At 46.7% G+C, this 1,153,433-nt stretch overlaps 3 protein-coding genes and 4 long non-coding RNA genes across 10 annotated transcripts in view; 3 read left to right on the top strand and 4 right to left on the bottom strand.

Annotated features, from left to right (window-relative positions):
- Positions 1-107,024, bottom strand: part of LOC139054449 (soma ferritin-like) — a 270,681-nt gene extending 163,657 nt beyond the window's left edge. The window contains exons 1-4 of the mRNA XM_070531429.1: positions 106,870-107,024; positions 106,694-106,812; positions 29,893-30,039; positions 29,711-29,836 (exon numbers count right to left, since the gene is read on the bottom strand). Coding sequence (XP_070387530.1) covers positions 29,711-29,836; positions 29,893-30,039; positions 106,694-106,812; positions 106,870-106,918 — 441 coding nt within the window. The 5' untranslated portion in view covers positions 106,919-107,024. The remainder of the gene's footprint in view (positions 1-29,710; positions 29,837-29,892; positions 30,040-106,693; positions 106,813-106,869) is intronic.
- Positions 107,025-299,979: 192,955 nt separating this feature from the next.
- Positions 299,980-302,483, bottom strand: LOC139046759 (uncharacterized). Of its 2 annotated transcripts, XM_070535069.1 has the most exons (6): positions 302,419-302,483; positions 302,272-302,331; positions 301,965-302,167; positions 301,580-301,739; positions 300,758-300,892; positions 299,990-300,369 (listed from the first exon to the last, which is right to left on the bottom strand). In XM_070535069.1, the coding sequence occupies exons 1-6, from the start codon at positions 302,444-302,446 to the stop codon at positions 300,359-300,361; spliced, it is 597 nt and encodes a 198-aa protein (XP_070391170.1). In that variant the 5' UTR covers positions 302,447-302,483; the 3' UTR covers positions 299,990-300,358. The 2 variants fall into 2 exon arrangements, with proteins under 2 accessions (XP_070391168.1, XP_070391170.1); XM_070535067.1 differs by lacking the exon at positions 301,580-301,739 and having other exon boundaries at positions 299,980-300,369.
- A 969-nt stretch (positions 302,484-303,452) lies between these two features.
- Positions 303,453-307,675, bottom strand: LOC139057215 (uncharacterized). Its single transcript, XR_011512642.1, has 3 exons — positions 307,394-307,675; positions 304,039-304,228; positions 303,453-303,966 (listed from the first exon to the last, which is right to left on the bottom strand). It is a non-coding gene; the product is annotated as an uncharacterized lncRNA (long non-coding RNA).
- Positions 307,676-361,365: 53,690 nt separating this feature from the next.
- On the bottom strand, positions 361,366-392,708 carry LOC139057204 (uncharacterized). Of its 2 annotated transcripts, XR_011512639.1 has the most exons (4): positions 392,643-392,708; positions 374,622-374,720; positions 373,783-373,900; positions 361,366-362,538 (listed from the first exon to the last, which is right to left on the bottom strand). It is a non-coding gene; the product is annotated as an uncharacterized lncRNA (long non-coding RNA). The 2 variants fall into 2 exon arrangements; XR_011512640.1 differs by lacking the exon at positions 374,622-374,720 and having other exon boundaries at positions 392,643-392,695.
- Positions 363,566-430,757, top strand: LOC139057213 (uncharacterized). The gene is made up of 3 exons (XR_011512641.1): positions 363,566-363,649; positions 421,895-422,177; positions 429,615-430,757. It is a non-coding gene; the product is annotated as an uncharacterized lncRNA (long non-coding RNA).
- Positions 430,758-441,988: 11,231 nt separating this feature from the next.
- LOC139054448 (octopamine receptor beta-2R-like) lies at positions 441,989-855,056 on the top strand. 2 transcript variants are annotated; one of them, XR_011511240.1, is made up of 3 exons: positions 441,989-443,434; positions 854,698-854,833; positions 854,898-855,056. XR_011511240.1 is itself a non-coding variant. In XM_070531428.1 (2 exons), the coding sequence occupies exons 1-2, from the start codon at positions 442,270-442,272 to the stop codon at positions 445,613-445,615; spliced, it is 1,188 nt and encodes a 395-aa protein (XP_070387529.1). In that variant the 5' UTR covers positions 441,989-442,269; the 3' UTR covers positions 445,616-446,049. The 2 variants fall into 2 exon arrangements, 1 of the variants encoding a protein (XP_070387529.1); XM_070531428.1 differs by lacking the exons at positions 854,698-854,833; positions 854,898-855,056 and adding an exon at positions 445,593-446,049.
- A 193,343-nt stretch (positions 855,057-1,048,399) lies between these two features.
- On the top strand, positions 1,048,400-1,064,794 carry LOC135919198 (uncharacterized). Its single transcript, XR_010569917.1, has 3 exons — positions 1,048,400-1,048,476; positions 1,057,547-1,057,654; positions 1,063,583-1,064,794. It is a non-coding gene; the product is annotated as an uncharacterized lncRNA (long non-coding RNA).
- Positions 1,064,795-1,153,433: the final 88,639 nt, after the last annotated feature.

Here is a 1,153,433-nt window from a genome sequence, read left to right as displayed (position 1 = left end):
TCCACTGAACTATACACCGCTATTATCCCAGGTCGCCCGATAGAATCAAACAACAACACCCCATAGACAGCATCTCCACATTCCTTAACCACTTCATTGGGGATTTGCCAAAATCACTTCCGTCATTTGTACGAGATACGCCCCACCTGTGGAGAATTATGGAGGACATTAACACTAAAGGCACACTACCCCACAACATAATTCTCGCAACACTAGACGTCACGGCCCTGTACCCCAACATTCCAATCCCCGATGGGTAATGTTCGATAAAACAAACACTGTCTAAACACAATGCACAACACTCTATTGAAGTCTACTTGTCTCTCCTTGAATTAGTTCTAACACATAGCTACTTCGAATTTGAAGGGAGTTACTACCTACAAATACAGGGAACAAGCTTGGTTACGCCTTCTGCACCAACCTACTCGAACATATTTATGGGGATTCTAGAAACAGATTTCCTATCGCGCTGCACTCACAAGCCCCACACATACCTACGATACATAGACGATATATTCATAATATGGGGACGTGGTCAGTACAGTCTAGATAAATATGTAGTATTTCTAAATTCTTTACACCCAACAATAAAATTCACATCAGAATCTTCAACTGAGTGCATAAACTTCCTGGACACAATATACATTGACAATGGGGCACTACAGACAGCGCTGTATAAGAAACCTTCCGACAAACAACAGTACCTAGAATATACTAGCCACCATCCAAGACATTGCAAACAAGGCATTTTTAAAGGCCAAGCCACACGACTACATCGTGTTTGCGTTGAAAACCAAGACTACATAGATGGACTCGATCACCTTAAAAACCCTATAAAACAGGAACCACCCAAACAGGCACCTTCAAAAAGCCTACACCGCTGCAACAAAACTTGATCGAGCCGAGGTCCGGAAGCCCCGCCCGAGTATCACTAGAACAACGCCTCTTACTATTAAATTCTCAAAGGCACTCCCAAACGAGAACAACATCCGCAGTAAATACTACCCAATTATCACCAGCAACCAGAAACTTAAATAAGATTTTTCCCGACCCGCCCAGGGTAGCCTACAGACGCAGCACTAACTTTAAAGATATTCTTGTGCATGCCAAACTAAGGACAAAGACGAAGTTGGGAACCGGTCTCTGTGGCCACCCCAGGTGCTCTACATGCAAGCATATTCAATCTACTACTACACTAAAAAGTACAGCGTTGAATTCCTCACACAAGGCAACTTCGAGTTTCGCCTGCAGATCAAGCAACGTAGTCTACTGTCTAGAATGCGCCGTTTGTAGCAAACAATACATAGGTGTGACTGGACAACAAATTCATACAAGACTCAATGGTGACCGCGCGGATGCAAAACACAATTTACCTAGAGCAGTAGCCAGCCACTTCAATGAACATGGTCATAAATTCATCAAATCGATGCTCTATATACTACAAACGAATATTCGTTCACCTCGCGAAAGGAAATATACGGAATCATACCTCATACACAAGTTTAATTGCGTATACCCGACGGGAATTAATTTGGCATGTGACAACTTAGAATCTTTAAAAGCGGCAACTTAAACCTGGAATTCTCATATTATCAACCAAGGCACAAAACACATTATCCTACCAGCTAACCTTAATTCTTAACCTCATCCATTCCTCCATTTCAAAGCTTTTTTTCCTGCCTACTCTCAATGTAATATACTCTTTCATGTTTTTACGTTTATATCAACTGTACGACCCCCTTTTCCCAAGTACGCCCGCCCCCGCCCGCTTGTGCGCACGTTAGCCTCCTATTCGTTATTCCTGTTGCGGTTCCCCATCTTTTGCCTGTTTCTTATTATATATATTGCTACGGCATGAGCCGGGCGAGGAGAAGAGGAAGAAGAAGTGAGCTGGTGCAGCCTCAGGACGCCATCTTGACTTTACCATCCATCTTGTCCCTTGAATAAAGCCGGTTTAACATTAACCGTAACAGTTTTGTGGTGGAGGTGCGGGGTACTTCGACCAAGACGACGGAGCTGCTGCAGCAAGTGCCACGCCGGAGCCGACGCCTCGCTCGACTGCCTCCAACACCACTTGAGATCCCGATGTCCCACAGCAGCGACGAACAGCCTTCCCTGGCTGCTCCAGTGCGAACAACCGGCTCCTGGATGCATCAGATGGAGCCCCGCCCTTTCTCTGGAAGATTCGGCGAGGACGTGGAGGAATGGCTCACCCACTACAAGCGTGTGAGCAAGTACAACGGCTGGAACTCCACGACTCAGCTCGACAATGTGGTTCTCTTCCTCACAGACACGGCGCTAGTGTGGTTCGAGAACCATGAAGATACGTTCACAACGTGGGACAGCTTCGTTACTCACCTCACAGAGTGCTTTGGCGATTCCACCACGAAACGGAAGCGGGCGGAGCAGACATTGCTTCAGCGCGCTCAAGTCCCAGGTGAGACCTGTACTACGTACATAGAGGCGATCCTGAAGCTTTGCATGACTGTCAATCCTCGAAAGTTTCTTGGGCCTGTGCTCGTATTTTCGGCGCTTCGTCCCAAGATTCGCCGACGTGGTGTACCCCCTAACATGTCTTCTCCAGAAAGCCGTCCCTTTCAACTGGACATCGGCTTGCGACGACGCGTTCCGTCAGCTAAAATTTCTACTAACATCAGGGCCCATATTGCGTCACTTCGATGCATCCGCACCTACGGAAGTGCACGCTGATGCCAGTGGCATCGGCATCGGTGCCGTACTTGTGCAACGTCATCAAGGAGCTGAACACGTTGTGGCTTATGCTAGTCGCTCTTTGACTAAGGCGGAACGCAATTACACTGTGACCGAGCAAGAATGCTTGGCAGCTGTTTTCGCTGTCCACAAATTTCGACCTTATATCTACGGACGCCCGTTCACTATCATTACTGACCACCACGCGTTGTGCTGGTTGGTGAATCTCCGTGACCCGAGTGGACGACTGGCACGTTGGGCTCTTCGACTGCAGGAGTACGACTTCGTTATTTCCTACAAGTCCGGGCGTCGCCACGCAGATGCGGACTGTCTCTCCCGCCTTCCTCTGACGACGACGAAGTGTGACGAAGACAATTTTGATGACTGTTTTGCTCCCATTTCTTCTACATTCCCAGACTCGATGACTTTCAAAGTAGAGCAGGAAAATGATATTGGTTTGGAACCTATATTTGTAGCCGCATCGCGTCCTGGAGCCACCGGTCGATTTTGTGTCCGTGACGGCCTGCTTTACAAGACCAATTATTCGGCTAAAGGCGCACGCTTCCTTCTGGTGGTGCCGCAGAGTCTGCGAACGGACATACTGAGAGCCATGCACAACGATGTGACCTCTGGCCATCTAGGATTCATAAGAACTTTGAACCGGACACAGGAGCGTTTTTACTGGCCCAGAATGCGGGACACGGTCAAGCACTACGTCGCCAGTTGCGAACAATGTCAACGCTACAAGCGCCCTACGACCGCTCCGCCAGGTCTTCTCCAACCTCTGCCGCCGCCTCGCCTGCCATTTGAACAAGTGGGTATCGATCTTCTGGGCCCATTTCCCCGATCATCTAATGACAACCGATGGGTGATCGTATGTGTCGACCATCTGACCCGTTACGCGGAAACGGCGGCCGTGCCATCTTCAACAGCTGCGTCCGTTGCAACGTTTTTGCTTCGATTCATTATTCTTCGACATGGTCCCCCCCGTGTGATCATTAGCGATCGCGGTCGTCAGTTCGTTGCGGACGCCGTAGAAGAACTGCTTCGTCTCTGCAGTTCGCAGTTCCGTCATTCAACGCCTTTTCACCCTCAGACAAATGGGCTTGTCGAACGTACGAACAGAACTCTAACTAACATGCTGGCCATGTACGTATCTTCCGATCACAAGGACTGGGATGACGTACTCCCCTTCATCACCTATGCGTATAATACTGCAAAGCATGAGACGACCGATTACAGTCCTTTTTATCTCCTTTACGCCCGTTCACCGCTAAGCTGCATTGACACTATACTACCGTTTGACTTTCACAGCGAGTACTCTGTTGCCAAGACGCTTTGTCTTGCCGAAGAAGCCCGGCGTATCGCTCGTCTTCGTACTGTGGCATCCCAAGACCGATCGAAAGAGCGCTATGACAGCCGACACCAGTCTGTCTCGTACGCCAAAGGAGACTTTGTGTGGTTGTGGACTCCGCAACGTAAACGTGGCTTATGCGAAAAGTTTTTACCCCAGTTCACGGGCCCATTCGTCATTGTTGATCGCTTGAGTGACTTGACGTACGTAGTGGCACGCTTGACGTCGACTGGTCGTCGGTCTAGCCGGACCCAGTTAGTACATGTTGCCCGTCTTAAGCGGTTTCACCCTACGCCTTCCGAGTGATTTGGACTTGCCCAGCGGGCTTCGTCTGGCAACCGGGGATTGCTACGGCATGAGCCGGGCGAGGAGAAGAGGAAGAAGTGAGCTGGTGCAGCCTCAGGACGCCATCTTGACTTTACCATCCATCTCGTTCCTTGAATAAAGCCGGTTTAACATTAACCGTAACAATATATATATATATATATATATATATATATATATATATATATATATATATATATATATATATATATATATATATATATATTTTTTTTTTTTTTGAAACACCCTCACCAACACATTCCAAAGCCCCAGACGCCAGGATGCTTTTTTCGGTGCCTCAGCCACACAAGACATCGCCATTTCTGTGTAGGGCCGTAACGATGCTTACGTTGAGCTACTGGGGCTCACGTACCTTGAAAAACCATGCCGCTGCCTACCAGTTACCTCATGCATTGCACCCCAGAATCCTTGTCGCCATCTTAACTCCTTCGAAAGTACTCGGCGCATTGAAACTACGCTACTAAAGTCATTCTTTCAACTGATGTCTTTTTGGGTCTTTTTTGTTACGCGCACCGACCACCTGGTTGGCTCCTCTAAAGCCACAAGAACATGCCACTAACGACACCCCTGAATGCTCCCTAACCTCTCGGTTGCCCCACAGCCTCCCATGCCCTTCTTTTTTTCTTGTTCTTTTTTTCCGCATGATGTCTTGTTTCTTTTTTTACCTTTTCTTTTCTCCCCGCCTTCCCACTCTCCCGCTCAAGCGCTGTGAATGCGTGTTACACGGTGCTCACTTTGGCGCTTTCAGTAAGTATGCAATCATATTGCCCGTGATTCTCGTAAATATCAAAATTAGTTAATAAAGGGAAAATCAGACATCCACCCATTCGTAGCGTTTGCTACAAAGGAAACCCATACGGTTTCCTCGAAAGAAAAGCCTCACAGTTGAAGAAAAATCCGTCCCGGTTCGGGACTCCAACCCGGGACCACAGCCTTTGCGTGGCAGCCGCTCTTCCATCTGAGCTAACCAGGCGACTAGCAGATGGCAAGGCGAAGTCGAATTTGTCGACAAACGAAGCAAAGGCAAGAGTTTGACATAATAGTTTTGACATAATAGTTGGACATAATAGCTTCAGAGTTGAATAAAAATTCGTCGTGGTCCAAATTTTGGTCCAAATTACGTCAAACTCTTGCCTTTGCTTCGTGTTGTCGACAAATTTGACTTCGCCCTGCCATCTGCTAGCCGCCTGGTTTGCTCAGATGGTAGAGCGGCTGCCCCGGAAAGGCTATAGCGGTCCCGGGTTCGAGAAACAGGCCGGGACGAATTTTTCTTCAACTGTGAGGCTTTTCTTTCTAGGAACCCGTATGGGTTTCCTTTGTAGGAAACGCTACGAATGGGTGGATGTCTGATTTTCCCTTTATTAATTACTTCTCTCCACCTTGGTGGTTTGCGCAGAACTATTATGTCAGTATCAAAATTAGAGCCTAATGCAGCCTTACGCTGAGATGAAAGTGGCTGGAGCCCTCAAGTCTCGAGTCTAAGTATAGGTCGGTATGTCGGCAAAAGTATAAAGGCACGTTCCTCCAACCAAATAGAGTCGTTTTAAGCAGCCGAACGGCATTTATGCATCGAAATAAAGCACCTCTGCCGAGCGCCCATAGACGCGCCACCAAATGGAGACAAAAAATTGGACGACGCTTATGCTGCGCCTTCAGGAGTGGAACGCGATAGCGTGATCGCATCCCGTTCGCACCGCCTACTCAAACGCGCTACGCCAGGCAAACTTCGCTATCGCCAGAGATAGCCGGGCCCCGACGCGCCATGAAGGCGGACGCGGACGCGGTCGTGGGGCGAGTGGCGCGGCACGTGTTGGGGCAGCGCCGTACATTGCGAGGAGGGTGTCTTCTGTGTTTGCCGCAAGATGGCTCTGCGTGTGCGCAGAGCACAGAAGAAATTTAGCGGAAACGTGCTTCGCTACTCGTGAAACTGCGACTTCTGTAGGTTACATGGTCATAATTACCGATATACACCGCAGTATAACTTTCTACGGCACGTTTTAATGGCAACACCGCATTCACTAGAGGCGATTTTGTCCCGTTTTGAAGGAACGAACTCGTGGCTGAGTGGTAGCGTCTCCGTCTCAAACTCCGGAGACCCTGGTTCGATTCCCACCAGCCCATCTTGCAAGATGTTTTTTATTTATGAAGTGCCTTCTGAGATTTATCGCTCACGGCCAACGCCGCTAACGCCGACGACACCGGCTTTTCTGCGACACGAGCTCCTTAACGCTGTCGCGTTAGAAGTTGCGCACGCCGCAAGAGGCAGCACCTGTTCGGGGGCCTCGAGTGACCGCGCCACGCGCCGCCGTCGGAGTGCCTCTCTTCGTCCGCCGTGGCTGTGAAGGCCGCCTCTTCCTACACGACCGACTGAACACAGGAGCAGTGGCGTACCAACAAATTTTCGAGTGGGGCAAGTCATTCTCTCTCTCTCTCTCTCTCTATATATATATATATATATATATGTATATATATATATATATATATATATAGTGGTGGAGGTGCGGAGTAGCCGAGGTCGAAATGGTGGAAGTAGAAGTGCCTGTTGGCTCGTCCTGCGACATGGTGGCGCGCAGCTGGCACAATCGGCGAACCGATCGAAGCTCCAGGAGGTTGAGCGGGGGAGTCAGAGGACGGGAGGACCGAAAGGCACACTCCACCACTTGTGACGTAGCAGTTGTCACTACGTTTATTCCCAGTCGAAGATGCGGCGAACCGATCACGCCCACAGCACGGATCACACTCGAGATCCAGCCCCACAGGCCATGATGAAGAACCCCACATGAACCCCACATGATGATGATGATGTACAGATGACAAAGAATAGCTTATAAATGGCCACTGGATATATATATATATATATATATATATATATATATATATATATATATATATATATATATATATATATTGCATTGCCACGGAAAGACAATGCAAGATGTACCCGGCGTCAGCGGGGCAGACAGCTGCACAAGCTGGCGTGCAATAACATAAGCCGGCGTCCTGAGCTTCTACTTCAGCGCCCGCTTCTTGCCGAGCGCGCGCTCCAGTTCCAACTTTCTCAGCGCCGGCTCGTGACACCTAGTGTCATTATTCCAACGCCAAAAGAAAGGCATCGACCCGATGCTTACTAAACTAGAAAGTGTAAGTGTGGAGGTCGTATGAGATCAGATTGGCGCCGCCTTAACGCGCGAAATACGGCTTGAGGCGAATAACATGCACTATCTCCGAGTGGTGCTGTCGACGCCGAGCGACGCGGCGCCGTCGGGAATGACCTCATAGTTCACTTCACTAACGCGGCGTATCACTTTGTAGGGTACAAAGTATCTACTAAGGAGCTTCTCAGACAACCCCTGGCGACGGACTGGAGTCCACACCCATGCTTGGTCACCTGGCTGGTGCTCGACTTGCCGATTTCGAAGGTTGTAGCGTCGTGCGTCTGTACTCTGCTGCTTCGTGATGTGTATGCGCGTGAGTGGACGAGCTTCCTCTGCGTGTTGAGTAAGTTGCTCGGCGTCGGAAGTAAGTGATGCATCGGTGTTGTGGGGGAGCATAGCGTCTAGCGTGGTCTGGACCTTGCGTCCGTAGACAAGATGGAACGGTGGGAATCGTGTGGTTGCCTGAATGGCGGTGTCGTACGCGAATGTAACGTACAGCAGGACTTGATCCGATGTTTTATGCTTGACGTCCACATACATAGACACCATGTCAGCAATGGTTTTGTTTAGCCGTTCCGTCACTCCGTTGGTCTGCAGATGATAGTCAGTCGCCTTGCGATGCTGCGTACAGCTCAGCTCGAATATGTCCTCTATCAGTTGGGCTGTAAAGGCAGTGCCTCTGTCGGTGATGACATGTGATAGGGCACCATGTCTGAGGACTATGTAATCGATAAAGAACTTTGCAACTTCGTAGGCCGTGGCACGTTGTACAGCTTTCGTCTCGACGTAGCGTGTTAGATAGTCCGTGGCGACAATAATCCACTTGTTTCCGCTGGCTGACAAGGAAAAGGGTCCCAGAAGATCAATGCCGATTTGATCAAATGGCGCGCTTGGGGATGCGACGGGTTGGAGTAACCCCCCGGGCTTCAAAGACGGCGATTTCCTGCGTTGACACTCACGGCAGCTTTGTACGTAACGCTTCGCCGTGGTAGAAATTCTGGGCCAGTAGTACGTCTGGCGTACTCTTCCAAGAGTGCGTGAAAATCCCAAGTGTCCAGACGTGGGCTCATCATAGCAGGCTAGGAGAATGTCATTACGCAGGGCGGCAGGTACAACCAATAGATACTCTTTGTCGCTGGCACTCGAGTTTTTCTTGTAGAGGACACTCTTTCGGAGGCAGAAGGTCGAGAGACTGCGAGAAATGTGTCGTGAGATTGTGGCATTCTTGCCTTCTAGGTGATCGATGAGAGGGCGTATTTCGTTGTCCTCGCGCTGCCGTATCATCAAGTCAGATGCGGTGAGGGCCCCAAGGAATGCGCCGTCTTCGTCCGTGTCCTTATCGCAAGTTTTGAAGGGAGTGCGCGGCAACGTGTCCGCATCTTTGTGTTTGCGGCCCGATTTGTAGACGATGGTAACATCGAACTCCTGCAGACGGAGACTCCATCGAGCAAGTCGCCCGGACGGGTCTCATAAGTTGGCAAACCAACACAGGGAATGGTGGTCTGTCACCACCTTGAAAGGGCGACCGTAGAGATAAGGCCGAAATTTCATGATGGCTCACACAACCGCGGGGCGCTCTTTCTCGGTGGTGGAGTAGTTGATTTCGGCTCGTGAAAGGGTGCGACTGGTGTAAGCGATGACTCGCTCGACACCTTCCTGGTGTTGAACGAGTACAGCGCCAATACCGATGTTGCTTGCATCGGTATGCACCTCGGTGTCAGCGGCATTGTCAAAGCGAGCGAGGACGGGTCATTTCTGCAGGCGTTGCGTAACTCGGTGAAAGCAGCGTCCTGCTCATCCGTCCAAACGAAGGGTTTGTTTTCTCGCGTGAGGCGTATGAGTGGTTCGGCAATGCGCGAGAAATTAGCGATGAAGCGACGATAGTACGCACACAGACCGCGAAAGCGGCGTACTGCTTTCTTGTCACGAGGAGTCGGAAAAGCAGCAACAGCAGATGTTTTGTCTGGCTCAGGCTAGACGCCGTCGGCGTTCACGACATGCCAGAGAAACTTCAGCTCTTCGTAACCGAAGTGACAATTTTCTGGCTTTAGTGTGAGATTAGCGGAGTGGAGTGCCTCAAGTACCGCCTCTAAACGCTTCAGATGTTCTTCGAAGGTCGCCACAAACACGATGACGTCATTTAAATATACTAAACAGCTGTGCCACTTCAGACCCGTCAGAACAGTGTCCATCATTCGCTGGAATGTGGCCGGTGCAGAACACAGGCCGAATGGAAGTACTTTAAATCCGAACAGTCCATCCGGGGTAACGAAGGTAGTTTCTTCGCGATCTCGTTCGCAAACTTCAATTTGTCAATATCCGCTCTTCAGATCTATGGATTAAAATACCTGGTTCACCGCAGTCCATCTAACGAATCATCCATCCGCGGAAGCGGATAAACGTCTTTTGTTATGACGTTATTCAACTTTCTATAGTCAACGCAGAACCTAAGCGTTCCGTCTTTCTTTTTGACGAGGACCACCGGCGACGACCAAGGCTTTGGGATTGTTGTATGACGTCATCGCCAAGCATTTCTTTCACTTGTGCATTAATCACGTTGCGCTCTTTCGCCGATACGCGATAAGGCAGTTGTCGTATGGGACGAGAATCGTCATACGTGATTATTCGATGTCTCGTGATGGGCGTCGGGCTTACCTTAGAAGAAAATGCGAAGCACTGCTTGAACCGGAGGAGCAACTCGCGCAGCGCTTTCTGCTTTTTCTCAGAAAGGTCTGAATTGATGTCGATATTGCTGAGTGTCTGGACTGGGTTTTCCTTCGTCATAGACGCAAAGCATTCAGCAACGTCAGCTATGGGCTCAGCGAAAGCGATAGTAGTACGACGAAATAGGTGCCGATGTTCCTGGCTGAAATTCGTCACGAGGAGCGCCGAAAGTCCACCTCGAAGCACAATGAGACTGCGGGCTGCACATGCACCATGAGTCAGCAAAAGAGAGGAATTGCCCTATGCAACAGCTTCACCGTCACGCAGATCGTCGCATACCGACATTACCAGGACACTTGCGCGTGGTGGTACAGTTACACTGTCGGCGTAAACCCGAAGCGCATTACGTCGGAAATTGTCGTGGCTGTTCGCTCCTCTTTCTGTCGAAAAAGTCACTGTGCGCCCCCGGAGGTATATAATGGCGCCACACTCTCGCAGAAAGTCGACGCCCAAGATGAGGCCCCGAGGACAATCGCGGAGTATAAGGCAGCTGGCTGGAAACGAGGACCCACGAATTTGTGCTCTGACCGGGCACATGCCCAAGGGTCTTACGATTTGCCCGCCAGCAGTACGAATTTGCGTTCCAGACCAAGGCGTGATAACTTTTCTAAGTTCCGTCGCTAGTTTTCCGCACAAGATTGTGTAGTCGGCCCCAGTGTCCAATAAAGCACTAACGTGGCGGCCGTCGAGCACAACAGGCATGTCTAGCGAGAGTCTGTCGCTGAGTTCGGCTGCTGTCGTCGTTGAATCGTGCCGAATAGACAGCGCTCGCGTCGATGGGAGGTCTTCGAAAGGGCGATTATCGGCGGCCTCACCCCCCAAGGTCGCTGCTCTTAGTTTTCTCGGCGAGGGGTTGGCAATCGTCCCTGCGCTGCCATTGGAGAGCTTCTAGGAGCTGGGGAAATACGCCTGGGGGACGGCGAGCGCTACTGCCGCCGCGGGAACAGTGGCATACTCTGCTGGTTCAGGTATTCCTCAATCGCCCTAGTCCTTTCGCCATATCTGGGCTTTGGTGAATCCGCGGCAAATCCTTGCAGTTCGAGGCGGCGGTATGGGCGCTCGCAGTATACGAGACCGGCTTCTTCACAGTGATAGCACAGAGGCCATCTGTCCGGGGTACCCCAGACGTCAGATTTCCTTTCGAGCGGGCGCCAATCCTCTATACGTTGGATCGGTTGCACTGATGGGGGCGGCGGGACGTATGACGCGGCTTAAGACGTGGCGGGGTCGAAATGGGTCGGAGCGGGGACAGGCACTCGCGTCAAAACTTCCGCATACGACGGCCGCTGCAAATGTGCTGTCACAGGCGGCGCATTGCTGCTTGGCTTGGATCGCTTGATGCACTTCATTCCCCACAAGGGCAGAAATGGAACCTAGCATGCATGGGCTGAGGCGGGCAGGTGAGCCGTTGAAGCTCACCACACACCACAGAACGGCGAAGGTCTCGGAGAATGTCCACGTTTCCAAAGGCAAGTGCGTCCGTCAGTGAAGCAGCGTTCGCGTGCCTGTCATACGGAGCTGAGCGGTGGTCCGAAGGTGAAGTTGCGTTCATTGCCTTTCATAGAGAGCTGAGCGCTGGTGTAACATCTTTTCCATCGTGGTGGCTTCGGTTAAGAATCCAGCCACGGTCTTCGGCGGGCTTCGAACAAGGCCAGCAAATAGCTGTTCCTTAACTCCCCGCATTAGATGGCGCAGCTTCTTTTCCTCGGACATGGTTGGGTTCCTTCCATAGCAGTCTGTGGGGGGCGTCGATGTTGTTGCGGAGAGATAATCAAGCTCCGGAGGCAATCCTCGGATTCTCCTGCTTGCCTGGGGAACAGGTGTGTTCACTAATAGAGGACTGGAACTACTGCTACCAGGAGGGGTTTGTGGCATCGGATGAACCGTACCCCGCACCCCCACCAGTTTTGTCACAAAAAAGACAATGGAAGATGTACCCGGCGTCGGCGAGGCAGACAGTTGTGCAAGATGGCGTGGAATAACTCAAGCCGGCGTCCTCAGCTTCTATTTCTACTTCAGCGCCCGCCTCTTGCCGAGCGCGCGTGCCAGTCCCAACTTCTTTCTCAGCGCATTGTTCGCATTCTCTGTCCGCATTGACGCCCCACGCCAACAACGGCAGCTGCACAACCCTGCATATCATTTACTCTTTCACTTCTCTGCAGTAAATGTTCGTTTTTCGTATGCTTTACTAAAAAGCCCGACATGGAGGGCTCCTTCCAAAGGCAGCGGGGGTTAGGTTAGCGGCATCTACACAACCTCCTAGTGGGAAGAAGGCTAGGTAGATGCCGCTTTAGCGGCCATAGACCAATAAGCGATGACACGTTCTTTTATTTGATGTGTTAATGACATGTTGTTTTGTCGTAAAATACTCGTTGGAGGTTATAGACAGTTCGCGTTGACGACTGGCCGGAAAATGCATACTCAGAGCGGGCCCAGGTGGCACGTATACTGTAAAGTTCGCCTCCCTTGCGCATTACACGATTGCCATTAAAATAAAAGAGGCTGAAAAATGCGTCAGTGAAATTTATATTTTGTCATCGACAGATATTGTTTTCAATCGTACATTAGGAACCATTACTCTTCTGTTGCCAAAATTTTAAGAAGCGTACGTGCTAGTGTAGTGAGAGAAAAATGTAACTAAAACTCTAGTTATAACTGTCAAGTGAATTTTCTGAATGTAGGTATTCTGAAACACTGTAATATAAGCTAGCGTGAACTAAATAATTTACCTAGATGGGTCATGTTGGTCTAATGTTCATGCAGTTGAAGGAAAACAATGAATTTACCAACAGAGTATAGAGCGCTTTAACCTTAGTAATGTATTTACTATAGGGTAGGCGAATATCGAAGTTTCGAATATGGATAGTAGGTGTGTAATATTTGATTCGTATTCAAAAATGAACTTTTCGTATTTTCAAATCACAAATTTAACCAAATATTTCGCAACAACCGACTGTTGAAATAGGGTTACTGTTTTCCACCTGCTGAACAAAGTATCGCAAAGTATAATTGTCAGAAGTAAAAGAGCTACAAGGTTTTGGACGCAATGCAGAAACGAGACCGGTAATACAAACTTTGTTTTCGGTTTCGCGGGACCCACCGTGGTTGCGCAGTGGCCATGGTGTTGGGCTGCTACGCACGAGGTCGCGGGATCGAATCCCGGCCACGGCGGCCGCATTTCTATGGGGGCGAAAACACCCATGTGCATAGACATGGCGCACGTTAAAGAACTCCATCTGGTCCAAATTTTCGGAGTCCCCGGACCCTAAGGCATGCCTCATAATGAGATCGTGGTTTTGGCACGTATAACCCCATAATTTTTTTGGTGGATGTTTTGAGCTGGTTAACGCTGCTTGGGTTAGATCCTGTATGCGTACATAAATATCCAAGACTGCATGGACGTGGGAACTGCCGCCGTAGCACAATCTGTAGTGCAACCCGCGCATAATGCAGAGGTTGTGGATTCGGCTCTCACCGTCAGCAAGTTGAGTTTTCTTCCATTAGCTTCTCATTTTTGCACTTCAATTACAAACTACAAATAAGTTATCGTATGCTTTCCGTTTCCTCATTACCTGTTGTGTTCATATAGTTCTAACAAATACGTGCGAGCGCTCTTGCAATACCACTGGGCCTATCGAATCCCCTTCTTTTCGTCCAATACTTGACAATCGGCTATATTGTGCTTATGGACAACCAATTATTCTTTCTTGCAGGCTAGTCGTGTAGGATTTTTATCTCTTAGGTCACAACTAATGATGTTTTTTTCTTGTAAAAGGCTCTGTATTCTTTCTATGGCACACAAATACCTCCTTAGCGTTTCATCTTCTTTTTCCATACCTTGTGACATTTTTTAAGTAGTTTTGCGTTTTTGAAAAATTGGTCAGTTTCAAATGTCTATCATTCTTGGAAAGCTTGTTTGCCACCAGGTTTAAAGGTGTCCAGCCGCCATTCGTGTAGTTTTTTTCATGGCTGTTGTGATCTTGCGTTTAAAACGATCGAAATTGTGCGTGGTGGTTGGCTGTCAATTCAGTGGAAGTGTGTTTCTACCTATACTGAAACAAATACTCCTGCTGTAAATATGTGCATCTGCCTTTGTCTATTTGATGTTCGATACTTACTATTCGTATTCAATACGTACTTGAAAAAGTCGATATCCGATCGTCTACCTCTACTATTTACATACTGAATTATGACATTATCTTATGACATTATAATTATAATATATGAATTTTTCATTATCTTAAGATTGGTAGGTTACATATACAGCACGAATCAATAGAACACAAGCAACGTACTTTTCCTAGCATGAAAGTGCATTTCGTCTGGATATTATCCGTAAATTTTTTGTCCTTGTCGACGAGTTAGTTCTCGACACCATCTCCAAACTCGACCTAGGCTCGTCCTTCCATGCCTCCGTCAGGTCTTTCTTGAGCAACCGATGCGCCATCCTCAAGGCTGGAGATTTGGAATAAGAGGAAATGGAGCTGAGCATAGAGGCACCCCCCAGGGGTCAGTCATCTCACCGCTCCTCTTCAAAATCGCAATGGTCGACCTCTCAAGATACCTAGGCAAGGTACAGGGCGTCGGTCACATGATCTACGCCGACGACATCACTGTCTGGTGCGCGGGTGGCAATGACGGACAAGTCGAAGCCGCTCTCCAGGAAGCTGTCGACACTACAGGGCACTCTCTGTCCGACACGGGACTCCGGTGCTCCCCAAAGAAATTGGAGCTCCTTCTCTACAGCCCAACTAGAAAGGGCCGCAAGACACAGAACTGGAAACCTCCCACTGATATTGACATTAATCTCTACAGCAAATGCGGAGACTCCATTCCCAAAGTCACGTCAATTCGAATCTTGGGAATGTCACTCGAAGGGGCAGGCACGAATAGCATCACCATTCACAAACTAGCAAAGAAGACGGATACTGTCATCGGTATAATCAGGCGGGTAGCTAACAGAAGGAGACGCCTGAGCGAAGAGAATATGATAAGGCTAGTCCACGCTTTCTTGTTATGCCATTTCACGTACGTGGCGGCCACGCACGTCTGGAAGAAGGCCGAGCGAGACAAGCTAAATGCCATGATAAGGAGGGGGATCGAGAGCGCGCTCGGACTACCAAACTACACATGCACCGATCGACTCGTGCAGTTGGGTATTCATAATACCCTGGAAGAAATTGCAGAAGCACAAGAAAGGGCACAGATTCTCAGGCTCTCCGGCAGCAGGGCGGGCAGACGACTCCTAACAGAGATGGGCGTCCCCCTGGCGACTGTCGAAGACGCCTACCAGGGCCTTCCGAAAGCCCAAAAAGATAACATCATCATATCGCCCGACCCGCGCATTATGCATCCCCAGCGCAACGTAGAAAGAAGGAAGGCCAGAGCGGTGGCGCTCCTACGCCACGCGACAGAACTCCCTGGCGGCAGCTGCTTCGTTGATGCGGCCCAGTATGGCACCAGCAACTATTTCACGGTAGTGTCAATTGACCACAGGGGTACGACCGTTAATGCCGCTTCGGTATGAAGCACGTCGTCGCGTGCGACCGAGGAAGTGGCCATTTCCTTGGGCCTCCTGGACGACACACATGCCAATATCTTCAGTGACTCCAGGCAACGACGCGCGCCTTCAGCGTTGGTGCCGTGTGTAAGGAAGCCTGTCGCATCCTCGACAACAACAGCATCGCCACCCACACTCTCACGTGGTTCCCCGCTCACATGGGATCCATCATGGTATGCCCCACAAACCTCAGCGAGCTGGCCCACTCCAAGGCGCGAGGTCTCGCTTTCCGCGACCATGGAGAACTCCAACGCCGGGCCGCAGAGGTGGAGAAGCGAGATCAACCGACCACATACAATGAAATTGCGCAGCACTTTTATCTCGGCAGGAGAGACTTTCCCCTTCCACACAAGAAGTTAAATAGAGCCCAGGCGTTGACCATCAGATTATTGCAAATCCCAACCCCGCTTTATTCCACAAGCTTTATCCCGACACCTATGCCACTAGTTCTTCAGGCACTGAAATGACATTGCTAGCCTAGACCACATGCTCTGGCGTTGCCCCGCGTTACGAGGCACAGAACAAATCAATGAGGACAAGTGGCTCTCCGCAATCAAGAGCCCCGATGCCGGGGCGAAATTATGGGCTCTCCAGAGGGCCCACGATGCGGCGGTCAGCCATGGCCTGACTATCCCAACGTGGGAGCGGCCCGCAGCGCGCAGAGTCGCGTGCCTCAGGACCTTCATAAAAGTTTCGCATCCATCCATCCATGTCGACATTCGCGGTAGCAGAGCTAGCTTCTGTGGAACGCGCTTGCCCTTATGTTGTTAACATGGCAATGACCCAAGCTCTGTGCCGGTTAAACGCTTCGCCCTTGATGTTGCTGAAAGCCGCCGTGAAGTACTGATTGGTCCGAAAGACGTGAGAAACGAAAGCGATTTGCTCAGTCGCGCGTGAACGAGCTGAGCGGTTCCGATATTTATGCTTTTACGCAGTCGATAGGTCTTATTAATTTGATGTGTTCTAAATCTGAACAGAAAATTTATTCTGACTTGATTTTGGTAAATTACTTCTCTGAGACGTTTGCCGAGCGTCTACCAATCGAATGAATTTAGTGATACCACTGAACCCGCAGTGTTCAAACTCTGCGGGTTGGCATAGGTTCTGTAATATTTAAATTCAATAGGATTTGTAAATAACTATTAAACTTGAATGCTGTGACCACAATGTTAAGGCTACCAATGTGAAGGCAACCGTTAGTTCATCATGTTCACGGAGCCTGTAAAGTAAACTGACTTTGTGTTTTCAAAGATGGTTAGGTTAGACGGCCCCGTGCGGCGTATTACCTTGTAAATATACTTGTATCCCTATTGCAAAAAACCAGCGTCTCCCAGCGTCTTCCAGTGTGAAACCAGCGCGCTTTTTGGCGCTGGGTCGCACTGGGTACGCTGGCACTCGCTGGGACTCACTGGGACACCAGTGAGAACGCTGGATAAGAGCTGGGTCACACTGGAAGAGATGCTGGTTCCACTGCCATGACGCTGGGGCGCACTGGTGTGTGCTGTACAGGCGCTGGTTCTCGCTGCAGTTCGCTGGTTCGCACTGGAAACTGCGCTGGTTGTGTTTGTGCCGCGCTGGTTCCAGTACGCCTGGACGAGCGCTGCTGAATATTAAATGTTTTATACAATTTTATCGCTTGATACTAGTCTCTTGTCCTAAATAACGCTATATTTTGGGGTTATAAACCCTATTTCGGGTCACAGCTTGGAATAAGTGTGCGTGAGCTGCCCTGTTTATTCATGCACATTTGAAACTGAAAATCACTTTCGTTTTTTTTTATTTTCCCTTTTGACTGGGCGGATAGCTAAATTCTTGAACGAAACCACGTAAACGCAGAGGACGTAGCGTTTTTTAGTAGTTCGCACGTAACGTATGACTGGGAGTTGTCGCCGTTGTCGCACTGTTGTGGAGTGGACATGAAATGCAGAAGTCGTTCAGACGCGCGCGAATGGACCCCGAGTTGGAAGCCTATCGCTGACTGATATTATCGCACCGATAATAAAGCTGAAGTGATTCGTTCGCTTCCACTTTCCTTATTGTACTAAAAAGAGGTTCTGAGGCTCAAATACGCACATTTTAGCTTTCGCCAGCTACCCGCTCCGAGATTGGTCCCCACCGAAGCTTAGGCCTACCGTATCCGCCGAGTCCGTCCTCATGCTATCGGCGCGTCTAAGCTCAGGAATCAAGAAATATAGCAAGGATAAATCACTCTATTTTAAGCGTTCGCATCGGTGTTCTTAAATAAATAATTTTTTCATCTATACAGTGCCACCACAAGAAGCGACGACCGCTGATGTGACGCGTCATAAACACAGGTGTATGTGCTATCGCCGAAGGCTCCCAGCACTAGCCTGCGCTTCTCTGACGAAGATATATGACTAGACAGGCGTGTTGACTGAAAGGCATCACTGAACTAAGGAAACGTTGCATATCCTTTGCGTGAAGAACAAGAAACGGCTATCGAAATCGGCAGTAACAGCCCATACAGCGTCCCGGGTCGGTGGTTCATTTAGCACTTTTTTTCGAAGTTAAAATAGCAATCGCAAGTGAAAATCGATGTTGTGGCACTTCCAAGCATACTGCCGAATGCGGACAGCAACTTTTTCTTTCTGGTACAGGCGTGAGTTTTAGTTGCCGGGCGATAGCGCATCAACCATGCCTGTACAAGACGTGGCTTTGCGAAACAAACTGCTTCTAAGCTTTGACATGGCAAATTATCCTTATGTTTCCGTCTGCTGGCGTGGCGTAGCCTTAAGGTGACGGGCTTGGGATCTGTAGGTCGGACGGTCGAATCCTGGTCGGAGATGTTTTTACGGTTTTTTTATTGCACTAAAACGCTCCTTGTTGCAGTCTTTATTAAAAAAATATATACGGCATCCAGGCACCGCATATTTAACGCGCTAGAGCTGTTTTTCGCTCGAGTAGCCAGTGCCTCTCAGTACGCTGCGCCTTCCTAGCGCCCCAGCATCCAGCGCGCTGCACTGGGCCCATAATCCGGCGCACTGGGTCCCAGTGGCACTGGGTTTTGCAATAGGGATATAGCTTTTCATCTGCGTCTTTTTACGTAACATATCTGGTGGAGGTGGACGTTCCCTCTACCTCGTCACGGAGCTTCGCAGTGGATGGTACGTCGAGCCTTTCTTCATGGCTCCCGGCGATGACAACTCGACTTAGCCGCCTCCGACACCTGCTGCCACTTCGACGACCTACATCCTTCTTCCTACTCCTCGTGATCCTGGCGTATTCTCGGGCAAAGATGGGGAAGGCGTCGAGAACTGGATCAGCCTGTACGAACACGTCAACCGCAATAACCAGTGGCACCCTACCATCATGCTCGCCAACGTAGTCTTTTACCTTGGTGGCACACGTCGAGTTTGGTTTCGGACGCGCGAAGATGAGCTGACCAGTTGGCATTCGCTCAAGCAAAAGCTCCGAGACTTGTTCGGCAACCCCTACGGTCACCAGCTTGCCGCGCAGAAGGCGCCTTCCGGCCATGTGCAGACGTCAACAGAGCCCTATGTCACGTACATTCAGGACGTCTTGCCTCTGTGCCGCAAAGCTGACGCACACATGACTGAGTCAGACAAGGTATTCCACATACTCAAAGGCATTGCCGATGACGCCTTCAACTTGATCGTATTCAACAAAGTCACGACGGTGAATGCAGTTATAAAAGAGTGCCGCCGCCTGGAACTCGCTAAGAGCCGACGTATCGACCAGCAGTGTGCCCGTTTGCCCAACACCCTAGAGACATCTTCCTGTGCCGACGCTACTTGTCCCAACAACACTGGCGATATTACCAGGATCGTCCGGCGTGAGATTGAGGCCGCCTATCGGGCTGCCTTCGACTCCAACCCCACCAACGCACCTGCAATCGAGGTTTCCCTGATCCAGGCAGTTGTGCGCCAGGAGTTCGAAAACATGGGTCTTCACACCATCTGCTCAGCCCATCGCCCTGATACCCACCAGGCTTCTTCGCTTCCGCCCCGTCCCGCATCTTCTTACCCACCACGTTTCCGCAACCCATCTGAATGGCGCACTGCTGACGACAAGCCCATTTGTTTTCACTGTCGTCTAATCGGGCACATTTCTCGGCACTGTCGCGGTCGCTCGACTTCCCCGACCCGGTCTGCTTATACTGCCTACTCTCGCCCCTCAGGTGGCCCTTCTCGTCCCTATGCCGCACGCTCCGATAATGCCACCACTGACTCTCCTGCGCCGAACCGCCCCTATTCTCGTTCACATTCGCCCCAACGACGACAATCTCACTCTCCCCAGCCCCGTCGCTCGTTTTCGCCGACTCCATTCGGATGCCGCTTCCAGCCGGAAAAGTAGATGATGCAGCGCCTTGAGGTGACGCTGCATTGCTCCCTACGCCGCCAAATCCTCTACTGACGTTGCCCACTCATCTGAACCTTCTTGACGTGCAAGTCGACGGTGTTTCTGTATCTGCTCTTTATAGACACTGGGGCGCACTTGTCGGTAATGAGCGCTCACCTTCGTAACCGCCTGAAGAAAATAATCACGCCCGCCACGACGCCTGTTGTCCGTGTCGCCGATGGCGGAACAGCCCCCGTAATTGGTATGTGTGCCGCCCGTGTCTCCTTCGCCGATCGCTCCACAATCGTGCTATCCACCGTCATCGCCCACTGTCCCCACGACATCATCCTCGGCTTAGACTTCCTCTCCGCACTTTCTCCTCTCATCGATTGTTCCGCCAGTACTCTCCGCCTTGACCTGCCTATTCTGGCTCCCGCTGAACCACACCCCAGTCCCCTCAGTTCCGTCTACTTCGTTCGCTTGCCACCTTCGGCACTGACTTACGTTACTTAGTGTCATCCCTACCAGTGCCCGACGGTCACTACACCGTGGCTCCTATGCAAGACGTTCTACTTACACACGAGATCACAGTACCTCATACCGTTTTATCTCTTACGGCTAATTGCGTCTGCCTGCCATTGGTCAATTTTGGCTTGACGACACAAGTGCTGCCACGCGGGATGTCTCTGGCCCAGCTTTGCTCATTCGAGGATCACTCAATATCATCTATTGCAGTAGACGACAGTTCAGCCGATCCTCCTCTACCATCGCAGTCGGCAACTTGTACCATAGCCGCCTTACAAAAATGATTGCGCCCGACATACCGTCCGAGCACGCTCGTGAGCTCTACCGCATTCTGTTTTCCTACCACGATATTTTTGACTTGAACGACCGTCCTTTGGCCCAAACTACAGCTGTTAAACATCGCATTAATACCGGCGATGCCCCTCCCATTCATCGTCGCCCGTATCGAATGTCAATGGCTGAGCGTCAAGTTATTCACGCAGAAGTTCGCAAAATGTTTGTCAAGAACATCGTAGAACCGTCATGTATTCCATGGGCGTCACCTGTTCTACTGGTCAAAAAGATGATGGCTCATGGTGCTTTTGCGTGTATTATCGGCACCTTAACAGGATTACCAAAAAGGACGCGTATCCCCTACCTCGGATCGATGACGCTCTTGACTGCCTCCACGGTGCTTGCCACTTCTCTATTGACCTTCGCTCCGGCTACTGGCAGATTGCCGTGGATGATCTCGACCGCGAGAAGACTGCGTTTGTAATACCCGACGGTCTTTATTAATTCAAAGTGATGCCGTTCGGTCTATATAACGCTCCTGCCACTTTTGAACGCATGATGGACTCCCTTCTTCCCGGTTTCAAATGGTCCACGTGCCTGTGCTACTTGGACGACGTTATAGTATTCTCCCCAACGATCGCTACGCAGCTCGAGCGCCTCTCGGCAGTCCTGAACGCATCGAACTGAACGCATCGAAGTGCCAATTCGGCCATCGCCAGATTACCGTCCTTGGGCATCTCGTTGACGCGAACGAAGTGCAACCGGACCCAGGCAAGATTCACGCTGTTACGCACTTCCCTGTTCCAAAGTGTGTCAAAGATGTGCGGAGCTTCATCGGCCTTTGCTCGTACTTCCGCCATTTCGTGAAACATTTTACAGCCATAGCACGACCACTAACCGAGCTTTTAAAAAAAGACGCCCCTTTCCAGTGGGGCGATAACGAGGCCTCTGCATTCTCGCTTCTAATCGACCTTCTCACAACGCCTCCCGTTCTGGCTCATTTCGTTCCTTCTGCGGCTACCGAAGTCCGTACTGATGACAGCGGTCACGGAATTGGCGCAGAACTGGCACAACGCCAGCGCTGCAACGACCGTGTTATCGCTTACGCCAGCAGGCTCCTCTCACCCGCGGGGCGCAACTATTCCATCACTGAGCGTGAGTGTCTGGTCCTAGTTTAGGTGGTTGCGAAGTTCCGCCCATACTTATATGGCCGACCCTTTTCCGTTGTCACAGATCATCACGCGCTATGCTGGTTATGCTCACTGAAAGATCCTACAGGAAGACTTAGTCACTGGGCCTTACGCCTCCAAGAATATTCTTATACGGTCACCTACAAATGTGGTCGACTACACAAGGACGCTGACTGCCTGTCTCGTTACCCGGTAGACAAGCCTGACGACGCCGACAGTAGTACCGCCACGGGCATTTTCTCTGTCTGCCTTGGCTAACATCGCCGATGAGCAGTACCGCGACCTATCGCTGCGAGTATTGATCGAGCGTGTGCGCTCTACACCTACCGACGCATCCGTTCGCCGATATGTCCTCCAGGGCGGCATTCTGTACCGAAGGAACTTCCTCCCTGACGGCTCTTAATTCTTCTTGTCGTGCCAAAACATCTACGACAGACTGTGCTCTTTGAGATGCACGACGCACCCACTGCAGGACATTTTGGGGTAACCCGCACATACGACCACGTCCGCCGCCGCTTCTATTGGCCTGGTCTCGCGCGCTCCGTCCGACGCTATGTTGCTGCCTGTGATCCCTGCCAGCGTCGGAAAACACCTCAGGTGCTACCTGCTGGTCATCTCCAGCCGATCACCTTCCCTGTGGAACCGTTCTTTCGTGTTGGATTAGATCTCCTCGGTCCCTTTCCCACGTCAGTCTCTGGGAACAAATGGGTAGACGTCGCAACTGATTATGCCACCCGATACGCTATCACGCGAGCTCTCTCTACCAGTTGCGCCACTGACGTCGCGGACTGTATCTTGCGTGACATTATCTTACTTCATGGCGCTCCGCGAGAGCTGCTTACGGACCGTGGTCGTAACTTCCTCTCGAAAGTTATCGCCTACATTGTGTGTTCCTGCTCCACTCAACACAAGGTGACTACCTCGTACCATCCTCAAACTAACGGCCTGACAGAGCGTTTAAACCGTACTCTTACTGATATGCTGTCCAAGTACGTTTCAAAGGAACACCACGACTGGGACGGTGCCCTTCCTTACGTCACACTTGCTTATAATTGTTCCCGGCACGACACCGCCGGATTTTCTCCATTTTATCTACTCTACGGTCGTGTACCGACCTTGCCCTTTGACGGGGCACTTCCTCCTGCTGCGATCTCAACAAGCGAGTATGCGCGCGACGCCATCGCCCTCGCCGACCATGCACGCCAGCTTGCCCGTTCTCGACTGACGGCCTCGCAAACCACTCAGCAGCGTCCGTACAACGCCCGCCTCCATGACGTAGTTTTCGCCTGGTGCGCTCGTGCTCCTGTGGTCGCCCTCTCGTTACGTCGGACTTTCAGAAAAGCTCCTCTCGCGATACACAGGACTCTACCGCGTGCTGCGCCAGGTAACGCCTGTGGCGTACGAAATTGCTCTTGTGAGCTCAACCTCGTCCTCTACTCTGGCGTCTAGTGATGTCGTGCACGTCAGTAGGCTCAAGGCCTTGTACACTGCTTCCCAGTCCGACCTTTAGTCGTTCCGGGACGGTGCTTTTGTCGCCTGGGGTAGTGCTACGGAACAGTGTTTACAATGACAAAGACGCGAGCAGTGAGAAGACGACAACGCCGATTAGAGGCTAGCGCGGGCTGTTGCCTCTTGGCCAAGTGCGGCTTATTCCCTTGTAAGTATACTTGTATATAGCTTTTTGTCTGTGTCTTCCTGCATAACAATATATATAAAGTTCCACATGCAAAGGCTGTGGGATCTTTCCCCACCTGTGGCAAGTTGTGTTTTCATCCACTTTCATTTTCATTAATTTATCGTTTCTTTATTTCATTTATTAAGCACAAGTAATTTCCCTTATGTTGTCCTTGGTGTCAGTGTTTGTTGGCTTCTTATGATATATATAAGTAGAACAAATTCTTTGGGTGCTACTTGTCAAACGTAAAGAACTTGAGCGATGCTTCACGGTAAAGAGGAGCATTTGTTGCCCAGTTTTTCTCACAGTTCCGTGCGTCGATTGAGGATACAGTGCCACTTTCTCGCTTTGTACCACGCTCCGCAACTGCATTGGTGCCCCGCATGGACACGAATGACCTCGCGTCGAAGTATGGTAACACGGTGTTCCAGCAGTGCGAGAATCTGCTGGCCACTATTCGAAAGCCCTGAGATCAGGAAGGTGCTCACCACCTTGGTACTGCCGAGGACACCAAACGGACGACGAGCGTGCCGCAAAAGACAATTCCTCGAACGCTTCAAAAACAGAGGCATTTCAGCTCTACCGGCTGCTACTACCACTACCGGCGGACAAGGAACGCACTATACATCGACCACGAGTGCCAGTGGCAAAGTGCTTGCAGACGATTGTGTGCACCCAGAGGGGTGGCCTTCGTTGCCAGTCACTTGATGTGCCTGGTCCTGCGGGGCGGCGAATGGTCACGGAGTTCTTGGCTCGATCACTCCGTGAATGGCTGCCCGATGCTACCGCGTCATCCTTGCCCGGGCCCTGACCAACGTGCTCGTCGTGCCCGGAGCCGTGGGACGACAAGGGGAGCCGATTTCCGAGAGGGGAGCAAACGCCACGGAGATCGCCCCACCTACGCCGAGGCTGTCAGCCACACGGCGTGCACGCCCAGAAACTGACTGGCCAACCACGTACGGCGTGATCCGGCAACTTTTTGTTCCCGGAGCTGATGAAGTTACGGAAAACAGTTGACAAGAGTGTGTAATTTCAGATGAATGCGTCGAACTTGAACAAATATTTGGCCTCAGACGTGGCACCGAAGGGCATTCAGGTAAAACGGAAGCCAGCAATGGACACTACTGATGAAAACGAAAGAGAGCAGTGGAGTAATGCACTTCGGACGTTGGACAGCGTAGAGCCTCGCAACTTAAGCGTTAGGAGCAGCTGCAATTAAGTCAGTCATGTCTCACGGGATCAGTATCGCTGGAACTGGTAAAATACGATGGAAAGCAAGATGTTAACATCCAAAAACAACAAAGGAAGAAACGCGAGCGTCAGAATATCCCAACAGCCATCAGCAACAATTTTGAATGTTTTAATCTTGAATCCAAACTGGCCGATTATCCCGGAGCAACTAGCGAAAAATAACAGCACACTATGGGCAATGCCTCAAATATTATCAACTTGTGGAGTAGCCGATTGTCCGCCGAATAACTATAAATGTTCTTTCGAATTATCTAACTACTTCTGCAGTGTCTGGAACGACGAATGAGTTACTGAAGAACTAACGCCAAAAGGAATACTTCTATGATCGCACAACTATAGAGAGTAGTCGTGGTTAGCTGCCCGGACTATTTGATGAATCACGGACACCTGGTGTAGGACGCGACAAATACTTGAACATGTACGTTTGCACCGTTAAAAAAATAGACTATAAAGAAGTACGTTAGGCATCGTCTCGTTCGCAGTAACCTATCAAAAGAGAAAGAGCTATCGTTGCAATGACTGAGGAACGACCAAACAATTGTCATTAAGCCGGCGGGGAAGGGTGGTGGTACTTGACCGGAAAGATTATGTAAGTTTCCGTCAATTGCGCTGCTCCATTTTTTTTGCAGAGGCCCCGAGCCATCCTAGAGGGAAATTCGAAAGGGAAACAAAGGCTGTTCTCCCCACTTTGCTCAAGGCAGCGAAGATAACCGATACGACATTCAAAGCGTGAATACCAGGAAACTCCTACGCCGGCTGTTTCTATTTACTACGAAAAACTCTCAAAATAAACAATCCCGGCCAGCCTACCACTTCCAGCACTGGAGCAGGGACTGAGACAATATTCAGCTTTATTGACATTGTCATCAACGACATTACACCCAGTTTTTACACAAGATTTTACACCCAGTGGGCAGGGCAGCAGTAGGAAATAACGATTATCGCTTCTATAACAATATCCAGGTAGGTAACTACTAACTGTCGATGCCGAGCTGTCGATAATCGTTGATGCAGGGTGCCTCACGATAACGCAATCGACACGTGCGGCGTCTTGCGTTCCGTTGTGGACAGCCAGATCATTCTCGAGTAGAGCAGCCGTGACCTGTATCATGAAGCAGAAAGAATTTATAGGCATGTTGCCCTTGCTGATGCCGTAGTGCCCACTCAAGATCTAGGTTTCTGGCGACGCTTTTGTAGTCTTCGGAGGGGTCACGTGATGAGTCGTCGATCCTGTGTATCGCCACGCAGTCTCAGTGTGTGACACTATGAACGGTGCACTTTCGGAGACCCGGCAGCTGTCGATGATCGTTGATGCAGGGCGCCTTACGATAACCCAATCGACACGTGCGGCGTCTTGCGTTCCGTTGTGGACAGCCAGATGATTTCCGAGTAGAACAGCCGTGACCTGTATCATGAAGCAGAAAGAATTTCTAGGCATGTTGCCCTTGCTGCTGCCGCAGTGCCCTCTTGCATGATGCCAGAGTTAGCGCAAAGTATGAAGTCTACTTCATTTCTAGTCTCGCCGTTCGGGCTCCTCCACGTCCACTTTCGGCTATCCCACTGGCAGAAGAAGGTATTCATTATTCGCATATTATTCTGTTCCGCAAACTCTACTAATAACTCTCCCCTGCTATTCCTAGTGCCTATGCCATATTCCGCCACTGCCTTGTCTGCAGCCTGCTTCTTGCCTACCTTGGCATTGATGTCGCCCATCAGTACAGTGTATTTTGTTTTGACTTTACCCATCGCGGATCCCACGTCTTCATAGAAGCTTTCGACTTCCTGGTCATCATGACTGGATGTAGGGGCGTAGATCTGTACAACCTTCATTTTGTACCTCTTAGTGAGTTTCACAACGAGACCTGCCACCCTCTCCTTAATGCTATAGAATTCCTGTATGTTACCAGCTATATTCTTATTAATCAGGAATTTGACTCCTAGTTCTCGTCTCTCCACTAGGCCCCTGTAGCACAGGACGTGCCCGCTTTTTAGCACTGTATATGCTTCTTTTGGCCTCCTAACTTCACTGAGCCCTATTATATCCCATTTACTGCCCTCTAAATCCTCCAATACCACTGCTAGACTCGCCTCACTACATAACGTTCTAGCGTTAAACGTTGCCAGGTTCATATTCCAATGGCGGCCTGCCCGGAGACAGGGATTCTTAGCACCCTCTGCTGCGTCGCAGGTCTGACCGCCGCCGTGGTCAGCTGCTTCGCAGCTGCTGGACTGAGGGCCGGGGTTTGATTGTTGTGTTCATATAGGAGGTTGTGGCCAAGTACTGCACCAGGGTGGCCAATCCTGCTCTGGTGAGGGAGTGTGTTACTGGTTCTGGTCACCGGGATCAGGCCACACTCCAGGCCTGTTTATGGAATTTTATCAACACGCGGATTTTTTTTAAATATCCGGTGGAAAATTGCGCGGCACCGGGATTCGGACCACGGACCTCTTGCACGCGAGGCGGGTGTTCTACCTCTACGCCACCGCTGCACAAGTGGAGCGGTGGCGTAGAAGTGCAGCTCTTAATACACAATTACAGCTTACGACAAACAAATCCAAGTACTGGGTACAATGATCTTCCAACAAGTACAACTCCTTTCATTGTTCAATTTGTTCAATTTTTTTTCTTTTAATAACCTCACAAGTTAAAATAGCGGATTTCTCAATCTCTAGAAAAAGGTGAATAAATAATAAAGCAGATAAATTGGTGTGACTTCGCTGGTGCAAGTTTCCCTAGCAGACGACGAGGTCACCAGACGACCACAGCAGATATGACGAGGATTGGAGTGGTTGACCAGGGTATCTGTGGACTCAGGCTGCTGTTGAACTTGAGCAAAATGACGTCACTCACTTTTTCCCCTGCGCTTTCTCTGATGTTCACTGCATCTTTCCTAGTCTCCCATAAGGCAACGTTGCCACCACTTGGAAAACCGTCCAAGGTAATTTCTTACGCGTGAACCGAGCCAAGTTTTACTACGAGGCTCACACCTGTGCCGCCGCGTGAGTACTATACAGCTGCGTATTCACTTGTGGTTTTGAAAAATACGGTAAAGACCGATCGCGTTCGTTCCCTTAATGTTTATTAAGTTTAATGAGTGTAATTATCCGTTTCTTTGAATGTTCGCTATCGGCGGCTAGAGCTCGCTCTTTTGCGACGCACCTGCTAGGGAGCTGTAGTTTCATTTGATTTTGTCGGAGGCATTGAATTCTTGTTTTAAGCGGAGTGTTCGACCGACAGCTTCGCCTCTCTTGTTCTCGCTGTGTGTTTGATCCCTAAGCCTAGATGACAAACATCGTGCAAGAATTTTCCTCTGTAAACCAGCTTCGTCGAGCTTTGCGAATTAAGCGAACCATCTCAACGCTATGTAAGTATATGTCTTGGCCGGATACCGAAAATATTTCTCGCGTGGTCGCTTAAAATAGTATTCGAATTGCGCAAGCTGAAAGCAGGTACAGTACCTCATACATGCTCGTTCCTTCAACGAATTGCAGCTCTCAATTATACAACTTGGCTTTGCCCACTTTCCACTATCTTTCTGCTTTCATGCACGCGCTAGGACTCATCACTGACTCTGTTTTTACTAAATTCACAAGCTCTTGCGGCAGCTTGGTGCAACATGCGAGGTAGGGAAGCATTTGAGGAATTGTCCAAGAAAGCAGGTGAGATTTATTACAAGAGCTTTAAAAAAATGCGGGTTACGTACACAGCTAACGTGGACGCACCATTTTCGTGGTTATGATATACTGGACACGTCTTGCGAATCATTCAAGGAAAGGAGTTACAGCCTAAACAACACGACGTGACTGAGGCAGACGAAGCGCAGCCACGCTCCGTTGTTTGGGCTGTTACTCGTTCTCTTCAGACATGTACAGACCGGCCCAAGTAGTACGTTTTTGCAGTTTTTGTCTGTGAGATATAGAAGCAGGCGACGCGCCTTCCGCCTGAACGATGACACATTCAGCTGTGGCCCAAAGGCTGTGCAGTTGTTGACTGGATTTTCGGCTGCTTTGGGCACTTTGGGATGTGCGTGAACATTCTCACCTACAAGAGATTTCTGTGCCTACTCTATGTGCTAGAAATTAAAGCAAGACTCTCAATTATCTTGCATTTCCTTCGTATACAATCCTGTCGAGGCGCTCAGCTAGACTAGTCGAAATCATTGTTTTCTGGTGGCCTTGCGCGGCCCACCAATGATTTCTAAGTAGAATTGTTTAATGGCAATACCTACTAATTAAGTGCCTGGGAAGAACCGAACGGACAGACACCTGATCAATCGTGACGCTTGCTGGTTCAAAACGCGAAAAATGAACTTGTAGAGATAAATGAGTGAGAAATTATCATGCACGACAATATTTACGTTCTACGCATGTTTACAAACTATTCTTTATTATGTTTTCACATCATCAAACCTGAATAAAGTGTGCTTGATGATTTGTGGATGCAACAGGTTTCAAGGAAAAATCACTATTACGAAGGATAGAGGAACCGCTGCAATGCATTTTCCCTGTATTTGATACCAATAAAGGAAGCACACCGACTGCTCATGTACACGGGCACCAAGTAAAACAAGTATTTGGCGCGCCCTGCTTTCCCGGCGAGCTAAGGAAGCGAGGCAGGCTGCTTCATACCTGCGGGTCCTGGCTGTCGTCGGCGAGCCGGTGCAGATCGTGCAGCCTGTTGGTGACGCGGTGCTCCAGGGCGAGCGCCGCCTGCAGGGCGTCCAGGACGCTCATCCAGGTGGCCGTGGCCGGCATCTGCGAAGTGCGCGGCTCAGAAGAGCAGGCGCGGGCACCGAAGCGCGCATACTCACGTCCACGTTCACGGCCGACACAGTGCCCCCGCGCAGGTTCACGTAGTCGACGAGCTTCTGCGCGTGTTCGCGCTCCTCGCTCGACTGGTCGCGGAAGAAGCGTGCGAACCCGTTGCGGGCCACCTTGTTGTTGGCCAGATGTGCGGCCTGCGTGGGAAACCACATGGTGACCAAATTACACTGCTTGAAATAAGAGTCGTCGTTCAAGCAAGCTCTCGTGACAGCATGCTGCAAAGAGTTCAGGGAATCCTGCAGCAGTTATAAGTAATGTTTCCAGCAGTGCTTTCACCGTATAAAAGGATGGCCATAAACCTTCTGTCATCAAAAAACACGCTTTGTCTGCAACGCACCAGACTTAACGTCGACGGCGCACTCGTCAAGGGAACGTGAGAAAAGCCAGGATAGATTGAAAATTTTGGCGAGGTACGTTTAAGGAATTATATCACCACTCTTTCGCACAATTTGACCTTCCTCTACCAAGGGTCACACCAGCCACAGTATTGAGCAAATGATTCACTTAGACATTCACAACTGTCGAGTGAATTGCATGGAATCGACAGTCGTTAGCATCGCTGGCAATTAAGAGGAAGCGTTAGCTCGGGAGCTCCTTTCTAACTAAATGTAAAAGAACTCGTTTTTTTTTGGCAACAAAGGCACCGAATTTGGCAACGTTTGTTGCATTTAAAAGGAAAGCTTGGAATCTAGTGACTGTTTGTCTCGATTGTCTCGATCTAGATCGTCAAATGTTTTATTAAAAAATGGAAGAAATCGTGAATTTTCAGGAAACGAGACTATCACGTTTACAACCCTCTAACTCAGCAATGAAAAGTAATATCACTATTTTGTGAATCGCATCTAATAGTACTTCTAAAGCGGACAGAAGGGATATGTTATACATGAATCTAAAAAAAAGTTGCTACTATGAAAATGCAGGTTTTGCAGAACCATTGTACACAACGAAACCAATTCACGTAAGACAAATTGATATGTAGAATTTGTCTTCTTTGAATGATCTAATGGACGCCGTTTACAGAACCGCAATATCTGCGCTTGATTCAGAGCTATAAAACTGTAAACTGTTTTCATTTTTTTTGAACTTTCGAATTTTCGAAAAATGTTTTAAGAAAATTCAGGCCCTAAATCGAAATTATGCTTCCAACAGTCACTAGAATATAATGTTCTCACCCAAAAGCGACAGACTTCAATAAAGTCGGTGCAAGGGTTATCTCAGAAAAACGTATCTACGTTTTACCTCTATTTGAATAGGCCGAGTCGGAGTTTGGTCCGAGCGAAAGCTTCCTCTTAAGGTTAAATCTTAATAAAACCAAGAGCATGCTTTTTTTCACTATTTGTTCGAGACAGAGCGGCGAAGAGCGATCCCCCGAGGGATTCGCGCATGAATATGGACCAATAAGAAAGCAATAACAAAGCGAAGCAATAATGGACTGTAAAGCCTCGGGCATCATAAAATGTACTTAATTCTTAGTGCGCCTGTGATTAGGATCCTGCGGCACAGATTGCATGAAGGAAGGAACGCCAGCAACAAGTCTTATTGCTTCGCTGACGTTGAGTGCAAGAACCACTGACACAAGAGCATGCACGGCAGGTTGCACTGTGTGAATGCACTGGTTTTTTGTGAAAAGTTGAAAACCCAGCATCAACCCAAACGGTAGAGAATAACACAGCCATTCGTGCATTTCAGCATCCTGCAGGGAAGAATGCCGAAAACAGGCACACAAACCGTCATTACTTGTGCGTCTAGATTGCTCTCCTGCGGGAATCAAACTTGTCTGGAGCAATCGAGCAGCTAGCTGACGGCTGTAGAAGCGCCGCCTCTCAGTAGCTGCTGGGTTCGAGATATGTTGAATACGAGCGCCAGAAACCTGCATGCGGCATGCACACTCGCGGCCAAACTCGACTGGTCAATTTTGTCATAACAGACAGTCAAGTTAGTTTTTTTTTACTGCTTGCTATCGCCTGTGCAACAGCGCCGTGCGTGATAAGTGCGGATTTGCGCCGTTATGCCAGCGTTAGCTCCGACAACGACACGCGATTCAACATAAAGAATGGCAATAATTAATCTGCACCACACTTCATGATCGCGTCAACGCCAATTAGCACATGAAGTGATAGACACCAAAAACGACTGACGCGAGCACTCTTTTTCGCGACGGCTCCACGGTCGACCGCGAGCGATCGCTGCAATGGGTCTCGTATTCGCAATGAGACAGATCACCCAGCGGGAACTGTGAGCCGAGTCTTGAAAGCGTACGGTGAAGAAGGTCGCATCGAAGACGTTTCATGTGGTCATCCTGTGGTCACATGTGGGAGACCTGCTGACTGTGGCCGCCTCAGTAGCAGATCCTTTTCTAACTGCTAAGGAGACTAGGGATTAGCTCGGTGGGACAAGTGTCAGCCTGCCAACGATAAGGCTCTGAGAAGCTGGCCTTCACAGTAGGGTTGCCTACCAAAAGACGTTGCTGGAAAAATCGCACAGCAGGGCTCGCCTTGAGTTTGCCTCCACATGTGACTCGTGTAGTCCCAACAATTGGCACGCGGTTGTCTTCACATATGAAGCGTCATTTTGCACCCGGTGGAGCGGTCAGTGAAGAGTCTGGCGGCCGGAAAGGTGTCAGTAAGTTGGGAAAAATTTCGTTAGGTGCTGCTATCTTGATCAAGTCGGTTTTCTTGCGTTATGTTACAAGGTCAAGATATGAAATTTCGGCTTTCTATTTACCAGTACGATATAAGTTTAAGCTGTAAGTTGTATTATTTTCGTTGCTCGAACTACTGTGGTGCAGTGCCATTTGCCTTGTCCTTTTAATTTATTTATTTATTTATTTATTAGTTACCTGCATCGCCCCGTTGGGCATTACAGCAGGTAGGTTACAAACTTGAATCAATACATCAACAAATTATTTCAACGCGTGGTAAAAAGCATCATTTTCTGTAATATATACAATGGTCGATGGCAAACTGTTCCAATCTCGAACAGTTCTAACAAAAAAAGAATAACGGAAGACGTCACCCCTACAAGAAAATTCCCTGACCTTCAAACAGTGGTCAAGTCACCTAGATATATAGTGTGGTGCTTGGATATATTTGTCGCGGTTTATGCCTGTTTTAGAATAATAAATGTCGTGGAAAAATTTTAATCCAATATGCCTTCTACGATCCTTCAGCTCTTGCCATTTAAGTTTAAGTTTACTTTCTGTCATGCTAAGCTGCCGGCTATAATTACCAAGAACAAATCTAACTGCCCTATTCTGGATTTTTTCTAATTTGTTTATAAGTTCAGATGCGTGTGGGTCCCAACAAACCCATCCATATTCAAGTATTGAACGTACATGACTAAAGTACAACTGCGTCTTCAAGTTACTCGGTAAATGACTAAAATTGCGCCGCAAGAATCCCAAAGCTGATGCTGCCTTATTTCCAATATAGCTAAAATGCTTGTTCCATCGTAAATCAGAAGTAAAAAACACACCTAGATATTTAAATTCCTTGCTTACTTTTAGAGTTGAATCATGAATTCAATACCTATAGGGATGATTAGCTCGTTTTCTTGTAAAGGTGACGTGAACAGTCTTATTTATATTTAATGACATATCCCAACGCACACACCAGTCTGCGATAGTGTTTAGGTCAACTTGCAGGATTTGTGAGTCGGAAATGGCATCTACGACTCTATAAACAACACAATCATCGGCAAACATCCTGAATGGAGACTGTATACCAGCTGAAATATCATTAATATACAACAAAAACAATAGTGGCCCCAACTCGCGATTATTTTGTCTGTGTCTACAGCATGATAGTTAATTACTTTATGCACCCTTATCACCATACCAACGTGCCACTCTCGTAATTTGTTTGCAAAATCACGTCCAGCTTGTTCACATGGCGTAAGCCGGAATCTGTATAAGAAATAGTGTGACTTTTTACTTAAGATATAGCAAGATAATCACCTCGTACTACCTTGCAAACGCTTTGAAGCCCTTCAACTCGGACTACAGGCAACACGTAAGCTACACGGAAAGCCCGTGAAGTGCAGTCAATAGTGCCACATTGAGTTTGCTTCATTAGCGTGAGCATAACAGCCTCGTTTTCTCCGCTCACTGCCGACAGAGTTCAATTATTTTGAGCACTCGCCTTTAAGTTTTCTTATACAGGATTTTAACACTTGTGTTAAAAGCCTTCGAATAAATAGCCTCCAAATAAGTTTTTAATACAGGAAATTGATGGTTGTTTGGAATAATACGGCGTTAAAAAAATCTTAAACGAATGGCAAACCTCGGCTTTTACATTCAGTGGCTCCGATACACCTATATGCTTTCAAAAACCATGTAACTTACTCCAATAAGATCTTTGAAATCATTGAATTAATTTTGAAAAGTGCAGAGGAAATTATGTGTAATGCTTGCTTCGATCCCTGCTTCAGAAGCAGCAAGTACTGACTCAATAAAACTGTAATTGACTTTTTTTTCTCTTTTTCTGTTTATGAAAAGTGTAGATGGTGTGAGTGCATTGTGGGGAAGGTGAAAAGGTGTCATCAGTGCTTTGTGCAGTCGGCATGCTTAAACTGCTCGAATCCCTTCAGCTTCTACTAAAATGTTTCTTGCTGTGATGCTATAATTTGTAGTCAGGGCAAAGATATACTCAAATCTTTGTGTGCTTGTGTTTATCTTGTGTAGGTAAGGCGTTACGGCAAATGTATTCGCTCAAATGGTCCGTTCCTTGTTATGCTGCCGTGCCCAAGGCAGCTGTGACCTGTACTGTGTGATTTCGCAATGCACGTGGTGGAATTACTGCTACTGGCTGGAGGCGTCGAAACAAACCCCGGCCCAGATCTTGAACAGATCTCCAGACAGCTCGAGGCGATTGCCGGAGACATAGAAAGCATTAAAGAAGATCGACTAACTTCAACTGAAGCGAAACTGGAAAACATGGCTTCCCTTGACAAAAAAAAAAAAATGTTTGACGGCATTAACCAGGTCACGAACTTGCAGAAGGTTGTTTCCTCGCTTGAAATAAAGCTGGATGATTTGGAAAATCGCTCGAGACGGTCTAATCTTTTAGTTTACGGAATTACAGAAGAAGAAGAAGACAGTCAATCCCTTGAACACACTTTTAAGGAAAGCATTGCCAAAGAACATTCTTGAAATTCAACCTGTGGCCATTGAAGGCATTCATAGGTTAGGAAAACCTTCACCCGAGAAAACCAGGCCTGTAATACTAAACTTCTTGACTTCCGTGAAAAGACTCTTGTGCTAAAGACCTGTCGCAAACTTAAAAATACTGAATACGCGATCAGTGAAGGCTTCTCTGTCCGAGCACGCGACATAAGGAAAAAACTGTGCGTTAGTGTAAAATCAATGAAAGATTCCGGTGCAAAGGTTGCGCTCGTTTACGATAAAGTCCGAATCAATGGAGAATTGTTTCAGTGGGATGAAGATAAGAACTGCCGGGTACCTATAAAGGCACAGACATGTGCGAGTAAAAGCTAAAAAACCAGCAAGGAATTGGACCACACCTACGCCCCCGACCGCCCCAAAAACGAAACAAATAGCCTATGCAAACGTAAATGCGTGTGGTATCCTGAATAAGCTTGACGCACTAGAGTCTCTTCTTATCAGCCTAGAGCCTGACTTTATGGCGATTACAGAAACGTGGCTTACAGATGACCAACAGGACAAAGAAATAGCCCCACCCGGCTATGTGATTGTGCGGAAAGATAGATCAACGCGAGGGGGAGGAGTGGCTTTACTATTAAATAAAAAAAATTCTTTCACTGTCTTACCAGAAGTCGACAATGCCGAAGCACTTTTTTGCAAACTCAGTTTTGGTGCGACCACTATCAGTGTAGGTTGTGATCCTTCTTGGGGATTTCAACCTTCCAGATATCGACTGGCCAACCATGTGTTATCGCTCTCCTTGTTCAGAAATCCTTTTTGATATTATGCTTAGTTTTGACTTGTCACAAATTGTCAACGAGCCCACACGTGTTCAAGGCAATGCACCTAACATTCTTGACCTCATCTTTCTGAGCAATGACTTTTCGATCGAAAAACCTAACTTAGCAGTGCTAGATAGAATATCAGATCACAAATTAACATTATGTACTACTCCCATTTGGGCCGCAACAAATCCTTCTATTTCGAAAACTAGTTATCCAGACTTTACAACAGCTGACGACTCAAGCATAGTTAATTTCTTAGTTTTGGAGTATCTGTCATTTGATGAACTGGCTAATTCTTCAGGCACTGATACAGACGCATTATGGCAAAGGTATAAAGCCGTGGTATCCCATTGCCTGAATAACAATATACCAACAAAAACCAAACGAATAAATAGAAATAACCAATTGATAACAGGTGATGTCATTCATGCGAAGCGCAAAGTGAAGCGACTAAGAAAATTGCTCAAAACCAAAAAAGGTCCTCAACATAAACGCAAACTCACCTGTGCTGTCAATGAAATGAAAGCAAAGATTAGTACAGCGACAGCACATTTCTTTTCTGTTATGCTTCCTAAGTTCTTAAAACATTTCCCTGGAAAGTTTTGGAAGTATGTTAGGCCCCCAAAACAAAACAACACTCTCAATTTTTAGGAGCAAAATTTATGTTTTGCAAATTCATTAAATACATAGTTCCAGTCTGTGTTCACTGCTGACGATGGTTGCATTCCGGAGGTGAATCACTACAACCAGAGTCCACTAGACATGCCAACAGTAACTGAGTCAGGAGTGCTCAACTTATTACTATCAATAGGCACAAAAAAAAGGAAACGGCCCGGACAATATTCCCAACACTTTCCTTCAAAGATATGCCGAAGTCAACGCGAAATATCTACATCTAATGTTTAACAAATCTTTATCAACATGTAGCCTTGCAAAGGAATGGAAAATAGCGATAGTTATCCCCGTTCATAAAGGAGGAAGCAAAAGTGATGTCGGTAATTAGAGACGAATATCGCTAACGCCCACAGTAGGAAAATTATTAGAAAATATGATACTAAAGCATATCACGGGCTATCTAGAGCAAGCACTAATATTATCGCCTATCCAGCATGGTTTCCGGCGGGGACTTTCAACCATAACCCAATTACTTGAATTAACGCATGACTTATCTCAAAGCATTGATAATCACAAACAAGTTGACTTAACAGCCTTAGATTTTTCGAAGGCATTTGATAGAGTAACCAATCAAAAGCTAATTAGCAAACTGAAAACAACTTTAGACAATGGTTCTATTGTCAATTGGATTGAAGATTACTTAACCAACCGGCTTCAGTATGTTGTTGTTAACAATGAAATTTCTTCCATTGCAAAAGTTACATCGGGGGTGCCTCATGGGTGCATCCTTGCTCCCACTTTATTCCTTATTTTTATTAATAAGTTGCCCTCTAGCATCCGCGTTAAAATGAAGCTAACTGAATGAAATTAACTCTATGAAAGATCACGTTGATTTAAACAGCGGCCTCCATGATGTAGTGAAGTGGAGTAAAAAGTGGCAGATGGAACTGAACATTAAAAAAACTGCCCTTTTATCTATAACCCGCAAAAAACATAGGTCGGACTTCCACTACGCTATCAATAACATACCACTCACGCGAGTTCATGAGCACAAATATCTTGGCTTGATCATTTCACATGACCTAAGATGGGAATCGTATGTTAACATTATCATACCATCTGCTTTAAAACGGCTGTTCTTCCTGAGAAGAAAACTTCGAGCTGCGCCGCCGGAAATTAAACTGCTATCATACAACGCATTTTTCGCCCAGTTCTCGAATATGGTAACACAATTTGGTTTCCCTATACACAACAGCTTATTAACAGACTAGACGTAGGGCAGCGAAAGGCAATTAGATTAGTCTTTAACAAATACAAAAATAGCGATTCACCAACCCAACTGCTAAAACAAGCCTGTATTCCTACTCTGCGAAACCGCGCCAAACTAGCAAGACTAAAATTCTTCTTCCAATTATTGCACAATACATTACGGATAAATACTTCGTCGTATATATCCCTAGCTGACACCAGACCTTCCCACCATAAGCATTAACTAAAACTTAAAGAATATGCATTTCGAACTGACGGCTTTAGATATTCATTCTTTCCTCTTGCAATAAGCGAATGCAATAGCCTGTACCCCTGCATAACAACTAACACATCGTTACCGAAATTTGTAATCCTTGTAGAAGAACAGTTGCGCAATGATTAGATTATGTTAGCCGGAAATAACACACCACTCACGTCGTTGTATAAAATAAAATATGTATGAGCATTGTATTTTCCATGCAATTGCACCCCTTTTTTGCCAAATGCGATGTGCCATTCATGTTTAATTTCTTACCTTATGTGTATATCTGCTTCGTGTCGATTGCAAATAATATTGTTGGATGGATGTGTGTTGTTTAGTGGCGGAAGGGCCAGGTATGGCCAAAGAGCGCCATGACTGATAATGTTGTGTTAAGCGCTGATTTGTGAGTGGCGATGATGGGATGTAACATGGCTGTAAAGTGGCCTAAAATCAATCAGTGTCATGGAAGCGTAAAATAGTATATAGCATAAAATTATGATAGTGATACATGTAGTGGTCTCTGGATATAGTACGCGTGATAAGTGGACATGGAGCTAAAACGCAAGAATATGGGAATAGCACTTATGCCTCCGAGGGGCCTTTGAGCCCAAAGGCTGGGAGGCAGGTGCTTTCTTTATTGCAAATATTATTGTTGAAATTATGTAAACCTGTTTTTGTTGCTATTTGTGAGTATATAATATATGCCCAGCCTGTAAAAATCCCACTGGGATTGACAGTACCTGAAAAAAAAAACCAAGTTACTAATGCATCTGCGCAGAATGTGATTGATTAACAAGGTAATACTTGCACAACAAGAGTATGCCGATGCACAGCATATCTGCTTGAAATAAATACATACCATAAAGGTGAACGACTGTGCCTACAGTCTAGGAAAAAAGAGAGTAAAAAGTGGGCCGTGGCAACTCGACTGTCTTTTTTCTTCCGAAGACCCATTTTTGCGCGGGTAGATTCACAAAACAAGAGTCAACATTTACGTATGGGTCGTTTGACTCTCAATAGCACGCGAAGAGTCGTCGTGGAAGATCGCAACTCTTCTGATATACGAGATGAGTCTGGCGAGAGAAAGATTAACATGCAGGAGAAGAAAAACCAGATAACGTCTTCTTTTTTAGGCAGGCCCTCGGGTTCCTGTCCTGGTTGTAATGCGGTGCATCATTCTTTGGTCCTTGTCATGTTCTGCAATTACATCGAACTCCAAATATCGATTTTCCTTCACCATGCTTGGTAATAATCTCACACGCTTAAACGATAGCTGTTTTCCTATGCTAAGGAAGACCCGGATTTGTCACACTGGATTCTGACCGTAAGTAACTCTAAAAAAAGCATTGGCTGCTAAAGAGACCACAGCAACGAGATAACAAGTTCAGTAGGCGCCCTCAACAGTGTCGATAGTAAATGTAATTACACTACGTAAAATTTAATTTTGAGGATTTAGGTTCCAAAACCTAGATCTTGTTATGCGGCGCATGGTAATGGAAAACTGCAGATTTATTTTCAGCAGCTCGTGTTATTTAACGTGCACGGAATGCACAGTATACGCGCGCTTTCGAATTCTGCCCCCATTGGAATGCGACTGCAGTGGTTGTGATTGGACCCGTGACCTCGAGCTCAGCAGCGCAACACGAAAGCCACTGGGCTACCGCAGAGCGTTGCGTTCCGCGACCACAAACAAACATTAGCGTACGCAGCACTGCTTTTGAACCCCCCTAGAGATATAAAAACAAAAATGTAGCAGTTTCCCCCGAATGCTGCATGAACCACTGCCCGATCCAAGGTTCGTAGTTTCATCGCCTGAATAAACTGCAGTAAACATACGCTTACTCCTTAAATTAGCAAGCACGTGGTCACGTGCGCACGTGCAAACATGAACAGATATCACTCAATCTCCGCGAATACTCGCTATCATAGCGTCGGCGAGATGAAGGGCACAAACAAAGCGGACAGAACGCTTCTGCTGCCTCGTCCTTCAAAGCGTCTCCGAAACTTGAAATGGCACTATCTAAGCGCCCCCCGGCTTTGCACGCAACGGAAATTATCTCCAAGACATAGCGAGAGTGGCGCCAGACCGGACTAGAGCAAACCGTGCTAAACCAGCGCCTCCTTTCCCTGGCTCGCACGTATTAACGCGATAGCGTTAAGGAGCTCGTGTCGCAGAAAAGCCGGTGTCGTCGGCGTCGGGTGTCGGCGTCGGCGGCGTTGACCGTGAGCGATAAATCACTGCAGGCGCTTCATAAATAAAAAGCAACTTCCAAGATTGGCCCGGTGGGAATCGAACCCGGGTCTCCGGAGTGTGAGACGGAGACGCTACCACTCAGCCACGAGTTCGATGCTTTCAAGCGGTGCAAACGCGCCTCTAGTGAATGCGGTGTTGCCTTCGAAACGAGCCGTGGAAAGTTATACTGCGGTGTATATCGGTAATTATGAACATGTAACGTACAGAAGTCACAATTACACGAGTTGCGAAGTGCGTTTCCGCTGCATTTCTTCTGCGCTTTCCGCACACGCAGAGCCATCTTGCGGCAAACACAGAAGACCCCCTCCTCTCAATGTACGGCGCTGCCCCGACAGGAGGCGCGCCGCGCGCGCATTGGGACCGCTGCCAGGCGCGTCGCGGGACTCCCTCTCCCCTGACGACGCTTCGCCGTGCTCCCGGTTTAGATTACTATCTATCTCTCTGCCCGGGCCGATCACGACGTTTGGCTGGCGTAGATCGTTTCCCCTCCGAGACACCGAGTTCTTTGGTTCGTTTCGTTCGCTCAGGCGCACGTTTCGTTTCCGCGCCGAACGCTGCGTTGCTCGACGCTCACCGCGTGATAGGTGGGCGCTAAGTCCGATGCGGGGCGCATCGTAAGTGATTGCTGTGCCGTAGCGCATTGTCTTATACCCCTTGGCGGGTCGACGGGAACGCTGTCGCGTCCCACTCTTGAAGGCGAAGCTTAAGCGTCCTCCAATTTTTTTTAACCCGACATCCTTAAGGAGCTCGTGTCCCAGAAAAGCCGGTGTCGTCGGCGTTGGTGTCGGCGTCATCGGCGTTGGCCCTGAGTGATAAATCCCAAAAGGCACTTCATAAATAAAAAAAAAATATCTTCCAAGATGGGCTGGTGGAAATCGAACCAGGGTCTCCGCAGTGTGAGACGGAGACGCTACCACTCACCCACGAGTTCGTTCCTTCTAAACGGGACAAAATCGCCTCTAGTGAATGCGGTGTCGCCTTAGAAACGTGCCATAGAAAGCTATACTGCGGTGTATATTGGTAACCTACAGAAGTCGCAGTTTCACGAGTAGCGAAGTACGTTTCCGCTACATTTCTTCTGCGCTGTGCGCACACGCAGAGCCATCTTGCGGCAAACACAGAAGACCCCCTCCTCGCAATGTACGGCGCTGCCCCGACACGTGGCGCGACACGTGGCGCGCCACTCGCCCCATGATCGCGTCCGCCTTCATGGCGCGTCGGGGCCCGGCTATCTGTGCCGATCGCGACGTTTGGCTGGCGTAGCGCGTTTGAGTAGGCGGTGCGAACGGGGTGCGATAACGCACCCCGTTCCACTCTTGAAGTTCCACTCTTGAAGGAGAAGCTTAAGCGTCCTGCAATTCTTATCACGTGACCACCTATAGATATTGGGGCACCCATCTAGGCACTGTACATCTCGGCTCACCCTCGTACACTTCCTTTAACGCGCCCAGCCAACGGCGCAGGATAGGATCTTATCGCACTTGACTTTATACGTAAGCTCACTGCAACACCGACATATATATTTCGGTGATTGTGTCCATATAATTGCTATCGCAAAATTCGCAATAAATAGAAAATTTTACTTAGGACCAACCACGCTGCTTCTCCATGTTGTGATAGAGCACTGAACAATATTCCTAGAAAATGTGTGGCTAAATCTCGGCCAAATGACTACGCTGGCATTTGGTGGCACAGTCGCAGGAACTTGTGGAGGAAATACCAGAGTTCTGGCAGCTTCAGGTGCACTAGATCATTTAGTAACATGGGCGGCTTTCGAGTTCTACCTTACATCACAGCATACTGCACTTGATAGGAATCAAGGGCAGCTGCACCGTTATAGCTAAGCAAATTAAGGACAATTACGCCGCGTCTTCACACTTCGAGCACGCTCCGACAGCCCAGCCATCGATATTTCAAGCGCAACCACACTCGGACGAGCAAATTTTGCTTCTGCGAAGTGAACGTAGCGGGTATTTCAAGACGCGTGTTAAATTCATGGCTTTTTCATTCCATGAACATTACTTACGTGACGCAAAATTATCAGTGAGCAAAACAGTTTTTATTTCTACGCAAGGAAAGGAAACTGAAACTAGGGTTTTGCGCAGTTGTGCGCGTACAAAATTATCTAAAGCCGAAGCCGTCAATAGCATGACGCCATTTTGTAGTTGCGTTTCATCATGCACGCGTACGTTGTTGTTGAGTGGTTCTGAAAGCGCTGCGTTAGGCGCGACTGTAACCAGGCGTTGCGGCAAGTCACTGTGGCAACGTCTGTCGATGCTGTGTGATTGCGACGAGGGGGACCGCCGCCTACAGCAGCGTGTCACCGATTTCGTCTTTGCCGACATCGAGCAAGTGCAGCTCGCCGGACCGTCACAAGCGCCCGAAGTGCTGCGGTTTGCACTACATCTTTCATTGTGATATGGGAGATCGCAACAGAGAGAGACGACCAGATGCAAACAAAAGACTACCAGCCGGGAGTGACCTATGCCGTACTTCTCTTAAAATCTCTGGTAAGCATATCAGCTTTTGTTCCGAGTTTGCAAACGGCGCGTACTCGCCGTTTGTAAACGGCGAGTACATCATGTGCATTTAGCTGTAAGTAAAATACCTTAGCTAACAATCTAAGCCTATATATAATGTATTATTTTTTACGTAATCTTTATTTTCACGGTTGCAAATATTTATAAGCATGAATTTGCTGAAACACATATATAGTGAATCCTACTAGGCTTACAAAACCTGGGTGTGTTATGTGGTTAATTCGTAATATTGCTACTGGATTTTCTATGTTGAGTGCGGTGTTTTATGAAAAAGGGTCATTTTATTTGTACTTTTATGCTAGTGCGTATACTTGCCAAGCAGAAACGAGTTGATTGCAAAGTTGTACCTTCCAGTGAGCTGCATATGAACCCAAGTTTATGCTATCTTGGCTATTGTAATGTGCATACAACAATATTAAGTACGTACAGCTGTAGTTGGCGTAGTCGCTGCAGCATATTTTGTAAAAGTAGGAGGCTATTTAATATTTTACAGCTTCCACGCAGAAATATCTTTTTTCTTGTGCCAAGAAACGCTGACAGCATTGAATGAAATGAAGTGTGGTGTATTTTTCTACTAATTAAGTAAAGGAAATTTTGTCTGCTGTGTATCAGAGTTTAGTTTACCTTCTTGTACTAAACAATGCATTATGTCCTCGGCTACTCTGTTGTCCTGTATATTTTTATAGAAATGTATTTTATTTTAGGTATTCAAGAAATGGCAACAGCCAAAGGTTGCCATCTTATCCTGCGCGTTATGGGTCAGACAAATCGTAGCAGGCACTTTCGCATATCTCATTAGCATATGATGCTATTTGTTGTAATCTTTGTGTACACTTTCCTGTCTTTATGCATTTTAGTATTATTCTGCAAAGGGCAGTAGTTTTACATTGAGACAGAGTAATCTCCCAAAGGAGAGACATGGCTCAAGGAGACAACACACACAAGCCTCCTTTGTCCTTATCTCTATGCAAGTTGCGCAGTTACTCTGTCGTTACCTACCAACAAGCCCAAGTTCCTCATCAACTACATTTACTAATGATCCGTTATTACAATTTCATTGACATAACACTGAAAGTACAGAGGTACACAGGAAGACAGAGACTTGAAATCATGAAGAGCCGTAGAACAAGGAGCATCGCAGGAGCCAATCTTTCGAAAAAGAGAAGGAGAGTTTTCTTCTCAAAACGTTGGCTCCAGTGAATTTTCTTGTTCTATCACTATTTATGGTTAAAAGAAAGCATTATTGCTCTTGCTGAAGTATTATGCATTATGGAATAAAAATGAGCAGGGTGAAATATCTGGAATGTCAAAATTCTTGTATATTACAATGCTAGATCGAAAGCCAGAAAAACAAAATGTAGAGAACCACATTGTTATTTTTCACTGCCCAGTTTGGCCAGCTTCATTCCGAGCTTGCACTGTGTTGCATTAACGATCACTGGAATTCGTTAATTGAATTAGCTTGGTGATTTACTTATGTTAAGAGATTTTGATCTTGTATCAATGCAGCTTAAAATAATGCACATAAAAAATTTACGATGACATTTTAGGGTGGCAGGTTTGCAGTTGACTAGCAGATCACTTGATGGTATAAGCTCAGGTTTCAACCAAGCTTCCATGCTCAAATCGGTCGCACTTTTTTTTGCATTGTTTGGATTTTCATAAACGTAAGTACCGTTTCTTTTTTGTCGGGCTTCTAGTTGTGTCGTAGGACCTAACTGTTTGCCTTTATTTGTATTGGTAACCATGTTGAACAGACAGGTCAATTTTTATTGTAAATCGTGACATCGTAGGACTAAGAATATTTGTGCAAATTTGTTGCAGGTACACTCCGGCGGCTCCTACCCCTGCGTCCTACCACCACACTGTCCTGACTACGTCCACTAGGAAGTTGGGAGCCTTTGGCGGCTTCTGCCACTGCATCCTGCCACCACCATGTCCCGACTAAGTCCACTAGGGAGTTGGCAGCCTTAGTGATGCCAGCAGACTGACAGCCGACAGAGATTCAGGTAAATACCTGTAACAAAGCGGCGTCTTTTTGAGTGAAGTGGCTTGTAGCCACTCAGCAATGAAAGAAGTAACTTCGAAGCAGTTTAGACTCCCTCCTATCTGTGCAGGGATGCTCAAGTCCATGCATTTTGTCTTAGCTACCAAGAGGCTATGTGCGTTAGACGAAACGCGATGCAAATTTTGAACGTACGAGACCACTTGTACAATTTTGTTTTCTTGCTTAACACAAAAAATACTTTGATAAAGCTTTACCAATTCAAAAACAATACAATGTACTCTCATACATGGTATTTGGCATAAATTTACTAGGGCTGCCTCAATTTGTAAGTAGGCCGATAAACAAACACCAAAACTGACTTTTTTTCAAGTTAATCTTCCTCTCTCTGCACTGCTGCATAATATATCTTTCTGAAACCAGTTCTTGCACACAGCACAAGTCCTGAACACGTGGATTACATAAATTTGCAGCTTTTGCTGTAGGTCACTTTTTTATTTATTTCACAATAACCCTAAAAGCCCTCTAGGGAGGGTATTACATAGGGTAAATGTTACATAGGTGAGGTGAACAGTGCGTAAATGTAATTACAATGTAAAAACAAAACTGGGAAAAAATTAAAAACAGTGCATCAACGTACAAACACAAAAAATAATGATAGTTATCAGTACAGCAACTCTAAATGATTTGTACAAAATGGGACACTGTCGTGGAAGCTTTGGTTAACGGCGCATTAAAAAAAGAGAAAAAAAAAATGTTTACACATCAGAGAGTCAGACGTGATATATTATGTATTCATGGTACTGCGTAGAGCGTCTGTAAATTTTGAGGCATTTGTTTCGGTGACAATGTGTGATGGAAGATTATTCCATTCTTTCGCGGTGCGAGGTATAAATGACTGACCAAATGCGAGGGAATGACAAATTATGCTTTTTACTTTGCAAGAATGATCCCGACGCGGAAAGATGGCTGAGGGTTCACACATGAACTCGTTATGAAGAGATGCGTGATAGTAAAGTTTATGGAATAGTGTTAAACGAGATATATTACGGCGAAGTGACAAGGCTTCAAGCTCGGCGCGATGTTTTAATGCTGTTACACTGGTTTCTCGTGAGTAATCTGAAAAGATGAAGCGTACAGCACGGTTCTGCAGGGCTTCTAAGTCAGTTATTAGGTATGCCTGATGGCGATCCCATATGGCGGACGCGTACTCTATTTTAGGGCGTATTAGTGTTGTGTATGCCAATTTGCGTAAGTGTACGGGAGCATGTTTGAGGTTATGTTTAAGGAAACCAAGCGAACGGTTTGCGGAAGCGAGAATATGGTTAACGTGATTATTCCACGTCAAGTTAGGGGTTAAGTGTACGCCAAGATATTTATAGCTGCAAACTTGATCAACAAGGCTGTTGTTTAAGATGTAAGATGTTGATGTTCAGGGCACCTGATTAGTAAAAGACATGAATTTAGTTTTAGTAAGATTTAGAGGCATTAGCCAAGTTGAACACCATACGTTTATTGCGTTTAGGTCAGATTGAAGAATGTCGTGATCATAGTTAGAGTGAATTTTACGATATATGACGCAATCATCAGCAAATAGTCTGATATTGGATTTGATGCCGTCTGGTAGATCATTAATATAAATTAGAAAAAGTAGTGGCCCAAGTACACTTCCCTGTGGTACACCAGATGTTACGGGGACTAGAGATGAGTTGTGATTGTTAACCGACGTAAATTGCATCCTGTTAGAAAGAAAGTTTTTTATCCATGTGATAACAGTAGAGTCAATGTTCAGCTGTGTAAGTTTGTGAATAAGTCGGCGATGAGGGACACGGTCGAATGCTTTTGAATAGTCTAGGAAAACGGCATCTACTTGAAATCCGGTGTTTATTGATGAATGTATGTCGTGAATAAAACCAGCGAGCTGAGTGTCACATGAATAGCCTCTGCGAAAACCGTGCTGTTGCTTAAATATGAGGTTATGTTCTTCAAGGTAGTTAATGACCTGGGAATGTATAATATGTTCGATTAATTTACAAATGTTACTTGTTAAAGAAATTGGTCGATAGTTAAGCGGTGAAGAACGATCCCCAGACTTAAAAAATGGCACTACCTTAGCCACCTTCCAATCGTGAGGGATAACGCCTGTTGATAGTGATTGTGAAAATAAGGCGGGCAGTATTGGGAAGATGCTTGGGGCAATATTTTTAGAATTGTTTTATTTAAGCCAGTGTTATCAGCGGAAGATGAAATCTTAAGATTAGTGAGGAGAGAATAAATTCCAGGATCGGTAATTATTATTTCCGGCATAAACGAATCAGTGCGAGTTATGGTGGCTAACGGTTCCAAACATTCGCGCGTAAATACCGATGAAAAAGTTTCGTTCAGTAGTTGGGAATAATCAGTGTCAGTTATCGCTGCGCCGTCATGATCAGTAAGGACGATGTCAGAATTATGCTTGGGATTAATGACACGCCAAAAGCGCCGAGGGTTAGTTGTTAACATGGATGACAGGTCCCGTTTATAGAATTGTCTGCGCGTGGCTTTGAGTAAACTTTGGTATTCTTCGTCACATGCCTGTACCGATGCCAGGATTTAGATAATCTATTTCTGTCAGCTTGCCTGAATGATCTTTTTTTCTTGTTATATAGGCGGCGAAGGTTCAGCGAAAACCAAGGAGCAGTGTTATCAGATTTTATGGTAATGACCGGGATGTATTTATCTATGAGATTATTGAGTGCATTTTTAAGTAGTAACCAGTTTTCTTCTACTGTCCGCGACAAGTAATTTCTCAGAAAGTCGATAGAAATAAGCGATAGTTCATTGTTAATACGATCAAAGTTAGCTCTTCTGTAGCACCTAATCTGCTTGCTGATAATTTGCCTTTTGGTAAATGAAGGAACAAAGCGACCAGTTAAAACATCATGATCGGATAGACCAGTAATATGAGGTATTTCAGAACATATATCTTGATTGTTTGTTAAGATCAAATCAAGAATATTAGAAGAGTGTGCAGAACATCGTGTCGGGCTTGAAATTAATTGGGTTAGGCTGAAATCTAGACAACACTGGAGGAACGCATGCGACTCTGACTGTGTGCTACAGGTTGATTGTGTGGATCATGCTATGTCGGGGAAATTAAAATCACCAAAAATGATTACATTAGAGTGTGGAAACCGATGAGTAAGTTCAGTAAAAATGCGATGAAATTCTGCTGTGAACCCATGAGTGAGGTCCGGTGGGCGATAAAAGACACCAATAATTACGTTACTTGATCTGAACTTAAAACAAGTTACTACACATTCAAGGAAAGTGCTAATAACAACGGGCACTACGATATACTGTCTGTTTATTGCAAGGAGGACACCACCACCTCGACGATTTTTCCCATCGCAACGAAAGATATTAAAATCAGCTTCACAAACGAATATGTTTTCATTAGGAGTAGCATCGTTCAACCAAGTTTCAGTTAATGCTATTACTGTTGCCGACGTTGAGTCGATTAGTGAAGATAGTGCGAAATGTTTAGACATAACGCTTCTAATGTTAGTGTATAAAAAGCAGCAACCGTCCTCAGTATTAATCGCACTATTATGTTAATGTTTGTGGTGTTTGTGGAACCTTAGGTGAAGTTGAAAGGTTGGCGCCATGTCAAACTGGAGACACAACCGTGGAAACGAGCTCCGCACAATTTGCTTGAGTGTCCCGTACGTACACTTTCTAGTTAATTTTTAGTTTGTTAAAGACAAGGCTTACACGGTCCTTTTCTTTCTTTATGGTTTTAGAGAACTGCCAAAGTTTACGTCTTTTATCGCTTCTGTGAGAATAAAGCTAATAAGCCATTTTGTCCATTTTTAATCAGCCATAATAAACTGAGCAGGGGCAATAAGCAGATAAGTTTTAGTGTAAGGACTCTCTTCATTGTCGTTAAAAATTTGGCCCTCTTCATGATGCTAGTTTGGTGCGTTACACAAAATTTGACATAGTGTTTACACCAGCAAAAATTTTTTTACTTTAAGTATTGCGTGAAATTGAGATTTGTTCTATATAGAAGGGCCCCCAGTTTTCAAAAAGAAATTCCCAGTGGTCGTGTGCCAGGTTGGAACAGCTGGCGTGGAATAGCCTACTTACACAAATAGGGAGTGTCATGTACAGTTGACTTTATGTTAAGAAACTATTATTGATCCACAAAAGACAAAATGAAGGATTCCATCCTATAAGCGGCTCTTCGCATTAATTTACACTTTTTCACATTTATATACCTTGAGTCTGGTGACTTGTGTCTGTTTTCATCATCTGCTATGTGCAGGTGGTTAACTTAAGATTGGCCCTATGGTGCAGAATATTTTGGTGCCTATATATATGGATCTGTGTTTTTCAGGTTGCCTCGATATTTTACCCAAGCCATGTCACACACTCGGGCCAAGCCTCTTGCGAACGACGTATAACCAGGCTCAACGCATCAGTATCAAGTGAGTCCAGAGATCAAGGCAACCTGCTGTGTAACCAGCGTGCCACACTTGGTGACCCCTCTACGTGTTCCAGCTATTTCACAGCTGTACCTCAGCTACCATCTATCTAAACAGCATCACCAGCGCTGGTCACTTATCGAACCATGGATGAATGTTGGGGTGGAGTGATTTAAACAGACATTCTATTTGTCTCTTCAAATTGTTTGCAAATACTTCTATTATTATAATTCATATGTGTCTTTAGTACCTAGTTTTTAATAGTTCCTTTCTCTTAGAATTCTCACCATCAACTTCTGCTATTATAATGTGTACCTGTCTTTATGCCCCGTTTCTCGTAGTTCTTTTGTATTTGTGGATGTAATTGATAGGTCCTTAATTCTTGTACAGAAGGCTAAAATGCAAACTTACGGCATTTTTTCTTCCTTTGATAATGTACAACACTGCAATGTGTTCAAGAAATGTAACATAACACGGGCTCTGGCGCAGGATAAATTTAAGAGCAATATAGAGTACTTATTTCAAGCACCCGTTATTTCTGAAAAACTCAAGGATATAGGAGCACAAGAAAGAAAATACTAAACTAGAGAAACATGGATTCCACTCATAAGTCTGGTAATAATGTGACTTCCTTTCACTGCAAAGATACCAGTGGTAATCGCATACAAGGTTTGAGACATGAAAGCTATGATACCCTCGGCATTTCTCAGTGCTTATTTGCCACACTGACGAATGTCAAAGGCAGCATAGGTTTCATGCACACATTGGTTGTATTACACCTTTTGTGTATTGCATTTCTCAAACACACATGTTTACAGCAGTGCTTTAACTAGCGGATGTATTTCCGAATTTTCAGGATTTGCTAGTGCAAGAGTAACACTACAGATCATTAAAGATAATTTTACAGACTATATGTCCATGGATGCATGCTTCTTCTGATGATATAGCAGTGCCATGTGGTCGGGCGATGGATGTCTTTATTTCAGATTTAAAAATTGGCATCCAGGTCTGCGTTAGACTCCTGCACTGAGTATTCTAGGTCAGAGCCCATTTACTAGAGGAAAGTGAATTAAAATAGGAATTATAAACATCAAAAGATCTTGTTCGGGGCACTATTGTGACAATCAGCAAGGTTCTTTATGCATTCATTTCCAAATTTGTGAGATAACATTTTGACTAGTTTCAAAATTGCGAGAACAAATGTTTGTTTATTCTCACACTAAAGTTGGCTGCCCCCATTAGCATACAGCCCCTTTAGAGGCTAAAAATTCAGTGTATTAATAGGCTGTTTTTTGGTTTTGCGTACTTAGTGTTAAGGGATGCAAACGGTGAAATACACCAGAATGCAGTGGCAGGCATTAGAATTACAGTACTCAATAACGTCTACTTTGTAAGAACTCACACTAGCACCAGCTCTGAGATGCACATACCCATCAAGTAATGATCAAAAAGATTTCTATTCCACACAGAATTGTCCCACAAGGCTCACAGAAGGCTTTTTGGCAAAGAAATATCTGAAAGAGCAAAGCATGTTCCACCAAGTATGGTGACAAATATTTCAGAGCTGCCAGTCTGAGGGCTCCTACAAACTAAATATACCTTCAGCACTGGCTAGCTTCAATAATGCGATGTCAGCATTTTGCTGAAATTAATGAAACTTCAATTATTGTGATCTTGTTTAAAAAGACATTTGCAATTATCATGCAGTTCTAATCTCTGTCACTTTTGTGTATATTATTAATTATTTTTTCAGGCTACAATCTTTGGTAATAAAGTTATTCATTGCAGAAAGAGCTAGTACATGGCATTTAATAAAACGGTACTGGTCATTGTAGATTTTCTGTCTTCAGCATTTGTTCTGTTCCACAGCTGTTTCTTGAAATCTGAAATGGTGTACCCATCTCTTTGTTAGCGATAAACAGGGAAATCTGTCAGTGTGTTTTGTTTAAAATGCAGCTGATCAACCCAATAGTTAGGCTATTTTCTAATTATTAATTACAACGATAATGGTAGAGGACCATCAAAACAGATTGATGCTGACTAGCAGCTGTGCCCGGCTACATCAACGCAGCTGTGGCATATAATGTGCATGTGTTCAGAAGAGCCAAATGCCCCAGAGAAAAAGCAACAGTAACTCATTGTTCGTCATCTTGTACAAGCAGATTATGCGCTAGATGTAATTTATGCTCAGTAAATACATAAATCAGTTAAGTGAGGTGTCTCACTTTAAGTTGCAAGTCCGAACTTGTGGTCTTGCTTGTTTTTATTTTGTTTCCTTTGTGAGCATGAGTGACTTGGTTGCCTTGGCACATATTGTCAAAACTGTTTCTTCATCTCTGGGAATCACAAAAGTACATTTACACATAAAATTACCAGTTACTGATATGGTAGGCTTCGAGCTTAATTCTCTCATCTTCCATATGTTTATCTACCAAGTAGTTATATCGTTCATTGAAACATATCCGTGCAATGCACAGTGGGAACCCAAATTATAAATATCTGTTCTTGCTTTCTATCCTGCTCTGGTGTTTTCGTAACCTAGCATTAATGCCACGACCTGTCTGCACCTGCAGAAAAGTAGTGAAGTGGCTAAAGTTAAAGGTCAACAACATAATGAAGTTACAAAGCAAAACTATAAGTTTGCAATTGTCCCCCATAACCAGAGTTTCGCTTAGAATTTGAAAAAAAATTTCACATCCTGCTATGGTGTGAGCGTTGCTTTGGCACCAAGTGAACTGCGTAGCACCTGTGCTAGAGTACACAGCAAAGCAGAAAATCCTGCCAAATTGGAATGGCAGTGGTAAGTTAAGCACAGATGTTTTATTTCACGAACCATTATTGTGGCTTATCATCTGCTCCTGTTTTGTTTTGTGGGAACGCATACATTGGAAAGACAATTTTTCGCGCCAATCTTACCTTTGCGGCACACCAGAGAAAGGTAGAAATCAAGAATAGGTACTGACACTTGGTTGCCCACAGTGTATTATCTGGATGTGTTTCACTCTACAAAAAACTACTGGGGTAGATAATCATAGAAACATAGACAAAATAATTAAAAGAGGTATGTGTCAGTCATCCTTCCATGACCTCCAGTGTTTAGAGAAACGCTTCTTTCTGTATATGTGCCAAGCCATAGGGAGGCTTTACGTAACTCAGTCATGCTTTCCAATTGAAAAATCGGAATAAGGACAATCACAAGAACATTGTATGAGTTACTTGTAAATGTGGCACCTAATGTAACCTATTTATGTATGTGCTGAGGGTAGATTACAGCCAGTGCATAATCCATCTTACAGGGTGACTTGTGATGAGTAAAAGAAGCCTTCCTCACATCTTCCTCTTTGTTTCTTTTGGATCTTGGTGCACCATGTGTATTGTTACAGCTGCGTGCATCCAGCTGGGTATAGTTTGTTTATGTGTTCTGCTTCCTCCCTTGTCGTCATCATTCATGTGATATTTTTGCCGTAACAAAATGCAGCTACCTGTGCTACATAGTTTGTCAGCGTGTTTGCATTATGACAAGTTTTGTAATAGTGGTTATTGAAATCGTGAAATTGTCTGTGTCAGCTATTGTACTTCGTCTTGAAAAAGTATGTTTGTCAGCATAAATAAACGATTAGTATAAATATTGCTGTATTTATTTTTGTAATATTGTCAGCTATGAATGTTTTATGCACTGTTGAATGTTGCATGACAGAATGAAATTGATGCACAACTTTTTAATGTGGTATTTTCCAGATCAATTTTTAGCTGACGCCAACACGCACAAGTTGTGTGGGAAAAGTACCAACAAGAGTACCATAGGGTAAGACAGCTGTTTTTATTGTTTGATTGCATTATCAATTGCCAACCAGTTGTTTTGAGCAAGCATACTATAACGTATAGATTATGTAATCTAGGTTGGAATATTGTTTTTATCGCACTTCATTATCTGGGTCTCCTTTGTACATAAGTGCAGTTTTTTTATTTGTTATGTGTAGATTACTTGCTTAGGTTGTTGAAAAGTAAGTTCTAAATAAAAACACGTCTCGGAGAACAGTGAAATAGGTTTAACTTATAAATTTTTTGACATATTATAAGAGACTTGTGCAGTGGTGAATTGCACTTCTACAGGAGTTACATATTTCGGGGTCTCATTATGGTTCTGAGTGATATTGCAGTGTCATGCATATGCACCTGCAGGCTACATATTGGATGTTTAAGACTGTTTTGCTTGGTTGGCTATTGATTCCAGTTTAATAGTAGTGAGAACTGACTTGCTTTCATGGTGATTCTGTGCTGAGTGATACATTTGAATTTTCCAGAAGACAATAACAAAGGGTGATGAAATGTTAACTTTTTGTTGCTAACCTGCCATGCCCTTTTTGGCAAGTTTGCTTTGGATTCTTTCTTATATGTTGTCTTTTCACAGTAGTCATCTTGAGAACTAGCCGTAGTCGTGTGTACTTACAGCAAAAGTTGGTGACACATTTCGAAAAGCGGCTCGACACTGCCATCCGAGAGTCAAACGACTTACATGGGTTAGCTATTTTACTCTATTTGCAAGAGTCCTGCTCCACGCCGTAAGGGTAACTTGACACACACTGCTGGAGTCATGAGACTCATCAAGAACAGTTACCCGAATCCTTCAGCAGTGGTCATGTGACAGTTTATCTTGAGTCGTCCGACTCATATAGAATAGTTAACGGACTCCCTCACCACTACTCGTGTAACCCTTTGGGAGGGTTAGGAGAATACTACAACAGAGTGTGCATGACTATTGTGTGTGGAGTCACGTAACCACCTTGTATAGAGCACAGATAGTCTCGGGACTCTCTGCCGAAAGAGAGTTCGCGTGTATCCCACAAAGTGTGTCGTATACGTGGCGAGTCCAGACTCTCCGAAAAGACTAAGAGGTACTCTTTTTTTTCTTAGTGTGTACAATAACAAACTTTGTAGTAGCACAGCAAAAAGGGCTGACATGCATATCAAAACTGCTGCCTGTACAACCTACTTCTTCGGAGTCACCTCTATAAAGACTGTTCGGGCCCTTCCCATTCTGGGTGTAACATTCAGCTCTTCTCTCAACTTTTCCGTGCGTGTCACCAGCACTGTATTTAAGCACAGGCTCATTCTTGGGTTTGCGTCCCGTGTCTCCCTTCCCTAGTGACCTCAGGTTTTCCGAGCACTCTGCACTCCTATCATTCTGTCACGACTTGAGTACTGCTCATCAGTATAGTCTCTGTACCAAACTTGTGACGCTAACGAACTTGAGCTTGTTCAGTGCCGGACAACACGCACCCTCTACTCCCGTCTTTTCGGTTGTAACAAGCTCATGCCAGCCTTCGAGGATTGCCTCAAAACCCTCAAGTGGCACACCCTGCAATACCAGCGTAACATTGCACTAGTCTATACAGCAGGGTGCTTGAGGGCTGATTGGACAGCACTCATCTTTTTTCAGCAGTTCATCTGAACAAGTGGTCAGCATAGTCTGAGCCCCTATCATGCCTGTATGGCCCGACACAACTCCATCATTATATCTGGCATACAGAATTTTCTCTCTACACCCCCCCCCCCCCCCCTGGCCATTCGGATTCTCCTTCCCTGTGGCCAGACTGCATTGGCTCTCCTGCGTATTGTGCACTCGTCGACTCTGTGTGTGTGTGCCGTGCAGTGGGATTTAGCAACTGGGTGTGTGTGTTTGTGTGTGTGTGTGTGCGTGTGTGTACTTGTGTGTCTGTGTGTGCACGTGGAGGGAAAGGGGGTGTCTTCTGTACCCAGCAAATTCCTGCTCTAGATGGCTGGCTATCAGACGCCCTGACATACAGGCATCAGCCTTTCTTTAGTCTAGAGTGCCAAGTTGCCACTAAGATTATATTATAAATATTATTATTATTATTATTAGAAGAAGAAGAAGAATCATCACTACGACCACATTGATTGTGTTGAAGTCAGCGTAGCACATAATTCAAAATATTTCTGGAGCTCCGTGCGCTCTTACTCTTCTAAAAAGAGTGCCAAAGATATACGTCGTCTTGATGAAAATGGTGATGTCTCAAACATTGCTGGTGCCTTTCCAGAACATTTCTGTTCCCAATATGGTGTGAAATATGCCTCAAGTAACCTTCCTTCTCAGTCTGGCATGGTGTGTACGCTATCAGTCAATGAAAACCTTGTTTTCAAGTGTATGAAGTGCCTCAAACCTTCCCTTTTTTGTGGTGCTGATGGCATTTCTTCCGCAGAGCTTAACCCCTATGAGACGCTGTCTACACAATTGTGCACAGCAGGAGAGTACATCAATAGCAAAAGCACTGATGAAAGTAATGGTACTTAAAATGCGTTTCATACGTCTTGAAACACTTATTATTGTAACTGGGCTGCAGTGTTGAATAACGTGCAGAATGTTTTAGCAAATTGGTGGGAAGGGAGATACCTGGGTGTTTTTACTGTGTCAGTATGTTGTATGCAGCGGGTTCACATCTTTCATTCATTTCAGAATTCTTCACGCGAAACGGGTCGTCAATGGGTAGTCTACTCAAATTTTGCTGGAGAGACAAGGATACCTATTTTTGCCATGACCCATTTTCTGAGACCATTTTCTGAAACACGCGAACAATTCTGAAAGCGTCGTAAAATACATCGCACATAATGAGAACCAAATGATATCGGCCTTCTCTGTTGACATAAAAGACTTGTATTACTCGATACCACAAAATGATTTGATGGAATGCGTCAATGACTGCATCGATAAATTTGGAGCAATTGCTTTCCAGAATGCCTCTGGCATAGCAGTAGGTTCCTTTTTGGAACTGCTGTCCGTTTACCTGAAGTCCACGCACATAAAATGGAACAGCGACGTCTTTCTGCAGAAAGAGGGTGTCTGTATAGGTTCGTGTATAGCCTCTGTTTTAAGCGACATCTTTTTAGCTTCAAGAGGCAACCTGTTAAAGCAGTGCATATCGGGGACAAATCTTATGCAGATCTTTAGGTTTGTCGATGATTTTTAGTGTTTTTAGATTGTGACAGTCCAGGATTGGAGACCCAATCATCATTAGTATTGACAGAGTTTAAAGCAGCCTTGCATCCTCTAACCCTGACCCATGAGCTTCCGGCTGATAACTGTTTAAGATTTTTAGATTTAGAGTTCATTTTTCATCGTGTCATGTGTGCTGGCAGTTCAAGCCAGGGCTAGCAAACCCATCCTCTCCTACCATTCAGCTCATTCAAAAGTAATAAAACGAGGCATCATTCAATCATGTTTAGCCAACGCACTTGACAAGTCATACGTGCATCAGCTGCAAAGCAGTTTTCATTGTCAGGTCAGCCGCCTCAATGGGGCAAGTTATCCTCACCATGGTGATCGTATCTGTTGCGCAAAAGATGCTCGAACAGCTCAAGCAACCTAGCGTTGTAAACCAGGGTCGAGCAGGCCCTTCTAAAACCAGGTCTGCCATTATTCCATATGTTCCCGGCATATCTCACAATCTCAAAAAAGTAGGTAAACGAGCTGGTGTTCGTGTTATTTTTTCCGCTCCGAAACGTCTTGGTTTGATGTGTGCCAAAGTGAATGCAGGAAATCGGGAAAACAAACAGGTGTGCGCAAAAAAAACATGGACAGAAACATGCCAGATGTGTAAAGAAAGTAGTTTATTCGGTTCCCTTGTCGTGTGGTTCATCATATGTACGCCAAATGGGCAGATGTCTGAATGACAGATTACATGAGCATAGATATAAGATGGAAAACCAGCTCTCCGCTCATATGAGTGCGCATTGTAAGGCTCACAAGTGCATCCCAGATTTTGATAGAACCAGTGTTCTGAACAGAGCTGCTCATCAACTGACAAGCGAGATATTGGAAGTGCTTGAGATCAAAAAGCGTGGTGCTGATTGTATCAGTGAAGCCTCAGTTTCTCTTTCTACAAAGAAACTGGCGTATCTTGAGAGCGACACTTAGAAGTTATTCTGTATCTTGGCTTCCTTGTGCGATGCAGATGACTGCCTTGTTTATTCTTGTTGTTTTGATCCTTGACAGCAGCTATATATTACTATGTCAAGAAATAAAACACTCAGTTGTTAGTGCGCTTACCTGCGGTCTCGTGTCCCCCTTCTTCGTGTGTTGTTTTATTCGGCGCCATCTTTGTAATCATGCTGAACCAACTAGCCCACCAACACATGCTCGTACCTCTAGATTCAAGACTTAATTAATCACACCTTTTGTTCCTGCATAGCGTAGTCCATGACATTATACATTCCCCAAAGCTTCTTGATCACATGCATTTGTTCGTGCCGCAACAGTGTACCAGGCAGCATTCCACTTTCATTGCCTCGTCTTGTTGCAAGATTGTGCTATATAAGATTTGATTCCAAAACACATAACAACTGTGCCTGTATTGACATACTTCAGAGTTAACTTCCTGTGTTTTTTGTATCTGTAGATAATCATGTATGATTAACTCCCTTTTACTCTTCCTGGTTTCCTTTTTTCCCTATTTGTTTCTCTATCTTGCATTTTTTGTCTACCACATTTATGTTTCTGTAAATTTTGACTTGCATGTTTCTCGTTTCTCTAGCTGTTCCTGGGCACTATAATAAACATTTGAATGGTTGCTTAATATTGTGTTATAAAACCGTGGCTTTTAAATATGTACTAGAATATTATTTCTGTGCAGTAGCTTTTGTGCAACTAAAAGAGGCATGAATTAGTGCAATAATATGCTATGTGCGTGGTCATGTGCATTGTGCTATTAATTTCTGCCGAGGTTTAATAATGGTTGGCTACTGTATCCAGTGTTGTGCAATAAAATAACATGCTACAACTATTATTGCGTGCCTCACAGAACACATTGAATATATCTTTCTCAGTCAAAACTTCATAGCAGGCTGAAAACAATAAACTAGTTTTTTGTAGATGAAGAAGTGTATAAATTGTAAAAATCGCCGGTTATATATATATATATATATATATATATATATATATATATAACCGCCGGTTATATATATATATATATATATATATATATATATATATATATATATATGTCCCGTACATAAGCTGTCCCATACATTCGAACAAGCGCTTCAATAGTATGACCTTGCAAAGGGCAATGAAAGGCCCCTGATAAAACCCTCCAATTCTCAAGCTTGTATTATCTGGCGGTATGTCATTTCATTAATGTCCAGAAAGACAAATTTGACATTGAAACCAGTTACAATGTAATGTTGTCTTTACGCTCTGAAAATGTTTTCTAGCAATACTCTCAATGTGAAGGCCTGCCGATGCAGTGTTGAGGCATCAAAACAACCTACAATAATAAATGAGGTGCTCCGTGAGCAGTATTTGACAGAATCAAAAGTGGGGAGGAGGCAAGCTACGAAGTACGTAAATTTTAGCTACTGAAGATGTCTTTTTTTGTGAGTGCTACAGAGGTGTTTTAATTTTTTTGTTGATTTTCTCAGAAGCCACTTTTTCACGTTTCGTTCATGCACCAACAAGCATATTTATATTGACACGGATACTCGTCCTCCAGTTTTATCCAATATCTTAGTGCATTATCAGAAGCTCGTCTACATTTCGGTCTTGAGGGCGTTATATAGAAATCTTGTTTTTTTATGTGTGTGTACATGAAACGGCCTTCGCGTTTTCTAGCGCTTTTTTTTGCTATTTCACCGTCTGTGAGCTTTTGTGTTTAGTACTCTTGTATGTGTCCCGGACCTTTCACTATTGCTCATTTTTTGAGCGTGTATCACAACGTTATAAGAAAAATATTTGTTTTCGGAAACGAAGTCAAGAAAGCGAGACCAAAGATCTGTTGCATTGGAACTGGAATTTGTTTATGTCCCGGCACATGCTGGTATAAGTATGGGCAAGACTGCGTGCGTGCCAACGCATAGCCCACGGCATACCACGCGCCAGCTCGCAAGCAATGCCAAAGCTGGCTTGTGGTGCGCCGTAGGGCGCGCGCGCGCGATAAGAAAAAAAAAAGAACGGAACGCGCTGCGTACAGGCAAAAACAAAAGTAAGCGGCGCGTGCGGCATGGGGGAAAGGGAGCGGAGCGGGTCGGCATAATAAAAACAAAAAGAAATGAAAACCGTTTGGGAGAGGAGGCGCCACGCGGCTGTTGTTCCTGTTGCCATGACAACGTAAACAATCGTGTGCGCCGCCTTTTTGCTTCTGCATCGCCCTGCTGTCAGGGCCGTAACTGAAGGGGACCTTGGCGCTAGCGTGGAAAGATCGTCTGCTCGAAAACAGCCAATGGCAGTCATGCGGAGATGCACCCCTGTGCGTAGGCGTTGGCTGTGCCATTTGCGCCAGCGATGTGCTCCCTTCGCGGCAGTTCGTTATAGCGATGAGCAGACGCAGCGGTTATGGCTTGTGCTGCCAGAAGCAACAACTCCATTATTTCGCGATGGCTGTTAGCAAATCGAACATCCCTGAATAAAAAAATCCGTTTTCACAAGGCTGAAAATGGTAGAATAAGAGTATCGTGCAGATGCGGGGCACCTGACCAAGGCGGCGGTCAGACCTGTAACGCAGCAGAAGGTGCTAAGAATTTCTGGGTCCGGACAGGCCGCCAATGGAAACTGACCCTTGCAACGTTCAACACCCGAAAACTCTCGAGTGAGGCTAGCGTAGCAGGACTCTTTGAGGAACTATCAGACGTTGTTTGGGATATCATCGGCCTTAGTGAGATTAGAACTGGTTATAGGTTTATATATTGCTGAATAATGGACATGTTCTCTGCTATAGAGGTCTGCTGGATAAGTCGCAATACGGGGTAGGGTTCCTTATCCGTAAGGACATAGCGGGCAATATTGACGAATTCTACGGCAATAATGAGGGGGTGGCTGTAGTCGTAATCAAACTTAATAAGAGGTATAGATGAACGGTTGTACAAGCCTACGCTCCGACATCCAGTCCGGATGATGAGAAAGTAGATCAGTTTTATGAAGATGTTAAATCAGCGATAGAAAAAGTGCAAACTCAGTATACTATAGTAATGGGCGACTTCAATGCAAAAGTCGGGAAAGAACAGGATGGTGAACAAGCTATTCGCAACTACGGCGCAACTAGGAATGCTAGAGGAGAGATGCTGGTAGAGTTTGCAGAAATGAATAAGCTTCGAATAATGAACACCTTTTTCAGGAAGTGTAGCAACAGAAAATGTACCTGGGAAAGCCTTAATGGTGAAAAGATAAGTGAAATTGACTTCATATTTCCTGCTGATGCCAGCATGGTGCAGTATGTAGAAGTGATAGGTAGGGTAAAGTACAGTGATCATAGGTTAGTGAGGGCAAGCATTTACCTCATTTTAAAGAGAGAAAGTATAAAATTGTTCAAGAAGAAACAGCTCAACCTAGAGGCAGTAAGGGCAAAAGCAGACAAATTCAGACTGCTACTTGCAAAGCAATATGCAGCCTTAGAACGGAGAGATGAAAATGACATAGAGATAATGAACGAAACCGTAACTAGGATGGCTTCAGAGGCAGCAATTGAAGTGGGGGGCAAGGCACCAAGGCAACCAATAGGCAAGCTGCCCCAAGTAACAAATGACCTAATAAAGAAACGATAAAGAATGAAAGTGTCCAACTCAAGAGATAGGATAGAATTTGCGGAATTGTCAAAACTGGTCAACAAGGCAAAAATAAGTGATATTCGAAACTATAAGTTGAGAAAGACTAAAGAAGCTGTCAAAAATTGACGCACCCTGAAATCTCTGAGAAAGAAAATTGGCATAGGACAACGAGGATGCAAACACCGAAAAATAAGCAAGGTAATATCCTCAGCAATATCGAAGATATAGCAAAAGAAGCGGTAGAATTCTATACTGACCTGTACAGTACCCAGAGGAGTCAGGATACATGCATTAGAAACAGTAATTAACATGATACTGAAACTCCTTCTATAACTAGCGATGAGGTCTGAAGGGCCTTGTAAGGCATGACACGAGGAAGAGCGGCAGAAAAAGATGGAATAACAGTCAATTTACTCAAAGATGTAGGAGACATAATGCTTGGAAAACTAGCAGCTCTCTATGCCAAGTGACTATTGACTTGAAGGGTTTGAGGAAACTGGACGAATGCAAACATTATACTAGTCCACAAAAAGGGAGACTTTAAAGAATTGAAACATAATAGGCCCATTAACTCACTCCCTGCATTATATAAAATATTCACCAAAAATAAATTCCAATATATAATATTCCAAGTATAGTGATCATAGGTTAGTGAGGGTAACACTGGATTTTATTCTACCAAGGGAACAGGTTGGCTTGAGGAGGCGTACTCTACAATGGACCACATTCATGACATTAGTAAGGTTATCGAGAAATCCGCAGAGTACAATTAGCCTCTCTACATGGCTTTCATAGATTACGAAAAGGCATTTGATTGAGTAGAGATACCAGCAGTCATAGAGTCATTAAGTAATCAAGGTGTACAGAACGTTTACCTAAATACGTTGGAAAATATCTACAAAGGTTCCACAGCTACCTTACAAGAGAAGCTAGAAGATACCTATAAAGAAAGGGGTGAGACAGGGAGACACAATTTCTCCAATGCTATCCACTGCGTGCTTTTAAGTATTCAAGCTAACAAAATGGGAAGGTTTAGGAGTAAGGATCGACGGCGAATACCTGAGCAACCTTAGGTTTGCCGATGACATTGTTCTATTCAGCAACAATGCAGACGAGTTACAAGAAATAATTGAGGACTGAGGAGTATAAGAGTGGGATTGAAGAATAATATGCAGAAGACGAAGAAAATGATGAATAGCCGGGCAAGGGAAAAAGAGTTAGAAATCGCCAGTCAGCTTCAGAAATTTGTGAAGAAATACGTTTACCTAGGTCAATTAATCACAGGGAACCCTGATCATGAGAAGGAAATTCATGGAAGGATAAAAATGGGTTGCATGGCATACGGCAGACTTACCAATATCATTGAAAAGGAAGGTGTACAACCAGTGCATTTTACCAGTGCTTACGTATGTGGCCGATACTTGGGCAGATACGGACAAAGGAGCTTGAGAACAAGCTACGGACCTCGCAAGGGGGGATGGAACGAAGATTGCTAGGCATGACGTTAAGAGACAGAAAGAGAGCGGTTTGGATCAGAGAGCAAACGGGTGTAGAGGATATAATAATTGACATGAAGAGAAAAAAATGGAGCTGGGCAGATCATGTAATGCGCTGGTTAGATAACCGTTAGACCATTAGTGTTACAGAATGGGTACCATGAGAAAAGAAGCACAGTCGAGGACGGCAGAACACGAGCTGGAGCGATGAAATTAGGAAATTCGTGGGTGCTAGTTGGAATACCCGCCGTGGTTGCTCAGTGGCTATGGTGCTGGGCTGCTGAGCACGAAGTCGCGGGATCGAATCCCGGCCATGGCGGCCGCATTTCGATGGGGGCGAAATGCGAAAACACCCGTGTACTTAGATTTAGGTGCACATTAAAGAACCCCAGGTGGTCAAAATTTCCGGGGTCCTCTGTACGGCGTGCCTCATAATCAGAACGTGGTTTTGGCACGTAAAACCCCATAATTAAATTTTTAAATTTTAGTTGGAATTGATTGGCGCAGGACAGGGGTAATTAGAGATCGCAGGAAGAGGTCTTCGTCCTGCAGTGCACATAAAACAGGCTGCTGCTGCTGATGATGGTGAAATCTCCAGACGCCGTCTTTCACCGAATTTACGAATATTTATCATGTGCTTTCCCAGCAAGTGCTCGAAGAGGTCACCTTCTGGAACGATACAACACTGGGATCTTCTCCTGTAAGATTTCTGGATTTGTCGTTTCCGTCGTGTATACGGGATCCTTGATATAGCCCCACAAGAAAAAGACAAGAGGGTTGAGGTCGGGTTACCTCGGCGCGCACAGGCCCATGTCTCCCTATCGATTGCCCTGGGAAGGTAACAAGAAGCCATGCTCGTGCGTGACTGCAGCTGTAAGCTGAGGCCCCGTCGCGTCGATGCCATATTGCGTGAAAAGCGGGCTAGTGGTATGTTGCAGCAGAAGTCTTCAAATGGCCTTTGAGGAACTCACACAACTATTGCCGGCCAGAGTGTTGTTAAAAAACACTGGGCCAATGACTGTGTTGTCATATTGATGCAGGCATATTGCGTGTTTCTTGTGGACGATCCACGTGGGCGCCCCAACGTAAACGACGAACGCTCTCTGGCTCTCGAGCTATCGGCTGAACTGGCCAGCGCTGCATTATCCTTTGTAAGTATACTTTGTAGTCTCCACCCCTTAATCCTTCGTTCGCGTAACGCTTCGGTGGAGGGTGCTCTTCCCCGTCCTCGCCAAGAAGCTCCACAGCAGCCGCACCATCCTGCTTGCCGCCATGGCTCCGGGTGACGACATCTCGTCTGCTTCTACTCCTGCGACCCCGCCAACAACGTACGTTACGGTTACCATCCTCCGCGATCATAGCATATTCTCCGGCCAAGATAATGTCGACGTTGAGGACTGGCTCAACGTCTATGAGCGTGTTAGCCAAAACAACCGCTGGGACCCTACCATTATGGTAGCGAATGTCCTATTCTACTTGGGCGGAACTGCTCGTGTCTGGTTCCGGAAACACGAGATCTCTAGCTGAATGCTTTCATCTTTGGAAATCCCACTGGTCGGCAGCTTGCTGTTTTTTCATTTTTTAATTTTATTTATTGATACTGTCAGCCCAACTTTGAGCTATTACAGGAGTGGTAGGTGACAACACAAGCAAAAATATAATAACAGGATAAAGAAAATAAAAGTACACCTTGGGGAATGCACTGATAGTAATATCATGGCAAATACGACATGTAATACAATGCTAAGGTGATTACAGTATTAACATTTGGCAGAGTTATGGTATGCGTACACATGTGCTTTTGACATTTTCAAGAAAGTCGCGTATGGATGACGTCCTTACGATTGAGTCTGATAATAGATTCCATTGTTTTATTGCTCTCGGAAAGAAGCTATATTTAAAACAATCATTGCGAGTATGAGGAGGAGAGATATACATGCTGTGGCGATGACGAAAATAGTTACTAGGAGAGAACCGAAAATAGCCGTCTTTATGAATTTTAACATGGCCATGAATAATAAGAAGAAACTTCAGACGGTCATACTCAGTTCTAGACTCTAGAAAAGGAAGTTCAGCAAGTTGACATAACTGGGTAGGAGAGTGAGAACGACGATATTTGTTAAAAATTAATCTTGCTGCAGGCCATTGAATTTTATCCAGCTTAGACTGATTAGATAAAGTGTATGAGTCCCACACAATTTTTGCGTACTCCATAACCGGTCGAACCAACGTTTTATATGCCATACATTTTCCTTCCGGGGTAGCATTACGCACATTTTTTCAAGCGACCACAATGCTTTCTTTGCCTTCGTAGATACGTGATCAATGTGGTCATTCCAACGCAAACTCGAGGTAAGCTTTAAACCCAAGTATTTAAATGGTGATACCTTGTTTAACGCGACAGCTTCAATGGAATAAGCGTAGTCAATAATACTTCGTTTTCTAGTGATAGACATGTAAACCGTTTTGTCAGAGCTCAAAACCATTTGCGAGGTGTCACACCAATTGTTTACCTTTTGCAAATTTGAATTTAAATTGGTTTGATCGGCAGGTGATTCAATACGGTTAAACAGTACGCAATCATCTGCGAAGAGATTGATGGGAACTGTAATGTCTTGTGGCATGTCATTGATAAATAATAAAAATAACAGGGGGTCCAATACACTTCCTTGGGGTACTCCAGACTCTACAGGCGAAAAGAAAGACTGGTATCCCTCACATGCAACCTAGTTGATCTCTATGGCTTAGGTAAGACGAGAACCACTCAGATAAGCGAGGGTTTTTGAATATAGTTGCAATTTTTAATAGCAACTTTGGGTGCGACACCTTATCGAAAGCCTTGGCCAGATCTAAGGATATTATGTCTGTTTGGCCTCGGTTATTTATTGTATATGCGATATCATGAACGGTCCCTATTAGTTGAGTCACTGTAGAGAGTTCCTGACGGAACACGTGTTGGCACTTGTTTAGGATATGGTAGTTGTCAAGGTAGACTAATGTTGCTTAGATATTATATGTTCAAGTAGTTTCGAACGATTGCTAGTGAGGGAGATCGGCCCATAATTTTTAACGTCTGATTTGCTGCCGCTTTTATGAATTGGGATAACTTTAGCACGCTTCCATGCGGGTTGAAAGGAACATTGGTCAATGGATGCCTGAAAAATTAGTTAGAAATTTAGAAACCGACTCTGCGTACCTTTGTAAAACTTCATTAGGAATTCCGTCAGGTCCCGCACTTTTTTTAGTATTGATCTTGAGTAAGAGGTTAAATACACCCTGGCCGTCTGTTTTTATATATTGAAAAGATGGCCTTCCAGATTCATCTGTAAAATTGCGCAGGAAGTCGTTATCGCGTCGAAGACTGACGAGAAGAAAGAGTTGAAATCCCATGCCTTCTTTAGAGCGCTATCTCCAGTTTCACGCGAAGGAGACACAGCTGGGGGGTTATATGGCCAAAATTTTCCGGGGCCATTTTTCAGAAAGATTGTAATGTGACATTATAGAACCTATTTTCACGTTATTTGATTAGCTCTTTTAACTCTCCACTCATACTAGAAATGCACCTTTTGTCGATTGGCAGGCACTTTTATGAAGACGACTTTAGCTTTAGTTTAGCTTTCTTTTTGCATTAATTATCTCTTTGGTTCTCTAGGTATTCTTTCGTTTAGTTGTTTTAGACGTTTTGGGTTAAGCTTTCCACACCGTGCTCGACCATGTTTCAAAACAAATTCCATAGGTCGTCCACGCTTGCGCCGGAGTGAACAAGGCCTAGTAACTGTTAGAAAAGAGCTTGCTACTTGAGTTCACTCTTCTACTGAATCGTATGTCTCGTACATACAAGACGTGCTCGCTCTTTTCCGGATAGTCTACGACAAAATGGCCGAGGTTGACAATGTCGGCCACGTACTCAAAGGGATCGCGGACGGCGCGTTCAACTTGTTGTTCTTCAACGATGTGTCCACCTGCGGCGTCAGTGTCAAGGAATGCCGCCACTTTGAGCTCGCCAAAAGCCACCGCGTCATTCCACAGTTCTCCCGGCTCCCTAACACGGCTGCGACGTCGTCTTGCGTCGACCTTACCGCTTCACCATCCTTAAATGAACACGTCATATGTATTCTTCGCCGTGAGCTCGAGGCTACAAGTCCTGCGCCGTTCCATCCACGTCCACTTGACCCCAAGTTTGACCAACCGGCCCCAGCGATATCTCTCATTCAGGCAGTGGTGCGGCAAGAATTAGCCACCCACGGGTTTCCTGCTGCCTGCTGCGACCTGACGCCCAACCAGTGCCGACAGCTACGCCTCACAGCGATCTGTATTCTCCTCCCATATACCGCAACCATAGTGAGCGGAGAACTCCGGACGACGAGGCCATTTGCTTCCGTTGCCTCCGCATTGGCCATGTCGCGCGCTCCTGCCGCACCTCCTGGACGTCACCGTACTCTAGCTCCTTTTCCCCGTCTCCTCGCCCTTATGCCGACCAGAGCCGTATGCCTCCTACCTCAGGCGAATCTGTCGATGACAGTTGTCCTGCTCGCTCGCCGTCACTACAGCGCCCTTGGTCCCCGTCGCCCCAGCCACGCCGCTATTCTTCGCCGACCAATTATGGACTATTCCGGACGGAAAACTAGACCGTGCAGCTCCTGGGGGTAGTGCTGCATTATCTTCGTCGTGTCAAAATCCTCTATTTACGCTCCCAACGAACCGGAACTTAATTGATGTTCACGTCCACGGGTGTCCCTTTGACGGCGGTAATAGATACTGCAGCCCGGGTGTCCATATTGAGTTGTAACCTCCGTCTATGACTGAGGAAGGTTCTCACGCCTCCTACTACTCGAGTCGTACGCGTGGCCGATGGCAGCACTGTTTACGTCACTGGAATGTGTAGTTCCCGTAGCTGTATCGATGACCGCCACGCTCCTGTTCCTTTTACAGCGCTGCAGCCCGTACAAAAATGACTGTTGATTAACCATTGATATATTGTTGGGGAATTGTTGAAACAACAGACTTCAACAAATTTTCAAAGGCAATTGAGTTCGCTCAACACTTGCACAACAATATTACCGTTGAGTGTTCTCAATAAACAATTTATTGGGTAATTTGTGTTGATTTTTGTAGTTGTTTTTTTGTTGTGTAGCAGTTGAGGCCACTATCAATAATTAGGACTCGCATATGAAGACATCCCAAAAATTTAATGCGAAGCGTTCCAACCTCATTTCTGTCGCTTTGCGGCAGGTAGGTTCTTCTTTCGCTTCGTTTTCATAAAACGAAAATAATGTGTGACCGATGGGGTGGCATTGAACGTCAGCCGTTGAGCCCGGTGCTCTAACCATTAGGCCACGAACGCGCACATGCTCCTCTCGTTCGACAGCCAGTAAGTTCTGAAATGCTTGGCGCGTGTGCAGCGTGCCACTTCCTCGTTCTGTCGCTCAGGCTGGTGCTTTCAAGCGCCTATCTCCGGGACCGCACCACTTTCGTAGCCGTTTTAATTCTCTCTCTAAAAACTGCAGCGTTAGACTAGCTTCATGACCGCCCAAGTTCATAACGATTTATTTCTTCGCCGGTGTACAAATGCCATCGTCGTTTTAACATACACTAGATGACATAGCAATTGGTACAATCCAAAATGAGCACGTTTCAAGGAGCAGAAGAATGCAAAGTTCGCTTGTAAACACTGTGACTACGCGCATGTGGAGTTCCCCAAAAGTAGACACGGTGGCAGCGCGGCCGGCGATAAGACAGGCGCCGACGCGCGACGACGCTACCTTCGAGCATCCGACGCGCTGGGGGAACCGTAGGATGCAAGCGGCGCACATGCTGCAAACATACACGTGAGAGATCTTCGAATTTCCTGCGACGCAGCCTCTGTCCGGTAAGTAAATATAGCTGTTTTTATCCAACGGCCGTAGTACTAGAGATAAAACAACGAACATGCTTTGAGATCGCAGCGCGCAGCCGCTGTAATCATTGACTTCAAAGAGCTTCTGATTCAGAAACAGCCGCAACAGTATCGCAGCTAATCGCTGTATCTGCGGCTGCTCCGGACTCTCGCCTTGCAAGAAGCATGCGATTTATTTGAGCCTCGCCGAACTGTCGTCCTCTCCCAAGCCTCCAGGACAGGTTCCGTACGTTCGGTTAAATAGAACACCAAAGGAAAATGAAAGAAATACAAATACAGGTAACGGACTCTTACCACACCTTGTCACCTCGTCATCTGCAAACGTGCTATAAACTATTCTAGTAGCGTTACTTTTGTAAAAATGATAAAATTAGTAGTAATTTTTATTCCCAGATGGCGCTACAAACGTCAAGGCAGTGTTCGGGTGTGTGTGCGTGCACACGTGGTTGCATCCGCTGTAGCTTCGTTTTGAGCACACTTTTGCAACAGTTCGTAACGATTTAAGAACAGCCTAATTTGTAGCGTAAACAACAAATACTACGACCAAAATATGCGGCTACGAAACTACCGGTAACGATGTGCACTGGTTAGTGGATGAAAAATTATTACTAATCAATAAGTCGTTTTTCCATGCGGTTATTTTGTGTTTGAAATGTTTCTATAACTCCATACGATATTTAAGCTGTGAACGGCTTTCGGACTCAGTTAGTTGGTTGCCTCGTGTGGTGGTTCACGTTTCGTGCTTTTCGATGAAAGCATTTTTTTGGACATCATGACGCACATTTTAGTGAAATGCTTTAACGACGATAAGTGGGACGTTTATCCGTTGAAGTCGTTGGCTGATTGAGCTACTAGTCTTGGACTGATGTGCGAGCCTGGCTGTTTTGATGAGTTGCGTGGCAGAGGTCATAATGCCTGTTGGAGAGAAGGCACCCCGAAAGAGTCGCAGCCGAGCTTCTGCAGATAGGTAAGTAATCTCGTTTTCTTGGGCACGTAGCCTTTTTTCTATTTTGACATTCACAAGCGTGAGATGTTACGCACACCGTTCACTTTCTTGAAGCAAACCGTATGCCCCGAAGCGAAAGCGCGCGATACTAACGCTCGCTGCCGCCATCACTCCGTTTGAAACAATAGTAGGCGAAGAGGATGCGGTGCCCCACGTGCGTAAAATTGCAGTGCTTCATTTGTTCCTGCCTAATGACCTTTCCTTAATTTGTATGAGAGAACACAATTGGAACATAAGGATCAGATTCTCTGAGCAGTGATAATTTTGTACAGTGGCCGCACCATATCTTTCATAGAGGCTCACGTGGGCCGTCTAAGCGCTTGTTATCGCGTTCCGATACGTGAGAGGCGCGCTGCCTTTCAAGGTATTTAGGCAGACACTACGAGCTTAGAAGAACCGCGACAAATAATTGTGCAGCAGGTGTGCAGCTGTGCTACGTTTGTACCACACTCCTACCCGAAGGCGGTGTTGCACGTCACGCTTACGCATTTCGTAACTATGGCGGTCGCCGTGGCAATTTGGGGCTCGAGGTCGTGGATACGAAACCTGCAGCGGCCGCATTCCAAAGGAGCGCAATGCAAAAACGCTTGTGCATTGTGCATTGTATGCACGTAAAAATTTCCAGGAAGTCAAAATTAATACGGAGTCCCCAACTACGACCTGCCTCATAATCGGAGCGTTGGTTTCGCACGCAAGACATCATAGTGATTTTTTTTTAATACGTAGTGGCTCATCGTATACCATACGGTTATTGTGATCATCTTTTGTGCCGTAGCGGTTAAGCGCGCCTCGATTTAGGTTGGTGCGGCGCACCGCAACATATATTTCGCCTCTTTGGGATTTGCGGAGAACGGCCAACCGATAAGTCGCAGCTTCCGCGCGGTGACTGTTCACGGATACACAGCGCAAATGAACAGAGGTGTGGTGACGACGTCGGCAAAGAACACAGCCGCCGATGGGCTCGCCTAATCGCCTGTCACTGCCAAAACTACCGCAGTAAGCATCTTTATCTAGCGTGGTGCGTTTCTGTTGAAGGCCTATTGTACAATTTTAATTGGCGATAACTGAAACATGCCACCGTTCTCTCTGCTGCCTCTTTGATCTGGGCCGATCCGAATGTGCGTTGCTTGCAGAAGCCAAAGTAGCGCCACTCGGCCCGTTGTCGCCTCCAGCACCGTTTGCGCGGTGAAGAATGACGCGTGCATGAAGCTAGCTCGCTGCGCAGACGCTAGCTCAAAACGCACAAGGGCGTGTACGCGACGTTCTGCACACAAATCGCGTGGGATGTTTGGAGACACGCCAGAGCGGCTAGCTTCAAAGAAGCAGTGCATGTTCTCACTCGTACAGGCACGCTCACGCTCGCATCGCTCTCGGCGTATCTTTAGGTCATTCCTGCTGCTGGACTTCTACCCAAAGATTCGATATCTGCTTGGCGTTGGCTATGCACTGTCGCGTGGTCTTTGATTCTGCGAGAGAGCCGGGAATATTTCTCCCCGCTGTGAAACATCGCTGTGCGTGTCTTAGCTAACATTTACCGCAGTGACCCATTTCTTCCTTTTCTAGAGAGCACTCGTAAAGAGTCGCAAATTTTTACTTGCCGGTATAGTGTGTACTTCTATTTTGTGCGTAGTTATGTGCAGTGTGTGGCAGATTCTGAATACGCGTAATCTCATTTTCTGTCCGCATTCCCTTCTCGCAGGTTACACATGCAGCAAATGCCCAGATGCTAAAGTGTTCTACGTCAAGAGCAGCTTGGCGTCGTGTAAGAGACACCCGTTGATATGTGGCTGATTCACTAGCAAGCTCGCATCTCTGTTGACACTCTCCATCAAGTGGGATTTTTAACTATTTTTTGTGAGGCTCTGTGGTGTAGTAGCTGCCGCATGGACGTTGTGAAGGCTTACTTTCGATTTGCTCTGGCTTTTAATAGTGAAGGACGGGCTACCGTTTGAGGGAGGTATTTCGTTTGGCTTGCGAAAATGTTTACCAGCCTAACCAAGTGATACGTGCGTACTGGAAACAGCAACGCGAACAGAGGCGGACGACGAAATAGGTAGGAGCACACACGAGCGCAAGTTCACCTAAGTTTATTTTTGAAGGCAGGGGTATAAAGACGCTGGTCAACTTGACAAAGGTAAAGAGCCGTGCGTGCGTGGCAGAAACAGCCATGAGCGACAAGAAAAAAAATATGAAAAAGCCATGTCATGTAGAATAAACATGCGTGAAAAACGAGAACTATCGGAAAAATCTTTCGAAAAAGCGAAATATTTGTCCGATGAGTGATACTACCCAACGAGAAATACTCTTGAGAACTGCAAGTCTTTCCCACTAAGGGCAACAGATAACTTGGTTATCCATTTGTTTCGTTTGCGATCAATAAATATTGCATCTGGAACTCCTCTGGTGTTGAGGTATAGAGCAGAAAGAACGGTTGTTTCATCACAAAGACCAGAACACAAGAGGACTTATGGAAGAATTATTTATTGATCACGAAGGAAAATTCATAAGCAAGGTTTCTATGACCCTTAGTGGGAAAGAGTTGCTGCAGTATTTCACTTTAATATCACTTACAGGACAAACCTTTCAGTTTTTTATGTGTTTTTTTTGTTTTTGACGCACATGTTTGTTCCACAGAACATGTCTTTCGGTCCTTTTGTTCGGTCCTGCACATCCATGGCTTTTTCTTTGTGAAGTTGACCAATGTGTTTAAAATATTTGTCTTCACGAATAAACTTCTAGTTGAGTCAGCGTTCATGTGGGTTCCTACCATAATTCATCCTTCTCGTCTCTGTTTGGTGGATGTCTAATATAAATGTACACCGAATTGGCGACGTGTCCATAGAATTGATACATGAAATATTTGCGCTGTTCATTTCAGGAAGAACGCTATAGGGTCTTCTCTGTTTTTAACACTGATGTACATTTTTCTAGTTCAACTTCAAGGAGTCCCCTAAGGAAGCCAATAAGAGTGATGGTAACTTCAGTTGTGTGAGATTTATGAATTTAATTCATTCAAGCCATGACATGTCACAAGCCTGTAGGTATGCAAGTATTCGTACTTTTTAAACATACTAAGCTCGAGATTTCGGTTCTCATGACGCTGCTTTGTACTGTGCTGCATTCTCCAGGTGCAGGAACCTTCTTTTATGCCGTCAGTGCATGGGCTCTTTTTGTATAAATTGGAGAAAAAATTGTCTTGAGCCTAAATATGCATGTATAACACTTGTAATTTCTTTTCAACACGAGTGCTGTATCTCCCTCCGTTTTTGTTACTGCTTTGTCCCACTTTTTTGCACCTTTTATGTATTTTATGCAATAAAATTCTGGTAGCATTTTAATAACATTTTACCTGCGCAATTGAGGTCATTAGTTTTTCGTATACGCATTTATTTGCGTTTTTCACTGTCTCACCAAACTTGCTGTCCAGTCATTGAAACCTTTTCCCATCCTTTATGACGATTTCTGGGGTACTTGATATTGTAAGTGCAGGTGACCATCTATTTGGGTCTTTGGAATTGTGTTAGCCGTGTGTTACTACCAATTTTCTGTGCTAAATTATTGTGTTTTCTCTTATTGTTCAAGGTATTAGCCTTGCCTTATCTCTTTATTGACTGAGGTACCACTTAGTTGCTGGTTATAGTGAAAAAGGACCCCAAAAGTGCTCTAATTAGCTTGGTGCAAGTCCAGAAACATTAACTGAAAATGAGCTCACTAAATTGAGGAAATACCACCAACAAACTCTTCTGTACCTCAATTTAAAATATACAAATGGTGTACTGTTTTTGCAAACCTGGCTCGTTAGAAACATGATTCAGGTGTTCACCATGCCAGACAACTTTCTAAATGTCTCATCAATTAATAGCTAGGTTGAGTGATGTTATTTTATAAAATAATTGGGCAACCTGAAAATATGTACATCTCGGAAGACAAAAAGCTCAGACAAGTCTGCTTTGGTACTGCATTAAATTTTAATCGCGGTGAAAGACATGCTAAAGCTTGTATATAGTTACGTGAATCATTTGTTTCAAGTCTGTTATTTTGCCTTCTTATAATCAGCCGTAACTTCCTGTGATGGGTGAGTGTGCGAAACATTTTAACATAACGTATTCAGATGTCTTGTGTGTGTTCACACGCAAGAAGCTCCAAGTGTTCATGTGTTAAAAGTTGGTTTAAAAGGGTATGCTTAAGCGCTGCTTTTTGAGTCGCTTTGCCTTCTAGTCATAAACTTAAGTCGCAAGTGAAGACCACAATGATCGTTGTGATTTAATTCATATGTATAGGTTTTTCAGATGTATTTACACTGTTAAGAGTGCTGTAGGTACTAGCCTATGTCTCCAGGTTCTATGTAGTGGTGCTTTATGTACTGTAATAATGTTTCATGGGCACGCATCTTTAGTGTAAATAAAGGTACTTCAAATTGATCATTCTCTCCTTTGCTTTTGTTTGTGAAAGTTATGAGCAGGCACCGGGGCATGCAAGTGTGAATAGCAAAGCAATTTCAATATATAAATAAAAATCCACTAGCCCAACAAAATGTCAATCATATTTCAGTGGCCACTTCTGAAATCTCAATGCCATCTCAACTGGGCCACAACGTACTTTTCAGTGCTGTGGCATCAATAACTCAACAACAGGTCAACAGAACTACCACAACGTCAGTTCAATGCATTATCAATTGTAATCCAACAACCATTGAACAAAATAAATACAACGAGCCATCTAAGCACATTGGAATTTCAATGGTAACTTAACAATTATTCAACATTGAGACACCCAATGGTGTTCCAAATAAATTTCAGTGGCCAATATTCAAGACCACTCAACAATCAGCGCAACAATTCTCCAACAAAATTTTCACTATTCTTCAATGAAAAACTCAACATTGACCAATAATAAATCAATGCCTTCTCAATAATTTTTTTCGTACGGGTGTCCAATTGTCCCCATCAACTAATCCTCGGACTCGACTTTCTTACGGCGCATTCAGCTTTGATCGACTGTTCTATCGGGACCCTTTGCCTCGAGCTTCCTCTACTCGTGCATATTCGTGCCTAACTGCCGAACAACTTTAGTACAAGCACCTTCGTCCGCCTGCCGTCTAAAGGCTTGACATTCGTCTATTTGCTGTCATCTTTTCCTGTGCCCAGTGGTGATTACGTCGCTACACCTGTTCCTGATGTCCCTTTCATGCGCAATATCACTGTGGCCCACTCCGTCGTCACCGTCGCCGATAACCGGACAGGCCTCCCCGTCGTCAATTTTGACCTGAACAAGAAAGTAATACCCCAAGGCATATCGGTTGCAGCGCTGCGTGCTCTAGGAGATGACCACGTCGTGACGTTTTCAGTAGACGTCTGCTCAGATTGTTCAACATATCCACAAGATGCTATTTGCATTTACGCAACATTTCGTCCCATGATTGCTGCCTACCTATTGACTGAGCAAGGAGCAGCTCTGTGTCGCCTTTTGGTTTCCTACCACGACCTCTTCGACCTCAACAATCGCCAATTGGGCCAGACTTAAATTGTTCAGCACCACATAAATACTGGTGATGGCAGTGCTATCCATCGCCGGCCATATCAAGTTTCTACTTCAGAGCGTAAGGTTTTTCAAGATGAAGTGAAGAACATGCTTACCAAAGGTATTGTTGAAGCATCGTCGAGCCCTTGGGCGTCGCCTGTGGTATTGTTAAAAAGAAAAATGGCACACGGTGCTTCTGCGTAGATTATCGTAATCTAAACAGCATTACCAAGAAGGACGTCTACCCCTTGCCTTACAATGGCGATGCCCTCGATCGTCTCCACGGTGCTAAATACTTTTTATCAATAGACCTTCGGTCTGGTTACTGGCAAATTTCTCTGGATGAGAAGGACCAAGAGAAGACTGCGTTCGTCACCCCGATGGTCTACATCAATTCAAAGTTATGCCATTCGGTCTATGTAACGCCCCAGCAACGTTGGAACGTATGCTGGACTATTTCCTTCTAGGGTTCTAATGGTCAAGATGCCTCTGCTACCTAAACGACGTTCTCGTATTTTCAATACCTTTGTGAGACACCTTGAGCGCTTATCAGCTGTTCTTCAAGTTTTCCACGAGGCTGGGCTGCAACTAAATTAATCGAAAAGTCCCTTCAGTCGTCGGCAGATTAGAGTGCTGGGCCACGTCGTCGACGCTTCTGGTATTCAACCAGACCCGGAGAAAAATTCACGCAGCCACGTCATTTCCTGTACATCCGCCTATCAAAGACGTCCGAAGATTTGTAGGACTCTGCTCCTACTTCCGACGCTTCCTTAAAGACTTCGCCGCGATTGTCCGACCGCTTACTGATCAAACTGCCGCGTTTGTCCACCCCTTTAACATTCTCACCCCACCTCCTATACTGGTCCACTTTGACCCGTCCACTCCTACAGAAGGGCCGTCTTAGCCCAGCGCCAACAGGGTCAAGATCGTGTTATCGCCTACTAGCCGCCTCCTCACAGCAGCGGAGCGCAACTATTAGATTACAGATGAGGAATGCCTAGCTCTCGTCTGGGCGGTGTCCAAATTCCGCCTTTACTTGTATGGCACACACGTGTTTGTAATCATGGGCCACAACGCGCTCTGCTTGCTTTCCTCGGTCACTGGGCTCCGCGGCTGCAAGAATATTCCTATGTAATAGTGTACAAGTCGGGCCGATTACATCAAGACGCGGGCTGTTTATCAAGCTATCCAGTGGACGAACAATCCGCCGACCCTGACCCAGATGGCGACGCTTGCGTTTTCTCCGTTTCTCAGCTGCTACACGTTGCCGACGAGCAACGCCGTGATGCCACCTTGCGCGCCATCATTGATGGCTTGGAATCTTCGCCTTCTGGTTCGTCCCTTCACCTGTTTGTTCTCCGGATGGTGTATTATACTGCTACAATGTACGCCCTGACCGTCCCGCGCTACTCCTCGTCATTCCTAAACACCTCCGGTGAGCTGTTCCCCAAGAACTTCAGGATTTACCAATGGCAGGTCACATTGATGTCTCCCACACCTACGACCGGATAGGCCGACACTTCTTTTGGCCAGGCCTTGCCCGCTCCGTCCGGAAATACATTGCGACGTTTGAGAAATGCCAGCGCCGAAAAACCCCATCGACGCTCCCTGCTGGGTGCCTTCAACCGCTTCCTTCGGAGCCGTTCTTTCGCGTTGGCTTGGACTTACTTGGCCCTTTCCCTCTATCCACGTCTGCCAACAAGTGGGTCGCTGTGGCGACAGATTACGACGCGCGCTACGCCATCACCAGAGCTTTTCCAACGAGCTGCGCCGCAGATATCACCAATTTTCTTTTACGCGACGTGATTCTGCAGCATGGCACTCCACACAAACTGCTCACTGACCGTGGTCGGACATTTCCTTTTAATGTCATCGCCGACATCCTGCAGTCCTGCTCAACCAAGCACAAGCTGACTACGTCTGACCATCCACAGAGTAATGATCTCATCGAACATCTGATTCGTACCCTAACAGACATGCTTGCAAAGTATGTCTCCTCCGCTGATTGGGACATTGGCAGCAGTGGGGGCAGCGAAGAGCACGCCTGAAACCTCTTTCTTGTTGCCGCAGATAAGCCCAACAAACAAGCCACAGCTGCTGCTTGCCGCGGATCCAAGTGCCTACGTTGGGGGTGTGACAACAATATCTTCTGGAATCTGTACCACTGTACCGCCACCAGGGGCCATCGAAGCCTACATAAACGGGGCACCATCGTGCGCCGGACCCCTTGGCAGCAGCGGGGGCAGCGAAGAGCACGCCTTAAACGGCTTTCTTGTCGCCGCAGGTTGGATATCACTCCCACATCTACTTTTTTCTATTTATCGTTTGTTTTTTGTTTTGCTGCTTTCCCGTTGCCATAATTGTCTACCGTTCGTTTGGTAGCTTGTTTAACCACGTCTACTCGTTTCGAAGAAGATATAAGGAAAGAAATGAAAGAATTCAAATTTAAGCGAACGTGATCTGGAGAGGAGTTGAGAGAAGTCAAAGAAAGTCTTGAGTTCCTAAGTCTGAAATCTGAAGAAAGCAAAGTGAAAAACGAAATGCTGCAAAAAGAGAACAAATCTCTGAAAAAAGAGAACCTAACGCTGAAAGTAGAATGTGATAAGATAGGTAGAATGTGATAAAAAGCTTACAGATCATGAATCAAGAATCACAAATAGCGAGCAATACTCTAGGAACCGCAATGTGGAAATCAAGGGGATAGAGGAGGATAGGAACGAAAATCTGCATGAAATACTGAATCAAGTGGGTACAGCTCTGAATGAGCCAGTAACCGTGAGCGACATTGATGTTTGTCACATAGTGAAAAGCAGCAATAATGATTCTTGTTGAAACATAATAGTGCAATTTAAGAGCTGCTGAAAACGTGACGCCTTTCTGCTCAAAGCAAGGATAACTAGGCTCTGGACAAATGACATCGATCTCTCAAGTAATAAGCCAGTGTTTGTTAATTAGCATCTGTGCCCTACCCTCAAGAAATTGCTTGGAATGGCAATCAGTAAGAAAAAGGCTTGTGAATGGAAATTCGTATGGACAAGGGATGGTAAGATTTCTGCTCGGAAGGATGAACAGTCAGCAGTACTTCGCATAAGCACTGAAAGTGACATTGCAAAAACAGTTTGAGTGGTGGCGTCACCTTTGAACATCACTCCTATCCATCATCGCATTGCAACCCGAAGACGTTAACAATCTTGCAGCTTCCGAAAACGATATTGGACTAACGTGCTTGCACCTAAACATCAGATCTGCATACCATAAACAGGACTTGCTAAACCTTCTCTTGGACCAATTTTGCCGTATATTCGACATAGTTATACTGACCGACACGTGGTTTAATTCGGACTGCGATGGCATAGAGATTTATAATTACCAGAATTTTCGTCTAAACCGCCAAGATAAAAGTGGTGGAGGAGTGTTACTGAATATCAAGAAGTGCATTACTTGTGACCTACTTCCTGAATTTTCATTTATAACACATGATGCAGAGTGCGTTGCTATTGTATCACAGAAATATACTGTAGCTGTAATGTATCGCCCTCCAGATGGAATTGTCGATACATTCATTGTGTATTTGGAAGTTTTATTGAACTATGCAAGGGAAAACGACCTGGTACTAATAGTGGGGGGAGAGGGGGATTTTAACATCGAGATGCTGAATTACTCAAATGCTCAACACAATTTACAGACAATGCTATTTTCATACTGTTCGACTCGTGATTAGAGATTTTACACGAGTGACATAGACAACGAATACATCAATTGACCTATTTATAACAAACCTACCAGAGCGCGAAGTTATTGGTGGTGTATTGGCATGAAGCATTAGTGACCATTTACCAATTTTTTTGTTGTTGGCAAAAGTGCCTAATCGAGACCGTACGACACTTCCACAAACCAAGAAAATTTAAGATATTTGCGAAATAACGTTGCAGAACTTTCGCAATCACCTTATAAAAATAATATGGAATGCCGTATACATGTCTTGCACCTCTGACGATGCATATGACGAATTGTTGCGCCTATTTCTTGATGCATACTGGAAGTCATTCCCATATATCATACACAAAAAAAGTAAAAAAGCGCGCAAGCCTTGGATAAATAAGGAATGCCTTAAAATGATTAAAACGAAAGTAAAGTTTTATAACAGGTTCCTCCGAACGCGTAACACTGATGACTGGGACATATTTCGGACACACAGAAACAAAACTAAAGCCTTATTACAGAATACAAAGCGAAACTATCTGTACAGGTACTTCGATATCGGGAGAAAACAGAAATTGGACTTAATGTGGAGGAAAATAATTGAGCTACTAAATCGGGATCTAAAAAAATGCAGAGGTTGGTGAAATAATGCTGAACAATCAACTTAAACAAGGAACTGAATTAAGGGAAGAATTTATTCACTACTTCATAAATCTAGTCACTAGCTCTCATTCTCCGGAGGCAGTAAATGGGGTCTCGAGAAATCCTACGAGCATATATATGAATCCCAAAACTGAGAGTGAACTAAATAACGTGTACAAATCTCTTAAGAACAGCTTAACGTGTGATATTGACAACATTTAAATCAGGCCAGTAAAGTACGTTCTTGACATCATACCTGACACAGCTCACGCATATTTATAATCTAGCTCTCTCGGCAGGGGTTTTTCCAACGAAAATGCAAATAGCAAAGGTTATTGCGATATTCAAGGGCGGAGATAAAAATTTATCAAAATACAGCCTGATATCCATACTACCCGTGTTCTCCAAAGGTTTAGAAAAAATAATGTACGCTAGAATAATTGTGTTTGCCAACAAATACAATTTGATTAGCCCCACCCAATTCGGATTGAGAAAAGGCAGGTCTGCAGAACTTGCCCTTGCCATGAAAAAAGAAATCTTTCTAAAAGCAATCGATGAAAAAAGCCTGATCGCTGGTATATATGTCGACTTCTCAAAGGCATTCTACCGTCTAAACCAGTTAACACTAACTAAAAAACTTGAATTATATGGAATTAGAGGCACACCGCTCGCACCTATAACATCCTACCAGCAACATAGAATACAATGTGCTTGCATTCAGGGAAATTTATCTACGTGAAAGCAGTTACTTCAGGTGTCCCCCAAGGGAGCATACTTGGACCGCTTCTATTTAGTTTCTATATAAATGACATTACACAAGGTAACCACGGCGCCGAGTATATAACTTTTGCAGATGACACAAACATTTTCTTCGCAGTCATCATTACGGAACCCTCCAAAGTAATATTAATGAAGCTCTCCGCGATATACACAAGTGGAGCATAATAAATTCACTTAAAATTAACATAGATAAAACGAAAACTATTATCTGCACAATTCGACAGTCCCTTTAAGCACCAACTTTGAATCTAATCTTATGCAATTCCCTTGTAGAAATTGTTGAAGTTTTCCAAAAGTATATGTCTTGGGACATCCAAGTTAACCGTGTTGCTACACAGATTGCAAAGGCAGTAGGAATTATGGCGCAATTCAAGTACCACTTACCAACATCTGTCAAACTTCATATTTATAGCGCACTACTTCTTTAACATTTAAATAATTGCTGTCTAGTATGGGGCACAACCACGTTAAGGAACCTGAAATAGTTGCTTATATTACAAAAGAAGGCACTTCGTCACAATGCATGCATTGCAAAAACTGCGCACACAAAACCGTTACTTATAAAATACAATCTTATAATTGTGCATAAATTCTACCTTTTAAATCTAGCCAGAAAATATAAATGCGATTCAGACGGACTTCTACGTACACTTTCAGAGTTGACACCACTCACAAGGTCTTGTAGTTCACGCAGTGATGATATGTGGAAAATACCCCTCACACGCCTTACGTTAAGAAAACAAATGCGTCGTCTCACGCTTCCAAAGCTGGTAAATGAACTTCATCAATAAGGAATGAAATTAGAAACAACTGGGAATCGTGCAATCAAGGCATTTTTTGTTGCGAAAGATTGCTCCCTTTCTTTTGTTTGAAAGCAACACATTATATACAATTTTATTTCAGACTTCCGAATTATTTTTTTGCAGTGTTACAATTGTATAAAGCATCGATGAATTTATTGTCATGAATGCCTTAGGGAATTATCATTGTTCAACGTGTACACACATTTTTGTATTTCCACGCTCTCACTGTATGCCATGTAAACGGTGGCTCGAAGCTTCTCAAGTGAATATATCCTGTTTTTTTTTCGAGCCCTCGTCTTCCACAAAAGAACAGATTTGTGGATGGAATAAAGTTTTTTTTATCGATTGATTGATTGACTGATTCATTGACCTTGCCCTACCCTACCTCACTTTTGCTTATAATGCTTCGCGTTGCGACAGTGCCAGTTATTCCCCGTTCTTTTTGTTGTTCGGCCGATAACTCGCATGGCGACTGGACGCATCCCTTCCATCCGCTGCAGCAGAGACCAGCGAGTATGCAGTTGACGCCCTCACCAGGGCAGCCCAAGCACGTGAAATTGCCTGCGCTCGCCTCCTGACCTCGTAAGAGATGCAGCGGTGTTTGTGCGATCGCCAACACAGAGACGTACACTTTTCACCTAGATCTCTGGTACTTCAGCGGTCCCCGATTCGTCACGTTGGCTTGTGAGAAAAGCTCTTGTCTCGGTACGCAGGTCCATATCGAGTACTGCGTGCCGTGACTCCAGTTACGTACGAAATCGCCCAGGTCAGTGCCAGTCAATAAGTGCCAATGCCTGATGTTGTGAATGTCACGTGCCTCAAACCATATTACTCTCCTGTTATCACCGATGTTTAGACGCACCGGGACGGTGCTTGCGCCGCCGGGGATAATGATACATGCATATTGCGTGTTTCTTGTGGACGATGCACACGGGCGCCCCCACGAAGACGACGAACGCTCTCTGGCGCTCGAGCAATCGGCTGAACTGGCCAGCACTGCATTATCGTTTGTAAATGTACTTTGTAAATAGTCTCTAGTCCTTAATCCTTTGTTCGCGTAGCAATATAGTCCGCACCAAACGCTAAAGGACCACTGATATTGGTGGGGGTATCTTCCTAGCCAGTGGGGATTTTGCTCACTCCAATAGTGTGCAGCCTGCTTAGTAACTCAGGGGACCAATTGCAATGCATGCTCACTGACCTAGAGAGGCAAAGCAGAAGAGTGGGTCTAAAAATTAATCTGCAGAAAACTAAAGTAATGCTTAACAGTCTCGGGAGAGAACAGCAATTTACAATAGGCAGCGAGGCACTGGAAGTCGTAAGGGAATACATCTACTTAGGTCAGGTAGTGACGGCGGATCCGGATCATGAGACGGAAATAATCAGAAGAATAAGAATGGGCTGGGGTGCGTTTGGCAGGCATTCCCAAATCATGAACAGCAGGTTGCCATTATCCCTCAAGAGAAAAGTATATAATAGCTGTGTCTTACCAGTACTCACTTACGGGGCAGAAACCTGGAGGCTTACGAAAAGGGTTCTACTCAAATTGAGGACGACACAACGAGCCATGGAAAGAAGAATGATAGGTATAACGTTAAGGGATAAGAAAAGAGCAGATTGGGTGAGGGAACAAACGCGAGTTAATGACATCTTAGTTGAAATCAAGAAAACGAAATGCGCATGGGCAGGACATGTAATGAGGAGGGAAGATAACCGATGGTCATTAAGGGTTACGGACTGGATCCCAAGGGAAGGGAAGCGTAGCAGGGGTCGGCAGAAAGTTAGGTGGGCGGATGAGATTAAGAAGTTTGCAGGGGCGGCATGGCCACAATTAGTACATGACCGGGGTTGTTGGAGAAGCATGGGAGAGGCCTTTGCCCTGCAGTGGGCGCAACCAGGCTGATGATGATGATGATGATGATGAATAGTGTGCGTTGTGGATATTGGCAACATCGGGAAAAGTTCGTCTCGTCAGTCCAGAGTACCTTAGGGAGAAAGTCAGAATCCTGCTCCTTCTGAATCATAGTCCAATTCGCAAAGTCAAGTCTCTTTTGGAGATCCGTTGACTCCAGGCATTGATGCAACTGCAGATGGTATACGGGTGCAATCCAGCTGTTCTCAAAATCCTCCAGGTAGTCGAGTTGCACACACCGAGCTGTGCGTCACGCCCCGTGTGCCAGCGTGTGGATTCGCCGCCATAAAAGACAAAATGTAGGAGCGAACCTCATTACTTCTCACTGGAGCTCTCGGCTTCTTTTTTGGGAAGCTTCTGGTTTGCTTCAGTGACTCATAGGTGTTGAATATTCTCATCGGGCTCGGTCGCGTACCCGAGGGCCAGCTTCGATATGTTCTTGCAGCCTGCCGTCCCTGTCCACTTGCAGCTCCTAGGACAAGGATCATGTCTGCTTTTTGCACGTTGGAGAAAGGGATCACGAAATCGCTTGCGCTTTAACAGACGATGCACGATAGTCTGCTTATCGCTTTCTGGAACTACCAGCTACCACCACCACTACGTCCATCAGTCGCTTTACGCAGCGCAAGTGATAACGGTTGCTAGCTTAAATCGAACAGCCAATGCTTGCGTCACTGCCCTTTCGTTTTTTAATCGGCAGCGCACCTATGGCTGTTAGTGCAGAGAACGCTTGGGAGCAGTGCAATCTCGACGTGCAAGCGGGCATGTAACGTTGTGTTTGTTTGTATTTCGTGGGCATCCGGCAGTAAGCTGAAAAACAGTGTACTTGATAGAAAGACAGAAGCTGTTTATTCGGACGTTTTGCAAATGTGTCTAGAACTTCCCAATTGAATCTTTTCCCAGGTTCTTTGCTTCAGAAGTTGGTTGATTAATCTTGACTAATGTTGTTAGGAGGTTAATAAGTTTGCAGGGACGGCATGGCCACAATTAATACATGACCGGGGTCGTTGGAGAAATATGGGAGAGGCATTTGCCCTGCAGTGGGCGTAACCAGGCTGATGATGATGATGATGATGAATGTTGTTAAACAAAGTACAAAAATATAGCGTCACACACTGCATAGAAAAGTGGGTAACATGCATTTCGTCGCGTCGTGACGGGGTGGGTCATGAAATAGATGGTAGCTGGCCCATACGTCGTCCAACTTATCCACGCTGAGGACGTTGTTGCAGGGAGAGACTTGTTCTCATCGAGAACGAGGAGTATAGGATTTATTTACAGTGTCTACATGAGAACGTTACAGTTCATCATTCTAGCATGACCGAGAGAGAATGCACACTTAGCAGCCGTGCAACAGCTGCTTATAAACACTCTGTCCTCCCTAGATCCCTAGGTGAGGGAGAACGGCCGTTCGACCTTCGACCAATTCGGAGCGTACGAAGTCAGCGTAGCCGACCCGCCTTTGAGGGGGAGGCCTTAAGCACTCACTTCCGCACAGGTTGCACTGACCACACCAAGGGGAGAGGGTTTTTCACAGACACGGGTCTTGTCCTGAGCAGGCGCCTCTTGATCCTAGTGTTGACCCCCATGCAGTGGCCGCCGCGTCTGTCCATTGACTGACGACTTCTAAGGCCCGTGAGACGGTGCCGCAAAACCTCTTATTCCCGGAGTTCCCCCGCTTCAAACAAACCGGCACGGGGACGGTGAATCCACTAACAATACTTGGTTCGCCGACTGCGTCTAGACATCTCAGCGCCATTCTGTTGGGGACGTGGCACACGGTCATCCTTACAAAGCGAGTTGCCGCAGCAGACACGCCGGCGCCAATGGCCTGTTGACTCGGCGCATTGACGTTATCAAAGCGAGTCGCCACAGTAGATGTGGTGGCACCGTTCGGTTGGGGACTGTCGCTTCCCCGAAGATCGCCCGCCTCCGCAGGTCGAACGTAACAGAGTGCTTCGGCATATTTTTAAACCCTGGCTAAAGTTCGCTGAAACACCCTGTACAGTGCACCAACCAAGGCAAGTAAACATGTTGCGAAATCACAGATTCACAGATCACAGAATCCTAAGGCCCGCCTCACCCCGGCTCCCTCCACTGGCTACGATGCATCGCGCGTGAAGGAAGACGGCGCGCTTCCTCCCCGCGTTTCTCCGTTGTGCACACAATACTGAGCCACCATCGTCGGCTCACCCGTACCCCCCCCCCCCCGCCTCATGCGGAGTGTGGTGACGATGTTATCGCCCTTGGACTTCATACAGAACATGACGGCGATGGCAGGAATGCGCATTGAGTATCCATATAATTGCTATCGCAATAATAAGAGTATCCGGCAACTGAAGATTGGATTGGAAAAACTTTGATAAAAGTCCTGCAGGACGCACGTCAGCGCGCAGTGGGCGTCTCCCACGCAGGGACCGACAGGGAGTACCAGGCGGCCGCTGCGTGAGGCTTCTGGACGGCCCATTGCTGGTTTTGTAAGAGCGGGCTTCGTATGGTCCTCTCCCGCTTGTCGGAGGGAAAGTCGGGCGGAGCGTTTCTGCACTCCCAGAGCACGTACGTGTGCGAGTGTCGCCATGACTCCGCACGAGGGACATGCATTGTCGGGGTAGGCGTCCGGGTAGATGATGTGTGAGGTGGCGTGGTTTGGATAGATATGTGTCTGTAACAAGCATAGCGTTAGTGCTTGCGGCCTGTTTAGTTTGGAGGATTGCAATGTGGGCTTGTTGGTAGTGCATCTTGAAGGGGTCTACGGTAGCGCGATAAAAAGACAGAACAAAACAAGACACACAGGGACACACATAGCGCTAACTTCTAACAATGTTTATTATCAAAAACCAGGTCGCACTTATACACTCAGCCAACATGAGTAACAGCCACGTGAATAGGCAAACAATCAATCAGAGCGAAACATTTTTGTAAGTATTTTTTAAAGTATTTTGTAAGTACATTTTTGATATGCGCAAAAATTTCAGTTCTTTTCCAGAGAGCACCAATGACGGCTTGCTGATACATGAATTCCCTAGGGCATCAATCTGCTCGGCTTCTATTATAAGTCTAGTGAGTTCGCACTTATTTCTACCACTAACGGTTGTTGATTCGAAGAGAGAGGAGCACTTATGTTGCTTACAATGAAATGAAGGGAGAGAAACCCACCTGATACAACTCTGTCGACTTTTGTGTTGGCGCAGTTTATCGTTAATGGCATCTGCCCGACTGTCCGACGTAATACTTCCCGCATGATAAGGGTATACTTTATACAGTTGATGTCTTACAATCTATAAACTTCTTCTTGCGCTTAACCTGGCAGCTAGGAGCACTTTCCTTTTTTTTCTGGTCTTGTTTTCCTGCACACGCTGATTAGATTGTTAGGTGCAGAAAAAAAAACACATCAACGTTTCGCTCTGATTGATTCTTTATCTCTTCACGTGGCTGTTACTCATGTTGGCTGAGTGTATAAGTAGGACCTGATTTTCGATAATAAACATTGTTGGAAGTTAGCGCTCTGTTTGCCGCTGTGTGTCTTTTGTCCCGTCGTTTGATCGCGCTACCGTACACCCCTTCAAGCTGTTTAGTTTAGGGTGCGGGGTCGGAAAGAGACGTCGTCCCATGTAAAAGTGTTTGGCGATTTCATTGTACGTTACTGGGGCGTCCCTGCTCGCCTCCAACTCATCGAGACGTGGTTGCCCGGGGGTGTCGGCGTGGTCGGTTAGCGCGCGCGCACGGTCGTGGGCTGTCTCGTTGAGGTTGGGCGGGGCACCCGGGATCCGACCCAGGCGGGCGGGAAACCAGATGACGGTGTGGTGTTTGAGGGTGCTCGGATCAGCGCCGCGGAGGACGCTTAACGCCTGGTCGGAGACGACTCTTCTCTCGAATGCTTTGATGGCCGGTCTCGAGTCACTGAATATTGTCTTTCGCTTATCGTCGAGCATTGCCAGGGCTATGGCCACTTGCTCCGCCACCTCGGGGTCACGTGTGCGTACCGTGGCGGCACTTAATGTCCGTTGCGAGAACGAGACCACTACCGCGGCGAAGCTCGGTTGCATCGGTAGGCGGCAGCGTCCACGAAAGCGACGTCGAGCGATTTCCTGTTTATGCGTTTAAGGAATGCGGTGGCCCGGGCTAGGTGCCTGCCTCAATTGGGTTCCGGATGTACAGTCGCGGACAGAATATTACGGACCATGATATCTAAGAAAAAGCTGAATATCTCCGCAGCCTCACAACGCAATCTGGTATTTGCATTTTGGACCTCGACTGGAATATGCTAACAACGTTGTCATGGGCAGTTTTACTGGTTACTGCTACAGGCTGCTCGGGAATTTGAACGTTTTGAGAGATGCCGTGGTCCATTTTATTCTGTCCGCGACTGTACGTTTCACGGAATGGATGCGATCGTGATCACGTCGCGGGGAACCGGCGTAAACTCCGGTGGATCCTGGATGTTCGGTGGGAAGTAGCCGAGCTCGCGCATGATGTGACGGCCGGTCTTGGTCATCATCAGCCGTATCATTTGCGCTCTCTCCTGAGCCTCAAGCGATTTCTTCGAGCGTATTGTGCACCCCGAGCTCGAGGAGTCGATACGTTGGCATGGTGATCGGAAGCCCAAGGGCCCGCTTCACTGCCTTTCGGATGAGTGTATTGAGCTTGTAACGCTCCGATTATTTCCACTTGTGCATAGCTGCGACGTAGCTAAAGTGACATAGGACGAACGCGCGTACGAGACGCAGCAGATTGTCTTCTTTGAGGCCGTGGTGACGGTTGGCCACTCTGCGTACGAGTCGTATTGCGTTGTCCGTCTTTGTCGTCAGCTCGTGGACCGTTTGGATGCTTGATCCGCCCGCCTCGATAATCAAATCTAGTACTCGGACGGAGTCGACCCTGGGGAATGGGTAACCATCTCTGGTGCGGACGGTGATGTTGCGCTCGGTCGGTGGATTCCATCCATTAGGCCTTTTGCCTTGTCGTTTTGGGCAGTACAACAGCAGCTCCGATTTGGCGGAGGAGCACTTGAGGCCCGTGTGGTCGAGGTAGGACTCGGTGGTTTCGCTTGCCTCCTGCAGAGCGGATTCGATAAAGCCGTCCGACCCCGCGGAGCACCAGATGGTGGTGTCGTCCGCGTATACCGTATGGTTGAGGCCTTGTGTCTTCGAGAGGTGTTCGGAGAGCCCAATCATCACCAGGTTGAACAGCGTCGACCACTGAAGAGTCCCGTGGCTCATTACTTTTCGCAAAAGAAGTAACCAAATCGAACTTTCATCATGCGACTATTCGCTGCGCCTCAACAACGGCTTTTTTTTCTTTTGTTGCGTGGGGGCACCGAAATGAAGAAAACGCAAAGTAAAGCATGTTGGCCACAATGGAATGCCTGCCTTAGGCACGTAGTGTGGCTACCAAAGGAATATCAAAGAAAACGTGCGACGCTTGATCCACAGAGAACCATATGCATGCTGCTCGTTATCCTACAATGGCGAGACAAAATACTTTCCGGAGAGGTTGCGATAATTTTGAAATGAAGGTGATGCCCTCAAGCAAACGCGTTCCAATCCGTCGAGTGCCCGCAGTGGTGGCGGAGAGCGACCATTGCTTTCTTTTCTCGTCTGCTAGCCAGAAAGCGTCGAAAACTGTGAGGCCAAGATCCACTCCGCCAAAGAAAAACGAACGCGCACCGAAGTGCGCCGCATGCGGTTGTCACGGCAACACTTGAAATACGCATGACGTCTGGCTAGCTCTGGTAGCTTGCGTGTAGTGAGCACAAAAAATTCGAAGAGGCTCGATGTGTACTCGCGAATAAAAGTCAAAGTAGAAGAAATACATAAGAACGTAGTTAGCTTTGCTTGCTTTAGTGTCTTGGCATGGGTGCTTTGCCACAGGGAAAAAATGTTGATATTACTTTATGGGGCATGAAGGCACAAATAAACAATCACAACGTTTCGTCTCATCGGACCTCGCTGCGTGCTTCGTCAACTTGTCTGATGGTATGTTGATTTGGCTTGTCTCGCTGTATGGTTCGATGTACGACTTTGAAAATTCAGTGCACCTTTGGCGTCAGATGTTTATAAGAACATTAAACCCACAAAAATCCGGAATTGAAAATCTAGAGCACGACTTTGGAAATGTCAATGCACCTTTCGCAAAGTTTATGTGATCTTTATACCCACAAAGATTCAGAATTGAAATCCAAGCGCTTGCTAGATTCCACAGCCTCAGTGAGATGCCGCGACGAGCCCGCCCGCCATGCCTTTGGAACTTTGTGCTCGGAAGGAGCTCCTTGGCGTTACGATATGTCGCTCCCGGTGCATGGGCGTGGCCACAAAATCCAGCCCGATTTCGCAATGTTCGCGCAAAAATTTTCTTTCGTGCGTGAAAACGACATTCTAGACAAAATCGAGCATGATTTTCAGCGCCGGGGGTTGTTTTGGCCGGCGGAGCATAACAGCACAAAACATTTCGGGGGGGGGGGGTTGAAGCCCCCTAAGGCCCCCCCCCCCCCCTGGCTACGCCCCTGCTGTATGACGATTACATGCATGTTAGGTGTGAGCATTTTGTTGAGTGCATTGTGGACCATATTGGGCGGTCAGTGCACCGCTGTTACCCCACCTCTTTACAAATTAATGCTTTTTCTCTCTCTCTTTTCTCTCACCCCCAAATTATGATCATGACATGTGCCCACGGATGAATAAAATATACTCAAACACTTGAAGTTAGAAGGTTCTTATTGAGATAAATGAAACAAGAACAGGAGCAATAAATATCAGAATAAAAATTTTGGGTTGCATAGAAATGAAACAGCGGGAATACTGAAAGAAAAGAAAGGTTCTACGAAATGGTTCCAAAAAGGTTCCAGAAATCAAGGCATCACAAAGACAGTACAGTAAATGGTGAAAGGTGTTACTGGCATAGGTGAGAAAGAACGCATTACATCTCGTAATCAAACAGTTTAGCAGTTACTTTACTAATATCGGCATCAGCCGTGCAAGCAAGTGCCCTACTCATGTACCCAATTTAAGGCCCCAAGTAATGTTGACAATAATTTTCACCTACGCGACGTAACCGAGGATCACATGAGGCAGGTTATGAGCAAGTCACTGGGAAACAAGGAGGCTACCCATGAAGCATTCGAGGATGTTAAGGGATGTTGTTACACTGATGTTCTATGTAGTCCGTTGTTCCACATATTTAACCATACATTTTCTTCTAAAGCTTATTCTAAAATTTTTAAGACTACTAAAATAATACAGTATTCAAATCCGGTGACCGAAACATTCCCGAGAGCTACAGATTGATATCTGTCCAGAGTAGCATCAATAACGCATTGGAAATTTTTTTTTTACTCGCAGCTGAAGCACTTCCTGTGTTGTGGTAACGCTCTTTGTGTTCAGCAGCATGGTTTCATTGCCAACAGGCCCACTTCTAAATATGCTTTGATTCTTTCGCTCTATATCAATTACACCCTGCATGAAAACAACCCTAAGTAATACTAATCGTTTTAAACATTAGGAAAGCATTTGATGCGGTTAGTCATTCTGTTCATCTGAAAAGAATTCATTTCTATGGCATCAGAGATGACTCGAGTTCTTTCCCATTTATCTGTCGGTGCATTGTTAATCTATCCCATTTATCTGTCGGTGCACGTTAATCCATCCTACAGTAATATTAACTGCGAAGCACCACAGGGCTCAGTATTAAGCTCAATATTATTCTCTCTTGATGTAAATTATATCTCAGAAGCCCTACAGAGACATCTCGGTTTGCTTTGCCGAGAATCAGTTGCCTACCAACTGTGCGAAAACAAAATATTTATTTATCTTTTGCAGAAAACATTTGATAACTGCAGTTCTAAATCTATCATTAGGAACATTCCTATTTGACAAGTTCCTTGTTTCAAATACTTAGCGGCAAGTTTCGATGAGAATTCACACTGGCCGGAGCAAGTTCACGATATATGGTTTTGAGTGGGCGAGACAGCGGCAGCATTACAGCCATGTTCAAGCCATGTCTTTTTCCTACGCAGTACGTGGCTTTCTTCATCGATGTTGGAGCCTTCACTTTTGTGCCACAGCGTTTCTGTGTCGGCTCAACCATGGTGGATTCGTATCTGCGCAGTAAAGCTAGATTGCCGTCGTCGACTTGCTGGATGCTCAGATTTTCAACTGGAGCGACATCATGGTCTGACATTCCTGACACGTGTCAACCATTCTCGTGACGTCTCACTGGATTGTCCAATTATCGCAAAGCCAGGTTCCTTTACGCTCACGGCCAGGGATAGAAAAGCATGCCTGACGTCAGTGGGCGAGACGGCGTGACAGCAAGCCATGTATACGCAGGCGCGTTACGTTCACAATGCGTATCATACGTGCCGATTATAGATTTTCGCTGCTGTTTGCTCGCCCACACAGGAAAATCTGCTTTTTTGACACATTGTGGTGCTTCTTTTCTTGCCCAGTGTTTTGCTTTAGGAGTATTTTGCTTTGTGGCGGTGCCGAAGAAAACCCCGGTCCTAAGATAACAAAATCGGCTGAAACTGATGCTAGCTCAGGGTCTTCAACCAGGGCCAACAGCCTTTCAATGAGTACCAGAAATAACACAACCATCAATACATCTCTCGGTACAAGTGAGCATCAGGACATTTCTTAGTAGTTATTAGTAATTCTTGGTGGTCAAAGAAATACCACGCGATATAGAAGAAATGAAGGGTTTTCGCCAAGCGTTTGATGTGAGCTTAGGAGCCCTTGAGACTAGAGTGGGCAATCTTGAATCGCTCGCTAGTGGTTTTGACAGACACGCTGACAACCATGAAGGGGTTGTTTCCGACATTAGCTCCCTCAGTAAAAAAGTCAATCTGCTTATCTAAAAAAATGAAGACCTGGAAAGTCGTATGTGTCAAAATAACACTCTTTTAGACGGACTTAGTGACCCTGCAGATGAAAGCAGTGCAGTATTATTGAATATTGTTTCGCGCTTTTTCTCTGATAAACTGCAGCTTGACTGTCCAAGTATTGAAATATGTAACAGGCTGGAAAAACTTCGAGTGGACAGATGTTGCCCTGTCAACATAACACTTCTTGATTATCGTGATAAACTCCTCATCTTGCAAAACAAATCTAAGTTGGCAGAGTCTGATTTCCAGATATATATCTAGCTTACCCTTATATATAGCTTTCATTGATTACGAGAAAGCATTTGATTCTGTAGAAACCTCAGCAGTCATGGAGGCATTACGGAATCAGGGTGTAATCGAGCCGTATATAAAAATACTGAAAGATATCTATAGCGGCTCCACAGCCACCATAGTCATCCATAAAGAAAGCAACAAAATCCCAATAAAGAAAGACGTCAGGCAAGGAGATACGATCTCTCCAATGCTATTCACAGCGTGTTTACAGGAGGTATTCAGAGGCCTGGATTGGGAACAATTGGGGATAAAAGGTAATGGAGAATACCTTAGTAACTTGCGATTCGCTGATGATATTGCCTTGCTTAGTAACTCAGGGGACCAATCGCAATGTATGCTCACGGACCTGGAGAGGCAAAGCAGAAGAGTGGGTCTAAAAATTAATCTGCACAAAACTAAAGCAACGTTTAACAGTCTCGGAAGAGAACAGCAATTTAAAATAGGTAGTGAGGCACTGGAAGGGGTAAGGGAATACATCTACTTATGACGGACTTATGACGGACTTATGACGGATCATGAGACGGAAATAATCAGAAGAATAGGAATTGGCTGGGGTGCGCTTGGCAGGCACTCTCAGATCATGAACAGCAGGTTGCCATTATCCCTCAAAAGAAAAGTGTATACCAGCTGTGCCTTACCAGTACTCACGTATGGGGCAGAAACCTAGAGGCTTACGAAAAGGGTTCTAATTAAATTGAGGACGACGCAACGAGCTATGGAAAGAAGAATGATGGGTGTAACGTTAAGGGATAAGAAAAGAGCAGATTGGGTGAGGGAACAAACGCGAGTTAATGACATCTTAGTTGAAATCAAGATAAAGACATGGGCATGGGCAGGACATGTAATGAGGAGAGAAGATAACCGATGGTCATTAAGGGTTACGGACTGGATTCCAAAGGAAGGGAAGCGTAGGTGGGCGGATGAGATTAAGAAGTTTGCAGGGACGACATGGCCACAATTAGTACATAACCGGGGTTGTTGGAGAAGTATGGGAGATGCCTTTGCCCTGCAGTGGGCGTAACCAGGCTGATGATGATGGTGAAAAGAAGCTTCATTTACTTCACATTTAACAATTTCGCCCAGGCTGTTGATGCATCCATTGTTGACTACTTAGCTGATTCAATTTCTACTTTTCAAAAACATAACGTTCTGTCTGATATTAATGGCATAGTTACTTTTTTTCAGGATACTGCTAAGGCATGTATTGAGTGCTTTGTACCTCGTTAAAGAAAAAAAGACTAACACTAAATTGCCCTGGTAACGCAAGAAATTCTGCATCTATTTAGCCATGTAACCTGATTTCGACATGCGAAGAGAAATGGTGATTGCAATACTTTGCTGAAATTTCGCTCACTTAAAATGGACACACAGAAACACCTTGCCTAATTTGCTTAAAACTAACCTGCGTACGGTTTGTTCTTCCATTTAACCTCCAGTTTTCTCGTCCACTTCATTTATATTTAATGGCCAAAATATCAGTTATTTATTTGAAATTTCAAAAACGTTTAACAGTTTTTTCAGATGAACTTTTACTACAGATAATCTTGAGGTTCCTCCTTTTGATCGCGTTGCAGATATTTCCTTAGATGACACTGAAGTGAGCGAGGAAGGCCTTTTAAATGTTATTCAAAACCTTGATTAAAAAAAGAACGAATGCCCTGATGACAATCGAAACTAATTCCTTGTGTGTCACTCCTTATGGACTTGCAAGTTCCTTATCATTATATTAAAAACAATCCTTGTCCACTTGTGTGGTCCCAAATTCACGGAAGGCTGCTAAGATCCTCCCATAAGATAAATCTGGTGAGAAACACACTTTAAGAAATTATAGAGCAATTTCATTAACGTCCCAATGTGGCGTGTTACTGGAGCATATCGTCTATAAACATATAACCGGGTGTCATGAGTCTAACAGCATCCTGTCTGCGTCTCAACGCGGTTTTAGAAAAGGCCTCAGAACAGTCGCACAGCTCCAAGAATTCGCCTATGACGTAGGCCAGTCTCTCGATGTCGGTGGCAAAATTGACGCTTTATTTATCGATTTTCGTAAGCTTTTGGTAGAGTAGTTGACACCAAACTCTTGCATAAACGTCAAAGTATTTTGAATGACTCTGAAATCGGCAACGCCAACGCCGCGATCCTTCATTACGAGCCCTCATCGACCATCTGGAGTCAATGTCTGGCGACGCCTCTCTCCGGATGTTTCTCCTTAAGGAGGGGACATTATACCGCCGCAATCTCGATCCACACGGCCTTGACCTCCTGCTCGTAATTCCATCACACCTGCCTTCCACTGTCTTCCGACCACTTCACGACGCTCCCGTGACTGGACACTTGGGCGTCTCGCGCACATACGAGCATGTACGTCGTCGATTCTTTTGGCCGAGTCTCGCCCGCTCCGTGCGGTGCTACGTTGCCGTTTGTGAGCCCTGTCAGCGCCGGAAGAAGCCCTCCACACCTCCAGCTGGATGTCTCCAGCCGATCGACATCCCACCGGAACCCCTTTTCCGTGTTGGTCTATACCTTCTTGGAGCGTTTCCTCTCTCGGGCTCCGGAAATAAATGGGTCACCGTCGCTACTGATTATGCTGCGCGGTCCACAATCACCAGAGCCCTCCCGAGAAGTTGTGCTACTGACGTTGCTGACTTTCTGCTCTATGACATCATTTTAGTGCATGGTGCTCCGCGCCAATTACTCACTGACCGTGGCCACAGCTTTCTGTCGGCAGTCGTCTAGGACATCCTCCGCTCCTGCTCGACTAAGCACAAGTTCAGCACCTCCTACCACCCACAGTCCAACGGCCTCACGGAGCGCCTCAACCGGACCATCACCGACATGCTATCCAAGTACGTCGCGACCCATCACCACGACTGGGATCTTCACTTACCTTATGTGACGTTCGCGTATAATTCATCGCGTCACGACACCGCCGGCTATTCACCATTCTATCTCCTATATGGCCGAGAACCCGCGTTGCCCTTCGACACTTTGTTGCCCTCGGCCACACGTTCAGCCACTGAATACGCCCTCGACGCGATCGCACACGCCGACCACGCGCGCCAGCTCGCCCGCACCCGTCTCGAGGCCTCGCAGGAGAATCAGAGACGCCTCTATGATTGCCACCATCGCGGCGTACAATTTACTCCGGGTCCTCTGGTGCTTCTCTGGTCACCCATTCGACGTGTGGGCTTTTCCGAAAAGCTGCTGTCGCGCTACACTGGCCCATACCGTGTGGTGCGGCAAGTGACCGATGTCACGTATGAAGTCATCCCCGCCAACCTGTCAGCGTCATCGTCGGCTACAAGTGACATCATTCACGTGGTGAGACTAAAGCCATATCACACGCCTTACGCTGCGGATGTGTAGATTAAGCACCGGGACGGCGCTTCTATTGCCGGAGTGATGCCACGGAACAGCCACCACAGTGTGGATGCACTGAGGGAAAAGAAGACGACGTGGCCCCGCTTGATATAGCGTCGCCATCTTTGCCACCGCTGGTCTACGTGCAAATATATTGTAAATAGACTTGTATATTAGCTACACGTAACAATATTGTAAACTTGTTATCTAGCTTTCTCGCACAACGGTCACAATATGTAGTTTTTAACTCTTGGTAAATCTGTAAATCTCCGACAGCAGGTGTATCCTCAGGTGTAACACAAGATTCCGTGCTTGGTCCTCTCCTGTTCTTACCTTATATAAATGATCTCCCATTATTTCCTAAAGAATCCGCTTATACGCCGAGGATTGGGTTATACGCTGTGTCATTCAATGCCCATCTGATCATGTTGCTCTTAACACTTGTTTCTAAAGGTTTTGTAGCTGGTGCAAACAGTGGCAGATGACCATCAGCGTCAGCAAAACTGTCCTTTTATCATTTTCAAGCATCGTTCGACATACCACATTCATCATCATCATCATCATTATCATCATCATGTTTTATATCCACTGCAGGACAAATGCCTCTCCCTGCGAGCTCCATTTACCCCATGTCCTGCGCCAACCAATTCCAACTAGCGCCCGCGAATTTCCTAATTTCATCTCTCCGCCTAGTCTTCTGCCGTTTTCGACTGCGTTTCCCTTCTCTTGGTATCCATTCTGTAACCCGAATGGTCCAACGGTTATCTAACCGGCGCATTACATGACCTGCCCAGTTCAATCTTTCCCTCTTTATGTCAATAAGAATACCGTCTATACCCGTTTGCTCTCTGATCTAAACCGTTATCTTTCTGTCTCCTAACGTTATGCCTAGCAATCTTGGTTCCATCGCTCTTTGCACGATCCTTAACTTATTCTCCAGCTTCTTTATGGGTCTCCAAGTCCCTGCCCCATGTGTCAGCACTGGTAAAATGCACTGATTGTACACCTTCCTTTTGGATGATAATGATAGGCTTCTGGTCAGGAGCTGGCAATGTCTGCTGTATGCGATCCGACACATTTTTTATTCTTCTGGGAATTACCTTCTCACGATCAGGGTTCGCTGTGATTATGTGCCCTAGGCAAAAGTACTCTTTCACACACTCTAGAGGCCGACTGGCGATCCTGAACTATTGTTGCTTTGCGCGGCTTTTTATCATCACCTTTGTCTTCTGCACATTAATCTTTAACCCCACCCTTGCACTCTCTCTGTTAAAGACCTCAATCATTCGTTGTAACTCGTCTGCATTGTTGCTGAATAGAACAATGTCGTCGGCAAACCAAAGGTTGCTGAGATATTCACCGTCAATCTTTAGTTTTAAGCCTTCCCTGTTTAATAGCTTGAATACTTCTTCTAAGGACGCAATGAATAGCATTGGAGAGATTGTGTCTCCCTGTCTGACCCCTTTCTTATAGGTATATTCCTACATTTCTTGTGTAGAATTAAGGTAGCTGTAGAACCTCTGTAGATATTTTCCAAGGTATTTACGTAAATGTTCTCCACTCCTTGATTACGTAATGCCTCTATGACTGCGAATATCTCTACTGAATCGAATGCGTTTTCGCAATCTAGGAAAGCCATATAGTGGGACTTAATGTAGTCTGCAGATTTCTCGATAACCTGATTGATGACATAGATGTGATCCATTGTAGAGTATCCCTTCCTGAAGCCATCCTATTCCTTTGGTTGACTAAAGACCAGTGTTGCCCTTATTCTACTGGATATAATTTGGGTACATATTTCATATAGTACTGGGAGTAAGCTAATAGGCGTATAATATTTCAATCCTTCAACGTCTCCCTTTTTGTGGATTAGCATAACGTTTGCATTTTTCCAGTTTTCTGGGATCCTTGCAGTCGATAGACACTTCGTATAAAGAGCCGCCAGTTTTCCGAGCAGTCTGTCTCCTCCATCTTTGACTAAATCGACTGTTATTCCATCTTCTCCTGCCGCTCTTCCTCGTTCCATGTCTTGCAAGGCCCTTCTGGCCTGATCGCTAGTTATAGGAGGAGTTTCTGTATCCTGTTCTTACTGTTTCTAATGGAGGTATCCTGACTCCTCTGGGTGTTGTAGAGGTCAGTATAGAATTCTTCCGCTTCTTTTACTATATCTTCGAGATTGCTGATGATATCACCCTGTTTATCTTTCCGTGCATATATCTTGGTTTGTCCTATATCAAGTTTCGTTCTCACTCATTTCAGGCTGTGTCCATCTTTTCCGGCTTCTTCAGTCTTTCTCACGGTAGAGTTTCGAATATCACCTATTTTAGACTTTGTCTTCCGTTTTGACAGTTCCGCGAATTCTATCTTATCTCTTGAGTTGGGCACTTTCATTCTTTGTCGTTTCTTTATTAGGTCCATGGTTACTTGGGAGAGCTTGCCTACTGGTTGAATTGGTGCCTTGCCTCCCACTTCCATTGCTGCCTCTGAAGCCAGCCTAGTTACGGTTTCTTTTACATACTCCTTTAACAACGAAACCCTAAACAGAGTTAACCACTATAGGTATTTGGAAGTTATTTTTTCGCACAATATCTCTTGGTCTTCGCACAATGAACTAACATGCAAAAAAGCTCTCCGATGCCTCGGTTATTTGCAGCGCACGCTGCAATGTGCACCCAAGCACACTAGACTGTTAGCCTATATAGTAACCCTAATACATCCAATATTGGAGTATCACATGGAATCCCCATCGCAAAAAAAAAGCCATCAAATTGTTAGAATCAGTAGAGAAAAAAGCTGTTAGGTTTATCTGTCATCGTTATGATAGATATTTTCACCCACTTCGAACCTTTCTAACGTGAACTTAATCACTCTGCTGAAACGTCACCGCTTGGATTGTTTGAAGTTTTTGCACAATTTTATGAATTCACTACGTTGTTCTTCTCACGATTATACTTCATCTTGAGCCCCTTCATAGACTCGCCAGTATGTAAATCTTGTTCCGTATAGTTCTCGTTCAGACTTATTTTTGTACAGTTTTTTCACTTGTAGCACCCAGTGCTGGAATGCTTTGGCCGGGAATGTACGCGAATGCCCTTTAGATGAAACTCTTACTGCTATTTAATAGTTGTAATGCATCTGTGAAATTCATTCTTCCGTTTCCTACACCTGCTATAGCCAAATGTTTGGCGGCAGTATGTACAAATAAATAAAATAGTGACTAAGGTTGCCTAGGCTGGCACACTATGATAAAAGTTGGCGAATATTTTCCGCAAGATACACTTCGAATGCAATACTGCTCATTGCGTCGCTGTTACGTAAGTTATGGCCTGGATTCATGGGGTATCTAAAACTTCTAGAACGACTCTGCAAACAAATACTGTGAGCACTATGCCACGATAAACCTATAAGTAATATTTTTAATTCATACCGCGATCTTTCAGTTCCGATATTGCGCAGCAAGTATGCTGTTTCAATCAATAAAATCAATAAAGGAATCTCCCCTCTTCCTGTTGGCCTCTCTCCTTTCCTATACGTAATACGTGACGTGCTTTGAACGAGAGCATTACCAGGCGTAAATGTAAAATTTATGGCGATATAGAATTTAATAGAATTAGACTGTTGAACACATTTCCTGTAGAGATAAAAACTGTCCACGACCTGACCCGCCGTGGTTGCTCAGTGGCTATGGTGTTGGGCTGCTGAGCACGAGGTCGCGGGATCGAATCCCGGGCATGGCGGCCGCATTTCGATGGAGGCGAAATGCGAAAACACCCGTGTACTTAGATTTAGGTGCACGTTAAAGATCCCCAGGTGGTCCAAATTTCCGGAGTCCTCCACTACGGCGTGCCTCATAATCAGAAAGTGGTTTTGGCACGTAAAACCCCATAATTTTTTTTGTCCACGACCTGTGAACTTTATATATTTATATATTTTAACATACTGCAGTCAAGCGAGGGCTATTGCAGGAGTGGGCACAATTCGTAAAGTACAAAAAAGTAAACTAGTGAATAGAAACGTTATTAGAATTTATTCAAACATAGAGATATATTATTCAGCTGCATTGCCAGTTAGTTTGGCGAAAACTTTATTTGATAGCTGGGAACGGATATTAGAAGAAAAGATTCCCATAAGTCAATAGTACGTGGGAAAAAGCTGTATCTAAATATGTCATGGGAGCGCGAACTGGTTTCAGAGAAGTTCATGATGACTGCGTGTTGAAGACTGCTTAGCAACAGATAAATATTCGCTATTAGCAAGCCTACATGAAGAGTTAATGATATTGCATGCATATTTCAGTGAATCAATCTTACGACGGGCAAAGAGTGGTGATAAGTTTAATGAAGGAAGAGGAGATGATGAGAAGACGTAGCTATCGTATCAGGGGCATATAAAGCACACGACATCTTTTGTACCGCCTCAAACTCTTCTATACTATTGCATTGATGGAGCGGGAACCAGACAAATCAGGCATATTCTAGTATAGGCCGAAAGAGCGATTTCTATATTAGGAGCTTTGTTCATTTGTGGCAGATGGCATGGTATGCTTCACATATCCTAGTTTATTAAGTGCTTCATTAGCGGTCCAGTGAACACTGTGAGAAGGAGATAAAGTGCATTAGTAAGATCTTGATGAGGGCTAGTTGGTTCATACTTAGAACTGAGGTGAAACAGCGCGAAAAAGACGAGGACACAAGGAAACAAATACCACAGACAAGCGCTGACTGCCAACTGGAAGTTTATTTGAAAATCACCGGACATTTATACCTTCATCAGCATAGGCATGCGCACATCATTCGCAAAAACATCTGCAAATCATCATTTTAATCTTTCTTCCAAAAATGTTATTTCTTTTCCCGACAAGGCAAAAGAGGAAGTGCTTACACATTGATCGCCTTCCTTTCTTATATGAAAGGCCTCTACTATTTCTATTTCCTTCTTACTCTTTCCTTTCCCTATGAATTTAGTCTTTTCAAATATGGGGGTGCATTGACACTTGTTACAGTGTCCAGTTAAATGACTCCCATAGCCATTCTTTAGGTTAGTGCTGTGCTGACGAGCTCTTTCATTGAAGCACTGTCCCGTTTGACCTATATAAGATTTCCCACAGCTTAGCGGTATTTGATAGATGACATTGCGCCTGCACTCAGTGAAACGAGTTTTATGATTAGTGGTGCACAGGTGCCTTTTGCGCTTGTTCATGCGATTGCATATCGAGGACAACTTACACGGGGCACTGAAAACCAAATTAATATTATGTCTATTGGTAACTTTCTTCAGATCGTGAGCCAGCTTGTGTAGGTATGGCACCACGTGCGCTGGTCTTTTGTCTTTGATTTCTTCTTGGGAAGCATCAGAACTTCTTTTCTCTTTCTGCAAAATGGCTTCGCATACTGAAGTGATCACAGAACTGGGAAAGCCTGCGTTCTGTAGTCGCGATATCTGATTTAAAAAACTATGATCGCACTCATGCTCACATGACTTACTAAGTGCTGCCTTAATGCACGTTGTTGCTATGCCTCTCTTAATCAATTTAGAGTGTGCGCTGTCGTAACGCAACAAGGTTTTCTTAGATCTGGGATGATATCCCCAGCATACGCGCTCGTCTAAAGAAAAACAGAGGTTAATATCTGGAAACTGAATACGGTCGTTAATTGGCAATTCATACGTGAACTTAAGTCCTCCCGATGAGTTGATGAACAGGTTCAGAATTTCATCTACCGCGTCATGAAAATGCATACATGAATCTTTCTTCATAACAATTCAGTAGTCGTCAACATATCTAAACACTCGCGTTACAGGCATGTCAAACAACTTAGCAGAAATTACATTGTCAACCGAGGATAAAAAAATGTCACATAAAATGGGGGCGATGGCTGATCCTATACAGATGCCAGTACGTTGGATGTAGAATAGGCCATCATAATTAACAGCAGTTGAATGAAGATAAAAGTCTAAAAGCGATAAAAAATTGTCGCTGTTGACACGTACAGAATTCTGAAAATTAACTTCCCCGAAATCTTCTATCCTATCGCGCACAGCGCACATCAAACTATCTCGCGGCACAGAATAATACAAGTCCTCTACATCTACTGAAAATGCGGTTAGGGCGGTTCCCTGTTTTTTTAAATCAGATATCGCGACTACAGAACGCAGGCTTTCTCAGTTCTGTGATCACTTCAGTATGCGAAGCCATTTTGCAGAAAGAGAAAAGAAGTTCTGATGCTTCCCAAGAAGAAAACAAAGACAAAAGACCAGCGCACGTGGTGCCATACCTACACAAGCTGGCTCACAATCTGAAGAAAGTTACCAATAGACATAATCTTAATTTGGTTTTCAGTGCCCCGTGTAAGTTGTCCTCGATATGCAATCGCATGAACAAGCGCGAAAGGCACCTGTGCACAACTAATCATAAAACTCGTTTCACTGAGTGCAGGCGCAATGTCATCTATCAAATACCGCTAAGCTGTGGGAAATCTTATATAGGTCAAACGGGACAGTGCTTCAATGAAAGAGCTCGTCAGCACAGCACTAACCTAAAGAATGGCTATGGGAGTCATTTAACTGGACACTGTAACAAGTGTCAATGCACCCCCATATTTGAAAAGACTAAATTCATAGGGAAAGGAAAGAGTAAGAAGGAAAGGGAAATAGTAGAGGCCTTTCATATAAGAAAGGAAGGCTATCAATGTGTAAGCACTCCCTCTCTTGCCTTGTCGTGAAAAGAAATAACATTTTTGGAAGAAAGATTAAAATGATGATTTGCAGATGTTTTTGCGAATGATGTGCGCATGCCTATGCTGATGAAGGTATAAATGTCCGGTGATTTTCAAATAAACTTCCAGTTGGCAGTCAGCGCTTGTCTGTGGTATTTGTTTCCTTGTGTCCTCGTCTTTTTCGCGCTGTTTCACCTCAGTTCTGAGATAAAGTGCTTGTGATGACGACATCTAGGTATTTATACCTGGGCACCCTGTTTAAAGCTGAGTTGTTGCGCAAATACTAAAAAAAGAGGGCGTAGTCCTGATTGTAACTGGCATTACAACACTTGTAGAGAAGGTAATATTCATCTGTCAGGTCTCTCAGAACGCGCAAAGCCAACAGACTGAATTGTTAAGGCATAGGCGGCCCTCTGGGGTTTCATGTACGTCGCAAAGGCCACAATCGTCGGGGTAAACTCGGATTTTAGTGGGTAAATTATTTGGTATTTCGTTTATATAGACGACAAATAATAGAGAACGTAGAACTCAGCCCTGGGAGACACGAGATAAAGCTGACATCTTGGTAGATTCTGCGGAAATAGAAATTAGGGACGCTGAGTGATTAGAAAGTAATCAGCTATTGCATTCCATTAGATTTTTGTTATTTAGAACTTATGTGTATGTTGGGTGGCATGGTTTGAGTTTATGTTCATTTTGTGTAAATATATTGTGTGTGGGTATTATAATTGCATATGTATATGCGTATGTATGTATATATGATTATGGTTTCATTTTTTCCCCGCTTAGGTGACCTGTACATATTTTGTTGTATATTGAAATGAAGATTAGCTCAGAAGCAATGCTCCTGTGCTAGAAATAGGGTTGCCAGTTTTCAACCGGCACCACTGATTATTTTTCAACACACTGCCAGCTCCACCCTCGCAGCGGCACGCAATATGTCGGATTTCAGCTTCTCCAAATGTCATTAAACGGCTCATCACAAGCGCTCTGTCAGGCATTCATACATGGTAGACAACGGAATTGTCCCAAACGAATTCATTTCTTGTAACTTTGCGTTATCATCTTAGCCTCTCGTTTTTTTCCAGGATTTTTTTTCGTTTGTTTCGTAGACCATCCTGTACTTCCGCTCAACACGTCTTTTCGGTGATCCCTCACACATATCACATCAACTGGGTCTTCGGCAGCAGGTGTTGCTGTGTGGTTTTTAGGCTATAACGAAGTTTTCAGAAGTTATGTGCAACAGCAGCATGCATATTTTAAATATTTTCAGTATATTATCTAAAGCCTTTCAATGACTTTTAAGACAAGCAAAATATGCACTGGGCCTATCACCAGATAGTAATTTTTATGTCCTTTGTATTTTGGCATACAGTACTTTTCACCTTCAAAAGAAAGCGAAATCTCTCTCTATGCCGGTTCTCGGGAAAGATGGTAACCCCAGCGAACAATATTTTTATGGCGATGGCAATATTTTGACAAGCCTTGACTTTCTGTATGGTTAGTAAGACATACTTAGGATTGCATTGACAAGCAGCACGGACAAGTGGAAACACATGTGCTAACTTCAAGAAAAACTTTAATAGAAACAGGTGCACGTAGTTACAGGCATTCAAATCCTGCTCAGGCGGAGGGAGAAATGCCGTGCGCGCCATAAACCACGTTCAGAAAAGGCCGTTCTTAACAAATTAGGCAAGGACTCGCTGTCACACTTGTTTTAGTCTTCCTATTTCTGTTGTTTCAATAATCAACCTCGTCATTTCAATCCTTTGTTTTGACACGACAAAGCATTTTGAAAGCAACGGCTCACAGCCAAACGTGGTACAATCTCAAACTTACATGGGCTACTTCTCTCAACTAACACGTGAATGCTGGTTGGCTCTGCATAGTCGCACATGTGGCGTTGAGCCGTTGTTTAAAAACATGCTTATTCGTGTCGAGAGACAGAGACGAAATCACTGGGCTGGCTAATGAAGCAGCAAAATAGGCAGCCTAAATCATAAGTGCTTGAGCATGCGTCCGCCTCCTTCGTAAAGAACTGCCTTTTCCGAAAGTCGATTAGTGCTGGCATGGCCTTGTTGCATGCCCATGAGCATAATTTGAATGCATATGAATATGTGCATCTGTTCCTAGTGTTGATGGCGAAGCCATGTCGCAGGTGGTTTATTTTTGCTGGCGGAAAACGCTCCCCGCAGACCGTTATCCCAATGGGCCACAGATATCTGAGATACGTTGGGGCGACATCTAGCTCCGTACCTTACGACGTCCAATGGACATTCCCCTCAATCCGAATGACATACCACGATTGTCAACAGACGGTCTCGCGCAAGACTCAAAAAAAAAAAATGAAGGCGTCTGATTGGGCGTCCTGCAGACACCGCTCTCGGACGTTGGGATTTTAAAATCTGTACTTTTTTCTGTTTGCAACACCCAGGCGACGTCCATCAGATGCAGTACTTGAATATGTGATTTTCATGGAATATCCATGGGACGTTATTTGGCTGTTATGCCTATGACAGTTTTAGGCGGTGGTTTTTGAATATGTTCTTTACTGTGCACGCACTGAACTGAACTGCACTGAACGCAAAGCATGACATCTACATCACAGGTATATGCAATATAGAGCACGTGATGTCTTCCACGCACAGAGAGAGCAGGCACATGACCAACCACACGGAAGCATCCTAGGCAGTTCGCTCTTGGATACTTGCCGCCGGGCACAGGAGGAATATTCAACTAATAAAGTTTTAAGGTCAATGTCATTAAAAATATACATGAAGGACGAAGTATTTATGAGCGGCGGACGTTAGAGCTTTGTGTCATAATCTTAAATTATCCAAAATTATGTATCTCTTTCTAGAAATATAAAGAACCAAACCCCTCGGTTGCCGACTATCAATAAGTGAGGCCCAAAAAGATGCACTGGTGCGATGTTTTGGGACGTCCCTAGTAGAATAACCTAAAATGTTATGCCATTTTATAGAGAGCGCCGTCTGAGCAGCAAACACACATCCTCTTAACAAACCGTCTCATGTTCGCAGAAAATGTTCCGTATGCTGATTCCACATGCTAATCATATCCGTAATGACGCGTTTTCGGAAGTTTGCCGAATAGGATGTCGCGGCGAGTTCTTGGGAACGTCTTCATTTGGATACAGGACTGGTGAAACATTTAGCACGTAGGTGGAACTTACAAGTTGAATATGCAACTGTCGCTGCATAGTAAGAAGTTATTGAGGGATAAGTGGTGCTACATATATTATAGTATAACAATATTGAATTGTTTTAGTGAGACTGAAGAAAGCATACCTTCCTGCATTGTCCGCGGTCGGATATCCTAGTAATGATATCCTTATCATATTCAAGGAACAAAATTTATCGCTGCTCTTAAAGGGCCCCTCACAAGGTCTGGCATTTTGAGCTGACAAGTGGCTGTACGCAATGCGCTCTAACGATCGGGTCTGCTAAGTATTACGTCGCTACGCGCGGCAGAAAGAGCTGCAGTTTTAAACCGAACCCCGTTTGCCCTCGCGGGCGCCACACTCCAAGCCGAAGGGATGACCGTGCGTGTCTTTGCTGTCGCTCTCAGTGACTCGTGGCTTGGAGAATTATTTAGGGCAGCATTTGTGTTATGTGTAATCTGTTGAATCGATAGACGAATTAAGGTTTAGAGAAATAATAAAGCACACAAACCGAATGTCTGCGCGCATTTGTTTTACTTCGCACCGCAGCAAGAGAGATGTACTTCCGTTTCGTCTGCTTGTTCCCACGTCGTGCATTCACGTGTGCAGACAAGGAAACGATGCAATTTTCTCCCGTGTTGCAGCGCGCGATCATGCTTGTGATCCGCTTGAGTCTGCTTCAGTGTTCACCGACTCATACCGACAGTCAGGTGTTCTCGTGCACAGCGAGCACAATCGAGGGCTGCGCACTAAGAGACAAATGCAACAGGTCGCGCGCGACACCATCAGCGGAAGTGCGCCGAGCCGCAAAAAAGTGAGCGGAAAAAATATGAGGGCGGGGCCCGTGACGTTTGCGTCACGCAATCCTCGAGGTCCGGTATGGGAGAACGCAGGGCAGGAATTCCGCTTGCGGAGGCTAGACGGGGCGAGTGTCTCTCTTGGCAGTGGCGCTCGCCTCCGGAAATCATGGGTTCCCGGCACTTATTTATTTATATCTGGGCTATTAATGAGCCAATTCGAATAATTATTCCGGCTGAACGTTCCTTAGAGGGCGTCTAACAACTTCAAGCGTATAACCAAAATTTTTTACGGGTCATGGTGAGGGGCCCTTTAACGATCCAAAATGCGACATCTCCTCTTCTTCCACAGAACTCCTGTATCGGACTCGGATGCGCGTACTTTATCCCCACATCCATCATTTGTCCGCTGATATCGCGCTACAGGACTTTGACGAATAGCCTTCATATATTGGTTGCTCATTGGTGTGTTAATCCAAATGCGTATTCACAGCTCCCAACGTAGCCACACATTGAGCACAGACCGGGCTGTACAATACGAAGCGCCCACAAGATGGCGCGGATTGCGAAAACGCTCATCAAGCAGCACGTGGAAAGGCTGAGCCAAGTGACGCAAATCAGCCACCTGTCGCCGTTGTACACAGTCACTCCTAAATGCATACAAGGCTAAGCTGCATTCAAAGCGAAAAGCAGCTTGCTAGTCAACATAACGATTAAATATGTTTGCTCGCGGGACACTTGAGCAAAATATATACCGCACATGAATAAAGCATTAGCTTAAAAACGTTACTACGGGGATAAACTGAATATTTGTGAGATACACCATATTTAAGAACACCCACTCCGCTTTCTTATCCAAAAACTCTCTTGGTAATTTCAACTGTAACCTGGCAAATAGATGCAAAGTGGCGTCCCTTACCATCTGCATGTAGACCAAGCTAGCGTGCAATTCCAAGTTGACTTGTTCCTGCAGCCCGATTCGGCATCGGTCGTGGAGAAAGTACCTGTTTTGGTTGACCTGCTCGTTCAGGTTGTTTCCTGCAATAAAAGCTTGATGAGCCGACGGACCGCGGCCACGGCAACGGCGGCTCTTACCTGCCCATGCAGCGCTGGCCAGCGCGATCAGCACCGCGAGCCGGAGCATCGTGACTGTGCGCCGACGAGTGGTCTCTCGCCGAGCCTCGTGGAGTGGCAGCCGATAAAGGCGAAGGTGACACCACTCCTTATCTCGTGGCGCCAACGGAACAAACCCTCGAGAATGCGTACTTTAAGATCATTGACACGTGACGCGTCCATCGAGGCTCGCCGGCTTGCAGGGAAACGCAAGCCGGATCGACCAAGTGAGCGACTTGATGTATTTACGTATATTGGTATCTAGGTATCATGACACAAATCATGGTGGGTAGAATACAAATTCGGCAGAGACACTCAAGGCTGTTTACGCGGAAGAATGCGAACGCTTTATAGTCCTTTCGGTGAAATGTTTTTTTTTTCTGTGCTTTCCTTGTCTGCGCAAGCTCTCGCCTGAGTTTTAACGGCGCCTCCGTGAGCAAAAACAAAATCGCACCAAGAGTTTCAACGCGCTCGCTAGCCCGCGGAGAATCGATAATTCTAATTATGGAAATTCAAGTTAATTTTATACACTAATTTTACACACTCATGACGTGGTACCATTTCCAAACCAATTGGCGCCACGTGCCCGACGACACACGGCGCCAGGTGTAGTCATGGCTGTGACGTGCGCAGTGACGCAAACATTCAGTCCGTCGGGGAAGCACGCTCGTCTTCGAGGGCCGGGTTCCCACTGTTGGAATCCCACCGATGGCACCGGATGTAGAAATCTCAGCGCTGCCACCAGCTGTTGGAACCTCAGTGCTGACACCCGTTATTGCAATCGGACCGCTGGCGCCCGATGTTGCAAATGGGTCGCAAGCCCCAAGGGTAGCGTTGGCCTGGCGGCCTGGGGCACACTGCAAGCATCCGAAGGTCCCGGCAAAGCATGAGTCGACTGCTAACAGAACAACTTGTTTATTCTAGCATCGCAAAGAGCGGGCGGTCAGGTCGACCGAAGTGGAGAGGCGGGAGAGCACGTTACTCAACAGAAGAAATCGGAGCCTCTCTCCTGGCGTCCGGTGGCAGCTGCTTTTATACTCTTGGCGTCGCGGGCAAGAAGGAAGGTCACGGGATGACACCACGTGACAGCGAGGCACGGACGGACTGAGAGACATGTAGAGACGAGTGTAGTGACGCATCAGCCGGGCCGGCGCCGGTCAGAACTCCTCGCATCACACTTGGGGAGCTCCTCTCTCCGGCTGCCGCGCTTTGACAAGCATGGGCACACACACACACACGCACACACAAAGACACGTGGCACTGAACATGCCGGGACGCGCTCGGCGGGGATGCGTTGCGGCCGCTCCGAACGGGCCAAAATGTCCGCCGCTTTTAACGAAGCGCCGGCGTCCGTTGCATCCGCGCAGGCTACACCGCGCGTCGTAGGCGAAACGTAACACCACCAAGACCGAAATTTACCTTAACTGTTTTTCGAAGGCATTTGTTTAATTTGTTTTCAGGAACCCTCCTGCGAAATTTGAGGTCAATCTGGATGTCTTTAGAGGTATTTTTACTCTTTGCCAGCAGCCACTTTGGTACAATCGTTTGGTCACGCCGCCACCTACAGCGCCGTAATGCTTTCGCATTCAAAATACATATCGCAAATTGCGCGCTAAACTTAGACCATGTCAAAGAGGTACGTAGTTCCCGGTAAGCGCTGAATTTTTTTATTTCTTCTCACTTTTTTTTCCATATAACATTTAAGTATTGTTCAAGTTCGCCGAAAATGTATCGTATATCTAGCCGCGCTCATGGACGCATACGTACGGGGGACCCCGAAACCACGATGTTGGAACCATTGAGCAATACGACGCCGTGTCACCTGCGCACGTGCGACTCCGGAACTACGAGGCCGTAACCATTTAGGAATCGTTCTATATTGAGTTGCCCAGCGCGATCAGCTAAAGGCATCTATCGCGGAGAAATCAAGGCAATTTTTAGGCACGTAAGACTCACGAAGTAGGCAGCAGAAACTCCCGAAACGCGTGACAACTGAGATACATGCGCCCCTTTTGTGACAAAAGCGTGGCAGTTTGGGCGAGCTGGTGTCATGACTTTTTTAGGCTTGTAGCGCAGCTCAGAAAGAGCAAAAAAGGAAGGAGGTAGGGGTAATAAAAGGGAACGGAAAACAGAGACAGCACTAACTTCCAACTAATGGTTTATTTCGTGACACAAAAGGCTACTTATACACTCGGCAAACCATGTGACATCAAGAGATTACAAAGAAACCAAGCAACAAAATCGGTAGTAACCACATGAAAACATATTCAGACAGCCTGTGGCTGCAGTCGGAGATACGCCAATTCATTGCTTGATAATGATAATGAAGGTGAACTTACACATGCATGGCCGAGACCTATGAAAGCCTTTGTTTCGATTATTTCTCTTGTGAGCTGATTACGATTACGACCTAGAATGAGGCATGCCTCTAAGACAGGTTCGCAAGCACACGTTTTGCAGTGCTGAGCAAGAAACCCCCCAGCTGTAACATTTCTTGGCATTGTAACCGTGTTCGCGCAGCCTGTCATTCAGACATCGGCCACTTTGACCAACGTAACGTTTTCCACACTTGAGTGGAAAACAATAAGCAACACAATATGCGCAATTAACGAACTTTTTTTGTGATTCTTATCACAGCTAGGAGGAGCCTCCTTATTTATATTAGGGAGCTTGCAAATCCACATAAACTTGTTAGGGGCAGAAAACACTACACGAATATTCGCTCGCTTGGCGATTTTCTTAAGATTATGTGAGACGGTGTGAATCTAAGGAATGATGCTTGTCCTACCCCGAATAGTTGCATGATTATCTTCATGCTGGTTGTCTTTTCTAAACTTTCTTAGAATCCGTTCTGCTATTGACACTTGCAGGGACACGAGATAACCAGCCTTCGAAGGCCATTCGCATCATCATCATCATCAGCCTGGTTACGCCCACTGCAGGGCAAAGGCCTCTCCCATACTTATCGAACAACTCCGGTCATGTACAAATTGTGGCCATGTCACCCTGCAAGCTAATTAATCTCATCCGTCCACCTAACATTCTGCCGCCCCCTGCTACGTTTCCCTTCCCTTAGAATCCATTCCGTAACTCTTAATGACAATCGGTTATCTTCCCTCCTCATTCCATGCCCTGCCCATGCCCATTTCTTTTTTTTTTGATTTCAACTAAGATGTCATTACCTCGCGCTTGTTCCCTAATCCAATCTGCTCTTTTCTTATACCTTAACGTTACACCCATCATTCTTCTTTCCATAGCTCGTTGCGTCGTCCTCAATTTAAGTAGAACCCTTTTCGTAAGCCTCCAGGTTTCTGCCCCATACTTGAGTGCTGGTAAGACACAGCTGTTATACACTTTTCTGTTGAGGGATAATGGTAAGCAGCTATTCATGACCTGAGAATACCTGCAAAACGCACCCCAGCCCATTCTTATTCTTCTGAATATTTCAGTCTAATGATCCGGATCTGCAGTCACTACCTGTCCTAAGTAGATGTGTTCCCTTACCACTTCCAGTGCCTCGCTACCTATTGTAAACTGCTGTTCTCTTCCGAGACTGTTAAACATTACTTTAGTTTTCTGCAGATTAATTTTTAGACCCACCCTTCTGCTTTGCCTCACCAGGTCAGTGAGCATGCATTGCAGTTTGTCCCCTGAGTTACTAAGCAAGGCAAAATCATCGGCGAATCGCAAGTTACTAAGGTATTCTCCATTAACTCTTATCCCCAATTCTTCCTAATCGAGGTCTCTGAATACCTCCTGTAAACACGCTGTGAATAGCATTGGAGATATCATTTCGCCCTGCGTGACGCCTTTGTTTATTGGGAGTTTGTTGCTTTCTTTATGGAGGACTACGGTGACTGTGGAGCCGCAATAGATATCTCTCAGTATGTTTACATACGGGGAGCACTGAGCCGTTCGCACTGAGAGGCAAAGTTAGACGAAACAGTATGGTGGCACGACTTTTTCAAAGCATTATTTAGGCAAAGGTTGACAATGCCTCTGTTGACCAACTCAGAATGAGCAGAATGAAACGGAAGAAGTGGCTTGTTAGCACGAGGTTCATAGTACCAACACGTGTGAATATCTGAACAAGCTAAGCCCAGATCCAAAAACCGGATCGTGTTATCCTGTTTGAGCTCGTAAGTAACGTCAAGGGGCGCAAGGCATTCTTTGACTATTGGCGCTACCATGGCAAGCTCAGTCTCAAGGTCAGCCGGAGAATACTGAATACGAAAAAAAAATCGACCACATATAACGAAATATTCTAAAAACATTAGTCTGATTAAGGTTCACTGATATGGCGACATCTAGGCGAGCTAAAAATCAATCACTGAGGATCGGGGCAAGGCACGAATTGATGCACACTCCGTTTTTCTGCAAATAGATGGTTCACTTCTGCAAATAGATGGTTCAACGTTCATCAGTGTGATTAACGTTGATGTCAAATAAAAGCTCAAAAGTTCTAAAAAGTGATTGCTAGGCAGCCCAGCATTATTCTGAAAACCGGTGACACCAAATTCATCAATTGTCTGCGAAATTGCTGAAAGCAGGTCATTGTGAGGAATAGAGTAGTACAGGTGTTTCACATCGACGGAGAAGACTTGAAAGCGTCGATCGGAGTTATCCTTCAAAAAGCCAATCACTTCATTGGAGTTGCGCATTTTTAATACGCAACGCAGGGTCATTCAAGGGTAAAACGGCTAGCTTGGCTTGGAGAAACAGTGCGACAGTCTTCTGCCACGTGTCATTTTCTGAAACAGTAACCCTCAACGGGACGTCAGGTTTGTGCGTTTTTGCGCTAAAAAACACCTTTAGGGGATCTTGTTTGCTCCTGGCAAATGTTTTTCAACATTTTCTCGAAGTCACATTCCCTGCAAAGTTTCTTAGCCTTAGCTTTTACCGTACTTAAAGACACTGTATCCTGTCGCTTAAGGATGGCGGAAATTTCCTGACCAGCTCTTGCATGAAAATTCCCGTTTGAGGGTACACAGAACCCGCCTTCTTAATCTGCCGGTAACACGCAAATCGAATTGTCACGCAGATAGTTAGCTATACGTCTCAAAGAAACCTTCGGAAGTGGCTGTCTAGAGCGGGATATTGCCCCTACACCTTCGAAAATAACGTGCCAAACATCCTCTTCCACCGTGAACTTGGGAATCTGCCTCACCATTGACAGCATCTCTTGACTGAGCAGCTTCAAAGGAGCGCAAGATGGACGTGCTCCGGGTCTAGTCGCCTTTCCGGTGAGAGGAGCGACCAGTTTTCCACCCTTTTCTTGCCTCTCCACGTACTAAGCGCCCTCAAAGGCGGCCGAGACTCCTTATACCTCGCCCGGTTCAGGGCCGACTGCGCACGTGCGATTCCAGAAGGCCAGAACCGTCTAGACAGCGTTCTATATTGAGTTACGCATCGCGAATAGCTAAAGGCATCTATCGCAGACAAATCAAGAAAATGTTTAGGCACGTAAGATTCATGAAATAGGCAGCAGAAACTGCCGAAACGCGCCGCTAAGGCGTGCCAACTGAGATGCAAGCGCCCCTTTTTTGGTCAAAGTGACCACATAGTAGACATTATTTCTGTTATTATGATGCCTGTGTCCTATCAAAGCGAGCACAACGTGCAAGTTATTATTCTTCGAAATACGAATAGAAGTATGGGCTCTGCACCGCAAAGGAAAAAAAATTGTCGTGCGAAAGGAAGAGAAAATATGAGAAGGTTTACACTATCACGCACATCATCAGAAAAACAACGTAGCGACAACCAGTAGCAAAGTTCACAATACAGATCTTCCTGATGTAAAAAAGGTCGTAGTTCGCACCCATCTATTTCCTCTACTTTCGCAATTATATTAGTTTTCGCGGGTTTTCGTTTGTACTCGAGCAGATCACGAGCGTGCATTCGCAACTGCTAGATAATTATTGCAAGTGCGGCGGTAACTGGTACTTCAATAGATTCCTCGCGCCAACTGTACAAACAATATCTAACCAACCACAGATGCATGCGCTGTAGCTTCAAGGAGGCGACGTGTAGACGCTGTCCAACCATAAAGAAAGCCCTCCTTCTAAGGAAGCCTTTCTCACGCGCGGTTCAGCACCATTGTAGCGTCCCGTCTGCCCACTCTGAGAATTTGCACTTTCAGCGAAGGTCTCTAGGCATGCTACCCTCATTTTGCGCTACAGTCTTGGCGGTAATTCAGTATCAGTCCACCTCGTTAGGAATAACGTCTCCGACGTGTGACACAGACAACCCAGACCTTCTGTCGCGGACAAATCAAATAAGTTTTTAGGCATGAAGGGCCCTCGATGGTGTACTTCTCGGTGATAAGGTAGCCTCCCGGTCGGCGGGATTACCTGACTGAGCTATGGCGAATGCTCCGTTGCCATAGTCGGAAGTTCGAATACCGCTATAAGATATTTTTTCTTTCATTTTTTATGATGGTGAGCTTGAAATTCACCTCCTCCAGTGCACATCTTCAAGCTTGGAGTGACCCCTGTCACCGACAAAAGATACTGAGAGCGAGTGGGGCTATACTAATCCAGGTACAACCCCATTAGGAAGGCCCACAAAGCTTCAACAAGCCACTCTCTCACCAGGTCAGGAATTGGCTTCCCTAGTGCAGTATTCGGCCACCCCCTCCGACATGGTCAACTCAATTACCCATTTGCCCTCAGTCCCCAGCAGCTGCGGAGCGCCTGACCAAGACGGTGGTAAGACCTGTAACACAGCAGAGGGTGCTAAGAATCTCTGGATCCGGACAGGCCGCCAATGGAAACTGACCCTTGCAACGTTCAACACCCGAACCCTCTCGAGTGAGGCAAGCTTAGCAGGACTTTTTGAAGAATTATCAGGCATTGTTTGGGATATCATCGGCCTTAGTGAGATCAGAAGAACTGGTTATAGGCTTATATATTGCTGAATAACGTGCATGTCTTCTGCTATAGGGGTCTCCAAGAGGAGAAGCAATACGGGGTAGGATTCATAATCCATAAGGGCGTAGGGGCAACATTGACGAATTCTACAGCATTAATGAGAGGGTAGCTGTAGTCGTAATCAAACGAAATAAGAGGTATAGATTAAACGCAGTATGAACCTACGCTGCAACATCCAGACACCATGATGAAGTAGATCAGCTTTATGAAGATGATAAATTAGCGATGAGAAAAGTGCAAACTCAATATACAGTAGCAATGGGCAACACCAATGCAAAAGTGGGGAAAAGACATGCAATTGGCAACTACGGCGTCGATTCCAGGAACGCTAGAGGAGAGATGCTGGTAGAATTTGCACAAAGGAATAAGGTTCGAATAATGAACACCTTTTTCAGGATGCGTAGCAACAGAAAGTGAACCTGGAAAAGCCCCAATGGTGAAACAAGATATGAAATTGACTTCATACTTTCTACTGATCACAGCACACTGCAGGATGTAGAAGTGAGAGGTAGGGTAAAGTGCAGTGATCATAGGTTAGCGAGGCCTAAGATTTATTTATTTATTTATTTATTTATTTATTTATTTATTTATTTATTTATTCAGGTACCTACAGCGCCCGTTGAGGGCATTTTTGTAGGGGGGATACAATTCCAAAGCATACATCGTCATGCAGATGACACTGTGTAAATAAGAAACAACAAACAATAAAAATAAAAATACAACGCATTCCAATACTAAGCAAAATGATAACAAGAGAATCATGAAGGCAAGAAAGACGTAAATATTGTCATAAGAAGAAGCGTATACAAAGAATTCAAAAACACACAGCAACACAGCAAAAAAAAAGTTAATTCAACAAAATTTAATTCAACAAAATGCGTGACAGAGCATTTTCAAAAGATTGCGAGGCTAAGACAACTTCTTCTGGCAATTTATTCCAGTCATGCCCTGTTTTGGGAAAAAATGAGTTTTTAAAGACATTTATACGGCACTGGTATTCTTGAATCTTTAAAGAATGATCTAAACGGGAGAATATATAGCTGGGAGGTATCATGTATGAATCTTTAGACAAACCGGTTGCACCTCTAAAAATACTGTAAAATAGCTTAAGTCCAATGTATTTGCGTCTGTCGTGCAATAGAGGCCAGACCAAATTTTTGCACATCTGAGAGCTGCTTTTGGTGAAATCATAGTTTGTGGACACAAACCTTGCTGCTCACTTTTGAATTCGTTCAAGTTCGCTGATAAGTGTTTTTGTTTCAGGGTCCCAAGTAGCACAACCATATTCTAATATGGGACGCACGTTTGTCAAATAGAGCGTTTCCTTCAAATCAGCAGGTGCCCGCTTGAAATTGCGTTTTAGAAAGTTTAACACACGGCTAGCTTTGGCAGCAGTATGGTTTACGTGGTCGTTCCAAGAAAGGTTGTTTGCGAAGATAACACCCAAGTACTTGTAATTCTTAACAAATGATAAGTTTTTGTGGCCTAAAGAGTGCTGGGTAGGTAATGGATGCTTTTTATTTGTAAATTGCAGAACTTTACATTTTGAAAAATGTAATGTCATGTTCCATGTTTTGCACCATGCCAAGACAGAGTCAAGGTCACTTTACAATTCATAAGAGTCGCCTATACATGTGACGTCACGGTAAATGCAACAATCGTCAGCATACAATCTGACCCGACTGGAAACCTGGTCAACTATATCATTGTTAAATATTAAGAAAAGAAGAGGGCCCAAAACTGATCCCTGGGAAACACCCGATAAAACTGCAATATCAGATGAACTTGTGCCTTATAACGCGTTGCTTTCTACCAACGAGGTACGCTTCGAGCCATTTCAGCAGGGTGGGTGGAACTTTGAGGGTAGACAGTTTCAGTAATAATAAATTATGTGCGACAGAATCAAAAGCTTTTTGAAAATCCAAAAATATGCAGTCAACCTGGTTACTATTGTTATTTGAAAAGCGATATCGTGAGCAAACTCGATCAGTTGCGTGTCGCAAGAAAATCCCTTTCTGAAGCCATGTTGCATTGGACAGAAAAAGTTGTTATCCTGGAGGAGCTTAAATAGATTAGTGTAAATGATGTGCTCTAGAGATCTGCATACGACACTTGTAAGGGAGATAGGCCTATAGTTTACAGTTTTTGTTTTGCCGCCACTTTCATATAGAGGAACTAATTTGTGCTCTTTTCTAGTCATCGGGCAAAGCGCCGACATCCATTGATTTTTGAAACATGTTACTAAGAATGAAGCAACAGCAACTGCGCATTTCTTCAGGATGCAGTTCGGAATACGGTCAGGACCGGGTGCCGTGTTTACCTTGAGCTTCTCCAAAAGTAACACTATTCCATGTGCTGAGAAATCTATGCTACTCATCTCCGTAAACTCATTCACAATATGTGAACCATTGGTAGGGCATGTCGATAGAGAAAAAACTGACTGAAAACAACGATTAAACTGTTCAGCCTTGCCTTCCAGATCCGAGCTATAGTTAATGTCATCTATAATATCTGGAATGTTGTCTCTGACGCGCTGCTTACTTTTTACATATTTCCATACTTGCTTTGGATTATTCTTTATTTTCCCACCAAGAGCACCCAGATACGCACGTTCGGCCCTGCGCATCTCCCGCGTTATAATCTTGTTTAGCTCTTTAAATTCACAATGCAAGGAAGGCTCTGGTGATTGACAGTACCTACGATATAAGCGGTGCCTTTTGTTTATCAAAGTTCGAATGGCGGCGTTCATCCAAAGCTTATCTATTCGACACTTCGACGAAATGGTGGGTGCGGGATGGAACACACGTCTGGATTAAGGCCAGGAGTTTTGTCTTCAGTAGGTGCCACGTGGAATGTATATCAAGTCTGGAACTGTGATGTTTAAATTCTGGGAGAAAGGCATCGAGTTCATGCGATAGCGAGGCATAGTGTCCTCTGTCGTAATGAAATACCGTACGTGGTGGCGGCTTTCTGCAGTGCTCGGAAGAGCAGGTTAATTTTGCGATTACCACTGCATGGTCGCTAAAACCAGGAATTGTGGTGGTTGAAGGAACGAGCGTGCGATAATTGCAGAAAATCAAATCAAGTACATTTGCACTACTGCAGCCTATTCTAGTTGGACATTCCACAAACTGAAAGAGGGAGTGTACACCGATCATTCTTCTTTCCATAGCTCGTTGCGTCCTCCTCAATTTCAGCAGAACCCTTTTCGTAAGCCTCCAGGTTTCTGTCCCATATGTGAGTACTCGTAACACACAGCTGTTATACACTTTCCTTTGAGGGATAATGGCAACCAGCAGTTCATGATTTGAGAATGCCTGCCAAACGCACCCCCGCCGATTCTTCTTCTTCTGGTTATTCAATCTCATGAACCGGATCCGTGGTCACTACCTGCCCTAAGTAGATGTATTCCCTTACCACTTCCAGTGCCTCGCTATTTATTGTAAACTGCTGTTCTCTTCCGAGACTGTTAAACATTACTTTAGTTTTCTGCAGATTAATTTTCACACCCACCCTTCTGCTTTGCCTCTCCAGGACAGTGAGCATGCATTGCAATTGGTCTCCTGAGTTACTAAGCAAGGCAATATCATCAGCGAATCGCAAGTTGCTAAGGTATTCTCCATCAACTTTTATCCCCCATTCTTCCCACTCCAGGTCTCTGAATACCTCCTGTAAACATGCTGTGAATAGCATTGGAGAGATCGTATCTCCCTGTCTGACGCCTTTCTTTATTGGGATTTTGTTGCTTTCTTTGTGGAGGACTACGGTGGCTGTGGAGCCGCTATAGATATCTTCCAGTATTTTTACATATGGCTCATCTACACCCTGATTCCGTAATGCCTCCATGACTGCTGATGTTTCGACTGAATCGAACGCTTTCTCGTAATCAATGAAAGCTATATATAAGGGTTGGTTATATTCTGCACATTTCTCTATCACTTGATTGATAGTGTGAATATGGTCTATTGTTGAGTAGCCTTTACGGAATCCTGACTGGACCTTTGGTTGACAGAAGTCTAAGGTGTTCCTGATTCTAGTTGCGATTACCTTAGTAAATACTTTGTAGGCAACAGCCAGTAAGCTGATCGGTCTATAATTTTTCAAGTCTTTGGCGTCCCATTTCTTATGGATTAGGATTATGATAGCGTTCTTCCAAGGTTCCGGTACGCTCGAGGTTATGAGGCATTGCGTATACAGGGTGGCCAGTTTCTCTAGAACAATCTCACCACCATCCTTCAACAAATCTGCTGTTACCTGATCCTCCCCAGCTGCCTTCCCCCTTTGCATAGCTCCTAAGGCTTTCTTTACTTCTTCTGGCGTTACCTGTGGGATTTCGAATTCCTCTAGGCTATTCTTTCTTCCACGATCGTCGTGGGTGCCACTGGTACTATATAAATCTCCGTAGAACTCCTCAGCCACTTGAACTATCTCATCCATATTAGTAACGATATTGCCGGCTTTGTCTCTCAACGCACACGTCTGATTCTTGCCTATTCCTAGTTTCTTCTTCACTGTTTTTAGGCTTCCTCCGTTCCTGAGAGCCTGTTCAATTCTATCCATATTATAGTTCCTGATGTCCGCTGTCTTACGCTTGTTGATTAACTTAGAAAGTTCTGCCAGTTCTATTCTAGCTGTAGGGTTATAGGCTTTCATACATTGGCGTTTCTTGATCAGATCTTTCGTCTCCTGCAATAGCATACTGGTTTCCTGTCTAACGGCGTTACCACCGACTTCTATTGCGCACTCCTTAATGATGCCCAGGAGATTGTCGTTCATTGCTTCAACACTAAAGTCCTCTTCCTGAGTTAAAGCCGAATACCTGTTCTGCAGCTTGATCCCGAATTCCTCTAGTTTCCCTATTACCGCTAACTCATTGATAGGCTTCTTGTGTACCAGTTTCTTCCGTTCCCTCCTCAAGTCTAGGCTAATTCGAGTTCTTACCATCCTATGGTGAGTGCAGCGTACCTTGCCGAGCACGTCTACATCTTGTATGATGCCAGGGTTCGCGCAGAGTATGAAGTCGATTTCATTTCTAGTCTCACCATTCGCGCTCCTCCACGTCCACTTTCGACTAACCCGCTTGCGGAAAAAGGTATTCATTATCCGCATATTATTCTGTTCTGCGAACTCTACTAATAACTCTCCTCTGCTATTCCTAGAGGCTATGCCATATTCCCCCACTGACTTGTCTCCAGCCTGCTTCTTGCCTACCCTGGCATTGAAGTCGCCCATCAGTATAGTGTATTTTGTTTTGACTGTACCCATCGCCGATTCCACGTCTTCATAAAAGCTGTCGACTTCCTGGTCATCATGACTGCATGTAGGGGCATAGACTTGTACCACCTTCAATTTGTACCTCTTATTAAGTTTGACAACAAGACCTGCCACCCTCTCGTTAATGCTATAGGATTCCTATATATTACCAGCTGTTTCCTTATTAATCAGGAATCCGACTCCTAGTTCTCGTCTCTCCGCTAAGCCCCGGTAGCACAGTACGTGCCCGCTTTTTAGCACTGTATATGCTTCTTTGGTCCTCCTAACCTCACTGAGCGCTATTATATCCCATTTGCTACCCTCTAATTCCACCAATAACACTGCTTGACTCGCCTCACTAGATAACGTTCTAACGTTAAACGTGGCCAGGTTCAGATTCCAATGGCGGCCCCTCCGGAGCCAGGTATTCTTAGCACCCTCTGCAGCGTCACAGATCTGACCGCCGCCGTGGTCAGTTGTTTCGCGGCTGCTGGGGACTGAGGGCAGGGGATTGATTGTTGTATTCATATAGGGAGGTTGTGGCCAAGTACTGCACCAGGGTGGCCAATCCTGCTCTGGTGTGAGAGTGCGTTACCGGTTCGGGTCACCGGGATCACGCCGCACTCCAGGCCTGTTGGTGCAATTTTCTCAACACATGGTTTTGTTTTGTATTTTCCGGTGGAGAATTGCGCGGCACCGGGGTTTGAACCACAGTCCTCTTGCACGGGAGGCGGATACTCTACCGTCCCCGTGGGAGCTAAGTAAATAAAAATAATTGTGGGGTTTTACGTGACAAAATACACTTTCTGATTCTGAGGCACGCCGTAGTGGAGGACTGCGGAAATTTCGACCACCTGGCGTTCTCTTTAACGTGCACCACTGGTATAGTGGTGGCTAAACTGTAACGTGATGCATCTCTTTCGTGACATATTATAAAATGCGACACTGGCCGCCGCTCGCAGTTTCGGCACAGCGGATGCGGCAGGGAAGCTTTTGCTGATGACCTAATTTTATTCACACATGCACCACCGCTATAGTGGCGGCTAAACTGTAACGTCATGCATCTCGTTCGTGACATACTATATAATGCGAGATTGCCGCCGCTCGCAGTTTCGGCACAGCGGATGCGGCAGGGAAGCTTTTGCTGATGGCTTAATTTTAAACACACATGCACCACCGGTATAGTGGCGGCTAAATTGCAACGTCATGCATCTCTTTCGTGACATACTATAAAATGCGAGATTGCCGCCGCTCGCAGTTTCGGCACAGCGGATGCGGCAGGGAAGCTTTTGCTGATGACTTAATTTTAAACACACATGCACCACCGGTATAGTGGCGGCTAAATTGCAACGTCATGCATCTCTTTCGTGACATACTATAAAATGCGAGATTGCCGCCACTCGCAGTTTCGGCACAGCGGATGCGGCAGGGAAGCTTTTGCTGATGACCTAATTTTATTCACACATGCACCACCGCTATAGTGGCGGCTAAACTGTAACGTCATGCATCTCTTTCGTGACATACTATAAAATGCGACATTGCCGCCGCTCGCAGTTTCGGCACAGCGGATGCGGCAAGGAAGCTTTTGCTGATGACTTAATTTTAAACACACATGCACCACCGGTATAGTGGCGGCTAAATTGCAACGTCATGCATCTCTTTCGTGACATACTATAAAATGCGAGATTGCCGCCGCTCGCAGTTTCGGCACAGCGGATGCGGCAGGGAAGCTTTTGCTGATGACTTAATTTTAAACACACATGCACCACCGGTATAGTGGCGGATAAATTGCAACGTCATGCATCTCTTTCGTGACATACTATAAAATGCGAGATTGCCGCCGCTCGCAGTTTCGGCACAGCGGATGCGGCAGGGAAGCTTTTGCTGATGACTTAATTTTAAACACACATGCACCACCGGTATAGTGGCGGCTAAATTGCAACGTCATGCATCTCTTTCGTGACATACTATATATTGCGAGATTGCCGCCGCTCGCAGTTTCGGCACAGCGGATGCGGCAGGGAAGCTTTTGCTGATGGCTTAATTTTAAACACACATGCACCACCGGTATAGTGGCGGCTAAATTGTAACGTGATGCATCTCTTTCGTGACGTACTATAAAATGCGACACTGGCCGCCGCTCGCAGTTTCGGCACAGCGGATGCGGCAGGGAAGCTTTTGCTGATGGCTTAATTTTATTCACACATGCACCACCGCTATAGTGGCGGCTAAACTGTAACGTGATGCATCTCTTTCGTGACGTACTATAAAATGCGACACTGGCCGCCGCTCGCAGTTTCGGCACAGCGGATGCGGCAGGGAAGCTTTTGCTGATGACCTAATTTTATTCACACATGCACCACCGCTATAGTGGCGGCTAAACTGTAACGTCATGCATCTCGTTCGTGACATACTATATAATGCGAGATTGCCGCCGCTCGCAGTTTCGGCACAGCGGATGCGGCAGGGAAGCTTTTGCTGATGGCTTAATTTTATTCACACATGCACCACCGGTATAGTGGCGGCTAAACTGTAACGTGATGCATCTGTTTCGTGACATATCATAAAATGCGACACTGGCCGTCGCTCGCAGTTTCGGCACAGCGGATGCGGCAGGGAAGCTTTTGCTGATGGCTTAATTTTAAACACACATGCACCACCGGTATAGTGGCGGCTAAATTGTAACGTGATGCATCTCTTTCGTGACATACTATAAAATGCGAGATTGCCGCCGCTCGCAGTTTCGGCACAGCGGATGCGGCAGGGAAGCTTTTGCTGATGGCTTAATTTTAAACACACATGCACCACCGGTATAGTGGCGGCTAAATTGTAACGTCATGCATCTCTTTCGTGACATACTATAAAATGCGAGATTGCCGCCGCTCGCAGTTTCGGCACAGCGGATGCGGCAGGGAAGCTTTTGCTGATGACTTAATTTTAAACACACATGCACCACCGGTATAGTGGCGGCTAAATTGTAACGTGATGCATCTCTTTCGTGACATACTATAAAATGCGAGATTGCCGCCGCTCGCAGTTTCGGCACAGCGGATGCGGCAGGGAAGCTTTTGCTGATGGCTTAATTTTAAACACACATGCACCACCGGTATAGTGGCGGCTAAATTGTAACGTGATGCATCTCTTTCGTGACATACTATATAATGCGAGATTGCCGCCGCTCGCAGTTTCGGCACAGCGGATGCGGCAGGGAAGCTTTTGCTGATGACTTAATTTTAAACACACATGCACCACCGGTATAGTGGCGGCTAAATTGTAACGTGATGCATCTCTTTCGTGACATACTATAAAATGCGAGATTGCCGCCGCTCGCAGTTTCGGCACAGCGGATGCGGCAGGGAAGCTTTTGCTGATGGCTTAATTTTAAACACACATGCACCACCGGTATAGTGGCGGCTAAATTGTAACGTCATGCATCTCTTTCGTGACATACTATAAAATGCGACATTGCCGCCGCTCGCAGTTTCGGCACAGCGGATGCGGCAGGGAAGCTTTTGCTGATGGCTTAATTTTAAACACACATGCACCACCGGTATAGTGGCGGCTAAATTGTAACGTCATGCATCTCTTTCGTGACATATCATAAAATGCGACACTGGCCGTCGCTCGCAGTTTCGGCACAGCGGATGCGGCAGGGAAGCTTTTGCTGATGGCTTAATTTTAAACACACATGCACCACCGGTATAGTGGCGGCTAAATTGTAACGTCATGCATCTCTTTCGTGACATACTATAAAATGCGAGATTGCCGCCGCTCGCAGTTTCGGCACAGCGGATGCGGCAGGGAAGCTTTTGCTGATGGCTTAATTTTAAACACACATGCACCACCGGTATAGTGGCGGCTAAATTGTAACGTGATGCATCTCTTTCGTGACATACTATAAAATGCGACATTGCCGCCGCTCGCAGTTTCGGCACAGCGGATGCGGCAGGGAAGCTTTTGCTAATGACTTAATTTTAAACACACATGCACCACCGGTATAGTGGCGGCTAAATTGTAACGTGATGCATCTCTTTCGTGACATACTATAAAATGCGACATTGCCGCCGCTCGCAGTTTCGGCACAGCGGATGCGGCAGGGAAGCTTTTGCTGATGACTTAATTTTAAACACACATGCACCACTGGTATAGTGGCGGCTAAATTGTAACGTCATGCATCTCTTTCGTGACATATCATAAAATGCGACATTGCCGCCGCTCGCAGTTTCGGCACAGCGGATGCGGCAGGGAAGCTTTTGCTGATGACTTAATTTTAAACACACATGCACCACCGGTATAGTGGCGGCTAAATTGTAACGTGATGCATCTCTTTCGTGACATACTATAAAATGCGACATTGCCGCCGCTCGCAGTTTCGGCACAGCGGATGCGGCAGGGAAGCTTTTGCTAATGACTTAATTTTAAACACACATGCACCACCGGTATAGTGGCGGCTAAATTGTAACGTCATGCATCTCTTTCGTGACATATCATAAAATGCGAGATTGCCGCCGCTCGCAGTTTCGGCACAGCGGATGCGGCAGGGAAGCTTTTGCTGATGGCTTAATTTTAAACACACATGCACCACCGGTATAGTGGCGGCTAAATTGTAACGTCATGCATCTCTTTCGTGACATATCATAAAATGCGAGATTGCCGCCGCTCGCAGTTTCGGCACAGCGGATGCGGCAGGGAAGCTTTTGCTGATGACTTAATTTTAAACACACATGCACCACCGGTATAGTGGCGGCTAAATTGTAACGTCATGCATCTCTTTCGTGACATATCATAAAATGCGACATTGCCGCCGCTCGCAGTTTCGGCACAGCGGATGCGGCAGGGAAGCTTTTGCTAATGACTTAATTTTAAACACACATGCACCACCGGTATAGTGGCGGCTAAATTGTAACGTCATGCATCTCTTTCGTGACATACTATAAAATGCGAGATTGCCGCCGCTCGCAGTTTCGGCACAGCGGATGCGGCAGGGAAGCTTTTGCTGATGGCTTAGTTTTAAACACACATGCACCACCGGTATAGTGGCGGCTAAATTGCAACGTCATGCATCTCTTTCGTGACATACTATAAAATGCGAGATTGCCGCCGCTCGCAGTTTCGGCACAGCGGATGCCGCAGGGAAGCTTTTGCTGATGACTTAATTTTAAACATACATGCACCACCGGTATAGTGGCGGCTAAACTGTAACGTGATGCATCTCTTTCGTGACATACTATAAAATGCGACATTGCCGCCGCTCGCAGTTTCGGCACAGCGGATGCGGCAAGGAAGCTTTTGCTGATGACTTAATTTTAAACACACATGCACCACCGGTATAGTGGCGGCTAAATTGCAACGTCATGCATCTCTTTCGTGACATACTATAAAATGCGAGATTGCCGCCGCTCGCAGTTTCGGCACAGCGGATGCGGCAGGGAAGCTTTTGCTGATGACTTAATTTTAAACACACATGCACCACCGGTATAGTGGCGGCTAAATTGTAACGTCATGCATCTCTTTCGTGACATACTATAAAATGCGAGATTGCCGCCGCTCGCAGTTTCGGCACAGCGGATGCGGCAGGGAAGCTTTTGCTGATGGCTTAATTTTATTCACACATGCACCACCGCTATAGTGGCGGCTAAACTGTAACGTGATGCATCTCTTTCGTGACATACTATAAAATGCGACATTGCCGCCGCTCGCAGTTTCGGCACAGCGGATGCGGCAGGGAAGCTTTTGCTGATGACTTAATTTTAAACACACATGCACCACCGGTATAGTGGCGGCTAAACTGTAACGTGATGCATCTCTTTCGTGACATACTATAAAATGCGACATTGCCGCCGCTCGCAGTTTCGGCACAGCGGATGCGGCAAGGAAGCTTTTGCTGATGACTTAATTTTAAACACACATGCACCACCGGTATAGTGGCGGCTAAATTGCAACGTCATGCATCTCTTTCGTGACATACTATAAAATGCGAGATTGCCGCCGCTCGCAGTTTCGGCACAGCGGATGCGGCAGGGAAGCTTTTGCTGATGACTTAATTTTAAACACACATGCACCACCGGTATAGTGGCGGCTAAACTGTAACGTGATGCATCTCTTTCGTGACATACTATAAAATGCGACATTGCCGCCGCTCGCAGTTTCGGCACAGCGGATGCGGCAGGGAAGCTTTTGCTGATGGCTTAATTTTAAACACACATGCACCACCGGTATAGTGGCGGCTAAATTGCAACGTCATGCATCTCTTTCGTGACATACTATAAAATGCGACATTGCCGCCGCTCGCAGTTTCGGCACAGCGGATGCGGCAGGGAAGCTTTTGCTGATGACTTAATTTTATTCACACATGCACCACCGGTATAGTGGCGGCTAAACTGTAACGTGATGCATCTCTTTCGTGACATACTATAAAATGCGAGATTGCCGCCGCTCGCAGTTTCGGCACAGCGGATGCGGCAGGGAAGCTTTTGCTGATGACCTAATTTTATTCACACATGCACCACCGCTATAGTGGCGGCTAAACTGTAACGTCATGCATCTCTTTCGTGACATACTATAAAATGCGACATTGTCGCCGCTCGCAGTTTCGGCACAGCGGATGCGGCAAGGAAGCTTTTGCTGATGACTTAATTTTAAACACACATGCACCACCGGTATAGTGGCGGCTAAATTGCAACGTCATGCATCTCTTTCGTGACATACTATAAAATGCGAGATTGCCGCCGCTCGCAGTTTCGGCACAGCGGATGCGGCAGGGAAGCTTTTGCTGATGACTTAATTTTAAACACACATGCACCACCGGTATAGTGGCGGCTAAATTGCAACGTCATGCATCTCTTTCGTGACATACTATAAAATGCGACATTGCCGCCGCTCGCAGTTTCGGCACAGCGGATGCGGCAAGGAAGCTTTTGCTGATGACTTAATTTTAAACACACATGCATCACCGGTATAGTGGCGGCTAAACTGTAACGTGATGCATCTCTTTCGTGACATACTATAAAATGCGACATTGCCGCCGCTCGCAGTTTCGGCACAGCGGATGCGGCAAGGAAGCTTTTGCTGATGACTTAATTTTAAACACACATGCACCACCGGTATAGTGGCGGCTAAATTGCAACGTCATGCATCTGTTTCGTGACATACTATAAAATGCGACATTGTCGCCGCTCGCAGTTTCGGCACAGCGGATGCGGCAAGGAAGCTTTTGCTGATGACTTAATTTTAAACACACATGCACCACCGGTATAGTGGCGGCTAAACTGTAACGTCATGCATCTCTTTCGTGACATACTATAAAATGCGACATTGTCGCCGCTCGCAGTTTCGGCACAGCGGATGCGGCAAGGAAGCTTTTGCTGATGACTTAATTTTAAACACACATGCACCACCGGTATAGTGGCGGCTAAATTGTAACGTCATGCATCTCTTTCGTGACATACTATAAAATGCGAGATTGCCGCCGCTCGCAGTTTCGGCACAGCGGATGCGGCAGGGAAGCTTTTGCTGATGACTTAATTTTAAACACACATGCACCACCGGTATAGTGGCGGCTAAACTGTAACGTGATGCATCTCTTTCGTGACATACTATAAAATGCGACATTGCCGCCGCTCGCAGTTTCGGCACAGCGGATGCGGCAGGGAAGCTTTTGCTGATGGCTTAATTTTAAACACACATGCACCACCGGTATAGTGGCGGCTAAATTGCAACGTCATGCATCTCTTTCGTGACATACTATAAAATGCGAGATTGCCGCCGCTCGCAGTTTCGGCACAGCGGATGCGGCAGGGAAGCTTTTGCTGATGACCTAATTTTATTCACACATGCACCACCGCTATAGTGGCGGCTAAACTGTAACGTCATGCATCTCTTTCGTGACATACTATAAAATGCGACATTGTCGCCGCTCGCAGTTTCGGCACAGCGGATGCGGCAAGGAAGCTTTTGCTGATGACTTAATTTTAAACACACATGCACCACCGGTATAGTGGCGGCTAAATTGTAACGTCATGCATCTCTTTCGTGACATACTATAAAATGCGACATTGCCGCCGCTCGCAGTTTCGGCACAGCGGATGCGGCAGGGAAGCTTTTGCTGATGACTTAATTTTAAACACACATGCACCACCGGTATAGTGGCGGCTAAATTGCAACGTCATGCATCTCTTTCGTGACATACTATAAAATGCGACATTGCCGCCGCTCGCAGTTTCGGCACAGCGGATGCGGCAGGGAAGCTTTTGCTGATGACTTAATTTTAAACACACATGCACCACCGGTATAGTGGCGGCTAAACTGTAACGTGATGCATCTCTTTCGTGACATACTATAAAATGCGACATTGCCGCCGCTCGCCGTTTCGGCACAGCGGATGCGGCAAGGAAGCTTTTGCTGATGACTTAATTTTAAACACACATGCACCACCGGTATAGTGGCGGCTAAATTGCAACGTCATGCATCTCTTTCGTGACATACTATAAAATGCGAGATTGCCGCCGCTCGCAGTTTCGGCACAGCGGATGCGGCAGGGAAGCTTTTGCTGATGACTTAATTTTAAACACACATGCACCACCGGTATAGTGGCGGCTAAACTGTAACGTGATGCATCTCTTTCGTGACATACTATAAAATGCGACATTGCCGCCGCTCGCAGTTTCGGCACAGCGGATGCGGCAGGGAAGCTTTTGCTGATGGCTTAATTTTAAACACACATGCACCACCGGTATAGTGGCGGCTAAATTGCAACGTCATGCATCTCTTTCGTGACATACTATAAAATGCGAGATTGCCGCCGCTCGCAGTTTCGGCACAGCGGATGCGGCAGGGAAGCTTTTGCTGATGGCTTAATTTTAAACACACATGCACCACCGCTATAGTGGCGGCTAAATTGTAACGTCATGCATCTCTTTCGTGACATACTATAAAATGCGACATTGTCGCCGCTCGCAGTTTCGGCACAGCGGATGCGGCAGGGAAGCTTTTGCTGATGGCTTAATTTTAAACACACATGCACCACCGGTATAGTGGCGGCTAAACTGTAACGTCATGCATCTCTTTCGTGACATACTATAAAATGCGACATTGTCGCCGCTCGCAGTTTCGGCACAGCGGATGCGGCAAGGAAGCTTTTGCTGATGACTTAATTTTAAACACACATGCACCACCGGTATAGTGGCGGCTAAACTGTAACGTGATGCATCTCTTTCGTGACATACTATAAAATGCGACATTGCCGCCGCTCGCAGTTTCGGCACAGCGGATGCGGCAGGGAAGCTTTTGCTGATGGCTTAATTTTAAACACACATGCACCACCGGTATAGTGGCGGCTAAATTGCAACGTCATGCATCTCTTTCGTGACATACTATAAAATGCGACATTGTCGCCGCTCGCAGTTTCGGCACGGCGGATGCGGCAGGGAAGCTTTTGCTGATGGCTTAATTTTAAACACACATGCACCACCGGTATAGTGGCGGCTAAATTGCAACGTCATGCATCTCTTTCGTGACATACTATAAAATGCGACATTGTCGCCGCTCGCAGTTTCGGCACAGCGGATGCGGCAGGGAAGCTTTTGCTGATGACTTAATTTTAAACACACATGCACCACCGGTATAGTGGCGGCTAAATTGCAACGTCATGCATCTCTTTCGTGACATACTATAAAATGCGACATTGCCGCCGCTCGCAGTTTCGGCACAGCGGATGCGGCAGGGAAGCTTTTGCTGATGGCTTAATTTTAAACACACATGCACCACCGGTATAGTGGCGGCTAAATTGCAACGTCATGCATCTCTTTCGTGACATACTATAAAATGCGACATTGTCGCCGCTCGCAGTTTCGGCACGGCGGATGCGGCAGGGAAGCTTTTGCTGATGGCTTAATTTTAAACACACATGCACCACCGGTATAGTGGCGGCTAAATTGCAACGTCATGCATCTCTTTCGTGACATACTATAAAATGCGACATTGTCGCCGCTCGCAGTTTCGGCACAGCGGATGCGGCAGGGAAGCTTTTGCTGATGGCTTAATTTTAAACACACATGCACCACCGGTATAGTGGCGGCTAAATTGCAACGTCATGCATCTCTTTCGTGACATACTATAAAATGCGACATTGCCGCCGCTCGCAGTTTCGGCACAGCGGATGCGGCAGGGAAGCTTTTGCTGATGGCCTAATTTTAAACACACATGCACCACCGGTATAGTGGCGGCTAAATTGCAACGTCATGCATCTCTTTCGTGACATACTATAAAATGCGACATTGTCGCCGCTCGCAGTTTCGGCACAGCGGATGCGGCAAGGAAGCTTTTGCTGATGACTTAATTTTAAACACACATGCACCACCGGTATAGTGGCGGCTAAATTGCAACGTCATGCATCTCTTTCGTGACATACTATAAAATGCGAGATTGCCGCCGCTCGCAGTTTCGGCACAGCGGATGCGGCAGGGAAGCTTTTGCTGATGACTTAATTTTAAACACACATGCACCACCGGTATAGTGGCGGCTAAATTGCAACGTCATGCATCTCTTTCGTGACATACTATATAATGCGAGATTGCCGCCGCTCGCAGTTTCGGCACAGCGGATGCGGCAGGGAAGCTTTTGCTGATGGCTTAATTTTAAACACACATGCACCACCGGTATAGTGGCGGCTAAACTGTAACGTGATGCATCTGTTTCGTGACATATCATAAAATGCGACACTGGCCGTCGCTCGCAGTTTCGGCACAGCGGATGCGGCAGGGAAGCTTTTGCTGATGACTTAATTTTAAACACACATGCACCACCGGTATAGTGGCGGCTAAATTGTAACGTCATGCATCTCTTTCGTGACATACTATAAAATGCGACATTGCCGCCGCTCGCAGTTTCGGCACAGCGGATGCGGCAGGGAAGCTTTTGCTGATGACTTAATTTTAAACACACATGCACCACCGGTATAGTGGCGGCTAAATTGTAACGTGATGCATCTCTTTCGTGACATACTATAAAATGCGACATTGCCGCCGCTCGCAGTTTCGGCACAGCGGATGCGGCAGGGAAGCTTTTGCTGATGGCTTAATTTTAAACACACATGCACCACCGGTATAGTGGCGGCTGAATTGCAACGTCATGCATCTCTTTCGTGACATATCATAAAATGCGACACTGGCCGTCGCTCGCAGTTTCGGCACAGCGGATGCGGCAGGGAAGCTTTTGCTGATGACTTAATTTTAAACACACATGCACCACCGGTATAGTGGCGGCTAAATTGTAACGTCATGCATCTCTTTCGTGACATACTATAAAATGCGAGATTGCCGCCGCTCGCAGTTTCGGCACAGCGGATGCGGCAGGGAAGCTTTTGCTGATGGCTTAATTTTAAACACACATGCACCACCGGTATAGTGGCGGCTAAATTGTAACGTGATGCATCTCTTTCGTGACATACTATAAAATGCGACATTGCCGCCGCTCGCAGTTTCGGCACAGCGGATGCGGCAGGGAAGCTTTTGCTGATGGCTTAATTTTAAACACACATGCACCACCGGTATAGTGGCGGCTAATTTGCAACGTCATGCATCTCTTTCGTGACATATCATAAAATGCGACACTGGCCGTCGCTCGCAGTTTCGGCACAGCGGATGCGGCAGGGAAGCTTTTGCTGATGACTTAATTTTAAACACACATGCACCACCGGTATAGTGGCGGCTAAATTGTAACGTCATGCATCTCTTTCGTGACATACTATAAAATGCGAGATTGCCGCCGCTCGCAGTTTCGGCACAGCGGATGCGGCAGGGAAGCTTTTGCTGATGACTTAATTTTAAACACACATGCACCACCGGTATAGTGGCGGCTAAATTGTAACGTCATGCATCTCTTTCGTGACATACTATAAAATGCGACATTGCCGCCGCTCGCAGTTTCGGCACAGCGGATGCGGCAGGGAAGCTTTTGCTAATGACTTAATTTTAAACACACATGCACCACCGGTATAGTGGCGGCTAAATTGTAACGTCATGCATCTCTTTCGTGACATATCATAAAATGCGACACTGGCCGTCGCTCGCAGTTTCGGCACAGCGGATGCGGCAGGGAAGCTTTTGCTGATGGCTTAATTTTAAACACACATGCACCACCGGTATAGTGGCGGCTAAATTGTAACGTGATGCATCTCTTTCGTGACATACTATAAAATGCGACATTGCCGCCGCTCGCAGTTTCGGCACAGCGGATGCGGCAGGGAAGCTTTTGCTGATGGCTTAATTTTAAACACACATGCACCATCGGTATAGTGGCGGCTAAATTGCAACGTCATGCATCTCTTTCGTGACATATCATAAAATGCGACACTGGCCGTCGCTCGCAGTTTCGGCACAGCGGATGCGGCAGGGAAGCTTTTGCTGATGGCTTAATTTTAAACACACATGCACCACCGGTATAGTGGCGGCTAAATTGTAACGTCATGCATCTCTTTCGTGACATATCATAAAATGCGACACTGGCCGTCGCTCGCAGTTTCGGCACAGCGGATGCGGCAGGGAAGCTTTTGCTGATGACTTAATTTTAAACACACATGCACCACCGGTATAGTGGCGGCTAAATTGTAACGTCATGCATCTCTTTCGTGACATACTATAAAATGCGAGATTGCCGCCGCTCGCAGTTTCGGCACAGCGGATGCGGCAGGGAAGCTTTTGCTGATGACTTAATTTTAAACACACATGCACCACCGGTATAGTGGCGGCTACATTGTAACGTCATGCATCTCTTTCGTGACATACTATAAAATGCGACATTGCCGCCGCTCGCAGTTTCGGCACAGCGGATGCGGCAGGGAAGCTTTTGCTGATGGCTTAATTTTAAACACACATGCACCACCGGTATAGTGGCGGCTAAATTGCAACGTCATGCATCTCTTTCGTGACATATCATAAAATGCGACACTGGCCGTCGCTCGCAGTTTCGGCACAGCGGATGCGGCAGGGAAGCTTTTGCTGATGACTTAATTTTAAACACACATGCACCACCGGTATAGTGGCGGCTAAATTGTAACGTCATGCATCTCTTTCGTGACATACTATAAAATGCGAGATTGCCGCCGCTCGCAGTTTCGGCACAGCGGATGCGGCAGGGAAGCTTTTGCTGATGACTTAATTTTAAACACACATGCACCACCGGTATAGTGGCGGCTAAATTGTAACGTCATGCATCTCTTTCGTGACATACTATAAAATGCGACATTGCCGCCGCTCGCAGTTTCGGCACAGCGGATGCGGCAGGGAAGCTTTTGCTGATGGCTTAATTTTAAACACACATGCACCACCGGTATAGTGGCGGCTAAATTGTAACGTCATGCATCTCTTTCGTGACATACTATAAAATGCGACATTGCCGCCGCTCGCAGTTTCGGCACAGCGGATGCGGCAGGGAAGCTTTTGCTGATGGCTTAATTTTAAACACACATGCACCACCGGTATAGTGGCGGCTAAATTGTAACGTCATGCATCTCTTTCGTGACATACTATAAAATGCGAGATTGCCGCCGCTCGCAGTTTCGGCACAGCGGATGCGGCAGGGAAGCTTTTGCTGATGACTTAATTTTAAACACACATGCACCACCGGTATAGTGGCGGCTAAATTGCAACGTCATGCATCTCTTTCGTGACATATCATAAAATGCGACACTGGCCGTCGCTCGCAGTTTCGGCACAGCGGATGCGGCAGGGAAGCTTTTGCTGATGACTTAATTTTAAACACACATGCACCACCGGTATAGTGGCGGCTAAATTGTAACGTCATGCATCTCTTTCGTGACATACTATAAAATGCGAGATTGCCGCCGCTCGCAGTTTCGGCACAGCGGATGCGGCAGGGAAGCTTTTGCTGATGACTTAATTTTAAACACACATGCACCACCGGTATAGTGGCGGCTAAATTGTAACGTCATGCATCTCTTTCGTGACATACTATAAAATGCGACATTGCCGCCGCTCGCAGTTTCGGCACAGCGGATGCGGCAGGGAAGCTTTTGCTGATGGCTTAATTTTAAACACACATGCACCACCGGTATAGTGGCGGCTAAATTGTAACGTCATGCATCTCTTTCGTGACATACTATAAAATGCGACATTGCCGTCGCTCGCAGTTTCGGCACAGCGGATGCGGCAGGGAAGCTTTTGCTGATGACCTAATTTTAAACACACATGCACCACCGGTATAGTGGCGGCTAAATTGTAACGTCATGCATCTCTTTCGTGACATACTATAAAATGCGACATTGCCGCCGCTCGCAGTTTCGGCACAGCGGATGCGGCAGGGAAGCTTTTGCTGATGGCTTAATTTTAAACACACATGCACCACCGGTATAGTGGCGGCTAAATTGTAACGTCATGCATCTCTTTCGTGACATACTATAAAATGCGACATTGCCGCCGCTCGCAGTTTCGGCACAGCGGATGCGGCAGGGAAGCTTTTGCTGATGACTTAATTTTAAACACACATGCACCACGGGTATAGTGGCGGCTAAATTGTAACGTCATGCATCTCTTTCGTGACATACTATAAAATGCGAGATTGCCGCCGCTCGCAGTTTCGGCACAGCGGATGCGGCAGGGAAGCTTTTGCTGATGACTTAATTTTAAACACACATGCACCACTGGTATAGTGGCGGCTAAATTGTAACGTCATGCATCTCTTTCGTGACATATCATAAAATGCGACACTGGCCGTCGCTCGCAGTTTCGGCACAGCGGATGCGGCAGGGAAGCTTTTGCTGATGGCTTAATTTTAAACACACATGCACCACCGGTATAGTGGCGGCTAAATTGTAACGTCATGCATCTCTTTCGTGACATACTATAAAATGCGACATTGCCGCCGCTCGCAGTTTCGGCACAGCGGATGCGGCAGGGAAGCTTTTGCTGATGACTTAATTTTAAACACACATGCACCACGGGTATAGTGGCGGCTAAATTGTAACGTCATGCATCTCTTTCGTGACATACTATAAAATGCGACATTGCCGCCGCTCGCAGTTTCGGCACAGCGGATGCGGCAGGGAAGCTTTTGCTGATGACTTAATTTTAAACACACATGCACCACCGGTATAGTGGCGGCTAAATTGTAACGTCATGCATCTCTTTCGTGACATATCATAAAATGCGACACTGGCCGTCGCTCGCAGTTTCGGCACAGCGGATGCGGCAGGGAAGCTTTTGCTGATGACTTAATTTTAAACACACATGCACCACGGGTATAGTGGCGGCTAAATTGTAACGTCATGCATCTCTTTCGTGACATACTATAAAATGCGACATTGCCGCCGCTCGCAGTTTCGGCACAGCGGATGCGGCAGGGAAGCTTTTGCTGATGACTTAATTTTAAACACACATGCACCACGGGTATAGTGGCGGCTAAATTGTAACGTCATGCATCTCTTTCGTGACATATCATAAAATGCGAGATTGCCGCCGCTCGCAGTTTCGGCACAGCGGATGCGGCAGGGAAGCTTTTGCTGATGACTTAATTTTAAACACACATGCACCACCGGTATAGTGGCGGCTAAATTGTAACGTCATGCATCTCTTTCGTGACATACTATAAAATGCGAGATTGCCGCCGCTCGCAGTTTCGGCACAGCGGATGCGGCAGGGAAGCTTTTGCTGATGACTTAATTTTAAACACACATGCACCACTGGTATAGTGGCGGCTAAATTGTAACGTCATGCATCTCTTTCGTGACATATCATAAAATGCGACACTGGCCGTCGCTCGCAGTTTCGGCACAGCGGATGCGGCAGGGAAGCTTTTGCTGATGGCTTAATTTTAAACACACATGCACCACCGGTATAGTGGCGGCTAAATTGTAACGTCATGCATCTCTTTCGTGACATACTATTAAATGCGAGATTGCCGCCGCTCGCAGTTTCGGCACAGCGGATGCGGCAGGGAAGCTTTTGCTGATGGCTTAATTTTAAACACACATGCACCACGGGTATAGTGGCGGCTAAATTGTAACGTCATGCATCTCTTTCGTGACATACTATAAAATGCGACATTGCCGCCGCTCGCAGTTTCGGCACAGCGGATGCGGCAGGGAAGCTTTTGCTGATGGCTTAATTTTAAACACACATGCACCACCGGTATAGTGGCGGCTAAATTGTAACGTCATGCATCTCTTTCGTGACATACTATAAAATGCGACATTGCCGCCGCTCGCAGTTTCGGCACAGCGGATGCGGCAGGGAAGCTTTTGCTGATGGCTTAATTTTAAACACACATGCACCACCGGTATAGTGGCGGCTAAATTGTAACGTCATGCATCTCTTTCGTGACATACTACAAAATGCGACATTGCCGCCGCTCGCAGTTTCGGCACAGCGGATGCGGCAGGGAAGCTTTTGCTGATGGCTTAATTTTAAACACACATGCACCATCGGTATAGTGGCGGCTAAATTGTAACGTCATGCATCTCTTTCGTGACATACTATAAAATGCGAGATTGCCGCCGCTCGCAGTTTCGGCACAGCGGATGCGGCAGGGAAGCTTTTGCTGATGGCTTAATTTTAAACACACATGCACCACCGGTATAGTGGCGGCTAAATTGTAACGTCATGCATCTCTTTCGTGACATACTATAAAATGCGACATTGCCGCCGCTCGCAGTTTCGGCACAGCGGATGCGGCAGGGAAGCTTTTGCTGATGGCTTAATTTTAAACACACATGCACCACCGGTATAGTGGCGGCTAAATTGTAACGTCATGCATCTCTTTCGTGACATACTATAAAATGCGACATTGCCGCCGCTCGCAGTTTCGGCACAGCGGATGCGGCAGGGAAGCTTTTGCTGATGACTTAATTTTAAACACACATGCACCACCGGTATAGTGGCGGCTAAATTGTAACGTCATGCATCTCTTTCGTGACATACTATAAAATGCGAGATTGCCGCCGCTCGCAGTTTCGGCACAGCGGATGCGGCAGGGAAGCTTTTGCTGATGGCTTAATTTTAAACACACATGCACCACCGGTATAGTGGCGGCTAAATTGTAACGTCATGCATCTCTTTCGTGACATACTATAAAATGCGACATTGCCGCCGCTCGCAGTTTCGGCACAGCGGATGCGGCAGGGAAGCTTTTGCTGATGGCTTAATTTTAAACACACATGCACCACCGGTATAGTGGCGGCTAAATTGTAACGTCATGCATCTCTTTCGTGACATACTATAAAATGCGACATTGCCGCCGCTCGCAGTTTCGGCACAGCGGATGCGGCAGGGAAGCTTTTGCTGATGACTTAATTTTAAACACACATGCACCACCGGTATAGTGGCGGCTAAATTGTAACGTCATGCATCTCTTTCGTGACATACTATAAAATGCGACATTGCCGCCGCTCGCAGTTTCGGCACAGCGGATGCGGCAGGGAAGCTTTTGCTGATGGCTTAATTTTAAACACACATGCACCACCGGTATAGTGGCGGCTAAATTGTAACGTCATGCATCTCTTTCGTGACATACTATAAAATGCGACATTGCCGCCGCTCGCAGTTTCGGCACAGCGGATGCGGCAGGGAAGCTTTTGCTGATGACTTAATTTTAAACACACATGCACCACCGGTATAGTGGCGGCTAAATTGTAACGTCATGCATCTCTTTCGTGACATACTATAAAATGCGAGATTGCCGCCGCTCGCAGTTTCGGCACAGCGGATGCGGCAGGGAAGCTTTTGCTGATGGCTTAATTTTAAACACACATGCACCACCGGTATAGTGGCGGCTAAATTGTAACGTCATGCATCTCTTTCGTGACATACTATAAAATGCGACATTGCCGCCGCTCGCAGTTTCGGCACAGCGGATGCGGCAGGGAAGCTTTTGCTGATGGCTTAATTTTAAACACACATGCACCACCGGTATAGTGGCGGCTAAATTGTAACGTCATGCATCTCTTTCGTGACATACTATAAAATGCGACATTGCCGCCGCTCGCAGTTTCGGCACAGCGGATGCGGCAGGGAAGCTTTTGCTGATGACTTAATTTTAAACACACATGCACCACCGGTATAGTGGCGGCTAAATTGTAACGTCATGCATCTCTTTCGTGACATACTATAAAATGCGACATTGCCGCCGCTCGCAGTTTCGGCACAGCGGATGCGGCAGGGAAGCTTTTGCTGATGGCTTAATTTTAAACACACATGCACCACCGGTATAGTGGCGGCTAAATTGTAACGTCATGCATCTCTTTCGTGACATACTATAAAATGCGACATTGCCGCCGCTCGCAGTTTCGGCACAGCGGATGCGGCAGGGAAGCTTTTGCTGATGGCTTAATTTTAAACACACATGCACCACCGGTATAGTGGCGGCTAAATTGTAACGTCATGCATCTCTTTCGTGACATACTATAAAATGCGACATTGCCGCCGCTCGCAGTTTCGGCACAGCGGATGCGGCAGGGAAGCTTTTGCTGATGGCTTAATTTTAAACACACATGCACCACCGGTATAGTGGCGGCTAAATTGTAACGTCATGCATCTCTTTCGTGACATACTATAAAATGCGAGATTGCCGCCGCTCGCAGTTTCGGCACAGCGGATGCGGCAGGGAAGCTTTTGCTGATGACTTAATTTTAAACACACATGCACCACCGGTATAGTGGCGGCTAAATTGTAACGTCATGCATCTCTTTCGTGACATACTATAAAATGCGACATTGCCGCCGCTCGCAGTTTCGGCACAGCGGATGCGGCAGGGAAGCTTTTGCTAATGACTTAATTTTAAACACACATGCACCACCGGTATAGTGGCGGCTAAATTGTAACGTCATGCATCTCTTTCGTGACATACTATAAAATGCGACATTGCCGTCGCTCGCAGTTTCGGCACAGCGGATGCGGCAGGGAAGCTTTTGCTGATGACTTAATTTTAAACACACATGCACCACCGGTATAGTGGCGGCTAAATTGTAACGTCATGCATCTCTTTCGTGACATACTATAAAATGCGACATTGCCGCCGCTCGCAGTTTCGGCACAGCGGATGCGGCAGGGAAGCTTTTGCTAATGACTTAGTTTTAAACACACATGCACCACCGGTATAGTGGCGGCTAAATTGTAACGTCATGCATCTCTTTCGTGACATACTATAAAATGCGACATTGCCGCCGCTCGCAGTTTCGGCACAGCGGATGCGGCAGGGAAGCTTTTGCTGATGGCTTAATTTTAAACACACATGCACCACCGGTATAGTGGCGGCTAAATTGTAACGTCATGCATCTCTTTCGTGACATACTATAAAATGCGAGATTGCCGCCGCTCGCAGTTTCGGCACAGCGGATGCGGCAGGGAAGCTTTTGCTGATGGCTTAAATTTAAACACACATGCACCACGGGTATAGTGGCGGCTAAATTGTAACGTCATGCATCTCTTTCGTGACATACTATAAAATGCGACATTGCCGCCGCTCGCAGTTTCGGCACAGCGGATGCGGCAGGGAAGCTTTTGCTGATGACTTAATTTTAAACACACATGCACCACCGGTATAGTGGCGGCTAAATTGTAACGTCATGCATCTCTTTCGTGACATACTATAAAATGCGAGATTGCCGCCGCTCGCAGTTTCGGCACAGCGGATGCGGCAGGGAAGCTTTTGCTGATGGCTTAATTTTAAACACACATGCACCACGGGTATAGTGGCGGCTAAATTGTAACGTCATGCATCTCTTTCGTGACATACTATAAAATGCGACATTGCCGCCGCTCGCAGTTTCGGCACAGCGGATGCGGCAGGGAAGCTTTTGCTGATGGCTTAATTTTAAACACACATGCACCACCGGTATAGTGGCGGCTAAATTGTAACGTCATGCCTCTCTTTCGTGACATACTATAAAATGCGAGATTGCCGCCGCTCGCAGTTTCGGCACAGCGGATGCGGCAGGGAAGCTTTTGCTGATGGCTTAATTTTAAACACACATGCACCACCGGTATAGTGGCGGCTAAATTGTAACGTCATGCATCTCTTTCGTGACATACTATAAAACGCGACACTGGCCGCCGCTCGCAGTTTCGGCACAGCGGATGCGGCAGGGAAGCTTTTGCTGATGGCTTAATTTTAAACACACATGCACCACCGGTATAGTGGCGGCTAAATTGTAACGTCATGCATCTCTTTCGTGACATACTATAAAACGCGACACTGGCCGCCGCTCGCAGTTTCGGCACAGCGGATGCGGCAGGGAAGCTTTTGCTGATGACTTAATTTTAAACACACATGCACCACCGGTATAGTGGCGGCTAAATTGTAACGTCATGCATCTCTTTCGTGACATACTATAAAACGCGACACTGGCCGCCGCTCGCAGTTTCGGCACAGCGGATGCGGCAGGGAAGCTTTTGCTGATGGCTTAATTTTAAACACACATGCACCACCGGTATAGTGGCGGCTAAATTGTAACGTCATGCATCTCTTTCGTGACATACTATAAAACGCGACACTGGCCGCCGCTCGCAGTTTCGGCACAGCGGATGCGGCAGGGAAGCTTTTGCTGATGACTTAATTTTAAACACACATGCACCACCGGTATAGTGGCGGCTAAATTGTAACGTCATGCATCTCTTTCGTGACATATCATAAAACGCGACACTGGCCGCCGCTCGCAGTTTCGGCACAGCGGATGCGGCAGGGAAGCTTTTGCTGATGACTTAATTTTAAACACACATGCACCACCGGTATAGTGGCGGCTAAATTGTAACGTCATGCATCTCTTTCGTGACATATCATAAAACGCGACACTGGCCGCCGCTCGCAGTTTCGGCACAGCGGATGCGGCAGGGAAGCTTTTGCTGATGACTTAATTTTAAACACACATGCACCACCGGTATAGTGGCGGCTAAATTGTAACGTGATGCATCTCTTTCGTGACATACTATAAAATGCGAGATTGCCGCCGCTCGCAGTTTCGGCACAGCGGATGCGGCAGGGAAGCTTTTGCTGATGACTTAATTTTAAACACACATGCACCACCGGTATAGTGGCGGCTAAATTGTAACGTCATGCATCTCTTTCGTGACATACTATAAAATGCGACATTGCCGCCGCTCGCAGTTTCGGCACAGCGGATGCGGCAGGGAAGCTTTTGCTGATGACTTAATTTTAAACACACATGCACCACCGGTATAGTGACGGCTAAATTGTAACGTGATGCATCTCTTTCGTGACATACTATAAAATGCGAGATTGCCGCCGCTCGCAGTTTCGGCACAGCGGATGCGGCAGGGAAGCTTTTGCTGATGACTTAATTTTAAACACACATGCACCACCGGTATAGTGGCGGCTAAATTGTAACGTCATGCATCTCTTTCGTGACATATCATAAAACGCGACACTGGCCGCCGCTCGCAGTTTCGGCACAGCGGATGCGGCAGGGAAGCTTTTGCTGATGACTTAATTTTAAACACACATGCACCACCGGTATAGTGGCGGCTAAATTGTAACGTGATGCATCTCTTTCGTGACATACTTTAAAATGCGAGATTGCCGCCGCTCGCAGTTTCGGCACAGCGGATGCGGCAGGGAAGCTTTTGCTGATGACTTAATTTTAAACACACATGCACCACCGGTATAGTGGCGGCTAAATTGTAACGTGATGCATCTCTTTCGTGACATACTTTAAAATGCGAGATTGCCGCCGCTCGCAGTTTCGGCACAGCGGATGCGGCAGGGAAGCTTTTGCTGATGACTTAATTTTAAACACACATGCACCACCGGTATAGTGGCGGCTAAATTGTAACGTCATGCATCTCTTTCGTGACATACTATAAAATGCGAGATTGCCGCCGCTCGCAGTTTCGGCACAGCGGATGCGGCAGGGAAGCTTTTGCTAATGACTTAATTTTAAACACACATGCACCACCGGTATAGTGGCGGCTAAATTGTAACGTCATGCATCTCTTTCGTGACATACTATAAAATGCGACATTGCCGCCGCTCGCAGTTTCGGCACAGCGGATGCGGCAGGGAAGCTTTTGCTGATGACTTAATTTTAAACACACATGCACCACCGGTATAGTGGCGGCTAAATTGTAACGTGATGCATCTCTTTCGTGACATACTATAAAATGCGACATTGCCGCCGCTCGCAGTTTCGGCACAGCGGATGCGGCAGGGAAGCTTTTGCTAATGACTTAATTTTAAACACACATGCACCACCGGTATAGTGGCGGCTAAATTGTAACGTCATGCATCTCTTTCGTGACATACTATAAAATGCGACATTGCCGCCGCTCGCAGTTTCGGCACAGCGGATGCGGCAGGGAAGCTTTTGCTGATGACTTAATTTTAAACACACATGCACCACCGGTATAGTGGCGGCTAAATTGTAACGTGATGCATCTCTTTCGTGACATACTTTAAAATGCGAGATTGCCGCCGCTCGCAGTTTCGGCACAGCGGATGCGGCAGGCAAGCTTTTGCTGATGACTTAATTTTAAACACACATGCACCACCGGTATAGTGGCGGCTAAATTGTAACGTCATGCATCTCTTTCGTGACATATCATAAAACGCGACACTGGCCGTCGCTCGCAGTTTCGGCACAGCGGATGCGGCAGGGAAGCTTTTGCTGATGACTTAATTTTAAACACACATGCACCACCGGTATAGTGCCGGCTAAATTGTAACGTCATGCATCTCTTTCGTGACATATCATAAAACGCGACACTGGCCGTCGCTCGCAGTTTCGGCACAGCGGATGCGGCAGGGAAGCTTTTGCTGATGGCTTAATTTTAAACACACATGCACCACCGGTATAGTGGCGGCTAAATTGTAACGTCATGCATCTCTTTCGTGACATACTATAAAATGCGAGATTGCCGCCGCTCGCAGTTTCGGCACAGCGGATGCGGCAGGGAAGCTTTTGCTAATGACTTAATTTTAAACACACATGCACCACCGGTATAGTGGCGGCTAAATTGTAACGTCATGCATCTCTTTCGTGACATACTATAAAATGCGACATTGCCGCCGCTCGCAGTTTCGGCACAGCGGATGCGGCAGGGAAGCTTTTGCTGATGACTTAATTCTAAACACACATGCACCACCGGTATAGTGGCGGCTAAATTGTAACGTCATGCATCTCTTTCGTGACATACTTTAAAATGCGAGATTGCCGCCGCTCGCAGTTTCGGCACAGCGGATGCGGCAGGGAAGCTTTTGCTGATGACTTAATTTTAAACACACATGCACCACCGGTATAGTGGCGGCTAAATTGTAACGTCATGCATCTCTTTCGTGACATATCATAAAACGCGACACTGGCCGTCGCTCGCAGTTTCGGCACAGCGGATGCGGCAGGGAAGCTTTTGCTGATGACTTAATTTTAAACACACATGCACCACCGGTATAGTGGCGGCTAAATTGTAACGTCATGCATCTCTTTCGTGACATACTATAAAATGCGAGATTGCCGCTGCTCGCAGTTTCGGCACAGCGGATGCGGCAGGGAAGCTTTTGCTGATGACTTAATTTTAAACACACATGCACCACCGGTATAGTGGCGGCTAAACTGTAACGTGATGCATCTCTTTCGTGACATACTATAAAATGCGACACTGGCCGTCGCTCGCAGTTTCGGCACAGCGGATGCGGCAGGGAAGCTTTTGCTGATGACTTAATTTTAAACACACATGCACCACCGGTATAGTGGCGGCTAAATTGTAACGTCATGCATCTCTTTCGTGACATACTATAAAATGCGAGATTGCCGCCGCTCGCAGTTTCGAAACAGCGGATGCAGCAGCGAAGCCTTTGCTGACGACTTAATTTTATACACACATGCACCACCGGTATAGTGGCGGCTAAATTGTAACGTCATGCATCTCTTTCGTGACATACTATAAAATGCGAGATTGCCGCTGCTCGCAGTTTCGGCACAGCGGATGCGGCAGGGAAGCTTTTGCTGATGACTTAATTTTAAACACACATGCACCACCGGTATAGTGGCGGCTAAATTGTAACGTCATGCATCTCTTTCGTGACATATCATAAAACGCGACACTGGCCGTCGCTCGCAGTTTCGGCACAGCGGATGCGGCAGGGAAGCTTTTGCTGCTGGCTTAATTTTAAACACACATGCACCACCGGTATAGTGGCGGCTAAATTGTAACGTCATGCATCTCTTTCGTGACATATCATAAAACGCGACACTGGCCGTCGCTCGCAGTTTCGGCACAGCGGATGCGGAAGGGAAGCTTTTGCTGATGACTTAATTTCAAACACACATGCACCACCGGTATAGTGGCGGCTAAATTGTAACGTCATGCATCTCTTTCGTGACATACTATAAAATGCGAGATTGCCGCCGCTCGCAGTTTCGGCACAGCGGATGCGGCAGGGAAGCTTTTGCTGATGACTTAATTTTAAACACACATGCACCACCGGTATAGTGGCGGCTAAATTGTAACGTCATGCATCTCTTTCGTGACATACTATAAAATGCGAGATTGCCGCTGCTCGCAGTTTCGGCACAGCGGATGCGGCAGGGAAGCTTTTGCTGATGACTTAATGTTAAACACACATGCACCACCGGTATAGTGGCGGCTAAACTGTAACGTGATGCATCTCTTTCGTGACATACTATAAAATGCGACACTGGCCGTCGCTCGCAGTTTCGAAACAGCGGATGCAGCAGCGAAGCTTTTGCTGCTGGCTTAATTTTAAACACACATGCACCACCGGTATAGTGGCGGCTAAATTGTAACGTCATGCATCTCTTTCGTGACATATCATAAAACGCGACACTGGCCGTCGCTCGCAGTTTCGGCACAGCGGATGCGGCAGGGAAGCTTTTGCTGATGACTTAATTTTAAACACACATGCACCACCGGTATAGTGGCGGCTAAATTGTAACGTCATGCATCTCTTTCGTGACATACTATAAAATGCGAGATTGCCGCCGCTCGCAGTTTCGGCACAGCGGATGCGGCAGGGAAGCTGTTGCTGATGACTTAATTTTAAACACACATGCACCACCGGTATAGTGGCGGCTAAATTGTAACGTCATGCATCTCTTTCGTGACATACTATAAAATGCGAGATTGCCGCTGCTCGCAGTTTCGGCACAGCGGATGCGGCAGGGAAGCTTTTGCTGATGACTTAATTTTAAACACACATGCACCACCGGTATAGTGGCGGCTAAACTGTAACGTGATGCATCTCTTTCGTGACATATCATAAAATGCGACACTGGCCGTCGCTCGCAGTTTCGAAACAGCGGATGCAGCAGCGAAGCTTTTGCTGATGACTTAATTTTAAACACACATGCACCACCGGTATAGTGGCGGCTAAACTGTAACGTGATGCATCTCTTTCGTGACATATCATAAAATGCGACACTGGCCGTCGCTCGCAGTTTCGAAACAGCGGATGCAGCAGCGAAGCCTTTGCTGACGACTTAATTTTATACACACATGCACCACCGGTATATTGGCGGCTAAACTGTAACGTGATGCATCTTTTTCGTGACATATCATAAAATGCGACACTGGCCGTCGCTCGCAGTTTCGGCACAGCGGATGCGGCAGGGAAGCTTTTGCTGATGGCTTAATTTTAAACACACATGCACCACCGGTATATTGGCGGCTAAACTGTAACGTGATGCATCTCTTTCGTGACATATCATAAAATGCGACACTGGCCGTCGCTCGCAGTTTCGAAACAGCGGATGCAGCAGCGAAGCTTTTGCTGACGACTTAATTTTATACACACATGCACCACCGGTATATTGGCGGCTAAACTGTAACGTGATGCATCTCTTTCGTGACATACTAATAAATGCGACATCGCCGCCGCTCGCAGTTTCGGCACAGCGGATGCGGCAGGGAAGCTTTTGCTGATGGCTTAATTTTAAACACACATGCACCACCGGTATAGTGGCGGCTAAACTGTAACGTGATGCATCTCTTTCGTGACATATCATAAAATGCGACACTGGCCGTCGCTCGCAGTTTCGAAACAGCGGATGCAGCAGCGAAGCTTTTGCTGACGACTTAATTTTAAACACACATGCACCACCGGTATAGTGGCGGCTAAACTGTAACGTGATGCATCTCTTTCGTGACATATCATAAAATGCGACACTGGCCGCCGCTCGCAGTTTCGAAACAGCGGATGCAGCAGCGAAGCTTTTGCTGACGACTTAATTTTAAACACACATGCACCACCGGTATAGTGGCGGCTAAACTGTAACGTGATGCATCTCTTTCGTGACATACTATAACATGCGACATTGCCGCCGCTCGCAGTTTCGGCACAGCGGATGCGGCAGGGAAGCTTTTGCTGATGGCTTAATTTTAAACACACATGCACCACCGGTATATTGGCGGCTAAACTGTAACGGGATGCATCTCTTTCGTGACATATCATAAAATGCGACACTGGCCGTCGCTCGCAGTTTCGAAACAGCGGATGCGGCAGGGAAGCTTTTGCTGATGGCTTAATTTTAAACACACATGCACCACCGGTATATTGGCGGCTAAACTGTAACGTGATGCATCTCTTTCGTGACATATCATAAAATGCGACATTGCCGCCGCTCGCAGTTTCGAAACAGCGGATGCAGCAGCGAAGCTTTTGCTGATGGCTTAATTTTAAACACACATGCACCACCGGTATATTGGCGGCTAAACTGTAACGTGATGCATCTCTTTCGTGACATATCATAAAATGCGACATTGCCGCCGCTCGCAGTTTCGGCACAGCGGATGCGGCAGGGAAGCTTTTGCTGATGGCTTAATTTTAAACACACATGCACCACCGGTATATTGGCGGCTAAACTGTAACGTGATGCATCTCTTTCGTGACATATCATAAAATGCGACATTGCCGCCGCTCGCAGTTTCGAAACAGCGGATGCAGCAGCGAAGCTTTTGCTGATGGCTTAATTTTAAACACACATGCACCACCGGTATAGTGGCGGCTGAACTGTAACGTGATGCATCTCTTTCGTGACATATCATAAAATGCGACATTGCCGCCGCTTGCAGTTTCGAAACAGCGGATGCAGCAGCGAAGCTTTTGCTGATGGCTTAATTTTAAACACACATGCACCACCGGTATATTGGCGGCTAAACTGTAACGTGATGCATCTCTTTCGTGACATATCATAAAATGCGACATTGCCGCCGCTCGCAGTTTCGGCACAGCGGATGCGGCAGGGAAGCTTTTGCTGATGGCTTAATTTTAAACACACATGCACCACCGGTATATTGGCGGCTAAACTGTAACGTGATGCATCTCTTTCGTGACATATCATAAAATGCGACATTGCCGCCGCTCGCAGTTTCGAAACAGCGGATGCAGCAGCGAAGCTTTTGCTGATGGCTTAATTTTAAACACACATGCACCACCGGTATAGTGGCGGCTGAACTGTAACGTGATGCATCTCTTTCCTGACATACTATAAAATGCGAGATTGCCGCCGCTCGCAGTTTCGGAACAGCGGATGCGGCAGCGAAGCTTTTGCTGATGACTTAACTTTAAACACACATGCACCACCGGTATATTGGCGGCTAAACTGTAACGTGATGCATCTCTTTCGTGACATATCATAAAATGCGACATTGCCGCCGCTCGCAGTTTCGGCACAGCGGATGCGGCAGGGAAGCTTTTGCTGATGGCTTAATTTTAAACACACATGCACCACCGGTATATTGGCGGCTAAACTGTAACGTGATGCATCTGTTTCGTGACATACTATAAAATACGACACTGGCCGCCGCTCGCAGTTTCGAAACAGCGGATGCAGCAGCGAAGCTTTTGCTGACGACTTAATTTTAAACACACATGCACCACCGGTATAGTGGCGGCTAAACTGTAACGTGATGCATCTCTTTCGTGACATACTATAACATGCGACATTGCCGCCGCTCGCAGTTTCGGCACAGCGGATGCGGCAGGGAAGCTTTTGCTGATGGCTTAATTTTAAACACACATGCACCACCGGTATATTGGCGGCTAAACTGTAACGTGATGCATCTCTTTCGTGACATATCATAAAATGCGACACTGGCCGTCGCTCGCAGTTTCGAAACAGCGGATGCAGCAGCGAAGCTTTTGCTGATGGCTTAATTTTAAACACACATGCACCACCGGTATATTGGCGGCTAAACTGTAACGTGATGCATCTCTTTCGTGACATATCATAAAATGCGACATTGCCGCCGCTCGCAGTTTCGGCACAGCGGATGCGGCAGGGAAGCTTTTGCTGATGGCTTAATTTTAAACACACATGCACCACCGGTATATTGGCGGCTAAACTGTAACGTGATGCATCTCTTTCGTGACATATCATAAAATGCGACATTGCCGCCGCTCGCAGTTTCGAAACAGCGGATGCAGCAGCGAAGCTTTTGCTGATGGCTTAATTTTAAACACACATGCACCACCGGTATAGTGGCGGCTGAACTGTAACGTGATGCATCTCTTTCGTGACATATCATAAAATGCGACACTGGCCGTCGCTCGCAGTTTCGAAACAGCGGATGCAGCAGCGAAGCTTTTGCTGACGACTTAATTTTAAACACACATGCACCACCGGTATAGTGGCGGCTAAACTGTAACGTGATGCATCTCTTTCGTGACATATCATAAAATGCGACACTGGCCGCCGCTCGCAGTTTCGAAACAGCGGATGCAGCAGCGAAGCTTTTGCTGACGACTTAATTTTAAACACACATGCACCACCGGTATAGTGGCGGCTAAACTGTAACGTGATGCATCTCTTTCGTGACATACTATAACATGCGACATTGCCGCCGCTCGCAGTTTCGGCACAGCGGATGCGGCAGGGAAGCTTTTGCTGATGGCTTAATTTTAAACACACATGCACCACCGGTATATTGGCGGCTAAACTGTAACGTGATGCATCTCTTTCGTGACATATCATAAAATGCGACATTGCCGCCGCTCGCAGTTTCGAAACAGCGGATGCAGCAGGGAAGCTTTTGCTGACGACTTAATTTTATACACACATGCACCACCGGTATATTGGCGGCTAAACTGTAACGTGATGCATCTCTTTCGTGACATATCATAAAATGCGACACTGGCCGTCGCTCGCAGTTTCGAAACAGCGGATGCAGCAGCGAAGCTTTTGCTGACGACTTAATTTTATACACACATGCACCACCGGTATATTGGCGGCTAAACTGTAACGTGATGCATCTCTTTCGTGACATATCATAAAATGCGACATTGCCGCCGCTTGCAGTTTCGAAACAGCGGATGCAGCAGCGAAGCTTTTGCTGATGGCTTAATTTTAAACACACATGCACCACCGGTATATTGGCGGCTAAACTGTAACGTGATGCATCTCTTTCGTGACATATCATAAAATGCGACATTGCCGCCGCTCGCAGTTTCGGCACAGCGGATGCGGCAGGGAAGCTTTTGCTGATGGCTTAATTTTAAACACACATGCACCACCGGTATATTGGCGGCTAAACTGTAACGTGATGCATCTCTTTCGTGACATATCATAAAATGCGACATTGCCGCCGCTCGCAGTTTCGAAACAGCGGATGCAGCAGCGAAGCTTTTGCTGATGGCTTAATTTTAAACACACATGCACCACCGGTATAGTGGCGGCTGAACTGTAACGTGATGCATCTCTTTCCTGACATACTATGAAATGCGAGATTGCCGCCGCTCGCAGTTTCGGAACAGCGGATGCGGCAGCGAAGCTTTTGCTGATGACTTAACTTTAAACACACATGCACCACCGGTATAGTGGCGGCTAAACTGTAACGTGATGCATCTGTTTCGTGACATACTATAAAATGCGACACTGGCCGTCGCTCGCAGTTTCGGAACAGCGGATGCGGCAGCGAAGCTTTTGCTGACGACTTAATTTTATACACACATGCACCACCGGTATAGTGGCGGCTAAACTGTAACGTGATGCATCTCTTTCGTGACATACTATAAAATGCGAGATTGCCGCCGCTCGCAGTTTCGGCACAGCGGATGCGGCAGGGAAGCTTTTGCTGATGGCTTAATTTTATACAGACATGCACCACCGGTATAGTGGCGGCTAAACTGTAACGTGATGCATCTCTTTCGTGACATACTATAAAATGCGAGATTGCCGCCGCTTGCAGTTTCGAAACAGCGGATGCAGCAGCGAAGCTTTTGCTGATGGCTTAATTTTAAACACACATGCACCACCGGTATATTGGCGGCTAAACTGTAACGTGATGCATCTCTTTCGTGACATATCATAAAATGCGACATTGCCGCCGCTCGCAGTTTCGGCACAGCGGATGCGGCAGGGAAGCTTTTGCTGATGGCTTAATTTTAAACACACATGCACCACCGGTATATTGGCGGCTAAACTGTAACGTGATGCATCTCTTTCGTGACATATCATAAAATGCGACATTGCCGCCGCTCGCAGTTTCGAAACAGCGGATGCAGCAGCGAAGCTTTTGCTGATGGCTTAATTTTAAACACACATGCACCACCGGTATAGTGGCGGCTGAACTGTAACGTGATGCATCTCTTTCCTGACATACTATAAAATGCGAGATTGCCGCCGCTCGCAGTTTCGGAACAGCGGATGCGGCAGCGAAGCTTTTGCTGATGACTTAATTTTAAACACACATGCACCACCGGTATAGTGGCGGCTAAACTGTAACGTGATGCATCTGTTTCGTGACATACTATAAAATGCGACACTGGCCGTCGCTCGCAGTTTCGGAACAGCGGATGCGGCAGCGAAGCTTTTGCTGACGACTTAATTTTATACACACATGCACCACCGGTATAGTGGCGGCTAAACTGTAACGTGATGCATCTCTTTCGTGACATATAAAATGCGACATTGCCGCCGCTTGCAGTTTCGAAACAGCGGATGCAGCAGCGAAGCTTTTGCTGATGGCTTAATTTTAAACACACATGCACCACCAGTATATTGGCGGCTAAACTGTAACGTGATGCATCTCTTTCGTGACATATCATAAAATGCGACATTGCCGCCGCTCGCAGTTTCGGCACAGCGGATGCGGCAGGGAAGCTTTTGCTGATGGCTTAATTTTAAACACACATGCACCACCGGTATATTGGCGGCTAAACTGTAACGTGATGCATCTCTTTCGTGACATATCATAAAATGCGACACTGGCCGCCGCTCGCAGTTTCGGCACAGCGGATGCGGCAGGGAAGCTTTTGCTGATGACTTAATTTTAAACACACATGCACCACCGGTATAGTGGCGGCTGAACTGTAACGTGATGCATCTCTTTCCTGACATACTATAAAATGCGAGATTGCCGCCGCTCGCAGTTTCGGAACAGCGGATGCGGCAGCGAAGCTTTTGCTGATGACTTAATTTTAAACACACATGCACCACCGGTATAGTGGCGGCTAAACTGTAACGTGATGCATCTGTTTCGTGACATACTATAAAATGCGACACTGGCCGTCGCTCGCAGTTTCGGAACAGCGGATGCGGCAGCGAAGCTTTTGCTGACGACTTAATTTCATACACACATGCACCACCGGTATAGTGGCGGCTAAACTGTAACGTGATGCATCTCTTTCGTGACATACTATAAAATGCGAGATTGCCGCCGCTCGCAGTTTCGGCACAGCGGATGCGGCAGGGAAGCTTTTGCTGATGGCTTAATTTTATACAGACATGCACCACCGGTATAGTGGCGGCTAAACTGTAACGTGATGCATCTCTTTCGTGACATACTATAAAATGCGAGATTGCCGCCGCTCGCAGTTTCGGCACAGCGGATGCGGCAGCGAAGCTTTTGCTGATGACTTAATTTTAAACACACATGCACCACCGGTATAGTGGCGGCTAAACTGTAACGTGATGCATCTCTTTCGTGACATACTATAAAATGCGAGATTGCCGCCGCTCGCAGTTTCGGCACAGCGGATGCCGCAGGGAAGCTTTTGCTGATGACTTAATTTTAAACACACATGCACCACCGGTATATTGGCGGCTAAACTGTAACGTGATGCATCTCTTTCGTGACATATCATAAAATGCGACACTGGCCGTCGCTCGCAGTTTCGAAACAGCGGATGCAGCAGCGAAGCTTTTGCTGACGACTTAATTTTATACACACATGCACCACCGGTATAGTGGCGGCTAAACTGTAACGTGATGCATCTCTTTCGTGACATACTATAAAATGCGACATTGCCGCCGCTCGCAGTTTCGGCACAGCGGATGCGGCAGGGAAGCTTTTGCTGATGGCTTAATTTTAAACACACATGCACCACCGGTATATTGGCGGCTAAACTGTAACGTGATGCATCTCTTTCGTGACATATCATAAAATGCGACATTGCCGCCGCTTGCAGTTTCGAAACAGCGGATGCAGCAGCGAAGCTTTTGCTGATGGCTTAATTTTAAACACACATGCACCACCGGTATATTGGCGGCTAAACTGTAACGTGATCCATCTCTTTCGTGACATACTGTTATGAACTTCCAACCGGTGCCACCAGTGTTACGACACCCAACCGGTGCCGCCAGTGTTACGAACTTGCACCGCTGCACCACGATAACGGCTTTGTGGTCCCGTAGCGCTCGTCACCCGTTTCGTGACAGAGCGTTGGTAGCGAAGACTCCGAGCCTGGCGTCGATGAGAATAAGAAAAGGGACTTTATACATTATATACAGGTTATCATACAGGACATGAACGGATCGGCACTGGGGCCGAGAGCTCACACAAACGCGACTGTTCTCGCACGACGGCGTCCGGCGAAAACGCGTGACACATCTCACCCCAGTCGGGAGCGACCCTCTCTCCAGGTGGGGTCAGCGGATCCTGTTTTTCCAGGCGGCGTCTCGCTGCTTTTATAATCCCCGAGGCCCATTGTCACTCAAACGGCCCAATACAAAGTCAGCACACGACGGTCGTCCGAGGGGTCCAACCAGCGACCGCGCTGGCCACCCGGTTCAAAGTTCGCGCGCACGGTGACCTCCAGGCAAGGGAGGTGCGGCGCCGGACTGGCGGGCACACGCGGACACGTCCAAACACGCTTGCTCGCCGAGGCTTCTCCCGCACGAAGGCGCAGCATCTTGACTTGTGAAGGGAGAATTGTGGCGCTCGCAGGATAGATTCTGCATCTTGCAGATTCGGGATCCGGGCTTGTGGTAATGGCACAACAGCATCCCCGCCCTCAGATAAGGCGCCGGGAAGACGAGCTGCCTCCACGTGGCTCGGATGCCAGGCGCGCACGTTCGTCAGGCTCGTCCAAGTTCACGTCCATTGTCGGGACGCCAGGTAACTTCACGTGCCCAGGTCCGACTCGTCAGGACAGGAGCTCTGCTCACCACGTCGTCGCCAAGGCACCTTGACCAGCTCCGCTCGGGTCGTTCCTAAGACCTTGCTTCTCGCCACTGGTCCCGCTTGGTCGTTCTGCAGCTTGCAAAACCGACCGGCAAAAGGCAACACCCAACACGAACAAGTGCCCTCTGTCTCCCGTCAAACACCAGACAAGGCCATAATTCAAATCAACCTAATTAATCGCTATCCCCTTTTGCTCCCGCTGCAACAAGAGGCAGGTGTGCGATCTAGTACACAAGGCTCAAACAACCAGTTTTCAAATTAACAACACAACAAAATAGAAACAATTATTAATCAGCAATAATAATTACAAATAGAATGGTCCCCTTGAAATCGCTTTGGACCGAAAACATACTTCTGAGGAAGCAAATGAGGTCATTCATTTTTCCCGGCGATATTTTCGCGGAATCTGAAGCTGCTTATATTTGCGACCCTGCTTATCCGTGTAGCGGCGGTACAATAAGCCAGGTTCCTTGCCAAATGAAACCCCCTTTTTTTCCACTCCCCGTTTGACGCTCTTCCTCAGATCGGCTAATGAACAATCTTCCTGTTGCTCGCGAATCAGACTTTTTCTTTCAACTGCAGCCTGCTCCTGCCGGCTGGCGGAAACCGGAGCGAGTGCGGAGCCCGCGTCGCCTAATTGCGGCGTCGAGTCTATATCGCGGCTAGCACTGCACGCGTCACTCCCACTCACTTCCAGGACCCGCTCGTCTAGGCCAGCCTCCGAGCTCTGCCTCTCCCGTGACTGCTCGCCACTCAAGTTACCGTGATCGGTCCGTGTGCCGCACCGCTGTTCGCTCACCGACGCTAAGTCAAGTTCCCTCGACAGCGGGCGCGCTTTGGATCGCGTGGGGGCCATGTCCGCCACGTCGGCAAAGAATGATTTGCCGTGATCCCTCAGCAACTGCTCCGAGCTATTTGAGAAGAGGTAGGAAAATTGCTCCGGGAGGGCGGCAGACACAGCGGCCTCTGTGTTAAGTTTCCCAAACTCTCCTTCAATGACAACCGTTGCGATCGGTAAACAGACACTCCTCTCCTCGGCCACTTGCCGTATCCTAGCGCACTCTCCCGTAAAATCACTCGAGGAGACGAAAGACGGGTGAACAACGTCCATAGTTGCTGCAGAGTCCCGAAGTGCACGGCACTTCTTGCCGTTTACCTTAATTTCCTGCACATAGGGCTCCAATAGACGTATGTTTTTGTGAGTTTCCTGTATTGTTGCAAAAGCAATTCTCTCTGGGCAGCTTGCAGCGATGTGCCCTTGCTTTTTGCAATTGTAGCAGGTTAACGGTTTCCGTTTTTCAAAAAAACGCGTCGTATCATTTCGCTGTTTTGTTGCAAAAGCAATTTTCTCTGGGCAGTTCGCAGCGATGTGCCCTTGCTTTTTGCAATTGTAACATTTCCGTTTTTCGGGCTTTCCGGAAAACCCAACTCTCCCATCTGCCTTTTCTACGCGCACTGCCTTGCTGTGCAAGCTGCGGCGGGTGTAATACTCTTCCGCTAACTCTGCTGCCTTGTTTAGCTTAACATCCTTTAGCCTATCTTGCAGCCAGAGCCGGACATCCTCATCAATGCAACGGTAGAACTGCTCCAACGCGATGCATTCGACAATTTTGTCGCGGTCGTCGTAAACCTCTTCGCCCTTAAGCCATTCCACCAGGTCGGCTTTTAGACGAAACGCGAAGTCAACATTCGACTCCTTACCCTTTTTTGCATACCGGAACCTCTGCCGGAAAGCTTCGGGCGACAATTTGTACTTCCGCAGTAGCGCTTCCTTCACATCACTGTAGCTCTCAAACGCCTCTTTCGATAAGCAAGTTATTACGTCTGATGCCTCCCCAGGAAGCAACGCTAACAGATTCTGTGCCCAAAGGGATCGCTCAATGCTATTCCGTTCGCACACGTGCTCAAATTTCACGAGGTATTTGGCCATATCCTCTCCGACGACAAAGGGTGGAAGTTGATCGCGTATTCTGGGAACATTAGAAGTGAGACTAGGCGCCGGCGAGTTATTTCGGATCTCCAACTCTTTCATTTTAAGCTCGTGCTCACGTCGCTCTCTCTCTCTCCTTTCCTCCTTTTCCTCCTCGCGACGTTGCTGTTCTCTCCTTTCCTGCTCGCAACGTTCCTTCTCCCTTTCCTCCCTTTCCCGACGTTCATTGATACCCGCCAAGGCCTCTGCGGCTTCCTCAGCCGTTACGTCCCCAGTCCTCATGACCTCAAGGATCGCATTCTTTCTTTTGGTTGAGCCCAACTCAATGCCCAACTCCTCACAAATTTCGAGAAGTTCCTTCACCTTGTACTTCTCCATCGTTCACACTGTCCTCCTGCTGTTTACCCTTTTTGAATATACCTGCCGTACGCTACTATAACACTACTAGTAAGACATATGCAAGTATTTCACACACTGCCCTGTTTACCCCCTCAGCATCCCCTGGTTTTCAAAACACTCTTACTAGGCTTGAAACACACAAGGTTATCACAATGCAACACCAAATCCTTCCCTAAGCTACTATAACCTGTGTCAGAGAAAGTCTGGTGTTTGAGGTAAACTTCAGGCACTCACCGCGCCGAGGTAGCTGATGCCGGTCAATCCCGTAGCTGCCATCCAGTGTTATGAACTTCCAACCGGTGCCACCAGTGTTACGACACCCAACCGGTGCCGCCAGTGTTACGAACTTGCACCGCTGCACCACGATAACGGCTTTGTGGTCCCGTAGCGCTCGTCACCCGTTTCGTGACAGAGCGTTGGTAGCGAAGACTCCGAGCCTGGCGTCGATGAGAATAAGAAAAGGGACTTTATACATTATATACAGGTTATCATACAGGACATGAACGGATCGGCACTGGGGCCGAGAGCTCACACAAACGCGACTGTTCTCGCACGACGGCGTCCGGCGAAAACGCGTGACACATCTCACCCCAGTCGGGAGCGACCCTCTCTCCAGGTGGGGTCAGCGGATCCTGTTTTTCCAGGCGGCGTCTCGCTGCTTTTATAATCCCCGAGGCCCATTGTCACTCAAACGGCCCAATACAAAGTCAGCACACGACGGTCGTCCGAGGGGTCCAACCAGCGACCGCGCTGGCCACCCGGTTCAAAGTTCGCGCGCACGGTGACCTCCAGGCAAGGGAGGTGCGGCGCCGGACTGGCGGGCACACGCGGACACGTCCAAACACGCTTGCTCGCCGAGGCTTCTCCCGCACGAAGGCGCAGCATCTTGACTTGTGAAGGGAGAATTGTGGCGCTCGCAGGATAGATTCTGCATCTTGCAGATTCGGGATCCGGGCTTGTGGTAATGGCACAACAATACTATAAAATGCGAGATTGCCGCCGCTCGCAGTTTCGGCACAGCGGATGCGGCAGGGAAGCTTTTGCTGATGACTTAATTTTAAACACACATGCACCACCGGTATAGTGGCGGCTAAACTGTAACGTGATGCATCTCTTTCGTGACATACTATAAAATGCGAGATTGCCGCCGCTCGCAGTTTCGGCACAGCGGATGCCGCAGGGAAGCTTTTGCTGATGACTTAATTTTAAACACACATGCACCACCGGTATAGTGGCGGCTAAACTGTAACGTGATCCATCTCTTTCGTGACATACTATAAAATGCGAGATTGCCGCCGCTCGCAGTTTCGGCACAGCGGATGCGGCAGGGAAGCTTTTGCTGATGACTTAATTTTAAACACACATGCACCACCGGTATAGTGGCGGCTGAACTGTAACGTGATGCATCTCTTTCCTGACATACTATAAAATGCGAGATTGCCGCCGCTCGCAGTTTCGGAACAGCGGATGCGGCAGCGAAGCTTTTGCTGATGACTTAATTTTAAACACACATGCACCACCGGTATAGTGGCGGCTAAACTGTAACGTGATGCATCTGTTTCGTGACATACTATAAAATGCGACACTGGCCGTCGCTCGCAGTTTCGGAACAGCGGATGCGGCAGCGAAGCTTTTGCTGACGACTTCATTTTATACACACATGCACCACCGGTATAGTGGCGGCTAAACTGTAACGTGATGCATCTCTTTCGTGACATACTATAAAATGCGAGATTGCCGCCGCTCGCAGTTTCGGCACAGCGGATGCGGCAGGGAAGCTTTTGCTGATGGCTTAATTTTATACAGACATGCACCACCGGTATAGTGGCGGCTAAACTGTAACGTGATGCATCTCTTTCGTGACATACTATAAAATGCGAGATTGCCGCCGCTCGCAGTTTCGGCACAGAGGATGCGGCAGGGAAGCTTTTGCTGATGACTTAATTTTATACACACATGCACCACCGGTATAGTGGCGGCTAAACTGTAACGTCATGCATCTCTTTCGTGACATACTATAAAATGCGACACTGGCCGTCGCTCGCAGTTTCGGAACAGCGGATGCGGCAGCGAAGCTTTTGCTGACGACTTAATTTTAAACACACATGCACCACCGGTATAGTGGCGGCTAAACTGTAACGTGATGCATCTGTTTCGTGACATACTATAAAATGCGACACTGGCCGTCGCTCGCAGTTTCGGAACAGCGGATGCGGCAGCGAAGCTTTTGCTGACGACTTAATTTTATACACACATGCACCACCGGTATAGTGGCGGCTAAACTGTAACGTGATGCATCTCTTTCGTGACATACTATAAAATGTGAGATTGCCGCCGCTCGCAGTTTCGGCACAGCGGATGCGGCAGGGAAGCTTTTGCTGATGACTTAATTTTATACAGACATGCACCACCGGTATAGTGGCGGCTAAACTGTAACGTGATGCATCTCTTTCGTGACATACTATAAAATGCGAGATTGCCGCCGCTCGCAGTTTCGGCACAGCGGATGCGGCAGGGAAGCTTTTGCTGATGACTTAATTTTATACAGACATGCACCACCGGTATAGTGGCGGCTAAACTGTAACGTGATGCATCTGTTTCGTGACATACTATAAAATGCGAGATTGCCGCCGCTCGCAGTTTCGGCACAGCGGATGCGGCAGGGAAGCTTTTGCTGATGACTTAATTTTAAACACACATGCACCACCGGTATAGTGGCGGCTAAACTGTAACGTGATGCATCTGTTTCGTGACATACTATAAAATGTGAGATTGCCGCCGCTCGCAGTTTCGGCACAGCGGATGCGGCAGGGAAGCTTTTGCTGATGACTTAATTTTATACACACATGCACCACCGGTATAGTGGCGGCTAAACTGTAACGTGATGCATCTGTTTCGTGACATACTATAAAATGCGACACTGGCCGTCGCTCGCAGTTTCGGCACAGCGGATGCGGCAGCGAAGCTTTTGCTGATGACTTAATTTTATACAGACATGCACCACCGGTATAGTGGCGGCTAAACTGTAACGTGATGCATCTCTTTCGTGACATACTATAAAATGCGAGATTGCCGCCGCTCGCAGTTTCGGCACAGCGGATGCGGCAGGGAAGCTTTTGCTGATGACTTAATTTTAAACACACATGCACCACCGGTATTGTGGCGGCTAAACTGTAACGTGATGCATCTGTTTCGTGACATACTATAAAATGCGACACTGGCCGTCGCTCGCAGTTTCGGCACAGCGGATGCGGCAGCGAAGCTTTTGCTGATGACTTAATTTTATACACACATGCACCACCGGTATAGTGGCGGCTAAACTGTAACGTGATGCATCTGTTTCGTGACATACTATAAAATGCGACACTGGCCGTCGCTCGCAGTTTCGGCACAGCGGATGCGGCAGCGAAGCTTTTGCTGATGACTTAATTTTATACAGACATGCACCACCGGTATAGTGGCGGCTAAACTGTAACATCATGCATCTCTTTCGTGACATACTATAAAATGCGAGATTGCCGCCGCTCGCAGTTTCGGCACAGCGGATGCGGCAGGGAAGCTTTTGCTGATGACTTAATTTTATACACACATGCACCACCGGTATAGTGGCGGCTAAACTGTAACGTGATGCATCTCTTTCGTGACATATCATAAAATGCGACACTGGCCGTCGCTCGCAGTTTCGAAACAGCGGATGCAGCAGCGAAGCTTTTGCTGACGACTTAATTTTATACACACATGCACCACCGGTATAGTGGCGGCTAAACTGTAACGTGATGCATCTCTTTCGTGACATACTATAAAATGCGACATTGCCGCCGCTCGCAGTTTCGGCACAGCGGATGCGGCAGCGAAGCTTTTGCTGATGACTTAATTTTATACACACATGCACCACCGGTATAGTGGCGGCTAAACTGTAACGTGATGCATCTCTTTCGTGACATACTATAAAATGCGAGATTGCCGCCGCTCGCAGTTTCGGCACAGCGGATGCGGCAGCGAAGCTTTTGCTGATGACTTAATTTTATACACACATGCACCACCGGTATAGTGGCGGCTAAACTGTAACGTGATGCATCTCTTTCGTGACATATCATAAAATGCGACACTGGCCGTCGCTCGCAGTTTCGAAACAGCGGATGCAGCAGCGAAGCTTTTGCTGACGACTTAATTTTATACACACATGCACCACCGGTATAGTGGCGGCTAAACTGCAACGTCATGCATCTCTTTCGTGACATACTATAAAATGCGACACTGGCCGTCGCTCGCAGTTTCGGAACAGCGGATGCAGCAGCGAAGCTTTTGCTGACGACTTAATTTTATACACACATGCACCACCGGTATAGTGGCGGCTAAACTGTAACGTGATGCATCTCTTTCGTGACATACTATAAAATGTGAGATTGCCGCCGCTCGCAGTTTCGGCACAGCGGATGCGGCAGGGAAGCTTTTGCTGATGACTTAATTTTATACAGACATGCACCACCGGTATAGTGGCGGCTAAACTGTAACGTGATGCATCTGTTTCGTGACATACTATAAAATGTGAGATTGCCGCCGCTCGCAGTTTCGGCACAGCGGATGCGGCAGCGAAGCTTTTGCTGATGACTTAATTTTAAACACACATGCACCACCGGTATAGTGGCGGCTAAACTGTAACGTGATGCATCTCTTTCGTGACATACTATAAAATGCGACACTGGCCGTCGCTCGCAGTTTCGGAACAGCGGATGCGGCAGCGAAGCTTTTGCTGACGACTTAATTTTATACACACATGCACCACCGGTATAGTGGCGGCTAAACTGTAACGTGATGCATCTCTTTCGTGACATACTATAAAATGTGAGATTGCCGCCGCTCGCAGTTTCGGCACAGCGGATGCGGCAGGGAAGCTTTTGCTGATGACTTAATTTTATACACACATGCACCACCGGTATAGTGGCGGCTAAACTGTAACGTGATGCATCTGTTTCGTGACATACTATAAAATGTGAGATTGCCGCCGCTCGCAGTTTCGGCACAGCGGATGCGGCAGCGAAGCTTTTGCTGATGACTTAATTTTATACACACATGCACCACCGGTATAGTGGCGGCTAAACTGTAACGTGATGCATCTCTTTCGTGACATACTATAAAATGCGAGATTGCCGCCGCTCGCAGTTTCGGCACAGCGGATGCGGCAGGGAAGCTTTTGCTGATGACTTAATTTTATACAGACATGCACCACCTGTATAGTGGCGGCTAAACTGTAACGTGATGCATCTCTTTCGTGACATACTATAAAATGCGAGATTGCCGCCGCTCGCAGTTTCGGCACAGCGGATGCGGCAGGGAAGCTTTTGCTGATGACTTAATTTTATACACACATGCACCACCGGTATAGTGGCGGCTAAACTGTAACGTGATGCATCTGTTTCGTGACATACTATAAAATGCGACACTGGCCGTCGCTCGCAGTTTCGGCACAGCGGATGCGGCAGCGAAGCTTTTGCTGATGACTTAATTTTATACACACATGCACCACCGGTATAGTGGCGGCTAAACTGTAACGTGATGCATCTGTTTCGTGACATACTATAAAATGTGAGATTGCCGCCGCTCGCAGTTTCGGCACAGCGGATGCGGCAGCGAAGCTTTTGCTGATGACTTAATTTTATACACACATGCACCACCGGTATAGTGGCGGCTAAACTGTAACGTGATGCATCTGTTTCGTGACATACTATAAAATGTGAGATTGCCGCCGCTCGCAGTTTCGGCACAGCGGATGCGGCAGCGAAGCTTTTGCTGATGACTTAATTTTATACAGACATGCACCACCGGTATAGTGGCGGCTAAACTGTAACGTGATGCATCTCTTTCGTGACATACTATAAAATGCGAGATTGCCGCCGCTCGCAGTTTCGGCACAGCGGATGCCGCAGCGAAGCTTTTGCTGATGACTTAATTATATACACACATGCACCACCGGTATAGTGGCGGCTAAACTGTAACATCATGCATCTCTTTCGTGACATACTATAAAATGTGAGATTGCCGTCGCTCGCAGTTTCGGCACAGCGGATGCGGCAGCGAAGCTTTTGCTGACGACTTAATTTTATACACACATGCACCACCGGTATAGTGGCGGCTAAACTGTAACGTGATGCATCTCTTTCGTGACATACTATAAAATGCGAGATTGCCGCCGCTCGCAGTTTCGGCACAGCGGATGCGGCAGCGAAGCTTTTGCTGATGACTTAATTTTAAACAGACATGCACCACCGGTATAGTGGCGGCTAAACTGTAACGTGATGCATCTCTTTCGTGACATACTAAAAAATGCGAGATTGCCGCCGCTCGCAGTTTCGGCACAGCGGATGCGGCAGCGAAGCTTTTGCTGATGACTTAATTTTATACACACATGCACCACCGGTATAGTGGCGGCTAAACTGTAACATCATGCATCTCTTTCGTGACATACTATAAAATGTGAGATTGCCGCCGCTCGCAGTTTCGGCACAGCGGATGCGGCAGGGAAGCTTTTGCTGATGACTTAATTTTAAACAGACATGCACCACCGGTATAGTGGCGGCTAAACTGTAACGTGATGCATCTCTTTCGTGACATACTATAAAATGCGAGATTGCCGCCGCTCGCAGTTTCGGCACAGCGGATGCGGCAGCGAAGCTTTTGCTGATGACTTAATTATATACACACATGCACCACCGGTATAGTGGCGGCTAAACTGTAACATCATGCATCTCTTTCGTGACATACTATAAAATGCGAGATTGCCGCCGCTCGCAGTTTCGGCACAGCGGATGCGGCAGGGAAGCTTTTGCTGATGACTTAATTTTATACACACATGCACCACCGGTATAGTGGCGGCTAAACTGTAACGTGATGCATCTCTTTCGTGACATACTATAAAATGCGACATTGCCGCCGCTCGCAGTTTCGGCACAGCGGATGCGGCAGGGAAGCTTTTGCTGATGGCTTAATTTTATACAGACATGCATTACCGGTATAGTGGCGGCTAAACTGTAACGTGATGCATCTCTTTCGTGACATACTATAAAATGCGAGATTGCCGCCGCTCGCAGTTTCGGCACAGCGGATGCGGCAGCGAAGCTTTTGCTGATGACCTAATTTTATACACACATGCACCACCGGTATAGTGGCGGCTAAACTGTAACGTGATGCATCTCTTTCGTGACATATCATAAAATGCGACACTGGCCGTCGCTCGCAGTTTCGAAACAGCGGATGCAGCAGCGAAGCTTTTGCTGACGACTTCATTTTATACACACATGCACCACCGGTATAGTGGCGGCTAAACTGTAACGTGATGCATCTCTTTCGTGACATACTATAAAATGCGAGATTGCCGCCGCTCGCAGTTTCGGCACAGCGGATGCGGCAGCGAAGCTTTTGCTGATGACTTAATTTTATACACACATGCACCACCGGTATAGTGGCGGCTAAACTGTAACGTGATGCATCTCTTTCGTGACATATCATAAAATGCGACACTGGCCGTCGCTCGCAGTTTCGAAACAGCGGATGCAGCAGCGAAGCTTTTGCTGACGACTTATTTTATACACACATGCACCACCGGTATAGTGGCGGCTAAACTGCAACGTGATGCATCTCTTTCGTGACATACTATAAAATGTGAGATTGCCGCCGCTCGCAGTTTCGGCACAGCGGATGCGGCAGGGAAGCTTTTGCTGATGACTTAATTTTATACACACATGCACCACCGGTATAGTGGCGGCTAAACTGTAACGTCATGCATCTCTTTCGTGACATATCATAAAATGCGACACTGGCCGTCGCTCGCAGTTTCGAAACAGTGGATGCAGCAGCGAAGCTTTTGCTGACGACTTAATTTTATACACACATGCACCACCGGTATAGTGGCGGCTAAACTGTAACGTGATGCATCTCTTTCGTGACATACTATAAAATGTGAGATTGCCGCCGCTCGCAGTTTCGGCACAGCGGATGCGGCAGGGAAGCTTTTGCTGATGACTTAATTTTATACAGACATGCACCACCGGTATAGTGGCGGCTAAACTGTAACGTGATGCATCTGTTTCGTGACATACTATAAAATGTGAGATTGCCGCCGCTCGCAGTTTCGGCACAGCGGATGCGGCAGCGAAGCTTTTGCTGATGACTTAATTTTAAACACACATGCACCACCGGTATAGTGGCGGCTAAACTGTAACGTCATGCATCTCTTTCGTGACATATCATAAAATGCGACACTGGCCGTCGCTCGCAGTTTCGGAACAGCGGATGCGGCAGCGAAGCTTTTGCTGACGACTTAATTTTATACACACATGCACCACCGGTATAGTGGCGGCTAAACTGTAACGTGATGCATCTCTTTCGTGACATACTATAAAATGTGAGATTGCCGCCGCTCGCAGTTTCGGCACAGCGGATGCGGCAGGGAAGCTTTTGCTGATGACTTAATTTTATACACACATGCACCACCGGTATAGTGGCGGCTAAACTGTAACGTCATGCATCTCTTTCGTGACATACTATAAAATGCGACACTGGCCGTCGCTCGCAGTTTCGGAACAGCGGATGCGGCAGCGAAGCTTTTGCTGACGACTTAATTTTATACACACATGCACCACCGGTATAGTGGCGGCTAAACTGTAACGTGATGCATCTCTTTCGTGACATACTATAAAATGTGAGATTGCCGCCGCTCGCAGTTTCGGCACAGCGGATGCGGCAGCGAAGCTTTTGCTGATGACTTAATTTTAAACACACATGCACCACCGGTATAGTGGCGGCTAAACTGTAACGTGATGCATCTGTTTCGTGACATACTATAAAATGCGACACTGGCCGTCGCTCGCAGTTTCGGAACAGCGGATGCGGCAGCGAAGCTTTTGCTGACGACTTAATTTTATACACACATGCACCACCGGTATAGTGGCGGCTAAACTGTAACGTGATGCATCTCTTTCGTGACATACTATAAAATGTGAGATTGCCGCCGCTCGCAGTTTCGGCACAGCGGATGCGGCAGGGAAGCTTTTGCTGATGACCTAATTTTATACAGACATGCACCACCGGTATAGTGGCGGCTAAACTGTAACGTGATGCATCTCTTTCGTGACATACTATAAAATGCGAGATTGCCGCCGCTCGCAGTTTCGGCACAGCGGATGCGGCAGCGAAGCTTTTGCTGATGACTTAATTATATACACACATGCACCACCGGTATAGTGGCGGCTAAACTGTAACATCATGCCTCTCTTTCGTGACATACTATAAAATGCGAGATTGCCGCCGCTCGCAGTTTCGGCACAGCGGATGCGGCAGGGAAGCTTTTGCTGATGACTTAATTTTATACACACATGCACCACCGGTATAGTGGCGGCTAAACTGTAACGTGATGCATCTCTTTCGTGACATACTATAAAATGCGACATTGCCGCCGCTCGCAGTTTCGGCACAGCGGATGCGGCAGGGAAGCTTTTGCTGATGACTTAATTTTATACAGACATGCACCACCGGTATAGTGGCGGCTAAACTGTAACGTGATGCATCTCTTTCGTGACATACTATAAAATGCGAGATTGCCGCCGCTCGCAGTTTCGGCACAGCGGATGCGGCAGCGAAGCTTTTGCTGATGACTTAATTTTATACACACATGCACCACCGGTATAGTGGCGGCTAAACTGTAACGTGATGCATCTCTTTCGTGACATATCATAAAATGCGACACTGGCCGTCGCTCGCAGTTTCGAAACTGCGGATGCAGCAGCGAAGCTTTTGCTGACGACTTAATTTTATACACACATGCACCACCGGTATAGTGGCGGCTAAACTGTAACGTGATGCATCTCTTTCGTGACATACTATAAAATGTGAGATTGCCGCCGCTCGCAGTTTCGGCACAGCGGATGCGGCAGCGAAGCTTTTGCTGATGACTTAATTTTATACAGACATGCACCACCGGTATAGTGGCGGCTAAACTGTAACGTGATGCATCTCTTTCGTGACATACTATAAAATGCGAGATTGCCGCCGCTCGCAGTTTCGGCACAGCGGATGCCGCAGCGAAGCTTTTGCTGATGACTTAATTATATACACACATGCACCACCGGTATAGTGGCGGCTAAACTGTAACATCATGCATCTCTTTCGTGACATACTATAAAATGTGAGATTGCCGTCGCTCGCAGTTTCGGCACAGCGGATGCGGCAGCGAAGCTTTTGCTGACGACTTAATTTTATACACACATGCACCACCGGTATAGTGGCGGCTAAACTGTAACGTGATGCATCTCTTTCGTGACATACTATAAAATGTGAGATTGCCGCCGCTCGCAGTTTCGGCACAGCGGATGCGGCAGGGAAGCTTTTGCTGATGACTTAATTTTATACAGACATGCACCACCGGTATAGTGGCGGCTAAACTGTAACGTGATGCATCTCTTTCGTGACATACTATAAAATGCGAGATTGCCGCCGCTCGCAGTTTCGGCACAGCGGATGCGGCAGCGAAGCTTTTGCTGATGACTTAATTATATACACACATGCACCACCGGTATAGTGGCGGCTAAACTGTAACATCATGCATCTCTTTCGTGACATACTATAAAATGCGAGATTGCCGCCGCTCGCAGTTTCGGCACAGCGGATGCGGCAGGGAAGCTTTTGCTGATGACTTAATTTTATACACACATGCACCACCGGTATAGTGGCGGCTAAACTGTAACGTGATGCATCTCTTTCGTGACATACTATAAAATGCGACATTGCCGCCGCTCGCAGTTTCGGCACAGCGGATGCGGCAGGGAAGCTTTTGCTGATGGCTTAATTTTATACAGACATGCACCACCGGTATAGTGGCGGCTAAACTGTAACGTGATGCATCTCTTTCGTGACATACTATAAAATGCGAGATTGCCGCCGCTCGCAGTTTCGGCACAGCGGATGCGGCAGCGAAGCTTTTGCTGATGACTTAATTTTATACACACATGCACCACCGGTATAGTGGCGGCTAAACTGTAACGTGATGCATCTCTTTCGTGACATATCATAAAATGCGACACTGGCCGTCGCTCGCAGTTTCGAAACAGCGGATGCAGCAGCGAAGCTTTTGCTGACGACTTAATTTTATACACACATGCACCACCGGTATAGTGGCGGCTAAACTGTAACGTGATGCATCTCTTTCGTGACACACTATAAAATGCGAGATTGCCGCCGCTCGCAGTTTCGGCACAGCGGATGCGGCAGCGAAGCTTTTGCTGATGACTTAATTTTATACACACATGCACCACCGGTATAGTGGCGGCTAAACTGTAACGTGATGCATCTCTTTCGTGACATATCATAAAATGCGACACTGGCCGTCGCTCGCAGTTTCGAAACAGCGGATGCAGCAGCGAAGCTTTTGCTGACGACTTAATTTTATACACACATGCACCACCGGTATAGTGGCGGCTAAACTGCAACGTGATGCATCTCTTTCGTGACATACTATAAAATGTGAGATTGCCGCCGCTCGCAGTTTCGGCACAGCGGATGCGGCAGGGAAGCTTTTGCTGATGACTTAATTTTATACACACATGCACCACCGGTATAGTGGCGGCTAAACTGTAACGTCATGCATCTCTTCCGTGACATATCATAAAATGCGACACTGGCCGTCGCTCGCAGTTTCGAAACAGCGGATGCAGCAGCGAAGCTTTTGCTGACGACTTATTTTATACACACATGCACCACCGGTATAGTGGCGGCTAAACTGTAACGTGATGCATCTCTTTCGTGACATACTATAAAATGTGAGATTGCCGCCGCTCGCAGTTTCGGCACAGCGGATGCGGCAGGGAAGCTTTTGCTGATGACTTAATTTTATACAGACATGCACCACCGGTATAGTGGCGGCTAAACTGTAACGTGATGCATCTGTTTCGTGACATACTATAAAATGTGAGATTGCCGCCGCTCGCAGTTTCGGCACAGCGGATGCGGCAGCGAAGCTTTTGCTGATGACTTAATTTTAAACACACATGCACCACCGGTATAGTGGCGGCTAAACTGTAACGTCATGCATCTCTTTCGTGACATATCATAAAATGCGACACTGGCCGTCGCTCGCAGTTTCGGAACAGCGGATGCGGCAGCGAAGCTTTTGCTGACGACTTAATTTTATACACACATGCACCACCGGTATAGTGGCGGCTAAACTGTAACGTGATGCATCTCTTTCGTGACATACTATAAAATGTGAGATTGCCGCCGCTCGCAGTTTCGGCACAGCGGATGCGGCAGGGAAGCTTTTGCTGATGACTTAATTTTATACACACATGCACCACCGGTATAGTGGCGGCTAAACTGTAACGTCATGCATCTCTTTCGTGACATACTATAAAATGCGACACTGGCCGTCGCTCGCAGTTTCGGAACAGCGGATGCGGCAGCGAAGCTTTTGCTGACGACTTAATTTTATACACACATGCACCACCGGTATAGTGGCGGCTAAACTGTAACGTGATGCATCTCTTTCGTGACATACTATAAAATGTGAGATTGCCGCCGCTCGCAGTTTCGGCACAGCGGATGCGGCAGCGAAGCTTTTGCTGATGACTTAATTTTAAACACACATGCACCACCGGTATAGTGGCGGCTAAACTGTAACGTCATGCATCTCTTTCGTGACATATCATAAAATGCGACACTGGCCGTCGCTCGCAGTTTCGGAACAGCGGATGCGGCAGCGAAGCTTTTGCTGACGACTTAATTTTATACACACATGCACCACCGGTATAGTGGCGGCTAAACTGTAACGTGATGCATCTCTTTCGTGACATACTATAAAATGTGAGATTGCCGCCGCTCGCAGTTTCGGCACAGCGGATGCGGCAGGGAAGCTTTTGCTGATGACTTAATTTTATACACACATGCACCACCGGTATAGTGGCGGCTAAACTGTAACGTCATGCATCTCTTTCGTGACATACTATAAAATGCGACACTGGCCGTCGCTCGCAGTTTCGGAACAGCGGATGCGGCAGCGAAGCTTTTGCTGACGACTTAATTTTATACACACATGCACCACCGGTATAGTGGCGGCTAAACTGTAACATCATGCATCTCTTTCGTGACATACTATAAAATGCGAGATTGCCGCCGCTCGCAGTTTCGGCACAGCGGATGCGGCAGGGAAGCTTTTGCTGATGACTTAATTTTATACACACATGCACCACCGGTATAGTGGCGGCTAAACTGTAACGTGATGCATCTCTTTCGTGACATATCATAAAATGCGACACTGGCCGTCGCTCGCAGTTTCGAAACAGCGGATGCAGCAGCGAAGCTTTTGCTGACGACTTAATTTTATACACACATGCACCACCGGTATAGTGGCGGCTAAACTGTAACGTGATGCATCTCTTTCGTGACATACTATAAAATGCGAGATTGCCGCCGCTCGCAGTTTCGGCACAGCGGATGCGGCAGCGAAGCTTTTGCTGATGACTTAATTTTATACACACATGCACCACCGGTATAGTGGCGGCTAAACTGTAACGTGATGCATCTCTTTCGTGACATATCATAAAATGCGACACTGGCCGTCGCTCGCAGTTTCGAAACAGCGGATGCAGCAGCGAAGCTTTTGCTGACGACTTAATTTTATACACACATGCACCACCGGTATAGTGGCGGCTAAACTGTAACGTGATGCATCTCTTTCGTGACATACTATAAAATGCGAGATTGCCGCCGCTCGCAGTTTCGGCACAGCGGATGCGGCAGCGAAGCTTTTGCTGATGACTTAATTTTATACACACATGCACCACCGGTATAGTGGCGGCTAAACTGTAACGTGATGCATCTCTTTCGTGACATATCATAAAATGCGACACTGGCCGTCGCTCGCAGTTTCGAAACAGCGGATGCAGCAGCGAAGCTTTTGCTGACGACTTAATTTTATACACACATGCACCACCGGTATAGTGGCGGCTAAACTGCAACGTGATGCATCTCTTTCGTGACATACTATAAAATGTGAGATTGCCGCCGCTCGCAGTTTCGGCACAGCGGATGCGGCAGGGAAGCTTTTGCTGATGACTTAATTTTATACACACATGCACCACCGGTATAGTGGCGGCTAAACTGTAACGTGATGCATCTCTTTCGTGACATATCATAAAATGCGACACTGGCCGTCGCTCGCAGTTTCGAAACAGCGGATGCAGCAGCGAAGCTTTTGCTGACGACTTAATTTTATACACACATGCACCACCGGTATAGTGGCGGCTAAACTGTAACGTGATGCATCTCTTTCGTGACATACTATAAAATGTGAGATTGCCGCCGCTCGCAGTTTCGGCACAGCGGATGCGGCAGGGAAGCTTTTGCTGATGACTTAATTTTATACAGACATGCACCACCGGTATAGTGGCGGCTAAACTGTAACGTGATGCATCTGTTTCGTGACATACTATAAAATGTGAGATTGCCGCCGCTCGCAGTTTCGGCACAGCGGATGCGGCAGCGAAGCTTTTGCTGATGACTTAATTTTAAACACACATGCACCACCGGTATAGTGGCGGCTAAACTGTAACGTCATGCATCTCTTTCGTGACATATCATAAAATGCGACACTGGCCGTCGCTCGCAGTTTCGGAACAGCGGATGCGGCAGCGAAGCTTTTGCTGACGACTTAATTTTATACACACATGCACCACCGGTATAGTGGCGGCTAAACTGTAACGTGATGCATCTCTTTCGTGACATACTATAAAATGTGAGATTGCCGCCGCTCGCAGTTTCGGCACAGCGGATGCGGCAGGGAAGCTTTTGCTGATGACTTAATTTTATACACACATGCACCACCGGTATAGTGGCGGCTAAACTGTAACGTCATGCATCTCTTTCGTGACATACTATAAAATGCGACACTGGCCGTCGCTCGCAGTTTCGGAACAGCGGATGCGGCAGCGAAGCTTTTGCTGACGACTTAATTTTATACACACATGCACCACCGGTATAGTGGCGGCTAAACTGTAACGTGATGCATCTCTTTCGTGACATACTATAAAATGTGAGATTGCCGCCGCTCGCAGTTTCGGCACAGCGGATGCGGCAGCGAAGCTTTTGCTGATGACTTAATTTTAAACACACATGCACCACCGGTATAGTGGCGGCTAAACTGTAACGTGATGCATCTGTTTCGTGACATACTATAAAATGCGACACTGGCCGTCGCTCGCAGTTTCGGAACAGCGGATGCGGCAGCGAAGCTTTTGCTGACGACTTAATTTTATACACACATGCACCACCGGTATAGTGGCGGCTAAACTGTAACGTGATGCATCTCTTTCGTGACATACTATAAAATGTGAGATTGCCGCCGCTCGCAGTTTCGGCACAGCGGATGCGGCAGGGAAGCTTTTGCTGATGACTTAATTTTATACAGACATGCACCACCGGTATAGTGGCGGCTAAACTGTAACGTGATGCATCTCTTTCGTGACATACTATAAAATGCGAGATTGCCGCCGCTCGCAGTTTCGGCACAGCGGATGCGGCAGCGAAGCTTTTGCTGATGACTTAATTATATACACACATGCACCACCGGTATAGTGGCGGCTCAACTGTAACATCATGCATCTCTTTCGTGACATACTATAAAATGCGAGATTGCCGCCGCTCGCAGTTTCGGCACAGCGGATGCGGCAGGGAAGCTTTTGCTGATGACTTAATTTTATACACACATGCACCACCGGTATAGTGGCGGCTAAACTGTAACGTGATGCATCTCTTTCGTGACATATCATAAAATGCGACACTGGCCGTCGCTCGCAGTTTCGAAACAGCGGATGCAGCAGCGAAGCTTTTGCTGACGACTTAATTTTATACACACATGCACCACCGGTATAGTGGCGGCTAAACTGTAACGTGATGCATCTCTTTCGTGACATATCATAAAATGCGACACTGGCCGTCGCTCGCAGTTTCGAAACAGCGGATGCAGCAGCGAAGCTTTTGCTGATGACTTAATTTTATACACACATGCACCACCGGTATAGTGGCGGCTAAACTGTAACGTGATGCATCTCTTTCGTGACATACTATAAAATGTGAGATTGCCGCCGCTCGCAGTTTCGGCACAGCGGATGCGGCAGGGAAGCTTTTGCTGATGACTTAATTTTATACACACATGCACCACCGGTATAGTGGCGGCTAAACTGTAACGTGATGCATCTCTTTCGTGACATATCATAAAATGCGACACTGGCCGTCGCTCGCAGTTTCGAAACAGCGGATGCAGCAGCGAAGCTTTTGCTGACGACTTAATTTTATACACACATGCACCACCGGTATAGTGGCGGCTAAACTGTAACGTGATGCATCTCTTTCGTGACATATCATAAAATGCGACACTGGCCGTCGCTCGCAGTTTCGAAACAGCGGATGCAGCAGCGAAGCTTTTGCTGACGACTTAATTTTATACACACATGCACCACCGGTATAGTGGCGGCTAAACTGTAACGTGATGCATCTCTTTCGTGACATATCATAAAATGCGACACTGGCCGTCGCTCGCAGTTTCGAAACAGCGGATGCAGCAGCGAAGCTTTTGCTGATGACTTAATTTTATACACACATGCACCACCGGTATAGTGGCGGCTAAACTGTAACGTGATGCATCTCTTTCGTGACATACTATAAAATGCGAGATTGCCGCCGCTCGCAGTTTCGGCACAGCGGATGCGGCAGCGAAGCTTTTGCTGATGACTTAATTTTATACACACATGCACCACCGGTATAGTGGCGGCTAAACTGTAACGTGATGCATCTCTTTCGTGACATATCATAAAATGCGACACTGGCCGTCGCTCGCAGTTTCGAAACAGCGGATGCAGCAGCGAAGCTTTTGCTGACGACTTAATTTTATACACACATGCACCACCGGTATAGTGGCGGCTAAACTGTAACGTGATGCATCTCTTTCGTGACATACTATAAAATGTGAGATTGCCGCCGCTCGCAGTTTCGGCACAGCGGATGCGGCAGGGAAGCTTTTGCTGATGACTTAATTTTATACACACATGCACCACCGGTATAGTGGCGGCTAAACTGTAACGTGATGCATCTGTTTCGTGACATACTATAAAATGCGACACTGGCCGTCGCTCGCAGTTTCGGAACAGCGGATGCAGCAGCGAAGCTTTTGCTGATGACTTAATTTTATACACACATGCACCACCGGTATAGTGGCGGCTAAACTGTAACGTGATGCATCTGTTTCGTGACATATCATAAAATGCGACACTGGCCGTCGCTCGCAGTTTCGAAACAGCGGATGCAGCAGCGAAGCTTTTGCTGACGACTTAATTTTATACACACATGCACCACCGGTATAGTGGCGGCTAAACTGTAACGTGATGCATCTCTTTCGTGACATACTATAAAATTCGAGATTGCCGCCGCTCGCAGTTTCGGCACAGCGGATGCGGCAGGGAAGCTTTTGCTGATGACTTAATTTTAAACACACATGCACCACCGGTATAGTGGCGGCTAAACTGTAACGTGATGCATCTCTTTCGTGACATACTATAAAATGCGAGATTGCCGCCGCTCGCAGTTTCGGCACAGCGAATGCGGCAGGGAAGCTTTTGCTGATGACTTAATTTTAAACACACATGCACCACCGGTATAGTGGCGGCTAAACTGTAACGTGATGCATCTGTTTCGTGACATACTATAAAATGCGACACTGGCCGTCGCTCGCAGTTTCGGAACAGCGGATGCGGCAGCGAAGCTTTTGCTGACGACTTAATTTTATACACACATGCACCACCGGTATAGTGGCGGCTAAACTGTAACGTGATGCATCTCTTTCGTGACATACTATAAAATGTGAGATTGCCGCCGCTCGCAGTTTCGGCACAGCGGATGCGGCAGGGAAGCTTTTGCTGATGACTTAATTTTATACACACATGCACCACCGGTATAGTGGCGGCTAAACTGTAACGTGATGCATCTGTTTCGTGACATACTATAAAATGCGACACTGGCCGTCGCTCGCAGTTTCGGAACAGCGGATGCAGCAGCGAAGCTTTTGCTGATGACTTAATTTTATACACACATGCACCACCGGTATAGTGGCGGCTAAACTGTAACGTGATGCATCTCTTTCGTGACATATCATAAAATGCGACACTGGCCGTCGCTCGCAGTTTCGAAACAGCGGATGCAGCAGCGAAGCTTTTGCTGACGACTTAATTTTATACACACATGCACCACCGGTATAGTGGCGGCTAAACTGTAACGTGATGCATCTCTTTCGTGACATACTATAAAATGCGAGATTGCCGCCGCTCGCAGTTTCGGCACAGCGGATGCGGCAGGGAAGCTTTTGCTGATGACTTAATTTTAAACACACATGCACCACCGGTATAGTGGCGGCTAAACTGTAACGTGATGCATCTCTTTCGTGACATACTATAAAATGCGAGATTGCCGCCGCTCGCAGTTTCGGCACAGCGAATGCGGCAGGGAAGCTTTTGCTGATGACTTAATTTTAAACACACATGCACCACCGGTATAGTGGCGGCTAAACTGTAACGTGATGCATCTGTTTCGTGACATACTATAAAATGCGACACTGGCCGTCGCTCGCAGTTTCGGAACAGCGGATGCGGCAGCGAAGCTTTTGCTGACGACTTAATTTTATACACACATGCACCACCGGTATAGTGGCGGCTAAACTGTAACGTGATGCATCTCTTTCGTGACATACTATAAAATGCGAGATTGCCGCCGCTCGCAGTTTCGGCACAATGGATGCGGCAGGGAAGCTTTTGCTGATGACTTAATTTTAAACACACATGCACCACCGGTATAGTGGCGGCTAAACTGTAACGTGATGCATCTCTTTCGTGACATACTATAAAATGCGACACTGGCCGTCGGTCGCAGTTTCGGAACAGCGGATGCGGCAGCGAAGCTTTTGCTGACGACTTAATTTTATACACACATGCACCACCGGTATAGTGGCGGCTAAACTGTAACGTGATGCATCTCTTTCGTGACATACTATAAAATGTGAGATTGCCGCCGCTCGCAGTTTCGGCACAGCGGATGCGGCAGGGAAGCTTTTGCTGATGACTTAATTTTATACAGACATGCACCACCGGTATAGTGGCGGCTAAACTGTAACGTGATGCATCTCTTTCGTGACATACTATAAAATGCGAGATTGCCGCCGCTCGCAGTTTCGGCACAGCGGATGCGGCAGCGAAGCTTTTGCTGATGACTTAATTATATACACACATGCACCACCGGTATAGTGGCGGCTAAACTGTAACATCATGCATCTCTTTCGTGACATACTATAAAATGCGAGATTGCCGCCGCTCGCAGTTTCGGCACAGCGGATGCGGCAGGGAAGCTTTTGCTGATGACTTAATTTTATACACACATGCACCACCGGTATAGTGGCGGCTAAACTGTAACGTGATGCATCTCTTTCGTGACATATCATAAAATGCGACACTGGCCGTCGCTCGCAGTTTCAAAACAGCGGATGCAGCAGCGAAGCTTTTGCTGACGACTTAATTTTATACACACATGCACCACCGGTATAGTGGCGGCTAAACTGTAACGTGATGCATCTCTTTCGTGACATACTATAAAATGCGAGATTGCCGCCGCTCGCAGTTTCGGCACAGCGGATGCGGCAGCGAAGCTTTTGCTGATGACTTAATTTTATACACACATGCACCACCGGTATAGTGGCGGCTAAACTGTAACGTGATGCATCTCTTTCGTGACATATCATAAAATGCGACACTGGCCGTCGCTCGCAGTTTCGAAACAGCGGTTGCAGCAGCGAAGCTTTTGCTGACGACTTAATTTTATACACACATGCACCACCGGTATAGTGGCGGCTAAACTGTAACGTGATGCATCTCTTTCGTGACATACTATAAAATGTGAGATTGCCGCCGCTCGCAGTTTCGGCACAGCGGATGCGGCAGGGAAGCTTTTGCTGATGACTTAATTTTATACAGACATGCACCACCGGTATAGTGGCGGCTAAACTGTAACGTGATGCATCTCTTTCGTGACATACTATAAAATTCGAGATTGCCGCCGCTCGCAGTTTCGGCACAGCGGATGCGGCAGGGAAGCTTTTGCTGATGACTTAATTTTAAACACACATGACCACCGGTATAGTGGCGGCTAAACTGTAACGTGATGCATCTCTTTCGTGACATATCATAAAATGCGACACTGGCCGTCGCTCGCAGTTTCGAAACAGCGGATGCAGCAGCGAAGCTTTTGCTGACGACTTAATTTTATACACACATGCACCACCGGTATAGTGGCGACTAAACTGTAACGTGATGCATCTCTTTCGTGACATACTATAAAATGCGAGATTGCCGCCGCTCGCAGTTTCGGCACAGCGGATGCGGCAGGGAAGCTTTTGCTGATGACTTAATTTTAAACACACATGCACCACCGGTATAGTGGCGGCTAAACTGTAACGTGATGCATCTCTTTCGTGACATACTATAAAATGCGAGATTGCCGCCGCTCGCAGTTTCGGCACAGCGAATGCGGCAGGGAAGCTTTTGCTGATGACTTAATTTTAAACACACATGCACCACCGGTATAGTGGCGGCTAAACTGTAACGTGATGCATCTGTTTCGTGACATACTATAAAATGCGACACTGGCCGTCGCTCGCAGTTTCGGAACAGCGGATGCGGCAGCGAAGCTTTTGCTGACGACTTAATTTTATACACACATGCACCACCGGTATAGTGGCGGCTAAACTGTAACGTGATGCATCTCTTTCGTGACATACTATAAAATGCGAGATTGCCGCCGCTCGCAGTTTCGGCACAATGGATGCGGCAGGGAAGCTTTTGCTGATGACTTAATTTTAAACACACATGCACCACCGGTATAGTGGCGGCTAAACTGTAACGTGATGCATCTCTTTCGTGACATACTATAAAATGCGACACTGGCCGTCGGTCGCAGTTTCGGAACAGCGGATGCGGCAGCGAAGCTTTTGCTGACGACTTAATTTTATAGACACATGCACCACCGGTATAGTGGCGGCTAAACTGTAACGTGATGCATCTCTTTCGTGACATACTATAAAATGCGACATTGCCGCCGCTCGCAGTTTCGGAACGGCGGATGCGGCAGTGAAGCTTTTGCTGATGACCTAATTTTACACACACATGCACCACCGGTATAGTGGCGGCTAAACTGTAACGTGATGCATCTCTTTCGTGACATACTATAAAATGCGACACTGGCCGTCGCTCGCAGTTTCGGAACAGCGGATGCGGCAGCGAAGCTTTTGCTGACGACTTAATTTTATACACACATGCACCACCGGTATAGTGGCGGCTAAACTGTAACGTGATGCATCTCTTTCGTGACATACTATAAAATGCGACATTGCCGCCGCTCGCAGTTTCGGAACGGCGGATGCGGCAGTGAAGCTTTTGCTGATGACCTAATTTTACACACACATGCACCACCGGTATAGTGGCGGCTAAACTGTAACGTGATGCATCTCTTTCGTGCCATACTATAAAATGCGACATTGCCGCCGCTCGCAGTTTCGGAACAGCGGATGCGGCAGGGAAGCTTTTGCTGATGACTTAATTTTAAACACACATGCACCACCGGTATAGTGGCGGCTAAACTGTAACGTGATGCATCTCTTTCGTGACATACTATAAAATGCGAGATTGCCGCCGCTCGCAGTTTCGGAACAGCGGATGCGGCAGCGAAGCTTTTGCTGATGACTTAATTTTATACACACATGCACCACCGGTATAGTGGCGGCTAAACTGTAACGTGATGCATCTGTTTCGTGACATACTATAAAATGCGACACTGGCCGTCGCTCGCAGTTTCGGAACAGCGGATGCGGCAGCGAAGCTTTTGCTGACGACTTAATTTTATACACACATGCACCACCGGTATAGTGGCGGCTAAACTGTAACGTGATGCATCTCTTTCGTGACATACTATAAAATGCGAGATTGCCGCCGCTCGCAGTTTCGGCACAGCGGATGCGGCAGGGAAGCTTTTGCTGATGACTTAATTTTAAACACACATGCACCACCGGTATAGTGGCGGCTAAACTGTAACGTGATGCATCTCTTTCGTGACATACTATAAAATGCGAGATTGCCGCCGCTCGCAGTTTCGGAACAGCGGATGCGGCAGCGAAGCTTTTGCTGATGACTTAATTTTAAACACACATGCACCACCGGTATAGTGGCGGCTAAACTGTAACGTGATGCATCTGTTTCGTGACATACTATAAAATGCGACACTGGCCGTCGCTCGCAGTTTCGGAACAGCGGATGCGGCAGCGAAGCTTTTGCTGACGACTTAATTTTATACACACATGCACCACCGGTATAGTGGCGGCTAAACTGTAACGTGATGCATCTCTTTCGTGACATACTATAAAATGCGAGATTGCCGCCGCTCGCAGTTTCGGCACAATGGATGCGGCAGGGAAGCTTTTGCTGATGACTTAATTTTAAACACACATGCACCACCGGTATAGTGGCGGCTAAACTGTAACGTGATGCATCTCTTTCGTGCCATACTATAAAATGCGAGATTGCCGCCGCTCGCAGTTTCGGCACAGCGGATGCGGCAGCGAAGCTTTTGCTGATGACTTAATTTTATACACACATGCACCACCGGTATAGTGGCGGCTAAACTGTAACGTCATGCATCTCTTTCGTGACATACTATAAAATGCGAGATTGCCGCCGCTCGCAGTTTCGGCGAGCGGATGCGGCAGGGAAGCTTTTGCTGATGACTTAATTTTAAACACACATGCACCACCGGTATAGTGGCGGCTAAACTGTAACGTGATGCATCTCTTTCGTGACATACTATAAAATGCGACACTGGCCGTCGGTCGCAGTTTCGGAACAGCGGATGCGGCAGCGAAGCTTTTGCTGACGACTTAATTTTATACACACATGCACCACCGGTATAGTGGCGGCTAAACTGTAACGTGATGCATCTCTTTCGTGACATACTATAAAATGCGACATTGCCGCCGCTCGCAGTTTCGGAACGGCGGATGCGGCAGTGAAGCTTTTGCTGATGACCTAATTTTACACACACATGCACCACCGGTATAGTGGCGGCTAAACTGTAACGTGATGCATCTCTTTCGTGACATACTATAAAATGCGACACTGGCCGTCGCTCGCAGTTTCGGAACAGCGGATGCGGCAGCGAAGCTTTTGCTGACGACTTAATTTTATACACACATGCACCACCGGTATAGTGGCGGCTAAACTGTAACGTGATGCATCTCTTTCGTGACATACTATAAAATGCGACATTGCCGCCGCTCGCAGTTTCGGAACGGCGGATGCGGCAGTGAAGCTTTTGCTGATGACCTAATTTTACACACACATGCACCACCGGTATAGTGGCGGCTAAACTGTAACGTGATGCATCTCTTTCGTGCCATACTATAAAATGCGACACTGGCCGTCGCTCGCAGTTTCGGAACAGCGGATGCGGCAGCGAAGCTTTTGCTGACGACTTAATTTGATACACACATGCACCACCGGTATAGTGGCGGCTAAACTGTAACGTGATGCATCTCTTTCGTGACATACTATAAAATGCGACATTGCCGCCGCTCGCAGTTTCGGAACAGCGGATGCGGCAGTGAAGCTTTTGCTGATGACCTAATTTTATACACACATGCACCACCGGTATAGTGGCGGCTAAACTGTAACGTGATGCATCTCTTTCGTGACATACTATAAAATGCGAGATTGCCGCCGCTCGCAGTTTCGGAACAGCGGATGCGGCAGCGAAGCTTTTGCTGATGACCTAATTTTATACACAAATGCACCACCGGTATAGTGGCGGCTAAACTGTAACGTGATGCATCTCTTTCGTGACATACTATAAAATGCGACACTGGCCGTCGCTCGCAGTTTCGGAACAGCGGATGCGGCAGCGAAGCTTTTGCTGATGACCTAATTTTATACACAAATGCACCACCGGTATAGTGGCGGCTAAACTGTAACGTGATGCATCTCTTTCGTGACATACTATAAGATGCGACACTGGCCGTCGCTCGCAGTTTCGGAACAGCGGATGCGGCAGCGAAGCTTTTGCTGATGACCTAATTTTATACACAAATGCACCACCGGTATAGTGGCGGCTAAACTGTAACGTGATGCATCTCTTTCGTGACATACTATCAGATGCGACACTGGCCGTCGCTCGCAGTTTCGGAACAGCGGATGCGGCAGCGAAGCTTTTGCTGATGACCTAATTTTATACACAAATTCACCACCGGTATAGTGGCGGCTAAACTGTAACGTGATGCATCTCTTTCCTGACATACTATAAAATGCGAGATTGCCGCCGCTCGCAGTTTCGGAACAGCGGATGCGGCAGCGAAGCTTTTGCTGATGACTTAATTTTAAACACACATGCACCACCGGTATAGTGGCGGCTAAACTGTAACGTGATGCATCTGTTTCGTGACATACTATAAAATGCGACACTGGCCGTCGCTCGCAGTTTCGGAACAGCGGATGCGGCAGCGAAGCTTTTGCTGATGACTTAATTTTAAACACACATGCACCACCGGTATAGTGGCGGCTAAACTGTAACGTGATGCATCTCTTTCGTGACATACTATAAAATGCGAGATTGCCGCCGCTCGCAGTTTCGGAACAGCGGATGCGGCAGCGAAGCTTTTGCTGATGACTTAATTTTATACACACATGCACCACCGGTATAGTGGCGGCTAAACTGTAACGTGATGCATCTGTTTCGTGACATACTATAAAATGCGACACTGGCCGTCGCTCGCAGTTTCGGAACAGCGGATGCGGCAGCGAAGCTTTTGCTAACGACTTAATTTTATACACACATGCACCACCGGTATAGTGGCGGCTAAACTGTAACGTGATGCATCTCTTTCGTGACATACTATAAAATGCGAGATTGCCGCCGCTCGCAGTTTCGGCACAGCGGATGCGGCAGGGAAGCTTTTGCTGATGACTTAATTTTAAACACACATGCACCACCGGTATAGTGGCGGCTAAACTGTAACGTGATGCATCTCTTTCGTGACATACTATAAAATGCGAGATTGCCGCCGCTCGCAGTTTCGGAACAGCGGATGCGGCAGCGAAGCTTTTGCTGATGACTTAATTTTAAACACACATGCACCACCGGTATAGTGGCGGCTAAACTGTAACGTGATGCATCTGTTTCGTGACATACTATAAAATGCGACACTGGCCGTCGCTCGCAGTTTCGGAACAGCGGATGCGGCAGCGAAGCTTTTGCTGACGACTTAATTTTATACACACATGCACCACCGGTATAGTGGCGGCTAAACTGTAACGTGATGCATCTCTTTCGTGACATACTATAAAATGCGAGATTGCCGCCGCTCGCAGTTTCGGCACAATGGATGCGGCAGGGAAGCTTTTGCTGATGACTTAATTTTAAACACACATGCACCACCGGTATTGTGGCGGCTAAACTGTAACGTGATGCATCTCTTTCGTGCCATACTATAAAATGCGAGATTGCCGCCGCTCGCAGTTTCGGCACAGCGGATGCGGCAGCGAAGCTTTTGCTGATGACTTAATTTTATACACACATGCACCACCGGTATAGTGGCGGCTAAACTGTAACGTCATGCATCTCTTTCGTGACATACTATAAAATGCGAGATTGCCGCCGCTCGCAGTTTCGGCGAGCGGATGCGGCAGGGAAGCTTTTGCTGATGACTTAATTTTAAACACACATGCACCACCGGTATAGTGGCGGCTAAACTGTAACGTGATGCATCTCTTTCGTGACATACTATAAAATGCGACACTGGCCGTCGGTCGCAGTTTCGGAACAGCGGATGCGGCAGCGAAGCTTTTGCTGACGACTTAATTTTATACACACATGCACCACCGGTATAGTGGCGGCTAAACTGTAACGTGATGCATCTCTTTCGTGACATACTATAAAATGCGACATTGCCGCCGCTCGCAGTTTCGGAACGGCGGATGCGGCAGTGAAGCTTTTGCTGATGACCTAATTTTACACACACATGCACCACCGGTATAGTGGCGGCTAAACTGTAACGTGATGCATCTCTTTCGTGACATACTATAAAATGCGACACTGGCCGTCGCTCGCAGTTTCGGAACAGCGGATGCGGCAGCGAAGCTTTTGCTGACGACTTAATTTTATACACACATGCACCACCGGTATAGTGGCGGCTAAACTGTAACGTGATGCATCTCTTTCGTGACATACTATAAAATGCGACATTGCCGCCGCTCGCAGTTTCGGAACGGCGGATGCGGCAGTGAAGCTTTTGCTGATGACCTAATTTTACACACACATGCACCACCGGTATAGTGGCGGCTAAACTGTAACGTGATGCATCTCTTTCGTGCCATACTATAAAATGCGACACTGGCCGTCGCTCGCAGTTTCGGAACAGCGGATGCGGCAGCGAAGCTTTTGCTGACGACTTAATTTGATACACACATGCACCACCGGTATAGTGGCGGCTAAACTGTAACGTGATGCATCTCTTTCGTGACATACTATAAAATGCGACATTGCCGCCGCTCGCAGTTTCGGAACAGCGGATGCGGCAGTGAAGCTTTTGCTGATGACCTAATTTTATACACACATGCACCACCGGTATAGTGGCGGCTAAACTGTAACGTGATGCATCTCTTTCGTGACATACTATAAAATGCGAGATTGCCGCCGCTCGCAGTTTCGGAACAGCGGATGCGGCAGCGAAGCTTTTGCTGATGACCTAATTTTATACACAAATGCACCACCGGTATAGTGGCGGCTAAACTGTAACGTGATGCATCTCTTTCGTGACATACTATAAAATGCGACACTGGCCGTCGCTCGCAGTTTCGGAACAGCGGATGCGGCAGCGAAGCTTTTGCTGATGACCTAATTTTATACACAAATGCACCACCGGTATAGTGGCGGCTAAACTGTAACGTGATGCATCTCTTTCGTGACATACTATAAGATGCGACACTGGCCGTCGCTCGCAGTTTCGGAACAGCGGATGCGGCAGCGAAGCTTTTGCTGATGACCTAATTTTATACACAAATGCACCACCGGTATAGTGGCGGCTAAACTGTAACGTGATGCATCTCTTTCGTGACATACTATAAGATGCGACACTGGCCGTCGCTCGCAGTTTCGGAACAGCGGATGCGGCAGCGAAGCTTTTGCTGATGACCTAATTTTATACACACATGCACCACCGGTATAGTGGCGGCTAAACTGTAACGTGATGCATCTCTTTCGTGACATACTATAAAATGCGAGATTGCCGCCGCTCGCAGTTTCGGAACAGCGGATGCGGCAGCGAAGCTTTTGCTGATGACCTAATTTTATAAACAAATGCACCACCGGTATAGTGGCGGCTAAACTGTAACGTGATGCATCTCTTTCGTGACATACTATCAGATGCGACACTGGCCGTCGCTCGCAGTTTCGGAACAGCGGATGCGGCAGCGAAGCTTTTGCTGATGACCTAATTTTATACACAAATTCACCACCGGTATAGTGGCGGCTAAACTGTAACGTGATGCATCTCTTTCCTGACATACTATAAAATGCGAGATTGCCGCCGCTCGCAGTTTCGGAACAGCGGATGCGGCAGCGAAGCTTTTGCTGATGACTTAATTTTAAACACACATGCACCACCGGTATAGTGGCGGCTAAACTGTAACGTGATGCATCTGTTTCGTGACATACTATAAAATGCGACACTGGCCGTCGCTCGCAGTTTCGGAACAGCGGATGCGGCAGCGAAGCTTTTGCTGACGACTTAATTTTATACACACATGCACCACCGGTATAGTGGCGGCTAAACTGTAACGTGATGCATCTCTTTCGTGACATACTATAAAATGCGACATTGCCGCCGCTCGCAGTTTCGGCACAGCGGATGCGGCAGGGAAGCTTTTGCTGACGACTTAATTTGATACACACATGCACCACCGGTATAGTGGCGGCTAAACTGTAACGTGATGCATCTCTTTCGTGACATACTATAAAATGCGACACTGGCCGTCGCTCGCAGTTTCGGCACAGCGGATGCGGCAGCGAAGCTTTTGCTGATGACTTAATTTTATACACACATGCACCACCGGTATAGTGGCGGCTAAACTGTAACGTCATGCATCTCTTTCGTGACATACTATAAAATGCGAGATTGCCGCCGCTCGCAGTTTCGGCCAGCGGATGCGGCAGCGAAGCTTTTGCTGACGACTTAATTTTATACACACATGCACCACCGGTATAGTGGCGGCTAAACTGTAACATCATGCATCTCTTTCGTGACATACTATAAAATGCGAGATTGCCGCCGCTCGCAGTTTCGGCACAGCGGATGCGGCAGGGAAGCTTTTGCTGACGACTTAATTTTATACACACATGCACCACCGGTATAGTGGCGGCTAAACTGTAACGTGATGCATCTCTTTCGTGACATACTATAAAATGCGAGATTGCCGCCGCTCGCAGTTTCGGCACAGCGGATGCGGCAGGGAAGCTTTTGCTGATGACTTAATTTTATACACACATGCACCACCGGTATAGTGGCGGCTAAACTGTAAGGTGATGCATCTCTTTCGTGACATATCATAAAATGCGACACTGGCCGTCGCTCGCAGTTTCGAAACAGCGGATGCAGCAGCGAAGCTTTTGCTGACGACTTAATTTTATACACACATGCACCACCGGTATAGTGGCGGCTAAACTGTAACGTGATGCATCTCTTTCGTGACATACTATAAAATGCGAGATTGCCGCCGCTCGCAGTTTCGGCACAGCGGATGCGGCAGCGAAGCTTTTGCTGATGACTTAATTTTATACACACATGCACCACCGGTATAGTGGCGGCTAAACTGTAACGTGATGCATCTCTTTCGTGACATATCATAAAATGCGACACTGGCCGTCGCTCGCAGTTTCGAAACAGCGGATGCAGCAGCGAAGCTTTTGCTGACGACTTAATTTTATACACACATGCACCACCGGTATAGTGGCGGCTAAACTGCAACGTGATGCATCTCTTTCGTGACATACTATAAAATGTGAGATTGCCGCCGCTCGCAGTTTCGGCACAGCGGATGCGGCAGGGAAGCTTTTGCTGATGACTTAATTTTATACACACATGCACCACCGGTATAGTGGCGGCTAAACTGTAACGTGATGCATCTCTTTCGTGACATACTATAAAATGTGAGATTGCCGCCGCTCGCAGTTTCGGCACAGCGGATGCGGCAGGGAAGCTTTTGCTGATGACTTAATTTTATACAGACATGCACCACCGGTATAGTGGCGGCTAAACTGTAACGTGATGCATCTGTTTCGTGACATACTATAAAATGTGAGATTGCCGCCGCTCGCAGTTTCGGCACAGCGGATGCGGCAGCGAAGCTTTTGCTGATGACTTAATTTTAAACACACATGCACCACCGGTATAGTGGCGGCTAAACTGTAACGTCATGCATCTCTTTCGTGACATATCATAAAATGCGACACTGGCCGTCGCTCGCAGTTTCGGAACAGCGGATGCGGCAGCGAAGCTTTTGCTGACGACTTAATTTTATACACACATGCACCACCGGTATAGTGGCGGCTAAACTGTAACGTGATGCATCTCTTTCGTGACATACTATAAAATGTGAGATTGCCGCCGCTCGCAGTTTCGGCACAGCGGATGCGGCAGGGAAGCTTTTGCTGATGACTTAATTTTATACACACATGCACCACCGGTATAGTGGCGGCTAAACTGTAACGTCATGCATCTCTTTCGTGACATACTATAAAATGCGACACTGGCCGTCGCTCGCAGTTTCGGAACAGCGGATGCGGCAGCGAAGCTTTTGCTGACGACTTAATTTTATACACACATGCACCACCGGTATAGTGGCGGCTAAACTGTAACGTGATGCATCTCTTTCGTGACATACTATAAAATGTGAGATTGCCGCCGCTCGCAGTTTCGGCACAGCGGATGCGGCAGCGAAGCTTTTGCTGATGACTTAATTTTAAACACACATGCACCACCGGTATAGTGGCGGCTAAACTGTAACGTGATGCATCTGTTTCGTGACATACTATAAAATGCGACACTGGCCGTCGCTCGCAGTTTCGGAACAGCGGATGCGGCAGCGAAGCTTTTGCTGACGACTTAATTTTATACACACATGCACCACCGGTATAGTGGCGGCTAAACTGTAACGTGATGCATCTCTTTCGTGACATACTATAAAATGTGAGATTGCCGCCGCTCGCAGTTTCGGCACAGCGGATGCGGCAGGGAAGCTTTTGCTGATGACTTAATTTTATACAGACATGCACCACCGGTATAGTGGCGGCTAAACTGTAACGTGATGCATCTCTTTCGTGACATACTATAAAATGCGAGATTGCCGCCGCTCGCAGTTTCGGCACAGCGGATGCGGCAGCGAAGCTTTTGCTGATGACTTAATTATATACACACATGCACCACCGGTATAGTGGCGGCTAAACTGTAACATCATGCATCTCTTTCGTGACATACTATAAAATGCGAGATTGCCGCCGCTCGCAGTTTCGGCACAGCGGATGCGGCAGGGAAGCTTTTGCTGATGACTTAATTTTATACACACATGCACCACCGGTATAGTGGCGGCTAAACTGTAACGTGATGCATCTCTTTCGTGACATATCATAAAATGCGACACTGGCCGTCGCTCGCAGTTTCGAAACAGCGGATGCAGCAGCGAAGCTTTTGCTGACGACTTAATTTTATACACACATGCACCACCGGTATAGTGGCGGCTAAACTGTAACGTGATGCATCTCTTTCGTGACATACTATAAAATGCGAGATTGCCGCCGCTCGCAGTTTCGGCACAGCGGATGCGGCAGCGAAGCTTTTGCTGATGACTTAATTTTATACACACATGCACCACCGGTATAGTGGCGGCTAAACTGTAACGTGATGCATCTCTTTCGTGACATATCATAAAATGCGACACTGGCCGTCGCTCGCAGTTTCGAAACAGCGGATGCAGCAGCGAAGCTTTTGCTGACGACTTAATTTTATACACACATGCACCACCGGTATAGTGGCGGCTAAACTGTAACGTGATGCATCTCTTTCGTGACATACTATAAAATGTGAGATTGCCGCCGCTCGCAGTTTCGGCACAGCGGATGCGGCAGGGAAGCTTTTGCTGATGACTTAATTTTATACAGACATGCACCACCGGTATAGTGGCGGCTAAACTGTAACGTGATGCATCTCTTTCGTGACATACTATAAAATTCGAGATTGCCGCCGCTCGCAGTTTCGGCACAGCGGATGCGGCAGGGAAGCTTTTGCTGATGACTTAATTTTAAACACACATGCACCACCGGTATAGTGGCGGCTAAACTGTAACGTGATGCATCTCTTTCGTGACATACTATAAAATGTGAGATTGCCGCCGCTCGCAGTTTCGGCACAGCGGATGCGGCAGGGAAGCTTTTGCTGATGACTTAATTTTATACAGACATGCACCACCGGTATAGTGGCGGCTAAACTGTAACGTGATGCATCTCTTTCGTGACATACTATAAAATTCGAGATTGCCGCCGCTCGCAGTTTCGGCACAGCGGATGCGGCAGGGAAGCTTTTGCTGACGACTTAATTTTATACACACATGCACCACCGGTATAGTGGCGGCTAAACTGTAACGTGATGCATCTCTTTCGTGACATACTATAAAATGTGAGATTGCCGCCGCTCGCAGTTTCGGCACAGCGGATGCGGCAGGGAAGCTTTTGCTGATGACTTAATTTTATACAGACATGCACCACCGGTATAGTGGCGGCTAAACTGTAACGTGATGCATCTCTTTCGTGACATACTATAAAATGCGAGATTGCCGCCGCTCGCAGTTTCGGCACAGCGGATGCGGCAGCGAAGCTTTTGCTGATGACTTAATTATATACACACATGCACCACCGGTATAGTGGCGGCTAAACTGTAACATCATGCATCTCTTTCGTGACATACTATAAAATGCGAGATTGCCGCCGCTCGCAGTTTCGGCACAGCGGATGCGGCAGGGAAGCTTTTGCTGATGACTTAATTTTATACACACATGCACCACCGGTATAGTGGCGGCTAAACTGTAACGTGATGCATCTCTTTCGTGACATATCATAAAATGCGACACTGGCCGTCGCTCGCAGTTTCGAAACAGCGGATGCAGCAGCGAAGCTTTTGCTGACGACTTAATTTTATACACACATGCACCACCGGTATAGTGGCGGCTAAACTGTAACGTGATGCATCTCTTTCGTGACATACTATAAAATGCGAGATTGCCGCCGCTCGCAGTTTCGGCACAGCGGATGCGGCAGCGAAGCTTTTGCTGATGACTTAATTTTATACACACATGCACCACCGGTATAGTGGCGGCTAAACTGTAACGTGATGCATCTCTTTCGTGACATATCATAAAATGCGACACTGGCCGTCGCTCGCAGTTTCGAAACAGCGGATGCAGCAGCGAAGCTTTTGCTGACGACTTAATTTTATACACACATGCACCACCGGTATAGTGGCGGCTAAACTGTAACGTGATGCATCTCTTTCGTGACATACTATAAAATGCGAGATTGCCGCCGCTCGCAGTTTCGGCACAGCGGATGCGGCAGGGAAGCTTTTGCTGATGACTTAATTTTAAACACACATGCCCCACCGGTATAGTGGCGGCTAAACTGTAACGTGATGCATCTCTTTCGTGACATACTATAAAATGCGAGATTGCCGCCGCTCGCAGTTTCGGCACAGCGAATGCGGCAGGGAAGCTTTTGCTGATGACTTAATTTTAAACACACATGCACCACCGGTATAGTGGCGGCTAAACTGTAACGTGATGCATCTGTTTCGTGACATACTATAAAATGCGACACTGGCCGTCGCTCGCAGTTTCGGAACAGCGGATGCGGCAGCGAAGCTTTTGCTGACGACTTAATTTTATACACACATGCACCACCGGTATAGTGGCGGCTAAACTGTAACGTGATGCATCTCTTTCGTGACATACTATAAAATGCGAGATTGCCGCCGCTCGCAGTTTCGGCACAATGGATGCGGCAGGGAAGCTTTTGCTGATGACTTAATTTTAAACACACATGCACCACCGGTATAGTGGCGGCTAAACTGTAACGTGATGCATCTCTTTCGTGACATACTATAAAATGCGACACTGGCCGTCGGTCGCAGTTTCGGAACAGCGGATGCGGCAGCGAAGCTTTTGCTGACGACTTAATTTTATACACACATGCACCACCGGTATAGTGGCGGCTAAACTGTAACGTGATGCATCTCTTTCGTGACATACTATAAAATGCGACATTGCCGCCGCTCGCAGTTTCGGAACGGCGGATGCGGCAGTGAAGCTTTTGCTGATGACCTAATTTTACACACACATGCACCACCGGTATAGTGGCGGCTAAACTGTAACGTGATGCATCTCTTTCGTGACATACTATAAAATGCGACACTGGCCGTCGCTCGCAGTTTCGGAACAGCGGATGCGGCAGCGAAGCTTTTGCTGACGACTTAATTTTATACACACATGCACCACCGGTATAGTGGCGGCTAAACTGTAACGTGATGCATCTCTTTCGTGACATACTATAAAATGCGACATTGCCGCCGCTCGCAGTTTCGGAACGGCGGATGCGGCAGTGAAGCTTTTGCTGATGACCTAATTTTACACACACATGCACCACCGGTATAGTGGCGGCTAAACTGTAACGTGATGCATCTCTTTCGTGCCATACTATAAAATGCGACATTGCCGCCGCTCGCAGTTTCGGAACAGCGGATGCGGCAGCGAAGCTTTTGCTGACGACTTAATTTTATACACACATGCACCACCGGTATAGTGGCGGCTAAACTGTAACGTGATGCATCTCTTTCGTGACATACTATAAAATGCGAGATTGCCGCCGCTCGCAGTTTCGGCACAGCGGATGCGGCAGGGAAGCTTTTGCTGATGACTTAATTTTAAACACACATGCACCACCGGTATAGTGGCGGCTAAACTGTAACGTGATGCATCTCTTTCGTGACATACTATAAAATGCGAGATTGCCGCCGCTCGCAGTTTCGGAACAGCGGATGCGGCAGCGAAGCTTTTGCTGATGACTTAATTTTAAACACACATGCACCACCGGTATAGTGGCGGCTAAACTGTAACGTGATGCATCTGTTTCGTGACATACTATAAAATGCGACACTGGCCGTCGCTCGCAGTTTCGGAACAGCGGATGCGGCAGCGAAGCTTTTGCTGACGACTTAATTTTATACACACATGCACCACCGGTATAGTGGCGGCTAAACTGTAACGTGATGCATCTCTTTCGTGACATACTATAAAATGCGAGATTGCCGCCGCTCGCAGTTTCGGCACAATGGATGCGGCAGGGAAGCTTTTGCTGATGACTTAATTTTAAACACACATGCACCACCGGTATAGTGGCGGCTAAACTGTAACGTGATGCATCTCTTTCGTGCCATACTATAAAATGCGAGATTGCCGCCGCTCGCAGTTTCGGCACAGCGGATGCGGCAGCGAAGCTTTTGCTGATGACTTAATTTTATACACACATGCACCACCGGTATAGTGGCGGCTAAACTGTAACGTCATGCATCTCTTTCGTGACATACTATAAAATGCGAGATTGCCGCCGCTCGAAGTTTCGGCGAGCGGATGCGGCAGGGAAGCTTTTGCTGATGACTTAATTTTAAACACACATGCACCACCGGTATAGTGGCGGCTAAACTGTAACGTGATGCATCTCTTTCGTGACATACTATAAAATGCGACACTGGCCGTCGGTCGCAGTTTCGGAACAGCGGATGCGGCAGCGAAGCTTTTGCTGACGACTTAATTTTATACACACATGCACCACCGGTATAGTGGCGGCTAAACTGTAACGTGATGCATCTCTTTCGTGACATACTATAAAATGCGACATTGCCGCCGCTCGCAGTTTCGGAACGGCGGATGCGGCAGTGAAGCTTTTGCTGATGACCTAATTTTACACACACATGCACCACCGGTATAGTGGCGGCTAAACTGTAACGTGATGCATCTCTTTCGTGACATACTATAAAATGCGACACTGGCCGTCGCTCGCAGTTTCGGAACAGCGGATGCGGCAGCGAAGCTTTTGCTGACGACTTAATTTTATACACACATGCACCACCGGTATAGTGGCGGCTAAACTGTAACGTGATGCATCTCTTTCGTGACATACTATAAAATGCGACATTGCCGCCGCTCGCAGTTTCGGAACGGCGGATGCGGCAGTGAAGCTTTTGCTGATGACCTAATTTTACACACACATGCACCACCGGTATAGTGGCGGCTAAACTGTAACGTGATGAATCTCTTTCGTGCCATACTATAAAATGCGACACTGGCCGTCGCTCGCAGTTTCGGAACAGCGGATGCGGCAGCGAAGCTTTTGCTGACGACTTAATTTGATACACACATGCACCACCGGTATAGTGGCGGCTAAACTGTAACGTGATGCATCTCTTTCGTGACATACTATAAAATGCGACATTGCCGCCGCTCGCAGTTTCGGAACAGCGGATGCGGCAGTGAAGCTTTTGCTGATGACCTAATTTTATACACACATGCACCACCGGTATAGTGGCGGCTAAACTGTAACGTGATGCATCTCTTTCGTGACATACTATAAAATGCGAGATTGCCGCCGCTCGCAGTTTCGGAACAGCGGATGCGGCAGCGAAGCTTTTGCTGATGACCTAATTTTATACACAAATGCACCACCGGTATAGTGGCGGCTAAACTGTAACGTGATGCATCTCTTTCGTGACATACTATAAAATGCGACACTGGCCGTCGCTCGCAGTTTCGGAACAGCGGATGCGGCAGCGAAGCTTTTGCTGACGACTTAATTTTATACACACATGCACCACCGGTATAGTGGCGGCTAAACTGTAACGTGATGCATCTCTTTCGTGACATACTATAAAATGCGAGATTGCCGCCGCTCGCAGTTTCGGCACAATGGATGCGGCAGGGAAGCTTTTGCTGATGACTTAATTTTAAACACACATGCACCACCGGTATAGTGGCGGCTAAACTGTAACGTGATGCATCTCTTTCGTGCCATACTATAAAATGCGAGATTGCCGCCGCTCGCAGTTTCGGCACAGCGGATGCGGCAGCGAAGCTTTTGCTGATGACTTAATTTTATACACACATGCACCACCGGTATAGTGGCGGCTAAACTGTAACGTCATGCATCTCTTTCGTGACATACTATAAAATGCGAGATTGCCGCCGCTCGCAGTTTCGGCGAGCGGATGCGGCAGGGAAGCTTTTGCTGATGACTTAATTTTAAACACACATGCACCACCGGTATAGTGGCGGCTAAACTGTAACGTGATGCATCTCTTTCGTGACATACTATAAAATGCGACACTGGCCGTCGGTCGCAGTTTCGGAACAGCGGATGCGGCAGCGAAGCTTTTGCTGACGACTTAATTTTATACACACATACACCACCGGTATAGTGGCGGCTAAACTGTAACGTGATGCATCTCTTTCGTGACATACTATAAAATGCGACATTGCCGCCGCTCGCAGTTTCGGAACGGCGGATGCGGCAGTGAAGCTTTTGCTGATGACCTAATTTTACACACACATGCACCACCGGTATAGTGGCGGCTAAACTGTAACGTGATGCATCTCTTTCGTGACATACTATAAAATGCGACACTGGCCGTCGCTCGCAGTTTCGGAACAGCGGATGCGGCAGCGAAGCTTTTGCTGACGACTTAATTTGATACACACATGCACCACCGGTATAGTGGCGGCTAAACTGTAACGTGATGCATCTCTTTCGTGACATACTATAAAATGCGACATTGCCGCCGCTCGCAGTTTCGGAACAGCGGATGCGGCAGTGAAGCTTTTGCTGATGACCTAATTTTATACACACATGCACCACCGGTATAGTGGCGGCTAAACTGTAACGTGATGCATCTCTTTCGTGACATACTATAAAATGCGAGATTGCCGCCGCTCGCAGTTTCGGAACAGCGGATGCGGCAGCGAAGCTTTTGCTGATGACCTAATTTTATACACAAATGCACCACCGGTATAGTGGCGGCTAAACTGTAACGTGATGCATCTCTTTCGTGACATACTATAAAATGCGACACTGGCCGTCGCTCGCAGTTTCGGAACAGCGGATGCGGCAGCGAAGCTTTTGCTGATGACCTAATTTTATACACAAATGCACCACCGGTATAGTGGCGGCTAAACTGTAACGTGATGCATCTCTTTCGTGACATACTATAAGATGCGACACTGGCCGTCGCTCGCAGTTTCGGAACAGCGGATGCGGCAGCGAAGCTTTTGCTGATGACCTAATTTTATACACACATGCACCACCGGTATAGTGGCGGCTAAACTGTAACGTGATGCATCTCTTTCGTGACATACTATAAAATGCGAGATTGCCGCCGCTCGCAGTTTCGGAACAGCGGATGCGGCAGCGAAGCTTTTGCTGATGACCTAATTTTATACACAAATGCACCACCGGTATAGTGGCGGCTAAACTGTAACGTGATGCATCTCTTTCGTGACATACTATCAGATGCGACACTGGCCGTCGCTCGCAGTTTCGGAACAGCGGATGCGGCAGCGAAGCTTTTGCTGATGACCTAATTTTATACACAAATGCACCACCGGTATAGTGGCGGCTAAACTGTAACGTGATGCATCTCTTTCGTGACATACTATAAAGTGCGACATTGCCGCCGCTCGCAGTTTCGGAACGGCGGATGCGGCAGTGAAGCTTTTGCTGATGACCTAATTTTATACACACATGCACCACCGGTATAGTGGCGGCTAAACTGTAACGTGATGCATCTCTTTCGTGACATACTATAAAATGCGAGATTGCCGCCGCTCGCAGTTTCGGCACAGCGGATGCGGCAGCGAAGCTTTTGCTGATGACCTAATTTTATACACAAATGCACCACCGGTATAGTGGCGGCTAAACTGTAACGTGATGCATCTCTTTCCTGACATACTATAAAATGCGAGATTGCCGCCGCTCGCAATTTCGGAACAGCGGATGCGGCAGCGAAGCTTTTGCTGATGACTTAATTTTAAACACACATGCACCACCGGTATAGTGGCGGCTAAACTGTAACGTGATGCATCTGTTTCGTGACATACTATAAAATGCGACACTGGCCGTCGCTCGCAGTTTCGGAACAGCGGATGCGGCAGCGAAGCTTTTGCTGACGACTTAATTTTATACACACATGCACCACCGGTATAGTGGCGGCTAAACTGTAACGTGATGCATCTCTTTCGTGACATACTATAAAATGCGACATTGCCGCCGCTCGCAGTTTCGGCACAGCGGATGCGGCAGGGAAGCTTTTGCTGACGACTTAATTTGATACACACATGCACCACCGGTATAGTGGCGGCTAAACTGTAACGTGATGCATCTCTTTCGTGACATACTATAAAATGCGACACTGGCCGTCGCTCGCAGTTTCGGCACAGCGGATGCGGCAGCGAAGCTTTTGCTGATGACTTAATTTTATACACACATGCACCACCGGTATAGTGGCGGCTAAACTGTAACGTCATGCATCTCTTTCGTGACATACTATAAAATGCGAGATTGCCGCCGCTCGCAGTTTCGGCCAGCGGATGCGGCAGGGAAGCTTTTGCTGATGACTTAATTTTAAACACACATGCACCACCGGTATAGTGGCGGCTAAACTGTAACGTGATGCATCTCTTTCGTGACATACTATAAAATGCGACATTGCCGCCGCTCGCAGTTTCGGAACAGCGGATGCGGCAGCGAAGCTTTTGCTGATGACTTAATTTTAAACACACATGCACCACCGGTATAGTGGCGGCTAAACTGTAACGTGATGCATCTCTTTCGTGACATACTATAAAATGCGACATTGCCGCCGCTCGCAGTTTCGGAACAGTGGATGCGGCAGTGAAGCTTTTGCTGATGACCTAATTTTATACACACATGCACCACCGGTATAGTGGCGGCTAAACTGTAACGTGATGCATCTCTTTCGTGACATACTATATAATGCGAGATTGCCGCCGCTCGCAGTTTCGGAACAGCGGATGCGGCAACGAAGCTTTTGCTGATGACCTAATTTTATACACAAATGCACCACCGGTATAGTGGCGGCTAAACTGTAACGTGATGCATCTCTTTCGTGACATACTATAAAATGCGACACTGGCCGTCGCTCGCAGTTTCGGAACAGCGGATGCGGCAGCGAAGCTTTTGCTGATGACCTAATTTTATACACAAATGCACCACCGGTATAGTGGCGGCTAAACTGTAACGTGATGCATCTCTTTCGTGACATACTATAAGATGCGACACTGGCCGTCGCTCGCAGTTTCGGAACAGCGGATGCGGCAGCGAAGCTTTTGCTGATGACCTAATTTTATATACACATGCACCACCGGTATAGTGGCGGCTAAACTGTAACGTGATGCATCTCTTTCGTGACATACTATAAAATGCGAGATTGCCGCCGCTCGCAGTTTCGGAACAGCGGATGCGGCAGCGAAGCTTTTGCTGATGACCTAATTTTATACACAAATGCACCACCGGTATAGTGGCGGCTAAACTGTAACGTGATGCATCTCTTTCGTGACATACTATAAGATGCGACACTGGCCGTCGCTCGCAGTTTCGGAACAGCGGATGCGGCAGCGAAGCTTTTGCTGATGACCTAATTTTATACACAAATGCACCACCGGTATAGTGGCGGCTAAACTGTAACGTGATGCATCTCTTTCGTGACATACTATAAAGTGCGACATTGCCGCCGCTCGCAGTTTCGGAACGGCGGATGCGGCAGTGAAGCTTTTGCTGATGACCTAATTTTATACACACATGCACCACCGGTATAGTGGCGGCTAAACTGTAACGTGATGCATCTCTTTCGTGACATACTATAAAATGCGAGATTGCCGCCGCTCGCAGTTTCGGAACAGCGGATGCGGCAGCGAAGCTTTTGCTGATGACCTAATTTTATACACAAATGCACCACCGGTATAGTGGCGGCTAAACTGTAACGTGATGCATCTCTTTCGTGACATACTATAAAGTGCGACATTGCCGCCGCTCGCAGTTTCGGAACGGCGGATGCGGCAGTGAAGCTTTTGCTGATGACCTAATTTTATACACACATGCACCACCGGTATAGTGGCGGCTAAACTGTAACGTGATGCATCTCTTTCGTGACATACTATAAAGTGCGACATTGCCGCCGCTCGCAGTTTCGGCACAGCGGATGCGGCAGCGAAGCTTTTGCTGATGACCTAATTTTATACACAAATGCACCACCGGTATAGTGGCGGCTAAAGTGTAACGTGATGCATCTCTTTCCTGACATACTATAAAATGCGAGATTGCCGCCGCTCGCAGTTTCGGAACAGCGGATGCGGCAGCGAAGCTTTTGCTGATGACTTAATTTTAAACACACATGTACCACCGGTATAGTGGCGGCTAAACTGTAACGTGATGCATCTGTTTCGTGACATACTATAAAATGCGACACTGGCCGTCGCTCGCAGTTTCGGCACAGCGGATGCGGCAGCGAAGCTTTTGCTGATGACTTAATTTTATACACACATGCACCACCGGTATAGTGGCGGCTAAACTGTAACGTCATGCATCTCTTTCGTGACATACTATAAAATGCGAGATTGCCGCCGCTCGCAGTTTCGGCCAGCGGATGCGGCAGGGAAGCTTTTGCTGATGACTTAATTTTAAACACACATGCACCACCGGTATAGTGGCGCCTAAACTGTAACGTGATGCATCTCTTTCGTGACATACTATAAAATGCGACACTGGCCGCCGCTCGCAGTTTCGGCACAGCGGATGCGGCAGCGAAGCTTTTGCTAATGACTTAATTTTATACACACATGCACCACCGGTATAGTGGCGGCTAAACTGTAACGTGATGCATCTGTTTCGTGACATACTATAAAATGCGAGATTGCCGCCGCTCGCAGTTTCGGCCAGCGGATGCGGCAGGGAAGCTTTTGCTGATGACTTAATTTTAAACACACATGCACCACCGGTATAGTGGCGGCTAAACTGTAACGTGATGCATCTCTTTCGTGACATATCATAAAATGCGACACTGGCCGTCGGTCGCAGTTTCGGAACAGCGGATGCGGCAGCGAAGCTTTTGCTGACGACTTAATTTTATACACACATGCACCACCGGTATAGTGGCGGCTAAACTGTAACGTGATGCATCTGTTTCGTGACATACTATAAAATGCGACACTGGCCGTCGCTCGCAGTTTCGGCACAGCGGATGCGGCAGCGAAGCTTTTGCTGACGACTTAATTTTATACACACATGCACCACCGGTATAGTGGCGGCTAAACTGTAACGTGATGCATCTCTTTCGTGACATATCATAAAATGCGACACTGGCCGTCGGTCGCAGTTTCGGAACAGCGGATGCGGCAGAGAAGCTTTTTCTGATGACTTAATTTTAAACACACATGCACCACCGGTATAGTGGCGGTTAAACTGTAACGTGATGCATCTGTTTCGTGACATACTATAAAATGCGACACTGGCCGTCGCTCGCAGTTTCGGCACAGCGGATGCGGCAGCGAAGCTTTTGCTTACGACTTAATTTTATACACACATGCACCACCGGTATAGTGGCGGCTAAACTGTAACGTGATGCATCTCTTTCGTGACATATCATAAAATGCGACACTGGCCGTCGGTCGCAGTTTCGGCACAGCGGATGCGGCAGCGAAGCTTTTGCTGATGACCTAATTTTATACACAAATGCACCACCGGTATAGTGGCGGCTAAACTGTAACGTGATGCATCTCTTTCGTGACATACTATAAGATGCGACACTGGCCGTCGCTCGCAGTTTCGGAACAGCGGATGCGGCAGCGAAGCTTTTGCTGATGACCTAATTTTATACACACATGCACCACCGGTATAGTGGCGGCTAAACTGTAACGTGATGCATCTCTTTCGTGACATACTATAAAATGCGAGATTGCCGCCGCTCGCAGTTTCGGAACAGCGGATGCGGCAGCGAAGCTTTTGCTGATGACCTAATTTTATACACAAATGCACCACCGGTATAGTGGCGGCTAAACTGTAACGTGATGCATCTCTTTCGTGACATACTATCAGATGCGACACTGGCCGTCGCTCGCAGTTTCGGAACAGCGGATGCGGCAGCGAAGCTTTTGCTGATGACCTAATTTTATACACAAATGCACCACCGGTATAGTGGCGGCTAAACTGTAACGTGATGCATCTCTTTCGTGACATACTATAAAGTGCGACATTGCCGCCGCTCGCAGTTTCGGAACGGCGGATGCGGCAGTGAAGCTTTTGCTGATGACCTAATTTTATACACACATGCACCACCGGTATAGTGGCGGCTAAACTGTAACGTGATGCATCTCTTTCGTGACATACTATAAAATGCGAGATTGCCGCCGCTCGCAGTTTCGGCACAGCGGATGCGGCAGCGAAGCTTTTGCTGATGACCTAATTTTATACACAAATGCACCACCGGTATAGTGGCGGCTAAACTGTAACGTGATGCATCTCTTTCCTGACATACTATAAAATGCGAGATTGCCGCCGCTCGCAGTTTCGGAACAGCGGATGCGGCAGCGAAGCTTTTGCTGATGACTTAATTTTAAACACACATGCACCACCGGTATAGTGGCGGCTAAACTGTAACGTGATGCATCTGTTTCGTGACATACTATAAAATGCGACACTGGCCGTCGCTCGCAGTTTCGGAACAGCGGATGCGGCAGCGAAGCTTTAGCTGACGACTTAATTTTATACACACATGCACCACCGGTATAGTGGCGGCTAAACTGTAACGTGATGCATCTCTTTCGTGACATACTATAAAATGCGACATTGCCGCCGCTCGCAGTTTCGGCACAGCGGATGCGGCAGGGAAGCTTTTGCTGACGACTTAATTTGATACACACATGCACCACCGGTATAGTGGCGGCTAAACTGTAACGTGATGCATCTCTTTCGTGACATACTATAAAATGCGACACTGGCCGTCGCTCGCAGTTTCGGCACAGCGGATGCGGCAGCGAAGCTTTTGCTGATGACTTAATTTTATACACACATGCACCACCGGTATAGTGGCGGCTAAACTGTAACGTCATGCATCTCTTTCGTGACATACTATAAAATGCGAGATTGCCGCCGCTCGCAGTTTCGGCCAGCGGATGCGGCAGGGAAGCTTTTGCTGATGACTTAATTTTAAACACACATGCACCACCGGTATAGTGGCGGCTAAACTGTAACGTGATGCATCTCTTTCGTGACATACTATAAAATGCGACATTGCCGCCGCTCGCAGTTTCGGAACAGCGGATGCGGCAGCGAAGCTTTTGCTGATGACTTAATTTTAAACACACATGCACCACCGGTATAGTGGCGGCTAAACTGTAACGTGATGCATCTCTTTCGTGACATACTATATAATGCGAGATTGCCGCCGCTCGCAGTTTCGGAACAGCGGATGCGGCAGCGAAGCTTTTGCTGATGACCTAATTTTATACACAAATGCACCACCGGTATAGTGGCGGCTAAACTGTAACGTGATGCATCTCTTTCGTGACATACTATAAAATGCGACACTGGCCGTCGCTCGCAGTTTCGGAACAGCGGATGCGGCAGCGAAGCTTTTGCTGATGACCTAATTTTATACACAAATGCACCACCGGTATAGTGGCGGCTAAACTGTAACGTGATGCATCTCTTTCGTGACATACTATAAGATGCGACACTGGCCGTCGCTCGCAGTTTCGGAACAGCGGATGCGGCAGCGAAGCTTTTGCTGATGACCTAATTTTATATACACATGCACCACCGGTATAGTGGCGGCTAAACTGTAACGTGATGCATCTCTTTCGTGACATACTATAAAATGCGAGATTGCCGCCGCTCGCAGTTTCGGAACAGCGGATGCGGCAGCGAAGCTTTTGCTGATGACCTAATTTTATACACAAATGCACCACCGGTATAGTGGCGGCTAAACTGTAACGTGATGCATCTCTTTCGTGACATACTATAAGATGCGACACTGGCCGTCGCTCGCAGTTTCGGAACAGCGGATGCGGCAGCGAAGCTTTTGCTGATGACCTAATTTTATACACAAATGCACCACCCGTATAGTGGCGGCTAAACTGTAACGTGATGCATCTCTTTCGTGACATACTATAAAGTGCGACATTGCCGCCGCTCGCAGTTTCGGAACGGCGGATGCGGCAGTGAAGCTTTTGCTGATGACCTAATTTTATACACACATGCACCACCGGTATAGTGGCGGCTAAACTGTAACGTGATGCATCTCTTTCGTGACATACTATAAAATGCGAGATTGCCGCCGCTCGCAGTTTCGGAACAGCGGATGCGGCAGCGAAGCTTTTGCTGATGACCTAATTTTATACACAAATGCACCACCGGTATAGTGGCGGCTAAACTGTAACGTGATGCATCTCTTTCGTGACATACTATAAAGTGCGACATTGCCGCCGCTCGCAGTTTCGGAACGGCGGATGCGGCAGTGAAGCTTTTGCTGATGACCTAATTTTATACACACATGCACCACCGGTATAGTGGCGGCTAAACTGTAACGTGATGCATCTCTTTCGTGACATACTATAAAGTGCGACATTGCCGCCGCTCGCAGTTTCGGCACAGCGGATGCGGCAGCGAAGCTTTTGCTGATGACCTAATTTTATACACAAATGCACCACCGGTATAGTGGCGGCTAAACTGTAACGTGATGCATCTCTTTCCTGACATACTATAAAATGCGAGATTGCCGCCGCTCGCAGTTTCGGAACAGCGGATGCGGCAGCGAAGCTTTTGCTGATGACTTAATTTTAAACACACATGTACCACCGGTATAGTGGCGGCTAAACTGTAACGTGATGCATCTGTTTCGTGACATACTATAAAATGCGACACTGGCCGTCGCTCGCAGTTTCGGCACAGCGGATGCGGCAGCGAAGCTTTTGCTGATGACTTAATTTTATACACACATGCACCACCGGTATAGTGGCGGCTAAACTGTAACGTCATGCATCTCTTTCCTGACATACTATAAAATGCGAGATTGCCGCCGCTCGCAGTTTCGGCCAGCGGATGCGGCAGGGAAGCTTTTGCTGATGACTTAATTTTAAACACACATGCACCACCGGTATAGTGGCGCCTAAACTGTAACGTGATGCATCTCTTTCGTGACATACTATAAAATGCGACACTGGCCGCCGCTCGCAGTTTCGGCACAGCGGATGCGGCAGCGAAGCTTTTGCTAATGACTTAATTTTATACACACATGCACCACCGGTATAGTGGCGGCTAAACTGTAACGTGATGCATCTGTTTCGTGACATACTATAAAATGCGAGATTGCCGCCGCTCGCAGTTTCGGCCAGCGGATGCGGCAGGGAAGCTTTTGCTGATGACTTAATTTTAAACACACATGCACCACCGGTATAGTGGCGGCTAAACTGTAACGTGATGCATCTCTTTCGTGACATATCATAAAATGCGACACTGGCCGTCGGTCGCAGTTTCGGAACAGCGGATGCGGCAGCGAAGCTTTTGCTGACGACTTAATTTTATACACACATGCACCACCGGTATAGTGGCGGCTAAACTGTAACGTGATGCATCTGTTTCGTGACATACTATAAAATGCGACACTGGCCGTCGCTCGCAGTTTCGGCACAGCGGATGCGGCAGCGAAGCTTTTGCTGACGACTTAATTTTATACACACATGCACCACCGGTATAGTGGCGGCTAAACTGTAACGTGATGCATCTCTTTCGTGACATATCATAAAATGCGACACTGGCCGTCGGTCGCAGTTTCGGAACAGCGGATGCGGCAGAGAAGCTTTTTCTGATGACTTAATTTTAAACACACATGCACCACCGGTATAGTGGCGGTTAAACTGTAACGTGATGCATCTGTTTCGTGACATACTATAAAATGCGACACTGGCCGTCGCTCGCAGTTTCGGCACAGCGGATGCGGCAGCGAAGCTTTTGCTGACGACTTAATTTTATACACACATGCACCACCGGTATAGTGGCGGCTAAACTGTAACGTGATGCATCTCTTTCGTGACATACTATAAAATGCGACACTGGCCGTCGGTCGCAGTTTCGGCACAGCGGATGCGGCAGCGAAGCTTTTGCTGATGACTTAATTTTAAACACACATGCACCACCGGTATAGTGGCGGCTAAACTGTAACGTGATGCATCTCTTTCGTGACATACTATAAAATGCGACACTGGCCGTCGCTCGCAGTTTCGGCACAGCGGATGCGGCAGCGAAGCTTTTGCTGATGACTTAATTTTAAACACACATGCACCACCGGTATAGTGGCGGCTAAACTGTAACGTGATGCATCTCTTTCGTGACATATCATAAAATGCGACACTGGCCGTCGGTCGCAGTTTCGGCACAGCGGATGCGGCAGCGAAGCTTTTGCTGATGACTTAATTTTAAACACACATGCACCACCGGTATAGTGGCGGCTAAACTGTAACGTGATGCATCTCTTTCGTGACATACTATAAAATGCGACACTGGCCGTCGCTCGCAGTTTCGGCACAGCGGATGCGGCAGCGAAGCTTTTGCTGATGACTTAATTTTAAACACACATGCACCACCGGTATAGTGGCGGCTAAACTGTAACGTGATGCATCTCTTTCGTGACATACTATAAAATGCGACACTGGCCGTCGCTCGCAGTTTCGGCACAGCGGATGCGGCAGCGAAGCTTTTGCTGATGACTTAATTTTAAACACACATGCACCACCGGTATAGTGGCGGCTAAACTGTAACGTGATGCATCTCTTTCGTGACATACTATAAAATGCGACACTGGCCGTCGCTCGCAGTTTCGGCACAGCGGATGCGGCAGCGAAGCTTTTGCTGATGACTTAATTTTATACACACATGCACCACCGGTATAGTGGCGGCTAAACTGTAACGTGATGCATCTCTTTCGTGACATACTATAAAATGCGACACTGGCCGTCGCTCGCAGTTTCGGCACAGCGGATGCGGCAGCGAAGCTTTTGCTGATGACTTAATTTTAAACACACATGCACCACCGGTATAGTGGCGGCTAAACTGTAACGTGATGCATCTCTTTCGTGACATATCATAAAATGCGACACTGGCCGTCGGTCGCAGTTTCGGAACAGCGGATGCGGCAGCGAAGCTTTTGCTGATGACTTAATTTTATACACACATGCACCACCGGTATAGTGGCGGCTAAACTGTAACGTCATGCATCTCTTTCGTGACATACTATAAAATGCGAGATTGCCGCCGCTCGCAGTTTCGGCCAGCGGATGCGGCAGGGACGCTTTTGCTGATGACTTAATTTTAAACACACATGCACCACCGGTATAGTGGCGGCTAAACTGTAACGTGATGCATCTCTTTCGTGACATATCATAAAATGCGACACTGGCCGTCGGTCGCAGTTTCGGAACAGCGGATGCGGCAGCGAAGCTTTTGCTGACGACTTAATTTTATACACACATGCACCACCGGTATAGTGGCGGCTAAACTGTAACGTGATGCACCTCTTTCGTGACATACTATAAAATGCGACATTGCCGCCGCTCGCAGTTTCGGAACGGCGGATGCGGCAGTGAAGCTTTTGCTGATGACCTAATTTTACACACACATGCACCACCGGTATAGTGGCGGCTAAACTGTAACGTGATGCATCTCTTTCGTGACATACTATAAAATGCGACACTGGCCGTCGCTCGCAGTTTCGGAACAGCGGATGCGGCAGCGAAGCTTTTGCTGACGACTTAATTTTATACACACATGCACCACCGGTATAGTGGCGGCTAAACTGTAACGTGATGCATCTCTTTCGTGACATACTATAAAATGCGACATTGCCGCCGCTCGCAGTTTCGGAACGGCGGATGCGGCAGTGAAGCTTTTGCTGATGACCTAATTTTACACACACATGCACCACCGGTATAGTGGCGGCTAAACTGTAACGTGATGCATCTCTTTCGTGCCATACTATAAAATGCGACACTGGCCGTCGCTCGCAGTTTCGGAACAGCGGATGCGGCAGCGAAGCTTTTGCTGACGACTTAATTTTATACACACATGCACCACCGGTATTGTGGCGGCTAAACTGTAACGTGATGCATCTCTTTCGTGACATATTATAAAATGCGACACTGGCCGTCGCTCGCAGTTTCGGAACAGCGGATGCGGCAGCGAAGCTTTTGCTGACGACTTAATTTGATACACACATGCACCACCGGTATAGTGGCGGCTAAACTGTAACGTGATGCATCTCTTTCGTGACATACTATAAAATGCGACATTGCCGCCGCTCGCAGTTTCGGAACAGCGGATGCGGCAGTGAAGCTTTTGCTGATGACCTAATTTTATACACACATGCACCACCGGTATAGTGGCGGCTAAACTGTAACGTGATGCATCTCTTTCGTGACATACTATAAAATGCGAGATTGCCGCCGCTCGCAGTTTCGGAACAGCGGATGCGGCAGCGAAGCTTTTGCTGATGACCTAATTTTATACACAAATGCACCACCGGTATAGTGGCGGCTAAACTGTAACGTGATGCATCTCTTTCGTGACATATTATAAAATGCGACACTGGCCGTCGCTCGCAGTTTCGGAACAGCGGATGCGGCAGCGAAGCTTTTGCTGATGACCTAATTTTATACACAAATGCACCACCGGTATAGTGGCGGCTAAACTGTAACGTGATGCATCTCTTTCGTGACATACTATAAGATGCGACACTGGCCGTCGCTCGCAGTTTCGGAACAGCGGATGCGGCAGCGAAGCTTTTGCTGATGACCTAATTTTATACACACATGCACCACCGGTATAGTGGCGGCTAAACTGTAACGTGATGCATCTCTTTCGTGACATACTATAAAATGCGAGATTGCCGCCGCTCGCAGTTTCGGAACAGCGGATGCGGCAGCGAAGCTTTTGCTGATGACCTAATTTTATACACAAATGCACCACCGGTATAGTGGCGGCTAAACTGTAACGTGATGCATCTCTTTCGTGACATACTATAAGATGCGACACTGGCCGTCGCTCGCAGTTTCGGAACAGCGGATGCGGCAGCGAAGCTTTTGCTGATGACCTAATTTTATACACACATGCACCACCGGTATAGTGGCGGCTAAGCTGTAACGTGATGCATCTCTTTCGTGACATACTATAAAATGCGAGATTGCCGCCGCTCGCAGTTTCGGCACAGCGGATGCGGCAGCGAAGCTTTTGCTGATGACCTAATTTTATACACACATGCACCACCGGTATAGTGGCGGCTAAACTGTAACGTGATGCATCTCTTTCGTGACATACTATAAGATGCGACACTGGCCGTCGCTCGCAGTTTCGGAACAGCGGATGCGGCAGCGAAGCTTTTGCTGATGACTTAATTTTAAACACACATGCACCACCGGTATAGTGGCGGCTAAATTGTAACGTGATGCATCTCTTTCGTGACATACTATAAAATGGGACACTGGCCGCCGCTCGCAGTTTCGGAACGGCGGATGCGGCAGCGAAGCTTTTGCTGATGACTTAATTTTAAACACACATGCACCACCGGTATAGTGGCGGCTAAACTGTAACGTGATGCATCTCTTTCGTGACATACTATAAAATGCGACACTGGCCGTCGCTCGCAGTTTCGAAACAGCGGATGCGGCAGCGAAGCTTTTGCTGATGACTTAATTTTAAACACACATGCACCACCAGTATAGTGGCGGCTAAATTGTAACGTGATGCATCTCTTTCGTGACATACTATAAGATGCGACACTGGCCGTCGCTCGCAGTTTCGGCACAGCGGATGCGGCAGGGAAGCTTTTGCTGATGGCTTAATTTTAAACACACATGCACCACCGGTATAGTGGCGGCTAAACTGTAACGTGATGCATCTCTTTCGTGACATATCATAAAATGCGACACTGGCCGTCGCTCGCAGTTTCGAAACAGCAGATGCAGCAGGGAAGCTTTTGCTGACGACTTAATTTTATACACACATGCACCACCGGTATAGTGGCGGCTAAACTGTAACGTGATGCATCTCTTTCGTGACATACTATAAAATGCGACATTGCCGCCGCTCGCAGTTTCGGCACAGCGGATGCGGCAGGGAAGCTTTTGCTGATGGCTTAATTTTAAACACACATGCACCACCGGTATAGTGGCGGCTAAACTGTAACGTGATGCATCTCTTTCGTGACATATCATAAAATGCGACACTGGCCGTCGCTCGCAGTTTCGAAACAGCGGATGCAGCAGCGAAGCTTTTGCTGACGACTTAATTTTAAACACACATGCACCACCGGTATAGTGGCGGCTAAACTGAAACGTGATGCATCTCTTTCGTGACATACTATAAAATGCGAGATTGCCGCCGCTCGCAGTTTCGGCACAGCGGATGCGGCAGGGAAGCTTTTGCTGATGACTTAATTTTAAACACACATGCACCACCGGTATAGTGGCGGCTAAACTGTAACGTGATGCATATGTTTCGTGACATACTATAAAATGCGACACTGGCCGTCGCTCGCAGTTTCGGCACAGCGGATGCGGCAGGGAAGCTTTTGCTGATGACTTAATTTTAAACACACATGCACCACCGGTATAGTGGCGGCTAAACTGTAACGTGATGCATCTGTTTCGTGACATACTATAAAATGCGACACTGGCCGTCGCTCGCAGTTTCGGAACAGCGGATGCGGCAGCGAAGCTTTTGCTGACGACTTAATTTTAAACACACATGCACCACCGGTATAGTGGCGGCTAAACTGTAACTTTGATGCATCTCTTTCGTGACATACTATAAAATGCGAGATTGCCGCCGCTCGCAGTTTCGGCACGGCGGATGCGGCAGGGAAGCTTTTGCTGATGACTTAATTTTAAACACACATGCACCACCGGTATAGTGGCGGCTAAACTGTAACGTGATGCATCTCTTTCGTGACATACTATAAAATGCGAGATTGCCGCCGCTCGCAGTTTCGGAACAGCGGATGCGGCAGCGAAGCTTTTGCTGACGACTTAATTTTAAACACACATGCACCACCGGTATAGTGGCGGCTAAACTGTAACGTGATGCATCTGTTTCGTGACATACTATAAAATGCGACACTGGCCGTCGCTCGCAGTTTCGGAACAGCGGATGCGGCAGCGAAGCTTTTGCTGACGACTTAATTTTATACACACATGCACCACCGGTATAGTGGCGGCTAACCTGTAACGTGATGCATCTCTTTCGTGACATACTATAAAATGCGAGATTGCCGCCGCTCGCAGTTTCGGCACAGCGGATGCGGCAGGGAAGCTTTTGCTGATGACTTAATTTTAAACACACATGCACCACCGGTATAGTGGCGGCTAAACTGTAACGTCATGCATCTCTTTCGTGACATACTATAAAATGCGAGATTGCCGCCGCTCGCAGTTTCGGCACAGCGGATGCGGCAGGGAAGCTTTTGCTGATGACTTAATTTTAAACACACATGCACCACCGGTATAGTGGCGGCTAAACTGTAACGTCATGCATCTCTTTCGTGACATACTATAAAATGCGAGATTGCCGCCGCTCGCAGTTTCGGCACAGCGGATGCGGCAGGGAAGCTTTTGCTGATGACTTAATTTTAAACACACATGCACCACCGGTATAGTGGCGGCTAAACTGTAACGTGATGCATCTCTTTCGTGACATACTATAAAATGCGAGATTGCCGCCGCTCGCAGTTTCGGAACAGCGGATGCGGCAGCGAAGCTTTTGCTGATGACCTAATTTTATACACAAATGCACCACCGGTATAGTGGCGGCTAAACTGTAACGTGATACATCTCTTTCGTGACATATTCTAAAATGCGACACTGGCCGTCGCTCGCAGTTTCGGAACAGCGGATGCGGCAGCGAAGCTTTTGCTGATGACCTAATTTTATACACAAATGCACCACCGGTATAGTGGCGGCTAAACTGTAACGTGATGCATCTCTTTCGTGACATACTATAAGATGCGACACTGGCCGTCGCTCGCAGTTTCGGAACAGCGGATGCGGCAGCGAAGCTTTTGCTGACGACCTAATTTTATACACACATGCACCACCGGTATAGTGGCGGCTAAACTGTAACGTGATGCATCTCTTTCGTGACATACTATAAAATGCGAGATTGCCGCCGCTCGCAGTTTCGGCACAGCGGATGCGGCAGGGAAGCTTTTGCTGATGACTTAATTTTAAACACACATGCACCACCGGTATAGTGGCGGCTAAACTGTAACGTGATGCATCTCTTTCGTGACATACTATAAAATGCGACACTGGCCGTCGCTCGCAGTTTCGGCACAGCGGATGCGGCAGTGAAGCTTTTGCTGATGACCTAATTTTATACACACATGCACCACCGGTAAAGTGGCGGCTAAACTGTAACGTGATGCATCTGTTTCGTGACATACTATAAAATGCGAGATTGCCGCCGCTTGCAGTTTCGGCACAGCGGATGCGGCAGGGAAGCTTTTGCTGATGGCTTAATTTTAAACACACATGCACCACCGGTATAGTGGCGACAAAACTGTAACGTGATGCATCTCTTTCGTGACATACTATAAAATGCGACACTGGCCGTCGCTCGCAGTTTCGGCACAGCGGATGCGGCAGTGAAGCTTTTGCTGATGACCTAATTTTATACACACATGCACCACCGGTAAAGTGGCGGCTAAACTGTAACGTGATGCATCTCTTTCGTGACATACTATAAAATGCGAGATTGCCGCCGCTTGCAGTTTCGGCACAGCGGATGCGGCAGGGAAGCTTTTGCTGATGACCTAATTTTATACACACATGCACCACCGGTAAAGTGGCGGCTAAACTGTAACGTGATGCATCTCTTTCGTGACATACTATAAAATGCGAGATTGCCGCCGCTTGCAGTTTCGGCACAGCGGATGCGGCAGGGAAGCTTTTGCTGATGGCTTAATTTTAAACACACATGCACCACCGGTATAGTGGCGACAAAACTGTAACGTGATGCATCTCTTTCGTGACATACTATAAAATGCGACACTGGCCGTCGCTCGCAGTTTCGGCACAGCGGATGCGGCAGTGAAGCTTTTGCTGATGACCTAATTTTATACACACATGCACCACCGGTAAAGTGGCGGCTAAACTGTAACGTGATGCATCTGTTTCGTGACATACTATAAAATGCGAGATTGCCGCCGCTTGCAGTTTCGGCACAGCGGATGCGGCAGGGAAGCTTTTGCTGATGGCTTAATTTTAAACACACATGCACCACCGGTATAGTGGCGGCTAAACTGTAACGTGATGCATCTCTTTCGTGACATACTATAAAATGCGACACTGGCCGTCGCTCGCAGTTTCGGCACAGCGGATGCGGCAGTGAAGCTTTTGCTGATGACCTAATTTTATACACACATGCACCACCGGTAAAGTGGCGGCTAAACTGTAACGTGATGCATCTCTTTCGTGACATACTATAAAATCCGAGATTGCCGCCGCTTGCAGTTTCGGCACAGCGGATGCGGCAGGGAAGCTTTTGCTGATGGCTTAATTTTAAACACACATGCACCACCGGTATAGTGGCGACAAAACTGTAACGTGATGCATCTCTTTCGTGACATACTATAAAATGCGACACTGGCCGTCGCTCGCAGTTTCGGCACAGCGGATGCGGCAGTGAAGCTTTTGCTGATGACCTAATTTTATACACACATGCACCACCGGTAAAGTGGCGGCTAAACTGTAACGTGATGCATCTCTTTCGTGACATACTATAAAATGCGAGATTGCCGCCGCTTGCAGTTTCGGCACAGCGGATGCGGCAGGGAAGCTTTTGCTGATGGCTTAATTTTAAACACACATGCACCACCGGTATAGTGGCGACAAAACTGTAACGTGATGCATCTCTTTCGTGACATACTATAAAATGCGACACTGGCCGTCGCTCGCAGTTTCGGCACAGCGGATGCGGCAGTGAAGCTTTTGCTGATGACCTAATTTTATACACACATGCACCACCGGTATAGTGGCGGCAAAACTGTAACGTGATGCATCTCTTTCGTGACATACTATAAAATGCGACACTGGCCGTCGCTCGCAGTTTCGGCACAGCGGATGCGGCAGTGAAGCTTTTGCTGATGACTTAATTTTATACACACATGCACCACCGGTATAGTGGCGGCTAAACTGTAACGTGATGCATCTCTTTCGTGACATATCATAAAATGCGACATTGCCGCCGCTCGCAGTTTCGGCACAGCGGATGCGGCAGTGAAGCTTTTGCTGATGACCTAATTTTATACACACATGCACCACCGGTATAGTGGCGGCAAAACTGTAACGTGATGCATCTCTTTCGTGACATACTATAAAATGCGACACTGGCCGTCGCTCGCAGTTTCGGCACAGCGGATGCGGCAGTGAAGCTTTTGCTGATGACTTAATTTTATACACACATGCACCACCGGTATAGTGGCGGCTAAACTGTAACGTGATGCATCTCTTTCGTGACATACTATAAAATGCGACACTGGCCATCGCTCGCAGTTTCGGCACAGCGGATGCGGCAGTGAAGCTTTTGCTGATGACCTAATTTTATACACACATGCACCACCGGTATAGTGGCGGCAAAACTGTAACGTGATGCATCTCTTTCGTGACATACTATAAAATGCGACACTGGCCGTCGCTCGCAGTTTCGGCACAGCGGATGCGGCAGTGAAGCTTTTGCTGATGACCTAATTTTATACACACATGCACCACCGGTATAGTGGCGGCTAAACTGTAACGTGATGCATCTCTTTCGTGACATACTATAAAATGCGACACTGGCCGTCGCTCGCAGTTTCGGCACAGCGGATGCGGCAGCGAAGCTTTTGCTGATGACTTAATTTTATACACACATGCACCGCCGGTATAGTGGCGGCTAAACTGTAACGTGATGCATCTGTTTCGTGACATACTATAAAATGCGACATTGCCGCCGCTTGCAGTTTCGAAACAGCGGATGCAGCAGCGAAGCTTTTGCTGATGGCTTAATTTTAAACACACATGCACCGCCGGTAAAGTGGCGGCTAAACTGTAACGTGATGCATCTGTTTCGTGACATACTATAAAATGCGACATTGCCGCCGCTCGCAGTTTCGGAACAGCGGATGCGGCAGCGAAGCTTTTGCTGATGACTTAATTTTATACACACATGCACCACCGGTATAGTGGCGGCTAAACTGTAACGTGATGCATCTCTTTCGTGACATATCATAAAATGCGACACTGGCCGTCGCTCGCAGTTTCGGCACAGCGGATGCGGCAGGGAAGCTTTTGCTGATGGCTTAATTTTAAACACACATGCACCGCCGGTATAGTGGCGGCTAAACTGTAACGTGATGCATCTGTTTCGTGACATACTATAAAATGCGACATTGCCGCCGCTTGCAGTTTCGAAACAGCGGATGCAGCAGCGAAGCTTTTGCTGATGGCTTAATTTTAAACACACATGCACCACCGGTATAGTGGCGGCTAAACTGTAACGTGATGCATCTCTTTCGTGACATACTATAAAATGCGACACTGGCCGTCGCTCGCAGTTTCGAAACAGCAGATGCAGCAGCGAAGCTTTTGCTGATGGCTTAATTTTAAACACACATGCACCACCGGTATAGTGGCGGCTAAACTGTAACGTGATGCATCTCTTTCGTGACATACTATAAAATGCGACACTGGCCGTCGCTCGCAGTTTCGGCACAGCGGATGCGGCAGGGAAGCTTTTGCTGATGACCTAATTTTATACACACATGCACCGCCGGTATAGTGGCGGCTAAACTGTAACGTGATGCATCTCTTTCGTGACATATCATAAAATGCGACACTGGCCGTCGCTCGCAGTTTCGGCACAGCGGATGCGGCAGGGAAGCTTTTGCTGATGGCTTAATTTTAAACACACATGCACCACCGGTATAGTGGCGGCTAAACTGTAACGTGATGCATCTCTTTCGTGACATATCATAAAATGCGACATTGCCGCCGCTTGCAGTTTCGAAACAGCGGATGCAGCAGCGAAGCTTTTGCTGATGGCTTAATTTTAAACACACATGCACCACCGGTATAGTGGCGGCTAAACTGTAACGTGATGCATCTCTTTCGTGACATATCATAAAATGCGACACTGGCCGTCGCTCGCAGTTTCGAAACAGCGGATGCGGCAGGGAAGCTTTTGCTGATGGCTTAATTTTAAACACACATGCACCACCGGTATATTGGCGGCTAAACTGTAACGTGATGCATCTGTTTCGTGACATACTATAAAATGCGACATTGCCGCCGCTTGCAGTTTCGAAACAGCGGATGCGGCAGGGAAGCTTTTGCTGATGGCTTAATTTTAAACACACATGCACCACCGGTATAGTGGCGGCTAAACTGTAACGTGATGCATCTCTTTCGTGACATATCATAAAATGCGACACTGGCCGTCGCTCGCAGTTTCGAAACAGCGGATGCGGCAGGGAAGCTTTTGCTGATGGCTTAATTTTAAACACACATGCACCACCGGTATAGTGGCGGCTAAACTGTAACGTGATGCATCTCTTTCGTGACATATCATAAAATGCGACATTGCCGCCGCTTGCAGTTTCGAAACAGCGGATGCAGCAGCGAAGCTTTTGCTGATGGCTTAATTTTAAACACACATGCACCACCGGTATATTGGCGGCTAAACTGTAACGTGATGCATCTCTTTCGTGACATATCATAAAATGCGACATTGCCGCCGCTTGCAGTTTCGAAACAGCGGATGCAGCAGCGAAGCTTTTGCTGATGGCTTAATTTTAAACACACATGCACCACCGGTATAGTGGCGGCTAAACTGTAACGTGATGCATCTCTTTCGTGACATATCATAAAATGCGACATTGCCGCCGCTTGCAGTTTCGAAACAGCGGATGCAGCAGCGAAGCTTTTGCTGATGGCTTAATTTTAAACACACATGCACCACCGGTATATTGGCGGCTAAACTGTAACGTGATGCATCTGTTTCGTGACATACTATAAAATGCGACATTGCCGCCGCTTGCAGTTTCGAAACAGCGGATGCAGCAGCGAAGCTTTTGCTGATGGCTTAATTTTAAACACACATGCACCACCGGTATAGTGGCGGCTAAACTGTAACGTGATGCATCTCTTTCGTGACATATCATAAAATGCGACACTGGCCGTCGCTCGCAGTTTCGAAACAGCGGATGCGGCAGGGAAGCTTTTGCTGATGGCTTAATTTTAAACACACATGCACCACCGGTATAGTGGCGGCTAAACTGTAACGTGATGCATCTCTTTCGTGACATATCATAAAATGCGACACTGGCCGTCGCTCGCAGTTTCGGCACAGCGGATGCGGCAGGGAAGCTTTTGCTGATGGCTTAATTTTAAACACACATGCACCACCGGTATAGTGGCGGCTAAACTGTAACGTGATGCATCTCTTTCGTGACATATCATAAAATGCGACACTGGCCGTCGCTCGCAGTTTCGAAACAGCGGATGCGGCAGGGAAGCTTTTGCTGATGGCTTAATTTTAAACACACATGCACCACCGGTATAGTGGCGGCTAAACTGTAACGTGATGCATCTCTTTCGTGACATATCATAAAATGCGACATTGCCGCCGCTTGCAGTTTCGAAACAGCGGATGCAGCAGCGAAGCTTTTGCTGATGGCTTAATTTTAAACACACATGCACCACCGGTATATTGGCGGCTAAACTGTAACGTGATGCATCTCTTTCGTGACATATCATAAAATGCGACATTGCCGCCGCTTGCAGTTTCGAAACAGCGGATGCGGCAGGGAAGCTTTTGCTGATGGCTTAATTTTAAACACACATGCACCACCGGTATATTGGCGGCTAAACTGTAACGTGATGCATCTGTTTCGTGACATACTATAAAATGCGACATTGCCGCCGCTTGCAGTTTCGAAACAGCGGATGCAGCAGCGAAGCTTTTGCTGATGGCTTAATTTTAAACACACATGCACCACCGGTATAGTGGCGGCTAAACTGTAACGTGATGCATCTCTTTCGTGACATATCATAAAATGCGACACTGGCCGTCGCTTGCAGTTTCGAAACAGCGGATGCAGCAGCGAAGCTTTTGCTGATGGCTTAATTTTAAACACACATGCACCACCGGTATAGTGGCGGCTAAACTGTAACGTGATGCATCTCTTTCGTGACATACTATAAAATGCGACACTGGCCGTCGCTCGCAGTTTCGGCACAGCGGATGCGGCAGTGAAGCTTTTGCTGATGACCTAATTTTATACACACATGCACCGCCGGTATAGTGGCGGCTAAACTGTAACGTGATGCATCTCTTTCGTGACATACTATAAAATGCGACATTGCCGCCGCTCGCAGTTTCGAAACAGCGGATGCAGCAGCGAAGCTTTTGCTGACGACTTAATTTTATACACACATGCACCACCGGTATAGTGGCGGCTAAACTGTAACGTGATGCATCTCTTTCGTGACATACTATAAAATGCGACATTGCCGCCGCTCGCAGTTTCGGCACAGCGGATGCGGCAGGGAAGCTTTTGCTGATGGCTTAATTTTAAACACACATGCACCACCGGTATATTGGCGGCTAAACTGTAACGTGATGCATCTCTTTCGTGACATATCATAAAATGCGACACTGGCCGTCGCTCGCAGTTTCGAAACAGCGGATGCGGCAGGGAAGCTTTTGCTGATGGCTTAATTTTAAACACACATGCACCACCGGTATAGTGGCGGCTAAACTGTAACGTGATGCATCTCTTTCGTGACATATCATAAAATGCGACACTGGCCGTCGCTCGCAGTTTCGAAACAGCGGATGCAGCAGCGAAGCTTTTGCTGACGACTTAATTTTATACACACATGCACCACCGGTATAGTGGCGGCTAAACTGTAACGTGATGCATCTCTTTCGTGACATACTATAAAATGCGACATTGCCGCCGCTCGCAGTTTCGGCACAGCGGATGCGGCAGGGAAGCTTTTGCTGATGGCTTAATTTTAAACACACATGCACCACCGGTATATTGGCGGCTAAACTGTAACGTGATGCATCTCTTTCGTGACATATCATAAAATGCGACACTGGCCGTCGCTCGCAGTTTCGAAACAGCGGATGCGGCAGGGAAGCTTTTGCTGATGGCTTAATTTTAAACACACATGCACCACCGGTATATTGGCGGCTAAACTGTAACGTGATGCATCTCTTTCGTGACATATCATAAAATGCGACACTGGCCGTCGCTCGCAGTTTCGAAACAGCGGATGCAGCAGCGAAGCTTTTGCTGACGACTTAATTTTATACACACATGCACCACCGGTATAGTGGCGGCTAAACTGTAACGTGATGCATCTCTTTCGTGACATACTATAAAATGCGACATTGCCGCCGCTCGCAGTTTCGGCACAGCGGATGCGGCAGGGAAGCTTTTGCTGATGGCTTAATTTTAAACACACATGCACCACCGGTATATTGGCGGCTAAACTGTAACGTGATGCATCTCTTTCGTGACATATCATAAAATGCGACACTGGCCGTCGCTCGCAGTTTCGAAACAGCGGATGCAGCAGCGAAGCTTTTGCTGACGACTTAATTTTATACACACATGCACCACCGGTATAGTGGCGGCTAAACTGTAACGTGATGCATCTCTTTCGTGACATACTATAAAATGCGACATTGCCGCCGCTCGCAGTTTCGGCACAGCGGATGCGGCAGGGAAGATTTTGCTGATGGCTTAATTTTAAACACACATGCACCACCGGTATATTGGCGGCTAAACTGTAACGTGATGCATCTCTTTCGTGACATATCATAAAATGCGACACTGGCCGTCGCTCGCAGTTTCGAAACAGCGGATGCAGCAGCGAAGCTTTTGCTGACGACTTAATTTTAAACACACATGCACCACCGGTATAGTGGCGGCTAAACTGTAACGTGATGCATCTCTTTCGTGACATACTATAAAATGCGACATTGCCGCCGCTCGCAGTTTCGGCACAGCGGATGCGGCAGGGAAGATTTTGCTGATGGCTTAATTTTAAACACACATGCACCACCGGTATATTGGCGGCTAAACTGTAACGTGATGCATCTCTTTCGTGACATATCATAAAATGCGACACTGGCCGTCGCTCGCAGTTTCGAAACAGCGGATGCAGCAGCGAAGCTTTTGCTGACGACTTAATTTTATACACACATGCACCACCGGTATAGTGGCGGCTAAACTGTAACGTGATGCATCTCTTTCGTGACATACTATAAAATGCGACATTGCCGCCGCTCGCAGTTTCGGCACAGCGGATGCGGCAGGGAAGATTTTGCTGATGGCTTAATTTTAAACACACATGCACCACCGGTATATTGGCGGCTAAACTGTAACGTGATGCATCTCTTTCGTGACATATCATAAAATGCGACACTGGCCGTCGCTCGCAGTTTCGAAACAGCGGATGCAGCAGCGAAGCTTTTGCTGACGACTTAATTTTATACACACATGCACCACCGGTATAGTGGCGGCTAAACTGTAACGTGATGCATCTCTTTCGTGACATACTATAAAATGCGACACTGGCCGTCGCTCGCAGTTTCGGCACAGCGGATGCGGCAGGGAAGCTTTTGCTGATGACCTAATTTTATACACACATGCACCGCCGGTATAGTGGCGGCTAAACTGTAACGTGATGCATCTCTTTCGTGACATACTATAAAATGCGACATTGCCGCCGCTCGCAGTTTCGAAACAGCGGATGCAGCAGCGAAGCTTTTGCTGACGACTTAATTTTATACACACATGCACCACCGGTATAGTGGCGGCTAAACTGTAACGTGATGCATCTCTTTCGTGACATACTATAAAATGCGACATTGCCGCCGCTCGCAGTTTCGGCACAGCGGATGCGGCAGGGAAGCTTTTGCTGATGGCTTAATTTTAAACACACATGCACCACCGGTATATTGGCGGCTAAACTGTAACGTGATGCATCTCTTTCGTGACATATCATAAAATGCGACATTGCCGCCGCTTGCAGTTTCGAAACAGCGGATGCGGCAGGGAAGCTTTTGCTGATGGCTTAATTTTAAACACACATGCACCACCGGTATATTGGCGGCTAAACTGTAACGTGATGCATCTCTTTCGTGACATATCATAAAATGCGACACTGGCCGTCGCTCGCAGTTTCGGCACAGCGGATGCGGCAGGGAAGCTTTTGCTGATGGCTTAATTTTAAACACACATGCACCACCGGTATAGTGGCGGCTAAACTGTAACGTGATGCATCTCTTTCGTGACATATCATAAAATGCGACATTGCCGCCGCTTGCAGTTTCGAAACAGCGGATGCGGCAGGGAAGCTTTTGCTGATGGCTTAATTTTAAACACACATGCACCACCGGTATAGTGGCGGCTAAACTGTAACGTGATGCATCTCTTTCGTGACATATCATAAAATGCGACATTGCCGCCGCTTGCAGTTTCGAAACAGCGGATGCGGCAGGGAAGCTTTTGCTGATGGCTTAATTTTAAACACACATGCACCACCGGTATAGTGGCGGCTAAACTGTAACGTGATGCATCTCTTTCGTGACATATCATAAAATGCGACATTGCCGCCGCTTGCAGTTTCGAAACAGCGGATGCGGCAGGGAAGCTTTTGCTGATGGCTTAATTTTAAACACACATGCACCACCGGTATAGTGGCGGCTAAACTGTAACGTGATGCATCTCTTTCGTGACATATCATAAAATGCGACACTGGCCGTCGCTCGCAGTTTCGGCACAGCGGATGCGGCAGGGAAGCTTTTGCTGATGGCTTAATTTTAAACACACATGCACCACCGGTATAGTGGCGGCTAAACTGTAACGTGATGCATCTCTTTCGTGACATATCATAAAATGCGACATTGCCGCCGCTTGCAGTTTCGAAACAGCGGATGCGGCAGGGAAGCTTTTGCTGATGGCTTAATTTTAAACACACATGCACCACCGGTATATTGGCGGCTAAACTGTAACGTGATGCATCTCTTTCGTGACATATCATAAAATGCGACACTGGCCGTCGCTCGCAGTTTCGGCACAGCGGATGCGGCAGGGAAGCTTTTGCTGATGGCTTAATTTTAAACACACATGCACCACCGGTATATTGGCGGCTAAACTGTAACGTGATGCATCTGTTTCGTGACATATCATAAAATGCGACATTGCCGCCGCTTGCAGTTTCGAAACAGCGGATGCAGCAGCGAAGCTTTTGCTGATGGCTTAATTTTAAACACACATGCACCACCGGTATAGTGGCGGCTAAACTGTAACGTGATGCATCTCTTTCGTGACATATCATAAAATGCGACACTGGCCGTCGCTCGCAGTTTCGAAACAGCGGATGCGGCAGGGAAGCTTTTGCTGATGGCTTAATTTTAAACACACATGCACCACCGGTATATTGGCGGCTAAACTGTAACGTGATGCATCTCTTTCGTGACATATCATAAAATGCGACATTGCCGCCGCTTGCAGTTTCGAAACAGCGGATGCGGCAGGGAAGCTTTTGCTGATGGCTTAATTTTAAACACACATGCACCACCGGTATATTGGCGGCTAAACTGTAACGTGATGCATCTGTTTCGTGACATACTATAAAATGCGACATTGCCGCCGCTTGCAGTTTCGAAACAGCGGATGCAGCAGCGAAGCTTTTGCTGATGGCTTAATTTTAAACACACATGCACCACCGGTATAGTGGCGGCTAAACTGTAACGTGATGCATCTCTTTCGTGACATATCATAAAATGCGACACTGGCCGTCGCTTGCAGTTTCGAAACAGCGGATGCAGCAGCGAAGCTTTTGCTGATGGCTTAATTTTAAACACACATGCACCACCGGTATAGTGGCGGCTAAACTGTAACGTGATGCATCTCTTTCGTGACATACTATAAAATGCGACACTGGCCGTCGCTCGCAGTTTCGGCACAGCGGATGCGGCAGTGAAGCTTTTGCTGATGACCTAATTTTATACACACATGCACCGCCGGTATAGTGGCGGCTAAACTGTAACGTGATGCATCTCTTTCGTGACATACTATAAAATGCGACATTGCCGCCGCTCGCAGTTTCGAAACAGCGGATGCAGCAGCGAAGCTTTTGCTGACGACTTAATTTTATACACACATGCACCACCGGTATAGTGGCGGCTAAACTGTAACGTGATGCATCTCTTTCGTGACATACTATAAAATGCGACATTGCCGCCGCTCGCAGTTTCGGCACAGCGGATGCGGCAGGGAAGCTTTTGCTGATGGCTTAATTTTAAACACACATGCACCACCGGTATATTGGCGGCTAAACTGTAACGTGATGCATCTCTTTCGTGACATATCATAAAATGCGACACTGGCCGTCGCTCGCAGTTTCGAAACAGCGGATGCGGCAGGGAAGCTTTTGCTGATGGCTTAATTTTAAACACACATGCACCACCGGTATATTGGCGGCTAAACTGTAACGTGATGCATCTCTTTCGTGACATATCATAAAATGCGACACTGGCCGTCGCTCGCAGTTTCGAAACAGCGGATGCAGCAGCGAAGCTTTTGCTGACGACTTAATTTTATACACACATGCACCACCGGTATAGTGGCGGCTAAACTGTAACGTGATGCATCTCTTTCGTGACATATCATAAAATGCGACACTGGCCGTCGCTCGCAGTTTCGAAACAGCGGATGCGGCAGGGAAGCTTTTGCTGATGGCTTAATTTTAAACACACATGCACCACCGGTATATTGGCGGCTAAACTGTAACGTGATGCATCTCTTTCGTGACATATCATAAAATGCGACACTGGCCGTCGCTCGCAGTTTCGAAACAGCGGATGCAGCAGCGAAGCTTTTGCTGATGGCTTAATTTTAAACACACATGCACCACCGGTATAGTGGCGGCTAAACTGTAACGTGATGCATCTCTTTCGTGACATACTATAAAATGCGACACTGGCCGTCGCTCGCAGTTTCGGCACAGCGGATGCGGCAGTGAAGCTTTTGCTGATGACCTAATTTTATACACACATGCACCGCCGGTATAGTGGCGGCTAAACTGTAACGTGATGCATCTCTTTCGTGACATACTATAAAATGCGACATTGCCGCCGCTCGCAGTTTCGAAACAGCGGATGCAGCAGCGAAGCTTTTGCTGACGACTTAATTTTATACACACATGCACCACCGGTATAGTGGCGGCTAAACTGTAACGTGATGCATCTCTTTCGTGACATACTATAAAATGCGACATTGCCGCCGCTCGCAGTTTCGGCACAGCGGATGCGGCAGGGAAGCTTTTGCTGATGGCTTAATTTTAAACACACATGCACCACCGGTATATTGGCGGCTAAACTGTAACGTGATGCATCTCTTTCGTGACATATCATAAAATGCGACACTGGCCGTCGCTCGCAGTTTCGAAACAGCGGATGCGGCAGGGAAGCTTTTGCTGATGGCTTAATTTTAAACACACATGCACCACCGGTATATTGGCGGCTAAACTGTAACGTGATGCATCTCTTTCGTGACATATCATAAAATGCGACACTGGCCGTCGCTCGCAGTTTCGAAACAGCGGATGCGGCAGGGAAGCTTTTGCTGATGGCTTAATTTTAAACACACATGCACCACCGGTATATTGGCGGCTAAACTGTAACGTGATGCATCTCTTTCGTGACATATCATAAAATGCGACACTGGCCGTCGCTCGCAGTTTCGAAACAGCGGATGCAGCAGCGAAGCTTTTGCTGACGACTTAATTTTATACACACATGCACCACCGGTATAGTGGCGGCTAAACTGTAACGTGATGCATCTCTTTCGTGACATACTATAAAATGCGACATTGCCGCCGCTCGCAGTTTCGGCACAGCGGATGCGGCAGGGAAGCTTTTGCTGATGGCTTAATTTTAAACACACATGCACCACCGGTATATTGGCGGCTAAACTGTAACGTGATGCATCTCTTTCGTGACATATCATAAAATGCGACACTGGCCGTCGCTCGCAGTTTCGAAACAGCGGATGCAGCAGCGAAGCTTTTGCTGACGACTTAATTTTAAACACACATGCACCACCGGTATAGTGGCGGCTAAACTGTAACGTGATGCATCTCTTTCGTGACATATCATAAAATGCGACACTGGCCGTCGCTCGCAGTTTCGAAACAGCGGATGCAGCAGCGAAGCTTTTGCTGACGACTTAATTTTATACACACATGCACCACCGGTATAGTGGCGGCTAAACTGTAACGTGATGCATCTCTTTCGTGACATACTATAAAATGCGACATTGCCGCCGCTCGCAGTTTCGGCACAGCGGATGCGGCAGGGAAGCTTTTGCTGATGGCTTAATTTTAAACACACATGCACCACCGGTATATTGGCGGCTAAACTGTAACGTGATGCATCTCTTTCGTGACATATCATAAAATGCGACACTGGCCGTCGCTCGCAGTTTCGAAACAGCGGATGCGGCAGGGAAGCTTTTGCTGATGGCTTAATTTTAAACACACATGCACCACCGGTATATTGGCGGCTAAACTGTAACGTGATGCATCTCTTTCGTGACATATCATAAAACGCGACACTGGCCGTCGCTCGCAGTTTCGAAACAGCGGATGCAGCAGCGAAGCTTTTGCTGACGACTTAATTTTATACACACATGCACCACCGGTATAGTGGCGGCTAAACTGTAACGTGATGCATCTCTTTCGTGACATACTATAAAATGCGACATTGCCGCCGCTCGCAGTTTCGGCACAGCGGATGCGGCAGGGAAGCTTTTGCTGATGGCTTAATTTTAAACACACATGCACCACCGGTATATTGGCGGCTAAACTGTAACGTGATGCATCTCTTTCGTGACATATCATAAAATGCGACACTGGCCGTCGCTCGCAGTTTCGAAACAGCGGATGCAGCAGCGAAGCTTTTGCTGACGACTTAATTTTAAACACACATGCACCACCGGTATAGTGGCGGCTAAACTGTAACGTGATGCATCTCTTTCGTGACATATCATAAAATGCGACACTGGCCGTCGCTCGCAGTTTCGAAACAGCGGATGCAGCAGCGAAGCTTTTGCTGACGACTTAATTTTATACACACATGCACCACCGGTATAGTGGCGGCTAAACTGTAACGTGATGCATCTCTTTCGTGACATACTATAAAATGCGACATTGCCGCCGCTCGCAGTTTCGGCACAGCGGATGCGGCAGGGAAGCTTTTGCTGATGGCTTAATTTTAAACACACATGCACCACCGGTATATTGGCGGCTAAACTGTAACGTGATGCATCTCTTTCGTGACATATCATAAAATGCGACACTGGCCGTCGCTCGCAGTTTCGGCACAGCGGATGCGGCAGGGAAGCTTTTGCTGATGGCTTAATTTTAAACACACATGCACCACCGGTATATTGGCGGCTAAACTGTAACGTGATGCATCTCTTTCGTGACATATCATAAAATGCGACACTGGCCGTCGCTCGCAGTTTCGAAACAGCGGATGCAGCAGCGAAGCTTTTGCTGACGACTTAATTTTAAACACACATGCACCACCGGTATAGTGGCGGCTAAACTGTAACGTGATGCATCTCTTTCGTGACATATCATAAAACGCGACACTGGCCGTCGCTCGCAGTTTCGAAACAGCGGATGCAGCAGCGAAGCTTTTGCTGACGACTTAATTTTATACACACATGCACCACCGGTATAGTGGCGGCTAAACTGTAACGTGATGCATCTCTTTCGTGACATACTATAAAATGCGACATTGCCGCCGCTCGCAGTTTCGGCACAGCGGATGCGGCAGGGAAGCTTTTGCTGATGGCTTAATTTTAAACACACATGCACCACCGGTATATTGGCGGCTAAACTGTAACGTGATGCATCTCTTTCGTGACATATCATAAAATGCGACACTGGCCGTCGCTCGCAGTTTCGAAACAGCGGATGCAGCAGCGAAGCTTTTGCTGACGACTTAATTTTATACACACATGCACCACCGGTATAGTGGCGGCTAAACTGTAACGTGATGCATCTCTTTCGTGACATACTATAAAATGCGACATTGCCGCCGCTCGCAGTTTCGGCACAGCGGATGCGGCAGGGAAGCTTTTGCTGATGGCTTAATTTTAAACACACATGCACCACCGGTATATTGGCGGCTAAACTGTAACGTGATGCATCTCTTTCGTGACATATCATAAAATGCGACACTGGCCGTCGCTCGCAGTTTCGAAACAGCGGATGCAGCAGCGAAGCTTTTGCTGACGACTTAATTTTAAACACACATGCACCACCGGTATAGTGGCGGCTAAACTGTAACGTGATGCATCTCTTTCGTGACATATCATAAAATGCGACACTGGCCGTCGCTCGCAGTTTCGAAACAGCGGATGCAGCAGCGAAGCTTTTGCTGACGACTTAATTTTATACACACATGCACCACCGGTATAGTGGCGGCTAAACTGTAACGTGATGCATCTCTTTCGTGACATACTATAAAATGCGACATTGCCGCCGCTCGCAGTTTCGGCACAGCGGATGCGGCAGGGAAGCTTTTGCTGATGGCTTAATTTTAAACACACATGCACCACCGGTATATTGGCGGCTAAACTGTAACGTGATGCATCTCTTTCGTGACATATCATAAAATGCGACACTGGCCGTCGCTCGCAGTTTCGAAACAGCGGATGCGGCAGGGAAGCTTTTGCTGATGGCTTAATTTTAAACACACATGCACCACCGGTATATTGGCGGCTAAACTGTAACGTGATGCATCTCTTTCGTGACATATCATAAAACGCGACACTGGCCGTCGCTCGCAGTTTCGAAACAGCGGATGCAGCAGCGAAGCTTTTGCTGACGACTTAATTTTATACACACATGCACCACCGGTATAGTGGCGGCTAAACTGTAACGTGATGCATCTCTTTCGTGACATACTATAAAATGCGACATTGCCGCCGCTCGCAGTTTCGGCACAGCGGATGCGGCAGGGAAGCTTTCGCTGATGGCTTAATTTTAAACACACATGCACCACCGGTATATTGGCGGCTAAACTGTAACGTGATGCATCTCTTTCGTGACATATCATAAAATGCGACACTGGCCGTCGCTCGCAGTTTCGAAACAGCGGATGCAGCAGCGAAGCTTTTGCTGACGACTTAATTTTAAACACACATGCACCACCGGTATATTGGCGGCTAAACTGTAACGTGATGCATCTCTTTCGTGACATATCATAAAATGCGACACTGGCCGTCGCTCGCAGTTTCGAAACAGCGGATGCAGCAGCGAAGCTTTTGCTGACGACTTAATTTTATACACACATGCACCACCGGTATAGTGGCGGCTAAACTGTAACGTGATGCATCTCTTTCGTGACATACTATAAAATGCGACATTGCCGCCGCTCGCAGTTTCGGCACAGCGGATGCGGCAGGGAAGCTTTCGCTGATGGCTTAATTTTAAACACACATGCACCACCGGTATATTGGCGGCTAAACTGTAACGTGATGCATCTCTTTCGTGACATATCATAAAATGCGACACTGGCCGTCGCTCGCAGTTTCGAAACAGCGGATGCGGCAGGGAAGCTTTTGCTGATGGCTTAATTTTAAACACACATGCACCACCGGTATATTGGCGGCTAAACTGTAACGTGATGCATCTCTTTCGTGACATATCATAAAACGCGACACTGGCCGTCGCTCGCAGTTTCGAAACAGCGGATGCAGCAGCGAAGCTTTTGCTGACGACTTAATTTTATACACACATGCACCACCGGTATTGTGGCGGCTAAACTGTAACGTGATGCATCTCTTTCGTGACATACTATAAAATGCGACATTGCCGCCGCTCGCAGTTTCGGCACAGCGGATGCGGCAGGGAAGCTTTCGCTGATGGCTTAATTTTAAACACACATGCACCACCGGTATATTGGCGGCTAAACTGTAACGTGATGCATCTCTTTCGTGACATATCATAAAACGCGACACTGGCCGTCGCTCGCAGTTTCGAAACAGCGGATGCAGCAGCGAAGCTTTTGCTGACGACTTAATTTTAAACACACATGCACCACCGGTATATTGGCGGCTAAACTGTAACGTGATGCATCTCTTTCGTGACATATCATAAAATGCGACACTGGCCGTCGCTCGCAGTTTCGAAACAGCGGATGCAGCAGCGAAGCTTTTGCTGACGACTTAATTTTATACACACATGCACCACCGGTATAGTGGCGGCTAAACTGTAACGTGATGCATCTCTTTCGTGACATACTATAAAATGCGACATTGCCGCCGCTCGCAGTTTCGGCACAGCGGATGCGGCAGGGAAGCTTTCGCTGATGGCTTAATTTTAAACACACATGCACCACCGGTATATTGGCGGCTAAACTGTAACGTGATGCATCTCTTTCGTGACATATCATAAAATGCGACACTGGCCGTCGCTCGCAGTTTCGAAACAGCGGATGCAGCAGCGAAGCTTTTGCTGACGACTTAATTTTAAACACACATGCACCACCGGTATAGTGGCGGCTAAACTGTAACGTGATGCATCTCTTTCGTGACATATCATAAAATGCGACACTGGCCGTCGCTCGCAGTTTCGAAACAGCGGATGCAGCAGCGAAGCTTTTGCTGACGACTTAATTTTATACACACATGCACCACCGGTATAGTGGCGGCTAAACTGTAACGTGATGCATCTCTTTCGTGACATATCATAAAATGCGACACTGGCCGTCGCTCGCAGTTTCGAAACAGCGGATGCAGCAGCGAAGCTTTTGCTGACGACTTAATTTTAAACACACATGCACCACCGGTATATTGGCGGCTAAACTGTAACGTGATGCATCTCTTTCGTGACATACTATAAAATGCGACATTGCCGCCGCTCGCAGTTTCGGCACAGCGGATGCGGCAGGGAAGCTTTTGCTGATGGCTTAATTTTAAACACACATGCACCACCGGTATATTGGCGGCTAAACTGTAACGTGATGCATCTCTTTCGTGACATATCATAAAATGCGACACTGGCCGTCGCTCGCAGTTTCGGCACAGCGGATGCGGCAGGGAAGCTTTTGCTGACGACTTAATTTTATACACACATGCACCACCGGTATAGTGGCGGCTAAACTGTAACGTGATGCATCTCTTTCGTGACATACTATAAAATGCGACATTGCCGCCGCTCGCAGTTTCGGCACAGCGGATGCGGCAGGGAAGCTTTTGCTGATGGCCTAATTTTAAACACACATGCACCACCGGTATATTGGCGGCTAAACTGTAACGTGATGCATCTCTTTCGTGACATATCATAAAATGCGACACTGGCCGTCGCTCGCAGTTTCGAAACAGCGGATGCGGCAGGGAAGCTTTTGCTGATGGCTTAATTTTAAACACACATGCACCACCGGTATATTGGCGGCTAAACTGTAACGTGATGCATCTCTTTCGTGACATATCATAAAATGCGACACTGGCCGTCGCTCGCAGTTTCGAAACAGCGGATGCAGCAGCGAAGCTTTTGCTGACGACTTAATTTTAAACACACATGCACCACCGGTATAGTGGCGGCTAAACTGTAACGTGATGCATCTCTTTCGTGACATACTATAAAATGCGACATTGCCGCCGCTCGCAGTTTCGGCACAGCGGATGCGGCAGCGAAGCTTTTGCTGATGACTTAATTTTATACACACATGCACCACCGGTATAGTGGCGGCTAAACTGTAACGTCATGCATCTCTTTCGTGACATACTATAAAATGCGAGATTGCCGCCGCTCGCAGTTTCGGCACAGCGGATGCGGCAGGGAAGCTTTTGCTGATGACTTAATTTTAAACACACATGCACCACCGGTATAGTGGCGGCTGAACTGTAACGTGATGCATCTGTTTCGTGACATATCATAAAATGCGACACTGGCCGTCGCTCACAGTTTCGAAACAGCGGATGCAGCAGCGAAGCTTTTGCTGATGGCTTAATTTTATACACACATGCACCACCGGTATAGTGGCGGCTAAACTGTAACGTGATGCATCTCTTTCGTGACATATCATAAAATGCGACACTGGCCGTCGCTCGCAGTTTCGGCACAGCGGATGCGGCAGGGATGCTTTTGCTGATGGCTTAATTTTAAACACACATGCACCACCGGTAAAGTGGCGGCTAAACTGTAACGTGATGCATCTGTTTCGTGACATACTATAAAATGCGACATTGCCGCCGCTTGCAGTTTCGGCACAGCGGATGCGGCAGGGAAGCTTTTGCTGATGGCTTAATTTTAAACACACATGCATCACCGGTATAGTGGCGGCTAAACTGTAACGTGATGCATCTGTTTCGTGACATACTATAAAATGCGACATTGCCGCCGCTCGCAGTTTCGGCACAGCGGATGCGGCAGGGAAGCTTTTGCTGATGACTTAATTTTAAACACACATGCACCACCGGTATAGTGGCGGCTAAACTGTAACGTGATGCATCTGTTTCGTGACATATCATAAAATGCGACACTGGCCGTCGCTCACAGTTTCGAAACAGCGGATGCAGCAGCGAAGCTTTTGCTGATGGCTTAATTTTATACACACATGCAACACCGGTATAGTGGCGGCTAAACTGTAACGTGATGCATCTCTTTCGTAACATATCATAAAATGCGACACTGGCCGTCGCTCGCAGTTTCGGCACAGCGGATGCGGCAGGGATGCTTTTGCTGATGGCTTAATTTTAAACACACATGCACCACCGGTAAAGTGGCGGCTAAACTGTAACGTGATGCATCTGTTTCGTGAAATACTATAAAATGCGACACTGGCCGTCGCTCGCAGTTTCGGCACAGCGGATGCGGCAGGGATGCTTTTGCTGATGGCTTAATTTTAAACACACATGCACCACCGGTAAAGTGGCGGCTAAACTGTAACGTGATGCATCTGTTTCGTGACATACTATAAAATGCGACATTGCCGCCGCTTGCAGTTTCGGCACAGCGGATGCGGCAGGGAAGCTTTTGCTGATGGCTTAATTTTAAACACACCTGCACCACCGGTATAGTGGCGGCTAAACTGTAACGTGATGCATCTGTTTCGTGACATACTATAAAACGCGAGATTGCCGCCGCTCGCAGTTTCGGCACAGCGGATGCGGCAGGGAAGCTTTTGCTGATGACCTAATTTTATACACACATGCACCACCGGTATAGTGGCGGCTAAACTGTAACGTGATGCATCTCTTTCGTGACATATCATAAAATGCGACACTGGCCGTCGCTCGCAGTTTCGGCACAGCGGATGCGGCAGGGATGCTTTTGCTGACGACTTAATTTTAAACACACATGCACCACCGGTATAGTGGCGGCTAAACTGTAACGTGATGCATCTCTTTCGTGACATACTATAAAATGCGACATTGCCGCCGCTTGCAGTTTCGGCACAGCGGATGCGGCAGGGAAGCTTTTGCTGATGGCTTAATTTTAAACACACACGCACCACCGGTATAGTGGCGGCTAAACTGTAACGTGATGCATCTGTTTCGTGACATACTATAAAATGCGACATTGCCGCCGCTCGCAGTTTCGGCACAGCGGATGCGGCAGCGAAGCTTTTGCTGATGACTTAATTTTATACACACATGCACCACCGGTATAGTGGCGGCTAAACTGTAACGTGATGCATCTCTTTCGTGACATATCATAAAATGCGACACTGGCCGTCGCTCGCAGTTTCGAAACAGCGGATGCAGCAGCGAAGCTTTTGCTGACGACTTAATTTTAAACACACATGCACCACCGGTATAGTGGCGGCTAAACTGTAACGTGATGCATCTGTTTCGTGACATACTATAAAATGCGACATTGCCGCCGCTCGCAGTTTCGGCACAGCGGATGCGGCAGCGAAGCTTTTGCTGATGACTTAATTTTATACACACATGCACCACCGGTATAGTGGCGGCTAAACTGTAACGTGATGCATCTGTTTCGTGACATACTATAAAATGCGACATTGCCGCCGCTTGCAGTTTCGGCACAGCGGATGCGGCAGGGAAGCTTTTGCTGATGGCTTAATTTTAAACACACATGCACCACCGGTATAGTGGCGGCTAAACTGTAACGTGATGCATCTCTTTCGTGACATACTATAAAATGCGACATTGCCGCCGCTTGCAGTTTCGGCACAGCGGATGCGGCAGGGAAGCTTTTGCTGATGGCTTAATTTTAAACACACATGCACCACCGGTATAGTGGCGGCTAAACTGTAACGTGATGCATCTCTTTCGTGACATACTATAAAATGCGACATTGCCGCCGCTCGCAGTTTCGGCACAGCGGATGCGGCAGGGAAGCTTTTGCTGATGACTTAATTTTAAACACACATGCACCGCCGGTATAGTGGCGGCTAAACTGTAACGTGATGCATCTGTTTCGTGACATACTATAAAATGCGACATTGCCGCCGCTTGCAGTTTCGAAACAGCGGATGCAGCAGCGAAGCTTTTGCTGATGGCTTAATTTTAAACACACATGCACCACCGGTATAGTGGCGGCTAAACTGTAACGTGATGCATCTCTTTCGTGACATACTATAAAATGCGACACTGGCCGTCGCTCGCAGTTTCGAAACAGCGGATGCAGCAGCGAAGCTTTTGCTGATGGCTTAATTTTAAACACACCTGCACCACCGGTATAGTGGCGGCTAAACTGTAACGTGATGCATCTCTTTCGTGACATACTATAAAATACGACATTGCCGCCGCTCGCAGTTTCGGCACAGCGGATGCGGCAGGGAAGCTTTTGCTGATGACTTAATTTTAAACACACATGCACCACCGGTATAGTGGCGGCTAAACTGTAACGTGATGCATCTCTTTCGTGACATACTTTAAAATGCGACATTGCCGCCGCTCGCAGTTTCGGCACAGCGGATGCGGCAGCGAAGCTTTTGCTGATGACTTAATTTTATACACACATGCACCACCGGTATAGTGGCGGCTAAACTGTAACGTGATGCATCTCTTTCGTGACATACTATAAAATGCGACATTGCCGCCGCTCGCAGTTTCGGCACAGCGGATGCGGCAGGGAAGCTTTTGCTGATGGCTTAATTTTAAACACACCTGCACCACCGGTATAGTGGCGGCTAAACTGTAACGTGATGCATCTCTTTCGTGACATATCATAAAATGCGACACTGGCCGTCGCTCGCAGTTTCGAAACAGCGGATGCAGCAGCGAAGCTTTGCTGATGGCTTAATTTTAAACACACATGCACCACCGGTATATTGGCGGCTAAACTGTAACGTGATGCATCTGTTTCGTGACATACTATAAAATACGACATTGCCGCCGCTCGCAGTTTCGGCACAGCGGATGCGGCAGGGAAGCTTTTGCTGATGACTTAATTTTAAACACACATGCACCACCGGTATAGTGGCGGCTAAACTGTAACGTGATGCATCTCTTTCGTGACATACTATAAAATGCGACATTGCCGCCGCTCGCAGTTTCGGCACAGCGGATGCGGCAGCGAAGCTTTTGCTGATGACTTAATTTTAAACACACATGCACCACCGGTATAGTGGCGGCTAAACTGTAACGTGATGCATCTCTTTCGTGACATACTATAAAATGCGACATTGCCGCCGCTCGCAGTTTCGGCACAGCGGATGCGGCAGGGAAGCTTTTGCTGATGACTTAATTTTAAACACACATGCACCGCCGGTATAGTGGCGGCTAAACTGTAACGTGATGCATCTGTTTCGTGACATACTATAAAATGCGACATTGCCGCCGCTTGCAGTTTCGAAACAGCGGATGCAGCAGCGAAGCTTTTGCTGATGGCTTAATTTTAAACACACATGCACCACCGGTATAGTGGCGGCTAAACTGTAACGTGATGCATCTCTTTCGTGACATACTATAAAATGCGACACTGGCCGTCGCTCGCAGTTTCGAAACAGCGGATGCAGCAGCGAAGCTTTTGCTGATGGCTTAATTTTAAACACACCTGCACCACCGGTATAGTGGCGGCTAAACTGTAACGTGATGCATCTCTTTCGTGACATATCATAAAATGCGACATTGCCGCCGCTTGCAGTTTCGAAACAGCGGATGCAGCAGCGAAGCTTTTGCTGACGACTTAATTTTAAACACACATGCACCACCGGTATAGTGGCGGCTAAACTGTAACGTGATGCATCTGTTTCGTGACATACTATAAAATACGACATTGCCGCCGCTCGCAGTTTCGGCACAGCGGATGCGGCAGGGAAGCTTTGCTGATGGCTTAATTTTAAACACACATGCACCACCGGTATAGTGGCGGCTAAACTGTAACGTGATGCATCTCTTTCGTGACATACTATAAAATGCGACATTGCCGCCGCTCGCAGTTTCGGCACAGCGGATGCGGCAGGGAAGCTTTTGCTGATGGCTTAATTTTAAACACACCTGCACCACCGGTATAGTGGCGGCTAAACTGTAACGTGATGCATCTCTTTCGTGACATATCATAAAATGCGACATTGCCGCCGCTTGCAGTTTCGAAACAGCGGATGCAGCAGCGAAGCTTTGCTGATGGCTTAATTTTAAACACACATGCACCACCGGTATATTGGCGGCTAAACTGTAACGTGATGCATCTGTTTCGTGACATACTATAAAATACGACATTGCCGCCGCTCGCAGTTTCGGCACAGCGGATGCGGCAGGGAAGCTTTTGCTGATGACTTAATTTTAAACACACATGCACCACCGGTATAGTGGCGGCTAAACTGTAACGTGATGCATCTCTTTCGTGACATACTATAAAATGCGACATTGCCGCCGCTCGCAGTTTCGGCACAGCGGATGCGGCAGCGAAGCTTTTGCTGATGACTTAATTTTAAACACACATGCACCACCGGTATAGTGGCGGCTAAACTGTAACGTGATGCATCTCTTTCGTGACATACTATAAAATGCGACATTGCCGCCGCTAGCAGTTTCGGCACAGCGGATGCGGCAGCGAAGCTTTTGCTGATGACTTAATTTTATACACACATGCACCACCGGTATAGTGGCGGCTAAACTGTAACGTGATGCATCTCTTTCGTGACATACTATAAAATGCGACATTGCCGCCGCTCGCAGTTTCGGCACAGCGGATGCGGCAGCGAAGCTTTTGCTGATGACTTAATTTTATACACACATGCACCACCGGTATAGTGGCGGCTAAACTGTAACGTGATGCATCTCTTTCGTGACATACTATAAAATGCGACATTGCCGCCGCTCGCAGTTTCGGCACAGCGGATGCGGCAGCGAAGCTTTTGCTGATGACCTAATTTTATACACACATGCACCACCGGTATAGTGGCGGCTAAACTGTAACGTGATGCATCTCTTTCGTGACATACTATAAAATGCGACATTGCCGCCGCTCGCAGTTTCGAAACAGCGGATGCAGCAGCGAAGCTTTGCTGATGGCTTAATTTTAAACACACATGCACCACCGGTATATTGGCGGCTAAACTGTAACGTGATGCATCTCTTTCGTGACATACTATAAAATGCGACACTGGCCGTCGCTCGCAGTTTCGAAACAGCGGATGCAGCAGCGAAGCTTTTGCTGATGACTTAATTTTATACACACATGCACCACCGGTATAGTGGCGGCTAAACTGTAACGTGATGCATCTCTTTCGTGACATACTATAAAATGCGACACTGGCCGTCGCTCGCAGTTTCGAAACAGCGGATGCAGCAGCGAAGCTTTTGCTGACGACTTAATTTTAAACACACATGCACCACCGGTATAGTGGCGGCTAAACTGTAACGTGATGCATCTGTTTCGTGACATACTATAAAATGCGACATTGCCGCCGCTCGCAGTTTCGAAACAGCGGATGCAGCAGCGAAGCTTTGCTGATGGCTTAATTTTAAACACACATGCACCACCGGTATATTGGCGGCTAAACTGTAACGTGATGCATCTCTTTCGTGACATACTATAAAATGCGACACTGGCCGTCGCTCGCAGTTTCGAAACAGCGGATGCAGCAGCGAAGCTTTTGCTGACGACTTAATTTTAAACACACATGCACCACCGGTATAGTGGCGGCTAAACTGTAACGTGATGCATCTGTTTCGTGACATACTATAAAATGCGACATTGCCGCCGCTTGCAGTTTCGAAACAGCGGATGCAGCAGCGAAGCTTTGCTGATGGCTTAATTTTAAACACACATGCACCACCGGTATAGTGGCGGCTAAACTGTAACGTGATGCATCTCTTTCGTGACATACTATAAAATGCGACACTGGCCGTCGCTCGCAGTTTCGAAACAGCGGATGCAGCAGCGAAGCTTTTGCTGACGACTTAATTTTAAACACACATGCACCACCGGTATAGTGGCGGCTAAACTGTAACGTGATGCATCTCTTTCGTGACATACTATAAAATGCGACACTGGCCGTCGCTCGCAGTTTCGAAACAGCGGATGCAGCAGCGAAGCTTTTGCTGATGACTTAATTTTATACACACATGCACCACCGGTATAGTGGCGGCTAAACTGTAACGTGATGCATCTCTTTCGTGACATATCATAAAATGCGACACTGGCCGTCGCTCGCAGTTTCGGCACAGCGGATGCGGCAGCGAAGCTTTTGCTGATGGCTTAATTTTAAACACACATGCACCACCGGTATAGTGGCGGCTAAACTGTAACGTGATGCATCTCTTTCGTGACATATCATAAAATGCGACACTGGCCGTCGCTCGCAGTTTCGGCACAGCGGATGCGGCAGGGAAGCTTTTGCTGATGGCTTAATTTTAAACACACATGCACCACCGGTATATTGGCGGCTAAACTGTAACGTGATGCATCTCTTTCGTGACATATCATAAAATGCGACACTGGCCGTCGCTCGCAGTTTCGAAACAGCGGATGCAGCAGCGAAGCTTTTGCTGACGACTTAATTTTAAACACACATGCACCACCGGTATAGTGGCGGCTAAACTGTAACGTGATGCATCTCTTTCGTGACATATCATAAAATGCGACACTGGCCGTCGCTCGCAGTTTCGGCACAGCGGATGCGGCAGCGAAGCTTTTGCTGATGGCTTAATTTTAAACACACATGCACCACCGGTATAGTGGCGGCTAAACTGTAACGTGATGCATCTCTTTCGTGACATATCATAAAATGCGACACTGGCCGTCGCTCGCAGTTTCGGCACAGTGGATGCGGCAGGGAAGCTTTTGCTGATGGCTTAATTTTAAACACACATGCACCACCGGTATATTGGCGGCTAAACTGTAACGTGATGCATCTCTTTCGTGACATATCATAAAATGCGACACTGGCCGTCGCTCGCAGTTTCGAAACAGCGGATGCAGCAGCGAAGCTTTTGCTGACGACTTAATTTTATACACACATGCACCACCGGTATAGTGGCGGCTAAACTGTAACGTGATGCATCTCTTTCGTGACATACTATAAAATGCGACATTGCCGCCGCTCGCAGTTTCGGCACAGTGGATGCGGCAGGGAAGCTTTTGCTGATGGCTTAATTTTAAACACACATGCACCACCGGTATAGTGGCGGCTAAACTGTAACGTGATGCATCTCTTTCGTGACATACTATAAAATGCGACATTGCCGCCGCTCGCAGTTTCGGAACAGCGGATGCGGCAGGGAAGCTTTTGCTGATGACTTAATTTTAAACACACATGCACCACCGGTATAGTGGCGGCTAAACTGTAACGTGATGCATCTCTTTCGTGACATACTATAAAATGCGAGATTGCCGCCGCTCGCAGTTTCGGCACAGCGGATGCGGCAGCGAAGCTTTTGCTGATGACTTAATTTTAAACACACATGCACCACCGGTATATTGGCGGCTACACTGTAACGTGATGCATCTCTTTCGTGACATATCATAAAATGCGACATTGCCGCCGCTTGCAGTTTCGAAACAGCGGATGCAGCAGCGAAGCTTTGCTGATGGCTTAATTTTAAACACACATGCACCACCGGTATAGTGGCGGCTAAACTGTAACGTGATGCATCTCTTTCGTGACATACTATAAAATGCGAGATTGCCGCCGCTCGCAGTTTCGGCACAGCGGATGCGGCAGGGAAGCTTTTGCTGACGACTTAATTTTAAACACACATGCACCACCGGTATAGTGGCGGCTAAACTGTAACGTGATGCATCTCTTTCGTGACATATCATAAAATGCGACACTGGCCGTCGCTCGCAGTTTCGAAACAGCGGATGCAGCAGCGAAGCTTTTGCTGACGACTTAATTTTATACACACATGCACCACCGGTATAGTGGCGGCTAAACTGTAACGTGATGCATCTCTTTCGTGACATACTATAAAATGCGACATTGCCGCCGCTCGCAGTTTCGGCACAGCGGATGCGGCAGGGAAGCTTTTGCTGATGGCTTAATTTTAAACACACATGCACCACCGGTATAGTGGCGGCTAAACTGTAACGTGATGCATCTCTTTCGTGACATACTATAAAATGCGACATTGCCGCCGCTCGCAGTTTCGGAACAGCGGATGCGGCAGGGAAGCTTTTGCTGATGACTTAATTTTAAACACACATGCACCACCGGTATAGTGGCGGCTAAACTGCAACGTGATGCATCTCTTTCGTGACATACTATAAAATGCGAGATTGCCGCCGCTCGCAGTTTCGGAACAGCGGATGCGGCAGCGAAGCTTTTGCTGATGACTTAATTTTAAACACACATGCACCACCGGTATATTGGCGGCTAAACTGTAACGTGATGCATCTCTTTCGTGACATACTATAAAATGCGAGATTGCCGCCGCTCGCAGTTTCGGCACAGCGGATGCGGCAGGGAAGCTTTTGCTGATGACTTAATTTTAAACACACATGCACCACCGGTATAGTGGCGGCTAAACTGTAACGTGATGCATCTCTTTCGTGACATATCATAAAATGCGACACTGGCCGTCGCTCGCAGTTTCGAAACAGCGGATGCAGCAGCGAAGCTTTTGCTGACGACTTAATTTTATACACACATGCACCACCGGTATAGTGGCGGCTAAACTGTAACGTGATGCATCTCTTTCGTGACATACTATAAAATGCGAGATTGCCGCCGCTCGCAGTTTCGGAACAGCGGATGCGGCAGCGAAGCTTTTGCTGATGACTTAATTTAAAACACACATGCACCACCGGTATAGTGGCGGCTAAACTGTAACGTGATGCATCTCTTTCGTGACATACTATAAAATGCGAGATTGCCGCCGCTCGCAGTTTCGGCATAGCGGATGCGGCAGGGAAGCTTTTGCTGATGGCTTAATTTTAAACACACATGCACCACCGGTATAGTGGCGGCTAAACTGTAACGTGATGCATCTCTTTCGTGACATACCATAAAATGCGAGATTGCCGCCGCTCGCAGTTTCGGAACAGCGGATGCGGCAGCGAAGCTTTTGCTGATGACTTAATTTTAAACACACATGCACCACCGGTATAGTGGCGGCTAAACTGTAACGTGATGCATCTGTTTCGTGACATACTATAAAATGCGACATTGCCGCCGCTCGCAGTTTCGGCACAGCGGATGCGGCAGGGAAGCTTTTGCTGATGGCTTAATTTTAAACACACATGCACCACCGGTATAGTGGCGGCTAAACTGTAACGTGATGCATCTCTTTCGTGACATACTATAAAATGCGAGATTGCCGCCGCTCGCAGTTTCGGAACAGCGGATGCGGCAGCGAAGCTTTTGCTGATGACTTAATTTTAAACACACATGCACCACCGGTATAGTGGCGGCTAAACTGTAACGTGATGCATCTGTTTCGTGACATACTATAAAATGCGACACTGGCCGTCGCTCGCAGTTTCGGAACAGCGGATGCGGCAGGGAAGCTTTTGCTGATGACTTAATTTTAAACACACATGCACCACCGGTATAGTGGCGGCTAAACTGTAACGTGATGCATCTCTTTCGTGACATATCATAAAATGCGACACTGGCCGTCGCTCGCAGTTTCGAAACAGCGGATGCAGCAGCGAAGCTTTTGCTGACGACTTAATTTTATACACACATGCACCACCGGTATAGTGGCGGCTAAACTGTAACGTGATGCATCTCTTTCGTGACATACTATAAAATGCGAGATTGCCGCCGCTCGCAGTTTCGGAACAGCGGATGCGGCAGCGAAGCTTTTGCAGATGACTTAATTTTAAACACACATGCACCACCGGTATAGTGGCGGCTAAACTGTAACGTGATGCATCTGTTTCGTGACATACTATAAAATGCGACATTGCCGCCGCTCGCAGTTTCGGCACAGCGGATGCGGCAGGGAAGCTTTTGCTGATGGCTTAATTTTAAACACACATGCACCACCGCTATAGTGGCGGCTAAACTGTAACGTGATGCATCTCTTTCGTGACATACTATAAAATGCGAGATTGCCGCCGCTCGCTGTTTCGGAACAGCGGATGCGGCAGCGAAGCTTTTGCTGATGACTTAATTTTATACACACATGCACCACCGGTATAGTGGCGGCTAAACTGTAACGTGATGCATCTCTTTCGTGACATACTATAAAATGCGAGATTGCCGCCGCTCGCAGTTTCGGAACAGCGGATGCGGCAGCGAAGCTTTTGCTGATGACTTAATTTTATACACACATGCACCACCGGTATAGTGGCGGCTAAACTGTAACGTGATGCATCTGTTTCGTGACATACTATAAAATGCGACATTGCCGCCGCTCGCAGTTTCGGCACAGCGGATGCGGCAGGGAAGCTTTTGCTGATGGCTTAATTTTAAACACACATGCACCACCGGTATAGTGGCGGCTAAACTGTAACGTGATGCATCTCTTTCGTGACATACTATAAAATGCGACATTGCCGCCGCTCGCAGTTTCGGAACAGCGGATGCGGCAGGGAAGCTTTTGCTGATGACTTAATTTTAAACACACATGCACCACCGGTATAGTGGCGGCTAAACTGTAACGTGATGCATCTCTTTCGTGACATACTATAAAATGCGAGATTGCCGCCGCTCGCAGTTTCGGAACAGCGGATGCGGCAGCGAAGCTTTTGCTGATGACTTATTTTAAACACACATGCACCACCGGTATATTGGCGGCTAAACTGTAACGTGATGCATCTCTTTCGTGACATACTATAAAATGCGACATTGCCGCCGCTCGCAGTTTCGGCACAGCGGATGCGGCAGGGAAGCTTTTGCTGATGGCTTAATTTTAAACACACATGCACCACCGGTATAGCGGCGGCTAAACTGTAACGTGATGCATCTCTTTCGTGACATACTATAAAATGCGACATTGCCGCCGCTCGCAGTTTCGGCACAGCGGATGCGGCAGGGAAGCTTTTGCTGATGGCTTAATTTTAAACACACATGCACCACCGGTATAGTGGCGGCTAAACTGTAACGTGATGCATCTCTTTCGTGACATACTATAAAATGCGACATTGCCGCCGCTCGCAGTTTCGGCACAGCGGATGCGGCAGGGAAGCTTTTGCTGATGGCTTAATTTTAAACACACATGCACCACCGGTATAGTGGCGGCTAAACTGTAACGTGATGCATCTCTTTCGTGACATACTATAAAATGCGACATTGCCGCCGCTCGCAGTTTCGGAACAGCGGATGCGGCAGGGAAGCTTTTGCTGATGACTTAATTTTAAACACACATGCACCACCGGTATAGTGGCGGCTAAACTGTAACGTGATGCATCTGTTTCGTGACATACTATAAAATGCGACACTGGCCGTCGCTCGCAGTTTCGGAACAGCGGATGCGGCAGCGAAGCTTTTGCTGACGACTTAATTTTATACACACATGCACCACCGGTATAGTGGCGGCTAAACTGTAACGTGATGCATCTCTTTCGTGACATACTATAAAATGCGAGATTGCCGCCGCTCGCAGTTTCGGCACAATGGATGCGGCAGGGAAGCTTTTGCTGATGACTTAATTTTAAACACACATGCACCACCGGTATAGTGGCGGCTAAACTGTAACGTGATGCATCTCTTTCGTGACATACTATAAAATGCGACACTGGCCGTCGCTCGCAGTTTCGGAACAGCGGATGCGGCAGCGAAGCTTTTGCTGACGACTTAATTTTATACACACATGCACCACCGGTATAGTGGCGGCTAAACTGTAACGTGATGCATCTCTTTCGTGACATACTATAAAATGCGAGATTGCCGCCGCTCGCAGTTTCGGCACAATGGATGCGGCAGGGAAGCTTTTGCTGATGACTTAATTTTAAACACACATGCACCACCGGTATAGTGGCGGCTAAACTGTAACGTGATGCATCTGTTTCGTGACATACTATAAAATGCGAGATTGCCGCCGCTCGCAGTTTCGGCACAGCGGATGCGGCAGCGAAGCTTTTGCTGATGACTTAATTTTATACACACATGCACCACCGGTATAGTGGCGGCTAAACTGTAACGTCATGCATCTCTTTCGTGACATACTATAAAATGCGAGATTGCCGCCGCTCGCAGTTTCGGCCAGCGGATGCGGCAGGGAAGCTTTTGCTGATGACTTAATTTTAAACACACATGCACCACCGGTATAGTGGCGGCTAAACTGTAACGTGATGCATCTCTTTCGTGACATACTATAAAATGCGACACTGGCCGTCGGTCGCAGTTTCGGAACAGCGGATGCGGCAGCGAAGCTTTTGCTGACGACTTAATTTTATACACACATGCACCACCGGTATAGTGGCGGCTAAACTGTAACATGATGCATCTCTTTCGTGACATATCATAAAATGCGACACTGGCCGTCGCTCGCAGTTTCGGCACAGCGGATGCGGCAGGGAAGCTTTTGCTGATGACCTAATTTTATACACACATGCACCACCGGTATAGTGGCGGCTAAAATGTAACGTGATGCATCTCTTTCGTGACATACTATAAAATGCGACACTGGCCGTCGGTCGCAGTTTCGAAACAGCGGATGCGGCAGCGAAGCTTTTGCTGACGACTTAATTTTATACACACATGCACCACCGGTATAGTGGCGGCTAAACTGTAACGTGATGCACCTCTTTCGTGACATACTATAAAATGCGACATTGCCGCCGCTCGCAGTTTCGGAACGGCGGATGCGGCAGTGAAGCTTTTGCTGATGACCTAATTTTACACACACATGCACCACCGGTATAGTGGCGGCTAAACTGTAACGTGATGCATCTCTTTCGTGACATACTATAAAATGCGACACTGGCCGTCGCTCGCAGTTTCGGAACAGCGGATGCGGCAGCGAAGCTTTTGCTGACGACTTAATTTTATACACACATGCACCACCGGTATAGTGGCGGCTAAACTGTAACGTGATGCATCTCTTTCGTGACATACTATAAAATGCGACATTGCCGCCGCTCGCAGTTTCGGAACGGCGGATGCGGCAGCGAAGCTTTTGCTGATGACCTAATTTTATACACACATGCACCACCGGTATAGTGGCGGCTAAACTGTAACGTGATGCATCTCTTTCGTGCCATACTATAAAATGCGACACTGGCCGTCGCTCGCAGTTTCGGAACAGCGGATGTGGCAGCGAAGCTTTTGCTGACGACTTAATTTGATACACACATGCACCACCGGTATAGTGGCGGCTAAACTGTAACGTGATGCATCTCTTTCGTGACATACTATAAAATGCGACATTGCCGCCGCTCGCAGTTTCGGAACGGCGGATGCGGCAGTGAAGCTTTTGCTGATGACCTAATTTTACACACACATGCACCACCGGTATAGTGGCGGCTAAACTGTAACGTGATGCATCTCTTTCGTGCCATACTATAAAATGCGACACTGGCCGTCGCTCGCAGTTTCGGAACAGCGGATGCGGCAGCGAAGCTTTTGCTGACGACTTAATTTGATACACACATGCACCACCGGTATAGTGGCGGCTAAACTGTAACGTGATGCATCTCTTTCGTGACATACTATAAAATGCGACATTGCCGCCGCTCGCAGTTTCGGAACAGCGGATGCGGCAGTGAAGCTTTTGCTGATGACCTAATTTTATACACACATGCACCACCGGTATAGTGGCGGCTAAACTGTAACGTGATGCATCTCTTTCGTGACATACTATAAAATGCGAGATTGCCGCCGCTCGCAGTTTCGGAACAGCGGATGCGGCAGCGAAGCTTTTGCTGATGACCTAATTTTATACACAAATGCACCACCGGTATAGTGGCGGCTAAACTGTAACGTGATGCATCTCTTTCGTGACATACTATAAGATGCGACACTGGCCGTCGCTCGCAGTTTCGGAACAGCGGATGCGGCAGCGAAGCTTTTGCTGATGACCTAATTTTATACACAAATGCACCACCGGTATAGTGTCGGCTAAACTGTAACGTGATGCATCTCTTTCGCGACATACTATAAAGTGCGACATTGCCGCCGCTCGCAGTTTCGGAACGGCGGATGCGGCAGTGAAGCTTTTGCTGATGACCTAATTTTATACGCACATGCACCACCGGTATAGTGGCGGCTAAACTGTAACGTGATGCATCTCTTTCGTGACATAATATAAAATGCGAGATTGCCGCCGCTCGCAGTTTCGGCACAGCGGATGCGGCAGCGAAGCTTTTGCTGATGACCTAATTTTATACACAAATGCACCACCGGTATAGTGGCGGCTAAACTGTAACGTGATGCATCTCTTTCCTGACATACTATAAAATGCGAGATTGCCGCCGCTCGCAGTTTCGGAACAGCGGATGCGGCAGCGAAGCTTTTGCTGATGACTTAATTTTAAACACACATGCACCACCGGTATAGTGGCGGCTAAACTGTAACGTGATGCATCTGTTTCGTGACATACTATAAAATGCGACACTGGCCGTCGCTCGCAGTTTCGGAACAGCGGATGCGGCAGCGAAGCTTTTGCTGACGACTTAATTTTATACACACATGCACCACCGGTATAGTGGCGGCTAAACTGTAACGTGATGCATCTCTTTCGTGACATACTATAAAATGCGAGATTGCCGCCGCTCGCAGTTTCGGCACAGCGGATGCGGCAGGGAAGCTTTTGCTGATGACTTAATTTTAAACACACATGCACCACCGGTATAGTGGCGGCTAAACTGTAACGTGATGCATCTCTTTCGTGACATACTATAAAATGCGAGATTGCCGCCGCTCGCAGTTTCGGAACAGCGGATGCGGCAGCGAAGCTTTTGCTGACGACTTTATTTTATACACACATGCACCACCGGTATAGTGGCGGCTAAACTGTAACGTGATGCATCTCTTTCGTGACATACTATAAAATGCGACACTGGCCGCCGCTCGCAGTTTCGGCACAGCGGATGCGGCAGCGAAGCTTTTGCTATTGACTTAATTTTATACACACATGCACCACCGGTATAGTGGCGGCTAAACTGTAACGTGATGCATCTCTTTCGTGACATACTATAAAATGCGACACTGGCCGTCGGTCGCAGTTTCGGCACAGCGGATGCGGCAGCGAAGCTTTTGCTGACGACTTAATTTTATACACACATGCACCACCGGTATAGTGGCGGCTAAACTGTAACGTGATGCATCTCTTTCGTGACATATCATAAAATGCGACACTGGCCGTCGGTCGCAGTTTCGGCACAGCGGATGCGGCAGCGAAGCTTTTGCTATTGACTTAATTTTATACACACATGCACCACCGGTATAGTGGCGGCTAAACTGTAACGTGATGCATCTCTTTCGTGACATACTATAAAATGCGACACTGGCCGCCGCTCGCAGTTTCGGCACAGCGGATGCGGCAGCGAAGCTTTGCTGACGACTTAATTTCATACACACATGCATTACCGGTATAGTGGCGGCTAAACTGTAACGTGATGCATCTCTTTCGTGACATATCATAAAATGCGACACTGGCCGTCGGTCGCAGTTTCGGCACAGCGGATGCGGCAGCGAAGCTTTTGCTATTGACTTAATTTTATACACACATGCACCACCGGTATAGTGGCGGCTAAACTGTAACGTGATGCATCTCTTTCGTGACATACTATAAAATGCGACACTGGCCGTCGCTCGCAGTTTCGGAACAGCGGATGCGGCAGCGAAGCTTTTGCTGACGACTTAATTTCATACACACATGCACCACCGGTATAGTGGCGGCTAAACTGTAACGTGATGCATCTCTTTCGTGACATACTATAAAATGCGACATTGCCGCCGCTCGCAGTTTCGGAACGGCGGATGCGGCAGTGAAGCTTTTGCTGATGACCTAATTTCAAACACACATGCACCACCGGTATAGTGGCGGCTAAACTGTAACGTGATGCATCTCTTTCGTGACATACTATAAAATGCGACACTGGCCGTCGCTCGCAGTTTCGGCACAGCGGATGCGGCAGCGAAGCTTTTGCTGACGACTTAATTTTATACACACATGCACCACCGGTATAGTGGCGGCTAAACTGTAACGTGATGCATCTCTTTCGTGACATATCATAAAATGCGACACTGGCCGTCGGTCGCAGTTTCGGAACAGCGGATGCGGCAGCGAAGCTTTTGCTATTGACTTAATTTTATACACACATGCACCACCGGTATAGTGGCGGCTAAACTGTAACGTGATGCATCTCTTTCGTGACATACTATAAAATGCGACATTGCCGCCGCTCGCAGTTTCGGAACGGCGGATGCGGCAGTGAAGCTTTTGCTGATGACCTAATTTCAAACACACATGCACCACCGGTATAGTGGCGGCTAAACTGTAACGTGATGCATCTCTTTCGTGACATACTATAAAATGCGACACTGGCCGTCGCTCGCAGTTTCGGCACAGCGGATGCGGCAGTGAAGCTTTTGCTGATGACCTAATTTCAAACACACATGCACCACCGGTATAGTGGCGGCTAAACTGTAACGTGATGCATCTCTTTCGTGACATATCATAAAATGCGACACTGGCCGCCGCTCGCAGTTTCGGCACAGCGGATGCGGCAGCGAAGCTTTTGCTATTGACTTAATTTTATACACACATGCACCACCGGTATAGTGGCGGCTAAACTGTAACGTGATGCATCTCTTTCGTGACATATCATAAAATGCGACACTGGCCGTCGGTCGCAGTTTCGGAACAGCGGATGCGGCAGCGAAGCTTTTGCTGACGACTTAATTTTATACACACATGCACCACCGGTATAGTGGCGGCTAAACTGTAACGTGATGCACCTCTTTCGTGACATACTATAAAATGCGACATTGCCGCCGCTCGCAGTTTCGGAACGGCGGATGCGGCAGTGAAGCTTTTGCTGATGACCTAATTTTACACACACATGCATCACCGGTATAGTGGCGGCTAAACTGTAACGTGATGCATCTCTTTCGTGACATACTATAAAATGCGACACTGGCCGTCGCTCGCAGTTTCGGAACAGCGGATGCGGCAGCGAAGCTTTTGCTGACGACTTAATTTCATACACACATGCACCACCGGTATAGTGGCGGCTAAACTGTAACGTGATGCATCTCTTTCGTGACATACTATAAAATGCGACATTGCCGCCGCTCGCAGTTTCGGAACGGCGGATGCGGCAGTGAAGCTTTTGCTGATGACCTAATTTTACACACACATGCACCACCGGTATAGTGGCGGCTAAACTGTAACGTGATGCATCTCTTTCGTGCCATACTATAAAATGCGACACTGGCCGTCGCTCGCAGTTTCGGAACAGCGGATGCGGCAGCGAAGCTTTTGCTGACGACTTAATTTTATACACACATGCACCACCGGTATTGTGGCGGCTAAACTGTAACGTGATGCATCTCTTTCGTGACATATTATAAAATGCGACACTGGCCGTCGCTCGCAGTTTCGGAACAGCGGATGCGGCAGCGAAGCTTTTGCTGACGACTTAATTTGATACACACATGCACCACCGGTATAGTGGCGGCTAAACTGTAACGTGATGCATCTCTTTCGTGACATACTATAAAATGCGACATTGCCGCCGCTCGCAGTTTCGGAACAGCGGATGCGGCAGTGAAGCTTTTGCTGACGACCTAATTTTATACACACATGCCCCACCGGTATAGTGGCGGCTAAACTGTAACGTGATGCATCTCTTTCGTGACATACTATAAAATGCGAGATTGCCGCCGCTCGCAGTTTCGGCACAGCGGATGCGGCAGCGAAGCTTTTGCTGATGACCTAATTTTATACACACATGCACCACCGGTATAGTGGCGGCTAAACTGTAACGTGATGCATCTCTTTCGTGACATACTATAAGATGCGACACTGGCCGTCGCTCGCAGTTTCGGAACAGCGGATGCGGCAGCGAAGCTTTTGCTGATGACTTAATTTTAAACACACATGCACCACCGGTATAGTGGCGGCTAAATTGTAACGTGATGCATCTCTTTCGTGACATACTATAAAATGCGACACTGGCCGCCGCTCGCAGTTTCGGAACGGCGGATGCGGCAGCGAAGCTTTTGCTGATGACTTAATTTTAAACACACATGCACCACCGGTATAGTGGCGGCTAAATTGTAACGTGAAGCATCTCTTTCGTGACATACTATAAAATGCGACACTGGCCGTCGCTCGCAGTTTCGGAACAGCGGATGCGGCAGCGAAGCTTTTGCTGATGACCTAATTTTATACACAAATGCACCACCGGTATAGTGGCGGCTAAACTGTAACGTGATGCATCTCTTTCGTTACATACTATAAAATGCGACACTGGCCGTCGCTCGCAGTTTCGAAACAGCGGATGCGGCAGCGAAGCTTTTGCTGATGACTTAATTTTAAACACACATGCACCACCAGTATAGTGGCGGCTAAATTGTAACGTGATGCATCTCTTTCGTGACATACTATAAGATGCGACACTGGCCGTCGCTCGCAGTTTCGGAACAGCGGATGCGGCAGCGAAGCTTTTGCTGACGACTTAATTTTATACACACATGCACCACTGGTATAGTGGCGGCTAAACTGTAACGTGATGCATCTCTTTCGTGACATACTATAAAACGCGACATTGCCGCCGCTCGCAGTTTCGGCACAGCGGATGCGGCAGGGAAGCTTTTGCTGATGGCTTAATTTTAAACACACATGCACCACTGGTATAGTGGCGGCTAAACTGAAACGTGATGCATCTCTTTCGTGACATACTATAAAATGCGAGATTGCCGCCGCTCGCAGTTTCGGCACAGCCGATGCGGCAGGGAAGCTTTTGCTGATGACTTAATTTTAAACACACATGCACCACCGGTATAGTGGCGGCTAAACTGTAACGTGATGCATCTGTTTCGTGACATACTATAAAATGCGACACTGGCGGTCGCTCGCAGTTTCGGCACAGCGGATGCGGCAGGGAAGCTTTTGCTGATGACTTAATTTTAAACACACATGCACCACCGGTATAGTGGCGGCTAAACTGTAACGTGATGCATCTGTTTCGTGACATACTATAAAATGCGACACTGGCGGTCGCTCGCAGTTTCGGCACAGCGGATGCGGCAGGGAAGCTTTTGCTGATGGCTTAATTTTAAACACACATGCACCACCGGTATAGTGGCGGCTAAACTGAAACGTGATGCATCTCTTTCGTGACATACTATAAAATGCGAGATTGCCGCCGCTCGCAGTTTCGGCACAGCCGATGCGGCAGGGAAGCTTTTGCTGATGACTTAATTTTATACACACATGCACCACCGGTATAGTGGCGGCTAAACTGTAACGTGATGCATCTGTTTCGTGACATACTATAAAATGCGACACTGGCCGTCGCTCGCAGTTTCGGAACAGCGGATGCGGCAGCGAAGCTTTTGCTGACGACTTAATTTTAAACACACATGCACCACCGGTATAGTGGCGGCTAAACTGTAACGTGATGCATCTCTTTCGTGACATATCATAAAATGCGACACTGGCCGTCGCTCGCAGTTTCGAAACAGCGGATGCGGCAGGGAAGCTTTTGCTGATGGCTTAATTTTAAACACACATGCACCACCGGTATAGTGGCGGCTAAACTGTAACGTGATGCATCTCTTTCGTGACATATCATAAAATGCGAGATTGCCGCCGCTCGCAGTTTCGGAACAGCGGATGCGGCAGCGAAGCTTTTGCTGATGACTTAATTTTAAACACACATGCACCACCGGTATAGTGGCGGCTAAACTGTAACGTGATGCATCTGTTTCGTGACATACTATAAAATGCGAGATTGCCGCCGATCGCAGTTTCGGAACAGCGGATGCGGCAGCGAAGCTTTTGCTGATGACTTAATTTTAAACACACATGCACCACCGGTATATGGGCGGCTAAACTGTAACGTGATGCATCTCTTTCGTGACATACTATAAAATGCGACACTGGCCGTCGCTCGCAGTTTCGGCACAGCGGATGCGGCAGCGAAGCTTTTGCTGATGACTTAATTTTATACACACATGCACCACCGGTATAGTGGCGGCTAAACTGTAACGTCATGCATCTCTTTCGTGACATACTATAAAATGCGAGATTGCCGCCGCTCGCAGTTTCGGCACAGCGGATGCGGCAGCGAAGCTTTTGCTGATGACTTAATTTTATACACACATGCACCACCGGTATAGTGGCGGCTAAACTGTAACGTGATGCATCTCTTTCGTGACATACTATAAAATGCGACACTGGCCGTCGCTCGCAGTTTCGGCACAGCGGATGCGGCAGCGAAGCTTTTGCTAATGACTTAATTTTATACACACATGCACCACCGGTATAGTGGCGGCTAAACTGTAACGTGATGCATCTCTTTCGTGACATATCATAAAATGCGACACTGGCCGTCGGTCGCAGTTTCGGCACAGCGGATGCGGCAGCGAAGCTTTTGCTATTGACTTAATTTTATACACACATGCACCACCGGTATAGTGGCGGCTAAACTGTAACGTGATGCATCTCTTTCGTGACATACTATAAAATGCGAGATTGCCGCCGCTCGCAGTTTCGGCACAGCGGATGCGGCAGGGAAGCTTTTGCTAATGACTTAATTTCATACACACATGCATTACCGGTATAGTGGCGGCTAAACTGTAACGTGATGCATCTCTTTCGTGACATATCATAAAATGCGACACTGGCCGTCGGTCGCAGTTTCGGCACAGCGGATGCGGCAGCGAAGCTTTTGCTATTGACTTAATTTTATACACACATGCACCACCGGTATAGTGGCGGCTAAACTGTAACGTGATGCATCTCTTTCGTGACATACTATAAAATGCGACACTGGCCGTCGCTCGCAGTTTCGGAACAGCGGATGCGGCAGCGAAGCTTTTGCTGACGACTTAATTTCATACACACATGCACCACCGGTATAGTGGCGGCTAAACTGTAACGTGATGCATCTCTTTCGTGACATACTATAAAATGCGACATTGCCGCCGCTCGCAGTTTCGGAACGGCGGATGCGGCAGTGAAGCTTTTGCTGATGACCTAATTTCAAACACACATGCACCACCGGTATAGTGGCGGCTAAACTGTAACGTGATGCATCTCTTTCGTGACATACTATAAAATGCGACACTGGCCGTCGCTCGCAGTTTCGGCACAGCGGATGCGGCAGCGAAGCTTTTGCTGACGACTTAATTTTATACACACATGCACCACCGGTATAGTGGCGGCTAAACTGTAACGTGATGCATCTCTTTCGTGACATATCATAAAATGCGACACTGGCCGTCGGTCGCAGTTTCGGAACAGCGGATGCGGCAGCGAAGCTTTTGCTGATGACTTAATTTTATACACACATGCACCACCGGTATAGTGGCGGCTAAACTGTAACGTGATGCATCTCTTTCGTGACATACTATAAAATGCGACATTGCCGCCGCTCGCAGTTTCGGAACGGCGGATGCGGCAGTGAAGCTTTTGCTGATGACCTAATTTCAAACACACATGCACCACCGGTATAGTGGCGGCTAAACTGTAACGTGATGCATCTCTTTCGTGACATACTATAAAATGCGACACTGGCCGTCGCTCGCAGTTTCGGCACAGCGGATGCGGCAGTGAAGCTTTTGCTGATGACCTAATTTCAAACACACATGCACCACCGGTATAGTGGCGGCTAAACTGTAACGTGATGCATCTCTTTCGTGACATATCATAAAATGCGACACTGGCCGCCGCTCGCAGTTTCGGCACAGCGGATGCGGCAGCGAAGCTTTTGCTATTGACTTAATTTTATACACACATGCACCACCGGTATAGTGGCGGCTAAACTGTAACGTGATGCATCTCTTTCGTGACATATCATAAAATGCGACACTGGCCGTCGGTCGCAGTTTCGGAACAGCGGATGCGGCAGCGAAGCTTTTGCTGACGACTTAATTTTATACACACATGCACCACCGGTATAGTGGCGGCTAAACTGTAACGTGATGCACCTCTTTCGTGACATACTATAAAATGCGACATTGCCGCCGCTCGCAGTTTCGGAACGGCGGATGCGGCAGTGAAGCTTTTGCTGATGACCTAATTTTACACACACATGCATCACCGGTATAGTGGCGGCTAAACTGTAACGTGATGCATCTCTTTCGTGACATACTATAAAATGCGACACTGGCCGTCGCTCGCAGTTTCGGAACAGCGGATGCGGCAGCGAAGCTTTTGCTGACGACTTAATTTCATACACACATGCACCACCGGTATACTGGCGGCTAAACTGTAACGTGATGCATCTCTTTCGTGACATACTATAAAATGCGACATTGCCGCCGCTCGCAGTTTCGGAACGGCGGATGCGGCAGTGAAGCTTTTGCTGATGACCTAATTTTACACACACATGCACCACCGGTATAGTGGCGGCTAAACTGTAACGTGATGCATCTCTTTCGTGCCATACTATAAAATGCGACACTGGCCGTCGCTCGCAGTTTCGGAACAGCGGATGCGGCAGCGAAGCTTTTGCTGACGACTTAATTTTATACACACATGCACCACCGGTATTGTGGCGGCTAAACTGTAACGTGATGCATCTCTTTCGTGACATATTATAAAATGCGACACTGGCCGTCGCTCGCAGTTTCGGAACAGCGGATGCGGCAGCGAAGCTTTTGCTGACGACTTAATTTGATACACACATGCACCACCGGTATAGTGGCGGCTAAACTGTAACGTGATGCATCTCTTTCGTGACATACTATAAAATGCGACATTGCCGCCGCTCGCAGTTTCGGAACAGCGGATGCGGCAGTGAAGCTTTTGCTGACGACCTAATTTTATACACACATGCCCCACCGGTATAGTGGCGGCTAAACTGTAACGTGATGCATCTCTTTCGTGACATACTATAAAATGCGAGATTGCCGCCGCTCGCAGTTTCGGCACAGCGGATGCGGCAGCGAAGCTTTTGCTGATGACCTAATTTTATACACACATGCACCACCGGTATAGTGGCGGCTAAACTGTAACGTGATGCATCTCTTTCGTGACATACTATAAGATGCGACACTGGCCGTCGCTCGCAGTTTCGGAACAGCGGATGCGGCAGCGAAGCTTTTGCTGATGACTTAATTTTAAACACACATGCACCACCGGTATAGTGGCGGCTAAATTGTAACGTGATGCATCTCTTTCGTGACATACTATAAAATGCGACACTGGCCGCCGCTCGCAGTTTCGGAACGGCGGATGCGGCAGCGAAGCTTTTGCTGATGACTTAATTTTAAACACACATGCACCACCGGTATAGTGGCGGCTAAATTGTAACGTGAAGCATCTCTTTCGTGACATACTATAAAATGCGACACTGGCCGTCGCTCGCAGTTTCGGAACAGCGGATGCGGCAGCGAAGCTTTTGCTGATGACCTAATTTTATACACAAATGCACCACCGGTATAGTGGCGGCTAAACTGTAACGTGATGCATCTCTTTCGTTACATACTATAAAATGCGACACTGGCCGTCGCTCGCAGTTTCGAAACAGCGGATGCGGCAGCGAAGCTTTTGCTGATGACTTAATTTTAAACACACATGCACCACCAGTATAGTGGCGGCTAAATTGTAACGTGATGCATCTCTTTCGTGACATACTATAAGATGCGACACTGGCCGTCGCTCGCAGTTTCGGAACAGCGGATGCGGCAGCGAAGCTTTTGCTGACGACTTAATTTTATACACACATGCACCACTGGTATAGTGGCGGCTAAACTGTAACGTGATGCATCTCTTTCGTGACATACTATAAAACGCGACATTGCCGCCGCTCGCAGTTTCGGCACAGCGGATGCGGCAGGGAAGCTTTTGCTGATGGCTTAATTTTAAACACACATGCACCACTGGTATAGTGGCGGCTAAACTGAAACGTGATGCATCTCTTTCGTGACATACTATAAAATGCGAGATTGCCGCCGCTCGCAGTTTCGGCACAGCCGATGCGGCAGGGAAGCTTTTGCTGATGACTTAATTTTAAACACACATGCACCACCGGTATAGTGGCGGCTAAACTGTAACGTGATGCATCTGTTTCGTGACATACTATAAAATGCGACACTGGCGGTCGCTCGCAGTTTCGGCACAGCGGATGCGGCAGGGAAGCTTTTGCTGATGACTTAATTTTAAACACACATGCACCACCGGTATAGTGGCGGCTAAACTGTAACGTGATGCATCTGTTTCGTGACATACTATAAAATGCGACACTGGCGGTCGCTCGCAGTTTCGGCACAGCGGATGCGGCAGGGAAGCTTTTGCTGATGGCTTAATTTTAAACACACATGCACCACCGGTATAGTGGCGGCTAAACTGAAACGTGATGCATCTCTTTCGTGACATACTATAAAATGCGAGATTGCCGCCGCTCGCAGTTTCGGCACAGCCGATGCGGCAGGGAAGCTTTTGCTGATGACTTAATTTTATACACACATGCACCACCGGTATAGTGGCGGCTAAACTGTAACGTGATGCATCTGTTTCGTGACATACTATAAAATGCGACACTGGCCGTCGCTCGCAGTTTCGGAACAGCGGATGCGGCAGCGAAGCTTTTGCTGACGACTTAATTTTAAACACACATGCACCACCGGTATAGTGGCGGCTAAACTGTAACGTGATGCATCTCTTTCGTGACATATCATAAAATGCGACACTGGCCGTCGCTCGCAGTTTCGAAACAGCGGATGCGGCAGGGAAGCTTTTGCTGATGGCTTAATTTTAAACACACATGCACCACCGGTATAGTGGCGGCTAAACTGTAACGTGATGCATCTCTTTCGTGACATATCATAAAATGCGAGATTGCCGCCGCTCGCAGTTTCGGAACAGCGGATGCGGCAGCGAAGCTTTTGCTGATGACTTAATTTTAAACACACATGCACCACCGGTATAGTGGCGGCTAAACTGTAACGTGATGCATCTGTTTCGTGACATACTATAAAATGCGAGATTGCCGCCGATCGCAGTTTCGGAACAGCGGATGCGGCAGCGAAGCTTTTGCTGATGACTTAATTTTAAACACACATGCACCACCGGTATATGGGCGGCTAAACTGTAACGTGATGCATCTCTTTCGTGACATACTATAAAATGCGACACTGGCCGTCGCTCGCAGTTTCGGCACAGCGGATGCGGCAGCGAAGCTTTTGCTGATGACTTAATTTTATACACACATGCACCACCGGTATAGTGGCGGCTAAACTGTAACGTCATGCATCTCTTTCGTGACATACTATAAAATGCGAGATTGCCGCCGCTCGCAGTTTCGGCACAGCGGATGCGGCAGCGAAGCTTTTGCTGATGACTTAATTTTATACACACATGCACCACCGGTATAGTGGCGGCTAAACTGTAACGTGATGCATCTCTTTCGTGACATACTATAAAATGCGACACTGGCCGTCGCTCGCAGTTTCGGCACAGCGGATGCGGCAGCGAAGCTTTTGCTAATGACTTAATTTTATACACACATGCACCACCGGTATAGTGGCGGCTAAACTGTAACGTGATGCATCTCTTTCGTGACATATCATAAAATGCGACACTGGCCGTCGCTCGCAGTTTCGGCACAGCGGATGCGGCAGCGAAGCTTTTGCTGACGACTTAATTTTATACACACATGCACCACCGGTATAGTGGCGGCTAACCTGTAACGTGATGCATCTCTTTCGTGACATACTATAAAATGCGAGATTGCCGCCGCTCGCAGTTTCGGCACAGCGGATGCGGCAGGGAAGCTTTTGCTAATGACTTAATTTTATACACACATGCACCACCGGTATAGTGGCGGCTAAACTGTAACGTGATGCATCTGTTTCGTGACATAGTATAAAATGCGACACTGGCCGTCGCTCGCAGTTTCGGAACAGCGGATGCGGCAGCGAAGCTTTTGCTGACGACTTAATTTTATACACACATGCACCACCGGTATAGTGGCGGCTAACCTGTAACGTGATGCATCTCTTTCGTGACATACTATAAAATGCGAGATTGCCGCCGCTCGCAGTTTCGGCACAGCGGATGCGGCAGGGAAGCTTTTGCTGATGACTTAATTTTAAACACACATGCACCACCGGTATAGTGGCGGCTAAACTGTAACGTGATGTATCTCTTTCGTGACATACTATAAAATGCGAGATTGCCGCCGCTCGCAGTTTCGGCACAGCGGATGCGGCAGGGAAGCTTTTGCTGATGACTTAATTTTATACACACATGCACCACCGGTATAGTGGCGGCTAAACTGTAACGTGATGCATCTCTTTCGTGACATACTATAAAATGCGAGATTGCCGCCGCTCGCAGTTTCGGCACAGCGGATGCGGCAGGGAAGCTTTTGCTGATGACTTAATTTTAAACACACATGCACCACCGGTATAGTGGCGGCTAAACTGTAACGTGATGCATCTCTTTCGTGACATATCATAAAATGCGACACTGGCCGTCGCTCGCAATTTCGGCACAGCGGATGCGGCAGGGAAGCTTTTGCTGATGACCTAATTTTATACACACATGCACCACCGGTATAGTGGCGGCTAAACTGTAACGTGATGCATCTCTTTCGTGACATATCATAAAATGCGACACTGGCCGTCGCTCGCAGTTTCGGCACAGCGGATGCGGCAGCGAAGCTTTTGCTGATGGCTTAATTTTAAACACACATGCACCACCGGTATAGTGGCGGCTAAACTGTAACGTGATGCATCTCTTTCGTGACATATCATAAAATGCGACACTGGCCGTCGCTCGCAGTTTCGGCACAGCGGATGCGGCAGGGAAGCTTTTGCTGATGACCTAATTTTATACACACATGCACCACCGGTATAGTGGCGGCTAAACTGTAACGTGATGCATCTCTTTCGTGACATACTATAAAATGCGACACTGGCCGTCGCTCGCAGTTTCGGCACAGCGGATGCGGCAGCGAAGCTTTTGCTGACGACTTAATTTTACACACACATGCACCACCGGTATAGTGGCGGCTAAACTGTAACGTGATGCATCTCTTTCGTGACATACTATAAAATTCGACACTGGCCGTCGCTCGCAGTTTCGGAACGGCGGATGCGGCAGTGAAGCTTTTGTTGATGACCTAATTTTACACACACATGCACCACCGGTATAGTGGCGGCTAAACTGTAACGTGATGCATCTCTTTCGTGACATACTATAAAATGCGACACTGGCCGTCGCTCGCAGTTTCGGAACAGCGGATGCGGCAGCGAAGCTTTTGCTGACGACTTAATTTTATACACACATGCACCACCGGTATAGTGGCGGCTAAACTGTAACGTGATGCATCTCTTTCGTGACATACTATAAAATGCGACACTGGCCGTCGCTCACAGTTTCGGAACAGCGGATGCGGCAGCGAAGCTTTTGCTGACGACTTAATTTGATACACACATGCACCACCGGTATAGTGGCGGCTAAACTGTAACGTGATGCATCTCTTTCGTGACATACTATAAAATGCGACATTGCCGCCGCTCGCAGTTTCGGAACGGCGGATGCGGCAGTGAAGCTTTTGCTGATGACCTAATTTTATACACACATGCACCACCGGTATTGTGGCGGCTAAACTGTAACGTGATGCATCTCTTTCGTGACATACTATAAAATGCGACACTGGCCGTCGCTCGCAGTTTCGGAACAGCGGATGCGGCAGCGAAGCTTTTGCTGATGACCTAATTTTACACACACATGCACCACCAGTATAGTGGCGGCTAAACTGTAACGTGATGCATCTCTTTCGTGACATACTATAAAATGTGACATTGCCGCCGCTCGCAGTTTCGGCACAGCGGATGCGGCAGCGAAGCTTTTGCTGATGACCTAATTTTATACACAAATGCACCACCGGTATAGTGGTGGCTAAACTGTAACGTGATGCATCTCTTTCGTGACATACTATAAGATGCGACACTGGCCGTCGCTCGCAGTTTCGGAACAGCGGATGCGGCAGCGAAGCTTTTGCTGATGACCTAATTTTATACACACATGCACCACCGGTATAGTGGCGGCTAAACTGTAACGTGATGCATCTCTTTCGTGACATACTATAAAATGCGAGATTGCCGCCGCTCGCAGTTTCGGAACAGCGGATGCGGCAGCGAAGCTTTTGCTGATGACCTAATTTTATACACACATGCACCACCGGTATAGTGGCGGCTAAACTGTAACGTGATGCATCTCTTTCGTGACATACTATAAAATGCGAGATTGCCGCCGCTCGCAGTTTCGGAACAGCGGATGCGGCAGCGAAGCTTTTGCTGATGACCTAATTTTATACACACATGCACCACCGGTATAGTGGCGGCTAAACTGTAACGTGATGCATCTCTTTCGTGACATACTATAAAATGCGACACTGGCCGTCGCTCGCAGTTTCGGAACAGCGGATGCGGCAGCGAAGCTTTTGCTGATGACCTAATTTTATACACACATGCACCACCGGTATAGTGGCGGCTAAATTGTAACGTGATGCATCTCTTTCGTGACATACTATAAAATGCGACACTGGCCGTCGCTCGCAGTTTCGGAACAGCGGATGCGGCAGCGAAGCTTTTGCTGATGACCTAATTTTATACACACATGCACCACCGGTATAGTGGCGGCTAAACTGTAACGTGATGCATCTCTTTCGTGACATACTATAAAATGCGACACTGGCCGTCGCTCGCAGTTTCGGAACAGCGGATGCGGCAGCGAAGCTTTTGCTGATGACCTAATTTTATACACACATGCACCACCGGTATAGTGGCGGCTAAACTGTAACGTGATGCATCTCTTTCGTGACATACTATAAAATGCGAGATTGCCGCCGCTCGCAGTTTCGGCACAGCGGATGCGGCAGCGAAGCTTTTGCTGATGACCTAATTTTATACACACATGCACCACCGGTATAGTGGCGGCTAAACTGTAACGTGATGCATCTCTTTCGTGACATACTATAAAATGCGACACTGGCCGTCGCTCGCAGTTTCGGAACAGCGGATGCGGCAGCGAAGCTTTTGCTGATGACTTAATTTTAAACACACATGCACCACCGGTATAGTGGCGGCTAAATTGTAACGTGATGCATCTCTTTCGTGACATACTATAAAATGCGACACTGGCCGCCGCTCGCAGTTTCGGAACGGCGGATGCGGCAGCGAAGCTTTTGCTGATGACTTAATTTTAAACACACATGCACCACCGGTATAGTGGCGGCTAAATTGTAACGTGATGCATCTCTTTCGTGACATACTATAAAATGCGACACTGGCCGTCGCTCGCAGTTTCGGAACAGCGGATGCGGCAGCGAAGCTTTTGCTGATGACTTAATTTTAAACACACATGCACCACCGGTATAGTGGCGGCTAAACTGTAACGTGATGCATCTCTTTCGTGACATACTATAAAATGCGACACTGGCCGTCGCTCGCAGTTTCGGAACAGCGGATGCGGCAGCGAAGCTTTTGCTGATTACTTAATTTTAAACACACATGCACCACCGGTATAGTGGCGGCTAAATTGTAACGTGATGCATCTCTTTCGTGACATACTATAAAATGCGACACTGGCCGTCGCTCGCAGTTTCGAAACAGCGGATGCGGCAGCGAAGCTTTTGCTGATGACCTAATTTTATACACAAATGCACCACCGGTATAGTGGCGGCTAAACTGTAACGTGATGCATCTCTTTCGTGACATACTATAAAATGCGACACTGGCCGCCGCTCGCAGTTTCGGAACGGCGGATGCGGCAGCGAAGCTTTTGCTGATGACTTAATTTTAAACACACATGCACCACCGGTATAGTGGCGGCTAAATTGTAACGTGATGCATCTCTTTCGTGACATACTATAAAATGCGACACTGGCCGTCGCTCGCAGTTTCGGAACAGCGGATGCGGCAGCGAAGCTTTTGCTGATGACCTAATTTTATACACAAATGCACCACCGGTATAGTGGCGGCTAAACTGTAACGTGATGCATCTCTTTCGTGACATACTATAAAATGCGACACTGGCCGTCGCTCGCAGTTTCGGAACAGCGGATGCGGCAGCGAAGCTTTTGCTGACGACTTAATTTTGAACACACATGCACCACCGGTATAGTGGCGGCTAAATTGTAACGTGATGCATCTCTTTCGTGACATACTATAAAATGCGACACTGGCCGTCGCTCGCAGTTTCGGAACGGCGGATGCGGCAGCGAAGCTTTTGCTGATGACTTAATTTTAAACACACATGCACCACCGGTATAGTGGCGGCTAAATTGTAACGTCATGCATCTCTTTCGTGACATACTATATAATGCGAGATTGCCGCCGCTCGCAGTTTCGGCACAGCGGATGCGACAGCGAAGCTTTTGCTGATGACCTAATTTTATACACAAATGCACCACCGGTATAGTGGCGGCTAAATTGTAACGTGATGCATCTCTTTCGTGACATACTATAAAATGCGACACTGGCCGTCGCTCGCAGTTTCGGAACAGCGGATGCGGCAGCGAAGCTTTTGCTGACGACTTAATTTTAAACACACATGCACCACCGGTATAGTGGCGGCTAAACTGTAACGTGATGCATCTCTTTCGTGACATACTATAAGATGCGACACTGGCCGTCGCTCGCAGTTTCGGAACAGCGGATGCGGCAGCGAAGCTTTTGCTGATGACCGAATTTTATACACACATGCACCACCGGTATAGTGGCGGCTAAACTGTAACGTGATGCATCTCTTTCGTGACAAACTATAAAATGCGAGATTGCCGCCGCTCGCAGTTTCGGAACGGCGGATGCGGCAGCGAAGCCTTTGCTGACGACTTAATTTTAAACACACATGCACCACCGGTATAGTGGCGGCTAAACTGTAACGTGATGCATCTCTTTCGTGACATACTATAAAATGCGACACTGGCCGTCGCTCGCAGTTTCGGCACAGCGGATGCGGCAGCGAAGCTTTTGCTGATGACTTAATTTTAAACACACATGCACCACCGGTATAGTGGCGGCTAAATTGTAACGTGATGCATCTCTTTCGTGACATACTATAAAATGCGACACTGGCCGCCGCTCGCAGTTTCGGAACGGCGGATGCGGCAGCGAAGCTTTTGCTGATGACTTAATTTTAAACACACATGCACCACCGGTATAGTGGCGGCTAAATTGTAACGTGATGCATCTCTTTCGTGACATACTATAAAATGCGACACTGGCCGTCGCTCGCAGTTTCGGAACAGCGGATGCGGCAGCGAAGCTTTTGCTGATGACCTAATTTTATACACAAATGCACCACCGGTATAGTGGCGGCTAAACTGTAACGTGATGCATCTCTTTCGTGACATACTATAAAATGCGACACTGGCCGTCGCTCGCAGTTTCGGAACAGCGGATGCGGCAGCGAAGCTTTTGCTGATGACTTAATTTTAAACACACATGCACCACCGGTATAGTGGCGGCTAAATTGTAACGTGATGCATCTCTTTCGTGACATACTATAAAATGCGACACTGGCCGCCGCTCGCAGTTTCGGAACGGCGGATGCGGCAGCGAAGCTTTTGCTGATGACTTAATTTTAAACACACATGCACCACCGGTATAGTGGCGGCTAAATTGTAACGTGATGCATCTCTTTCGTGACATACTATAAAATGCGACACTGGCCGTCGCTCGCAGTTTCGGAACAGCGGATGCGGCAGCGAAGCTTTTGCTGATGACCTAATTTTATACACAAATGCACCACCGGTATAGTGGCGGCTAAACTGTAACGTGATGCATCTCTTTCGTGACATACTATAAAATGCGACACTGGCCGTCGCTCGCAGTTTCGGAACAGCGGATGCGGCAGCGAAGCTTTTGCTGATGACTTAACTTTAAACACACATGCACCACCGGTATAGTGGCGGCTAAATTGTAACGTGATGCATCTCTTTCGTGACATACTATAAAATGCGACACTGGCCGTCGCTCGCAGTTTCGGAACAGCGGATGCGGCAGCGAAGCTTTTGCTGATGACCTAATTTTATACACAAATGCACCACCGGTATAGTGGCGGCTAAACTGTAACGTGATGCATCTCTTTCGTGACATACTATAAAATGCGACACTGGCCGTCGCTCGCAGTTTCGGAACAGCGGATGCGGCAGCGAAGCTTTTGCTGATGACCTAATTTTATACACAAATGCACCACCGGTATAGTGGCGGCTAAACTGTAACGTGATGCATCTCTTTCGTGACATACTATAAAATGCGACACTGGCCGCCGCTCGCAGTTTCGGAACGGCGGATGCGGCAGCGAAGCTTTTGCTGATGACTTAATTTTAAACACACATGCACCACCGGTATAGTGGCGGCTAAATTGTAACGTGATGCATCTCTTTCGTGACATACTATAAAATGCGACACTGGCCGTCGCTCGCAGTTTCGGAACAGCGGATGCGGCAGCGAAGCTTTTGCTGATGACCTAATTTTATACACAAATGCACCACCGGTATAGTGGCGGCTAAACTGTAACGTGATGCATCTCTTTCGTGACATACTATAAAATGCGACACTGGCCGTCGCTCGCAGTTTCGGCACAGCGGATGCGGCAGCGAAGCTTTTGCTGAGGACCTAATTTTATACACAAATGCACCACCGGTATAGTGGCGGCTAAACTGTAACGTGATGCATCTCTTTCGTGACATACTATAAAATGCGACACTGGCCGTCGCTCGCAGTTTCGGAACGGCGGATGCGGCAGCGAAGCTTTTGCTGATGACTTAATTTTAAACACACATGCACCACCGGTATAGTGGCGGCTAAATTGTAACGTGATGCATCTCTTTCGTGACATACTATAAAATGCGACACTGGCCGTCGCTCGCAGTTTCGGAACAGCGGATGCGGCAGCGAAGCTTTTGCTGACGACTTAATTTTAAACACACATGCACCACCGGTATAGTGGCGGCTAAATTGTAACGTGATGCATCTCTTTCGTGACATACTATAAAATGCGACACTGGCCGTCGCTCGCAGTTTCGGAACGGCGGATGCGGCAGCGAAGCTTTTGCTGATGACTTAATTTTAAACACACATGCACCACCGGTATAGTGGCGGCTAAATTGTAACATGATGCATCTCTTTCGTGACATACTATAAAATGCGACACTGGCCGTCGCTCGCAGTTTCGGAACAGCGGATGCGGCAGCGAAGCTTTTGCTGACGACTTAATTTTAAACACACATGCACCACCGGTATAGTGGCGGCTAAATTGTAACGTGATGCATCTCTTTCGTGACATACTATAAAATGCGACACTGGCCGTCGCTCGCAGTTTCGGAACAGCGGATGCGGCAGCGAAGCTTTTGCTGACGACTTAATTTTAAACACACATGCACCACCGGTATAGTGGCGGCTAAATTGTAACGTGATGCATCTCTTTCGTGACATACTATAAAATGCGACACTGGCCGTCGCTCGCAGTTTCGGAACGGCGGATGCGGCAGCGAAGCTTTTGCTAATGACTTAATTTTAAACACACATGCACCACCGGTATAGTGGCGGCTAAACTGTAACGTGATGCATCTCTTTCGTAACATACTATAAGATGCGACACTGGCCGTCGCTCGCAGTTTCGGAACAGCGGATGCGGCAGCGAAGCTTTTGCTGATGACCTAATTTTATACACAAATGCACCACCGGTATAGTGGCGGCTAAACTGTAACGTGATGCATCTCTTTCGTGACATACTATAAAATGCGACACTGGCCGTCGCTCGCAGTTTCGGAACAGCGGATGCGGCAGCGAAGCTTTTGCTGACGACTTAATTTTAAACACACATGCACCACCGGTATAGTGGCGGCTAAATTGTAACGTGATGCATCTCTTTCGTGACATACTATAAAATGCGACACTGGCCGCCGCTCGCAGTTTCGGAACGGCGGATGCGGCAGCGAAGCTTTTGCTGATGACTTAATTTTAAACACACATGCACCACCGGTATAGTGGCGGCTAAACTGTAACGTGATGCATCTCTTTCGTAACATACTATAAGATGCGACACTGGCCGTCGCTCGCAGTTTCGGAACAGCGGATGCGGCAGCGAAGCTTTTGCTGATGACCTAATTTTATACACACATGCACCACCGGTATAGTGGCGGCTAAACTGTAACGTGATGCATCTCTTTCGTGACAAACTATAAAATGCGAGATTGCCGCCGCTCGCAGTTTCGGAACGGCGGATGCGGCAGCGAAGCCTTTGCTGACGACTTAATTTTAAACACACATGCACCACCGGTATAGTGGCGGCTAAATTGTAACGTGATGCATCTCTTTCGTGACATACTATAAAATGCGACACTGGCCGTCGCTCGCAGTTTCGGAACGGCGGATGCGGCAGCGAAGCTTTTGCTGATGACTTAATTTTAAACACACATGCACCACCGGTATAGTGGCGGCTAAACTGTAACGTGATGCATCTCTTTCGTGACATACTATAAAGTGCGACATTGCCGCCGCTCGCAGTTTCGGAACGGCGGATGCGGCAGCGAAGCTTTTGCTGATGACCTAATTTTATACACACATGCACCACCGGTATAGTGGCGGCTAAACTGTAACGTGATGCATCTCTTTCGTAACATACTATAAGATGCGACACTGGCCGTCGCTCGCAGTTTCGGAACAGCGGATGCGGCAGCGAAGCTTTTGCTGATGACCTAATTTTATACACACATGCACCACCGGTATAGTGGCGGCTAAACTGTAACGTGATGCATCTCTTTCGTGACAAACTATAAAATGCGAGATTGCCGCCGCTCGCAGTTTCGGAACGGCGGATGCGGCAGCGAAGCCTTTGCTGACGACTTAATTTTAAACACACATGCACCACCGGTATAGTGGCGGCTAAACTGTAACGTGATGCATCTCTTTCGTGACATACTATAAAATGCGACACTGGCCGCCGCTCGCAGTTTCGGAACGGCGGATGCGGCAGCGAAGCTTTTGCTGATGACTTAATTTTAAACACACATGCACCACCGGTATAGTGGCGGCTAAATTGTAACGTGATGCATCTCTTTCGTGACATACTATAAAATGCGACACTGGCCGCCGCTCGCAGTTTCGGAACGGCGGATGCGGCAGCGAAGCTTTTGCTGATGACCTAATTTTATACACACATGCACCACCGGTATAGTGGCGGCTAAACTGTAACGTGATGCATCTCTTTCGTGACATACTATAAGATGCGACACTGGCCGTCGCTCGCAGTTTCGGAACAGCGGATGCGGCAGCGAAGCTTTTGCTGATGACCTAATTTTATACACACATGCACCACCGGTATAGTGGCGGCTAAACTGCAACGTGATGCATCTCTTTCGTGACAAACTATAAAATGCGAGATTGCCGTCGCTCGCAGTTTCGGCACAGCGGATGCGGCAGCGAAGCTTTTGCTGATGACTTAATTTTAAACACACATGCACCACCGGTATAGTGGCGGCTAAATTGTAACGTGATGCATCTCTTTCGTGACATACTATAAAATGCGACACTGGCCGCCGCTCGCAGTTTCGGAACGGCGGATGCGGCAGCGAAGCTTTTGCTGATGACTTAATTTTAAACACACATGCACCACCGGTATAGTGGCGGCTAAATTGTAACGTGATGCATCTCTTTCGTGACATACTATAAAATGCGACACTGGCCGTCGCTCGCAGTTTCGGAACAGCGGATGCGGCAGCGAAGCTTTTGCTGATGACCTAATTTTATACACAAATGCACCACCGGTATAGTGGCGGCTAAACTGTAACGTGATGCATCTCTTTCGTGACATACTATAAAATGCGACACTGGCCGTCGCTCGCAGTTTCGGAACAGCGGATGCGGCAGCGAAGCTTTTGCTGATGACTTAATTTTAAACACACATGCACCACCGGTATAGTGGCGGCTAAATTGTAACGTGATGCATCTCTTTCGTGACATACTATAAAATGCGACACTGGCCGCCGCTCGCAGTTTCGGAACGGCGGATGCGGCAGCGAAGCTTTTGCTGATGACTTAATTTTAAACACACATGCACCACCGGTATAGTGGCGGCTAAATTGTAACGTGATGCATCTCTTTCGTGACATACTATAAAATGCGACACTGGCCGTCGCTCGCAGTTTCGGAACAGCGGATGCGGCAGCGAAGCTTTTGCTGATGACCTAATTTTATACACAAATGCACCACCGGTATAGTGGCGGCTAAACTGTAACGTGATGCATCTCTTTCGTGACATACTATAAAATGCGACACTGGCCGTCGCTCGCAGTTTCGGAACAGCGGATGCGGCAGCGAAGCTTTTGCTGATGACTTAACTTTAAACACACATGCACCACCGGTATAGTGGCGGCTAAATTGTAACGTGATGCATCTCTTTCGTGACATACTATAAAATGCGACACTGGCCGTCGCTCGCAGTTTCGGAACAGCGGATGCGGCAGCGAAGCTTTTGCTGATGACCTAATTTTATACACAAATGCACCACCGGTATAGTGGCGGCTAAACTGTAACGTGATGCATCTCTTTCGTGACATACTATAAAATGCGACACTGGCCGTCGCTCGCAGTTTCGGAACAGCGGATGCGGCAGCGAAGCTTTTGCTGACGACTTAATTTTAAACACACATGCACCACCGGTATAGTGGCGGCTAAATTGTAACGTGATGCATCTCTTTCGTGACATACTATAAAATGCGACACTGGCCGTCGCTCGCAGTTTCGGAACAGCGGATGCGGCAGCGAAGCTTTTGCTGATGACTTAATTTTAAACACACATGCACCACCGGTATAGTGGCGGCTAAATTGTAACGTGATGCATCTCTTTCGTGACATACTATAAAATGCGACACTGGCCGTCGCTCGCAGTTTCGGAACAGCGGATGCGGCAGCGAAGCTTTTGCTGATGACCTAATTTTATACACAAATGCACCACCGGTATAGTGGCGGCTAAACTGTAACGTGATGCATCTCTTTCGTGACATACTATAAAATGCGACACTGGCCGTCGCTCGCAGTTTCGGAACAGCGGATGCGGCAGCGAAGCTTTTGCTGACGACTTAATTTTAAACACACATGCACCACCGGTATAGTGGCGGCTAAATTGTAACGTGATGCATCTCTTTCGTGACATACTATAAAATGCGACACTGGCCGCCGCTCGCTGTTTCGGAACGGCGGATGCGGCAGCGAAGCTTTTGCTGATGACCTAATTTTATACACAAATGCACCACCGGTATAGTGGCGGCTAAACTGTAACGTGATGCATCTCTTTCGTGACATACTATAAAATGCGACACTGGCCGTCGCTCGCAGTTTCGGAACAGCGGATGCGGCAGCGAAGCTTTTGCTGACGACTTAATTTTAAACACACATGCACCACCGGTATAGTGGCGGCTAAATTGTAACGTGATGCATCTCTTTCGTGACATACTATAAAATGCGACACTGGCCGCCGCTCGCTGTTTCGGAACGGCGGATGCGGCAGCGAAGCTTTTGCTGATGACCTAATTTTATACACAAATGCACCACCGGTATAGTGGCGGCTAAATTGTAACGTGATGCATCTCTTTCGTGACATACTATAAAATGCGACACTGGCCGTCGCTCGCAGTTTCGGCACAGCGGATGCGGCAGCGAAGCTTTTGCTGAGGACCTAATTTTATACACAAATGCACCACCGGTATAGTGGCGGCTAAACTGTAACGTGATGCATCTCTTTCGTGACATACTATAAAATGCGACACTGGCCGTCGCTCGCAGTTTCGGAACAGCGGATGCGGCAGCGAAGCTTTTGCTGACGACTTAATTTTAAACACACATGCACCACCGGTATAGTGGCGGCTAAATTGTAACGTGATGCATCTCTTTCGTGACATACTATAAAATGCGACACTGGCCGCCGCTCGCTGTTTCGGAACGGCGGATGCGGCAGCGAAGCTTTTGCTGATGACTTAATTTTAAACACACATGCACCACCGGTATAGTGGCGGCTAAACTGTAACGTGATGCATCTCTTTCGTGACATACTATAAGATGCGACACTGGCCGTCGCTCGCAGTTTCGGAACAGCGGATGCGGCAGCGAAGCTTTTGCTGATGACCTAATTTTATACACACATACACCACCGGTATAGTGGCGGCTAAACTGTAACGTGATGCATCTCTTTCGTGACATACTATAAAGTGCGACATTGCCGCCGCTCGCAGTTTCGGAACGGCGGATGCGGCAGCGAAGCTTTTGCTGATGACCTAATTTTATACACACATGCACCACCGGTATAGTGGCGGCTAAACTGTAACGTGATGCATCTCTTTCGTGACATACTATAAAATGCGACACTGGCCGTCGCTCGCAGTTTCGGAACAGCGGATGCGGCAGCGAAGCTTTTGCTGATGACCTAATTTTATACACAAATGCACCACCGGTATAGTGGCGGCTAAACTGTAACGTGATGCATCTCTTTCGTGACATACTATAAGATGCGACACTGGCCGTCGCTCGCAGTTTCGGAACAGCGGATGCGGCAGCGAAGCTTTTGCTGATGACCTAATTTTATACACACATGCACCACCGGTATAGTGGCGGCTAAACTGTAACGTGATGCATCTCTTTCGTGACAAACTATAAAATGCGAGATTGCCGCCGCTCGCAGTTTCGGAACGGCGGATGCGGCAGCGAAGCCTTTGCTGACGACTTAATTTTAAACACACATGCACCACCGGTATAGTGGCGGCTAAATTGTAACGTGATGCATCTCTTTCGTGACATACTATAAAATGCGACACTGGCCGTCGCTCGCAGTTTCGGCACAGCGGATGCGGCAGCGAAGCTTTTGCTGATGACCTAATTTTATACACAAATGCACCACCGGTATAGTGGCGGCTAAACTGTAACGTGATGCATCTCTTTCGTGACATACTCTAAAATGCGAGATTGCCGCCGCTCGCAGTTTCGGCACAGCGGATGCGGCAGCGAAGCTTTTGCTGATGACCTAATTTTATACACAAATGCACCACCGGTATAGTGGCGGCTAAACTGTAACGTGATGCATCTCTTTCGTGACATACTATAAGATGCGACACTGGCCGTCGCTCGCAGTTTCGGAACAGCGGATGCGGCAGCGAAGCTTTTGCTGATGACCTAATTTTATACACACATGCACCACCGGTATAGTGGCGGCTAAACTGTAACGTGATGCATCTCTTTCGTGACATACTCTAAAATGCGAGATTGCCGCCGCTCGCAGTTTCGGCACAGCGGATGCGGCAGCGAAGCTTTTGCTGATGACCTAATTTTATACACAAATGCACCACCGGTATAGTGGCGGCTAAACTGTAACGTGATGCATCTCTTTCGTGACATACTATAAGATGCGACACTGGCCGTCGCTCGCAGTTTCGGAACAGCGGATGCGGCAGCGAAGCTTTTGCTGATGACCTAATTTTATACACACATGCACCACCGGTATAGTGGCGGCTAAACTGTAACGTGATGCATCTCTTTCGTGACAAACTATAAAATGCGAGATTGCCGCCGCTCGCAGTTTCGGAACGGCGGATGCGGCAGCGAAGCTTTTGCTGATGACTTAATTTTAAACACACATGCACCACCGGTATAGTGGCGGCTAAATTGTAACGTGATGCATCTCTTTCGTGACATACTATAAAATGCGACACTGGCCGTCGCTCGCAGTTTCGGAACAGCGGATGCGGCAGCGAAGCTTTTGCTGATGACCTAATTTTATACACAAATGCACCACCGGTATAGTGGCGGCTAAACTGTAACGCGATGCATCTCTTTCGTGACATACTATAAAATGCGACACTGGCCGTCGCTCGCAGTTTCGGAACAGCGGATGCGGCAGCGAAGCTTTTGCTGATGACCTAATTTTAAACACACATGCACCACCGGTATAGTGGCGGCTAAATTGTAACGTGATGCATCTCTTTCGTGACATACTATAAAATGCGACACTGGCCGTCGCTCGCAGTTTCGGAACAGCGGATGCGGCAGCGAAGCTTTTGCTGATGACTTAATTTTAAACACACATGCACCACCGGTAGAGTGGCGGCTAAACTGTAACGTGATGCATCTCTTTCGTGACATACTATAAAATGCGACACTGGCCGTCGCTCGCAGTTTCGAAACAGCGGATGCGGCAGCGAAGCTTTTGCTGATGACCTAATTTTATACACAAATGCACCACCGGTATAGTGGTGGCTAAACCGTAACGTGATGCATCTCTTTCGTGACATACTATAAAATGCGACACTGGCCGCCGCTCGCAGTTTCGGAACGGCGGATGCGGCAGCGAAGCTTTTGCTGATGACTTAATTTTAAACACACATGCACCACCGGTATAGTGGCGGCTAAACTGTAACGTGATGCATCTCTTTCGTGACATACTATAAGATGCGACACTGGCCGTCGCTCGCAGTTTCGGCACAGCGGATGCGGCAGCGAAGCTTTTGCTGATGACCTAATTTTAAACACACATGCACCACCGGTATAGTGGCGGCTAAATTGTAACGTGATGCATCTCTTTCGTGACATACTATAAAATGCGACACTGGCCGTCGCTCGCAGTTTCAAAACAGCGGATGCGGCAGGGAAGCTTTTGCTGATGACTTAATTTTAAGCACACATGCACCACCGGTATAGTGGCGGCTAAACTGTAACGTGATGCATCTCTTTCGTGACATACTATAAGATGCGACACTGGCCGTCGCTCGCAGTTTCGGAACAGCGGATGCGGCAGCGAAGCTTTTGCTGATGACTTAATTTTAAACACACATGCACCACCGGTATAGTGGCGGCTAAATTGTAACGTGATGCATCTCTTTCGTGACATACTATAAAATGCGACACTGGCCGTCGCTCGCAGTTTCAAAACAGCGGATGCGGCAGGGAAGCTTTTGCTGATGACTTAATTTTAAACACACATGCACCACCGGTATAGTGGCGGCTAAACTGTAACGTGATGCATCTCTTTCGTGACATACTATAAAATGCAAGATTGCCGTCGCTCGCAGTTTCGGCACAGCGGATGCGGCAGGGGAGCTTTTGCTGATGGCTTAATTTTAAACACACATGCACCACCGGTATAGTGGCGGCTAAACTGTAACGTGATGCATCTGTTTCGTGACATACTATAAAATGCGACACTGGCCGTCGCTCGCAGTTTCGGCACAGCGGATGCGGCAGCGAAGCTTTTGCTGACGACTTAATTTTAAACACACATGCACCACCGGTATAGTGGCGGCTAAATTGTAACGTGATGCATCTCTTTCGTGACATACTATAAGATGCGACACTGGCCGTCGCTCGCCGTTTCGGCACAGCGGATGCGGCAGCGAAGCTTTTGCTGACGACTTAATTTTAAACACACATGCACCACCGGTATAGTGGCGGCTAAACTGTAACGTGATGCATCTCTTTCGTGACATACTATAAAATGCGACACTGGCCGTCGCTCGCAGTTTCGGAACAGCGGATGCGGCAGCGAAGCTTTTGCTGACGACTTAATTTTAAACACACATGCACCACCGGTATAGTGGCGGCTAAACTGTAACGTGATGCGTCTCTTTCGTGACATACTATAAGATGCGACATTGGCCGTCGCTCGCAGTTTCGGCACAGCGGATGCGGCAGCGAAGCTTTTGCTGACGACCTAATTTTATACACACATGCACCACCGGTATAGTGGCGGCTAAACTGTAACGTGATGCATCTCTTTCGTGACATACTATAAAATGCGACACTGGCCGTCGCTCGCAGTTTCGGCACAGCGGATGCGGCAGCGAAGCTTTTGCTGACGACTTAATTTTAAACACACATGCACCACCGGTATAGTGGCGGCTAAACTGTAACGTGATGCATCTCTTTCGTGACATACTATAAAATGCGACACTGGCCGTCGCTCGCAGTTTCGGCACAGCGGATGCGGCAGCGAAGCTTTTGCTGACGACTTAATTTTATACACACATGCACCACCGGTATAGTGGCGGCTAAACTGTAACGTGATGCATCTCTTTCGTGACATACTATAAAATGCGACACTGGCCGTCGCTCGCCGTTTCGGCACAGCGGATGCGGCAGCGAAGCTTTTGCTGACGACTTAATTTTATACACACATGCACCACCGGTATAGTGGCGGCTAAACTGTAACGTGATGCATCTCTTTCGTGGCATACTATAAAATGCGACACTGGCCGTCGCTCGCAGTTTCGGCACAGCGGATGCGGCAGCGAAGCTTTTGCTGACGACTTAATTTTAAACACACATGCACCACCGGTATAGTGGCGGCTAAACTGTAACGTGATGCATCTCTTTCGTGACATACTATAAAATGCGACACTGGCCGTCGCTCGCCGTTTCGGCACAGCGGATGCGGCAGCGAAGCTTTTGCTGACGACTTAATTTTATACACACATGCACCACCGGTATAGTGGCGGCTAAACTGTAACGTGATGCATCTCTTTCGTGACATACTATAAAATGCGACACTGGCCGTCGCTCGCAGTTTCGGCACAGCGGATGCGGCAGCGAAGCTTTTGCTGACGACTTAATTTTAAACACACATGCACCACCGGTATAGTGGCGGCTAAACTGTAACGTGATGCATCTCTTTCGTGACATACTATAAAATGCGACACTGGCCGTCGCTCGCAGTTTCGGCACAGCGGATGCGGCAGCGAAGCTTTTGCTGACGACTTAATTTTAAACACACATGCACCACCGGTATAGTGGCGGCTAAACTGTAACGTGATGCATCTCTTTCGTGACATACTATAAAATGCGACACTGGCCGTCGCTCGCCGTTTCGGCACAGCGGATGCGGCAGCGAAGCTTTTGCTGACGACTTAATTTTATACACACATGCACCACCGGTATAGTGGCGGCTAAACTGTAACGTGATGCATCTCTTTCGTGACATACTATAAAATGCGACACTGGCCGTCGCTCGCAGTTTCGGCACAGCGGATGCGGCAGCGAAGCTTTTGCTGACGACTTAATTTTAAACACACATGCACCACCGGTATAGTGGCGGCTAAACTGTAACGTGATGCATCTCTTTCGTGACATACTATAAAATGCAACACTGGCCGTCGCTCGCAGTTTCGGCACAGCGGATGCGGCAGCGAAGCTTTTGCTGACGACTTAATTTTATACACACATGCACCACCGGTATAGTGGCGGCTAAACTGTAACGTGATGCATCTCTTTCGTGACATACTATAAAATGCGACACTGGCCGTCGCTCGCCGTTTCGGCACAGCGGATGCGGCAGCGAAGCTTTTGCTGACGACTTAATTTTATACACACATGCACCACCGGTATAGTGGCGGCTAAACTGTAACGTGATGCATCTCTTTCGTGACATACTATAAAATGCGACACTGGCCGTCGCTCGCAGTTTCGGCACAGCGGATGCGGCAGCGAAGCTTTTGCTGACGACTTAATTTTAAACACACATGCACCACCGGTATAGTGGCGGCTAAACTGTAACGTGATGCATCTCTTTCGTGACATACTATAAAATGCGACACTGGCCGTCGCTCGCCGTTTCGGCACAGCGGATGCGGCAGCGAAGCTTTTGCTGACGACTTAATTTTAAACACACATGCACCACCGGTATAGTGGCGGCTATACTGTAACGTGATGCATCTCTTTCGTGACATACTATAAAATGCGACACTGGCCGTCGCTCGCAGTTTCGGCACAGCGGATGCGGCAGCGAAGCTTTTGCTGACGACTTAATTTTATACACACATGCACCACCGGTATAGTGGCGGCTAAACTGTAACGTGATGCATCTCTTTCGTGACATACTATAAAATGCGACACTGGCCGTCGCTCGCAGTTTCGGCACAGCGGATGCGGCAGCGAAGCTTTTGCTGACGACTTAATTTTATACACACATGCACCACCGGTATAGTGGCGGCTAAACTGTAACGTGATGCATCTCTTTCGTGACATACTATAAAATGCGACACTGGCCGTCGCTCGCAGTTTCGGCACAGCGGATGCGGCAGCGAAGCTTTTGCTGACGACTTAATTTTATACACACATGCACCACCGGTATAGTGGCGGCTAAACTGTAACGTGATGCATCTCTTTCGTGACATACTATAAAATGCGACACTGGCCGTCGCTCGCAGTTTCGGCACAGCGGATGCGGCAGCGAAGCTTTTGCTGACGACTTAATTTTATACACACATGCACCACCGGTATAGTGGCGGCTAAACTGTAACGTGATGCATCTCTTTCGTGACATACTATAAAATGCGACACTGGCCGTCGCTCGCAGTTTCGGCACAGCGGATGCGGCAGCGAAGCTTTTGCTGACGACTTAATTTTATACACACATGCACCACCGGTATAGTGGCGGCTAAACTGTAACGTGATGCATCTCTTTCGTGACATACTATAAAATGCGACACTGGCCGTCGCTCGCAGTTTCGGCACAGCGGATGCGGCAGCGAAGCTTTTGCTGACGACTTAATTTTATACACACATGCACCACCGGTATAGTGGCGGCTAAACTGTAACGTGATGCATCTCTTTCGTGACATACTATAAAATGCGACACTGGCCGTCGCTCGCAGTTTCGGCACAGCGGATGCGGCAGGGAAGCTTTTGCTGATGACTTAATTTTAAACACACATGCACCACCGGTATAGTGGCGGCTAAACGGTAACGTGATGCATCTCTTTCGTGACATACTATAAAATGCGACACTGGCCGTCGCTCGCAGTTTCGGCACAGCGGATGCGGCAGGGAAGCTTTTGCTGATGACTTAATTTTAAACACACATGCACCACCGGTATAGTGGCGGCTAATCTGTAACGTGATGCATCTCTTTCGTGACAGACTATAAGATGCGACACTGGCCGTCGCTCGCAGTTTCGGCACAGCGGATGCGGCAGCGAAGCTTTTGCTGACGACTTAATTTTATACACACATGCACCACCGGTATAGTGGCGGCTAAACTGTAACGTGATGCATCTCTTTCGTGACATACTATAAAATGCGACACTGGCCGTCGCTCGCAGTTTCGGCACAGCGGATGCGGCAGCGAAGCTTTTGCTGACGACTTAATTTTATACACACATGCACCACCGGTAGAGTGGCGGCTAAACTGTAACGTGATGCATCTCTTTCGTGACATACTATAAAATGCGACACTGGCCGTCGCTCGCAGTTTCGGCACAGCGGATGCGGCAGCGAAGCTTTTGCTGACGACTTAATTTTATACACACATGCACCACCGGTATAGTGGCGGCTAAACTGTAACGTGATGCATCTCTTTCGTGACATACTATAAAATGCGACACTGGCCGTCGCTCGCAGTTTCGGCACAGCGGATGCGGCAGCGAAGCTTTTGCTGACGACTTAATTTTATACACACATGCACCACCGGTATAGTGGCGGCTAAACGGTAACGTGATGCATCTCTTTCGTGACATACTATAAGATGCGACACTGGCCGTCGCTCGCAGTTTCGGCACAGCGGATGCGGCAGCGAAGCTTTTGCTGACGACTTAATTTTATACACACATGCACCACCGGTATAGTGGCGGCTAAACTGTAACGTGATGCATCTCTTTCGTGACATACTATAAAATGCGACACTGGCCGTCGCTCGCAGTTTCGGCACAGCGGATGCGGCAGCGAAGCTTTTGCTGACGACTTAATTTTATACACACATGCACCACCGGTATAGTGGCGGCTAAACTGTAACGTGATGCATCTCTTTCGTGACATACTATAAAATGCGACACTGGCCGTCGCTCGCAGTTTCGGCACAGCGGATGCGGCAGCGAAGCTTTTGCTGACGACTTAATTTTATACACACATGCACCACCGGTATAGTGGCGGCTAAACGGTAACGTGATGCATCTCTTTCGTGACATACTATAAGATGCGACACTGGCCGTCGCTCGCAGTTTCGGCACAGCGGATGCGGCAGGGAAGCTTTTGCTGATGACTTAATTTTAAACACACATGCACCACCGGTATAGTGGCGGCTAAACGGTAACGTGATGCATCTCTTTCGTGACATACTATAAAATGCGACACTGGCCGTCGCTCGCAGTTTCGGCACAGCGGATGCGGCAGGGAAGCTTTTGCTGATGACTTAATTTTATACACACATGCACCACCGGTATAGTGGCGGCTAAACGGTAACGTGATGCATCTCTTTCGTGACATACTATAAAATGCGACACTGGCCGCCGCTCGCAGTTTCGGCACAGCGGATGCGGCAGGGAAGCTTTTGCTGATGACTTAATTTTATACACACATGCACCACCGGTATAGTGGCGGCTAAACGGTAACGTGATGCATCTCTTTCGTGACATACTATAAAATGCGACACTGGCCGTCGCTCGCAGTTTCGGCACAGCGGATGCGGCAGCGAAGCTTTTGCTGATTACTTAATTTTAAACACACATGCACCACCGGTATAGTGGCGGCTAAACTGTAACGTGATGCATCTCTTTCGTGACATACTATAAAATGCGAGATTGCCGCCGCTCGCAGTTTCGGCACAGCGGATGCGGCAGGGAAGCTTTTGTTGATGACTTAATTTTAAAACGCACATGCACCACCGGTATAGTGGCGGCTAAACTGTAACGTCATGCATCTCTTTCGTGACATACTATAAAATGCGACACTGGCCGTCGCTCGCAGTTTCGGCACAGCGGATGCGGCAGGGAAGCTTTTGCTGATGGCTTAATTTTAAACACACATGCACCACCGGTATAGTGGCGGCTAAACTGTAACGTGATGCATCTCTTTCGTGACATACTATAAGATGCGACACTGGCCGTCGCTCGCAGTTTCGGCACAGCGGATGCGGCAGGGGAGCTTTTGCTGATGGCTTAATTTTAAACACACATGCACCACCGGTATAGTGGCGGCTAAACTGTAACGTGATGCATCTGTTTCGTGACATACTATAAAATGCAAGATTGCCGCCGCTCGCAGTTTCGGCACAGCGGATGCGGCAGGGAAGCTTTTGCTGATGACTTAATTTTAAACACACATGCACCACCGGTATAGTGGCGGCTAATCTGTAACGTGATGCATCTCTTTCGTGACAGACTATAAGATGCGACACTGGCCGTCGCTCGCAGTTTCGGCACAGCGGATGCGGCAGCGAAGCTTTTGCTGACGACTTAATTTTATACACACATGCACCACTGGTATAGTGGCGGCTAAACTGTAACGTGATGCATCTCTTTCGTGACATACTATAAAATGCGACACTGGCCGTCGCTCGCAGTTTCGGCACAGCGGATGCGGCAGCGAAGCTTTTGCTGACGACTTAATTTTATACACACATGCACCACCGGTAGAGTGGCGGCTAAACTGTAACGTGATGCATCTCTTTCGTGACATACTATAAAATGCGACACTGGCCGTCGCTCGCAGTTTCGGCACAGCGGATGCGGCAGCGAAGCTTTTGCTGACGACTTAATTTTATACACACATGCACCACCGGTATAGTGGCGGCTAAACTGTAACGTGATGCATCTCTTTCGTGACATACTATAAAATGCGACACTGGCCGTCGCTCGCAGTTTCGGCACAGCGGATGCGGCAGCGAAGCTTTTGCTGACGACTTAATTTTATACACACATGCACCACCGGTATAGTGGCGGCTAAACGGTAACGTGATGCATCTCTTTCGTGACATACTATAAGATGCGACACTGGCCGTCGCTCGCAGTTTCGGCACAGCGGATGCGGCAGCGAAGCTTTTGCTGACGACTTAATTTTATACACACATGCACCACCGGTATAGTGGCGGCTAAACTGTAACGTGATGCATCTCTTTCGTGACATACTATAAAATGCGACACTGGCCGTCGCTCGCAGTTTCGGCACAGCGGATGCGGCAGCGAAGCTTTTGCTGACGACTTAATTTTATACACACATGCACCACCGGTATAGTGGCGGCTAAACTGTAACGTGATGCATCTCTTTCGTGACATACTATAAAATGCGACACTGGCCGTCGCTCGCAGTTTCGGCACAGCGGATGCGGCAGCGAAGCTTTTGCTGACGACTTAATTTTATACACACATGCACCACCGGTATAGTGGCGGCTAAACGGTAACGTGATGCATCTCTTTCGTGACATACTATAAGATGCGACACTGGCCGTCGCTCGCAGTTTCGGCACAGCGGATGCGGCAGGGAAGCTTTTGCTGATGACTTAATTTTAAACACACATGCACCACCGGTATAGTGGCGGCTAAACGGTAACGTGATGCATCTCTTTCGTGACATACTATAAAATGCGACACTGGCCGTCGCTCGCAGTTTCGGCACAGCGGATGCGGCAGGGAAGCTTTTGCTGATGACTTAATTTTATACACACATGCACCACCGGTATAGTGGCGGCTAAACGGTAACGTGATGCATCTCTTTCGTGACATACTATAAAATGCGACACTGGCCGCCGCTCGCAGTTTCGGCACAGCGGATGCGGCAGGGAAGCTTTTGCTGATGACTTAATTTTATACACACATGCACCACCGGTATAGTGGCGGCTAAACGGTAACGTGATGCATCTCTTTCGTGACATACTATAAAATGCGACACTGGCCGTCGCTCGCAGTTTCGGCACAGCGGATGCGGCAGCGAAGCTTTTGCTGATTACTTAATTTTAAACACACATGCACCACCGGTATAGTGGCGGCTAAACTGTAACGTGATGCATCTCTTTCGTGACATACTATAAAATGCGAGATTGCCGCCGCTCGCAGTTTCGGCACAGCGGATGCGGCAGGGAAGCTTTTGTTGATGACTTAATTTTGAAACGCACATGCACCACCGGTATAGTGGCGGCTAAACTGTAACGTCATGCATCTCTTTCGTGACATACTATAAAATGCGACACTGGCCGTCGCTCGCAGTTTCGGCACAGCGGATGCGGCAGGGAAGCTTTTGCTGATGGCTTAATTTTAAACACACATGCACCACCGGTATAGTGGCGGCTAAACTGTAACGTGATGCATCTCTTTCGTGACATACTATAAGATGCGACACTGGCCGTCGCTCGCAGTTTCGGCACAGCGGATGCGGCAGGGGAGCTTTTGCTGATGGCTTAATTTTAAACACACATGCACCACCGGTATAGTGGCGGCTAAACTGTAACGTGATGCATCTGTTTCGTGACATACTATAAAATGCAAGATTGCCGCCGCTCGCAGTTTCGGCACAGCGGATGCGGCAGGGAAGCTTTTGCTGATGACTTAATTTTAAGCACACATGCACCACCGGTATAGTGGCGGCTAAACTGTAACGTGATGCATCTCTTTCGTGACATACTATAAGATGCGACACTGGCCGTCGCTCGCAGTTTCGGCACAGCGGATGCGGCAGGGGAGCTTTTGCTGATGGCTTAATTTTAAACACACATGCACCACCGGTATAGTGGCGGCTAAACTGTAACGTGATGCATCTCTTTCGTGACATACTATAAAATGCAAGATTGCCGCCGCTCGCAGTTTCGGCACGGCGGATGCGGCAGGGAAGCTTTTGTTGATGACTTAATTTTAAAACACACATGCACCACCGGTATAGTGGCGGCTAAACGGTAACGTGATGCATCTGTTTCGTGACATACTAGAAAATGCGAGATTGCCGCCGCTCGCAGTTTCGGCACAGCGGATGCGGCAGCGAAGGTTTTGCTGATGACTTAATTTTAAACACACATGCACCACCGGTATAGTGGCGGCTAAACTGTAACGTCATGCATCTCTTTCGTGACATACTATAAAATGCGAGATTGCCGCCGCTCGCAGTTTCGGCACAGCGGATGCGGCAGCGAAGCTTTTGCTAATGACTTAATTTTATACACACATGCACCACCGGTATAGTGGCGGCTAAACTGTAACGTGATGCATCTCTTTCGTGACATACTATAAAATGCGACATTGCCGCCGCTCGCAGTTTCGCCACAGCGGATGCGGCAGGGAAGCTTTTGCTGATGGCTTAATTTTAAACACACATGCACCACCGGTATAGTGGCGGCTAAACTGTAACGTGATGCATCTCTTTCGTGACATACTATAAAATGCGAGATTGCCGCCGCTCGCAGTTTCGGCACAGTGGATGCGGCAGCGAAGCTTTTGCTGATGACTTAATTTTAAACACACATGCACCACCGGTATAGTGGCGGCTAAACTGTAACGTCATGCATCTCTTTCGTGACATACTATAAAATGCGAGATTGCCGCCGCTCGCAGTTTCGGCACAGTGGATGCGGCAGCGAAGCTTTTGCTGATGACTTAATTTTAAACACACATGCACCACCGGTATAGTGGCGGCTAAACTGTAACGTCATGCATCTCTTTCGTGACATACTATAAAATGCGACATTGCCGCCGCTCGCAGTTTCGGCACAGCGGATGCGGCAGCGAAGCTTTTGCTGATGGCTTAATTTTAAACACACATGCACCACCGGTATAGTGGCGGCTAAACTGTAACGTCATGCATCTCGTTCGTGACATACTATAAAATGCGACATTGCCGCCGCTCGCAGTTTCGCCACAGCGGATGCGGCAGGGAAGCTTTTGCTGATGGCTTAATTTTAAACACACATGCACCACCGGTATAGTGGCGGCAAAACTGTAACGTCATGCATCTCTTTCGTGACATACTATAAAATGCGACATTGCCGCCGCTCGCAGTTTCGGCACAGCGGATGCGGCAGGGAAGCTTTTGCTGATGGCTTAATTTTAAACACACATGCACCACCGGTATAGTGGCGGCTAAACTGTAACGTGATGCATCTGTGTCGTGACATACTATAAAATGCGACACTGGCCGTCGCTCGCAGTTTCGGCACAGCGGATGCGGCAGGGAAGCTTTTGCTGATGACTTAATTTTATACACACATGCACCACCGGTATAGTGGCGGCTAAACTGTAACGTCATGCATCTCTTTCGTGACATACTATAAAGTGCGACATTGCCGCCGCTCGCAGTTTCGGCACAGCGGATGCGGCAGCGAAGCTTTTGCTGATGGCTTAATTTTAAACACACATGCACCACCGGTATAGTGGCGGCTAAACTGTAACGTCATGCATCTCGTTCGTGACATACTATAAAATGCGACATTGCCGCCGCTCGCAGTTTCGCCACAGCGGATGCGGCAGGGAAGCTTTTGCTGATGGCTTAATTTTAAACACACATGCACCACCGGTATAGTGGCGGCTAAACTGTAACGTCATGCATCTCTTTCGTGACATACTATAAAATGCGACATTGCCGCCGCTCGCAGTTTCGCCACAGCGGATGCGGCAGGGAAGCTTTTGCTGATGGCTTAATTTTATACACACATGCACCACCGGTATAGTGGCGGCTAAACTGTAACGTGATGCATCTCTTTCGTGACATATCATAAAATGCGACACTGGCCGTCGCTCGCAGTTTCGGCACAGCGGATGCGGCAGGGAAGCTTTTGCTGATGACTTAATTTTATACACACATGCACCACCGGTATAGTGGCGGCTAAACTGTAACGTCATGCATCTCGTTCGTGACATACTATAAAATGCGACATTGCCGCCGCTTGCAGTTTCGCCACAGCGGATGCGGCAGGGAAGCTTTTGCTGATGGCTTAATTTTAAACACACATGCACCACCGGTATAGTGGCGGCTAAACTGTAACGTGATGCATCTCTTTCGTGACATACTATAAAATGCGAGATTGCCGCCGCTCGCAGTTTCGGCACAGTGGATGCGGCAGCGAAGCTTTTGCTGATGACTTAATTTTAAACACACATGCACCACCGGTATAGTGGCGGCTAAACTGTAACGTCATGCATCTCTTTCGTGACATACTATAAAATGCGACATTGCCGCCGCTCGCAGTTTCGGCACAGCGGATGCGGCAGCGAAGCTTTTGCTGATGGCTTAATTTTAAACACACATGCACCACCGGTATAGTGGCGGCTAAACTGTAACGTCATGCATCTCGTTCGTGACATACTATAAAATGCGACATTGCCGCCGCTCGCAGTTTCGGCACAGCGGATGCGGCAGCGAAGCTTTTGCTGATGGCTTAATTTTAAACACACATGCACCACCGGTATAGTGGCGGCTAAACTGTAACGTGATGCATCTGTTTCGTGACATACTATAAAATGCGACATTGCCGTCGCTCGCAGTTTCGGCACAGCGGATGCGGCAGGGAAGCTTTTGCTGATGACTTAATTTTAAACACACATGCACCACCGGTATAGTGGCGGCTAAACTGTAACGTCATGCATCTCGTTCGTGACATACTATAAAATGCGACATTGCCGCCGCTCGCAGTTTCGGCACAGCGGATGCGGCAGGGAAGCTTTTGCTGATGACTTAATTTTAAACACACATGCACCACCGGTATAGTGGCGGCTAAACTGTAACGTCATGCATCTCGTTCGTGACATACTATAAAATGCGACATTGCCGCCGCTCGCAGTTTCGGCACAGCGGATGCGGCAGGGAAGCTTTTGCTGATGACTTAATTTTAAACACACATGCACCACCGGTATAGTGGCGGCTAAACTGTAACGTCATGCATCTCTTTCGTGACATACTATAAAATGCGAGATTGCCGCCGCTCGCAGTTTCGGCACAGCGGATGCGGCAGCGAAGCTTTTGCTAATGACTTAATTTTATACACACATGCACCACCGGTATAGTGGCGGCTAAACTGTAACGTGATGCATCTCTTTCGTGACATATCATAAAATGCGACACTGGCCGTCGCTCGCAGTTTCGGCACAGCGGATGCGGCAGGGAAGCTTTTGCTGATGACTTAATTTTATACACACATGCACCACCGGTATAGTGGCGGCTAAACTGTAACGTGATGCATCTCTTTCGTGACATATCATAAAATGCGACACTGGCCGTCGCTCGCAGTTTCGGCACAGCGGATGCGGCAGTGAAGCTTTTGCTGATGACCTAATTTTATACACACATGCACCACCGGTATAGTGGCGGCTAAACTGTAACGTGATGCATCTCTTTCGTGACATGTCATAAAATGCGACACTGGCCGTCGCTCGCAGTTTCGGAACGGCGGATGCGGCAGTGAAGCTTTTGCTGATGACCTAATTTTATACACACATGCACCACCGGTATAGTGGCGGCTAAACTGTAACGTCATGCATCTCTTTCGTGACATACTATAAAATGCGAGATTGCCGCCGCTCGCAGTTTCGGCACAGCGGATGCGGCAGCGAAGCTTTTGCTAATGACTTAATTTTATACACACATGCACCACCGGTATAGTGGCGGCTAAACTGTAACGTGATGCATCTCTTTCGTGACATATCATAAAATGCGACACTGGCCGTCGCTCGCAGTTTCGGCACAGCGGTTGCGGCAGTGAAGCTTTTGCTGATGACCTAATTTTATACACACATGCACCACCGGTATAGTGGCGGCTAAACTGTAACGTGATGCATCTCTTTCGTGACATATCATAAAATGCGACACTGGCCGTCGCTCGCAGTTTCGGAACGGCGGATGCGGCAGGGAAACTTTTGCTAATGACTTAATTTTATACACACATGCACCACCGGTATAGTGGCGGCTAAACTGTAACGTGATGCATCTCTTTCGTGACATATCATAAAATGCGACACTGGCCGCCGCTCGCAGTTTCGGCACAGCGGATGCGGCAGGGAAGCTTTTGCTGATGGCTTAATTTTAAACACACATGCACCCCCGGTATAGTGGCGGCTAAACTGTAACGTGATGCATCTGTTTCGTGACATACTATAAAATGCGACATTGCCGCCGCTCGCAGTTTCGGCACAGCGGATGCGGCAGGGAAGCTTTTGCTGATGGCTTAATTTTAAACACACATGCACCACCGGTATAGTGGCGGCTAAACTGTAACGTGATGCATCTGTTTCGTGACATACTATAAAATGCGACATTGCCGCCGCTCGCAGTTTCGGCACAGCGGATGCGGCAGGGAAGCTTTTGCTGATGGCTTAATTTTAAACACACATGCACCACCGGTATAGTGGCGGCTAAACTGTAACGTGATGCATCTCGTTCGTGACATACTATAAAATGCGACATTGCCGCCGCTCGCAGTTTCGGAACAGCGGATGCGGCAGCGAAGCTTTTGCTGACGACTTAATTTTATACACACATGCACCACCGGTATAGTGGCGGCTAAACTGTAACGTGATTATCTGTTTCGTGACATACTATAAAATGCGACACTGGCCGCCGCTCGCAGTTTCGGAACAGCGGATGCGGCAGCGAAGCTTTTGCTGATGGCTTAATTTTATACACACATGCACCACCGGTATAGTGGCGGCTAAACTGTAACGTGATGCATCTCTTTCGTGACACACTATAAAATGCGACATTGCCGCCGCTCGCAGTTTCGGCACAGCGGATGCGGCAGGGAAGCTTTTGCTGATGACCTAATTTTATACACACATGCACCACCGGTATAGTGGCGGCTAAACTGTAACGTGATGCATCTCGTTCGTGACATACTATAAAATGCGACATTGCCGCCGCTCGCAGTTTCGGAACAGCGGATGCGGCAGCGAAGCTTTTGCTGATGGCTTAATTTTAAACACACATGCACCACCGGTATAGTGGCGGCTAAACTGTAACGTGATGCATCTGTTTCGTGACATACTATAAAATGCGACATTGCCGCCGCTCGCAGTTTCGGCACAGCGGATGCGGCAGGGAAGCTTTTGCTGATGGCTTAATTTTAAACACACATGCACCACCGGTATAGTGGCGGCTAAACTGTAACGTGATGCATCTCGTTCGTGACATACTATAAAATGCGACATTGCCGCCGCTCGCAGTTTCGGAACAGCGGATGCGGCAGCGAAGCTTTTGCTGACGACTTAATTTTATACACACATGCACCACCGGTATAGTGGCGGCTAAACTGTAACGTGATTATCTGTTTCGTGACATACTATAAAATGCGACACTGGCCGCCGCTCGCAGTTTCGGAACAGCGGATGCGGCAGCGAAGCTTTTGCTGATGGCTTAATTTTATACACACATGCACCACCGGTATAGTGGCGGCTAAACTGTAACGTGATGCATCTCGTTCGTGACATATCATAAAATGCGACACTGGCCGTCGCTCGCAGTTTCGGAACGGCGGATGCGGCAGTGAAGCTTTTGCTGATGACCTAATTTTATACACACATGCACCACCGGTATAGTGGCGGCTAAACTGTAACGTGATGCATCTCTTTCGTGACACACTATAAAATGCGACATTGCCGCCGCTCGCAGTTTCGGCACAGCGGATGCGGCAGGGAAGCTTTTGCTGATGACCTAATTTTATACACACATGCACCACCGGTATAGTGGCGGCTAAACTGTAACGTGATGCATCTCGTTCGTGACATACTATAAAATGCGACATTGCCGCCGCTCGCAGTTTCGGAACAGCGGATGCGGCAGGGAAGCTTTTGCTGATGACCTAATTTTATACACACATGCACCACCGGTATAGTGGCGGCTAAACTGTAACGTGATGCATCTCGTTCGTGACATACTATAAAATGCGACATTGCCGCCGCTCGCAGTTTCGGAACAGCGGATGCGGCAGCGAAGCTTTTGCTGACGACTTAATTTTATACACACATGCACCACCGGTATAGTGGCGGCTAAACTGTAACGTGATGCATCTCTTTCGTGACATATCATAAAATGCGACACTGGCCGTCGCTCGCAGTTTCGGAACGGCGGATGCGGCAGTGAAGCTTTTGCTGATGACCTAATTTTATACACACATGCACCACCGGTATAGTGGCGGCTAAACTGTAACGTGATGCATCTCTTTCGTGACATACTATAAAATGCGACATTGCCGCCGCTCGCAGTTTCGGCACAGCGGATGCGGCAGGGAAGCTTTTGCTGATGGCTTAATTTTAAACACACATGCACCACCGGTATAGTGGCGGCTAAACTGTAACGTGATGCATCTCGTTCGTGACATACTATAAAATGCGACATTGCCGCCGCTCGCAGTTTCGGCACAGCGGATGCGGCAGGGAAGCTTTTGCTGATGGCTTAATTTTAAACACACATGCACCACCGGTATAGTGGCGGCTAAACTGTAACGTGATGCATCTCGTTCGTGACATACTATAAAATGCGACATTGCCGCCGCTCGCAGTTTCGGAACAGCGGATGCGGCAGCGAAGCTTTTGCTGATGGCTTAATTTTAAACACACATGCACCACCGGTATAGTGGCGGCTAAACTGTAACGTGATGCATCTCTTTCGTGACATATCATAAAATGCGACACTGGCCGTCGCTCGCAGTTTCGAAACAGCGGATGCGGCAGGGAAGCTTTTGCTGATGACCTAATTTTATACAAACATGCACCACCGGTATAGTGGCGGCTAAACTGTAACGTGATGCATCTCTTTCGTGACATATCATAAAATGCGACACTGGCCGTCGCTCGCAGTTTCGGAACGGCGGATGCGGCAGTGAAGCTTTTGCTGATGACCTAATTTTATACACACATGCACCACCGGTATAGTGGCGGCTAAACTGTAACGTGATGCATCTCTTTCGTGACATACTATAAAATGCGACATTGCCGCCGCTCGCAGTTTCGGCACAGCGGATGCGGCAGGGAAGCTTTTGCTGATGGCTTAATTTTAAACACACATGCACCACCGGTATAGTGGCGGCTAAACTGTAACGTGATGCATCTCTTTCGTGACATACTATAAAATGCGACATTGCCGTCGCTCGCAGTTTCGGAACGGCGGATGCGGCAGCGAAGCTTTTGCTGATGACCTAATTTTATACACACATGCACCACCGGTATAGTGGCGGCTAAACTGTAACGTGATGCATCTCTTTCGTGACATACTATAAAATGCGACATTGCCGCCGCTCGCAGTTTCGGCACAGCGGATGCGGCAGGGAAGCTTTTGCTGATGGCTTAATTTTAAACACACATGCACCACCGGTATAGTGGCGGCTAAACTGTAACGTGATGCATCTGTTTCGTGACATACTATAAAATGCGACATTGCCGCCGCTCGCAGTTTCGGAACAGCGGATGCGGCAGCGAAGCTTTTGCTGATGACCTAATTTTATACACACATGCACCACCGGTATAGTGGCGGCTAAACTGTAACGTGATGCATCTCTTTCGTGACATACTATAAAATGCGACATTGCCGCCGCTCGCAGTTTCGGCACAGCGGATGCGGCAGGGAAGCTTTTGCTGATGGCTTAATTTTAAACACACATGCACCACCGGTATAGTGGCGGCTAAACTGTAACGTGATGCATCTCTTTCGTGACATACTATAAAATGCGACATTGCCGTCGCTCGCAGTTTCGGAACGGCGGATGCGGCAGTGAAGCTTTTGCTGATGACCTAATTTTATACACACATGCACCACCGGTATAGTGGCGGCTAAACTGTAACGTGATGCATCTCTTTCGTGACATACTATAAAATGCGACATTGCCGCCGCTCGCAGTTTCGGCACAGCGGATGCGGCAGGGAAGCTTTTGCTGATGGCTTAATTTTAAACACACATGCACCACCGGTATAGTGGCGGCTAAACTGTAACGTGATGCATCTCGTTCGTGACATACTATAAAATGCGACATTGCCGCCGCTCGCAGTTTCGGAACAGCGGATGCGGCAGCGAAGCTTTTGCTGACGACTTAATTTTATACACACATGCACCACCGGTATAGTGGCGGCTAAACTGTAACGTGATGCATCTGTTTCGTGACATACTATAAAATGCGACACTGGCCGCCGCTCGCAGTTTCGGCACAGCGGATGCGGCAGGGAAGCTTTTGCTGATGGCTTAATTTTAAACACACATGCACCACCGGTATAGTGGCGGCTAAACTGTAACGTGATGCATCTCTTTCGTGACATATCATAAAATGCGACACTGGCCGTCGCTCGCAGTTTCGGAACGGCGGATGTGGCAGTGAAGCTTTTGCTGATGACCTAATTTTATACACACATGCACCACCGGTATAGTGGCGGCTAAACTGTAACGTGATGCATCTGTTTCGTGACATACTATAAAATGCGACACTGGCCGTCGCTCGCAGTTTCGGCACAGCGGATGCGGCAGCGAAGCTTTTGCTGACGACTTAATTTTATACACACATGCACCACCGGTATAGTGGCGGCTAAACTGTAACGTGATGCATCTCTTTCGTGACATATCATAAAATGCGACACTGGCCGTCGCTCGCAGTTTCGGAACGGCGGATGTGGCAGTGAAGCTTTTGCTGATGACCTAATTTTATACACACATGCACCACCGGTATAGTGGCGGCTAAACTGTAACGTGATGCATCTCTTTCGTGACATACTATAAAATGCGACACTGGCCGCCGCTCGCAGTTTCGGCACAGCGGATGCGGCAGGGAAGCTTTTGCTGATGGCTTAATTTTAAACACACATGCACCACCGGTATAGTGGCGGCTAAACTGTAACGTGATGCATGTCTTTCGTGACATATCATAAAATGCGACACTGGCCGTCGCTCGCAGTTTCGGAACGGCGGATGTGGCAGTGAAGCTTTTGCTGATGACCTAATTTTATACACACATGCACCACCGGTATAGTGGCGGCTAAACTGTAACGTGATGCATCTCTTTCGTGACATACTATAAAATGCGACACTGGCCGCCGCTCGCAGTTTCGGCACAGCGGATGCGGCAGGGAAGCTTTTGCTGATGGCTTAATTTTAAACACACATGCACCACCGGTATAGTGGCGGCTAAACTGTAACGTGATGCATCTCTTTCGTGACATATCATAAAATGCGACACTGGCCGTCGCTCGCAGTTTCGGCACAGCGGATGCGGCAGCGAAGCTTTTGCTGACGACTTAATTTTATACACACATGCACCACCGGTATAGTGGCGGCTAAACTGTAACGTGATGCATCTCTTTCGTGACATATCATAAAATGCGACACTGGCCGTCGCTCGCAGTTTCGGAACGGCGGATGTGGCAGTGAAGCTTTTGCTGATGACCTAATTTTATACACACATGCACCACCGGTATAGTGGCGGCTAAACTGTTACGTGATGCATCTCTTTCGTGACATATCATAAAATGCGACACTGGCCGTCGCTCGCAGTTTCGGAACGGCGGATGCGGCAGTGAAGCTTTTGCTGATGACCTAATTTTATACACACATGCACCACCGGTATAGTGGCGGCTAAACTGTAACGTGATGCATCTCTTTCGTGACATATCATAAAATGCGGCACTGGCCGTCGCTCGCAGTTTCGGAACGGCGGATGCGGCAGTGAAGCTTTTGCTGATGACCTAATTTTATACACACATGCACCACCGGTATAGTGGCGGCTAAACTGTAACGTCATGCATCTCGTTCGTGACATACTATAAAATGCGACACTGGCCGCCGCTCGCAGTTTCGGAACAGCGGATGCGGCAGCGAAGCTTTTGCTGACGACTTAATTTTATACACACATGCACCACCGGTATAGTGGCGGCTAAACTGTAACGTGATGCATCTGTTTCGTGACATACTATAAAATGCGACATTGCCGCCGCTCGCAGTTTCGGAACAGCGGATGCGGCAGCGAAGCTTTTGCTGACGACTTAATTTTATACACACATGCACCACCGGTATAGTGGCGGCTAAACTGTAACGTGATGCATCTGTTTCGTGACATACTATAAAATGCGACACTGGCCGCCGCTCGCAGTTTCGGAACAGCGCATGCGGCAGCGAAGCTTTTGCTGACGACTTAATTTTATACACACATGCACCACCGGTATAGTGGCGGCTAAACTGTAACGTGATGCATCTCTTTCGTGACATACTATAAAATGCGACACTGGCCGTCGCTCGCAGTTTCGGCACAGCGGATGCGGCAGGGAAGCTTTTGCTGATGACCTAATTTTATACACACATGCACCACCGGTATAGTGGCGGCTAAACTGTAACGTGATGCATCTCTTTCGTGACATATCATAAAATGCGACACTGGCCGTCGCTCGCAGTTTCGGAACGGCGGATGCGGCAGTGAAGCTTTTGCTGATGACCTAATTTTATACACACATGCACCACCGGTATAGTGGCGGCTAAACTGTAACGTGATGCATCTGTTTCGTGACATACTATAAAATGCGACATTGCCGCCGCTCGCAGTTTCGGCACAGCGGATGCGGCAGGGAAGCTTTTGCTGACGACTTAATTTTATACACACATGCACCACCGGTATAGTGGCGGCTAAACTGTAACGTGATGCATCTGTTTCGTGACATACTATAAAATGCGACATTGCCGTCGCTCGCAGTTTCGGCACAGCGGATGCGGCAGGGAAGCTTTTGCTGACGACTTAATTTTAAACACACATGCACCACCGGTATAGTGGCGGCTAAACTGTAACGTGATGCATCTGTTTCGTGACATACTATAAAATGCGACATTGCCGCCGCTCGCAGTTTCGGCACAGCGGATGCGGCAGGGAAGCTTTTGCTGACGACTTAATTTTATACACACATGCACCACCGGTATAGTGGCGGCTAAACTGTAACGTGATGCATCTGTTTCGTGACATACTATAAAATGCGACATTGCCGTCGCTCGCAGTTTCGGCACAGCGGATGCGGCAGGGAAGCTTTTGCTGATGGCTTAATTTTAAACACACATGCACCACCGGTATAGTGGCGGCTAAACTGTAACGTGATGCATCTCGTTCGTGACATACTATAATATGCGACATTGCCGCCGCTCGCAGTTTCGGCACAGCGGATGCGGCAGGGAAGCTTTTGCTGATGGCTTAATTTTAAACACACATGCACCACCGGTATAGTGGCGGCTAAACTGTAACGTGATGCATCTCGTTCGTGACATACTATAAAATGCGACATTGCCGCCGCTCGCAGTTTCGGAACAGCGGATGCGGCAGCGAAGCTTTTGCTGACGACTTAATTTTATACACACATGCACCACCGGTATAGTGGCGGCTAAACTGTAACGTGATGCATCTCTTTCGTGACATATCATAAAATGCGACACTGGCCGTCGCTCGCAGTTTCGGAACGGCGGATGCGGCAGTGAAGCTTTTGCTGATGACCTAATTTTATACACACATGCACCACCGGTATAGTGGCGGCTAAACTGTAACGTGATGCATCTCTTTCGTGACATACTATAAAATGCGACATTGCCGCCGCTCGCAGTTTCGGCACAGCGGATGCGGCAGGGAAGCTTTTGCTGATGGCTTAATTTTAAACACACATGCACCACCGGTATAGTGGCGGCTAAACTGTAACGTGATGCATCTCGTTCGTGACATACTATAAAATGCGACATTGCCGCCGCTCGCAGTTTCGGCACAGCGGATGCGGCAGGGAAGCTTTTGCTGATGGCTTAATTTTAAACACACATGCACCACCGGTATAGTGGCGGCTAAACTGTAACGTGATGCATCTCGTTCGTGACATACTATAAAATGCGACATTGCCGCCGCTCGCAGTTTCGGAACAGCGGATGCGGCAGCGAAGCTTTTGCTGATGGCTTAATTTTAAACACACATGCACCACCGGTATAGTGGCGGCTAAACTGTAACGTGATGCATCTCTTTCGTGACATATCATAAAATGCGACACTGGCCGTCGCTCGCAGTTTCGAAACAGCGGATGCGGCAGGGAAGCTTTTGCTGATGACCTAATTTTATACAAACATGCACCACCGGTATAGTGGCGGCTAAACTGTAACGTGATGCATCTCTTTCGTGACATATCATAAAATGCGACACTGGCCGTCGCTCGCAGTTTCGGAACGGCGGATGCGGCAGTGAAGCTTTTGCTGATGACCTAATTTTATACACACATGCACCACCGGTATAGTGGCGGCTAAACTGTAACGTGATGCATCTCTTTCGTGACATACTATAAAATGCGACATTGCCGCCGCTCGCAGTTTCGGCACAGCGGATGCGGCAGGGAAGCTTTTGCTGATGGCTTAATTTTAAACACACATGCACCACCGGTATAGTGGCGGCTAAACTGTAACGTGATGCATCTCTTTCGTGACATACTATAAAATGCGACATTGCCGTCGCTCGCAGTTTCGGAACGGCGGATGCGGCAGCGAAGCTTTTGCTGATGACCTAATTTTATACACACATGCACCACCGGTATAGTGGCGGCTAAACTGTAACGTGATGCATCTCTTTCGTGACATACTATAAAATGCGACATTGCCGCCGCTCGCAGTTTCGGCACAGCGGATGCGGCAGGGAAGCTTTTGCTGATGGCTTAATTTTAAACACACATGCACCACCGGTATAGTGGCGGCTAAACTGTAACGTGATGCATCTGTTTCGTGACATACTATAAAATGCGACATTGCCGCCGCTCGCAGTTTCGGAACAGCGGATGCGGCAGCGAAGCTTTTGCTGATGACCTAATTTTATACACACATGCACCACCGGTATAGTGGCGGCTAAACTGTAACGTGATGCATCTCTTTCGTGACATACTATAAAATGCGACATTGCCGCCGCTCGCAGTTTCGGCACAGCGGATGCGGCAGGGAAGCTTTTGCTGATGGCTTAATTTTAAACACACATGCACCACCGGTATAGTGGCGGCTAAACTGTAACGTGATGCATCTCTTTCGTGACATACTATAAAATGCGACATTGCCGTCGCTCGCAGTTTCGGAACGGCGGATGCGGCAGTGAAGCTTTTGCTGATGACCTAATTTTATACACACATGCACCACCGGTATAGTGGCGGCTAAACTGTAACGTGATGCATCTCTTTCGTGACATACTATAAAATGCGACATTGCCGCCGCTCGCAGTTTCGGCACAGCGGATGCGGCAGGGAAGCTTTTGCTGATGGCTTAATTTTAAACACACATGCACCACCGGTATAGTGGCGGCTAAACTGTAACGTGATGCATCTCGTTCGTGACATACTATAAAATGCGACATTGCCGCCGCTCGCAGTTTCGGAACAGCGGATGCGGCAGCGAAGCTTTTGCTGACGACTTAATTTTATACACACATGCACCACCGGTATAGTGGCGGCTAAACTGTAACGTGATGCATCTGTTTCGTGACATACTATAAAATGCGACACTGGCCGCCGCTCGCAGTTTCGGCACAGCGGATGCGGCAGGGAAGCTTTTGCTGATGGCTTAATTTTAAACACACATGCACCACCGGTATAGTGGCGGCTAAACTGTAACGTGATGCATCTCTTTCGTGACATATCATAAAATGCGACACTGGCCGTCGCTCGCAGTTTCGGAACGGCGGATGTGGCAGTGAAGCTTTTGCTGATGACCTAATTTTATACACACATGCACCACCGGTATAGTGGCGGCTAAACTGTAACGTGATGCATCTGTTTCGTGACATACTATAAAATGCGACACTGGCCGTCGCTCGCAGTTTCGGCACAGCGGATGCGGCAGCGAAGCTTTTGCTGACGACTTAATTTTATACACACATGCACCACCGGTATAGTGGCGGCTAAACTGTAACGTGATGCATCTCTTTCGTGACATATCATAAAATGCGACACTGGCCGTCGCTCGCAGTTTCGGAACGGCGGATGTGGCAGTGAAGCTTTTGCTGATGACCTAATTTTATACACACATGCACCACCGGTATAGTGGCGGCTAAACTGTAACGTGATGCATCTCTTTCGTGACATACTATAAAATGCGACACTGGCCGCCGCTCGCAGTTTCGGCACAGCGGATGCGGCAGGGAAGCTTTTGCTGATGGCTTAATTTTAAACACACATGCACCACCGGTATAGTGGCGGCTAAACTGTAACGTGATGCATGTCTTTCGTGACATATCATAAAATGCGACACTGGCCGTCGCTCGCAGTTTCGGAACGGCGGATGTGGCAGTGAAGCTTTTGCTGATGACCTAATTTTATACACACATGCACCACCGGTATAGTGGCGGCTAAACTGTAACGTGATGCATCTCTTTCGTGACATACTATAAAATGCGACACTGGCCGCCGCTCGCAGTTTCGGCACAGCGGATGCGGCAGGGAAGCTTTTGCTGATGGCTTAATTTTAAACACACATGCACCACCGGTATAGTGGCGGCTAAACTGTAACGTGATGCATCTCTTTCGTGACATATCATAAAATGCGACACTGGCCGTCGCTCGCAGTTTCGGCACAGCGGATGCGGCAGCGAAGCTTTTGCTGACGACTTAATTTTATACACACATGCACCACCGGTATAGTGGCGGCTAAACTGTAACGTGATGCATCTCTTTCGTGACATATCATAAAATGCGACACTGGCCGTCGCTCGCAGTTTCGGAACGGCGGATGTGGCAGTGAAGCTTTTGCTGATGACCTAATTTTATACACACATGCACCACCGGTATAGTGGCGGCTAAACTGTTACGTGATGCATCTCTTTCGTGACATATCATAAAATGCGACACTGGCCGTCGCTCGCAGTTTCGGAACGGCGGATGCGGCAGTGAAGCTTTTGCTGATGACCTAATTTTATACACACATGCACCACCGGTATAGTGGCGGCTAAACTGTAACGTGATGCATCTCTTTCGTGACATATCATAAAATGCGGCACTGGCCGTCGCTCGCAGTTTCGGAACGGCGGATGCGGCAGTGAAGCTTTTGCTGATGACCTAATTTTATACACACATGCACCACCGGTATAGTGGCGGCTAAACTGTAACGTCATGCATCTCGTTCGTGACATACTATAAAATGCGACACTGGCCGCCGCTCGCAGTTTCGGAACAGCGGATGCGGCAGCGAAGCTTTTGCTGACGACTTAATTTTATACACACATGCACCACCGGTATAGTGGCGGCTAAACTGTAACGTGATGCATCTGTTTCGTGACATACTATAAAATGCGACATTGCCGCCGCTCGCAGTTTCGGAACAGCGGATGCGGCAGCGAAGCTTTTGCTGACGACTTAATTTTATACACACATGCACCACCGGTATAGTGGCGGCTAAACTGTAACGTGATGCATCTGTTTCGTGACATACTATAAAATGCGACACTGGCCGCCGCTCGCAGTTTCGGAACAGCGCATGCGGCAGCGAAGCTTTTGCTGACGACTTAATTTTATACACACATGCACCACCGGTATAGTGGCGGCTAAACTGTAACGTGATGCATCTCTTTCGTGACATACTATAAAATGCGACACTGGCCGTCGCTCGCAGTTTCGGCACAGCGGATGCGGCAGGGAAGCTTTTGCTGATGACCTAATTTTATACACACATGCACCACCGGTATAGTGGCGGCTAAACTGTAACGTGATGCATCTCTTTCGTGACATATCATAAAATGCGACACTGGCCGTCGCTCGCAGTTTCGGAACGGCGGATGCGGCAGTGAAGCTTTTGCTGATGACCTAATTTTATACACACATGCACCACCGGTATAGTGGCGGCTAAACTGTAACGTGATGCATCTGTTTCGTGACATACTATAAAATGCGACATTGCCGCCGCTCGCAGTTTCGGCACAGCGGATGCGGCACGGAAGCTTTTGCTGACGACTTAATTTTATACACACATGCACCACCGGTATAGTGGCGGCTAAACTGTAACGTGATGCATCTGTTTCGTGACATACTATAAAATGCGACATTGCCGTCGCTCGCAGTTTCGGCACAGCGGATGCGGCAGGGAAGCTTTTGCTGACGACTTAATTTTATACACACATGCACCACCGGTATAGTGGCGGCTAAACTGTAACGTGATGCATCTGTTTCGTGACATACTATAAAATGCGACATTGCCGTCGCTCGCAGTTTCGGCACAGCGGATGCGGCAGGGAAGCTTTTGCTGACGACTTAATTTTATACACACATGCACCACCGGTATAGTGGCGGCTAAACTGTAACGTGATGCATCTGTTTCGTGACATACTATAAAATGCGACATTGCCGCCGCTCGCAGTTTCGGCACAGCGGATGCGGCAGGGAAGCTTTTGCTGACGACTTAATTTTATACACACATGCACCACCGGTATAGTGGCGGCTAAACTGTAACGTGATGCATCTGTTTCGTGACATACTATAAAATGCGACATTGCCGCCGCTCGCAGTTTCGGCACAGCGGATGCGGCAGGGAAGCTTTTGCTGACGACTTAATTTTATACACACATGCACCACCGGTATAGTGGCGGCTAAACTGTAACGTGATGCATCTGTTTCGTGACATACTATAAAATGCGACATTGCCGTCGCTCGCAGTTTCGGCACAGCGGATGCGGCAGCGAAGCTTTTGCTGACGACTTAATTTTATACACACATGCACCACCGGTATAGTGGCGGCTAAACTGTAACGTGATGCATCTGTTTCGTGACATACTATAAAATGCGACATTGCCGTCGCTCGCAGTTTCGGCACAGCGGATGCGGCAGGGAAGCTTTTGCTGACGACTTAATTTTATACACACATGCACCACCGGTATAGTGGCGGCTAAACTGTAACGTGATGCATCTGTTTCGTGACATACTATAAAATGCGACATTGCCGCCGCTCGCAGTTTCGGCACAGCGGATGCGGCAGGGAAGCTTTTGCTGACGACTTAATTTTATACACACATGCACCACCGGTATAGTGGCGGCTAAACTGTAACGTGATGCATCTGTTTCGTGACATACTATAAAATGCGACATTGCCGTCGCTCGCAGTTTCGGCACAGCGGATGCGGCAGGGAAGCTTTTGCTGACGACTTAATTTTATACACACATGCACCACCGGTATAGTGGCGGCTAAACTGTAACGTGATGCATCTGTTTCGTGACATACTATAAAATGCGACATTGCCGCCGCTCGCAGTTTCGGCACAGCGGATGCGGCAGGGAAGCTTTTGCTGACGACTTAATTTTATACACACATGCACCACCGGTATAGTGGCGGCTAAACTGTAACGTGATGCATCTGTTTCGTGACATACTATAAAATGCGACATTGCCGTCGCTCGCAGTTTCGGCACAGCGGATGCGGCAGGGAAGCTTTTGCTGATGGCTTAATTTTAAACACACATGCACCACCGGTATAGTGGCGGCTAAACTGTAACGTGATGCATCTCGTTCGTGACATACTATAAAATGCGACATTGCCGCCGCTCGCAGTTTCGGCACAGCGGATGCGGCAGGGAAGCTTTTGCTGATGGCTTAATTTTAAACACACATGCACCACCGGTATAGTGGCGGCTAAACTGTAACGTGATGCATCTCTTTCGTGACATATCATAAAATGCGACACTGGCCGTCGCTCGCAGTTTCGGAACGGCGGATGCGGCAGTGAAGCTTTTGCTGATGACCTAATTTTATACACACATGCACCACCGGTATAGTGGCGGCTAAACTGTAACGTGATGCATCTCTTTCGTGACATACTATAAAATGCGACATTGCCGCCGCTCGCAGTTTCGGCACAGCGGATGCGGCAGGGAAGCTTTTGCTGATGGCTCAATTTTAAACACACATGCACCACCGGTATAGTGGCGGCTAAACTGTAACGTGATGCATCTCTTTCGTGACATACTATAAAATGCGACATTGCCGTCGCTCGCAGTTTCGGAACGGCGGATGCGGCAGCGAAGCTTTTTCTGATGACCTAATTTTATACACACATGCACCACCGGTATAGTGGCGGCTAAACTGTAACGTGATGCATCTCTTTCGTGACATACTATAAAATGCGACATTGCCGCCGCTCGCAGTTTCGGCACAGCGGATGCGGCAGGGAAGCTTTTGCTGATGGCTTAATTTTAAACACACATGCACCACCGGTATAGTGGCGGCTAAACTGTAACGTGATGCATCTGTTTCGTGACATACTATAAAATGCGACATTGCCGCCGCTCGCAGTTTCGGAACAGCGGATGCGGCAGCGAAGCTTTTGCTGATGACCTAATTTTATACACACATGCACCACCGGTATAGTGGCGGCTAAACTGTAACGTGATGCATCTCTTTCGTGACATACTATAAAATGCGACATTGCCGCCGCTCGCAGTTTCGGCACAGCGGATGCGGCAGGGAAGCTTTTGCTGATGGCTTAATTTTATACACACATGCACCACCGGTATAGTGGCGGCTAAACTGTAACGTGATGCATCTGTTTCGTGACATACTATAAAATGCGACATTGCCGTCGCTCGCAGTTTCGGCACAGCGGATGCGGCAGGGAAGCTTTTGCTGACGACTTAATTTTATACACACATGCACCACCGGTATAGTGGCGGCTAAACTGTAACGTGATGCATCTGTTTCGTGACATACTATAAAATGCGACATTGCCGCCGCTCGCAGTTTCGGCACAGCGGATGCGGCAGGGAAGCTTTTGCTGACGACTTAATTTTATACACACATGCACCACCGGTATAGTGGCGGCTAAACTGTAACGTGATGCATCTGTTTCGTGACATACTATAAAATGCGACATTGCCGTCGCTCGCAGTTTCGGCACAGCGGATGCGGCAGGGAAGCTTTTGCTGATGGCTTAATTTTAAACACACATGCACCACCGGTATAGTGGCGGCTAAACTGTAACGTGATGCATCTCTTTCGTGACATATCATAAAATGCGACACTGGCCGTCGCTCGCAGTTTCGAAACAGCGGATGCGGCAGGGAAGCTTTTGCTGATGACCTAATTTTATACACACATGCACCACCGGTATAGTGGCGGCTAAACTGTAACGTGATGCATCTCTTTCGTGACATATCATAAAATGCGACACTGGCCGTCGCTCGCAGTTTCGGAACGGCGGATGCGGCAGTGAAGCTTTTGCTGATGACCTAATTTTATACACACATGCACCACCGGTATAGTGGCGGCTAAACTGTAACGTGATGCATCTCTTTCGTGACATACTATAAAATGCGACATTGCCGCCGCTCGCAGTTTCGGCACAGCGGATGCGGCAGGGAAGCTTTTGCTGATGGCTCAATTTTAAACACACATGCACCACCGGTATAGTGGCGGCTAAACTGTAACGTGATGCATCTCTTTCGTGACATACTATAAAATGCGACATTGCCGTCGCTCGCAGTTTCGGAACGGCGGATGCGGCAGCGAAGCTTTTTCTGATGACCTAATTTTATACACACATGCACCACCGGTATAGTGGCGGCTAAACTGTAACGTGATGCATCTCTTTCGTGACATACTATAAAATGCGACATTGCCGCCGCTCGCAGTTTCGGCACAGCGGATGCGGCAGGGAAGCTTTTGCTGATGGCTTAATTTTAAACACACATGCACCACCGGTATAGTGGCGGCTAAACTGTAACGTGATGCATCTGTTTCGTGACATACTATAAAATGCGACATTGCCGCCGCTCGCAGTTTCGGAACAGCGGATGCGGCAGCGAAGCTTTTGCTGATGACCTAATTTTATACACACATGCACCACCGGTATAGTGGCGGCTAAACTGTAACGTGATGCATCTCTTTCGTGACATACTATAAAATGCGACATTGCCGCCGCTCGCAGTTTCGGCACAGCGGATGCGGCAGGGAAGCTTTTGCTGATGGCTTAATTTTAAACACACATGCACCACCGGTATAGTGGCGGCTAAACTGTAACGTGATGCATCTGTTTCGTGACATACTATAAAATGCGACACTGGCCGCCGCTCGCAGTTTCGGCACAGCGGATGCGGCAGGGAAGCTTTTGCTGATGGCTTAATTTTAAACACACATGCACCACCGGTATAGTGGCGGCTAAACTGTAACGTGATGCATCTCTTTCGTGACATATCATAAAATGCGACACTGGCCGTCGCTCGCAGTTTCGGAACGGCGGATGTGGCAGTGAAGCTTTTGCTGATGACCTAATTTTATACACACATGCACCACCGGTATAGTGGCGGCTAAACTGTAACGTGATGCATCTGTTTCGTGACATACTATAAAATGCGACACTGGCCGTCGCTCGCAGTTTCGGCACAGCGGATGCGGCAGCGAAGCTTTTGCTGACGACTTAATTTTATACACACATGCACCACCGGTATAGTGGCGGCTAAACTGTAACGTGATGCATCTCTTTCGTGACATATCATAAAATGCGACACTGGCCGTCGCTCGCAGTTTCGGAACGGCGGATGTGGCAGTGAAGCTTTTGCTGATGACCTAATTTTATACACACATGCACCACCGGTATAGTGGCGGCTAAACTGTAACGTGATGCATCTCTTTCGTGACATACTATAAAATGCGACACTGGCCGCCGCTCGCAGTTTCGGCACAGCGGATGCGGCAGGGAAGCTTTTGCTGATGGCTTAATTTTAAACACACATGCACCACCGGTATAGTGGCGGCTAAACTGTAACGTGATGCATCTCTTTCGTGACATATCATAAAATGCGACACTGGCCGTCGCTCGCAGTTTCGGAACGGCGGATGTGGCAGTGAAGCTTTTGCTGATGACCTAATTTTATACACACATGCACCACCGGTATAGTGGCGGCTAAACTGTAACGTGATGCATCTCTTTCGTGACATACTATAAAATGCGACACTGGCCGCCGCTCGCAGTTTCGGCACAGCGGATGCGGCAGGGAAGCTTTTGCTGACCCAATGGGCCATGAATGTCCACTGGATATCCAGCGGACAACAATTAGTGGACATTTGGATGTCCTGCGGACATCCGCACATATCCTCCGGATGTACTATGGACATCCGTTGGAGCTTAAGGCGCAACCAAGGTGGCCATCCAGCGAATGTCCCATGGACGTCAAAGCCGGATATGTGGATGTCCCAGGGACATTTACAGCAGGCTATTTGCTCTTTCAGGATGTCCACGGGACATCCGTTGGATACATATTTTGCTGATATGGGATGTCCGAGGGATATCGATTTTTAAAATTTGATTGGACGTATCATGCTGGCACCAGATGTGGTCTTCAACCTCTTGGGTCAGTGCCATATTCAATGTTGTTGCAGCATTTATATGCGTTTTTACTGCAATATTTATTAAATGCTACAACACACAAATAATTAAGGCACTGATCCTGAAGGAGACCCGTCATACTGGCGCACAGCTAGGAAAAGACAATGTTACAGCTTTCATTTTTATTCACAGTAAAGCAAAAACAAGCAAAAAAACAGTGGGCTCTGGTCTTGTGTTATCACAGTAGAACAGCTTCTGCATCCAGCGAACAAGCACTGCAAAGCCTACCTCCAATGCTTAAGACAAATAGCCTGCAAGTGGATATAGTGTCATCAGCTCTAGTGCATCAGAAGAAATCTAGGAATGTAGGGGGTGATCAGCAGATCAACTCATATTTTTACACATTTTCTATGAAACTATACTTTAGTAAACCTAACACAAAAACAACACCAAGCACTAAAAGTATAGAACTGCAAAGCACGACTTGTCTCTTCACTAGAAACAATAAATATGGGCCCTTTTATTCACAGAAACATAATGCCATAAATCTGTCGCAGCCGTTATTCTCGTCAAGCACAATATCCGTACAAATGGACATGGTTACCGTTCAATAGCTTCTACATATGCAAATGAACCTCTAAAGCAACTTTATTAAAAGATGAGTGCATAAGACACATCTAAAAACATTTAAGGGCATTAAATTCCAACATAAACACAACGAGCTCTGTTGCATCAACCCAGTTACAAAGTGAGTGCATAAAACAAATAAAAGTTCAGTTTTATGATGTCAAATTAAAAACCACCAAAAAAAACAAGCATAGCTGGGACATGTGGACCAAGCCCATCATTAGCTTGCAGATTCTGACTAGATTTCACTAAATATATATACTCCAAAGCACGATATGATGAGAGACTTGTCTCTTGCGACCAGAAACAATACATAAGGGCACTTTCCTTCAAAGAAACATAATGCCATCAATCTGTCACAGCCCTTATTCTCACCAAGCACAATATCCGTACAAATGGACATGGCTTCTACATATCAAAATAAACCACTAAGGTAACTAAAATATGAGCGCATGAGACATACATCTAAAAACATTTAAAGACATTAAATTCCAAAACAAAGACCAGAGGCTCTACTCTGTCAACCCTACTAAAAAGTGAGGGCATAAAACATCTAAAAGTTCAGTTTTATGACAATAAATTAAGAAAAACCAAGCATAGCTGGGACATGTGGGCCAAGCACACCATTAGCTTACAGATTCTGACTAGATTGGATTAAACATACACATAATTGCACACAGGCCACCTTGTTTCAGCATAACCAATAAAAAGAACTACACACTACCTCAAAAAAAAATGCAGCCACTGCCACTCACGATGGGAAATACTGCATTATATAGCAAGAGAAGTTGAATAAAGAAATTTAACATTACTATTGCTAAGAATAAAAATGTATCGCATCATTTGCAACAGAGAACAAGTCATGTAAGAGCTGTTGAGCTTACTATGAGTAAAGTGCTTTAGTCATCACAATACAGCCACTAATTACACTTAGGGAGTGACTGTAGTATCCTAAGCTCTGCAAAGCAGTTGAGGGCTATATTAGCATATTACAATACAGCTGCAGCAGAAGAATTTAACTTTTAGAACTATTTTCACAATATCTGAACATTGAATCCAGTTAACAGTGCAAACATATAACCACGTACTTCACTATGTGCACAACTGCAGAACAAAGTTCTGTCAGTAGCTTCAAAAAAAAAAGTGACCTTTTCGAGTATGAAATTACTTGCTTAGAAATACAGAACTCTGCATTCAAGAGTTTGGTAGCAAAACTTATAACACAGATACTGCCTTAAAGTGCTAGAAACTGTTACAAATGGTAAACATACATGCAAGAGCGATATTTAGCTTAAATTCCTATTTAAAAATTTGCACTTATTGGTTCCCCATCCTTGCTCAAATTAGGCAAAAAGAGCATTTTATGGTCTGGATCATTCAATTTAATACATGGCAGTTAGTTAACTGGCTTTTAAGTAAACAATGTAAAGTTGCCTTCGTTTCCAGGAATGCAAGCTGCTTCCAAAGTGGCACTAGCATAAGCTTGTGTTGCTGCCTGAAGGCAGGTATAGAAAGTAGCAATGGAAGGAGAGTTACCGTGTGTTCCAGAGGAGTGGGCAATACGTAGAAACTAGACCTGTACAGCTTTTACAGCTGACTAGACATTTTCACCTATCTCGTGTGACGGCAGCAGTCTCCAAAGCACTTGGTAACAATGCAACAGAAACTGCACATGATTTTGAGTATCACAATAACAGTGGATAACATACATACATTATACAATGGACACAAGTCAAAAGTCAAACTTGCAATGTCCTTTAGTTCAGCTGTATTTTTAAAAAAATTATTCATCAAATAAAAAAACACTATGTTGCCCATAACCTCAAATGCCTAAAGTGGATGCTACCTGCAAAACACGAATTGTGACAGCACCCTTCACATTTTTTAAAGGAAAGGTATTATACTGAAGCGTGGAGGTGGCACATCGGTTGAGAAATACCACCATGAAGTTGTGGTTGAGCTGGTTGCCAACAGTGCATGGTCCTTGTCTTTGCCATTGGCTATCTGCTGCCATCAATATCCACAGAATGACCAGACAATCAGAAGCTGGAAGCCTTGAACCCTCTGCCGTGGTGACAGTTTCAGTCAGTATCTGAAACAGCAAACATGCCATGACAAAGACGATTGTCAGAAGCTACTTGTGAAATGGGATTGTTATAGGCGTCTACTGTGCAACATCTCATTATCATGGTTTCAGTCAACTGCAAAGTGGGAACATACATTTCTACACGACTAAGAACAAGGGCAGCAACAGAGGGTAAAACAAGTAAGGAACTTTGGGGCCTTTCTTCCGAGCCAGTTTGTGCAGTGCACAGGAGTCTGGCAGATTATACAAAGAGTATAAAAGTCGGTCACAAGCTCAACACAGATTTCACCATATCGACTGCTTAGAACACTTGCACATTAGGAATACTGGCACAACATACATTTTTGTGCACAGTTCAGCATTTTACATGATGCCACAATGTAAATTCCATTACCTGCTGCCTGCTCAAGTAGTCTTGGCTTTGACTTCTGAAACTTGGTGGCAAGGCGCTCGGGAGCATGCCGGAGCCACGATTTGATAGAGGCCTCAACGTCAGCAGCAGTTGCATTTGGCGCTTTGCGAGCAGCATCTGAAATTTACAAGATTCTTTAAATCATCTCAACAATAACAGTTGTCTTGGTGAAAATACAAATTTCAAGTTGTACAGTCTGCTGAACCTGCGAAAAAATTGAGAAATTACTGCCTACTCAAAGTCCTTCCACACATTATACAATTGTTATATTGAATAGAGTTGGGCATTTCAGTTGCACTTGCTTTTTCAAATGATAATGAGGCAGAACACCAGCCAAAATGGTCTAATGATTGCTTTGCATTTTTTATTTAGACTGCTATTTCAATCATCTCACACTGCCTTGCACTGAAGGGCTGCAGGGTGGTCTTACACTCTATTTATTCCCTTTGCTTTTTACCCAACAAACTATAATATTATAAGTTTTTAGCTTCTGAAGCTAAGCCTGGACCTTTAGAGTGTTACCAAATTGTTCATTTTTTTACCATGTAGGCTTTTTTAGTCAACATTAAAATTTAAGTACACAGTGAAATTGCAGCATCCTTGCAGTGTTGAAATATGCAACCCATAGCAATGGTGATAACTGACACTGCAAGCTTACAAAATAGATAAACAGGCAGCATTTAAAAAAAACATACATTCGTATTTGTATGTGGCAAAAATTAGAACAATGAGCATGTTTTCGTTTTTCCTGACGAAGGCTAATTCTGCGTAAAACACAAAAGTAAGGTGTATTATAGAGCACACCTGCTATGGCTTTAGCAATCTTTAAGGCGGAGAAGCTCAGTTTTCCTTTTCGACCCATCCAGGAAAATTGTGCCGCAACCTCGTCTGTGATGCAATATGACAAGATTCTTTTTGTTGCCCAGTAGGCATCTTTCCCGCCAAGCTGTGTCAACTCATGAACCTGTGTACAAAAGAGAAGAAATTCTTTTCAACAAAGAAACTTGTTGGATGATGTGAATGTTTTAGAATATGAAAAAGAGTATTAAGTCATAAAGCAAGTAAGCAATGAACGAAAACCCATGGCATTCTTGATATTGCAAAAGTTCAGTGTTTCAACATCTTGAATATTCTATGAGTTCGATGAACTGAAACAAGAAAACAATGAAAAAAAAGAAACATAGCTTACCAGGATCTTAAATTTTCCAGCATCGAGCTTGTCGTCAAACTCTTGTAGTTCTTCAAGACTGCTTAGTGGATGGCTTAAGAGATCTGCGCATTCGGTGACTGAAGAAGTAGGTAGCATATCACACAACTTGTTCAGGGTGTCTGCTTGTTGTTCTAGCATGAAGCGAAGCGTGTTCAGCAGTCGTAGTACATGCCGCTGGAAGTCTGAAAAATATAGTAAACGCTATTAAAACTTAGTATGATTCAAGAAGATTTTAAGCAAACCATTTTACTGAAAACTGCATTCATATCTTTCAAAAGGTGCGTACTCTTCTCTACACAACAATGATGAGGTGTGTTTTGTGGCCGTTCTTGCTCTATCTGTTCACCTGAAAAGCACAATTTCAATTCATTAGTAGTTTGGGGTAAATGGTTAATGATTTATTTAACTTTGACCTTCCTTATCTGGCACATACCTGCATCAACAGAGTGGTTATCAGACATGCCTTGTGGCGAGTTTGTCTCTGACAACTGGGTCCCTGCAGTGTGAAAGAAGAAAGCAGTGAGCCACAAGAGCTGCTCCACTAGTTGGAAAATCTTATATGCAACAGATAGTGAGAAAGAGCCTAGCAGAGCAAAGAAAGTTACCAATAGCAAAGGTTTACCAGTTCAATTATAAAATTGAATTATGGAGGTTAGAATATTTTGCTTCATCTTACTTCTACAATGCTTGAGAATTCATCTATGCATGGCTCTTAAGAAGCTTTACAGCTATCTGTGGTTCTAACCTATAGGTTAGAATCACAGAAATTTAAATTTGTTACACACAAAAAATAATAAATAAGCACATAAATCTTAATTTTGTAATGAGGGAGCTGTATATGTGTGAGAATACCTGGTGCGCCTTTGTCTCCCTGGCCAAATGTGGGCAGACTTGTTGCTTCATTCAAGGTTATTCCTAGAAAGCAACACATGTAGTCCATCATGTAATGATTACTATTAGCGTTAATCACAGCCATACACTGGCCGTGGAGCGCAGCATACTCCTATATAAAACACACTTACAAGAGCTCCAGTATTTACATATATACCGAACTTCAAAGTTACAATTCCGCAGTTCAGTGTTGCAGGATGAATTTCCTTTGTAGCAATCTGCTACAATTGCATGAATGTCACAATTCTATTCATGCTATACCCCATGATAAACATTTCTGGCAAGTGAATAAATGCCAGAGGGGTAACTAGCAAAGTTTTGGTGTATATGCAAGGTAAATACCTTGTTCACACTTCTTGAAAACATATGCTGACTAGACATTCAATGTGAAATTACGAGGAGGCATTCCAAGCTTTGCTTCTATTTTACTATGAAGTTGCCAGTGCACTGCTGAAACACAGGGGAAGAGCGAAATGGACGAAGCGCTTCGTACCATCTCATCCTTGTGTGTTTCAACCGTGCGCTGCCACCTTCGCTATCGATTATTACCAACATGCCCACTCGCCCGTCATCTTAATTTTACTTTTTGGAAATGCGCTTTGTAAATTTAAAAATCCTATTGATAATGGCACATGAGCATTGTTAAGAACAGGCTAGCTATGAATGCAGCTACCAGCCTGCATTTTTCTTCGAACGAGCAGTTCTTCATGGCTGGTGTGCAAATATTCAATGCAGATGAAAGAAAGGAGGTGGTACATTGTAACATCAAAGGGTTGAGAAAAAATTGGCCTCATGCACCAACTGACTGCTTGCAAGACTAAAGCTACGTCTTTAATGCAATGCAAATCACAGCTGCATCTTGAAAAGTAATGGCAAATACATTTTACAATACCAGATGGAAAATTATTTGGAATGGCTGGCAGTCTTGGCTGGCTTGTGGCAGTTTCTCCCTCCTCTTCTTCACTGTCAGAGTTGCTCCAGGCTGCTGGTGGCCGTCTACGCCTCTTCAATGGGGGCATTTCAGTTTCACTGGCCAGGTCTGAATGGAACTGACTGTCATTTAGCTTTTTCCGGGCATGTTCATAGGTAACTGAAAAAGTGCAAAATGTGATCAATGTAATCACCCCTGGCTTAAGACTTAAGTTGACTGAAATGCGCTTACCAAACAAACCTTTCACAGCAATTTCATACTGCTTCCACCATGACTGTGGTGGATGCTGCTTCCGTGCCATTTTCCCAGCCTTCTCCACTTTTACATTATGCGGCCAGACGCACATGCTCCCGGTGACCCAAGTAGTTGGCACAATTTCAACCTCTTTAGAGGCAGTGAATTCCACAATAGCATAGCTCATCTGTAAAAGAATTCTGAAGTGTAGTGCCAGCATTGCACAAAGCAGCACTTCCTAGTTAAGCACATTGTTGCTTCAAATAAGAATAGTACCATGGAAACTATGTATATAACTTACCATTACATGCTCAATCATGATCAGGCTTTCACAATTACACAATAGCAGAGAGCTAATCAAGAATTAAGTTGAACATAGAATACACTGACCTGGTCTAGGAGATGCATGTTTCAAAATAATTTTTCAAGCTTTGTCAAGCTATAGCTCTCAGTGTTTGGCCAGAAAAGCCAGACATCTACCTATACGACAAAAACATAGTCATGTTGGCTGTTCAAAAATAAATTTTGAACCAAAATGCCTTCATCGCCACATAATAAAACCTCAAGACAAAACATTGTTGACAAGCCATAGGAAATGTATTTGCAAATGAAGCCAGACCTTTAGAATCAGGAGAGATTAAAAGTTTACATGGCAACAGCAGAAAACAAGCTCCACACTTCCTTCAAATTTCAAGTAATATAGCTGTGGTAAATACCAAAATAAGATGCTACATAGGGAGGCCACAGCAGTTTTTATAGAACTGTTGTCAATGGTCCTGCTAAAACGCTTCAAAGGATCCCCACGTAAGACGCTTGGAAAACAATCTATACTCCTCAACATTTCTTGGGAATCGAAACAAGCAGCTATGAGCTAACAAAAGAAATACACATACTTTACAACAGCTGCAGATGCCCAAATTCCTCACTATTGTGGCACTGTCTAGTGGCCTGAAGAATTATTTTACAACAGCCAGACAAAAACTTCCAGTCAGGCTTCTCACCACACTCATACAAGAGCTTGTGTGAAGGCAGATAAGAGTGTTCAGGGCAAAGTCAGCACCAGAGCAAGTTCCTCACTGCTACAGGGAAAAAGTACAGAACACGACACTAAAATGAGCTAATCTTGGAACACATACTAAACGGTATGCAACTCTGGCATTACTACAAACTGCTTCTTCCATGGGAGCTTGACCATTTTTCGCACATTGCTCACAGGCCACACTTTGAGGTCTGAAAGACCTGAAACAATATAAATATCAAGTCTTGAAGATTCAAAGGGGTGTGTGTAGAAATCTTCTTTATGCAAAAATTCTTGACCAACGATGCAAATCTCTTCTGTACCCCTCATGGAAGCAATGTTTCTTGCAATAATAATATGTCCACCCTGCATGTAGCAGTTGTCCGGCTCTTCTGTGCTCAGCACAAAATTTTGATACTTCAGAGTTTTGAAGCATGGAAGACAGCATGTGGGAAGGAGTGGACCATTTTCACAAGGTTGTCTGGGAGTAGGATCATATCGCCTGCAAGGCACTTCAGAAGCAGCTGAATTTGCCTCTGCCATTCTATTTGCAAGTTGTTGTAATGGTTTCCCATGTTTGCGAAGGTGCCTCTTCAATTGCTTCATATTGTTTTCAAAGGGAAATGCACTGAAGCAGTCTAATGCGCCATGGCGTTTGACGTCATCAGACAAGTGTGACAGGCAATGGACATTGAACGACATGTGCTCTTTTCCATACAAATGGGCAAAACTGGCAACAAAATGTTTCAGAAGTGCCCCGGCATAGTCAGCATGATGACTGCACAACTGCTTGTTAACCAAAATTGACAGCGAGGCATGGAGAAGCAAGAAATGTTTATAAATGTCATCTGTGAGAATGCCGTTGAGAAGAAGAGGCCCTGTATAGAGCAGAAGAAGCCTAAATTCAACAGCCTTCCACCTATCTAACTCATCGACACCCCTAGGTTTACGTGGAAATTCGTGCGGGATGTAGAGACGCAAGGCTGTGCTTTGCTCATTGAAAGTATGACGTTGAAGTGGTCCCAGTCGAACATTTAAAGGACCTGAAAGCCACAGGGAAAAAAGCTTTTTCACAACACCTAACAGAACAACATGCATATAGTCGAGAGGAACATCACACACAGTGTCAAGAGGCAACTCAACAAGAATTGACGTTCCTCTGTGATGCTCGGAGTCGTGCTGCTGCCTGAAGCTAGCATCTGTGCGGAGGGGACAGTCTGAATCGGGGAACACAACCTTGCCTCCAATGTATGCACCCTCAATGCAGCACTTGGGGCAGCCACTGTAGCCACTGTGGCCTTTGGTCATCATTACGAAAGACCGTGCTGGCGCATCACAAACAAGAGCCTTCAGACAAACCTCGATTGGCTTGCCATTGACAACAAGCCCATTTGCCAGCAAATACTGCAACTCATCAACAAAAGCTCTCAAAAAATCATTGGATGAATGCGGCTTTGAAGGTCCGGCATAAGCCCCAATAACAAATGGCCCAAAGCCCTCACCACAGTTACTAACTCTACACTGTATAGGCCAAAGTTGCATTCTTGAGCTTTTTGCAAGGGGCAGGCCATCTACATTGACAATGAGTGAAACAATACTAGGAGGGTCTTTCACGAATTGCAACGAATGTTTAAGCCCGGCAGCAAGACCAAAATGACAATATTCGCCCGGAGACAGGGCCACACGGGGTACTCGGTGAGTGCACGCGCGTCATCAGGGAGGTCAAGTTCGGAAAAGATGCTGTAACGTTTGTGCAGCTTCAATAGCTGGTTTAATGCTTTTCGCTTTATGTTATTCTCAACTGCCCATTGACGCAGTGCCTCTCGAAAGCTTTCTTTTTGCGGTGCTACTTCATCTGATGAAACAATGGGCACAGAAGAAAAATGCAAGTTTTGAGATGAGGCTCCAGGCAAATCATCTGAATCACCTGACTGACTATTTGACGATTGTGTGGAATCGGCATCACGACTCGCAAAATGTGCGATTTCATGCGAGGCACTAGTAGAATCACTATGCACAGCTAAGTCATCATGTTTTGCAACTGCCAAGCGTTGTGGCTCTTCTCGACATGGCTGGGTGGCGGAGGCCGCACACGCATTGTCTCCCAAACACTCCGGCAGAGCGCACAAGGGATCAATTAGCAGATGTGTCCTCCGTGCTTCCCGCGATGCCTTCTCCGTAACGAGCTTTTTGCGAGGCCTCTGCATGTTTGTAGAAATCCTAACAAAATTCGATAGTCACAACTGTCACCTGGCTTCTAGCGACTACAAGCAAGAAAGCACTGCAGTTGCATACATGCGATCACAGCCTTGACAAGCGCGCGGTCCCGCTCACCTTGGTCGCGTAATCCTCAGACAAGGAGCTCGTCCACGGCCGCAAGTCGGACACGGGATCTCCAGTAGTGAAGAACCTCTATCGAGCGCGAAGCCAGGTTCGCAGTTCTAGAATAGGAAGCTGTTGAAAAGCCCGCGAAAGCACACAAACGAAATGGCGGCCGTCCCCTACAGCGTGGTACGCAGAGTGACTGGTGGCAGTGATGATGATAGACGCAATTTCAGTTTTAAAACGACATAAACGTGAGCTCAATAAAAATGTGTAATAACTCCACTTTATATAATTTAAAAGTTAGAAAATGCCGTAACAACAAATTTACTAGCAGCTGAAATGAAAAACAGTAGCGATTAAACAGTAGCGGCCCACGTTTATGGATGGCGGTGGCAGTTATAACAGTTGGCAACTATGATTAAGTAATGGCGGCACGCAGCAACAAATTGTAAACACGCACGGTAAACACGCAAGTGTAGTGGTAAGAAATGCGTTGATAGTCAGATTTTTTTTAATTATTCATTGCACGTTACGTACTAATAATAAAAAGTTGCTGGCTAAACCGTCTCGCAATGCTTATTGCGCTGACGACATGCGGCCTCTTGCCAGTTAGATTGAAATATTTGGAAGTATTATTTCATGCGCGGTTCCCCAAAAAATAATGTACGTATGCAGTTCTCAGGGTTTGAAACGTGACATTCGCACGGCATGGCATCCGGCGCGTTTTTCTTAGCCACTAGTGAGCATTGGGCGATCAATGGGATGCTGAATGCAGTTACATTGCAACACAAAGGCACGTAATACTTTTCATGTAATGCACAAAATACATGTACGCGCTCCGTGTATCCATTGCTCAGCACCATACGTTTTCTCTAGGGCTGGGTAACGTCGAAACCAAATCCCTCTCAAAGTGTGGAATAGCAGGCTAGAGGAACTTCACCGTGTCTGACTTCTCGAGACACCTTTCTGGAATTGAAAATTCTCTTTTACCTAACTGTGCTTAGGCTTCATCAACAGAGCGCTCCCTGCGTGTGAATTTAGGGCCTAATCTGAGGCAAATAAGGGTAATAAAGCAGCGAAAATAGCGCTAATGGCACACGGTTGGTCAACTCATTATTTCTGTTTCAGCCTCCGGTCATGCGTAGTCAAAAGATCTGATGGCACGCTGCGCTAAGTTACACGACAAAATGCAGTCCGGTTCAAAAACGTAGACCTATCTGTAGATAGGTCTACGTTTTTGAACCGGACCTTAAGGCCATACAGATATATCTTTTCGAACTTGCATGTGATAAAACGATGCACTCGGGTGGGACGGGAGGCGACGTCCTTTGGCGGTCCCTGGGTTATCCGGTTTGAAAACATCCGCTATGAATCCAGTGAGGACATCCCTAGGACGGCCGAGAAAAGAACCAAACGGACGTTCGGAAACAGCCGAACACAAACATCCGCTGGCTGTCCTACGGACGTTGGGTTTCGGACGTGGACGTTCGGCTTTAGACGGGACGTCCAACGGACATTCATGGCCCATTGGGGATGGCCTAATTTTAAACACACATGCACCACCGGTATAGTGGCGGCTAAACTGTAACGTGATGCATCTCTTTCGTGACATATCATAAAATGCGACACTGGCCGTCGCTCGCAGTTTCGGAACGGCGGATGCGGCAGTGAAGCTTTTGCTGATGACCTAATTTTATACACACATGCACCACCGGTATAGTGGCGGCTAAACTGTAACGTGATGCATCTGTTTCGTGACATACTATAAAATGCGACATTGCCGCCGCTCGCAGTTTCGGCACAGCGGATGCGGCAGGGAAGCTTTTGCTGACGACTTAATTTTATACACACATGCACCACCGGTATAGTGGCGGCTAAACTGTAACGTGATGCATCTGTTTCGTGACATACTATAAAATGCGACATTGCCGTCGCTCGCAGTTTCGGCACAGCGGATGCGGCAGGGAAGCTTTTGCTGACGACTTCATTTTAAACACACATGCACCACCGGTATAGTGGCGGCTAAACTGTAACGTGATGCATCTGTTTCGTGACATACTATAAAATGCGACATTGCCATCGCTCGCAGTTTCGGCACAGCGGATGCGGCAGGGAAGCTTTTGCTGACGACTTAATTTTATACACACATGCACCACCGGTATAGTGGCGGCTAAACTGTAACGTGATGCATCTGTTTCGTGACATACTATAAAATGCGACATTGCCGCCGCTCGCAGTTTCGGCACAGCGGATGCGGCAGGGAAGCTTTTGCTGATGGCTTAATTTTATACACACATGCACCACCGGTATAGTGGCGGCTAAACTGTAACGTGATGCATCTCTTTCGTGACATATCATAAAATGCGACACTGGCCGTCGCTCGCAGTTTCGGAACGGCGGATGCGGCAGTGAAGCTTTTGCTGATGACCTAATTTTATACACACATGCACCACCGGTATAGTGGCGGCTAAACTGTAACGTGATGCATCTGTTTCGTGACATACTATAAAATGCGACATTGCCGTCGCTCGCAGTTTCGGCACAGCGGATGCGGCAGGGAAGCTTTTGCTGACGACTTAATTTTAAACACACATGCACCACCGGTATAGTGGCGGCTAAACTGTAACGTGATGCATCTCTTTCGTGACATATCATAAAATGCGACACTGGCCGTCGCTCGCAGTTTCGGAACGGCGGATGCGGCAGTGAAGCTTTTGCTGATGACCTAATTTTATACACACATGCACCACCGGTATAGTGGCGGCTAAACTGTAACGTGATGCATCTCTTTCGTGACATATCATAAAATGCGACATTGCCGTCGCTCGCAGTTTCGGCACAGCGGATGCGGCAGGGAAGCTTTTGCTGACGACTTAATTTTAAACACACATGCACCACCGGTATAGTGGCGGCTAAACTGTAACGTGATGCATCTGTTTCGTGACATACTATAAAATGCGACATTGCCGTCGCTCGCAGTTTCGGCACAGCGGATGCGGCAGGGAAGCTTTTGCTGACGACTTAATTTTATACACACATGCACCACCGGTATAGTGGCGGCTAAACTGTAACGTGATGCATCTGTTTCGTGACATACTATAAAATGCGACATTGCCGTCGCTCGCAGTTTCGGCACAGCGGATGCGGCAGGGAAGCTTTTGCTGACGACTTAATTTTATACACACATGCACCACCGGTATAGTGGCGGCTAAACTGTAACGTGATGCATCTCTTTCGTGACATATCATAAAATGCGACACTGGCCGTCGCTCGCAGTTTCGGAACGGCGGATGCGGCAGTGAAGCTTTTGCTGATGACCTAATTTTATACACACATGCACCACCGGTATAGTGGCGGCTAAACTGTAACGTGATGCATCTGTTTCGTGACATACTATAAAATGCGACATTGCCGCCGCTCGCAGTTTCGGCACAGCGGATGCGGCAGGGAAGCTTTTGCTGACGACTTAATTTTATACACACATGCACCACCGGTATAGTGGCGGCTAAACTGTAACGTGATGCATCTGTTTCGTGACATACTATAAAATGCGACATTGCCGCCGCTCGCAGTTTCGGCACAGCGGATGCGGCAGGGAAGCTTTTGCTGACGACTTAATTTTAAACACACATGCACCACCGGTATAGTGGCGGCTAAACTGTAACGTGATGCATCTGTTTCGTGACATACTATAAAATGCGACATTGCCGCCGCTCGCAGTTTCGGAACAGCGGATGCGGCAGCGAATCTTTTGCTGACGACTTATTTTATACACACATGCACCACCGGTATAGTGGCGGCTAAACTGTAACGTGATGCATCTCTTTCGTGACATACTATAAAATGCGACACTGGCCGTCGCTCGCAGTTTCGGCACACCGGATGCGGCAGCGAAGCTTTTGCTGACGACTTAATTTTATACACACATGCACCACCGGTATAGTGGCGGCTAAACTGTAACGTGATGCATCTCTTTCGTGACATATCATAAAATGCGACACTGGCCGTCGCTCGCAGTTTCGGCACAGCGGATGCGGCAGTGAAGCTTTTGCTGATGACCTAATTTTATACACACATGCACCACCGGTATAGTGGCGGCTAAACTGTAACGTGATGCATCTCTTTCGTGACATATCATAAAATGCGACACTGGCCGTCGCTCGCAGTTTCGGAACGGCGGATGCGGCAGTGAAGCTTTTGCTGATGACCTAATTTTATACACACATGCACCACCGGTATAGTGGCGGCTAAACTGTAACGTGATGCATCTCTTTCGTGACATATCATAAAATGCGACACTGGCCGTCGCTCGCAGTTTCGGAACGGCGGATGCGGCAGTGAAGCTTTTGCTGACGACTTAATTTTATACACACATGCACCACCGGTATAGTGGCGGCTAAACTGTAACGTGATGCATCTCTTTCGTGACATATCATAAAATGCGACACTGGCCGTCGCTCGCAGTTTCGGAACGGCGGATGCGGCAGTGAAGCTTTTGCTGATGACCTAATTTTATACACACATGCACCACCGGTATAGTGGCGGCTAAACTGTAACGTGATGCATCTCTTTCGTGACATACTATAAAATGCGACACTGGCCGTCGCTCGCAGTTTCGGAACGGCGGATGCGGCAGTGAAGCTTTTGCTGATGACCTAATTTTATACACACATGCACCACCGGTATAGTGGCGGCTAAACTGTAACGTGATGCATCTCTTTCGTGACATATCATAAAATGCGACACTGGCCGTCGCTCGCAGTTTCGGAACGGCGGATGCGGCAGTGAAGCTTTTGCTGATGACCTAATTTTATACACACATGCACCACCGGTATAGTGGCGGCTAAACTGTAACGTGATGCATCTCTTTCGTGACATACTATAAAATGCGACACTGGCCGTCGCTCGCAGTTTCGGAACGGCGGATGCGGCAGTGAAGCTTTTGCTGACGACTTAATTTTATACACACATGCACCACCGGTATAGTGGCGGCTAAACTGTAACGTGATGCATCTCTTTCGTGACATATCATAAAATGCGACACTGGCCGTCGCTCGCAGTTTCGGAACGGCGGATGCGGCAGTGAAGCTTTTGCTGATGACCTAATTTTATACACACATGCACCACCGGTATAGTGGCGGCTAAACTGTAACGTGATGCATCTCTTTCGTGACATATCATAAAATGCGACACTGGCCGTCGCTCGCAGTTTCGGAACGGCGGATGCGGCAGTGAAGCTTTTGCTGACGACTTAATTTTATACACACATGCACCACCGGTATAGTGGCGGCTAAACTGTAACGTGATGCATCTCTTTCGTGACATATCATAAAATGCGACACTGGCCGTCGCTCGCAGTTTCGGAACGGCGGATGCGGCAGTGAAGCTTTTGCTGATGACCTAATTTTATACACACATGCACCACCGGTATAGTGGCGGCTAAACTGTAACGTGATGCATCTCTTTCGTGACATATCATAAAATGCGACACTGGCCGTCGCTCGCAGTTTCGGAACGGCGGATGCGGCAGTGAAGCTTTTGCTGATGACCTAATTTTATACACACATGCACCACCGGTATAGTGGCGGCTAAACTGTAACGTGATGCATCTCTTTCGTGACATATCATAAAATGCGACACTGGCCGTCGCTCGCAGTTTCGGAACGGCGGATGCGGCAGTGAAGCTTTTGCTGATGACCTAATTTTATACACACATGCACCACCGGTATAGTGGCGGCTAAACTGTAACGTGATGCATCTCTTTCGTGACATACTATAAAATGCGACACTGGCCGTCGCTCGCAGTTTCGGAACGGCGGATGCGGCAGTGAAGCTTTTGCTGACGACTTAATTTTATACACACATGCACCACCGGTATAGTGGCGGCTAAACTGTAACGTGATGCATCTCTTTCGTGACATATCATAAAATGCGACACTGGCCGTCGCTCGCAGTTTCGGCACAGCGGATGCGGCAGTGAAGCTTTTGCTGATGACCTAATTTTATACACACATGCACCACCGGTATAGTGGCGGCTAAACTGTAACCTGATGCATCTCTTTCGTGACATATCATAAAATGCGACACTGGCCGTCGCTCGCAGTTTCGGAACGGCGGATGCGGCAGTGAAGCTTTTGCTGATGACCTAATTTTATAAACACATGCACCACCGGTATAGTGGCGGCTAAACTGTAACGTGATGCATCTCTTTCGTGACATATCATAAAATGCGACACTGGCCGTCGCTCGCAGTTTCGGAACGGCGGATGCGGCAGTGAAGCTTTTGCTGACGACTTAATTTTATACACACATGCACCACCGGTATAGTGGCGGCTAAACTGTAACGTGATGCATCTCTTTCGTGACATATCATAAAATGCGACACTTGCCGTCGCTCGCAGTTTCGGAACGGCGAATGCGGCAGTGAAGCTTTTGCTGATGACCTAATTTTATACACACATGCACCAGCGGTATAGTGGCGGCTAAACTGTAACGTGATGCATCTCTTTCGTGACATACTATAAAATGCGACACTGGCCGTCGCTCGCAGTTTCGGCACAGCGGATGCGGCAGGGAAGCTTTTGCTGATGACCTAATTTTATACACACATGCACCACCGGTATAGTGGCGGCTAAACTGTAACGTGATGCATCTCTTTCGTGACATATCATAAAATGCGACACTGGCCGTCGCTCGCAGTTTCGGAAGGGCGGATGCGGCAGTGAAGCTTTTGCTGATGACCTAATTTTATACACACATGCACCACCGGTATAGTGGCGGCTAAACTGTAACCTGATGCATCTCTTTCGTGACATATCATAAAATGCGACACTGGCCGTCGCTCGCAGTTTCGGAACGGCGGATGCGGCAGTGAAGCTTTTGCTGATGACCTAATTTTATACACACATGCACCTGCGGTATAGTGGCGGCTAAACTGTAACGTGATGCATCTCTTTCGTGACATATCATAAAATGCGACACTGGCCGTCGCTCGCAGTTTCGGAACGGCGGATGCGGCAGTGAAGCTTTTGCTGACGACTTAATTTTATACACACATGCACCACCGGTATAGTGGCGGCTAAACTGTAACGTGATGCATCTCTTTCGTGACATATCATAAAATGCGACACTGGCCGTCGCTCGCAGTTTCGGAACGGCGGATGCGGCAGTGAAGCTTTTGCTGATGACCTAATTTTATACACACATGCACCACCGGTATAGTGGCGGCTAAACTGTAACGTGATGCATCTCTTTCGTGACATATCATAAAATGCGACACTGGCCGTCGCTCGCAGTTTCGGCACAGCGGATGCGGCAGGGAAGCTTTTGCTGATGACCTAATTTTATACACACATGCACCACCGGTATAGTGGCGGCTAAACTGTAACGTGATGCATCTCTTTCGTGACATATCATAAAATGCGACACTGGCCGTCGCTCGCAGTTTCGGAACGGCGGATGCGGCAGTGAAGCTTTTGCTGACGACTTAATTTTATACACACATGCACCACCGATATAGTGGCGGCTAAACTGTAACGTGATGCATCTCTTTCGTGACATATCATAAAATGCGACACTGGCCGTCGCTCGCAGTTTCGGCACAGCGGATGCGGCAGCGAAGCTTTTGCTGACGACTTAATTTTAAACACACATGCACCACCGGTATAGTGGCGGCTAAACTGTAACGTGATGCATCTCTTTCGTGACATATCATAAAATGCGACACTGGCCGTCGCTCGCAGTTTCGGAACGGCGGATGCGGCAGTGAAGCTTTTGCTGATGACCTAATTTTATACACACATGCACCACCGGTATAGTGGCGGCTAAACTGTAACGTGATGCATCTCTTTCGTGACATATCATAAAATGCGACACTGGCCGTCGCTCGCAGTTTCGGAACGGCGGATGCGGCAGTGAAGCTTTTGCTGACGACTTAATTTTATACACACATGCACCACCGGTATAGTGGCGGCTAAACTGTAACGTGATGCATCTCTTTCGTGACATACTATAAAATGCGACACTGGCCGTCGCTCGCAGTTTCGGAACGGCGGATGCGGCAGGGAAGCTTTTGCTGATGACCTAATTTTATACACACATGCACCACCGGTATAGTGGCGGCTAAACTGTAACGTGATGCATCTCTTTCGTGACATATCATAAAATGCGACACTGGCCGTCGCTCGCAGTTTCGGAACGGCGGATGCGGCAGTGAAGCTTTTGCTGATGACCTAATTTTATACACACATGCACCACCGGTATAGTGGCGGCTAAACTGTAACGTGATGCATCTCTTTCGTGACATATCATAAAATGCGACACTGGCCGTCGCTCGCAGTTTCGGAACGGCGGATGCGGCAGTGAAGCTTTTGCTGATGACCTAATTTTATACACACATGCACCACCGGTATAGTGGCGGCTAAACTGTAACGTGATGCATCTCTTTCGTGACATATCATAAAATGCGACACTGGCCGTCGCTCGCAGTTTCGGAACGGCGGATGCGGCAGTGAAGCTTTTGCTGACGACTTAATTTTATACACACATGCACCACCGGTATAGTGGCGGCTAAACTGTAACGTGATGCATCTCTTTCGTGACATACTATAAAATGCGACACTGGCCGTCGCTCGCAGTTTCGGCACAGCGGATGCGGCAGGGAAGCTTTTGCTGATGACCTAATTTTATACACACATGCACCACCGGTATAGTGGCGGCTAAACTGTAACGTGATGCATCTCTTTCGTGACATATCATAAAATGCGACACTGGCCTTCGCTCGCAGTTTCGGAACGGCGGATGCGGCAGTGAAGCTTTTGCTGATGACCTAATTTTATACACACATGCACCACCGGTATAGTGGCGGCTAAACTGTAACGTGATGCATCTCTTTCGTGACATATCATAAAATGCGACACTGGCCGTCGCTCGCAGTTTCGGAACGGCGGATGCGGCAGTGAAGCTTTTGCTGATGACCTAATTTTATACACACATGCACCACCGGTATAGTGGCGGCTAAACTGTAACGTCATGCATCTCGTTCGTGACATACTATAAAATGCGACAATGGCCGCCGCTCGCAGTTTCGGAACAGCGGATGCGGCAGCGAAGCTTTTGCTGACGACTTAATTTTATACACACATGCACCACCGGTATAGTGGCGGCTAAACTGTAACGTGATGCATCTCTTTCGTGACATATCATAAAATGCGACACTGGCCGTCGCTCGCAGTTTCGGAACGGCGGATGCGGCAGTGAAGCTTTTGCTGATGACCTAATTTTATACACACATGCACCACCGGTATAGTGGCGGCTAAACTGTAACGTCATGCATCTCGTTCGTGACATACTATAAAATGCGACAATGGCCGCCGCTCGCAGTTTCGGAACAGCGGATGCGGCAGCGAAGCTTTTGCTGACGACTTAATTTTATACACACATGCACCACCGGTATAGTGGCGGCTAAACTGTAACGTGATGCATCTCTTTCGTGACATATCATAAAATGCGACACTGGCCGTCGCTCGCAGTTTCGGAACGGCGGATGCGGCAGTGAAGCTTTTGCTGATGACCTAATTTTATACACACATGCACCACCGGTATAGTGGCGGCTAAACTGTAACGTCATGCATCTCGTTCGTGACATACTATAAAATGCGACACTGGCCGTCGCTCGCAGTTTCGGCACAGCGGATGCGGCAGGGAAGCTTTTGCTGATGACCTAATTTTATACACACATGCACCACCGGTATAGTGGCGGCTAAACTGTAACGTCATGCATCTCGTTCGTGACATACTATAAAATGCGACAATGGCCGCCGCTCGCAGTTTCGGAACAGCGGATGCGGCAGCGAAGCTTTTGCTGACGACTTAATTTTATACACACATGCACCACCGGTATAGTGGCGGCTAAACTGTAACGTGATGCATCTCTTTCGTGACATATCATAAAATGCGACACTGGCCGTCGCTCGCAGTTTCGGAACGGCGGATGCGGCAGTGAAGCTTTTGCTGACGACTTAATTTTAAACACACATGCACCACCGGTATAGTGGCGGCTAAACTGTAACGTGATGCATCTCTTTCGTGACATATCATAAAATGCGACACTGGCCATCGCTCGCAGTTTCGGAACGGCGGATGCGGCAGTGAAGCTTTTGCTGATGACCTAATTTTATACACACATGCACCACCGGTATAGTGGCGGCTAAACTGTAACGTGATGCATCTCTTTCGTGACATATCATAAAATGCGACACTGGCCGTCGCTCGCAGTTTCGGAACGGCGGATGCGGCAGCGAAGCTTTTGCTGACGACTTAATTTTATACACACATGCACCACCGGTATAGTGGCGGCTAAACTGTAACGTGATGCATCTCTTTCGTGACATATCATAAAATGCGACACTGGCCGTCGCTCGCAGTTTCGGAACGGCGGATGCGGCAGTGAAGCTTTTGCTGACGACTTAATTTTAAACACACATGCACCACCGGTATAGTGGCGGCTAAACTGTAACGTGATGCATCTCTTTCGTGACATATCATAAAATGCGACACTGGCCGTCGCTCGCAGTTTCGGAACGGCGGATGCGGCAGGGAAGCTTTTGCTGACGACTTAATTTTATACACACATGCACCACCGGTATAGTGGCGGCTAAACTGTAACGTGATGCATCTCTTTCGTGACATATCATAAAATGCGACACTGGCCATCGCTCGCAGTTTCGGAACGGCGGATGCGGCAGTGAAGCTTTTGCTGATGACCTAATTTTATACACACATGCACCACCGGTATAGTGGCGGCTAAACTGTAACGTCATGCATCTCGTTCGTGACATACTATAAAATGCGACACTGGCCGTCGCTCGCAGTTTCGGAACGGCGGATGCGGCAGTGAAGCTTTTGCTGATGACCTAATTTTATACACACATGCACCACCGGTATAGTGGCGGCTAAACTGTAACGTGATGCATCTCTTTCGTGACATATCATAAAATGCGACACTGGCCGTCGCTCGCAGTTTCGGAACGGCGGATGCGGCAGTGAAGCTTTTGCTGACGACTTAATTTTATACACACATGCACCACCGGTATAGTGGCGGCTAAACTGTAACGTGATGCATCTCTTTCGTGACATATCATAAAATGCGACACTGGCCGTCGCTCGCAGTTTCGGAACGGCGGATGCGGCAGTGAAGCTTTTGCTGATGACCTAATTTTATACACACATGCACCACCGGTATAGTGGCGGCTAAACTGTAACGTGATGCATCTCTTTCGTGACATATCATAAAATGCGACACTGGCCGTCGCTCGCAGTTTCGGCACAGCGGATGCGGCAGGGAAGCTTTTGCTGATGACCTAATTTTATACACACATGCACCACCGGTATAGTGGCGGCTAAACTGTAACGTGATGCATCTCTTTCGTGACATATCATAAAATGCGACACTGGCCGTCGCTCGCAGTTTCGGAACGGCGGATGCGGCAGTGAAGCTTTTGCTGACGACTTAATTTTATACACACATGCACCACCGGTATAGTGGCGGCTAAACTGTAACGTGATGCATCTCTTTCGTGACATATCATAAAATGCGACACTGGCCGTCGCTCGCAGTTTCGGCACAGCGGATGCGGCAGCGAAGCTTTTGCTGATGACCTAATTTTATACACACATGCACCACCGGTATAGTGGCGGCTAAACTGTAACGTGATGCATCTCTTTCGTGACATATCATAAAATGCGACACTGGCCGTCGCTCGCAGTTTCGGAACGGCGGATGCGGCAGTGAAGCTTTTGCTGACGACTTAATTTTAAACACACATGCACCACCGGTATAGTGGCGGCTAAACTGTAACGTGATGCATCTCTTTCGTGACATATCATAAAATGCGACACTGGCCGTCGCTCGCAGTTTCGGAACGGCGGATGCGGCAGTGAAGCTTTTGCTGATGACCTAATTTTATACACACATGCACCACCGGTATAGTGGCGGCTAAACTGTAACGTGATGCATCTCTTTCGTGACACATCATAAAATGCGACACTGGCCGTCGCTCGCAGTTTCGGCACAGCGGATGCGGCAGGGAAGCTTTTGCTGATGACCTAATTTTATACACACATGCACCACCGGTATAGTGGCGGCTAAACTGTAACGTGATGCATCTCTTTCGTGACATATCATAAAATGCGACACTGGCCTTCGCTCGCAGTTTCGGAACGGCGGATGCGGCAGTGAAGCTTTTGCTGATGACCTAATTTTATACACACATGCACCACCGGTATAGTGGCGGCTAAACTGTAACGTGATGCATCTCTTTCGTGACATATCATAAAATGCGACACTGGCCGTCGCTCGCAGTTTCGGAACGGCGGATGCGGCAGAGAAGCTTTTGCTGATGACCTAATTTTATACACACATGCACCACCGGTATAGTGGCGGCTAAACTGTAACGTCATGCATCTCGTTCGTGACATACTATAAAATGCGACAATGGCCGCCGCTCGCAGTTTCGGAACAGCGGATGCGGCAGCGAAGCTTTTGCTGACGACTTAATTTTATACACACATGCACCACCGGTATAGTGGCGGCTAAACTGTAACGTGATGCATCTCTTTCGTGACATATCATAAAATGCGACACTGGCCGTCGCTCGCAGTTTCGGAACGGCGGATGCGGCAGTGAAGCTTTTGCTGATGACCTAATTTTATACACACATGCACCACCGGTATAGTGGCGGCTAAACTGTAACGTCATGCATCTCGTTCGTGACATACTATAAAATGCGACAATGGCCGCCGCTCGCAGTTTCGGAACAGCGGATGCTGCAGCGAAGCTTTTGCTGACGACTTAATTTTATACACACATGCACCACCGGTATAGTGGCGGCTAAACTGTAACGTGATGCATCTCTTTCGTGACATATCATAAAATGCGACACTGGCCGTCGCTCGCAGTTTCGGAACGGCGGATGCGGCAGTGAAGCTTTTGCTGATGACCTAATTTTATACACACATGCACCGCCGGTATAGTGGCGGCTAAACTGTAACATCATGCATCTCGTTCGTGACATACTATAAAATGCGACACTGGCCGTCGCTCGCAGTTTCGGCACAGCGGATGCGGCAGGGAAGCTTTTGCTGATGACCTAATTTTATACACACATGCACCACCGGTATAGTGGCGGCTAAACTGTAACGTGATGCATCTCTTTCGTGACATATCATAAAATGCGACACTGGCCATCGCTCGCAGTTTCGGAACGGCGGATGCGGCAGTGAAGCTTTTGCTGATGACCTAATTTTATACACACATGCACCACCGGTATAGTGGCGGCTAAACTGTAACTTGATGCATCTCTTTCGTGACGTACTATAAAATGCGACACTGGCCGTCGCTCGCAGTTTCGGCAGAGCGGATGCGGCAGGGAAGCTTTTGCTGACGACTTAATTTTATACACACATGCACCACCGGTATAGTGGCGGCTAAACTGTAACGTGATGCATCTCTTTCGTGACATATCATAAAATGCGACACTGGCCATCGCTCGCAGTTTCGGAACGGCGGATGCGGCAGTGAAGCTTTTGCTGATGACCTAATTTTATACACACATGCACCACCGGTATAGTGGCGGCTAAACTGTAACTTGATGCATCTCTTTCGTGACGTACTATAAAATGCGACACTGGCCGTCGCTCGCAGTTTCGGCACAGCGGATGCGGCAGGGAAGCTTTTGCTGATGACCTAATTTTATACACACATGCACCACCGGTATAGTGGCGGCTAAACTGTAACGTGATGCATCTCTTTCGTGACATACTATAAAATGCGACATTGCCGCCGCTCGCAGTTTCGGAACGGCGGATGCGGCAGTGAAGCTTTTGCTGATGACCTAATTTTATACACACATGCACCACCGGTATAGTGGCGGCTAAACTGTAACGTGATGCATCTCTTTCGTGACATACTATAAAATGCGACACTGGCCGTCGGTCGCAGTTTCGGAACAGCGGATGCGGCAGCGAAGCTTTTGCTGACGACTTAATTTTATACACACATGCACCACCGGTATAGTGGCGGCTAAACTGTAACGTGATGCATCTCTTTCGTGACATACTATAAAATGCGACATTGCCGCCGCTCGCAGTTTCCGAACGGCGGATGCGGCAGGGAAGCTTTTGCTGATGACCTAATTTTATACACACATGCACCACCGGTATAGTGGCGGCTAAACTGTAACGTGATGCATCTCTTTCGTGACATACTATAAAATGCGACATTGCCGCCGCTCGCAGTTTCGGAACGGCGGATGCGGCAGTGAAGCTTTTGCTGATGACCTAATTTTATACACACATGCACCACCGGTATAGTGGCGGCTAAACTGTAACGTGATGCATCTCTTTCGTGACATACTATAAAATGCGACATTGCCGCCGCTCGCAGTTTCGGAACGGCGGATGCGGCAGGGAAGCTTTTGCTGATGACCTAATTTTATACACACATGCACCACCGGTATAGTGGCGGCTAAACTGTAACGTGATGCATCTCTTTCGTGACATGCTATAAAATGCGACACTGGCCGTCGGTCGCAGTTCCGGAACAGCGGATGCGGCAGGGAAGCTTTTGCTGATGACCTAATTTTATACACACATGCACCACCGGTATAGTGGCGGCTAAACTGTAACGTGATGCATCTCTTTCGTGACATACTATAAAATGCGACATTGCCGCCGCTCGCAGTTTCGGAACGGCGGATGCGGCAGTGAAGCTTTTGCTGATGACCTAATTTTATACACACATGCACCACCGGTATAGTGGCGGCTAAACTGTAACGTGATGCATCTCTTTCGTGACATACTATAAAATGCGACACTGGCCGTCGGTCGCAGTTTCAGCACAGCGGATGCAGCAGGGAAGCTTTTGCTGATGACCTAATTTTATACACACATGCACCACCGGTATAGTGGCGGCTAAACTGTAACGTGATGCATCTCTTTCGTGACATACTATAAAATGCGACATTGCCGCCGCTTGCAGTTTCGGCACAGCGGATGCGGCAGGGAAGCTTTTGCTGATGACCTAATTTTATACACACATGCACCACCGGTATAGTGGCGGCTAAACTGTAACGTGATGCATCTCTTTCGTGACATGCTATAAAATGCGACACTGGCCGTCGGTCGCAGTTTCGGAACAGCGGATGCGGCAGCGAAGCTTTTGCTGACGACTTAATTTTATACACACATGCACCACCGGTATAGTGGCGGCTAAACTGTAACGTGATGCATCTCTTTCGTGACATACTATAAAATGCGACATTGCCGCCGCTCGCAGTTTCGGAACGGCGGATGCGGCAGGGAAGCTTTTGCTGATGACCTAATTTTATACACACATGCACCACCGGTATAGTGGCGGCTAAACTGTAACGTGATGCATCTCTTTCGTGACATACTATAAAATGCGACATTGCCGCCGCTCGCAGTTTCGGAACGGCGGATGCGGCAGGGAAGCTTTTGCTGATGACCTAATTTTATACACACATGCACCACCGGTATAGTGGCGGCTAAACTGTAACGTGATGCATCTCTTTCGTGACATACTATAAAATGCGACATTGCCGCCGCTCGCAGTTTCGGAACGGCGGATGCGGCAGGGAAGCTTTTGCTGATGACCTAATTTTATACACACATGCACCACCGGTATAGTGGCGGCTAAACTGTAACGTGATGCATCTCTTTCGTGACATACTATAAAATGCGACATTGCCGCCGCTCGCAGTTTCGGAACGGCGGATGCGGCAGGGAAGCTTTTGCTGATGACCTAATTTTATACACACATGCACCACCGGTATAGTGGCGGCTAAACTGTAACGTGATGCATCTCTTTCGTGACATACTATAAAATGCGACATTGCCGCCGCTCGCAGTTTCGGAACGGCGGATGCGGCAGGGAAGCTTTTGCTGATGACCTAATTTTATACACACATGCACCACCGGTATAGTGGCGGCTAAACTGTAACGTGATGCATCTCTTTCGTGACATACTATAAAATGCGACATTGCCGCCGCTCGCAGTTTCGGAACGGCGGATGCGGCAGGGAAGCTTTTGCTGATGACCTAATTTTATACACACATGCACCACCGGTATAGTGGCGGCTAAACTGTAACGTGATGCATCTCTTTCGTGACATACTATAAAATGCGACATTGCCGCCGCTCGCAGTTTCGGAACGGCGGATGCGGCAGTGAAGCTTTTGCTGACGACTTAATTTTATACACACATGCACCACCGGTATAGTGGCGGCTAAACTGTAACGTGATGCATCTCTTTCGTGACATACTATAAAATGCGACATTGCCGCCGCTCGCAGTTTCGGAACGGCGGATGCGGCAGTGAAGCTTTTGCTGACGACTTAATTTTATACACACATGCACCACCGGTATAGTGGCGGCTAAACTGTAACGTGATGCATCTCTTTCGTGACATACTATAAAATGCGACACTGGCCGCCGCTCGCAGTTTCGGAACGGCGGATGCGGCAGTGAAGCTTTTGCTGACGACTTAATTTTATACACACATGCACCACCGGTATAGTGGCGGCTAAACTGTAACGTGATGCATCTCTTTCGTGACATACTATAAAATGCGACATTGCCGCCGCTCGCAGTTTCGGAACGGCGGATGCGGCAGGGAAGCTTTTGCTGATGACCTAATTTTATACACACATGCACCACCGGTATAGTGGCGGCTAAACTGTAACGTGATGCATCTCTTTCGTGACATACTATAAAATGCGACACTGGCCGCCGCTCGCAGTTTCGGAACGGCGGATGCGGCAGGGAAGCTTTTGCTGATGACCTAATTTTATACACACATGCACCACCGGTATAGTGGCGGCTAAACTGTAACGTGATGCATCTCTTTCGTGACATACTATAAAATGCGACATTGCCGCCGCTCGCAGTTTCGGAACGGCGGATGCGGCAGTGAAGCTTTTGCTGACGACTTAATTTTATACACACATGCACCACCGGTATAGTGGCGGCTAAACTGTAACGTGATGCATCTCTTTCGTGACATACTATAAAATGCGACATTGCCGCCGCTCGCAGTTTCGGAACGGCGGATGCGGCAGGGAAGCTTTTGCTGATGACCTAATTTTATACACACATGCACCACCGGTATAGTGGCGGCTAAACTGTAACGTGATGCATCTCTTTCGTGACATACTATAAAATGCGACACTGGCCGCCGCTCGCAGTTTCGGAACGGCGGATGCGGCAGGGAAGCTTTTGCTGATGACCTAATTTTATACACACATGCACCACCAGTATAGTGGCGGCTAAACTGTAACGTGATGCATCTCTTTCGTGACATACTATAAAATGCGACACTGGCCGCCGCTCGCAGTTTCGGAACGGCGGATGCGGCAGTGAAGCTTTTGCTGACGACTTAATTTTATACACACATGCACCACCGGTATAGTGGCGGCTAAACTGTAACGTGATGCATCTCTTTCGTGACATACTATAAAATGCGACATTGCCGCCGCTCGCAGTTTCGGAACGGCGGATGCGGCAGGGAAGCTTTTGCTGATGACCTAATTTTATACACACATGCACCACCGGTATAGTGGCGGCTAAACTGTAACTTGATGCATCTCTTTCGTGACATACTATAAAATGCGACACTGGCCGTCGGTCGCAGTTTCGGAACAGCGGATGCGGCAGCGAAGCTTTTGCTGACGACTTAATTTTATACACACATGCACCACCGGTATAGTGGCGGCTAAACTGTAACGTGATGCATCTCTTTCGTGACATACTATAAAATGCGACATTGCCGCCGCTCGCAGTTTCGGAACGGCGGATGCGGCAGGGAAGCTTTTGCTGATGACCTAATTTTATACACACATGCACCACCGGTATAGTGGCGGCTAAACTGTAACGTGATGCATCTCTTTCGTGACATACTATAAAATGCGACACTGGCCGCCGCTCGCAGTTTCGGAACGGCGGAAGCGGCAGTGAAGCTTTTGCTGACGACCTAATTTTATACACACATGCACCACCGGTATAGTGGCGGCTAAACTGTAACGTGATGCATCTCTTTCGTGACATACTATAAAATGCGACATTGCCGCCGCTCGCAGTTTCGGAACGGCGGATGCGGCAGTGAAGCTTTTGCTGACGACTTAATTTTATACACACATGCACCACCGGTATAGTGGCGGCTAAACTGTAACGTGATGCATCTCTTTCGTGACATACTATAAAATGCGACATTGCCGCCGCTCGCAGTTTCGGAACGGCGGATGCGGCAGGGAAGCTTTTGCTGATGACCTAATTTTATACACACATGCACCACCGGTATAGTGGCGGCTAAACTGTAACGTGATGCATCTCTTTCGTGACATACTATAAAATGCGACACTGGCCGCCGCTCGCAGTTTCGGAACGGCGGAAGCGGCAGTGAAGCTTTTGCTGACGACCTAATTTTATACACACATGCACCACCGGTATAGTGGCGGCTAAACTGTAACGTGATGCATCTCTTTCGTGACATACTATAAAATGCGACATTGCCGCCGCTCGCAGTTTCGGAACGGCGGATGCGGCAGGGAAGCTTTTGCTGATGACCTAATTTTATACACACATGCACCACCGGTATAGTGGCGGCTAAACTGTAACGTGATGCATCTCTTTCGTGACATGCTATAAAATGCGACACTGGCCGTCGGTCGCAGTTTCGGAACAGCGGATGCGGCAGGGAAGCTTTTGCTGATGACCTAATTTTATACACATATGCACCACCGGTATAGTGGCGGCTAAACTGTAACGTGATGCATCTCTTTCGTGACATACTATAAAATGCGACATTGCCGCCGCTCGCAGTTTCGGAACGGCGGATGCGGCAGTGAAGCTTTTGCTGATGACCTAATTTTATACACACATGCACCACCGGTATAGTGGCGGCTAAACTGTAACGTGATGCATCTCTTTCGTGACATACTATAAAATGCGACATTGCCGCCGCTCGCAGTTTCGGAACGGCGGATGCGGCAGTGAAGCTTTTGCTGATGACCTAATTTTATACACACATGCACCACCGGTATAGTGGCGGCTAAACTGTAACGTGATGCATCTCTTTCGTGACATACTATAAAATGCGACACTGGCTGTCGCTCGCAGTTTCGGAACGGCGGATGCGGCAGTGAAGCTTTTGCTGACGACTTAATTTTATACACACATGCACCACCGGTATAGTGGCGGCTAAATTGTAACGTGATGCATCTCTTTCGTGACATACTATAAAATACGACATTGCCGCCGCTCGCAGTTTCGGAACGGCGGATGCGGCAGCGAAGCTTTTGCTGACGACTTAATTTTATACACACATGCACCACCGGTATAGTGGCGGCTAAACTGTAACGTGATGCATCTCTTTCGTGACATATTATAAAATGCGACATTGCCGCCGCTCGCAGTTTCGGCACAGCGGATGCGGCAGCGAAGCTTTTGCTGACGACTTAATTTTATACACACATGCACCACCGGTATAGTGGCGGCTAAACTGTAACGTGATGCATCTCTTTCGTGACATATTATAAAATGCGACATTGCCGCCGCTTGCAGTTTCGGCACAGCGGATGCGGCAGCGAAGCTTTTGCTGACGACTTAATTTTATACACACATGCACCACCGGTATAGTGGCGGCTAAACTGTAACGTGATGCATCTCTTTCGTGACATATTATAAAATGCGACACTGGCCGCCGCTCGCAGTTTCGGCACAGCGGATGCGGCAGCGAAGCTTTTGCTGATGACCTAATTTTATCCACACATATCCCGCTGGTATAGCGGTCGATTTACTTTAACATGATGCATCTCATTCGTGACATACGATGAATGCGACTCCTAGCGTGGCACGCAGGATCGAAACAGCGGCCGCTGCCGGGGGGCTTTTGCTGATGTCCTAATTTTATCCACACATATCCCGCTGGTATAGCGGTCGATTTACTGTAACATGATGCATCTAATTTGTGACATACGATAAATGCGACTCGTAGCGTGGCACGCAGGATCAAAACAGCGGCCGCTGCGGGGGGGCTTTTGCTGATGTCATAATTTTATCCACACATATCCCGCTGGTATAGCGGTCGATTTACTGTAACATGATGCATCTAATTTGTGACATACGATAAATGCGACTCCTAGCGTGGCACGCAGGATCAAAACAGCGGCCGCTGCCGGGTGGCTTTTGCTGATGTCCTAATTTTATCCGCATTTATCCCGCTAGTATAGCGGTCGATTTACTGTAACATGAATCATCTCATTCGTGACATACTATAAATGCGACTCCTAGCGTGGCACGCAGGATCGAAACAGCGGCCACGGCCGGGGAGCTTTTGCTGATGCCCTAATTTTATCCACATATATCCCGCTAGTATAGCGGTCGATTTACTGTAACATGATGCATCTCTTTCGTGACATATGATAAATGTGACTCCTAGCGTGGCACGCCGGATCGAAACAGCGGCCGCTGCCGGGGAGCTTTTGCTGATGCCCTAATTTTATCCACACATATCCCGCTAGTATAGCGGTCGATTTACTGTAACCTGATGCATGTCTTTCGTGACATACGATGAATGCGAGTCCTAGCGTGGCACGCCGGATCGAAACAGCGGCCGCTGCCGGGGAGCTTTTGCTGATGCCCTAATTTTATCCACACATATCCTGCTAGTATAGCGGTCGATTTACTGTAACATGATGCATGTCTTTCGTGACATACGATGAATGCGACTCCTAGCGTGGCACGCAGGATCGAAACAGCGGCCGCTGCCGGGGAGCTTTTGCTGATGCCCTAATTTTATCCACACATATCCCGCTAGTATAGCGGTCGATTTACTGTAACATGATGCATGTCTTTCGTGACATACGATGAATGCGACTCCTAGCGTGGCACACCGGATCGAAACAGCAGCCGCGTCCGGGGAGCTTTTGCTGATGCCCTAATTTTATCCACATATATCCCGCTAGCGGTTGATTTACTGTAACATGATGCATCTCTTTCGTGACATATGATAAATGTGACTCCTAGGGTGGCACGCCGGATCGAAACAGCGGCCGCTGCCGGGGAGCTTTAGCTGATGCCCTAATTTTATCCACACATATCCCACTGGTATAGCGGTGGATATACTGTAACATGATGCATCTCTTTCGTGAGATACGATGAATGTGACTCCTAGCGTGGCACGCCGGATCGAAGCAGCGGCCGCTGCCGGGGAGCTTTTGCTGATGCCCTAATTTTATCCACACATATTCCGCTGGTATAGCGGTGGATATACTGTAACATGACGCATCTCTTTCGTGAGATACGATGAATGTGACTCCTAGCATGGCACGCCGGATCTCTACAGCGGCCGCTGCCGGGGAGCTTTTGCTGATGCCCTAATTTTATCGACACATATCCCGCTGGTATAGCGGTGGATATACTGTAACATGATGCATCTCTTTCGTGACATACGATAAATGCCACCCCTAGCGTGGCACGTAGGATCGAAACAGCGGCCGCAGCCGGGGAGCTTTAGCTTATGCCCTAATTTTATACACTTATCCTGCTTGTATACAAGTGGCTGCACTTTAACGTGATACATCTCTATCGTGACAAATATAAAATGCAACACTTGCCGTGGCTTGAAGGTTTTAAACGGCGGCTGCGGCCGCGGAGCTTTTGTAGTAACCCTAATTTTGGGGACACATATCCTACTGGCATAACGGTAGCTACACTGTAACGTGATGCATCTCTATTGTGACATACTATTAAATACAAAACATGCCCCGGTTCGCAGGTTCAAAACAGCGGCTGCGGCCGCGGAGCTTCTGCTGGTGCCCTCATTTTATCCACACATATCACGCTGGTATAGTGGTGGCTACACTGTGAGGTGAAGCATCTCTTTCCTGACATACTATAAATTGTGACACCTGCAGAGGAGCCCAGGTTCTAAACATTGGACTGAAGTCAAGTGCGATGCAGATAGCGTGGCAAGAGGGAGTGGTGCGAGGTCATCGACGCATCCTTCCGCACGGGTCGCACTTTTATATTTTAGTTCGCATGTCCACTACTAGCTTGTCTCAGACGTTGAAGTACGGACAATCATAGAAAGCTGCCCTAGGATAAAGACAGCTGCAAGCTGTACTGAAAGCAGAAATGGCTGCTCTGCATTCGCCCTGTTTTGCTGCTGCGGAGCCCGTTGATGAAAATCGTTGTTGGAGAGCTTCTTTAGGTGTTCGAGCATGCATGTGACACGAAGTCACTGAAGTATTGGACGATGGGAACAGCGTGGAAAACGACAGTGGCACCAGGTCATCGACGCAAAAACCATCCGCACGTGTTGGGCTTTTACGTTTTAGGGAGCAGGTCCACTCATTGTTTGGCTCATTCGTTGAAGAACGATCGATCGGTGAAAGCAGCGCTCGAAGAAAGACAGCTGAAACTTGTAGCAGAAAGCAGAAAGGGCTGCTCAGCATTCCTCTTGGCTTGCCGCTTCCGAGCCCATTGATGAAGGACGTTTTCTCGAAAGATTTGTATAAGTATTCGAGCGTGCCCGTGACATGATCTCACTAATTTCAGGTACGATACAGATTGTGTGGTAAAAGGTTGGGGCACCAGGTCATCCACACAACCATCCACACGTATTGGCTTTTACGTTTCATTGCGCATCTCCACTCCTTGCTTGTCTCAGTCGTTGAAAGGCGGGCCGATCGGTGAATTCTACCCGTCGAGAAAGACAGCTGCAACCTGTAGGAGAAATGTTGCTCAGTATTCCCCCTGGCTTGCTGCTGTAGAGCCCATTGATGAAGAATGTTGTAGTAATGCTTTGCATAAGTGTTCGAGCCTGCATGTGATATGTCGTCACTGAAGTCAGGTACTATGCAGATGGCGTGGCAAACAGGAGCAGTACCACTTCATCGAGGCAACGTTCTACGCATGTCGCACTTTCACGTTTTAGGGCGCATGTCAACTCCTTCCTTGTCTAAGTCGCTGAAGTGTGGCTGATCGATGAATGCCGCCCCCCGAGAAAGACAGCATCACGGCCTAGAAACACCGTCATCACCGTCTCTAGAAATACGACGACTGTTAGCACTACTTTCCCACTTCCACAGACTGTATCATACCGCGTCATCCTTTACAGCATCCCATATCAAACCCCCACAAAAAATTTTCCCCCGCCTCGACCATTCCTTCAAAGTGCGTCCCATGTTTGCGCGTACGAATCTCCTGCGACAATCACCGCTCTTTCTAGCTATTCATCACTGGAATAAGCTGCCGAAAGAAATTGCTTCTATACGTGATCATGACTCATTTGTAAGTAATTTGAAGCGCAGTTTTACGCATGTTGGGTAAAAGCAGAATTTTAGGCCTGTGACGCATTGTAAGTGTATCTACATGCTTTGTACGGAGTGTTGTTGTTGTTTCTTTTTTTCATCATGTATGCAATTCTCTTCTTTTTTTCTTTTTATATTTTCTTGTTGTATTCGGTGATGTTTACCACGTTGTTCTATATTGCCTTCCCCCCCGAATTGTGTTTGAAATATCCTGTTGTTAACCCCCCCCCCCCCCTATGTAATGCCCATAAGGGCCTTTAGGGTATCTGAATAAAAAAATAATACCTGTACCAGGAATTAGAAAGGGCTGCTCAGCATTCCGCCTGCATGGTTTGCTGCTGCTTAGCCCATTGATGAAGAACATTGTTGGATAGCTCTTCAAGTGTCATAGTATGCATGTGACATGATGTCACTGAATTCTGGTACGATGCGTATAGCGTGGCAAACAGGAGCCGTACCAGATAATCGCGCACAAATGTGCGCGTGTCGCGCTTTTACATTTTAGTTCATATTGTCCACTACTTGCATGTTTCAGTCGCTGAGGTGCGGCCGATCGGTGAAAGCTGCCCTCCGAGAAAGTTAGTTTCAACCTGCAGCAGAAAGCAGAAAAAGCGACTCAGCATTCCCCCTGGTTTGCTGCTGCCGAGCACATTGATGAAGAAGGTTGTTTAGAATGCTTTGTATAAGTGTTCGTTTGTGTACGTGACATTATGTCACTGAAGTCCGGTACGATGCGAATAGCGTGGCAAACGAGAGCGGAACCAGGTCATCGACGCAATCATCCGCACGTATGACGCTTTTAGGTTATAGAGCGCATGTCCACTCACTCGTTGCTTGTCTCAGTCGTTGAAGGACGGCCGATCGATAAAAGCCGCCCTCCGAGAAAGACAGCTGAAACCTGTAACAGAAAGCCAAAAGGGCTGCTAAGGATTCCGCCTGGTTTGCTGCTGCTGAGCTCATTGATAAAGAACGTTGTTGCAATTTGTTGGATTAGTGCTCAAGCTTGCGTGTGACATGATGTCACTGAAGTCGGGTACGATGCGGATATCGTTGCAAAAAGGAGCGGTTCCAGGTCATCAACGACACCATCCGTACATGTCGCGCTTCGATATTTTATGGCGCTTCTCCACTCCTTGCTTGTCACAGTCGTTGTAGTGCAGCCGATCGGGGAAAAGCTGCCCTCAGACAAAGACAGTTGCAACCAGTAGCAGAAAGCAGAAAGGGCGGCTAATGATTCCACCTGCTTCGCTGCTGTCGAGCCCATTGATAAAGAACATTGTTGAACAGCTTCGGATAAGTGTTCGAGCATGCATGTGAAATGATGTCACTGATGTCTGGTACGATGCGAAAAGCGTGAGAAATGACAGCGGAACCAGGCCATCGACGGAACCATCCGCACGTGTCGCGCTTTTACGTTTTACAGCGCATGTCCACTCCTAGCTTGCCTCAGTTGTTGAAAGGCGGCCGATGGGTGAATTCTACCCTTCGAGAAAGAAAGCTGCAACCTGTAGGAGAAATGTTGCTCAGCATTCCCCTTGGCTTGCTGCTGCCGAGCCCATTGACGTTCTTGGAAAGCTTTTTTTTATGTGTTGCAGCATGCATGTGACATGATGTCACTGAAGTCCAGGACGAAGAGAATAGCGTGGCAAACGAGAACGGATACAGGTCATCGACGCTACCATGCGCCCGTGCCGCGCTTTTACATTTTAGAGCGCATGTTCACTGCTTGCTTGTCTCAGTCGTTGATGTGTGGCCAATCAGTGATATCTGCCCTCCGAGAAAGACAGCTGCAACCTGAGGCAGAAAGCAAAAAGGGCTGCTCAGCATTACCCCTGGTTTGCTTGTGCAAATCCCATTGATGAAGAACGTTGTTGCAATGCTTTGCATAAATGTGCGAGCTTGCATGTGACATGATCTCGCTGACATCAGGTACGATGCAGATAGCGTGGCAAACGGGAGCAGTACCACATCATCGAGGCAACGTTCCACACTAGTCGCACTTTTACGTTTTAGGGCGCATGTAAATTTCCTTGCTTGTCTAAGTCATTGAAGTGTGGCCGATCGGTGTAAGTCGCCCCCGCAGGGGCGTCTGCGTCAGCAGGCGTTTAGTGTGTTGTGACACCACGTACCCGAGCACACGAGGGTTGGACCGTCCCGCGTGTAGCCGTGCGCGGCTTAGCCGGGTCTAGGGAAAAGGGGATCCTGTGGGTTGAGCCGATGCTGGGTGTTTGGACCTTTAAGGCCCCCCCGTGGAGGCAACACACCTCTTTGGCCTCGGCTTCACATAGACGGCACCTCCAGACTGACCCACATGGGGCAAATCGGCAGTCGCCTTTTCCTGTCTCTCTCTCCTCGCACATCTTCGTCTTTCCCTCTCGCTTTTAGTCTTTCTTGTCTTCTTTTTCTTCTGATAACTTCCAACATTCCTGGCGGCGAGGGTTAACCTGGTGTGCTATGACCTACCTTGGTTATAACATGTGTGGTTATAGCGACGATGTACAGTTGGCATGGCAGGGTTTGCTTCAACGCATACCCTGCCGTGTCCCCTTGTTGGGCTCGATGGTGGGTGACTGGCATCGTCGCTAAATACACAACACATTTCATGGGAACTTCCAACCTCTTCTGTACCGATCGTCCCTCTAAAAGGAGGCGCACGGATGCTACGTTTCAGTTTTTTTTAAAAGGCACTCAAACTTTCCCTAAATTTCACGTTGTCCACAGCGACAAACCTGACAAGCAAGCAAGAACAATTTCACCATTCGTTGTCGCGAAGCATCTCGCAGAGACCATTGGAGGCGGCTATAAGATCACCAAAAGCCTTGGGAAAGGCTTGGGAGATATGCAAAGGGGGAAGGCAGCTGGGGAGGGTCAGGTAACAGCAGATTTGTTGAAGGATGGTGGACAGATTGTTCTAGAGAAACTGGCTACCCTGTATACGCAATGCCTCATGACCTCGAGTGTACCGGAATCTTGGAAGAACGCTAATATAATCCTAATCCATAATAAAGGGGACGCCAAAGACTTGAAAAATTATAGGCCGATCAGCTTACTGTCCGTTACGTACAAACTATTTACTAAGGTAATCGCAAATAGAATCAGGAGCACCTTAGACTTCTGTCAAGCAAAGGACCAAGCAGGATTCCGTAAAGGCTACTCAACAATAGATCATATTCACACTATCAATCAGGTGATAGAGAAATGTGCGGAGTATAACCAACCCTTATATATAGCTTTCATTGATTACGAAACAGCGTTCGATTCTGTCGAAACCTCAGCAGTTATGGAGGCATTACGGAATCAGGGTGTAGACGAACCGTATGTAAAAATACTGAAAGATATCTATAGCGGCTCCACAGCCACCGTAGTCCTCCATAAAGCAAGCAACCAAATTCCAATAAAGAAAGGCGTCAGGCAGGGAGATACGATATCTCCAATGCTATTCACAGCGTGCTTACAGGAGGTATTCAGAGACCTGGATTGGGAAGAATTGGGGATAAAAGTTAATGGAGAATACCTTAGTAACTTGCGATTCGCTGATGATATTGCCTTGCTTAGTAACTCAGGGGACCAATTGCAATGCATGCTCAATGACCTGGAGAGGCAAAGCAGAAGAGTGGGTCTAAAAATTAATCTGCAGAAAACTAAAGTAATGTTTAACAGTCTCGGAACAGAACAGCAATTTACAATAGCCAGCGGGGCACTGGAAGTCGTAAGGGAATACATCTACTTGGGGCAGGTAGTGACGGCGGATCCGCATCATGAGACGGAAATAATCAGAAGAATAAGAATGGACTGGGGTGCATTTGGCAGGCATTCTCAGATCATGAACAGCAGGTTGCCATTATCCCTCAAGAGAAAAGTATATAATAGCTGTGTCTTACCAGTACTCACTTACGGGGCAGATACCTGGAGGCTCACGAAAAGGGTTCTACTCAAATTGAGGACGACGCAACGAGCTATGGAAAGAAGAATGATAGGTGTAACGTTAAGGGATAAGAAAAGAGCAGATTGGGTGAGAGAACAAACGCGAGTTAATGACATCTTAGTTGAAATCAAGAAAAAGAAATGGGCATGGGCAGGACATGTAATGAGGAGGGAAGATAACCGATGGTCATTAAGGGTTACGGACTGGATTCCAAGGGAAGGGAAGCGTAGCAGGGGGCGGCAGAAAGTTAGGTGGGCGAATGAGATTAAGAAGTTTGCAGGCACGGCATGGCCACAATTAGTACATGACCGGGGTTGTTGGAGAAGTATGGGAGAGGCCTTTGCCCTGCAGTGGGCGTAACTAGGCTGATGATGATGATGATGATGATGATGATGATGATAAGATCACCAAGCTGGCCAGTGGGGACCTATTACTAGAACTAAAACACAAAGCACAACACGACAAGCTAACAAACCTTGTACAACTTGGAGACATCCCTGTCAGTGTGACAGCACACCGAACCATGAATACGGCCAAAGGCGTATTCTCTGACATGGACTTGATGAATTTGACCGAAGAAGAACTCCTGGAAGGATGGAAGGATGAAAATGTAATAAACGTACAAAGAATAAAGATCAGACGGGGCAATAAGGAGCTGCCAACTAAACAGTTGATAGTTACCTTTGGCTGTAGCACATTACCAGAGACATTAGAATCTGGATATACCAAAATCAGAGTACGACCGTACATCCCAAATCCTCGACGTTGTTTTAAATACCAGAGGTTTGGTCATGCTTCCCAGAGCTGCCGAGGGCGGCTAACATGTGCAAAATGTGGCATCAATGATCACTCTGCAGATGACTGTGAGGCTGTAGTAAGACTGTAGTAATTGTAATGGTGGTCACCCAGCATATTCCCGATCATGCGCAGTCTGGAAGAAAGAAAAAGAAATAATTACAATAAAGGTAAAAGAAAACATAACTTTCACAGAAGCAAGGCAACGCATCTCACAAACATTTTCACAGACCGCATCTTTCGCCGAAGTAGTACGTCGGGGGGCAGCACCAGAACGGCACTTGGCGGACGCCAGCACCGCGCGTAGCGAGCGTGCGGCAACGTTACCCGCCCCCATGGTGGGAGCAGCGAAGGCTGCCCTACCTCTCCCAAATTTGTCCACAGTGGAGGCCTCTGCTAGTGCTGGCACCAGCCAGCCCAGCTCCGAGGTCAAGACTAGCCCATTAACTACCAGGACGGTGGGCTCCAAGGCCTTGTCTTCAGAGACAAGGCCTTCGCGGAAAACACACCGCTCGCAAGAGCGTGTGTCCAGCGCCTCTCAAGAGGCCATGGACACAAACCCAGTCAGAAGGCGCAGTTGACGCCTAAGGAGCGGCGTGATTTTGTCGACCGCTCCAGAAAAGACAAAACTCCAATTACAAGGCCCCAAAAGGACACTGTAAGCTAAACCAAGTTCATTCTCTTTGACACATAGCACAACATTTATTTTAATACGGATGCACTAATTATTCAGTGGAATATCAGAGGCCTGCTTTGCAACCTCGATGATGTCCAAGAAACCCTTAAAGAACTAATAACTCCAAAAGTGCTGTGTGTCCAAGAGACTCATTTGATATCTAATCATAAACACTTCCTACATCAGTATGTTATTTTTCGGAAGGATCGCGATGATGCCCTCGCATCATCCGGCGGCGTAGCCATCATAGCTGACAAATCTATAGCCTGTCAACACTTACGGCTACAAACACCCCTTGAGGCAGTGGCCGTTCGTGCTGTACTTTTAAATAAACTGATAACCATTTGCTCTTTATACATACCGCCGCATTTTCAGCTTCACAAACAAGAATTCCAAACATTGATATATCAGTTACCCGAACCATATCTTGTGCTTGGAGATTTAAATGCACACAGCAACCTATGGGGCGACTCGCGCTGCGACGCGGGAGGTCGCCTGATTGAACAGTTCCTTTTTTCTTCAGGTGCATGTCTTTTGAATGGGAAGGAGCCCACGTATTACAATCTGGCAAACAAAACATACTCCTCAATAGATCTTAGCATTGCATCTCCAACTCTTCTACCTTACTTTAAATGGAAAGTTATTAAAAACCCTTACGGGAGTGACCATTTCCCTGTGGTTCTAAGCACACCAATGTCTAATGAATGCCTTCCACAACTACCTCGCTGGAGAACTGACTCAGCTGACTGGGAAAAGTTCAAAAATCTTGTTTGTTTACCCTGGGACGACATCTGTGCTTTAAGCATAGACGCTGCGCTTGAATATTTTACGGTTTTTCTCCTTGACACCTCCTCCAAATGTATCCCTGTAACAAGTGGATTGTCCACAAAACGCCGTCTTCCGTGGTGGAACGATGAGTGTCGAAAGGCGTGAAAGAAGCAAAACAAGGCATGGGGTTTAATTCGGGATTCTCCGGCAGCAGAAAATCTAGTCAATTTCAAGCAGGTCAAATCGCAGGGTCGGAAAACGCGGCGACGAGCTAGAAGAGAGAGTTGGGGAACGTATATATTGGGCATTAACTCATACACTGATGAAACAAAGGTTTGGAACAGAGTGAATAGAATAAAAGGTCGACATCCTTACTCGCTGCCTTTGGTGAATACTCAAGGCGACAGCATGGAAGAGCAGGCGAACTTTCTTGGCGCACATTTCGAAGAGATATCCAGCTTGTCGCACTATTCTGAATCATTCCAAAGGTACAAAAAGCAAATTGAAGGGAAACCACTAGACCGGAAAAGCACAAAATGGGAGGCATACAATAGACCTTTTTGCATGGCAGAGCTTCAGGCAGCCCTTAACAGCTGCAACAAATCTGCCCCCGGTTCTGACCGCATCCTATATGAAATGCTAAAACACCTGCCGCCTGAAACACAAAAAACGCTTCTTTGTCTTTACAATTCTATATGGTCGTCCGGCCACATTCCCTCTGCTTGGAAAGAGGCCATCATAATTCCTATATTGAAATCGGGTAAGGACCCTTCTTTGGCAAATAGTTATAGGCCTATAACATTGACGAGCTGCTTATGCAAAGTTTTTGAGAAGATAGTAAACAGTCGCCTGGTACATTATCTAGAAATTAACAAGAAATTAGATCCATATCAATGTGGCTTTAGAGAAGGCAGATCGACGACAGATCAGCTTGTACGCATGGAAATGTACATCAGGGAAGCGTTTGTCCACAAACAGCTTGTGTTATCAGTGTTTCTTGACATGGAGAAGGCGTATGATACTACGTGGCGCTTCGGGATCCTTCGGGATTTTTCTGCAATGGGCATTCGCGGCAACCTGCTGAGAGTAATTGAAAGCTGTCTCTCTGACAGGACGTTTCGTGTTAGAGTTGGCAACGCACCCTCTCGACCATTTTTACAGGAGACTGGTGTGCCGCAGGGTGGAGTACTGAGCTGTACGTTATTTATTGTTAAAATGAACTCCCTCCACACCGTATTGCCTCGCACACTCTTCTACTTCGTCTATGTGGACGATGTACAGATAGGGTTCAGGTCATGCAATGCTAGCATTTGCGAGAGGCAGCTACAACTTGGCTTGAATAGACTTTCAAGGTGGGCGGACGAGAATGGTTTTAAGTTGAACCCCCAAAAAAGCACATGTGCCTTATTTTCAAACAGGAGAGGTGTACTACGACAACCAGACATTAACCTTAATGGAGAAAGACTAACTGTTAGCCCTGAACACAAATTATTCGGTGTTATCCTGGACACAAAGCTTACCTTCAACCCCACTTAAAATATCTTAAAGAAAAATGCCTGAAGACCATGAACCTCCTCAAGCTGCTCTCTCGAACAACTTGGGGCAGTGACAGGAAGTGTCTGCTTAGCCTGCATAAGAGTCTCGTACAATCACGCCTCGACTACGGAGCCGTGGTGTACCACTCCGCAACAGAGACTGCGTTAAAGATTCTTGACCCAGTCCACAACCTCGGTATACGACTGGCAACAGGCGCCTTTAGAACGAGCTCTGATGAAAGTCTCTATGTGGAGTCCAACGAATGGTCCTTTCATCTACGCAGAACATTCCTAAGTTTATCATACTACACTAAGGTAAAGTCAGACACCGAACATCCATGCCATACCATCGTTGGCGACCTCTCCGCTGCCAAACTTTACCGTAACCGCCCACTTATTAGAACTCCTTTGAGCCTGCGCTTGGAAGCAATGGCAGAAAAAACAGACACACACTTCCCAGAAAATATTCTAATGCATCCCACTGGCCTTCCACCGCCTTCGGAATGGCAGACCATGGAGTGCGATATCTCTTTTGTTGCAATAACGAAACATGCACCTGAGGCACACATACTATCACACTTCCTCGAACTCCAAGCGAAGTACTGCTGTGCCGAGTTTTATACAGATGCTTCCAAGTCATCTGCTGGTGTCGCGTATGGAGCTCTTGGGCCAGTTTTTTCCACCTCCGGTACTCTAAATCCTAACACAAGTATTTTTATGGCTGAAGCGTACGCAATACTCTCAACCGTAAAGCACATCAGAAAAACAAATCTGAATAAGGCCATCATTTTCACAGATTCATTAAGCGTAATAAGGGCCTTAAAGGGACCCTGAAAAGATTTTGGCGATTTTCTACAAACGTACTGAGTCGTTAGAGTAGGTCCTTCTGATCATTAATTGGTGCATCTAAGTGCTCTGCGTAAAGCGTGTAATTTATTATAAGGTTTTAAAAATACACATCGCTGCCGATTGTAGCGCACTGCTCGGCGGAGTTTTAAGCCGCCCCTACCCATATGATGCAAATAACCCATATGACGTCACGTGGGCGAGCTATCTGATTGGCTGACCAGGGCGCGTGGTCGATAATTTTTCCAACTGTATGGTAAACAAATAATCTTCGTAATAGTTGGAATGTTAGTTCATTTGTTTTTATAAAAGGAAAGCAACATAAAGAGAATGCACAAGAACAATTTTTCAGTACACTTCAGCACTTCCGGCACACAGCAAGTGTCGTCTGCTTGTGTTACAACGTACTCCATTTTGACGAGAGCTCCGCGGTCAGGGTCGGTCTCAGTCTTTTCGCGAGCACTCTGATTCGACTTTGTTGCCTTGTGGACTGCAAACCTATCGACTGGCAATATGTTAAGCTGCGACATCGTTTCCCTCTGCAAGGCACTATACAAGCGAACTGGCTGCTGCGCATGGGACTGCCGGTATCCGATCGGCGCCACGCGTTTGTGGCCGTCACTTTACACCGGAAGATTACTAACGCAATACCGTTTCGCGAGTCCAGTATTAGGGCAAACGCAAGCGCAAGGGGACAGGGTCTGGCCGCTTGACTGTGCCGGGATGAGCCACGAGATGAGCAGAAGGGCAAATGCGAATGGTCTGCATGGTGCAGCCACCTGGTGGCACAGAGCTCAACCATACACAGTATCAGCAACGAAGTGTATTCTTTGCTGCTGGTGTGTATTTTTCGCAGGAGTGTAATCATCAACACGTTGATTTATAAATGTTTAAAATGCTTTACACTTGGTTAGAGCAATATTAGCGCTTTGTTTGACTGGTTAAGCGCTGCGCCAGCAAGTGTCTGGACCGTGCAGACCGATCAGGCTGCTCACGTACGTCTACGCTAAAGTTCCTTCATCAGCTTGAGTTTATGCCTCCAGTCATTTGTCGAAATGACCAGCTTGCCTGTTTTTAGCGGAGTACCGGACACGTTCGGCGCTACGACAGAATGCTCGCAACGCACGCTGCTTCGATAGCTCTCGGTCGACAGCCAAGCGGCTAGCGGAGAGGTCTCGCGCGGGAGGGGGCGTGCTCCTAAACAACCGGAAGTGAACGATACGACGTCGCATCGTGACGCTGAACTAGTGAAGGCGGAGCTTAGCGCCGCTCGCTCGGCGAGCGAGTTGAGGAGGAAAAGCATAGCTAGGGAGGAGGGTAACTTCTAATCGCTTGCAGCTCCATTAATACGTAACGCTTCACTTAAATTGTGGTGCGAATGTTCTACTTAAGCTGTACCCTACGCGCCTACAAAATTTGTCCGAACCGTTTCAGGGGCCCTTTAATAAGTTTTCGAAAACATACGAACCCTGTTTGTAATGAACTATACACACAACTATGCCTAGCAATAATGTACAACCAAAGCATCATCCTATGTTGGGTACCTGGCCATAGGGGCATAAAAGGCAATGTAGCTGCTGACAAAAGTGCAACGTCAGTCGTCTTTAGTGAAACGGATGTGAATAGACCCATAGCAGCTACAGAACTTAAGCCCTTCTTACGCCATAAACTGAGGAAGTACTGGCAAGATCAATGGGATAATGCAGTATTGAATAAGCTACACGTTATCAAACCAAAATTTGGGAACTGGATAACTGAAAGAACAGCAAGACATAAGTAAGTACTTCTGTGTAGATTAAGAATAGGACATACGTACGCCACTCACTCCTACCTTTTGACGGGAAGCGAACCTCCGACATGTACCAAATGTGGCAACAGGCTTACAGTTATTCAGGTTCTTATCCAATGCACTGAAATAGAGGCAGAAAGGAAAAAGTACTTCCCCTCCGCTTATCTCCAACACATACCATTACATTCAGCACTCTTTATGAGCAATGAAACCCTTTTTACTTTTGGAACAGTATCAAACTTTTTAACTGAAACTGACACCTTAAATGTAGTTTGGCCAGGCTACTTGTAGCACGGCCTCCACGTGGAGGTCGTAGCTGCAATGAAACCATTTTCTAGAGCACGTGCCTCCCAACCCTTGCCTTCAAGGCCTTGCTGAGGCACTAGGGCTACAGCCATTACATATTTTACTGATCATCCATATCTCGTGAAACATCTATTTTCATCGCAGATACCATCAGTCACTGTCATTTTTTATACTTGTATTTTACGCACTTCAGAGCGAATAAATTTTAGGCCCTTTTACAGCCACATTGCACCATATGTATATTTTCCACTGTTTAGCGAATACTTTTAGGCCACTATGCAGCCGTGTATCATATACTCCCCACAATCAACACTCACATATGATTGACAAGCACGGATCATCGACTTGGCGCTCTTTGGCCACATCTGGCCCTTGCGCCAATAAACTCTACAAATCAATCAATCAAATCGGTGTAAGTCGCCCTCCGAGAAAGACAGCTGAAACCTGTAGCAGAAAGCAGGAAGGGCTGCTCAACATTCCACCTGGGTTGCTGCTGCTGAGCCCATTGGTGAAGAACGTTGTTGGATAGCTCTTCAAGTGTCCGAGCATGCATGTGACATGAGGTCACTGAAGTCTGGTACGATGCGTATAGCGTGGCAAACAGGAGCGGTACCAGAAAATTGCGCACAAATCTGCGCGTCACGCTTTTACGTTTTAGGGCACAATGTCCACTCCTTGCTTGCTTCAGCATCATCATCATCATTTATTATCATCATTTATTGTTCCCTTAAGGAACAATAAAGTGACATTACATAAGGGGGGGGAGGCAGGGATGGGAAAGTGCCATACATCAGCTCAAAAAAGAAAAAAAAAAGAAGAAAAATGCAAACAAAGGTAACAGAAAAATAAATAACTGTAGAAAACATCCGGTATAATCAGAAGAAGTACCTCAAACTGAGTAGCAGTAAATTAAAAGAAAAGTGTACACGTAAATGTGAAACACGGTAAACATAAGTGGCAAAAAAGAAAAGAATGAAAAATAGGCGATGACACAAGCAAGTCGGATTGCTGGGAGAGGAAACGTGAGGAAAAGTGCCTATTTTGGGCTGAAATGGTCTGATAGTAACTGTCTAAATTTGGAGGGATTTGACTCTGAAACCACGGCTTCGGGAAGATTGTTCCTTTCTTTTATGGCGATGGGGAGGAAGGATTTGTTGAAGGCATTGGAAGAACCATGCAAACGCTGTATGCTAAGGGAGTTAAACAAACGGTAAGATGTAACGGAGCATGTAATAAGTTCTCGCGCAGTGAGGAAAGTTAAAGTATAATTTATGAAAAAGACAGAGCATTGCAAGTTTCCGGCGGAGTGCTAGGCGTCGGGTCCGAAAGACAATTTCATGGCAGTAACGTTGTGCCAAGGTGAGTACTGGGAAGTTATGAAGCGGGCTGCCCGGTTCTGAATGGCTTCGAGCGACTGAATCAAGTCAACTTGGTGAGGGTTCCATATGGCTGAGGCATACTCCATTTTAGAGCAGACGTAGGTTTCGTATACTAATTGCCTGATGGATGGGGGGGGGGGACATAGCCAGAGATCTTCGGATGAAACCAAATGTTCTGGAAGTGATTGCACAAAGTTTCGTGATATGGTCCACCCAAGTTAGCTCGTTAGTTATTTCGACTCCCAGGTACCTGTATGAGTTTGTTACTGATAACGCCGTGAAGTTCAGCGTGTACGGGAAAAGGGTAGCGGAACGTTTACGTGAGGTGTGCGTGCATTTACATTTTGAAATATTAAGCAGCATAAGCCAGTCAGAACACCATTTCTGGATTTTGTTTAGGTCGTCTTGTAATGACTCCTGATCGGTATTATCGGAAATGCGGCGATAAATGACGCAATCGTCCGCAAAAAGACGGACGGTTGACGAAATCCCAGATGGCAGGTCGTTGATGAAAATTTTGAAGAGAAGCGGAGCAAGAACGGAACCGTGGGGAACTCCAGAGATAACGTCGGTAGTTTCAGACGCACGACTGGTGATGACGGTGAACTGTGAGCGGTTAGTTAAAAAGCAGCGAATCCAGGATAAAATAAGAGGGTCGGGTGATAAGCATGCAAGTTTACACGATAAACGTTGGTGAGGAACGCGGCCAAATGCTTTTGAAAAATCTAAGCAGATGACGTCTGTTTGGAATGATGAATCAAAATTAAGGTGAAGATCAGTTGTAAATTCGAAAAGTTGGGTTTCGCACGAGAAGCCTGCCCTGAAATCGTGCTGTTTGGGAACGAAGAAAGAATTCGGATCGAGGCGATTCGCAATATTGGAGTAGAGTATATGTTCGAAGAGCTTGCATGAGATACATGTTAATGAAATGGGACGATAATTAGAGGGATCAGCATGGTGGCCGCTCTTAAAGATTGGCACAACCTTTCTTGATTTCCAGTCATCTGGAATTTGACTAGTATTGAGGGACTGGGCGAAGATGAGTTGCAGGATTTGGCTGGTGAAATGTTTCGTGCCCTTAAGTATTTTAGCAGGAATATTATCAGGTCCGGGTGAAGTAGATGGCTTGAGGTTATCGATGAGCTTTGAAATTCCCTCAGATGTCATGGCTACGGGTGGCATTGGAATAACATTTATGCTCGGTAAAGTAATGCTCCTATCCGCTGGCTCGTGGGTGAAAACTGAGGTGAAGTAGGAATTTATCGTGTCTCATCGCCCGTAAAGCGGAACGTCTGTGCCGTCTTGTCTTTTTAAGGATATGTTAAAGGAGCTGTTCTTGTTGGGCTGTAGCAGATTCCAAAATTTCTTGGGGTTAACACGCAGTATTTCTAGAATATCGTGACTGTAGAATTTTCTTTTGGATGACCGCATTAATCGAGTGTATTCGCGAAGGAGGCCGATGTATTTTTCCCATTTCACAGGTGATCTGGAGTTCTTGGTATTACGGAAGACGCGCTTCTTTTTTCGTGGTAGCTTACGCAGCGAGTTAGAATACCATGGCTTTCTGGCATCAGCGTGGATGTAGATGAGTGGGACGTAGGCGTCTATGAAAGATAAGATTTTGTGCTTAAAAAGACACCAATTTTTGTTCACGGATCTTCAGACATTCAGATATTCACGCTTCATGGATTTTCAGACACATTATTTCGCTGTGGCTGCTTATCTCGAGTAAAGTGGATGAAAAAGTTGAATTCACAAGAGCGAGAATGCCGCCTTCCCGGCGATCTACTCGATCTCGCCTGTAGATATGAAAGGACCAGTTGCTGTGGAGCAATCCTGAATCGTTATTATCAGGAGTTAGCCAAGATTCAGTAAATAAAGCGATGTCAGTTCTATGGTCTTCGAGGACGGCCTCAACTATTACTTTTGTTTGCCAGGTAGCTTCTTATATTTGTCAGTAGGACAGAAATTTTGTTAGTTTTAGCTGAGCGCAGGCATTCTGACAGCAGGACCTGCGGCAGGGAAGTGTCGCACGGCAGTTGCGTTAACCGCTATGAATGAGTTTCTACAACGGAATCTGTTTCGGCGTTGTAAGTGAAAAGTTTTCTGCCGATAACCAACCTATCAAAGGGGATCTTTAATGAGGCGTTAGTTTGTTGGCCATAAGAAAAACGCTTTTTTTTTGGGCGAGCCGAACTTTAGCTGAGTAATCCTCATGAACTGAGAATGGGGTTTCTTTAAGTTTGTGTCCTGCAACAAGAATTCTTGATTTATCTTTAAAGTGTGCAAGCTTAACCATGATTGAGCGGTTTTTATCTGACAGGAAACGACCTAGTCGGTGCGCACGTTCAATATCTTGGCTACCAATTGTAATACCTAGGCGTTCGGAGCAGAAGGAAGTAATGTGGGCCTCGAACTGGTCCCAGCTTTCGCCGAGTTCGTCCTGAAGCCTGAGGAACAATAGGTTTGTGCAGTCTTTGAAGTGCGGCCGATCGGTGAAAGCTTCCCTCAGAGAAAGACGGTTGCAACCTGTAGCAGAAAGCAGAAAAAGCGGCTCAGCATTCCCCCTGCTTTGCAGCTGCCGAGCATTGATGAAGAAGGTTGTTTGGAAAGCTTTGTATAAGTGTCCCTTCGTGCACGTGACACGATGTCACTGAAGTTAGGGATGATGCGAATAGCATGGCAAAGAGAGCGGAACCAAGTGATCGAAGCAACCATACGAACGTGTTGCGCTTTTACGCTTTCAAGCGCATGTCCACTCCTTGATTGTGTCAGTCGTTAAAGGGCGGCCACTCGATGAATGCCGCCCTCCAAGAAAGACAGCTGCAATCGATAGCAGAAAGCAGAAAGGACTGCTAAGGATTCCGCCTGGCTTGCTGCTGCTGAGTCCATTGATAAAGAACATTGTTGCAAAGCTTTGGATAAGTGTTCGGGCATGCATGTGAGTTGATGTCACTGAGGTCCGGTACGATGTGAATAGCGTGCCGATTGAGAGCGGACCATGCCATCGACGCAGCCATCCGCATGTGTTGCGCTTCTTCGTTTTAGAGCGCATGTCCACTACGTACATGTCTCAGTCGTTGAAGTGCGGCCGATCGCTGAATTCTACCCTTCGAAAACGACACCTTCATCTTGTAGCAGAAGGCAGAAAGGGCTGTTCAGCATTCCACCTGCCTTGCTGCGGTCGAGCCCATTGATGAAGAACATTGTTTCGAAAGCTTTGTATAAGTGTTTGAGCGTGCATGTGACATGATGTCACTGACGTCAGATACGATACAGATTGTGTGGCAAAAAGGAGCAGGTCATCGAAGCAACCATACGCACGTGTCGCGCTTTCATATCTTATGGCGCATGTCCACTCTTCGCTTGTCTCAGTCGTTCAAGTGCGGCCGATTGGTGATAGATTGCCCTCTCAGAAAGGCAGCTGCAACATGTAGCAGAAAGCGGATAGGGCTACTGAGCATTGCGCCTTGTTTGCTGCGGCCGAACCCATTGATGAAGAACGGTGTTGTAAAGCTTTCTTGAAGAGTTGGAGCATGCATCTGACAAGATATCACTGAAGTGCGGTAGGATCGGGTTAGCGTGGCAACCGGGAGCGGTATCATGTCATCGACGCAACCATCCGCACGTGTCGCACTTTTCCGTTTTAGGGCGCACGTCCACCCCTTGCTTGTCTCAGTCGTTGAAGGGTGGCTGATCGGTGAATGCTGTCCTTCGAGAAAGACAGCTGCAACCTGCTGCCGAAAGTACAAAAGGCTGCTCCGCATTCGGCCTGCTTTGCTGCTGCTGAACTCTTTGATGAAGAACGCCTACATGTGTTCGAACCGGCATGTCGCATGATGTCACTGAAGTCCTGTATGATGCGAATAGCCTGACAAGCGGGATCGGTACCAGGTAATCGCGTCGAAATCTGAGCGTGTCACGTACTTACTTTTAAGGCGCATGTCCACTCCTTGCTTGCTTCAGTTGTAGCAGTGCGGCCGATCTGTAAAGGCTGCCCACCGAGAAAGACACTTGCATCCTGTAACAGAAACTAAAAAGGGCTGCTCAGGAGTGCACGTGGTTTGCTGTTGGCCAGCCCACTGATGAAGAACGTTGTTGAAAAGCTTTTGATAAGTGTTCGAGCCTGCACGTGACATGATGTCACGATCAAGTACGACGCGCATGGCGTGGCAAACAGGAGCGGTACGAGGTCATCGAGGGAACCACCTGCACGTGTCGTGCTTTTAGTTTATAGGTGCATGTCCACTTCTTCCTTGTCTCAGTCGTTGACGTGAGCCCGATCGGTAAATGCTGTCCTTCGAGAAAGACAGCTGGAACCTGTAGCTGAAATTAGAAAGGGCTGCTAAGCGTTCCACCAGGTTTTCTGCTGCCGAGCCCACTGTTGAAAAAGGTTGCTGCAAAGCTTTCTAAAGTGCTAGAGCATGCATTTGACATGCTGTCACTGAAGTCGAGTATGATGCGGATAGCGTGGCAACCGGGAGCGGTACCAGGTCAACGACGCAAGAATCCGCACGTTTCGCACATTCACGTTTTAGGGCGCATGCCTACTTCTAGCTTGTCTCATTCGTTGAAGTGCTGCCAATCGGTGAAAGCTGCCCTCCAGGAAAGGCAGCTGCAAGCTGTTCCAGAAAGCAGAATGGGCTGCTCATCATTCCGTCTGGTTTGCAGCGGCCGAGCCCACTTATGAAGAACGTTGCTGCAAAGCTTCCTATGGGTGTTCGAGCATACACGCGGCATGATTCCCCTTAAGTCCGGTACGATGCGAGTAGCATGGGGAAAGGCAGCGGTATCAGGCCATCGACGCAAGCATCCGCACGTGCCACACTGTTATGTTTTAGGTCGCATGTCCACTTTCTCAGTCGCTGAAATGTGACCGATTGGTGAGGGGCTGCTCTCCGAGAAAGAGAGATGGTTAAAGGGCTGCTCAGGATTGCTCCTATTTTGCTGCTGCCGAGCCTATGATGAAGAATGCTGTTTCAAAGCTTTTTTAAGTGTTCGATATGCATGTGACCTGATGTCATTGAAGTCCGGTACGATGCGGATAGCGTGGCAAAAGGGAGTGGTACCAGGTCATCGACGCAACCATCCGCACGTGTCGCACTTTTACGTTTAACGCGCATGTCCAATCCTTGCTAGTCTCAGTCATTGAAGTGCGGCCGATCGGTGACAGCTGCCCTCCAAGAAAGACAGCTGCAACGTATAGCAGAAAGCAGAAAGGGCTGCTTTGCATTCCGCCTGCTTTGCTGCTCCCAAGCCCATTGATGAGATGTGGGCTTGGCAGCACCATGCTCGGACGAATGCTCATGCATTTCAGCTTTTTCGTCCAAATGGCCCTTTTGTGGGCGGATGTCGTGGTGGGCCGGACAGAGATTCTTTCACTGCAAGGCAGAATTGTCGCGCCTCTGCCAGAATGTCCCCTCGATCTCTTCAGCAGTGTGACATCAGTGGACACTTCCCAGCTTGAGCATAAAACCCGCAGCCATCTCCAGCAACATTTCAGTGGGCTTGGCAGCACCCTGCTCGGATCGATGCTCATACATTTCTACTTTTTTGTCCAGGTTGGTGACAAATATTTTCTCTACTCTATTCGTAACGATTCGCTTACTTTGACAGTGCTGCCAAGTCCACAGGGCCTGCTTGTTTCTCTGTGCGATTGTTTGCATGGTATTAAGCTGCTCTTGTTAACATCAGGGAATGTAGAGCTTAACTATGGTCCGTCCTCAGAGTACGCATCCGAGGCAGCTGTAAATACCCAACTTCTCAAGAAAATCCTAGGAGCGCAAACAAAGAGCAATAAGATCCTGAGCATACTCGCCGACAACCTGAAACAACTGGAAATAATGGTAGGCTACGTTCAAGAAAGACTAGCGTCAATGGAGAAAGAGCATGGACGATTACAAAAATCTGAGGGGAAGCTGGCTGAGTACAAAGTAAGGTACAAAAAGAGACGAGGCTGCTACTGAATGAGTTATCGATTAAGGTTGATAACCTTGAAAACCTTAGTCCAACAAACTCTGTGATCACCTATGGATTAGGTGAACAAACAAAAGAGGATAATAATTCCTTGCAGGACAGAGTCAAACAAGCTATATTTAAGAACTCTTGACTTCGAAGTGAATTCAATCGAGCGCATTCACAGGGTTGGCCATAAACATGCTGGGAAATGCCGACAAGTTATGCTGAGGCTCATTGCTTTTTATGAGAAAACTAGAATACTGTCAACCTGCTATAACCTTAAAGGAATGCAGATTTCAATATCAGAGGACCTTTTAAAAAGGTTCGTGACTTGCGCTATAGGCTGTGGCGTTCTGCGACTATGGAAAAGGCCAATGGAGCAAAGGTTTCACTTGTTTTTGATCAATTGAAAGTACATGATAAAATTTATATCTGAGATCAGCTTCTGAGCCGCTGGGTGTAAATCACGCTCAGACGCAGCGCTGTATCGATCATCCTTCTTCCCGTGTGACACCACGAAATCGAGATAAAGAATGACAATGTCCAAACAAAGTTGTCCGAGCTGTTTCGCTCAATGCGCACAGCGTTATAAATAAATCCGGCTCCCCCGAAGATGTAATCTCCTGTTATCATCCACATGTCTTAGTAATTACTGAAACATGGTTACATGCTTAAGAGAATCAGGAACTTAGGAACTGCTTAGAACTGCTTAGGAGAATGAGGAACCCCTTACACTTCTGTCAACCAAAGAACCAAGCAGGATTCCGTAAAGGCTACTCAACAATAGATCATATGCACACTATCAATCAGGTGATAGAGAAATGTGCGAAATATTACCCATTCTTATATATAGCTTTCATTGATACGAAAAAGCGTTTGATTCAGTCGAAACCTCAGCAGTCATGGAGGGGTTACGGAATCAGGGTGTAGACGAGCCATATGTAAAAATACGCAAAGATATCTATAGCGGCTCCACAGCCACCGTAGTCCTCCATAAAGAAAGCAACAAAATCCCAATAAAGAAAGGCATCAAGCAGGGAGATGCGATCTCCCCAATGCTATTCACAGTGTGTTTACAGGTGGTATTCAGAGACCTGGATTGGGAAGAAATGGGGATAAAAGTTAATGGAGAATACCTTAGTAACTTGCGATTTGTTGATGATATTGCCTTGCTTAGTAACTCAGGAGACAAATTGCAATGCATGCTCACTGACCTGGAGAGGCAAAGCCGAAGCGTGGGTCGAAAAATTAATGTGCAGAAAACTAAAGTAATCTTTAACAGTCTCGGAAGAGAACAGCAGTTTACGATAGGTAGCGAGACACTGGAAGTGGTAAAGGAATACATCTACTTAGGGCAGGTAGTGACCACGGATACGGATCATGAGACAGAAATAATCTGAAGAATGAGAATGGGCTGGGGTGCGTTTGGCAGGTATTCTCAAATCATGAACAGCAGGTTACCACCATTCTTCACGAGAAAAGTATACAATAGCTGTGTCTTACCAGTACTCATGTATGGGGCAGAAACCTGCAAGCTTACGAAAACGGTTCTGCTGAAATTCAGGACAACGCAGCGAGCTATGGAAGGAAGAATTATGGGTGTAACGTTAGGTGATATGAAAAGAGCAGATTGGGTGAGGGAACAAACGCGAGTTAATGACATCTTAGTTGAAATGAAGAAAAAGAAATCGGCATGGGCAGGACATGTAATGAGGAGGGAAGGTAACCGATGGTCATTAAGGGTTACGCACTAGATTCCAAGGGAAAGGAAGCGTAGCAGGGGGTGGCAAAAACTTAGGTGAGCGGATGACATTAAGGAGTTAGCAGGGACAACATGGCCACAATTAGTACATGACCGGGGTAGTTGGAGAAGTATGGGAGAGGCCTTTATCCTGTAGTGGGTGCAACCAGGCTGATGATGATGATGATGATTACCTGCTCATGTACAGCATTCGGAAATCGTACCTTCTACTTATAAGATTATCCGCAAAGATAGAGAGTCACGAGGTGTATGAATAGCTATCGCCATTAAAAATGTTGTATTCACAATGTTGGATGGTATTAATAACCATTAAAGTGTATGGTGCAAACCTAAATTCCTGGCCAAAAGTACACTTCTAGGGGTCGTGTACCGACCCCCAAATGCTTCACCGGAATATTTGGAAGCCATCAAAGGCTACCTTGCAGATAATACGAATTCCCGGTAGAACATTCTAATAACATGATACTTTAACCTGCGGGGATAAACTAGTCTAATTTTTATCACGATGGCAAAGACTCTAATAGTGCTCATGCATTGCTCACCACTACATTAAACTTTTGTTTGCACCAACTACTTTCAGACGATACCAATGTCAATAGATCATCATCTTCACTCCTTGATTCAACACTTGTTAGCAGCTCACTTCAAGGTTCTACGGTTAGAGTTGAAGCCGGCATATCTGATCATAAGTTGCTTTCTTTGTCACTTCCGGTTGCAGGACCACGTTCTTTTACTAAGCCTTCAGACACTTTCGTCAGAGATTACACACACGCCAACGATATCGCTGTTTTAAACTATTTGAAATCACGCTTTGCTAATTTCAAGAAAATCAGTGATCTTAATAAAATGTGGTCATACCTTAGAGAAATTATTCTCTTCGGAGAGCAAGGGTGTGTCCCGTTAAAAAAGAAGCGCACTAATAGGGAATATCCGTGGTTCACGCGAGAAATGATTCAATTAAAAGGTAAAATTAAGCGACGACGAAAACGCGGCAATACAAGTGACTTTTCAAGCCTTCTTTTTACCTGCGGGAGCAAACAAGATCGGCGAAACAACGTTTTTTTCAGTCACTCTGCAGCCATTGGCGAACCAAGAACCCTAAAAGTTCTGGCGCTATCTATCATAGGATAAACGGTGTTTATAAAAGAAAAAAGTTTCGGGTGAAAGTATTCTTGACTCGACTGTCTTTTCTAACAAATTTAATGAATTTTTCCAATCCGTGTACATGCGGACAGTTTCGCATGCACTGTTACCGTCATATGTCTATCATAGTCGTATGTCTGAGGTGGGGATAACTTAGGACAGTGTTCTTGACCTCTTGCAGAGGCTAGATTTTAAGAAATCACCTGGTCTTGACCAACTATCCAGTACCTTTTTGAGTACATATGCTTCATGGGCGGCCAAATATTTACATCACAGTTTCATTATATCTTTAAGCAATGCAGTAATTCCTGATGATTGGCGCACGAGAAAAATACTTCCGGTGCACAAATATGGCTCTCCTCTAGAAATTACCAACTATAGGCCCATGTATTTAACTAGCACTTGTACATTATTCGAACACATTATCTTGAAAGCCATTATTACTTACTTTGAAAATAATAACTTGCTTTATCGCCAACAGCATGGCCTTACTCCTGGTTTATCTACTGTAACCCAACTAGGTGAAATAACTGATAAATTAATTGGTGCATTCATTTACATACATTCCAACTATGACCCACATCGCGGGCAGCTGTGCAGCAGCGCGTCTCTCCGAGCACGCGGATACCGTTTTACGTGCACGCGGCATGATATCAAGCGTGATTCTGCGTGTTGTCTGCATTGGCACTGACATTCCCGTCGCTGCTGATAGCCTGCGGCGAGCAACATGCGACCACTGCCCCATCGACCTTGACTGCCATATAATCTGACGCATCGAGGAACGCCTCGCACATAGCGGGAAGCAGTGGCAGCAGCGTGCCTTCCGGCCGCGCTCATGCTGTCTTACGTGCACGCAGGTCGGTTCAAATTTCAGCTAATGTTGCTCTTCTGCTTTCTTGCAGCTGCCCCTGTTGGCCTATATATATATATATATATATATATATATATATATATATATTGCTACGTGAAGCTGAAGCTGGTTACTATTCACAATTCATTTACAGGGAAGCTCACGAGGCCAAAATGGCGACGCTATAACAAGCCGGCACACACGTCGTCTTCGTCCTCCTCAGTGCTGCCACACTGTGGCGGCTGTTCCGTAGCATCACCCTCGGCTGTAGGAGCACCGTCCCGGTGCTTAATCTACCCATCCGCGGTGAAAGGCGTGTGGTATGGTTTTAATCTTGCCACGTGAACGATGTCACTTGCAGCTGATGATGACGCTGAGTGATCGGCGGGGATTATTTCATACGTGACATCAGTCACTTGTCGTACAACGCGGTAAGGGCCAGTGTAGTGCGACAGCAGCTTTTCAGAAAGGCCCACGCGTCGAACGGGTGACCAGAGAAGCACCAGAGAACCCGGAGAAAAGTGCACGTCACGATGGTGGCAATCATAGAGGCATCTCTGATGCTCCTGTGAGGCCGCGAGACGGGTGCGGGCGAGCTGGCGTGCGTAGTCGGCGCGTGCGATCGCGTCGCGGGCGTATTCAGTAGCGGAACGTGTGGCCGAGGGCAGCAAAGTGTCCAAGGGCAACACGGGTTCTCGGCCATATAGGAGATAGAATGGTGAATAGCCGGCGGTGTCATGACGCGATGAATTATACGTACGCGAACGTCACATATGGTAAGTGAAGATCCCAGTCGTGGTGGTCGGTCGCAACGTACTTCGAAAGCATATCGGTGATTGTCCGGTTGAGGCGCTCCGTGAGGCCGTTGGTCTGTGGGTGGTAGGATGTGCTGAACTTGTGCTTTGTCGAACAGGAGCGGAGGTTGTCCTCGACGACTGCCGACAGAAAGCTGCGGCCGCGGTCAGTGAGTAATTGGCGCGGAGCACCGCGCACTAAAATGATGTCATAGAGCAGAAAGTCAGCAACGTCATTAGCGAAACTTATCGGGAGGGCTCTGGTGACTGCGTACCGCGTAGCATAATCGGTAGCGACGGCGACCCATTTATTTCTGGAGCCCGAGAGAGGAAATGGTCCAAGAAGGTCTACACCAACACGGAAAAAGGGTTCGGGTGGGATGTCGATCGGCTGGAGACATCCAGCTGGAGGTGTGCAGGGCTTCTTCCGGCGCTGACAGGGCTCACAAGCAGCAACGTAGCGCTGCACGGAGCGAGTGAGTCCCGGCCAAAAGAATCGACGGCGTACACGGTCGTATGTGCGCGAGAAGCCCAAGTGTCCAGCCAAGGGAGCATCGTGAAGTTGCTGGAGGACAGTCGAACGCAGGTGCGATGGAATGACGAGCAAAAGGTCAAGGCCGAGTGGATCAAAATTGCGGCGGTATAATGACCCGTCCTTAAGGAGAAACATCCGGAGAGAGGCGTCGCCAGGAGTTGACTCCAGACGGTCGATGAAGGCTCGTAATGAAGGGTCGCGCCGTTGCTCCTTGCCGATTTGAAGCAGCTGGGACACAGAGAAAATGCAAGCGATGGTGTCCGCATCAGCCGGTTCGTCGACGGGGTAGCGGGACAAACGTTCGGCATCCTGGTGCAAGCGTCCCGTCTTATATACCACGGAGAAGGTATATTCCTGCAGGCGTAACGCCCAGCGAGCGAGTCGTCCCGTGGAGTCCTTGAGCGAGGATAGCCAGCAGAGAGCGTGGTGATCAGTGATGACACCGAAGGGGCATCCGTACAAGTATGGACGAAATTTCGCAACAGCCCACACAAGAGCTAGGCACTCGCGCTCTGTGATTGAATAATTGCGCTAGGTGGGTGATAGAAGTCGACTGGCATAGGCTATAACGCGATCATGTCAACGCTGGTGCTGTGCTAAGACTGCTCCTATGCCGGGACCACTGGCATCAGTTCGAACTTCCGTTGAAGCAGACGGGTCAAAGTGGGCCAAAATCGGAGGCTTGTTAAGGAGAGTAGTCAGCTGCGAAAAAGATGCGGCATGGTCGGGACCTCAAGAAAAGGGGCGCCTTCAAGAGGTCGGGAAGGGGACGTGCGATGGTCGCAAAATCCTTCACAAAGCGTCGGAAATAAGAGCACAGCCCTACGAAACTACGAACGTCCTTGGTGGACTTCGGAACAGGAAAATTTGTAACGGCGCGAATTTTGTCCGGATCGGGTCGCACGCCTCTGGCGTCTACGAGGTGTCCAAGGACGGCGATTTGGCGGTGAGCGAAATGACATTTTGACGAGTTCAACTGGACACCGGTGCGGTGGAACACGTCAAGAATCGCTAAAAGACGGTCTAGATGCGTGTCGAATGTGGGCGAATAAACGATGACGTCGTCCAGATAGCACAAACAGGTGGACCACTTGAACCCCTGAAGCAAAGAGTCCATCATTCGTTCGAAGGTGGCGGGCGCGATACAGAGACCGAAAGGCATCACCTTTAACTGATAAAGGCCGTCAGGGGTAACAAATGCAGTCTTCTCTCGGTCCATGTCATCGACGAATATTTGCCAATAGCCGGACCGTAAGTCGATAGAAGAAAAAAAATAGGTGGCACCGTACAGGCAGTCTAGAGCGTCATCAATACGTGGCAAAGGGTACACGTCCTTTTTTGTGATTTTATTCAGGTGGCGATAATCTACAGAAAAGCGCCACGTGCCATCCTTCTTTTTGACAAGTACGACGGAAGATGCCCAGGGACTTCAGGAAGGCTCAATAATGTCCTTTTCAAGCATCTTTTCGACTTCCTGTTGGATAACAGCTCGTTCCGACGCAGAAGCACGATATTGACGTCGGTGAATAGGGTTCGCATCGCCAGTATTCATGCGATGGGTCACGACGGATGTTTGACCTAAGGGTCGATTGTCAAAGTCAAAAATGTCGTGATAGCCTTCAAGAACGCGGCAAAGAGCTTCAGCTTGAGCAGGTGTAAGTCAGAGGAAACCATCTTCTTAATGCCGACGTCAGTACCGTGCGATGACGTCACGGTATGGGCTGAGCTGTAACGATCTTCCACTGTGAATGGCTCGACCTCATCATCCTGCAAAGCGCTAAATATAGCCAAGGAGATCCCCTGAGGCACAACTTGCGCGGTTAGCGCGAAATTGACAAGTGGAAGGCAGGTGCGGTTGCCAGTCATTTTCAGCACAGTGTGCGGCACGGTAACACCATGTGTAAGCATAACGGCCAGAATTGGTGCGGCCACGTAATTGCCGTCAGGTACAGCTGGTGAGGACAACAAGTCGACGTGTGTCACAGAGTGCGGCGGTAGGCGAATAAAATCCATGCAGCTCAGATGGCTTGGAGGTGGGTCCACAGGGTCGGCAAGAAGAGGCAAGTCAAGGCGAAGTGAGCCGGCGATGACGACTATGATATATATATATATATATATATATATATATATATATATATATATATATATATATATATATATATGTGTGTGTGTGTGTGTGTGTGTGTGTGTGTGTGTGTGTGTGTGTGTGTGTGTGTGTGCGTGCGTGCGTGCGTGTGTGTGTGTGTTGTTCGTTTATTTGTTCTCCCTCACTGAGGGTTCGCAATGGCCTGCGAGGCAACCGATACCTGCCTCTCAAGTTGCGACGATTTCGTAAAAGGTGAAGAAGTTCTCATATGTGCTGAGTGCGCTCAGTGCTACCATCAGGGCACATGCGCTGGCATGAGTGAACGCGTTTTCAAAACCGAAGATGAGGAACCTAAAAAAATCTAAGATGCCCTACATGTCGGCTTTCACGTAATGCTCAAGGGTCACACCAAATGTCCTCTACGTTACCCATTGACATAAATAAGCAACTAGCACAAATAAGTGAGAGTTTGGCTATCCTTACCACGAAAATCTCAGAATTCGGAACCTTAAGAGAGACAGTAACTACCATAGAGCAGTCTGTTCAGCACATGTCGTACAAGTTTGACGGACTATTTCAGACGTTATCTAAGCATGAGAGCGAAATCGAACAGCTTTGCAAGAGGCTCGAGGCCCTTGAAACCAGCCAAGACAAAAGAAAACTGTTAAAACGCTAACTCAAGAACTCAAGGATCTTCAACAGTACACTAGGTGCGAGAACATGGCAATTCTTGGCTTACCATTCACATAAAAAGAAAACCTGTCGGTCAAAATTACCAACTTTGGGCTGAAGTTAAATCTTCCGCCCTTGTCATATAGTGAAGTTGTCAGTGTACATCGCCTCCCGACCAGCCCAAGCAAGCTACCGATCACATTATCCGATTTTCCAGGCGAACGGTGAAAGCAGCGTGGCTGGCAAAACGGGATAAACTGAAGAATTGCGCAAGTGCTTTAAGTTTTTTAGATAATCTAACTGCCATGAATAAGAGCCTTCTGCACCTTGCTAAGGCTAAGGCACGCGAACTGAACTGCACTTTTGTGTGGTGTTCTCAGGGAAAGGTTTTTGCAAAGACGGGAGCCATACGGATTGCTTGTGCAAGTGATCTTGAATAAATGGTTGTGTCAGTGTAGAGGCACCGCTTCCACACTTATTTCTAACCTGTCACTATCATGGCATCCTATTTTACACCGAATTCCTTTAATAACTTGATAAGCAGCAATAATTGTTCTTCTGAACAAGCGTTTCTTCTATATCACCTCAATGCGCAAATTCTACGAAACAAAGTGCATGAAATTGAAGCCATTTCATCAAATACGTTGCACATTTGACATTATTGGTTTTTCCGAAACTTGGTACTCTTCTGATGCCAATGTTACGCAGTTTCTAGGCTAAGAGAACATTTCTGTGGTCACAGACGATAAAATTGGAGGACGGGTTACCTTATATGTGAAAAACAGCCTGTCCTATGATGTTTTGTTTGATTACACTGTCTTACAGGAAGATCTTGAGGATGTCCCTATATTACACCACAATGTCGCTATACTCCTAATTTACCATCCCCCTAGTAGAATAACAGACGTAGTTTTTGAATTCATACAGTCTTTTCTTGAACGCGCAGGCTATAATAAATGGGAAACAATAATCTTTCGCGACCTAAATATTCATCACATGAAAAATAACCCTAAACAGGTGAAGTTTCTTGAATTCACACTCTCATATGGTTGTGAAAATGTTATTGATTGTCCCACAGGAGTTACAGAGCATTCTGAAACGTTAATCGACTTATGTTTTACAAGTTTTCTCTTACACAACACCTTCTCGGGAGTATTTACGCCTAAAATAAATGATCAATTTTCCCATTTTTGCACCATTTCCACTAAAGAAACATATGAGTAAAAGCATGAATCATGAATGAGTTCAACCTGGCGAGATTTTGTTCTTTGATGGCTAACTGGGCTGAGGTGTACAGAGAAACGATTCCGTCTAAGGCGTATGATGTGTTCTTCGAAAACGTCTGTCATAATTATGACCAGGCATTTTCACGTGTTATTGTCAGAAAGCACAGAAAAGCGAAAATGGCATGGATTACTAAATATTTGTATAAGCGGAATAATAAAAAATTGATTATTCTCTCGAATCCTAAAAACAAAAAATCTTGATCATGGCGCAGAATTTGAAATTTTAGCAACAGGCTCAATATTGACGTCTAGAAAGCAAGATTTCATTATTACGAAAACAAGTTTTCGTTAGTAATGCACAGCCCCAGATTAGTTTGGCAAGAATTTAATAAAATTGTAATTTAATAAATTGTATAAATTTCTAGCCGGAAGAAAATCATCTTTGCCTTCTGAGTTAATCATAAATCCAACTGCTCGCTCTGGTCAATTGCTTGCCGACCAGTTTAATAGCACTTCTTGGATGCCAGCGCTATCACTAACCCTGAAGGTGTACGGTCAACGAAGTCTATCCCCTCGTATATTTTTCCAACTTACACTGATTCGTTGTTTCTAACGTCTACATATGAAGAAGAAATTACAGACCTAATAAAAACATTAAAAAACGATTGTTCGCCTGGAGACGACGGTATTATTCACATTCTGATCAAAGCCGCTATTGATTTTTTTGTCAGTCCACTTACCTATATATGAAACAGAATGCTTCTTACTGGCATATTCCCCGACAGATTGTCACTCGCACGTATTACATTGATTTTTAAAAGTTGTAACAAAAACGATTTTAGCATTTATAGACCAATTTCTGTATTGTCACTTTTTTCTAAAATAGCTGAGAACGTAATTTACAAAAGAATCCACTGATTTTTAAAGGATAAAAACGTTATTTGTAAACAGCAGTACGAATATCAAACGGGAAAATCAACCAAAACATCTGTATTAGATATTATGGATAATATACTTTCAAACTTTGAAAAGAACCTGTATACTATTGGTATCTTTACTGATTCCCGCAAAGCGTTTGATTCCATTAAACATGACATATCGCTCAAAAAACTAGAAATATATGGAATTCGTGGACTGTCTGGCAAACTACAAAATTACTTGAGTGGAGGAAAACAGTACACACAGCTTCACGAAACTCGGCCTGAGACTGGTAATATAAAATAAGGTGCACCTCAGGGATCAATTCTTGGTCCTTTGCTCTTTATTGTCTACATAAATGGTATTGTAAATATACCTTTAACCCCAGATATCGTTATTTATGCAGACGATACAAGCGTTTTCTTTTCCGGACCTGATTTTGCCTTGCTGGAATCACAAGGTAATGCTTGGCTTAGTGAGTTATACGTTTGGCTGAATAATAATGAAATAGCACTTAATGTAAACAAAGAACTAAATATATGATTTTCACTCCGAAAAATAAACCCATACACCATATTCTCAAAGTAGGCGTCAATAGTTCTGAAATAATGTTAACAAATGGCTGTCGATTCCTTGGGGTTTGCTCCAAATCAGATTTAAGCTGGTCCGACCGTGTCACCCTTGTATGTTTGAAGGTATCTAGGTCCATAGGCTTCATGTATCGGCTGAAACATCTTATACCGATGCATTTGAATAAACAATTATATTTTTCACTAATTCATTCACATATTGGGCCGTTTAGTTTTGGGATTAGGCAACAAGACTGACTAGGACCGGCTCTTCGCACTCCAAAAAGAGCTTTGCGTTTAGTATGTTTTTTTAATATTTCTACCGGACAGCTTTATATTGCAGATTCTAAAAATATTACCTTACGCCGACCTTTGCAGTTTCTTCCTAGGAATTTTCGTCATTGTCAAATCAAGAACAATTACACACTTTTCTTCGAAAAATATTTAACGCGGGATGTAGTATATAATTTATATACGAATTTTTTAGTTGGACATAGACTCCGGACCACCTATGGTCCCCATACAATACATAATGAAATAATGTCCCTTTGTAACAGGCATTGTTCTACAATCTATCACCCTCTTAACAGTAAAACTGTTTCGCCTTACAAAAATAAAATAACACTACTATTGTTAAAAATACCCGATCCTATCTGATTTTATTTGGGGCTTGACCTGTGTGTAATAGGTAATGAAATTCATCGCTGTATTTAGTGCATCTCTTAACTTGTGCTTATAAATTCATCTCTGATATTCATATTTCTATAGTGACACAATCGTATTGCATTATCTTGTATGACTTGTTACTCTTTCTGTGTTATTCACTTCATTATAATCTATGTCAAGTGTGCATTTGCTTGTGTTCCCTATGTATTATAATACTTCTGTTTTGTTCCACTTATTTGGTATTATATCATTGTACACTGTACTTCATTTAGGGCAAATGCTGTCTGATGTGTACTCCCGAGGCGAAGGCCTTGTCAGGAAACATACGTGTTTCCTTTTGCCACACCTCGTGGACATATCTACAACATTGTTTTTGTGTCCGAAATAAAGATTGATTGATTGATTGATAAAAGGCAAACAGATGCTGTTTTTCATCATTCAAAAGCGTTTGATGTCGTTCCTCATACAGATTTGCTAAAATACCTAAAGGCAATTCGCATTGAACAGAAAGTACTGGCATGGATTGAATCTTACTTAAGAGATTGAAAGCAGCGTGTTGCCATTAATGGGAGTGTCTCCGAAGATTTGGAAGTGTACTCGGGTGTTCCACAGGGTTCGGTCCTCGGGCCTCCCCTTTTCTTGGTGTATATTAATGATATTCATCTTTGCGTCGAACCACCAATCTGGATTAAACTATTTGCAGACGACCGTGTTATATACGCAGACATATATAACCGAGATGAGCAAATTAAACTGAATAATTCCTTACACTCTATTGATGCATGGTGCGCAAGGTGGGGCTTAAGAATAAACACATATAAAACAGCTTCCATTATGTTCAGTAACAAAAACAAGCCCTTTGACTTTACGTACTCTTTTGGTAATATTACCATCCCCAGAACTGGCAAAATGAAATATTTAGGCATGACACTTACCAGTAACTTCAATTGGGAACAGCATGTTGAAATTGTCTGTCAGGGTGCACTACAAAAATTGTAGTTTTTGAAAAGGAACTGCGTAATACATCTCCTGCAGTATAACTAAATGTACACAAAGCGCTAATACGACCAAAATTGGAGTGTGCATAGGTTATTTGGACCCCTTGCCAACAATACTTGAATATTAAAATCGAAAGAGTACATAATTTAGCTTTGCGTTTTATTTATTGTTTACTCCCGTCAATCTAGTGTAAGCAACTTACGAAATAGGGCCAACGAGCAAAAACTTGAGCAGTGCGAATATCTAGAGTACCATTTATTTGCCAACTTTATCACGAGAACCTAAAGCTATCACGGGAACGATATCTTCTGGATCCTTTCAAACGATCAGAGAACGCACCACAGTAAAACTATCAGACAAGCTGTCAGCCACAATAATGTTCACAAGTTCCTTTATTTCCTTGAGCAATTAATTATAGGAATAGGTTATCTGAGGAGGCAGCTGAACTCCGCCTCGTTGTAATCACTTGTTCAATGTATTAGTATCATCAACTTATGTTGAAATTCGAGTCCGATAGGGGAGTACACTCTGAGTTTATGATATTGCCTTGTTTGAGCATTCATTTATGCATTCCATGTCCAGTGTATTGCCATGTTCTTCCACTGTTGTATGCATTACATTTTTCCAACTATTTATAGTGTTAGTTTAAATTTACTTCTCTTGTTAGTATGCTAAGTATCCACTCCTGCATGAGCCCGAAAAGGGCCTGCACTGTCTGTAATTAAAAAAATCGAAACACTGTTGCAAAGCTTCTTATAAATGCTCGAGCGTGCAGGTGACATGGTTTCACTGAAGTCCGGTGCGATACGGACAGCTTGGCAAAAGGGAGCCGTACCAGGTCACCGACGCAAGCATCGGCATGTGTCCCGCTTTCACGGTTTAGGGCGCATGTCCACTCGTTGCTTGCCTGAGTCGTTCAAGTGCGGCCGATTGGTGAAAGCTGTGCTCCGAGAAAGACAGCTAAACACATAGCAGAAAGAAGAAAGGGCTGCTCAGCATTCTTCCTGGTATGCTGCTGCCGAGTCCATTGATGAAGAACGCTGTTGAAAGCTTCTTATAAATGCTCGAGCGTGCAGGTGACATGGTGTCACTGAAGTCCGGTACGATACGGACAGCGTGGCAAAAGGGAGCCGTACCAGGTCACCGACGCAAGCATCCGCACGTGTCCCGCTTTCACGGTTTAGGGCGCATGTCCACTCGTTGCTTGTCTCAGTCGTTCAAGTGCGGCCGATTGGTGAAAGCTGTGCTCCGAGAAAGACAGCTAAAACACATAGCAGAAAGAAGAAAGGGCTGCTCAGCATTCTTCCTGGTATGCTGCTGCCGAGTCCATTGATGAAGAACGCTGTTGAAAGCTTCTTATAAATGCTCGAGCGTGCACGTGACATGGGGTCACTGAAGTCCGGTACGATACGGACAGCGTGGCAAAAGGGAGCCGTACCAGGTCACCGACGCAAGCATCGGCACGTGTCCCGCTTTCACGGTTTAGGGCGCATGTCCACTCGTTGCTTGTCTCAGTCGTTGAAGTGTGGGTGATCAGTGAAAGCTGCCTTTCGAGAAAGACAGCTGCAACCTGTAGTAGAAAGCAGAAAAGGTTGCTCAGCATTGCGCCTGGTTTGCTGTCGACAAGCCGACCATATCACTCATATATTGTCCGCTGCCGAGCCCACTCATATTGCCTGCAATGTATTAGACCACAACGCACCGCGCAAAGAGCTGAAATCTCGCACGAAACACCGTCCACCCTCCTCGCGGGCGCCGCGCTCCTACCGGAAAGTCGACGTCAGTTGCACAAGAGCTCCTATGTAAATGGTACTGCTGTGACACCACTCACAGTGACATGTGACTTAGCGAATTACTCAATGCAAAAACGATTATTTGTTTGATCGGTTGCTTGAAAAGATGAATCACAGTTTACAGAAATAGTAAAACGTAGAAATCACGTCTACGTGTCTCTGTTTTACTGAGGAGCGTAGCAGGAGAGTGTGCTACCGTTTCGTCTGCTTGTTCCCAGGTCATGCAGTCACACACTCAGCAAACGAAACTAGGTAATCACCTACCGTTTTTCTGCGCCCGATCATGCTCTTCCAGCCGCTCGCGTCTACCTCAGTACCGTGACTTATGCCGTTAGGGCATTGTCACTGACGGCGGTTCCAGCGGTACACCGACGCCGTGTATCGCGGAAGGGATCCATGAGCCGGGGCAACCTCTCAAAACGTGCACACACTGAAGGCTCTATTTCGCAGAAGGAGCCAGACAACAACGCAGGTGTTCTGCTCAGCTCGCAAGATCGCGAAACAAAACAAACGCAACAGCTCAGTCGGCACGGCAGCAGTGTCAGAATGCCGCCTAACAATCCGCTTCTATTTTGTATCCAGACGCTCCTGATTCTGCTGCTGCAACCAACGGCACCAACGGGAGCCCCATCGACCACAGATGCGCAGCAGATATGGCTTCTGGATATCGACGGCGCAACTCGTGAATCGACCATGAACTTATTGGCCTTAAAAGTCATCGGTGGCGGCGCTGGAACTGCCTCAGCCCTCCCTCCGGAAGTCCCCACATCGCCACCAGCGTCTACACTTCTGCCTGGTATAAAGCTGGCCTGCAACGGGTCGCTTGGCAATGGGCACGGCAGCAGCGTCAGAATGCCGCCTAACATTCCACTTCTATTGTGTATCCAGGTGAGAAAAAATTTTGGAAAATGCTTCTGCAGTAATGATGTATTCCTTATTTCGCCGCTGTGCCCACGGCTCCTTTGCGACTTGGTAGGCAATTCCTGCGCTTCTATTCGGTTCTTACTGCTTCTGGGTGGCGATGTCGTGTCCAATCCGGGACCCAATAATAATAATAATATTTGGGGTTTTACGTGCCAAAACCACTTTCTGATTATGAGGCACGCCGTAGTGGAGGACTCCGGAAATTTTGACCACCTGGGGTTCTTTAACGTGCACCTAAATCTAAGCACACGGGTGTTTTCGCATTTCGCCCCCATCGAAATGCGGCCGCCGTGGCCGGGATTCGATCCCGCGACCTTGTGCTCAGCAGCCCAACACCATAGCCACTGAGCAACCACGGCGGGTACTCCGGGACCCACACTTGAAGAGCTGGCCGCTCAATTGAAGCTTATCGCGGGTGAAATAAAGAATGGCTGAGCAGAAACGAATGAAAAACATAATGCGCTTGATAAAAAGCTAGAGAAAATTGCTAGCCTTGAGACTAAAGTGACTCACTGTGTCAACAGAGTAGCTGAACTTGAATGTAGTATTGAAATTATGGCCAAAAATCTAGATGCCCTCGAAAACAGAAGCCGTCGTTCTAATCTGATCGTATATGGTGTCGAGGAACGAGAAAACGAGTCGACTCAAGTACTTGAAACAACTGTAGTTAAGGAAATTTTCGAGGTTGTACTTGGCGTAACGATATCGGGAGTCGAACGCATTCACCGTCTTGGTAGGCCAAAGCAGGGCGATGAGCGAAAATCCAGGCCTATCATAATGAAGCTTGTTGATTACCAAGATAAAACTAACATTGTGAAATACTGCTCAAAATTGAAAGGCTCCAAAATTTACATCGGTGAGGATTTTTCCCAGCCTATCCGAGAAATTAAAAGGAAGCTGTGGGCTCACACGAAAGAAAATCGTGATCGACAGGAAAAAGTACGCCTTGCGTATGATAAGGTTAAGGTAGAAGGAAGGCTCTTTTCTTGGGACGAAAACAGCAATAAAATGATGGCGGTAACCAAAAAACGCCAAGCAGAAGGCAATGAAAAAAGATCTACCAAGCGAGCCACGTATCACGAGAAGCCGAAGTCAGCAACAATAATCAACATAAATGCTCGCAGTCTCATTAATAAGGTAGATCAGCTAGAAGGAATACTCCAGGCACATGCACCTGATATCGTCAGTATCAGAGAAACATGGCTGCATTCCGGTATTTCCGATAAGGAAGTTGTACCCCCAGGATCTGCGATAGTGCGCAAAGACAGGGAATGACGGGTGTCGCGCTTCTTTTTAAGGAAGGGATCCACTTTTCTACTATGTCCGACGTAAAAGATACTGAAGCTCTGTGGTGCAACGTGCATCTTCAAGACAAGATCGCTAAAGTGGGCGTGTTCTACAGGCCGCCGAACGCTGAAAGCGTGTGCCTTGAATCTTTACTTGACTATATGCAATCGCACGTGCACGGGGGCTCGATTGTACTTGCTGGTGATTTTAACCTTCCCCAGATTGAGTGGTGTTCCCTTGTCCCTGAAACAAGAGCTCAAAGCATACTACTGGACATTAGATTATGGGGTTTTACGTGCCAAAACCACTTTCTGATTATGAGGCACGCCGTAGTGGGGGACTCCGGAAATTTTGACCACCTGGGGTTCTTTAACGTGCACCTAAATCTAAATACACGGGTGTTTTCGCATTTCGCCCCCATCGAAATGCGGCCGCCGTGGCCGGGATTCGATCCCGCGACCTCGTGCTCAGCAGCCCAACACCATAGCCACTGAGCAACCACGGCGGGTCACTACTGGACATTATGCTTGGCTTTAACCTTGATCAGCTTGTTGCCGCCCCAACTCGTGTACAGCGAACGTCATCCTCCATCTTGGACCTTGTATTTGTGAGTAACAGTCTACCTTTAAATGAGTCGCGAGTAGACATACTTGATGGACTATCCGACCACAAAATGGTCTTATGCTCATTGCCACCCACTAGCCCACCTACAATACGTGGCCAATTAAAGCAAATACCCGTCTTTAACAAAGCCAATGATGACGCTATATTGACGTACCTTGCACACGAGTACCCTGAATTTCATGATTTTTGTACTGATGAACGTTATAGTATCGATGCGGTTTGGTTAAAATTCAAGTTTCATGTCATGCACTGTATGCGTAATTTCGTCCCAACTGTGTACAAATCAACTCGCAAACGCAATCCGTGGATCACGCGTGAAATAATTCATACTAAACGTAAAATCAAGAGGTTACGAAAAACTAGCAAGCAACGGAATGTTGCAGGCTACCGTTCTCAAGTAAATTCCTTTACTAGATTACTTAAGAAACAAGTCCGTAATGCTAAACAGAAATTCTGTCGTTCTACATTGCACGAGTTCATTAAGAACGCGCCTAACAAATTCTGGCAGTACATGAATGCAAAGCGGACTAATCCAACTTCACCAGATGCGCTAGATCAGGCTAGAGCTCATGATTTTAACGGCTATTTTTGTTCTGTTTTCACAACTGATAATGGTAATGCGAAAATGAATCCTTCCTTTTACAATTGTGATAATCGATTGCTAGGCACGCCTTCTTTATCGGAGGCAGGTATTCTTTCACTCTTATTAGGCATCAATGAAAAGAAAAGTAGTGGTCCAGATGCAATTCCCAACAGCTTTTTGAAGCGGTACGCGGAGCCAGTCAGCAGATATCTTTATCTCATATATTCCAAATCTTTGAAAGACTGTTGCGTTCCTGGTGAGTGGAAAATCGCAAAAGTTACTCCCGTACTCAAATCGGGTAATGCAGCGTCTCCTTCTAATTACCGGCCTATTTCTATCACTTGCACTTGCAGCAAAATTCTAGAGCACATTGTATTAAAATATCTCATAAGGTTTATTGAGTCGAACAATATCCTCCATATGAATCAGCATGGCTTTAGATCTGGATTATCCACTGTTACACAGCTTGTCGAAACACTGCATAACCTGGCCCTCGGCATTAACGAGTGCATTCAAACTGACGTAATTTTTCTCGACTTCTCGAAGGCGTTTGACCGCGTCTCGCGGTCAAACTAAACTACTCCTTAAACTTAATCACATATTAGGTGATGGCCCAATTTACCAATGGATTACTAATTACTTAACTGGCCGCTACCAATTTGTACAGTACGGCTCTCACTCCTCCGACCTTGCTCCAGTGTTATCAAGCGTTCCCCACGAATCTGTATTAGCTCCAGTTTTGTTTTTAATATTTATAAATGACATAGCTAACTATGCTGACGTGAAACTCAGGCTCTTGGCTGATGACTGCATGCTCTATAATGAAGTACGACACCGCGATGACCAGGTGAAATTAAATATTGCCTTGAGTAAAATAGCTCAATGGTGCATAGACTGGCAAATGACAATAAACATTCATAAAACCGTATTCACTTCCATCACAAATAAAGCGTATAAGCTTGACTTTCCATATCACTTTAACGATGTGCCACTTCGAAGTGTAAACCAGTATAAATATCTAGGTCTCATAATATCGTCTAATCTCAGCTGGACAGAGCACGTGCGTCAAGTGTCAAATAAAGAATTAAATAAACTGTTCTTCATTAAACGGGCCTTGTCATATTCTACAGGTGAAACAAAGCTTCTTGCATGCGTCACTTTTGTCCGCCCAGTCTTGGAATACGCCAGTATTGGGTAGTTCCCTCACGCTGCGAACGATATCGCCATTTTGGGAAAGGGTGCAGCGGAAAGCGGTGCGTTTTATCTTTAACAGATACGGACGCCTTGATTCACCTACTACTCTGTTACAGCGTCCTGGTCTAGCTACCCTTGAAAGTCGCGCAAAGCTTTTTCGGCTCAAATTTGTATACCAACGATTGCATAGATAATTCCGTGTAAACCCCGACTCTTACTTTAAATTTCGTGATACCAGACCGACCAGAAGACGGCACGCATGGGAACTTGTAGAATATCCGTTTATTAATAATACGTTTCGTTATTCTTTCTTCCCACGCTCAATTCGTGAATGGAATGCACTGAATGTAGTCACAAAACAGCAGCCAACACTAGCAAAGTTTATGGATTTAATTGAGCATGCTGCATGAGCCTAAAAGTTGTTAATATAAGTAACCACATTGCTTTCGTCATGCAATCCATCCCGATTCAGTTTGAGCTAGGAAAGCAGTTGCCTACACTTTTTGTTCTGTGCATTCTGTATTTGAGTGATGCCTTCTACTCTGCATTTTTTTTATTTTCCTGCTGGTTGATGTACATTGGTTTCGTTGTGTGTATTATTATGTATGAATGTACTACTGCTATTCTTGAATAGTCTCCAATCATTATGTACTCATTTATTGAATGTTTTAGTAGTGTTAGTTGATGTGACTTGTTGCTCACGCCTGTAAAAATCCCCATGGGGGATTGACAGTATTCTATAAAAAAAAAAAAAAAATACGCGCGCGAGACCATCTTCCGATGTGCATCGCACAAAAAAACGTAAGAACAAAAGAAGTAGGCGGGGACCGTGACGCTCCGGTATGGGAGGACGCGTGTATGGAAGTTTTATTGTAGAAGGTAGACGGGGCAAGTCTTGAGAGCGTCGTTGTTGACACTGAAGCTCGCCTCCTTTAATCATGAGTCCGCGGCACTTCAAAAATTTCTGTGGTCACAATGAACCAATTTGAAAAATTATTGCAGTAGAGTGCTCCATAGAGGGCGCGTGACCGTTTCCAGCGTATAACGAAAATTTGCTGTGTGGCCTCCTGAGAGACCCTGTAAGGATCGTTAACACTGAGTCATTCGGCGGTAATGAATTGCACCCCACACCGATTTATGCCACCACTTTTGCTGGAATTCCTCATCGCGTACCAATCAGATTGCAAGCCGCCAACTGAGTTGTCCCTCGCTGCTCTGCACGAATGAAAGCGACCCCGTTCGATCTCGGCATTTGCTAGTCGCCTGTGTAAAGGGTCCTCCAGATGTCACCAAAGGATATAGGAAGTGCCTGTTTCTGTGCAAGCACCCCGGTAAGCACAAGGACCACCCAACGCGACAGATAAAACTGAGCAGACTCGACGTGAGCGAAGAAAACTGCAAAACAAGTAGTCAGCGAATACTGGGTTTGGTCGTGCAATCCATTGCATACTTGGATGATGGCACTAGTAGCAATATCGCCTGCTTCTCCTTGTTTTTGTGGTATTTCAAAAGCTGGCAGCAACTCGTGCAGTGCGAGAAATGTGATTGACGCGAGCTTTCGGCGGCTGTTGATTCGGTGTCAAACTATAGATGCCGGGCTGTGTTGACATGCATTAGATAAAAATTCACCATCCTAGAGCTCCTTGTTTGGGCTACTTGCTGATGTCACATTGGAACTGCTATTTCCGTTTCTAAGACACTGAATGCGTGAAACATTGCTGCTTGGATATGGAAAGGTACGTACCTTTCTAAGGATTTACCGCGCCTGCATTGCACAGATGCCCATGCCTGTCCCTAAATTCTCTTGAAAAGAAATGCCAGCAAAATAATGTAATTCGTAGGCATTGCTTTAACTATATATTTATGGTAGAACAGCATTCATAAAATTTGGTGTCAACATTATTTACCCGTATATTAATTAGATACTGCCTATGAAACATTTATAAAGCTTCGTATTGCTCTCAGGAGTTGTAGTCTAATGTGGGCGTTATATTACTGCTTAATTTTGTGCGCTTATTGTCAAAAATAAATTTGCTACTACTCTTGCCATTCTCCGAGACAGGTACTCAGAAAAGCATTGTTTATGGCCCTTCGCTCGGCTGCGCGTCGTGTATAGTACGTACTTTAGAAATGCCTAAACATGAATCACCTGAAAAATGTTCTACGGTTAATATGGAGAGCCAAGTCATTAGAAGCGTTGTGATGACTCAGTCGCCTGCAACAGCCTTCCTTCATCCATATGGCACACCCTGCAACAGGTCCAACCGAGTGTTGATAGGTACGTATCGCTAACTAAACCCATCTGTGTACTGCGATTCAGAAATGAAACCAAGAATCCCTACTTTACAGTTTACAGCGCCAACTGGAGCACTTAGAGTGGCCGTAAAGTGCAACTTATGCTCCCCTGAAGAGAACTAAAATACTTTGTGTACCACGGTGCAGCCAACCTCCGTGGTTTAAGTACAAATTAAGAACTATTGGATTCGTGAGTACAGAAAACAATGCACCCTCGTTCCTCACCGCATATAGAAGGCACCACAAGCCTCCAATGAATTCACCTGTTTTTAGCCATCAGAAAAACAAGAAATGTCAAAAGCAAAAAGAATTCCGGTGGCGCGATCCCTGATGTCATGGATGACAAAACCTACGGCACTGATAACTTGGCAAAAGCTGAAGCCTCCAATGCTTATTTTCATTCTCTGTTCTTGTGCTCAAATGTCGAGGGTACTGGATTGCATGACGTCAGAGAGTTCACACAGATGAGGGAAATTGAGCTGTGGGAAGATGGCATCGTATCATTACGACGGAAGGTAAGCGTTCACTCGGCTCTCAGTCCTGTCTGTATTTCAAATTGTATGCTAAATAACTGCCCATTGTTTGTAGCCCCTTTCCTAACTCTGCTGTTTCAGATATCCATCCAAGTAGGCGCTTTGTCCCCGGACTGGAAAAGTGCACATGTTATTCCAATTAAAGAAAGCAGTACAAAAACAATAACGCGCAACTACAGGCCTATTTCACTCACAAGCGTTGCCTGCGAGGCATTGGAACATATCATTTATAAAAACTTAATGGCACAAGTTCAGGAAAGTAGCTGTATTTTGCTCCAACGCATCATGATTTCACGGCTGGCTTTTCTCGTGACACTCAGTTGATCTAATTTTGTCATAATATCGCAGCACTTATCGACTCCGGTATGCACGTGGGCTGCGTATTTTTAGATTTTCAAGAACGATTCTATACAGCATCTCATGCCCTGTTACTACAAACGCTGTCTTAGCATACAATACCACCTAAGTAGCTGAAAGCTTATGTTTTCGAAAGAAACCGATGCATAATTCCTAGTGGTGTCCGCTGATCTGACGTTTCTGTATTATCAGGTGTGTCACAGGAATCCGTCTTGGGGCCTCTGCTTTTTCGGATATTTATTAATGATCTAAGTGAACATTTCTTTTGCCATGTTAGGCTATATGCAGATATTATTGTATAAACCATGAAATCTCATGTGAAGCGGAGAGTGAACAGTTACTAAGGAATCTGAACAATGTTATGTCTTGGTGTTCCACTTGGAATGACCCTGAATATGTCCAATTGTAATCTTTCAAGATTCACGAACGAAAAACGGCCCTTGATGACAAGCTACCTCATGAACGCAACATAGCTGCCCCTTGGGAAGGAATATGAGTTCCTAAGGGTTATTAATGCTATAGCGTTAACAGCCACGTGTCACACAACATCCGGTGTAGGCGACCGGCATCCAGCGGCGGATTTCATTTGGGCAGGAATATTCTCGAACCACTCATACGCAGGCCCTCCATGTGGCGCAAGGAAACTACTGAACTAATCTAATGCCTCACAATAAAATAGGTAGAAAAATCGTAAAGTACTACTGACGCACAGCCTAAAGACATGGTAGCGTGGGATTGTAATTTGACAATACAAGGAAATGTAATTTTGTTACACGAAAATTCAAAGAGCGTTTCCACCATTCATAGACCGGCCACGGCGTCTGCCATTTTCACGCGCCTGCGCCTGAGTATCTCGGGGGTTATGGAGCTACGCTTCCGCTTCCTTGTAGTACCTCTAGATGGCGCTCGCCTCCACCGCAGCGGCCCTCCATGTGGAGTCGAGCTCGAGATCTTGTGGCGAATGGACGTGCTTTTTACGATCCGTGGCGGGCTCGGTGGCGGCGGCAAAATCATCCTTTTCTGCACGCTTTGAGCTTGCTTCTGTTTTTGATTTGCTGATTTTTTAGCCTTTGAATAATAATTAGGTAGTTTTCTTTTTTTTGTCTCTCTCGTTTCATGTGCGCCGGTGTGTTTCGTGTACATTTGGTTTTTCAGGATAGTCAGAACATCCTCTCGCGCCACGTAGTTCAACACGTGCAACCGGGTGGGACGTTGCGTCTTTATAGCCTTTAAAGTGTGGCCTGGGAGTGGCAAGACTAATAGCTATTAGTGGTTTTACTGTGCCTGTTTAGGTAGGAAAGTGACAGCGTGGCTGCGTGGTTGAACATGTGCGGAAACGTGTCATACCTTAAGTCTCTGTGGCATTGATTACTTTTAAAACATTGAGGAGAATTACTTTGCGACACCTCAAGGATTTAGATCCTGTGTGTATCGGTTCTTGGTAGAAGGCACGTGCTCTCTATTATTATACTATTATCTTATCATATCTGCGCTAGAAAAAGGCGTGCAATACATGGCAAGAAAGCCGGGAAAGCGGGCAGTGTGCGGGGGGTCCCTCAAGGCAGATAAGGGAGCGGATGAGAATAGAGAAGGGGTCGAGTCAATCGGCACACACTGTGATGTCGATGCTACGCTGAAGAAAATGGAGGCTTTCAAGGAAGAGCTTGTCAAACAAGTTGAAAAGCTCAAAAATGAGCTAAATAGGCAGCGTGATGTCCGGAAGGTAATGGAAAAAAAGACTTCATAAAGCCGACGAAAAGCTGAACAGGGTCGTCATTGTGAACGAGAATGGTCATGACAATAGAACGCAGTGCCCTGACCTGACAGCAGAGGGAGTGCCAGCAAAGTACGTGAAATGCGTGCAACATGGTGAGGGGTTAGCTGGAAAGAGCAGTGCTTACCTTGAGGCCGCCACGGGAAAAAAGCAGGAGCGCAGGGGTCAATCACCCTTGTCGAATCCAAATCACGCGGAAAAGAACTTAAGGGAAGCAGGCATAGGTAGTAGAGAGCGAAATGGTAGTTATCGCCCGCGACTCAAACCTGCCTACCTGCTCAGACGCAATTGGGGAGAGGGTGAAATGCGGTAAAAGAGTGGCGGCAGGGACATTTCCAGGGCAGACACTACGTTCTGTCAGGGAGCGAGCGAAAGAAAAGCTCGCATAAAATGCCCATGTGCGCAACCTTGTCATAGTAGTAGGTGGGATAAATGACCTCCTAAACAGGAAAGGGACAGGGCTAGGACAGCGCTTGGCGAAGTGGGTGGAATACTTGCGCGAGCTATCCCCTCAGGTGCAGATGAAGGTGCAGTTGCCGCAGGATGAAGTAGCCAGTAAATGAGAAATATACCACGAGGAAAAGTCTATGGTTCAAATACTGGTGCGAGCAAAGATAAAAGGTGAAAGTGAACGTTGGTCTTCAGAAATACGTGAGAAAAAGAAGGCCGCACCTAGGATATTTTGGAACCACATAAAATGATTAGGCAGAAAGTCAACAATACAACAACATATCCTAATCGAAGAAGAAAATAGACTGCAAGGAGAAGCAGCAATAAATTACATCCGAAAAATAACAACCGAATCTTTCCAAGGCAATGACGAGGTTGCACTTGATGAAAAAAAAAGAGGATGAAAGAGAACGAGATGGAAGAGGAGCTGCTGCTGACAAATATTAACTGGAAGAAAGGCGATGAGAAAATTCCTAAGCGCACAGCTACAGGGCTAGCAGAGGTTCCCGTTGGGCTGATTAATGAACTAGAACCAAAAAGTAAGAAAAATCTGGTGAAAACAGTGGAAAGAACTTTAAAACATAGACGAATACCAGTCAGTTGGCGACAAAGTATAATGAATTTAATTTATAATTGTAAGGGTAGAAATATAGAAGTCACTTGTATAGACCGTTGACCATTATACATTGGTATTATACAGGCTAGCAATGCAGACAATCAAATTAAAGCGGCATGCATGGGCAGAGAATAAGGGAATTTTGGGAGATCTTCAGAATGGCTTCAGGATTGGCAGGAGTTTGGATGATAATTAATTGCTTCTTACTCAGTCTATTGAAATAGCAAGAGTAGAAAGCAGACCGTTGTATGTGGCTTTTCCAGACATTACAGGCGTGCATGACAACGTAGGCCGCAACATTTTCTGGGATATTCTGGAAGGGGAAGGCTTAGGTCACGATTGTCTAGAGCTTTTGGGAGAGATTTACCTAGAAAATACCCTTACCTTTGAATGGGAAGAGTTGAAGAGCGCGGAGAAAGTGGATATCAGCAAGGGACTCAGGCAGGGGCTCCCTTTATCCCCACTGCTGTTTATGATGCACGTGGTGAGGTTGGAGAGGGCGCTAGAAGGAAATAATATCGGGTTTAATCTCTCACACAGGCAACCGGGTACAGTGATGGAGCAGCAGCTTCCATGTTTATTTTTGCGGATGACATTGTGTTGCTAGCTAACAAGCAAAGTGATTTGCAACGTCTGGCTAATATTTCTGGACAGGAAGGCAAGCAAAAATTTAGGCTTGAAATTTCGTGTTAGAAAATCAGTTGTTAAGGTATTCAATGAAAACAGTGAACATACAGTGACAATACAGGGCAAGGAAATACCTCGCGTAAGAGAGTATAAAGACCGTGGTATATGGATAAACGAAGGCCAGAGATATATAGAAACACAGGGAAAAACAATAAAAGTAAAGGGGAAGAGAAATGCAGCCATAATCAAGCGCAAAGCGCTATGGGAATACAATGTGGAAAGGTGTAATGGTTCCAGGACTTACTTTTGGAAATATGGTTGTTTGCTTGAAATCAGGGGTTCAATCAGGACTCAAGGGGAACCGAAGGTCTGCGGGTCGCCTCGCATTGGGCGTTCACGGGAAGACTACAAATGAAGCTGTCCATGCAGGGTGATATGGTCTGGACTAGTTTTGAAGTGAGGGAAGCTCACAGTAAAATTGATTATGAAGAACGACTTAGGAATATGGAAGAAAGTAACTGGGCTGGGAGAGCGTTGGGGTATCTGTACAGGAAAAACATTGATTCACAGTGCAGGAAAAGAACTAGGAAGCTTACCAACAAGTATGCGGCCTGTAGGCTGGGCAACACCGCAACAAAGAACGTCAAGCGAGAAGTCAGAGAGGCTGAAATGGGTGCCGGAAATGGAAAAGACACCTGCGATGAGTAATTATATATAATTAGGAGTAAAAATGAAATCAGGAAAGAATTAATGATAACTCAATGGGAAGCTCATTACTTTTTGAAGCGAGATCAGGATGCCTTAGAACACGCACCTATAAAGCGAGATATAAGAAGGAAGAAGCATGTGCTTGCTGCGGTACTGGTAGGAAAATGATGGAGCATGTTTTATTAGAATGTGAACACACCTGCCCAGCAGTCGATTTATGCACTACTGGCCTCCTTGAAGCCCTTGGGTTGAGCGAGAACAGGGGAAACGTAAACTTTTCCGCAATAGAAATAAGTAAGAGGCGATTGGTAGATTGGTGGAAGAAAAGTAGGGAAACGACAAAAATCGGTGACTTAAAATCAAAGGTCGCAATGGGGGGGGGGGGGAGTCAGAAAAATGTGGTTCGAGAGTTCATAGTCTGTTTTTTATTATTTTTATTTTTTAACTTGGGAAGGGCATTACGCAGTATAATAGCAAGAGCCTGGTGGCGACCCCCCACCACCCTGTTCAATAGGGGTGCTCATAACATCTATCCATTCATCCATCCAAATGCGGCCCACGCAACAGGCCGCGTTTCTACCAGAAAGCTCGTCTTCGTACATCGCGTTCGCAGCCAGCGATTCGCGTGAAACATTCTGGTTGTATACGCAGCAACTGCCTGGTAGCGTATGCGGGATCTTTGAACGCTGAGGCGTTCCACTCTTGAAGTTGATGCTTCAGCGTCCTCTATTTTTTTACACCGAAGCTGTCTACGGGTAGGATATGGACGATCGCGTCTACGCGTAGGCCAACGATTTCTCATACGTGGGCCGATCCCGAAGCTAGTGCATACCAGTGCGACACACAGTGGCGGTGAATCGGGCATTAATCACTCCACATTCGTGGGACGATTCCGAAGGTATTGCAATGCCGGGCGAAGCCACGGCGGAGGTGAAGCAGGCTTTAGGCACGCCCCATACGTGGGCTGTTCTCGAAGATAATGCAATACTAAGCTGTCCCGCAATGGAGGTGCAGTTCACCTCAGGGGCCCACATTGCTTCGCTGGTCAGCATTGTTCACGGAGTCTCCGCACGCTGATCGCGTGCGGAGACTTCAACGCGATGAACCCTGCCTGGGGCTACAAGTACACAGCAAAGGGCCGCGACCTGCACCAAGACGTCACGGAACTCGACTTCACCCTCATCGGGGACCCGACACATCCGACGAAAATTCGTAACTCCTTGTCCCGGGACACCGCTCCGGACCTCACGTTTGTCAAGAACGACATACGGAGCGCGATCACCTGAAGAAACACGGGGACAGACCTAGGCAGCGACCACACCATCGTGGAAATCGGCACACCAGAACACAACGACACCAGCATCAAAACACACAGATTGATAGACTGGGATGCCTTTCGAGACGCCAGAAGCCAGAAGAGGGCCGGTGACGACGAGATCGAAGACATCGTCTCGTGGACGGCCGAAATCACCAAGAGCGTACGCGACGCGACCAAAGAAATTGAAACGGGCACGGAGATCGACAAAGTAGACAGCCGGCTTGTGCATCTCATTGAAGCCAAACAGTCGATACTCAATCGCTGGAAGAAACAACGGCTTAACCGGAGACTGAGAAAGAAGGTGGCGGAGCTGAACCGAGCGATCGAGGATCACTGCCGCGCTCTCTGCACGCAACAGTGGAACGAGATCTGCAACGCGGAAGACGGGCAGATGCGCAGCGGGAAGACGTGGAACCTGCTGCGGCACCTGCTCGACGAAACCAAGACCAAGTCGCACCAAAGGGACAGACTCGCCAGGGTGATACATCGGGCGGTCTCAGCACACGGTGTCGACGAAGTCACCAGGCGCACTAACGACAAACACCTGCCGACTACACCCACCGAACAACACGCGCCATACAGCAGCCTGCCTAACGCGAAGCTTGATCGTGACATCGACGTCGAGGAGGTACGCGCGGCCCTGCACGGCCTCAACAGCCCGTCGGCAGCCAGCCCGGACCTCGTCACGAACAAGGCGCTCAAGAACCTCGATGACCGCTCGATTGACAATCTCGCAAAATACTTCAACAAGTGCTGGAGAGCGGGCGCGCTGCCAAAGCTGTGGAAGACAGCCAAGGCCATCCTGATCCCCAAGCCGGGGAAGCCGCCGCACACAGATAACCTCCAGCCCATCTCGCTCACATTCTGCATGGGCAAGGTGCTGGAGCACGTCCTGCTCAACAGGTGGCGAGACTACCTGGAACGAGAAGGGCTGTACCCGACCACCTTGATCGGCTTCAGACAGCACCTCAGCAGGCAGGAAGCGATGCTGCAGCTAAAATACCAAATTATCGATGATGGCGGCAGCGCCCGCGACAACAAAGCAGTCCTTGGGCTTGACCTGCAGAGCGCCTTCGATAACGTGAAACACTCGGCGATTCTGTCCCAAATCTCCAAGCTCAACATGGGCGAAAGATCCTACAACTACATCAAGGACTTCCTCACGGACAGGACCGTCGAGCTACAGGCAGGTGACCTACAGACTCATGCGAAGAAGCTCGGGAGCACCGGCACACCACAGGGATCGGTCATTTCACCGATGCTGTTCAACCTGGTAATGATCAGAGTGGCCGGAAAACCATCACCCGTCTCAAGGCAAAAGCAGCCAACGCGATTCGACTCTTCAAACGAGTCACTTCCCGGAAGGCTGGCATGAGATAGGAGAGCCTAATTAGGCTTGTCCAATCCTTCGTCATCCGTCACGTCGCGTACGTCGTTGCAGCCTACCACAGATGGCTGCAACACGAACGAAACAAAATCAACGTGCTCATCAGAAAAGCGTACAAGACAGCGCTGGGGCTGTTCGAGTCCACGAGCACAACCCGCTTGTTACAACTCGAGATACACAATACGCTCGAAGAAGTAGCCGAAGCGCAATGGATTTCTCAACTGGAGCGGCTGTCCATGACCAAAGCAGGGAGGAAGATACTCGACGATCTGGGAATTAGACGCTCGAACGAGGTGGACATGAAGCGCACCGTCCCCAAAGAGGTCCGACGCCAGACCAGAAACGACCCCATACCGAAACACATGAATCCCGAGTTCAACAAGGGAAGAAGAGCGGCGAAGGCCAAGGATCTCATCGACCAGCATGCCGACGACGAACACGCGCGGTACGTGGACGCGGCCGAATACCAACGGAACGCCTTCGCAGCGGTCGTCATAGAAGCGTCAACCGGTGCCACGAGGACGGCAGCGAGCGTGAGAAGCGCCGGAGCGGAACAAGCGGAGGAGGTAGCCATCGCCCTGGCCATCGCCGACGCAGACTGCCACACGGTGCTGAGTGACTCAAGACAGGCGGTGCGAAACTACGCCAAAGGCCAACCCTACAGGGAGGCTGAGCGCGTACTACGAGCGGTCACACTAGAAGAACGAAAAGTACGACGCAAGTGGTTCGCGGCGCACGTGGGCGACGCGTCCGAACGCAATGAGAACCATAATGAGACGGCACACGCTGCGGCGCGAGCGGTAACCAACCGCGCCCCGGCGACACACCATCTGACGTGGTTCGGAACCAAGGACCGCATGACGGATTACAATGAAATCACGAAGGCCTACCGCCTGGCTCGCAGGACTCTCCCATCCCCGCACCCGAGACTGAGTCGAGCGGAGGCGGTAGTACTGAGGCAGCTCCAGACTGGATCGCTACCGAGCCCGAAACTGATCAATCGCATGTACCCCGAGACATATCCGACAGATATGTGCAGAGTCTGCTGGATGGAGACCACAGACTACACGCACATCTTGTGGGACTGCGTTAAATATCCAGAAAAAGCAAAATCAAGAACGCTCCCACCACGGCTCGAGGCAGCCGCGAAGAGCTACGACCGAGACGATCAGCTCTGGGCCATCCAGCAGGTCCTCGAGGCGCTCCAAAGGGACGGACCCAGCGAGCCGGCAACGGCGAGCGGAGACCCGCGCCGAGTAACGGCGACTTCGAGGATGACGTAGGCCCTCGTCGGGGCGCGCCAGCGCCCAACTGCAGGTATAAATAAACTTGGCTCCAATCCAATTCAATCATGGAGTGGAAGGGCACTGAGTTTTCACTGCCGTTTAGCATGGAAGGCACCTATAGATTACATTGTGTCGAAGGCTAGCAACCCAGTAAACTTTTTGAGACACAACTTTAAACAAGCACCGGCCTCTCTAAACCTGTATATGTCGAATGTGCGCCCACTTTTACGACACGCGTGTAGCACTTCGCACCCTTTTACTAAAGTTGGTTCTCTGCATCGTGTGCAATTACGAGCGGTCCGTTTCGTCACAGGTAGGAGGGCATGGTCGCTGTGCCACGAAGCACGCCCTTTCATTTCTTTACACCAATATTCGCAATATTCTTCCCAAACCTGATGCCCTCCAAACCCTGCTCAGTAGAACGGCATCGAACATCGTCCTTCTTACTGAAACTTGGCTTAATCCGTACATTATTAATGCTGAAATTCTTTTACACTTTCCAATTTTTTCTATATTCCGGCGTGACAGAACCCACAAAAAAGAGGGGGAGCGTACTGATGGGCGACGTACAGCACAGGAAAGTCTTCAGTGTGCTGGCATAACAGTAAGAACGCCCTTAAAAATTGTCTTTGCGATAAGCAACGTTTCCCGCCCAGCCGTTGTTATCGGGTACATGGTATCGTTCACCCGACGCAAACCACTTTTTCGTAGCTGACTTCGATGAGGTGTTTCACTCGGTAACCCAAAAACAAGAAAGGGGCTGACAGATGGAATAGCACACTGTGGTATGACGTTTGTAAACAGGGATAAGGTGCCTCAGAAAGGCTGGCCAACGTTTCGATAGGAGGATCTATCCTTGTCAAAGGTGGCCTTGTCATCCTCGGCATGGTACTTTTAGAGGGTCAGTGCAGTGACGTCACGTGCGGTTGTGGTCGCTGGCGGCTGGTTTTAAAGAGAGATTTCAGAGGAAACGAGCGCTATCGTCCGACTCAGATTTAAGACTGTGGGCTTCGTTACCAAGACTAGGGGACAAGAGCGGGAGAGTGGAAACGCGGGGAGAAAAGAAAAGAAAGAAAGCAGAGAAAAAAAGGATCAAGAAAAAAAGGGGGGGGGGCAAGCCAGGGCGACACCAAGACAGAAAAAAAGGGGGGAGGGAGAAAGAACAAGAAAGAGAAAAACAAAATTTTAAGAACGACGGGGGAGCTTGGGAGCGTGTTGGGGATGCGAGAGGTTAGGAAGCATTCAGGGGTGTCGTTGGCGGCATGTTTTTGTGGCATTCGAAGAGCCGGTCAGGTGGTCAGTGCGCGAGTAACACAAAAGACAAAAAAAAGAAAAAAGAGAACACACACAAAACAAAACATGATTTGAAAGAGTGACTTGAGTAGCATAGCAGGAATACTTCGAGTAATTTTGAAATAGTTAAGATGGCGACGAGGAGTCTGCGGTGCAATGTATGGGATGACTGAAAGGCAGCGGCATGGTCTTTCAAGGGGCATTGCCCCAGTCGTTCAACGTAGCTGTCGTTAGGGCGACATCCAGAAATGGTGATACTCTAGGTTGAGGCGCCGAAAAAGGCATATTGACTTCGGAATGTGTTGATGAGGAGGTTTCAATATATATATATATATATATATATATATATATATATATATATATATATATATATATATATATATATATATATATATATATATATTTTGAAACCTCCTCATCAACACATTCCGAAGGAATGTGTTGATGAAAAGAGAAGGGGAGGGGGGACCGAAACCGGAATAACAAACAGGAGGGTGACGTGCGCAGAGGCGGGCGGAGGCGAGTGTACATGGAAGAAGGGGGTCGTACAGTTGACATAGACGTAAAAACCTCTAAGAGTATATTAAATTGAGTAGTAGGCAGGTAAATTTTTTCGAAATGGAACAGTGGGTGAGGTTAAGAATTAAGGTTAGCTGGTGGCATAATGTGTTTTGTGTTTTGGTTGATGATATGAGAATTTCAGATTTAAGTTACCGCTTTTAGAGATTCTAAGTTGCCGCGTGCTAAATTAATTTTTGTCGGGTGTAGGCAATTAAACTTGTGTATGAGGTATGATTCCGTATGCTTCCTTTCGCGACGGGAACGGCAATTTGTTTGCAGTATATAGAGCCTTGCTTTGTCAAATATATGACCGTGTTCATTAAACTGTCTGGCTACTGCTTTGGGTAGATTGTGTTTTGTGTCCGCGCGGTGACCGTTGAGTCTTGTATGAATTTGTTGTCCAGTCTCTCCTATGTATTTTCTAGCCAGTCGAGAAATACAAGCACGAGGCTTACAGACAACTAAACAACCCAGATCATTACTGCAAACTAGACACCGATCCGACATTGTCCTACACAGTGACAATTACGAACAGGCTGAAATCACTTTTGGTTGATAAATTGATAACCCCTTCAGAATAAAAGTTTCTTAAACCAAGTAACAAAACTGCCGGGCGTTTTTACCTCCTTCCAAAAATTCATAAAATTCCATCCGCTGAACTATACACTGCTCTTGTCCCAGGCCGCCCGATAGTATCAAATAACGACACCCCCACAGAGAGCATCTCCACATTCCTTAACCTTGTTGACTTGCCAAAAGCACTTCCGTCATTTGTACAAGATACGCCCCATCTGCTGAGAATTTTAGAGGACAATAATACTAAAGGCACACTACCCCACAACACTATTCTCGCAACACTAGACGTCACGGCGCGGTACACCAACATTCCAATCCCTGATGGTTTATCTTCAATAAAACAAACGCTGTCTAAACACAATGCACAACACTCTACTGAAGCCTACTTGTCTCTCCTTGAATTAAATCTAACACACAAATACTTCGAATTTGAGGAGAGGTACTACCTACAGATACATGGTACAAGCATGAGTACGCCTTTCGTACCAACCTACGCGAACATATTTATGGGGATTCTAGAAACAGATTTGCTATCGCGCTGCACCACCAAGCCCCACACATACCTACGATACATAGACGACATACTGCTAATATCGGGACATGGTCATGACAGTCTAGATAAATATGTAGCATTTCTAAACTCCGTTCACCTAACAATAAAATTCACATCAGAATCGTCAACTGAGCGCATAAACTTTCTGGACACAACAATATACATTGACAATGGTGAGCTAAAGACAACACTGTATAGGAAACCTTTCGACAAACAACAGTGCCTAGAATATACCAGCCACCATCCAAGACATTGCAAACAAGGCATCTTTAAAGGCCAAGCCACACGACTACGTCGCATTTGCGTTGAAGACCAAGACTACATAGATAGACTCGATCACCTTAAAGGAACCCTATCAAACAGGAACCACCCAAACAGTGACCTTCAAACAGCCTACATCATCTGCAACCAAACTTGATCGAGCCGAGGTCCTAAAGCCCCGCCCGAGGATCACAAGAACAACAACGCCTCTTCTTACTACTAAATTCTCAAGCGCACTCCCAAACGTGAATAGCATCCTTAGTAAATACTACCCAATTCTCACCAGCAACCAGAAACTTAATCAGATTTTTCCCGACCCTCCCGGAGTAGCCTACAGACGCAACAGTAATTTTAAAGATGTTCTTGTGCACGCCAAACTACAGACAAAGAGGAAGTCGGGAACCAATACGTGTGGCCACCCCAGGTGCTCTACATGCAAACATATTCAATCTACTACAGTAAAAAGCACAGCGTTGAATTACGCACACAAGGAAACTTCGGCTTTCACCTGCACATCAAGTAACGTAGTATACTGTCTAAAAGCGCCGCTTGTAGCAAACAATACATAGGTGAGACTGGACAACAAATTCATACAAGACTCAACGGTCACCGCGCGGACACAAAACACAATCTACCCAAAGCAGCAGCCAGCCAGTTTAATGAACATGGCCATATATTTGACAAAGCAAGGCTCTATATACTACAAACAAATTTCCGTTCCCCTCGCGAAAGGAAGTATATGGAATCATAACTCATACACAAGTTTAATTGCCTGCACCCGACAGGAATTAATTTGGCATGCGGCAACTTGGAATCTTTAAAAGCGGTAACTTAAATCTGAAATTCTCTCATCATGAACCAAGACACAAAACACAATATGCCACCAGCTAACCTTAATTCTTAACCTCACCCACTCTTCCATTTCGACAAATTTTTTCCTGCCTATGAGTGGGCGCACGATCCCAGGATCGCCCAGTTGAGGAGCGAAAACGCCAATCTCAAGGAGGAAATTCAGAGAACGAAGGCCGACTATGAGGCCTTCCGAAACGCCAGCGCCGTCCAAGCATCCGCGGCAAGGCAAACGTCTACGGAAGAAGGGGCTGCAGCAAGGGCGGTCAAGCGCAGAGCCACCTCCTCCGAGGGTACGGTTGAGGACGTGAGCACGGCGGAGGCTGCCATGCAGAGATCCTTGGACCGCATGCAAAAATCCTTTGCCGAGCGGGTACAGAGTAACCAGACCCTTCTACTCAGAGTGCACCTGCTTGAGAACGAGCTTGCCAAGTGATGTGACCTGCACTACGGCGACGCAGCCAGGCCGGAGGCGGTGTCCAGTGTCATGCTACAAGAAAATCAGCAGTCGTGGGCTGACGAGCAAGATGGCACCCCAGCCCACTTCCAGTCCAACGTGGCCAACCATGGCCAGACCGGATCGTAAGCTCATCGTGTGGCAGTGGAACTGCGCCAGCTTCCGGAGGCGCAGGCCTCAACATGGTGCAGTTCATCAAGGCCCGGGAGCCGCAAGAGAGGCCCCACGTCATTTTGCTACAGGAAACGGGATTGGAAACGATTTCCCTCCAGGGATACCGAGCTGTGTCCTCGTTGGCGGAGAACGGGCTCGGCATCGCGATACTTATTGCAAAGAAGTGCGCCTCCCAGGAGCACGATCTCCGTCTTGGCAACACCAAACTGGAAGCGTTGCTCGTCGAGATCATACCCAACAGTTGGCTGAAGAACAGCGTCTACGTTGTAAATGTGTACTGCTCTCTAGGAACAACCGGCAGACCTTCTACAGCCTAACAACCAAGGCATCGTCCAAGGCGAGGGAGACGCCGCTCGTTATGGCTGGAGATTTCAACGCGCCGCACGAACCCTGGGGCTATGTGAGAAGCATTCTCAAAGGCTGCAGACTCCTGCAGGCTGCGACTGACAGCTCCCTAGAACTGATAACCGACCTCCATTACCCCACGCGCACGGGAAACTCGCTCTCCAGAAACACCACCCCACACCTGGCCTTCGTCAAGAACGTGCTGGGAGCGGAGTGGCACAACTTTATTTATTTATTTACATATACTGCCATCTTGCATAACAAGATATTGCAGGAGTGAGTGCATACATATGTCAATCAGTTGAAGAATACATTTGAGTGGCAAAAAGAAAACAAACAATAGAAAAAAAACAATATCAGGAATAGCTAGTTGATTAATGAACATGATTAGGTAATAGGTTGGCAAATACATCACTTGGTAACTCGCGCAAGGACCCCTCAAGGCCATTCCAAATCACAATTGTATGCGGAAAAAAGGAAAACCTAAAACAATCAATCGTTGCATTCAAAGGAACAATGTTAAGCTGATGACTTCTTCTGGTGGGCCGAGCAGAAGGGTTAGTGAAAACAATAGGTGCATTGACATAAGTTGTCCCATGAGCAATTTTATGTAGCAGAACAACACGGTCACAAGTACGTCTATGGGCCAGTGGCTTTAGTAGTAGCTTGCTCGCATGTGATGTCGGTGAGAAATGGCGGTCATAACGATTATATATAAACCTTATGGCCTTTTTCTGAATAGACTCAAGCATGTCTATGTCTTTGGAATGATGTGGCGACCACACTACCGACGCGTATTCAAGTAGAGGCCTTATTAGTGATCTGTATGCCGTTAATTTACATTCTTTAGTTGCATCTCGTAAGGTTCTTTTAAGAAAACCCAGTTTTCTCAACGCCTTGTTGGTTACAGAGTTAATGTGCGCATGCCATTTTAGATCAGGGGAGAAAGTAACACCAAGGTATTTAAACGTGTGGACGCTTGCAAGCTTCATTAAAATATGTAAATTGTAATGGTTGTTTTTTATTCGAAAAAGTTATTGATACGGTTTTCTTAAAATTAAGTGACATTTGCCATGTTCTGCTCCATTCGCAAAAACGGGTGAAGAATTCATTCAGCTCTAACTGATCATGATTACTACTTATAGTAGAATAAAGGACGCAGTCGTCAGCATATAGTCTTATTTTGACAGAAGTGCCCGCGGTTACTTCAACGACATCATTTACATAGACTACAAACAGCAAAGGACCCAAGACAGACCCCTGTGGTACACCGGATGTAACATTGACACGAGATGAGTGAACATTGTTAAATGCAACAAACTGGGTTCTTGTACTTAGGTAGTCCTGTATCCAACCTAGTAATTTATAACCATGAATTATTGCCTTGAGTTTAATGAGAAGCTTTTTATGGCACACTGTGTCAAAAGCTTTACTGGAATCAATAAAAATGGCATCAAGTTGTCCTCTAAGGTTAAGTGTGGATGCAATATCATGGGAGAATTCTAGAAGTTGTGTTACCGTGGAGAATCCGGAACGGAAGGCATGTTGAGCATGAGAAAGAAGATTATGTTCAGATAAGTACTCAATGATATATTTATGAATAATGTGTTCCAATAGTTTACAAGATGTTGATATTAAAGAAATAGGTCTGTAGTTAGATATTTCCTGCTTATTACCGTCTTTGTGCATTGGAACAACTTTAGCACATTTCCAGAGTATTGGAACAGTGGATGATTCTACAGATTTCGAAAAAATTAGGGATAAGTACCGAGAGCTCCATTCAGAATATCGCCGTAAAAACATATATGGTATATTATCTGGCCCAGTACTTTTCATAGTATCGATCTTGAGTGTAAGATTGTGTACACCAGCTGAAGTGATTGCCATACTAGGAAAAGGTGATGACGAAAGAGTAGTGCAAAACCTGGTGGTGCGTCCATCATTACAGGTGAACAACACTGATTTAAAGTAATTATTGAAAGCTTCGGTAATGCTAAGATTATCTGAGCATGGTTCATTAGCAATTATGAATGAAGGAGAGCTCTCACTTGGTGGACTGATGGTTCGCCAGAACTTTGATGGCTTGTTTTTAATGAAGTATGACAAGGTGCTATTAAAATAGAAACTTTTCGCATTGGACATAGCAGATTTTAAGTTGTTTTTAAGTGTGGTCAATACTGAAGCTTTCATTGGATTGTTTGCGCAGACGCCTGATGCGACGAATTAGGTGTATAATTTCACGTGTGTACCAAGGGTGCTTGGGATTGCGCTTTATACACTTGGTTGGAATGTAATCAGTTATACATTGATTGACAATTGAGTAAAAACGGTTCACTAACACGTTAACAGAGGAATGGTTTACGCAACTCGAAAATCCATCAAAAGAGCATGCGAGCAACTCAGTTATAGAGTTGTCATCAGCACGTTCAGTTCAATACTGTCTGATGTGAGGGGCGCTTAGGCATAGTTGCTAAATTCAAATAAACAATGACCCCCTTATGGTCCGAGAGGCCTTCAACGATAGTACTATCGTAACCATTTTGTCTAAGTTGCTCAATTATGAAAACAAGATCTGAAATTGAGCTTTCTCGGGTTGCGGAATTCACAATTTGCGTCAGATCGAAAGAAATAGACATGTTAATCAAGTAATCACAAATGGCTTTGTGACGGCCACCAGCATATAGCGTTGGCCAATCTATGCCAGGGGTGTTGAAATCACCAGCAAGTAATTTTGGCAGCGGCGACAGTGCAGGCAGCACGTCTGACCGTTCTTCTTGTACATTACAGGCCCTGTGTTCAAACCTTCATTTGGATTTTAACCAGCAACTGTGCCGACCGTATTCTGCCTGAACTTTGGATTTCCCGCGCCTGCTGGTTATCAAGAAGAAAGTCGTCTTGCAACGTGCCGTTTATCAACGACGAACAGCGACATAGCGGCGGATCTGTGCTTCGCATCGGGGGCGTACCGTCAGGCACGCAGCTCGCATTTTGGCAGCGGCGACAGTGCAGGCAGCACGTCTGACCGTTCTTCTTGTACATTACAGGCCCTGTGTTCAAACCTTCATTTGGATTTTAACCAGCAACTGTGCCGACCGTATTCTGCCTGAACTTTGGATTTCCCGCGCCTGCTGGTTATCAAGAAGAAAGTCGTCTTGCAACGTGCCGTTTATCAACGACGAACAGCGACATAGCGGCGGATCTGTGCTTCGCATCGGGGGCGTACCGTCAGGCACGCAGCTCGCATTTTGGCAGCGGCGACAGTGCAGGCAGCACGTCTGACCGTTCTTCTTGTACATTACAGGTTGGTAACTCTCGTGCACTGTGTGCACGCTTCTTGCTATTTGTTTTTTTACTGTCGCCGCTGCCACCCATTGTGTTTTGTGCCATTGTTCTGATATTTTGAGTTGCAAGTATGCCTAAGTGTTACACTTGCCGAGCTGTACTGAATGATGACAAGAATGTTATTACATGCAGCGTTTGTGAATTTAGCTTTCATGGCACAGTCTGTTCGGGCATGACAGAAGAAGCATTTGCGTCCAAACGCGATACTAAGAGGAAGAACTGGAAGTGTGAGGCTTGTAGGCCGGGCAGTACGAAGGGCAGTGCACCTACTGTAGAACTGTTGGGAGATGCCGAAATCAAACACATGATAGTAGACATGAGCAAGAAGATAACCGCTCTCCTCCCTTTGACTGACAAAGTCGGAGAAGTGGAAAGGCTAGCTCAACTGCTATCTGATAAGTTTGATAACATTCAGGAACGCCTAAACAAGCACGAGAACGAGATAAAATGCATTCTTGGACGAGTTGATAAAATTGAGAAAGCCTGTGATGTTAAAAGTCTTGCCCAGCTACAGCTTGACGTTGACGACCTTGAATGGCGCAGTAGGCGCTTGAATATAGAAATCCACGGAATACCTGAGGAAGAGGGGGAGGACCTTCTATCTAAAGTCAATGATGTCGCTACAAAGTTGGGTGTTGATAGACTCGGTCGTGCAGACATTTCCGCCCTTCACAGGATGGCATCCAAGTCGGGCAAGATACGGGGAGTGATCGTTCGCTTTGTGCACCAGGACACACGTCACATCTGGCTGGCGAGGAGGAAGGCTCTCCGACAGTCTAATGAGGGCCTCTATATAACGGAGAACATGACTAGGCATGCAAGAATTCTCCTTGGGATAGCAAGAGCATGGGCTACGAGGGTTGGGTATGATTATGCATGGCACTCGAACGGCAAAGTCCTGGTGCGCCGAAAGAATGGGGAACCAGCTGCAGTCATCAGGGGTGAGGACGACTTGACTGCCCTGTGCAACTGACCTATTTTGTCAGCGTATCTGCTTGTGTAACGTATTACACGACTTGCAATGGATTCCTTAGGATGTATTACACTCACTGAATTAGTCCGAGAATTCCATAATAAGCACAGGGGTTTTCTTCGGTGCTTTCACTTAAATGTGCAGTCCATTGGAAACAAGGTCGCGGAACTTGAAGGTCTTTTCGAGAGGATGAATCACTGCTTTGATATTATCATGTTAACAGAAACCTGGCAATCAGATGACTTGGATGTTTTTCAAATTCCCGATATGAAAACGTTCTTTGTGCGTAGGCTAACCCGACGAGGTGGAGGCGTTTCTTTGTTAGTCAATAGTTCTCTTAAAGCAGTTCTGGTTGACGAGTTTTCTTGTGTAACTGCTGATTACGAAGTAGTGTGTGTTCTTTTTAGCAATGTCGTCATTGTATCCTGTTATCGTCCTCCAGATGGCAACATGCGCTCTTTTCTTGTTTTCTTAGATAACTTGCTTACATTTGTAAATGAAAATCAGTATAATGTTGTCATCGGCGGAGACTGCAATATAGATATGAATTGCAATAATGTAAAAAAATTTGAGTTCGAAAATTTGCTTTCATGTTATAACTGTGCCAACGTAGTAAATATTCCTACAAGGGTTACCATGTGCTCGCAGACCATTATTGATTTGTTTATAACAAATTATTATAAGTCCTTGGTTACAACAGGAGTGCTTTCGTACCCAATCAGCGACCATAGGCCAATATGCTGCTGTATTAAGACCGACAGTCCAAGAGTGGACACTGATGTTGCTTCTGGTTTCCAGCGTGTCTCGCAAGCTGCTCTGGACGCTTTCTATTTGGATATAAGTAACGTGTGTTGGGACAATATTTTTCACTCTACTGATGCCAATGTGGCTTATGATACTTTTTTGAGTTGTTTTTCGGCAGTATACAAAAAACATTTCATCTACAAACGACTGGAAAAGGTGAAAGGCTGTCGAAAGCCATGGATGACACGTGAGCTTTTGCACAAGATTGACAAAAAAGATCGTTTATTTAAGAAGTTTATGCGCACGCGTAAAGAAGTAGACCTAAGTGCATTTAAGCGGTTTAGAAATGCCTTAGATAAAGAACTTAAAAAATCAAAGGAAATGTATTACTTTCATCTATTTTCTTCCTGTTCTAAACGAACAGATGTATTATGGAACAAGTTGAATTCACTTATAGGACGGAGTGACAGGAAGGAACCGGTGACAGAAGTCTTGCACGGTGAGGGAACAGTCAGTGGTGACCGTATGGTCAACGTGTTTAACAACTATTTCGTGCAGAGAGATTTTGACACTGGGCCACGTGCATCCTACACAGCTCTAGATCCTCAAAATGCAAATACATTCTTTTTGGAAGCAACAGTAGAACATGAAGTTAGCTCTGTTTTCTTGGCGTTAAAAATCAGCCGAAGTTGCGATGCTGATGGGTTGCAAGTAAGGCCAGTAAAATACGTAATAAATAAAATTGCTCCTGTGCTGACATATATCTATAACTTATGTATTTCAACAGGTATTTTTCCATCCAAAATGCAAGTGGCTCGTGTAGTGGCTTTATATAAGAAAGGAGACAAAAAAGACGTCTCGAATTATAGACCAGTGTCGATACTGCCTGTATTTTCTAAAGGTTTCGAGAAAATAATCTATAATCGACTATATCCTTTCTGTAAGAAGCACGTGATAACGAAATGCCAGTACGGATTTATAAAAAATCGATCAACAGAACTAGCTCTTCTCGACCAGAAAGAATATATATTGGACAAATTTGAACAAAAACAATTTGTTCTTGGTGTTTTTATTGATTTTACGCAAGCCTTTGATTACATAAATCATAAAATTTTATTTGACAAATTAAGTCACTATGGCATTCGTGGGCTTCCCCTGATGCTTCTGAAAAGTTATCTTTCAGAAAGACGTCAGTTTGTGTCAATGAATGAAATGGTATCTGACAGAAAGCAAATAATCTCAGGAGTACCGCAGGGTAGCATTCTCGGGCCTTTGATCTTTAATTTATATATAAACGACATAGTCCATATATCTTCAGAAGGTAAATTTATAATTTATGCTGACGACACTAGCATATTTGTTTCGTCTTCATCAGATGCCGAACTTTTTCATAAAGGTAATGTCATTTTAGAGGAACTAAGCACGTGGGCAGATAATAACCAATTAAAGATAAATGCAAAGAAAACAAAGGCTGTGATGTTTCATTCTATAGGCAGGAAGGTTTCAGTAGTACGTAACCTAGTTTATCGCTGCTCAGAGATAGAGCTAGTTAGGTCTATTAAAGTACTTGGTGTGCATTTTTCAGAATCGCTGCAGTGGGATGAGCATATCAATGCGATATTACAAAAGTTAGGTGCAATAACGGGAATTCTGAACAGAAACCGCTACCTAATTCCGAAGTCAATAAAATTGTTAATCTATAACGCCCTCTTCGCTTCCTCTCTAAACTATTGTCATTTGGTCTGGGGGAATACAACACAATCGAATTTATCGCGGCTATTAGTCATGCAAAAAAGAATTTTGAGAATAATTGAGAATGTGCCACTCCGGCATTCTACTGAGGAGCTCTTTAAAAAATTTAAAATAATTAGAGTACAAGACACATATGAGTATAAATTGTTGCGTGAATATCGCCTTAACTATGACTGTCATAATTCTATCTTCATGGGTTTGGTGAATCTCCATTTGAAGGAAGCATCATATGCCACTAGAACAACAGAACTATGGAATGTTCCATATTGTCACACTAGGTATGGTCGGCAAATGCTCCAAAATAAACTTCCACGTCTACTAAATGAGTTTAATAAAAAACAAATCGATATCCGCGAAGCAACATTATCTGACTTGTACACATTCTTTCTAGCCTAACATTGACCACTAGAGCTGTTTTACGATTACTATTTAATTATATTGTTTCAATGTCACTATTACTAAGCGTACATTGTTATGAAATGTGCTGTCATTCGATGCTGAGGTGAAGTAAAGTATGTTAACGCATGATGCCCTACGTAGGACAGTAACTAATGTGTTTAATTTTGTGGTTTCGTCAAGGTTTATGGCAATGTTGTGCTTAATATGTTTTGTAAAAGTGTACGACCATGTGAACAAGACGTGTGTGCCTCTGCTGTTGTCTTTCCAGCGTGGGGGCGAAGGACTCCCTCAAGCCATCCTTGAATGGCTTTTCCCTTCGCCTCCCATCACATGTATATGTGATAAACCAATAAAGATTCAATCAATCAATCAATCAATCAATCAATCAATCAATTTTACAACAGTTAAGTTTATGTTTGGTTATATAATTGGTAAGATCGGAAAAGACACTGAGATCTGTGTCAGGGGGTCGATAAACAGCTCCTACATCCAAAAGTGAATCCACAAAGCCTTATTTTGCACCATACTGATTCGCAGTTAGGAACGTCAGGCAATGCTGTAAACTCAATGTCTTGGTTTACGAAGAGTGCCACACCGCCACCGCGCCGGTCACTTTTATCTTTCCTGAGGACGCTGTAACCTGGTGGTAAAGTTTCAGTATCTAAGATGTGTTCACCAAGCCACGTTTCAGTCACGCAAATCACAGAAGGATGATAAAATGCCACGAGGTGGTGAAAGTCTTGAATTTTGTTAAGAAGACTGCGGGCATTAACGTTTACCAGCGAGAAATTAGCATCGGAATGCAGTCAAGTTTCATGTACTGCAGAGGTTTGCTTTTTGGTTTTAATCATTGAATCACCTGATTCATTCAGCACATAGCGTACATTGTCTATCAGCAAGGAATCATATTGCAGACGAATGGTAGATGCATTTTTCCTTTGATTTACAGAAAGCCTCCAAAGAGCTTTGCGTATCTTTCGAACCCGTTCAGAGAAGTCCTCATTTATATATATATCTGTACCTTTAAGCTTTCGGGCATTCTTTAATATTGCAATCTTTGACCTGTAGTCCAAAAATTTGAAAATAGCAGGACGTGGTTTATGACCTCTACGCACCCCAAGCCTGTGCCAACGTTCAATGTCTGCACACTGAACACCAAGTTTATCAGATATCAAGTTTGTGAATGCATCAAGTAGTTGCCCGGAGGGCTCAGAATGGGGTTCAGGTAATCCATAGACAACAAGGTTTTTTCTGCGGGACCTGTTTTCAAGACCGTCAGACCGACTTCCCAGCTTCAATACCACGTTTTTAAGATGAGCGACAGTTTTTGATGAGCGACAGATGAGCGACAGTTTACTGGCAGTACTGACGTCTCAAGCCTGTTTAGCCTTTCTTCAATGGAAGAAAACTTGGCTGTCCCAGAAGGTATTTCGGAACGAATTTTTTCCTGCCCTGCGAGCAATTGCAATAGCGTTTCCTGTAACTTATCGGGGACAGGATTGGTCTCGACGTCACCAGGTAACATCAACAACATTCTACGGACAGAAAAAATAGAAAACGCTCTCATCAGTAGGCCAGGCAGCAGCACTATACATCGATCATCGCTTCTATAACAAGGAAAATTGTACTTCGGGCATACCTGAAAGACAGTGCAGACAAGCTTGAACCATGTGCTCATCGTGCCGCTGCAAGACCCACTGAAGAGCATAGCGTCCGTCCTCGGCTTTATAGCGCAGTGTAAACGACCAGGTGACGCTGTGGTAGTGCTCCATGCGCAGAAGGGCTCGCCAAAGGTCAAGCCACGCAGGTCCGGTGCTTCAATCCAACGATGATGCGATGTTTGTATCACATCCTCCGATATGGCGGTCCTGCGTAACGTTTCGAAGGATGGGCCAAAGGGATCATGCGCAGAGGTAGCACATTCCTGAAGACATCTGGATTTGGTGCAGGCGGCAATCTGAAAGACAGTGCAGACAAGCTTGAACCATGTGCTCATCGTGCCGCTGCAAGACCCACTCACTTACAAGAGAACCTGGGCAGTGACCACTACATCGTGGAAATCTCCCTACCGGTTGGCGCGGCCCCGCAGAGGGTCTTCGAAATAGTCGAGTGGGACGCCTTCCGAAAGAGAAAGAAGGAAGGCCACGAAATATACTAGTCGTTTGCGGACCTAGTAGCGCAGCTCAAGAAGGACGTAGCTGCGGTCATCAGGACCGTCGAAATGGACCTCAAGCTCGACCGCATGGTCGCTCGACTGGCGCACCTGCTCGAAGCCAAGAATTCTCTCACGGCCAGATGGAAGAAGCAGAAGCTGAATCGCAACCTCCGGAGGAGGATCGCGGTCCTCAACCGCGAGATCGAGATCGAATCGCACTGCAACGAGCTCGGCCAGCAGCAATGGAACGAAGTATGCGCGTCGGTCGACGGCCAGATGCGTGCGGCAGGCAAATGGAACCTCCTCAAGCAGTTATTGGAGGACACGCACTCCAAGAGAAACCACACTCTGGCCATCGATAGGCTGGTCCACAACCCCAATAGCGAATGCGCATCTAGGAACGAAGTGATGGACGAAATTGCGCGTCGCTACCTCCCCATCGGGCAGTCCGGGGCAGACGATTGCCCGGCCTATGGCGGCAAGACGGACGAGAAGCTCGGCTCCCCCTTCTTCGTCTCGGAAGTCAGAGCGGCCCTTCAAGGCCTCAATGGAAGATCGGTGCCCGGGCCGGATGGAATCTCGAGCAGACTCCTTCGAAATCTGGACGACGGCTCGATCGAACTGCTCACCAAAGAAATCAACGATGTCTGGGAGGCCGGCATCGTACCGGATGCCTGGAAGGAAGCCACGGTGATCCTAATTCCGAAGCCGGGAAAGACACCAGTCATAGACAGTCTGCGACCCATTTCGCTCACGTCTTGCGTGGGCAAGGTGGCGGAGCATGACATCCACAAACGAATATCGAGGCATGTCGAGGAACGACACCTCCTCCCGCCGGATATGGCCGGCTTCAGACCCTCGCTGTCCACTGAAGAGGTCATGCTGCTGATCAAGAGGCAAATAGTCGACGTGGTCACGAGAAACGTCCGAGGCATCTTGGCACTGGACATCGCCAAGGCCTTCGACACGATCAAACACAAGCACCTCCTCGACTTTGTGACGAGACTGAACCTTGGCGAACGCTTTCACGCGTGCGTGAGCTCTTTCCTAAGAGATCGCAAGGCCACGATCAAGTTGGGCCAGATCAAGTCGGAAGTATTCGCGCTGGGAGCCTGCGGCATGCCTCAGGGTGCGGTGTTATCTCCAGTGCTCTTCAACATCGGCATGCGAGACCTATCACTCCGACTCTACCGAATCGGGGCCGTCAATCTCAATCGCGCTCTCTATGCGGGTGACACACCAAGGTAAATGCCAGAACCAAGCAGATGTTAACTGGCGATTTCAATCTGGCAGGAATACACTGGGTTAACCTAACGTTTGGGGCTAGGGAAAATGAAAGCTGTGACCAATTGCTGAAAATATTGTTTAGCTTCTCATTATCGCAGCTAGTTAACCATCCAACAGGGCAGCTGGGAGGCGTCGCATCAGTACTAGACCTGGCATTAGTCTCGAACACTTTCAAATCAGAAATTAGCATAGAAGATGGTATTTCTGATCATAAAATGATTTTGTTTACCTTGTTTGGGCTGACGTCACAGGCGGGTCACCAAGATCATCCTTGCACTGATTATAAAAGTTATAGAAGAGCAGATGGCGTCAGCATCATAGATTATTTAGAAACTGTGTTTGAGGATTTCAACAGTAGCAATACTGTGAACGACAAAACTAACTTCTATGGGCAACCAGCGCTGAAGCTTCGCGTGCCGACAGCAGCGCCGTAACACACAGCCTAGTGAGCGGTAGACACAGTTTCCAGTAGCACACGCAGTGATTTCGTGTCAGCAAATTCACCGATTGTCTTGAGTCACACTTTTCACGGCTCCTCAAACGGCAGGGAACCGACGTGCTAGGACGTAGCAGCGCATGCGCTCTACGCAGCGGGCATGGCCATGGACAGAACTTGGCTGGCCGCATCGGGCTAGACAAACATTGATACAGGCGCACGTTTCTTATCGCTAAATATGTCGTGCCATCTTCGTAGCCTCCCTATCGGACGGTTTCAGCATATTTTAGTAACGCATGAAAATGTCGTAGCGCCTCCTGGCCAGCGCTGGTTCCCCATTGGGCGAACCTGTGCCCTCAAAACAGGCTACACTTATAGCACAACGATAGCGGCGAACACGCTCGGCGATCGTCGAAAATCTGATCAGCGGGTCAAGCGCGTCGGCTGTTATACAGCAATCATCGAATGTTCTAGATTAAACGTTGGGACCCGCATGCCTTCTAAAATGTTCTACATCATTCGTGTCAAGCGATGAAATCAGATAACACAACGTTCGGCGACAACAGACAGCGGATAGAAGCATCGGTAACTTTCCAGAAACTTCGGATACATGCAGGCGCGTCTCGCGCTGCACGATAACATTTGTTAGGCGGCCAAACGTGGTCGCCCGATAAAGATAAGTACACGTGTCAATATGATGTTAACGTATTGTGGGAGAAATTTAAAGGTGCCATAAAACATTGTGAAGAAAATTTTATCCCCACAATACGTAAACGAACAAATAGGAAAACACCCTGGATTACCCGCAGTATTACCCACTTGAAAAGAAAATTGCGAAGGATGCGCAGGAAAAAACATAACCCAGTGGAAATCGCGCATCTTTCGGCTGCGTTGAAGTTTGAATTAAAAAAGGCGAGAGATAACTTTTTCTCGAATACTCTGATGAACTTCATGCACAGTAAGCCGCACAAATTCTGGCGCTATCTGTCAGAACCTGAAAACCCAATAGTACAAATTGAAATCGCAGGTTTGCCTACCCATGATGCACACACTATTGCTAACACTTTAAATGCCCATTTCCAATCCGTGTTCACACGCTCTCCCCATCCAAGTGATGCTTTGTTTGCATCTGATTCAGCGATGCCTGACGTAGTTATAACTGAGCCAGGCATACTGAACCTGCTCTTGAACACTGACACAAAGAAAACGCCCGGCCCCGATAATATTTCCAATATGTTTCTAAAAAGATTTGCTGCCCAACTGGCTCCGTTCTTACACAGGATGTTTACGGCGTCGCTTCGAGCAGCTGCATTACCTTCACACTGGCTGGTCGCAAAAGTAATCCCGATTCACAAAGGTGGCAATAGGGTGCACATAGACACATACCGGCCAATTTCTTTAACAAGCTGTTGTAGCAAATTATGGGAGCACATTATCGACAATTCCATTATTAGTTAGAAAACAATTACCTGATATACCCTAAACAGCATGGCTTCAGGAAGGGCCTCTCTACAGTGACACAGCTATTGGAAATTTCGCATGACTTTGCAGAGATAATTATTCCGGACTACAAGGAGACGCCATATTCGTCGATTTCTCCAAAGCCTTCGATCGCGTGCCTCACTGTGAACTGATCGAAAAACTTAAACTTATTGGCATTGCATCTAACATTGTTGCGTGGATAGCATCTTGCCTCGCACTCAGATCACAATATGTATCAGTAAACAATAATGAGTCAGAGAGCCTTGAAGCCTTTTCTGGTGTGCCACAGGGGTTCGTGCTGGGGCCATTGCTCTTTCTAATGTACGTCAACGACATCCCATCATGTGTTGAGCCTAGTGTAACCATATGTGTTTTTGCGGATGATTGTGTTGTCTACACAGCTGTTCGGTCTGTGGATGATCAAATTAAACTAAACACCTCACTAAACAGCATTGCCAAGTGGTGTGATAGGTGGGGAATGAAGTTCAACATCAATAAAACAGCATACATCACTTTTACACATAAAAAGGTACCTGACATGTTCACTTACAACATAAGAGGCACAGCTATAATAAGATCAGATACTGTAAAATATTTGGGTGTGACATTCTCGAGCTCGCTCAAATGGGACACTCACATTGACATCACATGTGCAAAGGCATTTAAGCAGCTCAATTTCTTACGTCGGAAATTGGCAACAGCACCATGCGATGTCAAATTAACTGCGTACAAAACCCTCGTTCAGCCCATACTTGAGTATTCCAGCATTGTATGGTCCCCGCAGCAGTCTTACCTCATTGATAAACTTGATAGAATACAGCGCATGGCACTGCGTTTCATTTATTCCAGATACTCGCCGTACGACAGCGTCACTGCTTTACGTGAACAAGCAAATATCCCGACTCTAATATTAGGACGGCGTATCGCTGCCACGAAGTTTCTTTTCTATCTTTATCACGGGCGCATAAATATAGGTAAAACAAAGTACATTAGGCCACCCTCCCAACATTCGGAAAGAACAAATCACAGTAAATGCATCAGTTTTCTGCGCGTTGCAACACATATAAATATTCATTTTTTCCATCTGCAATTGAAACCTGGAAGCGTCTGCTGGAACCAATTGCACATGTTGACTTCATCGAAGTATTTGCAACCAAGATACGTGCACTTTATTATGATTAGGTCTGTTTCCGATTATGTACTGCTTCGCTCAACGTCGTGTTGCGCAACTGTGTTTTGGCCGTTCCCCACCACATCTGAATTGTTCGTAGCTCTTACCCCTTCCCTGTAATACATGCCTTGTACCAATTCCTTTGGTCTGTCGTTTTGTTTGCGTGTTATATCTTTGAATTGTAATAATTGGCGTGTTTCATTTGCTTTCTTCTGTTTTGACCAACAATATTTTGTTGTTTTGATTGTGACTCACTCCTGTATGAGCCTGTAAAAGGCTTACAGTATTGCTAAATAAATAAATATATAAACATCACCGTCTGGTGCGGCGGTGGGTGGGACGCAGTGGTGGAGCGGGCCCTACAAGAGGCCTTGTACGTCACGGAAGAATTCCTCGAGGGCACGGGACTGGTCCTCTCGCCGACGAAGTCGGAACTCTTGCTGCATCGGCCCGACAGAAAATGCCGCAAGTTCGACACGACGCTGGACCAAGTACCGATCGAACTGAGGACGAAGACGGGTCACCGCATCCAGACGGTGGATTCTCTCACGGTGCTCGGACTGGTCCTCAATGCGAAGGGCAACAACGCGAAAACAATCGCGCGCCTGAGCGCGAAGACGGAGAGCATGCTCAGACTCGTTTCGCGAGTGACGAGCAGGAAGGGGGGCATCAGCGAAGCCAACCTCTAAAGGATCTACCACGCCTTCCTCATGAGCCATATCAAGTACGTGGCTTCTGCGCTAAGCTGGTCGCGGTCGGAGGAGAACAAGATCGACGCACTCATGAGGAAGAGCATTAGGCGAGTCCTCGGCATCCCCGTGACGACCAGCACAGAGAAGTTAATGCAACTCGGGGTCCACAACATCCTGAGCGAAGTGGTTGAAGCACAGAAAACGGCACAGATCGTTCGCTTTTCTACCACCAAGGCCGGCCGCCGAATACTTGTGATGGCGGGTCTGGCAGCCATGGCCGAGGAGTCGTGCGCAGTCCCCCTCTGCGAGGGTGAAAGGGACGCCTTTCAAGTTTCACCCTTCCCGAGGAACGTTCATCCACAACACAGTGAGGCCCGGCGCGCAGCCAGAGCCCGAGCACTCATCAAGACGGCCCTGCAGAACCCAGAGCTCGCGTCCTTTGTCGACGCGGCGCGGTATCCGGGATCAAACTCCTACGTGGCCACGATGGTTGACCCGCAGGGCAAGATCCTTAATGCGGCATCTATCCAAAGCTCGACGGCATCCGTCGCAGAGCAAGTCGCCGTGGCGCTGGCTCTGTGCGAACCCGGGCGCACGCAAATTTTCACGGATTACTGGTGGGTGGCGATGGCCTTTCTCGCAGGCTCGGTCTCGGCCGAGGCTGCAGCAGTGCTGAGGACCCGCAAGACTGGCACGGCTCGTCACGTCATCGCTTGGTTCCCGGCTCACATGGGCCGGAACGTCTCCCCAGGCTCGATCAACCCGAATGAGCTGGCCCACGACCAGGCGCGAGGTCTCATCAACCTGGCCGGTCCGAGGGGCCCGGCTTCGCAGGGGATCGACCAAACCGCGGACCCGCTGCTTACTTTCCACGAGATAACTGCTCACTACCAGCTGGGACGGAGGAAGTTTGCGCTCCTCACCCGAAGCTAGGCAGACCCCAGGCCTCGGTGCTGAGAATGCTGCAGACAGGCTCCTTTCCGTCTCCCTCAAAGCTGAGTCACTACACTCCGGTTGTGGATCCCTGCTGCCCAGACTGCGGCGAGTAACGGTCCACCTTGAATCACATGCTGTGGCAATATTCTGCGTTGGGCCACTCGCCTTTCAACAGGCAAGAAGACTGGGATGAAGCCGTGATAAAGGACGACCTTCAAGTCCAGCTTCGGCCTGTCCAAAGGACCTGGAGACAGTGCTGAAGATCACGGTCTTCCGCCCACGGCGCGGGTGGGGGCCGCGACTACGATAACGTAGTCCTTTAGGACCAATTAAGGTTTCTTGTCTGTCTGTCTGTCTACTCATCATCATCATCATCATCAGCCTGGTTACGCCCACTGCAGGGCAAAGGCCTCTCCCATATTTCTCCAACAACCCCGGTCATGTACTAATTGTGGCCACGCCGTCCCTGCAAACTTCTTAATCTCATCCGCCCACCTAACTTTCTGCCGCCCCCTGCTACGCTTCCCTTCCCTTGGGATCCAGTCCGTAACCCTTAATGACCATCGGTTATCTTCCCTCCTCATTACATGTCCTGCCCATGCCCATTTCTTTTTCTTGATTTCAACTAAGATGTCATTAACTCGCGTTTGTTCCCTGACCCAATCTGCTCTTTTCTTATCCCTTAACGTTACACCTATCATTCTTCTTTCCATAGCTCGTGGCGTCGTCCTCAATTTGAGTAGAACTCTTTTCGTAAGCCTCCAGGTTTCTGCCCCGTAGGTGAGTCCTGGTAAGACACAGCTGTTATATACTTTTCTCTTGAGGGATAATGGCAACCTGCTGTTCATGCTCTGAGAAAGCCTGCCAAACGCACCCCAGCCCATTCTTATTCTCCTAATTATTTCCGTCTCATGATCCGGATCCGCCGTCACTACCTGCCCCAAGTAGGTGTATTTCCTCACGACTTGCAGTGCCTCGCTGCCTATGGTAAATTGCTGTTGTCTTCCGAGACTGTTAAACATTACTTTAGTTTTCTGCAGATTAATTTTCAGACCCACTCTTCTGCTTTGACTCTCCAGGTCAGTGAGCATGCATTGCAATTGGTCCCCGGAGTTACTAAGCAAGGTAATATGATCAGCGAATCGCAAGTTACTAAGGTACTCTCCATTAACTTTTATCCCCAATTCTTCCCAATCCAGGTCTCTGAATACCTCCTGTAAACATGCTGTGAATAGCATTGGAGAGATCGTATCTCCCTGCCTGACGCCTTTCTTTATTGGGATTTTGTTGCTTGCTTTATGGAGGACTATGGTGGCTGTAGAGCCGCTATAGATATCTTTCAGTATTTTTACATACGGCTCGTCTACACCCTGATTTCGTAATGCCTCCATGACTGCTGAGGTTTCGACAGAATCAAACGCTTTCTCGTAATCAATGAAAGCTATATATAAGGGATGGTTATATTCCGCACATTTCTCTATTACCTGATTGATAGTGTGAATATGATCTATTGTTGAGTAGCCTTTACGGAATCCTGCCTGGTCCTTTGCTTGACAGAAGTCTAAGGTGTTCCTGATTCTATTTGCGATTACCTTCGCAAATAGTTTGTAGGCAACGGACAGTAAGCTGATCGGTCTATAATTTTTCAAGTTTTTGGCGTCTCCTTTCTTATGAATTAGGATTATGTTAGCATTTTTCCAAGATTCCGGTACGCTCGAGGTCATGAGGCATTGCGTATACAGGGTGGCCAGTTTCTCTAGAACAATCTGTCCACCATCCTTCAACAAATGTGCTGTTACCTGATCCTCCCCAGCTGCCTTCCCCCTTTGCATATTTCCCAAGGCTTTCTTTACTTTTTCCGGCGTTACCTTTGGGACTTCGAATTCCTCTATACTATTTTCCCTTCCATTATCGTCGTGGGTGCCAGTGCTACTGTATAAATCTCTATAGAACTCCTCAGCCACTTGAACTATCTCATCCATATTAGTAATGATATTGCCGGCTTTGTCTTTAACGCATACATCTGATTCTTGCCGATTCCTAGTTTCTTCTTCACTGTTTTTAGGCTTCCTCCGTTCCTGAGAGCAAGTTCAATTCTATCCATATTATACTTCCCTATGTCAGCTGTCTTACGCTTGTTGATTAGCTTCGAAGGTTCTGCCAGTTCTATTCTAGCTGTAGGGTTAGAGGCTTTCATACATTGGCGTTTCTTGATCAGATCTTTCGTCTCCTGCGATAGCTTGCTGGTATCCTGCCTAATGGAGTTACCACCGACTTCCGTCGCACACTCCTTAATGATGCCCACAAGATTGTCGTTCATTGTTTCAACACTAAGGTCCTCTTCCTGAGTTAAAGCTGAATACCTGTTCTGTAGCTTGAACTGGAATTCTTTTATTTTCCCTCTTACCGCCAACTCATTAATCGCCTTCTTATGTACTAGTTTCTTCCGTTCCCTCCTCAGGTCTAGGGTAATTCGAGTTCTTACCATCCTGTGGTCACTGCAGCGCACTTTGCCGAGCACGTCCACATCTTGTATGATGCCAGGGTTAGCGCAGAGTATGAGGTCTATTTCATTTCTAGTCTCGCCGTTCGGGCTCCTCCACGTCCACTTTCGGCTGTCCTGCTTGCGGAAGAAGGTATTCATTATCCTCATATTATTCTGTTCCGCAAACTCTACTAATAACTCACCCCTGCTATTCCTAGCGCCTATGCCATAATCGCCCACTGCCTTGTCTCCAGCCTGCTTCTTGCCTACCTTGGCATTAAAGTCGCCGATTAGTATAGTGTATTTGGTTTTCACTCTACCCATCGCCGATTCCACGTCTTCATAGAAGCTTTCGACTTCCTGGTCATCATGACTGGATGTAGGGGCGTAGACTTCTACAATCTTCATTTTGTACCTTTTATTAAGTTTCACAACAAGACTTGCCACCCTCTCGTTAAGGCTATAGAGTTCCTCTATGTTACCAGCTATATTCTTATTAATTAGGAATCCGACCCCGAGCTCTCTTCTCTCCGCTAAGCCCCTGTAGCACAGTATGTGCCCGCTTTTTAGCACTTTATATGCTTCTTTTGGCCTCCTAACTTCACTGAGCCCTATTATATCCCATTTATTGCCCTCTAATTCCTCCAATAGCACTGCTAGACTCGCCTCACTAGATAACGTTCTAGCGTTAAACGTTGCCAAGTTCATATTCCATTGGCGGCCTGTCCGGAGCCAGTGATTCTTAGCACCCTCTGCTGCTTTGCAGGTCTGACCGCCGCCGTGGTCAGTTGCTTCGCAGCTGCTGGGGACTGAGGGTCGGGGTTTTATTGTTGTGTTCATATAGGAGGTTGTGGCCAAGTACTGCACCAGGGTGGCCAATCCTGCTCTAGTGAGGGAGTGCGTTACCGGTTCTGGTCACCGGGATCAGGCCACACTCCAGGCCTGTTCGTGCAATTTTATCAACACGCGGATTTTTTTAAATTTTTTTTTAATCCGGTGGAAAATTACCGGCACCGGGATTCGAACCACGGACCTCTTGCACGCGAGGCGGGTGTTCTACCTCTACGCCACCGCTGCATTTCTTCTGCACGCCTGTCTACTACTCAATTTAATATACCCTTTCATGTTTTTGCGTCTAATTTAGGACCCCCTTCTTCCATGTACACTTGCCCCCGCCCGCCTCTGCGCACGTCACCCTCCTGTTTGTTATTCTGGTTTCGGTCCCCCCTCCCCTTCTTTTTTCCCTTCCTTTGTATATATAATATATGTATGTATGTATGCATTTGAAACCCCCTCATCAACACATTCCGAAGTCAATACGCCTTTTTCGGCCCCTCAACCTAGAGTATCGCCATTTCTGGATGTCGCCGTAACGACAGCTACGTTGAACGACTGGGGCAATGCCCCTTGAAAGACCATGCCGCTGCCTTTCAGTCACCCCATACATTGCACCGCAGATTCCTCGTCGCCATCTTAACTATTTCCTCGTCGCCATCTTAACTCACCGCCATCGTCAAGGTCCCTGGGTGATTCCGCTGGCAGCTGTACGAACTGCCCTATCTCCCTTCCGGATGACTGTCTTGATCTGACCGCCACCACACGTGCCCGGAACCAGGGCATAGCTTGCACACTGAACCGTCCATTCACAATCAAGTCCAGTCCCATGACGTCAACGATCATGCCTATAAATTCCCAGCCAGATCCTTCCTTCTTCACTGGGCAGGGTGGCGGCAGGAGGAGGAGTAGATTTTAATGAACAGAAAGGAGGAGAGGTCGGCCTGGAGAGCGTGTCTCTAGCCTGCTACTCCTCACTGGGGAAAGGGGAAGTGGGAAATACAGGGAAAGGTAGGTGGCGGGTGATTATGTTATGGTACAATGAGATACTATATACACGTTATCCAATATGCGGGTGCGCAGTGAACGCGCATACACGTAACGGTAATCTTGTCCATACAAAAAGTAATATTGTCCCAAAAAGTTATTGCGCAAACACATTTCGTATTGACTGCACGTCTCACAGCTTCTAAAGGCGATCGTCTAGACCAGTCTTCAAAAGTGATTTTATGGCACGTTGGGCACAGTGAACACTCCTCCAAGCGCCCAAAAGCTTTTCTTCTGAAAAGGGATGGGAGTCCAAGCTGTCAACTATTGATTTGAGGTTTCTGCGTTCGGTCGCATATTGAGGGCACACACAAAGTACGTGAGCTATTGTCTCGAGAGTGTGGCAGACGCTACATTCAGGGTCCCGTGCTTGTCCAATCTTGTGAAGGTACCGGTGGGTGTATGCAACACCCAGCCGTAGTGGATGAATGAGTGTTTCCTGGCTTCTCCGCAACCGAAGTGGAAGCCGGAATTGTAAGCCAGCGTCAAGTCTATGAAGGCGCTCTTGTCGATGTCCGGGGTTGTCCCAATGTCGTGCCGTAGTTTTAAGGGAGGTATGGAGCAAGGCGTTAATGTCATACCGGGAAAAATGAATTTTTATAATAGTTCCGTCAGTGTGCGCCTTTTTTGCTTCCGCGTCAGCCTGTTCGTTTCCAGCTATTCCACAATGGCCAGGAATCCACTGCAGCACGATGGTATGCCCGGAGTGTGACGCCTCAGCAAGCAGAGACATGATGTCATGAACCAGAGGACTACATGCCGTTCTCTCACTCATATAATTGCTGATGAGTTGCAGTGCTGGTTTTGAGTCGCAGAACACTGTCCACTTCTCGAGACTCTGTTGCAGTATGCAGCGAACTGCTTCTCGAACTCCGGTCAACTCAGCTGCTGTAGACGACGTCCTGTGTCCTATCTTGAATCGCTGTGCGATTCCCATTCCTGGCACCGTGTAGGCCGCCGCGGAAGAGGTCTGTGTCACAGAATCATCTGTAAAAACATGTTCGTAATATCTATACATGTAAGCAATGTATGATAGCGCGAAATGCTTGAGCCCAGCAAGCGGCATCTTCGACTTCTTCGTTATTCCAGGGATTGAGAGTCTCACCGTTGGCTTTGCCATCGTCCAGAGTGGAACTTGGGGTATGTCATATGGTTGGAAGTCCGACGGCAATAAGTCTTGCTGCGACAACACGGCTTCTGAGTAGGCAGACACAGACCGTACGCTTGTGACGTTCGTGAGTGGATGATTCCTGTGTCTGGTCAGTAGCCTTAGATGCACTCGCAATGGCTCATGTTGCAGATAAACTCGAGCTGGGCACGCACGTGCCTCTGCAATCGTGCCCCAAGTAGACGCACATCGTGGTAGTCCAAGGCAAATTCTCAGTGCGCGAGCCTGAGCACTTTCAAGTGTGCGTACAGCAGTTGTACAAATCCGAGAAAGTACAGGCGCACTGTAGCGGAAGTACCCAACAAAAAGTGCCTGGTAGAGCTGCAGAAGAGATGACTTGGATGGGCCCCATAATTTTCCAGACATATGTCGAATGATCTGAGTAAAGCTGTCTAGCTTTTTCCTTAATCCGGAGAGGTGCTTCGACCAAGATAAGTCACGGTCGATGATGACTCCGAGAAACTTGTAGTGTGTTACTGAAGGTATAATCTTTCCATCAATCATAACGGGGTAGCAGGCCACTGACTTCCGTGTAAATGCCATGGACACACTTTTTTCCGGTGAGAGCTGCAGTCCGCGACTGTTTAGGTATGTCGACGTTTTCAACACCGCGCGCTGCAGCTTCGTTTGCACTTGCAAGCGCGTTAAGCTCGTGGTCCATATACAGATGTCGTCTGCGTACACAGAGACCGAGACTGTGCCTGCATGTTCTTTGAACAGTCCAATGAGAACGATATTAAATAAGGTTGGGCTCAATACACCTCCTTGAGGCACTCCACGATAGACGGGGTGGTTCTTTGTTTCACCGTCTGGAGTTGTCATGAATATCGTTCTCTCTTGAAGATAGCTGGCTATCCACTGATGCATACGTCCCCCGACGCCACATTCTTCTAGGGCATTTAAAACTGCATCATGTAGAACGTTGTCAAAAGCACCCTTGATATCTAGAAAGACAGCAGCCGTTAATCGACGGCGACGTTTCTGATGTTCAACAGTTGTTACTAGGTCAATGACGCTGTCGATTGACGACCTACCCTTTCGGAAACCTGTCATTGCGTCTGGATATATATTACGTTTCTCCAAAAACCACTCCAGGCGCGTCAAAACCATGCGTTCCATGGTTTTACCTATGCAACTGGCAAGCGCGACTGGTCTGTAGGAAAGCGTAGCATGGGGTGTCTTGCCTGGTTTTAATAATGCCACGATTTTGCTTGTCTTCCAGTGTGCAGGCACAGTTCCCGAGGACCAAGAGAGATTGTATAAAGCCAGGAGCTCTTCAGTCGCTCGAGGGCCTAGATGGCGCAAGGTAGAATAGGCAATGCCATCAGGACCAGGCGCACTTGAGTGTCTTGAAGAGGAAATCGCTGCACGTAGCTCTTGCAGCGTGAACGGGAGGTCGAGGCAATCGTCCATTGTTGGAAGAGCACACCTGAGCACTGAAGCTATCGATGTTGTAGATCCAGAGAGGTGTATGCAGAAATCTTCCGTGATTTCCTTCTCACTGCGCGTCTGGATGATAGCCAAAGCTCGGAAGGGACGTAGCTGTTGTGGAGGAGATGGTAGTGCTCGCACAACATGCCATATTGTGGACAACGGTTTTCATGGGTCCAGGTTGGTGCAAAAGGACCTCCAACGTTGTCTGTCGAGCTTGTCCAAGTATCTTTGAATATTCTTTTGCATACGGCGTGCCGTTCTCAAGTCTGATATCAATTTAGTTCGCCTGTATTTCCTCTCGGCGCGACGTCGGACTGCCCGCAGCTCTTCATATATAACGTCAACGGATGTTCTTGAATTTGATGTTTGGATGATGCGTGTTGTTGCGTGCATTGCTGCTATAATGCGCTCTTCAATCTCTTTCGGTGAAATGGCACAGTTGCAGGATTCTTCTAGCTTGTTCTGAAAAGCATCCCAGTCAGTGCGTCGCGTATGAGAACTTGGAAGTCTTGTAAACCATCTCAGTTGTACATACGTAGGTAGGTGATCACTGCTATACGTTTCAGCATCTGTGCACCAGGCAGCAGAAGACGAAAGACAGCGTGAAGCGATAGCTAAATCGAGGCAACTGCTGTACGTTGTGCCACGAAGAAATGTTGGTGAGCCATCGTTCAGGATGTCAAGATCATTGCTGCTTGTGAAGTTAAGAAGTTGTCTTCCTCGAAGATTTGTGATCCTACTACCCCAAAGATGGTGGTGCGCGTTGAAATCACCTACAATAATATGAGGTCCTTGGCAAGAGTCAAGAACAAGTTTCAGATGTCCAGAGTCAAATCTTCCCCTGGGAGAAATATAGCCACCGATTATCGAGATTATCCGGCGCTTTAGCTTCAGTGTTATGGAGACGTACTCGTTGCTGCTTTGCACCGGAACTTGGTTTAGCGAATACGTGAGGTCACAGCGCACACATAGTAAAACTTTACTAGTATTTCCACTTGTCCCAGACGCGAATTGTTCATATCCAGAGAGTCTAAATGGCGATGTCATATTCGGCTCGCATATTACGATAACTGGAAGCCGATGCTTGAGCACTCTCTGTTTAAAATCTACCAGGTGACCCCGTAGACCTCGTGCGTTCCACTGGAATATTACGGAACCGCTTATCCTTTCCTGTAGCGACAACCTTGAAGTTGATGATGCCATGGCGTTTACTAACTTTTATACAGCAGCAAGCACTGGTTCTAGTACGTCGAGAATTTGCACCGCAGCCTTGGCAACGGGCGTCTTAACTCCGATGAGCAGCATTCGCAAGGAACGAATCAACTGTGCAAGCATTGCCTTGATTTGCCCATCCGACGATGAAGGTTCATGTTCACGCTGGCGTTCCGGCTGCACTTCTGGACTCCGAGATGGCAGGGAAGGCCATATAGTAGTGTCCTTGGTGTTCAGAAGAGTAGACATGGTTAAAGGTGGCTCTGACGTTTGAGGAGTAGCAGGAGCGCGCGATGACTTTTCCTGGAGTACAGGTTGTCCTGTTGTCGATGCTGATCTCCTTCTGCGATTACATGAGCGCCTCTGGCGGCGGTGGACCTTGGTAGCCGCTTCTCTGTGCGTAGATCTATCTCGTACCATTTTCCTTAGCACGGACATTTCAGTCTTTAATTTAGGACAGTCCTTCGACGTTGCCTCGTGCGGCCCATCGCAGTTAGGGCACTTCAAGTCAGAGCCAGCACACGTCAACTGATCGTGGTCACCACCACAGCGCGGACATGTCATCTTGTTAACGCACACAGCACTCACATGCCCGATTTTCTGGCATTTACGGCACTACAAGGGCCTAGGGATGTATGGACGGACAGGATGTCGCACATAGCCCACTTTTACTTGTGTTGGTAAGATCTCTCCCTCAAAAATGAGTTTTATGCACCTCGACCGTCCAAAACGGTGTATGTCTATGATATGGACAGTTGAGGAGATTAGCGTTTGGAGATCGTCATTATCAATATCTGTATCGACATCGTAGATAACACCGGCGGTGGTGCTGCCTCCATGTACGATGAATGAGCGGACAAGTATATTGCCTAGCTCAGCTACAGCTTTCAAAGTGTCGAAGATGGTTCGTGTAGTCACATCAACAGTAAGTATGTTTCTTCTGGGATTAATTCGGACCTCTCTGATTTTCCCTGGAGCCAGTCTCTCGAGATAGGCAGTGAGAGTTTGCCTATTGAGGGAATTGAGGTTGCCTGTAGCAGCGACGGGGATGTACGCGATTGTGTACGCTTGCTGTGTGGGCGGCTTATTGTAGTTAAGCTCACTCACGCTTGATGTCCTACGAAGTTTCCTCTTCAACCGACGATTTGTGACCTCGGTATATCCGCCGTCAGAATCCATGTCCTCGATGTCTGAGCAGCTCGATGACCTTGGCAGAGTCACGTTGAGGTGGTCGAGCGCAGCAGACCGACTTGCAACTTGATGGCCAGCCCCCAACCTTGGCGGCAGAGGAGGCGGAACGTCCGTCATTGCTTCTGATATCGTACCCGCCTCGGGGGCGTCGGTACGCACAAATTTAACCGAAAAAACCCGAGCGAAGCAGGACTAGCAGCTGATCAAGAACTCGTCTTCTTCGTCTTCGTCTGGCGGCAGTACAGGCATCATACTTACCCGCTGCCTATTTCTTACGCAGGTATGTTACTTTCAGAATGCCTGGTGCATTTGCTCTAATAATAATAATATTTGGGATTTTATGTGCCAAAACCACTTTTTGAGTATGAGGCACGCCGTAGTGGAGGACTCCGGAAATTTTGACCACCTGGGGTTCTTTAACGTGTACCTAAATCTAAGCACTCGGGTGTTTTCGCATTTCGCCCCCAGCGAAATGCGGCCGCCGTGGACGGGTTTCGATCCCGCGACCTTGTGCTCCGCAGCCCAACACCATAGCCACTGAGCAACCTCGGCGGGTCGCATTTGCTCTGATGATCGATTCGTACTGCTGCTCCCTTTCCCACACCATTCTTGCAGATGGTTTGCTTATATTTCTTTGTACTCGCAGCTCGCTGTTTGTATTTGTATGTTGTTGCAGAGTGGTGGCGTCGAAAGCAATCCTGCTCCTCACTTCCAAAAAAAAATCTGAGCCTTTCGCAAGGCTTTGCCGATCGACCATTATTGTCTGAATTGCTCGCTGAGCTCTTGAACGGACAGAAAAGAATAGCTGAGGACATCGCCAAAATTAAAAACTTTCAACAATCTGTTAATACACGTTTTGAGACTATCGAATCGCGTCTGGCCGTTCTGGAGTCCTCGTCATATCAGCCTGCCGCCCCAAGCGGCAGTCTTAACAGTGAACTCGCACTTCTAACAAACGAAATTCACAGCCTTTCAACTAAAAATGATGAATTAGGAAACCGTGCTCGTAGGAACAATTTAGTCTTACGCGGTCTGCCAGAATCCTCCGATGAAGATAATGAACGCCTGTCCTCAGACATTGCAAAATGGTTTGAGGATAAACTTAGAATGAGCTGTCCTCAAATAGAAAGATTCCATCGACTTGGAGGGCCTTCACGTGACCGTCCGTGACCCCTGATTAGGAATCTTCCGGACTATCGGGAGAAAGTTTCGGTGTTAAAAAGTGGTCACAAGCTAAAGGAAACTGATTACCGTATTTCAGGAGATTTTTCACGGCGTGTCCGGAATATGCGCAAAAAACTTTGGGAAGCATCCGAGAGGTTTAGGAACAACGTGTGCACGGTCCGCATACGGTTTGACCATATATTTATCGATAAAGTTCGCCATAACTGGAACAGCGCTTCTAATACATCAGAGAAAGTACATCGTAACACACCACTAAATAGTGTCATACCTGCCTCGCCGCCTTGACACCTTCGTCGCAAAACCAATGACCCCCGTGTAATAAATATTAACGCAAGAAGCCTTTTCAATAAATTTTCCGACTTCATCTCTCTAGTAACTGCTCATTCCCCCCATATCCTAGGCATTACGGAAACATGGCTACATGACGGCATATACGACTCCGAAGTTGCGTTAAGAGGATACACGTTCATCGTCATCATCAGCATCAGCTCGTTACGCCCACTGCAGGACAAAGGCCTCTCCCATACTTCTCCAACCCCGGTCATGTACTGATTGTGGCCATGTCGTCCCTGCAAACTTCTTAATCTCATCCGCCCACCTAACTTTCTGCCGCCCTCTGCTACGCTTCCTTTCCCTTGGAATTCAGTCCGTAACCTTTAATGAACATCGGTTATCTTCCCCCCTCATTACATGTCCTGCCCATGTTCATTTCTTTTTCTTGATTTCAACTAAGATGTCATTAACTCGCGTGTGTTCCCTCACCCAATGGGCTCTTTTTTTAACCCTTAACGTTACAGCCATCATTCTTGTTGCCATAGCTCGTTGCGTCGTCCTCAATTTATGCAGAACCCTTTTCGTAGGCCTCCAGGATTCTGCCCCGTAGGTGAGTACTTTGGTAAGGATACACGTTAATAAGAGTTTACCAACGTTTATGGCAGTATGGTAGACCGAATGGTAGAGGCGGCGGTGTCGCCCTCTATATACAGTCCCACGTAAACTTTTCAGTTCTTGAAACCCCATGTGAACTTGAATTGCTTTTGTGCAAGATTCATTTGGAAAGGTCATCCGCTCTAATTGGAGTGTTTTACCGGCCTCCCGGCTATTGTGGTGATCAGTTCGGTTTTCTTAGCAACATATTGCATAATTTGAAATCATCAAATATAATACTTATGGCAGATTTTAATGCGCCAGCCATTCACTGGCCCTCTCTCACCATTAGCGGGTGGGACGTGTCTCTCTCAAGAAAATTATCGTGGCTTTCCCTATCACTCGGTCTTAAACATATTGTCCACGAGAACACCAGGGAAACGGCTGTCCTAGATTTAGTTTTTCTTGGCTCAAGTCTTTTCGAAAGTGGCTTCCAGTGCTGCGTTACTGACGGGATTTCTGACCACAAAGCCATACTGTTCTCGGTTTGCTGCATTATTCCCAAACCCCGGATTGAGTGCTGCACTTTTCGTGATTTTAGCCGCGCCAGTGATGCTGCAATTGCCGACACACTTAGCGAATCGTTAGAGAAGTTTCATGAGTTATCTTTGAACAGTAATGTTGATGTTGCCGTAGGGTTTTTCGAGAATATTGTTGAAACATGTATTAACCAGTTTGTTCCCCTCAAAACAAAAAAGAAAAATATTAATTCACCGTGGATGACAAGAGAACTACTGAATTTATCGCGTCGTGCCTCGAGATTGTGCAAGTCTAAAAGAAATCTTAATCCTGTCAAAATTGCAGAGTTCAATGATGCCAAGAAAGAACTTCGCCAGAAACTAACATCTGCCAAGGATTTCTACCATGCTGTTATTTGCCAAAATTAGTGAAAACAAACCCTCGTATGTTCTGGAAATCGATACTGCCAAGTAACGAACAGCACAACTAACAGTTTAGTTGCTAAGGACGTTGTAGTTTCAGATTCACTCACGATTCCTTCCGCTTTTAACACCAATTTTCATTCCGCGTTCACACAGGATAACTGTTCACTTCCCCCTTTTAGCTGTGACTCATACCCTCCTATTGAAGACGTCGTCGTCTCTAGTTCAGGTGTTCTGAACATGATCCTCCAGTTAGATACTAAAAAGAGCTGCGGCCCAGATGACATACCCAATTCCTACCTCGTTGACTGCTACCTTTGGACAAGCGGATACCTCTCCGTTATCTTCCGTAAATCATCCACCTCCACTGTTCCTCAATCCTGGAAGCTTGCTACGGTCATTCCGATATTCAAATCCGGTAACGCTCAACTTCTGCAGAACTGCAGACCCGTTTCATTACCTGCCCATTCATGCAAGTTACTCGAACATATAGTTTTATGCAAAGCATATTACTAGAGCTCAACCCAGCTCCTCAGGCGCGGCGGTGTCGCCTTCAACACCACGTGACACCGTGACGTCACGACAGAGGAGAAACGGGGCTCCAACTCGCGCCGTCGCTCGCGGCGTCGCCTTCAAGGCTGACCACGTGACACCGTGACGTCACGACAGAGGAGAAACGGGGCTTAACTCGCGCCATCGCTCGCGGCGTCGCGGCGGTATATAAGCAGTTGCGCTTGCCTCTGCTAGACACTCACGAAGTGAGATGCCTCCTGGAGACAGAGCTGCTCGTTGGAATGAGAAGCGAAGGTTGGGGCGTGCTACAGAGACTGTTTCTAGGTGCCTTTTGCTACGGCGCAGCGACTACGCGCCCCGCATTGGACGCGGTGAGCGTCGAGCAACGCAGCGTTCGGCGGTGGTGGTGGTGGTGGCGGTGGTGGTGGTAATAACTTTATTACACACAGGGGAGTTGCGGACACGCAGGTCCTTGGGCCCCCGCACGGCCCCACTGCACTCAAACGTTCATGTCCCGGAGGCTCATGACGCTGGCAGCCCGGCCTGTGGCGATGGCTTGCTTGGCCGGGTCCTCGGAGCGCAGTAGGGTCTCCCAAGCCTCCCAAGTAGTAAGGTGCGCCAGGCCCCGCGGGGGAGGATCCGCCGGGCAGAGGAAAAGAATGTGATCGAGAGTGGCTTTGGGGTGGTGGCAGAGGGTACAGGAGGGGTCGGTGTGGACGTGGTGATAGCGCGAGCGTATATAAGGGGAGGGTAAGGTGCGTGTTTGGAGCCGCCTCCAAAGTGTCTGGTGATAATTGTCAAGGGAGGGATGGGGTGGGGGGTAGAGCCGACGCTCGGCTTTGAAGGCTTGCGCCAGTTCAGAAATGAATGCATGGGCTCCTGTGAGAACCCTGGATCGGAGGCCGCCGGTGCCCGGTTGAGAAAACCTCGGGCTAAAGCGTTGGCAGCCTCGTTTCCAGGATTCCCAGAGTGGGCAGGCACCCATATGAGCTCCATGTGGCGGGGCGGGTGTGCAGCGAGAGAGTTCAGTATGCTAAATGCAAGGACGTGAACTCTCCAGCGAGCAAAATTTAGTATCGCAGTTTTAGAGTCCGATAATATATACCGGGCCTCCGTGCGCGTAATAGCTAGGGCAATGGCAGCCTCTTTAGCCTCCTCCGAAGTGGCAGTTGGGGATATGTGAAGGGTGGTAATCGGTTTTAGGGAGGGGTTCGTGATGGCAACAACCGCGTCCTCACTTGCGCACGCGGGATCCACCCACACAGCATCCGGTTCCGTGCCATAGTGTTTGTGGAGCGCCCGTGCGTGAGCTCTGCGGCGGGGTTCGTGGTAGGTGGGGTGCATGTTTTTAGGGAGCGGTTTAATAAGAAGCTCGCGGTGAATGTGGTGGGGCACCTGGAGCTGTGTGGGATCCGTGGCTGGTATTCTGATGCCGAGGGTGTGTAGGATGTGTCTGCCGGTGGTGGTTCTCGCGAGACGTATGTATTGTGTCTGTCTGTGGGCCTCAATAAGCTCACCTATCGTGTTATGTAGGCCTAGTTGGAGGAGTTTTTCGGTGGGCGTATTTAGGGGTAGGTGCAGTGCTGTCTTAAATGCTGTTCGGATCATGGCATCCAGGGTGGAGATTTCTCTGCTCTGGAGTTTAGGGTAGGGGAACGTAAAGAGAAAGCGGATGAGGACGAAGGCATGAATGAGACGACATAAGTCATGCTCCTTTATACCCCGGTGGTGTGCAGAAACTCGGCGGATTAGGTGGGATATCGACACCGCCATACGCTTGAGTTTGTGGATGGTGAGAGTGTTTTTCCCGTCATTGTGGATGTGGAGGCCCAGTACCCGGAGAGTGTGTACCTAGGGATTTACCGGTTTTCCACTGTCATGGTTATAGGGGTGGTGGGGCAGTTTCGGGTTGTGGGGTGGAGTATGAGGAGCTCCGACTTCTCCGGAGAGCATGAGAGTCCGATACTACGCGCATGTGTTGGGGTGAGGGTAGCTGCCGACTGCAGAGTATTCTCTATGTCTCCATCACTGCCATGGGTGGTCCATAGAGTGATATCATCAGCATAGAATGTGTGCGGAAGGTGAGGGATGTTTTGTAGTTTGCGGGCAAGGGGAATGAGACAGACATTGAAGAGAAAAGGTGAGAGGACAGATCCCTGGGGGGTGCCATTACCACTAAGAGTGTATGGGCGAGATGTGTGGGGACCGAAGTGAATTTCGGCTGTGCGGTTAGTAAGGAATGCTGGAATATAGGTGTACATACGTTCACCTATGTTCAAGGGGGAGAGCGCCGCCATTATCGCTCGATGGTCTAGGCGATTAAAGGCCTTGGAGAGATCTAAGGCGAGGACGGCTTTTGTGTGGCCCGGTATGAGGGGGTCGGAAATATCCTGTGTGAGCTGGAGCATGGAGTCCTGTGCCGACAGGTGGGGACGGAAGCCCACCATGCTGTGCGGGTAGAGGTCTTGCTCCGCCATGTGTTGTGTGAGTCGGGCGAGTGCGACATGCTCCAAAAGCTTGCCCAGGCATGAGGTTAGGGAGAAGGGGCGAAGATTTGCAGGTGTAAGGGGTTTGTGGGGCTTGGGTATGAATAAGATCTTGGCGTGACGCCAGGATTGCGGAAGGGTGCCCTCCTGCCAGCATGTGCTGAAGTACTCCGTGAGCTGGGCAATCGACTGATCGTCTAAATTGCGGAGCATGCTATTGGAGATACAGTCAACTCCTGGAGTGGAATTAGAGCGGAGAGTCAGGAGGGCCGCTCTAACTTCTGCTTCCGCAATCTCCGCGTCGAGATTGGCATTCGGGGGGCCTGCATAGGGGGGCAGGGGGTTTGAGGTACCGGGAGTTGTGTGTGTGTTCTTAAGTATGTCGATGAGTGCGTCGGGAGAAAGGTTGGTCTTGTGTATAAGGCGTGTGACGTGGTGTTGTGTAGCTGTTTTAGATTGTGTGGGGTCAATGAAGTGACGGAGGAGTTGCCAGCTGCGCTTGGAGGACAGGCTGCCAGCCATACTATCGCAAATCTGTCCCCAGTTGGATCGGCAGAGCTCCTCAGAGTGTTCAGTAATTTTTGTTTGCAGTGCGGCTAGCCACTTTTTAAGGGTCCGGTTGAGCGTTTGCCCTTTCCAGCCCTCTAGGATGCTATGATGGGCCTCCCATAGGTGCGCCAGGTGGGTGTCGAGGGTGGGCGTATCTGGTGTGGTGTCAAAGGTTCGAGTGTGTGCGGAGACATCGTTCATGAATGATGCCACCTACTGGTCGATGTCTGTAATGGGAGCGTCAGGAAGGGCCGCCCGTGCGGCGCGGACGGCATCCCAGTTGGTGAGTTTGTGTGTTAGGTGAGGCGTCGTTCTTTGTTTGTAGGGTACTGCAACGTAGATGATGTAATGATCGCTCCCTAATGAGTGATGTGTTGTGCTCCACGTAATACCCGCAAGGTTGCGGCTCAGTGTCAAGTCCGGGCTGGTGTCCGCGCTGACACTGTTGCCAATTCTCGTGGGGGTGTTAACGTTGTTATGTATTGTGAGGCGGAGCTCTTGTACCAAGGACCAGAGTCGTCGTCCTCGTCCCGTGGTGGTGCGGTAGCCCCAGTCAGTATTCTGACTGTTGAGGTCCCCTCCGATTATCAATGGATGCCTGCAATACGATAGAGATCTCGCAGTAGCGTTTCCAACGAAGCCATCGGATGAGACGGTGGGTGGTATATGTTTGCAATAAAAATAGATGGTGTGGAGTATGTATGTTGTATGATTTCTGTGATAACACAGGGCGTCTCGGAGGTGATCTGATGCGTTTGGTGTGTAATGGATTGATGTATGAGTGTGGAAGCCCTGGGTGTATTCGTTGCGTCCGAGTGAGTGGATGTGTAACTGGGAAGTGTGGCAGGGGCATGTGTGTCCTGAAGGAGGAGGATGTGGGGCGTGGGAAGTGTGGGGAGGAGGAGTTGGAGGGGTGCGTGCTTACTCCGGAAGCGGCGTCAGTTCCATTGCAGAATTGACAAGGAATTAGGTGGTAGCCCCGCCATACTGTAGCTTGGGTGGTGTGAGTATAGGTAGGTTGGGTGGGGAATTCTGTGGGGTAGGTGGGCGAAATTGATAGGGGTGATTGGGGAGCTGCAGCGAGGGAAGGGCCTGCTTGATTGTTTGGACGCGGGTGTCGTACCGTGCAAGGCTCATCTCAAGGGTGTGTACCATGCGCGTAAAGGTCGCTTCAATTTGTTGTTCAAAGCGTTGAGACAGGTGGTCGATAAGCTGAGTGAATTTTGACTCTAGACGCGCGTCCATTTCGGCGAGTTTAGCGTCCATGCGGGCCTCTAGAGATTGAAGGTCGATCTGGGTGACGGGTGGGTGCTCTGTTGTGCGTTTTTTCTTAAGTGGGGGGGAGGTGGCGGTTTGGGAGTCGGATTGTTCCATGTTTTCAGTGGGTGTTTGGGGTAGCGGCGTGGGTTGGGTGGGAGGGACGACTGGCGGAAGCGGTAGAGGGGTACAGGTGGGAGTCTGGATTAGAGAGCTAAGATGACTCACCTCATCTCGCAGGGCCTGGAGCTCCCGGTCACGGGGGTCCTTCTGTGTGGGCGGGGGGATTGAAGCTTTGCTGGGAACGTTCAGTCTTTTGCCTGCTACTCTGTCCGCCCAGGAAAGCTATGGAGACTGTTGGTCCTGGCGGCGAAGAGACGATGAGCGAGACGTGCTGGAGCGGTCCGCGTCTCGTTCCGGTGTGCGGGAGATTTGCTGTTGTCGTGACGCGGGCGGTGAGCGGCGTCCCCTAGCTTTGCAGCCTTTAGTATACCGGTCATGTGGGCGCCTCCACAAAGTATGCAGGCTGGGGTGCATGTGGGGGTGTCCTCTCGGGGGTGCGGGATACCGCACCTTGAACAGTTGTGTGTACGCTGAAGGGTACACACATCCGCGCTATGCCCTGGTTTTCTACAGTTTGTGCAAGCGTCCAGATGTCCTCTGTATAAACTGCAGCTGTGGAGCCCGCCTCCATAGGAGATGGTTCGAGGCACCGGACCCGTCCGGAAGGTGATAAGGATCGAACGGGTCTGTCCCATGCGGCGTGCATCAATGATGGGGACGCTAGGGTTGCCCGTGATGAGGTCGTCCAGAATCTGTGCTGGGGTTTCTTCCCAGTAGGCGTTAGTGATTACCCCACTTACTGCACCATCCGGGAGGGGGGGGGGGGCGATGTAGGAGGTGACGGCGTAGACTTGGGTTCGGATGGAGAGTTGTTGGATGGTGACCAGGCGTAGCGCGTCGGTTTTTTGCGGGGTACTCATCGTGCAGGTATTGTTGAGGGGGTGGATAATCAAGCTGGTGGCGTCTGGTGCTTGGAGGTCCTTGGCTGCAGTTAGCAGGGCCAGGCGCGCGGTTGCAGGTCGGTTAAGGCAAGTCCCCCGGTTGAATGAAACACTATCTTGTAGGTATCCTCAGGCAAACACGGCTGGCGTTGCGACCTTTTCGCCGCGAGACGCGTCGCGCGCAGCTGGGACGCTTGGTGCACGGAATCTGCAGGTCGTGAGCCGGTGGCGGCGTTCGCCTGGTCCTGGATTTTCGCTGTTCCTTTCTGACGGGTGGGTAGGCTCAGGATATGATTCCAGTCCCTGGGATCATAGTCCTTTGGGTCGATGGTCTCTCCGATCACTTGGGCCTCCATACTGTCGACGTCGGGGAGGTCGAAGCGGCTTAGGCTTAGCGCACGGTGGCGCGAGGCCTAGTGCGGCAGCTGATCGGCAAAGGGCGGTTTTCGGCACGTGCGCCCGCTTAGGGGGGACCGACGGCTACCAAATTTGAACAGATGGTAGCGCTCACCTTGACGAACGGTGCAGTGAAGAGATGGGCACTGCATGGGTGGAAATTCGAACGAAATCGCCGTGTTTGTACAGAGCCGATGCGAAGGGCGTTCGCACTCGCTGGCCCCCTGGCGGCGAGCCGTCCGGCGCGACAACGAAATGTGCGCCTGAGCAAGCGCCGCACGCCTGAGCCGACGCCGACGACACCGGCTTTTCTGCGACACGAGCTCCTTAACGCTGTCGCGTTAAAATAAAGGCTAGTATGCTTCGCATCCTGGGCTTAACCTTAGCTAAGCCATAGCCATTTTTTTAAACACATCGCGGAATTTCTTGAAAACCACAATATCCTATCCAATTACCAACATGGTTTCCGTCGCGGATATAGTACCCCTACCCAACTTGTCGAATTCACGCACGATATTTGTCAGTCATAAGATTTAGGGGGCCAGATTGGCGTCGTTTCTGTTGATTTATCCAAAGCTTTCGACACCGTCCCACACCCAAAACTCCTCTACAAGCCTAACTCCATTCTAAATAACCCTTCTCTGGTTGGTTGGATACATAGCTTCCTAACCCAGCGTTCTCAGTCTATGCACTTTAACGGCTCTATTTCCTCTCCTGTCAGTGTTTCATCCGGCGTCCCACAAGGTTCCGTTTTAGGCCCGCTTCATTTCTTATTATATATTAATGACTTGCCGCATTGCGTGTCCGTTAATATCCGTCTTTACGCTGATGATTGCGTCCTCTATCATAGTATTAACACACCAATGGATCATGATTTACTTAATGACTCCTTTGCAAAATTTTGTAGGTGGTGCAAGGAATGGCAGATAAACATTATTTTCTCTAAAACTGTTTCTATGTCCTTCTCCAGACGCCCATCTCCATCACTTTTCACGTACGCTTTCCATGGTCAATATTTAAAAAGAGTAACCGAATTTAGATACATTGGTCTTCATTTCTCCCGTGACATGTCATTGTTGAAACACAGTGACATCATATGTAACAACGCTTTTAGACGTCTCGGTTACCTCCATCGTTCATTGCGTAAGTCTCCAAAGGATACCACACTGATGACGTATAAAACACTTATCCGCCCCATTCTTGATTGTGGCTGCACCATATGGAATCCTCATAAAAAATCCGATATTAAAAAAACAGAATCAGTGCAAAAGAAATCAATGCGCTTCATTTTTCGCACTATAGCCGAGATTATTCCCCTTCTCCCCATTATGCAGCTACAGGTCCTACAGTTCTTTCATCTCACCGCTGCTTAGAATGCATAAAATTTTTACACACGCTGGTTCATTCTGAGCGCCTTGTTACACTAAATAATTATCTGAACTTTAGTCCACCTTCTATCACTAGGAGCTCTCATAATCTCAACCTTACCCCTTTCTTTTGCCGAACGGAGATGTTCAAGCACAGCTTTTTTCCATTGGCCATTGAACTCTGGAATTCAGTGCCTGGAAGCATCCGCTCTTTACCTACGCAAGAATTCATATTTTTTGTGGCTGTATCTCGTTTTCTTGCTTTCCTTTTTTTTCTTCACTGCCCACTCCTGCAATAGCCCCACCGAGGCTGCAGTATGTATAAATAAATAAAAGAAATAAATGTAGCTGAAAGAACATCAAAAAACAATTTCGAAAGTGATTTCCTTAAGACATGGCATACGTTTGGCTTAACACAAATCGTCAGTAACCCCACGCGGGCAAATGATAGGTCTGCTAACATATTAGACCTTATCCTCACTCCTTACTCCGAGAACGTTTCAGCACTGGCGCATTTACCTGGCCTTAGCGATCATTCAGTGCTACATACCTCATTCCAATGTGACATCCCTGCCTTCACTAAAGCTAGAAAACTGTTCCGCTTTACGACAAAGGCCACTATACTGATATGAATATTAAACTAGCGGAATTTCCCAGCTCGTTCTTCACCGGTTTCTTAGAACGTTCTGTTGAAATTAACTGCCTCCTTTTCAAAAATAAAGCTCATGAGCTGATAAAAAAGTTACATACCTACTATCACTGTAACTGAAAAGCACTCATCACCTTGGTTCAATACGACACAAAAGCGTCTCAAGAATAAAAAGAAAAGGCTTTACCGCGCTGCTAGGCATTCTAACTCTGAGTGCGCATGGCAGAAATACTACACCGCTGAAAAAACGTACCTATCCCTCGCTAGTCAAGCAAAACACTCCTTTTTTGCGACAACCCTACCAAATATCCTGCGAAATACCCCCCCAAAATTCTGGAATATTATAAATCCAAAGCGTTCGCAACCACTTGCACTATGCGACGCGAAAAATATGCCTCTTCCTGATCACGAAATCGCCAAAGCACGTAATTGTGCATTCTCTCCCGTGGTTACGAATGAACCTAAAGGTGAACTTCCTGAATTCCCAATTTTCAGTTACCATACAATGCCCGCAATCACCTTCGGTTCTGATGGAATCAGAAAATGCATTGATTCCTTGAAGCTCTCGTCTTCACCTGGCATTGATGGTATTAATTCCAAAATCTTAAAAATACTAAATATGTTACAAGCGAGATGTTATGTCATATTTTTCAGCAATCTTTATCATCAGGAGTGGTGCCGGACCATTGGAAAGTGGGTAAGGTTATACCAGTCCCAAAGAAAGGTCCTTCATCATCATGTAGTAGCTACCGCCCAATTTCTCTAACCAGCGTCTGTTCGAAATTAATGGAACATGTGCTTTACACCCACATTGCTACATTCCTAACATTTGTCAGTTTCTTCCACCGTAACCAGTATGGCTTCCATAAAGGTTCATCTTGTGATAACCAATTAGCACTCTTTGTACATGACATAAGCTCTAACCTTGATCAAAACAACCCAGTCGATGCCCTCTTTGTAGATTTCGAAAAGGCGTTTGACAATTTTCCGCACCAACGACTTTCTAAAATTTTCTCGCTTGCGCCTAAATTCCCTTGTTTTGGGCTGGATACAATATTTATTGAATAACAGACAACAGTTTGTGTATCTTAACAACCACTCCTCCTCTAAAAGCCCTGTTCTCTCCGGTGTACCCCAAGGCACAGTTCTCGGGCCCCTCCTCTTCCTTATATATAAATGAGTTACCGGATAATCTTGCATCTAGCATTCGCCGTTTTGCTGAGGATTGTGTCATTTATCATCCAATCCTAGCTGATACCGACAACCACGCATTGCAAGATGATCTAGACAAAGCTACCATTTAGTGCAGCATGTGTCTAATGTAACTGAACACTACAGAGACTTTACTAGTACCTTTCCATCGACGGAAGCTTCACCATATTCCTAAGTACGTTCTCTGCAACTTGGAAATGTCATCTGTGGAGTCATGCAAGTACCTTGGCCTTACGCTCTCACATAACCTTTCTTGGTCGTCTCATATTACGAACATCACTAACGAAGCCAATCGCACGCTTGGTTACTTCCGCCGAAACTTGCGCTTCGTACCGCCATCCTTAAAGATACTAACTTATCTAACTTTTGTCAGACTTAAGCTAGTATACGCATGCTGTGTTTGGGACCCGCACCAAACCACCCTTTAGAAGCAGTTCAGAATCGTGCAGCTCGTTAAATTTATTCTGATTGTTCTTACCACACTAGTATCTCTCAGCTAAAATTAAAAGCAGGAATTTCCAATCTAGATATAAGGCGTCATGTTTTGAGACTGTCTTTATCACAAATTTTATCATTCTGCTCCTAGTACTTGAGCCCACATTCCAGCGCACCGTCAAACATGCCGATTACGTCACGAAAAATTTGTGTACCCTCCGCGTGCCCAGACCACTGCGCACCTACATTCGTTCTTTGTGAAGACTGCCCGGGACTGGAATGACGTTTCCACCGACGCCGTGCACCACTCCAATCAACATCAGTTCAAGGCTGCCATTGAGTCCACATTCCACTGAAGTGGTCACCCATCCCTCATGTGATACCCCACACCGGGGCCTTTGAGGTAATCATAAATAAATAAATAAATAAATAAATAAATAAATAAATAAATAAATAAATAAATAAATAAATAAATAAAGCCATTTGCCTTCGCTGCGCAGACACTCGATCATCCTGGCCCCGGTTCCCACCGCTTCCGATGCCACGGCTCCCAGCGAACCACTTCGCTTCGAGTGTGCCGCCAGCCCTTGTCAGCTGTCTACAGCTACAGATAGCCCGGCAGCGCCACCGCTGCTGTTCCTCAAGTGCTCCCGGATTCCCGTATCATCATCGACAACAACCGAAGAGCCGACTATAAAACAGCATCACCCATGCGCGGCACTCTGAGGGCTCGGTTGCTCTGCCACGATGCACTCATCAAGGCCGTTTGCCTTCGCGGCGCAGGTCAGTAACCAGTATTCTCATTTCACAAACAAAAAATCAAGTGACTACTGTCTCCTGAAGCTACCGGGTCCACAGTGCAGTCTTTCGATTGTTGTTGAATGTTCTCATGTAGTGCGTACCTTGTTGTTGTTGACTGGCGATATCGAGTCAAACCCAGGTCCCGACACGGTACTCACGCAACTAAAAAAGCTGTCTACTGGTCAGTCACAACTACTCACCGAGATTCAAGGCCTTAGAAACCAACTAACAACTACTGAACAGGCTATATCTGACCTCAGTAACAGATTATCCGACCTAGAAATTCACTATCAAGATCTGGTAACACTACGCACCGACATGGATACGATCTGCACTAACACCACCTAAACAGCTAAAGAAATCAGAGGAATAGAAGCCCGTCGGGATGACGCCGAAAATCGCTCACGACGTAACAATTTAGTTTTCTATGATATCACTGATAACAATGCATCGGAAGACTACGCCCAATCTGAAGAAACGGCCATGCACCTTTGCCATGATCGCTTAGATGTAACTATTGACCCAAAGGAAATTGAACGGGCTCACCGTCTTGGGCGCCATACTTTTGGGCACCCTCGGAACATAGTAATAAAATTTACATTTTTTACAACCAAAGAGCTAATTCTTTCTAATGGCCGTAAGTTAAAAGGGACTGATTACAACATTGGGGAGGATTTTTCACGCCCTGTCTGAGATTCACGAAAGCATCTAGTTAGATTTGGCAAAACTAAAACCACAAAATTTTCCTTGCGCTACAAAACATTGTACATCGGTCATAAGCGGTACGCATTCGAGGAATCATCGCAGACAGTAAAAGAAATCTTTTAGTATACGATTCATCGTCGTGTAACCAAAATTCATGGTAGCAGCCCTCGTGGTGAACTTCCAAATCGTTCTTTTTCTATTATTTTCACAAACGTACGCAGTTTCCTTCCTCAATGCGAACACATCTGTGACCTTGTTTCATCATCTACCAGCAACATACTTATACTAACTGAAACGTGACTAACAGATGACGTCACTGATACTGAAGTTGTTGCCGATCAACCTAATTTAAAGATTTCCGCAAGGACCGCAAAGGGCTCCAGAGGAGGAGGTGTTTTTATTGCCACTAACCAGCCATTGTCGTGTTCTGTTATTAATATTCAATCACAACTTGAAATACTATGGGTGATCTGCCATGCTGCACCACAAACCGTCATACTAGGTGTCTGCTACAGACTCCCCCACAGCATTCCGAAATTTTCTTATTACCTAAATGATAGCCTAAATCAACTTACTACTACACATCCCAACGCGCGCAATCTTTTTTTTTTGCGATTTCAACTTGCCGTCTATTGACTGGCAGAACTTCACACAAACAAACAACGAAGAAGTAGCTAACTTCCTTGACGTTTGTCTAAATTTTAATCTCACCCAATTAATAAAAGAACTCACACGCGTCGTACGTGATTCGTCAAACAACTTGGACCTTATACTAACCAATCACCCTGAAAGTTTAAGCAAAATCCGCGCAGTTAGCGACCACAAAATTCTACATGCTACTTTCACCCTCATCGCGGAATCGCGCCAAACGTTCCACAAGACGATTCGCCTTTACGACAAAGGCAATTACAATGAAATGAACAACCAATTGCTCGTTTTTTGCTTTTTTCCGGAATTGGAACGAGGTTTTCAAGACCGATCAAATGAGCACAACTGGCTTACTTTTAAAACAAAACTCGACGAACTAACATCCAAATTCTTTCCCACCATTACATTTCATGTCAATCATATCAAACCATGGTTCACAAAGTCCTTGAAAACACTCGAGAACAAGAAAAACCGACTTATCCGTGCAGCAAAACTGAACCCGAGTGAATGCGCATGGAATAAATACTACGAGGCCGGGTCAACATATTTGCGGTCCATTTGTAATGCCAAACACGTATTTTTTCATACTGACCTGCCGCAGATCCTAACCAATAACCCCAGAAAGTTCTGGCAAGTTCTTAATCCTAATCATGCGCCTATCATCCCACTTACCGACACACTTGGCGAGGAAGGGAGCGATATCGAATGTACAAAACTATATTTATCACTGAATTTTCATCCGTCTTCACAAACAAAACGCATATAACCACCATCTGTACCAACTGGCAAACCAAGATCGCTCATGCCGCCAGTCACATTCGCTGCACGCGGCATCATCTGTATCATTGAAAATATTAGGATGTCATCCTCTGCAGGTACTGACAAATTCACCAGCAAACTCTTAAAAAACACTCGGCATTCTTCTTCTGTGTACTGATCATAACTGTTCACGCAATCACCCTCCACAGGTAGCATACTCAGCGATTGGAAGATGGGGAAGGTCGTTCCGCTCTTCAAATCAGGTAACAAAGAATCGCCCCTTAATTATCGCCCTATCTCTTTAACAAGTGTGCCATGCAAAATTATGGAACATGTAATCTATTCTTCCATAATTATCATTCTTGACTCTATTAATTTCTTTCATCCTTCACAACACGGCTTCCGTAAGAACCTACCTTGTGAAACACAATTAGCTATATTTGTCCATGATCTGCACATGGCCCTTTATTCTAACCTTCAAAGTGACTCAACCTTTCCAGATTTCGCAAAAGCCTTCGACAAGGTTCCTCACAAGCGCTTACTACTAAAACCTTCTTCTTTAGACTTGCATCATAACGTACTGCAATGGATAAAAGAATTTCTGGCAAACAGTAGCCAATTTGTTCACGTTAATTATCAAGCCTCTAGGTCTCTTGCAGTAATAAAGGTGTGCCATTGATTGGCACACCTTTTCCAGGCATTCTGCTCACAGTGATGATAACACAATCTTTGATATTGTATTCACGTTTGACTTACTGGAAATGGTACATAATTTCTCAAGAGTACAGGCAGTGGTAGGCTCAATTCTAGACTTACTTTTTGTAAGTGGCGCCATCTGAAAGGCGATAATCTCTGAAGTCACAAACGGGATTTCTGATCACAAAGCTGTCTTGTTGAACTTGTCGAATGTCTACCCTGATCGCAAAAACACTGTTCATTTGTTTCCTATTTTTTTCTCGTGCTGATGATGAATCTATTCTGGATATGCTTGCATTCTACTTCGATGACTTCAGAAACAGCACTTGCATTATAAATGACTGATGGCTTTCCTTTAGGGGAATTCTCTCTGAATGTATCCAACGTTTGGGTCCCACAACTGCAAAATCTTCTGTGCACCGTAACCCATGGATTTCTCGTGAGACGTTACGCTTACAGCGACAGCTTAAAAGGTTAAAAGTGAAATCAAGAACAAATGTAACCTTAAAATCTCTTGTAGAAGGCACTTCAGAATAACTAAAGGAGAAAATAATTTGCGACAAAGAAAAATATTATGGAACGATCCTGCCTTCGTTTATTAAAACGTCTCCCGAAAGATTCCGGCACCAAATCACACCTAAATCTTCTTCCACCAGTGGGTTCATGATAGACGGCAAATGTGTAAGTGATGAGATTGTCGTTTGTTCTGCTTTTAACAAATTATTCCAGTCGCTATTTACCAAAGATAATGGTTGCCTTCCAACTTTTCTATATCGCTTCCTGTTATATCAGACCTTGTTATTTCTAAGAGCGGCGAGTTTAATTTGCTATGGAACTTTTATACTAAAAAGTCACCAAGACCAGATAATATACGAAACATGTTTCAACGCGTCAGCGTTAAGGAGCTCGTGTCACAGAAAAGCCGGTGTCGTTGGCGTCAGCGGCGTTGGACGTGAGCGATAAATCTCGGGAGGCACTTCATGAATAAAAATAAGTTGCAAGAAGGGCTGCGTGGGAATCGAACCAGAGTCTCCGGAGTGTGAGACGGAGAGGCTACTACAGAAGACCACCTCCTCGGGATGCGCGGCGCTGCCCCGACACGTGGCGCGCCACTCGGCCGCTTCCCGTACGGGGACCGGTGCGAGGATGCCCCCCTGCATTTGACAAGTTTTCTCGCTCTCTCCCCTTCCAACTTTACTCGTCACTCGAACCCTCGTGTTTTGGCGACGTGGCTCCTCTTTCCTCATTCCCAGGTGCAGCGTCCGATGCGGGACGCCTCTGACGTGATCGCTGTGCCGTAGCGCGTCTGGTGGGAAAGCGTCCCCGGTGATGTGTGCCGAGCTGCTTCCGAGGAGTCATGCGTGTGCGTGGTGCTACCAAGCGAGATAGAGGACGATCTGATAGAGGCGTCAGCCCCATGATCGCGTCGGCGTTCATGGCACGTCGCGGCCCGGTTTTCCGTGCCGAACACGTTTGGCTCGCGCAGATCGTTTCTCCCTCCGAGACACCGAGTTCTTTGGTTCGTTCCGCTTCCTCAGGCGCGCGTTTCGTTGCCGCGCCGAACGCTGCGTTGCTCGGCGCTCACCGCGTGGTTGGTGGGTGCAAATTCTGATGCGGAGTGCCTCATACGTAATCGCTGCGCCCTACCGCAATGTCTTACACCCCTTGGCGGGTCGACGGTCTTGAAGGCGAAGCTTAAGCGTCCTCCAATTTTTTAAAGCGTTGTGCGGAATTGTGTGCTAAGTACCTGTAGGTCGTATTCACCAGATCTTTACGCGATGGTTCCCTACCGGATGACTGGTAGACGGCTGAAATCAAACCTTTACACAAATGCGTGAAAAAAACACGCATAGACAATTACCGACCAGTATCTCTTACATCTACATCATGAAAAATTTTAGAGCATATAATTCGAAAACATATATTAGGTTACTTAGAAGAGCACAATGTACTTACAGATCTCCAGCATGGTTTCAGGCATAGGTATTCTACATGTACTCCATTAGTTGAGACTGTTTACGATCTCGCACAGGCAATTAATGAAGGAAAGCAAACAGATATTGCGTTCATGGATTTTCGTAACGCATTTGACAAGGTATCACATAATGAATTAATCCATACATTAGGATATTATATAAAAAATTAACAGACACTTACATGGATCAGAGCCTATGTTACTAACAGACACCAATTTGTCAACTTAATACTTCTAACAATAGAGAGGTTGCGTCTGGAGTGCCCCAGGGATACATTTTGGGACCACTTTTATTTCTATTATTTATAAATGACATAGTCGCAGAACTTTCAGTTTCCGTGAAATTTTACGCTGACGACTGTATTCTGTATGAAAAGATATCTTCTGTTGATGATCAGGTGCGTCTAAATAATGATCTGGCAACGGTCACTGCTTGGTGCGAACAATGGCAAATGTCTATTGATTCTCATGAAAAACAGTTTTTATGAGAATCACACATAAAATAGAACCTCTTCAATTTGCGTGTAATGTTGACAACGTATCTCTATCAGAGGTGAGAGAGTACAAATATCTGGACTTATGGATAACCAATGAGCTTTCCTGGACGAAGCAGATAGATACTGTTGTTGCAAATTCTTTGCGTACACTGTTTTTCTTCAGGCGCTCACTGAAATCACTTACGTCTAGTGTTCATTTACTGGCGTACAATTCCTACATTCATTCGTTGTTGGAATATGCCGTAATTATTTGGGACCCATTCACTTTAACCAATATTAAAAAACTGGAACGTGTACAGCATAAGGTATTTAGGTTTGTTTTTAATTCATACGGCCGTGCGTCTGTTGGTGAGCTCGTAAGACGCAACGGATTACCCCCGGTGACTGTGCGCAACCGTATCTGTCGATTAAAGTTCCTTGTTCAACTTGTAAACGGCCATTATAAGCTTAACGCTTCCAAGTTCTTTAATTACTCATCAGGTTATAACACGAGACGAAGGCATGCTTTATCGATAACCCCCATCACGCACGGAATAACTGTATCAAATATTCTCTTATTCCTAGGACAATAGCAGACTTTATTAATCTTATTTCTGATATTGTTACCCAGAATTCCTTATCAATATTTGAAAAATGAGTGCAAATGTTATGAATTTGTGTGCGTAATTTGCTTGTATGTTTTTTTTTCTTGTATGTTATGTATTCTTCACCAATGTCTGAAAATGCCTGCATATGTGATTAATTTTGTGTTTACATGCTTGCATATTTCTATGTTTCCCACCCCGCTATGATATGATTTCAGATCGCAGTATCTATAAATAAATAAATAAAATCAGGCGTCCCGCAAGGATCAGTCCTTGGTCCCCTTCTATTTTTAATATATATTAATGACCTACCAACATATGTCTCCTGTAACGTTCGTATGATTGCCGATGACTGTGCTATCTATCACACAGTCAGTAACCCCTCTGATCAACTAACTCTCCAAAGTGATTTAACTTGCGTCCAGGACTGGTGTAACCATGGCTCATGGAACTGAACCGCCCGATAAATGCAAACTTATGTCATTTTATCGAAAACGTAATCCTGTCCTGTTCCCTTATACATGTCTCACACGTCACAACAGCATTACCACAGTCTTACAAATACCTAGGCGTAACGTTGTCTAACGATCTAACCTGGAACGCGCACGTCACTAGAGTGATATCATCTGCTGACAGAAACCTTGGATTCCTAAAACGACATCTACGTCTAGCGCCACCAAGCTGAAAATTGCTTGCCTACACGTCACTCGTTCGCTCTAAGCTGGAATATTCCTCTGCCATCTGAGCCCTAACCAGAAATATCTAACAAACTGCCTAGAATCAGTAGAGAACCGTGCCACAGGGTTCATTCATTCGTGCTATTCATATAATGTCAGTATATCATCGCTAAAAGCAGAATCCGGCTTAACAACCCTGGCTTGTCGGCATCGTATCGCTACTATGTACTTATTTCATAGGTTCTTTTACACGTGCACTTCATCATCCACCCTACATCAGTCCTCCTGCACGCTTTTCACTGCGCATTGGTCATCCCCTTCAAGTCGCCCGTGCACGTGCGCACACTACCACTTTTGCCTCATCATTCTTCCCACGTTCAGCCTCTGATTGGAACGGCCTTGCACACGACGTCGCCGCAGTCACCTGCTCATCCACGTTTTAAAACTGCATAATTAACATATTTACCAGCGAGCAGACCTGTACCTAAACATCTTTGTCTCGAGTATTTAATTTCTTTTATTAGCTACCCACCCCTTATGTATTACCACCAATCCTGGGGCCTTTAAGGTAATAAAATGAAAGTGAAGTGAAGGTGTTTATTATTATTCTGAAAGCTCATTTGAAATCAGAAATACTTTAGGATGGCCTCTTCTTGAAGACGGGCGCCATTATTTACGTTTGTCCTTGTTTTGTCAAAAAATTCATGGCTTAAGGGGGGTTCAAAAAGAAACTTGGAGCCTACACATATCCCTGTCAGCCCGTACAGATGACACATTAGATGTCCGCGAGTTTGCTGCCCGAATGCAAACAATGAGAGAGAGCACCGCGATACTCGTTGGGATATATCGCTAGCCATGCGATTCATCTTCTCGTACAGGCTCTGCTGGTGCTGTTCAGCGGGGCGGAACCAACGCCTCACTGTTCTACGTCCACGGCAGCAGTTTCCGGCGACAACCCTCTTGGACGCTGCATCACTGTCGCGAATGCTTCCGTTCCTTGGACCAAAATGGGCTGCATGACGTCATCCGAAACCACCGCTATAAAGGCACAGCTTCCCGCGGGACTTGTCAGAGGGCACGGCGAAACTCGTCGGGAAAGGCCGCTAACCATGCCATTCATCTTCGTTGTGCAAGTTAGTTACAGCTACTCAGTGCGTATCGGCGACAGGTTTCTAGTAATTTTTCCGTGCTCTCAAACGTGCTCGTACGCTGTGTGTCAGTGCTTTTGCTATTGAAAGCTAGCTCTTTGTAGAGACGTTGAAGAAAATCCCAGACCGTCTGTGGACAAAACGTTCAAGCAACTCATGGAAGGCCAACAGGCTGTGAGGGCTGATATTGCTGACCTCAAGAGTCGCCTAGAATATACTGAACAAAAGATGTAGAGCCATGAAAAACGCCTTTGAAATCTGGAAGCAAAGATACAGGCGTCGGACGAATATCGGCCATCGCGGCAGTGCACGAGACTGAGCACGTGCCAATGCGGTCGAGTTGAAGAATAGAAGCAGGCGTTCAAATTTTCTTATTTTTGACGTTCAGAGTGTAGTTAACGAATCACAGTCAGCTTGTCGCGATAAAATTGCCTAAGCGCTGTTTAACGACAAGCTCTGCGTAAACTGCATATCAGTTAGCCACATTCATTGACTTGAAAAACCAGCACCAAAAAGGCCTATTTTGCTGCCCTTCCACAACTACAGCGAAAAATAAGTACAACGTAACGCCAATAAATTGAAAGGAACGCGTGCATTTCTACAAAATGACGATTTCGTCGAAACACTTCGATAGCAGCAACTCCTTTGGGAAAGAGCTAGGCCGGAGAGAGATCAAGGAATAAAGATCGGTCTGGTTCACGGCAAACTTCCTATCAATGATCAGCTATTTGTGTGGGATGATAGTCAAATGGCGCGTAAAGCAGTTTCAAGAAATGACGCGCCATAGTCACACAGCTATAAACGGACGCAAAGTATTTACGTCTGCTTTCTTTTAATGCCAGGAGCGTTGTTAATAAATTGGACTCTCTTGAATCCCTTTTGCTCATTTACGACCCAAACCTGGCTGCATGGGGTGACAGTGGAATCGTACCAACGGGATACAGCATATATCGTCGGGATAGGGGTTGCCGCAAAGGAGACGTGGCTGTCATCACGAAACAATCTGTCGAGGTTACCGTTTGTGATCAAATCACTGAACACGAAAGCCCGCTGCATGACTTGTCTGCCGGGGAGATTACTATCTTTACGCGCGCCGTATATCGATCACATGATGCAGACGAACCATTCATGGATACGATCATGATCATATACAATTCTTGACCTATTGTTTATCCGCGAGATTGTTCACGATGCGGTTGTTTCGGTACGGTCAGGAATTTCGGAATATGATTTAATATATTTTTCTTGGAACTCACCTGGTACTACACACGATGGCTTTATAACGCTCTCCGTCTTTAAAAATATCCCTAAGGCAGACGACACCTCCACAGTGTCCTTGAGCCTAGTGATTTTTTGCATGAACTTGAGTCTCATTTTGCGGCTCTTAGTTTACCATATCCTATGTATGTGACATTTACATTGTGCATTTATTATGCTTTTTGGTTTGTCGATTCCAAATTCCATATGACGTTATAAATCCGCGCTTCATGTATTTGCATTTTTTACCTCGATGCTAATATTTCCCCCTGCACTAATACCCCAAAATGGCGCTGTAGCTATTGGAAATAAATAAATAAATAAATAAATAAATAAATAAATAAATAAATATTCTGTTAAAAATAGACATGTCCTGTGTGTCCCAGAGATGTCTGATTGCTGAGGCTTGGCATTCCTGCCGGCAGCAGTCGCACGGTCTCGAAAGCATACCTTGTTAAAAAGTTGGGCAGAGCAGCTGTGTGAGGTTTGCAAAACAGAGCCATCATAACTGCTACTGAACACGAGTTGAACGTGTAGCACTGAGAAAGGTGTAAATACTGGTCCTTTCTTCTTTGTGTGCTGAAAAACAGCTGAAAGTCTCCATTATCTTCATATCAAATACGCGACGCTTCAAACTAGGGATGAAATGCCTAATTTTGGGAAGCAGTTAAGAAAGCAGAGGGCGTCAACAAAAACTCAGCAGCAGTGTTATTTGAGCCCAGCTGCAACTGCGGAATGTTTCCCTACAAACGTAGAAATTCGCTATTTTTTATGGAGTATACATGTCGGGAGAAATGTTTTAGCGGGTTGAAATCAAGCAAACGTTACAGAAGTTGTATGTAGCCAAGGTTAGTTGCAGGTTTTTGCACATGAGCATGCGTTACTCTGGCCTCATTATCAGAATGTTCTGTCCTATGATTTCACGTTTAGGCTTTTATCATTCACTTGAGCTATCACTGCACAGTGTTGAACCGCGCAGGAAGAATTTCGACGCCCCCTTGGTGGAGATCGATCGGCTAGCAGTGTAACCCTGCTTTTGGGGGATACGTCGATGTCTAGCAAATAGATATTTCAACGTTTATAGAAACAAGTTCGTTTTCTGTAGTATATAAATTTATGTTAACGGAAACATCGGCACAGGGTATTAGAACGCAGCATCATAAGTATATCAGCATGTAGAACAAGAGTGAAAGAACGGAAACACTTCAGGAGGCGCCGGGTAGCAGATGTAGCAGGTAACAGGCACGAGTCCCCGCCCTGACGTCACGCGAGCGCCACTCCCAGCGCTCCTGTAGGTCACACTCGGTGCTAATTAGTAGATAGTAATAAAGAAACGCGGCTTACGCATGGCATATCATTAATAATGGCATAAGTCAGCCATCGATTATGGCGCATAGGGTGGAATTTTTATGAACTTTAATTAACCTTCGATAGTTCATCATTGATGGATTAAGAAAGTGCAGTCCGAACAGGCCGCCTTTGGAAATTGAACCTGGCAACATTTGACGCTAGAACGTTATCTAGTGAGCCGAGTCTAGCAGTGCTACTGGAGGAACTAGGGGGCAGTATATGGGATATAATAGGGGTAAGGAAGGTTAGGAGGACAAAAGCATATACAGTGCTAAAAACCGGGCATGTCCTGTGCTACCGTGGCTTAGCGGAGAGACGAGAACTAGGAGTCGCATTTCTGATTAATAAGGATATAGCTGGTAGCATACAGGAATTCTATAGCATTAACGAGAGGGTGGCAGGTCTTATTCTGAAACCTAATAGGAGGTACAAATTGAATGTAGTACAGGTCTACGCCCCTACATCCAGTCATGATGACCAGCAAGTCAAAAGCTTCTATGAAGACGTGGAATGGGCGATGGGTAAAGTATAAACAAAATAGAATATACTGATGGGCAACTTGAATGCCAAGGTAAGCAAGAAGCAGGCTGGAGACAAGTCAGTGTGGGAATATGGCATAGGCTCCATGAATAGAAGGGGAGAGGTATTAGTAAAGTTTGCAGAACAGAATAATATGCGCATAATGAATACCTTCTTCCGCAAGCGGGATAGCCGAAAGTGGACGTGGAGGACCCCGAATGACGAGGCTAGAAATGAAATAGACCTTATACTCTCCGCTAACCCAGGCATCATACAAGATGTGGACGTGCTCGGCAAGGTGCGCTGCAGTGACCACAGGATGGTAAGAACTCGAATTAGCCTAGACTTGAGGAGGGAACGGAAGAAACTTGCACATAAAAAGCTGATCAATGAGTTAGCGGTAAGAGGGAAAACAGAGCAATTCCGGATCAAGCTACAGAACAGGTATTCGGATTTAGCTCAGGAAGAGGACCTTAATGTTGAAGCAATGAGCGGCAATCTTATGGGCATCATTAAAGAGTGTGCAATAGAAGTCGGTGGTAACTCCATTAGACAGGATACCAGTAAGCTATCGCAGGAGACGAAAGATCTGATCAAGAAACGCCAGTGTATGAAAGCCTCTAACCCTACAGCTAGAACAGAACTGGCAGAACTTTCGACGTTAATCAACCAGCGTAAGACAGCTGACATAAGGAGGGATAATATGGATAGAATTGAACATGCTCTCAGGAACGGAGGAAGCCTAAAAGCAGGGAAAAAGAAACTAGGATTAGGCAGGAATCAGATGTATACGTTTACAGACAAAGGCGGCAATATCATTACAAATATGGAAGACATAGTTCAGTGGCTGAGGAGTTCTATAGTGATTTGTACAGTACCAGTGGCACCAATGACGATAATGGAAGAGAGAATAGTCTAGAGGAATTGGAAATCCCACAAGTAACGCGGGAAGATGTAAAGAAAGCCTTGAGAGCTATGCAAATGGGGAAGGGAGCTGGGGAGGATCACGTAACAACAGATTTGTTAAAGGATGATGGACACATTGTTCTACGAAAACTGGCCACCCTGTATACGCAATGCCTCATGACCTCGAGCGTGCCGGAATCTTGGAAGAACGCTAACATATTCCTAATCCATAAGGAAGGGACGCCAAGGATTTGAAAAATTATAGACCCATCAGCTTATTGTCCGTTGCCTACAATATATTTACTAAGGTAATCGCAAATAGAATCAGGAACACCTTAGACTTCTGCCAAGCAAAGGACCAGGCAGGATTCTGTAAAGGCTTCTCAACAATAGACCATATTCACACCAATATGGTGTGAATATAACCAACCCTTATATATAGCTTTCATTGATTATGAGAAAGCGCTTGATTCAGTCGAAACCTCAGCAGTCATGGAGCCATTACGGAATCAGGGTGTAGACGAGCCGTATGTAAAAATACGGAACGATATCTATAGCGGCTCCACAGCCACCATAGTCCTCCATAAAAAAGCAACAAAATTCCAATAAAGGTAGGCGTCAGACAGGGGGATGCGATCTCTCCAATGCTATTCACAGCGTGTTTACAGGAGGTATTCAGAGACCTGGATTGGGAAGAATTGGGGAGAAGTTTTAATGCAGAATACCTTAGTAACTTGCCATTCGCTGCTAATATTGCCTTGCTGAGTAACTCAGGGGACCATTTTCAATGAATGTTCACTCACCTGGAGGGGCAAAGCCGAAGGGTGGGTCTAAAAATTATTCTGCAGAAAACTAAAGTTATGTTTAACAGTCGCTGAAGAGAACCGCAGTTTACGATAGGTAGCGAGGCACTTGAAGTGGTAAGGGAATACATATACTAAGGACAGGTAGTGACCGCAGATCCGGATCATGAGACTGAAATAATCAGAAGAATAAGAATGAGCTGCGCTGCGCTTGGCAGGCATTCCCAGATCATGAACTGCAGGTTGCCATTATCCCTCAAGAGGAAAGTGTACACTCTAAAAACAGTTGCACCCTTTGGGGTGTATATTTGCCACAAAATAATAATCGTCATCTGTCTTGTCCGCATTTCCTTTCTCCAACGCGGCCAACCCGGCACCTCCCAGTCACGAACGGCATGCGCGTTGTCAGCATGACAGCATTGCCGACAGGAAAGTAACCAGCGCTACGTTTTCAAGAAAGGAAATGCGGGCAAGACAGATGACGTTTATTCTTATGTTGCAAATATACACTCCAATGGGTGTAAACTTTCCTTAGAGTGTATAACAGCTGCGTCCGACCAGTACTCATGTACGGGGCAGAAACCTGGAGGCTTACGAAAAGGGTTCTACTTAAATTGAGGACGACGCAACGAGCTATAGAAAGAAGAATGATGGGTGTAATGTTAAGGGATAAGAAAAGAGCAGATTGGGCGAGCGAATAAACGCGAAATATTGACATCTTAGGTGAAATCAAGAAAAAGAAATGAACGTGGGCAGGACATTAATGAGGAGGGAGATAACCGGTGGTCATCAAGGGTTACGGACTGGATTCCAAAGGAAAGGAAGCGTAGCAGGGGGCGGCAGAAAGTTAGGTGTGCGAATGAGATTGAGAAGTTTGCAGGGACAATATGGCCACAATTAGTACTATTGTGAGCAATATGAAAGGGAACACAGGAATGTGTGGCAAACAGCCTCGAAACAGACTCGCAGCGATACGCGGAAGGCGCTGTGAAAAACAGAGGGGGAAAGGAGGGCGCTCTTCCACTAACTGTTGGCACTCCCACCACGCTGACAATTCTACAAAGCAGCAGCTTATGTCATGGAACGTCCGATAGTCAATAAGATGGTAATCGTCGCCAGTGATTTACACCGATTCATATTCTTTTCTTTCATTCTTTTTTTTCTTCGCGCAACCACTTGATAGTACTCTTAGACCAAGTTTTCCCTGTATTTCGAACCGATTCTTTATTTGAATTGACGCATCCGATTGTCAGTGGCACCTCGGACGACGGCGGCACTCGAACCAATGACGACAGGCGAATAGAATAAAGAAAAATGAAAAAAAAATTACAAAATGTCTCTCGTGCGACTTTGTTGCACGAAGTTCGTTCAGAAAAATTCACGTAGCACACTGAAGTGGCCCAAACACAGCAGTCAAGTCTGATTTTGTAGCCTCAAGATGCCTCGAGTGCCTCTTAAACAGCGGGAAGATGTAATAAAAATGTCTAAAAGAGGTTATACGCAGCGCAATATTTATCTTGTGACAGGCCGCCCATTGAAAACGGTCAGCCGGATTATCCAGGCTTACCGAGACGAAGGACGCATAAACGATACGCCGCAGACCTTGGCATCGTGGCTGCAGTCAGCGACAAACCATTTCAAACGGCAAAGGACGTTCGAGGTGCTCTTGGCCTGGAGAACTTGAGCAATAGCACGGTACGACGAAGGCTTGAGAAGCAGGACTGCGAAGTCGCATCGCCGCACAGCATCCTCTGCTCACTGCAGTCAACAAAGCAGCTCGCCTGAGGTTCGATACTGAACACCGCAGCTGGAGCGAGAGCGAGTGGAAGTATGTGGTTTTCCCTGATCAGTCCACGTATTCGAGCCGCTGAGGCCAAAGAAAGAGAGTTTGACGGACCGAAAACACACGGATTAGTCCGCAGAATATCCAGGAGGTGGCCGCCAGCATACGCGTGTCTGTGGACGTCTGGGGGGCGATTTCCCACGAACGCCTGGGCCCACTGGTGAGAATTGATGGGAGGTTCACGAGTGCTGCGTATTGCACTCTGCTCGAGCACCAAATGATACCTTTTGTGTTGAACGGGCCGCACCCGAATGGGTGTTAATTTTTCCAGCAGGACTTGTCTCCCGTTCGCACATCGAAGGACGTGACGCGCCTTTTGGAAGACCGAGGGGTAATGCAACTTCAGTGGTGCAGCAAAGCAATGAAGGGGGCTAGTTGGTGAACATTCATGGTTATATTGCGCTCAGTTTTGCACAGACGATATTAAGGAAAGACAGGACGTGGTCGGACGTAGCGCAAACTACCAACTGTTTAATACTGTTAAAGAACGCGCTTATATACAAGGAGATACGGCGCGGGGGGGGGGGGGGGGGTATAAAAGATATGACAAGTTCACGAAATGTGATCATAGTTCGGGTCAGGCAGACATCGTTCACCTGCACCCGTTCGCCTTGGCCAACTCGACCTCAGCTTTGATAAGCGCGATGGAGGGAGTGCTTACGCATACTTCTTTTTCATTAGCTATCGCAAGCGCCTCCCATATTTCTCGCTCCGTTTTTGTTTTTGATGTGCCAATGACTGTGGTGCTTTCTAGTAGCGGAGAGCATTTGCATTGTTTGCAATGTGCAGCCAAGTTGGTAGGTGCTGTCAGAAGCTGGCACGTGTATTTGTGCTCCCGTAACCTATCATATAGACAACGTCCAGTTTGCCCGGTGTATACTTTCCCGCAATCTAGTGGGATTTGTTAAACAAACGAAGTAGCACATTCTACGTACTTTTTCACGTGCTTAGTCTGACAGATCGTAGCACTAGGGTTTGCCTCTTTGGAACCTGTGTTCACCCTCTTGCATACGCCTTTTAGTTTTTGTGGGGCGGAGAACAGAACTTGAACGTCATGGCGTTGGGCTGTCTTTTATCCTATGTGGCAAGCCATGAATGTAAGGCAACACCACGCGTTGTTTTCAATTTTTCTTTTTCCTGTGTTTTCTGCCTTTTCTTGTTGGTTCTGATTTCGGGCAACAAGTTTTCACAGATTGGCACCACCATGCTATTCGGGTACCCACTGTCTCTTAAGAGGAAGCTTTAGCTCCGGGGCTCTTATCTAAATACATGTAAAAAGAGAATTCGTTTTTCTCGGCGACCACTGCACCAAATTTGACGGGGTTTGCTGCATTTAAAAGGAAATCTTAAAATCGAGTGACTATTGGTTTCGAATTTTCGATTTAGGTCGTCAAATTTTTATAAAAATTTCACAAAAATTGCAAATTTTTAGAAAACGAAACTATCAAGTTTACAACTCTGTAACTCAGCAAGGAAAAATGATATCGCAATTATGTGAATTGCACCTGATATCACGTCTAAAGCGAACAAAATGGATATGTTACACATGAACTTCAAAAAATGGAGTAATGTGTAATTAGAACTTTCGCAGAACCCTCGTAAACAACGTAACAAATTCACGTAAGATATAAACTGACATATCAAATTTGTCCGCTTTGAATGGTCTAATGGATGCCGTTTACAGAATCGCGATATCTGTTCTTGATGTAGAGCTATTAGCTTGTACACTTAGTGCTTCTATTTTTTTCGAACGTCTGAATTTTTGAAAATCCTTTCAACAAAATTCAATCCCTAAATCAAAATTCCGCTTCCAACAGTCACTAGAATATAACTTTCTCTCTCAAATGCAACAAATTTCATTAAAATCGGTCCAGGGGTTATCTCAGAAAAACGTTTTTGCGTTTTAACATGTATTTGAATAGGCCGCGTCGGAGTTGGGCCCGAGCTAAAGCTTCCTCTTAAGCGGCTTACTTGCAAATCGATGCTCTCCCTCACAGCATGGCGGCATGATTTTTCAATTGCTTGACTGATGCAAGCCTTGGCGATGCCTCTTTTCATGATTTTAGAATGGCATGAGTCATACCTCAGGATTTCTTTTTCTCCTCTAGTTTTGTAGCACCAGCATATGTGGGAGCCTCTGAGCCTAATATTTATGTCAAGGTACTGCAAATGACCTTCGCTAGGAGTCTCGTACGTGAACTCTAAACCTTCATGCGCTTTTTTGAACATGCTGATGACAGTTTCTACACTAAATGGATCGGTTCCATTTAGTGATCCATCTAGTGTAGAAACTTTACTGTAGAAACTTTAGTGTAGAAACCGATCCATTTAGTGTAGAAACTGTCATCAGCATGTTCAAAAAAGCGCAAGAAGGTTTAGAGTTCACGTACGAGACTCCTGCCGAAGGTCGTTTGCAGTACCTTGATTAGGCTCAGAGGCTCCCACATATGCTGGTGCTACAAAACTAGAGGAGAAAAAGAAATCCTGAGGTATGACTCATGCCATTCTAAAATCATGAAAAGAGGCATCGCCAAGGCTTGCATCAGTCAAGCAATCGAAAAATCATGCCGCCATGCTGTGAGGGAGAGCATCGATTTGCAAGTAAGCCGCTTAAGAAACAGTGGGTACCCGAATAGCATGGTGGTGCAAATCTGTGAAAACGTGTTGCTCGAAATCAGAACCAACAGGAAAAGGCAGAAAACACAGGAAAAAGAAAAACTGAAAAAAAAAACGCCTGGTGTTGCTTTACATTCATGGCTTGTCACATAGGATAAAAAAGACAGCCCAACGCCATGACGTTCAAGTTCTGTTCTCCGCCCCACAAAAACTAAAAGGCACGTGCAAGAGGGTGAACGCAGGTTCCAAAGAGGCAAACCCTAGTGCTACGATCTGTGAGACTAAGCACGTCAAAAAGTTCGTGGAATGTGCTACTTCATTTGTTTACCGAATCCCACTAGATTGCGGGACACCGGGCAAACTGGACATTGTCTATATCATAGGTTACGGGAGCACAAATACACGTGCCAGCTTCTCACAGCACCTAGCAACTTGGCTGCACATTGCAAACAATGCAAATGCCCTCCGCTACTAGAAAGCACCACAGTCATTGGCACACCATAAACAAAGACGGGGCGAGAAATATGGGAGGCGCTTGCGATAGCTAATGAAAAAGAAATATGCGTAAGCACTCCGTCCATCGCGCTTATCAAAGCTGAGGTCGAGTTTGCCAAGGCGAACGGGTGCAAGTGAACGATGTATGCCTGACCCGAACTACGATCACGTTTCGTGAACTTGTCATATCTTTTATACCCCCCCCCCCCACGCCATATCTCCTTGTATATAAGCGCGTACTGTAACAGTATTAAACAGTTGGTAGTTTGCGCTACGTCCGTCCACGTCCTGTCCTTCCTTAATATCGTCTGTGTAAAACTGAGCGCATGATAACAAAGAACTTCAGTGGGGCGCGAAGGGTGCCGACATGAACATTATAGAGCGCGTTTGGGGCCGTATTAAAGTGAACCTTTCGAAGAGGTCACTAGAATTGGCGAACTCCGACCAACTATGGGAAGCAATAGAACATGAGTGGAAATGCATTCAGCGTGATACCCCATTCATCGAGGCTCTCTACGCGACTCTGCCTCAAAGAATGGAGGCCGTCGTTTAAGTCTTCATTAAAGCTTCTTTCTGGGCGAGTTGGTGCATACTTGACATAAAAACTGTTTACAGCGCAAACACATGCAACCACAAAGTATAAGGGTATGTATATATATATATATATATATATATATATATATATATATATATATATATATATATATATATATATATATATATATATATATATATATATATATATATATATATATATATATATCCCTGATTGTATTACTCCCTTCCCCCTTCACTTCTGCCTTTCCCCTTATATAAGATAAGGCACCCGTCTTCCGTTAATAAAAGTTAGTTGACAGTCAGCGCTTGTGTCCTGTCCCTTATACTTTGTGGTTGCATGTGTTTGCGCTGTAAACAGTTTTTATGTCAAGTCGTTTAAGTCGGCGGTGGCATGGCGCGTTATTAGGCCTCCAACGAACAAAACAAAGAACGAGGATAAGCTGCGATGACGATTTGTTTACATATTTTTTTTTAATATGCGGCAAGCGCCAATAAGCTTATTTTGAACTCACCCTTAGAGACCATTCTTTCCTAATTTACAAGATTTACCATAACTCAATATCGAAGTAAGAAACAGTGCTACCTTTTGTAACGATTCGGCGCAAAAACTTACCAGTGACGCAATATCGAACAGCGTTATCACTGTCTGCTGGCGATGCGAAGTTTCGCACTTTGCAGACGCACGGCGGGAGTGCGAACAGTTGTTAGAACAGCGTTCCCCTTTTCACTTTGTTTCCAACGGCGGCCGCTGCGTATAATCCATATAGCTGGGTCTAAGGGTGTTTTCTTAGCGTTCCTGCGTTCCCTTTCCTATTGCTCATAATAGTACATGACCGGGGTAGTAGGAGAAGTATGGGAGAGGCCTTTGCCCTGCAGTGGGCGTAACCAGGCTGCTGATGATGATGGTGATGGTGATGAGTTAGGTTTTATGTTCATTTTTCGCCAACTTTCATTGGATGGTTTTTGTGCTCATATTGCAAGTGTCCTTGACTTTCCGTACCGTAAACCATAGCTTGCTGTTCTTCTCTTTCGTTGTTGAAGGGAATAATTTTCTAAGGGGACGTAATCGGGAAGACAACTTGCCATGGGTGACCGAGTCTCAATTCCTTACGTGCCGCGTTCGGCTTTCGTCAAGAGACCCGGGGCGAGAACCTCATGAAAGAAATTGTTCGGTTCGCTCCTGGAGGGCGCGGCGCAATTCATTGGGCACGGACCCACAGATTTACCGGAAGCAGCTGTTCTTAGCTCGAGAGAGGGAAGAAGAGGGATCACATGCTGCTTTGATCTCTTCCAAAAATACTCCACAAGGACAGGAGGCAAAATCGAGTCTTATTCAGGCAAGTTAGTAATAAAGCTAATGCAGTTGGAGGTTCCAGTTTCATGTTTGTAACTTGCAATGAAGATGCTCTAAATTCGATTGCACGGTCGTCCGAACAATTCACACCCTTAGGGGCACATCTCTGCCCCACAACAATATTTCTCAGCTGTCTTCCTTGCGTTTCCTTTCTTGCAAACTGCGCTCTCGATACTTCAGCGTAGATAATACATTGTTACGCTGGTAGCGCACGTCCTATTTGTGACCTGCATATATCCGGGGAGCAAAGTTCAAGAAAGGAAACACAAGCAATGTAGAACACGACTATCATTGCGTGACAAAGATGCGTGTAAACTGTACTGATTGTGTACAATCCGAGTTTGCACCTTTTTGGGGCTTAACTACAACCAATATCTGTCAACTTGTACGTCTTTCAGTTAGCGAATTGCTTTGCAGCCTGAGACACTGCCCTTGACAGGAAGGTGCGTTAAAGATAGAAAAGTGCAGGTCCGCCTTGAACCGCGCCGTCGCGGAATCTGTATACTGCGGCTTTATTCAAGTGCTTTCCTTTTGTTGAATGACAATGGTCGCATGCGCTTGCAGAAATGGCAGCGCCGCCCCGACGCGCTTTTAGCGCACTAATGAGGCCGCGGCGGCGGGGGCGTCCTATTACGGCGCGCGGTCGAGGAGGATCGATGGGGGGCTTGGTGCGGGTGGCGCGAGATGGCGCCGCCTGAGGCTCTCGCGGCGACGGCGGCGGCCGGCGCTGCCAGAGGCTCGGGGAGGCAGGGCGGCAGCATGACCGTGGCGGCGGCGCCCAACGCGAGCCTGGGAAATCTGACGGACGAGGAAGCCGGCGACGACGAGTCCTGGGAGAGTGTGCTCAAACTGGTGCTCAAGACGCTCGCGTTGGTCACCATAATTTCGTCGGCTGTGTTTGGAAACCTTCTCGTGGTAACCTCGGTGATCCGGCACCACAAGCTGCGCATCACTACGAACTACTTCATCGTGTCGCTGGCGCTGGCGGATACGCTGGTGGCGCTGTTCGCGATGACCTTCAACGCGTCCGTCACCATCTCGGGCCGCTGGCTCTTCAACCAGACAGTGTGTGACTTCTGGAACTCGTGTGACGTGCTGTTCAGCACGGCTTCTATTATGCACCTGTGCTGCATCAGCGTGGATCGCTACTATGCGATCATCAAGCCACTGGAGTACCCGACCAAAATCACAGGCCGCACGGTGGCCATCATGCTCGCTTGCGCCTGGATTAGCTCGGGCCTCATTTCGTTCATCCCCATCTTCATGGGCTGGTACACAACAGAGGAGCATCTGGTCTACAAGCTGGACCACCCGGACGAGTGCATATTCGTGGTGAACAAGCCGTACGCGATCGTGTCGAGTAGCGTATCCTTCTGGATTCCTTGCTGCATCATGTTATTCACCTACTGGCGCATCTACGTGGAGGCGACGCGCCAGGAGAAGATGCTTTGCAAGTCGCAGATGGGGCCCGCCGGCATGCTGTGCCGAAATTCGACCGACCTGCCCAACGTGCACGCCCCTCCGCACCGCAACTCGCACGGCGACGACCCGGAGAGCGGCCAGTCGACGCCCACCAAGCGCACCATCAACAAGATGAAGCGCGAGCACAAGGCCGCCAAGACGCTGGGCATCATCATGGGCGCGTTCATCCTCTGCTGGCTGCCCTTCTTCCTGTGGTACGTGTCGGTGACCATGTGCGGCGACGCCTGCCCCTGCCCGGACCTGGTGGTGGACCTGCTCTTCTGGATCGGATACCTCAACTCGTCGCTCAACCCCGTCATCTACGCGTACTTCAACAGAGAGTTCCGCCAGGCCTTCAAGGAGACACTGCAGGCCATCTTCTGCTCATGTAAGGGAGCTTCTTGCTGCTTCATGACGCGTAGCCGTAGCCGGCCCTTCGACTGCACCTACCGGTCCACGCTGGACGTGGCCGAGAGTAAGTGCCTCCGGGACTAGGCGGAGTGCAACCTTTCCGCGCCGAGAGCTTGCGCTTCGCCTGCTGGTTAGGATCAATAAACTGTTCGGACCCGGCGGCAAGCCATGCTCCACTGCGGCGTCCAGTTGAGCATGAATGCCGCCTTGACATTCCACCTGTGCCGTGATGATGACTGTACCTTGAACGTTGTTGCGCAGACAGAATAATTGTGCTGGGACTGCATCTCTAGACGAGTCCATTTCCTAACACCAATAATATTCACATACTCAACTCGCCATTGACACATTTCTTTTTCTGCCGCTGCCAAAGGGTACTCAATGCGCTCCTGTTTAAAATATTGCGTTATAATGTGGGACATGAAGTTGTAAAGTGGCACAATAAGCAAAAACACCATGGCAGTGTAGTTCGTAACCTCCACGTTATAAGCCGCGGTGCTTTTTGTAAATATGAAAGTGACGGTCCCCCAAAGAAAAAAAAAGGCACTGTGGTTAGAAACAAATGCTGTGCCGTTTTGCCTAAGATGTTCGGAACCACAGTTTTCATTATTAAACTAAATTATGGTGTTTCACGTGTCAAAACCAGCATTTGTTTTTGAGGAACGTCGTAGTGGGGGACTCCAGATTAATTTTGACCACCAGGCGATCTTTAACGTGCCCCTAATGCAAAGTTTTGATTATAGGTTCGTAGAAAGTACGCTGATGCCAAAAACGTTTTTGAGTTTTCCTATATTGTCATATATTGTTTCCTATATTATAGTTTTCCTATATTTGTAGTCACTTACTCGCGTATCACTGATATATGTGTTCGCTGTGCTGGGTCAGTATCCTCTGCTGACCTGCTAATCACCGATAGGCACATTCGCTGAATTTGGGGACTTTTGTTGATGAACTACAGCCGTTGTGCCGAGCCTCACGTCGAATTCTGACTTAAAACGAGCCTTGTCAGGACTGGTATTCCATAACTCAAATGCTCTGAATTGTGAGGCGCAGTGTTTACCACTATTCTTTCAGTCTAGGAATACTAGTTTTTCAGTAGGAGACACACAACAGGGGTCGGACACTTGCTATGGTGACACGTTGGCTGGGCCATGGATTTCTTTGCAAATGCTGGTGGTCTGGTCATGTTTTATAGACTGCTTCCAGTTCAATTGCTTCGACGAAAGCTAGTAGGGCTGGCATGATTATGAGGTGGTGTTGATGAGGTGGCACCCACACAGTGAAATTGGCATGAAACATTGTTCCGGGTCCGCGTTTATTTTCTGTTTTTCTGGCAGTTTCCCTGCGTGCACGAATCTGAACGCCGTAACGATACACCTCATAATGATGTTTCTTTGAGGACATGCATCCACTATCGCAAATTTTAGTCTTTTGCATGAATATTTATTAATGTGAAGGTTTACTATCTTTTTTTCTCTGTTTTCAAATATGTGCGCTAGCAGACGCGAGTGAAACACCTGTCAACCGTCGTCGTATGTTTTAATCTTATGAAATATGGTGCAAGTATTGATTAATGTGGAGAGAATTATTTTAATGTTGTGCACCGGCATAGACATGTCATACCATGGAGTGAGCATGCGAATGTTACACAAAGCATGGTGATGCAGTGCAACTGCAGAAAAGGACTCGAACATGAAACTACGAAGGAAAAGTGTGTAGCTGTCTTGCTACTCTCGCGTCGATGACCAATTCTGCCTCCACCTTGCATATTGGTAGGCTGCAGAAAAGAGTCCTTAGTTATTGTATTGACGAACGTGTGCAAAATTTAAACACAAGACAGGTAAGTTCAGTGGAGCACGTTTGTTACTGAATGGCCCGCATTAAGACGACCTGGATCATGTGTGTGCCATATATCGCCCAATTGTTCAGAACCACTGTGCTTGCTAGTAATGGACACGACGTCCCCAGAGTCGAACACACCACGCTTGTAAGAATTGGTTGTCATTGGCTGGTTTCTCAGGTCGTTCGCGCTGCCTCTCCGGTGTCACATTTCAATCCTTCACAATGAGCAAAGTCGACATCGTTTTCACTCTAACGGCGAGCTCCACCTTTGCTTGTGTGATTCTGTTACGTAGGCGACATGAACGGCTGTGCCTGACAATGATTCGCTCCAGGCAACCAAGCAATTCTCTGACGCTGGAGGCTGCCGTCGCCTGCCAGTGCGTGAGCGACGTCCTCTCATTGCCCAACGTCGCCTAATAAAAAAATTACCCGGACCAGGGCCACACGAAGCTCAAAGTCAGCAGCACGTTGACTGTACGGATTACAACGACGACATTGTATATATAGCCAAGGACTTAAAAAAGGCGTATGGCTGTGAGCAAGAGTTATGATCGTGGCGCATGCTCACAAGCAATCAGCGTGCCCGAGCTGTAGAACGTTTGCTGACTTCACTCTGAATGCAATCAACTCCATCGATTTTCCCATTGCGTTTCTTATTAATACGTAGCGTTTACATGCTAAAAATGTGGTCTTTGATGTGAACTCAAGTATTGAAATATTGAACTCAAGTATTGAAATATGTAATTGCCGACGCGTTGTATTATGTGCCATACTTTATTCCTTTCATATTTCTGATTTTATTCATATTTCTTTATTCAAAAACGAATACTTTTCTCTTTTTCCATATAAAGCGAAAGTGCTGTGCAACTTGAAGTATTTAACTTCTGGCCTATTTGGCCCCATGCAAGGCTTCTTTGTCGAGTTCGTTACTGTTCTAGTTTACAAGAGGCTAATGTTCGTAAAGCACTACTCATTGCAAAGAACGTAAGTTTCGCTAGTCTGACCCACCCGCCCTGGTTGCTTCCTGGCTTTGGTGTTGGGCTGCGAAGCGCGAGATCGCAGGATCAAATCCCGGCCACGGCGGCCGCATTTCGAGGAGTGCGAAATGCAAAAAATCACCCTTGTACTTAGATTTAGGTGCGCGTTAAACAACCTCAGGTGGTCAAAATCAATCCGGAATCCCCAATTACACGGCGTGCCTCATAATCAGATCGTGCTTTTGGCACGCAAAACTCCAAAATTTAATTTATTTTAAGTAGTCTGTCCCCCCCCCCCCCCCTCGTCCCCCTCTCTATGGACGCCTTAGATGTGCACATATGTATAGCGCCTTGCACCCTCATGCTAGAAAGTCCTCATGGTGATTAACGCAGAAACTAGGGCTAGTTGGTGTTGATGCATTTGCTGTGACAGTTGCTAACGCAAACAAGACTAACCAAAAAAAGTGGGATAAGACAAAGCGCTAGTACTTCAACTGACAGCTTTATTCAGAAAAAATGCAAGAAACCACCGTATGCTCAAATGAATGCGAAGACAGACGCATAAACGAATGTGCCTCGTAGGGGAGAAACCAAATGCGCAACGACGCTGATAGGCGCCCACAGCAAGCCATTACAAAGCATTGATCAGGTACTTCTCAAGGTGCAACATCTCTTTATCAGTGAGTGCCAGTGATGGAGCGTTTACACATTCGTCAGAAGCTTTTGAAATGTAATACGCCTCAGCTATTTCCCTATCTAACTGCCTGGCGAACTGTCTCAGCACTTGCGTGTTATGAAAACACAGGGAGCATTTACGTGTTTATCTACTACAGTTGTCAGCAAAGTTGCGCTTTGTCCTGTCCCACTTTTTTCCCCGTTAGTCTTGTTAGCGCAAGTAACTATGTCGCAGCAAATCCTCGTGGTGTCTGATCTATGTGACCGCCATTAATTTTGAAAGAAGTAAATGTGTGCTGCGCACTTTTAGGTCATTGCAGTCATGTTTTTTGCACCCATTGCTGCAAATAAATGTTGTACGAAGAAAAGTCGCCTACCGAGATGGCGAAAATGGCACTTGTGTAGGAATGCTATACAATATGTTGACACCTACTTTTAGTGAGCATAAAATTGTGTTCATGAAGAACGAATAAATACATTAACGCTAACACTGGCTTGCTGACACTTGTGGAACGTGGAGTTCGCGCAACCAGGAAACCGCTGCGAAGCGTAACCATCGTGCAACGAACATCGCCAAATCTAGTTGAAACGACGCGGAGAATGTTAGCCTAACTTATGCACGCCTGGTTTAAGTTACAGTCGTGAAAGCTATATAAAGTCTTGTAAGTAGAGTTTGCTTGCGTTGGTAACTGTAATCCATATAGGCGGCCTTTTTCCGCACAAATGGAACACACACCAGGTGCGTCTGTCAATGGATAGGTTTTTGTCCTCTATTTGGGCACTGCGAATATATACACCTTGTAAGAGGCAGGAGTGCACACACAGAGAGATGCGTCACTGCACTACTCGATTATTCTATGCGTGAAAAGAAGCTTGTGAATACGGATCCATGGAGTGTACGGATTCGGCCGTGCGCAGTGCGGTTATCTTGTGGAAACTGTGAAGGTGCGGTATAGCAAAGGTGTTCATCTGAATAGACATCTTTTGAGTCGAACTAACTCGCCAACATGGCTTGTTGGTTCGGAATTGTGGCCATGTTCTCCCTGTTGGCCAACATGGCCAACAGGGACAGCATGGCCACGATTACTACATGACCGGGGTAGTTGGAGAAGTATGGGAGAGGCCTTTGCCCTGCAGTGGGCGCAACCAGGCTGATGTTGATGATGATGATCAACTAGCCAACTAGGTAAATCAACTAGCTCAAACCATCGTTCTTTTGAGAATAAGGCTTCTTTAGGCACCGAAACTTGGAAATAGCCTCGTAGAATTCGAGAGTTTGAACATGATTTGTCTCAGAAATTGCTAATAAAGGAACAATGAGATATCCACGCAATCGTAGTAATTGCTACAGAGGAAACCAATACGGATTCCTCGAAAGAAGAGCCTCGCAGGAGAAGAAAAATTCGTCCTGGTCCGGAACTCGAACCCGGGGCCACCACCTTCCGGGGCAGCCGCTCTACCATCTAAGATAATCAGGCGGCTAAGAGATGGCAGGATGAAGTCGAACCTAGCTATCAATAACTCGAAGCAAAGGCAAAAGTTTCACGTAATAGTTCAGTGGAAACTCGCAAGGTGGAGTGAAGTAATTCACTAGTTCTGCGGAAACCTGCCAGGTGGAGAGAAGTAATTGTGAATTACTTCTCTCCACCTTGCAGGCTCTTGCAGAAATATTACGTCACTCTTGCCTTTGCTTCCAGTTGTTCATAGGTGCGACTTCGCCCTGCCATCTGCTAGCCGCCTGGTTAGCCCAGATGGTATAGCGGCTGCCCGGCAAGGCGGTGGTCCCGGGTTCGAGTCACAGACGAGAAGGAATTTTCCTTCAACTGCGAGGGCTTTCTTTCGAGGAATACGTATGGGTTTCCTTTGTAGCAACTGCTACGATTGGGTAGATGTCTCATTTTTCCTTTATTAATTACTTCTCTCCACCTTGAGGGTTTCCAGAGAACTATTACGTCACAGATAGCTTCGTTGAATCATTTCCCGGCCGCGCAGTTTTCCGGAACCAGTGGTGCTACTTGGCAGCCCCTACTTCGGGGGCGTTCTCACAATACAAAGTGTAATTAGTGATGTAAACAACTATTTAAGCTGGACAGCAACTTTTTTTGGAACTGTGCATATGCATCGGGAGCGCAAGCGCAGGAACTGCAACGACAAGCTATTGTAGCGGGGTAACGTAAATGCCAGCTGCCGCACTGTTTTTGTTGTATTTGCCGATTTCTCGATTAGGCGCTTAACGGAGGCGTGTCACAGTGCTTCCGACACTGCGTCGCTTGGACACAAATGGCAATGATGCACAAAGCATTGGGAAGCACATTGATGGATCGAGGTGTCGATGCCTGAGGCAGCCGTCTTCATGGCCGCTGCCGTCCGAACCCCTAGTTGGCCTCCATGTTCTATCGCGGCCACATGAGTCTCTGGCTGAATTCCGGAAAAGAGAATGTTGAAAAGCTGTTGTCTGAGCACGCGGAAGATTATTGCATTCACAGACTGAAGATGCAGTGGATTGGCGTGATGTTTTCATCACACGCCCACAGGGATTTAAAAAAAAAGTTCTGGCATAAAGAAAGAGGATCTCATATGCATCTGGAGACGGGTATCGGGCACTCAACTTTCCATCCGAAATTCGTAGAAGATATATGGGGCATGAATGCATTCAAGGATATTTGAGAGGATAGACTGGTGCGGATCAGGCATAGCGCACGCTTATTCAGGTTTTAAACGTGCAATTGCTTTGTAGTCCAATAATTTCATGCTAGAGAGTACTAATGATAAGTTTGTAATTAATTAAGGGTTACAGGGCGGTCGTTCAGGGTACGAGAGAGGACAGGCAATAAAAGCTAATAAGGTCTACATATCAACTAACCAGTTGCTGCACCTTATTTGCACGTTTTATTGGTCGGTATACCACGCAATCTGCCATTCGTAGGACACTCAACGGGAGGTCATTGGTATTTAAAAGAAGAGGGAAAGACGAACGATTGCAATGATGAGTGATCAGAATTCGCCATGGCTGTGTGACTAAAAGCCGAGAAAAAATGGCATCGTGCTCAACATTACAGTGGAGGTCATGCGGGAATAGCGGGAGACTACTCACCTAGTAACACAAGAGAGCATATTCATTCATTCTTTTCTTTATTTTCGCCGAAACATTTACTACACGTACATAAAATATTGTAGGACCCTATAGCCATAGCGGCTATTTGCGGGTCCACTTAACAAAATAAATATTTTCATTTGCAGCGACATAACATATGGCGCCTACAAATAATAAGAAAAGTGAAGAAAAATACACGAGCTCATAACTCAATAATAATTATTCACATACTTAATCAGAATTGCTTTAAGTGACTAGTTTAAACACTATTTGCAATAGAATTCTGCGACGTGCCGTTGTGGCCGTTGGTTGTCTGGGGCGGCATAGGACACACGCTGACGCCGTGGAGACCCGTATGGTGTAAAGGCAAGGCGCAAAAGACCAGGACTGAAGGACACAAACGACTGTGTCGATCTGCCGTTTGTGTCCTTCTTCAGTCCTGGTCTTTTGCGCCTTGCCTTTACTCATTCAAGCATGAACCATCAACCAAGAGTTTTACTTCACCGTATTGTGTAGCAGCGGCTACGCCTATTTGCCGTTTTTGCGCAGAGCCTCGCCGGCTCTCGTTGGCGACATGCCTGGATTTTTAAAGGTCGCAACTGCCTATCAACTAGAAAATGATACAGACGCTTAACACAATGGTTCAGCGGAATACACCTGGTGTAGCGCTGCAAAATCAAGTTTTCCAAATCGTGCCAGCTTGTCCCAAGAACAAGTTTTATTGAGATATATTTCAAATACAGCGGGCTGCTTTCACCTGTTTCCTGAATGTGATCCTGCCATTCTTCACCACATTAACACACGGACGTGCAACGTGGTGACTGCGAAGCGCCAAGCAAGGTACCTAGGATTATACATCAGAAAAGGCATTACCCCTTGTGTGTGTCTTTTTAGCGTCCTAAATTTATGTTGTCCAAGCTCGTTGAGCTCACTTAGAGATATAATCCTATTTACAGAAGGCAAGGTTCGTTGTCCCACTTTCACAGGCGCACAAATCAATGTAAACACTGACACTTGTTGCATATACACCAAAGCTATGTATTGTTGACTAGTCCGCAGAATGAGGTTGCTCCAGTTTGGCAATGGGGCTTAGGTATGGTTTCAATTTCTCTAGATTCCCAACCTCACTTCCCATGTCATCTACAAGTTCAGTCTCATTGTTCGCGAGATAGTTTATTCGCTATCTTGTGAGGTTGAGTAAAGCGTCGCGTTGATTTCACACCAGACAGAGTAGTCTTGACGTGTGCCATTTGTCTTCTTTCAAACACCACGTCCAAGTTACTTTAGTCCAAGTACAACTGCTGCTTTCCCTATTTTGGCTTAGTGAAGCTGGCTGCGAACTTTCTGGCTTTTTTGGAGTCGTCTGTGCACTACCGCGCAATAACATGATAATTTTTCAGTTCTTCAAGTTCTTGGCCGCTATAAACCGTGTGTACTAGTAGCACTGGGTCTCTGCATACCGCAGTCGTGGCCTAGTGTGCAGGGCGTCCGCCACTGCTGTGTTAGGTCGGCAGTTCGAAACCCGCCGCTGGCACCCACCCCAAATGGGGAAAAAATAATGGGCACAGGCGCTCCCGAACCCGGCGCCCGGTAGTGTTCGGGGCGTACCGCCTTGGGAGTGCGCCCGAGTTCGCAAGTTTCGACATGTAACCCGGAAGGGTGGCTGAGTTCTCTGACCCTAATGCGGGCACGGCTATATTATTCACTGGGTCTCTGCCATGCACAAAGAAAAATAGTGTTCTAGTTTGTCTCACCGTGTCTTGGTACTCGGTGTTGTCACAAAATACTACATATTGGACTACACTGGCCCACTTTTCCCCCACAGCGATAGTCATGGCAATCATTCGCTTAAGTGTCTTATTAGCCCTTTCTCCTAAGTCGTTTGCCGCAGCATGATGATGATGATGATGATGATAATAATAATAATAATAATAATAATAATAATAACAATAATAATAACAATAATGCCTTTAATTTCCATCCCAAGGATGTGGAAGGCAGAGAGAAAAAGCTAGATTTCCAGCTTGACGGGCTCTCGCCTCCCCGATACAAATACATGATGCTGTGGTGAGTACCGCGATCTGGATTGCAGTACCGTGATCCGTTGTTATCGTGGCTGCGCATCCTTGCTTCACAATGATCCATCTCTCCATGAACTTGTGAACTGTTGTAGCCTCCTTATTCCACAGCGGTTTTGCCTCAACGAATTTGGTTGCGTAGTCAATGGCTACGATTATATATTTGTGTCTTCTCGAAGTCTTGAAGGGCATGTCCATCCGAAATGTATGGAAGGGGCTGTGGACTTGTATTGCTTGGACTGAGCCCTAAGGTTTTGAGGTAAACTTCTTCCTCTGAAAAACGTTACACTGATTCCAATGCGTTTCCACGTCCTTATAGAGTCTTGGGCAAGGATGCTCCGATCTTAGTGCTTGAAAGTTCGTCTGATGCCGATGTGGCCACCATAACTTCCTTCATGCATATCGCGAAGTGCCTCCGCTTGTCGCATGAAAGAGGCACAGGAGAAAGCGACTCTTAACTGACCGGGCCTTGATGTCTTCTGTAGAGAACTTCATTGTATGTTATGAATTTCTTTAGGGCTCGTATCTGTTGCTTCTTTGTACCGGATGCTCCATATTGTAGGTCCAGAGGTTTGGCGCAGAATATGTCCTGGCGCTGTTCCTCATCCGTGTCACCACAGTGTCGCAGTGATGGATAGGATACTGCAAGGATTTGACTTTTCTCCTGAAAAATGAGAGGTGTCCTTCATAGACAATTAGGTGTGCTGTGTAGGACTCCTTACTTATAGATGATGTCACAGTCAAACTCTTGTAAGATAAGAAACTAGCGAAGTAGGCGTTGGTTTCGTTCTTTGTATCGTAAAACTCAACGAAGTGCATGATGGTAGCTGATACCTTGAAGTTTCCGTTCTATCAAGTACGGTTGCAACTCTTCTGAAGGCCCATTTGACTGCCACAGCTTTCAGTTCCGTTGAGGAATAAATTACCTCTGCGCCACTAAGTGGCCTGCTCAAGTATTCGTCGCTCTTTATCCTCTTGTAGCAGACGAGCACCGAAATTAAGTCCAGAGGTGTGCTTGCGCACAAAAGTCTCGGTTCTCCGAGAATGACCATGACCAGGAATTCGGTAATGTTATGACCGTCCCCTTTGGAACGGGGCTGTGGGTTGTGCCACCAAGCTCTTGCTACTATACTGCCTAATGTCGTACCTAGGTTAAAAACGTAAAAAGAATGAAAAAAAAGCCCTATGAACTGCCACAACCAAATTTTCTGATCCCCTATTGCGAACTTTGCTTTTGTACGACTCCGTTTTTTGTCGTTTCCCTACCTTTCTTCCGCGAATATTCCAATCGCCTCTTACTAATACCTATTGCGGATATGTTTACCATTGCTCGCGCTGAACCCAAGGGCTTCAAGGAGGCCTGTGGAAATTAAATTGATCGCTGGGTAGACGTCTTCACTTTCTAATAAAACATGCTCCATAGTTTCCCTAGCTACCGCAGCAAACACATGCTTCTTCTTCCTTCTTATATCTCGCTTTATAGGTGCGTGTTCTAAGGCATCCCGATCTCGCTTCGAAAAGTAATGAGCTTCCCTTTGGGCTATCATAAAATGTTCCTTCCCTGATTTTGTCTTTTCCTCTTAAGTAGTTACTCATGGCAGGTTTCTTTTCCATTGCTGCCACCCATGAGATTATTTCAGCCTCTCTGACTTTCCGCTTGACCTTCTTTGTTGCTGTGTTGCCCACCCTACAGGCCGCATACTTGCTGGTAAGCTTCCTAGTGTTTTCCTCCACTGCCAATCAATGTTTTCTCTGTACAGATACCTGAACACTCTCCCAGCCCATTTACTTTCTTCCATATTGCTCAGCCGTTCCTCATACTAAATTTTACTGCGAGCTTCCCTCACTTAAAAACTAGTCCAGCCCATATCACCCTGCACAGCTTCATTTGTAGTCTTCCCATGAGCGCCCAATGGAAGGCGACCCACTGACCTTTGGTTCCCGTCAAGTCCTGATTGTACCCCTGATTTCAAGCAAACAACCGCTATTCCAAAAGTAAGTCCTGGAACCATTACACCTTTCCATATACCCCGGAGGACCTCGTACCTATTGTATGCTCATAGCGCTCTGTGCTTTATTATGGCTGAATTTCTCTTCCCCTTCACTGTTATTGTTTTTTCGTGTGTTTTCAAATATCTATCACCTATCTAGGTATTTATATTCTTTTACCCGAGGTATTTCCTGGCCCTGTATCTCCACTCTCTGTTCACTGTTTTCATTGAATACCATAACACCTGATTTCCTAACACTAAATTTCAAACCTAAATTGTAGCCTTGCTGTCCACAGACATTAGCCAGACATTGCAAATCACTTTGCTTGTTAGCTAGCAACACATTGTCGTCCGCATAAAATAAACCTGGGAGCTGCTGCTGTATTACTCTACCCGCCTGTTTGTGTAAGAGATTAAACCCGATATTACTTCCTTCTAGCGCCCTCTCCAGCCTCACCATGTACATCATAAACAGCAGCGGAGATAAAGGGCACCCCTGCCTCAGTCCCTTGTTGATATGAACTTTCTCCTCGCTCCTCATCGCTTCCCATTCAACTCAAACGGTATTTTCTAGGTAAATCTCTTAAAAGCTGTAGACAATTGTCACCTAAGTCTTCCCCTTCCCGAATATCCCACAAAATGTTGCGGCCTACGTGGTCATAGGCTCCTGTAATGTCTAAAACGGCCACATACAACGGTCTCTTTTCTATTTTTGATATTTCAATACACTGAGTAAGAGCAAACAAGTTATCATCCAAACGCCTACTTATTCTGAAGCTATTCTGAAGCTCTCCCAAAATGCCATTATTCTCTGCCCATGCTTGAAGCTTTAATTTGATTGCCTGCATTGCTAGCCTGTATATTACCGATGTAATGTTCAACGCTCTATGCGAGTGAATTCTGCTTCTCGCCCTTACCTTCATAAATCAAATTCCTTCTGCTTTGTCGCCAACTGTCTGGTATTCGTCCATCTTTTAAAGTTTTTTCCACTGCTTTCACCGGAGCTTCCTTACTTTTTGTTCCTTGTTAATTAATCAGCCTAACGGAAACCTCGTCTAGCCCTGTGGCTGTGGCTTAGGAATTTTCTCTTCCGCTTTCTTTCAGTTGAAATTTGTCAGCACCAGCTCCTTTTCCCACTTGGGTCTCTTTCATGCTCTTTTTTTTCTTCAAGTACAACCTCTTCATTGCTTTGGAAAGATTCGGCTGTTACTTTTCGGATGTAATTTATTGCCGCTTCTCCTTCCAGTCTGTTTTGATCTTCGTCTATAGTCGGATACAACTTTAGAAAAAAGGGGGCGTTTACTCCTCCGAGGCGGATGCACACGAGCATCCACCAATGGGCGCGCACTCTGGACCGACGTCATGCGCCGGACGGCCGGTGACTTCGCCGCTTCGGTCATCTGGGCGGGGCCTCCCCTTTTTTCTAAAGTTGTATCCGACTACAGGATATGTTATTATATTGTTGTTGACTTCCTACCTAATAGTTTTATGTGGTTCCAAAATATTCTAGGTGTGGCCTTCATTTTCTCACGCATTTCTGACAACCAACGTTCACTTTCGCCTTTTAATTTTGCTTGCACTAGTATTTGAACCATAGACTTTTTCTCTCGGTATAATTCTCTTTACTGGTTACTTCATCCTGCGGCAACTGCACCTTCTTTGCCTGCCTGTGCTCTCGAGATGCTTTCTGTCGTTCGGCGATCGCTTCTCGTGTTGTTCCACCAGCTTTTCGGTTTCTTCTTTCCTTTCTACCGAACATGTTGTTTCTCTTTCCGTATTTCTGTTGTTATTGCACTTACAACTTCACCATATTTCCACACTTTACTAGGCCATTTGCCAAGTTTTTCCTCGATTCTAGTGACTTCCTCGATTCTAGGCCATTTCGCGCTGCTTGCTCTCTTTCTCAACTACATATCCCATTTTCAAAATGATGACGTCTTCGTCGAGGACCGCCTCTAGTGACCGCCACTGGAAACGTGCGCGTTTCCTATGGGATAGCGTCGTTTTTCGCGAATAACTAATCATAGAAGCCATCTTTCAAAATATTCCCATGGAAATACGCTCTGCGTGCTTAGGCCGACCCATCTCATGAAAACGGTATCGTTACTTAAGGCCGAAAACCCGTCGCAAATTGCAGGCGAAGTTTGAAGTATGGGAGTCTATGGTAACGTTCACATTTTGGAGGCTTTTCTGGCTAGTAAGAATCAATTTCCGATGGAAGTATTGCATCAATTGGTATAAACCCAGGGATTTATCAACTTCAATGACTCGACTTTCAGCTGGATGCAGCAGCAGCAGCTGCTGCTCTTGAAATGACACAAATGTCTTTCCAAAATCGCAGTTTTCATAACAAGGTAGCGTAATTTATTGTAGTAGATACACTATAAACTTGGTTTTGGCATGCAACCCTCGGTCGAAGTGATCGCCCAGTGCTCTGACCGACGGCAGATCCTGAGCAAGCAGTTTCAAGGCCAGCTTTCTTTTTTCTTTGTCGCTGCCTTGTCTGGCAGTTTTCCGCCAGATGGAATATTACAAAAGGCAGGTCATTTAGTTACGTACTTGAAGAAAAGAGCGCTACGAAGACGCGGACTAAAAGAGGAACATGTACGACGGACAAGGCGCTACTTCCAACTAAATGTTTCTTGAAGAAACAAGCTTTTAAATAGACACAACCTAGAATGGCCCATGATGACATCTCGACCTCCGTCACCGAAGGGCAGCTAATGCACGTGCCCTCGCCTTTGCAATGTAGAAAGCTTCTAGTATCTCCCGTTCTAGTCTATCTCTAGACCGTGCCAGAAACCTGGTGTCGCGAAGATACGGGCGGTAATGGTGACGTTTACAGTGTTCTGCCAGATGGCCCCCCGCATTGTTATTTACAGCCCAACTGTGCTCACGCGCCCTTTCAATAAAACACCGTCTGGTTTGACCGATATAAACCTGTTGTCAACTTAGGGGTATCTCATATACGGCATTGCTTTTGCAAGCCGTGTACTGCGCTGCATGTTTCTTAACGCATAGGTCGGGTTTTGTCTTTGTCAGCATAGAGCATATCTTGGCCAACTTACACGGTGCACTGAAGAGAAGATTAACGTTGTGCCTTTGCGCAACCTTCTTGAGGTTGTAGCACAATGGCAGTAGACCCTTTTGTATGATCCCACTAAGCCGATCATCCCTCTTCTGCCATGGTGCCGCAAACACGTCAATTTCGCCCTTAAATTCAACACATTCAGCTTCCTGAAAAGCTTAGGGACGTACACGAGATGACCTAGTGAAGTTCTGATATAGTACTGACATTTGAGTAAAATTTCATATGTAATGTTATTATGCTTTAACTGTTCACCTGATATTCATATATTAATTTTACTTACAAATACTGCAGGCAGCAGTGCTGCGGAAGCAGGACAGGGTTACAAAAGGTGAGTTCGCAAACAACGTTCAAAAGTATTAACACTAGCACATTGAACAACATACGCAGGCAGACGGTTCCATTTTTCGATTGCGTAGGGATAAAAATTAATTTTGAAAATTTTTCATCATCATCATCATCATCATCATCATCAGCCTGGTTACGCCCACTGCAGGGTAAAGGCCTCTCCAATACTTCTCCAACTACCCCGGTCATGTACTAATTGTGGCTATGTTGTCCCTGCAAACTTCTTAATCTCATCCGCCCACCTAAATTTCTGCCGCCCCCTGCTACGCTTTCCTTGCCTTGGAATCCAGTCCGTAACACTTAATGAACACCGGTTATCTTCCCCCCTGATTACATGTCCTGCCCATGCCCACTTCTTTTTCTGGATTTCAACTACGATTTCATAACTTGCATTTGTTCCCTCACCCAATCTGCTCTTTTCTTGTCCCTTAACATTACCCCATCATTCTTATTTCCATAGCTCGTTGCGTCGTCCTCAATTTAAGTAGAAGCCTTTTCGTAAGCCTCCAGGTTTCCGCCCCGTGCGTAAGTACTGGTAAGACACAGCTGTTATGCACTTTTCTCGTGAGGGATAATGGCGACCTGCTGTTCATGATCTGAGAATGCCTGCCAAACGCACTCCAGCCCATTCTTTTTCTTCTGATTATTTCAGTCCCATGACCCGGATCTGCGATCACTGCCTGCCCTAAGTAGATGTATTCTCTTACCACTTCAAGTGCCACGCTACCTATCGTAATCTGCTGTTCTCTTCCGAGGCTGTTAAACATTACTTTAGTTTTCTGCAAGTTAATTTTTAGATCCACCCTTCTTCTTTGCCTCTCGAGGTCAGTGAGCATGCCTTGCAATTCGTCCCCTGAGTTACTCAGCAAGGCAATATCATCAGCAAATCTCAAGTTACTAAGGTATTCTCCATTAACCCTGATCCCCAATTCCTCCCAATCCAGGTCTTTGAATACCTCCTGTAAACACGCTGTGAATATCATTGGAGAGATCATATCTCGCTGCCTGACGCCTTTCTTTATTGGTATTTTGTTGCTTTCTTTATGGAGGACTACGGTGGCCGTGGAGCCGCCATAGACATCTTTCAGTATTTTTACATACGGCTCGTCTACACCCTGATTCCGAAATGCCTCCATGACTTCTCAAGTTTCGACTGAATCAAACCGCTTTCTTGTAATCAATGAAAGCTATATATAAGGGCTGGTTATATTCCGCACATTTCTTTATCACCTCATTGATTGTGCGAATATGGTCTGTTGTTGAGCAGCCTGTATGGAATCCTGCCTGGTCATTGGTTGACAGAAGTCTAAGGTGTTCCTGATTCTATTTGTGATTACCTTAGTAAATAGTTTGTAGGCAACGAACAGTAAGCTGACCGGTCTATAATTTTTCAAGTCTTTGGCGTCCCCTTTCATTTGGATTTGGATTATATTAGCGTTCTTCCAAGATTTCTACACACTCCAGGTCATGAGGCATCGCGTATACAGTGTGGCCAGTTTTTCTAGAAAAATCTGCCCACCATCCTTCAAGTCTGCGGTTACCTGATCCTCCCCCGCTGCCTTCCCCCTTTGCATAGCTCTTATGGCGTTCTTCTTCCGGCGTTACTTGTGGGATGTCAAATTCCTCTAGACCATTCGCACTCACATTATCGTCGTGGGTGCCAGTGGTAGTGTATAAATATCTATAGAACTCCTCAGTCACTCGAACTATCTCATCCATATTAGTAATGATATTGCCGGCTTTGTCTCTTAACGCATACATCTGATTCTTGCCTAGTCCTGGTTTCTTCACTGCTTTAAGGCTTCCTCCGTTCCTGAGAGCATGTTCAATTCTATCCATATTATACTTCCTTATGTCAGCTGTGTTACGCTTGCTGATTAACTTCGAAAGTTCTGCCAGTTCTATTCTAGCTGTAGGGTTAGAGACTTTCATACATTGGCGTTTCTTGATCAGACCTTTCGTCTCCAGTGATAACTTAGTGTTATCCTGTCTAACGGAGTTACCACCGACTTCTGTTGCACACTCCTTAATAATGCCGGTAATATTGTCGTTCATTCCTTCAACGCTAAGGTCCTCTTCCTGAGTTCCGAATACCTGTTCTGTAGCTTATCCGGAATTCCTCTATTTTCCGTCTTACCCCTAATTCATTGATAGGCTTCTTATGTACCAGTTTCTTCCGTTCCCTAGTCATGTCTAGGTGAATTCAAGTTCTTACCATCTTATGGTCACTACAGCGCACCTTGCCGAGCACGTCCAAGATGTGCTGCAGTGACCATAGGGTGTCAAGAACTCGAACTCGCCTCGACTTGAGGCGAAATTGTTTAGTTCTGGCATAATGTGGCCTTATCACTTTTGTGTGGTTTATTGTCGATGATATTTTTTGTGCAGTAAGTAGGTATGGTTGGGTAAGTGATAAAGCAAGCACAATAATTTTAACTTGGTGATTTGCCTGCGCAACTGGCACGGCTCCAACTTGTGTTGCCTTAGCATATCAGTAACAGATTAATGTTTTCGATAACCAGATGAGATGAACTTCGCTGCATGGCGTTGTATGTGCTCCATCTGTTCGTTTTTTTTGGCATGCTACAGATCCCACACCACGGACGACTACTCCAGGACTGGTCGAGCCAGAGTGCGATAGGCTTCAAATTTTACGCTTAACGCAGACCCTTTAGTTCATGCCGAGGTAGCATAATTTCTTGAATGCCTTCGAGCTTGTGTCGTTAATATGCATATCCCATTTAATATTGCTAGTAATTGTTAAACCTAGCTATTTAATAGATCTAGCACGATTTATGCACTGATCGCCAATTTTTTAAACGTGTTGTAAGTTGAAAGGGTGTACGGTCATTAAAAGACGGGACAAAAGAAGACACCCAGGGATGCACACAGCGCTGACTTCCAACAATGTTTGTTATCAAAGACCAGGTCGTATTTAGACACTTAGACAACATGCGTCACAGCCACGTGAACAGATAAAGAATCAATCAGACCGAAACATTTTTGTAAGTGATACGTCAGGCCATGCCCAAAAATGTCACTTCTTTTTCAGATAGAGCCAATGACGGTGTGCTGATACATGAATACCCTAGGGCATGAATCTGCTCGGTTTCTATTATAAGTCTAGTGAGTTCGCCCTTATTTCTACCAGTAATAGTTGTTGATTCGAAGAAAGGGGAGCACTTGTGTTGCTTACAATGACGGGAGAGAAACCCATCATTTATCAGCAAACCCTCATTGGCTCTCTCTGAAAAAGAGCCGAAATTTGTGCGCATTGCTTAACTTATCACTCAGAAAAATGTTTCGCTCTGATTGATTGGGAATCTCTTCACGTGGCTGTGACTCATGTTGGCTGAGTGTATAAGTACGACCTGGATTTCGTTTATAGACATTGTTGGAAGTTAGCGCTATGTATTTCCCTGTGTGCCTTCTTTTGTCCCGTCTTTTAATCGCGCTACTGTACACCCCTTCAAGATGCATTACCAACAAGCCCACATTGCAACCCTGGCGTATTCTACGGGATGTTTTATAGCTGTAATTGTCATTAATGCGGTTATACCTTTCTTGTGCTAATAATGATGTAATGTATGCGAGTTGAATTGTTATACTAAATATATCATATATATGACGGCTGTTCATAAATTTCGCCAGGCTGAAGCGCTGCATGACGCTGGCTGGAAGGTAATTCTTTAATAAAATGTGGTGCAGAATAAGGATAATGCAGGTGCTCGATGGCACAGTCGGCGTAAAAAACCTACGCGGCGAGGTTCTGCGAAAAAGTCATTTTTAACGCAACTAGGCCCGCAGCGGGTAAAATTATTCAGAGCCGTTGGTTACTCCGGACCAGTGCATGCTGAATGTCCGAATACCATGCTGCGTGCCTAGAGAGCAGAAATATCGACGTTTTTTTTTTTTTGTTTAAGATTGCGCGTTCCGTAAGCTTTTGACGCTGACTATACGTTCGACAGGCGAGCTGCTTACACGTGATGACAAGCGCCGAGCTCTTGGGGATGGAATATTGGAGGCTAGAATGGTAGAACGTTTGCAAGGTCAGGCGACTTGGTGACTCAAATCTAGCGATAAAACCTCAGGATGCATTTTTGTTCAGTGACACTGATGATGAATTCAGAGTAAGTGAATCTTACCGTCCGACACTGTACAGGCTCGCGTGTGCTGCATAGGTTCCATATCGCTGAAGAATAAATGCTAATTCGGTACTGCGCATTCGTATTCGAATTTTGGGCTGTCCCTACCGAGGTAGGCGGTTGCTTCTTGGGATATAGCTGAGGGTATGGTAGATGTGATTAGTAATGTTGTATGTGTGAGTAGGCTGACTGGGATTATAACGTCAAGTACGTCAAGGTACCTACGTTAAATCACGGTCGAAATTAGAGCCCCGTATCGCATATGTTAGTCGTCTGAGATTGCATCCGATAAAAAGTTATAAGTTTAATAATATTGGGACTTATTAGCCTTCTGTTAGGCTATTTGGAATAGCATTCTGTACGACGTTCTCTTGTGTGTTAAATTGGAACGTTATCGTCGCTTCGAAAAGAACGCGGCTGCATCAGTCCACCTTTCTCGGGCATACTTCATTTCGCCTGGGTTACTCTGTCTGACTAGACATTTTTAAATCTGCCCCGTTGACGTAAGTCATGTTGTGGAACAAAAATAAATACCGCTTCTAAAGAATGAACCATCACAGCTTCACGGCAAAGCACGACATGTTGGCGCGAGTGGTCATATTTGATGCGATTCTTCGGCATCCTCGACCCAACTGCATCTCAATCCGCCGCTCAGGCAGACGAAAAAATAATGCGGCTTTGCGCACACCAATTGAACGTGAATCCTGGGGAGTTTAAACGTGCGCATCGCCTCGGCCGTCATTCCGTTAACCGAAGCCGCCCTATAATCGCAAAGTTCCTTTTTGTAAAACAAAGGAAAGAAATCCTGTCTAACGGACGCAAGTTGAAAGCGACGTATTGCATTCGCGAAGACTATTCTCGTATTGCACAAAATGCCTGGAAACATCTTTTGGCTTTTGCGAGAAACCAATCTGTTACATTTTTATTACGCTACAAAATTCTGTTTATAGGATCTGCTAAGTACATGTAAGACGAAACTACGAAATTGATAAAAGAAGTCCAATAGCAATCGCTGCATCACCGTCATTCGACACACAATTCGATAACGACAACCCGCTCTAACATTACTATTTCAGCAGTCCATTCTAAGATACGTAGTTTCCTTTTTAAACGTGACGCTGTATTTAATCTGGTTTTATCATCTGGATGTAACTTGTTGATACTTACCGAAACCTGGCTAACCACTGACGTATCCGGCGCGGAGGTCATGGATGATCTACCCGGTTTCCGTGTTTTCCGTGACGATCGCTAGTACTCTAGAGGCGGCGGGGTGTTCATCGTCGTCAGTAATACGATACCATGCTCCTTTGTTCACAACCCAAGTGACATTGAAATATTATGGCTACTCTTTCGTGCACCACCGCAAACTATTTCACTTGGCGTTTGCCCCCCTCGAGCACACACTAGCTTTACTGACAGGCTCAACTGCGTCCTACGTGTAGTAATGAAAAAATACACTAACGCTCAGATTTTGCTCTTCGGAAACATTAATTTCCCTAATATCAATTGGGATAGCTATCTACCTTCGTCACATAGTACAACCGAAAATTATTTCCTCCGAGTCTGCTTTAATTTCAAATTAACCGAGCTAGTCTTACAACCAACACGCGTAGTGAAGGACTCGGCGAGTATTTTAGATCTCATATTAACGAACAATCCGTCTAGCCTGTCTTCGATATCTTATCTCCGGGCAATTAGCGACCACAAAGTAATCCACATTGTCTTTAACTTTACCTTTCCAAAACCAGAATCATGGAATACGCTGGATACGCTTATACGGCAAAGGCAACTACGAAGCCATTAAGAACGAACTTATGTCCTTCTACCCCACTTTCAGTGCTGAATTCCACAACCGCACACTTCAAGCAAATTGGTCGATCTTCCAACAAAAAATCACTGACCTTGCTAATAACCACATTTCAGTTATTCCAGTACGGACTAACAGCAATAAACCTTGGTTCACAAAAAAATTATCGACTTTAGAAAACAGGAAAAAAACCGTTCGGCAAAGCAAACCAATTGTGCTGTTGCCTAGGGCAAATATTACGAGGCAGAGAAAGTTTATCTCTCATCTATACGCCGCGAAAAGCAAAACTTTTTTTTATATGTTGCCTCGTGTACTAAGCAGTAGCCCCCAGAAATTCTGGCAAATTCTAAACCCCAAAGCCACCGGATGCTATCACTGTCGCCGACCATAACAATATAATAAACCCCGAACAAGAGTGTGCCGATGCAGTTAACCGTGCGTTTTCATCAGTATTCACCAATGAACCTGATGCTCTGTTACCTATACCACCTTCACTTGTGCACTCTGTTATGTCACCCATCGAATTCGATGAACATGGCATAACGGCATTAATTGAAAAGCTAAAGCTCTCATCGTCATCAGAGGCCGACGGCATCAACTCTAAACTGTTAAAATATACTGAACTCATCTGCGCAGCGTGCTTTACATTACTCTTCTCGCAGTGTTTATCCTGCTGTAGCGTCGCCTGGAAGACAGGGCAGGTCGTTCCAATCAGGTAATAAAAACTCACCTCTAAACTACCGACTGATTTCTCTAACCAGCGTACCCTGCAGCAGAATGGAGCACGTTATTTTCTCCCAAATTATGCACTGCCTTGACACAACTTTTTTTCACTCATCCCGACATGGCTTCCGTAAGGGTCTCTCGTGCGAAACGCAACTTGCTATGTTCGTCTATGACTTACACGTTAATCTCGATGCTAACACCCAAATCGATGCTATTTTTCTGGATTATGCTAAAGCATTTGATAAGATCTCTCACCAACGCCTATTACTGAAGCTCTCCCAGCTGAACCTGCATCCTGACATCTTAACTTGGGGAATTGAATTTCTCACTAACCGATCACAGTCAGTGCATGTCAGTAATCACATTTCCGCACCCCTCCCTGTAACATCTGGCGTCCCACAAGGTAGCGTTCTAGGCCCCTAGCTCTTTGTTATTTATATTAACGACCTTCTCCTTAATGTTTCCTCTTAAATCCGCATGTTCACTGACGATTGTGTCATCTACCGCACAATTACTAACGACTCTGACCACAGTATTCTACAAAATGACGTTAACAAAGTGCAAGACTGGTGCAACGACTGGTTAATACCCCTAAACCCCTATAAATGTAATGTCCTTCACCCGCCGCCATCAACCCTTATACTCACCGTATAGTATTACTAATACTACCTTAGAAAAAGTGGGCGCATTTAAATATTTCGGCGTCACCCTTTCATACGACTTAGTCTGGTGTGCTCGTGTAAAGCGCATTACTGCCTCCGCTAATCAAACATTGGGATTCCTAAAACGCCATCTGCGTCATGCAACGCAGCACGTCAAACTACTACAATTCAAGATGCACGTACGTCCGAAACTTGAATATATATACGCATCCCCCATCTGGTCACCACATCAAACTTATCAATGCACTCGAAAGGATTCAGAATCGTGCGGCAAGGTTCATTCATTCTTCGTATTCCTATAACACTAGCGTATCACTACTGAAAGCACAGTCCGCCTTAAACGCGCTATCATTCCGGCGTTCCATTGATTCGTTAATCGTAGTTGATAAGTTTTATTACAACTCGCTCCATCATACACTATATGTGTTGGCCCCACTCCCCCGCCATCCCCTGTGTACAGGGCATCACATGCAAGTAACCCGTCCACGCAGCCGTACTACAACCTTCTATGCATCTTTCATTTGCCGATCATCAACGGACTGGAACGGCCTGCGCCGCCACGCAGCCGAAATCACCTGTTCATCGACGTTTGCTGATAAGCTTAATACTAATATCCTTCATTGAACTCATGTGGCCACTAATTAGTATAAAGAACATTTGTAAACCCCACCCCTTATATAGTACCTCCATTGAGGGGTCTTTAGGAAAATAAAAGTGAAGAGCGGCAGCACGTCGTTCAAAAATGACTCCGCGCTTTCTTTTCTCAAGGACGCGACTGACCCGTAGAAGGGTAATTCCAACTGTGATATCATGCTTGCGACCTTTCAAGTGCCGGGCGAGCGCGTTCTTGTGTATACTCCTGGCGCATGTCACCGAAAGGCCTTTAAACAGCGAAAGTTCGGGGGCTGCACAGAAAGCGCGGACAATCAGGCCGCCTTTAACGCGCACCTTCTGCACCAACACTTATTTACAAGAAAGGGGCTCCTCTACTACCTATGGTGAGAAACCGATCGAAATATTTCACCTCATTGTCCCGACTAGTTGATGAGACGAACTCGGCGGCCTGTTTTCCGTATTGTAAAAAAACATAGCCTATACGTAGAACAGGAAGTTGACGTCGGAGTCACATTAGCTATCATATATCATAAATTACAAGAACGGAAAACTGACACTGCACTTCATAATACTGGCAAGACAGACCGCTATGCATGTGATTCAATTTCGTATCCGTTCGAGGGTAAAAATGTGCTGTTCAGATGTTAAACACGGTTAAATTATGCAAAAATTCAGAAGGATTTTGTCCTTCAACATGTGTCCGTGATGGTTATGCACATATTTCTTCATCATATATATATGGTGCAAACATAACTAAGTCGAATTGTGAATCAATTGAAAGTTGAATTGGCTTCTCCACATCTAGGGAAAATATAGTAGGCGCTTGAGAATGTCATAATACAGAATCGTTTGTTCGCATAAACTTCCTGGCTATATATTGCACTGCTTTGTCTTTTCGCACCTATTTTTATCCACTGTATTTAGGACACATCGCACTTTTGTTTTTGTTATTTTAGTGCGCGAGTTTGTTTTCGGAGAGAATCCGCTATTGCACTGCATGTTTCAAGCACTCGTTGCTTAGGTTGTCATTTCAGTAATGAAGACTGAAAACGTTCATGCACAGACAAAGTAAGGGTCTAAGAGGGACAACTGATTAGTTAGCTGCTGCTGCTGCTGCTGATGATAATACAGCACCGGAGTTGACCGCCCCTCGTAAAAAAAATACTTTTTACAGTATAATTAATAATAATTATTATTAATTGGTAATAATTATTATTAATTAATATTAATTATTATTAATGAATATTTACGCCATCATCGCTCGAAAGGATTAGAGGAAAGTGTGGGCGGAGAAGCGTAAAGGAATAATGCGTAAGTTTGTGATCATACAATTTTCGCTGATGGCAAATGGAAAAAGAAATCAGTGTGCACCAGGAAGGCAGCTTTGCAGTTATACAATATTACCTGGCATTGCAGAGAAATATAAAGTAACGTAATGAATCATTCACAAGTTCAGATTACACAACGTACGCTAGTACATGCTGCATGAAACTTGCGTTTGTTAGTACTCGTTACGATTTCTTTGGAGAGACGAATCCATTCAAGGCCAAAAAGAGCTTAAGAAAGTGAATGTGGCTAGATTTGATACCTTCTTTATACAGCTAATCAATGGTATTCGATATGTGTTGCAATGGAAATAATAGTTAAGAATTGGAAATTCAAGGTTAGTTTTATTTGTGGTTACAGTAGCTATTAGATCATAAGTTGCAAATATAGAGCGAGTGGAGTAATTTTAAGAAGTTCTAATGAGCTAATAAAGTTAATGGAATCCCATAAGGCAGATGCATACTCTAATTTTGTTCGTATTAGCGTTTTCTATAGTACTAACTTGAGATAGTATTGTGGCAATATAGACGTAGCGGAGCAAATAACCCAAAGTTGGATTCTGTTGTTTTTTTGCATTTATACTAATACCGATATACATTGACCAAGTGAGACTAGCAGTAATATGAACGCGTAAATACTTTTATGGGTATACAGGCTGTAACGCAGTGCTGCTAAGCGCTCGTAAGTACTTCGAAAAGCAGTTTTGAATGGCTCGGATAATGTTGCTGCTAGATCAGTTGTGCCGCAGGGCTGCGTGTTGAGGCCAATTCTCTTTCTTGTTTTATTAGTGAGATTTGTGATGTTATCGAAACCGCGATACAATTTTTGCGGAATATTGTGCCCTACGTGCATGGACATCCAATGAGACATTGTTTCCCGTTGGCGGCCGGCCTGAAGCGCGTAGAATAATTGTGCGTCACTAACAGCATGTCCGTAAACATAAATATATCTGTACACGCTAGCTTTACTATAAAAATATAACGAAATCAGATATAAGTAGTCGTTAAGTAGCCATAAAAGAAATAATTCATCAGTCAATTATTTAGGTGTTATGCTGTGAGAGGATGACCCTTGGTCACAACATGTTAATACCTCAGTAAAACTTGGTGCTGGGCTAGTTGGTGATGCATTCTTTAAAGCTGATGGTAGCGCTAAAAGGGACAAACACACGGTGAAAAGACGACGACGAGCGTTCCCTCGTTGTCGTGTCGTCTTTTCACCGTGTGTTCGTCGCTTGTAGCGCTACCCTCAGTTTTATAGAATGTTAATACCATAGGTAGAAGTGCTGGGCATGACCTTTGGCTTCTTGCAACAACGTTCAAAACACGTAACCATTACTGTAAAACAAGCAGCGCATAAAAAAGTTTTACCAATTTTGGAGCAGGCTTGCCCTGTGTGGGATCCGTTTTGTTATCGTAATAATGCACTAGAAACAATCCGTCGCGGCAAGGTAGTACACACAACTTGGGGACATAGAACCACCTTCTAAGTATAAGAGCAAGGAAAAACATTTTGTGCCCTTCCACTCTGTGAAGGAGGAAAACTAGCGAAGCTGTATAGAGATGACTATATTGACAGCTATATTGATTTACATTGATTGCTATAGGATTGCTATATTGGTTAAATAAAGACACGTACACGTCTCTTAGTGGTTTTTATCGTCTTTAGTTTGTCTCATTCTTTACCACAGTGACCATAGCTTTGTGGTCGCTGTGGTACACCGCGATCGGTTGCACTGTTGTGCTAGACAAGTTCTTGCCAAAGGTTATCTCCATACACGACCGGTAACGCGCCGGTCAGTACATTGACGTCCGTGTAGCACTCGTTTCCAAACCGTTCCCATAGAAAGGATGAAGTTGCCGTCGGGGCGCGATAGGTCGACGTTAAAGTCGACGATTGATGGGTGCACTACTGTGTTTATTACGCTTTTCAACCCCCCAATGGGAGCAAAGGAGTGCAGCCATCGAACGTTTTTTTATATGGCCATGAAAGTCATGCATCATAACATGGTCGATAAGATAACTTTCAAAGTGACCGCCGCGACTGATAACATCACGCGGAAACCACTTGAAAAACACAACAGAAAATTTCAGTCTGTCGTATTTTGGGACGTTGTTTCTGTGGTTCTGTTGTCTGTAGTTTGACGTCCTGTAGTCGAAAGTTGTGTAGTTCTTGATCAACATTTAATTAAAAATTGAGAGAGACCTCTTTAAGGCTATGTAAATTTGTTAGTGAAAAAAAAGAAAAAGTTTCTCCACCGGGCATTTGAACTTCGACCTGAGGATTTTGAGCCGAGTATCTTACCACTGCACCATGCCGATTTTTTTTTTTATTGCCTGACTTTGACAAAGAACAGCAATCTTTTTACTTTTTTGAATTATAATATACGCAAGCGCTATTTTCGCTTGTTCGTCATTACAATTTGTAGGTCGTTTGCTGCTCAACCTACCGATCAGGCGCGATGTCGTTCAGTACGCGATGTCGTTATCAATATGATCTGTACAGCTTTTGCGGTTCAGCGAATATCCGTATTCTGAAATATATTGAAATTCTGTAATGTTTTTTTTTGGTAGCTGGAATGCTCTGTACGGCTCGTGCGGATCGGAGAATATTTCTATTGCAACATGTCTATTACCATCGACAGGTACATCGTGGAGTGCTGGAATATCGATTCCGCTGTACGATATCAATATGAAATAAGAAATTCAGAAATAGACAACGGCGACCGGGGACACTGTTAGGGTTGTTACTGCTAATTTCGACAGTTGTCTCTCGCTCTTTACACTTTTGAGCGCGCATATAATTCGTGTGTTCAATGCAAAATAGCTACAGAAACATTCGTGGATGAGTGTTCATTCTGAAAGCGTACTGGCTTCTAACGGCAGTGCAGTACCAGATTAATGAGACCCGAGCGAGACAGCTTTTCACGCAACTTTGTGGAATAACGCAAAACTACTTCGCTTCGCAAAAGCTTATGCAATATTTTTTGCCCTATAACTAATGTGTCAGTGTAACGGCACATGTAAGTCCATAGGCCTTTATGCCACATCGTACCAAATAAAACAAAACGGATACCCAGCCGTTCCGGCGGATGGTATGATTTTGATCAGCGGCCGATTTTGAGGAGGCCGGTAGGGCATTGCTGGTGCCTCGTCATCATGGCACAATTATAACAATTGGCCAAGTTGACTTTAATACCGGTTGCCGGCTTCAGAGAAGCCGGCAACCGGTATTATTGTTGGCTTCAGAAAAGCACGATTGAATACCGCTCAAGAGCAAAGTACAGTGTACACCACCACCAGACACTGTTATTGAACTTTATCTCTTAAATGCAATAAATTTGATTAAAATCAGTTGGGTCATTTTCTCACGTATTTTTTCACATGTATTTGAATAGCCGGCATCGGAAATACGCCCCAGCTATCTTAAACAATGCGTCACGGCGGTTCTCTAGGAAACCCATGAAGCAGAAACCTGACTATCCGCGAGCCCGTGGCCACCGTGGTGCAGAAATAAAAAAAAAACGCCCAAGAAAAATATATTCACCGGAAGCATCGCAGGAGTCGTTATCTCGGCCAGACATCTCCGCGAAATTCGGACGCACTGTCTGGCCAGGTGTCTAGGAACATCGTCGATTCATTGCTAGTAGAGCAAGTAGTTGGCCGTCTTCGAGATAGCGCTGATACATCAGCGAAATTGTTTCCATGTGCCGAGGGGAAGCGATAGCCCCAGGGCGTGCTTCTTTTTATTGTGCTTTCTTTAGTTGTGCGTCATGGCATACTTCATGGTGCTATTTTTGAAATCTTCAAGGTTGATACGCCACGTGTTGGCGAAAGAAAGCATCTGAATGAAATGATGGCCCTAATTCCTGGGTATATTGAAGAAAAGTGGTTCGCAAAGGACGAGGGCTTCGAAGGCCAATCGCTGATCCTCTTTTCATGAAAAAGTAGAATTATTCTTTGGAAGAGACGGAAGAGGTGTGGCAAAAAATGCAGTAAGGAATAAGCGTCATAAAGTGCGGCGTAAGCTCCACGAATGATTTATGTTCGGGCACGTTGAGAGCAGGAGGGAACTTCTGAACAGTTGCCAGTTTCGATGTGTCAGGACTTACATTATTCTCTTTATAACGTGGCCATGATAGTTGATTGCCGGGCAGACGAAGAAACACTTCTGTGGCTTAAACGAGAGGTCTACATTCTTGAACTTGTAAAATATGTCTCTAAGGTGCGAAACGTGGTCCTCGAACGCCTGACTGAACACTACGCAATTATCCATATATACAAGGACATTGCTGTATTTAATATAATCCATAACTGTATCAACTGCTCGCTGATATGTAAACGGCGCGTCATCTAGGCCGAACTGCATCCGTAGGGATTTGTAAACACCCCAAGGTGTAACGAACCCAATCTTCGCTATGTCTTCGGGGCGAATGGTGATTTCATATAACCCAGACACCAAGTCTATGACAGAAGTATTTGCTTCCTATAAGAACCTCTAGCGGATCTTCAATACTTGGGAATGGATACATATGACGTCGCTAGTTGCTGCATTGAGCCGCGAATAGTCAACGCACATGCGTGTCCTGTCGTCTTTCTTCGCTACTAGAACCAGTGGTGACGCCCGTGGACTCGTGGATGGTTGCATTACATTGGCATCGACGAAGTCCTTGATCATGCTTTTGACCAGGTCGCGCTGCGTAGGAGAGGATCTACAAGGATGTTGGTAGATTGGCTTCGCAGGTCCTTTTGGAATGTAATGTTGCGCAAGCTCGCAACAACCCACATAGTTAATGGACTGTGCAAGAGAAGCAGTATGTTGCGCCAACTTCTTCACAACTTACAGTTCACTCGAGGATAACGCTCTACTGATGAATAGTCCTCTATTTGAATGTTACAATGCTTCGGGCCGACTGCACATGCTGGTGGTTCATCAAGATCCTCAGGAGAAAGCAGAAAATTAATCTGCAGGATTCAATGATATCCTTCAGCAGAAAGTTCATTGTCCTTTATGCTGCTCGCTTCCTCTTCAAGGCCGACCGCTGTTTGAGATGAATGCACGACGGTTTGAGACGAACAGTTCGTCAGCCAAACATTGACAGCTTTTAAAGCGAAGCTGTCTATGGCTAGGATCTGGAAAAAGATGTCCGGCGTGTTGAAAAAATAATGCGCCGGAGCGTGAACGCTGTTGCCCAAAGGCTAGCCTATGACGATGCGTGTCGAAATATCAGTTATAAAACATAATAGTCTACCAACAAATAGGTGTGTGTGATTTTCTTTTGACATAGTCATTCCCCTAGCGCCTACATCAGTTGCATCTTGCATTCGGTATGGGTAGGACCCGTGCCGGTCGCTCCGAAGAGGTAGAGCGTGCCTTCAAGGAGTGCAGGTGCATTCAACAGGGTGAATGAATGCGAAATTGATGAGAAGCTTAATGTGCAACGACCCAACGTGCTGCGGCCGATAGTGCTTGCCCATCGACTTTAAGTAACCATCCCCGTACCGATGATGAACGCGGCCATCTAGAGCGCTAGCGGCAACAGAAACGTGAGTCCAATTGCTGTCACCGGGCTAGAATTACTGATGAAGATCGGGCAAATGACGGTAAATGCAAACGCACTGCCCGCCAGGGCCCTCAGTATCGTAAAGCTGAAATGGCCGTCGGCGAGTTGGTTGCAACCCGAACGAGCGCTTCCCGGGAGCCACGGCAAGATTTCAATGGGAGTTGGCCGGGAATTAATTTGGGTACAAGTGCTGTGAGTGTGATCGTCTGTGGTTCGCTGGACGCCTTTCCGCATCTCCGGCGTGCGTTACCAACTGCAGTGTGCGGCGGCGACGATCCGGCAGTCATCGGAGTGCCCCGAGCAAGTGGCGCTGCACGGGACGTGTCGCGACAGCTTGCCTAAGGAAATTGTGCCCGGTTCGCCACCACTAACGGCTACGTGTACCCCCGCCCCGTTCCCGAACACCTTCCAAATATGAATGTCCTAGAAGAAAGGCTGGTGTCGCCATGCCTTCGTTTCATGTGCATACGTCGCTTGACCCACGGCAGTGGCAGGATGGTACAAAGAGGCAGATCGCGAATGTGCCCATGGACGTACAGGCCACCGTGAATCGCCTGCCCCGCAACATCAGCGACGATATGGCAATCGACGTACACATCAAACGTCGGCTTTTGGCGAAGCCCACGTATAAACGTGGGCTCGTCAAAAAGGCAAATTTGAAGGCGTAGCTGATTACCTAGTGACTACACCATTGTACCAATGCTACGCTGTCCGGATTGTCCAACAACTGCGTGCCATTCAAGATGACCGAGACCGTGATGAGAACGACGACGGGATCCTGGGCGAGATATCGGTGTCCGATCGAGATGATGCCATACAATGCGCCGCACTGATTAACGCTGTTGCCTAAGGGCTAGTCTATGGTGATGCGTGCCGAAACGTCAGTGGTCTGGAACAGCGCACTAGTTACATGGCTGTAGCACCGGATGAGAACAAGACACTATTTTCCCTGCTACATGACGGACACGCTGAGGACCTCCTTTTCCCCCGTATCTACTTAGGGCTTTCGCGGAAAATTACTAGTTCCCACCCAACACCATTCGTCAAAGCAATAGTGAAATTAGGCGTGCCGACAGACGAGGCGCCGGACCGTCCCGTGTTTTATACATGGCGACGAAGGCCATGCGCCATAACATGGTTTATAATATGGTGACCTTCAGAGGAACCTCCGCAACTGATAACATCATGCGGCGATAGTTGGACGACGGAGATATTGTGAGGAATGCTCTCAGCCAAGACTTGACGTTCATGCAAGGAAACTCTGCAAACATCTTTCGCTTACGCTCCATCCAGGAATGCACAGAGTCGCCATCTTGAGAAACCGACGGCGTTTCTGACCTTGTCCGCCTCGGAGGCCCACACGAATAGTCTCATTGATTTGCGCAAGGCGGCTGCGTATTCGCGGTAACCCCTCGCTGCAGCGCGCAACCCAGGACATAACCTTCGTGAACCCTAGAACGACAGAAAGCTGAGCTGGTTGGTAAGGATTCATTATGCAAAATAGAAGTGAGGCGTGCAGACAGGACACAAGAGTAGCGAAGTGGCGTTCATGTTGTCCTCTTCTCTACTCTTGTGTCCTGTCTGCACGCCTCACTTCTATTTTGCATAATGATTCGTGAACCCTGTTGAACTGTAGAACAACGACCCGGTCGCGAGCGCCATATATGCCTACAAAATATTCAACGCCATTGTGAACATTCTCATATTCGCCCCTCTCACCGCTTAAGCCTTGGGCGCTCATTGATTCCCTCAGGCGAGTCGAATTCCAGCAACCAAACAGCCCACACGTCTACATTTTGGTGTGGTTGGACAATGCACCCGACGATGAACTAACCATGTGCTGGCCTCGTACCGTAGGCCTGCTTGAACGCATGGTGTCTCTCGACACGTCGGTAGTGAAGCGTGAGCGGACTCAAATCTACCAGCATATTAATTTGCACCGATCGTCTTTTTCGCCAAAACCGCCAATGAATGGAACCGCCTTCCTGCCGCCACAGTCTCAACTTGGGACACCACTAACTTCAATATCGCTGTTAAAGTGCCTTATAGCTTGATTTTCTATTCTTGTCTTAGACAGCAAATATTGTACATATTCTATATTTTCACAATTGCAAAGAATTTTACAAAGTATAGGTTTGGAGGGCCGTTCTGGCCCAGTGAGCCCACCAAGGTGATTTTACGATTGCCTCCCACCGACAACTTTAACGAAGCAGAATGGCGCAAGAAACTGAAAGCGAAATGCACGGAGATGCGCCAAGTACTGGAGCACACAAACTGCACCGACACTGGATGGGTCTGGCGGCAGTTCTTTGTTATGTCCGACAGTGAATACGTGGGAATTCTGAGGGCGGGTGTCACGAGGCCTTGTGTAGTGCACGCTAGATCAGTGTACTAGAAGTGGACACTTTCAAAAAGCATTCGAAAATGTTCAGCATCAACAGCTACTCCTAAAGCTTTGTCGACTAAGCATTAACATGCCTTTATGCAATTGGATTCTCAGTTTTCTCGCCAATCGACAACAATTTGTGTATGCTAACACCCACTCATCAAACCGATCCCTCGTAATCTCTGGTGTACAATAAGGTACAGTACCTGGACCCCTACTTGTTCTCATTTATATTAATGACCTCCCAGCTAGTATCTCTTCTACCTTTCGTCTATTCGCAGATGACTGCGTCGTATATCGTCCCATCAGAAACAGCGCAAATATTAATTCTCCTCAAAATGACCTCTTTCTTATTCAGTCCTGGTGCAACACATGGGTAATGTCCTCAAATATAAAGAAAACTGCAATAATGTTGCACTGCAAGCCGCATTACCAGCCAGCACAATATATCCGGCTCCACAATATCATCCACCGAATCTTATAAATATCTTGGCGTAACATTTTCAAGCAATCTCTCGTGGTGAACGCACGTAACAAATGTAGCTAAGTCCGCGAATCACGCTTTGGGCTTTCTTCGAAGGCACTTAAGACTCCCTCCCCCATCAGTGAAACTAATAGCTTATCGTGCATTTGTTCGCCCAAAGTTAGAACACGCATGCGCTATTCGTGACCCTCATCAATCTTACAGGTCTAATATTCTCGAATCAATCCAATATCGTGCAGCTCGTTTTATTTACTCTGCTTATTCCTACCATTCCAGCGTTTCCGAGCTTAAGGCTCGTTGTTACCTTACCAACCTGGAATTGCGAGTCACATCTCTAGACTATGCCTTTACCACACATTTTTAATGTTCCCTTCAAAGTTCCAGCTGTCTTGCCTTTTCATCACTTATCCAGCCGCACAAACCATCCCAGAGCGCTTTACCCTCCCCCAGCGCAAACTACTACTCATCTTCACTCCTTCTTTTGTGAAGACCGCACGGGAGTGGCACCATCTACAAGCGATTGCCGTGCACCACTCCAATCCAAATCAATTCAAGGCGGCACTGAAATCACACTTTCACTGTAATTAAAACCCATCTCTCATGTAATACCCCAACTGGGGTCTTTGAGGCATCATAAATGAAATGAAACTAAGTGCTTTTTTGACGCCTAAGATTACTACGCCTGCGATTCGATTGTTGTGGAAAGCTGTATTGAATATCTGGGTGAGAATCAAATCTACCTAAGAGATTATTTGTCAATTCTGAAACCATGCTGGTTAGTAGTGCAGATATTATGCTTGATTGTGCAACCTTTTAAATATTTACAAATTAATATCCCAAACATTGTGTTTATTGGGCTTAAAATGGGCATTGATATTGTGACACGCTAACGAAGATTATGTTTTAATATAGGCCGGAAAAAGACGACGCTCTGGACTTCGCGCGCTGTCTACCACGTTGTCAGCTGCTATAAATATTGTAAATATTCTGTAAATACACGACTGACTGTTTTTAACCCCGTAACATTATTGGTGGAGGTTGCAGGATCATTATCAAGACGAATTTACGCAGCGGACGCTCCTTAGCGGCATGTACAGGGTCGTCCTTTTTGAAAGGGAACACGCGAGCGCGTGGCCTGTGCTCTGCGGCGGCTGCCTAGAGCGCCGGTCTGTGGCAGCGAGAGGAAGCACGTCCGCTTTTGGCGTCACCTATTGACGGTCAGAATGACTAGGCATGGCCGATTGAAAGCGCCTACTGGACTCCCTTCCCCGTATTACTGATGCGCAAGGAGCGGTGCCCGCAGCGCGAGCGCGATTTGCTAGCTGCAGGCCCCACTCCTTGCGCATCAGTAATACGGGTAAGGGAGTTCAGTAGGCGCTTCCAATCGGCCATGCCTAGTCATTCTGACCGTGAATAGATGACGCCATAAGCGGACGTGCTTCCTCTTGCTGCCACTGACCGGCGCTCTACGCAGCCGCCGCAGAGCACAGGCCACGCGCTCGCGTGTTCCCTTTCAAAAAGGACGACCCTGTACAATGTCAGCTCTAGGCGAGGATGCTGTGGACCCCTCGGCACCCACGCCTACCGTCATTATAGCTCAACCCCGCCACTCAGGAATCTTTTCTGGCAACGACGACACTGATGTTGAAGACTGGCTTCAACTATATGAGCGGGTGAGCGCCAGCAACCACTGGGACCAGACTATCATGCTCGCTCATTTGATATTTTACCTCGTGGGACGGCACGCGTCTGGTTTCAGACCCACGAGGAGGAACTTACCAGCTGGGAAATTTGTAAACAGAAGCTCTAAGATTTGTTTGGCAAACTTGTTGGACATCAGCGCGCCGCCCTAAAAGACCTCGCTTCGCATGTCCAGACGTGCACTGAATCCAACCTCACGTACATCCAGGACGTGCTTACTCTGTGCCGCAAAGTGGATCCCAAGATGTCCGAACCTGATAGGTTGCACATGTCATTAAGGGCCTAGCAGATGATGCCTTCCATCTCCTTCTGTTCAAGAATTCTTCCACTATGGAAGTCATTATTACCGAATACCGGCGGTTTGAAGAAGCCAAGAGTCGCCACATTGCCCAGCCATTTCCCCGCCTTCCAAACACGGCTGCTATGTTCACCTGCGAAGACCTCCGCAGTCCGCCCTGACCCAATCGCTCTGATGATATCTTACATATCATCCGACGTAAAGTAGAAGCCGCTTCCCCCGTCATGACCCCAACCCATGGCCCTGACAATTGCCAGGTGACCGTGTCATTGATCCAGTCCGTCGCGCGCCAACAATTGGCCAATGTTGGCTTGACCAACGTCTGCTCAGTTAATCGGCCCGACTACACGCCGTCCAGCACTGTCATACGCACCCGCAGCCTGAATGCCCCAACGCAGTATCGCAACCCGGCTGAATGGCGTACTCTAGATGACAGGCCAGTATGCTTCACTTGTGGCCGTATCGGCCATATTTCGCGTCACTGCCGGTCTTCGTGGAATTCGACACCCTGGTCCTACCACCCATCCCAGGGCCCTCATGCTGCTCCTCGGTTCGCCTGCAAACACAGCCAGTAAATTCTGGCGACACTTCTCTTCTTACACGCTCTAGCCGCTCTCCTTCACCACGTCGCCGGGTCGCCGCTTCTCCCGATCGCCTCCATCTCGCCGATCACCGTCCCGTAGCTCTTTCCGGCGCACCCTTCCGGAATACTAACAGGTGCCGCACCTGGAGGCGATGCTGCCAAACCGACCCGACGCAAAAATCTTCTTCTGACCTTGCCCACACATCGGAACCTCATTAAAGTGTTACGGCTCTTATTGACACTGGCGCGCACGTATCTGCGATGAATGCTCAGCTTCGGAATCGTGTCTAGAAAGTCCTCACTCCTGCCCCATCGCCTGTACTCCAAGTAGCCGACGGTGGAACACCAGCCGTTATTGGCATGTGTCCGGCTCGTGTGAGTGTCGCCAGACACCATATTTCTGTTTTATTTTATGTTGCAGAGCACTGGGCCCTCATGACCTCACCCTGGGCCTTACTTTCTGTGTACAGATTCCGCATTCATAGACTGTTCTGCTGGTGTTGTGCAACTCGCTCTACCTGGTGCTATTGCCCCCCCCCCCCCGATAGCGCTCCGATACGGCTATGTTCCACAGAGCATCTTCGCATCCTTCACCGTGCCGTTACCTACATAGGTGTCTCCCCCGTTCCACCTGTACCAGACGGTGACTACATCGTATCCCCTAATCAGGATGTACTGCTCTCGCATAACGTCGCTTTTCCTCACACCATCATGACCATTTCGGACAACACGTCCTGCCTTCCGCTTGTGAACTTTGGACTCTGTACACAAGTACTCCCGCGCGGAATATCCCTGGCGCAAATAACGCCAGCCAGAGACTACCACATTTCGGCTCTAACTTGTGACAGCTCCTCGTGTTAAACTCTTGCTGCGCCCCCTGTCCTTTCAGACTTGAATGCCCTAACCAAAATGATTGCTCCCGACCTTCCGCCACAGCGTGCTCAAGAACTCACTTGCCTCCTTGCCTCATACTGGGACATATTCGACCTTGGAGAGTGCCCTCTAGGACAAACATCTGTCGTAAAACATCGAATAAACACCGGTGATTCGAGCCCGATAAATCGGCGACCCTACCGCCTCTCGCCTACTGAGCGACATATCATCTAACATGAAGTTGACAAGATGCTTTCTTGAGACATCACCGAACCTTCTTGCAGCCCATAGGCATCCCCTGTTGTACTAGTTAAAAAGAAGGACAATAGTTGGCGATGTTGCGTCGATTATCGACACCTCAACAAGGTAATAAAGAAAGACGTCTATCCGCTACCACGCATTGACGATGCACTGGATTGCCTGCACGGAGCACAATATTTTTCGCCAATCGACCTGCGCTTCGGCAACTGGCAAATTGGCGTCGATGACATGGACCGCGAGAAGACAGCTTTTATTACTCCCGATGGCCTGTATAAGTTCAAAGTGATGCCTCTCGGTTTATGTAATGCCCCGGCCACATTTGAACGAATGATGGATGCCCTCCTACACGGTTTGAAGTGGTCCATCTGCCTCTGTTACCTGGACGACGTGATCGTTTTTTCTTAGACTTTTGCGATGCACCTCGAAGGCCTATCGGCGAACCTATCTGTTTTCCGTCAGGCGGGGCTACAAGTAAATTCGTCCAAGTGCCACTTTGGTCGTCGTGAAATTTCTGTGCTTGAGCATCTCGATTCTTTTGGTGTACGCCCTGATCAGGATAAAAAACAGGCAGTGAAAGACTTTCCCGTGCCAACATGTGCCAAGAATGTTCGCAGCTTCTTGTGCCTTGGCTCCTTCTTCCGTCCGTTTGTTCGAAATTTTGCGAGCGTTGCGCGCCCTCTCAATCAGCTCCTCAAGAAAGACGCTGCATTCATTCGGGGCCTTGAGCAAGCTACTGCTTTCACCGAGCTGATTGCGCTGCCTACATCCCCGCCCATTCTCGCTCACTTTGATGCGTCAGCTCCAACAGAAGTCCGTACCGATGCCAGTAGCCACGGTATTGGAGCTATCTTGACAAAGAAACAAGGGCGAGAACGTGTTATTGCCTATGCCAGCCGCCTTCTTTCCTCTGTGGAGAGCAATTATTTTATCGCCGAACACGAGTATCTGGCTCTCGTTTTGGCATTGGGTCAACTCCGCCCCTATTTTTACGGCCGTCAATTCACAGTCATCACTGATCCCAACGCTCTGTGTTGACTTTCGTCCCTCAAAGATCCTTCAGGGCGCCTTGGCCGCTGGGCTCTGCGCCTTCAAGAATACTACTATTCAGTTGTATACAAAACCAGCCGGTTACATCAAGATGCGAACTGCTTGTCGCGCCATCCTGTCGACCCTCCTGACGTTTCTGCGGCCGGCATACCTCTCACCGTTCTCTCTGGCTGCCTTTCGCGGTATTGGAGCCGAATTACGTCGGGATGCCTCCGTGCAACACCTTATTCAACGGCTCACTTCAACGAAGTCTGATCCTTCTCTTCGAATGTTTTAACTTCACGATGGGATATTGTTCCCCTCTAACATGCGCCCGGATGGTCCTGACCGCCTCTTCGTTGTGCCTGAGCATCTGCGTCGGGCTGTTCTCGCCAAGCTTCATGATGTACCGACTGCAGGTCACTTTGGCGTGTTACGGACTTATGACCGCGTTCGTCGGCGCTTCTTTTGGCCAGGTCTATACCGTGACGTCTGCCGTTACGTCGCTGCGTGTGACCTTAGTCAACAACGCAAAAAGCCGACCGCACTCCCTGCTGATTGCCTTTTATCGCGATCGTTTAGGCCCTTTTCCTACGTCTGCTTCGGGAAACAAGTGGATTGCTGTAGCAGCAGACTACGCCACCCTATATGCAATCACACGGCTCTTCCGACAAGCTGTGCAACCAATGGCGCCGACTTCCTCCTAGAGAACGTCATCCTTCACCACGGCGCCCCTCGACAGCTCCTCACCGACCGAGGCCGCTACTTTCTTTCTAAAGTTGTAAATGACATTCTGCACTCGTGCGCGACTAAGCGCAAACTTGCTATTGCTTACCATCCATAAACGAACAGTCTAACCGAGCGCCTTAACCGCACCCTTACTGCCATGCTGTCCATGCATGTCTCCGCTGACCATCATGACTGGGATGTTGCGCTGCCATAATTGGCCTATAATTCGTCTCGCCATGATACCGCAGTCTTCTCTCCATTTGTCCTCTTGTTTGGCCGTGACCCTACACTACGTTTTGACACTGTTCTGCCTGCTAGTCTGAATTCCACATCCGGGTACGCATGTGAAGCCATACTCAAAGCACAAGAAGCACGCCATATTGCCCGAAGTCGACTTGTGGAGTCGCAGGACAATCAGCGGCGCTTATACGACGCCCGCCATCGTGACGTCCATTATTTATTTATTTATTTATTTATTTATTTATTTATTTATTTATTTATTATACATACTTTCAAGGCCCTAAGGCGCTACAGAAAGGAGTGGTACATACAAAGCAATGTAATATGCAGACAATGGTATGCAGACAACGTTAAGCGATAGCGTGGTAGGCTGCTGTTTTGAATGAAGTTACATCTGTGATCTGAACGATGGAAGCAGGAAGGTGGTTCCAGTCGACACTTGTGCGGGGTAAAAAAGAATCATGATACTTGTTCGTTCGGGAGCATGGGACGGCAACTTTATATCTGTGGTCTGAACGGGACGAAGTGTAGGAAGGTGGGGTGATAAGTTGATTCTTGCGCACCTGGTTTGAGTGATAAACCTTGTGAAATAGGCAAAGACGAGCACATTTGCGGCGTAAAGAAAGATCTGGCAGATTCAGGGTTATTTTCATACATGTAACACTGGAATGGCGGGAATAGTTAGATAAAATAAAGGGAGCTGCTTGATTTTGAATTGCTTCAAGTGTTACGGTTAGTGATGCTTGATTGTTATCCCAAATGGCAGATGCGTATTCAAGTTTTGAGCGAACTTGGGTTTTGTAGAGCGTCAATTTTACCGAAGTAGGAACGGTAGAAAAGTTACGACGAAGATATCCTTGCATACGATTAGCATTAGCATTATACGATTAGCATTACGATTAGCATTACATAGCATACGATTAGCATTAGCATACGATTAGCATTACACACCGGGCGCCCTGGTTCTCCTTTGGTCGCCGTCGCGACGCGGTGGCCTCTCGGAGAAGTTACTTTCACGCTACTCTGACCCTTACGGTATCTTGCGTCAAGTAACTGACGTCACGTACGAAATCGTCCCTCTTGAGCCAACCGTGGCTCAGCATCGCTCCGACGTGGTTCACTTCGCGCGTATTAAGTTGTATCACTCACCCGCCTACTAACCAGCACTGAGCCGGTGCTTCAGCCGCCAGGGGTCATGTGACACGCTGACTGAGATGATGTTTTAATCTTGGTCGGAAGAAGACGACGCTCTGGGCTTCGCGCGCTGTTTACCATGTTGTTAGCTGCTACAATTATTGTAAATATCCTGTAAATATATGTCTGACTGTTGTTAACCCCGTAACAGTATATATATATATATATATATATATATATATATATATATATATATATATGTATATATATATATAGCTTCACGGCATAGAATGATCAATGATCCCCAGTCTTATAAACTTGCACTAGTTTAGCAGTTTCGACCACATCATGGCATAGGTCTGCAACTGGACTGATTAAACAAATGCTGAAGGTGCATCCCTAAAACGCCTACGTTATCTTTACCGAGCCTAATCGCCATTGCATCTATCCCAGCTGCTCTGTTTACATGAAGACGTCGGACTGTTTGCAAAATTTTGAACCCCTCTGTAAATGAAAAAATGGCTGTGGCTTAGCTAAGGTTAAGCCCAGGATGCGAAGCATACTAGCCTTTATTTTAACGCGACAGCGTTAAGGAGCTCGTGTCGCAGAAAAGCCGGTGTCGTCGGCGTCGGCTGAGGCGTGCGGCGCTTGCTCAGGCGCACATTTCGTTGTCGCGCCGAACGCGCCGAACGCTGCGTTGCTCGACGCTCACCGCGTCCTATGCGGGGCGCGTAGCCGCTGCGCCGTAGCAAAGCCACCTAGAAACAGTCTCTGTAGCACGCCGCAACCTTCGCTTCTCATTCCAACGAGCAGCTCTGTCTCCAGGAGGCATCTCACCTCGTGAGTGTCTAGCAGAGGCAAGCGCAGCTGCTTATATACCGCCGCGACGCCGCGAGTGACGGCGCGAGTTGGAGCCCCGTTTCTCCTCTGTCGTGACGTCACGGTGTCACGTGGTCAGCCTTGAAGGCAACGCCGCGAGCGACGGCGCGAGTTGGAGCCCCATTTCTCCACTGTCGTGACGTCACGGTGTCACGTGGTATTAAAGGCGACACCGCCGCGCCTGAGGAGCTGGGTTGAGCTCTAGTAATATGCTTCGCATAAAACGCAGGTATTTAATATAAACATCACTGTACACGCGGGTTTTGTCACATGAGTGAGCTTAGGGGTGAATTGTGGGCCTACATTTCTGTAATAATTGTTGAATGCATCCACAATGTCTTGTTTTACCAAATTAAGCATTATTTTCTTACCTGAACGAAGGCGAATGGCTTCGTTGACCAAGCTTCATACTATAGTAGTATTTCTACTGGCTGCTTCGACAAGCTGGGTGTGACACTTTTTTTCTCTTCCTGATAAGAAAAACGATTAATTTCGCAAACTTTTGAAAGGACTGTAATAGAATGCATTGCTTTTATGTTCTTTCCACTTACCGTGCCACACATATTTTTCTTTTACATCTTTGCTATATAATGAGCCATCTATAGGCAGACCGGTTTCTCGTACGGACCACATAAATTCTTACGAGAGCTTTCTAGTATGGCAGTGGTGAGGACATCAACAAACTTCTCATATTTCCTGTCATCATATAAAACGTAAAAGTGCATTTGATCATGCTTTTCCCAACGAGCAGTACAATCTATCTTCGTGCGTGTATTAGAACGAAAATTTTCCTCAGAAAAATGCCAACAGTTATCAATCAATAACTATAAAGATGGGCGACTGACCAATTATGGTAGGCCGATAAACGCCCGCATACACACTAATCTGGCTGGTGCAGAGTTCATGGTCAATCATTGTACTAGAAGCGGTGGTGACACGTGTTGCCTCTGTTATAAGATTTCGCAGGGGAAATTATTGCTGCAGATGGCTATAATTAGTGTAGTTATGACCGGTCATGTCAATATTGAAGTCGCCGACTATTACAATGCAGCCATGATGCGGGATGCTCTTGTTGAGAGTGTGACCACCGCATTAGGTTTAACCTTATCTATGGGCGGCACCCAATTCCACAGCACCAGTGTCATTCTCCGCAAGAGGGGCCTCAAGACAGGTCGCTATTTTAATAAATGTGCTACCAAGATCCTCTTTTTGCAGCGGCAGGAACGCTCCTGATTTCAACGCTCATGTCCCTACAATACCGTTTGATTTCCATCAGGTCAGCCCTCACCGATTTCATTTTTTGCGAAGTTGCTAGTTTTCTTTCTGTCGTTGGGAACTATGCATCTTCACCTCGGAAAATGGACGTCGGAAGCCGTCGGCTTCATTTCTGAAGTACTCAAAGCTCTCTTTAATAAAATTCAGTGACTCTTCCATACCACTAATCCCAGCCCAAATTCCTGTGTTTGACTTTTCAAGTGGGCTGACATTATTTATAAGTACCTTGCGAATGCACTCAGCTTTCCCGACATGTAAATCATGAATTTCACAATTTCTTTGATGCTAACTGGCTGTTAATCACCGATAGCACTGAAGACACTGGAAATCGGCAGACATGATGTCTGGTCCCCCGTCACCTTAAGACGCAAACACAGGGCCAACAGCATCTACTCAACCAGGAAACTACAATACCATATGAAACAATAAGAGCTACACAGCGAATACTGCCGTTTAGAGGGAGCACTCGAAACCCCTGAAGATAATGTCTCGCGTATGGTGGCAGCAGCAGAAATTATGGCACCATACTAGGACAGGTCAGCATAATTATAAAAGAAAATGTGACACAAATCTGCAAATGCTTAGCTGAGTTAAGCCATGGCTGTGCGCTGCGACTGCTGCTGCTGCCAATCTGAACTCTGACCGCCGGTCACCTGCCCACTCGACATCGCAGATAATAAACTACGTAGTTGTAGCCAACATGGATAGATGGTAGCAGTGGTGAAAACGGTAGCTCGCCAGAAGGAAGCTTCAGAAGCTTTGCACCAGGAATGGCGCCTAGGGGGGTCGTACCACTGCAGAGGCCGTCCTAAAGTCAGTCAGTTGCAAAAAGCCCAACCGTAGAAACCGTATTCCCGCAGCTCGCAGCAACGTTGGGCGATTCGCCCTGAGAGCACCGAAGCCACCAACTGTAAAATGCAGAACTAATATAACATATTACTTAGATACACAATTCTACAATCAGTAGCAACATATTCTCTACAAAAGCTTGTGCAGAACACAAGCAAAAATAACATTGAAAAGTACAAGGGGTCAGGAGCAATTTGAGGTTAGACAACGAACCATATAGTTTCCCTCCGAGATAGATTTACGTAGCCAGTATTAAAAAAAAAAAAAAAACACTGGTTATGGTGCGAATGAAAAACTGACTGGAAACCACTAGAGAATAGAAAAGCGCTGATTGTCGTACAATGCGACATGGAAAACTGCGATAATAAAACCTATCCTTAACAGAATAAATGTAACTCGTAAATAAATAATACAAGGAAGTGCTAATTGGCATAGAACTAATTGTACACATGAAGCATTCGAGTGCGCCGAAGCGCGATAGACGGGTCAAAGTAATGCCAGATAGACGGGACAAGCGCTACTAACAGCAGTCCCGTCTATCTCGTCTTACTTTGTCCCATTTATAACGCGTCAGCGTACTCAGATATGCGTCACAACCTGGCCCAAAATTCTACTCTTCTGAAAACAACTATACATGTGTTGGCGTGATGTCAGATGGTACTTGAAGATGAAGCGCTAAACATTTATCCCCGTTCAATGCGTATATCAGTTTTTTGGGTCTTGTAACGCCGGATTGAGTGGGAATGTGTGGTCGCAGATTACTTCCATTCTATGGTAGTGCGAGGAAAAAAATTACATGGCGAGGTGAGTTGCTGTGTACTTTACGCGTTCGATTTGATAAGAGAGTTTTCGGCGTGGAAACCTGGCTGTGGGTTTCTGGACGAAGCCGTGACTCATAGTTGGATGGTGATGAAACTTGTGGAGTGAATGGCAAGAAATCTAGTGGCGACACGATAGTCGAGGCAATTAAGCGCGTGTTTTAGGAGCAGTGAAGCCAGTAAAACTTGAGTTGTCAGAGTACATCGATCATACAGCACGTTTTTGCTAGAGTCTTATGTGAGAAATAATGCAAGCCTGCTCCAGAGCTCCCATTTGCCGGACGCGTATTCTACTTTTGGACGGAATAATTAAACGTAAGCAAGTTTACGAATGTGAGCACGATGTTCTTGGAGGTTGTGCTTGAGCAGTCCTGATGAGCGGTTGGCAGATGCAAGCAAATGATCAATCGGCTTCTGCCATGATAAGTCGGGCATGAAGAGTAGTTGTGCTTTTAAGCAGCTGTAAGTTCGACTGGCTGCTTTTCAATTGTGTAAGTTCTTTTAATGGGGGAAACGCGGTTAATAAAAGAGGTCATTTCGGTTTCAGATAAATTGAAAGGCATTGGCCAGGAGATGCACAAATTATTAAGCACCCGCCGGGGTTGCTCAGTGGCTATGGTGTTAGGCTGCTGAGCACGAGGTCGCGGGATCGAATCCCGGCCACGCGGCCGCATTTCGGTGGGGGCGAAATGCGGAAACACCCGTGTACTTAGATTTAGGTGCACGTTAAAGAACCCCAGGTGGTCCAAATTTCCGGAGTCCCCCACTACGGCGTGCCTCATAATCAGAAAGTGGTTTTGGCGCGTAAAACCCCATAAAAAAAATCATTGAGCAGGTAAAGATTGTTTTGTGAATCTACGCGTTGAGCGTCGCAAGAAATGTTTTGGTAAATCACGCAGCCATCATTGAATAATCCAATACAGGAAGAAACACAAGATGCTTAGTCGTTCATCTAAGTGCTAAATTACTTGGAACCGATAACACTACTTTGAGGAACAACGGAAGAGTCATGACCGACAGAAGAATCACGGTCATTAAAGATGTAAATTGTATTCGCGAAAGAATTCCTTTATTCATGCAACTACGTCATAGAAAATATTAGGTTTTGTTCATTTTTACAGCAGTATGTGCTGTCTGTGCGTGTAGGACACAGTAGAAAGCTATAGAAAAATCTAAAAAATACATCAACTTGTAAGCCGGCGTCCATGAAGATAAGTGAATGAACTCAGCTATCTGTTTCGCGCGAATAACCATTTAAAACCCTGTGCTAATACTCATAGATTACTTCGTGATCGTTGATGTGATATATATCTTGGAGTGTATTATATTGTTACACGAACGAAGGATTAAGATTGGAGACTATTTACAAAGTATGCTTACAGGGAGTAACTGCAGTGCTGGCCAGTTCATCCGGCAGAGCCTGAGAGCGTTCGTCGGGGCGCCCGCGTGCATCGGCCACAAGAAAGGCGCAATATGCATGGCTCAATATTTTCCATGAGCTGGAAAATGGTACTAGTTAAAGAAATGGTCTATAGCTAAGGGGTGAACAATGATCACGGGTCTTAAAAATGTGTAATAATTTTGGCAATATGCCCGTGATGGTAAATGGCGTTAATTGATCATGATTGTGAAAAAAAGCAGCGACAGTAACGGAGCAAGACTGGACGATAAATCTTTTAGTAACTTGTTAATAAATGGAATGTTGAAGCTGTAGAAACGCAAATTTTATTTAGCTGCTGTGAATGAGAATGTTTTTTTTAGAATGGCAGTAATTTTTTAACGAGTCGCTAAAAATGGCTATGCGAGTGGGTTCAGATGCAATGTCTCCAGTGAGAGGATTGGTTAATGATAACATACTGGGAAGGGAATCTTTTTTCTCACCGATGAAAATCGAACGAAACATTATGTTTAGTACGTCAGGTAATCTAGAGTTTTGAACACGTAGGACATAATAATTGTCGTGAGTAATTAATTATTTCTATTCACCAGGGTTTATAGATTACCAAAAATATTTAGCATTGCTACGTAGCACAGATAGAGGCGTCGGTGTGCAAAAGGTATGTGTAACCTGACTGCCATAACACTTAGTAGCATAGAAATATTTTTGTCGCATGTGTGTCGAATCGACTATCTTGCAACTGTGAATCAAACGTTTATACAAATTGTTGGAAACAATGCTGGACGTTGCCTAGAGTGGCCACCACGATTATTACGAGACTGGCGCGTGCAATTGTCGTTGAGCTAGCATATGGGCACGATGGGCAGAGCATGTCTCGTCTTCATGAATAGATTACTGTCTCTGCCTATTTGCGTTAATCGGGAAGCATTTTCTAAACCATGAAGGCAGTAAAGCGGCGCACCTGTAGAGTCATATTGAAATGATGAATAGTTGGCGTCCTATGATCGAATGAAATATCAAAATGTCGCAGAGATAACGCGAAATCTGCAAATCGGCTTGACTGCCTCGGTACAGCAAGGCAGGTGGGGGAAAAAGAAAGCTTGTAAACATAAGTAAATACAAGCATCCACGTAGGCACAAGTGCACGACAATATGCTGAATAAAGTACAGAGATGTCCAAAAATAATATATACTTATAATATGCACTTGCTTTACTGTGAGGATAATAAAATGCAGCCAACCCAGAACAGGCACTGTGCCAATGAAGACATAAATACCAAATGTCGAAAGACTAAAATCCAGTTTAAGAGAACATGCACCACGCCAACAAAGATAAATATAATCATCATCACCACCATAATTATCATCATCATCATCATCAGCTTGGTTACGCCCACTGCAGGAAAAAGGCCTCTCCCATACTTCTCCAACAACCTCGGTCATGTACTAATTGTGGCCATGTCGTCCCTGCAAACTTCTTAATCTCATCCACCCGTCTAACTTTCTGCCACCCCCTGCTACGCTTCCCTTCCCTTGGAATCCAGTCCGTAACTCTTAGTGACCATCGGTTATCTTCCCTCCTCATTACATGTCCTGCTCATTCCCATTTCTTTTTCTTGATTTCAACTAAGATGTCATTAACTCGCGTTTGTTCCCTCACCCAATCTGCTCTTTTCTTATCCCTTAACGTCGCACCCATCATTCTTCTTTCTATAGCTCGTTGCGTCGTCCTCAATTTGAGTAGAACCCTTTTCGTAAGCCTCCAGGTTTCTGCCCCGTAGGTGAGTACTGGTAAGACACAGCTATTATACACTTTTCTCTTCAGCGATAATGGCAACCTGCTGTTCATGATCTGAAAATGCCTGCCAAACGCACCCCAGCCCGTTCTTATTCTTCTGATTATTTCCGTCTCATGATCCGGATCCACCGTTACTACCTGCCCTAAGTAGATGTAATCCCTTACCACTTCCAGTTCCTCTCTACCTATTGTAAATTGCGGTTTTCTTCCGAGACTGTTAAACATTACTTCAGTTTTCTGCAGATTAATGTTTAGACCCAGTCTTCTGCTTCGCCTCTCCCGGTCAGTGAGCATGCATTGCAATTGGTCCCCTGAGTTACTAAGCAAGGCAATATCATCAGCGAATCGCAAGTTACTAAGGTATTCCCCTTTAATTTTTATCCCCAATTCTTCCCAATCCAGATCACTGAATACCTCCTGTAAGCACGCTGTGAATAGCATTGGCGAAATCGTATCTCTCTGACTGACGCCTTGCTTTATTGGGATTTTGTTGCTTTGCTTATGGACTGCAGGACTATGGTGGCTGTGGAGCCGCTATACATATCTTTCAGTATTTTTACATACGGCTCGTCTACACCCTGATTTAGTAATGCCTCCATGACTTCTGAGGTTTCGACAGAATCTAACGCTTTCTCGTAATCAATGAAAGCTATATATGAGGGTTGGTTATATTCCGCACATTTCTCTATCACCTGATTGATAGTGTGAATATGGTCTATTGTAGAGTAGCCTTTACGCAGTCCTGCCTGGTCCTTTCGTTGACGGACGTCTAAGGTGTTCCTGATTCTATTTGCGATTACCTTAGTAAAGAGTTTGTAGGCAACTCACAGTAAGCTGGTCGGTCTATAATTTTTCAATTCTTTGGCGTCCCCTTTCTGATGGATTAGGAATATGTTAGCGTTCTTCCAAGGTTCCGGTACGCTCGAGGTCATGAGGCGTTACGTATACAGTGTGGGCAGTTTCTCTAGAACAATCTGCCCACCATCCTTCAACAAATCTGCTGTTACCTGATCCTCCCCCGCTGCCTTCCCCCTTTCCATATATGGCAAGGCTTTCTTTACTTCTTCCGGCTTTACCTGTGGGATTTCGAATTCCTCTAGACTATTTTCTCTTCCATTATCGGCTTGGGTACCACTGGTACTGTATAGATCTCTATAGAACTCCTCAGCCACTGGAACTGTCTCATCCAGATTAGTAATGATATTGCCGGCTTTGTCTTTTAAGGCATACATGTGATTCTTGCCAATTCCTAGTTTCTTCTTCACTGCTTTTAGGCTTCCTCCGTTCCTCAGAGCATGTTCAATTTTATCCATATTATACTTCCTTATGTCAGCTGTCTTACGTTTGTTGATTAACTACGAGAGTTCTGGCAGTTCTATTCTAGCTGTAGGGTTAGAGGCTTTCATACATTGGCGTTTCTTGATCAGATCTTTCGTCTCCTGCGATAGTTTACTGGTATCGTGCTTAACGGAGTTACCACCGGCTTCCATTGCACACTCCTTAATGATGCCCACGAGATTGTCGTTCATTCCTTCAACACTAAGGTTCTCTTCCTGAGTTAAAACCGAACACCTGTTCTGTATCTTGATCTGGAACTACTCTATTCTCCCTCTTACCGCTAACTCATTGATCGGCTTCTTATGTGCCAGTTTCTTCCGTTCCCTCCTCAGGTCTAGGTTTTTTCGAGTTCTTATCATCCTATGTTCACTGCAGCGCACCTTGCTGAGCACGTATGAGGTCTATTTCATTTCCAGTCTCGTCGTTCGGGCTCCTCCACGTCCACTTTCGGCTATCCCGCTTGCGGTAGAAGGTATTCATTATCCGCATATTATTCTGTTCCGCAAACTCTACTAATAACTCTCCCCTGCTATTCCTAGTGCCTATGCCTTATTCCCCCACTGCCTTGTCTCGAGCCTGCTTCTTACCTACCTTGGCATTAAAGTCGCCCATTAGTATAGTGCATTTAGTTTTTTTTTCACTCTACCCATCGCCGATTCCACGTCTTCATAGAAGCTTTCGACTTCCTGGTCATCATGACTGGATGTAGGGGCGTAGACCTGTATAACCTTGATTTTGTACCTCTTATTAAGATTCACAACGAGACCTGCCACCCTCTCGTTAATGCTATAGAATTCCTGTGTGTTACCAGCTATATTCCTATTAAACAGGAATCCGACTCCTAGTTCTCGTCTCTCCGCTAAGCCCCGGTAGCACAGGACTTGCCCGCTTCTTTTTAGCACTGTATATGCTTCTTTTGGCCTCCTAACTTCACTGAACCCTATTATATCCCATTTACTGCCCTCTAATTCCTCCAATAGCACTGCTAGACTCGCCTCACTGGATACTATCTAGCGTTAAACGTTGCCAGGTTCATATTCCAATGGCGGCCTGTCGGAGCCAGGGATTCTTAGCACACTCTGCTGCGTCGCAGGTCTTTCCGCCGCCGTGGTCAGTTGCCTCGCAGCTGCTGGGGACTGAGGGCCGGGATTTGATTGTTGTGTTCATATAGGAGGTTGTGGCCAAATACTTCACTAGGGTGGCCAATCCTGCTCTGGTGAGGGAGTGCGTTACGGGTTCTGGTCACCGGGATCAGGCCACACTCCAGGCCTGTTTATGGAATTTTATCAACACGCGGATTTTTTTTAAAAATCCGGTGGAAAATTGCGCGGCACCGGGATTCGGACCACGGACCTCTTGCACGCGAGGGGGGTGTTCTACCTCTACGCCACCGCTGCACAAGTGGAGCGGTGGCGTAGAAGTGCAGCTGTTAATACACAATTACACCTTACGACAAACAAATCCAAGTACTGGGTACAATGATCTTCCAACAAGTACAACTCCTTTCATTGTTCAATTTGTTCAATTTTTTTTCTTTTAATAACCTCACAAGTTATCAACACGCGGATTTTTTTTATCCGGTGGAAAATTGCCGGCACCGGGATTTGAACCACGGACCTCTTGCACGCGAGGCGGGTGTTCTACCTCTACGCCAGATAAAATTAGGCTACACAAGCGGACATAACTTTTTAGCGCCCAGTTCTTAGGCGCCCGTTCCCACGTTGAGCGTGGTCGTCCGTCGTCGTAACTGAGCGAACAGGCACAGCGAAGGTTGAAAGCGCGAATGCGGCGGGGGATGGAAGGCGACGATAATGAACAGAGCACGAAGAGGAAAGCGGGGATGTGGGGTGAAAGGGTGACGACGAAAGTGGAGTACCGCACAAGACGTGATTCAAAGCGGCGACCAGGCATGCGTCCACCGATACCGTACTTTCCGAAACAAAGTGCCGGCGTGCGTTTCGGACCCACATGGCATTCGCCGCTTCACCTGCACTGCCGCCGCTAGAAAATGCGCTCCGCGCAAGCCACGCGTTCCCGTATTTACTTTCTGAACAACGAGCGACGCAACCTGTGGAAATGCTTCGTCTGCCTCCGCTGCTGAAAGAGCTGCCCGAGCAGAGGCTCAGCGTCACCGCCGACAGGACCCTGCAGCTAAAAATCAAATTATTTGCCACAATATATCGCGAATTTGAAACATCTCAAAGTTTGTATTAGGTGGTATTGTAATCGTCAGGTAATTTTTTTTTGCAATTATTGAATCACATAAAAATTCACCGGTGATCACGATACACCCTAATGCAAATTTTGTGTTTTCAACTCGCGATATATTGGCTGGCGTGGACAATCCATCTTGTGCGGCACGTTCCAAATGGAGCAAAGTTTGCAATGACAGATCGCGAGAGGCAGCGCGTAGGTGACGTGTGAGCGCGATTCCATGGAATAAAGGACCAACTTTTGAGAAGGGAAATTGTACCTTCCGCAGTGGTACGAAAATAAGCATCGGCAGTGCAGGGAACTTACTTAGGTGGACGCCAGATGGCACTGCTCAATCCGGAAGCGGAAGTGCGTTTTAGAGCGCAGCTCTTTGGCGTCCGTTCCTGGGTTTCGCGTCGTCGTCGGCCTCGTAACCAGCTCGCCGACGAATCTGCTGCTCCGCCGCCGCGCATGCGCGCTGTCGGCTCTCCGGGCGAGGGAGGATGATGGAAGGGAGGAGGAGAGCTTGTGGAGGAGGGCTGGCTACACAAATGGCTCTTTGGCGTCCGTTCCTGGGTTTCGCGTCGTCGTCGGCGTCGTCGTCGGCGTTGTCGTCGGCCTCGTAACCAGCTCGCCGACGAATCTGCTCCGCCGCCGCGCATGCGCACTGTCGGCTCTCCGGGCGAGGGAGGATGATGGAAGGGAGGAGGAGAGACTGTGGAGGAAGGCTGGCTACACAAATGGCTCTTTGGCGTCCGTTCCTGGGTTTCGCGTCGTCGTCGGCGTTATCGTCGGCCTCGTAACCAGCTCCGCCCCCCTTTCATCCCCCCAGCGCTAGCAGCGACCGACTGATACCGCTTTCGTGAGTCCGCTACCGCACTCACGAAAGACGTCGTGCACTTCCTGCAACTCGCATTAACCGTCCATCGATCCACACCGATGTTAGTAGTGGGGGACTTTAATGTTGACATAAAGACAAACAGCAATTTCCTAACACTTATGCGGGAGAACATCCCGTTCCTCTCGCTCGTAACGCGTCCCACGGCTGTGACAACCTCGCGAGGCACTTGTATAGATCTCGTCTTTGAGAATCAAGCATTGGTGTACCAAGTCGAACATATATCAGTCTATTTCTCCGACCACAAAGCTTCCTTCATGACTGTCAAGAACTGTTAGTGGAGTCTTTGTTAAAGGAATACGTGTGAAAAATAAAAAAAAAATTCTGTGATAGCGCATACATGTGTTGCTCGATTTCTTTGCCTCAATCTATCGAAAAGGTGAAACAGCTTATTTGCTGCGCTCAAATTTCGCATTAGGAAGTAACGTAATCGTGGGTAATTTTTTTTTAGAGCGAAATATAATAGTGCTACGGGATAGTAATTCCAATGACGAAGAGCCGAGCAGTAAGAAGACGAAGATGACGATTAGAAGCTAGCGTGGGCTGTTGCCTCTTGGCTAAGCGCAGCGTATTTTCTTGTAAATATACTTGTACATAGCTTTTCGTCTGCGTCTTCCTACGTAACATATCTGGTGGAGGTGCTGGGTATTCTCGGGCGTACTCTCGGGCAAAGATGGGGAAGTCGTCGATGACTGGATCAGCCTGCATGAACACGTCAGCCGCACTAACCGGTGGGACACTACTATTATGCTCGCCAACGTAGTCTTTTACCTGGTGGCACACCTAGAGTTTGGTATCGCACGCACGAAGATGAGCTCACCAGTTGGGATTCACTTAAGACACAGCTTCGAGACTTGTTCGGCAACCGTTACGGTCACCAACTTGCCGCGCAGAAGGCGCTTTCCGGCTGTGTGCAGACGTCAGCAGAGCCCTATGTCACGTACAGTGCTCACGGAATGAAATGCGGCATGGAGCATTTAGTAGAACCCAACATAGTCGCAAAGTACGCGAGAGCACCATGTTATGTCGCTAGGAATTTGGTCACCAAAGGTGACGAGGACTCCGATGTAAGTGTACGCGCCAGAATTACGCCAATGTGACACGAACTGCAGCCGGTTGAAACAAAAGTATGCGCATTACTTAGCCCTAAAATGCCGCGTTTCATTCCGTGAGCACTGTACATTCAGGACGCCTTGGCTCTGTGCCGCAAAGTTGACACCCACATGACTGAGTCTGACGAGGTTGCCCACATCCTCAAAGGCATTGCCGATGACGCCTTCAACTTGCTCGTTTGCAACAACGTAATGACGGTGGATGCGGTTACAAAAGAGTGCCGCTACCTGGAACTCGCTAAAAGCCGACGTATTGACCAGCATTTTGCCCGTCTGCCCAACACCCCAGCGACATCTTCCTGTACCGACACTCCTCGTCCCAACAACACTGCCGATGTTACCAGGATCGTCCGGCGTGAGATCCGGCTGCCTTCGGCTCCAGTCCCACCAACACATCTGCAGTCACGGTCTCACTGATCCAGGCAGTTGTCCGCCAAGAGTTCGAAAACATGGGTCTTCACACCATCTGCTCGGCCCATCGTCCTGATACCCGCCCGGCTTCTTCGATTCCGCCCCGTCCCGCATCTTCTTACCCACCACGTTTCCGCAGCCCATCTGAATGGCGCACTGCTGACGACAAGCCCATCTGTTTCCACTGCCATCGAATCGGGCACATTTCTCGGCACTGTCGCAGTCGCTGGAGTTCCCCGACCCGGCCCGGCCCGACCCGACCCTGTGGCCCTTCTCGTCCCTATGCCGCACGCTCCGATAACGCCGCCGCTGATTCTCCTGCACCGAACTGCTCCTATTGTCGTTCGCCTTCGCCCCAATGACGACAATCTCGCTCTCCCCAGTCCCGTCGCTCCTATTCGCCGACTCCCTTCCGACGCCGCTCCAAGCCGGAAAACTAGACGATGCAGTGCCTCTAGGTCACGCTGCATTGCTCCCTACGCCGCCAAATCCTCTACTGACGTTGCCCACTCATCTTAACCTTCTTGACGTGCAAGTCGACGGTGTTTCTGTGTCTGCACTCATAGACACTGGGGCGCATTAGTCCGTAATGAGCGCTGACCTTCGTAACCGGCTCAAGAAAATTGTCACGCCCGCCACGGCGCTTGTTGTCCGTGTTGCCGATGGCGGAACAGCCCCCGTAATTAGTATGTGTACCGCCCGCGTCTCCTTCGCCGATCGCTCTACAATCGTGCTGTTCACAGTCATCGCTCACTGTCCGCACGACATCATCCTCGGCTTAGACTTCCTCTCCGCACATTCTCCTCTCATCGATTGCTCCGCCAGTACTCTCCGCCTCGACCTGCCTGTTCCGGATCCCGCTGAACAACACCCTACTCGCCTCAGTTCCGTCGACTTCGTTCGCTTGCCACCTTCGGCACTAACTTACGTTGACTTCGTGTCATCCCCACCAGTCTCCGACGGTCACTACATCGCGGCTCCTATGCAAGACGTCCTCCTTACACAGGGGATCGCAGTACCTTACGCAGTTTTATCTATTACGGCGGATTGCGTCTGCCTGCCAGTGGTCAATTTTGGCTTGACGACACAGGTGCTGCTACGTGGGATGTCTCTGGCCCAACATTGCTAATTTGAGGATCACTCTGTAGCATCGATTTCAGTAGACGACAATTCAGCCGATCTTCCTCTACCGTCGCAGTCGGCAACTTGTACCATCGCCAACTTACGAAAAATGATTGCACCCGACATGCCTTCCGAGCACGCTCGTGCGCTCTACCGCTTTCTGATTTCCTACCAAGGTATTTTTGACTTTAGCGATCGTCCTTTGGCCCAAACAACAGCTGTCAAACATCGCATTAATACCGGTGATGCCCCTCCTATTCATCGCCGTCCGTATCGAGTATCACCAGCTGAGCGTCAAGTTATTCACACCGAAGTTCGCAAAATGCTTGCCAAGAATATTATTGAACCGTCATGTAGTCCATGGGCGTCACCTGTTTTGCTGGTAAAAAAGAGGGATGGCTCATGGCGTTTTTGCGTGCATTATCCACACCTTAACAGGGTTACCAAAAAGAACGTGCATCCCCTACCTCGGATTGATGACGCCCTTGACTGCCTCCACGGTGCTCGCTATTTCTGCTCTATTGACCTTCGCTCCGGCTATTGGCAGATTGCCGTGGACGATCTCGACCGCGAGAAGACTGCCTTTGTAACACCCGACAGTCTTTATCAATTCAAAGTGATGCCGTTCGGTCTATGTAACGCTCCTGCCACTTTTGAACGCATCATGGACTCCCTTTTTCACGGTTTCAAATGGTCCACGTGCCTGTGCTACTTGGACGACGTTATAGTATTCTCCCTAACATTCGCTACGCACCTCGAGCGCCTCTCAGCAGTCCTGGACGTTTTTCGGCGAGCCGGTTTGCAACTCAACGCATCGAATTACCAATTCGGCCGTCGCCAGATTACCGTCCTTGGACATCTCGTTGACGCGAACGGAGTGCGACCGTACCCAGGCAAGATTGACGCTGTTACGCACTTCCCTATACCAAAGTGTGTCAAGGATGTGCGCAGCTTCATCGGCCTTTGCTCGTACTTCCGCCGTTTCGTGAAAAATTTCGCGGCCATAGCACGACCACTAACCGAGCTTTTGAAAAAAGACGCCCCTTTCCAGTAGGGCGATAACGAGGCCTCTGCATTCTCGCTTCTAATCGACCTTCTCACAACGCCTCCCCTTCTGGCCTATTTCGATCCTTCTGCGCCTACCGAAGTCCGTACTGATGCTAGTGGTCACGGAATTGGCGCAGTACTGGCACAACGCCAGCGTGGCCACGACCGTGTTATCGCTTACGCCAGGAGGCTCCTCTCGCCCGCGGAGCGCAACTTTTCCATCACTGAGCGTGAGTGTCTGGCCCTAGTTTGGGCGGTTGCGATGTTCCGCCCATACTTATATGGCCGACCCTTTTCCGTTGTCACAGACCATCACGCGCTTTGCTTGTTATACTCATTGAAAGACCCTACAGGAAGACTTGGTCGCTGGGCCTTACGCCTCCAAGAATATTCGTTCTCTGTCACCTACAAATCTGGCCGACTACACAAGGACGCTGACTGCCTGTCTCGCTACCGGTAGACGAGGCTGACGACGCCGACAGTAGTACCGCCGACGGCATTTTCTCTGTGTCAGCCTTCGCTAACATCGCCGATGAGCAGTACTGAGACCTATCGCTGCGAGTACTCATTGAGCGTCTGCGCTCTACACCTACCGACGCATCCGTTCGCCGATAGTGTCCTCCAGGGCGGCATTCGGTACCTAAGGCACTTCCTCCCTGATGGCCCTGATCTTCTTCTTGCCGTGCCAAAACATCTACGACAGACTGTGCTCTTTGAGATGCATGACGCACCCACTGCAGGACATCTTGGGGTAACCCGCACGTACGACCGCGTCCGCCGCCGCTTCTATTGGCCTTGTCTCGCTCGCTCCGTCCGAGGCTATGTTGCTGCCTGTGATCCCTGCCAGCGTCGGAAAACACCTCAGGTGCTACCTTCCGGTCATCTCCAGCCGATCACCGTCCCTGTGGAACCGTTTTTTCGTGTTGGATTAGACCTCCTCGGTCCCTTTCCCACGTCATCCTCTGGGAACAAATGGGTAGCCGTCGCAACTGATTACGCCACCCGATATGCTATCACGCGGGCTCTCCCTACCAGTTGCACCACTCACGTCGCGGACTTTCTCTTGCGTGACACTATCTTAGTGCATGGCGGCCCGCGACAGCGGCTTCCTGACCATGGTAGTAGCTTCCTCTCGAAAGTTATCGCCGACATTGTGCGTCCCTGCTCTATTCAACACAAGATGACTACCTCATACCATCCTGAAACCAATGGCTTGACAGAGCGGTTAAACCGTACTCTTACCGACATGCTCTCCAAGTACGTTTCGAAGGACCACCACGACTGGGACGTTGCCCTTCCTTACGTCACATTTGCTTATAATTCTTCCCGGCACGACACTGCCGGATTTTCTCCATTTTATCTACTCTACGGTCGCGAACTGACCTTGCCCCTTGACACGGTACTTGCTCCTGCTGCGATCTCAACAACCGAGTATGCGCGCGACGCCATCGCCCTCGCCGACTATGCACGCCAGCTTGCCCGTGCTCGACTGACGGACTCGCAAACCACGCAGCAGCGTCAGTACAACGCCCGCCACCGTGATGTACAGTTTTCGCCTGGTGCACTCGTGCTCCTGTGGTCGCCCTCTCATCACGTCGGACTTTCAGAAAAGCTCCTTTCGCGATACACAGTGCCCTACCGCGTGCTGCGCCAGGTGACGCCTGTGACGTGCGAGATTGCTCCTGTGAGCTCAACCTCGTGATCTACTCTGACATCTAGTGATGTCGTGCGGGTCAGTAAGCTCAAGACCTACTACACTGCTTCAGACTCCGGCCTTTAGTCGCTCCGAGACGGCGCTTTTTGTTTGCCGCCGGGGTAGTGCTACGGGATAGTATTTCCAATGACGAAGAGCCGAGCAGTAAGAAGACGACGGCGATGATTAGAAGCTAGCGCGGGCTGTTGCCTCTTGGCCAAGCTTAGCGTATTTTCTTGTAAATGTACTTGTACATAGCTTTTCGTCTGCGTCTTCCTACGTAACAATATGACCGTGTTTTGCCGATAGCTTACGCTGGTACGCGCCGTGCTTGCCCTGGCGGTTATGCGACATGCCTCAATGCCTTGGCTGCCGCGTAGCTGGTGCGTTCTGCGTGCCAGGAGGCCAATGAGCCTCTGCTGACGCCCATACAAGCAAGTCACAAGTGAGTGAACAGAACGTGCGACTTTATTGGCAGAAGACAAGCAGTGTGCATTCTCGTGCAATAGCAGAAATAAAATTTACATAACGAGATACGCTGAAGTAATTGACGCGAACACGTAAAGGGCTCACCGTCATTGTCATATATGGCGGTCTGGTAACGAGCGACAACCAGCAGCGCAATCAAATTGGACAGAGTGTCCCACCTGTTTGCAGTGGCAGTCGCCGTTAAAGATGAGCAACTTACATTGAGAAGCAATCGCGTGACGCAGGCAACTGCTGCCGCAGGCTACACAGCGACATGTACTACCCGGCATTTTAGCGTTAACTTCTTTCCAACCTGCACGTTTCTTTTGTTTCGGGGGCCTCTTATGTGTGACTCGCACTTGATGCCCACTTTGTCTCAATATGGACAAACCGGTTCCGTGGGCATCACCTTCGACAGCCTCTTTTGCGGGCCTTTTCACCCATGTGGCTATAAACTTCATACACTTCAAACCATGTAAGCACATATGCTGGTCTCCGTTCTGAGCAAATCATGGCCGAGGTAGGCCACAATCACAATTTGCCCATGGCTGCAGCAGGAAAGAACCAATGGAGAGCACCAGTTATGGTGCGTGTATACTGGGAGTCTATCTCGCTGTGCGGACTGCAGGAGCAGATGCTTACCTCGAGAGACTGCTTACCACCGCAACTGACCAGGCCCCTACATCCGAGAAACGTAACACGGCGACCACAACCAAGTGGGGCAGCAAAACCAGATTCTGCAATCGATCACTTCAGTGCAGCTTGCGCAAAGACCCAGGCTATCGAGGAAGAAGAGCAATCATCAACGAGACTAGGAATATGGCAAATGAGAAAGCTTGTATTCAAGACAGAAGCCACTCTGCTCTGCAAACATTGAAGGCTAAAAACATCAAGAAAAGTAAAATGGTGCATAGCACACGGTGCGTAGGTTAATGCAAGACACATGCCGATGCTGCATCAGCTATTTCAGGAGAGGAATTGTGCATGACAACCTGCACTAGAAGATACTACTACAGATATGGTACGCTACCAGACAGTGACTGGTATTAAGTATCAGCGAAGAATTGGTTAACCTTTATGTTTGGATGAGGATGAATAATCTCTAACGAGAATGGGCAATGAAAAAGCTTGCATTTATAGAAAAAAATTAGCCTGAGCACAAACGAAATTGACATGGCCAGGAAGCTGATTAAGGGTAAACTGACAGAACTCTTTTGGCCAGCGTCGTCGGTGCTTGGTCAGAAGTTGCAGGCTTATCTGAACACGAAGAATTTCTAGAAGGTCCTTTTTGAGTTATCTGCATGACTCGGCCAAACGTCCGTGCTGTTGGAAGGGAGGGTGCAGCTCTTTTCAGTCTTGACACATTCCTCTGCAGATTTCATATCGAAATTCTTCTGTTTACGCTTTTTCATGGTGTAAAAGCCTTGAAAATTCAGCTCCTGCCCCTTCCTATTGGTGTAGATGGGAGCTCCTGTGATGACCAAGATGTGCTTGGCATAGAGTCTGTTGGGGCAGAACAGTGGCACATGAGATACAGCACAGATTACCCAAACTCATGCAGTGTTTTCTTTTACGTTCGAACCAACTATAGTGAACCATATAGTTGAAAAAAAAACATTCATATCTGCAGCAAAGAAATGGCATGTATCTCAAGGCTAACAAGCCAATACAGAATATATCAAGCATTATTTATTTGTGGACCAGTTGTTGTTTGCCTTGTTGTAGCAGCCAAAGTCCACACAATGGTTTTGTTGTAGCAGGAAGCAGCTTCTGTTTAGTGCGTGGAGTGTGTTGCTTTATACCGTTGCCGTTCTCATTACTGCATGTCAGAAATGACATGCAGAAAGTTTGACTGCATCAGAATTTGAAAAAGTACAATTTTGCAATATGAAATGCAAAAAGGTGGGACATATATATTGTAATGGGTTGTGACTACAGAACACATGCAAATGTACACGGTATGTTTTAGGGTGCTTAAGCGGCATGGTAAATAAATATTGCTATTGTCCAAAAAATTGATGTCTGCCTAACTACAATGCATGTGAACAGCTGAAGTATTATTAAAACCACAAATGAGAACATTTGTCGGCTCATTTATACACTAGAAGAGGCCGAAGGAGCCAACCCAAACCAAAAGAAGTCATCCTCAACTTATCCTCTTACAAGCTTACTGAATCTGAAGCTGCCGTTCTGCGCAAGGGCTTGAATTGAACACTGGCGCCTCACCCAACCCGGCGAGAGTAATCTGCGCCGTGGAACGTGCCGTCATTCAACTTCCTTCCGAAGTAAGAGAAGCTCGCACCCGCGCCATTGGTGTTCTGTCAAAGTGGCGGACGCGCAACCCTCAAACCCGATTTTCACCTGCTGAGAAACAAGCCATCGAGGGCCTCCGGAACAATGCCTCCATTGCCATCCTCCCTGTAGATAAGGGAAACGCCATCGTGTTGCTCAACAGAAGTGACTACAATGAGAAAATCAACGACTTTCTCTCAGACGAGGATACCTGCGTCGCGATTAAAAAAGACCACACCGTAAACCTGCAAACAAATCTGCAAAAGCTCCGCTCCAAGGTTTTTAAATTTGTACCACCGCTGCTCAAGCATCTCTACTATCGCCTCTTGTGTACTAACGGGTCCACGCATGCAATATACGGATTACCGAAAGTTCATAAGCCAGCCGTTCCACTGCGGCCTATTGCCGACTTCACAAGCTCACCGCTGCACCGGTTTTCAGGTTACCTACACCAAGTGCTGGGCCCCCTCGCCGGCAAGACAGCGACGCACATTTCGAATTCTTCAGCCTTCGTGGGGAAAGTTCGCGACATTTGGCGGGAAAGTGTCATTTGACGTGAAGTTGCTCTTTACTTCAGTGCCTGTTGACGGGGCCGTATCTACGTGCATAAATGTCCTGCTGGATGATGACACGCTCGCTGAGCGCACCCCTTCGAAGTACAGGAAAGCGGCGAGCTTTTAGACTTCTGTTTGAGCAACACCTACAATACTTACGACAAACACTTTTACAGGCAGATCAACGGAACTGCCATGGCTGCTTTCATTTCCGTTTCTACCGCTCACTTGGTCATGGAGGTCATTGAACAGAAAGCCCTTGCTGACTTCGCTTCTGCGCCAAAGGTTTTCATCCGCTTCGTAGACGACGGCTTCGGCATTGTGCGAAGGCAGGACGCTTCACGCCTCCTGCGTCTTCTCAACTCAGCAGAAACAGCCATACAGTTTACGTCAAAATACGAGTGTGACAGTAGCCTCCCCTTCCTTGACGTGTTCGTGCGACGAAGCGGAACGAGACTCTCAATTGCCGTGCTTAGGAAGGCCACTCATAACGGCTGGTACTTCAACTTCAATTCATTTCACCCGATTTGCCACAAGCAATCCGTCGTCTCGTCGCTCGTGACGCGGGCTACACGTATCTGTTCAAGTGAAGACGAAATGCAGAACGAACTGAACACAATTCGTCACAAATTATCCAGGAAGGGGCACCCCAAGAAGTTTATTAACAAAATGGAAACTCGTGTCCTCCATCCCAAGCCGTCTCAAGGCGAGTCGTTCACGAAACGCACTGGCGTCCCACATGTGCCTGGCGTCAGCGAAGAGCTTCGCTGACGCCAGGCACATATGGGAGTATGCGTATGCGTATACATATGCGTATTCTCAAGATACGATCTTAGAATAGCGCACATGTCATGCAACGAACTGAGAAATCAGCTTGTTAACGTAAAGGATCGGCTTGAAAGCAAGAATTACCTTGGTGTAATCTACAAGGTACCATGCGCAGACTGCAGCTGCAGTTACACCGGCGAAACCGGCAAATTCACGAGAAGGTTAAAGGGAAGCTGAAAGGTTTTCCAGAAAAAATGAGTGAACATCTGTACATAATGGGTTTCAAACCTCTGAATTCGAATGTCGTATCCAAATTGAGCGAAAGAAAGCGCAAATATATTTTATTTCGACGAAAAGTGCAGCAGCGGACACGCCAAGCTCGCGCGTCTCGTTTCCGCCTGTGATTGGTCGGTGCGCCTCGTGACGTCAACTCTAGTAACCGACCGCTGCCGCTACACATGAAGCGCGGTGCCAGGTAGTTTGGTGCTCTTTTTCTGAGACGGTAATGGAAAATTTAGGGAGACTGCGTTTTTCTGAGGAGTTAGGCGTTACTCCCTACATGTACCAGCCGATTGCGAAGAGCCGGCCTCTCGAAGAAGCAAACGATGCTGGTGCGAGCAGTGCTTTCGACGAGAACGAAAGGAAAGTCTTGGGATCTCCTCGTGTTGGAAATGCTATTTGGTGAGTATGTTTTTTGCAAAGCAATCTAGTGATCTCGCCGATCTTTCGCCGATCTAGTGAGCTTGTTTCCGGTCAAACAACTGTAGTGTTGTGTTCCTGCATGCCTCCTCGTGGAACGTGAGCGGGGATGCGATCGTCGGCATTTGTGCGCTGTTCAAAGCTGTCGGCAATCTACAAAGATGGTTTAAACGCGTTAAAAGCTTCGCGGTTCATGCAGTACGTGTAGTGACCTTCATCTGTTGACTACCACTCACGTTGACTACCACTCACGTTGATTACCACTCACGTTGACTACCACGCACGTTGACAACCACGCACGTTGACTACCACTCTACATACACGCAGACGCACCAACAAAGGAATGCAGGGTCGATCGAAGCAGATTACGATGGCACGCACGCAGAAACAAGCGCGGTCAGGCATGGTCGCGGACGCTGCGAAGGAACGAAACAGAGTTGACGTCACAACACCGTGGTTTCCGGTCTCCGCTCCGCTCGCTCACTCAACGGGGGGCGGAGCTACAGCGCAATTTCAACCGGCGATTACGCCGCTCCTAATTGAAAAAAAGCCCCAAATTTTACCTACATGGTTTATAAGGTTCCCGCATCCGTATGTGAGCGTCTTATTGAATTCGACAGACTGTTCAGCGTCCCTTTAAAAGAGCACCAAAGGCGCGTCTACATCAAGAAAAAAAGCCTCGAACGCCCTTGCCGAACACGCTGATAATAGCAGTCACGCTATAGATTGGGAAATTGGTGCTATAATAGCAAAGGAAAAGAATCCGATGACGCGACTCTTGTTAGGATTTTCATTTATTCAAACTACGGACATCAGTATCAACAAGACTCATGGAAATCCACCTGCCAAATACACCCGTTCGCTACGGTTGATTTTGGCATAAAAACAACTCGTGGATCTTGTGGAACTTGTGGATCGTCAAACTCTTGACTACACACTCTAAATATCATTACTTTCATCAGGGCTTTTGCTGTTGATGCACTATCTTTCTGTACACAATTGTGTAGACAGCATCTGAAAGGGTTAAGCACTGCGGAAGGAATAGCATGAGCACCACAAGAAGATTTGAGGCGCTTCATCCACTTGAAATGAGGTCTTCATTGACTGATAGCGCACACACCGTGTCAGACCACAAGGCCTTTTCACTCCGATCCATGATGTCATGCTGCCTCGCCCGACTGCCATAGAATCTAATGGGGACGCTCCTGACTAGGCAACAGTGATTTTGACGTCACCGCTTTCATCACGCCAGCCTTGTCAATGAAAATTTGGGGCCAGGTAGCGTGACGTCATGGATCGGAGTAAACAGGCCTTGTGTTATCTAGGTGGCGTTGGTCAGACTGAGAATGAAGGTTACTTGAAGCATCTCTGACACCATATACAGAACACAAATGTCCTGCAAAGCCATAAGCTGTGCTCGGGACAACATCACCATTTTCATCAAGAAGGCATACGTCATTGGGGCTCTCTTTAGAAAAGTGAGAGTGCGCGAAGCTTCAGAAATATATTGAATTATGTGTCACTCGGGCTTCAACACATTCACTGTGCTCGTAGTGATGATTCTAACAACAACAACAACAACAACAACAACAACAACAACAACAACAACAACAATAATAATAATAATAATAATAATGTTAGTTGCAACATTGCACTCTAGACAGCTCGCAAGACTAAAAAAGGCTGCGGCCTGTGCGCTAGAGCTTCTGAAGGCCAGCCATCTAGAGCAGAAATTCGCTGAGTGCCGAAGGCAGCTCCCTCCCTCCAAGTGCATGCGTGCGTGCACACACACACACACACACACACACACACACACACACACACACACACACACACACACACGCACACGCACACGCACACACACACATTTGTTCAATTACACGCACACAGTCGACGGGTGCACAACACGCAGGAGTGCTAATTCACTCCGGTCGCAATGAAGGAGAGTCCGAATGGGTGGGGGGGGGGGAGTGGAGAGAAAGCTCTGTATGCCAGATATAAGCATGGAGTTGCCGTGTCAGGCCGTACAGGCGTGATGGGTCTCAGGCTTTGCTGGCCGCTTGTTCAGACGAAATGAAGAATAAAATGAGGGCTTTGGACAGCCCTCAGCTGTCAAGCACCTTGCAGCATAGACTAATGCGATTTTGCGCTGGTATTGCAGGGTGTGCCGCTTGAGGGCCTCAGGGAATCCTCTTAGGCTGACATGAGCTTGCGACGACCGAAAAGACGGGAGTAGGGGGTGCGTGTTGCCCAGCACTGAACAAAATCAAGTTTGTCAGTGACGTGAGTTTGGTACAGGGACTGTACTGATGAGCAGTACTCAAGCCGTGGCAAAATGGTATAAGTGTACAGTGCTCGGAAAAACAGGTCCACAGGGAATGGTGACACGGGTCACAAAACCAAGAATGCGGCGATCCTTAGATACAGTGCTGGCGACATATGCAGGAAAGTCGAGAGAAGGGCTTAATGCTACACCCATAATGGGAAGGGCCCAAAGTCTTTATAGGGCTGCGTCTGAAGAAGTTGGTTGGACATGCACCAGCTTTGTTGTGGCTGATACTCATGGCAGCACTTTGTGCAGTGCTACCAAAACGTTTGTTATTGTAGGCCCAGTCGTTCACTTTTATGGTATGTATTTATTTCAAGCGCGTGTGCTGTACACTGTTATAATGTTGCAGTGCAACGGTTAACTTGTTCATCAAACACATTCTTCGAAGATGCATTAGGAACTTGGTTTGAGGGGATCTTTTTCCTGACTACAGTTTATAGCATCGAAACGAGAAACATCTTAGCGCAAACTAAAGTGATTTGGGCTATTTAAGGATACCGACATCACAAAGCACTGATCACACCTTTTCACCTTCCACATGGACTCACATCATCTGCTCCCCGCAGGGGCGTCTACGTCAGCAGGCGTTTTGTGTCTTGCGACACCACGTACCCGAGCACACGAGGGTTGGAACTTCCCGCGTGTAGCCGTGCGCGGTTTAGCCGTGTCTGGGGGAAGGTGGATCCTGGGGGTTGAGCCGATGCTGGGTGTTTGGACCTTTAAGGCTCCCCGGCGGAGGCAACACACACCTTTGGCCTCTGCTTCACCTAGACGGCACCTCCAGACTGACACACCTGGAGGAAACCGGCAGTCGCTTTTTCCTGTCTCTCTCTACCCTCAACTTCGTCTTTCTCTTCCCCTTTTGATCTTTCCTTTCTTCTCATCTTTTCCATTCACTTCGACTTTTCCTGGCGGCAAGGGTTAACCTGGCGAGGGTTAACCACTTGGCCGAATAATGCAAAAAGCGTACATACGCACCCATGCTTGCCAAACAACTGTCTTGAGGAAACAAAAAACGAAAACAAAACGTGAAACAACTAAAACGCGTTTTATAGGGAAAGCAGGCGATGACTATATGAGCTGTGCGTCTTTGAGTTGCACGAGAAAGAAGCAACATTTCCTTCGAGGTATCTAGACACGTGAACAGATTAACTATACAATCTAATGTATGAATCGATTGACTCATACGAATGCGAATTAGAAAGTCCTTGCCCCTATTTTTTTCGCCAAATTATGGTTGCAAGTGCCAAGTCAACATATTCATTCCCAGTGGTGGACCACCTGAATAATCTGCCTGTATATACCCATCTGTACTACTTCTATAGATACGTTGGTGACCAGCCCTGTCCTCTGTCGAAGTTCGCAATGAAACAACAAAAGGCAAGTTCAATCGCATAATTCCAGAAGCTTTCTATGCCTTCTTCCCATGTGTATATATGTAAGATATGCCTCAGAAATTATATGCCATATAGTTGCTGAAAAGTAACTGCACTGAACAAATACAGAAGGTGTACACAATGTTCTGCTGGTAACATGTACTGCTCTTACTAAATAAACATGTATTGTGACTATGCATACTCCTTTCACTTGAATTTCCTACAGCCACGGAAACTTTCAATGCTAAGCGCATTTATGACGTATGCCTTTTTCCTTCTTTTTTTTTTGGATCGAGCATCGAGCGACACTCTTGTTTCTTGTGCAGCACTTCCGGTTCACCTCCTGAGGTGAACCAAGAACAAAGTACATATTTCATAGGTTTTCTTATACGTATAACATCAGAGCATAAGTTTAGTAACGGGTTGATTTGCTGAAGTGACTGCAATATCTAGAATTAATTAGAAATAACTGATATGACCGGGGAAGAAATTCAAAATAAATCGCAAAAATAAAAAATACTACAGTACATAATTCATGGGTTTTGTTGTAGATATGATATCGGAGCATAAGTATAGTTACATGTTGAGCTACTGAGGTGGCTGAAATGATTGGAAATTATTTGAAATCACGGATTACTGCATATCAAAGCCTAGAATCGCAGACTTTAAAGACAAGCCACGTGAGCACGACTTTTTAGAAATTCTTTGAACCCGGATGTAGAAAGCAGACGTAATGACGTCACACACGAAAAGGTGGTATTATACTTAACCGGCTAATTAATATAAAACAGTTGCCTCCGAGCTCGGTTGGTGCGATGCGTTCTCCTAAAATGAGCCTACAAAACACCAAAGCCGAGGTGCCAGTGCCACTAAGAAAAACCCAAGTCAAACATTAGGTTCGTCTAACATGTTTTTTATTTCCTCTTTCTTGTGGCCAGATTTTGGACAACGCGTCACATTATGCTGCAATGTGTTCAGCAAATGTCCACTTTATGCTGTAAAGATAGTGGTAATGTGACTTATAATCTTCAAATATCTGTGCTACATGCTACTCGAAACAACAAACTTATCAGCCGTCAAAAGGCAGCGAATGCAACTTCCTACGTAGCAGTTGGCCACTGTGGTTGTGCTGATGTCGTTTTGCGCGTTGTGCGAATGCGATGATCTGCTATCATCTTCGCACTTGTCTGCCTCCAATCATTCATTTTAGGGCGCAACAATATCGCGATACCTGCCTCATCCATGCGAGGGTGTTGCTACCTGTGATCTTCACAATAACTACGTGCTTGTCAAAAATCGCTGCCACAAGGCAAGTAAAATACCACTCCGAAATTTACTAGTCGTACTGCTCGTGATATGTCATGGTAAAGAAAAAGCTAATTGTAGGTGCGTTTAGTCGCTTAAGGTACCCAGGCAACCTTTCTGTCACAATTCGTAACGCCACTTAGGCCATAATTGCTGCACATGTGAATGAGGGAGCAGCAGTTAACTGTTTCCGTACTATATTCAAAAGAATGGCGCTTTCTTGAATGCTTATATCATCATCATCATCAGCCTGGTTATGCCCACTGCAGGGCAAAAGCCTCTCCCATACTTCTCCACTACCCCGGTCATGTACTAATTGCGGCCATGTTGTCCCTGCAAACTTCTTAATCCAATCCGCCCACCTAACTTTCTGCCGCCCCCTGCTGCGCTTCCCTTCTCGTGGAATCCAATTCGTAACCCTTAATGACCATCGGTTATCTTCCCTCCTCATTACATGTCCTACGAATGCCCATTTCTTTTTCTTGATTTCAACTTAGATGTCATGACTCGCGTTTCTTCCCTCACCCAATCTGCTCTTTTCTTATCCCTTAACGTTACACCTATCATTCTTCTGTCGATAGCTTGTTGCGTCGTCCTCAATTTAAGTAGAACCCTTTTCGTAAGCCTCCAGGTTTCTGTCCCGTACTTGAGTACTGGTAGGACACAGCTGTTATACAATTACGGACTGGATTCCAAGGGAAGGGCAGCGTACCAGGGGGTGGCAGAAAGTTGGGTGGGCGGATGAGATTAAGAAGTTTGCAGGGTCAACATGGCCACAATTAGTACATGACCGGGGTAGTTGGAGAAGTATTGCAGAGGCCGTTGCCATATATATATATATATATATATATATATATATATATATATATATATATAGACGCAGGAAAGAGACGACGAACTTTTTGGAAGACTTCCGTTACTGTACTCTGTACTCTGTACTGTACTCGTTACTGTACATGTGTTACTGTACGCCAGATATAAGCATGGAGTTGCCGTGTCAGGCCGTACAGGCGTGATGGGTCTCAGGCTTTGCTGGCCGCTTGTTCAGACGAAATGAAGAATAAAATGAGGGCTTTGGACAGCCCTCAGCTGTCAAGCACCTTGCAGCATAGACTAATGCGATTTTGCGCTGGTATTGCAGGGTGTGCCGCTTGAGGGCCTCAGGGAATCCTCTTAGGCTGACATGAGCTTGCGACGACCGAAAAGACGGGAGTAGGGGGTGCGTGTTGCCCAGCACTGAACAAAATCAAGTTTGTCAGTGACGTGAGTTTGGTACAGGGAGTGTACTGATGAGCAGTACTCAAGCCGTGGCAAAATGGTATAAGTGTACAGTGCTCGGAAAAACAGGTCCACAGGGAATGGTGACACGGGTCACAAAACCAAGAATGCGGCGATCCTTAGATACAGTGCTGGCGACATATGCAGGAAAGTCGAGAAAAGGGCTTAATGCTACACCCATAATGGGAAGGGCCCAAAGTCTTTATAGGGCTGCGTCTGAAGAAGTTGGTTGGACATGCACCAGCTTTGTTGTGGCTGATACTCATGGCAGCACTTTGTGCAGTGCTACCAAAACGTTTGTTATTGTAGGCCCAGTCGTTCACTTTTATGGTATGTATTTATTTCAAGCGCGTATGCTGTACACTGTTATAATGTTGCAGTGCAACGGTTAACTTGTTCATCAAACACATTCTTCGAAGATGCATTAGGAACTTGGTTTGAGGGGATCTTTTTCCTGACTACAGTTTATAGCATCGAAACGAGAAACATCTTAGCGCAAACTAAAGTGATTTGGGCTATTTAAGGATACCGACATCACAAAGCACTGATCACACCTTTTCACCTTCCACATGGACTCACATCATCTGCTCCCCGCAGGGGCGTCTGCGTCAGCAGGCGCTTGGTGTCTTGCGACACCACGTACCCGAGCACACGAGGGTTGGACCTTCCCGCGTGTAGCCGTGCGCGGTTTAGCCGTGTCTGGGGGAAGGTGGATCCTGGGGGTTGAGCCGATGCTGGGTGTTTGGACCTTTAAGGCTCCCCGGCGGAGGCAACACACACCTTTGGCCTCTGCTTCACCTAGACGGCACCTCCAGACTGACCCACCTGGAGGAAACCGGCAGTCGCTTTTTCCTGTCTCCCTCTACCCTCAACTTCGTCTTTCTCTTCCCCTTTTGATCTTTCCTTTCTTCTCATCTTTTCCATTCACTTCGACTTTTCCTGGCGGCAAGGGTTAACCTGGTGTGGCTGTCCTACCTTGGGTACACCATATTGTGTTATAGTAATGGCATACTGCTGGCGCTGTGCAGACTTCTTCACATGTTCTGCCACGTCCCCTTGTTGGGCTCCGTGGTGGGTGGCAGACGCCGTTGCCGAACAACTGACTTTTTTCTATGGGATACTCGAACCCGTTTTCACCCGATCGTGCCTCGAAAAGAGCACGCACCGACGCAACCTCGCTATTCATTCCCCAAAACAAAGACACTTTTCCAATATTCCACGTACTTCACTGTGAACAGTTATCTACTAAAACTAGAGTAATCTCACCATTTCTTGTCGCCAAGTGCCTAAGAGACACCATTGGAGCTGGTTACAAAGTAACAAAGATGGCAACTGGGGCTTATATCCTCGAAATAAAGGACAAGGAACAATACAACAGACTTGCACACCTCGTAGCCTTTGGTAACATCCCTGTTTCTGCCAGCGCACATTGAACTATGAACACAGTCAAAGGCGTAGTATTAGATGAAGACCTAATGACACTGAATGAAGAAGAACTCCTGGATGGATGGAAGCACCAAGGTGTAATCCATGTGCAGCGCATCAAAATCAGACGGAATGACAATGAAATCGCAACAAAGGATTTAATACTCACTTTCAGCTCAACTACTTTACCCGAGACTCTTGAAACCGGCTATGTAAAACTACATGTTCGACCTTACATTCCTGACCCGCGACGTTGCTTCAAATGTCACAGATTTGGTCACGCATTCCAGAGCTGCCGAGGGCAGCTTATGTGCGCAAAGTGCGGCACAACCGGTCACTCTGCTGACGACTGCAATAATGATGAGATACGTTGTGCGAACTGCGACGGCAGCCACCCTGCATACTCCAGAGCTTGTGCAGCCTGGAAGAAAGAAAAGGAAATAATTACTATAAAATTTAAGGAGAATATAACGTTCCGTGAAGCACGACAACGGATCTCTTCGCTATTCACAACGAAAACATCTTTCGCTGAAGTGGTGCAATGTGGGGTGGCACCACAACGGCCTCTGGCGGCAGCCCGGACCACGCCTAGCGTGCCGAGGCTAACGCCACCCGCCCCTACGGTGGGAGCAGCCAACGCGGCCCTGTCATATCTCAAAGTGTCCACACCAGTGGCCTCTTCAAACTCCGGCAGCAGCCAGGGAACCGCAGAGGCCACAGGGGCCCTGTCGACCTCCGGCCCCGTGAGGACGAAAACTCCGTCGCTTGAGACGAAGTCTACGCGACGAACACATCGCTCTCTGGAGCGGGTATCCAGTGCCTCGCAAGAGGCTATGGAAACCAGTCGAAGCCAAACGGTGCAAGTAGCATCGAAGGAGTGGCGAGGTTCTCACGACCGCTCCAAAAAAGACAAAACACCAATTACAGGGCCTAACAAAGGCCCTGTAAAGAAATGTCATTCTCCTCTCTCTTGAGACACACAGCACTAATTTTCTTTTCCAACATGGATGACATCATACAATGGAATATTAGAGGATTATTAAGAAATCTACAAGACGTCCAAGAAATGCTCTCTAAGTTTAAACCTAAAGTGCTGTGTGTGCAAGAAACCCACCTAACTTCCAAACACACTAACTTCCTCCGACAATGCGCGGCTTACCGGAAAAACCGCCAGGATGTGGTCGCATCACCTGGCGGTGTAGCCATCATTGCTGATAGAAGCGTAGCGTGTCAGCATTTCAGGCTCCAAACGGCCCTTGAGGCCGTGGCCGTTTGAGCCGTACTTTTAAGTAAACTCATTACCATCTGCTCTTTGTACATACCACCGCATTATCAGCTTCACAGACGCGACTTGGAATCATAAATAGATGAGTTCCCGGAGCCCTATTTGATTCTTGGGGATTTTAATGCACACAGCAGTTTCTGGGGCGATTCACGCTGTGATGCGCGAGGTCGCGTCATTGAACAGGTGCTTTATTCCTCCGGAACGTGTCTGTTGAATACGAAGGAGCCCACATATTTTAACCTAGCCAACAACTCATACTCTGCCATAGATCTTAGCATTTTATCGTCGACGCTTTTACCCTATTTTAAATAGAATGTGCTTAACAACCCGTATGGGAGTGATCACTTCCCAATAATCCTAACTACGCCGAAACAAGATCAACTTCCTCCGCAGGTCCCTGGGTGGAAGATTGACTCAGCCGATTGGGAACGGTACCGAACTCTTACTCACATGACGTAGACTGAGATGTCTGGTATAACCATAGATGATGCTGTTGCATATTTTACAGCTTTTATACTGGATGCCACCTGTAAACGTATTACACAAACGAGCGGCATGGGTTCCAAGCGGCGTGTTCCCTGGTGGAACGATGCATGCAGGCAAGCACGGAGGAACCTGAACAAAGCGTGGGCGATATTTCGCGATTTTCCAACAGCTGAAAACCTGGAAAACGTTAAACATGTCAAATCCCAGGCAAGGAGAACGCGCCGACAAGCAAGACGAGAGAGCTGGGCAAACTTTATATCAAGCATCAACTCCTATAGAGATGAGAGAAAAGCCTGGAATAGAGTGAAGAAAGTTAATGGGCAATAAACGTATTCCTTACCTCTAGTAAATAGCCACGCAGAAAGCCTTGAAGATCAAGCCAACTTTTTGGTGCACATTTTGAATACATATCGAGCTCCTCACACTACTCCAAATCCTTCCTAAAGTTCAAAACGCAAATAGAACGGCAAAAGTTAGAAAGAAAATCTGCTAAAAGTGCGGCGTACAATGAACCATTCTGCATAGCAGAACTGCAGGCAGCACTGAACTGTTGTAATACATCCGCCCCAGGTTCAGACCGCGTAATATATGAGATGTTAAAACAACTACCATCCGAAACACAGAAAGCCCTCCTTTCCCTTTACAACGTTATATGGTTTTCCGGCGAGATCCCCTCTGTTTGGAAGGAGGCTATTGTAATTCCAATTCTGAAGCACGGGAAGGATCCTTCCTCTGTATCAAGTTACAGACCTATAGCGCTAACAAGTTGCTTCTCCAAAGTATTCGAACAAATGATTAACTGTCGCCTGCTACATATTCTCGAATCAAACAAATTCCTCGACCCATACCAGTGCGGATTTCGGGAGTGCCGATCCACCAGTGACCATCTCATACGTATCGAGGCACGTATCCGCGAAGCTGTTGTTCATAAGCAGTTTTTTTATCAGTATTCTTAGATATGGAGAAAACCTATGATACTACATGGCGGTTTGGGATATTGAGAGACCTCTCACAGTTAGGTATACACGGCAATATGTTTAGTGTTATTGAAAGTTGTCTGTCTAATCGCACATTCCGTGTCCGAGTGGGCAATGTTCTGTCACGGAAATTTGTACAGGAAACAGGAGTGCCGCAGGGAGGTGTGCTCAGTTGCACGCTCTCTATAGTAAAAATGAATTCTCTTCGTCTACACATACCACGTAACATCTTCTACTCAACACATGTTGACGATGTGCAGATAGGATTTCAATCAAGTTCTCTTGCAATCTGTGAGCGACAGGTCCAGCTTGGCCTTAACAAGGTCTCCAAATGGGCTGATGAGAACGGGTTCAGACTGAACCCACAAAAAAGCATATGTGTAGTGTTCTCTAGAAAAAGAGGCCTGCACGCTGATCCTGAAATTCTGTTGCATGGTGAGCGTCTGCTTGTAAACAAGGAACATAAATTTTTAGGCATAATTTTAGACGCGAAATTATCCTTTGTACCGCACATAAAGTATCTCAAAACCAAATGTATGAAAACAATGAATATCTTAAAGGTGCTCTCACACACAACCTGGGGCAGTGATAGAAAATGTCTCATGAACTTGTATAAAAGCCTCATACGCACGCAATTAGACTATGAAGCCATAGTCTACCAGTCGGCTACTCCAACTGCTCTAAAGATGCTAGACCCTGTCCACCACTTAGGAATTCGTCTGTCCACAGGTGCCTTTAGAACAAGCCCAGTGGAAAGTCTGTACGTTGAATCGGATGAATGGACACTTCAACTGCAGAGAACATACTCGTCTTTCATCTATTTTCTTAGAGTAAACGGAAACAGTCAGCACCCCGCGTATTACACCATAAACGATTTGTCCAGTTGTCAACTTTTTCGCAACCGGCCCACAGTGGCAAAGTCTTTCTCACTGCGTGTCAGAGACATAGCTGAAGAAACAAGAGTTCCCCTGCTTGAATACCACCTTATGTCCCCTGCTATACCGCCCCCACCGTGGCAGTGGCAACCAATAGAGTGTGATACATCCTTCATAACTGTTACAAAGCGCGCTCCTCTCGTGCATATACGAATGTACTTCCCGGAATTACAACACAAATACTCCTGTCCTGAATTCTTTACAGACGCATCAAAGTGTAATTCTGGCGTATCTTACGCAGCAGTCGGTCCACCATTTTCGGATACCGGTGTTCTGCACACGAGCACAAGTATCTTTACAGCAGAGGCCTACGCCATATTGGCTGCCGTTAAACACATTAAAGAATTGAATATATCCCAAAGGCAGTTATATATACAGACTCTTTGAGCGTCGTAAACGCATTGAAAACTGTGAAGAAATATCAAAATTCTATAATTGTATCTCTCTATTCATCATTATGCACCACCTATGCGTCCAGGCAGCATATCGTAGTATGCTGGGTGCCTGGGCATCGCGAGATTGAAGGAAACGTGTGGGCTGACCAGCTAGCCACATCCGTCCACGCGAACGCTGCAGACACTTCCACGACTGTCCCTGTAATGGACCTTAAGCCCCCCATAAGGAAAACGCTCAGGGCTTACTGTCAGCGGTTGTGGGATAAAGAAACAGAAAATAAACTGCATGTTATCAAGCCATATCTTGGCAACTCGCCGCCGGTATCAAAGAACCGCCGCACGGAAGTAATACTTTGCAGACTTAGAATAGGACACACATACAGTACACAGGTGGTGATCCACCCACGTGTGATAAATGTGGTGAGCCACTTACCGTGCTTCACATCCTGATGCAATGCCGAGAATTAGATGCAAATAGGAAAATGCATTTTCCATTACCTCACCGGCAACAAATTCCACTTCGTCCCCAAATGATCATAGGTATGGAACCTCTTTTTAAACATCAATCACTGTTTCAATTTTTAAAAGCTGTACATAGTTTTCATAATATAGCCTTAGGAAATCCGTAGCACAGCCTCTTAACAGAGGTTTCTGCTGCGGTAGCTGCATTAAAGGAAGCACCTGCCTCCCAGCCTTTGGGCTCAAAGGCTTTACGGAGACATATGTGCTATTTCCATATTCATACATTTTAGCCCCATGATCACTTGTCACTCGTGCTATACCCAGAGACCACTCCACGTATCACTGTCATGTTTTTATACTTATATATCGTTTTAAGCTTCTACGATAGCGATTAATTTTAGGCCACTTTACAGCCAGGTTACACCTCATCATCGTAACTCACCAATCAGCGCTTAACACATCATTATAAGTCATGGCGCTCTTTGGCCACACCTGGCCCTTGCGCCACTAAACAACACACATCCATCCATCCATCACATCATCTGCTCTCTCCATAAAGAAAGAGATCGGAAGCCAATTATAGTTTCATTGACTCAGTACGTGCTGCTTCTCAAGCAGGCATCGAAGCAATCCTGGTATACGCGGCAGCACGCACAAGTCTTGCATGGTGCAGGTCCTCCTATGCATTGCACACGGTGCAGCTATTGCAAACAGCCACGCTTATAATGTAAAACTATTCCAAAATTTTCAATTACAATTCTGCAATCAGACTTCCGCGACTGGTGAAAAACTTTTTGGACCACCCCATTTCGCCCGTCTGTCACACGACGTCATGAAAACCGCGATAGCTCCCCATCTGATATGATGTGTACACGCTGATTATGCATGAATTGACCGAACAAAAGAAAAATAGTTAATTCTGATTGGGCGCGTTTTCGACATTAGCCTTCGGTTATTCGTCAAAAGTGTTTGGGCTGCATCCACTTCACCTGCCTGCCATGCGACGTCACAAAACCACAATAACTCACCGCGTCAAAACGACGTGTACGCGTTAAACATGTATTAACATGCCGAATACAACTGAATTTTCTTCTGAATAGCCGCATGCAGCCCCGTTCCGAAAAGAATAAAAGATGGCTGCCGCCGATCGCTCAGGCAGTGGCTACTCCCACCTGCCGGAGAGCATGGCTTTATTTGCGTACAATAAAACTTTTGCGGGGCCGTGCAACGTTTTCGTGCACATTCGGCACATTTACGACCTCGCTCAGCCAGCTTTTATTTGCTCACGATCCTTTTTAGCGGCATTCTTAACCTTCCGTTCGATGCCGCCGAAATTTTCGACCAGCCACCGCAAGCTGAGGGAAAGCCGACCAGTCGCAGATGCTGGCACCCCCTCCCTCTTCATCCAGTGCAGTGGCTCAGCCCCATCAAAGCTTCCTCCACTTGAGCGTGCTCCTCGCCTGCTGTCAGCCTGTTAGATAAGACCAGCTGCTGAGTGTAGGCAATGTTATTCGTTTTTCGCGCAAACAAAAGTGACCTTCTGTAAACGAGTTGAGCGTTTGATTGGTCCGTTCAGACAACAGTGTGGGTGACCGCCGGTTGCTCTCGTCGGCGGTTACGCAAATTTGACGTCAGGAGATAGGAATAAAACCATATTAGTATAGTTTTATGTTATAGGGCCCCACATCATTTATTTTGGCAGTGCTCAAGTATGAGGACATACTGACACAAACATGACGGCGCTGTCATGTTTCCTTCAGTGCGCCAGCGTTCTTGAGTGCTGCACGAGTGATTTATCCCCAACAAGCCCATAAGACGCATGCACGTGAAAAAATTGAGTGAAGGAGTTCAGTGAACTTTTACTACACTGGATTCACATGTCGAATAGAATAGCGCACTCTCAGCTGAAATGGCCGGCGTGGCTGATAACCTACGTACTTCGCACTGTTCGGCTACTAGTGTCTTTCGCTTTCGAAAGTTATGTTTGCCACTGCGGAGAGTTCGCCCGTTAAACTTGATTCACCTTAGACCACATGAAACACGCTGTGATTCACCACCCGAATTTCCACACGGTTCATTCACCACATCACACACGACGCGAAGTCACGAGTGCCATACTTTAAATCGATGCAGTGCCAAGCGGAACTGAAAATGCATTTCATTCGGCCGGGTTTTTCAGCTGGGCTCGTTGTCATGCCAGTTAGAAACTCGATGCACGCGCTAGGCCTTCGCGCAACGTAAACAACATTGGTGATAGGCGAGCGCTGATTATCCAGTCTGCAGAGTTCGGAAGCATGTTTCCATTCCTTTCAAGCATGACAACATTCACATACACCAAGTACACACGTTGCGGCAATGGTGATTCGGTTGGATGTTTTAGCAGACGATCGCAGTGAGACCGGCGGAACCCAGAGGGTAGGTTGGATTTGTCGGCGTCGTTCGAGGTCGGTTCGGATCCACGTCGCACTGCCACAAGCCACGTTCGTAGGTCGTGTCGTTGTAGGCCTACTAACACAACACACTCTTTCAGCAACACTGTCGCGCGCTTCGTGTGTCCAAAGAACTCGCATGATCGTTGGTGTCGGCGTCTTCGTATTGGCGGCCATCAGGCCTAGCAGCCGGAGGGCTCGCAGCCTCCGATTGGCTGACGCCAGCGACGCATAGCAGTCTCTGATTGGTGCACGCGTGTGAAGCGTCGCCACGCGTCGGCGAACTTCTAGCACCGGCAGTCGACAAAATCTCTGTGTGTCATCACGATTCGCCCTGTTCCCGGCCGACGCTTTTGATGCATTGGCACGTGCCGAAGCAGCTTGCCGACGTGTGCCAGTGGTTGGGCCTCAAAAGCTGCACTCTGAACAGAGTCTCATCTCTGTTCTTCTGCGTGAAAGCTAAATTGCAGTCGACATACTGAGCCATTGTTTCCGCCTATATTGTCGGAATGAGCCAGGCGAAATTAAAAGCTTAGTATCTTGTTTCGAGAGTATGTTGGACGCATGTAATAATAATACACGTAAGTTTTTTTCCTTCCGACTACGCTATAGCACTCTCACTATGTGGTGTTAGGTGGTCGGGATATCGAGCAGATAACGACGCATTAGATCACCACAGCCTTTGCTGGAATATGGTGCATTCCAATATATCATTAGTGCGGGTAGGATCGATTCGGATTCGTTCGGTAAGATTCGTTACAGCACCAAAAAAATAAATAAATAAAGAATGATATCACTTTTGCGTTCACTTTAGTACCGACATAACGGTAACATCCTATAAAGTTCAAGAAGAGTTTTTATATTCGATGCGCCAAGATTTATTTGCGCGTTCAACTAACTATTCGGACTGCCTTTTTCTGCAATTTGCTTAGTGCTGAAATATTTTTGGCTGTGTGTGAGATTAGATGGAAAATAAAGCATTAAGAATTAATATATTGATCCATATGAGCAAGCAATACAGTAATCTAGATAACACTACACCAATGTTGGAGACCTTAGCGATAGGGTTGCTCATGTGGAGGTCCATAACATATTTTATTGAAATATAATACCAAAAGTTGTTTAAGTGACACAACTTTTATGTTATTTGAACCCAGTAACAAGGGAGCCAGACAATCATAGGCCTCATTTTAGCAGTGTTCATAAAACGCACTAAAGACGAACAAGCGCTTATTTCACACGACCATCTATTGTATGCTCTGCACATCACGTGCACCATGCTAGCATCCTCATACAAACGACTGTATAAGTCAATGAAATCGTACATAAAATTTTATAGTCGGTCCGTCCGCATGTCCAGATACCTCTAAAGAAATGCCATCTCTTTCTCGTGCGCCGCCTAAGACGGGCAGCTGACACATTCATTACCTGCTTTCCTCATAAAATACGCTTCAACTATTTTCCGTTCTGTTTTTGTTTTTGTTTTCCCAAGGAAGTTCTCTTCCCAAGCTTAGGTGTGCATGCGCAGATGTTGCAGCGTTCGGCCAAGTGGCCACCGTATCCTTTTCTAACGTCGTTATTGCGCTGTCCAGCCCTGTCACTGAATCAGTCGCCAGTTTGTCCAATATAAACCGGCCCACAACTGAAGAGTATATCATGCACATTTGATGCGCATACGGTGTAAGTGGTTCGTTGATTAGTATTGCATGCTTTTCTGGTTGTTTTGAAAGCTACACACTGCCTACAACTTGCAAGGCGCTGCGAAAACTATATTGTGTCGGTTTGCTACCTTTTTGAAATTATGTGAAAGTTCATGGAGCTATGGGATTATATGCAAAGGTCCTTCGTCACAATCTTTGTTTGGGCATGGCCTTTCTTGTTTAAATTTTCAAATTAATCGCACAGATAGATGAAACAACAGACACTTGGAGTTCATTATATTTCCATCTGTCCATTTGGCTAGGCACACTATACTCAATCTAGCGAACACATGACGTTCGCAAATCACCATAAAGGCATGAGATAGCTATGCCCGTTTTTATCAATTTCAAATGTGCGCTATCGAAAGGTGGAAGACTTTTCTTTGCACTTGATATCCCCAGTACACGTGGTCATCTGCAAAAAAGAAACGCCTAAGATCTCGAAACGGAATGCAGTTATATTTGGGCAGTTCAAATAAACCTATGCGCCTGGGAATCGAAGATTCCCAGTGTTTGTTGTTTCATTTGTCTGTGAGACAATAATACAAACACTAAAACAGGGAACGAAATGCTCAAGCAAAGCGTGTGACAAATATCTGTGCATGTAATCCCATACCTCCATAAGGTTTCACATAATTTGAAAAAAGGTCTCAAACCGATACAGTGTCAATACGGTTTCTTTCAGCGCCTTGTGCGCAGTGTGGATACTCTTCAAAAGAACCAGCTAGGCATGCAATGCCACACTAATCGCCGGAGTACTTACGCCATATGCACGTAAGGTGTTGTGTATGAGATACCGTTAAGTTGTGGACGCGTTCACGTTGTATAAACTCGCCACTGCTTCAGTGACAGGGATACACAGTACGACAATGACGACGTCAGAAAAGGAGACGGCGGCCACTTGGCCGAATAATGAAAAAAGCGTACATACGCACCCATGCTTGCCAAACAACTGTCTTGAGGAAACAAAAAACGAAAACAAAACGTGAAACAACTAAAACGCGTTTTATAGGGAAAGCAGGCGATGACTATATGAGCTGTGCGTCTTTGAGTTGCACGAGAAAGAAGCAACATTTCCTTCGAGGTATCTAGACACGTGAACAGATTAACTATACAATCTAATGTATGAATCGATTGACTCATACGAATGCGAATTAGAAAGTCCTTGCCCCTATTTTTTTCGCCAAATTATGGTTGCAAGTGCCAAGTCAACATATTCATTCCCAGTGGTGGACCACCTGAATAATCTGCCTGTATATACCCATCTGTACTACTTCTATAGATACGTTGGTGACCAGCCCTGTCCTCTGTCGAAGTTCGCAATGAAACAACAAAAGGCAAGTTCAATCGCATAATTCCAGAAGCTTTCTATGCCTTCTTCCCAGGTGTATATATGTAAGATATGCCTCAGAAATTATATGCCATATAGTTGCTGAAAAGTAACTGCACTGAACAAATACAGAAGGTGTACACAATGTTCTGCTGGTAACATGTACTGCTCTTACTAAATAAACATGTATTGTGACTATGCATACTCCTTTCACTTGAATTTCCTACAGCCACGGAAACTTTCAATGCTAAGCGCATTTATGACGTATGCCTTTTTCCTTCTTTTTTTTTGGATCGAGCATCGAGCGACACTCTTGTTTCTTGTGCAGCACTTCCGGTTCACCTCCTGAGGTGAACCAAGAACAAAGTACATATTTCATAGGTTTTCTTATACGTATAACATCAGAGCATAAGTTTAGTAACGGGTTGATTTGCTGAAGTGACTGCAATATCTAGAATTAATTAGAAATAACTGATATGACCGGGGAAGAAATTCAAAATGAAAAGCAAAAATAAAAAAATACTACAGTACATAATTCATGGGTTTTGTTGTAGATATGATATCGGAGCATAAGTATAGTTACATGTTGAGCTACTGAGGTGGCTGAAATGATTGGAAATAATTTGAAATCACGGATTACTGCATATCAAAGCCTAGAATCGTAGACTTTAAAGACACGCCACGTGAGCACGACTTTTTAGAAATTCTTTGAACCCGGATGTAGAAAGCAGACGTAATGACGTCACACACGAAAAGGTGGTACAGTGAAAGCTCGTTAATTCGAACTTCAATAATTCGAATTTATGGATAATTCGAACTGTACGATTTGGTCCGGCCAAGCTCCACAGAAGTCTATGTATAAAAAAGTCCGTTAATTCGAACGCGAGAAGGTTCCCTCACGGATAATTCGAACTACGCTCGCCTGGCACACGGCCAGAGAAACGCGCCTACTGCCTACACACAAGGCTGTATTGCCTCCGAAACGGGGAGAACGGCGAGAGAAGGCAAAATCGGAAAAAATGTTACCGACGCAGGGTCACCCAGAAGGCAGCGGCGGCTGCCGCCTCTCCGTTCTACGTAACCTGTCAGACTTCTTGCCCGCTGCGAATCTCGGAGGCTTTGCAAATCTTGTACAGCTGCTAATGTTGTGCGGAGATGGCACGGCAAGCGCCAAAACACAGCGAATCAAGTACGTCGCAGCTGCGCTTGCAATCAAGAACGAACGAATCAGGGCCTTCGCCACCTTCACATGTTCGACGTTTTTGTCTCGGCAGTCTTCATCGGTTGTGTACCTCTGTTTTCAGCTGAGGAGGTATCGGCCGTCGCGATTCATTGTGATGGTGTTAAGCCTCGGCTAACGTTCGTTTCTTTGGACATCGGTGGTGTGGCACAGTCGGACCCAGAGCTTCGACTCGAAGATGGCGTGTGCCCGCGGCACACGCCATCACTTTTTGACTCGCCAAATTTCTGACATGCCCTACTGCTTCCAAATCGCAGTGTACTGTTGCTCTCCTTCACTTTCGTTAGTTCGAACTTTCGTTAATTCGAACTGAAGCGGCTTCCCCTTGCGGTTCGAATTAACGAGCTTTTACTGTATTATACTTAACCGGCTAATTAATATAAAACAGTTGCCTCCGAGCTCGGTTGGTGCGATGCGTTCTCCTAAAATGAGCCTACAAAACACCAAAGCCGAGGTGCCAGTGCCACTAAGAAAAACCCAAGTCAAACATTAGGGTCGTCTAACATGTTTTTTATTTCCTCTTTCTTGTGGCCAGATTTTGGACAACGCGCGTCACATTATGCTGCAATGTGTTCAGCAAATGTCCACTTTATGCTGTAAAGATAGTGGTAATGTGACTTATAATCTTCAAATATCTGTGCTACATGCTACTCGAAACAACAAACTTATCAGCCGTCAAAAGGCAGCGAATGCAACTTCCTACGTAGCAGTTGGCCAATGTGGTTGTGCTGATGTCGTTTTGCGCGTTGTGCGAATGCGATGATCTGCTATCATCTTCGCACTTGTCTGCCTCCAATCATTCATTTTAGGGCGCAACAATATCGCAATACCTGCCTCATCCATGCGAGGGTGTTGCTACCTGTGATCTTCATAATAACTACGTGCTTGTCAAAAATCGCTGCCACAAGGCAAGTAAAATACCACTCCGAAATTTACTAGTCGTACTGCTCGTGATATGTCATGGTAAAGAAAAAGCTAATTGTAGGTGCGTTTAGTCGCTTAAGGTACCCAGGCAACCTTTCTGTCACAATTCGTAACGCCACTTAGGCCATAATTGCTGCACATGTGAATGAGGGAGCAGCAGTTAACTGTTTCCGTACTATATTCAAAAGAATGGCGCTTTCTTGAATGCTTATATCATCATCATCATCAGCCTGGTTATGCCCACTGCAGGGCAAAAGCCTCTCCCATACTTCTCCACTACCCCGGTCATGTACTAATTGCGGCCATGTTGTCCCTGCAAACTTCTTAATCCAATCCGCCCACCTAACTTTCTGCCGCCCCCTGCTGCGCTTCCCTTCTCGTGGAATCCAATTCGTAACCCTTAATGACCATCGGTTATCTTCCCTCCTCATTACATGTCCTACGAATGCCCATTTCTTTTTCTTGATTTCAACTTAGATGTCATGACTCGCGTTTCTTCCCTCACCCAATCTGCTCTTTTCTTATCCCTTAACGTTACACCTATCATTATTCTGTCGATAGCTTGTTGCGTCGTCCTCAATTTAAGTAGAACCCTTTTCGTAAGCCTCCAGGTTTCTGTCCCAAACTTGAGTACTGGTAGGACACAGCTGTTATACAATTACGGACTGGATTCCAAGGGAAGGGCAGCGTACCAGGGGGTGGCAGAAAGTTGGGTGGGCGGATGAGATTAAGAAGTTTGCAGGGTCAACATGGCCACAATTAGTACATGACCGGGGTAGTTGGAGAAGTATTGCAGAGGCCGTTGCCATATATATATATATATATATATATATATATATATATATATAGACGCAGGAAAGAGACGACGAACTTTTTGGAAGACTTCCGTTACTGTACTCTGTACTGTACTCGTTACTGTACATGTGTTACTGCACTCTGACGAAGGCTGGACCACCAGCCGAAGACGTTAAGTAAAAGAAGTCTTCCAAAAAGTTCGTCGTCTCTTTCCTGCGTATGTTACGTCGGGTCCTGCGTGCTGAACGTGGAAGAGAACCCCTATATATATATATATATATATATATATATATATATATATATATATATATATATATATATATAATGAAAGGGGGTTTATTGCAGCTCGTACGAGAATCGCAAGTAACTCTTGATCGCTAGGCCTAGCCGTTCGCATCAGCAGCCCGACCTCGGGTCTCGCGCCGCAGCGGTGGCAGTCCGCACAGCGCCACATGCATGTTACCGCTACAATTGCCCCCGCGGCGAAGAGGAGCCATCCTGGCGACCTAAGGTGTTGACACGATAAGGCGGTCGTTATACGGCTTCAGGCGGCTGACGTGAACCGTCTCGCGGCCACGGTGGCGTTGGTCCGAAGATGGCGTCACCGGTTCGACCACATAATTCACCGGCGATGTACACGTGACGATCCGGTACGGACCCTGTTATTTCGGAGCAAGCATTGCACTAAGGTCTGGAGATTGGAAGGGCAGCTTAAGCCAGACGTGAGTCCACGGCGAAGGAATGTGTGGGCTGCCCGTTGTCGTGGCGACCTTTGTGGAATCCTTGGGTATCCGATGTGAACGAGCGAGCCAGTTGGCGGCACTCTTCAGCATTGCGAGCAACTTCGGAAAGAGGGGTGAATTCAGAGGCATGCGGATGATACGGTAGCATGGTGTCGAGGGTAGTGGATGGTTAACGTCCATAAAGAAGGAACAATGGGGAGAAGTCTGTGGCAGCCTGAACGGCGGTATTATACGCGTGCGTCACAAAAGGGAGGACATCGTCCCAATTGGAATGATCAGAGGCAACATACATGGTGAGCACGTCACCAAGAGTGCGGTTGAACCGTTCCGTTAGACCGTTAGTCTGTGGGTGATACGCCGTAGTGGTGCGGTGAATAGTGTGGCAAGCGGCGAGTAGCTCATTAATAACTTCGGACAAGAAGACACGGCGTCGGTCGCTGAGCAGTTCTCGCGGTGTGCCATGCCGTAAGATGAAATGCCGTAACGTGAATGCTGCGACGTCGCGAGCAGCAGCCGAAGCAAGTGCAGCAGTTTCGGCATATCTTGTGAGGTTGTCTACTGCGACAATTATCCAGCGATTTTCTTTAGCAGTGGATGGAAGAGGCCCATAAAGGTGAATGCCAATCCGATCAAAAGGACGTGCAGGACACGGTAAAGGTTGCAGAGGGCCAGTCGTATGAGGAGATGTCTTGCGTCGCTGACAGGCTACACATGACCGAATGTATTTGCGGACATAAGAATACATGCCGCGCCAGTAGTAGCGCTGGCGCAGCCGCTCGAGGTTTTCAGGACGCCAGCATGAGCTTGTTGTGGGTCGGCGTGGAAATACGTGCATATGTCGGAGCACAAATGGCGAGAGATAACTAGCAGCGATTTGCGACCGTCCGGCTGATAGTTTCGGCAGTACAAGATGCCGCCCCGTCGCACGAAATGGGTGGCTTGGCGTCAAAGGGCTCGAGGGCATGTAGCCGTTGAAGAACTGTGAAGAATGCCAATGAGAGACACAATCAATGGATCTTTCCTCTGTTCAGACGGCATGTCAGTAACGGCAAGTGTAGCAACCGGGCACTCTATGGGTGAGGGTGGCGTTTCGTCGGATCGCATGGGCGATCGGGAGAGTGCATCGGCATCAGAATGTTGGCGCCCGGACCGATACATGACGCGAACGTCAAATTCTTCGAGCCGAAGAGCCCAACGTCCAAGACGGCCTGACGGGTCTTTCAGTGACGCCAGCCAGCAGAGTGCGTTGTGGTCTGTCACAACATTGAACGGATGGCCATACAAGGTAGGGCGAAGTTTGTTTAACGATCAAACTATAGCCAAACAATCTTTTTCTGTGACAGAATAATTGGTTTCTGCTTTCGTGAGGGCACGACTCGCATATGCAACCACATATTCCGGAAAGCCAGGCGTGCGTTGCGCAAGGACGGCTCCAAGACCAGCGCCACTGGCGTCCGTACGGACTTCGGTTGGTGCAGTCGGGTCATAGTGGCGTAGAACAGGCGGTGAGGTAAGCAGACGACGCAGAGTGGTGAAGGCTTGGTCACATGCCGGAGTCCAATCGCGAAGGTAACCTGGGCCAGCCAGCACCTTCGTCAGGGGAGCGATGATGCAGGCGAAATTGCCCACAAAGCTTCGAAAATAAGAGCAAAGGCCGATAAAACTTCGGAGCTCTTTCAGTGTAGTCCGCCGCGGAAATTCTGCGACAGCACGAAGTTTGTCAGAATCGGCAAGGACGCCGTCTTTGGAAACGACATCGCCAAGTATGGTCAGCTGGCGGGCACCGAAGCGGCACTTTTTCAAGCAAAGTTGAAGGCCCGGTGGTGGCAAGGCAAGTAAGGAGTTCGCGTAGACGAGAGAGATGAGTGGTGAAATCAGGGAAGAAAACTACCAGGTCATTTAAATAACACAGGCATGTCTTCCATTTGAGGCCTCGCAGAATATTGTCCATCATCCTTTCGAATGTCGGGGGCGCATTGCAGAGGCCGAATGGCATTACTGTAAACTCATACAGGCCATCAGGCGTAATGAAAGCTGTTTTCGAGCGGTCGGATTCATCCACTGGCACTTGCCAATAGCCCGATCGCAACTCCAAAGAAGAAAAGAATTCAGCACAATGTAGGCAATCAAGGGCGTCATCTATGCGTGCTAGAGGATAGACATATTTTCGTGTAATCTTGTTGAGGTGACGATAGTCCACACAGAAACGAATCGAACCATCTTTTTCTTAATGAATACTACGGGCGGTGACCAAGGGCTGCAGGATGGCTTGATAACACCATGGTCAAGCATGTCTTCAACTTGCTCGGTGATGAGACGACGCTCGGTGGATGACACGCGGTACGGACGCTGGCGTAATGGTGCGCGATGTCCCGTATCAATGTGGTGAAAGACGGTACTTGTGCGGCCTAATGATGCTTGGTTCCAGTCAAAAGAGGCGTGAAAATCATTTAAAAGAGTAATTAGCCGCTCACGTTGTGTCGGCTCGAGGTCATCGGCAATGGAGCGACAAAAAACATCCGGTGGTACTCGGTTAGATGGCACATGGGGTGTCAGTGCTGTTACGTTGGCAGTATCTATGTCGTCGGCCATAGGGAAATTCACAATAGCGTCAGCGTCCGTAGACTCGATGGTACCAATAGTCTCACCACAGTGCAAAGCCAAAGTGTACGAATTTGGGTTCGAAATCAGTATTTCTGCAGCACAATGGTGAACCGTGAGGAGGGCGAAAGGCAACAATATAGGCTCGCGGCGAATGAAGATGGCAGCGGGTGTAAACATGACCGTCGCTTCGGCAAGCGATGCACATGTAAGAGGGACTAATACAGCACTGTGAGGAGGAAAGTCAGTATCTCAAGCTACACATATCCCGCTAAGATCCTGAACTTGGAAGTCGTGTGATGGCAGGTCGCACAGCACGGAGAACCTCAGCACGTGCACAGTCAATGACGGCACGTGCTATACATACATACATATATATATATATATATATATATATATATATATATATATATATATATATATATATATATATATGTAGATATATTTATATATATATCGAAGCTATCGCAGCTGACGAAAGATCTGATCAAGAAACGCGAATGTATGCCCGTCTCTAACCCTGCAGCTAGAATACAACTGGCACAACATTCCAAGTTAATCAACACGCGCAAGACAGCCGACACAAGGCAGTATGATATGGATAGAATTGAACATGCTCTCAGGAACGGAGGAAGCCTAAAAGCAGTTAAGAAGAAACTAGGAATTGGCAAGAATCAGATGTATGCGTTAACAGACAAATCCTGCAATATAATTACTAATGTGGATGAGATAGTTCAAGTGGCTGAGGAGTTCTGTAGAGATTTATGCAGTACCAGTGGCACCCACGACGATAATGGAAGAGAGAATACTCTAGAGGAATTGGAAATCCCACAAGTAACGCGGGAAGACGTAAAGAAAGCCTTGGGAGCTATGCAAATGGGGAAGGCAGCTGGGGAGGATTAGGTAACAGCAGATTTGTTAAAGAATGGTGGGCACATTCTTCTAGAAAAACTGGCCACCCTGTATGCGCAATGCGTCATGACCTCGAACGTACCGCAATTTTGGAAGAACGCTTACATATTCCTAATCCATAAGAAATGGACGCCAAGGATTTGAAAAATATATAGACCCATCAGCTTACTGTCCATTGCCTACAAAATATTTACTAAGGTAATCGCAAATAGAACAAGGAACACCTTAGACTTCTGCCAAGCAAAGGACTGGGCAGGATTCCGTAAAGGCTACTCAACAATAGACCATATTCACACTATCAATCAGGTGAGTGAGAAACGTGCTGAATATGACCAACCCTTATATATAGCTTTCATTGATTACGAGAAAACGTTTGATTCTGTCGAAACCTCAGCAGTCATGGAGGCATTACTAAATCAGGGTGTAGACGAGCTGTATGTAAAAATACTGAAAGATATCTATAGCGGCTCCACAGCCACCGTAGTCCTTCATAAAGAAAGCAACAGAATCCCAGTAAAGAAAGGCGTCAGGCAGGGAGATACGATCTCTCCAATGCTATTCTCAGCGTGTTTACAGGAGGTATTCAGAGACCTGGATTGGGAAGGATTGGGGATAAGAGTTAATGGCGAATACCTTAGTAACTTGCGATTCGCTGATTATATTGCCTTGCTTATTAACTCAGGGGACTAATTGCAATGCATGCTCACTGACCTGGAGAGGCAAAGCAGGAGAGTGGGTTTAAAAATTAATCTGCAGAAACCTAAAATAATGTTTAACAGTCTCGGAAGAGAACAGCAGTTTACGATAGGTAGCGAGGCACTGGAAGTGGTAAGGGAATACCTCTACTTAGAGCAGGTAGTTACCGCGGATCCGGATCATGAGACTGACATAACCAGAAGAATAAGAGTAGGCTGGGGTGTGTTTGGCAGGCATTCTCAGATCATGAACAGCAGGTTGTCATTATCCTTCACGAGAAAAGTGCATAACAGCTGGGTCTTACCTGTACTCACGTACGGGGCAGAAACCTGGAGGCTTACGAAAAGGGTTCTACTTAAGTTGAGGACGATCCAACGAGCTATGGAAAGAAGAATGATAGGTGTAAGGTTAAGGGTTAAGAAAAGAGCAGATTGGGTGAGGGAACAAATTCGAATTAAGGACATCTTAGTTGAAATCCAGAAAAAGAAATGGACATAGGCCGGACGTGTAATGAGGAGGAAAGACAACCGATGATCATTAAGGGTTACGAACTGGATTCCAAGGGAAGGGAAACGTAACAGGGGGCGACAGAAAGTTAGGTGGGCGGATGAGTTTAGGAACTTTGCAGGGTAAACATGGCCAGAACTAGCACAGGACCGGGGAAGTTGGAGAAGTATGAGAGAGGCCTGTGCCTTGCAGAGGGCGTAACCAGGCTGATGATACATAATATATATATATATATATATATATATATATATATATATATATATATATATATATATATATATATATATATATGAAAAAGACGTGCTTGTTGAAACCACATATTTGAACAATCCGCACTCAGGGCGCAATACTTACTTTATTTTCTGAACTGCATTCTTTACTGAAATTGTACAGAAAATTCTTACAATTTTACATAAAAAACAAAAAGTATTCTGCAATATAGACAATGTTTCCACATCATGGCGTACTGCAGATGTTTCAATTCTCTAGCCTAAAACGAAAATGAGCTGCAAGAAATATTTAATGTCCAGTGGAAACTACTGTAAACACGCTGAGGCAGATACGATCTCTCCAATGCTATTCACAGCATGTTTACAAGAGGTATTCAGAGACCTGGATTGGGAAGAATTGGGGATAAAAGTTAATGGAGAGTACCTTAGTAACTTGCGATTCGCTGATGATATTGCCTTGCTTAGTAACTCAGGGGACCAATTGCAATGCATGCTCACTGACCTGGAGAGGCAAAGCAGAAGAGTGGGTCTAAAAATTAATCTGCAGAAAACTAAAGTAATGTTTAACAGTCTCGGAAGACAACAGCAATTTACAATAGGCAGCGAGGCACTGGAAGTCGTAAGGGAATACACCTACTTGGGGCAGGTAGTGACGGCGGATCCGGATCATGAGACGGAAATAATTAGGAGAATAAGAATGGGCTGGGGTGCGTTTGGCAGGCATTCTCAGATCATGAACAGCAGGTTGCCATTATCCCTTAAGAGAAAAGTATATAACAGCTGTGTCTTACCAGTACTCACCTACGGGGCAGAAACCTGGAGGCTTACGAAAAGAGTTCTACTCAAATTGAGGACGACGCAACGAGCTGTGGAAAGAAGAATGATAGGTGTAACGTTAAGGGATAAGAAAAGAGCAGATTGGGTCAGGGAACAAACGCGAGTTAATGACATCTTAGTTGAAGTCAAGAAAAAGAAATGGGCATGGGCAGGACATGTAATGAGGAGGCAAGATAACCGATGGTCATTAAGGGTTACGGAATGGATTCCAAGGGAAGGGAAGCGTAGCAGGGGGCGGCAGAAAGTTAGGTGGGCGGATGAGATTAAGAAGTTTGCAGGGACGGCGTGGCCACAATTAGTACATGGCCGGGGTTGTTGGAGAAATATGGGAGAGGCCTTTGCCCTGCAGTGGGCGTAACCAGGCTGATGATGATGATGATGATGATGATGATGATGGAAACTACGTTTTTACTGGAGGTGCCACACATTTGGGCAAAACATCACACTCTGCTCGACTCGATCTCGCAAACCTTATGTATGCTTAAAAAACGCAATAAACAACGCCAGTAATATTGCGAACGTATCTAACACTGATAATTTGGCAAGAGAAATCAGCAACTCAACAGGCCGAGAACGAAACTCGCTGGCCAAAAGATTACGTCATTCCCAGCTGGATGTGCCGATTTCTGTTGCCGAAAATAAACTCTCATGATCGGGTGTCCTCCTCAGACTCACTGCTAGCAACGGCTAGTGCCGAAACAATTATGAGAGGACGCAGCCTAATCGCAAAAGCGATGTAGTTCTTGAAGAACGCTTCACATAGCGCAGAACGGGCCGTCGTTGTGATTACTGGGCCACAGCTCCTTGTGCAGGGCAAAAGAATAAACTACTCAAAACATGCAAGTCTTCTCGTTAGTCTACGTCGCGGATGGCACAGCAGCTTTTTACAGGCTACCGCATACATACATGACTACATGCATGCATAAATACATGCATACATGCATACATGCGTGCATGCATGCATACATACATACATACATACGTACGTACGTACGTACGTACATACGTACGTACGTACGTACATACATACATACATACATACATACATACATACATACATACATACATACATACATACATACATACATACATACATACATACATACATACATACATACATACATACATACATACATACATACATACATACGTACACCAGGTGTGATTAAGCATGATTGAAAACCATTATTCATCGTGTGTTCGAGTGAAAGAGGGCTCACTTACGTACTGATGCCATGGATGTGAAAAGCTTCAGCTGTATTATTAGAATGCCGGTCTCTGTGCCTCATAACGGTGGCGTTATTATCGAAAAGCGGCACGCAGCCACAAGTGCGACATATGCATGAGGACTGGGTGTGCCTTAATGAAGTGCTTCAGGCGTACGTTGATGCGGTGCCCTTTCTGGGCAATATAGACTTCCGAACAAGAAAGTGGCACTTTGTACTGAACGCCAGTACCACAGCACGTAGACATGGAAGGCTGCTTCATTGAACAGCCAGCGTTCTCGAGCGCAACCTGAGCCTTTCTCTGAAGAGCCGCCGTTCCAGACGACATTAACGTCTGCTCTACGTCTTGTTTATTTTCCACGCTATTTTCTTTTTCAAAATGACCTCTCACGAACTAATTACCTTGCCTTTGTGTTTATGAAGAGTACTGTGCTCATCTTTGATTCTTTGTGACAGTCACAGCAGTATTTCACTAAAGGCTTTCAAGATAGGGAAAGTGATTCCTCAGCCCAAATAAAACTGCTTCACTTCCACCAATTATCCGCAGGCTAGTACTGTTAACCACTGTACCTTGAAAACTCATGCAACGCGTTATCTATTCTTCCAAGAAGTGTTAATTTGAATCCAATTCTTTAACTTAGTCTCGTTTCATGGCGTCTTTTTAATCCGAAATACAATTTTTGTCATTCACTGATAGATTTTACGGGCCTATTATGCTTATCATCGTGTAAACAGTATTTTCATTTACTTTTCTGAAGGCTTAATTCGATCTCGCAACACTTAATTTTTCACACATTTGAAAAGCTGAACTTGGATCGAGGTGCCGGATTCAGTGAAATGTTCCTAACCGCCTTCAGTGTGCTTGTGCTGAGCAATGTGACCCCTCTTACCCACCAGTAACTTGGGTAATCCCTCGAGGGTCTTTCCTAGTGCCGGTTTGTTCCTGACGTCTTGTTCGCACTTTTGTTGCCTTAACGTTGCGCTAAGCCTTGCAAAAAGATGGCTTGCGTCTGCGACCACGTGCTCAGCATTGTTGGGGCGTAGAATCACCGTGGCACCGAGAGCGATTCCACTGGCATACGTGTGGATTTTCATGGGAGCAGAGGGATCAAAAGGGTGTAGTATCGGCTCTAATATCCGACCAAACTGTAGTTGATGATTCTCACTCTGGTGGAAGTGAAAAATGATGATTCTAAAATGCTGATTCACAGTCCGGCGTCCATTAGAAGGGCACGTCCCAATGCAGTCAGTGGACATGCTTTATCAGCGAAGTTGGTAACAAAATGGCACAAGCATGAGCAGGGGTCCAGGAAATTTCCGAGTTCCTCCAGTGGCTACGAATTCTTGATGTTGCTCGCAGCGGTGACTTGCTTCGGGTCTGAGCCTTACCCATTCCCAGTACAAAGTGTCTAGGACAAAAGTCGCGTTTTACCAAACGAATTTTTTTCAAATTCAACGAGAATGAAGCTCGCTCCTCCAGACAGCTTCACATAACATCAAGGTGAGGGTTATGTTTGTCGAATGCCTACAAATAGATCCTTACATCGTTGAAGTAACGTAAGAAAATCTCCCATGTTAGGCCCCACAGATCTGTGTCCCTAAATATTTTCAATGTGACAGGAACAGCGCACAAACCAGTTGGCGTAACACTAAATACCAACAAGCCGTCTAAGGTAATGAAAGCGGTCTTCTCTTTGTCAGCCAGATCCATGAGATTTTGCCGATAACTGTGTCTAAACTTCACTGACGAAAAAATTAGTTACGGAATCGATGCAGCCGATGACGTCATATTATGGCTAAAGCCCTATGTGGCTCATGAGTCGAAAAATCCTATGGCCGTATTTATCGACAAATTGACCATAGGGCTTTATGGCACCAAATTTCAACGGTAACAAAATTGATCAGAGTCGAACCCATAACCTTTGTTGTTAATTAAAGTGCAGTTAATTAATATACAGGTAATTAGTGTAGAATTAAGTAAGACAATCCAGCCCGCGGCCGTTGGTCGGTGTCGCACCCACGATCTTCGGTGTTAATTAAGCCAAAGTTTATTCATTTGCAGTTATTTAAGATGGAGTTCATTATGCACTTGAAACCACTACCTTTGGTGGGTGTAACGAGTAAAAGGAAGTAACGACGCATTCAAATGAGAATTAGAATTAATGTAATGAATGATTCGAGAGCCCGAAAGCTTTCTCCTTCATCCTCTTTAGCGTATGCTAAAGGGAATGCCAACTTTTTTATTTACTCAATGCCCTAAAACTATGTAGGGCATTATAGGAGGAGGGAACAAGCCACAATCAGTCGAGCTGTAACAATGGATACAATGCTTAACACACAAGAAGTTATACAAACAATTATTTTGAAGAAATATAGACTAGTTGAATGAAAAAGCAAACTAATGGTAACGAAATTAACAGTAGAAAATTAACGGAACGAGAAAGGCGAATAAAGCTCTAGATGATGTTTATCAAAGGAAATGTCTTTTTGAATGAGTTGGGGGCGAGAATCGGGTACTCCGCACGCCGCTCTACTGCTTTGCGTGAGCGCAGTTGGAGGACCCTCGGACTGCTTGATTTTGTGACGGCACATGGCGATGGATACAGCCCACGTTTTGAGACCTTCGGGATCATGCCACGTTTTAGACTGAGTATCTCCACAGAAACAGCCGACATTTTTAGACCAGACTACCTTCGGAATACGCCCGCGGAAAATGCAAGAGCATATACCCGATGCCGAAAAAAATGGGGTAACTCGCTCAGGTAGACATTGTCACCTAAATAAAGTGTCACTCATTTAGCACTTCAGAAATTGCTAACGGTTTACAAATAGGCTGGCAATGAATTTTAGACAGAAGATGAAAATATTAGTGTGACCTCGTTCCCTGCTAATGTATTCCACTCGTTAATGGCAATACAAGAGGGTAGTTTCGGGAGCTATTGGTTCAGGTAAACATTGGTTTCAATTACGATTGTTGACTGCGTGCTCGGAAACATGGCGTGCCTGTTAAATACGGGACACAGTAAATGGTGTTTTGCTGTTGTATAAATACTGAGAAAATTCAGAGCCATTCCGCTCTGTGAAGGTGTATGACCAGCGGAGCTGTATATAGCTAAGAAGAAAATAAAATAGCCACCAAAGCCAATATAGCAGAAATCTTCACGTTGTTATAATTATTTACATTTATCTCGTTACCACAGTAATTGCGAATCTATGGCCGTTATGAGAGACGGTCATTGGCTCGTTGACGACAGTGAAGATTTGACGACGTGAGGTCTATGCACGACCGATGGCACGTCGTGGAGACATTCGTCTTGGTGTGGCATTGAAGGCACAACCTTTCCAAGAGAAAGGCCACCTTCGGTCGGGACGAGACACATCGAGGTTAAAGTCACCCACCATGACGATGTGACTGCGGTTCACCGGGTGGATCCACCCAAATATGTCGATCACACAGTCTTCAAGGTCCTTCTTGGACGTTCCGGGATGAGCGTATACGGTGGGGACAACGATTCCGTCTCCAGTCTGTGTGGCGCACGCGTCGGCACATTCCACGGCTAGGCCCGTCGTCGGTAAGGCATGGAGTGTAACGGCCGCGCTATCGTTTGCGTAGATCCCAACGCATCAAACCATCATCCATCGCCGGTTTTGACATAGCTGGCCTCAAACGCAGCTGGGACACATACGCTGATACGATTTTGCCTTATGTTTAAGCTATTTCAGCTCTATAGACGCCGCCATCGTTTTTGCCTACGCACATCACGAAACGCTAGAAACTAGCCTGAGAAAGCTGCGCTGTAAAAATGCTGAGTGGGCGTGTTTCTCCGCATTGAAAGTTACGGTATTTCAAGTAATATTTTTAGGGCAGATATTGATATCGCGAGTAGCATGATGCGATGAACCTTACCGCCTTGTTTTGTACTTGTTCATTCGTGTGGATTCGCTTATTGTCATGAGGATGTCAAGCGGTCAATGCGTATTCCAGCGATGACCTGACTAAAGAGGTGTACGCGTATGTTTGAAGCCTGGTACCCCTATTTGCAAGGCGTAGGAGCCACTTGAGGAAAGCGAGTTTTTCCGCCATTTGCTAGTAATATATTCAACATCGGTACACCAACTTCAATCGTAGCTTATGAAAACGCGTTGATCAAATCAAATCAGAGTAATGTTATCAAAGATATGTAAAGTAACGGACGGATTCAATTGCCACATTATTTATGGTATAGCGGTTTGATACACGGGTGAGGCTATTTGTTATCGTAACCTGCTTGGTCTTCCAGGTATTTATTTCTGCCAGCAAAGTGCGGCATCATCACTGGGGTTCCCCTGATTGCAGCCAAGCTAGATCATTGTGGGTAAACACGGGGAAGGCGGGAGATGGATATTCAAGGTGATGAATAAAAAAGGACACGGTAAAAGTGGGGGCTAACGTTTCGACAAGTGTACTTGTCTTATTCAAGGCTGATTTCGGTTTTTTTAAGTTATTTCTCCATAGTTTACGTATTCGTCGGCAAACGAGCGTCAGAAACTGCACTAGACAACTCCGGATAAGTTTCTTCATAATTTTTGAGCATATATCTTCAGTACTAACGTAAAAAAACACCTTCTGAAGAATGTATGCCCTCTAATGCCAGCTTATTTGTACGCGACGAGGGCTGTACATAATGCGGCATCATTAACGCGGGTAAAGGTGGTATTTAAATCATCATTAAATTTCTCTGCTTGAATTAATATTTGTTCAGGCGGCAAATCACCTGCTTTGTGCTTGTTCCCTTTAATGCATTTGCACAACTTATGGGGTGCTGTTTTATTAAAGTTGGTGATAGTAGTTCAAGTTATATTTGTTTTGCTATTTTACGGCATATTTCAAGTTACAGGGCAGTTCCTAAACCTTGGAAGCATAGCATGTTAAAGGAAGCCTAGATATGAACCTTCGTTTCTTTGTGATTCTGCGCTTAAAACGTATGATATCGCGTGTGATCCACGGGTTTGATTGTTGAACTATTTTCACGTTTTGTAAGAATAAAAGACAAGCAGTGTTTCGCGTTGCTCTTCAAGTTTTATCACAATTCATTAACATAGGAGACGTATTCATCAAAAGGCGCAAACCAGCTTTCGAGGAAACGAAATCGCAGTAGCATGTTTAATGCATTTTTGGGCATCGCAACGACCTACGAGAGCTTGCGTGGTTGTTGAGTCAATAAGTGTGCGTGCTTGGTATGAACTATGGGCCAATGAACCATTTCCCATTCTTTCATTGAGGGATTGAGTGAAGGAACGAGAATTAAAGGTGGCTGGTTATCAGACTGACAAGATGTCCATGTAAGTAGAGACAGAAGTATAGGCGCGCACAGTTGGGGTGCCCTTGACGCGCACTGTGTGTTCAAGTTCAAGTTCATTTATTTACCACGTACATGGAGTTTCACATAAGTGGTTGGAGCGAGGGAAAAAAAGCTGCAATAAAAACGGCTTGACTGGCCCCACGTCCACTAAGCAGCATGGCAATAAAAGTAAAATACATTTCAACGTGGGTGTCTAATGAGAAAATATGATATACCCAGAAGACATATTTTACAAAAAGGGAAACTTAACTGAACACATTATTACGATAGCATCGAGTGATGCTGAAGGGACGAGCCGCAGCGAGAACGACGACGAAGTGTGTCTGTGCCCTGGCGCGGGCGAGTGTCGGTCTAGTGGTCTGGCTCCAGTGTAAATACCCTGTATATAGCCTCTTTCATCTGTTTTTCCACACGTAACATTCTGGTGGAGGTGCAGGGTACTGCAGAAGCCGCCACCTTCTCTCGTCTCGTCACTCTTCTCTTCTCACCACCCATTCTCGCCCACTTCGACCCTGATGCCCCTACAGAATTGCGTACAGATGCCAGCGGTCATGGCGCAGGTGCCGCCTTAGACCAGCGTCAGCGTGGCCAGGATCGCGTTATTGCTTATGCGAGCCGCCTCCTCACTCCATCGGAGCGCAACTATTCCATTACGGAACGAGAATGCCTTGCTGTAGTCTGGGCGGTTGCGAAATTCCGTCCTTACCTCTACGGTCGCCCTTTTTCCGTAGTCACTGACCATCATGCTCTCTGCTGGCTCTTATCCCTAAAAGATCCTACAGGCCGGCTTGGTCAATGGGTTTTGAAACTACAAGAATTTTCGTATTCCGTGGTCTACAAGTCTGGCCGACTGCACCAAGACGCTGACAGCTTGTCGCGTTACCCTGTTGACGACCGTGACTCCTCCAATATTACCACTGCTGGTTGTGTATTCTCTGTGTCGCAGCTCCTTCATTACGCCGACGAGCAACGTCGTGACGCCTACATCAGAGCACTCATCGACCGTTTTGAACACTCTCCAGCCGACGCCACTCTACGCCTCTTCGTCCTCCGCGACGGTACTCTGTACAGTCGTAACCTTCATCCGGACGGCTCCGAGTTCCTACTTGTCACACCTAAACACCTCCGCCCAATCGTTCTAGAAGAGCTCCACGACGCACCAACAGCAGGACACCTCGGCGTATCTCGAACCTATGACCGTGTACGCCGCAGTTTTTTCTGGCCGGGCCTTGCCCGTTCCGTAAGACGTTACGTCGCCGCTTGTGAACTTTGCCAACGACGCAAGAATCCTTCCCAGCCCCCCGCTGGTTGCCTGCAGCCGCTCGACATCCCTGCCGAGCCCTTCCATCGTGTCGGCTTAGACCTTGGCCCATTGCCGGAATCTACATCAGGAAACAAGTGGGTTGCCGTCGCGGCGGACTATGCGACCCGCTACGCCGTAACCCGTGCTCTTGCGACCAGTTGCGCAACTGATGTTGCGGGCTTCCTCCTGCATGATATCATTTTGATTCATGGTGCTCCGCGTCAATTGCTAACAAACCGTGGCCGTAGGTTCTTAGCCAAAGTCATTGATGACATCATGCGTGCCTGCTCAATACAGCATAAGTTTACCACCTTCTACCACCCTCAAACGAACAGCCTCACTGAGCGTTTGAACCGCACCCTTACAGACATGCTATCTAAACACGTTTCAGACGACCACCGTGACTGGGACCAGGCTCTACCTTACATTACATTTGCGTATAACTCTTCCCGTCTCAAACTGCTGGCTTTTCGCCTTTTTACCTCTTGTATAGCCGTGAACCGATGCTACCACTGGACACTGTGCTTCCGTCCACCACAGCTTCAACTAGCGCTTATGCCCGTGATGCTATCGCCCATGCTGACCATGCTCGCCAACTTGCGTGCACTCGTCTACAAATCTCTCAAGGCAAACAGAAGCAATGCTACGACCTTCGTCACCGTGATGTCCATTCTGTTCCCGGCACCCTCGTGTTGTTTTGGTCACCATCGCGTAAAGCTGGCCTTTGTGAAAAACTGCTTTCCTGCTGCACAAGCCCACATCGCGTGCTTCGCCAAGTAACCGATGTCACCTACGAAATCGCTCTAGCCACGCCCACTACATCCTCCGCTGTGACAACCAGTGACATTGTCCACGTCGCCCGACTCAAACCCTACAAGTCTCCACGCGCGTTGGATATTGAACAGCACCGTCAGGGCGCTTTTGCCGCCTGGGGGTGGTAGTATTACGATATCATCGAGCGCGGCTCAAGGGACGAGCCGCCGCGAGGATGACGACGAAGTGTGTCTGTGCCCTTGGCGCGGGCGAAAGTCGGCCTGGTGGTCTGGCTCCAGTCTAAATACCCTATATATAGCCTCTTTCATCTGTGTTTTTCCACGCGCAACAATATTTAACACAGCATGCTTAAAACAGAAGTGTTAGAGAGTGTGCGAACGTTGTCATAAAAAATCTTGAATTTATTTAATGTCTTCGGCAAGCAATAATTAATGTTTGAAAGCCATAATTTGTGCGCGGCCGTAGCACATACCATTTTTCCGAGTGTCTGCTTAGGCGCGAAGAAGGCTTTAGTTGCAACTTAGCTACACTGTGTATATAACCGCGATTTCTTACGGTATCAGATCTAAAGGAAACTAATAAAGTGTATTCATATAGCCCGTTTAATTTAATCACATTATATTTAATGAATAGTTCTCAAGTATGTGCATTAAATGGTAGGTTTGCAACGGAACGTAGGACCTTTTTCGCAGGATAACAAGATTATTTAAGGATTACCGTGTTCCGTTGCCCGAAATTAAGTTACAATAGCGCAGATATGATTAGAACAGTGCCTTAAATATCGAAAGATTTTGAGGAATTGGCAATACACGCTGACATTTTCTGAGTACGCCCAAGACCTTGCAAAGTTTGTTGTGTAAATGTTCCGTATGGTAATCCCATTTCATATATTCGTAAAAAATTACACCTAGAGATTTTACTGTCGAAGCAAATTGAATGTTATTATAATTCAACATCACATTGTAAGAATGAGAGAGCCCATAAAGTGGAGATTTAGAGCGAAAAAGAATACCTTTAGTTTTTTGAGCAGTTAATTTGTAAAGAATTGCTAAGTGTCCAGCTGCATATTTTTTCTAATGTCATGTTAGCTAGATTCACGAGATCATGTATATTTGGTCATGAAAAGAAAAAATTTGTACCATCAGCATAGATTATGTATTGGGCTGAATGGTCACCATTTACAGTATCATCAATAAATATATTAGACAAAAGCGGGAGTTAAGTTTTGTGTTCTTTTCTCCTTGAAGTCGAGCGAAGTCTCTTCAAGGTGATTATCGGCGTTGATGAAGCAGGAGGCAGGTTGGAGGTAACAAAACTTGAAGATATATTGCAACGAAAATATTTACACAGTCAAATACAGAGTTAGCAAAAGAACACTGATACAAAACAAACAAGTAAACAGCGCCTTACTCTTCTACTTTTTCTTAAGTTAGAGCCTAGGAGAACTGTCACTACATACGAACAACCGAGTCTCACTGTTCTACCACTAAGTGGTTACGGCCCAGACTAGCATTGCATCGTACGGAGTCTTACTGTTGTATCAGGTTTAGTGATTACAGCCTAGACTGAGGAACAAGCACACCGTCTCGATTATTATAGGCGAACGAGACAAAGAAAAGGGGCGGTAGGACCATTAGCCCATCCCACAGAAGCAGTTGCCAATGAGAGTTGACAGTTTCTTAAGCCACAACCCAAAGGGATGGGCTTACTCTCAAAAGTAAATGCATTGGAAAACAACCCTGTTTTTCTTCTTCCCACAACTTCGTTTCCCTCTCTTATTTCCACGTGGTCAGTGACGGCCTCGGCAAACACGCCAGGCACGCACGATTTATTGAGCCCATCTCGCACCTCAGCGGCGTTTCTAGCCAGCAGGGGGCTCGGGCGCTGGTGTCCCAACACAGTGTACCGCCGCAATCCCCCTCAAGGTTTTTCCTCGTAGAAAAAATAATGACTGCTGGCGGCATCCGGACTCGGTGTTCTTAAACCGACGTTCTCCGAACGCGGCCTCCGCATGCGCACCGCGCCCCTCTCTACGGCGCGCACTGTAAGTTGTAACACGACACCAAGCGGGCTCTCCTCAGCGCTCAAAACAAGATGCACGTGGCTGCCGCCCGAATGCGTAGGGACGTGAACCCCCCGCTCGGTACGTGCAACACGTGGTCAACATTGCTAGCAGCTGTGTCTCTAACCAGCAGGGGACTCAGGAGCCGGCGCCACAACGTCGCGTGTACCACCGTCCCACTCGAGGTTTGTCCGCGTGGCCCTATTATGACCATCAGGGGAATGTCAACACAGCGCGCGTAAGAGCATGTTCTCCGAATCCGTTGTGCGCCTCCGCACCGCGCGTGCCCCCCCCCCCCCCCCCCGGCGCGCGCCTCGGCTCGTCACCCGACACCACGCGGGCCGTCCGACCCCTCAAAAACAGAAGCGGTTGCTGCCCGACGCGCTGGGGGTGGACACCTCCCCATTCACAAAATGCATGGGCAACTCGCGGCACCGCAAAAGTATATACAAAACAATCATGCAGCCCTAACAGTCCATTCTGCCTGCTCGAGAGATAAGCGGCCTAACAGCGGGCCCAATATGCTACCTTGGGGAACTCCATATTTAACAGGTTGCATAAAAGACAGAGTTCTGCTTATCGATACACACTGATTTCTCTGTGTTAAGTAGTTTTGAATTAGATTTAGGGCAACATCACGAACTCCATAACACTGCAGCTTTCGTATTAATCTTTCATGGATGATTTTGTCAAAGGCCTTAGACATATCTCAAAATATGCCGAGTGTGAATTTCTTTGCTTCAATATTTTTAAGTATCCATTCATTTTCAAAACAGTAGAGCATGTTCTGTTGAAAAACCTGATATAAATCCGTATTGCGATTTAGTTATGATGTAATGTTTGTCAAAGAACTTTGACAGTCTAAGATGAATATTTTTTTCAAGTCCTTTGGAGAATAGGGGAAGGATTGAAATAGGTCTATAATTCCCGAGAATGTTTTTATCTCCAACTTTGTGTATTACCGTCAACATAGCATTCTTCATATTCTCTGGGAAAATGGCATTTCGTAGGAAAGGTTATAAATATGTGTCACACACGGGCTTAGTATATCAATAATATATTTAATCGGCTTCATATCAAAACCTATTAACCTGTTAAAACCTAGGAAGAAAACACATACGTGGGTACATAAATGGAATCCACAGGCGCGTCACAGAGTCAAATCAGAGGGTAATTGAAATAAATCAGTGCGCCTGGATTGCAGCTGGGAGGGGCAAAATGCCAGGCTTGTCCGGAGATTGCAGCCTCTCAACGGGTCAGAGGTGAGGTATGTTCTCCCCGACGCGAAGTGGGAGTTTGTGCACAATGTGCTAACTAAGGGCACCGGGCACTGTGGCTCTTTCAGATTCCTACAAGACTTTCATGAACAAGTCTCGTAGGCTACGACGGAAATGAGACGATTTTCTGAACAGCAAGAGACGGGCTCCGCTGCCTTGCTTGAACTTTATGCTTGCGTCAACCTAATTGGCGAAGCGTTCTCGATACACGTCGGAATGCACATACGGCCAAAGCCGGTATGCAGTGTGCGTCGATTCAGATATGCGCTTTAGATCGGCCATGAGATGGCATGCACAATTGTACTACGCTGCGTAGAGGGCATCGTGAAAGCGTGATAGTTCCGAACAGATATGATACCTCCGCACGCTAGCCTGTGTGATCTGGTGTGGCGGTCAACGTGGAAAGCTTGAGTGTCCGTTGCATATGTATTGTTTAGCTTCTCTACGGCAAGAACGACATTACAGGGCTTGCCAACCGCGAAAGTTCGCACAGTGTCATTGTCTATGCACTTACGTATGCGCATGTCTACCGCTTAATGGGACCAAAGGAGACAGAATTGACGACTCTCTGTGGTTGGTTAGGGAAGCATGTTCTTTTGTAAAAACGGCGGAGAACAAATGTTTCTCGTAATATTTTACGTCCATTCTCTCATGCTTGCATTCTTCGCGAGGCGTAGGCCTAGATGGCAGAGGAGGCGAATAAAAAATGGTGTACAACAAACTTTGTGTCGTTTAAATATTTAGGAAAGGAATAGAAAAACTTACCAAGTGAGGAGCAGTAGTTATGACAGGCACGGCACTTATAGCTCTTTATTCAGAAGCAGAGCTTGCTACGTATGTATACTACGCGAACACGAATTTGCAAGGGGCGACGAAGAGCTGAAGAGCTTAGCGATTTAATGTCCGCATTTCATCAGCAAGAACAGTTTGGCTAACACAGACTTGAGCATCTATTTCAATGTGATACAACTGCAGCAGCTCCCGTACAATTTTATCTTTACTTTTGCCAAGGATCCTTGAGAGGATCCTTGGCAAAACTGGCAACAGTCAAGGATCAGGGATCCTTGACAGTTGTGAAATATGCAATGCGAAGAAAGATGTGCCCTAAAATCTTTCTTGAAATTGTTGGCATCAGGTCTCATTTGATAATTGCCGCAATGGCCAGTTTGTCCGACGTAGGCTATTCCACAGCTTAGCGGAATGTGGTATGTAATTCCTGTGGAACACTGCACATGACGTGGTGGCTCCTCACTATCCTCGCTGTTGGGGTTTATTTGGTGCATCTAGGGAACTGCAAAAATTTGCCTGCAGTGAAATCATCAATTTTTCTGCACTAACTACACAGTTGAACCAGTCGCTGCACGAGCAAATTCACCCTCGCTTGCCTATTGGCGCCTCACCATCCTATGCAGCACACGGCGGGGGTGGCGCTAACTCTCCTGGGTGTCGAATGTTTTGCGGAACATCACAGCAGCTGCAAACATTGCGTTGCAGTGTAACCATCAACATTACCTCAATAAATACACAGTTAAGCCAGCCGCGGACAGCCGAGCAAATGCACCTCGCATATCTATTCGTGTCTCACCATCCCCATATGCACCTGCAGCGCACGGCGTCAGCGACGCTCACAGTCCTTGCTGTAGGATTTTATTCCGAACATCTTGCCAACTGCGAAAATTCGCATTTGATGTAACCATCAACATGTCCGCAAGAAATACACAGTTGAACCAACCGCTGGCACCGGAGCAAATGCACCTCGCTTGTCTATTCGTGCCAGACTATTCCCATATGCACTTGCAGCTGACAGCAAAGGCGGCGCTTACTCTCTTCGCTGTAGTATTTTTCGGAACATCTTGTCAACTGCAAACATTTCCCTGTAGTGTAATCATCAACATGTCCGCAAGAAATACACAGTTGAACCAACCTCTGGCACCGGAGCAAATGCACCTCGCTTGTCTATTCGTGCCAGACTATTCCCATATGCACTTGCAGCTGACAGCAAAGGAGGCGCTTACTCTCTTCGCTGTAGTATTTTTCGGAACATCTTGTCAACTGCAAACATTTCCCTGTAGTGTAATCATCAACATGTCCGCAAGAAATACACAGTTGAACCAACCGCTGGCACCGGAGCAAATGCACCTCGCTTGTCTATTCGTGCCAGACTATTCCCATATGCACTTGCAGCTGACAGCAAAGGCGGCGCTTACTCTCTTCGCTGTAGTATTTTTCGGAACATCTTGTCAACTGCAAACATTTCCCTGTAGTGTAATCATCAACATGTCCGCAAGAAATACACAGTTGAACCAACCTCTGGCACCGGAGCAAATGCACCTCGCTTGTCTATTCGTGCCAGACTATTCCCATATGCACTTGCAGCTGACAGCAAAGGCGGCGCTTACTCTCTTCGCTGTAGTATTTTTCGGAACATCTTGTCAACTGCAAACATTTCCCTGTAGTGTAATCATCAACATGTCCGCAAGAAATACACAGTTGAACCAACCGCTGGCACCGCAGCAAATGCACATCGCTTGTCTATTCGTGCCAGACTATTCCCATATGCACTTGCAGCTGACAGCAAAGGCGGCGCTTACTCTCTTCGCTGTAGTATTTTTCGGAACATCTTGTCAACTGCAAACATTCCCCTGTATTGTAATCATCAACATGTCCGCAATCAATACACAGTTGAACCAACCGCTGGCACCGGAGCAAATGCACCTCGCTTGTCTATTCGTGCCAGACTATTCCCATATGCACTTGCAGCGCACAGCGCAGGCGGTGCTTACTCTCTTCGCTGTAGTATTTTTCGGAACACCTTGTCAACTGCAAACATTTCCCGGTAGTGCAATCATCAACATGTCCGCGAGAAATACGCAGTTGAACCAACCGCTGGCACCGGACCAAATGCACCTCGCTTGTCTATTCGTGCCACACTATTCCCATATGCACTTGCAGCGCACAGCGCAGGCGGCGCTTACTCTCTTCGCTGTAGTATTTTTCGGAACATCCTGTCAACTGCAAACATTACCCTGTAGTGTAATCATCAACATGTCAGCAATAAATACACAGTTGAACCAACCGCTGGCACCTTAGCAAATGCACCTCGCTTGTCTATTCGTGCCAGACTATTCCCATATGCACTTGCAGCGCACAGCGCAGGCGGCGATTACTCTCTTCGCTGTAGTATTTTTCGGAACACCTTGTCAACTGGAAACATTCGCCTGTAGTGTAATCATCAACATGTCCGCAAGAAATACACAGTTGAACCAACCGCTGGCACCGGAGCAAATGCACCTCGCTTGTCTATTCGTGCCAGACTATTCCCTTATGCACTTGCAGCGCACAGCGCAGGCGGCGCTTACTCTCTTCGCTGTAGTATTTTTCGGAACATCCTGTCAACTGCAAGCATTCCCCTGTAGTGTAATCATCAACATGTTCGCAATAAATACACAGTTGAACCAACCGCTGGCACCTTAGCAAATGCACCTCGCTTGTCTATTCGTGCCACACTATTCCCATATGCACTTGCAGCGCACAGCGCAGGCAGCGCTTACTCTCTTCGCTGTAGTATTTTTCGGAACATCTTGTCAACTGCAAACATTTCCCTGTAGTGTAATCATCAACATGTCCGCAATAAATACACTGTTGAACCAACCGCTGGCACCTTAGCAAATGCACCTCGCTTGTCTATTCGTGCCAGACTATTCCCTTATGCACTTGCAGCGCACAGCGCAGGCGGCGCTTACTCTCTTCGCTGTAGTATTTATTCGGAACACCTTGTCAACTGGAAACATTCGCCTGTAGTGTAATCCTCAACATGTCCGCAAGAAATACACAGTTGAACCAACCGCTGGCACCGGAGCAAATGCACCTCGCTTGTCTATTCGTGCCAGACTATTCCCATATGCACTTGCAGCTGACAGCAAAGGCGGCGCTTACTCTCTTCGCTGTAGTATTTTTCGGAACATCTTGTCAACTGCAAACATTTCCCTGTAGTGTAATCATCAACATGTCCGCAAGAAATACACAGTTGAACCAACCGCTGGCACCGGAGCAAATGCACCTCGCTTGTCTATTCGTGCCAGACTATTCCCATATGCACTTGCAGCTGAAAGCAAAGGCTGCGCTTACTCTCTTCGCTGTAGTATTTTTCTGAACATCTTCTCAACTGCAAATATTTCCCTGTAGTGTAATCATCAACATGTCCGCAATAAATACACAGTTGAACCAACCGCAGCACCTTAGCAAATGCACCTCGCTTGTGTATTCGTGCCAGACTATTCCCATATGCACTTGCAGCTGACAGCAAAGGTTATTCTCTTCGCTGTAGTATTTTTCGGAACACCTTGTCAACTGGAAACATTCGCCTGTAGTGTAATCATCAACATGTCCGCAAGAAATACACAGTTGAACCAACCGCTGGCACCTTAGCAAATGCACCTCGCTTGTCGATTCGTGCCAGACTATTCCCATATGCACTTGCAGCGCACAGCGCAGGCGGCGCTTACTCTCTTCGCTGTAGTATTTATTCGAAACACCTTGTCAAGTGGAAACATTCGCCTGTAGTGTGATCATTAACATGTCCGCGATAAATACACAGTTGAACCAGCGGCTGGCACCTGAGCAGATGCACCTTGCATGTCTATTCGTGCCACACTATTCCCTTATATAGGTGGTTATAAGAGACATGGCATGGCCACAATTAGTACATCACCGCTGTTGTTGGAGAAGCATGGGAGAGGCCTTTGCCCTGCAGTGGGCGTAACAAGGCTGATGATGATGATGGTGATGATGATGATGATGATTCCATTATGCACCTGCAGCACACAGGGCGGGCGGCGCTCGCTCTCTTCGCTGAAGTATTTCTTCGGAACATAATGTCAACTGCCAAAATCCGCCTATAGTGTAATCATAAACATGTCGGCGATAAATACACAGTTGAACCAGCGGCTGGCACCTGAGCAAATGCACCTCGCATGTCTATTCGTGCCACACTATTCCCTTATGCACCTGCAGCACACAGGGCGGGCGGCGCTCGCTCTCTTCGCTGTAGTATTTATTCGGAACATCTTGTTAACTGCAAAAATCCGCCTATAGTGTAATCATAAACATGTCCGTGATAAATACACAGTTGAACCAGCGGCTGGCACCTGAGCAAATGCACCTCGCATGTCTATTCGTGCCACACTATTCCCTTATGCACCTGCAGCACACAGGGCGGGCGGCGCTCGCTCTCTTCGCTGTAGTATTTATTCGGAACATAATGTCAACTGCCAAAATCCGCCTATATTGTAATCATAAACATGTCGGCGATAAATACACAGTTGAACCAGCGGCTGGCACCTGAGCAAATGCACCTCGCATGTCTATTCGTGCCACACTATTCCCTTATGCACCTGCAGCACACAGGGCGGGTGGCGCTGGCTCTCTTCGCTGTAGTATTTATTCGGAACATAATGTCAACTGCCAAAATCCGCCTATAGTGTAATCATAAACATGTCGGCGATAAATACACAGTTGAACCAGCGGCTGCCACCTGAGCAAATGCACCTCGCATGTCTATTCGTGCCACACTATTCCCTTATGCACCTGCAGCACACAGGGCGGGCGGCGCTCGCTCTCTTCGCTGTAGTATTTATTCGGAACATAATGTCAACTGCCAAAATCCGCCTATAGTGTAATCATAAACATGTCGGCGATAAATACACAGTTGAACCAGCGGCTGGCACCTGAGCAAATGCACCTCGCATGTCTATTCGTGCCACACCATTCCCTTATGCACCTGCAGCACGCAAGCGGGCGGCGCTCGCTCTCTTCGCTGTAGTATTTATTCGGAACATAATGTCAACTGCCAAAATCCGCCTATATTGTAATCATAAACATGTCCGCGATAAATACACAGTTGAACCAGCGGCTGGCACCTGAGCAGATGCACCTCGCATGTCTATTCGTGCCACACCATTCCCTTGTGCACCTGCAGCGCAGAGGGCGTGCGGCGCTCACTCTCTTCGTTGTAGTATTTATTTGGAACATAGTGTTACCGGCCAAAATCCACCTATAGTGTAATCATAAACATGTCCGCAATAAATGCACAGTTGAACCAGCGGCTGGCACCTGAGCAAATGCACCTCGCATGTCTATTCGTGCCACACCATTCTCTTGTGCACCTGCAGCGCAGAGGGCTTGCGGCGCTCACTCTCTTCGTTGTAGTATTTATTTGGAACATAGTGTTACCGGCCAAAATCCACCTATAGTGTAATCATAAACATGTCCGCAATAAATGCACAGTTGAACCAGCGGCTGGCACCTGAGCAAATGCACCTCGCATGTCTATTCGTGCCACACCATTCCCTTGTGCACCTGCAGCGCAGAGGGCGTGCGGCGCTCACTCTCTTCGTTGTAGTATTTATTTGGAACATAGTGTTACCGGCCAAAATCCACCTATAGTGTAATCATAAACATGTCCGCAATAAATGCACAGTTGAACCAGCGGCTGGCACCTGAGCAAATGCACCTCGCATGTCTATTCGTGCCACACCATTCCCTTGTGCATCTGCAGCGCAGAGGGCGTGCGGCGCTCACTCTCTTCGTTGTAGTATTTATTTGGAACATAGTGTTACCGGCCAAAATCCACCTATAGTGTAATCATAAACATGTCCGCAATAAATACACAGTTGAACCAGCGGCTGGCACCTGAGCAAATGCACCTCGCATGTCTATTCGTGCCACACCATTCCCTTGTGCACCTGCAGCGCAGAGGGCGTGAGGCGCTCACTCTCTTCGTTGTAGTATTTATTCGGAACATAGTGTTACCGGCCAAAATCCACCTATAGTGTAATCATAAACATGTCCGCAATAAATGCACAGTTGAACCAGCGGCTGGCACCTGAGCAAATGCACCTCGCATGTCTATTCGTGCCACACCATTCCCTTGTGCACCTGCAGCGCAGAGGGCGTGCGGCGCTCACTCTCTTCGTTGTAGTATTTATTCGGAACATCTTGTTAACTGCCAAAATCCACCTATAGTGTAATCGTAAACATGTCCGCAATAAATACACACTTGAACCAGCGGCTGTGTCCGCTGGTTCAACATAAACATGTCCGGAACATAGTGTTACCGGCCAAAATCCACCTATAGTGTAATCATGAACATGTCCGCAATAAATGCACAGTTGAACCAGCGGCTGTCACCTGAGCAAATGCACCTCGCATGTCTATTCGTGCCACACCATTCCCTTGTGCACCTGCAGCGCAGAGGGCGTGAGGCGCTCACTCTCTTCGTTGTAGTATTTATTCGGAACATAGTGTTACCGGCCAAAATCCACCTATAGAGTAATCATAAACATGTCCGCAATAAATACACAGTTGAACCAGCGGCTGGCACTTGAGCAAATGCACCTCGCATGTCTATTCGTGCCACACCATTCCCTTGTGCACCTGCAGCGCAGAGGGCGTGCGGCGCTCACTCTCTTCGTTGTAGTATTTATTCGGAACATCTTGTTAACTGCCAAAATCCACCTATAGTGTAATCATAAACATGTCCGCAATAAATACACAGTTGAACCAGCGGCTGTGTCCGCTGGTTGAACATAAACATGTCCGGAACATAGTGTTACCGGCCAAAATCCACCTATAGTGTAATCATAAACATGTCCGCAATAAATGCACAGTTGAACCAGCGGCTGGCACCTGAGCAAATGCACCTCGCATGTCTATTCGTGCCACACCATTCCCTTGTGCACCTGCAGCACAGAGGGCGTGAGGCGCTCACTCTCTTCGTTGTAGTATTTATTCGGAACATAGTGTTACCGGCCAAAATCCACCTATAGTGTAATCATAAGCATGTCCGCAATAAATGCACAGTTGAACCAGCGGCTGGCACCTGAGCAAATGCACCTCGCATGTCTATTCGTGCCACACCATTCCCTTGTGCACCTGCAGCGCAGAGGGCGTGCGGCGCTCACTCTCTTCGTTGTAGTATTTATTCGGAACATAGTGTTACCGGCCAAAATCCGCCTATAGTGTAATCATAATCATGTCCGCAATAAATACACAGTTGAACCAGCGGCTGGCACCTGAGCAAATGCACCTCGCATGTCTATTCGTGCCACACCATTCCCTTGTGCACCTGCAGCGCAGAGGGCGTGCGGCGCTCACTCTCTTCGTTGTAGTATTTATTCGGAACATAATGTCAACTGCCAAAATCCACCTATAGTGCAATCATAAACATGTCCGCAATAAATACACAGTTGAACCAGCGGCTGGCACCTCAGCACATGCACCTCGCATGTCTATTCGTGCCACACCATTTCTTTAGGCACTTGCAGCACACAGGGCGGGTGGCGCTCACTCTCTTCGCTGTAGTATTTATTTGGAACATAGTGTTACCGGCCAAAATCCACCTATAGTGTAATCATAAACATGTCCGCAATAAATACACAGGTGAACCAGCGGCTGGCACCTGAGCAAATGCACCTCGCATGTCTATTCTTGCCACACCATTCCCTTGTGCACCTGCAGCGCAGAGGGTGTGCGGCGCTCACTCTCTTCGTTGTAGTATTTATTCGGAACATAGTGTTACCGGCCAAAATCAACCTATAGTGTAATCATAAACATGTCCGCAATAAATGCACAGTTGAACCAGCGGCTGGCACCTGAGCAAATGCACCTCGCATGTCTATTCGTGCCACAGCATTCCCTTGTGCACCTGCAGCGCAGAGGGCGTGCGGCGCTCACTCTCTTCGTTGTAGTATTTATTCGGAACATAGTGTTACCGGCCAAAATCTGCCTATAATGTAATCATAATCATGTCCGCAATAAATACACAGTTGAACCAGCGGCTGGCACCTGAGCAAATGCACCTCGCATGTCTATTCGTGCCACACCATTCCCTTGTGCACCTGCAGCGCAGAGGGCGTGCGGCGCTCACTCTCTTCGTTGTAGTATTTATTCGGAACATAGTGTTACCGGCCAAAATCCGCCTAGAGTGTAATCATAATCATGTCCGCAATAAATACACAGTTGAAACAGCGGCTGGCACCTGAGCAAATGCACCTCGCATGTCTATTCGTGCCACACCATTCCCTTGTGCACCTGCAGCGCAGAGGGCGGGCGGCGCTCGCTCTCTTCGCTGTAGTATTTATTCGGAACATAGTGTTACCGGCCAAAATCCACCTATAGTGTAATCATAAACATGTCCGCAATAAATGCACAGTTGAACCAGCGGCTGGCACCTGAGCAAATGCACCTCGCATGTCTATTCGTGCCACACCATTCCCTTGTGCACCTGCAGCGCAGAGGGCGTGCGGCGCTCACTCTCTTCGTTGTAGTATTTATTCGGAACATAGTGTTACCGGCCAAAATCCGCCTATAGTGTAATCATAATCATGTCCGCAATAAATACACAGTTGAACCAGCGGCTGGCACCTGAGCAAATGCACCTCGCATGTCTATTCGTGCCACACCATTCCCTTGTGCACCTGCAGTGCAGAGGGCGTGCGGCGCTCACTCTCTTCGTTGTAGTATTTATTCGGAACATAGTGTTACCGGCCAAAATCCGCCTATAGTGTAATCATAATCATGTCCGCAATAAATACACAGTTGAACCAGCGGCTGGCACTTGAGCAAATGCACCTGGCATGTCTATTCGTGCCACACCATTCCCTTGTGCACCTGCAGCGCAGAGGGCGTGCGGCGCTCACTCTCTTCGTTGTAGTATTTATTCGGAACATAGTGTTACCGGCCAAAATCCGCCTATAGTGTAATCATAATCATGTCCGCAATAAATACACAGTTGAACCAGCGGCTGGCACCTGAGCAAATGCACCTCGCATGTCTATTCGTGCCACACCATTCCCTTGTGCACCTGCAGCGCAGAGGGCGTGCGGCGCTCACTCTCTTCGTTGTAGTATTTATTCGGAACATAGTGTTACCGGCCAAAATCCTCCTATAGTGTAATCATAATCATGTCCGCAATAAATACACAGTTGAACCAGCGGCTGGCACCTGAGCAAATGCACCTCGCATGTCTATTCGTGCCACACCATTCCCTTGTGCACCTGCAGCGCAGAGGGCGTGCGGCGCTCACTCTCTTCGTTGTAGTATTTATTCGGAACATAGTGTTACCGGCCAAAATCCGCCTATAGTGTAATCATAAACATGCCCGCAATAAATACACAGTTGAACCAGCGGCTGGCACCTGAGCAAATGCACCTCGCATGTCTACTCGTGCCACACCATTCCCTTATGCACCTGCAGCACACAGGGCGTGCGGCGCTCACTCTCTTCGCAGTAGTATTTATTCGGAACATCTTGTTAACTACCAAAATCCGCCTATAGTGTAATCATAAACATGTCCGCAATAAATAAATAGTTGAACCAGCGGCTCGCACCTGAGCAAATGCAACTCGCATGTCTATTTGTGCCACACCATTCCCTTATGCACCTGCAGCACACAGGGCGTGCGGCGCTCACTCTCTTCGCAGTAGTATTTATTCGGAACATCTTGTTAACTACCAAAATCCGCCTATAGTGTAATCATAAACATGTCCGCAATAAATACACAGTTGAACCAGCGGCTGGCACCTGAGCAAATGCACCTCGCATGTCTACTCGTGCCACACCATTCCCTTATGCACCTGCAGCACACAGGGCGTGCGGCGCTCACTCTCTTCGCAGTAGTATTTATTCGGAACATCTTGTTAACTGCCAAAATCCGCCTATAGTGTAATCATAATCATGTCCGCAATAAATACACAGTTGAACCAGCGGCTGGCACCTGAGCAAATGCACCTCGCATGTCTATTCGTGCCACACCATTCCCTTGTGCACCTGCAGCGCAGAGGGCGTGCGGCGCTCACTCTCTTCGTTGTAGTATTTATTCGGAACATAGTGTTACCGGCCAAAATCCGCCTATAGTGTAATCATAAACATGTCCGCAATAAATACACAGTTGAACCAGCGGCTGGCACCTGAGCAAATGCACCTCGCATGTCTACTCGTGCCACACCATTCCCTTATGCACCTGCAGCACACAGGGCGTGCGGCGCTCACTCTCTTCGCAGTAGTATTTATTCGGAACATCTTGTTAACTACCAAAATCCGCCTATAGTGTAATCATAAACATGTCCGCAATAAATAAATAGTTGAACCAGCGGCTCGCACCTGAGCAAATGCAACTCGCATGTCTATTTGTGCCACACCATTCCCTTATGCACCTGCAGCACACAGGGCGTGCGGCGCTCACTCTCTTCGCAGTAGTATTTATTCGGAACATCTTGTTAACTACCAAAATCCGCCTATAGTGTAATCATAAACATGTCCGCAATAAATACACAGTTGAACCAGCGGCTGGCACCTGAGCAAATGCACCTCGCATGTCTACTCGTGCCACACCATTCCCTTATGCACCTGCAGCACACAGGGCGTGCGGCGCTCACTCTCTTCGCAGTAGTATTTATTCGGAACATCTTGTTAACTGCCAAAATCCGCCTATAGTGCAATCATAAACATGTCCGCAATAAATACACAGTTGAACCAGCGGCTGGCACCTGAGCAAATCCACCTCGCATGTCTAGTTGTGCCACACTATTCCCTTATGCACCTGCAGCACACAGCGCAGGCGCCGCTCACCCTATTCACTGTAGTATTTTTAGGAACATCTGGTTAACTGCCAAAATCCGCCTATAGTGTAATGATAAACATGTCCGCAATAAATACGCAGTTGAACCAGCGGCTGGCACCTGAGCAAATGCACCTCGCATGTCTATTTGTGCCACACCATTCCCTTATGCACCTGCAGCACACAGGGCGTGTGGCGCTCACTCTCCTCGCAGTAGTATTTATTTGGAACATCTTGTTAACTGTCAAAATCCGCCAATAGTGTAATCATAAACATGTCCGCAATAAATACACAGTTGAACCAGCGGCTGGCACCTGAGCAAATCCACCTCGCATGTCTAGTTGTGCCACACTATTCCCTTATGCACCTGCAGCACACAGCGCAGGCGCCGCTCGCTCTCTTCGCTGTAGTATTTATTCGGAACATAATGTCAACTGCCAAAATCCGCCTATAGTGCAATCATAAACATGTCCGCAATAAATACACAGTTGAACCAGCGGCTGGCACCTCAGCACATGCACCTCGCATGTCTATTCGTGCCACACCATTCCTTTATGCACTTGCAGCACACAGGGCGGGTGGCGCTCACTCTCTTCGCTGTAGTATTTATTTGGAACATCTTGTTAACTGCGAAAATCCGCCTATAGTGCAATCATCAACATGTCCGCAATAAATACACAGCTGAACCAGCGGCTGGCACCTGAGCAAATGCACCTCGCATGTCTATTCGTGCCACACCATTCCCTTATGCACCTGCAGCACACAGGGCGGGTGGCGCTCACTCTCTTCGCTGTAGTATTTATTCGGAACATCTTGTTAACTGCCAAAATCCGCCTATAGTGTAATCATAAACATGTCCGCGATAAATACACAGTTGAACGAGCGGCTGGCACCTGAGCAGATGCACCTCGCATGTCTATTCGTGCCACACTATTCCCTTATGCACCTGCAGCACACAGGGCGGGCGGCCCTCGCTCTCTTCGCTGTAGTATTTATTTGGAACTTCTTGTTAACTGCCAAAATCCGCCTATAGTGTAATCATAAACATGTCCGCGATAAATACACAGTTGAACCAGCGGCTGGCACCTGAGCAAATGCACCTCGCATGTCTATTCGTGCCACACCATTCCCTTGTGCACCTGCAGCACACAGGGCGGGCGGCGCTCGCTCTCTTCGCAGTAGTATTTATTTGGAACATCTTGTTAACTGCGAAAATCCGCCTATAGTGTAATCATCAACATGTCCGCAATAAATACACAGTTGAACGAGCGGCTGGCACCTGAGCAGATGCACCTCGCATGTCTAGTTGTGCCACACTATTCCCTTATGCACCTGCAGCACACAGGGCGGGCGGCCCTCGCTCTCTTCGCTGTGGTATTTATTTGGAACTTCTTGTTAACTGCGAAAATCCGCCTATAGTGTAATCATCAACACGTCCGCAATAAATACACAGTTGAACGAGCGGCTGGCACCTGAGCAGATGCACCTCGCATGTCTATTCGTGCCACACTATTCCCTTATGCACCTGCAGCACACAGGGCGGGCGGCGCTCGCTCTCTTCGCTGTAGTATTTCTTTGGAACTTCTTGTTAACTGCGAAAATCCGCCTATAGTGTAATCATCAACATGTCCGCAATAAATACACAGTTTAATCAGCGGCTGGCACCTGAGCAGATGCACCTCGCATGTCTAGTTGTGCCACACTATTCCCTTATGCACCTGCAGCACACAGGGCGGGCGGCCCTCGCTCTCTTCGCTGTAGTATTTATTTGGAACTTCTTGTTAACTGCGAAAATCCGCCTATAGTGTAATCATCAACATGTCCGCAATAAATACACAGTTGAATCAGCGGCTGGCACCTGAGCAGATGCACCTCGCATGTCTAGTTGTGCCACACTATTCCCTTATGCACCTGCAGCACACAGGGCGGGCGGCGCTCGCTCTCTTCGCTGTAGTATTTATTTGGAACTTCTTGTTACCTGCGAAAATCCGCCTATAGTGTAATCATAAACATGTCCGCAATAAATACACAGTTGAACCAGCGGCTGGCACCTGAGCAGATGCACCTCGCATGTCTATTCGTGCCACACTATTCCCTTATGCACCTGCAGCACACAGGGCGGGCGGCCCTCGCTCTCTTCGCTGTAGTATTTATTTGGAACTTCTTGTTAACTGTGAAAATTCGCCTATAGTGTAATCATAAACATGTCCGCAATAAATACACAGTTGAACCAGCGGCTGGCACCTGAGCAGATGCACCTCGCATGTCTATTCGTGCCACACTATTCCCTTATGCACCTGCAGCACACAGGGCGGGCGGCGCTCGCTCTCTTCGCTGTAGTATTTATTTGGAACTTCTTGTTAACTGCGAAAATTCGCCTATAGTGTAATCATCAACATGTCCGCAATAAATACACAGTTGAACCAGCGGCTGGCACCTGAGCAGATGCACCTCGCATGTCTATTCGTGCCACACTATTCCCTTATGCACCTGCAGCACACAGGGCGGGCGGCGCTCGCTCTCTTCGCTGTAGTATTTATTTAGAACTTCTTGTTAACTGCGAAAATCCGCCTATAGTGTAATCATAAACATGTCCGCGATAAATACACAGTTGAACCAGCGGCTGGCACCTGAGCAAATGCACCTCGCATGTCTATTCGTGCCACACAATTCCCTTAGGCACCTGCAGCACACAGGGCGGGCGGCGCTCGCTCTCTTCGCTGTAGTATTTATTTGGAACTTCTTGTTAACTGCGAAAATCCGCCTATAGTGTAATCATCAACATGTCCGCAATAAATACACAGTTTAATCAGCGGCTGGCACCTGAGCAGATGCACCTCGCATGTCTAGTTGTGCCACACTATTCCCTTATGCACCTGCAGCACACAGGGCGGGCGGCCCTCGCTCTCTTCGCTGTAGTATTTATTTGGAACTTCTTGTTAACTGCGAAAATCCGCCTATAGTGTAATCATCAACATGTCCGCAATAAATACACAGTTGAATCAGCGGCTGGCACCTGAGCAGATGCACCTCGCATGTCTAGTTGTGCCACACTATTCCCTTATGCACCTGCAGCACACAGGGCGGGCGGCGCTCGCTCTCTTCGCTGTAGTATTTATTTGGAACTTCTTGTTAACTGCGAAAATCCGCCTATAGTGTAATCATAAACATGTCCGCAATAAATACACAGTTGAACCAGCGGCTGGCACCTGAGCAGATGCACCTCGCATGTCTATTCGTGCCACACTATTCCCTTATGCACCTGCAGCACACAGGGCGGGCGGCGCTCGCTCTCTTCGCTGTAGTATTTATTTGGAACTTCTTGTTAACTGCGAAAATCCGCCTATAGTGTAATCATCAACATGTCCGCAATAAATACACAGTTGAATCAGCGGCTGGCACCTGAGCAGATGCACCTCGCATGTCTATTCGTGCCACACTATTCCCTTATGCACCTGCAGCACACAGGGCGGGCGGCGCTCGCTCTCTTCGCTGTAGTATTTATTTGGAACTTCTTGTTAACTGCGAAAATCCGCCTATAGTGTAATCATCAACATGTCCGCAATAAATACACAGTTGAACCAGCGGCTGGCACCTGAGCAGATGCACCTCGCATGTCTATTCGTGCCACACTATTCCCTTATGCACCTGCAGCACACAGGGCGGGCGGCGCTCGCTCTCTTCGCTGTAGTATTTATTTGGAACTTCTTGTTAACTGCGAAAATCCGCCTATAGTGTAATCATAAACATGTCCGCGATAAATACACAGTTGAACCAGCGGCTGGCAGCTGAGCAAATGCACCTCGCATGTCTATTCGTGCCACACCATTCCCTTATGCACCTGCAGCACACAGCGCGGGCGGCCCTCGCTCTCTTCGCAGTAGTATTTATTGGAACATCTTGTTAACTGCGAAAATTCGCCTATAGTGTAATCATAAACATGTCCGCAATAAATACACAGTTGAACCAGCGGCTGGCACCTGAGCAGATGCACCTCGCATGTCTATTCGTGCCACACTATTCCCTTATGCACCTGCAGCACACAGGGCGGGCGGCCCTCGCTCTCTTCGCTGTAGTATTTATTTGGAACTTCTTGTTAACTGTGAAAATTCGCCTATAGTGTAATCATAAACATGTCCGCAATAAATACACAGTTGAACCAGCGGCTGGCACCTGAGCAGATGCACCTCGCATGTCTATTCGTGCCACACTATTCCCTTATGCACCTGCAGCACACAGGGCGGGCGGCGCTCGCTCTCTTCGCTGTAGTATTTATTTGGAACTTCTTGTTAACTGCGAAAATCCGCCTATAGTGTAATCATCAACATGTCCGCAATAAATACACAGTTGAACCAGCGGCTGGCACCTGAGCAGATGCACCTCGCATGTCTATTCGTGCCACACTATTCCCTTATGCACCTGCAGCACACAGGGCGGGCGGCCCTCGCTCTCTTCGCTGTAGTATTTATTTGGAACTTCTTGTTAACTGCGAAAATTCGCCTATAGTGTAATCATCAACATGTCCGCAATAAATACACAGTTGAACCAGCGGCTGGCACCTGAGCAGATGCACCTCGCATGTCTATTCGTGCCACACTATTCCCTTATGCACCTGCAGCACACAGGGCGGGCGGCGCTCGCTCTCTTCGCTGTAGTATTTATTTGGAACTTCTTGTTAACTGCGAAAATCCGCCTATAGTGTAATCATAAACATGTCCGCGATAAATACACAGTTGAACCAGCGGCTGGCACCTGAGCAAATGCACCTCGCATGTCTATTCGTGCCACACTATTCCCTTATGCACCTGCAGCACACAGGGCGGGCGGCGCTCGCTCTCTTCGCTGTAGTATTTATTTGGAACTTCTTGTTAACTGCGAAAATCCGCCTATAGTGTAATCATAAACATGTCCGCGATAAATACACAGTTGAACCAGCGGCTGGCACCTGAGCAGATGAACCTCGCATGTCTATTCGTGCCACACTATTCCCTTATGCACCTGCAGCACACAGGGCGGGTGGCGCTCACTCTCTTCGCTGTAGTATTTATTTGGAACATCTTGTTAACTGCCAAAATCCGCCTATAGTGTAATGATAAACATGTCCGCAATAAATACGCAGTTGAACCAGCGGCTGGCACCTGAGCAAATGCACCTCGCATGTCTATTTGTGCCACACCATTCCCTTATGCACCTGCAGCACACAGGGCGGGTGGCGCTCACTCTCCTCGCAGTAGTATTTATTTGGAACATCTTGTTAACTGCGAAAATTCGCCTATAGTGTAATCATAAACATGTCCGCAATAAATACACAGTTGAACCAGCGGCTGGCACCTGAGCAAATGCACCTCGCATGTCTATTCGTGCCACACTATTCCCTTATGCACCTGCAGCACACAGGGCGGGCGGCCCTCGCTCTCTTCGCAGTAGTATTTATTTGGAACATCTTGTTAACTGCGAAAATCCGCCTATAGTGTAATGATAAACATGTCCGCAATAAATACGCAGTTGAACCAGCGGCTGGCACCTGAGCAAATGCACCTCGCATGTCTATTTGTGCCACACCATTCCCTTATGCACCTGCAGCACACAGGGCGGGTGGCGCTCACTCTCCTCGCAGTAGTATTTATTTGGAACATCTTGTTAACTGCGAAAATCCGCCTATAGTGTAATCATAAACATGTCCGCGATAAATACACAGTTGAACCAGCGGCTGGCACCTGAGCAGATGCACCTCGCATGTCTATTCGTGCCACACTATTCCCTTATGCACCTGCAGCACACAGGGCGGGCGGCCCTCGCTCTCTTCGCAGTAGTATTTATTTGGAACATCTTGTTAACTGCGAAAATCCGCCTATAGTGTAATCATAAACATGTCCGCAATAAATAAACAGTTGAACAAGCGGCTGGCACATGAGCAAATGCACCTCGCATGTCTAGTTGTGCCACACTATTCCCTTATGCACCTGCAGCACACAGCGCAGGCGCCGCTCACCCTATTCACTGTAGTATTTTTAGGAACATCTGGTTAACTGCCAAAATCCGCCTATAGTGTAATGATAAACATGTCCGCAATAAATACGCAGTTGAACCAGCGGCTGGCACCTGGGCAAATGCACCTCGCATGTCTATTTGTGCCACACCATTCCCTTATGCACCTGCAGCACACAGGGCGGGTGGCGCTCACTCTCCTCGCAGTAGTATTTATTTGGAACATCTTGTTAACTGTCAAAATCCGCCAATAGTGTAATCATAAACATGTCCGCAATAAATACACAGTTGAACCAGCGGCTGGCACCTGAGCAAATCCACCTCGCATGTCTAGTTGTGCCACACTATTCCCTTATGCACCTGCAGCACACAGCGCAGGCGCCGCTCGCTCTCTTCGCTGTAGTATTTATTTGGAACTTCTTGTCAACTGCCAAAATCCGCCTATAGTGCAATCATAAACATGTCCGCAATAAATACACAGTTGAACCAGCGGCTGGCACCTCAGCACATGCACCTCGCATGTCTATTCGTGCCACACCATTCCTTTATGCACTTGCAGCACACAGGGCGGGTGGCGCTCACTCTCTTCGCTGTAGTATTTATTTGGAACATCTTGTTAACTGCGAAAATCCGCCTATAGTGCAATCATCAACATGTCCACAATAAATACACAGTTGAACCAGCGGCTGGCACCTGAGCAAATGCACCTCGCATGTCTATTCGTGCCACACTATTCCCTTATGCACCTGCAGCACACAGGGCGGGCGGCGCTCGCTCTCTTCGCTGTAGTATTTATTTGGAACTTCTTGTTAACTGCGAAAATTCGCCTATAGTGTAATCATAAACATGTCCGCAATAAATACACAGTTGAACCAGCGGCTGGCACCTGAGCAGATGCACCTCGCATGTCTATTCGTGCCACACTATTCCCTTATGCACCTGCAGCACACAGGGCGCGCGGCGCTCGCTCTCTTCGCTGTAGTATTTATTTGGAACTTCTTGTTAACTGCGAAAATCCGCCTATAGTGTAATCATCAACATGTCCGCAATAAATACACAGTTGAACCAGCGGCTGGCACCTGAGCAGATACACCTCGCATGTCTATTCGTGCCACACTATTCCCTTATGCACCTGCAGCACACAGGGCGGGCGGCGCTCGCTCTCTTCGCTGTAGTATTTATTTGGAACTTCTTGTTAACTGCGAAAATCCGCCTATAGTGTAATCATAAACATGTCCGCAATAAATACACAGTTGAACCAGCGGCTGGCACCTGAGCAGATGCACCTCGCATGTCTATTCGTGCCACACTATTCCCTTATGCACCTGCAGCACACAGGGCGGGCGGCGCTCGCTCTCTTCGCTGTAGTATTTATTTGTAACTTCTTGTTAACTGCGAAAATCCGCCTATAGTGTAATCATAAACATGTCCGCGATAAATACACAGTTGAACCAGCGGCTGGCACCTGAGCAAATGCACCTCGCATGTCTATTCGTGCCACACTATTCCCTTATGCACCTGCAGCACACAGGGCGGGCGGCGCTCGCTCTCTTCGCTGTAGTATTTATTTGGAACTTCTTGTTAACTGCGAAAATTCGCCTATAGTGTAATCATAAACATGTCCGCAATAAATACACAGTTGAACCAGCGGCTGGCACCTGAGCAGATGCACCTCGCATGTCTATTCGTGCCACACTATTCCCTTATGCACCTGCAGCACACAGGGCGCGCGGCGCTCGCTCTCTTCGCTGTAGTATTTATTTGGAACTTCTTGTTAACTGCGAAAATCCGCCTATAGTGTAATCATCAACATGTCCGCAATAAATACACAGTTGAACCAGCGGCTGGCACCTGAGCAGATACACCTCGCATGTCTATTCGTGCCACACTATTCCCTTATGCACCTGCAGCACACAGGGCGGGCGGCGCTCGCTCTCTTCGCTGTAGTATTTATTTGGAACTTCTTGTTAACTGCGAAAATCCGCCTATAGTGTAATCATAAACATGTCCGCAATAAATACACAGTTGAACCAGCGGCTGGCACCTGAGCAGATGCACCTCGCATGTCTATTCGTGCCACACTATTCCCTTATGCACCTGCAGCACACAGGGCGGGCGGCGCTCGCTCTCTTCGCTGTAGTATTTATTTGTAACTTCTTGTTAACTGCGAAAATCCGCCTATAGTGTAATCATAAACATGTCCGCGATAAATACACAGTTGAACCAGCGGCTGGCACCTGAGCAAATGCACCTCGCATGTCTATTCGTGCCACACTATTCCCTTATGCACCTGCAGCACACAGGGCGGGCGGCCCTCGCTCTCTTCGCTGTAGTATTTATTTGGAACTTCTTGTTAACTGCGAAAATTCGCCTATAGTGTAATCATAAACATGTCCGCAATAAATACACAGTTGAACCAGCGGCTGGCACCTGAGCAGATGCACCTCGCATGTCTAGTTGTGCCACACTATTCCCTTATGCACCTGCAGCACACAGGGCGGGCGGCGCTCGCTCTCCTCGCTGTAGTATTTATTTGGAACTTCTTGTTAACTGCGAAAATTCGCCTATAGTGTAATCATAAACATGTCCGCAATAAATACACAGTTGAACCAGCGGCTGGCACCTGAGCAGATGCACCTCGCATGTCTAGTTGTGCCACACTATTCCCTTATGCACCTGCAGCACACAGGGCGGGCGGCCCTCGCTCTCTTCGCTGTAGTATTTATTTGGAACTTCTTGTTAACTGTGAAAATTCGCCTATAGTGTAATCATAAACATGTCCGCAATAAATACACAGTTGAACCAGCGGCTGGCACCTGAGCAGATGCACCTCGCATGTCTATTCGTGCCACACTATTCCCTTATGCACCTGCAGCACACAGGGCGGGCGGCGCTCGCTCTCTTCGCTGTAGTATTTATTTGGAACTTCTTGTTAACTGCGAAAATCCGCCTATAGTGTAATCATCAACATGTCCGCAATAAATACACAGTTGAACCAGCGGCTGGCACCTGAGCAGATGCACCTCGCATGTCTATTCGTGCCACACTATTCCCTTATGCACCTGCAGCACACAGGGCGGGCGGCCCTCGCTCTCTTCGCTGTAGTATTTATATGGAACTTCTTGTTAACTGCGAAAATTCGCCTATAGTGTAATCATCAACATGTCCGCAATAAATACACAGTTGAACCAGCGGCTGGCACCTGAGCAGATGCACCTCGCATGTCTATTCGTGCCACACTATTCCCTTATGCACCTGCAGCACACAGGGCGGGCGGCGCTCGCTCTCTTCGCTGTAGTATTTATTTGGAACTTCTTGTTAACTGCGAAAATCCGCCTATAGTGTAATCATAAACATGTCCGCGATAAATACACAGTTGAACCAGCGGCTGGCACCTGAGCAAATGCACCTCGCATGTCTATTCGTGCCACACTATTCCCTTATGCACCTGCAGCACACAGGGCGGGCGGCGCTCGCTCTCTTCGCTGTAGTATTTATTTGGAACTTCTTGTTAACTGCGAAAATCCGCCTATAGTGTAATCATAAACATGTCCGCGATAAATACACAGTTGAACCAGCGGCTGGCACCTGAGCAGATGAACCTCGCATGTCTATTCGTGCCACACTATTCCCTTATGCACCTGCAGCACACAGGGCGGGTGGCGCTCACTCTCTTCGCTGTAGTATTTATTTGGAACATCTTGTTAACTGCCAAAATCCGCCTATAGTGTAATGATAAACATGTCCGCAATAAATACGCAGTTGAACCAGCGGCTGGCACCTGAGCAAATGCACCTCGCATGTCTATTTGTGCCACACCATTCCCTTATGCACCTGCAGCACACAGGGCGGGTGGCGCTCACTCTCCTCGCAGTAGTATTTATTTGGAACATCTTGTTAACTGCGAAAATTCGCCTATAGTGTAATCATAAACATGTCCGCGATAAATACACAGTTGAACCAGCGGCTGGCACCTGAGCAGATGAACCTCGCATGTCTATTCGTGCCACACTATTCCCTTATGCACCTGCAGCACACAGGGCGGGCGGCCCTCGCTCTCTTCGCAGTAGTATTTATTTGGAACATCTTGTTAACTGCGAAAATCCGCCTATAGTGTAATGATAAACATGTCCGCAATAAATACGCAGTTGAACCAGCGGCTGGCACCTGAGCAAATGCACCTCGCATGTCTATTTGTGCCACACCATTCCCTTATGCACCTGCAGCACACAGGGCGGGTGGCGCTCACTCTCCTCGCAGTAGTATTTATTTGGAACATCTTGTTAACTGCGAAAATCCGCCTATAGTGTAATCATAAACATGTCCGCGATAAATACACAGTTGAACCAGCGGCTGGCACCTGAGCAGATGCACCTCGCATGTCTATTCGTGCCACACTATTCCCTTATGCACCTGCAGCACACAGGGCGGGCGGCCCTCGCTCTCTTCGCAGTAGTATTTATTTGGAACATCTTGTTAACTGCGAAAATCCGCCTATAGTGTAATCATAAACATGTCCGCAATAAATAAACAGTTGAACAAGCGGCTGGCACATGAGCAAATGCACCTCGCATGTCTAGTTGTGCCACACTATTCCCTTATGCACCTGCAGCACACAGCGCAGGCGCCGCTCACCCTATTCACTGTAGTATTTTTAGGAACATCTGGTTAACTGCCAAAATCCGCCTATAGTGTAATGATAAACATGTCCGCAATAAATACGCAGTTGAACCAGCGGCTGGCACCTGAGCAAATGCACCTCGCATGTCTATTTGTGCCACACCATTCCCTTATGCACCTGCAGCACACAGGGCGGGTGGCGCTCACTCTCCTCGCAGTAGTATTTATTTGGAACATTTTGTTAACTGTCAAAATCCGCCAATAGTGTAATCATAAACATGTCCGCAATAAATACACAGTTGAACCAGCGGCTGGCACCTGAGCAAATCCACCTCGCATGTCTAGTTGTGCCACACTATTCCCTTATGCACCTGCAGCACACAGCGCAGGCGCCGCTCGCTCTCTTCGCTGTAGTATTTATTTGGAACTTCTTGTCAACTGCCAAAATCCGCCTATAGTGCAATCATAAACATGTCCGCAATAAATACACAGTTGAACCAGCGGCTGGCACCTCAGCACATGCACCTCGCATGTCTATTCGTGCCACACCATTCCTTTATGCACTTGCAGCACACAGGGCGGGTGGCGCTCACTCTCTTCGCTGTAGTATTTATTTGGAACATCTTGTTAACTGCGAAAATCCGCCTATAGTGCAATCATCAACATGTCCACAATAAATACACAGTTGAACCAGCGGCTGGCACCTGAGCAAATGCACCTCGCATGTCTATTCGTGCCACACTATTCCCTTATGCACCTGCAGCACACAGGGCGGGCGGCGCTCGCTCTCTTCGCTGTAGTATTTATTTGGAACTTCTTGTTAACTGCGAAAATTCGCCTATAGTGTAATCATAAACATGTCCGCAATAAATACACAGTTGAACCAGCGGCTGGCACCTGAGCAGATGCACCTCGCATGTCTATTCGTGCCACACTATTCCCTTATGCACCTGCAGCACACAGGGCGGGCGGCGCTCGCTCTCTTCGCTGTAGTATTTATTTGGAACTTCTTGTTAACTGCGAAAATCCGCCTATAGTGTAATCATCAACATGTCCGCAATAAATACACAGTTGAACCAGCGGCTGGCACCTGAGCAGATACACCTCGCATGTCTATTCGTGCCACACTATTCCCTTATGCACCTGCAGCACACAGGGCGGGCGGCGCTCGCTCTCTTCGCTGTAGTATTTATTTGGAACTTCTTGTTAACTGCGAAAATCCGCCTATAGTGTAATCATAAACATGTCCGCGATAAATACACAGTTGAACCAGCGGCTGGCACCTGAGCAAATGCACCTCGCATGTCTATTCGTGCCACACTATTCCCTTATGCACCTGCAGCACACAGGGCGGGCGGCCCTCGCTCTCTTCGCTGTAGTATTTATTTGGAACTTCTTGTTAACTGCGAAAATTCGCCTATAGTGTAATCATAAACATGTCCGCAATAAATACACAGTTGAACCAGCGGCTGGCACCTGAGCAGATGCACCTCGCATGTCTAGTTGTGCCACACTATTCCCTTATGCACCTGCAGCACACAGGGCGGGCGGCGCTCGCTCTCCTCGCTGTAGTATTTATTTGGAACTTCTTGTTAACTGCGAAAATTCGCCTATAGTGTAATCATAAACATGTCCGCAATAAATACACAGTTGAACCAGCGGCTGGCACCTGAGCAGATGCACCTCGCATGTCTAGTTGTGCCACACTATTCCCTTATGCACCTGCAGCACACAGGGCGGGCGGCGCTCGCTCTCCTCGCTGTAGTATTTATTTGGAACTTCTTGTTAACTGCGAAAATTCGCCTATAGTGTAATCATCAACATGTCCGCAATAAATACACAGTTGAACCAGCGGCTGGCACCTGAGCAGATGCACCTCGCATGTCTATTCGTGCCACACTATTCCCTTATGCACCTGCAGCACACAGGGCGGGCGGCCCTTGCTCTCTTCGCTGTAGTATTTATTTGGAACTTCTTGTTAACTGCGAAAAACCGCCTATAGTGTAATCATCAACATGTCCGCAATAAATACACAGTTGAACCAGCGGCTGGCACCTGAGCAGATGCTCCTCGCATGTCTATTCGTGCCACACTATTCCCTTATGCACCTGCAGCACACAGGGCGGGCGGCGCTCGCTCTCTTCGCTGTAGTATTTATTTGGAACTTCTTGTTAACTGCGAAAATCCGCCTATAGTGTAATCATCAACATGTCCGCAATAAATAGACAGTTGAACCAGCGGCTGGCACCTGAGCAGATGCACCTCGCATGTCTATTCGTGCCACACTATTCCCTTATGCACCTGCAGCACACAGGGCGGGCGGCGCTCGCTCTCTTCGCAGTAGTATTTATTTGGAACATCTTGTTAACTGCGAAAATCCGCCTATAGTGCAATCATCAACATGTCCACAATAAATACACAGTTGAACCAGCGGCTGGCACCTGAGCAGATGCACCTCGCATGTCTATTCGTGCCACACCATTCCCTTATGCACCTGCAGCACACAGGGCGGGTGGCGCTCGCTCTCTTCGCTGTAGTATTTATTTGGAACTTCTTGTTAACTGCGAAAATTCGCCTATACTGTAATCATAAACATGTCCGCAATAAATACACAGTTGAACCAGCGGCTGGCACCTGAGCAGATGCACCTCGCATGTCTATTCGAGCCACACTATTCCCTTATGCACCTGCAGCACACAGGGCGGGCGGCGCTCGCTCTCCTCGCTGTAGTATTTATTTGGAACTTCTTGTTAACTGCGAAAAACCGCCTATAGTGTAATCATCAACATGTCCGCAATAAATACACAGTTGAACCAGCGGCTGGCACCTGAGCAGATGCACCTCGCATGTCTATTCGTGCCACACTATTCCCTTATGCACCTGCAGCACACAGGGCGGGCGGCGCTCGCTCTCTTCGCTGTAGTATTTATTTGGAACTTCTTGTTAACTGCGAAAATCCGCCTATAGTGTAATCATCAACATGTCCGCAATAAATAGACAGTTGAACCAGCGGCTGGCACCTGAGCAGATGCACCTCGCATGTCTATTCGTGCCACACTATTCCCTTATGCACCTGCAGCACACAGGGCGGGCGGCGCTCGCTCTCTTCGCAGTAGTATTTATTTGGAACATCTTGTTAACTGCGAAAATCCGCCTATAGTGCAATCATCAACATGTCCACAATAAATACACAGTTGAACCAGCGGCTGGCACCTGAGCAGATGCACCTCGCATGTCTATTCGTGCCACACCATTCCCTTATGCACCTGCAGCACACAGGGCGGGTGGCGCTCGCTCTCTTCGCTGTAGTATTTATTTGGAACTTCTTGTTAACTGCGAAAATTCGCCTATACTGTAATCATAAACATGTCCGCAATAAATACACAGTTGAACCAGCGGCTGGCACCTGAGCAGATGCACCTCGCATGTCTATTCGTGCCACACTATTCCCTTATGCACCTGCAGCACACAGGGCGGGCGGCGCTCGCTCTCCTCGCTGTAGTATTTATTTGGAACTTCTTGTTAACTGCGAAAAACCGCCTATAGTGTAATCATCAACATGTCCGCAATAAATACACAGTTGAACCAGCGGCTGGCACCTGAGCAGATGCACCTCGCATGTCTATTCGTGCCACACTATTCCCTTATGCACCTGCAGCACACAGGGCGGGCGGCGCTCGCTCTCTTCGCAGTAGTATTTATTTGGAACATCTTGTTAACTGCGAAAATCCGCCTATAGTGCAATCATCAACATGTCCACAATAAATACACAGTTGAACCAGCGGCTGGCACCTGAGCAGATGCACCTCGCATGTCTATTTGTGCCACACTATTCCCTTATGCACCTGCAGCACACAGGGCGGGCGGCGCTCGCTCTCTTCGCTGTAGTATTTATTTGGAACTTCTTGTTAACTGCGAAAATTCGCCTATACTGTAATCATAAACATGTCCGCAATAAATACACAGTTGAACCAGCGGCTGGCACCTGAGCAGATGCACCTCGCATGTCTATTCGTGCCACACTATTCCCTTATGCACCTGCAGCACACAGGGCGGGCGGCGCTCGCTCTCCTCGCTGTAGTATTTATTTGGAACTTCTTGTTAACTGCGAAAAACCGCCTATAGTGTAATCATCAACATGTCCGCAATAAATACACAGTTGAACCAGCGGCTGGCACCTGAGCAGATGCACCTCGCATGTCTATTCGTGCCACACTATTCCCTTATGCACCTGCAGCACACAGGGCGGGCGGCGCTCGCTCTCCTCGCTGTAGTATTTATTGGAACATCTTGTTAACTGCGAAAAACCGCCTATAGTGCAATCATCAACATGTCCGCAATAAATACACAGTTGAACCAGCGGCTGGCACCTGAGCAGATGCACCTCGCATGTCTATTCGTGCCACACTATTCCCTTATGCACCTGCAGCACACAGGGCGGGCGGCGCTCGCTCTCTTCGCAGTAGTATTTATTGGAACATCTTGTTAACTGCGAAAATCCGCCTATAGTGCAATCATCAACATGTCCACAATAAATACACAGTTGAACCAGCGGCTGGCACCTGAGCAGATGCACCTCGCATGTCTATTCGTGCCACACTATTCCCTTATGCACCTGCAGCACACAGGGCGGGCGGCGCTCGCTCTCCTCGCTGTAGTATTTATTTGGAACTTCTTGTTAACTGCGAAAAACCGCCTATAGTGTAATCATCAACATGTCCGCAATAAATACACAGTTGAACCAGCGGCTGGCACCTGAGCAGATGCACCTCGCATGTCTATTCGTGCCACACCATTCCCTTATGCACCTGCAGCACACAGGGCGGGCGGCGCTCGCTCTCTTCGCAGTAGTATTTATTTGGAACATCTTGTTAACTGCGAAAATCCGCCTATAGTGTAATCATAAACATGTCCGCAATAAATACACCGTTGAACCAGCGGCTGGCACCTGAGCAGATGCACCTCGCATGTCTATTCGTGCCACACTATTCCCTTATGCACCTGCAGCACACAGGGCGGGCGGCGCTCGCTCTCTTCGCTGTAGTATTTATTTGGAACTTCTTGTTAACTGCGAAAATTCGCCTATAGTGTAATCATAAACATGTCCGCAATAAATACACAGTTGAACCAGCGGCTGGCACCTGAGCAGATGCACCTCGCATGTCTATTCGTGCCACACTATTCCCTTATGCACCTGCAGCACACAGGGCGGGCGGCGCTCGCTCTCTTCGCAGTAGTATTTATTTGGAACATCTTGTTAACTGCGAAAATTCGCCTATAGTGTAATCATAAACATGTCCGCAATAAATACACAGTTGAACCAGCGGCTGGCACCTGAGCAGATGCACCTCGCATGTCTATTCGTGCCACACTATTCCCTTATGCACCTGCAGCACACAGGGCGGGTGGCGCTCGCTCTCTTCGCTGTAGTATTTATTCGGACCATAACGCCAACTGCGAAAATTCGCCTATAGTGTAATCATCCACATGTCCGCAATAAATACACAGTTGAACCAGCGGCTGGCACCTGAGCAGATGCACCTCGCATGTCTATTCGTGCCACACCATTCCCTTATGCACCTGCAGCACACAGGGCGGGCGGCCCTCGCTCTCTTCGCTGTAGTATTTATTGGAACTTCTTGTTAACTGCGAAAATCCGCCTATAGTGTAATCATAAACATGTCCGCAATAAATACACAGTTGAACCAGCGGCTGGCACCTGAGCAGATGCACCTCGCATGTCTATTCGTGCCACACCATTCCCTTATGCACCTGCAGCACACAGGGCGGGCGGCCCTCGCTCTCTTCGCTGTAGTATTTATTGGAACTTCTTGTTAACTGCGAAAATCCGCCTATAGTGTAATCATAAACATGTCCGCGATAAATACACAGTTGAACCAGCGGCTGGCACCTGAGCAGATGCACCTCGCATGTCTATTCGTGCCACACCATTCCCTTATGCACCTGCAGCACACAGGGCGGGCGGCCCTCGCTCTCTTCGCTGTAGTATTTATTGGAACTTCTTGTTAACTGCGAAAATCCGCCTATAGTGTAATCATAAACATGTCCGCAATAAATACACAGTTGAACCAGCGGCTGGCACCTGAGCAGATGCACCTCGCATGTCTATTCGTGCCACACCATTCCCTTATGCACCTGCAGCACACAGGGCGGGCGGCCCTCGCTCTCTTCGCTGTAGTATTTATTGGAACTTCTTGTTAACTGCGAAAATCCGCCTATAGTGTAATCATAAACATGTCCGCGATAAATACACAGTTGAACCAGCGGCTGGCACCTGAGCAAATGCACCTCGCATGTCTATTCGTGCCATACTATTCCCTTATGCACCTGCAGCACACAGGGCGGGCGGCCCTCGCTCTCTTCGCTGTAGTATTTATTTGGAACTTCTTGTTAACTGCGAAAATTCGCCTATAGTGTAATCATAAACATGTCCGCAATAAATACACAGTTGAACCAGCGGCTGGCACCTGAGCAGATGCACCTCGCATGTCTATTCGTGCCACACCATTTCCTTATGCACCTGCAGCACACAGGGCGGGCGGCGCTCGCTCTCTTCGCAGTAGTATTTATTTGGAACATCTTGTTAACTGCGAAAATACGCCTATAGTGTAATCATAAACATGTCCGCAATAAATACACAGTTGAACCAGCGGCTGGCACCTGAGCAGATGCACCTCGCATGTCTATTCGTGCCACACTATTCCCTTATGCACCTGCAGCACACAGGGCGGGTGGCGCTCGCTCTCTTCGCTGTAGTATTTATTCGGAACATAACGCCAACTGCGAAAATTAGCCTATAGTGTAATCATCAACATGTCCGCAATAAATACACAGTTGAACCAGCGGCTGGTACCTGAGCAGATGCACCTCGCATGTCTATTCGTGCCACACCATTCCCTTATGCACCTGCAGCACACAGGGCGGGCGGCGCTCGCTCTCTTCGCAGTAGTATTTATTTGGAACATCTTGTTAACTGCGAAAATCCGCCTATAGTGTAATCATCAACATGTCCGCAATAAATACACAGTTGAACCAGCGGCTGGCACCTGAGCAGATGCACCTCGCATGTCTATTTGTGCCACACTATTCCCTTATGCACCTGCAGCACACAGGGCGGGCGGCGCTCGCTCTCTTCGCAGTAGTATTTATTTGGAACTTCTTGTTAACTGCGAAAATTCGCCTACAGTGTAATCATAAACATGTCCGCAATAAATACACAGTTGAACCAGCGGCTGGCACCTGAGCAGATGCACCTCGCATGTCTATTCGTGCCACACTATTCCCTTATGCACCTGCAGCACACAGGGCGGGTGGCGCTCGCTCTCTTCGCTGTAGTATTTATTCGGAACATAACGCCAACTGCGAAAATTCGCCTATAGTGTAATCATCAACATGTCCGCAATAAATACACAGTTCAACCAGCGGCTGGTACCTGAGCAGATGCACCTCGCATGTCTATTCGTGCCACACTATTCCCTTGTGCACCTGCAGCACACAGGGCGGGCGGCGCTCGCTCTCTTCGCAGTAGTATTTATTTGGAACATCTTGTTAACTGCGAAAATCCGCCTATAGTGTAATCATAAACATGTCCGCAATAAATACACAGTTGAACCAGCGGCTGGCACCTGAGCAGATGCACCTCGCATGTCTATTCGTGCCACACTATTCACTTATGCACCTGCAGCACACAGGGCGGGCGGCGCTCGCTCTCTTCGCAGTAGTATTTATTTGGAACATCTTGTTAACTGGGAAATCCGCCTATAGTGTAATCATCAACATGTCCGCAATAAATACACAGTTGAACCAGCGGCTGGCACCTGAGCAGATGCACCTCGCATGTCTATTCGTGCCACACTATTCCCTTATGCACCTGCAGCACACAGGGCGGGCGGCGCTCGCTCTCTTCGCAGTAGTATTTATTTGGAACATCTTGTTAACTGCGAAAATCCGCCTATAGTGTAATCATCAACATGTCCGCAATAAATACACAGCTGAACCAGCGGCTGGCACCTGAGCAGATGCACCTCGCATGTCTATTCGTGCCACACTATTCCCTTATGCACCTGCAGCACACAGGGCGGGCGGCGCTCGCTCTCTTCGCAGTAGTATTTATTTGGAACATCTTGTTAACTGCGAAAATTCGCCTATAGTGTAATCATAAACATGTCCGCAATAAATACACAGTTGAACCAGCGGCTGGCACCTGAGCAGATGCACCTCGCATGTCTATTCGTGCCACACTATTCCCTTGTGCACCTGCAGCACACAGGGCGGGCGGCGCTCGCTCTCTTCGCAGTAGTATTTATTTGGAACTTCTTGTTAACTGCGAAAATTCGCCTATAGTGTAATCATAAACATGTCCGCAATAAATACACAGTTGAACCAGCGGCTGGCACCTGAGCAGATGCACCTCGCATGTCTATTCGTGCCACACTATTCCCTTATGCACCTGCAGCACACAGGGCGGGCGGCGCTCGCTCTCTTCGCAGTAGTATTTATTCGGAACATCTTGTTAACTGCGAAAATCCGCCTATAGTGTAATCATAAACATGTCCGCAATAAATACACAGTTGAACCAGCGGCTGGCACCTGAGCAGATGCACCTCGCATGTCTATTCGTGCCACACTATTCCCTTATGCACCTGCAGCACACAGAGCGGGCGGCGCTCGCTCTCTTCGCAGTAGTATTTATTTGGAACATCTTGTTAACTGCGAAAATCCGCCTTTAGTGTAATCATAAACATGTCCGCAATAAATACACAGTTGAACCAGCGGCTGGCACCTGAGCAGATGCACCTCGCATGTCTATTCGTGCCACACTTTTCCCTTATGCACCTGCAGCACACAGGGCGGGTGGCGCTCGCTCTCTTCGCTGTAGTATTTATTCGGAACATAACGCCAACTGCGAAAATTCGCCTATAGTGTAATCATCAACATGTCCGCAATAAATACACAGTTGAACCAGCGGCTGGCACCTGAGCAGATGCACCTCGCATGTCTATTTGTGCCACACTATTCCCTTATGCACCTGCAGCACACAGGGCGGGCGGCGCTCGCTCTCTTCGCAGTAGTATTTATTTGGAACTTCTTGTTAACTGCGAAAATCCGCCTATAGTGTAATCATCAACATGTCCGCAATAAATACACAGTTGAACCAGCGGCTGGCACCTGAGCAGATGCACCTCGCATGTCTATTTGTGCCACACTATTCCCTTATGCACCTGCAGCACACAGGGCGGGCGGCGCTCGCTCTCTTCGCAGTAGTATTTATTTGGAACATCTTGTTAACTGCGAAAATTCGCCTATAGTGTAATCATCAACATGTCCGCAATAAATACACAGTTGAACCAGCGGCTGGCACCTGAGCAGATGCACCTCGCATGTCTATTTGTGCCACACTATTCCCTTATGCACCTGCAGCACACAGGGCGGGCGGCGCTCGCTCTCTTCGCAGTAGTATTTATTTGGAACTTCTTGTTAACTGCGAAAATCCGCCTATAGTGTAATCATCAACATGTCCGCTATAAATACACAGTTGAACCAGCGGCTGGCACCTGAGCAGATGCACCTCGCATGTCTATTTGTGCCACACTATTCCCTTATGCACCTGCAGCACACAGGGCGGGCGGCGCTCGCTCTCTTCGCAGTAGTATTTATTTGGAACTTCTTGTTAACTGCGAAAATTCGCCTATAGTGTAATCATCAACATGTCCGCAATAAATACACAGTTGAACCAGCGGCTGGCACCTGAGCAGATGCACCTCGCATGTCTATTCGTGCCACACTATTCCCTTGTGCACCTGCAGCACACAGGGCGGGCGGCGCTCATTCTCTGTATTGTAGGATTTATTCGGAACATCTTGTCAACTGCAAAAAACGCCTGTAGTGTAATCATCAACATGTCCGCAATAAATACACAGTTGAGCCAGCCGCTGGCACTCGAGCAAATGCACCTCGCATGTGAATTCATGCCTCACGATTCCCATATGCACCTGCAGCACACTGGGCGGGCGGCGCTCACTCTTCGCTGCAGGATTTATTCGGAACATCTTGTACACTGCAAAAATACGGCTATAGTGTAATCATCAACATGTCCGCAACGAATACGCAGTTGAGCCAGCCGCTGGCACCCGAGCAAATGCACCTCACATGTCTATTCGTGCCTCACTCTCCCAATATGCACCTCCTGCATATAGCGCGGGCGGCGCTCACTTTCATCGTTGTTGGATTTTATTCGGAACATCTCAGTAACATCCGAAATTCGCCTGTATGCAATCATCAACTCTTCCGCAAGGACTACGCAGTTTAGCTAGCCACTTGGAGCCGAGCAAATGCAGCTCGCCTGTCAAATCGTGCTTCGCCTCCCCTATATGCAGCTGCAGCACACGGCTCGGGTGGCGCGCTTTCTCCTCGATGTTGTATTTTATTAGGAACATCTCGGTAACATCCAAAATTCGCCTGTATTGCAATCATCAACTATTCCGCAAGGAATACACAGTTCAGCTAGCCACTGGGAGCCGAGCAAATGCACCTCACATGTCAATTCGTGCTTCGCCACCCCCATATTCACCTGCAGCACACGGCTTGGGTGGCGCGCTTTCTCCTCGCTGTTGTATTTTATTAGGAACATCTCGGTAACATCCAAAATTCGCCTGTTGTGTAATCATCAACTTTTCCGCAAGGAATACACTTTAGCCAGCCACTGGGAGCCGAGCTAATGCACTTCGCATGTCATTTCGTGCTTCGCCACCTCGATATGCACCTGCAGCACACGGCTCGGGTGGCGCGCTTTCTTCTCGCTGTTGGATTTTGTTCGGAACATCTCGGTAACACAACATTCGCCTCTAGTGCGATCATCAACTTTTCCGCAAGGAATACAGACTTTGGCTAGCCGCTGGGAGCCGAGGAAATGCACCTCGCCTGTCAATTCGTGTTTCGCTACCCCCATATTCACCTGCAGCATACGGCTCGGGTGGTGCGCTTTCTACTCGCTGTGAGATTTTATTCGGAACATCTTGGTGACATTCAGAATTCGCCTCTAGTGCGATCATCAACTTTTCCGCAAGGAATACACTTTAGCCAGCCGCTGGGAGCCGAGCTAATGCACTTCCCATGTCAATTCGTGCTTCGCCACCCCGATATGCACCTGCAGCACACGGCTCGGGTGGCGCGCTTTCTCATCGCTGTTGGATTTTATTCGGAACATCTCGGTAACATCCAAAATTCGCCTGTAGTGTAATCATCAACTTTTCCGCAAGGAATACAGACTGTAGCCAGCCGCTGGGAGCCGAGCAAATGCACCTCGCATGTCAATTCGTGTTTACCGCAACTGCTTGACAACAATAAACCGTTTTTCATCTACAGACGTGACAGGGTTTCGCGCAGGGGTGGGGCTGTTTTAGCCTTTATTAAAACCAGCCTGAATTCTTTCTTCTTACGACTCATTCCTGCCATGAAATTCTTTGTATCAGAATTACCCTTTCCACAACCACCTGCATAGTTATTGCATGTTATCGCCCTCCTGACGGCGACAGTTCCTTTACTACTGATATTTACTGGGTTCTGCTCGATCCTAATACTCGTTTTCCTAAAGCCAATTACATCCTCTGCGGTGACTTTAATTTCCCTGACATCGACTTGGGAAACTTGTGCGCATTTTCTCGTCAATCGATCGATATCCTTGACGTTGTCATGACATTCAACCTCAGCCAAACAGTAAACTTTCCCACACGTAGCAGTAACACCCTTGATTTTGTCTTTACGTCCAGCCCTGAACTCATCCAATCCATGTCGAGCCCTGACAGTTTCAGGGACCACAAAACAGTTATTTTCAACCTTTCACTTCCGTCTCCCCAACGGCAGCGCTCTGTTAAGTTCATTCGCGATTATAAAAAGGGAGACTTCGCTCGTATCAACTCAGAGCTTGAGAAATTTTTTTCATTTCAAGTTATCCGCATCAAATAGGTCGGTCGAGGAAATCTGGCCAGCTTTCAAAAATAAACTTTTAGGACTGGTCGAAACCTATGTTTCGCTGATATGCATTCGCGGCGACTCCAACAAGCCCTGGTATTGTAACTCCTTAAGGAGGCTTTCTCAAAAGAAAAAGCGTCTTTTTCGTGAAGCTAAAGGAACTGCGCTGGCTTTTAAATGGAAGAAATATTTTGCGTGCCTACAGGATTACACGCGTCTCCTTAGGTGTACAAAAAGAAAGTATTTCACTATGATCTGTATGGCATTCTAGTAACAAACCCAAAGAATTTCTGGCGGATGTTATCACCCAAATCAAGCAACACTCATTTCATTACCCTTTTATATCCTGATGGTTCACAGGTGCCTCGAGAACTGCGATCTGACCCCGCAGGGGCGTCTGCGTGAGCAGGCGTTTAGTGTGTTGCGACACCACGTACCCGAGCACACGAGGGTTGGATCCCCCCGCGTTAACCCCTGCGTGGCTTAGCCGTGTCCCGGGAAATGGGGGTCCTGGGGGTTGAGTCGATGCTGGGTGTTCGGACCTTTAAGCCCCCCCCCCCCCCCCGGCGGAGGCAACACACCCCTTTGGCCTCGGCTTCACGTAGACGGCACCACCGGACTGACCCACCTGGGGAAAATCGGTAGTTGCCTTTTCCTGTCTCTCTCTCCCTCCGGCCTTCGTCTTTCTCTTACTTTTTCATCTTTCCTGTTTTCACCTAGGTTCCTTTTACTTCCAATATTTCCAGGCAGCAAGGGTTGACCTTGTATGAATAACCAACCTAGGTTATCTCATATTTGGTCATAGTGATAACGTACAGCTGGCGTTTGCAGGACCTGTTTTTACAGTCCCTGTAACGTCCCCTTGTAGGGCTCCACGGTGGGTGCCTGGCGTTATTGCCGAAAATTAATTTTCCTATGGCAAACTCCTTCCCACCCCTCCTTGATCGCCCTCAGAAAAGAGGGCGCACCGAAGGTGTATTCAAGTTCTTTGGTCGCCAAAGACCAAACTTCCCACGATTTCATGTGATTTACTCGGAAAAGCCAGACACAAAAGTACGCACAATTTCCCCATTTCTAGTTTCAAAGTGTTTAACTGAGGCTCTTGGTCAAGGTTACAAGGCAACAAGGATGGCAAATGGAGATCTCCTCTTGGAGCTCCAGAATCTGAAACAATTTGAAAAGCTACCCAGTCTCGTGTCATTTGGGGACGTTCAAGTGACAGTGACTCCGCACCGCACTATGAACACTACCCGCGGCGTTGTCTCAGAATACGATTTGCTTCAGCTGACAGTCGGAGAGCTCTTGGAGGGCTTTAGTGAACAAAATGTTGTCTATGTGAAAAGAATAAAGATGAGGCGCGACGGTAAAGAGATTGCGACCAAACACATAATACTCACCTTCAATTCAAGTGTCCTGCCTGAGTCAATCGAGGCCGGGTACATCAAGCTCCGTGTTAGGCCGTACGTGCCAAACCCACTGCGTTGTATCAAATGCCAGCGCTTCGGCGACAGCTCGCAGAGCTGCCGCGGCCGCCAAACTTGTGCTGAATGCAGTGCCAAAGAACACACCACTGAAACTTGTGAGAACGCTCTCCACTGTGTAAACTGTGATGGAGAGCACGCCGCGTACTCGCGGTCGTGACCATCCTGGAAGAAAGAAAAAGAAATAGTAACGATCAAAGTTGTCCGGCGCCTCACAAGAGGCAATGGACACTACACCTGTCCTCAAGGCGCACCAAACGCCTAAGGAGCAGCGAGGCTCCCTCGAAGGCTCCAGAGAGGGCAGAACCCCTGTTACAGGGCCTCGAAAGAGCTCTGTAACCTAAGGCATCACCTCCGTTTCCATGCACACAGCACTTACTTACTTTCAATGTGGATACACAATTTATGCAATGGAACGTTAAGGTCTTCTTAGGAACCTTGATGACGTGCAAGAGCTTATCCAAAAACACAGTCCGAAAGTGCTGTGTCTACAGGAAACACACTTAAAACCACAATACACAAACTTTCTCCGACCGTATGTCAAGTTCCGCAAAGATCGCGATGATGCGGTTGTATCAGGCGGTGTTGCCATTTTTATTCATAAAAGTATTTCCTGTCAGCATCTACAGCTGCAAACACCCCTTGAAGCAGTGGCGGTTCGTGCTGTTCTCCTAAACAACCTTATCACTGTGTGCTCGCTCTACATACTCCCACATTACAAATTAGCTAAACATTAATTTCAGTCCTTCATGGATGCATTGCCATAATCTTATAATGTTCTTGGCGATTTCATTGCACACAACTACCTGTGGGGCGACCCTCGTATAGATGCGCGAGGACGCCTTGTCGAACAATTCCTTTTCTCTTCTGGTGCGTGCATTCTGAATAAGAACGAACCCACATATTACTGTGTTGCCAACAAAACCATCTCTTCAATTGATCTCAGTATACTTTCCCCGTCTATACTGGCCGAAATCGAATGGGAAGTTGCGGGCAATCTTTACGGGAGCGACCACTTCCCCATACTGATAAGAACACCTAAAGAAAACGAATATCTACCACAGGCTCCTTAGTGGAAGATTGATACAGCTGACTGGGAGAAATTCCGAACTTTCAGTAGTATTACATGTCCTCGTTAGGTATTGATGCGGCTGTGGAATATTTTACAGGCTTCATAATAGATGCCGCAACTAAATGTATATCACAAGTAAATGGATTGGCATGCAAACGGCGTGTCTCGTGGTGGAACGACGATTGTAGGATCGCTCGTAAGAAACAAAACAAAGCGTGGGGGTTGCTACGCGCCTCCCCCACTGCGGAGAATCTTATCAATTTTAAAAATTAAAATCCCAAGGCAGGCGAACCCGCCGCCAGGCCAGAAGAGAGAGTTGGCAGAAGGTTTTTATCCGGTATCAACTCCTATACAGACCAAGACAAAGCCTGGAACAGGGTTATTAGGATTAGAGGGCGGCAAACATATTCACTCCCTCTGGTAAACACACAGGGCGATACACTGCAAGACCAGGCAGACTCACTTGGGGAGTATTTTGAGAACGGGTAAAGTTCAACAAATTATTCTCAATCCTTCCTGAAATATAAACAAATAGAAGAATGCAAGCCACTCATCAGAAAATGTCGACAGAATGAGCCTTACAACCGTCCTTTTAGTATTGCCGAACTGAGAGCTGCCTTGAGCGTATGCGGGAGCACCGCACCGGGATCTGATCGAGTCATGTATGAAATGCTTAAAAACTTACACAATGATACGCAAGTTGCACTACTCACACTTTTCAACACCATCAGGGATACAGGGTACCTTCCAACCGCGTGGAAGGAGGCCATTGTAGTCCCTGTTTTGAAACAAGGCAAAGATCCTTCCTCGGTGGCAAGTTACCGCCCGATATCCCTCACAAGTTGCATTTGTAAGGTGTTCGAAAAAATGGTAAATCGGTGACTCATTCATTTCCTTGAACAGAGCAAAATGCTTGATCCTTATCAGTGCGGCTTCCGAGAAGGGCGCTCCACAACTGACCATCTTGTACATGTAGAAGCAAATATCCGGAACGCATTTGTAAACAAACAGTTTTTGTTATCCATATTACTCGATATGGAGAAGGCGTACGATACAACGTGGCGTTACGGAATCTTAAGAGACTTGTCAGATATGGGCATTCATGGGAATATGCTAAACCTAATAGAAAGCTATCTTTACGATCGTACCTACCGGGTAAAAGTCGGCAATGAAATTTCACGTCCATTTACGCAAGAAACGGGTGTTCCCCAAGGAGGCGTGCTCAGCTGCACTCTCTTCATGGTAAAGAGGAACAAACTTCGCGCTTCATTACCACCGGCCATCTTTTACTCTGTCTACGTGGACGACATTCAGATTTCAAATCCTGCAACCTCACAGTATGTCAGAGACAGGTACAGCAGGGCTTGAACGAGGTTTCGAAGTGGGCAGACGAAAACGGATTTAAAGTGAACCCCAACAAAAGTTCTTGTGTGCTTTTCACAAGAAAGAGAGGGCTCACTGCAGAACCCAGTATCGAAATGTATGGTCAGCGAAGTCCTGTGAACAAAGAACACAAGTTCGTAGGCATCATACTTGATTCTAAATTAACTTTTATTCCATACATAATGAACCTCAAGGTCAAATGCTTAAAATCAATGAACTTACTTAAAGTGTTCTCCCACACAACATGGGGCAGCGACAGGAAATGTTTAATGAATCTTTACAAGAGCTTCATTCGATCACGGTTGGACTACGGTGCCGTGATCTATCATTCTGCAGCCCCGAGCGCGCTAAATATGCTATACCCAGTCAACCATTTATGAATCCGACTGGCCACTGTCGCTTTCAGAACGAGTCCCATACGAAGCTTATATGCAGAATCGAATGAGTGGTCACTTCATCTCCAGAAAACATACATCAGCAAAACATATTTTCTGAAAGTCCACTCGAATCCTCAACAGCCGTGTTATACTACCGTTAACGAGATGACATATGCTACACTCTTTCTTAATCGTCCCTCCGTAAGCAGCCTTTCTCGTTACGCGTGAGGGAGCGTAGTCATGAAATCCATGTCCCACTCCTCGAGCTTCGCCTTATACATCCAGCCAAGCTGCTACCTCCTTGGGAGTGGCAGCTGATACAATGCGATATATTTTTTCATGCAAGTTACAAAACACGCTCCAGAGATTGAAATCCAAAATGCATTTCCGGAAACTCCAGCACAAATACTCCTGCACGGAGTTCTACACAGACACATCGAAGTCACCCGACGGGGTTTCCTATGCAGCCGTCGGTCCATCCTTCTCGGAATCCGACGTACTGCATCCGGAAACTAGTATCTTTACGGCTGAGGCCTACGCACTGCTGTCGGCCGTAAAGCATATAAATAAATCACAATTCCAGAAATCAGTTATATATACGGACTCCCTCAGTGTTGTGAAGGCCTTGATGTCTTTCGGTAATCACAAAAATTCAGTATTTTTAATGAACTCTACTCCGCACTGTGTAAAGCATATAATCTAACCAACATGCGATTATATGCTGGGTGCCTGGACATAGGGGCGTCGAGGGAAACGTTCTAGCCGAGCAGATGGCCACATCAACTTCATTGCATGCAGTTAATCCTAATGCTTCGGTCCCTGTCACAGACCTGAAGCCTTTCTTAAGAAGAAAACTACGAAATTATTGGCCACGCATGTGGGTCGAAGAAATAAATAATAAACTCCATGTAATAAAGTGACAAATAGGTTTCTGGCCTCCTGTAACAAAATCCCGCGGACAGATGTCCTATTCTGCCGTCTAAGAATAGGACACACTTTTGGCACACATACCTTTTTACTCACGGGAAACGAGCCTCCAACCTGTGGTAGATGCGGGGAGAGGCTGACCGTCCTACACGTCCTACTGGAGTGTCGGGAAGCCGAATCTGAAAGAAAGAAACATTTTCTCTTAGCAAACCGGCAACACATCCCCCTTCATCCTGTTATGTTACTTGGTCCAGAACCACTCTTTGACACCAACGCCGTCCTAGGTTTTTTGAAAGATGTTGTATTGCATGTTATTAGCCCCAGACGTTCGTAGCGCTTCCTCTCTTCAGAGGATGCCGCAGTGATAATTATTTTGAATAGCACATGCCTCTAGGCCCTTGTGGTTAAAGGGCTCTGGCGAGGCAGTAGTGCTGTAAGCAATTTAACATCTCGCATATTTTAAACAATGCATCATTCTTCTACGATGGATTTTAATGTTCATAGTATTCGTCATTAGTCATCGCCATAATTTTATAGCACGTAGATTTTACGCACTTTACAGCGCCTATTTTTAGGTCACTCTAAAGCCAAGTCACACCTTCCATAATACATCGTTAACACTACCACTTGTCATGGCGCTCTTTGGCCAAACCTGACCCTTGCGCCATAAAACAACACGCATCATCAAAAGTTGACATATAAGCTTACTTGCTTTTAAGGGCGTTCTATGAAAATCGGAGAAGTAAGATGTTGAGTCCTGACTTGTTTCTTTCCTTCTCATTGTAGTCATGACGACCAATGTAGCAGGCTCCTACTTCATAATGCACAAGCTCTGTAATCTGCTATTTGCAAATCAGATTGATGGGCGTTACCACAAATTATTACCACAGGTTAAAGAGGGGAGTGGTTACAACGGAGTAGGGTAAGACAAACTATCAAGAACAGTGCGTTCTGGTGATGCAATGATTATCCTGATTATGCGATGTTAGCTATTGTTTTGCAAAAATAGTTTGTTATCTGTGATGGCTAAGATACTTACGGGAAGGTGGTTCCATTCCTGGGATGTACGGGGGTTGAAAGATTGAAAGAAAGACTTCGTGTAGCAAGAATCAATTCCTACCTTACCGCGATGATCAATGTCGTTTTAAATGTACTTGAGGCCGCAGTATGAAGGTCGTCGTGAAGTGTGGTGTGATGGAAAATTTTATGAAGTAGTGAAACACTATCGACTGTGGCGGTTAGCTTGGGGAATAAATGCTAGGTGAGTTTGATTGAGGTCATACTCGCGCTATGATTATAATTAGAAAAAAATGAAACGAGCATAGTTATTTTGTTCTAGTTAAGTAAAGTAATAAGATTAACGCGACTGGGATCCCATATAAGTAAAAATATATATAAGTAAAAATATCTGTTATCATTTCATTCTTGCGCACACGCTCTATAGAAGTGTTGAAAGAATTTAAGAAATTTCGAAATTGACTAAATGCAGAACTTAGACGTGCTAAAGAAGCCTATTATCGTCGTATTTTTGAAAATGCTAGTCGACAACAATGTAACGCCACTTGGAAGCTCATCAATAATATACTTGGCCGTGAAAATAAACATGCTCTGCCTGAATCCTTAACATTTGGCGGTCGTGATTTAACTGGCACATCACTCGCAAATCACTTCAACAACCACTTCCGAAACGCAGTAACTCCATGTAATGAACATATGCAACTGGGTACAGGACGCGGTAATATGAAGCAGAGCATCTTTCTTGATCCAACATATAAAAATGAAGTGTGTCGGACTTTTATGTGCTTAAATAATACTAAATCACTCGATGCCGATAATTTGCAGGTCTCTCCTATAAAACACGTTATACATTTCATCACAGAAGTTCTTGCACATATCTTTAACTTAATTATTGAATCTGGAGTTTTTCCAGAAGGTATGAAAAGAGCCAGAGTATCAGTCATTTTTAAGGAAGGCGATCGTAACGTAGAAAGTAATTACAGACCTATTTCTGTCCTTCCTGTCTTCTCTAAGTGCCTAGAAAAAATTATCTTTGTTCGAATTACGCGGTTCTTCAATAAATTTAATGTCCTAACAGACGCACAATTTGGCTTTCGAAGCGGCAGGTCTACTGAAACTGCATTGCTGACACTGAAAGAAGCTATAGTTCATCGCTTTGAAAAAAACGAATTCGCACTCGGTATTTTTTTTAGATTTCAGCAAGGCTTTTGATTCCCTTGACCACAGCATTCTTTTGCACAAACTAGAATCAAATGGCATTCGTGGTAGTTGCTTATCTTTACTAGAATCCTATCTTCAAAACAGATTACAGAGTGTACACATTAATAAATGTAGCTCGTCATTCTTACCTATCACTTGCGGTGTACCGCAAGGGAGTATTCTGGGCCCCCTGATGTTCAATGTTTATATCAACGATATCGTGAACACGGACACAACAGTTAAGTACGTAATATACGAAGATGATTCAACGATACTTATCTCTGACATTAACCTGCCTCATCTAATATCCAGAGCTAACGACGTACTTTCGGAGATTTCCTCGTGGTCAAAAATCAATAGACTAAAGATTAATCCAAATAAAACTAAAGCTGTAATATTTCATGCTAAAAATAAAAGAGTACCTACTCGCCAGCCGTTAATTCTTGATTCACAGCAAATAGATATTGTTGATACGCATAAAATACTTGGGGTTTCTTTTCATCGAACTTAAGTTCGGATGCTCACGTTAATTACCTATGTAGGAAAATCTCATCTGTAACAGGAGTCGTATCTCGCTGCCGTAGTCTGCTGCCACTCAAGGCCAAACTTCAAATATATCACGCATTATTTAACTCACATCTAAATTATTGTACGTTGATTTGGGGCGCAACAACAGAAAGAAACATAAATAAAATACTTGTTCTACAAAAAAGGATAATTCGCTACGTTGGAAACATTGAACGTCTGGGAAGCACAAGCAAATCATTTGAAAGGATCAGTATCGTTCGGGTTGACAATATTTACTCATACCGCTTGTTGAACACACTTTACTTTTCAAACAGAGAACTCTCGGACTTTATTACAGCCTTATCATGTCTAGAGCGTCGTGTTATTACAGTACCTACAAGAAACACCCATATATGGTCTATACTGCGATTTCGTACAACTTATAAATATCAAACTTTGGCATACAACGTCCCAACAACACTAAACACGTATGAAAACACAACCAGTTGCAGTAAAAAGCAGTTACGTTCTTGCTTTTGTTCTATGGTTTGCTAGTAAAAGATTCAGTATCTTAAAATATCTACTATATATAACATACATGCTGCTTGCAAATCGGTTATTAAAAACATTAATTTTTTGCAGCATTTTTAGAGTGTTTGTGTGAGTGTAAATATGCGGTACTATGTGTCGAAATTTGCATATGCATTTTCATGTGCATCGTATTTCAAATGTATTTGTGTGATTTATGAATGTTATATTATGCATTGTGATCTGCAGCTTTTTCATTTTTTGTAACAGTGTATCTTAGTACTTTTCCTCTGCACTTTGTATAGCCGCTGCCATATAACGGTTACCTGGGCCCCGTCAAGCCGTTTTTACGGCTTTTAGCCCAGCGGACCTTCCAGCATATTGTCTGGTAAATAAATAAACTTGAATTGAATATTGTAGATGCATACTCACGTTTCGAGCATATTAGAGCCTCGTAAAGGCGTAGGTTTAAATTGGACGGTGCTTTGCATAAGTTGCGCCGTAAGTGCCAGAGCATGTGAATAGCATTGGTAATTACCAGGGGCGTAGCCAGGGGGCGGGGGGGGGGGGCTTATGGGGCTTTTGCCGCCCCCCCCCCCAAAATTTTTTCGTGCTGTTCAAGCACCGCCCACCCAAGCCATCCCCGATGCCGGAAATCATTCTGAATTTTCTCTATAGTTTCTTTTTCACGCTCGAAAAGACATTTCAGCGCGAACCTTACGAACTTGGGCTGGATTTCGCGGCAGCGCCCATGCACCGGGACTTACATAACGCCAAGCAGCCCCATCCGAGCACAAAGTTTCAAGGGCGTTTTGATGGCGAACGGGTTCACCACGGCATCTTGCGGAGGCCGCGGAGTCTACGCAGCGCACGGATGTCAATTCCGAAATTTATGGGTATAAACCTCTCATAAACTTTGGATGTGAAAGGTGCATTGAGATTTCCAAAGTTGTGCTTTAGATTTTCTATTGCGGAACTTTCTGGGTTTTATGTTACTATCAATATCGGACGCCAAAGATGCATGGCTTTTCTAAAGTTTTACTGGTTCTTTATTCTGTGGTCTTATATCGGACCATGCAACGAGACAAGCCAAATCAATACGCTACCAAACAAGTTGACAAAGCCAGCAGCGAGTTCGTATGAGATGAAGCGTTGTGGTGGTTAATTTGTGCCGTCATGACACATAAAAATGTTTTTTTCACCTGCGCCAAAGCATCCGTGTCAATACACTAAAATCAACCTAGGTAACTACGTTCTTATTTATTTTTTCTACTTCGACTTTTATTCGAGAGGAGCGAGGACACATTAAGCCTCTTCATTTTTTTTTTGTACTCGCTACCCCAACCGTGGGCTGCCAGAGGCAGCCAGAGCGCATGCGTTTTTCTCGTGTTGCTTCCACCACCACGAGGCGCACTTCGGTGCGCGTTCGCTTTTCTCTGGCCGAGTGGATTTTCGCCTGGCAGAGTTTTGGGCACTTTCTGGCTAGCATACGAGAAAAAGAAACTATCGTCGCTCGCCGCCATCACAGTGGGGACTCGACAAATTGCACCACGTTCGCTTGAGCGCAAGCTCTTCGGAACGTCTTGTCTCGCCATTATGCCAAAAAGAAGTGAGGCGTGCAGACAGGACACAAGAGTAGAGAAGTGGACAACACGAGCGCCAACTATCTGGATAGTCGGCGTTCGTGCTGTCCACTTCTCTACTTCTCCTGTGAACAAAGAACACAAGTTCCTAGGCATCATACTTGATTCTCAATTAACTTTTATTCCATGCATAAAGAACCTCAAGGTCAAATGCTTAAAATCAATGAACTTACTTAAAGTATTCTCCCACACAACATGGGGCAGCGACAGTAAATGTTTAATGAATCTTTACAAGAGCCTCATGCGATCACGGTTGGACTACGGTGCCGTGATCTATCATTCTGCTGCCCCGAGCGCGCTAAAGATGCTAGATCCGGTCCACCATCTAGGAATCCGACTGGCCACTGGAGCTTTCAGAACAAGTCCCGTTGAAAGTTTATATGCAGAATCAAATGAGTGGTCACTTCATCTGTGTTTTAATTCCATTAACGATATGACATATGCTACACCCTTTCATAATCGTCCCTCCGTAAGACAGCCTTTCTAGCTGCGTGTGAGGGAGCTTAGTGATCAAATGCATGTCCCACTCCTCGAGCTCCGCCTAATGCATCCAGACAAGCTGCTACCTCCTTGGGTGTGGCAGCTCATACAATGCGATATATCTTTCATGCAAGTTACAAAACACGCTTCAGATATTGAAATCCAAATGTATTTCCGGGAACTCCAGCACAAACACTCCTGCACGGAGTTCTACACAGACACATCGAAGTCACACGACGGGGTCTCCGATGCAGCTGTCGGTTCATCCTTCTCGGAATCCGACGTACTGCATCCGGAAACTAGTATCTTTACGGCTGAGGCCTACGCAATATTGTCGACCGTGAAGCATATAAGGAAATCAAAACTAAAAAAATCAGTTATATATACGGACTCCCTAAGTGTTGTGAAGGCTTTGATATCGTTCTGTAAGCACAAAAATCCTGTTATAATTGAACTCTATTCCGTCTTATGTAAAGCATATGTATCTAACCAGCATGTGATTATATGCTGGGTGCCAGGTCATAGGGCCATCGAAGGTAATGTTCTGGCGGACCAGATGGCCACGTTAGTTGCATGGCATTCTGCTAATCCCACCGCTGCAGTCCCTGTCACAGATCTGAAGCCCTTCTTACGGAGGAAACTACGCAACCACTGGCAATGCCTATGGAACGCGGAAACAAATAATAAGCTCCACGTGATAAAGCCACAGTTAGGATTCTGGCCCTCTGTAACGAAATCACGCCGAACAGATGTCCTATTCTGTCGTCTCAGAATAGGACACACATTTGGCACGCATAACTATTTACTCACTGAAAATGATCCTCCAACCTGCGGTAGATACGGGGAGAGGCTGACCGTCCTCCACGTCCTCCTGGAGTGTCGGGAAGCCGAATATGAAAGAAAGAAACATTTTCCTTTCGCATACCGGCAGCACATCGCCCTTCATCCTGTTCTGTTACTCGGCCCAGAACCTTTATTTGACACCAATGCAGTCCTAAGTTTTCTGGAAGATGTTGTCTTGCATGTTTTTAGCCCCACATGTTCGTAGCCTGTCCTCTCTTCAGAGGATGCCGCTGTGATAGCTTTTTCGTATAGCACATTCCTCTAGGCCTTGTGTTTCAAGGGCTCTGGCGAGGCAGCAGTGCTCTAAGTAACTTTAACATCCTATATTTTTCTACTTTGCATCATTCTTCTATGGTGGATTTTAATGTTCATAGTATTCGTCTTTTGTCATCGAGTTAATTTTATAACAAGTTAATTTTACGCACTTTGCAGCGAATATTTTTAGGCCACTTTACAGCCAAGTCTCATCTTCCATAATACATCGTCAACATTACCACTTGTCATGGCGCTCTTTGGCCAAACCTGGCCTTTGCGCCACAAAACACCACACATCATCGTCATCGTTTGCAGCATCTTTATGAATGACAATACAGTTAATATTCATGTATTTGATCCCCAGACAAATTGTTTAAGAGGACGCTTTAGCTCGCGCCCAACTCCCACCCGTCCTATTCAAATACATGTAAAACGCAGAAACGCTGTTCTGTGATAATCCCCGGAAATTTGTTGCATTTCAGACCGAAAGATAAATTCTAGTGTTTGTTGGAAGCGTAATTTCGATTTAGGGTCTGAACATTGTTTAAATATTTTGAAAAACTATTTTGAAGAAGCACACGTTTACAAACTAATAGCTCTGCATCAAGCACTCATGTCGCTGTTCAGTAAAAGGCATCTGTTATAACAGTCAAAACGCACAAATTTAGTGTGTCAATTCATATCTTACGTGAATTGGTTACGTTGTGTACAAGGATTCTGCGAAAGCCGTATTTCCATAATGCTAAATTTCTGGAGATTCACGTGTAACATAGAAACTTTGTCCGGTGTAGATGTACTATTACGTGCAATTCACACAATCGTGATATCATTTTTCATTGCTGAGTTACACAGTTTTAAACTTGATAGTTTAGATTTATGAAAATTTGCGATATTGGTGAATTTTTAATAAAGAATTGACAACCGAAATGAAAAATTTTTAATTTTTAAAATTTTTCTTTTAAATGCAATAAACGTCGTCAAATTTGGTGCATTGGTTGCCGAGAAAAACAAATTCTCCTTCTACATGAATTTAGATACGAGCAACCGAGCAAAAGCTTCCTCTTTAGAAGGAGACCGAGCTGCAATGTGAGACCCCCCCCCCCCCCTCCCTTGAAAGAAATTTCTGGCTACGCCACTGGTAATTACGTACTATATGGTGGTCCAAAAAAAAATTAAATTATGGCGTTTTACGTGCCAAAACCACTTTCTGATTATGAGGCATGGCGTAGTGGAGGATTCCGGAAATTTTGACCACCTGGGGTTCTTTAACGTGCACCTAAATCTAAGTACACGGGTGTTTTCGCATTTCGCCCCCATCGAAATGCGGCCGCCGTGGCCGGGATTTGATCCCGCGCCCTCGTGCTCAGCAGCCCAACACCATAGCCACTGAGCAACCACGGTGGGTTATATGGTGGTCCAATTTAAGGTATTTGTAATGTGTACATCCGTATATTTATAGGACGTGAAGAAATCTGAGGGAACGTTGTTCAGATGGTAAGTGCTTGGATTACAATTAGATCTAGATATATGCAATATTTCTCATTTGTTAGCTACAAAAAGCTCATGTACAGTTTGCATGAAATCAGTAACCAGGCAAGCCCTGCACCGTAAGAGATGCCTAGAACAGGCAACTTCACACAACAGGCCTACTTCACACTTCTCACAAAAGTGTGTTCACAAAAGGTATTTGAAATATGCTGAAAGTTTGGCTCAGCATGCAGCCAATCAACAGTGGATGAGCAAAGGAAGCCTCAGCGTGGTAACTTTTCTTCGTCACAGCCCTCACAAAAACGTTTAATTGCTGAAACTTTGGCTGCAGGCTGCGGCTGCGCTTGCTCACTTCTTTTACTCAACTGAAGTGTTCATCTCCTGGTAACCTTTTGCATTCTTTGAGCACACAAACCGAGATGGCTTTTTTCCACATGAAACCGTAAATTGCATTTTCCAAGAATCCGTTAGCATTATTTGGTAATAGTTGTATGTTTATTTATCGTCCTTGTTTATACACAATATTTGCAGAGGCCCTTGTGAGCACTGTTGTCTTCATAACGTTTCTCGCCTTCCTAAGAGTATTCCACTTTTGTCAAAGCCATTACTGCTGCACTTGAACACTAAATGTGCAGCAGTAGTATCAAGAACAGACAATATGTGATGTAAAATTTAGCACAGCGTGTTTTTTTCGTCTACACTTCGTGCCTATCGCCAATGTGTAATGCGAACAATGCAACATTCCAGCTCCAACTTATCTTACTGATAAGGCAATAAACGCATAGTATGAAACACGTGAACAGCACTGTACGCAATACGTGTGTAGCCCAGCACGAATATCGTTGCCTGGTGCTTTGTTCCCCTTGCCTTAGCGGCAGGCCAAAGACGCTGCGAAAACTTCGCTTGATTTGAGCTTTCAGTTCGAATAAATGGATTACTATCTGTGTTTCTGTAGGCTGTAAGCTCAGTGACTGACAGCATTAGCTCCACCTTACCTGTACGAAAATCGTGGGCATGTACTGCTTCAGTCACGATTGGCAATAACCAATCTAAACTTACTTGTGTGACGTTTTTTTTGCCAGTTGTGGCCTCTCGGTCACCTGGCGATATAATAATGATATCTGTAGTCATCGCAGAGTACTCTACTCACGAATACAGCCCTGAAAGCGGTAACAAATATCCAAAACCAGCGAGCGAGCAGCGCAATGAGCCACGCCAGCGGCTATCGTAACGGCCATAATGCTCACTACGTAATGATGATGATATTAGTCTCGGTCGCATATGTTATTTCACAACGATACCGATACTCTTATTTCCGTTGCACTGTGGAAGGTACAGTTTCACTTCGTTAAATATGTGTAGGTGTTCTGTCGTGTTACTGCGTTCGCAATACCGTGTGTCGTTACGTTGGATCACTACGTATCGCATTAATACATATATATGCCTAAACTATGGCAACTTAATAAAATTAATATGTTTAAAAAAAATAGCCTTTGACATGCTTTATAATGTAATCAGCGGTTACTTAACCAAATTATTTGTTGCAACTGTCTGTTTTAAGCAGTCCTACATAGGGGACATAGGCAAATGCAGTCCTTATCAGGCGTCTTGAGACGAAACATTTTGTACCAACTCTCGTAAAATTTCGTGAAATGCATGTCAATTTTCTTAGCGCAAAGCAAATAAATATTACGTTGGTGCTACGGAGTCACAATATTTTCACATGGGCCAAATCGTTTTTCTGTTTTCAACATATACTGCTGGCACTTTCCGTGCTGTCACTTACAGCGATAAATCTCTAGTATAAGATTACTTGATGCCTATGAAATGTGACTTTAACACTGCACAGCGGAGACGCATTGCTGACACACATAAAAAAACAGGCAGCAATGAATGATGCTTCTTGCCTATCGGACACTTCCATATACGGCAATGTTCAGGTGTATTTCTCTAATTTGCCGGCGTTTCGTGCAGGGATTATAAAAGGTCCTTACCTTTTTATCACGCCACATGAATTCCTTTCTTTCGGTTGTCTCATTACCTGCTATTTACCTTACACACCGTAAGCGTTATACACGACTTAAATTGCTTTGTAGTGCTTACAGTAATAGGCTATCACCCCAGAATTACAATAAAGTTACACATTATAAAGTTTCAATGGTAATACATCAGTCTCGGAAATGTGCCCTAAAGATGGAACGCCTCAAAGCACTTGGTCTTATGCCATATATCGTCATTCTTTTGACGTGCATAGCAGTTTATCCTATCTAGAAGTCCAGTTCCTCAGCAAAAAAGAAATGGAGCGTATCTGTGCGGTTATGGTTGCTTCTTCATAAATTCACGTGCCGCCGAATTTGGCCTGGCGGTTGCTCATATTTTCTACGCAATTTCGGACATTGTAATGGTGGCTCAATGATAACCTTAGCATCATCATCAGCAGCATCAGCATCAGCATGGCTACGCCCACTGCAGGGCAAAGGCCTCTCCCATACATCTCTAACTACCCCGGTCATGTGCTAATTGTGGCCATGTTGTCCCTGCAAACTTCTTAATCTCATCCGCCAACCCCCCGCAGGGGCGTCTGCGTAAGCAGGTGTTTGGTGTGTTGCGACACCACGTACCCGAGCACACGAGGGTTGGAACCTCCCGCGAGTAGCCGTGCGCGGCGTAGCCGTGTCCGGGGAAAAGGGGATCCTGGGGGTTGAGCCGATGCCGGGTGTTTGGACCGTTAAGGCCCCCCGGCGGAGGCAACACACCTCTTTGGCCTCTGCTTCACGTAGACGGCACCCCCGGACTGACCCACCCGCGGGAAATCGGCAGTCGCCTTTTCCTGTCCTCCTCTCCAATCTTCGTCTTTCTCTCTTGCCATTTTCATCTTTCCTGTCTTCTCATCACTTCTCCTCATTTCCTAGTTTCCCGGCGGCAAGGGTTAACCTTGTGTAGCTAGCCAGCCTTGGTTATGCTGTATTTGGTTATAGCAGCGATGTACGGCTGGCGTTGGCAGGATTTCTCTACCAGGAATGACGTCCCCCTGTTGGGCTCCATGGTGGGTGGTCGGCATCGCGGCCTAAAACCCAACATTACCTATGGAACGTGCTTTTCCTAAAGTACCTGATCGCCCTCAGAAACGAGGGCGCACCGAAGAAGTTTTTCAGTTTTTCGGACGACAAGTCCACAATTTTCCTCGTTTCATGTCATCCACGCAGAAAAACCAGCTAAACAAGGGCGAACAATCTCCGCGTTCCTTGTATCTAAGTCTCTTACCGAAGTTTTTGAGCCAGGACATAAGGTGTCGAGGATGGCTAGCGTTACCTCCTCTTGGAGCTCCGCGACCAGAAGCAATTTGAGAAACTGCCTCAGCTAGTATCATTTGGGGAGACCCAAGTAGTAGTAACCCCGCACCGCACGATGAATACCTCCCGCGGCGTTGTCTCGGACGATGATTTGCTGGAGCTCACTGAGGCTGAGCTCTTGGAGGGCTTCAGTGAACAAAATGTTATAAATGTCAAAAGAATCAAGATGAGGCGAGTTGGTAAAGAACTTGCGACCGAACACCTAATACTCACCTTCAATTCAAGTGTCTTGCCCGAGTCAATCGAGGCCGGGTACATCAAGCTCCGTGTAAGACCATACGTGCCAAATCCCCTCCGATGTTTCAAGCGCCAGCATTTTGGCCACAGTTCGCAGAGCTGCCGAGGCCGCCAAACTTGTGCGAAATGCAGCGCGCACGAACACTCCTCTGAAGCTTGTGAGAATGCTTTCCACTGTGTAAACTGTGATGGCGAGCATGCCGCATACTCGCGGTCATGCCCGTCTTGGAAGAAAGAAAAAGAAATAGTAACAATCAAAGTAAAAGAGAACATATCATTCAAAGAGGCACGCAGGCGGGTTGCATACCTTCCTAAGGCCAGCTTTGCCGAAGTGGCGCGTCAGGGGGCAGCGTCACAACGGCCTCCGGCGGCTGTCCGACCCACAAGCCGTGAGTCGGCAGTTACGCCATCTGCCCCTGCGGCGGTTGCAGCTAGCGCTGCTCCGTCTACCCAGCAGACGGGGCCACCGACCCCGAAGGTGGGCGCAGCCGAGGCTGCCCCACCCTCCCCCGCCCCTTCTAGCGCTGGCAACAGCCGGCGCACCCAAATTCCTCAGGGTGCCCCATCGACCTCCGGGCTGGTGGGCGCAGGGGTGTTGCCCTCCAAGGCGGCACCCTCCATGACATCTCGCTCGCAAGAGCACGGGTCCGGCGCCTCACTAGAGGCAATGGACACTACACCAACCCTCAAGGCGCACCAAGCGCCTAAGGAGCGGCGAGGCTCCCTCGAGCGCTTCAGAAAAAGGAAAACCCCGGTTACAGGGCCTCGAAAGAGCTCTGTACTCTAAGGCATCACTTCCGTTTCCGTAAACACAGCACCAATTTACTTTAAAAATGGATACACAAATAATTCAGTGGAATGTCCGAGGTCTTCTTAGAAACCTTGATGATTTGCAAGAACTCATCCACAAACATAATCCAAAAGTGCTGTGTTTACAGGAAACACGCTTAAACTCCAAACACACAATCTTTCTCCGTACGTATGTTACGTTTCGCAAAGATCGTGATGATGCCGTCGCATCATCGGGTGGTGTGGCGATTCTCACTCATAAAAGTATAGCATGTCAACCTTTACAGCTACGAGCGCCCCTTGAGGCAGTGGCGGTGCGAGCTGTTCTGCTAAACAAACTAATCACTATTTGCTCGCTTTATATGCCCCCACATCACATATTAACTAAACATGAATTTCAGTCCTTTATAGATGAATTGCCAGAACCTTATCTGGTTCTTGGCGACTTCGATGCACACAACTACCTGTGGGGCGACCCTCGTATAGATGCGCGAGGACGTCTTGTTGAACAGTTCCTTTTCTCTTCTGGTGCTTGTCTACTGAATAAGAAGGAAGCGACATACTATTCTCTTGCAAACAGAACATTTTCTTCAATAGATCTTAGCCTAGTCTCCCCGTCACTACTGTTTGAACTTGAATGGGAAGTTAACGACAATCCTTACGGGACCGACCACTTCCCTGTACAACTAAGAACATATAAAGAAAACGAATGTCTACCACAGGCTTCTAGGTGGAAAATCGATACAGCCGACTGGGAGAAATTCCGAACCTTAACTAGCATATCATGGGATGACATGTCCTCGTTAGAAATAGATGCTGCTGTGGATTACTTTACAGCTTTCATTGTAGATTACGCATCTCAATGCATAGGTGAAGTAAGTGGCTCGGCATGCAAACGGCATGTCCCGTGGTGGAACGATGAATGTAGAGTCGAACGTAGGAATCAAAACAAAGCGTGGGGGTTGCTACGCGCTTCGCCCACTGCAGAGAACCTTGTTAACTTTAAGAAAGTTAAGTCTGAAGGCAGGAGAACCCGCCGACAGGCCAGAAGAGATAATTGGCAAAAGTTTTTATCGAACATCAACTCATTTACAGATGAGGCGAAAGTCTGGAACCGCGTAAATAGAATTAGAGGGAGACAAACATATTCACTCCCTCTGGTAAACACACAGGGTGATACGCTGCAACATCAGGCAGACTCACATGGGGAACACTTTGAGACTGTCGCAAGTTCAAAACATTATTCCAGATCCTTTCTGAAATATAAGCAAATAGAAGAATGTAAGCCACTCAAAAGAACATGTCTACAGAATGAATCGTACAACTGCCCTTTCAGTATTGCCGAGTTGAGAGCTGCCTTGAGCTCATGCAAGACCTCTGCACCGGGAGCTGACAGAATCATGTATGAAATGATCAAAAACCTACACAATAACACCCAACTTACATTACTCACACATTTCAACACCCTTTGGGCTGCAGGATATCTCCCAACTGCATGGAAAGAAGCCATTGCGGTTCCTGTTTTGAAACAAGGCAAAGATCCTTCCTTAGTGGCGAGTTACCGCCCGATCGCCCTCACGAGTTGCCCTTGTAAGGTATTTGAAAAAATGATTAATCGGCGACTCATACATTTCCTTGAAATTAGCAAAATGCTTGATCCGTATCAGTGCGGCTTCCGAGAAGGGCGGTCCACAACCGATCATCGCGTACGTGTTGAAGGAAATATCCGGGACGCATTTATACATAAACAGTTCTTCCTATAGATATCTCTCGATATGGAAAATGCGTATGATACAACGTGGTGTTACGGAATCCTAAGAGACTTGTTAGAAATGGGCATCCATGGTAATATGCTAAACCTAATAGAAAGCTATCTGTCCAGTCGTACCTTCCGCGTAAAAGTCGGTAACGTACTTTCGCGTCCTTTTACCGAAGAAACGGGTGTACCGCAAGGAGGCGTGCTCAGCTGCACACTCTTCATCGTGAAGATGAACACGCTTCGCGCTTCATTACCACCGGCAATCTTTTATTCTGTCTACGTGGACGCCATACAAATAGCTTTCAAATCCTGTAACCTCGCAGTGTGCGAGAGACAGGTACAGCATGGCCTGAACAAAGTGTCTATGTGGGCAAACAAGAATGGATTTAAGATCAATCCTAACAAAAGCTCTTGCGTTCTTTTTACAAGAAAGAGAGGAATGATCCCAGATCCTAGCTTAGAACTGGGTGGACAACAAATGCCCGTAAACAAAGAGCACAAATTTCTAGGTGTTACACTTGACTACAGACTCACTTTCGTTTCCCACATAAAACATCTTAAAGAAAGATGTCTAAAAACGATGAACATAATGAAACTCCTATCCCAGACTAGATGGGGTAGTGACAGGAATTGTTTATAGAAACTCTATAAAAGCCTCATTCGATCACGATTAGACTACGGCGCCGTGATCTATCATTCTGCCGCCCCGAGTGCGTTAAAGATGCTAGACCCTGTCCACCATCTAGGTATCCGCTTAGCCACGGGCGCTTTCAGGACAAGTCCCGTTGAAAGTTTATACGCAGAATCTAACGAGTGGTCACTTGATCTCCAGAGAACATACATCAGCCACACATATTTTCTGAACGTGCACTCTAATCCTCAACATCCGTGTTATAATACCGTTAATGACATCACATATGCTACACTCTTTCATATTCGTCCCTCCATAAGACAGCCTTTCTCGCTGTATGTTAAAGAGCTTAGTCTTGAAGTGCATGTTCCACTCCTCGAGCTTCGCCTAATGCCTCCAGCTAAGCTGCTACCTCCTTGGGAGTGGCAGATGATACAATGCGATATATCTTTCATGCAAGTCACAAAACATGCTCCAGAGACTGAAATACAAATGCATTTCCGGGAACTCCAATACAAACACTCCTGCGCAGAGTTCTACACAGACGCATCGAATTCACGCGAGGGGGTGTCCTATGCAGCCGTCGGCCCATCCTTCTCGCTATCCGATGTGCTGCATCCGGAAACAAGCATCTTTACGGCTGAGGCCTACGCACTGCTGTCCGCTGTAAAGTATGTAAAGAAATCAAAACTCGAGAAATCAGTTATATATATGGACTCCCTAAGTGCTGTGAAGGCCTTAATGTCATTTTCTAAGCACAAAAACCCAGTCATCAACGAACTCTATTCCGTCCTATGTAAAACATATATATGTAACCAGCATGTCATCATATGCTGGGTGCCCGGTCATAGGGGCATCGAAGGCAATGTTCTGGCGGACCAGATGGCCGCATCAATTGCATCGTATTCTGTAAATCCTACCGCAGCAGTCCCTGTCACAGATCTGAGGCCCTACCTGCGCAGAAAACTGCGGAACTACTGGCAACGAACGTGGGACATGGATACAAATAATAAACTGCATGTAATAAAGCCACAATTAGGTTTCTGGCCTCCTGTAACAAAATCCCGCGGACAGATGTCCTATTCTGCCGTCTAAGAATAGGACACACTTTTGGCACACATAACTTCTTACTCACGGGAAACGAGCCTGCAACCTGTGGTAGATGCGGGGAGAGGCTGACCGTCCTCCACGTCCTACTGGAGTGTCAAGAAACCGAACCCGAAAGAAAAAAAAACATTTTCTCTTAGCATACAGGCACCACATCTCCCTTCATCCTGTTATGTTACTTGGTCCAGAACCACTCTTTGACACCAACGCCATCTTAGGTTTTTTGAAAGATGTTGTGTTGCATGTTATTAGCCCCACACGTTCGTAGCGCTTCCCCTCTTCTGAGGATGCCGCTGCGATAATTATTTTGAATAGCGCATGCCTCTAGGCCCTTGTGGTTCAAGGGCTCTGGCGAGGCAGTAGTGCTGTAAGCAATTTAACGTCTCGCACATTTTAAACAATGCATCATTCTTTTACGATGGATTTTAATCTTCACAGTCTTCGTCATTATTCATCGCCCTAATTTTATAGCACGTATATTTTACGCACTTTACAGCGACTATTTTTAGGCCACTTTACAGCCAAGTCACATCTTCCATAATACATCGTTAACACCACCATTTGTCATGGCGCTCTTTGGCCAAACCTGGCCCTTGCGGCACAAAACACCACACATCATCATCATCCGCCAACCTAACTTTCTGCCGCCCCCTGCTACGCTTCCCTTCTCTTGGAATCCAATCCGTAACCCTTAATGACCATCGGTTAGCTTCCCTCCTCATTATATGTCCTACCCATGCCCATTTCTTTTTCTTGATTTCAACTAAGATGTCTTTAACTCGCGTTTGTTCCGTCACCCAATCTGCTCTTTTCTTATCCCTTAACGTTACACCCACGATCCTTCTTTCCGTAGCTCGTTGCGTCGTCCTCAATTTAAGTAGAACCCTTTTCGTACGCCTCCAGGCTTCTACCCGGTAGGTGAGTGCTGATAATTTGAAACAGAACAGCGTGGCTTTCACGGGGACAAGCAGGGAGGAACGACACGGACGAGCGCTAACTTGCAACTGAAATTTATTGCTTGGAACAAAGAATATATAACAGCTCCAACCAACAGGAGAAAGCATATGGCTTACCAACTCTCTCAAACGTCCGTTTTTATGAGTACTGGTAAGACACAGTAGTTATACACTTTTCTCTTGGGGGATAATGGCAACCTGCTGTTCATGATCTCAGAATGCCTGCCAAACGCACCCCAGACCATTCTTATTTTTCAGAATATTTCGCTCTCGTTATTCGGATCCGCGGTCACTACCTGCCCTAAGTAGATGTATTCCCTTACCACTTCCAGTGCCTCGCTACCTATAGTAAACTGCTGTTCTCTTCCGAGGCTGTTAAACATTGCTTTAGTTTTCTGCAGATTAATTTTTAGATCCACCCTTCTGCTTTGCCTCTCCAGGTCAGTGAGCATGCATCATTCAATCAATCAATTCTTTATTCAACATCAACATGAGGATGTTGGGTGCGTCGACAAAAAGCCAGAAGAAAGGCTTGACAGAGGTCGACGCACCCTACAATGACTTGGCAACAGTATCGCAGTGTATCATACAGCATGTGTAAAGCATTCGCAATAGTAACATTGACAGAAATCAAACGGTATTTGAACATTACAGGCAAAAACAAAAGGAAGCACAAAGCACTATGACTAGAGTTTCGGCAGTACATAAATTTACATCAATTCACAGCGCGTTATTTAACGTCTGTGGAAGAATGTAGCTAAGCATTTGGCGACCATAATTCGTTCGCGTTTTAGGCACAAACCACGTGAAGCCAGTGCGGGTAGCATACTTAAGTTCCTTGGATTTCGAAATTGCCAGGTCTAACATAAATGTATTATTCTGTCTTATACTTGTTTTATACCGCCTTAACAGTAAATTATCATGCAGTTAGGGAAGGGGGGTGATGCCAAGTGACGCAAAGATCGGTGCGGTATTTTCACATCTCGAAGCATTAACAATATTTCGAACAATTCTCTTCTGAAGCATGTGCAGCCGTCTGATATTGGTAAATGACGTCATGCCCCAGACCAAGATACAGTAATTAACGACTGAAGAAAACGGTGCACTGTACCGCATTTGCTTAGCACGCTTCGGAAGGAATTATCGCAGTCGGGACACGATACCAACAACCTTCGACAACTTGCCCCTGACCATTTCAACGTGATCGTCCCACCATAAATTTTCGTTAAAGAAAACACCCAGACTTTTGACCACGGGAACTATTTGAATGGATGACGAACCCATCTTTAAGCAGATCTGTGGAGTAGAAGCAATCTTGTTACGAGGCCTAAATAATGCAGCTTTACTTTTTTTCTTGTTTATGATTAGCGAGTTGGATTGAGACCATTCATGAAGTAGGCGCAGACACTCTGTAGCTTGCTGTTCAAGATCTCGTACATGTGCTGCTCGGAAGAACAGAGTGGTATCATCTGCGTAGATTACAAATGTTGGGATCTTACGTAAGCAGACTATGTCGTTGACATAAAGGAGGAAAAGCAGAGGTCCGAGAACACTTCCGTGCAAAACGCCAGAAGAAATATGTTTAACATCTGATAGTTCGCTGTTTGCTGTTACTTGTTGGACGCGAGAACTGAGGTAGGATCTAATTATGTAAAGACATTTTCCGCGAAAACCATAGTGTTCGAGTTTGGCTAACATTGTTTGGTGATTGATGCGGTCAAACGCTTTCGAATAATCGATGAAAATACCAAGAGTGAAAAGCTTTTGCTCAAAGGACTCACATATTAGTGCTTTTTGGGTTAGAAGTGCAGTCTCTGTCGAAAAGTTCTTCCTTAAACCATGCTAACTTGGCGTTAGTAAATTTCCCACAGAAACTAGACATTCGCGTATACAGTATCCTTTCAAAACACTTTGAGAAAATCGGAAGAATAGAAATTGGCCGATAATTGGATAGGTCGTTTTTGTCTCCGCCTTTATGAACAACGGTTACTTTAGAAATCTGCATTCGTTTAAGGAACACTACATGTTCGAGGCAAAAATTAAAAATATGTTCTAGGCCTGGGCTAATTATATCGGCTACATATTGTACTGGCTGAATCTTGAAGTCATCTATGTCCCGGGAGGAACTGTTGCGGAGGGTGAAGAGGCAAGCTTCGATTTCGCTGGTGTCTGTTGGCATCAAGAATGCGGTGGAAGGAACTCGCGAGTCAAGGTATTTGACATTCGGGGGGCGGGGGCACCATTTATATCTGCCAAAGACGCGAAAAAATAATTAAATTTGTCGGCTAATAATTTTCCGCCCAGTGGTATAATGTCTACTAAGACTACAAGCATGCCGCTGGCATGTGCACCTCGATTCAAAAGTTCATTTATGTTTTTCCGTACAAGGTCACTACTTTTTCACACGTCTGCGTTGAGTAACTTTTCCATATACTCTTGTTTTGCTCGGCGTAGAAAAGACGTCACTTTGTTTCGATATGTCTTAAAACGTGCCAGGTCATCCTGTGATCTGCTTTCGATGAAGCGGTTATGATGAAGCGGACATTCCTCGCTTATCCAGGGTTTACGAGCCTTACGAGGTTTTTTAAGCGTCTAGTGTCTCAAGTGGAAAACTTTGCTCATAAACAGACTTAAATGTGGTAATGAAGGCATTATAAGCGTCCTCTGGATCGCTTTCACGGAGCACCGTACTCCAGTTCACACCTGCAACTGCTGACCGACCCCGCAGGGGCGTCTGCGGGAGCAGGCGTTTGGTGTGTTGCGACACCACGGACCCGAGCACATGACGGTCGGACCCTCCCGCGAGTAGCCGTGCGCGGCTTAGCCGTGTCTGGGGAAAGGGTGATCCTGGGGGTTGAGCTGATGCTGGGTGTTTGTACCTTTAAGGCCCCCCGGCGGAGGCAATACACCACTTTGGCTTCTGCTTCATATAGACGCCACCCCCGGACTGACCCACCCGCGGAAATCGGTAGTTGCCTTTTCCTGTCTCTCTCTGCCTCCAGCCTACGTCTTTCTCTCACTTTTCATCTTTCCTGTCTTCTCCTTCCTTCCGCTTACTTCCAAATTTTCCAGGCAGCAAGGGTTAACCTTGTGTAGCCAACCTAGGTTATTTCATATTTGGTTATAGTGATAACGTACAGCTGGCGTTTACAGGACCTGCTCTTACAGTCCCTGTAGCGTCCCCTTGTAGGACTCCATGGTGGGTGGCTGGCGTTATTGCCGAAAATTCAATTCCTTTATGGCAACATCCTTCCCTCCGCTTCCTGATCGCCCTCAGAAAAGAGGGCGCACCGATGAAGTATTCCAGTTTTTTGGACGGCAAAAAGAATCTTTCCCTCGTTTTCACGTGATCCACTCTGAAAAACCAGATAAACCAGTAAGAAGTATCTCACCCTTCCTTGTTTCGAAGTCATTGACTGAAGTCTTTGGTACTGGATATAAGGCGTCGAGGATTGCAAGCGGTGATCTCCTCTTGGAACTCCGTGATCAAAAACAATACGAAAAATTGTCAACACTACTTTCATTTGGGGAAACCCAAATAATTATAACCTCGACCGCATGACGAACACCACCCGTGGTGTTGTCTCTGACGATGACTTGATGCAGCTCACTGAGGCTGAACTCTTGGAGGGCTTCAGTGACCAGAATGTTATCAATGTTGAACGAATTAAGATGAGGCGAGATGGAAAAGAGATCAAAACGAAACACCTGATACTCACATTTGGCTCAAGTGTCTATCCCGAGTCCATCGAGGCCGGGTACATCAAGCTCCGTGTTAGGCTGTACGTGCCAAACCCACTCCGCTGTTTCAAATGCCAGCGCTTCGGCCACAGCTCGCAGAGCTGCCCAGGCCGCCAAACTTGTGCTAAATGCAGTGCCAAAGAACACACCACTGAAACTTGTCAGAACGCTCTCCACTGCGTAAACCGTGATGGGGAGCACGCCGCATACTCGCGGTCGTGCCCATCCTGGAAGAAAGAAAAAGAAACCGTAACGATCAAAGTGAAAGAAAATATCTCATTCAAGGAGGCATGCAGGCGGGTTGCATACCTGCCTAAAGCCAGCTTTGGCGAAGTGGCGCGTCAGGGGGCAGCGTCACAACGGCCTCCGGCGGCTGTCTGACCCATAAGCCGTGAGTCGGCAGTTACGCCATCTGCCCCGCGGCGGTTCCAGCTAGCGCCGCTCCGTCAACCGAGGAGAGGGGACCGTCGACCTCGAAGGTGGGCGCAGTCGAGGCTGCCTCAACCTCCCAGGTCCCTTCCAGCGCTGGCAACGGCCGGCGCAGCCAAATCCCCCAGGGAGCCCCATCGACCTCCGGGCTGGTGGGCGCAGCGGTCTTGCCCTCCAAGGCGGGACTCTCCCTGATAACTTCTCGCTCGCAAGAGCACGTGTTGTGCGCCTCACAAGAGGCAATGGACACAACACCTATCCCCACGACGTGCCAAGCGCCTAAGGAGCGGCGAGGCTCCCTCGAACGCTTCAGAAAGAGCAGAACTCCCGTTACAGGGCCCCGAAAGAGCTCTGTAACCTAAGGCATCACCTCCGTTTCCGTAAACACAGCACCAATTTTTCTTTAAAGATGGATACACAAATCATTCAATGGAATGTCAGAGGTCTTCTTAGGAATCTCGATGATGTGCAAGAACTTATCCATAAACACAATCCAAAAGTGCTGTGTTTACAGCAAACACACTTAAAATCAAAATACACAAACTTTCTTCGACAGTATGTTACGTTTCGCAGAGATCGCGATGATGCTCTCGCATCACCGGGCGGTGTTGCCATTGTCATTCAGAAAGGCATAGCGTGTCAGCGTTTGCAGCTACAAACGCCCCTTGAAGCAGTCGCGGTTCGTGCTGTTCTCCTCAACAAACTTATCATTGTCTGCTCGCTCTACATACCCCCACATTACAAATTAACTAAACATGAGTTTCAGTCCTTCATAGATAAATTGTCAGAACCTTACGCTGTGCTTGGGGATTTTAATGCGCACAACTGCCTGTGGGGCGACTCTCGTATAGATGCGCGAGGTCGCCTTGTTAAACAGTTCCTTCTGTCTTCTGGTGCGTGTCTGCTGAATAAGAAGGCACCTACATATTATTCTCTCGCAAACAGAACATTTTCTTCAATTGACCTCAGCCTAGTTTCCCCGTGTATACTGCCCGAACTCGACTGGGAAGTTATCAACAATCCTTACGGAAGTAACCACTTTCCCATACTGCTAAGAACACCTACAGAGAACGAATATCCACCACAGGCTCCTGGGTGGAAGATTGACACAGCTGATTTGGAGAAATTCGAACCCTAACTAGTACATCATGGGATGATATGCCCTCGCTAGGAATTGATGCTGCTGTTGAGTATTTTACAGCCTTTATAATAGATGCCGCATCAAAATGCACATCAGAAGTAAATGGCCTCTCATGCAAATTGCGTGTCCCGTGGTGGAACGACGATTGTAGGATCGCTCGTAAAAAAACAGAACAAAGCGTGGGGGTTGCTACGCGCCTCTCCCACTGCGGAGACACATATTAACTTTAAGAAAATAAAGGCCCAAGGCAGGAGAACCCGCCGACAGGCTAGAAGAGAAAGTTCGGAGAAGTTTTTATTGAGTATAAATTCCTATACAGATGAGGCCAAAGTCTGGAACAAGGTTAATAGGAGAAGAGGGCGACAAACATATTCACTCCCTCTGGAAAACACACAGGGCGATACACTGAAAGACCAGGCAGACTCACTTGGGGAGCACTTTGAGCGAGTGTCGAGCTCAACGCACTATTCCCAATCCTTTCTTAAACATAAAGAAATAGTACAGCTTAAGTCAATCATACGGAAATCCAGGCAGAATGGACCGTATAACCGGCCTTACGGTATTGCCGAGTTCAGAGCTGCCTTGAACGCATGCAAAAGCACTGCACCGGGACCTGACAGAGTCATGTATGACATGATCAGAAACCTACATACTGACGCACAAGTTGCACTTCTTACGCTATTCAACACTATTTGGGCTTCAGGATACCTCCCGTCCACATGGAAAGAAGCGATTGTGGTTCCTGTTCTAAAGCAGGGAAAAGACCCTTCCTTGGCAACAAGTTATCGTCCGATAGCTCTAACAAATTGTATGTGTAAGATTTTTGAAAAAATGATAAATCGCAGACTTATACATTGCCTTGAGCTCATCAATATGCTCGATCCTTCTCAGTGTGGCTTCAGAGAAGGGCGGTTGACAACCGATCATCTGGTGCGCATTGAAGGAAATATCCGCGATGCATTTATAAATGGACAGCATTTATAAATGGACAGTATAAAAGCGTATGACATGGCATGGCGTTACGGGATCTTGCGAGACCTGTCGGAGATGGGAATCCGAGGAAATATGCTGAACATAATTGAAAGCTATTTGTTGGATCGTAGCTTCCGCGTGAAAATCGGCGATGTGTTGTCGCGACCTTTTATTCAAGAAACAGGTGTACCCCAGGGAGGAGTACTAACTTGCATTCTCTTTATCGTTAAAATGAACACACTTCGTCCTTCACTGCCACCCGCCATTTTTTATTCCCTCTACGTTGATGATATACAGCTAGGTTTCAAATCTTGCAACCCTACAGTGTACGAAAGACAAGTACAGCAGGGCTTAAACAAGGTGTCCAAGTGGGCAGACCAAAATGGATTTAAAATCAACCCGCACAAAAGCTCTTGTGTTCTCTTCACAAGAAAAAGAGGCCTGGTACCTGATCCCTGTGTAGAACTTGGTGGACAACAGATTCCCTTCAAGAAAGAGCACAAATTTCTAGGTGACATTCTCGACTCTAGGCTCACTTTCATTTCACACATAAAATATCTTAAAGAAAAATGTCTAAAAACGATGAACTTACTTAAAGTTCTATCCCAGACTACATGGGGTAGCGACAGCAGGTGCCTGTTGAATCTCTACAGAAGCCTAGTTAGATCACGGTTAGATTATGGTGCCGTAGTATATCACTCTGCTGCACCGAGTGCGCTAAAAGTGTTAGACCCCGTTCATCATCTAGGTATTCGCCAGGCCACTAGCGCATTCAGAACAAGCCCGGTGGAAAGTCTGTATGCAGAGTCAGACGAGTGGTCACTACATTTTCAGAGAACGTACATCAGCTTTACCTATTTTCTCAATGTGCGCTCCAATAAAGAACATCCGTGTTTCAAAACTGTTAACGACATAACGTGTCAAACACTGTTTCATAATAAACCCTCCATGAGACTCCCTTTCTCACTGCATGCAAGAAAACTTAGCACGGAAATGGATGTCCCTGTTCTCGAACATCGACTAATGCCTCCAACTAAGCTATTTCCGCCCTGGGAGTGGCAGGTGATAGAGTGTGACGTATCCTTTGTGGAGGTCACAAAACACGCACCTGACATCGAAATCGCTATGCATTTCCGCGAACTTCAATCGAAGTACAGCTGCTCTGAATTCTACACAGACGCGTCTAAATCACATGCTGGTGTATTTTATGCTGCTGTTGGTCCCTCTCTTTCTATATCTGACTTCCTGAACCCGCAAACAAGTATCTTCACTGCAGAAGCTTATGCAGTACTGTCTGCAGTAAGACATATACAGAAATTAAAACTCGACAAAGCAATTGTATACACAGACTCGCTAAGTCTCGTAAAAGCGTTAATTTCATTACAAAAGCTTAAAAATCCTGTATTCATTGAACTTTACTTCCTCTTATGCAGTATTTATATATCACATATACATGTAGTAATATGCTGGGTACTTGGCCACAGAGTTATCGAGGGTAATGTACTGGCTGATAAAATGGCCACATCACTCACATCACTAAACACTTCTTCTGCAGCTGCTGTCCCGGTCACAGATCTGAAGCCTTTCTTGCGTAGGAAACTGCGACAACACTGGCAACGCATGTGGAACGCAGAAATAAACAATAAATTGCACGTTATAAAGCCACAGCTAGGTTTTTGGCCCTTCCCATCAAAATCACGGCGAACAGATGTCCTATTCTGCCACCTCAGAATAGGGCACACATTTGGTACACACAATTTTGTTCTTACTGGAAATGAACCGCCCACCTGTGGTCGATGTGGTGAGAGGCTGACCGTCCTCCATGTCCTCTTGGAGTGTCGCGAAGCCGAACCTGAGAGAAAGAAGCATTTTCCTCTTGCATATCGTCATTGCATACCTCTTCACCCAGCTATGTTTCTTGGTAAGGAGCCGCTTTTTAACACCAAGGCAGTCCTCGACTTCTTAAAGGATGTAGTTCTACAGGTTATAAGCCCATTAAATTCGTAGAGCATCCTCGCTCCAGAGGATGCCGCTGCGATAATTGTTTTGAGTAACACATGCCTCCAGGCCCTTGAGTTTCAAGGGCTCCAAGGACGCATTAGTGCTCTAGCATATCTTATATAACCTGATATGTTTTTAGACATGAAATCATTCTTTTTAAATGCGTCCTCTTGTTCATAGCATACGCCATAAGTCATCGCCATTCTTTTATGATACAGATTTTACGCAGTTTAGCGCGACCATCTTTAAGGCCCCTCTGCAGTCACGTCACACCAACTTCATAAAACTCATGATTTCACTGCAAACTCATTGGCCACACCTGGCCCTTGCGCCATTAAAGACCAAACATCATCAAGTGCTGACCGAAAAGAATTCATCGTGTTTTGATTTATGCGCCGGTATAGTACCGCAGGAAGCATGCGTTGTTCTTGAGGAGGTAAAGAATCTACAAACAAGAATGTGGGCAGATAATCACTTATTGGGACATTAATGACTCCTGAGTGAAGACAGTCAACTCGACAGTTACTAATGAAGACATCAATTGCCGTCGCTGTCTCTAGCCGTGTTGGTATATTGATGACCTTAGTGAATCCATTGCTGTGTAATATGCAGTCGAATTCACATTTACGCGCAGACGAAGCTAAGACATCAATATTAAAATCACCACCCAGAACTAGATTAAGGTTGTTTTCTGTGCTCCACTGCAGATATTCATCAAGAAAGCGACCAAAATTCGAAACGCTACCTCTCGGTGGTCTGTATATAACAGAAAACACGTTTCTTCCGCTTTGTAATGACAGAATTTCGTAGTCCTTGTGGGTTATAGTGAAGTCGACAAGAATTTCGCATTTGAAAGTCTTTTCGGTTGCTATCATTGCAATTGGTCCCCTGAGTTACTGAGCAAGGCAGTATCATCAGCGAATCGGAAGTTACTAAGGTATTCTCCATTAACACGTATTCCCAATGCTTCCCAATCCAGGTCTCTGAATACCTCCTGTAAACACGTTGTGAATAGCATTGGAGAGATCGTATTTCCCTGCATGACGCCTTTCTTTATTGGGATTTTGTTGCTTTCTGTATGGAGGACTACGGTGGCTGTGGAGCCGCTGTAGATATCTTTCAGTATTTTCGCATACGGCAAGTCTACACCCTGATTCTGTAATGCTTCCATGACTACTCAGGTTTCGACTGAATCAAACGGTTTCTCGTAATCAATGAAAGCTACATACAAGCGTAGGTTATATTCCACACATTTCTCTATCACCGGATTGATAGTGTGAATATGGTCTATCGTTGAGTAGCCTTTACGAAATCCTGCTTGATCCTTTGGTTGACAGAATTCCAAGGTCTAAGGTCTTAGCATCGCGGCATTGCAAAGTTTTACCTACTGTTTCAGCCGGAAAAGCGCTGTGCGGCGGATGGTTCATGCTCGTGGCACATTGATCACTGAATTCCCCATTAATACTGCCGCAGCGTGACCTTCAAGCAGAAAAATCTAGAAGGATGAGGCTACTTCCTCATGAGTGTCAGTTTGGTTCAAATTGTTTTAAGCTTTTGTGAAAATTTGTTTGCAAAATCCTGAGAAGGGAAACGTCTTCACTGAAACAAAAAGTGACAAAACAGTCCATGGTTCACGCTACGAATGCTTGATTAAGTTAGCCTCTATTTCATGGCATGCCAGGCACAGCCGCTACCATGTGCCCTCAACCCTATCTGCCTACAAGTAGGACGGTTACTTTTGAAACGTAAGACAGTTTTTTTACGTGGACGATAGATATCCGGAAGCATATTCATTTTGTCCCTCATGAATAATAATCACAATCACAATGCAGCAAGAATTTATTTTCAATCAATCTTGTAATGTTTTTTTTTGCCATGAGATAGCGCCTTTCTCGATCTCCACGTGCCCACAATATTCCACCTTTTGTCTTGCGAAAATGTCTAGATACAGTCTCAGCAATGCTTGCAGAGAAAGTATAGTAATTTATCGCCTAGTGAACTCAGGCTGGGAGCCTCAAGCTTTTGTGTGGAGTAATGGGGAACAAGAGCAGTGCGCCACGTGTAGCATATGTGGCATTATTTTTGAGACGACTACTACCGGAACTTTTCAATGACATGTTGAACTCTAAGCTGCGTATGCGGGTTCATTGCGAAAGTTGCGGCGGATTGCATTTGCTCCGCACACAGAGGAACTGGTGCCTAGGACGATAACGGCGTGGGGAACATTCAGGTGACAACCATGGGTATGCTGCCCTTGCTATGTAAGTGGCCAGAGGGGCTCAAAGTGGCTCAATCTCTCGTTGGTAACAACTACATGAAACAAACAGCACCGCAACAGGGCGGCAACCTAATAAAGAGAACAGTCACTTTCCTTGCCTGTAGCCCCTTTAAGTGCCTCGCACTGTAAAACCATACCTCCTTGAAGAAGCTTCTGAGAGGCTCGGTTTTTAGAACGTGTCCTTGGCCCGACGAAGGCCGCCTCACGAGGGAACGCTCGGAAGTCTCGCCCAGGCGTGACGGCGCTGCTTGCACGCGATATTCCACCACATAGCGCATTTTCCAATCTGTGCTTGTATGTCGTCAATTTCTGGGGTGTTTTACTGGGCAAGCTATCCTTGCCAATTGGCTATATCGGCGTTTCCAAACAACCACACTGCGGCCCTGTTCACAACTGATGGTCATTTGCGCGCACCCAAGATTGTAGGAACCCAGTCGGTGCCTCGCTGGTTGCGTTTCAACGTAGGTAGCGGTGCGTGCCGTCTTCCTTTTAAAACCCTCACGGGAAGTTAAGAAGAAAACTTTAACACTGCAGAAGGAAGTCAAGCTGTACGGTAAAAAAAAATGTCTGTTGTGTTTACGGATACTCACCGTTAATATTGGCTGCCAGCTTGTTCCTGTATATTTTACTGGAAACAGTTGCTTCAGTTTGCATATTTTTCATGCAATCATTCCAGCAGTGCGTAGAAATGACGACCTTTCATTACGGTATTGAGCAACCACGGATGCCCCAATGAGTCTTGAGTACACGAAAAAAAATCATTATTCTTTCGTAATGGTACATTTGTGATTTCGATTACGCGTGCTTGAAAATTTGCGCTAATATTATGTGCTACCAACATTGTTTCATGGAAATCTCTAAACATACGTCGGACGTAAGCGCGAATAATCCAGTTTGTTGCCATAGTACGGCCGAATGGTAGATTCAAAATAAAAAACTCTTCCGCAACTTCGCATTGCCTTCAGAACACAGCGCTTAGAATATGTATGCAACTGTTTATCATACACGTGTGAAGTTATCGTTTGTGAAGCTTGATGCGACTGGCATTAGGCGTTCTTGTACGTAGTTCAATGTACGCTCCAAGAGTCCTATTCGCAACGCTGCGTCTGTTCTTCTGCTAAGCTCGGCTCAATGCGATCACTTTTACAGACAAGCGCGGAAATTAGTCAGATCTTTATTCTTCGTCCTATGTCATTCTAAGAGGCTTGATCCTCACCTTAACTCTTGTATCAGACTACAATGCGTTGTCTCTTCCAATCAACTGATAGTTCTCCTTTCCCATCTCTATTGGTCCGGAATTTGGAAGTACTCTTTCCCAGCAGCTGCTCATTGGTCTTGGATGCAGTCTTTCCCAAGAATTATTGATTGGTGTCAGACTCGGCAGCAATCTCTCCGACGGCACAATAATCACTGGTTCCGGTAGGCCGCGCAAATAGACCGGCGTGTGTGCCACAATTACTCCTATGGCTGTGTTGTTCGTTCTCATAACAAAACACAGGGTCCTCAGAGTCAGGCTTCTCTTGGGTATAAACAGTCCTAGACCACCGTAGGGCGCATTTCTAGGACTCCAGTTGTTCCGCATCGTGGTAAACGCCGTCGCTTGGAGCTGACGACCCCCGCAGAAGTATGCCCTGCAGAACGCCGGAACGTCTTTCCCACGGCCAGGCACGCCACTGTGATTCCATGCACCAACCCAAGAAATGGGCAATTACTCTGTGTGGCAAGTAGTCAGGCTGTCCCGCAAGTTCAGCCACCGACTGTAGTTCCCCGCCTTCGGCTCCCGAGCGCTGTTCAAGCGGGCCGCACTGTTCACGTCCGCTCATTTGGCGCCAGCTCGTTAGGTGTGGCTTCTGTCACACACCTTGCCGCCATCATATTCGCCAGCTAGAAATCTGCACAAACTAGTGGGAGGAGGGCTCACTGTTCTAATGAAAGAGGCATTTAGAAACTACTGTATATACATTAGATACGGTATAATGCACAACCTGCCGCAGTTGCTTAGGGCCGATTTACGCTCGAGCCGCCCATCGCCGCAAGCCGCACCACACGCGTGCGGTCGCCCGAAAGATTGCACGTATCAAACACTTGGGCACAAATTTCGGTTTACAATGTGTAAGGTATACACTGTGTACACAATGTAAGCGGTAATTTGTGCACAAGTGCTGGATACGTACAATATTTCGCGCAACCGCAAGCGTGCGGTGCGGCATGCCGCTATGGGCGGCTAGAGCGTAAATCGGCCCTTAGTGGTTGTGGGGTTGGGAGGCTAAGCATGAGGTCGTGGGATTGAATCCCGGCCATGGCGGTCGCATTTCGATGGGGGCGAAATGCAAAAAGACCCGTGTGCTTAGATTTAGGCGCGCGTTAAAGAACCCCAGGTGTTCCAAATTTCCGGAGTCCCCCACTACGGCGTGCCCCATGATCAGATCGTGGTTTTGCCACGTAAGACCATGTAATATATTTAATTACACAAAGATAGAGCACAATTTACTGAAATCGAATAATAATCGGCCTTCGAAACGCCTGTATCAGCAAGAAACAATGCGGCAATGGTCCTAGTGATCGGGAGCAATGGGTAATATCATCGAACGGAAAGGAAATTGGTAAGCTCCCGCTATTTACTTTCCTTCTTGTTGTTGGTGTGTGCATTTTTAGAAAGCCGCTCGAAGAGGAATATCCGTCATTGCAAATGTATTGCACTGAAGTTGTGCAGGTAATAAAGGCAGATTCAACGATCGCGTTGACGAATAACGCCTCTGGTTGACATAGTGCCGTCTCGGTACGATTGCCCGAAAGAACTTGGGTTTTTTTCGGGTAAAGTTCTTGTTTCTTTTCACTATTTTTTTCTTCTTTTTTTGCGGAAGCGTCTCTTACGTGGCAAAAACATTTTTGCTAGGTAGATCTTATAATGGCGAGTGGCAGCAAAGCAACTGCCGTTCGACAGCTAGGTGTAACTAACCATCGCGTCATCCGTTTTGAGGCGCGCTCCTTAGCGCATGACGTAAAGGTGCAAGAAAGCTATCTCAACGCGTGAGCCGATGCGTGCGACAGCGCTGCTTCCGCTCCTCTTGCCGGGTCAGGTGAAAGCGGCTAATTCGCCAGGCCAGCTCACAGACAAAACATGCGCAGAAAACAAGCTGAATTGGTATCCAACCCAGGTACGCAGAATAGCAATCGAATATTTCACTGCAACGCTTACAAAACGGCCGACCTTCAATGGTTTCTATGCTTGTAATCACCGCTGACTACCAACTGTTCAGCTTTCTGTCACATGGTTTTTGTTGATTTCTACGCTTCTAAAAACTAAGATTGCGCGTTTACGTAACTTCTACTATAACCTTTTATTAATCGCGCATTGATGAACACACACAGCACTCCATGCTTCGTTAGAAGAGCGAGCCCTCAGCCGTGTTGACACTCACTTAGATTGTAATGAGCTCCTGTACCTGTACTCTCGATCACGTTGAGCACAACCACATCTGCGAAGCGATTACTAATTGAAGAAGGCGAATTTAAAAATTAAATTATGGAGTTTTACGTGACAAAACCACCTTTGATTATGAGGCACGCCGTAGTGGAGGACTCCGGAAATTTCGACCACCTGGGATTCTTTAACGTGCACCTAAATCTAAGTACATGGGTGTTTTCGCATTTCGCCCCCATCGAAATGCGGCCGCCGTGGCCGGGATTCGATCCCGCGACCTCGTGCTCAGCAGCCCAACACCATAGCCACTGAGCAACCACGGCGGGTTGAAGAAGGCGAATCAACATCAAATTCGAAGTATTTATATTCTATTGAAACGGGGGCCGAAAATGCTTTTAAACGTACGCAGAACCATAACGTCACTTACTCTGCCAAATTTTAAATATTGATTAGTCCTAATCCTAGTCGCATGACTAAAGGAGTCTCCTGAAGGAGCGTCCACAAAAAACTGGTTTGAGTGACAGAGCAAGCGGTACGACAAGCTTCACTTGCGCTCTTCGCGAACGAAAAGGCAGGGACTTGGAAGAGCGGTCTGTGCAGCTATAGATATACGGAAAAGAGTTGCGCCTCTCTGTTTTTCTTATTTTAGTTAACGATTGTGTTAATTTGTGGAATGTAAGTTCGACTTGGAGATCTTCGTAATTGTGAAATGCTGCAATACTAACGGATTTCTGCCAATCATTGATTGGATAGGTAGCGAAGTGTAACTGCATCGTTGCTCTATTCGGGATAAGCACACGTTGTCCTTGCATTGCGTCGAGGGGCACCGAACGAAGTGTATTTTCCTTGCTAGGAAAGCCCGCATCAAGACTACGGAAGCTGGTGCGGCAGTTGTTACGGCAATGTTGAGCACGCCAATCTGCCCGGGTTGCTTCGAAACAGGCATGCTGCACCACAACACACACAGATAAGTGCTGACGTGAGGGAAACATGTATTCAGCTGTTCAGTATGCCTGTGCCCGGCGTATTCTAATGTGAAACATTGAAAACCAACGACAAACGTCGGACGGACGTCCGAAAACACTGCCCAATCCGCTAACACACCTGTTAAAAAAGTTGGAGGGAGACGTCCGAAGTACCTTTAGCCTAGTTTTATTCTAATGGTGAAAGGGCTGTTCAATATGGGAAAGGTACTCAGAAGTTATTCAATATTCATTTTGTTTCTGGCGTTATTCGATTCAGTGTGATCTCAGAAATTGTTAGTCGCACTCCTCCAATAGATAGGCACACATTAAGGTAGGCACAGCAATTTATATGGAGCCGGGAAAACATAATATTAACCCCCCGCAGGGGCGTCTGCGCAAGCAGGCGTTTGGTGTGTTGCGACACCACGTACCCGAGCACACGAGGGTTGGACCCTCCCGCGTGTAGCCGTGCGCGGCTTAGCCGTGTCTGGGGAAAAAGGGATCCTGGGGGTTGAGCTGATGCTGGGTGTTAGGACCTTTAAGGCCCCCGGCGGAGGCAACACACCCCTTTGGCCTCTGCTTCGTATAGACGGCACCCCCGGACTGACCCACCCGGGGGAAATCGGTAGTTGCCTTTTCCTGTCCTCCTCTCCAATCTTCGTCTTTCTCTCCCACTTTCCCATCTTTCCTGTCCTCTCTTCACTTCTTATTACTTCCGTATTTCCCGGCGGCAAGGGTTAACCGTGTGTGATATATTCAACCTTGGGTATATACATTAGGTTATAGTGGCGCTGTATAGCTGGCGTCTGCAGGTTTCTTGGAACCTGTAGCGTCCCCCTGTTGGGCTCCGTGGCGGGTGGCTACCACCGCCACGGAATTTTGAAACCATCCAATGGCAGAAGCGTTCCCACGACTTTCAGATCGGCCTCTGAAAAGAGGTCGCACCGAAGCAACTTTTCAGTTGTTTTTAAAACCAAGCCAAGACACATTTGCGAAATACCATGTTCTTCATAGTGAAGGCAATACCACCGTTAGAAAACTGTCACCATTCGTAGTATCCAAATGCCTAGCAAATACAATTGGAGCTGGTTACAAAGCCTCGAAGATGGCTACCGGAGACCTCCTCCTTGAACTGACCAAAAAAGATCAACTTGAAAAACTTGCAGAATTCACCACTATCGGTGACATCAAAGTGGCAATCTCTCCACACCGCACACTCAACACTAGCAGCGGAGTTATATCGGAAGAAGACTTCTTGAACCTCAGCGAAGAAGAGCTCCTCGAAGGATTTCAGGAGCAAAACGTAATTAAGGTTCAGAGAATCACACTACGACGAAATGACCAGCAGATGCCGACGAAACATGTGATTTTGACATTTGGTAGTAGCACTGTCCCTAGTTCACTCGACGCAGGGTATCTGAAAATCAACGTCAGACCGTACATACCCAACCCAAGGCGCTGTTTCAAGTGCCAGAGGTTCGGGCATGCATCTGAATCATGCAGAGGAAAGGAAACGTGCGAAATGTAGCGCCAACGACCATCCTTCTGATAACTGCAATGCTCCCGCAAAATGTGTAAATTGCAAGGGTGATCATCCAGCTTACTCACGGAGTTGCCCTTGCTGGAAAAAAGAAAAATAAGTAATTGCTCTAACAGTCAAAGAAAAAATCTCTTTCTATGAAGCCAGAAAGCGGTTATCGCACCTTCCGCAAAGAAGTTTCGCCGATGTGACGCAGATGGGGGCAGCGTCACAGAGGTTTCAGGAGTCCTCCGAGCCCACGTGTATTGGTCCCGCCGTGACTCCTCCCGCTCCCGTGATGGAAGCAGCCGACGCTGCTCCATCCTCTTCAAATGCCCTGCAGACACCAGTCCTGCAGGGCCCTAAGATCAAGCGAACCCCAAGGCCCGAGGCACGTGTCTCGGCACCTAACTCTCGATCGTCCAGCGCCTCAGAGAGAGCGATGGAGGTCGAGGCATGAACCCCGGTGCCATCGACACCAAAGGACAGGCGCTCTCTTGAGCGCGGTAAAAGGGACAAAATCTCAATAACCACTCAGAATAAGAAAGCGATAACCTAAAGGTTATCGCTCATTTGTATAAGCCTTTTTGAATACATGTCACCTAACATCTCACCTCTTATTCTTTTCGTAGTGCCAATTCTTACCTTCTAATTTTAAAATGGCTTTTATTATTCATTGGAATTGTAGCGGTCTCATGCACAATCTAGGTGACATCAAAGACATCATCAACATCTTTTCACCAGTTGCTGTATGTCTTCAGGAATCAAATCTCGGTCCAAACAATAGGCAAATTCTCAAAGGTTTCACCGTTGTCCGAAGGGACCGCGAATGTTCCACCCGTTTGTCAGGCGGAGTGGCTATAGTCGTGCGGGGCGGCACTCCTACCCGAAACGTCCAATTGAATACATCTTTAGAAGCCGTATCTGTCACCATTCTATCTTACAAAACCATCACCATTTGCTCACTGTATATTCCACCCCACACCCACTTCACTACTAAACAATTAGAAAGTTTAACAGATCAAATACCGGAGCCATTTGTTTTAGTAGGGGATTTTAATGCTCATTGTACTCTTTGGGGCAGCGTCAAAACTGACCAAAGAGGACAGCTGATTGAAGATTTTATCTTATCCAATGATCTCTGCCTTTTAAATTCAGGTGCCCCAACGTACTTTTCACCAACTGCCCGCAGTTTTAGCTGTTTAGATTTTGCTTTTTGCTCACCATCCCTTTTTAATGATTTTAGGTGGGAGGCCCTCGATACGTCATATGGTAGTGACCACTTACCAGCAGTCATTAAACTATAATCACCACCAACCTTAACCACTAGGCCACGCCGATGGAAACTAAAGCTCGCTAATTGACCGCTCTTTACGGAAAATTCGATGCTAGAAGATGTCTTCGCCAGACCTAAGCGTTTATGAGCTCAACAAAAAATTCACTGAGGTAAGAATCTCAGCGGCTGAAAAGGCGATACCCCAGTCATCGGGAATTGTGAGCAAAAAGCTAAACCCCTGGTGGACGAAGGAGTGCACCAACGCTAAAAAAGAACAAAATAAGGCCTGGACAATCCTACGGAGGTACCCCACCTATTGCAACCTCTTAAACTTCAAACAAGCCAAAGCCAAAGCACGATTCATTAGAAGACAGGGTGAAAAATCTTCATGGCAAAAATACATATCTTCAATCAACAGTACAGTAACATCAAAACGAATGTGGGACCAGGTCAGGAAATTTAGAGGAGAGTACTCATCGTACACAATTCCGCTACTTACATGTCCAGGCACACAAACAACAATACAAGAACAGGCAGATATACTTGACGAACATTTCCGTGATGTATGCAGCTCAGGGAATTACACAGAGTAATTTTTACAATACAAACAGTCCGTTGAAAAACAGAAGCTGCCCACTACTGGCGCGTCAAATGAACCGTACAATTCCCCCGTGACACAACAAGAAATAAACAGAGTCCTTTCTGCAGGGAAAACAACAGCGCCAGGTCACGATCGTATTCACTACGCCATGCTGGCCCATCTATCTCAGGCATCTGTAGACGCTCTCCTCAACTTTTTCAACATAATCTGGGAATCTGGTATAATGCCCGAAGAGTGGAAAAAAGCAATAGTAGTTCCATTTCTAAAAGCCGGTAAATTCCCAACATCCGCAAGCAGCTACAGACCCATTGCCCTCACAAGCTGTTTGGCAAAATCATATGAAAGCATTATCAATATAAGACTCTCATTTATTTTAGAATCAAGGAACCTCATAGACCCCCATCAGTGTGGATATAAAAAGGGTCGTTCAACTACCGATCATCTTGTCCGTCTTCAACATGAAATCCGACATGCATTTTTACACAAACAACACTGTCTTGCAGTTTCCCCGCAGGGGTGTCTGCGCAAGCAGGCGTTTGGTGTGTTGCGACACCACGGACCCGAGCACACGAGGGTTGGACCCTCCCGCGTGTAGCCGTGCGCGGCTTAGCCGTGTCCGGGGAAAGGGGGATCCTGGGGGTTGAGCCAATGCCGGGTGCTCGGACCTTTAAGGCCCCCCGGCGGAGGCAACACGCCTCTTTGGCCTCTGCTTCACGTAGACGGCACCCCCGGACTGACCGACCCGGCTTCTCAAACCTTCGTCTTTATCTCTCACTTTACATCTTTCCTGTCTTCTTCTCTCTTCTATTTACTTCCTTCTTCTTGGCGGCAAGGGTTAACCCTGTGTGGCTATCCAATCTTGGGTACACCATACTTGGTTATAGTGGCGGCGTACGGCTGGGGTCGTGCAGACTTGCATGCAAGCTCTGCCGCGTCCCCTCGTTGGGCTGCGTGGTGGGCGGTCGGCGCTGTTGCCGAATTTTTATACATTTTCATGGAAACTTCTTTCCCCAAACTTCCTGATCGCCCTCAGAAACGAGGGCGCACCGAAGACCTCTTTCAATTTTTCAGACGACAAGTCCACAACTTTCCTCCATTCCACGTGATTCACTCAGAAAAGCCAGACAAACTAGTGCGATCCATTTCACCGTTCCTTGTTTCCAAGTCTTTGACCGAAGTTTTCGGTACAGGATATGAGGTGTCCAGAATGTCAAGTGGCGATCTCCTATTGGAGCTCCAAAATCAGAAGCAGTATGAGAAGCTGCCGAAACTTGTGTCATTTGGGGAGACCCAAGTGATAGTAACCCCGCACCGCACCATGAACACAAGCCGCGGTGTTGTCTCGGACGATGACTTGCTGGAGCTCACTGAGGATGAACTCTTAGATGGCTTCAGTGACCAGAACGTTATCAATGTTAAAAGAATTAAGATCAGGCGTGACAGCAAAGAAATCAAGACCAAGCACCTTATATTGACTTTCGGCTCAAGTATTCTGCCGAGTCTGTAGAGGCCGGGTACATCAAGCTCCGTGTTAGGCCATATGTGCCAAATCCGCTTAGAAGTTTCAAATGCCAACGCTTTGGCCACAGTTCGCAGAGCTGCCGAGGCCGTCAAACCTGTGCGAAGTGCAGTGCACACGAACATACTTCTGAAGCTTGCGTGAACACTCTCCATTGTGTAAACTGTGAAGGCGAGCACGCCGCATACTCGCGGTCGTGCCCGTCCTGGAAAAAAGAGAAAGACATAGTCACAATCAAAGTAAAGGAAAACATATCATTCAAAGAGGCACGCAGGCGGGTAGCATACTTGCCAAAGAAAAGCTTTGCCGAAGTGGCGCGTCAGGGGGCAGCGTCTCAACGGCCTCCGGCGGCTGTCCGGCCCACAGGCAGTGAGTCGGCAGCTACGCCATCTGCCCCCGCGGCGGTTGCAGCTAGCGCTGCTCCGTCAAACCTGAATGAGGGATCATCGACCCCGAAGGTTGGCGCAGCTGAGGCTGCCCCGGCCTCCCCGGCCCCTTCCTGCGCTGGCAACAGCCGGCGCAGCCAAATCCCTCAGGGAGCCCCATCGACCTCCGGGCTGGTGGGCGCAGCGGTCTTGCCCCCCAAGGCGGGACCCTCTCTAGTTACTTCTCGCTCGCAAGAGCACGTGTCCGGCGCCTCACACGAGGCAATGGACACTACACCTACCCTCAAGGCGCACCAAGCGCCGAAGAAGCGGCGAGGCTCACTCGAACGCTTCAGAAAGAGCAAAACCCCGATTACAGGGCCTCGAAAGAGCTCTGTAATCTAAGGCATCTTTCCGTTTCCGTACACACAGCACCAACTTACTTTAAATATGGATACACAAATCATACAGTGGAACGTCAGAGGTCTTCTTAGAAACCTTGATGATATGCAGGAAATCATCCACCAACACAATCCAAAAGTGCTGTGTTTACAGGAAACACACTTAAAATCCAAACACACAAACTTTCTCCGACAGTACATAACTTTTCGCAAAGATGGCGATAATGCGACAGCATCATAGGGCGGTGTCGCCATTGTTATCCATAAGAGCATTGCGTGTCAACTTTTACAGCAACAAACGCCTCTCGAAGCAGTGGCGGTTCGAGCTGTTCTCCTAAACAAACTCATCACCATCAGCTCTCTTTACATACCCCTACATTACAAATTAAGGAAACATCAATTTCAATCCTATATAGATCAATTGCCAGAACCTTATGTTGTTCTGGGCGATTTCAATGCGCACAGCTCCCTGTGGGGCGACTGTCGTACAGACGTGTGAGGTCGTCTTATTGAACAGTTCTTTTTTTCTTCAGGTGCGTGCTTGCTGAATAAGAAGGAACCCGCATATTACTCCCTAGCAAACAGAACCTTTTCTTCAATAGATCTTAGCATAGTTTCCCCGTCCACACTGCCCGAACTCGAATGGGAAGTTACGAACAATCCTTACGGGAGCGACCACTTCCCTATACTGATAAGAACATCTAAAGAAAACGAATATCCTCCGCAAGCTCCTAGGTGGAAGATCGACACAGCCGACTGGGAGAAATTTCGAACTCTCACTAACATCTCATGGGCCGACATATCTTCTTTAGAAATTGATGCTGCTGTGGAGTATCTTACATCATTCATAATAGATGCAGCATCAAAATGCATATCCGAAGTGAGTGGTCTGGCATGCAAACGACGTGTACCGTGGTGGAACAGCGAATGTAGGACCGCCCGTAAGAATCAGAACAAGGCGTGGGGGTTGCTGCGCGCCTCCCCCACTGCGGAGAATCTTATCAATTTTAAAAAAGTAAAATCCCAAGGCAGGCGAAGCCGCCGACAGGCCAGAAGAGAAAGCTGGCACAAGTTTTTATCGAGCATTAACTCGTTTAGGGATGAAGCCAAAGCCTGGATCAGAGTTAATAGGATTAGAGGGCGGGAAACACATTCACTCCCCCTGGTAAACACACAGGGCGATACACTGCAAGACCAGGCAGACTCACTTGGGGAATATTTTGAGAGCGTGTCAAGTCAAACAAATTATACACAATCCTTTCTCAAATACAAACAAACAGATGAACGTAAGCCATTAACAAGAAAAGGTCGAGAGAATGAGCCTTACAACCGTCCTTTTTGTATTGCCGAATTGAGAGCTGCCTTGAGCGCATGCAAGAGCTCCGCACCAGGATCTGATAGAATCATGTATGAAATGCTCAAAAATTTACACAATGATACGCAAGTCACACTACTCACACTTTTCAACACCATCTGGGATGCAGGGTACCTTCCAATTGCGTGGAAGGAAGCCATTGTGGTCTCTGTTTTGAAACAAGGAAAATACCCTTCCTCAGTGGCGAGTTACCGCCCGATAGCCCTCACAAGTTGCATTTGTAAGGTGTTCGAAAAAATGATAAATCGGCGATTCATCTTTTTCCTTGAACCGAGCAAAATGCTTGATCCTTATCAGTGCGGCTTCTGAGAAGGACGCTCCACAACTGACCACCTTGTACGTGTAGACGCAATATATCCGGGACGCATTTGTACACAAACAATTCTTCTTATCCATATTCCTCGATATGGAGAAGGCGTACGATACGACGTGGCGTTATGGAATCTTAAGAAACTTGTCAGAAATGGGCATCCACGGTAATATGCATAATATAATAGAAAGCTATCTGTCAAATCGTACCTTCCGGGTAAAAGTCGGCAATGCACTCTCACGCCCTTTTACGCAAGAAACGGGCGTACCCCAAGGTGGCGTGCTCAGCTGCACGCTCTTTATCGTGAAGATGAACACGCTTCGTGCTTCATTACCACCCGCCATCTTTTACTCTGTCTACGTGGACGACATTCAAATAGCTTTCAAATCTTGTAACCTCGCAGTCTGCGAGAGACAGGTACAGCATGGCCTGAACAAAGTCTCAGTGTGGGCAGACAAGAATGGATTTAAGATCAATCCTAACAAAAGCTCTTGCGTTCTTTTCACAAGAAAGAGAGGCCTGGTTCCGGATCCTTCCTTAGAACTGTGTGGACAACGAATACCTATCAGCAAAGAGCACAAATTCCTAGGTATCATACTTGACTACAGACTCACTTTCGTCTCCCACATTAAACATCTTAGAGAAAAATGTCTGAAAACACTGAACATACTGAAACTTCTACCCCAGACTACGTGGGGTAGTGACAGGAAGTGTTTAATGAATCTATATAAAAGCCTCATTCGATCGCGACTAGACTATGGTGCCGTGATTTATCACCCTGCCGCCCCGAGCGCACTAAAGATGCTCGACCCAGTGCACCATCTAGGAATCCGACTGGCCACTGGCGCTTTCAGAACGAGTCCCATACAAAGTCTATGTGTAGTATCAAATGAATGGTCTCTCCACCTACAGAGATCATACATCAGCTTTACATATTTCCTTAAAATACGCTCCAATCCTGAACATCCATATTTTCATAACGTTACCGATATGACGTGCGCTACACTTTTCAGCAATCGTCCCTCCATAAGACAGCCTTTCTCGCTGCGTGTGAATTAGCTTAGCGATGAAATGCATGTCCCACTCCTCGAGCATCGATTAATGCACCTAACCAAGCTCTTACCTCCTTGGGAGTGGCAGGTGATACAGTGTGACATATCCTTTATAAAAGTTACAAAGCACGCTCCTGAGGCCGAAATCCGAATGGATTTCCTAGAGCTCCAGCACAAGCACTCCTGCGCAGAATTCTACACAGATGCTTCGAAGTCAAACGCCGGGGTATCCTATGCAGCCGTCGGCCCATCGTTTTCGGAATCCGATGTACTGCATTCGGAAACAAGTATCTTTACGGCCGAGGCCTACGCATTACTCTCTGCTGTAAAGCACATAAGAAAATCGAAACTTCCAAAAGCAGCGATCTATACAGACTCTCTCAGCGTCGTGAAGGCCTTAATGTCGCTCAGCAAACATAAAAATCCCGTATTTAATGAACTATATTCGGTCTTGTGCAAAGCGTACTCATCTAACCAGAATATCATAATATGCTGGGTCCCTGGCCATAAGGGAATTGAAGGTAACGTTCTCGCGGACGAGATGGCCACGTCAATCACATTGCAAGCTGTTAACCCTACCGCTGCAGTGCCTGTCACAGATCTGAGGCCTTTCTTGCGAAGGAGGCTGCGAGATCACTGGCAACACATGTGGGATGCGGAAACGGATAATAATCTCCACCTGATAAAACCACAGTTAGGATTTTGGCCGTCTACTACAAAATCGCGCCGAACAGATGTCCTATTCTGTCGTCTCAGAATAGGACACACGTTTGGCACCCATAATTTCCTACTCACCGGAAGTGAGCCTCCAGCCTGTGGGAGATGCGGAGAGAGGCTGACGGTCCTCCATCTCCTCCTGGAGTGTCGGAAAGCCGAATCTGACAGAAAGAAACATTTTCCGTTAGCATACCGGCAGCATATTCCCCTTCATCCTGTAATGTTACTCGGCCCAGAACCGCTCTTCGACACTAACGCAGTCCTAAGTTATCTGAAATATGTTGTGTTGCATGTTGTTAGCCCCACATGTTCGTAGCGTCTCCTCTTTTCAGAGGATGGCGCTGTGATAGTTCTTTCGTATAGCACGTGCCTCTAGGCCCTTGTGTTTCAAGGGCTCTGGCGAGGCAACAGTGCTCCAGGCATTTCTACCATCTCATATATTTTCTATTCTGCATCATTCTTTTACGATGGATTTTCGTCATCTGTCATCGCCATAATTTTATAGCTAGTAGATTTTACGCACTCTACAGCGACTATTTTTAGGCCACTTTACAGCCAAGTCACATCTTCCACAATACATCGTCAACATCACCACTTGTCATGGCGCTCTTTGGCCAAGCCTGGCCCTTGCGCCACAAAACACCACATATCATCATCATCATCATCAACGGTCTTGCAGTTTTTTTCGATTTAGAAAAAGCCTATGATACCACATGGAGATATGGAATTTTAAGACCTCGGCATCCGTGGTAAAATGCTGAATTGCCTAGCTGATTTTATGTCTAACAGAACATTTCAGGTACGTCTGGGTTCAGTTCATTCTAATACATTTACACAGGAAAATGGCGTTCCGCAAGGCTGTGTTCTCAGCACGACGCTGTTTATAGTAAAGATGTATTCAATTAATAACATAGTACCGTCATCTCTTATGCACTCTGTTTACGTAGACGATCTCCAAGTAGCTTGGCGCGCCTCAAGTTTACCAGCCTGTGAAAGGCAGCTTCAAATGACAATAAATAAACTTACACAATGGGCTAACAAAAACGGTTTCCGTTTCTCCACACAGAAAACAGTTACTGTTTTGTTCTCTCAGAAAGGAGGACTACACAGCGATCCAGTCCTAAAATTGCACGACACCATATTGCCGGTGAAACAAGATCATAAGTGTTTAGGAGCAACCTTTGACACCAAACTTAATTTTCTAACTCACATAAAAGCACTAAAGATTAAAGCAAATAAAGCTCTAAATATCTTTAAAGTTTTGTCTCATAAGCACTGGGGTTCCGACCGGACGTGCCTTTTACGTGTTTACCGGTCTCTTGTGCGTAGCCTTTTAGACTACGGCTCCGTGGTTTACGGCTCAGCCAGACAGTCCTACATCAAGCGACTTGATCCAGTACATAACCTTGGACTGCGACTGGCATGTGGCGCCTACAGAACGTCACCTGTCCAAAGTTTATATGTTGAGTGTAATGAACCCTCATTACATCAACGCAGAGCATTACTCACTTTTACCTACGTACTAAGAATTCAGTCATCACCACAACACATATGCTACAATATCCTCACACAATGCAACTCACGCCTACACTATACAAATAAACCGAGCACGATTAAACCGCTTGTCCTGCGATATGAGGAATATTTTCGGGATTATAACATTCCATGCGAAGTCCTACAGGTTGCCAGAAAGCCACAGCGTTTGCCCCCGTGGTACGATCTTGAACCGGTATGTGACTGGACATTGACGCATTTAAAGAAGAAAGACACCCCACGCGAACACATCGCACAAGAATTCCGTACACTTCAGGACAAATATCAAAATAACATGCAATATTACACTGATGGCTCTAAAACGAAAGAGCACGTGGGTGTGGGGGTCGTAACGGAAAATTGGAAAAAAAGTATTCGATTGCCACAACACGCCTCTGACTTTACGGCCGAAGTTCTCACTATATGGGTTGTTGTAAAAAAGATCATCACCGATAAACACAAAAATGCAGTTATATACACAGATTCTTTAAGCACACTAAAGGCTCTACATTTTAAATATGAGTGTGAACCCTTGATTGGAGACATTTTAAACATGGTGGTGCTTAACGAATACGGGAGGTCAATTCGTTTCTGCTGGGTCCCAAGCCATGTTGGGATACCGGGCAACGAAGCAGCTGATAGATATGCATTGATGGCAGCGCACAAAGACATTACAAATACAGCACTCCCATATAAAGATAGCATCCGTGCAATTAGAAAAGCCTTAACGGTAAAATGGCAACGCGAATGGGACCGTTGTGCCGACAACAAGCTACATCTCACGAAACCCGTAGTTGGCGAGTGGAAGTCATGCTATCATCAGGAGCGGTTCATCGAAGTAGTTTTATGCCGACTACGCATTGGGCACACACACCTCACACACAAATACTTACTTACGAAAGAAGACACACCAACATGCGAGAAATGTCAACAGCCACTAACAGTTATGCAAATATTACTCACATGTACGGAGACTGAAACACACAGACGAACACTTTTGCACAAATTATATCAACTACACATACCTTTACACCCTGCTCTAATTTTAGGTGATGACCCACTAGTACCATTATGTGACGTTCGTAAATTTCTAGATGACACTGGCTTTTTACATAAAATATAGATTAACAAAGCCTTTTCCTTCATAAAGTGGAATTTAAGACACCTCGTGTTTGGCGCAGCATAGCCTCAGCCGCTTTTGCGCCATTAAACCCCATTTAACTAACTAACTAACTATAATATTAACCATACTTGTACATTCCAATAGCGTTGCGCCAAATGCTGCAACAAGTCTACCGAATATCTCTTTCGTGCTGCGCTCAGTATTTGTGCTAATTAAAATGTGGGACTTCCGTGAGGAAAAACTAAAATACAACTGGCACTAGCGCCGACTTCAGGGGCGCAAGTGCTCCACTCCCCCCCCCCCCCCCCTTCCGGAGAGTAGCGCTGGGATCAGGGGGCATCGTGTCTTCTTTTGTACGGTTTTGGTCAAATCGACTGAAGAAATACAGCCTAAATATTTAAAGCTGAAATGACGGCACAACGGTAAATTGCCGCGGCTTCATAGATTTGTCTTGCACCAACAAAGGAGACGGATGACAACACCAAAAGTTTTAGATCCAGTTGGCTATCAGGGATTCCGACTAGCAACGGGAGTTCTCGGAATGTCTACAGTTTCAAGTCTCTCTGGGTAATGACGTGAGTGGCCACTCGATATGTGCAGGGTTTTCTTTCGTGCACGTTCTCTGTTAAGACTTCAAACCGAACAGCCAAATCAACTCTTCACTCAAAGCATCAAATATGAACTTACCTTTAAATGTAAGCCCGGCAGACACTACACATGATGTTTGCGAAGATAAATAAAATGTTTAGAGCAAAATGAATGGGACTCTGAGCTCCATAATAAACTCCAAAGCGTGAAACCCATCGTGAGCGAATGGCGGAGTGCCAGATAGAGGGAACGGTTCAACGAGGTTGTCTTGTGCCGTCCGTAAATAGGCTACACACACTTAACCCACAGCCATCTCTTAAGAAAGGGTTTGTGAAGAGTGCTCGGACAGCTTGTCATCGATACATTCGGAGATTTTCTCCCGCGGTCTCTACGGGAAGCCGTCATTTTTCGCATGGGTCACCTTCACGACTATGTCATGGCAGCGTTTTACGCAGCAGTTCCGCCACTTGTTCTTCCGCTTTGGATTCCGAGGATATATATCAACCAGAGCAATTGAATGGAAAGCGGCCACGAACTGTGAAAATCGCAGCCACCAACGGACAGGAAATCTAGTACGTCATCCGCCTCCTGAATCAACGTGACTGCAGACTCGACAAGCGATGGCTGCGTATTCCGTCAATGGTCAAAGTCACTCCTGCTGTGCTCGCCTTAAGGTATACCAACGTTGGAGCTGGAAGCGACCTGTGAGGTCGCTATGTGCAACGCTGAATGTTTTCGGCCCGGCCACCGGAGAAAGATGAGAATTTTCTGGTGCAAGCTCCAAAGCCCGCGCGTCCCAGAGCACGGCCCTCTTCCGGGGACGAAGGAGCGCGCGCGCGAAAGAACGATTCGAGAACGCGCTCGACATCTGTGAAAGCGAGAGAAGCAACTCCCTTTGTCAGCGCCGCCGGCCGTTCTTGGAATTTTGAGGCCATAAGAGCGTGCTCGGCGTAGTGTAGCAGGTTCTGTGTCAGGCTTCAAGCAGCGAAGTAGAAAAATCCGGGCTTATGGGAAGCCGTCAAGTGTGAGCGTTGAGGTCAAGTGTTAAGTGTTGTGTCAGCTTTGGTATCCCAGCAACAAGTATTTAGTAACCTTTGGTGGCTCATTGCGAAGCTTTTGCTACTACTGTGTGTGTGTTACTGTAGTGTGTTTGAAGCGTTATATAAATCAATTCATTCGGTTTCTCCCTGTGTCGTCCATCCATCGTCTGCAAGTCTGTCTGCGACACATCCCACGCCAAGCGAGTGTGAACCTCTAGGTAGGTACCGAGGGGAAGGAGAAAGAAAAACCTTAATCATTACTTCACCTATTTGTACTTTGTACGTACAGACTCCAAGCCCCAACAAACGATTGACGCGCCATTTTTTATGCGAAGCATATTACGAGAGCTCAACCCAGCTCCTCAGGCGCGGCGGTGTCGCCATGAAATCACGTGACACCGTGACGTCACGACAGAGGAGAAGTGGCTTTGGCTCAACTCTTGCAAGACGGGCTGGGTGGGAATCGAACCAGGGTCTCCGGAGTGTGGGACGGAGACGCTACCACTGAGCCACGAGTACGATGCTTCAAAGCGGTACAAAAGCGCCTCTAGTGAATGCGGTGTTGCCTTAGAAACGAGCTGTTTCTAAGGCGTGCGTCTCTTGCTCAGGCGCACATTTCGTTGCCGCGCCGAACGCTGCTTTGCTCGACGCTCACCGCGTCCAATGCGGGGCGCGTAGTCGCTGCCCTGTAGCCCATTGTCTTACACCCCTGGGCGGGTCGACGGGAACGCTGTCGCGTTCCACTCTTGAAGGCGAAGAAGTAATGCATGAGTTGTTTCTTCGTCTAGCCGAACCAAATATAGCCAAGCAACAGCAGTTCACCAGGCTAAACAGTGGTTCAACAACTAAAATAAAGGCTAGTATGCTTCGCATCCTGGGCTTAACCTTACCTAAGCCACAGCCATTTTTGTTTTTACAGCTTCGCTGTAAAAACAGCTTTTTACAGTGTACCTCGAGCCCCCGTTTGAGTAAGCCTCATGTGTGCTATCGTAGAGGGGCGGACATCTTGGCTGGCTAACGTCAGTGTAGTGAACAAAAATGCATTGCGGTAAAGCCTACTTATTCTCGAATAATCTGCATAAAACGTCTGTGACTCTTGTGTTATGAAAACTATCCCGAAAGTTAGTGATGTGACAATTGCCGCTAACATGACTCTCATTACGCTGAGTTATAATTTACTTTGCCTAATCAGGTAGATCCGAGCCAAGTTGTAAAAGTTGTTGAATTCCCGTCTGCTATCAATACATGGGCTTCCAAACTCACATGCTATAAATAAAGTTTTTCTGTCTGTCTGTGTCTACAGGAGGGAAACGAAGAGCCCCATGTTTGTCTGCTAGGATAAAACTATAGTCCTTACAGTTTTCATTAAGGTATATCTGTATAGAAAGCATGCTCGACAGCAAACAACAAACAACCGCGTTTAGTGTCATGCGCTCCTTTGGACTGCGTCTGGGTCAGTCTTTTTTTTTTGCACTAGTTTGGCTTTACTGTCCAACCACATTCCCACCAACAATTGGGGGCGAATTTGGGAGCACAACGACAGCTTCGCTGGCATCCCGCCGTGACAGAGTGGATTGGTCCCCCGAGTTTTTCTCTTAAACCCGGAACATGTATTTGGCACTCCATTCGGTAGGGCCTTGCTGGTTTCTTTTCAGGAAACACTGAAAAACAATGGACACATATCTCATCGAGAAGAGCGGACCTCCCAAAGAGGTTAACAAAAGGTCACGCAATCCATCCCGCATGGGACCTTCAACGGCCGCTTCTAAGCCTACCGAGGCTTGCCGTAGCTGCACAGGCTCGGCATCTGACACTGTAGCCACTGGCTCCGCACGCGTGCGAATTGTTGGTGGTGACTCAGCCTCTAATGCTAAAGCACTTCAGGGACGACACTAACTACCAGCTTGAAAACATGCGCACAAATGGCTTTTGTATGACGCGTCTGTGAACAAGGTATTTTGAGAGACCTGTCGCGCTGCTTGTGACATTAACATTTTATGCGAAGCATATTACGAGAGCTCAACCCAGCTCCTCAGGCGCGGCGGTATCGCCTTCAATGACCTTTGACCCCATGCCATACCACGTGACACCGTGACGTCACGACAGAGGAGAAACGGGGCTCCAACTCGCGCCGTCGCTCGCGGCGTCGCTCAACTCTCGCAAGATGGGCTGGGTGGGAATCGAACCAGGGTCTCCGGAGTGTGAGACGGAGACGCTACCACTGAGCCACGAGTACGATGCTTCAAAGCGGTACAAAAGCGCATCTAGTGAATGCGGTGTTGCCTTAGAAACGAGCTGTTTCTAAGGCTCAGGCATGCGTCGCTTGCTCAGGCGCACATTTCGTTGCCGCGCCGAACGCTGCGTTGCTCGACGCTCACCGCGTCCAATGCGGGGCGCGTAGTCGCTGGCGGGTGGATGGGAACGCTGTCGCGTTCCACTCTTGAAGGCGAAGCAGAGTAACGCATGAGTTGTTTCTTCGTCTAGCCGAACCAAATATAGCCAAGCAACAGCAGTCCACCAGGCTAAACAGTGGTTCAACAACTAAAATAAAGGCTAGTATGCTTCGCATCCTGGGCTTAACCTTAGCTAAGCCACAGCCATTTTTTTCTTCCAGACACTCCGAGGGGTAAGGGCACTCGCTTGACGTTTATGCAAAATGGGTTGTCTAACTGGAAGGATTCTCTTATATAAACGTCCTGAGGCCTCGAATCTGCAACCAGATGCCATGAAAGGAACCGCAGCTGTGAAAACTGATGTGAATGTAGTAACTCCTTGTGCACTTAGGAGGCAAAAAGAAATAGAAGACGTAAGTAAAGCGCTGATAGCGACATTACCTGAATAGCAGTACTTAGCATACCAGGGATTAGCAGTGCGTGATCGTGATGATGCAGAAACAAATGTAAAGTCCCTTCTCGAACCTCGCACCAATAACATTCGAGCACTGCAATCACGGCTTTGTGGAACCATGTACACCTGGCCCTCCGACGACTTTAAAACGAAATGTTGAATATTTTGGCTCGTGATGTTCTCAGGTGACAAACAAATGAGGTTCATGAAGCGGCGCACTATGCCGTGATCATGGATGAGACAGTGGACATATCTGCCAAGGAGCAAGTGTCGATCTGCTTTCGTGTTTCCAAAAAGAGCCTGGAAACACATAAGCGGTTCTGTGGATTTTATAACATTGCGCCAGAGCGGCTGGTGTTTTGGCCCTTCTAAAGGACGTCCTCTGCCGTCTTAATCTTAGCATTGAATATTGCGGTGGGATATTCTATGATGGCGCTGCAGAGAGGAGAGGCAGCGCACTGGACGGCACGTCCTCATATGACAATCGCGAGCACTGTACGTACACTGCCTTGCACACATACTTAGCCTGGTGCTACAAGACATGAGCCAGAAAGCGTAAATGTGTCGCGATTTCTTGGGCATATCACAAATGATAAACTTTGTTACGTGCTCATGGCCATTTGTTTTTTCATCCACTGTCATTTATAATTTCTTTCAATTAATAGGCACATGTTATTTTCTCTATGCTGTCGGTGGTGTATTTGTTTTGTGGCTTCTTATGACATGACTAACAAAAATTGGGCCTTAGGTTTCCTTTCTTCTTATTCATTAGACACGCTCCAGGTGTTTCTGAAAGAAAATTAGAGGTTAAACTTGCCCAAGTTTTGTCCCATGAGGTGGACCCTAAGGGCCATTTTTCTGAAGTGGATTGTTCAGAATTATAGCCACGTGAATTAGTTTCTTCGTGGCCTAGTACCAGAATAGTTGAACGAGGTCGGAGCCAAAGCCACTGAATTTTCGAAAGTGCTGTCAAAATTCGACACACACTTCATCATCAAACTGCTGACAATCGTGTTTTCGTGGTTTGACACAGTAGGCACTGCGTTTCAGAAAGCAGCACTGATATTTGATCAAGTACAAAAATTGACAAGGCCGTCAAGGAGAGTCTTCGCAGACTTAGGAAGGGAAGATTTTCCGATTTCGGAACAAGATACGTGCACAGGCACATGAATTGTAACTGAATGTTAAAAGAGAATGAAACTCCTGCGGCAAGGAAACGGAAGACTCCACGAAGGTGTGACGATGGATCTGTACTTTACGTTTTTCCTGCGGCACAGGACATGTACTGCCAGCGGGTGTACTAGGTATTGGACACAGCTGATTCCTCGCTGGCTGACAAGTATCCACCAGAAATGTGGCAGCACGGGACGCAGATTGAGCCGTTTTCGACTGAGAATGGTGGCAGCACGTAGCTGTTGGAGTTCTACGGACAATATTTTCAGCCTCAATGGCTCAACGTTCACCGTAGTATGCTCATCGATATAGCGAGGCAGCACAATACACCCTTGAAAGCGTTCCAGGATGTTGTAGAGGTGCTCTCGGGTGATGCCTCTGAGCAGCTGCGAGTTCTCTTGCCCGAGTTGGCTAGGCTTGTCAAAATTCCTTTGAGTACATACCAGTCACGTCATGCACGCCTGAGAAATCGTTTTCATCACTCCGTCGCGTCAAAACGCATCTGAAGTCAACAATCAGGCAAGCTCGGTTAAATCACATAGCAGTTCTCCATGGGCACAAAGAACTCGCCCGCAATATAAATATCAGTGGCATGACAGCCGAGTTTATTCACAGATCAACTATGCGTAAAAACACATTCCTGATTGTGCGGTAACCTTTGTAGAAAAGGACAGTGAATTTTACCACAGTATAATGCACCAGCTTTATTCAAGCTGTCACAGCCCCTCACGGCAATTTATCCGCTCCCGTAAAATCTGTATTTTTGCCGCTTCTTTATTACAATCTCGACCCCTTGAGTATTGTTCTCGTCTTCTTTTTTTATCGACCTTGGTGGTTCGTTTACATTTTTGAAAGGAGAAAAGCTTATGATGTGTCTTTAGATATTATATTCTCAGCCCATTGCGGAAATGTTTGTGGTACCCTGTGCTTCTTAGAAACGAAGAGTTTAAAATCTGTTTGTAATTTTTGGATTCTTAGCTTATCTTTGAGATATTTGTATTGTGCACTGCGTCTTACAAACGAAGGGTTTGTAAGGAGTTTGTAATATTTGTATGCATAGCTTGTTGATGAAATTTTTGTGTTGCCGAGTATTTTCTCTCGCTTTGACTAAGGGCATTATGAATGTCTACCTAGAGCTTGCGTGGTTTTCAGTTTCTTCTTTCATTTGTTTATTTAGTATATTAAAAAAGTTAGCCTATTCGCTCGGCATTATAAACAAGTAAAAGTGACATTTGCATATATTGCCTCTCCGCCTGTATAGATCTCTTGTCAAGGAGCATGCGCTTGAGCGGGGGGGGGGGGAGAGGAAGGAATGAGAAAGAGGATGCGAATGGGTCTCAGCTCGCCCCCCTCCTCCGGCAGATTTATAACTCGGCGCCTGTGACGACAATCAATTTGTAACACCTCAACTATCAGCAACAGAGAACTCCGTTTCTTCAGGCATATTTTTACGGCACACATACAACATAAGCTTAAATGATCAGAACGTTATGTTAAGTAAAATAATTATTGTCAGGTAATAAACGAATTCAAATATCCAGCAGGTGGGAGAAATTACCGCAGTCATCATCATCCTAATATTAGTTTATTATTATTATTATTATTATTGTTATTATTATCATCATCATCATCATCATCACCAGCCTGTTTTATATCCACTGCAGGACGAAGGCCTCTCCCTGCGATCTCGAATTACCCTTCTCCTGCGCCAACCGATTCCAACTAGCGCTCGCATATTTCCTAATTTCATCGCTCCACCAAGTCTTTTGTCGTCCTCGATTGCGTTTTTCTTTATTTGGCACCCATTCAGTAAACCTAATGGTCCAACGGTTGTAAACGGTTCCGTAAACCTAATGGTCCAACTTTGGCCGCAGCGGTAGCGACCCTGGCACATTGGCTTACATTCCCTGTTCTACGCAGATTCTTCGACGGCCCTTGTGTCTCCGGCAGTAGTCTTTGTGGCGCTACCTACCATTTTCGTCTTTGTTGCTGCATCGTTCCCGTCTTACCTACACGTGCGGATTCCTCAGCCTGGCTGCTATCTACAGCTGATAGCGTCGACGATTTCTGCCACCGGGTGCCACTGCCGTCCCGATTCCTCGCTATAAAGGCCGCCGACGTGGAAGACAACGACACTTTGGCGGCAGCGGTAGCGACCCTGGCACAGTGGCTTACATTCCCCTGTTCTACGCAGATTCTTCGACGGCCCTTGTGTCTCCGGCGGTAGCCTTTGTGGCGCTACCTACCATTTTCATCTTTGGTGCTGCATCGTTCCCGTGTTACCTACACATGCGGATTCCTCAGCCTGGCTGCTATCTACAGCTGATAGCGTCGACGATTTCTGCCACCGGGTGCCACTGCCGTCCCGATTCCTCGCTATAAAGGCCGCCGACGTGGAAGACAACGACACTTTGGCAGCAGCGGTAGCGACCCTGGCACAGTGGCTTACATTCCCCTGTTCCACGCAGGTTAGTCCACGCCTTGTAACATTCGCTCTTTAGTTCATTTCATGTTGTCTACACTACCGCTGCTGGCACTCGAGTCTGCTTCCTTGTGTTTCCGTATCCTGTTCCCACGGCAACTGTACGCATCTGTTGCTCATGTAATGAAGCTGTTATCTCAGATGAAATGTCTGTGTCATGTGGCGAATGTAAGGGGCTCTTCCCCATTGGGACATGTGCTGGCTTATCGGATAAACAATATAAGAAAAAATCTGAATCGGCTAAACAAAAGTGGACTTGCTCTGTATGCAGAGTCGCAGGAAAGGATAGTGGAGGCTCAAGCGGGAAGTCGTCTGCTGATGAACTAACTGATATAGGGTCGCTTTTAGCGAACATAAGTCAAAAGTTGGATGAGTTGTTGCCACTCAAAGAGACTGTGCCAGGCATTGAACGATCGGTACAACTAATGTCTGATAAGTATGACGAGATGTTGGCACGATTGGCCGCGCAAGAAAAGGACACGAAAGGAATCCGGAAACGGCTTGAACACCTTGAACAAAGCTCTCACGCTAGTGGCGATGCGACAAAGAAGTTGGAGGCGGATCTTAATGAGCTGGAATGGAGAAACTGCAAGTTCAACCTAGAAATTCACGGTGTTATTGCAGCTGACAATGAAAATTTGCTTGAGAAAGTGAATTCTATTGCCACATTGATTGAGGTCCCTGTACTTAGTGAAACCGATGTCGCTGCCATTCACCGCCTTCCATGCAAAGCCGGCCGCATTCCTGGTATAATTGTGAGGTATCTCAGGCAATCTGTTCGAGACCAGTGGTTGGACAGCCGCTCAAAGCTGAGGGAAAAGAAATCCAAGGTGTTCTTTCAGGAAAACATGACCAGTTACAACCGGCAACTGCTTCGAGAGGCTAAAGACTGGGCGAAATTGCATGGTTACAAATTCGCGTGGCACAGGAATGGAAAGATCTTGCTGCGAAAGACCGGGGGCGACTCTGTGATCGTAGTGCGTCACAGATCAGACTTTCCTTCCTGAGCCTGCTCTCTTGTGAGCGTACTGAAGTTGATCATTCCCGCTTAAAGATGGCTACTGATAGTCCCTTCTTTCCGCATGAGGCAGATAATCTTGTGTCAAATCAACATGCTGGTTCATTGAAGTGTCTTCACCTTAATGTTCGTTCGCTCTATAACAAAGAAACAGATATCGATGACTTTATCAATGGTTTTAATTTTTTGTTTGATGCTGTAATGCTCAGGGAAACTTGGTGCAGAGATGGTCGTGACGTGCCAAGTTTAGACATTATCAATCGTTTTGTGTGAACCGAACGAACCACCGTGGCGGCGGTGTTTTGCTGTTGTTGAAAGAACATGTAAATTGTGTATTGCTTCCCGACTTTTGTGTTTGTTGCGAATATTTTGAAATGGGAACAGTTCGTGCGAATAAGTACATATTTTCTGTTTGCTACAGGCCTCCAAATGGAAATGTTCTTCAGTTCCTTTCTTTTTATGAACAGCTGCTGTCTTTTACTGCAGAAAATAGCAATTACTTGGTGTCCGCTGGTGATTTCAATATCGACATGCTGACCACTTTTGTACCACAAAAAACTATGTTAAATATTTTAGCTTCAAATGGTTATGAAAATTTAATCCGTACGCCAACAAAGATTACATCCGAAAGTGAAACATTGTTGAACTTGCTCATTACAAATGCTGACACTGAAAATGCTACTGCCGGAGTGATGTCACACGACCTTAGTGATCACCTTCCAGTATTTCTTTTTCTAAGAAAACACAACTTTAAGAAGAACAGGAAGCATTAATTAATTTAATTATGGGGTTTTACGTGCCAAAACCACTTTCTGATTATGAGGCACGCCGTAGTGGGGGACTCCGGAAATTTCGACCACCTGGAGTTCTTTAACGTGCACCTAAATCTAAGTACACGGGCGTTTTCGCATTTCGCCCCCATCGAAATGCGGCCGCCATGGCCGGGATTCGATCCCGCGACCTCGTGCTCAGCAGCCTAACACCATAGCCACTGAGCAACCACGGCGGGTTACAGGAAGCATGAGTATATCCTATGTCAAAGTATTACTCAAACACGTCTAGATAGCTTCAGAGACGAACTTCTAGGGTTCGACCTTAAAAAAAATTTTAGAAATAACGTAGAAATTGCGTATGGCAAGCTTATTGATGAAAGAACCATTTTCCAGAAAAAAAGCTCAGGCTCGGTAAAAAATTACGGAAGCCGTGGATAAGCCCCGAATTGCTAAAACGTATTAACTATAAAAACGCACTCTATCACAAGTTCGTCAGGACTAAGGATCCAAGTATATTAAAGGAATACAAGTCGTATAGAAACAAGCTAAATAAGGAACTAAAATCCCATAGGAAGCCCTATTTTCATGCAGAATTCGAGGGTTGTTTGAACAAACCTGATACCTTATGGAAAAAGTTAAATGATGTCTTAAATCGTCGAAAATCAGCTCCGTGAATAGAAACCCTAATACTTGGGGGGAGCTAAGTATCGGGAAGTGCTCTTGCAAATGTTTTTAATGATTACCTTGTAAACTTTTCTGGTGGTAGTGCGTCGTCTGACATTAGTGCATTTATGCCCAACAGAAATTCATCTTCACTCTTTCTTCACCCTTTTACTGAGCATGAGGTGACATCAGTTTTCCTTTCACTAAACAATAGCTCAATTTGTGATGCAGAAGGCATGCAGGTTCGCCCTATCAAGTATGGGCTTGATATCATTTCCTCGTACATTACCTATATCTTTAATTTGTCTTTGTCAAGCGCTATCTTTCCTAAACGGATGCAAATAGCCAGAGTGTCTGTATTGTTCAAGAAAGGTGACGTTAATGATACTAAAAATTATAGACCCATTTCTATATTACCTGTTTTTTCAAAGGGTCTAGAAAAACTAATACTAATGCAGGTTTCGAAGTTTTTTTTTTTTTTTTGAACCCCGCAGGGGCGTCTGCGTCAGCAGGCGTTTGGTGTGTTGCGACACCACATACCCGAGCACATGATGGTTGGACCCTCCCGCGTGTAGCCGTGCGCGGCTTAGCCGTGTCTGGGGAAAAGGGGATCCTGGGGGTTGAGCTGAAGCTGGGTGTTTGGACCTTTAAAGCCCCCCGGCGGAGGCAACACACCTCTTCGGCCTCGGCTTCACATAGACGGCACCTCCAGACTGACCCACCTGGAGGAAATCGGCAGTCGCCTTTTCCTGTCCTCCTCTCCATTCTTCGTCTTTCTCTCCCACTTTTCTATCTCTCCTGTCTTCTCTTCACTTCTTATTACTTCCTTATTTCCTGGCGGCAAGGGTTAACCTTGTGTGATATATCCAGTCTTGGGTATATATATTAGGTTATAGTGGGATTGTACCGCTGGCGTACGCAGAATAGAATGTCTCTAATCCTGTGACGTCCCCAGGTTGGGCTCCGAGGTGGGCGGCGGGCAATCCTGCCGAATTCAGTAATTCTATATATGGCTTCAAATTTCCCCCCACTCCTTGATCACTCCCTGAAGAGGGGGTGCACCGATGAAACATTCAACTTTCTCTTCAAACCATAGAAATATTTCACAAGTACCACGTAATACATAGTCAACACGAAACAAAGACAGTCCGTACAATATCCCCGTTTGTGGTCGCAAAATGCCTGACTAAAGCAATCGGTTCTGGTTACAAAGTAACTAAGATGGGAAGCGGCGACCTTCTTCTGGAAGTACGTGACAAGCTCCAATACAGCAAACTGACAAAACTTGTTGGGTTTGGTGACATGCCTGTATCTGTGGGCCCCCAGCGGTCTATGAACATTGTGCGTGGTGTCATTTCTGATGACGACCTCCTTGATCTTAGTGAGAGCGAGCTGTTGGACGGATGGCAAGACCAAAACGTGGTGAAGGTGCAACGAATTAAGTTAAGGCGTGACGACAACGAAATTCCAACAAAGCATCTAATAATAACATTTGGAACAAGTGAACTACCTGATTCATTAGAGACGGGATATTGTAAACTTCACGTACGACCGTACATTCCCAATCCGCGCCGATGCTTCAAGTGCCAGCGTTTTGGGCATGGGTCTCAGAGCTGCCGAGGGCGTGCCACTTGTGCAAAATGTGCATCTAAAGACCACGCTTCAGACAACTGTTCTTCTCCAACCCACTGCGCTAATTGCGACGGAGACCACCCCGCCTATTCGCGCTCGTGCCCGTCATGGAAGAAAGAGGAACAAATAATCGAACTCAAGGTAAAACTAAACATCACTTGTCCAGAAGCGCGCAAGCGTTTTAGTGTCCACAATCAATCGAATCCGTCCTACAGTGATGTGACGCGCCGGGGGGCAGTGCCACATCTTCTGGCGGCCGCGCAAGTCACACGGAGTGTGACGGCGGTTACGCCATCAGCCCCCCTGGCGGGAGCAGCCACTGCTCTTCCGCCCCCTACCACGAAGGGCCAGCAGACTTCCGAGCCTGCCGGTCCCCGGGCCACTGCTCGCGCAGACAGGCCCGAAAAACCCCCGCGCGTGTCCGCTGAGCGGGCATCATCCAGCGCCTCTGATGAGGCGATGGATGTAGCAAAAACTTCTCCGGCGTCTCAGACGGCGAAGGAACGGCGTTGCTCCCTGGAGCGCGCCAAGAAAAAAGAAATACCCCGCATCAAGGGGCCTGGAAAGGTCCCTTGAGCCAACCTAATATCTCTTGATACACACCATAAAACACTTCCAATATGGACACACAGATAGTACATTGGGATGTGAGAGGTTTAATACACAATCTTGATGATATTAAGGAACTCCTTCGCAAGTTTAACCCAAGGGTGCTGTGTGTGCAAGAGACACACCTCAAACCTTCACATACTAACTTTCTGAAACAATATGCCATTTACCGCAAAGATCGCAGTGACGCTCTCGCCTCGTCAGGTGGTGTTGCGATTATAGTTGATAAGGGTATCGCCTGCCAACATTTACATCTGCAAACACCCCTTGAGGCAGTGGCGATCAGAGTCGTGCTATTTGAAAAGGTAGTAACCGTTAGCTCTTTGTATATCCCTCCATGGCATCAACTTTCTACAACAGAATTCCAGAGTTTTATCGAAGAACTCCCCGAACCTTACATTGTAGTAGGTGATTTAAACGCACACAACACCCTCTGGGGAGATTCTCGTTGTGATGCAAGAGAGCGTTTATTAGAAAAGTTCCTTTTATCTTCCATTGCATGCATATTGAACAAGAAAGAACCTACATTCTACAGCGTGGCAAATAAAACATTCTCATCTATTGACTTAAGCATAACATCAAGTACACTAGTGCCATATCTGCAGTGGAACGTGATCAAAAATTCATATGGTAGTGACCATTTCACAATTCCCTTAAAATTAACACAAGGCGATAAGTGTTCCCCACATCTGCCACGTTGGAAGGTCGACTGTGCTGATTGGAAACAATACAGAGAGCTCACGCATTTGACCTGGGATGACATCTGTACCCTCTCAATCGATGATAGAGTATCATATTTGACGGCATTTATAACTGATGCTGCATCAATATGTATCCCTCAAACGAATGGATCACCCTCTAAACGGCGTATTCCCTGGTGGAATGAGCAGTGTAAGGAAGCCCGCAAAAATCAAAATAAGCCTTGGGGTCGCCTTCGCGACTGCCCAACTACCGAGAACTTGATCAGCTTTAAGAAAATAAAATCACGAGGTTGAAGAACGCGCCGCCTTGCCAAAAGGGAAAGCTGGCAAAAATACATCTCTAATATTAATTCTTATACAGACGAGGGAAAAGCCTGGAACAGGGTAAACAAAATAAAAGGCCGCGAAACTCATCCTCTACCATTGGTAAATACACAAGGAGACACACTCATTGACCAAGCCGACTCTCTAGGGGTACATTTTGAAAGGATTTCTAGCTCATCCCACTATTCAGACACATTTCTGAGATACCGGCAACAAGCGGAACGACTGCCTATGGGTCGGAAAGGAAATAGCAACCAACCTTACAACCGCCCATTTAGCATGGCGAAATTTCAGGCTGCGCTGAATGGCTGCAACATGTCTGCTCCAGGAAGTGACAGAATATTGTAAATAATGATCAAACACCTGCACCCTGAAACCCACAAAACACTACTGTCACTCTTCAACTCTGTGTTCTCCGCTGGTTACATTCCATCCGCCTGGAAGGAAGCAATAATTATTCCAATACTAAATGATGGCAAGGACCCAACTTCAGTCAACAGCTATAGGCCTATAGCGTTGACAAGTTATTTTATTTATTTTCACAATACTGCGGACATCCCTCCAAGCAGGAGGGGGCTACGTGAGCAGATACAAAAATAAGCAAACATACAATATATACAAGGGTTACAGTCCACAAGATTCATCAAGTGGGGTGGCTGTAACCAGTGGGAATTTCCAGGTAGGGCATTCCAATCATTGATTGTTTTCGGAAAGAATGAGTTTTTGAAAAGGTTTGTTCGTGCAAAGATCGGTTTTAAATACTGGCTGTGTTTGTAGCGGGAAATTCGAGATGTGTCCTTAATTATATAGTCACGCGGTTGTATTCCTAGTTTCCCGTAATAAAGCTGGCGAAGGAAGTTTAATCTGGCAGTTTTTCTTCGATCAGTTAGTGGTTCCAAGTTTGCGGCTTCCAGCATACTCGTTGGAGAATCACGTCGTTTGAAGCGCTTATAAATGAAGCGCGCGGCTAACCTTTGAATTCTTTCTAATTTTTCAATACCTACCACTGTGTGAGGATCCCAAACGATACTCGAATATTCTAAGAGAGGCTTAACGTACGTTTTATAAGCTTTTAATCTTAATGAGGATGTGGAGTCACCTAATTTAAACTTTAGAAATCCTAATCTTTTTCGGGCTGCACAGGTTATATTGTCTATGTGAGGCACCCAGGATAGACGTGAAGTTAAAGTTATCCCCAAGTATTTGCAGTTTTCTACATTCCTAATCTTATTATCCTTTATTTTGTACAAGTATTCTAGCTTTCTTAACTTATTTGTAATACACATATGCACTGTTTTGTCATAATTATTAATCATATCCCATTCATTGCACCATTCTGCCAACCTATCCAAGGTTTTTTCCAGAAAAAGCTGATCAGAAACAGTTCGAATGTTGCTAAATATAATACAATCATCTGCAAACAATTTGACGCGAACAGGTGATTCCACAATTTTAACTAGGTCATTAATATAAATATTAAACAGTACTGGACCCAGCACCGATCCCTGAGGTACGCCTGAAGTTACCCCCAAAAACCGGGAGCATGATCCATTTAATTCCACATACTGCTTACGACCAGTCAGGTATGAATTTACCCAGTTTATGATCTGTAGGGGTATTCCGAGAAGTTTCATTTTATATATTAGTTTCGAATGAGGGACTCTGTCGAAAGCCTTAGAATAATCTAAGAAAATAGCGTCAACTTGACCGCCCCCATCAAGCACGGAAGCGAGTTCATGGACAGTGACTACTAACTGTGTGGTTGTGGAGTAACCTTGTCTAAAACCATGCTGATTAGCCGTGAGTATATTATTTCTCTCCAAAAAATTATTCAGGTAAGTGACTATGATGTGTTCTAAGGTTTTGCAGCAGCAACAGGTGAGTGATATTGGTCTGTAATTACTTACAGAAGATCGGAGACCTTTCTTAAAAACAGGTATTACTCGTGCCAAACGCCAATCGTCGGGAACAGTACCACAGGCTAAAGATTTAGAAAAAATAATGACCAAAAATCGAGCTAATACTTCGGAATATCTTTTAAGAAAAGCAGGAGGAATGTTATCTGGCCCTGTAGCTTTCTTTGCGTCTAACCGTAGAAGGAGCTCAGTCACACCCTCAATAGTTACACTGATCACGTCTTGGCTGTCAATTATCTTCATCTCGGCAACACAAGTGCTCGCAGTGGAATAAACACTTTGGAAAAACGCATTAAATGTTTCAGCTATTTTCTTTGCATCTGTAATTGTTACATCACCATCGCATATTTCCCACGAAAGTTGGGAATCTTTGTTAGATAGGTATTGCCAAAATTTTGGGGAGTTCTGAGAGGCAAATTGACCAAGTGTTTCCGTAAAATAATGTTCCTTTGCTTCTCTCAGTTTTAGAGCCAGGTCATTTGCCATCGCGCCCACAATTGTCCTGTCGTAATCTTTAGATTTTCGGTATCGTTTTATTTTACGTTTGAGATGAATGATGTCTCTGTTTATCCAAGGGTTCTGTCTGCCGATCATTTTTGTTTTATCTGGAATGAATTTTCTGATACAAAAGTGGCACAAGGACTTAAACTTGTTCCACAAAGAATTCACGTCACCGTCAGTATCAAGCTGTACAAGTGCTTCTTCCAAACAATGCACAATTTGAAGGTCGTCAGCAGAGTCATAATTTTTAACAGTGATATACCTGGGAGTACGTAACTGCGATCGAGTAGGAAGCGCGCATGTGAAGTACACTATTTTGTGGTCAGAGATCCCTTCGCTCACTTCAGCTTCTCCCGCAGCGACCCGCTTCTCTGCAGTGGTAGCAGAGCGGGCGGTGGTCAGGAGCACGCCAAACGTCTGTCTTCCTCGGGTCGCTGCGCTGAGCGACGGGTGGGCGTGCTGGCAGCCGTGGTGGTGGTCGACGGAATTGCGGCGTTACGGGGCCCTGGCGCGGTCGTGGAGGGGGACCTTGACGGCGGGCGACGGCGGCGTAGGTCATCGCTTGCGGCTGAGGCTGCGGCGATTCAGGGGCTACTCCGAGTTGTTGTTGGATCTGCTCGCGTACGGCGTCGGCAATCGAATCCACTTGAGGCTGTGATGATGGGAACATCTTCTGTAGCTCCTACCGCAAGACCGCTCGGATAGTCTGGCGTAGGTCGTCGGTGGCCAGTGACTGAACTCCGGCGTAGTTTGTTCAGTTCGTGCGGCGGCGGTCGAATTGCCGGCTTCGCATTTTGAGTTTCTTCTCGATGCTGGTGGCCTCGCAAAGAAACTCGTCGCCGTCTCCGGTGGGCTTCGTACCATTCCGGCAAAAAGTTCCTCCTTCACACCACGCATGAGTAGGCGGACTTTCTTCTCCTCTGGCATTTCAGGGTCGGCGTGGCGGAATAGAAGGCCCATTTCCTCCGTGAAGATCGCGGTTGTCGCATTACGTAGCTGCAGCCGGGTTTCTAATAGCGCTTGGGCTCGTTCTCGGCGCGCGACGCTTGCGATTCTCGGCAGGAAGCCGCTTCAGAACAGTTCCCAGGTCGTTAAGGTGGCTTCTCGGTTCTCGAACCACGTCCTGGCCGCGTCTTCCAATGCGAAGAAGATATGTCGCAGTTTGTCGTCACTGTTCCAGTTGTTAAATGTAGCGACTCTCTCATACGTCTCAAGCCAGCTTTCCGGGTCCTCGAACGTTGAACCGCGGAACATCGGAGGCTCCCTGGGCTGCTGCAGCACGACGGGGGATGCTGGGGCTGCCATTGGGGTTGCCTTGGCCACAATCTTCTTGGTCTTTTCAGGTAGAAGTCCGTGCTCCGGGGCAGCTGTTGAAGACGGTGGCTTGCTCGATGGTCCGGGACTACGTTGGTGTTCTCTTTGCGGTCCGGGATTGGATCACGGCATGCCGGGGGCGTCCAGTACATGATCGAAAAGCACCTCCACCAGATGTCACGTGGTGGCCACGTTGAAGAACACAGTAGCAATACTGTGAACGACAAAACTAACTTTTATTGGGCGAACCTGTGCCCACAAAACAGGCTACACTTATATAAGAACGATAACGACGAACACGGTCGGCGATCGTCGAAAATCTGATCAGCGGGTCAAGCGCGTCGGCTATTATACAGCAGTCGTCGAATGTTCCAGACTAATTGTTGGGACCCGCGTGTCTGATGCAAAGTTCTACACCATTTGCATCACGCGATGAAATCAGATAACGCAAGGTTCAGCGACAACAGACAGCGGATAGAAGCTTCGGTGACATGCCAGAAACTTCGGATACATGCAGGTGCGTCCCGCGCTGTGCGATAACCTTTGTTAGGTCGCGAAACGTTGTCGCGCGATAAAGATAGGCAAGTGCACGTGTCAATACGATGGTTTTAAAATTTCCCCGTGAAGCGCAGGTTACGCTTATTTGGTCCGTATCTTACTTTTGTGGCGGTGTGCTGATCGAGAGCTATTCGCGCTCATGTCGTCCGTCCTTTCGCTGCGCATTGTGTGACCCACGAATATTCCTCGAAAAAAAAAAAACTGCACGTTTCTGCAGCGTGCATTTGTCACGTTTGATTAATGTGTGCCGTTAATGTGCGGCGGTGTTCGATGTGTTCCCGCCCCAAGCGTTGCAGTCACTGTATTCCAGCAAATAGATATGACGCGGCTGCTTAGGGGCAGTTTTGCGTAGTGTTTCTTGGTCATCTTCGGGATTTACCTGCATATGCGATAGAAACCACAATGCGCGCTTCCATGACATTACTTTGGTCTTTATACTTTCGATTAGTGTCTTGTTCGCCTTCGTCAATGAGTGTCTTTTTAAAGATGCTCTTGCTTGATAGTAAAAACCTTCGAAATAGGGTTAAGGACGTATGGAGGACGGCGAAAGAGCTTTAACTAGACATGCGATGACAAAAGACGTAGTTGAAATCTGCGTAACCACTCTGGCAGCTTTGGGTAAACAGAAATATCCGACAGATCAATTTCACAGGGACAGATATGCAACTCTCCTGTCGGATAATTCTGTGCGCCCAACGCTGTCAGAATAATTAGAGTATTCAACTACGTCTTTTGTCGTCACACGTCTATATAATTAGAGCTCCGTTGTCGTCCTGTACAAATTTGTGTAAGGCCCTAAAAGTAGGGGGGTTACCCCTCTAACAAGAAAAACACCTTCAAGGGTGGAAACATTTTTACAGTGTACTACGACACTGTTGTGCTCGCATCGCCATGAGTCGCCAGGATGGCTCTTCGCTTACGGGGTCAATGTAGTGGAGAACGGACTGTGGAGAACGAAGTCCGGCAGCCGGAGAGCGCGAGATAGCGACCGACGCTCAAGGCTGTTGTTGCGTTAGCCCTGCTTTTAAATAAACCCCCCTTACGTACGCAATATTGTTACAACATGTATTTGCAAAATGCGGTTTTATGAAGCTACCCCCTCTGGTCAACTAAGACGTTTCATGCTAAAATTTCAAGCTTTAGAACACCATTATGCTTGATGTACAGTCACTAGAATTTAGCTTACTCTCTCGAATGCAAGAAACCTTAATCAAGTCTGTGCAGGGATTGTTTCATAAATGTATTTCTGCGTTTATATATTTATATATATATTTTACCTTATATATACCTTATATGTAACCTTATATATAACCTTATATATTTACCCGCCGTGGTTGCTCAGTGCCTATGGTGTTAGGCTGCTGAGCACGAGGTCGCGGGATTGAATCCTGGCCACGGCGGCCGCATTTCGATGGGGGCGAAATGCGAAAACACCCGTGTACTTAGATTTAGGTGCACGTTAAAGAACCCCAGGTGGTCGAAATTTCCGGAGTCCCCCACTACGGCGTGCCTCATAATCAGAAAGTGGTTTTGGCACGTAAAACCCCATATAATATTATTATTATATATTTTACACATCGTATCATTCTTTTTAAATGCTTCTTAATGTTTATAGCACACATCATACGCCATCGCCATAATCTTATTATACAGATTTTACGTACTTTAGAGCAACTACACTTTAAGGCCCCTTTACAGCCACATCGCCCCAACTTCATGAAACTCATTAAGTATATTGCGAACCCATTATCATCGACATGGCGCTCTTTGGCCATACATGGCCCTTGCGCCATTAAAAATCAAACATTCATTCATTCATTCATTCATTCATTCATTTCTGCGTTTTATTTGTACATTGATAGGCTGCGTTGGAGTAGGCCACGAGCTAATATTTGGCATTAAGAGGAAGCTTTAGCTCGGTTGCTCCTATATAATTACATGTAAAAGGAAAATTCGTTTTTCTCAGCAACCACAGCACCAAACTTCACGAAGTTTATTGCATTTAAAAGAGAAACTGAAAATCTAGTGACTGTTGGTTTCGAATTTTTGAGTTAGTCGTCAATCTTATATTAAAAATTGGCTAAAATCGAAAATTTTCAAAAAACTAAACTATCAAGTTTACAACTCTGTAACTCAACAACAAAAAACGATAATACAATTCTGTTAATTGCATCTAATAGTACATCTAAAGGAGACAAAATTGATATGTATTACATGAATACAAAAAGATTCAATAATGTGGAAATACAACTTTTGCAACACCCTTGTAACCAAAGTAACAAATTCACGCAAGATGTAAAATGTCACATTCAATTCGTCCGCTTTGAATTATCTAATGGATGCCGTTTACAGAACCGCGATATCGGTTCTTGATGCAGAGCTATGCATTTGTAAACTTAGCGCTTCTATTCTTTTTCAAATGGTCAAATATTTGAAAATCGGTTTAAGAAAACTCAAGCCTTAAATCGAAACTCCGCTTCAAACAGTCACTAGAATTTAACTTTCGCTTTCAAATGCAACAGATTTCATTAAAATCGGCCGAGGGGTGATATCAGAAAAACGCTTTTGCGTTTTTACATGTATTTGAATATGCTGCGTCGGGGTTGGGCCCGAGCTAAAGCTTCATCTTAAAAAGCCGGTGAAGTTTAGGACCGTTCAAACAGAGATGGAATGATAATGACAGCTGTAACGTTAAGAGACAGCAGCGTCGCTCAGCCAAGAAACGGGGGTAGTGGATCTCCTAATTGACGTTGGGAAAGAGAACTGGAGTTGGGTAGCACATGGGCAGTACATGGGCAGGTGGCCTGTTGGAAAATGAGTGCCAAGGCGTAGCCGGAAACGACAGAAAATTAGGCGGTGTTATGCAATTAGGAAATTGGCTGGCAGAAAATATTGTCAGCCGGCACACGAAGGGGTAATTGGAGATCGATCGGCCTTGTGCTTCAGTGGACATAGATTATGCTGCTGATGATGATCGTCTGATTTTCCATGATAATGAAAGTAAGAAACAAGAAACCAGCATGTCGTGTTACCACATATATGTCCTGGAAAGCGTCGTCCACGTGTTGTGTTCGTTTGAGAAACAGGCTTCCCTCAAGATGTTAAAAGTCTCGTAAAAGGAGCAAGAGCAAACAGACACTCAGGAGCACGGCTGGGGATAGTGCAGTCTGTCCCACTGGCTAAAATAAAAGATGGTGTCGGCCTTGTTTCCCGCTCCGGAAAAACAGGCGCGCGCATTACAGGATGACGCGTGCACGAAAGCCAGGCTGTGCATAAAAGCACGTCGCGCGTTTCGTCGTGCGTAGCAACAAGGTGGTTTGCCCGATCGTCACAGCGCGGGCGGGGGCAGCGCAGGGGACTGCTTCGCCCGAGGGGTCTCGTTCGTGCACGCCTTCGTGTGTTCTTTCCAGCGCTTGGCGAAAATCACATTGGCGCTTCGGATGGCCCAAGCACGTGGCGGCGTCAAGGCCGACAGCCGCGGGAAGCACGGGGTGGCTGCGCTGCAACCGGAGTGGCTTGCCGCACGGCTCCTGGCGGCACATGTGGGATGGCTTCGTTGTAGGCCTTTCTGTGGCACCAATAACATTAACACTCCGACATAGAATTTCACCGTCCGACTACAATGTTGGAAACAGACCGCGAGCTTTCAGACCACATGATGCACGGTTCCCAGGGGTTCGAAAGAAAACGTTGCCCAAAAATTACAAAAATAGCCATAAAGGTCGCCAACTGTAGCAAAACCTTTATTTGGTGCTCAAAGCTGTGGCCACACTGAAAAATCAACAACTGACGATTTTTAACGCATTAAGAAAGAAGGCGAATAATACGTCTTATACGAAAGAAAACGAGAATAACATACCACACGTTATCACTATATTCTATCATAATATAGCATCTGACGTTCTTTGCAAGTTTCCGCCTCAGTGCTTTCTCACAGTGGTAGCGCTAGTTGCAGCGCAATTTACTCGCTGCATGCCGTCCTTGCACCACACTATGACGTCGTTGTGCAAGATGTATGACGTCACATGCGCTCTACTCTCCACGGCATGCAGTCGCAAGCACCTTTAAGAAACACGCATAGACACTGGAACCTGTTATGTTTCAAACATAGCTGTCATGAAGCCATAGACGCCGACTACGGGTGGACTCCGGGGCCTGAACCCCCTGGAAAGTTTTCCAATCTGGGGGGAGGGGGCGGGGGGCTGAGCCCCCCTTCCCCTCCGGAGATGCCGATGCCTACTACAACCCTCCCCCCCCCCCTAACGTGCCATTGCCAAAGTTTTGTCCCCCACATCATTTCATGTTTCTTTCGACTTGCCTGGAGCTTTTCACTAGTTTACGGCATCGTTGTTGGCGCGGACGTGCACGATTTTAATTCATACTTTGCTTTCTTTCTGCAAATCATGCCAATATGAGAACAAGCGCATTACAAGTACCAGCGGCGGCTGCCTCATCCGTATTTTCTCAATTCAACATTGTTTTAAATTTCCTTTGTTAACAGTATGCACATAGACATATATTTAAATATATACACAGGACAAAGCTTATTATATTTTTAAAGAGGAGGTAGCCAATTAACAATTATTTCGAAAGGTATTGATAGCTTATGCTTAGAGAATGAATATGTTGCTTAATGTTCACCTCGCTTCAACATGCTTTGCATGCTTTCTTGACCCCGAAAAAAACTGTAGGCTTTAGTGACCCCTTCGACAAGGGCCTTTATCAATGGCGTGTGTAGTGCACATTGATGATGTGTGTCTCAGTATCGCTTCTCTTTCCAGTAAGAAAAGCTAATGACTCAATAAAAACACTTCTAATAATTTACAACATTTACTAGGGATGGAAACATTGTCACTTGCATGCAGAGGTCATAAATATATACAGGATGTCCCAATTAACTATCACGCACCACTATTTATAAAAAAGCAATGCGTTACTCGAAGACACATAGTGCGTATGTTTTCCAGTACAGGGGAGCAACTGCCAGTATTTTTTGTTACTGGGATTTAATTAGGTAACTGTAATTAATTACCTAACTCGATCACGTGCTATCATAATTATCAAAGTGTCAATGACGTATTTCTAGGCACAGCCAAGGAACATATACTAATTTTTCCTACTGATAAATAAACCCTGCGAAACATGGCGAATACAACCTGACTGCGCTCCCAGCCGCATCATAAAGCAGCGCCCTCGAACAGGCTCCTTCTCAGCCAGAACGAAACGAAGGAAATAAAGAAAAAAATCACCACCCAAGCACTCCGTACAGATCGTTAACCAGCAAAACTGTAACGTGTGGCCCTGGTGTCTATCACTGGGTTAATCCGGACGGTTCTTTAAACGACTGCTTGGTAGGCTGCCGGATCCTCGGTACGCAGTTGCTGTTCTTGTGCCCGGGCGGCAGCACCGGGACGGCGTAAACGAGTTCGTTCCCGGTTCTGCTCGCGGCGTTGCTGATCGAAAAATGCCTACTCCTAAGGGGTACGTATGACGCGTGGCCTACCCATTTCGGAAAGAAACTACTGCGCGCCACCAGCTCGGCTGCGACGAAGGGCAACGACGTCACTACTAGCGCAGCCAATCGCGCGCCTGTCTTTCGCTTTTCTTTTGTGCATTCGCATGGGGTTGTGCCGGAGGAGTTTTCGGCGTACAGGCGACAAACGGACGGATGGACCAATCGGCTCGCCATGTACTGCTTCGCTGTAAAACATCGGGATCGAACTAGTGCCTTACCTGCCGCGCCTTGGCCTATTATACTCTGTTTTTTCCGCTACTCTTTTTATCCCTTTCCCCTCACCAGCGCTGTGGAGGTGCCCTCGCACGGGAGGCAGTAATGGTGCTGTACCTATCTCTTCCTTTCCTCCTTTAAAACCACTCACACGTGCCTCGGCCGAAGTAACACGTCGCTTCGTAACACACGCGAAAATTTACCCGGCCCGGACACTGGGAGGATTGACAGATTGAGAGCTCTTCCTTGATTCGGTGGATGGTGGTGCATGGCCGTTCTTAGTTGGCGGAGCGATTTGTCTGGTTAATTCCGATAACGACCGAGAGTCTAGCCTATTAAATAGGTGCGGGGTTCCCAGTACCTTCCAACCTTCTTAGAGGGACCAGCGGCTCCTAGCCCCACGAAACAGAGCAATAACATGTCTGTGATGCCCTTATATGTCCGGGGCCGCAGGCGCGCTACACTGAAGGAAGCAGCGTGTCTTTATCCCTGTCTGAAAAAACTCGCTAATTGTGGAACTTCTTTCGTGATTGGCATAGGGGCTTGCAATTGTTCCCCTTCAACGAGGAATTCTCAGTAAGCGCGAGTCATAAGCTCGCATTGATTACGTCCCTACCCTTTGTACACACCGCCCGTCGCTACTACCGATTGAATGATTTAGTGAGCTCTTTGGACCGATGTCCGGCGCGGCCTTGCGGTTGCGCCAGTCTGTTGGAAAGATGACCAAACTTGATCATTTAGAGGAAGTAAAAGTCGTAACAAGCCGTCGTTTCACGTCGTAACACGTGGAAGTAACACGTCAGTTGGAAACAAGCTGTGATAGCTGTTGGCTTAGCGCAGATAAAGTGCACGGACGATTCTTTTTTTTTTTTGCCACAATGCCTATCACCACAAAAGCGAATTGACAACGTCAGTGATAATATTTAAAATTGCCTTTTGTTTCGTTCCAGTCACCATGTCTTTCTCTAATGAGCAGAAGGTTAAAATGATCCTTGCATTGGGAGCTGCAAATGACAAGAGGAAGGCTGCAAATATGTATCAGTAATGGAAGTGTGGCGGTAGACCAAAGGCGTCGACTATCATCACAAATGATGAAAACCTTAGAAAAACAGGCAGCTTCAAGAAACAGTGGCTTAGGACTCCGTTTTTGAGTCCCAGCCAAGCACGGATGTTAAGGAATTTATGGCCTCAATCCCTCATTCTAGCGTGCGGGACATGGCCGCCCAGGTACCAATTTCCAAGTGATCAGTTTGGAGGAGTCTAAACGACGGCCTTTCACCCGTACCACCTTAATCAGCACCAATGCTTGGAAGATAGGGACCTGTAGAATCGTCTAGATTTCTCGAATGGGGTCCTCACAAAAGCCGATGTGTCATCGGACTTACTGAGCGAAATCATTTGCACAGATTAAGCGAATTTGCACAGAAACGCCCAGGTAAATTTGCGTAATGCACACTATTGGAGTGACTACAATGCGCACTGGGTAAATCGCAATCGGAACCAGTACCAGTGGTCGTAAATGGGGGGTGCGAAAGTTACGGCCGTCACTGCAGGGAACAATTCTTGGAGGTCACACAAAGTTTGTCAACATGCGAGAAATGTATATATATATATATATGTATATATATATATATATATATATATATATATATATATATATATATATATATATATATATATATATGGGGTTCGGAAAGCTGGTTAGACCCCCCGCCCCGAGAAAAGGCAAATTTTACGTCTATGCTTGAAGCGTTTTCGGTTGCTGTAGTCGCTTCTGGAGCCAAGGAATATGGCCTTCCAGACTCGCTTTCGAGGCAACCGTCGCTGGCGGTGGCATTAGGACACCATCTATCGATTCCGTCCAACGCATTGCGCAAAAGCATATCCTTTGAGATTACTTCATTCCTATTACTTATAGGGAACTGCTGTACGCCACCTATATAAAAACCCAAGGGGCTTTTTCATTTTTCCTTCCCCGACGGTCGCGGACTTCCCGAGGTGGTGATTTCAGTCAATCAGCGTTGCGTATGAAGCGTCTCGGGCTCAATTGGATAGCTCGGAAGTCGAAGAGGCCTACTGGCCTCCTGGCGGCTTTGTTGTATTTTGGGCTCCTAGATTAGCTTCCGGCGCTTGCAAAAAAAAAAAAGCATGTGCTTCGAGATCATGTCCTTGATGCTGTTGCTTCGAGGGAGCCCCCGCAGGGACTCTAGCTGTACCAGTTACCACCGCCAAACACCATTTTCCGTGGCCAGGAGCCTCTTAAGGTTGGCTGAGAAGTGGCCAAACCCGCTGTGGCCGCAGGGGCAAGGCTCACCGTGATGCCAGCGCCGCCGGGTTCTGAGGCGCCGCGCCCTCGAAAGAAGCCGGGCCCCACGAAAGCGCGCACCTTTATCCAAGCGCCGTAGCCCCGCACACCTCACGACCCGGCCACAAGAGACTTGCGCTTATGTGGGCACGAAATGTGCAACATGTAAATGGGTTGAAATAGAACGTGGAAGTAGGTGGATAGGGTGTCCCAGCTAACGTTAGCCAAGCTCTCAAAAATAAAATGTGGAATATACGAGGACGCAACCAATGGTATTCTATCAGCAGTGACGTACCGCAACAGGGGAACTTTTTTCATAATGTAACTTTTGATAATTACATTATATTAAGTAAAGAAATTTATAATTACTGAATTGAAGGCCCGATTTCTGATACAAAAGTAATACTTGTGTTTTCAAACACCCTATTTAGTTGTTATCAATGTGCTATGGGTGGCGTAATTGTCTGTTCCACCTCATAAAGAAAACGCTCGAAATATAAAAACAGCCGTACGATGACGACCCGCGCTGGCAGAGTAGCGCAAAGGTCGAGACCGTCACCGCAATGCTGACGGGCCGGGAGGCGGATTTTGCCCTGCATTTCGCGTTCCGTTTGGCGAAACTGGATTATTCTTGCGTGTTTCTTCAAGTGGATATCACAATTGACACCGGGATATTGACGGCAACAATACGGTCATTGGACCATCTACAGCGCGCGTAGTTGATGAGATGACCATAGCCAGGCCCACTTTACTGGTCACATGATCAGGGATTTCGAGCCGGAGGTAGTTAGTTAACGTGAAGATTACGCCATGCCGCCATCTCGTCGCAACCAGAAATGCCAGGGATTAGCATGTCGGCACGTTTTCAGACTGTCTGTAGCAGGTTTGCCGGAGCAGTAAATTGCCGAAATGAATGCCCGCTCTTGGATAAACAAAATTGTGCATGCGTTCGAAACGGAACCTGCGTCGTCGACGACGACCGCTGCAGCCGCGAGACCCGACTGCAAAAGCAATCCGCAATGACCTGGCGTCTCCACTGCGACGACCGTGGAAGTCGTTGTTGTCTTCCCAGAAGGCTCGCGCGAGATGGACTGCACAAGAGTGGCGCAGCGCGATTCTGACGGACGAATCGACAACGCGGCGGGTCCAACAGCGGCGCGTCCCAAGGACGCGAAGCAGGTGGCCCACTTTTTCGTGTCGTCATGTTTGCGTCGCATAGGGGCGAGCGAATGCGTTGAATGGTTCTTCCTTTTCGCAATGTTGCGGCGAAGCGTGACCGCTATCGGCTACGTCGAGCTGGGCCAGCGCGTGTTGTACGAGGAAGCGGCGCACGGTCGATAACACGCGCCGTTTGTGCTCCTCCTGACAAACAGCGAAAAGGAAACACAAGAAAGGCGACCAGGCAGATGTGACCGCGTGAAGCTTCCTTCTTTCGGGACACCTGCAGCCAGGTTTTGCTACATTGGTAATAAACCTCTCCATAACCCGGCAGGACGACAGCGTCCATTCTTTGCCAAAGGTGAACAGGGTTCGCTTATATACGGCTAACTTTAGCCAGACTTTACAAATGTGCCGAAGCGTCCTATGACGACGCGACCAAATGCATGTTGCTCACTTTTCTATGTAGTGTGTCACCCTATTTTCTGTATTTTGCATAATTGGGTAATTAGTCAAGATTAGTTAACCAACTTCTGAAGCAACGAAGCGAGGAAAAAAATTCCACTTAGAAAGTAGCAGAGCTGCTTGCAAAACGTCCGAATACACAGTTTCTGTTTTTCTATCTATTAAGTAAGCCTTGGATACAAGCGTGCGCAGTCTTGTAGATATATGTAACCAGTCTTGGGTATATATATTAGCTTATAGCGGCGTTGTATATCTGACGTTTACAGCTATCTTCCTAACCTCGTAGCGCCCCCTTGTTGAGCTCCATTTAGGGCACCGCTGCCGAGAACTTCACGACACTAAAGGCTGTCCCCACAATCCCTGATCGCCCTCAGAAACGAGGGCGCACCGAAGATGTTTTCACATTTTTCGGCAAGAGATTGCAAAGCTTCCGCCGATTTCATGTCATCCTTTCTGACAAACGTGAAAAGACTGTGCGAATGATTTTAGTTTTGCTAGTGCCGAAGTGTCTCAGCGTGCAGGCATCGAGGGTGGCTAGCGGAGATCGGAGATCTTCTTTTGGAACTCGGCGATGCGAGGCAGCATGAAAGGCTAGTTACATTCGGGGAGATCCCAGGGACGAAATCCCCGCACCGAACTATAAACACCAGTGGTGGTTATCTAATGGGGCTGACAGAAGCTCGACTATCAGAAGGCTGGAGCGATCAAAACGTAATGAATGTTAAGAGGATCCTGCTAAAGCGCGAGGGAGCAGCATTTAATACTTACCTTTTAAGTATGCTCCCTGAGAATATTCAGACAGGGTATGTGAAGATGTTTTAAATGCTAGCGATGTGGCCACATTTCACAGACCTGGCGAGGCTGCCAAACTTGTGCTATATGCAGTGCGCATGAGCACTCCTCTGAATCGTGTGAAAACTCTCTCCGCTGTGTAAACTGTGATGGAGAGCACGCCGCGTACTCGCAGTCGTGCCCATCATGGAAAAAAGAAAATGTGACAATAAAAGTACAAGAAAAGATCTCATTCACGGAAGCACGCCTACCTGCCTAAAGTCAATTGTGCCCAAGTGACGCGTCAAGGGGCAGCGCCAGCCTCCAGCGGCGGTGACGCCACCCTCGGCGGCTGTACATCAGATGGGGTCTCAAAGGTCTCGCCCACCAAGGCCTTCGCATCAAACGCAGCGCTCGCGCGTGTCCAGCGCAAGAGACGCAACCAGCCAGACGGTGCCGTCAGCGCCTAAGGAGCGAGACCCTCGTGATCGCTCCAAAAAAGACCAAACTCGAATCACGGCGCCGTTAGAATGGGGTGTAATTAGATATCTATTTGGAAGTGATCTGACACTGAACTTAGCAAACCAACATCCCTCCGCACTTCCCTCGCTGGAATCTGGCCTCCCATGACTGGGCACGTTTTAGGAATCCACCTACTTATCACAAGATTTTATAGACAATTTCAGCATAGATCATGCTGTTTCATAATTTACCGCTTTTATCATTGAGGCCGCTGAAAAGTTCATTCCTCAAACAAGTGACTCTTCATTCAAAAGACGGGTCGGGTCCCTTGTCGAAAGACGATTGTAGAGAGCCACGGAGGAGACAAAATAAAGCTTAGGGCAAACTACGTGAATGTCCTACGGCTGAAAATGTTTATAGAATTTAAACAGCTGAAATCCCAAGGAAGATAGACGGGACGACAGGCAAAGAGGGGAAGCTGGCAGAGGTTTCGCTCAGGCATCAATTCGTATCCTCAAGACGCTAAAGTATGGGACGGGCTGAGAAGGCTAAAGGGACAAGAAATCTATCCGTTGCCCCTACTGAACGATGAAGCGAACAGCTTGGAAGACCAAACTGACGTTCTTAGCGAACAATTTGAGTGCGTTTCCAGTTTTAGCCATTATTCCGGGAACTTCTAAAACACAAACAAGTAGCAGAACGCAAGGCCATCGACCGCAAATGCTGACAGAATGAACCATGTGACCTGCTTTTTAACATTGCCAAGTTGAGAGCCTCCTCGACTGCGTATCAGACCTCTGCACCTGGACCTGACAGGATCATGTACGACATGATTAAACACCTCTCCAGTGATACTCAAATAACGGTACTCGCACTTTCAACGCGATATGGGCTGCGGGGTACCTCCCCACTTCATGGAAAGAAGCCCTTGTTCCGATTCTGGAAAAAGGCAAAGACCCCACTTTAGTAGAAAGCTGCCGCCCAATCGCCCTCACAAGTTGTATTTGTAAACTTTTTGAAAAAATTATAAACCGCCGCCTTTTACACTTCCTTGGGTCAAGCAATATTCTTGCTTTATATCAGTGTGGTTTTAGAGAAGGACGATCCACAACCGACCATCTCGTGCGCATCCAAGCAAACATTGGCGATGCCTTTGTACATAAACTATCCTCCTTATCTGTTGAAGCGGTCTGCGCTGGACGCATGAAAGAAGACGAAGGAAGGTGCTAGGGGAGAAGTGAGAAGGAAGAAGTTGGAATAAAATGGCGGACGACACCCGTCTCACTTAGATGATGTCATTTCTGTTGCCGTTCTAGTTAGGAACGCTACATTTTGGCACAGCCGACAGTTTTCGAAGACCAGCGATGCGGGTGACGTTTTTCGTCGACCAGGCGTCATCAGAGTCTGTTGTGTTCACCCGATACCAAGTGCACGGTGAGCCAGCGACGGACCTTCCTCTTGAAGTTAGTTCTACCGCGCTGATCAACGTGGTACTGCAACAAGCTGCAATCAGCCGCCAAGCCCTCGTGCAAACAGGATCGGTGACAGTGAATCTACAACTGCAGACACTGAGCGAACTCGTTCTGGAACCCATACGACGTGGCACCCTCAAAGAGGAAACGCCTGCCGGGAAGGTGAGCCTAGACTTGAGTGTTATGGAACTGCAAAGGAACATTATACAACAGATCGAAATAATGAGAACTTTCGTCCAAGCGCTTAGTCGAGAGCAGTCAGCACGAAGTATTGTTGAACCAGATGTTTTTGAAGGAAAATCGCAAAATGCACACTACTGGCTGTGTTTTTTCGAGTACGCCTGTGACAAGAATCTGTGGCACTCCGACGACACAAAGATTTTGCATATGCGCCGCTATTTGGGCGGTATAGCCAGAAAATGGTATGACATGCAACTCATGGATTATGGAACAACATGTTGGGAACTGTGGAAAAGCAACTTTTTAGGGGCTTTCGAAGGCAACGCAGTAGAAAGATGGGATGCGGCACTGCGGTTCAGTTATACAGGTGGCTCTCTGCTTGAGTACTGTCTTGAGAAGCGTCGCCTGTTGTATTCTGCAGAACCGAAGCTGTCGTCTTCTGCTGTTGTAGCTTTGATAATGCAAGGGTTGTGTATCGAGATCCGTAGTCATGTCCAGCTCAAAGGTCCAAGAACGTTTGATGACCTTCTGAACTTTCTACAGACCTCAGTGCCAAGAATTACGTCGAGAAGACAGCCAGATGGTAGAACAGAGCAACTTGATTCCAATCTAGAGTCGTTGCCGTCAACTGAATGTGAACACAGCTTCATAAACAAATCTCTGGGAAGCGTAAATCATGACTGTGAGGATGGTGAAGAACCAATTACCGCAGTTCACGGCAACCTACTTCCACATAATCTGTCTACCGTGCATCACAAGCCCCAGAAAAAGAGCTTCAGTGAGACAGTATATTTGGTGTCGTCAAGCTTATTGTACGCCCCCATTAAGGTAGATGGCATTGAAGTGAAGGCTCTCGTTGACAGTGGAGCTTCGGTATCTATTATCAACAAGACTCGAGTGGATGCCAGTCGTCTGCACGCTGGTAGAACATTGCGTGTCCAAGCCTACGATGGGTCAGTGACCATGCATAGCGAATGGGTAACCCTGGCTATTGAATTTCAAGGAAATGCTATTACCAGTGACGTATTGGCCATTCCCAATGTCACCTACGATTTTCTTTTGTCCCGTCCAGACATGAAAAAACTTAAGATGAACCTCTATTGGGATGACAAGGTAATGGCCGAAGACACGATAAGAACAGAAGACCCTGGTGAAGAACCTAGTGTATCAAGGCTAATTTTTCACCACGAAGACATCAAGACTAAGTACCCAGAGCTTATATGCATAGGAAGCTACCCTCCAGCAATGAAATCCCATGTCGTTCCTTTCGAGCTCGCAGATAAAACAGTGGTTCGTAGAACCCCCTATAATATGTCCAGAGATAAAAAGGTGTGGCTGAAAAAGGAGTTGCAAGAAATGTTAGACGCAGGTATCATCCGGCCTTCTGTATCCCCATTTGCTTCTCCGATCACTATTGCACCTAAAGAAGACGGGACATTCCGCCTCTGCACAGACTACCGGGCTCTCAATCGTCAAACTGAATTGATACCTTATCCAATGCCGAGAATCGACGACATCATTGACGAAACCGGTGGTTGCCATTGGTTTTCACGAATAGATCTCTGCAAGGGCTTTTGGCAGATTCCACTAAGTGAAGAAACGAAGAAGTACACCGCGTTCATAACCCCATTTGACTTGTTTGAGTACAACCGCCTACCATTTGGTTGGAAAAACTCCCCTGCGTGGTTTCAGAAGATTATGACGGACATTCTGAAACCTTACCTGGGCACATTTTGCAATGTGTACATCGACGACATCATCATCTACTCAAAGACAAAGGACGAACACCGTAGTCATCTTTCAAAAGTTCTTCATGCCCTCAGTCTTGCCCAACTCAAAGTCAACTGCAAGAAAAGTGCGTTCTTTCAAGATACCGTAGTATTTCTTGGCAGGGTGTTTGATGGACAGACTAAAAGCACCAAGCAAGAATCGGTAGAGAGAATCTCCAAGCTGGTAAAGCCTTATGATGTGCACTCCCTGCGCGTTTTTCTTGGCCTTGCAGGACACTTCCGGGCGTTTATCAAAGACTACGCACTGAGAACAAGGTGCCTCACACGTTTAACTCAGAAAGACGTGCCTTTTCATTGGGACGAGAAGTGCGAAGCTGTCTATCGTGAGCTTGTAAAACTAATATCGTCGGACCCCATCTTGCGAATACCGGATTTTTCCTTGCCTTTCGTGCTGAACACGGACGCATCACATTATGCTACCGGTGCAGTTCTATACCAGAAGCCATCCAAACAAGCTGATCAAACCAAACACTACGTCGTGGGGTACTACAGCTATACCCTGAAACCCGCCGAAATCAATTACTGTACCACAGAAAAGGAAGCTCTGGCCGTCTTAAAAGCTGTGCAGTACTTTCGTACTTACCTGGAATGTGCCAAATTCATACTTTTCACGGACCATCAAGCATTGACTCAACTTCTGAGCATGGCCCAGCCAAGAGGCCGCATTGCTAGATGGGTGAACTATCTGCAACAATTTGATTTCGTAATTTCGCACCGTCCTGGCCCACTCCTCACTGACGCTGACGCACTATCAAGATTACTTGTACAGGAATCAAGCAATAATCCAGATACAATCAATCATATTAAGCTATGGGAAGGTACAGAAGAGCTCCAGTTTATCAATGGAAAGTATCACGTACCACCAACTATGATTCCAAGGATTCTTCATCTATACCACGACACCCCTGAATCGGGTGGACATGATGGCTTCTGGCGCACTTATAAGAAATTGCTCATGAGATTCACATGGCCGGGCTTGAAAAACGACATCAGCCATTACATCCGCACATGCCACCTCTGCCAGGTGAACAAAGTTAAATTCAAGCAATCGACAGACCTTATGACAAACCCTGAATATTCAAGCATCCCGTTCGAAGTAATTCATTTGGACTTCGCGGAGCTCAAAAAGAAGGGGGAAGGAGTCAAGCGAACGCAAGCTTTCTTGCTCTCCATAGATGAGTGCACACGGACGATTGCGGCTAAAGCTGGCAAAGAAGACGCAAACAGCGTAATAGACCTCCTCAAAGCTGAGTGTTTTAAACACACAAAGACGCTCGTCTGCGACAACGGGCCGGCTTTTCGGAGTGCCAAATTATCAAAGTGGGCCCAGGAGCACGGCATCATGATAAAGTATTCTTCTCCATACCACCCGGCAGCAAACGGCCTAGCGGAACGTGCCATACGAGACATCAAACAGTATCTGAAGATGTATCCAGACTTTGCCGGTGGCTGGAAGTGCTGTCTCGAGGCCGCTGTGAAGCATCACAACAGATCATACACCACGAGTTTAGGCTGCAGCCCTCATTTTGTAACTTCAGGTACAGCGCCCATACTTCCTTCAGATCGTGAGCTAGGTCTCCTAGAGAACCTCGAACTTGCGGAAGTAAGGAAAACTGTCAAAGAACAGGAGATCTACAAGCGCCGCATGAAGTGAAACTTTGATAAAAGGCACAGTAGCGAGATACCGGACATACAGCCTGGAGACTATGTCCTTGTAAGGAAAGGAGCTGTGCCCTCAAATTCAAAATATTGCGGACCATTTCAAGTTATTAAGACTGCATGCCAGCGTGGAATATTGAAGAATGTCTGGTACGCCGGAGCCTCGGGCCAAACGGAGTGCGCCGCTATTGGAAACGTATTCAAGTATTACCCCAGGAGGTGTAATTAAAAGAAATCCGGAAGAGTGAAGCGGTCTGCGCTGGACGCATGAAAGAAGACGAAGGAAGGTGCTAGGGGAGAAGTGAGAAGGAAGAAGTTGGAATAAAATGGCGGACGACACCCGTCTCACTTAGATGATGTCATTTCTGTTGCCGTTCTAGTTAGGAACGTTACATCTGTGTTTCTTGATATGGAGAAAAACGTGAACAAGGTGGATGCAGGAGCCAATGTTTCGACAAGTGGACTTGTCCACTTGTCGAAACGTTGGTTTAAAGCAAACAACCACATTTCCAAAAGTAAGTCCTTTAACCACTACACCTTTCGACATCCCTCGGAGCACCTCGTACCTATTGTATCCCCGTAGCGCTCTGTGGTTCATTATGGCTGCACTTCTCTTCCCCTTCACTGTTATTGTTTTTTCCTGTGTTTCTATATATTTATTGCCTTCGTTTATCCATACACCAATGTATTTATATTAGAACCGGCATTAGGGGGCGAATATGAGGGCGAGGACTTACGGAGTCGCCATTTGTCGCAAGCGCCTCCCTTGCGCAGTATGAGGGATCACGCGGCGCGCTCCTCATAGGTTTGGCTTACGGCGCTCAATAAAAACACCACGCGGCAGCCCTGCTGGACATTTCTGTAAGTACTCTCATAACGAGGGAAGTTTTTGACTGTCAAACTAATAATCTTGGGCAAACTGAACGCATAGAATCGACTCCAGACGCTATCTCTTTACCGAATATGTACAGTGAGCACCTCTGCCCGCAATCGCCACGATGGAGTCTCCCGAACCGGCTTCGTGCGTGAAAGGTAGGCAAACGCTGAGAGTAAACTATGTGAAATATGTTCCTATAATCCGCTGTCTGTATAAGTGAATGGAGCATATCAGAATGAAGCGTCAACGCAGCGATTGCACGAATTCGCAGCGACCGACTGCGCGTCTGCACGCATGTCCGTGCACAATGTTTTCCTTTCGCTGCGGGCACGTTTTCGTACCGTGCCGTGAGCTTTAGGCCGATGAGCATTTGACAGTACACAAGCAACCATTGTTGCGTGGACGCTATCAGAGCTGTTCAAAATCATTTCGTTATAGAGACTTCAACGCCAATCACGGCGACTGTGATGTGCCGTCGCAAGGATTGAATCTTTTTTTTTTCTTTTCGTGTAAATTCTTGGTGGTTTCTGTATTATTTCTAAAGTTGCGTCGCACTATATGTTTATCGGTCTTCTCAGCGCGCGATTTCCCGCTGCTTCTTTTTCGTAACCCAGTACATTAATTTATAACACAAACATGACCATGTGTCATGCCTTCTTCTAATGTGCTTCTTACCGTTCCCTTTCCATTCTAGTGAACTTGCCAAAATCTAGCATCAACAAGTTCGTAGACCAAATAAAGCGTCATGACATTAGCCGGGCAGCGGGTGAGCGCCTCAGTGCGCGTTTTCTGCTACTCACCGAACATCGCAGTCCCGACGCCGTAGCAGAAATCTTCTGCGCGTCTGTGCTTGCTCCATGCCCGAGTTCTAGCCGATGGCTGTTTGGCGGTTCTAAGTTTCACGAGCCAAGCTTCACGCAGCTTCTTGTCCTGCCGCTGCGTGTGAATAAGGCTGACACCAAGCTCCATTGCGAACGTCCGGTACTGCGGCACCCAGCAGTAGCCTACCATGTTGCACGCTTCAAAAAGCAGCCACTGCCTATTATAGTACTTTCAAATGCTGTGCAGATACCCAAAGCGGGAAAAGATCACCACTTAATCAGAGCCACAGCGCAGGTGCGCCTTTAAAGTTTTGTTTTCAGCTCGCTTCGGCGCTTCCGAAGCAGCCGACGCGGCCGCTGTGTCCACGTGATCCCTCATTTCACGTCACGCCGACGGTGGCGCCAGCTTTTCCAATGGTGGAGCTCGCCCCCAATACCAGGATGCAACACATTGCTTCCACGGCCGGCGCTTCATGCTTGGAGGAAGGAAAACACTAGGAGGGAACATCACATGACAATCTTGAAGCCTAGTCTTAAAAAAATTTAGAAGATGGGGTGATGGGAAATAGGCCCTCACGTGATATGCAAGCAATAGGTTTAGTTGGTTCGCTTTGGGTGCGTCTGCTACGGGGCTTTTGGAATGTGCGCACATAGTCGGCGTGGAAAACGCACACCCTGGTTGAGTGAAAGAATTCAAGTGCGTGAAGCAGTCGAGTCTGTGTTACGTCAGTCAGGTAAACCACAGAAGCACCACACGGCTCGCCGCTGAAGCAAGCAGCAGACAGGCGCCAATGGTGTAGCGAGGGAAGGCGTCGTCATAAAGTCCAACCACCCGCGACGGCCACCTCAAGGAAAACTGGTGGCGTTTCGGGGCGGTTTCAAGGAAACAAGGATACCTTTAACCCTGCAAAACTTGTGAAGGCAACCAAGCCGCCCTTCCGATTTGTCGCGTTTGGGGGCATCTGGGAAATAATAAGATGTGTTTCGCCCTTGCAAAGATCTGCAGGCGCTCAAGCGAGCGTCCAGTGACCACAGCGACTGCTTTTCCGTGTGAAAAGAATTATTTCCATATTGTACCTAACGATGGTCGGGCGAGCCGGGGACTCTGAGCATATTTGAGGCTGTGCCGGCCCGCTGTTATGGTAGACGGTCCCAGTCGACGCTGTCGTTCTGCTCAATGCCTTCTGTGTCTCAACACTCTGAAGAGATTTCAAAAGGCACGTCCCACCAGCGTAGGGACGTCGCACCGCACAATCTTACAAAATATTGCACGTAAATCACAAGAAAGGGCGACCACTTCGGCGTTTAAATTGCAGTGCAGGGTAATGCTGTTTATTTATTTCACAACGAAATACGCACAGCAGAATCTTTTACTAAGCAAACACGCGACAAATAACTATCCTGCGAGAGATCTTGTCTCATCCCATATATGTGCTAGACAGCGGAACAAAAATTAGCAAGAAAGTACCCACCGGAGTTTCAGGTAGTGCTGCGTACTTCAGGGTAGCGTATCGTACTGCTGCCATGTTGTAGCGACGCCTGCCTATCGATGCTCGACTGACGTTAGTATTGGGTAGCGTGGCGTTGTCGGCGGGCTGCAGGCATCCGGTAGACCATGGTGATCGGGCAAGGACGAGACAATTTCTAATGCGAAACTTGCATGGGTTATTCAAAGGTTTATTCGAAATTACATTTCGGAGCTCCTAAATAGCCTCTCTAGAACCGTGGGAGGGATCTTGCTTCTGTCGACGTCACGTGACCGGCACAGAAAGAGGGCCCCTCCTCCTCTGGTTATACAGAGCCTGCTGGAAGGAGGATGACGTTTGTCCGTCTTTTTTACGCGTTGCTGGTTCGTGGAAGTTCGCCTGTAGAGTTTGGCTGTTCGAGGAAAGGGTCCCTCTAAAGTCGCACACACACACACACAAAAGAGGGCTGTAAACACTGCGGGGCTTCCGCCAGTCCGGCAGACACTGTAAATGGCCATGGCGAATTAGGAAGTCTAGCTTCATTTCGACGAGGCCTGGTAGGTGAAGGTCGGGTGAGAGGAAGTCCTTTCTGCACGAGGTGCAGGACGCCAACCCTGGCAGGAGAAGTCACGCCTTATTTCGACGAAGAAGGTCGGCTGAGAGAAAGTCCTTTCTGCACGAGGTGCGGGACGCCAGCCGTAACAGTACACAACAGCTGATTTGACGAAACAATAGACCACGCTCGGGCCGGCATACTCTGCGCGGTTTTCGTGGTGAGAGAGCCGACTTATTGCGGTGGTAAGATCAAGTGACGCTTTGAAATTTATGTTGCCACGGGTCTGGCTCCCCAGTCTTTCTCCACGTTTCAAGGCAACGCGTCTGAAGCGAAGAACGACGCTCCTGGTAGCAGCAACCCACGCGTTGTACTACCTACGCGCCTCCGTGTCTTTGACGGCAGGCGCCGCTAAGCCACTAGTCGTTACCACGTACCAAACAAACACGAGTGGTCCGAAAACAATGTGGACCTATTCCTACCCGATAGGCACCGCGCACAAGGTCTCAGCGAGCGGCAGGGGTGGTTTCAGACGAAGTTGGCTTGACGAGGCTAGCAGAATCAGGTGATGCTCCCTCCTGGTCTTTTCTCTTCCTCTGTGGCTGCATGTAACAGCGACTACGCGCTCCAAGTGTCGCGTTTCAATCCGTGAGCTATGTATGTACAGTGAAACCTTGTTACTACGAACACCACATTAACGAACTTTCATAAATGCCCTGCTGGCGTTTTATAGATTCAGCGTAAAAATATTTCAATATGATTAGCCTAGCGATCGTTATTCAGTTTCCCTGTGGTGTTAACAACGCCTCAGTACAACGACCTAATATACCGAAATCTGGGGGTTCTTACATTTCCGTGTATCCTCCACGGCAGCCGAAACAGCAGGCTAGCAGACGACAAGGCGCAGAGAGGCGACGTCGCGGCGCATGGGTTCAGAAAACGTGAGACGGCACCCGAGGAAAAAGTACGCAGGCGAGCGCAGGCGACGACGCATGAGCTGTTGCGAGCGCATGCTCCGCCCAGAAAAGTGTCGCCTAGCAACTTAGGCGCGTCTCTTTCTTCTTTGGTCCACGTTTCGGCCGCGGCCCCCTTTCTTTCGCGCTTCTTTCTGCGGCCCTACTAGCTGCGCGGGGTGAAACCTCCATAATCGCGGGGATGCCACGCGGTCACGAAACTAGCGGTGCCGTTTACGCGCTCTTGTTCAGGTGGCCGAGCGAGACATTTGCGGTGTCCACGGGCAAGAAATGCGAAAAAACAGACAAAAAGCAAGAAACGTAACGCTTTGGAGGCGGCATGGAGCTATCTTTTTGTCGGTAGTTTTCTCGGCGTCATCGTCTGTTTAGCGAGCGCCACTCTTTTATGCCGTGGTTCGGTGGTGCGAGGCGGCGAAATCGATGGAAAATAGCAACAGCGCCCGCCGAGAGCAAACAGCGACGTTTTCGAAGATAGTTCATATGCTGTGAGTTAATAACGCGGAATGGCGGGGATGGGTTGATGGGCATAATGGTTAATTTTGGGGCTATCGCTATAACGATGTTTCAGAATAACGAAAATTTGCCGCGGTCCCCTGAATTCGTTATATCGAGATTGCACTGCATGTATTTATGTACGTAGACTTAGTCCTGAATTGCCGCCATCGCCAAGCCTCACAACACACAACCGCCTTCCAGTACACCGCCACAAAAATGGCGCCCGTCGTTACCAAATGACCAAGCATGGTAATGTACCCTATTATGCACTTATTATTAACGTTGTTCAATTACCAATTATTGCTGTGGCTTAATGAAACCATTAGGCAATATTTTGTCTCCTGAACTATGAATATTCGTGTTTATGCTAAGCGAGTGACTGATATTTTGCTCAAGAATTCCTGCTGAAGCCCTGTGTATAATTACGTTGACATAAATCGGTAGCAGCATGGCAAACGTTCTGCTCAGATAACTTGTCGACGCATCATCAAAATTTCTGTCACTAGCGCGCAAGTATTTTCAATACGGAGTGGTATTGCGGTTTTCGTGCGATACATTCTTTTATACGTCCACTGTGGGTTAGATATATGCGGTGTGATGAGATTGTGCGATGACAGTACGTGTTTCAGAGACTCTTGCAACGCAGGCACCAACATTCTCGGCAGTTTATGACCCAAAAGCAAAATATTGTATCTTTTTGTTCACTTGTGCATACTATAACAGGACGATGCGATTCCAGGGAACTCATGGCCTGTTGATATGAGTACGCGAGGCCCAATGTCCTACTGTGTTCCTTGTTGGGATTTCGTTATTTGGCAGTAGTTGGATCGGATGGTATGGAGCGCCCCGGGAGGCATTGGTTGAAGATGTTTTCGCCACGTGTGACTGCAAGGGGGAGGCGATCATGAACAGGCGTTTCAATTCTCATGACATTAAATTGCTGTTGCTATGCTCTTGCCGAGGCTATGAACGAGATTCAACGCAGGGCTGGTTTCTCGTGTGTGAGGAGGTGTCATTCTTGCAGCACTGCTTAAAGGGAAGCTGCCCCGCAGGGGCGTCTGCGTCAGCAGGCGTTTGGTGTATTACGACACCACGTACCCGAGCACACGAGGGTTGGACCCCCCGCGTGTTGCCGTGCGCGGCTTAGCCGTGTCGGGGAAAAGGGGATCCTGGGGGCTGAGCCATTGCCGGGTGTTTGGACCTTTACGGCCCCCCGGCGGAGGCAACACACCTCTTTGGCCTCTTCTTCACGTAGACGGCACCCCCGGACTGACCCACCCGGGGGAAATCGGCAGTTGCCTTTTCCTGTCTCTCTCTCCCTATTACCTTCGTCTTCCCTTACTTTCAACCTTTCCTGTCTTCTTCTGGTTTCCTTTTACTTCCAATTTTTCCAGGCAGCGAGGGTTAACCTTGTGTGGATAGCCAACCTTGGTTATTTCATATTTGGTTATAGTGGTAATGTACAGCTGGCGTTTGCAGGCCGTGTTTCACAGGTCCTGCAGCGTCCCCTTGTAGGACTCCACGGTGGGTGGCTGGCGTTACTACCGAAATCTCACATATGTTTATGGCTAACTCCTTCCCCCCACTCCCTGATCGCCCTGAGAAAAGAGGGCGCACCGAAGAAGTATTCAAATTTTTGGGTCGGCAAAAAGAATCTTTCCCTCGTTTCCACGTCATCTATTCTGAAACACCAGCTAAACCAGTGCGAACGATTTCTCCATTCCTTGTATCGAAGTCCCTTACCGAAGTTTTTGACCCAGGCTATAAGGCGTCGAGGATGGCTAGCGGTGACCTCCTCTTGGAGCTCCGCGATCAGAAACAATTTGAGAAACTGCCTACACTAGTATCACTTGGGGAGACCCAAATAGTAGTAACCCCGCACCGCACGATGAATACTACCCGCGGCGTTGTCTCGGACGATGATTTGCTGCAGCTTTCTGAGGCTGAACTCTTGGAGGGCTTCAGTGAACAGAATGTCATAAATGTCAAAAGAATCAAGATGAGGCGAGATGGTAAAGACATTGCGACCAGACATCTAATACTCACCTTTAATTCAAATGTCCTGCCCGAGTCAAGCGAGGCCGGGTACATCAAGCTCCGTGTAAGACCGTATGTGCCAAATCCCTTGAGATGTTTCAAATGCCAACGTTTTGGCCACAGCTCGCAGAGCTGCCGAGGCCGCCAAACATGTGCAAAATGCAGTGCCCATGAACACACGTCTGAAGCTTGCGCGAACTCTTTGCATTGTGTGAACTGTGATGGAGAGCATGCCGCGTACTCGCGGTCGTGCCCATCTTGGAAAAAAGAAAAAGGAATTGTCACGATCAAAGTGAAAGAAAATATATCATTCAAGGAGGCACGTAGGCGGTTGGCATACCTGCCTAAGAACACATTTGCCGAAGTGGCGCGTCAGGGGGCAGCACCACAAAGGCCTCCGACGGCTGTCCGACCCACACCCAGTGAGGCGGCAGTGACGCCATCCGCACCCTAGGCGGCTGCAGCTAACGCTGCTCCGTCAACACAGCAGAGGGGACCATCGACCCCGAAGGTGGGCGCAGCCAACCTCCGCGGCCCCATCCAGCGCTGGCAACAGCCGGCGCAGCCAGATCCCTCAGGGAGCCCCATCGACCTCCGGGCTGGTGGGCGCAGGGATCTTGCCTTCCGAGGCAGGACCCTCACAGAAAACTTCTCGCTCGCAAGAGCATGTGTCCGGCGCCTCACAAGAGGCAATGGACACTACACCTGTCCTCACGGCGCGCCAAGCGCCTAAGGAGCGGCGAGGCTCCCTCGAACGCTCCAGAAAGGGCAAAACCCCGATTACAGGCAGGGCCTCGAAAGAGCTCTGTAATCTAAATCATAACATCCGTTTCCGTACACGTAGCACCTATTCACTTCCAATATGGATACACAAATAATTCAACGGAACATCAGAGGTCTTCTTAGAAACCTTGATAATGTGCAGAAACTCATCCAAAAACACAATCCAAAAGTGCTGCGTTTACAGGAAAAACACCTAAAATCCAAACACACAAACTTTCTCCAACAGTACATAACTTATCGCAAAGATCGCGATGATGCGACAGCATCATAGGGTGGTGTCGCCATTGTTATCCATAAGAGCATTGCGTGTCAACTCTCACAGCTACAAACGCCTCTCGAAGCAGTGGCGGTTAGAGCTGTTCTCCTAAACAAACTCATCACCATTAGCTCTCTTTACATACCCCCACATTACAAAGTAACGAAACATGAATTTCAATCCTATGTATATCAATTGCCAGAACCTTATGTTGTTCTTGGCGATTTCAATGCGCATAGCACCTTGTGGGGAGACTCTCGTATCGAGGCGCGAGGTCGTCTCGTTGAACAGTTCCTTTTTTCTTCTGGAGCGTGCCTTCTAAATGACAAAGAACCCACATATTACTCTCTTGCAAACAGATCCTTTTCGTCAATAGATCTTAGTATAGTTTCCGCGTCTATACTGCCCGAACTCAAATGGGAAGTTACGAGCAATCCTTACGGGAGCGATCAGTTCCCCGTACTGCTAAGAACATCTAAAGAAAATGAATTTCCCCCACAAGCTCCTAGGTGGAAGATAGATACAGCCGACCGGGAGAAATTTCGAAATCTATCTAGCATCTCATGGGCTGATATGTCTTCTCTAGAAATTGATGCCGCTGTGGAGTATTTTACAGCGTTCGTAATAGATGCCGCATCTAACTGCATATCTGAAGGAATTGGTTTGGCATGCAGACGGCGTGTCCCGTGGTGGAACGACGAATGTAGGATTGCTCGTAAGAAACAGAACAAAGTGTGGGGGTTGCTACGCGCTTCCCCCACTGCAGAAAATCTTATCAACTTTAAGAAAGTAAAATCCCAAGGCAGGAGAACCCGCAGGCAGGCCAGAAGAGAAAGTTGGCAGAACTTTTTATCAAGTATTAACTCGTTTACACATGAGGAGAAAGTCTGGAACCGCGTAAATAGAATTAGAGGGCGACAAACATATTCACTCCCTCTGGTAAACACACACGGCGACACCCTGCAAGACCAGGCGGATGCTCTCGGTCAACACTTCAAGCGCGTGTCTAGCTCCACTCACTATTCGGAGAACTTTGTTAAACATTAAGCTATAGAAGAACTCAAGCCTCTGAATCGGAAATGCGCGCCAAATGATCTTTATAATCGCCCTTGTACCATTGCTGAACTTAAAGCCTCATTATCAGCATGTCGGAGCTCTGCACCGGGCCCCTATAGAATCATGTATGATATGATTAAACACCTACACTCCGACACACACTTCTCAATACTCCCCGCAAGGGCACCTTGAGACTCAAGGTGATGGTGCTTGGCGCCACCACGGACCCTTAGCCCCCATACCGATGCTGTAATCCGCACCGTGGCGACAGGTTGTAAGGTGAAGGGTAGAAACCATGAACGGTGGCGGTCGGAGCCATGGTCAAGCCCCGGCCGACGGGCTCCCCGTCTGTTTACCAGGTGGGGGACTCCGGGACCTTCTTGTGTCTATAAGGGTGAAACACAGGTGACACAATAGGAACCCTTAATTCCTACATGCCGCATGGATTCTCAATTTCTCCCTCTAAAAAAAACGATCGGAACCGGAAACGGTACCGCACCGAAGCAATCAAAGATGCAACTTAGAAATGTGCTGAAAATTTTCCACAGTTCCTGGTAGTTCACGCTGTTGAGCAAAACGCTCCCGTGGCCACTCTATCAGTGTTTGTAATACAGAAATGCCTAGTAGCTAACGTAGGCGAAGGATATGAAGCAAAAAAACTGTCCTCAGGAGATCTGATTGTAGAATACAAATCCACAAAGCAAAGTGCTGCGCTACTCGCACAAAAGAAGCTTGCTGACCTTACCATTACTGTAACCCCTCACAGAAGCCTGAACAGCGTTCAGGGAGTAATTTCTGAGCGGCTGCTAATGACAGAGAACGAAAATGAGCTCCTCGAGAATTTGCGAGACCAAGGAGTAACGTCCCTTCGCCGCATAAATATAAGGCGCAGCGGCGAAGAAATCGCTTGCCCGAGTCTGTCCGGGTTGCATTCATCCGGTGCCCAGTGCGCCCATACATCCCTAACCCTAGGAGATGTTTCACATGCCAAAGGTATGGGCATGACAGCAACACATGTAGAGGCAAGGAGACCTGTGCCAAATGCGCCGAAACCGAGTACAATACTGACAACTGCCAAGCAAGTGAAACAAAGTGTGCAAATTGGAACGGTCCACATGCAGCGTACTCACGAACCTGTGAAGTATTCAAAAAAGAAAAACAAATAATCAATCTAAAAGTACAAGAAAACATATCTTACCCTGAGGCAAGGAAAAAGTTCACTCAAGAGACATCCAGGTCATATGTTGACGCCGTGCGCCGGGGGGCCGAGCGGCGTCTGGTGACAGTGGGCACACATTACACCATTGTTTATGTGTGCCTGCCCCGCCCCCCACCCGAACGGCACTCCGGTGTCGGCACCATTGACATCCCGGAGGTGCACCTGACGGCGGCCTCTGGCGCAACCAAAGTTAGTGGGAGTGGCGACACACCACACCAACTTCAGGCCACTGCCCAGGCAGGGCCATCCACAACTATGACAAGTGCAGCCAAGGCTGCCATACTACCACACAAGAAAGGCTCGCGGGCCCCTGAGCCGGTAGGCCGCAGGGCTTACCCCCATCGGGAGAAGCCACAAATCCTTACCCCCGTGGCAGTGGCGTAGCCAGAAATTTTGTTCGGGGGGGGCTACGCCACTGGCCCCATATATATATATATATATATATATATATATATATATATATATATATATATATATATATATATATATATATATATATATATATATATATATATATATATATATATATATATGGGGCCAGTGGCGTAGCCAGAAATTTGTGCGAGGAAGCTTTAGCTCGGGTGCTCCTATATAAATACATGTAGAAGGGGAATTCGTTTTTCCCTGCAACCACTTCAAAATTTGAGGAGGTTTGTTGCATTTAAAAGAAAAAGTTTAATTCCAGTGACTACTGGTTTCGAATTTTGCATTGAGGTGGTCAATTATTTCTTAAAAATTGGCCAAATCGAAAATTTTCAGAAAACGAAACTATCAAGTTTAAAGCTCCGTGACTCAACAATGAAAAATGATATCACAATTCTGTTAATTGCATCTAATAGTACATCTACAGCGGACAAAATGGATATGTTACACATGAATCTAAAAAAAAATTAGTATTGTGGAAATACGGCTTGTGCAGAACCCTTGCACACAACGTAACCAATTCACATAAGATATAAATTGACATAGCAAACTTGTCCGCTTTGAGTGTTATAATAGATGCCGTTTACAGAACCACAATGTCTGTTCTTCATGCATAGCTATTAGTTTGTAAACGTCGTGCTTCTATTTTTTCAAACTTTCGAATTTTTCAAAATATTTTAAGCAAAATTCAGGCCCTAAATCGAAGTTGTGTTTCCAACAGAACTAGGATTTAACTTTCTCTCTCAAATGCAACGAATTTCAACAAAAGCGATTAGCAGGATAATCTAAGAAGAGCGTTTCTGTGTTTTACAAGTATTTGAATAGGCCGCGTCGGATTGGGCCCGAGCTAAAGCTTCCTCTTAAACAATTTGTCAAGGGATCAAATGCATGAATAATAACTGCATTGTTATTGCCAAAGATGCTGCACACGAATTCTTGAACGCTACGCACAGTCAAAACAATAAAATATGTATTTTTTCATAAAAGCATATACTCGTATGTGCCAAAAATTTTGCCCAAAATAACTGGTATCAATGCTTCCATATTTTTCTCTATTTAAGTAAAGAAGTTATCACACGAACTTTAGAACTATATCAGTTCGAAACCAGGAAAGCAGTGCATACCACTGATATGAAAAATAAAAGGCAATGAACTGAACAAGTTGAGGACAAATATGTTAACCAAACTTTGTCATTCAAGAACCGTGCTTACATTCTTTTATATATGCAATGACCAGTGAAAAATCTCAATGACGCTGTAATTTGTTTTAATGTATTACGCAGGAGCAGCTGTCACTGGTCGTGTATCGTGAGTAATTGCACCGAAATCATAGTCGCAACAGAGGGCACGTATAAAAAGCAGGAATTCTGCAAGATATATGAGGGCAAGTCAAATGAATGAGCCAACAACGGGGTACTTTATATTAAAAGTAGACTTCATGAGAATTTAGACATTTGTCCTATTGAGTAACGAGTTGCGTGATTCCCGTCTTATAAAACTCCTTGGGTTGCTGCTTCAAAAAGTCTGTATCTGGTTCCCTTGAGCTGTTTTTTCGGCTGCCCCAAAATGTAGAAGTCGCAAGGTGACAGGTCTGAGCTGTATGGCGGATGCTGCAGCGTTTCCCACTTGAATTTTGCCAGTTTTGTATTAACCACATAAGCGACGTGGGGACAGGCATTGTCGTGGAACAAGATGACCCCATTCGTCAATTTTCCACGTTGTTCGTTCTTGATTGCGACACACTGCCGTTCTGGCGTTTCACAATATCGGAAACAATTGATAGCCTCTCAAGATTTAGCAAATTCTATCAGTAATGGACCCTGACGACCGAAAAAAAAAGTGAACAACACCTTTCCAGCGGAAATGATGGCCTTTGCGTTCTTTGGGCGTGGTAAATTCGAATGTTTCCACTGTAAGCTTTGCCGTCGTATTTGCCGTCGTAGTGGTCGGTGCCATACGAGAAAAACATATTCGCTCTGGCTCGCTCTGGCAGCCCGCGGGTTGGGTAGCGAGAACAACAAAAAATTGAAGAGGCTCAATGTGTCCTCGGCGAATAAAAGTCAAAGTAGAAAAAATAAATAAGAACGTAGTTACTTTGGCTGGCTTTAGTGTTTTGACATGGATGTTCTGGCGTAGGTTAAAAAAAAATGTTGATATTTCTTTATGTGACATGACGGCACAAATGAACCACCCCAACGCATCGTCTCATTGGACCTCGCTGGGTGCTTTGTCAACTGGTCTGCTAGTGTGTTGATTTGGCTTATCTCGTTGTATGCTCCGACGTAAGACTTTAGAAAAGTCAATGAACCTTTGGCGTCAAATGTTTATAACAACTTTAAACCCACAAAATTCCGCAATTGAAAATTTAAAGCACAACTTTGGAAATGTCGATGCACGTTTCACATCAAGACCTTATGATATTTATACTCATAATGTTTCGCAATTGATATCCATGCGCTCCATAGATTCCGTGGCCTCAGTGAGATGCCGCGGCGAGCCCGCTCACCATCAAAGCGCCCTTGAAACTTTGTGCTCGGATGTGACTGCTTGGCATTATATGACTGCCGATGTATGGGCATTGCCACGAAATCCAGCCCTAGTTCGCAATCTTCGCGGTTAAATGTCTTTTCTAGCATCAAAAAGACATTCTAGGCAAAATCCAGAGTGATTACCGGCGCCGGGGGTCGCTTTGGTCGGCGGTGCATGGACAGCACGAAAAAATTTCGGGGGGGGGCTGAAGCCCCATAAGCCCCCCCCCCCCCTGGCTACGCCCCTGCCCCGTGGGTTCCCCGCGGAAACCCATCACCTCGCTGGAGGCGATGGATATAAGCAGTAGCCCGCCTCCGCAGCAGCGGCGGCGCAATTCCCTTGAATACAAAAAGGGAGGAAAAACTCCAATAACGGGCCCCACAAAACCGGGAGCATAGCTTTTGAAATACATCCGTCTAAGTTATTCGATATGGCGTTCCTAATTCACTGGAACTGTCGAGATATATTAAAAAAACTACGGTGACATAAAAGATATTCTTTCTGTATATTCCCCGGTTGTTTTGTGTCTCCAGGAGACAAACTTGGGATCAAAACATAAAAATATTTTAAGTAAATACAAAGTCTTTCGTCACGACCGAGAGCACGGAAATAGGCTCTCTGGAGGTACTGCCATAGTTGTTCAAAGTAGTGTGGCTACTCGTGAAGTCAAGCTTCAGACTACATTTGAAGCCGTTGCAGTGTCTGTAGTACACTTTAAAACAATTACAGTATGCTCCGTATATATCCAACCACACCTGACAGTAACGCTTCATGACTTAGAAGACCTTTTAAAACAATTAGCAGAGCCATATCTGTTAGTCGGCGATTTTAATGCTAACTCCAGTTTGTGGGGAAGCGAACAAACGGACACTAGAGGCCGTATTTTAGAAGATTTTATTCTCTGTAATAATATATGCCTGCTCAACAGGGGCAAACACACATACAGTAAAAGCTCGTTAATTCGAACCGCAAGGGGAAGCCGCTTCAGTTCGAATTAACGAAAGTTCGAACTAACGAAAGTGAAGGAGAGCAACAGTACACTGCGATTTGGAAGCAGTAGGGCCTGTCAGAAATTTGGCGTGTCAGAAAGTGATGGCGTGTGCCGCGGGCGCTCGCCATCTTCAAGTCAAAGCTCTGGGTGCGACTGTGCCACACCACCGATGTCCACCGAAACGAACGTTAGCCGAGGCTTAACACTATCACAATGATTCGCGACGGCCGATACCTCCTAAGCTGAAAACAGAGGTGCACAACCGATGAAGACTGCCGAGACAAAGACACTGAACATGTGAAGGTGGCGAAGGCCCTGATTCGTTGGTTCTTGATTGCAAGCGCAGCTGCGACGTACTTGATTCGCTGTGTTTTGGTGCTTGCCGTGCCATCTCCGCACAACATTAGCAGCTGTACAAGATTTGCAAAGCCTCCGAGATTCACAACGGGCAAGAAGTCTTGGAGGTTACGTAGAACGGAGAGGCGGCAGCCGCCACTGCCTTCTGGCTGACCCCGCGTCGGTTAGATTTTTTTCCGATTTTGCCTTTTCTCGCCGTTCTCTCCGTTTCGGAGGCAATACAGCCTTGTGTGTAGGCAGTAGGCGCTTTTCTCTGGCCGTGTGCCAGGTGAGCGTAGTTCGAATTATCCGTGAGGGAACCTTCTCGCGTTCGAATTAACGGACTTTCTTATACATAGACTTCTGTGGAGCTTGGCTGGACCAAATCGTACTGTTCGAATTATCCATAAATTCGAATTATTGAAGTTCGAATTAACGAGCTTTCACTGTACTGCTCTCCAAGCTCAGGAAAATGGAGCTCTATAGATTTGTCTCTTACGTCGCCTTCTGTATTTAATGCTTTTAAATGGGATGTCTTTGACAACCCGTATGGTAGCGATCATTTACCTGTTCTTATCAACCAAACATCGTCTCCGCAAATCATTCCTACAAAACCACAACGCTGGAAGCTCCATTTTGCCGACTGGGCGCTGTTTCAAGAAAATGCCAGCTTAGAAAAAATAGATCTACATAATTTAGGTATAGATGAACTTAATGAAATTGTCACAAACTACATTATTTCTGCAGCGCTCCTGGCCATACCTCAATCTTCTGGAGTGGTGAAACAAAACCACAAAACCTGGTATACAAAATAATGTAGATTAGCAAAAAAGAAACAGAACAAAGCATGGGGAAACTTTCGAAGGTACCCCACGCAGAAAAATCTCATAGACTTTAAAAAGGCAAGAGCACAAGCCCGATATATCCGTCGTAGAACCGAAAAGACTTCGTGGCAAAATTACGTGACTTCCATAAATAGCTCAACCACATCAAAAGAAATGTGGGAGAAGGTACGAAAGCTAGATGGTAAATACTCCCCTTTCACACTTCCCCTTCTAACAGCCCCTGGTAAACAGACAAACATCAAAGAACAGGCAGACATTTTAGGTGAATAGTTTTCAGCAGTTACCAGCTCATCAAACTACACAGAATCATTTCTTACGTACAAAAACACAGCCGAGAAACAAAGACTCCCTACAAGTGGATATACAAATGAACCATATAATAAATTATTCACAGTTCAAGAAATCAACACAGTCTTGTCCGCTGGTAAATAGACTGCACCCGGCCCTGACAGAATACACTATCAAATGCTGTCCCACCTCTCTGAACCTGCCGTAGAGGCACTCTTAAGTTTTTTTAATAAGATGTGGGTATCGGGTAAACTACCCGAAGCCTGGAAGAAGGCCATCATCGTTCTATTTTTAAAGCCCGAAAAACCACCAACCTCTTCCAGTAGTTACAGGCCCATAGCGCTCACCAGCTGCCTCGCAAAATCCTTTGACAGTATCGTGAAAATGAGATTAACCTTCGTGCTAGAAGTTAGTGAGCTTCTCGATGCCCATCAGTGCGGTTTCAAAAAGGCATGCTCCACAACAAACCACCTGGTTCGTCTTGAAAATACTGTCCGTGAAGCCTTTATACACAAGCAACAATATCTCGCTGTCTTTTTCGATTTAGAGAAAGCTTCCGACACAACCTGGAGGTACGGAATTCTGCACGATTTGGCTGAACTTGGCATTCGTGGCAGGATGCTGAACTGCCTAAAAGACTTCCTGTCTAACCGTTCATTCCATGTACGCCTCGGTTCAACCCTGTCGAGAATTTTCATTCAAGAAAATGGAGTGCCCCAAGGGAGTGTTTTAAGCACGACCCTCTTCGTTGTTAAAATGAATTCAATCAGTAAAATGATCCCAAGGTCAATTATGTATTCAATCTATGTCGACGATCTTCAGATAGCTTGCACATCCTCAAACATAACAACATGCGAAAGACAAGTGCAGTTAACAATAAATAAACTTTCAACGTGGGCTGACCGAAATGGTTTCCGGTTCTCCCCACAGAAAACAGTGGCCATCCTTTTTTCACTCAAACGTGGCCTACAAACAGATCCTAGACTATACCTGAACGAAGCGGAATGGCCGGTAAAAAGTGAACACAAATTTCTGGGCATAACTTTTGACAGAAAACTGACCTTCTTGCCGCACATAAAGAAGCTGAAGAAGAAAACGTCCCAATCATTAAACTTAGTAAAGGTGCTTTCACAGAAACGCTGGGGGGGCTGATAGGACCTGCCTTTTACACATCTACCGCAGTATAGTTCGCTCTTGCCTCGATTACGGGTGCATAGTATACAACTGAGCTCGACCGTCCTACCTGAAGCAATTAGATCCAGTTCATAACTCAGGTCTGCGCCTTGCAAGTGGGGCATACAGGACATCACCCATAAACAGCCTACATGTCGAATGTAACGAACCAGCCCTCGCAGATAGAAGAGCCATGCTCACATGTGCATATGTCCTAAACACCCGTTCACTACCAAAACATCTCTGTTACTACATAGTTACGAAGTGCCCGTCTAAGCAGCTTTTTAACAACAAACCGAATGCGACGAGACCCCTTATTCTCAGATTTGAAGAAATTTGCCTGGAATTAGGTATTCTAGACACACTGCCCGATGTTGGCCAGAGAACCGAACCACTACCACCTTGGCACACCTTTCCCAGTGTCGGTGACTACACACTGACACAATTTCATAAAAAGCAAACTCCACGTGTACATCTAATACAAGAATTTTCGGCGCTAGACAAAAAGTTCTAAGAACACACAGCATTTTATACTGATGGTTCTAAAACAACATTTTACGTCGGAAGTGCTGTAGTGCAAGATAAATGGGAAAAGGTAGTCAGGTTGCTTCAGTGCGCGTCAATTTTCACAGCCGAATGTCATGCCATTTCGGTGGCTGTATCAAAAATAGTCGAGATGAATATTCAAAACAGCATTATCTACACGGACTCGCTAAGTGCAATCACAGCACTGCAAGCCAGAAACGTAAGGGAACCTTTAATAGGAAATATAATCCATCACTTAATAACCGCTCAAACACAAGGACATGAAATTAAGCTTTGTTGGATACCAAGCCATCAAGGAATTAGAGGCGACGAGAGAGCTGACGCGTGCGCCGCTCAAGCCTGCCATAAGGATGTGAGTACTGTAAATATACCCTATGCAGATTGCATGAAGTTCGTAAAAGCAAGCTTAAAGAAAAATGGCAGCGTACATGGAATAACGAAGAAAATAACAAACTACATTTAGTAAAACATATTCTAGGAGAATGGAGATCATGCAGGCATCAGGAACGTTTTATAGAAGTAATTTTATGCCGCCTGCGCATCGGACACACACACCTAACACATAACTTTCTACTGACAAAACAAGACCAACCCTTATGTGAGAAATGTGGAGATGAACTCACTGTAAATCACATTTTATTCTCGTGCACACAACTCGAACGGCTAAGGAAAAAACATTTTACTGTATTTTACAATGAACGCATTCCCTTCCATCCCAGTCTGCTTTTAGGAGATAACCCACTAGTAGAAACTTCATCTGTTTTTAGTTTTATGAAAGACGCAGCGATCCTAAACGAAATATAATGTATCACAGAACTATTAATTCTAAAAATTATTACCCGGTTTTTTCACGCATCTTATGATGCACCTCACCCATTTTCTCTGTTCTGAGAAGAAGACTGAGGTCTTCATTTGGTTTGTTGGGCTCCTCAGAGGCCTTGCCCGGACAAGGACCTCGCTGAGGATACCCAATTTTTGAAATACGTTATACCATGTGTTTGGCGCATGATAGCCTAAGTTGCTTATGCGCCATAAAACCCAATACAATACAATACAATACTTCTCAATACTATATGGGCTGCTGGTTACCTTCCATCAAAATGGAAGGAGGCTATTGTAATCCCTGTTTTAAAGCATGGTAAAGACACTTCATTGCTTACTAGCTACCGTCCTATAGCGCTTACCCTATGGTGCTGGGCTGCTGAGCACGAGGTCGTGGGATCGAATCCCGGCCACGGCGGCCGCATTTCGATGGGGGCGAAATGCGAAAACACCCGTGTGCTTAGATTTAGGTGCACGTTAAAGAACCCCAGGTGGTCAAAATTTCCGGAGTCCTTCACTACGGAGTGCCTCATAATCAGAAAAGTGGTTTTGGCACGTAAAACCCCAAATACTATTATTATAGCGCTTACGAGCTGCCTCTGTACGCTCTTTGAAAAAAATGATCAATCGTCGTCTCGTACGTCTCCTAGAGTCCAGTAAAATCCTTGACCCATTTCAATGTGGTTTTCGGGAAGGGCGATCTACAGCCGACCATCTTGTGCGCATCGAAGCGAGTATTCGCGATGCCTTCGTGCACAAGCAATTTTCTTATCTGTATTTCTGGATATGGAAAAAGCATACGACACAACCTGGCGGTACGGAATCCTGCGAGATCTTTCCACGCTAAGTATCCGCGGCACTATGTTAAATATTATAGAGAGCTACCTCGAGAACCGTACATTTCGAGTGAAAATAGGTCCTGCACTGTCTCGTACATTCATACAGGAAACTGGGGTACCCCAGGGTGGCGTACTCAACTGCATGCTCTTTGTCGTAAAGATGAACACGCTTCATGCATCTTTGCCACCAGCTATTTTCTACTCCGTCTACGTAGACGATATACAAATGGGTTTCAAGTCCTGCAACCTCACAATCTGCGAAAGACAGGTACAGCATGGTTTGAACAAGGTGTCACAATGGGCAGAGAAAAATGGATTTAAGATCAATCCTCACAAGAGTTCTTGTGTTCTGTTTACGAGAAAGAGAGGCCTGGTTCCGGATCCTTGCCTAGAACTGTGTGGACAACGGATACCTGTAAACAAAGAACACAGATTTCTAGGTGTTATACTCGACAATAGACTCACTTTCATCCCACACATTGAGCATATTAAAGAAAAATGTCTGAGAACAATGAACCTAATTAAACTTCTATCGCAGACTACCTGGGGTAGGGACAGGACGTGCTTAATGAATCTCTATAACAACCTGATTCAGTCACGATTAGATTAAGGTGCCATGATCTATCATTCTGCCGCCCTGAGCGCGCTAAAGATGCTAGATCCGGTACATCATCTAGGAATTCGCTTGGCCACGGGCGCTTTCAGGACAAGTCCTATTGAAAGCTTATACGTCGAATCAAATCAGTCGTCACTTCATCTGCAGAGAACATACTTCAGCCAAACATATTTTCTTAAGGTCCACTCTAATCCTCAACATCCGTGTTTCAATACCGTTAACGATATGACATATGTTACACTCTTTAATAATCGTCCTTCCGTAAGAAAGCCTTTCTCGCTGCGTGTGAGGGAGCTTGGTGATGAAATGCATGTCCCACTCCTCGAGCTCCGCCTAATGCATCCAGACAAGCTGCTACCTCCTTGGGAGCGGCAGCTGGTACAATGTGATATATCTTTCTTACAAGTTACAAAGGAAGCTCCAGATATCGAAATCCGAATGCATTTCCTAGAACTGAAGAAGAAGTACTCCTGCACGCAGTTCTACACAGACGCATTGAAGTCACACGACGGGGCGTCCTACGCAGTCGTCGGTCCATCCTTCTCGGAATCCGACGTACTGCATCCGGAAACCAGTATCTTTACGGCTGAGGCCAACGCACTGTTGTCGGCTGTAAAGCATATAAAGAAATGAAAACTCCATAAATCAGTCATATATACGGACTCCCTAAGTGCTGTAAAGGCCTTAATGTCATTTTCTAAGCACAAAAATCCAGTAATCAATGAACTATATTCCGTCCTATGTAAAGCGTACATCTGTAACCAGCATGTCATTATATGCTGGGTGCCGGGTCATAGGGGCATCGAAGGCAATATTCTGGCGGACCAGATGGCCACATCAATTACATCGTATTCTGTTAACCCAACCGCTGCAGTCCCTGTCATAGATCTGAGGCCCTCTTTGCGCAGGAAACAGCGAAACTGCTGGCAACGTTCGTGGGACATGGAAACAAATAATAAGCTGCACGTAATAAAGCCGCAATTAGGGTTCTGGTCTTCTGCAACAAAATCACGCCGAACAGATGTCCTATTCTGTCGTCTAAGAATAGGACACAAATTTGGCACCCACAATTTCTTACTCAATGGAAATGAGCCCCCAACCTGCGGGAGATGCGGGGAGAGGCTGACCGTCCTCCATGTCCTCCTGGAGTGTCGGAAAGCCGAATCTGACAGAAAGAAACATTTTCCGTTGGCATAGCGGCAGCATGTTCCCCTTCATCCTGTAATGTTACTCGGCCCAGAACCGCTGTTTGACACTAACGCAGTCCTAAGTTATCTGAAAGATGTTGTGTTGCATGTTGTTAGCCCCACATGTTCGTAGCGTCTCCTCTCTTCGGTGGATGGCCGTGTGATAGTCCTTTCGTACGGCACGTGCCTCTAGGCCCTTGTGTTTTGAAGGGCTCTAGCGAGGCAACAGTGCTCCAGGCATTTTTACTATCTCATATATTTTCTATTCTGCGTCATTCTTTTACGATGGATTTTAATGTTCATAGTATTCGTCATTTGTCATCGCCATAATTTTATAGCAATTAGATTTTACGCACTCTACAGCGACTATTTTAGGCCACTTTACAGCCAAGTCACATCTTCCATAATTCATCGTCAACATTACCACGTGTCATGGCGCTCTTTGGCCAAACCTGGCCTTTGCGCCACAAAACACCACACATCATCATCATCAAAGGGAAGCTGAAAGGTTTTCCAGAAAAAATAAGTGAACATCTGTACATAATGGTTTTCAACCCTCCGAATTCGAATATCGTATCGAAATTGAGCGAAAGAGAGCGCAAATATATTTTATTTCGACGAAAAGTGCAGCAGTGGACACGCCCAGCTCGCGCGTCTTGTTTCCGCCTGTGATTGGTCGGGCGCCTCGTGACGTCAACACTAGTAACCGACCACTGCCGCTACACATGAAGCGCGGTGCCAGGTAGTTTGGTGCTGTTTTTGTGAGACGGCAATGGAAAATTGAAAGAGACTGCGTTTATCTGAGGAGTTCGGCGTTACTCCCTACATGTACGAGCCGATTGCGAAGAGCCGGCCTCTCGTAGAAGCAAACGATGCTGGTACGAGCAGTGTTTGCGACGCGAACGAAAGCAAAGTCTTGGGATCTCCTCGTGCTGGAAATTCTCTTTGGTGAGTATGTTTTTTTGCAAAGCGATCTAATGATCTCGCCGACCTTTCGCCGATCTAGTGAGCTCGTTTCCGGTCAAACAACTGTAGTGTTGTGTTCCTGCATGCCTCCTCGTGGAACGTAAGCGGGGAAGCGATCGTCGGCATTTGTGCGCTGTCCAAAACTGTCGGCAATCTACAAAGACGGTTTAAACGCGTGAAAAGCTTCCCGGTTCGTGCAGTACGTGTAGTGACCTTCATCTCTTGACTACCACTCACGTTGAATACCACTCACGTTGATTACCACTCATGTTGACTACCACCCACGTTGGCTACCACTCTACATACACGCAGACGCACCAACAAAGGAATGCAGGGTCAATCGAAGCAGATTACGATGGCACGCACGCAGAAACAAGCGCGGTCAGGCACGGTCGCGGACGCTGCGAAGAAACGAATCACTAGAGTTGACGTCACAACACCGCGGTTTCCGGTCTCCGCTCGCATCGTCAGCGTCAGCAGCAGCGCGCGGCATTCGACGGGGGGCGGAGCTACAGGGCAATTTAAACCGACGATTACGTCGCTCTTAACTGAAAAAAAAACCCAAATTTTACCTACATGGTTTACAAGGTTCCCGCATCCGTTTATGAGCCTCTTATTGAATTCGACAGACTCTTCAGCTTCCCTTTAAGCAAACAGGTGAACGAGGCAGGACGGGAAACGCGAGCCCTGGGAAAGGAGGAAGCTCACCGCCCGAAGCGTGCATGGATGGCCGAGAGCCCCCGCAGGGGCGTATGCGTAAGCAGGCGTTTGGTGTGTTGCGACACCACGTACCCGAGCACACGAGGGTTGGAACCTCGCGCGTGTAGCCGTGCGTGGCTTAGCCGTGTCCGGGGAAAGGGGTATCATGGGGGTTAAGCCGATGCTGGGTGTTCGGACCTTTAAGGCCCCCCGGTGGAGGCAACACACCTCTTGGGCCTCTGCTTCACGTAGACGGCACCCCCGGACTGACCCACCCGGGGGACATCGGCAGTCGCCTTTTCCTGTCCTCCTCTCCAATCTTCGTCTTTCTCTCTCGCTTTTTTCATCTTTCCTGTTCTCTCATCACTTCTCCTCACTTCCTAGTTTCCCGGCGGCAAGGGTTAACCTTGTGTAGCTAGCCAGCCTTGGTTATGCTGTATTTGGTTATAGCAGCGATGTACGGCTGGCGTTGGCAGGGTTTCTCTAGCTGGAACTCCTGTGACGTCCCCCTGTTGGGCTCCATGGTGGGTGGTCGGCATCGCGGCCGAGAACGGAACTGTTCTAATGGAAAACGCTTTTCCTAAACTCCCTCATCGCCCTCACAAACGAGGGCGCACCTAAGAACTCTTTCAGTTTTTCGGACTACAAGTCCAGAACTTTCCTAGATATCATGTGATTCACTCAGAAAACCCAGACAAACTAGTGCGTAACATTTCACCGTTCCTTGTTTCGAAGTCTTTAACTGAAGTTTTTGGGAAAGGATATAAGGCGTCGAGAATGACAAGTGGTGATCTTCTCTTGGAGCTCCACGATAAGAACCAGTACGAGAAACTGCCGAAACTTGTCTCATTTGGGGAGTCCCAAATAACAGTAACTCTGCACCGTACCATGAACACTACCCGCGGCGTTGTCTCGGACGATGACATGCTATAGCTCACTGAAGCTGAACTCTTGGAGGGCTTCAGCGAACAGAATGTCATAAATGTTAAGCGAATTACGACGAGGCGTGATGGTAAAGAGATCAAGACTAAACACCTGATACTCACTTTCGGTTCCACTGTCCTCCCCGAGTCCATCGAGGCCGGTTATATCAAACTTCGTGTAAGGCCATACGTGCCCAATCCTCTTAGATGCTTTAAGTGCCAAAGGTTCAGCCACAGTTCACAGAACTGTCGAGGCCGGCTGACATGTGCCAAGTGCCGTGACAATGAACATTACTCCGAAACATGCCAGAACGCTCCACATTGTGTCAACTGTGATGGCGAGCATGCCGCATACTCGCGGTGCTGCCCGTCCCGGAAAAGAGAAAAGGAGATTGTGACAGTCAAAGTCAAAGAAAACATGTCTTTCAAAGAGGCACGTAGGCGGGTGTCATACCTGTCTAAGAGCAGCTTTGCCGATGTGGCGCGTAAGCGGGCAGCGTCACAACGGCCTCCGGCGGCTGTCCGACCCACACGCAGTGATTCGGCAGTTACGCCATCTGCCCCCGCGGCGGTTGCAGCTAGCGCTGCTCCGTCAACGCAGCAGAGGGGACCATCGACCCCAAAGGTGGGCGCAGCCGAGGCTGCCCCAACCTTCCCGGCCCCTTCCAGCGCTGGCAACAGCCGGCGCAGCCAAATCCCGCAGGGTGACCCATCGACCTCCGGGCTGGTGGGCGCAGGGGTCTTGCCCTCCAAGGCGGGACCTTCCCTGGTAACTTCTCGCTCGCAAGAGCATGTGTCCGGCGCCTCACAAGAGGCAATGGACACTACACATGTCCTCAAGGCGCAACAAACGCTTAAGGAGCGGCGAGGCTCCCTCTAACGATCCAGAAAGGGCAGAACTCCCGTTACAGGGCCTCGAAAGAGCTCTGTAACCTAAGGCATCACCTCCGTTTCCGTAAGCACAGCACCAATTTTTCTTTAAATATGGATACACAAATCATCCAATGGAATGTCAGAGGTCTTCTCAGGAATCTCGACGATGTGCAAGAACGCATCCATAAACACAATCCAAAAGTGCTGTGTTTACAGGAAACACACTTAATACCAAAACACAGGAATTTTCTTCGACAGCACAATACTTTTCGCAAAGATCGCGATGATGCTATCGCATCATCGGGCGGTGTTGCCATTGTAATTCAAAAAAGCATAGCGTGTCAACGTTTACAGCTACGAACGGCCCTCGAAGCAGTGGCGGTTCGAGTCGTCCTGCTAAAGAAACTCATCACAATTTGTTCGCTTTACATACCCCCACATTACAAATTAAACAAACCTGAATTTCAGTCCTTCATAGATGAATTGCCAGAACCTTATGTTGTTCTTGGCGATTTCAATGCACACAGCACCTTGTGGGGAGACTCTCGTATCGATGCGCGAGGTCGTCTCATTGAACAGTTCCTTTTCTCTTCTGGAGCGCGCCTTCTAAATAAGAAAAAAACCCACATATTATTCTCTTACAAACAGAACCTTTTCGTCAATAGATCTTAGTATTGTTTCCGCGTCTATGCTGCCCGAACTCGAATGGGAAGTTAGTAGCAATCCTTACGGGAGCGATCACTTCCCCGTACTGCTAGGAACATCAAAAGAAAATGAATTTCCTCCACAAGCTCCTAGGTGGGAGATTGATACAGCTGACTGGGAGAAATTCCGAACTGTGAGCAGTATTTCATGGGATGACATATCCTCGTTAGGTATTGATGCTGCTGTGGAATATTTTACAACCTTCATAATAGATGCCGCAGCTAAATGTATATCACAAGTGAATGGATTGGCACGCAAACGGCGTGCCCCGTGGTGGAACGACGATTGTAGGATCGCTCGTAAGAAACAAAACAAAGCGTGGGGGTTGCTACGCGCCTCCCCCACTGCGGAGAATCTTATCAGTTTTGAAAAAGCAAAATCCCAAGGCAGGCGAATCCGCCGACAGACCCGAAGAGAATGTTGGCAGAAGTTTTTATCCGGTATCAACTCCTATACAGATGAGGCCAAAGCCTGGAATAGGGTTAATAGGATTAGAGTGCGGCAAACATATTCGCTCCCTCTGGTAAACACACAGGGCGATACACTGCAAGACCAGGCAGACTCACTTGGAGAGTATTTTGAGAACGTGTCATGTTCAACAAATTATTCGCAATCCTTCCTGAAATATAAACAAATAGAAGAGTGCAAGCCACTCATCAGAAAATGTCGACAGAATGAGCCTTACAACCGTCCTTTTAGTACTGCCGAATTGAGAGCTGCCTTGAGCGCATGCAAGAGCTCAAGGAGCTCAAAGAACTGGGCACCAGGATCTGATCGAATTATGTATGAAATCCTTAAAAACTTACACAATGATACGCAAGTTACACTACTCACCCTTTTCAACACCATCTAGGATGTAGGGTAGCTTCCAACCGCATGGAAGGAAGCCATTGTGGTCCCTGTTTTGAAACAAGGCAAAGATCTTTCCTCTGTGGCATGTTACCGCCCGATAGCACTCACAAGTTGCATTTGTAAGGTGTTTGAAAAAATGATAAATCGGCGACTCATTCATTTCCTTGAAGAGAGCAAAATGCTTGATCCTTATCAGTGCGGCTTTCGAGAAGGGCGCTCCACAACCGATCATCTCGTACGTGTTGGAGCAAATATCCCGAACGCATTTGTACACAAACAGTTCTTGTTGTCCATATTCCTCGATATGGAGAAGGCGTACGATAACGTGGCGTTACGGAATCCTAAGAGACTTGTTAGAAATGGGCATCCATGGTAATATGCTTAACCTAATAGAAAGCTATCTGTCCAGTCGTACCTTCCGGGTAAAAGTCGGCAATGTACTTTCACGTCCTTTTATGCAAGAAACGGGTGTACCCCAAGGAGGCGTGCTCAGCTGCACACTCTTCATCGTGAAGATGAACACGCTTCGCGCTTCATTACCACCGGCAATCTTTTATTCTGTCTACGTGGACGACATACAAATAGCTTTCAAATCTTCTAACCTCACAGTCTGTGAGAGACAGGTACAGCATGGCCTGAACAAAGTCTCAATGTGGGCAGACAAGAATAGATTTAAGATCAATCCTAACAAAAGCTCTTGCGTTCTTTTTACAAGAAAGAGAGGAATGATCCCAGACCCTTGCTTAGAACTATGTAGACAACAGATACCTGTAAACAAAGAACACAAATTTCTATGTGTCATACTTGACTATAGACTCACTTTCGTCCCCCACATTAAACACCTTAAAGAAAAATGTCTGAAAACAATGAACCAAGTGAAACTTGTATCCCATACTTCGTGGGTTAGTGACAGGAAGTGCTTAATTAATCTCTATAAGCGCCTGATTCGTTCACGATTAGATTATGGTGCCGTGATCTATTATTCTGCCGCCCCGAGTGCGCTAAAGATGCTAGACCCTGTTCACCATATAGGTATCCGTTTAGCCACAGGAGCTTTCAGAACGAGTCCCATACAACGTTATATGCAGAATCGAATGAGTGGTCACTTCATATCCAGAAAACATACATCAGCCAAACATATTTTTTGAACATCCACTCGAATCCTCAACATCCGTGTTATAATACCGTTAACGAGAATACATATGCTACACTCTTTCGTAATCGTCCCTCCGTAAGACAGCCTTTTTCGCTGAGTGTGAGGGAGCTTAGTCATGAAATGCATGTCCCACTCCTCGAGCTTTGCCTAATGCATCCAGCCAAGCTGCTACCTCCTTGGGAGTGGCAGCTGATACAATGCGATATATCTTTCATGCAAGTTACAAAGCACGCTTCAGACATTGAAATCCAAATGCATTTCCGGTAACTCCAGCACAAACACTCCTGCACGGAGTTCTACACAGACGCATCGATGTCACACGACGGGGTGTCCTATGCAGCCGTCGGTCCATCGTTCTCGGAATCCGACGTACTGCATCCGGAAACTAGTATCTTGACGGCTGAGGCCTACGCAATATTGTCGACCGTGAAGCATATAAGGAAATCAAAACTGAAAAAATCAGTTATATATACGGACTCCCTAAGTGTTGTGAAGGCTTTGATATCGTTCTGCAAGCACAAAAATCCTGTTATAATTGAACTATATTCCGTCTTATGTAACGCATATGTATCTAACCAGCATGTGATTATATGCTGAATGCCAGGTCATAGGGCCATCGAAGGTAATGTTCTGGCGGACCAGATGGCCACGTCAGTTGCATGGCATTCTGCTAATCCCACCGCTGCAGTTCCTGTCACAGATCTGAAGGCCTTCTTACGGAGGAAACTACGGAATCACTGGCAACGCCTATGGGACGCGGAAACAAATAATAAGCTCCACGTGATAAAGCCACAGTTAGGATTCTGGCCCTCTGTAACGAAATCACGCCGAACAGATGTCCTGTTCTGTCGTCTCAGAATAGGACACACATTTGGCACGCGTAACTATTTACTCACTGAAAATGATCCTCCAACCTGCGGTAGATGCGGGGAGAGGCTGACCGTCCTCCACGTCCTCCTGGAGTGTCGGGAAGCCGAATCTGAAAGAAGGAAACATTTTTCCCTAGCATACCGGCCATCACCCTACATCCCGTAATGCTACTCGGCCCAGAACCTTTATTTGACACCAACGCAGTCCTAAGTTTTCTGAAAGATGTCTTGCACGTTTTTAGCCCCACATGTTCGTAGCGGGCCCTCTCTTCACAGGATGCCGCTGCGATAGCTCTTTAGTATAGCACATGCCTCTAGGCCCTTGTGTGTCAAGGGCTCTGGTGAGGCAGCAGTGCTCCAAGTAATTTTACCATCCTATATATTTCTTATTTTGCATCATTCTTCTACGATGGATTTCATTGTTCACAGTATTCGTCATTAGTCATCGCCATAATTTTAGAGTACATATATTTTACGCATTTTACTGCGACAACATTTAGGCCACTTTACAGCCAAGTCACATCTTCCATAATACATCGTCAACATTATCACTTGTCATGGCGCTCTTTGGCCAAACCTGGCCCTTGCGCGGTAACACACCACACATAATCATGGCCGAGAGCAGTGTGACCACGCTGGGCGCAAACGGAAAGACACGCACTGTAGACGTTCAAGCCCGCCACGGTGTACAGTTTCCATGGATTCTCGCCGCGAGAAGCAAACTACGTGCGATGGATGTGCGAACCAACAGCAGGCAACAACGGTTAACACAAATACCGCTCGTTTCTCGTCACGAGAAGCTGTTGAGTGGCACGAACGCGGTCATTTGTGGGCAACACCGCAGGCAAGCTGGTCATCGCAAGCAGTGACAATTTAACCTGGATCTCGACTGCTCTGCGACTCCTTGCTGCTTACCAATGCGCTGAGCCTTCCGAGGGGATCTGAAACGGACTGCAAACAACTGGGTGAAAAAGCCCCGACACAAGGCGATTGTCGCGTCAAGTGCCTGCAAGAATACTTTGTTTAGCGCAAAGAGACAGACACAAGGAAGACGACAGGACAAGGCGCTACTCTCAACTCAGTTGAGAGTAGCGCCTTGTCCTGTCGTCTTTCTTGTGTGAGTCGTTTTACGCTAAACAAAGTATTCATGGATTCGCACCAACTTGCCCGCCAACGCATTGTGCTTAGCCTGCAAGAATGTTGTTTTCTTATACACATTGCAGGTTTTTTTCTTCTTTTTTTTATGAAAGAAAGTAATGAGTGCAGAGAGGGTAGCCTTGTTCAAGACGAGTTCTTATAGGCGAGGTGTGCATACGTTTCCGGTATTCATGTGAGCTTAGACTATTTAACAAAAATTGATAAACTTTCTTTTAGTGTCTTTGGGGCAGTTGTGTAAATTCTAAATGGCAAATTCGGACGGAGTAACATTTTGACGCGCACCCATCTTTTAAAAATCTTGAAAAATGCGCATACTTCGAGATATTCACCGCGTAATTGCAAAGCTCAATCGAGGCAATAACGAGACTGAGTGCGTCACACGGCCTGTGGGGCCAAGCTTCAAAAATGGAGAGCATGCCGTGGCAGATACCGACGTACAGCCGCACACAGCCAAAGTGCGACGCAGTCAGTGGCCGCCGCGACTGGCCAAGACGTTTGGCTTCACATTTCCTCACGCGTTCGATATGACTGCGGAGCCGCCTTTGCTGCGCGACACTGGGCTTCGATATTGCCGGAATGTGCTGTTGAAATGCGGTGATAAATATCCCGAATCAGGTGCGACTTTCAAGATTTAAGAAAAGCTGAGAGGGAATTAAAATATGAACGGCCCTGAAATTCGCCATTTAAATAACTGCCCCTAAGGCACTACTAAAAGGATTAATAATTTTGTTAATTATCTTCTGGAGCTCACATTATTTGCGGCAATGTCCCCGTCGCCTGCACACACTCTTAGAAAAATTTACGCCCTTTGGGGCGTATCTTGTCGCACAACAATAATTGTCATCCGTGCTGCCCGCGTTTCCTTTCTTTAACGCTGCGAGCCCGGTACTTTCCCGTCACGAACGGCATGCGCCTTATCAGTGTGACGCAGCATTCTCGACATGAAAGTAGCGAGTGCCGAGTTTTCAGGAAATTAAACGCAAGCAAGGCAGATGACGATTATTGTTGTGGTACAAATATACACCCCAAACACTCTTGAAACGGTTGCACCCTTTGGGGTGTATATTTGTCCCACAACAACAATCGTCATTTGCCTTGCTTGCGTTTCCTTTCTTGAAAACTAGGCGTTCGCTACTTTCCTGTCGAGAATGCTGCGTCAAACTGATAACGCGCATGCCATTCAAGACTGGGAAGTACCGGGCTCGCAGCGTTAAAGCAAGGAAATGTGGGCAAAACAGATGACGATTATTGTTGTGGGACAAGATAAGCCCCAAAGGGTGTAAATTTTTCTAAGAGTGAAGGGTGCATAGGTGAAGGTTGCCCGTTTGGCCCACGTAGGTTTTCCCGCACGTCAAAGGTATTTCATATACCACACCGGTGCAGCACTTTACAACCTGCTTTCCATGTTTTTTGGTGCAGTTGCCCTTAAGATCAATGAAAACATTACATTCTCTGAAGCGCGAAAGCGACTTATATTTCCTCGCAACGAAAGTTTTGCCGCTGTGGCGAGGCAGGGGGCCCTCTCACAACGGCCTAAAGAGCCCGCCCTGGTCACACGCAGTGAACCACGGGGGACGTCTTCTGCCCCCACAGAGCCAGCACCCAGTGCTGCCAAATCCAACAACTAGCAGACCTTGCTCTCGCAAGGCTGCATTACTGTGCAAAAACCGAGGCCCGAGACACGTCTCCCAGAGCCATGTGACCCCGTTTCCACCGCCTCTGAGAAGGAGATGGAGGTTGACGCAAGTACATCGGTGCCAGCGGCACCAAAAGACAAGCGCAGCTTGCTTGAGGGACGTAAAAAAGAAAAAAAAAACGCTTGAATAATTCCAGCAAAACCAAAATAACATTATCACTCTACACAGAACACTCCCAAAAACACCTTTGTCATAATGGGTGTTCAGATATTGCAATGGAATGCCAGAGGGCTTTTGCATAACCTAGATGACATCAAAGAACTGTTATCTACGTATAAGGCTAGAGTGCTCTGTGTTCAGGAGACGCACTTAAAATCAAGTGACTCGAACTTTCTAACTCAGTTTGGAATTTTTCGTAAAGATCGTGATGATGGACTTGCTGCATCAGGTGGCGTGGCAATAATAATATCAAAGACTGTTGCATGCCAAAATCTCCAACTTAACACGCCTTATGAGGCAGTATCCGTTAGAGCTATTTTGCTTAATAGGCTTGTTACTGTATGCTCTTTGTACATTCCACCAGACAAGCGGATCAACATTACTGAGTTTGAAAAACTAACAGACCAGCTTCATGAGCCGTATTTTAATGCTCATAGTGGACTCTGGGGGGACTCACGCTGTGATGCAAGAGGCCGCGTAATTGAAAAATTCCTTCTATCCTCTGCAGCAACCCTGTTTAACAAAAAAGTTCCCGACTTATTATCGCACTGAACATAACACCTACTCCTCAATAGATCTGTCGGTTGGTTCTGCAACACTTCTGCCATTGTTTGAATGGATAGCTCTCACAGACTCCTTTGGAAGCGACCATTTTCCAGTTCTCTTAGAGGCGATACAGACGTATGACCCACCTGTGAATCCAAAAAATGGAAGCTAAATGCTGCAAACTGGGCAGAATTCAAAGAACTCGCATGCATATCCCTTGAATCCATAAGGCAGCTTGACATTGAAGAAATTACCGCCTTATAACTGAACACATTATTCATGCCGCGAAACAATCGATACCACAAACTTCTGGTAAAATAGTCAACCCTAAGCCCTGGTGGAATGAAGAGTGCAAGCAAGCACGAAAAGAACAAAACAAAGCATGACGTACGTTTTCCAAATATCCAACAGAAGAAAACCTTATAAATTTCAAACGTGCAAAAGCAAATGGAAGACGTATTCGTTGGGAAGCCAAGAGAGCTAGTTGGAGAAATTATATCGGCTCAATAAACTCATACAAAGATAGCCAAACGGTATCCAGTATGGTTCGAAGGCTGAAGGGGAATACCACACTACCCTTGCCCTTGGTAAATGACAGTGCTACTACATTCGAAGGGCAAGCAGATTCTTTGGGAGAACACTTTGAGCACATATTGAGTTGCGCGAATTACACAAAAGCATTCCTTCTCAAAAGTCAAAACCCTTCTCCTTCCGAAAATCCCATAGCGATGGGTACAATTGCCCATTCACGATGCAAGAATTAAAAATAGCTTTGCGCAACTGCAAAAACTCTACGCCAGGATTAGACAGTATTGAATTATGAGATAGTCAAACACCTACCCCAGTAAACACTTGACTGCCTCTTATACCTGTTCAATAAAATTTTCTGCAGTGGTCGATTGACGTCCTGTTGGAAGGAAGCTGTAGTAGTACCAATATTAAAGCATGGAAAAGACCCCTCCTGTGTACAGAGTTACAGGCCTATCGCTCTAACAAGCTGTGTATGTAAAGTGTTTGAAAAAATGAGAAACCGCCGATTATTGTACTTTTTGTTATACAATGGAATTCTGGATCCCCACCAAGCCGGTTTTAGACCAGGAAGGTGCACAACAGATAGCCTAGTTCTACTTGAGAGTTATATACGAGACGCATTTCTTCATAAGCAATACTGTCTATCAGTATTTTTTGATCTCGAAAAAGCTTATGACACTACCTGTAGGTATGGCATTTTGCAAGACCTCGCGTCGTATGGCGTGTCAGGCAACATGTTTAACATAATAAAAAGCTACCTGTCCAAACGAAAGTACAGAGTAAGAGTGGGAACTGCAGTGTCGAGAGTCTTTGTGCAAGAAAACGGTGTACCACAAGGAGGAGTGCTCAGCTGCACACTATTCTTAGTTAAAATGAACACACTACAAAAAGCACTCCCATCATTTATATCCTACGCACTCTATGTAGATGATATACTGATAAGCTTTAAATCATGCAATATGTCCATATGCGAGAGGCAGATTCAGCTGGGAGTGAACAGGCTTTCAAAATGGGCTGACAAAAATGGCTTTCGCTTTAGTGAAGAAAAAACGACATGCGTGCTATTTTCTCGGAAAAGAGGCATACATCCTGAACCGAACATTACGATGAACGGGTATGCGCTTAGTGTAAAAAAGGAGCACAAATTGCTTGGCGTTATATTGGATGATAAGCTCTCGTTTGTGCAGCATATAAAAACATAAAAATGAAATGCTTAAAAACTATGAATATCCTCAAAATTCTTTCGCACCAGTCGTGGGCAACTGACAAGAAATGCTTGCTCTCGCTGCATAACAGTTTGATTAGAACACGTATCGATTATGGGAACATTGTTTACCAATCAGCTTCACGTTCTGTTTTAAAAATTCTGGATTCTGTACATAACCTTGGCATGCCACTAGCCCTAGGTGCATTCCGTTCTAGCCCTGTTCCAAGTTTGCACGTAGAAGCTAATCAGCGGAACCTAGACCGACAACGTAAGTATCGAAGTTTTATGTACGCACTTAAGATTAGTTCCAACCGAGAACACCCGTGTTACAAAATGTTTAAGAGCACACAAACGCAAACCCTCTTTGCAAAGCGGCCATCATTAGCAAAGCCATTTCCATGGAAAGCACTGTCGCTATGTCAAGAAAACAACATATTGCTGTCGGACGTTCACCTGCATAACACTAACGAGTTAGTAGCACCATGGGAATCAGTCACCATACATTGTGACTTCTCGTTCACAGAAACAAACAAAAGGCATACACCCCAAGAAGCAATAAAACAACACTTCTTAACACTACAGAGTAAGTACAAGTGTCCAGAATTCTACACTGATGCTTCAAAAACTGCTGAAACAACATCATGTGCTGCAATCGGTCCAAATTTTGTAGCCCATTTAATATTAAACAAATACACACGTATCTTCACTGCTGAAGCTCACGCTTTACTCCTCGCAGTTAAAGAAATAACAACAAAACAGATCAATGAATCGATAATATACACAGATGCCCTAAGTGTGGTCCGGTCAATACACCTTGAAAAACAAAGAAAGAATCCGATGATAAACACTCTCATCAGCAGCTTAACCTTAGCCTACAAGAGAGGGCTACATATTATAATCTGCTGGGTACCTGGCCATACTAGTATACCTGGTAATGAAGCGGCAGACGCAAATGCGTCCTTAGCAGCTCTAAGGCCCCAAATATATGTAAGTTATGTTCCATATACAGATATGAAACCTGTCGTTCGAGGAATACTGCGTTACGCATGGCAAGAAGCTTGGGACATAGAAAATAATAACAAACTTCACATCATCCAACCCTACATTACCCAAACACCTGAACACCCGCACAGACAGGAGGAAGTAATCATGTCGAGACTGAAGATAGGACACACACATGCAACACACACATACTTGCTTACCGGTACTGATCCACCGGTTTGCATTAGATGTGGAAATGAACTCACAGTCATCCATGTTCTTATACAATGCCCTGGCATGGAAGCCACGCGAAAAAAATACTTTCCTGAACTTTACTGCACCAATTTACCTATGCATCCTGCATTGTTCCTATCGGCTGAGCCGATGTTCCCCCTCGGCCGGCTGTTAAGTTATCTTAATGATGTGAATTTTTTGAAAAATATATCTTACCGCTTTAAAACTCATCTTTCCTACGCTACTCGAAATCCGACATAATCATCTTAAATTCTCCCAAAAAATGCAAGCCTTATGTTTTTAATTCGTAGGCCTTTACAGCCACCGCAGTACATCACAGGCATTGCAACCCATTATACCCACTGACATGTTTATAACATTCTACCGCACTACTAAACATCGTTGCTGGCGCTCTTTGGCCGTTGTAGCCCTTGCGCCATAAAACACTAATTAACAATAATAATAACAGCCGGCGCAGCCAAATCCCTCAGGGAGCCCCATCGACCTCCGGGCTGGTGGGCGCAGGGGTCTTGCCCTCCAAGGCGGGACTCTCGCGGGAAACTTCTCGCTCGCAAGAGCAGGTGTCCGGCGCCTCACAAGAGGCAATGGACACTACACCTATCCTGAAGGCGCACCAAGCGCCTAAGGAGCGGCGAGGCTCCCTCGAACTCTTCCAAAAGGGCAAAGCCCCGGTTACAGGGCCTCGAAAGAGCTCTGTAATCTAATCTCTGAAATCTCTGTAATTAATACTTCTGTTTCCGTATACGCAGCACCTAGTTACTTCAAATATGGATACACAAATTATTCAATGGAACGTCAGAGGTCTTCTTAGGAACCGTGATGACGTTCAAGAGCTTATCCAAAAAGACAATCCAAAAGTGCTGTGTCTACAGGAAACACACTTAAAGCCACAACGCACAAACTTTCTCCGACGGTATGTCAAGTTTCGCAAAGATCGCGATGATGCTGTCGTATCATCAGGCGGTGTCGCCATTTTTATTAATAAAAGTATTTCCTGTCAGCGTTTACAGCTACAAACGCCCCTTAAAGCAGTAGCAGTTCGAGTTGTTCTGCTAAACAAACTTATCACTATTTGCTCGCTATATATACCCCCACATTACAAACTAAGCGAACATGAATTTCAGTCTTTTATAGATCAATTGCCAGAACCTTATGTTGTTCTGCGTGATTTTCATGCACACAGCAGCCTGTGGGGAGACTCTCGTATCGGTGCGTGAGGTCGTCTCGTTGAACAGTTCCTTTCTTTTTCCGGTGCGTGACTGCTTAATAAGAAGGCACCCACGTATTACTGTCTTGCAAACAAAAAGTTTTTTTCAATTGATCTTCGCCTAGTTTCCCCGTCACTACTGTCTGAACTTCAATTCGAAGTTAACAACAATCCTTACGAAAGTGACCACTTCCCCATACTGCTAAGATCACCTAAAGAAAACGAATATCCACCACAGGCTCCTAGGAAGATTGACACAGCTGACTGGGAGAAATTCCGAACCCTACCTAGTATATCATGCGATGACATGTCCTCGTTAGGAATTGATGCTGCTGTTGAGTATTTTACAGCCATTTTAATAGATGCCGGATCAAAATGCATATCAGAAGTAAATGGCCTGGCATGCAAACGGCGTGTCCCGTGGTGCAACGACGATGGTAGGATCGCTCGAAAAAACAAAACAAAGCGTGGGCGTTGCTACGCGCCTCTCCCACTGCGGAGAATCTTATTAACTTTAAGAATGTAAAGTCCCAAGGCAGGAGAACCCGCCGACAGGCTACAAGAGAAAGTTCGGAGAAGTTTTTATTGAGTGTAAGTTCCTATACAGATGAGGCCAAAGTCTGGAACAAGGTTAATAGGAGAAGAGGGCGACAAACATATTCACTCCCCCTGGTAAACAAACAGGGCGATACACTGATAGACCAGGCAGACTCACTTGGGGAGCACTTTGAGCGAGTGTCGAGCTCAACGCACTATTCCCAATCCTTTCTTAAACATAAAGAAATAGTACAGCTTAAGTCAATCATAAGAAAATCCAGGCAAAATGAACCGTATAACCCGCCTTTCGGTATTGCCGAGTTCAGAGCTGCCTTGAACACATGCAAAAGCACTGCACCGGGACCTGACAAAGTCATGTAGCACATGATCAGAAACCTACATACTGACGCACAAGTTACGCTTACACTATTCAACACTATTTGCGCTTCGGGATACCTCCCGTCCACATGGAAAGAAGCGATTGTGGTTCCTGTTTTAAAGCAGCGAAAAGACCCTTCCTTGACAAGAAGTTATCGTCCGATAGCTCTAACAAATTGTATGTGTAAGATTTTTAAAGAAATGATAAATCGCAGACTTATACATTTTCTTGAGCTCAACAATATGCTCGATCCTCATCAGTGTGGCTTCAGAGAAGGGCGGTCGACAACCGATCATCTGGTGCGCATTGAAGGAAATATCCGCGATGCATTTATACATGGACAGTATTTCCTATCGATATTCCTTGCCATGGGAAGCGCGTATGACACGGCATGGCGTTACGGGATCTTGTGAGACCTGTCGGAGATGGGCATCCGTGGAAATATGCTGAACATAATTGAAAGCTATTTGTCGGATCGTAACTTCCGCGGGAAAATCGGTAACGTATTGTCGCGACCTTTTATACAAAACACAGGTGTACCCCAGGGCGGAGTACTCAGTTGCACTCTCTTTATCGTTAAAATGAACACACTTCGTCCTTCACTGCCACCGGCCATTTTTTATTCCGTCTACGTAGATGATATACAGATAGGTTTCAAGCCCTGCAACTTCACAGTGTGTGAAAGACAGGTAACAGCAGGGGTTAAACAAGGTGTCCAAGTGGGCAGACCGAAATGGATTTAAAATCAACCCGCTCAAAAGCTCTTGTGTTCTCTTCACAAGAAAGAGAGGCCTGGTACCTGATCCCTGTGTAGCTTTAGGTGGACAACAAATTCCCTTCAAGAAATGGCACAAATATCTAGGTGTTATTCTCGACTCCAGGCTCACTTTCATTTCACACATAAAATGTCTTAAAGAAAAATGTCTAAAAACCATGAACTTAAAGTTCTATCCCACATTACATGGGGTACCGACAGGAGGTGCCTCTTAAATCTTTACAGGAGCCTTGTTAGATCACGATTAGATTATGGTGCCGTAGTATATCACTCTGCTGCACCGAGTGCGCTAAAGATGTTAGACCCCATTCATCATCTGTGTACCCGCTTGGCCACTGGCGCATTTAGAACAAGCCCAGTGGACAGTCTATATGCAGAGTCAGACGAGTGGCCACTACATTTTCAGCGAACGTACATCAGCTTTACCTATTTTCTCAATGTGTGCTCCAATAATGAACATCCGGGTTTCAAGACTGTTAGCGACTTGATGTGTGAAACACTTTTTCATAATAAACCCTCTGTGAGACTTCCTTTCTCACTGCGTGCAAGATCACTTAGCACGGAAATGGATGTCCCTGTTCTCGAACATCGCCTAATGCCTCCATCTAAGCTATTACCGCTCTGAGAGTGGCAGGTAATAAACTGTGACATATCCTTTGTAGAGGTCACAAAGTACGCACCTTACCTCGAAATCCCTATGCATTTCCATGAACTTCAATCGAAGTACAGCTGCTCCGAATACTATACAGACGTGTCAAAATCACATGCTGGTGTATCTTATGCTGCTGTTGGTCCTTCTCTTTCTAAATCTGACTTATTGAACCCGCAAACAAGTATCTTTACTGCAGAAACCTATGCAGCACTGTCTGCAGTAAAACATATGCAGAAATTAAAACTCGACAGAGCAACTGTATACACAGACTCGCTAAGTCTCGTAAAAGCATTAATTTCTTTACAAAAGCTTAAAAATCCTGTTTTCATTGAACTTTACTCCCGGTTATGCAGTGTTTATCTATCACATATACATGTAGTGATACGCTGGGTACCTGGCCATAAAGGTATCGAGGGTAATGGACTGGTTGATAAAATGGCCACATCACTCACATCACTTAAAACTTTTCCTACAGCTGCTGTTCCTGTCACAGATCTGAAGCCTTTCTTGCGCAAGAAACTGCGACAACACTGGCAACGCATGTGGAACGCAGAAGTAAACAATAAACTACACGTTATAAAGCCTCAGTTAGGTGTTTGGCTCACCCCGACAATATCACGGTGAACTGATGTCCTTTTCTGCCGCCTCAGAATAGGGCACACATTTGGTACTCAGAATTTTCTGCTTACTAAAGGTGAACCGCCAACCTGTGGTCGATGTGGTGAGAGGCTGACCGTCCTCCACGTCCTCTTGGAGTGTCGCAAAGCCGAATCTGAAAGAAAGAAACATTTTCCTCTTGCATATCGTTATTGCATACCCCTTCACCCAGCCATGTTTCTTGGTACGGAACCATTTTTCAGCACCAATGTAGTCCTCAATTTTTAATGAGGTTGTCCTACATGTTATGAGCCCAATAAATTCGTAGCGCATCCTCTTTCCAGAGGATGCCGCTGTGATAGTTGTTTTATATAGTACATGCCTCCAGGCCCTTAAGTAGCAAGGGCTCTAACGAGGCCATGGTGCTCTAGCGAATTTGAGAAACTTATGCAATTTTTAATATCGTATCATTATTTTGAAATGCACCTCAATGCTCATAGTACGCGTCATTTGTCATCGCCATAATTTTATTACACGTACATTTTACGCACTTTACAGCGACTATATTTTAGGCCCCTTTATAGCCGCGTCACATAAACTCCATAGAACCCATCACTCCACTGCGAAGTCATTAATACTCGCATGGTGGTCTTTGGACATACCTGGCCGTTGCGCCAATAAAAACCACGCATTCATTCATTCATAGATTAAAGGTAGTACAAGCCTATGCTCCAACATCGAGTCGCGATGATGAGGAAGTAGATCAGTTTTATGAAGATGTTGAATTAGCGATGAGAAAAGTGCAAACTCACTATACTGTAGTAATGGGCGACTTCAATGCAACAGTGGGGGAAAAGCAGGCTGGTGAACAAGCCATTTGCTACTACGGCGTTGATTCTGACGAACGCTAGAGGAGAGATACTGGTAGAATTCGAAGAAAGGAATAAGCTTCGAATCTATGTATGCCCTGTGAGTGACGATTGATATCGTGAAATACGAACTAGCCCGTACTCAAACCTTGCTTCAGAATAATGAGCGCCTTCTTCTGGAAGCGTAGCAACAAAATGGGGACCTGGAAAAGCCCTAATGGTGAAACAAGAAATGAATTCGACTTCATACTTTCGCTGATCCCAGCATAAGGCAAGATGTAACAGTAATAGGTAGGGTAAAGTGCAGTGATCATAGGATAGTGAGGGCTAGGGTTCACCTCTATTTGAAGAGAGAAAGAGCAAAATTAGTCTAGGAGAAAAAGGTCAACCTAGAGGCAGTAAGGGTAACAGCAGACAAACTCAGGCTGGTACTTGCAAACAAATATGCAGTTTTAGAACAGAGAGATGATGATGACATAGAGCTAATTAATGAAACCGTAACTAGGCTGGCTTCAGAGGCAGCTTTGAAGAGGGAGGGAAGGCACCAAGGCAACCAGTAGGCAAGCTCTCCCAAGTAACAAAGGACCTAATAAAAACACGACAAAGAATAAAAATGTCCAACTCAAGAGATAAGATAGAATTCGCGGAACTGTCAAAACTGATCAAGGCGAAAATGAATGATATCAGAAACTATAACGTGAGAAAGACTGAAGATGCCTTGAAGGGAAGCTGAAAGGTTTTCCAAAAGCAATGAGTGAACATCTGTACATAATGGTTTTCAGCCCTCCGAATTCGGATATCGTATCGAAATTGAGCGAAAGAAAGCGCAAATATATTTTATTTCGACGAAAAGTGCAGCAGCGGACACGCCCAGCTCGCGCATCTCGTTTCCGCCTGTGAATGGTCGGTGCGCCTCGTGACGTCAACTCTAGTAACCGACCGCTGCCGCCACACATGAAGCGCGGTGCCAGGTAGTTTGGTGCTGTTTTTCTGAGACGGTAATGGAAAATTGAGAGAGACTGCGTTTTTCTGAGGAGTTCGGCGTTACTCCCTATATGTACGAGCCGATTGCGAAGAGCCGGCCTCTCGTAGAAGCAAACGATGCTAGTGCGAGCAGTGCTTTCGACGCGAACGAAAGCAAAGTCTTGGGATCTCCTCGTGTTGGAAATGCTCTTTGGTGAGTATGTTTTTTGCAAAGTGATCTAGTGATTTCGCCGATCTTTCGCCGATCTAGTGAGCTCGTTTCCGGTCAAACAACTGTAGTGTTGTGTTCCTGCATGCCTCCTCGTGGAACGTAGGCGGGGATGCGATCGTCGGCATTTGTGTGCTGTCCGAAGCTGTCGGCAATCTACAAAGACGGTTTAAACGCGTGAGAAGCTTCCCGGTTCATGTAGTACGTGTAGTGATCTTCATATGTTGACTACCACTCACGTTGACTACCACTCACGTTGATTACCACTCACGTAGCCCCGCAGGGGCGTCTGCGTAAGCAGGCGTTTGGTGTGTTGCGACACCACGGACCCGAGCACACGAGGGTTGGGACCCTCCCGCGTGTAGTCGTGCGCGGCTTAGCCGTGTCCGGGGAAAAGGGGATCCTGGAGGTTGAGCCGATGCTGGGTGTTTGGACCTTTAAGGCCCCCCGGCGGAGGCAACACACCTCTTTGGCCTCTGCTTCACGTAGACGGCACCCCCGGACTGACCCACCCGGGGGAAATCGGCAGTCGCCTTTTCCTGTCTCTCTCTTCCTACAACCTTCGTCTTTCCCTTACTTTCCACCTTTCCTGTCTCCTTCTCTCTTCTATTTACTTCCTTCTTCTTGGCGGCAAGGGTTAACCCTGTGTGGCTATCCAACCTTGGGTACACCATATTTGGTTATAGTGGCGGCGTACGACTGGCGTCGTGCAGACTTGCATGCAAGCTCTGCCGCGTCCCCTCGTTGGGCTCCGTGGTGGGTGGTCGGCGCTGTTGCCGAATTTTTATATATTCTCATGGAAACTCCTTTCCCTAAACTTTCTGATCGCCCTCAGAAACGAGGGCGCACCGAAGATGTTTTCAAGTTTTTTGGCAACAGATTACAAAGCTTTCCCCGATTCCACGTCATCCATTCCGACAAACCTGAAAAGACGATGAGAATGATTTCACCTTTCCTTGTGTCAAAATGTCTTACCGAAGCACTTGGTGCAGGTTACAAGGCATCCAAGATGGCTAGTGGAGATCTCCTTCTGGAACTCCGCGACGCGAAGCAACATGAAAGCCTTCCTAATCTAGTTAAATTTGGAGAAATTCCAGTCACTATATCCCCGCACCGAACTATGAATACGAGCCGTGGTGTCGTCTCTGATGATGATCTAATGGAGCTGTCAGAAGCCGAACTGATGGAAGGGTGGACCGAACAGAATGTTATCAATGTCAAGCGAATTATGCTAAGGCGTGACGGAAAGGAAATCAAGACAAAGCATCTTATACTCACTTTTGGCTCAAGCATCCTGCCCGAGACAATCGAGGCAGGCTATGTAAAGCTACGTGTCAGACCCTATGTCCCAAATCCTCTTCGATGCTTTAAATGCCAGCGTTTCGGACACAGTTCCCAGAACTGCCGAGGCCGGCAGACATGTGCTAAATGTAGTGGAGGAGATCACACTTCTGAAAATTGCGAAAGCGCTCTACACTGTGTCAACTGTGATGGCGAGCATGCCGCATACTCACGTTCGTGCCCGTCATGGAAAAAAGAAAAAGAAATCGTGACGATAAAAGTTAAAGAGAATATTTCATTTAAAGAAGCGCGCAGGCGGGTTTCGTACCTGCCCAAGAGCAGCTTTGCCGATGTGGCGCGTCAGGGGGCAGCGCCACAACGGCCTCCGGCGACTGTCCGACCCACACCCAGTGAGGCGGCAGTGACGCCTTCCGCCCCCCCGGCGGCTGCAGCTAGTGCTGCTACGCCAACCCCGCAGAAGGGGCCATCTACCTTCGAGCAGGTGGCCTCAAAGGTCTTGTCTACAGGGACGAGGCCTTCTTCTCGAACGCAGCGCTCGCAAGAGCGCTTGTCCAGCACCTCTTCCGAGGTGATGGACACAACCAGCCAGACGGCGCCGCCAGCGCCTAAGGAGCGGCGAGATTCTCGCAATAGCTCCCAAAAAGAAAAGCACCGCATCTTGGCGCCCCAAAAGGGCTCCGTGAGGTAAATCGTCTTTCTTAAACACACAGCACATAAACCACATTCAACATGGATACGCAAATAATACACTGGAATGTCAGAGGTCTGCTGCACAATCTTGATGATATCAAAGAACTCCTATACAAGTATACTCCAAAAGTGCTGTGTGTTCAGGAAACACACCTCAAACATACGGAAACAAATTTCCTTCGACAATATGCTATATTTCGTAAAGATCGCGATGACACCCTCGTCTCATCCGGTGGTGTTGCAATCATTGTAGACAGAGGTGTTGCTTGCCGAGAAGTAGAACTTCGTACGCCCCTAGAGGCAGTTGCTATCCGAGGGGTGTTGTTTGATAAGCTGGTCACTATCAGCTCTGTATACATTCCTCCAAATTATCAACTTAAGAAAAGCGAATTTCAAAACTACATAGATGAACTTCCCGCGCCGTACATAGTTGTCGGAGATTTAAACGCACACAACACTTTGTGGGGAGACACTCGTTGCGATGCGAGAGGTCGTCTAATTGAAAACTTTGTTTTTTCCTCAGGAGCATGTATACTTAATAAAAAGGAGCCGACGTACCACAGTGTGGCACATAATACATACTCCTCGATAGATTTAAGCATAGTGTCGAGTACTCTAATGCCGTACCTTGAGTGGTCCGTTTTGAAGAACCCCTTTGGAAGCGACCACTTCCCAGTTATATTAAACCTGACCAAACAAGATGAATCCTTGCCACTTGCTCCCCGGTGGAAGATCGACTCGGCTAACTGGGAACTTTTCCGCGAACTAACATATACAATCCCGGATGAAATCGATTCATTCAATATAGACGATGCTGTGGCGTATATCACATGCCTTATAATTCAGGCTGCGACAAAATGCATTCGCGAAACTAATGGAATGCCGAATAAGCGTCGTATCCCATGGTGGAACGAAGAATGTAAAAAAGCACGGAAAAACCAGAACAAAGCTTGGGGACGACTTCGCGACTTTCCAACCGCCGAAAACTTGATTAATTTTAAACAAATAAAGGCTCAGGGCAGAAGAACACGTCGACGTGCTAAAAGGGAGAGCTGGGAGAAATACATCTCTGGCATAAATTCCTACACGGACTAGACGAAAGTCTGGACAAGAGTGAATAAATTAATAGGCCGACAGACGCATCCTCTACCCTTGGTTAGCACCCACGGTGATAGCCTGGAGGCTCAGGCGGATTGTCTAGGTGAACACTTTGAATATGTTTCAAGTGCATCGCACTACACAGAATCTTTCCTGAGGTTAAAAGAGCGTGCAGAGAGACAGCCTCTTAATCACAAAGACTCCTCGAATGAAGCTTACAATCGTCCATTTAACTTAGCGGAACTAAAGGCGTCTCTCGCTTGTTGCAAAAACTCGGCGCCAGGCGGCGACCGCATTATGTATGAAATGATTAAATACCTCCACCCTGAAGCACTGAAAACGCTCTTATCTCTTTTCAATGCCATGTGGGCGGCTGGGTGTATTCCATCCTCATGGAAAGAGGCCATAGTCATCCCGATACTTAAGCAAGGCAAAGACCCGTCCTTAGCCAGCAGCTACAGGCCAATAGCACTAACAAGCTGTCTGTGCAAGCTCTACGAAAAAATGATTAACCGGCGCTTAATCTCTTTCCTAGAAAATAACAAAACACTAGACCCCTTCCAGTGTGGGTTCCGAGAAGGTAGATCGACAGTAGACCACCTCGTCCGCATCGAAGCAGTTCTTACTCTCGGTATTCATAGATTTAGAGAAAGCATACGATACGACATGGCGCTTCGGGATACTGCGAGATCTTTATGCGATGGGGGTCCAAGGAAATATGTTAAACGCAGTCAAAAGCTATTTATCCAACCGCACGTTTCGTGTGAGAGTGGGTAACGCTCTATCTAGAACATTCACTCAGGAGACTGGGGTGCCGCAAGGGGGTGTGCTTAGTTGCACACTGTTTATTGTAAAGATGAACTCCCTTTGTGCAGTCATACCACGCTCAATGTTTTATTCTGTATATGTCGATGACATACAGATAAGTTTTAAATCATGCAACATTGCGATCTGCGAGCGACAGATACAGCTCACATTAAACAAATTATCTCAATGGGCGGATGCAAATGGCTTTAAAATAAATTGCCGCAAAAGCACGTGTATACTCTTTTCAATCAGAAGAGGCATACCACTAGTGCCGAAACTCACCATCAATCGAGAAGAACTGTCTGTGAGCAGTGAACACAAATTTCTGGGAATAATTCTAGATTCCAAGCTTACTTTCATCCCCCACCTCAAATATCTGAAGGCAAGATGTTTGAAAACGATGAACATTTTAAAACTTCTGTCTCGCACAACCTGGGGCAGTGATCGAAAATGTCTCCTAAGCTTGTACAGAAGTCTTGTCCGTTCTCGTCTTGACTATGGTGCTATAATCTATCATTCTGCAACACCGAGCGCCCTAAAAATCCTAGACCCTGTGCACCACCTAGGTATCCGCCTAGCGACCGGTGCTTTCAGGACAAGCCCTGTAGAAAGTCTCTATGTAGAATCAAACGAGTGGTCACTTCGTCTACAGAGGACATATTCCAGCTTTACATATTTTCTCAAAGTAAACTCGAATCCTGAACACCCTTGTTACACAACTGTAAATGATGTTTCCTGTGCCACACTTTTTAATAATCGGCCTACAGTCAGGCAGCCTTTCTCGCTCCGTATAAGGAATCTTAGTGAAGAAATGTCTGTCCCACTTGTAGAACACCATTTAATGCATCCAGCGAAGCTGTCACCGCCGTGGCAGTGGCAGCTGCCGGAATGTGACATGTCGTTTATTGAAGTCAGTAAGCATGCTTCTGAGATGCACATTCGAATGCACTTCCTTGAACTTCGGTCGAAGTATTGCTGCCCAGAGTATTACAGCGATGCATCCAAGTCGCAAGCCGGCGTCTCTTATGCAGCAGTTGGTCCGTCCTTCTCCGACTCTGGCATCTTGCATGCGCAGACAAGTATCTTTACGGCGGAGGCCTATGCATTATTATCAGCTGTGAAACACATAAAACAATTAAAACTAGGAAAGTCAATTATATATACCGACTCTCTGAGCGTTGTTAAGGCGTTAGTATCGCTTAAAAAGCACAAGAACCCTGTAATTAATGACCTTTATACGCTCTTGTGCGCTGTCTATGGGTGTAATCAACGTCTCATTATATGCTGGGTGCCAGGGCACAGAGGCATTGAGGGTAATGTGCTCGCTGACGAAATCGCCACATCCACAGCAAGAAAAGCTTTGAACTGTTCTGTAGGTGTCCCCGCCATAGATTTAAGACCTTTTATTCGCAAAAAACTAAGAGATTATTGGCAACACTTCTGGGACTCGCAAACCTCGAATAAACTTCATTTAATCAGGCCACATTTAGGTACCGCCCCATCTATAGCAAAATTACGAGAGACTGATGTCGCTTTCTGTCGACTAAGAATAGGGCACACATACAGTACACACAACTTCTTACTGACTGGTGAGGAACCTCCTGCATGTGGTAGATGTGGTAAGAGACTAACGGTCATCCACGTCCTCGTGGAATGTAGGGAAACAGAATGCGAGAGAAAAAAGCACTTTCCCTTGGCGTATCAACACCATATCCCATTACATCCTGCACAATTTCTCGGCTCGAACCCGTTATTCAACACCACATCAGTTTTAAATTATTTAAACGACATTCAAACTTTGCACATTATCAGACCAAGTGTTACGTAGTATGGCCTCTTAGCAGAGGCTCCTGCTGCGTCTGTTACATTAGCATAGCACGTGTCTCCAAGCCCTTGCATTCAAGGGCCCTTGTGAGAGACATCAGTGCTGCATTCACTACATGTTTTGTTTCATCACCCGCGTGTAACATGACAGTTCCATAGTTCACACCTCTGGTCATTGTCATTGCTTTAATACTTATTTATTTTACGCAATCCAGAGCGACTGATTTTAGGCCTATTTACAGCCATGCCACATCCACCATTCGAAGTACATTTCTTCACTTCACGAACAATTCATTGAAAACCGATCACCATGTGTATGGCGCTCTTTGGTCATATCTGGCCCTTGCGCCAAAAAAACCCCATACATCATCATCATCACCACTCACGTAGACTACCACGCACGTTGACTACCACTCTACATACACGCAGACGCACCAACAAAGGAATGCAGGGTCGATCGAAGCAGATTACGATGGCACGCACGCAGAAAAAAGCGCGGTCAGGCACGGTCGCGAACGCTGCGAAGGAACGAAACACTAGAGTTGACGTCACAAAACCGCGGTTTCCAGTCTCCGCTCCGCTCGCTCACTCGACGGAGGGCGGAGCTACAGCGCGATTTCAACCGATGATTACGTCGCTCCTAATTGAAAAAAAAAACCCAAATTTTACCTACATGGTTTATAAGGTTCCCGCATCCGTATATGAGGGTCTTATTGAATTCGACACTCTTCAGTTTCCCTTTAAAAATGCCTGAAATCAGTAAGAAACTTGGCATAGGACAAACCAAGATGTATGCACTGAAAGATAAGGAGGGTAAATGATCAGCAATCTCAAAGATATAGTAAAAGAAGCGGAAGAATTCTATATTGACCTGTACAATACCCAGAGGAGCTACTTTGAGTACCCAACAAAACACCCTGTAGTGAACCCAAGCAGTTTCTTCAATAACCTCAAGACTTTAACCTCCACCAAGCAAAAACATGCCCAACTAGGGGCGACCACACCCTGGATCTCTTGTTAACATATAGCCTGGAAAACATAAAAAATGTGACTTCGTTCCCTGGCTTTAGCGACCACAGCGTACTTCATATCGGCATTTCATTGCCATTAAAAAAGAAAGCCCCTGCGCAAGAATTATTCACTGATTACAAAAAAGCTAACTTGGACGCATTTAACCGCGAACTTGCACTCTTCTACGAAGATTTTCGACACGACCCGTCTGATAATGGCAAGCTTCCCTGCTGCGTGTAGTCTCGGGGGAAGCGCAAATTTGGGACCCAGTTCCAATACTTCCTTAGAAGGTTATGAGAGCTGCACCTGTCCTACTGTGACCACTGGGTTCTTCCTTATCTTCTCGTACTCGTTTTGCCCTTGTATAGTTGATTTCAAAATTGGCAGGAACGATCTATTCCACATGTGTTCAGTGCAAAACCTGGCCCTGGCCCAGTGAACGCGATAGGATTTTTTGTCCTAGGCTCTCACCTTGAGGAAGTCGGTGAATAGGCGAATCTGTTTCCACATTTCAGCCTTCAGTATCTTCATAATTCTTCTTGCAAAAAAGGGGAGGCTCCGCCCAGATGACCAAAGGACGACAGCCAATTGCCACGGCGACTAAAATAGTCCCACTCAAAAAATCGTGGCTCTGAAACGCCCAGTTCTGGGTATAAATAAAGTCTTTGGTATTTTATAACTGGTTTGATGGAGATCGTGCGATTGGAATACTACAGCACACGGCTGATCGCGACAGAAAAACAGCCCCTTGTCTTCTACATTGCTGCGCGTCGTCGACTCATTAGTTTCATTGCAATGAGCAAAAGAAGAGAAAGCAGCTCTGCATGGCTTTTGCGCTGGTATACGTGTTCACGGCACATTTACCACTCCTTCTCTGAGTTTACAATGAATAAGTTGCCATTTAACGAGTACTTTAAAAAAATGCATTTATCTTTATCAAGAGGGTTACAAACTTGGGGCGAGAAGACGATTGAGGCACGAAAGATAGAAAAATTATTTTAAAGAAATACTCCTGGTTTTAAACAGCAGATTTATATTTTTTTAGTTGTGTTTTCCCAAAGTTATTTTCAAGAATATGATATGTTTCTTTTCCGTTGCTTTTCACGGTTTCTTTTTTTTTTGCAAGCCTGCCGTCTCTCCAGTTCGCGTAGCTTAGCGTCATCGATGCTAGCTGCAGCCTTTTGTCGCCGGGTCACAGCTCAAAATAAACGCACGCAACACAAATGGTGCATCGTAAGGTCGCAATAATATTTCCGTCATGATAGACCACCACAAAAAGTTTGGGAATTCACTCTGATGAGGGGCAGACAAAGACTACTGACGCGACCTGGCCCAGTTCGAAGCGCGGGCGGCTATCTTCTCCATCGGCGGGGTCACCGACCGTCCGGATCGTGACGTCAGTTGAGAGTGCGCGCCCACTGGTCAAGGCTTGTGTGCACCCACCTTGGAGGAGTAAACGCCCCTTTTTCCTAAAGTTGTATCCGATTATAGCCCAGTTAAACACACATTTGAGATCCATTTCCAGCCCTCTGAGCGTTGCTACTTGTTTCTCGCATCAGCTTGACTCAAGTCACATATGTCTTGACATTGCCTTCTTCACTTGCCGGGCTCGCTCATTCTCACGTTACATCAAGAAGATCGTTTGGGTGGAAGACGCTAGGTTGCTACTCGGGATGTTGTCGCCTTCCCAAAAACAACAACAACAACAACAACATCATCATCATCATCATCATGTTTAATGTCCACTGCAGGCCGAAGGCCTCCTCCTGCGATCTCTAATTACCCCTGTTCTGCGCCAACCAATCCCAACTAGCGTCCGCGAATTTCCTAATTTCATCGCTCCTCCTAGTCTTCTGCCGTCCTGGACTGCGGTTCCCTTCTCTTGGTACCCATCCTGTAACCCTAATGGTCCAACGGTTATCTAACCGGCACATTACATGACCTGCCCAGCTCCATTTTTTTTCTCTTGATGTCAATTACAATATCATCTATACCCGTTTGCTCTCTGATCCAAACCACTCTCTTTCTTTCTCTTAACGTTATGCCCAGCAATCTACGTTCGATTACTCTTTGCGGGGTCCTTAATTCGTTCTCCATCTTCTCTGTCAGTCTGCAAGTCTCTGCCCCATATGTCAGCATGGGTAAAATGCACTGATTGTACACCTTCCTTTTCAATGGGAATGGTAAGCTTCCAGTCAGGAGCTGACAATGTCTGCCGTATGCGATCCAACTCATTTTTATTCTTCTATGGATTTCCTTCTCATGATCAGGGTTCCCTCTCATTTCCCTCTTGTTAAATGTACTCCTTCACAGACTCTACAGGCAGGCTAACTGGCTATCCAGAACTCTTGTTCCTTTGGCCGGCTATTATGAATACTTTATCTTTGTCTTCTGCGTATTATTCTTCAACCCCCCTCCTACACTCTCTCTGTTAAGGTCCTCGATAATTTGTTGTAACTCGTCTGCATTGTTGCTGAATAGAACAATGTCATCAGCAAACCGAAACTTGCTGACATATTCGCCATCGATCCGTACTCTTGAGCCTTCCCAGTTTAATAGATTGCATGCTTCTTCAAAGCGCGCAGTGAATAGTATTGGAGAGATTGTGTGTCCCTGTCTGACCCCTTTCTTTATAGGTATCTTGCTTTTCTTGTGTAGAATTAAGGTACCTGTAGAACTCTGTAGATATTTTGCAAGGAATTTATGTAAGCATTCTGTACTCCTTGATTACGTATGCCTCTATGACTGCTTGTATCTCTACTGAATCAAATGCCTTTTCGTAATCAATGTAAGCCATATAGATAGGCTACATTGATTACACTGCGGATTTCTCGATAACCTGATGGATGACATGGATGTGATCCATTGTAGAGTATCCCTTCCTGAAGCCAGCCTGTTCCCTTGGTTCACTAAAGTGCAGTGTTGCCCTTATTCTATTCGAGATCATTTTGGTAAACATTGTATATAAAACTGGTAGTAAGCTAATGGGGCCTATAATATTTCAATTTCTTAACGTCTCCCTTTTTGTGTATTAGTATAACTTTTGCATTCTTCCAGTTTTGTGAGACCCTTGCAGTCGATAAACCTTTCGTAAGGAGCCGCCAGTTTTCCAAGCATTATATCTCCTCCAGCTTTGAAAAATCTACTGTTAATATATCTTCTCCTGCCGCTGCTCCTCGTTTCAAGTCTTGCAAGGCCCTTGTGACCTCATCCATAGTTATAGGAGGAGTTTCTGTATCCTGTTCATTACGGTTTTTAATGGAGCAGCAACTCTTCTTGCAGCGTCGGGCCTCATTTGCTGGTGGTGGCCGCGCGTGCCTGACGTACTCGGTGTGGTCATCATACTGGGTCGACGACACGAGACCGAAAAGCCGCTCATGCCAATGATTGGCGGATGTCGCTGAGACCATTTGATCACAAGACGGCCGACGCAACCGACGAGCTCGAGTTGTCGCACTGTGTGTCACGCACCATCGTTCGACCGAACTCTTCGCGATCGATCGTCGGACGGACAACGCGACAGCGCCTTCGCTTGTATGCATCGCGCTGAGTCATACATGCCTAGGAACTTGAAATTGTCTGGCGCCGTCGAGTTCATGCAGCCGTTACCACGGTGGGCCTGAACTGAAATGTAGGCAGTTAGGACGAAGGAAACAGCTTTTACAGTTTTTTCATAATTTACAACATTTATTATTAATGATAATGTTTATTTGCCATCATACATGTTAGATGGGAGTGCGGAGAGAAAAAAGCTGCTCGCAGGCAGCTTAGCAAGCGCACAACGCCTGGCCTGTTCATTTTGGCAAGCACAACAATACATCGAAAGTACGCAAACAAGACAAAGCTACAGCAGCAGCAGCTGCTGCTGCTACTGAGTTAAATATAAATACAGGGTAATGAACGAACATAAACATATTCTAATGGCAATACAAGTCACGGAATAACATCAAGTCACTGCGAAAGGGAGTATCCAGAATCAAGCACTATACATAAGGTGAAGATTCTGGTAAGAAGAAGAAGTTAAATCAAAGCTATCTAATTTGTAGATCTAATTTGTAGATCTAATTTGTAGGCGTTCAAAAGAGAGGGTAACGTGTAGGATAAACGCTGTTGTGCGGTAGTAAGACGAGGAGTATTTACTAACCAGCTTTCTGCATATTCAGTCGGGCAGTATGGTAAATTGTTGTGCAAATTTACAAGACGTGAGCTATTAAGGTTATGTTTTTTTTTCTGTTTTGAACTTCAGGCTCAGTGTGTATACTAATAATTCTGGATTTGCGAAAACGTTGAGCGGTGTGTGATCGTGCATTATAAACATGACGAATGTATTTCCTTTGCAAAAGAGGTTGCCGGCTCGCTGAGGTTCCGCTACGAGGCCATGAAATGCCCCGAGGGGCCGAATAACTCGGGCTACGGATAAACAAAGGGCAGATGTGCACGGAAAAGCACGAACACTCTACAGCAGCATAAAGAACCGCCTCGCTCAGTTGTATGCCAACGATGGCAGCGATGGCATGCGCGCAAGACACGGCCTATAAATGAGCGCTTATGCGAGCACAGTTTTCTCGAATAATGCTTTATAGAACGCCTAACTATAAGTATGATGAAGCTAAAGAAAAGCGAGAATCACTAATGAATTAACAGCCCGTAATACGTGTAACGGGATCAGAGTGGCCGTTAAGTGGTTCGGCCGCTTATATTGACTCGTCTCAGGTTGGAACACTACGCATATGCGCAGAAATGTATTTTGCTATGTTTTGACATTAAGTCACATCAGCGATGCAGCATTTCCTCAATATTTTACGCTAACATCGATGTGTAATTGTAGATGTCGATGTAAACAGGTGCACCTCTTTGATAAATGCGACGCCGAAGACTGTGCTCGATTTGTTGAATATGCCAAGTGTCTAAGGAATGTGCATAAGAAATGAAGCAAGTGGGCTACAACAAAGTCCATGGCAGCTGCGTCGACAGGCGGAAGTCAGCGTGTCCTCACTGCTTCTACAACACCCAGTAGTCGGTGTGTGCTACACGGCTTCTAGGAATGACATGCTGCCCCGGAGAAGCCATCCATAAGTATTCGCGATCCAGGGAACGCACAACCGAAGCGCACTCAGCATGCAGGTACACAAATGAAACGGCGAAAGCCCCGGCACCCTTCCAAAACATTTCCAGCGGCAGGAAAAGGCGGATTGTGGCCACCTGGTGGTGACTGCATGTATGTGTAGCCGATAAACGTCGTCTGCTCTTGCGCTCTCTTTTGGCCTAACCTGATGCGCGCCGCGACAGCTGGTTGTTACACATGCATTAGATGTGTCGGCCGGCAAATGCTGCGACCCCCCGTGGAAGCGAGTCGCGCCCTTTATGAGGACGGGGCGCCCACGCTTAATTACCGCTCTCCAGTGGCCGCGCTATTCTTAGAGGCGCGGCTGCGTGCCGGCCTTGGCGGCGTCCTTGGCCGCGTCATTCGGCGCCCTCTGGCGCCGGCTCCGCGCAAATCGATTCTCGGCGACCATGGCGCGCCCCTTTCCGCGCGCCTCGCTCTGCGCACATAAAGGCGGCGCATTTCTCGCAGCCGCCTGTTAACAGCACGCAGTGAGCAGGGCATTCTTGTACCGACTTAGCTGGCACGGAGCGGCGGCTATGTTTTCGTGCTGTGCTCACTGATGAAAGAGATCTTTTGTGTGTAAGATTTGAAATAACAAACGCTCGAAATATTGCTGTGGTATATCAGGATGGTGCGATGTGAATATCTACCTTCTGAAATATAAAAGACATTAAAGCCAACATTGTCTTCTAAACGGATAAAAAACCAGCGGAAACACGCGAGACGAGATCAAGAAGACGACGCAACTAGCTGGAGCCTTTGCACCTTTTTGTTTCCTTAGTAATGTGGGATTTTCATGACAATATATTTCCCAGGAATTATGGTATGCAAAGGATATGAAGCTATGATTGTTATTTCGGTCAAATAGCCGCAGTCACCCTAATTTTAGGCGCCGTGTTCGGTCCAGCACCTTGATACAATTTAGGTGCCCCGTGTCATTGGCTTTTAAAATAGAGATGTCGTCTTCATATGTCATACCAATAGGCTTTCATGGTATCTTAGCAGCTGTGTGCGCATTCCTGTTTGTAAAATGTCTATTTTATGTTTGTCTACGTGATCTGCTCTGTACTAATATGCATTTCGATTTTTATCCTCTCGAGTTTGCACACACTTGTCCTCATATAGCTGTACCTTTTGCAATAGGGGAACCTGTAAGGTATCAGAATAGAAATGGCTGCCAGCTTATCCTTATTCGCCAGCGAAAAACCCTATTTGTAGGCCGAAGCAGCTCTACGACAATGAGCAACGAGCAATGGGACCGACAACGCACGAAGATGGTTTCCATAGCGAGCGGAAATAAACGACAGGATAAGCTGACATGTGCTTTATTAGAGAAATGCAGGACCAAGTCAGCTGACAGGGTTGATGGTGGTCGGCTTTAGTAAAACGTTCCCATTTATGCGTTTCCGAAAAGTCATTCTTTTTGACCGATGACGCCGTGTTCTCCCTGACCTAAAAAGATTCTATCCTGAATTAGGAAACACCAGATGTCACACGGTCTATCAGTCATAACCTATGCGTTGGCTCAGGAACAGAGCACAAGGTTTCAATTCCCGGAGGGCGCAGGACGCCAGTACGTCTACGTTAATAAATATGCCTAGGTTGTCCAACTTATTCTATAGTCTTTGATTATGGTGTTCCTGTTCCAGCAAGTCAAACCCCATATTCTAATTTATTATGGTCATCAAAATTATTTACCATGCGAACAATACGTAGACATAAATGAATAATCATCAGACGTTAACAAAATCTCGTCTGCAGTCTTAGTATCCTGTGGCCTATTTTTTTTAGGACGCAGGAACTTGAACGACATTGTGCACTTGGATACTAAAGTGGGACCTCTCATATACACACCCACGACACTGCTCTGTTTTACTCGGAATTGTCATGGTCAGATTTATTACAAGAGCTGAATCGTTGTCTATGTGCCGGGAGATATCAGCAGGGTATAGTGCATCAAAAATTAATAATGGTAAAAATAAGTGTCCATTCTTTCGAGTATAGAAATGTATGCATGTAAATGATGACATTCCGTTTAATGACCCCAAAATTTAAATAGTTAATAAATAAATTTAAATAAATTTAATAGAAATTGTTAATACTCTTTTCACGTGAGCACATGACATGCCATATCGACTAAATGGCAGCAATGCTCTATACACCTGACAACTTTTAGCCAAAGCTTCGGGACTGTTACTGTACGTGTCTTCCTTCACCGAATATTCCCAAAATTTCGCTGGGGGTTTCGGTTCAGCACATGAGCGCTTTTTTTATGATTCTTTTCATATGAGCTCCCCTTTCCGCATGTCATCATTATCCGGGAGATAGGACCAAGGTAAATCGCGTATGTATGCTACTAAACAAAAGTGGCCGTAAATACTGATATTACTGATCAGTGGTGCATTCAAGGACCAAATAACTGAGCGGAAATACCCGCATTACCTCCTCCGCTCGGCAGCGCGCCGGCGCATAGTACGGTGCAATCATCTGCTCTGGCAAGCGGTGCAATATTTTTATTGCGAAGGAGTGTGGCAGGAAATTTTATAGAAGTGAACATGTTTAACTTGAAACACCACGCACCACTCAGCAAATATCAGAATTCCTGCTAAAGGAAACAAGCCAGTTGTGGTCGGTGTGTTCACTTCCAGCGATACAATACTTTTCGGCAGCGTTCACGTGCCGGGGCGTCTGCTGGCATTCTTGGCCAAACACAATGACAGGACAACACAGCCCGCACGGCGGCCACACCGACGCGTCAGCTGGCGAAATGTGGCCACAGTTGAACGCCGTCATTGCAGACTGCGAGGAATGCCCGTGGATGCTGATGCGTCAGGTGCTACGCACGAACGCTTTCGAAGGCGAATATATTTGAAAAAACGCAGACCCTGTGGGCCATGAAATTTATCAACTGGGCCGTTTTTCCCTGCTATTTCTAATCGCAGTTGTGCCTGCACCACTGAAGGCGTCGGCCATCGCGACCAGCGACGCAGGTACACGGTGCACTTTCCTCATAATCGTATGCAGCCGAAGAAACATTCCTCAACACACCGCTGTCTTAGTTTTCTCCCGACAGATGAATTCAGCTTGCGAACACGCGCTCACACTTTCTGTAAGGGAGCAACGCCATATTTGTTTACAGGAGCAGGAAAACGAGACATCAACACCAAAAAGCCAGAACCAGCGAGATACTTTATTTTTTATTTACACAATAGTGCAGGCAGCAATGCTACCCAAGCAGGAGAGGGTTTACAAGAGATGTTTTTTAAAAATATTTTCAAATGAAACATAAGATGTGCATTCAACAACACATCCCGGTAAATGATTCCATTCTTCGCTCGTAAGTGGAATAAATGATTTCTGAAAGATTTTAGTGCGGGCAAAGCATGACTGGACTACTTTGGTATGAAAAATACGCGGAGACCTGTGTGGAGCATGCACAATATATGTGGCATTTGCTAAACCTGTTTGGTTGTGAAACAACAAGTGAAAAAAAAAATTCAGCATGGTGATTTTACGGCGCACGCGGAGCGGATCCAGTCCAATTTGGCCTAACATGCGAGAAACTGATGATGTTTTGTAATCGGAGCCCCAAAAAATTAAATTTTGATGTTTGACGTGCCAAAACCACTCTCTGATTATGAGGCACGCCGTAGTAGACAGCTCCGGAAATTTTCACCACCTGGGGTTCTTTAACGTGCACCTAAATCTAATTACACGGGCGTTTTCGCGTCCATAAAAATGCGGCCGCCGTGGCCAGGATTCGGTCCCGCGACCTCGCGCTCAGCAACCTAACACCATAGCCACTGAGCAACAACGGACGGTTGCAGTCGGAGCAAATAAACCGTGCAGCCAGGCGCTGAATTCGTTCATCAATTTCTTTATTAATGAAGGGGCCCCACACTATGGAAGCACAGCGTATGAGGGAACAATAAGCCTGCAGCTTGACAGATGAAGGTGACTTCTTTAGCTTCTTGCGTAGACAGCAAAGTTTGTTGAAGGCTTTGTTGCATATGTTGTTAATATGGGTGTCCCATTTGAGGTTACTGTTAATTGTCATGCCTAAGTATTTCACAGATGTGATAGATTCATGGTTCCAATTGCCAATGTGGTAAGTATGAAGTAGTGGTTTTCGTTTCAGTGTTATTATCATTGACACTGTTTTCGAAAAGTTCATTTGCATTCCTCTGTCGTTGCATCAGTCCGCGAGTTTACAAAGAATACTGTTAAGTGTATCCTGGCATCAAGAACTCCCGACAGCAGAATAAATGACACAGTCATCAGCAAAAGATTTCACCTTGACTTTAGGATCCAAGTCTTTAGCAATATCATTTATATATATAAGAAACAGCAGGGGTCCCAACACTGACCCCTGTGGTACACCGGATAATACAGGCAGGTTATTAGATTTCACAGCATTGATTTCCACAAACTGAACACGATTCGCTAAATAAGCTTGAATCCACTGCACTATAGTTTCCGGTAGTCCAAGTGATTTAAGAATTTCAGTTAGATTTACATCTGGCACACGGTCAAATGCCTTTGACAAATCTAGAAATGTTGCGTCAATCTGCAGGCGGTCATCTATGGCACTGGAAAAGTCATGTACAATAGATGACAATTGAGTTGAGGTTGAAAACTTCCTACGAAAGCCATGCTGAAAATCAACAAAAAGAATCATTCGCTTCGAAGTGGTTAGGTATGTTATTTGCGATAATGGTGGGGAGGGCCAGCGCAGCAGCAGTAACCAGTGGGCTACCGGAATAGGCGGCCCACCCACGAGTTCTACGAATATCCTGCAAATAAAGATGTTTCCAATCAATCAATCAATATGCTCCAAGAGCTTACAACATGTGCTTATTAGGGAAATAAGTCTGTAATTGTTAGGAATAAGTTTCACCTGATGTAACCTGATGTTTAGTCACCTTTAATGTTAAAACCTTTAATGTTTCACCGGATGTTTCACCTGATGTAATAAGTTATCACCTGATGTAAACGCCGGTATTACCTTGGTCGTGAGCCAGTCTTTTGAATTGAGCTCTGTTTAAGGGATGCATTAAAATAACGTATAGGAATTCAGAAGTTGGTTCTTGTTAGGCAAACTGTCGGCTCCAGGCGATTTTTTGACGTCAGTATCAAGCAACATAGAAAGAATTCGTTCACGACTAATTTAAACGTCAGGAATTGAATGAGATGCAGATGGTGTATATGATTTATCATGGGCGCTGAGAACTGAGGGTCCAGTGAATGCTTTATAAAATGTGTCATATAATTCATTGACGTTATTATTAAGATTAGAATTTACGCTGTTGTTTATTTTTAGCTGCTGAACACTTCGAATAGAGTCGGACAGGAAACGCCAAAACTTGTCTGGGGAGTTCTTTAAAGAATGTTTAACAGTTTTTTAAGAATGTTTTAAGAAATTTTTAAGGAATGTTTAAGAAGCTAGCTTATACTTGCGTTTCTTCTTTGTTCTACGTTTGAGATGGATAATTTTACTAACCCGCCGTGGTTTCTCAGTGGCTATGGTGTTGGGCTGCTGAGCACGAGGTCGCGGGATCGAATCGCGGCCGCAGCGGCCGCATTTCGATGGGGGCGAAATGCGAAAACACCCGTGTACATAGATTTAGGTGCGCAAAAAAAACCCCCAGGTGGTCGAAATTTCCGGATGATGGCGCATATTGTTTGTTTGCGCAAGGGCCAGAAATGGCCAAAGAGCGCCATGACACTTGGTGATGAATGGCAATGAGTATAGTTGAATATGGTGGAAATCGAGTGCCTGTATATTGGCCTAAAATATTCTCTGTAAATGGTGTAAAATATGTATCTATTAAAAAAATGTCAATGAAAAGTGAGTCCTATGGTTGTAAAAGAACGTTGTGAAGGATTAGATACTAAAACGGGTTAATTTATAGCAGCGCCAGCGCCTCCGCAGAGCCCTTCAGCCCAAAGGCTGCGAGGCATGTGCTCTGTGACTTCATTGCAGCTACAGCCTCTAAGCAGAGGCTGTGCTGCAAATAGCCTGGCCAAATGACTTCTATGGTATTAGTTTCTTCTAAGAACTTGAGTACTGATTTAAAATTAAATAGAGGGTCATTGCCTAAAAAGAAAACTGGGTGCAAAGGTATGCTATGGCGATATAAGGACGGGAATAACTTTTTTCTCTCCTCTTCTAATAATGGGCACTGAACAAGAACATGAAGGACTGTAAGTCTACTTCCACACCTAGTGCATGCCGGAGGGTTACTTCCAGAGCAGTACTTCCTGGTGTCTTGTTGTTTTCTCAGAGATCAAGTTCCTTATTTTTGGTTTGATTAGGTGCAGTTTGTTGGATACCTGAGTGTCCCATTGCCGTTGCCCATATTTCCGTAGTTTATACTGTAAAAATGGCTTCACATCTTTGTAGGGTACAGGTATATTAATGTTTGCATCACAAAAAGGTACGGATGTAGCCCTTTCGCCAGCAGCTACATTGCCCTCTAGGTCTCTATGGCCAGGCACCCAACAAAGAACAATCATTTGGTTCGATATGTATGCTGAGCATAGAAGGTTGTAAACTTCATTAAGGATAGAGTTTTTGTGTTTTCGTAGACTTGATATGCAACTAAGAACGCTCAATGAATCTGTGAATATGACAGCCTTTATTATACCTGTTTGTTTTATATGTTTCACAGCAGACAGGATCGCGCATGCTTCCGCTGTGAAAATGCTGGTGTTTGGATTTAATGCACTGGACGTTGAAAATGAAGGTCCGAGCGCTGCATAAGCTACACTAAAAGTAGACTTTGAAGCGTCTGTACAAAATTCCGCGCAGGAGTACTTCGCTAGGAGTTCGAGAAAGTGTGAATGTATGTGCACCTCAGGCGCATGTTTTGTTATTGCGACAAAAGACATATCACACTGGATAGTCTGCCATTCGCAAGGTGGTGCAAGGTTAGTGGGAGTCATTAGCACTATTTCTCGAGGTTGAATACCGGTTTCATTAGCCGGTTCTTCTAAGCGCACAGACAGAGGAGCTCGAACAGATGGGCGCTTACGGTGAAGTCTTGCAGAAGACAAGTACAGTTGAGTAACACGGATGTTCGTTATTCGATTTACATTTTAAAAAGTAGCAGAAGCTTAGATATGTTGTGCGTAGGTGTAAGGACCATTCGTTCGCTTCGACACACAGACTTTCCACAGGGCTTGTCTTAAATGTGCCTGTTACCAGCCGTATACCTAGATTGTGGACTGGGTCGAGAATTTCGAGAGCACTGTCTGATGCGGATTGGTACACCATGGCTCCGTATTCGAGGCGTGATCGTACAAGGCTCTTATACAGGCTAAGCAAACACCTCCTGTCACTGCCCCAGCTTGTTCGAGAAAGTAGCTTCAGCAGGTTCATAGTCTTCAGGCACTTCGCTTTAAGATATTTCAAGTGGGGAATGAAATAAGTTTTGTGTCCATAATAATACCTAAACATTTATGTTCAAGGCTGATCGACAGTTGTTCTCCGTTAAAGTTAATGGCGGGTTCCGGTGACATGTCTCTCATGTTTGAGAAGGGAACACATGTGCTTTTTTGAGGGTTAAATTTAGAACTATTCTCTTCTGACCACTTTGAGAGTTTGTGTGGGCCAAGCTGTAGCTGTCTCTCGCAGATGCTAAGATTGCATGACCTAAAAGCTATCTGTACATCGTCGACATAGACCGAGTAAAAGAGTGCACGAAGTATGATGGTATGCAAGCAGTTCATTTTCACAATAAAGAGCGTACAGCTCACCACTCCACCCTGCGGTACACCTGTCCCCTGTGAGAATGATCGAGGCTGCACATTGCCAACTCTAACGCGAAACATTCTGTCAGACAGGTAGCTCTCAGTAATGAATAATGGTCAGCAATTGCCACGCATATCCCTTCTAAAAAGATCCCAAATGTTCCCAAAGTGCCACGTAGCATCGTGCGCCTTTTTCCATATCAAGGAATACAGATACGACAAGCTGTTTGTGGGTAAAGGCTTCACAGATATACATTTCCACGCGGACAAGCTGGTCTGTCGTCGACCTACCTTCCCAGAAACCGCATTGGTATAGGTCTAGTATTTTGTTGGTTTCAAGATAATGGAGCAAGCGTTTATTCCCCATCTTTTCCAAGAGTTTGCATAGGCAGCTCGTCAACGCTATCGGCCCATAACTGTTTGCCAAGGAAGGGTCCTTACCCTGTTTCAGAATGAGAAGTATAATGGCCTCTTTCCGGACAGAGGGAATCTGGCTGGAGGACCATATACCATTGTAAAGAAAAAGAACGTATTTTTTGTGTTTCAGATGGCAAGTGCTTTAACATTTCATATATTATGCGGTAAGAGCCTGGGGCAGATTCGTTGCAGCCGTTTAGTGCTGCTTGAATCTCTGCTATGCCAAAGGGTCTATTGCATACCTTACAATTTGCACTTTTTCGTACCAATGACTGCCGTTCGTGTTTTTTTTTTTTTGCCCTTGAAATGTGTCAGAGTAGTGCGACGAACTGGACATGCGTTCAATATGTGCGCCTAGAAAGCACGCGATGAAGACGTCACGCATCTCTGGGACAAGTTTAACTCTGTTCTTAAGTATTGTATTGATAAATTCCTACCGACGCGTAGAAAGAAAATTAAATGTCATAATACATTGATCACTCGTGAAATCATTAAATAAATATGGGGTTTTACGTGCCAAAGCACTTTCTGATTATGAGGCACGCCGTAGTGGAGGTCTCCGGAAATGGAATGTTATTAGAAATCCATACGGGAGCGACTATTTCCCGATAGTTCTATCTACAACGAAGATGAATGAATGTCCCCTACACTTTCCTCGTTTGAAAACTGATTTAGCCGACTGGGAACAGTTCCGAAAAATTACTCTCATATCGTGGGCTGACATTTCTGCTCTAAGCCTGGACGCTGTGGTTGTATACTTCACCATTTTTCCGATTGATGCCGCGACCAAATGCATCCCAGAAACAAAGGTATCATCTAACTTCATTTAAGATAACAGTAGGATTTTCCAACAAGCCTTTAATAAATAAAAGATTAAGAGTTGGTTGGGTCAGGTCTGTGACGCGTGTGGGATGTATTACAACATGTTTAGGATCATGAAAGTATATAGAATCAAGAAGGACGTGTTCACTGTCAGCATCATGAGAGCCACAGATTGATAGCTGTTCCCAATCAACGCTAGGTAGACTGAAGTAACCGGCCATCAAAAAAATATGATTAGGTCGGAGCATGCGTGCTAGGTAGACGGCAAGAGATTCCACGAATGATACGAAGGTCTACGAAGGTCTTTTACTCACAAAGTTCCTGATTTATTGTGAAAAGTAAGTGTTAAAGAGAGAAATAGCAAAGCAAAGTCGCATTTTCGCCCGAAAGGGGGAGCATCAATTGCGACAGCAAACTAGTGGACAGTTGTACGAAGTAAAGATACTAGTTTTATCGGCCGTATGAGCTTGAAAACATAGGCATACAAACTAAATTAACAAGCATGGTGTCACGCGCGCACAAGAAAACACGAGCGCATCTTACTCGATCAACGCGGAAACTCGCTGTAAGAACACTAGGGCGAGGAAGCACGGCAGCAGGAGCGAGCGACTTGACCGTCCTAACGCCAACTAAGCCGTGAAAACACCGAGCGTGGAGTGGAGTAGGCGGAGCTGTGGACTCAAATTATTTTAGTGGACTCTTCGGATCGGCCTAGACTTTGACATACGATAACGTGTTAAGTAATTTTCAATAACGCCGCGATTTCGCAAGTCAAAACTAAGATCCTATTATGAGGCATGCCGCTAAAGGGGAAAAGCGTCCGTGGTGTAATAGTTATAGTATCGTACATCTGAACAAGAGGTCTTCTTTCCTAATCTGCCCTTGGACAATTTTATTGATTCATTTACTTAAAACATTTTGCCGTAAGGGTGAAACAATGAATGCGATAGCAGCGTGTTAGCATATTACACGAGCTAGTAACTTTAGTTAGGGTTGCATTAAGCTGGCTGAGTAAACAGGCCTGGCTGTTACGTGCGCACGCACAGATCAAGCACTCGACGCAGAGCGAGCGACATCGGTGCCTTATCGGCGCCTCCTTCATGCTCGCGGTGGGCGCGTTGCGCATCTGCTTGGCGCTTATGAAGTGCCGCGTTTTGTGTCGCAGTCGGGGCGCTGAGCCACCGAGCGCTTCAACGCGATTCACTCCTCGGCTGGCGTTGGGCCGATTAACACGCATGCGGTGAGGCCCGTCACCGACGGAACCACAAGCCGGCAGGGTCGGCTCTGTTCGTTCCAGCAAGCGGCTGACCTGAGGTATCAGAATAGAGCTGCTTAAGCGCGCCATTCTTTGCGATTACGAACACGCCAAGACATATTTCACCACCTGGCCTTCGAATTCGACAGAAAGCGTACAGTTAGTGTGAGTAACGTTCTTCAGAAAACGTGGTAATCTAATGAAATCAGTATTTTTATGTGTAATTATCGATTACTGCGAGAGATTCCACCAAGTGTTCGTGTAATTGATATTGTAATTAAACCTGCCAAGCGCCTTGTACGCGGGAAACGCTTAAAGGTCCCCTGCGACACAAATTAAGTGTGTAGTTTTCATCGCTTCTTTTGGTATTCGAGATGTGGCAATATCGGAGTGCGAGCGAAAGCGCCAACAGCAAAGTATTTGTCATTTGACAGCGTCCGACCATAGCTGCCCGCAGCGGTGCTTTTGGCAACGGAAGTCGCGTATCGTACATTCGACACTGGCGCAAGTGGCTGCGCATTCTGATTGCCTTGACATGCCAGGTCGCAGGTAACATTCGTATGGCCCAGATAAGTCGCAGCATTAGATGTTCAAACACATATAAACATGCTTTAGATAAATCAAACACAAAATGATTTTGACTTTCCATTATCATATTTTGAGAACAATTGCACCATCACACAAGGTGTGCTGTGCAGTGGTTTGCGCCGTAGACCTTCTCAATGAAAACCCTTAGGGCGTCGCCATAATGTCCTGTGGACTGTGGTAATTGCGCGTGGATCACCGCGCTATATCCGCAGTGTTAGCCAGCGCCACCACTCAATAACCTTGGGTTTGTGAGCTGGACAACACTCCTAAGGTTAGTTGTAGTAGTAAAAACATAAATACCAAAGAAAGCCAATGCGGAAACCGCGCCGCCGTAGCTCAATTGGTTAGACCATCGCATGCGTAATGCGAAGACGTGGGATCGTTCCCCACCTGTGGCAAGTTGTTTTTTTATCCACTTTCATTACTATTAATATATCATTTCTTTAACTCTGTAAACACAAGTAATTTCCCCTCTGTGGTCCTTTGCGTCTTTGTTTGTTGGCGTCTCGTGATATGATTAATGAAAATCTGGCCCCTAGGTTAACCCCCTTTCTTCTTGTTTTAAACAGTAATTTGTTATGTATGTTCTCAGAGTCCATGGTTATCTGCTACGTGTCATATAATTTGTAACAGTTCATTGTAAATTAGCTAAGCACTGTAGGAAATAATATGTTTCCATGTTCGTAGTTTTGTTGTCTTTAATGTTTTGCAAAGCATGTAATCAAATGAATGTTTTTAAGCTAATGCTTTATATTTGGTAAATGTGCTGTCGCTGTGATAATACATCGGTATGTTTCCAACAGTACTAAGAAACCTTTTTGCAGTTGATGAATGTTACGCACATTTCCAGGCGTCGTGGTTGGGCAAATTAAATGACAGTGACTGACTGGAGAATAAAACGAGGTATTCTAGATTAGTATCATAATGTTAAATGGCAGTTTGTGGCGATTTTAGTAAATAACTCGAAATGGATTTCTGTCATCTTGGTCAGCTTTTGATAGACGTGGACATCCCATGACTTTTTTTTTTTAGAACGAAGCTGTTTATGGCTGCCCTCCGGAAAAATCGTGGCGGCGAACAGAAAATGCCTTTAGGCAAGGCCAACATTCTCGCGATTGCTCTGAATTAACAAAATTAAATGGTGGGTTTTTTTTCTGCGAAAACCACGATCTGATTATGAGGCATGTCGTAGTGGGGGACACCCAAAATTTGGACCACCTGCGATTCTTTAACGTGTACCAAAATCTAACTACACGGGTGTTTTCGCACTTCGCCCCCATCGACCTCGGGCTTAGCAGGGCAACACCATAGCGACAGCCGCGAATGCTGTGTAGCTCTCAATCAAATGTACGCATCTTGGAAAAAAATCACACTAAAATTGACCGCTAAGGTGACTCTAACATTACGCTGAGTTTCATTTATTTTTGATACTTACGTAGGCCACAGCGAAGTTGTGAATATTGTGAAATTCCCGTCTGCTGTCAATACGCGGGCTTCTACGGGAGGAAAACGAACAGCCTCATGTTGCTTGAATAAAACCCTAGTCCTTCCAAGTTTCATTCAGCTAGTTCATTCAACTAGGAAGTATGGCCAGTCGCAAATGAAAAACAAACGTGTTTCGCGAACTCCTTTGGACTGCGCCCCGTTCAACGCATATCGCCGCTCGTGTCGAGGCTCGGTTGAACGGCTCCACCCCACGAGTGCAACTTTGTGCGCGACGGATCGGGCCGTCGCTTGAACAGATCGCTCGGTCTTGTCGCTCGATCGCTCGGTTCTGCAAATCTAGAATCAGTAGCCCAGAAGTGCTATGAGCGACTAGCCAATAGCGCGAAGCCGTAACTGTACATATATCTTACTCTAATACTACCGATTCTCGCACCCGGAAGGAGCAAACAATTTCTATACGTGCAAGGATAATAACCTGCTGCAAGACCCTCAGATATATTTTATGCTGCTTCTGAGAGTAAAATACATCAACTTATATTAATAATGCACGCGCCCCGCAGGGGCCTCTGCGTCAGCCGGCGTTCGGTGTGTTGCGACACCACGTACCCGAGCACACGAGGGTTAGACCCTCCCGCGTGTAGCCGCGCGCGGCTTAGCCGTGTCTGGGGAAAGGGGGATCCTGGAGGTTGAGCCAATGCTGGGTGTCCGGACCTTTAAGGCCCCCTGGCGGAGGCAACACACCTCTTCGGCCTCGGCTTCACATAGACGGCACCCCCGGACTGACCCACCCGGCGGAAATCGGCAGCCGCCTTTTCCTGTCTCTCACTTCGCACATCTTCGTCTTTCCCTCTCACGTTTAGTCTTTCCTGTCTTCTTTTTCTTCTGATAACTTTCAACATTCCTGGCGGCGAGGGTTAACCTGGTGTGCTATGACCTACCTTGGCTATAACATATGTGGTTATAGCGACGACGTACAGTTGGCATGGCAGGGCTTGTTTCATCACATACCTTGCCTTGTCCCCTTGTTGGGCTCGGTGGTGGGTGACTGGGATCGTCGCTGAATACTCATCATATTTCGTGGGAACTTCCAACCCTTTTTCAACCGATCGTCCCTCTAAAAGGGGGCGCACCGATGCTACGTGTCAGTTTTCTCTCAAACCCACTCTGACTTTCCCGAAATTTCACGTTGTACACAGTGAAAAACCTGACAAGAAGGCAAGAACGATTTCACCATGCATTGTGGTGAAGTAACTCACAGAGACCATTGGAGGCGGCTATAAAATCACCAAGCTGGCCAGTGGCGACCTGTTACTCGAATTGAAAGACAAAGCACAACACGACAAGCTAACGAACCTTGTACAATTTGGAGACATCCCCGTCAGTGTAACAGCACACCGAACCATGAATACGGCCAAAGGCGTAATTTCTGACATTGACTTGATGGGTTTGACCGAAGAAGAACTCCTGGAAGGATGGAAGGATGAAAATGTAATAAACGTACAAAGAATAAAGATCAGACGGGACCATAAGGAGCTGCCAACTAAACAGCTGATGGTTACCTTTGGCTGTAGCACATTACCAGAGACATTAGAAACTGGATATATCAAAATCAGAGTACGACCATACATCCCCAACCCTCGACTGCTGTTTTAAATGCCAGAGGTTTGGCCACGCTTCTCAGAGCTGCCCAGGGCGGCTAACATGTGCGAAATGCGGCACCAATGATTACTCTGCAGGTGACTGTAAGGCTGAGCCCGGTTGTAGTAATTCTAACGGTGGCCACCCTGCATATTCTCGATCATGCGCAGTCTGGAAAAAAGAAAAAGAAGTAATTACGATAAAGGTAAAAGAAAACATAAAACTTTCAGAGAAGCAAGACAGCGCATCTCACCAACCGTTGCACAGAGCACATCTTTCGCCGAAGTGGTACGTCGGGGGGCAGTACCACAACGGCACTTGGCGGACGCCAGCGCCACGCATAGCGAGCGTGCGGCAACGCCACCCGCCCCCACGGTGGGAGCAGCGAAGGCTGCCCTACCTGTCCCGAATTTGTCCACAGTGGGGACCTCCGCTGGTGCTGGCACAAGTCAGCCCAGCTCCGACGTCAAGACAAGCCCACCAATCACCAGGACGGTGGGCTCCAAGGCGTTGTCTTCAGAGACAAGGCCTTCGCGGAAAACACACCGCTCGCAAGAGCGCGTGTCCAGTGCCTCTCAAGAGGCCATGGACACAACAACCAGTCAGAAGGCGCAGTTGACGCCTAAGGAGCGGCGCGACTTTGTCGACCGCTCCAGGAAAGACAAAACTCCAATTACAGGGCCTCAAAAGGGCGCTGTAAGCTAAATCAAGTTCACTCTATTTGACACATAGCACAACATTTATTTTAATATGGATACACTAATTATCCAGTGGAATATCGGAGGCCTGCTTTGCAACCTCGATGATGTCCAAGAAATCCTTAAAGAACTAACTCCAAAAGTGCGGTGTGTCCGAGAGACTCGCTTGAAATGTAATCATAAACACTTCCTACGCCAGTATGTTATTTTTCGGAAGAATCACGATGATGCCCTCGCATCATCCGGTGGCGTAGCCATCATAGCTAACAGATCTATAGCCTGTAAACACCTACGGCTACAAACACCGCTTGAGGCAGTAGCCGTTCGTGCTGTACTTTTAAATAAACTGATAACCATTTGCTCTTTATACGTACCGCCGCATTTTCAGCTTCACAAACAAGAATTCCAAACAATAATAGATCAGTTACCCGAACCATATCTTGTGCTTGGAGATTTAAATGCACAGAGCAACCTATGGGGCGACTCGCGCTGCGACGCGAGAGGTCGCCTGAGTGAACAATTCCTTTTCTCTTCAGGTGCATGTCTTTTGAATGGGAAGGAGCCCACGTATTACAATCTGACAAACAAAACATACTCCTCAATAGATCTTAGCATTGCATCTCCAACTCTTCTACCCCACTTTAAATGGAAAGTTATTAAAAACCCATACGGGAGTGACCATTTCCCGGTGGTTCTAAGCACACCAATGTCTAATGAATGCCTTCCACAACTACCTCGATGGAGAACTGACTCACCTGACTGGGAAAAGTTTAAAAATCATGCTTCTCTACCCTGGGACGACATGTGTGCTTTAAGCATAGACGCTGCGGTTGAATATTTTACGGTTTTTCTCCTTGACACCTCCTCCAAATGTATCCCTGTAACAAGTGGATTGTCCAGAAAACGCCGTCTTCCGTGGTGGAACGATGAGTGTCGAAAAGCGCGAAAGAAGCAAAACAAGGCATGGGGTTTACTTCGGGATTCTCCGACAGCAGAAAATCTAGTTAATTTCAAGAAGGTCAAATCCCAGGGTCGGAGAACGCGGCGACAAGCTAGAAGAGAGAGTTGGAGAAAGTATATATCGGGAATTAACTCATACACTGATGAAACAAAGGTTTGGAATAGAGTGAATAGAATAAAGGGTCGACAGCCTTACTCGCTCCCTTTGGTGAATACTCAAGGCGACAGCATGGAAGACCAGGTGAACTTTCTTGGCGCACATTTCGAACAGATATCCAGCTCGTCGCACTATTCTAAAACATTCCAAAGGTACAAAAAGCAAATAGAAGGAAAACCACTAGACCGGAAAAGCACAAAATGCGAGGCATACAATAGACCTTTTTGCATGGCAGAGCTTCAGGCAGCCCTAAACAGCTGCAACAAATCTGTCCCCGGTTCTGACCGCATCCTATATGAAATGCTAAAACATCTGCCGCCTGAAACACAAAAAACGCTTCTTTGTCTTTACAATTCTATATGGTCGCCCGGCCACATTCCCTCTGCTTGGAAAGAGGCCATAATAATTCCTATACTGAAATCGGGTAAAGACCCTTCTTTGGCAAATAGTTATAGACCTATTGCATTGACGAGCTGCTTATGCAAAGTTTTTGAGAAGATAGTAAACAGTCGCCTGGCGCATTATCTAGAAATTAATAAGAAATTAGATCCACATCAATGCGGCTTTAGAGAAGGCAGGTCGGCGACAGATCAGCTTGTACGTATGGAAATGTACATCAGGGATGCGTTTGTCCACAAACAGCTTGTGTTATCAGTGTTTCTTGACATGGAGAAGGCGTATGATACTACGTGGCGCTTCGTTATCCTTCGGCATCTTTCTGCAATGGACATTCGCGGCAACCTGCTGAGAATAATTGAAAGCTGTCTCTCTGACAGGACATTTCGTGTTAGAGTTGGCAACGTACAGTCTCGACCATTTTTACAGGAGACAGGTGTACCGCAGGGTGGAGTACTGAGCTGTACGTTATTTATTGTTAAAATGAACTCCCTCCACACCGTATTGCCTCGCAAACTCTTCTACTCCGTCTATGTGGACGATGTAGAGATGGGGTTCAGGTCATGCAATGCTAGCATTTGCGAGAGGCAGCTACAACTTGGCTTGAAGAGACTCTCAAGGTGGGCGGACGAGAATGGTTTTAAATTGAACCCACAAAAAAGCAAATGTGTCTTATTTTCAAACAGAAGAGGTGTACTGCCACAACCAGACATTAACATTAATGGAGAAAGACTAACTGTTAGTCATGAACACAAATTCTTAGGTATTATCCTGGACACAAAGCTTAACTTCATTCCCCACTTAAAATATCTAAAAGAAAAATGCCTGAAGACCATGAACCTCCTCAAGCTGCTCTCTCGAACAACTTGGGGCAGTGACAGGAAGTGTCTGCTTAGCCTGTATAAGAGTCTCGTACAATCACGCCTCGACTACGGAGCCGTGCTGTACCACTCCGCAACAGAGACTGCGCTAAAGATTCTTGACCCAGTCCACAACCTCGGTATACGACTGGAAACAGGCGCCTTTAGAACGAGCCCTGTTGAAAGTCTCTACGTTGAGTCCAACGAATGGTCCTTACATCTACGCAGAACATTCCTAAGTTTATCATACTACACTAAGGTAAAATCAGACACCGACCATCTATGTCATTCCATAGTTAGCGACCTGTCCGCTTCCAGACTTTACACTAACCGCCCACGTATTAGAACTCCTTTGAGCCTGCGCTTGCAAGCAATGGCAGAAGAAACAGACATCCATATCCCAGAAAATATCCTTATGCCTCCCACTCGCCTTCCACCTCCTTGGGAATGGCAGCCCATGCAATGCGATATCTCCTTTGTCGAAATAACAAAACATGCACCAGAGGCACACTTACGGTCACACTTCTTCGAACTGCAAGCGAAGTACTGCTGTGCCGAGTTTTATACAGATGCTTCCAAGTGATCTGCAGGTGTCGCGTATGCAGCTCTTGGACCATTTTTTTCCACCTCCGGTACTCTAAATCCCAACACAAGTATTTTTCGGCTGAAGCGTACGCAATACTTTCAGCTTTAAAGCACATCAGACATAAAAACCTGAATAAGGCGATCATCTTCACAGATTTATTAAGCGTAGTTAGGGCTTTAATGAGTTTTCTAAAACATAAAACCCTATTTTTAATAATCTATACACAGAACTATGCTGAGGCTTAACATACAACCAAAACATAGTCATATGTTGGGTGCCTGGCCATAGGGGCATAAAAGGTAATGTAGCTGCTGACGAAAGTGCAACGTCAGTCGTCTCTAATGAAACGGATGTGAATAAACCCATAGCAGCAACAGAACTTAAGCCATTCTTACGCCACAAACTGAGGAAGCACTGGCAGGACCAATGGGATAATGCAGTAGAGAATAAGCTACACGTTATCAAACCAAAATTAGAGAACTGGATATCTGAAAGAACAGCAAGACATAAGGAAGTGCTTCTTTGTAGGTTAAGAATAGGACATACTTACGCCACTCACTCCTACCTTTTGACGGGAAGCGAACCTCCGACATGTACCAAATGTAGCAAGAGGCTTACAGTTATCCATGTTCTTATACAATGCACATAAATAGAGGCAGAAAGAAAAAAGCACTTTCCCTCTGCTTATCTCCGACACACACCGTTACACTCAGTATTCTTTCTCAGCAATGAACCCCTTTTTACTTTCAATCAGTATTAAACATTTAACTGAAACGGACACCTTACAAGTGATTTGGCCAGGCTACTTGTAGCACGGCCTCCACCTGGAGGTCGTAGCTGCAACGAAACCATTATTTAGACCACGTGTCTCCCAGCCCTTGCTTTCAAGGCCTTGCTGAGGCACTAGTGCTACAGATTCTACATATTTTACTGATCATCCCAATCTCGTGGAACATCTATTGTCATCGGAGAAACGATCAATCACTGTGATTTTTAATATGTAGATATTCTTATTTTACGCACTTTAGAGCGAATAAATTTTAGGTCATTTTACAGCTTCATTGCACCACATGCATGTTTTGCATATTTTAGTCAATATTTTAGGCCACTATACAGCCGTGTTTTATTACTCCTCGCAATTAACACTCACATATCATTGAGAAGCACTCATCATCGACTTGGCGCTCTATGGCCACATCTGGCTCTTGCGCCAATAAACACTACTAATCAATCAATCAATAATGCACGCGTCACGCTAGTTTCGGCGCCTATATTGCGGCAACACCGCTCGAAATGATCGCGCGCGTGCGACCTGTAGGCGACGAGCGAACACGACCGCCCTCGCTTGTCGCGCACACGGCGCTGAACGGCGTCTAAACGGCGCCCCGTCGCAGCAGCGTCAGCACCGGCGTCGTGGAAGCCCTTCGGCGGTAGCTCTGTCTATGTATGACGTAGGGCGCGCCCGATATTTTTTTAATTTCTCATCAATGGCATGTACATAACTATATACATAACATAACCATATACATAACATAACCAACATAACTCTATACAAACATAATTTACAGTACCATAGCAGCTTCGCTGGTCAACCACCTTCACAGGGTGAAATGGCCCTTCAATACTTAATACAGCGCCTAATGTCTTAAGCTAAGGGACAGTGAGCATCCATGTGGGCAGTTTGATAAAAGGTTTTCTTTACGCTATAACCCAGTTAAACGTTCTAAAATAACTTTATCGTGTATTTTTGAAATAACATCCAGAATATAACTTGGTCTAAAGTTTCGAACGTCATTTTTCCTGCCTTTCTTGAACAAAACTGCTATATATACATTCTGCGTACTTTCGAAAAAATAGCCTTACACAAACAAATAATAATAAATCCAAGCACACCTGAGGATTTGTTATGAGTTTTCAATGCGAAAACTTTAATGTTCTATCGAACGCCGTTGAGCAGTCCTGCAATGGAAAGCATATTTAGCGCCAGCGAAAAAGGACAGAAGGGAGACGACACCACAATGCGCTGTCGCCTCCCTTCTGTCCTTGTTCGCTGGCGCTAAATGTGCTTACCAAGTCAGTTTACCAACACGCCCAACAAGTGGCAATGCTGCAGTCCTGCAAGTTTTGCACTGGGAGTAACGTTTTCGAGTTTTACTGTGAGGTATATCTATCGAGTTTTGCGATTAAATTTGTGCCAGTTATTTTCTTACTGCGATAACGATTATATGAATGCTCCAAGCAGTTGGATGATGTTCTTCCTTCATCTTAATTGTCCTGTCTACGACACCTGCACACTTTCCCACGAAGTATTTGCCGTGACAGACAGTAAATTCTATTCTTTATTCCGACTCGGGGAAACACTTTCTGGCAAATCACACACTGCTTTAGCCGAGTTATAATCGCATTCTTGCATGCTTTGGGAGCAGAGGCAACAAGGCAACTAAGAAAAAGAACGCAGGATAGAGGTAACCTGAAAAGTACTAAATTTTGTATAAGACGATGCTCCTCCCGTGCTACAGCTGCTGCCAATGTGAGAGGCTCTGGCTTGCTTTCTTGTTTTGTAGCGTTGTTCCGGATAGCCCTTCCATTCATGGGTGACAATGCCATCTTCGTTCTAGATGAGAGCAGCTGGCGTTGTGCACCAAGGCCACACGCTTGATGTACAGGCTGACGTCCGCATATTCTGCAAAATACAACATTTTGCTTAAGACAATACTTGATCCGTGCTGCCTCTGTTGCCAATGTGATAGTGTCTGGTTGGCTTTCTTGTTTTAGACCGCTCTTCCGGATAGGAGTTCCTTTCATTGGTGACAATGCGATTGTTCTTCTAGATGGGAGCAGCTGGCGTTGTGCACCGAGGCCCGCTGCGTGATGGACAGGCTGACGTCCGCATATTCTGTAATGTACAACATCTTGCATAAGACGTTACTCGTTCCATGCTGCCGCTGCTAATCCTCTAACAGGAGATTTTAGTCTAGCATGCATAACATGCAACTCACTTGATTATGGGACAACTGACGTAGACAATTCTGAAACCCTCTTAGGTAGCGCTCTTGATTTTGGGTTATCACTGATCATACGGGAAGCGACACGTGTCACTCCCACAACCAGCTAGAGTCTCAACTTGACATTTGTGAACAGAAAAATAGCTCACGCAATATTTCTTATACAATTTTTCATGCAATTACCGATCATAAGCGAACAAGGTGTCTTGTTACTTTTCATGCCAATGCGAGTGATAAGAAAGACAAGGAGAGTCCTTAACTGGTATAACATCTGTACCTGATGAGCTAGATCAGTCGTTCTCTGCTTTTTCTTTCGTCTTTGCTGACTGCTGAGCCTCTTGATAACATTTTGGTCAGCTTATGACAATTGTTGAACGCTGTTTTCGTTTTATCACATCTAGAACAATTAAAAGGAAAAGTTGCTATAATAATTTATAAAAATTGGAAAACCTTTAAACAAGTACACAACGTGAGCTTCAGCCTACGAAGGAATATTTGTATTCAAGGCATTGACGTATCCATGGTCTATGCATCCCCAGTTTGGTTTACAAGGAAATCAATTATTATTAGAGAGCTTAAGGCTACTCAAACATTACCTTTCGTAATGATTACAAAGGCTTTTAGGACAACTTGAAGCATCGGATTAACAAGTTTATCGAATGTACCCACTGTTTACTAACAGTAGAAAAATAAAATGAAATCTACTACATACTGCGTGAAGAAAACAACTTGTAATTAAAAAACACGGAGAAATATTATCTTTGCCATGAACATGCAGCAGACACAATAGAATGTCCCTTTACCCGCGCATAAAGAAGTACTTCAGGCGAGGTATCTGCTAGGCCGCCGCAGAGCGCGCAAGGAGACTCTTCATAAGAGCCTCAATGATGAAGTCAGTAACAAACAGCGCGCCCGCCACGTTTGGGCGAGGAGGAAATGTAGGTTTCGCCGCAGCTAGACAGATGGCGCGTCGACGCAAAAAATTCGCTATATCCTCTCACATATTGCAAGTTTGACGTATTTGATTCTGTGAGGTCAATAAATAGACTTGGCGGACATTTTAGCGGCAGCTAATAATGAGTACTGTCCTAATTACATGCCGTACTGCGTTTGAAACGAGCTTCTAATAGTAATCCCGGAGCAGACGACGTCTGCCGACGCCCCCACAGTTGACCCTCTCGCATGTAGTGTGAGGGCATGCACAGGTCACCTTGGGAGCAAAAGCTCCCCATTCGGACATGCGAGCTGTCGCGGTTTCTCATCGCGGCGGCTTTCCGTCGCTATTATAACGCTCTCGCGGATTGCGGCAGCGGCAGTGGCTTGTCACGCTGTACGCGCGCTTTCCACGTTGCAACAAAGGCGAGCGCTTTTCATCGATGCTTTTTCGAAGGTGGCCCGTAAATGTGTCGTGCTAAACTGCAGCAATGACTCCTGCGAGGAAACGGTCATTACACTCAAAGTTCCGAGTGACCCGGTACGGTTGGAATCGTGGGCTTGTGCAATTCCAAGGAAGGCTCTAGAGTTGGCGTATCGTGTTAGCGAGAAGCACTTCTCAGAGCGCGACCTAGAGAGGTGGCGGTATTATGGCAAGCTTGGTGGCGAAATCCTTCTAGACAAAGCTAAACGACCTGTCCTGTTACCAGGCGTCATGCCATCAATATTCCCGCACTGTGCCAGCTACTTGACTTCTGTTCGCAAAACTCAACTGGATCTGTCGTGAAATGCGCAAAGCATGCCAAGACGTTCGGATGTTGAAGAAACGTTTGCTATCGATTTCGATCTCGCGTTAAAACAAAATCCATTATAGACGTGGCGTTCTGTAAAAGTACGTCACGCAGGCAATCGCTATGTAAGTGAAGCATTTTTTTTCATTAATTTTTCGAGGCATTTGGAGCCGGCGAAGAGGCGCACACCCATTCGGACGTCAGCGCTGGCGGCGAGTTTCCGCCGAACGACCTTGAACCGAGCCTCTTCGGAGAGCGCGGGTCGACACGACAGAGGTCGACGCGCGAGGGCTCTTTCCTCAATAATTGCTGCTCCGTACCTAAGACCACCGACAATGAAGCCAAGGGGGGAACTGTGGTTGAAATTGCAATATAGGGAAGACACGGGAAATGAAAGTGGACTTGTCGCCAGTGGGAGCCGAACCCACAAACCTCGCGTTCGCGGGCGTCGCACTACCAATGGTCCTAGGGCGACGGTTTTCAAATCGTCTACTAACCTTGGTATGTATGTTTTACTAGATCTATAGCACTAGGTGTGTTGGGGGGGGGGCAGCTCCGCTCAAAGCCAAGGTGGGCGTACTTTCGCTGCAGGCGCTGAGGCCGATTGCGCATTGTGCGCTCTTAAAAGAGGGCTTGATTTCAACTACATATTTATTTACACCATTTCGTCAAACATATGTATTTCAGACATGGACAACACAACTCGACGTTTTCAATGTTGCTGTCATTAAGAAGTGCGTCGTCTGCATGCTGGCGCGGTTGTTGCGCGGGCGGTCCGTTTTTGTTGTAGAGAGCTTGTACAGTACAGTTGTGTTGAATATCTTTATTTGCTTTGGTGTGCCCATGGCTCCGGTCGGCTGTTACCAATTGTAATTTTAGCCCCGTGAACTGCTGTCTTCAACACAGATTACTAAAAGTAACACGGAGTTTTGTCACAGCAGCCATTGATATGCAACCTGAAGCTACGTAAGAAACTTTAATCGTGTTGTCTCTCACCTGCTTCTTGTTGGTGGAATATTAAAGAGCACGGACAATAATCGAAGAAAACAATATTAGAGCGAAATAAACCACATCTATGAAGTGCCAGGCGCGAAGAAGAGAAGTGGGTGACTAAAGTCGGTAAATCATATGGTACACAGACATATTCACGACATATATATTATAGAAAAACTATCAGCTACAGATGCAGTAATTGAAAAAAAGACCTGAATAAGTGTGAATGAGACACGCGGCGTGCCTTCTTTCGTGGTGGGGCTATGGAGGGTAACCGACGGCCTGTGGCTGGCGATGATGGATGTGCACAGCGGTTCGCGTGCATTCTAGACGGCGATTGGCTTTTGGAGAGAATGAGTCGTGGCGATGATTGGACGCAAGTATCAATAACAGTGTTAATACTCAGGCTGAATCGGGGCGACTGATCAGCCAATCCAAGGCTGATCTGGCAATCTTGTTCAATGTGCCACCATGGGAAAAGAAGTGGAAACAGGTCTTATAAAACGCTGTTTGCTATTCTGATCGTATGCGATTCCTGGATTCACTTTTACATATAATCGAATATCATGAGAAGCCAACAAAGCTCAAGTAATTCAGCACAAGTAATTTCCCCTACGTTGTCCTTGGTGTCAGTGTTTGTTGGCTTCTCATGATATGACTTATAAAAATCGGGACCCTCGGTTAACCCCCTTTCTTCTCGTTAATCGAATAGTCGCTTTTGATTAAATGTAAGGCATAACAGCACTTGGCATTCTTGAGGGCTTGTGCGATGTTCTGAGTGCTTCAATTCGCCGCGGTGGCTTAGGCGTTGGGCCGCACACGGCCGCATTTCGATGGAGGCACTGAGGGCACGCTCCTCGGCGGTCAATCCGCAGTTCCCCACTGCGGATAATCGGCAAGGAAATCGCGGCTGTGGCGCCCACAAAAAAAGTAAGACCAGGAATTGCTTCATCGCTCGTACCATGAGGTGAAGCAGTTTCTCGTTTTTGTGAAGCGTAGGTGCCAACCGCGCTTTACCCGCAAAACGTCTTTCTTTTGTTCAACGTCCTCCTAGCACATTTTACGGTTTCGCCTTTTCGGCATCTAGTGAGGGCGGTCCGATGAGAAGACGAATGAATGTACTTGAGCAGTTCGTCTGGAATCATGCACCTCTTTCCAGAACCGATCTCGCTCAGCGTCGTGTACAGCTTCATGCATCCAATCATATTTGTTTGCATTTTTCTCGGTGGTCGTTATCAGCTCCGCAGTAACGAAGAGCAGCAAGAAATCCTGTTGTATCTTGCGCGTGGGCTGGGATAAGCTGTGCGAGGCCTAATTGTCGTGAACGGAAGTTTATTTACTCCATATGGCAGCACATCATGGCCAAGCGAACTCCGTCGAGATAATCAGTAGAGCTCTCAGGCCATGCAAGAAAAAAATCGGCAGATAAGCGCGCACGAGAACATAGACCGCTCCGCTGGCCGTAAACGCCGGTGAAAAGCCGCGGACGTAGCAGGCTGACTCAAAATATCGTCGCCGTCAGAGATCTGGTTTGCTCTCATATTCGGAACTCGAGTCCTCGTCACCGAATTCAACGGCAGGACAGTTCCGAACGCATTTCCCACGGCGCCGCCGCGTGGGACGACGAGATGGGAGCAACTTTCGACAAATGCGCAGTGGCACGGGCAGCGGGGCCCCTCGCTGGGACCGAACCTCTGAGAAACTGGCTGAAAATTCCAGGACCACACGTTGGACATGCGGCGGACCTTCAGAAATGCACTTTGGTGGAATAAAACGACTCGGACTCCAATCCAAAGCTCACTAATGAATAGTGGGCGTTATTTTCGTGTAATTACCACCGCTCAACACTGTTGCATGGCAAAGCCGACGATATAATTTAATCCTTGAATTGCTGGGATTCTCTTAATCGAAGTTGAAGAAAAATTCGTGTCCCGGATGAGGACGACTTTTTCTTCAACTGCGAGGCTATTATTTCGAGGAACCCGTATGTGTTTTTTTTTTTTGTAGCAATTCGCTACGGACGGGCGGATGTCTGATTTTTACTGGAATGCATCATGTAACCGCACAAAAACAAGGCACAAAGAAGGAACACACAAGACAGGCGCGGAACTTCAACTAAGATTTACTCCGGGAAATCCCACATTTATACATGTATCATAATCACACTTTCTAATCATCAGGCAACCATCACTCGATGTTGGCATGCGGGCGTGAGTGCCACAAATTTGCATGTAAATATTTGAAATCTTTATCGCTCAGTGACACTGAAGAGCTGCTTACGCAGCTGCCAGATTGCATTTTTATACAGTAAGCTTCATAGATTTCTCTGCTCAGTTGTGACGCAAACATCTTCAAGACTTTAGTGTCGCGGAACCTAGGCGTGCAATTACGACAGTGACGACAATGGTCAGCCAGTTTGCCACCCCCGCCAATCCTTCTACTCCTGCGCGGTGCTCCTGCAGTCTGACGTTTAGACACCGTCCCGTCCGCCCTATGTAGCTGTTGCCACAAGAGAGAGGTATCTGGTACGCTACCCCTATTCTGCATGGGACGAACCTGTCGACGTGCTTGATAGCACATTCATTTCTTTTATTCTTTCCCTGCACCATGTTGCACATGCCCGCCAGTTTTTTGGCCGCCGTGAAAACCACCGGTACTTCACATTTTTCAGCCGCCTTTTTGAGGCGTTGGGAGATTTGGTGGTAGTACGGTATGGCAACAGGTCTACGACGCTGCGGCTCCACGCTTGGGCGGAGCTCTAATGGGCCCCGCGCTTCCTTGTCAAGGGTTTCTAGCACCGAGGTGACCATCTTATACTGAAATCATGCACTGTGCAGTCTTTGCAACTGTAAGAACACGCTATGTTGCATTTCGTGCTGGCAGGACTTATCAAGAGCAGCACGCAGGCCGTTTTTCGCAATTCCCCTTTTTACAAGCTTAGAATGAGCAGACTGGTAGTTTAAAATACCTTTTTTTGATCGAGGCTGATACCTCCAGCACGCATGGGATCCAGCAATAGTAATAAAAATGTCCAGGAACTGCAGGCATCCATGTGAAGGCAACTCAAAGGTGAAACTCAACCCAAACGCGCTCTCTTTCCCCTTTCAAAGAAATGGCATAATCTTCAACATACCTAAATATCTTAGCCGAGTAGGCTGTGTGAAGGCGTTCAGCAATTCGCTTGTCACAATATGATAAAAATATGTCACTTAATAAAGGGCAATACAGGAACCAATGCACACTCTAGGCTTTTGGACGAAGTTCATTCCTTCGAAATTAACGATGGTCGATGCCAGATAAAAATGAAGAATTTCTAAAAAGTCGTCGGCACTTACGCCACATGCGTTCTGAAAGGCCACTGGGAACTCGGATGGCGCATAGCAATTTATCTTGTGGAATGGAATAAAATAGGTCAATGACATCAATAGAAAACGGTTCCCTAGACCCTTCATGATCACGAAGAAATGCGATAAGCTCCTTAGAATTCCTTATCATGATCGGGTCCTCAAATCTGAGCAAGCGCAAGTGTTTCTGCACAAACTTATAGACCGTCCCCTACCACGTGTCACGTTCCGATACGATGGCTCGGAAAGGAATGCCTTCTTTATGCGTTTTCGCGGAGAAGAAAATGCTGAGCGCTGCCCTCGTCGCACCCTTGATAGCCAAACAAAGATTTTTCAGGTTACACCTATCACACAGACCCAACGCTAGCTTTTTATAGCTTAGCGGCAGTGCACGTCCTGATGGATTTTTTTTTTCTTTTTGCGACATAACGAATTAGGTAGCACCGAAAAACTACCTTCTTTATCACAAATCATTAAAGCGAGATCGTTCTGCTTTTTACCTTTGTTAAAGGAAAAGGATCTGTATAAAGTCACGACCATCATACGTGCTTGTTCTCATAAAGCGCAGATGGGCTAGGCTTAGCGTAAAGTGCCGGTCATCGCCTGTGCATTCTTGCAGCGCAGCGCGAGTGGAGATTTACTCAGACAAAGGCCGGCAAGCGGGGGGTCATCCTTGGTATAATTTGCCCAGTTCAACGCCTTTCAACGCATACCGGGCGAAATGACTCGCGATTGTTGGTCGCATATGTACTGCGAGCGCACGTCCGCCCGGCCAAATCTCAACATGAGAGTCCCGGACAAGATGGCGGAGTAACGTACGTCAGTGGGCTTCACAAAGAGTGATGTCAGGGCCTTTCCTCAGCTTTTGCCAGCGTTACTAGACTAGGTTCAGTTTTCAAAGTCCCGTTACTGCGTGGACCCACCACCGATCCTCGCACCTCGTGGCGCTGCTGTCGCACTTTGCTCGGTCAGCACGGCGCGGACGGGGTGACGAAGCGCTGTCCGTTTATCTGTTTTGGCGCGTTGTATACATGCGTGTTTCGCTGCTGTCTCGGTGCATTTTTAACGCGATAGCGTTAAGGAGCTCGTGTCGCAGAAAAGCCGGTGTCGTCGGCGTCGGTGTCGGCGTCGGTGTTTGCGGCGTTGACCGTGAGCGATAAATCACGGCAGGCGCTTCATAAATAAAAAGCAACTTCCAAGATTGGCCCGGTGGGAATCGAACCAGGGTCTCCGGAGTGTGAGACGGAGACGCTACCACTCAGCCGCGAGTTCGATGCTTCCAAGCGGTGCAAACGCGCCTCTAGTGAATGCGGTGTTGCCTTCGAAACGAGCCGTGGAAAGTTATACTGCGGTGTATATCGGTAATTATGAACATGTAACGTACAGAAGTCACAATTACACGAGTTGCGAAGTGCGTTTCCGCTGCATTTCTTCTGCGCTTTCCGCACACGCAGAGCCATCTTGCGGCAAACACAGAAGACCCCCCTCCTCTCAATGTACGGCGCTGCCCCGACAGGAGGCGCGCCGCGCGCGCATTGGGACCGCTGCCAGGCGCGTCGCGGGACTCCCTCTCCCCTGACGACGCTTCGCCGTGCTCCCGGTTTAGATAACTATCTATCTCTCTGCCCGTGCCGATCACGACGTTTGGCTGGCGCAGATCGTTTCCCCTCCGAGACACCGAGTTCTTTGGTTCGTTCCGTTCGCTCAGGCGCACGTTTCGTTGCGACGCCGAACGCTGCGTTGCTCGACGCTCACCGCGTGATAGGTGGGCGCTAAGTCCGATGCGGGGCGCATCGTAAGTGATCGCTGTGCCGTAGCGCATTGTCGACGCCTTGGCGTGTCGACGGGAACGCTGTCGCGTCCCACTCTTGAAGGCGAAGCTTAAGCGTCCTCCAATTTTTGCGACACTCTTGTGCGTCTTAAATTCCGTGTGCGTTTTGAAGAGTTTACGGGTCGTATCATACATCTTATTTGGCGACGCTAATACATAATTATGCTCCGTTCCTGCAGCGATAACCTACTTTCAATGTGCAAGTCTGCCCGCAAGGTAGCAAAGCTCACGTAGGTTTCAACATTGCACTTGTGAATGCGGTGCTCTGATAAAAGAATTAGTGCTAGCTTCATTTTTTTAAGCCCTAAATGAAGTGCTGAAAGTGTGTATATACCGTGTGTACCAGCTAACTTCAGCCAGAGCTTTAAAATATGAGAATGCCGCGTATCTAGTCACAACCAAGGTAACGTTGTTTGCCGTAGCTTGGACATATTCAAATTATTTAAATCCGCCTAGTTAGGTAATGCGTAGTTAATTAACCGGCAATCGGCAATCGGCCATTGCTTACTGACTGATGACAGAAGGAATTCATGATAAGTTGAGAGAAATGGTCATGGACGAGGAAGGGTATATCAGCATAGGGAGTGACCATAAACGCATCATTTTGAAAATGGGATATGTTGTTGGGAAAGAGAGCCAGTCAATCAGGAAAAATGAACTGAAGCATAACTGCGAGTCGGCCTAGTTGGAACAGATTCAACTTAGAACTTTTTGTGCGCAAACAAACAGGGACGAACAATAGGAGCAACACAAGGACGAGCGCTTTCAAACAACTGGTTTTATTTTTGAAGAACCGCCTGCTTAAATACCGACAGATCTGCGCGATCTAGTCAACAGAGCGCGTCTATAGCACATATAACAACACTTGTTATAAAACGACGTAGACCAAAGCCACCCGGTCAACATAAAAACAGTGAGGCGCATGAAACAACCACTTACAATAAAATGCGTAAAAGAAATGTGATGACAGAAGCGAATTTTCTTTATCCAACAATGAAACAGAAGGATGGCTGATGCATTTTTCCTTTTGTTTTTCAATCCAGTGTGCTTCCACAATTTCCCTCGCGGCTTGATTCCCATGCCTATACAACATGTCGCTGCTACTAAGACAAGGTGAGCAATCATGTTCTTGGCAATGCATTGCCAAATGCGTACTAGGGCGACCTTTCAGACTAGACAAGTGTTCCAAGGTAAATATAACTGGTAGCGAAGCTTCCATAGGAGCCCATACGTTCAAAACATGGCGGTCCATCTGCGGTTCATGGGGCTTAGCGCCATCTGTATGTGGTGGGAACACTTCTAGCGGAAGAAAAAATAATGTGACGTCATGTCCGTTAAAAGCAGAAGTGACGTCATTTTGTTTTCGAAGGCGCGAAATTTGTTTTGTTGTCCTTCCCTTGGAGCTATATATTCAAATGCCCCGCCATTCGATTTGATGGGCGTTCTGAGCTTTCAGCGTGGAAACCGATGCAGGAACAGGCCAGCCATACGGTTGTCGAAGTCGCATCCCTGCACAGAACATACTCTCTTTGGAGGCCGAGGATAGCTTTAGGTGTAGTGCTGATCCTATTGTCAGATGCCAAGCCCGTCGGCCAGCGCAGTCGCACGAAAACAACTACACAATTATCTGGCGGTCGAAACTCACTACTTTTGACTGAGCAGATTAAGAAGCGATGAAGCTACCCGCGCCACCAAATTCAGACAAACTTCGACAAGCAAGAAAGCACAAACTGTGAGGGGGGCGTATTTCAACAGGTGACCTTTACGAGTGCGCCATTCTGCCCATTTCAAGGCGTGCATTGCATTGCGAGTGATAGTGGCGTCAACGCCCCCTGTAGCAATAGGCGCTGAAAAGAAATGCATTTATTAATAATAATAAAATTTAACTTGTATTTTCTTAACTCGTCACGAATATATAAAATTGACTAGGAATATTATTTTTGTTGACTGAATCTAACTGTGTCTCGTTTGAAATAAAAAACGCGTTTTTCTTTCCTAATGTTTGTTCCCTCCAAACATAGTCGCGCTTCAATCGCTTCTCCCATAACCCCCCATGCTGATGTCGGTGACAATCTGTACTGAACCGCTTTTCGCCCGAAGCTTCGCGACCTATTTGAATCGACCTTGAGTGTTCGCTTAACCTCGTGTTAATGCATCTCGCAGCCTGCCCTACGTACACATGGCCACACGTCATAGATATCTGATAAACAACATTCTTCGCGCAGTCAACAAATTGATTCTTGCGCGGATGTTTAACACTACATTCTTTCTTTACATCATCCTTTCTTTCGAACTTATTTTTAACCTTAGAGCACTCACTACCTATTTAGTTTTTTGCCGAAAATACCACTTTTACTGCGTAACTACCAGCCACCTTTTTAGGTCTGTGTGAAAGGCCGTGCACATACGGAATCACTGAAATCGCGAAGCTACAGCATTCTGCCTTTGATTCTTTGTGCATTGTTCTTCATCCTGTTTAAGTTTTTGCATTAGTCTAGCGCATGACGCCAGCATCACAGCGAGCGGGTAAAAATGATTTTTTTACGCATTTTATTGTAAGTGGTTGTTTTAGGCGCCTCACTGTTTCTATTTTGACCGTGTGGCTTTGTTCCACGTCTTTTTATCACAAGTGTTGTTATATGTGCTATAGACGTGCTCGGTTGACTAGATCGCGCAGATCTGTGGATATTATATGCGCTATAGGCATGCTCTGTTCACTAGATCGCGCAGATCTGTGGATATTATATGCGCTATAGGCATGCTCTGTTGACTAGATCGCGCAGATCTGTGGGTATTTAAGCAGGTGGTCCTTCAAAAATAACACCGGCTCTTTGAAAGCGCTCTTGCTTGTGTTGCTCCTACTCTCCGTCCCTGTTTGTTTGCGCACAAAAAGTTTTAACAGGAAAAATGGGCAGTCCAAATTTTAACGCTTAACAAATAACAAATATAAGTGGCAAGAGTCGAGGAATAACTTTGCAAATGACCAAGTAACAAGTAGGAATATAGTGAGCTTATAAGTGTAGTAACGACGGAAATACGGAAAGAGAAACAACATGTTCGTGGGAAAGGAGAAAAAAAGCCGAAAATATGGTGGAACAGGGATACACGAGAAGCGATCGCCGAACAACAGAAAGCATCCCGAGAGCACAGGCCGGCAAAAAAGGTGAAGTTGCCGCAGGATGAAGTAACCAGTAAATGGGAAATATACAGGGAAAAAAGTCTATGGTTGAAATACTTGTGCAAGCAAAGATAAAAGGTGAAAGTGAACGTTGGTTGTCAGAAATACGCGACAAAAAGAAGGCCGCACCTAGAATATTTTGGAACCTCATAAAATGATTAGGAAGAAAGTCAACAATAAGACAACAACGTATCCTAGACGAAGATGGAATTAAACTGGCAGGGGAAGCGGTACATCCGAATAATAACAGCCCAAACTTTCCAAGGCAATACCGAGGTTACACTTGAACAAAAAAAAAAGAGCATGAAAGAGAACCAGATGGAAGAGGAGCTGGTGCTGAGAAATTTTAACTGGAAGAAATCCGCAGAGAAAAGTCCTAGAAGCACAGCCACAGGGCTAGACTAGGTTTCCGTTAGGCTGGTTATTGAACTAAGACCAAAAAGTAGGGAAGCTCTGGTGAAAGCAATGTAAAAAACATTAAAAGATAGAAGAGTGCCCGACAGTTGGCAACAAAGAAGTATGAATATAATTCAAAAAGGTAAGGGGGAGAAAGAATTCACTCGTATAGAATGTTGACCATTACATCGGTAATATACAGGTTAGCAATGCAGGCAATCAGATTAAAGCTGCAAACATGGCTAGAAAATATGAAGAGCATAAAGCGCACCGTTATACATGGCCTTTTTAGACATTACAGGAGCGTATGGCAACGTAGACCGCAGCATTTTGTCGGATATTCTGTAAGGGGAAGGCTTACGCGACGATTGTCTACAGCGTTTGAGAGACATATACCTAGAAAATACTGTTTGCGTTGAATGGGAATGAGTGAGGAGCGAGGAGTAAGTTGATATCAACAAAAGAATGAGGCAGGGGTGTCCTTTATCCCCACTGATATTTATGATGCACATGGTCAAGATTCAGAGGGCGCTAGAAGGAAGTAATATCGGGTTTAATCTCTCATACAAACAGCCGGGTACAGTAGTAGAGCAGCAGCTTCCAGGTTTATTTTATGGGGACGGCATTTTGTTGCTAGATAACAAGCAAAGTGATTTGAAACGTCTGGCTAATATCTGTGGGCAGGAAGGCGAGAATTTAGGTTTGAAATTTAGCGTTAGAAAGTCAGGTGTTATGGTATTCAATGAAAACAGTGAACAGACAGCGGCAATACAGGATCAGGAAATACATCGGGTAAAAGAATATAGATATCTTGGTATATACATTAATGAAGCAATATATATATATATATATATATATATATATATATATATATATATATATATATATATATATATATGGAAACACAGGAAAGAAACAATAACAGTAAAGGAGAAGAGAATTGCACCCATGATGAAGCACAGAGCACTATAGGGATACAATAAATACGAGGTGCTCCGGGCTATGTGGAGAGGTGTAATGGTTCCAGGACTTAATTTTGGAAATACGGTTGTTTGCTTGAAATCCAAGGGTACGATCACTCTCGATGACAACCAAAGGTCAGTGGGACGCCTCGCATTGGGAAGACTACAAATTAAGCTGGGGGGGGATATGGGCTGGACAAGTTTTGAAATGAGGGAAGCTCATAGTAAAGTTGATTATGAAGAACGACTGAGGAATATGGAAGAAAGTAAATGGGCTGGTAGAGTGCTGAGTTATTTGTACAGAAAAAAAATTGATTCAAAGTGGAGAAAAAGAACTAGGATGCTTACCACCTAGTATGCGCCCTGTAAGGTGAGCAACACAGCAACAAACAACGCCAAGCGGAAAGTCAGAGAGGCTGAAATAATTTCGTGGGTGGCGGCAATGGAAAATAAATCTTCCATGAGTAACTACTTAAGAGGAAAAAACGAAATCAGGTAAGAAACACTTGATGATATCTCAAAGGGAATCTCATTACTTTTCGAAGCGAGATGAGGACGCCTTAGAATACGCACCTATAAAGTGAGATACAAGAAAGAAGAAGCAAGTACTTGCTGCGGTAAAGCTAGGGCTTCGATGGACCATATTTGATTACAGCGTGAATTTATCTGCCCAGCGGTTGATTTAGGCACCAATGGAATCCTTGAAGCCCTTGAGTTGAGCCAGAGCAGGGGGAAAGTAAACATGTCCGCAATAGAAATTATTAAGAGGCGATTCGAAGATTGGTGGAATAAAAGTAGGGAAACGACAAAGAACGGAGACGAACAAAAACAAAGTTCACAATAGGAGTCAGGAAATTTGGTTATGGGAATTCATCGAGCGTTATTTCTTTTCTTTTTCTTTTTTACCATGGGTAGGACATTAGGCGGTATAATAGCAAGAGCTTGGTGGCGCAATCCATCGAATGGGGACGCTCATATTATCCATCCATCCATGCAATTTATTTTGTTGCCGCGCAGTGTTGCCAGACGGTTTTAGGGTACAACTACGAGATTTTAATAATCAAACAAAAAATTTCTACTCCACCGAAAGCTCTCAAATCTGCCAGCTTGCTGTGGGACGGGTTCGATTTAACATGAAATGCATAATTTAAACCCGAAAGTATGATGTCACGGCCAGTGTCAAAAATTGATAGACACCGGTACGGTGAATAGGCAGTAGAAAATTACGAATGTTACACCTTTTCTTAAATCCAGAGTTGTTACACAACCGCGTAATTACCGGTCAATCTCACTTGTTCACCTTCGAGAATACTGAAACATGTATTCTTCGAGCACATATAACACTTGTTGAAGAAAAATTACTAAACCAGAAACCGCACGGGTTTGGGAAAAGGCTGTGCACATCATAGAGGTTGCTGCGATTAATGGAGAGAGCTCTGGCGCTGCGATCGTCCAGCCACGAACAGTGATTGTTGCTTGATTGATATTATCGCGCCAATAACAAAACTGCGCTTCTACTGTCCGTAGTGTACTGAAAATAATAGTAAACAGGTTCTGAGGCTGAAATATACACATTGCAGCAATCACCCGCGCCGAGGTCGTTCCCTCCCACCGAAGGTTAGGCCTAGCGTACATGCTTAGAAAGAATTCATAGCCATCCCGCTTTGTAAAGGTGGATTACCAGTGCATGGAGCTGGTGGTGATGGATGTGTTGACGATGAATACATTGTTGGAAAGTAAAAGACACCTACCACAAATAATTTCGTTTGTTGACGATTTTTTTGTTTAATAAAGTGCGTACTCAGTGCTTTTGTTTTTATTTTTAACCTTCTTTTGTTTGCTTTTTTTGCATTGATCACTTGCTCGCCAAGTTGACTGTCCCTTTGTGATCACTATGACATACGGCCAGTTGCTGTGTGGCGACCCTGGAAAGGTTCTTGGCCAATGTGAGGTCTATACACGACCGATGACGCGTCGTCGGCACACTGATGTTTGTGTAAGATTGAATGCCGAACATTTCCACGAGAAACGCCATGAACGACCTTCCGTCCGGCGTTGAAATCGCCCACAGTTACGCTGGGAGTGAAGTCAGGGGAACCAGTCTTCGTCCGCCGCGCACATTCGGTTCGCGACGATGTCCTCGCCGCGCGGGGAACGGAGATTAGGTTACGTGCTTTGCCTATAGAGCCCGTGACGCCAAACTGTAATCCACACTGAACAGTGCCTATTCCTGTTTAACTTTTTTTTTATTACGATATTTTTACAGTGAAGCACGGCTCGATTCTGATGACGAATGTGTCCGTGGACGAGTGCTGTGTAGAATGAAAAAAAATACATATAGTTGTCCAACTGCTTCCGTGCAGTGTTATCAGTCGCGGCGGTCGCTTCGAATGTCATGATCTTATCGAACGAGTAGAGAGGGCGTTAACCTAGGGGCCCCATTTTATTAGTCATAAGAAGCCAACAAACACTGACACCAAGGACAGCATAGGGCAAATTACTTGTGCTTAACAAATATAATAAAGAAACAATAAATAATTAGAAACGAAGTGGATGAAAAAAAACATCTTGCCGCAGGTGGGGATCGGTCGCACATCCTTGGCATTTCGCGTGCGATGCGTAACCGCGACGCCGTTTCCCCATCCACTTTCTTGGGTAATTATGTTTCCTAGTATAACACTGGGAGTATTAGCCAGCGCCACCACTCACTGACCTTGGCGCCGGATGTGGAACATCGTTTCTGCCGCAGGCGTCACGAGAACGTGATATTTTTGGGTAAAGGCAACCGGTCAATAAAACCACACGTACTACCTGAGGGCATCAATGTTACCAGATTCAAGAACCTCGTTTTGTAGTAAATGAGAAAAGAAGGGGTTAACCGAGGAGCCCGTCTTATCAGTCATATCACAAGAAGCCAACAAACACTGACACCAAGGACAACATAGGGGAAATTACATGCGCTTAATAAATGAAATAAAGAAACGATAAATTAATGGGAATGAAGTAGACGAAAAAAAAAACTTTTCGCTGGTGGGGAACGATCCCACAGCCTTCACATTTGGCGCGCGATGCTCTACCAATCGAGCTAACGCGGCTCCGTTTTCCCATGCACTTTCTTGCGTGCTTATGTTTCCTAGTAGAACACTGGATGTGTTAGCCAGCGCCACCACTCACAGACCTTGGTGGCGGATGTGGAACATCCTTTCTGCCGCAGGCGTCACGAGAACGTATCTTTTTGAGTGAAGGCAACTGGTCATTTATTAAGCACAAGTAATTTCCCCTATGTTGTCCTTGGTGTCAGTGTTTGTTGGCTTCTTATGATATGACCTTATCGACCATGTTATGGAGCATTAGCATATATAAAACGTGGGAAGGCGCCGCTCCTTCGCTGCCATTGGAGGGTCGAAATGTATAATAAAACGCAATAGTGTACCCGCCAATCGTCGACCTTGACGCCGACCGAGCGCGCCCCGACGGCAAGTGGATTGTATCCTTCCTGTTGGAACGGCTTGAGTTCTACACGGACGCCAGTGTGCAGACCATGTGTCACCAGTCGTGTATAGAGTTGAGCTTTGGCAAGAACGTGTCTCGCGTAGCAGTACAACCGATCGCGGTGTGCCACAGCGACGACAAAGCTATGGCAACTGTGGTAACGAATGAGACAAACTAAAGACGATAACAACCATGAAGTTACGTGTGTGGGTTAGCAATATAGTATTAAGCAATATAGCTATAACGATTTTAATTAATATAGTTTCAGTATAGTTATCCTAATATAGCTTTGCTGGTCATCCTTATTCACTGAGCGGAAGGGCACTAACTAAATTTTTTTATCCCAATACGTTCTAACACTTCTCGCGATTAAACACAGCTGGGGCACACCCGGCGGTATGATTTGCTTTATGCTTTAGCTCTTTTAGCTCTGGCGTGGCCGCCATCTTTTCTGCCTGCGCACACAAACCACCAGAACCTTGCGTATAACAGCTCTGCTGTAAAAGTTTACACGCTGTGAGTCGTTTCTCGTCCCACAACAACGATCGGCCTTCGCGCATTTCCTTTCTTTATCCCGGCACTTCCAAGTCACGAACTGCTTGCGCGTTATCAGCGTGACACAGCATTCTCGACAGGAAAGTAGCGAACGCTGAGTTTTCAAGAATGAAAACGGAAGCAAGGCATATGACGATTATCGTTGTGGGGCAAACCCCAACAGATGTAAACTTTTCAAGAGTGTACCCGCTGAGTCAGTCTACACGCTATCGTGCAGAAAAAAACGAGTCTAACACGGAGAAATCACTGCATCATTCAACTTTAGCATCAGTATTCTTAACTAAGCCTTCCTTTTGTGTCTGCAGTGTCAGCCCAGGAAGCGATGAGCGCTGATGTGACGCGTTATAAGCACACGTATGGCATGTGATGTCGCCGAAAGCTACCAGGTGCATTAACCGACGCTTCTCTGAGGGAGATATGTGACTACACAGGCTTGCATTGTTGAACTAAAAAAATCTTGCATTTCACTTTCTCGAAGAACATGAAACGGCTATCAAAAGCGTCACTAACAGCCCGTACAGCGTCCCCGGTCACGGGTACATGTAGGCCATCTTCGAAGCTAAATACGTATCGTAACTGTTGTACTGTACTGTTGTACTATTGTACGTTTACTGTTGTATTTGGTTGGTCCATGTCTTTCTTTGTCATGTTTCTTTGTCATACCGACCAGACAGGCTTCCGTAAAAATCTTGATGACACAACTTTTGTGCAAAAGCATTGCTTAAGGCACTTTTGCCTAAATCATGTCTTTAGGTGGTAATACACATTTTTCTAGACACTCTAGAGCACATGATTCAGAGCACAGAACCTGAATTCGCGATTCTTAAAAAAGCAATTTGGATAGATTATTATAGAGTCTATAGGGAGTATATCAGGCATAATTACTCAAACACCCAACCATATTTAATTCAGGGGAGGCTGCTTTAGCTAAGTTCATTAAACTGGGGGCACTCCACCAAAGCATAAAATTGTGATCTGCTACTAGAAATCCTGAAAATGGCAATAGAGTAAAATAATTGCATATTACACAAATATTACACAAATGTATCCTACCGCTCGCAAAGTAGTACGCAAGGTTTGTACGCACCTTTGTGAATGCACACAGATCGGGTGCTCTATCGTCGTGCTGTCCAGCTACCAGCAGTGCAGCAGGTTCCTGCGGGATGTGGGCATACCTCCAGAATCCACATAGCTTTCAACAGTAAGAAATAGTAAATTTATTGCACTGGGAACCTGAAAATTTGTCATTTACCAGTGTCATGTGGAATTGCAAAGAGAGCCTCACACAGCCAGCTACATGAATCTGCGTCCGGCTGTACAAATGTCTCTTTGTTATATCTCAGGAGGTTACACTGCTATTTTTTTACTAGTGAAATTTCGGGATGGAACGAAATCGGTAGCAACAACAGACTACCAGGGCAATGAACAACAAAACTCAAATATGTAGTAAAACATAGAGCATTGCATTAAAATAATATTGAGCACATGAAATAATATTGAGCACATGAATTTTATATAGGAAAAAAGGATCAAAATAGTACTCGAATGTATGATGTTCACAGCATCAAGTGGTCTCAAGTCAATCATCCTTGTTTGCTGCCATGGCTGAGAGAGGGGGCATGCCTGTCATGGTTACACGTAATTTTTGTGCTCTTTTGTAAGGTGTTGTACATTGTTTATATGTTGAATTAGGTATCTATATTAAGTAAAGCGCCAACAAATTGGTCGCCCAGGCTGGCAAGAAAGAATGTATTTATTTCATTTTACTCGAAATAGGTTGTCTTAGCAATATGTCATTTGGTTTCATATAAATATTGTTATGTAGGAAGACGCAGACGAAAAGCTATATACAAGTATATTTAAAACGAAATACGCCGCACTTGGCCAAGAGGCAACAGCCCCGCAAGGGCGTCTGCGTCAGCAGGCGTTTGGTGCGTTGCGACACCACGTACCCGAGCACACGAGGGTTGGCCCCTCCCGCGTGTAGCCGTGCGCGGCTTAGCCGTGTCCGGGGAAAAGGGGATCCTGGGGGTTGAGCCGATGCCGGGTGTTCGGACCTTCAAGGCCCCTCGGCGGAGGCAACACACCTCTTTGTCCTCTGCTTCACGTAGACGGGACCCCCGGACTGACCCACCCGGGGGACATCGGCAGTCGCCTTTTCCTGTCCTCCTCTCCAATCTTCGTCTTTCTCTCTCGCCTTTCTCATCTTTCCTGTGTTCTCATCACTTCTCCTCACTTCCTAGTTTCCCGGCGGCAAGGGTTAACCTTGTGTAGCTAGCCAGCCTTGGTTATGCTGTATTTGCTTATAGCAGCGATGTACGGCTGGCGTTGGCAGGGTTTCTCTAGCAGGAACTCTTGTCACGTCCCCCTGTTGGGCTCCATGGTGGGTGGTCGGCATCGCGGCCGAAAACGCAACTGTACTTATGGAAAACGCTTTTCCTAAACTGCCTGATCGTCCTCAGAAACGAGGGCGCACCGAAGAGATCTTTCAGTTTTTCGGACGCCACGTCCACAGTTTTCCTCGTTTTCATGTGATCCACGCAGAAAAACCAGCTAAACAAGTGCGAACCATCTTCCCGTTCCTTGTATCTAACTCCCTTACCGAAGTTTTTGGTCCAGGATATAAGGTGTCGAGGATGGCTAGCGGTTCCTCTTGGAGCTCCGCGATCAAAAGCAATTTGAGAAACTGCCTCAGCTAGTATCATTTGGGTAGACCCAAGTAGTAGTAACCCCGCACCGCACGGTGAATACCTCACGCGGCGTTGTCTCGGACGATGACTTGCTGGAGCTCACTGAGGCTAAACTCTTGGAAGGCTTCAGTGAACAGAATGTAATCAATGTCAAAAAAATTAAGATTAGACGAGATGACAAAGAAATCCAAACCAATCACTTGATAATCACCTTCGGATCAAGTGTCCTGCCCGAGTCAATCGTGGCAGGGTACATCAAGCTCCTTGTTAGGCCATATGTGCCCAATCCGCTCAGATGCTTCAAATGCCAACGTTTCGGCCACAGTTCGCAGAGCTGCCGAGGCCGTCAAACCTGTACGAAGTGCAGTGCCCATGAACATACTTCTGAAGCTTGCGAGAACACTCTCCATTGTTCAAACTGTGAAGGGGAGCATGCCGCATACTCGCGGTCGTGCCCATCCTGGAAAAAAGAGAATGAAATTGTGACGATAAAAGTAAAGGAAAATATAAGTTTCAAGGAGGCACGCAGGTGCGTATCATACCTGCCCCAAGAAAAGCTTTGCCGATGTGACGCGTCATGGGGCAGCGACACAACGGCTTCCGGTGGCTGGCCGACCCACAAGCAGTGAGTCGGCAGTTACGCCATCTGCCCCCGCGGCGGTTGCAGCTAGCGCTGCTCCGTCAACCCAGAAGAAGGGACCATCGACCCCGAAAGTGGGCGCAGCCAACGCTGCCTCAACTTCTCAGGCCCCTTCCAGGGCTGGCAACAGCCGCCATAGCCCTATCCCACAGGCAGCCCCATCAACATCTGGGCTGGTGGGCGCAGAGGCCTTGCCCACCGAGGCGAGGCGCCCTCAGAAAACTTCTCGCTCGCAAGAGTGCGTGTCCAGCGTCTCACAAGACGCAATGGACACTACACCTATCCTCACGGCGCACCAAGCGCCTAAGGCGCAGCGAGGTTCCCTCGAACGCTTCAAAAAGGGCAAAACCCCGGTTACAGGGCCTGGAAAGAGCTCTCTAATCTTAGGCATCACTTCTGTTCTTTTATACAAAGCACCTATTTACTTCTAATATGGATACACAAATCATTCAATGGAACGTCAGAGGTCTTGTTAGAAACATTGATGATGTGCAAGAACTCATCCACAAACACAATCCAAAAGTTCTGTGTTTACAGGAAACATACTTAAAATCCAAACACACAACCTTTCTCCGAAAGTATGTTACGTTTCGCAAAGACCGCGATGATGCCATCGCATCATCGGGTGGTGTTCCCATTGTCACTCATAAAAGTATAACATGTCAACCTTTAGAGTTACAAACGCCCCTTGAAGCAGTGGCGGTTCGAGTTGTCCTACAAAACACACTCATCACCATTTGCTCGCTTTTGATACGACCGCATTACCAACTAAAGAAGCATAAATTTCAGTCCTTGATAGATCAATAGCCAGAACCTTATGTTGTTCTTGGCGATTTAAATGCACATAGCAGCCTGTGGGGAGACTCTCGTATCGATGCGCGAGGTCGTCTCGTTGAACAATTCCTTTGTTCGTCCGGTGCGTGTCTGCTGAATAAGATGGAACCCACATATTACTGTCTTGCAAACAGAACCTTTTCTTGAACTGATCTTAGCCTAGTGTCCCCGTCTATACTGTCTGAACTCGAATGGGAAGTTAGCAACAATCCTTACGGAAACGACCACTTCCCCATACTGCTAAGAACACCTAAAGAAACCGAATATCCACTACAGGCTCCTAAGTGGAACATTGATACAGCCGACTGGGAGAAATTCCGAACTCTCACTAGTATTTCTTGGCATGACATGTCCTCGCTAGGAAGTGATGCTGCTGTGAAGTATTTTACAGCTGTCATAATAGATGCCGCATCTAAATGTATATCAGAAATAAATGGCTTGGCACGCAAACGGCCTGTCCCGTGGTGGAACGACGAATGTAGGATTGCTCGTAAAAAACAGAACAAAGCGTGGGGGTTGCTACGCGCCTCTCCCACTGGGGAGAATCTTATTAATTTGAAGAAAGTAAAGTCCCAAGGCAGGAGGACGCGCCGACAGGCCAGACGAGAGAGTTTTTATCGGGTATCAACTCATATGCTCACGAGGCGAAAGTCTGGAATAAGATTAATAGGATAAGAGGGCGACAAACATATTCACTCCCTTTGGTAAATACACAGGGCGATACACTTCAGGCAGACTCACTTGGGGAGGACATTGAACGTGTGTCGAGCTCAATCCACTATTCCCAATGCTTTCTTAAACATAAAGAAATAGAAGAACGTAAGCCAATCATAAGAACATGCAGACAGAATGAACCGTATAACCGGCCTTTTAGTATTGTCGAGTTGAGAGCTGCCTTGAACACATGCAAAAGCTCTGCACCGTGACTTGACAGGGTCATGTATGACATGATCAGAAACTTACATACTGACACACCAGTCACACTACTCGCACTTTTTAACACAATTTGGGCTGCGGGATACCTCCCATCCACATGGAAGGAAGCGATCGTGGTTCCTGTTCTGAAGCTGGGAAAAGACCCTTTCTTGGTGGCAAGTTATCGTCCGATAGCTCTAAAAAATTGTCTGTGTAAGCTTTTTGCAAAAAAAAAGATAAACCGCAGACTTATACATTTCTTTGAGCTCTACAATATGCTTGATCTTTATCAGTGTGGCTTCAGAGAAGGGCGGTCGACAACCGATCATCTTGTGCGCATTGAAGGAAATATGCGCGATGCATGTATGCATAAACAGTTTTTCCTATCGATATTTCTTGACATGGGTAAAGTGTATGACACGGCATGGCGTTACGGGATCTTGCGAGACCTGTCGGAATGGGCATCCGTGGAAATTTGTCACGTGGTGGTGACGTTGAAGGACACAGTAGCAACACTGTGAACGACAAAACTAAATTTTATTGGGCGAACCTGTGCCCACAAAACAGGCTAAACTTATTGCACAACGACAGCGGCGAACACAGTCGGCGATCGTCGAAAATCTGATCAGTGGGTCAAGTGCGTCGGTTTTTATACAGCAATCATCGAATGCTCCAGATTAAACGTTGGGACCCGCATGCCTTCTAAAATGTTCTACACCATTCGTGTCAAGCGATCAAATCAGATAACACAACGTTCGGCGACAACAGACAGCGGATAGAAGCATCGATAACTTTCCAGAAACTTCGGATACATACAGGCGCGTCCCGCGCTGTGCGATAACATTTGTTAGGCGACAAAACTTGTTGCCCGATAAAGACAAGTACACGTGTCAATACCCCCCTCTTAAAAAGCATCGACCCGATGCTGCAAACAAACGAAAGTAATAAGTAAGCACTCATAGCAAAGAAAAAAATAAGGAAAGTTCGTTAGCGTCCGTAAAATGGTTTAAGACGCACCACGCGGACCACTTCAGGTCGTGCGCGACGTCGCTGTGAATGCGAAATGCCGTCTGGCATGACCTCATAGTCCAGAGCGCCAATACGTCGGATGACCTTGTAGGGTCCGAAATAGCGTCGGAGTAGTTTCTCACTGAGTCCTCGTCGGCGTATCGGTGTCCAAACCCAAACACGGTCGCCAGGCTGGTACTCAACAAAGCGTCGTCGGAGGTTGTAGTGTCGGCTGTCGGTCCTCTGTTGGTTCTTAATCCGTAGGCGGGCGAGCTGTCGGGCTTCTTCGGCGCGCTGGAGATAGCTAGCGACGTCAACATTCTCTTCGGCAGTGACGTGGGGCAGCATGGCGTCGAGCGTCGTCGTCGGGTTCCTGCCGTAAACCAGCTTAAACGGGGTGATCTGTGTTGTTTCTTGCACCGCCGTGTTGTAAGCGAATGTTACGTACGGCAGGATGGCATCCCAGGTCTTGTGTTCGACGTCGACGTACATCGCTAGCATGTCGGCGAGGGTCTTATTCAGCCGCTCCGTAAGACCATTCATCTGCGGGTGGTAGGCCGTGGTCCTCCTGTGGAGTTGATGACCTAAATTTACTAAATTTTATTGGGCGAACCTGTGCCCACAAAACAGGCTACACTTATAGCACAACGACAGCGGCGAACACAGTCGGCGATCGTCGAAAATCTGATCAGTGGGTCAAGCGCGTTATACAGCAATCATCGAATGCTCCAGATTAAACGTTGGGACCCGCATGCCTTCTAAAATGTTCTACACCATTCGTGTCAAGCGATGAAATCAGATAACACAACGTTCGGCGACAACAGACAGCGGATAGAAGCATCGATAACTTTCCAGAAACTTCGGATACATGCAGGCGCGTCCCGCGCTGTGCGATAACATTTGTTAAGCGACAAAACTTGTTGCCCGATAAAGAGAAGTACACGTGTCAATATGCTGAACATAATTGAAATCTATTTGTCAAATCGTATTTTCCGCGTGAAAATCATAAGCGTATTATCGGGATCTCTTATACAACAAACAGGTGTACCCCAGGCAGGAGTACTCGGTTGCACTCTCTTTGTCGTTAAGATGAACACGCTTCGTTCTTCATTGCCACCAGCCATATTTTATTCCGTCTACGTAGACGCTATACAGATAGGTTTCAAATCCTACAACCTTACATTGTGTGAAAGACAGGTACAGCAGGGTTAACCCAGTGTCCAAGTGGGCAGACCAAAATGGATTCAAAATCAACCCCCACAAAACTCTTGTGCTCTCTTCACAAGAAAGAGAGGTCTCATCCCAAATCCTTGCGTAGAACTGGGCGGACAACAAATACCTGTGAACAATGAACACAAATTCCGAGTTGTAATACTTGACTGGAGGCTTACTTTCATCTCACATAATATGTCTTAAAGTAAAATCTCTAAACGCAATGAATTGACTTGAAATCCTGTCCCACACAACGAAGGGTAGCGAACAGAAAGTGTTTACTGAATCTTTACAGGAGCCTAGTTCGATCAAGAGTAGTTTATTGTACCGTAGTATATCACTCTGCCGCCCCGAGCGCGCTAAAGATGTTAGACCCCGTTCACCATGTCGATATCCGCCTGGCCACTGGCGCATTTAGAACAACCCCTGTCGCAAATTTATACATCGAGTCAGATGAGTGGTCACTCCATTTTTCAGAAAACATACATTGACTTTACATATTTTCTCAAGGTTACCTTTAATAAGGAACATCCGTGTTTCACAACCATTAATGACTTGACGGGTGAAACACTTTCTTGTAACAGACCGTCTATGAGACTTCATTTCTCACTGCGTGCAAGAGTACTTAGCACGGAAATGGATGTCCCAATTCTCGAACATCGCCTAATGCCTCCAGCTATGCTATTACCACCCTGGGAGTGGCTGGTGATAGACTGTGACATGCCCTTTGTAGAGGTCACAAAGCATGCTGCTGACCTCGAAATAGCTATGCACTTTCGTGCACTTCAATTGAAGTACTCCTGCTGCAAATTCTACACATACGCGTCAAAATCACATGTTGGCGTATCTTACGCTGCTCTTGTTCCCTCTTTTTCTGAATCTGACGTGTTAAACCCTCAAACGAGTATCTTCACTGCAGAAGCATATTCAGTACTGTCTGCACTAAAACATATAAAGGAATTAAAACTCGACAGAGCAATTGTATTCACAGACTCGCTAAGTCTTGTCTAAACAGCATTAAAATTCTGTTTTCATTGACCTTTACTCACTCTTGTGCCATATCTATCTATCACATAGACACGTAGTTATATGCTGAGTGCCTGGCCATAGAGGTATTGAGGGCAATGTACTGACTGATAAAATGGCCACATCACTCACATCACTAAACACTTTTCCTACGGCTGCTGTCCCTATCACAGATCTGAAGCCTTTCTTGCGAAAGAAACTGCGGAAACACTGGCAACGCACGTGAAACGCAGAAACAAATAATAAACTGCACGTTATAAAGCCACAGTTAGGTTTTTGGCCCTCCCCAACAAAATCACGGCGAACAGATGTCCTATTGGGCCGTCTCAGAACAGGACACACATTTGGTACCCACAATTTTCTGCTTACTGGAAATGAACCTCCAACCTGTGGTCGATTCAGAGCCTACATAACTGCATTTCTTTGCTCGGTTCCCAAAGGAATGGCCGTTACACCCGATGACGTAAATAAAATATTTGTATTAGAAAATATTAAAGGATTCACATGTTTCCACTTGAATGTAAGGTCGCTACGGAACAAGGAAGATCAGTTAGGTATTCTGTTAAACTCTTTCAATTTTAAGTTTGACTTCATATTCCTAACCGAAACATGGCTTACTTCAGAAAGTGACACTCCAAAACATGAAAATTACAGCAGTTTTTCGAAAAACAGAAGTAACCGAAATGGTGGTGGGTTGCTTATGTATGTGAAAAGTGTGAAATGCGATTTATTGGAAAACTATTCGTTAATGACGAATGACGTAGAGAGTCTTGTTGTCCGATCCAATGATCATATGTTTGCTGTCATGTACCGCCCGCCTGATGGGAATTTACTCAATTTCTTTGCCTACCTTGAAGATCTGCTCATGTATGCAAACCAAAATGAACTGACACTTGTCCTTGGCGGAGATTTTAATATTAATATGTTGGACGCATCCACCCCGCGGCACACGTTCCAGACGCTTTTAGATTCGAATGGTTTTCACTGCACGGTTAACACGGCAACACGCATTACATCGGCCACAAGCACATTATAATCGATCTATTCATTACCAATTTAGCACCGCATGATAATATAGGTGGTGTTCTCGCCTCCCATATTAGCGATCACTTACCTATATTTCTGCTTATTAGGTCGCCGCACCATAAGATTGCCACACAACATTCAGATAATCGGAAAATTCAAAACATTAATCGAATCACGCTTGAAACATCTCGCTCTAAGTTAAAAAGGATAGATTGGGACCCTATATATCACGCAGATACAGTTGATGAAGCGTACGATACATTCTTACGTTTGTTTAAAGAAGCCTACCATGAGTCTTTTCCTTTAATTACTATAAAAAAATCCAGCCGATCGCGGAAACCTTGGATTTCGAACTTCTGCCTTAAACTGATAAAAAAGAAAGACAAACTTTATAGAAAGTTCTTATCCACGAGAAACCCTGATGACTGGGAACAATTTAGGCAACATAGAAACAATACAACCGCCTTTCTTCGTAATGCGAAAAGGGAATACCTATTTACATTTTTTAATTTGGACCGTAATGCAAAGACAGATGTAGTATGGAAAAGGATAAATGAATTATTGAATCGTTCACCTGCGGCTCAAAGTGCTCAAGAGATAAGCGTAAATGGTCTGGTTTTAAAGGGCGGCCAATTGGCTGAAGCATTCAATGATTTTTTTGCCAATCTAGTGAACACGTCCCACTATCCTGAGGCTGTTAATCAAATCCAGAGTAATAAAAATAGTATATATCTGAACCCTACGAGTGCGCATGAGGTTAAAATGACATTTAACCTGCTCAAAAATAGTAATGTCTGCGATCTGGATAACCTACAATTAAAACCTGTTAAGTACACCATTGATATAATTGCAGCACTACTCGCACATATTTATAACCAAGCAATTAGTACTGGAAATTTCCCCGAGCGGATGAAGCTCTCTAAAGTAATTGTTATTCACAAAGGAGGGGATAAAAACCAGTTTTCTAACTATCGCCCTATTTCCATTCTTCCAGTGTTCTCAAAAGCACTAGAAAAAATAATACATGGTAGAATCGAAAATTTCGCCTCCAACTTCAACTTAATAACTAACGCTCAATACGGCTTTCGTAGGGGCAGATCAGCAGAACTCGCTTTATTAAACCAAAAGGAAATAATTTTAAAAGCTTTTGAAGAGAAGGAATTTATAGCTGGTATATATATAGATTTTTCAAAGGCCTTCGATCGCCTGAACCACATAACGTTGCTAAAAAAACTCGAGCTGTATGGTATACGAGGCACACCCCTACGACTACTAACCTCTTACCTAAAATTTCGTAAGCAAGCCGTAGTGATAGGTGATTCTCTTTCCTCAATTAAAAATGTGAATGCTGGTGTTCCCCAAGGGAGCATCCTTGGTCCTCTTCTATTTAACTTTTACACTAACGACATAATTAAGATAAGCTCGAAACCGACATTTGTTATTTATGCGGATGACACGACACTACTGTTCCGAAACTCTAACACTACGACACTTCACCTCGATATAAACGATTGCCTTGACAAATTGAACTCCTGGAGCAAGCTAAATTCATTGGAGATAAACGTTAATAAAACAAAGGCAATTCTGTTTTCACCCAAACAATCACGTGCTGTGCTAGAAGGTAATCTTCTCCTCGGTAATGACATTGTAGAAGTTGTCGACTCTGTTAAGGCACTTGGTGTCCATTTTCATAAAAATATGTCCTGGGATCTGCACATCAATCACGTTATTACCCGTATTGCAAAGTCTGTTGGTATTTTAGCAAAGTTTCGATTCTTTTTACCACAAGAGGTTAAACTAAAAATTTACAATGCTCTGTTCCTTTCTCATCTTAATTACTGTATCCTTGTCTGGGGGAAAACCACAACAACGAACTTAAATCGCATATTCGTACTCCAAAAGAAAGCTCTTCGACATATAGCCAATGCAGATTACCACGCTCATACTAAAACACTTTTTCATCGTTTTAATTTAGTTTCTACTCACAATCTTTACTCGTATCATCTGGCGATAAGATATAAACAAAGCATCAACAATCCTGGAAATTTATTAGCTTCCCTTGCAGACCTGACAATTCGAACGCCGATACATGACACTCGTAGCACGGAACCCTGGCAAATACCATTTGCGAGAACATCCTATGGGGAGCAAATGCTTCGCTGTTCTCTTCCTATGCTAATAAATTATCTACACAAACAGACATTAACGATAAAAAATACTAACAGAACAAGGCTCCGCAACTTTTTTGTATATGTCGAATAACAACTTTATAAGAAAATGTAAAATTCACTTATATGTTGATCAGATTGTTTTCTTTTCATTTGTACGCCTGTGCTATTGCCTGTGCGCCTGTGCTGTAAACTGGTTATTATCTTGTTATGTATAATTGATTATATTGTTTATTTGTCAACTTGTCACCTTCGCTGTGCCTTGTAAAAGGGGGCCCGAGCCCCCGTCAAGTGGACTAGCTTCCACTTTTTGTTCGGGCCTCCTTCCAAAGTTCTTTGGAAAAATAAACATGATTTTGATTTTGATTTTGATTTTGATTTTCATGTGATCAGAGGTTGACCGTCCTCTACGTCCTCTTGGAGTGTGGGAAAGCCGAATCTGAAAGAAAGAAACATTTTGCTCTTGCATATCATTATTGCGTCCCTCTTCACCCAGCTATGTTTCTTGGTAAAGAACCGTTTTTTAATACCAAAGAAGTCCTCAATTTTTTAAATAATGTTGTCCTACATGTTATAAGCCCAGTACATTCGTAGCGCATCCTCTTTTCAGATCGTAACTGAGCATGTGTTGGTGGGCTAGTTGGTTAAGCATGATTACAGAGGCGGCGCCGAATAAAACAACACACGAAGAAGGGGGACACGAGACAGCACGTAGGCGCACTAACTAGTGAGTGTTTTATTTCTTGACGTAGTAATATATAGCTGCTGTCAAGGATCAAACCAACAAGAATAAACAGGGCAGTCATCTGCATCGCACAAGGAAGCCAAGATACAGAATAACTTTTAAGTGTCACTCTCAAGATACGCCAGTTCTTTTGTCGAAAGCGAAACTGAGGCATCACTGATACAACCAACACCACGCTTTTTGATCTCAAGCGCTTGCAATATCTCCCTTGTAAGTTGATGGTCAGCTCTGTACAGAACACTGGTTCTATCGAAATCTGGGATGCACTTGTGAGCCTTACAATGCGCACTTATATGACCGGAGAGCTGGTTTATATGTTTATATGTTGCGACGACGAGCGCAGCAAGCCACTTCACTTTATGCCTATTTATTTATTTATACCAGGTACCCTCAAGGCCACAGGGGCTTATTGATGGGAGTGGTACAGTGCAAAAAAGACCAATATTAAACTTCGAAACACGTGCATACACATACAAAAAGATAAACAAGTAGCAACATGAAAATAAATCGGTATACGTTACGGCCGACCAAGTAACTTAAAAAAAACTAGTTCCAAAGATACTGCAGCAACAATGCATAGCACCTGATAACATCGACGTTCATCAAGAACAAAAAGAAAAACTTCAATACACAATTCAGCTAACAGAATACAAATTCCCTAACTGCTTCTTGAATTCTTCGAAAGTGTTAGTAAGCGCCAATGATGTTGGTAGGTGGTGCCGCTCCGATGCTGTGTTTGGATAAAATTAGTGCAAGTATGCAGATGAGCGACAATGTTCAATGCCAACCTTGCATGAATGATCAATGCACCGTGAAATGCAAGTGGGAGGGATTATGACCGTATTTCTTAGTTCGCTCTTTTGTTTATAAATTTTGAAGAACAGACACAGACGCGATATCTTTCGGCGCAAGGCAAATGGTGGTAGCGATAAGGTATTTTACGTGATGGTTACGCCGGATAGACGATCAGAATCGCCATGAAGCGGGCTGCACGGTTTTGGACGGCTTCTGATGCTTCGGTTAGTAATTTAGTCTGTAGATACCAAGTGGGCGCATCATCCTCGATTTCTGATCGGACCAGGGAAGTATAAAGAAGAAGCTTAACAGAGCACGTTGCTGTGTTAAGGTTTTGCTTCAGATAGCATATCTTACAGTTAACATTAGAGATAATGTACGTTACAGGTTTGTTCCAGGAAAGATTAGACGTTAAAAAGACGCCAAGATATTTGTAACACGTAACAAGTAATAGTGGAGAACTGTTAATACTATAATTGGGAAGAACTGACGCAGCTCGACGTGTTAAGCGCATTGTTTGCATTTACTTTTGTTAAGGCTCATTTTCCATTCAGTGCACCAATCGGATACCTTCTGAAGGTCAGCCTCTAGTAACGCGGAATCATTAGCAGTTTTAACTGCACGGCCTATTACGCAATCATCGCAAAACGTTTAATTGAAGAGATTATGTTATTAGGCAGGTCATTAATATAAATGAGAAATAGGAGCGGGCCTAGTAGCGATCCTTGTGGTACACCAGATGTAACAGAATTAGAACGAGGGCTGTGGCCGTTAGCAAGTACGTACTGTGAGCGATTAGTAAGAAAATACTCAATTCAGGTTAGTATTTTTGAATCGATATTCAGTGCATCTAATTTTAAAAGAAGCAAGTTATGGACCACCTTGTCGAAAGCCTTGCTACAGTCTAAATAAATACAATCTTATTCAGGAAAAATGAGGCATCCACCCAATCGTAGCTATTGCTCTCTCCACCTTGCCGGTTACAATCTACTTATGAGCCTTTGTCTAAAACGGAGTGGACATCGTTGATGAATGTCAATAGCTGTGTTGCACAAGAAAATAACCTTCTAAATCCATGTTGAACGGGTGTGAAAAAATACGATGATTCTAGAAAACGTGTTAGCTGTGAAACGATGATATGTTCCATAATCTTTCAAGGTATGCTGGTCCAAGATATTAATCGATAATTCAAGGCTACGTGCTTATCTCCAGATTTGTGAATTGGAGCCGCCTTACCGATCAGCCAGTCCTCGGGTAGAACATCGGCGTCTAGAGATTTTCAAATAATTTACATAAGATGGCAGCAGCGTAAACCTTACAATTTTTTAATATTTCAAAGGTAATATTATCAGGTCGAGAAGAGGAAGATACTTTCAGATGATTAATTATTCCAATAATTTCATCAGAGTCAAAAGTAATTGGATCCATCGGAAACCTAATTTCACAAATGTAATCCGGCAAGCATGTGTTACTAACAGAAGAAAACGCTTGTCCGAATATTTCATTGAGCAGGTTGGCACACTGGCTAGGTACAAGTGGAGTTAATTCAGAATCTAGAAGAGATGTGGGCAATTTGTGTGTCTGGTTTACTATGTTGCAGAATTTTTTGGGTTTATAGTTAGCATTGACGGTAAAATGACGTTATGAAACTTGTTCATAGCTCCTTGAAGGGCTCTCTTATAGACACTGACATTCTCCAAAAGGCTCGACCAAGCTTCAGGCCTAGCCAATCATTTTGCTTTGGGAAACAGTCGACGATTCTTATTTGAAAGTCCTTTTACCGTCTGATTAAACCATGGGGAATGGGGATTTGTGGTGATGGTTTCATCTGGAGTGTATGTGTCTATTAAATCCTGAAGCTTGTTCTTGCAGGTACACAAAGTTTCTTCAACGGAACGTTTATTGAAGCTGGCGAAAAAGTTATTACTGCGCTGTTATTATTAGTTATTATTAAAAGTTATTATTACGCCGTTACGAGAACAATGCTTGTGCACAGAAACCACGCTAGCCATTTTGCAATCGTTGGGCAGTACACCTTCGTCGGGTTATTTTTGAAATAGGACACACAAATACCTAGAAACTGGGTGGGTACACGAAGAAAGTAGTTTCGGCGACAAGTCGTCTGGTCCTGCTGCCTCATCTATAGCAGTAATTCAATTCCATTCTGGGTTATGTCATCCATTTGTACTGGGCTCAATAGTGGGACACTGTACCATCTTTGACATTACTGCGTACAAACACTGAGCTGAAGAAAGGTTAAAGCATCCCCATTGAAAAAATTTTGAACGAGCATGTACTAAAAATGTACGCTATTATTGCTCCATAGAATGTACGATTTCTCACACACGGAACAAGTCCCTGTGATCTATACGATTTCTCATAGGCTGAACGATTTCTCGTACTACACGTGTGCATGAGATTGCGTTGTTGTGAATGAACGAGATTCCCGTACATCAAGAACGAGTTTGAACGAACTGAGTGGATACAAGATGAACGAGCTTGTACGACCTACAAGAGTGTGAGCCCTAAAAATATTGCCACGTCCTTTACATATTTACTCTAAGAATGCAAATACAGTTCTGGTAAATGATACTACATGCATGATCATTTGTTCTGACCTAACCGCAGTGTTGTCTTGATGTAATGGCTTGTTCGCAGTTCTATGGTAAAAAGTTATTTTGAGTTGAAAATGAAAGAGGAAGTAATCGCTTGTATATGTAGATGAAAGAGCACACATTACGCAGGTTCTCAAGTTTTAAGTAATACGCAAGTTTTCATTAATAGTGATGTTCTCTGAACTCAAGCAACAGCATGTCAGACATCTGACAAGCGTTGTTTATTGGACCTTCTAATGGTACTTTGAAACACCCAGTCTGCTGACAGATGACCATCGGAACTGAGTCAGAGCTTGAGTGAGAGCTTAAGGCGCAACTGGAAAAGTAAAAAAAGGCAACAATTTATTTTCACTTAAGCAATAACATAACGCATAGGCAAAAGCTGTTTTGCCTACATTCACACAGGTAAGTGTGCTCTAGTCTTCAGAACATATGGGATACTGAACAAAGTTTATTAAAAATAAGTGCTTTCCTTCAATGCTTATGACTGCTTAAGGAACATGCAGTACTGTTGTCGAATAATCAGTCACATAAGCAGTCCACTGAAACAAGTGTTATCACAGTTAAAAAAGTAAGACAAACACACTGTTTGATAAACAATAATTAGTATTATTGAAGCAACAGAAGAAACAAGCCTAAAATCTAATGTTAAAAAGCAGCACAAACAGGTCGAGCGTACTAAATTACTTAGAAATTATCCTCCTGCCAGCAACGTAAAAGCCGTGGTGGCGTAGTGGATTCGACATAGCACTGCTATGCCAAATGGCGCAAGCTAAAATCCTGGCCACAACTCCCGCATTCAGATGGTGACAAAATGCAAAAACATAAGGTACATTGGGCGCACAATAAAGAACCGTTAGTGTCAGAAATGAAACCCGTGTCCCCCACTAAAGCGTCCCTCATATTCAAATTGTGGCTTTACCAGATAACCCCCAGACTTTAATTTACTTAGGGCAAATAGTATATGCATAAGGACAAATGCTTATACAGAATCATCTGACAGCAGCTACATTTAACAAACTTTCATATTTCTAAAATAAGAAATTGTCATAATATTTGAGGAAATGTCTATTTATGCCAAAATTATTACCGTTAGTTTTAAATGGATCATTCTGCCTTACTTCTTTTTCACTAAATTATATGTGCATTGCAGGTGCTCACTACACCTAAAAAATTGGCACCACTGCTTAATGTACATGCTAGTGTTCCAAGCGACAACATAAGTTTCCTTTACGATTTTTAACATATGCAAATGGGTTTCACAATTCGTGACATCACCGACTCCTGGAAAGAATCACTATTCACACTGGGCCCCCTTCATCTGTTGTTGTCCACAAAGTGATGCCAATGAAGGCAGTGATCTGAGTTTGCAGTAGTTAATGAATTCTGTTTCATAATGATGAATTTAGAGTCACTGACCCAATTCAGGCAGGTAAAGTTCGTGATCTTGGCTCAGAAAGAGCTTACTGTTGGCACGTCCCATGGTGCAGGTAACCCTCGAAAGAGTTGGGTGAATTGCCACATTGTTCTCTAGAGTCTGTGAGGGAGTACGTTTAGTTAGGTCAAGTAATCACAGAGAACCCTGATCATGAAAAGAAAATTCATAGAACAATAAAAGTGGGTTGGATCGCGTACGGCAGATATTGTCAGCTCCTGACTGGAAGTTTATCAATATCATTGAAAAGGAAGGTGTGCAATCAGTGCTATTTACAAGTACTGACATATGGAGCAGAGACTTGGAGACTGACAAATAAACTGGAGAACAAGTTAAGGACCGCGCGAAATACGTCGGAACGAAGACTGCTAGGCATAGCGTTAAGAGGCAGAAAAAGAGCGGCTTGGATCATAGATAAACAGGTATAGCCGTTATTCTAATTCACATTAAGAGAAAAAATTGAGTTGGGCAAGTCATATAATGCGCCGGTTAGTTAAGCGTTGGATCATTAGGGCTGCGAATGGGTACTGTTGGGACCGGACCCTTTTCCTGGCATCACTCAAGTTCCCCGACCACCTGCAATCGCCGTGGCATTCCAATTATGGCGCGCTGGGGCGCGTCTACCACGTTACCGGAACCGTCTGACAGGTTGGCGACCCCGACCTCATGCGCCGCACGTCGAGCTATTGTCTCCCTCTCTGCTTGAGTCTTGCCGAAAGTGCAACAGGAGGCTGGCAAGGTTCCAGGTAGTTGGATCTTGATACCGAGCAAAGCTGTTTAGCGGCTCTGGAAGGGCGTTCGAGAACAACCTGTCTCCCCCAGCTGAGCGCTTCCAGGCGAGGAGGCGACGCCGGAGGCAAGTCAACCCTTGGACATTGGAGCCCTGAAGCTTCCCCATTTGGCCGAATGTGACTGCACATGCACGGGCGCCTACCATTGGAGGACAATCACGACACCTGAGCTGGCTCGACGATTGGCCCATAATGACATGACCCAGAGAAACCGAAGGGGTTAAAACCGAGAGACAGGGAGAAGAGTTTTTTCGTTCTTCTTACCACGGGCCGCAGCGTCCGATTTGCTGCCGGCCGTCGATGACTTTATGGCTGTGCATTACTTTGTGTAATTACTGCAAATAATGTAAATAAGCCTTCAGTTCTCAAAATCCTCCTCAACGTCGGCCAACGCCCGTACTCAACGGCACATCTAATAGTATCAAGAGACGAGAAACGCAGTCGAGGAAGGCAGAGGACAAGTTGGAGCGATGAAATGAGGAAATTCGCGGGTGCTAGTTGGAATCGGTTGGCGCAAGACAGGGGTAATTGGAGATCGCAGGGGGAGGCCTTCGTCCTGTAGTGGACATATAACAGGCCGATGATGGTGATGATGATGATTCCTTTGTGCAGAATGGCATTTGCGGGTCTATTGAGCGTGTAGGAATACTATATCAAGGTACCTTTGTGGTTTCAACGGGCTCTTTAGGATTTAATACACCAAGTTTTCTTGAGGCTGTATGCACAGGTAGTCCTTTAGTGTCGCTGTGAAGTTGACATTTAGCTGTATGTCCCAGAAGACGCAAATAATGGTCTGCTATAATTTTCTACATGCGAAGAACGCTCGCGTTTATAAGCCTTTGATTTTCTGTCAGCACTAAGCTCTTGCTGACAACAATTTTTTCCCAGCTAGCCGAATTATCTTGACGCACCACGCTGACATTACCGATGCCTTCAAATGCGGACATTTTGGAAAAAAATTCTTTGCTTTACAAGTTTGTTTGAAGGAAAGGTGGCACTTACAGATTTCTATTCTGGATGCGAGTGAGACGAACCAATAACTCTGGGTTACAATGTTCTATCAATAAGTTCGGTAGAAAGTGTTGTCAATGGTTCAACGAAAATTCATTTAGTCAGACAGCATGATTTGTGAAGTTGCCTCACTGACCAAGTAAGTGATGATCATCACGTTAGAGACGAGACGAATTTTCGTCAAACCTGTACCTCCTACACAACTGAACACAAGACGTAACCAAGATTCGCGAGTTCGTTTCACTCACATATAGAACAGCCACCTGTGAGTGCTACCTTTTCTTCAACCACCCTTGCAAAGGCAGGAGCCTTATCCTGAAAAGAACGCATGTCAAGGCATCAGTTGTGTCAGCTTGGGACCTCAAGATAATTCAGCAAGCTGAGAAGAAATTACTGACAGCACAAGTATGCCAACAGAAAATGAAGGGCATCAAAGCTGATCCCTTCTTCACAGTGTGCCTACTAAAGGGTCATTTTTCATGACATTCCAAATGCACAACTTCATGGCAACTTAATGCCGATGCTAAGCAAGCACTAATGCGGACAGCTGCAAAAAAACTTGATGCGCTAAGACAAATGCGCCCACTCAAACCATAGAAATTATGTTTAACATGTGTTCCGAAAACTACACTGAACCTAAACCTGCTGTTTCGGGCAAGGGAACGAACATCAACACTGCTGCCTTGCCTGACTCAAAGAGAGTCATCTGCGCCTTGATAGTGGTGTCAGTGCAGTTCCTTCCGAAGATGAGGCCCACACCTGTACTTTTAGTGCGCTGTATAAATTGCAGAAGCACATCCCACAAGCTTGTCTGCCTTAGTAATAGCAAAGAACCCATGGGGCTCCGAAAACCATTCAACCAATGAATGCAAACCCAAACCAACAAACTTACCCTGTTCAGTGCTGAGAAAAGTAGCCTCAAGTCGCCTTTTCCTACAATTCTTTCTCGGTATGGCAGAAGCTTTCTTTTGTGTGTAGGCACGTAAATAATGAAGAGGCATGCATCCCTACTTGCGAAAAAAAGCATGCAAAAGGGAGTACGCAGAGCACACAACTGTTGATGGATAATAAATACCACTATTGGGCAGTAGACACTACGTCGGCAAAACACGCCAATGTGTAAATGACTGGATTTGCAACCATGTTAACTTGATGCTCAGTTCATTTGGCAGTCACTTGGTAGTGAACAGCTCACTTGCATTATTTTGTTTGAAAACTGCAACTGTGGCAATGTATAAGGACCATAGGGCTGGCGAGATTTGTGAGGCTTTCCTTATATGTGTGACGGGGAATCTGGGAGTTGGCTCCACCAGCAGAGCATTATCAGATGGCAAGACCGCTTATTTATGATAGTAAAACAAGTGTCATAGTAGCCATGCCGTGTGTGCTTTTCGCAGTTGTGCGAGCAATATGCATTGCAAATTTATCTCTTTTCCTCCTTTCGCCTTTCGCTTTATATTGCTGTGCAAGCGGTAAAATGGGATGGTTGTTAGACTGTGTTATGTCCTGTCACCTCCTTATCTTGCGTAGGAATTGTACGGTAAATAAGGCTTTTTTGTGAAAGAATGCTACTTTCTTGCATAAAGAAGCTCCATGGCAGTTTGCAATTAAGGAGTGTAAGCATCCTCTGAACACATGTCCATGAGCAACACTGCAAAAAGAGCATTTTAACAGAGAACATCAGTCCCTTGTTGATATAAGCTTTATCCTCGCTCCTGATCCCTTCCCATTCAACGCAAACGCTATTTTCAAGGTAAATCGCTCTCAAACGCTGTAGACAATCGTTACCTAAGCCTTCGCCTTCCAGAATATCCCACAAAATGTTGCGGTCTACGTTGTCGTAGGCTCCTGTAATGTCTAAAAAGGCCACATACAACGGTCTGCTTTCTGCTTTTGATATTTCAATACACTGAGTAAGAACAAACAAGTTATCATGCATCCAAACGCCTACCTATTCTGAAGCCATTCTGAAGCTCTCCCAAAATGCCATTATTCTCTGCCCATGCTTGAAGCTTTAATTTGATTGCCTGCATTGCTAGCCTGTATATTACCGATGTAATGGTCAACGGTCTATACGAGTGAATTCTGTCTTTCTCCCCCTTACCTTTATAAATTAAGTTCATTCTACTTTGTCGCCAACTGGCTGGTATTCGTCTATCTTTTAAAGTTTTTTCCACTGCTTTCACCACAGCTTCCTTTCTTTTTGGTCCTAGTTCATTTATCAGCCCAACGGGAGCCTCGTCTAGCCCTGTGGCTGTGCGCTTAGGAATTTTCTCATCCGATTTCTTCCTGTTCATATTTGTGAGCACCAGCTCCTTTTCCACTTGGGTCTCTTTCATGCTCTTTTTTTCATCAAGTACAACCTCGTCATTGCCTTGGAAAGATTCGGCTGTTGCTTTTCAGGTGTAATTTATTGCCGCTTCTCCTGCAAGTCTGTTTTCATCTTCGTCCAGGATATGTTGTTGTAGTGTTGTTTACTTCCTGCCTAATAATTTGATGTGGTTCCAAAATATTCTAGGTGCAGCCTTCTTTTTCTCACGTATTTCTGACAACCAACGTTCACTTTCACCTTTTAATTTTGCTTGCACCAGTATTTGAACCATAAACTTTTTCTCCCGGTATATTTCCCATTTACTGTTTACTTCATCCTGTGGCAACTGCGCCTTCTTTGCCTGCCTGTGCTCTCGAGATACTTTCTGTCGTTCGGCGATCGCTTCTGGTATCTCCTTGTTCCACCAGCTTTTCGGTTTCTTTTTTTCCTTTCCAACGAACATGTTGGTTCTCTTTCCGTATTTCTGTCTTTATTACACTTATAAGCTCACCATATTCCCACTCTTTACTTGGCCATTTGCCAAGTTCTTCCTCAACTCTAGTGACTGTGTTTGCTATATGTTCAGCGTTCAAATTTGGACTGGCCATTTTGCTCTCCTTGCTCTCTTTCCCAGCTACATATCCCACTTTCAAAATGATGCGTTTATGGTAACTCCCTGTGATGTTAAACCCTTCCTCATCGATGACCATTTCTCTCAACTTATCATGAATTCCTTCTGTCATCAGACAGTAATCAATGCTCAATTGCCGGTTTCCCACTTCCACGTGATCTGTCCTTCACACTTAGGCCCTGTATTCACGATCACTAGGTTATGTTGCTTACAAAGGTTCGGCATTGACTTCCCGTTACATTTGGTACAGCCATCTAAATCCTGTATGTGGGCATTCATGTCACCTAATAGGACAATTTCAGCACCACTCCCGAAACCCTTAATATCAGCGCTTATGCATTCCACTAACTCTTTATTCTTGTCTGTGCAATATTTTCCGGTCCACAAATACGTAACGCCCAGCCAAGTTTCTTTCCCACTCATTCTACCTGATAACCAAAGATGCTCTTGACTTGCTCTTGTCCTCTTTAGCACACTGCGTGCCCCCTATTGGATTTTGCACGCCGCAGATTACACCATCTGCCTGTCCCTTATCTCTTTAGTATGTGTGCACTGTGAATAGCATGGAAACAAACAGTGAGACCGTATAAGGTGACAACGGATACAAAGGGCAAGAATGATGCCCTCCGACGCGGCACATCTTAAAGCGATTTAATTTTTACTAGCATACTCAGCCTGCGACTGTGCTGAAAAAAGCTTACTCAAGTTGATGTTCAAGAGAACAGTTTGCTTTTAGAGCAAATATAGTTACGTTTATTCTACAATTTCGGCAAACTGGTGGTGCAGCAGCATTGTGAAATGGTGGCATCTTCGAAAACTAGCTTAATTCTTTTAGTAATAAGTAAGCATACAGTCAGCTGCAGAGATCAGGTTTGATATAAATCGGCCACAATCAACACGGTAAATCAATCTTTCCATGATTCTTGGCGTAAAAAGAATCGCCAACACATTCCTGACACACTTTAAATGCTTTAACGAAGATGGGGCTTTTCTGCTGCAACTGTCTACCAGAGCTCCAGCAAACATAGTATGGCATAATTGACTTCAGAAATGAGGAGACACCTGAAAGACTACTGGTGATCACATGGAAACATAAAGCACTGACATGCGAAATAATTTACCAGCAGCATTGTCTCATGCCACATCATTCAGACAAATCTTTAAGGGGACACTGAAGAGAACAATTATCTGAACTGCATTATTAAATTACTCTTCCGCAACACCAGAAACCTGCAGTTACCAAAATATGAGGCTTGGTAATCCAGGAAATAGGGAAAGATACAAGAACGAAGTAGTGGTGGTGAAACCAGAATAACGTTCCTGCACTTGTTCACCGTCTGGTAAAGCCCAGTTAGTATGGTTATGGCAAATATTGACTATATAGCCTTCTAACAGAGCCAAATACTGTACATAGCAATTTTGAGCAAATGTACTGAGCCACAGCACCCAAAAAACAGTAATATATTCTGGAATGCATAATGCCCTCCTGACGTACCGGCAGTGATGTTTTGGAGCAAACTTTGGCAGAAAATGAAGCTTTGACATTCACACACTCATCTATAAATAGCCTCCCGTCAGAAAATTAGCACAAGAAGAAATAATACTTACTGAGGCTGTTTCAATTTAGTGTTTCTCTATAGTGTTGCTTTAAGGCCAAATCCATAAGTTTAATCAATGATATAAGTATCCCAACTCATACTGTAGACATTCATACCACTTATCTTCGGCCTTGCTTAAACTGCCTTTGTATGCCTAGCAACATGAAATTGAATAACGGGAGTCACTGTAAAGGGAGAAATGAATAGGATTCGCCTAGTGTGAAGCAACTGCAAAGGCTAAAGAGAAACGTTGCTTCATGAGCTAAATAGAACGATAAAAATGAAATTAAGCTTCGGGGGGGGGGGGACCCATATTATTGTACTACCTCAATATCTTAACATGCGCTTATTCAGTCTGTACTTATCCCAAAAGCTTGGTAATGACATGCGCCTCCTTTACACTAATGCTGTCTATGCCAGAGGGGGCTAAGGCTGAATTTTAGATAGTCACAACATTTTAACTGTCAAATCAAAGTCCGTTACGGCATTTGTTTGCCGCTTTCTATAGCGTGTAGCTGTTGACGTAGCAGCTATAATATAGTTATTGTAGGACCGCACGACTTGATCATGGCGTGTATAAAACACTTTTGTTCGGTGTGAAAATATTTTCTGATAACCTTTCAGGGAGTAGGCTATAGGCTGCTATAGGCTGCTCCCCGAAAGAGCACCAGAAAAATTGAATAATGCATATATGCATTATTCACAACAGCGTTGTTTCTCTGAGAATGCCACAGCCAATGACATATTTCAGATTGACCATCTTAAAATGCATGCAAAGTACAGTATGCCTTTGTGGGTACCACAAACTACTGAAATTCACATAAGCCAACTTCAGCAGTCAACAAAATAATGAAGCATCTACAAGTTGTGTTGACCATCTTAAAATGCATGCAAAGTACAGTATGCCTTTGTGAGTACCACATACTACTGAAATTCACATAAGCCAACTTCAGCAGTCAACACCATAATGAAGCGTCTACAAGTTGTGCCTATTAGCAAGTTGACAGAATAATAAGGGAGAGAAGAGGAGAGCGGTGTTGCCTTTGTAAGAAAATAAATAGCATAGTTCAAGCGATGTCCCACGTTATGTGCAGAAGGGCAAAGTGCACCCAGCTTTTGGTTATGCTCTCACCTGCGGCCAATGCACTAGGCTGATTGACATGTGTCCAGCAGTTTGAGATACCAGGTTATTACAACATGCAACTGATGTGACATCACAGATAAGCAAAAAGCATGACGCTGAGCTGTACTAGGGACACATTAAGAACTGGCTACATTAAAATCTAAAGCAAAAGTGTTGTACATTTTTAGGCCAAACCTGCCAGCCTGTGCAATTTATATTTTGCAAAAATCCTAGGCAGAAATCCTGTGTTGGAAAGACAGCACGCACTTTCTTTAAAGCTTTCTCTCAGCATCCACATTTTTCTATGCCATATATTATTAACCATCATTCGCCTTGACACGCAGCACACAAACAGCACACTTAGAACAGCAGAAACTGACAACATGTTTTTAGATCAGTGAGTCTTTTTCGGTGCTTTTATTCGTTCTAATTTAGCCTGCTTCAGGAACGTATCTGAATAAACTTGCCTAAAGCAATTGAGTGCCCCTCTGGTATATTCGTTAGGCATTTTTCATTTTTAATAAGGAAATAGCACAAGTGCCATGACAGTTTATTTATGGTTAAATGTCATCATACAGAACATTGATCATGCTCTTGCATGTACTACAAACAACTCATTATAAATATGTCAATAATGAGCTTTTGTATGCACTACGACTTAAGTGCATATACTTTGTATGCAGCTCTTAGACATTCTCAAAGATCACGTTGCTCATATTGCTACAGTGCGTAGACATCACACGCCACCTCACACACTTCATACATAATATCGTTAAGTCTACGCAGCACATCGCACATCGCACAGCAGATTGCATAAATCTCGTGCACTTCGTAAATGTCTGCGTAGCACCTCATACAGATCTCGCACATATTCTACGAGATCTCGTTCAATACACTCTAAAAAAGCTTACACCCTTTGGGGTTAATATTTGTCACACAACCCCCGCAGGGGCGTCTGCATCAGCAGGCGTTTGGTGTGTTGCGACACCGCGTACCCGAGCACATGAGGGTTCGACCCTCCCGCGTGTAGCCGTGCGCGGCTTAGCCGTGTCCGGGGAAAAGGGGATCCTGGGGGTTGAGCCGATACCGGGTGTTTGGACCTTTAAGGCCCCCCGGAGGAGGCAACGCACCTCTTTGGCCTCTGCTTCACGTAGACGGCACCCCCGGACTGACTTACCCGGGGGAAATCGGTAGTTTCCTTTTCCTGCCTCTCTCTCCCTCCAGCCTTCGTCTTTCTGTCACTTTTCACCTTTCCTGTCTTCTCCTAGCTTCCGTTTACTTCCAATCTTTGCAGGCAGCAAAGGTTAACCTTGTGTGAATAACCAACCTAGGTTATCTCATATTTGGTCATAGTGATAACGTACAGCTGGCGTTTCGCAGGACTTGTTTTTACAGTCCCTGTAACGTCCCCTTGTAGGGCTCCACGGTGGGTGGTTGGCGTTATTGCCGAAAATTACATTATTCTATTGCTAGTTCATTCCCTCCCCTCCTTGATCGCCCTCACAAAAGAGGGCGCACCGAAGATGTATTCAAGTTCTTTGGTCGTGAAAGACCCAACTTCCCACGATTTCATGTGATCCACTCGGAAAAGTCAGACACACAAGTGCGTGCAATCTCCCCATTTCTAGTATCAAAGTCTTTAACTGAGGCCCTTGGTCCAGGTTACAAGGCCACAAGGATGGCAAGTGGTGATCTCCTTTTAGAACTGCATGATCAGAAACAATATGAAAACTTGCCCAGTCTAGTGTCATTTGGGGATGTTCCCGTGACATTAATTCCACACCGTACTCTGAACACCACCCGCGGCGTTGTGTCGGATGATGATCTGCTCCAGCTGACAGAGGCTCAGCTCCTGGAGGGCTTCAGTGAGCAGAATGTTGTCAATGTCAAGAGAATTAAGCTGAGGCGGGATGGCAAAGAAATTGCGACCAAGCACCGAATACTCACATTCGGTTAAAGTATTCTACCCGAGTCTGTAGAGGCTGGGTACATCACGCTCCGTGTCAGACCATATGTGCCGAATCCCCTAAGATGTTTCAAATGCCAGCGTTTCGGCCACAGTTCGCAGAGCTGCCGGGGCCGCCAAACATGTGCGAAATGCAGTGCCCTTGAACATGCCACTGAAGCTTGTAAGAACTCTCTCCACTGTGTAAACTGTGATGGGGATCACGCCGCGTACTCGCGGCCATGCCCCTCCTGGAAGAAGGAAAAAGAAATTGTTACCATAAAAGTAAAAGAGAATATATCATTCAAAGAGGCACGAAGGTGGGTAGCAAACCTGCCAAAGAAAAGCTTTGCCGGTGTGGCGCGTCAGGGGGCAGCGTCACAACGGCCTCCGGCGGCTGTCCGACCCACAAGAAGTCAGTCGGCAGTTACGCCATCTGCCCCCACGGTGGTCGCAGCTAGCGCTGCCCCACCAACCAAGCAGAAGGGGCCATCAACGCCGAAGGTGGGCGCAGCCGAGGCTGCCCCAAGCTCCCCGGCCCCATCCAGCGCTGGCACCAGCCGGCGCAGCCAAATCCCTCAGGGAGCCCATCGACTTCTGGGCTGGTAGGCGCAGGGGTCTTGCCCTCCAAGGCGGGACCTTCCCTGGTAACTTCTCGCTGACAAGAGCACGTGTCCGGCGCCTCACAAGAAGCAATGGACACTACACCTATCCCCACGGCGCGCCAAGCGCCTAAGGAGCGGCGAGGCTCCCTCGAACGCTCCAGATAAGGCAGAACTCCCATTACAGGGCCTCGAAAAACCTCTGTAACCTAAGGCATCACCTCCGTTTCCATACCACAACACTTATTTACTTCCAATATGGATACACAAATAATCCAATGGAACGCCAGAGGTCTTCTTAGGAACCTTGATGACGTACAAGAACTTTATCAAAAACACAATCCAAAAGTGCTGCGTCTACAGGAAACACACTTAAAACCACAGCACACAAACTTTCTCCGACCGTATGTCAAGTTTCGCAAAGATCGTGATGATGCTGTGGTATCATTAGGCGGTGTTTCCATTTTGATTCATAAAAGTATTTCCTGTCAGCGTTTACAGCTACAAACGCCCCTTGAAGCAGTGGCGGTTTGAGCTGTTCTTCTAAATTAACTCATCACCATTTGCTCGCTTTACGTACCCCCACACTACAAATTAAACAAACATGAATTTCAGTCATTTATAAACGAATTGCCAGAACCTTATGTTGTTCTTGGCGATTTCAATGCGCACAGCTCCCTTTGCGGCGACACTCGTACAGACGCGCGAGGTTGTCTTGTTGAACAGTTCCTTTTTTCTTCAGGTGCGTGCTTGCTGAATAAGAAGCAACCCACGTATTACTCCCTAGCAAACAGAACCTTTTCTTCAATAGATCTTAGCATAGTTTCCTCGTCTATACTGCCCGAACTCGAATGGGAAGTTACGAACAATCTTTACGGGAGCGACCACTTCCCTTTAATGATAAGAACATCTAAAGAAAACGAATATCCTCCGCAAGCTCCTAGGTGGAAGATAGACACAGCCGACTGGGAGAAATTTTGAACTCTCACTAAGATCTCATGGGCCGACATGTCTTCTTTAGGAATTGATGCTGCTGTAGAGTATCTTACAACATTCATAATAGATGCCGCATCAAAATGCATATTCGAAGTGAGTGGTGTGGCATGCAAACGACGTATACCATGGTGGAACAGCGAATGTAGGAACGCCCGTAAGAATCAGAACAAGGCATGTGGGTTGCTACGCGCTTCTCCCACTGCAGAGAATCTTATGAACTTTAAAAACGTTAAGTCCCAAGGCAGGCGAACCCGCCGACAGGCCAAAAGAGGAAGTTGGCACAAGATTTTATCTAGTATCAACTCGTTCAGAGATGAGGCCAATGCCTGGAACAGGTTTAATAGGAGTAGAGGGTGGCAAACATATTCACTCCCTCTAATAAACACACAGGGTGATACACTGCACGACCAGGCAGACTCACTTGGGGAGTATTTTGAGAGCGTGTCAAGTTCAACAAATTATTCACAATCCTTTCTCAAATACAAGCAAATAGAAGAATGTACACCTTTCATCAGAAAATGTCGTCACAATCAACCATACAACCGTCCTTTTAGTATTGCGGAGTTTAGAGCTGCCTTGAGCGCATGCAATAGGTCTGCACCTGGATCTGACAGAATAATGTATGAAATGATCAAGAACCTACACAATGACACGCATGTTACACTACTCGCACTTCTTAACACTATTTGGGCTGTGGGATACCTTCCAACCGCATGGAAACAAGCCATTGTGGTCCCTGTTTGGAAACAAGGCGAAGACCCTTCCTCCATGGCAAGTTACCGCCCGATAGCCCTCACAAGTTGCCTTTGTAAAGTATTTGAAAAAATGATTAATCGCAGACTCATACATTACCTTGAACTGAACAACATGCTTGATCCCTATCAGTGTGGTTTCAGAGAAGGGCGCTCCACAACTGACCATCTTGTGCGCATCGAAGGAAACATCCGTGATGAATTTGTGCGCAAACAGTTTTTCCTATCCATATTCCTCGATATGGAGAAAGCATACGACACAACGTGGCGCTACGGAATCTTAAGAGACTTGGCAGAAATGGGCATGCATGGTAGTAGGCTAAACCTCATAGAAAGCTATTTGTCCAATCGCACATTCCGTGTAAAAGTCGGCAATGCACGGTCACGTCCTTTTACACAAGAAACTGGTGTACCCCAGGGAGGCGTGCTTAGCTGCACCCTCTTTATAGTGAAGATGAACACGCTTCGTGCTTCATTACCACCGGCCATTTTTTACTCTATCTATGTGGACGACATTCAAATAGCTTTTACATCCTGTAACCTCGCAGTGTGCGAGAGACAGGTACTGCATGGTTTGAACAAAGTATCAAAATTGGCAGAGAAAAACAGATTTAAAATCAATCCTCACAAAAGTTCTTGTGTTCTTTATAACGAAAGAGAGGCCTGGTCCCGGATCCTTGCTTAGAACTGTGTGGACAACAAATTCCTGTCAACAAAGAGCACAAATTCCTAGGTATTATACTTGACGATCGACTCACTTTCATTCCACACATCCAATATCTCAAAGAAAAATGTCTAAAAGCAATGAACTTAATGAAACTTCTATCCAAGACGACGTGGGGTAGTGACAAAAAGTGTCTAATGAATCTCTACAAGAGCCGAATACGGTCACGATTGGATTATGGGGCCGTAGTGTATAACGCTGCCGCCCCGAGCGCGCTAAGGATGCTGGATCCTGTCTATCATCTAGATATCCGCCTAGCCACTGGTGCTTTCAGAAGAAGCCCGATCGAAAGCCTATATGTCGAATCGAATGAGTGGCCGCTCCACTTACAGAGATCATACGTCAGCTTTACTTATTCCTTAAAGTGCATCCCATTCATGAACACCAATGTCTTAATACCATTACCGATATGACGTATGTTACACCTTTTCCGCAACCGTCCGTCTAGAAGACAGCATTTCTCGGTGCGTGTGAAGGAGCTTAGTGATGAAATGCATGTCCCAATCCTGGAGCACTGCTTAATGCGCGCAACCAAGCTATTACCTCCTTGGGACTGGCAGGACACAGAATGTGACGTATCCTTTCTAAAAGTTTCAAAGCATGCTCCAAAGGTAGAAATTCGAATGCATTTCCTAGAACTTCAGTATAAACACTCATGCACAGAGTTATACACAGACGCTTCCAAGTCACATGCCGCAGTATCCTATGCAGCCGTCGGTCCTTCTTTTTCGGAATCCGATGTACTACATCCAGAAACAAGTATCTTTACGGCAGAGGCCTAGGCTATATGGTCGGCTGTAAAGCATATAAAGAAAGCAAAACTCCAGAAAGCCGTTATATATACAGACTCCCTAAGTGTGGTGAAGGCCTTAATGTCACCCTACAAACATGAAAATCCTGTACTTACTGTGGGCTATTCCGACATGTGCAAAGCTTATCTATCTAACCAGCAAATCATCATATGCTGGGTACCCGGCCACAGGGGAATCGAACGTAACGTTTTGGCAGACCAGATGGCTACGTCAATTGCACTCCCTGCTGTTAATAATACTACTTTGGTGCCTGTCACAGATCTGAAACCTTACATACCAAAGAAACTGCGAAACCACTGGCAACGCATGTGGGACGCAGAGGTAAATAATCAACTGCACGTTATAAAGCCACAGTTAGGGTTTTGGCCCTCTCCAACAAAATCTCGGCGAACAGATGTCCTATTCTGTCGCGTCAGAATAGGACACACATTTGGCACCCATAATTATCTGCTTACTGGAAGTGAACCTCCAATCTGTGGTAGATGCGGTGAGAGGCTTACCGTCCTCCACGTGCTCCTGGAGTGTCGGGAAGCCGAAACGGAGAGAAAGAAACATTTTCCACTTGCTTACAAACATCACATCCCTCTACACCCGGCTATGTTTCTTGGTAAGGAACCGGTTTTTTACACCAAGGCAGTCCTCAGCTTCTTATATGATGTCGTACTACACTTTATATGCCCATTAAATTCGTAGAGCATCCTCGCTCCAGAGGATGCCGCTGGGATAACAGTTTTGCATAGCACAAGCCTCCAGGTCCTTGTTTTTCAAGGGCTCTAAGGAGGCAGCAGTGCTCTAGCATATCTCATAGCCTTATATATTTTTACGCATCGTATCATTCTATTTAAATGCATATTAATGTTCACAGTACACGTAATAACTCATCGCCATAATCTTATTATACAGATTTTGCGCACTTTAGCGCGACCATTTTTAAGGCCCCTCTACAGCCACGTCACACCAACTTCACCGAACTCATGATTTCACTGCAAACTCATTAACACGGACATGGCGCTCTTTGGCCATACTTGGCCCTTGTGCCATAAAACATCAAACATTCATTCATATTTGTCACACAACAATAATTCTCATCAGTCTTGCCCGCATTTCCTTTCTTGAAAACACTGCGCTCGCTATTTCCCTGTCGAGAATGCTCTGTCATGCTGATAACGCGCATGCCGTTCGTGACTTGTAAGTACCGGGCTCCATGCGTTAAAGAGAGGAAATGCGGGCAAGAGAGATGACGAATAGTGTGTGGCAAATATACACCTTAAAGGGTGCAACTATTTTTAGAGTGTATGCACAGCATATCGTTCACTTCTGGTCAACTCCGTGCGATATGCATACATCTTGTTCATTTGTCACAGAATTATCATACAATTTTTTTCAATATGAGAGGCTATCATCAGCAATCGTACCAAGGTGTAGCAGGGCAGTCATAGTTATGTCGTCCTTTCTGCTGGTTTTGATTAGTCGCCAGAATCCTTTGGGTGGATCATTGAGCCTTGTATAGAAAGTGGATAAAAATATGCAGATCCTACACACTGTGGCAATTGATGTATAGTGAAACTTTCCGTGCTTGATGCTTTGATTGGTGATAATTATTGGTGATGCATTGGATCTCAAGGCTAGTTTGACATATTCACAAAATGTTCTTTCGCATTATTGGTATGTCTTGTGCGGATCGTTGTCTTCTGTGCCATAGAGAACCAGTTTCCATCGTCCAAACCTGTTTCAAGGGCATCAATTATTGCATCTTGCCATCTCAATACTCCTTGCAGTACGTCTCATTCAGGCTTCCATCCTTCAACAGCTCGCTACAATTTATGTAACATATCAAATTTTTATTCCAGCTTCCTCAATTGCGCAATAAGGTTAGTGATAATTTGACTGTTCACGGTTTGGCAGTTTTCAATTGCAGAAAGTCTTTTTTATTCTGTTTTTGACAGTATAGTAATTCCATAAGAATTGACTCAGTATAGCCTGGGTTATTCTCGACATCTCCAGACAACAAAGGTAATAGGTACATTGCCCGACAGCGCAAAAGAGCAAAACGGCGTCGTCTATGGTACACAACACACATATCATGCTTACTCTCACGTGCATGCAAAAGAAGAACTTGGAGTGGAACCGGCAATGACATTAAAATGCAAGAAATAATTTGACTTCAACTAACCTGTGCCATAAGCAAAAAGTTCGTCAAGGACGCAGCCGTAGAAGCGCTGGCTCCACAACCTAAGTTGAGGCTGATATTGCGCTCCTTATATAGGTTGTTCTAACCATCTGGCTCAGGGGACCAATTGCGAGGCATGCTCACTGACCTGGCGAGGCAAAGCAGAAGGGTGGGTCTAAAAATTAATCTGCAGAATAATAAAGTAATGTTTAACAGTCTCGGAGAGAACAGCAGCTTACGATAGGTAGCGAGGCACTAGAAGTGGTGAGGGAATACATCTACTTAGGGCAGGTAGTGACCTGCGGATCCAGATCATGAGACTGAAATAATCAGAGGAATAAGAATTGACTAGGGTGCGTTTGGCAGGTGTTCTCAGATCATGACAGCAGGTTTCCACTGTCCCTCAAGAGAAAAGTGTATAACAACTGTGTCTCACCGTTACTCACGTACGAGGCAGAAACCTGGAGGCTTACGAAAAGGGTTCTACTTAAATTGAGGACGACGCAACCAGCTATGGAAAGAAGAATGATGGTTGTAACGTTAAGGGATAAGAAAAGAGCGCATTGGGTGAGGGAAAAAACGCGATTTAATGACATCTTAGTTGAAATGAAGAAAAGAAATGGGCATGGGCAGGACATGTAATCAGGAGCGAAGATAACCGATGGTCAAAAAGGTTAGGGACTGGATCGCAAGGGAAGGGAAGCGCACCAGGGAGCAGCAGAAAATAGGTGGGTGGATGAGATTAAGAAGTTTGCAGGGACGACATGGCCACAATTTGTATATGACCGGGTTAGTTGGAGAAGTATGGGAGAGGCCTTTGCCCTGCAGTGGGCTTAACCAGGCTGATGATGATGATGATGATGATGAACCATTTGGCAGTGGTCCATGGTCGTTGGTACGGTAGCGGACATTGTCCAAATTTGGTGGCTGTAAAGGTCTCCAGACCAATGTCGTATTCGCTGCCACTTGTATCCTCAGTGATCTACATAGTGTAATGCACCGTGGTGTCCAGCAGTGCTGATGCCACTTTACCGTCTGCGTGGTGGTCGCAGCAATAGCTGAATGATGCTTGACAGGAAAACACCATCGCCATAAGCAAGAAGTTCGTGACTGACGCAGCCGTAGCTGCACCGGTCCCACGCCCCAAATTGAGACTGATATTGCAGGCCTTATATAGGCAGTTTTAACCATCCGCAGTGGTCCATGGTGGTTGGTCCGGTAGCAGGCATTGTAAAAAATTGCTTGTTACACAAATCCCCAAATGAAGGTCGTAGCAGCTGCAACTTGTAACCTCAGCGATCCACAGAGTGCGATGCGCGGTGGCTTCCAGCAGTGTTGATGCCACTTTACTGTCCGGGTGGTGGTCACAGCAGGAGCTGCGTAATGCTGGACAGGAAAACACCTGCACAATAAGCAAGAAGTTCGTGAACGACGCTGCAGTAGCAGCGCCGGTTCCACGCCCCCAATCTGGGACTGATATTGCGCTATTTATGTAGGCTGTTTAACCAACAGCAGTGATCCATGGTCGTTGGTATGATTGTGGGCATTGTCGAAAATTGCTGGCTCTGCAAATGCCCAGAACAATGTCGTATCCACTGCCACTTGTAGCCTCAGCGATCCACATATTGCGATGCGCGGTGGCTTCCAGCTATGTTGATGTCACTTTACCGTCCGGGTGATTGTCACAGCAGGAGCTTCATTATGCTTGACAGAAAAACACCTTCACACTATGCAAGAAGTTCGTGTATGACGCAGCCGTAGCAGCGCTGGTTCCACGCCCCAAGTTGAGTCTGATATAGCGCTCCTTTATAGGTTGTTCTAACCGTACGGCACTCGTGTGGTCGTTGATACCGTAGCGTAGATTGTCTAAAATTGGTGGTGGTGCAACTTCCCAGATCAGTGTCGCATCCCCTGCCACTTGTAACCTCAGTGATCCACAAAATTCGATGCACCGTGGCGTCCAGCAGTGTTGATGCCACTTTACCGTCAGGGTGGTGGTCACAGCAGGAGCTCCATGATGTTTGACGCGAAAACACTTGCGCCTTAAGCAAGAAGTTCGTGAATGACGCAGCCGTAGCAGCGCCGGTTCCACTCCCCAAGTTGAGACTGATATTGCGCTCGTTACATCATCATCATCAACCTTGTTACGCCCACTGCAGGGCAAAGGCCTCTCCCATACTTCTCCAACTACCCGGGCCATGTACTAATTGTGGCCATGTTCTCCCTACAAACTTCTTAATCTCATCCGCCCACCTAATTTTCTGCCGCCAACTGCTACGCTTCCCTTGCCTTGGAATCCAGTCTGTAACCCTTAATGGCCCTCGGTTATCATCGTTCATCATTACATGTCCTGCCCATGCCCATTTCTTTTTCTTCATTTCAACTAAGATGTAATTTACTCGCGTTTGTTCCCTCACCCTTTTCGTAAGCCTCCAGGTTTCTGCCCCTTACGTGAGTACTGGTAAGACACAGCTTTTATACACTTTTCTCTTGAGGGATAAAGGCAACCTGCTGTTCATGATCTGAGAATGTCTGCCAAACGCACCCCAGCCTTCTCTTATTCTTCTGATTATTTCCGTCTCATGAACTGGATCCGCGGTCACTACGTGCCCTAAGTAGATGTATTGCCTTACCACTTCCAGTGCCTCGCTACCTATCGTAAACTGCTGTTCTCTTCCGAGACTGTTAAACATTAGTTTTCTGCAGAATAAGTTTTAGGCCCACCCTTCTGCTTTGCCTCTCCCGCTCAGTGAGCATGCGTTGCAATTGGTCCCCTGAGTTACTAAGCAAGGCAATATCATCAGCGAATCGCAAGTTACTAATGTATTCTCCATTAACTCTTATTCCCAATTATTCCCAATCCAGGTCTCTGAATACCTCCTGTAAACACGCTGTGAAACACGCTGTGTAGATATATTTCAGTGTTTTTACATACGGCTCGTCTACACCCTGATTCCGTAATGCCTCCATGGCTGCTGAAGTTTCGACTGAATCAAACGCCTTCTCGTAATCAATGAAAGCTATATATAAGGGTTGGTTATATTGCGCACATTTCTCTATCAGCTAACTGATAGTGTGAATATGGTTTATTGTTTAGTAGCCTTTACATAATCCTGCCTGGTCCTTTGGTTGGCAGAAGTCTAAGGTGTTCGTGTTTCTTTTTGCTATTACCTTAGTAAATACTTTGTAGGTAACGGACAGTAAGATGATCGGTCTATAATTTTTCAAGTCTTTGGCGTCCCCTTTCTTATGGTTAATGGTTATGTTAGTGTTCTTCCAAGATTCCGGTACGCTCGTTATGAGGCATTGTGTATACAGGGTGGCCAGTTTTTTAGAACGATTTGCCTACCATCCTTATATATTCTGGCCAGCTCCTTATATAGGCTAATTTAATGCTCCGCAGTGGTCTATGGTCGTTGGTGTGGTAGCGGGCATTGCCCAATATTGGTGGCTGTGCAGCTCCCCTGATCAATGTCGCATCCCCTGCCACTTCTAAACTCAGCGTTCCACATACTGCGATGCGCCGTGGCTTCCAGCAGAGTTGATGCCACTTTGCTGTCCGAGTGGTGGTCACAGCACGAGCTGCATGATGCTTACAGGAAAACATTTGCATTATAAGCAAGAAGTTCGTAAACGAGCCCTGGTTCAACGCCCCAAGTTGAGACTCCTTATAGCACTCCTTATAGAGGCTGTTGTAACCCTCCACAGTGGCGCATGGTCGTTTGTGCGGTGGCGGGCATATTAAAAAATTGGTGGCTGCCATCCTCTTTGAATCCATACACTTCACGAAGGTGGACACACCCTGCGGCTCTCCTTGGGTCAATATTTAGTCATTCCATCACGATGTGCCGAGTAGTTCCCGCGTTTTTTATTGCACCACACACATACCGCATCTTGCAGCGCATATATGTTACGTTGTGTTTTTGAGTGAGGATACAATAAGCTAAACACTAAACGCTGGAGAAATAAACATGCTCCGTGGGCATCACCGCTAATTATCGTCAATCACCGGAAACAACACAGAAAGCTTTGCTTAGATCGATTGGCACAGCGCGTGGGATCCACATGATATTTTCCCACCAAAACTCTAAACGCCACTTATGTATCTCAACTGGTGAAAAGCGGAGCCAGCCATCTTCTCTGAATTCATACCCCTCATGAAGGTGCACAGACTTTGTGGTTCTCACTGGGTTAATATTTTTGCATTCCTTTACGATGTTCCCAGTCGTCTCTGCGTTCTTCTTTTGGAGCTTACACATGCCGCATCTTGTGGTGCATATTTCTACTTTGTGTTTTTGTCCTCGGTCAGCCAACTTGGGCCGAAAAAAGGTAGCCACTGAAAGCTGAAGAAATACACATTCGCCATCGACATCACCTCTAATTATCTTCAATAAACGGAAACAATACAGAAAGCTTCGCTTACCTCGATTGCCACAGTGCGTGGGATCCTCATGATTTTTTTTGCACCAATACTATAGCCATCTGTTACTTATTTCAACTGGTGAACAGTGAAGCCTGCCATCTTCTTTGAATCGGTAAATTTCTGGAGTGTGGACAGACCTTGTTGTTCTCACTGGGCCAATATTTTGGCATTCCAATACGACATGGTGAGTCGTTTTCGCGTTTTTCTTTTGTAGCACACATGCCACATGTTGAGGCCCATATTTTTTTCCGTTGAGTTTTTGTCCTGACTCCTCAGGGAGCAAGCTCAGGCCGCAATAACCTAGGCATTAAAAGTTGAAGAAATAAATATTCGCCGTCGACATCACCGCTAATCATCGTCAATCAGCGCAAACAACACTGACAGCGCCGCTTGCATCGATTGCCACAGTGCGTGGGATCCACGTTATTTTTTTTTGCACCCAGATTAGAAACGTCTCTTGCGTATCTCAACTGCTGAACAGTGAAGCTTGCAGGGGCGTAGCCCGGGGGGGGGCTTATTGGGCTTCAGCCCCCCCCCCCCCCCCGAAATTTTTTCGTGCCGTCCATGCACCGCCGACCAAAGCGACTCCCGGCGCCGGAAATCACTCTGCAATCTTCGAGGTTAAATGTCTTTTCGAGCGTCAAAAAGACATTCTAGACAAAATACAAACTCGGGCTGGATTTCGTGGCAACGCCCATACACCGGGAGTCACATAACGCCAAGCAGTCCCATCCGAGCACAAAGTTTCAAGGGCGCTTTGATGGTGAGTGGGCTCGCCGCGGCATCTCACTGAGGCCACGGAATCTATGGAGCGCATGGATATCAATTGCGAAACTTTATGGGTATAAATCTCATAAGTTATTTATGTGAAAGGTGCATTGACATTTCCAAAGTTGTGCTTTAGATTTTCAATTGCGGAACTTTGTGGGTTTAATGTTGTTATAAACATTTGACGCCAAAGGTCTATTGATTTTTCTGAAGTATTACATCGGAACATACAACGAGACAGACCAAATCAACACACTAGCAGACAAGTTGACAAAGCAGGCAGCGAGGTCCAATGAGACGAAGCGTTTAGGTGGTTCATTTGTGCCGTCATGTCACATAAAAAAATATCGCAATTTTTTTTAACCTACGCCAGAACATCCATGTCAAGACACTAAAGCCAGCCAAAGTAACGACGTTCTTATTTATTTTTTCTACTTTGACTTTTATTCGCGAGGACACATTGAGCATCTTCATTTTTTTTTTGTTCTCGCTACCCTACCCGCGGGCTGCCAGAGCCAGCCAGAGCGCATACGTTTTTCTCGTATGGCCGCGACCACCGTGCGGTGCACTTCGGTGCGCGTTCGGTTTGCTCTGGCCGAGTGGATTTTCACCGGACAGAGTTTTGGACGCTTTCTAGCTAGCAGACGAGAAAAAAAAAAACAATGGTCGCTCGCCGCCATCACTGTGGGGACTCGAAGGATTGCACCGCATTCCTTCAGCGGAACCTTTCCGGAAAGTCTTGTTTCGCCGCTGTAGGATACTGAGCAGTATGCGTATGGTTCTCAGTGGACCAAGCGTCTGTTTTCTTCGGTATTCCTTCCGCAGCCCCATTAGGTGCCCAAAGTAGGCATTAGATTCTGGCCAACATACTTTCCTATGCGTTTTTTTTTTTTTTCATTTCGGTGCCTCCGCCTCACAGGGAAAAATACATTGTTGCGGCGCAGCGAATTGTCGCATGGGGAAAGTTCGATTTTGATACTTCTTTTGCGGAAAGTAATGGGCGACGGGATGCTTCAGTTGCCGGATACGTTTATTATATTATTGCGAAAGCAACTATATGGACACCCCAGGCGCATTCCTGCCATCACCCTCGTGGTTCGTATAAAGTCCAAGGGTGATAACATCGTGACCACGCGCTGCATGCTGTATGTGCGAGTGAAAGCGTAGGAGGGGAGCTTGAATAGGTGAGCCGACGATGGTGGCTCAGTCTTGTGTGTGAAAAGGAGAAAAGCGGGGAGCAAGCGCGCCGCCTTCCGTCGCGCGCAATACATCGGGGGGAGTGGATGGAATGGGGGCGGAATCTAGGATTCGATGAATCTATGGTTGTGCAACATATTTATTTGCCTTGTTTGACGCATTATATACAGTTACTTCGTTTTACATACATAGACTCATTGGAGACTTATACGTATACTTAAATATCTTGTTGCGAGGTTTTGTGTATACATGCAGTCAACCATGTTTCCAGTGGCACTTTTTTGTCCTTTATCAAGCCGTATTTTCGCATTTGCATAACCCATTGTATCTTTGCATTTCTAATGTACGAGGGCGAGTCAAATGGAAGTCAGCCTATCCTAACCGCGCAATAATGGTTCGGTTCATTATCTGCGAGGCATGCGCTTAGGAGAACGGCATGTCTCATTTACAAAAGTGACACGCAGGTGTGAAGATAAATGTTCTTTAATGCTCTCCTACACTGGGTTGAATATGGTTGCGTCACATAATGGACACTTCAAAAGTTGAACAGCTCGGTGTCGCGAAGTTTTTGACAACTGAAGGTGTTTCCAAAACAGAAATTATTCAACATATGACTGCCGGGTACGTTGAACACTGCATTTCATTGACCACTGTGAAGCGTTGGTGCAAACGGTTCAAAGGACGTTGCAAAGACATTCCAAGACCAGGCCAAAACCACCGTGCAATCACGCCCCACACAATTTTAAAGGTTCATGAGCTGCTGAAACAACAACGGAGGATAAGCATCGGTGAACTGGCAGACCGTCAGAACATCAGTCACGGTTCGGCTCACGCCATAGTTCATGAGTTTCTCGGTTATCGGCTCTTTGGTGCGCAATGGATCCCCAAGATTTTTATCCATCGCGAGAAGACGGAGAAGTTTCGCGCTGCCTTGACTCTTCTGATCGGGTATCACAATGAGCATGACGACTTCTTGTTTGCAACTGTGATTGGGGACGAACCTTGGTGCCACTACTACGAGCCTGAAACACGACGGCAAAGCTTACAGTGGAAACGTTCGAATTTACCACGCCCAAAGAACGTAAAGGCCATCATTTCCGCTGGAAAGGTGTTGTTGACTTTTTGTTTCGATTGACAGTGTCCATTACTGATAGAATTTGTTAAATCTTGAGAGGCTATCAATTGTTTCCGATATTGTGAAACGCCAGAACGGCAGCGTGTCGCAATCAAGAACGAACAACGTGGAAAATTGACGAATGGGGTCATCTTGTTCCACGACAATGCATGTCCCCACGTCGCTTATGTGGATAATACAAAACAGGCAAAGTTCAAGTGGGAAACGCTGCAACATCCGCCATACAGCTCAGACCTGTCACCTTGCGACTTTTACGTTTTGGGGCAACCGAAAAAACAGCTCAAGGGAACCAGATACAGACTTTTTGAAGCAGCAACCCAAGGAGTTTTATAAGATGGGAATCACGCAACTCGTTACTCAATAGGACAAATGTCTAAATTCTCATGAAGTCTACTTTTAATATAAAGTACCCCGTTGTTGGCTCATTCATTTGACTTGCCCTCATATATCTTGCAGAACTCCTGCTTTTTATACGTGCTCTCTGTCGCGACTATAACTTCGGTGCAATTACTCACAATACACGGCAAGGGACAGCTACTGCTGCGTAATACATTGGAACAAACGACAGCGTCATTGAGATTTTTCACTGGCCATTGCATATATACAAGAATGTAAGCACGGTTCTTGAATGACAAAGTTTCATTAACATATTTGTCCTCAACTTGTTCAGTTCGTTGCCTTTTAATTTTTTATATCAGCGGCATGCACTGTTTTCCTGGTTTCGAACTGATATAGTTCTAAAGTTCGTGTGATATTTTCTTTACCTAATAAATGGACAAAAAACATGGAAGCATTGACGTCAGTTATGTTGGGCACAATTTTTGGCACATACGAGTATAATATTTTATGGAAAAATACATATTTTACTTGTATTTACAGTGCGTAGCTTTCAAGGATTGGTTTGCAGCATCTTTGGCAATGACACTGCACTTATTATTCATGTATTTGATCCCTCGATAAATTGTTTAAGAGGAAGCTTTAGCTCGGGCCCAATCCGACGCGGCCTATTCAAATACTTGTTAAACGCAGAAACGCTTTTCTGAGATAATCCTGCTAATCACTTTTACTGAAATTGGTTGCATTTGAGAGAGAAAGTTAAATCCTAGTGTCTGTTGGAAACAGAACTTCGATTTAGGGCCTGAATTTTGTTTAAAATATTTTGAAAATTTGAAAGTTTGAAAAAATAGAAGCACGACGTTTACAAACTAATAGCTATGCTTGAAGAACAGATATTGTGGTTCTGTAAACGGCATTTATTATAACAGTCAAAGCGGACAAGTTTGCTGTGTCAATTTGTATCTTACGTGAATTGGTTACGTTGTGTACAAGGGTTCTGCAGAAGCCGTATTTCCACAATACTAAATTTTTTGAGATTCATGTGTAACATATCTATTTTGTCTGCTGTAGATGTGCTATTAGATGCAATTCACAGAATTGTGATATCATTTTTCATTCTTGAGTCACGGAGTTTTAAACTTGATAGTTTGGTTTTCTGAAAATCTTCAGTTTTGGCCAGTTTTTAAGAAATAATTGACCACCTAAATGAAAAATTCGAAGCCAGTAGTCACTAGAATTAAACTTTTCTTTTAAATGCAATAAACCTCCTCAAATGTGGTGAAGTGGTTGCAGGGAAAAACGAATGCCCCTTCTACATGTACTTAAATAGGAGCACCCGAGCTAAAGCTTCCTCTTAAGGAGGAGACTGAGCTGCAACGTGCAGATATATTTATATATATATATATATATATATATATATATATATATATATATATATATATATATATATATATATATATATATATAGATGTGTGTATATTTATGTATTGGGCCAGTGGCGTAGCCCCCCACGAACAAAATTTCTGGCTACGCCACTGGAAGCCCGCCATCTTGGAATCCCTATGCTTCGGGAAGGTGGACACGTGTTGCGGTGCTAACTGCGTCAGCATTTTGGAATTCCATCAAGATGTGCCCAATCGTTTCCGTGTTTTACTTTTGTAGCATATACCTGGCGCATCTTGTGGCGCATATTTGTTACGTTGCATTTTTGTCTTAAGGCACCCAGCTCGAGCCACAATAAACTAGATACTAAACGGTGAAAAAATAAACATTCGCTGTTGATATCACCGCTAAGTATCGTCGATCAAAGCAAATAACATCGACAGCTCCGCTTACATGGATTACAACAGTGCCTGGGATCCACATGATCTTTTCGCACCCAGACCGTAAACATCTCTAACTATCTCAACTGCTGAACAGTGATAAATAAGGTATAACAAAAAAAACGTACAAGTGCCACGGAAATCCGAGTGAGCATGAGGCTTTCGTTACTCTAGTGTCAACGAGTCAGACGGTTAGCATTGCCGTTAAGCTTACCCTTCTTGCAGCGAATATTGAAGGTGTACTGTTGCAGAGCCAAGCTCCAGCGCAAACGACCGCCGTTCTTTGTAGACATGGACTGCAGCCATGTGAGGGGACAGTGGTCAGTCTCTATGGTGAACCTTGAACCAGCGGTACAGCATGCTAGCTTCTGCACCGCCCATACTACGCAGGCGCATTCCTTTTCTGATGCACTGCATGCTTCCTCACGAATTGAGAGCTTTGTACTGGCGTACAGCACAGGGTGTTCGTTTCCGTCATCTCTGTTTCGAGAAAGCACCACCCCCATACCCCTGTCGCCGGCATCACACTGAAGAATGAGTGGCTTAGAGTAGTCGGGCGCGTTCAACACTGGCTGACTCGTTAGTGCTTTCTTCAGCATACTAAAAGTCTTTTCTTTTGCGTCATGCCAGGTTACCGTTTGTGGTTATGTTTTTCTGTGAGCATCTGTTAAAGAACTTGCAATCTGGCGATAACGCGGTTTATATCTTTGGTAATAACATGCCAAGCCGAGGAATGACCTGATGTCCCGCTTGGTGCGTGGTTGCGGGAAGTTGTCTATTGCATTTAGTTTAACCTCGGAAGGCCGACGATGGCCTTGCCGTATTACATGACCTAGATAAACTGCCTCTGCGCGCCCTAATTGGCATTTGGGAGCCTTGACAGATAAGTTGGCCTCTCATAGACGACACAAGACGGTTCGCAAGTGTTGCATATGCTCCTCCCATGATGAAGAAAAGATTGCTATTTCATCGAGATACGCAAGTCCAAAGTGCTCCATTCCCCGTAATACCTGGTCCATAAGGCTAGAGAAACAATAGGGAGCATTCTTCAATCCAAAGCTCAGGACTTTCGGCCGAAAGGTTCTCATCGGGGAAATAAACGCCGCAAGCCTGCTTGCCCTCTCGGTCAACGAAAGCTGTCAGTATTCTCTGACTAAATCGAGTGTAAAGATGAAATTAGCATGGAAGTTGAGCCGGTGGTAGTCGATACACGGTCGTGGCTCCTTTCCTGGGACCTCAGCCAAGATAAGAGACGAGGAATAATCACTCTCTCCGGGTTCGATTACACCTAGCTCTAACATCTTGTTTATTTTAGCGGCCATGACTTGACGTTGGCGAGGTAAAAGGCGATAGGCTTTCGAACGACCTGCTTCTGAGGAGATTAACTCTATATTGTGAACGATCGCAGTGGCCCTGCCAGGTGTGTCCGAAAATATGTTTTCAAATTCAAACACGAGCTCCCTCAGTTAGGCCCTTTGATTGGGATTCAACTCCCCCTGCTTTACTAGCTTGTCAATGGTCTCGTGAATCCCTTTTGCCCCCGGCACCGTGATTACGTAGTTTGTTGCAGATAATTTCTGACTTATGTGAACCAGTCCTTCCCATTGAACCTGTAGTTTGTTTTTCAGTGAAGATGTCTGGATCATTACATTTTCCCCAACTTCAAAGCGTCGCGTCCGACCCGTCCTGTCATAGTAATGCTTCGCATTGCTTTGGGCCCTGCTCATTTCTTGTTCAGCAATCATTGTGGCAGGGCTTACATTCAATAACTTTCCCCTGCATTTTGCTTCTTGAGACATTTCAGGCTCCGGCGCTTGCCTGACGTCTGCATTAGCTGGTGCACTTTCCGCAGTATCCCCTATAGGGCTGTCCTGTTTGGTGCTGGTTGACGAATCTTCGTCAAACCTGTTTCCTTCACCACTGGACATTCGTACACTGCCTTGGCCGCGAGCTCCCTTGCCTTGGAACGAGTTAGGGCTTGCACTATTTCCTCTCTAAACCCGAGTCCCCTGCGTCGTAGCAAATCCTCTGATTTGCTACGACGCAGGGGACTCGGGTTCCTTACGCCGCTCCTGGCCCTGTACGTGCGCTTCACCTCACTGCTTAACCACGTGACGTTTGCATGCGCATGCGCGCTGTCGCCCACCTGCGGAGAAGCGCGAGCGTGGTACGTCTTGCCAGGCATGTTCGTTTCAGTCACGCGTGCGGCATGGAAGCGTTGCTAGGCGTTGCTAGGCCTTGCACGACGCCGGCGTGCCAGCGTTGCTGTAGCACATCAAGTTTTGCACTGTAATGCGCTACTTTGTTTAAGTTTAGTAAACAAAACTAGAAGAAAGCGTCCGCGCTTCTCTATATTAGCTCTTCAGTTTAAAGATTGTGCAACGATACAACATTTTTTTTCAATAATGGTGTTCGCGTAAAGCTTTTAAGAGATAATCTCGAACCCAGGCATGCGGCAACCGCTCCTTACGTGAGGACGAGTGAAGGGAGCTTCCAGACTACGCTTGCTTCCTCCACGGGTCCTTCGCTCTAAAGGCCTCACATAAGGTTAGGAAGCGCTCGAAGGAAAGGAACGTTTCATTGCTTGGGCCGTAGTGTGCCTTTTCCCGGGGGTGGGGAGGGAGCGACCAAGACGGCATCGCTCAGCGGGGGAGTAGGTTGGTGTTGGTTGTTATGGCGAAATTCGCGAACCCTGTGATTTTTTTAATAACGTAAGCATTTCTATACTTCCCCAACAAGAAAAACCATCCGTCCGTCAGTCCGTACCGCACGATATCTTTCAAAATAGAACCCGCAGCAGCGAGTGTATTCACCTTCGTGCTAGCTCTCCCTTTAACGCGACCGAAGCGGCGAGAACATAGCGCTCACGAAGCTCTCAGCTCATGCCGCACTATGCGCTTTTCGCAGATCACTTTCAAGATAGGTGTACGCGCGTCTGTTTTCAAAGCGAAGTAAACGGTGAGAACACAGCGCGTGAAGTTTTCAGCAGTGTGTCTCTCCGCATTGCATTTCGCTTTCAAGACACCGTTCGCGCGGCCGTGCCACAAGCAGCCGCCGCCGGAGTACGGTTGATAATGGTTCGACGCGGAGAGAGGGGCTAAAGAGCGAGAACGGGTCAAAATGAACGGAACGTCACTAGCGCACCTGGCCCTGCCACCTGCAGTACTTTACTTGCGCCATTCACTTGGCGCCACCGACCACAGCAGCTCGTGTCGCCGCAGCGCTGTCGCTTATACTCGTCGGATCAACTCTCATAACAGTGATAACGACATGGACTGCGTGTAGATGAGGAAGAGTCACAATGTTTATGCATACTCAGACAAGTGCCAGAGGAGTTCCTGTGTTATCTTTTTTTTTACCGGTAATGTGCAGTCGGCGGTGACCCAGAGTTGACAATGCATGTAGGAGGAGTGCGAAGCTTTTCTTTTTATGAGAGTCTTGCCCAGCTCCCAAAGATCTGCTCAAGCTAAGACTTGCTGATGGCTGTATGTGTTTTTTTATTGTCGCATGCCCTCGAACCGCCATGAATCCTATTGTGTAATGACATTATAGCAGTATTCACGTCCGAAAGGAAATGCAGCTGGTAATTGGGCGGCCTAAGGTTTGCGGCCGGGCGGCAGCTCCCCTTCCCTCCCCCGTTTCAGTTGACGAGTTAGGCGGAGGGGTCTACAGCAATCTTACACCCCCCTTCCCACAGTGATGAGCCAGAAAAGTTTTCTTGTGAGGGCGGGAGGGGGTCCTAATTGACCGTGGAGGGGGAAGGAGCCGGGCCATTGCCATAGTAGCAAAAAAAAAAAAATTACGGTTAGTGAGCGTTACCAGTGCCCGGCGTGCACCCTTGGCTACGTTTCTACTCGCACCCCCCCCCCCCCGCAATCGACGCAAATCCAGCTATCAGAACGTGCATGACGCGCATGCATGACATAACACGAATGACATGCCGCGAAGCTGGCATGGATGTCGTGAAATTATCATCATCATCAGCCTATTTTGAGGTCCATCGCTGGAAGAAAGCTTCTCCAGCGATCTCCAATACCTCTGTCTTGTGCTAACTGGTTCCACGTGTCTTCAAGTTTCCTAATTCCATCACATCCACCTTATTCTCTGCCGTCCTCGACTGTGCTTCCCTTCCCTTAGCACCCATTCTGCAACTCCAATAGACCAGCAGTTCTCTTCCTTACGCATTGCAATGTCTGCCCAGCACGACTTCTTCCTCTTGATGTCAACCAGAATATCAGCTATCCCCGTTCGCTCTCTAATCCACATCGCTGTCTTACAGTCTATTATCGTCATGCCTAATATTTTTCGTTCCATCGCTCGTTGCGCGGTCTTCAACGTCTTCCCAAGCTTCTTTGGTAACTTTCAAGCTATGGCCCCATTCGTTAGTAATGATTAGCTGTAAGCTCCGTGGTCATGATTTAGTAATGCCTGCCGTAAGCTCTCCAAATAATTTTTTATGTTGGTAATTTCCTTGATCAGAGGCCTCTGCGAGTAATTAACCCAAATAAACGTATTTCTGCGCAGGTTCTAGAGGCTGACTGCCGACCATGACATTTCGTTCTCTCGCAGGCTGTGGAACATTACTTTTCTCTTGTGCATACTAACTTTCAATCAGACATTTACACTTTCTGCGCTAAGGTCCTCAAAGGTTCGTTGCAAATAGTCTGCAGCATTGCTGGGTATGTCAATGTCATCTACAAACCGTAAGTTGGTGAGCTATTTACCCTCAGCCCTCACTCCTAACCATTCCCAGTTCAACTGGTCGCACACCTTTAAGTATTCAGTGATAGCATTATAAATATTTTGCCATTGATCATGCGAAGCCTTTTGCAGATATCTGGCTATGCAAAGTAGATGCGTTAGTGTCATCTGTTCGATATCAACATTCGTGGGAAACTTCATTTTTGACCGCTGTTCGGAGTCAGTGCGCTGCTGCCTAGATGCCCCGATCGAATCATTCCAGCTTTCTGATTCAAGCGCAGGTAGCGCGCGTTTCATGTATAGCCAGTATGAACGCGTTACCTGCCAATGTTCATTCATCATATATTGTAAGCTTGTTAACTTACTCCCTTGTAATTAGGGTGTAAATTAGAAAGACTGGGGCGTTCCAGGGGTGTTTTCTTATTGAACACCCTTTCCGTTAAGAAAGGGTGTTTAAGGGTGTTTACAAGTGTGAAAAGATAAGTACACCCGCATTACACTCATAGGGGTTTGCAAATTTTAAGAGAGTAGGTGTCTGCTACAGGCCACCTACCAGTGATCCAAACTTCTCACCAAAACATAAGAGTATACTTTATGCCAGATTACAGCAAGCCATTCTAACACTCATATACTTCTGTTCGGTGACTTGAACTTCCCTGTTATGGCTTGCAATAACCTGACTTCCGTAATAAACAACACAGAGGCGAAAGACTTTGTCGACACTGTTTGAATTTCAACTTATCGGAACTTATCCGAGAGCCGACGCGCGTAACGCGCGAGTGTGAAAACATGTTCGACCTTACACTCACCATCCAGAGGCATCGTCATCGGTCACCTACCTTTGTCCTATCGGTGACCACAGTGTAATTCATGCCACATTGACTTTGCCCAAGCACCACGTGCTCAGCAAAACTGTCAACGTAGATGACAAAACAAGCTTCGTAGGTATAAATGAAGAATTGTGCACATTATTTCCAGTCTTTCAATCCTTAATCAATGAACGATCTGTGCAAGACAACTGGGAACTGTTTAAAACACTTCATTTCTACGGAAGCGCTCTTGGCCTCCCTTTTCAAACGCTTATGTCTGACTCAGACCTTCAGTCGGACTCGAGGTGGGCGCGGTTTGAAAGCTACTCTGGCTGCCGAGAAACAACAAAAGGGCTGACTCACTATCAGCTCCCCCAAGACGTTACGGTCTCCTGCCAATTTGCGTCCTGGCGCCCTGCTTTCCTCACAAACTCGATTGACCGCGTCGCTACTCCCCACCTGGTCTCGTCCTGCCACCTTGCGTTTCTTCGAACTGCACGCTGAGCTTTGAAAAGAACTACGGAACGACGAGGAGTTTAGATCCCTCGTGCCCTTTGTCCGCGTCCGTGCAGAACATGCTTCGCGGTCCCCCTTTGACCGGTGGCTCCAACGTTTTCGATGCGTCAACATCGTCCGAGACGACCGTATCTTTTTCCTCGCGCCCTGCCCTTTTGGGTTTCTCGCCATCTTTGGCGGCGCTACATTAGTTACCGTCTTTCGGTCTTTACCGCGCTTCTTTTTACGGTGCTTTCTCTTTGCACTCGCTTTCATGTCGCCTTCTCGTGCCTCGTGCTGGCCGGTACACGTTTCGTCGGCCCGGATCGGTCTCGTACCCGCACAGTCTGAGTGATTCTCACTTAAATCAACACTCGCTCTGCCTCGACTGGCGGACAGCTCAACCGACTCTGGAACAATGCAGCAGGCTTTACTCGAGTTAGACAACTCGCACTCTTACGAACTGCCCTCTACTACATTGCCCAGCTCACGCTGTGCATCGGCACTGTCAGGATTGGGGGCTCAATCCCTTCGTCCGTGGTCCTTTGCAAAGATTGGAGTGTGGCATGAATTCGAAGGTAGCTGGCCCATGCCGTCGTCCAACTTATTTACGCTGAGATCGTTGAGGAAGTGAAGAACTGCTTCTCATCGAGAACGAGGAAAATGGTTTATTTACAGAAATTAACTCAGTCTAACATGACTGCTTGAGAAAAAGAGTATTAGTCCAACAGGACTGCATGAGAGAAGTGAACCAGTCTAACATGACTGCTCAAGAGAAGTGTGTCCTCAACATTCGCACAACCACAGTTTTTATACACTCGATCCGCCGTTCCTACGACGCGGCGACTGTTCGTTTACACATCACCAACTCGCAGCTGCTCTGAAGATCAGTTTACGTACACAAAGGCAACCGCGCTCTGTACACAGAGGCAACCGCGCGGGGTGCCGTTCCGGGAAACTATCGTTGCCGATCGAGCGTCGCTCATTGTTCCGTGCCACTCCGAACCGTGAGAAGCACAAAAATACGTCGTCCCCACGGCGGCTTGTCCAGGCGTGTCAAATCAGCTCCGCGTTGGGGAACTCTGGAATCATTGTCCACGCACCGAACTCCTCCCGTCACAATGTCGAAGGGGCTGGAGGAAGGCGGCGGATTCCAGCGCAAAGGCCGCTTCTTTGAACGCCTCCCAGCTGCAGCGACGGAGAGGGAGAGGTGCGCGTCTTGCATCCCTTGTCGTAATCGGGTGGCAAGGTGGCAATCTTGTTGCGCAACTCGCCATTCTTGACAGCGCCTCCATGGCCCGAAAAGTCTCGACTGTCTAGCGCTGACAACCGCTAGGCAGGAAGAGAACGGCTGTTGGTCAGAGGGGGGGATTGATGTCTTGGCTCACAGCGACCACTTGTGCATTGATTTCACCGCCCCAAAACATTCAACAAGGACAGGCAACTGCAAAATGAACCCCACAACACGGCTCTGCGCCGAGATGACGTGCATTGGCTCTCACTTTAGACTCGCTAGGCTTCAAAAAAAACAACAACAACATAAGTGTAGAAACAAAAAAAAAAATGCTACATTTCACTATGCCAATTTCTGAAGCAAATTCCTGCTGACAAATTCAGCAATTAATGGAGGGAATTCTGCTGAATGAGAGGGGATTTTCTTCGCCTAAAGAAAAGCTAACACTAGTAACCCCAAAATTTAGGCGGGACCCTCAAACGCAGAATTCAAATTAGCCTGCTCAAACCATCCGCATTGCTATGCAACTTTCCCTTCTTATATCTAACGGAGAAGTTGTACTCTTGGAGAGTGAGGCTCCATCGGAGCAAGCGGCCGTTTTTGTGTGACATTTGATTGAGCCACGTCAGAGGACAGTGGTCGGTCTCGAAGATGAACTTCGCTCCGTACAAGTAACACGACAACTTCTGGGCGGCCCAAACCAAACAAGCGCATTCCTTCTCTGAAGCGCTGTAGGCTTCCTCTCTTACATTTAGTTTACGGCTGGCGTAGAGGATAGGATGCTCCTCGTTATCGTCGCCGACCTGACTAAGTACCACGCCCATACCTCTGTCGCTTGCGTCGCATTGAACTATGAATTCCTTTGTGTAGTCTGGCGCGCGAAGCACAGGGCGAGAAACCAATAGCGTTTTCAAACTTTGGAAAGCGTTCTCTTTGTCCTTATCCCAGTGTACGTTACTCGGTGCTCCCTTTCGGAGGGCGTCTGTTAATGGACTTGCCAATTGCGAGTAATTCGGAATGTACCGTTGATAGTACCCCACAAGTCCCAAAAATGAACGAACGTCTGTTTTCGTGCGCGGCTGAGAAAAATCTCCAATCGTCGCTATTTTCAGCTCAGCCGGCCGTCTCATGCCCTGACCAACAACATGGCCCAGATAAGTAACCTGCGAACAACCAAACCTACACTTTTCCGCTTTCATCGTTAAGCCGGCTTCCCTCAACCGTGAGAACACCTGTTTGAGGTGCGATACGTGTTGTTCCCAGCTGTCGGAAAAAATGGCCACATCATCAAGATAAGGCAAGGCGAACTCCTGCAAGTCTTTTAGGACAATATCCATTAATTTAGAGAAGCTAAACGGCGCGTTCTTCAGCCCGAAGCTGAGTGCGACAGGGCGAAAAGTGCCTACAGGCGAGATGAATGCGGCATAGCGGCTGGCACTTTCTGAAAGGGGAACTTGCCAGTACCCCCGCACGAGATCTATAGTTGAAATGTATTTAGCAGCGCTAACTTTTTCAATTCGTTCCTCAATGTTGGGTATCGGGTACAACTGATCCCTAGTGATGGCATTTAACTTCCTGTAGTCAACACACGGACGAGGGTCCTTGTTAGGGGTTTCTACGAGTATTAGCGGTGACGTGTAGTCACTCTCAGCGGGCTCAATAACTCCCAACTCTAGCATGCGCTGTATCTCTGCCTCCATAATCTCTCTCTGTCTTGGAGACACCCTGTAAGGTTTTGATCTTACTGGTTCGGTAGAGGTCAGCTCAATTTCATGCGTTATCAGTTCGGTTCTACCCGGCCGATCGCTGAATCTGTCGAGATATTCCCCTAACACCCCTTTTAGCTCATCTAGCTGCTCGGGTCTTAGAGCATGAGAGCTTACCGAGTGTTCTACTACTTCTTCTAGGCCGATTTCAGAGTTGGAGGTTGCCCTATACTCCTTAAACTTGGTACCAATGCCATCCGGCTCTTTGACAGTATAGTTAACGACTCCGCTCCGCTCTACATACGGCTTCATCAAATTACAGTGATATATCCTCACTTCCTTCCTGCGACCGGGCATTCTCAAAGCATAGTTAGTTTCTGAAAGTTTGTGCAACACTTTAACGGGCCCGTCCCAGTGAACTTCAAGCTTGTTCTTTCTTGAAGGTTTGAGGATCATTACCTGGTCTCCGGCGTTAAACGTACGAAGCCTCGCATTCCTGTCGTAATAGAATTTGGCGTTCTTTTGAGCTAGTGCCATGTTCTTTCCGACTAGTTCTTGGGTTGCGCTTAGCCGTTCCAGTAAATTTAGCACGTATTCAACCACGGTTGGACTCTCCCCTCTTTCCTCCCACATCTCTCTTAACATTCTCAGTGGAGAACGGAGTGTCCTCCCATACACTAGTTCTGCTGGTGAGAACCCTGTCGCTTCATGTGGAACCGTTCGCAAAGCAAACAAAGTTGCCGGCAGACAGTTCTCCCAGTCCTCCTTGTGCTCGTAACAGAGCGCACGCAAAACTCGCTTAAGCACCGAATGCCACCTCTCTACACTGTTTGACTGAGGGTGATAGACAGAACTGTGAATTAACTTTACCCCGCACTTTTGCAAGAATGTGGAAGTCAGTGCGCTCGTGAATACTGACCCTTGATCTGCCTGAATTTCGGCTGGAAACCCAACTCGTGCAAACACTGTCAACAGCGCGTCTACTACTTCGGTGGAGCTGAGCTCTTTCAAAGGGATTGCTTCTGGAAACTTCGTGGCCGGACACAGCATGGTAAACAAGTACCTGTAGCCTGATTTTGTTTTTGGAAGAGGCCCTACCGTGTCTATTACAAGTCGTCTGAAAGGCTCTGTTATTAAGGGCACTACCTTCAGTGGAGCTTTCCAAGTCTCTCCTGGTTTACCAGAACGCTGGCAGGCGTCGCATGATCTTACAAAGTTTTCTACATCTTTGAAACAGCCAGGCCAGTAGTATTCCATAAGCAATCTTTCCTTTGATTTGTTTATGCCTAGGTGGCCGGACCACCCATTTCCATGACAAAGACTCAAAAGGTCCTCCCTATACTTAGTAGGTATGACTAACTGATCTAAAATCCTACCCTTTCGATCTCTGTAATGCCGATACAACAATCCTCCTTTCTCATGTATCGTTACGTTGCGCCTAGCAATGCCTTCTTTAGCTGTGTCACGTAATTTAGCTAAGCTCTCATCATTCTTTTGCTCAGCTGCCAGTGACTCTCTATCCACGCGTAAGAGTTGATCAAAGTTCTTTGAGGCCGGCGATAATAACGACCCTGTCTCGCTTGTGAGCGCGTCTGCATGCTCTTCCTGCAGGCTAGAACTCTGACACTCTAGTGCTACGCTCTCATTGAGCTGGTCAACTGGCAGGCTCTCCTCAACTGTTCTTTTGTCCCTCGGGCCTAGCTCGGATTCGGGTATTGAAGCTATCCCCTTTTCTGCTTCAGCTGGAGGAGCTTGAGCATTTTCAGCCGAAAGCGCCGCGATCTTACGAGCTTGGCCTCTGGTCAATGCCTGTACTATGCCCTCTCCCAGTTTGAGCCCTCTGTCACGCAGTAACTGATTCGAACGATTCGAAAAGATGTAGGGATACTGCAGTGACAAAAATTTGGAAACTGCCGCCTCAGTCTCTAGCTCCCCGAATGGTCCACTGATTTTGACTTTGGCCATGGGCAGACACACGCTGTGTTCTTCTACAACCTGTTTTATCCATGCTACTTCTCCGGTGAAGTCATCTACCATCACGTAAGACGGATGGACAATGTCCAGCGTGGCGGCACTGTCTCTTAGCACTCGGCATGGTTTTCCATTAACTTGCAGGTCGTGGAGATATGGACTTAAAAGTTCCATATTCTCATCTTTTTCCTCCACGTAGGAAAAAACTACGCTAGACTTCTCGCAGTTTACAGCTATATGTCCCAGTTTGTGGCATTTGTAACAGCGAATTGGTCTAACAGATTCGAATTTTCTTTTCTGTTCTTTTTGTGCGGTTTCCCCGTTAAGTTTCTGCTCGCTCTTTTCTGCGGGTTTTTCCGCCATGTCTACAGGCTCGGATCGTCTAGTTTGCGCACCCTTTTTGAACGGAAATGGTTTCCGCGGTCCATTTCGACCGTCCCAGTTTCCCTCCTCGGCGTTCAACTTTCTACGGGTTGCGTACTCTTCGGCTAATTCAGCCGCCCTTTCCACAGTGTTTACATTACCTCTGTCTTGCACCCACAGTTTCACAGCTTGGGGGATGGTTTTGTAAAACTGCTCTAGACACATGCATTCAATGATCATGTCTCTGCTGTCGTACGCTTCCGTGCTTTTAAGCCACTCGACTAGGTTGGCCTTTAAGCTATATGCAAACTCCGGATAGCCCTCGCTATCTTTCTTGCCTGTGCTCCTAAACCTTTGCCGAAAAGCTACGGCTGAAAGGCGGTATTTCTTCAGGAGACTAGCCTTAACTTTTGCATAATCATATGCATCCTGCGCACTCAATCTGGCGATTACTTCCGCCGCCTCACACGGCAACATAGACAGTAACCGCTGTGGCCATGTACTCGGGCCGAAGTTCATCTTTTCGCAAGTCCTTTCAAAATTGCTTAGGAACAAGCCTATGTCGGTCCCGACCTCAAATGGCTTCAATAGCCTGTCCATGCGGTACGATTCTGCCTCACTTGATCGTCCCAGAGCGCCTTCACTTCCTTGAGACAACTCCAAACGTTTGCTTTCAAGTTCAAGTTGCATTTTCCTTAACTGAAACTCGCGATCTTTATCGCGTTCCTCTCTCTCTTGCTTTTCTCTGTCCCTTTCTTCTCTTTCTCGGTCCCGTTCTTCTCTTTCTCTTTCCCGTTTCTCTCTCTTTTTGAGAAGTTCCATTCCCATTTCAATATCTTCCTCACTGGCCTGATTGGAAATTAGCTCCAATAATTCCGATTTGAGCATTTCCTTGCGTACATCTAGGCCCAGTTCCTCACCAACAATCAACAACTCCTCTCTCAGCAGTGTCCTTAACTCCATGACTGCTGTTTTACTGCCTTGATTCTGCTCTCTAAATCAAGCTAGGTAAACACAACCTAGCTAACACACAACAATCTAGCTTCCCTACTGTTCTAAACAGAACAACCACAAAATGAAGCCTAGAGAGTCAAAGCAAAAACCAAGCACTCACCGCAGATACAGCACCATGTCGCAAAGTCCATCCCACCGCTGCCACCAGTTGTCAGGATTGGGGGCTCAATCCCTTCGTCCGTGGTCCTTTGCAAAGATTGGAGTGTGGCATGAATTCGAAGGTAGCTGGCCCATGCCGTCGTCCAACTTATTTACGCTGAGATCGTTGAGGAAGTGAAGAACTGCTTCTCATCGAGAACGAGGAAAAGGGTTTATTTACAGAAATTAACTCAGTCTAACATGACTGCTTGAGAAAAAGAGTATTAGTCCAACAGGACTGCATGAGAGAAGTGAACCAGTCTAACATGACTGCTCAAGAGAAGTGTGTCCTCAGCCTTCGCACAACCACAGTTTTTATACACTCGATCCGCCGTTCCTACGACGCGGCGACTGTTCGTTTACACATCACCAACTCGCAGCTGCTCTGAAGATCAGTTTACGTACACAAAGGCAACCGCGCTCTGTACACAGAGGCAACCGCGCGGGGTGCCGTTCCGGGAAACTATCGTTGCCGATCGAGCGTCGCTCATTGTTCCGTGCCACTCCGAACCGTGAGAAGCACAAAAATACGTCGTCCCCACGGCGGCTTGTCCAGGCGTGTCAAATCAGCTCCGCGTTGGGGAACTCTGGAATCATTGTCCACGCACCGAACTCCTCCCGTCACAATGTCGAAGGGGCTGGAGGAAGGCGGCGGATTCCAGCGCAAAGGCCGCTTCTTTGAACGCCTCCCAGCTGCAGCGACGGAGAGGGAGAGGTGCGCGTCTTGCACCCCTTGTCGTAATCGGGTGGCAAGGTGGCAATCTTGTTGCGCAACTCGCCATTCTTGACAGCACACAGCCCGTCGGTATCGATCGCTGTCTCACGCGCACAGTCCGAATGATTAATAACTGAACCATCCCTATCTAGGCTATCTAGACTGGCGGAGAGCCGCACCGATCCCTGAACAATGCAGTTGTTCTCTTGTGAGCTACGGAGCTCGCCACCCCGAGAACTATTCTCAACTGCATCGTCCAGCTGACACTTCCCTTCTGCACGCAGATCTGGCTCTACATGGGTGCTCGCGTCTGTCGGGTCAGCAGTACCCTTTTCTTCGCTAGCAACTTCGCTAACATTACCAGCGACGCACACGCGCGGTAACTGTGCCAATTTGTTCGCTGCTGGCCTAGCTGTCTCCACAGTCATCTGTTGGCACAGCACCTCGTCGCTCTCACTGTGGCCTTTAACGGCCTCTGTTGCCACTAAGGCATCGTTACCAGCTAGCCTTTTCCCTTTTCCGATGAATCTGCAGCCAATCTCACAGGCACTACTCTTCTCGTCGGCTTTTGGCGAAAATCCGCTCGATGCTGCCTCATTCGTTTGCTCTGTACTACCTACAGAATTCTCACACAGCCGTTGCCCCTGTGCCATTAACTGATCACAATACTGTATCTCTTTGATCAGTGCTGCCTTCACTCTCTCATGCTTTTGCTCACGCTTTCGTTCCTGATACTCACGTTCGTGACGCTCACACCTAAGAGTAAGTTCTTGAAGCTCCTGCTTCCGTTCATTCTCGCGTTCTTCACGCTTACTCTCGCTCTTAAGTTCACGACGCTCTCGCACACGTACACGACGTTCACGCTCTCGTGGTTCCTGTATCGCCGCCCAAGCAAGCTCAATGCTTTTACCATCATTGCCACTATCGTTAATCGCCTTTATGATAGCTGGCGTTTTCATCCGTTCGTCCGCCTCAACTCCCAAATCGTCGCACACCAACAACAAGTCTAACCTCGTCAACCTTCTAAGATCCATGGCAGCTGCCCCGACAGGTGGTTAAAACTGTTTTCCTTAATTAATTTGTGCAAACACACAATGCATCAAACTCCCGATTCCCAGAACTATCAAAATGAACGCACAACATTTGAGTCTGGCGAATCATAAGGAAAAAAACCACGCGCTCACTTACGGTTGCAGCACCCTGCCATCCGGTTCATTCGTCCGCTGTTCCCGGTTCCTTCGGACCTCTTTCGACGAAGGCTCTCTCTTCTTCGCTCTTCCCGGTTCCTTAGGATCTCTCTCGACGAAGGTTGATCTGTAGCGCTGCCACCAGCTGATGCATTTGGAGGCGATCCCACCGCTGCCAACCAGATGTAGGGGTTGAAGGACGGACTTCGGGATGAAAACAAAACTTGGGAGGGTTTATTTTACATTATCAACAGAGAGGTGAGAGATAAGTTACAGTCGTACAGTCATTACGGGCCGGCAGCAATTCGGACGCTGCGGCCCGCGGCAAGAAGTTCGAGAGAGGTCAATCAGGGAATGCTCCAGAATGCTCAGGTCTCTCTGGAAGGCTTCTTATAAACCCTTCGAGCACTGGAAGTCGCGTCATGTTCGACCAATGGGAGAGTCCGCTCAGATGACGCCATTTTCAGCCAATGGTTGGCGCCCGTATCGCGTTGTCACACCCGGCGGCTCTCTGCGGTCTTGCCTCGCAGACTTGTAATGCGCTTCTTCAAAGGAGGAGAAGTGGGGGCGCTCATGTTCCATTGTCCGAGGGCCCACCTGCTCCCGGTGGTACGGCTCCACAGTGGTGGCAAATGCCTTCTTCAAAGGCGAAGAGGGGTAGGCTTCGGCCTTCCCGGCACGTCAGGCTGTCACGGCGTATTACCGCCGTCTTGGTTTGGCACCCGCTTTACTTCCAACAATGCCGTGCTATCCCCTCGCTTTCTGGAAGAGTCAAGCAGAGAACAGCTACCGGCGGCTTCCGAACTTGTTTGCACGTGAACTTGTTTGCTCGAGCGCTCCTCTGGAATGTGCTGCGATTCGATGTGGTCTGGGGAACTCGAAGTAGCCTCAGGTAACGGCGCCATATCTAACAATCCTTTAGACGTAAATATAAATGCTATAATCACGGAAAACAGCCTCTCAAATACACTAGTTATTACTTATGATGACCTATACCCACATAATGCAAAGCAGCTTCCCTCGCATATTCTTAACGGCTTACACCAGGATCACTTGAATCAACTCCACACTAACGTAATTATAGCAACGGATGCTTCGCAGAGTGAAGAAAAAGCAGGAGTTGGAATCTTCTCATCATCATTGGACTGGTCTTTTTTCTATTCGGCTTCCCGACTTCACTCCAATATACCTAGCGGAATTCCTAGCTGTTGTCCTAGCTTTACGAAAGCTACAGTCTTCCAGGTCAACGGCGGTAATAATCACAGATTCTTTGTCGCTGTGCACCTCACTTACTGCTCCCGGCGAGACACACATATTGAAAACTTTGTACTCACTGGCTCCAAGTCATTTGAGAAGTTTACGATTAATATGCGTACCTGGGCACAGAGGCATATTTATGAATGAGGTGGCAGACAGCTTGGCCAAGGCTTCTATCAGCGGCCCAGTGCTTCCCCTTCTTCCAACGATGGGCTTTATCACGTCGGCCAGGTTCAGAAGATACATCCTTTTAACATCTCAATCGAACCTCAAATCATCCTTGGAACTACGCCACTTACAATTCCCTTGGAGCAGGAAGTTTTGCAAAACAAGACAAACGGAAGTTGCATTAACGAGACTACGTTGTCGAGTCCCATCTCTAAATTTTTACATGCACCGATCTGGTCTGGCAATATCCCCATTGTGCCACTTTTGCAATGCATTAGAGACGATTGAACACTACCTACTGGAATGCCGGCGTTTCTCCACCATGAGGAAAATGAGTTTAGAAATTACAGTGCGACAGCTTGGCCTGCCATTGAACACTCCGGTACTACTGTCTTTCGGAGCGTCTGAGCTTGGGCACTCACACAGGAATGTGTGCTTCGCCTTAGAAAATTGTTTTATTGAATCAAACCGATTTCATTGATGACCGTATTATTGTATTCATTCCTCCTCTATTGCCTCATTAATATATTATAGACAATTATTTTTTTTCCTCTACGTAGCATGACAATCTACTGAACCGTTTCGATTATCCCTCGCCTAAATTCATGTAACAAAATTTTAGATTTTTACCTCCATTTTCTGAACACATAAGCAAAGTCTGCCCGACTCTTGGCCAATCCCCGCGAGTGGGTAAGCGCCACACTCATCGAGGACATCATCATCATCATCATCATCATCATCATCATTCCAGCGTAGAGTTTCACTTCTCTTCTGTCGTCGTAATGGGGAAACCGCGTTTACGAGGGTGTGAGCCATTGCTTGAGGGAGTATGAGCCACTCATTGGCTTACGTAACGGACAGATTTAATTTCGAAGAATCACAAGCTGCAAATGGCGGGCGAAGGCTGCTAACCACGCCGCCGACCAAACTCGAGACATCGAACGCAAGCGACAACGGCGGACTGCGGGCATACCGTCAGTGACGTCGTTCTCTCCGTCGGAGCCGCTTGTGTGTGTATAACCTCATAATTGAGAATACATTCATGAACCCTCGGGATTAACCCAGTGATAAACACAAGGGCCGCACGTTTCAGCTTCGCATGGTTAACCATCTTCACAGAGTGTAAAAGCCGACGATTCTTCTCTCTTTTTTTTGGCTTGTATGTTTAAAGACTGACCTCATCTTTCGTTTGTAGTGCTTCTTTGGCGTGGTTATTTATTTATTTATTTCAGAATACTGCAGGCCATTGCTTGGCCCAAGCAGGAATGAATTTACATTGTTAAAATTAGAGAATAAAATTTATACAATATTAGCAGCACACATATATCAAAAGAATAAACCAAAAGAATAAAATTGTACATTATTAGCAGCATACGGATACCAAAAGAATAAACCAAAAGAATAATATTATACAAGATTAGCAGCGCAAGGATACAAAATATACAAATTATCAGGTAAGTGGACGATGTAACGCATCAGAAAAATTTTGTGAGGAAAAAACAGATGCCGGTAACGAATTTCAATCTTGCACAGTTCTAGGGAAAAAACTGTACTTAAAGCTCTTAGTTTTGGCGAAGGGGGAGCAAGTGAATGCTCATGAACGCTCCGAGTCCTTCTCACTAGAGGACGCTGAAAGCACACTGGAAGCTCGAGCGTATTTTTTCCTGTTAAACTATTGAACAAGAATATCAATCTATTAATCTTTCTGCGGGTTTCTAGTGTATGAACGTTATTTGCGATCATTAACTGCGAGGGAGAGTCTTCTGTTTTGTATTTTCCGCATATAAACCTAACCGCTTTCCTATTGACTTTTTCAAGGATCATTAGATCTTTTTTTGTGTGTATGGGTCCCACACTACTAAAGCATATTCAAGTAAAGACCGCACAGAAGTTTCGTAAGCCAATTTTTTTTTTTTTTTTTATGTGCGGTGAGAAGCTTCGGTGGGGATGAAGATCATCCTACAATCACGCACTTCGGCCAGATCTTCAGGCTCCTGAGCCTAAAGTGCGCGAAACGTTAAGACGACAGGAAGAAACGCAGCTCCTGCGCTTCGCTGTATGCGTTTCTTCCTTTCGTGCAGTTTACCCTTCTTTCAGTATGAACCAACTGGCCCGATAAATCTTATTGCTGTAGGTGGATACCGCTTTCTCGTGGTATCACTAATTCGGACAAGGAAGAACGCCAGCGAGCGTGAAGCGCGCGCCAGCTGCGCGTCTCAACGAGCTCAAGGCTGCGGCGTCTGCAGTGGAGCTCTATGGAATGGCGCTGCCATCTGGCGGCTGTCACAGAAGTGGCGACAGCGCGGGCGGAGACAACTGGGTGCGCCGAGGGCCCATAGCTTCGCTAGCTTCGGGGCCGTTGTCTTTTCGCCGCTTAGTTTGCGCTGAAGCGAGAGGGAGGACGAAGGTCTGACTGGCCGATGCATAAGGTTAACAGCTGGTCAGCTTGAAGGGAAGTACCTACATGCATTTGGCAATGCACGGCGCGCAATGTTATATGAGCACGTGTAGGCCATTGTTTGCCGGAACCGCTATTTTTTATATTAATCCTAATAGGACAACGAGATAAATTCTACAACCTTGGCACATCTCTAGACTGCAAGCAGCATGTGTTAGCCATCCGTCTATCGCTTTAAATGACAGTGAAATTAGCTTGCTCAATAATAGAAGGTAGTGTGTCGCTTCTGCTGCATTTTTTAAGGCTGTTATCATGTGGAACGGACGCTCTATTGCCCATGAGCGGTGGTTCTTGAGACTGTGTATGTGCTGTTTTAGGAATGAAAATTAAGATTCCTGTCTGCGCTGGTCTTTGTGTCTTTTTCTTGTTGTCGTTTAGTGTGCGCAAAACTTTCAACAATTGCACGTGTCTTTTGTTCGTGGAGTTTTGCACATCGATGTATATTGCAGTGTTTAAGCTTTTAATTTCCCTTTGGCCTTTATTTTGTGGGAATAAAGCTGCCGCCACCTGTACATAAAAATCGGCATAACGAATTAAAAAAATGGCTGTGGCTTAGCTAAGGTTAAGCCCAGGATGCGAAGCATACTAGCCTTTATTTTAGTTGTTGAACCACGGTTTAGCCTGGTGAACTGCCGTTGCTTGGCTATATTTGGTTCGGCTAGACGAAGAAACAGCTCATGCGTTACTCTGCTTCGCCTTCAAGAGTGGAACGCGACAGCGTTCCCGTCGACCCGCCAAGCTAGGGGTGTAAGACAATGGGCTACGGCGCAGCGACTACGCGCCCCGCATTGGACGCGGTGAGCGTCGAGCAACGCAGCGTTCGGCGCGGCAACAAAATGTGCGCCTGAGCAAGCGACGCACGAGAACAGCTCGTTTCTAAGGCAACACCGCATTCACTAGAGGCGCTTTTGTACCGCTTTGCAGCATCGTACTCGTGGCTCAGTGGTAGCGTCTCCGTCTCACACTCCGGAGACCCTGGTTCGATTCCCAACCAGCCCATCTTGGAAGAGTTGAGCCAAAGCCACCTAGAAATTTCGTTGTCGCGCCGAACGCTGCGTTGCTCGACGCTCACTGCGTCCGATGAAAGCCACCTAGAAAATGTCTAGCAGAGGCAAGCGCAGCTGCTTATATACCACCGCGACGCCGCGAGCGACGGCGCGAGTTGGAGCCCCGTTTCTATTCTGTCGTGACGTCACGGTGTCGCGTGGTATGGCATGGGGTCAAAGGTCATTGAAGGCAACACCGCCGCGCCTGAGGAGCTGGGTTGTGCTCTCGTAATATGCTTCGCATAAAATGTTTGCGGCGTGGATGAGAAATATGGCCCCGTAGTCTAGTCGTAAGCCTGACTGAGACCGTTGGTGTGCATTTCTGCGATGCGACTTTTTCACGCGTGTCACTGGAAAGATTCCCAAATAGATCTGCACCGTGATGTTTTAGAGGAGGTCACCACTGATATAACTACTTTGGGGCTCAACGCTTAAGCATCATCCTTTATGGCTCTATATGCTGTTCTCACCTGCGAGCTTCATTGGAAAGTGTTGCTCGGCGTACTTATGGACACTTAGAGACGCGCAGTGCTTGCTGAAAAATAATTGTAGCACTTTCTCGGCACCTCGAGACGCCTAAAGCGTAAACTGAAGCATATATGCACAAGTCATTTCCATGTTTTAAGCCGTCTGGGAAAAGAACGTGTTCATGACGAAATTTCTAGCGAGCACAATAGACAAGGACGCAGAGAAGGTGCAAACACGAGCGCTCCCTCACAACTGCTCATTTTTGGAAAGAGACAGCGCATAAAACCGCCAGCTATCTGCGCTAAGAATGTGCAAAACGAGTCATCAGTTATTATAAAGACAGGTCACAAAGGTTCAAGCAGTATGCCAGAATACAAATTGTTTGTCCGTGATAGCAACCGATGGCTGGCTGACCGACGCATTTTTCAGCACCCCTTACTATATAGAACGCCTCTGTAATTTCACGCGTTTATATTTATCTGAAAACAAAATATCATTGTCAAAAATACCAGTTCACGATGACATAGGTTGCAGTTGTTAGGCAAGTGCGAACGATTTTCTTTTCCGAGAGCGTGTTTTTGTTCCTTTAGAGGAGCGTTTATGCACCGACCGGTTTGTCCTATGTATGTCCTATGTATGGTTTGTCCTATGTATGTCCTATGTATGGTTTGTCCTATGACCGCGCGCGTGGTCGCGCTCCTCGCACCACCAAGCGGGCGCCGCGAGAAGTACTGCGGCGCAATCAGGCCGAGTTAGCTGCGCGTCGTCTGCTACGGTTCCTCCCACTTGACCACACGCGCTCAGGTACACGAGGCTCGAAAGGAAGGAGACCTTCATCTAAGCTTGATGTGGAGCCGCGGTCTGGGCTTCTTCGTATTGAATTTATATATATTCCTTGCTTGTCATCTGATTTTTTACTTCCTTAGCAAGCGAATTGTGAAATTGACCTTGTGTGACAAGAGGGACCTTTTCTAACTAAAAGGCGCAGTTAAAATTTCAGGAGTACAGCATGCCCGCGTGCTTTGATAACCGATTTAGAATACTACCTGTTGACGCACCATTGCTATACAGGGTTTATGTACTCCAAGGCGCGCGCGTCATCTAGGTTTCGGGGCGAAGTGAGAGGAACCGTAGACGCGCTGCGAACTCCGCCTTTGGCGCCGCGAAGCATCGCGCGTGGTGGCGCTCCGCGAAGCGCGGCCACTCGCTCCGTGTTAACTCTGTACCTGTTGCCACATGTTAACGGAATCCGGTACACAACAACTATACTGCATTTTGTGAATTCTCGATCTTTAAAACCGCAGCAGCATTTTCTTTTGCTAGTGCCAAACTTTTTTGAAAGAGCTTGGCACAGTTTTTGCACCTTGTTGGGAGCGCTGAAAACCACTTCAACGCCATACCCGCTCACAATATTCTTTAGCCCATGTGAAATATAATGGACGTAAGGTACAACCGAAAGGCGTTTTCACTGCTTGCTATGCCTGTTCTTTGCATCTATTGATTGTGCACCCTTTTCTATCTGAGTCACCTAACTTAAATGCTTAATTACTTAACCCATCTAATTACGATCCCAATTACTTATTTAAGTGCTTAATTACTTTATTAATTAAGTACAAGCAGATCTGGTGACGAGCAGGCGATCTGTCGCATAAACAATTTTGGTGATGTTGTGAAGCAGACAAGACCGAGTCAGGGGAACACCGTCATGAGCATATCTGGTGTAAAACACGTTGTGGGGCTAGTTGGTGCACAGCTTTCAATAGAATAAGCGCTAAAAAGTGACAGCACACTAGAAGAAAAACAGACAGGACAAGGCGCCTTGTCCTGTCTGTTTTTCTTCTAGTGTGCTGTCACTTTTTGGCGCTTATTCTATTGAAAGCATATCTGGTGGTTGCGTCCAAAGCCGAAAGTATCGTTCATAGGAGGCAAGGTATCTTCCTGTCGACAAAGAGTAAAAGTGATGACTTGCCAGCTGTGTTGTGTACCACGAGCAGTTGCGAGCGAAAACGGCCAAAAAGAGGGCCGCGTCACTATCCCGATGATGAGCCGAATTCTACATCGACAGCATGTCGGCCAGCGTGCCAGTGATGGTCTGCTTCTGTGCAAATGAGTTTTGTTTAATCGCAACACGATGCGGTCATGCTCTAACAAAATGTGACAGCATCTCACTTGAGAATTGCCGAGTACATGGCGTGCGATGTACTCGTAATTATGGGGTTTTACGTGGCAAACCACGATCGGATCGTGAGGCACGCCGTAGTGCAGATTCCGCAAATTCGAACTACCTGGGGTTCATTAACGTGCACTTAACCACAGTAGATGGGCGCCCCCATTGAAATGCGGCCGCCGTGGCCTGGATTCGATCGCGCAACCTCGTGTTTTAGTAGCCTAGCACTATAACCACTAAGCAACCATGGCGGGTCCTACAACAGTGATCATAAGAAGCCTGCAACATAACTAAACAAATCAAGTTCAAAAACAAAGCCACTTTAGTGTGCAGTGTAGAAAACAAGCAACTTCACAGTGTAATCGAGAAAAGGATCAAACTAAATTATGCGGTTTTACGTGCAAAACGATGATGTGATTAAGAGGCATGCCGTAGTACGGTACTCCGGCATAAGTTGGGCCATATGGGATTCGTTAACGTGCGCCTAAATCTAAACACACGTTTTTTTTTTTTTTGCATTTCGTCCCAATCGAAATGCAGCCGCCGCGGCGGGGATTGTAATTTGGTAAGACGCAAAAATGAACAATTTGTTTATTTATGAAAATTTCTTACAACAATCCGCACTCGCCCAAGAGATGCGAAATCACCCGTGTGCTTAGATTTAGGTGCACGCTAAAGAAGCCCAGGCGGTGCATATTTCCGGAGTCCCCGACTACGGCGTGCCTCATAATAAGATCGTGGTTTTGGCACGTAAAACCACACAATTAATTTTTATTTTAACTCGCTTGAGAGTAATATTGCGTGGGGAGGAGGATGTTGTGTGTTTCTTTTTAACATGCGAAGCCAAACACCGGCTCCAAAAAAATTTTGCAATAAGATCACAGTCCATAATGACGCGGAGATGATCGAAACACGGCGATACAAAATCAATACATCAAAGGGCGAAAAAAAAGCAATATAAATCAATAAGAAAAAGATTACAGTGAATTTCGGTTCTTAATACATGAAATTAGATTGCAGACTACTGAATTGAGAAAGTAAGTTCCATTAAAAAGTTGTGCGCGAAAAACGAATGTATTAGTAAATTGGTTGTAGATTTGATTACCCGAACTATCAGCCATAGTAATGTTGTTGAGAGTGCAGCGATAATTTTGGTTTGACGAAAACCCTAGTGGTAAATATTATGACAGAACTTGAGACGAAGGCATAGCAAAGGCATTTGTAAGTTTTTCTTCATCACTGTGACGCTCCTGAGATGACAATAATTACTGACGATAAATGTGGCGGCGCGATTTTGCATGCTTTCCAGAGAGCCGATAATGTTTTACTGATTAGGACCCCAAAACTCGCAGGCGTATTTGAGAATAGGTTTTACATACGTTCTGTACAGAAACCTTTTTATGCTTGTAGGGCTACCGTCAAAAATGCGGGCCAAGAACATGAGAGCTTTATTTGCCTTATTCGTTCTTCTGGTGGTACGCTCGTGACAGGAAAGAGTATTAGTGAAATGCACACCAAAGTAACTTGTCGCTGTCACGCAGGGAAGGAGAATGATAATGTTCATTCATTTTCATTCATTCATTTGCATTTTATTGCCAGTCTTGCCATACAAATTATCAAAACACTGACTGAACCCATAGCCAGACGCTATGGTTTCAATCAGCATTTCAGTCACTGTTTCAGTCAGTGTTGTTAATACAATATGATCTAGGTATATCAGAGGCTATGGGTTTAGTCAGCGTTTCAGTCAGCGTTTCAGTCAGTGTTGTTAATACAATATGAACTAGGTATACCTAACTTTTTCTTGGGAAACGAATGTAATTACATTTGGTAATATTCAGAGCGGTACTCTAGGTATCACAGCACGTGGAAGTCCTACTCAAATCTCACTGAAAAATTTTTATTTCTCTGGCAATGTTGATTTGGCGGTAAACAACGCAGTCATCGGCATAAGAACAGAACAGAAGAATAAGAACATGAATGATCCAAACACGGATCCCTAAGGCACACCCAATGAAACATGAAATAACGAAGAACACGAACTGTTCACCAAAGGGAGTTCTTTACGGTCTGCAAGATAACTGTTAAGCCAACGGATTACATTATCTGAGAGGCCAAGGTGTGCATGGTAAATTGAAATGACTGACCTTGTCGAAAGCTTTGCAGAAGTCTAAGAGCAAACAGTCCACTGCAATGCCTTTGTCAACTGAAGATGCGATATCGAAATGGAACTTTACTAATTGCGTGTCGCACGAGAAACCTGTTCGAAACCTATGCTAGTACTGAAATAAGTAACTTTGTCTAGCCACATGTTTTTCTACATTTCTACAAAGAATGTGCTACATTACTTGAAATCGTCCACCTTAAAGTGAAATTGGTCGCTATTGTTCTCCATTATTTTTAGCCCTTGTCTGTGGACTGTTACCACATCTGCAACTTTCTACTCTTCCGGGACTAGCTCATTTAATGCGAAAGCATTATGTGCCCAGCTAGGCGAACATCTGGCGTTGTATTCGGCGGCACGACCGAATGACGGTACCGAAAATAGCCGACGGCAAAGAGGAAAACCACCTAAAAATGCTAGAATTCACGTCAAATTTATCTGGGAGGTTCCTGTAAGGAAAGTGAATTCATCATAATCATAATCATCATCATCATTATCATCATCATCAGCCTGGTTTACGCTAACTGCAGGGAAAAGGCCTCTCTCATACTTCTCCAACTACCCCGGTCATGTCCTAATTGTGGCCAGTGGCGTCGCAACAGGGGGGGCATGGGGCCGTGGGCCCCGGGTGCAAGGGGCCAGTGGGGGGGTGTCATATACGTCTGAAGACATCCTCTTTCTTGCCGGCTGCACACGGGGGTGTGGGGGGGTGACAGAAGACCTATGGGCCCCGGGTGCCAGACGACCTAGCTACGCCACTGATTGTGGCCATGTTGTCCCTGCAAACTTCCTAATCATCTGCCCACCTAACTTTCTGTAGCCCCCTGCTACGCTTCCCTTCCCTTGGAATCCAGTCCGTAACCCTTAATGACCATCGGTTATCTTCCCTCCTCATTACATGTCCTGCCCATGCCCATTTATTTTTCTTGATTTCAACTAAGATGTCATTAACGCGCGTTTGTTCCCTCACCCAATCTGCTCTTTTCTTATCCCTTAACGTTACACCTATCATTCGTCTTTCCATAGCTCGTTGCGTCGTCCTCAATTTAAGTGGAACCCTTTTCGTAAGCCTCCAGGTTTCTGCCCCGTACATGAGTACTGGTGAGACACAGCTGTCATACACTTTTCTCTTGAGGGATAATGGCAACCTGCTGTTCATGATCTGAGAATGCCTGCCAAACGCACTCCAGCCCATTCTTATTCTTCTGATTATTTCACTCTCATGATCCGGATCAGCAGTCACTACCTGTCCTAAGTAGATGTCGCTACCTATCGTAAACTGCTGTTCCCTTCCGAGACTGTTAAACATTACTTTAGTTTTCTGCTGATTAATATTTAACCCCACCTTTCTGCTTTGCCTCTCCAGGCCAGTGAGCATGCATTGCAGTTGGTCCCCTGAGTTACTAAGCAAGGCAATGTCAGCGGAGAAGCGCAAGTTATAAGGTGAAGGAGGAAATCGAATTAATGCCTGTCAAAAGAATATTAGGTACATTTCGGTCTGTGTGGGAATCGAGCCCGGGTCTCGGGAGTACGAGACTAGCACGCTTCGCAGACGCCATGGCGGCTCCACCGCGCTGGCTGACTAAACGTGTGCGTCGTTGGGCACGTGGTGGCGCCACGTCATGAGTGTATAGAATAAAACGCATTCATGTCCCAGTGAATGCAGCTGAGTGGTCCTTCGAGTTTTGAACTTTTGGCGGGCAAGCGAGCGCGTTTTTATTTGGCGTTACCGAGGCGCAGTTAAAACGCAGGCGGGAGCTTGTGCTGACAAGGAACGTGCAGAAAAAAAAATTCACCAAAGCGACTATAATGCTTTCACATTCCCACACTAAACACTCTTAAGTGTACCTGCAGAATTTTTTTCCAGTAAGAGCGTGAACAGTAGGCAGAAAAGGTGACCTAATGGACAGGCGCATTCTTCAGTATTCAATGAGGGAGCTTATAAGGGGAAATCGCTTTACATCGCTCAGAAAGTGGACGATTCCCTCCTTAGTTATAGCCGCCATAGATTCCGTGATGATGTAACCAGCGCAAAAGGGGACACAGAACACAAAGGCGGCAAGGACAGGCTGAGTGCAAGGTACAAGTACAGGACAAGCTCGAGTACAAGGATAATTCTGAGCAAACAGCGCTTGTCCTTGTCGCCTTTCTTGTGTTCTGTGTCCCCTCTTGCGCTTGTTGCATCATCATGGAATACCAACTAGCCCGCTCTCACACCTTGCATAGATTGCATCACGTGCGGAATTTCGGGTAGCTATGCATTCATTTCTTGTGAATTTGTAGGAAAATAGACTTGAAACAGTCGTTTAGCGCGATGGCTAAATGTGTATTCGTCTGCGTAACGATTTCGTCGGATGTTACGAGATGGGGTATTCCTAATTATTGCTTACGATTACTCTTAGTTAATTTCCAGACTCGATTGATCCTACTTCTGATGGTCGATTCCGAGTTTCCATAGAAGACACTTTTGGCTTCCATAATCTTGCCTTTCTATATATACGGAATTCTGAAAACGTTTTCTAAGATGGGGGCACGTTTGTTTGTACGGAAGCGAGCAAATAACCATGGTGTTTGCTTTATAAGGCTACGTATTTCACTCGTCACCCATGGCTTATCTCTGCGACCTTTCGAAGCAAGCATCTTCATGGAACGTGGTCTTGAATGAGGAGTAGTAGCTTTGTTTTTAGCAAGCACCATGCATTGTCGACATTACAATCAGTGCACTTTTGTTCAAATTCAGAGTAAGCACCTGCAGCGCTTATTTCGTTCGAAATTGCTTCATAATTTCCTTGAGTATGAAAGAATACTTTGGTTTTGCTATTGATTGCGCAAGTGAGACTACTGAAAACTCGACAAATCAATTTTGTGGTCGCTTATTGCAGGGATACAAGTAAGTGTCGTTAACCATGCTAAGATCACTTACGAATGGGAGACGAAAAACAGTAGAAGTCGCATATGTTGCTCTCGTTGGCTGCAAGATGAACTGTGCCAAATACAGGCTACTTACAAAGTTGTCAGGAGCACTATGCAAAGAAGTGTGCGAGTTGAGCAACGGTTCTCTCCGATTCCAATCCATGCCTGGAAGATTGAAGTCGCCTCCTATTACAATATTGACGTGAGAGATAGCTGTAAGCACGTCTTGCAAAGTTATCGATGGTTCCACATTTCCTCCGGGTGGCATCTCGTATGATCCAATTGTCAGTGTTATGCCGGTCGTTAACGAAACCTTCCATAATACCAGTTATCAGTCTTGGTCCGGGTTGTCAATTGACGAGCTTCATAACACACTATCAGTTACGATAAAAAACACCACTATCATGCGTATTTTTGTCTGTGCGATACGCAGCGCACTCTGATGCAAAGACGTCAGTGCCTACTACATAATCGCTAAGCCGATGTGATGGATGTCAAGGATGTCACGAATTTCAGCGCTCCAGAAATGGACAGAGACACAATTCAAATATGTTAAAGAACATTTATCTAAATAAAAAGTAACGAAAAAAGAATTAGCAAACTACCCTGACACACTATAAACACTATACACACACGAGACGCTCCAAAAACTAGCTATACACATAAAAACAAAGCTATCAACAACATATTCTTCCTCCGCTCGACTAACCAACGTGACGTCATGAGCAAACGAATGTTCTGACCGTCGCCAGTCGTGTCGGACTCCGGCCCAGCCCGACAAAGGACGTTGGCCTGCGTGGTTCCGGCGCAGCGTGGGCGTTGACCTCCGACGAGAGCGGCGAGGTTGTGGTCTTCCGCAGAGACCCACGTGACACAGGACGCGGTCTGGGCCAGCGGGTCGTTGTGCCGCTGACGTCGCCAGTCGATTGTCTTCGTAGCCCAGCAACTGGTTACGGCAGCGAAAGGTTGGACCGGCATCGCGGAGCACGGCCACGGCGACACAGTCGAGGCTCAGGAGCTGGAGTTATCGCTGGCTAACTCACGGACCAGAGAGGGGACCTCTCTGGTCCGTGGTCCCCGAAGCTGTTGCCTCCCGTGTCCACAGCACAGCTGGAAATGCCACTGTCTTGCTTCTCGACCACGTCACCAGTGCCAGCTATTCTGCGCCTGCATCTCCTTTTTCTTAATTTCTTCTTTCGTGCTTCACGCCTGCGGGTGCCTTCTCCGTTTCGTCGACTCGCGTCTTCGTCTTTTTAAAATTATCATACAGGTCTTTCCGGTGACTCATGACATAGGCCCCCAATTCAAGAGTTTTCTGCACAAAAAATGCTCATCACTCTTTTGCCACACTAGCTTCGAAATGAGCGATCACAATGCCACTCCATATGTCCACTGTCCATGCATCAGCTCACGGCACCAAACGGTTAATCTCTTCACGGCACTTAATCACAACTCTGCGCGCAGTAAAATACAATTTGCACTGCTTGTCGTCTTGTGAACTAACGTCCGCACCTAAGTAACTCTACTCAAAAAGTATGGACCAATATTTTCTTTCCCTTTAATATATACAACACGAAAACAGTATTCTTGCAAAGTGAGACTCCACCTCATTACTAGCGCCTTTCTTTTTAAGTTCCACTAATGATACAGCTATATTGGCGTAGTAAGGTATAAACTCTCTGTAGAATCCCGTCAGCCGTAAGGACAATTGAACCTCATTCTTGGTTCTTGGTTGCCCCGCCGTTTGAATTTTTTCTAAAATGTCCTCTTTAGCAGCGATTCTGCCCATGCCTAACTTATGTCCTAGGAGAGAAAGCGCTTGGAAGACAAATTCACATTTCGCTGGCTTAACGGTTAACGTCACGCGCTTGATCATTTGAAACAGCTCTTCTGGTGTTTTTAGGTGCTCGTCCCGCGTGCCAGTCGCAACCAGAATAACATCAATGCAGTGCTCTACATTTTGCATTCCATGCAAGACTCGTATCATCAGTTTTGTGAATACTGCGGCAGCTGTTTTTACCCCAAACGGCATGTACTTAACGTGAGAAAGTCCGCTAGAACACGGTAACGCTGTTTTCTCCTTGGGCGATGTTTCCAAGGGGATCTGCCAGTAGCCTTTCGCCAAGTCCAACTTTGAACAAAACTTGTTGCCTGCGACTTTCGCGAACACAATCTCAATCCTCGGTACAGGCTTGGCGTCCGCCTTCAGGACGTTGTTGAAACGTCTCAAATCCACGCAGACTCTGTTCGAACCATCGGCACTCTTTATCACGACTAAGGGTGCGTTGTATGCGGAGTAAGGCCTCTTTATTATTCCCTGACGCAGCATTTCGCCCACTTCATTCTCTACCACTTCTTCCACCGCCAGCGGTCTCCTCATGTACTGGTTCCTCAATAGTGCATTGCAGTTTGCATTGCACTAATTCTGTACTTCCTGGAAGGTTTGAAAAGAAATCGCTGTACTTGTACAGTAGAACCTTCAGTTCCGCATCCTGTTTTTTCGAAAGTGATGGGTTAATTACCACGTTTTCTACACCCATACTCTTTCTGGAGTTGTACGTGGGCATTTCTGCCACACCAGTTTCGTCAGTCACGACCACGCACGCTATTGTGGAATCTTCTTTTGTCTCTCTCTCTTCGTACTTCTTTAACATGTGTATGTGAAACATCTTATAACTTGAAGAAAAGAGCGCTACGAAGACGCGGACTAAGAGAGGAACATGTACGATGGACAAGGCGCTACTTCCAACTAAATGGTTTTTTGAAGAAACAGGATTTTAAATAGATACAACCTAGAATGGCCCATCGGAACATCCCGACCTCCCTATCTCATTAGAAGATCTTTCTATTTTTCGGTAAGCGTCACTGAAGGGCAGCTAATGCACGTGCCCTCGGCCTTTGCAATGTAGAAAGCGTCTAATATCTCCCGTTCTAGTATATCTCTAGACTGCAATTGTGACGTTTACAATGTTCTGCCAGATGGCCCCCCGCATTGTTATTTACGGCCCAATTGTGCTCACGTGCCCTTTCATTAAAACACCGTCCGGTTTGACCGATATAAACCTGTTGGCAACTTAGAGGTATCTCATACACGACATTACTTTTGCAAGCCGTGTAGTGCGCCGCATGTTTCTTAGAGCATGGTTCGGGTTTGGCCTCTGTCAACATAGGGCATATCTTGGCCAACATACACGGTGCACTGAAGAGAACATTAACACTGTGCCTTTGCGCCACCTTCTTGAGGTTGTGGGATACCCTGTGCCAATAAGGAATCACATGTAATCTCTTCCTATCAAATGGCTTTTTTGTGTTAGTGCCCTCTCTTGCCTGTTTGATCTTTTGAAGAAGCTTATCGCAGACGCTAGAGATCAAGAGTGAAGGGAAACTGGCTAGGCATAGCCTTGAAACTTGGTTATTGAAACTGCTATTGAAAGAAGCTCAAAATAAGCCTTCCAACCACGTGGTTGGAAGGCTTATTTTGAGCTTATTTTAGACAAGTCATTGCGACTCCTCTTTTTACTAGCTTGGAGTGTCCAGTGTCGTATGAAATTAGCTGCCTGTTTAACCTCGGCTGATATTAGAAACAGACATGCGTGTTCATCAGAGTGAGACTGAGGTCCAGACACCGAATGCTGTTATTACAAGGCCATTTGCGCGTGAAGTTTAGAGCCTCCGATGCATTTCTAAATGTGTTATAGATTTTACAGTGTCATCTAGCCTAGACCCTGGAAACCCGTTAACAACCACCAGGTAGTCATTGACGTACCTCATTATGGAAGGAGCACATGACTGATTCAGAATGCTATTTGCACACTTGTCAAAGGCGCTGAGAAAGATGTCTGAAAGAATGGGAGCGAGCGACGATCCAATGCAAATACCCTTGCGTTATACATACTGTTGGTTTTTGAAACTAACGACAGTGGAATGAAGATAAAAGCTCAACAGTTCTAAAAACTGGCCACTATTCACTCCGGTTGCACAACTGAACCTAACTTCACCAAAGTCTGCGATTTTGTTCCTAATGGCGCTGAGCACTCCGTCATGAGGAATCGCATAATACAGGCCTTCAACGTGCAGTGAAAACGCGTACACATTGCTCCAAGTTTCTTGTTCTAAAGTCAGCACGACTTCTCTAGAGCTCCGCACAAGGAAAGGGTCATCTAAGGGTACCTGGCATAAATGGCGCTTCAGGTAGTGCCCTACTTGCATCTGCCATGTCTTCTTCTCAGAGACAATAGCCCTAACGGGGCCGTCAGGCTTGTGGGTCTTGCCGGAGAAAAATATTTCCAAGACACCTACCTCAGCCCGGTTCGTCGCCTACCTAAGAGCGTCCAGGTTGAAATATTCAAACAGCTTGATCGCTTTGGCTTTTTCCTTTTTGTGGTTGAAATCCACCACCTTGAAACTCTTCTCAATCGCGCTGATGGCCCCCGCTCCATAGGCGCCCTTGGAAAGGATGACGAAGCCATCCTGCTTCTACGCCTGTACCACGACGAGGTCATTTTGCCGTATGAAGCCAGTTAACTTCTTGAAGGGTGGGTTAGGGGTGGTTTAGAACGCACGGTCCGAAGAAGAGTATCCACCGCGTCACTGGTACCTCGGTCCCGCTCTGCCTCGCCAGCGCAGCTTCCGATTCGCCGGGCCGTGGCGAGCAGCTGGCGCTTCTTGGATGGCGGCTCAAAAGCGGTATTTCGTTCCTTTTTGAAGTAGACTCCTAACGTCGTCTGGGAGCACAACATCGCCGAGTAGTGTCTCTTTAGTTGGCTGAATGTTTTGCCGACTTCGCTTTGTTCGGCCTATTCTTGAACTTTGCCAAAGGAATTCAGTCACTTGTTTGGCAATCCTTTTGGACTGGGTGAATTCTCGGCCGCCTCCAACCTGATCCTTGCTTTCGTCGCACAGGACCCAAAGCCAGTCGTTGTACCTACCTGCCGCCCTTTCTCAGACTTCATTATCATGTACATCCTTTTGATGTGTCCCCATGAAGGTTCCAGGCCACCAAGGAAGTCTTGAACTTCGGGGGCAACTATTCCCTGTTTGAGGTAGTGTGTCACTATCCGAGACTGACAGGAGTTGATTGTCATGAGGTTGATGCACGTGGTGATGGGACAAGGTTGAACTTGTGAAAACAGGAAAGAACCCAATGTAGAAGAAATGTGAAGCAGCAGAAGCTTGATGTGGGCGAGTTGGTTTTGCATACTTGAAGAGCGCTACGAAGACGCGGACTAAAAGAGGAACATGTGCGGTGGACAAGGCGCTACTTCCAACTAAATGTTTTTTTGAAGAAACAGGATTTTAAATAGATACAACCTATAATGGCCCATCGTGACATCACGACCTCCCTATCTCATTAGAAGATCTTTCTATTTTTCGGTAAGCGTCACTGAAGGGCAGCTAATGCACGTGCCTTCGGCCTTTGCAATGTAGAAAGCTTCTAATATCTGCCGTTCTAGTCTACCTCTAGACCGTGCGAGAAACCGGGGGTCACGATGATACGGACGGCAAAGGTGACGTTTACAGTGTTCTGACCGTCGTATAGGGCGGTAAATAACAATGCGGCGGGGGTCATCTGGCGGAACACTGTAAACGTCACAATTGCCGTCCGCATCTTCGTGACACTACCAACCAACTGCGGCCAAGATCGAAGTAACACCTACGGCCAACATTAGTTTGTCAATCTCGTCATCTGACAGTGGCCCTGAATATTGCTCGATATGAGCATGCAGAAGTATTAAAAGGCGTGAAACAGGCGTTGTTATGCAAAACAACGCAGACCGAACAAATTCAGCAGACAAAACAAGAACGCTCTGGATGGCGACAACGCAAGACGTTTCCTTGCCTTAGGAACAGCATGATATGAAACGCCAACCTGCAGAAACATGAGACTTAAGCGCATGCTCTTCGCGTAGTCACCGGATCTCTTTGTGCGACAGTAGGTCAGAGGCTTTTTTGCATGAGGTTGAGCTGCGGGCGCACCGTGCCTTCCGACAAAGGGGGGCGTTGTCAGACACGGGATGTGTCCAGCGCAGGTTGTGCAGTTGGTTTCCGGGAGGCTTGCTTGGCACGCATTGGCAGTGACACAATAGCCGTGTAGTTTAATTGCAAAGATGATTGGCATCTTCGCAACACGCTGAAAATACTCCTGAAGGCACAGAGACGAGCGCCCCATGGGGCCAGTGCAAGCTCTCAGTCATGCAGCAAAGGACGCGACGACAGGGTTCGCCCACAACTTACGACAGTTTTATGAGACGGCTAATCTAGATCCTCAACAAATGCGTTCATTAATATAATAGTTCCGTTCAAGTGAATAGTTCGACTGACGCCCCGCGGTACGGAGTGATTTAAGTTCCAAGTACAGAAATCGGTCCCATGGCCGACGCCAGCACCGGGTATACCTGTCGGGCTACCGCAGGTATAAGCTAGATAGATGCCTGGACGCCAGTCATCACAGGGACGAGTCGGGACTGAAACATCTATCATACAAGGGCCGCTGCGCTAGCCGTCGAGGGACAGGTGCCAGTCGTCGACGGCTGAGAACCCCGACCTTCGCACCATGAGAATCGAAATATTGCGTGTCGACTGTCCTCTTCCTCGAACTGGCCACACTGCCTAATGACTTCCTTGAAAGTCCTAAAACTAGAAGCAAGTCTGAGGAGTAGTGTGCGCGATGCCTTTGAGCACGTAGGCAGCCTTTTTCGCGTTCAGCATCTGCTAGTCAACTGTTCAGCTATAATATAGAAGGCGAAACGACAGCGTGGCAGGTAAGACGTCGAATAGGCACAGGCCTTTATGTACCACTGCACACTCGTCTTAAATCGCGGTCTTCTTTTACGCCCATAAACACCAGTCATGTGACAATATTTTGTCATCTAAGTGCATGTGGTTTATATATCTACCCAAAGGTGTATTTGTAAAAGTTTGCAGTATTCCTGTGTCGTTGCCTGTTCACTCTATATGCGTTAAGGTGCAAACCCAACTTGTTGATGTATCCATCCTAATACTTAAGCACATATTGGCACGATTTCCAGCTCATACGGTAGCTGGTGGTTGCCGCATCAGAAATCGCTCTCCCGTGCTGACGTGCCTTTGGGGCACGTCAGCAAGATCGAAAAGTCATAGCCGATTAATGCAGCGCCTCTTAGTGTGTGACTTTGGGACGCTAAGTCTCTCCAACACAGAGAAAACATTTTGGCTGAACAAAAGCTGGTACAAAGCGCTGGTGAGACCTGCGATTTCAGTGTAGGTGTTACCTAGAAGGCTTTGTAGCATCATGAATAAAAAAAAAAAACAGAACCGTGACTGCTTTTCGGGAAGCCTCTGAAATCCCCGAATGATTCATCGCCACACTTGCCGTTTCGCTTCGATACCAGCGCAGCATTTTAGGAATGATGTATTTCCAGCCCAGAACAGTGATGATATCACCAAGAACAGTGAGCACGCCGGTGGGACAAGATTTGTGGTGAAGTTGAGTGCGCAGGAGCAGCTTTTTTTTAGAATAAATTTCTTCGTTGACATCGTGACTACGCCATTGCGGGAAGTTCCAAATTCTTATGCTCAATACTCCACGTGGTGGCATTGACGTGAACTAAACTCTGATGTCCAGGTAAGCTGGATATGTTTAGAGTGTTGGATTATGGACGAATATAAAATTAGCGCGAAACTTTAGAGCATACACCAGTTAAGGGAATTGGGAATTGGGGCGGTAATAGCTAGAAGCCAGATTTATGACCTGATTTCTGATTGGGAACAATGGACACCATCTTACATCCATCAGCTATGAAGCCTTTATTGAACAATAAAAAAATATGTTTTCAAGCACAGTAACAAAGAATTAGGACAACATTTCAGGAGGGCCCACGGCAATTCATCGGCTCCCGCTCGGAAGGCGGAAAACCGCTTAGCTATTTCCGTACTTCGGTACTCCTGTGCATCGTTAGGCCGCTAACGATGGTTGGCAACGCCGCTTTCGAGACATTCCGCACCGCTCACGGACACACTGCTGTATAGGACGTGAAGTAGGAGAACTGCCCAAAGCTTCTTTTTCTGACCAGGTCAACCGTTTACTGCACGCGGGTTACCCTCAAATGATTATTTCATCTGTGTGGTAAAGTATGGTTTGTGGCGTCAATACCATAAGTGACAAAGGCCGTAAAACTAGATTAGTAGAAAATAGAAAAAAAGCGCAGTAGTATAGTGTCACGTGGTAGTGACGCGTAAAGGAGACAGTAGCAATACTGTGGAAGGCGAAACTAACTTTTATTGAGCCAGCCTGTGCCCACAAAAACAGGCGACACTTAAAGTACGGCGACAGCGGCGAACACAGTCGCGAATCGTCAAAATCTGATCAGCGGGTCAAGCGCGTCGGCTTTTAGTCGTCGTTTTAGTCGTCCAATGTTCTAGAGTAATCGCTGGGATCCGTGTGTCTCCCACAAAGTTCTGCATTATTCGCGTCATGCATACATGCAATAAGATTACACAAGGTTCGGTGACAGACAGCAGATGGAATCGTCGATAACATTCGGGAAACTTCCCATACATGCAAGCGCGTCCTGCGCTGTGCGATAATATTTGTAAGGCGGTGAAACGTTGTCGCACGATAAACATGTACACGCGCCAATAGTATGTATATAAGTTGGCGCATGGGCGTCGGTTTAAGGTACGGCAGCGATGTGAGCGATAAGAGAAATAAATGAAATGAATAAATGAAATAAAGGAGAAATAAATGAAATGAAATATGTCCGATAGTTGACAATATGCTGAAGGTTAAGCAATCAAAGTGCACTGTAAACAACGTGAACGGGCGCATCACTCGTGTTAAGCAAGTTGTGTACGCCATTCTATTATCTTGAGGTAGTGTACGTGCGACAAAGGAACGCGCCGTGTGAATGTTGGACATATGCGACGCCTCTTCTCTCTCGGAGCAATGGAAGTCGTGCGATTGCCGCACCTATTTGTTAAAGAAAGCAAATTTCATTTATAGAAACGCAAGCCAATTGACAAGAGAAATTGCTGAGGCTTAAAGTATAAAGATTAACAAGGCGTGTATTAGCGAACCGTCTATCGCTCATCATGACAAGGAATTTCGTTACTTTTGTCTCTCTTGATTATGCTTAAGTTCGTCGCAGCTGCCTTGAAGAATCTGTCTCGCGCATCTTATGGTTTTTTAACTGGCACCTATACATGTGCTAGACGTTTCTTAAAATATCAGTATAGAGGCAGCGCCATGTTGTCGATTTTACCTTCCTTTTGTCAGTGGCTCGTGCGGCGCTGTTGCGAACCTTACGATTAAATCTAACTACCTGGTTCAATTACCATCTCGATGCAGGATACCCATATTATTGTTTTCTAAGGAGTTCGTTTTTTCCCGCTAGGTGGTGATTTTTGAACGCGCTCCGAAATTTCGCGATCGTCAAAGTAGAAAGCAAAAATAACCACCCGCAATCGTTTGATTGAAATGCCGCCTTGGAGGTCTTCCGGGGTTTTTTTCTGCCTTTTTTTTTTATTGCCAGTCCTCGACATGGCACAACACAAATTCCTTAAATAATACACACAAATACTTAACAAGTAAAAAGGAATGAATAAAAAAACCGAATGAAGTACAGTTATATCTACAGTCGTTGCCGTCCGCTACTTTGGCCCGGCGTTGTCGTTTGAAAATTCCTTGAGTGCTGTCAGGGGTTCAACCCTGGACAGCCACTCAGGAACGGGTTGTTTCAACCTTTTTACTTCTACATACCGCTGCATACATTCGCGGAAGTACACACGAGCCGGTCGGGCATCCGGGTCACAATGGTAGCCGGCCATTCGTGCGCGCAGTGGAGGCCCGTAAGCATGATCAAGTCGTACGGGAAACCTTCGTCGCTGTATACTGGCAGAAACCTGATTCCGTGAGGATCTATAGGTAGCGTCTTTTTTAGAGTCTTTTGCAACATGTCCCAGAAAAAGACCGCTTCCCAACAGTGGATGAAGACGTGATCTATGCTTTCTGGTTTTTTACATATAAGACAGTGGGTTCCCCATGTTATGTAGAACCTACGTTGTTCCAGAAATATTTTAACGGGTATAGTACCGGTAGGTAATTTAAAGAAAAAAGATTTGGTGGCTGGTTGAACTGGCATCTTCTTGACTCTTTTGAATACGTCTAGGCCAGGGCGTCCGCTGTACACGGCTCTGTACATGGGTAGAAGCAAAACACTGTCACACAAATCCCGATATAAGTTTTTCCGTTTTACGCTCCACAAATATGCATTTGAAAAACGAACTCGCAAAAAATAAACACTCTGATCTATTTTCCGAAAGAAACCACGGAATGGCGCGTGCATTATTTGTGTCCCTACAACAAAATCAGGAAGTGATCTTGACAGCCTCATTTGGATCGCGGTGCGCATAAAGGGGTCATTTGCATCACGAAAAAAGAACCTGTTCACTAGTTGACGCAAGAAGAGGTGCGCCAACCCCAGACCGCCATCCTTCACACGCCGGAAGAGATTATCTCGGCTGCATCGCTCCCAGCTTGATGCCCACACGAAAGCAGCAAACACGCGGTGCACTTTCTGCACACTAATACGAGAGCACTGTGGGACCTGCATTACGTACCAGATCACGAGAAACATGTTGCACGCTGTAGCTCTCGCGAATATTTATCCATGGCTGGCGTTCCATCGGTCCCCTTTTTCTTTTAATTCTTTTGTCCGCTCCTCCCAGTACTACTTTAGTAGCTGACTGGAACCGTCGTGCCAACACCTTCATCAATATTTTGTAGTCGCAATTAGTAAGCGCTATGGGTCGGTAGGAGGAAAGTTGCTTGAGCTTTTCGGTGTCTTCTGTTTTCGGTATTAGTACGGTATGGGACTGGCCAAAGGATGGTGGAAGTATTTTCAGTTCGTACGCTTCGTTGTAAACGGCGGTTAAGATGTGAGCTAGGTGGCCTTTAAAAGATTTGTACCAGGCGGCACAAAGACCGTCTGGACCTGGCGACTTGCCAGGACTCAGGTCTTCGATGGCCTTCATCACTTCATGTTCTGTTAATGGTCGTTCTAAGGTTTCTTTAACTTCAGACGATAGCTGTGGCATTCGTTGCCAAAAAAAAATTATTGAAATCGTGCATGTTGACAAGCCTGAATGCAAAAAGTTTTTTGTAATGCTCAAAGAACGCATGCCCTATGTTATTGTTATCGGTTATACCACCCCTTCATATTCAATGGCCTCAATCTGCTTACGTGTGCAATGTTTTTTTTTTTTTCTAGTCCCGGTGCTCTTTTCGGTGGCGTTTCCCCACATGTTAGTCTTTCTGCTCTAGCACGCACGAGTGCGCCTCGATAGCGCTCTTCGTCGAACACTTCGAGCTTTTTCTTAACAGCGCGCATATCGTCTTGATAAGCGCCCGGTTGCTTGCATTCCAGCGTCGCCAATTTTTCCAGCAATGTTTTTAAATCCTTTTCTCTGGCCTTTTCTTCATAACGCAGTACGCTACTTCTTTCAATTGCTTTCATTTTTATGGTTTGCTTCAACAACTCTCATTCCTCGCCAAACTTTATAGAACTATCCGTTGCGAAAGAATTCAGAGCAGCCACTACCTTTTCATTAAAAGTTTCATCCTGTAGCAGCTCAGCATTCATTTTCCACAGTTCCCAAATGAATGTTTCGTTCTTTCTTGCTACCTACCCTGCATTTTACCAGGCAGTGGTCCGAGAATGATATGGCCGTAACTGCATAGCACTGGCATTTTTCTACTAAATCCTATGATAGATACATCCGGTCTAATCGTGCGTGACTTCTGCCCTGAAAGTGAGTGTACATCACGTCTCGGTCAGCCTGAAAACACTCAGCGACATCTTCTAATTCGAACTCATGTATAATTTGTGCGAAGTTATCGCTGCTTTTGTCATGAACTGCGCGTCGCGTAGACCTATCCTCAGCATTCAATACGCAGTTGAAATCCCCTAAACAGGCTACCATTTTTTTCCACATGGAAATGATGCTTTAAACTCAAAGAAATTTGCCCTCTCTTGCACAGTATTAGGCGCATAAATGCAAAACACGCGCCATTGGACATTACAATACCTGAAGTCGCAAAAGACAAGTCGACCAGAAGTGCAGGAGAAGTAACTATCTATGACAAGACCAGGGAGCTTCCTCACGAACAGCACACACCCTGCCGAAGTCCCTAAGGCGTGGCGCACTACCGTATAATAGTTATGCGTGAACCTTTGCACCATGCTCCCGGTCTCCTCCTCGCCGTCTAGCTTGGTTTCTTGCACGGCTAAACCGTCGAGGTCGTGGTCCACTAGTAGTCTGTAAACCTGACTGTTTCTTTTTGGCGGCCAGACCTCAAACGTTTAGCGTGCCGAGGCTAAGCGACGGGTTGGTAGCCATTACTGATTTAAACGGAAGGGGAGAAGGCCCGGAGCATGGTGCTCACCTTGACGTCTAGCTGACCGCTAGACGCCTCCGTGGCCATCCGGTGGCCGTCGTCCGAGTTCGTCTTTGGTCGGCTTCGGGGTGAGCCTACGGTCAGCCTCCAGGTGCGGCTTAGGCTTGAGGGTGGAGCGCCTTCCGGGTAGCGTCTTAGCGGGCGGTGCCTCGGAGTCACCGCCGGCCTTTCCGTCGATTTGCTCCTCGTGCTGCAGGGATCTCCTGACCGGTGCCGAGACGGATTCGACGCGGGCGCTAGCAGGGGTCGCGTTGTCATCCGCCTCTGCCTGCGTTGCATCCGTAGCTGGCTGGTGGCTCTGATTTTCTTGCGGGGCCGTCTTCACGCTCTCGACTGTAGCTGCTGGTTCCTTAGGGGGAGTGATATTATTCCTTCCTGCTTCGGCCTGCTTGGTCGTCGCGCCGGTTTCTGCCGCCAGTTTGCCGTTTCCAGCTCCCGTGGCCGCTTCCTCCGCCTCGGTCACGTCCATCACGTGGTCTAACGCCGACGGCTCGCTCTCCGCCAAACCCGCGGCTACTGTGTATGAACGCACACAGTCCGCGTCGTTGTGTCCAAAAAGCCTGCACCGCGAGCAACGGGGGACCTTGCATTCACGACGAACGTGGCCAGAGCCCCGGCAGCGCAGGCACTGCATGGGACGTCCTGGGGCTACCACCAGCGCAAGCTCGCCGGCGACGCGGATCTGGTGGGGCAGGTCGTCGACTTTCATTCCAGCCTTCAGCTGCAGCAGCACTGCTCGAGTCGTCGAGCCCTTGTCGGAAACGCCATCCACTCGCCAGCGCTCCCGGGTCACTTCCGTCACTTTGCCGAAGGAGGCCAGCGCGGTCTTGACGTCTTCGTCGTCCACCCCATGCAGAAGCCAGTGGATACGAAGCTTCACCTGCTGTTCCTTGGGGTCGATGACCAGGCAGCGACGCCCCTTCACCTGCAGCTCCTTCAGGGCCGCCAGCTTTTGGGCAGCCTCGGCTGTCTTCATCGTCACCGCCCATACATGGTTGATTTGGTATGCTCCAAGGGCGACGACGCCAGAGAGCATACCAACAGCTTGAAGCGCGTCTCGAAAATCTTCTACACGAAACGGGCGAAAACGAGCGTCGCCGTGCAAAAAAAAAAAACTGTGTTTAAAACTATACGTCCTGTAGGTAGCCGAGGCAAAATTATCTGGTAATCCTTATCTTCTTCCGTCAAAAGCCTGTTGCCGCGGCTAACAGCCGCATATGCCGCTCCACTGGAGCCCATGATCCCGCGATCCGTTCAGCTCGGGAGCCGGAAGCAGAATGCCTTCTTCCGGGGTCCTCACTAGAGTCACAGGAAAAAATTTAGAGTACCGCAAAGGTCGGAATTTGACTGGCAACACTGAGCGGCCACCGCCATATACCTTCCAAGCCTACTGCGTCGCGGGAGGCCGCCGTATTGGAAGAGCGTTGATATTCGGTAACACATCAGGTTGAGTGTTTACTGAAGTACAAATATATTGTGCCCGGAGATAATGGTCAAGGTCGATTCAAATAGGTCGCGAAGCTTCGGGCGAAAAGCGGTTCAGTACAGATTGTCACCGACATCAGCATGGGGGGTTATGGGAGCAGCGATTGAAGCGCGACTATGTTTGGAGGGAACAAACATTGTGAAAGAAAAACGCGTTTTTTATTTCAAACGAGACACAGTTAGATTCATTCAACGAAAATAAAATTCCTAGTCAATTTTATATATTCGTGATGAGTTAGGAAAATACGTTTAATTTTATTATTATTAATAAATGCATTTCTTTTCATCGCCCATCGCTACAGGGGGCGTTGACGCCACTATCACTCGCAGTGCAATGCACGTATTGAAATGGGCAGAAAGGCGCACTCGTATCACCTGTTGAAATACGCCCCCCTCACAATTCGTGCATTCTTGCTTGTCGAAGTTTGTCTGAATTTGGTGACGCGGGTAGCTTCATTGCTTCTTAATCTGTTCAGTCAAAAGTAGTGAGTTACGACCGCCAGATAATTGTGTAGTTGTTTTCATGCGATTGCGCTGGCCGACGGGCTTAGCATCCGACAATAGCATCATCACTCTACAACTAAAGCTTTCGTCGGCCTCCAAAGAAAGTATGTTCTGTGCAGGGATGCGATTTCGACAACCGTACGGCTGGCCTTTTCCTACATCGCTTTCCACGCTGAAAGCTCGAAACGCCCATCAAGTCGAATGGTGGGGCATTTGAATATATAGCTCCAAAGGAAGAACAACAAAACAAATTTCGCGCCTTCGAAAACAAAATGACGTCACTTCTGCCTTTAACGGACATGGCGTCACGTTATTTTTTCTTCCGCCGGGAGTGTTCCCACCACATACAGATGGCGCTAAGCCCCATGAACCGGTGATGGACCGCCATGTTTTGAACGTATGGGCTCCTATGGAAGCTTCGCTACCAGGTATATTTACCTTGTAATGGTTGCTAAGAACGAAAATAAAATATTATTTTGTGCAAAGTAATGCAGCGGGTGGTTGTTTTGCACGCCGATCGTGATTACTGCTGGAACTGTGCGACGATTGTGGGCAGCAGCTTAGAGCTGCTATCGGGAGCTTATGCTCGCGTTTTTTCCCCCTTCCGCGGAGCGAGCTACGAAGGAAACATTTCGTCACTTCGAGCCAGAATGAGGCGAGCTTGTACTTTTGGGCATGAACATCGTGGACCGCCGTCGGCTTCTATTGAATGTTTCCAAGCAGGAAGAAACTAACACCTGACAGTGTCACAGGCACGTGCGTTCATTGTATAATTTCACAAGCGAAATCGGATACATTTAATTTAGTTTGTAAACTGATACCGCGCGTTCTCGACTCTGCCGGGCGACTTCGTCCGCCATATACGCGCGACACACATGCTACTGCCGTGTGCGCACCGGTGTTTGGCAGTGATCGTAAGACGATCTGTGAACCAACTTCGATGACCACTTTGCTCACTAAATCTTGTGGAAGGCCAATATGAGGCATTTGCGTGATTACAGCAACGTATATGTACTTCTGTACACTGATAATGAGCGAGAGTTTGCTATTGCGATTTATGAACGTGGCTATCTGGTGCGCTCCATGAGAGGCTACTCTTCTCAACTTATTTATGGCTTTTTTCTTAGACTGCCAAGATTTGCTGCCTGTGTAAAAAAGAAAGCAGAAACGCCCGCTGGTGACGCAGCATTTTTTTTCTAAGTTACATAGGCGATGTATAAAATTATTGTGCTTTTAGAGCGGTTTATGTAACATGCATAGTGACAGAGTGAAACTAAAGATACTGGGTGTTCTGTTGCTTTGTATTTCTTGTTATGCATCAAGCACAACATTATTGGGGTATGCACCGTAGCATTTCAACATGCTACGGTGCATGTTGCTCAAAATGTTGCGGTGCAAGCTCAAAATTTGAAGCATGCGTTGTGAATATCACCTGGCCATTGGTTTCAAGCTCAAAATGCGTATGTATAAATGAGCAAAGGATAAGTGGAAAAGAAGAAGTATCATGGGCCTCGTATTGACCATGCTTTTATTGACTGCGATCGTCAAGATCTGCGAAAAACAAGTGCCATATATGGGTCGAGTGACTCGAGGCGAGAGCGCGCTCACGTGCGCGTAGAAATCGTGCGAGTATCTGGTGCACGTGAGGCGCGGAATTCTCGCGCGACAAGTATACCTTCGCGTGCCACGAGCACGGAATAACCGCGTGTGTTGAGCAACAAACGCGTACACGTGTACTCAAGCGTGCAAGACGCGAACGATCCCTGCAATGAACTCCTATTTTCGTAGCATCGCTAACACCGCGTGCACTTCGCTTAAATATCTTAAAAAACAGTGCCGAAAAGCACAAGCAAGGTGTACTTGTACCTCGCACACGCGGGTGTTTTTTGTAGGCTTGAAGTTCTCCCGGCCGATTCTGTGTAACCGCGCAGAACGACGCTCTCGGTCATTTTTCCCGGTCGGAATCTAGAAAAAAAAAAGTATTTTCAGACTGATTTCGCTTGCTGCATCCGAAGGCGCAGCATCCAGGCATGATTTCCTTGCAGTCAAATGCGAGCGCGACAATCGCAACACAAAAAACGTAGGGAACCTGCGCTGCCTGCGCTCTAACTCAACCGGCCCGCGCGGCGCTTGGCAGGTATCAGCATCACTACGCTCTGGAGTAGCTGTCATTCCAAGCAAGAATTTTGGCTCAAAGTGCGCTAAAACTTTTTTGTCAAAGTCACGTGTTACGGTTGGACCAATGAACGCGTCGGCGGCGTGGGGAAAACGAATGCGGTACTCTGAAATTTTTTCCAGTGACTAGTTCTCACAGGCACACTGCGCCATCAGGCGTGAAGGAGAACTATTTTTTTTTTACTAGGCTGTTCGACTTCTTCCCACCAGGCAGTAATTTTTGAACGCGCTCTGAAGTTTCGCGATCGTCAAAGTAGAAAGCACAAATGGCCGCCTCCTGCAGCGGCGCGCGCGCTTCAAATGGCCGTAGATCTCGTGATTCCGCTGCGGCTGATTTTATTGGAGGTGTCACGATCCGCCCTGGTTCGTGAACAAGGGAGGGCTCGAGGCACCCTCCGTTAGGCGGACTCTCCGCAGCGTGGTGTTGATGAACGATGACTGATCCCGAGCACCTGTGCTCGTCCGTGTTTATTGCGGTGCGGGGTCCACTGCTGCGTACCGAGCCTGGCAGGCCACCGAGCCTGGTAGGCAAACAAAGATCCCCCTTACCCCCAGTTTGTTTGTCGACAACACAAAACTTCCAAGTTCAATGTACGAGGCTCTGCCTCCTTTCTAGCCGGTAAAGCAGTGATTTGGGCTTGTTGGTAAGACATCGTGAGGCTTATAGCGCGTTAAAAAGACAAGGCCGAAAGTGAGACGTGACACACATAGGCGCTAATGAAATGCTGTAAAGCAGTATTTGGGCTTGTTGGTAAGACATCGTGAGGCTTATAGCGCGGCCTGTGTGTGTCACGTCTCACTTTCGTCCTTGTCTTTTTAACGCGCTATAAGCCTCACGATGTCTTACCAACAAGCCCAAATCACTGCTTTACAGCATTTCATTAGCGCCTGTGTGTGTCACGTCTCACTTTCGGCCTTGTCTTTTTAACGCGCTACAAGCCTCACGATTTCTAGCCGGGTCGACGGTGCCTGCTACCCAGGCGAGTAACGTTGTGGTGGCCTCCGCCGTTGACTACTCCGCCTGGGCCCCGGTGTCGATGGGCCGGGTGTGGCAACGCCACGTGCTGCCTGAGACAACCTCGCTCCATCCGGAGCGTCCGCAGTGGTCGACCTTGTGAGTGGTGACGGCCTCGACACCGGCCCAACGGGTACCGCACTGCTGGCAACGCTTGCCGCCTCCGAGGTGGGCGGTGCTCCACTGGAAGCGACTGGTATTGCCGCTAGTCCTCCTGCGTGCTGGGACTCGGAAGTGGCAGTCGAGGGTGCTGGCCAGGTCCCGAGGCGAGGCCTAACATGGTCGGCCTGTCTGTGCCATGTGGCCCCCTCTGGCATGCGGATGAGCAGCGATGAGGCGTTGGCAGGAGACACCACCTGTCCGGCGGACCAGGGCGGACCAGGACGCAGGTTCGTGACGAAAACTGGAGCTCCTGACTCAGGCAAAGGCCCGTGATGGCACCCTTTGCCAGGAGCCAGCGTCTGCATCAGCTGCTTCAGGAGCACTGTGGATCGGAGTTTCATATGCAAGACGTCCAAGGGCGTCTTGACCATCCGACCCAGAAGGAGCTCACAGGGGGCACGGCCAGTGAAATCGTAGGGCATGGTCCGGTACTAAAACAGTAGCCGGGGAATCTGCGTCCAGAAATCACCCGTATGGCTCTTCTTAAGCTCGTCCTTCACGGTTTGCACCACTCGCTCGGCTGCACCGTTTGAAGCAGGGTGGTACGGCGGAACAATCATGCGGCAGATTCCGTTCTTCGTTAGCCAGGCCAGGTACTCTGCGCTGGCGAAAGCAGGACCATTGTCAGACACGATGACGTCCGGCAACACCTGGGCGGCGAAGACATGTAGCGCTGCAAAGGTCGCGGCTGCTGATGGTGGTGGTGGTGGTGATAAACTTTATTGAAAGGGGGAAGGGTAAAGAGGGACGTGGCTGAGCGTTAGGGCTCAAGTAAGGCCCTGGGCCTGCTTGGCCTTTTCCGCCCAGTCCACCAGTTCCAATTGTCGGTCGACGTCCCCGGAACTGAGCCAGGCTGTCCAGTCAGTCTCGCTGCTGACGGGGGGATGAGAGAACGGGAGCGAGGTGCATTCCCACATTATGTGTGTGAGTGTTCCTGTTTCTGAACAGAGCCTACATTTGTCGCTTTCCCTGCCCCCTGTGATTTTGTTAATGTATTTTGGGTGTGGGTATGTATTTGTCTGAAGTCGCCGAAACGCGACCGCTTGCGTTTTGTCGAGTTGCTTGGCCGGTGGTGGGAGCGCGCGACGCCTCAAGCGATACCGATAGGCTATTTCATAATAAGTCTCGCAGGGTTCCTCGTGTGTCTCCTCCTCATTCACGCCGTCCGCATCCGCGGACGAGGCTCGGCGCGCGAGATCTCGAGCCAAACTGTGAGCCGACGCGTTGCCGGGCACAGCCGCGTGAGCGGGGGTCCACACGAGGGTTTTCAAGCCGCTTAGGGGGCGTCGTGTGAGGACATGGTACGCCTGTTTGCAAATTCTACCACGGACGAAATTGCCGATGGCCTGCTTGCTGTCGCTGATGACGGTATTTGCGTCCGCATGCATGGCCATGGCAATCGCGGTTTCCTCCGCTTCCACCACTCGGCCAGCCGTGATTGTTGTATGTTCTAGCAGTCCTCCGTTGTGATCAGCTACCACCGCAGTCATGAGGTCGCCGCGAGGGTGTCTGGCTGCGTCTGTGTAGACCACTCCATCTTGCGAGCCATAGCGTCGCCAAATGGCTTCACTACGGGCCTGCCGACGGCCCTGATGGAACTCGGGGTCCATGTTGCGGGGTAGAGGTGGGGCATAAATATGCCCCCTCACCTTTCGCGGAATCGTAACGTACTCTGTAATTTCGGGGATAGCCTCGAGACTGAGCTTCCGGAGGACTGTGCGGCCAGCCGGGGTTAGCGAGAGACGACGGACTTGGGCTGTGTGGTGAGCGTCCAAGAGCTCCTCGATCGTGTTATGCATGCCTAAGGCCTCTAGCCTTGCGGTGGCCGCGTGGTCCGGAAGGCCCAAGGCTGCCTTTGTGCTTCGTCGGATCATGGTGTTTAATTTGGCTAAATCTGTGACTGCGAGTTTGACATATGGTGTCGAGTACATGGTTCTGCTGGTTATGTATGCCTGCACAAGTCGAAGCAGATCGCCCTCGCCCATGCCGTGGTGCCGATTAGCCACCCGGCGAATGAGCTGTAGTGTGTAGTTGGTCGCCCTCTGGAGTTTCTTTAACATGAGCCCGCAGCGCAGCGTGTTCTGAAAGTCTAGCCCCAATATTTTGATACTGGGGCGCTCCGGGATGGTAAGTTCTCCGACTTTAAGCTCAAGGAAGCGCCTTCTCCGTGGTAATCCCCTGGGACAGCTACTCCTGCTGGGCTTGATCAGGAGGCATTCGGATTTTTCCGGTGAACACGTCAAGCCCCTTGACTCCGCATAAGCTTGTACGACGTCGATGCCGCGTTGCATGATCTCTTGAAGAGCTTGTGGATCATCGGCCGCTGCCCATAACGTCACGTCGTCAGCGTATAGGCTGTGGTGAAGCCCAGGGATAGAGCACAGCAGTTCCGGGAGCCCGCGCATCGCCGCGTTAAAGAGAAAAGGGGAGATGACTGATCCCTGCGGCGTGCCTCGGCTCCCCAGCTCTATAAATGAGTTGTGACATAAATGGAGTTGTGACAGGTAACACCTCCACCCACTTCGAAAAGGAGTCCGCCCCCGCCAGGAAGTAATGGGGGCCCCCCCAAATTTCGCATGTAAGCGGGACCAGGGTCTCTGTGGGAACGGCCAGGCTGTGGTTTCCAAATGACGGGAGGCCCGCTGATGCTATTGGCTGGTTTGGCAGCACTGCACCATATGGCCGATGTCCTGGTGCATGGCAGGTGACCAAACACGGGAGCGCTCCACTATCTGGGTTTTTTCCACGCCAGGATGACCCGCGTGCAGCAACTGCAGGACCGTGGACTTCAGACTTTGTGGGATCACCACACTGCAACCCCACAGTAGGCAGCCCTGCTCCAAGCTCAGCTCAGCGGCCTTGTGGCTATAGGCCTACTGAGCCAATCCCTCCCCACAGGACACCGCCTTGACCACCTGAGACAGGACTGGGTCCCGGCTGGTCGCTTGCGGTACCACAGATCTGGAGAGCACTTCCGGGTACGCGTGCTACAGCATGAACACTTCAGCAGGTTCTGGAACAGTATGAGGCACTTCTGGCAGGAGCAGGCGGCTCAGGGCATCAACAGGTCCCAGGCCCTTTCCCGGACGGTGAACCAGCTAGTAACTATAAGCTGCCAACCTCAAAGCCCAGCGTACCACTCGAGGTTATGCCTGTACGGGAACTACTTTGTCAGGCCCTAGCAGCCCCGGCAGCGGCTTGTGGTCTGTGACCGCCTCTAACATCAGACCCCACAGATACTGGTGGAAGCGTTCGACACCGAACATGAGGGCCAAGCCTTCGTTGTCCAGCTGGCTGTAGCGTTGTTCTGCAGCGTTAAGCCGACGAGAAGCAAACGACACAGGGCGTTCCTGGCCATCGTTGTCCCGGTTTGCCAGGACGGCTCCCAGGCCGTACGGCGACGCATCTACGATCAGGATGACAGGCTTGGCAGGGTCGAAGTGTACCAGGACTGGAGCCTTGGCTCCTTGCTGCCCTGGAAGGCCCGGTCCTGCTCCTTCTTCCAGACCCATTGCTGACCATCTCGAAGCAGAAGATGGAGCGGCTGTAGATGATCCGACAGGTTCGGAAGGAAACTCCTGTAGAAGTTGATGAGGTCGAGGTATCTCTGAAGCTCCTTCTTGTTCTGGGGTAAGGTGCCTTGAGCACAGCATCAACCTTGCGGGGAGTCGGAGCTAGGCGAGCCAGGGAAATGACATGTCCCATGTACTCAACACGGAGGGCCAGGAAAACGCACTTTTTCAGCTTGAGGTTGAGACAGGCGTCCTGCATCCGTGCCAGGACGTTGTGCAGGTTCTGCAGGTGGTCCTCGTCGTCGCTGCGAGCAACCAGGATGTCATCGAAGTACATCGCCACGTGCCTCATGCCACTGAAGAGGTTGTCAATCTCCCTCTGAATATGGCTGGGGCTGAGGACACACGTGTACTTGAAGAACCCCAGAGTTGTCGATATTGTGACATACTTCCGGCAGGCACCCTGGAGCACCAGCTGCTGGTAAGCATCTCTGAGCTCGAGCTTGGTGAACTTCTGTCCACCGGACAACGCTGACCAAAGATCTTCAATGCGGAGCAGCGGGTACTTCTCGACGGTAGGGACGGGGTTGATGGTAACCTTCAAATCCCCGCAGATATTGACACTGCCGTCTCGCTTGAGGACTGGTACGATGGGAGTGGCCCATTCAGACGTCTTGATGGGCACCAGGATGCCCTCTCGCTGTAACTGTTGCAGCTCCTGGATGGCCCCTTCCTTCAGGACGAACAGGGTGGGCGAGGCTTGAAAAAACGTGGCCGGGCTTCATCAGGTACATAGATGCCAGCCGTCGTACCGGCGAATGTGCCCGCCCCTGGCTTTGACAAGGACTTGAACTTGGTCAAGAGGGTGGGGATGTCTTTCACCGCATGCAGGCTGGCATCCTGGTACTCTGGCAGACAAACGCCCAGTGCATGAATCCAGTTCCGGCGCAGCTACGTCTGTGACGACCCCTTGGTTTAGTAAAGGGTAAGGGTTTCCTCCCTGTCGCCAAAGCGAACGCTGACCTGTGCCTTACCCTGGATCTGGGAGAGCTGCCCGGAGTAGCTGCACAGCATCACGCCCGAAGCCTCGACGGACACCCCGGGGAAGGTACGCTTGAACCGTTTCGCGGCCATGACAGACACGCTAGCCCCTGTGTCCAGCTCCATGGAAATGGGATGCCCACAGATTTCAATGGTCAGCATGTACGGCGGCACAGACGACGGTTCAAGGCCTGTGTGCCACATGTCGAAAATCGGCGGGTCCTCGGCCACGACGTGGAGCCTGGCCACGGAAGAAGTGGACCCTGCTGCCGCACGGCCCCGCCGCGTACCCTTGCGACGGCTACCCTGGCCGCGGGCTTGTGTGGTACCTACGCTTGAACCACGCTGCAGCCGCTGTTTGCTGTTTGTCCTCCCCCTCCGGCACTCCCTTGCCGGGTGCCCAGTCTTCCCGCACGTGAAGAATTTTGCTTCAGAGAACTGGCACTGTGAGGGGGATAGGTGCCACCACAGCGACCGTAGGTACTGCCTTTTGTCGCCAACTTGTTGACCGCCGCTTCCGATGGTCAACCGTCCTTTGACCGTCCTTGGCGGCAGCTTCCATTGCCAGCGCTACTTTCACGGCGTCGTCCAGTGAGGGGTCGGGAAGCACCAGGAGTCACGCCTGCATGGCGCTGTTGTTGATGCCGCAGACGAAGCGGTCCCGGAGCAGCGAGTCCAGTTGGTCCCCGAAGATGCAGGCACTCACTAACCCTCGTAGCGCAGCAACGAACTGCCCTAGTGTCTCTCCTTCCCGGCGGCTCCGGTTGTTGAAGCGGAAACGCTCCATTAGTGTGGACTAGAGTGTACTAGATTGGTAGAGTGGGGCCAACGAGGGCTCCGCGCTGAGGCATTTTTTATTACAAATCCAGATGGCACCACCATCGCCTTCTTCTGGACGCCACACTCTAAGAACAGTTTACACCCTTTGGCTTGCCCCTTCTGCCACACAAAAATAATCGTCATCTGCCTTGATGCGTTTCCTTTCTTTATCGCTGCGAGCCCGGAACTTTCCAGTAACGAACGGCACGCGCGTTATCAGCGTAGAACAGTTTACACCCTTAAGAGTGCCTCTTCTGATAACGCGCGTGCCGTTCGTCACTGGAAAGTTCCGGGCTTGCAGCGATAAAGAAAGGAAACACATCAAGCCAGATGACGATTATTTTTGTGTGGCAGAAGGGGCAAGCCAAAGGGTGTAAACTATTTTTAGAGTGCACGCTCCCGCGCGCGGCGGAGGCTGGGAGGCGCCGGTCGGCAGCGTCAGAACGTGCCGAACAGAAGCACGGCCGCGGTCGAGCGCAGCGTTGCAGTTGCGTTCAAGGATGACCATGCCTGGATTAGCCAGAGCCCCGCAGTAAGATGGATCGCGTTTGCAGTTTGCTTTCTTTTTTAAACCTTACGTGCGTGTTTCACTGTGTCAAGAGATAACAAAATGCGGAGCTCATATTCCGCAGAAATGGAGATCATGTGCAGTAATGGCATGAGGTACAGAAATAAATTAACTGTGTGGCATAATTGCGGGTCAAATAAAAATTGGTAAACCTTTTTTGTTTCTTTCTCAAGGCGATAGAGTGAATGCTAACAAAATTTCCCCGATGCTGTAATAACGGAACAAATTTGACATTTAGGGAGCATGTGGGTCACATTATTCGCTACGTGCAGCACATTTTTTTTGTACGTTAATTGCGTGTTTTGAAAATATTTATGGAATAACCGTTGTCTTCCCTATTTTTATGCGTCATACGCCTGAGATGTAGTTGGTTTTCCAGATCCCCTGGGGGAATAAAGTAAAACACATTGTTTATATTTGCTTGGATTAGGAAGCATGTTATCGGTTGTCTATGTCTTCGAGCTTGCGCAGGTTTCCATTGTCACATGCTTCCAATCTGAATCACGGTTCGAGTGAGAGTGGGAGCGTTCTCTTTCATGACCGGCCTTCATCTGTTGCATATGAGGCCGTTCTCTTTCGCGTGGCCTGCTCATAGAGATACTCCGGAAAATAGGGCAAAAAAAATTTGTGTACTGCATGCTGTGTAGATACTTCCAGCTGTGTAGATACTTCCAGGCCTTTGATAATATGCACATAATGCCTCAGTATGTACTTTGCATCTAAGTGCAGCTCAAAAATGGAGTCGGTGACTTCCAAAAGGCCGATCGGTGCGGTGAAGGTTGAGCTCCCGCACGCGTCGCCTTTTTTCATCGTTAGGGATTCCGAAGAGCGAGAGCTAGGCCTGACCTTTCAATCTGCTGTACACAGTTTTTCAACCCCCTATACAACAGTAGTTCTTCCGCCGAGGTGTGCTAGATTGCCGAAGAGTCCTCTCATTATTGGAACACTCTGCCAAGTCGCCGAGTTGCGAGACAAACCACAGACATATGCGAGGGCCGTCTGCACGCGTAAACATAGTGCAGACGGCATCGTTTGACTGAAGCGAGGAACCTCAATTCATGGCAAAGCAGTAATTTTATTGTATTCTTTTTTAGCACATACTAGGAACAATAATTGACCAAACAAACACAAGCACCACGGTGTGTTCAGTAGACGGCGGCTCGTCGAGCAGACGACAGCTCGGCGCCGCCGTAACCACCGTCGGTAGGCGTGGTTCCGCCGTGCCGCCGAGGCACCGGATTGGCCGGAACGTCAGAAAAACGAGGAGCTTTAAGAAGAAGGCTGCAGCGCTGCCGCAAATTTCAACGTTTTTTGCTTCACTCTCGCCGCTTGCCGTAGCCTCCGTTGGACCTACTCCCTCATTCTAGTACACTCTAGTGTGGACGGTGCTGGGTTGAAATGCGAGCGGAATATGACGAACAGCTAACCCAGCGTCAGAATGTCGAACAGGAGACTGAACACACGGATCCCGCAGCTGGCCAGGAAAATGTCCCGCTGTTTGGCCTCGGGTGTGTCGTTTGCCAGGAATAACACGTGGACTTCTTCCTCGTGAATTGGTCAGGCGGACGCATCTCCCTCGAACGGCTCGATCCTTCCGTACAGCGGCATGGAGGCAGCAACGGAGGGCGGTGTTTCACCGCTCGCGGCGGCGTGGGACGATCCGTGGGTACTCGTCACGAGTGTCACGATCCGCCCGGGTTCGTTAACAAGGGAAGGCTCGAGGCACCCTCCGTTAGAAGGACGCTCCGCAGCGTGGTGGTGAACGATGACTGACTGCCGAGCAGCTGTGCTCGTTGGTGTTTATTGCGGTGCGGTGACCAATGTTGCCTACCGAGCCTGGCAGGCAAGCAAAGATTATGCTCGAGGGGACGTCACATGCTTGTTACAGGAAGCATGGAGCATCAGCTAGTTTGAAAATGCTGATTTTATTGCGATAGCAATTATATGGACACTGCAGCAGCATTTCTGTCGTCGGCGTCGCCGTGAGGTTCTGTATGAGTGAAAGTGTGTGAGGGCAAGCCGGCGAACGCGGTTCAATCTTGCGTGCGCGAATGCATGCCCTCTCCTGTGGCGCGCGAGGCAGGGGAGTGAGGCGAAGGAGGAGAGGCGTTCTTCTCTGGCGGCTGTTACGGTGCCTCGATGTCCTCCTCGCCCGCCTCTCCGCACAGACTGAAGGCAAGCGCGGCGTCTACTACGGCGTTGGCCACGCGAATGGCGCGTGCGCTAGTAGACACCTTGGGCGGACGCCGTAGGGACGTAGTGCCGACGCTGGTGTGTCTTGAAAGCGGTCTGCGACATGGCCAAAGTGCGCGCCCGCGCGGTCCTCATCTTCAAAGCGATCTGCGATGTTTGCAGAGTGCGAATAGTGCCGGTAGGTTCGTATGCGCAGTGCTTTCTACGTTTCGTACGCGTTGACGCGACAGGTTGCACAAAGGTCAATTGGCTCGCGACCACTGCCGCAATTCCTAACTCCAGTGTTTTCAGAGTTTCCTTTGTCATCGAGCGATGTGTGCTCATCTTTACCTGTCCGCGCGTGACACCATGCTGGTTAAAGGGCCCCTGAAGCGGTCCGGAGAAATTTTGTAGACGTGTAGGGTACAGCTAAAGTTCATCACTCCTACCACAATTTCCACCACAATATTAGGAGAGCTACGGACGATTAAAAGCTACCCTCCTCCAGAGCCATGCATTTTGTGCTCAACTCGTTCGCCGAGTCATTGGGGCTGAGCTCCACCTTCACTGGCTCTGCGCCATGATGGCACGTCGTGTCGTCAACTTCCGGTTCTCTCGGAGCGAGAGCGTGAAGCCTCTCCTAACTGCCCCCCCCCCCCCCCAAATTAGAACGACAATAAGTTGAGCTAGTTGGTAAGGACGCATTATGCAAAAAGAGAGGTGAGGCAGGACACAAGACTAAAGAAGTGGCGTTCGTGTTGTCCATTTTACTCTTGTGTCCTGTCTGCACGCCTCACCTCTGTTTTTTGCATAATGTTCCCGCCAGCTGCTTGGCAGTCGACCCCAAGCGAGAGCTATGGAATCAGCGTGCGTTGCGAGCATTCTGTCGCTGAACGTGTCTGGCATTCCGGTAACCACAGACGAGCTGGGCGTTTCGACGGATGGCTGGAGCCGTAAATTCAAGCTGAGGAAGGCACTTTAGCGCAGACGTGCGTGAGTGGCCTAATTGTTCGGCACGGTCCAGCCACCTGTTGGCGCAGAGCTTCACCAGCCAAACAAAGCGCTAATATTGCTCTAACGAAGTGTAAAATATTTTAAACACTTACTAAAACAACGCGTTAACGTTTACATGGCATGGCATGGCAAGAACTTTATTTTGATCTATAGAAACTAGGGCCCGAGGGCACAAGCCCGCAGGCTAAGTCGGTGGCTCCGCCCACATAGGCACTTGTAGGCCAAAGGCTTTCCCGATGCTGTGAGCCCTCCGGACGGCCAGGAGTTTATCTTGGAGGACTTCGCTGGATATGCGCCGACTCCAGTCCTCTTCACTGTTGAGATCCGAAGCCCTTTGGTTGGGGCACAGCCAGAGTATATGATCAAATAGACACGTATTGTGGCCACAACTTTTACATTCCGCGGGAAAATCCTGATCAGTTTTGTTAAGCACAAAAGATGTGGGATAAGATTTAGTTTGAATCATTCTTAATGTGGCTGCCTGAGCTCGGTTGAGCTTCTGATGGGGGGAGGAAAAAAACCTCCTGCCGTCCCCATAGTGTGAGGTGATTTGGTGAAATGTAGTAAGTGGGTCTTTTTAGGAGCCGCAGTCATCCTCGAGCAGTTCTTGATCTGATGCGCGGCATGTGAGATCTCGCAATGCAGAGTGAGCTTGCTCGTTAGGATTGGAGCCATTGGGGCTGACCGAGTAGTCCTGATGAGCCGGAAACCAGACTAGGTGTGAGCTATCCAGTTGCTCGTAATTATGAGTATTAAGACTGTGTATAAGTAACTTGTGTGCTTCCATTAAGGCGAACCCAGCTGAGTAATTCCTTATAGCTGTACGGGAATCGGAGGAAATCGTGGAACCTCTACTTATTGTAATTGCTAGTGCTATGCTTGCTTCTTTCTGTGGCATGAATGGAGCTCATTCTTAGTGACGCCGCGCTTATTAATTTACCGCTCTCATCGACCACTGCAATAGCGTAGCAGTTGCCCGATCCATAACTAGTTGCATCGACAGAAAGAGCTTAGCTTTGTGGTTCATGCAGTTTACTCAGAATGCATTTGGCCCTGGCGTCCCTTCTGCCCTTGTTGTGGACAGGATGAATTTTTCTAGGTGTGGGGTCTACAACTAATTTTGTCTCCACCTCCTCGGGTATTTTGAACTTAGAGATGTCTCCTCCTCGAGGAAATATTCTGACTTCATCTAGAGTTTTGCACCCTGGCTTAGTGTTAAAGAGTCTTGCAATTTGTGACATCGAATGTGCCTCAATGAACTCATCTATAATGTTATGAAGTCTTAACTTGCTGAGGAGTTCGGTACTGGTTCCGTGCGGGAGTCCCAGAGCCCTTTTGAGTCCGGAGCGTATAAGTGCGTTTAGCTTAGCCTTCTCTGCTTTCCCCCAGTTCAGGTATGATGCAATGTACGTCACATGACTGATGAAAAATGCCTGGTATGCTCTGACGAGATTGCACCTCCTTGAGGCCTGCATTTCGATTGGAGACCGACCCTGCCCAGGAGCCTTAAAGTACTGTTGACCTGACCTGTGAGACTGTTCAGGGCCGTAGCATTACAGCTCCTTGCGTCAATGAGAAGACCCAGAATTTTAATTGTGTCTACTCTGGGTATGACCCGTCCTGTGTTGTCTGTGATTTTAATTGGCAGAGTTTTTAAAGGCGCAAGGTTTCTAACACCTTGTCTCTCCTGTGTAAGGAGCAGCAGCTCAGATTGACTAGGTGATAGCCTGAGTCCGGTGCACTTGAGGAAGGATTCTGTGGTGTCTACGGCTGCCTGTAGTTTCTGCTCAAGTGCTGCCAGTGACCCCCTGTGGACCCGCACTGTGATATTGTCAGCGTATATGACGTGCCCCAAGCTCGGGATTTTGGAAAATTCCTCCGACAGCCTGTGCATGGCAATTTTAAAGAGGAGTGGGGACAATACTGAACCTTGTGGTGTGCCGTTGTTGCCTAAATTGTGTGGACCGCCTGTGACTGTCCCGAGTTTGACCCGAGCTGTCCGATTAGCTAGAAAGGACCTCATATAATTGTAAAAATTGCTTCCCAGGTTCAAGGATGAGATATCATGTAGGATATGTTTATGTGCCACCATATCAAATTCTTTGATAAGATCCAGACCCAGGAGGCCCTTTACGTCCCTGCTAGGGTAGTCAATAATAGCACGTTTGATCATAAGCATGGCGCCCTGTGTGGATAATGCCTTCCGAAACCTATGAGATTGTGCCTGAAAAGCTCCTAGTTTTCTATGTATTCTATTATCCTGTTATGAATAGCATGTTCGGCTACCTTGTAAATACAGGATGTAAGTGATATGGGCCTGAGGTTCTCCTTTGTTAGTGGTTTGCCGGGTTTCGGTATAAATGTCACCTTGGCCTCTCTCCACTCCGGTGGGACGGTGCCGGATCTCCAGTGACTATTAATTTTGACCGTGATTATGCCTATGGCATCATGGTCCAGGTTTCGCAAAAGTTTATTTGTGATGCCATCCGGAACTGGGGCAGATCTCCCATTTAAATTAAAGGGTACGTGCCTTATCTCAGCTGCAGTGAAGTCACTGTCCAAGTCCGGTTGCGATATTACGGAGTAAGGTTCGCTTATTTGTTCTTCGTTCCCATATTTTTATGGGAACGAAGAAGTTTATGGCGAGGTTTGTAGTACCTCTGGAGAGTTTGTCATTAAGTAGGCTCTTCAATAGATTCCATTTGCCTCCTCTGCGCAATCTGCCATCTGTTTCTGAGCGAGCGTCATCTCATTGCTGACGTGAAAGTTGAGCCGCGTAGGTCTGGATATCATGATTAACTAGGGCGATCATGGCTCTAAGTCTTCTATTAAGTATGTGACTCTTCCATCTGGTTCGAAGGGAATTCTTCGCTTCCAGCGTGTGAGCTAGCTTGGAGTCGATTTTCGGGACTTCGATTTCTGTTGAGACTGCTTTAGTAGCTTTCTTAATCGTTGCCTTTAGGTGGTCTAAAAGCTCCTCGTAATATTCGCCATCTATGCTGGTTTCCTTACGCAACTTACGAAAGAGATCCCAGTCTACGTACTCATATTTCCTTAGTGGTGGTGGCTGCGTCTGTAAGATGACCTCAATTATGTAATGATCACTTCTTAAATTCTCCTGCAGATTGTCCCACGAGTCTTCAATTCCGCGAAGAAATGTTAGATCCGGGGTTGTATCTCTGGTAGTGGAGGTACCAGTTTTTGTGGGGAAGTAAGCATCTGTAATAAGAGCAAATGTTAACTCACTGGCCGTGGTTGCTAAATTAGTACCCTTGACGCTCTGATAACCATAGCCCATTCTTTGTTGGGAGCGTTGAAGTCCCCAGCCACTACGAGTGGGGCTGCATCTGCCTTACAGGAAATGCGGCCCAAGAGGCTCTTAAAATCAATTTTCCTCTCTGCCGGAGAGCTGCAAACGTTAGCTATATACACGTTAGCTGCTTTTTTGCTCTTTAGAATGAGTTCCATCATTTGTGCTTCTAGACCAACCTTGTACTTATGAATCTCGTGACTATCATAGGAGGTACCCTTTTGAACCAAAGTCGCTATTTTCCGGCCCACTGGTAGGATCAAGGTTTCGGAGTTGTAACCTGGTAGAGAGATATCCTCCTTAGCTAGTGTTTCCTGTAAGAGAATAATGTGTGGCTTAACTTTGGCTGATCTAATGACCTGCTGCAGGGGAGCCTTGTGCCTACGGAAACTCGCACAATTCCCCTGCCACAGTTTAATGTTATTGCTGCCGTTTGCAGCCATTATGATACCATTGGTTGACTACCCGAACCCCTAGAGTCCGCGCTCGGGCTACCGTTTGTGCCTCCGTGGACTGCCGATGCAGCTGCTGCGCTTGCCTTTGCCTTAACTTTGGGCCTTTCTAGTTGACCCACTCGAGCATCTAGATTAGTGATGAGCACCATGATTTTCGCCACAGTCCTTTCTATTGTTGCTAACCTTGCAGCCATTCTGACTTTTTGTGTTTGGGGGGTGCGTCACTCTCTCCCATCTCCTCTGCCTCAGAGGTTTCTAAATCTTCCTCCTCTGTTTCGCTAATGGGAACAGGGTGGGGGGCTTTACGTTTAGGTTTGCCGGCCAAGAGTTTTGGAGCTGTTGTCTCCATCTGACTACAGGGTGTTTCGGACCCTTCTTTAAAGGACTCGAAAGCCTCCCTGAGCTCAGACCGTTCTAGCCTTCATTTCTGATTTTCTGATTTTAATGCTAATATTCGGGGATTTGACTCACGTTCCGGCTGCGCCCTACCATTAGTACTCCTAGACCTTCCCCTTGTCGGTTGTCCTGGTTTCCCAAGGCCTCCGTTCTTGACTCTATCGGCACAGGTTGTTCTTACGGTCGACTGTGAAAGGGACCTCGATCTTGCCCCTGGTCCTCGGGGTTGCGAGTCGACACCAGAACATTCTGTGGAGCTGGGTTGTCCTCTGGATCGAGAACGCCCCCTGGAGCGGGACGGCCCTCGTAAGCTGGAGCGTACTCACGTGCGAGTTGGCGTCATTTTCTTGCATCACCCCTTTGCGCTGGGAGTTGTCGCTGTCGTCAATGTCGTCGGCCACCTGTGTATAGCGTGCTTGCTGTCGTTGGCGCCTTTGGCACCTTTGTCCGCGTCTCGCAAAAAAGAAGTGGCATGAAGGAGGAAGATACAGTCAAGTTGGTTAAGAGCCTCATAATCAGCCGGATTACGTACGCCCTCCCATATTACTACACAAAAAAAGGCGAACAGGACCAGGCCGACGCCATCATAAGGAAAGCGTTCAAAACAGCGCTTCACCTGCCGGCCAACACCTCGACAGAGAAGCTGCTGGCCCTCGGACTCCACAACACGTTCGAGGAGCTCAAAGAAGCACAATTAGGGTCGCAGCTACTCAGACTCCAGCAGACTACCACGGGCAGACAGCTCCTAAAAAAACTGGGGCATAAAGAAATTGAGAGGGAAGAACAAAGAACGGCAAACCTACCCGATGAGTATCGCAGTACCATCAAAGTAGGGTCCCTGCCAAGAAACATGGACCCGAATTTACACACAGCCAGGCGGAACGCTAGGGCAAAGTATGTAGAAAAATACCTAGCAACCAAGGCGAACACGGTATACACGAACGCCGTGGTATATCCTCGAGAACGAAGGGAAAAAGAACAAAGAGTCGTCGCGGCAGTAATAGGCTCGGACTATTGGGAAATCGCTTGCGCGTCGGCACGGGATTGTACGGTAACCGAGGGAGAGGAAATGGCTGTTGCTCTTGCAACTGTGGAGGGCTACCGCACAAATAGATCCCTTATAATTCTAACAGACTCCAAGGAAGCATGTCGAAACTACATTAACGGCAGAATTGGTCTAAAAGCGCTCCAAATCTTCCTCCGCGCTGGCCAACAGAATAAACACATTAGACACACCATCTTTTGGGTACCGGGGCACACTGAGATTGAGGGCAACCAAAGGGTTGATAGGATCGCTCGCGAGCATACAAACCGAGCGGGCCTAAACAGAGATCCTGAGGACTTCATGACAGTGATCCCAACTTACTCTGACATGCTAAATTACCATAGAGGGACGAGGATCAGATATCCCCCACCTCACAATACACTCACTCAAGAACAGGCAGTTTACTGGCGAAAGCTGCAGACAGGAACTTCCCCAAATTTACATAAACTACACAAAATGTTCCCAGGTCAATACAGGGACACATGCCCGTGGTGTGGCGCAATACCCACACTTTATCACATCACATGGGAGTGCAATACGAATAAGGCATTCCACAAAATAGAAAATTCGAGTGTGGAGCAGTGGGAGAGCGTGCTCTCCAGCGGCGACCCTAGCCTCCAACGGAGGCTGGTGGATCATGCCCGACGAGCAGCCGCGCTCAGTGGTGCCCTGGAATAGGGGCGCCAACCACGCAGGCCGGAGATCGGCATCAACCATTAGAAGATGAAGACATCCGGCCCGACCGCTGAATTACTCTTTCTAGGGCAATAAAGTTTACTTCCTCCTCCTCCTCCTCACAATATAAGGCATCTGGAATCTTCGACTACACTCCTGCGAAAAATTTACACGAGCAGCAAAGAAGAATAAATTTCGCTACTGCTACTGTGTGTGGATGAGTTCTGTACCACCAGGTGGCTGCAACGTGCATATCATTGACATTTGCGCTTCTGCTCAACCCGTGAAACGGCACGGTCAAACGGCCACGCTCTGTCCCTTTGCGCTTGCGTTTACCCGCATGCCGGACTCGCGAAACGCTATTGCGGTAGTAATCGTCTTCCTAAAGTGACGGCCGCAAACGCGCAACTCCTGGCGCCGATGCACTGCAGCCAGTCCGCTCATCTGCTGCCTTGCGGAGGGACACGATTTCGCAGCTTGGCATATTGCCTGTCGCTACGTTTATAGCCCACAACGCAACCAAGTCGAATCATGGTGCTCGCGAAAGGGCTGAAACCGACTCTGACCGCGGAGCTCTCGTCAGAATGGAGGATGTTGTAACACAAGCAGACGATGTTTGCTGTGTGCCGCAAGGGCTTAAGCGTAGTGAAACATTGTTCTTGTGCATTCTGTTTCTGCTATGTTCCTTTTAGAGAAACAAATTAACATTCCAACTATTACGAACAACATTTGTTCACCATAAAGTTGGAAAAATTATTGATGACGCGCCCTGAGCAGCCAATCGGATAGCTCGCCCTATTAACGTCATTAGGGTAAATAAGGTCAAATGGGTAGGGGCGGCTTAAAATTCAGCTGAGCGATGTGCTGTGATCGGCAGCAATCTACATTTTTAAAATATTATAATAAATTACACGTTTACGCAGAGCACTTAGATGCGTCAATTAATGATCAGAAGGACCTACTCTAACGATTCGGTACGTTTGTACAAAATCTTCAAAAGCTTTTTAGGGTCCCTTTAATTTAGCTAAAGCCCGTTGATGAGCTAGTTGCTTTCAATCCATGATAAAATGTGTAAGCGCGACTGAACAAGGACGTAGAAAGAAGCAGACACACAGCGCTGTGTCCGGGTGTCTTTTTCGTCTTCGTCCTTTTTGAGTGACGCTTACATATTACATCATTGTCAATTTAAATAGTAAGCGAATGTTTACAAGTTTATACGGCCGATAGAACTACTATTTTTACTTGGTACAGTTATCTACGAATATGCTATCTCAATCGGTGTTTCGCCATTCCGGCGGAACTGCGATTTTCTTTTTTTTTTTGTCAGACTCGGACAGAGTGACTACCACGCAAACCACTCCGGTAGATCGGCGACCGCAGCCCGGCACGCCCTGCTGTAGTGCTTACAGTTACATTTACCTGTTCCTTACAGATTACCTGTTCAACTAAAAATTGTGATTTTTTGGGAGATAGTGCCTATTACATGGCCATACATTTTGTATATCTAATAATTTTTGTTACATATTTTTCTTCGTAGATACAAGCGTGTCTTTACAATCTTAATATATTTCTTTATGACATGCTTCTTGTTAATAAAACATTTATGCATGAAAAGTGCAGTTATTCTGCCTTTTGTTTATGTATTACATAGAATGTTGAGGGCAGTAGTTCCTTCAGAATAAAAAAATGTGGCGTAACCTGCAAACCTACAACAACAACAACAACAACAAAATAACCTTTTCCCCCATGGAAGGGAAAGACTGCACTTCATCAGGACAAATTTGGAGGGGAATATGGAGACTAAGAAACACATTATGCGGATCCCACGCACTGTTGGAGTCGGTGTAAACGAAGCTTTGTGTGCTGTGTGCTTTGATTGACGATAATTAGCGGTGATGCTGACAGGGAATGTTCAATTTCTTCAGTGTTTACTGCAATACGAGAGTGGTGAGTTAATGGTAAACGTTACGTTGCGTGCACCACTGCTGCCTGTCTGCGTAGTAAGCAAAAGACACAGCGATACGAGTTTGAGTGAAGCGTTGTTGGGCGCCATTGCTCATAACCTCCGAGAAAGTTAGCATTGTCATTGCCTCACACGGCACATCGCATAGTGGTAGAAGTGTTAAACGTGAATGTAATCACGGGGCTGTACGTGCCAAAACGACAATCGAGGTACACAGTAGTGGTGGTCTCCGGATGAATTTTGACTCCCAGGCTTGTTCAACGTGAACCTAAATCAAAATACCCGGCGTTGTTTTTGTCTTTTCTCGAACTAGCGACCTGGAGCCGCAAGAAACCGCAGCGTCGATGGGGCTCGCCTATCGGCGCACGCCATGCGTCGCTTACGTGCTGGAGAAATTCGGATTGTGTTTATTTTTCACAAATGGCTGAAACGTGTCGTACTGTACTTTGAGCTTATTGACTTTGTACACCTTCATTTAGCTCAAGCGCTCTCCCCCGTGTATGGGAACTCCGAGGGAATAGCGGCTGTCATTTACATGTTTCGTAAAGAAAAACAACACGATGAACAATCCTTGGAAATGTACGACGTTGGTGTTCTTGTTATGTATTGCTATCCTGACGAAAGCTTGCATTTACACAGAATACATTGTTGCCATTGTAGGCATTCGCAAGGATTTATTAAGTAACAATTTAAGCCACAAGTAACTCATATGTACACTGGAAGTGTAGCCGGCCTACCTATCAATCTCAACGCGTTTCCATATTTTCCACAACAAGGCCATCATTTTGCAGTTTGGCGATCGTGCGGGAGGCCGGCGCAAGGCCGCCGCGTGAATTCAAAAGCGGCCCGAAGCAGGCGTAAATATCCTTTGACTTTGTGGTGGCGCAGGTGCTGGCTGTGAAGATTGAGTTGGCTCGCAGCGGTGGCTTGCCAGCAGGTGGCATCGCTACTCGTGCGAGGACACGGGACCAGGGTTCCTAGAGCAGCATCGCTTCGTGGGAACGCGTGCGGCCGCCGCGCGGAGGTGAGTGACGCTTTGCGCCCCGCGAGGGCGGCGGCAGTGCTCACCGTGGCGGCTCATCGTGCAGGGACCGGACTGCGCGGGCGTAGCTCCCGAGCGGCGGCGGCGGCGGCCAGGCACGAGACGACGACGCCTGCTATTTTTTAATAATGTTCGCTAGTGCTGCCTGTTGGAAGGGGAATCCAACACGCCCGCGTAACGCAGAAAGCGTTGGAATAAAAATTATTTTGAGAGACTTGCTATCTTGTGTAATCAACGCGTAGCCTTGTATCTGTTGACAGCACGGTGACGAAAAGCTATATTTATTTCATTTTCATTTATTTACAATCTCCCAAGTCCTGTCGGCCTGTTACAAGAGTGTGGAAAAATACGAATATATACAGTACAACATAGAGCATGCAGGGATAACGGGGGCGGTGGGGGGTGCCAACAACCTCTGCATACCCACCGCGCAGACAAGACCCACGACCGTGGTCCCGTTGAAGCATCAGGAAACAATGGATGACAAAAACGCGTACAGGAGGAAAAGATTAGATAAGCTTGCTACTAAAACTTCGATCAGACCTGCTCGATATACTTTACCTCATTGACGGATTCCTCGAAGACAATACGCTAGGCAAAAAGAGGCTTCCGACTTACCAACCGAGGTACGGGCGGGGTCTGCCACGGCCGAAACATGGCTGGCTGACCACGTGCGGGAAGACGGGAGTGGCACCTTGACCGCTGGCTGAAAACTCAAGAATCTCCGCCACAGAACACCTATATGAACATAGAAAAGGGAACGGTACCTTCCACAGTGCAACGGAAATAAGAGTAGCGGTGGTGTTGCGAAATAAAGTATGCCACCTAGAGATGGCGCTGGCAAACTCAAAACGAATATCATCATCACTACGCAGTGAGCAATATGGCCGCTGCCGCAGCGGCTGGTGTGGCTCGTTGCGCTGCTCGCTCGCTAGTTTTCGGCATTTCGTTACCGCTTTCGGGGCGGCGTTCGTGTGTACGGTATTCTAAGATGACTGCAGACATATGTATTAGAGCGCCAGGTGACCGAGAGGCCTCAACTGACGAAAAAAGAAGCATGTCAGACAAGTAAGCTTACATTGTTATGGTCAATCGTAAATGACGCAGTAAATGCCCACAATTTTCGTACAGGTCAGGTGGAGCTGATGCTGTGGGTCACTGAGTTTACAACATACAGAAACAAAGATAGTAATGTATTTAATGGAATTGAAAGCTGAAATCGAGCGAACTTTCCTCATCGTGTTTGGCGTGCCACTAAAGTAAGGAGAACGAAGATTCAGAAAACGATATTCGTGCTCGGCTACACTCGTATTGCGTACAGTCCTGTTTGACGTGTTTCATACTATACATATACTCCCTGCCATCGACAATTTCACGTAGATTAAAGAAAGAAACATAAGTGCTCGGCAAAGATTTACTGTCAGTAAGATAAGCTAGAGCTGCAATGTTGCATTGTTTTCATTACACAATGGCGATAGGCACCAAGTGTAGAGAAACAAAGCGTTATGGTAAATTTTACATCACATATTGCCTGTTCTTGATATTTCTTTTGCACATTTAACCTTCAGGTGCAGCAGTAAAGCCTCTTGCACAAGTGAAATACTCGTAGGAAGGCGAGAAACGTTATTTACACAACAGTGCTTACATGGACCTCTGCAAATATTGTGTACAAACAAAGACGCTAAATAAACATATACGTATTCCCAAATAATGCTCACGCATTCTTCGAAAATGCAATTTGCGGTTTCATGTTAAATATACCATCTCGGCTTGTGTGCTCAAATAAGGCAAAAAGGTTACAAGGAGATAAACGCCTCAGTTGAGTAACAGAGGTGAGCAAGGGAAGCCTGAGACTGTAGCCAAGGTTTCAACAATCAAACGCATTTCTGAGGGCCGTAAAGAAGACAAGTTCCCACACTGTGGCTTCCCTTGCTCGTCCACCGTTGATTGGCTGAATTCTAAGCCAAACTTCGAGTATATTTTAAGTACTCTTTGTGAATACACTGTCCTCAGGTATGTCATCGGCTATTTGAAGAGAAATAAAAATTGTTTTTATTGGTTTGTCATGATTGAGAAGTGTGGAGTAGGCCGGTTGGAGTAGGCCTTTTCTCATCATCATCATCATCATCATCATCATCATCCTGGTTACGCCCACTGCAGGGCAAAGGCCTCTCCCATACTTCTCTAACTACCCCGGTTATGCACTAATTGTGGCCACGTTGCCCCTGCAAACTTCCTAATCTCATCCGCCCGCCTAACTTTCTGCCGTCCCCTGCTACGCTTCCCTTCCCTTGGAATCCAGTCTGTAACCCTTAATGACCATCGGTTATCTTCTCTCCTCATTACATGTCCTCCCCATTTGCCCATTTCTATTTCTTGATTTCAACTAAAATGTCATTAACTAGCGTTTATTCCCTCGCCCAATCTGTTCTTTTCTTATCCCTTAACGTTACACCTATCATTCTTTTTTCCATAGCTCGTTGCGTCGTCCTCAATTTAAGTAGTACCCTTTTCGTAAGCCTCCAGGTTTCTGCCCCGTACGTGAGTACTGGTAGGACACAGCTGTTATACAGTTTTCTGTTGAGGGATAATGGCAACCTGCTGTTCATGATCTGAGAATGCCTGCCAAACGCCCCCAGCCCATTCTTATTCTTGTGATTATTTCAGTCTCTTTATCCGGATCTGCGGTCACTACCTGTCTTAAGTAAATGTATTCCCTTACCACTTCCAGTGCCTCGCTACCTATCGCAAACTGCTGTTGTCTATCGAGACTATTAAACACTACTTTATTTTTCTGCAAATTAATTTTTAGACCTACCCTCTCCTACCTACCCTCTTTATGTCTCTCCAGGTTAGTGAGCATGCATTGCAATTGGTCCTCTGAGTTACTAAGCAAGGCAATATCATCAGCGAATCGCAAGTTACTAAGGTATTCTCCACTAACTTTTATCCCCAATTCTCCCAAATCCAGGTCTCTGAATAACTCCTGTAAACACGCTGTCAATAGCATTGAAGAGATCGTATCTCCCTGCCTGACGCCTTTCTTTATTGCGATTTTGTTGCTTTCTTTATGGAGGACTACGGTGGCTGTGGAGCCGCTTTAGATGTCTTTCAGTATATGTACATACGGCTCGTCTACACCCTGATTCCGTAATGCCTCCATGACTGCTGAGGGTTCGGCTGACTCAAACGCTTTCTTGTAATCAATGAAAGCTATATATTAGGTTGGTTATATTCCGCACATTTCTCTATTACCTGATTGATAGTGTGAATATGGTCTATTGTTGAGTAGCCTTTACGTAATCCTGCCTGGTCCTTTGGTTGACAGAAGTGTAAAGTGCTCCTGATTCTATTTGTGATCACCTTAGTAAATACTTTGTAGACAACGGACAGTAAGCTGATCGGCCTATAATTTTTCAAGTCCTTGGCGTCCCCTTTCCTATGAATTAGGAATATGTTAGCGTTCTTCCAAGATTCCGGTACGCTCAAAATCATGAGGCATTGCGCATAGAGGGTGGCCAGTTTTTTTAGAACAATCTGCCCACCATCCTTCAACAATCCTGCTGTTACCTGATTCTCCCCAGATGCCTTCCGCCTTTGCATAGCTCCCAAGGCTTTCTTTATTTCGTCCGGCGTTACTTGTGGGATTTCAAATTCATCTAGACTATTCTCTCTTCCATTATCGTCGTGGGTGCCACTGGTACTGTACAAATCTCTATAGAGCTCCTCAGCCACTTTTTTAGCCTTTTCTAGCCTTTTGTAGCCATCTCTTAAGTCCCAACCAGACGCACGCGTAGCCGAACGCGCCGCCCCACGTCTGAGCGCGTAGGGCGTCAGGCGCGGCGGCTGCTTCGCGCGTCGACGCGCGACGGCGTGGAGACCATGTACTGCTAGGTTTTTTGCGCCTGCGCTTGAAGCTGCCGCCCGCGTCACCCGCCCGACGCGCCTCACGTGACCAGGACGAACCAACGTGACTTCCGGAAATATTTTTCGCGCGGCGTGCAGGCAAGCCCGTGCATGCTGCTTGCGTTGTGATCGGAGTTCTGCGGGGGTTTTGGTATTTTATAGCGGCAGCCGCTCAAGTCTTTAGCCGTAACGGCTGCCGAAAGTGAAACGGGAGCCTGGCACGCTTCCAGGTAGTTGATCTTGGTTCCAACTAAAGCTGATTTGCAGCTCTGAAAGCTCGTTTGAAAACAACCCGTTTCCTCCAGCTGAGCGCTTTCAGACGGGCTGGCTACACCAAGGTAACGCTGGTTGTAAGTCACCCTTAAGTCACCTGTAAGTAAGTCACAGTGGAGCTCTTGGAGCGACCCCATCTGCCGAATGTGACTGCACTTGCACGGGCGCCTACCATTGGAGGAAAATGACGACACCTGAGTGGGCTCGACGATTGGCCGAAAATGTCGTGACCACGGAAGACCAAAGGGGTTAAAAGTGACAGACAAGGAAGAGACATGCATTCCTTCATTAATTCATTTTTTCGTTCTTCTTGCCATGGTCGCAGTGTCCGATTTGCTGCCGGCTGTGAATGACTTTATGACTGTTAATTACTTTCTGTTATTACTGTAAATAATGCAAATAAACCTTCTGTTTCGTCTCAACGTCGGCCAACTCCCGCACTCAACGGTAAGATCCAATAAGGGCTAGCCTAGTTAATGATTTCATGCAAACTGTATATGAGCATTTTGTAGTTAACGAATGAAAAATAATGCATATATCAAGATTCAATTTTAATCCTAGCACTTGCCATCTTAGCAATGTTCCCTTAGATTTCTCCATGTCCTATAGATATATTGGTGTACACATTACTAATAACTTAATTTCGACCAATATTCACATGCTTGGGCACTTACGTCGCAACTTTTCCAAGCACTGTGTACTTTAAAACTACACCTTTACAAGGCTCTAACACGCTCGAAACTTGAATATGCATCTGCAATATGAGATCCCAGTCACGTTAATCTTATGAATTTAATTTAACTAGTACAAAATAACTCTGTTCGTTTCATTCTTTCAATATATACCGGTACCGCTAGTATAACCTCATTAAAACTAACCTGCACTGATTATCCTAGCTAACCGCCGCAGTCGCCTGTGTTTCGCCATTTCATAAAATTTTCAGTCATACCACACTTCACGACGACTTCATACCGCGGCCTTAAGTACATTTCAAACCGCATTGATCATCGCAGCAAGGTAGGAATGAATTCTTGTTACACGAAATCTCTCTTTCAATCTTTCATCCCCCTTACATCTCAGGAATTGAACCACCTTCCCTCAAGTATCGTAGCCGTAATCGATAACAAACTTTCTTTTGCAAAACATTAGCTAACATTGCATAATCAGGAGAATCATTGCGTTACCAGAACTCACTCCCCTCTTTAATGGCATAAGCCCCTGAGGGTACTTGAAATAAAAATAGAATATTAAAGTGAAGATTGATTGCCAGAGTTTGTGTCAATATGAAGCGTGATTTCCTGAAAATGGTACTGAGCACTTTTGAAGGTTCTAAAATTCTTTGCAATTTCGTGTAACAAATTCACGCTATTAGGGAGCATGTGATAATTGGTGGTAATGCCCGTCAATCTGATTTCCAAATAGCAAATGACAGAGTTTGGGCATCAGCAAGTAGGAGCCTGCTAAATTGTTGCTATTCTGGTCGTCATGGTTATAATGAGAAGGAAAGAAACAAGTCAGGACTCAACATCTCACTTCTCCGAATGTCATAGAACGCCCTTAAAAGCAAGAAAGCTTGTAAGTCAAATTTTAGCATTCCCGCTCGGTATGATACAAAACTGTAGACTGCTGATATCCTGAGAGGGCTCACAGCCCTATATCTGGTAAACTTGCAAACATTTCACGGTAAGGCACGTAGTTCAGGAGGATGTGTTGTCATTCTGGTGACCGTTGAGCTCCTTATGGCTTGGCCTGGGCAGCAAGCAAACCAATAATCTCCCTTTTGTCCTTCTTCCTGAAAAGAGAAAGCATGAAATCATGACAAGATGCATGCAAAAAATGATGAAACAAAATATAGTCGAATAAATGAAGAAATCACAGTTCTTGTGGAAGTGTTCAGAAACATACCTTGCGAGGATTCAGGCTCTGTGGTGACACATTCACTGTTGACATTGTACGTCAAGAGACAATAGAGACCAAAGGGGTGAACAAATATGAGCAGCGTTTTGGAGGCTGGAAAAAGAACAAGAGCCTCAATAACTATGGTGGAAGCGTGCCTAAATTTGCGATTTATGTACTACTGAGAACAGTGCCATGACAGAAAAGCACACACACACACACAACACTGTTTTGACTGTGCATTTCTTTAAATGGTGTCTTTGCTTTCTTGCCAATTATTTTGCCAGATACTACGTAATAAAAACAGTAATTTTATTATGTATCCAATGGAATAAATTCAACTGTATCACCGGCAGTACATTTGCACTAATGTGCAGTGAATTTATCGCAGTGTACCATTCGTGCAGACACAGCCAAAACTATTTATCTTTTATTCTGTACTCAGGGTTAGAAGTTTTAGCAACTTGGCAAAATAACAAGAGCCCTGTTTCAATAGAATGAAAAGAGCAAGGGGCTATAGACCAGGACAGAAGAAGGACACAAACGACAGGACCGGCGCCGGTCCTGTCGTTTGTGTTCTTCTCCTGTCCTGGTCTATTGCGCCTTACTCTTTTCATTCAAGCATGAACCAACTAACCCAAGGAGCAGTTTTACTTCTTTGAATTGCCTTTGACTAGCAATACCTTTATGACTATTCCCCGCTTTGAAAAAAAGTGACTTCAGGAATCTGTTTTATCCGCCTCGCACGCGAAGGAATTCAAAGTTGAAAATGCCAAGCAGTGTTTTTTATACTCACCGGAGCACACACCCAGAAGCTGCAACGTTAATCCGCTTTTGCGGGTAGTATCCGAAGAGACTGCACTCGGTTCCAGCGACGAGTTTTTACGCTAGCTAGCGAAATTTTTTTTCAAGCAACCCGTCATCACGCGGCCAGACGCGGCAGATCACGGAATCCGTGTATGTAGCCATTACGCCAGTGAAACGCCGCAGCTGATAAAATTCACAGTCTTTAACCACGTTCGCCTGGTAGCGGCTATCGAATTTTGGACGCACATACTGGCTGATGTATTGTTATCTGATAATTGGTAACTGACCTCCACGAAGCCATCCATGGTGGAATAAAAATAGATGCTATATTTATTGATTTTGCAAAAGCACATGACAAAGTTCCACACATCCACTTCTTAATGAAGCTAATGAATGTTAACATAAGCAGTATGATTGTGAATTGGATAGCAAATTTTTTAACCAACCGAAGTCAATCAGTGTACGTGAACGGGTACCCATCTTCACTTTCGCATGTAAAATCCGATGTACCACAAGGTTCGGTCCTTGGTCCAATATTGTTTCTGATCTATATTAACGACATAAGATAGACTTTATTTTCTACTATCAGGTTATTCACAGACGACTGTATCACCCACAGAGGAATTAGTAATGCCGAAGACGAGAACTCATTACAGGTAGACCTCGACAAACTCGCAGTTTGGTGTTGCCAGTGGCAAATGGAAATTAACATTTCTAAAACTAAGGGCATGACGTGCATGACGCGCAATAGAAGTCGGTGGTAACGTTGTTAGACAGGAAACCAGTAAGCTATCGCAGGAGACGAAAGATCTGATCAAGAAACGCCAATGTATGAAAGCCTCTAACCCTACAGCTAGAATAGAACGGGCAGAACTTTCTAAGTCAATCAACAAGCGTAAGACAGCGGACATCAGGAACTATAATATGGATAGAATTGAACAGGCTCTCAGGAACGGAGGAAGCCTAAAAACAGTGAAGAAGGAACTAGGAATAGGCAAGAATTAGATGTGTGCGTTAAGAGACAAAGCCGGCAATATCGTTACTAATATGGATGAGATAGTTCAAGTGGCTGAGGAGTTCTATAGAGATTTATACAGTACCAGTGGGACCCACGACGATAGTGGAAGAGAGAATAGCCTAGAGGAATTCGAAATCCCACAGGTAACGCCAGAAGAAGTAAAGAAAGCCTTAGGAGCTATGCAAAGGGGGAAGGCAGCTGGGGAGGATCAGGTAACAGCAGATTTGTTGAAGGATGGTGGTCGAATTGTTCTAGAGAAACTGGCCACCCTGTATACGCAATGCCTCATAACCTCGAGCGTACCGGAATCTTGGAAGAACGCTAACATAATCCTAATCCATAAGAAAGGTGACGCCAAAGACTTGAAAAATTATAGACCGATCAGCTTACGGTCCGTTGCCTACAAAGTATTTACTAAGGTCATCGGAAATAGAATGAGGAACACCTTATACTTCTGTCAACCAAAGGACCAGGCAGGATTCCGTAAAGGCCACTCAACAATAGACCATATTCACACTATAAATCAAGCGATAGAGAAATGTGCAGAATATAACCAACCCTTATATATAGCTTTCATTGATTACGAGAAAGCGTTGGATTCAGTCGAAACCTCAGCAGTCATGGAGGCATTACGGAATCAGGGTGTAGATGAGCCATATGTAAAAATACTGGAAGATATCTATAGCGGCTCCACAGCCACCGTAGTCCTCCACAAAGAAAGCAACAAAATCCCTATAAAGAAAGGTGTCAGACATGGAGATACGATCTCTCCAATGCTATTCACAGCATGTTTACAGGAGGTATTCAGAGGCTTGGAGTGGGAAGAATTGGGGATAAAAGTTGATGGAGAATACCTTAGCAACTTGCGATTCGCTGATGATATTGCCTTGCTTAGTAACTCAGGAGACCAATTGCAATGCATGCTCACTGATCTGGAGAGGCAAAACAGAAGGGTGGGTCTAAAAATTAATCTGCAGAAAACTAAAGCAATGTTTAACAGTCTCGGAAGAGAACAGCAGTTTACAGTAGGTAGCGAGGCACTGAAAGTGGTAAGGGAATACATCTACTTAGGGCAGGTAGCGACCGCGGATCCGGATCATGAGACTGAAATAATAAGAAGAATAAGAATGGGTTGGGGTGCATTTGGCAGGCATTCTCAGATCATAAACAGCAGGTTGCCGTTATCCCTCAAGAGAAAAGTGTATAATCGCTGTGTCTTACCAGTACTCACCTACGGGGCAGAAACCTGGAGGCTTACGAAAAGGGTTCTACTCAAATTGAGGACGACGCAACGAGCTATGGAAAGAAGAATGATGGGTGTAACGTTAAGGGATAAGAAAAGAGCAGAGTGGGTGAGGCAACAAACGCGGGTAAACGACATCTTAGTTGAAATCAAGAAAAAGAAATGGGCATGGGCCGGACATGTAATGAGGAGGGAAGATAACCGATGGTCACAAAGGGTTACGGACTGGATTCCAAGGGAAGGGAAGCGTAGCAGGAGGCGGCAGAAAGTTAGGGGGGTGGATGACATTAAGACGTTTGCAGAGACAACATGGCCACAATTAGTACATGACCGGGGTAGTTGGAGAAGTATGGGAGAGGCCTTTGCCCTGCAGTGGGCGTAACTAGGCTGATGTTGATGATGATGATGATGATTATGGCGATGATGATACTTGGCGAACTCTGCTACTATGTTATGATCACGTGTTCGCTCAAAGGTAGGGTACGCATTCATTATTTGGAATCCGCATAAAACTTATCAGATCGATCAACACGAAGCAATACAAAATAAAGCAGCTGGATATATCACGAGGAAATACTCGCGAAAATACAGTGTTACGGATATCAAGGAATCACTTTCATTGCCCTCTCTTCAAAACCGCCGAAAAATAACATTGTTATAAAATTTTCATGCGCTTTACCACAGTACATCCCTGTTCCGCGAATCTCACATCAGTGCACCTCATAGTATTCTTCAGCGTTTTGATCACCCATTTAAAGTCCAACCCTCATTTGCTCGCACTAATCTGTATCGTCATTCACCATTACTTTTGGATATCATGGGAATAAACTACCGAGGGACATTCTATCTGCCATTAAACATGATGTTTTTGTTACCAAGTTGATCATTTACCTTTATGTGTGATTATTTCTGTGTTGAGTGGTAACTTGCGTATGTTATTCTTTCTGCATATAATTATGTCACTGTATCTTACCGATGTTCATTTTCACACGTTTGTAATGGTAACCGGCTCCCCTTCCCCTATGTAATGCCCGAATGGGCCTTTAGGATATATAAATAAAATAAATAAATAAATAATTAAAATGAACCTGCGTGATGCTGCTCAAAGGAAAAGACCACCCCATTCGCAAATGTAAACGCCGTACAATTTGAATCGATAAACGGCACGGACTGCAATCGATACCAGTGGGCTGCTGCTTATCGCACGTGCCTGACTTCTCAAAACCCCGATTCAAGTAATAAAGCACAGACTTTAATAATGTAAGTACAATAAAAACAATTGGCTGCTTATTTTGTGAAAAATTGCACGTTAACTATATTTGTCGGTTTTATATGTACATTTATAGATAAAATATTTAGCCGTGTTGCGTGCCCCTAGCAGAAAAAAATACAAAGTAAAGTATACGACCAAATTACCGTAGCTCCACTTGCGCGCTTTATGCTGGAACGCGCCGCGGTTGATTTTTTGCCCTCTGTGGCGGTCGCTGGAACTGGAGAGTGTGCGGGGCCTGGGGCCGAATCTTATAACGGTTTGGAAGGGAACCAGTTCACTTGGCCTCATCTGATTTGTCAAAATTTTGCTTGTGTCAGAGGCCGTCAGAGACGGAGGGGCGGCACCACAAATGACGAACATGTCACGCATCTGCCAATCATTTCCAAAGCGAACCCGTGTTTGGCAAAGAGCGGAACTGGCGAAGGGGTAGTCCGCTTCGGGTTTCGTTGCTGTGGCTTAGCTGTTGGCTTGTGACCTGGCGGCGCGCGGCGGTCGCGCGTCCCCGGAGACACGCGGGTGCGTGCGTTGGTTGCTTCGGAGGCTATCACTTGCTTTTGTCGTCTGCTTGGCGTTGCTCTTTCGGTGTCGAGCATGGCTGGAAGTGCGATACGCTTTTGAAGAAATGACGGATAATGAGTTACATCGCCCCTGCCGGCTTTCTAAGTAGACCTTTGGCAGGCTGTGGTATCAATTGGATGAGAATGGGTTGCAAGCGTACCAGTGGTCATTCCACGCAGAGGAAGCAATTGCAAGCTGCGGTTCATCGCCACCGGTCTGCAGCTCCCAGAGGTCGGTCGGAAGCGAAACATTCATCGGAATGGCCTAGATCTCTGCTTCCGACGCTGTCCACGAAGTTGCTCCTGCAATTACTGTGTTAGTCGGTTGAAGGACTGTGTCAACTTTCTCGTGGCCTCCTCTTCAAAGCTAATGCCACGCAGATATTTTCATGGTGAGATCGAATTCCCAGTGCAATCGCCAGCGTGAATAGCTCAGAAGGGTTCAACCTAGGCTGGTCCAGCGCTTCTTTCGTTCGGCTGGTAAAACTTTACAGTAAGGAGGCGAAGATATTGTGGAGATCTCTCATTTGGCTGCCAATTTTTCGGGAGTGCCGCACCTTGTTCCTCAATTTGACGTCACAGCGCGCACCGTCAGCACCACACTCTTCGATTTTACTTCGCGTAGGCAATGCAGGGCCCGTATATCGTAACGTTCGATTTCAAGTTGCATTGCTTCTATGACGTGACTCGCCGTGGGGCAGATCGCAGGGATCGCGGCAGCGCGGCGCGTTGAGCGAGTCATATCTGAGCCGATGACGAAGGGCGAAAAAAGAAGGATAATTGATATAGTCGGTTAGTAAAGGTGTCCCTAAAAACCAGTTCACATTTTTGTTGCGCTCGCTACTTGCGGACTGTTGGCAGTGAATTCCTAGCCGTTGCGAGCATCGTGCAAGCTCCTGGTAGCAGACGACATAGCGCTGCGTTCTGCCAACTCATTTACGCTTGCGATACCGTCTGTCGGGTGAAAATAAAAAGAAAGACATTAATAAATTACTTCTGCATACCGTAAGCGCCAGTCACCACACGTTTATACTTTAGAACTTGTCGTATAATATTTAATTTATATTTTACATTTATTTATCAAGCAGAAACGTTCTGCAGTTCCTCGATTAGCTCGTCATATGATGACCTACACTTCAGAGGTACCTCTCATCTATTGCTCACGTCCTCCCCTTCTTCCACCACCGGCTTGGGAGTGGCACATTTAGTGACCTAAGCGGCGAACTCAGCGGTTAGTTTTCCGAACCGTTATAAGATTCCGCCCGTGGCTCCCCAGTGTCGGAGGGATATAGCGCACCTAGTGGCTCAGACAGCGCCTTTGGTTCCCGCGTGAGGAAGGAAGCTTCCCCTCTGCGCAAACCTGATGGCGTTTGCGTCGGACGCGACATTTGACGCGCGTGCAACCGTCACGGGCGACGAGGGTTCCCATAACAGTGCAACACAAGATATGATGCACAAACCTCAGACAATACTTATGTAAAAAAATGGCTGTGGCTTAGGTAAGGTTAAGCCCAGGATGCGAAGCATACTAGCCTTTATTTGAGTTGTTGAACCACTGTTTAGCCTGGTGAACTGCTGTTGCTTAGCTATATTTGGTTCGGCTAGACGAAGAAACAACTCATGCATTACTTCTTCGCCTTCAAGAGTGGAACGCGACAGCGTTCCCGTCGACCCGCCAAGGGGTGTAAGACAATGGGCTACAGGGCAGCGACTACGCGCCCCGCATTGGACGCGGTCAGCGTCGAGCAAAGCAGCGTTCGGCGCGGCAACGAAATGTGCGCCTGAGCAAGAGACGCACGCCTTAGAAACAGCTCGTTTCTAAGGCAACACCGCATTCACCAGAGGCGCTTTTGTACCGCTTTGAAGCATCGTACTCGTGGCTCAGTGGTAGCGTCTCCGTCCCACACTCCGGAGACCCTGGTTCGATTCCCACCCAGCCCGTCTTGCAAGAGTTGAGCCACTTCTCCTCTGTCGTGACGTCACGGTGTCACGTGATTTCATGGCGACACCGCCGCGCCTGAGGAGCTGGGTTGAGCTCTCGTAATATGCTTCGCATAAAAAATTAGTACACCCAAGCACTTCTAGCAAGTTGCGAATGCGACGGTCCTTGGAGTATGTACAGCGCGTAATGTACCATAGCGCTACTTGCTCCCCGAGCCACCAAGCAGCCTTCGGTGCAAACGCCGCATGCCACCACCGACGCCCTGCGCGACGAGAGACCGAGGAAGCAGCAGCGGCCACTAAGGCCCGAGCCGGCAAGCAGCAGCAACCTGCGGTGTTGGTTCGGGCACCGCGCACCGGATTTCGAGAGCTGCGGCGATGCCCTCTCCTCTCATGCAACACCTGACGCGCTATTCTGACTGGATGCGTCACCTTCCGCACGCTTTGTTCCGTGACGTGGTGTCGCAGCCAATGGTAATTTTGGTGCCGTTTCGCTGCTACTAACTACAGATGGCGGCTTTGTTGCTCAATGGAGCCTTTGACGCTTTCGCATTAAAAATTGTTTAGATCCCACGCAGAGAAGAAGCCATGAAGTGCGGATGTACGTCGCATCAGCTTCGCACTTTCTTATGATTCTCGGCGGAAAATCGCATTTTGTGGAGATATCCATTGATAATCAATAGAAAAAGTGCCAAGGACCCCAAGTATACCATTCTCTACCAGGTGGACCCTTTGTTCGGCCGTCAATCGTTCCTTCTTCTCATCACGCGTGGCGGAAGATCTACGGCTAACGCAAACCCCTCTACACCTCGAACGTCTCCGCCGCAGCGGTGGCTGAGAGAGCTCGGCCTAGCGCGCCGACGGAGATATCCAGGCCCTGCTTCACGATGGAAGTCGTGAGAGTGGAAGTCGAAGAAATGCGCCAAATCAGCAAAGAAAGTTGGCTGCCTAACCTGCCAAAAGAAGACTACAGAGATATCGTGCGTCTACGTGGCGGACTTTGCGTATCGGACTACAAGGTGGGTCGCATTTATTGCTGCCTGCGCAACGCTGCTTGGGAGGTAGAGAGACAGTGGTCGAAGAAAGCATATGCGTAAACCGCAAGCGAGATATAATGGTGCTCAGCACGCCTTCCGAGTACCGGGCCAGGAAATATAGGGCTATCAATAAGCTCCGCCTCGGAGAACAAGAATTTGAAGCAAGTGCTTACAGAGGAGCTGCTGATAACACATCCAAGGGTCTCAGCAGAGGAATATCCAAGGAGCAGAATCCGGAGGACATAGTGACCAGTCTGGTCACGCCACCCAATCCTGGAGTCTTGCACGTCAAGAGTATGGGTAATACAGACAACGTGATTGTTTGATTTGAAGGTTTTCACGTCCCAAGATATGTGAGATATGGAGCGATGCTTATCCTGTTTTCCTTGTATAAAAAGCACATCGACATATGCTGTGAATGAGGAAGAACAGGGCACAGGGCTGGCGTGTACCCCAACCCTGAAGACAAGATTTGCCGGTGGTGTGGGTGCAAGAATCCACAGCAGCATCACAACTGCGAAGCGGAGTGGCAACTTTGCGGCAAAGACCACCTCACGGTAGACGAGCGCAAGGCAAGATACAAGATAACGTACCTGGTCAAGAGACGCCGCTGGGAGCGACGGAGGAGGGATGAAGCAGAGGCCGAAGAGGAAGAGTACTACTACCGCAAGTGCAAAGAATCCAGAGGGAGCAACAACAATAACCATAAGACTGTAGCGAGCAAGCAGCCCTCAACCGACAAGGAAAAAACAAGCAGGAAAAACTGTGGAAGAGACCACTCCGGTTCCTTCCCGAGACTGCCCGGGGAAGGCGGTCGTGGAGACTCCAGGTCCAGGGCCAGATTATGGAAGAGACCAAGGTCGAGGTCCGGTTCGAGAACTAATCGCGGGGGATATGGGGGCAAAGCACAGGTGAGCTGGGCAAGCGCGGTCTCCGGAACTGCTACTCAATCGCCTAGACTAAGGGGTCTGCCCTAGAACAGGAAATGACACAGGCTAGAAACATGCTAGAACAAATCACCCGAGAGAATGCAACGCTTAAAGATGAGATCAAGCAGCTTAGGGTAGAAAACACGAAGCTTCAGCAACAAAGAAAGAATGGTCACACACCTGCAGCCAGGATGATGTTCGAGCTTCAACACCCGTTCCCACGCAAGCAAATGGGGAAGCACCACCACACAAAAGGAAGGCGCAGGAAATGGTTGAGGAAAAGAGCAATCAGTGAGGTTATGGGAACGTTTAAGGGAATGTTCGATGGGTTACAGAACAAATCACAAACATGTATGTAGAGATTAAACAACGATTCGATTTGTTCGAGAATAGAGTAGCGGCACTAGAAAGCACACCAAAGGACATTAGGCCGGCAGGCGCGTCACCGGTTAAAAGTAAACCGTATAGCAGACCGAATGCGGTGGAAAATAGCAAGGCCGCCGGTGAAGAACAGATAAAGCAACATGGCACCACGTAATCAATACGCGATTTGGCAGTGGAACTGCCACCGGTATAGCCACAAGCGAGGAAACCTGCAGCAGTTCGTAACAACTAAGGAGACGCCAGATGTGATCGCCCCCCCCCCCCCCCCAGTAGACTGGGGGGATGGCAAAATTATCGGCGTATAAATCTTACAGTGCTTCCGGCGAAAAGGCAACAGCCACGATGCTGATACACAGGAACCTATCGGCTGTCGAGCACGATACCGGTATGCGCTGCATAGACCACGTCCTGATTGAAATAGTCCTCTCCCGTAAAGAGGAGGGAAGTATATTTATTCTTAACATATAAAATCCACCGCGACACAAGCCCAAATTCGGCCCACCCTCCTGCAAAGTGCTGAGCGTAGCGGACAAACAGGCGCTAGTCGTGGTCGGCGATTTTAACGCGCCACCCACGGCTTGGGGATACAGCATAGAGAACATTAAGGCCCGAAGCCTATGGGCAGACGCTCAGCACGAAGGCCTAACGCTCATAACTGACCCTCAGGCACCAAACACAATAGGAAACAGCGTAAACGACACGACACCAGAACTCACAATTACGGAGAATGTAGCAGATTCTCAATGGACAAACATGCAGGAAAGTTTAGGTAGTGACCACTACATCGTCATTACAACGGTACAAGCAGGCACAAGGAAAAAGAGGGGCAGAAAACTGAAACTTGTAGAATGGGACTATTTCCGCAAAATCCGACGACATGCGGAAGACACTATAACGCACATCGAGAAATGGGCCGCGAAACTGCATGAAAGCATAAATGTTCCAAAACTGTTCCAGAGGAGGCAGGGATAGAGGAGATGGACAGCAGATTATTGTCAAGTGTTCGACGAAAACTTGTCTGGCGAGGAAACATATTGGTGCCAAAAAACATGCACTTGCCAAGAATAAAATAAAAATAAAGAACAGACGTTTCGGGCCCCGTACTGATCCCTTGGTCACAATGAATATGTAAGCATGGGCGCGCGGCTATTGATAGGTGAGGTGGCGGAGCGTTCGGCTGTATATCTCGAGAAGATTACCCCGCGTCCTGTTTATCGTGCGTGTAGTTGATTAGATGTAAAAAGATTCTAAAAGAAAATGAACAGATAAGCGTTCCTCTTTTGCAACGATGGCTGCCGAGTCCCAGTCGGGGATGTGTCCGGTTAGGTTGTGATGTCCCGCCAGGGCGTTCGAGGCTGTGTGGCCCTTGGTGACGTCATTCATGTGTTGTTTCAAGCGCCGTTTAAACTTTCCGCTCTCGCTGATGTACGACACGTCACACTCTTTGCATGGTATCTTGTATATCACTCCCGGGTAGTCCCTGTGTTGCAAAGGGTCTTTTGCGCGAACCAGCTGTTCGACAAGTTTTCGGGAAGGCAAGTGAGCGATTTGAATACCGTAGCCCTTAAACATTCGTGCAAGGGCTTCGCTTGTTCAGACTGTGTAGGGTACCGCCGCGCGCTTCACTGTTTCGTTCGCCGTTTCACGGCGGGGCTTCGCTGATTTGCCCTCTGTGCGTTCTGAGCAGTTGTACACGGTAACCATTGTTCAACAGGTCCCTTTTCACAATCTGTAGCTCTTGCCTATGTTTCGTGGGGCTTGAGCAGACGCGAATGCCCAGGAAAAGAGTGCTGCAGCGACGGATCGCTTTTGCCCAATTAGGTGCGCCGAGCCCAAGCTCAGGTACTTTCCCGTGTGCGTTCGCTTTCTGTACACACTAGTGCTCAAGCCGCTTGAAGTCCTCTCTACAAGGACATCCAGGAAGGCAATTCGCCCATCGTTTTATACTTCAGCCGTGAATTCTATTGAAATGCATCAAGTAACCGCACAACAACAAGGGACAAAGAAGGAACACACAAGACAGGCGCGGAACTTCAACTAAGATTTACTCCGGGAAATCCCACATTTATACATGTATCGGAATCCCACTTGCTAATCATCAGACAGCCATCACTCGACGTTGGCATGCGTGCGTGAGGGCCGCGAATTTGCTTGTAAATATTTGAACTCTTTATCGCTCAAGGACACTGAAGACCTGCTTACGCAGCTGCCAGACTGTATTATTATACAGTAAGTTTCATAGATTTTTCGGCTCAGTTGTGACGCAAACATCTTCAAGACTTTAGTGTCGCGGAAGAATGAGAATCAAACAGCCAGCTAGGGAGGCCTACTCAAGCCGGAGGAAGTAAATCATTTCGATTTCCGCGACGGATATGCGGCATGAGGCGCAGGGGCTGTGTTGCGACGCGGGAAACAGGGCAGACAAGCAGGTTCAAATAGGTAGCTCGGGCGACGTGGTCCTGCCGGAGGGGGAAATTTTCCGATTTTCCGTCCCGAAATTCAGGAAGAGAGTCTGGGGCAAAATTACGATAAAAATCTCATTGCGAAGAATGAGAATCAAACAGCCAGCGAGGAAGGCGCACTCAAGCGCACTCAAGCGAGGAAGGCGCACTCCTTCAATTTCCGCGACGGATATGCGGCATGAGGCGCAGGGGCTGTGTTGAGATGCGGGAAACAGGGCTGACAAGCAGGTTCAAATAGGTAGCTCGGGCGACGTGGTCCTGCCGGAGGGGGAAATTTTTCCGATTTTCCCTCCCGAAATCCAGGAAGCGAGTCAGGGGATGAATTACGATAAAAAACTGATTGTGAAAAATGAGAATAAACAGCCGGCTCGGGAGGCCTACTCAAGCCAGAGAAAGTAAATCACTTCGATTTCCACGACGGATAAGCGGCATGAGGCGCAGAGGGTGTGTTGCGACGCGGGAAACAAGGCAGACAAGCAGGTTCAAATAGGAATCTCGGGCGACCTGGTCCTGCCTAAGGGGGAAATCTTTCCGATTTTCCCTCCCGAAATCCAGGAAGAGAGTCAGGGTATGCATTACAATAAAAACTCATTGCGAAGAATGAGAATCAAACAGCCGGCTCGGGATGCGTACTCAAGCCGGAGAAAGTAAATCACTTCGATTTCCGCGACTGATATGCGGCATGAGGCGCAGGGGCTGTGATGCGACGCGGGAAACAGGGCAGACAAGCAGGTTCAAATAGGCAGCTCGGGTGACATGGTCCTGATGGAGGGGCAAGTCTTTCCGATTTTCCCTCCCGAAAGCCTAAAAGAGAGTCAGGGGCTGAATTACCATAAAGAACTCATTGCGAAGAATGAGAATCAAACAGCCGGCTCGAGAGGCGTACTCAAGCCGGAGGAAGTTAATCACTTCGGTTTCAGCGACGGATATGCGGCGTGAGGCGCAGGGGCTGTGTTGCGACGCGGGAAACAGGACAGGCAAGCAGGTTCAAATAGGAAGTTCGGGCAACGTGGTCTTGCCGGAGGGGGAAATCTTTCCTATTTTCCCTCCCGAAATTCAGGAAGTGAGCCTGGGGCTGAATTGTGATAACGAACTCATTGCGAAGAATGAGAATCAAGCAGCCGGCTCGGGAGGCGTGCTCAAGCCGGAGGAAGTAAATCACTTCGATTTCCGCGACGGATATGTGGCATGAGGCGCAGGGGCTGTGTTGCGACGCGGGAAACAGGGCAGACAAGCAGGTTCAAATAGGCAGCTCGTGTGACGTTGTCCTGATGGAGGGGCAAATCTTTCCGATTTTCCCTCCCGAAATTCAGGAAGAGAGTCAGGGGATGAATTACGATAAAAAACTCATTGCGAAGAATAAGAGTCAAACAGCCGGTTCGGGAGGCGTACACATGCCGGACGAGGTAAATAATTTCGATTTCCGCGACAAATATGGAGCTCGGGAGACGTGGTCCTGTGCGAGGAGGAAATCTTTCCGATTGTCCTTTCCGAAATTCAGGAAGACAGTCAGCGCTGATGTACGACAAATTATTCAGTGCGAAGAATGAGGATGAACCGCAATCTGCACAAGCGTAGTTAATCAAGAAGAGGAAATCGTTTCGATTTCCCTGACAGAAATTCAGCAAGAGAGCAGGCGCTGTGTTGCGATGCGGAACATAGTGCAGAAAAAGTGCCTGAAATAGCTAGCTCGGAAGACCTAGTTCTGCCAAAGGAGCAAATCTTTGCGATTTTTCCTCCCGAAATTCAGGAAGAGAGTCAGCGCTGATTTACCACGAAGTACTCAGTGCGAAGAGTGAGGATGAAACTGGTAGCTGCGCAGGCGTAGTTAAGCAAGAAGAGGAAATCGTTTCGATTTTCCTGACAGAAATTCACCAAGAGAGGAGGCGCTGTGTTGCGACGCGGAAAAGGGGGCAGAGAAGGTGACTGAAATGAGTAGCTCGGAAGTCCTAGTTCGGCCAAAAGAGGAAATATTTGCTATTTTCCATCCCGAAATTCAGGAAGACAGACAGCGCTGATTTACCACAAAAAATTCAGTGCGAAGAATGAGGATGAACCGCAAGCTGCACAGGCGTAGTTAAGCGAGAAGAGGAAATCGTTTCGATTTCCCTGACAGAAATTCAGCAAGAGAGCAGGCGCTATGTTGTGACGTGGAACAGTGTGAAGAGAAGGAGGCTGAGATATCTATCTCGGAAGTCCGTGTTCGGGCAAAGGAGGAAATCTTTGCGATTTTCCCTCCCGAAATTCAGGAACAGAGTCAGCTCTGATTTACGACAAAGTACTCAGTGCGAAATATGAGGATGAAACCACTGGCTACAGAGGCTTATTTAGGCAAGAAGAGGAAATCGTTTCGATTTCCGTGACAGAAATTCAGCATGAGAGCAAGCACTGTAGTACGTAGTTCTGCCAAAGGAGAAAATCTTTCCAATTTTTCCTCCCGAGATTCAGGAAGATTGTGAGCGATGAGTTACGACAAAGTACTCAGTGCGACGAACTACGATGAAACCGCTAGCGCAGAGGTGTAGTTAAGCAAGAAGAGAAAATCGTTTCGATTTCCCTGACAGAAATTCAGCAAGAAAGCTGGCGCTGTGTTGCGACACGCGACAGAGGGCCGAGAAGGTGGCTCAAATACGCCTCTGTAGCCAGTGGTTTCATCCTCATATTTCGCACTGATTACTTTGTCGTAAATAAGTAAATAATAAACCATAAGAAAATAAATAAATACATAATCGGGAGGAAATCTTTCCGATTTTTCCTCCCAAAATTCAGGAAGCCAGTCTGCGCTGATTTACGACAAAGTACTCAGTGCGACGAATGACGATGAAACCGCTAGCTGCAGAGGCGTAGTTAGGCAAGGCCAGGGAATCATTTCCACTTCGTGACAAAAATTACGCATGAGAGCAGGCGCTGTGTGGCGACGTGGAATAGGTTGCAGAGAAGGAGGCTGAAATAGCTAACTCGGGTGGCCTAGTTCTACCAAAGGAGGAAATCTTTGCGATTTTTCCTCTCGAAATTCAGGAAGACAGTTAGCGCTGATTCACGACGAGTTATTCAGTGCGAATAATGAGGGTGAACCGCAAGCTGCACAGGCGTAGTTAGGCAAGAAGAAGAAATCGTTCCGATTTCCGTGACAGAAATTCAGCAAGAGAGCATTCTCTGTGTTGCGACTTGGATCAGTGTGCAGAGAAGGAGGGTGAAATAGCTAACTCGGGTGACCTAGTCCTGCGAAAGGAAGAAATCTTTCTGGTTTTCCCTCCCGAAATTCATGAAGACAGTCAGCGCTGATTTACGACAAAGTACTCAGTGCGAATAATAAGGATGAAACCGCTAGCTGAGGATGCGTATAGTTAAGCAAGAAGAAGAAATCGTTTCAAAATCCGTGACGGAAATTCAGCATCAGAGCAGACGCTGTGTGGCGACGTGCAAAAGAGTGCAGATAAAGAGGCTGAAATAGCTAACTCGGGTGACCTAGTCCTGCCAAAGGAAGAAATCTTTCCGTTTGCCCTCCCGAAATTGAGGAAAACAGTCAGCGCTGATTTACGACAAAGTACTCAGTGCGAAGAATGAGCATGAAACCCGTAGCTGAGGAGATGTAGTTAGGCAAGAAGAAGTAATCGTTTCGAATTGCCTGACAGAAATTCAGCATGAGAGCAGGCGCTGTGAGGCGACATGCTATAGAGTGCAGATAAATAGGCTGAAATAGCTAACTTGGGTAACCTAGTGACCTAGCCCTGCCAAAGGAAAAAATCTTTCCTTTTTGCCTCCCGAAATTGAGGAAGACAGTCAGCGCTGATTTACGACAAAGTACTCAGTGCGAAGAATGAGGATGAAACCGGTAGCTGAGGAGACTGAAGTACTATAGCGCCAAACAGAAGACACAAGAAGAGACACGGACGAGCGCTTACTAACAACTGATGCTTTATTGACGGAAACACACAATACGTATACGAAAATTTGGCGGCGCAACTCGCGCATTATAAAACATCACATGGTAACCAGGCAAAATGCGATAAAACGATTGTGACGGTGACGTTCGTGAAGATGACACGTGGTGCACAGGGCGATATGACTATAAATGATAATGGTTACGCGATACACAAACACCGCCGTAAGGGAGTACCCCACAAAAACTAAACGATTACGAATTTTTACCAAGCGCAGGCGCGCAGCAACATGCTCAGTTCTAACTAAGGGCTTCTAAAAAGACATCTCACTTTTATACAGTATTTTTGATGGTTCGCTCACGCATTCAAGGCCCTTCCTTTTAGTGGGGAAGGCTTCTTTCAGCTCACGGGCAACGCTGCCTCGACTTCTGTCCAGAACGATGGTATCTCTTAGGCGAGGCTTGCACCCGCAGTGTTTGCAATAGATGGCCATATTGGAACCAGTTCTTTTTTTCTGTGGCCGTTGGTGTTCTTTTAGCGTTTCATTAAAACACCACCCCGTTTGTCAAATGTAAACCTTTTTGCAAGAGAGCGGAATTTGATAAACTACCCCTTCCTTGCAACTGACAAGTGGATTGGTATGCTTGGTTCCGCAGGTCGCGCGTTGTTTTTTGGTTGTTAACGCGGGCGCACAATGTAGCAAGTTTTGAAGGGGCTGAGAAAACAACCGGGACTTTGAATTTACTCGCGACACTTTTACAGGTTGTGAGCTATGCAGTGAGAGTACGGTACAACTACAGATCTTAATCTCCTGGTTTGTTCTTCCGTGTTTTTTCTTGCTTTCGCTTTTATTTTCTGGAGCAGGCACTCTACTACAGAATTTAGAACAGTCTGTGGGAACCCCGCCTCCTTTAGCCTTTCAATCTGCTGAAGGAGGCTGCTTCGTATGGCATGCTTACACGATTTACTAGCAGCCGATTCCAGTGCCCCTGTGGCTATCGCTCTTTTTACGATCTTAGAGTGGGCTGACTCATAAGACAAGAGCTCTTTTTGCGCTCGGGTTTTGTACTTCCAGTGCACTTCAGCTCCCAGGCTGAGCTCGAGGTCTCGAGGTCTCGTCGTCTGTTTGGCGCTATAGTACTTCGGTAATATGCACCAACTAGCCCAACAAAAAGTTCAGCTGAGGAGACGTAGTTAAGCAAGAAGAAATCGTTTCCATTTCCGTGACGGAAATTCAGCATCAGAGCAGGCGCTGTGTGGCGACGTCCAATACAGAACAGATAAAGAGGTTGAAATAGCTAACTCGCGTGACCTAGTCCTGCCAAAGGAAGAAATCTTTCCGGTTTTCCTCCCCAAATTCAGGAAGACAGTCAACGCTGATTTACGACAAAATAGTCAATGTGAAGACTGAGGATTAAACCGCTGGCTACAGAGGCGTAGTTAGGCAAGAGGAAATCGTTTCGATTTCCATGACAGAAATTCAGCAAGAGAGCAGGCGCTCTGTTGCGATGCGGAACAGACTGAAGAGAAGGAGGCTGAAATAGCTAACTCGGGATGTCTAGTTCTGCCAAAGGAGGAAATCGTTCCGATTTTTCCTCCCGAAATTCAGGAAGGCAGTCAGCGCTGATTTACGACAAAGTACTCAGTGCGACATATGATCGAGGATGAAACCGCAACCTGCAGAGGCGTAGTTAATCAAGAAGAGGAGGTTGTTTCGTTTTCGGTGACAGAAATTCAGCGAGAGAGCAGGCGCTCAGTATGGGTTTCAAGAAGGCCAGCCAACAGGGTTAGTTCTACTGCATTATAAAGAATATACTGTCACCTGGTCGTGACGTCAAAGAACACGGTAGCAATACTGTGAAAGGCAAAACTACCTTTTATTGGGCGAACCTGTGCTCACAAAACAGGCTACACATTGTGGGCTCACAGTACGTCTCCGCGCACGGCGTCGCCAAGTGGCCCCCGAGAAGTGGAGCCTCACGACGCGGCACGACGGCGCACGGCGATAGACCCACCGCCGGTTCGAGCACCGAGCCGAAAGACTTGGACGGCTCTGGCCGTACGCATGGGCGCTCTCCCAGGAACACACGGCGTCCAGGACAGTTAAGGCGTTTATTGATCACCAATGGCCAACATGTACCAGACTGCACCCAAACACACGGAGTACACTCGGCGCCCGCGGTTCCCGATGGCGAGGAAGGCGGGTTACACGCCGCGTCGAACAATGGTTTACGCGCGCGGGCCGAAATGCGTTCGCAAACGCTACCTAGCGCTTCCCGACACCGACAATGGTCTGCGACGGTTCGGACACGCAAAATGTGGCGCACTGAGCGCCTGCGACTACCGCAAGGGCGGAACGCAAAGCCACTCAGCAAGTCACACTTACGCAAGCTAACAAAGCACGTGAACGTCCCCAGGCCGGGGCGTTGGGGACACAAATAGCTGGTCGTTCACGTACCTTGCAGCTTGCCTCTCGTGACCGGCGCTCGTCCCTCTCGCAGCACGACTCTCCCGCGGACCGCGATCGTCCCCAGTCGGGGCTTCTTCCCTACGTCACGCCCCACGACCCAATCGCAGGGCCGCGTAGCATGACGTCGCGGGACGCAGCCGCGGCGCCCGGGGAAAACGGCGCGCGGGTCGAGGGGCAGGCGTTTGGGAGAGGTTTTCCTCGCAATGGCGAATAAGTCCGGAGCCTTAGGCACAGCAACGACTGCGCCCCGGTAGACCGAAGGAACTCCCACATCCCTCTCCCCTTAAATGTCCCTACCAGCTGAGAAATAAGCCGGCGGCATGTAACACAAAGGAAAAGTCCCCTGTATCAGCCAGCACTAGATATTGCAAGGACGGCTAACCTCCTGCCTCCGTTCCAGCCCTTAAACACATATTAAAGAAAACGAGAACGATACAACCAGGGCAAATACACTAATAGCACAAATTATTTAACACGTACAACAAACCCAGTGAAAATGCTGTACAACCATATAACTCAAAGGAAAAACTGTACAACACACTGCTCCAGAATACCCCCAGAATACCCCCCAGAATAAACGTACTGTCTGCTACACGAACACAGAAACATACACACACACGCACAGAGACACACGCTCACAAATAAACATTAAAAAAAAAGTTAAAGAACCCAACGTACAAAATAAAACGGCAAGACGTCCCCGGAGCCTCAGCGCTCAGTCCCGAACGTCTTATACCGAAGCCGTCGCGGGCACTTGGTCGGCGGCCACCACGTTCGGATTCGTTTGTTTCGGCGCATTAATCCGTCGCTCTCTGTGGGCCACCTCTTCATCGCCTGGAGCTCCCTGCCGAACGAGCGCTGCGAATCCGGGGTCCTCCCGCATCTTCTGCCGGCACAATTGGGCCAGCTCGCCGTCTGTAAGCGCCGTCGCCGCGCCAAAAGGCACCGGGGGATCTCCCGCCGCACTCTTCTTCCTGGCAGGTGGGCGCCGTCCGCGGCTGCCTCTGTTAGAGTGAGCGTGTGCCCCTTAAAAGGATAGGGCACGGGGTGCTGGCACCTCTTCACTCTGCGCTGCGCGGGCCATGCCTTCACCGACACGTACCAGAGGGTTGCCGATACACCCTCCTGGCACGTCCAGGTGGCCACACTCCGTGTTTTCGGACTGGTCTCCGTAGCTGTGGCAGGCGGGACAGTCGTTGGAGCAGGGAGTATCCTTGCGGCTGGAGGGCCTGGCTGTGCAACCCAGCGCCGGCGTCGGCTGCGGCGGCGGCTCGAAGGGGCGACAAGGGCAGACGGCTTGCCCATCTTGAGCGCGAGTGCGCTGCAACTCCAAGCTACCGACGAAGGCGACTGTCGAGAGAGAATGACAGCGGGAAGACAGTTCCGGGCACCGGCAGCAGCAGTGCCAGCAGGAGTAGTAAATGCTGACGCCAGTCGTTTTCAAGAAGGAGCGAGCAGAGATGGGGGGGGCACAGGATGGAGGGTCGCGAAGCCAGCTGGACGTGGTTTTCGTCCCCTTTTGCACGCGCACACACGAGGCACCCGCGACACGTGCCCTTAGGGCTTGCAACGGATTCGGGCGCAGGCAACACCAATGTCTGAGGCGTCCAATGTCTCAAACCTCACCCTCATCTGACGCTCCCGTGGTCGCACGCCCCCCGCTTTCCGGACACTTACGCGGTGAGTCTCAAAGACGAGACAACAAAAGAATGAGGGCACCAAGCGCCCCTCTACAGCTACGTACAATGGCGATGCGGGGTAAGAAGCGGGGCACTTTGAAAACAAGGCTATGCACACGAGGAAGGCTAAACCTATTATTCAAGCAAGAAGAAATACAAGCACTGAACAAACGGGCAAACTTTTTGACATCTAGTTAGGGCGGGCTGGAACCGTGGCACGCTGGCCTCTATGCGGGAAATCCCGAGAGAAAAGAAACACTCGCTCGCACAGGCAGAAAGCAAGAGTAACGCGTTTCTTTTACCAGAAAGATCTGGCAACGCGAGGGCGAATTCACAATGGTGGTCGTCGCCTGAGGGGGTATCGATGCGACGGCCGAAAGCGGTCGGCAACACCGGACGTGCTCTGTTCCCCGGAACACCCGAGATCGCTGGGCTCCGGCGCCGGCTCGACTGGCCTGCAATGGTAGGCTTTCAAGTCGGCAATGTGAACGCGGCCCCTGGTTCTCCCCGTCTGAGGATCTGTCAGCTCATACACAAGTGGTGAAAGTCGTTTCTCCACTCGGTAAGGCCCCAGCCATTTAGGAGCCAACGCTGCGGAAAACCCTTTGCTGGCGTCACTAAGAGCGTGGTTGCGTTTAAGCACCAAGTCACCGACCTGAAAGCAGACGTCGCGATGAGTCTTGTCATACTGAGCTTCCTGCTGGGCTCGGGCGGCTCCCAAGCTGTCCCTTGCTCTAGAGAAAGCGCGGGCAAGCCGGGAGCGAAGCTGCGCTGCGTACGAGGAAAGGTCCCCTGGCGCATTCTCAACCCCTGCTCGGCGCTGCGTAACAATGGTTAGCGGATTCGCCAGTTCACGGCCAAAAATGAGGAAAGCGGGGGAGAAACTTGTTGAGCGGTTTTGCGCCGTCCGGATGGCGAACGCGAGTTCGTTCACGTGGTCTGCCCAATCCTTCTGGCTCCTGGCAAAGGCCGTGAGCATCGACTTCACAGTACGATTAAAGCGTTCCGTGAGGTTGGCCTGGGGGTGGTAGGGCGATGTGAGGCGATGCTCGATCTGAAGGGATGTACACGTCTCACGAAACACCCGAGAAGTGAAGTAAGACGCATTGTCAGTAATCAAACGCTCCGGAAATCCAAAGCGTGTGAAAACTTCCATTAGCTTATCCAACACTGCCCGAGCCGTCACCTTGCGGAGCGGAAATAGCTCCACCCACTTTGTAAAGTGATCGACCACTACCAAAAGGTGCTGAAAGCCCTGTTTACTCTTTGGAAAAGGCCCAATTAAGTCGCAGGCAGCAAACTGCCAAGGCCGCTGACTGTCAATCGGCTTCATTAAACCCGGCGGACGGCCACCGCGAGATTTCACCGTCTGACAGACGTGACAAGTCCGGCAATAACGGAAAACGTCGCGCTTCATACCGGGCCAGGTGACAGTGTGGCTGAGTCTTGCAAAGACCTTAGAGCCACTGAGGTGTCCAGCCAGCGGTTCATCATGAGCGTAGTGCTAAAGAGCGCGCCTCAGACTTTTAGGTATCACCACCTTAAACGGGTTAATTGATTCATCCTCGGTAGCGATATATCTAAGCACGAGCCCATCGTGGTCCAGCAGGTAGGAATCTTCGGAAGTACCAGCAATAAAAGCTGGCCCGGGTACTTCTGCGCTCGTTGCAACACCAGCAACGTTACGGCGCTCCGTTTCCGCTACTCTACCAGCAATTTCCTTGCAAAATGAATCCTCCTGCTGGGCCTTTAGGAGCTCTTCTCGGCTGAAAATAATCGCGGTCCCTCCAGAGTGAGAGCCGGTTCCATAACTTCCTTTTGGAGATACTGCAAAGGTCTCGTTCTCCGGTATCGTGGTACGCGGCTGTCTTTCTGCGGCTAACTCCTTCTGCACCCGTGCGAGAACATCATGCGCGGTGACATCGTGTTCATTAAAGGCACAGTCATGAACGGTTAAGTTACCACCAGTGCCGGTCGATCTATTCACAACGCTCCCCTTTGGCTCGTTTACAACTATTTCCCCCACTGATGGAGAACTCTCGTCACCGCCCGGCTGTACAACGCCGAAAACCTTTTTTACCGCAGTCTCCTCTATAGGTGGGGACCCGAAGACGGTCTCCCTCTCTTCCTCGGCCACTTCACCGCTCGCACAGGCGGGCGTGTCAGCGGCTTCCGTCTTTCGCCGCTCGCCTCCGGCATCAGCCGGGTGGGGAAGCGGCGCACGCGAAAGCGCGTCTGCGACGACGTTCGTGCTCCCCTTTCGGTACTGCACCGAAATGTCGTAGTGCTGTATTAGAAGTGCCCAACGTGCCAGCCGACCCGCAGGTTCTCGAAGCCTCATGAGCCAGCTGAGCGCGCTGTGATCCGTCTGCACGACGAATTTCGTGCCGTCTAAATAGACGTCAAATCTCCTCAGTGCAAACACAATCGCTAAGCACTCTTTTTCCGTCACGGAGTAGTTCTTCTCCGCAGGGAGCAGCGCCCGACTAGCAAAAGCCAGAGGGTGCAGGACACCACCGAATTCCTGAAGGAGGACCGCCCCCAATCCCAAATCGCTCGCGTCCGTCTGAACGACGAATTTCTTGATCAGGTCAGGCAATCTGAGGCGAGCTGTCTCGGCGATGGCTCGGGACAAGCCGCGGAATGCCTGCTCCTGCTCCGGTTCCCAACGCCACTCCACAGACCTCCCCAACAACTTTGTCAGCGGTGCCTGGAGTTTCGCACAAGATGGAATAAATGACCGGTAGAAATTGGCCATTCCGAGGAAGCGGCGGAGGCCGCGTACATCTTTGGGGGCGGGAAAATCCAGGAGAGCCCGGAGCTTCTCCGAATTCGGCTCAATGGAGCCTTCTCCTAGGGTGAACCCCAGCAAGTGGACTCGAGTTTGCGCCACTTGTGCCTTTGCCGGATTTAGCGTCATGCCCGCTGACCTGATCCTCCCAAGTATGTCCCCAACGTGACGTATGTGCTCCTCAAACGTTTCGGAATAGATCACGATGTCGTCGAGGTAGCACATGGCATGGGACCATTTGGCATTGCCCAGAACCCGATCCATTAGCCTCTGAAATGTGGCTGGGGCGTTGCACAGACCAAACGGCATTCGCTCAAATTGAAACAGCCCACGATGGCACGTGAAGGCGGTCTTTGCTCTGTCCTCGGGTTCCACCTCTACTTGCAAGTAGCCCTTAGCAGCGTCCAGAGTCGTGAAATACTTCGCTGAACCTAGGCTGCCCACAATTGACTCGATGGTTGGCAATGGATAGGCATCTTTACGGGTAAGTGCGTTCAGTCGACGGTAATCAACGCAAAGGCGGAAACTACCATCCTTTTTTGGAACCAGGACGACAGGAAATGCCCAGGGGCTATCGGAACGCCTGATGACACCGGTCGCCAGCATCTCGTTAAGCACACCATCGATAGCCTGTCTCTTGGACAGGCTAACCGGCCTGGGGTTGCACTTCAAAGGACGCGTATCCCCAGTCTCGATCCTGTGGCGTACAAGGTCAGTGCAACCTGGGTCTTCTGTGAACAGGTCGTCATAGCTGAACAGAACTTCGGACATGTCAGATTTTTGTTTGAGCTCCAGCCCTACCGCACGGGCGATCAAAGGGTGGAACAAGCCACCTCGCGCAGGCACGTCTATCTGATCGGTAGTGCACGCAGAATACTGCGCCAGAAAGGGCTCAACCCCCTTATCTAGCGCGCCGTGCGGGCCCGCCACTCGCTCCGCGGCAACACATGCCGGAGGGTCAGCGAAAAGCCTCAAAGGGGACAACGGTCCCACCCTATAGCCTCCGTTCGCAATGTCTACCACTATACGGGTCTTACGAAGAAAGTCACGACCCAGAATCACGGGAACACTCAAGCCAGGCAAATGAATGAAGCGATGGCGCCTCGTTCGACCATCCCAACGAACAGACAGCCTCGTTGCCCCGCCTGCAGGAACGGAGCCGCTGGCTAGGTTAAAAGTTGCTCGGCATTCGCGCAAGCGAACAAAGCGCTGCTGCAAGAGGGTCAAAACGTCGTCGCCAAACAAAGAGGCACTGGCCCCTGTGTCGAGGAGCGCGGAAAATTCGCGACCAGCAATAGTGACAGTGACGAATGGCGCGAATGCATCCGCGGGAAAGCCCGCACGACACACGGAGGGAGCGACAATCACTTCGGTCGGACGTGCGTTCACGCCCGACCGCCATCCCCGTTTCCCTGCCGGAGGGTGCGTCTGGGGCAGTAACGAGCAATGTGGCCCAGCTCACTGCACTCAAAACAGCGGGCTCTGCCGCGCGCATTCCTGCGGTTGAAAGCACTCTGCCCCGGTCGTCCTCCTCCGCCCGCTGCGCTGCCCTCAGGCCGTTCGGGACATGCGTCTTCCGCTGGGCGCGCGCTGCTGCGGATTGCTTGGCGTATTTGAGGGGGTGGATTGGGCCTTTGCTCCGCACTGGCCGCGCTCCGCGCGTATGCATGAGGATCCAAGGCGCGTTCGCTGATTCCCCAAGCTTGCCGGTTTTCAAAGCCCACCGCAAAGGTGGAATGCGCGGGCGATTGCTGTTGGCGTGAACGGAAAAGAGTTCCCGTCCATGCACAGCGCGGCTCTAGCGCCTCGCTTGCGGGCGGTGGAGGGCGGTAGGCACGCATGGCCAGCAGGTCGCCTTGTATACGCTTGGCCTCGGCGGCCATGTCCTCCAGATCACGGAACCGACTTCCGCGCAGGTAGGCCGCAAAGGTTGGGTGAGCCTGCCTTATCACCCTCTCGACTCTCTCGTCGCTGGAGGCCGTCGGCTCCACCATCTGGAACAGCTCCTCCATCGCTCGCACATACTCGAGGAGTGATTCGTCCGGGGCTTGTGTCCGCAACTCGAGCTCGTGCCGCATTCTACGATAGTAGTCGACAGGCAAAAATTCGTGGCGGAGAGCCGCCTTGAAATCTTCGAGCGTCGTTGCGCGGCGGCCGGAAAGCCTGTACCACTGTGCTGCTCGCTCTGTAAGAGCAACGGGCACAACACGAGCCAGCATTTCGCGGTCATCAAGCCCCTCAGCTGCCTGATAGTGCGCCAAACTGTCAAGGAAGTCTGTGACACTAACCGCATCCGCGTACCCGCGATATGTAGGCACTGCCAGCTTAACCACCGGCCGCGAGTGCCTTGGCGACTCCAAGGAAGTCCGGAGGGCACTCGAAAGGGACTCAATCAGTCGCGTGGCTTCGCCAAGCAACGCCCTCGCGTCTCTGTGCGCTCGTCTCATCAGGAGCGTCTGCAGGCGGGATTTGGGCAGGCTGGGGCACCTGCAACCCTCCCCTCATTTCGGTTAGCGGTACCTCGCTCAACCCTACGCGACTCGAGGCCACCTCGCCACCTCGCACAACGGTGCTCGCGGCAGGCGGTAACCACCTACTCCCTCCGCGCTCGCCGTCGGTGGTGGAGGCCACAGCCGCGAAGCTCCTCAATGCGGGTGGGGTTCGCGGCAGTCTCCCCTCTTCCATGGCGGCAAGCTCATCGTTGCTTATCGCTGCATTGAGAGATCCACGCCCGTCGTGGAGCGGCGTGGACATATCACACGCATCTGGTAGGTTTGCGCCAACTAAGCTTGCACTCCGTGTTTCATGCTCTGGGAGTTGAGCTGTGCCTCCACGCTCGACACCAGCATCGGCTGAGTAATCGAACAGGGCGACATTCGCGAGAGTCGTCAACAATGACGACTCCTTGAAGCTGGAAAACATGGCACGGCCGGCCGATCAAGCGGGTCTCCGGCTCGTTACGCACCGCAGCAATGCAAAGGCAGTTACTGCCCCACGTTGGGCGCCAAAATGTGGGCTCACAGTACGTCTCCGCGCACGGCGTCGCCAAGTGGCCCCCGAGAAGTGGAGCCTCACGACGCGGCACGACGGCGCACGGCGATAGACCCACCGCCGGTTCGAGCACCGAGCCGAAAGACTTGGACGGCTCTGGCCGTACGCATGGGCGCTCTCCCAGGAACACACGGCGTCCAGGACAGTTAAGGCGTTTATTGATCACCAATGGCCAACATGTACCAGACTGCACCCAAACACACGGAGTACACTCGGCGCCCGCGGTTCCCGATGGCGAGGAAGGCGGGTTACACGCCGCGTCGAACAATGGTTTACGCGCGCGGGCCGAAATGCGTTCGCAAACGCTACCTAGCGCTTCCCGACACCGACAATGGTCTGCGACGGTTCGGACACGCAAAATGTGGCGCACTGAGCGCCTGCGACTACCGCAAGGGCGGAACGCAAAGCCACTCAGCAAGTCACACTTACGCAAGCTAACAAAGCACGTGAACGTCCCCAGGCCGGGGCGTTGGGGACACAAATAGCTGGTCGTTCACGTACCTTGCAGCTTGCCTCTCGTGACCGGCGCTCGTCCCTCTCGCAGCACGACTCTCCCGCGCACCGCGATCGTCCCCAGTCGGGGCTTCTTCCCTACGTCACGCCCCACGACCCAATCGCAGGGCCGCGTAGCATGACGTCGCGGGACGCGGCCGCGGCGCCCGGGGAAAACGGCGCGCGGGTCGAGGGGCAGGCATTTGGGAGAGGTTTTCCTCGCAATGGCGAATAAGTCCGGAGCCTTAGGCACAGCAACGACTGCGCCCCGGTAGACCGAAGGAACTCCCACAACATAAAGCACAACGAGAGTGGCGAACACAGTCGGCGATCGTCGAAAATCTGATCAGCGGGTCAAGCGCGTCGGCTTTTATACAACAGTCATCGAATGCTGTATATATATATATATATATACTATACACTATACAAAATACACTATACTGATGGGCGACTTCAATGCCAAGGTAGGCAACAAGCAGGCTGGAGGCAAAGCAGTGGGGTAATATTGCATAAGCACTAGGAATAGCAGGGGAGAGTTATTAGTACAGTTTGCAGAACAGAATAATATGCGGATAATGAATACCTTCTTCTGCAAGAGGGATCGCTGAAAGTTGACGTGGAGCAGCCCGAACGGCGAGACTAGAAATGAAATAGACTTTCTACTCTGCGCTAACCATGGCATCATACAAGATGTGGACGTGCTCGGCAATGTGCGCTGCAGTGACCATAGCATTTTTAAGAACTCGAATTAGCCTAGACCTGAGGAGAGAACGGAAGAAACTGGTACATAAGAAACCGATAAATCAGTTAGCGGTAAGAGGGAAAGTAGAGGAATTCCAGATCAATCAACAGAACAGGTATTCAGCTCTAACTCAGGAAGAAGACCTTAGTGTTGAAGCAATGAACGACAATCTTGTGGGCATCATTAAGGAGTGTGCAATAGAAGTCGGTGGTAACTCCGTTAGACAGGATACCAGTAAGCTATCGCAGGAGACGAAAGATCTGATCAAGAAACGCCAATGTATGAAAGCCTCTAACCCTGCAGCTAGAATAGAACTGGCAGAACTTTCGAAGTTAATATTAAATTATGGGGTTTTACGTGCCAAAACCACTTTCTGATTATGAGGCACGCCGTAGTGGAGGACTCCGGAAATTTTGACCACCTGGGGTTCTTTAACGTGCACCTAAATCTAAGTACACGGGTGTTTTCGCATTTCGCCCCCATCGAAATGCGGCCGCCGTGGCCGGGATTCGATCCCGCGACCTCGTGCTCAGCAGCCTAACACCATAGCCACTGAGCAACCACGGCGGGTGTTTTTCGAAGTTAATCAACAAGCGTAAGACAGCTGACATAAGGAAGTATAATATGGATAGAATTGAACATGCTCTCAGGAACGGAGGAAGCCTAAAAGCAGTGAAAAAAAATTAGGAATCGGCAAGAATCAGATGTATGCGTTAAGAGACAAAGCAGGCAATATCATTACTAATATGGATGAGATAGTACAAGTGGCTGAGGAGTTCTATAGAGATTTATAGAGTACCAGTGGCACCCACGACGATAATGGAAGAGAAAATAGTCTAGACGAATTCGAAATCCCACAGGTAACGCCGGAAGAAGTAAAGAAAGCCTTAGGAGCTATGCAAAGAAGGAAGGCAGCTGGGGAGCATCAGGTAACAGCAGATTTGTTGAAGGGTGGTGGGCAGAATGTTCCAGAGAAACTGGCCACCCTGTATACGCAATGCCTCACGACTTCGAGCGTACCGGAAGCTTGGAAAAACGCTAGCATAATCATAATCCATAAGAAAGGGGACGCCAAAGACTTGAAAAAAAAAAGCCTACAAAGTATTTACTAAGGTAATTGCAAATAGAATCAGGAACACCTTAGACTTTCGTCAGCCAAAGGACCAGGCAGGATTCCGTAACGGCTACTCAACAATAGACCATATTCACAGTATCAATCAGGTGATAGAAAAATGTGCGGAATATAACCAACCTTTATATATAGCTTTCGTTGATCACGAGAAAGCGTTTGATTCAGTCGAAACCTCAGCAGTCATGGAGGCATTGCGGAATCAGCGTGTAGACGAGCGGTATGTAAAAATACTTAAAGATATCTATAGCGCTCCACAGCCACCGTAGTCATCCATAAAGAAAGCAACAGAGTCGCAATAAAGAAAGGCGTGAGGCAGGGAGATATGATCTCTCCAATGCTATTCAGAGTGTGTTTACAGGAGGTATTCAGAAACCTGAATTGGGAAGAATTGGGGATAAGGGTTAATGGAGAGTACCTTAGTAACTTGCAGTTCGCTGATGATATTGACGTGCTTCGTAACTCGGGGGGCCAACTGCAATGCATGCTCACTGACTTGGAGAGGCAAAGCCGAAAGGTGGGTCTAAAAATTAATCTGCAGAAAACTAAAGTAACGTTTAACAGTCTCGGAAGAGAGCTGCAGTTTACGATAGGTAGTGAGGCACTGGAAGCGGTCAGGAAATATATCTACTTAGCACAGGTAGTGACTGCGGATCCGTATCATGAGACTGAAATAATCAGAAGAACAAGAATGGGCCGGGGTGCGTTTGGCAGGCATTCTCAGATCATGAACAGCAGATTGCCATTATCCCTCAAGAAAAAAGTTTATAAGAGCTGTGTCTTACCAGTACTCACGTATGGGGCAGAAACCCGGAGGCTTACGAAAAGGGTTCTACTTAAATTGAGGATGACGCAACGAGCTATGGAAAGAAGAATGATAGGTGTAACGCTAAGGGATAAGAAAAGAGCAGATTGGGTGAGAGAACAAGCGCGAGTTAATGATATCCTAATTGAAATCAAGAAAAAGAAATGGGCAGGGGCAGGGCACGTAATGAGGAGGGAAGATAACCGATGGTCATTAAGAGTTACGGAATGCATTCCAAGGAAAGGGAAGCGTAGCAGAGGGCGGAAGAAAGTTAAGTGGGCGGATGAGATCAAGAAGTTTGTAGCGACAACATGGCCACAATTAGTACATGACCGGGGTAGTTGGAGGAGTATGGGAGAGGCCTTTGGCCTGCAGTGGGAGTAACCAGGCTGATCATGGTGATCATGATGAGGATCGAATGTTCCAGACTAATCGTTGAGACCCGCGTTCCTGCCACAAAGTTCTACGCCATTCGAGTCACGCGATGAAATCAGATAACACAAGGTTCGTCGACAACAGACAGCGTATAGAAGCATCAATAACTTTCCAGAAACGTCGAATACATGCAGACGCGTCCCGCGCTGTGCGATAACATTTGTTACGTGGCGGTCGCCCGATAAATATAAGTGCACGCGTCAATATCCATACGAATTTCGAAAACAAACTCCTCACTGTAGGTTTATTTCTAGATTTCATTAAAGCGTTTGATTATATTAGCCACAATATTCTTTTTCATAAGCTCAATCTTTATGGAGTTAGAGGAGTTCCTCTTAATTTCTTAGGTCGTATCTCCAAAATAGACGCCAATATGTACAGATAAATACCTTCAGGTCAGAAGAAAGATTTAGACTTTCTTGAGTGGCTCAAGGCAGCATTCTTGGTCCTTTGCTTTTTGTTTTCTATGTTTACGATATTGTAAATATTTATTCCAATGGGAATTTCTAATTTCTACGCCTCTCGCGAACATCGGCAGAGTAATCTTCCGATATTGATAGCGAACTGCCTTTCAGCTTGAAAGCATTGCGCAAGATTGACAGTTCTTCTGTGAAATAATAAAAAGCGCAAGAATACAGGACGCTCTCGATTTTCTTTATTAGAGCCAACTCTGTGAATACACTCCAGCGAACGTACGTCAACGCCCAATATATCCCTGATAACGCCCTTCACAACTCTTTGTTCAAGTGTTGCGTAATCTTCCCGTACGGTTTCTTTCAAGCCGTATACCATGTTATTTCTTCGACTGCGGTTTTCTAAATCACAGATTTTGTTGTTAATTTGTTTCACATCTGCGTGCATCGCTTTGACGCACTCATCGACTTCTTCGTGGTATTGTCTTAATGTAGACAATCTAACCTTTGACGTACAGTACTCACGGATTGAAATAGGACATTCGGAGAGCGTGGCCGTAGTTACATGCAGCGCCGCTCGTGGGTGCCCATAGAACCGAAGTGCTGCATTGTGGTATAGCGCGAGGGGGAGAAGATATACGGAGCAGAATTACTCCTTCCGGTCGCCAACGAGCCGGCCTGTGGTTTAACATAGTGCCAGTGTGGCGCTGCAAGGCTTGCGCGCCTTCGTGTGCTGACTGAAATGGCTCGACGGTGCACACCTGCGCGAGTAGACGACGCTCTCATTGCACGCGCTTTGGCGATGCGGCAAGCAAGACACGGGATTCAGCTGCGAGATTGCGCCTTGTGTGCGTTCGTAGATGTGATAAACATCTGCACAAAAGAATAGCTTATTTCGTGCGAACACCTGTGGAGTAGCTGATGAGAAACTGCCTTCTTTATTCCGCCCCGAAATGATAACACCCGGTATTGTTGGTCGTACTGACGTCAGAAGCCGCGCCACAGGTAGTTATATATGGCGAACGCAAGACGCGCCTCCGTTTCAGACACGAGCAGCAATGCCAGGCATGCCCATCTCGGAACGGATGCAGATTGTGACTGTCTGCAGCAGGTTTACCGCAGCAACAAATCGCCGATATGACCGTACGCCCCCGCTCGTCGGTGAGCAGGATTGTGCGGGCTTTCAGGACGGACGCTTGCTTGACAAATCTGCCCAGAGGACACCGACCGAAGGTGACGACCGACTCTGACGACGAGCGTATAGTTGAAGCAGCGAGACGAAACCCGAAGATGACGGCGAAAGAAATACGAAACGACCTGGGGCTCGCAGCCAGCACACAAGTAGTACGCGAGGACTTTCACACAAGTGCCTTCGTAGTTGTGTGGCGGTGATTAAGCCCTTCATCTCTTCAGAAAACAGGATCAAAAGGCTGCTGTTTGCAAAGGAGCATCGGTCCTGGACAGTGGAAGAGGGGCAGAATGTCCTTTTTATGGACGAGATCACGTTTACATCAAAATGGGACAAGGAGCAGCGAGCGTGGAGGACAGGAAGCACGAGGCCGGTGGACTCCTTCACAAATTCGGGGGTTACGCAGCTTCACAAAAAAAAAACGCCAATTTTTATCTTTCTTTACATTCCCGTAGCGCATGATAGATGGGATAGATGGTATGTAGCGACTAGGTATGGGTTTTCATCAAAAGCTAGGTTTTATATTCCGTGCACTCCGCTACCGTGAGGAGAGAGCGCACGCCAAAAAACTTTTCACCAGCGCCTTGTTTCGTGGGTTGGACACTGAAGGCAGTGCATTCTGCCAACAATCAAGAGCTGGACCCCTGTCGTCGCGGTTACCAATCGCAGTGAAGTAAAAAAAATTGGAGGCTTATCAAGGTTAAGCCCAGTGGATGCGAAGCGTCCACTGGGCTTAACTTTAGCGTATCCTTAGTGTTCGGAGGCATCTTGACCGCATACACGCCCGGCGCAAAGACGCTGGCGCGGTTGCGGGCACAGAGACTGACGCGACGGCGGGCGCGCGCCGCTTTATCCCTGGCGTGACGTCACATATCACGTGATGCAGCGATGGTGGCGCCGCCGCCGCGTCGTGCGCGACGGCGCGAACCGAAGCGTGGAGGCCTCCGCCGGGCGACGTCCGACGGCGCGATATGAGGCCCCATCTGCAGTCGGTGTGACGTCATCACGTGACGTCACATCATGTGATCTCACTTCAGGGTCAATGGTGGCCACCGCCGGGAGGCGACCGACGGCGCGATATGAGGCCCCATCTGCAGCCAGTGTGACGTCATCACGTGACGTCATGTCACATTACCTACTTGAAGGTCACGTGAAGGTCAATGGTGGCCACCGCCGGGAGGCGACCGACGGCGCGATATGAGGCCCCATCTGCAGTCGGTGTGACGTCATCACGTGACGTCACATCATGTGATCTCACTTCAGGGTCAATGGTGGCCACCGCCGGGAGGCGACCGACGGCGCGATATGAGGCCCCATCTGCAGCCGGTGTGACGTCATCACGTTACGTCATGTCACATTACCTACTTGAAGGTCACGTGAAGGTCAATGGTGGCCACCGCCGGGAGGCGACCGACGGCGCGATATGAGGCCCCATCTGCAGCCTGTGTGACGTCATCACGTGACGTCCTGTCACGTGACCCCACTTCAGCGTCAATGGTGGCCACCGCCGGGCGTCGCGCGAAGGCCCGAAACCTACGTTAATATGCTTCGCATAATAATGTCTTGTGTTCTTTCCGCTTCTTTCAGCCAGGTTCGACACCCCAGATCTGCATCGTGTTGCAAGCAGCGGTCGATGTAGCGTCAACGTGTGGGGGTGTATTTACAAAGACGGCTTGGGTCCGCTTGTACGCCTGGACGGCCGCTTTAATGCCGCAGCATACTTAGACCTCCTCGACACCGTCCTTATGCCGTACACCCTGGTTGGCCCATTTAAGGACGGCTTGTTTTACTTCCAGCGCGACCGGAGCCCAGTTCACACCGCAGCATCCGTCACTCGCCTGCTGGAAGACCAGTGTGTGATGGTGTTGAACTGGCCTCCGCAAGGTGCGGACATTGATATTATTGAGAATGTATGGGCTGAAATAAGGCCCTGTCTCGTCAGCCGCTCCACAGGTGTTCTTCGGACAACCTGTGGACGGCTCTTCAAGAAGAATGGGCGAAGCTAGCGCCTTCTTTCTTGGACGATAGCCTCTACGAAAACTTGCCACGCAGAATGGCCACCGTATTCGCTGCTAGGGGCGAACCAACAAAATACTGAGACTTCGTTTAAATGTTGCACGAGGACAGGCCTGTGACTGCTTCTTTTCTTTTTTGTCGCTACAAAGTGGACGAAGTAAACTTTCTTTTCTTTCGTGCAACTGTTGATCATGTAAACGAAGGCACGTACGGCGCTATCACGTAGCTGAATCCTGCGTCTTAATTGCACAGCATGCGTGCCGCATCGCCAAAACGCGCAAGCAAGATGCGCAAGTAGACGCCGCCACAAAACGGGCAACGCGCACCGCCGAGCCATTTCGGCTGCCACACGAACGCGCAAGCCTTGCAGCGCCACACGGGCAGTGTGGTAAACCACAGGCCGGCTTCTTGGCGACCGGGAGGAGCAATTCTGCTTTGTAGATGTTCTCCCCCCCGCGCTATACCACAATGCAGCACCTTGGTTCTACGAGCATCCACGGGGGGCGCTGCATGTAGCGACGGCCACGCGCTCCGAATGTCCTATTTCAATCCGTGAGTACTGTACACTCTCGAGTCCACTTTCTAGAGTAACCTGTGAAGTCTTAATTGAAGTGACCATGGCAAGAATTTGGTCCAGCTTATCTGGACCGGGATTCTTCTTGACATCACACTAAGAAGAATTCCGGGGAAAACGGGGGTAACTGCGCAGTTCGTCCCAAAAAGGGCGCTTTCGTCCCTCAAGGGAGTAACTGCATGGATGTGCGTGCCGTGTGCAGATTTTGGAGAGTAAGTGTTTAGTCTCTGGTCGGAAAGAGAGCAACGGGAGGACGAACGGCAACAGGTACTCCCCATGCGCTCCGCTGTTTTCGTCCGTGTCGTGCAGTGATGCGGCAAAAACTGTAATGTCTATAAATCGTGAATAGTTCGAAGTTCGTGCACTGTCCATTGAACTACATGCAAAGCAGCACTTTGCCTCTTCGTGAGAAAATTGCGTGAAATTTAAAGTTCGAATGTGATGAGGCATGCCCTTCGTGCGCACCCCATAAGTGAGCGATAGAAATTAAACGCGCAAGTCATTGATAGACTGCCAGATTTTGCTGGTCAATAGTACCTAAGTTCCTTCCGTTCCAAGGAGATTACGAACTTAACTGAAGCGATGTGTAGCTCAAACGGGACACACTAAGCGACAGAGCAATTGTCCGTCTCTGTCGTCTTACGTGCCCCGTTTGAGCTCGCTACACGTTTACATCGTGTAGTGCCTCAGTTTAAAGCACCCTAAGAATACTCGGGCATATTTCTTTTCGCACTCACTGATGGTTGCAAGTACACTCAACGTTACACTCTCGCCGCACAACATACACAAAATGCCGAGTCGCTTTTACATTGCCGCACCTGCGTTCCGATGCTTAACCTGTCTCAATTTCCTAGTCCCGTCAAGCAGTCTGCCGTGGTGCAGTGGTTAGAGTAGCTAACATGGGAGCGCGAGGACGTGAGTTGGAATCCTGCTTTCGGGCCCCTTTTTTTCTTTTTTTTTCAGCTCAGTAATCTTTTTTATTAGCGTATAAATGCCTAATTTCATTAATTCCACCTTTGCGGAGCATCGGAAATAATGAACGTTACTCCTTTGAGGAGCATCGGAAAAGAGGAACTCTTAGTCCTCGGAGGAGTAACGGCATGGGGAGTAACAGTTCATCCCTTCGCACTTACCCCCTAAAGGGAGGAATGGTTGTGGCAGATCAGTTGCTCCCCTAAAGGAGTAACCTCAATACCCCATTTCCTCCTTTTCTTCTTAGAGTGCACCACTAAGTTGTAAAAGCAATTGGACAACACAGAACGACTCGTAGCAATAAGATAGCAGACACTGTGGGCTTGGCAGCACAATAAAGCCTACGCAGTTGCTTTTTATGCAATTTGAGAAAAACCATTTGTCACTAACCTGGACAAAGAAGAGCACGAAGTTTAACATCGTTCGCCGAAAGGTGCCGCCAAGCCCACTGGCCTGTCCGTGCCGCTGTTCTCGGTTTTTAAGCGTTTCCCACGATGTTATACCCGCCGTGGTTGCTCAGTGGCTATGCTGTTAGGCTGCTGAGCACGAGGTCGCAGGATCGAATCCCGGCCACGGCGGCTGCATTTCGATGGGGGCGAAATGCGAAAACACCCGTGTACTTAGATTTAGGTGCACGTTAAAGAACCCCAGGTGGTCAAGATTTCCTGAGTCCCCCACTACGGCGTGCCTCATAATCAGAAAGTGGTTTTGGCACGTAAAACCCCATATAATATTATTATTACGATGTTAACGATGCCGCTGGTAATCCAAAGGGCGGGTATACTCGGGACGTTATCTGCAGCGCTTCCTCGTGATGCGATGGTGTCCGTAGAGGCATCAGGTTGACTGTGGGGCGAGGCATGGCCGGTTGATAGCTGCTTGTCGAACTGTGGTAATCCAAGAGCAACGGCAAGGTGCCATTGCTTGGCCAGCGTACATCCACGAGCACCTGAACAAAGAAGAGCGCGAAGTTTAACATCGTGCGCGGAACGGCGCCGCCAAGCCCACTGGCCTGTCCGTGCCGCTGTTCTCGGTTTTTAAGCGTTTCCCGCGATGTTATCGATGCCGCTGGTAATCGAAAGGGCGGATCCACTCGGGAAGTTATCTGCAGCGCTTCCTCGTGATGCGATGGTGTCCGTAGAGGTATCAGGTTGACTATGGGGCGAGGCATGGCCGGTTGATAGCTGCTTGTCGAACTGTGGTAATCCAAGAGCAACGGCAAGGTGCCATTGCTTGGCCAGCGTACATCCACGAGCACCTGGACAAAGAAGAGCGCGAAGTTTAACATCGTGCGCCGAACGGTGCCGCCAAGCCCACTCAGTTTTTCGGTACAGAAATTACTTACGAGTCGTTCTGACTCTTCCCAAGTTTCAGACTTCACCGAATCTATCCGACCTCGAAGCGATTTTCAAGGTTGTCAATTTTTTCCTGTACGCCTACGAGATCGTTGTCACTGCTCGGGATGGACTGAGGACATGGGGCCGCTGCAGGTTTCCGTTCTAGATCAAGGACACGCTTGGTCAGTTTTTCTAAATCATTCTTTACCTCTACGTGCCTTTGAAGCACCTTGTTAAGATTCTTGAAGTACTGTATTACTAGCGTCAACACGCAAGATAGAGCCAGCCACAAGGTCTAGGTTTTCCTCTTGAGCCTTGGTCATGGATCCAGGGTTTAGCTCGACATCATAACCCAGAACAAGCAGGCACAACGGATACGATGCACAAGCGCGAACACTTTTCAAAACACGTGTATAAGGTGTATAATGGGGATGTTCCCGAACGCCGTGTTGGTTTTGTCGCCACCGCTTTCTTTATGCCGGGTTTGGCAACAGAAATATAGGTCCAAGTAGCATAATGCCAGAAGGCATACAATCTAGGGACGATGGTTTAGATCAGTGGGTATGACACTAGGCTTCTGTACATGGAGTCATAGGTTCGAAACTCACTGCCGCCAACGTTTTCGCTTTCGAATTTATTCTGTACTTTCATACATTCTTTATTGCGATTCCCTAGGCGAAGTTATAACACAGGCGAGAGCTTGCACGGAGAAGGAAAACAGGCTAGCAAAGGTGACGTGGCGTTGCGGCGATGCCGTCTCCCCTCATACAAAAGCTGGCGCGCCATCGCGGCAGCAGGTTGACGCTTTCGCCCGCTCGGCTCCATCGAGGCGTGCACGGGATGTAGTGCCAGAAGCATCGGAAATTTAGGTGCTTTAGACACCGGCTTCTTCGCTCAATCGGCTGTTTGATGCTTTCGCATGAAAACTACATGTGAGTGACAAACGAGATGGTTCTGTGTTCATCATGCAGTTGTTGCCTTCGCAGTGTCGTCGCAAAATGCATTTCTGAACGTATATTTTTCTCTTATGCACGAAACCGATTTGAATGGGTCTTAACGCTGCGAGTTTGGAATTTTCACGAAATGCGTTCGATTGGGGGATATTTACAACTTTTATCGTAAGATTTAGAATGCCGCAGGTAAACTATAACGATGTTGACTGTAGGAAGTCGTATCAATAGCAGAGAGCATTCATGAGAGCCTGCACACGCTGCTTCCGGTTTCGTGGGTTTCGGGCAGATCAGCAAAGAGCTTTCAGGTAGACTCAGAGGTGGAAACGCTGCATTTGACCGACATAAGTGTCACGCCATTGTGATCGCCATGTTAAAATGCGACCTTGTGTGTCTTGAAGAATTCTGCCAACTTTCACGAAGCACCAAGAAATAGGAAATATCCAGGCAAACGTGGACTAAGCGCATTTTCCGTGCAAGAAAAATCTGTGTGTTAGTGTTCGATGGAATCGTGCTGCATTTCTAACTTCCCAATCTGAGGGTAAACGCGAAATTTTTGCTGTTATTCTGCATTGTTATGTAAGTATAACAGTGAGGTAAAAGCCCAGTATACACTGCTGGTAAATTCACTGTTTTTTCTTCACGTTCGCGGGCACGTTGCACTAACGTCAGACGTTTCGGTGAAGGATTTATGTTATCCTAGACTATTGTCACGTAGTGGTGACGTTGAAGAACACAGTAGCACCACTGTGAACGACAAAACTAAATTTTATTGGGCGAACCTGTGCCCACAAAACAGGCTACACTTATAGCACAACGATAGCGGCGAACACAGTCGGCGATCGTCGAAAATCTGATCAGCGGGTCAAGCGCGTCGGCTCTTATAGAGCAGTCGTCGAATGTTCCAGAGTAATCGTTCGGACCCGCGTGTCTTCCACAAAGTTCTACACCATTCGCGTGAGGTGATGAAATGAGATAACATAAGGTTCGGTGACAACAGACAGCGGATAGAAGCATCGATAACTTTCGAGAAACTTCGGATACATGCAGGCGCGTACCACGCTGTGCGATTACATTTGTTAGGCGGTGAAACGTGGTTGCCCAATACAGATAAGTACACGTGTCACAATCAATGTTAATGCGTTTTAAAACCCCTACGTTACCAAAAATTACTCAGAACTTCAAAGAACCTTTCAACGATTTTGCAGCATTATTTAGCAGATATTTAGCGACTTTTTGGTCTTACTTTAGCGACCCACTAAAAAAATATTTCAAGTCTGATTAAGCCGCACATTTTAAATAAAGCTGTCGTGAACATGCATTGAAGATCTGTGACTTGAGGTGTCGTACTGATGTCTCTTCTCTTAACGGGAAAGTCTTAAGTCGCTCATGCCCCCGACGGTCTTGCAAAAAAACGAGTCGTTCTGTTCAATGGTTCAAAAACTATCATCATTAGCAAGAACTCATGCTGTCGTAAGCAAGCAAAAAAATGCAATGGCTTATACGCCTACAAAGCTTAGACTAAAAGCGCTTTGCACACTGTATCGAACGCTGCATACATTCATTGAACTGACACATACAACCCATAGAATAGCATAAGTTTCAATTTCGTACTCAGAGGATGCAACGTAAAATTGAAGAGAAACGTCATTGGCGTGTGTATGACTCTTCTATACGAGTGCGCGAAGCCGCAGCTAAAGAAGCTGAACTGCGTAAGCAGCAAGGCGACTACGCAAGGCGGCGCATTACCAAGTTTGCAGCGGTCCTTTACGTATTACAGCAGTTTAACATGCTGCCAAGCTTTTTTTTTCCTGACACCATTTCACAGTGCAACAAGCTTCCACGCAGCTCACAAGGTGGCCAGTCCGTGGAAGGGTTGTGTTTATTACGAAATAGTTTTCTTTAACGGCAATGTTGTTATGTTTTTTTCTTGTAAAAATTTTATTCTGTACGTGAACCATTCAAGGTTGCCAAAACGACACAGAGTCCGTTTATTTCTAGATAAAATTATTCAATGAGACTGCTATGATGCGTTTATTTCGTTATTGTAAGCGTTTTATTCTGTATGAGTATGCATTACATATTATTACGATATTACGACACTCACGAGACCAGCCGCCGCGAGCACGATGACGAAGTGGGTCTGTGCCCTTGGCGCGAGTGAATGTCGGGCTGGCGCTCTGGCTCCAGTCGAGTGTAAATAGCCTATGAATAGCCTCGTCCGGGAGCGGACGTGCGTTGCATGGGCTCCGTGGATTTTCGAAGTTTTCAGAGTGTCAATCCCATCGGGCCACCAACACTTTTGGCGTAATCGACTCAGCAAGTGACCTGGACCACGAGGACACCACTCTCAACCCGGTAGGCCCACTTTTTGGAGTTTTATCGGAGATTGAAGTTTCCCCCTGGTCGGCGAGCTGGGCCTGCCATCAGGCCTAGCCGCACCCGGGATCCAACGGGCAACTAGGACGCGGGCGCAGCAGCGTAGCGACTAGAATGGACCCCCGGCAGGCGACCGTAACAACTGATAACCATCCGGCAAACGGACCAGCCCAAAATCCGTCAGAAATACAAGCGATGGAGGAAGCCTATCCCGCCACATGTTCGGGACAGAGCGGCCTAGGGAACGGAGTAACAGAAGATTCAGCGATGCAGCAAGATATGCCGAGTTCAGCAGACACGGCAGATCAGCAGGAAGAAGACAAAAACTGGCAAATTTACTACTCCCGACGCCAGAAGAAAGGGCTTAAGCGCGCTACGCAGAGCGCCGCAATTTTGAAACCGGGTGAGCCTCACGCCGCCGAGAACAATATCAAGATGGCGCCGGCGACAGCAGCTGGCCTGACGTCAACGACACAAGGACAAAAGAGCGGCGCGGCGAGGCAGTCGAGGCACAGACTCCCGCCGCTCCCGTTGAACGACGCGAAGATCATTATTCGGCCTAAGGGCGGGCTGAAAGTTAAGGAGCTGAAGACGTACCAAGCGGCACGCGCTATCGTGGAAGCGTGTGGCCGAAAATTCGGAGAGGACAAGTTCCTGGTGAGACTCCGGCCAGGTTCCAACATCATCATCGCAAGCGCCTCGGACGAGGAAGCAGCCGGGATGATCAGGAAGATCAACTGCCTCAACTTTGACGGGCAAAATTACGACGTGAACGCCTACGTGGCGCTACCTGAAGACATCAAAAGGGCCGTTATTCACGGGCTACCCCCGGGAATCGCGGCGGACCTACTCGAATCCAAGTTGCGCCTACGCACCCAAGGAGTGGAGATCTTGAGCGCCAGAATGCTGGGCAAGTCGGCGACTGCACTCGTCACTTTCGACGGCTCTTTCATCCCCAAATACGTCATTTTTGGGGCATGCGAGTACAAGACCCACCCCTACCGACCAACTAGACAAGTATGCTTTGTATGCGGCGAGCAAGGACACCGCTCGGACGTGTGCCCAAAGCCGGGAACGAGAATCTGCCGCCAGTGCGAAGCAACTAGCCCCCCACAGGGGCACCAATGCCAACCGAAGTGCCTGGTATGCGGAGGAGCCCACATAACCGGAACCAGGGACTGCCAGCGGCGCCTCAAGGACACCAAGGAGCTCCGCAGCCGCCAACAACCGCATCAGCAGCAGCAACAACGCCGAGGCCGCAGCCGCAGGCGCCGACCCAGATGGCTGAGCTCGGAGGGCGATCGAGCCAGCCGGAGCCGCTCGAGGAGCCAAGCCAGGAGCCAGTCGAGGAGCCAGTCGAGGAGCCAGGCGAGAGACCCAGCCAGGGACAGCTCCTTCCCACCACTGCAGCCTCCGCCCACGAGGGGGCATCAGCAACACAAGGGACAACAACATATTAAGAAGACCCAAGATAACGCTAAGGTGAGCTGGGGACCACCCAAAACACCACCTCCGCACTCGGGGAAAGATAATAATAATGGAGAGGAACTTAAAAATCTTAGAAAGGAAAACGAAGCATATCGCAAACGCATAGAACAGCTAGAAAGACGGTTGGAGGAGCTAATTAAAGCCCTGCAGGATCAAAGGACAGGTAGTTCTCCTAGACTGCAGACTCCACCACAACAACAACCACAGCAACCAGAATCTTTCGAAGACCAAATGAGAAAATTTATGACGTTTATACAAGAGAAAACAAATGCAATAGAACAGAAAATGGCAATAATGGATCAGGAGATCCGAAACCAGCGCAAACAACAAATCTCACAACAAGCTAAAGACAAATTCAACCTAAGAAGACAGGGCCTCGAAAGCTACAACGCGTCTAACACCGAGGACTAATCATGACCAGATGCGAAACAATAGAAATTTGGCAATGGAATTGCAGGGGCTATCGCAAAAAACAAGGGCAACTCCTACAGTACATAAACACGCAACTCACACCACCAGATATCATAGCACTACAGGAGAAAGGGAAAACCACACCAACGCTAAAAGGCTACACGTGCTATGAAAAAGAACGCACAGCAATACTAATCAGTAAATCCCTCACCGCCATAGCACACGACAGCATAGCCGACACAGACATAGACCACGGTATTGTCGAAATCATTTCAAAAAAGAAAAGAAAAGACAGCAGTGTCTTTGTCATAAATCTCTATAGTCCTCCGAGTCAAAAAGAGGCCGACTTCCGCAAACTTTTTGCAGGAGCGAGCAAATTAGCCAAAACAAACGCCCTAGTAATTGTAGGAGATTTCAACGCCAAAGATCTGACCTGGGGCTACAAAAAACCAGACAAGAAAGGCATGCAAGTTAAGGAAGCAGCAGATATGTACGGCTGCACCCTCATAACAGACGACAGTACGCCAACCAGACTAGGTAACAGCGTAAGCTCCGACACATGCCCCGACCTGACATTCATCCGGGGAACAGACAAGGCGGTATGGGAAAACCTGCTGGAGAATCTGGGCAGCGATCACTACATCCTAAAAACGCAATTGGCAACCGGAAGAATAAAACGCAAAATAGGCACCACCAAGGTGACAGATTGGAATGCCTTCAGGAAGGAATGCAAAACTATAGAGGGAAACATCGAGTCCCTAGAAGGCTGGGGAAACAAGCTCAGGGAGGTGCTCGACAAGTACACCAAAGAAATAGAAAGAACAGAGGAAATACCTGAGGTGGACTCGCGACTACTCAAGTTATGGGAGGCAAGACGCGGGCTCACTAAAAGATGGAAAAAACAAAGGCTAAACAGGAAGCTCAAAAAGAAAATCGCAGAGATAACCAAGGTGGCGGAGGAGTATGCGGCTCAGCTGACTAGGCAAAACTGGCAACAGTTTAGCGAGTCCCTAAACGGAACGCTTAGCACGGCAAAAACATGGCACATACTCAAGGCGCTCCTGGACCCAACAAAAACAAAATCTGAAAACAATAAGGCCATACACCGCCTGGTATACCAATTCGAGGGACCGGACTCTGAACTGCTAGAGCAGGTCAGAGTCAAATGTTTCGGACATGACCACCCGGCGGCCTACACACAACAATACAAAGGGAACGAAAACGAGCTGCTGGACAGGCCAATCACAAAAGAAGAGGTGTACGCGGCCATAAGAAGCGTAACAAAGAATACAGCAGCGGGCGCGGACAAAATCAGAAATTCACTTATTCGAAACCTAGGGAACGAACAGGTGGAACAACTCACCGCCTTCCTCAACAAACACTGGGCTGCGGAAACGGTACCAGAGGAATGGAAACACGCCGAGATTGTAATGATTCCCAAACCAGGTAAAAAGCTACAGGTAACAAACTTACGACCAATCTCCCTCACATCGTGCTTAGGCAAATTATATGAGAGGATAGTAACAAAAAGACTACAACATTGCATGGAGGAAAACGAGCTTTACCCCCATAGTATGTTCGGCTTCCGATCCAAGCTTTCGACACAGGATGCCCTTCTCCAAATTAAACATGAGGTTCTCAGCAACATACCATACAACGGAGAACACATTTTAATGGCACTAGACATAAAAGGAGCTTTTGACAATGTAAGCCACGCTGCAATCCTGGAAGGCCTTAACAGCGTAGACTGCGGGAAGAAAGTACACGGATACGTCAAAGCCTTCCTCTCCAATAGAACAGCAACAATAGGTTTGAGAGAGATTCGATCGCAAAAATTCGCCACACCAAACAAGGGGACACCCCAAGGTTCAGTAATTTCCCCGATACTCTTTAACATCGCAATGATTGGCCTAGGGCATAAACTAAGCAAAATCGAAGGCATAAAACACGCCATTTATGCAGATGACATCGCCATCTGGGCCACTAAAGGCTCGCTGTGCCAAAAAGAAAGCTATCTGCAAGCAGCAGCCACTTGCGTGGAAGAATATGTCGGGGAAAGAGGCCTTGAGTGCTCTACGGAGAAATCCGAGCTTCTGAGAATTACACGGGGCAAGAAAAGCAAAGAAAGCCTTAACATATGGCTAAAGGGGCAGCCGATACCGGAAAGCCAACAAATCAGGGTCCTTGGAATGTGGGTACAATCCAACCAGCGCTGCACCCACACGCTGAAAACACTCAAGCAGTCAACAACCCAAATAGCACGCATGATCACGCGGGTGTCACAAAAGAGATATGGGATGAAAGAAGGAGACACACTTAAGCTGGTTGGCAACCTGGTGGTCAGCAGAGTCGCATACTCACTCCCGTACTTCAACTGCACCAAACAGGAAACACAAGAAGCGGACACAATTTTACGCAAAGCGTACAAAACAGCACTTCACCTGCCGAACAATACATCGACAGAGAAATTAATGGCACTTGGTTTAAGCAACACCTTCGAAGAATTAAAAGAAGCCCAAAGAATCGCACAGCTCATGAGACTCCAGCAGACCAAAACGGGAAGGGAACTGCTAATGAGGCTAGGCTTCGCGGAATCAATCAAAGAAACCCAAAGAACGGAGGGGATTCCTGATGAATATCGGAAAACATTCACTGTTAGCCCTATACCCAAAAACATGGACCCAAACCTCCACACGGCGCGAAGGGACGCAAGGGCGAAATACGTCGAAGAGTACCTGGCCACAAAAAACACAACGGTATACACAGATGCTGCAGTATACGCCAAACAAAGAGGCACAAACATAGTAAAGACAGCTGCGATAGTAATAAGCCAGGACTACAAAGAGATCAGCAGCGCATCAATGAAGGACTGCTCGGTAACGGAAGCTGAGGAAATAGCCGTAGCTCTAGCGGCAGTGGAGGGCTACCGATCCGAAAGGTCTTTAACAATACTCACCGACTCGCAAGCTACGTGTCGGAATTACATGAACGGCAGAGTAGGACGCAGAGCGCTTCACATCCTCCGCTCCTGCAGGGCTAACAACAAAGTCAGGCATACAATTTTCTGGGTATCGGGACACGCTGGAATAGAAGGGAACCTAAGGGCGGACAAGGCAGCTCGAGAGCACACAAACCGAGCGGCCACAAGCACCGATCCTGAGGAACCCATACCAGTCAACCCAAGCTACTCAGACATATTGAATTACTATAAGGGGGTCCGAATCAAATACCCTCCACCCCACAACAGCCTAAATCAGCATGAAGCAACCTCCTGGAGGAGGCTGCAAACAGGAACATATCCAAACCTAAACACACTAAGCAAGATGTTTCCCACCCAGTATAGAGACATTTGCCCCTGGTGCGGCGCCAAGCCCACCTTATATCACATTACATGGGAATGCGTTCAGAATCAGCAATTCCTTCAAATAAAAGACCCGAGTGCGGAGCAGTGGGAGAGGGTGCTCTCCAGCAGCGACCCGAAAGTCCAGCAGGGACTAGTAAGGCACGCTCGCCGAGTAGCCACCCTCAGTGGTGCCCTGGAATAGGGGCGTCGACCCTGCGCAGATGGGGAAGAAGACCGTGAAGATGGCCGACCACCTCTGCCACCGCTAATTTCTACACCATTAGAGCAAATAAAGTTTTTCCTCCTCCTCCTCTACACGTAAAATTATGGATATCTTTGTATACATATTGCGCACCCTGCAATAATGCTTTCACAGCGGGGCAGGCACTTCCAATAAATGGATGAAAAAACAAACACACCAATAAATCAATAAAGCGATGCACCGTTGTAGACCACTAATCTGTGTGCTTGACTGCAATATACATACCATAAAAAACCTTGCTTGTGCGGAATCATAGAGAGGGTAGCACACTGGCCCATCTGTGGTAACGCAGCTGTAATATAAAGTGAAACAACAGGGAAATTCAAAGTAATATGGAAACTTGCAATGATGAGGAGTAGTCGAACAAGGAGCGTCGCTTCAAGCCAACATTTCGGCAAGGGTCCCGTCAGAGCAGCAGCTGCTTTCCCTAGCATGCTTTCCTTATCGGCGTGCTTTAGGTATGGTTAGCTCACTCTCCCCTAGCCTCTACGGGGGAGGAAGAGGAGAGTAGACCGAGCCATGGTGTGGCCTAGCTTCAACGTCCCTCCCACTGTAATTTCGGCGCCATTTACCACCTTTGTTTTATTTTAATGCGAAGCTTTATTTCCCTCTTTTTTGGACGTTTCCACTGATGCTACTGCTGCTGCTGTCTTGCATGGTATGGCACGGGGTGGTTGACAGCGTGTGTAATGTACATGGCAGGGGCGCGTGTCTATCAAACCTTTCCATCGAACTTCCGGGGCGTCACAACAATACCCTCTGCATCTCCCTGGCTCTTGCTACAGTGTCCACTGGAATTCCCTGGCCATCACACAATGCCCTCTGTAAGGCTGTAATCACGCGTGTGCCCCCTGCAAAAGCATTGCAGAAGCTGCAGCGCTTATCTTTGTACTCACGCGCGACAGCCAAGAGGAGAGATAGATTGGTAGAAACACGAGACGGAGAATGCGTAACGGAAGCTCTGTGACGAAGCAGGCGATTAGCGACTCTTTGCGTGTGGCAGCTTGCATATGTGGGAAGATCGCGAGAGAAGAGAAAGGCGCTGTCAAAAAGCGCGCTTCGTTTGGGGTCTCCTCAATAAAAGAAACGCTATTAGTAGACATGGGGATGGTTGCCGACAAACTGTAAAAATATAAAGATAATTAATCAAATCAGAGGTATTTATTCAAGTGCCCAGGAACAATCTCGAGGGTCTTGGTGCTAGCGCACTCGGCAAAACAATGAACATGAAAAACAGTGCACGCCCACACACACATGAACACATACACACGTGCGCACACAAAAAATAATAATAATTTTGTGAATACAGATTCTAACAGAGCATAAATGAGTACATGAATAGAATGCAAAGCAAATGTGGAGAAACAGAAAAGGATTACGCAATAACGGAACACACAACTGGGGAGAGTTTTTCTCCGGTTATTGAAATTTCATTGGAACTCCCACCAGCAAAATATTAAAGCCAGGTATGAGGATACACCGAATCTCTAAATGGGCGCTATATGTCGCTTGCACTCTAGATAGAGGGATAGATAGACTGGGAGGCCGCGTCTCGTGTCAGAAGCACCCGTGGCCAGCGGCACTGGTCCGTCGGGCACGGGACATAGCAGTGGCTATTACCCCTGAGCCTTCGATCAAAACCTTGCTCCCTCTCAGACACTACGCGATGTGCTTTGTAAATGAATGACAGCGCACAGGTGCTACGGAACATGGCGCATAAGAACACCTCGTGCAAACACATCTCACTGTGCGCTCTGTCTGTGCTCTACGTAGACAACAGCAAGTGGTACTCGTAAAGTAACATTTAACATTACATCGTGACTATCGTATGCCGTCAAAATCACCCTCAAATACCGTCCAGGAGCACAAAAAGTGCAGAAAGCTTTGCTTACATCCATTCTCACAGTGCGTAGGATCTGCATAATTTGTAATACTTTTTTACGTTAGCTACGCGAGACCACACCCAGGAATTTTCTCCCTTGAGGGTGGGGCCCTACCTAATTTGAAGTAGTAGCGTAGCGCGAATAAAACCACGGACACAAGAAAGAGGGACAAGGACAAGCGCGGACCAGGACAAACACGCAGCTGCTGCTTTGAGAAGCATCCTTGTTGAAACGTAGCCTCGTTAAGACTCTCCCCATCACAGTGACACGCATACACTCGACACGGTAGCTTGCATTGACGCTATCTCGCTCAGTGGGAGGGATGACGTCCGGCCATTTGAGTAGAGCACAGCTATAAGCGGAACTGATAGCGTGTCTCTCGGGGTCGCGGCCGCTGGCACGATGACCCAGCAGCGACCGGGCGCACATCACAAATAGATGCGCCTATTTCGGTCACCGCCACCACCGCAGCAGTAAATAAGAGCACACATACCTGGCGCAAGGTTCCTCTGCATTTAGGTTTGTTTATAGCAGCGCCTGTCACATGCAGGCTGTAACCACAATAGTCAAAAGCCGAAATAACAGAACTGTCCGTTTTCCGGAACATGCTTTACTTAGCTGGCAGCTTGCGCTGTGTCCAGTATTACAGTTGCTACCAACCTATTTACTGCATGACATGATTTTTGAGTGCAGCTAGCGGTTTGGAACTTTCTCATTCTATAGCACGGATATATTCAGTTATTTCTGGCCGTAATCCTTTCCTCCACATTTGTGGAATATCTCTCAAAAGCTTAGAATGACAGAAAGCTGAGCTAGTAGGTAAGGATTCATTACGTAGGCGTTATACGGCATTCGTGTTGTTCACTTCTCTTGTGTCCTGTCTGCACGCCTCACCGTTTTTGCATGATGAATCTCTCAAACGCTGATGTTTTACGACTTTTTCGGACCCAGCTTTACTTAATTTACTGCGTTAACCTCTTGATTGTCCAAATAGGAAAAAAATATTTTTGAAAGAGTTGGTTCTACCATTTCTTGCTAAAACAATATGATACCTGGAATGCCTATAGCGGTACATACTGCTCGTATTGCCAAAAAAAAATTATCAGCCCAAGCATTCCGTATAGATTGTTAACGAGCAGAGCTGAAACGAGCGGCCCCGGTGTTTGGGTAGATCCCGACAGTTTATTAAAGTATTTCTCAGTTATTGGTAAGGTCGCTGTGTTTCAAAATTCATTACGCCACCGAACGCACAGAAGCGGTAGCGCCGAGGGGCACCAACGAGTCAGCTGTGGAAGAAAACGCTGGAGACAATCGCGATGATGTTAGTTTTCTAGATGCGGACATTATACTGAGGAAACAAGTCCTCGACAGGTTTGCTGCAAAAAAAAAAAACTATTGAAAATAGATTACATTGTCACGGAGCAGTGACAGTGAAGAACACAGCAGCAAAACTACGGATGAGGAAACTTAAGTTTTTATTGGGGCGAACCTGCGCCCACAGAAGGCAGTTACACTCAATAGCACAACGATAGTGGCGAACACAATCGGAAACCGTCGAAATCTGACCAGCGTGTGAAGTGCGTCGGCTTTTATGCATCACTCGTCGAAGGTTCTCGTGCAATCGCTAGTGCCCGCGTGGTTTCCACAATGTACTACGCAATTCGTGCCGCGCATGCGATCTGATAATACAAGGTTCGGCGAGGACATACACAACAGATAGAACGAAACATTACATTCCCGTAAGTTCCAAATCATGCAGGCGCATCTTCCGTTGAGCGATAACATTTAACATTTGTTAGCCGGTGAACAGCAGTCCCTGCAGAAAGATGAGCAAGCACACGTGTCAATATATATTTATTTGCTACAATTACAAAAAAGTGTCGCTTTACTTGCACGTATACAAAAGGAAAAAGGAAAAAAGAATCAGATTTCCAGAAATACACTTTGACCGCGTAGCTTAGGTGATTCAGTGAATGTGGGCCTGGAAGATCCAACACGCATATAACTTTGATTAAAGGGAGCCTGGGGTCATTTATCAAATCAAGCGATTACGATTCAGAGGACATGGCCTGTCTCTTCATCAGTGCTGTTTCGTGCAGTGGCCTTCAGTGACACATACTAGACTTGTTCAACGCAGCAAAGAACTTCACAGTTTACTCAGCGGTGCCTTTTGTACACTCTGGGAGGGAAAGAGAAGGGCAAAACTACGGAGTGCACAGAGGGTGCGCAATGATGACACTGTGCGGCACGTGTATAGCGACAGGTGCTGCTTGATCAGACAGGATACATCCACCTTTCTTCACAATGAAACAAACAACCAAAAATGTATCACCCAAAGTACAACAAAATCTCGGCAAGCTGTTTAGGGCACTTGCACAAAGGTGCCCTCGTAACCCAGTCTCTGCGGTGATTTTCTGTTTTGGGAAGAACGTCTGGGGCCAGAACTTTCGGTCTCAAATTCTGCACAAGCGATGGTTGATTGAAGGCATTTGGGCTTTCCTCCCAGCACCTTTCTTCGTCTGAAGAGTATTCGGTGTTGTCGAATGGCTCCGATGTTTTTAAGTGGTATTGATGGTTTCGCCGCAGAATCTTGCCTTTCTCTGCTACGACCGAGTATGATCTTGACGGCGTCGTGTTCAGAACGTTAGCTTTTGTTTCTCACGTGTTCCCCGGAACTCGCACCACTTGTCCTGTGGTCAAAGATGGAAGACAGCGACGCTTTCACTTTACCTGCTCATGTTTCAGCACTGCTATTTCTGGCGCCCTCTTGAAGTCCGCTAGGGGCGTCTTCTATGGCCGGCGTTGAAGTGACTCCCCTGGGGACCTTCCGTCTTCCAGTGGGCTGGACCTGTAGCTGAAGAGGCCCCTCCAAAGGTAATTTTTTCCATCCATCGTATTTTTAACATTCTTTTAACTATTTGCACGCCTTTTTCGGCTAGGCCATAAGATTGTGGAAACCTTGGACACGGCGTTGTGTGCTTGAAGTCGGACTCTTTTGCAAGAATGGACAACTCTCAGCTTGCGAATTGTGGGCCGTTGTCGCTGCATACTTCAAGAGGTATGCCATACCTAGAGCAGATTGCACGTAGCCTTTCGATCGTTCTAACGGGAGATGTGTGAGTGAGTGAGTGAAATAACTTGATTAGGTCCAGAGAAAACGCAGGGGAGACCCCGCACCTCCCGGCTAGTCCCAGGTAGGGACCGCCAAGCCAAGGCTGACGGCCCGAATGCGCGCACTCTGTACGGCCAGAGTTTGGTCATTGAGTTCGGGGCTTCCCAAGAGCGCAGCCCACCTATCCTCCCTGAAGGAGGATCCTGTGGCTTCACACTCCCACAACACATGATCTAATGTTGCTCCACAGGTAGGGTAGTCGGCACTGGGATACCTTTCAGGGTATATTCCATGAAGAACCGCAAGGTTGCGATACGCACGGTCTTGTAGAAGTTAAAGTCACCGACCGCGCCCTGCGTAAGGCGGGTGCGGAAGGGGGAACACCCGTTTTGACAGATAGTAGTAGGTGGTAACCTCATTGAACGTGAACAAGGGTTCCCCGCGGGTCAGGGGGACTGCGGAGGTGGCGCGGTCAGTGAGTCCTCGCGCGGCCTCGTGCGCGCGCTCGTTATGGTTAGAGGGAGAGCCCTCAGTGAAAGAATGCGGAGAGATACATTTGGCCTTTTGGAGAATGCGGAGGGCCTGAGGGGAGACCATCCCGGTTTGGTAGGCTTTATTGGCTGCCTTGGAATCGCTATATGTTTCCTCTGTGACCATCGAGCACAGCCAGCGCGATTGCAACCTGTCCGGCTATCACGGGCCTTTGAAGTGCGTACAGCAGAGCAGCAAGTGAGCCTCGAATTGGAGTCGACAATGGAGATGGTGAATTCCTCTTGTTGGAGATATACCGCGGCATCCACGAAGCTTGCCTCAATGTGGTTGTTGTGGACATGCTCGAGTAGAGCTGTACCTCTGGTCCGACGTCTGCCGACGTTATTTCTGGGGTGCATGTTGCGGGGAATGGGCGCCAAGTGCAGTTGAGACCTGATGTCGCTGGGAATCCACATGGCGTCGGGGCAATGTTCGACAGGGCTGAGACCCATCTCGTCGAGTATCTTTCGACCCACCGGGATGCTGGATAGCCTGAGCAGCTGTGAGCGCTCTTGTGCCTCGATCATTTCTTCAAGCGTGTTGTGGACTCCGAGCTTGAGCAGGCTTTCGGTGTCGGTGCTTGTATGTAAGCCGATCGGGCAAGCTTAAAGACCTCTCTGATGAAGAAATGGAGCTTGTTGCTCTCTGCAACATGCCAATTATGCATGGCCGCCGAGTAGGAAAGGTGACAGAGAACAAAAGCATGTATATTGGGGATGAGATTGTGTTCCTTGATTCCCCGGTGCCTGTTGTCGGTCATCCGGATGAGGCTGAGAGCACTCGCCTTCTTGGCGGTGATCTTTCTGAGTGTGGTACCATTGGCACCGTTAGACTCGATATACATCGCCAATATTCGGAGCGACTCCCCTCTGGGCAGCAGGCAGCCGTCACCAGTTAAATGCCGTATTTCGCTTTCGGACGCCGGTTTCCAATCACGGTGGCCGTCGCCTCTGGCTCTTTTCTTGTAGAGAAGCAGTTCAGATTTGGATAGGAAACGACTGAGTCTAGTGGGGCGGAGGCAGCTCTCGGTCACATCGATGACGCTCTGCATGGCGCTCTGCTTGGCCGTCGCTCCCGCGGAGGCACCAGATGGTGATGTAATCTGCGCAGATGGTATGGTTGATTCCTTGAACCTTCGCGAACTCCTTGGGAAGTCCGATCATTGCGATGTTGAGTAACGTTGGCGAGATGACTAAGACCTGAGGCGGCCCGCGTGAACCGAGGGTGATCTCTTGCGAGAGGTATCCTTCCATATTGAGCTTGGCACTTCTCTGGCTGAGGAAGGATTGGACGAAGTCGTAGTCCGCCTTCCCGAGCCAGAGGCCGGCAATAGACTGGAGAATGAATTCGTGCTAGATATTGTCGAAGGCCTTCTGCAGGTCTAACCAAGGATGGCTCTTGTAGCTCCCGTGCTCCGGTCGATAATCTGACGCTTTATCGCTTCATCGTCCTGTGTCGAGAGGCCAGCGCTCAAACCACTCATATTTTGTGTGTACATGTCATTGGTCTCGATGTGCACCTTCAGCCAGTTGCACAAGGAATACTCTGCGACCTTACCGACACAAGGTCAGGGACATTGGTTTTAGATTGTCAATTCCTCTTGCTTTACCGCCTTTATTTATTATTTCCTAATGTCTTTATTTTCCATTCCAAGAAGGTCGGAGGCAGAAAGAAAAAGCCAGATTTCCAGTTTGACAGGCTCTCGCCTCATCGATACAAATAAATATTTTTTTAGAAAAAAGGCAAACAGTACAGGTATATGAGCACAGAAAGAAAGGAATATCAGAACGCAATAACAAACGCCAATTTTTACACAAATGTGCAATTCCAAAAAACAAAGTGGTGTGCATATTATCAGGTCGCACATTTCAAACAAAAGGTGCCACCCTTTCGCGTATAACTAAAATAAAATGACGCAAATATTTTGGGCGCATGCGCTGAAGAGCTAAAGTGTAATTTTGGGACAGGTTTAAGAAATATGAAAGTGTTTCTGAGTGTATTGGCAGAAGTATATTTCGCACAAATATATTGCCAGTGGGGACGAGGTTGAAGTAGCGCGGCTATTTGGGTTAAGCGCGGAGACGAAGAAGACATTGTTGGTTTTTCTCTTTGACGACTTATAACGTATATTTGTTGGTGGTGCTGCTGCGCTCCTCGTGGATTCCTCCTCCTTACATTGGTGGAGGTGCGGGGTATTATCAAGCTTGGCACCCCTTCGCGGAGCCGACGGTCTAGCCCTCTATATCAATGATATTGTCAAGATCCCAAACACACAGTGCATAACTTTGTATGCAGATGACACCAGCGTTTTCTTCTCTGATCACAACATTCAAGAAGCATTTACCGCAGCCAATAGATGGATGGGGGACCTCAACTGTTGGCTAAATTCAAATAAAATACAACTGAACTGCGAAAAAACAAAGTACGTCATATTTAGACCTAAAGGAAAGCAGCTGACGGGTCACTACGAGTTAAATTTTGGGGGGGCGCATTATAGAAAATACGAAGTGCGTGAAATTTTTAGGCGTATGGTTTAACGAAAACCTGTATTGGTCCATTCATGTGGAGACCCTCAGAGCCGACATTCGTAGAGCGACGGGAATGATTAACATGTTAAAGCATCTTATTCCAATGAATTTAAAGAAACAGCTATATTACACACTAATACACTCTCGTCTACACTATTCCCTTCTGGTCTGGGGAACTACTACCAAAACTAACCTTATGTCACTATATAGGCTGCAAAAAAGAGCCGTAAGGGCAGTTTGTAACCTACCTGTTCTTGCACACACTAAACCGTTTTTTGATAAGCTTGGCATACTCCACATAGATCGCCTATTTTTGCACAAGCTATCGCTCGAGGCGTTCCGTCTCCGTCAAGTTGATCACATACAATTTAATCAGACCTTTACCACCAAGGAAACTCCGTATAATCTCAGACATGACCCAATCTCTATACCGCTTACTCGCACGAACTACGGGAAACAGGCATTACACTTTCAAATATCAACCTTACTAAACAATAATCCCACAATACTGGAACAATTACAAGCCTTGACTTCAAGCTTGAGGTTCAAGAAATCTGTTAAAACGTATTTTCTTCACTACTTTATTGTATAACTTCCTTATGTACCACAATATCATTGTTTTGTTTTCCTTGTTAACATGTACTGATTGAGATTCGAATTGTTAATCGCTTTTGATATGTTATCATATTTCGAAAATTGTAACTTGTTGTGCTGTTGTTTGCTTCAGAGTGTCAACATGCTTTGGGTGCTGCAGCCTTTGTCAGGCAAGAATACTGCCTTTTGCTGCAACACCTGAGACAGCTGTATGTCTCAAACAACAAATAAATGAAATGAAATGAAAACACCGGTTCACCGGTTCAGTCGTCGCCTGCTAGGCTTAGCTCCCGAGTCCAGTCCCCTGCAAGCATAGACTTTCTAAATAAGTACCCTAGACGGAAATGTGGCGCTAGTGTCTACGGGGGTTCTCATGAGCGTTGCCTCAACCTACATGGGAATGATGGGAAGTACAGGCTTCAGATTGACTTCGATCTTTAGACTAGTGGCGTTTGCTTGCGGCGCAGTAAACAAAGCTATACTCAAATATTATCGCGTAAAATCGAATTTTATTTCTGCAGTATGTTATATAATGTACAACACGCTACATAAACTTTGGATGACTTTGAGAAGGAAGCAGGGTTTACTATGGTTTGTCACCAGGACACACCAGGGTATGCATACTTGTGCGATTCTGTTTCCGATTTAACGCGAAAGGAAAATTATTTATTTATTTTTGCAACAGCAACAACAACCGTGCACGTACTTACATAAGAGTACTCATCAAGTATTTCTGGAAATAATAATGTTGTGTTGTGAGAAAGTGTTGCGCCCTTCAGCGCAATGCTACAAGTGTCGTCTGCTATGACGCCTGCTTGCTGCAAACGCAAGACAGGCACTTTCGAAATCTCTCGCTCTTTCGAAAGGCTGCGTCGGCTGTCACGATTGCTTAACGTCTTTAAGTACACTTAAGCACATCTTCTGCAGTGCTAACTAGGACGCTTGTGGCCTCCTACATGTATGCTTCATCGTATCTTATATTAACGCACCGCTTCCGAAGTGCTATGGCGTGGCTTTGCACTTACCCATTCGGCGGCACTAGACTACAGCCAGGAAGCAGCAACCTTTCCTACCACAAGTAAGTTTGTGTTCTCAAACTCTTAAAGCATTTCAATGAGCACATAAACGAGCAATGCATAATGAAGTTCTCAATAAAATTTGGTTGTCAAGCCAATAGAAGTACAACTGTCTTGTGCCAGTAGTGCCTTCTTATTCCTATTCTGAAGTTTCATAAAGGACGTAACGCTACAGTGCCAACCTAACGCACTTAACAAATCAAGGTCCAAACACTCAAAACATGTTCTTTCAACGTTTACGATGCCGTCGCTTCCTCGTCCGGGCTTCGACGCCACACCGCGACACAAGCATCGTCCCAGTCGCTGGCCCAGCGCGCTATCGCCACTTCGAGCAACATAACAAAGGCAGAGAGCTTTGCGTTGCACTGTTCCACTGCAAGTTATAGCAATTGCGCTTGGAGTGAAACTAAAACTGCCAAAAAACTACGTGTAGACTAGTTTGCCAGTCAATAGAATGCCAATCCGAAGCCTGTACTTCCCATCATTTCCATGATGGTTGAACGATCGCAGCGTCAGATTTCCCTCTAGGTATATTAATATGAAACTCGATGCCTGCAAGAAACCTCGATAAATCGTTTGCCTCCTAGAAGTATCATGGCCACCACAGCTCCATCGCATGCAACGCTGCAGAATCATTTGGGTTCCGCATAGCTTTCATGGCGCTGCCTTTGAAGACGTCCAAGATTGTCTAGACCAGTTCGAGCACATCGCCAAGTACAATCATAAGACCAGGTCGTAGGATGAACTCTCGAGTGTCTATTTCTACCTGATGGACTACCTGATGACTCGTCGTGGTACGTCAACCGGGAGAGGAGCTTCGCCACGTGGGATGGCTTCCGCGCATAGGGGCTGGATGCCTGCTCAAGTATCCACAGGAGGGAAAGTGCGCAGCGTCTCCTTGAAATCGGCTTTCAAAAAGCCAATGAGAGCGTTGCTATCTTCTCAGAAGACATGGCCCGTCTCTTCCGCAGGACAGACCCCGACATGCCAGAGGAAAGAAAGCTGCGGTATCTCTTGCAGGGGGTGCAAGAGCAACTGTTTGCCGCCCTTGTGAGAAATCTACCGACAGCAGTGGTGGAGTTCGCAAAAGAGGCCACAGCTATTGAACGCGCCCTGCAGCAACGACACCACCAGCATGACCTAAGTAACTAGGCGGCGAACACTTTCGTACCAGCTGGGAGTAAGACAGGCATCTGCGTAAAGTTGTCCGACACGTTGGGCGAGAAGAGCTTCGACAGCTTGGATTTGTTGTTGCGCATACGGAACCGGCGACGGCGTTATCTTCTGTAGCTGATATGGTCCGGGAAGATGTCAGGCAAACGTTTTCTTCGCCAGACTGTGGTAACGCGCCGTGGCGCCTTACTTATGTGGAGGCTGTTCACCGTCCGTTCAACACAACTTCGACGCCGTTGTCGCCCACAACTAGAACATCACCTATGCAACAGAGTCGACACCGTCATCCCCGTCGACTCTCCTGACCCCACCGATCGCTGCAGCTCAAACAATGCCGTATCTTCCATATGCACACGCCACTCCTTGGCTCCATGGAAAGTTGCCGCCAAACTATCAGCGTCGGAAAACCGATTTGTGGCGCACCGCCGAGCATCGACCAGTCTGCTACCATTGTGGCGAAGCTGGACACCTCTATCGAGTTTGCCACAAATGGAACTCTCGCGCCGCTCATTACCCAAGCTTTCCTGCCAACTGTGGCTATTCTCCCTATGACGGTCGACGAGCCTACAACGACGCTCCTGTGAACAGTCAGCCGCAAAATACGATGACGCCCCGACCCCGTTCTCCTTCTCCATCTCCTGCGCGCTACAATTCACCGACTAGTCGCAGTTTTACCGACGTCACTAGGGGCAGGTCCCCTAGCCCTCGACATGGAAACTAGCCACAGCGACCTCCGGGGGTGAGGTTGCCAGTACTCGAACTGGTACACTTCCCCCATTGCCGACAAACAACGACGGGAAGAGTACAATGACGAAGAAGACGCCGAAACAATGGCGAGTACGACGGAGACAACTACGAAAGACGTAACTGATGTCAGCGCCGACGTCTTCGTTCTCACTGACCGCGGCCACTTAGCCGCTCTTGTTGACACTGACTCTCATTTGTCAATCATAAGGTAACAGCTCGCCGACAAACTAAGGAAAGTGAAGACGCCTTGGCACGGTCCCAACACAAGAACCACCGGAGGTCAGTTGATGACACCTGTCGGGGAATTCACGCTCCGATTCTTCATCGCCGGTTCAAGCTTTTTCGCCACCCTCGTCATTCTTATTGACTGTTGCAAAAAAAAAAACTTATATTGGGAATGGATTTCCTACGTGAGTACGGCGCCGTGATTAACATCCGTCACAGAAGCCTCACGTTTGCCACGAGCTCTGATAATGTCACTCATGAGAAGAAAGAACAACCTCGCTTACGTATTGCTACGAACTACGTGATACTTTTGCCCCGGATATGCTCACTCGTACCCGTGCACTGTAACAGTTTGCAGAATGGGACTGGAGTCGCTGAACGCATCAGCGCGCTAGCACTGAATTGCGACGACTCCACTGCCAAAGCAGTTATCAAATAATTGACGGACGCGCCAAACTGTTGTTGACGAATTTTAATAAGGAACGTTGACACATCGTTAGAGGTGGTGCTGTCGCTTATTTCGAGGATGTAACACAAATAGAAAACTGCAACTTAGCGCAGAAGGCGGCGTCTACCATCCACACTGCTGCCCCTATTGCAGACGTTAATCCGACGGTAACGGCCGTTTAGCGAAACCGACTTCTTGAACTCATCAATCAGTGCCAGGGCTGTTTCAGATCTGCGTCAAGAGTTGCCAAACATCACTTACAAAACACTGCATCATTATTGATGTCGAAGCCAGGCCCATTCAACAAAACCCTTATCGGGTGGCCCCAAAGAAACCCGAAGCAATAAAAAAACAAGTGAAGACGATGCTGGAAGATGGCATTATTCGACTATCTAATAGTTGAACGAAAAAACCAGTCAAAAACACAAAGGACAAGAGGAGAGGTTCACACCACAACGACTGGTGTGGTGTGACTGGTTTTTGACTGGTTTTTTCGTTCAAGTATCTACCAACTGGGCCAGATTTCAACCCTTCTGCTATCTAATAGTCCTTGGTCATCACCAGTAGCTTTAAAAAAAAGGAAGGATGGTAGCCTGGGCTTCTGCGTCGACGCTTAGAAGCTCCATCATGTCACAAAGAAGGACGTTTATCAACTGCCGCATATTGATGATTCCTTAGATATGTAGTTGATGTGCATTTTCCAGGACAGATTATGTGTTAAGTGAATACCCAGGTATTTGTAAGATGAGACAGATGATAACGGAGTGTTATTAAGAAGATAGCGAGGGGTGTATTCAGAAGGACGGCTGGAGATACGCAGGTGTTTGCACTTGGTGGTGTTAAGTGTCATGAGCCATTCGCTGCACCATGAAGAAATTGCGTTCAAGTCCGATTGCAAACATGCTTCATCAGAGGGATTAGTAATTGAACGATAAAGCACACAGTCATCTGCGAAAAGGTTAATATGGGAGATAACGTTATCTGGAAGGTCATTATAGTAAATTAAAAACAGTAGAGGACCTAACACAGAACCTTGAGGCACCCCAGAAGTTACGGAAACAAGAGGCGAGTCATAATCATTAACTGAGACATATTGACGACGGTTGGAAAGAAAACATTTAATCCAGCCTAATACCTGATCGTTAATATCAAGAGCACCGAGTTTAATTAATAATAGATCATGAGAAACAGTGTCGAACGCCTTAGCAAAGTCTAAAAAAACGCAATCCACAATAACGTTAGCATCTATAGCGCGAAACAAATCATTAGTGAAAGACAGGAGCTCTGTCTCACACGAAAAAATTTTCTGAAGCCACGTTGACATGAATTGAAGAAGTTGTTAGATTCAAGGAAGGTAATAAGATGAGAATAGATAATGTGCTCAAGAAGTTTGCAGGGAACGCTGGTTAATGAAATAGGCCGATAGTTTAGTATTGAAGCTTTACTACCTGATTTGTGCAATGGAACCACCTTCCCCACCTTCCAATCAGGAGGGATGGTACAACTCTGTAATGACTGTTAAAAGATTGCACAAAGAATCAATGATGAGCACGTAGATGTACTTTTCAAGAACATCGTTGTAATGCCGTCGACGCCTGAACAAGATGAAATCTTCTGTTTTCCAATTAAACATGTCAAACCAACCGAATCAATGAGTATTGGATCCCTGGGTAAAAAGTCAGGTGTACAAGGATGAGGGACAACATTCGGCAAGGCAGAAGAAAAACACGAGGCAAAAAAATCATTCAACACTTTGCAGCAATCGCTCTGGTGTATTGGAGTGTTGTGATTATCGCAAAGATCTATTGTATTCGGCTTATTCCCGCTGACCACATTCCAAAATTTCCTCGGATTATCTCTAAGAAGGAGCGGGAGCGTGTGCTGGTAGAAATTTTGCTTTGCTTCATACGAAGTTTGTTTATAATTCGTCTCAGCGGTGGCGTAAGCGTGCCAGCGTTCGGCCGTTTGAGTTGCCTTGGCCCGCCGGAATAGCGTTTTTTTCTTGTTCAGTAGGCGCCGCGGGCGCGCGTTAAACCACGGGGCATGAGAGTTAGATATAATTCGTTTCTGAGGGATGAATTCATTAATTAAAAAAATTGACTTTATCTTTGAATAAGGTCCAATTTTCATCAATGTTGCGCGTGTGGACACTTGGAATGAAGTCAGTGACAAAATCCATTAGTTCGCTGTTTATAGGTTCAAAGTCAGCATTTTTATAGTCTCGGATAACTTTTGGCGTTTTGGTAGCGGGAACAGATATGCGCAATTCAATATAAATGAGGCAATGATCACTCAAACAAGGTAAATATCTTAAACATGAAACAAGCCGTGGTGTAGTAGTGAGAAGGAGGTCAAGAATGTTAGCAGATTGGTCAGTAGATCGTGTAGGCTGAAGGACAAGTTGCTTAAAATTAAAATCCATACAGAGGTTGATGAAGAGAGAGCACTCAGATGAGCAGTCAGATGAGGGAGGAGATTCATGCCAGTTAATTGCTGGAAAATTGAAATCACCAAGAAGGAAGAGTGGACATGAGGAGAACCGGACGATTAACTTATTTAATACATCATGTAGATCTGAAATAAATGTTAAGGGCGAACTGGGTGGGCGATAGCACACACAAAAAATAAAATCACGATATCCGAGAGTGACTCGCGTACACACGATTTCCAAACGAGTAGCAATATCTATAACACAACAACTCAAGCCGTCACGTACGGCGATCAACACTCCGCCACCATTACGCGAGACACGATCACAGCGAAAAAGTGTGAAAGCTTTTTCACATTGAAAGATTTCATAGTCTGCAATATCACTCGAGAGCCAAGTTTCAGTTAAGATAACAACGTCAGCTGAACACAAGTCAATGGCTGAATACAGGTCATCACGTTTATTACGCACACTGCGCACATTGGTAAAAAGGAAGGAAATTGGTTTAGCCACCGGGCGAGCAGATAGCTACAGCGATGAACTACTAGCGGCGAACGAGGTACTCCCGACAGTATTCGTGGAAGCCGAAACAGATGTGCCTCTGTTCTCACTGGAACGATTTTCGGCAATATCTACTTCACAAACACGGTCGGTAGATGAACAATAGACGTAGCACTTTTTCTTGATGAACAATCGGTTCAACCGCAAGAGATACTCCTCTCCCGAAGCCTTAACGAAATCAGACAACTTTTTGCGGGACTGGCGTGTGGCGCGAGAGAAGTCTTCACTGAATGATACTTTGGAATTTTTGAACTTCGTACGTTGCGATATAATCTTGTCTCTTAATTTGGGAGAACCGAATTTAACTATAATGGGTCGACATTTCTCCGAGACGTACGAGCCCAGTCTGTGAGCACGATGAATACCTTCGTCGGGAAAAGATAGATCCAGTTTTTCTGAAAGAATTTTTCGAACGTGTTCTTCAGATTCTGCCCATGTTTCAGAGCTAGTGTCCGGGATAACGAAAAAAATCAGGTTATCTCGACGGGAGCGATCCTCGAGATCGTCTAGCCGTGAATTTATTGCACCTGACTCCGCACGAACTGCTTCGGATATGGCATCGTTGAGCGCAGGAACACGTTCACTGTCCAGCGACAGTACCTGGGATTCGACAGCCGCAAGCCTGTTAGTAAGGTCGCATACTTTCTGCTCTAGCTCAACTTGGTTCGCCTTAAGCTGTGTTAAAGTATCCATCAACTCAATGTGACGGGCATCCGATTTTTCAGACAGGGCAGTGATAGCAGCTAGCACATCGGCATTTGGATTAGTATCAGTTGGTCCCGGGTTTGACTCAATGTCGCCTGCTAACATCAAAAGTTTAACAACATGAATACAATCACATACTGTAGAAACTAACACTAGTGGGCAGGGGAAGAGCAGCGTACAAATATTGCTGGTACGTTTAGCGTGCAAGGAAGGGCAGTCACCAACCTGTACAGCAAGGAAGCAGAACAGATTGTCAAGCGTGCGCATGGTAGTCGCTCTTTCCTGCCCACTGAAGAAGTCGCTGGAACCATCGCTACTAGATACTTTTCAGTTGTAAAACTCCGCCTGGGAGCGGCGCGAGAACGTGACCCTCTGCCGTCTCCTCTCGCGAGGTGGCGCTGCCGCCATGGTTGGCCCGGTTGGCTACAGAAGCTTGCCAAGGCAGCAGCGCGCCGCCGACTCAATGCCAGTTTTTTCTTTTCTTTTGCTGCTTTTCGTGGCGCTAAGTATTCAAAGAATATCATTTTTACATTGTGCACTCTGTAAAAAGCAGCTAATAGGTGAATGAAGAGGACAGTGAGGCTTTTCATTTGTGGCATGTTTTATGTACAGATGAAAAAAAATGATAGGACCGGTACAACGCCGGATTGATGAATCTAAGCATGATGCATCGATATTCACAAAAGACGCGCTTTCTTGGTTGCTACAGCTACCTTGTGACTGCTTTCTAGATGACAGTTTGTATCCCTGGAGTAAAAATGCATCCGCATAACAATTCAGTACTTCGCACGTGAACGCGAACAAATGCTCTGCACAACCAAGAAGAGAAAGGCAGCACCCCTCTAGATCATCTAAAACCTTCCAAAATATCTCTCCGCAAAGGCCTGCCTCATCCAGGGAAGCTGACGCACTTTTGTTAGCAGTCTTCATAAAGCCCAGCATCTTTGGCGTCGGGTGCTTTAAGGAACCTTGCTTGAGACTTCTGCACTCAATTAAGTAACTGTCGCAGCCAACTGCTGGGATTTCAAAGCTTATGTCCGCTATGCATAGTTCACATGGTGCGCCCTTTCTGACTTTATGAATGACATATCCACACAGATAATAAACAGCATTGTCCCTTATGTTTCCTCGAGCATAAGTGTGCTCATTGCAAGCACATTCTGGTGAGCTGCTTGGCTCCAGGCAACTTATCAAAGCCGCCTCAATGGCATTGCGAAAACTTTTTTTTTTTTTACTGGCAGGCTTCTCTCAATTGCTTAAATGTGTCGATGACGCCGACGAGCACAGACAGGGCCTGACATACCTTCCACACTAGCACGTAGCGCTGTTTTAACAGGTGTACACAGGCTTAGAAGGCGGAATCTGCGGGAAGTTGATTACAGTAGGATGGGACTCATCACAATCGAAGGAACGCACTAGTCCAATCTATTGCTGAAAAAACATGAGTGAGGGAATTTCCTAGAAAACAGTGCAACGTGTATGCAGTTACAACAAATGTGAACAGTGTGCCTTACCTCCAGTGAATCTTGATAATTAACTAGCTGTCGAAACATAGAGCGCAACTGGACGCGGCAGATCATCGACAATGTCTAAAGTCGACATCAAAGTTACTCGCAGCGACTTTGTCGTTTGTTGTGATGCAAAAAGCTTCAGGTTCTTTTGAATTGCACTCTGTTCTGTCAAGTTTAGCTGTTCCGAAAAATCTTTGATGACCTGAAATGATTAGTGCAACAAGTTTATAGCCCTTGGGAAATGCGCACGAAGTTCAAAGCCGGTGGCCTGTTACACTATTTCGTCGTAGAATGCTCGCAAGTTTTTAATAAAACACAATAAAACAGGAATGAAAACAGACGAAGTGATAGTTAGGAAGGGCGCAGCACCCTCCCTAGCTATCACTTCATCTCTTTCTCGTGGTTTTTCTTGTTTCATTGCCGTTTCATTGTTCCATTGCAGGCATGTTTGCTCACAAGGCGAGCAGAGTTTTCCTGGCGTACAAATCAGAAACGCGAGCAAAACGTGGCACGCTGCTGCGCTCATCGGCGTCTCTGTCCGCCCGCACAAACGTTGCGCGCACCGCCCGCCTTCGGGCCGATAGTGTCGCGCGCGCCACCCCGCGGGCGCGACAGAAAGGGGTCAGGTGCCGCGGCGGAGTTTGACAACTGAAACTAATCTAGTAACGTTGGTTGGAACCGCAGGCTTTTATATGTTCTGTTGACGCCGTTGATGTGCCGGGGCCACAAGGTGTCGTTGGTCGCAGTATAACGTTGGCCAAAGCGTTAAAATCTTTGGTCCAATTTGTTGCCACAGAAACTGAAAAATATCTATAGCGGCTCCACAGCCACCGTAGTCCTCCATAAAGAAAGCAACAAAATCCCAATAAAGAAAGGCGTCAGGCAGGGAGATACGATCTCTCCAATGCTGTTCACAGCGTGTTTACAGGAGGTATTCAGAGACCTGGATTGGGAAGAAATGGGGATAAAAGTTAATGGAGAATACCTTAGTAACTTGCGATTCGCTGATGATATTGCCTTGCTTAGTAACTCAGGGGACCAACTGCAATGCATGCTCACTGACCTGGAAAGGCAAAGCAGAAGAGTGGGTCTAAAAATTAATCTGCAGAAAACTAAAGTAATGCTTAACAGTCTCGGAAGAGAACAGCAATTTACAATAGGCAGCGAGGCACTGGAAGTCGTAAGATAAATACAACTACTTAGGGCAGGTAGTGACGGCGCATCCGGATCATGAGACGGAAATAATCAGAAGAATAAGAATGGGCTGGGGTGCATTTGGCAGGCATTCTGAGATCATGAACAGCAGGTTGCCATTATCCCTCAAGAGAAAAGTATATAATACCTGTGTCTTACCAGTACTCACTTACGGGGCAGAAACCTGGAGGCTTACGAAAAGGGTTCTACTCAAATTGAGGACGACGCAACGAGCTATAGAAAGAAGAATGATAGGTGTAACGTTAAGGGATAAGAAAAGAGCAGATTGGGTGAGGGAACAAACGCGAGTTAATGACATCTTAGTTGAAATCAAGAAAAAGAAATGGGCATGGGCAGGACATGTAATGAGGAGGGAAGATAACCGATGGTCATTAAGGGCTACGGACTGGATCCCAAGGGAAGGGAAGCGTAGCAGGGGGCGGCAGAAAGTTAGGTGGGCGGATGAGACTAAGAAGTTTGCAGGCACGGCATGGCCACAATTAGTACATGACCGGGGTTGTTGGAGAAGTATGGGAGAGGCCTTTGCCCTGCAGTGGGCGCAACCAGGCGGATGATGATGATGATTCCAACGTAGGTATTATGTCCAGAACGACAGCCTCTATCGGATCTTTAATTATTACCGCCACACTTCCTCCCCTGCAAGACCTATCCACGCGACAAGCACTATAGCAGGGAGAAAAGATGTCTTGGTCGTTAATATCTTCGCGAAGCCAAGTTTCGGTAATAACAGTAAGGTGAGGGTCGTGTTGAAGTAACAGTATTTCTGAGGAATCTGCTTTATTTACAATACTTCAAGCATTAATATTCAATAATCGCAGTTGCTTATTCCTTGAAGGTTCATTGTTTCACGACTGCGTTTGCCGAGAGCGACTATTCGCCACCTTTACCCATTTGTTCTGCGATTCGTCCCAAAAGAAAACATGCCTGTTTGCTTTGAGCTTGTCGTGTATAAGTGAAACCTTCTTTCCTTGAAGTTTATCGTTTCTTGCACTTTCCCACAGAAGCTTGCGCTTCTTTAAGGTAGATTGCGAGTAGTCGTTCTGGATGAAAAATACTAGTTCCCTTGAGTTTATTTGCATTTTGCAGTATTTCTTTGTTTTCATTAAAACTCTGAAGATACAGAATTACTGCTCGCTTGTCACCTTGCTTTCCTAATCTGAATCCGACCGACAGAATCACACTGTACATTCAATTTTTCTTTCAATACATCCTTAACAACTTTATCCTTGAGTGCATTTTCTGTCTCATTTGGTATTTCAGGTATCCCATGAATTATCAGATTTGATCGTCAGCTGCGATCCTCAAGATCTGTAAGCTTTTTAGCCTGGAAGCTGATCAAGTGCTCAATAGACTAAACTATGGGTGTTTGTTACTGGGGTATCAATTGTTTGCATGATTTTCATCTGCATTTTGTTAAGCGTGCTGTAAAGTTCCAAAACCAGCTTCTCAGTTTTCATGAAATGCGTTTGCAGTTCTTGTATATCGTTACGAAGAGTATCCTGCCCCTCTAATAACTGCTTAAGCATCTCGGTCTTTGTAGGGCCGGGATTTACTTCAACATCACCGCAAAGTAGCAATTTACACACAACGAGACATTCATACGCCATAGCAATGCATCGCCGTGGGCACGGCAGGACCATAGCACCACGATAATCGCTACTCAAGGAGCTTGTATCGGAACCAACCTGCACAACGAAGAACAAGGCTCCCGTCAATGTCACGGCAGTTACTGGTCCGCCGTGTTCAGAAGTTCATTTGCTACAGGTCGTTGTTTAGGCATGTTCAAAAATTATTTTATTAGTTCCCAATTTTTTCGATTATTGTTCCCATTTTTAATAATCTGATTTTGATAATAATCTCATTTAGCGGTTTTTACAGTTCTAGATAATGTGTGAGAGTATTTTTGAAGCGATTTTTCAAAGCCACAAAATGGTCTGAATTTAACTTTTTTATGTAGGTTATCCTTTTTACGAATACACCGCAGTAAGTTATTCGTGATCCATGGGCTTCTAGGTGGCGAGTACCGTTTGTAAAAAAGAGAGAATGACGAGCATGAGCTAATTTTTTCCGTTATTTTAGCACTATAATTGTTGAAAGCTGCCTCAACATTCGGTTCATGTATAAAAACGTTCCAGTCAATGTGTGAAATTCTGGGAACAACTTCGCGTCGAAGAAATTCCTTTTTTGAAGTTTTTATTTTGCATATGTTGTGCGATTCGGCCAACAAGAAAATGGGGTAACGGTCCGTAATATCAAAGTTAACAACGCCAGCAATCTTAGGCGAAATGACGTTTGTTAGAACATGATCAATGAGAGTACCTGGGCTATGTAACATGCAGCTTGTAGGCGATTGTAACAGTGATTCCATTCCATGGCCGACAAAGCAGTTTAAGTATTCTGCACAACAGCTGCTCGTGATATCTGTAATGTCTATATTCATGTCACCAACGATAATTATATTTTTGCGTTCGTGATTCAAGCGGGTTGAAATGCTATCGAGTTCTGCGCAGAAGTTCACGTACGATGACGACGGGGAACGATAAATGGATGCAATGATAGTGCTTTTGTTAGACGGAAAAGAAGTGCGGTCAAACTCAACCCACACGGATTCAACTTTATCAAGGTTTAATGTAATGTCAAAGCGGCGTTTGTAGGAAAGCTCTTTCGAGATAAAAATGGCAGAACCACCATGGCGGTCACTATTTCGGTGGTCGTATTCCGCATCCTAACATTATATTGTGTTATTATCTGGTTATTCTAGGTTATTATCCTGTGGTGATAGCCATGTCTCCGAGAGACAGATAACAGAAAAAATATGAGTAGAAAGAGTTAGAAAATTTATTATGTCATCTTTATGTTTGGGTAAGCTGCGCGTGTTAAAATGGATGATAGACGTATGTGATGCGGACGACTTCCTGTGTAATTGTTTTAGTTGATCTACGCTGTAATAAGTGTAAGGTTGGTTATCTGAAGGTTGCTTGTGCATGTGAAGATGGAAAGATCGTTGACACCCGAGATCCGGTGCACGCGACTGTCTTTGCACTTCCGAGCTAGAATTCTGACGTTAGCAGTCCAGAGAAATTCCCAATGTTTCTCTCGTTTTAGCGCACGTGCTTGGGCAAAGTGCCTCTTGTTTTCGGGGGTCAAGTGTTCGTTAATGTAGACGGGCTTTAGATTGTTGTTTTGTGTTGTGAAACCAATAGCTCCAACCATTAGTCGCGCCTTTCTTGCTGCTGCAGTAAACTCGGTTTTTTTTGGCACGCGAACAAAATCGGGCAATAATGTGTGGTCCTTCTTTGGCCGGAACACGGTGTACGTTGTCAATGTCGGAATCTTTGACCAGACAACCAACCTTCTCGCCGATTTGCTTAAGTATTCCGCTGCAGCACTCGCCCTGTGTCGAAGGAACACCTTTTATTTATATGTTGTTGTTGCTCGAGTTCAGCCACGCGCAGTGTTAGCTGCTGGTTTGCCCGGGTCAACCCATTTCGCGAGGGCGGCATGCCGACTTTTCATTTCCTCGTAAAGCTCATTGAACATGGTTAGGCTTTTCTTCATTTCCTCAACCTCATTTGTTAAACTTTCAACAGATTTCGCAAGTTCTGCGTTCGTCGGCATCATGAACTAGCACCTCACAATTAACAACAAATGGCAGCACAGGTGCGGCAGGGAAATACACGTACAGGAAAGGCTTCAGTGAGCCACAACCAACCTGCGTACAGATAAGACGATGAGCTGCCGGAACACTGCCACAACCCCGCTGCCGAGTGCCACATGCCAAGAAGTGCCTGTCTTTATAGCCGGCGAGCAGAGGCTGGTGGCGCTGGGGTAGCTGCTCAGATTGGTTGCTCCAAGTCTTGAATTTCGCGCTCCGTCAGGGTGGGCCGCTGCACGTCGATGACCGCCACGAACTGCGCACAGACAAGACGATGAGCTGCCGGAAAACTTCAAAAATAGATTTGCTTTAAAAAATGTTCTGGACTTTTACGGGTCAAAACCTCATTACTAGGAGAACGTTGTAGCTGGAGGCTCCGGTATTATTTGGAACAACTGGAGTTATTTAGAAGCGTACAGTGAGGGGCTAGTTGGTATGACATTATGTACCGTGCTCCCGATGCACTGTATACGGGGGTTCTTGCATTTCGCCCCAAAATGAGTGTGTCCGCGGCAGCCACGAATTGAATTCGGCGACCTCGTGCTTAGCAGCTCCACGTTAAAGCTGCTGACCGACCACGGAGGCATTCAATTTGTACAGAAATGTTGCCATTAAGAAAGACAAGATCCAAAATAGATTCGCTTTAAAACAATTATTCTGGGCTTTTATGTGTCAAAACCTAAATAATAAGAGGCACAATGTAGCAGGGGGTTCCGGTATAATTTGGACCAACTGGAGTCACTTACCGCGCACCCAATGCACTGTAATCGGGGGTTCTTGCATTTCGCCCGCAAATAAATGCGGCCACGGCAGCCACGAATTTAATTCGGTGACCTCCTCGAGCTTGCAGCGGCACATTAAAGGTGCTAACCGACCGCGGTGGCATTGATATTGTAAAGAAATTTTGCCATTAACATAGGCAAGATGAACAATAGATTCAATTTAAAAACATTGTTCTGGACCTTAACGTGTCAAAAGCAAAGCTCATTATTAGCAGGCACACTGTAATCGGGGGGCTCTGGTATTATTCGGACCATGTGGAGTTATTCACCGCGCACCCCATGCACTGTATAGCGGGGTTCTTGCATTTCGTGCCCAAATAAATGCGGCCGCTTCAGCCACGAATTGAATTCGGCGACCTCGTGCTTAGCAGCGCCACGTTAAAGCTGCTGAGCAACCGCGGTGGCATTTAATTTCTACAGAAATGTTGCCATTAACAAAGACAGGATCAAAATAGATTTGCTAAACAAAAAAATTATTCCGGGCTTTTTGGTGTCAAAACCTCTATAATAAGAGGCACACTGTAGCTGGGGCTCAAGTCCAATCAGGAAAACAGCAGCTATTTACCGCGCACCCTATACACGGTATACGGGTTTTCGCATCTCGTCCGCAAATAAATGCGGTTGCGGCAGCCACGCATTGAATTCGGCGACCTATTGCTTAGCAGCGCCACGTTAAAACTGCCAAGCAACCACAGTGAAATTCCATTTCCACACAAATGTTGTCATTAGCAAAGACAAAATCAAAAATAGATTTGCTAAACAAAAAATTATTCCGTGCTTTTAGGTGTCAAACCCTCAATAATATAATGCCCACTGTAGCTGGGGCTGCAGTCCAATTAGGATAACTGCAGCTACTTACCATGCACCAAATGCACTGTATACGGGGTTTTTGCATTTCGCTCCAAATGTATTGCAGCTGCGGCAGCCACGAATTGAATTCGGCGACCTATTGCTTAGCAGCGCCACGTTAAAACTGCTAAGCAACCACTGTGGCATTAAATTTCTACAAAAATGTTGCCATTAACATTGACAAATTCACTAATTTATTTGCTATTCAAAAGATTGTTCTGGGTTTTAGGTGTCAATACCTCAATATTAGGATGCGCAGCAGCTGGGGCTCCACTCCAAGTAGGTCAACTGCAGCTATTTACCGCGCACCCGATACACGGTATACGGGTTTTTGCATCCCGCCCCTAAATAAATGCGGCTGCGGCAGCCACGTATTGAGTTCGGCGACGTCGTGCTTAGCAGCGCCACGTTAAAGCTGCTAAGCAACCACAGTGGAATTCAACTTCCACACAAATGTTGCCATTAGCAAAGACAAGATCATAAATAGATTTGCTAAACAAAATATTATTCTGGGCTTTTACTTGTCAAAACCTCAATAATATGAGGCACGCTGTAGCTGGGCCTCCGGACAAATAATAACAACTGGAGCTATTTATCGCGCACCCGATGCACTGTATACGGCGGCTTTTGCATTTCGCTTCCAAATAAATGTGGCCGCGGCAGCCAAGACTTTAATTCGGCGCCCTCGTGCTTAGCAGCGCCACGTTAAAGCTGCCTAGCAGCCACTGGGGCATTAAATTTCTACAGAAATGTTGCCCTCAACAAAGACAAGATTACAAATTTATTTGCTATTCAAAAAATTGTTCTGGGCTTTTAGGTGTCAAAACCTCAATGTTAGGATGCGCAGTAGCTAGGGGGTCCGGACTAATTAGGGCAACTTGATCTCTTTGCCACGCGCCGGATGCACTGTATAGGGGGATTTTTGAATTTCACACCCGAAAAAATGCCGCCGCGGAAGTCACGAATTCAATTCGGCGACCTCTTGCTTAGCAGCGCCACGTTTCAGGTGCTAAGCAACCACGGTTGCATTCAATTTCTACGGAAATGTTGCCATTAGCAAAAACAAGATCAAAAAAAGATTTGCTAAACAAAACCTCATTGTGTGCTTATTACGTGTTGAAACCTCAATAATATGAGGCACACTGTAGCTGGGGCTGCTGACTAATTTGGACAACGAGAGCTATTTTCCGCGCACCCAAGGCACTATATACCGGGGTTTGCATTTCGCCCCCAAATAAATGTGGCCGCAGCAGCCGCGACTTAAATTGCGCGACCTCGTGCTTAGCAGCGCCACTTTAAAGCTGCCAAGCAACCACTGTGGCAATAAATATCTACAGAAATGTTGCCTTTAACAAAGAGGAGATCACAAATTGATTTGCTATTCAAAAAATTGTTCTGGCGATTTAGGTGTCAAAACCTCAATATAGGAGGCACAGTGTAGCTGATGGCTGCGGTATAATTTGGACCAACTAGGGTTATTTACCGCGCTCCCGATGCACTCTAAAGGGGGGTTCTTGCATTTCGCCCCAAAATAAGTGCGGCCGCCAAAGCAAGGAATTGAATTCGGCGACCTCGTGCTTAGCAGCGCCACGTTAAGGCTGCTAGCCGACCACGGTGGCAGTCAATTTCTTCGGAAGTGTTGCCATTAGCAAAAACAAGATCAAAAATAGATTTGCTCTTCTAAAAACTGTTCTGGGGTTTTAAGTGTCAAAACCTCAATAATAGGACGCGCAGTAGCTAGGGGATCCAGACTAATTAGGAGAACTGGAGTTATTTACCGCACAAACGATGCACTGTACTAGGGGGTTCTTGTATTTGGCTCCCTAATAAATGCGGCCGCGGCAGCATGCAATTGAATTCGGCGACCTATTGCTTATCAGCGCCACGTTGAAGCTGCTAACCGACCACGGTGGCAGTCAGTTTCTTCAGAAGTGTTGCCATTAGCAAAAACAAGATCAAAAATAGATTGGATAAACAAAAAATTATTCTTGGCTTTTACGTGTCAAAACCTAAATAATGTGAGGTACACTGTAGCTGGGGCTGCGGACTAATTTGGACCAACTGGGGTTATTTACAGCGTACCCAATGCACTGTTTATGGCGCTTCTTGCATTTCCCCTTTCCCATTTCCCATTTCCCCACTTCGGCGACCTTGTGCTTAGCAGCGCCACGCTAAAGCTGCTGACCGACCACGGTGCCATTCAATTTCAACAGAAATATTCCCATTAACAAAGAGAAGATCAAAAATATATTTGCTAAACAAAAAAAATTATTCTGGGTTTTTACGTGTCAAAAGCTCAATAATATGAGGTAAATTGCACCTGGTGGTTCAGACAAAATAGGACAACTGGAGCTATTTACCGCGCACCCGATGTATTGTATACGGGAGTTTTTGCATCTCGCCGCGAAATAAATGCGGCTGCGGCACCCACGAATTGAATTCGGCGACCTTGTGCTTAGCAGTGCCACGTTAAACCTGCCAAGTAACCACAGTGGAATTCAATTTCTACAGAAATCTAGCCATTAACAAAAAGAACATGAAAAATAGATTTGGTAAACAAAAAATAATTCTGCGCTTTTACGTCTCAAAAGCTCAATAATATCAGGCACACTGTAGCTGGGTCTACGGACAAAGTGGGACAACTGGAGATATTTACCGCGCACCCGATGCACTGTATACGGGGTTTTTTGCATTTCATCATCATCATCATCAGCCTGGTTACACCCACTGCAGGGCAAAGGCCTCTCCCAAACTTCTCCAACTACCCCGGTCGTGTATTAATTGTGGCCATGTTGTCCCCGCAAACTTCTTAATCTCATCCGCCCAGCTAACTTTCTGCCGCCCCTTGCTACGCTTCCCTTCCCTTCGAATCTAGTCCGTAACCCTTAATGACCATCGGTTATCTTCTCTGCTCATTACATGTCCTGCCCATGCCCATTTCTTTTTCTCGATTTCAATTAAGATGTCATTAACCCGCGTTTTTTCCCTCACCCAATCTGCTCTTTTCTCATCCCTTAACGTTACACCCATCATTCTTCTTTCCATAGCTTGCTGCGTCATTCTTAACTTAAGCAGAACTCTTTTCGTTAGCCTCCAGGTTTCTGCCCCGTAGGTGAGTACTGGGAAGACACAGCTGTTATACACTTTTCTCTTGAGGGATAGTGGCAACCAGCTGTTCATGATCTGAGAACGCCTGCCAAACGCAGCCCAGCCCACTCATATTCTTCTGATTATTTCAGTTTCATGATCTGGATCCGTGGTCACTAAGTAATACTTGTTGGGGGGCTAGTTGGTGCATGTTTACATAAGAGGGTTATAGCGCCAAAAAAACGCAACACACAGCAACCGAGACGGGACAGGCGCAACTTCCAACTGTTTATTCACCGCGTATGCGAATGAATATAAGGTCAAACAAAGGTCACACCGGCCCTAAGTAGATGTATTCCATTACCACTTCCAGTGCCTCGCTACCTATCGTAAACTGCTATTCTCTTCCGAAACTGTTAAACATTACTTTTGTTTTCTGTAGATTAATTTTTAGACACACCGTTCTGCTTTACCTCTCCAGGTCAGTGAGCATGCATTGCAATCAGCCCCCTGAGTTACAAAGCAAGGCAATATAATCAGCGAATCGCAGTTACTAAGGTATTCTCTATTAACTCTTATCCCCAATGCTTCCCATTCCAGATCACTGAATACCTCCGGTGAACAGGCTGTGAATAGCATTGGAGAGATCATATCTCCTTGCCTGACGCCTTTCTTTATTGGGATTTTGTTGCTTTCTTTGTGGAGGGATACGGTGGCTGTGGAGCCACTTTAGATGTCTTTCAGTACATTTACATACGGCTCGTCTACGCTTTGATTCCGTAATGCCTCCATGATGACTCAGGTTTCGACTGAATCAAACGGTTTCTTGTAATAAATGCAAGCTACATACAAGGGTTGGTTATATTTCACACATTTCTCTATCACCTGATTGATAGTGTGAATATGGAGTGTTCTTGTGCAGCCTTTACGGAATCCTGCCTGGTGATGTGATTGACAGAAGTTTAAGGTGTTCCTGATTCTATTTGCGATTACCTTAGTAAATACTTTGTAAGCAACGGACAGTAAGCTGATCCGTCTATAATTTTTCAAGCCTTTGGCGTCCACTTTCTTATGTATTAGGATTATGTTAGCGTTCTTCCAAGATTCCGGTACGCTCGAGGTCATCAGGCATTGTGTATACAGGGTGGCCAGTTTTTCTAGAACAACGTGCCCACCATCCTTCAACAAACTTGCTGTTACCTGATGCTCCCCCGCTGCCTTCCCTCTTTGCATAACTCCCAAGGCGTTCTTCACTTCTTCCGGCGTCACTTGTGGGATTTCAAATTCCGCTAGCCTATTCTCTCCTACAATATCGTCATGGGTGCTACTGGTACTGTATAAATCTCTATAAAACTCATCAGCCACTTGAACTATCTCATCCATATTAGTAACGATATTGCCGGCTTTGCCTCTTAACGCACACATCTGATTCTTGCCTATTCCTAGTTTCTTCTTCGCTGCTTTAAGGCATCCTCCGTTCCTGAGGGCATGTTTAATTCTATCCATATTCCTTACGTAAGCTGACTTACGCTTGTTGATTAACTTAGAAAGTTGTGCCAGTTCTATTCTAGCTGTAGGGTTAGAGGCTTTCATACATTGGCATTTCTTTTTTTTCAATTCAATTCAGTTTATTCGGACATACAGATAGTACAGAATGTCCACGAGGCGCGACAAAAGGAGGCAACAATGCCTCCTGACAGGGTCTTCACCTCGGGATCACATTATGACAGCAGGTCGGCACGACAAAATACTGCATTCTGCAGATCTCACTACATTGCAAAGTCAAAGAAATCAGTGGAAGTTCAGAAATACAAAACTGTCACATATGACAAATTATCCTATGATTTAATATTATACATTGAATTCATCATTCTAATTCACGGAAACAATAGTGTAGAGAATCATTCAAATAGCACTTGATCAAAATAAAAGAAAGGTACAATTCTAAGCAAAAGAGGCCGGAGAATAAAGCATCATTTTCATTTTTTTTTTAAATTGAGAAAGGGTTTGGCAATCATTTATGCAGTTGATCATTGAAGGATAAGTGTTACAGAGTGTAACTATTTGGTTGTCTATGATGCGAGTACCCTAATTTGTGCGTGGCTTAGACCAAACCATAGATACAGTGCGCAAGTTATGGGTAAGGTTCCTGTTTAAGTACTTAGTGCGGAAGGATGTAAAATCTTGCTTAATGTAATAAAAAATGAGTACAGCCAATGAGAAGCTGTAAAGTTGATAGTACGGCAGTACCTTAACTGCGTCGTACAGGGATTCCTTGACAACAGGTGCGGAACGGAATACCGTCTTCAACGCCCTGAACTGAAGCGAGAAAAGGCGGTCTGAATCTGATTTGTTACATGTACCCCAAACTAGCTGACAGTACATAAAGTAGGAGTGAACTACGGAAAAATAAATCTGCTTTCTCAAGCACAGAGGTGAAAGATATTTTACGCGTTGCAACAAACCGATGGACCTAGATGCCTTCAAACGGACCTGATCCACGTGATCTGTCCATGTTAAGTCATATTTGAAACAGACGCCCAGGAAGCGGCAAGAATTTGTTGGCAACAGATTGGTATTATAGATCTGTAGTTGGACGTGATGATTCAAGGGCTTATTTTTGGGACGGAAAATAATATATTGTGTTTTCTTTATATTTAAGTCAAGTTCATTGGTGTTTAACCAGATCTGTAGCTGACTCAGCCACTGATTTGCATGTTGTTCAAGTGAGGCTAGATTTGAACCAGAAAAGAAGACATTAGTGTCATCCGCGTAAAGGATAATATCAGGTGTCAGGGGGATGTTAACGATGTCATTGATGTATAAAATAAATAACAAAGGCCCAAGAATAGATCCTTGCGGTACACCGTACTTAATTATTCCTATATCTGACAGAAATTGATTCATACTAGTGTATTGTTTTCTTCCTTTGAGATAACTGTCTATCAGTTCATGTGCTATTCCTCTGATACCATACTTTCCCAGTTTTTCCATAAGAATTTCATGTTTAATAGAATCAAAGGCTTTTCGGAAGTCAAGAAAAATACCCAGTGTATATAGTTTTTGTTCAAAGTTTTCCAAAATACGGTCCTTTATGAATAGCAGTGCGGTCTCCGTTGATTTTCCAGCCTGAAATCCATATTGTTGTTTACATATTATATTATGAGCATTTAAAAATTTGTTTAACCTCGTGTATATTATGCGTTCGGGGATCTTAGAAAAGAGCGGCAAAACAGAAATAGGTCTATAATTATTTAGATCATTTTTTCCTCCTCCTTTGAATATTAAGGTTACGCGTACAACTTTCATTTTTTCAGGGAATATACCGGTCTCTAATATGAGATTACAAATATGTACTAGAGGACCCACAAGTAATGGAAGTACGGCCTTGATGGGGCGTACACTAATATCGTCATTTCCTGGCGAGCACCCACCCTTCATTGCCTTTACAATACCTACAACTTCTTCCTCCGATGTAGGTATCAGAAACAGTGAATTGCTATTAGTGGAAGGAACATATGAAGTGATAGGCGTTAACGCTTGGCTCATGCGTGAGCAATGTGGCGAACCTGCATTGAGAAAATGTTCGTTAAACTTGTTTGCAAGTGGTACCCCTGAAAATCTTGTACCGTCGATGTAAAAATCCAGCGGAATGCGTGCTTTGCCACCTTTTATGATGTTGTTAGCTGTTTGCCACAATAGTTTAGGGCTGTTCATAACTGTGGAAAATTTGTTGTAGTAAGCTGATTTTGCTTTCTTAAGATCTGAAGTTAAGTTGTTACGAAATTTTTTAAATTCCGTGAAATGAACCGGATTTTTCGTTTTTATGAAACGAGCAAACAGCCAGTTTTTTCTGTTTATACGTCTGTATAATACCGGAGTAATCCACTCTTTTCTTATCCTCCTGTGCTTTTTTATAGCCACGAGTGGAAAAGCACTGTTATAGTGGCGAAGCACTTTCTCTAGAAAAATGTTATATGCCTTACACGGGTTGCTTTCACTATATATATCATCCCAGACTACGTCAGCCATCAATGAATGGAACTGCGCAATGTTATTCTCATTGATTATTCGTCGGAGGGAATTAGTTCGATCCATTTTTTTCACCAAGGAAAAGAAGGCAAAAAAAGGAAGGTGATCACTTAAGCTCGTCAAAATTACACCGGATGTTATTTTATTTAAAGGTAAATTAGTGAAGCACAAGTCTATGAGCGTTTCAGAGTGTTGACTGATTCGTGTGGGCTTATCTACAATATTTTCACAACCATATGATAACATCAACTCGAGGAGATGCACCTGGCTAGCGTTGTTTCTTAATAAGTCAATATTCATGTCACCAAATATAATAACATGTCGTTTAGTGAAGGTAGCATATTCAAGAATGGACTCAACGTAAGTAAGAAAGGTGCTGACTAATCCGTGAGGGGGTCGGTACGTGAGAAGTATAATTGTATTCTGATTGGTCACACCAACTGTCTCAAAGTCATCACAAACTACGGTGAATTCCGGAAGAACCCCATAATCAATGTCTTGCTTTATATACAAAGATACGCCACCGCCACGTCTTTCTTTTCTAAATACAGAGACGTTGTCATAACCTGTTAACTGTGTAACATCGCTATTTGATATATACCATGTTTCTGTGAATCCAATTATGTCAAAGTGACATTTTATGAGCTCGAGATCAGCCTCAATTTCAGCAATCTTATTTCTGAGGCTTTGTGCATTCAAATGATATAAGGAAAAATGTTTGCAATCGCTATTTTCATTTATGAACGTGTTAAGGGAGTCGCTAGTATAATACATCGTGAAGGTTAACAATAACAGCAGCAATAAAAAAGAAACCAACTTAAGCAATTAGCTCAAGGTCTTGTTCAGAGGCAATCCTTATTGCCCTTGCGCCAGGTTCTTTCCTTACAAAGACCTTTCCATCGGAACACCATGAAAATTGGTAGCCTTGTTCACCTGCTCTTGATTTGGCAAGCCATAAAAGCTTTCTGTTCAGTGCCGTCAGGTTATCGAAAAAGGAAATGTCTTTATCACACTTCTTCACAACTTTACTCTTTGCAAGCCAGTTTTCTTTCACAGATTGGCGGGAAAACCTTATGAGAATGATAGGCACTTTGTTAACACGTGCTGGCAGGCGATGCAAACCGTCCACATCACACTCATTCAGCAGGGGAAGCTCGAGTTTCTGAGCAAGATTATTCAGTTTTCCGAGAAGGTTTTCTTTTTCGGTGAAAGATATACCGTGAATTTCCATGTTGTGACGCCTACTGTATTGCTGCAATTCGTTTAGTTCTTTAGTTAGCCTTGCAACTTCATTTTTGTCTTGGTGTGCCTCTAAGACTTCTACTCTCTTGCTAAGGTTCTCGATCTGCCCCTCATGTCTGTCAGACGTTTGTAGGAGAGCATCATACTTGTCTGACACATGTTGAACAAACTTTTCAATGTTACCGACAGTTTCCTTTAGGTTTGACAAGTCTTCCACTTTGGCAGTTAGATTTACCAGACTGCCATTAATTGCAGCAAGTTGCTTAAGGACAGTTGAAGGTAAGTCATTGTTACGGTGCACTTTGCGCGAAGCGGTCATGCGACATGTCGGACATTTCAATGCGTTCTTTGCTTCCTCAGTTTTCGTCTTGAATGCGCGTTCACTTATGCCAGAACATTTGCCTAGGTGGTAGTATTGACAACACTCAATACATTTCATGGATTCCTCATCATTTGAAAGTTCTTCACAACACGAAAGACAAGTATCGGTTGTCATAATAGCATTCAAAGCAGTGAAGGCAGCAATAGAGGCAGCAATAACTGCAGCAGGGGCAGCAACAGAAATGAAAAGAAATACAGGTTAGGTTCAAATAATAATAACCAACCTGCGTATGACAAGTGATGAGAACAGGGCCCACGAACCAGTTGCCGCCACTGCTGCCGAATGTGTGAAGCTGGCCAGCACGGTCTTCGCTTTTAAAGGCGAATTGAAGGGGCGGTTCCGGGGAACTGGTCACACGTGTTCCAGAAGCCGCTAATGCAACCGATAGCTTGATGGTGGAGGCTTGCGCTTGCGCCGTTGATGCCCAGAATTTCGATGATCCTGCGTATGACAAGTGATGAGAACAGGGCCCACGAACCAGTTGCCGCCACTGCTGCCGAATGTGTGAAGCTGGCCAGCACGGTCTTCGCTTTTAAAGGCGAATTGAAGGGGTGGTTCCGGGGAACTGGTCACACGTGTTCCAGAAGCCGCTAATGCAACCGATAGCTTGATGGTGGAGGCTTGCGCTTGCGCCGTTGATGCCCAGAATTTCGATGATCCTGCGTATGACAAGTGATGAGAACAGGGCCCACGAACCAGTTGCCGCCACTGCTGCCGAATGTGTGAAGCTGGCCAGCACGGTCTTCGCTTTTAAAGGCGAATCGAAGGGGCGGTTCCGGGGAACTGGTCACACGTGTTCCAGAAGCCGCTAATGCAACCGATAGCTTGATGGTGGAGGCTTGCGCTTGCGCCGTTGATGCCCAGAATTTCGATGATCCTGCGTATGACAAGTGATGAGAACAGGGCCCACGAACCAGTTGCCGCCACTGCTGCCGAATGTGTTGATCAGATCTTTCGTCTCCTGCGATAGCTTACTGGTTTCCTGTCTAACGGCGTTACCAATGACTTCTATTGCGCACTCCTTAATGTTGCCCATGAGATTGTCGTTCATTGCTTCAACACTAAGGTCCTCTTCCTGAGTTAAAGCCGAATACCTGTTCTGTAGCTTGATCCGGAATTCCTCTGTTTCCCTCTTACCGCTTACTCATTGATTGGCTTCTTGTGTACCAGCTTCTTCCGTTCCCTCCACAAGTCTAGGCTAATTCGAGTTCTTACCATCCTATGGTCACTGCAGCGCACCTTGCCGAGCACGTCCACATCTTGTACGATGCCAGGGTTAGCGCAGAGTATGTAGTCTATTTCATTTCTAGTCTCGCCAACCTCCACGTCCACTTTCGGCTATCCTGCTTGCGGAAGAAGGTATTCATTATCCGCATATAGAGTGTATCGGTGGCGCAGAGGTAGAACACCCGCCTCGCGTGCCAGGTGTGCGTGGTTCAAATCCCGGTGTCGCACATTTTTCCACCGGAATTAAACAAAAGAAAAAAATCCGCGTGCTGCTAAAATTGCATAAACTGGCCTGAAGTGTGGCCTGATCCCAGTGACCAGAACCGGTAACGCACTCCCTCACCAGAGCAGGATTGGCCACCCTGGTGTAGTTCTTGGCCACAACCTCCTATACAAACACAACAATCAAACCCCGGCCATCAGTCCCCAGCAGCTGCGAAGCAACTGACCACGGCGGCGGTCAGACCTGCGACGCAGCAGAGGGTGCTAAGAATCCCTGGCTCCGGACAGGCCGTCATTGGAATATGAAACTGGCAACGTGTAACGCTAGAACGTTATCTAGTGAGGCGAGTCTAGCAGTGCTATTGGCGGAATTAGAGGGCAGTAAATGGTATATCATAGGGCTCAGTGAAGTTAGGAGGCCAAAAGAAGCATATACAGTGCTGAAAAGTGGGCACGTCCTGTGCTAGCGGGGCTTAGCGGAGACACGAGAGCTAGGAGTCTGATTCCTGATTAATAAGAATATAGCTGGAAACATACAGGAATTCTATAGCATTAACGAGAGGGTGGCAGGTCTTGTTGTGAAACTTAATAAGAGGTACAAGATGAAGGTTGTACACGTCTACGACCCTACATCCAGTCATGATGACGAGGAAGTCGAAAGCTTCTATAAAGACGTGGAATCGGCGATGGGTAAAGTCAAAAGAAAATACACTATACTGATGGGCGACTTCAAAGCAAGGGTAGGCAAGAAGCAGGCTGGAGACAAGTTAATAATAATATACGGGAGTTTTACGTGCCAAAACCACTTTCTGATTATGAGGCACGCCGTAGTGGGGGACTCCGGAAATTTTGACCACCTGTGGTTCTTTAACGTGCACCTACATCTAAGTACAAGGGTGTTTTCGCATTTCGCCCCCATCGAAATGCGGCCGCCGTGGCCAGGATTCGATCCCGCGACCTCGTGCTCATCAGCCTAACACCATAGCCACTGGGCAACCACGGCGGGTTGGAGACAAGTTAGTGGAGGAAAATGGCATAGGTTCTAGGAATAGCAGGGGAGTGTTATTAGTAGAGTTAGCGGAACGGAATAATATGCGGATAATAAATACCTTCTTCCGCAAGCGGGATAGCCAAAGTGAACGTGGAGGAGCCCAAATGGCGAGACTAGAACTGAAATAGACTTCATACTCTGCGCTAACCCTGGCATCATACAAGACGTGGACGTGCCATACAAGGTGCGCTGCAGTGACCATATGATGGTGAGAACTCGAATTAGCCTAGACCTGAGGAGGGAACTGAAGAAACTGATACATAATCAGCCGATGAATGAGTTAGCGGTAAGAGGGAAAATAGAGGAATTCCAGATGAAGCTTGTTTCTGCGTGTAGTAGTTAGGAGAGCGAGTATAAGAGAGGGAAAAAAGAAGAAAGGAAAAGAAAAATTACTGGAGCATAATTGCACCGCAGTGGCTCTAAGGCCCACCCGCGGTAGAGAAACGGAAGGAGATATAAGCGTGCGTGGCCATGGTACGTGCGCGACAAACTGCCTTAATAAATATAGAGACTTGAGAAATACTTACCTCATCCACAGATAACATGGCGATGAGCACTCGAATACAACCAGAGAAATTACTGAGACATGGAAAATACCCTTGAACTAAGCATGGTTCACCCCCAAATAAATGCGGCCGCGGGAGCCCTAATTTGAATTTGGTGACCTTGTGCTTAGCAGCGCCACTTTAAAGCTGCAAAGCAACCACAGTGGTATTCAATTTCTACAGAAATGTTGCCATTAGGAAAAACAAGATCAAAAATAGATTTGCTAAACAAAAAATTATTCTGGGCTTTTACGTGTCAAAACCTCAATAATCTGAGCCAGTCTGTAGCGGGGGATCCAGTCTAATTAGAAAAGCTGGAGGTATTTACCGCGCACCCGATGCACTGTACACGGCGTTTTTTGCATTTCGCCCCCAAAAATTTGTGGCCGCGGGAGCCATGATTTCAATTCGGCAACTTCGTGCTCAGCAGCGCCACGTTAAAGCTGCTAAGCAACCACGGTGGCATTCAATTCCTACGGAAATGTTGCAATTAGCAAAAACAAGATGAAAAATAGATTTGCTGTTCAAAAAATTGTTCGGGGCATTTACGTCTCAAAACCTTATTATTAGGAAGCACACTGTAGTTAGGCGCTGCGGACTAATTAGTAATTGGAGTTATTTACCGCGCACCCGATGCACCATACACGGAGCTCTTGCATTTCACCCCCAACGAAATGCAGCCGTCGCAGGCAGGATAGCATCCGGTGACATTATGCTTAGCTGCGCCACGTTAATGCTGCTAAGCAACCACGGTGGCATTACATTTCTACAGAAATGTTGCCATTAACAAAGGCAAGATCGCAAATAGGTTTTCTATTAAAAAAATTCCCTAAGCTTTGACGTGTCAAAATGTCAATATTAGCAGGCATACTGTTGCTAGGGGCTCAGTACTAATTCGGACAACTGGAGTTATTTACCGAGCACCCGATGCACTCTGTACGGGGGTTCTTGCATTTCGCCCTCAAAGAACTGCGGCCGCCGCAACCAGGATTTCAATACGGCGGCCTCGTGCTTAGCAGCGCCACGTTAAACCTGCTAATGGTGTATCCACACGACGGACGGCTCAGCGCAAATCTGTGCCGCGGACGCTTAATCCGCCGCCCATCCGGCTGCGAAGCCCATCCAGACGACGGACGGACTGAGCAGACGACCGCGCCGGAAAAATAAACATGGCGGCACCATAGAGTTTCCTACAAAATTACTAGGGGGAACTTTGGCGCTGCAGTCGTTGTCCTACCATGGGAATGATGGGAAGTACATGGATTTGTCTGATCTTCGTGCTTATGGATTCAGACGTTCTTGTGGCTTTGTATATTACGCTATATAAATCTTATTGTCGTATATTTCAGCGCAATCTATATTCTTCGAAGTGCAAAAGACGCCGGGAACGCGTACAATTGCTATTAATTGCAACGATTGAGCTTGTCTATGTGCCCAAATCGAAACGCGCCAAGCGTCTCTAACGTCTGAAAGCACTGGCATGCCCGCGATAAGTTCATAAGTGCGTTTCATTCGCTTGTCGATATATGCATCGGTGACTTAATGGTTTCAATATCAGGCTTATGTACTAGAGTCCCTGTGTTCGAATCCTGCCGTCGGGTAGTTTTAATGATGTTTATTTAATTATTTTTTACGCAATAAACTGTTGAAAATGACGAGTTTACAAAGTCACAAAGCCGTTTGAAGCCAAAAGGACGAAGTTTAGGCAAATCCATGTACTTTCCGTAATTCCCATGCTGGGACAACCGCTGCCATTGCAGCTCCCGTAGACACTAGCGCCAGAGTTCCCTCTAGTAATTCTTGTAGGAAACTCTATGGGCGGCACCACCCGAAGCGACTGCCGTCCGCCTCGAACCTGTCAAGTCGTCGTCGTCCACTGTGTGGCCCGTAACTTTCAAACGGAGTCTTGTATTTGGTTTAAATTTGTTTCCAGAAGCTTCGACAGCAATCTGTTCGTGACGAGTGGGCACCGTTTCCGAAAGAGATACTCAGATTCTCGGCGTGTAGGCTTAGAGTGGCTGTATTGGCTGAACATGGCCTCGAAGATGTTGTGGCGGCCCGGGCGGATCTCAGTGGACGTAAGTTATTATGATTGCTTGTTTCTACTCACTCTAGATGGCGCCATCGGTGTAACAAAGACTTTGTCATACGTGTTTTTCACTCTGAATGAAAATGGCAATCGAAAGGAAACGACGGTTGGCCGCAATGGCTGTTGTTTTGTCCGAATTGGATGATGACGAGTGCTTGTTTCATCGAAAGAGGTCTTGTTACGCTCTCGTGTCCGCGTAATCGGTGAGAGTCATGTCCCACGACGCGGCGAACTGCTCCACGAGATGTAAGAACAAAGTTGCCTCGTCAGCTCAGGTTCATTTCAGTCGCTCTTGTGCGAGTCGCGCGCTCTCGAACAGACACGAATGGTGTCAGCAGCGACGAAGCTATTTCAGAAAGATCCCAAAGCCGCGCTTGTTGCCAGACTGTAGAGCATGCTAGGCTAAATCCACAGCATTCGACCCCCAAAATCCGGATGCGAAAAATAGCACGGAATTTTCCGTCCGTGGGGGTCGCGGACGATGCGCGGACAGCACAAATCCGTGACGCGTAGTCACGTGATGCGCCGTCCGTCGCGAAAAAGACGGATTTCGTCCGTCGTGTAGATCCACCATATGCAACCACGGTGGCATTTAATTTCTACAGAAAGGTTGCCATTAACAAATACAAGATTAAAAATAGATTTGCTGTTCCAAAAATTGTTCGGGGCTTTTACGTGTCAAAAGCTGAATGTTAGGAGGCACATTGCAGCTGGGGGCTCTGGACAAATTTGGACAACTGGAGTTATTTACCGCGCACCCAATTGACTGTATACGGGGATTCTTGCATTTCGCCGCAAACGAAATGCGGCCGCCGAAGCCAGGGTTGAATCCAGTGACCTCGTGCTTAGCAGCATCACGTTAGAGCTACTAAACATCATCATCACATCACATCACTTTATTGCCTTAAAAGACCCCAGTTAGGGGGTATTACATAAGGGGTGGGTTTACAAATGAAGGTTACAGAGAGTGATCTTCATGAGAAACAAATGTAGTTAATTTGTCCGCAAAAGTTGATGAATACGTGATGGCTGCAATGTTCCGGGGAAGGCCATTCCAGTCCACATCTATGCGAAGAAAAAATGAGGCTGCAAATGTAGTGGTGCGAGCACGTGCGCGTGCGATTTAGTAAGGATGGGACGTACGGGAAGATATGCGCGCCGGTGGGATGATATACGGTGCTTGATTGAATGGACTGTGAAATAATTTGTGGAACAAAGACTGGCGATGCGGCGACGCACAGAAAGATTAGCAAGATCAGTTTTACGTTTTAGGGATGATATGCTTATGTCGTATGAATATGAAGAATGGATGAACCTAGTGGCGCGCTTTTGTACAGATTCTAGTTCGTTTCTTAAGTATGCTTGATGCGGGCTCCAGATGGGTGCTGCATATTCTAGTTTCGATCTGATGAGTGATTTGTACGCGAGAAGTTTTTTGTCTGATGGTGCGTGACGGAAATGACGCTTTAAAAAACCGAGGGATCTGTTCGGGGATGATATGATATTACTGATGTGTGCGTTCCATGAAAGGTCAGAGGATAAGGTGACGCCTAGATATTTGTATGTTTGAACTTGTTCGACAGTGGAGTGGGAGATTAGGTATGAGAATGATAGGGGATTAAGTTTGCGATGAAAGGAAACGAGCTTGCATTTAGTAGGATTAAGCTTCATTAACCAAAGATCACACCACTGTTGTTCAAGGTTAAGGTCATGTTGGAGTGTAATTTGATCAGAAATCTTTGTAATTGTGCGATAGATGACACAGTCGTCGGCAAATAAACGGATATGGGAAGATACATGTACAGGCAGGTCGTTAATATATATGAGGAATAGGAGGGGTGCGAGTACAGATCCTTGGGGGACGCCGGATGTTACAGGGAGGGAGCTGGAGCGGCTACTTTTAATTGAAACAAACTGGGAGCGTTTGTTGAGAAATGCTACGATCCATGCGAAAAGGTTAGGGTGCAAATTCAGCTGGGAGAGTTTTAGTATAAGGCGTTTGTGTGATACTGTATCGAATGCTTTAGCGAAGTCTAGAAAGATTGCATCGGTCTGAAGGTTGAGGTCGAGATTAGAGTGTAGATCATGAAGAAATATGGCCAGTTGGGATTCACAAGATAAAGATTTACGGAATCCGTGCTGGGAAGGATGAAAAAAATTGTTAGTGTCAAGGAAGTGCATAATGTGAGAGTAAATGACGTGTTCCATAATTTTGCATGGGACACTTGTTGGGAAAATGGGGCGGTAATTTAGCGGGGATTGTTTGTTACCTGATTTGTCGACTGGAATGACCTTGCCCTCTTTCCAGTCGTCTGGTAAGATTCCTGTTTCAAGTGAAAGTGAAAAGAGCATCGAAAAATACACTGCAATAATTTCTTTAGTATTTTTTAACAGTTTTGAGTTAATGTCGTCGACACCAGCCGATGATGAAAGCTTTAGTTTGTCAATGAGGGATGAAATGCCAGCGACAAAAATTTCAACAGGGGTCATCATAGGCAGTGTCGCAGTAGGTGGCGTAGGAAGAGGGAAGTCGGCTTCTTCAGTGAACACGGATGAAAACGCGATGTTAAAAGTTTCAGCACAAACAGCGTCGCTCATAATTTCGTCTTTATCGCTTGTAAGTGTGACGTCATGTGTTTGTTGCGGGTTTGTGACTGCCCAAAATTTTCTAGGGTTAGTTTTTAGAATTTTAGGTAAGTCGTTATGATAAAATGTTTCTCGCGCTTTCCGAATTGCAGTGTAATAAGCGTCTTCCGCAGAATAGTACCTGTCCCATGCGCTCGGACTTCCATCACATTTTGCAGTACGAAAAAGACGCTTTTTCTTATTTTCGAGTCTTTTTGCATTTTTACAGAACCATGGTTTATTTTTATTGGCAAGAAAGCTCGCCGTGGGGATGAATTTATTAGTCAGGTCAGTAATTTTGTCTTTAATCACTAGCCAGTTGTCATTGAGGGAACGGGAACCGAAATTGGATTGGAAAACAGGCAGAATATCTCGTAATTCATTATTAATTGCTTCATAGTTCGCCTTATCGTACAAGTGAATTGTTTTGCGGAAGACGGGACGTGTTTTGGGGATAAAGTTTAAAGTGGTATGAATGACTTTGTGATCGCTGATTTCTCGTAAATATGCGATAAATTTTAAACTTTCGGGGTTATTCATTAGTACAAGGTCTAGAATGTTTGAGGATTAACAAATGACGCGCGTCGGTTCGATTACTTGTTAGGTATGAGGTCAAAGTTGAGACAAACATTGATAAATTCGCTTGCTTCAATATTTCCTGAAGTTGGTGAAGCCTGATTGAGCCAATTAATGCTAGGGAAGCTGAAGTCTCCATAAAGGAGGAAGTGTGCATTGGGGTGTTTTTTAGTAAGCTGGGATAATATTTCATTAAGTTCGAAGGCGAAATCTGGATCAGTTCGAGGGGGTCTGTAGCATACCCGAAGTATTATTGCTTCGGGAGGGGCACGACACATTACCCAAATCGATTTCAGTTGTGAAGATGTAATGATTAGAGAGCATGATAGTTCTTTGTTAGTGGCGATGAGTACGCCCCCGCCACGTGCATTTTTGAGGTCGTGGCGAAAAATGTTAAAGTTCGGCAAGTCAGCCAGTGCCTCCGTATCTGAAATGTCGTCATTGAGCCATGTTTCTGTTAGTATCAGTATACTACTGCCGGTTGATTGTACTAGATTAGACAGGATCACGCGTTTCGGAAGAAAACTACGTATGTTAGTATAAAGTACAGAAAATGAAAGATTCGTTCTTGCGCATTTATGGTGCTGATGGCGCGGTTGCTGACGGCGACATGATCCCTACGATACGGCTTTGACAATTCCTGATGCAGTGTCAAAGATATATCGCTGGGCTCCAATATGCAATGTTGTGTAACGTAATGAAAATGGTACGGATTTGCTCCTAGCAAAGGCAATGAGCTGTTTTCGGGCGGTTTGAACTGGACGCGTGAAGTCTTCCCCAATGCTGAAATTTGTGCCCTTTAGTTTTGGACCGTTTGAGAGGATAGACTCTTTAGTTTTGAGGGATGAAACCTTCACTATGATGGGTCGTTTGCGGTTAGTGGTGTAACGCCCTAGTCGATGTGCTCTCTCTATATCTTTGGGCTCGACTATAAGACCAAAGCGTTCAAGACAGTGGCTTACGATTCTTTGCTCCGAGTGAACGTATGTTTCCTTCGGGTTAGTGTCAGGAAAACCGTAGAATATTAAATTGATGCGCCGAGAACGGTTCTCGAGGTCGTCAAGGCGCTCTTCAATATCGCACATACGATGGGTTAGTTGACCGGTCTTAGTGCTAATGGCGTCAACTTCTGTTCAGAGAGCTAAAAGATTTTTGCAGAGATTTTCTAAGTCTGTGAGGCGGGTGCTTAGATTAGCAATAGTGCAGTTTGTGCTCGTTAGCTGGGTTTTGAGGCTCTGCATCTCGGATATTAGTGTGGCCTGGCCAGTAGACAATTTTTTTTAGTTCGTCGAGGACGGCTTTTTCAGGACCGAGGTTTGTCTCTATGTCCCCTGATAGCAGTAGCAAAGCGCGTATGACTTCAATACATTCAGAAATAAGTAAAATGCAGCATTGTGGGCTTGGCAGCTGCACCAAAAAGTAATCACTTGATTTTTTAGAAGGAGCTTGATACCAACTACTAACCTGCATGATCAGGATGAACTGGTTAGCGGTCTGTTTGGTGGCACAGCCACGAAGCCCACAGTGCGCGGTGGACGGTGGTTGCAGCTTTATAGATTGCGCATATGATGTTGTCGACGGCGATACGGTAGCTGGATTAGTTTCGATGATCCACAGCGGGGCTGGAGGCGCTGTCAAACGTCCTGAAGCATGAGCGACAGGGAGGAGGCAGACGCTGGGTTCGCTTCCGTTGGTAGCAGGCACGAAGTTTCCCGAAGTGGCAGAAGAGGCTATCAAGACGGCAGACACGAGCAGGTCGACGATGATGCGGGCGAAAACCTGCATGATCAGGATGAACTGGTTAGCGGTCTGTGTGGTGGCACAGCTGCGAAACCATCACAGTGGTATTCCATTTCTACAGAAATGTTGCCATTAACAAAGACGAGATCAAAAATATATTTGCTGTTCAAAAAAAATTGGTCGGGTCTATGGCCATATATGGTATAAAAAATACTGGGTAGATATAGCTGTATATAGCATAGAAGCTGCCTATGTATGGAAATATGAAATACTTGAAACGTATGGTCATATATGGCCCTTATATGCCACAGATGGCCACATCTGGTCAATTTTTAATATGTCCATAGATGGCGAGTGCCCGTGGAGGTTCAGTTTCTTGTTTGGTTTTTGTGGCGAATGGACGTGCTTTTCTGGTCTCAGTGGCGGCGACGAAATCATAAGTTTTTGTGCATGCCTTAAGCTTGCTTCTGTTTTTTATTTGCAGATTTTTTGCCTTTAGATAGTAATTGGGTGGTTTTCTTTTTCTTTCCTTTTTTGTCTCTCGTATTTCGGGTGTGCTTCGGGTACTTTTGGTTTTTCAGGAAGGTTAGAGCATCGTTTCGTGCCACGTGCTTCAACACGTGCAGCCGTGTGGGACGTTGAGTGTTTCTAGGTTTTAAATGGTAGCTTGGAAGTGGCAAGACAAATTGCTATTAGCGGGTTTACTGTGAACGGTTTTGTAGGAAAGTGAGATCGTGGCCGCGTGGTTGAGCGCGTGCGATAGCGTGCCGTACCTTCGGTCTCCGCGGCATTGGTTCTTTTTGAAACAGTGGTGAGAGTTGGTTTGCCACATCTTGAGGACTGGGATCCTGTGAGTATCGGTTTTTGCTAAAAGGCACGCGCTCTGCATTGATATAGTATTATAGTACTTGTATCACTAGTAGCATTATTACAGTATTGTAGTACTTGCAAGAAGCCATGAAATACAAGGCGAGAAAGACGGGAAAGCAAAGCCGTATCCGGGGGGTCCCTCAAGGCAGATGAGGAGACGGATGAGAATGGAGGGGGCATCGAATCAACCGGCGCCCAATGTGATGTGGATAATAGGCTGCAGAAAATGAAGGCTTTCCGGGAAGAGCTTCGCAAACAGGTGCAAGAGCTCAAAAATGAGCTAAACAGGGAGCTTGATGCACGGAAGGTAGTTGAAGAGAGACTTGAAGCAGCCGAGGAAAAGCTGAACAGGGCCGCCATTGTGAACGAGAAAGTGCGTGACATTGGAACGCAGACCCACGACCCCACAGGCAAGGGAGGGTCATCGAAATACGTGGAAGGCATGCAGGGTGATGAAGGGTTAGCTGGAAAGAGTGGCAGATACCTTGAGGTTCCCACGCGGAAAAAGCAGGAGCCCAGCGGACAATGCCCCTTGTCGAGTCCGAATCACGCGGAAAAGGACAAAGGGAAGCAGGGCGAGGTAGGAGAGAGTGAAAGGGTGATTTTCGCTGGCGAATCAAACATGGCTGGGTGCTCAAAAACAATTGTGGAAATGGTGAAAGGCGACAAAACAGTGGTGGTAGGGACATTTAGAGGGCGGACACTGGGTTCTGTCATGGAGCGAGCAAAAAAATAGCTCGCGCAAAATGCCCACGTGTGCAACCTTCTCATAGTAGCAGGTGGGCTAAATGACGTCCTAAACAGGAAAGGGCCTGGACTAGCCCGGCGCTTCGCGAAGGGAGTGGACGACTTTCACGAGCTATCCCCTTAGGTTCAGATCGTGGTGTGCACGGTGCCAGAGGTGCCTGTACGTGACAGTGACGTACAAAGAGCCGTAGTGGCTGCTAATGAGAAAATATGGAAAATGAGCCGAGAGAAAGGCTTCGAGGTTGTCGAAGTAAACAGGGAAGTCAGAAGTTGTGGTGGATTTGAACGAGACGGGATCCACTTCAATTACAGGCTGGCGCGAGAAGTGGGCTGGCGACTTGGTGGCACGCTGTTGCTTTATTAGCGGGCCCCCGGTCGCTCAGAAGGTCAGAGTAGATAGTAATGAAGAAGGTCCCCTAGGGGAACATCAGAAGAGCATCGCTGTCGATAACAGAAAAAGTAGTAAAGCAAGAAAAAGAACTCGCCATGCAATAGGCTTCCTAAAGATGCAGGGTGGCAGAAGAAAAGAAAAGTGGGCAGAGACTGAGGAACATTTACATAGAGAACAAATAGGGGTGTATGCGGTTACAGAAATGCACTTTAGAGACTCAGAAGAGCCGAAAGCACATCACATTGCCACCTGGTGTTTTGAGCCAGGGAACGTTCAGCATTGCGTGCCCAGCAAAACGGCGAAGAAGACGACGAAGTCAAAGATCCTGCGCCAGCTGGAGAACCGTCGCTTAGTGCTTGGCATTTTTCATCTCTGGCTGCTCGTACTGTCACTTACTCTTGTGTTAGCGCGTGACAAACTGGTGGAGGTGCGGGGTAACACGATAAGGCTGTTGCCGTATGGGGGGCACGCCGTCATAGGTGATGATACGGTGTTTCGTAATGCACACGGCGAAGAAGACGACGAAGTCAAAGACCCCGCGCCAGCTGGTGAACCGTCGCTTAGTGCTTGGCATTGTTCGTCTCTGGCTGCTCGTACTGTCACTTACTCTTGTGTTAGCGCGTTACAAACTAGTGGAGGTGTGGGGTAACACGATAAGGCTGTTGTCGTATTGGGGGCACGTCGTCATATGTGATGATACGGTGTTTCGTAATGGACGTTTGACGTATCTTTGACGACCATGCAAAGCAAGAGTGTAAATAGAGCAAAAGCTCGCGTAGAGGTTGTTTGTTCTCTTCAGGAAGCGTTGGACTAATGTCGACGTTGCGTATAGATGGTTCAGCATTGTCGATTGCCTCTGAAACAAAACACTCAGTGACATCGGCGATCGGGTCGGCGTAGGCGATGACAGTACCGGGTAAAAGGTGCCGGTGTTCGTAGCTGAAGTTCGTGACAAGAACCTCACAGCGGCCATCATGGAGATCAATTAGGCTTCTTGCTACCCAAACACCTTGAGAAAGCAGGAGAGAGCTATTGCTTTCTGCGACCGCTTCACCGTGTAAGAGTCTGTCACATGCCACCTGAACCACGACACTTGCACGTGGTGGTAACGTGACAGCGTCGTCGATGACACGAAGAGGTGCTCGAGGGTGGATGGTGTTGGTCGTCGCTGCGGCGCTGTTTGTCGAGAAAGTGATGAGGCGTTGTCGAATGCCGATGATAGCTCCGTGCTCCCTGAGAAAGTCCATGCCGATGATTAGGTCTCGAGAACACTGAGGGAGAATGCTCAAGCTGGCAGCAAACGTAGAGCCGAGAATCTGTATTCTTGCCGTGCACATGCCGAGTGGGGTGACGATGTGCTCGACAGCTGTACGAACTGGCGTTTGATTCCAAAGCGTCGTCACTTTCTTCAGAAGGGTGGCGAGTTTTTCGCTGATTATAGAATAATCCCCTCCAGTGTCCACTAAAGCAGTCAATTCACGACCGTCGAGCAGTACAGGAATGTCCAAGGAAATTATTTTTCTGTAATCAGCAAGTACTGTCGTCGTCGATGTATCGTTGGTCCGCGTACGCGTCAGTGGGGGTCCTTGAGCACGTCCAGACTGAGCGGCCTCACCCCCAAAGGCCGCTGTGGTTAGCTTTCGCGGCACGGGCTGGGCGACCGACCCCGCACCACGCTCGAATACGTACGGCGAGTCGGAGAAAACCGCCGCGGCGAAGGGGAGCGTGACTGGTGCCGAGTTGATGGGGATCCGCACTGCTGGGCCACGTATTGTTCAATTTCAGGAGGACGCTGGCCGAACCTAGGTCGCGACGAGTTTGCTGAAAATCCGCGTAGTCCGAGCTCTCGACAGGAGCACTGCCGGTAGACGTGCCCAGCTTCGCCAGAGTGAAAGCAAAGGGGACGGCGCTAAGGTGCCCGCCACACGTCTGATTTCCTTGGGGCTTGCCGGTGGTCCTGGTAATACGAGGCCGCTTGGACGGGCTGTAGCATGGCCGGGCACGCGGTGCGAAGCGAGGAGGGAGGTGGGGCAGGTTGCCTCAAAGCTTGCGCATACGACATACGGGAGCTGTCAGTTCTTAGCGGTCGAGCTTCTGTGTTGAAGGGTGGTTCTCTTAGCGCTTGCTGGACTTCGTCACGGAGAATGCTGAACAAGCATCGTTGGACAAGCGTCGGCTGTGAGGGTACCGACAGCTTCCGGAGTTCTTCGTGGTTTACTGAACGAAGGAACACTCGAAAGAAATTGACGTGGCCCCCGAGAGCTCCGAAGAAGTCCGTAGGTGAGGCAGCGTTCTCTCGGCGTTTGTATGATGGTGCCCGCTGCCGAAGCGTCTGTTCCATGGTGACGGCCTCTGAAAGAAATTCTGACACAATCTTGGGAGGACTGCGCACGAGACCGCCAAACGGCTGCTCTTTCACTCCGCGCATCAGGTACCGCACCTTCTTTTCTTCCGACATGCTGGGGTCGGCTCGTCGAAAGTGACGCGTCATGTCCTCGACATACATTGCGACACCTTCGTTCGGCATTTGTATACGGGATTGGACTCGCATACGTCTCAAGAATCCGGCGTTGGAATTCTGCCCATGAATTTTGGACATCTGTACGGCTGTCGTACCAAACACGTGCACCATCGTTAAGGCTGAAATATGCGTTTTTCAGTTTCCCTGCGTCATCCCACTTGTTGAACGCGGCAACACGTTCATAGTGGACCAGCCAATCTTCAACATCCTCATGTATGGCGCCGTGGAAGGGATTTGGCGTTCGCGGATTCAGTAGCGTACAATGAATCGGCGTTGGGCCTTCCATACCTGTTGGCGTGGTCGGCGCTGCCATTTTCTCTGGGAGGAGTGCAAACTCAGGGGCTTGTCCACAGATCCCTCTGTTGGCGCAGTGTACAGGCATAACAACCGGTACGGGACTGGAGCTCCTGCTGCTCGGAGGGGTGTGGTGCATAGATTATATTACCCCGCACCTCCACCAGTTATTTAGCGCCAGCAAACAAGGACGGAAGGGAGACGACACCACAAGAGCCGCTAGTTATTGAGAATTATGTTTGGGAAGGGTGCAACAGAACTAAGTCGTAAAGTAAGGGAGGGGCAGTCGGAATACTCATCCATCAGAGAGCCAAATGGAAAATAATAAATTGACAATGTCAAAAGCATCTTTGGTTATCAGGTACTATGAGTGGGAAAAAAACTTGGCTGGGCGTTACATATTTGTGGACCGGAAAAAATTGCACAAAGAAGAATAAAGTGTTAGTGGAATGCATAAGCGCTGATCTTAAGGGTTTCGGGAAAGGTGCTGAAATTGTCCTATTAGGTGACATGAATGCCCACATACAGGATTTCCATGGCTATACCGAAAATAACGGGAAGTTAATGCTTTGTGAGCAACATAACCTCGTTATCGTGAATACAGGGCCTAAGTGTGAAGGACAGATCTCGTGGGAAGTGGGAAACCGGCAATCGACCATTGATTACTGTCTGATGACAGAAGGAATTCATGATAAGTTGAGAGAAATGGCCATCGATGAGGAAGGGTTTAGCAGCATAGGGAGTGACTATAAACGCATCATATTGAAAATAGGATATGTAGTTGGGAACGAGAGCAAGGAGAGCGAAATTGCCAATCTAAATTTGAACGCTGAACAAATAGCAAATATAGTTATTAGAGTTGAGGAAGAACTTGGCAAATGGTCAAGTAAAGAGTGGGAATATGGTGAGCTTCTAAGTATAATAACTACAGAAATACGGAAAGAGAAACAATATTTTCGTTGTATGACAACATGATCGCCGAACGACAGAAAGCATCTTATGAGCACAGGCAGGCAAATAAGGCGCAGTTGCCGCAGGATGAAATAGCATGCAAATGGGAAATATACCGGGAGAAAACGTCGATGGTTCAAATACTGGTGCAAGCAAAATTGCTAGCCAGAAATAGCAAACGTTGTTATAAGAAATAGCAAACGTTGCTAGCCAGAAATACGCAAGAAAAAGAAGGCCTCATCTAGAATATTTCGGAACCACATAACTATATTAGGTAGGAAGTGAATAAAAATACAAAAACATATCCTAGACGAAGATGAAAACAGACTGGAAGGAGAAACGGCAATAATTTATATCCGAAAAGTAACAGCCGAATCTTTCCAAGGCGATGACGGGGTTGTATTTGAAGAAGGAAAAAGGATGAAAGAGACCTAAGTGGAAAAGGAACTGGTGCTGACCAATTTAAACTGGAAGAAAGCGGAAGGAAAATTCCTAAGCGCACAGCCACAGGGCTAGACGAGGTTCCCGTTAGGCTGATAAATAACCTGAAGTTGAAGTTTATTTTCACCACAACCAATAGAGTGTGTTTTACACAGAACGTGTTGTGGAGTGGAAAGTGGAAAAAAAGCTGCGCTGATGCAGCTTGACTAGCCCCACCTCTCATCCGTTCAAGGCAGCAGAACGACAGCACAGCAAACTTCATACAGTCTTAACGTATGAGAGAAAAAGAAACAAAATAAATAAATAAAACTTGTACGATAATTGTCAAGTAGACATAAATATATGCACCCTTGGGTGCCTAAAAGTACATCATTCATTCACGCACAAACAACCTAAATCAATGACAAGAACATTATTGCCAGGTAACATAACAGTAAGATATACTGCAAACAGAAAGGACTGCTTTATTTCAACAGAATTTTTTAGGCTTGTAGCGGATTATGCGAGCATGTTGTATAGCCTCTTTTCTGAAAGGACATGTAAGTGATTCTCTGTAAACTTGAACGTATTGAGTACGTGTGGAATGGTGAATTTTAACATTTGGAGACCGTAATTCGTTCGTGTTCGGGGAATGTGCCAGTGTTCAGAATTTCTGATGGGACGCAATGAAATGTTCGGCTGCAAATGCGCTAAACCTCTTGAGGTTAGGCTATTTCTGCGAATTTCAGACCTCAATGACAACAACAATTGATGCTCGTAGGCAACACTGAATTTTAAAACCATAAACTTCATAAATAAATGAGATGTATGATCTCTATAGCCTAAATCTGCAACAGCCCATAAAGCACGCTTCAGAAGTGTATATAGCTTTTTCCTTGATGTTTGAGTTCCAGATGCCCATACCAACTGGCAGTAGCGTGGGTGGGAACTAAAATGCGCATTAAAAATATTGTCACGTGGTAGTGACGGTTGAGAAGGCAGCAAAAGTGTGATTAACGGCACCAGCGTTTTATTGGGCAAACTTGTGCCCTCAAAAACATGCTGCACTCAAAGAAGGATGGTAGCGGCAAACACGATGGGCGGTCGTCGAAAATCTGATGAGCGGGTCAAGCGCGTCAGCTTTTATACATCTGTCGTCGAACGTTCCAGAGCAATCGCTGGGACCCGCGTGCCTTCCGCAAAGTTCCACATTATTCCCATCGCGCACACATGCAATCAGATAACACAAGTTGCGGTGAAAGACAGTGGACGACACCATCGATAACATTCCAGAAACTTCTTTTACATGCAGGCGCGTCCTGCGCTGTGCGATAACATTTGTTAGGCGGCGAGAAGTGGTCGCCCGATATAGAAGTGCACGTGTCATTACCACCCCCTTAAAAAGCATCGTCCCGATGCTACAAATATAAGAGAGCGAAACACAAAAGGAACCTTATTAAAGAAAAGTAACAAAACAACGAAAAGAAAAAGATTGGTTACGCGAAGTCCCAAAGTTCATTAACGCTGGTAGTACGGCTTGAGTCGCACAACGTGGACTATTTCAGGTCGTGAGCGGCGCCGCTGTGATAGCGAAATGCCGTCTGGCACGCCCTCGTAGTCCAGTACGCCTATACGTCGGATGATCTTGTACGGTCCGAAATAGCGACGCAAGAGCTTCTCGCTCAGTCCTCCTCGGCGTATAGGGGTCCAAACTCAAACACGGTCACCGGGCACGTACTCGACGAAGCGTCGTCGGTGCTTGTAGTGTCGGCTGTCGGTACGCTGCTGGCTCTCGATCCGTAGGCGGGCAAGTGTTCGGGCTTCTTCGGCGCGCTAGAGAAAGGCCGCGACGTCAACATTCTCTTCGTCGGTGACGTGCGGCAGCATTGCGTCGAGCGTCGTCGTCGGGTTCCTGCCGTAAACCAGCTTGAACGACGTGATCTGTGCTGTTTCTTGCACCATCGTGTTGTAAGCAAAGGTTACGTACGACTGGACCGCATCCCACGTCTTGTGCTCGACGTCGACGTACATTGCTAGCATATGGCGAGGGCCTTGTTCAGGCGCTCCGTGAGACCATTCGTCTGCGGTTGGTAGGCAGTTATCCTCTTGTGGCTTGTATGGCTGTACTCCAGAATGGTTTGGGTGAGCTCTGCTGTAAACGCTGTTCCTCTGTCGGTGATGAGGATTTCTGGGGCACCATGTCATAGCAGAATGTTCTCGACGAAAAATTTTGCCACTTTGGCTGCGCTGCCTTTCGGTAGCGCTTTAGTTTCAGTGAAGCGGGTGAGATAATCCGTCGCCACGACGATCCACTTGTTTCCGGATGTTGACGTCGGAAACGGTCCCAACAAGTCCATCCCGATCTGCTGAAAAGTTCGACAAGGAGGCTTGATTGGCTGTAGTAATTCTGCTGGCCTTCTCGGTGGTGTCTTTTGTCGCTGACAATCTTGGCATGTCTTGACCTAACGGGCGACGTCGGCGGTCAGACGCGGCCGATAATACCTTTCCTGTATCCTCGACAGCGTTCGGAAGAATCCGAGGTGCCCAACGGTTGCATCGTCATGAAGGGCGTACAGTATTTCTGGACGGAGCGCTGACGGAACAACAAGAAGGTAGCTGGCGCGGGCTGGCAAGAAGTTCTTCTTTACGAGCAGGTTGTTTTGCAAAGTGAACAAAGACAATCCGCGCTTGAAAGCCCTAGGTACTACGTCGGCGTTCCCTTCCAAATACTCGAGGAGGCCTTTTGGCTCCGGATCTGCTCGTTGCTGTTTAGTGAAGTCTTCTGCGCTTATTATTCCGAGGAAGGCATCGTCATCCTCGTCGTCTTCTGGCGGGGGATCGATGGGGACGTGCGATAGGCAGTCGGCGTCAGAGTGTTTTCGTCCGGACTTGTAGATTACCGTCATATTCTTGCAGTCTGAGGCTCCACCTCGCCAGACGTCCTGAAGGGTCCTTGAAGTTAGCTAGCCAACACAACGCGTGGTGGTCGCTGACGACTTTGAATGGCCTGCCATAGAGGTAAGGGTGGAATTTTGCTGCAGCCCAAATGGTGGCGAGGCATTCCTTTTCAGTCGTAGAGTAATTGCCTTTTCAGTCGTAAATAATTGAATAATTGCAAGGACTGCCCCCAGACCACGGACTTCTACGTGAGACGACAAAGAAGATCGTGGTCAAAACAACCCCAATGGCTGCCCCAGCGTCCCCCGTTGTCCTACAACAACCTCGGGACCCACCGACCTTCCATGGAGCAGCGACTGAAGACAAATCGCGGCTTTCAACAACTGGCACACCGACGATAAGCTGCGGCATGTATACTTTGCCTTAGAAGACGCCGCCAAAACGTGGTTTGAGAACCGGGAGTCGACCATGGCAACATGGGAACTGTTCCGGAGTGGCTTCCTGCGCACCTTTACGAGCACACTGCGCAAGGAAAGGGCAGAAGCCATGCTGGACACCCGAGTGCAGCTACCTAACGAGAACGTTGCCATATTCACGGAAGAAATGAACCGTCTGTTCCGCCACGCCGACCCGGATATGCCCGAGGAGAAGAAAGTCGGCCTTCTCATGCGGGGTGTGAAGGAAGAACTTTTCGGCGCAATGATACGAAGCCCACTGAAGGCTGTAGAAGAGTTCCTTCGCAAGGCCACCAGCATCGAGAAGACACTCGAAATGTGGAACCGTCAATTCAACCGACGCACGACCTCTACCAATTACGCAGGTATTCAATCGCTGGCCACCGACGATCTGCGCGAGACTATCAGAGCGGTCGTGCGGGAAGGGCTGCAGAGGTTGTACCCCACGTCGCAGCCGGAAGTAGTCTCAATCGCCGAAATCGTCAAAAATGAGCTTAAGCGATCGCTTGGAGTTCCTCAGCTGCAACCAGAATCAGCCCAGCCGCAGCCGGAAGCTATGACCTACGCCGCCGTCGCCCGCCGTCAAGGCCCCACTCCACGACCCCGCCAGGGCCCTATGACGCCGCAGTTCCGTCGTCCACCGCCGCCACCGCCAGCCCGCCCGCCCGTTCCCCAGCGCCGCTACGCGAGGAAGACGGACATTTGGCGAGCCCCCGACCACCGCCCGCTCTGCTATAACTGCGGAGAAGCCGGCCATGTGAACCGCCGATGCCCATACCGCGACTTCGGACTGAGAGGGTTCGCCGTCAACGCGCCGCATCCACAGCTTGTGGAGCGCCCACGTGACATCTCCGATTACCTAGCCGCCACTCAGTGCGACTCTCGACGACCGTCCCGTTCGCCGTCACCAGGTGGGTACCTGTGGCCGCAACGACGTCAATAAACTGGCCCAGCCCGGGGCCAGTCAGCGAGCCCATATCCGGAAAACTAAATGCAGCAACCGATGGAGATGCGGTTGCTGTTCGTCGCACTGACGAAGATCCTCCGCCGCCGACGAAGACACCGAAGAATACCTCGACGACATAACGACACGCCGCCGTCCCGACGAAGTGTGAAAGCAAAGAATACGACGACGAAAGACGACCTGACGACGTCCCATACCAGCCACAGGCCAACGCGACACAGCCGTGATCCGACGCCAAGACCTAACTGTAATGCAACACAAAGAACCACCGGCCTCGTCGCGCTTCTCGACGGCCGTGCAGTCACCGCCTTAGTCGACACAGGGACCGATTACTCCGTCATGAGTGGACACATCACCGCCCAGTTGAAGAAGGTTAAGACTGCATGAGAAGGCCCTCAAATTCAGACCGCTGCAGGGCACCTGATTACGCCGACTGGAATCTGCACGGCAAGAATTACTATTCATGACCGGACTTACCCTGCCACCTTCGTTATCCTCCAACAATTTTCACGCGACGTCATCCTCATGATGGACTTCCTAAACCAACACGGCGCAGTCATCGACCTGAAGTCGAAGTCGATAACCCTGTCTGAAGATCAAGCGATACCGCCGGAGAGCTCTCGTAGTTACCATGCCTCAAGCGTGCTCGAAAGTCATGTCAGCATCCCGCCTCGCTCCAGCATTGTCATTTCCGTCGGCACCAAAACACCTGCCGACGTAGAAGGCGTCATCGAGGGTGACCAACGTCTACTGCTCGACCGTGAAATTTGCGTCGCAAGAGGGATCGGTCGGCTGCACAAAAGGAAAACTGAAGTGTTGCTGACAAACTTCAGCTAGAAGTTCAAGCACATCAACAAGGGCACGACGATCGCGTACATCGAGGAAATTCTGGAAACTAGTAATGCGTTTGGCCACTCGGATTCCTCCGCATCTCCCGATGACCATGGTTCCCGAACCAGACTACAACATTAATCCAAGTCTCCCCATGATTAGGCAAGAACAGGTCCGAAGTCTACTCCGTCGATACAAAGGCTGCTTCTCGGCGTCATCAAGGATTCAAGAGACACCAGTCGCAAACCATCGCATAATCACCGAGGAGTGCACTCAACCACTCTGCCAGAGCCCTTACCGAGTTTCGACCCGAGAACGTGAAGCTATTAAGCAACAAGTCGACGAAATGCTTCGCGACGACATCATCCAGCCGTCGAGAAGCCCGTGGGCATCTCCTGTTGTACTGGTGAAGAAAAAGGACGGAACCCTACGTTTCTGCGTCGATTATCGTCGACTGAACAAGATCACGAAGAAAGACGTATACCCTCTTCCACGGATAGACGACGCATTGCATCGGCTCTGCAACGCTAAATACTTCTCGTTGATGGACCTCAAGTCTGGCTATTGGCAAATAGAAGTCGACGAAAGAGATCGCGAAAAGACGCCTTCATCACGCCAGACGGCCTCTACGAGTTCAAGGTTATGCCATTCGGACTGTGCTCGGCGCCTGGAACGTTTCAGCGCGTCATGGACATGGTTTTAGCAGGATTGAAGTGGCAGACCTCTCGTGTTTACTTGGATGACGTCGTCGTCTTCGCCGGAAATTTCGACGATCACTTTAGGTGGCTTGCGACAGCACTCGAGGCCATAAAATCATCAGGGCTCACGCTGAAGCCAGAAAAGTGCCGCTTTGCTTACGACGAGTTTCTGTTCCTAGGCCACGTCATCAGCAAATCCGGATTACACCCCGACCCGGAGAAAACAGCTGGCATCGCAAAGCTCCCGCAGCCCATCGACAAAAAGGCAGTGCGTAGATTCGTTGGCATGTGTTCCTACTACAGGCGCTTTGTCAAGGACTTTTCACGCATCGCTGAGCCGCTAACGCATCTAACCAAATCTGATGAGCGGGTCAAGCGCGTCGGCTTTTATACATCTGTCGTCGAATGTTCCAGAGCAATCGCTGGGACCCGCGTGCCTTCCACAAAGTTCCACATTATTCGCGTGGCGCACACATGCAATCAGATAACACAAGTTGCGGTGAAAGACAAAGGCCGGAACCATCGATAACATTCCAGAAACTTGTTTTACATGCAGGCGCGTCCTGCGCTGTGCGATAACATTTGTTAGGCGGCGAGAATTGGTCGCCCGATAAAAAGTACACGTGTAAATATAAAGTTTCTGGGGAACTGGCAGAAACGACTGACACCTCCTTAGCATACCTAGGGCTTTTGTTAGCTTAATACATAATTCATCAATGTGTGAATCCCACGACGTATGTTGATGAAAGATAATTCCCAATGTTTTGACAGTCTCTGAAAGTTCCATTTCGAAATTATTTAGTAACAGTTTATGCGAGTACTTGCAAGCCGTTCCTTTCGCGCGGAAAAGAACGGCCGTGGTTTTAGAGCTGTTGATTTGTAACCAATTACGACAAGACCATTCGGATAATTTGTGTAGTTTCGTTAGATGCTTGAATCAACTCATCTAGGTTCGCTCCTATCAAAATAGCTCGTGTCATCTGCATAGATAATGGTTAAAAGGTAAACAAAAACCAGGGGCTCTGGTTGCACTTTGAAAGGCGTCTTAAACAGCACAATTATGACGTCAAAAAAGAAAATGTGAAAACCAGTGCTTTGGCTGAGCATGCCACTTCAAGCGGCCACGCAATCGACTGGGGGAAGGCACGTGTCCTTGCCAGGGAAAAAAGGGCTATCTCGACGCCTTTATCTTGAGTCCCTCATGATCCAGACTACGCCACACACTCTGAACAGGAGCGATGGCAATCTGCCGCCAGTGTATGCGCGCTGCCTGCGTCACGTGTTCAAGACTATTTAAGCGAGCTGCTCGAGCACCTTTGTTTATTTTACATTAACTTTTTACCATGTTTCATCCCGACCAGACGGGCTTCCGTCAAACACTGAACTTCATGGATAATGTATGTTATTGATCGATCTCTGTTTACAATATCATTAATATGAAGGTTAAATAAAAGAGGGCCTAATATACTTCCCTGTGGTACACCACGTTTGAATTTTCGGGGCTTAGATATTTCCCTATTTATTGACACATACTGGTGCCTATCGCTAAGATAGCTCCTTATTAAGTCAAGTGTAATGCCTCTGATGCCATAATAGGGCCATTTTTCTAACAATGTTTGGTGATCAATCCTATCAAACGCTTTTGTAAAATCTACGAATACGCCTAGTGTGAGCTCTCTTGCTTCAATGTTGCCTGAGATGACCTCTTTTTGATGTAGAAGTGCTGTCTCTGTCGATACACCTGACCTGAAACCATATTGTGCCGCTGTACCAAAATGTAAGGAAGCTCTGATAAAAGCAGTGGAAAAAACTTTAGAAGATAGACTAATACCAGACAGTTGGCGACAAAGTAGAATGAATTTCATTTATAAAGGTAAGAGAGAGAAAGACAGAATTCACTCGTATAGACCGTTGACCATTACATCTGTAATATACAGGCTAGCAACGCAGGCAATCAAATTAAAGTTTCAAGCATGGGCACAGAATAATGGCATCTTGGGAGAGCTTCAATATGGCTTCAGAAAAGGTAGGCATTTGGATGATAACTTGTTTGTTCTTACTCAGTGTATCGAAATATCAAAAGCAGAAAGCAGACCGTTGTATGCGGCCTTTTTAGACATTACAGGAACCTACGACATCGTAGACCGCATCATTTTGTGGGATATTCTGGAAGGAGAAGGCTTAGGCAGCGATTGTCTACAGCGTTTGAGCGAGATTTACCTAGAAAATACCGTTTGCGTTGAAAGGAAAGGGATGAGGAGCGAGGAGAAAGTGCATATCAACAAGGGACTTAGGCAGGGGTGCCCTTTATCCCCGCTGCTGTTTATGATGTACATGGTGAGGATGGAGAGGGCGCTAGAAGGAAGTTATGTGGGGTTTAATCTCTAATACAACCAGGCGGGTACAGTAGTAGAGCAGCAACTCCCAGGTTTATATTACGCGGACGACATTGTGTTGCTAGCTAACAAGCAAAGTGATTTGCAACGTCTGGCTAATATCTGTGGACAGGAAGGCAAGAATGTAGGTTTGAAATTTAGTTTTAGAAAATCAGGTGTTATGGTATTCAATCAAAACAGCGAACAGACAGTGGAGATACAGCGCCAAGAAATACCTCGGGTAACAGAATATAAATTTCATTTCATTTCATTTTATTTCAGCATTCTTTTTTACAGCAGAAAAAGAACACTAGGGCAAGAACAAAAAGCTGCAAAACAGCAGCTTGACTAGGTCCTTGCCCCTCTTCTTGGCAACAGGCACACATTGATACAGACATTCAGAGTACATATATGCATATACACGCACTCATACCAAAAAGCTTTCTGTTAATTTGTCAATAAGAGAGAGAGAGAAAAAGATAGAAGTGCGCACATATTCACCAATACAAAAAAAGACAAGTACATTTATAACATTTTCTTGAAACATTGTTCTTTAAACATTGTGACAACATTCATTTTTCAAAAACACGCCATTGTAATTTATACAGCCACTTATAAGGGTATAATTTAGTACAGCAACATGCTTTTGTACAAAGGATACTCAAGAAATATAAGCAAAATACCGTTATATAAGTCATTTTAATCATTTCTCAACCGTTTGCGTCACTGGTTCCACGTAAATGCGCCGTATTCCGAAAGTTGTGCTGTCAACGTTCGCCTAGAAATATCATTTAGGGTTATATCAACATTCTGTAAGGCGTTTAGTAACTTCGGTACACGATATTCTAATCTAGTAAAGCCATAATTTGTTCTTGAAAATGGCAGTAGCCAAGCATTCTTTTGCCTCATATTGTACGGTACATGTGTGGGGAAAGTTAATTTGCATATATCTAAGAAAAATGTGTTGTTGTATAGAAGAGTGTTTTTGCACTTTAAAACAAGGTTTGTTTCGTACGAGTGTTGTACGGGAATCAGATTAAGGGAGCGAAATATTGCAGCTGTATTAGCATCGTAAGAGGCATTCACAATATTGCGAACGGCTTTTTTCTGCAGGACTAGTAGTCTCTGAAGATTCGTTTGAGAAGTGGTTCCCCATACGAGATTGCAATAATTTATATGAGGAGCAAGAAGGCTGTTGTAGATTAAAAGTTTAATTTTAGGGGGTAAAACATGTCTGAATTTGCATAGTATGCCACAAGCCCTGGCCAAAGACGTTGAAACTCGGGCGACGTGATCATCCCACAATAAATGCTCATTAAAAACTACTCCCAGAGTCCTTACTGTTTTTACAAGCTCTATCCTTTCCGCACCAAGCGTTAACATTATGTTTCTATCAATTTTTTTCTGTGGTGGAGCAAACAGAATAGCTTTTGTTTTCGTACTATTTATTTCCAACGAGTTAGTTTTACTCCAATTAAGTAAACTACTCAGGGTGTTATTTGCCAGGTTCGAAAGGTAAGCCAGACTAGTTGACTGGAAAAACAAGCTGCTGTCATCGGCATAAATTATGAAGTGTGTTTTTTGCTTATATGAACGATGTCATTTATGTAGATGTTGAACAATGTTGGCCCAAGAACACTGCCTTGCGGAACTCCTTGCAAAATTTTTTGAAGGGTTGATTGGTGGGATTTAATTGAGACGCACTGCTTTCTATGTCTTAAATATCACTGTATAAGTGCTAATGGAGTGCCGCGAAACCCATAATGTCGTAATTTATCAAATAAAATTAAATGATTAATCCGGTCGAACGCTTTAGAATAGTCAATAAAAACTCCTATTGTTATCTTTTTATCTTCAAAACCATTAAGAATGAATTCTTTTTGTGACAGTAAAGCAAGCTCTGTCGACATTCCTTTTCGAAAACCAAATTGTTGCTTGGATATGATAGAATGTTTTTCGCAAAATGATGTAACCCTTTTACAGATAATTTTTTCTAATGCTTTTGAAATTACAGGTAATACTGAAACTGGTCTGTAATTTGAAAATTCGTTTTTGTTCCCCGATTTAAACAGCACAGTAACTTTGGCATGTTGCATTGCTTCGGGAAAGACTCCAGTAGATAAAGCAATATTGAATATATGAGTGAGGACAGGTGACAGAAGATCGAGCACAAATTTAATGGGTGTTATTTGCAGCCCATCAATATCACGCGATTTGCTATTTTTCAGGGACATGAAAACTAAGAAAACCTCTTCCGGAGACGTTGGCTCAAAAGAGGCTGAACTTTTATTGGGTAGTACACCCAAAAACTCAATTGCTGTTTTGTTGTAATTGCTTGAGGCTAGAGAAGTAAAGTAGTCATTAAAGCTGTTTGCTAGCTCTTCGCCCCTTAACGATTTGCCACCCACAGTAACTTCCAACTCAACTTCACGGTCTGGTCTTAAAAGCTTGTTAAGTTCACGCCAGACTGTTTCGCTTCTACCATCTGCTTGATTAAACCGATGTTCAAAGTATGCACGTTTTGTGTTTTTCAAAAGTTTAGTTACACCATTGCGGCATTTCTTGAATGCTGCGAGATCATTAGTGGCCTTTGTTTTCACGAATTGAGCATATAATAAATTTTTCTCGCGAATCATTTTGAGGCACTCATTCGTAACCCATGGCTTGCGTATTTTAGTGGACCTTCTTACTTGTTTAAACGGAAAACAGCAAGTATACGCTTCCTTCAGAATGCTTATAAATGTATTGTAAGCGTTGTTTGCATCACTTACTTCAAGCACAAAGCTCCAGTTTATATTTTCAATTTTCGTGCGAAATTCCCCTAATGTTTTGCCATTGATTTCTTGCACGAGAAATGTATCAGCGTGATGTGTATCTTTAAAACAATGATTAAAACGGCAGAACATATAAATTGGTAAATGGTCACCTAAACTAGTGACAATCACACCTGAATCGGTACAATGTTCAGAAGAATTTGTTACAAATACATCTATTAAACTATCAGAGAGATGGCCGATGCGTGTAGGTTCAGTAATAACATTAGTACAGTGATATGACTCGAGAATCGTTCTCAATTCAGAAGATTTTGGTGTCTGGCGTAAAAAATTGATATTTAAGTCTCCTCCCATAGTAAGGCGCAGTTCGTTTACTGACACAAAGCTGAGTAATTTTTCCAAAAAAGAAAAAAAAAGTGTTGGTGTTTCCATCTGGCGGGCGGTACAGAGTGACAAACACGCATTTTCCACACTTTAGTGCTAGAACTTCGTAATCTGCGGTAGCTATGGAAAAGTCATCAAGCAAACTGCACGATAAGCGCTCTGACACAAGCTGCAACACGCCACCACCGCGACGAGAAGGTCTGTTGACAAAGAAGGTGTTGTAACCAGGCAGGCACATTACTTCGTTTTCAGACGCATACCATGTCTCGGTAATCATGATAACTTGAAAATGGAAGGAAAATTCATTGAAAAATGTAGTGAGCTGGTCATGCTTAGCACACGCAAATTGCGCATTGCAGTGTAGAAAGGTAATACAATCGCTGTATTTAGGGGCAACAACGTCCCTGGGTGTGACCATAGAAAAGATAAAATTGGACCGAACGCGCTTTCCTAGCTGTCTTTAGTTACCAATTTTTTGCAGATCCGCTTCACACGCAATTCGCACTATGCGCGACTCCTCTGTCTTGCGCGCGAAAACCTTGCCTCCTTTAAACCATGCGAAACGCCAGTTTGCTTCCTTTTTCTCAGCGATGGTCATTCCAAGCAGTTTCTTTTGCTGAGGACAAAGGTGTTCGTTGATGTACACTGGTCTGTCTATGGTAAACCCAATGTCTTTTGCCGTTAGCCTAGTCTTTCTGGCCTTCTCAAGCACAACATCTCTTTTGGATCGGTGGTTGAAAACGACCACTATGTTTGGATCTGCATCGGTGTTGCGCACAGGAACGCGGTGACAAATCTCGACATCCTCCTTCGTGATAGGCTCACCGAGTGCACTTCCAACCTGATTTAGTAGCTTCTCGAGATTCTCTGTTTTGTTATGCGGCACTCCTTTCACTTCGATGTTTTTGTTCCGGGAATACTGATCTTGCGCTGTCGCTTGCTTTTTCAGTGCCTCAACCTCCTGCACAAGCACCGCTTGCGTTGCTTTGAGGGTCTCGTTCTCAGTCTTTAGGGCTTTACATTCGGTTTTTAGATCCTCAAAGGCTTTGTTTATGAAGTCAAAACTGCCCTTCAGTTCCCGGAGTTCCCTACGGAATTCCCTTTTCAAGTCTGCAATATCAGTAGCCATTGTCAACACAAGTCTCTGATAATGGAAGAAAAATACATATGATAACTTACTTGGTATATGATACTTGGTATATGGACAAACGAAGGCACTAGATATATCGATCAAGGCAGAAAGCTGGGCTAGTTAGTGCGACATCATTAATCAGAGGACTAGCGCAAATAACAAGGACACAGACGGAGGAAGCGACAGCATGAGCGTCGTCCTGTCGCTTCCTCCGTCTGTGTCCCTGTTATTTGCGCTAGTCTTTTGATTAAAGATATATGGAAACACAGGAAAAAACCATAACAGTAAAGGGGAAGAGAAATGCAGCCATAATGAAGCACAGACCCCTATGGAGATACAATAGGTACGAGGTCCTCCGAGGTATGTGGAAAGGTGTAATGGTTCCAGGACCTACTTTTGGAAATGCGGTTGTTTGCTTTATATGAAGGGTACAATCAGGACTCGACGGGAACCCAAGGTCAGTTGGGCGCCTCGCATTGGGTGCTCACGGGAAGACTACAAATGAAGCTTGCAGGATGATATGGGCTAGACTAGTTTTGAAGCGAGGGAAGCTCACGGTAAAATTGAGTATGAAGAACGGCTGAGGAATATCGAAGCAAGTAAGTGGGCTGGGAGAGTGTTCATGTATCTCTACAGGAAAAACATTGATTCACAGTGGAGGAAAAGAACTAGGATGCTTACCAGCAAGTATGCGGCCTGCAGGGTGGGCAACGCAGCAACAAAGAAGGTAAAGCGGAAAGTCAGAGAGGCTGAAATAATCTCATGGATGGCGGCAGTGGAAAAGAAACCTGTCATGAGTAACTACCTAAAAGGAAAAAAAAAACGAAATCAGGAAACAAATCGTTTATGATAACTCAAAGGGAAGCTCATTACTCTTCGAAGCGAGATCGGGATGCTTTAGAACACGCACCTATAAAGCGAGATATAAGAAGGAAGAAGAAGCATGTGCTTGCTGCGCTAAACCTAGGGAAACGACGGAGCATGTTTTATTAGAATGTGAAGCGTTCTATTTAGGCACCACTGGCCTCCTTGAAGCCCTTGGGTTCAGCGGGAGCAGTGGTAAAGCAAGCGGTTCCGCAATAGACATTAGTAAGAGGCGATTGGAGGATTGGAGTTGGAGTTTATTTCAGCACAGTGATTCAATGTTTACATATTCATACATGAGGCAAAGATACAATGTGTTGTGTGGAATGCGAGGAAAAAGCTGCGACATAAACGCAGCTTGACTTACCCCACATCCCAGCAATACAAGGCAGAACAGTGACAGCATTCGTAGTCATTGAAACAAGTAAATAGGCACATAAATACATAGTGAAATTGGTACAATAAGGAAATATAGCTACACAAAAACGAAAAACGCATAAAAATTTGTACTCCTCGAGAAGACAAACAAAAAAATCGTAAAAATGCAGCATCTCATGCCGCATTTTTTGCTCCAAGAAAACACATCAAGAAGTACATCATGTCAGTAAAAAAGATTGGACATATTCTGTCGCGAAAGAAGGCGTAATCGCTCTAATGAAAAATTGAACTTGTTTAGTATGTGGGGGAGTGAATATCGAGGAACCTTCCAATAATCGCTCTGTCTAGTAGGTCGAGACGAGGTGCTGCGCTCTAAGCATGCTATGGAGGTAAGATGATTCTTTCCTTTGTTAAATTGACTTTTCAAGGACACTAATAAACAATATGCATACATGTTATCAAATCTTAATACTTTGAATTGAATTGAATTGAATTTTATTGCTCGTTCATTCAAACGAGCGTAGTCTGAGACTAAAGGCATAAAGCCTGACAAAGGTCTCAGCCCCCGCGAACGACAGCTTTGACAGCAGGTCACACACATATACACAATTTTGCGCGTTACAACAGGGTTGGTTACTGTGAAAATTCATGGTAGCAATGTTCATGGTGATTCGATTCTTCAAATATGTGGTACAATGTACAACAACGGCTAAGTGTAAGTAAGTATTTGAGATGCTAATGGTATGCTAAAATTGTAAAATTATACATGAAATAAACGTCAGCTAACTTATGGAGCAATATAGAGCAACAACATGCGCAAAAAAAAGAAAAGAAACATCATAATTCTGTTCCAAAAGTAATAAAACACTGGGAACAATACGTGAATGCAAACATATTTGTGTTAATACAAAAGCCAACAATAGATAATAAATGAAATATGTGAATCCTGAAAAGAAAAAAAAAATATGTAATTCATGGCAGAAACATTTTTCATTTTATTACACGCATTCATTCAATTTTAAAGTATATGTCTTCCCTACCTAACCAATCTCTTATTCTTTTTTAAATGTATGTACAGAAGTGTTTAAGGATACAGATGGACTGGAACTGTTCATTATTTTTGTTGACTGATAGAGAAATGTTTGTTTCCCGTAATTTGTCCTTGCTTTTGGTCTGTGTCGTGAGCTGTGTCGCAAGGAGTATCCGGAGAGGTTACATTCACTACATTGAGTGCTTGGATTTCTTTTTCGGATTTCCAGAAGAATTTGCATATAATATATCCTGTCCGCACGTAGAATATCATATTTTTGGAATAGTGGACCGGTTCTTAGATCTGAAAAACGGCCATAGTAATTTTCATATAAACGGATAACTCTTTTTTGTAAGGTAATCAATTTCGTGTAATTTGTTCTGGTGGTTGTACCCCAAACCAATACACCGTAACAAAGCTTTGAATAAATAAGTGCATTATACAGTTGTTTTTTCAGCCATAGAGGGATCAGGTGTGCAATTTTATAGATTACCCCGATGTTTTTGATAATTCACCGCAAAGGGAATTTACATGTGTATTCCATGACAATTCTTCACTGAAATGTATTCCCAGAAACTTTTGTTGTTTGACCTGTTTAATGAGGTAGTTGTTAAATTTTACTTGTATTCTACCATCAATTCTTTTATTAGGCGCCCTAAATATAATGTAGGTTGTTTTAGTTGCGTTCAGCGGGAGTTTGTTGGTCGCCAACCAGTAAGATAACAAAATTGTATATTCATTTACAGACTGCTGTAATTCTGTTGTGTTATCAGCTGTAAAGAACACATTTGTATCGTCTGCATACATTGCCAATGTTTGTGGACTTGATAAATCTGTAATGTCATTAACATAAATTAGAAATAGTAATGGTCCTAACTTTGAACCTTGTGGGACACCTTGATGTAGGGTAAGCATGTCAGATGCTGTAGTTCCCAGCTGCACGAACTGTTTTCTATTACTTATATAACTTTTTATTAAGTCATTTGCAACGCCTCGAACTCCGTATCTTTCCAATTTTTTAGTTCGGATATAGCGGTCAATCGAATCAAACGCCTTTCTCATGTCCAAAAACAGGCCAAGCGTTAACTTCTTCTGGCGACATTCATTATTCGTCTCGTTTTGGCAGCCAAAATGTGCTCACATAATTGTCTACCACACGTGTGCGAAGTTTTCCTTAAACACCCGTTAAAACATTTCTTCCCTTCCGCCTCCGCGCGAGAAATTTATATGCATTGTGAAAAACATTGCACCGCTCTTTGTTGCAAGGTAATGCGCGTTTACACGCGACCTTTTGAGCTGTTCGAGCCACGGGCGTAATCAGGATTTCGAGGGAACGAGGGGGGTCCTACTCTTATATGTACATTTGTGTGTGTGTTTGTATATGTGCGTGTATTTATGTACACACAAACTAAATATTTCGGGGGATTGGCACCTCTACGGCTGCGCCAATCGTTCGAGCTTAGCCTGCATTAAAAAGTGTCGTCTTGCTAAGCACTTGCGTACAGTTGCCGCATGTAGCTCGCGACCAGCAGACAGAAAAGCAAATGGAGCACCACGCGGCATTTGCCTCCTGCGCGCGCTAGGAGTGGCTCCACTGCAGAGCTCGATCATAAACCGGACCTATGCGCAACTCTGCTCCCTGAAGGAGCATATGCAGGAATACTTGGTGGTGGTGCCGGAAACCCCCCTGGGAGAATCTTCAAACGAATAGCGAATAGCCAAGCGAATAGCCACGGATACACGGCTTTACTAGCGGCGGCAGCTCGATAAAGGGTTTTACGCTATGTGGTGGTCGCTGCATCTAGAGAACACGCCGCTGAGGCATTGATAAACGTTTCGGAGCCTTGTACGATGCGGCGATCAGAGAATGCAGCCGTATATCTTTAAATGGTTGCTTGTAGGCGGGCTTGAGTAACATCATATTATTTTCGAAGGCGCGACATTCGTTTTGGTGACCTGCCTTTAGAGCTATATATATAAATGCCTGACATTCAACTTGATCGGTGTTACGAGATTTCAGCGCGGAAAGCAATTCAGGAAAGGCCAGCCGTACGGTTGTCGAAATCACACCCCTGCACAGAACATACCTTCTTTGGAGGGCGACGAAAGCTTTAAGTGTAGAGTGTTTGTCCTATCGCCGGACGCCGAGCACGTCGGCTAGCGCAGTCGTACGAAAACAACTAACCAATTAACTGGCGGTCATAACACACAACTTTTTAATGAACAGGTATAGATGCGATGAAGCTACCCGAGTCCCCGAATTCAGGCAAACTTCGACAAGTAAAAGAGCACAACGTGTCAGGGGGGCGTAGATTAACAGGTGAAGTTTACGGGCGATTTATGCACAGTTCAAGAGCTGCATTGCATTGCGAGCGATTGCAGCGTCAACACCCCCTGTAACGACGGGCGCTAAAAAACATATTTAGTAACAATAATAAAATTAAATAAAATTGTATTTTCTTTACTCGTTTCGAATAAACAAAATTGACGAGGAATTTTATTTTCGTTGAATGAATCTAACTGTGTCTCGCTCTAATTAAGAACGCTTTTTTCTTTCCCAATGTTTGTTCCATCCAAACGTAGTCGCACTTCAATCGCTGCTCCCATGGTTGCTGATGTCGGTGACAATTTGTATTCAACCACTTTTCGCCCGAAGCTTCGAAACCTATTTGGATCGACCTTGGTACGCCTTTGCCGAGTACTTTTCATCTTTCTTTTTTAGTATATCTGGAATCGTCGAACATAGACAGCATACTATGAATAACGTAAAACAGCACTGTACACAATACAAACCCAAGGGTAGCCTAGGGTAAATAACGATTTTTGAAGCATCGTTCTCCCTGGTTTAGTTAAACGCGCTGAGAAACCTCAATTTCAGCTTTCAATTTGTATATTTACATGACTATCTGTGTTTCTGTATGTTGTAAACTTCGTGACTGACAGTATTACCTCCACCTGACCTGTGCGAAAATTGTGGACATATACTGCTCCATTCATCATTGAGAATAAACCATGTAAGCTTACTTGTTTGAAGTGTTTTCTGCTAGTCAAGGCCTCCCGGTCACCTGGAGACATAATAAAGATATCTGTAGTCATGTCAGAATACCGCACACAAGAATACCGCCCCAAAAGCGGTAACAAAGCACCCAAGACGAGCAAGCGAGCAGCGCGACGAGCCCCACCAGCCACTACCGTAGCGGCCACATTGCTCCCTACGTAATAATGATGATAACAATGATGAATTGCAATAATGATGGTAATGATAAATTGCAATAAACAGACCTGGAGTGTGGCCTGATCCCGGTCACCAGAACCGGTAACGTACTCCCTCACCAGAGCAGGATTGGCCACCCTGGTGCAGTACTTGGCCACAACCTCCTATATGAACACAATAATCAAATCCCGGTCCTCAGTCCCCACCAGCTGCGAAGCGACTGGCCACAGCGGCGCTCACACCTGCGACGCAGCAGAGGGTGCTAAGAATCCCTGGTTCCGGAGAGGCCGCCATTGGAATCTGAACCTGGCAACGTTTAAGGCTAGAACGTTATCTAGTAAGGCGAGTCTAGCAGTGCTATTGGAGGAATGAGAGGGCAGTAAATGGGATATAATATGGGTCAGTGAAGTTAGGAGGACGAAAGAAGTATATACAGTGCTAAAAAGCGGGCACGTCCTGTGCTACCGGGGCTTTGCGGAGAGACGAGAACTAGGAGTCGGATTCCTTATTAATAAGGATATAGTTGGTAACATACAGGAATTCTATAGCAATAACGAGAGGGTGGCAGGTCTTGTTGTTGAACTTAATAAGAGGTACAAATTGAATGTCGTACAGGTCAAGGCGCTTACATCCAGTCATGATGACCAGGAAGTCGAAAGCTTCACACACACACACACACACACACACACACACACACACACACACACACACACACATATATATATATATATATATATATATATATATATATATATATATATATATATATATATATATATATGTTATACGTACAGTGAAGGAGACGCGCGTATGAAGCGGTGTATTGACGTTTCGGCCGGGGTCTGGCCTGCATCATTCTGATGAGGGCCGGACACCGGCCGGAACGTCAATAAACCGCTTCACACGCGTGTCTACTTGACTGTGAACATTTACCCGGACCCAGAATCGCTTTTTATCTAGTGTATATATATATATATATATATATATATATATATATATATATATATATATATATATATATATATATATATATATATATGTATGCCACATGTTAACATGCTATTTATTAATGCATGTGACTAAATGACTAAATTTGTTGTATTCTCTTCTCATCAACGAACCATACTATCCATTCCACCTATCGCTTTCGGTTCTCACCGCTCCTCCAAGTTCATGTTCGTCTTTTCTTGGTATTCTACTTTATTCGAATTTGAAATATCACAATCATATTGCTCACATAAAAAACAAGATAGCTTATGGTATACGCATCTTAAGTAAAACACGCCCTCACTTCACACGTGCCGCAATACTCTCATTTTACCACTCTTTTGTCCACTCCCACATTACTTATGGCATAATATGTTGGGGTAACACCTATAATACCCATACTACATCTCTCCAGACCCTTCAGAACCTGACCATAAAAACAATTACTTACAGCCCACGCTTTTCTAGTGCGAATACCATACTTCTAGTGAGAATAACATACTTACCATATCTGGACTCACTAAATACAACCTAGGTATTTTTATCTATAGATTTGTGAATAATGAGGTAACATCGATCCTATTTTCGCCTTCTAACCTGATGATTCATAGTGCCACCAGATTTGCGTTGAATAACAATTTTCGTTTACCAAGAATCCGTGCTAACTATCGTAAACAAACTGTAGAATTTTCTTCCATATCAATATGGAACACCCTTCCTTTCACAATGAAAAACGCAAGATCTTTATCACATTTTAAAAGAGAACTAAAAATGCATTCTTTATTGACAGATTAACGACAAGGATTACTGTAGTCGGTCATTGTTTACTTTCTTTCCTCTTTTTCTTTTTCCTCTTTTTTTCTTTTGTTGTTGTAAATAAATTGCTGGTATTTTGTTCCCGCACAATTTTGCTACTACCATGAGGTATGCTAAACCTTGCTATTTTTTGTAATCAATCGTGTATTTTGTTCTGTAACCGTTCTTTTCTTGTTGCTTGTATACTTCCTTATTATATGCTGTCGTTGCTATTATATAATAACTACAATAATTGTTCTTGTACAGGAGGTCCCGATACAGTCTTTGACTATGGGACCTCCTTCTGCATACTAAGTACTTGTAATGTTACCCAACTTCTAATTATAAATTTTTGATTCTGATTCTGAACAGAATAATATGCGGATAATGAATACCTTCTTCCGCAAGCGGGATAGCCGAAAGTGGACGTGGAGGAGCCCGAATGGCGAGACTAGAAATGAAATAGACTTCATACTGTGCGCTAACCCTGGCATCATACAAGATATGGACGTGCTCGGCAAGGTGCGCTGCAGTGACCATACGATGACAAGAATTCGAATTAGCCTAGACTTGAGGAGGGAACGAAAGAAACTGGTAGATAAGAAGCCGATCAATGAGTTGCCGGAAAGAGGAAACAATATACAAATTCCGGATCATGCTACATGACACGTATTATGCCTAAACTCAGGAAGAGGACCTCAGTGTTTAAGATATGAACAACAATCTTATGGGCATCATTAAGGAATGGGCAATAGAAGCCGGTGGTAACTCCGTTAGACAGGATGCCAATGAGCTATCGCAGGAGACGAAAGATCTGATCAAGAAACGCCAATGTATGAAAGCCTCTCACCCCACAGCTGGAATAGAACTGGCAGAACATTCTTAGTTAATCAACAAGCGTAAGACAGCTGACATAAAGAAGTATAACATGGATAGAATTGAATATTTTCTCAAGCAATGAAGCTTAGAACGACCGGAAGCTGAGCTAGCTGGCAGAGATTCATAATGCAAAAAAGACGGGAGGCGTGCAGGCAGGACACAAGAGTAGAGAAGCGAACAACACGACCGCTACTATCAACTGAAGGGAGCACTGAGGCGAAATACGAAAGAAGGCACAAAGCTCATCTGCGCAAGCGCAGGAATGGTATCGCCACGTGTCAGTCGGGTACAGGTGCCGGTCTACTTTAGATATAACTGTTAAAGCACTTAATCTCTTCCTAATGTAAAGTAATTCAACGCTGACTCACGAATGCACTTCCACTATTATAGATATGCCATGCCTCTACCATAAGACGCGTATCGTCATTCTTATGCCTGCACGATATCACGCATTCATCTAACTCTGGCGTGCAGTTACAATCTTGGCAATGTAGGGAAAGATTAGAAGGCGATCCACCGGTTAACGACCTTTTATGTTTCATTTAGGTTTTTATTTATATTTATGTTTCTTTTATGTTTATACCGGTATGACAGCTGTGTCTTACCAGTACTCAAGCACGGGGCAGAAACCTGGAGGCTTACGAAAAGTGTTCTACTTAAATTGAGGACGAACGCAGTGAGTTACGGTAAGAAGAATGATAGGTGTAACGTTAAGGGATAAGAAAAGAGCAGGTTGGGTGAGGGAACAAACGCGACTTAATGACATCTTAGTTGAAATCAAGAAAACAAAATGCGCATGGGCAGGACATGTAATGAGTAGGAAAGATAACCGATGGTCACTAAGGGTTACGGACTGGATTCCAAGGGAAGGGAAGCGTAGCAGGTGGCGGCAGAAAGTTAGGTGGGTGGATGAGATTACGTAGTTTGCAGGGACAACATGGCCAGAATTAGTACATGACCGGGGTAGTTGGAGAAGTATGGGAGAGGCCTTTGCCCTGCTGGGGCCGTAATCAGGCTGATGATGAGGATGATGATGAATAGTTTTGATATTGCGAGAGCCACCAATCCATCGCACACTTAATAACTTTTTTGGTGCCAAGGTTTTTTGCCATTGCTCTAGTTGAGGTACTACGTAATCCTAATAAATGAGTTGTATTGGCAGTATGTGCCAATAGGACTCAGGAATTTCCCCCTCGTTGTGTGGGCATTGGCATCATTTCAATATTGTCGCTATGCAGTCATTGAAATGGTTAGCAGGAAAGGTGGTATGATAAGGTGAGATTCAAAAGTTTTACATGTGACCTGTGTTTATTGAATCGTATCATTAAAAGCGTCATTGGCTGGCCATTTATTACAGGCTGTATATTGAAGGTAGACTGACTACCTTTGTGGTATCACAGATAATGTCTGCTTATACACCAAGGGTGTGCCTTATTCATTGTGAGTCACTGTGAGCCTTCGTCACTATGAGCCTTTCAAGCAGTGACAGATTCTGACAGGAATGCTTCATTAGGAAGTTTAATTTCTGCATAAAATAATGCTTTTAAACTCTTAGGGTTTGAGTGACTTGTACAGTTTTGTCTACTCATCACAACAAGTTTAGAGGTAACATGTTTCCGCTTCTATACCGTTAACGTTCCGTATATGCATACGGATTCTGTCCAGTTTTCCTGAAAGTTAATCTGGAACTGCAGTACTACACAAGGAAAAGAATTTGAGACAGGACACACGCTATCGCATTTCATTCAACAGAATTTGTCGAAAGACTCAGCAGATCTTGCCCTTCTTTTCCCTTTTGTTCGTTTCTGTAGTGCTGTATTACGAATATGATCGTTCACAAGGTTCAGATCAAAGACGGGGAATGCGGGAGATGGAAATTCAAGACGATGAGTGTGAAGAAGTACACAAAAAGTACCGAGCGCAAGAGCAGACGACATTGCGGCCGTCCTCAACAAGAGGAAAAGCAAGACGAAGGAGGCTCGTGGAGCGCATGAAAAGAGGGCTCGCGCAACGGAGATCGTTCGAACGCCGGCGCGACTAGGGCCACCGGGCCTTCGGAACCGACATCTCCTGGCGAGGTTCACCTGACCGGGCGTCCGTCTTCGGGACTGGGACCGCCTCAGGTCGTTGCCTTGCACGAGACCCCGGAACGGCCTGCTGCAGCTTCGAACACGCTTCTACGCGCGAGGTTCGGGTGACCGGGCGTCCGTCATCGAAACGAGCGCCTGGGGCCTGCTCGAGACTTCAGAGTGGGCTGTTCGCGTCCACGGAGCTGTGGGCCGTCCACCTTTTCCTGCCCCGTGCTGCTGCGTCTGCTCTACCACCACGCCGGTCATCACTCGACGAGCGAGTGTTCCATTTCAAGAACTCTACGCCTCACCACATTCCGTGCTTCAACCGCAACCTCGTGAGACTATTTTTTTCCCGTTTACGAACAACCGTGTATGTGTGGGGCTAGTTTAAGGTATTCTTCGTGTTTACGTGCCGTCTAATATAATTGTCGTGTGTGTCTCCTCATGCACCGTCTCCTCCATCTTCCTCGCGTCACACGCTTTGCAACGTGACGATCATAACAACATCACATATCTGGCGTCCGCGACAGGACTGCTCTTACGCTATCGAGAAGAGCAGCACATTGCATATGCGTGTCTGACGGGTGAGGATGGAGACAGACAAGCTTACGGCAATCGGAAAAGAACTGGGGTTGACTGGCCCGGCACTGAAACAATGGATAGACGAAGAGCGCGCACGCGAAAGGGAAGCGCGTGAAGCACGTCTGACTGAACGCAATGCAGCAAAAGAAGCTGATGCCGAAGCGCTAGCTAGGTTAAAGGCTGAAAGGGAAGTGCTCGAGCTACAGTTAAAGTTGAGGGAGTTAGATGCGACAGCAGGTAGCATGACTACTGGGCAACTTGCAGAGAGAGTGCACGCAGGTGCTACCGAGAGCTACCTAAGTCCGCACAAGCTAATCCCACCATTTAACGAAGAACGCGATGAGTTGGATGCATACATTCAACGATTTGAGCGCGTCGCAACGAGCCAGGGCTGGCCACAAGACAAATGGGCCCTATCGCTGAGCCTCTGTTTGACAGGCGTAGCTCTAAGTGTTGTCGGCAGAATGGCACCGGATCATGCCATGGACTATGCGACACTAAAACAGACGCTTTTGCAACGCTTCAGGTTCACGGAGGAAGGCTACCGAAGAAAGTTTCGGTCGGCGAAACCCGATAATTCCGAAACTGGTAGACAGTTTGCCGGTCGTCTATTGGGATACTTCGACCACTGGCAAGAAATGGCCAATACAGACCGGACATACGATGCTCTGCGGGACAAGATTGTCTCAGAACAGTTCATGATGACTTGTCATGAGAAACTGGCAGTCTTTTTAAGAGAAAGGAATTGTCAGGGACTTGACAAGATAGCGGAAGCTACTGATCACTACCTGGAGGCGCAAGGATTAGTCAACCTTGGCAAAGGTAAAAACGAGAGAGAACCTAGCAAGCCACCAGGTCAAGCTCGAACTCCTGAGCGACAAGAAGAGAAGGAAAGACCACGCTGCTTTCTTTGTGGTAAGCGCGGTCACAGAGCTGCTGATTGCTGGACCAATACGAAGGGTCCAAATACAAATAGATATTTCTGTGGAAAGTGCCGCCGCACTGGGCATAAGACAGGTGACTGCCCCAAAAAAACCAACAGTACTGAGAAGGCTTCGTGCTCGATGCAACAAGTAGACATGTACAAGGCAGTAACCGAAGAGACACAGACCTTGCGTCGAGTTCCCGGAAGTTTGGAACGCGGAAGAACGCAGACGCGTAAACAAGATGAAAAGTCTATGCCTACTGCCGAAGGTATGCTTGAAGGACATCCCGCTACTGTCTTGCGAGATACGGGATGTGACTCTATTATTGTCAAGAGGTCCCTTGTGCCAGACAGTAAGCTGACAGGAAAAATTTCCTCGGTCTGTCTTCTGGACAGAAGAGTGTTGAAGCTACCTGAAGCAACCGTGGAAATCGCGTCACCTTTCTTCACAGGCAAGACTCGGGTTTTATGCATGGACAACCCTTTATATGATATTGTCCTGGGAAATGTGAAAGGTGTGCGGAATGCCTCCAATCCTGACAATTAATGGAAAAGACATCTTTATACACCGAGAGCTGCGGATGAATCATTTAGAGCAGAAGGTGGAAACTGTTCTAGCAACGAATCCATCTCTGCTGACACTTTATCGTCGTCTGCTAGAGAAACCAGGGACAACTCGGAAGCGGCGGCGACAACCAGACAGCCAAGATCAAGTCCGCCTTCATTACCAGTACCAGTTATAAACCCCCTAGACATCAGCCCAATCGACTTGAAAAGCAGGCAAAGGAAGGACAGCAGTCTACGTAAATGCTTTGAAGCAGTGGACAAAGAGATGAAGACTAGGTTCGCCGACATCCAATTCTTTATAAAGGAGGGAATTCTTTACCGAAGATCCACCCTGCGGTCAAAGAAACAAATGGAACAGCTTGTCGTACCCAGAAGCCTTCGTCATTTTGTGATGAAAATGGCTCACGAAGGGATCCTTGCCGGACATCAAGGAATAAAGCGAACCACAGACCGTGTGAGCGAAGAGTTCTACTGGCCTGGATTCCAATCAGACATCATGCGATTTGTTAAATCGTGCGATACGTGCCAGAGGACTTTTCCCAAACATCTAATAGGTCGAGTACCATTGGGAAGTACTCCCGTCATTGATACCCCGTTTAAGAGAGTTGCCATTGACATTGTGGGACCATTAACTCCTATGTCAGAGAAAGGGAATAAGTACGTTCTGACAATGGTCGATATGGCAACGCGGTATCCTGACGCTGTGGCACTGCCAAGCATTGAAACAGAAAAAATAGCTGAGGCACTTCTAGAGATGTTCTCTCGTGTGGGAGTCCCACAGAAGATAATCAGTGACAGAGGCACATCATTCTCGTCACGCCTGATGAAGGAGCTAAGCCGTCTTCTCTCTTTCACGCAGTTGCCAACAACTCCATATCATCCGATGGCAAATGGCCTTGTGGAGAGATTCAACGGCACCCTTAGACAAATGATAAGACGAATGTGTCAAGAAAGCCCGAAAAAATGGGACCGGTACTTGGCACCATTGCTTTTTGCTTATCGCGAAGTCCCTCAGTCAAGCCTGGGTTTTGCACCCTTTGACTTGTTGTATGGCCGTCATGTCAGAGGACCCATGGCGATATTGAAAGAATTATGGACAGGTGATCATCTTGAGGAAGACACAAAAACCTCATACGGGTATGTAGTTGAGCTACGGAAGCGTCTTGAAGCCACTTGTCGTTTGGCCAAGGAGGAGCTTCAAAAAGCACAACCTGTACAGAAGGAACACTATGACCGGAAGGCCAGACCACGTCATTTAGCTGTTGGAGACAAGGTTTCGCTACTGCTGCCTTCGGACAACAACAAATTGATTCTTATGTGGAAAGGGCCATTCATTGTACTTGAGAGGAGAAATGACGTCGATTACGTCATTGACCTCGGGACAAGGACGGCACTGTTCCACATAAATTTACTGAAAAAGTATGAGGAACGACCGCCTATATCACCGCCATTAACGAAAGCCTCAGCTGCTTGTCAGACTGATGACACCGAAAATGATCATGCCTACCGTTTGAAGGGAAAGAATCGGCGGCCGACGGGAATCTATCGGCGTCGCCCTCTCATGGGGTTTTAAACATGATGTTCTAAAAGCATGCACTTCAAACTAGTGTGAATTTAATGTCGAACAACATTTCCTGGCATGTTAGTTTTGTGGATTTTTTTTCACCCTTTATCGTGGTGTTGTGTGTTGTTAATTTAGTCATCATGCCGAGTGTGCGGTGCTCCAAACACTAGTGTTGTAGTAATTTTTATGTGTACTCTTACGTACCGAGTGTGCAGAGCTCGGAACTGTAGCACTGTGGTAATACTTATGTGTACTCAAACGTACCGAGTGTGCGGTGCTCGGAACTGTGGTGCAGTGCTAATGCTTTTGTGGTGCGTGTGTGCTACGGTGGACCAGCAGATAGCGAGTACCCTCAAGTTCTTTGAACGAAAGAACTTTCTTATGTAGGGGGTGATTATGAAGAAGTACACAAAAAGTACCGAGCGCAAGAGCAGACGACATTGCGGCCGTCCTCAACAAGAGGAAAAGGAAGACGAAGGAGGCTCGTGGAGCGCATGAAAAGAGGGCTCGCGCAACGGAGATCGTTCGAACGCCGGCGCGACTAGGGCCACCGGGCCTTCGGAACCGACATCTCCTGGCGAGGTTCACCTGACCGGGCGTCCGTCTTCGGGACTGGGACCGCCTCAGGTCGTTGCCTTGCACGAGACCCCGGAACGGCCTGCTGCAGCTTCGAACCCGCTTCTACGCGCGAGGTTCGGGTGACCGGGCGTCCGTCATCGAAACGAGCGCCTGGGGCCTGCTCGAGACTTCAGAGTGGGCTGTTCGCGTCCACGGAGCTGTGGGCCGTCCACCTTTTCCTGCCCCGTGCTGCTGCGTCTGCTCTACCACCACGCCGGTCATCACTCGACGAGCGAGTGTTCCATTTCAAGAACTCTACGCCTCACCACATTCCGTGCTTCAACCGCAACCTCGTGAGACAATTTTTTTTCCCGTTTACGAACAACCGTGTATGTGTGGGGCTAGTTTAAGGTATTCTTCGTGTTTACGTGCCGTCTAATATAATTGTCGTGTGTGTCTCATCATGCACCGTCTCCTCCATCTTCCTCGCGTCACACGCTTTGCAACGTGACGATCATAACAACATCGAAATGAGCAAAGCATGAACAAGGTGAATGCAGGAGCTAACGTTTCGACAAGTGGACTTGTCTTCTTGAAGGCGACGTTCGCTTTCCTCGCCACAGTATATATACGTGGGGTTCTTCTAAAGGGGAGAGGGTGTGAGGCGGGAGGACGCGGAAACGAGGGAAAATTTGTTAGCGTGTCGATTTGAGAGTAAAGGAACCCTGTGCACAAGTTCAAAGCCAGGGCACCCCCCCCCCCTCCGCCCACCCAACCCCGGTCTGTCAACGCACGCGCGTTAGCCGACGTGTCAAGGGCGGCCAACGCCCTTGACAGAAAAAAAAGGAGGGGGGGATATGCCAAGAAATCAAACTAAGTGTTGTTGCCTATAGCTTGAAGTTTAGCATAGCGAATAGATTCTAAAGCTCCCTTTGAAACGTTTATGCCTATTGGTTGCAATGTCTTGAACTTATGGATAAGGTATGATTCTCTGTATTTTCTTTCTCGTTCAGAACGGAAATTTGACTGTAAGATAGATGTAGAGTTTAAGTTGATCAAAGTTGTGACCCGGTTGGTTGAAATGCTCGGCGATGGCTTTGGGAAGCTTTTTAGGTGTGTCCGCGCGATGTCCGTTTAATCTGACGTTCATTGGCTGTCCTGTTTCACCGACATATTGTTTCTTACAGAAGGAACATTTAAGCATATAAATCACATCCGAACTTGTACAAGTGAAGCTAGATTTCACTTCATGTGTATAACTATTTGCGGTGCTTTTAATTTTAATGTCACTTTGAAGGTGCCTGCAGGTTTTGAACCTAGGGCGACAACATGCTTTTATTACAGGGGATTGCTGTTGGCTGACTTTTGCGTGCACTAGCATGTCTTTAAAATTCTTGTTTCCGTGATAGGTAACCCTGGGTACATCCGGGAACGCTTTTCGCAGACGCTCGTTACTTGATAATATTGGGTGGTATTTTCTTAGGATGCTGTTTATGTTTGGGAGTGCATTAGAATATTTGGGTATAAAGGCCGGCGGTCTGTCAGATTCTAATGTGCGCTGTCTCTTCGCCAATTCCGACTGTCTCTTCAATCTTGACGCGGCATCATAAGCTCTATCGAGAGCAACTTGGGGATAGTTTCTTTCTGCTAGTGTTGATTTAAGGTTATTTAGGTGGTGGATATAATCGTGGTCTTCGCTGCAGGTTGTTCTTATACGTTTTGCTTGTCCGACAAAAATTCCTTGCTTGCAATGTCGCGGGTGATGACTGTTGTAGTCTAAATATTCCTGGCTATCTGTAGGCTTCCGGTAGAGTATCGTTCTCAGTTTTCCGTTTTCTATGCAGACCGTCGTGTCCAGGAAGTTGATCTGACTAGGAGAGTGGTGAGCAGTATATTTAATACTCGGGTGAAAGCTATTGAAAGGCCTAATTAAATCGGTTCAGGCGCTTGTGCCGTGTTCTCATATTGTAAATATGTCGTCAATGTAACGAAGATAGGTGTTGGGTTTTAAAGGGTAGGATTTCAGCAGGTCTGCTTGAAGCTGTCCCATGAAAATGTTCGCATACGTGGGAGCGAATGGCGTACCCATGCTAGTGCCGAAAATTTGCAGGTAGTGTATAGAATCGAATTCGAAATAGTTGAGCGTGACAACCAACCGAAGGAGCGATAAGTAAACTTCAGGAGAGCGCGCTTGGAGATTGATTGCGAGGGATCTAGAAACGGCTTCAATTCCCTCAACCATGGGAATGATGGTGTAAAGAGCAGAAACGTCCAAAGTGACTAGAATAGCGCGGTCGGAAAGGATTTGGTTGGTGTTGATGCCGTCGATAATTCAAAGGAAGTGCGGCGAATGCGGTGGGTATTGTTGACAGGTGGTGATTTAAATATTTAGATAGTGACTCAGTAGGTGTGCTGTTATTAGACATAGTAGGCCGACCTGGGATTTCTGTTGTAAGTATTTCTTCGACCGGAACTTTATGTATTTTATGAAGGAGATAAAAGCGGCCTGCTGTTTTGTTTTTGGGCATCATGAAGCGATATTCAGATTGCGTGATTAGTTCCCTGGACAGGAGCTCCGCTATTGTGCTTATCACAATATTGCTGTAATCTGAAGTTGGCTTAGAGTCGAGTTTTCTGTAATGCGTGTAGTTGCTCAGTTGTTTAGAGGCCTCATTCTTGTACTTTTCTATAGGCCAGATTACGATACTGCCGCCTTTGTCTACTGGTTTTATTACAATATCATTCCTTTCCGCAAGTTCTTTAAGGATTTGGTTTTGAGCGGGGGTCAAATTTTTGCGTTTCCGGCAATGCCGCGTTGACTCTAGAATTTCCTTTGGTATCAGTTTTAAGTATAAATCCAGGTCTGGGCACTGTTCGGTTTCCGGTGTCCACGTGCTAGGTGGTCTAAGAGAGTCTCTATCTTCCTTTCCTACATTTGGTCTACCGAAAAAGAACTCCTTGATCCGCATACGTCGTGAAAACTCTGTTATATCTTTGTGGAGTTCGTATTCGTTTCCTGCATTGTTCGTCGGACAAAACGTCAGACCACATTTCAGGAGATCAACTTCTTCGGGGCTTAGACTCTGGGATATGTCTACTACATTGCTGCAGTGCTCTGGATGTTCGCCTGTAGGACTGTCCGGTGAGCTACCTGCTGCAGGGGTTACATTAGTTTCTTTGGGTGGATCTGCAGCTTTAATATCTTCGCGCTGGTATTTATCTAGTAATTTTTCCTCCTTAGTTTGGACGACTTGTTTTAGTTCTCTTCTTTCCGGTTCAGTTAACTTTATGCTGTCGAGTTGATGAGAGATTATCATAAGTTGTTCCTTGCAGTGTTCTTCGAGAATGTCAATAAGGGAGAGCGATGCATTTTCTAGGACAGCATTCCACTTTAATAATATCCTGGAGGGTTAAGAACTGAGGGTGCATCTTACCTTAATTCTGAGACCTTTTGGGATTTTCCTCTGTTTAATGCAGCTAGTGTAAGTATTTAGGTGAAATCTGTAATTTGTTTGTTTGGCGACGAGTTTGCGGGATTGGAGCAAAGGGCGAGATTTGTTGTTGTGTGTGCTATCCCTAGTGCGTGGTAGACATTTATGTTTGGTTCGGGCAGATCTCCGGGGCTAAAAATTTTCAGGTGGTGTCTTTTTACGCCTAATTTTCTTGTCGAGGCCTGCACCGATGTCTGTCTGCGTATCGGTTTGCTTGTTAGTGTATGTAGCTGTTTGCGTGAAGGCTTCGCGGGTGGTTGTGGGCTTCTGTATGCGCGGATGTTGTAGAGGTGGTGTTGGTTCCGCGTCCACCGTTTGTGTAGATGCTTCTTCGGTTCTAGCTTCGGTGGAACGTGCGTGCGAGCTGGTGTCTAAAATTTCAGGCGGGTGTTCCTGTGTTGAAGCTAACTGGGACGCAGGATTTATTGGTGTTGTAGGTTGCGCCGATTTAAAAGAGTGCCTGAGCCTGTACTTGATGTTGTTAGCCATTATTTTGACGCCAAAATAATTGGGGTGAAGTCCGTCCCGGGCGAGCGCAATGTCAGGGTCCTGGTGTATTTCAGCGTGGTGGATGACATCGACGTTTTCGTGTTGGTTTCCAATGTCAAAAAGAAAATCATTGAGTTTACGTGTCCCCAGTGCGTGAGCTAGGAGTCTCTCTGATTGTTGAATAAGTGGCCTGTGTTTGTTTGCGATCGTGGGAAGTACTGTTGTCAAGGTGATTTCTGCGTTTGGTCTGTTGGTGTGAAAATCGTTTATGAGCGTTTTCATGGCCTCAACTGTGTTGTCACCGGTGTCGTGGTTAAGGTCATTAGTCCCGCAGTGAATGAATAAATGTGTGATTCGCTGTGGTGCTGCAGCATTGAGGTCTCGGATGGTGCTTGCCAAAGTCCCGGATGCTTCCGAAAGACTTCGCCGAGCATTTCAACCAACCAGGTCATAACTTCGATGAACTTAAACTCTACATCTACAGGCAAATTTCCGTTCTGAACGAGAAAGACAATACAGAGAATCATACCTTATCCATAAGTTCAAGACATTGCAACCAATAGGCATAAACGTTTCAACGGGAGCTTTAGAATTTATTCGCTATACTAAACTTCAAGCTATAGGCAACAACACTAAGTTTGATTTCTTTGCGTATCCCCCCCTTCTTTTTTTTCTCCCCTTTCCTTTCCTTTTTTTTCAGCCGGCGTGTCAGACACGCCCTTGACACGCCGGCTAACGCGCGTGCGTTGACAGACCGGGGTGGGTTGGGGGGAGGTGTCCTGGCTTTGACCTTGTGCACAGGGTTCCTTTACTCTCAATTCGACACGCTAGCAAATTTCCCCTCGTTTCCGAATCTTCCCGCCTAACACCCTCTCCCCTTTAGAAGAACCCCACCTATATATACTGTGGCGAGGAAAGCGTACGTCGCCTTGAAAAACACAAGTCCACTTGTCGAAACTTTGGCCCCAGCATTCACGTTGTTCACGTTTTTCTCATCGTTCACACGGTTGTAATTTGTGCGAGTGTGCTTCACTTACACAATTTTAGCTTGTCCTTTGTTCACTCTGGTGAACAAATCTCACCGAGATTTACCCCCAAGGAGTAAAAGGCAACTAATAGACCTAAACAGGAAGTATAGAAACGATGCGGCACCTTAGTGGATATGGTGTTCCGCTGCTGAGCGCAAGTTGAATGCATCAATCGCGCCCGCGGAAGCCGCATTTCGTCGGGGGCAAAATGCAAAAGCAAGCGTATACTGAGATTTTGGTGCATGTTAAAGAAGGTCAGGGGGTCGAAACTTAAGCAGCCGCCTACTACGGCGAGCTTAATAATCATATCGTTGTTTCTTGCCCGTAAACTCCAAAATGTTTTACCCATAGAAACCCTTCTTGTATATCTCAAGCGTGTATTCAAGGCACACAATCTCACCCTTGTTCCTGTTCTTGTTCTTGCATCTGTGCAGAACATATTGATGCAAACTGGACCATGAAATCAAAATAAACTTTGCGTGCTGGATAGCAGCAATAAGTAGCATTACACTTTTACTACGAGCCAAAGTTTCCGACGTCTTAAAAAATTTATTGAAGCTCACACTTGTTTTAGCGCCACGAAAGCTTAAGTATCAGTTAAAAACTGCCACCAATTTCGATGTCAGGGAACCAACGTCATACGGTAGACAATGGTTCCGGCAAACGTGTGTAGGAATCACACGCGCTCATCTCTGTTTCTCCAGGTTCCTGCACCACCTGCAACAAAAATACATTTTGATGTGGTGCATTGTGACCAAATACACTGAAGATCAGGTAATTTTGTTCACTAGTGTATGAGTTGGCAGGCCGATGTAGGTGGCCTGCACCACCAAATCACTTTCCTAGAACAACATCCACCACTTCCACTACAAGGGCTCTCTTTTGAAATGGCCCACCTAGGGAACAAGGTTCTTGGTACCTCAAGAAACTTGCCTAATAGAAAACAGGTACTGATGAAGCCGAAAACCCTTTATGTAAAAATAACCTGTTATCTTTCGCTATATGCGATAGACATTTCAAAATGTGGGTTAAGTCACAGGTAGCTATCGTCTCTTTTTGATCATGTCATGACGATTTAAATCTATATCCTTGGTGGTTTTAAGGCAAACAAAAGTGCCCTACAGATGTAATATTTCATTTTTACCAAAATAAAAAAACAGTTCACAGTCACAGAAACGGCTAAATAAATGCCTGCCAGGAAATGCCTTATGCCGGTATGTCGTGCTCGATCGCAAGACGCTTCTTAAATTCCTCGAGCAGAAAAACACGCAATAAAATCTACGATCCAAGTAATTGGGCTAGTTACCTAAGTACACGACGCTCACTCTAATGCTATTGTAAAAGGGACCCCGAACCCCTTTTTATCGAAGTGGAGAAAAGCATTTGAAGATAAAAAAAAAATGTGCGGACCCCACGCACTGTGGAAATCGATGTAAGCGAAGCAATCCGTGTTGAATGCTTTGATTGACAATAGTTAATGGTGATGTTCATGGCTAAAGCTTAATTTCTTGAACGTTTAGTCTAACACGAGAGTGGTGAGTTGATGTTAAAGGCTATCATAGTGAAATATTTAGCGCGCACAATTGACAAGGACACAGTGAAAGGGGACACACGAGCGCTTACTCATAACTGTTTTATTTCCAGAAAGATACAGAACATATATAGCCCATACTATCAGCGCGGAACATGTGCCACAATAGTAGTCAGTAAAATAGAAAGAGATTAAAAAGGTTCAACCAGTATTTAAAAAAAGCAAATTCGTTTTCAGGAATTGCAATCGATAGTTGGCTTATGCATTTTTCAGCACACTTTTTTATGTAAACCACTTCTGTGATTTCACGTGCTAGCTTGTTTTTATGTGAAAACAAAATGTCAGCGTTAAAAAATACCGGATCAGAATAACATAGATCACAGTGGTTCGACAAGTGCGAATAGTTTTCTTTACCGATAGAACGTTCATGTTGTTTTAGACGGCTGTTTATGCACCGACCGGTTGTCCTATGTAGATGTTGCCACAGGTTAGCGGAAGCCGGTACAATATACCTATTCTGCATTTTGTGAATGTTGGATCTTCCTTAAGACTGGAGCTGCATTTCTTTACCCTATTGTCAAACTTAATTGAAATAGCTTGGCACAGTTTTTGCACCTTGTTAGGAGCGCTGAAAACCACTTCAACGCCATACCGGCTGGCAAGATTCTTTAGCCCATGAAAATAATAATGGACATAAGGTACAAGCGCAAGGCGCTTTTTGCTCATGCTTAGCCTGTTCCTTGAATCTGTGGATTGTACACCCTTCACTATATTTATTACCTTTTCGGCCGCTCTCACTATAATGTGTTCCGGGAATCCCACTGATGCTAGTCTTGTTACCTGATTGGCAAAGCTTTCTTTGATTCGGTGGCAACAAGATTTTACTAAAGCGGCTCGAAGGCAAGACACCGCGATTCCGCTGTTTACAATATTCAGATGTCCTGATTTGCACTGTAATATGGGCTTTCTTGATCTAGGGCTGTAAATTCAGCATGTGTGGTCGGGTAGCAATCGCAGAGACCAATCTAGAAACTGTAGTCCGTTTTCTTTGGCGGTCTCATGGGTAAGCTTACGGCCAAGTCCACATTCGCGTAACACTTTTAGTACATTAACCACATCACAGCCATGTTAATTCCCATCAAAAATAGCCAAAAAAAACATCAAGAAATCGTAAAATGTTTGCCAAGCTTCCTAAGCACCGTCAATATTTTGGTCTACACGAGCTAGAAAAATGTCGCTTAGCATTGGGGCTACCTTGGAACCTGTGCATATACCTGATTTTTACACATACATTCCCTCATTCCAACCGAGAAAAGTGGAGCTCAGATAAAATAATGGTACTTCCATAAAGCTTTCCACGGGTGCTAAGCTCTCATTTTTAAATTTTACTTCATCATTATTTTCGCAAATACACATTTTAACATTTTTTAACACCTCTGCGTGGGGAATCGAGTAAAATAAAGCTTGTGCGTCAATGCTGAGGGCACTGGTTTTGTCTTCCCTCAAATATTTTACAAATGTCTCAGAATTACAGATTGCTAACGGATCGGGGATTCTTAACGAGGAAAGCTGTTTCTGGATAAACAATGCTACCAGCTGCTGCCAAGTTACTATCTATTTTACGACCTTACTATCTTATGATCAGTCTGTCTTAGAGGTTACCTTGTGGGCATCACTGCTGTTGGTCTGCGTAGTACACAGAACACACAAGGAGAAGTGTTTGCTTGAGGCGTTGTTGTGCGCTATATTACATAACCTCTGAGAGGGTTGAGCATAGCCATTGCGTTACATGGAACATCACATTGAGGCAGAAGTATTAAACTTGAATTGCATTATCGGGCTGTACGTGCCATACCAACAATCGGATTATGAGGCACGACATAGTGGTGGACTCCGAATAAATTTTGACACCGTGATGTTGTTTAAAGTGTCCGAAAATCTAAGAGCGCGTGCGTTTTCCATTTCGCCCCCGTTGAGATGCAGCTGCTGCGGTTCCGACAAAATCCACGGCCTCTATAAATGTCATAGCGGCGAAGCTAACGCGGCTGGCACAATTGTGCTGGTATGACGGCCGAGCGCTTTCCTCATGTCGCCTGGATTCTACGGTGCGCTTTAATTAATGCAGCACTGCTTCTGCACACCATGCGTAGTTTGTCTGCTTGCAAAATTTCCGTTGTGTTTATTTTTCAGAAATAGCAGCAGCCTATTGTACCTTGCCTTGAAATTAAGCCTATCCAGTTTCCACGCAACCACCGTCCTTAAGTAGCCTTTGCTTGCCTTCTCACGTCACCTCCCCCCTACCTTGTATGGGAACTGCCTCTTCTCCTCTCTCCTCCCTACACTTCTATCTACGTCCCCTCTGGACTCGCATCTTAGTAGAAGGGCGCTGCAGTTTATGCAGTGCTTCTGAGGCTACTCACGGATAATTACAGCTCACAAGAGGCTAATGCGGCGACGGCCAGGGAGCTCCAGAGGGCATTGTGCGCACTCGCCGCGGTGGGGTGAAAACGAGTTTCTATCGTTGATTTCGCCGCTCCGACTCGCTCATGAAACGTACATACACGATGTGACAACCCCCTCCCAAGAAGCGGTGTGTCTGACAGCACCAGCAGCAATGCGAAAGTCGAAGAAGCAGACTAGAGCGCACTAGCTCAGGTCGACCTCTCTGTCTTTCCTATCAATAAATTCTATTCATTCATTCGAAGCTGCTAATAGTGGCTGTCAATATCACGTTGACTACTGCTGTTTCAGCAACAATGGTCACAACATGACTGCGCTTTGAAGTGCAGGCTGATAACAGTGGCTTTCATAAATGCCCTAAACTACTGCTTTAATAGTTACCCGAAATAGCATTTTGGGCTTCACTAAGCTATAGATCTTTGATATATGTGATCTTATTCGCAATACTTGCGTCAACCAGACAACCAAAATGAAGAATGCAGCGACATAATTAGGGTTTGGCATGGAAGCTGCCTGCAGTAACTGCCGATTCCGCTATGACTATTGCTGTTTCACCAGTAATGGTTACAACATGACTGCGAGTCGGAACTGCCTTTTACTAGCGGTTGCTTTCAAGCAAGCCCTCGACTACTGCTATAAAAGCTATCCGAAGGAGTATTTTCGACTTCACTAACCTACTGATGTTTTATGATGCTTCACTTATTCGCATTACTTGCGTGAGCCAGGCAGGAAAAATAGACAATGCAACTAGATGGATATGCTTTGGCATGCAAGCGGCCAATAGTGGCTGTCAATTTCGCGTTGACTACTGCTGTTTCACCAACAATGAATACGACATGACTGCACATTGAAGTTCAGGCGGCTAACGGTGGCTTCCAACCGTGCTATCGACTACTGCCATTATAAGCTACGCAAACTGGCAGTTTGGGCTTCACAAAGCAACCGATGTTAGATAATTGTTGTCTTATTCGCCTTACTTGCCTGAGCCGGACAACCCAACATGAACAATGCAACCACATGAGAATGGTTTGGTATGGAAGCTGCCGACAGTGGCTGTTAATTTTGATTTGGCTACTGCTGTTTCATCAACAATGGCTACGACAAGACTACGCTTTGAAATCTAATCTGCTGACGGTGGCTTTCATGCAAACTCTAGGATACTGCTTTAATAGCTACCGATGATCTTTCTTGGCGTCACTAAGAATCTGATGCTTGATAATTTTTCTCTTATTTGCATGACTTGCCTAAGACAGATAACCAAAATAAACAATGTAACCACAGAAGTATGGATTACCATGCAAGATGCCAACAGTGGCTGTCAGTCTCGCGTTTCCTGCTGCTGTTTCACCAACAATGGGACGACATGAGTGAGACTCGGAAGTGCACTCTGCTAACGGTGCCTTTCAAGCATTCCCTCGACTACTGCTATTAATTGCTACCCGAATGAGTATTTTGTCCCTCACTAAGCTACCTATGTATTATATTTTTTTAGAGCGCAGCTCTTTGGCGTCCGTTCCTGGGTTTCGCGTCGTCGTCGGCGTTGTCGTCGTCGGCGTCGGCCTCGTAACCAGCTCGCCGACGAATCTGCTGCTCCGCCGCCGCGCATGCGCGCTGTCGGCTCTCCGGGCGAGGGAGGATGATGGAAGGGAGGAGGAGAGATTGTGGAGGAGGGCTGGCTACACAAATGGCTCTTTGGCGTCCGTTCCTGGGTTTCGCGTCGTCGTCTGCCTCGTAACCAGCTCGCCGACGAATCTGCTCCGCCGCCGCGCATGCGCGCTGTCGGCTCTCCGGGCGAGGGAGGATGATGGAAGGGAGGAGGAGAGATTGTGGAGGAGGGCTGGCTACACAAATGGCTCTTTGGCGTCCGTTCCTGGGTTTCGCGTCGTCGTCGGCGTTATCGTCGGCCTCGTAACCAGCTCCGCCCCCCTTTCATCCCCCCAGCGCTAGCAGCGACCGACTGATACCGCTTTCGTGAGTCCGCTACCGCACTCACGAAAGACGTCGTGCACTTCCTGCAACTCGCATTAACCGTCCATCGATCCACACCGATGTTAGTAGTGGGGGACTTTAATGTTGACATAAAGACAAACAGCAATTTCCTAACACTTATGCGGGAGAACATCCCGTTCCTCTCGCTCGTAACGCGTCCCACGGCTGTGACAACCTCGCGAGGCACTTGTATAGATCTCGTCTTTGAGAATCAAGCATTGGTGTACCAAGTCGAACATATATCAGTCTATTTCTCCGACCACAAAGATTCCTTCATGACTGTCAAGAACTGTTAGTGGAGTCTTTGTTAAAGGAATACGTGTGAAAAATAAAAAAAAATTCTGTGATAGCGCATACATGTGTTGCTCGATTTCTTTGCCTCAATCTATCGAAAAGGTGAAACAGCTTATTTGCTGCGCTCAAATTTCGCATTAGGAAGTAACGTAATCGTCGGTAATTTTTTCTTTTATTCGCAATACTTGCCTGAGCCAGATAACCAAAACAAACAAAGCAACCACATGATTATGGTTTGGCACGCAAGCTGCCAAAAGTGGAAGCCAATTTCGCATTGACTACAGCTCTTAAACAACCATAGCTACAGCATGACTGTGCATTTAAGTGCAGGCTTCCAGAGGTTGGTTTCAAGCTTGCCCTCGACTATTACTATTATTAGCTACCCGAATGAATATTTTGGGTCTCACTAAATTACTGATGTTTCTACTTGTTCTTTTAATCAGATTACTTGCTTGAGCAGATAAGAAAATTAAACAATGCAACCACATGGATATGCTTTGGCATGCATGCTGTCAGCTGTGGGTGTCAATTTCGCGTTGACTACAGCTGTTTTAATAACAATGGCTGCGACATGACTGCGCTTTGAAGTGTAGACTGCTACGGGTACTTTTCAAGCGTGTCTTCGACAACTGCTTTGTATAGCCATCCGAATGAGTATTTGGGCCTCACTAAGCTACTGATACTTTAATTTTCTGTTCTTATTCGTATTACTTGCTGAGCCAGATACCGAAATTAATCTATGCCACTGAATTAATATGCTTTGGCATGCAAGCGGCCAACAGCGTCTGTCAATTTCGCGTTGACTACTCTTGTTGCACGAAAAATGTTACGGAACTGTCCGCGCTTTGATGTGCATACTTCCAATGGCGCCTTTCAAGCGTGCCCTCAACTACTGCAAATAACAGCTACTCGAATAAGTATTTTGGGCCTCACTAATCTACTGATGCTTTATCATTGTTCTCTTATTCGCAGTACTTGCCTGAGCCAGATAACCAAAATAAACAATGCAACCACATGAATATGCTTTGGCTTGCAAGCTGCGTACAACGGCTGACAATTTCGCCTTGACTTGTGCGGTTTCACCAACAATGGCTACGACATGACTGCGCTTGGAAGTGAAGGCTGCTAACGATGCCTTTCAAGCATGCTCTCAGCTACTGCTATTAATAGCTACCGGAATGAATATTGGCGGCGAGGAGTTACGGAGTCGCCATCTATCGGAAGCGCCTCGCTGGCGTAGTATGAGGGGTCACGCGGCGCGCTCCTCATAGGTTTTGCTGTCAGAGCTCACTGAAAACACCATGCGCGAACTCTCCCGGACTTTTTTGCAAGTACTTTCGAAACGAGAGAAGTTTCTTACTCTCTAAATAATAATCTTGGGCAAACTGAAAGCACACAATCTTTTACAGACGCTATCTCTTTGCCGAATACGTACAGTGAACGCCACTGCGCGCGGTCGCCGTGATGGAGTCTCCCGAACCGGCTTCTTGCGTGAAAGGTAGGTAAACGCTGAGAGCAAACTATGTGAAATATGTTCTTAGAGTGTTGTATAACTAAATGGAGCGTAATAGAACGAAGCCTCAATGCAGCGATCGCGCAGGTTCGCAGCAACCGACTGCGCGTCTGCATGCTTGTCCGCGCACTGTTTCGCTTTCACCGCGCGCGCGTTTTCGCACCGTGTCATGAACTTTAGGCCGCAGAATAAGATCATATGACAGTATACAAGCAACCATTGTTGCGTGGGCGCTATCAGAGCTGTTCAAAAATAATTTCATTGTAGAGACTTCGACGCCTACGGGGACTGTGATGTGCCGTCGTGACGATTCAATCTTTTTTTTTCCTCGAAATTCTTTGACATTTCATTATTATTTCTCGAGTTGTGTCGCACTGTATGTTTATCGGTGTTCTCAGCGTGCAATTTCCCGCTGCTCCTTTTTTGTAATCCAGTGCATTAATTCATAACACAAACATGACCATATGCCATGCTTTTTTAAAATGTGCTTCTTACCGCTGCCTTTCCACTCCACTGAACTTGCCAGTATCTATAGCATCGGCAAGTTCATAGGCCAAACCGTCATGGCATTAGTCGGGCAGCGCTCTCGGGCGAGCGTCTCAGTGCGCGTTTTCAGAGCATCGCAGACCGGGCGCCGTAGCAGAAATCTTCCTCGCGTCTGTGCTTGCTGCATACCCGAGTTGTAGCCGATGACTGTTTGCCGGTTTTATGTTTCGCGAGCCAAGCTTCACGCAGCTTCTCGTCCTGCGGCTACGTGTGAATAAGGCTGACACCGGCCTCCGTTACTTGCGTCCGGCCCTGCGGCATCGAGCAGGAGCCTACCATATTGCGCGCCTTCATAGGCAGCCACTACCTATTGTAGTGCTTTCAAGCGTTGTAAAGGAGACACTCGAAGCGGGAAAATTTCGCCACTAAATGAGGACCACAGCGTACGAGGGAATTAAACTCGTTTTCAGCTCGCTTCGGCACGCCCGAAGCAGCCGACGCGGCCGCTATGTCCACGTGATCCCTCCTAGCACGTCACACCGACGGTGGCGCCAGCTTTTCCAGTGGTGGAGCTCGAGGCCAATATTGGGCTTCACTAAGCTACCGATGTTTTATAACTGTTCTCTTATTCGCATTACTTGCCTGAACGAGATAAAAAAATTATACACTGCAACCACATCAATATGCTTTGGCATGCAAGCTGCCAACAGTGGCAGTCAATATCGCGTTGAGTACAGCTCTTTTCACATCAGTGGCAACGACATGGCTGCGCTTTGAAGCGAAGACTGATAACAGTGCCGTCCATACGTGCCCTTGACTAGTCGATTTATTGGTTATCCGAATGGGTATTTTAGGCCTCACTATGCTGCTGATGTTTTTTGTTCTCTTATTCGCATTACCTGCCTGAGCCAGATAACCAAAATAAACAATGCAAACAAATCAATATGTTTTGACATGCATGCTGCCAAGAGCGGCTGTCAATTTCGCGTTGACTACTGCTGTTTCACCAACAAAGGCGACGACATGACTGCGCTTAGAAGTGCAGACAGCTAAAGGTGACTTTCAAGCGTGCCCTCGACAACTGCTGTTAATAGCTACCCAAACTAGTATTTCGGGCCTCACTAGCTAATGATGTATGATATTTGTTCTCTTATTCACATTACTGGCTTGAGCCAGATAATCAAAAATAGACAATGCAACCAAATGAATATGTTTCGGCATGAAGGCTGTCAATTTCCTTTTGACTACTTCTCTGTCACCGAATAGATGGTTACGACATGACTGCACTTTTAAGTGCAGGCTGCTAACAATGGCTTTCATGCATACCCTCAGCTAGTGCTTCATTAGCTACCCTAATGAGTATTTTGGGCTTCACTAAGCAACTGGTGCTTGATAATTGTTCTCTTTCTCGCATTACTTGCCTGAGCCAGATAACCAAAATAAACAATGCAACCACTGGAGTAAGGATTAGCATACAAGATGCCCAGTTTGCTTTCAGTTTCGCGTTGGCTACTGCTGTTTGGCCAACAACGGCTACGACATGACTGCGACTCGGAAGTGCACTCCACTAATGGTGCTTTTCCAGCATGCCCTCCACTACTGCTATATTAGCTATCCGAAGGAATATTTGGACTTCACTAAGCTACTGATGTATAATTGTTCTCCTATTGGCATTACTTGCCTGAGCCGGATAACAAAAATAAACAATGCAAAACATGAATATGCTTGTGCATGCAAGCTACCAGCCGCGGCTGTCAATTTTGCGTACACTACAGCTGTTTTAACAAAAATGGCTACGACATGACTGCACTTGGAAGTGCAGGCTGCTAACAGTCGTTTTTTAAATTATGGGGTTTTACGTGCAAAGCCACTTTCTGATCATGAGGCACGCCGTAGTGGAGGACTCCGGAAATTTCGACCACCTGGGTTTCTTTAACGTGCACCTAAATCTAAGTACACGGGTGTTTTCTCATTTTGCCTCCATCGAAATGCGGCCGCCGTGGCCGGGATTCGATCCCGCGACCTAGTGCTCAGCAGCCCAACACCATTGCCACTGAGCAACCACGGCGGGTACTAACGGTCGTTTTCAAGCACGCCATCGACTACTTAGAATATCTACCCGAATGAGTATTTTGGGCCTAACAAAGCTGCTGAGAACAGACGCGACGGGTGGATGTGATAGGAGTTTAGACTGTTTCAATGTCGCGGCCGAATGCGCGTGATTGCTGTGTGGTGGCGACGGACGAAGAGGACGAGAAGGGCTGGTGCCTGGGCGGAGACGGCAGCCATGCGATCTGCCTGAGCTGCCTGGGCTGGCCTTCCGAACGAGCCGTGCAGTTTGTCTACCCAAGGCCGGTGTTGCTGGGTGTGCTGGCAGAACAGGCCGGGCTGTCCTTGGGCTTCAACCGGCCTGCTCCACTGCTGGGTGAGCATCCGACGCCGAGATGTTCCGGTGCAGCTAAACCTTCACAGCGGTCTACCCTGCGGCGGGCAGACGTCCCGACCCAGCTGTCGCGCGAGTGGCTCGTCGTGTGCCGGGCATCCGCCCCGGCCTCCAGCGCCTACGCCACTCGCCGCTCCGGATTCATCTTTGCGCGTCTTTGTGCCGTGAGTGTGTGATACCGACGCGCTATCGGACGCCTTCTTACATTGACGCTGAGCGTGACTATACTTAAGCGACAGACATTTATGAAAGGAACTGTGTGTGTGTTATCGTGTACGTTATCCTAGTCCCGTCCCCGTGTCATTAAAGCCTCTCTGTATTCATTGTGCCATCTCTGTGTGTTTGAGGCCTAGGCGCACATCCTCCTATCACAGCGGATCTTACGACACTCGGGGCCGCTTGGTAAGCTGCTGGAAGCTACTGAAAGTAAGCTACTGAAAAACTTTTCCCTTTTATCTTTACGCACAAGCGTTAAGCGCTGTTCAAATGTAACAAAAATCTATCGTGTACCTAGGCACGCTCAAGTTGGCGTGCTTGCGAAAGATGAGGGAAGCAAGAGGCTAGGGCGACCGAGAATTGACACTATGTCGTGCAACCTATACCGATCAGCAAAAACCCGCGAAGGGCTGATAAATTAGCGGATCGCTTACGCCTGTAGGGCCCTCTGGGCCGTACTTGTCGCGACAAGGTAGTATAGCCGCCAGCGGCATTACCCTACTGAGATGTATCTTAATGTTCGGTTGCGGTAGTCGGAAGTTCAAATCCGCCTCCTTATTATTTTTAAACGATGGTGTATCTACGTATGACCACCTCCAGTGCACTACATCTGCAGGCTTGGAGTGGCGCCTACACCAGCGAAGATGCCACGAGCGAGTGGGTCTACACTAATCAAGGTACAACCAAATTATGGTGGCCCACTAAGCTTGAACATGGACACTCCCTCACCAGAACAGGAATTGGCCTTCCTGGTGCAGTATTCAGCCAGAACTTCCCTAATGAATTGATCTCCTCAACGAAGTGGCCCTCAGTCCCCAGTGGCTGCGGAACACCTGACCAAGGCGGTGGTCATACTTGCAACGCAGCAGAGGGTGCTCAGAATATCTGAGTCCGGACAGGCCGCCAATGGAAACTGACCGTTGCAACGCTTAACACCCGAACCGTCTCGAGTGAGGCTAGCTTAGCAGGACTCTTCGATGAATTTTCAGACATTGGTTGGGATATTATCGGCCTTAGTGGGATTGGAAGACATGGTGAAGCTTAAAGATTGCTGAATAACGGCCATGTCCTCTGCTATAGAGGCCACCCGGATAAGAAGCAATACGGGGTAGGATTCCTAATCCATGAAGATATAGCGGTCAACATTGACGAATTCTACCGCATCGACGAGAAGGTAGTAGTAGACGTAATCAAATTCAATAAAATGAATAGATTAAAGATAGTACAAACGTACGCTCCAACTTCCCGTCACGACGATGAGGAAGTAAATCAGTTTTATGAAGATGTTGAATTAGCGGTGACAAAAGTGCCAACGCAGTATACAGTAGTGATGGGGTATAGAATGCAAAAGTGGGGAGAAAGCAGGCGGGTGAACAGGCAATTGCCAACTACGGTGTCGATTCTAGAAACGCTAGAGGTGAGATGCTGGTTGAATTCGTAAGAAGCAATAGGCTGAGAATACTGAACACTTTCTTCAGAAAACATAGCAAGAGAAAATGTACCTGGAAATTCCCTAATAGTGCAACAAGAAATGAACTTGATTTCCTACATTCTGCCGATCCCAGCAGAGTGCATGATGTTCAAGTAATAGGTAGCGTAAAATGCAGAGATTTTAGAGTAATGAAGGCCAGGATCCACATCAATTTAAGCAGAGAAAGTGTAAAATTGGTCAAGAAAGAACAGGTCAACTCCGAGGCATAAAGAGTAAAAGCAGAGAAATTTAGGCTGGTACTTGCAAACAAATATGAAGCCTTAGAACATAAAGATGATGATGATGATGATGATGATGATGATGATGATGATGATGACATAGAGGCAATGATTGAAACCATAACTGGGCTGGCTTCAGAGGCAGCAATTGAAGTAGGAAGCAAGGCACCAAGTCAACCAGTAGGCAAGCTCTCCCAGTGACAAAGGGCCTTATAAAGAAACGACAAAGAATCATCAGCCTGGTTACGCCCACTGCAGGGCAAAGGCCTCTCCCATATTTCTCCAAAAACCCCGGTCATGTATTAACTGCGGCCATGCCGTCCCAGCAAACTCATCCGCCCACCTAACTTTCTGCCGTCCCCTGCTATGCTTCCCTTCCCTTGGAATCGAGTCCGTAACCCTTAAGGCACATTCACACCGAAAGCGGAGCGTCTAAGCGGCCAAGCGGATTTTCAACGCGGCGAGGCGGTGAGCGCGCGCGCCTGTTCAGACCGGACGGCTTGCCTGGCGGCCCGCGTGGCAGCGAAGGCGGAGCATCCGGCGTTTTCGTGGCACACGTGTCGCCATCTCTTGGCACCAGTCGCCCGTACTCAACGCGCGCGCGCGAGCGTCGTCACCGCGCCACCGTCGTCTGGACGGCCGCTCGCGCTTGCTAAGCAATTGTGAAGCAGCTCGGACGAAGAAGACGAAATAGTTGGCATTCTACTCGCCGCTACTTCAGGAGCTTTTCAAGACGAGCAGCAGAAAGCTCGAAGACCGCCCGCCAACACCGCTGGTGGGTCCGCCCCGCCTTGCAAGAACGAGAGCGAATTGGTCATGCCAGTGCTTTGATGCTTGTATTCAGTGTCCTTGAATACGTCGAGTCTCTTGTCACATAGCATCGCGCAACATTTAATGGTGTCGATCAAAAGTGCAGCGCAAAATCCAGCTGTCTTGGTGGATGCCTTTTGAGTCGGCTTGTCTCTTCGAGCCCTGGTTGGCTGCGGGAAAGCGGGAAGCTCCGGAGGGGCGGAAAAAATCGGTGCGAGAGCGATCAGGCTGCCCGCCGCGTTTTCCGCCTGCTTTGCGCGCTCGGCGAGGAGGTTTTCGCCGCTTTCCGCTTTCCGCCTGCCCGCTTTGCCCGCCCCGCCTTCGGTGTGAATGCGCCTTTAATGACCATCGGTTATCTTCCCTCCTCATTACATGTCCTGCCCATGCCCATTTCTTTTTCTTGATTTCAACTAAGATGTCATTAACTCGCGTTTGTTCCCTCACCCAATCTGCTCTTTTCTTATCCCTTAACGTTACACCTATCATTTTTCTTTCCATAGCTCGTTGCGTCGTCCGCAATTTGAGTAGAAGCCTTTTCGTAGGCCTCCAGGTTTCTGCCCCGTAGGTGAGTACTGGTAAGACACAGCTATTATACACTTTTCTCTTGAGGGATAATGGCAACCTGCTGTTCATGATCTGAGAATGCCTGCCAAACGCACCCCAGCCCATACTTATTCTTCTGATTATTTCCGTCTCATGATCCGGATCCGCAGTCACTACCTGCCCTAAGTATATGCATTCCCTTACGACTTCCAGTACCTCGCTGCCTATTGTAAATTGGTGTTCTCTTCCGAGACTGTTAAACATTACTTTAGTTTTCTGCAGATTAATTTTTAGACCCACTCTTCTGCTTTGCCTCTCCAGGTCAGTGAGCATGCATTGCAGTTGGTCCCCTGAGTTACTAACCAAGGCAATATCGTCAGCGAATCGCAAGTTACTAAGGTATTCTCCATTAACTTTTATCCCCATTTCTTCCCAATCCAGGTCTCTGAATACCTCCTGTAAACACGCTGTGGATAGCATTGGAGAGATCGTATCTCCCTGCCTGACGCCTTTCTTTATTGGGATTTTGTTGCTTTCTTTATGAAGGACTGTGGTGACTGTGGAGCCGCTATAGATATTTTTCAGTATTCTTACATACGGTTCATCTACTCCCCGATTCCGTAATGCCTCCATGACTGCTGAGGGTTCGACAGAATCAAATGCTTTCTCGTAATCAATGAAAGCTATATATAAGGGTTGGTTATATTCCGCACGTTTCTCTGTCACCTGATTGATAGTGTGAATATGATCTATTGTTGAGTAGCCTTTACGGAATCCTGCCTGGTTCCTTGGTTGACAGAAGTCTAAGGTGTTCCTGATTCTATTTGCGATTACCTTAGTAAATAGTTTGTAGGCAACGGACAGTAAGCTGATCGGTCTATAATTTTTCAAGTCTTTGGTGTCCTCTTTCTCGTGGATTAGGATTATGTTATCGTTTTTCCAAGATTCCGGTACGCTCGACGTTATGAGGCATTGCGTATACAGGGTGGCCAGTTTCTCTAGAACAATCTGCCCACCATCCTTCAACAAATCTGCTGTTACCTGATCCTCCCCAGCTGCCTTCCCCCTTTGCATATCTCGCAAGGCTTTCTTTACTTCTTCCGGCGTTACCTGCGGGATATCGAATTCCTCTAGACTATTTTCTCTTCCATTATCGTCGTGGGTGCCACTGGTACTGTATAATTCTCTATAGAACTCCTCAGCCACTTGAACTATCTCATCCATATTAGTAATGATATTGCCGGCTTTGTCTCGCAGACATCTGATTCTTGCCAATTCCTAGTTTCTTCTTCGCCGTTTTTAGGCTTCCTCCGTTGCTGAGAGTATGTTCGATTCTATCCATAGTATACTTCCTTATGTCAGCTGTCTTACGCTTGTTGATCAACTTCGGAAGTTCTGCCAGTTCTATTCTAGCTGTAGGGTTAGAGGTTTTCATGCATTGGCGTTTCTTGATCAGATCTTTCGTCTCCTGCGATAGTTTACTAGTATCCTGCCTAACGGAGTTACCACCGACTTCCATTGCACACTCCTTAATGATGCCCACAATATTGTCGTTCATTGCTTCAACACTAAGGTCCTCTTCCTGAGTTAAAGCCGAATACCTGTTCTGTAGCTTGATCTGGAATTCCTCTATTTTCCCTCTTACCGCTAACTCATTGATCGTCTTCTTATGTACCAGTTTCTTCATAAGACACTTCATAAGAATGAAAGTGTCCAACTTAAAGAGACAAGATAGAATTCGCGGAACTGTCGAAACAGATCAGCAAGGAGAAAGTGATATTTGAAACTGTAACGTGAGAAAGACTGAAGAAGCCGTAAAAATGGACGCAGCCTGAAATCAGTGAGAAAGAAACTTGGCATAGGACAAATCATGATGTAGGCAAAAAAGATAAGCAGGGTAATATCATCAGCAATCTCGAAGATATAGTAAAAGCAGCGGAAGAATTCTATGCTGACCTTTACTGTACCCAGAGTACTCAGGAGCACTCTATTCAAACCAATAATGAACAGCATACAGAAACTCCTCCTATAACAAGAGATGATGTCAGAAAGGTCTTTCAAAGCATGAAACGGGGAAAAGCGGCAGGAGAGGATGGAATAACAGTCGATTAATAAAAGATGGAGGAGACCTAATCCTGGGAATACTGGCGGCTCTCTATACGAAGTGTCTATCGACTGCAAGGGTCCTAGAAAACTGGAAGAATGCAAACACTGTACTAATCCACAAAAAGGGGAACGTTAAAGAAAAAAATTGTAGGCCCATTACCTTACGCCCAGTATTATATAAAATATTTACCGAAATTCCAAACACTGGAATTTTTTCAACCCAGGGAGCAGGCTGGATTCAGGAAAGGTTACTCTACAATGAATCATATCCATGTCATTAACCAGGTTATCCACAAATCCGCAGAGTGCAATAAACCTGTCTGTAAGCCTTTAATAGATTACGAAAAAGCATTTGATTCCGTAGCGATACCAGCAGTAATAAAGCCATTGCGTAATCAAGGAGTACAGACCGCTTACGTAAATACCCTAGAAAATATCTGCAGATTCCTCAGCCACCCTAATTCTACACAAGAAAAGTAGAAAGGTACCTATAAAGAAAGGGGTCAGACAAGGAGACACAATCTCTAATGCTATCCCTGCGTGCTTAGAAGAAGTATTCAAGTTATGAAACTGGGGAGACTTAGGGGTAAAGATCGACGGCGAATACATCAAACAACATTGGTTTGCTGATGACATTGTTCTATTCGGCAACAGTGCACACGTGTAACAACAAATGACTCAGGACCTTAACAGGGAGTGTGTAAGAGTGTGACTGAAGATTAATATGCAGGAAACAAAGATAATTATAAATACCCTGACAAGGGAACAAGAGTGCAAGATCGCAAGTAAGACTCTAGAGTCTGTGGAGGAGTACGTTTACCTAGTTCAACTGATCACAGGGAACCCGGACCATGTGAAATAAATTCACAGAAGAATAAAAATGAGTTGGTTTGCATATGTCAGACATTGTGAGCTCCTGAATGGGAGCTTAGCATTATCATTGAAAAGGAAAATATGGAATCAGTGCATTTTACCGGTGCTGACATACGGCGCAGAGACTTGGCGGCTGACAAAAAAGCTTGAGAACAAGTTAAGGATCGCGCAAAGAGCGATGTAACGAAGAATGCTAGGCATAACTTTCAGAGACAGAAAGAGAGCAGTTTGGATCAGAGAGGTAACGGGCATAGACGATATTCTAATGACATTAAGAGAAAATAATGGCGCTAGGCAGATCATGTAATGCGCAGACTAGATAACTGTTGGATCATAAGGGTAACAGAATGGGTAAAGAGAGAAGGGAAGCGCAGTAGAGGACGGCGGCAGACAAGATGTAGTGACAAAATAAGGAAATTAGCGGGTGCAATGCGAAATCGGTTGGCGCAAGACAGGGGCATTTGGAGATCACAGGGAGAGGCTTTCGTCCTGCAGTGGACATGAATAGGCTGATCATGATGATGATGATGAAGCTACGGATATTTAATTATTGTTCTCTTATTCGCATTATTTGCCTGAGCCACATCACCAAAATAAACAATGCAACAACAGGAATATGCTTTGGCATGCAAGCTGCCAACAGTGGCTGTTAATTTCGACTTGAGTACTCCTGTTTTACCAACAATGGCTACGATATGACTGTGCTTTGATGTGCAGGCTGCTTACAATGGCTTTCAAGCATGCCCTCAACTATGGCTTTAACAGCTACCGGAATGAGCATTTTGTTCCTCGATAACCTAGTGATGTATAATGTTTCTCTTGTTCGCATTACTTGCCCGAGCCAGACAAAAAAATTAAAATTGCGATAACATAGATACGCTTTGGCATGTAAGCTGCCAATAGTGGCTAACAAATTGACGTTGACTACTGCTCGTTCACCAGCTATGGTTACGACATGAGTGCACTTTTAAATGAAGGCTGCTAACGGTGACTTCCAAGCGTGCTCTCGACTACTGCCATTAATTGCTATCCCAATTGGTATTTTATTCCTGCTACTGAGGTTAGCTACTGATGTGAGAAAATTGTTATCTCATTCGCCTTACTTGCCTGAGCCAGACAACCCAGCATGAACAGTGCAACCACGTGACTATGGTTTGATATGCAAGATGCCGACAATGGATGTTAATTTCGCATTGACTACTGATGTTTCACCAAGAAAGGCTATGACAAGACTGCGCTTTGAAGCCGAGTCTGCGCACGGTTGCTTTCATGCATACGTTCATCATCATCATCAGCCTAGTTACGCCCACTGCAGGGCAAAGGCCTCTCCCATACTTCTCCAACTACCCCGGTCATGTATTAATTGTGGCCATGTTGTCCCTGCAAACGTCTTAATGTCATCCGCCAACCTAACTTTCTGCCGCCCCCTGCTACGCTTCCCTTCCCTTGAAATCCAGTCCGTAACCCTTAATGACCATCGGTTATCTTCCCTCCTCATTACATGTCCGGCCCATGCCCATTTCTTTTTCTTGATTTCAACTAAGATGTCATTTACCCGCGTTTGTTGCCTCACCCAATCTGCTCTTTTCTTATCCCTTAACGTTACACCGATCATTCTTCTTTCCATAGCTCGTTGCGTCGTCCTCAATTTCAGCAGAGCCCTTTTCGTCAGCCCCCAGGTTTCTGCCCCATATGTGAGTACTGGTAACACACAGCTGTTATACACTTTCATTTTGAGGGATAGTGGCAACCTGCTATTCATGGTTTGAGAATGCCTGCCAAACGCACCCCAGCCCATTCTTATTCTTCTGGTTATTTCAGTCTCATGATCCGGATCCGTGGTCACTACCTGCCCTATGTAGATGTATTCCCTTACCACTTCCAGTGCCTCGCTAAGTATCGCAAACTGCTGTTCTCTTCCGAGACTGTTAAACATTACTTTAGTTTTCTGCAGATTAATTTTCAGACCCACCCTTCTGCTTTGCCTCTCCAGGTCAGTGAGCATGCATTGCAATTGGTCTCCCGAGTTACTAAGCAAGGCAATATCATCAGCGAATCGCAAGTTGCTAAGGTATTCTCCGTCAACTGTTATCCCCCATTCTTCCCACTCCAGGTCTCTGAATACCTCCTGTAAACATGCGGTGAATAGCATTGGAGAGATCGGATCTCCCTGTCTGACGCCTTTCTTTATTGGGATTTTGTTGCTTTCTTTGTGGAGGACTACGGTGGCTGTCGAGCCGCTATAGATATCTTCCAGTATTTTTATATATGGCTCATCTACACTGTTACGTTTCGTCTACGACGCGCGGTAAAGCCGGCGCGGATGCAGCGGACGCCGAGGCTTCGTTCAAAGCGGCGGACATTTTGGCCCGTTCGGAGCGGCCGCGACGCATCCCCACCGAGCTCGTCCCGGCATGTTCAGTGCCACGTGTCTTTGTGTGTGCGTGTGTGTGTGTGCGCCCACGCTTGTCAAAGCGCGGCAGCCGGGGAGAGGAGCTCCCCAAATGTGAAGCGAGGAGGTCTGACCGGCGCCGGCCCGGCTGATGCGTCACTACACTCGTCTCTACATGTCTCTCACTCCGTCCGTGCCTCGCTGTCACGTGGTGTCATCCCGTGACCATCCTTCTTGCCCGCGACGCCAAGACTATAAAAGCAGCTGCTCCCGGACGCCAAGAGAGAGGCTCTGAATTCTTCCGTCGAGAAACGTGCTCTCCCGTCTCTCCACTTCGGTCGACCTGACCGGCCGTTCTTTTGCGATGCTAGAATAAACAAGTTGTTCTGTTAGCAGTCGACTCATGCTTTGCCAGGGCCTTCGGATGCTTCCAGTGGTGCCTCAGGCCGCCAGGCCAACGCTACCCTTGGGGCTTGCGACCCATTTGCAACAACTCGTGCCAGCGGTGCGACTGCAATAACGGGTGTCAGCACTGAGGTTCCAACAGCTGGTGCCATCGGTGGGATCCAACAGCTGGTTGCCAGCGGTGAGATCGCGACAACGGAGGCCAGCAGCGAAGATATGCGGTTGACTCTATGCTGAGCAGCACAACGACCATTCGGGAGCAGTGCAACGAGCCCTGTGTGATGACTGGTTGCCTGCAGCGGAACGACTGCGCTGAATTCTTGGCTGCGAGGTTTGGTGAGTGCGGGACTTTCTTCTTCTGAGTTTTGCCAGGCTTTTGTTAGTGTCAGAAACAGAGCTGGTAATTGTGGTTGTCGTTGCTGCCGGGTTAGTTTGCGGCAAGACAATAGTAGGCAGTAGAGAAAGCAGCATTCGGAGCAGCCATGGATTTGAAGTCGTTGCGCAAACCGAAATTGTTGGAGCTTGCAAGAGAGTTGGGTCTAGATGTCTCAGACAAACTCAGAAAACCAGAACTGCTAAGGGCTATTCTTGAGTTAGGAGCTGAGGATGACGAGCTGTCGGAATGCCTTGAGACCATTGAGGAGAGGGAGACGACCAAAAGACGGGAGCGCGAACTTAAGGAGCAAAAAGAGAAAGATGAGCGTGAACGTAAAGAACAGAGAGAGAAAGATGAGCGTGAACGTACAGAACAGATAGAACGAGAGCAACAAGAGAAACAAAGAGAGCGCGACCGTCAACACGCTTTGGAAATGAAGCGTCTCGAGTTATAGATGGAACGCGCTCGTAATGGAAGTCAGGCACACAGTGCAGGAGAACGAGTATTGTTCAAAATGACTGACCTAATGCGGCCGTTTAAGCTTGGAGAGGACATTGGTTTGTTCCTGGTTAACTTTGAGCGAACGTGCGAGAAGCAGGGGTTCTCCCGGGAAACGTGGCCACAGCGCTTGCTCACTTTGTTACCCGGCGAGGCGGCCGACGTAGTCGCTCGCTTGGAGAGAGAGGAGGCAGAGGATTTCGACAAAGTGAAATCGAGTCTGCTAAAAATGTACAGGCTGTCAGCGGAGGCGTTCCGTCAGAAGTTTCGGGAAAATGAGAAAGCTAAAAGTGAGTCATATACAGAGTTTGCCTACAGGCTTATGTCAAACATGCAGGAGTGGCTCAAAGAAGAGAAAGCGTTTGGTGACCACGGGAAAGTTCTGCAGTGTTTCGGGCTAGAACAGTTTTATAGTCGGTTACCTGAAAACGTGCGGTACTGGGTCTTGGATAGGCCAGACGTTAGTACGGTGGCTAGAGCCGCTGAGCTAGCCGAAGAGTTTGTGACGCGTCGGGCTCGTGGAGCTAAGGACGGTCAAAAGGGTGAGTTTGGCTCCAAGTTTGAGAGGCCGAAGTTCACGCCCATGAGAGAAAAGGGGGACACACGTAGTGCGGATGCGAGTGAAAGCAGTCCGACCTTACGTAAGGAGACGGCGGCAGCCGAAGCCGAACGCAGAAAGCGGTTCGAGACGAGGCAAATGCGCGTGTGTTATACGTGTCAGAAGCCGGGTCACTTTTCGGCGCAGTGTCCAGAAACAAAAACAAAAGTCGTGTTTTTGTCATTATGCACCACTGACGAGAACATGAAGCTTCTCGAGCCTTACATGCGAGACCTCCTCGTGAACGGGAAAGAGTGCCGAGTGCTTCGCGATTCCGCAGCTAAGATGGATGTAGTTCACCCCTCTTACGTAGAACCCGATATGTTCACGGGCGAGTGCACATGGATCAAGCAAGCCGTGGAAGCTCATAGCGTGTGTCTGCCTGTAGCAAAAGTGCTTATTAAAGGACCTTTCGGAGCACTTGAGACAGAGGCGGCAGTGTCATCTATGCTGCCCCCCCCCCCCCCCCCCCCCAGTACCCGTACCTATTTTCGAACAGGTCCGATCACCTCCTGCGCGAGAAGGGGCTTTTGTTTGGTGAGGCTAGCGTTCAGGCCTTAACCAGATCGAAGGTTCGGGAGCTCGCTGCAAAGGCGGTAGTTGCGGGGCTAACGTTGTCGAACGATGAGAAAGGGTCAGAGGCGCAGCAAGCTGATATTCAGAGCACGCCCGAACTGAATAAAATTGAGCCTGTAGCGTCAAAGGCACCAGATACTGGAGAGGAAATTCCCTATGCAGGAAAGTTAGAAGAGCTATCTGCAGATTTGCTCATCGCGCCTACGTCAGACGGACTTAATAGGTTGCTAAAAGTAAGCCGGTCGGCTTTGATAGCCGAGCAAAAGAAGGATGGCAGCCTAGCAAACATACGCTGCATTGTCAAGGAAGGTATCGCCAAGAAGATGCTCGCTTTGTGGAAAGAGGTGGGGTCCTGTACCGGAAGTATCTAGACCGCAGGGGAGTGGAGTTCGATCAGCTGATCGTGCCTCAGTGCTACCGTCAGGATCTGTTGCGCTTGTCGCTTGGGGGTTCGTGGTCCGGTCACTTAGGAGTTAAGAAAACTAAGGACCGTCTCTTGCAAGAGTACTATTGGCCAGGGTGTTTTCGGGACGCAGACCACTTTGTGAGGACATGTGACACCTGTCAGCGGGTGGGCAAACCAGGAGACAAATCGAGGGCGCCGTTGAAGTTGGTACCTATCATTACGGAGCCTTTTAGACGGCTCGTTATTGATACAGTGGGACCTCTGCCGGTAACAGCCACGGGGTACAGACACATTTTGACTGTGATCTGCCCAGCGACAAAGTTCCCTGAAGCAGTGCCGCTTAAAGAACTCAGCTCAGTTGAAATAGTCAATGCACTACTGTCCATATTTGCGCGAGTTGGTTTTCCCGCGGAAATCCAATCAGATCAGGGCACAGTGTTTACTAGCGCTTTGACGACAGCCTTTCTCGAAAGGTGTGGGGTAAAGCTGTTACCCAGCTCAGTGTACCACCCACAGTCGAATTCCGTTGAGAAGCTCCACTCCGTTATGAAGCGCGTGTTGAGAGCATTGTGGTTTGAACAAACTGACTGGGAGCTGTGTCTGCCTGGGGTGATGTGTGCATTGAGGACCGCGCCGCCTGCGGCTACGGGGTTTTCGCCAGCTGAGCTAGTGTACAGTCGCTCGCTGCGATCTCCGCTTCGCATGCTTCGAAACGGATCACCGCCCTCTCCAATGGCTGCAGACCATCTCTTTCACAAATGGCCGCCTCCTGCGCTGGAGCCTCGCTTTGCAACAACATTCCTTTGAGGTGCGTTGCAAAAAGGGGTCTCAACGGTAACGCCGATGGCTTAAGTCGAAGCCCCTAACGTAGGAATCAGCCTCAGAGTTGTTTGTTACTGATGTTTTTCTTCCTGAGGCAGGATTTTTAACCTATTGGTTTTGTTTAGTGTTTCAAAGTGATGACGTGCTTTCTGGTGCAATTTTCCGATTTGTGGACGCGTTCTGAGTGCTGCTAGAGTACTGTAGGGAACTAGGCTGTAGTATAAAAGGGGAAAGAGCCTGGCATGGCTTAGTGAGGGTTGTGCCGTGCTTGCTGACTGAGCGGCTGAGTTTCGGCGTAGATCTAACGCTTGCTGGGAACGAGAACAAAAATGGCAACTCTCCCGAAGTCACTTTGCAGTGTCCTGTGTGAACCTGAACGTGAGAACGAGGCCTTCTCGGTGCGCTGCGCTCCAGAAACGCCGAGGGACGACCGACTTCGGTTATGAGCATCATCCAGCGACATCCCTCCGGACAGCGGATGCAGTCCACTGACCATCGGGTTCTCCCTCCCCCGGCGGGGCGGTCTGTTACGTTTCGTCTACGACGCGCGGTAAAGCCGGCGCGGATGCAGCGGAATCCGGGGCTTCGTTCAAAGCGGCGGACATTTTGGCCCGTTCGGAGCGGCCGCGACGCATCCCCGCCGAGTGCGTCCCGGCATGTTCAGTGCCACGTGTCTTTGTGTGTGCGTGTGTGTGTGTGTGCCCACGCTTGTCAAAGCGCGGCAGCCTGGGAGAGGAGCTCCCCAAGTGTGAAGCGAGGAGGTCTGACCGGCGCCGGCCCGGCTGATGCGTCACTACACTCGTCTCTACATGTCTCTCAGTCCGTCCGTGCCTCGCTGTCACGTGGTGTCATCCCGTGACCTTCCTTCTTGCCCGCGACGCCAAGAGTATAAAAGCAGCTGCTCCCAGACGCCAAGAGAGAGGCTCCGAATTCTTCCGTCGAGAAACGTGCTCTCCCGTCTCTCCACTTCGGTCGACCTGACCGGCCGCTCTTTTGCGATGCTAGAATAAACAAGTTGTTCTGTTAGCAGTCGACTCATGCTTCGCCAGGACCTACGGATGCTTCCAGTGGTGCCCCAGGCCGCCAGGCCAACGCTACCCTTGGGGCTTGCGACCCATTTGCAACAACTCGTGCCAGCGGTGCGACTGCCATAACGGGTGTCAGCACTGAGGTTCCAACAACACCCTGATTCCGTAATGCCTCCATGACTGCTCAGGTTTCGACTGAATCAAACGCTTTCTCGTAATCAATGAAAGCTATATATAAGGGCTGGTTATATTCTGCACATTTTTCTATCACCTCATTGATAGTGTGAATATGGTCTATTGTTGAGGAGCCTTTACGGAATCCTGCCTGGTCCATTGGTTGACGGAAGTCTAAGGTGTTCCTGATTCTATTTGCGATTACCTTAGTAAATATTTTGTAGGCAACGGACAGTAAGCTGATCGGTCCATAATTTTTCATGTCTTTGGCGCCCCCTTTTTTATGGATTAGGATTATGTTAGCGTTCTTCCAAGATTCCGGTACGCTCGAGGTTATGAGGCACTGCGTATACAGGGTGGCCAGTTTCTCTAGAACAATCTGACCACCATCCTTCAACAAATCTGCTCTTCCCTGATCCTCAACAGCTGCCTTCCCCCTTTGCATAGCTCCTAAGGCTTTCTTTGCTTCTTCTGGCGTTACCTGCGGGATTTCGAATTCTTCTAGGCTATTCTCTATTCCACGATCGTCGTGGGTGCCACTGGTACTATATAAATCTCTGTAGAACTCCTCAGCCACTTGAACTATCTCATCCATATTAGTAACGATATTGCCGGCTTTGTCTCTTAACGCACACATCTGATTCTTGCCTATTCCTAGTTTCTTCTTCACTGTTTTTAGGCTTCCTCCGTTCCTGAGAGCCTGTTCAATTCTATCCATATTCTAGTTCCTGATGTCCGCTGTCTTACGCTTGTTGAGTAACTTAGAAATTCTGCCAGTTCTATTCTAGCTATAGGGCTAGACGCTTTCATACATTGGCGTTTCTTGATCAGATCTTCTGTCTCCTGCGATAGCTTACTGGTTTCCTGTCTAACGGCGTTACCACCGACTTCTATTGCGCACTCCTTAATGATGCCCATGAGATTGTTGTTCATTGCTTCAACACTAAGGTCCTCTTCCTGAGTTAAAGCCGAATACCTGTTTTGTAGCTTGATCCGGAATTCCTCTAGTTTCCCTCTAACCGTTAACTCATTGATTGGCTTCTTGTGTATCAGTTTCTTACGTTCCCTCCTCAAGTATAGGCTAATTCGAGTTCTTACCATCCTATGGTCACTGCAACGTACCTTGCCGAGCACGTCTACATCTTGTATGATGACAGGGTTCGCGCAGAGTATGAAGTCGATTTCGTTTCTAGTCTCACCATTCGGGCTCCTCCACGTCCACTTTCGACTTACCCGCTTGCGGAAAAAGGTATTCATTATCCGCATATTAATCTGTTCTGCAAACTCTACTAATAACTCTCCTCTGCTATTCCTAGATCCTATGCCATATTCCCCCACTGACTTGTCTCCAGCCTGCTTCTTGCCTACCCTGGCATTGAAGTCGCCCATCAGTGTAGTGTATTTTGTTTTGACTTTACCCATCGCCGATTCCACGTGTTCATAAAAGCTTTCGACTTCCTGGTCATCATGACTGCATGTACGGGCATAGACTTGTACCACCTTCAATTTGCAGCTCTCATTAGGATTCACAACAAGTCCTGCCACCCTCTCGTTAATGCTATAGAATTCCTGTATGTTACCAGCTATTTCCTTATTAATCAGGAATCCGACTTCTAGTTCTCGTCACTCCGCTAAGCCCCGGTAGCACAGTACGTGCACGCTTTTTAGCACTGTATATGCTTCTTTTGTCCTCCTAACCTCACTGAGCCCTATTATATCCCATTTACTACCCTCTAATTCCTCCAATGACACTGCTAGACCCGCCTCACTAGATAACGTTCTAACGTTAAACGTTGCCAGGTTCAGATTCCAATGGCGGCCCGTCCGGAGCCAGGTATTCTTAGCACCCTCTGCAGCGTCACAGATCTGACCGCCGCCGTCGTCAGTTGCTTCGCGGCTGCTGGGGACTGAGGGCCGGGGTTCGATTGTTGTACTCATATGGGAGGTTGTGGCCAAGTACTGCACCAGGGTGGCCAATCCTGCTCTGGTGAGAGAGTGCGTTACCGGTTCTGGTCGCCGGGATCAGGCCGCACTCCAGGCCTGTTTGTGCAATTTTCTCAACACACGTTTTTTTTTATTTTCCGGTGGAGAATTGCGCGGCACCGGGATTTGAACCACGGTCCTCTTGCACGGGAGACGGATACTCTACCGTCCCCGCAGTAGTTAAATTAAAAAATTAGGTTATGGGGTTTTGTGACAAAACCACTTGCTGATTATGAGGCACGCCATAGTGGGGGACTCCGGAAATTTCGACCACCTGGGGTTCTTTAACGTGCACCTAATTCTAAGTACACGGGTGTTTTCGCATTTCGCCCCCATCGAAATGCGGCCGCCGTGGCCGGGATCCGATCCCGCGCCCTCGTGCTCAGCAGTCACCATAGCCACTGCAACTCAGCAACACCATAGCCACTGAGCAACCTCGGCGGGTCCCAGAGGAGTTGTACGCCTCATTTAACCTACAGTGGTTCCCTATTTGATCAGTCAAGGTTGACCAATCTGAGCTCGGTTACACCGCACGGATGGCACTCGGCTAGAGAACCTGGTATTTATGACTTGCACATGTGTCGCCATACCTAATTGAGGATGTATATATTTTTTTAGGAGGGTTCCCATACAGTCATAAAATAAAGGAAAAGACATTAAAAAGAAAGACAAAAAAGAAAAAAGGGGAAAAAAGGAGCATGACAGGTGATTTGAACTCATGACCCTTGGATGTTGCCCGGAAAGATAGCTCAGTCGGTTGGTTCGTCAGACCCCAGGTTACTTTCAAGCGCCATAGCTCCTGCTCCGAGCCTCATACTTTCTTGGAAAGGGACTGGTGTTTTCCGCGACAGTAGATTTCGGAAGTCGACAGTCGGAAGGCATAATTTGTTGGGAAAATGCGGGGGGGGGGGGGAAAGATGAGGGGGGAAATATGCGCTCACCGAGAGGGCATCGTCAGCACGAGACCACCACCAGGCACCTTACTGAGATGTCGGGAGTTTCGCGGCCGGAACGAAGCCTCCCTTCTCCGCAGGCCAAGAGGGGAAAACGCGCTTTCGCTACTGCTTTAATAGCTACCCGAATGAGTATTTTGGGTGTCACTAAGCTACCGAATTTACATTTATTATTAGGGTTATAATTACATTCGAGTGCTGATTGCTGTGCTATCGTTTGTTAACGAAGCTTTCCCTCAAGTCTAAATATTTTAAGGCAGTTTGTCGTGTGCGTATCATGGCCACGCACGCGTATATCGCCTTCCGTTTCTCTACCACGGGTGCGCTTTAAAACCAAGGCGCGGCAATTTTGCTTCAGAGACTTTCCTTTCCTTCCTTCTTCTCCGCCCTTAAACTGGCTCTCTTAACTACTGCACGCAGAGACAAAGCAACAGCGCGCGCATGCGATCCCATAGATGAGATCAATATATATATATATATATATATGTGTGTGTGTGTGTGTGTGTGTATAGAAAATTATGAGTCATAGCTCTCGTAGTATAGCCCTCTGGGCCGTTTCCTTTTTTTTCTTTCGAAAATAGCCCTATCGGAGTTATTATAATTACACGAAGGTATGTCGCCCTCGTAAGCAGCAGTCCTTGAGATAGTTGTTCTGGCGGTTAGCTTCCCACGCTATGCGTGCCGCCCTCGCACCTGTTTAAACTTTTCCTAGACGCTCGAGTTATGCAATGTCCGCGCAACCTTGAGCGATCGGAAAGCGCGTTTTCCCCTCTGGGCCGGCCGAGGAGGGAGGCTTTGTTCCAGCCGCAGAGCCCTCCACGTCTCAGTAAGGTGCCTGGTCGTGGTCTCGTGCGGACGATGCCCTCTCGGTGAGCGAATATTCCCCCTCATCTTTTAAGAGGTTCAATACTTACAAGCATTTGTCGCGCAAACCGTATTTATTTCAAGGGAATTTTCCGCGTCTGAATAATTTCTCTCGTCGTATTCGAGCGCTGATTGCCGTGTTATAGTTCGTGTTAAAAGGCGACTATCGCGGACATCAGTCCCTTTCTACCAAAGTATGAAGCTCGGAGCACGAGCTGTGGCGCTTGAAGGTAACTTGGGGCCTGACGAACCAACCGACAGAGCTATCTTTACGGGCAACCTCCAAGGGTCACAAGTTCAAATCACCTGTTATGTTCCTTTTTTCCCCTTTTCTTTTTTTCTTTCTTTTTAATGTATTTTCCTTTATTTTATCACTGTACGGGAACCCTCCTAAAAAACTATATATATATATTCTCAATTATGTATGGCCACACATGTGCAGGTCATAGATACCAGGTTCTCTAGCCGAGTGCCATCCGTGCGTTATAACCGAGCTCAGATTGGTCCACCTTGACTGATCAAATAGGGCACCACTGTAGGTTAAATGAGGCGCACAACGCCTGCGAGACCCGCCGTGGTTGCTCAGTGGCTATGGCGTTAGACTGCTGAGCACGAGGTCGCGGGATCGGATCCCGGCCACGGCGGCCGATTTTCGATGGGGGCGAAATGCGAAAAGAACCGTGTACATAGAATTAGGTGCACCTTAAAGAACCCCAGGTGGTCGAAATTTCAGGAGTCCTCCACTACGGCGTGCCTCTTAATCAGAAAGTGGTTTTGTCACGTAAAACCCCATAATTTAATTTTTTACCTTAACTCCTGCGGAGACGGTAGAGTATCCGCCTCCCGTGAAAGAGGACCGTCGTTCAAATCCCGCTGCCGCGCAATTCTCCACCGGAAAATACAAAAAAATCCGCGTGTTGAGAAAACTGCACAAACAGGCCTGGAGTGCGGCCTGATCCCGGTGAACAGAACCGGAAACGCACTCTCTCACCAGAGCAGGAATTGGCCACCCTGGTGCAGTACTTGGCCAGAACATCCTATATGAATACAACAATCAAAACCCGGCCCTCAGTCCCCAGCAGCCGCGAAGCAACTGACCACGGTGGTGGTCAGATCTGTGACGCAGCAGAGGGTGCTAAGGATACCTAGCTCCGGACAGGCCGCCATTGGAATCTGAACCTGGCAACGTTTAACGTTCGAACGTTACCTAGTGAGGCGAGTCTAGCAGTGTTATTGGAGGAATTAGAAGGTAGTAAATGGGATATAATAGGGCGCAGTGAGGTTAGGAGGACAAAAGAAGCATATACAGTGCTAAAAAGCGTGCACGTACTGTGCTACCGGGGCTTAGCGGAGTGACGAGAACTAGAAGTCGGATTCCTGATTAATAAGGAAATAGCTGGTAACATACAGGAATTCTATAGCATTAATGAGAGGGTGGTAGGTCTTGTTGTGAAACTTAATAAGAGGTACAAATTGAAGGTGGTACAAGTGTATGCCCCTCCACGCAGTCATGATGACCAGGAAGTCGAAAGCTTTTATGAAGACGCGGAATCGGCGATGGGTAAAGTAAAAAAAAAATACACTATACTGATGGGCGAATTCAAAGCCAGGGTAGGCAAGAAGCAGGCTGGAGACAAGTCAGTGGGGGAATATGGCATGGGCTCTAGGAATAGCAGAGGAGAGTTATTAGTAGAGTTTGCAGAACAGAATAATATGCGGAGAATGAATACCCTTTTCCGGAAGCGGGTTAGCCGAAAGTGGACGTGGAGGAGCCCGAATGGTGAGACTAGAAATGAAATCGACTTCATACTCTGCGCGAACCCTGGCATCATACAAGATGTAGACGTGCTCGGCAAGGAACCCTGCAGTGACCATAGTGTGGTAAGAACTCGAATTTGCCTAGACCAAAGGAGGGAACGGAAGAAACTGGTGCACAAAAAGCCAATCAATGAGTTAGCGGTAAGAGGGAAACTAGAGGAATTCCGGATCCAGCTACAGAACAGGTATTCGGCTTTAACTCAGGAAGAGGACCTTAGTGTTGAAGCAATGAACGACAATCTCATGCGCATCATTAAGGAGTGCGCAATAGAATTCGGTGGTGACGCCGTTAGACAGGAAACCAGCAATGTATGAAAGCCTGTAACCCTACAGGTAGAATAGAACTGGCAGAACTTTCTAAGTAAAACAACAAGCGTAAGACAGCGGACATCAGGAACTATAATATGGATAGAATTGAACAGGCTCTGAGAAAGGAGGAAGCCTACAAACAGTGAAGAAGAAACTAGGAATAGGCAGAAATCAGATCTGTGCGTTAAGAGACAAAGCCGGAAATATCGTTACTAATATGGATCAGATAGTTCATGTGGCTGAGTAGTTCTATAGAGATTTATACAGTACCAGTGGCACCCACGACGATAGTGGAAGAGAGAATAGCCTAGAGGAATTCGAATTCCCACAGGTAACGCCAGAAGAAGTAAAGAAAGCCTTAGGAGCTATGCAAAGGGGGAAGGCAGCTGGGGAGGATCAGGTAACAGCAGATTTGTTGAAGGATGGTGGTCAGATTTTATAGAGAAACTGACCACCCTGTATACGCAATGCCTCATAACCTCGAGCGTACCGGAATCTTGGATGAACGCTAACATAATCCTAATCCATGAGGAAGGGGACGCCAGAGACTTGAAAATTATAGACCGATCAGCTTACTGTCTACTGCCTACAAAGTATTTACTAAGGTAATCGCAGATAAGATCAGGAACACCTTAGACTTCTGTCAACCAAGGGACCAGGCACGATTCAGTAAAGGCTACTCAACAATAGACCATATTCACACCATCAATCAAGTGATAGATACATGTGCAGAATATAACCAACCCTTATATATAGCTTTCATTGATTACGAGAAAGCGTTTGATTCAGTCGAAACCTCAGCAGTCATGGAGGCATTACGGAATCAGGGTGTAGATGAGCCATATGTAAAAATACTGGAAGATATCTATAGCGGCTCCACAGACACCGTAGTCCTCCACAAAGAAAGCAATAAAATCCCAATAAAGAAAGTCGTCAGGCAGGGAGATACGATCTTTCCAATGCCATTCAGAGCATGTTTACAGGAGGTATTCAGAGACCTGGAGTGGGAAGAATCGGGGATAAAAGTTGATGGAGAATACCTTAGCAACTTGCGATTCGCTGATGATATTGCCTTGCTTAGTAATACAGGAGACCAATAGCAATGCATGCTCACTGACCTGGAGAGGCGAAGCAGAAGGGTGGGTCTGAAAATTAATCTGCAGAAAACTAAAGTAATGTTTAACAGTCTCGGAAGAGAATAGCAGTTTACCATAGGTAGTGAGGCACTGGAAGTGGTAAGGGAATACGTCTACTTAGGGCAGGTAGTGACCACGGATCCGGATCATGAGACTGAAATAACCAGAAGAATAAGAATGGGCTGGGGTCCGTTTGGCAGGCATTCTCAAATCATGAACAGCAGGTTGCCGCTATCCCTCAAAAGGAAAGTGTATAACAGCTGTGTGTTACCAGTACTCACATATGGGGCAGAAACCTGGAGGCTTACGGAAAGGGTTCTGCTGAAATTGAGGACGACGCAACGAGCTTTGGAAAGAAGAATGATGGGTGCAACGTTAAGGGATAAGAAAAGAGCAGATTGGGTGAGGCAACAAACGCGGGTAAATGACATCTTAGTTGAAATCAAGAAAAAGAAATGGGCATGGGCCGGACATGTAATGAGGAGGGAAGATAACCGATGATCATTAAGCGTTACGGACTTGATTCCAAGAGAAGGGAAGCGTAGCAGGGGGCGGCAGAAAGTTAGGTGGGCGGATGACATTAAGACGTTTGCAGGGACAATATGGCCACAATTAGTACATGACCGGGGTAGTTGGAGAAGTATGGGAGAGGCCTTTGCCCTGCAGTGGGCGTAACTAGGCTGATGATGATGAAGCTACCGATATTTCATAAATGTTCTCGTATTCGCAATACTTGCCTGAACCAGATAGAAAAACAATGTAACCACATGAATAAGGATTAGAATACAAGATGCCAACAGTGGCGATCAGTTTCTTGTCACTTACTTTTGTATACATTCGGGTAGCTATTAAAAGTAGTAGTCGAGGGCAGACTTGAAACTAACCGCTAGAAGCCTGCACTTCAAAGCGCCGTCAAGTCGTAGCCATGGTTGGTAAAAGAGCAGTAGTCAATGCGTTCTAAATTCTAATTGTTGCGCCTTCTGTGCTGTTCACGTCAACATTCGCAGTATTAGAAAGCATTGGGACTATTTTGAGGCCTCAAGTACTCCTTTGAACTCCTATTTCGATGCGATCGCGCGTACCGAGATTAATATTGCGTCCACCTGCATCAATCAGTATCAGATAATTGCATACCAAGTCTTTTCATACAATAGGCCAATTAAAAGGGGATGAGGCGAGGCAGCTTTCATCCGACACACATGGAGGATAACTTAGCTGAGTTTCTCGCTTTCCCAAGCTGAAATTGCGGCAGTGGGTCTTTGAGCACACATCTTGTCACTAATTTTGCTTGCGGTTTATCGCCCACCGTGCTGCAATGGTCGCATATTCCTGGATGTTGTCCTGGCTTCGATGTCGTCAATGGACCATGTTTGCCTAATTGGGGATGTCGATATAGATACGCTGCGCCCTTCAGCAACAACAGTTAGTAATTATCTGGACGCCATTTCCAAATGGGGCTTGCAAAACACGAATCAGTGAACCTACGTGCGAAGAATTCCTTGCTGGTCATCTTGTCACATCTTGCATAGATGATGTATATATATATATACGTGCATATAACAGGTGTGTCAAATCTGCGGTTATTGCAACGAAACTTGCTGATCATTACATGGCCTGCTGCTCTCTAACAGACGACACTACTGACTTGGTCCCTCCAAACGAAGTCAAACAAATCTCCATTCTTGGCCCCTTGGCTTTCGAAACACTTGCAATGAATCACAACTGGTATAACTTTTTGATGATTGTTGCTCCAGGCGACGCCTATGAGTACTTTGTAACACTGTTCACCGATTTCCGGCTTGCAGAATCATAGGTCTGTAAAATCAAACAACGTAACTTAGACCAAAAATGAATGTCGATAGAAATACTCGCGGGAATAAAAGCAAAAGACTTGTTATGAGTTCAGACAAAGGCAAGTCTTAATTGTACTGATTTGCGGCTTCGATTGAAAGAGCTTCGAAATAAGGTCAATGCTATGATATGTCTAGCAAAGCATAATAACATACGGGAAAAATTTTCGGACGCTCATTGTGACAGCAGGAAAGCATGGTCCCTAATTTAAAGCATGGTCCCTAGATTTAAACGCTAATCGCTATGTTGATCTGATGCCTCGTTTTTCTTCGAATGGTACTGCCACCGCTGATGATTATAACCTATTTTTTTAAAGTGTTTGGTGTGGCCGCATCTCTTCCAGATATTTGAACATTGCCAAATAATATATCAGAATCCTCCTTTCTTCCCATGTTTTCGGAACATGATCCTAAATCAAACCTTTTCAGTCTAAAACCAAATAGGTCTCCAGGATAGGTCTCCAAAATGCGCTGGTCAGTCCTCTTTTTTAAAAATTGCGCCCGCAACAATATCGAAAACTTCCGGCCTATTTCAATCCTTTCATACATTGGGCCGATATTGGCAAAACAGCTGCACAAGATAATAAGCAGCTTTTTAAACAGTCATGGCGTGTTATCTCCTAGCCAGTATGGCTTTGTGCAAAATAGGGGTAGGCAGTTCCTGCTTGAAGATTTTTCGGGTACACGTAACTCTGCGTTTGAACATAATCAGATTGCTTGTGCAATGTGTCTTGACGTCCACAAAGCGTTTGACAGCGTCTGCCATAGTATACTACTAACCAAACTTTCTTTGCTGGGCTTTCGGGTAGCGTTTTTGCGGCTGCTGAAAAACTTATCTAACAGGCACCAACTTGTGTCTATTAGAAAATGTCGTAGCAACCTGACAAGAATTGAGGCTGGCGTCCCACAAGGTTGAATTTTAGGTCAGTTATTATTTAATTTATATTTCAACGATATATCTTGTGTTGTGAACGTCAACTTATATCAGTATGCTGATGACACTCTCCTTGTTTCATATGGTCGAAGTAGCAGTGACGCCACCTCTTCTGTACAAATGGCAACAACAAAAGTAATAGACTGGTTTCGGAATAATGTAGTCGACATCAGTGTGTCCAGAACTCAACTATTTTGTTTCTGCAACTCTGTCAAGCATGTTACCCTATCGTCCCCATTATATTTGCACACATCCCATTGCAATTCCTGTTCGTATGACCCTGGGCAATGCGCTTGTTCAAATAAATACCTTGGCATTTTTACAGTGATTTATCCTCGAACTCTCATTTTGCATATATTAGTCAAAAATTTTGCACAGTGTCTTTTGTTTTGTATAATATTTAATATTACATGCCGTTGCTTTTCCGAAAGCTTGTAGTACATCCTTTATGCTATAGTGTAATCCGTTATGGGACATCTACATAAGAGCATGGCACTCAACATTTGGTAAATCAGGTCAACTCCGTCCTCCGTGGTATTCTGAACCATGCTGCTTATGATGTCTCCCTCAAATCTTATGTGTTGAAAACTTTGTATTTCCCTGATTTCAGCTCGTTGCTGCTAGAGTCTGTTATATTAAAGCATTTTGGGATAGGCCAGTATAAAATTCCTTATGTACCTGTTTGTTGCCTGAGACCAAAGAATCTTTATGTTACACCCCGCTGTGAGACGAAATACGGTCGAAAACACCGTAACTATTATGTCCCAGCAAATATTTTTTGGGTCCCTAAAGTCATTTTGGTCATAGAATAAAGAACCAACATAGAGAAGGTAAACTGTACCTTTCGCAGTGGTGGTCAGGTTAACGAGCGACAACCAGCAGCGGAAACAGATTGGACAGTGTGCCACCTGTTTGCAGCGACAGTCGCCGTTAAAAATGCCCAAGTTGCATTGCGAAGCAATCGGGTGACGCAGGCGTCTGCAGCCGGGGCGTACACAGCGACATGGACTACCCCGGATTTTAGCCGTTCACTCCTTACCAACCTGCACGTTTCTTTTCTTTCGGGGGCCGCTAATGTGTGGCTCACACTTGGTTTCTCACATTGTCCCAATATGGACAAGTTGCTTTCGTGGGCATCGCCTTCCTCAGCTACTTTTGCGGGCCTTTCCAACCATGTGGCTATCAACTTCATACGCATCGGACTATGTAAGCACGTATGGTTGTCTCCGTTCTTGCCTAATCGCGACCGACAAACGCCAGAGGCATAATTGGCCCATGGCTGCAGCAGGAAAGGGAGAACTGGGAGCGCGAATCACGGTGCAGGAAAATTGGGAGTCTATGTTGCTGTGAAGGCTGCAGGAGCGAATGCTTACTTCGAGAGACTGCTTCCCAATGCAAATGACCAGGCCAGCACATTCGAGAAGCATAACACGGCGACCATAACCAAGTAAGATAACATCGGAATTAAACACAAATAAATCTCCACACAAGGTTCAGACAATATATTATAGATTGACTACGAACCATATGGCAACAGTGAGCATTCAGATATACGGATCTCTTACGGTACATTCAGCCACCCACGTACAGGCGTAATGCTTGCCTTTGTCGCACGTGGTGGCCTAGTAACGAGCGACAACTAGCAGCAGAAACTGACTGGACAGAGTGTCCCACCTCTTTGAAGCGACAGTCGCTGTTAAAGATGAGCAACTTGCAGTGCGAAGCAATCGGGTGAGGCAGGCATCTGCTGCCGCAGCCTACGCAGCGACATGGACTACCCAACATTTTAGCATTGAGTCCTTTCCAACATGTGTTTATTTTCTTTCAGAGGCCGCTAATGTATGGCTCACACTTGGTGTCCCACATTGTCTCAATATGGACAAGTCGCTTTCGTGGACATCACCTTCGTCAGCCACTTTTGCGGGCCTTTCCACCCAATTTTATGCACGTCCGACCATGTAAGCGCGTATTCTGGTGTCCGTTCGTGCTTAATCGCAGCCGAGAAAGGCCAGAGGCACAATTTGCCCATGGCTGCAGCAGGAAAAGGTGAACTAGGGGCACAAATCACAGTGTGTATAAATTGGGAGTCTATGTCGCTGGGCAGACTGCAGGAGCAAATGCTTACTTCGAGAGACTGCTTCCCAGTGCAGCCGACCAGGCCGCAATATTCGAAAAAGATAACACTGCAACCGTAACCAAGTGGCATAACAGCAAAATTAAACTGCAATCAGTCACCACATGAGGTTGAGACAATACATTATACATTGGCTACGAACCATCTTACAGGCATAATGCTTGCCTTCGTCGCATAAAGGTGGTCTGATAACGTGCGACGACCAGCGGTACAAACAGATTGGACAGAGCATCGCACCTATTTGAACCAACCGCTGCCATTGAAGATGAGCAACTTCCATTGCGAAGCAATCAGGTGACGCAGGCATCTGCTGCCGCAACCAACACAGCGACATAGACTACCCGTCATTCTAGCGTTAACTCCTTTCCAACCTGCACATTTATTTTCTTTCGAGGGCCGCTAATGTGTGGCTCACACTTTGTGTCCCACTTTGTCTCAATGTGGACAAGTCTCTTTTGTGGGCTTCATCTCCAGCAGCCATTTTTGCTGGCCTTTCCACGCATACGGCTATCAACTTCATACACTTCGAACCATGTAAGCACATATGCTGGTCTCCGTTTTGAGCAAATCATGACCGAGATAGGCCACAAGCACAATTTGCCCATGGCTGCAGTAGGCAATAACGAACGGGGAGCATCAGTTACGGTGTGTGTATACTGGAAGTCTATGTGGCTTTGCGGACTGCAGGAGCAAATGCTTACCTCGAGGGACTGCTTACCAATGCAACTGACCAGGCACCCACATGCGAGAAACGTAACACAGTTACCACAACCAAGTGGGGCAGCAAAACCAGATTCTGCAATCAATCACTTCAGTGTAGCTTGCGCAAAGACCTAGGCTATCGAGGAAGAAGAGCAATCATCAACGAGTCAAAGAATATGGAAAATGAGAAAGCTTGCATTCGATAGAGAAGCCACTCTGTTCTGCGGGCACTGAAGGCTAAAAACATCAAGAAAAGTAAAATGGTGCATAGCACATGGTGCATAGGTTACTGCAAGACATATACCGATGCTGCATCAGCTATTTCAGGAGAGGAATTGTGCATAGCAACATACACTAGAAGATACTGCTACAGATATGTTAGGCTACTAGACAGTGACTGGTATTAAGTATCAGCGAAGAATTGGTTGACCTATATGTTTGCATGAGGATGAATGATCTTTAACAAATTGGGCAATGAAAAAGCTTGCATTTATAGAAGAAAAATTACACTTGGCACAAACGGAATTGACATGGCTAGGAAGCTGATTAAAGGCAAACTGACGGAATTCGATCTTTTGGTCAGCGTCGTCCGTGCTTGGTCGGATGTTGCAGGTGCATATGAAGACGAAGAATTTCTAGAAAGTCCTTCTTCAGTTTCCTGGATGATTCAGCCAAATGTCCGTGCTGGTGGAATGGTGGCTGAAGCTCTTTTCAGTCTTAACACAGTCGTCTGCAGACTTGATATCCCATTCATATTCTTCTGCGTGCGCTTCTTTGTTCGTAATGTAAAAGCCTTACCAATTCGGCTCCAGCCCCTTCCTGTTGGTGCAGATAGGAGCTCCTGTGATGACCAAGATGTGCTTGGCATAGACTCTGTTGGGGCAGAACGGTGACACATGAGATACAGCACAGATTAGCCAAACTCATGTGTGTTTTCTTTTATGTTCGAACCAATTATACTGAACCATAAATATGAACAAACATTCATATCTGCTGCGAACAGCTAGCCAATACAGCATATATGAAATATATTTATTTCTGAACCATGTGTTGTGTACTTTGTAGTAATAGCCAACGTCCACACAACGACTTTGTGTAGCAGGCAGCAGCTTCTGTTTAGTGCGTGGAGTGTGTTGCTTTATACTTGTGCCGTCCTCACTACTGCATGTCTGGAACAGATATTTTGACTGAATCAGAAATTGAAAAATCAAAATTTTGCAATATGAAATGCAAAAAGTGTGACATATATGTTGTAATGGTTTGCGTCTACAGAACACATAAAAATGTACACTGTGCTTAAGCGTGCTTAAGCGTGCTTAAGCAGCATGTTAAATAAGTAGTATTGCTATTGTGCATAAAATTGATGTCTGCGTAACTACAATGTATGTCAACAGCTTAAGTATTATTAAGATCACAAATGAGAACATTTGTGTGTTCATTTATACGCTAGAAGAGATCACACTGATGGTTCCACAAGCAAATGCATGAAAGTCATGAAGCTATTAGAACTGATGCATTATTTTTGTGCACGAACGTGATGCACCACTTCACAATTGCAAAAATAAATGCCCTACGGTAAATCAAACTGAACAGCAAGAACATTTGGAACCAACAAGTACGAATTATGGGGGAATAATCATGCTTGCAACTGTTTAATACATTAAATTCTGTACTTTCACTTCATTTTACCAAAGGATTATTCGGTTTTGTGGACGAACGAAATTGCCGGCGGACTCGAAAAAAAAAGTTTAATATGTATATTGATAAGGCTACTCAGTCACCTGCGACCACGGCTACAATAACATGAAAAGTGAGACACGCGCTCCGATATCGCTCCTTCTTTCCTGGTTGTGTGTGTATAAGGACTGCCTCGCAAGTAAAGGTTTATTTAGGAAACAGCAACTGAGATCCTGACTGCCCATATGTAATGCAGCATCTGGTTCGTTAACTTGTGCCGGCCTGGAAGGTAATGAGATGGATGTTATATAACGATTCAAGCAGCGGGGTTAAAGGACTCACCGTTATCGCCGTTGTCAGCCGCAGCAAAATCCAGCTGCCGCTTCGATGCAGACGTGTTCCGAATGGCTCACGACCAAAACCCAATTTCCGGGCTTACATGTCAGCTTGCAAACACGTAACTTCACCCCAAGTTAAATAACGCGAGACATCCAAGCGCAAGACACTAGTTTTAGAAACAAAGAAGCAACCAGTCTGAGTGTACGACCGAATGAATCCGTGCCGCCGTGCACTCGAAAATGCCGGTACAGGTTTTAAATCCAGGGTAGAGGTCACGTGAATGATCGATGATGCTGAACGCTATTTGCGTTTCTAATGACGCAGAAACAATAAACTCACTAGCAAAGAGTACAATATGTAATTAGCAATGATAATTTTCCTTGTTTCTTATGTAACAAAAATGCTTCGGTAATTGTGAGAAAGTTTGTAAGATAAAATTGCGCTTATTACGACGCCTCTACCGGGAAATATTGTAACTAACGTAAGCATCCCGAAGTGATGCTACTGCGCTGGCTTTGTTAGCAGCGGCGCGCGGTCGATTTTTTCGCCCTCTGTGGCCATTTGTTGAACTTGAGAGTGTGCTACCCCTGTTATGGTCTCAGAAAGGCTCTTACACAATGGAAGCCTGTCATGTGTGTGTGTGTGTGTGTTTTCTCAGCGTTGTATACAAACTAATTACGTGTTACTGATGGCTCTGTCACTGTCGGCCGCGCACTGCCATTCAAGCCCAATGCGGCTTTAGCATGCCCGATTTTTCCATTGTATCATTCTCAAGTCAATAATAAAGTATTTATAATATTGTTGTTGTTAATAATATTATTATTATTATTATTGCTATTATTAAACAATGACACCACATGAATATGTTTTGGCATACAAGCTGCCAACAGCGGCTGTCAATTTCGCGTTGACTACTGCTGTTTCACCAACACTGGTGAAACATGACGGCGCTTTGGAGTGCAGGCTGCTAACGGTGGCTTTCAAACATCCCCTCAGGTACATCTATTAATAGCTACACGAATGAGTACTTTGGACCTCACTAAGCAAATCATGTTTTATAAATTTTCTCCAATTCGTAGTACTTGCCTGATCCAGATAACCAAAATAAAAAAATGCAGCCACATGAATGTGCTTTGGCATGCAAGCTGCTAACAGTGGCTGTCAATTCCGAGTTGACTACAGCTGTTCTCACAACAATGGCTACGACAGGACTACGCTTTGAAGTACAGACTGCTAAGCGTGCCTTTCAAGCGCGCCCTCGACAATTGCTGTTAATGGCTACCCGAATAGCTATTTTGGGCCTCACTAAGCTACTGATGCTCTTAATTGTTTTCTTATTCGCATTACTTCCTGCCAGATAACGAAAATAAACTATGCCACCACATGAACACGCTTTCGAATGCAAGCTGCCGGCAGTGGCTGTCAATTTCGCGTTGACTAGTGTGTTTCAACAACATAGCTATGATATGAATGCACTTTGAAGTGCAGGCTGCGAATAACGGCTTTCAAGCATGCTCTCATGTACTGCTTTTTAGAGCTGCCCGAAGGAGTATTTTGGGCAGCACTAAGCTACCAGTGTTTTATAATTGTCTAATTCGCATTACTTGCCTGAACCAGATAACAAAATTACACAATGCAACCACATGGATATGCTTTGGCATGGAAGCTGCTAACGGTGGCTGTCAATTCCGAGTTGTAGACAGCTGTTTTAACAATGGCTATGACATGACTGCGCTTTAAAGTTCAGGCTGATAACAGTGCCTTTAAGCTGCCCTCAACTACTGCTATTAATAGCTACCCGAATGAGTATTTCGGGCCTCACAAGCTATTGATGTATGTTGATTGTTCTCTTATTCGCATAGCTTACCTGAGCCAGAAAATTGAAATTGACAATGCAACCACATGAATATGTTTCGGCAAGCAGGCTGCCAACAGCGGCTGTCAATTTCGTTTTGACTACTGGTGTCCGGCCAAATAATGGCTACGACATGACTGCGCTTTAGAAGTGCAGGCTGCTAACGGTGCCTTTCAAGCAACCCCTCAGATAGATTTAATAATAGCTACCGGAATGAGTATTTTGGACCTCAATACCCTCTGATGTTTTATAATTGCTCCCTTATTCGCAGTACTTGGCTGAGCCAGATGAAAAAATAAACAACCCCAACCACATGGATATGCTTTGGCATGCAAGCTGCCAGCAGTAGCTGTCAATTTTGCGTTGACTACAGCTGTTCTAACAACAACGGCTACGATATTACTGCACTTTGAAATGCAGACTGCTAGGGCTGCCTTTCAAGCGGGCCCTCCATTACTGCTGTTAAAAGCTATCCAATTGAGTATTTTGGGTCTCAGTAAGCTACTGATGTTTCTAATTGTTCTCTTATTCGCATTATTTGCCTGAGCCAGATAACCAAAATAAACAATGCAACTACATGAATATTTTCGGCTTGCAACCTGCAATCAGTGGCTGACAATTTCACGTTTACTAGTGCTGTTTCACCAACAATGGCTACGACATGACTGCGCTTTGAAATACAGGCTGCTAAATGTGGCTTTAAAGCATCCCCTGAACAACTACTATTAAAAGTCAACTTCGGTACTAGGCGTGAACACACACAAGAAACATGGAAGAAGACGGGTCAGAGCACCACTTACAACTGCTTTATTCGGAGGGAGGCACACCGTACACTTATGTAGCCGTCTCAGCCGCAAGGAACTCAATCAGATCAAGATTGATACTGAAGTGAACTGGTCAAATATTCCTTTTCAGCCATATATAAATATAATGACGGGTCGCTGATGCACCATGCTTCCTTTCTTTCCGATAAAGGAAGCTTCAATTACTTCTACAGCTTTTGTATCTTTACTCTTTGCTAAAATCGGCACCCTTGCAAAACATGGCTCGCAAGAGCATGACGGCAGGACTTAATGTGCTTGGGTATGTTTGGCCCTTCTTTATCTTGCTCTACATTTCTTTCATGTTCACTAATTCGGTCGCTAGCGCAACGCTAAGTTTGGTCTATGTAGGAGCGGCCACATGGCAGGGAGATTTCGTACACGCACCTTCGGCGCACTTCATAAACGGTCGCCCATGCTTGGTGCCGCATATATTTTTATGTTCACGTATTCTTTCGATAAGAGAACAAAGGTTTCCGAACTTTTCGGGGCTCACAACATAAACGGCACCCCATGCCTGCTAGCAACCTTCTTTAAATTGTGGGCCATCTTGCGTACATTGGGGACCACCACAGGCCTCACCACCTCTTCTCGAGTGGGATCTTCCCCAGCTCTCACAGCGACACTCTTCATTTTTTGTGTACTAGGCTTTCTGCGACAAACATCACAAACAAATCAGGGAATCCAGCTGAAGAAAGCCTGGCCAATTGGCTATGGAAGCTGAACTGCATCCTGTGATGGCAGGATCTTCCGAGGGCGGATTTCAGGCAAAGTGAAGCAATCCCCCTTTTTATTATCTTCGAATGGGCGGAGTCGTATAGCAGGAGCCCTTTCTTTGCACGAGGTGCATATGCCCAACAAATCTGATCCGCACAAAACTGAATACTTATATCTAGATACTGTAGGCAGTTACCCTCAGGCACTTCAAAGGTGAATTGCAAGCCATTTCCATGACGGCGGAATCTGGATAAAATATCATGCACAATCTCTTCGAATTTCAAACTTCCGTCCTTGCTAAAAACTATCAAAAAATCATCCACGTATGTAAAAACTTTAAAAACGTACCTAGCCGATAAAACCTGATGTAAAACTTGATCCATTTGTGAGAGAGAAATATTGCACAGTACTGGCGCCCCACAGGATCCTATACATAAGCCGGCTTTCTGCAGAAAGCACTGCTGGTCAAATTTTTAAAAACTTGATTTCAAGTAAAACTCTAATAGGGTTAAAATTGCCAACGGTAATTCCCACATTGTTCTGAAAGGAACCGGTGGGAATTAACAGTGGGAAACAGTGCCTCGTGAGGAGCAGAGTAAAATAAATCCACCTCTTACACGGAAATGGCGCGCCCAACATCACATTGCGATTTTAGGAAGTCACGAAATTCGTCAGATTTCTTTGTAAGAAATGGATCGTGCACTTCAAGTGTACTCAAATTTTGCACAAGAACTGGCTTAGCTGCTTCTGCCGCGACCCTTTTTCCGTAACTATTGTTCTAAACGACATACCTTGATTATCCATTTTAACTGCGTCAGAAGGACTCTCACAGAAATTAGAAAGCATTCAAAATAAAGCGTTGCGATTTATTTACCATAAGTATTCTCGACACGAAAGCGTAAGTGCTCTTAGAAGCCAGGCAGCACTGCCTACCCTTGTTTGTCGGCGTCGTGTGGCTGCCATGAAATTTCTTTTTATGCTATGTAATGACAAAATTAATATAGATAAGCGAGATTACGTGCAGCCACCACACCGACACTCCAATAGAACCTGTCATAATAAACACATCAGGCAATATCCGACACAGTGCGACACGTTCAGCTATTCATATTTCCCATGGGCAATTGAAATCTGGAATTCGTTACCAAAGGAAATTGTAGACTCAGGTTCTGTGGATGGCTTTGTCGCAAAATTGGAGTCATATTTTGGCTGTTCATGAAAGTAGTTGAGCGCATAGTTTAAAGGTAATGCGTTGGTTGATTGACTGGACACTAGTGCACGTGTGATTGCATTTCAAATGTAAATATTGCAATGTGCTGAGTAGTGGTGTTATATAGATCCACAATAACTACAAGAATATTATACGACAAATATTGCAATTGTTTTGAGTACCTTTTCCCTGATTCATGTGAAACAAAAATAGGGTGTCTTGCGTTGTATACCAGTGCTGTTGTATGGCATTTTTTTTGCTTTATATGTTTTTTCTTTTTCTTTTTTCCTGTTTTTCCCATGCTCGTGTGTGTATATTGTACAATCCACTTCCTGTTTGGGCCTGTGCAAAGGCCTACAGTATTGTTAAATAAATAAATAAATAAAATAAACTGAAAAGAAGTCTTTCAAGGTATTATTTTTGCTTTTTCCTATCTGTTTGCCAAGAGGGTGTAAACCAAACTGCTCAGATAGTGCAACAGCTTTACTCTTAAATCTAGTGGCTTTAACTTTGACAAGCGCAAAATTCTTCTCTAGTGCCTGCGCAGCTCTTTCCCAATGTTACCTCCAGATAACACGACAAACCCTCCCTCCTTATCAGGTTGTAAGAGCCTTAAGTGGTTATTTATGAAGTACGTCACAATGGCAACGGTTGAAGTTTCCTTGTGACGTGAACGACCCCGGTCGCCGGACTTGAGAAGGCAGTTAACGCCTTCCAGAAGGCACGTCTCCTGTTCCTCTGATTCGGCCTTGCTGGTAATTCGTCGATTGGTGGCAAGCAGCTCATGCGGCCGCACTAGCGGTTCAAGTCCATGCTTGGGGCCTGTTTCCAGAATAGATGACATATCGTCGGGTAGGGGAATGTCCCCCTCAACCACCAGCCCACCCCCCACTCATTATATTTTTCTTCTTACTTCTTTCCGGCAACAATTTGTCTAACATGCACACCCCGAGCTGTTCAGTCATTCTCGAAGCTGACCTCTTAACGGACCAAAAATTCTTCTCAACTAGCCAGTTAGGATGTTCTTTTCGACAGGTGATGCGTAGAAGATCGTTTAGCAGGCAAATATGACACCAGAGTTCAGATCTGAGGATCCTACTTATGCGCTTCACATGTCCCCACGAGGGTAGAACTGGCCTGAAAAGAGCACTTACCTCAGCTGGTACCAATCCATTCTTGAAACAAAAGGCGATGTTCCTTCCGCGACAGGTATATCCTACAGCAGATGATATCCACTGATCCATGAAACACGGAGGCGTCACACATGTACAAAGGCCCACTGTACGAGAAATGTAGCTTAAAGGAAGTCTTGTTGGGTGAGTTGGTCACAATTCATCTTTAGTACTAGGTGCGAACACAAACAACAAACAAGGAACAAAGCGCCACTTACAACTGCTTTATTCGATAGCAGAGCACACACATAGATATATATATCACACACATATATAGCGCACATATATAGCCATCTTAGACGCAAAGAACACAATCAGATAAAGATTGATATCGAAGCGAACTGGTGAAATATATATGTGTGGCGCCAGTATTGTGCAATAATTTTCTTTCACAAATGGATCAAATTTTACTATACGTTACATTATCTAGGCACGTTTTTAAAGTTTTTAGATACGTACGTGGATAATTTTTTTTATATTTTTTAGCAAGGACGGAAGTTTGAACTTCGAAAAGAATGTGCATGATATTTTATCCATGTTCTGACAACATGGAAATGGCTTGCAATTCACCATTGATGTTCCTGCGGGTAACTGCCTACAGTATCTAGATATAAACACTGAGTTTTGTGCGGATCAGATTCTTTGGGCATATGCGCCTCGTGCAAAGAAAGGGCTCCTGCCATACGACTCCGCCCATTCGAAGTTAATAAAAAGGGGGATTGCTTCACTTTGGCTGAAATTCGCCGTCGGAAAATCGTGTCCTCAGAGGATGCACTTTATCTTCCCTAACAAATTGGCCAGGGTGTCTTAAGGTGGATTCCCTGATTCGAGTGAGATGGCAGTCACTGAAAGCCTACCAAAAAAAAATGAAGAGTGCAGCTGTGAGAGCTGGGGAAGATCCCCCTAGAGAGGAGATGGTGAGGCCTGTGGTGGTCCCCTATGTACACAAGATGGCCCACAATTTAAATAAGGTTGCTAGCAGGCATAGGGTGCCAGTTGTTTTTTTTTTCGCCTCCAGAATGCTCGGAAGCCTTTGTTCTCGTATCGAAAGCATATGTGAAGATAAGAATGTGTGCGGCACTATGAATGCGCTACTGTTTAAGATGTGCGCCGAAGCTGCCGTGCACGAAATCTCCCAATCATGCGGCCGCTCCTACATAGGCCAAACTGGGCGCTGCGTTAACGACTGAATTAGGGAACATGAAAGAAATGTAGAGCAAGATAACGAAGGGCAAAACATACCCAAGCACATTAAGTCCTTCCCGTCACGCTCTTGTGAGCCATGTGTTGCAGGGGCGCGGATTCGAGCAAAGAGTAAAGTTGCAAAAGCTCGGGAAGTAATTGAAGCTTTCTTTATCGGAAAGAAAGGAAGCTTGGTGCGTCAACAGCCCGTCATTATCTTTATATATGGCTGAAAAGAAATATTTAACCAGTTAGATTTCATATAATCTTGATCTGTTTGTGTCCCTTGGGTCTAAGACGGCTATATAACTGTGTGGTGCGCCTCCAAATAAAGCAGTTGTAAGTGGCGCTCTGTCCCGTCTCCTTCCTTGTTTCTTGTGTCTGTTTGCGCCTAGAACCAAATTTGAATTCTGACCAACTCGCCCAACAAGACATCCTTCTAGGCTATTGAAAGCTACCAGAATGAGTATTCTGGGCCTTATTAAGCTAATGATGTTTGGTAATTGTTCTTTTATTGGCATCACTTTCCTGAGCCAGATAAACAAATAAATATTGCAACCACATCAACATGGTCTGACATGCAAGTTGCCAACAATGGCTGTCAATATCGCGTTGACTGCTGATGTCTCCCCAACAATGGCTATGACATGAATGCGCTTTTAAGTGCAGGCGGCTAACAGTGGCTTTCAAGCATCCCATCAGCTACATTTATTAATAGCTATCCGAATGAGTATTTTTGACTTCACTAAGCTGCGGATGTTTTATAATTGCTCTCTTATTCGCATTACTTGCATGAGCGAGATAACCAAGATAAACAATGCAACCACATGAATATTGACGCGTGTATTCTATGCAGACGACGACGACGATGGGAGCACCAACGGACTCCGCCTAGTGGGTCAGAGTGAGATTGGGTGATGACGTAGAAGACGTGTCTCTGCTCTGTTTGTTTTTGAACAGATTGTCCTGTTGTTCGTGAGGAACGTCTCCCTATGTTCTGTCTGCGCTGTACCACGACACTGGTGGAGGTGCGGGGTACTGACAGCGGCTGATGCGTCGGAGTCCTTCTGGGAGTCGTTCATATAGCCCGGACGCACTGTCACCAGTTACGACACCCCTGCATCGCTTTAGTCATCGACTGCTAGGCCTTGCCCCGGAGTTCTCCGCTCTTCAACTAACTCTTTCCAGGAGCTACACACATTTCGAAATGGCCAAAACCAGTCCACCACAAGCGCCCCAAAGCAGCCGGTTTCCCAGTCCACAACAGGTAACCGTTCTGCATTCGCTGGTTCCCGATCGCTATCGCCGTGCACTCTTCGAAGACGTTGAAGACTGGCTGGACAAGTATGAACGCGTCGCACAGATTAATCAATGGACTGAGCAGCAAAAGCTCTCCCACGTCTATTTAGCCGTTGACCACAGTGGCCGTACTTGGTTCGAGAACCGCGAAGGTAGTTTCACGGGCTGGCGTGACCTTTGGCAGAAGATCACGGATACCTTTGCGAGTGCCGGCCGACGCGACCACGCTCAGCAAATGATGGAGGTGCGCTTGCAACAACCTAATGAGTCGGTCACAACGTTCGCCGAGGACATGGCCCGCCTCTTTCGTAGAGCCGACCCAAACAGGACCGAAGATAGGAAGTTGCACTACCTCTTGCGAGGTATAAAAGAGCAGTTGTTCGCGGGGCGTGTGCGCAATCCGCCAGTCACTGTCGCTGAGCTTATCGAAGAGGCTACGGCTATTGAGCGGGTTCTTCATCAAAGATGCAGGCAATACGATCGACTGTGCACCAGCACTACAATCAATGCCGCCGCAGTGACTGCCGAGTATCAAAACATCTTGCGTGAGTTGGTAAGAGAGCTCATCAGAGAGGAAATTCAAAAGATTCTGGCACCGACACTAGACAGACCCACGGCGTCAATCGCCGAAGCTGTGCGTGACGAAATCCGGCAGGCGTTCCCGCTAACCGATCTTCAAGACCACCAGCGACCCCTAAGTTACGCCGCCGCTGTCCGATGTCCACCACCGGTTGCAACCACATCGCCGTACCACCTGCCTCCGACAGCCGCTCCTTGGTCACCGCCGCAAGAGGAGGCTTCGAAGCGCGCAGCCGGTATGCCACATCAGTCATACCGCCAGCCGTCGTTCGCCGCGTCTTGGTCACCGTTGCAAAACGACGCTACGGGACGGCCGCTACTTCGGAGAACCGGCGTATGGCGCACTGTCGATAGGTGCCCATTCTGTTTTCAGTGCGGAGGCGCCGGCCATATTTCGCGTCAATGCTGGCCTCGTGACACATCATTGCGACCTCTTCGTCCGTGGTCCTATGGCCGACGTGCACATGACGACTCCATGCTACGCCGCGAAGACGCTGCTTTTCAGGGACCCCCAAATAGCGCACCCAAGTGACGAATCCGTGCCCAACGATTGGTCCGATTTCGGCCGTCGGTCGCGATCTCCAACGCCTCCACGTCAGATGGCTTCATCTGCTGGACGTACTTTTGCGGAGCTCCGAGGACGAAGGTCACCCAGCCCCAGTCGGGGAAACTGAAGGCGATGACTTGTGGGGGCAAGGTTGCAGGGCCGCCGCAAGACACTAAAAAGCCCCCAACATTCTCGCTGCAGAACGACGTGAAGCCGCTAAACACTGAAGAAATTGTGAGCGCCGACATTGATGTTTTCGTGGATGGGCAGCCGGTGACAGCGTTAGTCGACACTGGAGCCGACTTCCCTATAATGAGCCATGAACTTATCCTCCGCCGGAAGAAAGTGAAGACGACATGGACGGGACCTCACATATGGACGGCAGGTGGCCAATTACTGATGCCTACTGGAAGATGTACTGCTATAGTTAACATCGGGGATTCTTCTTTCGTGGCCGCTTTCATCTTCCTTCCTGTATGCTTCAAAGACTTGATTATTGGAATGGACTTCCTAAAAGAATACGGCGCCGTAATTAACATCCCGGAGAGCAGAGTGACGTTTTATAAATGCTCCGGTTTAATCCATTGCTTATCGCCGCAACACTTTATTTTCAATTCAATTCACTTTATTTTCAACACCACAATGTTGAGGACCGCGAACAAAAAGCCTTTCATGGCTTGACAAGGTCCGCAGCCCCTTTTAACAAGCAGTGACAGAGCATAGGCTTAGGTGTGATACATTAAGATAGAATTACCTAAGTCCTAATAACACGAGTGACAGACATTTTACATATGTGTAAAATGAATTCAAGTGAAACAGAATGTATATGTTAGTTAGTTGATTCGGGTTTAATGGCGCAAAGGCGACTAAGGCCATGCTGCGCCAGTCACAGGACAGTATAAGATCTAATGTTAAGGTAGTTATAGCTGTATTACCTTAAAGTCGATGCAGATAATCGGTTTCACATAAAAACTGGAACAGGTTAGTGAATGGCACTAGTGGGTCATCGCCCAATATCAAGGCAGGGTGCAAAGGTATATGTAAGTGATACAGATTTTTGAAATGTTTCTGTCTCTGTGTTTCAGTGTGTGGGCATGATATAATGTATAGCACTCACGTACAATCGAAACCGAAATAATTAACGCTAATTACTAATGCACATTATACATATATGAAATCAACAAATGTGTCACAAAAAACATACTGCAATGCACAATTCGGCAAATACACTCTTACAGAAACAATTTACAGAAACACAACTCCTTTCGTCTAACAGAAGACGACGTCGTCATCCCCCCTCGATCCTGTGCTCTTGTTTCGGTAGCATGTGAGACGCCGTTTTCTTGCGAAGGAGTTGCCCACCAAATAACCACGTTGTTGTTTACTCACGGTATCTCGGTCGCACGAGGAATCGTGATTGTCACCGACGGGCGCACAAACCTGTTGCTAAGAAATTTAACACAGAGCGACGGTACCTTCCCAAGGGCACGGCTGTGGCTTATTTTGATGGCGTTGTGGATGTTCGTGGTTACTGTTCACTACTCGGAGAAGCACCTACGCAAGACCTAGCTACTCTACTTGATGTTAATTACAGAGGATACGGCAAGACCAGTTCACCAAAATCCATATCGTGTGGCTCCTACAGAACGTGAAGCCATACAACAAGTGACAAAAATGCTTGAATATGACGTGATCGAACCATCAACGCGTCCCTGTGCATCTCCTGTAGTTCTGGTAAAGAAAAAAGACGGCAGCTTGCGTTTGTGTGTGGACTACCGAAAGCTAAATCAGATGACAAACATAGACGGATACCCGCTTCCCGCATAGATGATTCACTCGACAGGCTTCGACAGGCACGTTACTTCTCTTCAATGGACTTAAAAAGCGGGTATTGGCAAATTGAACTAGGCTCGAGAGACCGTGAAAAAACTGCTTTCGTGACGCCAGATGGCCTATACGAATTTAAAGTCTTGTCTTTCGGCTTGTGTTCTGCCCCTGCTACGTTCCAACGCCTCGTGGATACTGTACTTTCGGGTCTGAAGTGGAAAACCTTCGTAGTGTATCTCGACGACGTCATGGTGTTCTCCGTAACGTTTGAAGAACACCTTGAACGGCTTGAAGCGGTTCTGCAGTCCATACGGTCCGCTGGCCTCACCCTGAAGCCGCAGAAGTGCCACTTTGGCTTCGCGGAACTGCAGTTTCTCGGTCACGCCGTCAGCCACGCAGGTGCCTGGCCGGATCCTGAAAAAATTGCAACCGTCGCACAGTTTCCCGTATCATCAGATAAAAAGGCTGTCAGGCTCTTCCTCGGCCTCTGTGCCTATTACCGGTGGTTTATTGCAGACTTAGCGCGCATTGCGTCGCCGTTAACTCGCCTGACGAGAGACGACGTTGCTTTCGTATGGGGCGACGAAGAGCAAAGTGCATTCAACTACTTGCGGTAACGTCTCCAGACACATCCAGTGCTTGCTCGCTTTGATGAGACCGCTCCTACATTGCTCCACACTGATGCCAGCAATGCTGGCTTGGGAGCTATTCTTGTGCAGAGCGTCAAGAGGACACAGAAAGAGTGCTTGCCTATGCAAGTCGAACACTCTCACGTACGGAGGCTAATTACTCCAGAATCGAGAAAGAATGCCTCGCCGTGGGATGGGTGGGGATGAAATTTGGCCCATATTTGTATGACCGCCACTTCACAGTTATCAGCGACCTCCATTCACTATGTTGGTTGACGAACCTTAAAGATCCTTCTGGACGACTGGCGCGTTGGAGCCTAAGGTTGCAAAAGTTTGACATGACTGTCTCGTACAAGTCGGGTAAACGACATACAGATCATGAGAGTGGCTTGTTGGGCTAGTTGGTACATGGTTATGCTAGGAGAATGCCAGCAAACTTTAGAGCAGGAAAAAATCGAGAGGCAGAACCAAGACAAAGAGACAGGAAGGTGGCTGGACTAACAACCATGAAAACAACGTCCCCCAAGTCCGTACTGAACATGCGCAGGCACAACAAAACAAAAACACGGTCAACACCTTATCTATATCTTATAGTCCAGCCACCTTCCTGTCTCTTTGTCTTGGTTCTGCCTCTCGATTTTTTCCTGCTCTAAAGTTTGCTGGCATTCTCCTAGCATAAGACATACAGATGCTGACTGCTTGTCTCGATCGCCAATAGAGTCACCTGCTCCACCCGAAGAAGAAGACTCAGCATTTCTTTGCGTTATGGACACATCCGCCATCGCGCAACAACAACGGGACGACCCTGAGTTGCTTGAACTAATCAATTACTTGGAGGGAAGTTCTGCGAAACCACCTAAAGTTTTCGCAAGAGGACTGTTGTCGTTTCGTTTACGGGCGAACGTCCTTTACAAAAAAAAAAAACTTTGCTTCGACCGGGTCCCCCTATCTGATTGTCATTCCTGCAGCTCTTCGTACGGAAATAGTTCAAGCTTGCCACAATGAGGTGACTTCTCGTCACTTAGGCTACACCCGAACATTAGCCAGAGTGCAGCAAATGTACTACTGGCCGAGACTAACCGCCGCCGTGAAACATCACGTTCTCAGTTGTCTCGAGTGCCATAGGAGCAAGTCACCTGCGATGAAATCAGCCGGCCTCCTACAACCCGTCCAGGACCAACGAAGACCATTTGATCAAATCGGAATGGATATTTTGGGCCCACTTCTTACTTATACTGCAGGGAATCGCCTTGTTATCGTCGCAACCGACTATCTCAAAGGTTACGCTGAAACAAAGGCAATCAAGAGCAGAATAAAAGCCGAGGTAGCGCACTTTTTCATTCAGCATGTGGTGTTGCGACACGGCGCGCCAACCGTCGTAATAACAGACAGAGGAACCGCATTTACGGCTGCACTTTTAGATCACGTCTTGCTACTAAGTGGAACGGCTCATTGGAAGTCAACCGCCTACCATCCACAAACCAACGGATTAACAGAACGCCTAAACAAAACAATTGAAGACATTCTCTCCATGTACGTGGACGTTGAACAGAAAAATTGGGACAACATCCCACCTTATATCATCTTTGCATATAACACGGCGAAGCAAGAGACGACGCGCGTGACTCCGTTCACCCTTGTTCATGGGCGGGATGTACGAACGATGCTGGATGCGATGCTTCCGCACGACTTTGACGACACTTATACGGGTGCCGATGTGTTTATGCAACACGCCGAAGCTCGGCAGCTCGCGTGCTTGCGGATCTGCCAGCAGCAAGACTACGACGCAGGCCTCTACGATCTTCACTGTAGAATAGTTACCTATAAAGTCGGTGACAGAGTGTGGGTTTGGACACCCATATGGAAACGAGGCCTCTATGAGAAACTGTTAAGGCGATACTTCGGACCATATCGCGCATTGGGGCGACTCAGTGATGTCACCTGCGAGGTCGTTCTCAATAATCCCACCTGTACGCGGCAGCGCACACACCGCCCTGATGTTGTGCGTGCACGTTGTCCGCATGAAGCCATATGCGAGCGATTGACTAGGCTAGCGGTCTTTAATTCCGCAAGTGACATTTCTTGTCTAGCATCGGGACGTTGCTCTCGTAGGAAGGGACAAATGACGCGTGTATTCTATGCAGACGACGACGACGATGGGAGCACTAACGGACTCTGCCGAGTGGGTCAGAGGGAGATTGGGTGATGACGAAGAAGAGGTGTCTCTGCTCTGTTGGTTTTCGAACAGATTGTCCTGTTGTTCGTGAAGAACGTCTCCCTGTATTCTGTGCGCGTTGTACCGCGACAATATGCTTTGCCAAGCAAGCTGCCAGCAATTGCTGTAAATTTCGCGTTGTCTAATGCTGTTTCCCCAACAATGGCTGCGACATGACTGTGCTTTGAAGTACAGGCTGCTAACGGGGGCTTTCAAGCATGCCCTCAACTACTGCTAATAAAGGCTACCCGAATGAGTATATTGCGCCTGACTAAGCTAATGATGTTTGATAGTTGTTCTCTTATTCACATTAATTTCCTGAGCCATATAACCAAATTATACAATGCAACCACATGAACATGGATTGGCATGCAAGTTGCCAACAGTTGCTGTCTATTTCGCGTTGACTACAGCTGTTTTAAAAACAATGGCTACGACAGGACTGTGATTCGAAGTGCAGGCTGCTAGCGGTGGCTTTCAAGCCTGCCCTCGACTACTGCTATTATTAGCTATCTGAATAAGTATATTGGAATTAACTAAGCTAATGATGCATCATACTTGTTATCTTATTAACATTACTTGCTTCATCCAGATAACGAAAATAAACAATCCAACCACATGAATATGCTTTGACATGCAAGCACCCAACCGTGGCTTTCAATTTCGCGTTGACTACAGCTGTTTTCAAACCAATGGCTTCGACATGACTCCACTTTGAAGTGCAGACTACTAACGGTGCCTTTTAAGCGTGCCCTCGACTGCTGCTATTAATAGTTCTTCTAATGAGTATTTCCGGCCTCACTAAGCTACTGATGTTTTTTTCTTCCCTAATTCGCATTACCTGCCTGAGTCAGATAACCAAAACAAACAATGATACCACATGAATATCTTTTGGCATGCAAGCTGCCAACAACGGCTGTAAATTTCGCATTCATTACTGATATTTCACCCACAATGGCTACGACATGACGGTACTTTGTAGGGATGGCTGCTAACGGTGGCTTTCAAGTATCCCCTCGGCTACATCTATTAAATTCTACCCGTATGAGTATATGTGGCCTCACTAAACTAATGGTGTTTGATAATTGTTCTCTTAATTGTATTACTTGCCCGACGCAGAACTCTAAAATGAACAATGCAACCACGCGAATATGCTTTGGCATGAAAGCTGCTAACAGTGGCTGTCCATTTCACGTTGACTACTGCTGTTTTAAGAACAATGGCTACGACATGACTTCGCTTTCAAGTCCAGACCGCTAACGGTGCTTTTCAAGCGTGCCCTCGACTACTGCTATTAATCGCTACCTCAATGAACATTTTCGGCCTCACTAGGCTAATGATGTATGATAATTGTTCTGTTATTCGCGTTACTTGTCTGAGCCACATACCCAGAATAGACAATGCAACCACGTGAATATGCTTTGGCATGCAAGCTGCCAGCAGTGGATGTCAATTTCGCGTTGACTACTGCTGTTTCACCAACAATGGCTTCGACGTGGCTGCGCTTTCAAGTACAGGCTGCTAACGGTGAAGTTCACGCATGCCCTCAACTACTGCTCTTAACAATTTTAGGGCCAATTTTTTTCGCTCCAAGCCTCGATTTTTTTATTGCAGATTCTATTTCTTCTTAGGGACCTATTTCGAAATAATTCACCGTAATTTTTCTCGGCTGACCTTAAAGTGAGAAAAATATAGTTTGCATTGGTATATATGTATTCTTCATTCATGTATAACAATAATAAAACAGGAAATAAACCCATAATATTTAAAATTTTACGCCTTGGTATAGTTCAAGGTTTAGGATATCCATACACGAGAATACTTCATAAATCTCAAATGTTCCTGCCCTTACTCTAATACTTCCGTCCATAGCGTAGGTGAGCGCACTCAAAAAATCTGTGTGGCTGTGTGCCCGTCAAAAAATTACCGACGATTACGTTACTTCCTAATGCGAAATTTGAGCGCAGCAAATAAGCTGTTTCACCTTTTCGATAGATTGAGGCAAAGAAATCGAGCAACACATGTATGCGCTATCACAGAATTTTTTTTTTTATTTTTCACACGTATTCCTTTAACAAAGACTCCATTAACAGTTCTTGACAGTCATGAAGGAAGCTTTGTGGTCGGAGAAATAGACTGATATATGTTCGACTTGGTACACCAATGCTTGATTCTCAAAGACGAGATCTATACAAGTGCCTCGCGAGGTTGTCACAGCCGTGGGACGCGTTACGAGCGAGAGGAACGGGATGTTCTCCCGCATAAGTGTTAGGAAATTGCTGTTTGTCTTTATGTCAACATTAAAGTCCCCCACTACTAACATCGGTGTGGATCGATGGACGGTTAATGCGAGTTGCAGGAAGTGCACGACGTCTTTCGTGAGTGCGGTAGCGGACTCACGAAAGCGGTATCAGTCGGTCGCTGCTAGCGCTGGGGGGACGAAAGGGGGGCGGAGCTGGTTATGAGGCCGACGACAACGCGAAACCCAGGAACGGACGCCAAAGAGCCATTTGTGTAGCCAGCCCTCCTCCACAGTCTCTCCTCCTCCCTTCCATCATCCTCCCTCGCCCGGAGAGCCGACAGCGCGCATGCGCGGCGGCGGAGCAGCGGCGCATGCGCGGCGGCGGAGCGCGGCGGCGGAGGCGAGCTGGTTACGAGGCCGACGCCGATGACGACGACGCCGACGACGACGCGAAACCCAGGAACGGACGCCAAAGAGCTGCGCTCTAAAAACCAAAACGTGCAACAACCTTCCGCTAATCTTCATGTTATCGCCAACTAGAGGCAATTAGTTTTCGCCAGTGTCCAAAGAAAAGCTACGGATACACGTGCACGGAGGCATCCTTCCTATGCGCACCCCTATAAGGACTAAAGAGCGAGAGACAAGAGGTCGCCGTTTGAGCGATTAGTAACGAGATAGCCATCGCATTTGTAGCGCACGAAGCCGAAGCCGCCCGCGGAACAAAACCCAAACAGCTGCCCGTGCGCGACGGTAGTATATAGACGTGCGTGGGTAAACTAGCTCTAAAACAAACCAGGTAACGAAAACCGAGAGGGGGTGGCGCACGGAAAACATTCCCTGTATTCGCACATAGTGGCGGCACATGACAGAAAAGAAAAAGTTCAGAAATTGGCGCGCTTTTTAAACGTACAGACGGCGCCGTGAATATACCGCATCGACAACTTTGGAGCTGTTCGAGGCGCCGTATATTTACGTCATTGGCCCTTAAAGGGTGAAATTCCATGCGAACTCCCTTTTAAGTCATGGCCACGTCGCTAACATCATCATCAACATCAGCCTCGATTATGTCCACTTGAGGACGAAGGCCTCTCCATGCGATTTCCAATTACCCCTGTCCTTCGCCGATTCCTACTATAGCGCCCACGAATTTCCTAATTCCATCGCTTCACTTAGTCCTTTGCCGCCCTCGAGTGTGTTTCCTTTCTCTTGGTACCCATTCTGTAACCATATTGGTCCAATGGTTATCTAACCGGCGTATTGCATGACCTGCCTAGCTCCAGTTTTTTTCGCTTGATGTCAGTTAGAATATTGTCTAAACCAATGTTCTCGTTGATCCAAACCGGTATCTTTCTGTCTCTTAACGTTACGTCTAGCAATCATCTTTCCATCGCTCTTTGCCCATTCCTTAGCTTGTTCTCAACCTTCTTTGCAGTCTCCAAGTCTCTTGCACTGGAGACTGATTGTACACCTTCCTTTTCTTTGATAATGGTAAGCTTGCAGGCAGGAACTGACAATATCTACTTTAAAACCCAATTTTATTCTTCTATAAGTTTTCTTATGATGATAAGGGTTCCCTGTGATTAATTGACCTAGGCAAACGTGCGCGTTCACAGACTCTAAAGGCTGACCGACGATCCGGAATTCTTGATCCTGTGCCCGGCTATTCATCATTATGTTTCTCTCCTACATACTAATCTGGAACCCCACTCTTACACTCTCTCTGTTAAGGTCCTCAATTATTTGTTGTACCTCGCCTGCACTGTTGGTGAATATACCAACGTCCTCGGCAAACCGAAAGTTGCTGAGATATTCGCCGTCGATCCTTAATCCTAAGCCTTCCCAGTTTATTTGCTTGAATACCTTTTGCAAAGGGGCGGTGATTAGCATTGGAGAAATTGTGCCTCCCTGTCTGAACCCTTTCCTTATGGGTATCTTCCTGGCTTTCTTGTGTAGAATTAAGGCAGCTGTAGAACCTCTGTAGATATTTTCCAGGGTATTTACGTAAGTGTTCTGTTATCGTTGATTACCTAATGCCTCTCACTGCTCGTATCTGAACTGAATCAAATGTATTTTCATTATCTGCGAAAGCCATGTGGAGAAGCTTATTATACTTTGCGTATTGCTCGATGACCTGATTAATGACATTGATGTGATCCATTGTGGAGTATCCCTTGCTGAAGCCAGCCTACTCCCTTGGTTGATTAAAGTGCAGTGTTACCCTTATACTATTGGAGATTATTTTGGTAAATATTTTATATACTACTGGGAGTAAGCCAATCGGACTATAATTTTTCAATTGCTTAACGTGTCCATTTTTCTGGATTAGTACATTGCTTGCATTCCAGTTTTCTGGGACCCATGCAGTCAATATATACTTTGTATAAAGAGCCGCCAGTTTTCCGAGCATTATGTCTCATCCATCTTTGATTAAATCAACTCTTATTTCATCGTCTCCTGCCATTCTTCCTCGTTTCATGTCTTGCAAGGCCCTTCTGATGTCATCTCTAGTTATAGGGGTAGTTTCTGTACCCTGTTTATTACTGTTTTCAATGGAGGTATCCTGACTCCTCTGGGTATTGTACAGGTGAGTATGGAATTCTTCCGCGTCTGTTACTATATCTTCGAGATTGCTGATGTTACTACCCTGCTTATCTTTCAGTGCATACGTCTTTGTTTGTCCTATGTCAAGTTTTTTCTGACTGATTTCAGGTTGGGTCCACATTTAACGGCTTCTTCAGTCTTTCTCACATTTTAGTTTTGATTATCACTTATTTTAGCCCTGTTGATCATTTTTGACAGTTCCGCCAATTCTATATTATCTCTTGAGTTGGACGCTTTCATTCTTTGTCGTTTCTTTAATAGGTCCTTTGTTACTTGGGAGAGGTCGCCTACTGGTTGTCTTGGTGCCTTGCCTCCCACTTCCATTGCTGCCTCTGAAGCCAGCCTCGTTACGGCTTTATTCATTAACACTATGTCTTCTTCATCATCATCATCTCTCTGTCCTAAGGCTGAATATTTGTGTGAAAGTTCCAGCCTAAATTTGTCTGCTTTTACCCTTACTGCCCCTAAGTTTACCTGTTTTTTTCGTGACCAATTTTGCTCTTTCTCTGTTCAAATTAGAATGAATGCTGGCTCTCACTAACCTATGATCACTACACTTTACCCTACATATTACTTCTACATCCTGCAGTATTCTGGGATCAGCCGAAAGTATGAAGTCAATTTCATTTCTTGTTTCAACATTAGGACTCTTCCAGGTCCACTTTCTGTTGCTATGCTTCTTGAAAAAGGTGTTCATTATTCGAAGCTTCTTCCTTTCTGCGAATTCTACCAGCATCTCTCTTCTAGCGTTCCTAGAATCGATGCCGTACCTGCCAATTGCATGTTCACCTGCCTGCTTTTTCCCCATTTTTGCATTGTAATCCTCCATTACTACACTATATTGACCTTACCCTTTCCTCATCGCTAATTCAGCACCTACACAAAACTGATCTACTTCCTCATCATCGTGAGTGGATGTTGGAGCGTAGGCGTGTACTGCGTTTAAGCTATGCCTCTTATTATATTTAGCCGAGGGTTCCGTTGCAGTCTTTGACTTTGAGACGCTCATTTGTATACTGTCTCTTACCAATTCATTGTATTTAAAGAATAACAATACACTTAAACCTAACACTGAAACTGAAACTGATTACGACTACAGCTACCCTCTTTATAGTGTTGTAGAATTTGTCAATGTTGTCCGCTATGTCCGTGTCACAGAGTGCATGCCCACGCCCCTCTCAAGATGGCCGCCATTGCCGCAGCAACGCCGCTTTCACGGCAATGGGGAAGAGAGCTTCCCATTGTCCCTGAGCTCGCCGGACCGGTTGGTGACGTGGGTCGCCTGAGCGCGACGGAGGGACGAGGCGGTTCGGCGAGCGGCAGAGCGGCTTGGAAGACGGAGCAGGTTGGTCGTGCACCGGGAGACAGCTGAAGATGTGGTCGGCAGGCTGAATGCTCCAGGCCGAAGTCTTCGTCGTTCCACCGACAGACGGTGCAAGTCCGTCAGGATCTTCGGCAGCGAGGTACCAGCAGCCCGACGCTTTTCAGACCGGGATCTCGGGAAGCACGCCACAGTTAAGCCTCGTGTTCCAGACCGCTCTCAAAACTTTCCGCCGGACTGTCTTTTTTTTATCGCGTTTAATCCTTCATTTATTTATCCATCGCGTGTTAATTCTTGTACGGTCTGTTAGTGTAGTGTTTGCCCTATTTATTGTCACGTGTATTTTTCATTTTTGTCGCGTATTATTTTTCGTTATTTCGCGAGTGTAGGATTTCCCACGTGGTGGGCTTAGTGTCGCGCGAGTGGCGTCAGGGCGTGTGTTGTGTGACCCGCACGCCTTCCGCGAGCTAGGACCCACTACTTGTAGTTGTATGTTCTTTTTCTTTCATGATGTCTCGCACATGATTTCATTTTATTAAATTGAATGTGCGTGTTTTACGTCGCCTCCCGTCTCATGCCTCTGGTTTGCGGTCGATCAGGCGTGGACCTTATCGCCGGTGAGCAGTCGAACCCTCACTAAACGCACGCGGGGTGGGTTTGTTGTCGCCGCAACCCCTCCGGTTCGGAGAGTGCGAATTACCTCACCACCAAGCTTTGACAGTCCGCATGGATTAGAAATCCAACCCCGTATTGCTTGTTATCTAAGAGACCTCTATAGCAGTGGACATGTCTGTGTTTCAGCAATGTATAAGCCTCACCAGTTCTTCTAACATCATTAAGGCCGATGATATCCCGAACAATGTCTGATATTTACTCAAGGAGGACTGCTAAGCTAGCCTCACTTGAGAGGGTCTGGGTGTTCAACGTTGCAAGGGTCTGTTTCCATTGGCAGCCTGTCCGGACCCAGAAATTCTTAGCACCCTCTGCTGTGCTACATGTCGGACCACCGCCTCTGTCAGGTGTTCCGCAGCTGCTGGGGACTGAGGGCAATTGGATAACTGAGTGATTCCTTTGGGAGTGAGTGGCCGAATACTGTACCAGGGAGACGAATTCCTCTTCTGGTGAGGGAGTGTCTTATTGAAGCATAGTGGGCCTTCCTAATTTGGTTGTACTTGGGTTAGTATTGCCCCACCCACTCTCGGCATCTCTTGCCGGTAACAGGCGTCAGTCCAAGCCTGCAGTTGTTTTGCACTGATGCAGGGGTGCCTTTTCTCCCCACTGCTGTTTATGATGTACATGGAGAGGATGGAAAGGGAGCTAGAGGAAAGTAATATGGGGTTTAATCACTCATACAAACAGGCTGGTACAGTAGTAGAGCAGCAGCTTCCAGGTTTGTTTTACGTAGTCGACATACATGGTATTGCTAGCTAACAAGCAAAGTGATCTGCAACGTCTGGTTAACATGAAAAAGGTTTGCAGTCACTGACCAAGTCAAACGAAAATTTCGGAACCCGTACGAATTTCGGAATCCGTACAGGTTCCTTGTTCACAATCAGGTGGACAAAACGAGTAGTGACATTTACGGGTGCGTACGGGTTCCGAAATGTCTTTATTTTCGCCTAACTTTGTCAGTGACTGCAAACCTTTTTCACTTCACTACGTACACTACAGGAGTGCTTGCGGGCAAGGCTTAGTTTAACATGACAAGACATAATTTTACCAAGGCTTACCAGGCTATGCCTTAGCTTTCGCTATGGATATCCTGTCATAGCCGAGCTAAGCCACTGCCAATTTTTTATTTTCCTTTTCGTTTTAACGTAGGTAGGACATTCAGCAAAAATATAACAAGAGCTTGGTGGCGCAACCCACCGCTTCATTCAAAAAGCGGATGCTCATAACATACGTCCATTCATTCACTGTGAGGAGGTTCATACCGAAACTAGTCAAAAAAAGGCGCCGCGCCACCCAGGATTTCCATGAGGTGATGTTTGTGGCGGCCGAGTGTGGCGTCCTAGGGTTGCGTGGCGGCGACGAAAACACAAGTTTTTTTGTGCATGCCTTAAGATGCTTGTGTTTTTGATTTGTAGATTTTTAACCATTAAGTAATAATTGGCTAGCTTTCTTTTCTCTGTCTTTTGTTTTCGTCTGCGCGGGTGTGTTTCATGTATATTTGGTCTTGCGAGACAGTCGGAGCGTCCTTTCACGGTACGTGCTTCGGCACTTGCACCCGTGTGGGACGTTAAATTTTTATAGCTTTTAAATAGTAGTTTCAAAGTAGCAAGACTAATAGCTATTGGTGGTTTCACTGTGTGTGCATTGGTATCGAGAATATTGCTTTGGTAGGAAAGTGAGAGCGTGGCCGCGTGGTTGTACACGTGCGAAGACATGCCATAAATTATGTCTGTGCGGCACTTATTGCTTCTAAAACTTCGGCGATAATTACTTTGCGGCATTCTAAGAATTTGGATACTGTGCGTATCGGCTTTTACTAGAAGGCACGTGTTCTGGAGGCTTCAGTGTTTCCATTAGACAAAGCTAAGTGCAAGGTATGGCAAGAATAGCGGAAGAGCGAAGAGGTGGGCTTGGTGGCTGTCCCAGTGCACGGGACACTAAGCAGTTCACTTTCGCTATGCAGATGGTTTACTGCGTTGTGCGCCTGCTGCTGCGTGCGCTTGCGCATGCAGCATCGCAAACAACATCGGAATGCGGACCCGCCGATCCTGGAAGCTACGGACCCACTGCCCGGCTCCTACCTGTCGGCAGGCTGCATTTCCTGCCCAAGCCGCATGGGGCAGGCTGGACAGCGGAACTCTCCAGAGCTTGGGCTGCCGCATCATCGTCGACAGCAACGAGTCTACCAGCTATAAAGGAACAAGCATCTTTGGCGCAATCCTGTGGGCTTGGTGACTGTGCCAGTGCACGGGCCACTAGTCAGTTCACTTTTGCTATGCAGGTTGGTGAACCTTACGTTATGTTTGCAAAAAACGAGTAATTATTGCCTGGTACAGCTGCCGAGCCCACGGTACTGTATTACTATTATTGCTGAATGTGTTAATGTAATGCACTCGCTACTACTCCAAGCTGGAGATATTGAATCTAACCCTGGCCCTTCTACTGAAGCCCTTCTCGCGGAATTGCGTAATCTGACTAATGGCCAAGGGCAGGTAATCGCAGAAGTACAAGGCCTGAAAGCTCAACTCGGCAATACGGACAAAACAATAGGGAAATTGAAGGAAAGACTAACAGATCCCGAAAATCATTATCTGGCATTGGTACCACTGCGGAAAGACATTGAAATCATGCGCACCGGCACAGAGCGCTCTGCCTCTCGAGTTTCGGAGCTGGAAGCCCGTATGGATGACGCCGAGAACCGTTCGAGGCGAAATAGCCTAATCTTCTACTGCATCCCCGACCCCTCCTCCTCGGAAACATTCACAGAAACAGAGGATTGGTCGCAAACCTTTGCCGGGACAATTTACAGCTAACCTTGGAACCAAGAGATACAGAGCGTGCGCATCGCCTCGGCCGTCCCTCAGCTGGTCGCTGCCGGCCCATAATAGTAAAGCTTGCATTTCACAAGACCAAAGCTGCAATACTGTCAAATGGCCGGATGCGCAAAGAGACAAGTTATGGCATCGGTGAGGATTTCTCGCGCCCAGTTCAAAATGCCCGTAAACAACTAATTGCTTTTGCGAAAAGCAAGAGCAAGCCATTTTCCGTCCGTTTCAAAACTCTGTATATGAACCAAAATTGTTAAGTCTTTGACGACAGTACTAACAGCATAAAAGAATTATCATAGCAGACGAAGCACCAAAAAAAGAAAGAAAAGAACCGAGCCAATGCTGTCTCTACCGATGATCTTTCACTTCCTGCAATTTACACTAACATCCGCAGTTTTCTTCAAAAACGTGAACGTATATCTAGCATTGTATGGTCCTCTAGCAGTAATCTACTAATACTTACCGAGACGTGGCTCACTGACGACGTGAGCGATACTGAAGTGCTATCGGACCTACCAAACTGTCGTGTGTACCGCAATGACCGTGCATCTACGCGCGGTGGTGCTATACTGATTGCATTCCACGAACGATTGTCTTGTGCAGTAATCATTATTCGGTCACTGTTGGAAATATTATGGGTGACTATCCAATCACGCCCACACACCGTACTACTAGGCCTTTGTTACAGACCTCCCCACACTACTTCCGAATTTCTCACCCAGCTTAACCAAACCATGTGTCAGCTTATTGCTGCTCCCCCAAATGCACACATACTAATATTTGGCGATTTTAACTTCCCGCAAATAGACTGGCACACTGACAATTTGTGTTCTTCGACAGGGCTAACCGAAGCCAGGAACTTCCTCGAAATCTGCCTCAATTTTAACATGACGCAGCTGGTTTCTGAAGCAACACGTGTTTCACAGGATACATCCAATATCTTTGATCTAATATTAACCAACAACCCCGAAAGTCGTTCGTACATCCATTCTCTCAAGGAAATAAGTGACCACGAAGTAATTCACGCTGGCTTTTCTTTTCGACCAACAAAGTGCGAAATGTACAAGAAAACGATACAGTTGTATGACAAAGGCGATTATAAAGCGATAAATGAGGGCCTTCGCACATTTTTTCCCACATTTGAGACAACTTTCTACCACCATAATGTTGACGCCGACTGGACACGTTTTAAAGAAAAGCTGAAGGAATTAACCGATAAATTTATACCTAAAGTAAGTTTCAGAGCTAGTCGCCACAAACCATGGTTTACGAAAACATTAAAAAGGCTTGAAAATAAAAAGAAACGTCTATTCCGGGTAGCAAAGATTAGAGATCAACCAAAAGCATGGGAGAAATATTATGAAGCAGATAAAAAGTACCTTTCTACTCTACATCAAGCAAAGCACTCTTTTTACCACTGCGCGTTGGAAAGGAAATAAGAAACCGAAAAGCTGGTGGAATTGGCAGCTACGAGAATCGGTCGCTGAACGAAAGAAAGAATACCAAGAGCACACGCCGGCGAAGAATTCGCAGTTGCCGTAGGATGAAGCGGCCAGTAAATGGGAAATATACCGAGAGAAAAAAGCATATAGTTTAAATACTGGTGCAAGCAATAATAAAAGGTGAAAGTGAACGTTGGTTGTCTGAAATACGTGAGAAAAAAAGGCCGCATGTAGAAGATTTTGGAATCACTTAAAATTATTAGGCAGGCCGTCTGGAACAACACATCATATGAAGTGAACTAGGGTGGTTGCTTGGGCTAGTTGGTAATTCATGATCAAAAATAACGTACAGCGCAAAGGACAAGGACAGTGATAGACGACATACACAGCGCTGACTTCCAACAAGATTTTATTGCGTCGCCACATCGTGTGTATATATACAAGAAGAGGCATGCGCAGAAAATATTTTCTGCGCATGCCTCTTCTTGTATATATACACACGATGTGGCGACGCAATAAAATCTTGTTGGAAGTCAGCGCTGTGTATGTCGTCTATCACTGTCCTTGTCCTTTGCGCTGTACGTTATTTTTGAACACATCATATCTTTGACAAGGATGGAAACAAACTGGAAGGGGACGCGGCATTAAATTACATCCGAAAATAACAGCCGAATCTTTCCAAGACAACTATGAGGTTCTAGTTAAGGAATAAAGGGGCATGAAAGAGAAACAGATAAAAAGGAGCTGGTGTTGACAAATTTCAACTGGAAGAAAGCCGAAGAGAAAATTCCTAAGCGCACAGCCACAGGGCTACACGAGGTTCCCATTAGGCTGGTTGATGAACTAGGAGAAAAAGTAAGGAAGCTGTGGTGAAAGCAGTAGAAAAAGTGTAAAAGATAGGCGAATACCAGACAGTTCGCCACGACGTAGAATGAATTTATTTGTAAAGGTGGGGGAGACAGATAGAATCCACTCGCATAGACCATTTACCATTACAATTTCAATATACAGGTTAGGAATGCATGCAATTAAGTTAAACCTGCCAGTATGGGCAGAGAATATTTGTATTTTGGGATAACTTCAGAGTGGTTTCATAATAGGTAGGTATTTTGGATGACAACCTACATGTCCTTACCCAGTGTATTTGAATACAGGAGTTGAAACGAGACCGTTCTATGTGGCCTTTTTAGACGTTGCAGGAGCGGAGGACAACGTAGACTGCAACATTTTGTGCAATACTCAGGAAAGGGAATGCTTAGGCGACGATTGTATACAGCCTTTGAAAGCGATTGACCTAGAAAATACCGTTTGCGTTGAATGGGAAGGGATGAGCAGCGAGGAGAAAGTTCACATCAATAACGCAAATCGTATGTTAGGCTACTTACGGCGAAACATTTGCACATCCCCTTCATCAATGAAACTATACTACTACATAAAACACTAGTTCGATCTAAGTTGGCATACGCTGTTTCTATTTGGGACACATACAATGCTACTCTCGTTCGCTTGAAATGGTTCAGAATAATTGCACTCGCTTCATCCACGCAAACTACGATCGTACTTCTAGCATATCTTGTATGAAAAGCAAATTCTCTATACCATCTTTATCACTAAGCAGAAAGGCTTTTTTCTTATGCCTATTTTTTATTTAGTTATTCATTTACCTCACAGGCTCCCGAAGGAGTATTGCGTGAGGGGAGGATACAGGGAATTTGCAAAAAGAAAGGAGGAAAAAGAAATTATACATTGTTAGCGAGTAAACATGAAAGAACAAATATCTAACAATATAAATAACGCGATAAATGAAACGAACGACTGTGTGAAGCAACAAAAAGGAGTACCAAGAAATTTTACAAATGGTAGCAGGTGAAGGTGAAAGAACAAGTCTGTAATAGTGTTAAAGCAATTCAAAACAAACATTCCAACAAAACAAAAAGAAAAACCTATACAACTTCGCTACAAGTATTTACTAAGGTGCGCAGTATGGTTTAGTTGTGACGAATTATGGAAATAATATGCATAAGCGTGCTTTGAAGGATACTGGGTCAAGAATGTCAACTATGTCGTTTGGTAGGTTATTCCAATGTTGAGTGGCACGTGGTAACGCGGAAGAATTGAAAGCATTTGTTCGGCCAAAGATACGCTGGAAACTGAGATCATTATGCAAACGCCGAGATGTACGTGATGGACGAGTGAGCGGCAGAGTGGACAGTCGCGGGCTATGGATTATCTTGTGAAATAGACAAAGCAATCCTATGGTTCTTCGTGATTCAAAAGATGAGAGAGATAAAGATGACTTAATGCTAGTCACGCTAGAGTCGCGGTGATAATCTCTAGCAATGAAGCGGGCGGCGCGGTTTTGGACTGATTCGAGAGGCGGGATTAAGTAAGCTTGGCGAGGTGACAAGATAGGGGCTGCGAATTCCAGTTGTGGCCTTACAAAACTCTGATAAATGATTTGTCTGGTGAGGACAGGAGCATCACGAATGTTGCGTTTAAGATAGCCGAGCGTACGTGAAGCTTTCGCGGTTATTTTTTCGATGTGCGCAGACCATGACAGGTTAGGTGTAAGGAGAATGCCGAGGTACTTGTATGAGTTGGTGCGTGTGACGGGATTCTTATCAAGCGAGTAATCTAAAGCGGAAAATGTCTTTTTGCGGGTGAATGTTATTAGTTTGCATTTATCAGTGCATAGAGTCATTTGCCAAGAAGAGCACCAGTTATTAATACGGTCAAGATCTCGTTGTTGAGCGACGTGATCGGAAGGTGCGCAGATTTCACGATAGGTCACACAATCGTCTGCGAACAAGCGAATGGATGACGTTATTTCGGATGGCAGGTCGTTAATATAGATCAGAAAAAAGTAATGGCCCGAGTGCGCTTCCTTGTGGTACACCAGATGTTACATCGCTGATAATGGAAATAAAGTTATCGACGACGGTGAATTGCTTAGGTAATGACAAGAAATTTTTTATCCAAGATACTGTTAAGGAATCGATGTTTAAGCATGGGAGTTTAGCTATGAGACGGCAATGAGCAACGCGATCGAAAGCATTAGCGAAGTCTCTGAAAATGGAAGCTGTTTGTATGCCCTTATCCATGTTTAGGAAAATATCCGCAGTCAATTCGAATAGTTGCATTTCACATGATAGTCCTTTATAAAAACCATGCTGATGTTTAAAGAACTTCTTAGTTTCCAAGTGATTTGCTACGTTTGAAAAGATTATGTGTTCTAGTAACTTACCGGGAACGCTTGTTAGTGATATTGGCCGGTAATTGCTAGCAGCGCTTTTATCGCCAGATTAAAAGAAATGTATAACTTTACCGACCTTCCAGTCATACGGAACTTCCCCTGCTGAGAGGGACTGTTGAAACAAGCAGGAAAGGACTGTGCTAGAGGAAGTTACAGTATATTTTAAGATTTTTGAGTTCATACCGTCCATGCCGGAAGAAGTTGACATCTTGAGGTTGTTGATCTGCTCAGCAGCACCAGTGGTTGTTATATTGATGGGGGCCATGTATGTACAATCGAGTTCGATGGGTGTTGGTGTATTTGAATGGTCTTCCTTTATAAATACGGACGTGAAGTAATTGTTAACGTACATGCAGTCGCTAAGACACACGCTACCTTCACTGTTAAATAAATTTGGGAAAGAAATTGTTATGACAAATACCTTGACTCGAAAACAGCTTAGAGCATATTTTTGTAAAGAAATTTTTGAAATGTGATCTTTGTAACTATTGTAAATGTAACCCATTGTATTTGTAACAATACGTTGTATTGTATTTGTATATTGTACTTGTATTTGTACTGCTGCCATGTGAGGGCCTTCAGGCACATTCAAGCTGTATGTCGCACCTTTTCGCCTGGAGGACCCCCAAAAAGTTTGTTGGAAATAAAACATTTGATTTGATTTGATTTTGATAGATGCTGAAAGCTCTCGCGCAATCGGCAAGCCATAGCTATCAAGTAGTTGTGAAATGTCGGAATCTTTAACGGGACAGATCGTTTTCCAAAATTTTGGGGGTTGTTTTGAAGCAGTGATTGCAGATCGCAAGAGAAATACTTTAGCTTGGCTTGACGCAGGGCATTACAGTAGGCTGCATCACAAGACTTATGTTTACTCCAAGATGCAGGTGTGTCAACACGTTTGGCCGTCCTGTAAAGATGCTTCGTTTTATTCTCTAGAGTAAGAAGAGCTTTAGTGAACCATAGTTTCAATAAGTTAACGCGAAATGAAACCTTTGGTATATGCGCATGTGCTAATTCCATTAACTTTTCTTTGTACAGGCACCAATTCTCGTTCACTGTCCGCTCAGAAAAAATTGCTAAGAATGAGGACGTGAAGCTTTCCATACCATCGTTAATAGCGCTGACGTTTGCTCTTTTGTAATCAAATACTTGATTAGTTTTCGGGTGACGTGAGCATGAAGGTGTATGAACTGTGAATTGTAACAACCGGTAATCACTGAACCCATCCGTAAAAGTGATAGCGTTAACCCCCTTGGGCGCGGATGATAGAACAAGATCTAAAATATTATTGATACGAGTAGGCTGGTTTGTTAATTGCACAAGTGAAAAATCAAGTGTTAGTTGAACGAACTCACAAGTTTTGCCAGTCAATCTCTCGAAAGTTAGTCACCGAGAAGAAAAATATCAGCTTTGTTATATTTGGATCGAATAGACGTAATGTTATCGTGCAATTCGGAAAGGAAATTGTAGGAGCTATCAGGTGGTCTGTAGCATGCACCATAAATTGTATTCGATTGGAGAAATGTTACGATGACCCACAGAATTTCGAGACTGGATGACATCGGCACAAGAAATGACGGGATATGTTTTTTTATGGCGAGCAATACCGCACCACCTCTCCTGTCGTCCCTATCTCTGCGATAGATAGTGTAAACAGTAGAATCGGGTAGTACTTCGCCATCCGTAAGTTCAGAGCTGAGCCAAGTTTCCGTAAGTGCCAATACATCACATTCGCAGTCGTCTAAGTATGACGAAACCTCATTGCGTTTAGGAAGAATGCTACGGATGTTAGTTGATGATATAGATTGGTGTGAGGACAGGATAGGCTCGTGTAGTGAATTGGGTTTTTTCTTAAAGGCACGTGTTCCCAGCCTAGGTCTTTGCTATCGGGTAGGGGGATTACAGCGGCGGACGCTGCATTGTATGTGTACACATTGTTATCGATTCTTAGTTTATCGAGGGTTAGCCTAAATTGAGCTTAAATTTCAGTTATTTCATCATCATATCCTTAGCAGTGAGCTCATTCTAAAACCTACTTATCTGTCCTCTCGAGTTGATCACCGTCATAAAGCAAGAGCACTTTTTGTCACACAAACATGCTTTTATATTCATTTATTCCACATATAACGAATCACTGGAACCACCTTCCTCATGATATCGCGTCAATCGAAGACAACGCACTTTTCCACGAAACTTTAGTTGCTTTTTTTTCAACTGTGACCACGTGACCACATGCGCTGTATTTGTCCATGTGCTGTAGCGCTGTATTTTCCTTTTGTCCAGTTCAGGTGTCGCTAGGTTCATATTGTCACGTGGTGGTGACGTTGAAGAACACAGTAGCAACAATGTGAACGACAAAACTAACTTTTGTTGGGAGAACCTGTGTCCACAAAATAGGCTACAATTATAGGACAATGATAGCGGCGAACACGGTCGGCGATCGTCAAAAATCTGATAAACGGGTCAAGCGCGTCGGCTTTTAACATATATCGTCGAATGTTCTAGACTAATCACTGGGACCCGCGTGTCTTCCACAAAGATCTACATTATTCGCGTCGCGCACACATGCAATCAGTTTTCACAAGGTTCGGCCACAGACAGCGGATGGAACCATCGATAACATTCCAGAAACTTCCGATACATGCAGGCGCGTCCTGCGCTGTGCGATAACTTTTGTTAGATGGTGAAACGTGTCACCCAATCAAGACAAGTACACGAGTCAATACCCACCCTTTAACAGCATCAACCCGATGCTGCAAACAAACCAAATAAAGAAAGCACTCGTCGAAAAGAACACAACAAAATAAGTTCGTCAGCGTGCGTAAAAGGGCTTCAGACGCACTGCGTGGACCACTTCAGATCGTGCCCGGCGCCGCTGCGACTGCGAAATGCCGTCTGGCACGACCTCATAGTCCAGTTCGCCAACACGTCGGATGATCTTGTAGGGTCCGAAATAGTGTCGCAATAGTTTCTCATTGAGTCCACGTCGACGTATCAGGGTCGAAATCCAAACATGGTCACCAAGCTCTGGTGACAACCTCTGACAACTTCCGGTCATCGGAGGTTGTAGTGTCGGCTGTGGGTACGCTGCTGGTTCTTGATCCGCAGGCGGGCGAGCTGTCGGGCTTCTTCGGCGCACTGGAGGCACGTAGCGACGTCAAGATTCTCCTCGTCAGTGACGTGCGGCAGCATGGCGTCGAGCGTCGTCGTCGGGTTCCTGCCGTAAACCAGCTTAAACGGTGTAATCTGTGTTGTTTCTTGCACCGCCGTGCTGTAAGCGAAGGCTACGTACGGCAGGACGGCATCCCAGGTCTTGTGTTCGACGTCGACGTATATTGCTAGCGTGTCGGCGAGGGTTTTATTCAGGAGCTCCGTAAGACCATTTCTTTGTGGGTGGTAGGCAGTTGTCTTCCTGTGCCTTGTCTGACTGTACTGAAAAATGGCTTGGGTGAACTCCGCTGTAAAGGCCGTTCCTCTGTCGGTGATGAGGACTTCTGGGGCGTCATGTCGCAGCAGGACGCGTTCGACGAAAAATTTTGCCGCTTTGGCTGCGCTACCTTTCGGCAGAGCATTAGGTTCAAGAGAAGCGGGTGAGGTAGTCCGTCGCCACGACGATCCACCTATTTCCGGATCTTGACGTCGGAAACGGTCCCAACAAGTCCATCCCTATCTCCTGAAAAGGTCGGCAAGGAGGCTTGATCAGCTGTAGTAATCCGCTGGCCTTGTGGGTGGTGTCTTGCATCGCTGACAGCCTCAGCATGTCTTGACACAACGAGCGACGTCGGCGGTTAGGCGCGGCCGGTAATACCTGTCTTTTATCCTTCGTAGCGTCCGGGAGAAGCCGAGGTGCCCGGCGGTAGGATCGTCATGCAAGGCACGCAGTACTTTTGGACGCAGCGCCGAGGGAACAAGAAGAAGGTAGTTGGAAGGGGAATGGTGAGTTCTTCTTCACTAGTAGATTGTTTTCAATCATGAAGGAAGATAATCCGCGCTTAAAAGCCCTAGGGACATCGTTGGTGTGCCCTTCCAAATCCTCGACGCGGCCATTTAGCTTCGGGTCTGCCCGTTGCTGTTCAGCGAAGTCTTCCGCGCTTATCATTCCAAGGAAGGCGTCGTCATTCTCATCATCTTGCGGCGGCGGGTCAATGGGGGCACGTGATAGGCAATTGGCATCAGAGTGTTTTCGTCTGGACTTGTAGGTTACAGTGATGTTGTATTATTGTAGTCTGAGGCTGCACTGCGCCAGTCGTCCTGAAGGATCCTTTATATTCGCTAGCCAACACAACGCGTGATGGTCGCTGACGACGTTGAATGGCCTGCCATATAGATAAGGGCGAAATTTAGCAGTAGCCCAAACGATGGCAAGGCATTGCTTTTCGGTCGTACAATAGTTGCATTCCGCTTTTGACAGCGAACGGCTAGCGTAAGCTATCACCTGTTCGACTCCATTTCTCCTCTGGACTATAACGGCACCGATGCCTATAGGCTACTGGCGTCAGTATGGATTTTTGTATCGGCAACAGAGCTGACAACAGTAGCAACGAAAGACCTGGCGCTGCTGGGCAATGCCAGCATTCCTAAGGATGCAAAAATCTTCTTACGAAAGGACCTAAACTGCAGCAAAAAACATGTCTGTATCGGTGTACTCGTCGAAGTGCGCAAGTACCGGCGGCGACTGCATGCGTCATTTGAGTTCTTCAAGTGCGTCGGCCTGCGGCGTTTCCGACTTGAACTCAACACCACATTTCGTTAGACGTGTCAACGGCTCAGCGATGCGTGAAAATTCCTTGACGAAGCGCCTGTAGTAGGCACACATGCCAAGGAATCTACGCACTGCCTTCTTGTCGATGGGTTGCGGGAGCTGTGCGATGGAAGATGTTTTTTGCAGGTCAGGGTGGACACCAGATTTGCTGGTTACGTGGCCTAGGAACAAAAGCTCTTCGTAAGCGAAGCGGCACTTTTCCGGCTTCAGACTCAGCCCTGATGACTTGATGGCATCTAGTACTGCCGCAAGCCGCCTGATGTGATCGTCGAAATTTCCGGCGAAGAAGACGACGTCATCCAAGTAAACGAGACCGGTCTGCCCCTTCAATCCTGCTAACACCGTGTCTATCCCATGCTGGAATGTTGTAGGCATCGAGCACAGTCCGAATGGCATAACCTTGTACTCGTAGAGGCCATCTGTGGTGATGAAGGCCGTCTTTTCGCGATCTCTGTCGTCGACTTCTATTTGCCAATAGCCACACTTGTCGTCCATTGACGAGAAGTATTTAGCGTTGCAGAGCCGATCCAATGCGTTGCCTATTCGTGGGAAGGGGTATACGTCCTTCTTCATGATCTTGTTCAGGCGACGATAATCGAAGCAGAAACGAAGGGTTCCGCACTTTTTCTTCACCAAGAATACAAGAGATGCCCACGGGCTTTTGGACGGCTGGATGATGTCGTCGCGCAGCATTTAATCGACTTGGTGCCTTATAGCTTAACGTTTTCGCGTCGAAACTCGGTAAGGGCTCTGGCGGAGTGCTCAAGTGCACTCTTCGGTTATTATGCGATGCTTTGCGACTGGGGTTCATCGAATCCATGATGACGTCGAAAAGCACTCTTCGTCGAAGCAGAAGTCTGAGCTGTTGCTGCTTAATCACAGGTAGAATTGGATTTATGTCGAAGTCTGGCTCGGGAACTACGGTCGTCGGGATAGATGCGGCAGAATCCGAGAGGACAAACGCATTGGTGGTTTCCAGAATTTCCTCGATGTATGCGATCGCCGTGCCCTTGTTGGTCTGCTTGGCCTCCTGGCTGAAGTTTGTCAGCAACATTTTCGTGTTTCCTCTGTGCAGTCGGGCGATCCCTCTTGCGACGCAAATTTCACGGTCGAGGAGTGGACGTTCGTCGCCTTCGATGGCGCCGTCTACGTCAGCGGGTGTTTCGGTGCCAACCGAACTAACAATGCTCGAGCTAGGCGGAATGCTCACTCGATCTTCGAGCGCATTCAAGGCGCGGTGACTAGGAAGGCTCTCCGGCGGTACCACATGATCTTCCCACAGCATTATTGACTTCGACTTCAGGTCGATGATTGCGCCATGTTGGTTCAGGAAGTCCATGCCGAGAATGACGTATCGTGAACACTGTTGGAGGATAACGAAGGTGGCAGGGTAAGTCCGTTCGTGAATGGTAATTCTTGCCGTGCACATTCCAGTCGGCGTTATGAGGTGTCCTCCAGCGGTCCGAATTTGAAGGCCTTCCTACGTAGTTTTAACTTTCTTCAACTGGGTGGGGATGTGTCCACTCATGACGGAGTAATCAGCCTCTATACCGACTAAGGCGGTGGCTGCGTGGCCGTCGAGAAGCTCGTCGAGGTCGGTGGTTCTTTGTCTTGCATTACAGGTGGATCTTGGCGTCGGATAACGGCTGCGTCGTGTTAACCTGTGGCTGGTATGTGTCGTCGTCAGGATGGCGGCCTGTCCTTATGTCGTCGAGGTAGTCTCTTCGTAATCTTCGTAGGTGGCGGAGGATCGTCGTCAGTTCGACGAACAGCAACCAGAATCCCATCGGTTGCTGCTTTTGGTTTTCCGGATATTGGCTCACGGACCGGCCTCGGGCTGGACCAGTGTATGGACGGCGCTGTGGCGACAGGTGGTGACATGGTGATGGCAAACGCGACGGGCATCGAGAGCTCCACTGCTTATCGGCGAGGTGGTTGGCGATATTGTGAGGGCGTTCACCTTGCTGCGGGTGCGGGGCATTGACGGTGAACCCTCGCAGTCCCATCTCCCGGTATGGGCGTCGTCGGGAGACGTGATCCGCTTCTCCGCAGTTGTAGCAGAGCGGGCGGGGGTCCGGAGCCCACCAGACGTCTGTCTTCCTAGGGTAGCTGCGCTGGGCGACGGGTGGGCGTGCTGGCGGTGGCGGTGGCGGTCGACGGAATTGCAGCGTTAGAGGGCCTTGGCGCCGTCGTGGATGGGGACCTTGACGGCAGGCGACGGCGGCGTAGGTCATCTCTTCTGGCTGGGGCTGCGATAATTGTGGTTGCACCTCGGGGACTCCAAGCGATCGCTGGACTTCTTTGACAATTTCGGCGATTGAGGCCACTTGAGGTTGCGATGAAGGGAAGATCTTCTGAAGCTCTTCCCGTACGACTGCCCTGATGGTCTCGCGCAGGTCGTCGGTAGTCAGTGATTGAACCCCGGCATAGCTTATTGGCTTGGTGTGGCGGTCGAATTGCCGGTTCCGCATTTCCAGTGTCTTCTCGATGCTCGTCACTTCACGAAGAAACTCGTAGACGGTCTTCGGTGGGCATCTTACCATTGCAGCGAAAAGTTGCGCTTTTACACCACGCAGGCGGACTTTCTTCTCCTCGGACATTTCCGGGTCGGCGTGGTGGAACAGACGGCTCATTTCTTCAGCGAAAATCGCGATCATCTCATTCGGCAGCTGCGCTCTGGCCTCCAGTAGAGCTGGGGCTCGCTCTTTTTGCACGACGCTTGTAAATGTTCGCAGGAAGTCGCTTCGGAACAGGTCCCACATCGTCAAGGTGGCTTCTAGATTCTCGTACCACGTCTTGGTGGCGTCCTCCAACGCGAAATAGACATGTCGCAGCCTGTCGTCTCTCTCCCGACTGTTAAATGTAGTGATCCTCTCATACGTCTCCAGCCAGCTTTCCGGGTCCTCAAATGTGGAACTTTGGATCATCGGTGGTTCCCTGGGCTGCTGAAGAATTATTGGGGCCACTGCGGCTGCCATTGGGGATGTCTTCTTGGCCGTTTCTAGGCGATCTTCTTGGACTGTCTCCTTGGTCATATCTGGTAGAAGACCGTGTTTCGGGGCAGCTGCTGTAGCCGGCTGCTTGCTCGATGTTCTGGGACGACGTTGGTGTTGTCTTTTCAATCCGGGCTTGGATTACGGCTTGTCGGGGGTGTCCGGTACGTGAACGTAAATCACCTCTACCATGTGTCACGTGGTGGTGACGTTGAAGAACACAGTATCAATACTGTGAACGACGAAACGAACTTTGCTTGGGCGAACCTGCGCCCACAAAACAGGCTACAATTATAGCATAGCGATAGCGGCGAACACGGTCGGCGATCGTCGAAAACATGATCAACGGGTCAAGCGCGTCGGCTTTTATACATCAATCGTCGAATGTTCCAGACTAATCGTTGGGACCCGCGCGTCTTCAACAAAGTTCTACATTATTCCCGTCGCGCACACATGCAATCAGTTTTCACAAGGTTCAGTCGCAGACAGCGGATGGAACCATCGATAACATTCCAGAAACTTCCGATATATGCAGGCGCGTCCTGCGCTGTGCGATAACATCTGTTAGGTGGTGAAACGTGTCACCCGATAAAGACAAGTGCACGTGTCAAAATAATTTAAAACTCATATTATCCCCCTTAGTTCATGTCTAAATGATTACGCCCACTGTACATGTCGCTTGCATTATAGAGGGCCCCGTTGCAGTCTTTGACTTGGGATCCTCGTCTGCATATTGTATCTTTCCAAAGCATTGTATTTAAAGCATAATAACCTGAAACTGAAACTTGTAGTAATCGAAGTTACTGTTTTTCGCATGTGCCGCACTCCCCTCTGTAATGTCTTGGCACTTGAGGGTATGTGAAATAAATAAATAAATAAATAAATAAATAAATAAATAAATAAATTGATAAATAAATAAGGCACTGAGGCAGGGGCATGTTTTATCCCCACTGCTTTTTATGATGCACACGGTGAGAATGGAGAAGGCGCTAAAAGGAAGTAATATTGGGGTCAACCTCTCATACAAACAGGCGGGTACAGTAATCGAGCAGCAGCTTCCAGGCTGACTTTATTCGGACAACCTTGTGTAGCTAGCTAACAAGCCATGTGCTTTTCAACGTCTGGCTAAAATCTGTGGACAGGAAGACGACAATTTTGGTATGAAATTTAGCGTTAGAAAATTAGGCGTTATGGTATTTAATTAAAAAAGTGAACCTACAGGAGCAACACAGGGCGTGGAAATACTTTGGGTAAAAGGATGTATATACCTTGGTATATGGATGAACTAAGGCAATAGATAGGTGGAAACACAGGAAAAATTAAATTAATAATGGTAAAGAGGATGAGAAATGCAGTCATAATTGAGCACAAAGCGCTATGGGGATACATTAGGTACGAGGTGCTCCGGGGTATGTGGAAAAGTGTAATGGTTCCAGGAATTACTTTCGGAAATAAGGTTGTTTGCTTGAAATCAGGGCTACAACCAGGACTCGATGGCAACCAAAGGTCAGTGGGACGCCTCGCATTGGGCGCTCACGGGAAGACTACAAATGAAGCTGTGCAGGGTGATATAGGCTGGATAAATTTTGAAGTGAGAGAAGCTCACAGAAAAATTGATTATGAAGAATGATTGAGGAATATATATAGAAGAATGTGAATGGGCTGGGATAGTGTTGAGGTATCTGTACAGGAAAAACATTGATTCACACTGGAGGAAAAGAACTAGGAACCTGACCAGCAAGTATGCGGCATGTAGGGTGAGCAACGCAGGAACAAAGAATGTCAGCGGAAAGTCAGATTGGCTCCAATAATCTCATGGATGGCGGTGATGGAAAAGGAAGCTACCATGAGAAAGTATTTAAGAGGAATAAACGAATGCAGGAAAGAAACGTTTTGCGATAACTGAAAGGGCCGCTCATTACTTTTGGAAGCAATATCAGGATGCCGTAGAACACGCGCTTATAAATCGAGATATCCGAAGGGGTATCCAAAGTTTTAATGATAATGAAGAAGTCAACGAGAGGTTTACATAAAATTTTTGTCATTGTCATTGTCATGCATACTTGTGCAAATATCAATTCTTTCTCTAAAATTGTTTTCTTTTCACAGGCTGTAGACGACATGAACCTGCATGATGAACCAAATTGAAGCTCGAAGTGTCGGAAAGTTCCTCCATTTGAAGGGCAACAACACAACACATGCCAAATCCATGGCGAAATGAAAGCTTTCTAATGGAATGAAAACCAATTATAGGACCCGGTTGTGAGATCGAAGAGGAATTGTCAAAATGGTCACATGTCCCTGACAGACGAGCCACGAGCGGGTAGACCCTCAATCAAGGATGATCTTACCATAGTGAAGAAGGTGGAGGCCGTTATCCTCGACGGCAGGAGATCGACAGTAGAAAGAGTGATGGCGGCGACTGGACTAAGTTGGTAAACTGCAGGGAGGAATACTCATTAGGAAGTGCAGATGAATAACGTGTCTGCACGCTGGGTACCTCGCTAGTTGACACCTTTTCAAAAGCAAATTCGCCACGACCATTCCCAGAAGAATATGACTCTGCTGGAGTGGAATCGCGACGATTTTTTGGCCCATCTCGTCAATATGAACGAGTGCTAGGTATACCTCTGCAATCCGGAGACCAAAGAAATGAGCATGGAGTGGAAACATTCATCCTCCCTCCACACAAAAAGGCGAAGGTACAGAAATATGTCGGGAAGGTGATGCTGTCCATTTTTAGGTATAGCCGTCCGGTAATCTTAACCGATTATCTTCCGAAGGGTGAGACACTGAACAGCGATTGCTACTGAAAGCTTCTGGAGAAACTGCTGGATGAATTGAAAGAAATATGTCGCGGCATAATCAGCAAAGGCATTCGTCTCCTGGCCGACAATGCACCCGTCCATATGACCCAAGCATCCGTTGCAGCCTCCCACTGGTTCGGCTATGAACTTTTGCAGCATCCCCCTTATTCGCCTGATCTTGCACCAAGCTACTTCTTCCTCTTTCCTGAGATGAAGACACGCCTTCCTGGTCGACGATTTGACGACAGAGAGGATGTCATTTTCGAGGTGGAACAGTGGTTTTAGAGCAAAGCGGAGGGCTCCTACGAAGAGGGTTTGAAATGGGTGAAGAAACACTGGTAAAAATGTGTGATTCTGGAGCGAGACAACGCGGAGAAAAACTAACTTTGACTAGTGCAAGTGACTATTCTATGTTTTTATTTTTATTTTTGGTGATAATTAAAACTTTTGGATACCGTCTCGTAAGATGGAAGAACAAGCATGTGCTTTCAATTCAATTCAAGTCTTAATTCAAGTTTATTTGCACCTATACATGTACAGATGACAGGAGTACAGACAAAAAGCCAAATGAATTCGGCTTGACGGGGTCTGTACCCCCTACAAAAATGGCACTGTGCAAAATAAAGAGAACACAAACATACAATGATGGATAAACGAGAAAAAAAATGTGAACATTAGTGAACATTGTATAACAGAACTGCATACGGGTAAAGAAATCAACAATAGAATGCTGCGAGAAATTGTATTACAGGAAGCGAATAGTATGAAATGACACAAATTATACAGCCTTGAAATTCACATCTATAAATAATAAGTTGTTGACAAGCAGAGAAAATTGGTTAAGCGTTCATGGCGTCAGTGTATACCAGACCCAAAAAAAGAAAAAAAAGGAATACACAATGAGCGTATTAAAAGGAGCGATAGGTGTCTATTGAGTTTCCAATGAGTTTAACAAAGATGGCAGTGTGTAGCGTAACATTTGTTGACCGTAGTTAGTGCGCGCTTTAGGAACGTACCATGTTTCTCTGTGACGTGTGTTGTAAATGTTAGAATTCATTGTCAATAGAGATAAATGCTCGAAAAATTTCGCGTTCTGTTTTTCCGCAGTAGTGAAACGCTGGAGTAAAATACTACGATATATGTAGGTAACCGGTTGTAAATTAAGGGCGCTAAAAAGATCCTGCGTATGAGCGTCATATGAAGAATTGGCGATAGCGCGCACTGTTTTCTTCTGCAATAGAATACGTTTTGTGATGTTAGACATCGGGGTGTTTCCGCAGACTAAATGACAGTATTTCAGATGGGACAGGAAGAGACAGTTATAAAGCAATTTTTTGACGCTCAAGGGAAGAAAAAAATGGAAGTTTCGTTAGTATTTCCACAACACGAGCGATGTTGTTAGCAACTTTTCTTCGCGTACTAACGAAACAAGCGTTATGCCAACCATTACATTTTCCCCAGATGGTATCTCATCATTAATTGACAACGTTAAACTCACATCGTCAGCCGGCGTGGATAACATTAACTCGAAACTGTTAAAGAATACTAAACACGTCACCGCAGTGTTTCTTTGTATGCTATTCTCGCAGTCACTTTCAACTGGTGAAGTACCACATGACTGGAAGGTGGGGAAGGTTGTTCCCATCCACAAATCAGGTGACAGGAATTGCCCGCTTGATTATCGCCCCATTTCATTAACGAGTGTGCCCTGTAAGCTCATGGAACACGTCATGTACACAGCAATCATGAAATTTCTCGACTCGAACAAATACTTTCATTCTTCACAGCATGGGTTCCGCAAAGGCTTTTCCTGCGAAACACAACTGGCCATTTTCCTGCATGATATTCACACTAACTTAGATTCTAACCTCCAAACAGACGCGATATTTTTAGATTTTGCAAAAGCGTTTGACAAGGTACCGCACCAACGTCTGCTACTAAAACTTTCTCTTGCGAACCTTCACCCTGACATTTTGCGATGGATTGAAGCGTTCCTAACAAACAGATCTCAGTTCGTTACAGTTAACAACAGCGCATCTAACCACCTACCAGTGACTTCCGGTGTACCGCAAGGATCAGTTCTTGGACCTCTACTCTTTTTAATATACATTAATGACCTACCCCTGCACGTGTCTTGCAACGTTCGTTTGTTCGCAGACGACTGCGTCATTTATCGAACAATTACTAGCACATCTATTCAAGACTTACTTCAGGAGGACATTAACTGTTTACAGCAATGGTGCGACCGGTGGTTGATGGAACTTAATCCTAAGAAATGCAACTTGATGGTATTTTCTCGTCGGCGCGACCCATTTCGTTACCAATACACAATTAATAACATTCCCGTGTGTGCTGCACAGTCTTACAAGTACCTAGGTGTTACTATATCTAACGACTTATCCTGGCGAACACACGTCAGTAACATCATTTCATCTGCTAACAAACCGCTGGGTTTTCTCAAGCGTCATCTAAAACGCGCCCCCAAACCTGTTAAACTACTGGCCTACCAGTCAATAGTCCGACCGAAATTGGAATATGCATCCGCCATATGGAATCCGCACCAAACATATCTCATTGACGCACTCGAAGCCGTCAAAACCGTGCCACAAGGTTAATCCATTCTAATTATTCATATGACGTGAGCATATCTTACTTAAAGAAAGAATTGAATTTACTTCCCCTTTGTACGCGCCGGCGCACTGGAACCCTTTCACTTTTCCATAAGTTTTATCACAGCTCGCTTAATCAACCACCATATATCCTTCCCGCAGCCCGAACATCTCATCGCACATGCCACACTTTTCAAGTGGGCCGCCCTCGCATGCGCGCTGTTACCTTTTCCGCCTCATTCTTTTGCCAGGCCGCTACAGATTGGAACAATCTGCCCCACCAAATCTCCACCATCATTTGCCCTTCTACGTTCGTGGAGAGTGTCACTGCGCACTTTTCACAATAGAAATGGCTTGTGTTAATAGACTTATATGCTCATGCAACTTTAGTTTTTATTACTTAGTTCTATGTATTTGCGCTGACGTATGTAACCCTTTGGCACATGCAGTTTTTTGTTGTTGTTTGCGTGTTCACTTATGTATTATGCAAATTATGTACTAATGTATTCCCACCCCTTATGTAATACCCCTATCCAGGGGTCTTTAAGGTAATAAAATGAAATGAAATGAAATGAAACTGAGTCTGTATCAAGATTCCAAAGTAAGTTTTCTTGAAATACGATACCGAGGCATTTAATAGATAGCACAATGTTGATAATCGAGGAATCCATTAGAAAATTTCCGTCAATGTGGACATTTTTGTTTTTAGGTTGAAAAAGTACAGCCTTTGTCGTGTTTTTATTTAGAGACAGTGAATTCAATGAACTCCATCGATTAAGTGGGCACGGCAGCACCGCAACCGCCATGCCGTCTAATCAGCGATTTTTGTTCCTCGAGCAGGTACTGCTGCTTTGCGCATCGATTCAAGCGCAAGCCCCGGACATGTGCATCGTCGGATCGGCTGCTGACGCGGCCGGTATCAGCGTTGGAACTTTGGATAGCCTCAAACCCGGAAGCCATGGAACGACGCCTACTGTCTGGGACAAGCCTACAAAGCTGGCACCTTTGGGAGTCGGCTTCAGTGGGCACGGCAGCACCGCAATCGCCATGCCGTCTAATCAGCGATTTTTGTTCCTCGAGCAGGTCAGTTACTATACCAAATTTGGTTACAGAAACGACAACCGTTTTGTTGTAGTGCTGCCGTGCCCGAGTGTGCTTTTTTCCGAATTTGCATCTATGTGCCTCTTGTTGTCCGGTGATGTAGAGCTAAATCCAGGGCCTGACACTAAGGTTTTGTTGAAGGAGCTTTGCGATGGACAAAAAGCAATTCAAAAGGATCTAGATAGCCTCGGAAAGCGGCTCGAGTGTGTAGAAAAGAGCATTCAAATCGTTAGGGATCAAGCAAATAGCATAGTCAAGTTAACAAAAACTGTTAAAGAACTAAACGAGACCATCGTGAAGCAACAGGAGAGGTTGATAAATTTAGAGGATAGAAGCCGGCGAAACAACCTCGTGGTCTTTGGAATCAAAGAAAGCGAAAATGAATCCGCTGATGACCTTAACACAAAAGTTCTAAGTGAAGTTTTTGAAGAAAAACTTGGTGTGACGTTGAACACGGTAGAAAGAATTCACAGAATTGGCAAGAAAAATAGTAAGCACCCTCGACCAGTGATCTTGAGACTTTATGACTGCAGAGAAAAATCAAAACTGTACCAAAACTGCAAGAAACTTAAAGGAAGCGGCATTTCGATTGGCGATGACTTTTCCAAGGAAACACTGGCAAAACGCAAGCTGCTCTGGAATTCGGCAAAACAGGAACGTGATGATGGCAAACGAGTCCGTCTTAATTATGACAAGTTAACAATAAACAGCGACGTGTTTGCCTGGGATTACTCTAAGAACCGCCGAGTACGAATACGCCAAAATAACCCTCCACCGGCCGAAGGCTCGGAATGAAGCCATGTGAGCCTAAAGTATTCTGATTTTCGATTAATTAACTTCAATGCTAGGAGCCTTACGAATAAAATTACTGACCTAGAATACTTACTGGCCAGCTATGATCCACATATTGTCACTATTAGTGAAACATGGCTTCGTCCCGAAATAAAAGATCATGAAATTATACCCCCCGGCTACAAAATATTTCGCAATGATCGAGAATCGCGAGGAGGAGGTGTAGCCATCATAGTGAAAGAAAATGTTCGGTGCCTACAGATGCAAGGCATTCCGAATCACGAGAGTGTTTGGTGTCAAATAAACTTTGAAAATTCGTCATTTATTATTGGAGCATTGTACAGGCCACCAAGCGCGCACGTATCATATTTAGAAGATTTACAACGCCACTTGGAGGGACTTCAACCCTCGAAATGTAAGCTGATTCTCGCGGGTGATTTTAACCTCGGGGGTATTGACTGGAATAATTTGACAATTGATACAAAAGAGCGGGCTTCCTGTGAAGTTCTTCTTGATATCGCGTTCAATCATGATTTGACGCAGGTTGTCCGTGAAAACACACGTATAGCAGGATCAGCACAGTCTACGCTTGACTTAGTTTTTCTTGATGCATGTTTGGATAATTACAAAGTACAAATTCAAAGTGGACTATCTGATCACAAACTTATTTCTGTAGAACTTAAAACTGATCTTACTTCTGCCCGAAATAAAGCAAAGACCACACTTGTTCGCCAGTATGACAGAGCCGATGACACGAGCATTATCGACTACTTATCATTTACGTTGGACAGTTTCAGAGCGGAAAGTGACGTCAATGACTTGTGGCTGCGGTTTAAAGATATTGTCTCGTATTGTATCTCAACGTTTGTACCGTTGCGAAAAATAAGGCAAAAGAAACAAAATCCATGGGTAACCAGAGAAATAATTCATTTAAAGAGGCAGATCGCCCGCCAAAGACTGAAGAAAAAAAGGAACCACGAAAAAATAGCTCTGTTATCACGGCAATTGCGAACTAAGCTTCACACAGCCAAAGAAAAGTATTACACCGAAACCTTGTCCAACTTTATGGTCTCCTCCCCACACCGTTTTTGGCGTCACTTATCACAGCCCGAAAATAACCCACATAGTATTATCATGAACGGTTCGGTTCTGCACGATGACGGAGCGATAGCGTCACATTATAACACGTTTTTTCAGTCTGTTTTTTCCCCGCGGTCTGGTGGAGATGCGTCGCAATATCAGATGCCTGGCCATCGTTCTTCGGAAATGCCGGACGTAAACGTAACGTACGAAGGCGTCGTTTCCCTCCTGCTAAACATTAACATAAAAAAATCTAATGGTCCCGATGATATACCGAATGCTTTTTTACGTAGATATGCGGAATGGATTGGACACTATCTTACGATCATTTTTAAAGCGTCACTTGCACAAAAACGCGTCCCAAATGACTGGTTAGTGGCCAAGGTTGTCCCAGTTTTCAAATCAGGAGACCGGCAAAAAATTGAAAATTACCGCCCCATTTCCTTATCTTGTGTATGCTGTAAACTTCTCGAGCATATAATATCAAAATCAATATACACCTACCTGGAAGACAAGAAACTTCTATATTCCAATCAGCATGGTTTTAGGCGAAATCTTTCGACAGTGACGCAACTGGTTGAAACAACTGATGATTTCGCGAGGGCTTTGAATAACAAGGGACAGATTGACTGTATTTGTCTTGACATGTCCAAAGCCTTCGACAGAGTCCCTCATTCAGAACTCATTGATAAGTTGGTTCATCTTGGCGTAAACTACAATGTAACACAATGGATTCGTGCCTACCTAACAGGCAGAACTCAGTACGTAGAAATTAATGGCTCCAAATCAGAATTATTAGACGTCACATCGGGTGTTCCACAAGGGTCTGTGTTGGGTCCAGTCTTATTTCTTGTTTATGTTAACGATATTGCGCAATCTATTAACAAAGACATAAGGGTGCGACTCTTCGCAGATGATTGCCTCCTGTATAAACAGATAAACAACCAGGACGATTCGAAAATTCTTAACGAAGCTCTGCAGGTGGTTGAACAGTGGTGTGAAATTTCAAAAATGAAAATTAACAGAAATAAAACTTTTGTATTTCGCGTCACAAACAAGACAAAACATGTTGTTGATTTTAACTACACCCTGGGTTCATTTACACTTGCCGCAGTTGATAGCCTTAAATATTTAGGCGTAACTATTTCCAAGAACCTGAGTTGGAAGGAGCACGTTAAAAACATTTGTTCGACAGCAGAAATGAAACTCTGGTTTTTGCGTAGGAAGCTCAAGCTTGCTTCGAAAGACTCTAAGTTAACTGCCTACCTATATCTGGTAAGACCCACACTGGAATACGCCAGTATTGTTTGGGACCCTTATGAAAACAGGATTGATAACCATGATTGAAAGAGTGCAACGAAGAGCCGCTCGATTTATTCTGTCTCGTTACTCGCAAACTGATTCTGTTACAGAAATGCTGCAATTACTTAACTTACCCTCCCTAGCAGAACGACGCCATGTAGCCAGACTTAAGTTTCTTTTTTTACTTTGGAAAGGGCATTTCAACATAAATACTACTCCCTATTTAGCACCAAAACAAGGCAGAACCTCAAGAGGTACACATGAACATACTTTCCGGATATCTCAACTCCACATTAATGCATACGCCAATTCTTTCTTCCCCAGAACAATAAATGAATGGAACAGACTACCAAAAGCCATTGTTCAATGTGATACCGTTACACAATTTGAAAACAATCTGAGGCAAATCATGCCCTAAACAAAATTATGTGCATTATGTTACACCAACACAGATTGTGTTTATTGTCCCTGCATATTGCTTTTGTATTTGTGCTCTTACTAGTTTCCTGGTTTTTATGAATGTATGCTCAAAAGCAGTGTTTTATGTATAATTTGCGTGCATTGTGTATAATGTACATTATGTTTTTCATTTTCTGTGCTGTACCCCACCCCTGTAACGGCCTCCGGGCCAACAGTATGACTAAATAAAAAGTTCACCTAAAGCAGCGTTCGCAAGAGCCAACAGGTCCCTTGCACAACCAGATGTATAGAACAGACTAGTGTCATCAGCGTATATGATGAATCGGGCAGTGGTGTCAATATAAATGTCGTTTACGTAAATGTTAAATAACAAAGGTCCAAGAATGCTTCCCTGAGGTACACCTGAATGAATGGGTAAGTTATCGGAAATACAGTTATTTATTGAAATCCTTCGACACCTGAACTGCAGATAGCTTTTGACTAAGCCAAGGAAGGGGCCCCTGAAACCGTAAATTTCAAGTTTTGTTAGCAGAGTGGTGTGGTTAATTGTGTCAAAGGCCTTTGAAAAATCGATGCAAACGCCTAGTGTCACTAAATTGTGCTCAAATGCTTGTAATATTAGTTCCTTTTGTGTTAGTAGAGCTAACTCTGTCGAGGGACCCTTCCGGAAACCGAACTGACAGTCAGTAATAATATTGTGTTTTTCGCAGAAAGCGGTCATTCTCAGTGTTATTAATTTTTCTAGGCACTTTGAAAATACAGGCAAAATGGATATTGGTCTGTAGTTGGACAGGTTGTTTTTATCACCGGCTTTGAAGAGCACTGTAGCCTTTGCGAGCTGCGTGCGCTTGGGAAATACACCGTTGACAAAGCACAGATTATAGACATGCTCAAGAACTGGGCATACCAGATCTAAAACGTGTTTTACGGGGCGTATTTGCAGGTCATCAGTATCGCAGCTTTTGCTATTTCGCAGAGCGGAGAACGTGAGATAAATTTCTTCGGTGCTAGTTGGAAGTAAAAAAGCACTATCACAATTTCTAGAATTGAGGTACGCTGCGGAGCGTGGATTGTGCAAACTATTTACGAGGGACACAAGATAACTATTAAAAGCGTTTGCTAAATGCGTGCCTGATGAACGTTCCCCGTTAACTATCAATTCTCGTACGCCCTCTGAATGCTGACGTCCAATATTAAGCACTGTGCTGAGGTTTCTCCACGTGATATCCGTTCGCTTTATAGCTTCAGGATTAAACAACCTGTGAAGGTAATCTTTCTTGGCTTGTCTAAGAGTAGCAGTTAACTTATTTCGAAATTTCTTAAATTTGGATAGATGGCATGTGTATCTTGTGTCCAAAAAACGTTTGAATAGAGCATCTTTTTGTTTGATTAGATTCAGAAGTGCATTGGTTATCCAAGGTTTTCTAGCTTTTCTAGGCTTCGGTGTTTTAGGATGAAAAGATTCCGAGTAAGCCTTTTTGAAAAGACGCAAAAATGACTCGTACGCGGCATCTACGTCAGACTGATTGTACACCTCGACCCAATTTATTTTTGATATTTTTGTGCGGAATTCATCAAGTTAGACGGATTAATATCTTGAATAGTCAATAGGGGACACTGCTCCGGTTGTTTAGCCGAGACATACGATTCCAAGAGAAGAAATACTGGCAAATGATCGCTAATATGAGCGCTGATTACTCCGGAGTTAATAGTTCGAGATTCAATGTTTGTATGAATCCCGGCCACGGCGGCCGCATTTCGATGGGGGCGAAATGCGAAAACACCCGTGTGCTTAGATTTAGGTGCACGTTAAAGAACCCCAGGTAGTCAAAATTTCCGGAGTCCTCCACTACGGCGTGCCTCATAATCAGAAAGTGGTTTTGGCACGTAAAACCCCAAATATTATTATTATCAATGTTTGTAATTAAAACATCAAGCAAACTTTCACAGTCGTTGCTAATGTGAGTTGAAGCAGTAATTGCGTTAAAACATGCATTAGCTTCTAATAGTCGAGTGAAATCGGTACGCAGCTGTGCTTCGTTCAACATGTTAATGTTTATATCACCGCCCAGGACGAGTTCATAACTGTTTTCATTTATCCAGGATAAGAAGGTTTCCATATATGGAAAAAACTTTGCCACGTTCCCGCCTGGAGGGCGATATAAAACAGAAAATATGCTTTTGTTGTGAATGACGGTCAAAAATTTCAAAGTCCGGTGTGACCGCCGTAAAGTCGTCGATTTTATCACACTGGAAGCTTTCTCTGGCCATGAAAAGTACTCCTCCACCGTTCTTGACTGAGCGATTTAAGTAGTGTCTTGTGTAACCCGGTATCTGTATTACTTCGTGTTCGTGTCGGTACCATGTTTCACAGAGCATAATGACATCAAATGGAAAGCCAGAACATGAAAGCAAGGCACACAGCTCATAAGACTTATTGCGCGCTGACCGAGTGTTTAACAGGAAGAAAGATGTGCATGTTTTCTTACGATAAATTTTAGTCACATCTGCAGGGTTCAGCGATTTACTAGCCATCGATGTGAATGGCGGTTGAAAGAAATGTTCGGATTCCTGGATCCTCATTTCATCTTATCGGTGTCCGCAACGCAAGATATGCGCTGTACATTTGAAGTATCCGTTTTGCGCGCGAAAATTTTGCCGCCCTTTGTCCATGCGTGCTTCCATGCTTTTTTCTTCTGTCGCTCAACAACTTGTCCAAGAAGTTTCTTCAAGGCGGGGCAAAGGTGTTCATGAATAAATACCGGGGAGAACTGGAAGCATCAGCACTCTGGTAACCAAAATCAGAGGTTAAAATTCGATTCTTCTTGGCCTTTTCAATCACCGCTTCCCGTTTCGCACGAGAGCGGAACTGCACGACAATGTTAGGACATCCTTTGTCTTTCCGTGGCACACGATGGCATAAGTCTACATCGGAGTCAGAAATGGGTTCACTTATGACGTCGCTTAGCTTGCTCAAAATTGAAGGCAGGTTCTCGTCGTTGCTTACCGGAACACCTTTAATCTTAATGTTCCGGTTCCTCGAGTACTGTTCTTGGTTTGTCACCCGGTCTTCAAGGTCAGATAGTTGTTGTTTTAATCCTTTGCAATCCTGTGATAGCGCGGCATTTTCTTTCTTTAGCGCCGAGCTTTCCTTTTCCAATTCCGATAAAGCTTGGGAAACGATGGACCATGTTTAATTAGAATGTGAAAATACTTTCCCAGCGTTCGATTTAGGCACCTCTGGCCTCCTTGAAGCAGTTGGGTTCAGCGAGAGCAGGGGGAAAGTAAACACGTCCGCAATAGAGATTGGTAAGAGTTGATTCGACGATGGGTGTAAGTAGGGAAACGACAAAGAAGTGAGGCGTACAAAACCAAAGTTCACAATAGGGGTTCAGAAAGTTTGGTTATGGGACTTTATCGTGGTTTATTTCTGTTTCTTTTCTTTTTTTCGTGTTTAACATAGGTAGGACATTAGGAAATATAACAAGACCTTGGTGTTGCAACCCACCACCCGGTTCCAAAGGGGACGCTTATAGCATCCATCCATCCATCCATCCATCCATCCATCCATCCGTCCGTCCGTCCGTCCGTCCGTCCGTCCGTCCGTCCATCCATCCATCCATCCATCCATCCATCCATCCACCCATCCATCCATCCACCCATCCACCCATCCACCCACCCACCCATCCACCCATCCACCCACCATCCATCCATCCATCCATATGACGTCCGTCCGTCCGTCCGTCCGTCCGTCATAATTAGAATGTGAAAATACTTTCCCAGCGTTCGATTTAGGCACCTCTGGCCTCCTTGAAGCAGTTGGGTTCAGCGAGAGCAGGGGGAAAGTAAACACGTCCGCAATAGAGATTGGTAAGAGTTGATTCGACGATGGGTGTAAGTAGGGAAACGACAAAGAAGTGAGGCGTACAAAACCAAAGTTCACAATAGGGGTTCAGAAAGTTTGGTTATGGGACTTTATCGTCCATCCATCCATCCATCCATCCATCCATCCATCCATCCATCCATCCATCCATCCATCCATCCATCCATCCATCCATCCATCCATCCATCCATCCATCCATCCATCCATCCATCCATCCATCCATCCATCCATCCATCCATCCATCCATCCATCCAGTTATACGGTATATACGTATAACTGAATACACATATACAGATCGAGCTTTCCGCATGGATGGATGGATGGATGGATGGATGGAGGGATGGATGGATGGACGGACGGACGGACGGACGGACGGACGGACGGACGGACGGACGGACGGACGGATGGATGGACGGACGGACGGACGGACGGACGGACGGACGGACGGACGGATGGACGGATGGATGGATGGATGGATGGATGGATGGACGGACGGACGGACGGACGGACGGACGTCCGTCCGTCCGTCCGTCCGTCCGTCCATCCATCCCTCCATCCATCCATCCATCCATCCATCCGGAAAGCTCGATCTGTATATGTGTATTCAGTTATACGTATATACCATTCTTCACATTAGGCTATTCGATGATCAATTCGTCATATAGTAAAGGCTTGTGTGTCACGAAAATTAAAGCAATTTAAATAACAGCTTTGGAGGTATTAGGAATAATCGATCAAATTTACCACAGAAAAGCCTGTATCACTGCGTGTAGGGAACAAAAACATCATTTTCTCTCCACTTATGGTTAGTTCTTCAAGAGAACAAGTCATTGGTTACAAATATTTAGGAATAACGATTCGCAATACCATTTCCGCTCAAATCAGGTCGACTACATTTGGCCACTGCCACGCCGAAGATTTCTTTTTTTTTTACCACAAGTTGAAATGCGCGCCTCTGGAGCTCAAACTTGCCACTTTAAATACCTTCATTTTACCAAGCTAGAATATGGCAGGATTGCATTGGATTGAATTTACGTTAAAGATAAACATTAAATCACGAAGGACGAATCATCGACAGCAAGGTTGACCATTGCTGCTCAGACGGTGTGTAACAAAAATACGTGCCAGAGTAGCTACTTCGCCAGGCTGACGTAAGTACCGAGCGGGACCCGAAGAGGAGCGCCGCTGTTCACGGTTGCTGTCCGCGCGAGCACAGCACGGCCACGCTTCTCGATCATTGCACGCATAACCGCTGTCAAGGTTTTCGTAAATACGCAACTGACCTATGGGCGACGTTCCAAACAAGCAATGTACACAGACGACACCGTTTGCTCCTTGTGGGCGCTTCGTTTATTTTTTAAATCGTCTTTTTCGTTACAGAATAAAGGGAATCAAAAGAGAAAAATGTTTTCTTCGGTGTCGTTAAATTTCTCTCCCGGAACACAAGAAACAGCACTCCTACCGCGAGAAGGCGCTTGGTAAGCCAGAAAGAAAGCCCGATAACAAAAAGTACAGCTGGCGACGCCCACTTCCCACATTGCGACGCCATGAATTTTAGCAGCATCTGCTAGAGCCCATTCAATCCTTTAGCGATAAATATTGGCGGCATAGTGTTCCAAAGAAGCCTGATAATTAATGTGGCAAGTTTCGCAAAAATTTTACTGAACCGATGAGGCCGATATATGAACAAAATATTATGAAATCCATGACGTCCAACTGAGATACCGGCGCTGGGGTTTTGGCGCGAAATTCAAAAATAAAAGCTTCAACTTCATTTACTCTTCGAACAATCAAACTATTATCGAGTAATTAACGACAATACAGTTTAGAAAGAATACTTCATCAGCCTAAATATATTTATTGTTTTGCTTTATTGTGCCATCACCAAGTTATGCCTGAACACTAATCAGAACAAGTACATGTTATTTGCCCTAGAGAATAAGCCACTAAATTTGAACATTAGAGTTTCCTACCAAGGCCACATGTTAGAGCTAGGGACGAGTGAAAAAATCCTGGGAATATGGTTTGAGGAAGACTTGGAACAAACACATACCTCGGTTAAATTGAGCAGAAGCGTTGGGTGCTTGCCGAAATTACCTGCATTATTACCGCTCTGTCAGAAACTACACTGTACTATACTCTTTCCTATTAATGACTTTTGTATTGCGCGCTTCCATTGGGCAGAACAATGATGAACTATTATTCTAAACTTGTTATTTTGCAAAAAGGGTGTTGATTTCTGAACATTTTAATGGCCCGCCACACGAGCTGCGTATACATCCATTTTTTGTGACGTAGCTTATGTTAAAAGCCAATCAAGTCAACACATTCGGCAACACATTAGAAAGAATCGAAAGATTTTACCAATTGTTAGATGCGGACCATTACCTAGCATCGGATCTTTGATCGCAACCAGTCGCGGTCGGATTGCAGTGCGCGTCGAGCTATCCCGCCCTCGTGAGCCGCACAAGGTCGCTTCAAGTAGGTCGCGAAGCTTCAGCGGTTCAGTACGGACTGTAGCCGACATCAGCATGGGGGGTTATGGGAGCAGCGATTGAAGCGCGGCTATGTTTGGAGGGAACAAACATTGGGAAAGAAAAACGCGTGTTTCAATTCAAACGAGACACAGATTTATTCAACGAAAATAATATTCCTAGTCAATTTTATATATTCGTGATGAGTTAAGAAAATGCGTTTAATTTTATTATTATTAATCAATGCATTTCTTTTCAGCGCCCATCGCTACAGGGGGCGTTGACGCCACTATCACTCGCAGTGCAATGCACGTCTTGAAATGGGCAGAAAGGCGCACTCGTATCACCTGTTGAAATACGCCCCCCCTCTACAATTTGTGCTTTCTTGCTTGTCGAAGTTTGTCTGAATTTGGTGACGCGGGTAGCTTCATTGCTTCTTAGTCTGTTCAGTCAAAAGTAGTGAGTTACGACCGCCAGATAATTGTGTAGTTGTTTTCGTGTGAGTGCGCTGACCGACGGGCTTGGCATCCCACAATAGGATCAGCACTCTACACCTAAAGCTTTCGTCGGCCTCCAAAGAAAGTGTGTTCTGTGCAGGGATGCGATTTTGACAACCGTACGGCTGGCCTTTTCCTGCATCGCTTTCCACGCTGAAAGCTCGAAACGCCCATCGAGTCGAATGGCGGGGCACTTGAATATATAACTCCAAAGGAAGAGCAACAAAACAAATTTCGTGCCTTCGAAAACAAAATGACGTCACTTCTGCTTTTAACGGACATGGCGTCACGTTATTTTTTCTTCCGCCGGAAGTGTTCCCGCCACATACAGATGGCACTAAGCCCCATGAACCGACCGCCATGTTTTGAACGTATGGGCTCCTATGGAAGCTTCGCTACCAGGTATATTAACGCGATAGCGTTAAGGAGCTCGTGTCGCAGAAAAGCCGGTGTCGTCGGCGTCGGGGGTCGGCGTCGGCGGCGTTGACCGTGAGCGATAAATCACGGCAGGCGCTTCATAAATAAAAAGCAACTTCCAAGATTGGCCCGGTGGGAATCGAACCCGGGTCTCCGGAGTGTGAGGCGGAGACGCTACCACTCAGCCACGAGTTCGATGCTTCCAAGCGGTGCAAACGCGCCTCTAGTGAATGCGGTGTTGCCTTCGAAACGAGCCGTGGAAAGTTATACTGCGGTGTATATCGGTAATTATGAACATGTAACGTACAGAAGTCACAATTACACGAGTTGCGAAGTGCGTTTCCGCTGCATTTCTTCTGCGCTTTCCGCACACGCAGAGCCATCTTGCGGCAAACACAGAAGACCCCCTCCTCTCAATGTACGGCGCTGCCCCGACAGGAGGCGCGCCGCGCGCGCATTGGGACCGCTGCCAGGCGCGTCGCGGGACTCCCTCTCCCCTGACGACGCTTCGCCGTGCTCCCGGTTTAGATTACTATCTATCTCTCTGCCCGTGCCGATCACGACGTTTGGCTGGCGTAGATCGTTTCCCCTCCGAGACACCGAGTTCTTTGGTTCGTTTCGTTCGCTCAGGCGCACGTTTCGTTGCCGCGCCGAACGCTGCGTTGCTCGACGCTCACCGCGTGATAGGTGGGCGCTAAGTCCGATGCGGGGCGCATCGTAAGTGATCGCTGTGCCGTAGCGCATTGTCTTATACCCCTTGGCGGGTCGACGGGAACGCTGTCGCGTCCCACTCTTGAAGGCGAAGCTTAAGCGTCCTCCAATTTTTTACCTTGAGCCGCGCGCTTTTGTCCTGTACCGCGCATTCAGCTAACTCTGGCGTGCAGTTACAATCTTGGCAATGCAGGGAAAGATTAGAAGGCGATCCACCGATTAACAACCTTTTATGCTCCATTAGCTTTTGATTGATACACCGCCCCGTTTGCCCTATGTAGAACTGGCCACAGCTAAGGGTAATATTATAAACCACACCCATACGACAGTCAGTAAACCTGTTTTTCTTATTGTGCTTCACTGGACAAATATCTATTCTTCTTTTGCCTTTTACCTGCTCCTTTTTCCTCTGCACGGCAGCGCATACCTTACCTAGCTTATTGCGGTCCACTTCTCTACTCTTGTGCCCTGTCTGCACGCTTCACCTCTTTTTTTTGTGCATGATAAGAACCTACCGTAAGCCCTTCAGAAATGTTTATGCTGCTTTCTACAGTAAACCAAATCAAGTTAAATCAATAAAGGCGCGTCACGCCAGTTCCGACGTGTATTTGCTGGCTTCCTACCGGCAACACTAGCGAACCCTCGCTCGAAGTCGTAACTCGCATGGGGTACGTATGACTTGAGGCGACGAACGAACGCGAGAGCCATCTCCACAGTCGTCGCTGTCGCGCGCAAGATCTCTTGTATGGGGTTCATACTTTACATATTCCGCGTCTAACCCTAAGGTCTCAGGCATACTCCGTAAACACTAATATCCTTACTCAAAGCGACAGGTTAAACGCCGTTTTTCATGAGCCACCTGGTGTCGTGTATATGCGCTCGAAAAAGACAGATGACATACGTCCGTCTTCAAAAATTACCACTTATAACCCGACCGGTTGCAGCCACTGCAACAAACAACGGTGCAAATTAGTCTGTCCCCATATTACCCCTACATTGACTGCCACCAGCACAGCCAACCAATCCCCGTTCACAATTAAAGACAGCTTTAACTGTGATACCTCTAAGTCGTGTGCTTAACTGAGTGCGGTACTTGCCACATGGAATACATTGGCCAGACTGAAACACCTCTCAGGATCTGTTTTAACAATCACAGATCGCATGCCAAGTCCAAACCAAACCTACCACTCTTGAAACATGTTTACATGCCGTTCCACTCCTTTACCAATGTCAAAGTAACGATACTCGAATGTGGATTCTTTACTAGCCATGACCATGAGCTTAGCGAATCATGCCTTATTTATAAATTTTGCACTGTTTCGTCTGGAATAAATGACAAAAAAAGGAAAACTAACCTGTGTAACTTTTGACTGAGCACGAAGATACCACACATTGTAACGCATATATGATTTATTCGTGCCAACTTTTTGGTTATCTATTGCTTATGTGGCTTTTCGACGCACATTCGGCTTGAAGTTGTTGAGTAGTGGAACTGCTCCTTTTTAGATAATTCGACGTTGCACTTAGAGCTCTCAGGCGCTGACATTACGCCTATGCATGCGTATATGGGCGTCGTTTTGTTTTCCCTGGGCAGGATCAGGGTGTGCACTCGCACTTACCTGAGAGTCATGTTTGTGTATTGCGTATTTTATCCCGAACATATCTGCATTTCATTTTGTTCTGTATTCTAATATGCGTCGAATTGATAATGATTTTTTATCCCGGCCACGGCGGCCGCATTTCGATGGGGGCGAAATGCGAAAACACCGGTGTGCTTAGATTTAGGTGCACGTTAAAGAACCCCAGGTGGTCAAAATTTCCGGAGTCCTCCACTACGGCGTGCCTCATAATCAGAAAGTGGTTTTGGCACGTAAAACCCCAAATATTATTATTATTATTATTATTATTGATAATGATTTATGATTCGCCGTGAAATGTTTAGTCAGGGCACATGGTGCGCCCTCTGTTCTTGATGTGGTGCTATTAAATCTATGTATCTAGGTAAAACACGGGGAAGGCAGGAGATGGAAATTATAGACGATGAGCAAAACGAGAACAAGGTGAAAGCAAGAGCCAACGTTTCGATATATGGAGTCGTCTTTTTCAAGGCGTGTATGAGCTAAAGCTATGTGAGAATTTTTCATGTGGCATTGCACTCTGAGGACGGCTGGTTCACCTTTACTAAACATGTCTTACTTCTAAAATAGTTGCCGCGCCTCTTTCCTGCACACACCCACACGCGCGCACGCACACACACACACACAGAGACACATAGATAGATAGATAGATAGATAGATAGATAGATAGATAGATAGATAGATAGATAGATAGATAGATAGATAGATAGATAGATAGATAGATAGATAGATAGATAGATAGATAGATAGATAGATAGATAGATAGATAGATAGATAGATAGATAGATAGATAGATAGATAGATAGATAGATAGATAGATAGATAGATAGATAGATAGATAGATAGATAGATACGTGCATAGATAACTCCCGAAAAATGAGTCGAGTATCGTAAGAATGCGAACGCATTCTTACGATACTCGACTCACATTTCGGGAGATATTTATGCACGTATCTATCTATCTATCTATCTATCTATCTATATTTAAGAATGGGAACGCATTAAAAAACACTTGCACTGTCGCGGTGAAGCAGCCAGCACAGGGGCGCGGCACACAGCAAATTGGCGACTGCTATGGCCCGCATCAGCCACGAGAAGCCGATGGTCTGGAGCAGGAGACCAGCGGCTGCAGGGCCTAGACACCAGATAAGACAACAGGCGTGTGGTTGTTTATTATGTACATATAGACTAGATGATTACAGCCGATTATAAAGCAGTGCTTGAGGCTTGAAATTTCATCGTTATCTGAGTCACTTGGTTACAGAGATCGCGCACCACACCTCCCACAATACAGAGGGCCATAGGAATATTCAACAGGATAAAACATTTGTTTAACTTAAATTGAAGACTGTCGTAGTGAACTAAGTCACACATTTTTTGGCAACACTCGGTCTGACAAAATGTGCGAGTGCAAACGATCTTATTGTGACGAGGTTCAGGGCATGCTGCTTCGCGAAACATGGGAACGACGCAAGGTCGTCGAATGTAATTATAGCCTCCCTTCCTATAACAACACGTGACCAACAAGTTTAGTGATTCCTGCAGCAGCACAGCATGACTTGCTGGCTAGGACGAAGAGCTCGATGGCGGCCGCACGGCGGGGGAGTACGCGTGCCCGGGTGATAACTCCGAGGTGCTGACTGTGCGCTGCAATCGAATCGGCGCGCAAAATCCTATTATTTCGCTGCGCGCACGTCGAGCCCGTCGCCGGCGTTAGCGCAGGATGAGGCGTCTGTGGAGCGCTCTGCGGCGCATAGCCTTATTTGTGAGGCGACAAGGGGAAGCCCGAATTTTTCGGGGTTACAGGAAAATTACTTGCAGTGGTTTTAGTTGTAGAGGCGTTCGCAATACGCAATGAACATGAGAGTTCGGCCTGGACACAATTGATGCAGGTCATTTTTGATGTAGGCGCGTTCGACTGTCTTTCACTTTATTAAAGCAGCGCTGTTGTAAAAACAAAATAAAGACAATCATTTGGTGTCATATATGGCCTTCTGTCCTAGTGTTGTTCAAGTTTGGGGCTGTACCTAAGGTAAAGATGCACTAAAAGCGCTGTTGTACGCTCAGCAAATATAGATCTTGGTAGAGGATATAGATAGTAAGGATTTATATCGGCTGCTATTCTTCCTTCTCCGTTATTCGTTGGAACGTCAAGTTTCTCGGGTAGTGATCGGCAGTGATGATGAAGCGCTCAATGAAAGATATGTAAACAAGATGGACAACCTTGTTATGATGAACCTTGCTATGCAGATGAACCTTGCTATGGAGACAGTGCCCGCGTACTTCAACTATGGCACAGGGAACAATAAAGGTAGCAGTGCCGCACTCTTGCCCTGTCTAAATGACTGTTAGAGCCCAAACTACTGTACGGTGCCTCCCTAACGTATCAGGAAATCTGAGTACTGCCCAGTGTCTTGTATCAGTGTATCACTGGTCCATCAGCAGTCGATATTTTAGCTCAGCCTAACAGACAGCATGTCGTCTGGATTATTATAACTGAAACTGACAGAAAAGCGCACTAGGGCCCTTGGCCAGTCCCGCAGATGCAACTGCCAGTTCAAGTTTGGTGTGCCACTACCCGCGAAAATTGGCTTACTCTTAGAAGTAAAACAAAAGAATATTCTTGCAACCTAGCTGAAGATAAGAAGCGAGAAAGGTGCTTCTGAAGACGAAGAAGTGGGGGGCTTGGATGGGCTGAAATACACATTGACGGTACCTGTTCTGTTATAAATTTGGCGCATTCGCATACGGAACATTGCGATACTCGCCAGAGGCACACCAATTCTTCATGGACAATGTGACCTACGTCACAGTGCCCCGTGATAAGCCGGTGAATGTTTCACAGTGCGTCTACGATGAAGAGCGGTCCTGTTGGGGTGAGCATCACGTGGAGTTCTTACTGCTGCAGCTTGACTCCCTATAGTCAAACGCTGGCGAGCTGAAGCCGTGCGTTGTTGCGAGTTTCGCGGTTCCACTGCAGCAAATCCTGTCTTCACGAAAACTGAAGTAACTTCTCGTAACTAGCATTTAGAGCAACACAGTGCAAGTGCGCTGATGTACGATATAATGAAATTGCAACAAACGAATAGCCAGCACCAGCAGCAACTATTTGATTTTTATTGCATGCAAACTTTCGGCAATTGAGGAAGACACCCATGCAGCTTGTGAGTCCAGAAGTCTATGACTGGTCGTACACAGGAAGTGCCCAGGAATGGCTTGACTTTTACGAATACGCCTGTGCCAGGAATTGCTGGCGAAAAGATAACGACCGTTATGAACGTGCGTCTTTACTTCGGAGGTAGTGCAAAGATTTGGCACGAGCTTCGGGCTTCTGAAAATGCTGAACTCCCATGGAACAAGTGGAAACAGAACTTTTTATTTTCATTCGGCGAGAACAAGCTTCAAAGCTGGGATAAAGTTATGTCTTACAAGTACATCTCCCAGCCGGTTCTTGACTATTCCTTCGAGAAATGGCGACTGCTGTATTTAGCTGACTTAGGACTTCTTTATGGCACTCAATAAAGTGCTTCATGGAAAGCTATTCCATAAAGTCCAGCGACTAGGGATACCCATGTTCATTGGATAAGTGTTTATAGTTGTACTAGAACAGATTGTTGCTATAACAAACTGAGTTCAGCGTGCTTCGTGTTAACGCTGGTGCTCCCCAGGGAAGCGTCGTGGGTCTGCTGTATTTATCATCTATATGAATGACGTAGCCGATCTTAACCCTCTGGGTGTAAAGATTCGTGCACGACTGTGTTCGAAGAAATATCGTCAGCATGCGATCAGAGTATAATACAAGCAGCACTTCTGGCCATGGATGATTGGCATAAAGAGTGAGACACGATGCTGCATTCTGGAAAAAGAAACTGCTATGCATTGTGCAGAATGAAAACGTTTCCCTACATCTTTCGTGATTGTCCAGTGATACACGTGGATTAATAAAAATTTTTAGATATTACTCTTAGCAGTAATCTTAATTGGAAACCGCACATATTAGATGTTCGTAAAGAACTTAGGAAACTATGGTTTCTAAAAAGGAAGTTAAAAAATGTCGCCTCTAAAAAAAAGCTCTTTACTTATAAAACATTCCTTCCATCTAAACTAGAATATGCGACAATCATATGGACCCCTTTAAAAGATCATTATACTCCTTGAAAAAGCACAACGGAAAGCCGTAAGATTCATATTTATGAAGTATTCAAGTCGTGACGCAACTAGTTCATGAATCCAATTGCAAAACATTCATTTCTTAGAAACTCGAAGGCAGGTTAGCCGTTTAAAAATTTTATACGAAATTCTCTCGGGGAAAATCACACTAAATGTTTTATCTTCCGTCAAACCAGCCACAGCTAGAAAAAGCCGTAGTATGGTATGGTATGGTATGCAGAACTTTATTTAGGTCCTGAAAGATCAGTCTGGGACTGATGCGGGCCACTCCCACGTCGGTACAGAGAGGCCGAGCCCCTCTGCTATCACACGGGCCCTCTGGACAGCCCTGAGTTGGTCCGCCAGCACTTCACTGTGCAGCATTCGCTGCCACCACTGTTCACCTCGAGAACCATCACCGGCCAACGCCAAGCAGCGCCACAGCATGTGTTGTAAATCGAGCAAGCCCCCACACTTACTACAATAGACTGAAACCCCGCAGTCCGGATTAATTTTATTCATGATGACAGGGTTAGGGTACGTCCATGTCTGCAGAAGCCTTAATGTAACCGCCTGCGGCCTATTTAATTTAGGATGTGGCAACGGGAATGCCCTGCGCCCTAAGTAATAGTGCTTGGTGATTTCGTTGTAGGTTAACAGTTGGTCCCTGTACTCAGGAGCGGGAGATCTAGCCCCTTCAGGGAGTACACGGCACACTAATCCTCGTGCCTCCCTGTGCGCCACCTCGTTGAGGTTACGCGGGGCTCCCTCCACTGTCCTCATGTGCGCCGGGAACCAAGTAACGGTATGCGAAGTGATATCCCTACCCTGCAGCAGTCTGTTAGCCGGTTCCGCAACAAGTCCTCTCGAGAAGGCTGTAATCGCAGATCGCGAGTCGCTAAACACCAAAACTCTTCTAGAATCAATTAGTGCTAGAGCAATAGCCACCTGTTCAGCAACCCCCGGATCTTTGGTACAAATGGAAGCACCATTTCTAACGCTCCCTTTGCCATCTACTACCACCACCGAATAAGCATTTTTACCATTAATCCATGCGGCGTCAACAAACGCAGACTCCTTCTCCTGATCTTTTGCCTCTCGCAACAAAGCCCTAGCTCTCGCGACCCGCCTCCCTACATTGTGCACGGGGTGCACATTCCGCGGAAATGGACGAACCATGATATTTGCCCTAAGGTTCACGTTCAACTCGTGTAGGGGCGCCCTATCGTGCGACACAGCCACCGATTCTTCAATTGACTCTAATATATACCTACCCGGTGGTGTACCTAGCAACCGCTCCCTCTGTGCGGAACGTTGAGCCTCAGCAATTTCATCTAAAGTATTATGCAAACCCAGTCGTAACAACATATCGTTTGACGTAGTCATAGGCAGACCAAGCGCAGCCTTGATGGCTTTTCTGATTAATGCTTCCAATTTATTTTTCTCCCCCCTATTCTAATTTAGCATAGCTGCCACATACGAGAAATGACACATAATAAATGCGTGAACTAAGCGCATCGCACCTTCTTCTCCTAAAACCCTATGCCTATTAGAGATCCTTCTTATAAGTGTTATGGCCTCCTCCGTTTTCTTGGTAATACGCTGAATGGTTCTAATGTTCGATCCGTTCGCTTCAAGTACAAAACCCAGGACCCTGATTGCTTCAACTTTGAGTATCACCGACCCTTCCCTAGTATGAATTCTAATGCAAGGCTCAACGTCCGGTACCCAACCCCTCGGCCTACGACCTAGCTTCTTAGATTTGAAGATCAACAACTCCGACTTTTTCGAGGAGCACTTGAGCCCCATGAGACCCAGATACTCCTCCGTAAGTGTTACCACCTGCTGCAGCCTAGCCTCAAGCTCTCCATCACTACCACCGACACTCCATATAGTAATGTCATCCGCGTAGATAGAATAGCCAATATCCTGGACAGTGTCCAGTCTATTAGCCAACTTCGACATCGCCAGATTGAATAACATAGGCGAGAGTACGGATCCCTGTGGAGTACCACAGCAACCCAATTTAACGACTTCCGATTTTATCTCCCCAAACCTGAGACATGTCTTTCTATCCGTAAGGAAAGCCTTGACAAAATTGAAAAGCCGCTGCCCCAAATTCAAGTCCGATAGCACCCGTAGAATGAAAGAATGTCGGATTTTATCGAAAGCTTTTTCCACATCAAGTCCAATTAGTGCCTTAGTATCCCTTGTTCGCCGGTCAAGGATCTGATGCTTAATCCTGATCATAGCATCCTGAGTCGAGAGGCCGGGCCGAAATCCTATCATCGAGTGCGGAAAGACCCCATTGCCCTCAACATAACGCGTTAGCCTATTGAAAATGGCATGCTCAGCGACTTTTCCCAAACACGACGTCAGGGAAATGGGTCTGAGATTTTCAAGCCCTATGGCCTTCCCCGGTTTGGGTATCAGAACAGTAGTTGCCAGTTTCCACTCTTCCGGGAAAGAGCCTTCCTTCCATAGGCAATTGATCTGCCGCGTAAGGAACCCAATTGACCCATCGTCTAAATTCCGTGGCATTTTATTCGTAATGCCATCCGGCCCTGCTGCCGATCTACCATTAAGATTCTGCAGCGCCATCCTTATATCACTTTCAGTAAATTCCGCGTCCATAGCTGCATTTTCGTCTCCACTATATTCCAAAACCAGATCAGGTGTATCGTGCCAGGTCTCCAACGGAAGGTATCTCTGAGCCAAATCCTTTAGCAACTCCTGCTCCGTGGAGTCCCGACACGCCTGATGGACCAGCTTACCTATCACAGTCCTCTGATTAGACTTAGTGTTTGTCTCATCTAGTAAATGTCTGAGCAAACTCCAGGCGCCTCCCCTCTTAATGCGACCATCAATAGAATTGCACACTTCATCCCATTGCTGCTTGCACAGTACCCGACAATGGTCTTCAATTTCCTGATTAACCACTGCTATACGCTTTCTAAGCCTTCTATTTAATCTCTGACCCTTCCATCTCGCTAACATCGACTGCTTTGCTTCCAACAAATGTGCCAGGCGACTATCAATGTGTTTCGTGTCAATATCGGTCTGAACCTCTTTAGTGGACGCCTCAACGTCACTTTTAAGCTGACTAGTCCACTGTTCGAAGGTCAACTCATTTCCCTCATCATCGATTCTCTGCGCTCTTCTTTTCCTAAATGCATCCCAGTCAACCATCCTGAATGTGCGCTCCTTTTATTAGCCACTACCAAAGTAATCATAAGTATGTAATGATCGCTCCCAAAATCTATATTAGAATTGGACCAGGACGAATCCACCACCCCCCGAACAAAAGTGAGATCAGGTGTCGAATCTCTACATGTCGACGTGCCACATCTGGTGGGATACGAGGGGTCTGTAATCAGAGTTAAATTCAAGTCTAGTGCTTGCTGCCATAGTCTCTCCCCCTTAGTAGTGCTATAAGCATACTTCCACACATGATATGGTGCATTGAAGTCCCCTCCAATAAGCAACGGTGCATCCTTAGCCAGATTGGTTGCCTTGGTCAAGAGAGATTTGAAACTCTGCTTCGTGTCCCGGGGGCTACTGTACAGGTTTAGCAGGTAAACGCTCCTCTGACATGACCTTTGCCGACCTAAGATTACTTCCACCATAATATATTCAATCTTGCAATCTGCCATGTGAAGATCATGTCTAATATACGCCAACCTCCTATTAATGAGAGTAGCGAGTCCTCTGCCCTGTTCATTATCCTTAACTTCCGCTTTGAAATTCGTTAAGGTGACGTTAGACGTCAGTGTTTCCTGTAACATGATAACTTGAGGCTTGACACCATGCGTTCTAACAAACTGCTGCAGAGACGCCTTCTTATGATTGAACCCCCTACAATTCCACTGCCAAATACTAAATGAACTATTTAATAGAGCCATCTTGACCACGGAAATTTGGTGAACTAGTTTTGAGCTCAAGTCCACTCGGCGACTTACCCTGCTGGGCTAGCGGCCGAGTGCACCCCCGCTCCATAACAGGGACCACTGTCTCGTTTAGATATATTTCAATTTTGCCTAATCTCTGATCCGTGATATTTTCCCGTTCTTCTATCCGCTCCAGTCTACCAATGATCTGATTTATACTTTCTTGCAATGTCGCCATCATTGCTTTAAGCTCGGAACCGACTTTGCCCTGAATCCGTACGGTCGAGGATAAGGCCCTCTTTTTCGGAGCAGGCGTCTCTTCGTCCGCCATGTTCTGTTCCGCGACCTCCACAGACCTGGGTACCTCAACCGAGTCATCATGTTTCCTAGTCTGTCTTAAGCTATCGCTGTTACCGGAAGGTAAGCCGTTCCTAAGTTCGGCTATCTCTTTGATAAGCCCGTCAATGGCTGCTTTTAAACTACGATTCTCTCTCTCCAATTGCGCAATCCTATCCCTATCCTTATTACCATCCACATGCTCCTGGCGCTGCTCGCGCGCTCGGCCGGCGCTGATGCCACCCTTGACCTTGTCAGCCCAGGTGGTCTGGCTCCCAGCTGCGCCGCCGCCGCCACCAGCTGCAGGAAAGCGCACCCGCGCCTCCATAGAAACGGATCGGCTCCTGGTCGTACGAGTCCCAGAAGATGGCCGCTGCCTCGACCTGGAGCGGCTCCTAGAGCGCGAGCGTCCCTTAGAGCGTTGGCGGGCGCTCACCAGCTGCACCATCTCGGCTGCCTCCTGTTCCGCCGTTAGCTCCGCCCTGGCTCTCTCCTGTCGTCGAATACGCACGACGTAGGGAAGCTGGTATCGTTGTCTACATTGTTTATCCGCGGTCAGGTGTCGTCCACCACAAAGCTTGCAACAAGGCACACAGTTGTGATCCTCTTCAGGGTTCCGAGCCCCGCATCCTCGGCATTCAAAACAATCGGGGGCTGGGCAGACATCCGCCCGATGTCCAAGCTTGCCACACACATAACATACATCCAACTGCTTTCGATACAGGAAGCACCGTACCAGAGTTGGCCCATATCTGACGAAATTGGGCACCTTTAACCCGTCGAAAACAATGATGACTGATCCTGTGTTTTTGATTCGTTTGACCGCCATAGCCAGCGGATTGCGATCGTTAACAATGTTCCGCTCAAGTGTCGCGGGGCCATCCATAATGTCTACATTGTGAATGACCCCCTTACACGTAGTTTGTGGGGCCGTCTCGTACGCACTGACTTCAAAATCCTTGTCTGCCACTCTGATTGACCTGAGTCTCACATATCGTTCAGCGTTGCTCCTTTCTGGCGTACTAGCCACCAAGATAGTTCGGGCAAATAACATCTTCCCGAACCTGTTCAATACCGAGGCCTGCCGCCTCTACGATTGCCTTGCCCACCGCTGTAGAGCTAACTTTCTCCAAATTCAGTCCACCCCGTGGGCGAATGACTATTTTGATGTGTTCTTGTGGCATCGGTGGCATGCGCGACGCCTTCACAATGCGATTCTTGATTGCCGAGCCTCCACGCCGTTCACCTGCGCCCCGTCGTTCAAGCATCTCACTTGGCGAACCGCCATCACCCAAACCATGCCTCGTCGTAGTTCTAGATTTTCGGTTGGACACTGTCCGCCATCCCAGGTCTTCAGTAAAGTCCTCCGCCGGGAGCACGTCCCCTTCAACGTGCATTGCTGCCATGCCGCGCTAGGTCTACCAGACGCTAGCTCTCGGCCAGCGTGGCATGAGCACAAAAGTTCCAATGAAGTCCAAAAAAGGGGTGGCCCACCTCAAAATCAGGTATCCGCTTGATCTTCTCTTCTTCACGGATCCGATGATATCAAAATTACACCACTAGGTGACCAAAAAAGGCTCGGAAGCTTCGAAAAAGACGGACTCATAAAAGCCCACAAGCCTCCTTCGAACTTCGTCGTCGTCGTCAAAGCCGTAGTAAACACGATCAATTATTAGCGCTCGTATGCTTAGAAATGCTTAGCACTGTAACTAATGCTTAGAAATCTAGGCATTTTCTGTGAGCAGTGACAGACTGGAATTCACTACCACGGAGATGTTCGTATGTGGAGGTTGCGCTGCAAAATTAATTACCTAATTGGGGATATGGGTTCCATTGTGTTGTCCTCTTGCTGCTGTTGTTGCTGTTGCCATTAACTTAGTGCTCCTTTCGAATCCCCTGCTGTGACCGAATGTTGGTCCGTCGTAATAAGTAAATAAAAAAAATTAATTCAGCAATGGTATGGAACATTCAGGATATGCCGGGAAGCAGCGTGACGTCAAGCATTGTTGTAACCCTTCGGCCATGAAGGAAGCGAAAAGGGTCTAAGCTTGTCCTTTCTTGAACGGCAGTGCTGTACGCGGCAGTTTCATAAGGGAGCACATCGCTCGCGTTATTGTGGTCTATGGCAGTGTGTATTGACAGCATATCTACGATGGTCTTCTTTAGTCGTTCCGAGATTTTGGCGCGCATTAAAGAACCCCAGGTGGTCAAAATTATTCAGGAGCCCCCTACTACGGCATGCCACATAAACATATCGTTGTCTTAGAACTTCAAACGCCATAATTTAATTCATTGATAATACGCCATTGTTCTATAGTGCGTGGTGCCGCTCAGCTTCAAAATCTTTTGTAGCATCTCTGTGTTGAATGCTGCCTCATGATCAGTGATGATTAGCGCTGGGGCTCCCTGGAGGAGGCCGATGATACAGACGTAAAAATACGCGATGTCTGTTGCTGCAGCACTACTGGATGAGGTAATCAGTAGCAACTAGAATCCAGCCGTATTCTAAATGATGTGACGCATGATCCCACAAGTATGCTAAAACAGTGCTTGCGGAATCGCTATTGGTTGTAATATTCCTGTTCGCCGTTCTTACGTGTTTGGCCATCGTCACACGTGCGAAGCTATTACTTTACACTCTTTCCAATATGTGGCTGGTAGTAAGCGCGACGAATCCTTTCAAACATGCGCGTCAATTCCATGTGTCCGGAAGATGGTTAATTGCGACAAGCACGTAAAATGTGGTCACAGAGTTCGTTTGGCGTCTCGAGCAGATAAGCAGTTTGGTAAATATGGGTCCATTTTTTCTTACAAAGGGCCCTGTTGGACAAAAACAAAACGAGGATACTGAACCTGTGGAATCGCAAGGAGGGCTGCACCCTCTCATTGATTACCTTCGAGGTAGTCAATGAGAAAGCGCTGCTCCACTCCGTTGCGCTGTATGTGGGCCAAACCAGTTGATTGCACAGCGTGCAGAAAAGCGTTGCCCTCTTCAAAGTCAGTCCCCAAGGAAGAAAAACACGTGAACGAGAATGTACGAGAAATGTTGTACGCTATTACTGCTCTATAGACTGTACGATTTCTCGTAGACTGATTGAATGCTCGTCGACTGTACGATTTCGCGTCCACTAAAGGATTTCTGGTACTACACGTGTGTCCGAGATTTCGTTCTTGCCAATGAACGAGATTCTCGTACACCATGAACGAGTTTGTACGAGCTGAATGCATACAAGATGAACGAGCCTGTGCGACCTGCAACGCTATGAACCCTCAAAAATATTGGCACTTCCTTTACATATTTACTATAATAATGCAAATATAATTCTTGTAAGTGATACAACATGCATGATTACTTGTGCTGGCGTTACTGCAGTGTTGACTTGCCGTAATGATTTGTTAGCAATTCTACGGTAAAGAGTGATCTTGAGGTGAAATATATGTCAGATGAAGTAATGACTTGTATTTGTACATAAAAGAGTATGCTTTACGCGGGCTCTTTTGCACAGCCATTCAAGTATTCATTAATAGTGATGTCCTCTGAATTTCAGCAACAGCATGTCATACATCTCACAAGCTTTGTTTATAGGAACTGCTAGAGCACTCTGATGCACCCTGTCTGCTGAAGGATGACCATTAGAACGTGTTGCTTGAGTGAGAGCTTGCAGGTCACCTGAAAAAGTAAAGCCAAAATTTCGCTCATGCAATAAGATAATGCATAGGCAAGAGCACTTTCGCCTACATTTACAATGGTAATAAGTCCCCAGCGTTCAGAACATATGGGATACTGAACGAAGTTCATTTTGAATAGGTCGTATCCTGCAATGGTTATGACTCATAAAGGAACACGCATAAGTGTGGTAGAATATGCTGCCACGTTAGCAGGCCACTGAAACAAGTGTTATCCCAGTAAAAAAAAGAAAGACTAACACACTGTTTGATCAACAATAACTACTAGTATTGAAGCAACAAAATAACAAGCCAAATATGTAAAAACAGGTCGAATGAACTAAATTACTTAGAAACTACCCTTCCGCCAGCAACGTAAAAACAGTGGTGACGTAGTGCCTGTGACTTTGAACCGCTAAACAAAATAGTGCAGAACAAAATTCCGGCCACAACGACCCCATTTTAATGGTGACAAAATATAAAAACCTAAGGTGATTTGGGCACACATTAAAGAACCCCATGTGTTCAAAATTAATCCGGAGTCCCCCACTAAAGCATCCCTCATGATCATACTGGGGTTTGTGCAGATAAAACCCCAGAATTTAATTTACTTACGGCAAATAGTATACGCATAAGGACCAATGCTTATGTAGAATCATCTGGCAGCACCTACATTTACCAGATTTTCATACTTTCTAAAATAAAGATTGTTTGATCATTTGAGCAAATATCTACTTATGGCAAAATTGTCGCCATTACATTTATATGGCCCATTCTGCCTTACTTTCTTTTAACTAACTTAGATGTGCAGTGCGGGTCCTCGCTACACCTAAAAGATTGACAAGTGCATGGTATTGTTTCAAGCCATAGCACAAATTTGCTTTACAATTGTTAACCTATGCAAATGATTTTCCTACTTCTTGACATAACGGACATCTGGTCAAGATCACTAGTCACAATGGGCCCCCTTTCATCTGTTGTCCACAAACTCGTGCTGAGGAACACATTAACCTGAGTTTGCAATCGGTAGTGCAGCCGGTTTCATAATGATGAAGCCTATACTGAAAAATGGTACCTTAATTTCATGGATCGAGGCCCACTTCACGTATCGAAATCAAACTGTCACTATCGACAACGTGTGCTCCGACTCCCTACCGGTGAAGTCAGGAATCCCTCAAGGTTCAGTGCTTGGGCCACTGTTCTTTTTAATATCTTGAAGGGGCAGCGCGAAAAGACGATGACAGAAGGCAGGAATACACAGGACCGCGCTGAACTCACAGCTAACTTTATTCGAAGGCATACAAACACTTATGTACACAACCCATAGCCACGTGCTCTCCCATCCATTGCGTCATTATCAGTGCGCAGGCAAACAACACGCAAACCCATTTAATCTAATGCTACGCTATGAGGCGGCTTAAAAATTCAAATTCGCTATCATGCAAATTTAACGATGGCGTGCTTACACAACGCGACCCTTTTTTCCTGGTATAGAAGGCCTCAATAATCTCCCTCGTAGTCTGACTTTTATGCGCGGAAAGTATGGTGGTGTTTTTATATATTGGAGTGCACCCATGCTCAGAGCAATGCCGCCCGACATGCGAGTAGGGATTACCCGTTAGTGAGCGCCTATGTTCAGACTATCTAATATTGAGGCAAGGACCTGTTTGACCGATGTATACGTGACCGCAGGAAAAAGGAAGCTCATAAACAACTCCCATTCTACAGTGCACAAACGGGGAAGTATGCTTAACCGCACAGCCTTTCCCAGCATCAGTGGAGGCATCCTGGGCCAATTTCCTATCAATCTTACCACAAATTTTGATCAACTTGTTATCCTGGTGATTGTAATATTTTCAGCATCCATGTTCAAGACCTGCATTATAACATGCCACATGACGAACTAATGATAAGTGTTAAACTGTGTATCACTGAGGACAATGATGAGCTTAAATTTTCTCGCAGCTGTGGTATATCTGTCAGCAGTTTTCTCGAGATTCTCTCTTTTATTTAGCTTCAACTGTTCTTGAATGGAAAGAAAATTTATACGGACAGAAATCTGGCATTGGGTCCAAGGTTGCACCGGTACTAACATTTTCCTAGGTAGCGTAGACAGAAATATAGAAAGTAACCTAGATGACGGAACATTGAAAGTGCTAAGATATGTTGATGATTTTCTGATCTCTGTGAAGAGTACTAATTTCCAACAAATGGTTCATAATAGACTTCAAGTATTCCACAAATGTGGCTCACGGTTAGTTTCCACACATGGAGCGCCAGATAAGAACGAACTACAATTTTTAGATACGAGGCTCAAGCTAGCTGATACGCATGAGTGCTGAATGTATTGCCCAAGGTCAGAAAAACCAATTTTAAATTTTCACTCCGCACATTCCAAGGTGGTAAAAAACGGCATTACGTTTTCGGTTCTATTTTCTGCACTTTCGAAATCGCGTTTTCTCAAGACGTCTGAGAGTTTCTTAAAACAGCTGGAGCGTTTGAGAGCGGCAGGTTTTCGAGAGGATGCTATCCGCATGACAGTACAGAAGCTTGTTTAGCGTGTAAAATTAAGCGCACCCACAAGAATGAACAATCCTGAGCCTGCCGACAAGAAGAAAAAACTGGTTGTAATTCCATATGTGCATAAACTATCACACAGTCTCAGGAATGTAGTAGGCAGATTTTATATAAAAGTTATTTTTTCTGCCCCTAACAAGTTGATCAAAATTTGTGGTAAGATTGATAGGAAATTGGCCCAGGCTGCCTCCACTCATGCTGGGAAAGGCTGTACTGTTAAGCATACTTCCCCGTTTGTGCACTGCAGAATGGGAGTTGTTTATGAGCTTCCTTTTTCCTGCGCTCACGTATACATCGGTCAAACAGGTCCTTGCCTCAATATTAGATTGTCTGAACATAGGCGCTCACTAACGGGTAATCCCTACTCGCATGTCGCGCGGCATTGCTCTGAGCATGGGTGCACTCCAATATATAAAAACACCACAATACTTTCTGCGCATAAAAATCAGACTACGAGGGAGATTATTGAGTCCTTCTATATCAGGAAAAAATGGTGGCGTTGTGTGCGCACGCCATCGTTAAATTTGCATGATAGTGAATTTGAATTTTTAAGCCGCCTTATAGCGTAGCCTTAGATTAAATGGGTTTGCGTGTTTTTGCCTACGCACTGATAATGACGCCATGGATGGGAGAGCACGTGGCTATGGGTTGTGTACATAAGTGTGTGTATGCCTTCGAATAAAGTTAGTTGTGAGTTCAGCGCTGTCCTATGTGTTCCTGCCTTCTGTCATCGTCTTTTCGCGCTGCCCCTTCAGGATTTTCAACCAGTACCAACTCGCCCAAATGTCGCTCCTTCTAGAGTTCTTTTTAATATTCATAAATGGCATCACCCTTGATATTTCGGTTACTATTATTTTTATTTGCAGATGACTGCATCCTTTACCAGGAAATACGCAGTCCATGCGACCAGGCTCTCTGAAACACAGCTTCAATCAAAATATCTTCTTGGCTTGAAGTATGGCAATGAAGGTCAACGAAAAGAAGACGGTGGCTATGAGCGTGACGCGTAAACGGTCTCCCTTAAAATACGACTGTTTTATTAATGGCCAAAACCTATTTTTCGTTGATACTTACAAGTATTTGGGCGTCATACTTGGCGCTTATTTATGTTAAACGAGCATGCTTCCTACATCGAAAAGAAAGCGATGCAGAAATTGGGATTTCAAAGAAGGTCTCTGCTCAAATCCTCCCCAAAATTAAAACAAATTTCATAGGAAACTTACATCCGTCCAATCCTCGTGTACTCTTCCGTGGTTTGGGATCCGCATAGTGAATAAAAGATTAAAAAGCTTTAAATGATTCAAAGGAAAGCAATTATATTTCTTTGCAATCGCTACAGTTATTTTACCATCTCCCACAACACTTCTAAATAAGGCTAGCCTGGATGCATTGCAGACAAAAGGACGCCATCATCATTTGGAATGCATGCTTTTACTTTATCATGACAAGCTGCGCATAAACATGGAAACGCACATAGAATCCGTTAATCGGCCATCCACGCGATCCGAGCGCCCAAAGAAAGTGAGGGAGTATTCTTGCAAGATGCGAGCTTTTAAAAATTCTTTTTTTTCCGCGCACTGTTACGGAATGGAATGCTCTTTGTGCTGACACAGTAAACTGAACTACTATTGAGTCGTTCATGGCACAGCTGCGGCAACCTTCCACTTGACCTTACCTCGCCGTACATGCCCCCCCCCCCCCCCCCTTCCCCTATCTGGCCTACGCTCAAGGCACGCGCACTACGCTTCGATTTACGTTTTATTCGCTAGCACTTTTTCAGTGCGCTAAAAATATTTGCTTGGCGTCATGTGTATCTTTCGGTGTTCGCAAGGCGTAATGTTTTACAAGTTTATCTTGCGCTGATTATGGTATGTTCACCCTTTGTGGAGATGTTTGTTAAGAGATGCCTGTTGCCGTTATTGTGCCCTTGAATTGTATATTTTCTAGTGTTCGAGTTTCTTGCGTTTCAGTTTCTTGTACCTGTGCATGAATTATGTGCTCCCTAGTACCTGCATTGGACTTTCTTTGGCAAATTTTCCTGTTGCACTTCTGGAATTGTTCCTCTTTGTTTTCAAATCTGTTTTTTGTGTTACAACCCACTCCGGCCTAAGGCCCCATGTGAGAGGTCGGCAGCATGCCTGAAATAAATGAATAAATAAATAAATAAATAAATAAATAAAAATCACAATAAGTTTCCCGCACTTGGTCACCGACTGCTAATTCCCAATTAATTCGTTTTTTGCAAATATTTACTATATAGCCTTCTTACAGAGCCTAATTCTGTACTTAGCAATTCTTTAGCAAATATACTGAGCCGCAACAACCAAAATACAGGAAAATACTCTGGAATGCATAATGTCCCCCTGACGTACCAGCAGTTATGTAATGACGCAAAATTTGGCAGAAAATGTAGCTTTGACCTTCACACACTCTTCTATAAATTTTCTCCCATCAGAAAATCTGCACCAAAAAATAAATACTCGATGCATCTGAATTCATTTAGTATTTCTCTTTAGTGTTCCTTTAAGGCCAAATCAATAAGCTTATTCGGCGATATATGTATCCCAACTCATATTGTACACATTCAAACCACTTATCTTCGACCCTGCTTAAAGTGCCTTTGTATGCCAAGCAACATGAAACTGAATAACAAGAGTCACTGTAAAGGCAGAAATGAATGCGATTCCCCTAGTGTGAGGCAGTTGCACAGGCTAAAGAAAAACAAGGCTTCATGGCCTAAATGGAGCACTAAAAATGAATGAAGCTTTGGGTGGGGACCCACCATTATGGTACTACCTCCATAACTTAACAAGCGCCTATTCAGTCTGTACTTATTCCAAAAGCTTGTTTATGACATACGCCTCCCTTTGCAGTAATGCTGTATACGCCAGACAGGGCTAAGGCTAATCCTTAGGTAGCCATAACAATTTAATCTTCAAATTAAAGTCTATTATGACCTTTGTTTGCCGCTTTCAATTATGTGTAGCTGTTGACATAGCAGCTTTAATTTAATTGTTGTCTGACGGCACGGATTGAGCATGACATGCATAAAAGACTTCTGTTAGGTGATCGAATGCAAATAATGTGAATAACACTATCTGCATTATTCACAACGAAAAACCTTGTTTCTCCGAGAACGCTACAGAGAATTACATACTTCAAATTGACCTTTTTAAAATGCATGCAAAGTACAGCATGACTTTGAGGGAACCGCAAAGTATTGAAATTCACATCAGCCAAGATCAGCAGTCAACACCATAACCAAACTTCTAGAAGTTGTGGATATAGCAAGTTGGCAGAATAATAAAGCGGGGAATGTTAGAGAGATGGTGCCACTGTAAGAAAAGCAATAGCAGAGTTCGAACTCTTTCCCACGTCGTGTGCAGAAGGGCAAAGCATACCTAGCTTTCGGTTATGCTCTCACCTGCGATCACTGCACCAGGCTCACGGAGATGCGTGACCTGAAGTTTGTGATACCACCTTATTACAACCTGCAAGTCATGTGACATCAGAAATCAGCTTCGAGCTTACCGCTAAGCTGTACTAGGGAGACATTATGAACTGAAAACAATAAAATCTAAAGCAGAAGTGTTGTAAATATTTATGGGAAACGCACCAGCCTGTGCACTTTATATTTTGCGAAAATCCTAGACACAAATCCTATGTTGGAAAGACAAAATTAACTTTGTCATAGCTTTCCCTTCAGCACCCGCATTTTTCTGCACATACATTATTAACCATTATTTACCTTGAAACGCAGCACACAAGCAGCAGACTTGGAACAGCAGAAACTGACAACATGGTTTTTAGGTCAGTGAGTTTTTCTCAGTTCAGCCTGCTTCAAGAACGTATCCTAATAAACTTGCCTAAAGCAAGCGCCCCTCTGGTATTTTCTTAGAGATTTTGCGTTGGAAATAATTAAGAAAGCCGCACAAGTGCCATGAGAATTTCTCTTTTGAACATATTTTCGCAATCTCATCCCACCGCTTCTCTGAACAGCTCTGAAATATTTTCACTAATAGAACTTCCTGCTCATGACCTAATAGCACATTTCTAAAAATTGTAGGATGAGCAAGAATTGTAAATTTCATGAGATTCAGTATAGTTGGCAACTACAAAATACACAAACAGAAGCTAGAACTCATAAGTGGCCTTGACCGTTTCATAGGCACTTTGTCAAAGCAAACAGATCAGATGCTTTGTCGTGCTGTTCAGGTTGCATTAGTGCCGCAGGCTCCTATGTGGTGCAGAGGTGCCTCCGTTCCAGGAAATTGTGGCATCCCTAAACAATAGGAAATGTTTAGCTTATTGTAATCACTGCTGAAACTGCAAACTTGAGATTTAACAACATCGCCTTAAATTGTGATAAGATCTCGTACAGCAAGCCACATGACTCTGCATCCGCTTGTGCAAATATCTCATTCTTACATCACAGGCGGTTATATAATGTGCGAAATGCACGAAAACACACAGAACACTCAACATAAAAAATGCAGGTTGCCTTGGCGAAAATGAATAAGTAGAAAAATTTGCATACAAGCTAAAATATCCTCACGAGCCAGACAGATCAATCAGGTGCCCTCGTGCGTTGACGTTAGCTGTGAAAATAACGCATCAACGTAGTTCTAGAAATGCCTACACAATTTCTTGCTGAGAAATTACGTATAAGAGCAGTGACATTCCCTGCTTAAATTTTTGTGCCAGATCAGACCAAGGAATCCTCGATGCTAGCATGCTTCATAACAAAAAGCAAATAAACCATAGATGACGCTCTTGTCAACATCAATATGTCTTACGATAATTTGCGTGCAACTTTTCGCTAAATGCGCACTGCGACATGAAGAACGCACATTAGGAAATCACTTTTATTGTTTTTGCAGCTGTACTGATAATCTTCTGCTGCGCATGGAAAGGCACACTACATGAACCATAAGAATGCGCCAAGCGCCGAACTTACCTTTTGAGGCATACTCGGCGAACGCTCGTTCGTGACCGTTCAGGCCGCATCGACTGCACCAACGGCGTCGACTGTGCAATTGCGGAGAGCACAACTTTCAACGCCTTCCGTGCACTGTGATCCGATACGAGAGTGGTTCTCATGAGCCGGGAACAAACAAAGCGCGACTGGTCGACAACGGCGCAGCGCACGAAACACACAGCGAGCTAATGGCGTTGCACAGGCCCAGAGGCGCAGTGATCGTTAATGCACACCAAAAAAGGAGCACATTTGTTCTCGGCAGAGCGCAAATATGATCTATCATCAGGCACCGCACACTCTCAAGTTCAACAAATGGACACCGTGGGCTAAAATAATCGACCGCGCGCCGCTGCTAATAAAACAAGCATAGTAGGGGCACTCAAGGGAGGCCCGTGTAAGTTTCAATATATCCCGCTAGAGGCGCTGTAATAGGTGCAATTTTATCTTACAAACTTTCTCATACAATTGCCAAAGCATTTTTATTGCATAAAAAAGATTACAAAATTATCATTGCTAATTGGAGTACTTTTTATTAGCTAGTTTATTGTTTTTTTTGTCATTATAAACAAAAATAGCGTTCAGCATCATCCATTTTCCACGTGACCTCTGGACTGGATCTAAAATTTTTACTGGTTTTTTGGACTGCATGGCGGCACACATTCATTCGTTCGTACACTTCGACTGGTTGCTTTGCAGTTGCTTAAACTAGTTTATTGTGCTTCGACATCTCGCGCCATATAACTTGTGGTGAAGTGGCGTGTTTGCAAGCCGACTTGTAAGCCGAATGCTATGTTTCGGTTGTGAGCCATGCGTTTGCATCGAAACGGGAACCGTATTCTGCGCCTGAGGACAGCAGTACCGGTGAGTCATTTATTATCGCTGCCTGAATCCTTATGCAATATTGCTCTCGTTAACTTACAGGCGGAGACAAGCTAACGAACTAGATGCTGCATTACATATGGGCAGTCAGGGCTTTCCGTTGCTGTTTTTGAAATAAAGTTTTACTTCCGAAGCCATAATTAGACAGACATTCGCAAAAGAGAAAGCAATATCAGAATGCGCGTCGCCGTAGCCATGGGTGACTGAGTAGCTTCATCAACATATTTTTTTCGAGTCCACCGGCAACTTCTTTCGCCCACAGAACCGAATAACGCTTTGATAAGCTGAAGCTAAAATATTGAATTTATTGTATTAAACAGTTGCAGGCATGATTAATCACCCTTATTTCGTACCTGTTGATTCCAAACGTTCTTGCTGTTCAGTTTGGTCTACCTGAGCACATTTATTTTTGCAGTAGTGAAGCGGTGCATCACGTTCATGCAGAAAAAGAATGCATCATTTCTAATAGCTTCATGTCTTTCATGCATTTGCTTTTGAAACTAGCAGTGTGATCTCTTCTAGTGTATATATGACTGCAAAGATGTTCTCATTTGTGATCTTAATAATACTTAACCTATTGACATGCATTGTAGTTAGGCAGACATAAATTTTATGGAGAGTAGAAATATTCATTTACCACGCACCTTAAGCACACTAGAACAAACAGTGGACATTTGCATGCGTTCTGTAGTCACAAACCATTACAATTCTATATTTCACACCTTCTCGCATTTCATATTACAAAATTGTGCTTATTCAATTTCTGATGGAGTCTAACTTTCTGTTCCAGACATGCAGAAATGAGGATGGCACCAGTATAAAGCAGCACACACCACGCACTAAAAAGAAGCTGCTGCCTGCTACAGCAAGTGCATTATGTGGACTTTGGCTGCTATACAAGGTAAACACCTCTTTCAGGAATAAACATGCTTGGTATATGCTGTATTGGCTCGCTAGTCTTCACATACGTGTTATTTGTTTGTAGCGGATGATATGAACGGTTGTTGATATTTAGAGTTCAGTATTATTCGTTCGAACATAAAAGAAAACAGTGCATGAGTTTGGATAATCTCGGTAGCGTGTCATGTGTCACTGTTCAGCCCAACAGAGCCTGTGCCAAGCACACCTTGGTAATAACAGGAGGCACCATCTACACCAACAGGAAGGAGCTGGAGTTGAATTCCGAAGAAACGCACGAAAAAACCCTTTAAAAATGACTATTGAAATGTTGCTGGTATATTCTTGATTAATTGTTGACTGAATAGCCTGTCAACAATACCTGAAAAATTTTTGAAAACACAGACCGAGAATTCAACAATAAAGTTGTTGGGAAGTGCACAACAAATAAGTCGCTGAATAAATTCTGTAGATACAGTGTTGAATAGTATTGAGTATTATTGAGCAATTGTTCATTAGTTCCCAACCATAATGTCGTCGACTAAATTATGTTGATATATTGTTGAATTATATTGAGTACTGAGCCATTGTTGAGTGTTCACAACGATAAGTCGATGACTGAATGCTGTTAACTTATTGTTGAATAACATTGAGGCTTTTGAGCAATATTGGGTTCCGAAGTATATGTGAAAAAACGCGCACATATGCATGTGTGCGTCTTTTTCACATATATATTGTTTTATTGATCACTTAATCCCCATTGCATATATACAGGGCGATGTTTCACGTTACTTTAACCATAGACATAGCTACCGAGTGGGCAGGGGGACAGTGCCCTCCGGTCACCATGTAAATGTGCCTATAGTTCAAATTACGCGATTTGGCCCCTCCCTCACTTGAGAGAGTGGTGGAGGGGATGTGCCCCCATTCACGTTTTGCCTAGCAGCACTAGTTCTAGGTTGTAGCGGTAGGCTTAAACAGGTCGGTACTATGGCGAAACGGGGAAGCCAGATATTCTTGTCGTCTTCACTTTCACAAGCACTATGCCCACTGTCCAGTGCCTTCAGTAAAATCACTCCGCACCGAAAAAGGAGCCATCCTGGCGACCTAAGGGTAGGAGAACACAGGAGGGTCATGGCACTGCTTGAGCCGGGAGACGTGCACAATTTCCTGGCCGCGACGACGCTTGTCGGAAGGCGTTTCCATTGGCTCATTAAGGTAGTTGATCGCGGATTTTTGTTTCAGTACCCGATAAGGACCATGGTATTTGGAGAACAGCTAGCAGGAAAGGCCTGGGGGGGTAGAGGGCACCCACAACCAGACCAGCGAGCCAGGAGCAAAGCACGTAGACGTATTGGATGAATTGTGGCGATGCTTTTGGCGCCACTGGTCCTGGGATGTGAACGAATGGGCGAGCTGGCGACATTCTTCGGCGTAAGCAGCCGCTCTAGAAACAGTCGTCCACACAGAAGCATCCGGCCGGTAAGGTAGAATCACGTCCACAGTCTATGAAGGTTCGTGTCCGTACAGGAGAAAAAAAGGGGAGAACCCAGTGGTGCTTTGAGTGGCGGTATTGTAAGCGTAGGTGGCGAAAGGCAGAATGCGATCCCAATTCGAGTGGTCAGATGAAGTATACATGGACAACATGTCACTAAGGGTGCGGTTCCATTAGTTTGCCCTGGTAGTGCGGTGAATGATGCGACACTCCTTTAGCAATGCTGAAATCACGTCGGAGAGGAATACGCGACCGCGGTCGCTGAGTAATTCTCGAGGTGCTCCATGACGTAAAATCAGGTGTTCAAGGATAAAAATGGCGACGTCTTTTGCTGTGGCAGACGCAAGCGCAGAAGTTTCAGCGTAATGCGTAAGGCGGTCGATATTGTTGCAAATGGGTCGCAAGCCCAAAGGGTAGCGTTGGCCTGGCGGCCTGGGGCACAGCTGGAAGCATCCGAAGGTCCGGGCAAAGGATGAGTCGACTGCTTACAGAACAACTTGTTTATTTTAGCATCGCAAAGGAGCGGCCGGTCAGGTCGACCGAAGTGGAGAGACGGGAGAGCACGTTACTCGACGGAAGAAATCGGAGCCTCTTTTTGGCGTCCGGAGGCAGCTGCTTTTATACTCTCGGAGTCGAGGGCAAGAAGGAACGGCTCGGGATGAAGCGCACATGACGGCGGCGCACGCACACGTTGAGACGAGAAGTGATGCATCCGCCGGGCCGGCGCCGGTCAGACCTCCCTTCACAGTTGGGGAGCTCCTCTCCCCGGCTGCCGCACTTTGACAAGCGTGGGCACCAACATGCACACACACACACACGCACAGACGAAGACACGTGGCATTGAAGCATGCCAGGAAGCGCTTGGCGGGAGGCGTTGCGGCAGCGCTGATTGGTCCAAAATGTCCGCCGCTTTGAACGAATCCCCGGTGTCCGTTGCATCCGCGCCAGCTATACCGCGCGTCGTAGGCGAAACGTAACAGACCGCCCCGCCGGGAAAAGGAGATCCCGATGGTCAGGGGACTGCATCCTCTGTCCGGAGGGATGTCACTTGATGATGCTCATAACCGAAGTCGGTCGTCCCTCGGTGTTTCTTGAGCGCAGCGCACAGAGAAAGCCTCGTTCTCGCGTTCAGCTTCACACAGGACACTGCAAAGTGACTTCGGGAGAGTTGCCATTTTTGTTCTCGTTCCCTGCAAGCGTTAAAACTACGCCGAAACCCAACCGCTCAGTCAGCAAGCACGACACAACCCTCACTAAGCCATGCCAGGCTCTTTCCTATCTTATACTACTGCCTGGTTCCTTACAGTAGTCTAGCAGCACTCAGAACGCGTCCACAAATTGGAAACTTGCACTAGAAAGCACGTCATGACTTTGAAACACTAAACAAAAGCAATATGTTAAAAATCCTGCCTCAGGAAGGAAAACATCAGTAACAAATAACTTTGAGGCTGATTCCTACGTTAGGGGCCTCGACTTAAGCCATCGGCGTTACCACTGAGAAGCCCCTTTTTGTAACGCACCTCAAAGAAATATTGTTGCAAAGCGAGGTTCCAGCGCAGGAGGCGGCCATTTTTGGAAGAGATGGTCTGCAGCCATTGGAGGGGGCAGTGATCTGTTCGAAGCATGCGAAACGGAGACCGCAGTGTGCGACCGTACGCCAGCTCAGCTGGCGAAAACCCCGTAGCCGCATGGGGCGCGGTCCTCAATGCAAACATCACCCCAGGCAGACACAGCTCCCAGTCAGTTTGTTGTTCAAACCACAATGCTCTCAACACGCGCTTCATGACGGAGTGGAGCTTCTCAACGGAATTCAACTGTGAGTGGTATACTGAGCTGTGTAACAGCTTTACCCCACACCTTTCGAGAAAGGCTGTCGTCAAAGCGCTAGTACACACTGTGCCCTGATCTGATTGGATTTCCGCCGGAAAACCAAGTCGCGCAAATATGGACAGTAGTGCATTGGCCATCTCAGCTGAGCTGAGTTCTTTAAGCGGCACTGCTTCAGGGAACTTTGTGGCTGGGCAGATCACAGTCAAAATGTGTCTGTACCCCGTGGTTGTTACCGGCAGAGGTCCCACTGTATCAATAACGAACCGTCTAAAAGGCTCGCTAATGATAGGTACCAATTTCAACGGCGCCCTCGATTTGTCCCCTGGTTTGCCCACCCGCTGACAGGTGTCACATGTCCTCACAAAGTTCTCTGCGTCACGAAAACACCCTGGCCAATAGTACTCTTGTAAGAGACGGTCCTTAGTCTCCTTAACTCCTAGGTGTCCGGACCAGGAACCTCCATGCGACAAGCGCAACAGATCCAGACGGTAGCACTGAGGCAAGATCAGCTGATCGAACTCCATTCCCCTGCGGTCTAGATACTTCCGGTACACGACCCCACTTCTTTCCACAAAACTAGCATTTTTCTTGGCGATACCTTCTTTGACATTGCAGCGCATGTTTTCTAGGCTGCCATCCTTTTTTTCGGCTATCAAAGCAGACCGGCTGACTTTTAGCAACCTATTAAGTCCATCTGACGTAGGCGCGATGAGCTAATCTGCAGATAGCTTTGCTAACTTTCCCGTGTCGGGCATTTCCTCTCCAGTATCTGGTGCCGTCAACGCTACAGGCTCAATTTCATTCAGTTCGGACGTGCTCTGAATATCAGCTTGCTGCGCCTGTGACCCTTTCTCATTGTTCGACAACGTCGGCCCCGCAACTACCGCCTTTGCAGCGAGCTCCCGAACTCTCGATCTGGTTAAGGCCTGAACGGTAGCCTCACCAAACAAAAGCCACTTCGCGCGCAGGAGGTGATCGGACCTGTTCGAAAATGCGCACGAGTACTGGGGAGGGGGGCGGGCAGCATAGATGACACTGCAGTCTCCGTCTCAAGTGCTCCGAAAGGTCCTTCAATAAGCACTTTTGCTACGGGCAGACACACGCTATGAGCTTCCACGGCTTGCTTGATCCATGTAAACTCGCCCGTGAACATATCAGTTTCTACGTAAAAGGGGTGAACTACATCCATTGTAGCTGTGGAATCACGAAGCACTCGGCACTCTTTCCCGTTCACGAGGAGGTCTCGCATGTAAGGCTCGAGAAGCTTCATGTTCTCGTCAGTGCTGCATAATGAAAAAAACACTACTTTTGTTTTTGTTTCTGGACACTGCGCCGAAAAGTGACCCGGCTTCTGGCACGTATAACAAACGCGCGCTTGCCTCGTCTGGAACCGCTTTCGCGTTTGGCTTCGGCTGCCGCCGTCTCCCTACGTTCGGTCGAACTGCTTTCACTCGCATCCGCACTACATGTGTCCCCCCTTGCTCTCATGGGCGTGAACTTCGGCCTCTCAAACTTGGAGCCGAATTAGCTCCGCCCGTCCTTAGCTTAACCGTCCTTAGCTCCGCGAAGCCCGACACGTCACAAACTGTCCGGCTAGCTCAGCGGCTTTAGCCACCGTACTAACGTCTGGCCTATCCAAGACCCAGTACCGGACGTTCTCAGGTAACCGGCTATAAAACTGTTCCAGCCCGAAACACTGCAGAACTTTCTCGTGGTCACCGAACGCTTTCACTTCTTTGAGCCACTCCTGCATGTTTGACATAAGCATGTAGGCAAACTCAGTATAAGACTCACTTCTGCCTTTCTCATTTTCCCGAAACTTCCGACGGAACGCCTCCACTGACAGCCTGTACTTTTTAGCAGACTCGATTTCACTTTGTCGAAATCCTCTGCCTCCTCCCTCTTCAAGGGAGCGACTACGTCGGCCGCCTCGCCTGGTAACAAAGTGAGCAAGCGCTGTGACCACGTTTCCCGAGAGAACCCCTGCTTCTCGCACGTTCGCTCAAAGTTAACCAGGAACAAACCAATGTCATCTCCAAGCTTAAACGGCCGCATCAGGTCAGTCATTTTGAATAATACTCGTTCTCCTGCACCGTGTGCCTGACTTCCATTACGAGCGCGTTCCATCTCTACCTCGAGACGCTTCATTTCCAAAGCGTGTTGACGGTCGCGCTCCTCTTTTTCTTTCTCTTTCTGTTCTTTACGTTCGCGCTCCTGTCTTTTTGCCGTCTCCCTCTCCTCAGTGGTCACAAGGCCTTCCGACAGCTGGTCATCCTCAGCTTGTAACTCAAGAATAGCCCTTAGCAGTTCTGGTTTTCTGAGTTTGTCTGAGACATCCAGACCCAACTCTCTTGCAAGCTCCAGCAATTTCGGTTTGCGCAACGACTTCTAATCCATGGCTACTCTGAATGCTGCTTTCTCTACTGCCTACTACTGTCTTGCCGCTAGCTAACCCGGCAGCAACGACAACCACAATTACCAGCTCTGTTTCTGACACTAAGAATAGCCTGGCAAAACTCAGAAGAAGAAAGTGCCGCACTCACGAAACCTCGCAGCCAAGAATTCAGCTCAGTCGTTCCGCTGCACGCAACCACTCATCACACAGGGCTCGTTGCACTGCTCCCGGATGGTCGTTGTGCTGCTGAGCATACAGTCAACCGCATATCTTCGCTGCTGGCCTCTGTTGTCGCGATCTCACCGCTAGCAGCCAGTTGTTGCATCTGGGTCGTAAGCCCCAAGGGTAGCGTTGGCCTGGCGGCCTGGGGCATAGCTGGAAGCATCGAAGGTCCTGGCAAAGGATGAGTCGAATGCTAACAGAACAACTTGTTTATTATAGCATCGCAAAAGAGCGGCCGGTCAGGTCGACCGAAGTGGAGAGAGGGGAGAGCGCGTTACTTGACGGAAGAAATCGGAGCCTCTCTCGGAGTCCGTGGGCTGCTGCTTTTATACTCTCGGAGTCAATGGCAAGAAGGAACGGCTCGGGATGAGGCGCACGTGATGGCGCCGCGCGGACACATTGAGACTAGAAGGTGACGCATCCGCCGGGCCGGCGCCGGTCAGACCTCCTCGCTTCACAGTTGGGGAGCTCCTCTCCCCGGCTGCCACGCTTTGACAAGCGTGGGCCCCAACATGCACAAACACACACACGCACACACGAAGACACGTGGCATTGAAACATGCCCGGACGCGCTTGGCGGTAGGCGTTGCGGCAGCGCTGATCGGGCCAAAATGTCCGCCGCTTTGAACGAAGCCCCAGCGTCCGTTGCATCGGCGCCGGCTATACCGCGCGTCGTAGGCGAAACGTAACAATAGCAACAATAACTCAGCGGTTGCCGCTTGGAGTGTTGGGGAGCGGACCGTATAAGTCAAAGCCGACGCGGTCGAACGCGCGCGCGGGTCATGGTAAGGATTGCAAGGGGCTGCAGGCATGTTGAGTTCGCGTCTTACGTCGTTGGCATATGAAGCATGACCCGAAATACTGGCGAACGAAACGGTACATGCCGCGCCAGTAGTACTGAACCTGGAGGCGAGAGTTTGTCTTTAATACACCAGCGTCGCCGCATTGTGGGTCGCCGTGGAACATAGCGCAGATGTCGGAGCGGAGTTGGCGGGGTAAAACAAGCAAGCACTTGCGGCCGCTCGAATTGTAGTTGCGGCGGTACAGCAAGTTATCCCGAATGATGAAGTGCGTGGCTTGACGACGGAGCGTCCGAGAGACGGGTGCCGGCGACTGTCTAGACAGGAAGTGAATAAGCGAACAGATCCATGGGTCCTTGCGCTGCACTGATTGCATATCCGAAATATTGAGGGCGAAGGCACCGCAGGTGGAAATAGACGAGTGGACAGGACCAGAATGCAGGGGTGACCCGGATAGAGAGTATGCGTCTGAATGATTTCAGCCTGAGCGATAAACAACGCGGAGGTTGTACTCTTGTAGGCGCAATGCCCAACGGGCGAGCCGACCAGTTGGATCTTTTAGTGACGATAACCAGCATAGGGCATGATGGTCGGTCTCGATGTCAAACGGACGCCCGTACACATAAGGACGAAATTTTCCTATAGCCTAAATGATGGCCAGACATTCCTCCTCAGCAACCGAGTAATTCGCGTCGGCTTTGGTAAGGGTGCGGCTGGCATACGCGACGACGTACTCTTCGAAGCCGTCCTTGCGTTGTGCAAGAACAGCGCCGAGTCCGACACCGCTATCGTCTGTCTGGATCTCAGTTGGAGCAGAGGGAACGAAGTGTCGCAGTACTGGAGGAGAGGTGAGAACGCGTCGCAGGTCTTGTAATGCGTCATCGCACGCCGGGGTCCAGACTGACAGGTCACAACTTCCGGTGAGAAGCTGCGTAAAGGGGGCGATGATAGAGGCAAAGTTAAGGACGAAAGAGGAGGAGAACTTCATTGTCGCAGAAGCCGTTGCGCGGTTTATTCCTGGGTGGTTCCCTCTGACAGGGCTCCACTGCCCAGGCGGCACGTCAGGTTGGGCCAACGTTGGAAACATATTGGCACTTCTTGGCCCAATGATGGCCTAAGATTAACAGCGTGGTTCCAATATTGGCAGTGCCATTCTGGATCCTGGCCCAATGTTGGCCTAAGGTTAACAGCGTGGCGCCAATATTGGCTGTGCCATTCTGATAGAGATCCAACGTTGGCCCACATTACACAGTCAGTAAACAATATTGGCTGTGCCATTCTGATAGAGATCCAATGTTGGCCCACTTTACACAGTCAGTAAACAATATTGGCTGTGCCATTCTGATAGAGATCCAATGTTGGCCCACTTTACACAGTCAGTAAACAATATTGGCTGTGCCATTCTGATAGAGATCCAATGTTGGCCCACTTTACACAGTCAGTAAACAATATTGGCTGTGCCATTCTGATAGAGATCCAATGTTGGCCCACTTTACACAGTCAGTAAACAATATTGGCTGTGCCATTCTGATAGAGATCCAATGTTGGCCCACTTTACACAGTAAGTAAACAATATTGGCTGTGCCATTCTGATAGAGATCCAATGTTGGTCCACTTTACACAGTCAGTAAACAATATTGGCTGTGCCATTCTGATAGATATCCAATGTTGGCCCACTTTACACAGTAAGTAAACAATATTGGCTGTGCCATTCTGGTAGAGATCCAATGTTGGCCCACTTTACACAGTAAGTAAACAATATTGGCTGTGCCATTCTGATAGAGATCCAATGTTGGTCCACTTTACACAGTCAGTAAACAATATTGGCACTGCCGTTCAACAAGGCGGGAATTATTGGACCGACTTTGGTATGGATTTGCCAATATGGGTTAGTAGTTGGCTTTCTTTGGAGGACATTGGCCCGTAATAAGCTAATTTTCGCCTTGTCGGCTTTTAGTGCTCTACGACTTGGTGAGATTGGACAACGTGTTTTGAAAACTAACGCACTGATCACAGGCACACTGCGCAGGAACCAAAAATATGTTCTCCCATGTCAACTCCATGAATGGTACACCGCCATTATTGCACTTCTCCTTTACCGAAATGTGTCCCCTAAAGAGAAAAGCCAGTGTACCACGTAGCAAGCAGGGGAAGTCGCATAAATTTAGCCACTGCTTTATTGATCGTGAATAAGAACTTGAGCTTTCCATAAGAAGCAACGGTATTGCGAATTTGCCTGCGCATTGTATTTTTTGCATGTACGCTCCGCGGCTTTAGTGGGACAGGATTCTGAGGAGAATCGAGAATTACAGTGCCTCAGAGCTGATGGAACCGTTTTATATTGCATCGAGATGGAGCGCATATGCATTAGTGAAACTATTGTTTGTTTGTTTAGCATGCATGGCATGTTGCGGCGACATCATGCTCCTATTCTAATATATTTGTTTGTTCGTGCATGTGTAGTAAGCTCCTTGTATGAATGCCCCTGACAGAAAAAAAATTAATTGCACGTTTTGCCATTTGCGTGTCAACAACCTCTTGTCTTTGCCTTTAGTAGGCACGGCGCATTCCGGATTTTTTTTTTCGGCCTAGCTTTCCGTCCTTCAGACCCCCCTTGCCTCTCCTTCACGCACCCAGGTGAGCCTGGTCAATGCTGTCAGTCAAGCGTTCAGACAGCCATAAGCTGCTGTGTCGAATTGGGTGCTCTCGGAAGCATGGGGGAAAGCGGCGGGGTCACTATTGTCCTCCTTGTCGCCCTCCATCGCTGCCACCCCAAAACCCGTTCGGGCTAGGTCCAGCGGGGGAAAGTGGCGTTTACGCCGTATTCTTTGTTCACCCTTTCCTTTCACTCTTTCTTTCTATGTGTCGCTAGCACGCCGACTGGGTGCAACACCACCTGAGTGCTTGCCGTTCGTTCTTGCCAGCGCACTCCTCTCGTGAAAAATGCTCGCTTGCTGTCGTCATTCCTACTGAGAAGCCTACATCTTGAAATACGCAGCAATGTGGCCACGAATTTTTGTGAGTGTTAGAATTAATATAGGGGAAACAACAATTAGAAAAGAAGTCGGCGCTCGTGGGCACCGTCTTCGATGTGGGATGAACTCAGATACAAAGAAGCATGGATCATACAATGGTGAGTGCATTTGTTTTGCGCACGTTATAAGTTTTATCAGAAGCAATATCACCCAAGCTATATCACCCAAGCAATATCACGCGGTATATATATTACTGAAACAGGCCTGGCTAATGTAGAATGCCTGTAATTAAATAGCTCTTTTTATTTGCAGCCTTTGAATAGTGTCTGGAGTAGAACCACGTGTAAATCTCTGTGAATTTCACCCAAATTCCAGGACTATGATTTTATCAAGCCACGCGTGCGGCCTGATCCTGCTAGTGATACCGAGGAACCACGCTTCTTCTCACTGGTATAGGTCAAGCATCATTTCCAGCTGACAGTATTTCTTTCTTTTCGAATAAATGTTTCTTTTACTAGTGTTTCTTGACGGAACTTCTTGGTTTCCACATTAAAAATTTCGCACGAAGGCCGCATTGTGTCTACACTGTCTGAAACTAGGCTTTTTGTGCTGCAGCAGGTTTTGCTGCAATTTTTAATTTTAAAGTGCTACGCTGACTAAGTGTGAGCTGTAAACAAAGCGGACTGCGCATTTTATGTCTGTTCTAAGTGTTACGTTACATCTTGTACAAGGTATGCCATATATGTCGAAATATTAGGAAGTGTTACTTGACAAATCTCTTGCAAGAAAGTTTCTTGATTCACCCCTTCGAACTCTCTGCTCAGACTTATAATATTGTTGCAGTATGGCGATTTTTCAAATGAAAACTCTCCATCATACATTTGTCATACCAACATCTCTGACATTGTTTCTTTTCATTTTACAGTGCAAACATTTCCTCCAAGTAATGGTGAAGTCGCTATCGGATATGGTGGCAATATCAACGAAACCACCGCGTTATCGTGGTCCTCGGGGGCCTGATAAGCCTGCTGTCATCCAAGCACTGACAAACCTGCCTACCGACGTCAGCTCCATGCCCTGAAGCCCCTGGCCAGCCCACCGTCCTCGGCATCTTGCCCAATTCCTATCCTGAGGGCAGTGCCTGTAAATAAACTGTTTGAAGATAACCGAGTGTCACCCATCTAGGTCCACGGAAAATGCCTGTTTGCGAAAATTTATTCGCAAATAAACTGTCATAAACGTCAATTTCAGTATTCTTTTATTATTATTTGCAGTCATATATGACTTCTGCTTCTTGACATCTTTTTGTCGAGCTTTCCTAGCTACTATTGAGGAAGAGAGTAAGGGGACAATTGCTACAAAAAATGCCGCTAGCAAAATGTTTGCGGTAAGAATATGTGCGTGCTCTAAAGCCAGCATATCTAGAATATTCGTCATGCAAAGGGCATTGGCTCAAAGCTGGCATTAATATTGGTAACGATATGGCTCAACACTGGTCCTACGCTGGCAGCACGATGGCTGCTGCATTGGCATAACATTGGCCCAATCTTGGCTTTAACGCTGGTCCTACGATGGCTGCTGCATTGGCATAACATTGGTCCAATCTTGGCTTTAAGGCTGGTCCTACGCTGGCAGCACGATGGCTGCTGCATTGGCATAACATTGGCCCAATCTTGGCTTTAACGCTGGTCCTACGATGGCTGCTGCATTGGCATAACATTGGTCCAATCTTGGCTTTAACGCTGGTCCTACGCTGGCAGCACAATGGCTGCTGCATTGGCATAACATTGGTCCAATCTTGGCTTGAACGCTGGGCCAACATTGGATTGGGTTGCACTTTGCCAATATGCCAACATTGGTCCAACATTGGTACCAATTTCTGCCAGCATTGGGCCATGGTTGGACCAATGCTGGTGTGCTGCCTGGGTGGCGATCGCGGCTCGCCGGGCCTGGTCGGGGTCGCCAGTTGGCTTCCCAGGTCCAGTTCGGAGAGTCTCGCCTCCCAAGACCAAGTAGTGAGAGTGTGTGTTGTGACTCGTGGCGAAATTGCGTCGCCCGGACGGTCGGTACATTCGTGTGTTATGTGCGTTAGTGTAGCTGTGCGGTTGCTACACCAGGGACATGTCCGGGACGTATAACTGCCTGGGGAGATTGTGTGTAGACGAGACAAATGTGGGCATGTGTTAGTTTGCACGCGGCGCCAGTCCCTTGCCTGGAGTTTATTGAGAGCTTTGTGTGGGGAAGCGTATTGTGTTCTTCGGAGACGCGGGTCCTGTAGTATTGGTTGAATTGTTAATAACTCGTGGGTCGCTCGTCGGTCTATCGGGGGCTGAAGAACGGTGTGGTCTGCCGCTCGGCTAGTGAGACCTCGAGCTGCGCAGTCCGCCTCTTCGTTGCCCCGCAGGCCTTCGTGCCCGGGGCACCAGACGAAGCGTAGGAAAGATGAGCAAAGGCCGATGAAGCTGCGAAGCTCTTTCATGGCAGTTGGTTTAGGAAATTAGGATACGGCGCTAAGTTTCATGGGGTCCGGGAGAATACCGTCCTTTGAAACTACGTGGCCAAGAATAGTAAGCGTGGAAGCGCCGAAGTGGCGATTATTCAGGTTTAGTTGCAGGCCTGCAGTGGAGAGGCACGCAAGGATTTGCTCAAGGCGGCTGAGGTGCGACGCAAAATCGGTGGAAAAAACCACAATGTCATCTGAATAACAGATGCACGTTTTCCACTACAGCACTCGAAGAACGGTGTCCATCATTCGCTCGAAAGTGGCTGGCGCGTTGCAGAGGCCGAACGGCATGACGGTAAATTCATATAGGCCATCAGGTGTTACAAAGGCTGTCTTTTGGCGATGGGTCTCGGCCATTGGCACTTGCCAGTACCCGGAGTACACATCCAGCGAGGGGCGCACCTCGAGGAGCACAATGCACGGGACTGACGTAGTGGCCGCGTCGTGGTAAAAGCTTGTCCTCCCTGCGTGGAGGGAGCCTAACCGCCTCTGCAGGCATTTTCACTAAAGTTGTTCTCTCTCTCACTCCCTGCAGACTGTCCAAGGCATCGTCGAACCGCGGCAGAGGATAGACATCTTTGCGCGTTATTCTGTTAAGGCGGCGGTAGTCGACGCAAAGCCGAATGGAGCCATATTTTTTTTTTTAACGAGGACAACCGGAGATGCCCATAAACTGTTAGAGGGCTGGATGATGCCACGCTCCAGCATGTCGTCAACGTGCTGGTCGACGATACGGCGTTCAGCAGCCGAGACACGATATGGACGCTGGCGCAATGGTTTTTGTTGACGGTGAGCGACTGCGGACGCTCGACCCAAGGATGGTTGGTCAATGTCAAATGAGGCACGAGAACGCTGGAGAAGCTTGATGACTCCTGTGTGCTGCCCAGGTGTGAGTTCTGCGTCGTCGGCACGAGCGAAGACGTCTACAGGGGCATCGGTCGCGGCGGGAGGAGTGACGGCACAAATCGGAAGTGACTCCGTATCACCAAACATGGTGGCCGAGAGAACGCAATCGAAAGGTTCAGAGGTACCCAGGCACTCGCCGCGGAGTAGGGAAGATGGGCAGGCGGGCGGATTGCACACGTAAAGGACTGCAGAACCTTCGCAAAAAGTGACGACAGCAAACGGAAGCAGAAAGTTCCGGCGGCGTGCACAAGTGGCCGATGGCGTAAACAGAACAGATGAGTTCCCAACAGAGTTTCATAACACAGGGACCAGAGCGGCGGAGAAAGGTTCAATATTGATGTCAGAGGCGGCAACAACTCTAGGAGAATAATGGTCGCTAGGGTTAAAGCACGGTACTGATAACGTATGTTCGGCACGAGCGCAGTCGGTAATAGCTTGATTGACCGATAGGAAATTCCATCCAATGATGACGTCGTGCGAGGAACGATGAAGGACGACCAATTCGATAACATACATAACGCTTTCAGTGACGACCCGGGCTGTGCACGACGCTGAAGGCTGAATGCGATGCGAAGTTGCCGTACGCAGAGAAAGAGAGGTAAGGGGAATGGTCACTTTGTTCAAATGGCGGCAAAGCTTTTCACTAATAATGGAAACGGCGTCTCCGGTGTCGATAAGTGCGTGTACGGTGACGCCGTCTACGGACAGTTCAATTTCATTCCGCGGGGCAGAATGAGGCCTTGAAATGTTCGACATGAACGCAGTTCTTGCATCTGGAACTGCGACTGTTAGTTTTCCTCTCGGGCTGGGCTGGGTCGGCGAACCATCGGGGAAATGGATCAGCGACGTTGGGGAAGGCGACCGGCGTGAATCCTAGGGGTGGCAACTGTAGGACGAGTCCGGAGGAAGGTTAGGTGGGTCCTGACGCGGAAGTTGAGCAGGCCTGTAGCTTGAGGCACCTCCACCGTCATGTAAACTGTGGCTGCGACGGCGGCAGAATCGTGCTACGTGGCCTGGAAAATGGCAGTAATAGCATATTGGCTGGTTATCAGGTGTACGCCACGGGTTGACAACAGGGGTTCCAGCGGCCGAGTAAGGTATGGCAATCGGACGCGAAAGTGGCGGCGACACATGGAAGGTGCCAGTGGTCCGGTAGGCATCAGGAGCCGGAGGAGCGTAAGGGCGTGCGACAACGTCAGCGTAAGTTAGCGGTCCAGCTCAGGCTGCGGAGGAGGAGCAGATAGCGCCGCGGCAACTTGCATCTGAATGACGTGACGAAGCGAAGGAGCCAAGGTTGTCGACGGCTCGGGTGCGCTATTCGCCAAAGTGAGCTGGCGTGCGACTTCCTGACGGATGAACTGCTTTATCTCTGGCATTAAAACAGAGATGTCGGTAGCGTCGCGGCCGAAATCCAACGGAGATTGATCTGCGCAGTCCTGCTGAGCAACGCGTGTTGATGCACGCTGCTTGCGCAGCGCGTCGTACTGTCGACAGAGCTGTATGACCTCGGCAATCGTCCGGGGACTCTTCGCGACGAGCATCTGGAATTCATGGTCATCGATGCCTTTCATGACGTGCTTGATCTTGTCTGACGCGCTTGCAAATCGAGAACGTGTCTTCAATATGACTGGTGAAACTCTCGTCCTGGCGTTGAATTCGGCCACGCAAGCGCTGCTCAGCGCGAAGCCGGCGAATGGTGGGACGGCCGAAGACATCTGCCAAAGTTGTCGTGAAAGTCGACCAGGCGGTAAAATCGGCTTCATGATTGCGGAACCATAGGTTCGCCTCGTCAGTCAAGTAAAAGATGACATTTGTGAGCTTGGCGTGGTCGTCCCACTTGTTGTAGGCGCTTACACGGTCATATTCGGCGAGCCAGTCTTCCACGTCGTGGTCATCTGTGCTGCTAAATATGGCCGGATCTCGCTGCCGGATGACACTAGAGCAAACGATGGGCGGGACCACGGGAGCAGCAACCTGGGACCGTTGCGGTTCATCCATTGAAAGAGCTGGTGGTAGCGTCCGACTGCGGAGTTCGAGGATTTTGAAGAGAAACCCAGCAGCTCCACCTAATACAACGGGGGTGTTTGCCTAGCAGCACTAGTTCTAGGTTGTAGCGGTAGGCTTAACCAGGTCGGTACTATGGCGAAACGGGGAAGTCAGCAATTCTCGTCGTCTTCACTTTCAGAAGCACCATGCCCAGTGCCTTCAGTACAATATATATATATATATATATATATATATATATATATATATATGTGTGTGTGTGGTGTAAGGCTCCACAGTGCCGAGAGATTCACCGCGAAGCAACGTAATCGGGAATGGGAAGTAATTGTATACAGGAAGGTGAGTCGTGCGAGCTTGAAGGCCAAGCAGCGCAGTTGGGAGTGGAGAGAGGTGGCGATGAACGAAAGCAGTCGAAGGTGTGAAGAGTGCGGTAGCGTCGGAGGCCACGGAACAGGATACAGGTGCCAGAACGGATGCGTGTGGAGGTATTTGGATGTCGTCAGTGAGGGACCGCCTGGCGCAGAAAAGCGAAACGTCATCACGTATGGCATTGCCAAGCGAAGAGAAGGCTACTTCTGCGCGGGAGCAATCAATGACAGCTTGGTGATGGGAGAGAAAATGCCACCCTAAAATAATATCGTGGGAACAGTGGGGAGGAACGATGAACTCGACTGCGTAGAGCACTCCTTGAATTTCAAGTCTGGCGGTGCACGCAGCCACCGGCTTGACGTGCTGTGCTGTGGCCGTGGGGAGTAAAGGACCGAAGAAAGGCGTCGTGACTTTTCGTATTGAGCGGCAAAGTTTTTCGGCAATTACAGATATGGCGGCACCTGTGCCAATGAGGGCAAGCACAGAGGCACTTCAACAGCGACATCAATAACGTTAGGCGGCGAAAGAAGAGGGCTTAAACGTTGCGGCGATGACGCAGTTCTTGCCTAATGAACTGCGCCACTTAGTTTTCCGTGTCAGCAGGAGAGGGACGTCGACGCATCGGAGAGGGCGAGCGACGACGAGGAGAAGGAGAACGGCGGTCAGAAACTTGACGAAGGCTTGGGCGGGGAAGGGGTAAATCGCGGTCAGGAGCGTAAAGCAACGGATGGTCGTACGCGGCTGTGCGTGGGTCGTCGCGTGGATGAAGTGGACGGCGGCGGCACAGGCGTGCAACGCGACCGGGAATACCGCACGAATAACAGATGTCCCGATTGTCCGCTGTACGCCAGGGATTAATTACTCGATGGACTGGAGGTCGTGGCGGCGTGGGGGTAAAAACGGGGCTAGGCATCGGAGGCGGAGCCCGGAAGGTCGGTGGTCGCGGTCGTGCGACGGCGTCGGCGTAAGTCAATGGGGCGGTGAGTTGAGGCGCCCGTTCCAGAGGAAGGACCTCGGACACTTGTTCTTCTATAACGTGTCGTAGGGTCGGACTAAGGGATGAACTTGACTCCGGTGGGTTGGAGATGAGGGAGAGCTGGCGAGCAACTTCCTCCCGGACGAAAGCCTTGATTTGCGAGATGAGGGTGGCATCTGGAAAAGGAGAGGTCATGTTGGACAACGATTCTTGATGGGGAACAGGACGGCGGGTGACGAGGAGTTGACGGCGCAGCTCGTCATAGCTTTGGCACGCTTCAATAACTTGGGCAACAGTAGAGGGGCTCTTTGAAATGAGCATCTGAAACGCGTCCTCGTCGATACCCTTCATGATATGCTTGATTTTATTGCCCTCGGTCATGGATGCATCGACATGTTACCGAGATCAATGACATCTTTGATGTAGCTGGTAAAGTTCTCACCAGGCTGCTGAGAGCGCGACTGCAGACGCTGTTTGGCACGAAGCTTTTGAACAGCAGGGCGGCCGAAGACCTCGCTGAACTTTGTCTTGAACACCGTCCAGCTTGAGACCTCGCTTTCGTGGTTCCGAAACCACAAGTGGGCAATTCCGGTGAGGTAGAAAGGGACGGTGGTCAATTTCGTGATGTCATCCCATTTGTTGTTCCGACTGACGCGTTCGTATGATGAGAGCCAGTCATCAACATCGTGGTCGTCAGTGCCGCTGAAGATAGGAGGATCCCGCTGGCGGAACGTGCCGGGGCATACGGTAGTCTGGGGAGCAGGTGGTGGTAAGCTCGTGGCGCTTTCGGTGGTCATGATGGAAGGGAGGTTCTGGCTGCGCAATTCCAGGATTGCAGGAGACCCAGCAAACCTCCACCAATTATGGCAAAGACGTCCGACACGGCTGTGGACGACACCAAGGACGCGGACAAGAAGACGCAACCGCACAGGCTGAGCCAGTCACACCAGGAGGAGCGTCTAGCCCGAGCCCCACTTCAGTAGCACTGGCGATACGGCTGCCGAGCTCCGCACGGCGCACTTCTTCCTTACAATATATATATATATATATATATATATATATATATATATATATATATATATATATGACTACCTGATAGGGCATCTGTCGCTGCCTCAAGGTTTTATTTGAAATGTTGATGCGATTCTTCAAGACTCTCCCTCATTCACCCACGTTTTCTTATGCCCGGTTTCCCAGCTATCTTTAGCCAGAGTTTAACAAGATCGGAATCCGCATTTCGGTGGGGGCAAAATGCGAGAGCGCCCGTGTACTTACGTTTAGGCGCCCGTTAAAAAACCCCAGGTGGTGTAAATTTCCGGAGTACCCCACTACTGCGTGCCTCATAACCAGATAGCTGTTTTCGCACGTAAAACCCCATAATTAATTTTTTTAAATATGGGAATGCCACGTAGCTGGATAGAAACAAGGTAATCATGTTTGCCGTCGCTCGATGATACTAAAATATTTTTTAATTCCGCCTAATTGGATTGGGAAGAAATGGGGATAAAAGTTAATGGAGAATACCTTTGTAACTTGCGATTCGCTGATGATATTGCCTTGCTTAGTAACTCAGGAGACCAACTGCAATGCATGCTCACTGACCTGGAGAGGCAAATCAGAAGAGTGGGTCTAAAAATTAATCTACAGAAAACTAAAGTAATGCTTAACAGTCTCGGAAGAGAACAGCAATTTACAATAGGCAGCGAGGCACTGGAAGTCGTAAGGGAATACATCTACTTAGGGCAGGTAGTCACTGCAGATCCGGATCATGAGTCGGAAATAATCAGAAGAATAAGAATGGGCTGGGGTGCGTTTGTCCGGCATTCTCAGATCATGAACAGCAGGTTGCCATTATCCCTCAAGATAAAAGTGTGTAATAGCTTTGTCTTACCAGTACTCACCTACGGGGCAGAAACCTGGAGGCTTACGAAAAGGGTTCTACTCAAATTGAGGACGACGCAATGAGCTATGGAAAGAAGAATGATAGGTGTAACGTTAAGTGATAAGAAAAGAGTAGATTGGGTGAGGGAACAAACGCGAGTTAATGACATCTTAGTTGAAATCAAGAAAAAGAAATGGGCATGACATGTAATGAGGAGGGAAGACAACCGATGGTCATTAAGGGTTTGCCGACTGGATATATATATATAAGCGAGAAGAAAGGGGGTTAACCGAGGGGCCCGATTTTTATTAGTCATATCAAATGAAGCCAACAAACACTGACACAAAGGACAACATAGGGGAAATTACTTGTGCTTAACAAATGAAATAATGAAACAATATATTAATGGAAATTAAAGTGAAAAACAACTTGCAGCAGGTGGGAACCGAACCCACAACCTTCGCATTTCGCGTGCGCTGCTTTACCAATTGAGCTACGGCGGCGCTGTTTCCTCGCCCACTTTCTTGGGTATTTATGTGTCCCAGTAGTACCCTGAGAGCGTTAACCAGCGCCACCACTCATAGGCCTTGGCGTCGGACGTGGAACGTCCTTTTTGCCGCAGGCGTCACGAGAACGTGATCTATTAGGGTGAGGGCGACTGGTCAATAAACCCACATGAGTGGGCACGGGAGAGCAACGACGATGTTGTTGCTCAAAATCCTCTTCTGCTTTCATATGCAGTTCATCGCCTTCTTCTTCGGACGGCTATCCGCGCCTGCGCTTGCGGTTGGACCAACTGCTCCTGCATCGACGCCGTTGCCGTTATCATCACCGCCCTTGATACATTCGGTGACAGCGAGCGATTATGCCGTGTACGAGCTTTGCCCTGGTGCCAGCTTCCCATCATGGTCAAGCACGGCATCAGCACTGCCGCCGACAGCATTCTGCCGCCGGGATTTAACGGACTTGCATCGGCTTTCACCCTTCAGTGGGCACGGGAGAGCAGCGACGATGTTGTTGCTCAAAATCCCCTTCTCCTTTCATATGTAGGTTGGTGCAGACCCGTCTCTTTATTGTAAACGTTCAAGCAACCGGTGTCTCTTGCTCTTCCCGTGCCCAAGTGTTGTTTGCGATACCTTGAACGACTGTATAGTTGTCGTTAAACTTCTGATGCTAAGCGGTGGCGTAGAAAAAAACCCTGGTCCTCCCCAGCGTGACCCTAGCAAATCGCACAAGGAACTGCTTCATGCCATTACTGCCGTGTCAACAAAACTTGACAAGCGTCATACGGAAGTAATGGAATATTTGGCCGATTTAAAGGAAAAACAAGGGGCACTTACGCAAAAAGTCTCAGATCTTGCAGAAAGATTGGTAACTTTAGAATCTGTTGTTGAATCTATTGAAAATGCGTCGGCGCCAACTGAAATTAACCGCCTTGTTCTTGAAACTGTTAGAACTAAAGTTGCCGTACTCAACTCAAGGCTCGACGAATTGGAAGATCGGTCTCGAAGGGACAATTTATTATGTTATGGCATACCTGACAATGCTAACGAGACGTGGGCACAGTCCGAAGACTGTAATACAGATCTGCTGTCGCATCATCTAAGTTGAACGTTACCGATAATATGATCGACAGAGCGCACACGCTGGGTTCCTTTGTGGAACTAAAGACACGCCCAGTCATCGTCAAGTTTGCGTCTTTTAAAACCAAAGAGTTCTTTCTGAGAAAGGTAAGCATAAAACAGCTGGCACCTCTGTAGGCAAAGACTGCTGCAGATCAACACACTTGTCACGAAAAAAACTAATTCATTACGGAAAATCTAGCGGCCAACCTTTTTCCCTGCGCTTTGACAAACTTATCATCAACAAAAAGCGCTACATCTACTGCGCATCCACTGATAACGCGTGGGAAGTTGACTCCCCTCGTGAGTGACATGGTAATCGCGACCCACCTTTAAGCACTACTGGCAATTCGTCTGAGTATCTTCCTATTTTCCTATCTTCCTATCTTCCCGCCACGCAAATGATGTGTCTCTTAATTTTAGCAATGCACGTAGTGTGGTCAAAAAGCGAGCGGCACTCTCGGCTCATATTGATTCATGTTCCACTGATATTGTTATTCTATCCGAAACATGGCTTTCTGCAAAACTTCAATGCAGTTAAATTTTTGAATGTGAAGAGAAATACGCTATTTATTGATATGGCCGCGATGTTCGTATCGGTGCGGGTGTCTTGATCACTGCTAATGAAGAGTTTCCTTCCTCAAGTGTCCCAGTCGGGTCAGCTTTAGAAGTGGTGTGCGTGTGTATTACCATTGACAATAGGTATTGCATTTTTTTGCGTATGTTACAGACCCCCAACTGCACCCCGTTCTTTCTGTGATGAACTTCATGATGTATTAAATAATATAGTTACGCGATACCCCACATTGCCTTTTTTTCTGTTGGGAGATTTCAACTTTCCAAACATCTCATGGTACAGCGGTACCGCCACTATCACAAAAAAATTCTTGGGAATGCGGACAGTTTCTTGGTGTTTGTTCCGATTTCAACCTCGCACAACTTGTTGATGAAACTACTCGTACTACTGCAGTTTCCGCTAATATCCTTGATCTCATTTTTACTACTACACCTGATCTGGCTTCCAAACTTACTTATATCCCTGGTTTAAGTGAGCACTTGATTATTCATTTCATTTTGCGTGCCCATGTTTCTACTAAAAAGAGCTTTAAGGTTGTTCGCGATTACAAGCATGCTGATACGGCTTCTATCACGGCAGAAATGGAATCATTCACAGCTGCTTACATCCCCGGTTTTGACGAACGCTCAGTTGAGGATAACTGGCAACTTTTCAAAAATAAACTACTATCTTTAATTGACAGTTATATACCTCAACAAAAGATACCCTCAAACACTAGATTGCCATGGTTCAACAGCTCTCTTAAACGCCTGCGCAGCCTGCGCAGCAAAAAGAAACGGCTATTCCGCCGGGCCAAGCAGTCAAATCTCCCCGCTCATTGGTCAACGTACCGTCAAGTGGAAACTGAGTACATCCAAATGACTAGTAACGCTGAAACTACCTTCTTGAATGTTACACTGCCCTCGTTTCTTCAAACGAGTCCCCGCAAGTTTTGGAGTGTTGTTAATGGCACTAAAACAAACATTATACATTTAACTTACCCTGATGGCACCAGTGTTCCACCTAATCAATGTTGCAGCGTTTTGAATGAGGCGTTTGTCTCTTTCCTCAATGCCAATATCATCGTCAATTTACCGAGTGCACCAAGTTCAAACTGCCCTGTGATGGATGCCATAATAATTGACTGGGTTGGTATTAGCCGACTAATCAATAATTTGCAGATTTCTTCTGCCAGTGGGCCTGATAGTATTAAATAAAAATATTGAAATGCACTGAGGTGCTTACATCTGTTGTTCTTTCTAAAATTTTTGCTCAGTCGTTGCAGTATTCTTCGCTCCCGCTTGACTGGAAGAAAGGAAAGGTGGTTCCAGTCCCAAAGTCATAGAATGCGCATGCTCCCGAGAACTACCGCCCCATTTCATTGAAAAGCATCCCATGCAAACTTTTAGAACACATCATTTACTGTCACCTTGTTGAATTTTTGGAAAATAATTCATTCTTTCATTCCTGTCAACATGCCTTCAGAAAAATGTACTCGTGCGAAACCCAACTAGCTGGCTTTACTAATGATCTTTTTCCTGCATCTGACAATAACTTTCACGTTGACTGTATTTTCTTGGACTATGCTAGGGCCTTTGATACCGTAACGCACGATCTAATAAACCTTAAACTCGATCAGCTTAACATTGATCCTTTAGTATTAGCCTGGATTAAGGACTTCCTTTCCAATCGAACTCAGTACGTAACCGCCAATAACGCTCCTTCTGCTTTTTCATCGGTTACATCAGGGGTCCCGCAGGGATCCGTCCTCGGGCCTCTGCTCTTTCTAAATTATATTAACGATCTCTCTGACTGCGTGAAATCGTCTTCAATTAACGTAATTGCTGATGACTGCGTAATAAGATTAGTAACCCCACCGATTCCACTAAACTACAAGAAGACCTTAACAATTTATCTATATGGTGGAATGCGTGGAACATGAAACTAAACGTAAATAAATGTAAATATATGCGCATATCACGCCTCTCTACGAATACTGACACACGCATTTATTTTCTGAATAGCGCTCCTCTCTGTCAAGTTAATTTTGACAAGTATCTCGGCCTTTACATCACTCATGATCTATCATGGCACAAGCATGTTGAATTTATAACTTCTAAGGCTAATCGCACACTAGGCTATTTACGCAGAAACTTTTACGCTGTTCCTGCATCTTTAAAACTGACGCTCTACAAAATACTTGTTCGAACAAAATTAGAATATGCCTCGGCCATCTGGGATCCCCCTCAAATATCACTAACCCTCTCCCTCGAAGCCATACAGAACCGTGTGTCCCGCTTTATTCTATCTAATTACTCTCTTCATGCTAGCGTAACACTCATGATGCAAACGCTTAACATACCGGAACTTTCAGTACGTCATGCATACAGTCGCCTCTGCCTTTTCCACAAGATTTACCACAACCCGGTATTAAAAGAAAAACTTCTTACTCCTCCTTCCTACTTTTCATCCCGCAGCGTACACCTTCATAAAGTTTTCGCGCCATCTTGTCGCACGAACGCGTACTATTACTCTTTTTTACCTCGCACCTGCAATGACTGGAACCACCGCCCCGCATCGGTCGCTACTATTATAGACTCATCCAGGTTCAAGACTGCTGTTTCCCATGCCATCTAACAAATAGTTTATTCATTGACCTGCATTCTTTTTCTGTGTATATGTAAAACTCCTTTCTGTAGCGCCTGCGGGCCTTGAAAGTATTTAAAATAAATAAATATGCTACCTGAAGGCATCAATGTAGCCGGACTAACGGAGGGGCCCCATTTTTATTAGTCATATTGTTACGCATGAAGAAAACGAAGACCGGTGAACGTGCTTGCGGTCCCGAGTGGGGGAAGGAAGAGGAGAACGACGCTCAGTTGATCAACCAGCTGGCCGCTCTTGCGTTCACCTTCGCGACTTAAAGTAAATGGTCCCCTTCATCCGTAAAGGTTCTAAACGGTCTCCTTCGCCCGTAACAAAGTGGTGGAGGTGCTGGGTGCCGCTCACAACAACGGAACCGTCACTGCCGCAGCTTCGTCGAAGCCGTCGACTTGCCGGCCTCCCGCCATCAGCCATGACCGTCTTCGACATGCCAGAAGAAGGAGCCACTCCGAGGGCAGCGCCTAGCAACGCACTGCCATACTACCCTGTTCCACCCACCTTCGGAGGCAATGCGGGGGAAGATGCCGGCGAGTGGCTCGTCCACTACAAACGAGTGACCAAATCCAACGGGTGGGATGCAACCACTCAGCTCACCAATGTGGTGTTCTCCCTGACCGATACCGCCCTCGTGTGGTACGAGAACCATGACGACGCGCTTACGACGTGGGAACATTTTGTTGACGAGTTAAAGGCGTGTTTTGGGGACTCAGTCGCCAAAAAAGAAGCGTGCGGAGCAGACACTGTCGCAACGGGCGCAGCTACCAGGTGAGACATGCACAACATATATCGAAGAAATGCTAAAGCTGTGCAAGGTTGTCAGTGCTCGCATGTCGGAAGAAGATAAAGTCGGACATTTGCTGAAAGGAGTGGCTGAGGATGTGTACAATTTTCTTATTGGAAAGGAGAGCCTCAGTTCTGTGTCCGACGTCATTCGGCACTGCAGAACTTTTGAAACGCTCAAGATGCGTCGGATACAATGGGCGAACAAAATGCATCCGAATCGTTCAAAGGATAGCTGACACGTGTATAGACCGATGGCGATTGCAAACATATAATCTAAAACACAAAGCATAAAAACGCACCGAAATGAATTGTAAAAACCAATCGCCACGTGACAACAAAACGTCAATATATGCTCAATATGTGCTATGTTATCAAGCAAACACAGACACAGAAAAAGGGCAATAGCGACGTACTAGTAGAAGAAGGGACAAGTGACGGGCTACTAAGCCAGGCAACTCAATTTTCCTACACATTCATTCATACCACATGCGACGGTATCAAACTTATAAATAAGGAAGGATTCGCAGGCTTCTCTATCATAATTTGAACGAAATCCAGATTCAAGCAACGTGACTCTCAGTTTATCAAATGAGTGATCAGGAAGATGCGCGTGTCTTGAGATGGGCAGGTTGGGCAACGTGTTAGCGTGGGATTTATGATTGTTAAAGCGGAATCTGAAAGGCCCTTCTGTTTCTCCGATGTACCGTTTTTTGCAGAGCATACATTCAAGCATGTATGTTACGTTTTTTGTGTCACAGTCGAAATCGCCTTTGATTTTCAAAAGTTTGAAAACGTACTATTAACCTGTTGCGATGTGACCATGTAGGGGCATACTTTACATCGCGGTTTTCGACAAGGATGGCATCCGATGGCATCAGGGCAGTCAGTCTTAGATGATGGTGCTAGTATATCTCGAACATTTCTATCTTTACGGTATACTGTTTAGGCGAATCAGAGAATATGTTTTTGAGGCGTTCACTTTGTATTAGAATATTGTGGTGTTTCTTTAACACATGCGAAACACTTGACACTGGCGCAGTGTGGATTAGGGCAAGATTTGTCTGGGGTGAGGGAGTCGGTTTGTTCTTAATGCAAAGAAGAGTCTTTCGGTCGTGCAGGTCTGCGCATTTTATTGCATCGTCAATTAATTGCGGTGGGTAATTTTGTTTGGCTAAAGCGTTTTTAGGGTACCGCAATTCCTTTGAAACTCTGATTGCTGAGGACAAATTCTTTTAAAACGTAAGGCTTGGCTTTGAGGAATGCTAGTCTTGCAATGTTTAACGTGACTGCTATCGAAGTGCAAATATTGACATCTATTTGTCGGTTTTTGTATAGGGCAGTAGATAGCTTATTATTTAGCACTGAAACGCTGACGTCTAGGAAGTCAATAGTAGATGCAGAAGACGTGTGAGAAAATGATATGGATGGATGGGCATTGTTAAAGTCAGATATGAAAGAAAGCAGTTCCTGTTGCCCATGAGGCCAAATCAGAAAAACAACGTCTATGTAACGTTTGTAACAAAAAGGTCTTAATGTCCTGGTTCGCAAAAAATTTATCTTCTAGCTGACCCATAAATATATTGGCGTAGTTCGGGCCAATTCGCGTACCCATGGACGTCCCACTAACTTGCACATAGTGCTGTCCTTCAAATTCGAAGTTATTTAGTTTAAAAATAAGGGCTAGCAAAGTTGCCAATCTGTCGCTATCGATGAGTTTCTCGGGTGATACACATTTGTAGCAACTGACGACTACCATGATGCCATCAGAATGTGGAATGTTAGTGTACAAAGATGCTACATCAAGTGTGATCAAAAGAGAACCTTGAGGAGCAATGAGATCGATTATATCCGACAGGAAGAAGGTAGTGTCTCTTACGTAAGAGGCAAACGTAGCTGGGATATTACTAATCAAGGCATCTACGTAGCTGGACAAATTTTCTGTGACTGTACCTATACCAGAAATGATAGGACGACCTGGGTTGTTTATGTATTTTAGGTAAAAGGTAAAAACGACCAGCAACAGGACTTAGTGGAATTAGAGAATAAATCGCATTGTCAGGCACCTTTTTCTTCTTGACAAGATCTAGCACTGTGCTTTTGATCAGAGATTTATATTGCTCAGTGGGGTCATGATCAAGGCGTTTATAAAACGTCACGTCTGCTAGCTGTCTGTGGGCCTCTGCGGCGTAATCAGACTCACCTTCTTTGGTGAGTCCGAACGGCACCACCTTTGTCAGCAGGCTTAATGACGATGTATTTGCGAGAGGACAGGGTATCTAGTGCTTTCATTTCACTGGCGGACAAATTACGGCGGAAGGGTGCTTGTTTTTGATCCAATTGCAGAACGTCTCGTACTGCTTTGATATACATGTCTAAGAATATATCGCGCTGTGTAGGACGGACCCAGCACTTCCCAGAGGGTAAGGCGTGTTTCCAATCGCTTGAATTCGAGCGGTCATGGAAGTATTCGCGCAAGCACGGGCGAAGTTATCCAAACCTTTCAGTAGTTGAAATTCATTACGTCCACCTGTCGCTGGACAAAAATTAAGACCACGACGTAGAACACTGCACTCCCCAGCTGTTAGCTGAATGTCCGAATTATTAACAATTATTATGCTCCTGATGGGCAAACCTACTAACAGAGGATGACGAAGAAGTGCCGGAGTAGACTTCTAGAGGTTTGGTTTGGAAAGGGGCAGAGTTGAGTACCTTGTCCTGGCTTGCAGAAGAGCACACAACACCGTCACGGGACAGTTTCTTGGCTTTCATTGCGTAGATTTCCTTCCGTTTTTTGGTTGCGAATGCCTCTAATGCGGCGGATTGGCTAGAGGACAAGTTTAAGCTCGCAGCAATTTGACTTTCTTGGTTCATGAAATTCTTACTGGAAGAACGATAGTTAGAATTGTAATTTTTGGAGAGGCCCTGGCCCTGCAGTAGGCGTAACCAGGCTGATGATTATATATATATATATATATATATATATATATATATATATATATATATATATATATATATATATATATATATATATATATATATATATATATATATATATATATATATATATATCAGGGCCGTAACCAGGGGGGGGGGCTTATGGGGCTTCAGCCCCCCCCCCCGAAATTTTTTCGTGCTGTCCGTGCACCGCCGACCAAAGCGACCTCCGGCGCCGGAAATCACTCTGGATTTTGTCTAGAATGTCTTTTTGACGCTCGAAAAGACATTTAACCGCGAAGATTGCAAACTCGGGCTGGATTTCGTGGCAACGCCCATACACCGGGAGTCACATAACCTCAAGCAGTCCCATCCGAGCACAAAGTTTCAAGGGCGCTTTGATGGTGAGCGGGCTCGCCGCGGCATCTCACTGAGGCCACGGAATCTATGGAGTGCATGGATATCAATTGCGAATCTTTATGGGTATATATCTCATAAGCTCTTGATGTGAGAGGTGCATTGACATTTCCACAAAGCTGTGCTTTAGATTTTCAATTGCGGAACTTTGTGGGTTTAATGTTGTTATAAACATTTGACGCCAAAGGTCCATTGACTTTTCTAAAGTCTTACATCAGAACATACAACGAGACAAGCCAAATCAACACACTAGCAGACGAGTTGACAAAGCAGGCAGCGAGGTCCAATAAGACGACGCGTTGAGGTGGTTAATTTGTGCCGTCATGTCACATAAAAAAATATCAACATTTTTTTTAACCTACGCCAGAACAGCCATGTCAAGACACTAAAGCCAGCCAAAGTAACTACGTTCTTATTTATTTTTTCTACTTTCACTTTTATTCGCGAGGACACATTGAGCCTTTTCAATTTTCTTTTTTTTTTTGTTCTCGCTACCCTACCCGCGGGCTGCCAGAGCCAGCAAGAGCGCATACGTTTTTCTCGTATGGCCCCGACCACCGTGCGGTGCACTTCGGTGCGCGTTCGGTTTGCTCTGGCCGAGTGGATTTTAACTGGACAGAGTTTGGACGCTTTCTGGCTAGCAGACGAGAAAAAAAAATGGTCGCTCGCCGCCATCACTGTGGGGACTCAAACGATTGTACCGCATTCCTTGAGCGGAACCTTTACGGAAAGTCTTGTTTCGCCGCTGTAGGATACTGAGCAGTATGCGTATGGTTCTCAGTGGACCACGCGTCTCATGTTTTCTTCGGTATTCCTTCCCTAGACCCATTAGGTGCCCGAAGTAGGCATTAGATTCTGGCCAACATACTTTCCTATGCGCTCTTTTTTTTTTCATTTCGGTGCCTCCGCCTCACAGAAAAAAAAAAATACATTGTTGCGGCGTAGCGAATTGTCGCATGGTGAAAGTTCGATTGTGATACTTCTTTTGCGGAAAGTAATGGGCGACGGGACGCTTCAGTTGCCGGATACGTTTAATATATTATTGCGAAAGCAATTATATGGACACTCCAGGCGCATTCCTGCCATCGCCCTCATGTTTCGTATAAAGTCCAAGGGTTATAACATCGTGAGCACGCGCTGCATGCTGTATGTGCGAGTGAAAGCGTAGGAGGGGAGGTGGAATGGGTGAGCCGACGATGGTGGCTCAGTCTTGTGTGCGCAAAGGAGAAAAGCGGGGAGCAAGCGCGCCACCTTCCGTCGCGCGCAATACATCGGGGGGAGTGGATGGAATGGGGGCGGAATCTAGGATTCTGGGAATCTATGATTATGCAACATGTTTATTTGCCTTGTTGGACGCATTATATACAGTTACTTCTTCTTACATACATAGACTCATTGGAGACTTATGCGCATACTTAAATATCTTGTTGCGAGGTTTTGTGCATACATGCAGTGAACTTTGTTTCCAGTGACACTTTTTTGTCCTTTATCAAGCCGTATTTTGCATATCCCATTGTATCTTTGCATTTCTAATGTACGAAGGCGAGTCAAATGAAAGTGAGCCTACCCTAACCGCGCAATAATGGTTCGGTTCATGATCTGCGAGGCATGCGCGTAGGAGAACGGCATGTCTCATTTACAAAAGTGACACGCAGGTGTGAAGATAAATGTTCTTTAATGCTCTCATACACTCGGTTGAATATAGTTGCGTCACATAATGGACAGTTCAGAAGTTGAACAGCTCGGTGTCGCGAAGTTTTTGACAGCTGAAGGTGTTTCCAAAACAGAAAATAATCGCCACATGACGGCCGTGTACGTTGAACACTGCATTTCATTGACCACTGTGAAGCGTTGGAGCAAACGGTTCAAAGGACGTTGCAAAGACATTCCAAGACTGGGCCAAAACCGTCGTGCAGAACTCCTGCTTTTTATACGTGCTCTCTGTCGCGACTACAACTTCGGTGCAATTACTCACGATACACGACAAGGGACAGCTACTCCTGCGCAATACATTGGAACAAACGACAGCGTCATTGAGATTTTTCACTGGCCATTGCATATATACAAGAATGTAAGCATGGTTCTTGAATGACAAAGTTTCATTGGCATATTTGTCTTCAACTTGTTCACTTCATTGCCTTTTAACTTTCATATCAGCGGCATGCACTGCTTTCCTGGTTCCGAACTGATATAGTTCTAAAGTTCGTGTGATATTTTCTTTACCTAATAAATAGACAAAAAACATGGAAGCATTGACATCAGTTATGTTGGGCACAATTTTTGGCACATACGAGTATAATATTTTATGAAAAAATACATATTCTACTTGTATTTACAGAGCGTAGCTTTCAAGAATTCGTTTGAAGCATCTTTGGCAATGACAATGCAGTTATTATTCATCTATTTGATCCCTCGATAAATTGTTTAAGAGGAAGCTTTAGCTCGGGCCCAATCCGACGCGGCCTGTTAAAATACTTGTAAAACGCAGAAACGCTTTTCTGAGATAATCCTGCTAATCGCTTTTATTGAAATTGCTTGCATTTGAGAGAGAAAGTTATATCCTAGTGTCTGTTGGAAACAGAACTTCGATTTAGGGCCTGATTCTTGTTTAAAATATTTTGGAAAATTCGAAAGTTTGAAAAAATAGAAGCACGACGTTTACAAACTAATAGCTATGCATGAAGAACAGATATTGCGGTTCTGTAAACGGCATATATTATAACAGTCAAAGCGGACAAGTTTGCTGTGTCAACTTGTATCTTACGTGAATTGGTTACGTTATGTACAAGGGTTCTGCAAAAGCCGTATTTCCACAATACTAAATTTTTTTTTTAGATTCATGTGTAACATGTCTATTTTGTCCGCTATAGATGTACTATTAGATGCAATTCGCAGAATTGTGATATCATTTTTCATTGTTGAGTCACGGAGTTTTAAACTTGATAGTTTCGTTTCCCGAAAATTTTCAATTTTGGCCAATTTTTAATAAATAATTGACCACCTAAATGAAAAATTCGAAGCCAGTAGTCACTAGAATTAAGCTTTTTCTGGTAAATGCAACAAACCTCCTGAAATTTGGTGTAGTGGTTGCAGGGGAAAACGAATTCGCCTTCTACATGTACTTAAATAGGAGCACCCGAGCTAAAGCTTCCTCTTATGCCCCGTTCACACTGAGACATTCGGCGTCCGGAGCGGCGCCCAGTTCGGCGGAACCCAGTTCGGCGGCGGCGAGATCCGCCGGAATAGCCCCTTCCGCGCCGATCGCTCCCGTACCGATTTTTGCGGCAGCCGCCGCCGGATTGCCTCGCCGCCGCGCGGCGCTGACCAATCGGGGAGCGCGCAACAGAACTTCCAAAGATGGCGGCCGAGTCTCACGTCGTGTCGCAGTCGTCGCAGTCATCAAAGTCCGCCGCGACATCCACATCCGAAATGTTGATCGAACTGGTGCGCAACCACCCAGTCCTCTACGATAAGCGCCACTTGAAGCACAAAGACAACGTGCAGAAGGTCGACTTGTGGCACAACATCGGTCGCGAGATTGGTGGGCGAACCCACCAACGCCGCTGCCGCCGTCTCTTCGCGAATGCTTCTGCGCGTCATGCATCGCCAGAAAGGTGCTTGCCAACAGGCCGAGCAGTACTGCCTCTTCTTGCTCGGGGTTCATCATTGTCTTTCCAAGCAATGGTGGAGACGCGCAACATAAACACACGAACTCGACGCGAGCAGACAACTGCTGCGCAATTTCGAGCCGCACGAACATCCGGGACATCCCGCGCTTGATTGGAGGTTAGCATTTTATGGGGCAGATGGCGCTGTATGTCTTTCCGGCGGCGCGGCCCGCAAGCAGTGTGAACTACGCGATTTTCGGCGGCAGGTGAATTCCATTCGCTGTAGACGCCGGATTCCTCAGTGTGAACGTACCATTAAGGAGGAGGCTGAGCTGCAACGTGCAGCTACACACACACACACACACACACATATATATATATATATATATATATATATATATATATATATATATATATATATATATATATATATATATATATATATATATATATATATATATATATATATAATATTTGGGGTTTTACGTGCCAAAACCACTTTCTGATTATGAGGCACGCCGTAGTGGAGGACTCCGGAAATTTTGACCACCTGGGGTTCTTTAACGTGCACCTAAATCTAAGCACACGGGTGTTTTTTCGCATTTCGCCCCCATCGAAATGCGGCCGCCGTGGCCGGGATTCGATCCCGCGACCTCGTGCTCAGCAGCCCAACACCATAGCCACTGAGCAACCACGGCGGGTTATATATATATATATATATATGTATATATATATATATATATATATATATATATATATATATATATATATATATATATATATATATATATATATATATATATATATATATATATATATATATATTTATATATATACATATATATATATATATATATATATATATATATATATATATATATATGTGTGTGTGTGTGTGTGTGTGTGTGTGTGTGTAGTAGGTGAAGCGGAATTCTTCTTCGGGCTGCCTTTCACACGGGAGAAACTTGGACGGTGCTACAAGGTAAACAGAACCAGTATGTAATTTCAACCGTTTGGACCGGTGAACCGATCTTCATCAGGGTTAAGCAAGAGAATGGCGGTTCGGCGCTGGTAGTCAAGCCACCAGAAATGGTGCCCGGTCATTCTCAGATACATCAAACCTAAAGGAACAGTCGGGACAGTGATTGACTTTCTCTCGGCGCTTCGGCAGATTTGCAGCTGCCTTACTGGCAACGATGCAGGGGAAGATGAAGGCAGAGTCCCATGTATGTAGAGCAAGGAGGTCAGTGAAAAAAAAAGAAAAGAGAAAGATAAAGAGAACGAAAAATAGAAAATGAGAAAGCACACTGGAGGAGGGAGCGATAAGTCGGAGAGTTTGCACACAGTCCTGCTTGCACACCTCGCATCGTATTTTGTACACGACGGTACTCGTATCGCAGTCAATATTTTCGTTAATTTTATGTATGAAGGAGGAGTTGGATGTCTCAGGCATGTCTGCTGTTGTCATGTGACGACACACCTTGCAACGAGGTTTCCCACACATCCAGGTTTCCTACATATCCGACAAAGACCCCTTTTCGCCTTCGGTTCAACAATCTCCGCGCGCATTTGAGTACTGTCCAGAATTTACCATTCTCCAGACACCTTCAACTGCTAGATCAACCTTCTTTTTTTTTTTGAACGCGCGAGCGTTGTGCTCTTGCAGTCTTACAGTGCTCTTGCAGTCTCTTGCAGTCTTACACCCGTGCACGCGAGCAGCGAGAATCTTTTTTCATCCGTAAATATGGAACGTACGCTAAAGGAATTAATGAGAGCCCGGCGCGGCTGATGCGCCTCCGGGATATGCCGTGAGAGTTCATAGAAAGCGCGAATACTTGTTCTGTACTGTAATATTGACACACTGGCCACTACTTGCTCCTCCCTCCGCGTCCGCCACCAGGGGCGAGCGGAAAACTAATAAATCCAGTTTCCTCCACCCTGCCACTGATATGGTAATTCTGAGTGACCTCTTGCCCCTTCTGGGAATCCGCACGAACTGACGCGATGTCGGTTGTCAGTTAAACGTTCAAAAACTGGACCACAAGGATGCTCCTTAACTCGGCTCCCTAAACCTAAGCCCCGAGGCGCACTTGGTTGGCGAATCCCACGCATACATTATTTTTCGAACTAGTTTTTTTTTCGCACCGTACCTGGACCAAGGGTTGCCGGAACGGGCCGTGCCTTGTATATGTGTACTGTGACACTGTGTTACCTTCCACGAGTTGCCGCTCTTCTGTCTTCCTTCTGGGCTCCTTCTCTATTGTGCTCCCCGCCGCCCGATTCAACTTGCCCTCTCTCTCGCTACAATGGCAGCACGCGCATTGGTGCTGCGCAGCGACCTCTTTCTCCCTTCTTGCCTCGGGTCAATGGGAACCTAGCTGGCGCTACTCCTCGCCCCCTTCCACTCTCCGACCCATGCCTCCCTCCTCCTGTATGCTTTCTCCTTTTTTATTCTCTTTCTCTTTTTTCTTTCCTTTTTTCACTGACCTTCTCTCTCTACATACGTGAGAACTCCGCCTTCCTCTTGCCCTGCATCGTTGCCAATAAGGCAGCTGTAAATCTGCCAAAGTGCCGAGAGAAAGTCAATCACTGTCACAACTGTCCCTTTCGGTTTGATGTATCGGAGAACGACCAGGCACACGGTCCGGTGTCTTCACTATCAGCGCCGAACTGCCATCATCATCATCAGCCTGGTTACGCCCACTGCAGGGCAAAGGCCTCTCCCATACTTCTCCAACAACCCCGGGCATGTACTAATTGTGGCCATGTCGTCCCTGCAAACTTCTTAATCTCATCCGCCCACCTAACTTTCTGCCGCCCCCTGCTACGTTTCCCTTCCCTTGGAATCCAGTCGGCAACCCTTAATGACGATCGGTTATCTTCCCTCCTCATTACATGTCCTGCCCATGCCCATTTCCTTTTCTTGGTTTCAACTAAGATGTCATTAACTCGCGTTTGTTCCCTTACCCAATCTGCTCTTTTCTTATCCCTTAACGTTACACCCATCATTCTTCTTTCCATAGCTCGTTGCGTCGTCCTCAATTTAAGTAGAACCCTTTTCGTAAGCCTCCAGGTTTCTGCCGCGTAGGTGAGTACTGGTAAGACACAGCTAATATACACTTTTTACTTGAGGGATAATGGCAACCTGCTGCTGTTCATGATCTGAGAACGTCTGCCAAACGCACCCCAGCCTATTCCTATTCATCTGATTGTTTCCGTCTCATGAACCGGTTCCGCCGTCACTACCTGCCCTAAGTAGATGTATTCCCTTACCACTTCCAGTGCCTCGCTACCTATAGTAAATTGCTGCTCTCTTCCGAGACTGTTAAACATTACTTTAGTATTCTGCAGATTAATTTTTATACCCACTCTCTGCTTTGCCTCTCAAGGTCAGTGAGCATGCATTGAAATTGGTCCCTTGAGTTACTAAGCAAGGCAATATCATCAGCGAATCGCAAGTTACTCAGGTATTCTCCATTGACTTTTACCCCCAATTCTTCCCAATCCAGGTCTCTGAATACATACATACATACATACATACATACATACATACATACATACATACATACATACATACATACATACATACATAAATACATACATACATACATACATACATACATACATACATACATACATACATACATACATACATACATACATACATTTAAAGTATTTGAGAACGAGGCAATTAAACGTCCCTACAAATTGTGAACCTGCAACAACCGATGATTATCCGCATCCTACATTCACACCAGCGTCCATTCTAAGTGACCAGTGCCTGGTCACTTAGCTGTTTTTGATTGGTCACAAAGCTATTTTTGCTTTGAATTCGAGCCCTATAGAGAAAACAGATTGAAATAACAGTGCATCGTTGTGAACTAAATGGCGCTTTGTCGGTGGAGCAGTTCAGTGAAAGACTGTCTTTGTGAGTAAGCAAAACTTCAGTGGCATCGGGTCTACGGGGAGTAAAAAAATTCAACACTGTGCTTTTATATGAAGGAGCTGCCTTTAAGATGTGGCCATAGCAGTAAGCCAGATGAGCAGAAATATTTTTTAAATAAGGAGAGAAATGAGAAATGTATTATTTGACAAGCTCACGCTACCATTAGCAAGAGCAGCAACACTTTAGTGTTTTCAATCAGTCATTTATATCTGTCCATTTATGTCAGCCTAATCGTCATGTAGCTCTGTTGATTGTTGCTTTTGGCACATTGTGGCTGCACGTTTTAATACTGACATCTATTTCCAGATTCAAAATGAGCTGGAAGACAACCCAGCTGGAACGCAAACGGTGCATTCTTTGGTCATTCATTCTGTTGCGTCACCATGATTAAATGCTGTGATGCCTTAAAATGTATTGCAGGGAGCAGAAAAAAACATTGCTGATGCAACTGCAAACATTTCCTCCATTGATCAATTGGTGTACAGTGCCCTCTCTAGCAGACATGGTGCCTTTAAGCACTCAGCTGAAAGACCTTGCAACTGCACCGGGACTGAGAGTGAATTTCAGTGTAACTTGTGACCACATTAAACGTAGAATGTGCCTTTTTCACTGTATATGACTGATGTAAGAGGAGCGTTCAGAAACATAGTGTGCTCATTAGTAGTCTACATGAGCAGCCATCTTTGTAGTTTTACCGGAATAAACGTATTATGACCTATGTCTACAGCAGTGCACTGCTAGGGGTATCAAACCAAAACAGCAGCACCCATTGAGAAAGTTGGTTGAAGAACGAGCAGTAATCGGGGCTTTCTGCATTTCAAGGGCCAAATTCCAAAAAGATAGATGCCGAGCTGGACGGCGTCCAGTGCCGGTCACGACATATTGTAGCCAGCATGGCATGAATCTCCTTGGTATTATGTTTCTTTAAGATACAGAAATTGCATCACTGCTTATGAAACAATTCGAAATTGGGAGTTTGAGGGAAGGTGGTAGAGCTCCCCTCTCGAGCAACCAGTGCATGCCCTCTGCTATACTGACAATCCTACCTTAATGAGAACCAGTGATGCATATTATCCAGTTACGCAGCCTAGGGCATTCCTTGTGTTGTGTTGTGTGTTGTGTTCCTTGTGTTGAGTTGTGTTGTGTTATTAACACTAATAACAACCTAAATCAATTGAAAATAAACATGCTTCGTTTTAAATATCTAATTCTCTTAACTTTTTGGCAGTTGGCTGATTTTTAGAGAAATTAAAGGTCAAAGTTCAATTTTCTGACTATTACTCCAAAATCTTCGTGCAGACACCTCATTGTGACACCGTGGATTTCAAGGATGTTTGCAAACATGGGTTATTTTGGTTCATTGAAAATTCCTGGCCATTCTTCATTTTGGATTTTCGGCTTTTTTTTTTAATGCAATGAAAAACACCTTTGTTTGTAAAAAAAAGTTGCTACGCCTGAGCAGACAACATCAAAATCTATGACGTCCCAGCAAGCTGGTGTGGTGACTTCAACGCAGCAGTGCCACCAATCTTTCCTCTTGCACCTTTTGCAGTTTACTCAGACTCTTGTCACGGTACGAGTGAATCTCATGAATTTTAGGAAAGTCATCTACAGATACATCTGAAAATAATTTTCTCTTTAGTGCTTTCATGCCGTGGTTGCTTAGTGGCTTTTGCACAGCACCGCTAAGCATGAGGTCACAGGATCAAACAAGCACGATTTAATTCAGGTGACATGCAAAACTACCCGTGTACCGTGCACCCCGAGGTGGTCAGAATTAATTAGGAGTTCCCCACAATGGCGTGCCTCAAGATCGCATTGTCGTTCTCGCACATAAAACGCCAGGATATAACTTAATTTTCTTTAGTGCACCTTTAAGCTGTGGCATTCATTATCTCTGCATAAACTCGTGCTCACAGTATTCTCTATAAATATTTAATACAGAGTAGTTATGTCTACTTATATTTTAATCAGTGGTGATACATGATACCTATTCTTAGAACGGTGGCACTAACGACACAGACAGAATGGTAATACAGTGTTTGAGGGCACGATGACGCACGTTGAGGAAAGGACCGAGTCTCCCTAGAGGTCCCTGACGTGGACATCAACTGACTGTCCACAAACTTCTTAGTTCACTCTGTGTTCTTCTGCAGCCTGTGCTTTGCCAGTCAATTGATTGAACTGATGAGGTGGTGTCCTTGTGGCTGTGTACAGGCGCCGACAAAAGTGGTATAATCCACGCAGTCCACGCAGCGGGAGCCGAAGCAACGGATGGATGGATGGATGGATGGATGTTATGAGCGTCCCCTTTGGAACGGGGCGGTGGGTTGCGCCACCAAGCTCTTGCTACTATACTGCCTAATATTCTACCTAGGTTAAACAATGAAAAAAGACACAAAAAACACTATGAACTACCACGCCCAAATTTTCTGATCCCCTATTGCGAACTGTGCTTTTGTACGTCTCCGTCTTTTGTCGTTTCCCTACTTTTCTTCCACCAATCCTCCAGTCGCCTCTTACTAATGTCTATTGCGGACATGTTTGCTTTACCACTGCTCCCTCTGAACCCAAGGGCTTCAAGTGGGCCAGTGGAGACGTCTGGACATTCTAATAAAACATGCTCCGTAGTTTCCCTAGCTTTACCACAGCAAGCACATGCTTCTTCTTCCTTCTTATATCTCGCTTTATAGGTGCGTGTTCTAAGGCATCCTGATCTCGCTTCGAAAAGTAATGAGCTTCCCTTTGAGTTATCAAGCCGGAGCAGTGGCAAACCGCATCGCAACGTCATCTACAGGCAGCATCTGGGATCATATCTGCCGATAATAAAGGGCACCCATTGGCTGTCTCGGTCCCAGATGCCGCCTGCAGATGGCGTCGCGATGCAGTGTGCCACTTCTCCGGCTCCCGCTGCGTGGACTGCTTGGAGTATATCATTTTTGTCGGCACCTGTACATTCCAAACAGCAGAGCGGATTCTCGCATACTGCTTCTGGAGCACAGCAAGCGAACCTGATGTGTAGTCGTAATCTTAGTAACGATCTACAGTCATGTCCCTCTTCGAGCTCCTAATGCTGCTTGCCAACACAAGCAGCAGCAGTTGCCCAAGATAGCATGAAAGGGATTCGTTGAAAAGTGACACATGCCCAGAATCACGTTCCCAGTGACCCAAGCTGTTCTGACGTTTGATTATGAAACCACTTTTCTCAACATAGCATCCCAATCTCTTCTTAATAGACCATGGACTACCCATTGACACAAATGGGTGGGAAAATAGAGGCAAACACCCGAAAATATGAACTCTCCTAACAATGCTAATCACATTAAATAATACTAGATGTTTTGAATACTTTGGTTTACTTATTATTTCTCTTGCTTGTGCTAGATAAATCCTTGTTTTTCTGAAACATCTGGCATCCGGACACCGTAAGAAGCTTGTAGGAAGTCAAGTAAGTTTGGCCTACTAGATCTATAACAGGTACTGTTGTGATTTATTTGCAGTAGGGCTGTTGTGTAAGTGTGCATGAAAGGCTTAAAACTTGTTTGCTAACATTTACTTAAACATGCAGGCTGACATGGGTTGGAGGAGTGCACATTGAGTAGGTTATCCTTGCACGGCTTACCGAGGCCAACTATGGTGGCCGAGGAAAGTTCACAAGCGCTTCGCTTCACCATATGTTCACAGAGGAGGAGCTCATGTGCCATTTGCTCTTTGGAAATAACACCAAGGTGCACAAGAGGCTCTTCACCCCACCAAGGTCAACGCTGTTACAGGCAAGTACCATATATCATTTCTCGTTGCATGTTTACATTCACATTTTGTATCTAAAATTAGCCACTTGCCATTGGCATAAGAAACGACTTTCAAGTAGCCCGCGCCTGCACTTGTGTGCTACAACATCCTACCATTTGGTATAATTTTTTAAAGACATTAAATGCCTAATGCCACCATACTCCAATACTTAAATTTAAACACTGCCTTCATTGCGAGGTTTTGGCGGCTATACCAGATGAAATTAGCTGCATTAGCGGTGTTACTTTGCTGTCATTGCAATGACTAGTTGTCTGTGAAGCACGCTGAAATTCTAGTGGCATGGAGGACATGTTTAAGTAGCCTGAAAGTGTTATTCTAACACTGGAATGGCGAAGAAGCTATGCTCAAGTGTGGTTACTGCTCAGCTCGAGGAGCAGCACCTTCACCGAATTTCAGCAATCAAAACCGCTCTCTAGGTTCTGTAATGTGAAACAGTAGTTTCACCAATTTTACCAGACCACATTGAATTAAAGTTGCTCTTATCTTGAAGGAGGTCCATGTCATGCCAGACAGCAGCCTTTCAGAAGAGGGAACGTGAGTTGTTTGGCAATTTTCTTTTGGCTGTTTCAATCAGAGAAACAACGCAGACAGTGTTGCCAGCATCACTGTCAACAGTACTATGTTCAGTACACGCTTACTGATTTGAAGCACCCAACCCATTTATTAACATGCACTTCATCACTTTGTATTCTAACCTATGAAATATATATATATATATATATATATGTGTGTGTGGCTTTTCCCCATATACTTCAATAAATGGAAAATAGGCCCTTGGCGACAACTGTATAAAGCTGCTTCCAGACCATTGGATATGTCCACTACTCCCATTTTGAAATTGTTTCCTGCTTCCTTACTTCACTTGCCTGTTTACAGGGTTATTATGAACCATTGATAAGTGGATTATGGGCTGAAATTTATCAAAAAGAATGGGCTTTCCCGTCGCTCTTGTTTAACCCATTAAGGATGATATTTTGGGGAAAAATGTGTATCAAATTTAGGAGTTTATTTTTAGTGCTGTGCAAATACTCGAAACATTCGAAGTGTACAGCACCCTATTCGATTTCGTCTTTGAATGCTCACTATTTCTAAATGCGAATATTATTCGAATATTTCAAAACAACAACGACACGTAAAATTTGAGCCAAAGTACGGCAAATTTTCGCCTACAAGAACAAAGTATAGACATAAAATGTAAAAACTTGTACGAATAGCAGACGAGGCAACATTACTAAACTAGATGTATTTTCGAGGCTGTACAGCGATCATTCATGCTTACTGAAGAGTCCTGCGCATGTGAAGGAACTTTTTGCTCCTCCATTTGTGCTTTTAATAAACAGCTCTTCATAACATAGTGTGCAATGAGAGAAACTTGCTAAATTTAAGAAAACTAGGATGTGAACATTATTTTACAGTATAGGGATATCAGCTGCTCATTATTCAGAAGCTATCTGTTATTCAATTTTCTTCTGGCATTATTCGGTTCAGTCTCAAAAATAACTATTCGCAGATCCGTATTTTTTTTATTGCAGATTTAAATTCTTCAGTGTGACTTTTTTAAAGAAAGCTGGTAAATATTTTTAAGTGAAAATAAAGCGGCAAACCCTTTTAGCATTTGCACTTTTACAGCTTTTGTTTTTCTATGCAGGACAAAGCTGCATTATTTTTTTGTGTAATAAAAGTTAGAAAAACACGTTTTATAGCAAACTAGGTGAAGTGGCAAGACTCCCAAACTACTGCAATGATAGACACCAAGCAGCTAAGTGAAAAATCACTTTTATAGAAACCGAAGGGGTGACAGCACAATAAGAATATTTCCTAGAAGTCCCAGAAGGTTGCAGCACCTCAAGTGTGATGCCAGGCAGCACTTTTTTCTGAAAAGCACATTTTTTTTTTCAAAACGTTCCGTCGCAGCCACAGATGTACGGCAGTAAACCTCAAAGGGTTAAAGAAGTCAGTCCACTGGCGTGTGGCTCTTAGAAGACTGAGCATTTCTTCGTATGTGTCACATTCTGCATGTCTCGTGGTAACCAGCTTCGGGCACAGCTACAGAGAATCCTCATTATAACAGTCGTTAGGCCATTGAGGCAGAAAACACGCATCGCTGTAAGCAGTATTTTATTTAATGTAGAAAGTCCTAAGCCATTGTAAAGCGAGAAGTGCACTCCAATTGCATATGAACTCATGAAAACTAACTTGAAATAAAGCCACACCTAATTCTAGTGACATGACAGTATTTTATTTGGAGCATGGAAAAGCACAGTGAAATGCTAGAAATTTCTATTATGGAAGTTACAAAAAATAATTTATTTGTCAGTTGTTTAGTTTCTTTATGAACGACGTGATTTTTTTCACCATTTTGTTTCTAAGCAAGCAACGTTCACATCTTCGACATGGAGGATATTCATAGTTATTTTGCTACAGTGCGTTGTTCCTCTTTGGCCTTTTCTGTATTTGACACAAAGTGGAGTCCTGTGCCACATTTATTCAAGTAAATGGTCATGCTATGAAGCTGGACCCGTGGAAAGTTGGAATAAAGCAAGACAAATACATAAATCGATTTCATTATAACTAGGGCATATTCTAAGCCACACTCTTGCATATGGAAGTTGCTTTATAAAACTTGTTCTGGCTTTTCGTTTTTGCAGGCTTCACATATCCAAAATTTCCTGGTGCCAACATGCCCTATGTAAAGGACTCTGGCCTTGGTTCTCGCCTCTGAAGGTTCTAAGTTGGACAGCTCTGCAGTTGGACCAAAAGCCTCTGAAGAGTCAACGTTGGACAGCTCCAATCAAAACACAAATGTAGTGCTTTTGTAACTCTCGGCATTTTTATGTTCGTTTATGTTTATGTTAGTCTCCTCAAGAGGCCAGTTTGGATTCCTCAAACTAGTGTACACATGTGCCTTTCTATGCCTTGAAACTTTTATGTCAATTTTCTTTATGTTACGCTAGTCTCCTGAGAAGCCCATGTTGCATTGCTCAATCCAGAGTAAAAGCGTTGTGCTTTCTTATATTTCACTACATTTTTAAGTGAGTATTTGATATAGTTCCAGCAAGGATAGTGTTTCCTTTTTATTATATTTTTAAGTAATTTCAGTCATTTCATGCCAAAACCACCGAGTTTTGTCAAGAACTGTTCTATTATAGAAAACCATTTCAAGTTAGCTTGATATGCAAAAGTAGGTAGGAGAACATTTTTGAAAAAATTTGCTTTCATACATACACCAGAATCATTCCAGGGCAACAAACCAGCGTTTTTTTCACCATCACAGATCTAGTTGAAAAAATCTCGATGTGTTAGTTGAAGCTCCGAACTCTTTCTCCCCATTGATTTTCCTTCACAAAACAGTTCTAAAATTTTGGCAAAAATTGATTGTAAAAATTGATTGTACTCTCCCTTCACGTAAAGCTATTTGTTCAGTATTGTATAGAACTTTAAACGTGTGCGCATTTCTATGCCTGGCCAACGAGAAATCTGTCGATCCGCCCCGTAAAAGGCCGCTTTCAAGACAGCGCCCGCAGCAGCGAGCGAATTCACCATCGCGTTGCCACTCGCTTCGACGCCAAAGAAACGGCGCGAACACGGCGCTCACGGAGCTCTCAGCACACGCCGCATGCAGCCGCTTTCGGAGATCGCTTTCAATATTGGCGGCGAGGAGTTACGGAGTCGCCATCTATCGGAAGCGCCTCGCTGGCGTAGTATGAGGGATCACGCGGCGCGCTCCTCATAGGTTTTGCTGTCAGCGCTCACTGGAAACACCACGCGCGAGCTCTCCCGGACATTTCTGTAAGTACTTTCGGAACGAGAGAAGTTTTTTACTGTCTAAATAATAATCTTGGGCAAAGTGAAAGCACAGAATCGTTTACAGGCACTATCTCTTTACCGAATACGTACAGTGAACGCCACTGCGCGTGGTCGCCACGATGGAGGATCCCGAACCGGCTTCTTGCGTGAAAGGTAGGTAAATGGTGAGAGCAAACAGTGTGAAATATGCTCTTATAGTGTTTGCATAACTAAATGAAGCGTAATGAAGCCTCAATGCAACGATCGCACAGATTCGAAGAGGCCGACTGCGCGTCTGCATGCTTGTCCGCGCGCTGTTTCGCTTTCGCAGCGTGCGCGTTTTCGCACCATGCCATGAGCTTTAGGCCGCAGAATATGAGCATTTGACATTATACAAGCAACCATTGTTGCGTGGGCGTTATCAGAGCTGTTCACAAATAATTTCATTGTAGAGACTTCGATGCCTACGGGGATGTGCCATCGAGACGATTCAATCTTTTTTTTCTTCTATATTCTTGGACATTTCAATATTATTTCTCGGGTTGCGTCGCACTGTATGTTTATCGGTGTTCTCAGCGTGCGATTTCCCGCTGCTTCTTTTTTGTAAGCCAGTGCATTAATTAATAACACAAACATGACCTTATGTCATACTTTGTTATAATGTACTTCTTACGCTCCCTTTCCACTCCACTGAACTTGCCAGTATCTATAGCATCGACTAGTTCACAGACCAAACCGTCATGACATTAGTCGGGCAGCGGACTCGGGCGAGCGTCTCCGTGCGCGTTTTCCGAACATCGCAGACTCAGCGCCGTAGCAGAAATCTTCCTCGCGTCTGTGCTTGCTGCATACCCGAGTTGTAGCCGATGACTGTTCGCCAGTTTTATGTTTCGTGAGCCAAGCTTCACGCAGCTTGTCCTCCGGCTACGTGTGAATAAGGCTGACACCGGGCTTCGTTGCGTACGTCCGGCATTGCGGCACCGAGCACCAGCCTACCATGTTGCGCGCCTTCAAAGGCAGCCTCTACCTATTGTAGTGCTTTCAAGCGTTGTAAAGGAGACACTCGAAGCGGGAAAATCTCGCCACTAAATGAGGAGCGCAGCGTACGAGGACCGAAGCAGCCGACACGGTTGCAATGTCCACGTGATCCCTAATAGCACATCACGGCGACGGTGGCGCCAGCTTTTCCAGTGGTGGAGCTCGAGGCCAATACGGGCCCGCGTGTCTCTCCCCAACGCTGAGTAAGCGGCGAGAACACAGCGCGCGAAGCTATCAGCAGTCGGGTACTCGGCATCGCAGATCGCGTTCAAGGTGCTGTCCGCGAGGCGGTGCCGCCGCCCGGGTACGTTTGGTGACGGTTTGTAATGGTTCAATGCGGAAGGTGCTAAACAGCGATAATGGCTTGTAATGATCGGAACGTCATCACTAGCGCCGCCACCTGCAGTATTTTGCTTGCATCATTAATCCTCCTTGCGGCGCCATCCGCATCAGTTTTTCTCCCCGCAGCGCTGTCGTGTGTACTTGCCGGATCAAGTTTCATAATGTTAATATAGGCACAGGGCTGCGTGGACATGAGCAAGTGGCAGAATGCTTGCGCAAACTTATACAACTCCCAGAGGAGTTACTGTGTATTTCTTGTCATTATTAACGTTACCTTGCTCCTGTTTATGCTCTATGTGAATTAGACTTACTTCCTCTCCCATTACTGAATGTTCCGATGGGAACCTCTGGTGTATTTGTAAATAAATAACTAAAAAATAAATAAATAAATATAATGAATTAATTGGTTTAGCACCACCTGATACATCACAAAAGTAGGGATACATAAATGAAAAATCAACATGGCAGAGATGTGAAAGCTATGCATTTGAAACAGGGCAAAAGCTTTTACCAAACGCGTCGTTTAACTTTGCAGCACATCGGTTTCTAGGAAGGGTATCACCATTGTGGTTTTCAAGCACAATTAATGGGTCGTGTGCTGGATTGATGAGACACCAAAATTTTCTAACATTGCCATGCAGGAGAGATGGCAGAGTTGTTGACATGACGTGGGCAGTGGGCATGGGAGCAGCGCCTTCGGCACCGCTCCTAATCGTCAAACTTTCGCCATGCAGGTCATTCAGGTGCTCTTCGTGCCATGGTTATCGGCTGTGGTCAGTGACTGCTCAAGCTTTTTCACCCCGCTGTAAATGACGGTCCCTGGGATTGGCCGGCCGGACGAACTGTCAGCTGCGGCGACCTGCTGCACGGTTGACTATGATGGACCTGCAATTGTACAACTCGTCTACTGCCCAACAGCGCAATGGACAACTGCATCAATCACCGGGGACGATTTAAGCAGCAGGCTCGCCAGCGTTTCCTTCAGTGGGCATGGGAGCAGCGCCTTCGACACCGCTCCTAATCGTCAAACTATCGCCCTGCAGGTGTGTACCTTCTTTTCCCTGTATGCGAAAAAAAGCGACAATCGTTGTTTGTTGCTGTTCCCATGCCCACACGTCTTGCGCGAAACCTTGTCGGAGTGCTTTTCTATGGCGTTACTGTTATTGTGCTGCGGGGTTATTGAATCTAACCCTGGGCCCACCACTAGAGCAGATGCACTTCTTGATATCGAATCTTTACCAGACAACCCCGCTGAACAAATGGGTGCCCTTTTTCGTTTGCTAAAGGATGTTCACACACGTTCATTACAGAGCACAAAATTCCAAGCCGAACTAGCAGCCGACATATAAAGCATTAAATCTGGACAAAAGATATTGAAGTCAAAGTATCCGATATCTAAACGAGACTTGACGCCCTGGAAAAGAAATCCTGTACAATAGACGACCTTGGTGCACAAATTACACATATACAGACAACTGCTGACTTGCTGGCTGTACAGAACAACCTCTTGCAGTCACGTGTTGACGAAATGGAAGCTCGGTTACGAAGAAATAACCTAATATTTTGTGGTTTGCCTGATGCGAAGGAAACATGGCAAGAAACGGAAACAAAATTTAATGAAGTACTAAGTAAAGTCGTAGATTCATTTCCAGCTGGTTCAATTGAACGTGCACATCGTCTGGGCACTCTATCACCGAACAAATGCCGTCCCGTTATTGTGAAGCTTGTGAACTTTAAAAACAAGGAACAGCTACTTTCCGCACGCAAGCTGTTGAAATCAAAAAATGTAACAGTATCTGAAGATTCCTCGCCCGCCACCCGTGTCACACGAAAAAAACTAACCGAATTCGCCAAAAACCTTCCTGGTTCCCCATCCTTTCTACTCAGCTACAATAAGGTCATTGTTAATAAGAAACGCTACACTTACAACACATTGACGGATAGCATCGAAGAAATTAAAACCAATGAACGCACTGAGCGGCATGAGCCCGTCACTAACACTGCAAATGCTATGCCCTAGGATGGCGAGAGGGGAGCTGGACGGCCATTCGCACAACTGTCTATCATGTACACCAATGCACGCAGCATCGTCAACAAACATGATTCGTTGTCATCGGCGATAGATTCCTGCTCTGCGCACATTGTTGCTCTAACGGAAACTTGGCTCTTTCCTGACGTACAAGATTGTGAAATCTTTCATGAAGCCTCACATTTTAACATATACCGATGCGACCGCACTACGTCTCGAGGTGGGGGCGTACTACTTGCGATTTTAAATGATATTCCTTCATCGAGCATATAAGTTAGCACATACCTCGAAATCGTCTGGGCATCAGTAAAAATTGACCATCGTAAACTCATTTTTGGCGTGTGCTATAGACCCCCTTCTTCCGCTTCCTGTTTTTTTAAATGAACTGCATGACGTCCTTAATACGATTTACACTCGGTTTCCCACGTCACCCGTCATACTTTTAGGGGATTTCAACTTCCCTAATATAATATGGAATACGAACCCTCCTACTTTAACTCCGTACTCAACCGAATCGCAAGAATTTTTGGATATATGTTCTTCATTTTCGTTAACCCAAACTGTTTCCGAACCAACCAGATTATCGGCTACTGCACCCCACACACTTCACTTAATTCTAACAACTACCCCTGATCTTCTCTCTGATGTTACTTGCTATCCTGCAATTAGTGACCACCTACTGCTAAACTTTCACATTGAAACAACCGCGCCAAAACGCTCAAAACAACGCAAAACAATTTTTGACTACAACAGAGCAAACTTTGACGCAATCAATACTGAACTCCATGCATTCATAGACATCTTCTTGCATAACTTCGACAATAACTCAGTGCACGCTAATTGGGACGCATTCGAAACTAAAGCGCACGAACTAATAAAAAAATACATTCCAAAGCGAGTCATCACCACCCATTCGCAGGCATCATGGTATAACATTCATTTAAAACGGCTATCCTACAAGAAAAGACGTCTTTATCGCGCAGCCAGGCTCTCACCTTCTAATTTACGTTGGGATGCGCACAAGGCTGCATCTGACGCTTATCTTGCAGCCATTAGAGACGCCAGAGAAAACTATTTATCTACTGTGCTTCCGTCGATGCTAGCCTCTAACCTAAAGAAACTTTGGCGCACCATTAGTCCTCCACCATACGACACTATCACCTTACATGATTCTTCTGACGAACCCGTACCCGACAATTTTTGTGCGACCCTTCTTAATCAAACATTTGTACAGAATTTTTCCTCTGCTTCTTCAAATGAATTACCCCTGACACAAGCGTTCAACTACGTAGCTATGCCTTCAGTACGAATCGACGTATCTGGTGTCGCTAAGCTTATCTACGGGTTAAACCACTCGTCCTCTCCCGGCTTCGACGGTATTAACACCAAATGTTTGAAAAACACCAGTACCTACTGCTCTATTATATTAACAAAAATATTCCAACAATCCTTGGACACGGGTACGCTCCCCGAAAAATGGAAAAAAGGAAAGGTGATTCCAATCTTCAAATCAGGCAATAAAAACTTTCCTTGTAATTATCGCCCTATTTCTCTCACCAGTAACTGTTGTAAAATACTAGAACACGTAATCTACACTAACTTGGTTAACTTTCTGGAATCAAACTCATTTTTTAGCGCGGCTGAACACGGCTTTCGCAAAACATATTCATGTGAAACGCATATTGTGTGCTTTACTCACGCGTTGCACCAAATCTTAGATGGATCATCTCATGCCGTTTGCTTATTCTTAGATTTTTCAAAAGCGTTTGACAAGGTCTCACATAGATTACTGCTTCATAAACTAAATCAACTAAATTTAGACACTGGTTTGTTAAAATGGATTGAATTTTTTCTTACACATCGTTCACAGTTTGTTGTCGCGAATCAGTGCTGCTCTGCTTTTAGTCACGTTTCTTCAGGCGTTCCGCAGGGATCGGTTCTTGGACCGCTTTTGTTTCTTATCTATATCAATGACTTGGGCCTCTCTTAAAATCTAACGGTCTTTTATTTGCTGACGACTGTGTTATCTTTCGCGAAATAAGAACTGTTAATGACACTACCCACTTACAGTCCGATCTAGATGCGGTTGCTACTTGGTCCAAAACATGGTTCATGGAACTTAACACTAGCAAATGTAAAACAATGCACATTTCCCGCACTAAGACCTCGATATCTGCTTTTTACCTTAACAATGTTCAATTAGAATCAGTCATCTCCTACAAATACCTTGGCATTCACATTACCACTAACTTAACCTGGAACATTCATATTGAACATATAATTAGCAACGCAAACCGCATGTTAGGTTACCTACGTCGGTACTTTCTTAGAGCGCCATCGTCACTTAAACTATTGCTGTATAAAACACTAATACGTTCCAAGCTGGAATACGCATGCTCGATATGGGATCCAAGTCAGGACAAGCTTGTAACGGCACTAGAACTTGTTCAAAATAACACCGTTAGGTTTATTTTGTGCAACTACAATAGAGCCACTAGTATTACTGCCATGAAGTCTAATCTTGCTCTTCCATCCCTGTCTGCGCGCCGCCAAATTTCCAGACTAACTCTTTTTCATAAGTTGTACTATAATCCTGTTTTGCGCGACCAATTTATCTCTAGGCCTCTTTACCGATCCCATCGCATCGATCACAGCCAGAAAGTTGGTATTGACATTTCCAACACTAAGCATTTCTTTCACTCCTTTTTGCCCAGGACTAGTCGCGATTGGAATCACCTTCCTTCTGATGCTGTATCTATCAGTGATAACCATCACTTCCGAAATCTTCTAGCCAACAATGTATAAACAAGGTATTTGTAATGTTGTTTTTTCATGTTATTGTGCTAATATTTTACGTAATTTTTCCAATGATATAGCTAAGATTGTATATTGAGCGAATATTGTATTTTTCTTGTACGTTTTGCTTGTATGTTAACACCACTCCCCTCTGTAATGCCTTTGGCCCTGAGGGTATCATAAATAAATAAATAAATAGTCTTAGCGGATTTCAGCGCTTGTGCATGAACCTCTGAGGCGAACTATAGGCGACCCACCTGGAGGTATTTCGTTGTAGTTTAGCTAAACGATAAAAACCTTTCTCCCTGCTCGATACACGCTTAAGGTTGTGAGTATATCAATAGGCGTGTGGGCTCTTGGCGATGCTCCGCTTTGAGATGTAGTTATATGTGATAGGGTGCACTTTGTTTTTAAACGAATCGCAGTTAACTTCAACCACCCTGTTATGAAAACCTTCTAAGGAGTACTCGAGAAACGGAGCAAAATAGCTTTTAATGGCCTGAAAATTTGCTCTGTTGTATTCTAGTATAATGTCGCTTACCTTTTCAGTTTTAGGATGCGGTCTGTTTCAGTTAAATTCATTAGAACGTGATCACTGATTCCTGGTAAATGAACAGCGTCAGATAACAAGTTTGTATTAGTTGCGAATAATAGATCAAGGGAGTTTGCGCCGCTAGAGGTTACTCTGGTTGCATCTGTTATTAGCTGAGTTAGTAAGAATAAAGGTGTCCGAAAATTTCTGCACCTCGACAGAGAGGGTGGTGACTAAGGTCCCTCTATAATTTTCAAGGTAGCGACATCTGCCGCGCGCGCCACCTAGGAAGTTCCTGTAGCAGACGGCACCCACGCTAAACTGCGGCGCCGCGGCATTCACGAGGTGAAAAAATATCTGCATACGCGCGGAAATAAAAACTACTGGTACCTGACTGTGGCGAAAAACGAAAGAAGGACCCGAACTGCTAAATTTAGTCTTTTAATTTCATATGAGCGCTCCAAGAAGATAGCTCAAGGGAGCGTAATGAGGGCTGGATCGCCTCGATTCCGCATGCTTACATTTCGTTCGTTTGCGCTCAATCACCGCGCGAGCCTTGCTGATTGCTTGCGCTTAATCCCGTATGCTCTCTAAAATCTTATGCATGTAAGTGTGCTGCGTGCACATAGCGGTTGCATTGAACGAAGAAGTCGTGTAAAAATGAAGGCTGACAGTCGCTTGGACTGAAAAACTTTCGACATAACGTCGCTCAAACGTGCGACTCGCAAAGCGCGCGACCCTCACGGCAACTAAACATCATGTGTGTATGTGGAAACGAGTGCGCCAACAGACTTCTTGCCGCTGAGTGTGTCTGTCGTGTAGCGATAACACGACGACTGCTGTGTCTTGTGGTTCAATGCTACGAGCCAGTGCAACTGTCGCGACATGATGAAGAGGTGGTATGGATCGTGTCAGCGTGTCTCCTCGATCGTGTTCGGGCTGCCAGCGCGATCTGATCTCGCGGCACACCAATATCAAGCTTAGTGTGCGCGCGTGAGTGAATGCTGTTGACTGTTCTCGTGAACCGTGCGACGTCGCCACATAAACTCGAAACATGACGCGCAGTGTTGTGTTTATCCCTTTTCGCCTCCGAGGGCCCTTATACGAAACGCACGCGGATTGGCCCAGCTACTACTGCACTGCGTTTTGCTGGCAATACGTGTATCGCTTGTGGCGTTTTTCTTATGTTCATTTGCAGTTGTCTGTTTTTCATCAGTAAAATGGCATTGCCGATTACTGAAACACCTTCGAGTGTAAGGGAAACTTGGAAGGAACGAGCTTGCAGCTTTATGTAATGTACTTTGATGTACTGTATTACGCTTTTTTATTTGACGGCCAGTAGCTGTGGCTATGCAGTATTCGTTTTTCAAAGCAGAGTAATGCAGGCACTTAGCAATATATTTATTCACATATGCAATGCACAAAATACGGTTAGGATATTGGATATTACTTTTTGGACATGTTGTAAAGCGCAGTTAACAATGCGCGCACCAACACAGGAAAGTGTCAAAGTAGAATTCCCTGCTGAATTTTATTTTTGATCGCACGTAACGCAATGCGGATATTTGTCCGCGAGTTAATGCGTTTCTGCCCCACTATTTACTTGCATGCTAGGTTATACTGCACTTGCTAAGTCAA

The sequence above is a fragment of the Dermacentor albipictus genome, chromosome 1 (genome assembly GCF_038994185.2).
Source record: "Dermacentor albipictus isolate Rhodes 1998 colony chromosome 1, USDA_Dalb.pri_finalv2, whole genome shotgun sequence".
Lineage (NCBI taxonomy): Eukaryota > Metazoa > Arthropoda > Arachnida > Ixodida > Ixodidae > Dermacentor > Dermacentor albipictus.
Note: the sequence above shows the minus strand (reverse complement) of the source record. Positions and strands in the feature narration are given on the sequence as shown.

Bases quoted from the DNA above. Each gene is read 5' to 3' on its own strand.
- LOC139046759 (XM_070535067.1), bottom strand. From the start codon at position 302,446: ATGTCTGATAACCACTCTGTTGATGCAG. The intron at 302,332-302,418 runs GTATGTGCCAGA...TGTGCTTTTCAG, and splicing joins TAACCACTCTGTTGATGCAG to GTGAACAGATAGAGCAAGAA. The intron at 300,893-301,964 runs GTAAGCTATGTT...TGTAAATTTCAG, and splicing joins CTGGAAAATTTAAGATCCTG to ATGCTGCTCGCAAAGCGCCA.
- LOC139054448 (XM_070531428.1), top strand. From the start codon at position 442,270: ATGGCGCCGCCTGAGGCTCTCGCGGCGACGGCGGCGGCCGGCGCTGCC. The intron at 443,435-445,592 runs GTAAGGGAGCTT...TCTGTTACGTAG, and splicing joins GCAGGCCATCTTCTGCTCAT to GCGACATGAACGGCTGTGCC.